Raw genomic sequence first — 1,036,119 nt, forward strand, 5'->3', positions numbered from 1 at the left:
GTTGTCTTTGGCCCTGTTCATCACTCTAAAGGGCTGGGTGTGTTCCAAGATGGGGACTGCTACAGCCAGTCCTGTCTGCGGTATTAGAAGATCTGTAATGATTTGCATTAAAGTGGCAAGAATACATAGAAATATGATGGCAGATAAAGGCCAAATGGCCTATCCAGTCTGTCAAGCCACAGCATTCACTATCTCTTCTCCCTATGAGATCCCACAGGCCTGTCCCAAGCTTTCTTGAATTCAGACAATCTTGGTCTTTAGTGGAGACTATTCCATACATCTGCCACTCTTTCTGTAAAAAAAGTATTTCCTTAGGCTCAGGAGTAATCTGTCACCTCTTAACTTCATCCAATGCCCCCTCGTTCCAGAGCTTCTTTTCAAATGAGTCTCACCTGATGCTCATTTATGCCATGTAGGTAATTAAACATCTCTATCATATCTCCCCTCTCCCACCTTTCTTTCAAAGTATACATATTGAGATCTTTAAGTCTCCATACACTTTATGATAAAGACCACAGATCATTTTAGTAGCCTTCCTCTGGACTGACTCCATCCTTTTTATATCTTTTTGAAAGTGCAATCTCCAGAATTGTATACAATCTCTTCTAATTGAGGTCTCACCAGAGTCTCATACAGGGCATCAATACTTTTTTTTTTTCTACTGGCCATACCTCTACCTATGCACCCTAGCATCCTTCTAGCTTTCGCAGTTACTTTTCAACCTGTTTGGCTACCTTTTAGATCAGTGGTTACCAACCCTGTCCTGGAGGACCACCAGGCCAATCGGGTTTTCAGGCTAGCCCTAATTAATATGCATGAGAGAGATTTGCATATGATGGAAGTGACAGGCATGCAAATCTGAAATCCGATTGGCCTGGAGGTCCTCCAGGACAGGGTTAGGAACCACTGCTTTAGATCATCACGTACTATCACACCCAAGTCCCACTCTTTTTACATGCACAGAAGTTCTTCAACTCCTAAACTGTACTGTTCCCTTGGGTTTTTGCAGCCCAAATGTATGACCTTGGGTTTCTTAGAATTCAATCTTAGCTGTCAAATTTCAGATCATTCTTCAAGCTTCACTAGGTCCTTCCTCATGTTGTTCACAATCTCAGGAGTGTTTACTCTCTTGCAGATTTTGGTATCATTTACAAAGAGACAAATCTTATGTGACAGCCCTTCAGCAATATTGCTTACAATAATGTTAAAAAGAATAGGCCCAAGAACAAGCTTGAGGCACACCACTGGTAATATCCCTTTTCTCAAAGCAATCTCCATTGTCCACTATCTTCTGTCACCTTCCACTCAACCAGTTTTGAGGCTCATACTCAGTTTATTTATTAGACACCTATGTGGAACACTGTCAAAGGCTTTGCTAAAATGTAAATTAAATATGTAAATAAACCATATCTAGTGCACTTCCTCTATCCAATTCTCTAGTCACCCAGTCAAAGAAATTGATCAGATTTGTCTGACAAGATCTGCCTGTAGTGAATCCATGTTGCCTCAGGTTCTACTGGATTCTAGAGATGTCACTATCCTGTTTCTAAAAGTGTTTTCATTCATTTAGCTATCATAGAACTTCCCTAAGTTCCTTCAGTACCTTTGGATGTACACCATCCAGCCCTATCTTCAGTTTAGCTAGGTCCTCATGAAACATAATCAGAAAAGTGACCAAGGTCTACCACACCTCCATCACTATTTGCATTCGTCTTCTGTCCCACTCCAGGTGTTTCAGCTGTGAACACAGAACAGGAATATCTGTTAAGCAAGTCGGCCTTATCTTTATCAACTTCTACATATTTCTCCCCTTTACCATTGAGTCTCACATCACCACTTCTGCACTTCCTTTCACTAATACTATTAAAAAGTATCTTGATCCAATTTTACTTTTGGCTTTTTTTTTTCCATTTGCATATTTGCTTTCCTGACTACTCACCAGCCTTCTTTGTTAGGTGCACACCATCCCTCTTCAGCAGCCCTTGGAAAATCATCCCAAGGTCCAGGAATCCTAAATACTCTCTTGACACCATCCATAAAGCCACACATTCATCTCCAGGATGTGGATTTCTTTACCCAGGCCTTTATCCTTGTCAAGGAAGATCAATGAGAATACCATCTGTGCAACTGACTACTTCACCTTCTCTACCAGAGCCACAAAGTTACTTTTGACATGTTCAGAGGGGTACCTAACAGTATCGGTGCCACATGGACGAGCAACATTGGATAATTTGAGTCTCAGGAAGCTCTCCAAAACATCTTGGATTTTGGCACCAGGTAGCCAGATGGACACCTCTGTACCCCTTAGAAGGGAATCACCAACCTACACTGCCTTATGCTTCCTAGTGGTCATGGATCCAGCAACTTTGGAGATTTCAAGCTTTGGTTCTTCCTTTCCCTGGGATGCTCTCATCTCTTCCACTTCAAGACCAGGCATACTCCTTCCAGCTTTCATAGAAATTTTTTTTATTCCTAAAATATTAATATTTCAAACACAGAAAAGTAAAAGTAAAATGTATTTAAAGTGTCTGAAAATGAGCCTTTTAAAGATCAGTGCTGATGTGAGTTAAATGATCTTTGGTGTCTGCAGGGATTTTTAGGGTTGCTGCTCTGATTGCTATCGTTCTCAACAATTAATGGATACAGATAACTTGTATACAACACTGACATATGCACTTAAACATGTTTTCATTGCATTTTAATCTACCTCATAAAATACTTTTTTTATTCTTAGATTTGTTACTTAAAGTCCAGCGCTCAAAACTAATTCAAATGCTGTGTAAACACTCTGCTGTTTTGTTCTGTGACTGTAAAACAAACATACAGTGTCATTGGGATGAGATTTATATCCTGCTTGCTTTTAGAGAAACCCAGATTCTGAGGCAAGGACATACTAGGTGAATTACCTCATGTTGCGAGCTGCTTACAGAAGGATGTCTTTCAGTTCTTCCTCCTTTACTAGTGGAGCATGGTGATGAGTCAAAACCGCGGGCAGACAATCGCATGCAGGACATCAGCGCACAGGATTAAAACACTATTTTAAAGCACTCTGAGGGGGGGAACCCCCCCCACACTTTACTTAGAACTGTTGGCACTCCCGTGGGGGTTCCCCTATTACAGAGGTAACTTTTCCCTAAAAAAGAGGGCAAAGGGCTGTTTTCTCTATAATGGGGGGTTCCCCCCAACTCCCTCCACAATGGGAGTACTTTAAAATAGTGTTTTAATCCAGCGTGCTGATGTCCTGCATGCGATTGTCTGCTCAGCATTGTCTCACGCGGTTTAGTCTATGTACCGTGGAGCATAGCGCCTTCTGCAAGTGAGCTGAGAAGGTGTGTTCTAATCTGCTCTGTTCAGTTTTATTGTTTTCCAGTGTTTATCCATTTTATGAGGCTTAGGTGCTAGAGGTTCCCAGTTTGGGACAACTCTGCCTGGGAGAGGATGCAGATTCTGCAAAAGCAGTCTGCATCTCTCAGGGCAACTCCCTGTGTACCTGTTGAGCCAGCCTGCTTTGTGCATTTTGGAAGCTCAGGGACTATTCCCCTGGGAGCTAATTCACCTTCCGATTATCCAGTGGCTTAAATGCAGGCTGTGGGACTCCTGTTAGTCCCTATGGGTTGAGTTCACAGTCAATGCTGAACCAACTGGCAGCCTGAAGATTTCCACTTTGAATCACTTCTGACAAGAATTGATGAAGAAAGTCTTCTCCTTGCAGTCAGGCTGCAATGAAAGCTGACAGGCAGGCACCAGCACAACAAAGTGAGTACAGCCCATTATTCTCTATTGAAGGGGGGGGGGGGGGAGAGAGAATGCAGTCTGAAAATTTTGTTTTTTAAAGATTTCTGGGGCTAGAGATAAGGTCCCTTACCTCTAAAACACCTTTCCCTGAATTTTTTTGAACTTCAGGGGAGTCCCGTGGGCCATATGTGGTGCGAATTCACTAGCAGTTACCATCCTGGATTTTAAACTGTTTTTATCCCAGGACAAGCAGGCATGATATTCTCACATGTGGGTGACGTCATCTACGGAGCCCCGGCGCGGACAGCTTTTCAAGCAAACTTGCTAGAAGTTTCAAGTTTGCACACTGCACCACGCATGTGCGTGCCTTCTGCCCACTAGAGGGCGCATCCCACCTCGTGGTCCTCAGTTCAAATTTTTCCGCGGAGCAAGAAAGCCCTGTGGATCTGAGCTCCAGTGTTTTTGCCTTCTAGCTGCCGCGTTTAGTTTGTTTATTGATCGGATTAATCGCGGTGCTGCTTTATTTTTCGTCCGTTTTACAAAAAAAAAAAAAAAAAAAAAAAAATAATTGTTTTTCGTTGGGCTCCGGGGGCTCCCGGAAGCCTGAGCCGGGGAACGTCGGTCATTCCCGGCCTTCTTCTTTTTCTCGTCGATGTCCCGTCCTGTTACGGGATTCAAGAAATGCAGCCGGTGTGAGAGACTACTCTCCATCACCGACCCTCACCGGTGGTGCATTGTCTGTCTTGGGCCCGAACATCCAACAGCCTCGTGCGATCGCTGTGCTACCTTCCAGAACAGGGCCCTCCGTCGCCGTAAGGCCAGAATGGCGGAATTGTTCGCCGTCGACGCGCCGCCCAAGGCCTCGACGTCGGCCTCGGCTTCGGCCCCGGCCTTGACCTCGGCCTCGGCGTCCTCGGGGGCCTCGGCGTCGCTTCGACCTTAATCTTCGAAGCCGTCGTCATCGAAGCCAACTTCGGGTAAGTCCTCTGTTCCATCCCCTTCAGCAAAGAAGCCATCCTCGAGTCAGGCCAAAGCGGGTGGGTCGACCCCGACCCCGCATCGGACCTCGACTCCGCACACCCCGAGGGAATACTCGAGACCGAGGTCGCCCTCCAGGGAGTGTGCCCCGGACTCGGAACTCCCCACCTTCGTGGGGATTCCGGCCTTCCAGGATCTCCTTCGAGCCTTGATCTCATCGGAGCTGTCGGGAGCCCTGGAAGTGCTGCAGCGTGCTGCGGGCCCGGCGGCGTCGACCTCGGCCGGGGCGCCCCCGGCCTCGGAGGCCCCGGTCTCGGCTCCCTCGACCTCGGGAGCCCCGGCCTCGGCGACCTCGGTCTCGGGTATTGCGGCCCCGTCCACCTCGGCCTCGGCCCCGGACCTCGACCTCGGGGGAGCCTCCTGAGAGCAGTGTCCGCCCAAAAGAAAAGTTCCGCAGAGTGCGCCGACTTTCCTCCTCGGCTTCGGGATCTTCCCCGGACGCCTCGCCCTCGAGGCGACCTCGGACGAGGCGCCGATCGAGGAAGCCTAAGCGACCCCGAGGCTCGCCTCGGCGCGATCGTTCCTCGTCGTTCGGGGGCGAGGCGCTGCAGGTGTCGGAGTTGCGCCTCGATAATCCGAGGCTCCTCCGCTCACCCCGGGGAAAGTCTTCCCGTGCCGCCTCGCCGAGGAAACGGGAGAGGACCCCACGGACCCCGGGATCCTCCCCCAGGGACTCCCCTAGGAGGATGATCTCACCCTCCCCCTCGAGGGCCGTGGAGAGAGGATCCTGGGATTCAGGATCGGTTAGGAATCCTCAGTATTCCCATGAGGCCTCCCCCCGCTCCTCGGCGGGACGGTCGAGAACCCCGTCCCCCCAGGCTAGGCCGTCCTCCTTCTCATCTTTTGTCCAGGACATGGCCCAAGCCCTGGGGATTGACCTGATGGTAGGTTCCAAATATTCCAAGGAATTTCTAGAGGAACAGGACCTTCCCACTCCCCCTAGAGAGGTACCTAGACTCCCTCTCAACAGTGTCCTCCTGCAGACCTGGCTGAAGAACTTGTCGAGCCCTCTTACAGGCACGTCTGTCCCGTCAAAAATGGAATCAAAGTATAGGACGATTCCCCCGAAAGGGTTTGATAAGGCGCAGCTCTCCCACCAGTCCCTCCTGGTGGAATCTGCCCTTAAAAAATCACAGCCCTCACGGGTTTCTGCGGCGGTTCCACCCGGCAGGGAGGGGCGGACCCTGGACAAGTTTGGCCGTCGCCTCTATTCAAACACTCTGATGGCCACCAGAGTTCTAAATTACTCCTTCACCTTTTCCTCCTACTTGCGTGGGATGGTGAAGGACCTTCCTCAATATCGGAACTCGTTACCGGACTCCCAAAGAGCAGGATTCGATAAGTTTATGTCCAACCTGTCTCAATTGCGGTTGTACCTATTCCATTCAGTGTACGACACCTTTGAGCTGGTTTCGAGGGTGTCGGCCCTCGCAGTGGCCATGCGCCGCTTGGCCTGGCTTCGCACCCTCGACATGGACCCAAACCTGCAGGAACGTCTTGCAGACCTGCCCTGTGTGGGGTCCGAGTTATTTGACGAGTCTTTGGAGGCGGCGACCAAGCGGTTGTCGGAACAGGAACGCTCTTTAGCATCCCTGGTCCGCCCCAAACCTAGGCCCCCGCCGCAGAAACCTTTCCGGCCTCCGCCGCGCCGGTACCCCCAGAAGTCGACCCCGTCTTTCTCAAGACCGCCTCCGAGACGTCCGTCTCAACGAGGCAGAGGGGGACAAACCCAAGCCCCGGCGCAGGGCCCTTCTAAGCCCGCGCCTTCCTTTTGACGGGCTGAGCGGACGGGGCGGGTTCCCCTCCGCACCTTCACCAGAACCCCTTCCCATCGGGGGGCGTCTTCGGTCCTTCCGGAAGGCATGGACCGCGATTACCTCAGACGCTTGGGTGCTCCGGATCGTCTCCGAAGGCTACTCGCTCAATTTTGTGTCCTCGCCACCGGACAGTCCCCCAAATTTAGCCTTGTGCAACCGGTCGCAACTACCGACCCTTCTGACCGAAGCCAAAGCTCTCCTGAAGCTTCGGGCGGTCGAGCCGGTCCCCAAGGACCAGTGGGGGACGGGATTTTACTCCCGTTACTTTTTGGTCCCAAAAAGGACCGGGGACATGCGCCCCATACTCGACCTCAGGAAGCTCAACAAATGCCTGGCCAGGGAGAAATTTCGAATGCTATCTCTCCCGGTCTTGTATCCTCTTTTGGAGGAAGGGGACTGGATGTGCTCCCTCGACTTGAAGGAAGCATATACCCATGTCCCGGTGCACCCCACCTGCCGAAAATTCTTACGATTCCAGGTGGGAGACCTACACCTCCAGTACAGAGTCCTGCCCTTCGGCCTGGCCGCGTCCCCACGAGTATTCACGAAGTGCATGGTAGTAGTGGCGGCAGCCCTGAGGTCTCGCGGGCTCCATGTGTTCCCTTACCTGGACGACTGGCTCATCAAAGCCCCGACCAGGGAGGAGGTTATCTCAGCGACCCGACAGTCTATTGCCTTCCTGCAAACCCTCGGATTCGAGATAAACTTTCCAAAGTCTCAGTTGAGGCCGGCTCAGTCTCTTCAATTCATAGGTGCGGTGCTGGACACGGTGCGCCTGCGCTCCTACCTTCCGACCCAACGGTTGGAAGTCTTGGTACGGATGAGCCGCCAGGTCTCTCAACTACCAAGGGTGTCGGCCAAGCGCATGATGATGCTGCTCGGCCATATGGCCTCGACGGTACACGTCACGCCATTTGCGAGGCTGCATCTGAGGATCCCTCAGTATACACTCGCATCACAATGGCGCCAGGAGTGCGATCCGGAGTCGCGCCTCATTTCGGTGACTCCGCTTTTGCGGAAATCGCTAAGTTGGTGGACAGACTCTTCAAATCTATCCACGGGACTAATGTTTCGCACTCCCCCATTTCGCAAGGTCCTGACCACGGACTCCTCGGACTACGCGTGGGGAGCCCACCTCGACGGTCTTCGCACACAGGGCCTGTGGTCGGCAGAGGACCGTCGCTGTCACATCAACGTGCTAGAGCTTCGGGCCATCTTCCTAGCACTTCGAGCCTTCGTTCACGTAGTACAGGACCAGGTGGTCCTCGTCCGCACGGACAACCAAGTAGCAATGTACTATGTGAACAAACAGGGGGGAACGGGGTCGTGGCCCCTCTGCTCCGAGGCCCTTCGCCTCTGGGAGTGGGCGACCTCCCGGAACATCTTCCTCCGGGCGGTCTACATCCAGGGGGAACTGAATTGTCTGGCGGACAAACTCAGTCGACTCCTGCAACCCCACGAGTGGACTCTACACTCAGCAGTTCTGCAAGAGGTCTTCGCTCGCTGGGGAACGCCACAGGTAGATCTGTTCGCCTCTCCGGAGACACACAAACTACCACTGTATTGCTCTCGGATGTACTCGCGGGATCGTCTGGAGGCGGATGCCTTCCTTCTCGATTGGGACGGGAAGTTCCTCTATGCATTCCCTCCTTTCCCTCTGATCATGCGAACGTTGGTACATCTCAGATCGTCCACGGCCACGATGATTCTCATAGCTCCTCGGTGGCCGCGTCAGAACTGGTTCTCCCTACTGCTCCAACTCAGCGCCAGGGAACCCCTTCTTCTGCCTGTCTGTCCTTCTCTGCTATCTCAGAATCAAGGATCCATGTTACATCCCAATCTGCAGTCATTGCACCTGACAGCTTGGTTTCTTGTTCCCTGACCCCTCCGGACCTGTCTCAATCAGTGAGGGAAGTGCTGGAAGCCTCCCGCAAGATCTCGACGAGGCTTTGCTATTCGCAGAAATGGACCAGGTTTTCCACCTGGTGCTCATCTTTCCTCCTGGACCCGGTATCGGCCCCGGTACCCTCGGTTCTGGACTACTTATTCCATTTGTCGCGCTCTGGCCTGAAAACCACTTCGGTGCGTGTCCATCTTAGTGCGATTTCCGCCTTCCACCAACACCTGGATGGACGCCCTCTGTCTCTCCATCCCTTGGTGACACGCTTCATGAAAGGATTACTCAGGGTTTGTCCCCCGCTCAAACCTCCCCCAGTCGTATGGAATTTGAATGTGGTTTTAGCTCAACTGATGAAACCACCCTTTGAGCCACTCAACAAGTCCCTCTTGAAATTTCTGACTTGGAAGGTGGTGTTTCTGATTGCCCTCACCTCCGCTAGGCGGATTGGGGAACTACAAGCCTTGGTTGCGGACCCACCCTTCACCGTATTCCATCATGACAAGGTGGTCCTCCGCACCCATCCTAAGTTCGTCCCGAAGGTTGTTTCTGATTTCCACCTCAATCAGTCCATTGTCCTTCCTGTGTTCTTCCCTAAGCCCCACTCCCATCCTGGCGAGACGGCGCTTCACACGCTTGACTGTAAGAGGGCGTTGGCATTTTACCTTCAACGCACCAAGTCCCATCGGAAGGTCCCGCAATTATTCTTGTCCTTCGATCCCAATCGATTAGGGCACCCAGTTTCCAAGCGCACTCTGTCTAACTGGTTGGCGGCGTGCATTTCCCTTTGCTATACTCAGGCTGGCCTTCCTCCCCCGGGTCGAGTCACGGGGCACAAGGTCCGAGCAATGGCAGCTTCGATAGCCTTCCTCCGTTCCACCCCGATGGAAGACATATGTAAGGCTGCCACTTGGTCTTCGGTTCATACATTCACCTCTCACTACTGTCTGGACACTCTGTCCAGGAATGACGGCCGGTTTGGCCAGTCAGTTTTACAAAATCTGTTTTCTTAAATTTGCCATCCTCCCACCTGCCCTTTTTGGTTTGGCTTGGAGGTCACCCACATGTGAGAATATCATGCCTGCTTGTCCTGGGATAAAGCACAGTTACTTACCGTAACAGGTGTTATCCAGGGACAGCAGGCATATATTCTCACAACCCGCCCACCTCCCCGGGGATGGCTTCTAAGCTAGTTATGGAACTGAGGACCACGAGGTGGGATGCGCCCTCTAGTGGGCAGAAGGCACGCACATGCGTGGTGCAGTGTGCAAACTTGAAACTTCTAGCAAGTTTGCTTGAAAAGCTGTCCGCGCCGGGGCTCCGTAGATGACGTCACCCACATGTGAGAATATATGCCTGCTGTCCCTGGATAACACCTGTTACGGTAAGTAACTGTGCTTTTGGTTTGTTTGTTTTCTATAGCCTCCATCTGCTTCAAAGCCCTTTTATTTGGCTCAAAATCAGTTGGGATGGACTCCTCAGGCTGTTCTACCTCCATATCAAGCCAGTTTTGTGCTGGATGGTTGGCTGAGAAGCATTAGTGTACCACGGGGCACGTGAGGGAGGGATGAGAGCCTTTGGCTTCTATGAATCCTCTAGGGCTGGGGAACCACAGGGGTCCTGGTGGTAGAGAAAAAAATCCCTCCTGGAGACCCTGTACAGTAAATACATGAACAAAAAACGAACTGCAGACTCCTATGTACCAGATGCAGTCAATGTTTATTATACCAAATATTTTATGCAGTTGAAAATACCATCTTATAACAAACCAAGGGACATGACACGGTCCGTGTTTTGGAAAACACTCCTTCCTCAGAGGTCCATGGTTGCTAAGGTATAAAATAAACCGCAATAAAAGGTATAGAACAGTCGTCTGTATGGTATCCTTCTCCACTTAGAGTGTGTGACACAAAACTATACCATACAGACGGCTGTTATACCTTTTATTGCGGTTTATTTTATACCTTAGCAACCATGGACCTCTGAGGAAGGAGTGTTTTCCGAAACACGGACCGTGTCAGGTCCCTTGGTTTGTTATAAGGTGGTATTTTCAACTGCATAAAATATTTGGTATAATAAACATTGCCTGCATCTGGTACATAGGAGTCTGCAGTTCGGTTTTTGTTTTTGCTTTGGCTGTTGGATTCCTTTGTGTTGTTCTTGCAGTAAATACATGAAACGTAAGTGCATGGAAAAGACGAGAAGCCAGTCTGAGGTCCAGCAGGGACTTGTGGGGTCTCTTATTCAGAGGTTTATCCCAGACTTCGTTAATCTCCTGTGGAAAGCTTATTTGATGGGTCTTGGGCACTTTGCACAGCCTGTGGGTGCGCTGGCATTGGGCAAAGGAGAAATTCAAGGAGACCTCCCTGCTGCTAAAGAATTTTGTGCTCACGTTATTACAGGTGCGCTCAGAATTGAAGCCGGAACCTTCATAGAGCATGGTCATGGATGGTGCACATTCTTAGAGTACTATTTTTCCTGCACACCCGGACATCAAGGCTCCCTTAAAGGTAGCTAAGACTATATCCAAATGTTACCCTATGACTCCAGATTTTTAGCAACTCTATAGTCAGCCGGAAGGTGGATTCCACGGTGGCTCAAGTAATAATTGACCTCCCTAATGAGAGATATATGATGTCAAAAGATGCACGGGACTGCAAGGTTGATGTGCTGGAGAAGCAAGTTGAAGTACTAGCTTTGGGACTCAAAGCTGCAGTGGTAGCCTATTTGGTGGCACAAGCTTGCCACACCAGGTTGTGGTGGGGTACAGCAGCAGAGGAGGATGACCACCCTCAGCTGATGCTGGAGGGGGTAGATTATGTGGTGGATGCTGTCTGATATCTTCAGAATCATGAACAAGGAATTGGCATATGCTGTTTCTGCCTGCAGGATGCCCTAGATCAGACACTAGGTGAATGATTCAGCCTCCAAGGCCCCCTTAAGCAGACTACCCTTTAAAAGGCAGATAATTTTCATCCCTCATGATATTCCTGCCAGTACTATTAAGATGCCTCTGCTCAGAGATCTTATCAGGTTCCACACAGATTTGGCAGCTCCAGACGTCAGAAACCATCGGGGTTTTGCATCAGCCCTGTCTAAAAAAAAAAAAAAAAAAAAAGGTACAATGTCACTAAGGCAGCAGCCATGCATATGGACAGGAGGCTTTTGGTGTTCTGGAGAGCACAGAAGCAAATTTACTTGGACTTCTGGGGTCTTGTTCTTATTTGGGAGGGTCACAATCAAGTTTTATAACTCTCCCCAGTTCTGTTTGTGGATTCTGCAGCCAGACATCCGGAAAAGGAGGCCATGGTCCATGTGGCGGTGCAAAGGCTACCAGACATTCAAGACATAGAACCAGTCCCCAATGAAGAATCAGGCTCTGGCAGATACTCCATATTTGTCATAGTGCCTAAAAAAGGTGTTGCAGACTGGAGACAGATTCTGGACCTAAAATCTGTAAATGTGGCCCTGAAATTACCACGCTTCCAGATGGAGTCGGTCCATTCAGTAATTGTGGCGGTGACACCGGGCAAATTCCTATCATCCCTGGATCTGACGGAGGCATACCTTCATCTTCCTGGCACACAAGACATACCTGAGATTTCATGTCCTGCAAATACATTTCTAGTTTTCCGCTCTACCCTTTGAGTGAGCAATGGCTCTGCGCATTGTCACCAAGGTGATGGTAAGGGTCACAGCTCACCTCTACTGAGTGGGGGTTCCATCCTTGGACGATTGACAGGTCAGAGCCCCGTCAAAGTCGGAGGGAGAGCAGGCAGTAGATCCTCCTACAGGATCTGGGCAGGATAATCAACTTTAGGGAGAGTCATCTAGAACTGACCCAATGCTTTGGAGTATTTGGGAGTCTGCTTTGACATAGCGAAGGGCCGCATCTTTCTTTCCAAGCCACGCAAACAGAAACTCAGGAAGCAGATTGCAGATATGGTGATGCAAAACTCTACTGGCAGGCATTACCTTCAGGTCCTGGGCTCAATGGCAGCCACCCTGGAAGTTCTCTGGGTGAGAGTGTATATGCGTCCCCTACAGGATTCATTTCTCTCCCATTGATCCCTGCAGCATCATTCCTTCCACATGCAGCTTCTCTGGAGTGGAGGTAAGGAACAGTTGGTGCTGGTGGCTCCAAGTAGACTCCTTATCGAAGGGCATTCCTCTCTGAATCTCATGGGTGATCCTAAAAACCAATGTCAGGCTTGGGGGCCCATTATGATGCGCATACGGTACAGGACCAATGGTCTCCATCAGAGAAAATGGTCCATAAATCGTCTGGAACTGTGAGCCATTCAGCTAGCATTAAAGTCATTGGGAATAGATCTAGACGCCAAGGCAGTCAGTGTTCTCAGACAATGCCACTGTGATAGCATATGTGAACAGACAAGGAGGTACCAAGAGTGCTCTGTTGCAGTTGGAAGCTCAGATATTGTTCAAGTGGGTGGAAGCTCTCTTTCAGGTGTTCCCCATAGCCTATATAGCAGGGGTGGAAAATGTGCAGGCTGACAGGTATTAACGTAGAACAAAATCTATTCCAGAGAATGGAAAATGGTAAAACCAGAGGACATAATTTGAGGTTAAGGGATGGTAGATTCAAGAGTAAGGTTAGAAAATTCTTCTTTACAGAGAGTGTGGTTGATGCATGGAATGCGCTCCCGAGGGAGGTGGTGGAGAAGAAAATGGTGATGAGTTCAAACAAGCATGGGATTAATACAGAGGATCTCTAATCAGAAAATAGTGAGTATATATTGAAGGAACTAAGTAAGGCCAGTACTAGGCAGGCTTGCACGGCCTGTGTCCCGTATATGAACATTCAGTTGAGGATGGGCTGGGGAGGGTTTCGATGGCTGAGATGGTTAAGATGGGTTGGAGTGAGCTTTGATGGAGACTCCAGTAGATGGAACCTAAGCACACTACTGGGCAGGGCTCTGGGTTTCTGGCCCAGAAATATCTAAGAAAAATAACAATTTAAATTAATTTATGGAGCATGTATGGTTGGGCATACTGGATGGACCACTTGGGTCTTTATCTGCCATCATTTACTATGTTACAATAGAATAGCTACTTGATCTAATCCATACCTTTACAAGTTTCTACAGTGTGGACATAGCAGCTCAGGCGGACACTGCTTTTAGGTCCTTGGTTGTGCAGGCAGGCTCATCTATCCCACCCTAGGCACCTGCTACTGCTTTGGTATGTCACCTACAGACTCCTGTCTCCTTGTAATGGAAGGTTAGGTTCTTACCTTGATAATCTTCTGTTAAAGGACTTAGAAGTCTGTATGGTTCACCCTGTCAATTTTCTATTCTCCTGCTTTGGTTAAATATATGGTCCAGAACTGGAGTTCTGTCAGAACATGTAATCATTTATGATTATTAAAGCAATAGTTGAGTTCCTAAGCTCCATGTGTGCTTGTGTTCATTAGTATATCTATGATGATAGTTCATGTTAATTATAGTTCTTATGAGTTAAAGAGCAAAACAAAAATGTACTATTTTCTGTTATAATGGATAGCGATTGCTTTGGTATAAACTAAAGAGGGCATTATACTCCACTAGTGAAGGAGGAGGAGCTGAAAGATGTGACCGACATCCTTCTGCAAGTAAGATTCAACTAGAGGTAATTCAGCTAGAGTATAGACTCCTATGTCCTTTAGGTTCTTATCTGGATAACTTCTTTTAATCTTCCATTCTGTAATCATCCACAGAGGTGATGTCATCCTTGTTGGTGCCAAGTCAGATTCATTTTCCCAGATCTCAGAAGACTAGAAAACGATGAATGTGTGCAAGTGCAAGTCTACTTTGTGTGCCTTGAATGTAAATTTCTTATGTATATTCATTGTGGCTATTATGACCAGGTGTGATCAGCCTGGATGCAGCCAGACACCAGGCTCGGGACACACAACCTTGGCTGCACGTAGTAGACAAGGTAATTGAGGTAGCTTGGGTAACTACAAGAAAAAGAGCAAGACTTCAAAACTCCAATGGGCAATCAATGTAGCATTTACTCAGCACCTCTTATAGGCATTGTTGCAAAAATTGTCAAAGAACAAGAGCTTGGTTTATCAAAATCATTGGCACACTAAACTTCACTTTCAGTTCCCAGTTGGCATAGCAACAATGTGTTCAGACTTCGCAAACAATTGCTTTATGTCCCAGAATACTTTCTGTTTCTTTAAAACCACCAGCCAGACCTAACAGACTGTGCCAGCATACTAGTCCACACAAAACTTGACATGGGGAAAAACACAGTTCAATGTCCAAAATTCCACATGCTTTTTGCAATGAGGTTTATTTTAGCCTATACTACCATATTTTCCTTTTCCCTAAAGATCAGCAGGTATAGATCCCATTCAAGGCCCCAACTGGCTTCTATATCTCCACAGTGTCTCTTATGCAGTACCTGTTCTAGACAGGCTCAAAATGGAAAACATTTCCTTATTGTTCAAAAGAGAGGAAGAAAGCAACAAAAAAGTAACAGTTTAGTCCGTGCACTCTCACTATGGCTAGCCATCAAGCTTGCTTCCTGCCTGGCTGCCACATTATACAAAACAGTCACATTTAGCTCTTTTTTCTTGGCCATGGCCAGTTTGGTTCATAAAAACATGGTTTTAAATAGCTACTCACTTCAGTAGGCTTTAGCACAATGCCATTTCCTTACTACTGGACCTGCCTGCATAGTTCTCCATTTCACAGGAGTTCAAACTGTCCTCCATTTCTATGTCAGGTTCATTGGAAGACACAATTTCCGAAGAAAACTCTCAATCTGGGGCTTTTACCCCTTCCTGCTGAAGAACTGAAATTGCTGTTCCACTACTCTTGGTTGTTGTGATCTTGACATTCTGAGCTTGGCTCTCCAACTCTGTCTGTCTCCTGCTTTTGAGAGCTCCACCCTTTTCTCTGCCTGCTTCTAGGTAATTAGAACAAGCTGCGTCTGTGTTGCTAGGCCTTGCTGCTTTAGCATATGAAGCTGGCTAACCTGGTTTAAACCAGATCTAGGTTTGCTGGTAACAGGAACAGCTCCAGCCCTGGATTTGGGTTTTACCTGTCCCTGCCTTGCTGCGACTTGTAGTTCTACTTGCTTCTCTTTCCCTGTCTTCTTAGGAAAGGATAAACAGGTCTTTGAAGTTTCTAACTTCATTTGTGGGCCATTGTTTAAGGAATTTTCTTACCCTGCAGTGCTCTAGAACAGGGGTAGGCAATTCTGGTCCTCAAGGGCTGGAATCCAGTTGGGTTTTCAGAATTTCCCCAATGAATATGCACTGAAAGCAGTGCATGCAAATAGATCTCATGCATATTCATTGGGGAAAACCTGACTGGATTCCAGACCTCCCCCTGCTCTAGGAGCTGCCTTAGGTGTAAAAGTTGCCAGAACCTGAGCCAACTTGCTATGTTTGTTTTCTGTTCCCTGACATTGCAGGCTTTCCTTTAACATCACAGACAATATCCATGAAAACCTAACTAACTGGGTGTGTTGAGGATTAAATTTAAAATCCACTTTCAGAAAGCATTAGTTAACACGCTTTTTGAAATATCGCCTTGCTTTCAAGTCAAAGGTACATTGAGGTGTGCTTTCTGTGAGCACCTTTAATTTTGTTCTTAAAGATACTGTGCACGTCACAATATAACAGTCTTGTGAAATTTGTGGTGGATTCTTCTACAGTGACTTTATTGAATGGGCCATTGGCTTTGCGAGCATTATTTAATGGTTATGACATTAAGATTCAGAATGAATTTAGTTGGTTGCAAAATTATTTTATTGGGCATACAAAGGCAACCAACCGCATGTGCAAGACAATCAAACATAATACCAAATATGTGCATTGTGTTCTCGGGTGAGAAACGCCCAGTTTTAAACCCCTCTTGAACCCAGCCCCCCATACAAGAAATGCAACAAGCAGTGTCAGGTATACATAACACTCCACACCCCATTTACTTATGACAGGGGTAGGGAATTCCGGTCCTTGAGAGCCAAATTCCAGTCAGGTTTTCAGGATTTCCCCAATGACTCTGCATGAGATCTATTTGCATGCACTGCTTTTAATGCATATTCATTGGGGGAAATCCTGAAAACCCGACTGGAATACGGCTCTCGAGGACTGGAGTTCCCTACCCCTGACTTACGGGGACAGAGATTTCTGTCCCAAAGCAACTCTAATTCTAAATTCAGCAGTGAGGTTCATTGCTGATTCTTCTAAGCATATGCATGTGACACCAACTTTGAGACAGTATTACTGGGTGCTAATGGCAAGCAGAATACAGCCAGCATGTACTTTGACTTTAGACAATACAAAAGTGTTTAAAGCAGGGGTGTCCAATGTCGGTCCTCGAGGGCTGCAATCCAGTCAGGTTTTCAGGATTTCCCCAATGAATATGCATTGAAAGCAGTGCATGCAAATAGATCTCATGCATATTCATTGGGGAAATCCTGAAAACACGACTGGATTGCGACCCTCGAGGACTGACATTGGACACCCCTGGTTTAAAGGTTAAGCCAGGTATGTTATGCAGGCAAGGAGGTTCTCGGTGGCTGGTCCATTGTTATGGAAGCCTCTGGGTAGCTTTCTCTGTGTGAGGAGGAGAGTTGTTAGAACATGTACTGTAGAATTACACCAGCATGATTTTAGATTGTAGTGGGGAATGGCTTTGGTACATGGGGGTGGAAGGTGATACCTGTATTTTTATGACTGATTATGATCCACTTAATTACAAGTAGAATATAAATGAGAAAAACCCAGATATAACTACAGTTCAGGTTATTAATCTCTATGTATTAGGTTGAGCTTGAACACATTACATTTAAACTAATGTTTAGAATCCCAATCTTATAAGGTCCTCCTGTAATTTCTCACAATTTACTTTAGAAGTAACAGGTTTGAGTAAGTTATTATCTACAACTTTGATCACTGCACTCACCCCCATTTCAAGGAGTACGTAATTATACTCAGATCTGGCACCTTTTCTAGAACATCCCACAAACAAAAAAATAAATGAGAGAAGAGTCAAAGGGCTAGATTCACTAAGCCCACTGATCAACTTCTGACCTGATTCACTAACCTCTGTCCCGACCATCCTCTGATCCGTGCATGCAAATGAGGAGGAATGGCATTCAAATGCAGGCAGGAAGCGATTCACTAAAATAAAAAAGCAACACCGACTGGGCTGGCTGATCCAAAAATAAGTGACTGGTGAGGACCAGTCGCTGAGGTCCTTTCCAACTGCCCTGCTTCTCGGCCCTAATCTCCTGCTCTGTCCTCCCTGCCCTGAAACTCCTCTCCTGCCTGCCCTGAATCGCCCCACTGGCAACCCTACTCTCGCCCCAACTCTCCTGCCCTTCCCTGCACTACAGGCCCATGGTTTTAACCCACGGATTAAAACCACAGGCTTGCAAAGAAAAATAGGGTGAAGAGGAGTAATGTTGCTTATAACCACACTGGCAGAACATGAGGCACACAGCAGCATTTTGAACAAATCGAAGGGGAGAAATTTGGGAACCATTAACCCTTTCCTGCTGCCTAAATAGGGACCTCCTTATTGAATAACTCCTAGCGTGTGATTTGCCCGAGTCATTCTATTTTCCTTTGCTTGTGACTAAAAAAAAAAAAAAAGTAAAAAGAAAAGGTCACTGCTCTTAAGCATGCGCAGACCATCTACAGATGGTCTCCGTATGCGTCGGGAGCGCTAGAGAGTGATCCCGACGGGGGGGTGATTCCAATCGCCCTCATTTGCATGAGGGTGATTTGTGACTCAGCCCCCTGGACACTGATCAGATCCCTCACGGATCAGATCCAATCCGTGCCCTTTGTGAATCTAGCCCAAAGTCCCTCACAAGAGACTCAAATGCTTTCTGAAAATTTAGATAAATGTGGATAAAGGTAAGTCATTTGATAAGAATGTAATAGGACCTTGAATAACATGTAGCAGCTAGTGAGGCAACCCTATTCTTTGTTAAATCCATGCAGGCACTGTCCCATTAAACCATGTCCATTCTTTAATGTAAATGCCACTTGGCATGCTCTGTAGATTCACAAATTACCATATATACTCAAATATAAGTCAAGACCCCCATTCCACCCCCCAAAAAAGGAAGAAAAATGATTGAGTTGATTATGTCAGGTGGCTTAATATTCAAGTGCCCTGCCAGGATCTGCACCCAGCGCCCCCTCCCTCCCTCCTATGTCAGGCTCTGCACTCAGATATCTGCCTGCCATTCACTGTACCCAGCCCCCTTCCCTCCCTCCCCTGTCGCTCTGCACCTAGCCCCCCTCCCTGCCAGGCACTGCACCCAGCCCCCTTCCATCCCTCCCCGGTCAGGCTCTCCACCCTGTCCCCCCCTCCCTGCCAGGCACTGCACTAAGCCCCCTCTCTCCCTCCCTCTGTCAGGTTCTGCACCCAGCCCCTTCCCTACCAGACACTACCCAGCCCCCTTCCCTCACCCTGTCATTCTGCACCTAGCCCCCTCCCTGCCAGGCACTTCACCCAGCCCCCTTCCCCTGTCAGGCTCTCCACCCTGTCCTCCTTCCCAGGCTCTTCACCTTGTCCTCCTTCCCTGCCCCATCCATTGTATGTCCACTCTGCCATGTACCTGGAATCTGGTGGTCTAGAGAGCAGGAGTGAGCTTTGTGCTCCTTGAATGGGTACCACAAATTGTCACAAGATTCACCGTAGCCATTCAGGAAGCCGCTCAGCGCCGAGCAGCAGCACCAAAGCGCGCTCCTGCTCGGTACAGCTGAAGGCAGAACTTGTAGCAGCAATTGGTTTAGCTCAGTCCTGCCCGCTACACCTCTGGACCACCAGGGATTTCAGGTACGCAGCAGAGAGGATGTACAATGGACAGGGAGGGGGGCAGGTGGAAACCTGCAACAAGTTTTGGAGGAGGGGCGCTGGCCCAAATATAACCCAAGATCCCAATTTTTTTTGCCTCAAAATCTCGGTTTATATTCGAGTATATATGGTATTTCTGGAACCCTTTTTATAAATTGGTGTTATGTTGGATACCTTTTAGTCTTTAGATATACTTGTAGATGATTGTACTAGGTGAAAAGTTAAAGTCAGATGTATAGCCAGAGGTGGGCCTATCCACTTTCAGCTCAGACCTACCCAAGTAGCCCCATGCTATTAGTGAAGCATGGAGGGGGAGGGGAACTCCAAGCTCTGCCAGCCGAAGACCTCCTCAGACTGTCAAATCTCTGAGCTCTGGTATTAATAATGATAATGTTTTTTAATTTTTTATATCATTCACTCCAAAACCTTTCACACTGTTTCTTCCAGAGACAAATTTTGACACGTTCACTCTGAGACAGTGCTGGAACAAAATCAGTGATATCTTCTAGGGATCTTCAGATCACCGCACAAGCTGTTGAACTCATAGCGGCCTAAGTCCTCATTAGTCCCAACGATATCGAAGAATATCTTAACTACCATTTATTTCATTCACTTTAAATTTTTCTATTTTGTATAAATTAATTATATAAAAGTGTACATAGCTTTAATATAGCCTTAATTAAATCCCCTTGCCGACGAATTTCAGATTCTTTATCAAGGTCAGGGATAATCATGAGCAAAGCAATCATCAAGAATATTCATACACAGCCGCCATGAGTTCAATAACTTACGCGGTGATCTGAAGATCCCAGGGAAGGGTGGTTACATCTTTGTTTTATTCCTTGATGAAAATGTAATGGAAGGGAGAGGGGGGTTTATTCTTTAAGCATTGTTATTGATTATGAATATAAGTGTTTAACCTGATGATTATTGTATAAATATAGTTCTGCACTTTTGCTAGTCTTAGAAATCAATAAAGATTTATTTAAAAAAAGAGAAGATATCACTGATGTTGTTCCAGCACTGTCTCAGTGTGAACGGGAAAATCTCATAGCTGTCAAAACACTAGCAGCAATGGTAGAACTTCTAGGCACAGCCACCCCTAGCTCATTTCCATACTTAATAGTCTTATTGTCAATTATTCTAATTAGGACAACAGGAAAACTCTTTATATTTCATTACCTGTAAAGAATCAAACAGTAAATAAACATACAATATAACCCTAAGACTAAGAAACAAACGCTATATAAAGCATATAATAAACTCCTAAGGCTCTCCTAGTAGCTTAATAAGGTTAATTAATTAATCAGCTCAATAACAAGATGTAGACAAGAGGGTTGCTATCCAGACTTTTGCATTATGTCACGTATGATTTTCTCCCAGTTGGCAAGAAGTTGTAGGGAGATGGAGAAGTTCATAGAGGAGACCTACAGGGATGTGGAGAAGTCCCACCTCCAGTTTGGTATCCCCTGTGCTGTCTTGGAGGAGAGAGGTCTCCTAGAAGGACAGCATCACCCTGGTGAAGTAGGAAATTCAGTAGCTAGGCCCTGTCCACCAGGGGATGCAATATCCTCTCGTATCTTCAGGGGCTTCTGCCCAGGAGGGAAAACTTAGGACAGCGGTTGTAGTTGGTGATTCTATCAGGCATATAGATAGCTTGGTGGGCATGAGGATCGCCTGGTCATTTGCCTGCCTGGTTCGAAGGTGGCGGACCTCACGCATCACATAGATAGGATTTTAGATAGTGCTGTGGAGGAGCCAGCTGTCTTGGTACATGTAGGTACCAATAACATAGGAAAATGTGGGAGGGAGGTTCTGGATGCCAAATTTAGGCTCTTAAGTAAAAAGCTGAAATCCAGATCCTCCAGGGTAGCGTTTTCAGAAATGCTCCCAGTTCCACCCACAGGACCCAAGAGCTCCAAAGTCTCAATGCATGGTTGAGATGATGGTGCAGGAATGAGGGATTTAGATTTGTTACGAACTGGGCAACTTTCTGGGAAAGGGGGAGCTTGTTCCGAAAGAATGGACCACTTTAACTGGGATGGAACCAGGCTGCTGTCACTAATGTTTAAAAAGGAGATAGAACAGTTTTTAAACAGATGTGGGGGAAAGCCAAGTGTCACACAGGAGCAGATGGTTCAGTGTGAGGTAAACAAAAACAAAAAACTGGATACAGATGTTCTGGAGATAATTTATTATACACTGACATATAAAAACATGAAAATTCAATTAAAAAAGTACAATGATAAAAAAATACAGTGTTAAAAATTCAACCAGACCCTACACGGTCCGTGTTTTGGGGAACACGCTTCCTCAGGGGTCCAATGGTTTGCAATGGACTGAAAACAGTCAATTGTCTTTAAACATGTGAGCAAAGAACACTGCAGACAAGCTGAAGTAGCAAAAAAATGTGTAGGGTCCGGTTGGATTTTTATCACTGTATTTTTTTTATCATTTTATCTCCAGAACATATGTATCCACAGTTTTTTGTTTTTGTTTTCATCGGTGGATTGTTTTCACTATGGATTATTGGGTCTCCCCATTTTTCTTCGGTGTGAGGTAACCTTGGAGGATACTATTGAAACAGGATATTTAGGGCGTCCCAGTAGAGAGGTTCCAATAATGGTGGAAGAAAACCAGGAGGGTTTAAGAGGAAGGCAGAGTAAAAGATTCAAATTTTCCCCATCTTCTCAGCAGCCTGTAGTTACAAGGAAAATACACAATTTGAAGTGTCTGTATACAAATTCTAGAAGCCTAAAAAATAAGAGAGTTAGAGTATATCTAAGGCAGTGGTTCCCAACCCTGTCCTGGAGGACCACCATGCCAATCGGGTTTTCAGGCTAGCCCTAATGAATATGCATGGAGCAGATTTGCATGCCTTTCACTTCCATTCTATGCAAATCTCTCTCATGCATATTCATTAGGGCTAGCCTGAAAACCCGATTGGCCTGGTGTTCCTCCAGGACAGGGTTGGGAACCACTGATCTAAGGTGACCATACGTCCCGTTTTCAATGGGACAGTCCCGTTATGGGACCTACCGTCCCGTTGCCCCACCCACTGCTTCGGGATGCTGAAATGTCCCGTTTTCAGGGACAACATCCAGAAGCTGTGCGCGGGGACAACGGACCGGCGATCGCTTCCCCTCCCGCTCTAAAGCCTGCCTCCCTCCTTCCCTCCCTACAGCGCTGAAAAGGTCAAGGGAGCCTACCAGGTCCAAAATCATACTCCCTATTCTCAGGGCCAGCATTAGGGGATGGCAAGGGGGCCCTGCAATCCAGGCAACTCACTTAGCTGCCATCAGCCCTACCTTCAGCTGCGCCGGTAATGCTAAACTGCACGGTAAAACCAAAGAGAGAAGCTGCGTAACTTTCCCATTTGCCTGCATCGCTCGAAGTTCTGACGCTCTTGATCCCGCCCCCCTCTGAAGTGACTTCCTGTTTTTGAGGGGCGGGATCGAGAGCGGCAGAACTTCGAGCGATGCAGGCAAGTGGGAAAGTCCTGCGGCTTCTCTCTTTGGTTTTACTGTGCAGTTTAGCATTACCAGCGCAGCCGAAGGCAGGACTGATGGCAGCTAAGAATCGCCTTCAGTCTCGCAGCAGCACTGGAACACTCGCCTCTAAATTAAGCTAAGAGCTGATTCCCTGTGGGTAAAGAGGGAAGTACTTGAATGAGATGTGGGAAGATGGTGGGTTGGCTGGCTCAGGAAAGGGGAGAAAGCTGCTAAATCAGATGAGGAAGAAAAAAAGGAACACAGGAAGATGCTGGACATGAAGGTTGTAGGGTGAAGGAAAAAAAACAGACATGACGAGTAGGAAGGCAGGTGGGAGATGCTGGACACAAAAGGAGAGAAAAGGAAAAGGGAGAGGAACGAGAGATGCCAAGTCCATGGGAGGGAGGGAAAGGAAAGGAGATACCAGACCATGGAGGGGAAGGGAGAGATGCTAGGGCATGGGGAGGGGAAGGAAGGAGATAGAGATGTCAGACCATGGGGTGAAGTGAGAAGTAAGGAAGGAAAGGAGAAGAGAGAGATTCCAGAGCATAGGGAGACAGAAAAATGGAGAGGAGGGAAGCTGAAATTAATCATGTACAAAGGAGACAATTTATGGAAGGAGCATAAAAAGAGGGAAGATACCATATGGAAGAGAGAGGGCAGGCACTGGATGGAGAGGGCAGAGAATGGAAGGGGTGAGACAAAGGGTGAACAGTAGATGGAAGGGGTAGAGAGAGGGGGACAGACACTGAATGGAAGTGTAGAAGAGAGAAGGGATAGATGCTGAATGGAAGTGAAGGGGAGAGGAAGGACAGACGCTGAATGGAAGTGTGGGGGAGAGAAGGGACAGATGCAGAATGGAAGTGTAGGGAGAGGAGGGACAGACACTGAATGGAAGTGTGGGGGAGAGGGGGACAGACTGAATTGGAGAGGGGAGCAGACACTGGAAGGAAGTGGGGATGAGAAAGAAAAAGGCACATGCTGGATTGAGGGAAGAGGATAGAGTTAGATATTGGAAGGGGTGAGGGAAAGAGGTGGCAAGCTATAGGTAGACACAATGAAAGAGGGAAATTGAGGACTGAATAGTAAGAAAGAATTTAGACATAGGCAGAAAATAAATTGAGAAGGAAGAACAGGAGGAAGGGAGTGAAGAGAGAGAGATGCCTGAGCAGGGGGAAGGGGAGGAGACAGATACCAGACCTGGGAGGAGGAAAAGAGGAAGGAGAGGAGAAAAGGAGGAGAGAGATAAGCTAAAATCTACTGGGAGGGAAGGAGGGAGGGAGGAATGTGAGAAAGAGGCAGAGAAAGGGGGGTGGTTGTAAGCAGATTAGAAAGACAGGAAGCAGATGCAGGACTATGGGAAGTTCAGACAGAGGGGGAGAGACCCTGGGGTAGAACAGGGACATTTAAGATCATAACAGAGGAGGGAGAGAGAGGGAGACCTGGAACAAAGGTACAAATGAGAACTGACACTGGATCTGGAGAGGGTAAGAGGGAAAAGAGAGAGAGACCTGGACCCAAAGGGGCTGGGGCTGGATTGTGAAAGAAATGTTGGATGCGAAAGAAAGAAAGATTGGATGCATAGTGAGAAGGAAGTGCAACCAGAGACTCCTGAAATAACCAGACAACAAAGGTAGGAAAAATTATTTTATTTTAAATTTAGTGATCAAAATGTGTCCATTTTGAGAATTTATATCTGCTGTCTATATTTTGCACTATATTTGTCTATTTTTTTTATAGTTACTGAGGTGACATTGCATATTTTAAAGTCATCTGCCTTGACATCTTTGAAAAAAATCTGAAACTCATAAATGATTAAAAGGTGACGTGAAAGAGGCTATTGGAGCAAAAAAAAAAACATCCTTTAAAGAATTGAAAAAGGATCCGAATGAAGATAAAGACAGCTAAGAAAGAATATGAAGAGAAATTTGCAATAGAGGCAAAAACTCATAGCAATTTTTTAAGGTACATTAGAAGCAGAAAACCTGTGAGGGAATCTGTGGGACTGTTGGATGATTAAGGAGCAAAAGGAGCGCTCAGGGAGGATAAGGCCATAGCGGAAAGATTTAATTAATTATTTGCTTTGGTATTTACAGAAGAAGAAGTAAGAGATCTACCTGAACCAGAAATGTTTTTCAAGGACGATGATGTGGAGGAACTGAAAGAAATCTTGGTGAATCTGGAAGATGTACTACGCCAAATCAACAAGTTAAAAAGTGATAAAATCACCTGGACTGGATAGTACATCCCAGGGTACTAAAATAACTCAAACATGAAATTTCTAACCAGCTGTTAGTGATCTGTAACGTGTTGCTAAAATCATCTGTAGTACCTGAAGATTGGAGGGTGGCCAATGTTACACCAGTTTTTAAAAAGGGCTCCAGCAGAGATCCGGGAAATTACAGACCGGTAAGCCTCACTTCATTGCTGGGCAAAATGGTGGAAACAATTATAAAAAATAAAATTGTGGAACACGTAGACAAACATGATTTAATGAGACAGAGTCAGCAAGGGTTCAACTGAGGGAGAGCTTGCCTAACCAATTTGCTTGACTTCTTTGAAGATGTGAATAAACGTGGATCAAGGTGAGACGGTTGTTATAGTGCAGGGGTAGGCAATTCCGGTCCTCGAGAGCTGGAGCCAGGTCAGGTTTTCAGGATATCCACAATAAATATGCATGAGATAGATTTGCATCTCTAGGAGGCAGTGCATGCAAATCCATCTCATACATATTCATTGTGGATATCTTGAAAACCTGACCAGCCTCCGGCTCTTGAGGACCGGAATTGCCTACCCCTGATATAGTGTATCTTTCTAGATTTTCAGAAAGCTTTTGATAAAGTTCCTCATGAGAGGCTCCTGAGAAAAATAGTCATGGGAAAGGTAGCAAAGTTCAGTTGTAGATTAGGAATTGGTTATCGGATAGAAAACAGAGGGTAGGGTTAAATGGTCATTTTCCTCAATGGAGGAAAGTAAACAGTGGAGTGCCGCAGGGGTCTGTACTGGGACCGGTGCTATTCAACTTATTTATAAATTATCTGGAAACTGGAAAGATGAGTGAGGTGATTAAATTTGTAGATGACACTAAACTGTTAAAAAGTTATTAAAATGCATGCAGATTGTGAAAAATTGCAAGCAGACCTTAGGAAATTGGAAGACTGGGCATCCAAGTGGCAGATGAAATTTAATGTGGACAAATGCAAAGTGATGCACATTGGGAATAATAACCCGAATCACAGTTAGCGGATGCTAGGGTCCACCATGGGGGTTAGTGCCCAAGAAAAGGATCTGGGTGTCATTGTAGACAATATGATGAAACCAAAATGATTTTCACTCAGAGAATAGTTGAGCTCTGGAACGCGTTGCCAGAGGTTGTGGTAAGAGCAGATAGCATGGCTGGTTTTAAGAAAGGTTTGGACAATTTCCTGGAGGAAAAGTCTATAGTCTGTTATTGACAAAGACATGGGGGAAGCCACTGCTTGCCCTGAATTTGTAGCATGGAATATTGCTACTCTTTGAGTTTTGGCCAGGTACTAGTGACCTGGATTGTCCACCGAGATAACAGGCTACTGGGCTTGATGGACCATTGGTCTGATCCAGTAAGGATATTCTTATGTACATGCATAGTTCATGCATGAAAACTGAGCCGACAGGGGTTGTACAGGAGCACTATCACTGACTACTGTGGTATTCAGTGGCCTGAAGATGTCCTCGACACACAAGATATTAAATTAAGGCTGGTGGGGTTGGGAAGGGAGGAGAGAGAGAAAAAGCATTGTACCCACCTATTCTATATCACTGGCCCACTCAAAAATTGCCTTTTGGCTACACCATTGGTTATAGGGTTGCTATTTAATTTTTTTATTATTTTAGAACTATGGTGTATAAACCATCCAGTCTAGGGAATTTGCCTTATTACAGCAACCAGGTTTACCACAATTTGTTTCAAGATCTCTGCATCATCACTATTAGATATGCGGGCTGGCAATGGTATCTCCCCCTCTTCAATATAGATCAAAGGAAGCATTTAGTCTTTCAAAGATGCATTTTTCATCCTTTGTGCTTGGGTGTTGGGGTTTTTTTTATCCTTCAATCACTTAATGGGCCAATAGACTTCTCCATATCCCTGCTATATCAATACTTTGCACATAATATTTAAGCTGCTTTTATTTTTTTTCTAATCAAATTTCCTCATTTGTGATTTATCTCCATGTACTAAAATCTCTGATCCAAAATATCTGGTTTTTCATGTCATGGATCCATAGGCAGCCTGAAAAAGTTGCACGTTTGAATTTCTGTAACATTTTTATTTTTTTCCCGCATAAAAAGATAGGGTCTGAACTGTTGCATTATAAATGGTATAATTTCACAGAATTCACTAAAAACTAATTTTGAAAGTTAAATTTTTGCACAGTAGTACCCACCCTCCATTTAAGTCACATTTAATCGTACGATTACTTTTTCTAAGTGATCCCACTGCCATTACCACTTTAATCAAATCCTGCCTGCCACTATGGACTAGAGCTAAAAATACTTCTAATTTCCTAGACTACCTACTCCATGATATAATCATGTATTCATTTAGAAATGTTACTTCCCTTGCAGGTCCTGCTCTGGTACTTACTACAGGTTTTATTGTACTGGTACATTTGTTAGCTTCCCTAATTTCTGCTTTTGCATTTTATCATCAGGTTGCTTATTTTAACGCCCCTCCCCCTCCCCTTAAACTTTTCCCCATCAATTAGGGAATTCTTGGTCTTGAAGCTGATAAAGTGCACATTGGTTCATGCAGAGCTTGTATTTGGTATCAATGTCTTATTATCCTCCTGGCATTAACACTCTGAGATGTTCAAGTGTGGTTACTGCTTAATTTGGTGCTATACATTTTAATTTTAATTTTTTTATTTCTGAATTCTCACATTTATTTAAAATATTTGCATGCATGTTTGTTGGTTAGAACCAGGTTAAACAGACAATTTGAACATAAGAACATAAGAAGTTGCCCCCGCTGAGTCAGACCAGAGGTCCATCTTGCTCAGCGGTCCGCTCCCGCAGCGGCCCATCAGGCCTAGTGCCTGAACAATGGTCCCTGATTAATTTTGTAACTTACCTCTAATCCCATCCCTATAATCTACCTTTACTCTTATCTGTACCCCTCAATCCCTTTTTCTTCTAGGAATCTATCCAAACCTTCTTTGAAACCATTTAATGTGTTCCTGTCTACCACAGCCTCTGGTAGCGCGTTCCATGTATCCACCACCCTCTGTGTGAAAAAGAACTTCCTGGCGTTTGTTCTAAACCTCTCCCCTTTCAATTTCTCTGAGTGCCCCCTTGTACTTATTGATCCCCTTAATTTGAAAAATCTGTCCCTGTCTATTTTTTCTATGCCCTTCATGATCTTTGCTTTCTCAAAGGATCTAGGCTATTTCTGCCTTTATTATAACTTAAACGAAAACAAATAAATTGACCCTGGACGAGCCAAAGAGAATAAAGAGTTCAAAACACACCGTGGAGAGACAATGTTCCTGAAATGGACTTTATTATTAAAGTCGACATAGCAATCCACATAAAAACCTAGTTCGCTGGGAGCGTTGGACCCAACACGGTCTGTGTTTCGACAAGAGAGTCTTCCTCAGGGGTCCCTGCTAGTCCTAAGGTGGAAAATACACGGAAAAGCTAAACAATCCAAAAGTACCAATGTATAGAAGCTCCGCATGAACTGCGATGCAAAAACAAATTCAATAATTTAACCTGCAGTCCTCCTCTTCCCTTTACCAATATCATTCATGCACTGAGACTAGGGGCTCCTTTTACTAAGGTGCGCTAGCGTTTTTAGCGCACGCAGGATATTACCGAGCAAAATGCTTTGTATAAAGCGAGCCCGCCCTCCATAAATGTAATTCCCTCTACCACTTCCCTCCCTTTTTATTTTTTTTCAATTACAATGTATTTAATCAAGTCCCTTTCCCCATTTCCTCCCGTTCCATGTACGTCAGTGCATCAATGCTTCCCTCCTTTTTAGCTTAGACATGATTTTAATTTTTAACTATATTTTATTGTTAACCGTTTAGACACTTGTATGATAAAACGACATATCAAAAATAAAGAAACTTGGAGAATTCCGCTGGGAGTAAAATGATCAAATCTCCATACCATGCTTACTAAATATTTTACTGAATTCTAAAATAACCATTTGCAAGTGTTTAAGTGACAATAGTGCATTACCATAATGCAGATGTTCTAACAGGTTTATCTGAATAGGAAAGGCTTCTGTCAGTCCCATTGAGCTGGGCAGCCGCTGATATTCAGTGACACTTAACTGGGTAGTGTCACTGAATATAGGTCAAACTGGCTAGATTAGGGGTGGTCTGGGGCAGACAGCCTCCAACTCTACTTCACCTCTGCCCACTACCCTAGCCAGCAGTTTAACCATCCCCCTCTAACTGTAACCCCTATCCTGGCATCTTGTTTGTCTTTCTTGATTGTTTAGACTGTAAGTTCACTCGGGCAGGGACTGTCTCCTTTGTGGCTCTGTACAGCACTGTGTATGTCTGGCAGCACTTAGAAAATAATTAACAGTAGTAGTATTTACAAGCTTTGACCACCCTTTCCATGAAAAAGCATTTTCTGAGATGACTTCTGAGTTTGTCCCTTTTCACCTTCATCCTATGCTCCCTCATTCCAGAGTTTCCAATCAAGACTCGCCTCATTCACATTTATGCTACGTAGGTATTTAAATGACTATCATATTTCTCCTTTCCTGCCTTTCTTTGAAAGTACACATATTTATGGTATAACAATTTTTATTGGTTTTCATAACAAAAGTACAAACAGGCACACAGGGATTAGGGTGGGGGTTAGGGTCAAAGATGACCTGCGAATACTAAAAAAACAATGAATAACTTTTTTGCTATTATATTTGCGGTATTGTAGTATAGCCTTCTGAATACTGTGAAATTGCAAATACAAAGTATTGGTATTCATGATTGTTTAAAAAAAAAAAAAAAAACAGCTTCCTCTCTGCACACTTTTCTCTGACACTGCCATGCTGAAAAAAAACAAACCCCAAAACCAGCTGCACTTTTTCCAGGATGATGCCATTCAGGGACAGAGCCATCAAAATAAAAACCACGAATAATCAGTCATGAGTGCCAAACCCACGAATATGGAGGTAGACGCGTAATAGAGACTGACAGTGACCCTTTCCTGCGGCTAACCATAGGTGACCGCAGCAATTTATACCTCTTCACCGCTGGCATGGGGACAAACCTTTTCACCGCTCTATGGAGCAGTAAAAAGCTTTGTTTTCACAGGGAACCCCACCCATTACAGCTCCCCAATATCTCACCATTGCGGGTCCGGCCCAGCCCCTCCCCTCCCTCACTCGTGAGTCTGGCAGCTCCAGCCAGCTTCCCTTCCTCCCTACTGCTGGCACACACCTTGCAGAATAAGCTGATCTCTGCACACTGCTATTCAACCTGGGGGGTGGGGAGCGGGCAAGAAGAGAGAAAAGTAAAATGGTGGCTGCTGCACAGGAGGGAGATGGAAGGAGACATGCCGGCACCCAGCTCATCGGGCCCCCCTGACCTCGGCATGTGCTTACTGGGCCTACCCTTTAATCCAGCCCTGCGGGGGTTGGTAGCATAGATGGAGATAAGAAGTGTGGATAGATATTGAGGGGCTGCAGAGTGAGTGCCCTTGTAGGCCAGTAAGATGAGTTTAAACTGTATTTAGAAATGAATGGGGATCCAGTAGAGTGACTTGAAGAGAGGGGTAATGTGAGCTCTCATGGAATGTGTCATATAGCAGAATTTTGCACAGATTGAAGGGAAGAGATGGTAAAGTTGCATGCAAATTTTAGGCATCGCTATGCATCTGCGATTAGGGTGCTTTGTGGCACCTAACATAGGCACCATTTATAGAATCGGGCCTAAGGGCACATATGCTAACCACACACTACGTGGTTAGTGTGTGACGATGTAATTGTGCTAATCAAGTACATAAGAACATAAGAAGTTGCCTCCGCTGAGATAGACCATAGGTCCATCCTGCCCAGCGGTCCGCTCCCGCGGCGGCCCATCAAGCCCATTGCCTGAGCAGTGGACTATATCTATCTATACCCCTCAATCCCTTTTTCTTCTAGGAATCTATCCAAACCTTCTTTGAAATCATTTAATGTGTTCCTGTCTACCACAGCCTCTGGAAGCGCGTTCCATGTATCCACCACCCTCTGAGTGAAGAAGAACTTCCTAGCGTTTGTTCTAAACCTGTCCCCTTTCAATTTCTCCGAGTGCCCCCTTGTACTTGTGTTGCCCCATAATTTGAAAAATCTGTCCCTGTCTACTTTTCTATGCCCTTCAGGATCTTGAAGGTTTCTATCGTGTCTCCTCTAAGTCTCCGCTTTTCCAGGGAGAAAAGTCCTAGCTGCTTTAATCTGTCGGTATATGGGAGATTTTCCATTCCCTTTATCAGTTTAGTTGCTCTTCTCTGTACTCCCTCAAGTACCGCCATGTCCTTCTTGAGGTACGGCGACCAGTACTGGACACAGTACTCCAGATGCGGCCGCACCATTGCACGATACAGCGGCATGATGACTTCCCTCGTCCTGGTCGTGATACCCTTCTTAATAATACCCAACGTTCTGTTTGCTTTCCTTGAGGCCGTGGCGCACTGCGCCGATGCCTTCAGTGTTGCGTCTACCATCACTCCCAGGTCTCTTTCCAGGTCTCTTTCCATCACCCCTAGTGGTGTTCCCCCCATTATGTAAGTGAACATCGGGTTCTTTTTCCCCACGTGCATGACCTTGCATTTCCCTACGTTGAAGCTCATTTGCCATTTTTCGGCCCACTTTTCCAGCTGTGTTAGATCCTTTTGGAGATCTTCGCAGTCTTCCCTCATTTGAGCCCTGCTGTATAGTTTGGTGTCATCTGCAAATTTTATGACCTCACACTTGGTTCCCGCTTCTAGGTCGTTTATGTAGATATTGAACAGGAGCGGTCCCAGCACCGACCTCTGTGGAACTCCGCTCGTGACCCCTTTCCAGTCCGAGTAATGGCCCTTTACGCCAACCCTCTGTTTCCTGTTTGCCAGCTAGTTCTTGATCCATCGGTGGACCTCCCCTTGCACCCCGTGGTTCCATATCTTTTTGAGCAGTCTCTCGTGTGGTACCTTGTCGAAGGCTTTTTGGAAGTCGAGGTAAATGATATCTATAGTTTCCCCTTTATCCATCTGGCTGTTCACCCCCTCAAAGAAGTGCAATAAGTTTGTGAGGCATGACCTACCCTTGCAGAAGCCATGCTGACTCGGTTTTAGCTGCCCATTGTTTTCGATGTGTTCACAGATGCTGTCCTTAATCAGTGCCTCCATCATCTTTCCCGGGACTGAGGTCAGGCTCACCGGCCTGTAGTTTCCTGGGTCGCCCCTTGAGCCCTTCTTGAAGATGGGCGTGACATTTGCTATTTTCCAGTCCTCCGGGATCTCTCCGGTTTTTAGGGATAGGTTGCATATTTGTCGAAGTGGCTCCGCTATTTCATTTTTTTAGTTCCTTGAGTACCCTTGGGTGAATGCCGTCCGGACCTGGCGATTTGTCGCTTTTTAGTCTGTCTATCTGCTTGAGTACATCCTCTTGGCTTACCTCTAAATTGACCAGCTTATCATTTTGGTCTCCTATTACGATTTCCTCGGGTTCCGGAATGTTGGTTGCATTCTCCCTCTTGAAGACTGACGTGAAGAACTCATTTAACTTGTCAGCTATCTCTTTCTCTTCTTTTATCTTTCTATCTCCATCATCCAATGGTCCCACTTCTTCTCTTGCCGGTTGCTTCCTCTTGACGTATCTGAAGAAAGACTTGAAGTTTGTTGCTTCCTCTGCCAGTCTCTCTTCGTATTCCCTTTTTGCTTTTCTAACCACTCGGTGACACTCCTTCTGGTGTTCTTTGTGCACTTTTTGGTTCTCCTCTGTTTGGTCTTTTTTTCATTTCCTGAATGATGCTTTTTTGTCGCTTATCGCCTTCTTCACTGCATTTGTTATCCACACTGGGTTTTTTGTTCTATTTTTTTTGCACCCTTTCCTGAACTTGGGGATGTACAGGTTTTGCGCTTCGTGCACAGTCCCCTTGAGTAAGGTCCAGGCTTTTTCTACGGATTCCATCTTCCCTATGTTGCCTTTGAGTTTCTTTCCCACCATTTCCCTCATGGCATCATAATTTCCTTTTTTGAAGTTGAGTGCCGTCGTTGTGGTTCTATTCCCCTTTGATGATCCAATTTCTAGCCTGCACTGGATCGTGTTGTGATCGCTGTTACCTAGCGGGGCTAATACCGCCACCTCCTTTGCTGGCCCCCCTAGTCCGTTGAAGATTAGGTCAAGAGTGGCATCGCCCCGTGTTGGTTCCGTGACCAGTTGCTCCATGAAACAGTCCCTCGTGACCTCTAGGAATTTGGTCTCCCTTGCGCAGTTTGAGTGTCCAATAGCGCAGTGCACACCTACTCTCTGCCCCTCCCTCCATCCCCAAATACACTCTCACCACTACAAAATAGCATTTATTCTTTTAGTAAGTAGGAAGTGCCACTGATCCCAAAAGTACTGCGGGAAACCTGAGTGTGCCCAATGGTGGTGATCTTTAACCTGTGGTTCTTAGGTGCTATCGACTTGTGTTCGAGTCCAAGTGACTTGATGAAAATCATCAAGGTTTTTGTGGCAGAATACGAGAATAGATTTATTTATTTATTAACTTTTCTATACCGTTCTCCCAGGGGAGCTCAGAACGGTTTACATTAATTTATTCAGATACTCATGCATTTTTCCGTCTGTCTCGGCGGGCTCACAATCTATCTAATGTACCTGGGGCAATGGGGGGGATTAAGTGGCTTGCCCAGGGTCACAAAGAGCAGCATGGGATTTTAATCCATAACCTCAGAGTGCTGAGGCTTTAGCTTTAACCACAGCACTACTCTAGAAATCAAAATGTAGTAAAAGTGAGCCATGTAAAGGACAATCAAGCCATTGTGACATCACTGATGAGGTTGGCTCTTAGGCATTGGTGGAATGAGGTATTATGATGTCACAATACCAGCTCTGGTTATCAGAGGCTGAAGCTTTTCATACCATTTATTTATTTATTCAATTTTCTATACTGTTCTCCCTGGGGAGCTCAGAATGTTTTTACATTAATTTATTCAGGTACTCAAGCAGTTTGCTCTGTCTATCCTGGTGGGCTCACAATCTATCTAATGTACCTGGGGCAATGGGGGGATTAAGTGACTTGCCCAGAGTCACAAGGAGCAGCGTGGGTTTGAACCCACAACCTCAGGCTGTAGCTTTAAAACTGCGCCACACACTCCCCAGGCTTTTCTTCTGCACAGTATAAATTCGATGTCACCATTGTTGCATCACACACTATCCTCTGCCTTCAACACTGCCCAAACTGCTGCTGCCCAGATGGGTGAAATCTGTCCACCTTGGGAGGCCCTGCTGGTAGTGAAACTACCAATGGCATAGCTTTTAGTGACACAGTTAAATGTATTAACATAGAACAAAATCTTTTCCAGAGAAAGGAAAATGGTAAAAAGGAGGGCATAATCTGAGGTTGAGGGGTGGTAGACTCAAGAGTAATGTTAGGAAATTCTTCTGTACAAAGAGGGTGGTTGATGCCTGGAACGTGCTCCCGAGGGAGGTGGTGGAGAGGAAAACAGAAATCACAATTTGAGGTATTAATTTCCATATACATTTTCCCCTCCATAGTCACCGGGGTTAGGGACAAAGCAAAGCTGGCCTGCAAATAACTATAGGGATGACTTTGTCCTACCCTGGCCCCTCCTGCCTACTTGGACCTCTGCACAACCTACTTAGGGCCGACTCTGACCACCTCCCAGACCCCTCCACAGTGTACTTTGTAAGCTCCTGCCCTGTGCAGAGCCGCAAACAGTGAGACTACAGTGGGAACTCATGGCAACCATTTTTGTTTGTGGCTCTGCACAGGGCAGGAGCATACAAAGATCACTTCACCGCTAGACCACCAAGCTTTAAAAAGTATATTGTGGAGGGATCCAGGAGCTGGGGGTGGGTCAGAGTCGGTCCTAAGTAGGTTTTGGAGGGGTCATAAGCAATGTTCCCGCTAAGCTGCGTTGGCCTGCGCTCGCGCACAAAATATTACATCGCAGCGCAAAGTTTCTCTTCACAGCGCACACACGCGTCGCAAAGGTAAGGGGAGGTAAGGTAAGGGGACGCATTGGGGGGATTGCACTTCCCCACAATTGCCATGCTTCGGTTCCTCTTCTTCCTTCCTTCCTCCCCCCCCCCCCCGCGGGACCCTGCGGCACCATCAACTCTTACTCCCTCTAATGTCGGCCCTGCAGCTCCAGACTTCCTCGCACCTTCTCCCCTCCCCCTTTGGATCGCTATTATTTTAAATGTTATAGCCGCGGAGCTGTATCCATCAGTGGAGATGTCTAACCTCGGCCTGCCCCGGAACTCTTACTGCAACAGTGACTTCCTGTTCCTGCCTAGACGGGCGTCTGCTGCAGTAAGAGTTCCGGGGCAGGCCGAGGTTAGACATCTCCACTGATGGATACAGCTCCGCGGCTATAACATTTAAAATAATAGCGATCCAAAGGGGGAGGGGAGAAGGTGCGAGGAAGTCTGGAGCTGCAGGGCCGACATTAGAGGGAGTAAGAGTTGATGGTGCCGCAGGGTCCCGCGGGGGGGGGGGGAGGAAGGAAGGAAGAAGAGGAACCGAAGCATGGCAATTGTGGGGAAGTGCAGAGCTGCAGGGAAGAGTGTTGCGGTACCCAGCTGGAGGGAGAAGGAAGATGAGGGAGGGAATTAAAGGAGATGCCAGGGCTTGGAGCGTAGGAGGAAGGTATGCCAGTCTAAGGGAAAAGGAAGGGGGAGATGTGAGAGCATGGAGGGGGAGCGAAAGATGGAAGAAAAGGAAAGGAGAGAGATGCCAGAGAATCAGGGAAGGGGAGATACCAGACTATGAGGAGAGGTGTGGGAGAGGGAAGGCGAGGAGAGAGATGCCAGACCAATGGGGTGAAAGGAGAGATGGAAGGGGGAGGCATACAGTTTCTGGAAGGGGCATAGAAGGAGAGAAGATGCCATATAGGGGAAGAGAGACGGCAGACAGTGGATGGAAGGAAGAGAGTTACAAGAAGATGAGGAAAGGAGAAACCACAGAAGACAAAGGTAGAAAAAAATTTCTATTTATTTATTGCTTTAGGAGACATGTGTCACTGTTTCTGTGAAGCATTGTATGCAGAGTCCAGCTTCTTGCTGGTTCAATTTAACCTTTGTCTATGTATTTTTATTTTATCCCCCCTTTTACAAAACTGTGAAGCGTTTTTAGCACCAGCCTTGGTGGTAGCAGCTCTGATGCTCAGAATTTTATGAGCATCAGAGCTGTTACCTCCGTAGCTAAAATCCACACTACAGTTTTGTAAAAGGGGGAGGGGTTAGTTTGTGATTACATATTCCTTACTAGGCGAAGGTGTTTTCTGTGTTCTGTGTGTTCGAAAGACATGGTTTTCTGTTAGGATTGACGGTGTAGGATTGATCTGTGCTGGTCTGGCTTGTTTAGTTTTACAATGGGTGTATTGATGTACTGCTCACTGCAATATGTAAGATGCTGCCTTTTCCTAGGTACTCATGTGTGACGTGTGGTTTGTTACTAAAAATCATGTTTTTCTTACAGATGGGGGGGGGTGCCAAAAAATGATGGGCCCCGGATGTTACATATGCTAGGTACGCCACTGTATGTAAAGATACCAGAAAGCTGGCGTAGCAAAAACTTCTAAGTTTTGAGTATTTAACCCTCCCACAATCTCACGGGCACTCGTTTCAAGTTTATTGAGATTTTGATTTAAACGCAATATCAAATATTTTCAATGCGTATAACAAAAATAAATTTGGGGAAATAAATAAAACCATTTGAACCAGTGTTCCCGCTAAGCTGCGCTGGCGTGCGCTGGCGCACAAAATATTACATCGCAGCGCACACGTTTCTCGTCACAGCGCACGATCGGAAGAGGCGTACGGCAGATGGCAGGGCGGCGAGAGGAGAATCGGGCGAGTTGGCTCATAACTTGCTGGCGCCCGATATTTTTGGCTCACGGTGAAAAAAGTTTGCTCACAACACCCGCCCGCTTAGAGGGAACACTGGATAAGTAAGTTGTCGGGTTTTTAAAAAGTAAGTCCAGGAGATGGGGGAAAAAATGCAAATAACCAAACCTCGAGTACTGAATCCATGAATACTGAGGCGAAAATGTATTCCCCATACCAAAGGATACAGACTAAAGACAGACTACATTGCATGTTGTGGTTTTTTTCTATGCTTTTTCTTTCTAAGTGACTACAATTAACATGACACTAAATAACTTTTAATAAAAATCTATAGTCCAAAATCTCAATACATAGGTTTTCTTATAAGATGTACATTACAAAATAATTCATCATTGCCAAATAAAAACAACACAATTTCCATGCAAGTAAATAAACAATACAAACAAACCCTTAATTTGACTTCTGCTACAAGTATGTACATAACCACTTCAGAAACATAAAAATAGGGGCAATATACACCCTCTTATATAAAGGCCTAATCAAACATCAAGGCCTTCATCTGCTGCTGAAATATCAAACAATTTATTTAAAACATTTATATCCCCCGTGTTGCAAATATCTATGTGGGTTACAATACACACACACACATACAGTAGTAGACAAACAACCAAAAATAAAACCAACATATTATCAATCTACATTAAAAACACCATCAATAAAAATTCTGAATGCAACAACCAGTATTTCCACCCTTCATAAATAACCAAAAACTTCCTGAAAAAAAAAAAAAGCCTTCAAAGCCTCACAGAAAGATAGACAGGGAAATCTGTCAAATATTCTTGGGAAGTGCATTCCAGTTGTGGGCCCGCTACACTAGAAACCCTAGTTTCTTTGGGTATTAGATAAATCAGAACCTAGGATTTATTGGAAAAGAGTAACAAAAAGAGTGACAAAAATATACAGTATTATCTTTGGCCTCCTTTTATGAAGCTGCTCTATGCTTTTTTTTTTTTAATTGCCAGACATGGCAGTACTAGCTCGGCTGATCATAGGAATTCTACGAGTGTCGGAGCTTTTACCGCCATGGCTGGTGCTAAAAAAAAGCCTAATGCAGCTTCATAAAAGGGGGGGGGGAGGGAGGGTTTATCTTCTTAGTGTGAACTAGAGGTCTGCATGGGAACAGGGATCATGGGAATCCTGCGGGAATCCCCCCCTATCCCACGAGACTCCCACAGGCCCCCCCCCCCTCTGGCCCATGGGACTCCCACGGAGACCCCCTCTAGCCAACGGGAATGGAAGGCTTTGGAAGCAGGGTTCGTCCATATAATATAATGGACACGTCAGCCTTAGTAAAAGAGAGGGTTTATAAGTTAATTACCTGAACAGAAAACAAAAAAAGGGTTCCACCAAAGAGATTCCACAAGGAAAACAGCAGCGCAAACACAAAAGAAACTGTGGAATTGATGATCCTGTCAGAAGTAATTGCTGCTTTTTATGGGGACGGGCGGGGATGGAGGTAATTCCTTGCGGGGATGGGTGGGGACGGAGAGGATCCTGACGGGGACAGGTGGGGACGGAGAGGATCCTGGCGGGGACGGGTGGGATTTCTGTCCCTGCGCAACTCTCTAGTGTGAACTTACTCCAGCAGTCCAGAGCAAGGGGTTTCTGCATTACAAGTGTTTCATGGTACTTTCTCTTAAACAGGGTAAAGGGTCATAGATTTTATACCTAAACATACATAGATTCACCATTTTTTCCTGTATGCCTGTCATAATTAGATTGTAAGCTCTTTGAAGCTGGGACCGTCTCTTGCGTGTTTAATGTACAATACTTTGTGCATCTGGTAGCGCTATAGAAATAATAAATAGTAGTAGTAGATATACTGTTTTTCTGTAGTATAACCAAAGTGGCTTACATTTATTAGATGAAACACCAGGCACTTTAATACAAGCTCTAGAATGGAGGGTATTCAACAACACAGTCCCACAACAGTGAAAGATTATTCCACTGTCTTACCACACATCATTCCAAGTGATTACTTATTCAATATTTAGGTCCTCAGCGGGCCACCACACACTCAAATATTTTCATAGTGTGAGGCTTTATGCTCATATTCGTCATTGGACCACTATTTGCTTTCAGTTTTTATATAAATTACGTTTTAATTATTTGAATGCTAAAGGTACTTAGCTTAGAGTTTTGACGCTAGCCGGGAGGGTAGAAACATCCGTCACCAACATGTTTCGCCCATATTATTTAAGGGCTTTGTCAAGGCACCCTCTCCCGTTCTCAACTATTATGTTTCCACCATCGCGTCTCCGACGAAAGACGCGATGGTGGAAACATAATAGTTGAGAACGGGAGAGGGTGCCTTGACAAAGCCCTTAAATAATATGGGCGAAACATGTTGGTGACGGATGTTTCTACCCTCCCGGCTAGCGTCAAAACTCTAAGCTAAGTACCTTTAGCATTCACATAATTAAAACGTAATTTATATAAAAACTGAAAGCAAATAGTGGTCCAATGACGAATATGAGCATAAAGCCTCACACTATGAAAATATTTGAGTGTGTGGTGGCCCGCTGAGGACCTAAATATTGAATAAGTAATCACTTGGAATGATGTGTGGTAAGACAGTGGAATAATCTTTCACTGTTGTGGGATTGTTACATTTATTAGATGCAGATACGTTTCTCTGTCCTTAGTGGGCTCACAATTTAACTGTAATGACTGGTTTATATTTATAAGATTATTAATTGCATGTAGTTGGATGTAGCTCACATCTTTTTCAATAGTAACTCAAGGTGAATTATATTCAGGTACACTAGATATTTCTCAGTTACCGGTGACAGATGTTAGTGTATACTGTCACGTGACCCATAGGTATAAAATAAGATGCACAGAATTTTGCATACACTAAGCTTTAGCAAAATGGCCCCCTTTACAAAGCTGCAGTAGTGAGTCCCAATGTGGCAAAGGCAATAATGCAGCCCAAAGGAATTGGACTGTGTCACATTTGCCATGCGGGAATTGCTACTGTGGCTTTGTAAAAGGGGCCCTGAGTTTGTATTCATGGCAATGGAGAGTTAAGTGAATTGCCACATTTCCCAAGAAGCAGTGGTGGGATTTGAACCTGGTTTCCCTGGCTGTCAGCCTAGTGCTCTAGCCACTTCATTTCCAGGTATCTAGACTTATTATATTCTTGTTGACCTTTATTGCTGGGCAACCAAAATGGGTTAACAAGATAATTAATAAAAATAATAGTTTTGTGAAGTCTGGCATTATTAAATGTAAAACAATTTTCACACTATCCAACCATTGTTTAAGCATTTGGTTATATATAATAGTTAAGTGAGAAAGCTGTTACTGAAATTTTTACATTTTATGTTGTGATATCCTGTTAAATTTTTTTCTCTCCCTAAAATTAATTTACTCATCTTGTTCTAAGTTATGTTGCACTACTCAAAAATGTTCTGGGGGAAAAAAAAAAAAAAAAAAGAGTTTTTTTAGGGGCACTTGTTATGTCTATTAGACAAGGAGGCCTTAAAAAAAAATCACAAGTGCTGCATGCATAATACTTAAATGAAGCCCTTTAAAAAATTAAAGAAATAAAGAGACAGACTAATATTAGTAAGGTAGCGCCAAGAGCCATAAAACAGACACACAAAAACAGCTTATTATGTGATTCTTTTATTGCAACTCCTTTGTTAAATGCAGTCCGAGTTAAACAAAATTTGGAAAAAAAAAAAAAAAAGTTGTTTCAAAAGTTTTTGAAGTTATGCTTTTAAGCAAATCTAAAATGCATAAGTATTTTTTGGAAAGGCAAATTAAGTACAAAAAAAAAAAAAAAAAAGAAGTAATGTTTGTGGGGTGAAATGCAGCTGGCCCCAGGTGTGCCCTTTGTCTTGAAGTTTGGGATCCCTTGTCCCCCAGTGATGTATGGATGATAGATTGCATTGTGGGTGTCAAATCCAAGTGCCGGCCATATTTGCCGGTGCGGCTGCTGTAAACAACTAAAAGTGTCTGAAAGGGAGAGACAGAGACGCTTCACTGGATTTCAGGACATTTTTATTTCTTTAATTTGCAATGTCTCTGGGAATGTCTTACAAGCCAAACTTGAACGCTCACCTCCCTGTGACTTCCATGAACCAGGGTAAGTGGGACAGGGGCAGCAAAGACGAAGTTTTGGCAGCCTTTTTCGAGCCCGAAAAAATGCGCGTGCCGAATACCTGGGGAAAGCCCCAGCCTGTAGTTTTTGTCCAGTTCTATATGTAGGGTCAGATCCTGAGAGCTGATTCATATCCGCCATTATTACTAATCAGGCGCTCGCTCCGCTTCCCTGCCGGCAGCGGCGGCCCGGGCTGGGGGGAGCGCGCCGGCGATCCCCGTCTCCTCGCGCCCCCCGGTCTGCAGCGAGGAAGGGGGGAGGGGAGAGGCGGCGGCGGGCTCCGGAGCGCTTTGATGGGTCCGCTCCGTCTCCTCCATCGCTGCCTCCCCGGGGCTGATGATTGATCTGGATCAGGAGCGCTCCCCTTCGCTCTCTCGCCGGGGACCCCTAGCGGCCGCTGGCGGAACTGCGCGTCTTGGGCGCCGCTCCTCCTTTGTCTGCTTTCACTTTCCCCGAAGCGAAGCCGCTCGAGCGCTTTTCTCTTTCCGTGAGGAGAAAGAATAATAATAATAATAATAATAAAAAAGCAAAGAGGAGGCTAACGCAAAAGCGGAGGGAGCGGCCCCGAGGAACGCCTCGCTCTCTCCTGGTGCCGCCCGAGTTCTGGCGCGGGGATGCGCCGAAGGAGGCTTCGGGGCAGATGGGCTACTGGAAGCCGGGGCTTGGCCCCCCATCTCTTCTCGGCACGCGCGAATTCCTCGGGAAGTTAAGGCACGTGATTTCCCCCTTCATTGTCTTGTGCTGTTGCTTTTGAACGTAAAGCGCCTTAATGCAACTAGAATGTGGCTATAAAGGGTCTCTTCTATTTATTTGCTAGTCAGTTGATCGATTAAGGGTTGACCTGAGCAGCTTATAAGAAATATATATATTTTTTTGTATATGTGTCTGTATTTTCAGTACAAGATCGATATAAGACGTGCCCCTGAACTATGGAGGCCAAGACAGATCCTGGCTGGGCTAATCACTTTCAGACACAAAGGCCCTTAGGAAGGAGAGAGCGTGTTAAGCTCTGTGCTCTTCTTTTAACTGTCTCTCTCCCTAACTGGAAACTGTTACGAGGCTTCAGTCAAAAGCAAAATTGTCTTACCCAATAAAACTTTGGGGGACGTCCAGAACTTGATTATGGCCAGAGATGAAACACGGATGTTTGTGGCATCTGAATTCAATTCAGCTGTACTAATTTGCAGGGGTCAAACTGACCAATTCGTGACCCAGGCTTTATTAATTGCTAATCTAGTGTTGGGCCGCATATGGGTGGGGGACCGTGGCCCAACCCATTCGGCTGCCTGTTAATTGAATTTCAGATGCACTAAATTAGACTGTTCCGCTTGAGATTACATATATATAAATTTGTAGAGGTCTTTTTGTTAAATAAACCTGGCATTCAGAACAAAGCACCTATCACAAAAGTGAGACCTCCAATTTTTAGGAAGAATGTTTTTTTTTCAAACTCTTCTGACCCATTTTATATTAATCAACAAAATAAATATTATTTATTTTTAAGTTAGAATAGTACCAGGGCCGTTTCTGATGTTTTGTATAGGCCCTAAAATGCAGATACCTTAAAATACTAAAAAAAAATTTTTACGGGGGGGGGGGGGGGGTGTCAATGTCTGAACCACTTTGGTAAAATGCATGCATAAGCAGTGATGATTATACAGTACACTGCTTTGGATAGCCATTCTGTCTGAAGAAGTCGAAGTAAATATGTAGATTTAAAATTAAATTGGAATGGAGGAGCGGCCTAAGGCTTAGTGCAGTGGATTGAGAACCTGGGGAACTGCCTTTGATTTCCACCGCAGCTTTTTGTAACTGGGGAAATCATTTAACTCTTTGTTGCCTCAGATATAGAAACAAACTGTGAGCCCATTAGGGACAAATGTACCAGCATATAATAAAATGTAACCCATTTTGGTGTCTTAACACAGAAAGATGGTATATCAAATCGCATTGCCCTTTGAATAGCAGCCTATAAGTTCTGATTTGCTTGTTGTGCCATCCCCATTCCCAACCAGGGAGCATCTCACAGAGTTAACAGTATTCTGTTAACTTGGTAGCTGTAAATAAAGACAACGGAAAAATCACAAAACATATATAATACCTTAAATGTTTAGAAACTCTTTTTCTTCTCAAGATTTCTTAGCACTGTGTATAAAGGACAGGCTGTTATGTACAGCCAATAATGTTTTTGACCTTACTGAAGTTCACATTACAGTATATCGAGTGCTGCCAAGTGAATTTTTCTGGCAGCAAATGTAGGGCAATCTTAAATCTCTGAAATCCTGATTTGGTGCATTTTGGAACCATACTGCTGACTCTGCATGGGAAAATAGAATTGCAAGTACATTGATTAAATCCATTGAGAGACCAAGTCATCAAAGACAAGAATATAGGCAATTTGAGTAAAACCAGAGGAAAGAAACCTTTTATCCAGTTATTTTTTTCCCTCTGATTTGGATAAGATGCTTAGGTTGATGGATCAAGGCACAGTCAGTTTGCAAATACCCTTTAACTTATCAGCTGTGTTTGATTTAGTAGGCTAGAGATGTACTAGGATTAAAGGGAAGTGAGGAAGGATTTGGGCAGGGCTGTTAACTGAATTTGGTAGTTTCTTTCTGGGCAAGTCCAGAGAATAGCATTAAGAAGTAGGTCTTAGGCCTTTGAGGTGGGGGTTATTGCAGGATTCTCCCGTTTCCCTGTAGGTTAATGTTTATGGCACAAAGGTATAATATGCAGATGATATGCAAATCCATAATCTACAGAATGAATCCTAGGAAGATTTGGTGATGAAGTTAGGGAGGAACTTCAGAATGGGTGATAGGTTGGGGTGTGCATTAGAGAATGACATGGGGACTAGAGAATGACACGGTGACAAAATTCATCACCGTTCCCGTCCCCACGGATAACCGCGGGAAACCATCTTCATATCATTCTTTAAGGAGAGAGGGAAGAATCGGAGTATAATTGGGCACAACCACTGACCCACTAGCTTTGCTTTGAAGAATGCTGGTGTAGAAGGATTGAGGTTGAAATAGACACTAGAAAATGATATGGGATTATTTCCCACGGTTATCCATGGGGACGGGGACGGTGATGAATTTTGTCACCGTGTCATTCTCTAATGGGGACAAAGTTGTCTCCATCCCCATCCTTCCTCACGAGTTCTGTCCCTGTCCTTGCTCCATCCCTGCAAGCTCTGTCCTCAGATGTACAAGTCTCAAACACTTTAAAATCATAAATGTTTGAGGCTTGTGCAGGTTTATTTATTTATTCCATTTTCTATACCGTTCTCTCAGGGAGCTCAGAACGGTTTAAATGAATTTATTCAGGTACTCATGCATTTTCCCTGTCTGTCCTGGTGGGCTCACAATCTATCTAATGCAGTGTTTTTCAACCGCTGTTCCGCGGCACACTAGTGTGCCGCGAGATGTTGCCTGGTGTGCCGCAGGGCCGCCGGGCCCGGAGCTGACAGGGGGCCCGAGGCAGGGGCGCCAGTAGCTCGCCAAGGCAAAGTGAGTCGATCACCCAGGACTCACTTTGTCTTGGCGATCTAATCTATCGAGCCGATAAGTCTTCTTCTCCCCGACGTCAATTCTGCAGGCAGAGAGGAAGTTCGGGCCAGCCAATCGCTGCCTGGCTGGGCGGAACTTCCTCTCCGATTGCAGAATTGACGTCAGGGAGAGCATGCGTCCGAGTCGGCTTTGGGGCCTGTTATCCATTGGTGGGTCCTGTTCCCCGATGGCAGCGGCAGTGGCAGTGGCTTGGGGAACGGCAGGGAGAAAGAAAGAAAGGGGGCAGGCAGGGAAACAGAAGGAAAGAAGAGAAACAGAAAAAAAGAAAGAAAGGTCAGGGAGAGAGGAAGAAAAAGTTGGGGGAGGGAATGAGGTGTGGAGGAGAGAAAGCATACTGGCTGATAGAAGGGAAGAAAGATTGGATGCACAGTCAGAAGAAGAAAGTGCAACCAGAAATCACCAGACAAGGTAGGAAAAATGATTTTATTTTAAATTTAGCAAAGTGGAGGCAGTATTACCACAGTTTTCAAAGGAATTTGCCCAAATAACTTAATAGTTAACTGGGTAAATTCCCAGAGATGAAAACTTCCCTTCACTTACTATGCACAGTTCTGAATTTATATCTGCTGTCTATATTTTACAATATGGTCACCTTTTACTAAACCGCAATATTGGTTTTTAGCGCAGGGAGCCTATGAGCATCAAGAGCAGCGCTGGGCATTCAGCGCAGCTCCCTGCGCTAAAAACTGCTATTGTGGTTTAATAAAAAGGATGGAGGAGGGTATATTTGTCTATTTTTGTATGCTATAAAAACCAAATACAGAGAGAGACTGAGAGCTGTTGACGAAGAGCTACGTGTGTGTTTTTCTTCGATTCCAGCCAGAATATCAGCTTTGTGTTCAGCCAAACAGGCTCAGGTTTCGCACTGAATAAAGTATTTTATAATTTTTCACTATTCTGTTTACTTAATATTTCATAATAAAGTAATTATAAAATACTTTCTTTGTGTTTATTTGATTCCTATTCAAGAGAATTACTTTATATATAATCAATATAGGCAGAGAGTTAAATTTTTTAACATTTTCTAATGGTGGTGTGCCTCGTGATTTTTTTCATGAAACAAGTGTGCCTTTGCCCAAAAAAGGTTGAAAAACACTGATCTAATGTACCAGGAAAAGGGATAGAACTTGCACGGCCAGAATGGAGAGAGGGACAAATTTGTCTCCATGTCATTCTCTAGTCTAGATGCATATTTGGTTTGTTTGGACACCTACAAAATTTTTATGCAAATATATGAGGGGCCACTAAAAAGTTCACAGTCCAGCCGAGAAGAGAATGATGTAAGTTTCATGGCTCCACATCATTCTCTTCTTGGTTGGGCTCAGAACTTTTCAGTGGCCCCTTGTATTGTGATGTCATAATGCCTCATTCCATCAATGCCTAAGAGTCAGCCTCATCGGTGATGTCACAATGGCTTGGTTTCCCTATACTTGTGCCCATTTACTAGATGCTTTTGCCTCATTGAAACAAAAAGTGTCAAGAAAAGTGTGGAATAACTTGTGGAATAAAAGTGTGGAATGGCTCTACATCATTCTCTTCTTGGTTGGGCTGAGAACTTTTCAGCGGCCCCTCGTATTGCTTGTGCATGCATAAACCTGTGACTTAAGACTCATACAATTGATTTTCATGCACAAAAATGTTCTTGTGTGCATATTAATGTCAAAAATATGAAATGTGTGGAAAAAAGAAAGAACACACAAAAATCACAACAGCTTTGTTTAAAATGAATACTTACTGAAATATTTGTTTGGCTGTGCACACACCTAGTGGCAGGTCATTGATTAAGGGTGAATAAAGATGAGAGAGACATTTTCTGGGTAGAGTGTCAAGTTTAGCCTGTCTCATTTGCTGGGTTTATTATTAGGGACAACTTTTTTTAATCTTTATTTTTTGCTTTTAAATAATAGTTCAAAGTACTATTTTGAAAAGAAATTACTGAAAAGTTTTAAAGCTAATGATATCATTAGTGAAAAATAAATAAGAGGTACATCTCCATCTTTATGGACTATAAACAATGGAGAGATGAGAGAGAATTTCATGGAAAATGGATATAACCAAAGACATAAATTAATCTAGGAAAGAGAGCAGGCGTCAAGCATTCTTATTCTAGACCCAAATTACTATGGTTCATGAAGGGTTGCCATAGAAACTCCCTTACTCGCGAGAAAAAAATTGCAATTGAGCAGGTTCATAAAAAAATATACGTAGCTATTTCCATGATAGATTCCAAAACATTTACAAGGAAACTTTAATTGATACTCTGCTCCCAGTGGGGAAAAAACCCAGCTTGACAATAATTCAAAAATTTCTTCCTCCGAATCTGTGTCCATCGTGAGACATTGGGAAGTATATGTATCTCCTATCCCCTAAATAGGAGATTTGTTTAAGATTGCAATGTAATTTCGGCACCATTTCTTTATCTTGATGAAATACAAAAGAGACCAACATTGGGGCCTGCCCAGAAAGTTCTATTTCGGATGATTCCAACAATGCAGAAACATCTACAACTTCTTTAAGATCTTTCTCCATTGTTTTCAAATAGTAAATCATCTGGAATGGGGGAATGTTAGACGCCACAATCTTTAAGATAGTAATCAAAATTTGCATTTAAAGTTCCTGGGGCATCATAAATCTAGAAATAGGAAAATTGAAGAATCTCAAATTTAAACTCTGATTTTTCAGATTCTCCGGTTTTCTCAAAATCACAGATTTATCTATCACTTGTTGAGCTACGAACAATGGTTTTTTTGTCTCGGCATAAAATTTTTTCCACCCTCTCTATGATGCTCTGCATGATGCTGTGTAATGGTTTCAACTTGTTGCAATTTAACACAGGGATTTAAACAAACAAAATTAGCATATAACGAGTGTAAGTTTTCAGTGGCAGTCCAAAGTCACCGTCCGCAGAGCTAAGTGTCGAGACGCACACTCGGTGCGAAACTAAGCAAGATCTTATCTCCCTATTACAGGGGTGCCCACACTTTTTTGACTCGCGAGCTACTTTTAAAATGACCAAGTCAAAATGATCTACCAACAATAAAATTTAAAAAAAACACAACGCACACTGTACGCATAGAATTGTTAATTATCATTCCTATTCCGGGGTTTTTTGAAAAAGGGGTCAAAGCAGATGACTCTATGCACTGTCACCTCAGTTACAACCATACAAAAATAGACAAATACCCACCCTCTTCCCTTTTTACTAAACCATAATAGCAGTTTTTAGCGCAGGGAGCTGCGCTGAATGCCCAGTGCTGCTCTCGACGCTCATAGGCTCCCTGCGCTAAAAACCACTATTGCGGTTTAGTAAAAGGGGACCATATTGTAAAATATAGACAGCAGATATAAATTCAGACACATTTTGATCACTAAATTTAAAATAAAATCATTTTTCCTACCTTGTCTGGTGATTTCATGAGTCTCTGGTTGCATTTTCTTCTTCTGATTGTGCATCCAATCTTTCTTTCAGCCTGTATGCTTCCTCTCCTCCACACCTCATTCCCTCCCCCAACTTTTTCTTCCTCTCTCCCTGACCTTTCTTTCTTTCTCTCTTCATGCCCCCTTTCTTTTTTTCTGTTTCTCTTCTTTCCTTCTGTCTGCCTGCCTGCCCCCTTTCTTTCTTTCTCCCTGCTCTTCCCCAAGCCACTGCCGCTGCCATCGGGGAACAGGACCCAAACCGCCACCAATGGATAACAGGCCCCAAAGCTGATGCCGCCGCCGCCCCATGTTCTCCCTGCTTCAGGCCAACCAGCATTCCTCTCCCCGAAGTCAATTCTGCCGTCGGAGAGGAAGTTCCGCCCAGCCAGGCAGCGATTGGCTGGCCCGAACTTCCTCTCCGACGGCAGAATTGACGTCGGGGAGAGGAAGACTGATCGGCCCGATAGATCACCAAGGCAAAGTGAGTCCTGGGTGATCGACTCACTTTGCCTTGGCGAGCTACCCGTCGATCGCGATTGACCTATTGGGCACCCCTGCCCTACTATATGTGCCCAAACCATAAATGCCAAAAACTGTCCTGTACTTCAAATGTATTTTAATTCTAGCTGCTTTACTTATAGGGCCTATCTGTGCCGTACTACTGTGCTCAGCCCCCAAATCTTGTATTCATCTCTCCATACAGTTCATAAGAATTATCCCTCTGTTGCTGTTCTTCCCTTGAATCTGCTGTTCTGAATATCTTGTATGTGAATTTGCATCCTTGTTGCCCATCATTTGCCATGCTACCGTGCTCAGTACCCAAAACATGTACACTTCTCCCTCCGTATTCGTGGTTTCAGCAATATCAGTTTCCATTATTCACGGTTTTTAGCTTGCCGGCTCCTCCCCCCCAAATTACGTCAGGTTGCATAGAGAAATTGCTGATTCCAAGCGTTTACAGAGAAAATCACCGATTCCCAGCACTTTCTTCACCATGTTTTGCCTCTCCTTCAGGAACAGGCCGGGTCTCCCACCATGTTATTCACTGTTTCACCATATTCACCATGGTTTTTAATAGAAAACAGCGTACTACAGGGTTACTATACAGCATACTACAGGATTAGGGTATAAACATTTTAGGCGGTGGAGAACTTACAGGTCATGGACCTGGGAGGCCGCCACAGGAGTGGACTGCTGGGCATGATGGACCCCTGGTCTGACCCAGCAGAGACAATGCTTATGTTCTTAAAAGTTATTCGCGTTTTTTTCTGTATTTGCGGATCTGTTAATCCCCTATCACAGTGAATATGGAGAGAGAAGTGTACAGTACATAGGAATTTCTACTACTGTTCTTCATCCTTTTGAATAGTTGTTCTGTTTATCTGCAGCATATGAAGTTGTAATCTTGTTGCTAAACCTTCTACTGTATATGTAAACTTGTAACCCATTCTGGGCTCTTCTGAGAGGATGAGCTAGAGTCCAGTGGTAGGGCACTCCGGTCCTCGAGAGCCGTATTCCAGTCGGGTTTTCAGGATTTCCCCAATGAATATGTATTGAAAGCAGTGCATGCAAATAGATATCATGCAGATTCATTGGGGAAATCCTGAAAACCCGACTGGAATACAGCTCTCGAGGACCGGAGTTCCCTACCCCTGAGCTAGACATTCGACTAAATAAATAGAGGGGAGACAAAGGTGCCAGCTTTCCAACAGCTATAAAATCAGTCATAATTTAACCTTTTCTTCCCTCTCCCAAGTCTACACTGATAGAATCCAATGATAATTCTCCATGTGATGCCGACACAATGTTCGTTATCAGAATAGATGGTACATTCTCTTCAAGTTTATTCAGGTTTTTGATTAAACGCTTATCCAAAGGTACAAAGCGTTGTACATAACAAAAATTTTTAAAAAGTTGACAAGGAGAGTAATATTTTAACAAATTATACATGCAAAATTAAATTGTGAGACATAACCCACGAGAAACAATGGGAAGAAAGGGGAGAACTACAATTTTTTAAAGAAAAAGTACACAAAGGTAAATACATAAGGGACTAGGAGGGAAAGAATTGCTGGGGAAGATAAGTGTCAATAATGGAGACTGTTAAAGTTAAAATGGATTGTATTTTCAGTTAAAGGCATCTTTAAAAAGAAAGCACTTTAAACTGCTTCCGGATTAAACGCAGGACTTTGATGTGTCTCACCAGGCAGATGCCCGCGGCCCTCCTCACATGGCAAATCATCCATTTTTCTTCCTGGAGCTGGGAGTGGATTGGGGCTTCCTGGGCTCAACGAAAACTCATTGTCCTGCCTGGGTTCTTCTCTCAACCCAGTAGCGGAACTGCCCAAAAATTGCCGCAGAGACTGTATATGCTGTTATTATAGTCTGACATGAAGATGGAACTTGCAGGAATGGATGAAGGGATAATTGTCTTGCGCTCGCTTGTCCCGCTCGTGCTTTTTACTAAAAATCATTCACGCTGAATTGTCTTGTGCTCAAATGTCTTGCGCTCACTTGTCTTGGCGCTCAGTTGTCCGCGAGCTTTTGTCTTGCGCGCATTTGACTATGAACCAAGTAGACACTTATCTGAACTCCAGAGGTAAGGCTTTCCAGCACATTGTTTTACGACTCGCTGTCCTGTTTATGATCACTGACAGCTTCACAGTACTGAAAAGTGGCATGTCCAGATGCATCCTATCCATAGATCGCAAAACACATTCTGGCTGATAAAACTGCAAAGCAGAGCATAAGACAGACGGACAATGGTCCTGCAACAACCTGAAAATTATGCACAAAACCTTAAATTCAACCTAGGTAAACAATGTAATTCACGAATATGATTGAATAATGTAATATGATTGAATTTCAAGGCACATGTATGATCAAACAATTTTTTTTATTGATGCAAAATACAAATATAATCACCATTGCTTGCAGCACACACTTAGGTAACCCCAAGTAGAGAGAATTACAGTAGTCGAGCACTGGAGTTATCATCATAACAATGGCAGTTCTAAAATTATCACTTGATAGGTATTCTCTCAGTCTACGCAACAGTCATAATTTGAAAAACACATGAGATATAACAGCCATAATCTGTGATTTGAAAGGCAAAGAAGAATCTAGCAAAAACCCCAGACACCTACATTTCCATAGGACTGGGATAGTGACACAATCTAGCAAGATCTCGTAAGGACAAGACGTTAAATTTTTCTTACGACTAATGAGCAGAACCTCTTGTTTTTTCCATATTCAATTTTAGCTGATTGTGAGTCATCCAATCTTGGATTTCTTGAAAGCAGGCATTCAGATCTAAAAGCACTTTGTTAAACGAATGTAATCTTTATAATCTAAAATCCTCAGTTGAGAGATGAGAGGCACCAGCTTACATTCTGGAACCAATAATTTGCAAAAGATTCACTATAGTAGATGGAGAGCCCTTGGAAAAAAAAAAAAAAGGTGAAAGGCCATGGTGAAAAACATCTCTACTGTATGTTATGACACAAGTGGTGGGAGCAGCTATTTGACAAAAATTAACATTAATAAAAAGAGCATATTAAAAAGATAAGAACATAAGAATAGCAATACTGGGACAGCTGACAAGCCCAGTATCATGTTTCCAACAGTGGCCAACCCAAGTTCCAAGTACCTAGCTAGATTCCAAAGTAATAAAACAGATTTCTTGCTGCTTATCCTAAGAATAAGCAGTGGATTTCCCCAAGCCATCTCAATAATGGCCTATGGAATCCCCGGTTCATAGACAATGGCGCGAAAGACAAAGGTGCGCGCCGACAACTGAGCGTAAGATGGAGGCGCGCGCCGAAGAAAATTACAGTTTTTAGGGGCTCCGACGGGGGGTTTTGTTGGGGACCCCCCACACTTTACTTAATAAACATTGCGCCGGCATTATGGGGGGTTTGGGGGGTTGTAATCCTCCACATTTTACTGTAAACTTAACTTTTTCCCTAAAAACAGGGAAAAAGTGAAGTTTTCATTAAAATGTGGGGGGTTACAACCCACCAAACCCCCCACAACGCGGCGCGATGTCTACTAAGTAAAGTGGGGGGGTTCCCCCTCCTCGTCGGAGCCCTAAAAACAGTAATTTTGAGCGGCGTGCGCCTCCGCGCTGCGCTCAATTGTCTGGGCGCGCCTTTGTCCCGGCGCGCTTTTGACCTGACACCGAATTCCCTTTTAGGAATTTATGCAAACATTTTTTTTTTTAAACACCACTAAGCTAACTGATTTCACCACATTCTCTGGCAATGAATTCCAGAGTTTAATTACACATTACTTGAGATGCTGGCATTTATGCATGCAGCTGGCAGATTTTACAAACTTGGAGGCTAAGGGGAGTCAATTAAAGAGCAAAACTCGGATGTTTGGATTTTTGCTAGAGAGGTAAGCACAATTTCCTCCACAGTTACCAAGTCAAAAGGGGCAGTTACCTAACATTTACGCATACGTGGGAGCAGGTGAATATGCTGACATGGTCATTATTTTAGGTTACATGTATTTCTGTAACAACATATGAGATGCAAGCTTTTCAGACGGACCAGAATGCTCCCCTTCAAAACCGTTCGTATCACAGATATAACATGTGAAAAGCGGCTTTTCTAAAATCGCCGTGGATATGAGTATGGCAATTTGCATATGTAAATGATATACATTAGTTTTGTTTTGCATGGTTTTACAAGAGGTCATGTGAGTTATTTTATTGTTATTTTTGCTTTTGGTGATAGCTTCCAATATGTGAATTATAAATATTGTAAATTAATTTTAATTAACTTAACAATTACAGTTTTTTTTCCCTGTAAAAATCGGCAAAGCTAGCGGTAATGGTTTGATGCTACAATTTGTTTTGGTTCCAGGAGCTAGCTGCAAATCAATAAATATATTCTCTCATTTTGTGCATTCAAGAAGAATTCTTCTTAAATGGACCCAAAATGATTTAGGGAGAGGGGGAATTTATCAAAGCACTAAATGCTAAAGACACCCTTATATTTCTATGGGTGACTTTAGTGTTTAGCGCCTGCTAGTGCTGTGGTGCCCTGTGATATATTGATCCTTAGTACTTTAAACCCCCCAGTTACGTTAGACTTTTCTACCACGGCCCAGAGCGCTAAATGCTCCAACACTCAAAGTAATTCTATGCGTCAGAGCAGTGTCGGAGCATTTAGCGCTCTAGGCTGTGGTTGAAACCTCAACCGTGGCTTAGTAAAAGGGAGAGGTAAATATTCTGTACAAAAACGATGCAATCTGCAGAAATTAAAAAAAAAATTAACTCTTATTGTTTATTTGTAATTCTCTCCCCCTCTAGTGTTTGGTAGATGCGACTGCATCATTATAGTATGACAAATGCTTCAGTTTGCAGTTGTTACAGACAAGAAAGAGTTAATATTTAAATTTCATAAAAGGATATAATAGACTTGAAAAATGTCAACAAGCTACCTTTCTTGCTGCAGACATATATTTTCCTTAAATGTATTGTGTTTGTCAGTACAGCGCTTCCTGGTTTGTGATACACAGGGAGTGATCACCTATTACTGTGGATCTCAGCCCAGTCCTTGAAACACACCCAGCCAGGTAGATTTTCAGGATATTCAAATGAGAGATTTGCGTGCACTTTCTTCTTGGTTTGCAGATCTGTCTTATGCAGTTTCTAACCAGACTGGCTGGATATGTCCCAAGGACTGGGTTGAAAAGCCTTTTTGTAGTTAACACGTTCAAAGCAGTTTACTTATATACAGGTACTTATTTTTGGACCTGGGACAATGGAGGATTAAGTGACTTGCCCAGGGTCACAAGGAGCAGTGCTGGGAATCGATCCCACAACCTCAAGGGGCTGAGGCAGCAGCTCTACCACTAGGCCACGCCTCACCTCGTCATGGACTACCATTCGGGGGGATTCTGGATTGTGGTTCGTCACATGTTCTGCGGATTGGGTGTTCATGATTCAGTTCAGGTCTGGCTTTGAGATTTTCCGACTGATTTGGTCGTGACAGTGAAGTGCTGCTTTCAAGAAGCAAGAAGGGAGAACTGCGGAGTTGATGCTCGTGATGCTGGATTTTATTATATCGCACAACAGAACTGCCTTTTGAGAAGCGGGGGATGGGATGGAAACTGGTCTGCCGCTTTCAAGGGATTATGTTTACTTTGAGAATTCATCAAGTAACCCATACTTGATTAGAAGCATAGAAGAACTCAATAAGGTTTATTCCCAAGCTTGCCAACATCCACATTTTGCCTTAGCATAACAATCATCCTTAGGACCCCTGAGGAAGACATTTGAGTTGAAACACGGCCCGTGTTGGGTCCGTACTTTTCAAACTATGTGGATATACAGTTGACTGCATAAAGAACTACATTTGTTGTGGAATATAATAAAATCTGTCATCGCGAACATCAACTCTGCAGTTCTCCCTTCTTGCTTGCATCATTTCACTGTGGATCAATTCTACAGTTTTGGTTAGTGAAGTGCTTTCTCCAGAATTATTATTGCTTCTCTGAATCTTGGCAAGTTCCAGAAAGTGATGCTTAATGTGCTATGTTGGGATCTCAGAAGAACTTCACTGTCATCTTTCTCAGCACATTAGGAGCATTCTTTTGTTGACAGGTTAACAATAGGGTGTTTGTTTATTTTAAGATATATCTGCTCAATCTACAGTTCTTGGCAGATAACAAATGAACATAACATAACTAGTAAGGATGATTTAGCACTGAAGCAAGTTGTTCCCAGTGTCAAATCTCCATGCCTCTTGGTGCAAATTTAAATGTCATTGTGGCTCTCAAACCTTCAGCTAGTCATCTTTTCAGGGTACCCATAATGATTTTGCATGAGAAAGATCTGCATGCACACTTACAATATGTAGCATGCATACCTTATACAATATGTAGCAATAAAATTTACCCTCCCCTCCCCCCCTCACGATCAAACTTGTAAATTTAAGGGAAAAATAAAATAAAATGTCATCTAATCGGTACAATACTTTGAAATGGCTCCCACACATCCTGAAATTAATTATACATGCAATATCACATCAAAAGACTATAAATCAAGTCCCCTATTTCATCTTACAGAAAAGGTGTTTGTTCAACATTTTCTTAAAACTAAATATCCTGGAAGCTTATTCCACTCCTGAGGACCCACCCATGAAAACATGCTAGCCGCAGCTGTTTCACCGTGGGACTATGTAGGTCATCGTGAGTCACCGAGCGCAACATGCACTGCAGTTCATATGGCAGAATGCTATCCATCAAGTGCTTTGGTGCCTTATTGTGAATACAAAGATGCACCATGACCAATAATTTATAAATTTATTAGTTAATTTATGTCTCAGTTTGTGCTGCTTTTGGCCAGCCAATAGGATTTACCTTAAGACCAAGACTAGTCATCTTTTCAGGGTACCCATAATGATTTTGCATGAGAAAGATCTGCATGCACACTTACATTATGAATATTCATTGTGGATATTGTGTAAACCTGACTGGTCAAGTTTGGGAACCACTATTCTAGAGCTTTCACCACGCAATATGTCTGATAACAGGTATCTAACCTTTGTTATATTTCCTTGGATATGCTTGGTATACCAGGCAATGGTACATGAAAATATATATATATATTTTTTTTAATTCTTTATTCATTTTCAAATTTACAATAAGTATAAAAATATATCCAAACAAATTAACAATAAATATAACACTTAATAATCATCAATGGTACAAATAATATACTCTTATCTCCCACCCTTCCCACCCTTTCTTATCATATAATCAATACCTTATACAATATGTAACAATAAATTTACCCTCCCCTCCCCCCTTCACAATCAAACTTGTAAATTTAAGGGAAAAATAAAATAAAATGTCATCTAATCGGTACAATACTTTGTAAATGGCTCCCACACATCCTGAAATTAATTGTTTATTAGATAACCCAGTGGCATTATCATATGATACTGTGCTGTTTGGTATGGCAATGAGAGCAAAAAGTCAGATTTCTACAAATAACAACAAATTATTACTTATAATGACTGGGGTTGCCATTCAACAAATTATGTATAATTTGAAAAATTGGAGTAGATTAAATTATAATTTCTGATGTCATGTTTATAAAATGTCATGTTTATAAAATGGAAAGATTTATTGCAATACAGTGCGGTTTTTTCATGAAAATATATCTTAAGTTAAAACGGTGCTCTCTCTTATTCCTAAAGACTTTTTATGGTGCTATGAGCAAATAGAGAATCTCTGTCAACTATGAACCAAGGTGGCAAGCTTTGATTTGAACCACTGGCTGCCAAGCAAAAGACCACAAGCCACATCTGTGTGCCCTGTTTCCACAGTGCCTGTACCTTTTTAATAATGTCTTGGGTCATCTTAAGAATGAGGGGTATTAGGTCCTGCTCTGCTGTGTTCACTCTTCTGACTTTCCTCTGTCTCAATGCATTTTGTCCTACTGTGTTTCAGATCACCTTTTAGAGCAGTGGTCTCAAACTCAAACCCTTTGCAGGGCCACATTTTGGATTTGTAGGTACTTGGAGGGCCTCAGAAAAAAAAATTGTTAATGTGTTATTAAAGAAATGACCATTTTGCATGAGGTAAAACTATTTATAGTTTATAAATCTTTCCTTTTGGCTAAGTTTTACTAATAATATTGCAATTTATAGCTAAAGAGACATATGATCAAGAAACTGTTTTATTTTACTTTTGTGATTATGATAAACGTACTGAGGGCCACAAAATAGTACCTGGCGGGCCGCAGGTTTGAGACCACTGTTTTAGAGTGTCAGAATTGGCAATTCAGAACCGCTTATGTTAGGGAATTGGGCTGGTTCCCGCGTTTCTTTATATAAGAATTTTAGAAATGCTTTTTGATTTTGTGACTGCTCAATTTTGTTAATCTTGTTTTGTTAATCTTGTTTTGTTTTGTTTTTCTTTCCTGTGAACAGTTGGGACTATTCATTCTCCTTCTCTAAGTATGGCGGCATCTGTACAATATAGGCAACTTATAAATGACTATGGACCACCATCATTAGGTTATACTCAGGTAATGCAGACACTTTAAAGAATGCATGTTTCCCCCTCCCCAGCATTGTCTATTATTGTCCCCTGCAAATCCTCTCTCAGTATTTTGATTCTCTCTTTTTTACGTGTGAGTGATGTATGTTTGTTTTCATAAAGGTGATTAAAAATCCTAATAAGATTCACCCAAGGCTATGTATACAATATGTATATGTATAGCGTGACAAAGTAAAAATGACCCAGGGCCAATGGTATGATGTTTTCTTTGAGGAGGGCTGAAGCTCCACTCGCAACCCAGCATCTTCTCTTCCCTATCATTCCATAGTCCCCCTCCCCCCCATGCAGGTGCATCTCACTTCCATACCTCTTAAACCTCCCTCCCCCACTGGTTACTAGCATCTCTCTCCTTCCTTTCACCTCTCCCCTGAGTTCCTGTTTTGCATGGGGTGGAAGCTGGCAGGGTTTGAGCATGTGCAGATGGTCAAGTCTTGCATGCATCTTCTGCAATGCCGATTGCAGCATAATTGCTGGGAAAAGAGAGCTAAAAAGTTAAATACTCTGTTGGAAGAAGTGAAGGAAAAATTTGGTGGTGTCATGGTGACTCTCCCCCATCTTTTTTATTTTTTTTTATTTCTGGCATCTATGAAATGACCAGATGTCAGTGTAGTACACAGAGCAATGATATTAGCCCACTTTTCTAGAACAAGGCTTTCCATGTATAAACAAATAGTGTTGTGACCTGAGGGGGTGGGTGGGGTGATGAGGTATTTGTATTTATTTATTTAAACCCCGCCTTTCCCAAGGTGGGTCACAATATAGCAGGGGTCTCAATGTTCCTCCTCAAGGGCCGCAATCCAGTTGGGATTTCCAGATTTCCCTAATGAATATGCATTGAAAGCAGTGCATGCACATAGATCTCATGCATATTCATTGGGGAAATCCTGAAAACCTGACTGGATTGCGGCCCTCGAGGAGGGACTTTGAAATCCCTTCAATATAGTATATACATAAACAGAATCACATACATTACAACAGATAGAACATCAATAAAACATAATAATGATAATATAAAGCCTCCTAAAATTACAAAGAGGCTACTAGCTCCTCACATCAAAAGACTATAAATCAAGTTCCCCTATTTCATCTTACAGAAAAGGTGTTTCTTCAACATTTTCTAGAAGCTTATTCCACTCCTGAGGACCCACCCACGAAAACATGCTAGCCGCAGCTGTTTCACCGTGGGAATATGTAGGTCATCGTGAGTCACCGAGCGCAACATGCGCTGCAGTTCATATGGCAGAATGCTATCCATCAAGTGCTTTGGTGCCTTATTGTGAATACAAAGATGCACCATGACCAATAATTTATAAATTTATTAATTAATTTATGTCTCGGTTTGTGCTGCTTTTGGCCAGCCAATAGGATTTATCATAAGACCAACACTTGGGGCTCCTTTTACTAAGGTGCGCTAGTTTTGTAGCGCGTGCTAACCCTGCGCTACGCGCCAAGAACTAACGCCATCTCAGTGCTGGCGTTAGCGTCTAGCACGTGCACTAAAACCACGTGCGCTAAAAGCCCTTGGTTCATCTGAGAATTGTAAGCACAACTTCATAAGCATCCCAGACCCTAATCAGCAGCTGAAGGGGGCCTTCCATGAAGTAGTGGGCGTTGGATTTTCAGATGTAATTGAAATCCCTCCCCCTTTCCTAATTCTGCTCCTTTTCCAAATCTGAGTTCAAGGCAAGTTACAGTCAGCTATACAAGTTATTGTCCTGCCGGAATGGACTAGCAATCAAAGTTATACCTGGCAGTAATTTTCCATCCTTAAGGGACACATTTCCCTTGGGTAGGCCCATAAAGATGTTCCTCTTCCCTTCCAGCCCTGTCCTAACATACATACTGTAAGATAGTTCCATGAGTTATCCAGCCAGCGGTTTTACTCATCTGCTTGCAAAATCTTATTATTATTTATTATATATTTGATATATTATTTATTATATATTTGATATATTGCCCATCAGTAAGAGCCACCTAAGCCAGGAATATTCCATTATCCCAGGACAAGCAGGCATGATATTCTCACATATGGGGGTGACGTCATCTACGGAGCCCCGGCGCGGACAGCTTTTCAAGCAAACTTGATTGAAGTTTCAAGTTTGCACACTGCACCACGCATGTGCATGCCTTCTCGCCCACTAGAGGGCGCATCCCACCTCGTGGTCCTCAGTTCAAATTTTTCCGCGGAGCAAGAAAGCCCTGTGGATCTGAGCTCCAGTGTTTTTGCCTTCTAGCTGCCGCGTTTAGTTTGTTTTCCTTCGAATTAGTTCGCGGTGCTGTTTTTTTTTCCCTTTCGTTTCACTTCAAAAAAAAAAAAAAAAAAAAGTCTTTCGTTTTTCATCGGACTCCGGGGGCTCCCGGAATCCGTGGCCGCGGGACGTCGGTACGTTCCCGGCCTTCTTCTTTTTCTTCGTGGATGTCCCGTCCTGTTACGGGATTCAAAAAGTGCAGCCGGTGCGAGAGGTTGCTTTCCATCACTGACCCTCACCGGTGGTGCATCGTCTGTCTTGGGCCCGAACATCCGACAGACTCGTGTGATCGCTGTGCTACCTTCCAAAACAGGGCCCTCCGTCGCCGTAAGGCAAGAATGGCCGAATTGTTCGCCGTCGACGCGCCGCCTAAGGCCTCGACGTCGGCCTCGGCTTCGGCCCCGGCCTTGACCTCGGCCTCGGCGGCCTCGGGGGCCTCGGCTTCGCCTCGGCCCTCTTCCTCGAAGGCGTCGTCAGTGAAGCAAGCTTCGGGTAAGTCCTCTGTTCCATCCCCCTCAGCAAAGAAGCCATCCTCGAGTCAGGCCAAGGCGGGTGGGTCGACCCCGGCCCCGCATCGGACCTCGACTCCGCACACCCCGAGGGAATACTCGAAACCGAGGTCGCCCTCCAGGGAGTGTGCCCCGGACTCGGAACTCCCCACCTTCGTGGGGATTCCGGCCTTCCAGGATCTCCTCCGAGCTCTGATCTCATCGGAGCTGTCGGGAGCCCTGGAAGTGTTGCAGCGTGCTGCGGTTCCGGCGGCCTCGACCTCGGCCGGGACGCCTTCGGTCTCGGAGGCCCCGGCCTGGGCTCCCTCGGGAGCCCCGACCTCGGCGACCTCGGTCTCGGGTACGGGGGCCCCGTTCACCTCGGTCTCGGCCCCGCCCCGGACCTCGACCTCGGGGGAACCCCCTGAGCGGAGTGTAAGGCCCAAGGAAAAGTTGCGCAGAGTGCGCCGTCTTTCCTCCTCTTCCTCCGGGTCTTCCAGACACGCCTCGCCCTCGACGCGACCTCGGACGGGGCGTCGATCGAGGAAGTCTAAGCGGCCCCGAGGCTCGCCTCGGCGCGACCGTTCCTCGTCGTTCGGGGGCGAGGCGCTGCAGGTGTCGGAGTTGCGCCTCGACAACCCGAGGCTCCTCCGCTCACCTCATGGGAAGCCTTCCCGGGCCGCCTCGCCGAGGAAACGGGAGAGTGTCCCACGAACCCCGGGGTCCTCACCCAAGGGTTCTGCGAGGAGGACAACTTCCCCTTCCCCCTCGAGGGCCCTCGAGAGGGGATCCTGGGATTCGGGATCGGTTAGGGATCCTCATTATTCCCATGAAGCCTCCCCCCTCTCCTCGGTGGGGCGGTCGAGAACCCCGTCCCCCCAGGCTAGGCCGTCCTCATTTTCATCCTTCGTTCAGGACATGGCCCAAGCCCTGGGGATTGACCTCATGGTAGGCTCTCGGTATTCCAAAGAATTTTTGGAGGAACAGGACCTCCCTACTCTTCCTAGGGAGGTGCCTAGACTCCCTCTCAACAGTGTCCTTCTGCAAACCTGGCTGAATAACTTGTCAAGCCCTCTTACAGTCACGTCTGTGCCTTCAAAAATGGAATCGAAGTATAGGACGATTCCCCCTAAAGGGTTCGATAAGGCGCAGCTCTCCCACCAGTCTCTTCTGGTGGAGTCTGCTCTTAAAAAATCACAGCCCTCACGGGTTTCTGCGGCGGTTCCACCAGGCAGGGAGGGGCGGACCCTGGACAAATTTGGCCGTCGCCTCTATTCAAATTCCCTGATGGCCACCAGGGTTCTAAATTACGCCTTCACCTTCTCCTCCTATTTGCGTGGTATGGTGAAGGATCTTCCTCAATATCGAAACTCGTTACCGGACTCCCAAAGAGCAGGATTCGATAAGTTTATGTCCAACCTGTCTCAATTGCGGTTGTACCTATTCCACGCAGTGTACGACGCCTTTGAGCTGGTTTCGAGGGTGTCGGCCCTCTCGGTGGCCATGCGCCGCTTGGCCTGGCTTCGCACCCTCGACATGGACCCAAACCTGCAGGAACACCTGGCTGACTTGCCTTGTGTGGGGTCCGAGTTATTCGACGAGTCATTGGATGCGGCGACCAAACGCTTGTCGGAACAGGAGCGCTCTCTAGCATCCCTGGTCCGCCCCAAACCTAGACCCCCGCCGCAGAAACCCTTTCGGCCTCCGCCGCGCCGATACCCTCAGAAGTCGACCCCGGCTTTCTCGAGACCGCCTCCGAGACGTCCGTCTCAGCGAGGCAGAGGGGGACAAACCCAAGCCCAGGCGCAGGGCCCTTCTAAGCCCGCGCCTTCCTTTTGACGGGCTGAGCGGACGGGGCGGGTTCCCCTCCGCACTTTCACAGGAACCCCTTCCTATCGGGGGCCGTCTGCGGTCCTTCCGGGAGGCATGGACCGGGATTACCTCAGACGCTTGGGTGCTCCGGATCGTCTCCGAGGGCTACTCGCTCAACTTTGTGTCCTCGCCGCCGGACAGTCCCCCAAGTTTAGTCCCCTGCAACCGTTCGCAGCTACCGACCCTTATAACCGAAGCCAAAGCTCTCTTGAAGCTTCGGGCGGTCGAGCCGGTCCCCAAGGACCAGCGGGGTACGGGGTTTTACTCCCGCTACTTTTTGGTCCCAAAAAAGACCGGGGACCTGCGCCCCATACTGGACCTCAGGAAGCTCAACAAATTCCTAGCCCGGGAGAAGTTTCGAATGCTATCTCTCCCGGTTTTGTATCCTCTCTTGGAGGAAGGGGACTGGATGTGCTCCCTCGACTTGAAGGAAGCATACACCCATGTTCCGGTGCACCCCGCCTGCCGAAGATTTTTACGATTCCAGGTGGGGGACCTCCACCTCCAGTACAGGGTACTGCCCTTCGGCCTGGCCGCGTCCCCACGAGTATTCACGAAGTGCATGGTGGTGGTTGCAGCAGCCCTCAGGTCACGTGGACTCCATGTGTTCCCTTACCTGGACGATTGGCTCATCAAAGCCCCGACCAGGGAGGGGGTTATCTCAGCGACCCGACAGTCTATTGCCTTCCTGCAAACTCTCGGGTTCGAGATAAACTTTCCAAAGTCTCAGTTGAGGCCGTCGCAGTCTCTTCAATTCATAGGTGCGGTGCTGGACACGGTGCGCCTACGCTCCTACCTGCCGACCCAGCGGTTGGAAACCTTGGTACGGATGAGCCGCCAGGTCTCTCAACTATCGAGGGTGTCGGCCAAGCGCATGATGATGCTGCTGGGCCATATGGCCTCGACGGTACATGTCACGCCGTTTGCGAGGCTACATCTGAGGATCCCTCAGTGGACCCTCGCGTCCCAGTGGCGTCAGGAGTGCGACCCGGTGTCTCGCCTCATTTCGGTAACTCCGCCCTTGCGGAAATCGCTGCGTTGGTGGACAGACTCTTCAAATCTGTCCATGGGGCTATTGTTCCGCACTCCGCCTTTTCGCAAGGTCCTGACCACGGACTCCTCGGAGTACGCGTGGGGAGCCCATCTCGACGGTCTTCGCACGCAGGGCCTGTGGTCGACAGAAGACCGTCAGTGTCACATCAACGTGCTAGAGCTGCGAGCCATCTTCCTAGCACTTCGAGCCTTCGTTCACATATTGCAGGACCAGGTGGTCCTCGTCCGCACGGACAATCAGGTGGCAATGTATTATGTGAACAAGCAGGGAGGAACGGGGTCATGGCCCCTCTGCTCCGAAGCTCTTCGCCTCTGGGAGTGGGCGGCCTCCCGGAACATCTTCCTCCGGGCGGTCTACATCCAAGGAGAACGGAATTGCCTGGCGGACAAACTGAGTCGACTTCTGCAACCGCACGAGTGGACTCTACACTCAGCAGTTCTACGCGAGGTTTTCGCTCGCTGGGGAACGCCACAGGTGGATCTGTTTGCCTCTCCGGAGACACACAAACTACCACTATATTGTTCTCGGATGTACTCGCAGGACCGTCTGGAAGCGGATGCCTTCCTACTCGACTGGGAAGGGAGGTTCCTGTATGCATTCCCTCCGTTCCCTCTGATCATGCGAACGTTGGTACACCTAAAATCGTCCACGGCCACGATGATTCTCATAGCACCTCGGTGGCCGCGTCAGCACTGGTTCTCCCTGCTGCTCCAGCTCAGTGCCAGAGAGCCTCTTCCCCTGCCTGTCTCTCCTTCTCTGCTGTCTCAGAGTCAAGGATCCATGTTACATCCCAATCTGCAGTCATTGCACCTGACAGCCTGGTTTCTTGTTCCCTGACTCCTCCGGACCTGTCTCAATCGGTGAAGGAGGTGTTGGAAGCCTCCCGCAAGATCTCGACGAGGCTTTGCTATGCGCAGAAATGGACCAGGTTTTCCACCTGGTGCTCGTCTTTTCACCTGGATCCGGTATCAGTTCCGGTATCCTCGGTTTTAGAATATTTGTTTCATTTGTCGCGCTCCGGCTTGAAAACCACTTCGGTGCGGGTTCATCTCAGTGCGATTTCTGCTTTCCACCAACCTCTGGAGGGACGCCCTCTGTCACTCCATCCCTTGGTGACACGCTTCATGAAAGGGTTACTCAGGGTTTGTCCCCCTCTTAAGCCTCCGTCCGTCGTGTGGAATTTGAATGTGGTTCTGGCTCAACTGATGAAACCCCCGTTTGAGCCACTCAACAAGTCCCCCTTGAAATTCCTGACTTGGAAGGCGGTGTTTCTAATTGCCCTCACCTCCGCCAGGCGGATTGGGGAGTTGCAAGCCTTGGTTGCGGACCCTCCTTTCACTGTCTTTCATCACGACAAGGTGGTCCTCCGCACCCATCCTAAGTTTCTACCTAAAGTTGTTTCTGACTTCCACCTCAATCAGTCCATTGTCCTTCCTGTGTTCTTCCCGAAGCCCCACTCCCATCCGGGCGAGACGGCGCTTCACACGCTTGACTGTAAGAGGGCGTTGGCATTTTATCTTCAACGCACCAGGCCTCATCGGAAGGTTCCTCAATTGTTTTTGTCCTTCGATCCCAATCGATTAGGGCATCCAGTTTCCAAGCGCACTCTGTCTAACTGGTTGGCCGCTTGCATTTCCTTTTGCTACGCTCAGGCCGGCCTTCCTCCCCCGGGTCGAGTCACGGGGCACAAGGTCCGAGCGATGGCAGCTTCGATAGCTTTCCTCCGATCCACTCCGATGGAGGACATATGTAAGGCTGCCACTTGGTCTTCGGTTCATACATTCACCTCTCATTACTGCCTGGACACTTTATCCAGGAGTGACGGCCGGTTTGGCCAGTCAGTTTTGCAAAATCTGTTTTCCTAAATTGCCATCCTCCCACCTGCCCTTTTTTGGTTAGCTTGGAGGTCACCCACATGTGAGAATATCATGCCTGCTTGTCCTGGGATAAAGCACAGTTACTTACCGTAACAGGTGTTATCCAGGGACAGCAGGCATATATTCTCACAACCCGCCCGCCTCCCCGGGGATGGCTTCCTTGCTAGTTATGGAACTGAGGACCACGAGGTGGGATGCGCCCTCTAGTGGGCGAGAAGGCATGCACATGCGTGGTGCAGTGTGCAAACTTGAAACTTCAATCAAGTTTGCTTGAAAAGCTGTCCGCGCCGGGGCTCCGTAGATGACGTCACCCCCATATGTGAGAATATATGCCTGCTGTCCCTGGATAACACCTGTTACGGTAAGTAACTGTGCTTTCCAGTCCTTGAGACCCACAGGCAGGTCATTCTTTCAGGTTATCCATAACCTGTCCTGTTCCCTGATTTAAGCAGTTTACAACCATGAAAAGAAAAGAAAATGGGGAGCGGAATTACAATATTAGTAAGTCTTATTTTCTAACTACTGTGAGGTTGCAGCCAGCCAGAGTCAATTGCGGAGCAAATGGAGCTGTCAATTGTCATAACGTTGTGAGAAAAAAAAAAAAAAAGTCTTTAATTCCTGATATTCCTAGTCAAATCATAAAAGGCCCATAGATGGATTATGGTAAAACCAGGCCTGGACAAGCTTGTTGGGGAGGAAATGGGAACTCTACTCATGCATTACAGAGGACTGTTGCTCCTAATTATGCTGTTCTATGACTGCCATGGCTGAATCTCACAAGCACATCAGGGCATAGGGTAATCGGTGAAAACCAGAAGGGGATTTAGGGTGATTTAATTTATAGTTATATCTAAGAGGATGTCTTCCCTGCAATTATGAATCAACCCTGGAAGCAAGGCTGTCATGAGATGGGTAGCAAATATGTGTGTGGTGGTGGTGGTGGTGGTGGTGGGGAGGGGTATGAAAACCTGAAATGAAAGGGGGGCTACCAAAATGAACCTTTAACTTGGGTGTCGTTTTAGGCAGTAAGGTCCTGATTCTATAAATAGTGTCTTAACGCCTAGGTATTGTTTGGCGTGACTTGTTTATAGGATTGCGCCTAGCAGCACCTAAGTATTCGTAAGCACCAGTAGGCGTTGAATCCTTAGGCGCACTACCACTTAGGCCCTGGTTTTCTTGGCCTAAATGAATGCGCCTAAGTCAATTTGCACCCAAACTCTGCTCTGAATCCATCCCCAATGATGCCTATGACGTCTTCCTTGAAGTGGTAGGTGCCTACTGGCAAACTAATAAAAAAAATAAATAAAATGTTTTTTTAATGGTGCGCTCTGTTGTCAGCGCTGATTAAGCCAATTAAAAAAATTAGGTGCCTAGATTGGCTAGGTGCCTAACTGTAGACATCTTTTATAAAATCGGAGCCTAAGTGGCCAGCCTATTCTGATATAACATTTATTGGCATGACAGTCCTAATAACAAACTGATAGAAGCGTTCTAGATTGTGTTTAGCATTGTGGCAACAATGTAACTGGAGCATTATGGGTTTGGAATTTTGTATTGTTTGAATGAGGACATTTTCTGGTGTTCTTTACTATTAAATAACTCTCTTCATCTGGTAGGGAACAAGCAGCAACCAAGTGCCACAAAGCAAGTATGGAGAACTTCTAACAATCATCGAGGAATTAGGCAAGGAGATCAGGCCCACTTATGCTGGAAGTAAAAGTGCCATGGAGAGGTTAAAACGAGGTGTGTCCTTTTCAACACAAAACTTGAAAAACCCAAAGGGGAAATGAGATGTTCCAGCTAAAACTAAAGGAGCCTATTTCTGTGGATATGTGTCATCTATCTACAGTTCTAGATAGATAACACATATATATTTCCCCATATATAGGACGCCCTTTTGTATAGGCCGCAGGAAACGCCTTTTCTCATTTTAAAAAGTTAGATAAGCCGCGGCACTGCTGGAGTCTCCCGTACCTTTTAAAATACCATAGCTCCCTTGCTGGATGGCTGCCGGCTGCCTCCTCCAATGTTGCGGCCAGTGGTGCAGGGCAGGAGCGATCTTTTCGGCATCCAGCCTGACCCTGCGTTGCTTACTCAGTGCCTCCTGTTAGTTCTCGCAGGACTCATGAGAACTGATGGCAGGCATTGAGGCAGCAGTGTGGGGCCAAGCTGGATGCTGAAAAAATCGCCCCTGCCCTGCACCACTGGCCGCGACATTGGAGGAAGCTACGGTTTTTAAAAGGTACCGGGGGGGTGGGGGACGGCTCAGGTAGCGCCATAGCTGATCTACTAATGGGGCGGCTTATCTACGATGTTTTTTTGATAGGCCACCCCATATAAGGAAGCCGCACCCACTGCATAAGTTTGTAAAACCCATGTAGAGGCCGCATGCGCACTTAGGGTTTCGTGATCCCTGCGGCCGTGTTTTCTGATCCGTGGGCAGATTCTATTTTAGAACACGGCAGCAGGGATCACTCTGGCCACTCCCCGCCTCCCACCCTCACTCACCAACCGCTGGAGGAAGCGCAGGCAAGCTCTCTCCCTGCCCCCCGCCCTGTCACTCCTCACACGTGCACGTTTTTTGGGGGGGCACACCTTCTGTATCTGAGGCCCGGCGCACAGCTCCACCCGGGCAACCACTCCTCCCCTCACTAAGAGGCAGCATCCTCGCTCTGGGGCCCGCTGACCCTACTATCTCTCCCTCCCATGCGACCCTCCCAGTGAGATGACCTTAACAACAAACCTCCCTCCAGCGTTGGCAGCTGCAGCACACTAAACAGGTTGCTTCGCAGCTTTCTCCTGCCGGTGAGTCCCTCTGCCGTGTCACTGATGATGTCATTATTGACGTGGCAGAGGGACTCACCAGCAGGAGAAAGCCGTGAAGCAGCCTGTTTAGTGTGCTGCGGCTGCCAACACTTGGAGGTTTGTTGTTAAGGTCACTTGCTGGGAGGGTAGCATAGTTGGGTCAGTGGGGGTTGGGCTGGGAGGGGAGAGAAGCGGTCTGCCTCGGGTGCATCAAGGCCTGGCTTCTTCAGGCAGCAGCAGCGTTTACAATTCGCTGCTGTTGCCAGCTTCAGGCCTTCCTCTCTGGCAGGTCCTGCCTACACCTGTTTTCATGAAGACAGGACCCGCCAGAGAGGAAGGTTTGAAGCCGGCAACAGCAATGAATTGTGAATGCTGCTGCCCGATGAAGTTCAAGGAGGAAAGGGAGCAGAGGGGGAGAGAATGGATTGGAGGAAAGAAGAGAGGGCAGTGAATGGAAGGAGCAAGACAGAGGGTGAACAGTACACGGAAGGGGTAGAGAGAGGGAGTCAGATATTGAATGGAAGTATGGGGGAAAGGAGGGACAGCCGCTGAATGGAAGTTTGAGGGACAGGGGGAGCAGACGTTGGAAGGAAGTGGGGAGGAGAAAGAAAAAAGGGCACATGCAGGATTGAGGGAAGAGGATAGAGTTAGAAATAAAGATAGGCAGACAGGGGGCCAGGGAGAGACACAGACAGAAAGAATGACAGACAGACAGCGTCCAAGGAGAGAGAGACAAATAAAAAAACCCAGATAGACAGACATCTACTCTAGCACCCGTTAATGTAACGGGCTAAAACACTAGGTGCTACTGGGTCGGGGGAGCAAGGAAGAGGGACAGGGGGAGCAGGGAAGAGGTGTTACTGGGACAGAGGAGCAAGGAAGAGGTGTTACTGGGCCGGGGGAGCAGGGAAGAGGTGCTACTGGGCCAAGGGAGCAAGGAAGAGGGACAGGGGGAGCAGAGAAGAGGTGCTACTGGACTGGGGGAGCAGGAAAGAGGTGCTTCTGGGCCAGGGGAGCAAGGAAGAGGGACAGGGAGAGCAAGGAAGAGGTGTTACTGGGCCGGGGGAGCAGGGAAGAGGTGCTACTGGGCCAGGGGAGCAATGAAGAGGGATAGGGGGAGCAGGGAAGAGGTGATGCTGGACAGGGAAGTGGAGTGGGGAGGGAAATGCTGCTAGTGAGAAAAGGGGGCTCGGGCTGAAAGGGAACAGATGGGAGAAGGGGGCTGGGGGGTGGTGGTAAAAATGGGTTTGGTGCTGGGACTGAAAATAAGGGACATGTGAGGGAAGGAGGCTTTACTAGCACCCGTTAATGTAACAGGCTTAAACACTAGTCCAAAAATAACAGGATTGCTAAACAAATAACAAAATGATTGAGACACACAATTTTGAATAAAAACCATTTCTAAATAAATTGAGCCTTCACCTGTTTCCTCAATAGAGAAGTATTAGTCGTGTTTTGCAGTTCCAAAGGTAGAATGGATTCTGTGTATGTGTGCATTCATTTGTGGCTCATGCATACGTGTGGATTCAGTTAAAAAAAATAACCCTGTAACAATTCTCATGCTCTTCTGATATATTCTGAAAACATGGTCTGAACAGGATATTGAGCATAAATGTAATGTAATTGTAATGTAATTTATTTCTTATATACCGCTACATCCGTTAGGTTCTAAGCGGTTTACAGAAAATATACATTAAGATTAGAAATAGGAAAGGTACTTGAAAAATTCCCTTACTGTCCCGAAGGCTCACAATCTAACTAAAGTACCTGGAGGGTAATAGAGAAGTGAAAAGTAGAGTTAGAGGAAAAATAAAAATAAAATAAACATTTTAACAAGATTTTAGTTTCCAGAAAAAGGGCTTCTTCAGGGAAGAGACTTGGCCGACAGTCCCAGGATGTCTATGTCTCCTCCCCTGCGATGTTCTCCCATCCATGCATTCCCTCCCAGACACACTGCCCGTGTCCCAGCCGCTCCAAGGAGGCTGCCCCAGATGAGGCCCACGATGAATGCAGGATTCTCTCCTCTGCGGGAAAGCCGCCCGGAGCCGACAGTCGATCTTCATAGCGGATTGCAGGGGGGGGAAGAGTTCACACTCTTGGTAGGATCGGGTCTGTGTTCTCTCGGTGGTTGTGGCTGGTCTCGTTGCGGCTTAGGTGTAAAAGCAGTTGATCTCCACTGCTGCTGATATTTAAAAGCAGGCAGATTGATCTCTCCAATGGACTGCAGGGGGAGGAGTTCACAATCGTGGCAGGATCGGGTCTGTGGGCTCTTGGTGGTTGCGGTAGGTCTCGCTGCTGCTTGTATGTAAAAGCAGTTGTTTTTCTACTGCTGCTGATATTTAAAGCAGGTAGATTGATCTCTTAAACGGGATATAAGGGGAGGAGCTCTCGATAGTGGCGGCTGGTCTTGGTGCTGTTTAGGTGTAAAAGCAGTTGATCTCCCAATGCTGCTGATATTTAAAAGCAGGCAGATTGATCTCTCCAACGAATTGTATGGTGAAGAGCACACACGCCTGGCAGGATTGGGACAAAGGCTCTCGATAGTGGTGGCTGGTCTTGGTGCTGCTTAGGTGTAAAAGCAGTTGATCTCTTACTTCTGATGATATTTAAAAGCAAGCAGATTGATTTTTCCAACGGAATGCTGGGGGAAGAGCTTACTTGTCTGGCTGGATCAGGGCAAAGGGCTCTCGGTAATGGTGGCTGGTCCTGTTGCTGCTTAGGTGTAAAAAACAGTTGATCTTCCTAGTGGACTGCAGGGGGAGGTTCTTAGGGAGAGACACAATCATGCTAAAACACTTTAAAATAATGCTGAACATGTAATATGAAACATTTAGAGAAGCATAATCAAAAACAAACGTTTAAGTCTGTTTTGGGCCCAGGGCGCTAGTTGCCCAAAGTCAGCAGCGTCCAAAGTACATCCCCCAGGTTTTTTTTTTCTGAAAATCATCTACTGTTGAGCTGGCAGAGATCACTTCCGCATTGTGTTCACTGGTTGTAATGGTCCCGAAGAAGTGGGGATAGTTCCACGAATCGATCATAGGCCTCCTTATACGAACCTTTGACTCTTTTTTTTTTTTTTTTTTTTTTAAATAGAACTGAAGTAGAGCGTTCTCCCCTGTGCTATAGCAACCCTATATTTTTTATGCTGATGTACTTTGAGTAGAGCCAGACTTTAATAGGCTCGCTGTCATTGAGGCTTTTTCTTTCATTGTGTCTAGCGTTTAGCAATGGTGTTTTTGTACAGTGGAGAGTTGTTGACTGAGTTGGTAATGTTTTTTTCCTCCACTCCTCCTTTAGTTTGCTTGTGCATGTCACGGTACTTTTTTAAAAGTTGTGCATTCCATACAGTATTTCTGAATTGGGATTTAATATACCATTTGGACAAGTGTATTAAGCGGTTTACAATCGGATGATCAAGCATTTTCTGTATCTGTCCTGGTGGGCTACTACTACTATTTATTATTTCTAAAGCACTGAAAGGTGTACGCAGTTCTGTACATTTTAACAGACAATAGACAGTCCCTGCTCAGAAGAGCTTACAACCTAATGTACCTGGGACAGTGGAGGATTACCGTAAGTAACTTGTGCAGGGCCACAAGAAGTAGCGAGGGGGTTTGAACCCACAGCCTTGGGGTGCTGAAGCTGTAGCTCTTACCCCTACGCAATACGTACTTCAGGAGGAGCGTGTGGCTGCTAGTAACATGGTTTTAAGGTCAACTAAAAATGTAGCAAGTAATTTTAGCCTTATCTTTAAGCTGCTGAATTGCACCCTTAGGATCAGTCATATTGACTGGTTGTGTTGGTTCATGCATTCCTATTAATATAACTAAGAAGCCAGTGTGTTTGAGATTTTTTGATCTTCAAACAGGGTGAAAGAGTAGCCTAGTACAGCAGGTTAGGGCACGGAGATGAGACCCAGGAAAGCTGGGGGTTCAAATCCTGCTGATGTTCCTTAGGACTTGGGATGAGCCAATCATCAGCTCTTGCCTTAGGTGTAAACTTGGACTGTAAGACCCCTGGGGTAGGGGATACCCACTGTGCCTGACTGTAACTCACCTCAAAAGAAAATTAGGAAAGGCAGGCAATTTAAATCTAAATTAGGAAAGGCAGGTAATTTAAATCTGATCTAATAAAAAACAATCACATCTGTTCTCGGGGAGCCATTACGAAAGACAAAGAAACCTTGACTGAAATGTCTTCTTCCAAAATTTTACACTGCTCTAACGATGCAACATTTCTTTTCCAGGTATCATTCAGGCTAGAGGATTGGTGCGAGAATGCTTGGCTGAAACTGAACGAAATGCGAGATCCTAGCACGCTCTGTCTCCTTGAAGAACAGTTTTGTTTATTAAAATTTGATTAACTATCCTTCAAAAGTACACAGCGAGGCAGTGAAGAAGAAAACAACTATTATGCCTTTGTAATTTTTTAAACATTCAAATGGTTCGCCCAGTTTGAATGTTTTACTTTTCCAAACCGCATCTAAAGTACTTAAGAGAAACATTGTACAATTAAACAGTGTTTGCGTTTAAAAGTACTAATCTGGAAAGGTAACTGAAAATATTTTTCAGAAGAAAGAAGCTATATGGTGAGGAATGTTTAAACTGCCCTTTGGTTACATGCCTGAAATTTTCATTGTACCCAATCATATAACTCTGGTGTTTAACACTTTTTACATAAGCTAAATAGTTTGGGGGATGCACGGTTGGCAATATTGTGAGCTCATTTGACCAAAATGTCTAGGACAGTGATTCCCAAATCTGTCCTAGGGGACCCCCCAGATAATCGTGTTTTCTGAATATCCACAATAAATATGCATAAGAGATTTTACATGTAGTGCCTCTGTATGCAGATTTCTTTCATGCATATTCGTTGTAAATATCCTGAAAAGCTGACTGGCTGGGGGTTCCCAGAGCAGATTTGGGAACTGCTGGGATTTCTCACCATATCTTATACAGACTAACACCCTTTTCTTACGTCAAGCAGTTGCTTGATAATTCCTGCTTTGGGGGTCCAGTTGACATGCATAAGTAATAAGTACTGCAAAAGCCAGTGTACCTGTTTAGACTAAGCCCCTGCAAATTAATAGTCACACTAAAAGTGCTGATGTCAGCTGATGAAACCTGGAAAACAGTCTTATTTCCTAAAACTGTTATTTGCATCTTTGTATGTATTTATTACTTAATGTAATAAAGCTTATTTTCACTAATAATTTGTATCTAGACATTTGTATATATTGTATTTTTTTTTTTAACTAGTGACTTTTGCACCTCTCAAGATTTGGAAAAGGTGCAGAATGTAACATTTCTAATATGTAAAATGCAAACCCCAATTTCTAAACACATTGTTAAATATATGCTGCATTAATATCCAGCCAAAAAGATGAGGGATTATCAAAACCCAATAACCAAAAAAGCCTACTCTCAAACTTTCTAAACCAATCTATAAACCTCTCAGCACTAATGCTTTTCAGTTTAAGCATCAGTCCAAAATGTCCTGTATGATTTGGCAATAAAGTTCATTGTTTTACTATTAAAAAAAAAAAGAAGCCTACAATTGTTTCAAGTTTAATAAAAATTTGTTATACTGCCTAATCAAACTTTAAGGCAGTTTGCAAAGATAAAAAAAAGGAAACATAAAAAAGTATACATAGTCAAATGGACAGGACACAAGTAGTAACAGAACACAGTAATCCACAGACAGGACTGAAACGAAAGGATAAGGGGAAGAACTACAATACTGTATTTATAGAAAAAGGAAGAAGTAGGGAAGAACAAAAGGGAGAGAGAACAAAATAACCAGCAGTAATGTGGGATTAAAATGCATGTAAAACATCGTTAAAAGGACAATTATAATCCAAAGGCATCTTTGAACAGGAATGTTTTTAAGTTACTCTTGAAGGTGTTTAGAGATGTATCCTCTCTTAGGTGGGAAGGAGCTGAATTCCAAAGTGTAGGAGCTGTTACGGAGAAAATATGATCTTAAGTGGGGAATCATAGATGATATGGGGAGGAGGAATCAAGACCAGTTAGTAATCATAGACTAAAAATAAAATAAATAGACAAAAGTTAAACTGAACCGCCAAGAAGCCAAACTCTACATACAATGCGACACCACAGAAACAATGACACGTCCCCTAATACTGTGCAAATATAGACAGCAGATGTAAATTTGAAAATAAACTAACAAATAACAATAATTTTATAAATTAACAAATAGGAATAAAACAAAAAAAATGGAAAATAAGAAAATATAATTTTACTGGACAAATACACTTTTCAATTAGCTTTCAGAGGCCAAAACCTACTTCCTTAAGTCAGTATAGTATACTACTGTTACGGTATCCTGTCCTGAGGAAGGGGGTTTTGGCTTGAATCCATAAAAACACATACCCTTCTCTTAATCCTCCTTCCAATCCACCACCCCTCATAGGTCCTATCCTTTTAACAGGTCCAAACCTCTGTCCTAAAAAAATAACAACGCAGAAACCCTGCTCAGGATCTGCATTGGTAGTTCAGGTTCTGGGCCAGCAGCAATTTCCTATTGCTGGCATCCAAAATAGTGCCTCTGCCACCTAGCAGTAATCTGGTGATACTGCTACTATGGATAATGCTGTGCTATGCTTTGGTATTATATCCCACCAAATCCTCCTAAAATAGAGCTCTAGGTGAGTTACACTTGGCTACAGATGGTTGTATTATATAAAAGCAGTATGTTACATCAGGTATTTTCAGTTTATGGGCTGCATCTCTTGAGGTGTTTGAAGAGCTATATTTTCTGAACATGGCTTATTCAGTAGTAGTTTGGGTCTGTGCAGGAAGAGAGTTCCAGACTTTTGTTATTTTATAATGAAAAGACTTAGTGAAAGCTCTTTATACCCTTTAGTGATGGAAATGATAAGAGTTAAACGATCGGAATTACGATGTTTAGCAAATTTGCCTAGTAGTTCAGTGAATCTGGGTAGGTCAGTTGGGGCATTTACATAAATGAATCTAGAAACTAGAGGATGAACAGACAATGGCTTTTTGTCTAGTGATATATGGAAAGCACCGATAGCACTGAGGTGAACTCTGACTGAAGTGGTTTTTAAGACTAGAGCTGGAAAGGTGCAGGAGATAGTCAAGCACTGTTGTCAGAGGGCATATGATCAGATTCAGCAAGTGATGATTACATCAGACTATGAATTGAGTCCACTTGAAATGACAGCAGCGCTGAGTGGAAGGTTTTCTAGAAGCTTCAATGATGGCTGACACTGATACAGATAGTGTGAAAACATCTACTTGTTGGAAGAGAGATACCATGCTGTGAGTGCTACTGAATGTAGATTGGGATGGAAGAGAGAACCTTATTCTGTGTTAGCAATGTTGGAAAGATTTGTAGTAGGATGGGTTCCATTTTGCTGAGTTGTAGGAAAGGAATCGCGGTTAATGTGGCTACTAAGGTGCTATGAAAATCATGGTGGCTTGTTCTTGGCAAAGTTTGAGTATTTTCCTGACTAGAGAAACTGGAGGGAAAGCATAAAGAAACATCCTCCTAGTTGAGGAAGAAGGTATCTGACTCCAAGCGATCTGGAGCATAGATTCTGGAACAGAAAGTTGGAAGTTTGTGAGAGGGATGCAAAAAAGTCAACTTCCAAGGTCCCCCATTTTGTGAATATCTGACACAACAAGGTTGAGTTAAGTGACCATTTATGAAGTTGCATGAGTCTGCTCAACCTGTCTACTAAGACATTTTGCTTTACCACTAGGTAAATTGATTTAAAAAATATATTGTGAGGGATTGCCCAGGACCAGATTGCTTCGTGGCAAAGTGAGTGAGACCTTGTGCCTCCCTGTTTGTTCGTGTAGCTACATGGTTGCATAAGGCCTACATGACTGAGGAGGCGATCTTGAAATGTGTAGAGCATATTGCAGATTGCTTGAAGCTCTAGGAGATTGAGGTGGAGAGCCTTCTGTTGTGTGGACTAGGTGCCTTGAGTATGGAGGCTCTCAAGATGGGCTCCCCAACCGAGCATGGAAGCATTGGTTGTTAGTGTTTATTGATGTGGCAGAGTATGGAAAAGGCAGCCCTTGGAAAGACTGGCCAGTGAAAACCATCACTGAAGAGATTGACGAAGACTTTAAATTGTAGTTGTTGGGACATCAGTCATATAGTTTTAGTCCATTGGGTTGAGAGTGTCTACTGAGGTATCCTGAGATGTAGACGGACAAATGGAGTCACATGTAGATGCCATGTGGTCATGTAGGTGCATCATTTTGTGTGTAGTGATGCGCCGGAGAGAGGAGACTTCCTGGCAGATTTGGATTAGTGTTGAATCTGTGTTGTGAAAGAAAGGCATGAGCTTGACCTGTGGCCAGAACTCCAATGAACTTCAGTATTTGAATAGGTTGGAGATGGGATTTCTTGTAATTGACTGCAAATCTGAGAAGTTCTAGGTGATATGCAGTTGAAGTCATAGCTTGAGCTTGCTGAGATGTTTGAGCTTTGATCAACCAATTGTCTAGATAAGGGAAACCTTGAAAGCTGTACAAATGAAGGAGTGTAGCTACTACTACTACTACTAAGTATTTTGCGAATACTTTAGGTGCCGATGCCAGTACAAATGGAAGCATCCAGTACAGAAAGTGATGTGTTCCCACTCAAAAGTGAAGATATTTTCTGTGGGCTAGGAGGATGGAAATGTGTGTGTAGACCTCCTTGAGGTCTAAAGAGCAGAGCCAGTTGTTCTTTTTTAACAGTGGTAATAGGGTTTTCAGAGAAATCATGTGAAATTTCTCCTTCATCAAGTATTTGTTGAGAGTGCAGAGGTCCAGAAATGGATGGATTATTTGGTATGAGGAAAAACTTTGAGTAGAACCCTTGGCCCCTCTCCTGCAGAAGTACTTTTTCTATAGCATTGAACTGGAAGAGGGCTGAGAGCTCCTGATGAAGGGTCTTCTGATAGGAGTTGAAACACGACTCTCTTGGAAGATAGTATGGAGGTTTCTTCAGGAAATAAATAGCATAACCCTGTCTCACCACTTGAAGGGCCCAGTGATCTGATGATAAAAGTGAGTCAACCTCTAGGGAGAATCTCAGGAATAGGTTGGGAAACACTGGCTAGGTTTTTGTAATGCCAAGTTCATTAGGTAATCAGCACTTCAAAGCATACAGAGACATGCACAAGATAAGGCTAATTATGCTACTTTATTGATTACATAAATTGTAGAGCAATATATACAAAGCACAGATAATTCAGAATGACCTCACCATGATTGATTATAACAACACCAATTTCCTCACAACTGGGAATCCCCCTTTCGGGCAGCTGATAGAATCGGGTCAACCATGAGACTGTCCCTTTACAGCGCGCTGATCGATCTAAAGAAAAAGTCCCTCGACTGCCTCTTATATAATATTTTCACACTACCTCTTATGTGACTAAGTCTCCTGTCTCACATTCTGCTGTTTCTGCAATAAACAACAGATGTTTCTTTTAACTCCCAGCTGGAATGTTGACCGTTGCTCGACCTCCATCCCTTATCACAGTACCATGAGATTCACAGGTCCTTCTCACACACATGCCAAATCCCAGCTTCTGGAAATGGCTGCACAATTCTCTAGTACAGAGTCAAAAAGACTGTTGTTGTGACCGAGTCTTTTGTGTTCTTTGTTCCCTGGGATGTCTCTGAGTGGGAGCTCAAGAGGAAGTAGAAGGTTGGCTATATCTATGCTTGCTATAATAAGTAGAGCATCTGGATGTGTTGGAATATTTCCTGGGTGCCTGAGCCTGGGTTGACTTGGAAGAGGATAAGGTAGTCATGAAATCCTTATTTAAAAAAAATCTTTTGTGTTGCCTCCTCTATACTGTCTCCAAATAAACAGTCTCCTATGCAGACAGTATTAGAAAGGTGATCTTGAACGTTGGCATCAAGGTCAGAGATTCTAAGCCATGCTTGTCTACGCATGGCAATAGATACTGCTGATGTGCAAGACTACGTCAAAGTGGAATGCACCATGTATTTTCTTGTCTCTAGCAGGTCATATGAGAGATGTTGGTAGGAGTTTAGATGCTCTGATGGTATGTAGTGCTCATAGACGTTTTCATGTAAATGTCAAATCAAAATTATAGTTTAGTATTCTGTTGGCTAGCAAAGAACCTTGGAATACTCTTTGCCTTCTCTTCCTGGTGAAGTGCTTGCATCCGTTCTAGAACTATGTGTTTTTTTAATGTAGACTCTATGACTAAGGAATGGTATTGCAATTGCGTTCTGTCAAAGCCTTGACAAGATTGGATCCTATACAAGGTATCCAACTTGCATGGAGCTACTGGGACAGAGTGATGTTTCACAGTTCTTAAAGCCTCTTTCATTATATTGTGGAGAGGTACCTTTACACAGTCCTTAGGCCACTCTTATTGTCTAGAGCAGTGGTCTCAAACTCACGGCCCGCCAGGTACTATTTTGAGGTCCTCGGTATGGTTATCAAAATTGCAAAAGTAAAGTACTTTCTTGATCATATGTCTCTTTAGCTATAAATGACAATATTATTATTAAGACTTAGCCAAAAGGAAAGATTTATAAACTATAAAGAGTTTTACCTCATGCAAAATAGTCATTTCTTTAATAAGACATTAACTATTTTTTTATGAGGCCCTCCAAGTATCTACAAATGCAAAATGTGGCCCTGCAAAGGGTTTGAGTTTGAGACCACTGATCTAGAGCAACCATTAGCTCTACTCAAGGTTCCGTTTCTGATTCCATATTTATGGGAAGTGCTTGCCCCCATCTGTCTGATAAATTTAGTGCAAGACAGACTTTCTGGTGGGGACCTTGTATGAGGAGGTGGAGGAGATGTATCTACAAATAAGTCTAGATAATCAGAAAAGCAATGAGACAAACCAATAGCATAATTTTCGATGTCAGATCTTGGAGATGGAAAATGTTGATGTGACTATCCAGAGAAGCATCGCGATAAGCATCAAGGATGTGACAAAGAATTGTGCTCCCTGGAAGAAGAAGGTCTCCTTAATTGGGATCCGCGATGGTGTGGTGTTCAAGAATGGTCACTTGATGGAGTCTTTGGGCAATGCTTGGACTGGGCTGAGACTGTGTTGGAGCATTTCAGCTAGCTTCTTCTGCAACAGCTCTCTTAGCTGATCTTGCAGACATGGCACCAGTACCGATATAGCTAAGGGTACAGTAGGTGCAAGCTGCATCAGGTTTTGAGGCATGCTTCAGAGAAGACACCTAACTGTAGCAATGGTGATCTGGTCTTTGTGCGTCAATGCTTGGAGAGCGTTAGTGGTGAAGATGCCTGAGACGATACCAAAGCATGCCTGGGAGTGTAGGTTTGTCCAGAAAAACCTAAAGTTGAAGAAACTTTACTAATTGAAGTTTTTCCCATGAATTTGTATGTGCTTGATCACAAAATAGTTTTTGTACAATTTCTTAGGCTCATCCTGGAGTTGCTCAAAGCCAATGAATAGAAGCACCACCAAAATCAGCTGATAATTATGCTATAGACCAGTGGTCTGAAACTCGTGGCCCGGGGGCCACATGCAGCCCACCAGGTCCTATTTTGAGGCCCTCGGTATGTTTATCATAATCACAAAAGTAAAATAAAACAGTTTCTTGATCATATGTCTCTTTAGCTATAATTTACAATATTATTATTAAGACTTAGCCAAAAGGAAAGATTTATAAACTATAAAGAGTTTTACCTCATACAAAATTGTCATTTCTTTAATAAGACATTAACTATTTTTTCTGAGGCCCTCCAAGTACCTACAAATCCAAAATGTGGCCCTGCAAAGGGTTTGAGTTTGAGACCACTGCTATAGACGTTGATAAAATGTATAAAAATAAGTAAATCTTACATTAAGAACATAAGAATTGCTATACTGGGACAGACCAAAGGTCCATGAAGTCCAGTATCCTGTATCCAACCCAGACATATGTGAAAGAATTTATGGGTTACAATGTCATCGAGAAATCAAACAAATTCCTAGAACTAAATGTTTGACTGGCACATGGCTGATTGGGTTTGTCTGGGCAAGTATGACATCAACAACTGATCTGAAATGCTTGTTCGTGCCCCCACCTTACTCAAACATCAGTTAGTTCTAGGTCTTGGCATGTTCATAGGAAAAACTTCAATTAATAAAGTTTCTCCAACTTTAGGTTTTTCTGGACAACCCTAGTGGAGGGGAAAAAGTGTTTATGCTTCTTAGCATTCTTATGAGGTTCTCCTGAGGAAGGCAGCATTGACAAAGTAGAGGTGGCGTGGGTTGTCAATGCCGTTGGTGCTGGTGTCAATGCTGTAGTTGTTGGATGTTGATCTGTTTAAGCGACTTCTGCAATTTAGAGCCGAGCATGCAGGAAATGTCTTAGTGTTCAGGACCCAGGCACTGGTCACACAAGTTATAAGGGTCTGTACCTGAAATGGTCCTGTGGCACTGAGTGCATCTCCTGAAGCCAATAGGAGCCTTTGACATTGAAGGAAAAACCACCAATGCAAGGCCAAAGTACTCTATGGGTCAGGAAGGTCGAGTAGATGGTAAGCCAGAAAAAGCTTGATGCTCCTGGCCTGAAAACAAGCTGAAAAGAGCCTGAAGGCCCGAAATAAAAATTAGGTAAAAAAAAAAATCCAAGATTTTTAAAATGGAATAGAAGAAAATAAATAAAATAAAAAATATGACATAAGGGAAAAAAAGGAATGGGAAGAATATGCTGTTTGTCTTTGGATAATTACAGGAACACAAAGGAACAATATATAATCTCGGTCATCTACCTTCAGGCCTGTTGCTAATATACCTTTTATGACTAAATTATTGGAATCTATAGTTAAGTAAAGTTATCTGAATACATAAAGCAGTTTTCTTGTCTATATTCAACTGAATTTGGATTTCAACAAAAGCATAGTACCGAGTTGTTGCTGATTACCTTGAAATCTATACACTGCCCATCAACGGTGCTCCCCACCCTCTCAACGAAGGCCCTGGCTTATTCTCCTCCCCCCACCCTCAACAAGGGAGAGGAAGAGCATACAGCTCGCACAAGGATCTAGGGTGCAGAGAACAAACTCAACATCTGATCCTGGCTAGATCTTCCTTCTTCTAAAGGAGGGGGTTTGTGCCATCTGTCCTCTCTCCTTGGGTGTGGGGGGGCATCACCCCCCAAACACTCAATCATCTTTTAATAGCTTGTTCATCATGGGACAATTCAGTGCTGAATCAGTGCAATGAATCGTCCTTGTCCCTTCCACACAAGGCACCCTTTTTTAGAACTACGTATAATTGCCTCTGTGCAGGTTACCACCAATGCCTTTTTGAATGCATAATGCAGTCATACCAATGCTGTTCTAATTATTTCCATTTTAACAAATAGCCCATCAATCTATTGTGGAAACCTCTACAAGAGTATCAAGCCATTTCTGAAAGTGGATTATTAATACATAGTTCATAGATATAGCATTGACCATTGGATCAACTCTTGCTTGTCAATCATAAAAAAAACAGTAATGGCAGTGTTTTATCAAACTCATTAAGGGTGATGTAAATAGAGCTTAAAGTCATGTTTTTTGTCATAAGGTGAGCTGTTGCTTATCTGGATGATGACATATCATTAGGACACATCTTGTGATAGACTTGTGGACATGGTCACATCAGCAGAGATATATTCCAATTCTCCACCTTTGTGAGCCTTTTTCTTTGTGTCAAAACATACCATAATCCATTGTCTCCCTCCCACTGTCTCAGCTAGTAGTACTTTGAAATATTGGTATGTGGGTAACCTTTTTAAATATTTCATTTTGTACAGCACTGGTGCTACAGATTTTATAAGAGGACCATGGATAGTTCTTTAAAGAAATACACACCCTAATGTCCTTCAAATGCAGTTTGTCATTTACTTTCCAACTCGTTTTTGAGCATTTCCTTCAAATGTTTCTTCTTCTCTAGGTTCTTTCTTGCTTTTTGTCTCTTCTCTTGTTTTTGCCTCCTAGCTTCCTCTTGTTGTTGATAGACTTGGCTGTTTTCTCCTTTGTAGAAGAGGTCTACTTTTTCTTGCAAGATTGTTCTCGCTCGCTTTCTGTTCATTTCAACAGATCGCGTTTGATGGCACTACAAAACATAATATCCCATTTTAAGTAAAAGCAATGGTGATATTTTACTTTAAATGCCATTATTTTATTTACAGTGGCATTTACACATGTATGTTGCATATCCTCACAACAAAAAAAAAACCCCAAATAGAGGAACCAGAGTAATAAAATCAAATTTCAAACATAGCATAACCTCCAGTAATATTCCCCAAGCATTTATTTCACATTATAACTTTAAGTTACGGTCTTACGTCTAATAAGTTGTGTGACAGCATTAATTAAATGTGGATTGCATGTCTTGCTGATAGGAAGGTTTTTTGGCCTATGATAGAAGGCTGGAAGACAGCTAATCAACAGAGCAACACTTCCTAACCCTCTTTTGGAGGCACACATACCCAGTCAGGTTTTCAGGAGTACCACCATGAATATACATGAGATACTTCCAAAAATGTGGGGTATTTTTCTCCTATTTTATAACTCCCTCCCCCCAAAAAAGAGCCTAGCCATTGCAGTGAAAGTCCTTGGCCTAAAGCAAGGGTCGGCAATCTTTTTAAAACAAAGAGCAATTTATCCTAAAGATCTGACTCAAACTTTACAAAGAGCTGGAATGGGTAGAGAAGGGGGTTTGAGATATTCCAGGTTTCTCACTCTCTTCCCTCCCCAAGATCTAGCTTTTCTCTCCTCTCCAACCCCTCACAGGTCTTTGCACCTCTCATTCCTCCCTCTAACCCATAGCCAAGGCTCTCTCCCCTCTCCTAACCCCAACCCGTTGATCTCCCTCCCAACTCCATGATTCCCCCTCCCCCCAAAGGCCTACTTAGAAACAGGTCCAGTATTGGGGGGGGCTTCAGAGCAGCGTGGCCCTCTCTGGCAGCTCAACCCCACAATGCCCCCACCCCCTCCACTCTGCCATTTATAGTTAGCCCCCCTTGACCTAATAAGGTACCTAGTGGTCCAGAGGAGGGCGTTGTGGCAGGAGCATGGCCCTCTTGCTCCTGTCTCACAGTTGCTTTCTAAAATGGCTGCCGCAACCTTTCGCAGCTACTCACATTTCCTGTAGTACTATGAGCTGCCTTAAGAGGTTGCGGCAGCCATTTTAGAAGGCAGCTGCGAGGAGTTATGAGTGAGAGGGCTGTGTTTCTGCCACTAGACCACATGGTACTTTGATAAGTCTGGGGGGCCTATCTATTGAAGAGCCACAGCCACATGGGAAAAAGAATTGCATGTGGCTCACAAGCCGCAGGTTGCCGACCTCAGGCCTAGAGCCACAGACTGCTGTTCTATACAGAATCAACTATATATGCACTCTTAAGTCTAGCAAGTACTGGTCACTGCTGAGTGATGGAAGAAGTTCCTCTTTTTCCACCTCTGTAGGAACTGTGAGGGATACAGTTGCAACTATCACCAGCTTTATTTGGTCCAGGAAACCAACAAATCAAAGCCAAGTCCTCCCACAAGGCAGTGTATAGCATGCCATTGAGTCATATACCAGCACCACATTATGCTCTTAAGGAAAATTAAAAATACAATTTTCAGTGGCATGGCCACTATTAAAAGTTATATGCATTTTTAGCAATATTATATAAGCGTGGGGAGAGTTATCAATATGGGCTGCCATTAAAATGTGCTATTTTATTGTTGAGCCCAGTTATTGGTAACTAGTAGCGCTGCCCACTTCACTGAATTGATTAATTCAACTAAATAAAATTGGACTTGCTGATTCAGTGATCAACACCCCAGTGAGACTTGACATACCCTCCTCCTAAAGCAGTAGCAGCGGCGGCAGTGGCTGGTCGATAGAGGCAGTGCTATGAACAGGAAGCTTGCGGCCTGCCCCGCGGAACTTTCCCTCTGCCGTGTCACTGATGATGCAGTAAAGGGAAGCCCTGGCGGAGTAGGAGGTATATCAGTTTTTATCACATCTGATCGGAGGGGGGGGGGAATAGAAAATTACTGCACAGGGAGCTGGAGAAATAGAAAGCTGTTGCACAGGGGGATGGGTGGAAGGGGAGGAAAGCTGCTGCACATGGGAGGAGAGAAGAGAGAGGAAGAACTGTTGGATATGGGGTGGAGAGGAAGGGAGAGATATAATAAAGAGGCAGAAAAGGATGAGATGGAGAAATCCTGTATCTGGTGGAGGGGAAGATGACTTGCATAGAGAAGAGAGAGGAAGAAATGTTGGACATAGGGTGGAGGGCAGGCAGAGAGGCTGCATGGGGAGAAAGAAATGTTGCACATGATAATGGAGAAGAGGAGGAGAGAGATGCTGCATGGAAGGGGGAGAGAGGGTAGATAATGGGAAAGAAACAGAAATGTTGGATATGATAGTAGAAGGCAGAAAAAATAATGTTATTTTCTATTTTGTGATTTCAATATGTCAGATTTAAAATGTGTATCCTGCCAGAACTGGTGTTAGTAAGCATGAACGAGGACCTAACGGACAACAGAAAAAAATTTTTTATTTGGTTTACACCACAGCACAAGCATGTGGTTGGAGGGCAAAGAGGCTACAAACTAAACCTGACAGGACATTGAGAAAAAAAACCATATGATTGGGTGGGAAAAGTGAACAGTAAATCGAATTGAATAATTGATTCAATAAACCAAATTGAATCCAAACCTGAATTGGGCAGCACTAGTAAGTAGTGCTTCTCTTGCCGCAGGAAGGTACTTCGGGCCGCGTGGGAGTCCAGCTCCGCCTCCCGAAGCCCCCTGCAGAACAGCACACACAGCTTTTCTCTTCAGGGCAGCCCCACTGAAACCGGGAGCTGCCCCAACGAAAAAACTGCTTCTCCTGCCGCAGGAAGGTACTTCGGGCCGCGTGGGAGTCCAGCTCCGCCTCCCGAAGCCCCCTGCAGAACAGCACACACAGCTTTTCTCTTCAGGGCAGCCCCACTGAAACCGGGAGCTGCCCCAACGAAAAAACTGCTTCTCCTGCCGCAGGAAGGTACTTCGGGCCGCGTGGGAGTCCAGCTCCGCCTCCCGAAGCCCCTGCCAAATTCAACTGATTTCTTCGGGAGCAGCCCTCTGCCTTCGGGTGCTGCTCCTCAATTCTCAACCCGGCTGCCCCTGCCATTTTCCAGCACGACCGGGCCGGCGTGGGAGCCCTGCTCCGCCCCCCCGATCCCGCAGGAGGACAACTTATATAAAAAGACACAGCGCCAGCACTCGCCATTTTCCAGCACGACCGGGCCGGCGTGGGAGCCCTGCTCCGCCCCCCCGATCCCGCAGGAGGACAACTTACATAAAAAGACACAGCGCCAGCACTCGCCATTTTCCAGCACGACCGGGCCGGCGTGGGAGCCCTGCTCCGCCCCCCCGATCCCGCAGGAGGACAACTTACATAAAAAGACACAGCGCCAGCACTCGCCATTTTCCAGCACGACCGGGCCGGCGTGGGAGCCCTGCTCCGCCCCCCCGATCCCGCAGGAGGACAACTTACATAAAAAGACACAGCGCCAGCACTCGCCATTTTCCAGCACGACCGGGCCGGCGTGGGAGCCCTGCTCCGCCCCCCCGATCCCGCAGGAGGACAACTTACATAAAAAGACACAGCGCCAGCACTCGCCATTTTCCAGCACGACCGGGCCGGCGTGGGAGCCCTGCTCCGCCCCCCCGATCCCGCAGGAGGACAACTTACATAAAAAGACACAGCGCCAGCACTCGCCATTTTCCAGCACGACCGGGCCGGCGTGGGAGCCCTGCTCCGCCCCCCCGATCCCGCAGGAGGACAACTTACATAAAAAGACACAGCGCCAACAGCGCGCCGCTGTTCGGCGTGCCGACGAAGGCGCACGACAAAGGCGCCTGCGCCTTAGTGAGCGCCTTCGTGGAGCACCTGAGAGGAGCACCTGAGAGGAGCACCAGCGGACCTTGGAAACGGGAACACCAAAGCCCCAGAGACCACTCCACCAGACCTCCTGCCGACTTCCATTATAAGGTAAGGAGCGAAAGATCCCCGCTCCTCCCCCTCCTCCAACCAGGACTCTAAGAGAGAACCATTCCCTCTACCTAACACTCCGAACACTCCGAACCAGACATCAAACATGAAGCTCTCCCTGCATACACACAAACTAGCCACCCTCCTGATAATCCTCCTCATCTCTAGCTGGAAAACAACAGCAAACAACTTACCCACCACAACCTCAACCGCCAGTACAACCAACTTCCAAATTCCCAACAGAAGAATACTCACATCAAGAAACCCGAACCACCACACCAGCACTCAACACCCCATCAATGTTATCTGGAGAAGAAGATCAACACCTCCGAAAACAAAATCTCATCCAACTCCCACAACACTCATATACCCGGAAACAACTTACATTCCCCAGACCAACACGACCTCCCTTACTTGTGCCTATGTTAACATCAGATCTCTAGGACCCAAAACAGAAAACATAAAAAATTGGATAAAAACAGAAAAACTTGACTGCCTATTCCTCACTGAAACCTGGTTAACCTCAGACACAGACCCTAGAATAAAAGAAGTATGCCCGCCAGGATACAAAATAACAGTAACCTGCAGAGAGAAAAAAAGAGGAGGAGGACTAGCAATAATATTCAAGAACTCCCTAACTCTAAACATTCTTGAGAAAACATCCACTCCACAAATGGATTTCCTAGCGTGTCAACTCACAAACCCAACACTAAAAAACTCTCTAAACTGCTTGCTCTGCTACATAACACCAGGAAACTGGACCACAGTGAGACCTGAATTTGAAAACTTCATCTACCTAAACTCACTAACAGCTGAATATAACCTCATCCTAGGAGACCTAAACCTACACCTAGAAGACACAACCTCCACACCAGCAAATAACTGTCTATCCTTCCTCAATGCCTTATCCTTCCAGATCCTAAACCCACAAACCACTCATGAAAAAGGTCATCAACTGGACATTGCTGCATTCATGTCTCACCAACCATCCAATCCAGCAATCCAAACTCCTAACGGAACATGGTCCCCATCCCTATGGTCAGACCACTACATTTATAACTTCAACATCAATTGGACCAAAACCAAACACACACCTCAATCAAAAAAAACCACATATACCTCACGCAAACATATCGACCCAACCATTTTCTGGTCAAATGTAGACGAAACTATCCAAGACTGCGACCCAAAAAACTTCATCTCCCACTGGAAAAATGTATCCACCAACATCCTTGATGATCTGGCACCCCTACAAACCAAAACCAGAACCAGCAGGAAATCAGACCAATGGTTTGATAATGAATTACTCCAACTCAAAAGACAGTGTAGAAGATTAGAAAGAAAATGGAGAAAAAAGAACCAAGATCAAACAAAAACCGACTGGAAAAAAATCAACAAACAATACAAAAATCTACTAAAAGATAAGAGGAAAAGCTACTATACTAATCTCATAGGCACGGAAACCCAAGATTCCAAAAAAATATTCCAAATCCTGAAAGAATTAACAGACACCAAACCATACACTACCACCACGAACACACCTCCACCATCACCCACCCTCTTAGCAGAACACTTCAAGAACAAAATCACCAACACCAGAGCCACACTCATCCTTAACCCATCCCATCAAAATCCAATCACAATCCACCCTACAGGAAAAGAGGCAATCGCAGCAGACAGAATTTGGACTCAATTCCCTAACATACAATGGTCAGAATTCAACAAATTCTACAAAAAATACAGCCATGCCTCCTGTGACCTCAACCATTGCCCCTCATATCTCCTTACCACCTCTAGTGTAAAATTCCGCACCATAACTCTACAATGGATCCAATTCACGCTCACAGAAGGCACATTCCCTGCTGACCTCAGCGAAATTGTCATCACCCCAATCCAAAAAGACCCAAAAGCACCACAAAACCTCCCATCTAACTTTAGACCTATAGCCTCAATTCCGCTATATGTCAAAATTATAGAAGGCCTAGTAGCCAAACTCCTCACCAATTACATAGAGGACCATAACCTACTCCACCCCATGCAATCAGGCTTCAGAACAAACTTCAGCACAGAGACACTACTAGGCTCCCTTATGGATACCGTCAGACAACAACTTAGTACAGGGAAAAAAATGCTACTCATACAACTGGACCTATCGGCGGCATTCGACCTAGTAGACCACAACATTCTTCTACAGATCTTAGATGCAATAGGCATCTCAGACAAAGTATACTCCTGGTTTGAAGGATTCCTAAAACTCAGAACCTACAGTGTAAAATCAAACAAAGAAAAGTCAGAATCCTGGTCAAACCCCTGCGGCGTACCACAAGGATCTCCACTATCCCCTACCCTCTTCAATCTCTACACTGCTTCTCTAGGAACGCATCTGGATAATCTAGGCATAACCTCCTATAGTTATGCGGATGACATCACCATCCTCGTCCCATACGATCATTCTAAACCTACCATGACAGACAAACTTCACCAAACACTTGAAGCAGTCACAACCTGGATGGAAAATCACAAACTTAAACTCAACCAAGACAAAACCAAATTCATCCTCCTAGAAAATGACAAGATCCAAACCACAACCATCCTAGACATAAACGCAACCAAATATCCCATCCAAACCACCATAAAACTACTAGGCATGACCATAGACAGATGCTGCACAATGCAACCGCAAATAAATAAAACAATTCAAAAATCATTCGCAATCATGAGAAACCTGAGACAAGTCCGAAAATTCTTTGAAAGAACACAATTCCAACTTATAGTACAATCCCTAATACTAGGTATATTGGACTACTGTAACATACTCTTCCTTCCATGTCCTGCAACCACGATAAGACAACTCCAAACAATCCAAAATACAGCTTTGAGACTCATCTACTCATTGAAAAAACATGACCACATCACTGAAGCCTTCATCAACTCACACTGGCTCCCAATCCAAGAAAGAATCCAATTCAAATTCTACTGCATATTATTTAAAACCCTACACGGAGACAGCCCATCATACCTGAACAATCGCCTCATCCAAGCACCCAGTACCAGACACAGAAAAACGCACTCCCCATTCATACCCCCCCCAATCAAAGAAGTAAAAAGAACAAAATTACACGACGGCCTCCTAGCCACTCAAGCCGCAAGACTGGACAACCAGATCTCCAACCTTCTGATGACCACCCCAGACTATAGGACGTTCAGAAAAGAAATAAAAACCACACTTTTCAAGAAATTCCTGAAACAGCAATAACAACACGACCTCTAAATGCTCTTAAGATCTACAACTTACCTCTCTAGCTAATCATTGTAATTCTGTCTTTTTTAAATTAACCTTTTGTAATCCGCCTTGAACCGCAAGGTAATGGCGGAATAGAAATCCCTAATGTAATGTAATGTAATGTAATGTCTTGCTGCATAGAACTGGACTTGTAAAATTGCACAAGTTATTAGTAAAATTACATGTCTTGATAGCAGTTCACCATGATAACTAAACCTCTAAGTATTGGCTTTGAATAGCCATACACATACTAAATGACAAGTTGCTGAATTTTGCCACTGAAAGTACTGTATAAAAAATGTTTGCTCTTCTTATCCCCAACTCTAAAACACACCCCTTTTCTAGGCAGACAAATTTGGCAGTTTTACATATAAAATGGCCAAATTAATCTGGAGATTTAAAAGAAAGTTTTATGCGGTTATGTTTTTAAATACCAGCCTCTGCCTATTTTTACTGGGGATGATAATGAGCTAATATATAAATCACAGAAAACTGTACAGGAGATTAAAGTGAAGACATCCTTCAGTATTTCCTGATCCTGTAAAAAAATACATTAATTCTCAAATTTTCTGCAAAAGCAGATCAGAAGCGGCAGTAACCAGAATACACATGCTTTGAGACATAAAGTGAAGGTAATACTGTAATAATAGGGATAGGGATAGGAGCAAGAGGTAGTTATAGAAATAGTCAGGGACTACTGCTCAGGCAATAGGCCTGATGGGCCACCGCGGGAGTGGACCACTGGGCGAGCTGGACCTCTGGTCTGCCTCAGCGGAGGCAACTTCTTATGTTCTTAAGAATGAGTTCAGTCTTAGCAAGAGAAAGCGAATCGACACATTGTATAGACCAGTCGGGTTTTCAGGATAGCCCTAATGAATATGCATGGAGCAGATTTGCATGCCTGGCACCTCCATTATATGCATATCTCTCTCATGCATATTCATTAGGGCTATCCTGAAAACCCGTCTGGCCTGGTGGTCCTCCAGGACAGGGTTGGGAACCACTGGTCTAAAGCACAGGTGTCAAACTCATGGCCCGCGGGCCAAATCCGGCCTGCCTGGCTGTTTTATGTTGCCTGCAGTCCGATGCCCTCAGTTTTACCTTGTGGCCGGCTCCCTCCTCAAAGCCGTAATGCGCATGAAGCCACGTGCAGCGGCTCCTCGCACATACCACACCTCATCCAGAAGCATTCCTCTCCGACGTTGCGACGTCAGAGAAAGCTTCCAGTTCAGGTGCAGGACACACGAGGAGCCGCTGCACGCGGCTCCGTGCACACTACAGCTACGAGGAGAGAGCCGGCCACAAGATGACACTGGGGGGACATCGGACAGCGGGCCACATAAAACGGCCAGGTTGGAGCAGGCCAGAAGGTTAGACCCCCGCTGGAGGGAGAGAGACAACAAGGGCAGGGGGGAATGGTTTTATTTTCAAGTTAGGGCTTCTTTTACAAAGCCGTGTTAGTGGTTCAACGTGCGCGCTAATTTGCTGGCCGTGCTAGCCGCTACCGCCTCCTCTTGAGGTGGTAGTTTTTCGGCTCGCATGGGGGTTGGCGCACGCTAAAAAATGTGCGTGCGATAGAGCCACTAATGCGGCTTCGTAAAAGGAGCCCTTAGTGTTTGAATTGAGTTTTGAGCATTTTAATCTGCTGTCTATCTTTTGCACTGCTTAGGAAGAAATACATTTGTTTCTTTTTCTCTGGGGGTTGTACTGCATGCAGAATCTTGAATCTTAGGGTGTTTTATAAAAATATATTAGTACTTTTAGTTTTTAGTCCCGTATTTGCATAGGGGTTATCTGTGTTCTGGTAGGAATGAATGCTGAGAAGCATACAGTTTGTTTTGTGGTTAACCATTACATGTTAATAAGATTATATATTGTGTGTGTGTATATGGAAAATGAATAGAAAAATGGTGTTATAATTAGTATTATTATGGTGGGCGGGGTCTGAGGCGGAGATTGGGCAGGGTCCGGCCTGCGACTTAGCCTTTGTTTTGGATTTCGGTGATTGAGTTTGACACCCGTGGTCTAAAACTATTAAAGCATAAAGAAAACGCTCCAAAAGATAGACAACAAATTTGTCTAAGAGGGAAAAAAAGCATTTTAAGGACATCATTGATATGTTGTTCCCTTGATACACTGAAACACTAAGGAATTACCTTTACTACTATTCCAGAGGGAACATGTTTTAGAACTACACAGTTGTTCGTTTTATTAGTTGCTTGGCCTCCGGGACCATGACCTTTTACGAACTGTTCCTGGAGCTCACTCTCATTTAGTGGCAGGAGATCATAGACATCCTTTCTGCCTGCTATTTGCAAAGAAGTCATAGCCATTGGGGGAGATAAGAACTTTCCTGGAATCCCAAAAATCGATGACCGCCGTGAAACCATTTCTCTTCCGATTAAAAGGCATAAACCCGAGATATTCATGAAGGCGGAAATTAGGACCTTTCCTTAATTGAAACCTAGAAAACACAAACAAGATTATTATATTAGCAACACTATACATTTGAATGTATCTAGAGAATTAGCAGCCATTTCATTCCTGTTTTCTCCATATAAAACATGCAGCAGGTATTCAGATTCAGCACACAGCTGCTCATTTGTATCATGCTTTATAATATATTCAGTGAAAAGATAAGATGTGTTTATAACTACAAAAACCTAGTAAATTAATCAATGTAATTAAGCCTTAGATGATTTCCTTTCTATAGTGGGTACCCAAGTGCCGCCACATGAGCTCACTTTTCTAATTAAATATTGTTTACAATTTAATCTTCCAGGAGGAACCTATTACACCCAGAGGAGGGAATAATACAGAAATGTTATTAAAAATGCAGGCAGACACCTGTGGTTGTGTCAAGAAACAAAGCTTGTCCTGAGTGATGCTATAAAAGACACATTAGAATAGGTCTTATTACTTCCCACACAGAGTCAGGCCAGAGGTTATTAAACTCTGCTGAACCATTTAGAAGGAGCTTAAAGTCAAGACACTGGCTATCCAATCCAGTGGTGAGATGAACAGGACTTTATTAATCCCATTTGAGATATTTGGCAGTGTATTTAAACTTTGAAATGTTTGCTATCTAAAGGGATTTTTTTAGCCAATGATAGAAGCAGGGGGGAGAGCCAATGAGAATGCCTAGCATTCTCTCATAGCTCCGGTGCAAAGGTATGCCCTGTTGGCTTCTGAGACCTTTTTCCCCCTCTTATAAAAATTATTTTAGTTGATTCACTGGCAAGCAGGGTGCGGAAAACAATTGGTATAGTACTCAGCACGTGCTTAACTGGAGTTTTTTTTTGGGGGGGTTAGATTTATTTTACTCCAGTTCCTCCATTTTTTTATTTTACTTTTTTATTGCACTTTTAACTTTTAACAAGCATCATCATACAAGAATAAATTTCCACAGACTGAGTTAAAAAAGAAAAAACAAAAGTAATTTTTAAACATCATCTAACTCAGCCTCTCTATAATAGGAGAATTAAAGAAATCAAAGACATTGGGAAGATAGTACAGTCAATCATATCAGGAAACCCTTAAAGAAAACATAAGAAAAGACCCTATAATTGTTTCATCTAACTAAACCCCTGTATATACTAATAACCTAATATAATCACCAATGTTAATCACTACTTCACCTCACCAGAAGATGCAGACTTGGCTGATTCCTGAGTTTGAATTAAATTTTCTAAATGTTAGGATCTTTAAAAATATAATTCTTTTCTTGGAACTTCACCAAACACTGTCTGGGAAATTTCAGGAAAGTCATACCCAAGGACAAAACCCTAGATCTCAGTTTAAGAAACACTTTATGGATCACCTGAGTTCTCTGCGAGATATCAGGAAAAACATTTACAGGGGAACAATGAAAGTGAGCCCACCTTTTCTTGAAGAAACTAATCAAGATTTTATCTTTACCTTCACTACAAAAAAAGTAACCATCAAGGTACAGTAGAATCCCAATTATCTGAAATTCATGCAACCGAAAAAAAAAAAATAATCACTGCTGCTTCAGATGAGAGAGGGGGGGTTGATGGGTCAGGACCGCTGCCGGTGGAGGTCCAAAAGGGAAGAAGAGCAGACCTGGGGGAGGGTGGGGAAGGTGCATCAGAAGTGTGTGTGTGGGAGAGGGGGAGGGTCCAGCAGAGTGAAGGGCAGGGGATGCTGGAACCATAAGTGTGTGGGGGGGGAGGGGGAGTTGAGAAGGGTAAGAGAGAAAGTGACCCACACCAGAAAGGAGGATGGGAAGGGAGGAACAGAGTGAGGTGGGAAACTATTTGTAGAGTAACTCTCTAGCAACCAGAAACTACAGTTATCTGGCATCTATCAATCCCTATAGGTGTCGGATAACTGAGAATTTACTGTACCTCTTAACGCAGTATCTAGAATATATGTTTCTAGTTAAATCCATCTCTAGTACTTCTTCCACCCCTCCTCCTGAAATATTCTTTGCAGAAGAGGAAACATAATATACTTTACAAATCTGTGAGAGTGATGAAGAATCCAAAGATAGAACTTCTAACATATACTGTTTCAATATCTCTTTAGGGGAAATTAAATTATAGGGGAATTTAAAAAAAACGAAGATTATTGGTTCTCAATTGGTTCTGAAGTACCAGCATTAGTGGTTTCTAATGATTCAATTATCACTGAAAACACATTTAGTTTCCCACTATGCAATATTAAATCAGTCTCTAATGAAGCTACTTTGGCCGCTGCTTCCCTCATAAAGGAGCACAACTGAAACAAGCAATTAGTTAAATTCCCCTCCTATCTTAGTTATTAACCGCCAAATTTCCACATTCAAAACTTCCTTTGGGACTGTTGTCACTTCAAAATCTGATCTCATAAAGCCTCCAAATGTAGATGGTTTAAGGGAAAAGTTCAGTAGTTATCGTATCATTAAAAGGCATCTCAATAGCTGGCAACATTATCATAAGAACATAAGTATCGCCTCTGCCGAGTCAGACCACAGGTCCATCATGCCCAGCAGTCCGCTCCCGCGGTGGCCCCTCAGAAATCACTGCCAAGAATTGGTTAAGAAGTTCCACAAGCTTTGGTTGATGACCCAAACCTCCAGTCCCATCTGCACCCACTAGAGGTTATTGAAACAGAGCTTGCTACATTAGGTGGTGAGCATGGGTTGGGCCTCAAAGAAGGAGCATCAAGACTACTTTCACTCTTAAGATGAAAGATTGGACTTCCCAATAGGAGTGGAAATAGTATTTTTAACTACAGCATAGGAGTCCATAGGATCTTGAACTTTCCTTTCTGGTCCTTTAACTATTCTTTCCTTTTTCGCCGTAGCAAAACAAAAATTATATAAAGAGGACACAGAGTATCTTGGAAAGGGAAAGTTTGTAGAAATCCAATGATGAGATGAATCAAATCCTCAACTACTCAGGACAATACTAGATTTAACAGTCTAAGGCCCAGAAGTATTAAAGAAGAGACAAATTAATCAAATCATGTATTTTTTTAAATGAGCATCACTAATGGGCAGACTGGATGGACCGTTCAGGTTTTTATCTGCCGTCATTTACTACGTTATTCCTCAATAACTCCTTGATGGCTTCTCAGTTGCTCTTAAGGGGTATTCCCCTTTAGTCACACCTGTTGAATTCTGCAGCAACAGGTTCCATTTCAGCCACTTTGGAGAAGGTGTTACTTAAGTGTCCTGCACTGGTGGGGCTGCACTTCCGCTTTTGCCTTCTTTGCGGTTAGGACAAGTGATTTCATTGGCACATGTTGTTGAATTCTATCAGGCAAGGAGGTGGACACCTCATTGATGTCATCAGAGGCTTCATTAACTCTATGAAAAGGCCTGCACTCTTACATAGTAACATAGTAACATAGTAGATGACGGCAGATAAAGACCCGAATGGTCCATCCAGTCTGCCCAACCTGATTCAATTTAAAAATTTTTTTTTTTTTTTTTCTTCTTAGCTATTTCTGGGCGAGAATCCAAAGCTTTACCCGGTACTGTGCTTGGGTTCCAACTGCCGAAATCTCTGTTAAGACTTACTCCAGCCCATCTACACCCTCCCAGCCATTGAAGCCCTCCCCTGCCCATCCTCCTCCAAACGGCCATACACAGACACAGACCGTACAAGTCTGCCCAGTAACTGGCCTAGTTCAATCTTTAATATTATTTTCTGATTCTAAATCTTCTGTGTTCATCCCACGCTTCTTTGAACTCAGTCACAGTTTTACTCTCCACCACCTCTCCCGGGAGCGCATTCCAGGCATCCACCACCCTCTCCGTAAAGTAGAATTTCCTAACATTGCCCCTGAATCTACCACCCCTCAACCTCAAATTATGTCCTCTGGTTTTACCATTTTCCTTTCTCTGGAAAAGATTTTGTTCTACGTTAATACCCTTTAAGTATTTGAACGTCTGAATCATATCTCCCCTGTCTCTCCTTTCCTCTAGGGTATACATATTCAGGGCTTCCAGTCTCTCCTCATATGTCTTCTGGTGCAAGCCTCCTATCATTTTCGTCGCCCTCCTCTGGACCGCCTCAAGTCTTCTTACGTCTTTCGCCAGATACGGTCTCCAAAACTGAACACAATACTCCAAGTGGGGCCTCACCAATGACCTGTACAGGGGCATCAACACCTTCTTTCTTCTACTGACTACGCCTCTCTTTATACAGCCCAGAATCCTTCTGGCAGCAGCCACTGCCTTGTCACACTGTTTTTTCGCCTTTAGATCTTCAGACACTATCACCCCGAGGTCCCTCTCCCCGTCCGTGCATATCAGCTTCTCTCCTCCCAGCATATACGGTTCCTTCCTATTATTAATCCCCAAATGCATTACTCTGCATTTCTTTGCATTGAATTTTAGTTGCCAGGCATTAGACCATTCCTCTAACTTTTGCAGATCCTTTTTCATATTTTCCACTCCCTCTTCGGTGTCTACTCTGTTACAAATCTTGGTATCATCTGCAAAAAGGCACACTTTTCCTTCTAACCCTTCAGCAATGTCACTTACATACATATTGAACAGGATTGGCCCCAGCACCGAACCCTGAGGGACTCCACTAGTCACCTTTCCTTCCTTCGAGCGACTTCCATTAACCACCACCCTCTGGCGTCTGTCCGACAGCCAGTTTCTGACCCAGTTCACCACTTTGGGTCCTAACTTTAGCCCTTCAAGTTTGTTCAACAGCCTCCTATGAGGAACTGTATCAAAGGCTTTGCTGAAATCCAAATAAATTACATCTAGCATATGTCCTCGATCCAGCTCTCTGGTCACCCAATCAAAAAATTCAATCAGGTTCGTTTGGCACGATTTACCTTTTGTAAAGCCATGTTGCCTCGGATCCTGTAACCCATTAGATTCAAGGAAATACACTATCCTTTCTTTCAGCAACACTTCCATTATTTTTCCAACAACTGAAGTGAGGCTCACCGGCCTGTAGTTTCCTGCTTCATCCCTGTGACCACTTTTATGAATAGGGACCACATCCGCTCTCCTCCAATCCCCAGGAATCACTCCCGTCTCCAGAGATTTGTTGAACAAGTCTTTAATAGGACTCGCCAGAACCTCTCTGAGTTCCCTTAGTATCCTGGGATGGATCCCGTCTGGTCCCATCGCTTTGTCCACCTTCAGTTTTTCAAGTTGCTCATAAACACCCTCCTCCGTGAACGGCGCAGAATCTACTCCATTTTCTCGTGTAACTTTGCCGGACAATCTCGGTCCTTCTCCAGGATTTTCTTCTGTGAACACAGAACAGAAGTATTTGTTTAGCACATTTGCTTTCTCCTCATCACTCTCCACATATTTGTTCCCAGCATCTTTTAGCCTAGCAATTCCATTTTTTATCTTCCTCCTTTCACTAATATATCTGAAAAAATTTTTATCTCCCTTTTTTACATTTTTAGCCATTTGTTCTTCCGCCTGTGCCTTCGCCAAACGTATCTCTCTCTTGGCTTCTTTCAGTTTCACCCTGTAGTCCTTTCTGCTCTCCTCTTCTTGGGTTTTTTTATATTTCATGAACGCCAACTCTTTCGCCTTTATTTTCTCAGCCACTAGGTTGGAGAACCATATCGGCTTCCTTTTTCTTTTGTTTTTATTGATTTTCTTCACATAAAGGTCCGTAGCCATTTTTATCGCTCCTTTCAGCTTAGACCACTGTCTTTCCACTTCTCTTATGTCCTCCCATCCTAACAGCTCTTTCTTCAGGTACTTTCCCATTGCATTAAAGTCCGTACGTTTGAAATCTAGGACTTTAAGTATCGTGCGGCCGCTCTCCACTTTAGCCGTTATATCAAACCAAACCGTTTGATGATCGCTACTACCCAGGTGAGCACCCACTCGAACATTAGAGATACTCTCTCCATTTGTGAGGACCAGATCCAATATCGCTTTTTCCCTTGTGGGTTCCGTCACCATTTGTCTGAGCAGAGCCTCTTGAAAGGCATCCACAATCTCCCTACTTCTTTCCGATTCCGCAGACGGAACATTCCAGTCCGCATCCGGCAGGTTGAAATCTCCCAACAGCAGAACCTCCTCTTTCCTTCCAAACTTTTGGATATCCACAATCAGATCCTTATCAATTTGCTGCGATTGAGTCGGAGGTCTGTAGACTACACCCACGTAGATAGAAGTTCCATCTTCTCTTTTCAGAGCAATCCATATCGCTTCTTCCTCTCCCCAGGTCCCTTGCATTTCGGTCGCTTGGATATTGATCTTTACATAGAGAGCTACTCCTCCACCTTTATGACCATCTCTGTCCTTCCTAAAAAGATTATATCCCGGTATGTTTGCATCCCATCCATGTGATTCACTGAACCATGTCTCTGTGATAGCAACAATATCTAGATCTGCCTCTAATATCAGGGCTTGCAGATCATGAACTTTGTTGCTTAGACTGCGAGCATTTGTGGTCATCGCTTTCCAGCTATTTTTCAGCGATAATCTCCTTCGTATGGATTTTTGTGTCGTTTCACTTTCCGTTGCAATACTAAGAAATGTAATGTAATGTAATTTATTTCTTATATACCGCTACATCCGTTAGGTTCTAAGCGGTTTACAGAAAATATACATTAAGATTAGAAATAAGAAAGGTACTTGAAAAATTCCCTTACTGTCCCGAAGGCTCACAATCTAACTAAAGTACCTGGAGGGTAATAGAGAAGTGAAAAGTAGAGTTAGAGGAAAAATAAAAATAAAATAAACATTTTAACAAGACAGCATTGATCTAAATACTTTGGAAGGTAGAAGAGAGGAGAGAAAGGAATAGAAGCAGAAGGGGGAGCCGTTGAACAGTAGAATTCTGGAGAAATTTAAATGATAGAAATAGAACAAAACAAAGACAAAAGGCAAAACAATAGATAAGATTAAAGATAAATCATAAGCTGGAAAGAAAAATAAAATAAAACTTTGTCTTCAATCCACGGTTTCAGCGTCAGTGATGAAGTGGAGCAAGTAAGTTTAGGAGGAGCGATTGACGTTTCCAGAAATGAGTTGCTGATATTGCTTATGTTGCAGCCTTTACTACTATCACATCTTTTCTTTTGCCGGGGGTGGTCTTTATAATTGTCCTTCGTACATACACCACCCCCACCTTCTAGTTTAAATGCCTGGAAAAATATTGTCTAAATTTCTCTGCAAGGTTTCTTTTTCCTGCTGTAGTAATATGTAGCCCATCAGTGCAATATAGCTTCTTGTCCTTCCATGTATTTCCCCATCCTCCTATGTACCTGAAGCCTTCTTGATGACACCAGGCTCTGAGCCATCTATTAAAGTCCTCTGTGTTTTTCACTCTTTGCTCTCCTTTTCCATATGCAGGCAGTATTTCAGAAAAAGCTAAAGTCTTTACAAAAGGTTTCACGCCCTCACCAAGCTCCCGAAAAGCTTTCTGTGCTGCAAGTGTGGAGTTGTTGGCCAGGTCATTTGTTCCCAGATGGATAACAACATCAGTGTTAAAATCCTTAGTTTCTTCCTTAACTATAGTCAGTATTTGCCTGGAACTCCTGGTAGCTGAGGATCCTGGAAGACATTTCACTATTTTGGACTCCTCGCCCTGTGTTCCAAGGTTAATGCCTCTGATGATGGAATCCCCCAACAGTAATAGTTTTCTGTTTTTGGCTTTTTTATTTGTACTTAGGGTGCTCTTGTTCTCTTGAGTTTCCTTCATTGGTTCATTGGTTCTTGTGGTGCATGGCTGAAGGGTGTGCCTAAAGGGGCACACCTTGCCCCTTGGAATGGAGGCAGTGAGGATTCTTCACTTTAAGGAGTTACATTGTTTAATTTTTTCCTCAACCATGGGGATCCTTTTCAATTACAATGGGTCCTATGGACTGTCACATGACTGTTATTGGAGGGGTTGCAATGATTGAAACTGCCCATATTTCATCTGGGTGCCTTTTTTAGCCCCCCAGAGCGTACTCCTTCCTCCATTCCCTCCTTCAGAATATTGTGTTATGGGGGCCTACAGAATTAGGCTCCTTTTCAGCTGGATTGGCTGGGACCTCAGATAATTTCAAATGTGACTTGTTTAAAGATGCTTTAAATTGTACAATCTGAAGAAATTCAAGCTGAGTCTCCTTCAATGATTCGTGTGTCAGGAGTTTCACAAGAGGGTACCTTAAAAGACATGTGGGATTTAAATCAGTCATTTCTCAGAGATTTTCTTAGGAAATTGTAAATAGTTAATGTGGACTCAAACGTTTCAATTTTGGATAAACATTTGCAAGCTGTAGAAACTCAGGTTTCTGCTCTTCAGGCAGTATCTGCCTTTGCAATTAAAGATTCTTATAATTTACATTTAAAATCAGAAACGATGAAGAATGCAGGTAGGGCTAGAAGTCTGCGTTTTCATTTTATGAATTTCCCAATAATAACTTTACTTTTATACCACAATACCTTGCAGTTCAGTGTGATTTACAAGAAAAACTGTGAAAACACAGCAATGATACATCAAATTACATTATTAATAAAATCACAAATTTATTGAAATTGACAAGGCATTATAAATTTACCAAACAGATAAGTTGTCAATGATTTTCTAAAATCCAGGTAAGAAGGGGAAGTCAATCAAACCACTTAAACTCTTATTCCATTTATCTACTTGAAAGTAAATACCTCCAAGAAGTCCTAGGTACGGATAATGTGCGATATTACCTTTTTCCAATTATTACTATTTGCCTGTAAAGAAAAAGCTCCCTTCTGAGCAAGAAGTGGGCCAACTGGTATCATCTGATTTGACAGCTTTTCTTGAGGATACTGAAGATGTAATAGAAACATGGTTCACTCTGTGGGTAACTTGTATAAATGAGAAATCTTTGATTTAGAAATTATGTTTCAGGGAAGATTGAAGAAACCAGGTGAAGAGGGCAGCCTGCAATCATGTTGAAAACCATGGGGAAGACCCTGGAGGACCTTTCCAGACTAGCACAAAACTGATCTCTTTTTAGATCTGTAATTCATCAAGTCATTAGGACTAACACGAGTCAATGGCACCTAACTTTAAGAATAAAAGATGTGTTTTTGTAGGGCAAAGAATGATATTTCCTGATGTTGCTAGGGCCACACAACTTAGACGGAAGATCTTTTTGGCACTTAAATCTAGAGCAGGGGTCTTCAAAGTTCCTCCTTGAGGACCACAATCCAGTCGGGTTTTCAGGATTTCCCCAATAAATATGCATGAGATCTATGTGCATGCACTGCTTTCAATGCATATTCATTGGGGAAATCCTGAAAACCCGACTGGATTGCAGCCCTCAAGGAGGGACTTTGAAGACCCCTGATCTAGAGTGTTAGCCCTGAGAGCTACTTTTCCTTAAATTTCCATGTAAATGTTTGCTAGATTTTCAGAGTAAGGATTATGTTTTTTAGGATCCACTACAACTAGAGCTGTTTCTTAAGAGTCATGAGAAATATTGTTTTTTTAAAAAATAATTTTTTGAGTTTTGGGAATAATTAAGGGCTCCTTTTACAAAGCCTCGCTAGGGCCTTAACGTGTGGAATAGAAACATAGAAAGATGACGGCAGAAAAGGGCTATAGCCCATCAAGTCTGCCCACTCCACTGTCCCACCCCATTAAGTCAGAGTGCTGCTCGACCCACGTAGAGATCCCACTGGATGTCCCATTTATTCTTAAAGTCGAGCACGCTGGTGGCCTTGATCACTTGCACCGGTAGTTTGTTCCAGTGATCCACCACCCTTTCTGTAAAGAAATACTTCCTGGTGTCACCACCAAATCTCCCTCCTCTGAGTTTGAGCGGGTGCCCCCTTGTGACTGAAGGTCCCTTAGGAAAGAATATGTCGTTTTCCACCTCGACACGACCTGTGACGTACTTAAATGTCTCAATCATGTCACCCCTCTCCCTGCGCTCCTCTAGAGAGTAGAGCTGCAACTTGTCCAGTCTTTCCTCGTATGAGAGACCCTTGAGTCCGGAGACCATCCTAGTGGCCATTCGCTGGACTGACTCAGCTCGAAGTACATCTTTACGGTAATGTGGCCTCCAGAATTGCACACAGTACTCCAGATGAGGTCTCACCATGGTTCTGTACAGTGGCATTATGACTTCAGGTTTACGGCTGACGAAGCTTCTATTGATACTTCCCATCATCCGCCTTGCCTTGGATGAGGCCTTCTCTACTTGTTTGGCAGCCTTCATGTCTGCACTGATGATTACTCCCAAGTCCTGTTCTTCTGAGGTCGTAGCTAGTGTTTCTCCATTCAAGGTGTATGTTCTGCATGGATTTCTGCTGCCGAGATGCATCACCTTACACTTCTTTGCGTTGAAGCCCAGCTGCCATGTTGAAGACCAGTTTTCCAACTTGATCAGATCCTGCGCCATACCATCCATGAGATCGCTTTCACCTATTATATTACACAGTTTGGCAACATCGGCAAACAGCGCTACTTTACCCTGAAGCCCTCGGGTCAAGTCCCTTATGAATATGTTAAAAAGGGATGGTCCCAGGACTGAGCCCTGCGGCACTCCGCTAGTCACCTCCGATGTCTCAGAGAGGGTGCCATTGACCACCACCCTCTGAAGTCTTCCACTCAGCCAATCATTGACCCATGCCATTAATTTCTCACCTAACCCCATCGATTTCATCTTGTTTAATAGTCTACGGTGTGGGACACTGTCAAACGCTTTACTGAAATCCAAGTACACTATGTCCAGAGACTCTCCCGAGTCTAGCTTTCCTGTCACCCAGTCAAAGAAGCTGATAAGATTGGATTGGCATGACCTGCCCCTAGTGAATCCATGTTGACAGGGATCCCTCAGATTCCCCTCATCCAATATCGTGTCTAATTTCCCTTTAAGTAGAGTTTCCATGAGTTTACACACTATTGATGTGAGACTTACTGGTCTGTAATTCGCAGCCTCCGCTCTGCAACCCTTTTTGTGCAGAGGAACAACATTGGCAGTTTTCCAGTCCAGGGGGACTCTCCCCGTACTTAGGGAGAGATTGAATAGCATGGCTAACGGTTCCGCCAAAACATCGCATAGCTCTCTGAGCACTCTTGGGCGCAGATTGTCCGGTCCCATGGCTTTGTTCACCTTGAGTCTTGACAGGTTCACCTTGAGTCTTGACAGTTCTCTGTAAACATCAGCTGGTGTGAACTCAAACTTCTGAAATGGGTCATCCATGCTTTGCTTTGCATCCAGCCGAGGCCCGTGCCCTGGTGCCTCGCAGGTAAAGACTGAACAGAAGTAATCATTTAGTAGTTTGGCTTTATCGGAGTCAGTTTCCACATAATTCCCGTCTGGCGTTCTAAGTCGTACTATCCCGTTTGTGTTCTTTTTCCTGTCGCTAATGTATCTGAAGAAGGATTTGTCCCCTTTCTTGATGTTCTTCGCTAGAGTTTCTTCCATACGAAGTTTGGCTTCCCTGACTGCTGTTTTGACCGCTGCTGACTTTGTCCTGTATTCAATGTTTGCTTCTTTTTCCCCGGTGCGTTTGTATGAGAGAAATGCTCTTTTCTTCTCCTTGATGAGGTTTGATACCTCATCTGTGAACCATTGGGGTTTCCTTTTTCTTTGTTGTTTGGTTACCAATTTTATGTAGCGGATAGTTGCCTCATGAAGGATCGATTTCAAGGTTGTCCACATAGCTTCCACATTATCAGTTACTTCTTGAACCTGTAGCGTCTGGTAGACGAAATCTCCCATGCGCGCTAAATTGCCACACGCGCTAGCCGCTACAGCCTCCTTTTGAGCAGGCGGTAGATTTTCAGCTAACATGCGCTAAAACCGCTAGCGCACCTTCGTAAAAGGAGCCCTAAGTAAATATTGTACTACACTGTATATGTATTTAGGACTTTTTAAAAAAATCCTATTTGCTTTCCTTTTATATTTTCTTCTATTTAGTAACACTCTTCTCTTGATGTGGGTTAGATGGTTTCTTTTGAATAATATGTTCTTTAATTTTGAATGTTGCTTTCTATATCTTTGCACTTTCATAAGGATGTGTATTGTTTGAAAATCAAATAAAAAAAAAATATCTAGGCTTAATTGTTGATTATCTCCAATTATTTAAGGAACAACTTTCTAGTGATCAGGATCGCTCTAGTCATTGAAATATGTATTAGATGGGAAGACATTGCACCTTGTTCTGTCCCATTTGGACTATGGGAAGTATGAAAAGACTTACAGATGTTGCAGAATGTGGCCATAAGAATACTGGCAAATGTGTGCTACTGTTAAGGCGGGTTATTTTAGCACAAGAAGGGACTGGATAAAACGTGGACCTCACGGATCTTAACTGTATGCTGCCCTTAAAAATCTGCTCACCACGGGGGTGAACAGGATCTGTGAGGTTCGCGGGAGTTAAAATGAGGATATCTATGGAGTCCGCGAGGTCTGTGTTTTACCCCCTCCCAAACCCAACCACAAAGAGAAAAGAAATCAGCAAGTGTAGAAGTTACAACACGGACCCCATGGAACTAAAAAGCGCATGGCCTTAAAAAGAAAGCGGCCATGGGGTCCCCAAGGATCCTCTTTTTTTTTTTTTTTTACTCCCGTGGACCTCACAGATCTCGCTCACTCTACGGAGCCCTGTTTTTAACCCCTGCGGACCTCACGGATACCACTGGAGGGGGGTAAGATGAGGATACATGGGGCGAGTGGGATCTGCGAGGCCTATCATGAGGCCAACTGGGGGAGTGGCACCTTGCTGCCGGCCTGCCCACCTGCTGGTCGGCTCTCTGCCGCTCCCCTTCCCGGCATCTAATCCTTTCACACTCTCCCCACAATTGACTTTTTTTTCCCCATCCTCCCTGCATCTACCTTTAGATTTAGCGGCGGCGACAGCGATTCACAGAGCAGCCCTGTCACCGACCCCGGCGTTTCTCTCCACTGCGACCCGCTACAGTGGAAACAGGAAGTTGTCAGAGAAGGCCGGTCGCAGTGGAGAAAAGCGCCGGGGTCGGTGGCAGGGTTGTTCTGTGAATCATTGCTGCCTCCAAATCTAAAGGTAGACGCGTGGGGGGAGGGAAGTGGGTAATGCCAATCTGGGGGTGGAAAAAATGCCAATCTGGGGGTGGGGGAGAGAGTGAAAAGATTAGATGTCAAGGGGAGTGGCAAAGAGACAACCAGCAAGGTAGGCTGGCCGGCAGCAAGATGCCACTCCCTCAATAGTGCCTGATATTGGACTCAGGGACAGTGGGGGTACCGAGGGGTTGGAAGCAATCCACCCCAGGTGTAGCTTATACCAGTGGCGGCGTTCACAATTCGCTGCTCTGCCAGGGTCCCGCCTACTTCCTGTTGGAGCCCCAGAACGGAACTTTGGAACGCACTGAGAAAAGCTATCGGAATACCAGAAAGAGGCTTGAAACGCATCGAGAGAGAGGCTAGTGGAGCGCCAGCGTGAGGCTAGGCACGCACAGAGGGGCGACCGGAACTTTAGGAAGAATGCTGCCAATGACGGCAAACAATGCACCCTTTAATTGCCTGTGCCGGGTGGACCACCCCCCTCCAGCCCGCGCCCTTAGTTGGTACGCCACTGATTCGGCGCGAGAAGCGCCCTGAAAGGGATCGTGTTGAGGGCGGGAAAAAAAAGCTTACTGTGTTGAAGATGACAGAATGGAGCCAATCGGCGAGCTCCGGGCTTCTTTGCAGTTAGCAGTTGCGCGACTGTAAGTTTCCCACGGCGGGTAGCGGTCGTTCTGGCGAATTATGACACATCATCTCCCTTTGGAGGAGGAGGCGAAATGAGCAGATAAACAGAGCTGGAGGCGCTTCTGTTACTCGGTGTGTACATGTATTAGCTGGTGGTTGGTGAGCTCCCCCCCCCCCCCATGAGACGGTGCAACGGCGCGCGCGCGCAATCTCCCTACCTTGGCTTTCCCGACCGTCCTCTTCTAGAACGATCTCACCTTCACAATACCTTTTATGCCGGTGCACCGATTGTTAAAATAGTTATAGTGCCCTTATGCAATCCGGTGCGAGGGGCCGCTCTGCGCTCCCAACTTGGAACGGTCGTCTTGGGTTGCAGAGGGGGCAGCAGGTATCTCTCCGGCTTTTCCTTAGAGTGCAGAGCAAATCAAACATTTGTGCGGTCTAGGATGGGAAGACCTTAAGGCACTGATCTGCCCATTTCCCCTTCTTATTGTGATAACGTTAGAAGCTCTGAGTTTCGTTCACTGACTGCTGTGCAGCTAAAATTATATGCCCCCCATCCTACGCGCTCTTCAGCTTCTGTCATTGTTTTGGGCTCCATTGCGGTAAGCTGCACCCACCTACCACTCTTTCTGTGAATAAATGTATTGATCCCTTGATCCAGAACGTCCTCTTTCCCTCCCCCTTCCAACCATGCTTGTGCATAGTATATACTTCCAAAATGGTTGAAAGTGGGGCATGCATATTAGAGGTTTGGGGACGTTAGGGTCCCCTAAAGTTTTTCTGGACTAGAGACATTTCCAAGCTGGTGCACTTATCTTTAGGGCTGCTATTAGAGAGAATGTTTGGGGAGTTAAGTAGGGTTACCAAATGTCTGGGAAAATCCAGACATGGCCTTATTTTAAAGGAGTGTCTGGGTGTCCAGATGGATTTCCAAAAGTTGGCAGTTTGTCCCGGTTTTGGCCGCAATGAAGTCACAAGCAGGGCTTGGGTGGAAGGGGGTAGGGGCAGAATGAGGCAGTGTCACGTGTCCTCTTTTTTTCATTAAGGAATTTGGAAACTCTAGAGTCAAGGGTTTGAATTTAGTGCATAGCACAGTATGGGCATTTTCAAAACTCTCAGGTCCCGATGTTCTAAACTTACCATTAAAATGCTGTGGATCATTTTAGTGCAAATAAATTTTCGGATTTCAAAAAGACAAGTGATGCTGCAAAAAAGCTTCACATGCACATGAGCTCTGCAGAGGTCTATGGAAATTCCATCATTTCAGTTGCTGGAGAAAGTGACCCACACGTGCAGAATAGTTCATGGAAAGAGGCATACATGCACCAGGAAATGCTACGTTTATTGGCACGCATGAGCATCAGTCATAGGTGTGTGCATGTCATATGTGTCTGTCTGCCATAGGTGGAGGGGAGGGGTAGAGAACTACCAGCAAACCATGCAAATGTTTTTTTTTCTATACTGCTTATATGCATTTATGCTACCCCATATTTTTTTTTAACTTCCATGTCTCTTGCAATCGGCAGCCCCAGACCTCCCAGAATATGCTTTTAATGGACATGCATGAGATGCGCTTTTAACACCTGCATATATGGTGCCCCTGCATATATGGTGCCCCCCATATAAATGTATCTTTATCTTTCTTGCAATAGGCAGTCCAGACCTGCCAGGATACACTTTTGATGCATGCACATGATACATGCCTTTAACTCGTGCCTTTAACACACTAACAGCACCTACAGACCTGCTGGTAATTTTGGAGCATTAAAGATCAGCGCTTCATTTTGTGAATTACCGGGCAATGTCTGGGCATTGCCAGGAGTGCTCATTTTAATATTAACGATCTTGTACTACATTTATATAGTATTATCAGAGGATGCTACAAAGCATGGAAAAGACTGCGCAGGGCTATTATGAGTCAGATTCTGCAACTGGTGCCGGCATTGGCCAGTGCCTCTAAAACCAGCGCCAGTCGTGTGCCAATCATGCACCAGTTGCAGAATCGCAGCCACATGTAAAGTAGACGCCGGAAACATAGACAAGGGTTTTACTGACCTACATTTCTGGCACCCACTTATCACGTCCACAGGGGCTCTGACTGGTACCTACAGTCACTTCCGGTGCAAGCCACGCCCACTTTGATCATAAGCTCTGGTAGGCACCTCTATGGACGGGACATCGGTGGCCTGTTCTGTAGGCACCTACATTTTTTTTTTTTTAAATTAATTTTTAATTGGTTTTAAATGACACAGTCAATTACCGCATCATTTATTGCCAATTAAACCAATTAAGTTAGGCAGTGGTAAGATGCGTACCGCCTCCTAACTTTCGGTGTTCCTACGAAAATCAGGGCCTATGTGCATTGGAAGCTAAAATACATTGACACTAAACCTTTTAGAACTGGTTAGAACTGTGCCTCAGAATTATCACAGCTGCCCTGCAGTGGCAGAATGAAGTCCATTTATGTACAAAAATATGTTAAGCGCCTATCTGGGTCAAGATAAGAAAATTGGGTCATTAGGGCATAGACAGGGGGTGGGTAAGCAGAGTGGGCAGACTTGATGGGCTGTAGCCCTTTTCTGCCGTCATCTATGTTTCTATGTTTATCTGTAGCCTAGGACTGTAGTTTTCAACCCAGTCCTCAGGGACCATCTGGCCAGTCAGGTTTTAAGGATACCCATAATGAATATGCATAAGAGATTTGCATGTAGTGGTGGAGGTGCATATTAATACCTATCGTGCATATTCACTGTGCCACTTTTTGCCACAGCTTAGTAAAAGGATCCCAAATAAATTGCTTTGATTGTAATCACAGAAAGGCATAGATCAAATCCCATCCGCCATTGTTTTATAAGCACTTTAGTACATCCTTTGTCTAGTAGTGCTATAGTAATGATTAGCAGTATAGTAGCAATTGCAGCTCAAAATTACCATGCAACTATTTTGATAACTACTTCTTTTGTGACATAGGGGTCCTTGTATTAAGGCGCGCACACTGTGCATACTAAATGCTAAGGCATCCATTATATTCTATGGGCGCCTTAGCATTTAGCGCACGCTAAATCGGTTAGTGTGCCTTAATGAAAGGACCCCCATAATTTGTAAAGTTGTCCATGTTTATTATTTTTAAATGGTATGTGGGTAACTTTTATAAAGGGTGCTTATATCAGTCTTGAAAGGTGCCTATGTGCATTTATAATAAAATAAAATAATAAAACCTAGCTTTGGCCCCAATACCAGCTCAAAAGAAGGTTTAAATTTACGCCTGTACTCTATGCACATACATGGGCATTTTATATAAAATTCACACATGCATTAAAAATCACTATCCAGACTATATCCTGGAGAATGCCTATTCACAGTACATATTTTGCTTTCAGCCTTACAGTTTTCTAAAAGTAATTTTTGCATGTACAGCATGCTTTATCTGAGAAAAATGCTTTATAATATTATCTCCATAACAGGTTGATTCTTTATTTTCTGTTCAGGAATCGCATCTGTACTAAAACCTGAACACATTAAATAGGGTTTTTGTAAATTTTTCTCACTAATCTCCTGTTGTATGGTTCTGCATTGAGGTATAAAATTGGAGAAGGTGGGTGGGAGTGGCGGACTAGGGGACAACACTGAATATGTGTTATACTATATTTAAATCAAATTTAAATCAATCGCCTGGACTTAAAAGGAAATTTTACATGTTATTAGTTCATGGATTTGCTGACTGATCCTTGTTACGTTTTTAGAAATGTGACTAAAAGTATACTAATACTAAGGTATGTAGGTGGTGGTTTGCATGTATTGTGAACCAATCCTGTGGGCAGTGATGTGCAGGTCTCTGAGCATATGAGCCCAGAAATTAAGGGAGGGTGCTGTCCATCAGCTGTCCAGACTACATGTTATGAGGAAGAAAATGCAGAGGTGGCTATACAAGAATGAGTATACCATGTAAGACAATATTTGGGGCTTAGAAGAAAGATCTTGAGATCTTTAAATGACAATAGAATAGCTGTTCCCCATATCTCAAAGGCTCACCTTGCCTCAACCAGAAATGATGCATTTTTCTACTTGGTTCCAATATTGTGGAACAATTTACCAGTAGAGTTAAGGAAGGAAGAATCATTTCAAAATTTTAAGAGACATCTAAAAGCACATTTTTTTCAAATGAAAAAAGTGACGCAAACAGATCTCTTGAATTGAATTATAGAATGGGGACCACAATCTGCCATAATTTGTAATCTGCCTTAATTTGTTGATTTGGGTTTATTTATTTCATATAACAGTTTTAGTGGATATGTTTTAGAAATATTAATTTCTTTGATGCTCTCAAGCTCTGCCAAATGACGGATCTGTAAAGTGTGCTGTGCCGGGAGTTGTATTAAGACCTGCACTAAAATATGACTGTTTGCTATCAGGCTGCTTCAGAGGCTTTTCTATCTCTTAAATTTGTTTATTTTTAATTTTTTATCTTCTTTCATTATTTCTATTTTCTAATTCTTTGATTTTTGATCTTGGAAATGTATTACATAGTTTTATTTTAATCGGGTACTTCAGCTAGATTGTGAGCTTTCGGGACAGATAGGGTAGTTTTTCTCAAGTACCTAATTTAATTTTAGTTTGTAAACTGCTTAGGTCAGTAAAATGCAGGAGCAGTATATCAAATCTTAAATAAACATAAACATATATTTTCCATGTTACTGTATGTAGTTAGAATTTTGTCCTGGAGTGTGTAGCATATCTTCATATACAGATCTGAAAAACATACCTGGTAGGAAGTATTCTTTTCTCATTAATATTTCATCTTGCTACTGTGAACTGTAGGTTTTATTCTTTACATTTGTACACAGAGGTGTAATTGGAGCAACTGATGATCTGTCAACTAAGGCACAGGCTGAATAAGCTTTGGAGTTGCCTGTTTGTATCAGGTATCAGATGGATAGCACATAACAGGATGCAGGCATGAGCAACGCAAATAGCATTAGCAATTCAGAATACAAAAAATTAGCAGCAGCTACTGTTCTCTGGGCCTATGTGGCCCCACAGGCTGCAGGTCTGATCACTGGTAACAGCTGGAATGTCTCGGCACCCCTTGTCTCCAGGCCAAATTATCAGCTGTTTACAGCCCGATTCCCTTCAACATTCATCTTTTCACTCCCAATGAGGGTGCTACAGCACTGATATGTACTGTATGCGATTTTGTACTTAAAAATAATCAGATATTGCAATAATCAAATTTAAAAATAAGGTGACACTATGGGCTCTTTTTACTAAGCCACGTTAGGGCTTTAACGCGTGGAATAGCGCACGCTAAATTGCCGTGCGCGCTAGACCTTAATGCCAGCATTGAGCTGGCGTTAGTTCTGACTGCGTAGTGCAGGTTTAGCTTGCGCTAAAATGCATGCACTAAAAAACACTAACGCAGCTTAGTAAAAGAAGCCCTATGATAGCATATAAAGCACAGTTACTTACCGTAACAGTTGTTATCCAGGGACAGCAGGCAGATATTCCCACACATGGGTGACGTCACCGACGGAGCCCCGCAGCGGACAGCCTCGAAAGCAAACTTGCTTGAAGATCTCGATCTTTCGAGGACTGCACCGCGCATGCGCGCGTGCCTTCCCGCCCGAACTAGGGGGCGCATCTCCTGAGAGGATCCTCAGTTCAGATACCTAGCCAAGAAGCCAACCAGGGGAGGTGGGAGGGTTGTGGGAATATCTGCCTGCTGTCCCTGGATAACAACTGTTACGGTAAGTAACTGTGCTTTATCCCAGGACAAGCAGGCAGCATATTCCCACACATGGGTGACCTCCAAGCTAAGTAAAAAGGGATGGAGGGAAGTTGGCAATTTACGAAAAAAGATTTTACAAAACAGATTGGCCAAAGTGGCCATCCCTCCTGGATAAAGTATCCAGACAATAATGAGAGGTGAAAGTATGAACCGAGGACCAAGTGGCAGCCTTGCAGATTTCCTCAATAGGAGTTGATCGGAGGAAAGCTACAGATGCCGCCATAGCTCGAACTTTATGGCCCGTCACTCGACCTTGCAGAGGAAGACCAGCCTGAGCATAGCAGAAGGAAATGCAAGCAGCCATCCAGTTGGAGAGTGTGCGTTTCGATATAGGACGTCCCAACCTGTTCGGATCAAAGGAGATGAAAAGTTGAGGAGATGTTCTGTGTAGTTGAGTGTAATTGGAGGTAGAAAGCCAAGGTACGTTTACAGTCCAAGGTATGAAGGGCCGCTTCTCCAGGATGAGAATGAGGCTTTGGAAAAAATACAGGTAGAACAATAGACTGATTTATGTGAAATTCTGAAACAACTTTAGGTAAGAATTTAGGATGAGTACGGAGTACCACCTTGTCATGATGAAAAACTGTGAAAGGTGGATCTGCAACCAAAGCTTGTAACTCACTGACTCGTCGAGCAGATGTGAGGGCGATCAAGAACACAGCCTTCCAAGTGAGATACTTGAGGTGAGCTTTGTCAAGCGGTTCAAAAGGAGGTTTCATCAGTTGAGCCAAAACAACATTGAGATCCCAAACCACTGGAGGTGGTCTAAGTGGTGGATGAAGATTAAGAAGTCCTTTCATGAAACGAGAAACCATAGGATGTGCAGAAAGAGGTTTCCCCTCTAGAGGCTGATGAAAAGCAGCTATAGCACTAAGATGGACTCGAATAGATGTAGTTTGAAGTCCAGAATGTGACAAATGAAGCAAGTAGTCCAGAACGGATGCTAAGGAGGAAGATATGGGTTGCAATTGACGTGTAGAACACCAAGCAGAAAATCTAGTCCACTTCTGGCCATAACATTGTCTAGTTGATGGCTTTCTGGAAGCAAGTAATATATCTTGAACAGACTGAGAAAATTGAGGAAAGTCTGTTATGCAGAAAGGTACCAAGCTGTTAAGTGTAGAGACTGCAGATTGGGATGAAGCAAGTATCCGTGACTCTGCATGAGTAGAGAAGGAAATACTGGTAGAAGGAGAGGCTCCCTGGTGCTGAGTTGAAGTAGAAGGGAGAACCAAGGTTGTCTGGGCCACCGAGGAGCTATCAGAATCATGGTGGCATGCTCTGACTTCAGTTTGACTAGAGTCCTGAGAATCAGGAAACGGAGGAAAGGCATAAAGGAACTGATTCCTCCAATCCAGTAGAAACACATCCGCTTCGAGACGTTGAAGAGTGTAAATGCGGGAGCAAAATTGAGGCAGTTTGAAGTTGAGAGGTGACGCAAACAGATCTATCTGTGGAGTTCCCCAACGGGCAACGATTTGGCGAAGAGTAGGAGAATTGAGTGTCCATTCGTGAGGCTGTAGAAGACGACTCAATTTTTCCGCCAAATAATTGTGTTGACCCTGAATGTAAACAGCTCTGAGGTAGATGTTGTGAAGAATTGCCCAATGCCACAATTTCAGAGCTTCTTGACAGAGGGAGTGAGATCCCGTCCCTCCCTGTTTGTTGACATAATACATGGCCACTTGGTTGTCTGTACGTACAAGAATCACCATGTCATGAAGGAGATGTTGAAAGGCTTTGAGAGCATAGAAAATCGCTCTGAGTTCCAACAGATTGATATGACACAGACGGTCTGCTGAAGTCCATAGACCCTGAGTGCGGAGACCGTCCACATGAGCTCCCCAAGCGTACGTTGAGTCGGTTGTGAGGACTTTCTGATGAGGAAGAGGGTGGAACAGCAAGCCTCTTGAAAGATTCAAAGAGGGCATCCACCAACGGAGAGACTTCCGCAATGAAGGAGTTATGGAAATCAGTTGAGACGGTGGATCCACGGTTTGCTGCCATTGTGATGCCAGTGTCCATTGAGGAATACGAAGGTGAAGTCTGGCAAAAGGAATCACATGAACTGTAGAAGCCATGCGACCGAGCAGAACCATCATCTTTCGTGCCGGAACGGATGGAAGGTGGAAGACTTGATGAGAAATCTGAAGAAGTGCAGCCTGACGTGGTTGTGGAAGGTAGGCTCTCAGATTGATAGTGTCCAAAGTTGCTCCTATGAACTGGAGAGACTGAGAGGGAGTCAACTGAGATTTGGGAAAGTTTATGTGAAATCCCAAACTTTGAAGAAAAAGAATAGTCTATGGGTCGCTGCAATAACCCCTGAAAAAGAGGGAGCCTTGATGAGCCAGTCGTCAAGGTATGGAAATACTTGGAGACCCTGGTTGCGAAGAGCTGCAGCCACCACCACCAGACATTTTGTGAAAACTCTGGGAGAAGAAGCCAACCCGAAGGGGAGAACTCGGTACTGCAGATGAAGGCTTCCTACTTGAAATCTGAGGTACTTGGGAAATGCTGGATGAATAGGGAAATGAGTATATGCCTCTTTGAGATCGAGGGAACACATCCAATCCCCGTGATCCATTAAGGAATATAAAGTCGGCAGAGTGAGCATTCGAAATTTCTCTGACTAGATATTTGTTGAGAGCTCTGAGATCCAGAATAGGTCGCAAATCCCCCATCTTTTTGGGAACTAGAAAATAACGGGAGTAGAATCCCAAATTCCTTTGGGCAAGAGGAATTTCCTCTACAGCTCGCAGGCGAAGAAGAGCCCGAGCTTCTTGAAGAAGAATGGGAAGGTGCGACTGATTGGAAGGACACTCTCTTGGATGGCAATCTGGAGGCACCTGAAGGAACTGAAGAGAGTATCCCTCTCGTAGGATGGTAAGCACCCAGAAATCTGATGTAATGAGCTCCCACTGGTGATAAAATGTGGAAAGTCGACCCCCTATGGGGAGGGGAGAATTTGGAAACAGAGAAATTGGAATGCTTAGGCTGAGACTGTCAAAAAGACTGAGCTGGTTTGGTGGCAGCAGGAGTCTGAGACTTTTGCTGGCGCTGTTGTTGTGGAGGGCGACGAGGAGGAGGCCTGGAAAAAGCAGGAGTCGTTTTCTGAGGATAACGACGTGGAGTCTGTTTGAAACCTCTAGTTGGTGTAGATTTAGGTTTTGGTCGAATGAGGGAAGCAAAAGAGCGTTCATGTTCTGAGAGACGCTTAGTAGCTGCTTCAATAGAGTCATCGAACAATTCGTTCCCCTGACAAGGTAGATTCGTCAACCGATCTTGAAGATTGGGATCCATGTCTACAATGCGTAGCCATGCCAAACGACGCATGGCTACAGCAAAGGCAGAGACTCGAGAAGAGAGTTCAAATGCATCATAGGAAGCTTGTAACATGAAGAGTCGTAATTGAGCAAGAGTCTTGAAGATGAGTTTGAATTCAGAAAGACGAGTTGTGGAAATATCCGGGTAAAAAGATGGTAATATCTTTAGAAAATGGTTGAAATAAGATGTAAAAATGTAGTTATAATTAAGAACTCTATTTGCCATCATGGAGTTCTGGTATAAACGGCGACCAAACTTAACCATGGTATGACCTTCTCTGCCTGGAGGAACTGAAGCGTAGATTTTGGAAGGATGAGCTTTCTTTAAAGATGATTCTACTACCAAGGATTGATGAGAAAGTTGTGATTTTTCAAATCCTTTACATGGAACAGTTCGATAACGGGATTCTAATTTAGATGGAATGGCAGTGATGGAATAAGGAGTCTCCATGTTACGAATAAAAGTTTGTTTGAGAACAGGAGTCATTGGTAATCGTAGGGACTCTTTAGGTGGATGATGAAGCGCCATATCTGCTAAATATTCAGGAGTATATTTAGAATCTGAATAGAGATCCAGTTTGAGAGCTTGTCCCATATCAAAGACAAATTTTGCAAATGAAATGGATTTTGAATCAGATGCTTCCTCAGGAGACACACTGCGAGATTTAGGAAGTGCTGAATAGGAAGGAGAAGCCTCTCTAGAATATGGTGAGAGTGGTTCTGACTCAAGACGTAGGGTTACAGAAGAAGCTGTACTGTGTGGTGGAGTAAGAGAATGTTTCCTCTTAAGGCTCCTAGATGGAGAAGTACCAGGTGTACGTGGTATCGAATGAGTCGAAGTCTGAGGAGAAGTGTCTCGACGAGTTGGCTTCGACGGTGGAGTCTTCGGTCGAATATTCTTTTATTGCCCCCCATTTTTTTTTTTTACTTTATTGTGTTAATCTCAGTCAGACTCTCTGACTTTATTTACCTGTTGGGGAGAGGTGCTCAATGATTTCACTTTCAGCTTCTTCTACTCGATCACTCAGTCACTTCGCAAAGGCACGCGCGTTTGCTGTGCACTTTAGCCGGCGCGCCGTTCCCTCCGCTGTAATTTAAATAGCTCCCGGCTGGCCTGGGAAGGGTGGAGCAGGCTCGCACGCCCGGCGGGGACAGGGCCGGAATGAGGCTCTAAGGCCGAGGTGGTTGCTGGCCATTGGAGCTGGCTCGGGTGAGCTCCCTCCGCTGCACATTAGTGAAAGAATTTCCAGTCTAATCTGTTGTACTCCTTGAGTCTTGCTCACTGTTCTTTATTTATTCAATTTTTCAAAATTTTAAAGAAGCACATTAATAATATTTGAATACAGATTTGCACTAAAAATCCAAAGAAATTAATAAACCTAACACCATTTATAGCAAGGAGAAGAAATAATAATACATTATTTAGTCCACAAAATTAAGAAATAGGGATCCAAGTATTAGAATAAATGTAAAGGAATACATATCAATTATAAGAACAGCCCGGGAGACAATGATATAAAACCCCCCCAACAGCCTGTACTTTAAACAGCAGGAAGAGCTATCGGACCAATCACCACTCCCCCTTTCTTGGCCAAAATAAATTCCAACAATTGCTTTGGTTCAAAAAATAGGAAATTTTTCCCTTGAAGTGAAACACAGCATTTAGCCGGAAATTTCAATATAAAGGATGCACCCAGGGCCAAAGCTCTGGATTTGTAAAGCAGAAATTCTCACTGTTCCTTACTGGTTTAATGCATTTATAATGCTTTGTTTGCCAGTTGTGTTAGTTTTGAGAAATGTGTGACTGCAGTGATCAGTTTGAAATGATAGCATGAGTACTGTATACTGATGTATGACTATGAAGGTCTAGAACAATAGGGAATGAGTGAAGTCAACATGAGCAAATACGCATTTCTGTTTTTACTTACAGTATAGTGTCTGTTCTCCAAATGATTGTACTCCTTAGCAGTAAGTCTACTTATGAAAACATTAATTCGTTATGTTTAAAGCTTTTCCAATTTATTTCAGAATTTGTTGGCTACATGAATTAATATTGGAAGCTTAACATGGCTGTAGAAAATGACACTTCGGGGGATGAAATTCAGTTTCTTCAAACTACAAAGCTGTGTTTTCTTAAAATAAGAGAGTGACATTTCTGTGTCCTCAAAGGATAACTACACAGCTGAGTACAGTATCGATATGGAAGATTCAGATTCTGTGAAATCAATTGAAGATACACCGCAGTCTCCTACAGAGCCTGACCTTGAAAATGCTGTTGTATGCGTTTTACAAACTGGCAGGTAAGAAAAATTATCCCAGGACAAGCAGGCATGATATTCTCACATGTGGGTGACGTCATCTACGGAGCCCCCATGCGGACAGCTTTTTCAAGCAAACTTGATTGAAGATTTAAAGTTTGCTCTGCTGCTCCACTAGAGGGCGCATCTCCCCCTCGTGGTCTCCAGTTCAAATTTTTCCGCTGAGCCTAGAAGTCGTGTATTTTTAGGCTCTGCCCCAACTGCCTTCTAGCACCGCAATTTTTTTCTTGTTTTATTGAATTAGTCGCTGTGCGCTTTTTTTCTCTTGATTTTTTATCTGTTCCTGCTTTATTTTGACCGACCCGGAGGCTTCCGGGTCGCCGCGGCCGCGTGGCTACTTGGGCCTCGGCCAGTTTCATTTTTCTATGTCCCGGCCTTTGACCGGCTTTAAAAAGTGCACCTGGTGCGAGCGGCTTTTTTCCATCACAGACCCGCATCGCCGGTGCATCCTCTGCCTGGGGGCCGCTCATCCAACCGACTCCTGCCCCCAGTGCACTACTTTTCAGAACCGGGCCCTTCGCCGAAGAAAAGCCCGCATGGCGGACCTTTTCTCCGCCGACCAACCCTCTACCTCGGCCTCGAGGTCGGCCCCGGCCTCGACCCCGGCCTTGACCTCGGCCCCGAATACCTCGGCACCACCTCGAGACCCGACCCCGAAGACCTCGGGACAGCAAAAAGCCTCGGCCCCGGGTAAGTCTCCTCTTCCTTCTTCAGGTTCCGCACCAGCGAAGAAGCCAGCCTCGGGGACACCGGCGACGCATGGTGGAACCCCCAAGCTTTCAGCCCCGGCGAAGCCTCCCAAGCCTTCGGGCCGTGCCTCCACCACACGGGAATACACTGACATGAGGTCGCCCCCGGTGGAGTGCACCGAGGCATCGGACATGCCCTCGATGCTGTCCGTGCCCGTCTTCCAGGACCTACTCCGGGCGATAATCTCGTCGGAGCTGCCCGCTGCACTTGCCCATCTACAACCGGCCCAAACCTCGACCTCGCGTGCGCCGGACCAGCCTGAGCCTCGCGTCGAGCCCCCTCGGGGCAAAGTGCGCCAGCTTTGCCGCATTTCATCCTCCTCGGATTCCTCCCCAAGGCGCCCGAGACGCTATCCCTCCTCGGACCACCGCGGAGCAAAGCGTTGCGCTAAAACGACCGAGACCTCAAACCGCCGTACCTCTAAGAAGGCCCGGAGTTCTCCCACATTACGAGGCTGTTCACCGACGCCCCGTACAGGACCGCTGAAGGTGACGGAGTTATCACTCTCCAACCCTCGCATCCTCCTAACTCCCCCTCGGACTGGGGCTCCGAGCCGAGGCCCCAGGCTTTTGCCGAGGGAGTCCGGGTCGAGGTCACCGATTCGACATCGATCGGTACCCCGCACCCCGGCATCGTCTCAGAGGGGCTCCTCGAGATGACGTAGGTCCTTGACCCCGGAACACTGCCACAGTGTTTCCCCGGTCTCGGAGCGCGGGTCAGAGCATGAACCTCGATACTCGAGGGAAGCCTCCCCGTACTTCTCCGCCCGACGGAGGTCTCGTTCACCGTCCCCACACGGGGCCCCGGGAACGTCTCGTCCCTCCTTCACTCACTTCTTCCAGAACATGGGCCACGCTCTGGACTTAGACCTCCAGTCCGACTCAAGATACTCTAAAGAGTACCTGGCGGAACTTGACTTACCGTCACCGCCCAGAGAGTCCCTTCGCTTACCGCCCAATCCGGTACTCCAACAGGCTTTCTTCAGGAATCTGGAGACCCCCTACATGGTAACAGCGGTCCCCATCAAAATGGAGTCCAAGTACCGTACAGTACCATACCCAGGTTTCGAGCAACCACAGCTCTCCCACCAGTCGCTGTTGGTAGAATCTTCCCTGAAAAAGGCTCACCCCTCCCGGGTCTCAGCGGCGGTCCCCCCAGGTCGAGAGGGTCGGACCCTGGACAAGTTCGGCAGAAGACTGTACCAGAACGCTATGATGGCCTCTAGAGTACAAAGTTACACTTTCACCTTCACGTCCTACTTGAAACATCTCATTGGACTATTGGGAGCCTTTACGACCGACCTACCGGCCTCACGCCAAGGAGCCTTTAACCTCCTGGAGGTCTTCTCCAACCTGCGCCTCCATTTATTTCACGCGGCCTATGATGGCTTCGAACTTTCCTCCAGAGAGGCAGCCTTCGCTATCGCCATGCACCGCCTAGCCTGGTTACGCCTCGTCGACATGGACCCCAACTTACAGGACCGGTTGGCTAACCTCCCCTGCGTGGGCAAAGAACTTTTTGATGACACCATCGAGGCAGCTACGAAACGCCTTTCGGAGCACGAACGCTCGTTTGCCTCCCTCGTTCGGCAAAAACCAAAACCACCAGCGTCCAGGCTGTTCAGGGCCCCTCCTCGCCACTACCCTCAAAAGTCTACCCCTGCCTTCTCACGGCCTCCACCCAGACGCCCGCAAGCTCATCATCGGGCCCCACCCAAGTCCCAACTGCCTGCGACCGCCAAACCATCCCCGTCCTTTTGACGGGATAAGCGGATGGGGGCTGGCCCCCTCCGCCACAGCCCCAGGCCTCCTTCCCATTGGGGGACGCCTCAGAGCCTTCTACCCGCGCTGGGAACAAGTCACGTCGGACGCATGGGTCCTTGGCGTGATCTCATCAGGATACTCTCTCAACTTTCGGGAAAACCCTCCAGACAATCCTCCAAGGGCTTGCCCTCCCAACCGAACTCAGTTACCCCTCCTCTCAGAAGCTCGAGGACTGCTTCGCCTACGGGCAGTGGAGGTGGTCCCCCCGACCAGCGGGGGAAGGGGTTCTACTCCCGTTACTTCCTGGTACCGAAGAAGACGGGAGACCTGCGCCCAATCCTAGACTTGAGGCGACTCAACAAATTTCTGGTGCGGGAAAAGTTCCGCATGCTTTCCCTACCGATTCTCTACCCTCTCATCGACGAGGGCGATTGGCTCTGCTCCCTCGATCTGAAGGAAGCCTATACACATGTTCCAGTGCACCCCGCTCACCGCAAGTACCTGCACTTTCAGGTGGGGGACCTACACCTACAATACCGAGTCCTCCCCTTCGGCCTGGCGTCGTCACCCCGAGTCTTCATGAAGTGCCTCGTGGTGGTCGCAGCTGCCTTACGCGCGCAGGGCCTCCAGGTATTCCCCTACCTGGACGACTGGCTGATCAAAGCCCCATCCAGGGAGGGGGTTATCTCAGCGACCCAACAGACTATTATTTACCTTCAAGGTCTGGGGTTCGAGGTAAACTTCCTAAAATCCCAGCTGCGCCCCTCTCAGTCCTTACAGTTCATCGGGGCCGTGCTGGATACGGTCCGACTCCGCTCCTTCCTTCCCCCTCCACGTCAAGAGGCGTTAGTAAGTCTGAGTCGAAGGATTTCGTTGCTGACTTCGGTATCAGCTCGGCAGATGATGACTCTTCTGGGCCACATGGCCTCCACCGTCCACGTCATACCCTTTGCCCGTCTCCACCTGAGGATTCCTCAATGGACTCTGGCCTCCCAATGGCGTCAGGACCGGGACCCAATCGACCGTCCCGTGACAGTGACTCCTTCCTTGCAACGATCGCTCCTCTGGTGGGCCGACTCTTCAAATCTATCCAAAGGTTTACTTTTTCTCGCCCCCCCCCACACAGCAAGATACTCACCACGGATTCGTCGGAGTACGCTTGGGGAGCTCACTTGGATGGCCTACGCACTCAGGGGATGTGGTCAACAGAGGACCGCCGCTGCCACATCAACGTGCTGGAGCTTCGGGCCATCTATCTCGCCGCTGTGGCTTTTCAACATCTGCTCCACGACCGGGTGGTTCTCGTCCGAACCGACAACCAGGTAGCAATGTACTACGTAAACAAACAAGGGGGGACTGGGTCTCGGGCCCTCTGTCAGGAAGCCCTGTGTCTCTGGAAGTGGGCAATCTCCAACAACATCTTCCTTCGAGCGGTGTACATACAAGGAGAGCGAAACTGCCTGGCAGACAGACTCAGCCGCCTCCTCCAGCCACACGAGTGGTCGCTGCACGCTCAAACCTTACGACAGGTGTTCGAGAAGTGGGGGACTCCTCAGATAGATCTGTTCGCCTCCCCCCTCAACCACAAACTCCCTCAATTCTGCTCCCGGGTGTACTCCCCGGAACGCCTTGAGGCCGACGCCTTCCTCCTAGATTGGGAGGGAAGGTTTCTATACGCGTTTCCGCCTTTTCCTCTGATTCTGCGGACGTTGGTCCATCTCAAACCGGTGCGAGCCACTATGATCTTGATTGCTCCTCGGTGGCCATGCCAACCTTGGTTTTCCCTTCTACTTCAACTCAGTACCAGGAGATCCACTGCCTCTGCCTCTGTTTCCCTCTCTGCTATCACAGAGCCAGGGTTCGCTGTTGCATCCAAATCTTCAGTCTCTTCATCTGAATGCTTGGTTTCTCTCCCCCTGTGTCGCAATCAGTCAAGGAAATACTGGAAGCCTCGAGGAAGGCCTCGACTAGAACCTGCTATTCCCAAAAGTGGACCAGATTCTCGTCCTGGTGCTCCTCGCACGACCAGGACCCGGTGTCGGTCCCGGTCCCCTTGGACCTGGAGTATTTGCTCCATCTTTCTCACTCCGGCCTGAAGACCAACTCCATTCGGGTACATCTTAGTGCAATTGCTGCCTTCCATCAACCCCTGGAAGGAAAAGCCCTTTCACTCCACCCCCTAGTTTCTCATTTCATGAAAGGTCTTCTGAATGTCCACCCTCCTCTCAAACCTCCCCCGGTGGTTTGGGATCTTAATGTGGTCCTGGCTCAACTCATGAAACCCCCTTTTGAGCCATTAGACAAATGCCATCTGAAATTCCTCACTTGGAAGGTGATCTTCCTGCTCGCACTCACTTCCGTCCGACGAGTTAGCGAGCTACAGGCGCTGGTGGCGGACCCCCCTTTCACTGTATTCCATCATGACAAGGTGGTCCTCCGCACTAACCCTAAGTTCTTGCCTAAAGTGGTGTCTGATTTTCATCTCAACCAGTCCATCGTCTTGCCAGTATTTTTCTCCAAGCCCCACTCTCATCCCGGAGAGATGGCGCTACACACGCTTGACTGTAAGAGAGCGTTGGCCTTTTACCTCCAACGCACTCAGTCCTTCGACCCTAACCGGCTGGGTCGCCCAGTTTCCTAGCGCACCTTGTCCAACTGGTTGGCTGCTTGTATTTCTTTTTGCTACGCTCAGGCTGGTCTCGCGCTGCATGGTCGAGTAACGGGACATAAAGTCCGAGCGATGGCAGCCTCCGTAGCTTTCCTCCGATCCACACCCATTGAGGAAATCTGCAAGGCTGCCACGTGGTCTTCGGTTCATACTTTCACCTCCCACTACTGCCTGGATACATTGTCCAGGAGCGATGGCCGTTTTGGCCAATTGGTATTGCGTAATCTATTCGCCTAAATTGCCAACTTCCCTCCATCCCTTTTCAATTAGCTTGGAGGTCACCCACATGTGAGAATATCATGCCTGCTTGTCCTGGGATAAAGCACAGTTACTTACCGTAACAGGTGTTATCCAGGGACAGCAGGCATATATTCTCACAACCCGCCCGCCTCCCCGAGGTTGGCTTCTTTGCTGGTTAAGTGAACTGGAGACCACGAGGGGGAGATGCGCCCTCTAGTGGAGCAGGAAGGCACGCATGCGTGGAGCAGCAGAGCAAACTTTAAATCTTCAATCAAGTTTGCTTGAAAAAGCTGTCCGCATGGGGGCTCCGTAGATGACGTCACCCACATGTGAGAATATATGCCTGCTGTCCCTGGATAACACCTGTTACGGTAAGTAACTGTGCTTTAACGAATATCATTCTACTAAATACAGTTTATATTTCTTTATAGTTTGATGTGTATTGTTTCAGCTTGACTTTGCATACTTTGTCCTGCTTCGGACATAAACATGGCAAAGTACTTGTTAGTTTCAAATTGAGTTGCATAGCTTGGTCACTTATCTCAAAGGAGGGACCCTAAAATTTGAATCTCCTATTTATTGGACTGATATGGATGTGGTAAATCAGTTAACGTAGCTTGTTTTAAGAAAGGTTGGACAAGTTCCTGGAGGAAAAGTCCATAGTCTGCTACTGAGACAGACATTGGGGAAGCCACTGCTTGCCCTGGATCGGTAGCATGGAATATTGCTACTATTTGGGTTTTTGCCAGATACTTGTAACCTGGATTGACTCCATGAAGACAGGATACTGGGCTAGATGGACCATTGTTTCTGACCCAGTAAGGCTATTCTTATGTTCTTAACATAACATGGAGATCTTCCTGTGCCCTACAGGGATGGTAACAACTGACACAGGGTAGCATTGAAATGTTCATTTTGGGGAGGGGGAAAGCTTCCCTTCAAGACCTTAGGGCATGGGTTCTTAAACCTGGTCTGGGGACCCCCAGCCAGTCATGTTTTCAAGATATCCCTAATGAATATGCATGTGGCACATTTGTATGCCTGTCATCTATTTTGTGCAAATGGATTCTTTGTAGAAACATTATGCCCTCCAGGCTACAAAGCATTTACATGCTCTCATAAGAATAAAAAAAGTGGAGGAGTAGCCACTATTATCAAATCCAACCACAATCCGAGATTAATTAACTCCATGTTGTTGCAAGCCTTAGAATGTCTCATCTTCTTAGTGGCAACCTAAGGGGTGGGATACACTATAGCCCTCCCCACAATATCTTCTATATTACAACTGTTTATTAACAAAAGTCTTCAGGCCCTCAGAGGTGCCACCAGATGCTCAATTATGTCTCATAGCAACTGGCTTTATGCCCCCTATCGTCATCGGGTCTCTTTAGTTTTTTAAAGTTTTTTTTGTGCAATGCTATATTTTTGTGTTAATTCAATAAATAGTTGATAAAAGTTAGAACTTATCTTGGGTGGTTCAGCCAAGAGGGATAGAGTACTGCCAACATGTTTCACCCTATTCGGGTTTCCTGAGGGCACAATCCCTACAATAAAACATAACTTAAGTGCTCAATGCTTACTAAAATTCATTGCATCAACCAAAAACAACTAAACTATTGGCTTACCTCAGAACTGTGTGTGCTCTATACGACGTGGCCACCCGAATGAATGATCTAAGATGGCCGCGGCATCTATTGTGTCTCCTTAAATACTCTACATGCACAGCTGGGGCTGATGTCATCCAATCAGCTCGGGAATGCAGTGGTAACCACAAAACCGATGGTCCCAGGCTAGGCATACTTGAACACAAATAAACACTCCTGCTCTTACAATACTTAAGACACGCTGAAAACGTGCTGGGGATGTGGGGACCCAGTGAGACCTCACCAGAGGGATTGCCACTCGAGCTCCAGATTGAGCCCGTGGGGTATCACTGAATCTAGTTGATAGATCCATCTCTGTTGAAGAAAGTTAAGCTTAGCTTCCAAATTCCCCTCCTCTTCCTGGCTGTCAATCACATCAATGATTCGCCATTTGATTTGATCTGTAGTGTGTTGTTTATCCAGCCAGTGCGGAACTAGTGGAGCTGTTAATGTCCCAGTGGATATCCGGGATTTATGTTCATTTAATCTTAAATGAACCGGCCGTTTGGTGCGTCCCTTAAGTATTGTAAGAGCAGGAGTGTTTATTTGTGTTCAAGTATGCCTAGCCTGGGACCATCGGTTTTGTGGTTACCACTGCATTCCCGAGCTGATTGGATGACATCAGCCCCAGCTGATAGATGCCGCGGCCATCTTAGATCATTCATTCGGGTGGCCACGTCGTATAGAGCAGTGTTTTTCAACCGCTATTCCGCAGCACACTAGTGTGCCGCGAGATGTTGCCTGGTGTGCCGCAGGGCCGCCATCAGGGCAGTACTACCAGTCCTGCATTCAGGGGCCCGGAGCTGACAGGGGGCCCGGGCTCCCCCAGGGTCCTAGGCAGTGTTCTAAGGCAGGGGCGCCAGTAGCTCGCCAAGGCAAAGTGAGTCGATCACCCAGGACTCACTTTGTCTTGGTGATCTAATCTATCGAGCCGATAAGTCTTCTTCTCCCCGACGTCAATTCTGCAGTCGGAGAGGAAGTTCGGGCCAGCCAATCGCTGCCTGGCTGGGCGGAACTTCCTCTCCGATTGCAGAATTGACGTCAGAGAGAGCATGCGTCGGCGTCGGCTTTGGGGCCTGTTATCCATTGGTGGATCCTGTTCCCCGATGGCAGCGGCAGTGGCAGTGGCTTGGGGAACGGCAGGGAGAAAGAAAGAAAGGGGGCAGGCAGGAAAACAGAAGGAAAGAAGAGAAACAGAAAAAAAGAAAGAAAGGTCAGGGAGAGAGGAAGAAAAAGTTGGAGGAGGGAATGAGGTGTGGAGGAGAGAAAGCATACAGGCTGACAGAAGGGAAGAAAGATTGGATGCACAGTCAGAAGAAGAAAGTGCAACCAGAAATCACCAGACAAGGTAGGAAAAATGATTTTATTTTAAATTTAGCAAAGTGGAGGCAGTATTACCACAGTTTTCAAAGGAATTTGCCCAAATAACTTAATAGTTAACTGGGTAAATTCCCAGAGATGAAAACTTCCCTTCAGTTACTATGCACAGTTCTGAATTTATATCTGCTGTCTATATTTTACAATATGGTCACCTTTTACTAAACCGCAATAGTGGTTTTTAGCGCAGGGAGCCTATGAGCGTCAAGAGCAGCGCTGGGCATTCAGCGCAGCTCCCTGCGCTAAAAACTGCTATTGTGGTTTAATAAAAAGGATGGAGGGTATTTGTCTATTTTTGTATGGTTGTTACTGAGGTGACAATGCATAGAGTCATCTGCCTTGACCTCTTTGAAAAAAACCCAGAATAGGAATGATAATTAACATTTTCTCAGCGTATAGTGTGCTTTGTGTTTTTTAATTTTATTATTGGTAGATCATTTTGACTTGGTCATTTTAAAGTAGCTCACAAGCTCAAAAAGTTTGGGCACCTTTGAGCTACAGCGTTGAAACTGTGTATTTCTATTTTATCCCCCCTTTTACAAAACTGTGGAGCGTTTTTTAGCGCCAGCCGTGGTGGTAGCAGCTCTGATGCTCAGAATTCTATGAGTGTCAGGGCTGTTACCACTGTGGCTAAAATCCACACTACAGTTTTGTAAAAGGGTGAGGGGTTAGTTTATGATGACATATTCCATACTAGGCGAAGGTGTTTTCTGTGTTCTGTGTGTTTGAAAGACATGGTTTTCTGTTAGGATTGACGGTGTAGGATTGATCTGTGCTGGTCTGGCTTGTTTAGTTTTACAGAGCTGTCATCTGGTGCTGTCATCCGCCGGCTCATCGGGGATCGATCAGAAGAGTGCTGATTGTGACGGACAGCGGCTATCTGGAGGAGACAAGCGCAGTAAGTCCTGAGTGACAGTGAGATACTGCAGTGATGGACAAGTTTTTGAAAAGGAAAGAACTAGACTCTGAACAAAATTTGGAGCCAGATGAGAGCCCAAGTATGAGTGGGGGTCAAAAGAAAGCAAAGATGGTTAGTGCAAGCAAATTCTCTGGCGCAAGGCAATATAGCAAAAGCTATATTTCAGTTGGATTTACTTTCACTGGAGATGCAAACAAACCAACTCCACTGTGCGTGGTGTGTGGTGAAAAGCTAGCTAACAGTGCTATGGTCCCAAGCAAACTTAAACGCCATCTCCAAACAAAACACCCTTCGCTTCAAAACAAGAATGCGGACTATTTTGTTCACCTGCATGACAACACGGAGAAACAGGCAACTTTCATGAGAAAAACCACAAAGGTAAATGAAAGAGTTCTTAAAGCTAGCTATCAAGTTGCTGAACTTATAGCCAAGTCAAAAAAGTCGCACACTGTGGCAGAGACATTAATACTTCCTGCCTGCAAAGCTATTGTAGAGGAGATGCTCGGACCTGAAGCAGCTAAGGAAATAGCCAAAGTCCCTCTCTCAGACAACACAATTTCCAGACGTATTAATGACATGTCTGCAGACATCGAAAGTGTGGTTTTGGAAAAGATCCGTATCAGTGAGAAATTTGCATTGCAACTTGACGAGTCTACTGATATCAGTGGACATGCTCAACTCTTGGCCAATGTGCGTTTTGTTGATGGTGATGCAATTAGAGAAAACTTCTTTTTTTGCAAGGCATTGCCAGAAAAAACAACAGGAGAAGAAATTTTTCGGGTCACATCAGAATACCTTGAAAAAGGAGGACTTACCGTATTTTCACGCATATAACGCGCGCGTTATACGCGTTTTTACCTACCGCGCATACCCCTCGCGCGTTATATGCGTGAGCGCGGTATACAAAAGTTTTAAAACATAGTTCCCACCCCGCCCGACGCCCGATTCACCCTCCCAGCAGGACCACTCGCACCCCCACCCCGAACGACCACTCGCACGCGCTCCCACCCGCATCCACGATCGGAGCAAGAGGGAGCCCAAGCCCTCTTGCCCGGCCGACTCCCCGACGTCCGATACATCCCCCCCCCCCGGCAGGACCACTCGCACCCCCACCCCGAAGGACCGCCGACTTCCCGACAATATCGGGCCAGAAGGGAGCCCAAACCCTCCTGGCCACGGCGACCCCCTAACCCCACCCCGCACTACATTACGGGCAGGAGGGATCCCAGGCCCTCCTGCCCTCGACGCAAACCCCCCTCCCCCCCAACGACCGTCCCCCCCCCAAGAACCTCCGACCGCCCCCCAGCCGACCTGCGATCCCCCTGGCGACCCCCACGACCCCCCCACCCCCCTTCCCCGTACCTTTGGTAGTTGGCCGGACAGACGGGAGCCAAACCCGCCTGTCCGGCAGGCAGCCAACGAAGGAATGAGGCCGGATTGGCCCATCCATCCTAAAGCTCCGCCTACTGGTGGGGCCTAAGGCGCGTGGGCCAATCAGAATAGGCCCTGGAGCCTTAGGTCCCACCTGGGGGCGCGGCCTGAGGCACATGGGCCCAACCCGACCATGTGCCTCAGGCCGCGCCCCCAGGTGGGACCTAAGGCTCCAGGGCCTATTCTGATTGGCCCACGCGCCTTAGGCCCCACCAGTAGGCGGAGCTTTAGGATGGATGGGCCAATCCGGCCTCATTCCTTCGTTGGCTGCCTGCCGGACAGGCGGGTTTGGCTCCCGTCTGTCCGGCCAACTACCAAAGGTACGGGGAAGGGGGGTGGGGGGGTCGTGGGGGTCGCCAGGGGGGTCGCGGGTCGGCTGGGGGGGCGGTCGGAGGTTCTTGGGGGGGGCGGTCGTTGGGGGGGAGGGGGGTTTGCGTCGAGGGCAGGAGGGCCTGGGATCCCTCCTGCCCGTAATGTAGTGCGGGGTGGGGTTAGGGGGTCGCCGTGGCCAGGAGGGTTTGGGCTCCCTTCTGGCCCAACTACCAAAGGTACGGGGAAGGGGGGTGGGGGGGTCGTGGGGGTCGCCAGGGTGGTCGCGGGTCGGCTGGGGGGGCGGTCGTTGGGGGGGGGGGGGTTTGCGTCGAGGGCAGGAGGGCCTGGGATCCCTCCTGCCCGTAATGTAGTGCGGGGTGGGGTTAGGGGGTCGCCGTGGCCAGGAGGATTTGGGCTCCCTCCTGGCCCGATATTGTTGGGGAATCGGCGGTCCTTCGGGGGGAGGGATGTATCGGACGTCGGGGGGGGGCATCAGGCTTTCAGGATGGGGACAGACCTTCAAGGGGGGACAGTGCACGGAAGTCAGGGGGGGTGAACGGAGAGTCGGGACAGCGCACGGAAAGTCAGGGCAGTGCACGGAAGTCAGGGGGGGGTGAACGGAGAGTCGGGACAGCGCACGGAAAGTCGGGGCAGTGCACGGAAGTCAGGGGGGGGTGAACGGAGAGTCGGGACAGCGCACGGAGAGGCGGGGCAGTGCACGGAAGTCAGGGGGGTGAACGGAGAGTCGGGCAGCATGCGCGGTATAATCGTGAGCGCGTTATACCAAAGTTTTTGTGCTTATCATCGTGATTTCTGCGCGCTATACACGTGTGCGCGTTTTATACGGGTGCGTGTTATTTGCGTGAAAATACGGTAAGTGGGAAAACTGCACAAGTGTCTGCACCGATGGAGCTGCAGCCATGGTCGGGCGCACCAAAGGCTTTGTAAGCAGAGTGAAGGAAAGAAATCCAGATGTGATTGTTACGCATTGTTTTTTACACCGCGAGGCCCTCGTAGCCAAGACTTTACCAGCAGTCCTAGTTCATGTGTTGGATGATGTTGTGTGCATGGTAAACTATGTAAAGTCACGACCCGTGAAAAGTCGCATATTTGCAGCTTTGTGTGAGGAGATGGGAGCGAAGCATAAAACCAAATACAGAGAGAGACTGAGAGCTGTTGACGAAGAGCTACGTGTGTGTCTTTCTTCGATTCCAGCCAGAATATCAGCTTTGTGTTCAGCCAAACAGGCCCAGGTTTCGCACTGAATAAAGTATTTTTAATTTTTCACTATTCTGTTTACTTAATATTTCATAATAAAGTAATTATAAAATACTTTCTTTGTGTTTATTTGATTCCTATTCAAGAGAATTACTTTATATATAGTCAATATAGGCACAGAGTTAAATTTTTTAACATTTTCTAATGGTGGTGTGCCTCGTGATTTTTTTCATGAAACAAGTGTGCATTTGCCCAAAAAAGGTTGAAAAACACTGGTATAGAGCACACAAAGTTCTGAGGTAAGCCAATAGTTTAGTTGTTTTTGGTTGATGCAATGAATTTTAGTAAGCATTGAGCACTTAAGTTATGTTTTATTGTAGGGATTGTGCCCTGAGGAAACCCGAATAGGGTGAAACATGTTGGCAGTACTCTATCCCTCTTGGCTGAACCACCCAAGATAAGTTCTAACTTTTATCAACTATTTATTGAATTAACACAAAAATATAGCATTGCACAAAAAAAACTTTAAAAAACTAAAGAGACCCGATGACGATAGGGGGCATAAAGCCAGTTGCTATGAGACATAATTGAGCATCTGGTGGCACCTCTGAGGGCCTGAAGACTTTTGTTAATAAACAGTTGTAATATAGAAGATATTGTGGGGAGGGCTATAGTGTATCCCACCCCTTAGGTTGCAACAGTACGCATTCTTCTATAAATATTTTCCATCTTTAAGCCTATATACTAATTCATCTTCTTAGTGGGCCACAACAAAAAAAACCCATCTTTGTATTGATATATCATGCTCTCCAGTCCCCACTCCCCTATGAACATTTTAAATGAGTTACTCTGTAATTAGCAAATTAGTTGTATCCTACAAACAAATCGTAATTTTAGGGGGCTTCAATTTCTCAGATATATCTGGAGCTCGCTGGAGCCCGCATGACTTTGACATGACTCTATTCAACCTAGGCTTTCACCAGCTAATTACCACCCCAACACACTGTATACCTGCTCTGGAAATCTGCTAAATCTGATTTTCTTACTTGATGGACAACCAAACCATGTCACCCCAGCAAGCTACTCTAATATGTCAGTCCCCTGGACCAACCACCATCTAATCTCATTTGATCTCCTCACCACTGATAAACCAGCTTTATAGAGAAAAAGCCCAGAAGAAAAAAAATGTTTGTTCCTGACTTGTTAAATTTAGAGCTATTCTTCTCTGGTCTCTCTGAACTAGCAGATAGGATTGAACATGATAGCTTTCCATTTGAGAAAGCCACTTTAGGTTGGCCCATTGAAGTTCAAAAACTTTTTGAGAGCTTAGCAACTACCGAGATCATCAAATCATACTCACACAATTTCTCTTCTCCGTGGTTCACAGATAAGTTGAGGGCAAAGAAAAGAGAGCTAAGAAGGAATGAAAGAAAATGGTGGAAACCAAAAGGTGTGAAGATGAGTCTTTTTGGAATGAACTATTAAACAAATACAAATTAGCCACCTATGAAGCAAAAAAAAAAAAAAAAAAAAAAGACTATCAAACGTTTAATGAAGGCCCCAAGTAGATCAAGGGTTATTTTCACCCTGACAAAAAATATATTTTCAGCCTCCCAAGGAAGCAGCTCATCCTTGCACTCGCACCTTGATAGTGAAGCCCTATCTACCTTCTTTCAAGAGAAAATTAACTAAATCCATGATAACCATGTCCAAGATCCAATTATTACATAATGCTTCTACTGACATATCGATTTGACAGTACATCTAAGACTATAACTTTAAAGGTGCTGATGTTCTGGTGGCAGGTATGTACATTTTTATTCTGATTTTTATGGCAGTGGGGGGTCAGTGATCACTGGGGTAGTGTGTGGGGGTCTGTACTTTGTGTCTGCAGTGGTTATCTGGTCACTTTGGATATCTTCTGGGCATTTAGACCTGTTTTTATATCGCCTAAGTCACAACGTATAAGTTCTGTCCAGACAGCCTCGTAAAATTTTCAATTATCCCTGCAGTACGACTAAGTCTAGGTCAGCCCACATCCCGCCTTAACCACTCCTTCAAAAATGCCCCTTTTAGCTCTGGGCGCACAGAGATATTCAGAGGCCTAAAAAGTATCTGGATACGTCTAAAATCCCGTTTCAATTATCGGCACTTGGATGACCTGTCTTTTAGGTCATCCAAGTGCTGATTTGGGTGGGGTTTTAGACATATTTCTGTTTTGATTATGAGCCCCATATTGTTTTTGTTGCAAGTCCCATCACTGTTCTTAGCTAGAAACAGGGTCGATAAAAATCAGTGATTTAAAAAAAAAAAATTTTTTTTAATCAAATTTTTTTTATTTAAATTGGATTTTTTTAAATAAAATGCTTTTTTGAGGAAAAAATTAGATAGAAACATAGAAATAGACGGCAGATAAGGGCCATGGCCCATCTAGTTTGCCCACCCCAATGACCCTCCCCTACCTTTCTCTGTGAATAGATCCCACATGTCTATCCCATTTGGCCTTAAAATCAGGCACGCTGCTGGCTTCAATAACCTGAAGTGGAAGACTATTCCAGCGATCCCTTTCAGTGAAAAAGAATTTCCTGGTGTCCCCGTGCAGTTTCCCGCCCCTGATTTTCCACGGATGCCCCCTTGTTGCCGCAGGACCCTTGAAAAAGAAGATATCTTCCTCCGCCTTGATGCGGCCCGTGAGATACTTGAATGTCTCGATCATGTCACCCCTCTCTCTGCGTTCCTTGAGTGAGTACAGCTGCAACTTATCCAGCCGTTCCTCATACATTATAGTCCAAAAATTATTCATCGTGAGCTAAGGATTAGTTTTTAGTATAAATCATGTTTTATTGGCACATCATCAATAAACACACAAGACAACACGACCATACAACAAGGTCGCGAACATCAAATGTACCATCAAACACATTTTCACCCCAACCAAAGAAACCCCCCAATCCCCACCCACTCCAAATCCCAAACCCCCCCCCCAAACCCAAACCCACACCATGAGACCCATTCCATACCCAAAAACCCCCCAGCAAGAAAGGATTATGCTGAGCAAGCTGTGGGATTAGTTTTTAATTACGTTGCATGAGGCTGTATATTCATGCAGCATTTACAGTTTTTGGTCAATGAATTCCATTCATCCATTTATAATGTCACGAGCATGATTTAAATCCAAATCTATCTGTGTTAATGATTTCTAAGTGATACAAATGTACATGGAGGGCATAATAAAAAAATATGTCTAAGTCCGATTTGGACGTAGGGCGCTAGTTGCCCAAAGTTGGCAGCGGCAAAATGTCCATTTTCGAAAAGTATGTCTAAAATTATTTTTTCTGAAAATAGTCTTATCTGTACATCCAGGCGTTTGATCATCTAGACTGCCACTACATTTATTTTTGTACCACATTCTCGCCAAAAATTTGTCCAAGTCCCAAATGCCCAGAACAAGACCTTTTGGATGTGGGAGGGGCCAGTATTGTGATGGACTGGCCACCCAGACATGGCAACAGAGCAGAGAGGAATCTTATAGAGCAGTGGTTCCCAACCCTGTCCTGGAGGACCACCAGGCCAATCGGGTTTTCAGGCTAGCCCTAATGAATATGCATGAGAGAGATTTGGATATAATGGAAGTGACAGGCATGCAAATCTGCTCCATGCATATTCATTAGGGCTATCCTGAAAACCCGATTGGCATGGTGGTCCTCCAGGACAGGGTTGGGAACCACTGTTATAGAGCACTGCTGTGAACTTCACAAAATGAGTGCCACATAAACATCTCACCAGAACTCCCTTATAGGTTATGGTGAGCCCACAAAACCCACTGAACCTACCTATCTACAACCCCAGTAGCCTTTATGGCTGCAGGTGGCACTTATAAGGTAGTACAGTAGGGTGGAAAATGTGAGCCCCCCAAAAAGGCAAAAAGCTGTTTCGATTATAGGTACTTGGATGACCAAGTGCCAACTTGGGCGGGTTTTTAGATGTGTTTAAGTTTTGATTAGGAGCCCCATATTGTATGTCATTCCACCTGAAAGTGTACCCAGCAATTGTACCTATGGCATGAAAGCACCAAGGTTTGTGTTTTTTTGTTTCTTTAAAATATACCTAATACCATATCCTTACACATCTTAAGAATAGAAGCCCAATTTAATGCTTGAAATATTTTTTTGATATGACTTGTCCTTAGAGTGATGTTACTTTTGTTTTCTTTGGAAAGAAATGAAGTAAATCTTCTTTGAACTTAGAGAACATAAAGTATTGGGTGATTCTGACTGTTGGAGGCATTAATTGAATCCTGTTCCCACTGTATCAGTTTGTAATATTGGGTAACGTGTAATTTTTTTTTTTTTCCAACAGTCTATCCCAGTTTCCTACAGATGAAGCATCCTTTCTCTCAGGGAGGACTTCATTCTCTGCAACAGTGGGTTCTGTGGAAGTACCATTCTCTTCTATGCAAGATATGCATGACATCGAAAAGACGGATTCAGAAATCTGGAAGGAATGTGAGGTATTTGATTCTTCTTATCAGTTCTATGATGATATAAACCATTTATATTAAGTGACAGTTATGTAATTATTTCTGAAAGATGAAGTTATCATTGTTATGAAATATATTAATTTAGTAAAAACCAGTATGGCCATCTAGTCTGTCCAGTAAAGTGGCTACAGTTGTACTGCTGTGCCTTTGGGATGTGCCTGTTGCTCCATTCAAGTTACACCGTTATTTTTTTAAAACTTAAGGACATAAGAATAGCCAAACTGGATCAGACCAGAATCTTGTTTCCAAAAATGGCCAATCCAAGTCACAAGTACCTGGCAGAAACTCAGAATAGTAGCAACATTCCATTCTACTGATCCCAGGGCAAGCGTTGGGATCAGTAGAATGGAATGTTTCTGTCTCGATAGGCAAAACTATGGATTATTCCTCCAGGAACTTGTCCAAACTTTTTTTAAACCCAGTTAAGCTAACAGCTATTACCATTGGCAATGAGTTCCAGAGCTTAACTATTCTTTGAGTGAAAAAATATTTCCTCTTATTTATTTTTTTTTAATGTTTATTAAGTCAGAATTATACAACAATAAGAACATGAACATTCAAAAACTACAAAGGTGCTGTTTCACAAGCTTTCTAATAACAATGAAATTAGAATTTTTCCTCACCCACCCCTTACCGTCCCCTCCCACACCCCAGATAAGTAATACATTTGCTTGATTGAGTTCGAGACAAAGAGAATTTTTGAGGAGCGTTACAAATTCAATAAATGACTGTAAATAGTATGCGTTAATGAATTCCAGAAGGGTTCCCAAGTGTCTTGGAGTTTTCCCACCAGGGGAGTCTATATCTTCAATCATCTGGCATTCCATTTGAAGAAGGTTGATCATAGGTGCTCTCCACTGCTCCAAGGAAGGGGCCTCCACCTCCTATCATTGTATCATGACTTTTCCCCCCAAAGTAGTGCTTTCTGCAAAAAAATTTCTCAATCCCTTTGGCTTTGGATACAGAGGGAGGAGCCTAAGGCTCTGATTGGCTCAGGCTCCTAAGGCTCCACCCCTTAGATGTCTGAGCCAATCAGGGCCTTAGGCCCCTCCCTGTGCATCACTTAATGTACCAAGGAGGGGAAGGCCTGCCATTTTGAATTGGCAGGCCTCAAGAGTTGCCTCCCTCCTGCTCTCTTCAGACAAAGGTACTGGGGGGGATGGAGGGAGGTTTGGAGGAGCATCCGGTTGCAGGGGGGGAGGGGAGGGGATGACGCCTGGTGCTGGGGGGATCCTTCATTGGCAGGAAGGAGTGGGTATCCCTCCTGTCAATTTTTTTCTCACGTGGGGGAGGGTCAATATGGTGGAGTGGGCATCCCTCCTGCCAATTTTTTCTCACGTTGGGGGGAGGCTGGAGGGAGTGGGCATCCTTCCTACTGATTATCACTGGTGCAGGGGGTTGGTTCCTGGTTGTCAGAGAGGGTTGTCATCGGCAGGGAGGGGGCTTTTTTCTTTTTTAATGGGGCAGATATTGTGCTTGTGTAACACACACACACACAGCCACACACACAGCATCTGTGCCCATTAAAGAAAAAAAAAAAGGTTTCCTGTCCCGAACATCTTAGTGGCAGGAGGCTGCTTCAGGGCTTGCCCTGCCTTTCACCTGTTCGGGCTTCCCTTGCCAGCTCTGCACATGTGTGAGAGTCGTTCTAACAGAGATCAATCAGACAGGAGAGACGGGGAGTATGACGAACCTCCACAAAAATCATTTGCATGCAAAATTTATAGTGTATCAATAGCTCTTTTAGAATCTGCCAAAAATCGGATTGGAAAGGACCCACGCGGTCTTACCGATCCTGTTTAGTGCATCTAGGCCAGGGGTGTCAAAGTCCCTCCTCGAGGGCCGCAATCCAGTCGGGTTTTCAGGATTTCTCCAATGAATATACATGAGATCTATTTGCATGCACTGCTTTCATTGTATGCTAATAGATCTCATACATATTCATTGGGGAAATCCTGAAAACCCGACTGTATTGCGGCCCTTGAGGAGGGACTTTGACACCTCTGATTTAGGCCTAAGTCTGGAAGGAGATTTGCTAAGCAATTGGCTAGAATATGGGACAAGATTTTTAGATCCACATTTAGTAAGGAAATAGGCCTAAAAGTGTCTGGTTATGAGCACCAGATTGTACATTTTCTTTGTAATTTCTTTAAAAGGAAATTTTAAAAATGAGTTCTGTGTGTTACTTTTTGATCAGAGTACGCCTGGTCTTCCAACAAACCATACTTTAATAGCAACCAAATGCATAAAGCATACTAATCAGGAGATAATCACATGACTCGTATGACTCGGTATGGGTCATGTTTCAGCTGAAATCCTGCTTCAGGAGTCCTAAAAAAAATATTAAAAATACATAACCTAATAAAGAAGGACATAGCATAATATGCAAGAGTCGTATAATAAAAACCATGAATAAAACCAATCATTTCAAATCACATACCTTATGAATGGAATACCAAATCATAAATAGTACCTTGAAATGTTTGTTTTTATTATATGACTCTTGCATATTATGTTATATTCTTTAGGACTCCTGAGGCAGGCTTTTCAGCTGAAACATGGCCTGTGCCGAGTCATATGATTATCTTCTGATTAATAGCAACAAAATTCATAAAACATAAGTGCGGTTTGTTTGAAGACCAGGTGAACTCTGCTCCTTTTTGGACTTCTTGGCGTTTGTGCAGAGTTTGACCTTCTCTGGTGTTTGGCGTTACTTTTTGATAACTGATATTAAGTCAGTTTATTCGATGCTTTTCAGTGCTGTTTTTATCTTTATCCCCGTGTTGTCATGAAGGTCAGTGATCTTATTAAGTATTATTGTGATTGAATTTGAACTGTAATTATTTTTATTTAATAGGCTAGATGGTTACAGTTATTCAGATTGGTGGAGAAACAATGCCAAGATCAAATAGCTGCCCAACAAGAGCAGTTCCATAACCAGATTCAGGTAAGTTAAACTTATTTATGTGGTACAGTACCGTTGCAATTATCTGATATAAACAGGTATACAGTAGGTACAGTACAGTCTCAGTTATCCAATTGTTGTTGAAAAGTCAGATAATTTAGAAAACAATGCTAACCCCTCGAACAATGCATAAACAAAGGCAGTAAAAGCAGGGTCCCGGGTAACATAGTAAATGACGGCAGATAAAGACCTGAATGGTCCATCCAGTCTGCCCAAACATACACTCTCTATAATTTAATGATTTAATTTAAATTGTTCTTTTTCTTAGATATTTCTGGGCCAGAAACCCAGAGCTCTGCCCAGTATCGTGCATCTACTGGAGTCTCCATCGAAGCTCACTCCAGCTCAACTAAACCATCCCAGCCCATCCTCAACTGTATGGCCATATACGTGACACTGACCGTCCTAGTCTTCCCAGTACTGGCCTTAGTTCTTCAATATATACCATTATTTTCTGATTAGAGATCCTCTGTGTTCATTCCACGTTTTTTTAAACTCTGTCACTGTTTTCCTCTCCACCACCTCCTTCGGGAACGCGTTCCAGGCATTAACCACCCTCTCCGTAAAGAAGAATTTCCTAACATTACTCTTGAGTCTACCACCCCTCAACCTCAAATTATGCCCTCTTGTTTTACCTTTTTCCTTTCTCTGGAAAATATTTTGTGCAAAATTTCCCTCTGTGCTATGCTGGGTGATGTGTCGATGTCACTTGTGGGGGAGGGGGGTCTGTCAGATATGCAGGATGGTCAGATTAATGAAGGTTGGATAATTGAGACTGTACTGTAGTTAAAAATAGAAGAGGCTCCTGTCTGCTTAAATTGCTTGCAGCTGCCTAATTGCTGATATTCAGTGGCACTTAAATGTGCAGTCTTACTGACTAATGGCTCTGACTGGCCATTTTTGAAGTGAGCAGGTCGAGGGTGGAATTTGGGGAGGAGCTGAAAGTTGTGCAGGCACTGGCAATATTCATTATTCGCAGCGTTACCAAAATATTGCAAAGCTGCTGCGAGAGATCACAGCAGCCATTTTATTGAGGCAGCTGCTAGTTCTCCCTACTTCCCTTATGTATTGGTACGTCATGTCCGTCTGTGTTGGTTTTAGTTAATAATTAAGACCCTGTTTTAATTGTAAATCGCTTTGAATTAATGATATTGCGATACATCTAAATTTTAATAAAACTTGGAAACTTGACCGAGTGGGGTTCATTGCTGGACCACCAGAGAATTTAGCTAGGCCTGTGGGGGAGGGGAGCATTGGGAGGGGGATTTAGCCTTGGTGGAAGAGGGGTCTGTACCTAGTTGGGGGGGAGGATAGGAACTGGAGTACTGAGGGGGTGGGTCAAAGGAGCACAGGTCACTTTTTATTTTATGAGGTCCATTGGAGTCTGTATAACTGCTCCAGTGGCTACTGCCTGGACAATTAGCCTCAGATAATAATTAGCACTGGTGCCTGGACCTGGTGGGGCACTGAATATCCAGGATAATCTCCCTACAGTGGTCAGCGTAAAAAAAAAAAGCTGACTGCCATGGACTGAATATCAGTCAGTGTGTGTTTTTATTTTTGAAAGACAACATGAGAAAATGTTTGCAATGGGTCAAGCAGAAACTTCCTTCTATAAAATCTTTTCATAATGATTAAAGTTTTATATTCTTTGTATCAGCAAATCTGTTTTTAAGGAAAAGTTTTGATTCATATATTTTCTGTGTGGAAAAAAAAGCTGTTTTCATTCTTGTTTGTTTAAAAATAAAGATCCACAAATTGCAGGTGGCATCATTATTGGAATAACAGAATAATTAACACTGCTTCTCTTAGAGCTCCTTTTACTAAGGTGCGCTGGCGTTTTTTAGCGCGCGCTGAGGATTAGCGCACGCAAACCCCACGCTAAACGAAAAACACTAACGCAAGCTCTATGAAGGCGTTAGCGTCTAGCGCGCGTGGCATTGTAGCGCGCTCTAAAACCACTAGCGCACCTTAGTAAAAGGAGCCCTTAGTATCCTCACCAGACCAATCCAGAACCTGTAGATTATGTCCATTGACGGGGGATTTAGTAAGAGAAATAAAGCAGTTCTGTGGAACTGGGGGATTCACAGCATGAGTTGTTGAGGTTCACCCAAGTCATTAAGGAACAGACTCTGCTTTTGCTGGAAGTGCCTGTTTATATATGTGGGGATATTAAATGTGTTTTTGGGTTTTTTTTCTCAACTCATTGTACAGCTTATACAGGATGAAATCAAGCATTTAGTGACATTGCAGAGTGGTACTAGTCCCTGGAACGCAAGTACTAGAGAGTCTCCTAAGTGTACAAATAATTCATCAGATCAGCATTCTGAAGATTGTGAGGATAAAGGAGGAAGTACCAGTCAACTTAGCGGCGTTAATGAAGTGGAAAAGCAGCCAAGAGCTCTTGTTGTACAAGAAAGTTTTGGGGATACTACCTCTCTAAGCAGTGGATATAATACAATTTCTGCCACAGAACCACATCCTAACTTAGTTACCAGTGGACACAGTGCTACTAAGAAGAACACGGGATGCACAGAGTCAACTTTAAGTGAATTAGATGGTATATCTTTGTTCCAAAATGCACCAGCACTGATAGAAAATAGGAGAGAATATGTACCTGTCATGGAAGGAAACCGCTTGGTGTTAAGGACTGATGAACCACACGATCTCCACTTTTCTCAGGAAAATCAGGAGCAAAGGTTTGACGGTGAAGATGACAAAATCAATAAAAATCACTGTGGAAAAATACACTAGTAAGTGACTTATGGACTGTTCCAACAAATGAATAGCTCTTTATTTCACTATCAGTTTCTAATTCACAGTTAAATTCTAATTTAAATAGGCCAGTTAGCACTAATAGAGATTTCTCACCCTGTTTGTTTCAGAATTCCTAAGTAGCTGAAAATATAAAGCAGCTTTTAATGCAAATTACTAGGCAGCTGTGTATAATGCAGGCTTATAACTAATAACCTATATAGTTTTTGCTGCCTATGAAATAGCCTACCACAGTCATGATATATGAATCAGTTGATCTCTGCATACAGGTACAGTGGAGTTATAGTTACCAAATGATCAGATAAGATAGCACCAATACAAAGCAAACTTCAGTTCTAGTGTAATGTGTCTAGTGGTCCTGAATTCTAGGGTCTTATATCTGAACTAGTAAGTTGCTTGCAGAAAACTGTCAATCATGTTTTCCATCTCCACCTCCTTCCCAGGGAGCTGCTCCTGCCCGCTCAGTTTGTTTTCTGCAAGCAAGTTGCTCAGAAGTGTTTTTCTATTTGCTCTTCAGTTTTATTATTTTGGGGTATTTTTGATCAGTGTTCTGATCTCGAGTAAGATCTCAAACAAAAAATGAAGAATTCCCTATATGATGAAATCACTAATTGATTCTAATTTAAAGATCTAAGCATCTTATGTGGTTCATATGGAATCAAAGATTTTGATAAATAAAGAGGTTCTTTAGTAATCAAAATTTTAAATAACAAAGAATTTTATATATGATTTTTGAGGAATTGGTAACCAGTATGCTTGCTTAAGCAAAGGAGTAACAGGATCATATTTCCTTGTGTTATTGATTATTTTAATTACTGTCCGTCCCCCCTTTTACAAAACCACAATAGCATTTTTTAGTATAGGCTGATGCGCTGAATGCTCTGTGCTGCTCCCGATGCTCATAGGAACTCTATGTCAAGTGAGCACTTCTTCGGTACCTCAAAGTTACCAATGAGTTTTGCCTTTTGGGTCACCTTTTTGTTCTGACCAGTCATGCCAGGAAAGGGAGGCCAGCGTCTAGGGCCTCAATTTCCAGATGAATTAAAATGACCATTTCCTCCGCTTATGTGGGATGGTAAACAGCCACTGATCGCGTTGAAAGTACACTCCACTAGAGTGGTTGCTGCCTCTTAGGTGGAGACTAGGGCTGTCTCTCCTGAGGAAATTTGTAGAGTAGCTGCATGGTCTACACTTCTTACCTTTACCAGGTCCTATAGGGTGGATGTAGCAGCCAGGAAAGATGCTATTTTTGATCCTCTGTTTTGAGAGCAGGCTCAGCAAGCCTGCCCTAGACTCTGGGGACAGCTTTAGTACATCCCTAGTGTTCAGGACCACTAGACACATTGCACTAGAAAGAAAGATTAGGTTTTAGGTAGATGTGTCTTGAAGCCCCACCCTGTCTATGGGTTTTGCCTGCCTTCTGCCTTAGGATCAGTCTGGATTTGAAGGATTTCTGTCTCTCAGAGGAGCTGAGAGAAAAAAAAGAAAGAAAGAAGATGCATAAGTAACTCTTCATGACCATACAGTTTGGTTTAAGTATCTACTTGATAGCAGTTCATGTGAGTAGCTACAAGCTCTATACATAATTAGTGTTAGTTGCACAAGTTTGGATATTATAATGTTATTTCCTATGTTTGTTACAGATCAGAACAATTATAGTGTCTAGGATTTCCCCTCCTTCCTCTTATATCTTTTATTACAGTGCTACTTGATTGCTTTTGTACAAACTGAGGGGGCAGAGCAGCCCCCTTAGAAGGAGGTGGAGTTGAAAAATATGATTGACAGTTTTCTGCAAGCAACTTGCTAGTTCACATACAAGACCTTAATGTTCAAGACCACTAGACACATCTACAAGAAAGAAGATTACTGAGGTAAGTACCTAATCTTTCTATATCTTCTGTCTGAAGCTAGTCTTTCTCAGAGGACAAGCAGACATAATCTCACATGTGGGTGACATCATCCATGGATCACAGTACAGACACTGCCAAATTCACTGTCACCCTAAATCCTTACTTGAGAAAGGTTGAGGTCCCCGGGAGATATATACCATATACCAAGCAATAAATAAATGATTATTAAATTAATAAGTGTGTGTATCCTCAGTGTGATAGTTAAGCTATAACGACGACTGCCGAAGCAGAAGTCAAGGCTTTAGTCAATCAACAGGCTATTTTCCAAGCCACGCCCACACCATCATAGGCATACACGTGTGTGTAGTGCAATAACACAAAAGTGCTCTCAAGTGAATTTTATAAATATAAAAATATAAGAATATATCTCCAGTGAATTTCATCCAACAATTTACCCAACAATGGAATCAAAAATAATGATATTTAGCTCAAGAATAGTGTCTAAAGTTCATCCATAATTCATCCCCATCAAAAAATTTTTTTTCAAGAACACTCAGGTAAATCCCAACTCTGGAAAAATTCTTTCAGACTCTACTAAGCCTAGTTTCGGATAAATCCGATTCCATTGTTTCCGTTGTTGAGTAAATTATTGGTTGAGATTCACTGGAGATATTTTCTTATATTTTTATATTTATAAAATTCACTTGAGAGCACTTTTGTGTCATTGCACCACACACACGTGTATGCCTATGATGGTGTGGGCGTGGCTTGGAAAATAGCCTGCCCATTGACTAAAGCCTGGACTTATGCTTCGGCAGTCATCATTATAGCTTAACAATCACACTGAGGATACACACATTTATTAATTTAATAATCATTTATTTGTTGCTTGGTATATAGTCTATATCTCCCGGGGACCTCAACCTTTCTCAAGTACTGAATGAGGGTTGTTTTGCGAAGTACTTGATTGGGTATTTATCAGTTAATTTATTTACCCTAAATCCTTAGGCAGTGTGCCAGTGCCGTCTCGCCTGATGTTGGCTCGCAGGATCATCATTTCTTACTGTTTTGTGGAGTCAAGAAGCTGTCTCTTTAGTTTCTCCTTAGTGTGTCAAACTTAAGTCTTTTTTGTGCCTTCCTGATACTAGTTCTTTGCCTTTTTTTCTCATAATTCTTCATCTTTTGTTTTCTTACATTTCCCTTGAGTTTGGTTTAATTTGGTCAATTTTTTGGCCTTTGGGCCACTTCAAGGCCCTTTTTCACCCTAGGAGGTATCAATATTTCTCAGTATACTTTTCACTCAAGCTTCCCATGCCATTGGCCGTTTTTCCCTGCATAATAAAGTGTTGAGCGGTTTCAAGAAATGTACTTGATGTAATCAGAGGAACATAAGAGAGGCAGATAATCTGCGATGATTCAGATGTAGAACAAAGAGCAGACCAATCAAGTATATGGAACAAAAAGTAATTTAATGTCACATGTTCTAGATGTAATCAGACCATTTCAAGCTCTGAGCCCTATAACTGGTGTATTCCGTGTATAGGTCCTGACCATTGGGAGATTTGTTGTATGCAAAATAGGTTGCTGAAAGCCCGACAACTCCAATGTGAAAACTTTTTTTGGGTTCGGCATTGAGCATGGCAGAAAATTCAGGACCTGATGCACAGCCCGCATTGACACCAGCATCAATATCGATGCCATGTGTTCCGACACCAAGTAGAGAGCGTTGACCATTGGACTCTTCAGAGAATCCACAACATCTTCCTCCATGTCTCATCCATCAGGTGAAACATCACGTAAGAAAGCTAAGAAGCACAAACATTTCTTCCTTTCAAGGCATGGCACAGCTTCATCACAGACATCCACCTCCTCGACTCTCCATGGACTGCTCTCCATCGCTGTAAATCATGTCTTTTCCCAGACATGCCTCAACATCGAGGTCTCTCACACCCAGACGACAAGCACCAAAGACTGCTTCCACAACGATGTCTCTTCCAGTTCAGATGTTAACTCGCCAGGAGGAGATCTGGGTTGAATTCAAACAAGAGCTTTCGGGGCACTACCTAAAGATTTAAAGTGACAGTGCACTTGGCAGTGTCCATACTGTGTTTCATTGATTATGTCACACACATGTGAGAATATATGTATGCTGTCCTCAGAGAACACTTGCTGCAGGTGTTCTCTGTGTTGCTTTTTTGCACAGCTCTGGAATGAGCTGGTTAGGTACAATAAAATAGAAAGGGTTCTTAAAACAAAGATAGTAAAAGTTATACTTTTTACACTGAAAGGCTCAAGGTCCCAAACTATGGAATAACTTACCACTCTTATCTGTGCCAGACCTCTTCTTATTACCATTTCAGGAAAATGCTAAAAACATATCTCTTCTCCTCAAGACAGAACAGAATTCTTCTACTCTGTCATATTCTTTTATAATCTAAGAATCTTATTGTAGGCTGCAATGAATTCTTGTCAAAATTTTGCAGGGTATAAGAAATTGTATGGTATGGTAAGTGGCAATTAGCCAAGGAGGGAAGTCCATGACCATACAAGGAAGAGAAAACCAAACAAACCTGCTGTGGTCAATGAGGCCTCTCTTTCTTTGGCTGTCTGCTTATCAAATACAGTAGGAAAGGAATGTGATAGTCTATCTCTCTCTGCCAGGCTGGCTGGAAATCTTCCCTAGCGAGTCAAGAATGCAGTCTTAAAAAAAAAAGAGTATCTTTAGTATACTATGCTAATTTTATCTAAACTACAGTACTACTGAGATAATAGAATATAAAGTAATAGCATGCAATACTTAGGCAACTGCCTGACTAATAAAATATTGTTTCTGTACTGGCTAGGAAGCCTCTCTAGTCATAAGCACATAAGCATTGCCTCTGCTGAGTCAGACCATAGGTCCATCACGCCCAGCAATCTGCTCCCGCGGTGGCCCCCCAGGTCAATGACCTGTAGTGATCTATTACTCTACTACTCTATTACTTTAGTCAAGCAGAAATATAGTTTTAAAAAGTCAATAAGGACATGCTAAACTAGACTACTGCCCAGGATAGAAACTGTTCAAGTTGAGTATACATGCACTTTATTTATTGGTGTGCCAAAGATATGTATTGCAAAACAATCAGTAACAAAAAATATAAACATTAAGTACTACCTCTTGCAATATGTAATTTATAACACACACCATTTTACTTTGATAGTTTCTTCCCCAAATGAAAACCAGGGGGGTCTGGGCTCTTATAACCTCCCCCCAGCTGTTCTAAGAGGAAGGAAATAACATTTATGCCTCTTTACTACTCACCTCCTTCCCACCCTGAAGTAACTGCACATCAACAAGTCAATATTTCCATACATGTGTCAGCTCCCTAACTTATTAAGAAGATGACTTTGTCCTGTAGGGGACATAGTTTGCAGATAAGGTTCTCATATTTGCAGAAAACAATTCTTTATTTGAAGAGACAATTGTGCAACTCTAGTCTCCCACGTTGCTAGTAAATGAATCTGATTCCTCCAGCTCTAATAAAACGGGATCTCCCGAGAATTCCAGGATTGTAATACACATTTATGACCTATCAAACTTCCCCCTCTTCTACGAAACCGAGCTAGCGGTTTTTAGTGCAGAGAGCCGCGCTGCTCCCGACGCTGATTGAGTTCCTATGAGCGTCGGGAGCAGCACGGACCATTCAGCGCAGCTCTCTGCGCTAAAAAACACTAGCGCGGTTTCGTAGAAGAGGGGGTTAATTTACGAAGCAAAATATATTTTCCCTTACTGCCCACCTCTGAAGGCTGAATCATAGCCAATACTAATGCCTTTGGTGTTGAGGGGATTGTAACACTTTTGATTGAAATAAGTTACTACCGCCCTTCAAAACTGCTGTACTTTAGGGCAGTGTTTTTCAACCTTTTTACACCTATGGACCGGCAGAAATAAAAGAATTATTCTGTGGACCGGCATTGGTCTGTGGACCGGCGGTTGAAGAATACTGGGCTAAGTCGTGGGTCAGACCCCGCCCATCTCTACCCAATCTCCACCCCAGACCCTGCTCCCATAATAGTACTAATTGCACCTTGCACGTTCCGTGCCTCATCTGGAAGCCAAGGCTTCCGGTTCAGGTGCAGGATGCCCGTAGGAGCCACTGCCCATGGCTTTGTGCACTGAATCAGTGAGGAAGAGGGAGCTGGCTCGAAGATAATGCCGCATCGATCGCACTGTGGACCGGCGGTTGAAGAACACTGTGTTGGGCCTGATGCACGTGCTGGCCCTGTGGACCGGCAGGAAATTTCTGTGGACCGGCACTGGTCCATGGACCGGTGGTTGAAGAACACTGCTTTAGGGCAGTTCCAGAGGGAACAAAAAAAAGGAATTTTCTGCGTTGTAAAGAATCTAATATTCTGCTTTATAAAATTGAAGCTTTAACATATATGCCCTATGTAATATTCTAAATTGGGTCGCCCTCATGAGCGCACTATTGACTATTTGAGGAATCCTCTGGAACTTTCAAAACAAATCCCAATCTTGCACGTTATATTCCAAATCCAGTTTCCATCTGGTTTTCACTTTTGTCAAATCTTTCTTATCCATCAACCTTATAAGTGCTTTATGAATACCAGAGATAGTTTATCTTCCTGGATGGAACTAAAAAAATTTCTAAGCTTTTCTCCCACCTGAGTTCCCAAGGCCTCTTAGTCTGAAAATAATGTTTAATTTGACAATAAGCAAACCTGTTGCCCCCCACACATTTATTTCCTATTTGCCCCTGAAGATCTATCACGGTCCACAGAGAACCATTCAGTGCTCCAAAAGAACAACCTCTTTAGCCTCCCAGCTAACAAAGTTAATATTGTCCATCCCTGAGGAAAATGCTAAATTCCCCTTAACAGGCATTTGATCTGTTATAGTTGGATCTCCTCCTAACTGCTGAATTAAAAATCTCCACCCATCATGCAGAGACCGGAGAAGTATACTCTTGCGCCCCCGGAACCTGCTTAAGTGGAATATGTTAAGATTATATGGCGAGAAAAACATTTGACATGTAATCTTAACTGTTTTCCAGTCAATCCCATAAATGCGGATATCATTTTCTGTAAGCTATTTAAATCTCTTCAATAATTTAATAAGGAGAATATCACTGAAAACGCAATTATTTGTTGATTCATTTCTTTGAGCATTTGACCTATTGCAAGGATTGAATCTTTCTGCTTTTGTTTTTATCTGTTCTGACCTGTTTCAATATTTTATGTATGTAATTTTATTGTAAACCGTTTTGGAATAAAACAGTATACAGTATAATCTCATAATAACGGATTTCAAGGAACCTGGAAAAATGGTCCGTTATATCCAGAGTTGCATTTTTTAAAAACTTTTATTTAGGTCAACTTGAAACAACGTTCAATCAATGAACAACAGTCACTGCGCAACCATATCGGCAACATCAAGAACAAAACTCAGCAAAACATTGGTATGACACGACATGATTGCAAAACCAGAACACTAAAAGATGTTCTAAAGCATCCTGCTTGTCTTTGGAGAATGTGAAGTTACTCACCTGTAGCAGGTGTTCTGCACGGACAGCAGGATGAATAATCACGCTGCCACACCCACCTCCCCTTGGAGTTGAATTCTGTGAGCTTTAGTAATAGGCTGGCTTGGTCCTGTATGACCGTGGTGGACAAGAAGACGCATGTGTAATGAGATGCTCCCAAAGGCTCCTTGAAAAGATTTCTGGGGACATGTTTGTGCTGTGCTCTGTCAATGTTTCTCATCAGTATGGATATTCATCCTGCTGTCCTTGGAGAACACTTGCTACAGGTGAGTAACTTCATTTTATGTTAAGATCATTTTGAAAATCAGAATTTGTGTTCATTTCTCATGAAACAGCTTATTGTGAAATTCTTCTAGAGGGTTTTCTATCTTTGTATTTTGATGAAATGGAACTGATTTGTTTTTATTCTTAGCAAATCTCTAACATCATGGACACAGAAAATGAAGCAAAGCCAGTTGAAGAAAGCAAATCTGGTAGAAGAGGGATGTACTTCTTTTATATGCGAGAATGACCAAACAGAAAAATTGGCATTAGATAATGTAGGTGTTCACCCCTTTTTGTTTTGGTTTTGGTTTTCTTTGTCTCCCTTGTTTACCTTTTATTCAGGTGTCAGAAACAATTGGTGGTATTCTGGTGTCCTGCAATGCATTCCTAATTAAATGGTATTTATAGTGCAACTAGTCTTTAAGCCCGATACATTAACGGGTGCTAGAATATATGTCTGTCTGTCTTTCTTTCTGTCTCACTCCCTACCCTTGTCTTTTTCTTTCTGTCTCTCTCCCTGGCCCCCTTTGTCTGTCTTTCTGTCTCTCTCCCTGCCCCTGTGTCATTCTTCCTTTCTTTCTGTCTCCCTCCTCACTTCCATGTGCAGCAGCCGCAGCATTCCCTCTCCCTCCATTTCCCTGTGCAGCAGCATTTTTTCCCTTCCCCCCACTTCCCTGTGCAGAAGCCGATGCAGCATTCCCTCCCCCTCCTTTTCCCTGTGCAGCAGCATTTTGTTCCCTCCCCCCACTTCCTTATGCAGAAGCCAAAGCAGCATTTTCTCCCCCTACATTTCCCTGTGCAGCAGCATTTTTTCCCTCCCCCCCACTTCCCTGTGTAGCAGCCACAGCATTCCCTCCCCTTCCATTTCCCTATGCAGCAGCATTTTTTCCCTCCCCCCACTTCCCTATCAGCAGCCGCAGCTTTCCCTCCCCCTCCATTTTCCTGTGCAGCAGAATTTTTTTTCCTCCCCCCACTTCCCTGTGCAGCAGCAGCAGCATTTCTTCATCCCCCCTTCTCTTCTTGCGGTCTGGCTGGCTCCCTTGCTGGAGTTATTTTTAAGTTTAAAGGTGCCGCCGCGGCTCCTCTAATGATCCCCGCCTGCATTGGAAGTCTTCTCTGACACAGGTGCGGCTCGTGAGAGGAGCTGCGGCGGCACCTGTAAACTGAAAAATAACTCCGGCAAGGGAGCCGGCCAACTAGCAGTTCAATGAGAGCCACAGCTTCCTTAAACACATCCTCCACCCCCTTCCCTTTCTTCCCGCTGTCAGGCCGGCTGCCTTAGTCCATTGGCAGAATTATTTGTAAGTTGGTCCTGTTGTTCGGTCTGGCCTGCTCCCTTAGTGCCTTGCCGTAGTGTATTTTTAAGTTCAAAGCGGTGGCAGCTCCTCTCACAATCCCCGCCTGTGTCGGACTTCCGACGCAGGTGGGGATTGTGAGAGGAGCCGCCGCTGCGTCTTTGAACTTAAAAATACACTACAGCAAGGCACGCAGGGAACAGGCCAGACCAAACAACAGCACCTTGAGGTCTGCGAGTGTGCTTATAGGAAAACAGCTTCCTTAAACACATCCTCCTCCCCCCCCTTCCCTTCCTTCCTGCTGTCTGGCTGGAACTTAAAAATACACTATGGTAAGGCAGTAAGGGAGCAGGCCAGACCAAACAACACCTTGAGGTCCGCTAGTGTGCTTACAGGAAAACAGAACCCTAAGCGCGCATGTGCACTCCTACCTGCCGGGGACCTACTGATCACGGAAAACGGAACAAGCAAGTAGGAGTGTGCATGTGCGCTTAGGGTTTTATTATAGTAGATGTGTCTAGTGGTCCTGAACCCTGTCAGTTATCTCTTGAACTCTGCCTCCTTCCCAGGGAGTTTCTCCTACCCACCCTCCCCAGTATTTTTCTGCAAGCAAGTTGCTCAGAAGTGTTTCTGCTCTGCTCTGTGGTTTTATTATTTTTGGGTATTTTTTTCTAAGTGTTCGGTTGGAGACTCAGTGCCCAGAGGTGTACGTGGATGACCCGAAAGCCTTCCCTCTGACATCAGAGGGAAGACTTGTGGGTCAGCCATGTGCAGCGTGCAAGAGCCGCTGCTCGCGCCCCTGCAGAGAACAAGTGTGGCTGAAGGCAGGAAAGAACAGCTCTGCTGGATGGCCCAGAAGGGAACAAGTAAGAGAGAGAGGGAATATGAACGTGGAACAAAGGGAGAAGGGGGGGGGAGGAGCATGAATTTGGGACAAAGGCTGGAAGGCAGGGAGGGGGGCACGAACTCGGGACACAGAAGGAAGGGAGGGAGCATGAACTTGGGACACAAGGGAGGGAGAGAGGAAGGGGCACTAACTTGGGACATAGGGAGGGAGGGAGGGAATAGAAAGGGAGAATTGTTGGGCATGATTGTATGAATGAGAGGGAAAGAGATGGTGCACATGGGGAAAGGAAAAAAGGAAAATTGTTGGGCATAGAGAGGAGTGAGGTAGAGATGCATGGAGAAGAGAAGGATGAGAGGGAGAAATGTGGCATGGTTCTGGAGAGGGGTGATAGAAGGAGAAATGTTGGGCATGGGGCTGGTGGTTAGTAGTGAAAAATGCAGCACATGATCTGGGAGATGAGGGAGGGAGAAATGTTGGATGTGGCAGTAGGGGGAGAGAAACCCTGGATCTCTCTCTTTCCCCACTCCCTGTACACAGGGGGAGGGGATTATAGAATGATGAGCTGATGAAGGCAGGGAGATAGGCACAGGGGAAATACTAGAAAAGGACATACTGTATAGGATACATAGAGAAGGGAGATGCTGAACATGGGGAGCAAAGCCTACACAGAGATAGAAGATGGATGGTGAGCATGGAGAAAGAAGACATGTAAAATGGTTAGGAGACCCTGGCAAGTGAGTTAAGAGAAGACAAAAGAAAACATAGACCAGCGCCTGAGACTAACGTGATTTGAAAAATAAAATGACGAGACAACAAAAAGTAGAAAAAAATAATTTTATTTTCTGTTTTGTGACTAGAATATATCAGATTTGAAATATGTTTCTTGCTAGAGCTGGTGTTAGATATAAATGGGGACCACAAAGCCTAGGCTGTGCTTTTTTAGCTTCCAGCTGGCTTATGGCTCTCTCTGACCAGGGGGAAGTTGCCCTAGTTGCATTCCCCTAAAACTATTCCTGTCATATGTGACTGTGATATTCTGTTAGCATGAGTTTTCTGTGTAGCATTCTGTAATAATTGGGCTTATTCAGTTTTCTTGATAGTGGAGGGAATATTTGTGAAGGGAAGGTATGACGGGTTTTGTTTATCCTTGCTCTATATTATTTTTGTTTATAAAATGACAATTGTACACAATATTGTTTCTTTTTATACTTTAATAAAATAAGTTCAATATAAAATCATAGTTATTCGAGACTTGTGCGGATGGGATAAGATGGTTTGCAGGGACGGGATGAGGATGGGGACCGAGCTTGAGACAGGGACAATTTTTTTCCTTGTGTTGTTTTCTACTCCATATACTTCATCGTACCAAAGAAAGGCTCAGATGAATGGAGGCCAATTTTGGACTTCAAATCAGTTAATGCAGCACTGAAAGTGCCACATTTCTGCATGGAGACCATTCGGTTTGTCATAACAGCAGTGGCACAGGGGGAGTTTCTTGCCGCCCTTGATTTGACAGCAGCCTATCTCCATATTCCCTTTTTTCCAGCCCACAGCAGGTACTTGCGGTTTCATAACATATAACATGCAAAAAACAAGAAAAAACTGCAGACAGTATGTACAAGATGCAGGCTATATTTATTATACCAGTTATTTTAATGCGGTTACTAATGTCACCTTTTTACAGACCAAGGGACCCGACACAGTCCGTGTTTCGGAAAACACGCCTTCCTCAAGGGTCCATGGTTGATAAGGTTTAAAACGAACCGCAATTAAAATGGTAATGAGCAAACACCTGTATGTGCACAATGAACATGAGCCGACAGTAAAACACTGAAATTGAATGCCGAAGCAAAGCAAATAACATAACTTTATTCTTCTATGCCGCCACAATCAAACGATTTCTCGGAAGTTTATATTGAAGAAAGCTGGACAATCAGCGAAGTACAAAATACAAATAGTAAATGTACAATATAATTCTTAAGGATAGTCAGAGTAGAATTATTGCAATTAGTGTAACTTCTATTTAGGAAATAAATCTATCAAATAGTACAGTTTTAATTTCTTTCCGAAATGCGCCGTAGGTCAACCTGGCTCCACTGATGTAATTACCTAACCAGGACTGCTGTTTGCTTGCATGAAACATGAAAGCCCTATCCAAAAAAAGACCTGTATCTACAACCAGTAATCTTTGGATAGGCAAATAAATTACAATTTCTGGTTATCCTCGTGGGGCTGTATAGCTGGAGCTGCATTTCCAGTTCTCTTTACTCCCCTTCGGCCTCACAACGGCACTTCAAGGGCTCCTTTTACTAAGCTGCGATAGCGTTTTTAGCACACGCAGCATTTTAGTGCATGCTAAACCCGCGCTATGTAGCTAGAACTAACGCCAGCTCAATGCTGGCATTAGCTTCTATCGCGCGCAATCCTGCACGTTAATGCCCTAACGCAGCTTAGTAAAAGGAGCTCCAAGTTTCAAGTTTTATTAAAATTTGTTATACTGCCTAATCAAACTTCAAGGTGGTTTACAAAGGTAAAATACATACAAAATACATAAAATACAAAATCAAATAAACAGGGTGATGGTGATGGTGGCAGATACACCCATACATACACAGGGGAGTGTGTGGTGCAGTGGTTAAAGCTACAGCCTCAGCACCCTGGGGTTGTGGATTCAAACCCACGCTGCTCCTTGTGACCCTGGGCAAGTCACTTAATCCCCCCATTGCCCCAGGTACATTAGATAGATTGTGAGCCCGCCGGGACAGACAGGGAAAAATGCTTGAGTACCTGAATAAATTCATGTAAAACCGTTCTGAACTCCCCTGGGAGAACGGTATAGAAAAATTGAATAAATAAATAAAAAAAATTAAAAATTTGGGTGATTGGCTAATCAGAGCCGTGTCCAAAGAAGGTGAACTGGCAGCTTTGAGAGTGGTCTAACTCCTCCAGGACTTGGGATGGATCATTAGCTTCAAGAAGAGCTGGCTGGAGCTGACCCAATGCCTGGAGTACCTGGGAGTTTTGTTTGACACTGTCTTGGACAAGGTCTTTCTTCCAGAGTCATGTAGACTGAAGCTCCAGAAACAGATTTTGGACCTGCTACAGAGTTGGACTCCTATGGTGTGGCATTATCTGAAAATACTAGGGTCGATGTTGGCAGCTATAGAGGTGGTCCCTTGGGCAACAGTGCACGTGAGGCCTCTCCAAGACTGTTCTCTCTCGATAGTCTCCTCAGATGGACTCGCTTCAGCAACCGCTTTCCTGGTTACAAGAAGCAAAGTGCAATCTGTGGTGCAGATGGCTGCCCTCATAAGGGGCATGCCTCTATGAATTTCTTCCTAGGAAATTCTAACGACTGATGCCAGCCTTTATGGTTGGGGGGGGGGGGGGTTCAGATCATTGGACCACTGGTTCAGCAAAAGTGGTCCATACATTGACTAGTACTCTGAGCCATTCAACTAACTTTTCAGGCACTGGAGAAGTCTCTGGAAGGCAAGGCAGTCAGAGTCTTCTCGGACAATGCGACACTGGTGGCCTATGTCAACAGGCAAGAAAGCACCATAAGCTCCCCATTACACCTAGAAGCTCAACTCCTCTTTTTCAGTGAGCAGAAACTCATTTTTAGGCCCTCTTGACCGTGCAAGTAGAAATGTGCAGGTCAACTTTCTCAGTCAGCAGACTCTCAACTCGGGGGAATGCCTTCTGTGTGCCCCCCAGCCATTCACCCATAGTTTGGTACTGGGGGCATCCCCGGATGGATCTGATTGTCTTTGCTGTAAACATGGGGAACAATACACACACAGCCAAAGATATGATCCCAGAAGTGTGGGGTTGAATGCATTTACAGCCAAAGAAACGATCCCGAAAGTGCGAGGTTCAATGCGTTAGTCCAACAGTGGCTGGAGAAAGGACTCTTGTATGTGTTTCCCCCTGTGGCCCACGCTAAGGCAAGTGATTTGCACAATTGTGAGTCATCCACCTTGGTAGACCTAGTGATGCCCAATTGGCCTCGCAGACCATGGTATATAGACTTAGTGCACCTCCAGAGAGATGAAGGCCTCAGACTGCCAGTCCAGAGGGATGAAGGCCTCAGACTTCTCACTCAAGGACCAATCCCTATCAAGAATCCGGAACAGTTTGGGCTTATGGCATGGCTCTTAATCAGGCAACCTTGACGAGCAAGGGTTATGCAGATGTGGTCATTTCCACTCTGCTTAGTGCTAAGAAGCTATCAACGGTAGCAACTTTTTAGCACTGGTGTGCTGTGGATGATGTAGAGCCCTTATGAGTTCCAATTTCGGTACAATTTCTGGACTTTTACAAGAGGGATTTCAGAAGGCCTATCAAATCCCTGAAGGTGCAGATAGGCCTTTCCTGTTTCTAAGCTTGGAGGGAAAGAGGCTATCTGGCCTCTCACCCAGATGTTGCCCGATTCATTAAAGGGGCTCTAAATTTGTGCCCTCCAGTGCATCTCCCTTTCACTTCCTGGAATCTTAACACCATATTACAAGGTCTCAGTAGAGCTCCATTTGAGCCCTTATGGGAGGCTTCCCTTCTGGATATTACCCTCAAGAAGGTGTTTCTGGTGGTGATTACATCAGTGAAACGAGTTTCTAAGTTACAAGATCTATCTTGCAGGGAACCGTTCCTTAAGTTTATGGAAGTAGGGCTCTCCTTATGCACGGTTCCATCCTTCTTACCAAAAGTAGTCTTGGCTGTCCACGTCAATCAAGAAGTCAATTTGTCCATTTTTCACCTTATGGGGTCTAAGAAAAATGATAAAGCATTGCATTTGCTGGATATCAAGCAAGTGCTTCTCTGGTACCTCAAAGTTACCAATGAGTTTCGCGTATTGGATCACCTTTTTGATCTGACCAATGATGCCAAGAAAGGGAAGCTGGCATCTAAATCCTCGACTTGGAGAGACCTCCCAGGAAAGGGACTTGGGGAGTTCTGATTGACAATGTGCAGTGGCGGCGAAAAGAGCGAACAGAATGCTAGGAATGATAAAAAAGGGGATCACGAACAGATCGGAGAAGGTTATTATGCCGCTATACTGGGCCATAGTGCGCCCTCACCTAGAGTACTGCATATAGCACTGGTCGTTGTTCATGAAGAAGGACACGGTACTACTCGAAAGGGTCCAGAGAAGAGCAACTAAGATGGTTAAGGGGTTGGAGGAGCTGCCTTACAGCAAAAGATTAGAGAAACTGGGCCTCTTCCCCCTCGAACAGAGGAGATTGAGAATGATCGAAACATTCAAGGTACTGAAGGGGATAGACTTAGTAGATAAGGACAGGTTGTTCACCCTCTCCAAGGTAGGGAGAATGAGAGGGCACTCTCTAAAGTTGAAAGGGGATAATTCCGTACATACGTAAGGAAGTTCTTCTTCACCCAGAGAGTGGTAGAAAACTGGAACACTCTTCCAGAGTCTGCCATAGGGGAAAACACCCTCCAGGGATTCAAGACAAAGTTAGACAAGTTCCTGCTAAACAAGAACATACGCTAGTAGGGCTAGTTTCAGTTAGGGTGCTGGTCTTTGACCAGAGGGCTGCCATGTGAACGGACTGCTGGGCATGATGGACCACTGGTCTGACTAAGCAGCGGCAATTCTTATGTTCTAGATGGATTAAAATGGCCGTTTCCTCTGCATATGTGGGCTGTTTAAGATGTCTAGTGGTCCTGAAGCCCTGCCCTGTCAGTGGGATTCGCCTGTCTTCTGCCTTAAGAGCAGTCTGAATTTGGAGAATTATCTGTCTCTCAGATGAACTGAGAGGATATAAAAAAAGGAAAATAGTATGGTTTAAGTCTTTGGTAGCAGGACAGGCGAGTAGCTTCAAGCTCTATATAAAATTAGTGCTGGTTGGTTACATTTTTTCTATTGTTTTGATCAGTTACTTGAATGTTATAATGTTAATGGATATGCTTGTTACAGTGCAGAACAGAATTGTAGTGTCAGGGATTTTTCCCCATTTCCCTCCTTCCAATTATGTCTGTCATTACAGTGCTACTTGATTACTTTTGTACAAACTAAGGGGGCAGTTGCAACTCCCTGGGAAGGAGGCGAAGTTCAAGAGATGATTGACAGCATTCTGCAAGCAACTTGCAGGTTCAGATGCATAGCCTAGTGTTCAGGACCACTAGACACATCTACAAGAAAGAAGATTATCGAGGTAAGAACCTACCATGATTCTGGGAAGGAAAGTTATGACTAGAATAGAATGTTTTTTCCATTGCTGCACAATTTAAGCCCTAAAATATGAATGAAAACACTACTTATGTTAAACCCTGACTTATAAGTCAGTACACACAACTCCACATTAAATAAGTCAAATATATTAATTTCACCCAAAATAACTATATAGAAAAGAAAAGACTTCAAGTGATCAAAAGGACTGGATAGCCTGATAGGCCACACCTGCATCCATCTCTTCGAGCTATTTTCAGTGAGAAAAACTTTCCAATTAATTTTGTTCAACACTTCAACACAGTGCTTTATACCCCTCCCCCCAATATCTTTTAAAATTGGAATATTAATTCTCTATTGCTTGGTGCAATACTTTATGAAAAACCATTGGCAACTTAGCTAAATGGAGGTGTTTCACGCTTAGTGGATCTTCCCTGTTTCACAACAGCTTCTTCAGAAGCCAAATACTCCATTACATAGCACTTCCAGCTGATTAGTTGACTTCACTGTGCATATTATAAACACGCTTCACCACCATAGAAGTATGTTAGCTTTGTCAAACCTGTGGCACCACAGAAATCAAAGTGCTTATGCACTGTACTGGGAAAAAAAGCTCTGGCCCCAGCCATGTCTAGTAACAGTGAAATGTGTTTATAATATGCACACTGAAGTTAGCTAATCAGCTGGCAATGCGACGGGGTATTTGGCTCCTGAAGAAGCTGTTGTGAAATGGGAAGACTTGTTGAGCGTGGAACGCCTCCATTCAGCTAAGTTGCCGCTGGTTTTTCATAAATTATTAATTGGAAGGTTTTTCTGACTGATAATAGGTCACACCTGTGTCCTTCACTTCCAACTATCAGGCAATCCAGTTCTTTTGAGCACTTGAAGTTTTTCCTTTCTATATAATTATTTTTGAGTGAAATTAATATATTTGACTTATTTAGTGTGGAATGGTGCGTACTGACTCCTAAAATATGAAAATTGTGACAGAATAGTAATTTTTAAATAGTTTTTGATTTACTGACTCAGAGCATGAAGTTTAGTTTGTGTAGATATAAAGTAAGTATACTATATTGTTCTGTAATCTTTTAAATTCATAAATGCCTCCCTTTTTTTGTTTTAGTCAGGCTACACCAGTGCTTTCCCAGCTTACAATTTTTACCTCAGGAAAACAAATGATAGTCCAGCTTCTGTGGTCTCTGAAGATTCTGGTAAAGTTACATTGCAAGATTAATTTTATAAGATATGACTTGCTAGGTGAAATTTGATCATTTCAGAGCATAGCATAATATAAATACAGTTGCTGTTTTAGTTGTGGAAGAAAAATGAAACCACTTTCTACTTTTTTATTTATGATAGCCTTATGAAATTGCTTCCATTGTGCTGTCTTGATAAGTGGTATTTTGATTGTACATCACCTTGAGCTCATAGGTTAGGGCAGGGGGCCTAAATTACTAAGGCCTGGAATAAAAAGTGACCCTTTAGAATGTTTTTCCCAGATCAAAGGAGTGGTTAGTATTTTGAGGGAAGGGGAGGGGCAGTTTAGTGGAACAGTGCCTCACTCTTCACCCTGCCATCTCCCACTCACCCAGGGGCCCAGGGGAAAGAAGGGAGTAAAGCTGTCTGCCTTACCCCTGGGAACCTTGCTCTCTGCTTCCTTCTAAACTAAACATTTGAGATCACTGAAAATGTCCAACATGTTTCTTTTCTTTTCTCTGCTCCATAGAAGACCCTATAGCCATCTGACTTTCTCCTTGAGTTAACAGTCCCTCTGTGTCCTTTCACTTAAAAAGGGTTGGCACCTCCTGGATTAGGAAATAATGGTGTATAAATATATAATTATCTGAGGACAAGTAGGCAGTATATTCTTGTGTGGGGGTGACATCATCCCATCACAAGATGGCTCATATACCGCACATGCGTCGGTGCCTTCCTGCCCTATGTCAGCTTGCAGGACCATCAGTTCTCTATTTTCCATGGAACAGAGAAGCTGTCTCTTAGATTTTCTCTAAGTGTGTCAAACTTTTGATATTTTGTTGCCTCTCATTCTAAATTTTTCCTTAATTTAGTCAAATTTTGGTATTTTCTTTTTTTCTCCTTCATTTGGTATAATAATGTTTTCATTTTTCAGGCTTTCATGCTACTTTCAGCCTGATTTCAGGCAAGAGGTGTCAACGTATTTTCAGATTCCCAACTACTTGACCATCCTGGACCACTGGGTCCTTTGACTTTGCGTTGGCATTTTTTCTTCAATGTCCAAGGCTCTTTGCACTCGGTGCCACAGGACCATTTCAGGAAAAGACCCACATAACTGGTGTGTCCAGTGCCTAGGTCCTGATCACCAAGACATTACTTGCAAGCTTTGCACTCAACTGCAGAAGAGGTTGCTTAAAACCAAGAAGTTGCAATATGAGAAACTTTTTGGATCAACCTCAAGAGCATCGACAATGACTGGAGACTGCTGACACTCAACATCCAGCAACTCCAACATTGACACAGACATTAATGGCATCGATGACACATTCCACCTCTGCATCATCGGAGTTGCCTCTCTAAGGGGAACCTCGTAGAAAGGCTAAGAAGCCCAAACATCTCTCCCCTTCCAGGCAGGCTTCAGCATCGTTGCAGGCTTTTTCTATATCGACACATTCAAAGCATCAACATTCTGCAACTAGATCTCTGTCCTTGCAACTGGCAGATGCGTGGAACAGTCTCCCAGAAGAGATGGTGGAGACAGAAACTGTGTCTGAATTCAAGAAAGCATGGGATAGGCGTGTGGGACCTATAAGACAAGAAGAGATAATAGTTACTGTGGATGAGCAGACTGGATGGGCCATCATGTTTCTATGTTTCACCTCCGAGGCATGCCTCAACATCAAGGTTACCAATACCTAGACACCTGATGTAACCTGCACCCTCTGTACCCTTGATAACATTGGTACCAGCGCCAACTCTGCAGGATCAGCTTAGAGAGCTATTGCAGAAGGAGTTGGCTTTCTTGATGCAAGTACCTACCTTGGTGCATCCAGCCTCAGCCCAGTCTGAGCATCAGCCTACTCCAGCATCGAAAGATCACTCTCGGACTCCTAAGCATTGAGAGTCACATATGAGGGGGCGCACTTCATCCTCCAAAGAGCATACTTCTTCATGCTCTCGACACTCCTCAAGGCATTCTTCTCGACACTTTCCTTCAAGATCACCTCAATGTTCTCCTCGATGATTTCGCTTTCCTCAAGGTTAACTCGATGCTTTCCTCAAGATTCACCTAAGCATCCATCCCAACACTCACCTCGATGCTCTCAATTTAAGAGACCTGATGTCAATACCTACAATTCAGACTTATCTAAACAGTCAGATTCTGTCAAAAAGGCAGTCAGAGAGGCCAAGCTCCGAATAGAGGAGAATCTAGCGCGGAACATTAAGAAAGGGGATAAATCCTTCTTTAGGTATATTAGTGACAGGAAAAGAAACAAAGATGGGATAGAACGACTCAGGAAATCGGACGGGAATTATGCAGAATCGGATTCCACTAAGGCCGAACTACTAAATGAATACTTCTGCTCGGTTTTCACCTGTGAGGCGCCGGGAGCCAGAAAGACCCGTTTCAAGATTTCGAGTTTACGCCCAGTAGCGTTTACTGCGAACTCTCAAGACTCAAAGTGAACAAAGCCATGGGACCAGACAACCTACACCCCAGGGTGCTCAGAGAGTTGAGAGAAGTCCTGGCAGAACCATTGTCTGTGCTCTTCAATCTCTCCCTAAGCACTGGAAGAGTCCCCTTGGACTGGAAAACAGCTAACGTTATTCCGCTCCACAAAAAGGGCTGCAGGACAGAGACGGCAAATTACAGACCGGTAAGTCTCACATCCATAGTATGCAAACTCATAGAAACACTGATCAAACAGAAACTTGATACAATCCTGGATGAAGAAAATCTACGTGATCCCCATCAACATGGATTTACCAAGGGCAGGTCCTGCCAATCAAATCTGATTAGCTTCTTCGACTGGGTAACAAGATAACTGGATGCCGGGGAGTCCCTGGACGTAGTGTATTTGGACTTCAGCAAAGCTTTTGATAGCGTCCCACACCGCAGGTTATTGAACAAGTTGAAATCGCTGGGATTAGGGGAAACACTAGCTGCATGGGTTAAAGATTGGCTGAGCGGTAGATTTCAGAGAGTGATGGTAAATGGTACCCCATCCAAAACATCAGATGTGACCAGTGGAGTGCCACAGGGCTCGGTCTTGGGTCAAATCCTATTCAACATATTCATAAGTGATATGACCCAAGGGCTCAGAGGAAAAGTATAATTGTTCGCCGATGACGCCAAACTGTGCAACATAGTAGGTAAAAGCACTATGCCTGGCAGTATGATTCAGGACCTACTACTATTAGAACAATGGTCATCGACTTGGCAGCTCAACTTCAATGCTAAAAAATGCAAAGTGATGCACCTGGGTAAAAGAAATCTGTGCAGGACTTACACGTTAAATGGTGAGACCTTAGTTAGGACCGCGGAAGAACGGGATTTAGGAGTAATCATTAGTGATGACATGAAAACTGCCAATCAAGTGGAAAAGGCTTCCTCCAAGGCAAGGCAAATGATGGGTTGTATTCGTAGAGGTTTTATCAGCAGGATGCCAGAGGTCATAATGCCACTGTACAGGTCCATGGTGAGACCTCATTTGGAATATTGTGTTCAATTCTGGAGACCACATTACCGGAAAGATGTGCTGAGAGTTGAGTCAGTTCAGCGGATGGCCACCAGGATGGTCTCGGGGCTCAAGGATCTCCCGTATGAAGTAAGGCTGAATAAATTGCAGCTGTACTCACTTGAAGAACGAAGAGAGAGAGGGGACATGATTGAGACATTTAAATATATCACGGGTCGTATCGAGGTGGAAGAGGATATCTTTCGTCTTATGGGACCTTCGTCCACCAGAGGGCATCCGCTGAAAATCAGGGGAGGGAAATTTCATGGTGACTCCAGAAAGTATTTCTTCACTGAGAGGGTGGTCGATCATTGGAATGAACTCCCACGGCAGGTGATTGAGGCCAACAGCGTGGCAGATTTAAAAAATAAATGGGATATTCATGTGGGATCTCTAATGAGGTAAGGGCAGGAGGTTGGTGAGCAAACTCATGGGGGAAGGGTCACTGGAGTGGGCAGACTTGATGGGCTTTGGCCCTTTTCTGCCGTCATTTTCTATGTTTCTATGTTACTCTGATTTGTCTGCAGAGGGATCTTATGGCACACTGTAGGATCTTCTCTGCCATCTCCTTACAGAAGGTCTCGATTAGAAAGTATGTCTTTTACAAAATATATCAGACAGATGGGCCAGGCTCTTCCCATAAACATGGAATCAGAGACGGAGCCTAGAGCAGAATGAATGGATGCTTTAGAATACAAAGAGTGGCCAAGAGATTGCATAAAACTACCACTCCATAATTTATTATAAGGCATTATAAAAAAACTGGGAAGCACCATTCTCTGTCCCAGTAACTCCACCCAAGCTTTTTACTCTGTACAGGATCCAGTCTTGCCCAGGGTATGACAGACCCCAATTACTACATCTTTCCTTGGTGGTAGTCTACTTTAAAGAAGGTGTATAATTCCAGAACTTATGCAAGCACTCCACCTTGAAGAGAAGATAGAGCACTCAACAAGTTTGGTTGCAGGGCATTCCAAAGCTCCATGCTTGCCAGCAGGATCTTAAATTATAACTTTTATATGGCCTTTTATTTGAAGTCCCTTATTCAAAATCTATCTCTTTATGAGCAATACATTCCCTCAGAACATCTAAATACTTTTCAACACATCTCCAGTGACCTGCTTGAAAAATGAAAGTATGAGGTACTTTCTACTTTTGACGCCTTTGAAATTGTTTCTCATACTTCAGCAGTGTCCATTGCCATGCACAAGCAAGAATAATTCAGAATATCAGACCTTGATGGGAATGTACAAGATTGGCTTTCCAATATTCCCTGCATGCTCGTGTCTTTGTAGCACAGCTTTGATCCAAATTTGCTAGAAAGTCTCTCTCTAATCTCCAGCACATCACCACATGTCAAGTTTCAAGTTTATTATATATTTGATGTCCCACCTATCATTACATCTAGGCGGTTTACAATAAAAAAAACAAGGTTAAAACTAAAGGTGAATATGAGCAACTGGTGTGCATGTTTCAAGAGAGGGGTAACATGAATCTCCTTAGCTACATGGCATCCACAGTTTATGTTTCAAGTTTCAAGTTTATTAAAAGTTTGATATACCACTTTATCATGTATTTCAAGGTGGTTGTACAATAAAAACTATGGTAATACAAATAATCTAATATAATAAAACGCTAGGCCGTGCATGCGCAGTTCCTAAGTGTGTGCCGCTTTTCCGTGAGCTGTAGCGACAGGTAGGAGTGCGCATGCGCGGCTTAGGGTTCTGTTTTTCGCTCTGCCATGCTCTCTGCTGCTCCTTGCTGTTTTTCAGTCTGGCCTGCTCCCTGCCGTATTGTATTTTTTAGTTGAAAGACGCGGCGGTGGCTCCTCTCGCGATCCCCACCTGTGTCGGACTTCCGACACAGGTGGGGATCATGAGAGGAGCCACCGCCGCGTCTTTCAACTAAAAAAATACAATATGGTAAGACGAGCAGGGAGCAGGCCAGACCAAAGCTCCAACTTGAACTGCCTGCTCCCTGTTGAAAGACGCAGCGGTGGCTGTTCCATTATTGCCGTCGCCGCGATGTACGCACCCGCAGGTAGGAGCCCCATGCCCCTACAGTACTCTCTCCCTTCGCCGCCGCCGTTCCCTGTTTGTGCTTCGCCACATGCCCCTACAGTACTCTCTCCATTCGCCGCCACCGTTCACTGTTTGTGCTTCTTTACTAAAACCTGCTTCCTACCTCCCCTTAAAGTAATTTTGCCGTCACCGCCGCCATCGATCCCTGTAACAGCGGCTCCTTTCACGATCCGACGCTGGCGGGGATCGTGAGAGCAGCCGCAGCGGCAAGTATAAACTTAATAATAATTCTGCTAAGGTTTTCCTCTTTTAAGTTCTGCCTTGCTCCCTGATCCCTTAATGCTATTATTTTCCTTTCACAGCGCAACCAACTGTGCTACATTTTCCTCGGGACACGTTCTATGGTTGCCATAACAATTTTCCCTGTGTGCACCGTTACTTTAAGGGGAGGTAGGAAGCAGGTTTTAGTAAAAAAGGAGACAACACCGTGAAAAGCTCCAGCAAGGGAGCCAACCAGACCGCGAGTGCGGGGCCGCTGTAAGCGGGGATTGGGTGAGGAGCAGCCACTGCCTGCAGTTTTGAAATTTGACAAGGGAGCTGGGCAGAATGGGGTGGGGGACTTCTAAAATGTAAGGCTGCATGGTTTACAGATAAGGGAGAAGGGTTCCTAATGGACAGTGGGGAACATACAAGTAAGGGAGAAGGGCTACTGCTGGATGGGGGGGGGGAGCAGGAAGTAAAGGAGAAGAGCTACTGCTGGATATGGGGAGCTGGAAATGGGGGGGTGATGCTGAACAGGGGGAGATAAAAGGAGAAGGACTACTGCTATATAGGGGGAGCAGGGAATGGGTGGGAGTGCTGCTTGACAGGGATGAGGTAAAAATAAGGGAGAAGGGCTGCTAGCACCCGTTAATGTAACAGGCTAAACAACTAGTATACCATAAAACAATTAACAGAAAAAGGACAGAAAAACAAGACACAAGACTGGACAAACAGGTACAAAAGGGAAATAGGGAGAACTACAATATAATTTTAAGGAAAGAGAGGATACCAGTGAAAAACAAGAGGACGGGGTAGTAACAAGTTAGTCCAATAAAGATGGGCTAAAATATTTTTTTAAATACTAATAAGGACAGTTAAACTTGGAAAGCATCTTTAAAAAGGGTTGTTTCTCTTAACGGGTTTGGTACTGAGTTCCAAAGGGTGGGAGCGACCACAGAAAAGATAGTATTTCTCCTAGTATTTATATGGCTCAGAGATGGAATTGCTAATAAGTTTAGATCAGAGGATCGAAGGGAACGTGATGAGGTATGTGGAATCAAAAATCTATTGATAAATTCTGGCTGACCTGTTTTTCTGGTTTTAAAAGTCAGTAATAAAGTTTTATATGTAACTCGATGTTTGAAAGGGAGCCAATGGGCTTTAATGAAGAGAGGCATTACATGATCAGATTTTTTGGACTTGTAAATAACTTTAATAGCAGTATTCTGAACTATCTGTAGGTGTCTTAGGTCTTTCTTGGTAATTCCATGGTATAAAGCATTACTGTAGTCCAAGCAGAAAATGACCAATGAATGAATTTAGAGTGTTTAAAGCAGAATGGTCAAGGATTTTACCTAAAGAGCGGTCATTCTTAGGCGATAAAAGCACTTTTGAACGACTGTGCTTATATGTTCGTGAAAAGTAAGGTTTTCATCAAAAGTTATTCCTAAGAGCTTAATAGTATGAACTGTCTGTATCGGTATAGTTTTTAATTTAATAGGAGAGAGAAGAGGACATCCTTTCCTAATTGGGAAGACCATTGTTTTAGTTTTACTGACATTGAGTGATAACTTATTAGAATTTAACTAATCATGTATTTTATCAAGCTTTTGATTAATGTCTACTGGGTTATCCAGATTGATAGGATGGATTAGCTGGATATCGTCAGCATAGGCATAAACAGTGAAGCTAATTGATTGTCCAAGCGTGATCAGAGGGGCGGAGAGAGTATTGAGCCTTGTGGTATACCATAGTCATTCAAGAATGTGTGAGATATGGAGCCTTTAAATGATAACTTGTAGGTATGGTCCTTGAAATATGAGATAAACCAATTGAGGATTTGGCCAGATATGCCTATTTCCTCTAACCGATGAATGAGTAAGTGATGATTAATTGTATCAAATGCTGAGGATAGGTCAAGAGATATGAGTATGATAGAGTTATGATGATCTAGGTGATAGTTAATGTTAAGAAGGCCAATTAATGAGAGTTCAGTTGAGTGGTGTTTTCTGAATCCTGTTTGATTTGGATGTAAGGAACAAAAAAGACTCCCAAGCCCCTAGACGATACAAAAAAGACTCCCAAGCCCCTAGACGATTACAAAAAAGACTCCCAAGCCCCTAGACGATTACAAAAAAGACTCCCAAGCCCCTAGACGATTACAAAAAAGACTCCCAAGCCCCTAGATCTTTGAGTGTTACAGCTCCCATCTTTTCGGGTTTTTCTAGCTTCAGTTGATTTGGATGTAAGGCATTAGTGCTTTCCACGAAGTCGGATATTTGATTAAAACAATCTTGTCAGTGATTTTTGACAAGAAGGAGAAATTAGAAATGGGGCGATAGTTCGTACATTCGGCAGCACTTACTTTGAAATCTTTAATGGTTGGGTAAATAGTGGCTTCCTTTCAGGATTTTGGTACAGAACTTGTAGTCAGGCTTGCAGAAACTAATTCCAATATATGGGATCCGAATATGGCAAAATATTGTTTAAGGATGAATGGGGAAATTATATCTATGTTAGCACTTTTGAAGTTCATGGAATTAATAGTACGCTGGATCTCTGAAAGTGAAGGAATTCTGAAGTGGGCACATTTGGAATGTAACAGGGTAAGTAGGGGAAGCTGAATGAGCGGGGGAAAGAAATGAGGATCTGGTGTGACAACATTTGCCTGTTTACATCTCAGAAAACCCCAGTGGACACTCTCAACCCAGTGGTCTCATGCGACCGGAATATTCTCCCAACACTTACGAGTAATCTCTGATTTTTGTCAGTTTCTTCAGTGGTGGTTATCCCTGGCCATTCTTTCAAGATGCCTTCTATTCTAAACTCCACCACACCAAAAGAAATTAGCAACGGATGTTTCCATGCTTGGTTGGGGAGCCCACCTCAACAACTTACATATGCAGGGCAGCTGGAATCCTCACAAGAAAACTCTCCACATAAACCTCCTTGAGCAATCCGAAATGCTTTATGCACATTTCAAGATCATCTCCTCAATCAAGTAGTACTCTTTCGAACACACAACCAGGTAGCCATTTCTACATGAACAAACAAGGGGGCACAGGATCTCACTCTCTGCCAAGAAGTGATTCAAATCCTCACAACATATTTCTCAAAACAATTTATCTTGCAGAGAAACAAATCATTTTAGTGGACAAGTTGTGCAGACTCCTTCAATCTCACAAATGTTCACTCAACTGTGTTACGTCAGATATTCAAGGATTGGGGGACTCCAGAGGTTGGATCTCTTTGAGTCCCCCACAACAAAAACCTTCCACTCTTCTGTTCCAGACTATACACACCCAGTTATCTAGAATCCAGTGCCTTTCTACTTGACTGGCGAGACAAATTTCTTTGTTTTTCCTGCAATTCCTCTAGTTGGGAAAACTTTACTCAGACTTTGCTGAGAACAGGCCTCCATGATTCTTATAGCACCTCGGTGGCCACGTCAACCATGGTTCCCCCTCCTGCAATTCAGTATACAGGAACTAATCACGCTTCAAGTCTTCTCAACATTGCTGATATAGAATGAAGGCTCTCTATTCTATCCCAATCTATGTTCATTAACTTTCACTGCATGGAATCTCTGTCTTTCCAAGCGATTAGATGCTTTTCCACTATCTACGCATGTGTCAGCCATCATTGAAGCTTCCACAGAGCACTGCTACCGTTTTATGTTGAAACAGTTTTTATGTTTAAGTATGTTTATTAATTTTGCAAAATAGGCAAGAAAATATTATTGCAAACACAATATGCAAGAACTACAACTATGGTTCATCCCCCCATCCCCCCTCCCTGACCCCACCACCCCAATATCCCACAAGAACAAATGATCCATCTTCCAATATACAAATAGCATTACGGGTTTAACAGATTACTACGAGCTTTATGAGTCAAAGTAAGCCAAAAGGGTTCCCAAACAGAGCAATATACATGGCCCTTAGGAGTGTCCAGTGAGGTCAAGGACATGCGCTCCATAGAAGCTTGACGAAGCATGAGAGTGCGCCAAAGTGCCACAGTTGGTGGGTCCGATACAATCCAGCAATGTAATATAGTTTTCTTTCCCAAAAGGAAGGTCCGAGCCAAAAAACCCCGGAAGCCCTTCGGGGACACCCGGGGAAGAGATCCCAGAGTGAAAAGCAGTTCCGGGCAGTTAACATAGCCGTGGTGCCACATTGAGGCAATGTGCTGCTGTACTTGAGTCCAAAACCCTGGACCAATGGACAAGCCCAAAATTGATGACCCAGGGTCACCCTGGGTTGCGCACATTTGAGACAATTGTCTGTGGGGCTAAGTTTAGCACGACATAAGTATGTTGGTGACCTATAAAGGCGCAAGTAGAATTTATAGTTCAGTTCAAGGAGGGTCACATGAGAGGTGAGGTTAGAAATGTTTTTGAGACCCTGCTGGATGTGTAAGCCAGTCACCTCGCAGGACAAGTCCCCAGACCAGCGGGCTGCATAAGAGTCATAAGAAATGTACCCCAGACTCTCACGAAGGAAACGTAAGTGGAATTTCAGGGGAATCTGGGTCTGTGCAGATAGACAGAGCGCTTCCGAGATGGTCTCCTGACTGTGATTAGTGAGCCCCGCTGAAGGGAGAGATCGAATATATGATGCCATCTGAGCATAAGCCAACCAGTCCAGGGGTGTCCAATGATACTCAGTCTGCATAACTGGGAAAGACGGTATAGTACCCTGTGCTGTTACCACCTGAAATATATATTGCAAATTAGAAGTTCTCCACACTGAAAGAGGAAACTTGGATGTCCCAGGTGGAAAGTCTTTGTTGTCCAGAAAAGGCAAGTAAGCTGTGGCAGTAGGGTTAATATGTAGCGCTTTACATAAGCGCCTCCACACTTGACGTAACGGTTTAAAAAGCAAGTCACCAACTGGTGGTGGCCCCCTAGGAAGATGCAGAGTGTGCAACAAATAACTAAAATGGTATGGGGTGCAAAGAGCAAGTTCCGAGGCAGTGGCCGAAAAATGACAAGTGCCCCGGAACCAGTCATTTAAATGTCTCATTTGGCAAGCCTGAGAAAACAGACGAAGACTGTGAAGTTTGAAACAGTTTTTATTGATGACACATACAAATCCACAAGAACAGTATAGACAAAGCAACCTATGTCAAACAAAATGGTTTTTACAAACAGACCCTCCCCCACCCCATTCCCCATACTAGGTCTACAAACCCAACAGTATAGATTAACATTAGTAATCAGAACAGTGCAACAAGGAAATTCCTGCAAACTCCGTCATCCACCCCTCAGGTTCCACCTTCCCCCCATCCATCCCACCAATTCTCCTCCCCTATAAAACCCCAAACCCCCCCCCCAAGTGGCCAGCAAAGAAACCAGGATCTCTAGATAACCCACAAATCCTATTATAACTCAACTAGTGTTTAAGCCTGTTACATTAACGGGTGCTAGAGTAGATGTCTGTCTGTCTGGTTTTTTTTTCTTTGTCTCTCTTTCTTCTTGGACGCTGTCTGTCTGTCATTCTTTCTGTCTGTGTCTCTCTCTGGCCCCCTGTCTGTCTGTTTTTCTTTGTTGCGCCATGCCTGCCTGTCTCTCCGTGGCCCCCTTCCTATGTACATAGTGTCCCATCCTATGTCCTTAGTGCTCTCAGTGCCTCCTTCCTATATCCTTAGTGCCCTCAGTGTCTCCTATGTCCTTAGTGCCCTCAGTGCTTCCTTCCTATGTCCTTAGTGCCCTCAGTGCCTCCTATGTCCTTAGTGCCCCTTCCTATGTCCTTAATGCCCCTTCCTATGTCCTTGTGCCTCCTTCCCATGTCCTTAGTAGCCCTTCCTATGTCCTTAGTGGCCCCAGTGCCTCCTTCCCATGTCCTTAGTGCCCCTAGTGCCTCCTTCCCGTGTCCTTATTGCCCCCAGTGCCTCCGTCCTGTGTCCTTAGTACCCCATTGTCTCCTTCCTGTGTCCTTAGTGCATCCAGTGCCTCTGTCCTGTGTCCTTAGTGCCCTCAGTGCCCCTTCCTATGTCCTTAGTGCCCCAAGTGCCTCCTTCCTATGTCCCCCTCACTGCCTTCCAGACTTTGTCCCACCCCCACCCTACGAAGCCAGCCTGCCTGCCTGCCTGCCTCTCTCCCATCCCCTTTTGCAGTATAACCCTTGAGAAGCATGTTTCCATCTTCACCCCCCCGCCACTACTGCCACCATGCAGCCGACCCCACTGACCCTCCCATTCAGAGTCGACCGATGGGCCTCCCGGCTCCAGCAGTGTCCGCAGCGCTCTGGGCGCACTGCTTTGCGGCCTGCTGCCCTGATTTCCTCTGCCGCGTCTCTGATGATGTCATCAGGGACGCAGCAGAGGAAATCGGGGCGGTGGAGGGCCGCAAGGCAGCGTGTTTGGAGTGCTGCGGATACTGCTGGAGCCAGGAGATTTGTAGTCGTCTCGCGGTGGGAGGGTCGGGTGGGAGGGTCAACGGGGGTTCGGGTGCTATTCTCTGATAACACCTGCTACAAGTAAATAACTATGCTATTCTAGCCCATGTAAAGGAGTATTTCAACGTATCTGTTTGAAGGACTTCTTTTCTTATGGTCATAGCAGCCCTTACTTTGGGAGGATGGAGTAATAAACAATGTTTTTGTGTTTTTGCAAGTGTGTATGTGTTTATCTGTCAAGAGCTTTTATTTTTTTGGGGGGAGGAGAGACCATCACCTGGGTTGCTGTATTTCTCCCACATTTGTATAGTTCCTACTGTTATGTGGAATGAATAAGTCAAAGAAGTAAATGCTTTATCTAATACATTTTTGTTGCCATAAAATGTAGGTTTTACGTACTGGAAACTGGATGAAAGAGAAATATATCAACCTTTACCTGAGCATTTTGAAAATGTGTTCTCAAATCAGCAATTCACAAAAACAGCTTCCAAACAGGTATTTAAGAACATAAGAACCTAAGAAGGTCTATCAAGCCCACTATCCTGTTTCCAACAATGGCCCACACAGGTACCTGGCAAGATCCCAAGGAATAAAATGGATTTTATGCTTCTTATCCTAAGAATAGGCAGTGGTTTTCCCAAGCCATCTTAATAATGGCCTTTAGACTTCTCTTTTAGGAAATTATCCAAACCTTTTTTAAACCCTGCTATGCTAACTGATTTCACCACATTCTCCAGCAATGAATTCCAGAGTTTACTGTATTTTTCGCTCTATAAGATGCACTTTTTTCCCCAAAAAAAGTGGGTGGAAATAAGGGTGCGTCTTATGGAGCGAATACTAACTAACCCCCCCTCCCCTACCTTAATTCCTATGCTGTAGGGCAGGAGCTTTCAGCCTCCTGCCCTTCCCTCTGGCTTTCTCCCCAGCAGCAGCGGCAGAGTTGGAGCGGCAAAAAGGCAGGTGCGCGTTTTTCGCTTCCTGCCTTGTCGCATGCCACTCCATGAATGACAGTCCAGCGCTGTAGGGCAGGATATTTCAGCCTTCTTCCCTTCTCTCCTGCTTTTTCCTGAGCAGCAGAGCGCAAGCAGGCAGGTGCAAGTTTTTTTGCTTCCTGCCTTGTCCCACGCCGCTCTGTGAATGGCTGCCCCAGTTCTCGTGAGAACTGGGGCAGCCATTCACAGAGCGGCGCGGGACAAGGCAGGAAGCAAAAAACCCACACCTGCCTGCTTGCTGCTCTGCCGGTGCTGGTGCCACTTGGGAAAAAGCAGGAGAGAAGGGCAGGAGGCTGAAGCAGGACCGCCATTCATGGAGCGGCATGGGACAAGGCAGGAAGTGAAAAACTCGTGCCTGCCTGCTTGCCACTCCGACTCTGCCGCTGCTGCTGGGGAGAAAGTTGGAGGGAAGGGCAGGAGGCTGAAAGCTCCTGCTCTATAGTGCTGGACTGCCGGAGTTAAGGTAAGGGAGGGGCCCTGCCTGTCTGTTTGCCTCAGAGTGGGGGGGCCCTGTCGGGGGGTGGGGGCCTTGCCCTGTCTGCCTGTCACTAGGCCACTGTCCCGTGTCGGCCTGCCCTGTCTCCTGCCCTGGCCTACCACTAGACCACCAGAGGGGGGACAGGGTGCAGAGCCTGGCAGGAAGGCGGACAGGGTGCAGAGCTTGGCAGGGAGAATTTGATTACACGTTGAATAAAAACATATTTTCTCTGGTTTGTTTTAAATCTACTACTTAGTAGCTTCATTATATGCCCCCTAGTCCTAGTATTTTTGGAAAGAGTAAACAAGTGACTTGCATCTGCCCTTTCCATTCCACTCAGTATTTTATAGACCTCTATCATATCTCCCCTGAGCCATCTCTTCTCCAAGCTGAAGAGTCCTAGCCACTTTAACCTTTCCTCATAGGGAAATTGGCCCATCCCTTTTATCATTTTTGTTGCCCTTCTGTGTACCTTTTCTAATTTTGCTATATCTTTTTTTTGAGATATAGTGACTAGAATTGCACACATTATTTGAGGTGCAGCTGTACCATAGAGCGATAGATACGAGGGCATTATAACATTTTCATCTTGGTTTTCCATCCCTTTTCCTGATAATTCCTAATATTCTATTTGTTTTCTTAGCCGCCACCGCACATTGAGCTGAGGGTTTCAATGTATCCTCAGTGATGACACTTAGATCCTGGGCAGTGATTCCTATCGTGGAACCATACATCACATAGCTATTGTTCAGGCTCCTCTTTCCCACATGCATCACATTGCACTTGATCACATTAAACATCATCTGCCATTTTGATGGCCCAGTCTCATGAGATTCATTTGTAATTTCTCGCAATCATTTTGTGATTTAACAACTTTGAATAACTTTGTGTCATCAGCACTATTTACCTGTCTCCATTGAGAATGTTGCTCATTTAAACCTACTCTACTAGCTATTTGTTTTGTTCAAGCTTTTAAAATTTTAAAGTATTTGCACATATTTGGGGCTTGTGTAGCAGAATTCACTTAGGGGCCTGTTTACTAAAGTGTGGTAAAACTTTGCATTTACACTTCTCCCTCTGTATTAGGTGCAGAGCCAGCCCTCGTATAGAGAAAAATCGCAAATAATTTTTGGGGCTGGCTCTGAACCACCCGCGCCTCCCTGCTGCGTCCCCGACCTTACCTGGTGGTCTAGCGGCGACGCGAGGCAGAAGCGATCTTCCTATGTTCCTGCCTCGTGCAAAGCTGTCATCAAAATGGCTGCTGTGAGTTCCCGTAGTAGTCTCGAGACAGGACAGGAGCATAGGAAGATCGCTCCTGCCCCGCATCGCCGCTAGACCACCAGGTAAGGTCTGGGGAGGTTCGGGCAGCCTGCAAAAAGAAGAAGAAAAAAATTGCGACTAACTGAATTTGCGAGTAGGGAAACTGTGAATCTGGAGAGAGAGCTGTACTTGTTTGATAATTTTTGGGAGCATGGCTAACATCTGCTCAAATGTATCAGCACATAGTGTGTGGTAAGTGTATTTTTGCTATCTGTTGCGGTAATTTCAGATAAACCCGATCAGCATCAGGCTGAATTTTCTTCTACCCCTGGCACTTACCAAGGAATGGGGCTGGAGTGTCTTCGTGCATTGGTGGTGGAGTAGGAGCGATTCTTGGGTGCTCCTGTCTGTTTGCCACTGGGGTTCAAAAGGGCAGCTTTGATTCCTAGCATTAGAAACACAGTATTACCACCAGGAATCAAGTTGCCAAATAAGGAATTCTTTTTCTTCTACAACCCCCTAACTTGGCCACCAGCAGCTTCTCTTCTTGGCTGTTGGGGCATGAGTTTTCTGTCAGTTAAGTGCTAGTGAGTTCCATTAGCAGGGCCTTCAGGTGAGTCTGTATGGCATTGGCACAGGTGGTTAGTGCTGTGGGAGGACTACATGTTGTGTTTAGATTGTAAGCTCTTTGAGCAGGGACTGTCCTCTTTGTGATGTTATACAGTGCTGCGTATGTCTGGTAGCGCTATAGAAATAATTAATAGTAGTAGTAATAGTTTTGCAGTGAATGTAGGCTGTTCTTTATTTAGGGCAAACTATATAGTTGAAAAAGTCTATAAAGATGGGAAAGTGGTACATGTTCTTAAAACATTTGATGCTCAGACTGTTCGCCAGTTTCTCAGCTTATTTATAGGTAGCATCCACTGAGCTATGTTCAATTACTACCTACATGTGCAGACAGTCCGGTACAAACTGCTGCTCATTTGCTTATTTGTACATCCACAAATTCTGTGTGCCTGTGGATTGAAATAGTTCTCTTCACCTTGCTTTTCTTGCCTTTTTATCTATGGTTTATATTCAAACGATTTTTGTTGTTTTTCCATTAACTTCTAATCTTAGAACATCTAGATAACAAATTCTTACCCTCCTATTCCCAGAAAGAACACCTCCTCCCATTCCACTCTTAAAACAATAATCCCCCCAATAAATAAAAAACCCCAAACCCGGCCTAAATCAACTCAAATAACCATAAACACGAGAGGTCTTGGTTCTTATAACCTTTTGCTCCCCAGAAGGATACTCTAAGAAAGTCCTCCCTTACCCAGTCTATCCCACAGACAGTCACCCCCCCCCCATAGTGCTGTTTGCAAAAGTATAATATTTATTTATTTATTTCTAAAATTTATAGACCGCCTATGAAGTAAGCGTTTAACAATAAAAACATTCACAATAGTTTATGACAGCAAAATACTAAATGAGGTCACTGTGGCGCACCCCTGGTCTTGACCCAAATCTGTTCAAGATTAGACTTCAAGCTTGCATTGACAATGTTTGAATATAATAATTCCACACTGATAGTACCGTAAATGTTTTTCTACTTGGCTTCCCATACTACATTACGGGCAGGAGGGATCCCAGGCCCTCCTGCCCTCGACGCAAACCCCCCTCCCCCCCAACGACCGCCCCCCCCAAGAACCTCCGACCGCTCCCCCAGCTGACCCGCGACCCCCCTGGCGACCCCCACGACCCCCCCACCCCCCTTCCCCGTACCTTTGGTAGTTGGCCGGACAGACGGGAGCCAAACCCGCCTGTCCGGCAGGCAGCCAACGAAGGAATGAGGCCGGATTGGCCCATCCATCCTAAAGCTCCGCCTACTGATGGGGCCTAAGGCGCGTGGGCCAATCAGAATAGGCCCTGGAGCCTTAGGTCCCACCTGGGGGCGCGGCCTGAGGCACATGGTCGGGTTGGGCCCATGTGCCTCAGGCCGCGCCCCCAGGTGGGACCTAAGGCTCCAGGGCCTATTCTGATTGGCCCACGCGCCTTAGGCCCCACCAGTAGGCGGAGCTTTAGGATGGATGGGCCAATCCGGCCTCATTCCTTCGTTGGCTGCCTGCCGGACAGGCGGGTTTGGCTCCCGTCTGTCCGGCCAACTACCAAAGGTACGGGGAAGGGGGGTGGGGGGGTCGTGGGGGTCGCCAGGGGGATCGCGGGTCGGCTGGGGGGCGGTCGGAGGTTCTTGGGGGGGGCGGTCGTTGGGGGGGAGGGGGGTTTGCGTCGAGGGCAGGAGGGCCTGGGATCCCTCCTGCCCGTAATGTAGTGCGGGGTGGGGTTAGGGGGTCGCCGTGGCCAGGAGGGTTTGGGCTCCCTTCTGGCCCGATATTGTCGGGAAGTCGGCGGTCCTTCGGGGTGGGGGTGCGAGTGGTCCTGCCGGGGGGGGGGGATGTATCGGACGTCGGGGAGTCGGCCGGGCAAGAGGGCTTGGGCTCCCTCTTGCTCCGATCGTGGATGCGGGTGCGAGCGCGTGCGAGCGGTCGTTCGGGGTGGGGGTGCGAGTGGTCCTGCCGGGGGGGGGATGTATCGGACGTCGGGGAGTCGGCCGGGCAAGAGGGCTTGGGCTCCCTCTTGCTCCGATCGTGGATGCGGGTGCGAGCGCGTGCGAGCGGTCGTTCGGGGTGGGGGTGCGAGTGGTCCTGCCGGGGGGGGGGGATGTATCGGACGTCGGGGAGTCGGCCGGGCAAGAGGGCTTGGGCTCCCTCTTGCTCCGATCGTGGATGCGGGTGCGGGTGGGAGCGCGTGCGAGCGGTCGTTCGGGGTGGGGGTGCGAGCGGTCCTGCTGGGGGGGGGGTGAATCGGGCGTCGGGCAGGGTGGGAACTATGTTTGAAAACTTTTGTATACCGCGCTCACGCATATAACGCGCGAGGGGTATGCGCGGTAGGTAAAAACGCGTATAACGCGCGCGTTATATGCGTGAAAATACGGTAGTCCATGAGTCCTAGGATTAGCGCTTGTACCAAGAGTTTGAATTGTTGGTTGTTGAAGTATTTTCGGATTTGCCTTAGGTTGCGAATGCCTTCTGGATTGTTTTGCTAATTTGAAGTTGCATGATGCATCCTTTGTCTTTCATTATTCCCAGCAGTTTTAGGATGGGCTGCAATGGGTTTGTGATGGAGTCTATTTCTAGGCTTGTTATGGTTGGGGTTTTGTTTTTTTCTAGAAGTAAGAAGTTGGTTTTGTCTTGATTCAGCTTTAATTTGTGGTCTCTCATCCATTTTGATACTGTTTTCTAGTGCAGTGTGCAGTTTGTTCGTTGTGTTGGGGTTGGTTTTGTCAAAAGGCAGGAAGATGGTGATGTCATCTGCATAGCTGTATGAGGCTGTTGTGTTCTACTAAGTCAAATGCCACTGTGAGATCGAGTTATGAGTAGCATTTTTTTTGCCTTTACTTAGGTGTTGTTTGGCTGTGTCTAGGAGGGAAACTAGTAGTGTTTCTGTGCTGTAGTTGCCTCTGAAGCCTGATTGTGAGGGGTGGAGTATGTTGTGGTTTTCTAAGTATTCGGTGAGAAGTTTTGCTTCGAGGCCTTCCATTAGCTTGACGTAAAGCGGTATGGAGGCTATAGGTCTGTAATTGGATGGCTGATCTGTAGCTCCCTTTGGGTCTTTCAGGATAGGGGTTATGATGATTTTGGATAGGTCTTGTGGAAATTGGCCCTCTGTTAGCATGTAACTGATCCACCGCATGAGGTGGGTGCGGAATTTAGTGCTGGTGCTTTTAACAGATATGGGGGGTAGTGGTTGAGGTTGCAGGCTGCATGATTGTATTTGTTGTAGAGTCTTTCTAGGTCGGACCATTGTAAGTTTGGGAAGTCTGACTAGTTTCTGCTGTGTAGGCCTCTTTTTCTATGGGTGGTAGTGAGATTTCGTCAAGATGGCTTAGGGTCCTGGTGAAAGTGTTTCTGGCTGTCGAGATTTTGTTTCTGAAGAATTCAGCCAGTTGGTTTGCTGTGGTGGGAGGGGCGGTTTTGGTGGCTAGGTAGGGTTTGGTGTCTGTGAGTTCCTTTAGTAGTTTGAAAAGTTTTTTGGTGTCTTGGATTTCTGTGCCTATTTGACTGGTGTAGTATGATTTTCTTTTTTCTTTTAGGCTTTATTTGTGGTGCGGCATTTTCGGGGCTCATAAGAGTCCAGGGCATCGGAGTGCCTTTCCGCTCGCCCTCAATAGAGTGGGCTGGGGGGGGGGAAGTTTGGTTGATGTTCCTTTTTTTTTTGTCCATGTTTGTTATACTATTATATATGATGCATATTTGTTTGTACTGAGCACCTTGGGGGTGCCTTGGCATTGTATTTGTTGTTGTTCCCATCAATAAAAATTGTTTGAATCTAACCCAGCCTTATAAAAAGATTAAGGGCAGGTTTTAATATAATTGTGTTTTCTTTAAGTATTTATTATTTTGTTATTGATTTATATATGTATTCTTGGAACCTGCCTAGGGTTTAGGCAGGCTATAATCTTAATAAAATAAATAAAAGATGTCCACCTCGGAATATGGACATCCAAGTCTATGTAATAAGTGGATATCCATTTCTCATGTATTTTAGAATAGAATCAGCCCAGATACAGCATGTTGTAAAAAACATGAGAAATCAATGTTTTAGTGTCCAGAATGAACATCCATTTTACAAACTGAAACATCTAAACTATGAACCGAGAAAAACAAGGGTTGTAGACATCTTTGGGGCAGTATGGGAACATCCATATTATAAAATGGTCACATAGATGTCCATGTGGAGGAATAAACTAAAGGTTCGAACATCTGGAACAGAGGTTGCTTGTTCAAATGTCCCAGGTACAAAATAAGTACAGTAAAACCTTGGATTGCAAGTAGAGAATGACACGGTGACAAAATTCATCACCGTTCCCGTCCCCGCGGATAACCGCGGGAAATAATCCCATTTCATTTTTTAGTGTCTATTTCAGCCTCAGTCCTTTTACACCAGCATTCTTCAAAGCAAAGCTTGAGGGTCAGTGGTTGTGGCCATTCATACTCTGATTCTTCCCTCTCTCCTTAAAGAATAACATGAAGATTGTTTACCGCGGTTATCCGCGGGGACGGGAACGGTGATGAATTTTGTCACCGTGTCATTCTCTAATTGCAAGTAACTTGGTTTGCAAGTGTTTTACAAGACAAGCAAAACATTTTATTAAATTTGAACTTGATATACAAGCAATGTCTTGCAATACAAGTACATACAGTAGACACACATCACAACTGAGCCGATGGTTCTTCTCTCTCTGATGCTGCAGAAGTGTAGAGACTGTTCTAAATGAGCAAGGCCTTGCAATACAAGTACGTATAGTATTTTGTATTCAAGTTTTGGGGTTGTGGAATGAATCGTGAGTTTCCATTATTTCCTATGGGGAAATTCGCTTTGATATACAAGTGCTTTGGATTACAAGCATGCTTCTGGAATGAATTATGCTCGCAAACCAAGGCTTGACTGTACCTGCATATAATATATATAAACTGCTTTGATTGTAGCCACAGAAAGGTGGTATATCAAAACCCATCCCCTTCCTTTCCTTCACTGTAGCTGTTTAAAAGAAAAATTAGTGAGTTCTCCAGGGACAGTAAAATATTAACTGTGATTTTTCTTACACCATCCAGTGGAGAATTGCCCAATGAGAGCACCACTGTGTAGCCTAGACTTGGCAAGTTTCAGAACTAAATACAGATGTCCATCTTTTGGGATATAGTTATTTACTTATATTCCGCATATCCTACAATTCTGTGCAGATTATAAATTATTCAGGTACTTAAGCATTTTTGCCTATCTGTCCCGGCGGATTCACACTCTATCTAATGTACCCGGGGCACAGGGGGATTAAGTGACTTGCCCAGGATCACAAGGAGCACAGGGTGCTGGGGTTGTAGCTCTAACCACTGCACCCCACACTCCACACAGTCCCTTCTGCAATCAGAGTTTGATGTCCATATTTTGGTTGCTCCTTAGTTCTGCCCCGGACCACTTCCTGTTGCCATAAGGACATGCTGCAGTTTTAGATGTCCATATCCTTACTTTATAAAATCGAGATTTGGATATCCATGCAATACGAATGTATAATTGCTATTTTTCAGACGTCCAAAACAGAAAACAGAGCTTCTAAAATAACCACCTATGTATTTTGCTTGTTAATGTTGGGGTTTTTTTTTTTTTTTAAATAGCTCATTTCTTCTGAGAAGAGGAAGCTATCATCGTTGAAAGATATTTATAATAGAAAACAACAAGAAAGTAGAGATGTTGATGATTGGAATTCTTCTTCCCAGTCCTATCATCATCATCCTCCAGAGGTAATGTTTACTAGCTTTGCATAATTCCAAGAAATAGGCTTCAAGTGAGATTAAACTGTGGGACTTAAGTTGATGACACTTCTGGAGCATGAATGTGTGATTTTTTTTTTTTTTTAATGTTATGCTTACCAGTCTTTATTTAAAAAAAAAATAAAATAAAAGGAAATGTCAGCTTTATGGATGTTGAAATTTATTGTGTTTACAGTTCAATCATTCCCAAACAGTGGCACTTATAAACCAGGCTTGGGATGGACATATACTGGATTATGGCAGATGATTTGTCACTCTGATGCCTGGAAGAAGTATTATTATTATTATTTTTTTTTTAAATTATAAACCGCTTTAAATCAAAGCGGTGTACAAAATTAATAATAATAATAACTTTATTCTTATATACCGCCAGACCTTGGTGGTTCTAGGCGGTTTACAACAAAGGAGAGCTGGTCATCAGCAAATTTGTACAAGTCATAAGAAATAACAACGCATAATTGTTAACCACAGAATTAAACTACACAAAGCACACTGTAAGCTTCTTAACATTTATTCCTACCAGAATACCTGACCTTGGTCACACATACAGAACACAGATAACCCCTATGCAAATACAGGACCACAAACTAAAAGTACTAATATATACAAACAAAACCCTAAGATGCAAGACTCTGCATGTAGTACAACCCCAGAGAAATAGAAACAAATGCATTTCTTCCTGAGCAGTGCAAAATAGACAGCAGATATAAATTCTCACATACATAATATAGCAACAAACTACATATACATCAAACAAAATAGCCTTTATGTGGCAGAATTATCAAGATGGAAATTCTTTCTTTTTCTTACAAAATCCCTTCATTAACCAAAGGGGCAATGTGATGTCAAATTACAGCAGTATACAATCAATCCATAGAGGGTATGAGAGGATTAAAAATAAAAACAAGATCCTTGGGTAGTGGTGAATAAAAGTTCATGGTCTGTACACAAAATACAGGGAGGTGGAGGCTCAAAAGGAGGAGTCATTTACTAACATTGTGCCTTAATATTGTTATCATGTGGTCTGTGTCTCACAGTAAAGCCCCTGCCCCTTTCCATTTATTAAAACGAAACCACTTAGAAGGTTATTACCCATATAGTGCGGAATAGTAAATTTATAATAAACTTGGAAAGTTGGTATTTACTGCAATGCTCGTCAGTAAATGTGCTGTAATAACATTAGCATGTATTGACTGTTTGAAAATAGCTCTATAAATGCCTAGTCAGTCTTTATTTCTTATGTTAATTTCATAGGTCCTGACGCTAGATCCAACGTTACACAGGAAACCAAGCCAGCAGAATCCAGACCTTCCGCCTTCTCCTTTTAATGCTGTGGGATCCCAGATTCCTCTCACTCCGGACTCTCTTCTGAAACCTCTTTCTGAGAGTCATTCCGATACCGAGTCATTTTCACACAGTAGCAATATTCATTCACCTCTACTGGATGATTTTTCAACCTATTCTAAAGGTCAAATGTTGCATTTAGATCCTTGGAATGATCATAGATTTCAAATCCAAACAACTGCTACAAATGGAATCCCAGTGGTAGTTAGTGAGTCAAATACGGAGACTTTAGTTCAGACGGATGATGAAGAAAATAGCAGAAACGCATCACCATCCTTGATGGCGCAATCAGAGCTTCCAGGTGCAGACTGTGACTTACCTGACTACAGTGTTTCTTTGACACCACTGGAGCATCCTATGACTTTGTCCAGGTATATGTTTAGTTTAATAGTTTATTGTGAGCTTCTATGCTGCTACTAATGACGGGGGAGTCAATTCAGAATGGTTTGCATGAGCTTCTGTAAAGGTGTTACAATATAGAGTTACAAGGAGCTGCGAGGTGTTACACTACATGGGCTCTATACAATACAAAGGCTCTATACCAGGGGTCTCAAAGTCTCTCCTTGAGGGCCGCAATCCAGTCGGGTTTTCAGGATTCCCCCAATGAATATGCATGAGATCTGTGCGCATGCACTGCTTTCAATGCATATTCATTGGGGAAATCCTGAAAACCCGACTGGATTGCGGCCCTCAAGGAGGGACTTTGAGATCCCTGCTCTATACTGAGTTACAGGGGCTTCTGTAGTGGTGTTACATTACAAAGGTATTAATACCGCCATAATTATGCCATAGTTGATCATCCTTATATGCATATGTTTATACCAAATCAATTGTCCTACATATGGTTTATTATTGCAGCTAAGTACACAATATTTACACACCTAAGGAGGCTGGCCATTTCAAGTCACTTAACCCTCCATTGCTTCAGGTACAAACTAAGTACCTGTATATAATTTTTAACCACTTTGAGTGTAACCACTGTAAATACTTGGCTAGGGACTCACCAGCAAGTGTGCCTGCATCTCCCCCGCTTGTCTCGGGAGAAAGCAAAGTTGCTTACATGTAATGGGGGTTCTCCATCCTCTGTTTCTTTGGACTATTGAGGTAATAAAAGGAGCTCCTCTACAGTAGAGAGCTGCACGGGAATGGGGACGACGGGAATCCCGCGGGTTCCCCCTTCTGGTCACGGGGATCCTGTGGGGACACCCCCTAGGGTCGCGGGAATCCTGCGGGGTTGGATGCACTCGAGCCGTGAGGCTCGTCTTCTGTTCCCTACCTGTCCTGCCGCAGCACACAGCCGACCGGCAGTCTTCCACGATGTCAGCGCTGATGTCGGAGGGAGGGAGGGCTTTGTTTAAGCCCTCCTCCGACGTCAGCGCTGACATCGGGAAGACTTCCGGTCGGCTGTGTGCTGCGGCAGGGCAGGTAGGAAAAATTCAAGGCAGTGGCGTACCAAGGGGGGGGGGGGGGGCGGTCCGCCCCGGGGCAGCCTTAGGGGGGTGCAGAGCCGGCCAGATTCCCTTACCTTCGTGGCGCTTTCCCCCGACCGACCGACAACAGGCCCGGTCCGACAAACCTCCCTGCCCTGTAGCCGCGAATCTAAATTACCTTCTTACAGCAGCTGGATTCATGGCAGGGAGGGCCTGTTCTGTTGTCAGGCGGGCGGGGAAGTGCCACGAAGGTAAGGGGCAGGGAGGGAGAAAGGGAGGAAAGGTGGAGTGGAGAGGAAAAGACGCTTAAGGGAAATGGGTAAAACTGAGGAGGGAGAAGGACGCTGAAAGCACTGGGAAAGACAGAGGGGGGAGAAGGACACTGAAAGCACATGGGGAAGACAAAGGGATGGAGAAGGACGCTGAAAGGACATGGGGAAGACGGGGGGCGGGGAGAAGAACACTAAAAGAACATGGGGAAGACGGGGGGGAGAAGGACGTTGAAAGGACATGGGGAAGACAGAGGGGGGAAAAGGATACTGAAAGCACATGGGGAAGACAGAGGGAGGAGAAGGACGCTGACAGGACATGGGGAAGATGGGGAGGAGAAGGACGCTGAAAGGAAATGGGGAAGAGAGAGTGGGGCGAAAACGCTGGCAGGGAAGAAGACAGAGATGCCAGACTATGGGGGGAGCGGAGGGAAGAAGATGGGTGCCAGACCAATTTGGAAGGAGGGAGAAAGGGAGAGGCACAGTAACAGAGCAAATGGAAGACGCAGAGAGAAGAGAGATAGTGGATGGAAGGAATTGAATGAGAACATGAGGAAAGCAGAAACCAGGCAACAAAGGTAGGAAAAAAATTATATTTTTTTTTTTTTTTTTTGCTTCAGGATAAAGTAGTATATTAGTTGTGTTGATAAAAAATTATAAACATTAGAGGCTCTGGTAGAAACCCGTTTACAAAGTATGTATTCTTTCCAATTAATATTTCCAAATTAATAAAGTCTCTTTGCTTATTTGTAAATGGGTTTCTAACAAAGCCTTTAATTCAGTAGCATAATTAAATGAAATAACTATTTCTGAAGTATATAGGGACGGGCGGGGACGGAGGGGATTCCTCGCGGGGACGGGTGGGGATGGAGGGATTCCTCATGGGGACGGGTGGGGACAGGTTAGATTCCTCACGGGGACGGGTGGGACTTTGACGGGGATGGGTGGGATTTCTGTCCCCGCGCAACTCTCTACAGTAGATGTGGAAATCCTTCACATGTTCACTGAAGCCTAAAAAGGTTTCTAGCTAGGAAAAAGCACCAGCAACACAGCCTTAGTCGAGAGACTTCATCAGTATGGGTGGCTGTATTCCCCTGCAGTCTACGGAGAACCTCTGTTACAGGTAACCAACTTTGCTTCCTCCCTTTCAAAACAAACAAAAAAAGGAGCTAGGTAGAGCATTTTGAACCTCTTTATTTCTTGTTAACATTAAATGAACTTTTTGAGGGTTTTTTTGTAGGTTTTTATTAGCTCTTTTCAGCTAAAGTATAAGGCAGAGGAAGATTAAAGTCTTGGAATAGTGTACAAATTTTATTTAAGTTGGCATTTTTTATGTGTGTGTGTGTGTGTGGTGCTGTGCTTGTCTTTTAATTGAGTAGGATCAGAACCATGTAACGTGAAATTTTACAGTAGTTTACCCCCCCCCCCCCATTTTTATGAAGCCATGTTAGGCTTTTTTTATCGCTGGCCACAGTGGCGCTCCAGTGCTCATAGAATTCCTATGAATGTCAGAGTTAATACTGCTGTGGCTGGCGATTTAAAAAAAAAAGCCTAGCATGACTTCGTAAAAGGGAATTAAATTTTGATGCAAATGCAAATTTTGATGCATCTCTGTGCAAATGAGTCAATGTATGTGCATCCATTTTGTGTAATTTCTTTTTAACAGGATTCGTCAAAGTTTGAGGGAAAAACATGCTCGCCATATCGCAGATTTAAAGGATTATTATGAGGCAGAGTTACATAATTTGAAACATCAGTTTGATATACATTTAACTGCATCAGAGGAGCTCAAGAAAACTAACCAAACTCTTCTAGACAGGTAACTTTTAAAAATCTCTTTTTATATATAGTATGCTATGGTGGTCTGCCAGGGACTGTGGTGCTTATAGCCTGAAGGGATGATTTGTGCTTTCAAATTCATCTACATTGCAAAAAGAATCCTCCGAGGATGCAGGACCAGAGTGAGGCAGAGAGATAGCCTGGTAGAGATCTGACTAATTGGAGGGAGACAAAGAAATGGTAGAAGGGGGAAAGAGGAATAGGGCGCAGTTTGGGGAAAGGGTAAGAAAGCTGCATTTGGAATGAATGGAATATTTATTGGATAACAGCTTACTATACAACTTTTCCATCCTACAGCAAGTAAATATACTAAGGGGAGGGGTAAGTGATCAAAACTACCTGTGTTGGGACAAAATCAGTATGCTCTAAAACCCAAAGCAAAGCCTGACTGACTCTTGCTTATTGGTCCTGTAAAAAATAGAGTGCAACAATATATTCTGTTTTTACTGTATTTAGCTTGTACATACACTTATTAACTGATTGTATACATCTCTGTGCATATTTTTGATTTGTGCCTTTGGTGCTACCATTCTCTAACACTGAAATAGTCTCCTTTCATGCCCCACTTTAAAAAAAAAAAAAAATACATTTTTGACTCCCTCATGGTTGTCCTATGAACACCTTAGTGACTATGCTGTCACTGAGAACATTGGCTTCTCCTTTGGCAGAAATCGAACAATTGTTAGGTGAGTCTTCCTGTAGTCACACTTCTTGCCGTTTCCTCATGCTCGCCTAATCTTTCTGTCACTGAAAACTACTCCATCAAACATAGTAACATAGTAAATGACGGCAGATAAAGACCCAGTCTGCCCAACCCTACATGCTCGATGAAAATCAATCATTTAATTAAAATTGTCCTTTTTACTAGACTGCCCAGTACCAACCCTAATTCCTTCAATATATACCCATTATTTTCTGATTAGAGATTCTCTGTGTTCATCCCACGCTTATTTGAACTTTGTCACCATTTTCTTCTCCGTCACTTCCCTTGGGAACGCATTCTACGGATCAACCACCCTCTCCGTAAAGAAGAATTTCCTAACATTACTCTTGAATCTACCATCCTTCAACCTCAAATTATGCCCTCTGGTTTTACCATTTTCCTTTCTCCAGAATAGATTTTGTTCTATGTTAATACCTTCTAAGTATTTGAACGTCTGAATCGTATCTCCTCTATCCCTTCTTTTCTCCAGGGTATACATAGTCAGGGCTTCCAGTCTCTCCTCATACGTTTTCTGGCGCAAACCTCCTACCATTTTCGTCGCCTTCCTCTGGACCGCTTCAAGTCTTTTTATGCCATTCGCCAGTGGAAAGTGAACGAGCAGTGCTCTGGGTGGGAAAATGGTAACGCTGCAAAGCAAACAAAAACTGCCTCAAACTCCAAGGCTGCCCAACTCTCGGCAAACCGTTGGGTTTTACCCCAACCCAAGGCTACCCAGCTCAAGGCAGACCATGAGGTCGTTATCAATAAACAAAGATAAAAAGCCAGTTAGAAATCTAGCTGAACCCCCCCCCCCCAAAAAAAAAACAAAAACCAACAACACAAAAACAATACCGAATAAAAGGAACTCTCTCAGCAAGGGCCAGAACCCTCTGCTTCTCCCATAAAGAAGGCTGTTAATCAATCCTTAACCTCAGCTAAACCAGCAGGCTATAGCAATTGCTCAGGACAATGGTATAGTTTACCTACAACGCTTATAAAAAAATTTATCCAGGATACGGCTTCCATCTTGCTGTCAGAAGCAGCTTCCACTCTTGTACTAGCCTCCACCATACCCTCCGTTTTCATACTGTGCGTCAGTCCGACAGAAGCATTGCCTGCTACCTACAAATTTTAAGGTTTTCAAACAACATTGTTGTACCTTGCATGGTCCTCTATTAGTGAAGCGCAGCACCACTCGGAACCCCTGAAGAAGAAGTGTTTCTCCGAAACACGGACCATGTTGGGTCCGGTCTCCATGTATACGAGAGCCATCCTTTGGAAAATAACTTTTCACTGACTTTTTAATAAAAGTTTCTTTTTGTACATTCCTCTCTGCAGTTTCTTTTTGTTTTTGGTGCTCTTCCTTCACTGCAGACTTGTTGGATTTCTCTTTGTTTTGCCTTGCATAAACCCCAAAGCTGCGCTCTTTAGCTAGGGAGTCCCCTAAGAGTGTGGCCATAGCAGTCCTTGCTCTCCATGGAGAAAACAGCATTGCCTCCCTTACTGGATATTCTCCAAGGATAGCAGGATCCTACAATCACACATTCCCTTCCCTTCCAACCCACGCTGAAGTGAGCTTCAATAATATTTTTTGTTTGTTTGATTTTATTTATAACCCACCTTTCCCAAGGCCGCTCACAATATAAACATATATAATATAATAAAAAGGCTTAAATACATGTAAAAACACAAACAAAATAAGCCACCAGCACTTACACAAGTGCAAATGTCTTAATGCCCATATTTCATATTACAAAATAAATGTCTCTTCAATAACTTCTTAAAAGCATCAAGCTTACGGTATTTTCACGCATATAACGCGTGCGTTATACAAGATTTTACAAACCGCGCATAACCATGCGTGTTATATGCGTTAGCGCATTATACAATTGTTTTCTGTCTTGCTGGCGCCCTCCATCTTCCTGCAGCATTCGCTGAAAGCCGCAGCAGCGGCTTCCATGCGCCTCCTGCGGCTGGGAAACGTTCCCTCTGACGTCGTGACGTCAGAGGAACACTTCTGGGTCAGCCGCAAGAGGCACATATGATCCGCTGCCCGCGGCTTTCAGCGAACGATGCAGGAAGATGGAGGAGGGCGCCAGCAAGACAGAAAACACCGCATCACAATAGAATAGGCATTGCAATAGAAAACCTGGGAAACAAAATTACTTCATTGGTAATTTCCCTGCTGGCGGCATTTGCTGATAGTTAAAATAGCTCAGCTAATATTTCTTGTGAAGTCATTTTGCATACGAAGCAACAGTTAGATAAATAGGACTTAAACGCTGGCATGGATTATGAAAGTTCAATGAGGAGCATGCGCAGTATACGCGTGGGCACGCTATACCAAAATTTTCTTACATAAATCCCTTGTTCCCGCGTGCTATACCCATGTGTGCGTTGTACACATGTGCGCGTTATATGCGTGAAAATACGGTACTTTGCTTTCTAATATACAAAAGTAGCCGATTCCATTCCTGGGGGCCCCTACAGGAAAACATGCTTACGTGTGAGATATTCAGTCTGAATTCCCTTACAGATGGTACAAACAAGTCACCATGATGGACAGAGCGCAACTTAAATAAAGGGACATAAGCCTGGATAATACCTGCCAAACCATTCAAACATGAATAGACCATCACAAGCAGTCTAAAGTCTATGCGGTCTTCTAACGTCAACCAGTATAGCGTCAAGTAATATTCTGTGACATGTTCAGTCCTTTCCAAGCGAAAAAGAGTCCTAACCACTGAGTTTTGAGCAACCTGTAATGCACTCAACAGGGTTGTTGGTAGGCCCAAGAGCACAAGATTATAACAGTCCAGACATGATAAGAACATTGCCTGCAGAATGGATTGATGGAACTAAGATGACAAGCACAGAAATACTATACAGCCTCAGGAAATTGTTCTAGAAGTTTTCTGAGCTTTGGGAAGCTAACTCAAGCTTGGCTCTGTCCTAGTGATGTCACCAACAGTGCAGCTGTAGGATCCTAATGTCCTCGGAGTACATCCGTTACAGGTATACAATTCTATTTTATTATGATTCTATGTATTTACAGGGATCATATCCACACCCTAAAACGGTCTCTTTCAGCTCACAGCCCCGATCCCCTGCTCAACCTACGCGCAGCGGATACAGAAGGTTCAATAGCCGACATGTCCTGGACCTCCTTTGTAAATCCCGACTGGAATCTATTCCTCGAACTTTATTCTAAATACGCCAATTCCAACTGCCTATTAGACACTTGTCCTCCCACCATCATGAAATGCGCCCCCCCATCATTCAAAGCTGAACTCTTCAATTGGATATCTCTATGCCTGTCCTCTGGACACTTCCCGTCCGAACTTGGCCACATCCTCATTTCCCCTATCCCTAAACAACCCAAGGAGCCAATCTCTTCCATCACCAACTACAGACCCATCGCCAACATACCACTCTTCCAAAAACTCATGGAAGGTCTTGTCAACAACAACCGTACGAATTACCTTGACAAGTTCAATATTCTTCATGACTCCCAGTCCGGTTTCCGCCCAAATCATAGCACTGAAACCGTCCTAGCTGCCCTGACAAATTTCCTCCTCCACCTATTCTCACTGGGTAAAAGCGCCCTGATACTTCAATTCGATCTGAGTAGTGCCTTCGACCTGGTCGACCACGACATTATGCTCAACTGCCTTGACTCCATCGGCATCTCCGGACAGGTAATAGATTGGTTCACAGGCTTCCTAACCAACCGTACCTACCAGGTCCACAGTAATGGAGCCTTCTCCCACCACTGGCGTAACCCTTGTGGAGTCCCACAAGGCTCTCCCCTATCCCCCTCCCTATTCAATATTTACTTGACCCCTCTGGCACGAAGCCTAGCAAACTCTAACCTAAAATCGTTCATATATGCAGATGACATCACCATCATTGTTCCCATTACCTCACTCACTCTAGAAACGGAAAAACTCATCGCATCTATCCTCACCAAGTTAGAACTGTGGACCTCAAAACTCAAATTAAAATTGAACTCTGAAAAAACCAAAATCTTCCTAGCGAGTCCCAACCACAAATTAACAAACACTTCCCTCAGACTGAATGGGCTAGATTACCCTATCTTACCCACCATAAAAATCCTTGGAGTCATCCTGGACCGCACCTTAACCTTCGATGACCATACCAGTGCCCAGGTGAAAAAATGTTTCTGTACCCTCTGGAAACTGCGCACCATCAAACGCTACTTCGACCACCAAGCCTTCCGTCTACTCGTTCAATCTCTGGTATTAAGCATATTAGACTACTGCAACATTATTTACCTGGGATCCTATAAAAATACCATCAAACGTCTTAGAACAGTCCAAAATGCGGCTGTCCGCCTCATCTATGATCTCAAAAAATATGACCATGTTAGCCCCTACTACACCAAACTCCATTGGCTTCCAGTAGAGGCAAGGATCATCTTCAAGTTCGCCTGCCTCTGTTTCAAAACTCTAACAGGATCTTCCCCAATCTACTTGTCTGAGCACCTTGAAATAGCAGGCCCCTCCCGCACACGAAACGCCCACCTATTCACCTTTCCCTCCCTAAAAGGCTGCCTCTACAAGAGATTCATTGATAGAACCCTAGCATTCCAAGCGGGCAAATGGAACAATTGCCTTACCGCCCTCATCTCCAACTCCCCGCCCTACCACCTGTTCAGGAAGTCACTAAAAACCTACCTCGACAAATTCCGCTAACGCTGCTTTCCCTCCTTCCCTGCACCCTCCTGACCTCGACATCCCTTCCCTCTGACTACGCCCCCCTCCCAAGCCACTTTGGCCTCTCTTTCTCAATCTCTGTTTTATCTAACTGCCCTGCCTTTTCATTGCCTCACATTCAACATCACTGTAAATGTACCACCGCTATAACATGTAACATCGCTGTATATGTACAGTCTCTTCTTTAGTATATGCCTTTTTAATACTGCTATTTATGTAACACCACTGTAAATGTAACAACACTGTAATATGTATCATCGCTGTAAATGTACAGTCTCTTCTATTGTTAACCGCATTGAACTTCCATGGTATTGCGGTATACAAGAATAAAGTTATTATTATTATTATTATTATCCCTTTTATGGTGAACTAATTGTGTGTTAGTTTTCCAGGATGTGTATTGAGCTTGTTTTATTTCTTTTTGTGACAGTCATATTTTTTAAAACTGTGTCATAGTTAAACTGATACCATTTTGTCTCAATAAGCTTTTTGAAAAGCTTATTCTTGTTACCAGATTGCTCTGCTGCCCAAAGGCTTTGTGAAGTATTAAGGGAAAAACAGATTAAACTGCATCCTAAGAAGTTGATCAGACTTGTCTGATCAGTTTTAACTGGCCTTGGTTTAACAGTTATCAAGTTAATTTTATTTTATATGTAAATCTGTTCTCTATCTTGCTCTCTGTCTCTTAGCTTCACAGAGCCTATGAGCAGCAGAAAATCCTGGGGATAGTGTGCCCTCTAAAATTCTGAGGAAGAGCTTCCTGAGACCTAAAATGATGCTGCCCACCCCTGCACAGAATGGAGTTCCTCACTTAATTTATGTATGTTGTGTTTGTGGTAGATGCAACCTTTCAATTTTGAAAAAAAACACAGAAGTTGTGATGGTTGTGGATTAGTGACTGAATTTTGAATACAACAGAACAACTTGGCCGTATTTTCTACCTTTTTAAAAAAATTATCAATCAGAAATTTCACATTTATGATAGATAATGCTAATACAGTTGTTTTCTGGAAAATTGGTAGGTATATGCTCTACACTGTCTTCATTTAAAGATGTACCTTACATATGAAATATATTCTAAAGAAGACTTTTTTTAAAATAAAGTCTTTCACCTGGTAGCGTTCTTAAATCATTTTGTTTTCTGTTTCTAGATGTGATCAGCTTGAAAGGGCACTGACTGATGCTACCACTCAAATGCAAACAGTTGAAAATAAGAAGAGTTTGCTTGACATTCAAGTGGTAAGCAAGACTGTTCTTACTGAGTAGAAAGAGACTACCTTGATAAGTAGGGTTTGAATAAACTTGAAGAATTGGGATCACTTTAGTTTTCCTTTTTAATGAGCAAGCTTATGTTTAACTTAAATATGAGAAAATGAATGCTGACATGCTGGGGCATAATAAGATATTCAAATTAGTTTGGGGTCCATTGACGTCTTTTGTAGATTTGCTATAGTTATCCTTTATCTTTTATTTTCTGTTTTTCACCCACACATCCAGGGGGGATGGGAGCGGGAGGGGGGTATATCTTTTGTTTTGGTATTATTCCTGATGGTAATGATGGATGGGGGAGGGAATTTTTATCTTTTGTATAGATACTGATTGATTATAAATGCTTGGTTGATTATCATTATTTGTATATAAATTGTATTGCACTTTTTGTTGGCATTAAAAACTAAATAAAGTTAAAAAAAGGGTTTGAATAAACTTGTACAGTTGGGCTTTTGGCCTTATGCTGGAGCTGATTACTTGTTCTTCGCTCTACTCATTACTTATTATTCGTACTTAGTTTTCAATTACATTTTATAGCCAACAAAAATGACTAACTTCAAATTTGGCTATACTTTACAGTACTTTTCATACAAGGCCTAGGCTTTAATTTTGCCAGTTTCAGAGCTCATGATTGATAGATCCATACAGCACTTTAAATATGTTTATCACAAAGTACAGAACCTTTGTACTAAAGGATTTTTCTCGCATTGTGTATGGGAGTGATACTTAGGGGCTCATAATCAAAAAAAACGAAAACAACATGTCTAAAGTGGCCTAAATGGGTACTTGGATGATCAAAAAGCCTGATCGTCCAAGTACTCATAATCAAAGCTGGTTTTAGATGTATCTAAAACCAGCTTAGGCCTTTCCCCTGCCTCTAAATGCATAGAGTGAAAAGAGGCGTTTTTAGAGGAGGGGAAAGGGTGGGAGGTGGGCCGACCTAGACATAGGCATACAGCAGGTATTACCAAAAGTTTAGACAGGTTGCCTAGTCGGCACTTATACGTTTTGACTTAGACCAAATCAAAACAGGTATAAGTGCCAAAAAAGGGGCCGCTGAGCTGATGATGGCTGGCGTAATCAGCTCAGTGGCCTGGCACCTACCCACCCCCTACCGCAACCATCGAGGCAGGAGAGATGCCACCAAGTGCCGCCAAACGCAGCACTTGGGATCGCTAAAGCAGCAGGAGAGATGACCCATCTCTCGTGCAGCGATCCACCCTCCCCCCAATCTGATCGGGCCAGGAGAGAGCCCAAGCCCTCCTGGCCCGCTGATTACGATTGGGGCAAGAGGGAGCCCAAGACTTCTTGCCCCGCGAGCTGCAACCCTCCCCGACAACATCGGGGCAAGAGGGAGCCCAAGCCCTCTTGCCCCGCCAGCTGTGACCCTCCCCGACAACATCGGGGCAAGAGAGAGTCCAAGCCCTCATGCCCTGCCAGCCGCGACCCTCCCCGACAACATCGGGGCAAGAGGGAGCCCAAGCCCTCTTGCCTGAGCTGCGCCCCCCCCCCCCCACCGATGATGATCGGGCCAGGAGGGACCCTAAGCCCTCCTGGCCAGGTGACCCTCTACCCCTCACCCCTACTAAGATCCGGGCAGGAGGAATCCCAGGCCCTCCTGCCCTGACGCACCCACCCTACGACCGCTCCCCCTGATCGGCCCGCCGAAAAAATCCCCCCACCCGCCCATACCCTCCCCCCGACACTCCCCCGTACCTGAGAAACAGCCGGATAGACAGGTCCCAAGCCCGTTCATCCGGCAGGCCAGCCATCCCTCGAGTGGCTGGCCTTCGGGCCTGATTGGCCCAGGCAGCTCAAACCCTGCCCACAGGCGGGGCCTGAGGCGCCTGGGCCAACCGGAATCGGCCCAGTAGACCTTAGGCCCCTCCTATGGGTGGGGCCTTAGACACATGGGCCGGGTTTTTGTTTTTGACAGTCACCAGTTACAAAATCCAGCTTTTAGGCGAAGGACTGGCTCCTCCTTCACCTAAAAGCTCTTGTTTTGGGCGTTTGGGAGATAGGCTTTTTTTTAGGTTGATTATATGTTGTTAGTGTAGACGTAGTGGTGGTCTGGGCGTTTAAACAGCTGAACGTAGAAGCAGGCCATTATCAAAAAAAAACCCTCCTTTTGGACGTTTTTTTGATAAAGGACATTTTCCCTGCTTTTACTTTCAACGTTTAAGGCCTTAGGCCAAAAGGGGACTTAGACGTTTTTTTTTTATTATGCCCCTCTTAGTATGCAGAACTCTCTATCACAGGTTTGAGATGTAAATGAGCTTAGAAAATAGAAACTTCTGTAAATCCAGGACAGTAAAGCCCCATTAGAAAATGTTGGCATTTTAACAAACAAATAAACTGCTTCTAGTTTATGCGATTAATGTAGGCAGAGCTGTCTCCTCTTTAAAAAAAGATCTATCCAAACAAGAATGTACTTAAATATATAAGGGTAAATTAAAAAAAAGTATAGGCAAAATACAATTAACGTCTTTAATAGAAGTAACTGTGAGCAATTGAACATATCACTTTTCCACATAGTCCCCATTCAAGATGGTGCATTTGTTGTATTGTTCAACTGGCTTCTGCATTCCTACAGAGAAAAAGTCACTTGTTTTTTGAGGGGGGCTCTCAGATTGAGATCCCCATTGCACAGACCATTCCCATCTTGGGACCTCAATGTGGTCCTGAAGGGCCTGGCCCATGCTCCTTATGAGCCTCTTACAGAAGTTTACTGCAGTGTTTTTGGTTGCCATAGTCTCGGCTAAAAGGATCTCAGAATTACAGGCTCTCAGATGTAGTGAACCCTTCTCCTTTTCACAGCCTAATGTTTCTCTGTGCACAGTACCTTCCTTTCTTCCGAAGGTAGTTTCTGCCTTCCATGTCAATCAGGAGAGTTGTTTGCCCACCTTTCATCCTACGGGTTCGGAGAAACAGGACAGAAGGTGGATGTGTGCAGAACCCTGCTGATCTATCTGGAGAAGACTAACGAATCTAGGCTTTCAGATCATTTTTTTGTTCTGACCAGCCACTCGAGACATGGCAAGTCAGCCTCCAAGGCTTCCATTGCCCAATGGATTTGCATGGCAATTTCATCTTCCTACATTGCCTGTGGGTAACAGCCCCCTATCTCTATCACAGCACATTCAACAAGAGATGTAGTGGCATCCTGGGTGGAGTCCCACCTGATGAAATCTGCTCTTCACACTTTAACAAAGTTCTACAGAGTGGATGTGGCGGTTTGAGAGGATACCACTTTTGGGTCCTCGGTTCTACAGGCAGGTTCATTTTTCTCTCCCTAAATCCCTAGATCTCAATATGTATAGAGGGAAGACATGATAGAGATGTTTAAATAACTACATGGTGTAAATATGCATGAGTCAAGTCTCTTTCATTTGAAAGGAAGCTCTGAAATAAGAGGGCATAGGATGATGTTAAGAGGGATAGGCTCAGGAGTACCGTATTTTCACGGATATAACGCGCACCCGTGTAAAACGCGCACACGGGTATAGCGTGCAGAAACCACACTTGTATGTACGGAAACTTTTGTATACAGCGCTCATGGGTATACCGCGCATGCTGCCCGACTCTCCTCTGGCCACCCCGACTCTCCTTTCGCCCTCCCCGACTCTCCTCTGGTTGCCCCGACTCACCGTTCACCCGCCCTGACTTTCGGTGCACTGCCCCGCCTCTCCGTGCGCTGTCCCGACTCTCCGTTCACCTGCCCTGACTTTCCGTGCACTGCCCCGCATCTCCGTGCGCTGTCCCGACACTACATTACGGGCAGGAGGGATCCCAGGCCCTCCTGCCCTCGATGCAAACCCCCCTCCCCCCCAACGACCGCCCCCCCCAAGAACCTCCGACCGCCCCCCCAGCCGACCCGCGATCCCCCTGGCGACCCCCACGACCCCCCCACCCCCCTTCCCCGTACCTTTGGTAGTTGGCCGGACAGACGGGAGCCAAACCCACCTGTCCGGCAGGCAGCCAACGAAGGAATGAGGCCGGATTGGCCCATCCATCCTAAAGCTCCGCCTACTGGTGGGGCCTAAGGCGCGTGGGCCAATCAGAATAGGCCCTGGAGCCTTAGGTCCCATCTGGGGGCGTGGCCTGAGGCACATGGTCGGGTTGGGCCCATGTGCCTCAGGCCGCGCCCCCAGGTGGGACCTAAGGCTCCAGGGCCTATTCTGATTGGCCCACGCGCCTTAGGCCCCACCAGTAGGCGGAGCTTTAGGATGGATGGGCCAATCCGGCCTCATTCCTTCGTTGGCTGCCTGCCGGACAGGCGGGTTTGGCTCCCGTCTGTCCGGCCAACTACCAAAGGTACGGGGAAGGGGGGTGGGGGGGTCGTGGGGGTCGCCAGGGGGATCGCGGGTCGGCTGGGGGGGCGGTCGGAGGTTCTTGGGGGGGGCGGTCGTTGGGGGGGAGGGGGGTTTGCGTCGAGGGCAGGAGGGCCTGGGATCCCTCCTGCCCGTAATGTAGTGCGAGGTGGGGGTAGGGGGTCACCGTGGCCAGGAGGGTTTGGGCTCCCTCCTGGCCCGATATTGTCGGGGAGTCGGCGGTCCTTCGGGGTGGGGGTGTGAGCGGTGGGGGTGCGAGCGTCCTTCCGGATGATGAATCGGGCGTCGGGCGGGGTGTGAAATATGTAAAAAAAATTTTGTATACCGCGCTCAGGCATATAACGCGCGAAGGGTATGCGCGGTACGTAAAAACGCGTATAACGCGCGCGTTATATCCGCGAAAATACGGTAATCTAAGGAAATACTTTTTTACAGAAAGGGTGGTAGATGCGTGGAATAGTCTCCCGGTAGAGGTGATGGAAACAGAGACTATATCTGAATTCAAGAAAGAGTAGAATAGGCACATGGGATATCTTAGAGAGAGGAGGAGATAATGGTTACTGCGAATGGGCAGACTGGATGGGCCATTTGGCCTTTATCTGCTATCATGTTTCTAATCTAATATAATGCTTGAGTTTGTATACTGAGTCGTCATTCAAGGAAAGCTCGACTTGGTTTACAATAGTTAAGTTATTGAATAAAAAAACAGAAAAGAATAAGACTAAGTTTGGTAAAGTTAATTTTCAAAGTGTTTAGTAAATAAAGTAGTTTTTAAGGATTTGCGAAAAGGTTGAAGTGAGCCGGAACTCCTTAAAAGAAGTGGAAGGTTGTTCCACAGTTGAGATAGCTTAAAAATCAGAGAGTGACTAAAAAACTTAACTCCCTTAATCCCTTTTTTTGGAAGAAAGAGATAATTTGAATTGTTGATCACCTCTTGCAAAAGAAAATCTATAAACATTCCAGGATAGAGGAAGGAGAGGAGTAAAAATACCATGTAAAATTTTAAAAACAACACTGGCACACTTAAATTGAACTCTAAAACAAACTGGGAGCCAATGAAGACTCTGAAGCAACGGCGTCACGTGATCAAATTTACGTTTCCCAAAAATCAATTTCGCAGCAGCATTTTGAATTAATTGCAATCTGCGCTGCTGGGAAAATACTGCCTTTGGGGACTGCACAGGACAGTTATAGGTTCACTCAGAAGTCAGTTCTGAGTCTCTATCTGCTGGAAGAAGGAGAGAGGGGAGGGATTTGGTATACTGTCTTTCTGTGGCACAATCAAAGTGGTTTACATAATATGTAACCCAAGAGTCTAGAGGGAGTAAAGGAAAGCAGATTAGCAGGTAAGATCTAATTTCTCCTTTTTAATTCCTAGTTGCACTGTAATCAGCCTTGACCATATTATGTGTTCTGAGATCTTCATTGAGTTATATAAAATGTATATTTATATCTTATTCTATAGAAGGACTGGAGAGAACGCTTTAATGCAGTCAACAACACTAACAAAATTTTACATGAACGGATTGAGGAAATGCGAATGAGCAATAAAGAGAAGGATAAGATAATCAATCGACTAAAATCCAAGCTCAGAGACCTAGAAGCAGCATTTCAGCAGACTTGCAAATTATCGGATGATAAAGATGACAGAATAAAGCAAGAATGCAAAATGTTTCAGAATGTAAGTGAGGCAGTGGCAGGTTATCCTGATATTGATACAAATACTGGAACTCGAGGCATATTTTTACTAAGATGTACTAGATTATTTTAATCATTTGCATTGTGTGGTGTTGAATGAAAGTGATGTTTTTTTGTTGGGGTTTTTTTTCTGCAGCTTCTAATGGAATATGAATCTCTTGGGAAAGAGCATGAGAGAGTAAAGGTGAGGAATGGTTAATCAATGTAGTATATTGTTGATTTTTTTTTTTCAAGCAAAAATTGTAATACAAAAGAGCTCTATTAGAATTGCTGAGTCAGCCAGTAGTGTTAATGTACAACAGACCTGTGTTCAGGAGGAACCTCTATCCATTCTCTTATCTCATAGTTTTAAAGGAGATATGGAGAGCCAATATTGTTGAAGCTGGAAAGGTTTAGTCTTTTTCACAGATAATAATAATACCATGTAAGCCCATATTACAAAAAACTACTGGCTGCCTGTGGAAGCAAGGGTCATTTTTAAGTTTGCTTGCCTTTGCTTCAAAACAATGACAGGTTCATCCCCAACCTATCTGTTTCACCAGTTTGAATTCCCAGGCACAACTAATACACGCAGTACCTACTTGTTCGCTTTTCCATCCCTAAAGGGCTGCACCTACAAGAGATACCTCCATAGAACACTATCATTCCAAGCAGGCAAATGGAACAAATGTTCAACTTCATCTCAAACGCACTTTCGTACCAAACGTTTAGGAAGTCAATAAAAAGTTATCTCTTTGACAAATTTCTCTGACCCCACTTCAACCTGATGTACTTCCAAAACACTTCCAGATAAATCTGACCAAACTTAACATGCCAATGTAATTTCAAAAGTTCGCTGTAATGTCGTTGTCTGTGTACAGTCTCTTCCCTTGTAAACTGCTCAGAACTGTTTGTGGTATGGCGGTATATAAAAATAAAGTTATTATTATCAATAATAATAATCAGTTTATAAAGCGCAAGGCCATAAAGTTCTATGCAGTTTACAATATTTAAAAACAAAACAATAAAAGAAGTTGAATAAAACTAAAAAAGTTAAAAGCCAATAATTAGAGACACTAAAATGATCAAAATAGTGCATAATCAATTTTTACGAATTAGCTGCCTAAATACTTCGAAAACAGATATGCTTTTAGATGTCTCCTAAATTCCCCATAAGTGTCAATAAGCAAAATCAATTGTTCTAAATCAGGACTGTCCAAGTCCGGTCCTCGAGATCTACTGGCAGGCCAGGTTTTCAGGATCTCCACAAAGAACATGCATGAGGGAGATTTTGCCTGCACTGCCTTCTTGGTATGCAAATCTCTCTCATGCATGTTCATTGTGGAGATCCTGAAAACCTGGCCTGCCAGTAGATCTCGAGGACCAGACTTGGGCAGCCCTGTTCTAAATCCTTACTCCATAACGATGCTTGATATGAAAAAAGGTTTAGATGATGTTTTTTAAGTTTAACAGGCGGAAAAACAAAATTCAGATGCGAGTTTCTCTTATGTCTGTTGGTTGCAAAAGATAAAAACTCAATTATACTCTACTTCAGTCACTAAATGCAGTGAATTACAAAGTAAATCATACAGGGGGTCTTTTACTAAGGCACGCTAGCCAATTTAGCGCACGCTATATATTAGCGTGCATTAAATGCTAACGCACCCATTATATTCTGTGGACGCGTTAGCATTTAGCTAAATCGGCTAGCGCACCTTAGTAAAAGACCCCCCACAGTCATGTAACATGATGATATTTTTCCTTTCTCTTTTATCTCTGCCCAGGGGCGTAGTAAGAGTAGAGGGCAGGAGGGGGTGGTCTGCCCCTGGCGCTGTCCTGGTGGGGGCACCAGCACATCTCATCATCTCTGCTCCCCACTCCTTCTCACTCTTCCTCCCGTCAGTGCATCTTCCCTTCCCCCCCTCCCCACCGTACTGCCTGCTTTTCGCCAGCATGAGCAGCAACTCCAGCCTGCTGCTCATGCGAGCATTGGCTCTCCCTCTGACGCCACTTCCAGGTCCCGTGCCTAGGAAGTGACGTCAGGTAGAGCCGACATGGGCAGCAAGTTGGTGATGATGCTTGCGCTGGGAAAGCTAAAGAGGTACAGGAGAAAGGAAGGAGTGTGCGGCGGGGGGAGGGGCACCACTGCCCTGGGCGCCTCTCACCCTCGCTATGCCTTCTTTTTTTAATTTTTTTTTTTTGCTTCCCCTAACCCTACGCCTCTCCCTTCTCTTTATTTCTGTAATAGTGGCAGCTCTCTGCTAACTGTACTTAGAGGCTTTTTTCTGCTGCTTCTTCCTTGGACCTCAATAGCAGGTTTGGCTCCTCCTAGCTAGAAAAACCTTCTTTGCTAGTGGCTAATCTTTTCATTAAGCAGAACAAGTATTTTGATGCCTCATTTAAGGGCTCCTTTTATCAAGCCGCGCTAGCGGTTTAACGCTAGCCGCTAATGCCTGACTTGAGCAGGCGGTAGTTTTTTGGCCAGCGCGGGGGTTAGCACGTGATTAAAAGTCACGCGCGCTAACCCCGCTAGCGTGGCTTGATAAAAGGAGCCCTAAGACTTCCAAAAACTCATTTGTTGGTAACTTTGATGGTACAGAATGCTGCTGCCAAACTGCTGGCGTGAATAATACGTCTCCCAAGTTTTGCAATTGCTGCACTGGTTACCAGTGACTTAAAGAATAAAATGTAAGCTTTATTGGGATGATTTTAATGCTCCCATTTATTTAAAGAGTTTATTTTCTTGCAATTCTCGTGGTCATTTGTTACAATTACTATGTACATTTACTTTTTGAGCCTTCATTAAGCGCCACAAAATTTCTGTGTATCATGATCTGGGGCATTGTCAGTAGGTTGGCCATCCAGTCTGCCCAATAGCCACACTCGCAACCAACGAAGGGAGGCAAATGAGATGTCGGGGAAATCAACCAAACAGTTACTTTATTATAAATACAAATCATAAAATCACATAAAGTCTATAGATAATGTCCATCATAATAAGAAAGTCTCTAAAAATGTACCAGCTAGGATTCATAGATGCCTTCCTCAGTGTTGCTGGAAAATAATTTGACAGAACTGATGATCTTGGACACTTCAGCACTGGTATCGGATCCATCACAATGTGCTAAACCCGTGGCCCCACTACTGTCATTTGGAGTTGTTACAGCAAACTCCCTTTGTCAAACCTATAAAAAAACCTGAGAAGTCAAAACTTTTGCTCTTTCCTCCAGATACGGGTATCTCTGCACCAGCTGCCCCGCAGAAAGCATATTGAAAAGAGATTGTTGCCCATTTTAAAGGAAATGAGTCACCCTACTTTGTTCTCAATTCATCAGTAGAGGCACGAGCCAAAGATTTAGATAAGTTCAATTTAAAATCTGAAAAGTCACCAAATGCTTCCATTAGGGCAGGAAGAGACCTTTGAGGTTGTGTCAAATGAACTGACAAATCATCAGCACATGTTGAAATTTTGAAGGAAGAATGCTGAAATGAATTTCTGGGTGAGAACATACTTTGCAGTCTAAGGTCAAAACAAAAAGTAAAGGAGAGAGGGGGCAACCCTGTCTCAATCCCCAATGAATGCTAAACGCTTCTGACAGAATTCCATTGACCCACATCATTGCATGGAGATCAGAGTATAAAATTGCAATAACATCTTGAAAAAAACCTGTGATACCATATTTGCGCAGCACCGCAAAAAAAAAAAAAAAAAAGGCCATTTAACCAAGCCTGCTCCACATCAAAGCTGATGAGGAGAGAAGGCCAATCCCATTGTGACACCAGCTCCAATGACACAAATATAGATCTAATATTTTTTGATGCCGTTCGTCACCGTACAAAGCCCACTTGAGATTCTTCAATCACACTGAGGCCCAGATTCTCAAAACTTTAACGCCATCGCTAAACTGTTTACCGACGGTTTAGCCTGCATGCATTTTAGCAGCGGATTATCAAAACTGATTATGTCTGTCTTTAGCGAGCTTTCTAGCAGTCTCCAACAATGACATGCAAATGAGCTCTTCAACATTGAAATGAGCCCTCTGGTGGATTCTTAAAAAATGCCGAGCCATACTAAAGAGGGAAACAACCTCATCGGCTAAAAAGCCTCCTACTTGAGTAACATCAATGCACGTGTCAACCCTTTAAACACTTTAAATACTTGAAGGCGAAACAACGTGACAAATTTAATCTTCAAAACTCTTAATAGCAAAAATAAAAAACTTATTTTAAGATTCACAAATAAGTCATATATATTATAGTAGTTTTAAAGATAATTAATATTTTCCTTGACATTTCATATTTCTATAAATCCGGTTGAGATTTTATGTTAATATAGACTTTAAATTAATTTATTATTCTATTATTCAATACACTCTTATTTTAATCTAAATCTAATAAATCATATAATATAGATTATATTTTAAGTTCCCTTCTATGGTTCCTGTATATCAAATTATATGTTCCATTACTATTTTTGACCTTAATTTAAATCTTATGTAAATATATTTAATTTTATAAATTTAAAAATATCACATTGTATAATCATATTATACTTATATATATTAAAATGAAATAATCTTTCATTATATCAAACCCAATCATATACTGTTTTCTATAATATTAATCTTTAAAAACATGAAAAGATTAAAAGATATATAAGGTATAGGTTAAGTATGCGACAAAAAAAAAAAAATTATATTCCAGAGCTCCCCCCCTTCAAACGCAGAAGTCTCTCTTATTCTTATATCGTGCTCTTTATTTACTAATATTTAATGTTCAGTACTTCCTTCTTCGTAGAAAATCATTCCTTCTTCTTTCACCGCCTCTTTGTATTTTTATATCCAGTTCAATATTCTTATCACATTTTGTTGTATTCCAGGTGATTTCTATTTTTCTTCGTCGTTCAATTTTAAGATATAAGTTGGTCTTTGTTTCTGTTCCATTCATATTTTATTTTAATAGTTTGTTATACAGCGAAGTAATTCTTTAATATCCATTCGAGAAATAACATCTCCTATTTATAATTCCTCTTTCCGGTTTCGTGAAGTCTTCTTATTCGCAGATTCTTTCGCATTGATGTCTGGGATTTGTAGTATTTGTAGTATTAAAGAATAGTAAAGATGTTGAAATACTGATTATCTTTTCAATTTGCTTGAGGGGTTAAATTAGTCACATGCATATAGTTCAAATAGTCTTACTGCTATTTTAAAGGAAGGAAGCTCCATCCTACAATCAATTCGCATACAGTTTTTCCTAATATTAAAAATTATAATTGAGATCAATAGAATTCAGCTGATGCCTTAACTGTTTCATTCCATTATGGAATACTTAGCCAGGCCATATCATTAGCATAAAGAACGTTGAAGTGTAATTTTGAATAAGGTTAAAAACATTCTAAATCGTTGCTATGGGTAAACAATATTATTTTAATAAGTGTATATCATAAAATAAAATAAAAGTTTTTCCAGTTAAAATAATATAACATATAATAAAGAGAAATTAAGGTGACATTGGTAATTCTTGGCTTTGTATAAATTTTTGTAGTTCTTCTGCATTGTCAAAAGTTAAAGTTTTATCTGCAATAGTTACTTTCATATTAGCCGGGTATACTATACCAAACTTTGCTCCCATTTCTCTTAGTTGTGGTCTCAAGTCCAGGAGCTTTTTTCTTTTGATCGCCGTACTTTTTGCAAAGTCTGGAACAAAATGAATGCGGGCATCTTGAAATTGTAATCCTTTATTTTGTTTTGCAAGTTGAAAAATTTCTATAACCTGCTGGTGGCGCAACAGTTTAAAGATCAGTGGCCTCGGTCCTTGATACCTTCCTGATCTTTTTGTAGGCACTCTATGTGCTCTTTCAATCTCTATGGGGTACTTGGTTTTTAGAGGAAGTAGTTTAGGTAGTAAATTTTCTATAAATGCCACCGGATTTCCTTTCTCTGCTCCTTCCGGGAGACCAATCAGACGAATATTACTCCTTCTTTCACGATTCGATTGATCCTCCAACTCTGTAGTAAGTAAATCAATTTTCTTTTTTTCATTTATGTTGTTAGAAATTTCTTTTTCAGCTGTTATTAATCTTTCTTCCATGTCATTGCACTTTAACTCCATTAAATCCATTTTTTTATTTAACGTGGATACATCTTCAGTTAAATTGTTAACTTTTTTAGTAAGAAGTAAAAGCATTTCTTTGATTTCTTTCAATTCTTTCATTACTTCTGGATCTCCTGTTTTTGATCCTATTTCTTGTTCAGGCTTTGCTCTCTTGCTGCTTCCCGAGACCGCAAAATCATTTTTATTTTGTTTTCCTGAAGCCATCGCGTTTTTTTCTTTATTTATCATTAAATAATTCTTAAATCTCCACTTTTAGTAACTTTTTTTTTTTCTTTCAAGGACTTTTTTCAGGGAGCTCTTCTGTTAGCCGACCTTCCTCATGCGTGTCCAAGCCACTTTCAGGGAGTGTTTTTTGATACCGATCTAATATGTGTGTTGCCAAGTGTGCACTGCTATTAATTAGGGGGGAGGGAGGGTGGGATGGGAGGAGAGGGGAAATGGGAATGGGAAATTATATTGTTACAATGTATGGATATCTGATCGTAAAACTTATATTACATTTAAATCAAAATAGTTCTAAAATTTTAAATGGATATTAAAATATATACAATTAATGTCAATGGTTTAAATCATCCTATCAAAAGAAACAAATTATTAGGATTTCTCCATAAGCAAAACGCCGATATATACTTTATACAAGAGACTCATCTCTCAGATAATGAATCTAGGAAGTTAACAGGGGGTTGGATATCAAAATGTTTCTATTCACCTGCTTTAGGAAAAAAGGCTGGGGTAGCGATCCTGATAAATAAGAAATGCACTGCAAACTTTAAATTAATAAATTTTGATCCTTCAGGAAGATGGGTACATATTAAAATGGATTTGGGAAGTACAACCCTTGATTTATTTAATCTTTATGCTCCTAATTCAAATCAAAAGGAGTTTTTCAATCAAATTCAACAGATATTACTACCACTGGCTACTTCTAACTTAGTAGTAGCTGGAGATTTCAATGCTGTAATGGATCCAATTATAGACAAAAAACCAAGTAAAATCATAAAATCTTTAGGACTAGATAATTTAATACAATCTTGTAATTTAATAGATATATGGCGTATCCTTCATTTTAATGATCGGGAATATTCTTTTTGTTCTCAAGTCCATAAATCTTTTTCAAGAATTGATTATATATTTGTAAATAATAACATAGCGCAGCATGTATCAAAAGCAGTAATTGATCCCATTATAATTTCAGACCATGCTGGTGTGTAGATTAACCTTCAGAATTACAATAATGATCAATTTAATACAATATGGAGATTTAATAATGATTTATTAGCAGACTCGAAATTCTTAGAAGATCTTAAAGCAAAAATGCAAGAATTCTTTCAATTTAATACTTCTGATGACATTAATATAGAAATTTTATGGGATGCTTTTAAAGCAACAATGAGAGGAAATATAATTTCATATTCAGCTTTTATTAAAAAAACAACTTAAAAAACAATATGAAGATATGGAAAAACAAATAAAAATTTTAGAAAATAAATTAATTACAAAATGGGAAAACAATACATTACAAGAGTTGTTAAAAGTAAAAGTTAAATATAATGAGATTTCTTCTCAAATTGTGAGGAAAGATATTTTCAATAAACAAGTACAATATTATGGCAATTCAAATAAAGCAGGAAAATTATTAGCAAATTTTCTTAAAGCAAAGAAAAGAAAATCTAAGATTATTGCAATTAAAGATATACAAGGTAACACACATACCAACACAAAAGATATTATAACACAATTTCTTGATTTTTACAAGGAATTATACACTTCTAATTCTTATAAAAATAAAGAACAAGACGGATTAACTTTCTTAAATTCTTTTATTGGACCGAATATTCCGGATCATATAAAAGGAAGTTTAGAAGAACCTATATCTTTAAAAGAAATAGAAACAGCATTGAAGTCTCTTAGAGTTGGATCCGCTCCAGGTGGAGATGGTTATACTGTTGAATTTTATAAATCATTCCAAAATATCATATTACCATATCTGTTAAATTTGTTTCAATATCAAATAAAGAATGAAAATATATCTGGTACTATGGCAGAATCGATAATTATAGTCTTACCAAAACCAAACAAAGATCCTACTCTGGTTTCAAATTACAGGCCTATTTCATTATTAAATGTGGATAATAAATTAATGGCTAAAGTATTAGCATTAAGATTGGCAAAAGCTCTTCCTTTCATTATTGATGTACATCAAACAGGATTTATTGCTAAAAGACATTCATCAGACAATACTAGACTTGCATTCCACTCATTAAATTTAGCAAAAAATATAAATGATCCAGTTTTTTTAATTTCTTTAGATGCAGAAAAAGCTTTTGATAGAGTGGAATGGAATTTTATATATCAAGCTTTACATTGGTTTGGTATAGGATCCGGTTTTATTAAAATGATTCAGACATTGTATAGCTCTCCTGGAGCAAGATTATATATTAACAATAATTTATCAACTAAATTCAACTTGCATAGGGGAGTTAGACAAGGATGCCCTTTGTCTCCATTACTTTTTGATGTTGTCCTAGAACCTTTATTAATTGCAATAAAAAAAACTAGGGAAATAAAGGGAATCTCATTTACCAGTTTTGAATTTAAATTATCTGCATATGCAGATGATATATTATTATATTTAAGAGAACCGGAAATTACTATTCCATGTATGCTTAATTTAATAGAAAAATACGGTACATTTTCTGGATATAAAATTAATTGGAATAAATCTGAAATCCTCCCAATTAATGTTCATTGTACCAAAGGATTATTTGATCCATATTCATTTATTTTGAAAGAGGATGGAATAAAATACTTAGGAATTATGATCAAAAATACAATTGAAGACACAGTCAAAGAGAATGAAAAACTTTTATTGAAAAAAATAACAGAAATGTGTGAGCAATGGAATCCATTACATCTTTCTTGGTGGGGAAGAATTCAAACAATTAAAATGATGATATTGCCTGTGGTTTGTTACCAAATGAGTATGATTCCAATATTTTTTCAGGGGTCATTTTATAAAAAACTTAACAATATTCTTACAAAATTTGTTTGGTGTGGGAAAAGACCAAGAATCGCTTTAGTATCATTACAAAGACCAATTATGGAAGGGGGGGTAAATTTTCCAAATTTTTATAGGTATCATCAAGCCTATATTTTAAGACAGGGTATGTATTGGATCCTCCCAGATCTCTTAGAAAATGTACCAGATTGGCTGTATTTAGAATGGCGGCTCCTGTTCCCTTTAAATCCAGAACACTTAATTTCTATATCAATGCCTATAAGATACAAAGAACACAGAATCTTATTAGATACTTGGAAAACATTAAGATACATAAATAATCTGACACCAGAACCAATTGCTAAATCCCTAAATCAATCAATATGGGTAAACTCCAGGATCAGAATTGGCGGATTTAAAATCGTCTGGAAACAATGGATAACTGCAGGAATAAGAACATTACGGTAAATGACGTCATATCAGAAGGTTCCTTGCTTAGTTTTTCACAATTGCAAAATAAATTTAGACTAAATAAAACACAATTTTTTAAATGGATGCAATTGAAGCAAGCCATTCAGGTAGGGTTCCCTGAATGGAAAATTCTCAATACTCAATATAGTTTGCAAGTTTTATGTTTCCAGACAGATTTCTTGGGTCACCAAGCCGCAAAATGGTATAAATTAATAAATGGATTTCTAAATAAAAAAAAGAAAACTGGACTTAGGGATATTTGGAGCATTGAGATTGGACAGACAATTTCTGCATCTCAATGGCCAAAATTCTGGTCCTGGAGATTAAGATTAACAAAGTCAGCATCTATGAGTCAAACATGGTTATTTTTATTACATAGAGTGTTATGGACCCCGACGCGCTTGCAAAAGATAGATAATACTAGATCTAATAGATGTTGGCATTGTAAAATAGAAGTAGGGACATTGGATCATTTAATTTTTTTTTGTCCCTGTATAAAAGCTTTTTGGAATTTAATTTGGCCCCAAATAAATATATTACTAGAAAATCACGTAGGACTCTCATATGATACCATATTATTCGGTACTGCAATGAGAATACAGAGTCCAATATCAGCAAATAATAATAAATTACTTTTAATAATGACAGGAGTTGCCATGCAGCAAATCACACAAAATTGGAAAGATTTTACCAAACTAAATTATACATTCTGGTGGAACTCGGTATGTCACATTTACAAAATGGAGAAAATTTTGGCTTTACAACAAGGAAATATTAAAAATTTTAAGAAAATATGGGATCCATTGACTAATTATTCTAGAGATCAGATATCTTAACACATTGATAATAGTAATATAGGGTTAGGGTGGGAAATATAGATATTAATATGAAAGAAAAATGGAAAAACAATTAATAGGGGAAAGGGATGAATATCTATGATATGAATTTGTACATACATATATATTTTATTATACATTTTATAATATGTGATTCATGTATTGAAAGAATGAAAATTCTATAAATAAAAAGTTAAAAAAAAAACAAACTTATTTTGCTTAAGCGATTGTCAAAAATGTTCAATCCATTCCCCGTGTGCTGTTTTTGCCTGATAAATCTAAGGTCGCGTCTCGGATCCACTACCGCTGTGTCTCCGGTCCATTGCTGATGATGGCTAGCTGGTGTTTTGCCGTAAGGCTGCATCAGGGCAAGAGACTCACTCAGCGCTTGTCTTTAGCGCTCACTAAGCACCGATTGAGAGAGTTGAATTCGATCATGTAAAGGTTGGCTACTGAAGGTGCAAAGTGGCCCCTATTGCAACCTCGTTTATTTGTTTGTACAAATTTCCATCAAATGTAAAAAGATTTTCACATATTGCCAAATGGGATAATTGTAAAAAAAAACTCAGATGGAATAGCATGTGGTTTTGGATGCGTTTCCAATACTCTAACGATGACATCTGGAACCTCAGCCTGCAGAATGGATGTATATAACGCCAAAACGTCCATTGTAGCTAAAATGAATGGTCCTTCTACTATGTCAATTGAATTTAATTTGCTCAAAAAGTATTTTGAATCTTTAATATATGGTTTGCACTTAGGTACTTCATTTTTCAAAAAAACATCCACAAATGAAGATGGATTACAATAGGCATCATAAATTTTATTTTGGTGTTCTACTAAAGGGTATAGCTGAAGGGATGGGGGCACTAGCTTCTGAAAACCTTATTTTATAAATGAGACATAGAAATATCCTCTGCTTCTGACATAAATGTATTTTTCTTTATTTTTAACTTTGTTTTCCTGTTTACAGGACACACTAAATACAACAGAGAACAAACTGCTTGATGCTGATAGTGAAATATCTGAACTGAAAAGGTAAAATGTAAAAATATTTTTCATTTTTAAAATTTGGAAATTTAAATGATGGACTATCTAAAACATAAAAATTACTGGATGAAAATCTGAGTCACTTTATGTGTTGTGAAAACTAAATTTGTGTATGTCTTTATAATACAGAACTATGAATGCAGCCTGTATAATATTTTAAAAAAATATTCACTGATAAATGTAGCACAGTCTTCATCGTCAGTAAAAAAAATTATAGCAGAAGTAGAAAAGATACAGAGAAGTATAACCAAAATGATAAAAGGGATAGACCTGCTACCCTATGACAAAAGGCTAAATAGGTAAATAGACTCTTTAGCTTGGAGAAGATTAAAATCATAAAAGATATAGAATAGGTAAATAGGGAACAGTAATTTAACATTTCAGGTACTATTAAGACTATGAAATTAGTATCACATTTCAAAACAAATCAAAAGAAGTATTTTTTCAGCTAGTGCATCAAGCTGTAGGATTTACTACAGGAGTTCGTTGGCATTAGTGGGTGTTTAAAATGAATTTATTTTTTTATTTTTTATTTCTATTATTCAACAAAATTTACAAGAATACATCTTGTTACATTAAATACAGGAGAGAAAAAACAATACAGAAGTATTACAGATTCAGACTTATAAAAATAAAATAATTTTTCCTTTCTTAGACCACAATAAAAGTGGGATGGTCAATCGGAACTTTTTGAGAGAAATTTAACAAGGAACTAGATTAAACAATTAGGCTTTATGTTCTAAACACCAGCTATTAATTTCTATTTTCCCTCAGTCCTTGATGATTTTCTTTACATCCAAGAATTCCTTCAGGTGATTAGGAGAAAAAAATGTATATTTAACTCCCAAATACCTAATTAAGCATTTACAGGGGTATGCTAACAAGAAAGTTGCTCCCAATTTTATAGTATCTTGACGCATAGAAAGAAATTCTTTCCTCCGTTCTTGTGTAGTCTTTGCGACATCAGGATATATCCAAACTTTTTGCTCCCCAAATAATTTCTGTGAATTTTTAAAGAATAGTTTCATAATCATGTTCACGTCTTGCTCAAAAACGAATGATACTAAGAGCGTAGCTCTAACAGTATCAGTAGTAACTGTTTGTTCAAGAAGAGCAGTCACATTAGCAAATTCTATTTCATTATTTTCCCTCCTTATCTCTTTCTCAATCTCGTTTTCTCCTTCTTGTCTTCCGGGTGTCTTCTTATTAGGTAAATAGTAGATTTTATTTATAGGGGAAATACAATTTGACGAAATCTTTAAATTCTCAATCAGGTATCTTTTTAATAAGTCCAAAGGCAATATACCCGGAATTTGAGGAAAATTTAAAATACGGAGGTTCAAACGCCTGTTGAAATTTTCAAATTGCTCCAATTTCTTATTTATAAGGAAACTATCTTTAATTGAAGCCACCTTGAATTGTTGTAAATGCAATATATCCTCCTGCATCTGCTTAGTTTGAGCACTAGAATCCCTTTTCATTATTTCCACAGTTTCAGTCAGTGAATCCAATTTTTCCATTATTTTAGTTACCTTTTCAGATGATTTTTCCATTTTTGACTCCATCCGCTGAAGCAAAGACCAGATGCTTTGAAGAGAGACCTCCGTCGGAGAGGACAAATCCCCCTCTCTCTTGTTGGCTTCCATCAGCAAACTGTCTCCAGACGCTGTGCCCTCGTCGGGAGACCCCGCGCTTCCACTTCCGGGATCGGGTGTCTCTCGCCACATCGTTCCGGCAGTTGCTGGACACGGAGGAGTGTGGGAAACCGGAGGAGACAGCGATGTTTCTATGTCCGAAAGGGCAAGCGACTCCCTCTCTTCGCCGCCCAACGCCGGACTCTCCACTCCGGATATTGCGGTTCACGGAAGTTTCGCTCCCCACATTTCGCCCCCAGCAATTCGCCCCTCACATTTCGCCCCCGCACATTTCGCCCCCCGGATGTTTCGCCCCCACACATTTCGCCCCCGCACATTTCGCCCCTGAGTGTCAGACTATTCCTCTCGCAGGCGATTTCTTTGCCGACACGACGGCAGGCTACAAATTCAAAGTGCACAGCTGGCTGTTCTCACTGCCTCTAATGTCGGCCCTGCAGCTCCGGACTTCCCCACACCAGCTCTCTCCCCCCCCCCCCCCCGATCACTATTATTTTAAATGTTATGGCAGCCACGGCGCTGTATCCATCGGAGGAGACTTCTAACCTCGGCCATGAAGTTGCTGTTGCAGGAAGAGTTCCGGGGCAGGCCGAGGTTAGAAGTCTCCTCCGATGGATACAGCGCCGTGGCTGCCATAACATTTAAAATAATAGTGATCGGGGGGGGGGGGGAGAGCAGGTGTGGGGAAGTCCGGAGCTGCAGGGCCGGCGTTAGAGGGAGTAAGAGCTGATGGTGCCAACATCAGAAGTGGTTGGGCACCCTCTTGCCGGCGATTGGGGGAGGCGTCCTCCGGCAGGAGAGGGTGGGCATCCTCCTGCCGGTGATTGGGGGGTTGGTCGGCCTTTGGCAGGAGGGGTTGGGCACCCTCCTGCTAGCGATCGGCGGAGTGTCGAGAGTGTCCTCTGGCAGGAGGGGTTGGGCACCCTCCTGCATGTGATCGGGGGGGGGGTTGGTCGGCCTTCCAGCAGGAGGAATTGACAGACAGTGCACGCTACCTCGGCCTGCCCCGGAACTCTTCCTGCAGCCACCACCCGCCTAGGCAGGAACATGAAGTTGCTGTTGCAGGAAGAGTTCCAGCCGGCCAGCTATTAAAGGTTAGTGGGGGAGAGGTCCGGAGGGGGGGATGTTAGCATGTGTGGGTCCGGAAGGGGGCCTCCTCCATCAGAAGTGGTTGGGCACCCTCTTGCCGGCGATTGGGGGAGGCGTCCTCCGGCAGGAGAGGGTGGGCATCCTCCTGCCGGTGATTGGGGGGTTGGTCGGCCTTTGGCAGGAGGGGTTGGGCACCCTCCTGCTAGCGATCGGCGGAGTGTCGAGAGTGTCCTCTGGCAGGAGGGGTTGAGCACCCTCCTGCATGTGATCGGGGGGGGGGTTGGTCGGCCTTCCAGCAGGAGGAATTGACAGACAGTGCACGCTACCTCGGCCTGCCCCGGAACTCTTCCTGCAGCCACCACCCGCCTAGGCAGGAACATGAAGTTGCTGTTGCAGGAAGAGTTCCGGGGCAGGCCGAGGTTAGAAGTCTCCTCCGATGGATACAGCGCCGTGGCTGCCATAACATTTAAAATAATAGTGATCGGGGGGGGGGGGGGGAGAGAGCAGGTGTGGGGAAGTCCGGAGCTGCAGGGCCGACATTAGAGGCAGTGAGAACAGCCAGCTGTGCACTTTGAATTTGTAGCCTGCCGTCGTGTCGGCAAAGAAATCGCCTGCGAGAGGAATAGTCTGACACTCAGGGGCGAAATGTGCGGGGGCGAAATGTGTGGGGGCGAAACATCCGGGGGGCGAAATGTGCGGGGGCGAAATGTGTGGGGGCGAAATGTGTCTGGGGGCGAAATGTGGGGGGCGAAATGTGAGGGGCGAATTGCTGGGGGCGAAATGTGGGGGGCGAACCTTCCGGATCCCGGATATTGCTGGTGCCGGAGGAGCCGAAAAGAAGCTTTCCATCTTTAGCTGCCGGGGGGTAGACGCCAGGGCCGGCGAGGAAGGTCCCCTGACCACCCCTTTTCTCTTCGAAGGCATAAAGAAAATGAGGTAAATAATTCAGGCAAGAGCTAAGGCTAAACGTGGAGAGATCTTAACGCGTCTCTCACAGCTCCTCACATCGCCGCCATCTTGATCATCGAAAAACGTCGAATTATCGTTTAAAATGAATTTAGACAGGTTCCTATAGGCATTACTATTGTTACTCTTGTGGACACCTAAGAGAGTCGTATAAGCACTGCTCAGGCCCATCCTTTACCTGTGCACACATGTTGGCAGCCTTTCACTTGCTAACACTGTTCCTGTTTGCCTTTGGACAAGTACACTGCACCACATCCTATTCTTTTGTAGTTTCTAGGTATTGAAACCCCACAGAGTACATCTGTCACACAGTTCCTAGAAATACACATAGAGACCAAAATGCTGAGATCATCAATCAGTCACACACAGGATAGTGAACCAAAGAATTGTAAATTATAACCAGCAAATAGGGAAAGGGTACAGGGATTATACAATCAAGACCACCTTACCTGAAGCAGCAGTGGCAACTGGTCAGCAGAGGCAGCACTGAAAACAGGCTGCTCACGGTCAGCTTTGGCAGGGCCTTTCCTCTGATACATCATTTCCAATGTGGCAGAGGAATGGCCCTGCCATGACTGGCTGTAAGCAGCCTGCTTACAGCGCGACTTCTGCTGACTGGCTGCCACTGCTGCTTTGGTGAGGGAGGGGGGAGGTGGACCAGAAGTGTGTGTGTAGGAGGGAGGGTCTAGCAGGTCCATCAGGGTGCAGGGGAGGGGAGATGGATGGATGCTGGACCCATAAGTGGGGGAAGAAGGGGGTAGAGAAGGTAGGGTAGAGAAAGTGATCCAGACCATAAAGGAGGGTGGGAAGAGAGAAACAGATGCTGGACCTACAAGTGGGGTGGGGGGGATGATAGGAAGAAAATGAGATGAGAAGTGAGACAAGACTACAGTATTTTTACAGTAACTCTCAAAAACTACAGTTATCTGATATCCACCAATCCCCATTGGTGCCAGATAATTGAGAGTGTATTGTACACTATTGTGCAACCAAAGTTATTATAGAGAGGGTTTCACCATTGAAGATCCTGGGCTGAAAGAAAAGGAGGGAGACAACTCCTCCTCCTTGGAAAACTGGTATTGAAGGAAAAATAAAATCTTTATGAACAGAGGTGTCCTTGATAGATGGGTGCTTAAAAGGATCACAACTGCCAAAGATACTGAGGAAAATCCAAAATAGTAAACTGAAAAATTCTGCATTGATGAAGGAAAATCTTAAATTCATATGCTCCAATAATAAATTGAAAGTAACAGCAGAAGCACAAATGTGAAGCTGTTAAGAAAACGGAAGATCAAATTATGTATAGAAAATCCCAAACAATTCTACAGTAACTGGGAAAGAACCTCAGTACAGTGAAAACACTACCAACTTAAACTGAGACAGATACATTCTGGAGAAAGTTATATGAGAACCCTGTATAGCATAATTGAGATGCAGAATGGCTACCCTGTGTGTAGGAGAATTTGGAACAGGTAAACATTACTCCTATGAAATGCCCTCAAGTAACAACAAAAGAACTGGGAAAACAGATTTTTAAAAAAGCCTCAAATAGGAAGCGTCAAGGTCCAGATGAAGTGATCAATTATTGGCTCAAACAGTTAACATCCTTTCACCAAGACATGGCAAAATGTAAAAATTAGTTGATCAAAGACAGATTTGACACCACATTGGGCAGAACACTACTTCTTCCAAAGCGAGATCCAAGTAACATTCCTAAAAATTATAGACTAATAACTTGTTTACCTTCCGTATAAAAACTGTTCCTTGCAATAGAATAAGACTTCCTTGGAAGATGATTTGGGGTCTTTTCTGCAATCGAAGGGCATAGCCCTGACCCACCACTTGAAGGACCCAGTAATCTTAAATGGCATCCTTAAGAGAAAACTCTTTGAGGACGTCTTAGATTCTTATACCACTGTTCATTTTATCTGGCATGTAATTCAGAAAAGACTTTATACTTGATCTTCATAGAGCATAAAATTCCTTGGTCACAATGCTGTACTAAAGATGTCACATTGGGAGGATCAGAAATGACCAAAGAAGAAAATAATAAATTATGACTAGAAGAAAGGAAGGCACAAAAACTACACCTACAGTATACACATTAAATATACGTATAAAAAAGTCACACAGAGGAACTCTAAGAGAATCTTCTCTACTCTGTGGAGAACAAAGAACCGATGATCCCATGCGCCAGCAGTGGGCAAGAAGACACTTGCGCATGTGTGGTACATGCGGTTCGAGATTTTTATTTTTTTTTTTCACTTTAAAAGTGACAGTACACTTTTGCACTGTCCATACTGGGCTCCTTGGATGACATCACCTACATGTTTCAAGTTTTATTAAAATTTGATAAAATCGCTAACCTAGATTTCTAAGCGAATTACAATAAAAAATTTAAAGGTATTAAAAAAATACAACACAAATAACAAAACTTAAACTTGGACATTTTGACTAACGGGAAATATAAGGTTACAGGGCATGAAATACAATTATAAAAGAAAAGAAGACTATTTAAGGGAAGGACAAAAAGGGCAGGGGAATCATCCTGTGTTTCCTTTCTAGTTAATAAACGGAGTCTGGAAATGAAGGACCTCATAATGTAAATGCTTCTTTAAACAAATGATTGATTTTTTTTTTCAGTTCTCAGATTGGTGGATAGGCAAGTCCAATATTGCGGTGCGACAACAGAAAAAATACTAATTATCCTTAATGAAGGAATGGTTAGTAATCCAAGCTCAGATGTTCTAAGTGTTCGGGATAGTTCATAAGGAATGAGAAGTTTATCAGTGAATTGGGGGACCTTTGTTGTTAATGCTGCCTGCTTGTCCTCAGTTAAAGAGGGTATGTTTTCCACTTGGTTGGTTTCTGCTGAATGGACTTCGATAAAGGTTCCACATTGAGGGAATACAGGGAAGCTAGGTCTGGTGGAATCCTGATCCCCAAATAGGTAAAATGATCTGACACCCACTTCTAGGGAAAATGTCCCCGCCAGTATTGCGGAAAGTTTGGGGCTAAAGGTAACACCATAGATTTTTACTTATTAATCCCATCCCTGAAAAAAAGGCTAAACTCATCAACTAGTTCCAAGGCTCTGCTGAGGGACCTTTGGGGATTTGGAATTCAGCAGTATGAATGGAAAATCAGCTTTCCTCTACAGGATATCTTGTTGCAAAAATAACATAGTATTAAAGGTCATGCCAACCAAAGGTGTCTCTTTATTTCTCCCTTAGAATGACATTTTTTAAAATTTAGTTTTGCATATATTTCATTGAGAAAAAGGAAATCATTGAATATACATACAGTGTGTAATCCATGATATTGACAGCGAGGCTCAACATTAATTTGTTCTTTTTTCTTTCTTGCTATCAAGTTCAGTCTGCTGCCATCCCAACATTTATTCATTGCCCTGTTTCAGAGAGAGCTATCAGACAAGACCAGATTTTAAGATTTCGGTGCCCACTGGTGTAGGATCAAAGAAACAGGAAGGGAGAAGAGGGGCGGGGCATTTGTCCTACGCCATCAAATGCCCGTAGGACAAATGCACCACGACAACTGCACGCACTGACAAATGCGCCACACAATTGCGAGCCAGACAAATGCGCACACACGCACTGAATGGTGAGGGCATTTGCGCCTCAACAACTGCATGCACCGACAAATGCGCCCCGACAATTGCATGCACTGAATGGTGACACATCAAATGTGGCCCAATGTGGATACTATTTTGTCTTTTTGAGGGTTACAAAATAACTCTCTACACTGTACTCTACAAAGTAACCCACTACACTGAAAATATGCACGTCCTATCTAGTGTTAGGGTAAGGTTTACATAATGATTATGGGAACCCTGTCTGGAAGGTCCTGATTTGCTCAGACTCTTCAGGTCCCGTCCTTTGGGAGGGGCCTAAGGTGCCTGAGCCAATCGGGGCGTTGGGTCCGTCATGTCGTCGTCCAGGGAAGATTCTTATGTATACAGGAATAAATCTCTTCTTTCAGTCGTTCAGGGAAGATTTGTATGTATATGGGAATAAATCCTGCAATTGTCCTGTGCGCATTTGTCAGTGTACCGGTTGGGGCAAAGTGCCGTGACCCAAAAGCTAGCAGCAGTAGACTCTCTTATTTGGCCCCTTCAAAATGTGACTTTATAGCCAGTTTCCTATGTCTGTCTTATTTATGCCTTTCCATTTGTATGTTATATATTTCAGCTGCTAAATTCTTATGACAGTCTCAAATGAAACAAACCTTTTTTTTTTTTTTTTTTTTTTGCTTTTCCTTTATAGAATGGTATCAAAACTTGAAATTCAGGTCAAACAAGTGGAACATGAAAATATAACAAAACTACGACAGATTGCTGAAAGTCATTTATGGACATCAAGTTCAAAGTAAGCTTATGGAATTTTGTTACTGATGATATCTAGTTGTAAAGGAAAAGAGAGATATAATAGACATCTCTGAGCCTGTACCAGGGTACAAATTGACTTGAAGGAACGGTGCTATATGTTAGAGGGCTTGAATCAAATAGACTAAAATTTCTGCACTACACCTTGGAATCCTTACATATATAAATTCCATGTGTAAAGGAGAAAAGGTTATTGATAGGTGTAGCCACACGAATAGGTAAGAAAAAATACTTACACTAGCCAACTTCAAAGGAGCCACATAAGATCACAAAAACTGAAGAAGCACATTAAATATTCAAAAATATATAAGACGGTTCTTATCACTAATGCCAAACCGTGCTCAGAACTGGTGTAATTTTCAGACCAAACATCAGGGCAAGCCCAGTTGTTAAATGCTGTGGCTTCACACTTTGATCATTGCACAGGTTTTTACTAATGGCAAGGCTCAAAAAATACAAAAGAGCTTATTTTGTGCTTATAAGAATTTGCAGTAAGGGCTCTGGGTCCTGATGCGTTTCACGACAGCTGTTTTGGAAGACCTTTAAGGCTTCATTCAAAAAGTGTGGTCTGTCTCTCCCATTCGCTTACAGTCTGCAGTTTGAATGTTGTAAGAACCAAAGTGTTCTGAATTCTCGATAGGAACTGGTCCCTGAGCGAGAAGATCCACTCGGACCGGCGTCTGATGCCTTTGTCCCTCTGGAGTCAGACTAGATCCACATAAGTGAAGCCAATCAGGTGCCAATAGGACTACCAAGCTGGGATGGATTGCAATCCTGTGAATAATTCGACTGAGTCTAACGCATCCAACCCCTTGCTTTCAGATTTTCTGTGTAGTATGTGGACGAAATGGATTTGATTCCTAGGCCTGGTTTCTATCCATGCTGATTTGGGATAAGGGCAGAGCTGTGGAATCCGAGTTGGAAGCGATTTTGGGTGGGGTTGGAGTCAATAAAAATGTACCGACTCAGCTTCAAGATAAAAACGTACATTATAATATATAGTAAATTTATCATTTTATACTTAGATATTTATTTTGTCCTGGATCTAAAGTACTGGTAAATATAATTTATATTCAAACAATTTTTATTGATGGTATTTAAGATACAGCCAGAAATAACGCAATACCATTCTCCCTTGATCAATATACAAGAGTACAATAAAAGAAGAATACTGAATCAACCATCATCATTTTACAATACAAAGTATAGTTCAATCCCCTACCCACCAGGATAAAAATATAAGTGTTATGTACCAGGATAAATCCAGGACAAAAGATTTTAAAGCCTAATATCAATAGGAGTCTGAGTTGGAGTCAAAGGTTTGGTATACCGACTCCACAGCCCTGGATAAGGATGCTGAAAATGGAATCCTTGTTACTGTGCAATGATGATACTTGTTTGCCAAATTTAGGGCCTACAATTTCAGGTTTTCAGAAAGATCCTTGGTGCATAGCCCTCTCTCAAAAAGATTGTCTCTAAAATGACTGGGCTAGATGAGTTTGAAAAGAAGATTATAAAATAAGGAAAATCCCTGGGTAATGGTTCATGAACACTCATATCACCATAGTCCCATAGAAAACCAATCCCTATTGTGCTTGGAAACCCAGAGGGGCAGAAGAAAACTGATGCGCTAAGAATCCTTTACAATTTGATGTTACTTATTTTCTTTACTTCTAACGTGAATGCCATTTTGGTTTAAAAACAGAACTGTCCACCATCCTGAAGTTTTGCAGTCTCCTAGCAAATTAAGAACTGCTGATGTTGCAAGGCGGAAGTGGTTAATTCCAGGCACAGACTGTTCAATTTTTACAGGCCAACCATTAGAAAGCCAAATTAATGTAAAGGATAATCGATTTGAGGATGCCCATGTACTAAATAGGTAATAATATAAACTGTGTTTTTGTGGAAATTACTCAAACATGTTATAGTAAATGATTTTTTATTAAACTAATGTATATGTAATACATTTGTGACTAGCTTTTGTAAACAGTGATGCCTTCGTTAAGTCCTTTTCAAAATAAGCTATGGTTGATTTTTTTGCTTCAGTGTGTTACAGGCTGCATTAACAGGGTAGGGGTGTTTAAAAGTGCAGAGGAAAATTATAGAGCAGTCACTTCTTGTAGTAATACACAATCCATTAGAAAAATGAAGATAGATGATGCCAGTTCTGGGTATATTTGTGGCTTGATAATTGTTACTACTACTGTGCTCTTCTCAGGGAAAGAAGGGACACAACTTATTAACCCAGTCTTAATCGATAATAAGCCACTTAATCAAACTAACAACACAAAAATTTTGGGAGTACTAATAGATAATAAACTCATGTTTTGTTCACACATCAGTGCATTGGTCAAAAATTGTTTCTACAAGTTGAGGATGATTCGATCACTTGTCCCCCTCCTTGATAAATTCTCCCTTAATACACTAGTTCATTCCCTAGTAATATCAAAACTAGATTATTGTAATTCTTTATTAAAAGGGGCATATCTAAAAGACATAAGGCGTCTTCAACTTATACAAAACACAGCAATAAAGATAATTTCAGGTTCAAAAAAATTTGACCATGTCACACTTTTGCTGCAAAAAGCTCACTGGTTGCAATAACATATAGGATTACATATAAAATAGCTCTTCTAGTCTTCAAGACAATACAGACCAACACACCGGCATTTATAGATAGGCTTCTGATTCCACATAGTTCATCAAGAGTTCTTAGATCATCTTCACAATTTACCCTTAACGTTCCCTCCTTGAAAATTATCGGAACACGCCGTGCTTCTATTTTTTCTGTAACAGCTCCAATGACTTGGAATTCTCTTCCTTTATACATAAGACTCAAACAAGATTTGCAGAAATTTAAGAGTAGCTTAAAGTGCCTTCTTCTTAAAGAAGCCTTTAACTGAAAAAATAAAGTTCATTCAAGAGGTAATACTTTATGATTTCTACCATCTCCAAAACAAGATTTCTAATAGCTCTCTCATTCGACCCCCCACTTCTGCCACTAATCCTCTTCTTCCTACCCTCCTAATGTACTTCCCTTTTATGTACTTTTTCTTCAAAAATTGTATTTCCTCCCCTCTTTCCTATTGTTTCCCGTGGTTTTATAAGCAATTACCCTTGTAGGTCTGATTAATATATTATGTATAAGTGATTTCTTTAAAATCATATTTTTATCTTTTGTACAACGCTTTGTAATTTGGAAAAGCGTTCAATCAAATAATATGAATAAACTTGAAACTTGAACTTGAAACTTACAAAAATTTTTTAGACAGGACCTTAGCATTCCAAGCAGGATTAAGGAATTCATGTTTGACTCTTCTTGTTTCTCCATTTCTTCCTTACTATCAGTTTCGAAAAGATCTTAAAACCCACTTATTTAAACAATATAATATACATTATTGATTTTTATTTTATCATGTAGTTATAATGTACTTTTAGGGCTCCTTTTACAAAGGTGCGCTAGTGTTTTTAGCGTGCGCGCTAACCCCGCACTACACGGAAAATATTAAGGCCAGTTCTATGGAGGCATTAGCGTCTAGCGCACGCAGCATTGTAGCGCGCACTAAGCATGCGCTAAAACCGCTAGTACACCTTCATAAAAGGAGCCCTTAATCTTTTTATCTATACTTATTTTAGTTTATATTGTGTTTTCCTTATTCATTAGTTTTAATGCTTGTATTAGTTACTTAGAATTTTATTATGTATGATGTTAATATTATATTGTATGCTGAGTACCTATTGTGTAAACCGCTATGAACTGCTGGTTAGGCAGTTTATAAAAATAAATTATTATTATTATTTATTGATTAATTTGCATAGAAAATTATTTTCTCCTAGTTTTAGAGGTAGATTTTCCCCTGTGCCTAGAGATGAATGTACTTAAGCATGCAAGTGTATAATATTTTGATAATAAGCATTAACTACCTGTATCAGAAAAACTCAGTACTATGTGACTGCCTTTATGAGAATATCATATATGTACAAATTCAAATATGGAACCATTGAGCAAGGGTGTTAATGAAATATTGCTCTTTGGTGTATAATATCTTGACATTTAGTCCCAATATTCCTGTTCCTTTCTTTAAAAAATATATTACTTATCATGGATAAAAATCCCCTTAAAAGCATGGTTTTCACAACTGAATAAATATGCGAGAAGCTGGTAAAGGAGAGAACTTGTTTGCTTGAAGCCACTAATTGGCAAGAAAGCCTTCAATATGCCTGCATTCAATTGTAGATTATAATGCGTTTTCTTTTAATAATTTTTTAACAAACAAAAAATTGCTTTGATTATGCAGTTTTGCAAATTCTATTTAAGGTACCATTCGCCTCCAGAAAAAGAGCTGTCATGTGAAAGCTTTCCTAGGAAGGAGATGCCAGACGTGCCAATCATGAAGGCTTTAAAAGAACTGGAGGAGAAAAAAATATTTAAAAGCTGGGGTACACAAACAGAAAAAGAAGATGCATCGAACAGTAAATACATTTGACTTTATCTTTTGTTAGACAAATTCACAGGAGTTAATATAGTAATTGCTTGTGTTAGAATAAAAAGACAAAATCTCCACAAGTCTAAATATTCAATAAATAAATATATAAAAAATGAAAAACACACACTATTTTTTTTTTTCCACTCTGCTTTTGTTCCCCCCCCGAGTCTGAGCTAGAGAGCTGCACGGGAACGGGGATGACGGGAATCCCGCGGGACCCGCGGGCATCCCGCAGGTTCCCCCTTCGGGTCACGGGGATCCCGTGGGGACGCCCCTAGGGTCGCGGGGATCCCGTGGGGACGCCCCCTAGGGTCGCGGGGATCCCATGGGGACGCCTCCGAGGGTCGCGGGGCTCCTGCGGGGCTGGATGTACTCAGTCGCGCGGCTCTTCTTCTCCCTACCTTCTCTGCTTGCAGCACAGAGCCGAACGGAAGTCTTCCCGACGTCAGCGCTGACGTCGGGAAGACTTCCGTTCGGCTCTGTGCTGCAGGCAGGGCAGGTAAGGAGAAGGAGAGTAGCCTCGCAGTTCGAGTGGCTACCAAGGGAGGGGGGCGGTCCGCCCCGCCCCGCCCCGGTTGCAGCACAGCCAGCCAGGTCCCCTTACTTTTGTGGCACTTCCCCGACCGACCGATAACAGCCCGGGTCCGACAATCCTCCCTGCCCTGTAGCCGCGAATCTAAATTACCTTCTTACAGCAGCTGTAAGAAGGTAATTTAGATTTGCGGTTAAGGGCAGGGAGGTTTGTCAGACCGGGGCTGTTGTCGGTTGGTCGGGGAAGTGCCACAAAAGTAAGGGGACCTGGCCGGCTGTGCTGCATTCGGGGCGGTAGAGAAGGAGGGGGGGAGAAGGACGCTGAAAGGCCATGGTGAAGACAGGAGGAGGGGGGAAGGACTCTGAAAGCACTTGAAGACAGAGGAGGGAGAAGGACGCTGAAAGCACATGGGGGAATACAAAGGGGTGGAGAAGGACGCTGAAAGGCCATGGGAAGGGCGGGGGGGGGGAAGGACTCTGAAAGCACTTGTGGAAGACAGAGGGGGGAGAAGGATGCTGAAAGCACATGGGGAAGACAAAGGGGTGGAGAAGGACGCTGAAAGGACATGGGGAAGATGGGGGGGAGGACACTGAAAGGAAATGAGGAAGAGAGAGTAGGGAGAAGACGCTGGCAGGGAAGAAGACAGATGCCAGACTATGGGGGGAGTGGAGAGAAGAAGATGGGTGCCAGACCAATTTGGAAGGGGGAAGAAAGGGAGAGGCACAGTAACAGAGCAAATGGAAGATGCAGAAGGAAGAGAGACAGTGGATGGAAGGAATTGAATGAGAACATGAGGAAAGCAGAAACCAGGCAACAAAGGTAGGAAAAGAATTCTATTTCTTTTTTTTTTTTTTTTTGCTTCAGGATAAAGTAGTATATTAGTTGTGTTGATAAAAATTTATAAACATTAGAGGCTCTGGTAGAAACCCGTTTACAAAGTATGTATTCTTCCCAATTAATATTTTTAAATTAATAAAGTCTTTTTGCTTATTTGTAAATGGGTTTCTACCAGAGCCTTTAATTCAGTAGCATAATTAAATGAAATAACTATTTCTGAAGTTTATAGGGACGGGCGGGGACGGAGGGGATTCGTCGCGGGGACGGGTGGGGACGGAGGGATTCCTCACGGGGACGGGTGTGGACGGGTGGGATTCCTCGCGGGGACGGGTGGGACTTTGGCGGGGATGGGTGGGGACGGGTGGGATTTCTGTCCCCGCGCAACTCTCTAGTGCAGAGCTCTACTGGTCAGTTACCGCAGCGGTAGCCGCTAGCACAGCTTTGTTAAAGGGGGGGGAGCGGGGAGGGTAAGTAAAGCTTGTGTGAATAAACAGTTTTTTCACCATTTATGTAAATGTGTTGAGAAAGTAGAATATCCTGGGCTAATACAAGTAGGGTTGCAATTTTTCACCACATTTGCTTTTGTTAATTATTATAAGATATAGAGTAATGTCTATATTAGTTCTGGGAAAGAACTAATGAAAACATTGCTTTTGTATTCAGTTAACTTCAGAAATGTACATCATTTGCTTTAGATCTGAAGAAAAATTATCAATTTTAATCTGGTATTAACTGAAATGAACATAGAATAGGGAAGTGCCACTTCTACCAGCAGAAATGACATTTAGGTTCTGGAGCTGTTATTCTGCCCATGAAGTTTCAATTTTGTCCAGCATGGCCATCTGCACACTGGTAGCATGGAAGAAATATACTGTAGAAAAATATGCTTTTTGTCTAACACAGAAATAGAGAAACATGATGGCAGATAAAGGCCAAGTGGCCCATCCAATCTGCCCATCCGCAGTAACCATTATTTCTTCCTCTCTTTAAGAGATCCCATGTGCCTATTAGAGAATGACACGGGGAAAAAAATTTGTCCCCATCACCGCCCCATCCCTGCGACCACCTCCCTACGACCACAGCCCCGTCCTCGTGACTACTGTCCCCGCCCCGTCCCCACAACCACTGTCCCCGCCCCATTCCCGTGACTACTGTCCCCGTAGCATCCATACAAGCCTCAGTACTGCAATATTTAGCTTATTCCTTCCTTATAAATCAAAGTTCTGGCTGCTGAACTAGAGAAAGAGATGTTCAGCTGGCAGGCTTTTGTGTATTAATTTTTATCAATGCAACCGGAAACAGGAAGTTGCATCAGAGGAGAAGATTCAACAACTCGAGCAGCCAAACGCTGGGAGAAAAAGAATTTAAATCAGCACCTAAGGTGAGGTGGAGGGAGGGAGATGGCAGAATGCGACGATCGGGTAGGGAATGCTTGGCTGCGCAATCCGTGATTGCTTCACTGCGGAGACAAGACCATTCACCACTCCACGGGGTGGTGAATGGCCTTGTCCCTGTCCCCGCAACGACCACTATTTTTTCTCTCCCCGTTTTGGCAGGTTACCCGCAGCTAGCCGCGGGTAACAACCACCGTGTCATTCTCTAGTGCCTATCCCACACTTTCTTGAATTCACACAGTCTCTTCAGAGAGACTCTTCCATGCATCTACCACCCTTTCTGTAAAAAAATATTTCTTTAGATAACTCTTGAGCCTATCGCCTTTTAACCCATCACCTCTGGCAACTAAAATTCAATATGAAGAAGTGCAGAGTGATGCATTTAGGGGGTAGAAATCCAAGGGAACCATATGTGCTGGGAGGTGAGAGGCTGTTAAGCACAAATGGAGAAAGGAACCTTGGGATGATTGTGTCTGAGGCTCTAAAGGCATCTAAACCAGTGGTTCCCAACCCTGTCCTGGAGGAACACCAGGCCAATTGGGTTTTCAGGCTAGCCCTAATGAATATGCATGAAGCAAATTTGCATGCCTATCACTTCCATCATATGCAAATATTCATTAGGGCTAGTCTGAAAACCCGATTGGCCTGGTGTTCCTCCAGGACAGGGTTGGGAATCACTGATCTAAACAGTGTGATAAGGCGGTGGCTGTAGCTAGAAGGATGCTAGGCTGCATAGAAAGAGGAGTAACTAGCAGAAGAAGGGAGGTGTTGATGCCCCTGTATAGGTAATTGGTGAGGCCACACTTGGAGTATTGTGTTCAGTTTTGGAGTTTATATCTGGCGAAAGATCTAAAAAGACTTGAAGCGGTCTAGAGGAAGGCGATGAAAATGGTAAGGTATTTGAACCAAAAGAAGTATGAGAAGAGACTGGAAGACCTAAATATGAATACTCTGGAGGAGAGGAGAAACAGGGGAGATATGATACAGACGTTTAAATACTTGAAAGGTATTACTATAGAACCAAATCTTTTCCAGAGAAAAAAATGGTAAAACTAGAGGGCGTAATTTGAGGTTACAGGGAGGAAGACTTAGGAGTAATATTAGGAAATTCTTCACGGAGAGAGTGGTAGATGCCTGGAATGTGCTCCTGAGGGAAGTGGTGGAGAGGAAAAAGGCGATGGAATTAAAAAATGTGCGGGATAATAACAGAGAATCTCTATTTAGAAAATGAAGGATGTTAAAGAACTAAGGCCAGTATTGGACAGACCTGCACGGTCTGTGTCCCATATATGGCGATTCGGTGTTTGATGGGCTGGGGTGGGCATCAATGTGAACTCCACTAATATGGAACATGAGGATGTTACTGGCCAGATGTTATGGTAGATATCCTGCAAACAATGGGATGGTTGGATAGACTGGAGTGAGCATGGATGGCAACTTCAGCATTTGGAACCTAGGACAATACGAGACTTTACAGACTACGGCCCAGAAATATCAAAGAAAAAAAAGTTCATTTAATCATGTATTTTTTAATGGGTATAACTTTTATGGGCAGACTAGATGGACTGTTCATTTACTATGTTACTGTATGCCCTCTCATTCTAGAGCATCCTTTCAAATGAAAGAAATCAACTCATGCACATTTACACCATGTAGATATTTAAACATCTCTATCATATCTCCCCTCTCCCACCTTTCCTCCAAAGTGTACAGATTGAGATCTTTAAGTCTGTCCCCATACACCTTATAATGAAGACCATGCACCATTTTAGTAGCCTTCCTCTGGACTGATTCCATCATTTTTATATCTTTTTGAAGGCACAGTTTCCAGAATTGTACACAATATTCTAAATGAGGTCTCACCAGAGTCTTATACAGGGGCATCAATATTTCCATTTATTCTACTGGCCATACCATATGCACCCTAGCATCCTTCTAGCTTTTGCCTTCACCTTTTCAACCTGTTTGGCCACTTTAAGATCATCACATACAATCACACCCAAGTCCTGTTCTTCTGTCGTACACATATGTTCTTCACCTCCTAAATTGTACGTTTCCTTTAGGTTTTTGCAGCCTAAAGACCTTACATTCCTTAGCATTAAAATTTAGCTGCCAAATTTCAGATTATTCTTCCAGCTTCACTAGGTCTTTCTTCATGTTATTCACACCATCCGAGATGTCTACTCTATTGCAGATTTTGGTATCATCCGCAAAGAAGCAAATCTTACCCGACAGCCCTTCAGCGAATTCACTTATAAAAATGTTAAAAAGAACAGGCCCAAGAACAGAACCTTGGGGCACATCACTGGTAACATCTCTTTCCTCAGAGCAATCTCCATTAACCACTACCCTCTGTCGTCTTCCACTCAACCAGTTCTTGACCCAGTCCGTCACTTTGGGGCCCATCCCGAGAGCACTCAGTTTATTTATTAGATGTCTGTGTGGAACACTGTCAAAGCTTTGCTAAAATCTAGATACACCACATCTAGCGCACTCCCTCTACCCAATTCTCTGGTCACCCAGTCAAAGAAATTGATCAGATTTGTCTGACAAGACCTACCTCTAGTGAATCCATGTTGCCTCTGGTCCTGTAATCCACTGCTTTTGAAGTGGAATATTAAATATCTTCAGATTATTTTTTTTCTAGTGGGAATAGAAGATTAAATGAATTTCATAGAAGCAGTGTTTACAATTTATGCAAAAATGAAAAGGCCTTAATTTTAGTAGCAATTTTTATTTCGTCTTACTAGCTTTTCTGTTTTTATCTATTGTCTTCAAAATGTGCATTGAAAGGAAGAATATTTCTGTAGTGGATGGGCAATGGGGATTGCTTGAAATTATATGAACATAAATTGCCCAACTGGGTCAGACCAAGGGTTCATCTAGCCCAGTATCCTCTTTCCAACAGTGGCCAGCTCAAGTTATCAGAGAAAGGCCCGGCAGTGGCATGTCTCATGGTATGGGTGGCAGGCCTCTCGTGCTTTTGAGCCTGAGTGAAAAAGGTTTTCCTGGCATCTTGTATGGATGTGACCAGATTTTTGAAGGAGACGCTCAGAGTGCGGCCTCCATTTTGCCAGCCTTTTCCGATGTGGAAACTTAACATCATCTTTTATTGATCATGACAGGAAAAGCCATCCAAATGATCACAAGGAACTGGAAATGTTATGACAGACTTAACTACACATTCTGGTGGGCAAGTGTGTGTAATACATATAAATATGAATGCGGAATGCTTGGGTCTTAGCAATATATTTAATAAAGTATGGAGGCCATTGACTGCATTTGTTAACATACAATAATAGAGAGATATCTTTTATTTCTTAGATTTCCTTACACATCCAGGGTGGGGGGAGGGGAGGGGAAAGTATTTGGAAGAGTTTAAAAATATTTAAATATAATATTGTAATAAATAATATGATTTAATATATTAATAATTGGAAGGAGGGGGGAAATGGATGTTTTCTTTAATAATGTGTGTAATATGTGTATTTTATGCAATCTGTTAAAGTTATATTAATTATAATACACTGTCAAAGCTTGAAAATTAATAAAGAATTATAAAAAAAAAAAAAAAAAAACCATCGTCCTGAAGAGGCTTTGCAACCCTTTGTACAAGCCCATTCAAGAAGCATCCCTGCTGAATCTAAAGGTAAAGATAGTATTCCTGGTGGCAATTATCTTTGCACACAATTCAGAGACCCTTCTCGCTTTCTCATGCAGAGAACCATACCTCAGGATAACAGGGATGCTTTGTAGGAATTCCAGGATCCTCTCGAGGGGACGGCTACTGGTGGCGGGGCAGCGGTTTCCCGCCTTCTGATGAAGAGGCGTCCATGGTGTACCTTTTTCAGAGGGATGAGCTACCGGACCTGATTCAGCAGTCTCGTCGGTGCTGCGTTTTGAAGAAGTGCCACTGGAGATCCCACGTGTTGGGGACCCTTTTCTTTGGGGGATCTGTACTGCTTCCCGTTCTTTTCCTATGCATCAGGATATTCAGGATATTGTACTGGTGCAGTGGAATATGCCGGAGGCGCTGTTTCAATTAGCGCGCGCCATGGCTCATTTGTATCCCATCCCGGATAGGGCTACTTTAAAGTCGCCAGTGGTGGACGCAGTAGTCTCAGCAATTTCTAAGGGGCATACCGTGCCTGTTGAGGGTGGTTCTGCCTTACTGGACTCTGAGGAGCGTGTTGGAGACCATTCTTAAGCAGAATTTTGATGTCTCTGCCTTGGGGGTCTAGGTGGCTATTTTTGGGGGGCTGGTGGCTCACACTGTGTTTCGGTGGGCCGAGCATGTCCTGGACCATGAGTCTGATGACTGGTCCTCAGTAGATCAGGAGGTAGAAAAGATTGAGATGGCTGCCTTGTTACTCTCAGATGCTCTCTATGACTTGGTGCGGACTTCGGCTAAGTCTATGGCTTTTGGAGTAGCTTCACGCTTGGTCGGCAGATGCCGCATCCAAAACTAAGCTTACCAAATATCTCTTTTGGGGGGAGGGTGTCTTTTTTGTTTGGAGAGGACTTAGAGAAGAACATAAGAATTGCCGCTGCTGGGTCAGACCAGTGGTCCATCATGCCCAGCAGTCCGCTCACGCAGCAGCCCTCTGGTCAAAGACCAGCGCCATGAGACTAGCCCTACCTCCATACATTCCAGTTTAGCAGGAACTTGTTGAGCTTGGACTTGAATCCCAGGAGGGTGTTTTCCCCTATGACAGAGTCTGGAAGAGCATTCCAGTTTTCTACCACTCTCTGGGTGAAGAAGAACTTACGTTCGTACGGAATCTATCCCCTTTCAATTTTAGAGAGTGCCCTCTCTTTCTCCCTACCTTGGAGAGAGTGAACAAACCTGTCCTTTTCCACCAAGTCTATTCCCTTCAGTACCTTGAATGTTTCAATCATGTCCCCTCTCAATCTCCTCTGTTTGAGGAAGAAAAGGCCGAATTTCTCTAATCTTTCGCTGTATGGCAACTCCTCCAGCCCTGTAACCATCTTAGTCACTCTTCTCTGGACCCTTTCGAGTAGTACCATGTCCTTCTTCATGTACGGCGACCAGTGCTGGACGCACCATGGCCCGTTACAGCAGCATGATAACCTTCTCCGATCTGTTTGTGATCCCCTTCTTTAAAATTCCTAGCATTCTGTTCACCCTTTTCGCCGCCGCCGCCACACATTGCGCGGATGGTTTCATTGACTTGTCGATCAGAACTCCCAAGTCCCTTTCCTGGGAGGTCTCTCCAAGTACCGCCCCAGACATCCTGTATTTGTGCATGAGATTTTTGTTACCAACATGCATCACTTTACACTTATCCACGTTGAACCTCATCTGCCATGTCGATGCCCATAAGTTGGTTTAGACTCTGACAGACTCTAAGGTGCCCTGCCTGCCTGAGGACCGTGCCTGCCCGGTGACGCGGAGTGGCACTGCCCTTGGGCATCTGCGGGAGTTCTACAAGTATTGCCCTGGGCGTGGGGCTGCTACTTTCCAGGCTTTGGGGTTTTCCCGGGGTCAGTTTTATCAGCGCATGCAGTGCTTTCGGGGGGCCCATCGAGGGGCTGGGAATCCCTCCGCCGTTTTCCCTGCTGCCCGTCCTGCACAATGACTCGTTGCCGACGCCCCCTTTGGTTCCGGTGGGTGCCCGGCTGCGCGATTTTTTTCCCAAGTAGGCCGAGATCACGTTCGATCAGTGGGTCCTGGAGGTGGTGCAGGACGGTTATTCTCTGGAGTTTGCCCGCTCTCTGCCAAATCGTTTTCTCGCCTCTCTGTGTCAGGCGGCATGGAAGACGCAGGCTTTTCGCCAGACCCTTCAGCGCTTGCTAGAGCTGAAAACAGTTGTTCCAGTGCCCCCTCAGGAGTGTGGCACTGGCAGGTACTCCATTTACTTTGTGGTGCCCAAGAAGGAGGGGACCTTTCGGCCCATCCTAGATTTAAAAGGGGTCAACATGGCTCTCAGAATTCCATCTTTTCGCATGGAAACACTGTGGTCTGTCATTTTGGCGGTTCAGCCGGGGGAGTTCCTGACTTCTCTCGATCTGACGGAGGCCTACTTGCATGTTCCCATTTGGGCCTCCCATCAGCGCTTCCTTCGCTTTGCGATCTTGGGTCAGCACTTTCAGTTCTGTGCGCTTCCCTTTGGTCTGGCCATGGCTCCCAGGATGTTCACCAAGGTTATGGTGGTCATTGCAGCAGGGAATTCTGGTGCATCCCTACCTGGACGACTGGTTGATGTGGGCGAAGTTGTTGCAGGAGAGCACCCGGGTTACAGCTCGAGTGGTGGAGTTTCTCCAGTCACTGGGCTGGGTGGTCAACCTTTCCAAGAATCGGTTGGTCCCATCTCAGTGTCTGGAGTACCTTGGGGTTATGTTTGACACCTCCTTGGCGAAGGTCTTCCTTCCAGAGGCCCAGGTCAGCAAATTGCAATCTCAGATTCGCCTCCTTTTGGCGTCCCAGTGTCCTTGGGCGCAGAATTTCCTCCAAGTCTTGGGGTCGATGGCAGCTTCCTTGGACGTAATGAGGTGGGCGCGGGCCGACATGCGTTCTCTTCAGTTTGCTCTGCTCTGGAGGTGGTCACCCCAGAGGCACAGTTTGGATCTCCCTGTTCCTCTGCGAGGCTTGGCGCGCTGCAGTCTTCGTTGATGGCTCCAGACCTCTCATCTTGTTCAGGGGACGAGTCTGGATCAACCACAGTGGATGGTGCTTCTCACGGATGTCAGTCTCCTCGGTTGGGGGGCTCAGTGTCTAGGTCACTCAGCTCAGGGCATCTGGTCCACGAGGAGGCATCCTAGTCGATCAATGTGTTGGAGACCAGAGCTATCCGTCTGGTGCTGTTAGCCTTCTGCTCCTTCTTGTTGGGCAAGTCAGTCAGAGTGCTGTTGGACAATGCCACAGCGGTGGCTACGTCAATCGTCGGGGAGGAACCAAGAGCACAGAGGTAGCACAGGAGGCGCCTGTTCATGGTCTGGGCAGAGTCCCACTTTCAGGACATCTTGGCCTTGCATATAGCCGGAGTGGAGAATGTTCAGGCGGACTTCCTCAATCGTCACGTGCTAGACCCCAGAGAGTGGTGTCTAAGCCCGGTGGCCTTTCAGTTGATAGAACAGTCTTGGGGTCAGCCCCTCATGGACCTGATGGCCACAAGTGTCAACGTCAAGATGCCCCGCTTCTTCAGTCGTTGCAGGGACTGTCTGGCCGAGGGCCTGGATGCTCTGGTTCAACCATGGCCAACGGAGGGGCTGTTGTATGTGTTCCCTCTGTGGCCATTAGTGGGCAGATCCGCATCATTCGCCATCCGGATCTCATGGTTCTGGTGGCTTCGAATTGGCCTCGATGTCCGTGGTACGTGGATCTGTTGAGGCATCTGGTGGCGGATCCTCTTCCTCTGCCTCTCTTGGACGAACTTCTGATGCAGGGTCCCATTCCCATGTTCGATCCGGGTCCCTTCTGTCTTTCGGCTTGGCTCTTAAAAAGGGGTCGCCTAGGTAAGAAGGGGTATTCCGATAAAGTTATCTCCACTCTCTTGGAGGCTTTCTACCTCTCGGACTTATGTGAGGGTTTGGCGTCTATTTGAGGAGTGGTGTGCTACGCGTGGAGTGGTCTCTTTTCGCGCTTCCTTGTCTAACACCTTAGAGATCTTGCAGGATGGCCTAGATAGGGGACTGGCTTGGTCTTCTCTCCAGGTTCAGCTTGTGGCCTTGTCAGCCATTTGTGGGTTGTTGAAAGGTCAGCATTTGACTGCCATTCCTGATGTGATTCGCTTTTTGCGGGCGGCGAAATTGCTCAAGCCTCCCATACGACCCTCTGTTCCATCTTGGGATCTGAATCTGGTACTTTCCATGCTAGTACACCCTCCCTTTGAACCGTTTGGCGCCTTCTCTTTGAAGGACCTAACTCTTAAAGCGTTCTTCTTGGTGGCCATTACTTCTGCTAGATGTGTTTATGAGCTGCAGGCTTTCTCTTGTAGGGCTCCCTTGGAGTTTTCTAGGGAGCAGGTTGTCTTGCGGCCTGTTCCTTCCTTTCTGCCAAAAGTAGTTTCTCCCTTTCATGTCAATCAGGCAGTGGTCCTCCCAGTGTTGGGTAGTCGGTGGAGGGTGGGGCTGCAGCAGTTGCGCAAGTTAATTGTCAGTCGGGTTCTTTGCTCTTTTGTGCAGAGAACCCAGGAGATCAGGAAATCGGATCATCTCTTTGTCCTATCGGGTCCTTGTAAGGGGGGATGATGCTTCTAAGGCTACTATTGCGCGCTGGATCAAGGAAACTATTGCTTTCGTGTATCTATTTCAGAAAAAAGCCTGTTCCAGAATTTCTCAAGGCTCATTCCACTCGGGGTCAGGCAGCTTCTTGGGCTGAGTCTTCGCTCGTGCCTCCAGTAGACATTTGTAAGGCTGCGGTTTAGTCTTCCTTGCATTCATTTGTCAGACACTACCGAGTAGACGTTCAGGCACGTTGGGACGCGGTGTTCGGTGAATGTGTTCTGGTGTCAGCCCTTCAGGGGTCCCACCCATGATGGGGACTGCTTTTGTACATCCCACTTGCTAGATTTAACCTCTACCGGTCTGGAGAGTGCTAAAGAAGGAGAAATTAGGTTCTTACCTGCTAATTTACTATATTTTAGCTTCTCCAGACTGGTAGAGGTACCCACCCTGTCTGTTGTTGTGTTGTTGTGGCTATTGCGCGGGCAGTTTTTGTTTTTTTGCTGCTGATTCTAGTATTTTTTTAGGGCCAGGGAGAATTGAAGAACAGTGGCTGTGGCTTAGCTGGTGAGCTGTGGGGACATTTTCTTTCTGTTATCTCTCCTCTGCATTTTCCAACAACATTTGGGTATGTTAGTTGTTTCTCCTGTTCGACGTATTGTTTATTTCTGTTTCCAGTTTTTAGTTCTGCTTGGCTATTCAGCAGACTGATAGGAATAGGGGAAGGTCTCTCTTATGTACCATTCCACAGTTTTGTTTCGGTCTCCACCTACTGGTCATGATGAGATATACACCCACTTGTAAGATTTAACCTCTACCGGTCTAGAGAAGCTAAGACAAAGTAAATTAGCAGGTAAGAACTTAATTTCTCCTTCTTTTTCACGAGTTACAGAGCAGAACAAAAATGTACTATTGTATGGGGAAGTTCCCCTCCTTCTGCTTTCTTCTGTTATAGTGGATATCGATTGCTTTGGTACAAACTGAAGAGGACAGTATTGAGCTGAAAGATGTGATTGACATCCTTCTGCAGCAGTTCGCGACCAGAGGATATTAACCTAGAGTACAGGCTCTTATGTGTATTAAAAGAAAGATTATCCAGGTAAGAACCTAATCTTTCATTACTATCTAACCGACAATGTGTCTGAGGCTTTGAGCTTTATCCTATTAGAGGAACATAACATAACTTTATTCTTCTATGCAGTTCCCAGCTCTTCAGTATTCTCGGTCTTCAGCAGATGGTATCAGGTCTAATTTGCAGCTGAGCACTGGTCTCATGATGCAGTTCCTGGGCCCAGCTGAATCTAAGAGTCAGAAGAAATTTCAGGATTTTATTGGGTGGCTTTGATTAGGGGGATACCTGAAGGAGTCTGCCACCCACTCTTCACCACCAAGCAAGTTTGTTTGGTTTAGGATTGACACCCTCTTTCTTTATTCTTCCTTCTCCCTTATAATTAAAAACCACAAAAAAAACCCTGCTGCACTTTTAGTTAAAAAGAGTCTGAAGGGTTGGTGGTAAGACAGTTCTCTAGCTACAGGGACCTCACTTTTCTTTGGTGTGGTAAGTGGGTATTATCAGTGTGCTTCCTAACTCTCAACAGGCGGGCTTTTGTTGTGGCTAAGATTTTTAGCTATACTTGAGGTATTTTGATTTTTTTCTCCCCATTTCAACCTTGACCTTTTATTATTTTAACTGTGTCAGGAGCAGTGTGTTTCTAGGTAGTGAGAAAATACAGTAGTTCTGTTTAGGTGTTTGAGTGCTCCCATTCTTCTCAGTAAAGAATGACATGGGGACAAATTTTTCCCCGTCCCTGCAGGAATTCATTTTCCCATCCCTGTGAGTTCTTTTCCTGTATTTGCCCCATTCCTGCAAACTCCATCCTCATCTGCACAAGCCTCAAACACTTTAAAATCATAAGTGTTCGAGGCTTGTGCGGTTAAGGCACAGCTTACAGGAATGGGACAGGACAGCGACAAAACTCACGGGGATAGGGAAATTGAATTCCTGCGGGGATGGGGACAAATTTGTCTCCGTGTCATTCTCTGCTTCTCGGACTCTAATCACTCTGGGGTGGTGATGGTATCCTGTCGCAGTGTCGTAAAGTGGCAGTTTGGGCCTTTGTGACTGTTTTTTTCATTAGCAGGGCATAAAAAAGCATTCCAGTTGCTGTTGTGAAGAGACTTTCTCACAATCTTTGCAGTTCAGCAGAGGAAGATGATGTCCTGACAGGGAGAGAAGCTCTTTGATGCATTTGATAGGGCTGAGACAGTGTGGAGAAAATTATGGTAGAGCCTGCCATCTTCTATCTTGAAGCTGTAGAATCTCCTCTGCCCACTACTTCTTTTGATATAGCACCTGAAGGCTTTTCTTCTTAACAGCTTTAGTCTATTCAAGATCTTTTGCAAAGGGAAGGAAATATTTTTTCTTTGCAAATTCATTTTGGGGACTTTTCTTCAGAATTTATTCTGCTTCTCCACAAGGCTTTTTGCTTCATCAGTTGCATGCTTCTGATATGGTATCTGGAGTATGTATCAACTGTCAGGATTAGAAGTCCTTTCTCAAATAAAGAGACCTCATCTGGCAGACAGTGAGGACTGGGAAGTACTTTCAGAGATTTCATTTGGGAAATTATTATCATAGCAATCTGCCAAGTTTACCTGCTTAGAAGATCTTAAGTAATGGAATCTCTGGAAGAGATGAGATCTCAGTTGCCGAAGAGGTTGACCCTATAGCAATTTGTCTCGTCTATAAGGATGAACTTGCTGTCATGATTTCAGAAGGTCTGGACGCATTGGATATTATGGAGCCTTTAACACAAGCTTCAGAATCTGTGGATGAATCCATTTTGAAAGGCATTTATAATCCCACAAAGGCTTCGCTGATGTTTCAACGGAGTGGGATACTCCAGAAACTGGATGTCAAGTTGGTAGGGCCCTTAGTAAGCTCTCCTTTGGATCCACAAGAGAAAGAGAAGCTGAAATTGTCCAAAGTGGACACCTAGGTAACATTGTTACTAAGAAAATGTTCCCAGTAGATGGCGTAACAGTGCAAAACGATATCCAGGTTTGTGAAATTGAATCTTTGTTCAATCAAGCCTTTGAAGTGGTGGCCTTGGCTCTTCAGGCAGCAGTTTGCAGTGCATAATTATCTAGAACCAGTTTATACTGTATTTAGCACTCAGAAGAAGATAAAAGGTATGGAAAACCTTTCATATGCTGAAAGGTTAGAGAAACGGGCTCTTTTCCCTAGAAAAACGGAGACTTAGAGGGGACATGATAGAGTCTTACAAGATCATGAAGGGCATGGAGAAAGTGGAGAGGGACAGATTCTTCAAACGTTTGAAAACTACAAGAACAAGAGGGCATTCGGAAAAATTAAGAGGGGACAGATGCAGAACCAATGCTAGGAAGTTCTTCTTCACCCAAAGGGTGGTGGACACCTGGAATGCGCTTCCAGAGGGTGTGATAGGACAGAATATGGTTTTGGGGTTCAAGAAGGGATTAGATAATTTCCTGAAGGAAAAGGGGATAGAAGGGGATAGATAGAGGATTACTATACAGGTCCTGGACCTGATGGGCTGCCGCATGAGCGGACTGCTGGGCATGATAGATCTCTGGTCTGACCCAGCAGAGGCACTGCTTATGTTCTTATGTTTCTCATTTGGAATCTAGCATTGCTTATGCAGCAGATTCTTTATACAGTCTCATCTGGACTTTTGCTCTATCTGTTTCAGCTTGAAGGGTTCTTTGATCAGAAATTGGGCTGCAGATAACAGCTTCTAAAACTAGACTATAGAGGGAAACTTCTGTTTGGGGTTACACAGGCCTCAGAGATTTCCTGAGGGGAAGCCAAGATCATCTCTTCTTTTGGGACAAGCTAGGGTCAAAGATGCAAGATAGGACCATCTAGGGAAGTCTATCATTAGAAAGCATTAATCAATGGTCCCATCTTCAAAGAAGGTCAGACTCTGTTAGTTTTTTTTACTGCAAAAGGGAGCCTCAGAGTCATCCATAGGTGCAAAGGCAAGGGGATGCGTCCCCTCAATGTACTACATAGGATTCAGCTGTCTGCATTTTACTCTTGATTTTGTTGGGAGCAAGAGCTTATATATGACTGCTACAGTTTTTGTTCCTTTCTCAATGGTTGCCACGTCATCAAGTCTACAGGACTGTCCTTCGTGGACCATAGAAGCTGTCACTTTAGGCTGACAAAGATAACATCTAGATTCCTCCCACATCCCTGAACCCCTCCCCCCCGTACCTTAAGATGAAAAAACAGAAGAGAAGCTCACTCTCTACTGCCTTCAGGGCCACGTGCTGCCCTAATTGGCTCAAAATTGCCATGTAAAATTATATCCAAAATTTATTTATTTATTTAATTCGATTTCTATCCTTTTTTTCCCCAAAGAGCTCAGAACGGGTTGCAGGTTAAACATACATAATATACAGTTAACAGGTTACAATTTACACTGGATTTGCCTTAATTACATTATAAGATTTTATCCTAACTTGACACATACTAGGGGTCTAATACTAATAAACATAATATTTCCTCCATTCTTGTGCCCATATCCTCGAGGCCCCCCTTGAGGATATCAATTCTGTTTAAGCTCTCCCAAACGCACTGCAGTATCTTTCTGCCATGCTAACTTTAATTCCTGTAGCATAATGTGGAGGTCTTTCTTCATAATTATCGTCGGCTACATATGATTCTAGCATTGATTTATCTACACTTGGGTAATATTTAAACTCTGCAGTTAGTGTTTCTTTTAAATGCGTCATGGCATGATTCTCAGAAAATCATATCAAAAGGAAAAATAAAATCAAAGAAGGAACCAAAAAGTAGTATCAAGTGGAGTAAACGGTGATGATGAAAAGGGTAAAGGCAGCTATAGGATACTATGTGAAAGCAGTTTACCTTATGAATCACTAGTTGTTCCAAAGGCTGCCTACAGAGGGCTCCCAGAGTCCATTGGGTACTGTTAGAAAAGAACTTCATGTAATTGATAAGTCACATATATACAGTAGCAACTAAAATAAAAACCTATAATTAAAAGGGTCATCTGGTGCTGACCTCAATATTATAAAACACTGTATATCAAAGAAAACAAACAACTTGTTAGAACCACCTAGTGCTGGCCTCACATAGGATCCCCAAAGAGTCCACTCAGTAAAAATCTATAATTTAAAATTTAAAATAAGAAATCTTTAATTCAAAGGATCATTTGTTACTGACTTCACTAAAAAACCAATTGCTGCATCTACAGAATAATTATTTGAACAGCTTGAAAGGATCACGTAATGCTGGTCTCACATACAGAGTGGAGTGGACTAGCATCAGAGAAGTCTGATAGGTACAGAATTTCTTCTCCCCCATCCAGGGATGATACCAACAATCTGTTTCTCCCTGACCCCAGGATTTTCCTTTACTCAACCTAATTCAGGTTTATTTAACGTATATCCCTTTCACCTCACCATACTTTCCTTCTGTCTCACTTTCCTTTCTCTCCCTTATATGTCTCTATTCATATTTTTAGGTGTGATCCATATTGCCCCTAATGCAGGCATTATATATGCTGAAATGTGGGTGTAATTTTTTTCATCATCATTGATATACCACAAGAGACACAAAATATTTTCTGTATGGTGTACAATAAAAAGACTGCCTGGAGCAAGAAAAGAATAGATAAATGGGAAAGGGTAGATCATAGGGGGATAGTTAAAAAGGCAAGAGAAAGGAAATCTGAATACTGTAGATGGGTTTTTGACATCTGAACCATTGGACATAATATAGATCACAATTATACAAAGGTTGCATTTTGAATAAAATTTGCTTTTATCTATGGCTACTAGTTGCTCTTTTCTCTGAGTTTGCCCTTTTACTAAAGCCAGTCATCGCCTCTTTCTTGTATCAATGATTCATTTCCATGCTATTATCCATTGCAAATGCTCAGGCTGATATATAAACTGACCCTCAAAAGTAGCCACATACAAGTATGCTGTGGAAGAGGCTATAGCTGTACCTTTTTCATTTGAGCATAAAATAATTTTTCCATTGATGCGAAGCATGTTAGTTACTGATTAATCTCTGAGCAGTATTTTGTTTTAAATATGAGCTAAGGGATGCATTTACCACCTGTACCACTGCCTCCTGTAAAACGTTGGTGTATAGTGAGGCTATGTCAAGAGTGAATGTTAGAATGTCATTAAACAATTCAAGTATACTGATTTTAAAACCTTTTTATTTGTACAGAATTAAATGGTCGCCAGATTGGGTTTATTGAGTCAGTTTACAGCACTGCTGAGGTCACAGAGAAACGCAGAGATCAACAAAAGCCTAAAAGATTTAATTCATCTAGTAGTCAGCGATCATCATCCCTTCCACCATCTGGCAGGAGGACAACCCCAACTGCAACACCAAGTAAGGATATATATCTAACATATTATGTATTAATGCATTTAGCTGTATGTATTCAATGACATTGGCTTCCAAAATACTGTAACTTAGAACCTTGGCTAAGAGGATTTATACCTTGGATTGTGTTTGCAAGAAATTTGGTATGTAAAATAACTTGTTTTGTATTATTTCTCCGAGGACAAGAAGGCATAATATTCTCACATGTGGGTGATGTCATCCATGGAACCTGGTACAGACACAGCCAAGTGCACTGTCACTTTAAATCTTGTGGGACCATCAGTTCTAAGTTTTCTGTAGAGCTACAAATGTTCTTTTGACTCATTTCTAGATAGCATTCTTGACATCTCCCTGAATCTACCTCCCGACTTTCCCATTGAAGGCCATTTTCTTGTTTTTCACCAATTTGGTCTCTTGTCACAACAGACCAGTAAGTGTTTTGAGTTATCACTCAGGGCTATGCCCTACGTTGGATCAAAAAGCCTCCAAACCACCCACCAAAAGAGTCTTTCATCATCTCCCTCCAGAAAGCCCTCCTTCACCAAAAGTTCCCAGCCCTTCTCCAGCAGAAAGCATAGAACCTATTCTGCAGGAGAGAGGCCGGGGTTTCTACTTAAAATATTTCCTGATATCAAAAAAGACCGAAAGCCTGCGATCCATTCTAGACTTGTTGAAGGAGAAATTTTGTATGGTATCTTTGTGAACCCTCCTACCCCTACTGGAAAAGGGAGACTATATGTAAAAGAAGCATACACTCATATTTCCATCCTCTCTGCATACAGGAAGTATCTCCACTTCCTCATAGGATCTCAGCATTTCCAGTTTGCATAATTTTTAGCGATTTTTTAAAAAGAACAGTAACATAGATAGCAACCTAGACAGATCTAGGCAATTCCAATACAAGGTCTTATTATTCAGTCTCGCCTCTGCTCCTCATGTATACACAATATGCCTAGTGGTAATGGCAGCAACCCTTTGCACATGGGGGTTTCATGTATTTCCCTACCTAGACAAATGGTTGATCAAGGCATCATTATCACAAACAGCTCAGATTGCCATAAATTCAACAGTTCATCTCTTCGAGCTTCTTGGGTATGCTGTCAACTACCAAAAGTCACATCTACATCCATCTCAAACCTTGGAGTTCATAGTTGCTCTCCTGGATCCAATTCAGGGATGAGCTTTTCTACTGAAGCAGAGAGTAGACAATCTCATCCACCTTTGTCGGACAGTCTCCACCATCAAGTGCAGTTCTGCATGTCAGATGCTACTCTGCCTCAATCACATGGCATCGACAGTTCATATGATCCCATTTGCCTGTCTTCACTTCAAAATCCCAGAGTGGACTCTTATCAACCCAATGGTCCCAGGCCTCAGAATCCCTTTCTGCTCCAATCTGTGTGACCCCAGATCTATGTCACTCTCTCCAGTGGTGGATGGTACTCAGGGTCAACTTTTCCAGCTCTGTCAGCATCAAAAGCTCTTGACCACAGCTCCAATGCTGGGCTGGGGAGTTCATTTGGATGTGAGTGTGGTCTCGCTACAAACAGAGCCTTCATATAAATTTTCTCAAGTTACCAGTGATAGGGAATGTTCTCATGAGGTTCCAAGACCATCTACCACCGTGTAATTTTCATTTGTACAAACAACCAGATGGCCATGTTCTATCTGAACAAACAAGGGGGAATGGGATCTCATCCCTTTTGTATGGTAGCAATCAGAATTCGAACTTGGACATCTGCTCTCAGATACTATTCAGGTGATTTACTTAGCGGAAAAACAAAATGTTCTTGCAAGCAAGATGAGCAGACTTCTTAAGCCTCATGAATGGACTCTCGGCGTTTCTATCTTGCAACCAATTTTTGCTCTTTGGGGAACACTTCACATAGATCTCTTTGCTTCTCCTCAGAACAACAAACTTCCATAGTTCTGTTCCAGACTCTTTGCTCAAAAACGCATGGCTTTGGACGCCTTTCTTCTTCATTGGAGAAACAATTTCCTATATGTGTTCTCCAATCTCTCTCACTGGAAAAACTCAACTCAAACCACCAGAATCAGGGCATCATTATCCTAATAGCACCTTTCTGGCCATGCCAGGTTTGGTTTTCACTTCTCCTGGAACTCTCAAGCAAGAAGCTGTGGAAATTGCAACAGTTTCCAAAATTACTTGCTCAGAACGAGGGGTCACTCCTTCATCCCAGCCCTTGCTCATAGCTTTAATAGCATGGTTTCTTTTTCCAAACTGATAAATTCTTTTTGCCTTTCGGCTGAAATATCTGCTACCTTATAAGTGTCTAGGAAACCTTTCACTCAGCACTGTTATTACTTTAAATGATTCTCTTCCTGATCTGCATTACATTCTCTGGAACCCATTACTTGTCCTCGTTCATCAATACTAGACTACCTTCTATATCTCTCCAACACTGGTCTAAAAACCAACTCAGAATTTTTCTTGGTATTTTCAGAGCGAAAACTCTCTGTTCATCCTTCAGTAGTCCGTTTTATGACAGGCCTCTTTCACACAAAACTCTTCAAATCTCTACCTGTTGCTTGGGATCTCAATGTGGTGATTTCTGTTCTTATGAAGTCTCCTTATGAGCCACATTTATCTTGCTTTTTGAAACTTCTCACTTTAAAAGTTGTATGAGTGAATTTCAAGCCCTCATCTCAGATCCTCCATATACAAAAGTCTATCATGACAGGGTAGTCTGGACGCATCCCAAATTCTTTCCTAAAGTAGTCTCAGAATTCCACCTTGACCAATCCATAGTTTTTCCTCTCTTCTTTCCAAAATCACATTCCCATCCTGGAGAAGCAGCCCTGGCATATTTTTATGGATCAGACTAAGCCTCAAAGGAAGTCCTCCCAGCTCTTTGTAGCTTTTGATCCTAACAGTCTAAGGGTTGCTGTTTCCAAATGAACCATCTCCATTTAGCTAGCAGATTGTATCTCCTTCACTTATTCTCAGGCTGGGCTGATGTTGCAAGGCCATGTAATAGCTCACAATGTATAGGCTATTGCTGCCTCAGTAGTTCATTTCTGCTCTGCCTCTGTTGAGGACATCTTCAAAGTGGCTTCTTGGTCCTCAATCTGTACGCTTAGCTCTCATTACTGTTTAGAACAAAACTCCAGAAGAGACGGTCAATTTGGACAAGCAGTTCTGCAAAATCTTTTCACTTTCTAAGCACCAAATTTCCCTTCAACCCTTTTGGATTTTACCAGGCTTATGTTTATTCAATGTTTAACCAAGGATCCTGCCATCTTGGGAGTCCCACATGTGAGGATATAATACCTGCTTGTCCTCAGAGAAAGCAAAGATACCTGTAGCAGGTGTTCTCTGAGGATAGCAGGCATATATTCTCATAACCCACCCACCTCTCCTAGTTGGCTTCTTAGCTTTGTTACTGGATTGATGGTCCCGTGAGCATGGCATTGGGTGGGAAGGCACATGTGCGATATGGGCACTGCCTAAAGATTTAAAGTGACAGTGCACTAGGCAGTTTCCGTACCAGATTCTGTAGATGACGTGAGAATATATGCCTACTGTCCTTGGAGAACGCCTGCTACAGAGAAGTATCTGTGCTTTATTTTCATGTGGGGAAGATGGATCAGGATTCAATGTCTAATCAACAATTTACATATAGGGCAAACATGCATCTACTTTAAAAAGTGTAAAATACCACTTATGTGGAGCAATACACATCAGTATTGTTAAGTCCTTATCATTTAGGACATACTATACGGCCTCAGAAATGGAGCCTACGCACAGCAATGTAATCACAAGCTGAGACAATCCGCGTAGTTAAAATACTCCTGCTCCAATCATTGGCCACTACATACTTATTTAAAGTGCTAATTTTTAGCTTTTTTTGATAGATTTAGTGTTTAATTTAAGACTGATATAAGCCCTTAACCACTCAATACTGAAGAAATGATACTATAACTGTGATACTTTTTCAAAAAATCTTCTTCAGATACTGTGTGTATTATCCAGATTTGAAAAACTAGACCACAAAAACTTATCTGCTTTGTTTAGTAGTCTTCACTGGCGGAGTCTTTATAATAAAACCTCGATACATGTCCATTTGCCATTTGTATCGAGGTTTTATTATAAAGACTCCGCCAGTGAAGACTACTAAACAAAGCAGATAAGTTTTTGTGGTCTAGTTTTTCAAATCTGGATAATACACACAGTATCTGAAGAAGATTTTTTGAAAAAGTATCACAGTTATAGTATCATTTCTTCAGTATTGAGTGGTTAAGGGCTTATATCAGTCTTAAATTAAACACTAAATCTATCAAAAAAAGCTAAAAATTAGCACTTTAAATAAGTATGTAGTGGCCAATGATTGGAGCAGGAGTATTTTAACTACGCGGATTGTCTCAGCTTGTGATTACATTGCTGTGCGTAGGCTCCATTTCTGAGGCCGTATAGTATGTCCTAAATGATAAGGACTTAACAATACTGATGTGTATTGCTCCACATAAGTGGTATTTTACACTATTTTTGCGATTGTGATATATACTGCTGGGTTGTATGACTTTAGGTTTTACACTTCTACTTTAAAAAGCACATAGGTACCTTTATGTCTTTAGGGCAGACTGGATTGACCATTCAGGTCTTTTTATCTGCTGTCATGTACTATGTTACTAGAAAATTGCCCCAGAAAAGCTGCATATATTTAGGCTAAAACGAAGCCATGGCTGCTCCGCCCAGCCACCTTTACTGAAGTTTTAATTTTCTATTTCTTTCCACCTTCATGTCTTTTTATTTTCCCTTTTTTGCTACAGTTCTGGTTTCACTGCTGCCTTTTCCTTTTCCCCTGTCCTGATGGCTGTAGTTAGGGGCTGTGTATCTCATCACAACTGCATACTTCCATCTGACCTTTTGTATGTGCCTAGAGTCTGGCTTAAATAGCACAGTGGCTGAAAGAGGCCATCAATAATGGTCTATGGTACTTGGAGCCTTCAGGAGTTTGTAAGTCGGAGATCACATTACACTAGATCAGAAGCTTCCTGGATGAAATGTCATGGTTTTTTTCAGCTGGTGGTTTGCAGGGTGTCCTTACATTTCCTTCATGAAACAGTATTGTATTCAGATAAAACAGGATGCAAGTCTTTGGGGACAGGTGGAACAGACTTATCTGGGTCCCACCTATTTGAAAGGTAAGGCTTGGATAGATCCCACACATTTGGACTGATCTGGTCTAAGTGTTATCTGATAATTTTCTTTCTCTGAGTCCAGCCAGACTAGCCCAGGACTTTGCAAATGCCCACATAGTTTTAAAAATTGTTCCCATAATGACTTGGGGGTGCATGTTATTTTATGAAGCATAACTTAATTCGGAGGTCAAGATTAAATCAGAAACTTGCTATGTTCTGTGGGAGGTGTTAAATTATTGCAATGTGTTTCTTCGTTTGTTTGAGCATTGTCCAGATTATCTCAGACCTAGCTATACCTAAGCATATTCCATAATTTGCCAAACTTAGCATCTATGATGGTGGTGAAAAATATTTAAATGTTAAAAGAATCTGCCAAATAACTTTCTCCCTTAGTGTCAATGTGGGCCACCGTTAACATGTGTTATTTTGCTGTTAACCCCAGTTATTAGTAACTAAGGGCTGGTTCTGTAACCAGTGCCGATATCAGCAGCCGCCAATTGTGTGTCAATCAAACATTGGCGCCGGTTTCAGAATCACGCTTACGGGAAAGTTAGGCATTGGAAATGTAGGTCAGAGTTTTCCGGGCCTACATTTCTGGCACCTGTCTTTGCATGAATGAATCACGCCTATGTAGGTACTTTAGGCCCCCTAACGCCACTTCTGCTGTTGGCCTTGCTGGTAGGTGCTTCAACCTCTACTGGTTTTTTTTGCCGTTTCTAATGGCATTCTTCAGTTCACTTAGGCGCTGGTAGAGCATCTACTGGCACCTACGTTTAGGCACCAGTTTTAGATTTTTCCTCTAAGTCTCATGACATAAAATAGGACCTGTGCTAAAATAGCATGAGTGAATTGTGAAAAAAAAACACGTTAATGGGCCCCTAAAACATAAATGGAGGAAAGTATCTCATTATGACAGATCCTAGAGACATTTTATTTGTTGACTGGATCACAAGTATGGTGTTTATTCATAATGTGGATTGTGAAAAAAATCTTGACAAAAAAATGAACCCTTTTCTTTTGTAGCAAAGCGAGAGATTATGTTGACACCAATCTCGATGAAACACAGTCCAAAGCGATCTCCAAAAGAAAATTTCTCTCCTGGCTTTAACCAGGTACTTAGCAAGGAAGAGAGCTCCGTGACAAGGTATGCATGCTGTTGTTTGTTTGACAGTAATTTGTGTCTTTATTATGTATAAAGAATATCCACGTACTCACTGTAGACAATATCCACCATAATACAGAAAAACCTGACCCATACTGTTAGTACAGTCAAACCTCGGTTTGCGAGGAATCTGGTTTGCGAGTGTTTTGCAAGACGAGCAAAACATTCTCGCAAAACTTGTCTCGCAAACCGAATGTTGACTCGATTTGCAAGCACCCCCCCCCCCCCCGCTCGCAAAGGCCCCCCCCGCGCTGCTCCCCCCCCCAAAACAATTTGAAACTTACCCCCCGTCTGGCACCGGCAAGCAGCCCACAGGACGTGCCGGTGCCGCTTGAAGAATTTCCTGCCTCTGCTGGGCCTTGAGCATGCATCTGTGCATGCTCAAGGCCTTCTCATTCTCCCTCTCACCGAGATTCTCGGCGAATGAGAAGGCCTTGAGCATGCACAGATGCATGCTCAAGGCCCAGCAAAGGCAGGAAGTTCTTCAAGCGGCACCGGCATGTCCTGTGGGCTGCGTGCCAGTGCCAAACGGGGGGTAAGTTTCAAGTTGTTCGCACGGGGGGAGGGGGGGAACATAACAAGCGAGTTTCCATTATTTCCTATGGGGAAACTCGCTTTGATATACGAGTATTTTGGTTTACGAGCATGCTTCTGGAACGAATTATGCTCATAAACCAAGGTTCCACTGTATTTCCAGTATGATAAGGATGACTGCACAGAGCCTCCCACTCTGTTGGTGAAGCCACATTCTGGCAGTTCTTTATTGTAATGTTTTTGTATGGCTCTGATCAGCAGATCAATAGCTAAATATTTAGTTTTTAAAAAAGTGTTATATCAGGCTAATATATATGTGGAATAATAGCTGGATGTTTCGGAAGTAAATGATAACATTATTTTCAGATTTTTTTTTTTTTTAGGAGTTCAAACTATCATAACTTTTATGAACTTTTTTATTGAAGAAGTACTGCCATGAAGAGCAATCTGTACTAACAGGCCCTCATCTCTAGAAAATGGTAGTATGCATGAAATCATATGGAAATAAAGAAATGAAATAATGCTTGCACTGTCCTTTTGTTTTTGGTCATTTTTAGGGAAATACTTGACCAGTAAGGACAACCTTTTTGCTGTCCTAACTTTAGCTGGATAATTATCTAGTTCACAGACTGAATATTGTCACTAACCAGATTTCTAGTACAATAGGAGGGGCCTAATCAAAAACTTTGAAACGTCCAAAAACCTGCCTAAGTCATCACTTGGGATGTCCTAATAGCAGAGACGTCAACGTGCTGATAATCCAAACAAACTTTCTGGACGTTCAGCAGCACTTCTAAGCTGCTGTGCATCCAGAGCTCAAAGGGGCGTGTTGAGAAGTGTGTTATGTGTGGAAATCGGGCAGGCTTCCACCTGGAAGTCCTGAAGCAATAATTGAAGCTTTTCCAGGACATCCTAGGCTAAACTTACACACCGGGACTTAGACCAAAGTAAAATAGGTCTAAGTGCCCTAAAGGTGACCAAACTGACAAGATGACCACTGGAGGGTTTAAGGCATGACCCCCTCTTACTTCCCCAGTGGTCATGACCCCCTCCCACCACCCAGAGATAGGGGAAAAAAATAGCACTTTGAGGGCTTGCCATCAGCTGATTGTGGCATCAGCCGAGCTGATTTTGGGAATTCCTGCTGGCTCAGCCGATGGGGATTCCCCCTGCCAGGATCAGCTGGAGCCCTACACCCCTCCTCTGACATCCCCGGACCCCCCATGTATGATCTCATGAAACAGTCCAAGACTAATCCTTTTAATCAGAGAGGAAAAGATCTCAGCAACCCCGCAAACAATCCTTTCAGGATAAAATAAGTCTGCATGAAATGGGGTTCCGGTGTCTTTCATTGATCAAAAACTTCTCTGTTTTTCACAAGTCTAATCAATTCACTTGTACTTGTGGCTTTTTGAATTTTCAAAATATTTTTATGTTTTTAAAGAGTAGTACCTAAAGAGCAAATCAAAGTGAGACTTATCTTAATCAACTCATGTGAACATCTCCTGTTGCTCAGTGAACCTGAATGCTGTTCACTGAATCCCCAATGGGACCCGTTTCGCCATTAACCAAGGCTTTTTCAAGGGTCTGCAATAGTTGCAGGGGATGTTGTTTGTGAAATCTCACCCACACGATGCCAGTGTGAGGCTAGGGGTTTGGGCTCATTCAAGTTTTGGGTTTCTCCTCGAGGGATGGCTGGGGATAATCTTTGTATTGTTATTTTTAACGCTCAAGGGCTTAATTCCCTGGGTAAACGCCTGGCTCTCTATCGGGAATTGGGGCAGGTGAGAGCTTCCATAGGATTGATTCAGGAGACTCATCTTCTTCGAGGACATGAGCGTTTCATGAACAATCCTAAATTTCCACTCTCCTATTGGACTTCTAGGGTAGGCTCTTCTAAGAAGAGCGGGGTGGGGATTTTTTTTGCTAGGGGATTGAATGTGGACATTAAAAAGGTGGTGTGAAACCCACAGGAGAGATATTTGGTGCTTGTGGCCTTGATCAATGACATGTTGTATACTTTGGTTAATGTTTATGTCCCTAATGAGGATCAGGGTGATTTTTTTTTTTTTTTTTTTTTTTACAAGGTCTGGTACCTGTTGTTCTCCAACATGGGGAGGTGCTTCCTACTAGCGGGGGGGGGGGGGGGGTTAATTTGACGGTGGCCCCTTTGTTAGACAACTCGGGGAGGGTGGGTAGTTATGGGAGGTGGGATAGGAAATTGTTTCGAGCCTTTTTACAATTGATCCATTTAGAGGATGGGTGGAGGTGGCTCGGGTTCGGAACTATACTTGCTATTTGTCGGTGCATAGGTCCTATTTGAGAACAGACTATCTATTTGTGGATCATGGCCTTTTGCTTGCGGAGAGTTCAGAGGGCCTCTATTGAGCCTATCACTTGGTCGGACCATGCTCCGGTGTGGCTTCAGCTGGGGTACTACCACAAAAACACTAAAACAAGAACTCGAATTATGCTGTAAATATCAGATAAGTGTTTTGAAGCTTAAAGACATGCTCAATAAGTAACAAGTGTAGTGATTGAGAGTTATATTACAGCCATTTAAACACATGGGCTTGTCCCGGTGTTTGGTCTGATATTGAAGAACAGCTCTGAGCATTGGTTTATTATAATTGAAGAAAGTGTTTTTGATAATATGCTATGAGTGTGATGTGCCATTTCTTTTTGTTTTTGATATACAATGGTTATTATTCCTTTGAAGTAAGCAGTTATTATTTCCTATACTTCCCTGAGTGTTTGGATCATAGTGACTAGTCAGATTCCTTTTTTCATTTTGCCAGGGAAATAAAAGATAACTTGATTGGGCCACTATGGGCTAGTTCTCTCACACACATCCCAAACTGCCCTCAGCTACTCTGCCCTTCTCTCTCATACACACACACACACTCCCCCTACCACCCTTTCACCTCCCCCATCACAATTTCCCTCCCCTAGTGGCCACCAAGTGAGGCATGCTATTGCTTTCCCCTCTTGCCCCTTTTCCCGTCCTGGCCATTCCAAAACTCACAGTAATTTTTTTAAACTCTTATTCCCATGATCCGACATCTCCCCCCCCCCCCCCTCCTATGGTCTGGTATCTCTCTCTTCTCCTTCCCGCATTCTGGCATATATCTCTCCTGTCTTTCTCTTCCATTTCCTGGTCTGGCATATCTCTCTCCTACCCTCCCCCTTCCAGAGGTCTGACATCTCTCCTCCCTTCCTGCTTTCTGGCCCCCCTCCCAGTCCAGTATTTCTCCCCCTTTTCTCTCCACCAGTCCAACACTTGCATGCTTCCTGTCCTCCGGATTTCATTCCCTTCCCCAACCAACATCTCTCTCTGTCCCTCCATGAGTCCAACTTTTCTTCCTATCTCCTCCACCCCCACCCCCATTGGCAATATGTCTCACTCTCTCTGTCCTTCTCTCATTCCCTCCCTTGCTGCAGTGAGTGAGAGAGAGTGCCCATTTCTCTTTCTATCACCCCTCTCCAGCACCATGCCACATCTATGTCCATCATTCCTTCCCTTTGCACCCCTTCAGTCTGTCCCTCTGTTCCCTCTACACATTTCTCCCTCATCGTTCTCTTCCCCATGCATCTCTACCTCAATCCTTTCTCTATGCCCAACAATTTTCCTTTCTTCCTAGGCTGGAGACTTGAACATCGAGGCCAAAAGAAGTGCCAGAATGGATTATCTTTCCCACATGATTGGGCTAGAGACTCCGTTCTGTGAATTCAAATAACAGACGAGGAAAAGCCATGTAAAAAACAAATGGTTTATTGACAAAGCTCCCACAGTCTGGGAAGAGCAAACCCTCAGAATTTCAGTGCTCTTCAAAGAGAGAAAACAAGGCAAACAGATTTATACCCTATGTGACATCATTTGTAATAATTATCATGCTTTAGAATACAATGGCACAGTGATCACATGACTTCCTTTCCAAAAATGCCTTACGTCAATGTTAACATTAAAAGTCCATTCTGTTAAGTTTTTTAAATCCAGCAGGTGGCAGTGTTTCACTTTACTTCCTAAATCACCCTTGATCTTTGAACCTGTTTATATTATCAATCATGTCAGTAAAAGCCCTACTTCCTGCAGACACATATTAACTTCTGTATGACCTTCAAATTAGTATTGTAGTTTCTAATCTATAAGAAAACAGATTCTCTGTAAAACACCCAAATTTCCTGTTCCTCTGAGAACCTTATCCCCATGGATGTATGTGAAGAATGATACATAAATCTATGTCTCTTAAGAGTCACAAAATCAACCGTCTGAACTTCTTAGCATTAGCTGAAATGTAGAATCAGCAATTTAGACAGGGAATGCCAATCTGTGAGCTAGCTAAATCTATTTATTACAAGGCCTCAGGGCTGAGTTTCCAATGCAATGTGCAGAAAATGTATTTTAATTTATTCACGTAATTTTGATTCATTCACAATCTGTTTTCATATCATCGGTGACAACTGTCACACCTGTAAATTCCAGGAATCTTCAACACTTTCCCCACGTGCACCATCTCTTTCCTACTCATGTACACACTCATGCTCAACAATTCTCCCTTTCTTTTCCTCCCTCCTATGTCTCAAATTAGTGCCCCTTCCTCCCTCCCTTCTGTGTCTCATGTTCATGACCCTCTCTTCCGTCTGAGGTTCGAGTTCATGCCCCTCCTGCCTTTGTTCCAAAATCGTGCCCCTCCCATGTCCCAAAGCATTCCTTCCCCCTCCTTCCAGATCATGTCCCCGCCCTCCCTTTCTCACTCCAGGGCCACACTCGCTTCCTTCAGGGCCATCCATCTGGGCTGCTCCTTCTGCCTTCAGCGGCACTTGTTGCAGGGATGCACGGGCAACGGCTCTTACATGCTGTATGTGGCTGACCTACAAGCCTTCCTTCTGACGTCAGATCTGACATCAGAGAGAAGGCATCCGGGTCAGCCACGTGCAGCGTGAAAGAGCCGCTGACAGGTCCCTGCAACAAGTGCCACTGGAGGTAGGAAGGAATAGCCCACCTGGAAGGCGGTAACTGAGATCCCCTGCTGACCCAGAAGGCTTCCCTCTGATGTCAGCTTTGACATCAGAGGGAAGCCTTCTGGGTCAGCTTCGGTGGAGGGGAACATTCAGGAAGGAGGGCATGGGATCCCCGGCAGTGGCTTCAGTGGAGGGGGTGGATGGGCAGGCAATAAGGAGGGCATGGGATCCTCGATGGCAGCCATTAAGGAGGAAGGGAGACAGGAGACCTACTTTGTGCCCCCAACAAGCGGCTCACATATCCCTAAGAGTACGCATACCGTGTGTTGAGAAACACTGCTCTAGTACAATAGCTGATAGAATTCAACTCCAAGATGGGTAGGACATGAAAAATATTCATTCTGCTGGCCTTGGAGAAGACCTACAGGTGAATGATTTCGTTTTCTCAGAGGACAAACAGGATAGTAATATTCTTACTGATAGCAATCCCTAGCTACCAGGCTGCCTTAAAAAAAAGGGAGGAAGGGAGAAATACAATCAGGGTCATCAATGAGCAAGTTGTGATATGGAAATAATTAACAGATACAACTTTTTATTTTGAATATGTTAAGTTTTTTGTTTGGTTTTTTTAAAGTTATATTTTAATAAATAACTCTCCCCAGGCCCATTTATTTCTGCTCCAGGCTGAATTGGATTCTAAACCCAAAATAAATTCTGAAGTACTGTCTAACCAATCCAGCTATCACATTGAGAGTCCTGCTCTAGGCAATAGTGAGATGTAAATGTATAGACTAAAGTCCATGTTGCAGTCCTGCAGATCTGTATAAAGGCTGACCTCAAGTGGGCTACTACTACAGCTATGGCTCTAAGCCTCGTTGTGACCTGCATCTCCTTTAATTATACCCAGGCAGGGATGATTCTAGAGCAGGTTTCTCAATTAATTCCTCAGAGAATCCCAAACCAGTTTGTTTTCAAGATATCCACAATGAATAAACGTGAGATATACTTGCATACAGTGCATGCAAATTTATCTTGTGCATATTCATTGTGGATATCTTGAAAACCAAAATGGCTTGGAGGTCCCTGAGGATTGAGTTGAGAAATCCTGATCTAGAATCATCCCAGCCAGCACATAAGTAAAGGAGATAAAAGTTGTTAGCCAATTCGAAATAATACATTTTCCGATGGTGACCCTCATCTTGTTTGGGTCAAAAGAAATGTAGGTAGATTTATGGGTATAACTAATTGGTGCAATATAAACAAGTCACATGCAACTCTTGTTTCTAGGACATCCCATAACTACACCCAAGGATTCGGATTTTTGCCAACTTATACAAATACAGAGACCAAAGCTATATGAAATATTTTATTATAGATATGAAAATATAATTCACAAGCCAGCAGTAAATAATAACTAATTATTGTTCACAATATACAGTACAGTTCACCACAAAATTAAGACTACTTAGGTCAAGTACTTCAGGTAGTAGGCATCCAGTGTCTCAAAGGGAGCTTTTGTCAGCTAGATTAGGACAGTGTTGAGAACCCATGACACAGCTGTTGGTTTTTAAGAAAGCATTTTCCTCATTTTATTGTAGTTGCCATTTTGAAAGTTAAATACTGATGTAGTAGATCTCTTTACTGCCTTCACTCCAATGTTTTAATTCACATTTGATCATATGATACCTCTTACACCAGTCTTTTTTTACCACTCTAGGGCTCTAACTGTTAATTTGAAACTAAAGGAAAACATTGTTAGACTTTAAACAAGACACTAACTAATGTTTGTTTTGTTTAATGAATTTAAACTGATTTTTATCAGAAGTTCTACAGATTTTCCTTTACCCAGTGAAACTTCTTTTCTCAGAACTCCATCTGCTAAAAAATATGTGGCCAAGGCAGGTGGCATAGCAAGGTTTAAAAAGGATTTAGACAAATTCTTGGCGGAAAAGTCTATAAATCTTTAGTGGCCATAGCCTTGGGAAAGCCAACAGTTCTCTGGATATAAATAAATGAGGACTGTATCTATTGTTTGGTTATCCTCATAGCTGGGACAGGATGCTGGACTTAATGGATAGTCAGTCTGACTCTGCATACCACATCTTATGCCCCTACACAATTTGTGAAATTTTTAACCAAGAAGTTCATGTCTCTGTTTCACTTTTGACGGTCGTTAGATTTGATGCACTTTTGGATGATCTGAAGACTTCACCTGCGACTCAAGGCCACAGTCCTAGAAAGAGACTTCAGTTTCTCTCGCTTGATACTAGAGGTAACATATGTTAAGTGATTCATTCTGCAGTGCAGACTTCAGTATCCATATTGATCCAGTAGAAAATTGAATTATTTGTAGCTGTGATATCTTTCATTAGACTGTCAGATTAATTGAAATATGACATAGTATGTGAGCTTTCAAGACTAATGGGTTTCTTGTTTAGAAACTTCTAGTATGACATGCTAAGAAGAAGCATTAGTTATGGCATTTTTTTTTTAAAGGAAAGAGCAGTATGAAAACTCTGTGGTTCATCTCCCCTACTTGGTAATAGATAACCATCTTAGTGACTCTGAAACTGCACCTTTTGGAATGCAAAATGGAAGTACGATTGGTGGGTCTGCCTTGGAGAACCAAAGTGCAGCATCTACATATGACTTGTATGTTCCTGGATCATTAGCCCCTTATGAGACGGAGTTCTGTTACAGAACAAAATTGAAAACATTGGCTGAAACAGAGAAGGTGTTTGATGAACTCATACAGGAAAAACAACAGGTAAAAATCTGTGATCAATATGTTCTATGCATCTTGTGGCACAGTTTCATTGCTCTATAAATCAGTTTATTTTAAAATTTTGTTTTCTCTTTTTTAATTTTATTTAATTATAATAAGGATGAAAACAAAACATAATATTTCTAGCTAAATTAATAAAATACAATAAACTTTAGTATCATGGTCATGACAAACCCACAAAGGCCTCCCAACCCCAGAACAGACACATCAGCATAATCAATAACGGAATAAAACATTGCCAGTTCCTTGTAAAGCCAAACAAAATGTCTTTAATATATCAACATATTAGTCAGAAGCACTAGTTCTCCACTTATGATAATGATCCCACACTTTGTGGAAGGCAGACAGTTGGCCAAGAGTTGTTCACTTAGACATGATAGATATAATCAATTTGATGAAGCGCCATGCCCATTGTAGGTATGCACAATTGTTTCCTGCCAAAGCTGTTCAACTTGCTGTGGAAAAATTGGTAGCTTTCTTATGATATTCCAATTTCACTCCATAAGGCCTAAAGTGTAATAAGCCGTGTTCTGCTTTTACTGGATAATTAACAGGTAAAATCTGTCCCAGTATTTGTAATATCGCTACACTTTGGGACAGCTCCACCACACATGGTACATACCACCAATTTGTCCATAATTATGCCAATATTGATTAATGCTAAATCTAAACATCTTAGAAATATGCTGTGGTGTGTAAGTACCATTTATAAAGGATCTTATAACCGTTTTCAACTGAAGTACTGGATATAGAAACTTTTAATAAATGTTTAAAATCAAATTCCCATTGTTTAAACTTCAAAGTAGTTCCTAAGTGTGCCTCCCACTGAGTTGTATATTGTAAGATTAGTGGAGGTCCTAAACAAAAGTGCTTTGTATAAGTGAGTAATGTATCCTTTACCCCCCTCTCCCCACTTTTAGACCTAATTCCAAAAGAGTTTCCTCTAAATTCAGGTCCCCTTTAGTCCTGTGGAAAATATCTCTCAGTTGCTTATATTGAAAAGCTTGTTCCAGAGGGAGCCCCCCTAAAAACAACACACGTGAATGCAGTCCCTGATCAGATTCCTGTACTGTTATCTTTTCATAAGTGCTTGAAGACTTATTACTTTCAGGAGGTCTTTGGTAGTGTATAGGGGAGATTCTACAGTTTTATAGATATTTTCCTTTTAGGGGAGTTATAAGAGAATATTTTGGATTTTTTTTTTTTTTGTTAATATGTACATGGTTGGTTGTCTATTTATATCCCACATAGATTTTGGGATATGCATGATATAAATGTTTTCAATAAATAAATAAATAAAGTCCTCTTGCCGTTCAGAAAATGATACACAGTCTCCAGAAAACAAAATTGCCAAGATACCTTACAAAGAGACCTAACAAAAAGGCAAAAATGGTCAAGGGTTCCAAGAGAAGTAGCGGAACAGTACACACCCCACAATAAATCACAAATAAATACTATAAAAACTACAACTTTTGTGAAAAATTTAGGAACCCTCAATGTGAGAGGTAAGTGATGGGAGCGCAGCTCCAACACTTCACACAGTAAGGTGGCGCCTGTAAGACCACCACCTACACACCATCATGGGGAACCTAAGTGTGTTTTATAAATCAAAATAACACTAACACCAAAAAAGTAGTGTGAAATAAACACAGGTGAAAACAATTACAGCTACCACTCTGGGAACCCCCCCCAGCCAACTCCCAAAAATTGAAAACAGCAAACTTAGCTTCGATAAAACTTCTTCCGATGTCCGGGGGAAGCAGGACCAGGCAGATGGAACGCCACAGAATCAGGTTCAACCAAGCCTGGTTTCGGGAGCAAGTCCCTTCCTCAGGAACCCATAATTCACAGAATCAATCAATGGCAGACCTCCGAGAGCTGGAAGAGAGGAGGGCTCCGAGAGCTGGAAGAGAGATTCTGTGGCGTTTCATCTGCCTGGTCCTGCTTCCCCCGGACATCGGAAGAAGTTTTATTGAAGCTAAGTTTGCTGTTTTCAATTTTTGGGAGTTGGCTGGGGGGGTTCCCAGAGTGGTAGCTGTAATTGTTTTCACCTGTGTTTATTTCACACTACTTTTTTGTTAAAGTGTTATTTTGATTTATAAAACACACTTAGGTTCCCCATGATGGTGTGTAGGTGGTGGTCTTACAGGCGCCACCTTACTGTGTGAAGTGTTGGAGCTGCGCTCCCGTCACTGACCTATCACACTGAGGGTTCCTAAATTTTTCACAAAAGTTGTAGTTTTTATAGTGTTTATTTGTGATTTATTGTGGGGTGTGTACTGTTCCGCTACCTCTCTTGGAACCCTTGACCATTTTTGCCTTTTTGTTCAGAAAATGATAACATGATTCCCTGTGCCCACACCTGATCAAGAGATACCCCCTCTACCCATGCCCCTTTTCAGGGCCTTCTCCAGTTTTGTTTCTCCCAGACCAAGCTCCCACTTGGCCCTTCTGTTTAAGAAAGTATGTAGTTGTATATAAGAGAGCCCATATTCTTCTTGCAGTACTGTAAATGGTACTGTTTTGAAGTCTCCCCATAATTGACCTAAGATGTGCAACCCTGCACTAGCCTATTCTGTTCTTACAGGTTCCTCACCCCCAGGGTCGAAGCCAGGTGTTAAACCCAAGGGTGTTTGGGAAAAATATTGACGTTACGGAAACATCTGCATTCCAACCCCTATACCAGGTAGTGAGAATTGCTTTCAGATATGTGTTGGCTTGAGTCAATTTAGATCTTAAGTATCTGAATGGTAGCCCATGGTAGCTTCCAAAAGGATATGTCCGAAATAATTTTTTGCTCTATATGCATCAACAGGCAATCCATATATGTCATCCATACTTAATTTCTTGTAAAAGAGTGGCTTTATAATAGAGGAAAAAGTTAAGCACCCCCATTCCTCCTCTTAATTTGGGCTGATATACATTGTCTATCGTACTGTAGGTGGCTTTTTGCACTAAATATATGTGAACACTTTATGGATCAGGGTTTGAAAAAAGACCTTAAGTATCTTGAGCGGGAGAGCCACAATAGTGTAGGCAGCAACATCATATTTACTGCTGTAATATGTACATCATATTTACTGCTGTAATATGACCCAGCCAGCTCAGGGTTAAGCCCTCCCATCTATCTAGTTCCTCAAATAAGCACTTGAGGGAGGCACCCAGGATAATCGCTAGATACAGCTGTGTGTGGTCTGCTGTTATATATGTTTGTCCAACCTAAGGTGGATTCCTTGGTAGTTCAGGTTACCAAGAGGACTTTGCTCCCCAGTGAAGAGGAAGTGATATTAAAGACTGTACAGGATCACAGGGAGGATTTAGTCCTCAAAATGAAGTTTGAGGTTTTGGCTTTGGTCTGAAAGTGGCAGCAGCAGCTTCCTATGTTGCATGTGCCTGCCATACTAGATTACGTTGGATTCCTTTGTTGGATGACGTTTACCCCCAGTTAATAATTGTTGGGGTGGCTCTATATGAGCAGATGCTCTATATGAGCAACGTTTGCTGTCAACTACCAAAAGTCTTTTTTGGTATCAGGAAATACTTTGAGGCCTTTGTCCAATTCTAAGCCTCAACAAATACTTGTTAAAGGAGAAGTTTCACATGGTTTCTCTGGGAATCCTTCTACCTCTACTGAAAAAAGGCAATTGGCTTTGCTCTCTATATCTCAAAGAGGCTTACTCTTAAATATCCCATCCTACCAGCTCACAGAAAGTATCTTCACGTTCACATTGGATCTAGACATTTCCAGTACAAATAGGCTTTCAGACTGGCTTTGGACCCTTATGTCTTTATGAAATATCTAGTGGCAGTGGCAGCAGCCCTTCGCACATGGAGATTTCATGTATTTTCCTACTTAGATGCTGGTTGATCAAGGCTTCATCATTGCAAACAGCTTAGCATGCCATCAATTCAACAATTCATCTCATGGAGCTGCTTGGGTTTGCTGTCAGCTACCAAAAGTCACATTTCCACCCTTCTCAGATGCTGGAGTTCATAGAAGGCTCTCCTGGATACTACTCAGTGTCAAGCTTTTATATCAAAGCAGAGAGTGGACAATCTCATTCATCTGTGTCAAACAGTTTCCTCCTTTTGATACACTTCCAAACATCAGATGTTACACCTTCTCAGTCACATGGCGTCCACTGTACATGTCTTCACCTTAGAGTTCCACAATGGACCTTGTCGACCCATTAGTCTCAAGCCACAGGACATCTGTTTGTTCTAATCCAAGTCACCTCAGACCTCCGTCAATTTTTCTCTCCAGTGGTGGATGGTTCCTCACAATCTCAATCTAGGTTTTCCCTTTCAGCCCCTTCCCCGTCATCACAAATTTCTAACCACAGATGCTTCGACGTTAGGATGGGATGCTCATCTAGATGGTTTCTGCACTCAAGGAGTATGGTGTCACCATAAACAAACCCTCCATATCAATCTTCTCAAACTGTGAGCAATAGGCAATATTCTCAAAACATTCCAGGACTGTCTCCTCTAATAGGCAGTCCTTGTCTTTAAAGACAATCAAGTTGCCATGTTCTACCTGAACAAACATCCTCTTTGCATAGAAGCAATAGAGATTTGGAATTGGGCAAATGCTCATGGCACACTTCTCAGAGTAGTTTCCTTGGCAGGGAAGCAGAATGTCTTGGGAGACTCCTCCAGCCTCACGAATGGTCTCTCGGCATATCTGTCTTAATGTCAGATTTTCTCCAAATAGGGAACACCAGACATAGGTCTCTTCTCTTCCTCCAAAATAACAAACTTTCAAGGTTCTGCTACAAACTCTATACTCCCGATCGTATACTTATAGCACCAATTGGTTTCCATTCTTCCTAGAGCTCTCAACTAAGAAACCATGCAAGTTGCAGCTGTTTCCAACGATACTGATGCAGAACAAGGGATCCCTCCTTCACCCTAACCTTCACTCCTTATCATTAGCAGCGTGATTTATTTTACCAAACAAGTAAATGCTTTCTCCCTCTTGGTTGCAGTATCTGCAGTCATTGAAACATCTAGAAAGTCTTCTACTCAGTACTGTTACTGCTTCAGATGAACAAGATTTTCTTCCTGGTGTACTTTGCATTCTCTGGAACCAGTCACCTGTCCACTTGCATCCATACTGGACTCCTTCTCCACATCTCTAACTCTGGTCTAAAAATGAATTCAGTTTGCATACATCTTGGTGCTAGCAGAGCATTTCACATTCTCTTGACAAAAAGAACTCCCTCTGTTCATCCCATGGTAGCCTGTTTCATGAAAGGCCTATTCTACATAAAATCACCTATCAAGCCTCCACCTGTTCCTTGGGATTTTAACATCATACTATCTGTTCTCAAAGTTTCCCTTTGAGCCACTTACATCTTGCTCTCTCAGACGTCTCACTTGGAAAGTCATTTTCCTCATTGGAAAGTCATTTTCCTCATTTTCATACCATGTGAATGAACTTCAAGCTCTTGTGTCAAACCCTCCCTACACAAGATTCTATCACGACATAGTAGTACTTTGAACTCAACCAAATTTCCTACTTAAAGTTGTCTCAGAATTTCATCTCAACTAATCCAGAGTTGTGCCTTTTTTTCCAAAACTGCATACACATCCTGGAAAGGCAGCTCTTCACACCTTGACCTACAAACATGCTTTGGCAAATTATCTGGACTGAACTAAACCTAAAGGATCCTCCCAGCTTTTTGTGGCTTTTGACCCTAACAGACTCAGAATTCATGTTAACTAAGAGATCTATCTCTATTTGGCTAGTGGACAGTATTCTCCTTCATATATACTCAGGCTGGGCTGACTCTTCAGGGACATGTAATAGCCCACAATAACTGACCCATAGCTACTTCGGTGGTTCATGTCCACTCTGGATCTGTTGAGGACATCTCCAAAGTGGCTACTTGGTCCTCAATGCATACCTTTACTTCTCACTACTTTTTGGAACAGAACTCCAGAGGAGACAGTCGGTTTGGACAAGCAGTTCTGCAAAATCTGTTTACTTCCTGAGCACCAACTTTCCCTCCAACCTTCTTGTGTTTCACCAGAATCATGTTTATATATCTGTTATCCTTTTCCAGAGTCATGACCCTGGCAGCTTGGGAGTCCTATATGTGAGAATATTATGCCTGCTTGTCCTTGGAGAAAGCAAAGATACGTACCTATACAGGTGTTCTCCAAGGGCAACAGGCATATATTCTCACAACCTATCCATCTCCCCTAGGTGGCTTTTTAGCTTTGTTACTGAACTGATGGTCCGGTGAGCCAATGTCAGGCAGGAAGGCACCACACATGGTGGTATGGGCACTGCCTAAAGATTTAAAGTGACCATGCACTTGGTAGTGTCTGTACCGGGTTTTGTGAATGATGTCACCCATATATGAGACTATATATGCCTGCTGTCCTCGAGGAATACCTGCTGCAGATAAGTATCTTTGCTTTGTCTGTGTCTGGCTTATTCATGTTATATACTGTCTTTGGTGAATTTCTTCAAAAATACAGTGCATAAATCCTAATAATTAAACAAAATAAAATTATCAAGCTTTGTAATTACAGAGAAAACTTTTAAATTAAACAGATTGAAGCTGCGCTGAACCGGATGCCTTGTCCTAGAGGAAGACTGACTTTGCAAGCAAGGTTAAATAAGGTAAAAAAAATTTTCACAAAAATACCTGACTCAAGTAGATTGTATCACTGAAGCCTGTAGATCTCATTTGGGTTAGGGGTTATTCTAACCTCAAATTCTTATGTACACATATTCATTATGCCAGTAGCCTCCAAAGTAATTTTATAAAAGTCTTTTTCTATGTATAAAATGGGCTTTACATGTAGAAGGCATATATGTTTTTCTTTAGATATAGCTCATGCCTCTCTTAGAAGTTCATGACACATTACATTGAGGTAGCTATTTCTCTGTCCCTGGAGTGCTTAAAATTTGTTTATACCTGAGGCAGTTATAGAATATTAGAAGACTGCAAATGTTGTGAATGGAATGTTTGTCTGCCAGCAAAATCAAGGAGGAAGTGTTTTTTAAGAGTTTGGTATCCATTTGTCATGTTGGCATATATGTGAAAAATACTAAATTCTAAAACTCTATGCCTGTGTAACAAACTATGGGATATTAATGTACTACTTTGATATTTTCTTCAGGAAGCTCTGGAAGATCGCTTGGAAAGAATTAATCGAAATTTGGGCTCAATCCGAATGACACTGAAAAAATTTCATGTTTTGCGGACCTCTGCAAATCTCTGAAATTTTTATCTATTAAATGTAGAGACTTTCTAAAAATATTTGCACTATGTTTACATACTCAAGAAATCCAAATGTATTACAAAATATGTTGCTCAACAATTTTTAAATCATGTTTTTTTCACTCATTTTTCTACTTATTACAGGTACCATTTATATATATTTTAAAATATTTTTGTTAGTTTAGAATCTGTGAATTGTATATTTTATTATCTAAAGAGACTTGTATTTTTGAACAATGCACTTGACCTAAATTTCAGAAGGCCAAGACAATCAAAATAATTACATAAGGCAGAAAAGTCATATTTTTGTAGTGTGTTATATTTGAAGGATACTTAATTGTAAATATTGTAACTTGACAATTTTAATTTGCACTTGGCTTTGTTGTATCATGTATATATTTTATATATTTGTATTTGTTTTGATAGCCATCTAAAGTGCCCTTCCATTCATATGCTCTTAAGTTAATTATTTTTACTAACTGTACTGCATCAGAAATTTAGAAATTCCAGGATGTCTTCCTCTGGTGGTGGTGCTATCTGCTAAGGCAGTCAAAGCATATTTTGCTCCTTTGAGGGAATCTGGAGTTCTTAACTACCTAACTAGATTCATTTAAATAGGAGGATGACTGATGTTTTGGATTTACACTGTCTAGCTAAAAGCATAGCAATAGGCAAATATTATATTGTTAAAAAAAAAAAAAAAGTAGATTTTGTGATAAGCAAATACAGTACTTATAACTTTCATAACTTGCTAAATATTTTCTTTGTGCTGTAGTTTTGTAATAGATTTTCCTTGATCACTTACCTGTTTGTTTTGGGGTTTTTTTAGTGTGTGTGGGGGAGGAGGCGCTATTTGTATTGGTATATCTTATCAGAGGAGTATGTGGTATAGTGGTTAGAGCTACAGCCTCAGCACCCTGAGGTTGTGGGTTGAAACCCCATGCTGTTCCCTGAGCAAGTCACTTAATCTTCTACTGTCCCAGGTACATTAGATAGATTTTGAGCCCAACTGGACAGATAGGGAAAATGCTTGAAGTACCTGTATAAACTGCTTGGCGTGTGGTTGTATAATTACAACAGGGGTGTCAAAGTCGGACCTCGAGGGCTGCAATCCAATCGGGTTTTCAGGATTTCCCCAATGAATATGCATGAGATCTATTTGCATGCACTGCTTTCATTGTATGCTAATTGATTTCATGCATATTCATTGGGGAAATCCTGAAAACCCAGCTGGATTGCAGCCCTCGAGGACCGACTTTGACACCTGTGAACTACAAAAAGGCAGTATACAAGTCCCAATCCTTTTCCCTATTCTCTACAACAAAATTACTCCTCACTCCAGAGTTATTTATCCTACCATAAGAACATAGGAATTGCCATACTGGGACAGATCAAAGGTTCATCAACCCAGCATCCTGTTTCCAACAGTGGCCAACCCTGGTCCCAAGTACCTAGCTAGATCCCAAGTAGTAAAACAGACTTTATGCTGCTTATCCTAGGAATAAGCAGTGGATTTTCCCAGGCCATCTCAATAATGACCTATGGAATTCTCTTTTAGGAAATTATCTAAACCTTTTTTTAAACCCTGCTAAGCTGATTTTACCACATTCTCTGGCAACAAATTCTAGAGTTTAATTATACATCATAGAAACAAAATCAGAACCTATAATCATTTTATAGTTTATCGTGACTTGGGCTTAGTTGAGTAGGCCCAGGGCTGGCTCCACCTATGGACCAGGTGAAGTTCTGGCCTAGGACGCCAGTGACAAAAGGTGCCAAAATCCCAGTCCAGTCTACCTTGAAACTTAGAGGGATAGATGCTGAACTGGGATTTTGGCGTCGTACCTGAGTCATTGCCTCACCTGGACCAGCAAAGGGGGGGGGGAGAGACCAGATTGTGGGGGTGGGGAGGGGCACCAGTGGAAAAGTTGGCTCAGAGCACTACAGTTTTTTGAGCTGGGCCTGAGTAGGCAGTGTCTGTTTTACTGGTAGAAATGCTTTTCAGTACTGGAAGACTGAAACTAGGTCTGGTTTTCAGGAAGTCACTGTCATAGTGGGTAGGACTGAAAAACTTAGCAGCAATGTGCACAAGGACATGGTCCTACGCCAGCATCTTTACAGCTGCATTTAGGAAGCTGAGGACAGCAACAAAAAGAGGGTAAGTGGGAGGGAGACAGAAAAAAATGCTGGCTGGTGGGAAAGAAGCTACAGAAAGAGAGAGATGTTGGATTGGGGGAAGGAAGCCACAGAATGAGGGAGAGAAATGCAGGTTGGTGGAAAGGAAGCTATGGAACAAGAGAGAAAGATACTGAATGGGGGAAGGATGCCACAGAATGAGAGAGACATGCTGGATAGGGGAAAAGAAACAGATGAGGTGAATTTTAAAAGTACTGCCTGAGAATCCTGAAAATCCAGACTGACCCAATTCCCAAGCAGTTTGGATTTTTGAAGTTGTGTGGTCCAGTGAGGAGCAGCAAAAATAACAGGAAAATCGCAGCTCAGCATAAGAGAGATACAGAGCTCACCAGGTATGTGCCGCCATCTTGGCCACTCCCCCCCCTCCCATCCATTTCTTGCCAAAAGAACCAAAAAAGGAAATATGCAGTCAGCTTGTGATGTAAAAAAAACCTCACATTCTTGAGCGTTAAATAGGGGGCTTATTTCTGGCCTGTGCCTCTCAGTGAAAGGTGATGATGTGATAGACAACTTGCTTTAGTATTCTAGCACAAAACAAAATAAAACAAAAAACAACAACCTTCTCACAACTTGCAACAAGTAAAGATTAATGAAAGAATAAAAAATCCTGTCTCATGCAATTATCAAGCTGAGGAGAAATCTTTATAAAACATATAGATTGAATTATAATTCATACAACAATTATATTTTTAAAACCAATTTAAATTAATATGACAATTCTATGGAAAACATGTAGCTTAATATAACTACTTAAAATTTAAATTTAGAAGCACATTTTCTAAGGCAGAGATACCAATGGTGGCCATTCCAAAGTGTGAAATTTACCATCACAGTGAGTGAGATTGAAGGCCAATGAGTGAAGTTTTCTAGTGGTTCATCCATTTGGAAAAATATGTATGTTTTTCTTTCTAAATGTTGCTGAGGTTGTAACAGTCTTACATCGTGTCTTTCTGCCCCCTCATGGTCCAACATATGTTCCCTCCCATTGTCTAGTATCCCTCCCTCACAATGGCCCTGTCCTACCTTCAAATTTGTGTTTAACACTAGCGATCACTGGCAGGAGCAGTGCTTCACGAACACTGCCCACATCCAGCCCTGGAGCCTGCCTGCCTTCTGTTGCATTTTACCTCCTCTTCAACTTCCCATTTCCAGTGGGATGAGATGTGGCAGAGGGAAGGTTCTGAGGCCAGATCCAGGGAATGTGAATCATTGTTGCTACCTCTGACCTTGCCACTAGTTTGAAGATAAGATGGAGTGGAGTTGAGAGAGGGAGAAAGAGGTAGACCACAGTGGTTAGGCTAAGAGAGAGAGAGAAATGCTGTTCTATGGCGGGAGGTTGTAACAGGGAGATACTATACCAGAGGGGTTGGAATGGAGAGGGGACTTGCATAACACCCTCTTTACCAGAGCTTCAGCAGCATTTATAAAGTAAACCATGCAGATCTTTCCAAGTTTATACAAAGATACACTGTTAGAACTTTAGTCATTGGTTTTCTATCTTATCCTCAGGGATAGGGCACTCTTATTGTCTTTGTATACAACTGTTGTTCTTTCAAGTAACACTAACAAGTCATCATCATTTGTACACATTACTTTACAGATGGAATACATGAGAAGCATCCAGTTGTAATGAACCTCATTTATCTACTTGTTTTTGTCTTTACTCCATTTTTTTCTTGCAGCATAGAATAACAAAATCCATTTCTAGACTGCAACACCTTTAAGTTCTATGCGGTTTACAAAAGATTAGCTAGGAATACATAATTAGTAATAATCAGGAGTAAAGAATTCCAAGAACTTTGACAATAAGTAAGTCTTCAACTGTTTCCTAAAGTGCAAAAGAGGTTTAAACTCCTTATTCCAGATTGCAGTCTGGTATGAAAGCATCTGATCATAATGTCTTTTTAATTTACAACCTTTTGCCGATGGAAAAATCAAAAGAGCTTTAGGGCTTCGAGAAGATTTTTGAGCAGAAAAGCAAAATAATTCAATCAAATAGGAAGGAGCATTGCCAGCTAAAACTTTGTAGGCTGGGCTGGAGCAGTAACTCATCTGAGATAAACTCTCAGCACCAGAGTACATGCAATAGTCCCTTCCTTCATGAACCTGAGCACACTACTGTTATAGCATAGGAAAATGAAGGCAGATAAAAACCATATGGTCTTATTTCTAGTTCAAAAGGCATATGAGTCTTGAACCAGTGGATTATTCACCTCTAGTCACGAGTTGAATAGAAGGAATCGTCTACCTGTACATTTTTTTCTCTCTCGGCTCCTGCTTCACTGGGCTGTGTTGTAGTTCCTCAGTTTTTTCCTTCTACCCCCCAAGTTGGAAGGTGTCTTTCTGATCTGTTTTGCTGTCATACTATTTTGCGTTAGGTTCCAGCAGCAACCCTGGCTGGGAACAGGGCTTTTGTACGTGCTTCCCCTGTGGCCCATGATAAGCAGAGTCATTCAAAGAACAGTGACACACTCAGGGATAGTAATCTGCTTTTCTCCAAAGCAACTCAGTTTAACTAACATACATAGGGCTAGATTCATTAACCTCACGGATCTGATCCAATCCAATCCATGAGGTTGCTGGGCGCCCGATTCACGACGCGTCCTCATGCAAATGGGGGCGATCAGAGTCACGTCCCCAACCGACCACATGGATCACTGGAGAGCAATCCTGACGCATTCGCAGACCTTCTTTGCCTGTAGATGGTCTGCGCATGCTTACAGAGCTGGAAACTTTTATAATTTTTTTACTTTTAACTTTGTGGGCTCGCACTGTGGGGATGGGTGAGCAAGAGAGTCGGGGCAGAGTGCAGGGGGGCAAGAGGAGAATTGGGGACAGAGAGCAGGGCAGTCAGAAAGGACGTGAGTGACTGGTCCTCAGCAGTCACTTATTTTTTGATCAGCCAGCCCAGTCGGTGTTCCTGAAATTTTTTAATGAATCGCTGCCTTCCTACATATGCATACCATTCCCCCTCATTTGCATGTACGGGTCGGATTGGGAGTAAGGTTAGTGAATCGGGTCAGGGTTGCAAAGTGGTCGGGACACAATCAGTGTCCTTAGTGAACCTAGCTTATAGTTTTAGACATATACATTAAAAAAAAAACCCCTACAACCCACATACAAACAGATGAAAATTAGGGATCAGAATGACTAATAATACATTACAACGGTCTTAAAAGAGGTAAACATAATTTTCAGAGATGCAAAGTTCTAACCAAGGAAGGCAAGGTTTTCTACAAAACCTCAAAGTGCCAGTCATGGCATTCCATAAAACTGGCCCAGTGGTTGAGATACAAGATTTTTTAGTTTGCACATATTGGACACTGTTCGTTTTCCTTGTATCAAGTAACCAACGATTTTCAGATCTCAGTGCTCTTGGTGGGCTGGGTCAGGCAGTGGGCTGGTGTTTCAGCTTCCATGGCGACTTTAGCAAGGCTGTCTTTTAAGGGGCAGTTATTGTTTGGCACAGGCCTGGAGGTCCTTATGGGTTTGGTAATGGACAGTCACTCAAAGTCCCTGCCTGATAATAGACCCAGGCCCTCCAGGGGTTCTGGGTGTTCTAATTTCATCACTCCAGACAGTATGCATATTCCATGTCACAGAGATTTTTCCAAACTTCCAAGGTCAGTATGCGAGCTACAGGCGTTTCCAACCTTCCGCCACGCGTCTGCACAACCAACCAGAAAGATACAATGACACCAGGATGCCGAATGCTATGATGTTCTCAGAGAGGTTGGTAAGGTTGGAGTCTGTCTCGAGAAGGACAAGGATGTCATCAGTTTCGAAGGGAGATAGATGGAAGAGTTTCAGGGAGGACATATAGATGTTGAAGAGAATAGGGGATAGGGGTGATCCCTGCAGGACTCTGCAAGTCTGTTTCCAAGGAGCGGATGTGGTGCCATTTGTGTTGACAGTGTAGGAGTGGGAACGTAAGAAGTTTGTAAACCACTCTAAGACTGTGGAGTCGATGCCGATCTCAGAAAGTTGATAAATTAGAATATCGTGGTGGACGACATCAAAAGCTGCAGAGAGATCGAATTGTAATAGGACAGCAAATTTATTGCGAGAATGTAATTGTTGTATCTTTGAGATTAATGAGACCAGTAGGGATTCGGTGCTGAAGTTGGGTCAGAAGCCATGTTGATAAGGTGAGAGAATGGAGAATTTCTCTAGGTAAGATGAGAGCTGGGTATATATGATGGCTTCTAGCATTTTAGTCAAGAGAGGGATATTTGCTATGGGACGATAGTTAGATGGAGAGGAAGGGTCCTGGATCGTGGTGTGGGCAGATGCCAGTCTTTGGGGCTGGAGAAGCTCATTGCAATTGTCCTGTTCAGAGGTTGGACACTCTCACAGAGAAAGTGATCCATCTGCCTGGTGGAGCTCAGGGCCATTTGTTTGGCTCAGATGAGGTATCAGACACAAAGTGGTCCATCAACCGGCTGGAGCTCCGGGCCATTCATTTGGCCTTGATGAGATTACTGAAGACCTTGGAGCGCCAAGGAGTCAGGGTCTTCTCCAACAATGTGATGGCAATAGCCTATGTCATTTGCCAAGGAAGTCCCAATAGCACTCCTCTGGCTTAGGAAGCCTGCCTTATTTTTCTTGGGCAGAACATCTTCTCCTGGCACTGTCAGCAGAGTTCTGGATCTGGCGAGTGGATCTTGTTCCCACAAGCATTTCAGATGATTGTGGATTGCTGGGGGAGTCTGCGTCGATCTCATGGCCACTTCATGATTCTGGAAGGTACTTCTCTTCTTCTGTCGAAGATCTGAGCCCGGAAGTGGAGGGCTCAACGCGTTGATGCAGTGCTGGCAACAGAAGCTTTCTCCTGTCTGTTTTTACTTCTGGACCATTGGTCGATCGTATCCTTCCGAGGATCCTGGTTCATTCTGGCCACGTTATGCTGGTGGCTTCAGCTTATCACATGGGCGTGTGGGTCGCAGCCTTTGGGCTTCTTCAGATCCTTTCAAGCAGGGTCCAGTTGCCATGCCAGTTCCAGTGCCTTTGGCTCTTATGGCATGGCTCTTGAGCATGCAACCTTTGGGCTTGAGATGTTCTGTCCTTGGTGTTGAGATTCTTCTACAGTCTAAGAAGTTGTCTAGGAGGGTCGGTGTATGCTAAGGCATTGAAGGCCTTACAGTATTTGTGGATCCGTATTCAGCTCAAATCTCGCTAATTCTTGCCTTTCTTCCTGCTAGAAAGATACTGGCCTTATCATGGCTTCTCTGCGAGTCCTGGTAGCTAGGCTCTCTTAGAGCTTAGGTTCTCTTAGAGCCTGGGGCAGTTAGTCCTCTGTGGCAGCTCATTCTGATTTTGCTCCATTCTTGTAGGGGGTCTGTCGTGTCAGACAGCTGGTTGTCCATCCTATCCCTGCCTCGGACCTTAGCCTGATGCTAACTTTATCTAGGCTCCCTTTGTCATTCTTTCAAATGCTTCTCTGTTGGTTTTGACACTCTAGGCCAGGGGTCTTCAAAGCCCCTCCTTGAGGGCCGCAATCCAGTTATGTTTTTAGGATTTCCCTAATGAATATGCATTGAAAGCAGTGCTTGCACATAGATCTCATGCATATTCATTGGGGAAATCCTGAAAACCCGACTGGATTGTGGCCCTCATGGAGGGACTTTGAAGACCCCTGCTCTAGGCCATTGTTTCAGCTTTTCATGTTCATTGGGTAGTGTGTTTACCTGCCTTTCTGCTGACAGGTTCCTTGACTCAGGACCACCTGTTGAAGAAACTGGCCGTACGCAGGGTTCTCCTGTGTTATTTTGAGGTCACTAATGAGTTTCGCCTCTCTGACCATCTGTTTGTGCTGACTCATTTGATTAAGTGGGGGTGCTCCTGCTTCTAAGGCCATGATTTCCAGATGAATCCATTTTGTCAGCCTACATTCTTTCTGGGAAACAGTCATGTTTCTGTCAAGGTGCTTTCTACCAGTAGTGTGGCTTCTTCATGGTCCAAAGCTAAATCTGTCCCTCCTGAGATTTGCGGGGTTGCAACGTGGTCTCTTCCCACGTTGGTCACGTTTAACAGAGTGGATGTTGCTGCAAGGCAGGACTTGGCCTTCGGGTCCTCGGTCTTAAGGGCGCAGCAAGCCCACCCTAGCTATTTGGAGGGACTGCTATTGTACGTCCCTATTGTCTAGAATGTCTCATCTATTGCACTGGAAATAGAGATTATGTACTTAATCTGGTAAGCTCTTTTTAAAGTAAAGGGAAAATTATTTTTCAAAATTGCAACAGTAAAGTAAAGCTTCCAGAAAAAAGAAACAGTAAAAAGTAAAGCGTCCAGAAATCCAGCTAGTCTGTTCTTCTTATGCACGGTAGTATGGTTCCAGGAAAAATCTTCATACTGCAAAATTGTGCATGATGAAATACTGTGCCTATGTGAAAATAAAGGTTAGGCTCCAGCAGTACATTTTGCACCTCAAAACTGCATAAATTGAATAAAGGATCTTATAGGAAAAATAGGGTTATGTTCCTGCATAGGATAGCATTTGACAAAAACCATAGTAGAACATTTAGAATGTTGCAAACATTTTTTTATTTGCAGTATTGCTTATAGAAATAACACAACAGTGCTAGAAAATAAATAAATAAATGTATAGTATTACACAATCATAGTAAGCATTTAATCTGCTCATCAACCAGTACAATGCACCATGGTTTTCTCACTATTAGAAGTACAGTAACACTGTAAAATAAAAACACTTGCACAAAACAGTGCTGAAAAATAAATACAGTAATGCCAAGTTTATTTTTATTTGATATACCGCCTATCTGGCAGTTGGGGCAATGTACATAGATATAAATTTAAAAGCAAAAAAAAAAAAGGATAAAAAGTTAAGCAGAGGGCCAGATACTGAGTGTACAAGCATGGCACAAGAGGAAGGGAGGAGAAACTGGTTACAATAATTTCCTATCAAAAACAGAGGGTGTGACAGTGGGATGAAGAAATGTGTGGGCATAAAGTTTTGATTGATGGAATTACGTGGTGAAGGCATCTTCATACAAGAAAGTGTCTTAAGATTGAATTTAAAGTTTGTCAAGTTGTCTTCTTTTCTAAGGTAGTGGGGGAGGGCATTCCAAAGGCTGGGTGCTGTAACAGAATTGTATACAGTATTGCACTACCATAATAAGCATTTGGTCTGCTCCTTAACCCAAACAATGCATCATGGAATTCTCACCAAAGTACACAGTTAAAAAAAAAATTAATACATAGCCACACTGGGACATGCTATTGGGCAGGGCCCTTACTGTGCTCAAAAATGGTTCAGGATGCTACAGCATAGACTGTGAAACTGACATACTGTATATAAAGAGATGGTACATTATCATCACTGCTTGACAAAAATCAGGTGTACTGTACTGTATAACTCAGCCTGATCGACCTGCATGAGTCAAGGCTTGCAAGTCAACTTCTGTCACATCAACCTCTGGTGCCTGTCTTGCGACTTGTTGACTGAAAAAACTGTCAGCCTTGTTTGCTTGGTTTTCCTTCTCAAGTCCTTAAGTGGCTGGGTGCAATTGCAGAGCTTGTTGGATGCATGAATTTTAGACTGTACCGTACCTGCAGATGCTTGTAGCTCACTCTCTTAAACTTCTAACTCACTTTTTTGATGTTTGGTGGTCGTTTCTGGAAGCAAAGAGAAAGGAAACAAAGTTTTTTGTTCTAAGGTCCACAAATACGCAAACACATGGCATGAATGGCGAATAACCACAGATAACAGAAATCGCAAATCGGGAATGTGCGAATAAAGAGAACTGACTATATTGCTTCTGAGACCCAAGGCGGCCTTCTTTTCCTCTTACTTTCCTTACAAAATGGTTTGGTGCTCTTAGAATAGCTCTTTTTAGTTTAGCCCATTGCTTCTCTACTTCTTTCAGATGTTCCCATCCAGACAACACCTTGGCCTAATCCCCCAAGTGAACAAAATTGGTTTGTTGTTTTTTTTAAGTACATAATCTTTACTTTTGAATGACCCCTCTCTACACCTGTCTTAAATATTAAACCACACCATGGGTGATCACTGGATGCAAACATATTTTGGGCATTTTTGTGTAAATGGATGGGCCATTTTGCCCCTTTGTCGTCGTGTTTCTCCAAGGCGAGTAGAGACTTTACAAGCTCGTAATGCCCTCGGTTGGTCACACATGCGAAGCCTCACGCAGCTCCCGGACAACAGCAACTCGGGGGAGATCAACGAGGTCAAAGACGGACCGACGCCATCTACCAGCGCCTCCGAGTACGGGGAGAATCTGGAAAGCAGAGGCTCAACAACCCCTTCCTCCTAATGGTATCTTCCCCAAACCTTTAAGCTTGTCAGCGAAGGTATCAGTAATAGAAGCAAGTTACCTGCGCCTAGCTAGAGCGCTTCACTTCTGCCGCGTCCAGCCCCTCCTCTGCCGGAAGCAGGAAGTCGCATCAGAAGGGGGCGGGGACGGAGCAGAGGAGGCGGGACGCCTTAGAAAGAAAGCGCCGTCAGTGCTGGCTAACTTGTATGAAGTGCTGCCGTTGCGGGCGCTGTCACCCTCTGAGACAGCTTGAAGGTAGGACGCCGGAGCGGGGAGTTTGAGAATGATGGTAGATGCTGACGGCCGAGGAGAAGAGGGAGATGTGCTGGACTGGGGGGAGGAGATGGCACGCCGCCGGTTGGTTCTTGGTCGCGTGTGAGGAGGGGGTGCGCGCGCGAGCGAGCGCGTGTGTGTGTAGGCAGTCAGATGCGTGTGTTTTGGTATCTCTGCATGCAGCCTTCCCAGGATTCTACTATGGGAAGCTTGTGTTAAAACTGTTGACCTTTGCATCTACTTACGTTACAAATGTGTGATCCCTAATTTGATTTGCAAAGGTGTTCTTAAGCATTTGTAACAGGATAAAGCCAAAACAAATTGTATCAGTATTTTTGTTCTATGAATTTTAGTCTGAGTTAGAACCTGGAGTTAACTCATGATAGATTTTAGAACATATTTGGAATATATCTATATTTGTTGACAGGTCTAGCTCCTTACTGAACTGGGTAAGAAATGAAAAATTAAGACATTTGACAAGCCCGTGCAGCGTGTATTTAGCATTATGTCCCATTTGACGTTATTTCCTGAAATTTAAAAAGAGAAACATATTTTCAGTTATTCTTTTCTCTACTTGCTTGTTCCCACCTGACATCATAAGCCTTTGGCTAACATCAGCAGGTTGCCATGGAAATGACTGATGTCACAAATGCAGGATTAGGACTTCAAGAAAGAGTATGAGTATCTGTATAATGCAAACTATTCAAGGGCACTCATGAGCCAGAAAAGGCAAACAACCAGAGAGTTCAAAATGCTGATGTCTGGATACAATTCTGATTTTTCTTTATCAGTATTTCTTACTTTTTGTTCAGGACTGATACAAGTATAGGTAGCAGCACAGCAGATATATGTGATAGTAGGAAAAGATTATTTACTGCTTGAGAAATCTTAGTAAAGCTGGCGGAAGAAAAAGGCTTCTATGAGACAGCAGTTGGTAGAGAAAATGGTTTTCATCAGCTTTGTTTAGGTATATGCTGTTTTTACCGTTTGTATGTTTTGCATACACAAATACAAGCATCACTAAAATGGATTGATTACACAGGAAAAAAGGAAGGTCTTTGTTTTTATCTGAGTGAGTACATAAATATTTATTTATTTTTTCCTGGAAATTATATTAGTAGACTTTTTTGGGTACTTTTCATTTTAAAGCACTTTGCAGTTTTTTAAATACTATTTATAGCAGATTTTTATGGACTTCTACATTTTTAGGTTCTTAATAGTGCCTGGGTATAATACTAACAGTCTAACTTGCCTCATTCCTGCAAACAAGACCAACATCTCTTTTCTTATTTGTTAAAAAAAATGGCTTGGTATTTGTAATTTATATAGTGTAGATTGGAATTTCCATTAATGGTTTTGGCTATAAGAGGATACTGTATCATGGCTTCCCTCTAGATTATAGGGCAGTGTATCACAAACTGTTTGCCACCTGAGATTTCAGGTGTGCCGTGGCACACTGGGGAGGAGGAGAGGTGCCGGTGAGAGGCATGTCCTGTAGGCAATCAGCTGGCGCCAGCACCTCTCCTTCTCTCCAGCTCTTTTCCCTGCTGGCATCTCAGGGCCCTGCTGGCATCTCTTTTCCTTGCTGGCAACCCCCCCCCCCCTCCACTGGCATCTCAGGGCCCGTCTGGAGGGCCTTTGTGCATGCATGGACGTCAACGTGATGATGTCAGGCATGTGCGTGATGTCATCACGGCGATGTCTGCACTTTTGGATGCCTCGAACCACGATCACTACATTTGGTGTGCCTTAGCTCAAGAAAGTTTTGCAGGACACTGCTATAGGGGATCAAAAGGTACACCTTACAGTGGCTATCAAACCTGGTCCTGGAGGCACTCCAGCCAGTCGGGGTTTTGGGATATCCACAATGAATGTTCAAGAGGGATTTGCATGCAAATCTCTTTCATGAATATTCTTTGTTGGTATCCTGAAAACCTGACTGCTGGGGTGCCTCCAGACCAGTATGGGAACCAACCGTTGTGATAATCACTGAACCATTAATGTGTATAAATGTCCACTATCCACCTCAGATCAACAAATTGTCACAAAGGACTGTTTGTATAGTCCTCCTTCCTAAGCACGCAGATGATCTGTACTCGCGGAGTAATTCCCATCTGAGTCTCGTGCCTTCTTTTTTTTTTTTAAATATATATTTTATTAAGTTTCAAAATACAGTGGGACCTTGGATTACGAGCATAATCCGTTCCAGGAGCATGCTCGTAATCCAAAATGCTCGTTTATCAAAGCGAATTTCCCCATAGGAAATAATGGAAACTCGCTTTGATGCGTCCCCCCCAATTGTGTCAGGGGGGGTCGAATCGTGGCGGGGGTTGCCCAATTGTGTCGGGGGGGTGGGTGGGATCATGGCGGGGGGGTGTCCAATCATGGCCGGGGGGTGCCGGTTCGAGGCAGGGGGGGTGCCGGATTGCGGGGGGGGGGGGTGCTCGTAAATCGAGCCATGCTCGGTTTCCGAGGCACCGATTTTGCAAATGTTTTGCTCGTCTTGCAAAACACTCGCAAACCGGTGCACTCGTAAACCGCGGTACCACTGTACCTTCTTCCCGCTGGGAGTGCATCCTTGTTGCGAGGTGACTGGATCTGAGGAAGGTACTGGTGAGTGCGCCTTCCTCCGGAGATGGGACGGTGTATGCATTCGCTCAAGGCGGGGCTATTTCTGTGCAGCTCACATGCCTGGTTAGAGCTCCTGTACTATGTGCATTTGGAGCTCCGGGAGACAGGGTCAGCGCATGCGTACAGGTTCAGCCAGTGCTGGTGGTGTTTACGTGGATGGCGCGTGCATACAGGTCCGGCTAGTGCTAGTGGTGTTTACATTCCTGCAGGGTGTGCACTGGGATGCTGCAGATCCTGGGAAAGCATGGCAAATACCCTGGTGTTTATGTTCCTGAAGGGTGAGCACTGGGACGCTGCGGAGCATGGGAAAGCATGGTGAATGCCGCCTGTGGATTCACCACTTCTGCTCCACACAGTGCCATGCCTGCTTCTGCAGCAGTACCAAGCCCAGCTCCGGAAGCAATGGCGGCTGCTAAGACAGGAGCAGCAGTACCTGGGAGCTACCCAGGTTGCGGTTCTTTTCCTCTTCCTCCTCCTCTGGTGGCTCAGCATCTTTCTCCTTTTTATTTTATTCAGGTACATTAGTTTTTGGGTTATTTTATTCTGCACATTAATTTTTGGGTAGTGGGACGAATCATCTGGGTTTCCATTATTTCCTATGGGGAAATAAGCTTTGATATACGAGTACTTTGGATTACAAGCATGCTTCTAGAACAAATTATGCTCGTAAACCAAGGTACCACTGTATCTGACTGCTCATTGTGCAAGTTACAAATTTAGCAAATTTCGTCTTGCAAAACACTCGCAAACCGCGGTTTGACTGTATTGTACTTTTTTGGATATGGTTTAGATATAAGTAAAAATAATTTAGCCTTTTTTAATTTCAGAAGATTTTTCAATGCGGTGTCACTGTCTGAGCAGTTGGTGACAGGTCAAAAGTGCGCGCCGGCAAAGGCATGCTGAGCAACTGAGCGCAAGGCGGAAGCCCGCGCCGAAGAAAAACAGTGTTTTAAGGGGCTCCGACAGGGGGTGTGGGGAGGGAACCCCCCCACTTTACTGAATACAGATCGCACTGGTGTTGTGGGGGGTTTGGGGGGTTGTAACCCCCCCACATTATACTGAAAACTTCACTTTTTCCCTAAAAAGCAGGGAAAAAGTTAAGTTTCCAGTATAATGAGAAGGGTTACAACCCCACACAATGCCGGTGCGATCTATATTCAGTAAAGTGGGGGGTTCCCCACCCACACCCCTCCGTCAGAGCCCCTTAAAACATTGTTTTTCTTTGGCGCGGGCTTCCGCCTTGCGCTCAGTTGTCTCAGCGCACCTTTGTTGGCGCGCGCTTTTGACTATGAACCGAGCAGTTAATACCTGCATTAGAGTCTGACTCGTAGTGCTTAAACCCAACAATAGAAGAATGGATCTCATTCTGTGTCTGTCTGTGAAAGAGTTAGGTATGTAAAGAACTGACTTGAAAAGGAGATTAATTTCCAGATCATGATAGGTCGCTAGTGATAAATTAGGATGGATCAAAAGATGGTGTGATGCCAGAAACAGCTGTAGTTTAGAGGTTATATGATTCTACATCCACAACCTTATACAAAAGCAAGCAAGCAAACAAACAAACAAAAAAAGACTAGCAACTTTCATCGTGTATATTTATTTATTAGAATAATTTATAGTCTGTTGGCCATAGCAATTCTTTGTAATTTGAAAGTAAACATATGTACAATAGTCACTAAACATCAGAACTCATAAAACATAAACATGCATCAGATACTTCAGAAATAAAACTAATCCTGATACCAATTTCTCACTGATTTTGCACAAAGAAAAGACCTTTTGCTCTCTTAAAAAAGTCATACTACTCAAAGGATTTTTTAAAAATAATATTAAGTTGCTACCACTTTACTACTGCTTATTTCTACAGCACCATTAGTTATAGACAGCACTGTATACACACACACTATTTATTTATTTTAAAAATTTATATACTGCCTGTAACCAAGTGGTTTCCAGTTAAACATACATATTATTAAAAAAAAGAAATGTCACTACAAAGACAAAAATAGCTTACTTTATATCTGCATTATTAACTGCAAAAATGCATTACATAAATGCACTAACAAATAACTGTCTTCACCAACCTCTTGAAATTTACACGATCAGCATAAAGTTGTAAATTCCCTGTTAATACATTCCACATTCTCACGCCAGCTATCAAGAACATTGTAGCCTTTGTCACAGCATAAGGCACTCTCAATTCTTTAGGGCCTCTTGTTCAAAACCGCGTCGGGAGCAGCACGGCTCTCTGCGCTAAAACCACTAGTGCGGTTTAGTAGAAAAGGGGGTTGGTCAGTCAGTCTCATTAGTCCCTCAGACTAGAGAATGACGCAGAGAAAAAATGTGTCCCCGTCCCTGCAAACCATCTGATCCTATCCGCACAAGCCTCAAATAGGGGTCCTTTTACTAAGGCATGCTAGCCGTTTTAGCGTGCTAAATACTAATGCATCCATTAGCGCGTGCCTTAGTAAAAGGACCCCATAGTATTATACTGAACTTCTTTTTTTAAAGTATAAAAAGAAACAATCTTCTGTACAATTATCATTTTATAAGTCACAAATAATACAGAGCAAAGATCAACAAAACCCCTGTCTCCTATCTCCTCCCCCTCACAAATATTCCCTTTACTATCGAGACAACTGAAGTCAAATTGCTAAAGAATGCCACATAGCTTGATTTTTCCAAAACAATAATTCAATCGCACATGGCAGGAATAGTGTTAGGGAAGTGCAACTAGGGCAACTACCCCCTGGTCAGAAAGAGCCCTAAGCGAGCTGGAAGCACAGCCTGGGCTTTGCAGTCTCTAGTTATATCTAACACCAGCTCTGGCAGGATAAATATTTCAAATCTGATATATTCTAATCACAAAATAGAAAATAATTTTTTTTTTCTACATTTTTGTTGTCTGGTCATTTTATTCTTCACATCACATTGGTCTCAAGCTCTGGTTTCTGTTTCCATCTGTCTACTAGTGCTGCCCGATTTGCAAATTAAAGCTGAGTTAAATGTACAAACAAAAGGTAGTCTTAACTGTAGAGGAGAGTGAAAAGTAGGAATCGGTAAAGGTATGGGTGAGCCAAACCTGCATGGAATGGCGACTAGCTAGAGAAAAGTGCATTGGACCTTGCTGGGAGTGAAGAGAAAATGAGAAGCAGAACAGGTTTAAAAGATTTAGGTAGTAGAGCAGGCAGTCAAGAGCAATTAGTTGCGTGCCCCCCAATATGAAGCATCAAATTATGCCTGTGCAGGAGGAGAAAATAAAAATTAGAGAGAGGATGTAGGAGGGAGATGAAATTAGGGATTGGGGAAATAGAGTGTATTATAGATGGGCTAAGAGAAAAGATGGACTGATTGGAGAAACATGTTATAAATGGCTTAAATTGAGAGAGAGAGTATGATGCGGAAATGCTGGGAGGAGATGGAGAGAGTGGCTGGACACTAGTTTTTGATATGTTCAAATCTGGCTTAGAATTTCCTCTGTAATACCCCACCTGAGCACAGTATATGGTTGCAACTTTTTGTGCAGTTTGACATAATTGGATTATAAATTCTTTCAAACAGGAACTGTCTTCCATGTTTTGGTGTACAGTGATGTGTATACCTGGTAGTGCAATAAACGATAAGTAGTAGTAAATATTCATGCTGACAAAGTCCAATGAGACGTTGGACTTCAAAAGTGAAAATGATCCGGATTTTCAACCATCACAATCAAACAAGCCTCATCTAATAACTCAATTTTAATTAAATGACTTGGTGAGGCACTTAAGTTTGTCAAAGAACCAAGCAGAATTACTTGGTTCAAAATTTAAATGGAATCTACTTGCACCTGGGACGAAAATCTCAGTTTTATAAGCAGCGAGGATTGCTCCAATTTTTTCCAGAGAGATGAGGTTCTATGTTTCTTCAACAAACTTACTAGACTGCTTGAAGTTCTTGGCACCAAATATGACCACAACAATAGCACCTATTCGTTGATTCATCCAAGGCAAGCCTCGAGGCTGTCTTGTTACATAATGGAAATGTTTATCCACAAATACCAAATGGGCATACTGCTCAAATAAGACATATGAACATATGGCATGTTTGTTGAAATCTGTATGATACACCAAGCATAATGAAATACATGTGGTAGTCTAAAAGTTGTTGCACTTCTTGTTTGGTAGTTACATAGAAACATGATGGCAGATAAAGGCCAAATGGCCCATCCAGTCTGCCCATTCGCAGTAACCATTATCTCTTCCTCTCTCTAAGAGATTCCACGTGCCTATCCCATGCTTTCTTGAATTCAGTCAGTCTCTGTCTCTCCCACCTCTTCCGAAAGACTGTTCCATACATCTACCACCCTTTCTGTAAAAAAAAGTATTTCCTTAGATTACTCCTGAGCCTATCACCTTTTAACTTCATCCTATGCCCTCTCATTGCAGAGCTTCCTTTCAAATGAAAGAGACTAGATTCATGCGCATTTACATCACATAGGTATTTAAACATTTCTATCTTATCTCCCCTTTCCCGCCTTTCCTCTAAAGTATACATATTTAGATTTTAAGTCGGTCCCCATACACCTTATCATGAAAACCACATACCATTTTAGTAGCCTTCCTCTGAACTGATTCCATCCTTTTTATATCTTTTTGAAGGTGCGGTCTCCAGAATTGTACACAATATACTAAATGAGGTCACACCAGAGGCTTATACAGGGGTATCAATACCTCTTTTTTCCCACTGGCCTTACCTCTTCCTATGCACCCTAGCATCCTTCTAGCTTTCACCATCACCTTTTCAACCTGTTTGGCCACCTTAAGATCATCACATTCAATCACACCCAAGTTCCACTCTTCTGTCTTTCACATAAGCTCTTCACCCCCTAAACTGTACCATTTCAGATCATTCTTCAAGCTTCGCTAGGTCTTTCTTCATGTTATTCACACCTTCTGGGGTGTCTGCTCTTACCTGACAGCTCTTCAGCAATATCGCTTATAAAAATGTTAAAAAGAACAGGCCCAAGAACAGAACCTTGAGGCATAACACTGGTAACATCCCATTAAACATTACCCTCTGTTGTCTTCCATTCATCCAGCCCATCACTTCTTGACCCAGCCAATCACTTTGAGGCCCATCCTGAGGGCACTCAGTTTATTTATTAGACATCTGTGTGGAACACTGTCAAAGGTTTTGCTAAAATCTAAATATGCCACATCTAGCGCACTCCCTCTACCCAATTCTCTGTTCACCCAGTCAAAGAAATTGATCAGATTTGTCTGACAAGAAGACCTACCCCTAGTGAATCCATGTTGCCTCTGGTCCTGTAATCCATCGGATTCCAGAAACTTCACCATTCTCTGTTTCAAAAGCGTTTCCATTAATTTGCTCACCACAGAAGTCAGACTTACTATCCTGTAATTCCCTACTTCTTCCTTACTTCCACTTTTGTGTAGAGGGACCACATCCACCCTTCTCCCGTCCTCCAATATCATTCCCGACCGTGTCAACTATTTTTTCTCCCATTTGCTTTTCCGACTACTCGACCAGCCTTCTTAATTTTTCCAGATATTTTTGCCTGTCTTCCTTTTTCTGTGATCTTTTGTAGTTTATGAAAGCTAATCTCTTATTCCTTACCCATTCAGCTACTACTTTTAAAAGATTTTAACTCCCTACATAATCTCAAATGACCTGGCAACTGGTTCCACAATCGTGGACCTGCAACTGAAATTGCTATTGTCTGTGTCCTTTTATAATGAGTCTCCCCAATTGACTCAATTGACTCACATCGCAGTTTCAGATCTTAAAGTACGTGTTGGCAGATACTTCCTGCATGTGTAAGGTAGATTGATGAACAATTGAATTGATGCTATTGAATTGTCAAGTTAAACCGACAGGTTTTGTTTCGAATGTTAGAGGAAGCACGGAGCTTCGCTGTTCAGCATCCTCTCCGTATCATGGCACCACATGACTCCCCTCCAGACTCCTGAATATTCTTTGCATTGAAATAGGGAGAGTAAAAGAATCCTACAAAGTAAGAGCCGGGCTGAGGAAAGTAAGAGTTGTCCACAGGACCAAAATGTGGCAAATTACAATGTGATGCAATCCACAGAATGCAACTCAGTAAAGCAGTCAAGGCTTGGAAGTGATACAGAATAAATTAATGTAAAAACGTTCTGAGCTCCCCTGGGAGAACGGTATAGAAAACTGAATGAATGAATAAATAAATAGAATTCCTCAAGGGCACCAATATTCATTTGCATAATATCTGTATTCAGGTGCTCAAGCATTTTTCCTTGTCTCTCCTGGTGGGCTCACAGTCTATCTAATGTACCTGGAGCAATGGGGGGGATTAAGTCACTTGCCCAGGGTTACAAGGAGCAGCGTGGGTTTGAACCCACAACCGCAGAGTGCTGAGGCTGTAGCTTTAACCACTGCACCATACTCTCTCACTCCCCTGACCATTTCTAAGTGAGTTTAGTTTTGAGGATTAATTGTGACCCATAGTGTACTCCTGGTGGAATTGTACAAGTGCAGAATTTAGGATGCATAGAATTTTGCACCTGCTAATGCAGAATTCAGTGTAGCTGCAGGAAGTAGAGGAGGAAGTGAATCACTTCAGGTTACAACAGGTTACTTCCTCCTCCTGTGAAGGCTTAGACCCTACTGTTTTATGAGAACCGCTATCTCACACACAGAAATCTACCAAGAGTAATAGTGGAAAGACCTCTGTTATCAGTTACTGTGCTAATTGTGAGGTAGTGAGCAAAAGATAGAAATGTATTTATTGGGATTTATAACTGCCTTTATGAAGAGATTCACCAAGGCAGTGTACAGAAGGTACAGCTTGACATAAAACTTATCATTTTGTAAACAGCATGATGACAGTGAAGTGACTGTATTTATGTTTAGACATATTTAATCATGGTAAATTGAATCCTAGTAATAGGACTAACGTGATACCGTATTGGACCATGTGTCCTTGCTTTTTAACAGAAAATTAAATACAGTAATGAAATAACATATTTATTTTATGAAGGATCCTCAAAAAGTTTCCGCACTTTTATTTTTTTTAAACACATGGAGAGGCATAATCGAAAGAAACGTCTAAGTCCGTTTTCACCTAAGTCGCAAGTCGTCCAAAGTCAGACACAGCTTAGGACACATTTTCGAAAAATACATCCAAAATATTTTTTTCCCAGAAAATCGTCTAACTATATGTCCAGCCGTCTGATCGTCCAAGCTGCTAAATTGCCCATCTTTATACCACATTTTATACCAAATATTCGCCTAGAATAAGCCCTGTTGGACGTGGGAGGGGTCAGCAAAGTGATGGACTGGACACCCAGACATGGCACTTGAATAGTGGGGTACCTTAAAGGGCACTACTGTGAGCTTCACAAATAGGGTGCCCCATAAACGTCTCACTACAGCTCCCTTATAGGTCATGGTGAGCCCCCCCCAAAACGTACTATACCCACCTGTCTACAACCCCAATAGCCCTTATGGCTGCAGGAGCCACTTATATGGCAGTTCAAAAGGGTTTTTTGGGGGAGTGCACATGTTTCACCATGAATGCAGTGATTACAGTGACTTATGGGCCTGGGTCCTCCTCTCCATGGGTCCCTAACCCATCCCCAAGATGACTTGAGCTGCCTCTGTGCAGCTCTACTAGGCTTTCCTATGGTAGGCTGCCAGGTGCTGATGTTCTGTAGGCAGATATTTAAAGTTATGATTATGATTTTTAGGGGGGTCGGTGATCATTGGGGTAGTGTGTGGGGGTCTGTACTATGTGTTTGCAGTGCTTATCTGGTCATTTTATATAGGTTTTTGTGACTTAGACCATGTTTTAAATGGCCTAAGTCACAACGTCCAAATTCCGTCTAGGCTGTGTTTTAAAACTTTTGGTTATACATTCAGTACGACTAAGTCTAGCATGGCCCACGTCCCGCCCAAATCCCACCCTCGACACTCCTCCTGAAGCGCCCTGTTTAGCTCTGGTCGTTCAGCAGCACTGGGAAGGCCTAGGTCTAAACTAAACTAAACTAAACCTTAAGTTTATATACCGCATCATCTCCACGCATGTTGTGGAGCTCGGCACGGTTTACAAGAACTTAAAATATAGGAAGAGAAGGAAAAAAAAAAGTCGTTTGTTAACATGTCTAAAACTCGTTTCGATTATCGGCACTTGGACGTCTTTCATTTATGATCGTCCAAGTGCCGACTTAGGCCGGTTTTTGGACATTTTTCTCTTTCAATTATGAGCCCCTTATTTATTAAATATCTCAAAATAAATTACATCCCTTTTCCACATAATCACTCTGTTTTCCGATACATTTTTCCCATTACATTCTATGCCATGCCCTCTTACTACTTCTGCTACCCCATTTCCTGAGAAAATTTGAAAGTACGGAAACCTTTTGAAGAACCCTCATATTTATTTTTTTAAGAATTTAAATTGTAATATTTTATTACCTCCAAATACTTCACCACTTAACAGTGATTATGTAGATTTTGTTACAGGCAGATTTTCATTCTTAGAATATTATTTTTGGTTCATTTAAACATTGTTGATGCTGGTTTAATGATTATGTGCACAGAGAATTAGTTTATATGCTGGAAGCTTTTTAAAAAGCTGCCTCTGTATGAGTCCCTTTAAGAGGGTGGCTTGCTCTCCTTTTCCTTTAGGCAGCATCATTGCTGTCTGGCTTTTCAGTTTTATGTGGTGGTAGCTGTCTTTTTTGTATTGTTGTGTTATAAAGTAAAACAATGAAAATCCAGATAGCAGACGCATTGTACAAGGACTCTCTTATCTCAAAGTTTTGATTCAGAAAGGGAAAGATATTTAAGTACCAACTTACATTCAAGCGGTTTACAAATGTTTCTGATAGACTGATAGGGAGGAAAGAGAAGTCAAATACCGTTTCTAAACTGAGAGTGGGTAGTAGACACAAGGAGCCTAGGAACTAAGAAAGAGAGAGCAGCAGACAAAGGGGTGGAGAGGACGTTGGTGTGTGTTGAGGTTCATTCAGAAATTGTGCACAACTTAGGTTTCCTAAGGTTTCTTAATTTCAATAAGAATTAACATAGTAAATGACGGCAGATAAAGACCTGAACGGTCCATCCAATCTGCCCATAAGTTATACCCATTAAAAAAGTCTGGTATTGTCCTAGGTCCCAAATGCTGAAGTTGCCATCCAAGCTCATTCCAGCCTATTCAACTATCCCGTTGTTTGCAGGATATCTACCAGTAACATCCTCATGTTCCAAATTAGTAGAGTTCTCATTGATGCCTACCCCAGCCCATCCTGCACCGAATCACCATATATGGAACACAGACCATGCAGGTCTGTCCAATACCGGCCTTAGTTCTTTAATTTACATCCTTTGTTTTCTAACTAGAGATCCTCTATTTTTATCCCATGCTGTTTTGAATTCCCTCACCGTTTTCCTCTCCACTACTTCCCTTGGGTGGGCATTCCAGGCATCTACCACCCTCTCCGTGAAGAATAATTTCCTAACATTGCTCCTAAGTCTTCCTCCCTGTAACTTCAAATTATGCCCTCTAGTTTTACCTTTCTTTCAAGCGCAGTTCATGATGTATTTCAATGTACCATTTCAGAAGCAGCATCACAGGGATGTCATTTCAGAACATTTTTTGATGCTTTGATTACTTGAACGATCCCATTGGAATGAGGAGAAAATGAACAATGCAATTAGTACTCATTTATGAATGAATAAATAATGATACAACCTACCCAGAGTCTCAGGGCGACCTTAGTGGCTGATAGAGCTTAAACTCCTGGGACTCCGCTAACTCCTAGAGGCTGGTGTGGAACTACTAGGATAGATGGCAGCTCTGTCTGCATTATTCTATTTGCAGATAATGAAGAACTCTGCAGCAAGAGTAGACACACCAAAAGGGATGATAAAAAATAATCATAACAAAACTGAAAACAAATTTAGAGGAACTGGAAACATAGTCAAGAATTAAAAAAGTAAATTTTGATATTTAAGAGTAGAAATCATCCATTTTGAGCACAAAATCTGCTAACTCATTAATCATTTAGAAGCACAAGAATTGGCCATCTTTAATCAAGAACTAGCTCTCTGAGTAATAATGTTAGCAGTCGTTAAGATGGTCAGTGTAATAAAAGAGCAGGAAACGCTCGCAATATGCTGGTTACATCCCTGTCAAAGGTTTTGCTAAAATCTACGCCACATCTAGCGCACTCCCTCTATCCAATTCTCTGGTCACCCAGTCAAAGAAATTGATCAGATTTGTCTGACAAGACCTACCTCTGGTGAATCCATGTTGCCTCTGGTCCTGTAATCCACCGGATTCCAGAAACTTCACCATTTTCTGTTTTAAAAGCGTTTCCATTAATTTGCTTACCACAGAAGTCAGACTTCAGATGTCAGCCGAATCAGTCTTCCATCTTTAGTTTAGTGAATTGCGTCCCTGCCTACTTTGCATGCCGTTTCTCCTAATTTGCATGCAGGGATCGCAGGAGAGGTTAGTGAATCGGGTTGGAGGGAAATCGGGTCGCAAAGGGGTCGCAAACCGATCAGTTTTCTTTGTGAATCTAGCCCTATGGATTGGATATACACTTCTCCCTCGTTATTCGCGGGGGATAGGGGCAGAGCCGGACCGCGAATGGCGAAAACCCGCAAATATCCTGCTCTGACCCACCTCTGCCTCCCTTCCGCCTTCCCCTGGCATCCCGGCCTTACCTGGTGGTCTAGTTGTTTTGTGTGGCAGGAGCGATCTTCCTACGCTCCTGCCCCGTGCAGATAGCCATTAGGAAATGGCTGTGGGGAGTTCCCATAGTCTCTCGAGAGACTACGGGAACTCCCCAGAGCCATTTCCTAATGGCTATCTGCATGGGGCAGGAGCGTAGGAAGATTGCTCCTGCCCCGAAAACCAGCTAGACCACCAGGTAAGGCCGGGATGCCGTAGGGAAGACAAAAATATGGGGAGGTTTTCCCTCCTCCCCCTCCCAAAAAAAAATCACGATTATGTGAAGTCGCGAGTAGGGAAACCGAGAAGGGGGAAGTGGAAATGTACTTCCTTTCTGTGGTTACAACCAATGCGCTTTACATATATTATATGCAAATATTTTCTCTCCCTAGTGGGCTAACAATCTAAGGGGTCCTTTTACTAAAGCTTACAGCACACTAAGTTTAGTAAAATCACCCTTAAGTTTTGTACCTGGGGCAATGGAGAGAGCTGCAGTGGGAATTGAACCTGGTTCACACACAATAGTTTCATCATAAATGAGAAGATTCTGTCATGTATATCTATTATATGGTTTGATTATACAAATGTAAAAAGAGGGGAAAAGCCTCAGAACCCCATTGGAGCTATTATAGTTAAATCTCCAGATTGGAAAGGGTATAAATCACTTCATAGGCAAAAAAAACAAAACCTCCACACCAAAAAAGTTATAACTTCTAGTAACTTATCTAACAACTTCACATGTGACTTATAGTCAGATAGCGGCAGTCCAACGGCTTACTAAGGTTCTTTTCCTTGAAGCTAGCCTATTAGTGGGGGGAGATCCTGTTTGGAGGGGGGAGAAGGAAGAAGATATGAGACAAAGCACAGATTTTTGGCTTCCACCAAAAATTGATGATTGGGTTTGGCTGAAACAGAAAACATGGCAAAATTAAAATAACCTTTTGATAAAACTGAAACCGGGGGGGGGGGGGGGGGGGGGGGGAAAGCATTATGGGCAGGTTTCAGCACCTTAATGGAAACTGAAATTGTTTTAATTTTCACTGCAATAATGCATATCTAGCCAAGATCTTGATTCTCTTTTTGTGTACTGACTCAAAAAAGGTTATATAGCTTTTGAAAGGTAGTCATAAAGGTAGAATATTTTCAAATAGCTTGTCCAAAAACAAAGTCAAAGTACCCACAAACTTTCTCTCTGCATTTTGATGGAGAGTGGAGGCGTGGCCCAGTGGTTAGAGCCGCTGCCTCAGCACTCTGAGGTTGTGAGTTCAATTCCCACTGCAGCTCCTTGTGACTCAGGGCAAGTTAAACACTTCATTGCCCCATGATAATTGCTACGATTGTGTAAACCACACAGAAAAAGCAGTACAGTATATCAAGTCCCAGGTTGATCTTCAGACTGAAGAAGTCCGATCATATCACCCCTTCCTACCGACTCCTGCACTGGCTGCCAATGGAGGCACGTACGAAGTTCAAACTGGGATGTCTCTGCTTCAAGGTATTATCTGGTCTAGCCCCTAAATATATAACAGACCTCTTCTCATTCCCAACCAACAGACATGAGAGAAGAGCACACCAGAAATTTGTTTCCCCACCAGCCAATATAAGAGTCACCATCAACAACTTCTATCATACCAAGCAGCCTTATGGGGCAAAGACTTGGAAAAACTAATTACACACACAAACAATTATGGTGAATTTAGGAAACACCTAAAAACACACCTGTTCTCGAAATACCTAGGTGACGAATCAGGACAATAGCCCCCATCGCAATCCCTCCCCAAATTAGATCTTGTAAACTGTTAACCTCTAATCTCTAACTATGAATGTTCCTTTCAATTTATGGAATTTTTCTAATTCATTGTAAACCGCATGGAACTTCACGGTCCTGCAGTATATAAACTGTTGTTATTATTTTTATTGTTGCTACTATCAGATATTCACTGCTACACTCTGTAATTCGATGTCTGTGCAATTTCTCTTCATTGTAAACCGCCTAGAAGTCGCAAGATTGTTGGCGGTATATAAGAATAAAGTTATTATTATTATTTTTCTTTGTGCAGGGTTTTGTTTTTTTTCTTGAAACTTCAAAATCCAACGTATATATGTTGTTTTCTGATGCTATGGAATCCCTTGCACCTATTTTTAGTTGGCTTGAGCGAGGACAGATTTCAAACACCTCAATTTGAATGGCTTTGAAAATTGTCCTTAGATGTACCTATTTCTTAGTGCTGTAGAAAAAGTGTCACCCGCCACTCACTGGTTTCATTGTTTCCATTGTGGAGTAAATCAGCCCTGCCGAAACTCAGCTTTTACCAGACTGGTGACACTGTTAAATAGATTGTAGGAAAACTGATGCAGAAACCAAACCTTCACGATGAGCTCGGCAGCAGTTTATTCCCTAACAATGAATGAATGTTACTCTTATCTTTTACCCCGGACTATGGCAGCAGATAAAATGCGCAGCGCATGCACTCTCCTTATCCACTGATCCATTTTGTGTTTTAACAAGGCCAATATATTTTGAGACTGTACCAAACTGATTTTCAGTGTGTAGCAGAAGCTGCTGTATGACACCTCCGAGCTCTGATTTCTCTGAACTGTTCTGTAAATATCAGGTAATGACTCATTGTGGCTGTTTATTCTGCTGCTGTCTGCAGGCTTCTGCTAGGCAGATGGAGCCTCAGAAAGGCGAGAGCCTCTGTATTTACATTCCCTGTACTCTGGGTCGCTCTCTGGCTTGCTTAATTCGGGGCAACAGATGAAAGGAAGCCGCTTTCCATGATGCTCCAGCTGCTTGCTGTGGAGTAAAGCAAAACCATTAGTCCGTCAATACTGGGTTTACTATCCAAGTTTCAGTGAGGCAGGGCACTTACCGTATTTTCGCGGATATAACGCGCGCGTTATACGTGATTTTACGTACCGCGCATACCCCTCGCGCGCTATATGCTTGAGCGCGGTATACAAAAGTTTTTAAACATAGTTCCCACCCCGCCCGACGCCCGATTCACCCCCCCAGCAGGACCGCTCGCACCCCCACCCCGAACGACCGCTCGCACGCGCTCCCACCCGCACCCGCGATCGGAGCAAGAGGGAGCCCAAGCCCTCTTGCCCGGCCGACTCCCCGACGTCCGATACATCCCCCCCCCGGCAGGACCACTCGCACCCTCACCCCGAAGGACCGCCGACTCCCCAACAATATCGGGCCAGGAGGGAGCCCAAACCCTCCTGGCCACGGCGACCCCCTAACCCCACCCCGCACTACATTACGGGCAGGAGGGATCCCAGGCCCTCCTGCCCTCGACGCAAACCCCCCTCCCTCCAACGACCGCCCCCCCCAAGAACCTCCGCCCGTCCCCCAGCCGACCCGTGACCCCCCTGGCCGACCCCCACGACACCCCCACCCGCCTTCCCCGTACCTTTGTGTAATTGGGCCAGAAGGGAGCCCAAACCCTCCTGGCCACGGCGACCCCCTAACCCCACCCCGCACTACATTACGGGCAGGAGGGATCCCAGGCCCTCCTGCCCTCGACGCAAACCCCCCTCCCCCCCAGCCGACCCGCGACCCCCCTGGCCGACCCCCACGACCCCCCCACCCCCCTTCCCCGTACCTTTGGAAGTTGGCCGGACAGACGGGAGCCAAACCCGCCTGTCCGGCAGGCAGCCAACGAAGGAATGAGGCCGGATTGGCCCATCCGTCCTAAAGCTCTGCCTACTGGTGGGGCCTAAGGCGCGTGGGCCAATCAGAATAGGCCCTGGAGCCTTAGGTCCCACCTGGGGGCGCGGCCTGAGGCACATGGGCCAAACCCGACCATGTGTCTCAGGCCGCGCCCCCAGGTGGGACCTAAGGCTCCAGGGCCTATTCTGATTGGCCCACGCGCCTTAGGCCCCACCAGTAGGCGGAGCTTTAGGACGGATGGGCCAATCCGGCCTCATTCCTTCGTTGGCTGCCTGCCGGACAGGCGGGTTTGGCTCCCGTCTGTCCGGCCAACTTCCAAAGGTACGGGGAAGGGGGGTGGGGGGGTCGTGGGGGTCGGCCAGGGGGGTCGCGGGTCGGCTGGGGGGGAGGGGGGTTTGCGTCGATGGCAGGAGGGCCTGGGATCCCTCCTGCCCGTAATGTAGTGCGGGGTGGGGTTAGGGGGTCGCCGTGGCCAGGAGGGTTTGGGCTCCCTTCTGGCCCAACTACACAAAGGTACGGGGAAGGCGGGTGGGGGTGTCGTGGGGGTCGGCCAGGGGGGTCGCGGGTCGGCTGGGGGACGGGCGGAGGTTCTTGGGGGGGGGCGGTCGTTGGGGGGAGGGGGTTTGCGTCGAGGGCAGGAGGGCCTGGGATCCCTCCTGCCCGTAATGTAGTGCGGGGTGGGGTTAGGGGGTCGCCGTGGCCAGGAGGGTTTGGGCTCCCTCCTGGCCCGATATTGTTGGGGAGTCGGCGGTCCTTCGGGGTGAGGGTGCGAGTGGTCCTGCCGGGGGGGGGGGGGATGTATCGGACGTCGGGGGGGGGCATCAGGCTTTCAGGATGGGGACAGACCTTCAAGGGGGGACAGGACTTCAAGGGAGGACAGTGCACGGAAGTCAGGGGGGGTGAACGGAGAGTCGGGACAGCGCACGGAAAGTCAGGGCGGGCGAAAGGAGAGTCGGGCAGCATGCGCGTTATATGCCTGAGCGCGGTATAGAAAAGTTTTTGTACATATCATCGTGATTTCTGCGCGCTATACCCCTGTGCGCGTTTTACAATGGTGCGCGTTATATCCGCGAAAATACGGTACTCTAATTGCATTGCTTGAAAGACAGGAGGATTTAACTTCAAAAATTTGGCCCCGACCTGTTCTCAATTTCTTTTTATGATCTGAAGTGATTGTTATGCTTACACACAAAGCTGAAAGTTGCTTTCTAGGTCGACGTGTTTCTCGTTCAAATCCAGAGGATGGGAAAATGAGGTGCTGTTTGTGAGTACTAATAACTTCTGGTTGGTTAAAATAATCTTGAAGCGACGACTTAGAGGAGACATGATAGAAACCTTCAAGATCATGAAGGGCATAGAAAAAGTGGACAGGGACAGATTTTTCAAACTATGGGGAACCACAAGTACAAGGGGGCACTCAGAGAAATTGAGAGGGGGAAGGTTTAGAACAAATGCCAGGAATTTCTTTTTCACCCAGAGGGTGGTGGATACATGGAATGCGCTACTGGAGGATGTGATAGGCAGGAGCACGTTTCAGGGCTTCAAAGAAGGTCTGGACAGGTACCTGGAGGACAAAGGGATTGAGGAGTACAGATAAGAGTAGAGGTAAGGTTATAGGGATAGGATTAGAGGTAATTTGTAAAATTAGTCAGAGACCACTGTTCAGGCAGTGGGCCTGATGGGCCGCCGCGAGAGCGGACCACTGGGCGAGATGGACCTCTGGTCTGCCTCAGCGGAGGCAACTTCTTATGTTCTTAAGTTTTCTTATATATCGTCGTACCTGGAGTGAAGGAGAGTGTATTATCCCAGGACAAGCAGTCAGCTATTCTCACATATGGGTGACGTCATTGACAGAGCCCGGTTGCGGACGCCTCACAAGCAGACTTGCTTGAAGAAACTCGAAGTTTCGAGTCGCCCACACCGCGCATGCGCGAGTGCCTTCCCGCCCAGCACAGGGTGCGTCTTCTCAGTTCAAATAGCTAGCAGAGAAGCCAACCAGGGGAGGTGGGTGGGTTGTGAGAATAGCTGCCTGCTGTCCCTAGATAACACCTGTTACGGTAAGTAACTGTTCTTTCTGGGCATCATACATAGGTCTAGTCACTGCTCCTCTCTGTAAAGAGATGGCATTAGATTAATAGTACTGTAATCTCAACTCTACTTGAGATTTATGCAAGTTGGCTGCTGCTGAATTGATTGAGCCTATGTATGCAGACCAGAAGATACTAGAAATGGACCCTCACTGCTCATATCTGTGGACTTTGAATTAAGCTTTTGCTTTAAAATGTTAGGTATTACCAAGATCTTTTGATTTCCATTCTTCCTAGAGAGTTAAAGAAAACATATATTAATTGCTTTCTTGGATGATATATAGGGCTCCTTTTACGAAACCGCATTAGCGGTTTAAGGCGCGTAATAGCATGCGCTAAACTGCCGGCCACGCTAGCCGCTACCGTCTCCTCTTGAGCAGGCGGTAGTTTTTCGGCTAGCGCGGGGGTTAGCACGTGATAAAAAGTTGCGTGCGATAAAGCCGCTAACGCAGCTTCGTAAAAGGAGCCCATAGTCTATGCCTGCATTAGAGGTTGGAACCATATTGGCTGCAATCAGACCTTACAACCTTCCATTGCACTAATAGAAAGAGGCAAAGAGATAGTTCAGAAGTACAGGAAGAGCATTAGGTACCAACCAGCAGTCTTTCTTTTTTTTTCTGTTCTTGTTTTCTAATGATTATACTGTAATTTTATTTAATGTTCAGTTCTATTAGCAGACACACGTTTGTCATTCTCATCTGATCAAAGATATATCTTTTGCAATCGGTAACAGAGAGTAATGAACCAGCAGTCAAGTAACAGCAATTAAGTACAGCAAAACCTTGGATTGCAAGTAACTTGGTATGCAAGTGTTTTGCAAGACAAGCAAAACATTTTATTAAATTTTAACTTGATAAACAAGCAAGGTCTTGTGAGACCACGAGAACTTGCAGCACGGGTGCACAGTACGGCTCTGCATGGGGCAGGAGTGTAGGAAGATCGCTCCTGCCCCGCGTCACCGCTAGACCACCAGGTAAGGTCTGTGCATGAAGTTGCCACCGGAGCTGTGTCCATGCCTGAGGGCTGTGCTCCTGGGGCGGCTGCTCGCCTCCGATCTCCCCCCCCCCTTCTCCTCCTCATCCCGATCCAAGCCCCGAGGCCGGTTCTGGTCGATATGGGCTGTCCCCAAGCGATTCTCTGGGTGGGGGGGGGGGGGAGGGCAAAAACTTGCGAATAGTCGAAACCGCGAATAGGAAGGGGGAAGTGTGTATGTGTTGTATGTGAAGATTGTAAATTTGTTATTTCTCATTTGGATGTCTCATTATACTCTGCATGGAATTGCAGATTATGCAGAATATAAATTTTTAAAATAAATCTTTAAGGAGAAGAAGAATAAAACTCTTCCTCTGAGATATCTGCTTTCATTGTTTTTGTGATAACCACTTTTACTTACCATATGGTATTGGGTTACATTATGTTATAACCTTAAGCATTGTGTAACTTCAAATGAATATATATCTTCCGAGTATTCTATCAAAAATTTTTTTCCAATAATCCTCGAATTTCATGAATTTAAAATTGTATTAAATTAATTAAATTTGAATAATTACTGGAAAAATCATTTAAAGTTTTGATGAAGTTATACTTGACCTAATGAAATAGTTGAGCTTAAGATATTACATGTCAAGTGAAGATCCTGGCTTATAAAGCATAAATGTAAACCTACTTTTCAGAAATATTTAAATAGTGGAAGAGCGCCCTCGGTGTGGGGTAGTAAGCATGCGGGTGTCTGAGGTTTTTTTTTCACCACTATCTTAAATTTAATTGATGTGGATTAGCAGACTGCAGTTGGGTCTGATTTTTTTTAAGTGACAATTCGATCTCCACATATTCACATTTAGGGCTCCTTTTACTAAGTTGCAATAGCGTTTTTAGCACACGCAGGATTTTAGCGCGTGTTAAACCCGTGCTATGTGACTAGAAGAAACGCCAGCTCAATGCTGGTAAAACCGCTATCACAGCTTAGTACATAAGAACATAAGAAGTTGCCTCCGCTGAGGCAGACCAGAGGTCCATCTTGCTCAGCGGTCTGCTCCCGCGGCGGCCCATCAGGCCTATTGCCTGAACAGTGGTCCCAGACTAATTTTGCAACTTACCTCTAATCCTATCCCTAAACCTACCTCCACTCCTATCTGTACCCCTCAATCCCTTTGTCCTCCAGGTACCTATCCAAACCTTCTTTGAAGCCCTGTAGCGTGCTCCTGCTTATCACATCTTCCGGTAGGGCGTTCCATGTATCCACCACCCTCTGGGTGAAAAAGAACTTCCTGGCGTTTGTTCTAAACCTTTCCCCTTTCAATTTCTCTGAGTGCCCCCTTGTACTTGTGGTTCCCCATAATTTGAAAAATCTGTCCCTGTCTACTTTTTCTACGCCCTTCATGATCTTGAAGGTTTCTATCATGTCTCCTCTAAGTCTCCGCTTTTCCAGGGAGAAAAGCCCCAGCTTTTTCAGTCTGTCAGTATATGAGAGGTCCTCCATACCCTTTATTAGCTTAGTCTCTCAAGTACCGCCATGTCCTTCTTGAGGTACGGCGACGAGTACTGGACACAGTACTCCAGGTGCGGGCGCACCATTGCACGATACAGTGGCAGGATGACTTCCTTCGTCCTGGTCGTGATACCCTTCTTAATGATACCAAACATTTTGTTTGCTTTCCTTGAGGCTGTGGCGCACTGCGCCGACGCCTTCAAGGTTGTGTCTACCATCACTCCCAGGTCTCTTTCAAGGTTGCTCACCCCTAGCGGTGATCCCCCCATTTTGTAAGTGAACATCGGGTTCTTTTTCCCTACATGCATGACCTTGCATTTCCCTATGTTGAAGCTCATTTGCCACTTTTTGGCCCACTCTTCCAGCGTTGTCAGATCTTTTTGGAGATCTTCGCAGTCCTCCATGTTATTAGCCCTGCTGTATAGTTTGGTGTCATCCGCAAATTTAATAACCTCACATTTTGTTCCTGCCTCCAGGTCGTTCAAATAAATATATTGAACAGGAGCGGTCCAACACCGACCCATGTGGAACTCCGCTCGTGACCCTTTGCCAGTCTGAGTAATGGCCCTTTACTCCAACCCTCTGTTTCCTGTCCGCCAGCCAGTTTGTGATCCATCGGTGGACCTCCCCTTGCACCCCGTGGTTCCATAGCTTCCTTAGCAGTCTTTCATGTGGTACCTTGTCGAAGGCTTTTTGGAAGTCAAGGTAAATGATGTCTATGGATTCCCTTTTATCCACCATGCTGTTTACCCCCTCAAAGAAGTATAATAAGTTCGTGAGGCATGACCTGCCCTTGCAGAAGCCATGCTGGCTCGACTTTAGTAGCCCATTTTTTTCGATGTGTTCCCAGATGCTGTCTTTAATCAGCGCTTCCATCATCTTTCCCGGGACCGAGGTCAAGCTCACCGGCCTGTAGTTTCCTGGATCTCCCCTTGAGCCGTTCTTGAAGATGGGCGTGACATTTGCTATTTTCCAGTCTTCCGGAATCTCTCCAGTTTTTAAGGATAGGTTGCATATTTGTCGAAGTGGCTCAGCTATTTCGTTCCTTAGTTCCTTGCGTATCCTTGGGTGAATGCCGTCCGGACCTGGTGATTTGTCGCTCTTTAGCCTGTCTATCTGCTTGAGGACATCCACTTTGCTTACCTCTAGTTGGACCAGATTTTCATCCTGATCTCTCTTTACGATCTCCTCGGGATCCGGAATGTTGGTTGTGTCCTCCCTCGTGAAAACTGACGTGAAGAATTCGTTTAACCTGTCAGCTATCTCCTTTTCCTCTTTTACTACTCCCTTTCTGTCTCCATCATCTAAGGGTCCCACTTCCTTCCTTGCTGGTTGCTTCCCCTTGACGTACCTGAAGAAAGATTTGAAGTTTGTTGCTTCCCCCTCCAGTCTCTCTTCATATTCTCTTTTTGCTTTCCTAACCACTTGGTGACACTCCTTTTGGTGTTTTTCATGTTCCTTTTGATTGTCCTCTGATTGGTCCTTTTTCCATTTTTTGAACGATGCCTTCTTGTCACTTATCGCCTTTTTCACTGCATTTGTTATCCACACCGGGTTTTTTGTTCTATTTTTTTTGCACCCTTTTCTGAACTTGGGGATGCACAGGTTTTGTGCTTTGGCACCGTGCCCTAGTAAAAGGAGTCCTTAGTTTCTTTTAGAGGTGGCTTAGTCAGGGATACTCCTTGGGAGAACCTTATGATCTCTGACATTCATAGAGGAAGATTCTGTTCTTCAGGTAGTCTGACCCATAGCTTTTAAGGGCCTTGAAGATCACACATAGAGTTTGACATTTAGGGATCCTTTTACTAAGGCGCACTACTGCATCTTAGCATGCGCTAAAAATTAGCGTTTGCTAAATGCTAAGTATATCCTTTGGACACGTTAGCATTTAGTGTGCATTAATTTTTAGCGCGCGCTATGATGCACTAGCGTGTCTTAGTAAAAAACCCCTTAGACCTATATTGTACTGGTAATAGGTGAAGATTTTGCAAAAATAGTGTGTGCAGCAGTGCTCGGAATCAATTGGAGCTTGTGCCAAACCCTTTCTAACCAGACCAGTATAGAGTGTATTAAAAGCAATAATCTAACCTTGATGTTATCATGGTGTGAAAATGACTGTGCCAAAGGAATTTGAGGGAGAGGGATGGGGAGTTTGTTCTGAGTGGTGGAAGCTTATTAATAAAAATACAAGACCTCTTAAATCTCTACTAGATGGTTTCTTTTCGTTTTCTTGGGACTTGAGGGTGGGAGAGGGACAGAAAAAGCACATTTGGGCTTTGGTAAAGGGAATTAATGAATAACTGTCTAGATTATGCAATTTCTCTGAATGTTGCCTATTTGTTTGTTTGTTTTGTTTTCTATCCCGTTGTTCCCAAAGACCTCAGAATGGGTTACAGGTTAAAAATGCATAATATACAGTTAACAAGTTACAATTTGCACTGGATTTACGATACAAGTTTTTATCCTAACTTGACACATACTAGGGATCTACTGTAATACTAATATACATACAGTTTACAGGTTACAATTTGCCATATTTATCCAGTTTTTATCCTAACTTGATACACACAGACAGTTAGATTTGCCATAGTTAACAGTGCAGGATTTTACAATACGCAAAGGATGTTTTGATACATTAAATAAAAATTGTTAAATCTTAAAACAAATATGTGAAACAAAATGGAACATTACCCCCAAATTGGGGGGAAAAGGCCAAACAAACCTAAAATTTCATGCCCATCAGGTGATTTTCTTTCTTTTTCTTAATTAGGGTCCCTTTTACAAAACCGTGGTAGCAAGTCCCACACAGCAAATGAGACGCATCCCACTCAATTCCTATGGGCTGCATTGCATTTACCGTGCTGGGAATCGCTACCACAGCTTTGTAAAAGGATCCCTTAAATAGGATTTATTAATTGCCTTTATGAAGAGATTTACCTAAGGCAGTGCACAAAAGATAGCTTGATATAAACGACTTAATCTTTTGTTATGCTGTTAACTAAATGTAAGAGCAGCTGTCAGTATAAAACATAGTTAAAACAATGAGGTAAACCTGGAGAAAGGCAAATTAAATCCTCATAATAGACATATGCACATTAAAATGGCACAGTAGAACATACATATAACAAGAATATGATAAAATGTCAATAAAATACAAATGATACATGCAGCATGGAAGAATGTTCATATATGGTAACATATATAAGTTGCAAAGTGAGCACAATGTAATATAACATACAGGATGGGTTAGGGTTACTATATGGCTCCAGTGAAAGAAGGATGAGTGAGACATCTGGGTTTTACTTCCCTTGAAAGCAATGGAAGTGAAACCCCAGTGTCTCAGTCCGTCCTCATTTTCCTGGAGTCATATGGTAACCCTAGGATGGGTAAGACATAAGAACATAAGAATACCCTTACTGGATCAGACCAATGGTCCATCAAACCCAGTAGCCTGTTCTCATGGTGACTAATTCAGGTCACTAGTATCTGGCCAAAACCCAAGGAGTGACAATGTTCCATGCTACCAATCGAGGGCAAGCAGTGGCTTCCCCCATGTCTTTCTCAATAACAGACTATGGACTTTTCCTCCAGGAACTTGTGTCCAAATATTTTTAAAAATCAGCTATGCTATCCACTCTTACCACATCCTCTGGCAACACGTTCCAGAGCTTAACTATTCTTTGACTGAAAAAAAAATGTCCTCCTATTGGTTTTAAAAGTATTTCCCTGTAATTTTTGACAGAGTGAAAAATCGATCCACTTGTACCCGTTGTACTCCTACTCAGGATTTTGTAGATTTCAATCATATCTTGCCTTAGCCGTCTCGTTTCCAAGCTGAAGAGCCCTAACCATTTTAGTCTTTCCTCATACTAGAGGAGTTCCATCCCCTTTATCATCTTGGTCGCTCTTCTTTGGACCTTTTCGAGTGACACTATGTCTTGAGATAAGGCGACCAGAATTGAACGCAATACTCCAGATGAGATCGCACCATGGAGCGATACAGGGGCATTAGAACATAAGAACATAAGAATTGCAGCTGCTGGGTCAGACCAATGGTCCATTGCGCTCAGCAGTCTGCTCACATGGCAGCCCCCAGGTCAAAGACCTGTGCCCTAACCGAGACTGGCCCTACCTGTGTTCGTTCGTTCCGGTTCAGCAGGAACCTTTCCAACCTTGTCTTGTTAACCATCCCTTTTAAAATAATTTCTAGCATCCTGTTTGCTTTTTTAGGCGCCACACATTGGGCGGAAGGTTTCATTGTATTGTCTGCGATGATACCCAGTTCCTTTTCTTGGCCGCTAATCCCCAAGGTGAACCCTAGCATCCAGTAACTGTGATTCAGGTTATTCTTCCCAATGATTCATTTTGAGTACACTAGTATACTACGTATTAGCATGATTTTCTTGTCATAATAATCCTGTTTTACCCCATTCAATTCTTATGGCGAGAAAGCAGTCCCAATTTTCACCAGTTAGTACAGAGGATGTTATCTGGGTTATTGAGTCAGTTACCGTATTTTCGCGGATATAACGCGCGCGTTATACGTGATTTTACGTACCGCGCATACCCCTCGCGCGTTATATGCCTGAGCGCGGTATACAAAAGTTTTTAAACATAGTTCCCACCCCGCCCGACGCCCGATTCACCCCCCCAGCAGGACCGCTCGCACCCCCACTCCGAACGACCGCTCGCACGCGCTCCCACCCGCACCCGCATCCACGATCGGAGCAAGAGGGAGCCCAAGCCCTCTTGCCCGGCCGACTCCCCGACGTCCGATACATCCCCCCCCCGGCAGGACCACTCGCACCCTCACCCCGAAGGACCGCCGACTCCCCAACAATATCGGGCCAGGAGGGAGCCCAAACCCTCCTGGCCACGGCGACCCCCTAACCCCACCCCGCACTACATTACGGGCAGGAGGGATCCCAGGCCCTCCTGCCCTCGACGCAAACCCCCTCCCCCCAACGACCGCCCCCCCCCCAAGAACCTCCGCCCGTCCCCCAGCCGACCCGCGACCCCCCTGGCCGACCCCCACGACACCCCCACCCGCCTTCCCCGTACTTTGTGTAGTTGGGCCAGAAGGGAGCCCAAACCCTCCTGGCCACGGCGACCCCCTAACCCCACCCCGCACTACATTACGGGCAGGAGGGATCCCAGGCCCTCCTGCCCTCGACGCAAACCCCCCTCCCTCCAACGACCGCCCCCCCCCAAGAACCTCCGACCGTCCCGCGACCCCCCTGGCCGACCCCCCCACCCCCCTTCCCCGTACCTTTGGAAGTTGGCCGGACAGACGGGAGCCAAACCCGCCTGTCCGGCAGGCAGCCAACGAAGGAATGAGGCCGGATTGGCCCATCCGTCCTAAAGCTCCGCCTACTGGTGGGGCCTAAGGCGCGTGGGCCAATCAGAATAGGCCCTGGAGCCTTAGGTCCCACCTGGGGGCGCGGCCTGAGACACATGGTCGGGTTTGGCCCATGTGCCTCAGGCCGCGCCCCCAGGTGGGACCTAAGGCTCCAGGGCCTATTCTGATTGGCCCACGCGCCTTAGGCCCCACCAGTAGGCGGAGCTTTAGGACGGATGGGCCAATCCGGCCTCATTCCTTCGTTGGCTGCCTGCCGGACAGGCGGGTTTGGCTCCCGTCTGTCCGGCCAACTTCCAAAGGTACGGGGAAGGGGGGTGGGGGGGTCGGCCAGGGGGGTCGCGGGTCGGTCGGAGGTTCTTGGGGGGGGGCGGTCGTTGGAGGGAGGGGGGTTTGCGTCGAGGGCAGGAGGGCCTGGGATCCCTCCTGCCCGTAATGTAGTGCGGGGTGGGGTTAGGGGGTCGCCGTGGCCAGGAGGGTTTGGGCTCCCTTCTGGCCCAACTACACAAAGTACGGGGAAGGCGGGTGGGGGTGTCGTGGGGGTCGGCCAGGGGGGTCGCGGGTCGGCTGGGGGACGGGCGGAGGCTCTTGGGGGGGGGGCGGTCGTTGGGGGGATGGGGTTTGCGTCGAGGGCAGGAGGGCCTGGGATCCCTCCTGCCCGTAATGTAGTGCGGGGTGGGGTTAGGGGGTCGCCGTGGCCAGGAGGATATGGGCTCCCTCCTGGCCCGATATTGTCGGGGAGTCGGCGGTCCTTCGGGGTGGGGGTGCGAGTGGTCCTGCCGAGGGGGGAGAAGAATCGGACGTCGAGGGGGGGCATCAGGCTTTCAGGATGGGGACAGGACTTCAAGGGGGGACAGGCAGATCTTCAAGGGGGACAGGCAGACCTTCAAGGGGGGACAGGACTTCAAGGGGGACAGGCACGGAGAGGCGGGGCAGTGCACCGAAAGTCAGGGCGGGTGAACGGTGAGTCGGGGCAACCAGAGGAGAGTCGGGGCAGTGCACCGAAAGTCAGGGTGAGTCGGGGCAACCAGATGAGAGTCGGGGAGGGCGAAAGGAGAGTCGGGGTGGCCAGAGGAGAGTCGGGGAGAGCGAAAGGAGAGTCGGGGTGGCCAGAGGAGAGTCGGGCAGCATGCGCGTTATATGCCTGAGCGCGGTATAGAAAAGTTTTTGTACATATCATCGTGATTTCTGCGCGCTATACCCCTGTGCGCGTTTTACAATGGTGCGCGTTATATCCGCGAAAATACGGTAGCCCTGCAGTTCTAATAGCCCTCTGATCGTAGGTGCTCTGGTTGTTTTGAAATCTTAGACTGGAATAACTCTTGTCAATGGTAGCAATTGTTAACTGTCCTTTGGCTACTGGTTTTGTTTTTTATATGCTAAAGCAGGCAGCTGTCTTGTCCGATTCCAAAAGGTTGCTCTTTGGTAACAGCAAACGTTGAACATTTCCACCCTATTTCAGATCTCATGTTTTTATCTCAAGTAATTGAAAAAAGTTGTGTTTACAGCAATTGGAAGATTTTGTGACTACTCAGAGCTGTTTGGATGATTTCCAATTTGGATTTCACTTAGGACACAGCACAGAGTTGCTTTTATTACCTTATGTGATGAGATTTGGAAATGATTTGATGAGTGGAGACGGTGCCTTTTAGTATCGCTTGATGTTGCTTCTGTATTTGATTCAGCTGACCACAAGGTTTTATTGGATTGGCTTTGTCTATTTGGTATTGCGGGAAAGAGGAGCCCGAGAGCTTGTCTCAATGGGCGTATAGTAACACAGGGCTGGGAGGCAAGCTGGGGGGGGGGAGAACCGTTAGGAAGATAGAAGTAGGAAAAGAATAGGGGAGGGGCTCACGCCAAAAGGAGAGTTATGGGTTGGCTAGATTAGGGAAGAGGGACAGTTCGGGGAGTTCATAAGACGAGCCTTGGAGGACTAGGTTTGTTGCAGGTCCTCCAGGGCGGTTTTTGTCCCACCCGCCCATCCTTGGTTGGAGGCCTTAGTGGCTTGGGAGGCGGGTCTTCTGAGCTACTGGGTGCTGGGGCTCATCCGGCGATGAGCAGTGGGCCGGCTGGGAGCCGTGCCTTGGGGGTTAGGTGACCTGGGTTAAAGGGACATGAGGTTATGCCACCCCTCAGACATTTGCTGTTTGTGGCAGGGTCGGGGGCAAATGTAATGTTTACACGGGGTAGCTCGGGAGGAGCTTGCTGATGTTGATTGTCAATTTATGTTCAATATGTTAATGATGTTAATTTATGCAAGTTAATTTATTGGTTATTGTGATTAAATAAAGAGCTGCGGCTATCTACCATAATAAAGTGTGTTGGTTTTATTTAAGGGAGGGTAAGGAGAAAAGGGGAGTGTTTAAGGACAGCAGCAGGGACTATCCAGATCCCGATGTTACTGTTCTTAAGTTGTTCCAGTCGTTTCTTACTAACCGGAGCTTTTGTAAAAATTACAATAGGGAAAAATGGGCTACATTTTCCCCTTGACCGCTGGTATTCCTCAGGATTCATCCCTGTCTGCCATATTCTTCAATCTATTTATAACGCCAATTGGTAAAACATTAACTGGCCTAGGGGTAAAGTACAGACTCTATGCTGATAATTTATAGTTGGGTTTTTTGTTGTTTTTTTTTTAATTTCCAGCAGATTGTAACCAGGGTTTTTGATTATTAACAACCTATCTAACTACCATTGCATATTGGATGGCATTAAGCAGTTTCAGTCTGAATGTGTCAAAAACAAAACTTCTTTGGTTGTCTGCATTGAGAGCACTAGGAGCACCTTCTACTTACCATATTTGTTTGCCCGAGTACAGATTCCTTTTCAATTTGTGGTCAAGAGTAGAGAATGACACAGGGTAAAAATTTATCACAGTTCCCACCCTGTCCCTACGAGCTCAGTCCCCTTCCCTGCCCCCATGAGCTCGGTCTCTGTCCCATCCCCGCGAGCTCGGTCCCCATCCCTGCCCCGTCCTCGCGAGCTCAGTCCTCACCTTGCAAACTGTCAGATCCCATCCACACAAGCCTCAAATAGTTATGATTTTATACTGAATTAATTTTATTAAAGTGTAAAAAGAGACTATTCTGTATAATTGTCATTTTATAAACACAAATAATACAGAGCAAGGATCAAGAAAACCCCTGTCTCCCCTCCCTTTCACAAATATCCCCTCCACTATTGTGAAAACTGAACAAACCAAATTACTACAGAATGCTACATAGAAAAATCAAGCTAACAGAATACTTCAGTCACACATGTCAGGAATACTAGAGGAGTGCAACTAGGGCAACTGCCCCCTGGTCATAGAGAGAGCCCTAAGCCAGTTGGAAGCTAAAGAAGCACAGCCTGGGCTTTGCAGTCCCCAGTTATGTCTAATACCAGCTCTAGCAGGATATATATTTCAAATCTGAAATATTCTAATCATAAAATATAAAATAAATTAATTTTTTCTACCTTTTGTTGTCTGGTAATTTTATTCTTCAAATCACATTGATCTCGGGCTTTGGTTTTGGGTTCCTTCTGTCTTCATCGTGGCATGGCTGGCTCCTGAAGGTAAAATAAGTGCAAGAGGAGATGCCAGGTCTGACACGGGCGCAATATTTTTTTTACCACAGGAGCAAGACTTTTCACTGCTCCCATGGGGCAGTAAAAGGTCTTATTCCCATTCCCGTGGGGCAGTGAAAGGTCTTGTCCCCATTCCTCTGGTGAACAAGTTGCAAATGTCTCCATTCCTGCGGATTTACTGCGGTGACTATGGTTTACCGTGGTAAACGGTCCCCATGTCATTCTCTAGTCAAGAGTTTAGGGGTTCTATTGAACTCCTCTTTTAAGAACCACATTGCAGAAATGGTGAAAGTTGTGTTCTTTAAAATTTGTTTGGTTTTAAAGCTCTGAGAACTGCTTACTCCAAACAATTTTCGGCAAGTTATGCAATGTTTTATATTGATTGCAATCTAGATTATTGTAACGCTCTTCTGTGTGGAGTGTCTTAAGATGGCACTACGAGCCTTGCAAGTGGCCCAGAATACAGCGGCACATGTGATTGGGGGGTTTTAACGAAGAGAACATGTGTCCCCATTATTGGCTGAGTTGCACTGGCTTCCAATCACATGGAGAATAAAGTTTAAGATTTTGGTCCTTGTTTACAAAGCACTACACCAAAATTTGCCTTAGGTTTTGGCTAACTCGATTGTATCATATGTGCCTTTTCATTCTTTACGATCACAGTCCCAGAAGTTGGTGGAAATACCTTCATTGCAGATATGTGTAAGGTTTCAGATTGCTCAAACGTATTTTGTGTGACAGATCTTCAGTTGTGGAATGCCCTTTCTGATTCAGTCCATCAGCCAACTATATATTTTTGTAAATATATGAAGACATATTATTTTCAGGATGCTCTTTAAAAAAATGTGTTATGATGTTGTTGTTATTGTAGTATGAGCTGTGTATTGTATATGGTGAATTGTATATGTTTGTGTGTAACCTGCTCAGATTTCGGGATATGTGGGATATACATTTTTTAAATAAATCAAGCAGTAGGTCCTTTGCATTAACGCAAAATACAGAGTTATCATAATCCACGAGATTTTTTTCTTTTCTTTTTGTTTCAGTTAGAAAATCTCACAAGAATGGGGACCTGTAATCCTCAGACTGCAAACAGCTGCATTAACATGCAGGCTACCTTTTTTAAAGAAAGATATTCTATACCTTTAGATATTGGTTGCCACACCACTGACGCAGTCTCCTTTAAACTGATGGTCTATTTTAAACACACTGTAAGAGGCAATGTTTAACTCCTTAATCGGATATGTTTCATTTTTGTTATTGGAAAGCTATTGAGCAAGAGAGTGTAGTGCAGTGATTAAAGCTACAGCCTAGAGAATGACACGGTGAAAAAATTGGTCCCCGTCACCGCCCCGTCCCCGTCTCACCATCCTCTGCACCGCCCCGTCACCGTCATTCCCTTCACCGCCCCGTCACCGCCACTGCCACCCCATTCACCGCCCCGTCACTGCCACTGCAACCCCATTCACCGCCCCGTCACCGTCACCGCTGCATACATAAAAGCCTCAAACGGGTACGATTTTATATACTTTTCTAATATCTCCCCTATGTATCTGCCATTGCCCCCCCCTGTGTCCATATACCATCCCCATGGCATGTCCCCTTTTTGTCTCTGTCCCTATGCCCCATGCACATAATTTCCCCTCTTTCTGTTACCTTCCTGTGTCCAGATTTCCCCTATCTTCCTCTTCCATACCAGTGTATCTCTTCTTTTCAACCCCATCTAGCTTTTTTCCCTCTTTCTTCCCCCCCCCCCGCTTCTAGCATCTGGCTCACCTGCCTGTCCTTCCCTTTCTTTCCTGCTGTGGGTTTTTCTTTCCGTTTTCATCACCTTGGCCCAGAATCCTTTTCCCTTTCACTCCCTCCTTACAGTCTGAGCCGGGAACACGGGTGATCGCACGGTCCTCGCAGCCCCCACCCGCCTGCCCAATCGATCCTAGTGTTTAGCCAGTTCTCTCCCTTCTCCTCACCTTAATTTGCAGGCTTTCTTTTTCAGCGACCTGCACGCTTTCCCAAAGAGCCGCACACGCGCGGCTGCTCAGTGTTCAATCTTCTGCTCTGCTGCAACTTCCTGTTTCCGGTTGCGTCAGAGCAGAAGATCGAAACTGAGCAGCAGCGGCTCTTTGATAGCGTGCGGGTCGCCGAAAAAGAAAATCTACAAACTAAGGTGAGGAGAAGGGAGAGAGCTGGCTAAACACTAGAATCGATTGGGCAGGCGGGTGTGAGCTGCGGGGACCGCGCGATCCTTCATGCCTCACTGCGGGGACAAGACCCATTCACCGCCCCGCGGGCGGTGAATGGCCTTGTCCCTGTCGCCGCAGCGACTGCTAGTTTTCTTCCCCGTTTTCGGCGGTGACCCGCGGCTAAAATGCGGTGGCCGCGGGTAAACCGCCACCGTGTCATTCTCTACTACAGCCTCAGCACCCTGAGGTTGTGGGTTCAAATCCACACTGCTCCTTGTGACCCCATTGTCTCAGGTACATTAGATAGATTGTAAGCTTGCTGGGACAGATAGGAAAAAAATGCTTGAGCACCTGAATAAATTAATGTAAACCATTCTGAACTCCCCTGGGAGAATGGTATAGAAAATTGAATGAATAAATAAATATATAAAAATATTGGTGACAGTTCTGTTTAAATATGTTTATACAGGATATTGTTCTGGTGTATTTTAATGAAGACAGATAATTCCATTTCTAGTGCAATGTGTCTAGTGTTCCTGAATGTTAGGGTCTTTGTAACTGATCTACCAAATTGCTTACAGAAAACTGTCAATCATGTTTTCCACCTTCAACTTCTTCCCAGGGAGCTGCTTCTGGCCCCTCGGTATGTTTTCTCCAAACAAGTTGCTCTGTAGTTTTATTATGGTATTTTTGCTCAGTGATCTTTGGAGGCTTAGTGCCTGGAGGTTCCTACTTGGTGGGACCTCTGCCTGGGAGAAGACACAGACTCGCACGGTGGAAGTCTGCTGCTAGCAGGATCAGCCTCTCGGGGACACCTAGCTAGCCAGCCTGCTGGTCTTTTTTAGAGCTCGGGGGCAAACCCTGCATAGCTGCTTGCATCCCTGATTTAATCAGAAGCTTGAGCACAGGCTGTATGGGCTCTTTCCTGGACTAGAGAGCTGAACGGGACGACAGGAATCCCGCGGGATCCGCAGGGATCCCGCGGGTTCCCCCTTCGGATCGCGGGGATTCCGTGGGGATGCCCCCTAGGGTCGCGGTGATCCTGTGGGGGCGCCTCCGAGGGTCGCGGGGTTGGATGCGAGGCTCGTCTTCTCCCTACCTGCCCTGCCGCAGCACAGAGCCGATCGGAACGGAAATCTTCCACGATGTTGGCGCTGACGTCGGAGGGAGGGCTTAAGCAAAGCCCTCCCTCCCTCTGACATCAGCGCTGACATCGGGAAGACTTCTGTTCCAATCGGCTGTGTGCTGCGATCGGCAGTGGCATACCAAGGTGGGGCGGGGAGGCGGTCCGCCCCAGGTGCAGCCATGGGGGTGTGCACAGCCGGCCAGGTCCCCTTACCTTTGTGGTGCTTCTTCCGACCGACCGACCGACAACAGGCCCGGTCCGATAAACCTCCCTGCCCTGTAGCCGCGAATCTAAATTACTTTCTTACAGCAGCTTCAATACTCCAGCTGCTGTAAGAAGGTAATTTAGATTTGCGGCTACAGGGCAGGGAGGTTTGTTGGACCGGGCCTGTTCTGTTGTCAGTCGGCAGGGAAGCGCCACAAAGGTAAGGGGCAGGGAGGGAGAAAGGGAGGAAAGGTGGAGTGGAGAGAAAAGACGCTTAAGGTAAAACTGAGGGATGGAGAAGGACGCTGAAAGGACATGGGGAAGATGGGGGGGGGAGAAGGACGCTGAAAGGACATGGGGAAGACAGAGGGGGGAGAAGGACGCTGAAAGCACATGGGGAAGACAAAGGGGTGGAGAAGGACGCTGAATGGACATGGGGAAGACGGGGGGGTGTGTGGAGAAGGACGCTGAAAGGACATGGGGAAGACGGAGGGGGAGAAGGACGCAGAAAGGACATAGGGAAGACGGGGGGGAAGAAGAACGCTGAAAGGACATGGGGAAGACAGAGGGGGGAGAAGAACACTGAAAGCACATGGGGAAGACAGAGGGGGGAGAAGGACACTGACAGGACATGGAGGAGAAGGATGCTGACAGGACATGGGAAGAGAGAGTGGGGAGAAGACGCTGGCAGGGAGGAAGACAGAGATATCATGTAACTATTACAGGGAGTTCACTGTTATAATAGTCCTGTGCTACTTAAGAACTTCTTGTCCCAATGCCAGAGGATACACTTAACAATTACCGTCATTTAATACAAATGTAATACAGTATTTGGTTTTGTAGTAAAGTGCTCAGACCACCAGCTTTCATGCTAAATTAAGAACAAGCACAGGCCAGTCAAGGGACCATCATTGCACTTACTGGTCCCCAGTCCATCACTGGGGGGGTTCAAAGACAGGAGGAGTTGCCAGGGCTGCTGGGAGAGATGTTGGATGATTTTTTTTTTTGTGCCCACAAAAACACTCCTTGATTTTAAATGGTTACAAAACCAAAATTTATTGGACTATTCTTTCACCTTTGAGGCTACAGTTTCATTAACTCATAAAGTTTCATATGGTACATACACTCGATGTGCGCCCTACCTGATATTCAGCAAACATCGATACGATAATCGAGCTCGGACCAGACTCTCCAAAGCATATCCAGCATGATCGCATTTATAGCTTCAGTGATGTGTTTCTGCAGATCTTCCATAGTTGCGGGTAGTGGATGTACGTACACTCTTGTCTTTCACGTACCCCCAAAGGAAAAAGTCACAAACAGTAATGTCCGGTGATATCAGGGGAGGGGCACTTGAGGAACACCTGGTCATTTTGTCATGTTACATTGTCTGAAGGTTGTAACTTCTGCTCCAATTGCAGCTTATAAGGGTGAAAGTACAAGCGATTGTGTAAGATCTTGCTAAACCGTGTTTTTTGGGACTTGTATTTGCTGTCATCTTATTTATAAACATATTCCAATAAGTTTTGATTTTGTAACCAATCAAGGAGCGTTTTTGTGGGCACCCTGTATTTTATTTATCGGAGAGGAGCATCCGAGTTAACTGTGAGTCCATGTAAAATACTAATTCTGGTTATATCACTGCAGTAATTGCTGGATTCAAGGCCAGGATTACAGAATTCCATAAGGAGTTCTAGTGCATGGCCCCAGCACAGGCTATTGCCACAGTGAAACTGTAGAGATGTGCAGCCAAAAAACAAATGTGGATATTTTTCTCAGTGTTTAAGATCTGCCTGTACTAGCAACTCTATTGAATGTCTGTCTGTCCATTGTAACTTCCTGGTAATGTAATCCAACCTTGAACTGAATAAGTGAATGCGGAATAGAAAACCTGATTAACATAACACTTCATGCATTCAGTTTAATAAAAATGTTTCGCATGCATCAGAACTTTTTAATGCACCTCAGTGATTGCACACACTTTAATTCATAGCTTAATGTACATTAATTCACTTTTTTTTGCTTGTACTAGATTCCTTATTTATTAGGAGTAGGGACAGTAAATCATGGTAAAATCCCCAGAGGGTTGTGAATAAAGACTGATGATGCCCGATTCCAGCCTTGGTTCTTCTAGCTGAGTTGGACACGTAAAGCAGCAGGAGAGAACTGTTGGCTTCTTAAACAAAATTCTGTTGAGTATGTGTTTAGATTTATATTTTGTTTGATTAAAAGTGGATTGGTATCATAGATATTCAGTCCCTTTGCTTTGTCTGATCAGTTCCAGTTTAACTTCAGTCAGTAGTGAGCAAAATCTTTTGCATCTTGAAAGCAGTTTGATGGCCCATGCAAAATAATATTTGCGATCTAAGCCCAGCTCCTACCTCTCCTTCCACCAGATCATATGTGACACTAAATGGTATTTTCAGCATATCCAGGGATTGAATGGTCATGGAAATTAGAAAGTCTTTCTTTAATCTTAGCAGGCTGAAGCATCAATAAATTGGTGGAGGAAAGCTTTAATCTGTCTCTGCCAGTACTGTTCTGCTTCCTAAACAAATGGACTATCTCCAGTGTTATTTCAGTATCTTTTTGAGTGAACTGGAGTCTGTGCATGTTTTGACCTTTTTATTGAGCCAACAAGACGGAGTACATGAGATTTTTGCAGATCATGTAGGTCTCAGGCACTAGATTCACTAGAGAAGCAATAATGAGACACTTCTGATCTTGGCAGTATTTCTGCTTTTCCTCTGACATACTCCAGTGCAACAGATGTTACAGCTAATAATTCATATCAGCGACATGAAGGATTTTCTTCTAGCGAGCCAAGCCTTGAACATGCCTTAGTCAAACTATTGATAAACTTTAAACATAAATCTTGGCCTTTTCTTTTTTTTCAGTTGGTATCTTCAGAATCAGGAGTTATTATGTGTGGCTGGTGCCCCCTTCCCCATGTACAGCTTAACGTTAAATAATAAGTATCATTCCAGTCAATATTCAGCTGGTGGTGGTCAGTGATTTTTTTAAAATGCTGACTGAAATGAGCAGAATTAGGTCCCAATATTCAATGCCACATATCTGGGCACCGGTGTTGAATATCTGGGATTATGCTGGCATTTATTGGCCACCATATCCTATGTGGGTCCTTGCTAATATTCAGCTAGGACCTGTTATTATTAGTAATTATTTTTATAGCACTATGGGATGTATGCAGCACTGTACACATTACATATATGTACTTTCTCTGTCCCTATGGGCTCACAATGTAAGCTTTTGTACCTGGGGCAATGGAAGGTTAAGTGACTGGTCCAGGGTCACAAGGAGCTGCAATGGGAATTGAACCCAGTTCCCCATGATCATTGCACTAACCATTAGACTGCTTCTCCACTTCATAAGACATGTATGTGGGCCCTGGCTAAACCCCAGCTGGGATCCACATAAGGAGAAGCAGGTGCTCTCCTTCCCTCTGAGTACCAGAGGCTGCTGCTAGAGGTCTTGGTGGCTATTTTAAAGCCAGAGCTGGGATGGGCAGGAAGGAGCAAGTAGATATCGCTCCTCCCTTTAGGATACCTTAGATCACTTGGGTTATCAAAGGTAGGCCCAGGGGGTCCTACAGGGGATTCAGGGATGGAGGATGGGGTCTGCTCAGGGACTCTTTTGAGTTTTGGAGAGGGGGCAGGAATTGGGGTTGTATGGGGGCAGCAGGAACCCCTCAGGCTACTACCTGGAAGTTTTCCAGGCACTGGTCAATATTCATTGGATGTGAGTATTTGGGTGAATGGATGAGTAGCTTTTAATGTACCTGTCTGGTTAGCTATGCAGGCACATGTATTGAATATTGCCTTCACCCACGTAACTGCCAGCTCCTTCCCAAGTCCATGCCTGTAGTAATGCTCCTCTCCAGCTCCCCCTTAATTTTTAGTATTAGTAAATAACAACACCAACACACAGCACAATCCTTGACAATTGAAATAGTTACAAAGTAATCTTAAAGCTGGAAATCAACTGGGATCTGTGGCATCACATCAAGAGTGAAGTTGGCAAATTTGATGGGCTTTAGGGCATGGCTTCCCAAACCTGTCCTGGGAATCTATGACCAGTGGGGTCTTCAATATATTCCCAGTGAATTTGCTTGAGACAAAATCATGTGTACACTGGAAACTCACTGTAGGCAAATCTTACTCAAAGCAGAGTGCCAATGAAATGGTAGTTTAAATTATTACACAGTGAATCATAGTGTGCATTGTTGTTAGTTAATTACTCCTAACAACATTAAGGCACATAATTTATTACAGGGTCCATTTCATAGTCATCATAATAAATTGGTGGTCAGAGATCAGAAGAGACAGTTATGACTCTCCCAACTCCCCTGCCTACCTCATCACTGGCCACTGTAATTTTATATCTTCAGGCAGCCAGCAGCGGCTACGAGGAAGCCTACTGTCGTCAGCCTGCCCCAGAAATCTTTATTCTGCAGCATCCTGCCTTTGTGGGAACAGGAAGTTGCTGCAGAATGAAAACTTCCGGGGCAGGCTGACAGCAGCAAGTTTACCTCATAACTGCTACTGGCTGTCCGACGATTTAAAATTACAGCGGCCAGGGAGGAGGTAGGTGGGGGAGTTGGGAGCTGGAGAAAGAGGTTGTGCCACAGGATCCTGCTGGGGGGGTTTGAGAAAGAAGGGATGAACATATGCTGCACAGGTTAGGAGGGGTTGGGAAGGCAGGGAAGGACAGATGCTGCAAGGGCTGGGAGGGGGTTGGGAAGGACAGATGCTGCAAGGACTGGGAGGGGGTTGGGAAGGACAGATGCTAAACAGGCTGGGAAGGGGTTGGGAAGGACAAATGCTGCACAGGGAGGGAGGGGGGTTGGGAAAGCAGGGAAAGAGAGATACTGCCAGTAGGGGATGAAAGATAAAGGGAGAATGGTTGGACATGATAGTGGTAGAGAGGAAGGAAGAAGAAATATTGGATGTTGTGGTAGAGAGGGAAGGGTGGGATAGATGGAAAGGGATGCAAGAGGGAAGGGATGCAGTATAGTGTTGGAGAGGGTTGATAGAAGGAAAAAGTTTGAGCATGGGACTGCTAGGGAGGGGAAAAGATGCTGGATAAGTAGTAGTATAGGAGCCAGGGGATGAGAGAGGGAGAAATGTTGGACTTGGCAGTAGAAGGGGTGAGAGAGATGCCCCCTAGATTCATTTTCATTCTCTTTCTCTCCCTCTCCCCTCCCTTCTTCCCTCCCTTTACAGCAAGGGAGGGAATGGGAAAGAGAGATGGTGAACAGTGAGAGAGGGAGACATGTTGCACATGGGGTGGAGGAGAGAGAAAGGAATGCATATGATAGGAAAGGAGAAAAAAGAGAAACTGGAACCAAACAAGAAAGGTAAAACAAAACACCTTTTTTATTTTGAATTTATTTACTTTAGCTTTGGGAAATGTGTATAGCAGATGTCTGTATTATTGTGTTCAACAGAAAAGGAAATGCATTTCTGTTTTCCTTCAGTGTTACTTGCTGAGTTTAACTTTTTGGGATTCCCAGTTCAATTTTTGTCTACTTATTTTTGTTTCTTATTTGTGACCCCTTGTTCTGTATTTGGTGAGGGTCTGACTTAAAATGTTTATTTGAAATGTCTTGGTTCATAAAATTGCATCAAATCATCTTTCTGCTTTGAGTGGAAAGATACAGGGAAGAAAATTAAGACTGCGGTGATAGTGAATGGACAGGGATGAAAAAATGCAGGGACAGTGAGGGGACAGGGAAGAAAAATTCACTTCACTGTGGGGATGGTGAGGGGACGGAGATGAATCTTTGTCCCTGTGTCACTCTCTAGTTGAAAGGAGCTTCTGTGTACCAGATGATCTGAGCAAAACTTTCCAAATCAGCAAGGTTTACAATGGTGCCAAATGCCAGTTAAGAGCATATGGGAGGCCAGAGTCTCAAAGAGCTATTAAGTGGAAAACATAGTGAAAGCCTCCCCTCTCATTTATCTCGGATCCCCAGCTTAGTGCTGAACTGCTGTAATTAGTGTGTTTATGTAATGGGTAGGATTTCTGAATGGAAAAGGGAGAAACATGCCACAAGATTTAGGGATTAACTAAGGGCAGTAATTTCCCTCCCACTGCCAGTACAGACTAATAATGCAGTAAAATAATGCATGGAAATACATTTTATAACGCTGAATTTAAAAAGTTAAGAACATAAAAGTAGCCATACTGGAGTGGGATTGGAAGGAGGGAAAGATAGATTATAAAATTTATATTGTATATGAAGAATGAATGGAAGAAATGACATTACAATTAGTACTATTATTATGGGGCGCGGTCTGAGGTAGTGCTAGGGTGGAACTTTTGTCCCCTCCTCCCCAAAGAAAAAAGCGTTCCGCTGCCTATGGTCAGTTTTATACACCTGAAGCAGTGAAGGGTGAAATGACTTGCCCAAGACCACAAAGAGTGTTAGCTGGATTTGAACTCTGGCTTCTTTGATGCTCAACCTGCTGTTCCATTCTCCCCATCTCAAAATTCACCTATTCATAAATAACTGCAAGCCATGCACGTGCAGGTCACGGAGTCAGAAAATGTGCCTGGTGAAGTTACCAGGAAATTTGAGACTTGTTTATGTATGGTGAGTTGTGAGGGGGAAACATCGCTCTGTTGCTGAGGAATGTGAATTGTCTCACTGACTGGTAGTGCAGGGTTTCTACTAAGATTCTGTCTCCAGATTAGATCCTAACCTCACCTCCTTGTTTGATTCTTGCTCCTCTTGTTGTTCTGATCATGTGCCTCATGCTCATTGTCTTGCCATTCCTCTACTTTTTTGCACTCCTCTTGAGCTTGATCCCTTGGAATGCTTTACCACTTGGCCTTTGTGCAGAGTTGTCTCAGCCTTGCTTAAGAGGCATCTCTTTGGTTTGGCCTTGGAATAAAGGTAAAGTACCATTATGATCAGCTCCAAGGCAAGAGGAGAGGGGGTTGACTCTCCTTTGTTTCCTCATCTTTGCTTTGGAATCTTGTGTGTTTAATTCTTTCTGATGACGTTTCTTTCTTCCTGGTATTAGATGATATTTAACTTTTGTGAACCGCTTTGGCTTCACATTAGAAAGCTGGTATATAAAATTCTAATAAGTCATAAATCATTCCCATATAGAAAAATGCCATCAGAAAATTTTAATTGTATTTTAACCAAATTGTTGAAACTAGTTCCTCTTCTTCTTTTTTGTTTTTGTTTTTAAATAAAAATATATTGGAACTTTCTTGTCACTGAGCTGTTAGAGAATGTAATGCATGAAAACATTGCTTTGACTTGCCACCTTCCATACCCTTCTTATCCTCCCAAATACTTCTATCTATAGGCACCACTGGTAATATGAGGTCAGTGCTCAGATTCAGATTCGGCAATACAGTGGTACCTTGGAATCCGAACTTAATCCGTTCCAGAACCCTGTTCAGATTCCAAAACGTTCGAGTTCCAAGACATTGTTTCCCATTGAAAATAATGGAAACTGTATTAATCCATTCATGGGTCCCAACCCCCTCCCCGGACCCCCCTAACTGCCCCCTAAGATCGCCAGCAGGGGGATGCCCAACCACTCCTCCCGGACCCCCAACGGCTCCCCTAAGATCACCAGCAGGAGGGTGCCCAACCCCTCCTGCCAGACCCCCCAACGAAACCCTCCACCCCGGAACCCCCCTTGAGCTTACTTCGCAGTTGGCCGGAAGGCTCCTTGCACCATCCGGCCAGCAGGCCCACCTCTGTCCAAATGAGGCGGGCCCGCCCCTCCACTGCCCAACCACAGGATCCTAGGGCCTGATTGGCCCAAGCGCCTAAGGTCCTTCCTATAGCGGGAGGGGCCTTAGGCACTTGGCCCAATCAGGCCCTAGGATCCTGTGGGTTGGGCATTGGAGGGTCGGGCCCGCCTCATTTGGATGGAGGCGGGCCTGCTGGCTGGACGGTGCAATGAGCCGTCCGGCCAACTGCGACGTAAGCCCAAAGGGGGGTTCTGGGGTGGGGGGTTTCTTTGGAGGGGGGTCTGTTAGGAGGGGTTGGGCACCCTCCTGCCAGCGATTGTAGGGGGGCCGTTGGGGAGTCTGGCAGGAGGGGTTGGGCACCCTCCTGCCAACGATCATAGGGGAGCTGTTTGGGGGTCCAGCAGGAGGGGTTGGGCACCCTCCTGCCAGCGATCATAGGGGGGATGTTGGAGGGTCTGGCAGGAGGGGTTGGGCACCTTCCTGCCACGATCGTTAGGGGGGTTTGGGGAGGGGAGACTGGTGGCTGTAGCTGCGTCCCCTATGCCTGGGGTTAGGGCGTTCGGATTCCAAAGCAGTGTTCAGATCCCGAAACAAAATTTACTTTAAAAAAGTTCGGATTCCAAAACTTTCGAGTTCTGGGGCGTTTGGATTCCGAGGTACCACTGTATATGATTTATAGGAGGTGGGGGGTAGGAAGAAGTAAGGTTGCAGTGGCAAGATAAGAAGATCATCCCGATTTACCGCTGCCAATCTGGTTGGGAGTTAAGAATTTTGTACATCCCCACTAGTCCAAGCCAATGTTGACCATGGAAAGGGCGGGATTAAGGAGGGAGGAGCACTACTGAGGGGTTATGCCATTTTCCTTAGAATGGGTACTGTACAGGTTGCTACTGTATTTTTATGCCTGTTTGGCTCTAGAGAATGGACAGATTGGAAGTGATGACTAATTTGCATCTTTTCTCCCTGCATTTTGGGCTGCTTGTTTGCATTTTTGTCTAGACAGTCTAGACAGGTGGACACAGCACACAGCTTTTTGATTCTGTCTTGTTTTGGCGTCACTCTTAATAGCCCAACTTCCAAGAGAAATTCACAAAAACAAACAAAATTCCGATTCCATACCTACCATGAAGCCAGTTGGAAACAAACATTCAAGCTCTCATGTGATAACATTCAGGTTCCTGAAGAAGGAAGTATAATTCCGAAATGGAGCTCTGTTGCACCTTAAAAGAGCCAGTGAATAAATGAAGTAATGAAGAGGAGAGCTGCATGATTCAGATAAGTTCCCTTTTAAGTCAAGTTTGTTTGGACATTGAATTGAATTATTTGGCATTTTTGCATTTTGATATGATCATTTACTTTAATGGGACTATATTACCATGAGTTTTTCTCAGGTTTCACTGTTTGCACTGTAATTAATTTGAAATAAGTAACTCACCGATGTAGTGAGGACCGCATAAACCCCATTGGGAGATCCTACATATACAGTAGAGCTGTGCTAAGTTTGTTTTATCAGCTCGGTCTCCGTTACTGAGAATTTCTATTCTATTTTTTTACATACACATAAAAAAAATGAAAAATATATTATTCTTACAAAAGAGTGGATCCTAAATAGTTCCTGCTTATTTTCTGGGATTTTGTTTGCTTTTGTTTTGGTGTCAGCAGTCTGCTCAAGTGATGCCCTATGCGGCTTTCTCGCCAGTTGTAAGCTGTGGCTTGAGGAACTGTTTTTTTTCATAGATGTGAAGTGTTACTTTGTAGCTGTATACGTATGTTATCAGATCCAGCTGCTTGTTGAGATAGCACAGGTGGGTTGTTTAAGACTCGAATAATTTCTTGAGTCAGTAGGAAAAATAAGGAAATGATTATTACAGCAGATAGTGTTTGTACTGCATTCTATTTCAATTTCCAGTTGATTTGAGGGATTAGATATCTCAGTAGATGTTAGCATTTTGGGGGTACCGCTATATTAACGTGGACATGTAAGATATGAGCTGTACACTACTGTGACTGATATGCTAAATACTGAATACTGCTAAATACTGAGGAGTGTGTGGCGCAGTGGTTGGATCTACAGCCTCAGCTCCCTGGGGTTGTGGGTTCAAACCCCGCACTGCTCCCTGTGACCCTGGGCAAGTCACTCAGTCCTCCACAGCCCCAGGTACGTTAGATAGATTGTGAGCCCACCGGGACAGATAGGGAAAATGCTTGAGTACCTGATTGTAAAAAACCGCTTAGATAACCTTGATAGGCGGTATATAAAATCCTAATAAACTTGAACTTGAATATATCAGTCGCCACAAAATTTGGCAATGTGTGTCTGAGATTAGTTTACATCGAAGAGTTAATTCCATTGTGAGCTGTATTGAAACTATTATTTGGAATTTCTCCTTCACAACATCGTTCCATGAACAATAATGACTAGAATGCTAGATGTTTCTACTGGGAAATGTAAGGGAGAAAATGTTTTACATTCCATTCTGGAGCACAAGTTGTCTTGCACTTTTCTAGTCCAACAGTAACGTTCTCATCATTTCCTCTTGTGCCAAAAGCTATCTATAGTTTTTACTATTTCTGACCTTTGTCTTTTACAATTCTATTCTCTACTGCATTAAAAGAAATTGGAACCATCCTGTATGCCCAGGGTGAATAGTATTGCTGTAGTCAGAGATGCAGCGGAAGGCAATCACAAACCCATTTCCTCTAGAAATAACCTTCTGTTATTTTCTCTGGCAGAATCAGACTTCTAGAAGTAGTTGCAATGATTAATAAATATACTGAGCATTCTGCTGAGCTTCTGTTTCGCATGATATGTTTTGATTCAAATAAGTTATACTGTAGGGGGTCTGAACCCTGGTGGTACCCTGAACCTAACTGGGGTGTCACAGCCATGTAAGCCAGTGCTTCTGAACTCAGTCCTCAGGGCACACCCAGCCAGTCAGGTCAGGATATCCACAATGAGCATGCATGGAGGTAGTGCATATATATCTATCTTGTGCATGTTCTTTGTGGATATCTTGAAGTCCTGGCCAGCTGGGTGTGAGCTGAAGGCTGGTTCAGATTCAGAAAAACTGAACTCAGCACTGAAATAGCTCGGAAATCTTCAGTAAAATAGTATAAAAGTGATTCTGAAAGATAAGAGTACCAGCAAAACAATATAGGAACAGGAAGTAGTCAGTTTATGGCCACTGGGGAGAGGCTGATTTTACAAGGGGACAGTGTTCCTAGTCAGTGCTTCCCAGGCTATGAAAATAATAGGGGTGGATTCTCAGTGACTATGTATCTAAAGATATTCATACAAGTGTTGCCAAATGAGAACCCTGGAAACCAACATTCAAATCTAACCGGTTCTCGCATTATCCTCCTTTGTCTTAGATTTGCAGACTTTAAATGTAAGCCCTCTAGGGGTAAGGAACTTGCCCTGAGCTAAAGGAAAAAGGTGCGAGCTAAATCCAAATTCCCACCCTACCCATGTCACATTTATTTTCCACGGATAGAAGTTAAATGGATAAAGTATTCATACAAATTTATAGGTGTAGATGAGATATGAGACATTTATTAGTACAAGTCTGCACAACAAAGAAAAATGGGTCCGGTTGGATTTTTATCACAGTATTTTTTATCATTGTACTTTTTTCATTGAATTTTCATGTTTTTATATGCCATTGTTTAATAAATTATCTCCAGAACATTTGTATCCACAGTTTTTGTTTTCATTAGTACAAGTCTGAACATCACTGTTATATGGATAGCATGAGGCCTCTCTTCAATAATATATGGTTAAATTGTGGCCATATGTTATAAATAAGCCTCCGGCATAAGACCAGCATTTTTTAAAAGTTTGTGAACAGTGTTGAGTGCCTAAGTGATTTTTGGTATTAATCTCAGGTGAGACTCCGATTGCCTGTAAATCTCTCTTATCTACAGCAAGGCTTCTCAAAGCAGTCCTCGGGCACATCGGCACATCAAGCTCCATTGGGTTTTCAGGATATCCACAATGAATATGCATGAGATAGATTGGCATGCACCGGTACACCAAACTCATACATATATTGTGCATATCCTGAAAACCCAATGGGCCTTGGTGTGCCTCAGGGACTGAGTTGAGAAGGCCTGATATAGAGCTATTATTAAGGTCAACAGAATGAGTTTAGTTCAAGGCCAAGAAAAGGATCTAGGTGTCATCATTGATTATACATTGAAACCCTCTGCTCAGTGTATAGCAGTAGCTAGGAAAACAGATAGAATGTTAGGAATTATTAGGAAAGGAATAGAGAACAAAACTGATAATATTATAATGCCTTTGTATCCTTCTATGATGTGACCACACCTCAAACATTGTGTGCAATTTTGGTCACTGCATCTCAAAAAAGATGTAACGGAATTAGAAAAAATACAGAGAAGGTCGGCAAAAATGATAGAAGGGATGGGACAACTTCCCTATGAGGAAGGCTAAGACTCTTCAGGTTGAAGAGATCCTGAGAGGAGTTTATAAAATACTAAATTGGAAATGGTAGACATGAATCATTTGTCTTCTCTTTCCAATACTACAAGGGCTAGGTAGCATGCAATTAAGTTACTAAGTAGTAAATTTGGAACAAATTGGAGAAAATATTTCTTCACTCAGACCTGAATTCTCTGTATGGCTCCAATATCGATCACACAACAGTATCCTATAGAGAATTATGCCCCCATGAAAGATAGGCACTGGAAATGTAGGCCAAGGTTTTCCGGGCCTACATTTCCGAAGCCTATCTTTGTCATGAATTGCACCTATGTAGGTGCTTTAGGCTGCTTAACACCACTTCCGGCATTAGCCATGCCCATAGTGGTGTTAGGTGGCCTAAAGAACCTATGTAGGCATGATTCCAGTATGCATTTTTTAGGTGCCGGTAGTCGCTGTAATGTTGCTTCTTTTTTTTTTTTTTTGCTGTTTTAAACAGCATTTGTTAATTAACTTAGGCACTGGTAGGGCACCGTTTCTAGAATTGACCCCTCTGGAATTTGTGCAGAGTTGTCTCTTACAGCCTTTAAAACTCAAGGTACAGTATGTTCTCTTGCTGCAAACACTTCGTGTTTTATAAAGACAAATAGGCACCTGCTTATTTTTAAAAATAGCCCCTATGTAGGCACTTATCCATGCCACCCTGTTATAAAATTATTCTCCACAGACCAGATGTACAAAACATGTTTCTCATAGATACAAAAATGCAAAAAACCCTTGAGTACATTAAATGATGTAAGCCAGGATTATAACAGTAATTTTTCCTGTAAAAGTATTTATTGCAAACATGCTTCAGACGCTGCTTTGCTTAATAATGTCCCACATTTTTTGTGTGAGGATAGTTTTGAATTAGTAGGGAGAATAGACAGTTGATAATAACTGTAGCAAAACACATCAGTTAAGGAGAGAGGTTTTCAGAAGCTGGCAAAAAAAAATGTAATTAATCTGTCTTCATGGAAAGAGAGATCCCAGTTCCATTAGTGAAGGTTTAGTGTGTTCAGCAATCATGCTTTGAAAGAGCTGTGGACTGCCTGCTGGGTGGGACCCTAGCACACCAAAAAAATATTTATTTGTGGAAAGAATCCACCACAGTAGACTGCTTTTATATAACTTGACAAATTCTGATACTATTTTCGAGCCTCCATTGAAATATTCTAAATGCCGATTGTTTTTTGGTTTTTTTTTTAAAAGCAGTATTTGTCACTGGTCTTCATAGCACTCTAACTATATCCAAATTATGGTTTGTTTGTTTTTTTTCCCGGCAAAAACAGCTGCTCCTAGACCCAATTGACCAAAATCTCCTGACTTCTTAAAACAAACCTACAAACAGAGAAATAATCTCACAGTGACATCTCATGACAGAATGGTTCATACTCTGCAGAGATCCTGGGTTTATTTCCCAGCTGATACTTTGGTCCTGAGTTCAGGACCTCAGCTGATCAATGAAATATCAGATCTCTCATGCCGGGCGCAGTAGTTATGTCATGTGTGACTCGCCCACATTCACCTCTCTCCCTGTTCACTTCACCACTGTCATTGAGAGGAGATGATGAACTGGGAGTAATATTTTTGCCTCACTCTCTCTGTATCCTTTGTGGTTACACTGTTCACACAGCCCTTGGTATAGTGCTGCATTTCTGAACTGAATATAGGAGTAAGAGTGGTTTATTGATCTCATGCAAACACTCAGCCACCATATAAAGAATCAGTGTAATGAACATTTTTTTTGGTTGGAGGGGCCAAACCAACCAATCTCCAGCGCTGCCCCCAAACTCTAATTGCTAATGCAATGTGGACAAAATATTAGAGGCTCACTTCATTCATTCCACTGCCTATGCAAAGGGTTGAATTGAATGCAAGCACACTCCGGAGAGATATAATTGGTGCAGAGAATTGTGACCAGAGCCGTGGAGTCAGAATTGAAGTCTGAAACAATTTTAGGTGGAATTGGTAAAAATGTATCATCTCCTACTCCAGCTTCAAAGTTAAAACTTTTTATATATGGTAAATTTATCATTTTATATTTATATATACATATCTTTGTCCTGGATCTGAAGTATTGGTAAATAATTTATACGTGCCAGTACTTCAGATACAGGACAAAAAATTTTAAGACTAATAGTAAAAGTTAGAGCCGGATTTGGAGTTGGACAGCAGGAAAATTAAGGAATCCATCTCGTGCATGTGGATATCCTGACATTGCCTTTGAATCTACCAGAGAATAACAGAGAAGCAGACAAAACAAAATACAGCAACACAGTCTTTATTAATGTTCTCCCAGGACATAAAAATGTGCTGGGACCGCTCCTGTTCAATATATTCATTAACGACCTGGAAGCAGGAACAAAATGTGAGGTTATTAAATTTGCGGATGACACCAAACTATATTGCAAGGTCAATAACATGGAGGACTGCGAAGATCTCCAAAAAGATCTGACAACACTGGAAAAATGGGCCAAAAAGTGGCAAATGAGTTTCAACATAGGGAAATGCAAGGTCATGCATATAGGGAAAAAAAACCCGATGTTCACTTACAAAACGGGGGGATCAGCGCTAGGGGTGAGCGACCTTGAAAGAGACCTGGGAGTGATGGTAGACACAACATTGAAGTCGTCGGCGCAGTGTGCCACGGCCTCAAGGAAAGCAAACAGAATGTTGGGTATCATTAAGAAGGGTATCACGACCAGGACAAAGGAAGTCATCCTGCCACTGTATCGTGCTATGGTGCGACTGCACCTGGAGTACTGTGTTCAGTTCTGGTCGCCGTACCTCAAGAAGGACATGGAGGTACTTGAGAGGGTCCAGAGAAGAGCAACTAAGCTAATAAAGGGCATGGAGGACCTCTCATATACTGACAGACTGAAAAAGCTAGGGCTTTTCTCCCTGGAAAAGCGGAGACTTAGAGGAGACATGATAGAAACCTTCAAGATCATGAAGGGCATAGAAAAAATAGACAGGGACAGATTTTTCAAATGAAGGGGATCAATAAGTACAAGGGGGCACTCAGAGAAATTGAAAGGGGAGCGGTTTAGAACAAACGCCAGGAAGTTCTTTTTCACACAGAGGGTGTTGGATACATGGAACGCGCTACCAGAGGATGTGATAAACAGGAGCACGCTACAGGGGTTCAAAGAAGCTTTGGATAGGTACTTGGAAGACAAAGGGATTGAGGGGTACAGATAAGAGTAAAGGTAGATTATAGGGATGGGATTAGAGGTAAGTTACAAAATTAATTAGGGACCACTGTTCAGGCACTAGGCCTGATGGGCCGCCGCAGGAGCGGACCACTGAGCAAGATGGACCTCTGGTCTGACTCAGCGGGGGCAACTTCTTATGTGGCCATGTTTCGCCAAAATGGATGCAACGGGGCAGACTTACCAGCTGGTGAAAACACCAAAGCTGCAATACAAATGTACCTGGGTCAGTTGTTTTCAATGTGTCATTCATCAGCTGGTAAGTCTGCCCCTGATGCAGCCATTTTGGTGAAACACAGCCACATCAAGCATGTTTTTTATATCCTGGAAGAACATTAATAAAGACTGTGTTTCTATGTTTTGTTTGGTCTGCTTCTCTGTTGTTCCTCACACTAGATAATTTGCATCAAGGGGAAACCAGTACACCAGCTGAACGTCAACGGAACAGCCTTATTTTAATACAAAAGTGTAAATAGTTGGTCTCCTGCATATTGTTCAGTGATAATTTTTCACCAAGCTAGCCCCAGCACTGAGAACATTCTTATTTTAATTCCTTTATCACCCAATCTATTGGCGTGTGTGTGATGTTGTACTTAATACCAGCTAAGCTTATCTTTTCAGTTAAGGTGAACCATTTTCTCACATAATTTGATGAACCAAGGACAAAATTTTAAAAATGAACTTGTTGGGTCACAGGGACCCAATGTAACTGCCCAAACAATTTAGAATCTCACATGTTCAGTGAGATAGAAAAACCAGTCGGGAAGACTGAAAGTGCCAACTACTGAGTTCCTATTTGGCAGCATGGCATCATAAAGATAATTTACAAATCCTTTGCACTATCAGGAGATAAGATTGAAAACAATACAGATTAGCACAGGGCTGCCTCTGCACTGTGATCAGTCACATTCTTCTTATCAATTCTGTAACTTCTTTATTGAGCCCTATAAAGGATAATGACACTTTTTGTGGAACCTCTTAATCTGAGGACACCAGAAAGGAATCCAGCGCATCCAGGGCAGATGCAAGGGTATTAGGTACGTAAGTGAATTTTCAGCTTTGCCCCTAGCTCCCTTCTTCTCCTCCATCTTGATTTTGGTAACTTATTTAATATTTTCCTAGCCCCTCTGATGACATTGTGTCAATCCATTGGATTTACAGTATTTGCCTATGCAGACGATATACAACTATTATATCCAATCAATACCAAAAATCCTCAAGAAATAGCAGTAATAAATGATAAACTGGATCAAATTCATTATTGGCTCGAAACTAATAAACTAGCTTTAAATATTCAGAAAACCAACGTTATGCTCTTTCCATGGAAAGATTGTGAAACACTTTTCTTTCCTATTTCTATTAAAGGCATTTCCCTGCAGATGGCCAAAAATATTAGGATTCTAGGAGTAATATTTGATAATAAATTATCTTTCCACGATCACATAAGCCAAGTGGTTAAATCTACTTTTTACAGACTCCGCCAGATCCGATCTGTATCAAAATTTTAAGTGCACAATCTTTGAACATCTTACTTCATTCCCTTGTAATCTCTAAAATTGATTACTGTAACGCCTTATTTATAGGTTTGCCACAAAAAGAGCTTAGGCGTTTACAAATAATTCAGAACGCCTCCATTAAAATTATTTATAAAGCCAAAAAATTTGATCATGTTTCACCATTACTCAAGAAGGCACACTGGCTTCCGGTAGCACACCGCATTATATATAAACAATGCTTACTTACCTTTAAAGCTTTAGAATTCAAAACTCCTGCCTTTATTTTTAGAGTCTTAATACCTTATACTACCTCTAGATCTCTCAGATCACAAGATCAACATCTATTAGCTATCCCCTCATTAAAAGTTATTAACACAAGGCGCAATACAATCTTTTCTATAACAGCCCCTCAGTCCTGGAATGATCTCCCACTCTACTTAAGACAAGAAAAAAACTTAGATAAATTTAAGACCAAACTTAAAAGTTTTCTATTTACAGATGCTTTTAATGATTAAAATCTTCTGCAATGCCAATCTAATTTTCTTCATTAATCGTCAGGGTCTCCCTTCCTAATGTACTTCCCTTGAATTATTGAATTTAACAATGAATGTAACCATTAAATAACTTCCCTTTTGTTTTATTATTATACGTAGAAATATCTCATCTAAATGTATTGATATCTGTTTAAATAAGTTTACTTTTCTTACCCAAATTATTGTATGTCTAAATGATATGTTACCTAAATTTTTGAACAATTTGTACATCGCCTAGAATTTTGAATAGGCGATAAATCAAACTATTTAATAAACTTGGAAACTTGAAACTTGAAACATTGAACAATGATGATCATCATAACATCACCCCTCGCAAATAATCCTGTAAACATGTTAAATTTGCATAGTCACTGAGGTAGATATTAAGTGTCATAAAAGTTGGTCTTTTACCACATCTTTGTTCTGCCCTCATTTAGTTTCCTGTCATGGCTGAATTATGCAGATAGATAAACCTTAGCACACCAACTCACATACACAGACAGTCCTTATAATCTTTCTGAAATATATTTTATTGAGTAAATACGGTAGATGTAGTCAAAATTGGTGAATCTCCTGGATATTGCAGCTGGAGAAGAAAATGAAGATTTGAAGAATGGAGTTTGGGCAGAGATGAGGAAAAATGTTAGGCAGAAAGGTGCTCCAAGTTTCAGAATTGAAATGCTGAGTTATTTGTGCATGAGGTTGGGTAGGTTAAGGTGAAAATACTGGTGCTTTGCTGGGGATAGAGCTACGTGTTCAAGATGGAATCAAAGGAGTGACTGGATTCTGAGGACAAAAGATTCTCAGGGAGTACCCAGAAAGTAGGGGAGGGAAAAGACCAATAGAGAAAGAGCTTGGCAACAAGTAACAGAGAGAGGTCATACCTTTGCAGACTCATCCAAAGGTTGTAGAGGTGACCAGGAAGTTCAGCAGTGAGACAAAAGATTCAAGCTCAGATGAAAGGAAAAGGTCTTAGTAGAAAGACCACTAGAAACAAAGCTTATAATAATAATAATAATTTTGTTCTTATATACCGCCAAAGCCGTAGTAGTTCGAGACGGTTTACAACAAAGAAGAGCTGGACAATCAGTGAATATAGGTACAATCAACGAATATAGGTACAATTTATATAGGTGAGCAGGATACGGGTACAATATATAGGTACAATATATATATAGGTGAGCAGGATACAGAGGTAAGGCATAAGAGATCTTGGGAAACAAAAGGTAGGGCATAAGGGATCTTAGGTTACAAATCGGTTAAACAGGTTTATTTTTACTAATTTTCTGAAATTTAGGTAGGATGAGGAATGCGAGATATTACCCAGCCAATCGTTCAGTTGATCTGCTTGGAAGGCAAGTGTTCTGTTCAGGTATCTTTTGTAACGGCAGGCCTTTAGTGTTGGATGGTTAAACAGATGAACTCTGCGTGTGGGTCTGGATGAACAATCTAAGATAAAATGGGGAACCAAGTACATGGGGCCGAACCAAGGATGGATTTGAAACAGAGACAATCAAACTTGAACAGCACTCTTGCTTCCAGGGGCAGCCAGTGGAGTTTTTGATAGTAGGGAGTTATGTGTTCCCATTTTTTTAGCCCAACGATCAGTCAGATTGCCGAATTTTGGATGATTCGGAGTCTTTGAATGGTTGTTTATATAGGTACATAATGCTTTGCTCATATACTATGGCAGGAAAGACTAAAAAGGTTAGGGCTCTTCAGCTTGGAAAAGAGACGGCTGAGGGAAGATATGATTGAAGTCTACAAAATCCTGAGTGGAGTAGAACGGGTACAAGTGGATCAATTTTTCACTCCGTCAAAAATTACAAAGACTAGGGGACACTCAATGAAGTTACAGGGAAATACTTTTAAAACCAATAGGAGGAAAAAAATTTTCACTCGGAGAATTTTTCACTCGGGTGGTAAGAGCAGATAGCGTAGCTGGTTTTAATAAAGGTTTGGACAATTTCCTGGAGGAAAAGTCCATAGTCTATTATTGAGAAAGACATGGGGGAAGCTACTGCTTGCCCTGGATCAGTAGCATGGAATATTGCTACTCCTTGGTTTTTGGCCAGGTACTAGGGACCTGGATTGGCTACCGTGAGAACTGGCTACTGGGCTTGATGGACCATTGGTCTGACCCAGTAAAGTTATTCTTATGTTCTTATTACAGTTCTATGAAATAAGAATAACATTAACACATCTTAGAGTTATGTCATAAACTAGCAAGAGGCTGTCGGAGGCAGAACAACTTTAATTTCCCATAGGAGTGACCAACCTGCAGTAGCTTAGTACTTCCATTTAGTCATTCCTGCAGTATATGAATAATGCAGCTTATAATGAAATTAGCAAGCATCGGGCACTAAGCCATGGAGGAGGAGTGGCCTAGTGGCTGGAGCAGCTGCTTCAGCACCCTGAGGGTTGTGAGTTTGATTCCCACTGCAGCTCCTTGTAATTCTGTAACAAGTCACTTAACGCTTCATGACCCAGGCACAAAATAAGTACCTGTCTAAAATATGATTGTTTATCAAGTCCCAGCTCCTTTACCCTTATACCCTTTGCCTGATGCTACTGAGCTGCCAGTGACCCCTTGTTGTAGTCTTGTGGTACTACTGCTATGGTCCAAGTGCTGCCTAAGAGCCTTATATGACAGCTTGACCCTAGGAGTCACTGACAAGGGGCAGGAGCGATTAGAGATTGTTGCTGCCCTCGCCCCACTAGAAACCAGGGGTAATAGCAGCTAGGAAACAAATCAAAATATTTTATGTAGGAACCAGAGAGATCAATCTACAAACCATATATACTAACTCTCTGTTACACACTTTATTTATTAGAATACGGACCAGTAATCAGTGCTCTGCACATCGGACTAATCTCTAATTTTAAATTATCAAAAATTATTATTTAGAGGAGGGGCCCAGATCCCCGTGCGCTGCCAGGAGTTAACTTATCAGCCGCACTAGAAAGGGAAACAACCTCATCGGCCTCCCTTCTTCTCCTGCCTAATGTGCTGACCCTCGATAATTAGTGATCAAAAAAACTTCAAACTTAGCTTAGGCAGGGAATGTTCAAAAAGTTGTGTTCAGTTGTTCAATGAAAATATTGCTGTCTTCGCTGGTCCGCTTCCGCCAACATAAAGTTAGCTGACGTTTCGCTATGTGGCTGCGTCAGGGCGGTGGACTCCTGTATAGAAAAAAACCAAAACGAAACAAACCACAGCAATATTAAAATGAGAAAAGTGAAGAACACCTCTCTCCGTATCCAAAACTTACTCGGCTGTGTTCTCAAGCTCAAATAGGCAAAGACGGCGACTGCCTTGAATTGCTCAAATTTATTTGCATGCTGACGTCCTTATGTGTGATGTCTACAACGTGTCATAATCAGCCGATTTGAGTTACAGGACTCTGCTGTCTGATTCTGTGTCGGATATTGTCCTTATGCTTCAATCGTAGTTAAAGAAGCTTGGATGATGTTGATGATGAAATGGATGAAATGTTCAAAAAATAGATGTGATTGTTCAAAAAAGTATACAAGTCCAAAATATGGATGTAAATATTCAACGATGAAACAAATGGAGATTTTTCACAATCTGTATCTTGTAAATTAGAAAATGTGGATTCCAATTTAAGTTTCTTGGACAAACGTTTAAATGTTATGGAAACTCAATGTAATACATTACAAGCTGTCTCAGTCTCTGCTGTTAAAGATTCAACCGTGATACATGCTAAAATAGAATCTATGGAAAATATGAATAGAGTGAAAAATCTCCGCTTGGTCAATTTCCCTGTAACTCATTTATTATCACCTGAAATTTTGTTAAAAAAATTTTTTAAAGAAATATTGGGGTTGTCCAATGCGGAGAATTTTTCAATAAATAATTATTATTATGTACCTCAAAAAAAATAGAATCTGCCCAAGAGGTGGACCATCTGGTCACAACAGAAGTCAATTTAACTGAATTTTTGGAAGATACTCAAGATGTGATTTAGAGTCAGTCTACCCTGGTGATAACATGCATGAGTGAGATAGATAAAATATTAATCATGAAACTTTACTTTAAAAATAGGTTAACTAAATTTTGTGGTGACTTAGTTAGGATTTTTCCTGATGTTTCTAAAGCTACTCAATTTAGAAGGAAAGAGTTTTTGAAGCTAAAGTTTAGAGTTTGGGCCCTAGAGGCATCTTTCTATTTAAAATTTCCTTGTAAATGTTAAGTTACATGATGTTGAATATGTTTTCTGGGATCCCATTCAGTTGCAACAATTTCTAGTTGCGCGTGAGCAGAAATAGTATTACTTTTTTCTTGTATTGTTTCATTCCTAAAATTTCGAGGAGGAATGTATCCCTAAAACAGTAAGGAATGATACAAGGTTTGCGAAGGCGAGCTGAGAATCTTTCTTTTATCTTTTCTTTTGCTTTTTCTTAATTAGTACCCTGCTCCCCCTATTTAGTGGGCTTAAAAAGGATTTATGTACGATGTAATTATGTACTTTGATTGTACATCTTCTTTTTTTTCTGTTAGTATTGGATAATGTATTATTCAAATTATAATAAAAAACTTATTGAACTTTAAAAAAAAAAAAGGCTAAAAAGGTAATAGCTAATCTTTATTAGTTAGTAAGTAGCTCTTAAAAAATAATCTAAGAAATCTTTGGAGGGTAACCTACCAATTACAACATTACAAAATACCTTTTTTTTCCAACCCCCCTCGAGTCCAACACCATCTTCTGTCATAAAGCTCTCCCCATCGAGTCCAGTGCTGCCTTCTGTCTTAAAGCTCTCTTCCCCCCCCCCCCCCCCAAATGAGTCCAGCACCACCTATTTTCTCCCTCCCCTCCCCTCAGGCTGTCAAACATTTTTCTTTCATGCCCTTTGCAGCGCTAACAGGCTGCCCGAGCTGGTGCCGGGTCCTTCCATTTGCTGTGTCCTGCCCTCACTTACATAGGAAGATGTATTAGAAGGGCGGGACATGGCAGAGGGAAGGATCCAGCCTGGCTCAGAGACAGCCTGTTAACGCTGCAAAGTTCACGAAAGAAAAAGTTTGAAGGCCTGGGGGAGGGAGAAGAGAGACAGTGCTATATTCGAGGGGCAGCTTTAAAATAAAGAGGAAGCCGGAGCAGTACTGGTTCAATGCTGGGGTTAGACGGAAAAATGAAAGAAAAAGAATATATCAATGTAGCCTACTTTAAGTTATGGGCCGGTGATGTTACTGGCGTAGGTGTTTGGCACCCTTTAGCACTGGCACCCTGGGCCAGAACCTCACCTGGTTCATAGGTTAAGCTGGCTCTGATGGGTAGTATATCAAATCTTAAATATACTTGAAACTTAATTTTCAGAAAGCCCATTTACTTGTATAAATCATCATTTATCTGGGTAAACAGGGTTAATAATTGATTTTTTTTTTAATCAATTTTTTTAAATAAAATGTTTTTTGTTGTTTTTTTTAGGAAAATCTATCTAAAGATAGTTTTCTATTTAAAATATATTATAGGCCTCCTGCTGGGTAATAAACACGACACAAGCTTTGGACAAAGAACGTAATTATAAATTTGTGTTGAGGGCTTTTTACGCCCCTAATAGGGCCTATAAAGCGAAATTGTGTGGGTGATCATTGTATTAAATGTTTGCAGGCTCACGCCACCCTTGGGCACATGTTTTGGCTCTGCCCTTGTGTGTCCCAGTTTTGGACTCTGCTTATAACCTATGTGGCACAGCTTTGGAACTGCACATGGCGATTGCATCCTAGTTTTCATTTCACGTTGCAAGCTCGCCTCCATCCTATTCGACCAGGTTGTGCAGCTTTTATTCAGAGAACTATTGTGATAGACAGAACGAGTATTCTACATTGTTGGCTCTCTCCCTAACCTCCCACCTTTGCCCATTGGAGGTCCCTGACAATTCAACAAGTGCTGATGGAACGAAGAGATGTTGGAGACCTGGACACGAAGAAGGGCCGTCTGTTTGCGTACTTTTGGACTCCCTTTTGTATGACACTGCACCCTTATATACAGAAACAGATTGGACTTGGTGTGGTTGATGTCCTCCTAGATGCCCGAATTGGACAGGTGGGAGGCCTTTACTTATAATTATGTTTTTCTGCTTCTTTGCTTCTCCATATTTGGAGGGAGAGACTCTCTGTACATGTTCTAGCTGTTAGTGTGGTTGCTGCTGCTCCCTGGGTGGGTGGGAGGGAGAGAGAGGAGGGAGGGAGGGTGGGGGGAGGGGGGAGGGTTGGTTGCTGTTCGGTTGTAACAGTTGATTGTATTTGTGAAAAGTATATACTGTTATTGTTTGATATGGCACTTGGATACTTTCATAATAAAAAGAGATTTAAACATAAAATACATTATAGTACAAAAGTTATTTATCGTGAAATAAGTATTAGTTTTTAATTAAATAGCATGAGGCTGTATATTCATGCAATGTTTAAATGTTTTGCTAAATGAATTTCATTAATCCATTCATAATGTCACAAGCATGATTTAAATTAAATTGATTTGATTTAAATCTAATTCACTCTATGAGTAAATGACCTAAGAATAGTCATACTGGGTCAGACCAGTGGTCCACCTAGCCTCATTTCCTGTTTCCAACAGTGGCCAATTTAGGTAACTCACAAGTACCTAGCAGAAACCCAAATAGTAACAATATTCCTTGCTACAAATCCCAGGATAAGCAGTGGCTTATAGGTATTTCCATGTAAGCGATGAATTGGTCCCATGAAAACTTGCGGCAGCCAATTAGCTAGTGGTTCTGCATGGGGCAGGAGCAAAGGAAGGTCGCTCCTGCCATGATTCACCATTGAACCACTAGAGATACTTAAGGTATGTGGGGGAGGCGGGAGAGAGATAAAAATTATTAGAAGATAAAAATAATTAGAATCAGACTGGGACAGGAGGTGGGAGGGATCTGTCCTGTCTCGACTACCAGAGATACTTAAGGTATGTTGGGGAGGCAGGAGGGAGATAAAAATAATTAGAATTGGGCTAGGACAGGAGATGGAAGGGATCCCTGCTGTCCTGGCCACCGCTGGACTCCCAGGGTCTCATGGCAGGCCTGGCAGAGGCCTGCAAACAGGTTCATGAGGGGGGACAGGTCAGTGCTTATCCGAATATAAACCGAGACCCCTATTTTTGAGCTATTTTTTTTTTGGCCCAAAAATCTCTGTTTATATTTGAGTATATACGGTACCCTCCCCCCTTTTACAAAAGCACAGAAGAGGTTTTTAGCACTGGCTGGCGCGTTGAATTCTCTGAGCTGCTCCGACACTCATAGGAACTCTGACTGTCGGAGCAGCGCAGAGCATTCAGCGCACCAGCTGGCACTAAAAACCTCTTAATTTGGGCTTTTATTCCTTTAGGAATTACCTTATTTACCTCAGCAATTTTTGCCTGAGAAAAGAATAATTTGTGCTTCATCCCGTTGGTTAATTTAAATGCAGGTTTAAGCAGCACTTGAAACAATATTACAATGCCATGCAAGTAACAGTTTTTTAAAATTAAAAATTATAGGTGTTTACAGTTGAAGCAGGCCATTCAGAAAGGGTTCCCTGATTGGCAAAGCTTAAAAAGTCATTATAGCTTGCAGGTCCTATGCTTCCAAACAGATTTTTTAGGGCATCATGCCGCCCGATGGTATAAATTAATAACTGAATTTTTAAATAAAAAACCAAAAAATAGTCTTAGAGATATTTGGAGCATTGAGATCAAGCAGTATATTTCTGCATCTCGATGGCCACGAATTTGGACTTGGAGAATGGGGTGTTCAGCATCAGCATCTATGAGACAAACCTGGTTTTTCCTGTTACATAGATCTTTTTGGACCCCAGTTAGGTTACATAAGTTAAACGGTTCTAAATCTAATAGATGCTGGCATTGTCATTTAGACATAGTGATGCTGGATTATCTGTTGTTTCATTGTCCATTGATACTTGGTTTTTGGAAGTCGATTTGGGACAGATTAATGCAGTACTAGAATCAGCATTTCCATTAACGTACGAGACAGTCATATGTGGTACAATATTACATATAAGGCCCCCTATAGATCGTTATAAGTGTCGTCTTTTCATAATTATGACTGGGGTGGCAATGCAGATGATTATGCAGAATTGGAAGAATGCTGATCATCTTAACTTCTCTTTTTGGTGGGCAAACATGCTCCACATATAGGAATGAGAAAATGAATGCGGATTTGTTAGGGCATAGTATAGTACATTTAATTTGATTTGGGGCCCATTGACATCATATATTACATCAGGATAGATATTTTTGAATATTGTATTTGGTAATTCTATGCACATCTAGGGTGGGTAGGTGGGTGGGTAAAAATGTTTGTTATTTATGTTGATTATTTAGTGGAAGGGGGTAGGATAAAATGATTCTGTTCGAACACTTGTAAATTATATGTGCTTTCAATGCTTCATTGTCTGTTTATAAATCGATGCTTTGCACTGTTAAATATTTTGAAATTTAATAAAATATATATATATATATATATATATTTTTTTAAAGTTATTTTATTTATCAAACTTATAGCCTGCATATCCCAAAAAATCTATGCAGGCATGGAATCATGTGTCAACTGTATCTCTGACTTTTTTATCAGGATCATAAGAACATAAGCAGTGCCTCCGCCGGGTCAGACCATAGGTCCATCCTGCCCAGCAGTCCGCTCCCGCGGCGGCCCAAACAGGTCACAACCTGTCTGAATCACCAGAAGGGGCCCCCTTGCCACCTTGGTTTCCCATTGAGTCCTATCTTCCCATCGAAGTCCTAACCCTCCGGTCTTGCACATGCATGACCTGGTTGGGTTTCTATACTTATTACCTGGTTAGCTTTCTATACCTGTGTTACATCCCAGCACCTCTCTCAGTATCCCATGATCCCTTTATCCCTCAGGAATCCGTCCAATCCCTGTTTGAATCTTTGTACCGTACTCTGCCTGATCACTTCCTCCGGTAGCGCATTCCAAGTGTCCACGACCCTTTGTGTGAAAAAAAACTTCCTTGCATTTGTTTTGAACCTATCTCCCTTCAGTTTCTCTGAATGCCCCCTCGTACCTGTTGTCCCCTTCAGCCTGAAGAATCTGTCCCTATCCACCCTCTCTATGCCCCTCATGATCTTGAAGGTCTCTATCATATCTCCCCTGAGTCTCCTTTTTTCCAGAGAGAAGAGCCCCAGCCTATCCAACCTCTCGGCGTATGGGCAGTGTTCCAGCCCTCTTACCAGTTTCGTTGCTCTCCTTTGGACTCTCTCAAGAATTGCCATGTCCTTCTTGAGGTACGGCGACCAATATTGAATGCAGTATTCCAGATGTGGACGCACCATCGCTCGATACAATGGCATGATGACTTCCCGCGTCCTGGTTGTTATGCCCCTCTTTATGATGCCCAGCATCCTGTTGGCTTTTTTCGAGGCTGCTGCACACTGTGCAGATGGCTTCAGTGATGCATCCACCAGCACACCCAAGTCTCTCTCAAGACTGCTGTCTCCCAACAATGCCCCCCCCAATTTGTAGTTGAACAACAGGTTCTTTTTCCCTATATGCATGACCTTGCATTTTTCCACGTTAAAGCGCATTTGCCATTTGTTTGCCCAGTCTTCCAGCTTGTCCAGGTCCCTTTGCAGGTCCTCACACTCCTCCCTGGACCTAACTCTGCCGCACAGTTTGGTATCGTCTGCAAATTTTATAACCTCGCACTTTGCCTCCTTTTCCAGGTCATTGATAAATATGTTGAAGAGTAACGGCCCCAGCACCGATCCCTGTGGCACACCGCTCGTGACTCCCCGCCAGTCAGAATATTGTCCCTTTACTCCAACCCTCTGCAGTCTACCCGACAACCAGTGCTCGATCCATCTGTGCACATCCCCTCCCACCCCGTGGTTCCACAGCTTCCTAAGCAGCCTTTCATGTGGCACCTTGTCGAAAGCCTTTTGAAAATCGAGGTAAATGATGTCTAAATCATCTCCTAACAAATGTATGGTCAGGTTTTTAATGAATACCAGTGGAATGTACAATATTATCATCTGTAAGACTTTTTTTTTTTTTTTTAAGTTTTTGTATACAGAGCAGCCCCTGGTTTGTTCTTACAATGTGCTGCACTTCACCAATACTGAAGCTCATCTGCTAGAGCAGATATGACTTGTCATTGATTTTTGGCTTTCTTTGGAATATTGTATTGAACTTGATGTGGATTTCAGTAAAGTCATATGTAATTCTATCAACTTGGAGAAATATGCAGCTTTTCTTGTTCTAGCTAGCTACTGTTGTTTCTAGGTTTCTAAAATAAACTACAGTTATCCTAAATATTAGCTTTCAGTTTGCAGTTAAGTGCAACAAAGAAATAGGAGCCCACAAACGATGAAAAGTTTGCACCAACATTCTTTACTGCAGGTGTCGATTGTTAATTTGCAGTTCTGAGAGTCTAGGGCAATTCTTAATATATAGGCAGTCCCCAGGTTAAGAAAGAGTTCAGTTTTTTAAACCACTCTTAAGTTGAATTTTTATGTAACATGGATCCTGTAGAGCAGGGGTGCCCAAAAAGTCGATTGTGATCAACCAGTAGATTGCGAAGGCAAAGCGAGTTGATCGCGGAGCCCATCCCTGGCTCCGTGATAGACTCGCATTGCCTTCACGTTCTACCAGGCCGATCAGCCTTTTTCTCCCTGATGTCAATTCTGACGTTGGAGAGGAAGTTCCGGGCCAGCCAATCGCTGCCTGGCTGGCCTGGAACTTTCCCTCCAACGTCAGAATTGACGTCAGGGAGAGGAATGCTGGTTGGCCTGACGCTTCTGCTTGGGAAGCAGGGAGAGCTTGGGGTGGCGGTGGCTTGGGGCCTGTTCCCCGATGGTAGCGGCAGTGGCTTGTGGGAGGGCAGGGAGAAAGACAGAAAGGGGGCAGGCAGGGAGACAGAAAGAAAGAAGGGAAACAGAAAGAAAGGGGAGACAGAAAGAAAGAAAGGGAAGGGGGCAGGAAGAGAAAGTTGGGGGAGGGAATTAGGTCTGGAGGAGAGAAAGCATACTGTAGGCTGAAAGAAGGGAAAAAATATTGGATGCACAGTCAGAAGAAGAAAGTGCAACCAGAGAGGAAAAATGATTTTATTTTCAATTTAGTAATCAAAATGTGTCCCTTTTGAGAATTTATATCTGCTGTATATATTTTGCACTATGGCCCCCTTTTACTAAACCGCAATAGCGTTTTTTAGTGCAGGGAGCCTATGAGCATCGAGAACAGCTCCCTGCACTAAAAACTGCTAATGCAGTTTAGTAAAAAGGGAGGGGGGTATATTTGTCTGTTTTTGTATGGTTGTTACTGAGGTGCATAGGGTCATCTGCCTTGACCTCTTTGAAAAAACCCCGGAATATAAATGATAATTAACATTTTCTCTGCATACAATGTGCTTTGTGTTTTGTTTTTTTTAATTTTATTGTTGGTAGATCATTTTGATATGGTTATTTTAAAAGTAACTTGCAAGCACAGTCTATAAAAACATTAAAGAAACAGTCCTCAAAATAAAGTACTATAGTTTAAATAGAAAGAAAAGATAGAGGGTTTACACTTTTGTTCTTCATCCATCCCACTGTTCCCTCTCCACCACCACATCCAACATTTCTCTCTCATCTCTCTCTTCCCCATGTATCTGTACCTCATGCCTCTCTCACCACAATGTCAAATATTTTCCCATGTGGCACTGTCTCTCCCTCTCACTCAGATACCCATGCCCAACAATTCTCCCTTTCTAGTCCCTCCCCCACCTCAGCATCTCTTTCCTTCACTCCCTCCATTGTTCCATCCTATCTCCCAAATTCATGCTCCCTCCCTCTTTTCTTGCTTCCTAACATCCTGTGTCTGAAGTTTGTGCTTCCTTCTGTGTCCCAACCTGACACTTTTTCTCCCTTCCTGTGCCAATGTGCCCCTTCTTTCTCCCTTTCTGTCCAAACATGACCCTCCTCCTCTCTTCCGTGTCCCAATGCACCCCTCATCATCTTTCCCTCCATTCTGTGTCCCAAATTCGTGCCTCCTGTAAGTGTTTACCTCTTTTGGCCGGCTGTCTCCTCCCAGTGGCACTTCTCATCATGAAGCTGAGGCCGCTGGTTCCTGCTCGTGGCTGATCCGGAAGCCTTATGAGTGAAGGCTTCTGGATCAGCCGTGAGCCTCGTGCAGGAACCAATGGCTGCTGCTTCGTGAACAGAAGTGCCACTGAAAGGAGAGAGCAGACCAGAGGAAGTAAACACCCGTTGGAAGCACAAAGGGTCCGGCTGCTATGTCAGCTGCGAGCAGCGGCTTTGCAAAGAGAACTGCAATGGGAGGAGGGAGCTAGCCAGAGGAGGTAAATACCCATAGAAGGCGGCACAAATTTGGGATGCAGAATGGAGGGAAAGATGATGAGGGGTGCGTTGGGACATGGAATGGAGGAGGGTCACGTTTGGACAGGAATGGAGGAAGATGGGGCGTATTGACACAGAAAGGGAGAGGCAGGATCTCGGTTCGTAAGTACGATTTGACGTAAGTCGGGTGTTCATAACCCGGGAACTGCCTGTACACAGGACTGACTTGGTGTAGTTTTCAAGCACCATCCTTTTCATTGGCACATAGGGATAAGTAGAATCCTAAAATCAGCACAAGAATGGTATCAGTTATAGATTGATGCCCATCTGTCAAAGAAGGAAAGAAGTGTCTTCCGCAGCATACTGGCATTGGGCAAGAGTGAACAAAGCTCCAAGGTAATTAAAATCCCCCAGGCAAGTAAAACATTAAATTATTTTATAGAAATAAGAAAAAAAGAGCAATATCTTGAAAGTAATATATACCAGTTCCTGTAGTATGGGAAATAAGGCTCTGGATCTACAGGCTGTGAGGAAGGAGGATGACTTAGATTTAATGTCAGTAACAGAGATGTGGTTCGTGGAGAGCCATGATTGGGATATTGTTGTACCAGGCTATAATCTATTCAGGAAGGACAGGGTAGGGAAAAAAAGGATGGAGGAGTGGCATTATATGTTAAAGTGACAGAATTGCAGGACTTAACGGGGTAAGGAAGAGATACTGTGGGTAATCTGGAATGAGGGACTGCAAAATATACTTACATTGGTGTGATATATAAGCCACCTCCACAGTCAGAAGAAATGGACAGAAATTTAATTGAAAACATTCACAAGATAGTTATGAAAGGGGAAAAAAATACTAATAGGTGATTTCAATATGATGGATGTTGATTGGGGTGCCCTGTTGTAGGATCATCTAGAACAGTGGTTCTTAAACCTGTCCTGGGAGACCCCCCCAGCCAGTCGGGTTTTCAAGATATCCCTAATGAATATGCATGAAGCCGATTTGTATGCCTGTCACCTCTATTATATGCAAACCAGCCTCATACATATTCATTAGGAATATCTTGAAAACTTGGATTCTTTACAGGGAGATATGTTCCAGCAGACGGTAATGGAACCTACACAGGATAATGCCATGGAAGACCTTGGTGCTTGCAATAGGGAGCGTGTTGCTGATGTTATAGTGGGTGATCATTTGGCATCTAGTGATTGCGAGATGGTATGGTTGAAGTATAGAGAGGGCTTATATCGACTTCAAAAGAGGGCTATATAGAGTCAGTCAAAAGCAATTTTTAGGTTACTGGAGTTGGAGTCGATAAAAATGTGCTAACTCAGATTCCTAACAGAGTTAAATTGTATAATACTTATATTTCTTATTTTACAGATAATTGATTAACCCAATTTTTTCAGGATGTGATTCCTTTTTAGAATATATTTTGATATTGAGTTATTTTGATGATTACAAATTGTAATAGATTTTATGATATTTAATTGGTGAAAGTAGCACCTAGAGAATGACATAAGGACAAAATTTGTCCCCAGCCCTGCGAACTCTGATCCCATCCGCACAAGCCTTGAATAGTTATAATTTTATATTGAAATCATTTTATTGAAGTATAAAAAGAAACAGTATTTTATAAATCAAAAAATATCCCCTCCTTTACCGAGACAACTGAACAAGCCAAATTACTACAAAATGCTACATAGAAAAGTCATGCTGAAAGAATACCTCGGTCACACACAACACAAATGACAAATTTATAATAGCTGATCAAAAATTATAAACATACTGTAAATTAATTCAAAATCCCAAGAAGCCACACCTTGCATGTAGTACAGCACCTATATAAAGAAAGGTGTCTTGAGTTGGAGTTGAAGTGAAGATATAATAAAGGAGTTGGAGTTGAAAGTTTTATGTACCAACTCCATAGCCCTGCTTCAAAACTTTAAGTTGGGGGAATACCTCAAGGATTTGTAAGCTGAGTGGAAACAGCTGGGGGAAGCAGAAAAGCAATTAGCAAAACTGAAAGAAGCTATTTTATTTGTAAAATATCTTTATTGAGAAGCACAAAATCACAAACTTATCCAACTAGAACAAGAAGTACCCATAGAACAAATGTGATATAGCTAAAACAGAAGCTTCATTAGTATTTCATAAAGATCTGAGAGAACTGTATCAATAATACCAAACACACATCCCAGAAGACATCCCCTCCTCCCCCAAATACACTCAAAACTCAAAAGAAAGGAAACACCATACTCTTTATGCTGAAATATTAAACATCCAAGATATTGATGCAATCAGAATGAACTCGTAATGATAAAGAGTTCAGATAAGAGATCCACAGCTTCAAGAACCTTTCTTCCCCCCCCTCCTTTTTATTTATGACCCCGAGTCTCCACTGACATATGCTTCATTGAAAGGAGCTATTTTACAAGTAACAAACTTTTTTGTTAGTAAAGTAAATAAAAGTAAAAGGAAGAATGCTGCTTTGGTTCTCATGAGTAGTAGCTGAAAAGGTAAGGGTAGTTTTTCATCTCGCTTGAGTACAGGCAGTCCCTTGGTTAAGAACAAGTTACATTTTAAAAACTGTTCTTAAATCAGATTTGTATGTAACGCAGAACTTGTATATGGTAAACAAAGTTCACTCTGAGGATGTTACCAATGGTGTGCCGTAGGGATCAGTCCTTAGTCCAGCTCTTTCTAACAACTTTGAGTGATATTACAGAAGGGCTGTCTGGTAAGGCTTGTCTCTGTGCAGATGATACCAAATTCTGTAATAGGGTAGTAACCCCTGACGATACAAATAGCATGAGGAAGGATCTAGCAAAGCTTGAAGAATGATCCACCAATTAGCAACTAAGATTTGATGCTAAAAAAAAAATACAAGGTCATGCATTTGGTCTGTACAGTATAGGAGGTGAATTACATCTGTGCCGGAAAGAAGAATTGGACTTGGTAGTGATTATATCTTATGATCTTAAAATGGCCAAACAGGTAGAAAGTCAATGGCAGAAGTCAGAAGGATGTTTGGATGCATAGGAAGAGGAATGACCAGCAGAAAAAAAAGAGGTGAGAGTGCCTCTGTATAAGTCTCTGGTGAGGCCCCATTTAGATGTCTGGGGCTGCATGAGCGCTACACTGGACGGATCAGCGTGTGTCTACCCTTCGTCGACAGGTGCGCTGAACCCCGTTCGTGATAGGGATCAGGGATCGCAATTATTTCCCATGAATGACAGTACTGTGTACAATTTGGGAGACTGCATCTTCAACAGATATAAACAAGATGGAGTCAGTCCAGAGGGTGGCCACTAAAATGGTCAGTAGTCTCTGTCATGAAACATATGGAGACAGGTTTGTAGACCTCATTATGTATACTTTGGAAGAAAGATGAGAGAGAGGAGATATGATAGACTTTTAAATATCTCTGCTGCAGGTCTCTTTCAACTAAAAGGAAGTGCTGGAGGGCTTAAGATGATGTTGAAAGTACAGATTTAGGAGTAATCTAAGGAAGTGCTACTTTATGGAAAGCATAGAGGATGTGTGAAACAACCTCCAGGTTAAAGTGGTGGAGATAGGACGGCATCTGAATTCAGGAAAACTTGGGACAAGCTCATGGGATCTCTTAGGGAGAGGAAGAGATAATACGATTGTGTCAATTGGCAGACTGGATATGGCCTTCATCTGCGTCATTTTCTATGTTTAAAAGAGAACAGGCCCCCCCCCTAGTAAGATTTATCTAGGTGTGATGACACATGGGAGCTGCAGCATCTTCAACTATACTTGCCTGTTCCCATCTTTCTCTTCCTCCCCTTCTCTTTCTAATCAGACTGATTTTTGTACCCTTTTTGAGATCTGTGACTTGAATTATTCATGTTCCCCTTACATTGATAGCCTTGAATAATAGCTTGTGTTGCTGTGCATGTAATCGAAAGCTGTTCCTGTGCTATAAAAAATATTTGTACCTTATCTGCTTGCTGGCTGGATAGCGACTCCTGTCTCTTGCCAGCACTGGGGCTGATTTATAAAGAGCTTTTTCTTGTGTGGCACCTATGGGCCCATTGATTTTGATTTGATACAGTGTGTTTTATGGAGCCCCACACTTAATTTATTTTATGATATTAAGTCTGGGTGTCCCAAAAGCGATAAATACTGTCAGCAACTCTGGAGTTACGTTATTCTTCCCCAGTGTGTTTTTGAAAACATAGCGTGGTCAGTGTGGATGGATGTGATGGGAGGCGGACTGGAGGCTTGTTTCGGTTTTGTTAGTGGCCAATGATCCCCTATGGGTGTGTAGCACTTTTATGATCTTTAAGGCTATACAGTATAGCTTAGACATTTTAAAATTGTAAGAAAAGTTATTTTCTCACAGAAGGTCACGAGTGTGCCCTAGCGAGGGGCTCTTTTGAAAGATGGGAGCAATTTCATTTTCTGTTAAGTTTTGCAAACCTATGAAAAAGTGATTTCTGAAAATTTAGCTGCAGCCTATGGGAATATGTCCACTGCTTATATGTTCTATCCAGGGATCTCACCAGGTACTTGTGACATGAGTTGGCCACTGTTGGAAACAGGATGCTGAGCTTGATGGACCTTTGATCTGTGCCAGCGTGGCAACTCTTGTGTTCTTATGAAGGAATCATCAGATGGAGGGCTGGCAGTCATAAGCAGCAGAATGGATTGGAGCAATGCCTTGACCAAAATTTTGTTCACCATTGCATCAGGAACATAAGAATAGCCTTACTGGGTCAGACCAATGGTCCATCAAGCCCAGTAGCCCGTTCTCATGGTGGCCAATCCAGGTCACTAGTACCTGCCAAAACCGAAGGAGTAGCAATATTCCATGCTACCGATCCAGGGCAAGCAGTGGCTTCCCCCATGTCTTTCTCAATAACAGACTATGGATGGGGCCAGTGTCTGGTTTGTTTTGCTCCTGCAACCCAAAACGTGTTCAGTTAATATCACTTCCCAGGAATTTCAGCCTAGGGAGTTTTCTCGGAGCATAATACATGGAGCAGCTGGAGCAGATAGCAGAAGAACCTCTTGCAAAACAGGGTCGTAGCACATAAACTCTTTAGCATACAGAGGATCACCTGTCTAGGCTTGTAGGAGGCATATCTTAAGAAGTGAGCCAAAACTGAACACTGACTGGCAAGTGTTAAACATGGCTCACTGTCCAGTCACCTTAGTATTACTCTTCTTGATGCCCTCTCCTAAGTTTGCACCGCTATCTGGTTTTATTCAGTAAATTCAAGTCTTGTGTGTGAGAATCATGAGTTAATGGGGGAAGGGGATCTGATGACATTTAAGAATCTCTAAGCTGGTAATTATTGATCTTTTTGTGGCTGTGACCCCCTGATTGTAGCCAAATAAAATTGTGTGACTCCTGGGAGGTACAAAATAATGATGCACCTATGGAGAACCCAGCCAGATTGTGACCCCAAATGTGGATTTTGTGATCCTATCATGGTTCAGGAAGCTTTGCTCCAGTCAAAACATCTACAGGGGAAGGGGTAAAACGCGGACCTTACGGACCTCACGGATCTAAAACCGCACGTCCTTAAAAATCCGAGGTCCGTGCCACTTTTGAGGTCCCTGCCACTTTTAGTCTCTGGCTCTGACAGAGCTGTATGACAATTTAACTGACGGATCCTAATGCTTTTCCCTCCCTATGCTAGGATCCATCAGAGTTAAATTGTCATAGAGCTCTGTCAGAGCCAGAGACTAAAAGTGGCATGGACCTCAGATTTTTAAGGATGTGATGTGCAGTTCAGATCCATGAGGCCCGCGAGGGAGCCGGGGGCCTGAGCTGAGCTGCAGTGAAAGCGAAGGCGGACTTGTCAATGCACGGACCTCGGATTTCTAAGGATGTGCGGTTTTAGATCCGCGAGGTCTATAAGGTCCGTGAGGTCCGCGTTTTACCCCTTCCCCATCTACAGAACTTTGTTTTCTTAATAGAAGTACAAATCATGCCTAGAGACGCAATATAGTAACATAGTAATATAGTACTCTCGGTACAGATGAAACTAAACGAATCTAAAACAAAATTACTCTGGCTCGGCCCAAAATTCGAACACCTGCCCACACTTTTCACACTACCCACAGGCGATACACTACAGCTCGAGTTCTCATGCAAGGTCCTTGGTATCACTATCGATTCCTCTCTCTCCCTCAATGACCACCTCAACTCCTTGGCAAAATCATGCTTTTTCAGCCTTCACATGCTGAGGAAAGCTAGATCCTACTTCAGCCAACAACACTTTGCCATCCTTGTCCAATCCATCATCCTCTCCGAACTAGATTACTGCAACGCCATCTACTTAAATCTATCAAAAAAAAGTATTCTAAGACTCCAGCTAATCCAGAATACTGCAGCCAAACTGATCTTCTCAAAACGCAAGTCTGACCATGCCTCCCCACTCCTTGCCAAACTTCATTGGCTCCCAATAATCTCCAGAATCCATTTCAAATGTTCCTGCCTGGCTTTCAAGATCACTCACGGAATCCTGCCTCCTCTTATCCCACTGTCTTTCAACTCCTCCAGTCCCGACTCCTCCAGAACTGCCCAAAGGCTTAAACTAGCCTTCCCCTCTCCACGCGGCATCCACTATTCAGGCAAACTGGGAAAATCCCTTCTCTTCAAAATCACAGGTCTTTGGAACGACCTCACCACCCCGCTGCGGAACCTGAGCTCCCTTCAGTTATTCCGCAAACAACTGAAAACCTGGCTTTTCAGCAAATTGTAGCTCTATCTTTCCCCCTTTCTCTCCCCCCTTCTACACATAAGTTCATGTAATCCTTTTTCTTCTTCTCTACCCACTATTTTAAGTTCTTGTAAACCGTGTCGAGCTCCGTTCTCATGGAGATGATGCGGTATATAAACTTAAGGTTTAGATTAGATTAGATTAGATTAGATGACGGCAGATAAAGACCCGAATGGTCCATCCAGTCTGCCCAACCTGATTCAATTTAAATTTTTTAATTTTTTCTTCTTAGCTATTTCTGGGCAAGAATCCAAAGCTTGGGTACTGTGCTTGGGTTCCAATTGCCGAAATCTCTGTTAAGACTTACTCCAGCCCTTCTACACCCTCCCAGCCATTGAAGCCCTCCCCTGCCCATCCTCCACCAAACGGCCATATACAGACACAGACCGTGCAAGTCTGCCCAGTACTGGCCTTAGTTAAATATTTAATATTTTCTGATTCTAAATCCTCTGTGTTCATCCCACGCTTCTTTGAACTCAGTCACAGTTTTACTCTCCATCACCTCTCTCGGGAGCGCATTCCAGGCATCCACCACCCTCTCCATAAAGTAGAATTTCCTAACATTGCCTTTGAATCTACCACCCCTCAACCTCAAATTATGTCCTCTGGTTTTACCATTTTCCTTTCTCTGGAAAAGATTTTGTTCTACGTTAATACCCTTCAAGTATTTGAATGTCTGAATCATATCTCCCCTGTCTCTCCTTTCCTCTAGGGTATACATATTCAGGGCTTCCAGTCTCTCCTCATACGTCTTCTGGCGCAAGCCTTCTATCTGAATATAATTTAAGATGTGTGTAATAATTTTGAGCTACTATCTCCTCTTTTATAACACACAATCACCTGTTTCAACAAAGAAAATAGTATCTTGCAAGATGTTTAAGTCTTCATTCTCATACCTAATCCAATCTAATCTTCTATTTGTGTGTCGCTCAATATCAAGCAGTTCTGGCCTGGAATTCACTGCCGTCATCTACTATGTTACTATGTTACTATTGAGAGCCAGTGTAAGTCTGAAATGGTCTCAAAAATTAATAAGGTGGTCTCTTGTATGAGGAAAGGAGTGAGGGAGACAGCTAAGTAGTTCGCAACAGGTGTGCCACTTTTTTTTCTCTTCACTTTCTGTTGTTTAGGGAGAAGCTTACTGAATATTTACCATGAACCCCTGCAGCAGCAGATGCACAAAGGATCTTCCCTTTCATCCCAGGGCTGCAGAAACATCTCATATTGCACTATTTATTTATTTATTTATTTATTTATTTAGTTCGTTCGTTTTAAATCCCATCCTCCCCAACGAGCTCAAAACGGGTAACAGGTTGACATACATAATGCATAGACAAACAGGATACACTTTACAGTTGTACATTATAGTTTGAATCTCTTAGTAGATCAACTGCTGTTCTATTGTCCTTTGATACTTAACTTTTGGAAGTCAATATGGGGACAGATTAATACCATACTGAAGGCATCAATTCCATTGACGTATGGGATAGTTATATGTGGAACGTTATTGCATATTAAGCCCCCCCCCCCATAGACTGCTATAAATGCCGGCTTTTCCTAATTATGACTGTGATCGCCTTAGTTTTCCTTTCTGGTGGACGAGCTTATGCTTAACTTATAAGTATGAGAAAATGAATGCTGACTTGCTGGGGCATAATAAGATATTCAAATTGGTTTGGGGTTCATTGACGTCTTTTGTAGATTTGTTATAGTTGCCCTTTATCTTTATTTTCCATTGTATTGCACCCACACATCCAGGGGGGGGGGAGCGGGAGGGGGTATGTCTTTTGTTTTGGTATTATTCCTGATGATAATGATGGGTGGGGGAGGGAATTTTTATTTTTTGTATAGATTCTGATTGTTTATAAGTGCTTATTTGATTATTATTATTTGTATGTAAATTGTATTGCACTTTTTGTTGGCATTAAAAACTAAATAAAGTTAAAAAAAAAAAAATAATAATCTCTTAGGAGATATACATGTAGAATAGAGTTTAGTATACAAGTTGATTATTCTTAAATATTTTCAAATACTGTACTGTACTAAGATACAATACATTACCCTAGTTTATCTCTCCAGGAGCATCTTAGGCAGACTGACTTCTGACTGCTAAGAGTGCTGTCGAAAGACCACGCCCAGATAATCAAAGTTTAATTGGAATGATGATTCCACATGCAGCTCAGTCCATATAACCCTGCTTACTCAGGTCACATAAATCTATCAAGTTTTGTTCTCATGCACAGGGCAAGTTATTCTGAGTAGTCTAAATTTTTTTTTTTTCATTCATTAGAGATATGCTAAGGCCAGCAGTTCAACAATAAGGATCTTTGACTGTAATTAGCTTGGTGAAATATATAATGTGCATGCATCATTTCTCCGTTTGCTCGATTTAAAATCAGGTTTTCAGTTGGAAAATTGCATTTATAATATAAAGAATTGTTTATGATAAGGGGAGCAGCATCAGCTCCTCCCTTTGTGAGACAGCAGACCGCTGTAATATATAGACTGAACAAGATGTACTGCTGCTGCTTTGTCTCTTGACGTTGAGACACTGCGTCATTATTTAAAATCAAAGGTTCACTATCAGAATCTGATGGCTTTTCTCCTACTGCAAGTCATAGAAATTGTTTGCAATTTTCCTCCACAAATGCGCTTATTAAGAAGGACAGCTGGTAAATTAGCCTGTGATTGCAAGCTGTCTGGCTTCTTGAAAGAGTTTCTAAACAGGTTAGCTATGATTCATGTCTTAGCAATTGCATTAGTGAATAGATAATGACAATTTTTAACAATTATTAAGTGTGATAAATGTATTTTATCTTTCATATTAAAGTCACACGTTTAATGCTGTGGGAGGGAGGAGAGCTGTATTCACCCTTTTTGGTCATTCTTAACTAAGAATATGCTTAAAACTTGAAATGGCTTACTAATTTAATTACAAATCTGTAAAATGTTGTTCTGTTGATATCATTGACTGAAATTTCAGTTTTTAAATGGAGAGCAGCTGAGAATGTTTGTTTAAACAGCAGGAATTTAAATACTCTTAATTTTTTCTTCCAAATAGCTAGATGGTATATGATAAGTACCTGGACTACATCATTTAGGGAATGGATGTGCTAAGATCAACTGTGAGTGCGTGAGTGTCTTTCTTTCATCTGTATAGGAGACATGCCATTTTCCATAGTGTATTTAGGAATCGGGCCAGAATTTCAATCAGGCATATGCCTAGGGGGTGCTGTTCCTGTGTGGGGTGTTATGGATGCCTAAGAATATGAGAATTGTGTTTGTCCCTGGCATGGCCAGAATAAGGCTGGGATACTAGAGAAACTTCATATGGTATTCTTATGAGAAGCTCAGAAAATCAGGGAGACACAATCAGTGGGCTATTTCACCATTTATGTATAACTTTTGGTGCTTGTTTATCAGATGGTTAGTGGTTCTTTGAGATTACAAAAAAAAAAAAAAAAAAATCAGTAAAGTTGTCAGGATTACCCAGTTCCAGGAGAGAGAATTTTGGGCCAATCTTGGTTTTAAGTCTACACCTCAGTGCAATGTGGGATTTGTAGTTTCTAGTTCTACCCATTGAAATCCATGCTGCAGATCTCATAAGGCATCACGATGAGGTTGTCAGGAACCCAGGACTGATCTAAAATCACTCATGGAACTAGGTAGCTTGCAATGTGGGATTTGTAGTTTCTAGTTCTACACATTGAAATCAATGCTGCAGATCTCATAAGGCATCATGATGAGGTTATCAGGAACCTAGGACTGACTTAAAATCACTTTCATGGAACTGGGTAGCTTGAAAGCTCTGAATCAGTGTTTTTACACCACCAGTATGGTTGGTGAGTACCTTTCGAATAGAATTAAATACACACGTGTCATTTAGGAGTCATCAATGCAGAAAAGGCATAATAACTGTATAGAGCATACAAATTAAGTTGAGGAGGAGGAGAGAGTACTAGGGGATATGATGATGCAATAAACACCTTTTTTTGTTTGTTTTGTTTTTTGCATGGGTGGTGTTTTATCACTTTATTGGTTAAAACCTAAAATTAGAAGTTTTGACTATAAATAATAAATAGCTTGTAGACTGTCTATCTGTCTTTGGAGATGCACTCTTTATTAATGGCCACAAGGTGGCAAAATCCCATTTTATTTGCAGATGCTGACACCTTGTGGTCACTGCTAGTACTACAGCCTTTCACTGTTTCTGAATAAATATAAGAGAATTATTATAATATACATTATATCCTGAATGTTTGCTGGCAGTACTGAAAAAAATAACAGTGAAGGCAGGCTGCACATGTACTAGCACTCTTTCATCTGAAAGTGATGCTACAGGCATTGGTTTAGGAGCAGTCAGCCAACTGTGAAAGCCATGGGGCCAGAGTCATGTATGGTTATCATGTACTGTATCAGTGGGGTCCATCTTCATTGGCAGCATGAATCAAACCTATTGATAGTAAGGCAAAAGGCTGTAAATATGGCATGGGCAGACCCGAGGCTGAAGTGGCAAAAGAACAGATTGCCTTGTGATAATGGTGAGGGGGTGATGGGTGGAAAAAATAGAGGGAGGGAGACTTTCAAGATACTCATTCAACGGCAAGTAATGTATTTAGCAATAATCAGCTAGTATGAATGTAAGTGTAATACACGCGTGTGCAATATGCAAATTATCACACTGTTGTCTGCCATTCACATTTTTTGGCATAAAGAAAATTGTTAGGCAGAAGATATGAAAAATGATTGATTTGGTTTGGTAATATAAATATGCACTCTACCGCACTACTACAAATTTTTTTTAACCAAAAAAATTCAAAATAAATGCTGATTGAAGCTGGGAACAGTTAATAATGGCTTATAACTTTCAAGCTCAGAAGATGTAACTGTTTAAGGGTAACACTCCAAATGTAACGATTAAATGTAACCATATAAATAGCAATTGAGGATTACTACAGAGGAGGAAATGACTTCAAGAGCTCAGAGAGACAGCACTTTAAAAGCATAATAGCCTTCATGTACTGCTCACTTATGTAGAGCCATCATTAGTCAGAAAACTCACCTCTGCAAATGCTACAAGCACTACTCAATTTTCTTAAGTCCTTTTATTTTCTCTTTTTCTGTTTATTATTCCTTTTAAATATTTTTCATTTTTCTTATTCTCTATATCAGTGGATCCCAACCCTTTCCTGGAAGTCCACCAGCCAATCAGGTTTTCAGGATAGCCCTAATGAATATGCATGAAAGAGATTTGCCTGTAATGAAGATGAATAGGAATGCAGATCGGCTCCACGCATATTCATTAGGGCTATCCCGAAAACCTGACTGGCTAGTGGTCCTCCAGGACAGGGTTGGGGACCACTGCTCTATTTCTAAATGTGATTATATAATCCATCAGGTGACCTCTTGCTTCTGCTGGTTTATCAACACATACACAGTCAGTGCATTAATGTGGCAGAAATTCTGATTCATATGAAACCACATTAAGAAAACCTCCCACTTAGCTGTAATGTTGATCCAGGAGACTCAAAATAGGAAAGTGGTTCAACTAATATAATAATTCATTGGCAACAAGTTCATCGCCATGGTCAGGCTATGTGGCACTATACTTACACATTTCACCCAGTAATGCTGTTTACCTTGGAGTCCCTTCCTAGAACATCTCCGAAGGGATTCAGGAGTTTTCTGGATCGTGCAGTATTGTTGGGAAAGAAAGTGGTGCTTCATTGTTGGATTTCTTCGGCTGCTCCTACACTTGCACATTGGCGTGTTCTGATGGAACGCCTGCGTTTTTTCATCCTGGGACTCAGTGTTGGGGAAAGCATTTTGTTCTTGTTGGGAACCATTCTGGAATACCTTGACACCTAGAGCCCGAAGTCAATTACTGAATGTTTTTTTGTTTTTTTTAAATTCTTTATTCATTTTTAATCTTTCATCAAGTGTACAATAAAAATAATACATATATTTACAAACATCACTTGATAAATCTATCAAGATAATAACAATTGTATATATATCTAAGCCCTGTTTCCCCCCTTTTCTATATTATTTTTAATTAAATCAATCTTTTTCATATTTTCTTTTTATTTATTTCTTCATTTATACAATCCCTCCCCTTTCCCCTCCTTTCATTAGTTATGTTAAGAAAATGGTGTTTATTCATTACAAAACAATGTCAATGGCTCCCATATTTTATTAAATCTTTTATAATTTCCATTTTGTATTGCTATTGAACGTTCCATTTTGTATAGATGACAAAGTGAATTCCACCAGAAATTAAAGTTAAGTCTGCTGTGATCTTTCCAATTACTGAATGTTTGATTTCCACTGGAATACGACACATAGGACTGGAATATTTCTATTATACTTGGTGAACTTTAATTTTGGGGGCGGGGGTGGGTGAGTTGATGGGGACGGGAGTGGTTCTGGACTCCTTTTGCTTACTTGCATTGTACTTTGCGTTCCTGTGTATTGTTATGTTTGGAAAATTAATCAAATATACTTTTCAAATAATATAATAATTCAGTTAGAACAGTGCTAAACATTCAACGCTCTATGGAGCTTCTCCATTTCACTGTATAAAACCAGCTTCTTGAGGAGCAAAACCACATTTCATATTTGAATACCAAGACTTTCTGTTTACAAAGTCAGGCCGAAATTCTCATAAAACGGAAGAATAAAATGCCGACAAAGAGGAATTTACCATCCCCGCAGAGAATAAGAATAATGAAAAGGATTTAAAAGGAATAATAAACAGAAAAAGAGAAAATAAAAGGACTTAAGAAAATTAAGTAGTTCTTGTAGTACCCGCAGGAACTCAATTTCCCCATCCCCATCCCGTGAGTTTTGTTGCTGTCCCTGTCCCATTCCTGTAAGCTCTGCCTTAACTGCACAGGCCTCGAACACTTTTATGATTTTAAAGTGTTTGAGGCTTGTGCAGGTAAGGATGGAGCTTGCAACAATGGGGCAGGGACAGGAAAAGAACTCGATGGGACGGTAAGGGGAAATTGAGTCCCTGCGGGTACTACAAAAATTTCTCCCCGTGTCATTCTCTACTTTAAAGTGCTCTCTCTCTCTCAGCTCTTGAAGTCTTTTCTTCCTCTGTAGTAATCCTCAATTGCTATTTAAATGGTTACATTTAATCGTTATATTCGAAGTGTTAACCTTAAACAGTTAAATTTTCTGAGCTTAAAGTTATATAAGCCAGTGTTTTTCAATCTTTTTACACCTATGGACCGACAGAAATAAAAGAATTATTCTGTGAACCGGCGGTTGAAGAACACTGGGCTAAGTTGTGGGCCAGACCCCACCCATCTCTACCCAATCTCCATCCCAGACCCCGCCCCCCATAATAGTACTAATTGCACCTTGCACGTCCCTCATCTGGAAGCCTTCCCTCTGACGTTGCAACGTCAGAGAGAAGGCATCACCTTTGTTCAGGCGCAGGATGCCCGTAGGAGCCACTGCCCAAAGAGGGAGCTGGCTCGAAGATAATGCCGCATTGATCGCACTGTGGACCGGCGGTTGAAGAACACTGTTTTGGGCCTGATGCACGTGCTGGCCCTGTGGACCGGCAGGAAATTTCTGTGGACCGGCACTGGTCCATGGATCAGTGGTTGAAGAACACTGATATAAGCCATTATTATCTGTTTCCAGTCTCAATCAGCATTTATTTTGTATTTTTTAATATAAATATACAGCCTGGAGATTTCATTTATATTTTAACTCATGCCTTTTAATTGGTACCTCATGTTACCAGTGGTCTTACAGTACAAGTTTGAGGCAAGGAGGTGAAAGTGACTTGCCTAAGGTAATAAAGAGAAATAACAGAAAATAAGATTATACCCATTTTATTCGACTAACTTGATACATTTTTGACAAACTTTCAAAGGCAGAACTATCACCTTCAGGTCAGATGTAAGGGAAAGATGACTATGTCAAAGTGCTATATAATTGAAACATGGAAAGCATTCTAGTATTAGGAGACTGTCACTTGAATACTTTTCAAGTCTCACTTGATATGTTGATATTGTTAGTCCAATAAAAAAGTATCACCTTATTTTCCTTTTTTTTTTTTTTGTTTTATTTATTTGTTTTACCACCTTGAAAGTAGATTACCACAAAAACTTGCAACTTTATCTTAAGGCAGCAGAAGATACAGTAAGTAGGGAAGGCAGGTTTTGAACCCAGAACCTGTCTTTAATGAGGTTTCTAGCAGTCTCTGACAATGGCATCCAATGCCTTTAAGAATCCAGTGGATTCTTAAAAATCGCCAAGGCATTTTCGAAGAGCAATGTCGGCTTTTAGCGACAAAAAGCAGCGACTGGTCCGAGTGTGCTGTTACAGTGCCAGCAATTGTGTTTTGAATGTGGCTAACGAAAAAAAAAGAAAAAGTATTATTTATTTATTTACTTATTCAATTTTCTATACCGTTCTCCCAGGGGAGCTCAGGACTGTTTACATGAATTTATTCAGGTACTCAAGCATTTTCCCTGTCTCTCCCAGCGGGCTCACAATCTAACTAATGGACCTGGGGCAAAGGTAGTAAAACCATGCTTCTTTTGAGTTTTTGGGAGAGACAGGCATGTTTCATGAGCGCTTGTTAAAAGCCAACATTGCTTCTTGAGCGTGTGTATGATACCCTTGTCTTGTGTGTTTCTGGCTGTGGGTCTTGATTAAATATTACATTAGAAACAAATTACAAGATTTACCTGAATTATAGTAGTTTTTTTGAGAGAAAAGCATGTTTTATGTGCGATTGGAAAAAGTCAACATTGCTTCTCCCCTCCTCTCCCTTCCATTCATCCAATAGTGCAACAGGAGAGTGTGGTTTTGGTTTTGTTTTTACAGCGTTTTTCTGAGCATGGGCACATGCAAATGTAGGAAATCTTCTCTGTTGTCCGCCAATCTTATTTGCATGCGTGACTTTTTAAAGAATGTCTCAGGTTTTTAGATTCGGTATCAAAACGGATGTGGTAGCAGACAGTCGCTTTTTAACGCAGGTTTTTGAATATCCTGGCCTTAGTCTGCTGCTGTAATCACTGGGCTAATCCTTACACTGACTTCATATCAAGTGGCATCTATTGAGGGCCTGATTATTGGACATGTGATCTGCAAGTGGTTGTATAACCCTTTTACTGCTATAAATTACATTAGAGTTTATGAGGTCTTGGCTAGCTTACTACAGACTGGATATGCAGCTTTGTGGTTTTGCCTCTTTTCTGGCTTCTAGGCTATAGATACACATTTGATGAGTATTCAGACTGCTCCATTGGTCTCCATGAAAAATGTTTTGTTCTAGGAATATGTGATTAAATAAGTAAAATGAATAGATGTAGTTTGGGGTGGGCATAGAGGGGGTGTCCCCTACCCCAAATACATGCAGGTGCTGATGCTGAATTGGTCCCCACATACTGTCTTATCTTCTGCAGAAGTGAAAACAGCTTGTAGATGGAGAATTGAATACTGAGCATGGCTGGGATTGGAACCCCACATGCTGTCTTATTTTCTTGAGAAGTGAAAATAGCCTGTAGCCAGCTAATAAATAAATCTCAGAAAGCTGCAACTGTGCGAAGACTGAAATGGTTTTTCTCAGTCCGTGATGACTCATGGTTTCTGTTTTTGGAATGTCGGCAGCCCTTAAACAGATTGCTGCCATTTCAGAAAGCATCCACGGTCTCCTATTTGCATAAAGCTCAGGGTGACTCATCGAGCTGCATCCCTTGCCCATTTTGTGTGGCATTTTTCACTTATGGGCATTAACATTGCAAGTTGTAGTATTTTGATCAACATTTGAGTAGTCACACTAAATTTTCTTAAAACAGAAGCCATTGTTCAGGAAAATAGCAAGCTACAGCCAAAATGTTGCTGTTTTCTAAGTTTGGTAGTGGTGAATGTTTACAGATTTTAATTTAGTTGAATCATGTCCACATGTACGCATAGTTTCATGGGCAACTGCCTAGAGCACCACATTTTGAAGGTGTTGATGAAGACCAGAGAGGAGCCTGCTCCCACTTTATAGCTAGGTGCATGCATTGCTTCAAAAAATGCTAGTCTGGTACTATGGGCCAGATTGAGTGGTGCCCAATGCTAGGCAGAAAGAATCCATGCTAAGTGCTATAAAGAGTTAAAGTACTATTAAGAGTATGCCAGGCAGAATGCTCTTTATAGAATAGTTCTTAATGGGGGGAGGGGATTCCCGCACCCATCTTTGGGTGTGAAGATTCGCACCTACTGGCACGCAGTGGAGCATATAACCCTGGTGTTCTAACCCTGGCCGAGCTCCCTTTTAAGTTGCACATGAGAAAGGGTAGATGTAAATCACTTGTTCACCCTTTCCAAAAATACAAGGACTAGGGGGCATGCGATGAAGCTACTAATTAGTAGATTTAAAACAAACCAGAGAAAATATTTCTTCACACAACATGTAATTAAACTCTCAAATTTGTTGCTGGAGAATGTGGTGAAATCAGTTACTTAAGTGGGGTTTTAAAAAGGTTTGGATAATTTCCTAAAAGAGGATAGCAGCTTAGAATCTGTTTTACTACTTGGGATCTAGCTAGGTACTTGGGACCTGGGTTGGCCATTGTTGCAGTGGCGTACCTAGGGTATGTGGCACCCGGGGCCCATCATTTTTTGACACCCCCCCCCCCCCCTCATGTAAAATTTTTTTTTTTTTTTTTTTTTGCAATAACCATGAAATGGAATAAATGGTCAGAATAGAAACAGGCAGTGAAAATTTTCTTTTTTTTTTTTTTTTTTTTTTCCAAAGTATTTTTATTGAGAATGGCAAAAGGTCCAGACAAGCAACCATGGTCTGTACAGAAACTTATACATTATCAAAAAGAACACAGAATGAGAGTAACAGCAACAACAAGCATGAACAAGCAGGTCTGTCCCCCCTCCGAAGGGCTACACCCCACCCCTGAAGACCTGCACCCCCCGAAGGACTTTACCTCCCACCCGAAGGTCTGTCCCCCTCTGAAGGCCTAAACCCCACCCCTGAAGGACTGCACCCCCCCCCCCGAAGGCCTGCACTCCCTTGAAGGTCTGCACCCCCCCGAAGGCCTGTCCCCCCCTTGAAGGCCTGTCCCACCCCCTTGTAGGCCTGTCCCCCCTTTAAGGCCTGCCTGCCTGCCTTTCCCCCCCTTGAAGGCCTGTCTCCCCCTTGAAGGCCTGCACCCCCCTTGAAGGCCTGCACCCCCCTTGAAGGCCTGCACCCCCCCTTGAAGGCCTGTCCCCCCCCTTGTAGGCCTGTCCTCCCCCTTGTAGGCCTGTCCCCCCCCCTTGTAGGCCTGTCCCCCCCTTGAAGGCCTGCCTGCCTTTCCCCCCTTGAAGGTCTGCACCCCCCCGAAGGCCTGTCCCCCCCTTGAAGGCCTGTCCCACCCCCTTGTAGGCCTGTCCCCCCTTTAAGGCCTGCCTGCCTGCCTTTCCCCCCCTTGAAGGCCTGCACCCCCCTTGAAGGCCTGCACCCCCCTTGAAGGCCTGCACCCCCCCTTGAAGGCCTGCACCCCCCCTTGAAGGCCTGTCCCCCCCCTTGTAGGCCTGTCCCCCCCCTTGTAGGCCTGTCCCCCCCCTTGTAGGCCTGTCCCCCCCTTGAAGGCCTGCCTGCCTTTCCCCCCTTGAAGGCCTGCACCCCCTTGAAGGTCTGCACCCCCCCAAAGGCCTACACCCCCCCCCCGAAGGTCTGCACCCCCCTGAAGGCCTGCCTGCCCCCCTTGAAGGCCTGCACCCCTTGAATGTCTGCACCCCCCCCCGAAGGCCTGTCCCCCCTTGAAGGCCTGCCTGCCTGCCTGTCACCCCCTCCCCCTTGAAAGCCTGCTTGCCTGCCCGCCCGCCCCACCCTGAAGGCCTGATGCCCCGACCCACCCCGAAGGACCGCTCGCCCCCCTGGCCTCCCCGCACCACCTATGAACAGCCGCAGCAGGATCGCGAAGTCAGCGTCGGGTACCAGCCCTAAGGGGGTGTTCCCGGCCTTGCCGTTCAGTCCCCCGCCACCCCCGAAGGACCGCTCGCCCCCCTGGCCTCCCCGCACCACCTATGAACAGCCGCAGCAGGATCGCGAAGTCAGCGTCAGCGATCCCTGCTGCTTCCTGCGCCACGGTCCCGCCCCTCCTCTGACGTCAGAGGAGGGGCGGGATCGCGTCGTAGGAAGCAGCGCAGGGATGCTGACGCTGACTTCGCGATCCTGCTGCGGCTGTTCATAGGTGGTGCGGGGAGGCCAGGGGGGCGAGCGGTCCTTCGGGGGTGGCGGGGGACTGAACGGCAAGGCCGGGAACACCCCCTTAGGGCTGGTACCCGGGGCGGCCCGCCCCCCCCGGCCCCCCCTAGGTACGCCACTGCATTGTTGGAAACAGGATACTAGGCTTGATGAACCTTCGGTCTGTCCCAATATGGAAATCCTTATGTTCTTATGAGACAGTTCAGGCACACAGGGTTATAGAATGGCGTGCAGGCAGTTCCATCCGCAAACCATAATTAATGTCCATTAATATCAATAATTGATTGTTAATGGCTCATTAACTAATTAGTTTGTGGGTGGATCCAACATCCATGCCAAAGTTTGGATGACCTTTATAGAATTCAGGGGTTTGGCTTTGCTTTTACTCCTTTTCCTCCCAGTAGTTGGGAAGTAGAACTGGTGCCTTGTCTTTACTCCTTCTCTTTTTAATAGTTGGGAACTGGTGACTGGTAGATGTTTACCATCTGCACACCAAAATTGGCAGGGAGAGATTGTGATACAATATTTAATCTTTTTCAAGGCATATTCTATGATTGCAGGTGTTTTGTGAAGCTGTGAGGGAGAGGGGTAGAATCATAAAGTTGATAGTGGTCAATAAATGATACTAGTCAGTGGTGATGGAGAGGAAGACATTCTTAGGGTTGAACGCAGCAGTATGTTGTAATGTAATGTAATGTAATTTATTTCTTATATACCGCTACATCCGTTAGGTTCTAAGCGGTTTACAGAAAATATACATTAAGATTAGAAATAAGAAAGGTACTTGGAAAATTCCCTTACTGTCCCGAAGGCTCACAATCTAACTAAAGTACTTGGAGGGTAATAGTGAAGTGAAAAGTAGAGTTAGAGGAAAAATAAAAATAAAATAAACATTTTAAAAAGACAGCATTGATCTAAATACTTTGGAAGGTAGAAGAGAGGAGAGAAAGGAATAGAAGCAGAATGGGTCAGCGTCAGTGATGAAGTGGAGCAAGTAAGTTTAGGAGGAGCGATTTGACGTATCCAGAAAGGGCTTCTTCTGGCCGACAGTCCCAGGATGCCTATGTCTCAGTGTTCCCTCTAAGCGGGCGGGTGTTGTGAGCAAACTTTTTTCACTGTGAGCTAAAAATATCGGGCGCCAGCAAGTTATGAGCCAAATAAATATGTTGCTTTCTACCACAGAACTTCCTTACGTTTGTATGGAATCTATCCCCTTTCAACTTTAGAGAGTGCCCTCTCGTTCTCCCTGCCTTAGCTACTAAGTCTATTCCCTTCAGTACCTTGAATGTTTCTATCATGTCCCCTCTCAATCTCCTCTGCTCAAGGGAGAAGAGGCCCAGTTTCTCTAATCTTTCGCTGTACGGCAACTCCTCCAGCCCCTTAACCATTTTAGTTGCTCTTCTCTGGATCCTTTCGAGTAGTACCGTGTCCTTCTTAAAGTACCAGTGCTGGACGCAGTACTCCAGGTGAGGGCGTACCATGGCCCGGTACAGCAGCATGATAACCTTCTCTGTCTCTTCAGTCCAGCATCTGCCCCTTCCATTCACTGTCTGTCTTTCCCTGCCATCTCTCCTCCTGCCCCCCCCCCCCCCCCCCCAATTTGGTCTAGCATCCATCATCTTCCTTCTGTTCCCCTCATGGTCTGGCATCTCTATCCTTCCCTCCCCCCTGTGGTTTTTAGCATATCTCTCTTCTCATTTCCTCCACTCAGATCTGATCATTCTCTGCTCTCTCTTCCCTTTTCTTCTCTGGTCTTCCTTCTCTATTTTCTGCCTCCATCTAAATTAAATTCTTTCTTACTATTTAGTCCCGTTTCCCTCTTTTCACTGTGTCTACACACAGCTTGTCACCCCTTTCCCTCACCCCTCCATTATCTTACTATTTTCTTCCCCCTTTATTTATCTCCTCCTTCCATCCAGTATGTGTTCTTTCCCCACTTCCATTCAGCATCTGCTCTCCCCTCTCAACTGACATCCATCTGCCTTCTGCTCTCTCTCCCTTCTTCTCACTTCCATCATCTGTCCCCTTCTCTCTCTCTCTCATCTCCTCCATTCCATCATCTGCCCCTTCTCTCTCTCTCTCTCTCTCCCCCCCCCCCCAACTTCCATCATCTGCCCCCCTTCCCCTCACCTTTGTGGGTCACTTTCTTTCCCCTGAGGGTGGCTCATGTCACAGGGGAAGCTTTGGCCGAGCAGAACCGCTTGATTGACAGTGGAACTTACTTGATTGATGTCGATGCTGGGGCCCGTTGCCGTTTGAAGGAAAAAAAAAAAGGTGGAAAAAAGGAACCTGTAAAGGCGAGAGGAAGGGAAACCTCCAGGACAGCTGCTTTTTGCCCTCCTTCAGCGGCCCAAGAGTTCAGACCAGCAGCGGCAGCTCTGTATGCTTTTAACTTCGGCACAGAGCTGCCCCTAATCAATAGTTTAGCGCGGTTTCATGAGGCAGCCTCGGGGCCTTTGATAGCCGGCCCGCTTCGATGATGCGATGTGGGCCGGCCTAGCAAAGGCCCCGAGGCTGCCTTATGAAACCGCGCTAAACTATTGATTAGGGGCAGCTCTGTGCCGAAGTTAAAAGCATACACAGCTGCCGCTGCTGGTCTGGAGGTGCGGAGACAAGGCAGGAGGCAAACGCGGTGGAAGGCAGGAGTCCCGGCACAGCGACTGCAACAGGAAGTTGCAAGTCAGCTGACGCCGGCCTTTCGTTGCGGCGGGGACCGAATCCTTCGCGGACCGGCAAGATTTTGTTTGCGGACCGGCGGTTGAAGAACTGTGCTCTACACTGTGTGCGCTGTGACGAGAAACTTGTGCGCTGCGAGGTAATATTTTGTGCGTCAGCGCACCCCAGCGCAGCTTAGCGGGAACACTGGCTCCTCCCCTGCGATGTTCTCCCATCCATGCATTCCCTCCCAGACACACTGCCCGTGTCCCAGCCGCTCCAAGGAGGCTGCCCCAGATGAGGTCCACGGTGAATGCAGGATTCTCTCCTCTGCGGGAAAGCCGCCCGGAGCCGACAGTCGATCTTCTTAGCGGATTGCAGGGGGGGAAGAGTTCACACTCTTGGTAGGATCGGGTCTGAGTGCTCTCGGTGGTTGTGGCTGGTCTCATTGCTGCTTAGATGTAAAAGCAGTTGATCTCCACTGCTGCTGATATTTAAAAGCAGGCAGATTGATCTCTCCAATGGACTGCAGGGGGAGGAGTTCACGCTCCTGGCAGGATCGGGTCTGTGGGCTCTTGGTGGTTGCGGATGTACCCGCTGCTGCTTAGGTGTAAAAGCAGTTGTTTTCCCAATGCTGCTGATATTTAAAAGCAGGCAGATTGATCTCTCCAACAAATTGTATGGTGAAGAGCACACACGTCTGGCTGGATTGGGACAAAGGCTCTCGATAGTGGCGGCTGGTCTTGGTGCTGCTTAGGTGTAAAAGCAGTTGATCTCCTACTTCTGATGATATTTAAAAGCAAGCATATTGATTTTTCCAACGGAATGTTGGGGAAGAGCTTACTTGTCTGGCTGGATCAGGGCAAAGGGCTCTCGGTAGTGGTGGCTGGTCCTGTTGCTGCTTAGGTGTAAAAAACAGTTAATCTTCCTAGTGGACTGCAGGGGGAGGTGGAGCTCACACTCTTGGCTGGATCGGGTCTGTGTGCTCTTGGTAGTTGCGGATAGTTCCGCTGCTGCTGAGGTGCAAAAAAGCAGTTGATTTCCTACTGTTGCTGATATTTAAAAGCAGGTAGATTGATCTCTCCAATGGACTGCAGAGGTTGGTGGGTTGGTCCCGTTGCTGCTTAGGTGTAAAAGCAATTGATCTCCCACTGCTGCTGATATTTAAAAGCAGGCAGATTGTCCAGGGAGAGGAGCTCTGCACTCAAACTGCCATCCTCCTTGCCTCCAAGATTTAGCATCATAGAACTGCCCATATGAGGTTGACAAGGCAAATTGCCATCTGCTCTGTTTATGGTGCCAAATATTTATTCTTGAAGAAGTGGAATCTGAGCAGTGTGTCAGGTACAACCGTGGTCAACTTGGGCAGACTGGATTGTGCAGGTCTTTATCTGCTGGCATCACTATGTTCTGGTTTCCCAGTCTTGGATCTCTGACCGCACCCTCCCCCTCCCAGAATCTGCTGTCTAGTTTTGCCTTTGAGCACTAACTACAATCTTAAATCCAGCCCTCAGATGGAATATTTTTTTGTTTATAGACATATGAAAGGACACTACTGTTTCCACAAGACACACATGAAACATTAGCTATATATTTAAGGGACAGATCCACATTCCATGGCTTGGGAGTGAGGTTCATTATTATCATAGCAAACGCCAAAAGGAGAAAGTCTCCAATGAAAAATTGAAAAGGAAAACCAAAGTAGGAGAAAAAAATAAGTGAGTCAAAGGATGACAAATGTGAGTCAAAGGACGACCTGGAAATTGGTACGACAAGCAAAGTGATTAAATTGCAGATGATACGAAGTTATTCAGAGTGGTGAAGACGCAGAAGGATTGCGAAGACCTGCAACGTGACATAAACACACTTGCGAAATGGGTTGCGACATGGCAAATGAGGTTTAACGTGGATAAGTGCAAGATGATGCATGTCGGTAACAAAAATCTTATACACGAATACAGGATGTCTGGTGCGGTACTCACAGAGAACCCCCAGGAAAGAGACCTGGGAGTACTGGTCGACAAGTCGATGAAGCTGTCCGTGCAATGTGCGGTGGCTGCGAAAAGTCAAACAATGTTAGGAATGATTAAGAAAGGAGTCACGATCAGATCGGAGAAGGTTATCATGCTGCTGTACTGGGCCATGGTACGCCCCCACCTGGAATACTGCATCCAGCACTGGTCGCCGTACATGAAGGACACGGTACTGCTCAAAAGGGTCCAGAGAAGAGCAACTAAAATGGTTAAGGGGCTGGAGGAGTTGCCATACAGTGAGAGATTAGAGAAACTCGGCCTCTTCTCCCTTGAAAAGAGACTGAGAGAGGGCATGATCGAAACATTCAAGATAATGAAGGGAATAGACTTAGTAGATAAAGACAGGTTGTTCACCTTCTCCAAGGTAGGGAGAATGAGAGGGCACTCTCTAAAGTTAAAAGGGGATAGATTCTGTACAAACGTAAAGAAGTTCTTCTTCACCCAGAGAGTGATGGAAAACTGGAATGCACTTCGGGAGGCTGTTGTAGGGGAAAACACCCTCCAGGGATTCAAGATAAAGTTAGACAAGTTCCTGCTGAACCAGAACGTATGCAGGTAAAGCTAGTCTCAGTTAGGGCACTGGTCTTTTGATCTAAGGGCTGCCATGTGAGCGGACTGCTGAGCATGATGGACCACTGGTATGACGTCACAATGATCTGAAAACTTCTAAACGCAAGTATATGCAGTTTGGGGGTAAAATAATTCTCAAAGGAAGTTGTCGGTTTAGCAGTAATAATATTCAAACACTTAAGATTGTGGTGGCTCCTGAGGCAGGTGGTTGAGTCGAAAGACAGCACTGTTTCAAGTCCTTTATCTGAACTCTCGCTGTCTTTGGAGATTTGTTTTATGCAGACCTGTTGGTCTATGTTTCCTTATTTTCTGCAATAAACTTGGCATTTATCATCATTTGACTTCAGGGTTGCCTTTTTTCACTTTTGTCCTCTACTTCTGTTTTCCTTCATTATTATGGTTGCACAAAACTCACCCCTTTAGAAACATTGCCCTCACACCTCTCTGCACTGCTGTAGAGGCAGGACTGGGTTTCCTGTTGAGCACTGTGTAATTTGCATAGGTGTAGTTTGCCTGTATACTTTGGGTGGACATATCTGGTTATGAATTGTCCCAATTGTCAATACTCCACCCCCCCCCACCTCTTACTTGGTATTAAATGGAGAACCTATGGAGGTTGGTTATAATGCAATGGAAAAACCTTGAGGTTGGATTCAGGATCTATGATTACAGTTTTCTGGAAGGAGCCCTGGTATGTGTCTTCCACACCCTCCGTCAGCCAAGAATCACCACTGCAGTTATTGGAAACTCAAAGGAGCAGGAGAAAACTATTTGCTTCCCTCATCATTCCTCCCACCCTCAGATGAAACTTAAATGTGGTTTGAAGAGGATGCAACACTTCGATATTGTGTTGACATGATCCATGCACACACTGACTTGACTGGTGGGGGTAGGGTGGGAGTGTGTAAGGAGCAATGCATTTGTGCACCATAGAAACATGATGACAGATAAAGGCCAAATGGCCCATCCAGTCTGCCCATCCACAGCATCCACTATCTCCTCCTCTCCCTAAGAGATCCCACATGTCTGTCCCACCAAGGGGGGGGGGGGAGTATGAGCTGTAGATCCAGCCCTTTTGTAAGAGATGAGTCAAAAAACTGCTGCAGGATTTTGTTAGGGATGTTTAAACACTTCCAGTGCATAAATGCACAGGAGACAAGTATTTTTTCATTAAAAGGAATCTCTGGAATGAGGGGACCAAGGATGAAGGTGAAAAGGGACAGACTCATGAGTAACGTAAGGAAATACCTCTTCACAGAAAGGGGGGTGAATGTGTAGAATGACCTCCTGGTAGAGGTGGTGGAGACAAAATCTGTAGTTTAGGATAACTACATAGGATCTTTAAGGGAAATGAATAGATAGTAGATGGCATGAATGGGCAGACTGGAAAGGCCATAGTCTTATCTGCCTCCATTTTCTATGTTTCTGTGAGTGGAATTTTTAACTTACTAACTTAATTTAATTTCTCAGTCTGTTGTATATAATACTGGCCAAGAACCATGGATCAAAACTAGATTATTCCCTTCCTCTTCCCTCCCCTCCCAGCAGTAAACAAGATAAGCAGTGCTGTGACAGTAGCAGCTGTATTGATCCTGCCAAAAATTGTTTTCTGTGGTCTGTACAACCTTAAAAATGACCAAGGTTGGTGATCTTACACAAGCTGTATTAAATGTCACATGTGATGCAGGGATTATGTCGTCTCTGGAGCTCATCTACTAGAAAATCTTTGGATGCTTCATATACTTTCCAAATAAAGGTATTCTACCAAAAATCTGTTTTTACAGATATTAGTGCAATAAATATTTTGCAATTTTATTGCTATAGTAATGTATCCGGAGCAGTAGAATACTGGTTAGCGCAATGGGTTGAGGATCAGAGAAGGAAAGGTTCAGTTCCCAGTTCTCCTACATCTAGCCTTGGGCCAGTCCCATCACCTCAGATACAAGACTTAGATTGTAAGTACTAAATGCTGTACCTGATTGTAAATTCACCTTGAGCTCAGGTTTGGAAAAGCAATTAGATTAAATCCAAGTTCAAACAATATGTTCAGGCAAATTTTTTTATGTTTGCTTTTTTAATTTTTTTTAATTCACACATCTATTTTTGAAAGAGCAGTTGGCACACAGGTCAAGCTGAAAACAGAATTGTCCGAGAGCTCAGCTGCAATAGCATGTACTTAGTACAGTGCAAGAGATCTGAGGTTAGCAGGTCAGGTTAATCTTTTTGTGAGCCCTAGGTAAACAAATGCATTGGCCCCCACCATAATGTAAAAACATTAAAAAGCCTATCACCCCTCTTCACCTGAACCTATCCAGCAAATATGAGAAATTCTACAGTGATGCTTACTTGTGCTGCCTCCTCTACAGTCTGAAGAACCTGGACTATCCCAAGGTCTGTGTGGGTGGTGTGGCCACAAGGGTGCAAGGGAGATGAGGTGCTAAAATGGCTCTCATTCCATTGTCTGCCATGCAGTAAGCATGTCGCATAGGGTGAGATTCTAGCTCAGGACACTTCTGCGAACCCCACAAGGCTCTACATCTGAACATCTGAAGATTGCCTTACTTTAGGGCACTACTGTATTCCTCTGCATTCCTTCTGGCTCTTCAGTTTTTTTTTATCTGACTTTCCAGCCCCTACTCAAACCCCAGTTTGATAGGAATGCTGTCCCTTCCTGAAGCTCTGCATCTTTCTTTCCTGTTTTCTTAGACAGACCTCATACATGTCTTAGATCCCTACGTTCGACCGATCAAAATCTCCTCTCTGTACCTTCTCTAAAGATCATCGGCACCAGACGTAACGAGATCTTTTCTGTCATCGCACCCCAGTTATGGAACCCGCTCCCAGTCTATCTAAGAGAAGAATCTATATTAGATAGGTTCAAAAGTTCCTTGAAAAACCTTTCTTTATAAAGTTGTTTTTGAAAATTAAAACCTTCCCTAGTATCAACCTGCCAACAAGCTACAGCAGCAAAGCAACCAGGAGCCTTTGATCTGTTCTGCTCTGGTAGTACTTGCCATTGATGAAGCATGACTCTGGATAGGGAGGGGGGGGGGGCGGTTAAATACACAAAGACCCAGATTCTCCAAATAGCACCGTTATCTGCGGCCATCAATTGTGGTAATAGAAATCTCCCGTATCTATTGCGGGATGACATTACTTTCTGATTGATTGTTGGTCGTATATCTTCTTGAGTATCAGTATATTTCTTATTAGATCATCATTCATACTTCTAAGACTCCTGAGGCAGGCCTTGATGGCCGAAACATGTACTTGTTGAGTCGATGAATGTGTTTTATTGATGTTTGGACAATAAAGATCTTCAAGTCACCAGACACATTGGAGGATACTTTTTAGTGCACATCATTTTCTTCTGGACAATTCCACTCTGTTTTGTGCAATCACACAATGGCGCCATTTAGAGAATCGCACCTTTGAAAAGATAGGCGCTGGAAATGTAGGCCAGGCTTTTGAAGGCTTAAATTTCCAGCACCTACAACTGCTGTGAATCTCACCTCCAGAGTCACCTACCAGTGTCTAATGCCACTTCTGGTTTTAGCCACACCTACAGTGGCGTTAGGTGCCTCCAGAGGTATGATTACATTGCTGTTTTTTTTAGGAACTGGTAGGTGCCTTGTAATTGCTCTTAAGTCAGCTTTTAAACAGTGTTATTGACTTAACTTAGGCACCGGTAGGGCACCTAAGTTAAGGCCCGTTTATAGAATATGGGCCAAAATATATTTTCTTGTCTGGCATTTTATAGAGGTCTCGCTACTTCTTGTGGTTCTCTTTTCATCTTCCTTGAAAGAGAGAATCCCATGAAAAATTTTTGAGATACTTGAACAACAAAAAAAAAAGAATCATTTTTATATTTTCTATGACATTTCAAACATCTTCAAGGCCCGCTGATCCAAAATGGCGGGCCTTCCTGCCTTGGTACATCATGTGATGCAGAGGGAAGGGCCCAAAACCCTGATTGGCTCAGATGCCTAAGGCCCTTCCCAGGGCACCGAGGAGGGAAGGCCCACCATTTTGGATCAGCGGGCCTGACAGTGCTTCCCTCCTGCTTCCAACTTCAGAAAAAGGTATGGGGGGAGGGTTGGGGGAGTATCTGGTGGCAGGAGGGAGTGGGCATCCCTCCTGCCTTTTTTGGGGGGTAAGGGTAGGGTAGGGGATGGTTTTGGGGGGCCTCTGTTGGTAGGAGGGAGTGGGGATCCCTCCTGCCAATTTTCTCATGAGGAGGGGGGGTTGGCATGGCAAGAGGGAATGGGCATCCCTCCTGCCATTTTTTTTTATATGGGGTGGGGGAGCAGCATGGCAGGAGTGAATGGGTATTCCTCCTGCTGATTTTCGCTAGCATGGGGGATTCCTGGTGCCAGGGTCGTTGGGGAGGGCATTCATTGGCAAGGAAGCTTTTTTTTTTTTTCTTTCTTTTTAATGGGGCAGATATTGTGTGTGTGAAAAAAAAAAAGGTTTCCTTCCCCGAACAGTTGAGTGATAGGAGGCTTCTTTCAGGGCTTCCCCTGCCTCTCAACTGTTTGGGCGTGCCCTGCTGGCTCTACACATATGTGAGAGTCGCTCTCACAGTGATCAATCGGACGGGAGAGTTGGGGATTATGACGAACCTCTGCATGCATCAATAGCTCTTTTTGAATGGGCCAAAAATTGGATCAGAACAGACCCACACGGTCTTACCAATACTCTTTACTGTATCTAGCCCAGAGTCCCTGCCCAGCTACTGCTTGTGGGCAGATGATCCTAAACCTTTCTTGTTTTTTTCTACTTTTCCTGCTCCAGTGATTCATAGAAATGAAGCAACAAACAGGGTCCTGGCGATTAATTTATTGTCTAGCTTAGGGGGGAGCAACCTTTATACACAGAGGGCCGCATAAATGTCAGTACTATCCTAGTGGGCTACAATATTACATAATGTTCAAACTGGAAATGCAGAGACCTTCATAGACCTGTGATAAATAAGTAAAAATATAACTAGCAGTTTGTTTCCATCAGTTTTAGTGGTTATTCTGAAAATTTAGGGGGATTGGGACTTGTATACCGCCTTTTTTATAGTTATACAATCGCACTCAAAACAGTTTACAGACAGGTACTTCAAGCATTTTCACTATCTGTCCTGGTGGGCTCACAATCTATCTAATGTACCTGGGGCAGTGGAGGATTAAGTGACTTGCCCAGGGTCAGGAGGAGCAATGCAGGGTTTGAACCCACAACCTCAGGATGGTGAGGCTGTAGCTCTAACCACTACGCCACACTCTCCTCCAATACAATATCAGAAGTGAGCCAAGTATAGAACATTGAAGTCATTATGACATCACTGATGAGGTTGACTCGTAGGCATTGGTGGAATGAGGCATTATGACATCAGGGAAAGGGATTGGGACTTGTGTACTGCCTTTTTGTAGTTTTACAACCACACTCCATGCAGTTTAGACAGGCACTTCAAGCATTTTCCCTAGCTGTCCCAGTGGGCTCACAATCTATGTAATGTACCTGGGACAGTGGAGGATTAAGTTACTTGCCCAGGGTCACAGGGAGCAGTGCAGGGATTGAACCCACCACCTCAGGGTGCTGAGGCTGTAGCTCTAAGTACTAAGCCACAGCATTTAACATTTCCATAATTCTGTTGTTGACTTTTCTGTGTTTTTACCACCCATTGTCATGGGGGGAGGGGTGTTCACATAAAACTCCTGATTTAGTTGGACTCAGTACACTTGTGAACATAAATATTGGAAACTGGGATTGTTCTAGTGACTTTATGTCCATCCCCCCAAGTGTACGCTTGCATTATGCAAGGATGAAAACCCCTAGTTCACCCTACAATATAAATATTATTCCAGTTCCCCTCCTTCCGAGCACTTTCCATAGCTAGTTCTTCTCCAGGGGATCAGTTTTTGCAGTGGCAGTTTCATTCTGGACACAGCCCTCTCTTCTGTAACCAGACAGGAGGCATCATCTGCTTTGTAAGGACTGGGAGCCGGCAGGAAGCACTCGGGCCTTCCTGGGAGGAGTTTCCTCTCTTATGGCGAATGTTGGAGCTTGTAATTTGCCAAATGCCTGTTAGTAATTAAAATCTGACTTTCCTTCTTGCCTTAGTAAGATGTCTATAATTTCCTTGCAGCGTTTTGTTGCTTTAACATTAAAGCTGTTTGTAGTTATATGGTAACAGCTAAAAATACCCTTTCATCAAACAAATGGAAGAATGAATGACCGGGAACCGATGAAATATGGGGTCGTCACGGAGGGCAGAGCTCGCATTGTTCTCTACTTTCCTGGTTTGGGAGATATGCTGTGAATGCAACTGATTAGCTTTAGTTCAATAGCTGTCACAAATCTGGTTTCCAAGCCAATGTGTGTGACCATATAAGATTTCTTGTACGAATGTTTGGTTGCCCTTCATGTTGCCTTGCTATTCTAAGCATAGTGATCGTGATGTGTCATAGATGTAGAACTTCCCTGAGCCCATGCAAAGGGTCATGTTCTGTTGACCTTTTGTGATTCTGCAGTTTCAGCTTAGCTCACCTGAACAGATGCTTATCTTGCTGGGTTGTTTTCTTTCCCAGCAAGTCCTCCATGTTGGAACCCACTTGTGGGCTCTTCAGGGCCCTGATCCAAAGTTTGGGCATCTGTACTGTGGTAATTTAGCTTGGAGTGCCAGCTGCAGAAGTTACCTCCAGATTCTATAAAGTTGGCGTACAAAGTTGCATGCGCAAGTCACAGAATAAGGTCAATTGTGTACTATGGATTTTGTACTCGCATGTTACAGAATACCTAAGGTCAGCAGCATGTAGGGAGAGTGTGGCACAGTTGTTAAAGCTACAGCCTCAGTACCCTGAGGTGGTGGGTTCCTTGTGACCCTGGGCAAGCCATTTAGTCCCCCCATTGCCCCAGGTACATTAGATAGATTGTGAGCCCACCATGACAGATAGGGAAAATTGCTTGAATACCTGAATAAAGTCATGTAAACCGTTCTGAGTTCCCCTGGGAGAACGGTATAGAAAATTAAATAAATAATTAAATAACCGCTAGCTAACATCAGGTTCTAGCTCATCAATTACGGCATTTCTGTACTGAAATGCTGATATGGAATTAACTTAGGGAGGGGAATTAAATAAATAGTGCCCAAGTTAGGCACCAAGATGATCCGCGCTAAGCTAGTATTCTGTAAAGCAGGGGTGTCCAACCAGCGGCCCAAGGGCCGCATGCGGCCCCGTGAAGTATTTTGTGTGGCCCCGGTCAAGAGCAATGCAGTGTTTTCCTCTGCTGCCCCCGGGTGTTTGCCGTCTTGCCGGCTCCCTCCTCTGTCTTGCTGCAGCGTTTGCGCATTTGTGCAGCCCCAGAAACATTTTTTTCAGCCAATGCGGCCCAGGGAAGCCAAAAGGTTGGACACCCCTGCTGTAAAGGATGCTCTGTGTTACTGTTTTTTGACCCCACCCCCTCCCTCGGATCACTTCCCCAACCTTATGTTTTTACCTTTAAGTGTTTTCTTTTCTCTCTAACAATTGGAGTTCCTATCCCTTCTTTCCTCTTGTTCCTGTTCGTCTTTGTCCTTGAATTGTTCTTTTCCCTTGGTCTGTTTTAGATTAAATTATACTTTTACTGGTATATTATTATGACATGTTTGTACACCGCCTAGAAGTCTTGAGTAGGCGTTATAGTAAATTTTGAAGAAACTTGAAACTTTTTCCACTGAGCACTACAATCTTAAATCCATACTCAGATGGAATATTTTGCCATATGTTTGAGATCAGACTCCACTTCCCCTGACTTGGGAATGAGCAACCACGTCTCCTACGAAAAAATAGAAATGGAAAACAAGTAGGGAAAGGTACAAAAGGTTCGTGCAAATGCTTGTACCCACTAACAATATAGCAGTGGTTGCAAACCATCTAGAAGCCCATTAGGGCCTTGGATGGTGTAGCAAATGCCTCAAATAAATAGTAGCAGTTTAGGAAGTCAAATGTAGATATTCTATAATTGCACCAAAATATTCTGGGAGTGCCTCCTCTGAAGTTGTGTGCTATGGAATTTAGGCAGGGTGTGGGGCAGATCTGCATTACTGCCAGTTCAATTCCTGTTAATGCCAGGAATTGATTATTGCCTGATTAGCTCATTTTAGTTTCCACCTGGATCTGTGATCCACATCCAACATTGGGCAACCTATACAGAATTCAGCATTAAATGCCCAAATGTTTTGTGTCTGACTTTTGGTGACCTTTCTTGAATCTGCCCCTTAGTATTTTGTTTGTAGAGCAAATGCACTGCTTTGAGGAAGGAAAGAGCGATGTTGACTTGATAGAAAGAAATATGATTGAATCACATTGGTGACAATCGTACCGCAGAGCTGCCGGGTTACCCAGTTCTGGAGGGAGACTTTTTCAGGGGACCAGTCCTGGTTTGATCTTACATAGCAGTGTGGTATTTATGTAGTCCTCAATTCTCCCCATCAAAATCTGTTCTGCAGATGGGTATTGTCAGAAATCCACAACTGGTCCGAAATCTCTGTTGGACTTGTGTTATTTAGCAGTTCTGCTACTAATTTTAATATATATCCTTGTGTGAGAAAACAGCAAGGTCCAGTATAGAATCCAACGTGGAACAGATTATAACAAGCAGGCATATGAAGATGAAACAGCCTCCTCCAACACTTAAAGAAAAAAAAAAAAGGTCCTGGATCCATTCTGATGGCCTGTCACAATGAACCCAGGACTTTTTTTGCACACTAGCAAACTACTATTGTTTGTGAAAGCTGTTTTCTCATTCCAGCTAGTTATATGCCCCTGAAGAAGCTTTTGTTTGGTGAAATGTGTCTGGTATTGTTCAAGGGAGCAACTTGTAATGTCTATTGTGTAAACCGTCAAGAGAATGGCCACCCGGATGGTCTCGGGACTCAAGGATCTCCCATACGAGGAACGGCTGGATAAGTTGCAGCTGTACTCACTCGAGGAACGCAGAGAGAGGGGTGACATGATCGAGACATTCAAGTATCTCACGGGCTGCATCGAGGTGGAAGAAGATATCTTCTTTTTCAAGGGTCCCGCAGCAACAAGGGGGCATCCGTGGAAAATCAGGGGCGGAAAACTGCACAGGGACATCAGGAAATTCTTTTTCACTGAAAGGGTGGTTGATCGCTGGAATAGACTTCCACTTCAGGTTATTGAGGCCAGCAGCGTGCCTGATTTTAAGGCCAAATGGGATAGACACGTGGGATCTATTCACAGAGAAAGGTAGGGGAGGGTCATTGGGGTGGGCAGACTAGATGGGCCGTAGCCCTTATCTGCCGTCTATTTCTATGTTTCTATGTATGAACTGATGGTTTGGCGGTATATAAAAATAAACTATTATTATTATTAAACTATTATTATTCAATTTTCTATACTGTTCTCCTAGGGCAGTGATAGATAAACTCATTAGTCAAAAGAGCCAAAGATCAGCAGTACAATGATTAAGATTTCTTATAAGAGCCGTACCCTGCACCCACTTGTGCTACAATGGCTACGTCAACCTGACTGACACCCCGCTCGCCCGCATGCAACATAGAAACATAGAAAGTGACGGCAGAAAAGGGCCAAGGCCCATCGAGTCTGCCCACTCCATTGACCCACCCCCCTAGTTAATTGCTCTCTGATGACCTTTTCCCTCGAAGAGATCCGACATGAGCATCCCAAATGATCTTAAAAACTTCCACGCTGCTGGCCTCAACCACCTGTACTGGGAGCCTATTCCAGCTGTCCACCACTTTCAGTGAAGAAGTACTTCCTGGTGTCGCCATGAAACTTCCCGCCCTTTATTTTCAGCGGGTGTCCTCTTGTGGCTGAGGGTCCCCTAAGAAGGAAAACATTATCTTCTACCTTGATGCGACCAGTGACATACTTAAACGTCTCAATCATGTCCCCTCTCTCTGTACGTTCCTCAAGAGAGTATAGCCGCAATTCGTTCAGCCTTTCTTCGTATGATATATCTTTGAGCCCCGAGACCATCTTGGTGGCCATTCGCTGTACCGACTCGATTCTCAGCACATCTTTGCGGTAATGTGGCCTCCAGAATTGTACGTAGTACTCCAGATGAGGCCTCACCATAGTTCTGTACAAAGGCATTAGGACGTCGGGCTTCCGACTAACAAAACTAGTCGAAATCGATTCATGGCAGAGCCTAGAGAATGACACAGGGAAAAAATTTGCTCCGTCCCCGCGAGCTTGGTCCCCGTTCCCGCAAACCATTTGATCCCAAACACCCAAGCCTCGAATAGTTTAATACTGAACTTATATTAAAGTATAAAAAGAAACAATATTATGTCCAATTGTCATTTATAAATCAGCATCTTCTCCCCATTCTTTCCCCATTTCCCTTCAGCGTCCTCAGCCCACTCTCTCTCCACTTTTGTTCAGAAGCAATTTTAAATCATTTTCATTCTATTCATTCATAGAAATTAAAGTCTAAATAATGCCAGTCACATAACAAAACATGATTTTACAAAAATAATTCCCTGCACAGTCAAGCCTACAAGGATTACTAGATGTATTTCAGCAGCTCCCCTCCCTCCCCCTTACCTTCGTGGCCAAGTCAAAATGATATACCAACAATAAAATTTTTAAAAACATAAAGCATACTGTACGCAGAGAAAATGTTAATTATCATTTATATTCTGTGGGTTTACAAAGAGGTCAAGGCAGATGACTTTATGCAATGTCACCTCAGTAACAACTATACAAAAATAGACAAATATACCCCTCTCTTTTTACTAAACCACGATAGCTGTTTTTAACGCAGGGAGCTTTGCTGAATGCCCTGCGCTGCTCTCGATGCTCATAGGCTTCCTGTGCTAAAAACCGCTATTGTGATTTAGTAAAAGGGGCCGTAGTGCAAAATATAGACAGCAGATATAAATTCTCAAAACGGACACATTTTGATCACTAAATTGAAAATAAAATAATTTTTCCTACCTTTGTTGTCTGGTAATTTCATCAGTCTCTGGTTGCACTTTCTTCTTCTGACTGTGCATCCAATATTTCTTCCCTTCTTTCAGCCTCCTGTATGCTTTCTCTCCTCCAGACCTCATTCCCTCCCCCAACTTTTTCTTTCTTTCACCCTGCCCCCTTCTTTCTTTCTCTCTCTCTCTCTCCTTTCTTTCTGTATGTCTGTCTTTCTCTCTCTCCCTGTGCCACCTTTCTTTTTTTTTCTTTCTTTCTGTCTTTCTCTCTCCATGCATGCCCCCTTTCTGTCTCCCTGTCTTTCTGTCTCTCTTCTTTCTTTCTGTCTCCCTGCCCCCCTCTTTCTTTCTTTCTTTCTCCCTGCCCTTCCCCAAGCCACCGCCATTGGGGAACAGGCCGCCACCTCCGCAGGGGGATAGGCTGCCGCCGCCACCATTGGGGAACAGGCTGCCACTGAGTTCTTAGCTCTCCCTGCTTCCTTTCCCCGTAAAGAGGATGTTGAAGTGCTGGGCCGACCAGGCAGCGATTGGCTGGCCCGGAACTTCCTATCCAGCGATTGGCTGGCCCGGAACTTCCTATCTGACGTCAGAATTGACATCGGGTGGCGAAAGTTGGTCGACCCGGCGCTTCAGCATCCTCTTTACGGGGAAGGGAAGCAGGTTGGGCACCCCTGCTCTAGCTAGCTGAGCCGCGAGACACTCAAGTGGCTAAAGAGCCAAATGCGGCTTGCGAGCCGTGGTTTGCCAACCACTGTCCTAGGGGAGCTCAGAAAGGTTTACATTAATTTGTTCAGGTACTCAAGCATTTTTTCCTGTTTGTCCTGGCGGACTCACAATCTGTCTAATGTACCTGGGGCAATGGAGGAATTAAGTGGCTTGCCCAGGGTCACAAAGGAGCAGCATGGGTTTGAACTCACCACCTCAGGGTGCTGAGGCTGTAGCTTAACCACTGTGCCACACTCTGCTCTTGTCTTTCACAAAAGCAATGATCAAGATCAGTGCACTAATACTGAAGCTCTAATATTTGAGAAATAGTGCTTAAAGAGTATGAAAGTGCTTTCAAATCAGTGTGACTTCACATCTCTGCCATGTCTCCTCCAATCCTTTCTTGTTAAGACTCATTTCTGGTATGTTCCCTCTCATATTTTTAAGCTGGCAAAACTAAGGGTTGAGATCAAATGTTAATGTTTTGGATGCTGGGCAAATTCTCTATGGCCATATATGGAAGTAGCTTCTTGTTTTTGAAAGTCAAGATATCCTAAAGAAAGACAGAGTTTATAGGGATCTATTTCTGGTTGTGATTCTACCTTGTGCTTGAACGACACAGCAGTGCCTGTAGACCCTTAACGTTCGTTTAGGAATTAGGCAGTATCGCTCGCCTATATCCTGGCTGGTTTTAACCTTTCCTGGTACCAGTATACCCTCACCAGCCTTTGTGTTCAGGCAGATTCCACTAACCTGATGAGTGAAAAGGCTCTTGGCAACTTCTCAGATTATTGAGGATTGGGAGGGGAGGGGGGTAAGTCTCAAAGTTGCTTAAAGTGTGTGCGTGTAATTGTTGTTGTTGAATATTAGTGAAAGTCTACAGTTATGTGCCTAACTTTTTAAGTGCAAGCACTTATTCTAGCTCAATGGCTGGAGTAAACGCTTATGTCAAGCTGCCAGTATCTGTAACTTGCGCATATAAATGCTGGGCACGACCCTGACCTGTCTATGCCCCTCCCATGCCTCCCCCCCCCCCAGCAGTTGCCTGCTAAAGGAACTATGCACTAAGACAGGGGTGTCAAAGTCCCTCCTCGAGGGCCACAATCCAGTTGGGTTTTCAGGATTTCCCCAATGAATATGCATGAGATCTATTAGCATACAATGAAAGCAGTACATGCAAATGGATCTCATGCATATTCTTTGGGGAAATCCTGAAAACCCGACTGGATTGCGGCCCTCGAGGAGGGACTTTGACACCCCTGCACTAAGATTATAGAATACCATGCTTAACTGCAAATTGATACCAATTAACGCCAGTTATTTTTGGTTATAACCAATCATAATAATCAAGTATCATACATGCAAACAGAAACAGCATTTTCCCCCCAACATACCTTATCTGCAATCTCCCATCCATCCTCCCTTCCCTCTGTCGCTAAGCAACCCCCCTCAGCCTTGCATCATATCTTCCCCCTACCTAGTTATAAAGCCTGTCCACCCAGAATGGGTTACAAGATTCCATACATAATACAGAACAGGTTACAAAATGACGTACTTGGAACATCCAGTGGAGTGAGGTTTCAGTTGCAGGTGATTAATACATGGTGCAAGATAGAACAGAGGAATAAGGAATTTGAGTAGGAGAAGATATAAGGGTATCTGTAGTGGGCCCTAGACTTTGGAACTTCCCATCTATCTATGAGAGGAAACCTCATTAGAAAGATTTAAATGTTCATTGAAGAGCTTTCTCTTTAGAGACACCTTTGCAGACTAATAAGTCAGTTGATCAGCAATCAAACTCAGGATTTTTAACTCTGCCCTCTTTCTTTTTAATTAATTATTTTTATGTCTCTCTTTTTTCCCCTTCCTGATGTTACCTTACATGTTTTCTATCCTATTAAGAATTGTAGGTCCTCCCTTTCTCCCTTTGTTATCGGTTAGTTATTTTTTGTTATGTCTTGTATATGTGATTTTATTTTATTTATCATTTTGTATCCCCTATTTTTAAACTTGTAAATCGCTTAGAACTATTGATAAGCGTGCAATCAAATTTTAATAAAACTTGAAACTTATTTGTGAGAGCTTTCGTTACCTGTTTGTTTTAAATTAGTTGGTGACAGAGTATTCCCATGTGAATTGAATAGCAGATGATGACTTTTTTTTTTTTTTACTGCTAATGTTTTGATGAATTTGTAGAGTTTATCTTTTTATGTATGTTTGTTATCTTTTTATGTATGTATCATTTGTTACCTGCTTAAGATATAAGCAAGGTAGAAATTTTTAAAATAAATAATAAGCTGTAGGTATAACACTAGGTATTATATTTCTATTCATGTTTAACACATCATTTTGGATTATAACTACCGTAGGTCCAGAGTTTGTAGAAGATGGACACAAGACACATTTTGAGTAGAAGATAACATGGCGAGAGGCATAAGTATGACAAAAGCTAAATTGTTTCTGTTTGCTTATATAGGTTTAGGATCCATGTGTGTGTAATAGATCACATCGGATTACACCTGATTCCAGAGTTAACTAATACTATGGAAGTTTCATGGTTGGGGGCATTGGTCTGAGGGAGTTAAGTAAACACTGCCTTCCTGAAGTTTAGTAATGAATCGAGTGAGTGGATCAGTTATGCGGTTTGGTTCATCAAATCCCCCCCCCCCACACACAGATATTTAATTTGACACTCAAGTTCTAGGTTGTCACAATCAAAATCCAATATAAAATAAGACTATGAGTGCTGGAAGGGAGCACCTGTATAAAAGGTTCACAAACTTGCAGGAAAGATTAGTGTCTAATTTAAAAATTAAGTTACACGTGTAACTGGCAGTATTCTATAACCTGTGTTTACGGTTTTACATGCTGAGCAGAAGAATAGTCAATGCAAGACTGTTGAATTAGGGGGGAGGGCTCTCACTGCACAAATATAACTTAGCTATAAGGTTCCATGGTATAAAACTTATAACAGGAAATAAAAAATATGATAATGTTACTTAAATCAGCCCACTGGCTGCCTATATCACATCATTTACAAAATTATTAGTATTCAAAATCTATTCTATGGATACGCCATTATTTCTTAGCAAGTTCTTAATATCTTACACACCTTCTCGAATACCGAGATCTCTCAATCAAAAGCATTTAATAGTTCTAACATTTAGAGAGATATTTCTAGATTCTTTACAAAGTTCCATCTTTTTAGATTCAGGGTCCTGAATTATGGAATCTGTTTCCTAGCCATCTCAGACTTCAAATGTCACTCAATAATTTAGAAAGACCTTTAAGACTTTTTTATTCAGAGTTGCATTCTCTTGGGCATCTGAATTTTTTAAATTCTGTAATACAGGATACTTCACTTAGAACAGGGGTATCAAACTCAGGCTCACGGGCCAAATTTAGCCTCCATCCCATTGTCCACCATTTCTCTCCCGGCTTCCCAGTCTTGCCTTCAAAGCAGCCGGCAGAGGATCGCCAGTCGACTGTAGCAAACCTAGCAGTCTGCCGTCGACCTCCACAGCACGTTCCCTCTGCCGTGATCCTGTATGTCACAGGAGGGGGCAGGAATGTGCTGCGGAGGCCGATGGCAGCCTGCTAGACTCACTACAGCCGACCAGCAATTCTCTGCAGGCTGCTTTGAAGGCGAGACTGGGAAGCCGGAGGATGCTAAAAAGAAAGGGGAAACCATGCAGGCCTTGGGGGTGGGGGCAGGCCCTGGTGTAGAAGTACACCGAGGGAGGGAAGGAGGGGTCCAAAGAAACGTGCATATGCTGGACTGAGGGTGGGAAGGGGGGAAGAAATAATGGATCTAAAAACAGAGGAGAGAGATGGTGGACAATGGGATGGAGGGAGGGAAGGAACAGAAAGGGAAAGAAGTTGGACACAAAGGATTATGTGGAAGGGGAAGTGATAGAGTTATTTGATAGGAAGGTAGTTGGGAAGAGAAAGGGAGAGATGGTGGACCCTGGGGTGGCGGGGAAAGAGGGAGAGATGCTGGATGAAAGGGTAGTTGAGAAAAGGAGAGATGGTGGATCTGGGGATGGTGAGGTCCATTGCTGCAGCTGTGGGGATGGAGACGAAAAAAAGGAAAGTTGCAAGACCTCTGGGGGAGGGAAGGAAAATGGAAGGAGAGGACAGAGATGGAAGATGGATGGTTAGCACAGAGAAAGAAGAAAATGGCAAATGGGCAGGAGACCCTGGCAAGCGAGTTATCAGAAGGCACCCAGAGCCTGGGCCCAACATGATTTGAATAATGACCAGACAACAAAAGGTAGAAAAAATAATTTTATTTTCTGTTTTGTGATTACAATATGTCAGATTTGAAATGTGTATCCTGCCAGAACTGGTGTTAGATAGCAAGCGTGAGCTAGGACCTAAAAGAGAGAGGCAAAGTCTTTCTTATTTATTTTGTTTACATCACAGAGCCGGCGTGGGGTTGAAGAGGTTGTAACCCTATACTTCTACTAAGACTAAGGGGTCCTTTTATTAAGGTGCGCATTTAGCACGTGCTAATCTTTAGCGTGCGCTAAATCAGTTAGCGTACCTTAATAAAAGGACCCCTAAGTATCTTAATAAAAAATTTGGCCCGCAACTTAATCTATGTTTTAGATTTTGGCCCCTTATGTGATTGAGTTTGACATCTGTGACCTATAGCAATTAGGCCTTTTGGCCCTGATTCTATAAACTGCATTCCAATTGTAGGCAGCTGTCTAACCAGCCAATTGGGACACATATTTTTAGAAAAAAAGCTTCCGAGGCAGGCCGCCTACATTGGAGGTGCCCCCGGGAGCCTAGGGAGGCCCGCATGCCTGCCTACGCTTGCCTAAGGTTTGCCATGGGCGTGTTTGCCCCAGAAGTCACCTTAGGCCAATGGTCTCAAACTCATGGCCCGGGGGCCACATATGGCCCACCAGGTACTATTTTGAGGCCCTCGGTATGTTTATCATAATCACAAAAGAAAAATAAAACAGTTTCTTGGATCATATGTCTCTTTATCTATAAATTACAATATTATTATTAAGACTTAGCCAAAAGGAAAGATTTATAAACTATAATGAATTTTATCTCATGCAGAATTGTCATTTCTTTAATAAGACATTAACTATTTTTTGTCTGAGGCCCTCCAAGTACCTACAAATCCAAAATGTGGCCCTGCAAAGGGTTTGAGTTTGAGACCACTGCCTTAGGCAAACCTAGACGGCCATACGCGTCTCCCTAGTCTAGCAGGAGATGCTTACAATGTAGGCCAGCAAAATGCTGGCCTACATTGTAAGTAGATGAGGCTGCTAAGCTTATCGCGGCAAGGGATTTCCCTGTTGCGATAAGTTTAGTGGCCCAGTCCCCCCCCCTCAAACAAACGCGGCATACCTCCTGCTGCGTTCATTTGGGAGGGGGCTGACGGCCGCAAGCACAGCCGGTAAACTTATCGCAGCAGGGAGATTCCTTGCCACGGTAAGCTCAGTGGCTGCGCCTACAGTGAACCTGATTATTTTACTGGCATCTGTAACCTGAACACTATATATGGATGTCGGTTAGAGAATCGGGTTCACTGTAGGCGCAATTCTTTATAGGACTGTGTCTGTGTATGGCCGTTTGGTGGAGGATGGGCTGGGGAGGGCTTCAATGGCTGGGAGAGTGTAGATGGGCTGGAGTAAGTCTTAACAGAGATTTCGGCAGTTGGAACCTAAGCACAGTACCGGGTAAAGCTTTGGATTCTTGTCCAGAAATAGCTAAGAAGAAAAAAAATAAAATAAAAATTTAAATTGAATCAGGTTGGGCAGACTGGATGGACCATTCGGGTCGTTATCTGCCGTCATCTACTATGTTACTATGTTACTATGACATCAGTCGACTTCTGAGACCGTATGTCCTATACAGAATCTGGGCCTTTGTGTTTTTCCATTCCCTCACTTTCTATTATAAATTGGAGTTCATTCCCTTTACCCTTTTGTGTTGTATGTTATTTTATTAATATTTTATTGATACCAATTTGATTGTAAGCCACTTAGTTACTAAGTGATTTGCGGGATATCAAGAAAACAATAAACTTGAAACGTGAAAGCATTTTAGTTTTGTTCGAACACTGACCCTGTGTCCTTGTGGCTTTCATTCTGTATTTGGCCTTTTCCTTCCCATGCCTCTTCTCCCTCCTCATCCACATCTGAAATTGTTTAAACCTTTTTGCCTTTGCAGCACTGACCCCACAGACTTGGCTTGAGAGCACTGGGAGATTGTTATGTGTCATGTGTGTGAATGGGAAATAACAAAGAAACAGGCCAAGGATCTAGCTGAGCACTGCCAGTCTTGAGCAAGCTCCTTCACTATACCTAGGGAAGAGTCCTTTTGTATTTTGGCATCTCCAATCATTTTGAAATGTTGGTGTCTAATGAAACAGGCACAGCAAACCTGGCATTGGACCAGCTGCACACTCCATGAATATTAAGTTTTAGCTATGGCTGTACTTAATATTCAGTTTGGCAGGAGGAGGTACAAACTCCTCCTCCCGGGCTTACATGGTTCTCCAAGGAACAGGGAGGGAGGAGTCCTTGGCTGCTACATTTTGAAATTTATAGTGAGGGCCAGATTCCTATACACCTACCTCGCAGCGGTCTACCAGAAATCTGAGCTAATTACTCCATCCTGGACCTGGATTTAAATGTTCAGTGTTAACAGGGTTTGTGCACACTTCTGCATTGAGAGGTAACAATGAATGCCTTCATTTACCTGGGCTGTAAATGTCTTCTCTTGGGGGAAATCTTTACAAATGGGTTGGTTTTGTTCATTGCATTATATTAATGGAACCTCATTCCTAAGCCAGTTTGGTCCAGGGGCAATTTATCTAAATGGGTTAGTTTTGCATATAAACAAAACTCACAAGGGCTACTGCTCAAAATATAACCAAATCAAAAGAATTAAATGTTTCTCATGGGTGGCTCATTGCTAGTGACAGAATTGCGCACCATATACAGGAAGAAAAAAAAGCCACTAAGTTTGTTCGGCTGCCAACATCAAGCGAGAAATTGAGACGTTTGTAAACTAAGAAGAAGGGGAAAGCCGACAGTTGACCAAGAGTCAATGGTTCGGGAAATGGTATACCTAGAGGATACCATGCAGGAAGATTGTGGGGCAGACTCACCCGATCATAGGCAAGATAGAAATCCTGATGGATCAAAAGAGACGGAAGCAAAGGAGACAGAAGGGGGAAGGAAATGCAAGAAAGTAATAGGCCACAAACTTAAGTGTATGTACACAAACACAAGAAGCCTGTGGAATAAGATGGGGGAATTGGAAGCTATGGCACAAAAAGATAACCTAGACATCATTGGCATTACGGAAACATGGTGGAACGAGGAAAACGTCTGGGACACTGTGCTACCGGGATACGAGCTATACCACAGAGACAGAGTAGGATGAGTGGGGGTAAATGGACAATACTCGGACTGGAAAAGCATCATGAGTGGAGTGCCGCAGGGTTCGGTGCTTTGGCTGTGCTCTTCAACATATTTATAAATGACCTGGAAATTGGTACGACGAGTGAGGTGATTAAATTTGCGGACAATACAAAGTTATTCAGAGTAGTGAAGACACAGAAGGATTGTGAAGACCTACAATGAGACATAAACATGCTCGAAGAATGGGCCGTGAAATGGCAAATGAGGTTCAACGTGGATAAGTGCAAGGTGATGCATGTCAGTAACAAAAATCTTATACAGGATGTCCAGTGCGGTACTCAGAGACTTGGTAGTACCAGGAAAGAGACTTGGTAGTACTTGTAGACAAGTCAATGAAGCTGTCCACGCAAGGTGCGGTGGCGGTGAACAAGGCGAACAGAATGCTAATAATGATTAAGAAGGGGATCACAAACAGATCAGAGAAGGTTATCTTGCCACTGTACCGGGCCATGGTGCGCCCCCCACCTGGAATACTGCATCCAATACTGGTTGCTGTACATGAAAAAGGACATAGTACTACTCGAAAGGGTCCATAGAAGAGCGACAAAATTGGCTAAGGGGCTGGAGGAGTTGCCGTACAGCGAGAGGCTAGAGAAACTGGGCCTCTTCTCCCTTGAAAAGAGGAGACTGAGAGGGGACATGATTGAAACATTCAAGATAATAAAGGGAATAGACTTAGTAGAGAAAGAGAGATTGTTCACCCTCTCCAAGGTGGAGAGAACGAGAGGGCACTCTCTAAAGTTAAAAGGGGATAGATTCTGTACAAACGTAAGGAAGTTCTTCTTCACCCAGAGAGTGATAGAAATATGGAACGCTCTTCTGGAGGCTGTTATAGGGGGAAACACCCTCCAGGGATTCAAGATAAAGTTAGACAAGTTCCTGCTGAGCCAGAACGCATGCAGGTAAGGCTAGACTCAAATAGGGAACTGGTCTTTGACCTAAGGGCCGCCACGTGAGCAGACTGCTGTGCACGATGGACCACTGGTCTGACCCAGCAGCGGCAATTCTTATGTTCTTATGTAATTTGTATTCGAGCACAACAGGATCATTTTCCCCTGAAGCAGCCGTAGGTTAGTGCTAAACAAGGTTCCTTGTCAGGAGTTTGGATGCCAGTGAAGAGTGTCCAGCAATCTCTGACCATCTCAGATAAGTGACTTGCTTGTGCACATGGACGGCTGGCTGGTTTTGTTTTGTGATCTTTATAGACACTTTGTGGAGTTTTTTTGCCTGTGATAGTAAGAGTGCAGCATTGTTTTATTTGATGTAAAGTGCTGCCGATATAATCTTGAGGCTTTTTTCTCCAAGTATATGGTGCGCAATTGTGTCACTAGAAACGAGCCGTACATGAGAAACGTTTAATTATTTTGATTTTGTTAGTTTTGCACATACCATGGCAGGAATAGACCTCACTCGCCAAAGTATGTGGAGTATGTGTGGAAATGCATGTGCACATTTTTGTTTGTGTGCAAATGTCCTTTCTGCATCCAGCACTGAACTGTGCAAACCCTGAACGTACCTTTATTACAGTGGTCTCAAACTCAAACCCTTTGCAGGACCAAAGTTTGGATTTGTAGGTACTTGGAAGGCCTCAGAAAAAATATTTTAATTTTTTTATTTTTATTTATTTAAGCATATATATACCGCTTATAGTCTAAGTGGTTTATATTCAGGTACTCAAGCATTTTTCCTTATCTGTCTCAGCAGGCTCACACTCTTTCTAATGTACCTAGGGCAATGGGGGATTAAGTGACTTGCCCAGGGTCACAAGGAGCAGTGTGGGATTTGAACCCACGACCTCAGGGTGCTGAGGCTGTGGCTCTAACCACTGTACCACACACTCTTATTAAAGAAATTACAATTTTGCATGAGGTAAAACTCTTTATAGTTTATAAGTCTTTCCTTTTGGCTAAGTCTTAATAATAATATTGTAATTTATAGATAAAGAGACATATGATCAATAAACTTTTGTGATTATGATAAACATATCGAGGGCCTCAAAATAGTACCTGGCATGTAGTCCCCGGGCTGCGAGTTTGAGACTACTGCTTTATTACATACTTCCTCCTCCTTTATTTATTTATATTTTTGTTAGAATTATTCATATACCGCTTTTCTGTGGTGCAATCAAAGCAGTTTACAGAATGCACTCAGAGGAGCCAAATAAATCAGTTTCCAGCCTCATCCCCCTCACTCCCACTCAAGCTCTTTAATTGCTGATTCTATTAAACTATCCTAATTAATTGGTGACTGCCAGATCACCCAAATCTTAATAAGTGGCACAATATTTTATGTACAGTTATGGTCATGGAACGATATATAGTAGGGTGCAGTCAACTTGCAACATGGGAATGGTATTGAGTTTTATTGAAAATTTGATATAGCACTTTAAATAAATGCCAGTTTGGTTGACTGTTCCACATAAGGCACACATCTGGGTCCTTAACATGAAGCCTTAACTTTGCGTGAAAGGGTAATGGGTGACTTAGTATACAGCAGATAACATTTGCTATGTTGTCCCTGCTTTCAGTGCAGAGCAAAAGGTGTCCGCTTCTGTATACAGTTCAAACTCCTCTTACTGACCTAAAAGTGTACCCACTCTGTGGCTCCTCAGTATCTCTCTTATCTCTCCCTACACCCCTCCCCAGGAACTCTGGTCTTCAGGTAAGTCTCTCTTGTCTGTACCCTTCTCCTCTACTTCCAACTCCCAACTCTACCCCTTCTTCCTTGCTGCGCCATATGCCTGGAACAACCTGCCTGCATCAGTATACCAGGCTCCATCTCCGGTGGTATTCAAATTCAGGCTCAAAGCCCACTTTTTCAAAGCTGCGTCAAGGTCCTAACACTTCCAACTTGTAATACACTATATCTGTTTCTCACTTCCTCTGTAGCCCCTACCCTTTCTAATTCTTCATCCTTTCATGAGCACCATATATTGAGCCACCCTGTGTCCTTTGTGTCTGTCATAATTTCGATTGTAAACTCTTTCGAGTAGGGACCATCTCTTGCGCATTTAATGTACAGTGCTGTGTACATCTGGTAGCACTATAGAAACAATAAATAGTAGTAGAGTCTGGAAGAAGAAGAAGAATAAAGTGCAAAAAGATGCAATTTTTGTCTGGACTGTTCAAGGTTTGTTCATTGTAAGGCTGACTGATGGTATTTTGCATGAAATGCTTTCCTTGCTAGTAAAATCAAAATATAAAAATAATTGCTGATGCTAGGTTGGGCAGAATATCAGTTGAGCTGTGACCTCGGTGACCCCACCTTTATATGGCCAAAATCTCTATTAGACTGAGTCCTTTGCTGCTACGTAACCAGTGCATAGTTCGGTAAAGTTTTCAAGGCAGTTCACATTCTTTTAAAGGTCAGTTCACTCATGAAAGGAATGTTCAAGTAACCTTACTTAGACTCATCATTATTACACATTAATAGAGAAAATTGGTCTTTGTCCCACTGTTCTCAGGGCAGCAGCATACATTTTTCATGATCAGGACGATGGATGGTTGTGTTCCGAGTAATTACTAAATGAATCTTTTGCCACCTTTCAGGCTTTAGGTAGGTCAGATCATAACTGACAGCAACCGTATTAGTGTAGAATCAAAAGAATGTTTTTCATTTCAATTTAGTATGCTTCCAGCCCTGTAAATGAGCTTCAGACACTACACTGGTTAGAACAGGAAAAGCAAGGGGGGGAAATGACAGACAGGGGTAAGTGATTTGCACTTGAGCGGACCTTGCAGTTAATTATCAGTACACAGATACCCACTTTAAGGCTTTCAAGCATGTGCAAAACGCCGACTTGATGAGGACAAGACATTTAATACAGAGAAATTTTAATGTCGGTATATTCTCATCTCTGCCACATGCTGTCGGTGCTTCAGTTTCCTGGATTTTCACGTTCACAGAAGGATAAAGAAGGGCCACCAAAAACATATAGGTGAGATCTTGTTATTTTATTAGGGATCCATTATAACATCAGGAAGCATCACCTTAATTTAAGCTGTGTACGTAGGTCTAAATGTGCAGAATACATAGTTTGACTCGAGGCAATTTCTTTAGATAAGTTAGCTTTGTGATACCATGACAGGAATGAATCTCACTCCTAAGCTAGGGCATGTAGAGTATGATCTTGATCTCTCCAATTTACTGTTATCGCTCATTATAAAACTTGCATTCTATTGGAGCTTCCTTCTGGAGTTCATAAGAGGTAGAGATAGCTTATCCAGGTGTACTTGGAAATTTTTTGATCAAGCCCATGGCACTCCAAACAGTGGGAAATAGTTCTGTATCTTTCTGCCACATTTTCTTGGTTTTGCACTGTATTTCTTGATACCTGAGGATCTTGTCTATTTCCACACGATTCGCAAAGTAATCACTTGGGACTGACACCTCTATGATTAATTCCATTCTGATGTTTTTCTCTACTTTGTCTGGTTTTCTTGCATCTAGCTTTTTATCTGTCAGGATGGAGATATCCCAGGTGATCTTTAACCTCTTCATTTTCTACAATTTTAGGGTTATGATCCCAGGGCTTTTCTGATATAGTAATGTTATAATGTTAATAACATAAGAATTGCCAGACTGAAGGTCCACTGAGCCCAGTATCCTGTTTCTAACAGTGGCCAACCCAGATCCCAAGTAGTAAAATCTGTGTAGTTGATGATATATGAAAAGGATTAGGATTAGGTCCCAATTCCTGCCCCATACTTTCTCTGCCATTTGGAAGTCAGGTGCACCTGGGGACATATCTTAAAGACCAGAAATCATCTTCCAAAACATGTCCAATTTTATTGTGAGCTTTACATCTCTTTTATATCATTCTACATGAATCAGTGTTGTCAGCATGTGTCAGCATGTGACGTAAACACAAACCATATATGGACACAGGTCACATGAAACTTTAAAGAAATCAGCATTTTTCTATCTCAAGTCTGGAGTCCAAAAGGTCAGAAGAGCCTTGGCCAGCAGAGCCTCTAATCTAAAGCTGTTTGCAAATATGGCTTTATGAAAACAATTGAATTCACTTCACAACAAGATAAGAACATATCTTTTCAAACATAAATGTCCTTGTACTATTTTCAGAGAAGGAAAAACAAAAAGGGTCTGGTTTTCTTACAGCTTCAAAACAACATATGGAAAACTACAAGATGTGTTCCTTCAATATATGCGTACACATTATAATCGTGGCAGAAAGCATTTTCATCTCTGATTTTATGTATATTTTACGTTGTAAACCACCTTGACTTGACTTTTTTGTTAATATTTTGTGGTATGTAAAAGATTTTATGTTTAAATCTGTTTTATTGAATTTTCAATGAACCAGCAAAATATACAGTCACACAAAAATTCAAACACTAGATGAGTAGAAATACCCCCGCCCGCCTTCTCTCCCACCCCCCTGGGAACAGCTACTCCAAAAAACCAAACAAGTTATGCAAGTCAGTTCAATAATCTACTTCTTGCAGTAGGTGTTAAAGTAGAATAGAAAGGCAACCAACATCAAAGAAATAAGGTGCCCTGTTTAGAGTTCATGTCAGAAATGGCCTGACGCTCATACCCCGCCAAGTGGATCATTTGAGTCCGCCAATGTGACACCGTGGGAGTATACGGACTCAGCCAGCATTAGAGAATGGTTTTAAGTCCCATAAAAATAGCTTTTTGGACGAAGGCAGCAGCACCTGGTTGAGCAGGAGCCAAGGAAAGTTTCAAAGTAAAGAGAAAAGTGTCTGTGGGTACCCAAGTGCAATTCCACAAAGATTTAATCTGGAAACAGAGACGTCTCTAGTATGCCTTGACATAACCAAAACATATGTCCCAGGGTAGCATTAAGAGCAGCACATTTAGGGCAACGGTCAGTAGAGCTAATATGTGCTTTGTAGGCTCTGGCAGGTGCAAAGTAAGCTCGAACCAGGAATTTATAATACTGTTCTTGCTCCGCTGCTGCGACCAGTAGGTGAGTCCCCAGCTTGATACTCCGCTTCAGCATGGTGGCAGGAATGTGCAGCTGTAAATCCTGAGTCCATTTTGTCGCCAAGGTCTCATAATCCAGAACTCCAGCCAGCTCCTGCAAGAAGCGGTGATGAAAACGTTAACGGAGTGGGCACTTGTGCAGTCAAACAGAGAGACTCCGACAGTTTCTCCTGAGTCTCTTCAGTCAGAGCCATGCTGAGAAGAGAATGAACATAATGCTGTAGCTGTCTTTAGGAGAACCAATCCCCATCTGCCAGATGGAAGGAGTTTTGTAACTTTGGAAAGGTTTGCATCGTGCCGTCAGATTGCAACACTTGAGACAAATAAAACAACCCTTTCCTGGACCACAGAGAGGGCGATCCAGACCTCATGCATGGGACAAAGTCCCCATTACCTGTAATAGGCAGACATGATGTCACATCAAACCGAATATGCAATTTCGTACAAAGTTGTTTCCAAATTTTCCGGACAGGGAATAAAAAAATGTCCCCATAGGACTGTGGACGTATAGGCAAGCTCCGGGCATGTAATAGGTAACTAAAATGAAAGGGGGCCTAGACAAGGCATTCTACTCCTGTGGCTGAAAAATAAGAGGTCCCGCAGGACCAATCATTCACATGCCTAAGTTGACAGGCTATATATTTAGTCTTCCCAAGTGTAACAACCCAAGGCCCCCGGATCTGTAAGGAGTGTAAGGGTATGTAAGGGTTCCTAGAGCGTTTACCTCCTCACAAGAACAGAAGTAAAGATTGATGCAGTAATCGAAGGTGACAACGTTGTAGAAGCAGAGGCAAGGTTTGCAGGAGGTAAAGCCACTGGGGTATCACCATCATATTGTATAAAGCAATTCTTCCGAAAAGGTCAACGGGTAGGAGCGCCAGGCCCGCACCTGCTGACCTGTTTTCTCGCAAGCAAGGGAAGAATATTAAGGGAATAAAGTGTTGTCAAATCCCGGGGTATGAGGATGCCTAGATATGCAAGGACGAGGATGCCCATTCTAAAGGAAAAGGTCCTGACCATGTATCTCGAACATCCACTTGTAGGGGAAGGACCAAAGACTTTTGCCTGTTTAACGTCAGACCAGAGAAAAGATGAAACTTGTCCAAGAGCTCCAGGGCCCTGGTCAGGGATCTCTGTGGTTTGGCCAAGGTTAGTAAGAGATCATCAGCAAAGGTCAACACCCTCAATTGAGAGGAGCCCTGCGGCAGTCCAACCAATTCATCATCCCTCTGGATCGTACGGAGAAGAGGTTCTAAGTAAAGCAAAAAGAGTAAGGGTGACAGGGGACAACCCTTACACGTCCCTCTACCCACCGCAAATGAGCTAGTGAGGGTCCTATTGACCAAGACTGAGGCAGTGGGGACTGCACGTAGGGAAGATATAAACCAGCCCCCTATGCCCACAAAGTCCAACACCTGGAAAAGATAAGGCCAATGAACCTGGTCAAAGGCCTTGGCCGCATCTAGACTCACGAAAAAGCCTAAAGTATTAGTGGATTGCGCTCTAGCCATAGCTAACAGCGCCCGCCGGACATTCAGTACTGAGTGTCTGCCCTGTACAAAGCCAACTTGCTCAGAGGAAATTATACTAGATAGAAGAGGAGTTAAGCGGTTGGCTAGCAAACGCGCTAGTATTTTTAAGTCCACATTTATTAAGTAGATCGGCCGATACAACTTTACTTCGTCTTTAGGTTTGTTCAGCTTTGGAAGTAATGTGATTGTGGCTTCGTTGGCATAAGCTGGGAAAACCCCTTCCACCAGGGCAGTTACATAATAACCCATAAGGGGCTCGCCCACCTGCAGAGATAACATTTTATAAAATTCAGCCAAGAATCCATCAGGGCCCGGGGCAGTGCAAGAATGTAAGTTTTTAATCGCTTTTTTAATCTCTGGCCCCTGTAAAGGTTGATTCAAGACTGTTCTCTGCAAGTCCGTGAATCGTGGCAGTCCCACATCCTCCAGATAATCTAAGACATCCGGGCCACAGTAGGGACCCGGACTAGTACAAAAAGTCGAGAAATGTTGGTAAAAAGCATCAGCTATATCAACTGGCTTCGTGTGGTAAGAACCTGGCCCTTTCTTAATCTGAGATATGTACCTATCATCCTGCCAATTCCTAGTCAAAGTTGCCAGCATTCTGCCCGTTTTATTTCCGTATCGATAAAATTTATATTTTCGATAGAAGAGGGAACATTTGGTACGATCATGCAGTAAAGTATTAAGAGCAACTTGAGCCAAGTGAAGTTCTTCCCGTAAAGTAGGGGTAGGATTCCACAAACAGCAGGCTTTCAAGTGTGAGTATTGTTTTTCCAAATGAATAATTCCACTCGAAATACATTTATTCCGGGCTGCAATGTAAGCTATTATGGCCCCCCTAATGACAACTTTAGCAGTCTCCCAAAAAAAGCCTGGGCTAGATTGGTGTTGGCCATTTGTCAACAAGTAATCCTTCCAACATTTCTGTAGGTGCTCCAAAAAATCCGGATCATCCTGCAGATACGAAGGGAAGCGCCATCGGGGGGACCCTGTAGAAGAAATACCCCATATAACATCCAACCAAATAGGACAGTGATCTGAGACTTCCAAGCGACCTATAGTAGCATCAGCAATCCTGGGAAACACTGATTCTAAGACCAGGAGGTAGTCCAAGCAGGAGAACGTCCTGTGGGCTCGAGGTTGATGGGTATAGTCCCGTTCGAGAGGCTGGAGCAACCTCCAGGGATCCACTAAACCCAAGAACCTACAGAGAAAGGACATACCTTTAGTATAGTTGCCAGGGGAAAGAGCCACAGGACCAGAGTGGTCAAGCGTAGCATCCAGCACCTGATTAAGGTCCCCGGCCACGATAAGCGATAGGGACGTATCTTGAAGACCCAGAGCAACCAGAGAATCAAAATAGGCCTGGGTGTAAGTATTAGGGCCATAGGCGATCATTAGCCTGAAATTGGTACCCTGCAATGATACGTGAAGTAACAAATATCTACCCTGGGAATCCTGATGTTTTAAGGTAATGGCACACTGTAAACCTTTACGGACCAGTAAACTAACACCCGCCTTTTTCCCTGGGGAAGAAGCATAAAATACAGAACCCACCCAGCCTCTCTTCAGTTTCTTATATTCCTCCTCTGTCAATTTGGTCTCCTGCAAGCAGGCCAAATCAGCATGATGATGTTTTAGTTGTCTCAAGATCTTTGTACGCTTGATTGGGGATGTTATAACACCAGACACATTCCACAAGACAATACGAAGTGGACGATCACCCAGGAGCACCAAGCAAATAATGCGTACTGGACATAAAATAAACATCCAGCACCCAGGTGCCCAGCCCCACCCAAGTGCCTATCATATCACACCCAGCATAAATCAATACAGTGGGTAACTTGCTCATGAAACAGTTATACAAATAATACATAATGAAAAACAGTCCCCATAATTATATACCCATAGACTGTTCCCAACCAAAAATCCCAGCCCCACCCTGTCCCCAAACAATCCCAGAGAACATATCCCCTAAGGAATATGCAACAGGCCCTTAACTGACACCGTACGGGACCCCACCCTTCCCAAAACATTAGTAAAGCTAGTAAATTCAAATAGTACAAGCTCATAGTAACAAGAAAACAGTACAATCAAATCAAAAGCAACCTGGCAGGAAATCAAAATAACGGAGGCCAGAAAATAGTCATGGAGGCTCGGCTGAAGAGCCAAAGGTCACATTGATGTTAATCCGCGGCCTCCGTAGCCACACTGAATGAGTGCCATGAACCATCATGATGGATCTTCAGTAAGGCCGGATAAACAAACAAAAAGTGTTTCTTAAGGTCCACCAGCTTCGCACAGATAGGGTAAAAAAAACCTTCCTGCGATCAGTAAGAGCAACTGAGTAATCCTGGCTAATGCGAACAGTAGAGCCCCACAACTGGAGGGTATCTCGTTTAGCCCGATATTGTCGTAGAATGTCCATTTTGTGCCAGTAATTCAGAAATTTCACTATCACCACACGTGGTCTGGAATCCCTGGTCAGGTGAACTCTGATTATGATGAGCCTGTTCCAGACAGAGGGGACCCAATGCCGAAGTATCAGGAAATTCCAACTCCAGCCAACCTTCCAGCTCAGCGAGCAAGCTCACATCCAGTATTATTTCAGGGACACCCAAAAAAATGAAGGTTGCCGTGGCGGGACCTATTTTCTAGGTCGTCCACTTTATCAGCCTGAAGACGCACCATTTCTTGCAAGGCTGCAAGGTCCAGTTCATAAGAATTGAGCATGTCTTCCGCCGCGGACACTCGCTGCTCCAGGTCGGTGGTCCAGACTGCCTTGTCAGTCAAAAGCTGTTCCAAGCGAGTCATTTGCGTTGCCAGAGTGTCCATTTGTGGTCCCAGAACCTGCGCCACCGCCATTTTGATGTCATTGAGCGCTGTGTGGGTGAACTCCGACACTGCGGTACCTGAAGTAGCCGCCATCTTGGGCTCACGAGGTTTTGAGCCCTCCTTTTCTTTTCGTTCAGTTTTCATGCGCGCTGCTTCTTGTGAGCAGGTTAAATATCTGTCCATGAGGTCCCGAACTCAACAGCAACTGAAATCGCCAGCCAGGTTGCAAAAATGTCGAGCTAACACTGCATATAGAAGAGCAGGGGCACAGAGCCGATCAGGAACACGTCCTCACCAGCTCATAGTGTCACGTGACCTCATATTTTAATAAAAAATATTGCGCAGATCCTCTGTGACACAGAGAGGGTTGGAATAATTTGCATAGGGACACATTACGATGATGTGATTTCTGTCCCAAGAGCAGGCACCCAGTGGAAAAGTGCTAAAATCCAAAGTCCCGGTCCTCCTATACCAGTGGTCTCAAACTCATGGCCCCCAAGTCCTATTTTGCGGCCCGCGGTCTGTATTCGATCTCGCACACTGGGCAGAAAGAGAGGCTCCAGCACCGGCATCAGTTGACTTGAAACTTCATGCTGCTGTCGCGTATGCTGGAACTCCTGCCTTTGCATATCTGCTGGGACTCGTTACCTCCTTTCTATAGCCTGCCGCTGCTGGTCTGGGGGTGCGGAGACAAGATGAAGGCAGGAGTCCCAGCAGATACACAAAGGCAGGAGTCCCAGCATATACGACAGCAGCAGGAAGTTTCAAGTCAGCTGACGCCGGTGCCGGAACCTCTCTTCCTGCCCAGTGTGTGAGATTGAATACAGACTTCGGGCTGCAAAATAGAGGTATTGCTGGGGAGGAAGGAAGGGAGAAGGGGTACTGCTGGACAAGGGGGAGGTAAAAGGAAGGAAAAGAGGTGTTGCTGGACCTGGCAGAAAGGGCGGGAAAAGAAAGGTGCTACACACTGGAGGGGTGGGTGAGATGGTGCATGGGGAAAGAGCATGTTGGGTTGGGGGGTGGGAAGGAGGGATGCCACTCAAAGGGAGAGGCAAGGACAGAAGAGAAAGCATGCAGGAGGCAGAAAATGTTGGACTCATGGAGAGGATGAGATGGATGGGGAGGATAGAAAGGAGGGAAGGAGAAATGTTACACTCTGGGGGAGAGGGCAGAGAGTGAAAAGTTGGACTCATGGAGGGAGAGAGAGAGAGAGAGATGTTGGTTGGGGGAGGGAAGGAGGACCAGAGGAGAAGCTTGCAGGAGGAAGAGAGAAAAAAAATGTTAGACTGGTGGAAAAGAGGAAGAAATATTGGACTGGAAGGGGGCCAGAAAGGAGGAAGGGAAGGGAGATGGACTACAGGGGGCAGAAAGGAGGAAGGGAAAGATAAATTGGTGAACTGGGGGGGAAGGAGAGAGATATCAGACCATGGAAATATGGAGGGAAGGAGAGAGAGATAGGAAAGGAAGGTAAGATATGGAAAAGTAGATTTTGAGAAGAAAGCAGAAAAATGGAAAAATTGAATGTTAAATTAATGCCAAAGATGGATGCAAGGTATAAAGTGAAGACGGAGAGAAAAACAGTCAGTGGACAAGAAGGCCCTGGAAGCACAGTTAAAAGCACAGAAAAATAAAGTCACCAGACAACAAAGGTAGGGAAAATGATTTTATTTTTAAAGAGTTTTATTGTCATCCTATGTAATAAAACCCTAAGCACGCATGCGCACTTAGGGTTTTGTGATCCCTGCCGCTGTGATTTCTGATCCATGGCCGAATTCTATTTTAGAACACGGCGGCAGGGAACAGCATGGTGAAGGAGAAGGGCAGGCAGAGGAGCGCCGTGAGCAGGTCGGAGAGCGACAGCAACAAGATGAAGGCGCAGCTGCCAGTGCTTGACGATCACCAGGATGACAACGCAGTTAACCAGGCTGGAGAACAGGAAGATGACGAGCACCTGAGCCGCCACGGCCAGCCCTTGCAGGAGGAGGCCCCCGCCAACCGCCAACGCCTTCACGGTTTCCTGAGCCATGTACTCACTGCCCTGATTGCTGGCCATTGCTGCGCTCAGGGTGAAACCGCCCAGTACTGCATGGATCAAGGCTGGGCTCTGGGTCAGCTCTAGCGCGTGCTCCATCAGGTTGGGCAGTGAGGCGAGGTGCACCTACAACTCCATCGGGCGCGGTGACGGCAGGACGTGGGCGCAGGGAGGCGGCATCACTCGGTGCGGAAAAATTCCACATCACACCCGCCACCGCGGCTGCCCGCTTGCTGTATTTTCTAACCCCTCCCCCTCTCTTTCTTTCAGGTGGTTTGGACAGCTGGCAACGTAGACAGCTGTTGCCAATGCAAACGAAGCTTCTATTACTGCAGAGAACTAGGGCTGGGGTGGGAAGGAAATTGGACCTAGATAGGAGAAGGCAGGAACTCGGTTCAGGTAGGTCGTTACTTCACTGCCTCAGGTCGATTAGTACATACTACTAATGCCATAAGAGGGTTGCATTGAGAACCAACTCAGAAAAGGCTAACTGTATTGTAAAACCTTTACAAAAGTACAAGAATTAGTTAAGGTTTATTGATTATCCTCGATAATAAAACTCTAAGTGTGCATGCGTACTTAGGGTTTCGTGTTCCCAGCCGCCGTGATCTCTGGGTCTGTGCCGAATTCTATTTTAGAACACGGCGGCAGGGAACACTCTGGCAACTCCCCCCTCCCGCCCTCACTCACGAACCGCAGCCGCTCCTCTTCAAAGCAGCCTGCTGAGGTTCGCCAGCTGGCTATAGCGAACCTCGCAGGCTGCTCTCCACCTGGTAGCACGTTCCCTCTAACGCGATTGCGTCAGAGGAAACGTGCTACCAAGGTGGAGAGCGACCTGCGAGGTTCGCTACAGCTGGCCAGTGAACCTCAGCAGGCTGCTTTGAAGAGGGGTGGCAGCGGTTCATGCCGGTGGGAGGGAGGATAAGAACAGCTGCTATCAATAAAAATTATTTAATAAAAACAAAAACAGGCATGGCACAACAGAGGGCAGGGGGAGAGGGGTCTGCTTTGGGGGGAGGGGCCAGGGAGAGAGACAGACAGAAAGAATGACAGACAGAGCGTCCAAGGAGAGAGAGACAAAGAAAATAAAACAGACAGACAGACATCTACTCTAGAACCCGTTAATGTAACGGGCTTAAACACTAGTTTCTTTAATAAGACATTAACTATTTTTTCTGCGGCCTTCCAAGTACCTACAAATCCAAAATGTGACCCTGCAAAGGGTTTGAGTTTGAGACCACTGTTCTATACTAATATCCAGGTCATGCCCTTGTGTTCTTCAGGAGAATCTTTACCAGGGCAGTAGTCAGCAGTTTCACTTTACTACCTGTAATAAGAGTTAACACCTGGGGCTGTTGTCATCTTCTGTATTATTTGCAACCATTTGTTGCCAAACATTCACACCCTTGGAGGTTCCTCTTAGTGATGCACAAGCCTCATTTAGAAATAAATACACACTACCATGCTTACACTTATCATTCTGGAAACTGCTACGTAGGAACATGACTTTCAGAGTCCTATCGCAATGAAGTAACACATTACATTAACACTTTTTAATAAACTCCTAATGTGTCCTGCATTTCTGATTAGTGTAATCTTTCTTTGCTAGTGCTCAATGCCACAGCCATTAGATCCAACACGGAACTTTGACACTAAGACCTATTTTTTTCACTGGGGGGGGGAGAGAGGATGTACACGGGACACAATAAGATGGACATAAACATAGACATCACTGTTTCAGTAAATCCTGTAGGAAAGAAAATCCTGATGCAGCCTAGAGATTCTCCATTGTCAGCAGTTGTGATTTTGTCAATGCTGGTCACTGACAGACAGAACATCTGACACCATGTTTTCAGGGATAAAATTAAATATCAGCCTCAACATATCTAATCACCAGGTGTTAAAACAGGCTGCTCTAAATTTGGGCCACACTCATTCTGAGCATAGGTTAAGCAGAAGGGTGTTCCAAAGTAATGGGCAGTATGAAAGAAAAAAAAAAAAAAAAAAGCGTGGAGGGGCATTTTCAATAGGACGTCTTGAGTTTGGAGGGTTTGGAAAAGACATCCAGAAATCCAGTAGAGAACATTCCATTTTCGAAACAGTAAGATGCCTATCTTTATATATACATACAGAAGTCGCAAGATTGTTGGCGGTATATAAGAATAAAGTTATTATTATTATTATTATTACATGCATCAGGATACATGAAAATGACCTATCTAGATCTTTTGGCCTTCTTGTTTAAAGATGCCTTTGGTCTATAATCATCCTTTTAAGGACATCTAAGATGTATCCTGATGCATCTTAATTCCTGTACATCTGCTTAACCCTCTGTCTTCCCCCCCCATTACGTTCTTTCTTTCTTCCCTATATAAATTGTAGTTTTTCCCCTTAGTCTGTTGTCTCATTGTATTTTGTGTAACAAGGTATTTTGTATAATTCGCTTTTTTTTAATGACGTCTATGTTTAATTTACTATGTTTTTATGGGTGGATTTACCTTTGTATGTATTTTTTTACCTTTGTAAACCGCCTAGAATTCTGATTAGGTGGTATAACAAATTTTAATAAAACTTGAAACTTAGTACATCTATCTTTATTGGCCATTTTTGAGTACAAAGACATCCAAATAAAAATGCACAAAAACAAGCTATTCTTAGCAAACTGGCCACAGACAGCTGAGCAGAGGGACACTCTAGGGCAGTGGTCTCAAACTCGCAGCCCATGGGCCACATGTGGCCCTCCAGGTGCTATTTTGTGGCCCGCAGTCTAGATGTGATAATTGAGTGCTCCCTTGCTGCAGTCGGTTGTTCTGTTTAAAGCCGCGATCCACGCCTGCGTCGGAAGGAGGCCACTCAGCGGTGGGAAAACCTGACCACTGCTAAGCTGCCTCCTCTCCTCCCTACGCCCGCCCACCTGCCTAGATATCATTGTTATCTAGGTAGTGTTCAGTAATAAGATGACTAAAAGAACAAATATATATATATAGAGAGAGAGAGATACAAAAATGCTTTCAAGAACAAAAAAAATGGGAAAAGACAGATTAAAAAAGATTAATCTGTCACATGTCCTCTTTAGACAGACTATTAAATCTGATTCCGTTTCAATTGGAAGCTCAAAGAGGCAGGCGAAAACTATGATGCTCTGACGACAACTTCAGCAATTGGGAAATAAGGCCTGTGCCGGGCAGACTTCTTTGGCTTATGCCCCAGTCATGTTTGGTCAGATCTGGATTAGCTGGAGTGGGACTTTGATGGCAGCTCCAGTAGCTGGGAAATAAGGCCAGTGGTGAGCAGACTAATATAGAAACATAGAAAGATGACGGCAGAAAAGGGCTATAGCCCATCAAGTCTGCCCACTCCACTGTCCCACCCCATTAAGTCAGAGTGCTGCTCGACCCACGTAGAGATCCTACGTGGATGTCCCATTTATTCTTAAAGTCGAGCACGCTGGTGGCCTTGATCACTTGCACCGGTAGTTTGTTCCAGTGATCCACCACCCTTTCTGTAAAGAAATACTTCCTGGTGTCACCACCAAATCTCCCTCCTCTGAGTTTGAGCGGGTGCCCCCTTGTGACTGAAGGTCCCTTAGGAAAGAATATATCGTTTTCCACCTCGACACGACCTGTGACGTACTTAAATGTCTCAATCATGTCACCCCTTTCCCTGCGCTCCTCTAGAGAGTAGAGCTGCAACACTAAGTGTTAGCTACTCAGGAGCGTTTACTAATTTTATTCAAAAACGTTGCAATCCATATGGTTCTCAACTAGTGGAGTATAGGACAATTCAGACCCCTGAGGAAGGAGTGTTTCTCTGAAACATGGACCGTGTTGGGTCCGGTCCCCATGCACACGAGAACCATCTTTTGAAAAATTTTACTGACTTTTAATAAAGTTCCTGCAACTTGTACATTCCTCTCTGCAGTCTCTCTTTGTTTTTGGTTTTACCTCTTCACTGCAGATTCGTTGGATTTTTCATTGTTTTTTCCCAAAAATGACACAGATCAAGATCAAGTATGCTGCAATACTGCATCATATCATATGCTACGAGTTTCTTGTTGGGCAGACTGGATGGACCATGCATGCTTTTATTTGCCGTCATCTGCTATGTGACTATGTTGTAAGTTATTTTTATTTTGAATCTGGAGTCAGAGTCGGGATATTTTTACTGACTCCAACTCCATAGCCCTCTTTCATTTTTCCCATAGAAACAAAATGGAAGAAAATCCATTAGTGCATCTGGTGCTAAGTTATTGTCTAGATATAAATGTCCTGAATTCTTTTTTGGAAATTCACATTTAAACTGCTGTCAGTTGTGTAGCTGGAAGGTTTACCAACCATTTCAAACTCTTTCACAAGCCTGCCATGTTGCAGAATGCTTCTTGTGCATTTTAATTTGGGAAATGAAAATCTAGGATCTCTGCCATAAAAATGACAGCTGAAAAACAGGTTTCTAATTCTGTTCCCAGCTAATTTGCGATTCAGATTTCATCTCATAAGGATTCAGCAGCCTGGATATTCTTTACCTCTGTCGGTTGATGTAAACTTTTTTTTTTTTTTGTACTGACCAGTTCTTCATATTCAGAAACCATGCAGACAGTAGCATCCTGGCGCACTGTTGAAACCGTATTACATGCACACAGATTAACTTATAGTAGATAAACGCAGTCCTTGTGTGAGTTCCCCTCCCTACCACATGCCCCCTGACAGAATGGTTCTGCTTCCCCAGATGTTCAGTCAAAGTGAAATGTTGAAGCATTGCTACTAATGGCCATCTGTGAATACCAATGGATATCTATTTTCATTAATCTGTTTCCCTAGAGAAATTACTTATGCAGAATTTTTTAAAAAAAATTCCATGTATATTAATTGTAAATGAATGCATAATAGCCAAACAGAAGTAGGATATACAAAACGCATATCTTTGTATGCTGCTGTTAGGAATACTTTGCATATTCTAGTCTGGGACATGAATGGCAAGCCCTATGTCGACCAACCATGGCTTGTGTGGGAATTCCATACAACCTGTCACCTGCAAGAGTCTATTACCAGGGCCTGGTTTGTACTTCTTACTCTGGCAGTGGGAGGCAACTCTGGTCTTCAAGTGCCTGTTGGGCTTTCAGTTACACATGCAGCTATGCATAAGATACATTTGCGTGCATTCACCTCACTGTTTCCAAATGTATCTATATTCATTGTGGATCTCTTGAAAAGCTGACCATAAGACCTCTGCTCTATAGCATTATTTGAAAGTGGGGGTGGAGGGGTGGCCATAGATGTCTCTAGAAGACATATTTGCAAATAGTGCTCCCCCACCCCAGCTCAGTTGGCACCAGGGTTGAAATCTAGCACAATGAACCTTCATTTGAAATTACCTCCATCTACCCCCCCTCCCAACAAAAAAAGCCTGGTCTTGTGTGACAGAGTGCAGTGGCGTACCAAGGGGGGGGGGGGGGGCGGGGGGGGGGCGGTCCGCCCCGGGTACCAAGCCCTGAGGGGGTGCTCCCGGTCCGGTCCAGTTACCCCCCCCTGCGCCGGGTGTCGCGTCTGGAAACAGCCTGCAGCAAGATCGCGATGCCAGAGATCTTTGCCTGCTTCGACTGTTTCCTCCGCCACGGTCCTGCCCCTCCTCTGATGTCAGAGGAGGGGCGGGACCGCGGCGGAGGAAACAGCCGAAGCAGGCAAAGATCTCTGGCATCGCGCGATCTTGTTGCAGGCTGTTTCCCCAGGGCAGTAGCGTACCAAGGGGGGCGAGGGGGAGGTCCATCCCGGGTGCCGCCTTAGGGGGGGGTGCACAGCTGGCCCGGTCCCTATCGCGCTCCTACCCTCCCAGCGAAAGCAGCATCGGCGCCATTATCGAAAAAGGTAATGGCGCCAGGCCTTGGAGCACCAAGGCAGACCGCTTCTCCCCTCTCCCAGCCGAAACCCCGCTGACCATCCTATCTCTCTCCCCCCCCCAAGTGAACCTTTCTGACCCTCCCAGCGAAAGCAGCAAACCTCCCTCCAGTAGCGTCGGCTTTATCCTCCCTCTGCCGCATCACTGATGACGTCATCAGTAACGCGGCAGAGGGAGGAGAAAGCCGCGAAGGAGGTTTGCTGCTCTCGCTGGGAAGGTCGGAAAGGTTCACGGGGGGGGGGGAGATAGGAGGGTCAGCGGGGGTTCGGCTGGGAGGGGGGAGAAGCGGACTGCCTCGGTGCTCCATTACCTTCTTCGGGCAGCAGCAGCGTTTACAATTCGCTGCTGTTGCCGGCTTCAGGCCTTGTTCTCTGCCGGGTCCTGCCTACTTCCAGTTTTCATGAAGACAGGACCCGACAGAGAGGAAGGCCTGAAGCGGGCAACATCAGTGAATTGTGAATGCTGCTGCTGCCCGATGAAGTTCAGGACATCAGGACATCGGGGAAGGAGCAGGGAGAAATCGGCTGCTGGCTTGGGGGTGAGGGTAGGGAAAGAATCGTGGAAGTGAAGAAATCGGCACGATGGCTTTGTGCAGGCTAGGGGGAGAGAGAAAGAAAGGAAAAAATAAAGAGGGGGGGGCCAGGGGGAGAGAGAAAGAAAGGCAGAAAGAAAGAGGGGGACCAAGGGGAGAGAAAGAAAGGCAGAAATAAAGAGGGGGACCAAGGGGAGAGAAAGAAAGGCAGAAATAAAGAGGGGGTCAAGGGGGAGAGAAAGAAAGGCAGAAAGAAAGAGGAGGGCCAGGGGGAGAGAGAAAGAAAGGCAGAAAGAAAGAGGGGGACCAAGGGGAGAGAAAGAAAGGCAGAAATAAAGAGGGGGGTCAAGGGGGAGAGAAAGAAAGGCAGAAAGAAAGAGGGGGGCCAGGAGGAGAGAGAAAGAAAGGCAGAAATAAAGAGGGGAGCCAGGGGGAGAGAGAAAGAAGAAGGATCAGAAGAAGGACCAGAGACTCATGAAATCACCAGACAAAAAAGTAGGAAAAATGATTTTATTTTCAACTTAGTGATCAAAATGTGTCCGTTTTGAAAATTTATATCTGCTGTCTATATTTTGCACTATGGCCCCCTTTTACTAAACCGCAATAGAGTTTTTTAGCGCAGGGAGCCTATGAGCGTCGAGAGCAGCGTGGGGCATTCAGCGCAGCTCCCTACGCTAAAAACCGCTATCGCAGTTTAGTAAAAAGGGAGGGGGAATATTTGTCTATTTTTGTATAGTTGTTACTGAGGTGACATTGCATAAAGTCATCTGCCTTGACCTCTTTGAAAACCCGCAGAATATAAATGATAATTAACATTTTCTCTGCGTACAGCGTGCTTTGTGTTTTTAAAATTTTATTGTTGGTAGATCATTTTGACTTGGCCACAAAGGTAAGGGGGAGGGAGGGAGGGGAACTGCTGAAAGACATCTAATAATCCTTGCAGGCTTGACTGCAGGGAATTATTTTTGTAAAATCATGTTTTGTTATGTGACTGGCATTATCTAGACTTTAATTTCTATGAATGAATAGAATGAAAATGATATAAAATTACTTGCTTGTTTTTATGTGCGTGCGCTGAAGGAAAGTGGAGAGAGAGTGGGCTGAGGATGCTGAAGGGAAATGGGGAAGAGAGTGGGGAGAAGACGCTGATTTATAAATTGACAATTGTACAGAATATTGTTTCTTTTTATACTTTAATATAAACAATTCAAGGCTTGTGTGGATGGAATCAGGTGGTTTGCGGGGATGGGGACCGAGCTTACGGGGATTAGTCCAATAAAATTGTATTTTTTTATATCTCATTATTTGTTTTATTTTTATTTGTTAATTTATAAAGTGGTGATTGTTATGTATCAGTTTTTTCAAATTTACATCTACTGTCTTTATATTTTGCACTGTATTAGAGGACATGTGTTACTGTTTTTTGTGGTGTTGCATTGTATCCAGGGTCTGGTTTCTTGGCGGATCAGTTTAACTTTTGTCTACATATTTCTATTTTTAGTTTGTGATTATTCCATTTTGGGCGAGGGTGTATCTCTGTTCTGTGTGTATGAAAAAGACATAGTTTTCAGTTGGCATTGACTACAGGACCAATTGACTGTGCGGGATCTGGCTTGTTTAGTTTTACAATGTATGTGTTGGTGTTCTAGTGCTCACTGCAGTGTTTAAGATGCAGCCTTTTCCTAGGTACACTCTTGTGGTGCGATATGTAGATTGGTACTAAAAATCATATTTTTCATATAGATGGGGGGGTGTCAAAAAATGATGGGCCCTGGGTGCCACATACCCTAAGTACGCCACTGCCTGCAACTACTCCATATGTACTTCTAATGTCATGACAATTTAGACATAATTTATGTTTTGTTATGTTTGGAATAATGGTTACATATATGAGGTTCAATAAAAGAAAATTTTCACTGCCTGTTTCTATTCTGACCATTTATTCCATTTCATGGTTATTGCAAAAAAAAAAAAAAAATTTTTTTTACATGGGGGGGGGGGGGGGGTGTCAAAAAATGATGGGCCCCGGGTGCCACATACCCTAGGTACGCCACTGACAGAGTGTATGTCCCAACACGGAGGTTCAAAACCACTGGTGGACTCGGTGGACAGGAACAACGGCAGAACAGAAGGTTTGTGCAGAATTATGCACAGATGGGGAATTCTGCACAAATTCTGCGCTTCACAGTTGCGGCAGAATTCTGTCCGGAGTAAAACTTGGAACAATATTTGGTCTTGCAGGATTGTTTGAATGGAAGCATTTACCAATAAAACCAGAACAATGATTAATTATTGTACCTTCAGGAAGCAGGTAAACATATATTAATTCTGTCAGGCTTATGGAGACCAAATGTATATAGGTATATAGAGTGGGCCAAAAGTGAGTATATAGTATTTTTTCATTATTTCTTTTTATTGTACAGGTATGGAATAGGTATAATATACTACTGAATGATAATCAAGTAAAAGTGAAACAATGTAATTGATACAAAAATTTCACACAAATCTTATTTGTGACACCGGTACAATAAAAAAAAAAATGAGTAAATACTGTATACCTACTTTTGGCCCACTCTGTGTAAGTACAGTATGTGGAAATACTGTACATATATGCAAACCAAAAATGACCCGGTGTTATTATGGAGCTGAAACATCCAGGTTGGAGACATATCATAGAAGAAATTTTCTGGGAAGGGGTAAAACGCGGACCTAACAGACCTTATCCCAGGACAAGCAGGCAGCATATTCTTAACTGATGGGTGACGGCACCGACGGAGCCCCGGTACGGACAATTTTAGAGTGATTGCACTCTAAGAACTTAGAAAGTTCCAGTAGGCCACACCGCGCATGCGCGAGTGCCTTCCCGCCCGATGGAGGCACGCGGTCCCCAGTTTCTTAGTTTCCGCGGAGCTAAGAAGACATGTTTTTTTCAACGGCTGTTGAAAACCCTTTTTTCGCCTTCCCGCTTGCGCGGGTTTTTGTCTTGGAAAAGTTTCTTCCTTATTTTCTTTCTTTTCTTTAGTTTTTCTTCAAAAAAAAACCCCCCCAAAAAAACAACTCACTTAAATTCTTTTCTCGGGTTCACCCCGGCGGGGCCTGTTGCCATCATCGAAGCCTCGGCTTTCGATTTGGCAGAGGCCGTGTTTACTTTCATGCCCCCTCAGCCGGGATTCAAAAAGTGCCAATGGTGTGCACGGCCCATTTCATTGACCGACCCGCACAATTGGTGGTTACAGTGCCTGGGTCCGGATCATAGGGCTTCCACCTGCACCCTTTGTGCTACTTTAAAGAAGCGCACGTTAAAAAACAGGCAGCTTCAACAAGAATTACTTTTCGGTGCCGCGATGACTGATCCCTCGGCATCGACAGCTTCACAACCGGTGCCACTTCATCGACGCCGTGTGACACCGCTCCGGCGTCGCACCAGTCAGATAAGCCGGCTAAGAAGCCTTCCACGCTAGAACGCCCTCCGGTCGCTGTGGCAGAGAGTCCAATCCTGCCGACCACGAGGCGTCCTCGCAAGCCCTCCGCCCCCATAGAGGTGAATGCATCTTCATCTGCCTCCTCATCCTCTGGGCGTCGAGCGGCACCACAGGTACCGCAGAAAAATAAAGCGGTACCGGTGCCCTCTTTGGACGAACGAATTGCAGCCGTCCTTCAGGTGCAGCTTAAAGAGCAGTTGCAGCAGCTCCTTCCTGCTCTCTTGGCACCGACCCTTCCAGTTCCGGTCCGGTCTGAGCCACCGGTACCGGCCATGGAGCAGCCTTTATTGTTGGCTGCTGCTCTGTCGGTACCGGCATATTCCTCTGCTTCAGTCTCCATGCCGGAATTGACTTCTGAAACCAGAGGTCTTTATCGGGCGGTACAAACATCTGACCCCGCACCGATCTCTGACCCCTCTTGGCACCGCCCACCTCTGACTTCCCCGGGTACCGCTTCTCAGCGCTCCAGGAAGTCGGTGCGTAAAACCCGACATCTTGAGCCTTCGACACCGGAGTCTCGGAGTCGGGCTTCTCAAATCAGGGATCCTGACCTTTGGGATGACTCAGAAGACCCTCTTATATCTGAGGAAGAAGCGTCTTCCTCTGAAGAGGATCCTGCTGGCCGTGATCCTTCAAATAAACAAGATTCATCCTCCTTTACCTCTTTTCTAAAAGAGATGTGTGAGTCCCTGTCTATTCCTCTGGAGGCTGAGTCCAAGAAGTCCAAGGCTTTTCTTGAAGCTTTGGACTTTGATCAGCCTCCCAAGGAATTTCTCAAACTACCTCTGCACGATATTTTGAGGGAAACCTTTTATAAAAATTTGGAGACACCCTTAACCATACCCGGTGCTTCTCGCAAATTGGACACATTGTATAAAGTTATTCCCATTCCGGGATTTGACAAACCTCAACTACCTCACGAATCTTTGCTAGTTGAATCCACCTTAAAGAAATCTACTGGCGCTAGTGTCTATGCATCTGTCCCTCCTGGCAGAGAGGGCAAAGCAATGGATAAGTTTGGCAAACGCCTTTACCAAAATGCCATGCTTGCCAACCATTCAGGTAACTATTCTTTTCACTTTTCTTTTTACCTGAAACAACTTAACCATCAGCTTTCCTCCTTTGAGAAATATCTCCCAGATAGGAAGCTTTGCTCTTTCCATCACTGCACATCTAGTTTGTTGCAACTGCGTAAATTCATGAGGCGTTCCATCTACGACACCTTTGAGCTTACCTCCAGAGCTACAGCAATGGCGGTTGCCATGAGACGTCTCGCTTGGCTTCGGGTTTCTGAACTCGATGTCAGTCACCAAGACCGCCTTGCCAACACCCCCTGCTTAGGTGATGAATTGTTTGGCGAGTCCATGGATTCCACAACTCAAAAGCTTTCTGCCCATGAGACTCGGGACACTCTTCTTAAAAATAAGAAGAAACCTCCGCCTGCCCGACCTTTCCGCCAGCAGTCGGCTTACCAGTGGCGCTATTCTGCTCGTCCCTTACCATCGACTTCTCAACAACCTAGACGTCAACATCCACAACAACGTCAGCTACCTCGTGCACAACAGCAGCAACAGGTGAAGCCTCCTCCTCCACCGAAGTCAACTCAACCCTTTTGACTCCGTTCTCCAGAGCCTAGCCAGCCTTCTTCCATCAGCCCAGCAGTCTCAACCTATAGGAGGATGTCTCTTTTTTTCTCAACCGTTGGGAGACCATCACCTCAGACCAGTGGGTTCTCAATATCATCCGCCACGGCTATTCTCTCAACTTTCAGACTCTTCCCATGCAAAGCCCCCCAAAAGAGTCTACTTTGAACACTCCTCAGTCCTCCCTCCTCCTTCAGGAGGTACAATCCCTTCTTCTTCTGAACGCCATAGAGGAAGTTCCTCTAGATCAGAAAGGTCAGGGTTTCTACTCCCGCTATTTCCTGGTTCCCAAAAAAACAGGAGACCTCAGACCCATACTAGATCTCCAAGATCTCAACAAATGTTTAGTCAAGGAAAAGTTCAAAATGCTTTCTCTGGCCACACTTTATCCTCTTCTCACTCAGGGCGACTGGCTATGCTCCCTCGACCTCAAGGAGGCCTACACTCACATTCCGATCACCCTAGCGTCCAGACAGTATCTCCGCTTCATGATCAATCGCTGCCATTACCAGTACAAGGTGTTACCCTTCGGCCTTGCCTCCTCTCTCAGGGTATTCACCAAGTGTCTCATAGTGGTGGCCGCCTTTCTGCACTCCCACCAACCAGACCATCCTCTTTCTTCAACTTCTGGGTTTCGAAATCAATCTGGCCAAATCACATCTCATCCCCACTCAGCGGCTTCAATTCATAAGAGCGATCCTGGACACTGTCCTCATGAGGGCGTTTCTTCCATCCAACTGCCTTCACACTCTTCTTCATCTCTGTCAGCAGGTGCTTCCACAGCTCTCCATCTCTGCCAAACAAATGATGATACTCTTGGGTCACATGGCCTCGACAGTTCATGTCACCCCCTTCGCACGTCTTCACTTACGCACTCCTCAATGGACCCTTGCTACCCAGTGGTCCCAGGCGACGGATCCTTCCTCTCGACACATATCTGTGACATCATCTCTTCGTCGATCTCTACAATGGTGGTTGACATCTTGCAATCTCTCCAGAGGCCTCCTGTTCCATCTGCTTCCACATCATTTGGTCATCACCACCAACGCCTCCCCCTATGCCTGGGGAGCTCACTTGAACGAATTCCAAACTCAGGGTCTTTGGACTGCCCAGGAAAAGAAACATCACATCAATTTCCTGGAACTCCGAGTGATGTTTTATGCCCTCAAGGCTTTCCGGAATCTTTTCTTTCCTCAAGTTCTCCTGCTTTGTACCGACAATCAAGTTGCAATGTACTACATCAACAAGCAGGGTGGGATGGGCTCTCGCCTGTTGTGTCAGGAGGCCCAAAAGATTTGGTCATGGGCGATAGCTCACCATTTATTTCTGAAGGCTGTCTACATTCAGGGAGAGCAGAATTCCTTAGCGAACAATCTCAGCAGAATTCTCCAACCCCACGAATGGACTCTCGATCCCATGATTCTCCAGTCCATTTTTGCTCAATGGGGGACTCCTCAGGTAGACCTTTTTGCAGCTCCTCACAATCATCAGCTGCCCCACTTTTGCTCCAGACTCTACTCCCCTCACCGTCTGGCACCGGATGCGTTTCTCCTGGATTGGACCAACCTCTTCCTTTACGCATTTCCTCCTCTGCCTCTCATGTTGCGAACCTTATTCAAGCTCAAGAGAGAACAAGACACCATGATTCTCATCGCTCCATGGTGGCCCAGGCAACATTGGTTCTCCCTTCTACTTCAACTCAGTTCCAGGGAGCCCATACTTCTACCACTGTTTCCTTCTCTGCTTACTCAACATCAGCAGTCCCTGCTTCATCCCAACCTCCAATCTCTGCACCTGACAGCTTGGTATTTCTCGGGCTGACCTCGGCTCATTCACTTCTTTCTCAGCCTTTCCGCTCTATTCTTGATGCTTCCAGGAAACCGGCCACTCTTCAATGTTATCAACAGAAGTGGACCCGGTTTTCTTCCTGGTGCCTTCTGCATCATCATGATCCAACTTCCCTAGCAGTAGAACTGGTGTTGGATTATCTCCTTTCTTTGTCTAACTCTGGTCTCAAATCTACTTCTATCAGAGTCCACCTCAGTGCCATTACTGCTTTTCATGAGCCAGTTCACGGAAAACCTCTTACTGCTCATCCTTTAGTTTCCAGATTCATTCGAGGGCTTTTCAATGTGAAACCGCCCCTCCTGTGGTCTGGGATCATAATGTGGTTCTTTCCGCCTTAATGAAGCCTCCTTTTGAACCATTGGCCACAGCTCATTTCAAATTTCTCACTTGGAAAGTAGTCTTCCTTATTGCCCTCACCTCTGCCAGGAGGGTCAGTGAGTTGCATGCACTAGTTGCCAATCCCCCTTTCACTGTTTTTCACCATGACAAGATGGTTCTACGTACCCATCCAAAGTTTCTCCCTAAGGTTGTGTCTGACTTTCACCTTAACCAGTCCATTGTCTTACCTGTTTTCTTCCCGAAACCTCATTCTCATCCAGGGGAACAGGCTTTACATACTTTGGACTGTAAACGTGCTTTGGCTTACTATTTAGAGCGCACTAAGCCTCACAGATCTTCCCCTCAACTGTTTCTGTCTTTTGACCCTAACAGGCTGGGTCGTCCTGTTTCTAAACGCACAATATCCAATTGGCTCACTGCTTGCATTTCATTCTGTTATGCTCAGACCGGACTGTCACGGCCCATAAGGTTCGAGCTATGGCAGTATCTGTAGCTTTCCTCCGTTCCACTCCTTTGAGGAAATCTGCAAGGCTGCTACTTGGTTCTCAGTTCATACTTTCACATCTCTTTATTGTCTGGATGCATTCTCCAGACAGGATGGACACTTCGGCCAATCATAGAAACATAGAAACATAGAAAATTGACGGCAAAAAAGGGCCAAAGCCCATCAAGTCTGCCCACTCCAGTGACCCTTCCCCCATGAGTTTGCTCACCAACCTCCTGCCCTTACCTCATTAGAGATCCCACATGAATATCCCATTTATTTTTGAAATCTGCCACACTGTTGGCCTCAATCACCTGCCATGGGAGTTCATTCCAATGATCGACCACCCTCTCAGTGAAGAAATACTTTCTGGAGTCACCATGAAATTTCCCTCCTCTGATTTTCAGCGGATGCCCTCTGGTGGACGAAGGTCCCATAAGACGAAAGATATCCTCTTCCACCTCAATACGACCTGTGATATATTTAAATGTCTCAATCATGTCCCCTCTCTCTCTTCGTTCTTCAAGTGAGTACAGCTGCAATTTATTCAGCCTTACTTCATACGGAAGATCCTTGAGCCCCGAGATCATCCTGGTGGCCATCCGCTGAACTGACTCAACTCTCAGCACATCTTTCCGGTAATGTGGTCTCCAGAATTGAACACAATATTCCAAATGAGGTCTCACCATGGATCTGTTTTACAAAATTTGTTTTCCTAATGGCCAACCTTCCCTCCATCCCTCTTTTTTCTAGCTTGGAGGTCACCCATCAGTTAAGAATATGCTGCCTGCTTGTCCTGGGATAAAGCACAGTTACTTACCGTAACAGGTGTTATCCAGGGACAGCAGGCAGATATTCTTATGTCCCACCCTCCTCCCCGGGTTGGCTTCTTAGCTGGCTTATCTTAACTGGGGACCGCGCGCCTCCGTCGGGCGGGAAGGCACTCGCGCATGCGCGGTGCGGCCTACTGGAACTTTCTAAGTTCTTAGAGTGCAATCACTCTAAAATTGTCCGTACCGGGGCTCCGTCGGTGCCGTCACCCATCAGTTAAGAATATCTGCCTACTGTCCCTGGATAACACCTGTTACGGTAAATAATTGTGCTTTATGGACCTCGCGGATCTAAACCAGCACGTCCTTAAAAATCCGAGGTCCGCGCCACTTTTCAGGTCCGTGCCACTTTTTTAGTCTCTGGCTCTGACAGAGCTCTATGACAATTTAACTCTGACAGATCCTAGGCTAGGGAGGGAAAAGCATTAGGATCCGTCAGAGTTAAATTGTCATAGAGCTCTGTCAGAGCCAGACTAAAAGTGGCACGGACTTCGGATTTTTAAGGACGTGCGGTTTTAGATCCGCAAGGTCTGTAAGGTCCATTAGGTCCGCGTTTTACCCCTTCCCAAATTTTCTTAATAAACGAAAGCTCCAACCTCTGGCATAATAACACCGGTGTTGTTATGCCAGAGTTTGGAGCTTTCGTTTATTAAGAAGATTTCTTCTACGATATGTCTCCAACCTGGATTTAACTGGATGTTTCAGCTCTTGAAGAAGTTTGCAAAACGGAGCTCTGTCGAGCCAAGACAACCATCTGTTGGGACTCAGATAAGTCCAATGAATGAACTGAATGGACTATGATTTGTGATAATTGTGTGTTGGGAATGAAATATTTTTCTCACATCTTTTTAGAATTTCTGCAATTTAGCACTTTGTACTTTTGATATATATATATTTTAAACTTATTTATTCAAGGGGTGGGGCTTTTTTGAGCCTCTTTTCCAGCCCTTTATTTTGCTCTTAAAGCCTTTCACTGAGTGGTTATTTACATCAGTTATTTATCATTATAGAGACTGAATGATGTACAGGGTAGGACTTATTAAGGTTTTTTTAAACCTGATACTGGTCACCTATGAGTTTTCTGCCCGGGGCCATAAAAAGTTACTAACGTATTAAACTTAGGCCTGTACTGAGGAGTCCACGTTTACTAATTCTTATTCATTTATAGCTAGTGGATGTTCTTTGAAAGCTCTATACTGCCAATGCTTTTTTGTTTTGTTATATTATAATTTTGTCAGTTTCTTTAGAGTTTTTGAGTTGCGTATCTTATTAGTGACACTTGTAATCCACCAAGATAAAGATCTGAATTTTCTTGGTAGGAAAGTTTCTTTATTTCCTAATTTGGCTAGAACTACGCAGTCCAGGAACAAGCAGTTTCTTAGCCTTCAACAAAGTTATTGATTTGGGAGCTAAATTTCAACCAAAATATCCTTGCAAGTGTATTAATCCTATTTGTTAAACTATATACAGTAAACCCTTGGATTGCAAGCAACTTTATTTGCAAGTGTTTTGCAAGACAAGCAAAACATTTTATTAAATTTTAACTTGATATATATGCAATGACTTGCAATACAAGCATATACAGTATACACACATCACAACTGAGCCGATGGTTCTTCTCTCTCCGACGCTGCAGGAGTGTAGTGCGAGGTTTTGCAATGCAAGCATGTATAGTATTTTGTATTAAAGTTTTTGGATTGTGGAACGAATCGTCTGAGTTTCCATTATTTCTTAAGGGGAAATTTGTTTTGATATACAAGTGTTTTGGATTACAAGCATGCTTCTGGAACCAATTATGCTCACAAACCAAGGTTTGACTGTATTAACATCCTGAGGTATGCATGTGTGCCTTACCAATGATTTGTGTTATTCTATATAGAGATAAGCAAATACTCTACCAGACAACAATCAGTAATTGCATTGCTAGTGATTAGTATCTAAATCTAATTAGTCATTTCTATGAGGATTTTTTTTTTTTTCACATGCCGAATGGCCTCAAGGCTGAAGGAATTTTGAAATACACAGATACATTTTTTAATGTTAAATGTATCCTTCCTTCTCATCCCTCCTCAAACCCTTTAATGCTATATCCATATGACATATCCATATGACATGCTATATCCATGTGACATAAAATTAGAACTGTCGATTAAACAAAGGAATAACTTCAGCTAATAGAAACATGAAGGCTTCATTTTAAATAGTGATTTTATATTATTAAAAACTTGGTATTTCTTATCAAAACTTAACAAGCATCCAGTTGATTTCATAGTAAGATATTCTGCAAATCTTGTATGTGTATTCTATAGCTATTTAGGAGAGATATGTACTTGCATCCAGATTTGGTAAGATATTCTGCAAATCTTGTACGTGTATTCTGAATCTATTTAGGAGAGAGATGTATTTGCATCCAGATTTGGTTAAAAAATAACTTGGCCAGGTCAGGAGAGTGAATTTTCCTTGTCGCCCTCTTACTCTGTCCAGATGTGCCCGTCCACTGCTTTAGCTGCTTTCTCTGGCACACACGGACATCCACACGTTTCCCAGGCAGACTGCTGAACACGGCTCCCTTTTCTCCATGGCAACTTAGCCCTGGTGCTTTGAGCAAAGAGGGCAGAATCAATTTTCTTTTGCTAGACGTGGCTTTATCCTCCCAAGCAGTGTTTCAAGATCCGTGGAGCAGGGATCCTCGGCAGCATCTGAGTGGCACAAGCCCACAGGAGTCTGCAGAAATGGGACAGATTCCATGTGGCCAGTGGCTCCAGGAGGTACAGTAAGGTTTCTTCCCAGCATGTTTCGGTTGAGAGAAGAAATAGGTTTGTACTGTTCTTGCTAAAGATTAATCATTCAGGCTTGTGGTTGTGGTGGGTTTGCATTCCTAAAGTCCAGAGAGGTAGTAGTGGCAGGGGTGGGTGGGAGTCAGAATAACACTGGAAATAATTGAACAATGTGTATTTTGTTTGAAAAATAAATGCTGCTGAATTTTGGTGTGGAAATGTCTATTCAGGCTTGTAGCTTGCCAGTGTTTCTGAGAGTCATGTTTAATCTTCTAGGACTGTTTATCAGAATTATAATTATTGACTCTTACAGTAGGTAAAAAGAAATTGACAATATTTGTTTAAATCTAAAGCCATCTTAACATTGATTTTTTTTTCCTAAACTAGTAATAAGTAATATTTTGCTAGGAGATTAGTTTGATTTCTTTTGGAGGAATTATGCTTTTGTCTTTTTATAATTTGCAGCTGCTGATGCAGTTGCTTATTTGGAGAAGGAAAATTAAACCTTGTTGAATATTTGTAGTATTTTGTCTCTCTTCTCTCTCAGGCAGTTTGTAGATGTCTATATTTACTATGACTTTGAAGATTCCCCTTGTCTTTCATTATCTTAACATTTCTATTCTGGGAATATCCAGCTCAGAGAGGTTTAAAATTCCAGATTGGTAAACCAAACCTTGCCCTGGCCTTGCCTAGCGAGTCCCTTCACTTTACATTGCTCCATTTTCTCAAACATATCTTCTCTAGTTTCGGATAGATCATAGGAATATGAAATAGCACTGGATTTGTAGACCAGCTATCGTTGATTGTTTTTTAAAAATTTTATTTTATATACCACCTTCTTGAGAGCTTTACAGGGGTTAGAGTTTGCCCCTCTCTACAGCTGCAGTTGAAACTTGGTCTTGATTTATTAAAGTGGGTAGATCATTTTCGTTCCCTACTGTTCAGACCTTGCCCTTCCAAGTACCCAGTCCTCTCCAGTGTGTGGCATGTCATGGTAAAGCAGTGCTTGTATCTAGAGTAAGCGGCACCTGTATCTTTCCTGAGTTGGAGATACAGGATGTGCTATTGAACCGTTCAAACATTTTTTGATTTTTCATGCAATATCCATCTGGTTCTGATGTGCTCCAAATGGTGTTACAATCATCTATGGGAAATGGAGGTTGAAGTAACTCTTGGACTTCTACTGAAAAGACACTAGCACATGGCGATCTGGGCGTGGGAAGACTTGCCCGGACCTTTATTAATGTGAAACTCTTGTTCCTTTTCACCCCAGGCTGGGGCAACGGCCTCCAACAGAAGTGATTCCCAAGCTAACATTGTTTGTATGTGTCTTCGATATGATATTTGTATAACCTGGCTTCATTGCAAAGTTGCACTCCTGATTAACCTATCCGTTGATGTGCAACAGTATACTGAGTTTAGGCAAACATATCTTTGTGTGTTTCTACACCCCCCTCCCCTTCCATTCATGTCTCAAAAAGTGGCTTGGAATGGAGGAGTAGTTTGATGGAAACTTGGGAAGCCAGCATTCAGATCCCCTTCACTTTGGTCAAGTCCCTTTTGCTTTCCATTGTTTCAGGTACCAACTTAAGACTGTAGGTACTCTTGAGAGGAGATCTATCAAAGCCAAAATATGCGGAAACCAATGCAGTGACCTTTTCATGTGCAGTGACAGGAGTTCATTTAGAAAACTGTTAAAAATACAATTATTTGTTGATGCATTTTTCTGAGTATTGACTATTGTTAGAATTAATGCTGTCTGTTTCTACTTGTCCTGATTTGTTTTAACATTTGATGTATGTAACCATTTTGTAAACCGTTTGATATAAAACAGTATAGAAATTTTTAAAATAAAAGAAATAAAATGCAATTTGCCTTGAGCTTAGATATGAAAATGCAAATAATTTGAAATCTAAATACTTACAAGCTCCTCCTACAATACAAAAGCAGGCGGGTCCTCTAGTCAAGTTTCAGGTTTAATAGTATTGCCCAATGGAAAATTTTCTGATCAGTTTGCGTACATCAACGTTACAGTAAATTAACAAGAGGAAGGAGAGAAAAGAAAATACAATGTCCATAAAAAGAGAGAAAATGTAGAAGGTAATGATAATGAAAGATCAATTAAGCAACACATCTCTTTTGACTCTGGAATCGGCACATAGGTACTGCGTCTTTCATTTTTTCCTTTCCTTTCATATCAACATTTTAGTTCCTTTCTTTTTTTTAAACCTTTTGTGTTGTAAACTGCTCTGAAAGCTTCTTTAAGAGCAGTAAATCAAACCCTAATAAAACTCGAAACTTAAAACTAAGACACCCTGAAATCAGTGAAGGAGAGTAGAAAGTAGAGGTATACTATCTACTATAATAAAACCCTAAGTGCGCATGCGCACTTCAAACTTCGTGATCCCTGCGTCCATGATCCGTAGCTCCGTGCCAGGCCTACTGCTCATGCGAAGTTTGAAATGCTGACCACGGACGCAAGGAGGTGGAGAACACGCCGGCGACTCCCCCCTCCCGCCCTCACTCACTGTAAGGCACGTGGGGTGTTCAAAATTGGTTCGCCAGACAACAGACCACTGCTGCTGCTCTTCATTAGTGTCTGCCCTCCTCTTCAAAGCAGCCTGCTGAGGATCACCGGCCAGCTGTAGCGAACCTCGCAGGCTGCTCTCCACCTCGGGAGCACGTTCCCTCTGACACGATCCCATACGTCAGAGGAGGGCGGGATTGCGTCAGAGGGAATGTGCTACTGAGGTGGAGAGCGGCCTGCGAGTTTTGCTACAGCCAGCTGGCGATCTTCAGCAGACTGCTTTGAAGAGGAGGGCAGATGTGAATGAAGAGCAGCAGCGGCGGCAGCGGTTCATGCTGGTGGGCCAGAAGAGACCAGGAAGCCGGGATGGAGGGAGGGTAAGAACAGCGGTTTGGAAGCAGGTATTAGGGAGCAGGGAAGAGGTGCTGTTGGACAGGGGGGAGATAAAATGAAGGGAGAAGGGCTGCTGGTGGACAGGGGGAGCAGGGAAGAGGTGCTGCTGGACAAGGGGGAGGTAAAAGGAAGAGAGAAGGGCTACTGCTGGACAGGGGGAGCAGGCAAGAGGTGGTGGTGGACAGCCAAGGAAAGAGAGAGACAGAAAGAAAGACAGACAGAAAGCGACAAGGAGAGAGAGAGAAAGAAAGAAAGACAGACACACACATCTATTCTAGCACCCATTAATGTAACGGGCTTAAAGACTATATAATAAAACCTTTAGTACAGTACCTCACTCAGACTGTTGCCATACTCGGAACAAGACCCAGCCCTGGTAGCTTTACTGGGTTGGTATAGAGCAGAGGTTTCAACCCAGTCCTCGGGACACACCTAGCTAATCAAGTTTTCAGGATACAATGGATATTCATGAAATAGATTTGCATACAATGGAAGCAAGCATGCAAATTTATCTCATGGATATTATGGATATCTTGAAAACCAGACTGGCTTGGTGTATCCCAAGAAGAGTCGAAATTCCATGATTTGGAGAGACGAACTGGAGGGGGTAGAGCCAGGCAATGAGAGGAGATAGGTCTGGGGAAGGACTGGAGTCATATGGATGGGAAGAGGATGTTTGCTGCTAGGAAGGAAGACAGTCTGCAGATTACTGGTAATTATATTTTTGATTTAAAGGTTCTGCCAGCCTCTGACCTCCCTTAATTAAAATCAAGTCTCCCACATCTGTCAGGAGTTTACCGTGACAGACTTTGCAGGCATGTGGGCTCCCTGTTGAATCTGGATCCCTGGCATGTGTATAATTTTTCCTTGTGCATTAATTCTGCTCTGCAAATGATGTTTTCAGTCTTCTGGGGTTTTGTAGCTCACTTTGATTTAGGAGCTTATTTAGTAAGCATTTTCTTCCAATTTGTATATGTGGTGAAAACGCTTCTTAGATAGTTTTAGAAACTTTAAGAAATGTGACTGACACTGGAGAAAGGAAAATTGGGATGAATATACCGTTTAGGAATATTTTCTGCTGCGCTTGTTACATTGCTTGTGTATTGAAAATGATCTTATACTGTACCAAGTCTGATTTGTCAAACTTCAAGGGAAAAAATATTGTTCCTTCAAAGACATTTAATTTTTCAGCTTGAGGTCTAACTCCACCACCACTTAGCTAATGACACGCTTCCCGTGATCTAGGTTGATGTATAACGCACATGACCACATATATCTGGAAGCTATGATACTAGCTCCCTCAATATTTTGTTCTACTTGTCTAAATAAATATTTACTTTTAAACTAAGATGGGGGGAGGGGGAAGCCGACAGTCACCTAGGAGCAGATTTTTCGGTGTGCATTATCCTTGAAGGATACTGTTGACTCAGAATATTTAGGGAGTCCCAATGAAGAGGTTTAAAAAATGGTGAAAGAAAGCCAAGAGTGCTTAAGAGAGAAATAGAATAAAGATGTCAAGTTATCCCTGTCATCTTCTCAGCAGTTTGTACATACAGTACAAGGAAAAAACTCAATTTGAAGTGTCTGTATACAAATACTAGAAGTCTACAAAAATAAAGTAGGAGAGTTATAGTGTAACGTAGCTGGTTTTAAAAAAGGTTTGGACAAGTTCCTGGATGAAAAGTCCATAGTCTGCGGTTGAGACAGACATTGAGGAAGCTACTGCTTGCCCTGGATTGATGGCATGGAATGCTGCTACTATTTGGGTTTTTGCCAAGTACAGTGGTACCTCGGTTTATGAGTGCACCGGTTTGCGAGTGTTTTGCAAGACGAGCAAAACATTTGCAAAATCGGTGCCTCGGAAACCGAGCATGGCTCGATTTACGAGCGCCACCCCCGTAATCCGGCACCCCCCCCGCGATCCGGCACCCCCCCGACATGATTGGGCACCCCCCTGCCGCTTCTTACCCTCATCTGGGCACCCCGAAGATCGGCCTCCTCGTCTGCTGGGCCTTGAGCATGCTCAGATGCTCAAGGCGGGGGGGGTGCCAGATCGCTTGGGGGGGGGTGCCGGATCACAGGGGGGGCCTTCGAGGGGAGCAATGCCGGTTCTCGGGGGGGGGGGGAACGCATCAAAGCGAGTTTCCATTATTTCCTATGGGGAAACTCGCTTTTATAAACGAGCATTTTGGATTACGAGCATGCTCCTGGAACGGATTATGCTCGTAATCCAAGGTACCTCTGTACTTGTGACTTGGATTGGTCTCTGTGAAGATAGGATACTGGGCTAGATGGACCATTGGTCTGACCCAATAAGGCTACACTTCTCTCTCCGTGTTTGCGGTTTCTGCACTCGCGGTTTCACTTATTTGCGATTTTTCACATGCTGACTCCGCCCCCCCAAATTACATCACTATTAAAGTTCCTTTCCTTTTACTGTACTGAAAAAAGGTTTAACGTTTATCAACATTCACTCTGAAAATTGTTGCTTCCATGCTTTCTCCCACCAAATCAATGAACTCTCAGTATTGAACATTTCTTTTTTTCCTTGTTGCAAAAACAGTACAATATTGAACTTTTTTTTTTACCCTGAGATTATTACTGTACACCACTGTATTGTTGTTCAATAAATACATTGTTATTCCACCAAAATTGCAAATTTCAATATTAATAATAGTGGCCGTTTCCAAAAACCGTGAATAACATTTGAAAAGTTATTTGCGGTTTTAATCACAAAACCGCTGGCTGTTACAAAAAACCGCAAATGACATATAAATGACATTTGCGGTTTTTCCATATTCGCGGCTATGTTCCGCCCATATCCACCGCGAAAACGAAGGGAGAAGTGTATCCTTATGTTATTTTCCAAGTGTTCAGATGGTTTAGTATATGACTGTTCACATCTTGACTTTTTCCTCTTAATAAGAACTATTCTGGAACCAATTGCTGTTAGTCTGAGATCTTACGTCTGTCTGCTGTTCATCCAGTTTTTGTAATTACAATTGATATAGAAAGATGTTGACTTGCAGAAGTAATATTTATTGCGTATACTTATCCTAGGAATGCCTAGTTAATGAACTGGTTTTATTTCGCCTAGAACCTTCGAGGCTAACTTGGAATTATATGTATTTGGCACTTGTGTTTGTAGCAGGTGGCCTTTTTAACTCTCAGGTGAGGGGGAGAAATAAATATTTTTCATGTTGTGGGGTGAGTATAGGGGAGGGGGAGAGGAAAGGTTGTTTTAGATTAGAGAATGACATGGTGACAAAATTCATCACTGTTCCCGTCCCCGTGGATAACCGCGGGAAATAATCCCATGTCATTTTCTAGTGTCTATTTCAACCTCAGTCCTTCTACACCAGCATTCTTCAAAGCAAAGCTTGTGGGGCAGTGGTTGTGGTCATTCATACTCTGATTCTTCCCTCTCTCCTTAAAGAATGACATGAAGATGGTTTCCCGCAGTTATCCACGGGAACGGGAACGGTGATGAATTTTGTCACCGTGTCATTCTCTATTTTAGATGCATTTGGGTTTGCAAATCATTGTTGTAAAAAGATGGAGCTTTCCATTAAACAGTTCTTTGGCTGTTTAGGGAGTGTAGCTGCCAGATATTAAGGAGAAGAAAGGAACTTTGGTGATCAGAAGAAAATTATAGAATGAGTGTGGTTTTCATTATTAAATGCAACAAATTTAAAGCTATACTCCAATAAAAAGATTTGAACTGAAAAAAAAAAATTATTTATCAAGTTTCAATTAATTATATCAAGCATTAAATCTTGTACAGAAAAGATTGATATAGTCCAATAAGAATCAGGAAATAAAAAATATAATAAAGAACATTATTGACTAATCATTCTCAAGTCCACAATTTAGATCCAAAATTATATTGGAGCAGAAAAATAAAGGAAATACTAGATCAAACTGGAAAAACAACAAAATAATTAAATCATCTGATGCCTATTTCCAGAGGCTTCCAATCTTTTTAACAGCTCATACTTCATACTCCCTCAAGGCGTTGCAGGGATGAAAAAGCAGTTAGATGAGAAGGTTCAAAAAAGGCATATTTTGTAGATTGATACTTTACTATGCATTTACAAGGGTATCTAAAAAAAAAAAAATCCCTCCTATGAGAGTAACTCCAGGTTTCAGAAGCAAAAACTGACGTCTTCGCCTTTGTGTATCCCGGGAAACATCTGGAAATATTTGAATCTTAAACCCTAAAAATTCCTTATGTCTGTTTTTGAAGAACATTTTTAAGATCCAAATTTTATCTGGAAAAAAAGCCACTGAAGCCACTAGTGTTGAGAATTTGGCAGCCTCTTTATCAGAGGTCTCCAAAATAGATGAAATAACTAACTGTTCTTCATTTTGATTTTGATTAGGAGTTTGCTGATCTTGCTGACTTCTAGTCGGTAAATAATAAACCTCAGAAAAAGGAGGGATTGAATCCTCCAATACCAAGAGAACTTCCAGGAAATATCTCTTCAGCATTTCCCTTGGTGTCACTGTGAACACCTGAAGGAAATCAAAAAATCGTAGATTATTATTCCAAGAATTATTTTCCCATGCTTGTATCTTTCTTCTCATATTTATATTATCTTTAATTATAGTTTCCTGAATTTGACGTATCTCATTCAGTTCCTTATTATTTTTATCAGTCTGAATCTTTGAAGAACCTATTTTGACTCTCAGTTCTTTCAAATCTTCTTCTTGCTTACTAATTCTCCTTTCCAGACATTGAATTTGAGGGCATAAAGTTTTCCCCAAATTCGCCACTAAGTAAATGCACAGATGTAAATTGTTCACCCATCTGCTTCTCCTCCTGAAGACCTTCATTGGAGTTCTGCTCCTGCTCAGAAGTTGATGGTAACGCTGAATCCTTCACTAAATCCCCCTCCTGACAGGGAGAGATTAGGTCCACTGGTGTTGACTCTAAGGCCTCTGGGAGAAGGGTCATTGCTGTCTCTGGTATGTTCTTCACCTATCTTAATGAGCTGAGGCTCTGCGGCTGAGGAGGAACAGCTCTAAAGTCGGGACTTAATGTGATGTTTAGCCCTTGGATATTCGCCACGCTTCCACTCCCTGCAGGCATCTCCTGCAAGCGTCACTCCGACATCGTTGTCTCCTGTTGCAGCCTCCACAAAAAAGTATCCATTGAGATGAGCAGTCTCAGGGGGCCATGAGGCTCCAGCGGCGCTCCTACCGCGTTCCCTTCTCAGACAATAAAAACAAAAAAGAAGAAAAGACTTTCTAAGGCGACCTTCCCAGCATCAGGTGAAAGCAACCATCTTGGATCCTAGAATTTGGTTTCTAAAGCTATACTCTTAACATGCCTTGTCCAAATAATAGGAAGATCTGGATCTATACTGGCAGACATGCTGATTTTACATGCATAAATGGGTTCTTGTATAACAGGGGTGGGCATTGTGCATACAAATACCATATATACTTGAATATAAACCAAGATTTTGGGGCTAAACAAATGGTCTCGGTTTATATTCGGATCAGTGCTGACCCCCCTCCCCCCCGTACCTGTTGCAGACCTCTGCCGGGCCTGTCATAAGACCTGGTGATCCAGCGGTGGACCGGAACAGAAGGGATTCCTTCCGTCTGCTGCCCTGGCCAACTTTGAACAACTTTTATTTTCCTCCCCCCACTCCTGCGTTCCTGTTAAATCCCTTGTGGTCCAGTGGTGGACCGGGACAGGAGGAATCCCTCCTGTCCCAGCTGACTCTAAGAAGTTTTACTTCCTGCCCCCACATACCTTTCAAATCACTGGTGGTCCAGTGACGAACTGTAGGAGGAGCCACCTTCCTTCGCTCCTGCCCATGCAGAGCCACTAGCTGATTGGTTGCCATGAGTTCTCGCAGTCCCGTGAGAACTTGCGGCAACCAATCAGCTAGCGGCTCTGCATGGGCAGGAGTGAAGGAAGATCGCTCCTGCCCATGCAGAGGCGCTAGCTAATTGGCTGCTTCGAGAACTAGAAGTGAGTGTGCACAGTGCAAGCCGGGGCATGCTTGTAAAGCAAATGTGCTTAGGAGCAGAGCGTGAATGGAATTGCAACTTGCATGTACAGGCAGTCCCTGAGTTACAGACGCCCGACTTAAGTATGACTGGTACTTAAGAACGCGGTTGTGGCTGAGCAGTATTTCCAGTTGCAAGGACTTCTCCTTCAGTAGATTCAGGAATGATGCATGGCCACATTAAGAACAGTATGTAGTTATGCATACTGTACCTTAGAGGGAACACTGATAGGGACAGTTGGCCCTTTTGTCAGCTGGCAGCAGAGGTAAGCAGCAAGAATCTTAAAATATACAAGTTCTGAGTTACATACAAATCCAACTTAAGAACAGCTTTAAAAACGTAACTCGTTCTTAACCTGGGGACTGCCTTTATATGTTTACACTTGCACTTAGTGTCAGTTTTGTCCTGTGCCAAGATTCTGTTTATAAAATACTTGGCGCCTAGGTGCACTAACCCCTCCATTTACTAAGCCGCAATAGGGGTTTCTGCCAAGGCCCAGGACGCTAAATGCTCTGACGCGCATTGGAACATTTAACGCTCTGGGCCATGGTTATGACAAACTTGGATAGAATTTTCTATAAAACTGATTATATATAAAGGAGGCTATTGCAGCATGTGTGGAAATGTCAATTATTAAACCCTCAGTTGTGTCAAAATCTCCCAAATCAGATATTTTTTCATCTATGTTCATGTTTGATATCACGCCAATATTTGATATCACGCCATTACAAAAAGGTCAAAGCAGTTTACAATGAAATATTAAAATTAATTAAATAAGGAATGCCAAATATTAATAGGAATGAGAAAAAAATAATTCATTACAAGGCCAAACATTCCAAACTATTTCCAAATAAAACTAGAAGTCAAACCTCTATGCATGTAGTCTCAAAGACAGCCAAACAAGTCTGCCAGATAATGTTACTAAGATGGATTAACATTAAATGTGATTTGAAAAAAAAAAAAAGAAGCTTTAAGTAATGCTTTAAATGCCACTTCCTCTCATAGGACTAGGGCAGGGTTCTCAACCCTGTCTTTGGGATGCACCCAGCCAGTCAGATTTTCAGGATATGCACTATGAATGTGCATAAGAGAGAGATGCATGGACTATTTCCATTCTATGCAAATTTATCTCATGCATATTGATTATGGATATCCTGACACCTAAATGGCTGGGTGTGTCCCGAGAATTGGGTTGGGAACCCCTGGGCTAGGATAATTGAAGTATGCTACCATACCACTTTAGTGTGCTGTAACGCTATCAGCACATAAATAGGTTCCATTGTATAAAACAAGATCTAAGGTAAAGAACACATTAGAACATGTTTAGCTTGCAGTAACTTGCTACTGCCTTTTTATAGTAAATGTAGCCCAGAGCTTCCCCAACTGTGGGGTTTGAACCCCAAATAGGATTTCAGAATCTGTTCTTGGGGTCATGACCTAGATCATTGTATCGCAAACTGTGTGCCGCGGCACACTAGTGTACCTCCTGAGATTCCAAGTATGGCGCGGCGCACTGAGGAGGAAGAGAAGCACCGGCCAGCTGACTTGCCTCTCGCTGTGATAGGCACCTCCAGTAGGGCCAGAGTGATGCTGCTTATCCACAGGCAGCATCTTCCTGCTGCTGTCACGTTTATCTCTGCACCCCACCCCTTGCTGCCATCGCGTTTCTCTCTGTGCGCCCCCTGTTGCTGTTGCATTTCTCTCTGCATGCTCCCATGCTGTCGTCTCGTATCTCTCTGCGAGCCCCTCTGCTGCCATCACCGCGTTTCTCTCTGCATTCCCCTCTGCTGCCGTTGCATTTCTCTCTGCATCCCCCCTCCTGACCAGCAGCGGTAGCTCGATGTGCTTTTAACTTGGTCACACAACTACCGCTAGGATTAATTTAGATGCGGTTTCATCTGGGAGCCTCAAAGGCCCTGAGGCTCCTGGATGAAACTGCGTCTAAATTAATCTTAGCTACAGCTGTGTGACCAAGTTAAAAGCACACAGTGGGCTGCCGCTAGAGACAGGAGAAGTACTGCTGGACAAGGGAGGAGGGAAAGGGAAGGGAGAAGGGGTACTGCTGGACAAGGGGAAAGGGAAGAATGGAAGGGAGAAGGGTATTGCTGGACAGGGGGAAGGGTATTGCTGGGAAGGGGGAGGATGGAAGGGAGAAAGGTATTGCTGGACAGGGGGAAGGGAGAGGATGGAAAGGAGAAGTGGTACTGCTGGACATGGGGCGAGGAAGAGGTGTTGCTGGACAGGGGGCAGGGAAAGGGAAGGGTGAAGAGGTGCTGCTGGACCTGGTAAAAGGAGAGGGAAAGGAAAGATGCTACACACTGGAGGGGAGCGTGAGATGGGGAAAGAGCATATTAGCTGTGAGTGGGGTTGGGGGTGGGAAGGAAGGAAGGAAGGAAAAATGTTACAGGAGGATGAGAGAGGGAGAAATGGATATGGGGTGGAGGAGAAGGAGAAATGATGCATGGGGAAAGAACATAGGTTGGGGAATGGGCAGGTAGGATGTCACTCGAGGGAAGAGGCAAGGAGAGAGAGAAAAAGTATGCAGGGGCAGAAAGAGTTAGACTGGTGGATGGGGAAGACAGAAAGGAGGGAAGGAGAAATGTCACACTCGGGAGGGGGGAGGAGAAGAGGGCAGAGAGTGAAAAGTTGGACTCATGGAGGGAGAGAGAGAGAGATGTTGGTTAGGGGAGGGAAGGAAGACCAGAGGAGAAAAAGCATACAGGAGGAAGAGAGAAAGAAATGTTGGACTGGTGGAAAGGAGGGAGAAATGTTGTAGGGCCTCTGCGCATGCGTGGATGTTGATGTGATGATGTCACAATTGCACATGATGTCATCACGGTGACGTCTGCACACTTCTGGGTGTCTCGAGCCGTGGCCACTACCTTTAGTGTGCCCCGGCTCAAGAAAGTTTGAGACACACTTACCTAGATGGACTCTCCATAGAAACATCATTATTCTGCACTTTCAGGGGGGTCACACAATTTTATTTGGCCGCAATCTTGTGGTTACAAGCACAAAAATTGGGAAGGCCTGACATATTTGTGGTATGTGAATTTTTAATTTGCATGAAAAAAATTACTCATATTTCCAAGGAAACCAGTTCTCTTGGTTATTACCATTAGGCTGAGGGCTACAGAACGCTGACAGCTCCTTATGACTCTTGGCAAGTCACTTAATCTTCTATTGCTCCAGGTACAAAAAAGCAAATACCTTTATATAATAAGTACAACCTGGGGTAGATTTATGTACCAGGAGATAGGAGGATTTGGTGCATGAATCTCGATTGACTATGAAATGTGGAATAAAAATCATATTTTGTGGGAGCATGTGTCCTGTGGCAAGCTGCCTAAATTAATATCTGTGGTGCAAAGGGATTTAGTCAAGCTGTAGTCCCTAGGCTTAGGGCTGCCTGTCAGAAAAGGTGATTGGTATGAGAAAACCTGATCTGCACTAGTAATGAAAGGAGAAAATGGTAAACAGAGTGTAGAGGATATGCAGACTGGGTGTCTCTAGAAGGCAGGTCGAAACCCAGCCTTGGGTTCCAGCAACTTCTGGAAACTTACAGTATATGAGACCCAAGCATTGTTTGGATCTCTCTGAATGGTTGATTTCAAAAAATGTGTGACATCATCAGAGGGCTCTTTAAGCTCATGTTTTGGGAGGGAGATCTCCACCATCGGATCAAGGTCCATCCAAAACTGAGGATCTTTTTTAGGAGATTGACTATTGGGAGAGCTATTGAAAATGAGAGTGTAAATGGTATTACCTGTTCTGAAATTACATTGTTAGAGTGCCTCTGTTCCCATTGGAAGAAAAGAAATAAACGTTGGAGTTGAATTTGCAGAAAGACATGGAGGAAGCCACTGCTTGCCCTGTATCGGCAGCATGGGATATTGCTACTCCTTGAGTTTTGGCCAAGTGACTTGGATTGGCCACCGTGAGAACGGGCTACAGGGCTTGATGGACCATTGGTCTGACCCAGTAAGACTATTCCTATGTATTGGTGTGGTCTGGCTTTATCGGAGGAGTGAGAGACAGTGTGAAGAGTGCTTGCCACGGCCTGCCAGCTTGGGGCTGGTCCCGGCTCATGGCCCTACTCTAAAGAAATACTTTGGGTCCTCTTCCCAGCAAAAAAGGGGGTTACATATGTAAACTGTCTTGATTGTAACCACAAAAAGGTGGTATATCAAACTCCTCCATCTGTTTTCTTTCTTATGGCTCCAGCTCAGATTCCAGTGATGGCTACTCCTTTGGGCTTCATTCTCAATTAGAACTAGTTTTTGTTTGGCTGCAATGTCATGAATCTTCATTTTGCAAGTATTTGAGATTTATAGAAGGGCCTAAAGCTATCTAGTATATCCATGTTCATTCTCTGTGCAGTGCCATAGAGATGTTGGTTGACTCCTGGGTTTCCTTTCATTCTTTAAGGTTCTGTGTATCTATCTTGCATCCTTAAATTTTGTTAAGAACATAAGGACATGTCAGCCATAGAAGGAAGTAGACTGAGATCACGCTGACCCTTGTTCTCTATTGCAAATATCTCGTTTACAGAAACAATCACATGCTTTTCTATAACTACCAGCTCATCAATATTTGCCCTAACTATGTAAGTGGAAGGAAACAGATGTGTTTTTCTCTCTAAACCGTCTAAACAACTACTGGAAGAAAAATATGTTTTCCAGAAACTCTTTCATTTGCTAAACAATACATTACTGCAACTACATGAGATAGTCAAATGACCTCCCCAACAAATATATCAGTGTGACTTTTAGCTTATTTGCAGGGGCCTGCTATGTTATGGCTCCAGTATCTTGTTTCAGAGTTAAACCATAATATTTTGCTCTATGAAGGAAAAATATGTACTCTGCAAATTCTGTGTGTGAATGATTTCTATTATTCAGCTATAATATTAGTGTCTTTCAGAGCCCTAACTAAAAGTGTATCTAATATATATATTACACTTTTAGTTAGGGCTCTGAAAGACACTAATATTATAGCTGAATAATAGAAATCATTCACACACAGAATTTGCAGAGTACATATTTTTCCTTCATAGAGCAAAATATTATGGTTTAACTCTGAAACAAGATACTGGAGCCATAACATAGCAGGCCCCTGCAAATAAGCTAAAAGTCACACTGATATATTTGTTGGGGAGGTCATTTGACTATCTCATGTAGTTGCAGTAATGTATTGTTTAGCAAATGAAAGAGTTTCTGGAAAACATATTTTTCTTCCAGTAGTTGTTTAGACGGTTTAGAGAGAAAAACACATCTGTTTCCTTCCACTTACATAGTTAGGGCAAATATTGATGAGCTGGTAGTTATAGAAAAGCATGTGATTGTTTCTGTAAACGAGATATTTGCAATAGAGAACAAGGGTCAGCGTGATCTCAGTCTACTTCCTTCTATGGCTGACATGTCCTTATGTTCTTAACAAAATTTAAGGATGCAAGATAGATACACAGAACCTTAAAGAATGAAAGGAAACCCAGGAGTCAACCAACATCTCTATGGCACTGCACAGAGAATGAACATGGATATACTAGATAGCTTTAGGCCCTTCTATAAATCTCAAATACTTGCAAAATGAAGATTCATGACATTGCAGCCAAACATATATATATATATATTGGTTATGGGGGCCATATTAGTTATGGGCCCTCCCCCCTTATATTCTGCACAATACATTTATCACCATTACCTGTAACATTTGACACTAAACCAGTTCTAACCGGTTTAGTGTACAAGCAGTTTAGTTTCCGGTGTGCAAAATATTAGCTAAAGGGCTTATATGTCCTCCAAATGCACCCAGAGGGGTGCAGTCCCCTTTTGGTTGCACTCTCCATCAGTTGTGCATCCATGGCCAGATGTCCATGTTCACACTATAGGGAGCCCAAATATATAGCTGATGGCCTCATGACATCATAGTAGAGGGCAGACAGCAATCCTCAGAGTGGACCTTTTTTCCAACTCCCACTTCCCAGTAATGTAAGGTTACCAAATATATGGATTTACCCGGACATGTCCTCCTTTTAGAGCAGGGGTGTCAAAGTCCCTCCTCAAGGGCCGCAATCCAGCTGGGTTTTCGGTATTTCCCCAACGAATATGCATGAGATCTATTAGCATACAATGAAAGCAGTGCATGCAAATGGATCTCATGCATATTCATTGGGGAAATCCTGAAAACCCGACTGGATTGCGGCCCTCGAGGAGGGACTTTGACACCCCTGTTTTAGAGGAATGTCCAGGTGTCTGGATGGTTTCCTGGACTGGAGGAAGTTTGTCTGGAGTTTGGACTTGCCCTCTCCAGTCCAGCCCCCACCCCGGAGTTAAGGATGGCTCTCCCATTGAGCAGCACTGCAGTTTTAAACTTCGGGCAGCTTCAGCAACATGATCCTGCTGCCTTCGGCTGTCCCTGGAAGTTTTCACTCTAAAGCGACTTGAAGGCGGGACACTACAGCGCAAAAGCTTCTGGAGCAAGCCGATGGCAACAGGATGATATAGCTCATGCTTCTGGCTATTGACTGCCCAAAGTTTGAAATTGCAGCACTGAGGAGGTACAGGGGGATAGGGGAAACTCAGAGAGCCATACCTTACTCGAGGGTGGCCCGATAAGAGCTGAGGGACTGGTTCCATGGCAGCAGGAGAAGATGTTTTATTAAGGTGTCTCCTGCTGCCTCTGGAAGGAGAAGCTGCTCAGCGGGAGACTGCAGGAGTACATGAGACTTGGCAAGTCTGCCTCAAACCTTGGGAAAGCAAGGGTTAAAGGATTTGTGATCTTGGGCATCACTTATCCCTCCATTGCCTCAGAAACAAAAGATTGTAAGCCCTCTGTGCATGAGAAAGGAGTATGATGGAGTGTCCAGGTTGCATGGAAGTGTTTTTAATATAGTACCATGCCCGCTTCCCAGTCCCACATCCTCTATTGGGTGGTCCTGGTCAGGTGGAAACATTTTTCCCATTGCAGCCGTGTTCCTATTTAGGAGATGTTTGAGGTAACAAATAAAAACCAGCATGGTGCATTTAGTCTGCCCAACAAAGTGTCCAGAATCCTAATGTGCGTGTTACCTCCTTCGTGCCTTTGTTTACGATTGCATTTTCTGCTCTCTTTTTTTTTTTTTTTTGAAATGTGAAAGTCATTTGTTGATAGCCCCAGCATAGAGGAGTGTGTGTAGAGTGACCAGCCTAGAATAATCTCATCTCTGACAATGCTCAAGCACAGAGCTTGTGTGAGCAGAGACACAGCTGGATTCAGGGGTCTGAGTTTATATATAGTATATGGCCCATTTTTTGTGTCTGAAGGGTGGCTCATTGGGTGGCTCATCTCCTCCCAATGCTGTCTTTTCACTGGCCTCACAAGGAACAGACGAGCTTGGAAATCTTGCCCTGCAGCCTGGTGAGTCACACATTTTCTGGCAGTTTGCACCTGTGCACTAATCCTTCCAGCTCCCAGTTTTAGATTTTTAAAGGGCCCTGGTGGTTCACGTTTCTCCTCTGCCCATCGTAACTATCTTTCCTCAAGGCATACGAGTGACTGAATTCCTTTTGTGTTTGCGCTAATAAATCTGCAGCCATGTATTGTTATCCCTGACCCAGGTTGAAGATGGGGGAGGAGGGTGCAGCCCAGGCAGGGTTTAGGTCAGAGTGGCATGGCTGGCTGCTTTAATACGTACTGTAGCTAAATGTGACTCACCTTGAACTACTGAGAAAGGCATAAGCTAAATCTAAATAGATGAAAAGGGAGATCCGTATCCTGCAAGTCATAGGGCTGTAGTAACTAGAGCAGGGGTTCTCCACCCAGTCCTGAGGACACATCTAGCCAGTCAGATAGTCAGGATCTGCACAATGAATATGCATGAGACAAAGTAGTATGCATTCTCTTCATAGTATGCACATCTAACTTGTACATATTTATTGTGGGTATCCTGGGTTGAGAACAATACTCCCTCTAAAGCAGTGTCTCTCAAATGGTGTGCCATGAGAGATATCAGAATTTGACTTTATTTTAAAAAATTCCCTTCATAAGTATACACTAGAACAGATGACATGTATGTCACATACGCAAGAGTATGTCATCATTTATGAGCGTCTGTGTGCATAAGGATACAACTGCCCAGAGCAGCATCATTCGTTGATGTGACTGGTCCTTGAAAACTAACAGCAAGTACCTTATTTTCACGCATATAACGCGCGCGTTATACACGGTTTTTACAAACCGTGCATAACCTTGCGCATTATACGCGTGAGCGCGTTTTACAAATTTTTTTTTACATAGTTCCCCCCCCCCCACGACCTCCCCACAGGACCGCTCGCACCCCCACCCCGAAGGACCACTCGCACGCACTCCCATCCGCACCCGCACCCCCACCCTGAAGGACCGCTCACACCCCCACAGCCTCCCGACCCCCCCCCTCATCATGTAGAAGCTCCTACCGGTGTCCTGCTGCTTCCTCTTGGCGGTCCCGGCCCTTCTGTGAGCCCTGCGTCTGCGCTGCTTCGTCTTCCAGCGGAAGATGAAGCAGCGGGTGCGTGCGAGCGGTCCTTCGGGGTGGGGGTGCGAGCGGTCCTGCGGGGGGGTGAATCGGACCTCGGGGGGGGCATCAGGCTTTCAGGGTGGGGACAGGACTTCAAGGGAGAGAGGAGAGTCGGGGCGGGGGAAAGGAGAGTCGGGCGGCGACAGGAGAGTCGGGGCAGCATGCACGGTATAAGGGTGTGCGCGGTATATAAATTTTTTTTTACATATGTCGGTTTCCCGCGCGCTATACCCGTGTGTGCGTTTTACACGGGTGCGCGTTATTTACGTGAAAATACGGTAGTTTTATTTTTATTTTTTATGCAGTAGTTATCCTAACTTGAGCAACAAAGCAAGCAAGACTTTGTTACCGTTTGGATCTTTCCGAACTTGGATTTTCAGCTCTGACTGAAATTAAATTGAAAAACGATTGCAGATGATGGATGATAAAATGCTCATTTGCTTGTTGACTATCGAGCCGCATTTTGAGTTCATTTTCACTCAAAAACTACTAGCACATCCGTCGCATTGATTAGCAATTTTATTCTCTCTGCTTTAGTTTCACCGTTGTTACAATTACCCATACATAGCTTAAAGAACTTTAAATAAATACCGGTAACTCTCAAATTAAATTTTTTGTTGGTTTTTGCAATTTTAGAATTTAAAGTATAATATGCTGCGAAAAACATTTGCTCCGTTTAGTGTGCTGGAGCTAAAAAAAGGTTTGGTAGACACTGCACTAAAGATTGGCCAGGTAGATGCAAATTTTTTCTCATGTGAGCAACAAGTTCTAAAAAACAATTTGCTAGATTTGCTAGTATTTTTCTGAGCGACCATGTAACATCTGTGAACGACACTCCTAGAATATATGAGCGATTGCTCACATGCTCAGCTTAGAGCAGCGGTCTCAAACTCCAAACCCCTTGCAAAGCCACATTTTGGATTTAAAGGGACTTGGAGGGCCGCAGAAAAAATAGTTAATGTCTTGTTAAAGAAATGACAACTTTGCATGAGGTAAAACTCGTTATAGTTTATTAATCTTTCTTTAATTGCTTCTACTAATTTTAGCTATACACAGCTGAAAGCAGTGCAACATGCAGAAAGTGAAGTTTAGATAGTTTTTCACTTTCTGCATGTTGCACCGCTTTCAACTGTGTATAGCTGAAATTAGCAGAAGCAATTAAGGAAAGATTTATAAACTATAAAGAGTTTTACCTCATGCAAAATTGTGATTTAGATTCTAAAGTATCAACTGCAAGAGACAAGATTTTGGTATAGTTCTCTAGGATTTTTGGGGAGAGGGGAGAATCAATATCCGACTTGTGCCTGGAAAACTTACATAAGAACATAAGAATTGCCATCTCTGGATCAGACCCTGGGTCCATCAAGTCCGGTGATCCGCACAAGCGGAAGCCCCGCCATGTATACCCTGGCATAGTTTTAGTCCCCATATCACTGTATGCTTCTCAAGGGAAATGTGCATCTAATTTACCCTTACCCGTATCACTCTGTGCCACTCTTAAGGAGATGTGCATCTAGTGCCTTAAGTGTCCGATGGTCGCGTCCGCAACCACCTTCAGCTCTCACCTCCTCCAGCACCAGACACAACTGCCATCTTACATCAAGCAGTCACCGCCAGGAGAGGGGCTGAATTTCGCGAGATTTCATGATATTACGTACATACGCACAAGCTCCAATGGTTACCTTACGTTCTGGAACGTTGCCCGCCTCGCTGCTGTAACCCCATGCAAGCGCTTTCCTGCATCTGTACGCGATTGTCCTCTCCACTCCACCTCACAATTGCGTGCCGGCGCAGGAAAGCGCTTGCGTTGAGGTTACAGCAGTGAGGTGGGCAACGTTCCAGAACCAATGGTAACATACCGAGGGCCTCAAAATAGTACCTGGTGGGCCACGAGTTTGAGACCACTGGCTTAGAGGGAACATCGGTTGAGAAGCCGAGTTTGAGTAAAACCTTTTTTAATTGGTTACTTCATAATCAGATTTTACAAATGGTTTTCTTAAGAGCAAAACTGTACAGTTTTTAAAAGGTTGTGATAAGTTTCCAGTGATGAGAATTGTTATGGAACGCTTTTTCTACATGTAGAGTTAGATTTACAGGCAGTAAAGAGCTTTTATAGCATTGTGTGACCATGTATAAATATAAAATCATGTGTATGATGTACATGAAGGTATTCGTTGGGTGTGCAGAGTAGAGGTGATGATATATGCAGGTAATTTTTAAAATATGTGGGCCCGTGCAGAGAGTATAAATGTACATTCATAGTAGCTTTGGAGTAGGACATTTGTGTGCTGTTGGAGCATTTTTAGGACTTTTCATATTATCAGCCCGGCTGAATAGTATTTCTAGCTATTTGTTATTTCAGAAAGCTTTAAAAGCTTATGACTTGGATGTACATTAAATGCTTTATTCATCTTTTTGCTAATACTAATAATTTGTATGTATAATTTTTTATATAATTTAATAGCTTTGTTTTATAAGAATTTATTTTTGTTTTTATTGTACATCATCCCCTTCTTTTACAAAAGTGCAGAAGAGGTTTATAGCACCAGCTGGCGCGCTGAATGCTCTGGTCTGCTCCGACCGTCATAGAGTGCCTATGAGCATCGGAGCAGAGCATTCAACGCACTGGCTGGCACTTAAAACCTCTTCTGCGCTTTTCTAAACCTGGGGGGTATATTTTAATTTTGTTTTAAATGTTAATATTGTAAGATGACTAAGAGGTGATCCCCCTTGATCTGTGTACTGTGGTCTTGCATTATATCATTCTAAATGAGACGCTCTTGTCATGAAATAATCTGCCTTTTTATCCAGAGCCTGATAAACCGAAGGATTTTCTCCGCTCTCTTTTTCCTATGTCATTTATTCTTGCTGCTCTGACGTCTTTTCTTCTTTTTCTTTATTATTGGTAAAGATGCCAGGAAATAATGTTGAGGCTAAAAATAAACTCAAAATGAGTCTCAAATGAGAAGCACGATGTGTAGTTTGTGGCTGTTAGGATGCTGACCACAGGGCGTATCATGTAGGCTGAAGGAAACATTAAGCTTTGGCAGTTGCCTTTTACATTTCCAAGACTTGGGTCAGTGCAGGAGAAGGCGACACATTTATTTCAATATATTTGCTTTACCAAATAGCTTAATGGTGCCCTTAGGCTTCAAGACAGTGTAATGGAGTATGGACAATTATCTCAGTCTATTAAAGGCATTCAGCAGCCTGCCTGATAGCTCAGAATCTTGTTTCCCTTGTTGAGAATGCGCAACAGTCTTTTAAGTCCGCTTGCCGTGTAGGATGTGTTGCTATGATTGCATATAAGAAAGGACATCACTAGTTTAGCTGTAAAATTGTTGGCCTCTGACATAATTGGGTTTTTTTTTTTTTTTGGGGGGGTGGGGGTGCCTCTTTATTGGCTGTTTGCCAGGTCGCATGTTCCTGGTATAAAAGTGGCATTTGATAAGCTTCCTGTCAGTGGAGATTTTACGAGCAACTACTGAATTTATTGGGTCTGCAATTGAAAATGATTTAGCCATATAGCAACTACTGCAATGCAAGTAGATCCCTCATCCATTAATTTGTACTGTAGTACGACTGAACAAGTTAGTGCTGAATGGCCTCATAAACTGCCCTAGCAGTGCCTGTATTGTGCAAGAGCGTGTTCCATCCAGCTCTCTAGATGGTGGCAATATCTGTGTAACTAGTATAAGTTAAGACAGCTTTTTTTGGTATTCTAACTTAAAACACTTGTATATGTTGACTGTAGCTCAGTGTTTCACAAACTTTGCAAAGCTGTGACACCCTAAAAATGGTGGCCGTGGCTCAAGGCATCCTGAAGTGCGCAGATATCGATGTGATGTCACGTGCATGCACGATGTCATCACACCCATGTCCATGCATGCGAGACCCTGAGCCACCAGGGAAGACGTGCGGAGAGCAGGAAGAGGCGCTGGCACCGACTGTATAGCAGCATTGATTATATGAGAGACTTTAAAACACCATGCCCAGGGTTAAATTCCCCTCAGTCTTTTTTTTTTTTTTTTTAATTAATTAATTTATTTTATACCTTTTAAAACTAAATGATTTACATACATAATTTTAAAACAAAAACATGATAAAATAAACATACACAAACAATCCTCAGAAATCATGTCTACAAAATAATACCATAGCTTGAATAATTCATCAACTCTGCCAGAGAGGAAAATTATTGGCTAAAGACAGGCATCGACAAATAATTGCGTCTTAAGTCATTTTCTAAACGTGCCCTTTTCACGGCAATTTCGTATCTGACCCACCAAGGAGTTCCATATCTTAACTCCTGCACAACAAAACGTCATTTTACCAGTCTCGACAAGCCTTGGATTCACAGTTGTCTTCAGTAAAGCTAGATTCTCAGAGCGCAATGATCCTTTTGGTATATAGCTAAGTATATTATTTTTAAACAATTCTAGAATGTTTCCATACAAGAATTGATGACAAATCATTACTGCTTTATACTGTACTCTGAAGGCGACTGATAGCCGCTGCGGAACCTGTGCTCCCTCCAACTATTCCGAAAACAACTGAAAACCTGGCTTTTCTCTAGCATATAACATCTCTTCTCCTGATTACATCCCCTCTTTTTATGTTTTGTAAACTCTTTCTCTTCTCTCTTCCCACATTTTTTAAACTTTGTAAACCGTGTCGAGCTCCACTTCCGTGGAGAAGATACGGTATATAAACCTAAGGCTTAGTTTAGTTTAGTTTAGCCAATGAAATTTTTGGAGATGTGGCAAAATGTGATCATATTTAGACAATCCCATTATCAATCTTGCTGCTGCGTTTTGTATAACCTGCAATGATCTACATCTTGCTTTTGTTATTCCAAGGTACAGGGCATTGCAGTAATCAAGTCTCGACAAAACCATAGCCTGGACTACAGTAGGGAAATCATATGGCACTAACATGGGTTTTAATCGGTGAAACAAATGCATTTGTGCGAAACATACTTGTACGGTTTTGGTTACTTGCAACTTCATTGTTAGGCCAGAATCAAGCCTTACACCTAAGCTGGTCATAGACTCGTGTATCAAAAGAACATCATCAATAACTTTCACTTTTTTAGGCTACTGATGATCCAGCTTTCCTACCAACATATTATTTCAGTTTTATCTACATTTAATTTCAAACCTTGTTCTCCCATCCACTCCTCAATTTTACACATATATTTACTCAATGATTTTTCAACATTCTTATCCCATCCGCCTACTGGGAAAAAAAAACATATCATCTGCATATATTTGCGATATTCAGCTCCTAAAGATTCATATAGTTTTCTTATAGGGCAGAGAGCGCCGAGCCCTGTGGTACTCCAGTCCTAGCTGAATATTCTCCTGAAATCTTACATCTATTTCTCACTTGGAAAGAACGTCCTAAAAGGTATGTTTTAAACCAATTGAAGTCAACACCAAACAGTCCAACAGGACAGGGAACCCATGAGTAAAAAACAGCACACAAGGAAGTGGAAATGGACAATGAACACTCCACTGAAGATTTAACACTGATGTAAGACCAACTTGTTTATTTCAGAAAAGGACACAAGCAGAAGCTGTGGAGCCGACACAGCACTGTGTTTCGGCATCTGAGGAACGCCTGCATCAGGAGTCACTAAACATAAAAGCATAACACAACATATTAAATCACATCATATAAAAATTAAAAAAATTTTCATAAGCCATACAAATAAATCAATACCAAATTCTGTTTAGAATTAATTGCAAACTTTTATTGGGGTCCAGTGTGTTCTATGCAGAAGAAAGAACATGGATTGAAGAACACTAGCAGAATGAGAGGATCTAAACAGAGTAAGCCAAACTTCTTGCAAAAATTTCAGTAAAGGGCAGCTAGAATTTTCAACCGAGAGGGTAGTGGACAGATGAAACTGACTTATCATGGAGGTGATAGGAGCCAAAACAATAAAAGCATTCAAGTGTGGCAAAGTATGGCAGGCAGAGCATCTTGCATTCGCTGCCCAGAATGCTAACGTAGATTGTGTACCCGCCCCTCCCCCCCAGGGCAGGGATATCTACTGTACCCGAATATAACCTTACTTCAGGTACCAGTGGCTAAACTCCAAAAAACCCAAATCGTCTCTAAAGCACTGTACAGCAGACAGCAGCTCTGAGAAATGTTAATAAAGCCACTGGATTTCTTTTTAGGGTAGCATTTTGAAAATGATATGCAAATCAGAATTAAGACATTTCTATTACAGTCTTGCCTCAGAATTAGCAGGGGGCGAGAGAGAGATTCAGTATGCCAGTGTTTAATTATGAAGATACAGCTCTGTCCACCTTATCGGGCAGACTGAATAGACCATGCAGGTCTTTTATCTGCTGACATTTACTGTGTTAACATGGTACTTAAGTTACATCCAGATTGGAACATCCTCAAGTTTTGCTAGTATTTCAGAATAGGATTTAAAATACATGGTATGCACCACTAGAATCATAAACTTCTAGATTGTACATGCCAGTCTGATTTTCAAGATACCTGCAATGAATATGCATGAGATATATTTGCATACAACAGATGCAAATTAATCTCATGCGTATTCATTGTGAATCTCTTGAAAATCAGACTGACTCGGGGTTTGCCAAGGACTGGGTTGAGAAATCCTGGTCTAGAATATCAATGACTAACATGGCATATTCTAAATATTGATTTTATGCATGTCTAAAACCTAAACAGTACTTCTAAGGTGGGAGTGAGCAACCTCAGTTCTGAAGAGCTGCAACCCAGCCAGATATTCAGGATTTCCCCAATGAATATGCATGAGACTATTTGCATGCATTGCCGCCATTGTTAGATCTCATACATATTCATTGGGGAAGCCCTAACTGGATTGAGGCCCTTGAGAACGGAGGTTGCCCACCCTTGCTCTGAAATAAGCACCTTAGCCTCCAGGTGTCACGTTCAGAGAAGCTGTCTCATACAATTGACATTGTTCCTGGAGCTACAGCAGGGAATAGCAAACTGTGTGCCGCCCGAGATTCCAGGTGTGTCGCGAGACGCCGGGAAAGAGGAGAGGCACCCGCTGACTGCCTACAGGACGTGCTTCTTGCAGCGAGAGGCATATCCGGTAGGCAGTCAGCTGGTGCCAGCGCCTCTCCTTCTCTCCGCATGTCTTCCCTGGCGGGTCAGGGTCTCGCATGCGTGGACATGGGTGTGATGACATCGTGCATGCACATGACATCACATCGATATCTATTCTGCGCACTTCAGGATGCCTCGAGCCACGGCCACCATGTTTAGGGTGTCACAGCTTTGCAAAGTTTGTGAAACACTGAGCTACAGTCACTGAAGTTCTTACAGTGCCAGAGCTTTCTGGATGCCACAGAGGTAATAGCTAATAGTTTAACATCAGAGGTGAAAGGAAGTGTATGGTGTTCACCTCCTCTGTAATAATAGCTGTGTGCTATTTAAGTGCGGACAATGGATGCTGTGAATGGGCAGACTGGATGGGCTATTTGGCCTTTTCTGCTGTCATGTTTCTAAAGCAGCAACTGCTTGCTCTGAAAAGAACTATTCTAGTATTTTCCCAACCAAGTAGTGATACATCATTGTCAGTAAAAATGAGTGGAATCCTAGTGTTGTGTTTAAAGACCTTGGCTAGGGTATGATGTGAACCTCTAGCTCAGTGTTCTTTAACCACCGGTCCATGGACCAGTGCTGGTCCACAGAAATTTCCTGCCGGTCTACAGGGCCAGCACGTGCATCAGGCCCAACACAGTGGTCTTCAACCGCTGGTCCACAGTGCGATTGATGCGGCATTATCTTCGAACCAGCTCCCTCTTCCTCACTGATTCAGTGCACAAAGCCACGGACAGCGGCTCCTACGGGCATCCTGCGCCTGAACTGGAAGCCTTCTCTCTGACGTTGCAGTGTCAGCGAAAAGGCTTCCAGATGAGGCACAGGACGTGCAAGGTGCAATTAGTACTATTATGGGGGCGGGGTTTGGGGTGGAGATTGGGTAGAGATGGGCCGGGGTCTGGCCCATGACTTAGCCCAGTGTTCTTCAATTGTCGGTCCACAGAATAATTCTTTTATTTCTGCCCGTCCATAGGTGTAAAAACGTTGAAAAACACTGCTCTAGCTGACTTCCCTGACATTGCCTGCATCTCGTACATGGGAGTCTGCAGTTTGTTTTTTGTTTTTGCTGTGAACCTCTAGCTCACATAAGCATATAGATTTCATATTTTATAAAGTTGCACGCATATAGAGCCATGCTGGGAATTATTCATGAGTCGTGTTCCATGTGCTCACCCACACAGCTCACTCCTTTTTTTTTTTTTTATACATTTTTTGGTTGTCTTAGCTCTGCTAAATTTATGTATGTGCTGCATTTAGAAGAATTATGTAAGCTGAATACAACAACACTCTGAACAAAGATGGAAACCACAAACTGCCGACTGCTACAGAAAAGCAAAAACAATTTCTTTTTGCTGAAACTTCTGAGAACCTACTGCAGTGGAGTGGGGGCGTAGCCTATGAGTGGTTAGAGCAGTGGCCTGTGAACCAGAGAGGTTAGGGTTCAAATGACATTACAGATTTGTGAGATCTTGAGCAAGCCACTTAATCTTCCATTGCCTCTTAGGGGTCTTTTTACTAAGCTGCAGGAAAAAGTAACATTAAGGCACCCTAACACTGGTTTTACCAAAGCCATAAAAATGCCTTCTTTTTCTATTTTTGCATTAATGGACACGCACTAATGTTACCATTAGAAAAACACGAAGAGGGTCAAAGTACACAGAAGCAACACAAACAAAAAAACACAAAGATCCGATTTTGTAAGTGATGCGTGCCGCGTCTCAATCACTGACAGGTGCCACTTCCAGAATTGCGGCTCCCAAGGACCCTAGACGTCAGGCCAGGGTTTTACAGGCCTACATTTCCGGTGCCAAGGGTCCTTCCTGAATTGTGGCCAATGGCACAGTGACACCAAAGTCTGGCACCGCCCCTAACCACACCCACTTCCGAGCTTCTATGTCACTTTGCACCACTAGCCGCCAAGGACCTAGGCATCGGTCCCACAGGCCATGTAATGGCACCTACCTTTTTTTTAACGAGGGTTTAATTGGGTTTCAATGGTGCAACCAATTATTGTGCCACTTAAACCCAATTAAACCAGTTAAGTTAGGCTGTAGTAGGGCAGCTACTGCCTCCTAACTTTTGGCAGCTTTTGTAGAATCTGGCCCAAAGGGCCTCAACAAACAGGGACTAGTTTTTATTGAGCTAGTACAAGTTGTGTTTCGGTGTAAAATGCCAGTAGGGGTCATCCAAAGTTCACTTATATAAAAGGAAAAATACAGCGTGACATGCTTGAAAAACAAATCCATAGTAGTTACACTGGAGTACAAAATTGTCTTTGAATGCAAATATCCCAACAGAAAAGTTGGTAATGTAAATTTAGTAACTGATTGGTACAGGTATTGCCACCCCCCATGACAAGCCCCCTCATAAAAAATTAGAAAACCTTTTTAGCGTGCTGTTAGTGCATACAGATTTCAATGTTGCCACAAGATGCCTGAGTGCCATCTAGTAGTACTGTATATACTCAACTATAAGTCAATCCGAATATAAGTTGAGACCCCCATTTTTCCCCCCAAAAAGGAGGAAAAAATGGTTGACTCAAATATAAGTTGGGCGGCTTAATATTCAAGTGTCGTGCCCTGCCAGGTTCTGCACTCAGCCCCCCTCCCTGCCAAATTCTGTACCCTGCCCTGCACTCAGTCCCATTCCCTAACAGGCTGTGAATCAAGCCCCCCTCCCTGCCAGGCTCTGAACACTGTTCCACCTTCCTTCCCTGTACCCTCTTCCCCCTAAAAAGAGCCAACCTCATCAGTGATGTCACAGTGGTTTGATTGTCCCGTATTCCCCTCTGCCCTCTAACCCAGCCAGTAGATTGACCCTTCCCCTTAACTGAAACCACCTAGTGGTAGGCCGGGACAGGAAGGATCCCGCCCGTCTCCTGCCCCGGCCGACACTAATAATTACCACCCTCCCTCCCTCATGTACCTGTTCCCTGGTGGTCCAACGTGTTTCCCACGCTGAAATCCTGAAGATTGTAAAGGTAGTAGCCAGCGGCGCACCTGAGCCAGCACGCAGGAGCGAGCTTTTTGTGCTCCCGGCCGGCCCTGCACCGCTCCTTGATAGGCTGCCATGAGAACTGTGAATCCTGCGAGAAGCCTTCCAAGGAGCGGTGCAGGGCCGGCCGGGAGCACAAAAAGCTCACTCCTGCATGCCGGCCCAGGTGCACCGCTGACTACTACCTTTACAGTCTTCAGGATTTCAGTGCAGGATACACTTTGGATCACCAGGGAACAGGTACACAAGGGAGAGAAGGAGGGAGGGTGGTAATTATTAGTGTCGGCCGGGGCAGGAGACGGGAGGGATCCCTCCTGACCCGGCCTAAGGCAGGCCTGCAGGAAGTCCGGGAGGGTTTCAGGTGGTCACTGGGGATTACCCAAAAATAAACCAGTACTAAAAAATCCCGGTTTATATTTGAGTATATATGGTATTCCATTTTTTATTGAGTAAGGTGTGTGTTGGTAGTAAAAGGACCCCAGATTGTAAGCCCTCTGAGGATAGGGAAGAACCTACTTTACTTGAGCTACAATTGAAAACCCATGAGCCAAATCCAAATAACTTCACACAGGAACTATTGTTGTGGTGTTTTGTATGCAGCCACTGTAATTACGGCTGTTTGCCTGTTAACACTTGTGTTCTAAAAAGCAATACAGTTCCTTGCAAATACACAACAAATCCTAGTTTGAAAGTTTAGAACAAGGGGTGGGCAACTTCGAACATCGAAGACTGCAACCCAGTTGGGGTTTTTGAATTTCCCTGATGAATATGCATGAGATCTATTTGCTTGCAATGGAGGCAGTGTATGCAAATAAACCTCATGCATATTCATTGGGGAAATCCTGAAAACCTTGCTGCCCTCAAGGACCGAGGTTGCTCACCCCTAGTTTAGAGACTCTGGCTAAGTGCACAGGATTTAAATTGGGATTGACAGAGATGAGCTGTGGAAAAATGACAATACGTAGGATGAGAACTGGAACTTGGGAGCAGTCATCGCCATTGTGGAGCAAGTGTAGGCTCAGACAGATATCTGGAAAGGGAAAAAAGGTACCAGGCCTCGAGGCAAAGCAAAACCAACAAAGAGAGGCGCTGGAGATGTCAAATCCAACCTGTGGGCACAAAGCCTTTGTTTGCAGTTTGTATCACAGTTATATAACAAGTCTTAAAACAAGCAAAGTTCCAAATAAATAAAGTCCGGACTAGGATCCAAGTGTCGGCGATACCATCACCTTCCTCAGGGGATAATTATGAACTTGCAATGTATTGCAAACTGTGCGTGTGAACGCTTCTTTTTGGATGGAGAAGCCAATGTTGCTGATGTAGACTTATTGGTATCCAAGGAAACAAAGGACATCCACAACTTGTAATAGCAAAGAGGACCCAACATGGTCAGTGTTTCGCCACGGAGGTCTTCCTCAGGGATCCCAGTATGGTATCTTCTGAAGTGTGTGGAGTTTAAAACCAAGTGTGCATGATTCACTTTCTACTGACGTTCTTTCTGTGGATTCTACAGGTCAACCTTATAGTTGTCTCATGAGTATTAAAGTCCATTATCTGCACAGTCACTTAGGGCCTGTTTTACAAAGCCGCACAGCAACAGCCCCGAAGCCCTTTAAATCTCTGTGGGCTTCAGGGCTGTTACCGCACTGCAGCTGCTAGTGTGGCTTTGTAAAACAGGCCCTTAGATCGCTTTCCAGAGAGCCTTGGTGACTTAAGTGAAGAGCAAAGTTAAAGATTTCACCAAGACATAAAAACATTGGAAGCTAGATACCAAGGAAGATGGGATGCACACATAATTTTAATTTAATTCTTATATACCGCTAATAACCGTGAGGTTTCTAAGCGGTTTACAAAAATGATGCATTACAAAGATACAATAGATAAAAATAAATAAGATGGCAGACTATTGTTGGAATCTTTTGCGGGATTGTCCTGGCAGATCCCACTTTCGGAAGTCTTACAAAAGGAGCTTCTTGTGTGTCAAATGACTGGAAAGTTTGAATCATAAACTTGTGCTTTGGTATGAAATAAGTGGATTTTCAAATTGTACTCTTTTCTTTCAAATGTTAATGTTTCCTTCATGCTTAAAAGATATTAATTTAAACATTACATTAAAATATCCTGATTTTTTTAAATGGGCGAGCAGTATCTCAGAAACTAGAGCTAATAGGAGAAAACTGGTGCCATTTTTGGAATCGGCAGATCAAATATACCCAGAAATAGGTCTAACATTTGAAGCACCAAAATGTGTTGGCCAGTATAATTAGCAGAATATTTCTTGAGTTCTCCAATGTGTGCAAATGCTGAAATATCTGTGCAATAGACACTACAGGACAGCTGATTGTTATTATAAGCTGTAGTCTGTGTCATTATTTAGGTGATATAATGGTTTCCAAGAATTATTTGGTTTTTATGTGTAAGCCTTATTGCTCAGTTTGACATTATCATGCACATGGTGAATTCTACTCTCCTTCCACAAATTGCTAACAGTAGTAGGGAACAGTTTTATTTCATTTATTGAATTTATGTTCTGTTCATAGAGCTAATAGGTAGCACTTTTAAAACAAATTGGAGGAAGTACTTTTTTCACATGGCACGTGAGCTGTGGAATTTATTACCAGAAGATTTGGCAAAAGCAGTTTTAACATAACTGAGTTTTAAAGAAAGATGTTTCCTTCAGGAACTTGTCTAAACCTATAAATTGTCATTAGCCAGGTAGGCTTGGGTAAGTCACTGCTTATCCTCTGGATGTGTTCATTAAGGAATGGGTGTTCTCTTAGGATTCTTTTGATTACTTCTGAATTAGATATTGGGACTAAAGCTAAAATGATAGGAAAAGGGAGGCAATAGAGTAGGCTGCGCATAACCTTGAAGATCCTTGCAAAACCTTGAGCATGATTGTTAGAAGGTCTTGTAAATCAGGTCCCTCTTACCCAGTTACTTTAATAGAGGGAACTGTTACACAAGACTAAGGGCCTTGATTGGTCTCCACTCTGGTTTTTCATTCAGGTTTCCTGATTGTATTCTTACAGACACAGGAATATTGAAACAAAAATAATGTGCAGGAGTTAAGAATTAAGAAGGCCAGATGTGCCAACCAAGGGCAGTTTGTTGTCTTTACAGTGTGAAAGGGATGCTTTGGTACACATGTCCTTTCTTCTCACAACAAGAATTGTCTTCCTATGTTGATTTTAGGTGTACCACCTTCCTTAGGCATAGTCTCGTTCTCCGTCTCTGTGGACAACACTCTCATCCTTCCAGTTATGTCTGCTCGTAACCTTGGGGTCATCTTTGAATCCTCTCTCTCCTTCGCCACCCAGATACAACATATTGCTAAAACCTGATGCTTCTTCCTCTATAATATTACTAAAATCCGACCCTTCCTCTAAGCACACTACCAAAACATTTAGTCATGCTCATCACTTCGCTCTTACACTACTGCAACTTGCTACTCTCAGGCCTTCCACTTAGCCATCTTGCTCTCCTCCAATTCATCCAGAATTTGGCTGCACAGCTCATATTCTGGGATACTCACACTATACTCATGTTACCCCTCTCCTTAAAGTCACTTCATTGGCTTACCATCCATTTCTGAATTCAAACTCTTCTTACCTATAAATGCACTCACTTATCTGGTAAGTGTTGAGATAGTGCCAAATTTGAAAATTTTGGGAATAATTCTGGATCGTAGTTTAACTTTTAAGAAGCATACGGATTCATTAATTTAAAAAAGCTATGCAATTTTGTGGAAATTGAGGACCATTAAGAAGTATTTTGATCTAGAGTCCTTTCGGTTGCTGGTCCAGTCTACTGTACTGTCAACTCTGGATTATTGTAATATTGTTTATTTTATTAAGGCTTCGATTAGTTCAGAATGCAGCAGATTGTTTAATTTTTGGTCTTCAGAAGTATGATCATGTTACACTTCTCGCTCCGTATTCACTGTGATAGGGGATTAACAGAACTGCAAATACAGAAAAACCGCAAATAACTTTATCATATGTTATTCTCTGTTTTCTATTAAAAAACATCGTGATCATGGTGAAACCGCGAATAACATGGTGGGAGACCTGGCCTGTTCCTGAAGGAGAGGCAAAACATGGTAAAGAAAGTGCTGGGAATTGTCAATTTTCTCTTTAAATGCTTGGAATCAGCAATTTCTCTATGCAAGCTGATGTAATTTGGGGGGAGGAGCCAGCAAGCTAAAAAACGTGAATAATGGAAACCGTGAATGCTGAAACTGCGAATACGGAGGGAGAAGTGTAGTCCTTTTTATGCTAGACTGCATTGGCTGCCTTTTGAGGCCAGAGTATTTTTAAAGTTTGGGTGTATCAGTTATAAGGCTCTTTTTGGTTTATTACCTTCCTATTTGGTATCTTACCTGAAACTGTTTACCGTATTTTCATGCATATAACGCGCGCGTTATACACGATTTTACAAACCGAGCATAACCATGTGCGTTATATGCATGAGCGCGTTGTACAATTTGTTTTTTACATAGTTTCCCCCCCCCAAAGTCCAATTCATCCCCCAGCCCTGAAAGCCTGATGCCCCACCCGGAAGGACTGCTCGCACCCCCACCCCGAAGGACCGCTCACACCCCCACCCTGAAGAACCGCTCGCACCCCCCGACATCCGATTCATCCCCCAGCCCCCCCCCTGCACGGAGAGGTAGCCTACCGTTGGTTCCCGATGCCAGTGAGCCCTGCTGCCTCCTCTGCCGGCGATCCCGCCCCTTCTCTGAGCCCTGCGCTGCTTCCTCTGCCACGGTCCCCCGCCCCTTCAGAGAAAGGCTGCTTCTCCGTGCGGGGGGGCTGGGGGAATGAATCGGACATCGGGGGGGGTGCAAGCGGTCCTTCAGGGTGGGGGTGCGAGCGGTCCTTCGGGGTAGGGGTGCGAGCGGTCTTTCAGGGTGGGGGGGCCAGTGGTCCTTCAGGTTGGGGGGGGGCAAGCATGCTCAGACCATCTTCTTTGTCTGTAGATGGTCTGCGCATGCTTACAGAGCTGGGAGCAGGGCACGGCGGCGAGAGGAGAGTCGGGACGAGAGGAGAGTCGGGGCAGAGGGCAGGGCGGCGAGAGGAGAGTCGAGACGGCAGAAAGAGGTTTTAATTCATGGCGCAGCATGCGCGGTATACGCGTGTGCGCTATATATTAATTTCTTTACATAAATTTTGGTTTCCCGCATGCTATATCCGTGTGCGCGTTTTACACAGGTGCGCAGTATATTCGTGAAAATACGGTAATTCATTAAAATGTACCAGAAATTCAGGTATGTTCCTCTTCCATACCCCAAGGGCCTGTCGCTATAAGACTTTTTTGGACAGGCAGAGAAGTTGAGTCCGCTGACTGTTCAATTCTATTCTTATCTTACATTTAGGAAATTACTGAAAACTCACCTATTTGATAAACAAGAATGTTGATATTTAAGAAGGTATTTTTTATTAGGCTCTGCATTTTAAATGTACTTTTTATCTGATGCTATATTTAATGGATGTAGTAGTCATAATACTTGTGTTTTTTGATATTGTATTTTTTAATTGAAATGTTTCAGTTCTTTTGTTTTGAACTGCCTAGAACTGCTGATGGGGCGGTATACAAGAAAATAAATTATTATTATTATTACCTGGCCAAAACCCAAGGAGCAGCAACATTTCATACTTCTGATCCAGGGCAAGCAGTGGCTTCCTCCAGGTCTCTCGATAACAGACTATAGATTTTTCCTCCAGGAAATTGTCCAAACCCTTCTTAAAACCAGCTACGCTATCCGCTCTTACCACAACCTCTGGCAATGCGTTCCAAAGCATAACTATTCTCTGAGTGAAAAAAATTTCCTCCTATTGGTAACTTCATCGAGTGTCCCTAGACTTTGTAATTTCTGACGGAGTGAAAAATCGGTCAGGATTTTGTGGATTTCAATCATATCTCTCCTCAGCCGCCTCTTTTCCAAGCTGACGAGCCCTAACCTTTTTAGTCTTTCCTCATACGAGAGGAGTTCCATCCCCTTTATCATCTTGGTCGCTCTTCTTTGAACCTTTTCTAGCGCCGCTATATCTTTCTTGAGATGAGGAGACCAGAATTGAATGAAATACTCCAGATGAGGTCACACTCAAAGAAGTTCACAAAACATAAGAAAGCATTTAACTGCTGTAATTGTAGGAAAGTCCGTCACCTGTTCTATTTACATACAGCCTGTTATCTCATGTGTTTGTTTATTTTTTCTCTAACTTTTCTCTCTTGTTTTCCATTACCTTTCACCCTAGATGCGCTGCCCTTGGACAATATCCCTCGGAACTGCTCTGTGACTGGCAGGAGTTGCTTTAGAAAGGGCAATTTTGCTCCCTTCCTCTCCATGCCCTCATCTGTGCCATTTGGCACCAGTAGATTGGATTTGGATTGAGTTACATTTAGGCACAGCATGTTTCTTCCTGAGGCCATGGAAGTCGACATGACTAGCACAAGATCAGAAGGAGCCACCGTGGGATTTGAGCCCTGGCCTCCCTGGCTGTCAACCGGTGCTCTAACAAAATGGCTCTGCGGCTGGAATTGTGGTGACCAGCCCAGAACCTGATTATTAAAAGGTTCTTCATACATTCAGTTTTCTATATCGTTCTCCCAGGGGAGCTCAGAACGGTTTACATGATTGAATTTTTTGATTGGGTGACCAGAGAGCTTGTTCGAGGACATATGCTAGATGTAATTTACTTGGATTTCAGCAAAGCCTTTGATACAGTTCCTCATAAGAGGCTGTTGAACAAACTTGAAGGGCTGAAGTTAGGACCCAAAGTGGTGAACTGGGTCAGAAACTGGCTGTCGGACAGACGCCAGAGGGTGGTGGTTAATGGAAGTCGCTCGAAGGAAGGAAAGGTGACTAGTGGAGTCCCTCAGGGTTCGGTGCTGGGGCCAATCCTGTTCAATATGTATGTGAGTGACATTGCTGAAGGGTTAGAAGGAAAAGTGTGCCTTTTTGCAGATGATAAAAAGATTTGTAACAGAGTAGACACCGAAGAGGGAGTGGAAAATATGAAAAAGGATCTGCAAAAGTTAGAGGAATGGTCTAATGCCTGGCAACTAAAATTCAATGCAAAGAAATGCAGAGTAATGCATTTGGGGATTAATAATAGGAAGGAACCGTATATGCTGGGAGGAGAGAAGCTGATATGCACGGACGGGGAGAGGGACCTTGGGGTGATAGTGTCCGAAGATCTAAAGGCGAAAAAACAGTGTGACAAGGCAGTGGCTGCTGCCAGAAGGATGCTGGGCTGTATAAAGAGAGGCGTAGTCAGTAGAAGGAAGAAGGTGTTGATGCCCCTGTACAGGTCATTGGTGAGGCCCCACTTGGAGTATTGTGTTCAGTTTTGGAGACCGTATCTGGCGAAAGACGCAAGAAGACTTGAGGCGGTCCAGAGGAGGGCGACGAAAATGATAGGAGGCTTGCGCTAGAAGACGTATGAGGAGAGACTGGAAGCCCTGAATATGTATACCCTAGAGGAAAGGAGAGACAGGAGAGATATGATTCAGACGTTCAAATATTTGAAGGGTATTAACATAGAACAAAATCTTTTCCAGAGAAAGGAAAATGGTAAAACCAGAGGACATAATTTGAGGTTGAGGGGTGGTAGATTCAGGGGCAATGTTAGGAAATTCTACTTTACGGAGAGGGTGGTGGATGCCTGGAATGCGCTCCCGAGAGAGGTGGTGGAGAGTAAAACTATGACTGAGTTCAAAGAAGCGTGGGATGAACATAGAAGATTTAGAATCAGAAAATAATATTAAAGATTGAACTAGGCCAGTTACTGGGCAGACTTGTACGGTCTGTGTCTGTGTATGGCCGTTTGGTGGAGGATGGGCAGGGGAGGGCTTCAATGGCTGGGAGGGTGTAGATGGGCTGGAGTAAGTCTTAACAGAGATTTCGGCAGTTGGAACCCAAGCACAGTACCAGGTAAAGCTTTGGATTCTTGCTCAGAAATAGCTAAGAAGAAAAAAATTTAAAAATTTAAATTGAATCAGGTTGGGCAGACTGGATGGACCATCCGGGTCTTTATCTGCCGTCATCTACTATGTAACTATGAATTTATTCAGGTACTCAAGCATTTTTCCCTGTCGTTCTCCCCCCCCCCAAAAAAAAATAAAATAAAATGGGAGGGACGGAAACATCTGTAAGCCAAGCATATAGAGTTTCTCTACATGCCCTTCCCCTCAAGACTTGCATGCTGTAGCGTTCACTGTCAATTAAAGAATTTTCTCCTATTTAGCACATTTTTAGTAACCTTTTCTCATTATCAAGTTAATTAGCAGACTCGCTTACCCTATCCAATTGTATGATGACATTCCAGTTATGAAAATCACTTCCTAATTATATGAGTCAATGCATTCTGGCACACTTTCCTCTAGAAAAGATCACACCCAGTTGCCTTTTTTTACTAATGCTGGCGCACATGTGCCTCCTCTAGGGGTGAGTACCTGATTAGATTGCAAACCCTTGTGAGCTGCTCAGATGGCTTTGTCGATGGGCACTATATCAAATAAGAAATAAACTTGGATATGCAGAATAGGATTAGAAAGCTGAGACTTCCTTAGGGGCAGGTTGATCTGCTATAGCAGTTTGTCTCAAACTGTGTGCCTCAGCGGTGTTGTGCCCTGAAGAGATTCCAGAATTTTATTTTTTTTTTAATTCCCTTCATAAGTATACACTAGAATAGATGACATGTAAGTTGCGCATGTAAGAGTCTGTCAATGTTATGAGCATCTGTGTGTACATAAGGATACAATCGCTCAGACAAGCATAATTCTTTGACATGATTGGTCCTTCAAAACTAACAGGAAGTAATTTTATTTTTATTTTTATTTTTCATGCGGTAGTTTTCCTAACTTGAGCAACAAAGCAAGCAAGATTTTGTTACTGTTTGGATCTTTGCGAACTTGGATTTTCAGCTCTGACAGAAATTAAATCAAGAAAAAGAGAATGACTGCAGATGGTGGATGATGAAATGCGTGTTTGCTTGTCGACTATCGAGCTGCGTTTTGAGTTAATTTGCACTCAAAAACAAGCATAACCATTGTTTTTATTAGCAATTCTATTCTGTTTACTTTAGTTTCACTGTTGTTACAGTTACCCATACATAGCTTAAAGAACTTTAAATAAATAACTCTCAAATTTAATTTTTTGTTGGTTTTCCAATTTTATAATTACAATTATAATGTGCCGCTCCATTTAGTGTGCTGTGAAAAACATTTGTAATTATAAAATGGGCATCGACATGGCAAATGAGGTTCAATGTAGATAAGTGCAAAGTGATGCATGTCGGTAACAAAAATCTCATGCACAAATACAGGATGTCCGGGGCGGTACTTGGAGAGATCTTCCAGGAAAGAGACTTGGGAGTTCTGATCGACAAGTCGATGAAGCCGTCCGGGCAATGTGCGGTGGCGGCGAAAAGGGCAAATAGAATGCTAAGAATGATAAAGAAGGGGATCACGAACAAATCGGAGAAGGTTATCATGCCGCTGTACCAGGCCATGGTGCGCCCTCACCTGGAGTACTGTGTCCAGCACTGGTCACCATACATGAAGAAGGACACGATACTACTTGAAAGGGTCCAGAGAAGAGCGACTAAAATGGTTAAGGGGCTGAAGAAGTTGTCGTACAGTGAGAGATTGGAGAAACTGTGTCTCTTCTCCCTTGAAAAGAGGAGCCTGAGAGGGGACATGATCGAAACATTCAAAATACTGAAGAGAATAGACTTAGTAGATAAAGACAGATTGTTCATCATCTCCAAGGTAGGAAGAACAAGAGGGCACTCTCTAAAGTTGGAAGGGGATAGATTCCGTACAAACGTAAGGAAGTTCTTCTTCACCCAGAGAGAAATAGAAAACTGGAACGCTCTTCCGGAGTCTGTCATAGGGGAAAACACCCTCCAGGGATTCAAGATTAAGTTGGACAAGTTCCTGCTAAACTGCAATGTATGCAGGTGAGGCTGGACTCATTTAGAGCACTGGTCTTTGGTCTGGGGGCCGCCGCGTGAGCGGACTGCTGGACACGATGGACCACTGGTCTGACCCAGCAGTGGCAATTCTTATGCTCTTATGTAATAAAATATTATTTAGAGTTGTAATATTCTGTAATGATATTTAGAACGTACAGTGCTCCATGAGAACGCTGCAAAATAGGCCCAGTGTATAAATCATTTTCAGACCAGGTCACCCCTTTCATTCTCAATCTATGGGCAAAGAATTCAGTAATAGTTGCAGAGGTGACCCTTTCAGTGCTCAAGAACTGATGTAAAGATCTCGTTCAGCAATTGTACAATTCTAAACACACTGCACCTTTTTGATCTTCTCTGATGCACTCCTCTGTCCAGTTTTCTTTTCTCCTTTGACTCTTAAATGTAATTGAAATGTAGCTTGTTCTTTAGCCCCTGACACTGCTCCTAATCATTTCTTCTTTTCCGATGAAGTGAGCAGCTGTGCAGCCCAGATGCCAGGCCTTGGCATAGACTGTGTGCAGTATATTTGGAGGAGCTTTCACCAAGCCTGCCACATGCTTCCTAGAGGTTGTGACTCCACTTCTGGGACCTGGCTGGGTTCTGCCAACTGGACTTGCTGAGCCCCTGTGAGCTCCTTCTATTTTCTGAAATTTATTCTCCTGTCCAAACTGGCTCCCAGTTCACTCCAGAGTCCTCTTTAAATGTGCCTGTTTAGCTTTCAAGATCCTACATGGCATCCTCCCTCCCGTTATCCCACTCTTCTGGAATTCCTCTAACCCTAATTCCACTAGATCCTCCCAAAAACTGAAACTATCATTCCCCTCTGCAAAAGGTATATCCCGCTTAGGAAAACTAGGAACATCCCTCTCCTTTAGAACCACAGAACTCTGGAACAACCTCAGAGTTTCAAGTTCCCTCCAATCCTTCCGCAAACACCTGAAAACTTGGCTCTTTTCAAAAATCTAACACCTCCTGCTCTTTGGTACCCTGTCCCTCTTTATCTTCCTAGCTCCTTTCCTATAACCCTTCATTGTAGCTCCTTTTCAATCTAACCCTGTAAACCGTGCCGAGCTCTACGCTTGTGGAGATGGTGCGGTATACAAACTTAAGGTTTAGTTTAGTTTAGTTTTAGTTTCTTATTTTTTTCCTTTTTCACATTGCAAGGTTTTCCTACTCCATTTCTGCCCTTTTCCCATCTGAGAGAGCAAAACACAGCAACAAAAAATAGGAGGCACTTGCCTTTAAAGGGCTGTTCTAGAAACTTGTAGCTGCGTGGGGGATGGCTTGCATGTAAAATTAGCAAAATCTCATGGCTAGACTGTAAAAAAAAAAAAGATCAAATAGATTCTACTATGCTGTCAATCTGAGTTTGTGGGACCAAGGAACAAATTAATCCAGTTTCTATTATTTTCAATGGGAAAAATTGTCTTGGAACTCGAACTGCGTTCGGGAACGGATTAAGTTCAGATTCCAAGGTACCTGTATACTAAAAATCTAGCCTATTCATAGTTCATCTTTATTTGCTTTACCACTAGTCACCAAATACCTAAGCAGTTTACAGAGTAACATTAGGGGATACAGAATTTGGAAAAATGAAAAGCACTTGCAGTACAGTGCATTAGAATTGTTCATTTTGATTAGCGTTATTAACTCTATACTTTTCTGTTATTTAATCCTGTGATGTATTTTTAACATACTTACTGTTTGCTTTTATGCTCTTTTATGTTAGTCCTGTGTGAAGCCTTTTTGCCTGATTGCTATTTTCTTTTTATAGCACCAACATAATTATTCAAAGCTGATGTGTTTGAGCTTTTGATACTCTTCTTCAGATAACAATACAGTCTTTTATAATTCTCCTGTTGGGTCTGGAGCTACTCTGTAGTTGAGGTTCAGTTCTTGAAGAAATAATTTTAGTGGCATGCAGTGAATTTTAATGATTGGTTTAGGTAAAAGCGTCTTTGTGTTATCTTTTAATGATGTGCAGGCTATTCTAAGAGTACATTGGAACGCTTTTTAAAATAATTCTATTGTCATGTAACATTTAGAAACATAGAAACATAGAAAGATGACGGCAGATAAGGGCTATAGCCCATCAAGTCTGCCCACACTATTTACCCACCCTCTTTAGTCTACTGACCCCCTAAAGTATAATTGTAATTATACTGTCACTCTACTGACCCGCTCATTCAAGTCCTAGTGACTCTATCCCTTGGCATGACCTCGTAGGGATCCCACATAGGTATCCCATTTGTTCTTGAAGTCTGGGATGCTGCGTGCCTCGACCACCTGCACTGGAAGCTTGTTCCACTGCTCAATCACTCTCTCCGTGAAGAAGTACTTCCTGGCGTCTCCACGAAACTTCCCTCCCCTGAGCTTGAGCGGATGTCCTCTTGTGGTCGAGGGTCCCTTGAGAAGAAAGATATCATCTTCCACCTCGACCCGTCCCGTGATGTACTTAAATGTCTCAATCATGTCTCCCCTCTCCCTACGCTCTTCGAGAGTGTAGAGCTGCAATTTACTCAGTCTTTCTTCGTACAGGAGACCCTTTAGCCCCGAGACCATCCTGGTGGCCATCCGCTGATCCTAAAGGGACTGCTGTACTGTTAATATAAGGCTGCTGTTCTGAAGATTTGTCTTGTCTTTATTTTCATCGTGTTTGGTATTCTGGCTCAAAGGTCTTCATATTTGGTTCACTTGATTTCAGGATTTCCACAATGAGCACTCATGAATGGAGGAATAGTCTAGAGCAGAGCTGCCCAAGTCCGGTCCTTGAGATCTACTGGCAGGCCAGGTTTTCAGGATATCCACAATGAATATGCATGAGAGAGATTTGCATACCAAGAAGGCAGTGCAAGCAAATCTCTCTCATGCATATTCATTGTGGATATCCTGAAAACCTGGCCTGCCAGTAGATCTCGAGGACCGGACTTGGGCAACCCTGATCTAGAGGTTAGAGCACTGAGCTGATAGCCAGGGAAGCCTGGTTCAAATCCTGTTGCTCTTTGTGATGTTGGTCAAGTCACTTAACCCTCTGTTGCCCCAAATACAAATTGATTAAAAGCTCTCTGGGGACAAGGAAATACATAGTGTATCTGAATATAAAGAGATGTGAGCTAAATCCAAGTAAAAGAGACCTATATGAGTGAAAATATTTACACTGGAAATCTGAAACAGCTTTATAAAACTATCTTCTTTATGCACCTAATCATGTCATTTAGCTCCAGCCTTCAATTGCTGTGCGCCTGTATTCCGCCAGGTTCGTTATGCTCATGTTACCCCTCACAAGTCACTTCTTTGACCCCTGTCTGCTTCTGTATACAGTTCAAACTCCTCTTACTGACCTAAAAGTGTACCCACTCTGTGGCTCCTCAGTATCTCTCTTATCTCTCCCTACACCCCTCCCCAGGAACTCTGATCTTCAGGTAAGTCTCTCTTGTCTGTACCCTTCTCCTCTACTTCCAACTCCCGACTCTGCCCCTTCTGCCTTGCTGCGCTATATGCCTGAAACAACCTGCCTGCATCAGTACACCAGGCTCCATCTCCGGTGGTATTCAAATTCAGGCTCAAAGCCCACTTTTTCAAAGCTGCGTCAAGGTCCTAACACTTCCAACTTGTAATACACTATGGACTCCTTTTACAAAGCTGCAATAGCGGTTTTAGTGTGCACTTAGCGCATGCTGAATTGCCGCATGTGCTAGACTTTAACGGCAGCATTGAGCTGGTGTTACTTCTAGCCACGTAGCGCGGGTTTAGCGCGCTAAAATCCTGCGCGTGCTTAAAACATTATCGCAGCTTAGTAAAAGGAGCCCTATATCTGTTTCTCATTCCCTCTGTAGCCCCTACCCTCTCTAATTCTTCATCCCTTTGTTTGTCCCTTCATGAACACCATATATTGAACCACCCCATGTCATTTGTGTCTGTCATAATTTAGATTGTAAACTCTTTCAAGCAGGGACCGTTTCTTGTGTGTTTAATGTGTTGTACAGTGATGCGTGCATCTGGTAGCACTAAAGAAATAAATATTAGTAGTAGAAATCCTATTTGGGTTGTAGCTCTTGGACCAAGTTGGAAGTTCAATAACATTTATGATGAAAATTATTGAACAAATGAACCAAGTATTTAAGAAGCAAAACATTGTAAAGGAAATAGATCAGTGGTCTCAAACTCAAACCTTTTGTAGGGCCACATTTTGGATTTGTAGGTACTCGGAGGGCCTCAGAAAAAAAATTAGTTAATGTCTTATTAAAGAAATGACAATTTTGCATTGGGTAAAACTTTTTATAGTTTATAAATCCTTCATTTTAGCTAAGTCTTAATAATAATATTGTAATTTATAGCTAAAGAGACATATGATCAAGAAACGGTTTTATTTTACTTTTGTGATGATAAACATACCAAGGGCCTCAAAATAGTACCTGGCGGGCCGTATGTGACCCCGGGCCGCGAGTTTGAGACCACTGAAATAGATGGTTCTGCTGATGTGACAGTGGTCTGGACTAACATGCCAAAGGAACACTGCACTGGAGAAAAGAACATAACACAGCTCTGCGCATGGCAGTGACGGAATCCTATGGCATTACTGCTTTCCAGATGTTCTTCGGAATTTGTCCTTTCCTTGTTCATGTCAGAAACATGGTTACTGGGGTCTACCAAGGGCAGGTCCTGCCAATCTAATCTGATTGGCTTCTTTGACTGGGTAACTAGACAACTGGATGCCGGGGAGTCTCTGGACGTGATATATTTGGACTTCAGCAAAGCTTTTGATAGCGTCCCACACCGCAGGTTATTGAACAAGCTGAAATCGCTGGGATTAGGGGACACACTTACTGAATGGGTTAGGGACTGGCTACACGGTAGACTTCAAAAGGTAGTGGTTAACGGTACCCCCTCCAAAACATCAGACGTGACCAGTGGACTATCACAGGGCTCGGTCTTGGGCCCGATTCTATTCAACTTATTCATAGGTGATATGACCCAAGGGCTTAGAGGAAAAGTATCTTTGTTTGCTGACGACGCCAAACTATGCAACATAGTAGGCAAAAGCATTTTGCCTGACAGTATGACGCAGGACCTACTACTACTGGAACAGTGGTCATCGACTTGGCAGCTATGCTTTAATGCTAAAAAGTGTAAAGTAATGCACCTGGGTAAGAGAAATCCATGCAGAACTTACACACTAAATGGTGAGACCTTGGCTAGGACCACGGCGGAACGTGATTTAGGGGTGATCATTAGTGATGACATGAAGGCTGCCAATCAAGTGGAGAAGGCTTCTTCCAAGGCAAGGCAAATGATGGGTTGTATCCGTAGGGGTTTTGTCAGCAGGAGACCTGAAGTGATAATGCTGCTGTACAGATCCATGGTGAGACCTCATTTGGAGTATTGTGTTCAGTTCTGGAGACCACACTACCAGAAAGATGTGCTGCGAATTGAGTCGGTTCAGCGAATGGCCACCAGGATGGTCTCGGGGCTCAGGGATCTCACGTATGAAGAAAGGCTAAATAAATTGCAGCTGTACTCACTTGAGGAACGAAGAGAGAGGGGGGACATGATTGAGACGTTCAAGTACGTTACGGGCCGTATTGAGGTGGAAAATGATATCTTCTGTCCTATAGGTCCCTCGACCACCAGAGGGCATCCGCTGAAAATCAGGGAGGGAAGTTTCGTTGTGATTCCAGAAAATACTTCTTCACAGAAAGGGTGGTCGATCATTGGAACAGTCTACCTCTGCAGGTGATTGAGGCCAGCAGCGTGTCAGATTGTAAGAGAAAATGGGATATTCATGTGGGATCTCTAAGGGAGTAAAGACAGGGGGGTGGGTCATTAGAGTGGGCAGACTTTATGGGCTATAGCCCTTTTCTGCCGTCATATTCTGTTTCTATGTTTCTATAGAATGCCTTACTCTGAGTTGGTTTAAATTTGTACTACTAATAATAATAATAATAACTTTATTCTTATATACCGCCACAATCTTGCAACTTCTAGGCAGTTTACAATGAAGAGAAACTGTACAGACAGCGAATTACAGAGTATAGCATTGAACATCTAGTGATAGTAACAGGAGTTACATGTTCTGTGTATTACATGGTTTCACAATGAGTAGCATTATACTAGAGACGTATTTGCTCATTACAGCTCGTATTTTTCCATTAATTCCTCTTCAGCACTCCACTCCTTCTCCTTTCCCAAGCTAGTTGTGCTGAGTCATTGGAAATCTGCAGTAAAGAAAGCCAGTCTGAGACCAGAAGCCTCTGGTGCTTTCCTGCATCTGTCAAGACTTATTGAGCTTGTTGGGTACCACCGCTTCAACATGCTCAAACAATTCAGACCCCAAAGGGCATTAAAACATTTTGTTTTTTTTAGTTTATCCAGATATTTAACAGCAGGCTCACTGTCAAGAGTATGTAAGATCTCAACATTGTAGCTCTCTGGCCTTACTGACCTCCAATATGATTACATTTGGATCTTTTCTATTGTGGCTAGACAAATTTTCCATAGATTTTATTTAAACTCTCATCCATTTTCCATAAACTGTTAGCTATTATACAAATCCCCTCTGTCAACTCTCTTTCCATTTCACCCACTCCTTCCCCCTTCATCCCTCCCTCTCTCCTTCCTTCCTGATGGACATTTTTAACTATTTGTAATTGTTTATCTAAAAAGTCACAGATTTATTATGTGGAACTTTTTTAAAGTTCAGTTTAGACTTGGCATAGAATTTATTATTATTATTTTTTTTTTTTTATAAACTGTAGTAAAAGACGTTTAGGGTCATTTTTGGTTAAAATTGCCCCTGTTAGTCTGAGATAATATCTGAATAATTAGCATATGTAAAAATACATTACATTAGTGACTTCTATTCAGCCAGTACCTTGCAATTCTAGGTGGATTACAAAAGAAGATAACTGGACATTTCCAGGAAAATTACAAATTAGGGTGCTGTTTACATGGTTGAGATTTTGAAGGGAAATTTACAAGAGTGGGGATAGACATGGAGATGTGTTATGAATTCTTTATAAATTTTTTGAATAACAGGGTTTTGATTTCTTTTCGAAATGATTTGAAGTCAGCCGTTGTTGTCAGCATGTTGGATATGGGGTGATCAAGTTTCACTGCTTGCGTTGCTAGTAGGTTGTCGCACATCTTCTTGTGCTGTGTACCTTTGAATGGGGGGTGGGTAAATGGGGTCTGAGTTCTCCTTTGTCAGCTTTTAAATGGATTCTTTTTCATCAAAAATTTGATTGAAAATCCTTACAGTTTTCCATCCATCATAACAGCAGTAATTGGTAATGAATCTAGAAATGAAAGTGAAGTTGTTTTCACGTGCGGTGACATGCCGGACTGCCTGTGGCTGCTTAATTAAGGTTATAATTTTTTTTTTTTGGTATCTTCTTTTGAATATAGTCTGTGGATGCGGGTGCTGAAGAATGCAGTGAGAATGACTGATAAAGGCTTCAGATCATCAGTAAATTACAGCTTATTGTACCTTCTCTAATTACCCATCTCAACTTTTCTTAGCCAAAGGGAGAATAATACAATATATGTGTCACTTCAGTACTTTCTCAGTTCTCTTTCTCAGCTGAGGTTTGGCTACTGTACCTTGAGATCTTTTTATTGGCTCAATACAAGAACCAACACGAGATCCTGAAGAGTATGTTGAATAATTTGCTTGTTGAATCCCATGTATGGTATCCTAACACACAAAAGGTTCATTTATCTAGCAGAACTCTGCACCGCTACGTCTTTAATGATGGCATCAAGTCAGTGGGAAAAAATATTACTGTATGTACCATTCCAGAATAGCTATAAAAAATAATTTGAGAAAATTGTATAAAGCATTGTATGCCTGGGACATGTCAAGATGCTCTCATTAGGGGGCTGGATTAGCAGTTATGTAAATTTTCCTCAATTGGTAGTGATCCATAAACGTCATAAAGATATTTTAGGATTTCCTGGAATAGCACTGCTTCCTTTACAGAGGATCTATAATATCTCCCTGTGGAGAGGAAGAGTGGAAACAATAAATACCCACAAGAGAGAGGGCTCAGATTCTTGAGCGGTCCGGGGAGGAAGGAGTTAAGAGGAATACAGTGTTGGTTTCTTTTGTATTTCTACAAGATAGATATTTAAGGTACATGTTTGTAATCAGGCTGCTATTTTTACGAGACTTAAGGTTCCAAGATTCCATGATGCATGTAAGAAGACAATGAAGCAGTTCGGTATTGCACCAGGAAGTTCTTTCCTTAGGTTGCCACCCTTTCAAATTTATTTTCTCTGTAAATATCTAAAGTACCAGAATAATTCCTATGGAGGCAATTCTATAACTTGTTGCCTAGATTTAGATGTGACAATGGGGCGGTGCTTAGCACTAGTTCTAGTGCAATAGGTGTGCCATTCTGGACAGACAAGTAATATTGCCATGCTCACGAGCCATACAGAAGTAATCCACTCTGGGTTTTGAATCCCTCCTCCACTAGAGGGCTCTGCTGCCCCCAACAGTTTTGACTTGTGCATGCAAACCAAAAGGAGTTTTTCTGATCAGCTCTGTATATTTCTTTATTATTTTTTTGTCTTTTTCTGTTTTCATTAATTTTCGAAAGCTTTTGGTGCTCAGAGCTCACCTCATTGAGGAATCAGCTCTGCCTTTGTGGAGGAGAAGCAGACAGAGGTTTGCAGCTAACAGGTCAGTCCCTCTGTGGTACCTGTTGGCTAGCCTGCAGAATCTTTTTGGAGCTTGGGGTCTGTTTCCCTGGTAGCACTGTTCACTTACTGCATCATGGGGCTTGAGCGCAGGCTGTCAGGCATCCATAGGATACTCAACGGGGTCCTGCAGGTTACCAACTGTGTTTTGTCTTCCCCCTTTCGTATCTGTGGATCCATGGGGATTTGAGGCTCAATCAGACACCAGTCCAACTGACAGTCCAAAGATTCAGCGTTAAAGGAGTGATTTCTTCTTCTACATCCTTCTACCTTTGGAGCTGAGGCAGGGTGCAGCACATTTCAGCACAGGTCACAGTAGGGCTGTTACGGCCTATGAGGAAAATCGCAGGGGGAGAGGGGTTAAAACCTGGTTGTTGGTTTGTTTGTTTTAAGGTTTCTGCCCCTTCCCTTAGATTTCCCCACTTTCAAAATCCTAAAATCACTGGTTTCTCATTTTAGAGTCAGGAGCAAAGTTTTGGCAGGGCAGGATTAATCAATAGGCCCAGTAGGCACGTGCCTAGGGCCCGCAATGGTCATGGAGGCCCAATGAAGGAGAGCATCAACATAGTTTTTTCCAAATGGCGATGGGCCCCTCAAGTATCGATCGGTAACGTGCCACCCCCCCCCCCCCCCATCGATGGAAAGTAAGACAATCAAGCAACGCGGATAAGAAAGGCAAAGGGAACTGTAATTTTGCAAGCGGTGCTGCTTGCCCAAAGCTTCCCTTTGATGCAGCTTCCTGTTTCCGCCTGGGCGCATGGTGGGGTGGGGTGGGGCAGGGGGCCCAGTGTACTTGTGTGCCTAGGGGCCCTCAATGAATTAATCCTGCCCTGAGTGTCGACTTATTCGATCTCAGTTCTCAGAATGCTCTGATATCAGGCAATGGGCTGCAGATTCCTCCTCCAAACCTACCCTCAGCAGACTTTCTTTCAAGGGACAGATATTGTTTGGAAAGGGACTGGACGATCTCATGACCAATGTGGCAGATCGCCAGCCAATATGTGTACCTGATAGCAGACTGTGAGCCTCTAGAGGCCCAGAACTGTCTAACTTTTGTGGCTTCAGGTGCTTTTAACAATACTCAGGTGGAGCCTCTTCTCGGAAATCCTTCCAGGAGTCAGACTGAGATCCATAGGCCAAAGGCAGAGCCAAGCCTCCAGTTCTCTTTCTGCTCCAACCTCCAAGGAAGTACAATGATTAACGTGACCATTTATTTTTTTCATCAAAAGGGGACATCTATTAATTGTCAGTCCCGCCCCCAATCCCGCCCCCAATTTTTTCCATTCATTTTTCATGTATACATAATATCTTATTAATTCAGAATGGTAACCATAAATTTTTTTAAAAACTACAAAGCACACTATATGCAGAGAAAATGTTAATTATCATTTATATTCGGGGGGTTCAAAGATGTCAAGGCAAATGAGTTTAAAATATGCAATGTCACCTCAGTAACTATAGAAAAATAGACAAATATAGTGTAAAATATAGACAGCAGATATAAATTCTCAAAACTGACACAATTTGATCACTAAATTGAAAATAAAATCATTTTTCCTAACTTTGCTGTCTGGTGATTTCATGAGTCTCTGGTTGCGTTTCCTTCTAACTGTGTATCCTTTCTTTCATTCTGCACTCAGGCCCAACAATTGTCCCTTTCTATTCCCTCCCTCCTTCCTTCCTTCCTATGTCCTTAGTGCCCTCAGTGCCTCCTTCCTATGTCCTTAGTGTCCCCAGTGCCTTCTTCCCGTATCCACCTCACTGCCTTCCAGACTTTGTCTCACTCCCGAAGCCAGCCTACTTGCCTGCCTACCTCATTTCCTCCCTGCTTGTTTTATTTTTAAATAAGATAAGATATATTAACTGAACCTTTGAATATGATTTTAAAAAAACAACAACTCTATATAAGCTACTGTATGTTCATTTGCGGTGTCTCCAGACTTTTATGAACCTCACTCACAATCGGGTGCAACCACTGCTCCATTTCCCCCTTCCTCCCCCCCCCCCCCCAAGGAGCACATGTGGTGGAGGAGCGGGAACCGAGGGCCTTCTAGGACATAGAGGGGAATGTTCCTGTTTTGGGTCTGCGGCAAAGTGTAACTCGTGCGTTCCCCAGCCAACCATGGAAAAGGGAACTCCGGGCCCATGCAGGGACATGAGGCATCCCTGGCTCCGCCCCCTGCCCTGCCCTGCCAATTCAGTCGCGGCTCCCTCAAGGGGGTTGAGCCATGTGTGTTGCAATGTGCAGGGGCTGGGGGGCCGTATTCTCCCTCCGCTGTGATGAGTCCCTTTCTTCGCCACTGACAAGCATGGCACCTACGCTCTTGCAGAAGCTTTTCCACCAGAGGGGTAGCCCGGTGCCCCCCTGCAGCGGTGTTGGCGCACTTCAGCCTGTGGCTTCTTTTAATTGAATAGTGGAGCGGGTCGGTGCATAATAGGTAAGAGACAGGAGGCAGACAGTGTGCTTGAGGCGGGGCTGGGGGAGAGCAGGGAGGCACTGGGAGAACAAGATGTGTCTAGTGTAGCCAGTAAAGTGTTGCAGGTTTCTTATCTAAGAGTTCTGGCTTTGGCGTGTCAGGGAGGGGAAGCGATCATCTATCCCATTGACCCCACGCAAAGCTTCAGGAAGCTGTCTCTGAAAACGGGACATTTCGGCGTGGGGACAATAGGACAGGGGATCTAAAAATGGGACCGTCCCATTCAAAACGGGATGTATGGCCACCTTAACAATGATGCCAGTCCTGAGCAGTTCTACTGAGGATAGGGGGACAGTTCTCAGAGTATGTGGAGGCCTGGGTGCAGATCTTATGAGACCATTGGGTGCTGGAGATCATTCAGAGTGGTTACAAACTCAAATTTGCCCAGCCCCTAAAGGACTAGTTTGTGGACACAGCTACAGTTCAAAGGCTGTTAGATATTCAGGCCATTGCCTGCTTTGGTATAAACTTGAAGGGGGCAGCAGAGCCCTCTAGTGAAGGAAGAGGGATTCAAAAGCTAGTGTGGATTCCTTCTGGATGGCTCATGAGCATGGGGATATTACCCATCCGTCCAGAATGACACACCTATCCATTAGAAAAGATATTAGCAAGGTAAGAATCTAATCTTTTTCTGTAACAGCATTGAGGTGCACCTACATCCTGGGGTAGAGGAGTAGTCTAGGGGTTAAAACTGCTGCCTCAGCACCCTGAGGCTTTGAGTTCGATCCCCATGTTTTACCCCCTCATCCTTTCTTAACTCCTGCTAACCCCCTCCCATTTCTACTTCTCCTTGTGCATAAAGCACTCATCAGCACTCAGTTATAATAACTAGAGAGACATATACCAGCATTGTTTTGATTTCAATAATGGAGTAGGTCAGTGATTTCATGTACATTGCCAGATCCCTAAAGCGGTGTTGAAGCGTGTACTATGGATTTTGGAACATTTTGTTTTGCGGCAATGTGTTTGATACAAACATGCCTGTCTGGTTTGTTTATTGATCTTCTAAGTTGCCCAATTCACAAAAACATGTATTTCTAAGTCTGTTTCATTTTCTGTCCACGATTGTGTATATATTGAATATATGCTGCCCAAAGTCATTGTCATAAATCAAATTAGGATTAGCAGTTAAGTGATGCAGTGAATTATTTTTAATGAAAAAGCTTATTCTTAGATTTTAACCTTTTTTCCGCCTAAATATTTTTCATCTTTGTGACTCACTTTTCCTGTAGTGTCTAATTTAGCTGTAGTTATAAGTTCTTCTGCACTTTCAGTACTGTGGAGGATTCTTGCATTATGACGACTGCTCTTGTGTATAACCCTCTCTTCTGAAATGCCTCTCTAAAGGTCCATTCAAACCTGTAAATGTCTATTCAGAAGCCTGACCAGAATCCTGGGCTGTCTGCTCAGAAGATGATCTGTTCCCTCCTGCGTGATGCTTTGAACATATATATTTTGGGATCTGTGCGGGTCTTCTCCCCTGTACTTGGAATATGCAGGGTAACTCTCATAAGAACATAAGAAGCGCCATCTCCGGATCAGACCCTCGGTCCATCAAGTCCGGCAATCCGCACACGCGGAGGCCCCGCCAGGTGTACACCTGGCGTAATATTTAGTTTCCCATGTCCTTCTATGCCTCTCATAGGAGATGTGCATCTAGTTTGCTTTTGAAACCTAGGACGGTTGATTCCGCAAAAACCTCCTCTGGGAGAGCATTCCAGGTGTCCACCACTCTGCGTGAAGCAGAACTTCCTGATATTTGTCCTGAACTTGTCCCCCCTTAGCTTCATTCCATGTCCTCTTGTCTGTGTCGAATTGGACAATGTAAATAATTTTTTTCTGCTCTATTTTGTCGATTCCTTTCAGTATTTTGAAGGTCTTGATCATATCCCCTCGCAGTCTCCTTTTCTCTCCTCCCCGTTCTTTGTCCCCTTCCTCTCCCCCAACCCTTGAAGATTCAGAGTTTATGTGGAAGTGGGATTTTCTTCCATTCTTTGCATCGCCTTTTCTATTTAGCTGGGAAAAGCCAGGTCTCAGATACCTGTGTAATAACCTCTCCTTTCAGAAAGTGTTCAACTGAGCCCAAATTGGCTATAAAGCAGCTGAGAGAGAGAATAATGCCATGGCAGAAAGGAATGGAAAAAAATTGTAACTTGTAAAAGGTAGAAATTATTCAAATAAATTACCAGATTCTAGAACAATATGACGTCCTTGGACTCATCATTTTTATTTCAGTGTGTTACCATCTTATCAGGGACTACAAGGCTGTAAGCAGTAGAGCAAAATAGCTAGAATGGTAATAGTCTTCATTAGAGGATTTAAAATATATATATATAATGTTGAAACAGATTAATGGCAAGAGACATAAATCTTAACGTTACCTCCTCATCTTTTACTCTCTCCTTTATACTGTCCCTGATGTAGAATTTCCTGAATTTGAAACCTGGTTCCATGTTTATAGTTAACTGTAAGCTTAGGAGCCCTGGCCCCAGGTAACTTATTCTTAAAATGTTGGTTATTATAGAGGTGCACGATTGTAGTGGAAACAAATATTTATTTCTACAACTTCAGTTTGCTGCCTGAGCAGCTTAGAGACTTGTTTCCCTGAGCGATTCTTTCTTGCGTACAGGAGAATGAACTAGAATCGTTTGACATCTTCAGATCCCTTTTTGCCCTGTGTTTCATGACTCTAAGACACTCCCCCATGCAAAGACTCCTTTAAATCTGATTGGTGCATAGTTTCCTAGCTCTCTTGATGGCACCATCTTGCATCACCCCAAGGAGATATCCGCATCCAGTGATAAGGATGGTGTTTGAGGTTGTTGAAGGCCTTTGAATCAAAATATCTCAGGGGGGGGGTGGACTTCACCCTCTGTACCTGTGTGAATTGGGTATGACTGGACAGCTCTTTAATCTCCCTAGCGAGAAAGTTAAAACCTTTTGCACAGAACTATCAAAGAAGATGAAACATAAAGACCAAACCACTTATCCAATCTGCCTGCCTACGTCCCTTCCTCGCCCTTAAAGATCCTCTGGACTAGTGTCTTGAATTCACATACAGTCCTTTTCTCCATCCCCACCACGTGGACGTTCCATGCATCCACCACTCTTTCCGTAGCTTACGCCTAAGATCATCCTGTTTCACGTCATCCTATGCCCTCTTGTTACAGAGCTTTATTTCAATTGAAAAATTCCCACTACCTGACCATTTATGCTACGGACATATTTAAATGTCTCTTTCATATCTCGTATCTCCTAACTTTCTTCCAAAGTGTACATATTGTGAGACCCTTGTATACTTATTAACAACAACAATTTATTTTTTATAGCGCTACCAGGCACACACAGCGCTCTACATTGTACATGCAAGAGACGATCCCTGCTCAGAAGAGCTTACAATCGAATTACTGCAGACACACAAAGAGGCTGCCAGATGTTAGGGAACTATTGAGGGAATGACAAATCGATATGTTGGTTGGGTTAGTATTTAAACGCAGCTTCAAATAAGTGGTCTTTCAGCCTGGATTTGAATACCACCAGAGATGAAGCTTAACGTAGCGAGCCAGGCCGGTTGTTCCAAGCATGCGACACAGCAAGGTAGAAGGGACAGAGACAGGAGTTGGCGATGGAGGAGAAGGGTACTGACAGGAGGGACTTGTCTGATAAGTGGAGTTCCCGGAGGAAAGTATAGGGAGTAAGAAGAGAGGAGAGATACCGAGGAGCTGCAGAGCGAGTACACTTGAGTGTCAGTAAGAGAAGTTTGAATTGTATGCGGAGACGGACAGGGAGCCAGGGAAGTGACCCGAGAAGAGGAGTAACGTGGATATATCGACCCTGGCAGAATAAGAGGCTTTTTGGGTGTGTTAGGGGCATTCCTGGGATTTAGGCAAGCAGTTCTGGAATACTTGGATTTGCACGCCTGACTCTAGCTTGGTTGTGAACATTTACACTAGCTTTTGGCAGGCATAAATTCTTGTGCCCAAAGAGGACCCTCTGCACAGAGCATCTTTTATAGAATACTGACCCCTAACTGGGGTTTCTTTTGAGTCTATTTGCTTTCTGGTCTGGAACAAAGTCTGTTTGAAACATCTCTGATGGGCACTGCTTTGGAACTAATAACAGTGGCAGTAGCCCTCTGGGAGGTTGCACACCCACGCTGGAGACTCATCTGATTCCAGGAGGGTTTGGAGCTTCAGAGTTTGAAAACAGCGACACGAAAGCTTAGTTGACAAATGTGTGCTTAAACAATTTAAAAGATTAATCGTTCCTCTGTTTACTGAGGACCCTACAGCAGCATAATGAAGGCACATAGGCAATCAATAGCAGCTTAATCAAGTAATGAGCACTGTTCCAGTGTGTAAAAGACGACGCTTGGTTTGAATGTCAGAAGAAATCTAAGTTTGCTCTAGATCATGCCTACCACCGACAGCCTCTGCTAGCAGCTAAATGATGTGTTTTCTACCTTTTGTTTCCCTTCAGCCAGTCTAAGCCTTGTCTGAACAGAACAGCAGATGTCTAGACTTGTAAATTAAACTTCGCTACTGGGTTGAAAAAAGATTAGGACTAGTTCCTAAAAGAAATGTCCATAAGCAATTATTAAGATGATCTTAGGAAAATGAATTGTGCATTTCTGGGATAAAATCTATTTTACTCTTTTGGGATCTTGTCAGGTACTTGTGACCTGGGTTGGCCACTGTTGGAAACAAGATACTGGACTTGATGGACCTTCGGTCTGTCCCAGTATGGCAATGCTTATGTTTATATTTTTATAAGTTTTCCTATGGTTAAGTAAGATTATTGCGTCTGTATATATATTTATCGGGAATTTATTAACTGCATTTCTGAAGAGATTCACTCAACTTGACATAACATTTACAGCTTTGTTAGTAGAGCATCGAATCACATATAAAATTTTATTATTAACATTCAAAACCAAATCTTCCGGTCAACCTGAGTTTATCCCATATTCCTCTCATTGATCCCTCAGAGCTGTCAGTCAGAATTTACTTTTGATTCCCTCCTTAAGATACATCAGCACTATGCGGACAAATATTTTCTCAGTCACTTCTCCCCCACTTTGGAATTTGGCACCAAAACATTTGAGAGGAAACATCTCTAAATAAATTCAAATCTAAATTCAAAACTTTCTTGTTTAAGGATGCCTTTGATATATGATCGTCCTTTTAAGGACATTTTACAATCATTTTAGACTCGCATTCTGATGAGTCCCCCATCTTTTCCCCTCCCTCTTCTTTTTTTAATTATTATTATATTTTTATTGTAATTTTTTTTACCCTTTTCTACTGTTTGAGCTTAGTCTATGTTAAAATTATTGGTTCATTTCTACCTCAGTAGTATCGCTGCTTGTAATGTCGTATTTGTATAATTTATTTTTCATTTTTATTGTATGTAAACCATCTAGAAGTTTGACTGGGCGGTATAACAAATCTTTTAATAAGCATAAACCTAGTAAAATGACCAAATATAAGCATAAATGTAACCAATGAGGTAAAGTTAGGGCTCCTTTTACTAAGCTGCGTTAGGGCTTGCGCTACAATGCCGCACACGCTAAACACTAATGCCAGCATTGAGCTTGTGTTAGTTCTAGCCGTATAGCCCTAATCTGCTGCTTGTGCTAAAAATGCTAGCGCACCTTAGTGAAAGGAGCCCTTAGAGACAGCAGATTGAATCCTAATAATAAGACCAACATGATACAGAAATAGAAATATGCACGGTAAAACACTCATATGCCAAGTCTGATAAATGTCGGCAGAATATGAGTGATGCCATAATAGGCATCTATATGGCTGCATGGTTCTATGTCGTCCTCCTCGGTCATTCTGCATCCCCAAATAATTAAGTGAGGGTAATAAGACTTGATATACTGCTTTTTCTGTGTGGTTTACATAATCAAAGCAGTTTATATGGGCCAATGGAGTGTTGACTTGCCCAGAGTCACAAGGTGCTGCAGTGGGAATCAAACTCACAACCTCAGGGTGCTGAGGCAGCTGCTCTAACCACTAGGCCACGCCTCTGACTTCTATGTATGGGGGAGAGATTTTATATTCAATGATTGGGTGCAGGGCAGGATTAACCAATAGGCACATGCCTAGAGCCCGAAATGGTCAGGGGGTCCCGATGAAGGAGGGCATTAACATTGTTTTTTCCAAACGGTGATGGGCCCCTTCAGCATCGATCGGCAACGCGGGCCCCCCCCCAATCGGCAACACGGCTCCCCCCCCCCCAATATCGACGGAAAGTAAGACAAATAAGCAACGCGGGTAAGAAAGGCAACGGGAACTGTAATTGTGCAAGCGGTGCTGCTTGCCCAAAGCTGTGCAAGCGGTGCTGCTTGCCCTGACGCAGCTTCCTGTTTCCGCCTGGGCGCATGGTGGGGTGGGGCAGGGCAGGGGACCCAGTGTACTTGTGTGCTTAGGGGCCCTCAACAAATTAATCCTGCCCTTGTTCGTTGAGCATGTCTAAGTTTCCAAGTTTATTTAATCTTTGATATACCATTTATCAAATATATACCTAAACAGTTAATGATTATCAATGTAAAAAAAAAAAAAAAAAAAGAATAAAAAAAATTAGAAGGGAGAACAATACAAACTGACTTAGCGGAACTAATAAGGGAGAGGCGGAAAATGGCAAGTGAATAAGTACATCGAGATGAAAAAAAACCACCCCATAAGAGGGAGGGATGAGAGGGGATGGGTTTGAAATAAGAGGGTAGAGTAGGGTTCGCTTCAAAAGAAGCATTTTAGTTTAGTATTACCAACTGCATCATGGTGCTGACTTGTAGCTATGTGACTTTCAATCTGTGTTCCCTTTTCCTGAATTATGGAATGTTTGCTGCCTCCTCCCCTCCCCCCGCAATTTCCCTGGATGACTATGCAATCTAGAAGGGGAAAAGTGCCACAGAGGATGCCCTCGTCTTGGAGTGTCAGCATGAAATATTGCTTATCCTTCAGTGAAAACTAATGTAGAATTATTTATTTCTTAGCGTCAGCTCACTGCTCCACACAAATGAGTTATCCCTTCCTACCAGCAGGTGGAGGTAGAAAAAAAACCACCGAGTTCTATTTGTGACATCACTAAATAAGTAGGTGGTAGGTTGCTGTTTGGTGCCCCTGTGTCTATGGCCTAACTTCCTGCTTTGTTGGTCATAACCACACAGATGACTGAGCCTAAGGGCTGCTGTTAGGCTTACGGATTTGAAAATTAATGTAGAATTATTTAATTTTCTCCCTAACATTCTAAAGGACATGTGTACCTCAGGCATGTTGAACTTCCACACAGATAGCAGCCTTTTAAACAGAGACAATGGGGGTTTTTTAGTATTGGGGTCTCATATATCCCTCTGGTTCCTTGTTTCTCACCCCAACAACTTTAATTCTGCTCTCAATGCATCACTAAACCCATTCCATGATCATTGTCATACATGTTCTCAGTCCTATGCATGCCATTTTAGGGGGAGCTGCAGTGAATCTCTCTAGCCTTTCTTGCAAGCTTTCCACATACCTCCATGCTCCTTCAAACAGCAGGCATCATTTAACAAATGCAGATAAGAACAGAGGATGTGTCACACCGAGTCAGGCCAAAAGTCCATCAAGCCCAGTATTCTGTCTGCAGTACTGGCCGATCCAGGTCACAAGTGCTTACCAGGATCTGAAGAAGTAGTTCCTGTTCTATATACTTTTCTCCAGACTCTGATGATCTCCTGTATAGATTCGGTATACTGTGGACTTAAGGGAACAGATAGGAAGAGACTTCAGAATATTCAGAAGTCATCAATAAATCTCCACTGTTAAGCAAACAAACTTGATTATAGAATGCCATTATTAGCTGAGTATGATTGGTTCCTGGTTCCATTTGAGATTAATTTCATGCACAAGACCTTATACACTGTCATTCCTCTCCCGTTATCCATTTTGATTAAGTTTCATGTTAAGTGTTTGATATATCACCCTCCAGTGGCACTGTCTAAACAGTTTACAATGTTTTATGATTAAAATAAATATACTAGAGAGAGAAAAGAGGTGAATTTAAATAGTCAAACAAGAAAAAGAAATATACAGAATGTAAAGGGCATGCAAAACAGGATAGAAGTAATGGTCTGCCATATTTCAGATCTAAGCTCTCCACATAGGCTGTCATTTTCTCTGTGTTCTGAAGATAAAAGCTTTCGTGCTTTTCCAGCCCCATTGTATGTATGTTTTGAGAAAACCAGACGAGTTGTGGAACTTATCACCCCAGTCTCTTAGATTAAAAATGTGTTAAAACATGTAAAATAAGTTGAAAGACTTACTGCTATGAACTGGCTTTTGAAGGGCCAGACTGTGTAATGATCTTCAGCCTAACTGTCCTTCCCTTGTCTTTTTTTTTGCCTGTTTTATTGCATCATCATTTGAAGTTTGTATTAACTATCCTTTGGATGCTTGTATTAATCATTTTTAGTTCACTGCTTTGATGATTATGAAAGATGGATGGACCCTCCCCAACTCAGGCGCTATTGCTTAAGTGAAACACCTAAAAAGCACCTATTACAGCGTGTCCCAAACCTGTTCCTGGAGACAATCCAGCCAGTCAGATTTGCAGGGACTGTCTCTTCTATGTTTTGATACACAGCACTGTCTACTGTTATAGAAATGATAAGCAGTAGTAGTAGATATCTATAATGAATATTCATGAGACAGAATTTCATGCAGTGCCTCCACTGCATGCAAATCTCTCTCATGAATATTCATTATACATATCCTGAAAACCTGACTGGCTGGGGTGCCTCCAGGACCAAGATTGGAAATCATTGACTTATAAGGCTGCCTTTTTTTTCTTCAGATCTTTAGATTCATTCTTCTTCAAGTCTTTCAGTGATTATAATTTGAAAAAAAATATTACCTGCATCATTTCTTCTTACTGTGGTAAATGGTTAACTGAATTAATAAATTTTATTTGTCAGATGCTTAAAAGCCATGAGTAGATAAAGACTACTTCATCTATCTGGTTGCCTATTCATATTTGCCTTTTGTGCCACCCCAAATTCTAGTGCATCTGTGGTCTTTTGCCTTCACCCTCCACTAATAAGGCTTTTCTGTATCTATCTGATGCATATTCATATTTGCCACAGTTTAGGCTCCTTTAGCCTCCTGTAGAAGACTGCTTCAGGTTTCTACCACCCTGTTAATGAAAATGTATTTCCTTTTTTCCCTTGTCATCAGCAGCAGATGAATCCAGAGACTGTGAAGGTTATGTCCATCCACCAGCAGGTGAAGATAGAGAACCAAACTGAGCTCTGTCATATAGGATGGTAAGCTCCCTGGTTATCCAGTTTTCTCTATCTCCAACAGATGGATGGATGGTCTTTCACAGGCTCATGGTTTCATCTTCTGGATTGCTCCTGTTTTGGTTTCCCAGTTTATTTGAGCTTGAGGACATTTAGGCTCTATGTTTGCCTATTCTAGGGGGTTCATCTCCTGGTGTCAGATTCTTCCCCTTTATTTCCAAACTCCTGCCACTTTCTTCACCCTCCTCACAGCAGAAATTTTTTTTTAAGAAAAGCAGTTTTCTGCTGCGGCCATCTAATGTGCAGATGTACAGTTTTGATGCTGTGTTCTTCTGTAGGAGAAGTGAATTTCAGACACATGGACAGTGCTTCAGGCAGGCCCATTAACACCTGTCCTGCTGTTGCAGGTAATTTCGTGGCTGCTGTATTTTGTTCCTAGTCTTTCATATTGCTGGGATGGAACTTCCGCTATGGGTCTACATCAGGTGAGTTCAACCCCTTTTTCCCCCTCAAACTGGTATTTCCCTTCAGGCCAGAGAATGTTTTCAAGTTCTGTTGAGCCGCATGGCTTCTCTTTGGCGCGCTTTCCCTTAGGCAGTGGCTATTTTGCCTTCCCCATTGTTGTTACCTGTTTCTGGCCTTGTTCAGAGTCTCTCTGGAATGCTTCCTAATAGTAGTTCATTGGGCTACTAGAGGTTGCCGATGGGGTTGTAGGCCTCCTGGGAATTTGCCTGCCTGGTTTAAAAAATTTCTATATTTCCGATCACGCTCATAGACTGCTTCTAGAGGCCAGGTCTCCTTGTTGTCATTTAGCCATTCAGGGAAGAGCAACGATAGTCACCTGTAGTTCTGCTTTCGCAGGTCCATGGACGCCTCCCTGGGGCAAACTTCAAGTGGCTTGGTTTCTGGCACAGTTCAGCATTCTCTGCTCGTGGGTTGCTATGGGGGCAGGGCTTTGCTGTGAGCCATTCAGTACCCTAGTCAGTGCTGCTTTTGGATTCTTTCTCCCTAGAGATAACAAACATTGGACTGGGGTCCAATGGTGGCTTGCCCCCCATCCCACCTGGGCTTCCTTGGGTTCCTTCTGGATGGTCTACCACAGATATCTTTCTTTCCCGCCAACTCTGCATAAGGGAACAGACTTAAAGACCTCAATCTGTATACTTTGGAGGAAAAGCGGGAGAGGGGAGATATGATAGAGTCATTTTGAATACCTACATAATATAAATGCGCATGAGTCGAGTCTCTTTCATTTGAAAGGAAACTCTGCAATGAGAGGACATAGGATGAAGTTAAAAAGTGATAGGCTTCAGAGTAATCTGAGGAAATACTATTTTACGGAAAGGGTGGTAGATGCGTGGTACAGTCTCCTGGAAGAGGTGGTGGAGACAAGAGATTGTGTCTGAATTTAAGAAAGTGTGGGATAGGCATATGGGATCTCTCGGCGAGAGAAAGAGATAATGGTTACTGTGGATGGGCAGACTAGATGGGCCATTTGGCCTTTATCTGCCGTCATGTTTCTGTGTTGCTATTATTTTTCCCACCTCTAAACCTGATTTCTTCCCACAGTTTGTTCATAGAGACCCTCGGGATGGCCCAGTTTTTTAGACCCAGAGAGCTTTGAGTCTCTTTCCTTAGAAGATGAATCTCTGTTATTTCTTCAACTGTTTGTAGGTCTTCTGTACATCATGAACCTTGGTTCCACCTGGGTCAGCACCACCTAAAACAAAAGACCTGTAGAGTTCAGCTGTGCCTTTATAACTTCCAGCTGAGTTTATAATTTTCATCTTAAAAGCTTCAAAAAAGCCTATTTATCCAAAGTCATCAATACTGCAAAGTTTCAAGTTTTTATTAAAATTTGATGGGCACGCATTGTCAAATATTTCAAAGCGTATTACAAACTTCAAAATGGGGGGAAAACATTGTTGTAGATTAGTACAAACTAATATATACATACAAAAATTCAATACAGGTACAAAAGGAAGGGGGATGAACTACAATAATTAAAGAAAAAAGAGAACATATATGGGTAACATATCGGGGGGGGGGGGGGGGAATTAAGAGTAATGAAAAAAGGAGAAAGATAAAAAAATTAAGTCCTGCAAATAAGGCCTGATTTCATGTTGGATGTTAAAATATTTTTTAAAAAATTATTTTAAACAGACTGGTCGTCTATCTTATCTACCAGAAAATTGTTCAGTATTGTCTCATATCTTACCCAGCGTGATCCAACTGTCCAAGCTTCTTTCCCTCAAGATGATTCCCTAGCTCATTATTTCTCTTCTAAGGTTGAATCACTCTGTAGTTCCCCACTTTCTATTTATCCATTATATCTTTTGTAAACTTCTTAGATCTGTTTGGTGGGATTAGCAGTATATTGAATGAAAAAACATAAATGTACTAGATTCCGGAGAGAGCTGTGGTCTTCAGCCTCTGAATGAAGACACGTACTGCGATTTCTGGGATAGACAAGAGTGGGAGAAGCTTAAAAAATGGGGAGAGGGGGAGAGAAGTGGTGGCTGGTAACCTTTGGTAGTTGAAGGTCCCCTACCAGAGTCTACCGTACTTCTCATAAAACTGGAAGCCTGATAGAGATGGAAGAAGCTACTGGGCCAAAATGGTAAAAGGCCCTGGGATCTTGTGTATAATTTGGATCCATATGGGATCCTTCATTATTAACATGCTGGCTCTTAAAATGCATTAATTTGAAAAACTTGATTTGTACATAAACATTAAAATTAATTTCCCATTCTTTCCCTTTCCTTAAAGTACTTTTTTTTAGTACAAGCACAGCAGAATGCAGGACTTTTTTGTTTAAACAGAGGGAGAATCTGAGTATGACATGATGCAGACTAGAAGCATGTCGGCATTATTTATTAATACTGCTAGTTGCTTGTGCAGGCAGGTCTGCCTCCTGAAATCCTGAAGCTGCCTGTGACAGCCATCATTAATCATCCCTCACTGAGTGTCCTGGAGAACCTCTCACAGTAGTGCAGGAGTAGGGTAGGAATTCTCCAAACCACCACTGGCTTTAGATTATGAGCACTAAGAGAGTCTTTGATCACTATCGCAGCAAAATCTTTCACAAATCAAATAAAGCGCTCCAAAACATTCTGTAAAAGGACCTCTGTGTAATAAGCAGAAAAGGTGTTTTTGCTGATATGTTGACTTCTTTGATAAATGACTTATAAAAAATCTATAATGATGATGATGGCTTCCGGTGTCTGGCAGGGCAGGAATGAAAGCAGCTCCGTTATGACTTGGTTCCAATATTTGTGCAAAAAAAGCTTAGGGGTTGATATTTAAAGAGGTTTTACCAGCCAGGAGAGGATCTTTAAATCACTTAAAGGCAATTAAATCAAAATGAGGCAATTAAATCACTTGTGTGGGGTTATCTGCTGATATTCAGTGACACCTAGCACTAGATGCACTAAGGACACCGATTGTGTCCCGACCACTTTGCAACCCGATTCACTACCCTTACTCACATGCAAATGAGGGGGAACGGCATGCAAATGTAGGCAGGCAGCGATTCACTAAAAAAAATTAGGAATATCGACTGGGCTGGCCGATCAAAAAGGAAGTGACTGCTGGGGACCAATCGCTCACGTCCCTGCCAACTCTCCTGTCCCTCAGAAGCAGTATGTAGATGCCATTGGAGTAACTTTTGCCGCCACGACTGTCCTGATCTTGCCGTCCCGACTCTCCTACTCTGCCGCCATTCCCTGCAGTGCGAGCCCATGGTTTTAACCCGCGGGTTTAAAGCGGGGCTGCACCACGGCATGTTCTGTTCTGTATCAGAACACGCCGCAGTGCAGCCCTGCTTTAACCCGCAGGTTAAAACCACAGGCTCACACTGCAGGGAGGGCGGCAGAGAGCAGGAGAGTCGGGGCAGGTTTTGTGTTCTGTTCTGTAACTGCCCTTCTCTCACAGGTAAGCTGGACAGTTCCCCCCCTCCCCTCCCTGTGCGCATGAACCAGCTTTTTAAAAGAGGCTGCAGTGAGTCCCGGTGAAGAAGGGGAGACGAGATTGAGCCCAGCTCAGCCCTCGATCATGTCTGCCTTTGCCTGCCTGGATTACTTTGCCACCCTTTGTTTTGACCTCCCTTGTGCAGGAGAGCGGCGCATGCGCGGATCACATGTACAACCAACAATGATGGTCTATGCATACATTGCGATCGTCTTCAGCGATCCATGGGATCGCTTGTGGGCGTGTGTCTGTTTAGGTAATTTGCATGGGGAGCCTATAGTGGATCGGTTGCCCGGCAAGACTCGGTCACAGATCAGAACCGGATCGTACAGATAAGGGGGCTTTAGTGAATCTAGCCCCTAAGCTGGTTAGTGCTGCTGGCTAACGGTACTAACTATTAAAGCTGTAACCAGCTATTTTGCAGTTGGGGGCTTATGAGGTTAAGTGCCAGCATTTCACACTTAACTGCCTAAGTTAACCAGACTGATAAGTCCCTCTTATCTGTACCATTCACCGCTACGGCCAATTCCAGACTCCGTCCCTTGTACCCTGCTGCATCTTATGCCTGGAACAAACTGCCTATCTTGGTATTCAAAACCATGCTCAAAGCCCTCTTCTTTGATGCTGCTTTCAATTCTTAACTCTAACCCACCTGCTAAGCATCCATATCTGTCTTATTACTCCCCTTGTAATTTCCCACCCGAGCACTGTGTATATATACACTTTTTTGTCCAGATTGTCATTATTAGATTGTAAGCTCTTTCAAGCAGGGACTGTGTCTTCCGTGTTTGGTATACATTCCTGCTTATGCATGGTAGTGCTATAGAAATAATAGTAGTAGTAGTAGAAGACAAATCAGACTATATAAAACTTAATGGAATGGAAGAGTAACCTAATGGTTAGTACAGCAGCCTGAGAACTTGGGGAGCTGGGAGGCCCACGGGAGTGGCCTTTGGTATCTGGGCCAATCGGAATCTTAGGCCCCTCCAAGTGCATTCTAGGATGCATCAGGAAGGAGGTCTAAGAAAGGCCAATCCTATGGGAGGCTCCTTAGGTATCTGACCCAATCAGGGCCTTAGGCCCCTCTCCAATGCATCCTAGGATGCACCGGGAAGGGGAAGGCCCACCATTTTGGAAAAGGCAGGCCTGCCAGCAGGAGGGAGTGGGCTTCCCTCTTGCTGGTTTTCAGTTACAGGTACAAGGTGGGTGTTAGGGGGTTCAGGGAGTGTCAGGGTGGGATGCTGAGGGTTCGGGGGGTGTAGGGGTGGGGTGTTTGGGGGTGTAAGGGTAGGGTGTTGGAAGATCGAGGGGGCCCGGGGCAGGAGGGAGTGGGCATTCCTCCTGCGGATCCCAGATGTGTGTGGGGGAGGGGAGTGTTCCTTGATGCGAACAACAATGGTTGAATCTGTTGCAGGGACAATAAGATGCTTGAGCAGCTGGGCACATGATGGAAGGACATTGTAGATGGTAGGAGTCTGATCAGCAGACAAGACTCTTGTCACATCAAAGGCAGACAAGACACAAATGATGTCATTTAACAGTAGTTCATTTAAATCCAAAAGCAGCTTCTAATGATTTTTTTTTTTTTTAAATCATTGAATTCAGTTGCCAATTGTATTAAGACGTGTTAAGTTTTTACATACTGATATTAGTCTCAAGTTTAAAGAGAATGACACAGAGAGACAAAGTTTGTCCTTGTCCCTGCCTCGCAGTTAACTGTGTGTATCCATCCCCGTGTCATTTTCTAACTTGATGTCCAATGGATTGTGTCAGATTATTAAAAAGGGCTGGTGTTGTATGTGCTGGTCCTCTCATCTGGTTCGAACAAACCATTTTATAATCCCAGATAGTAACATAAGGGTGCTTTCCTAATATAAAAAATGTGCAGCTATACAGTACACTTGCATGAGATTTATATGATGTCCCTTTCTAAATATATATGCATGGAAGACATTTAGAAGTTGTTAGTGTACATGCTAATAACTTAAACTAGCTGAAAATGCATGCATCCGAAAACAGTAAATTTAAAGAGGATAGAACGCCACAGCCATCTTTGAGAAGCATTATAAGATGATCCGTGTATGATTGAAGGGAACAAGTCTTGAAACAGCCATCTGGCGAAACATGATGTCAAGTTGGAAGTTCCCTTTTGAAGCAGTTATTTAAGTTACTCAATTTTAAAAAATATATAAATTTAAAAGTAATATTTATGAAAATATCTTTAAAAAAAACCCCAACGATTTGAAAGGACTGATGAAGATGTCTGGCTAAACAATTTTCAGTATTGCTCGCCATGATCTGTATCTAGCCGCTGAAGTCCTTCAAGTTAAAACTAAACTTATTTGAATACAGTGAGGAATAAGTCATTTCAAGACCGACATGCAACAAATACTCAGAACTTGTCAACTACTTATTTAATTATTCTGAATCAACTTCCGTGTTCCCTCTGCATCAGATAAAACAATGCCAAAAGGATACAGGAACTTCAGGAAGCAGATGCGACTTTTAGCTGGGGCTGATGAGTCTGCTAAGTAACTAGCTGTTGTGCATCAGCCTCTTTAAATCCCACACATGTTGGGGCTGTTTTTTTATGACTTGTCTGGCACATAGTTGCACAATAATAACTTCAAAAATATATTCATCCAATGTCTGGTTAAGAATTTCTCTCAGTAAAATTCATTCCAAGTTAAGGAATGTATTTCTTCTGTATAATATGAAAGAATAGATCCATTTGCTGTGCGATGAGTGTCTAATAGGGAGTTGCAAGAAGAAATAATAGTAGCACAGTATTAATTAAAATACTCAGATTAGAAACCATGCACTTAAAAGATCCTTTGCACATTCTAACACATGCAAACAACTTTTGTCCTTTCTCCGCCAGGAAGGGTAGTTCCAAATGACATGCCATCTATGTTTGAAAGCCGAGTAGGGTGGCTTCTAGTAATGGTTCTAATTTGAGCTGAGAATCCAAAAGAGCAGGAAAGAAAAAAGAAAAGGGGTGAATATTCAACTGGTGATGGTGAGCAATTTTTTAAAACGCTGATAATCGTCAGACTTCAATGCCGGGCCATGTCCAGGCACCAGCATTGAACATCTGGGTCAGCTGTGATACCCAAAGGTTCTTCGGGTATGACATATTCAGTGCTGTATCTGCATGGCCAACCAGACATATTTTGGACTGCTATTTACGTGGTCTTGCTGTCTGGCCAGCCGTGCCACCATCACTTCTGGGACTGCACTGTACAGGGTCCATAGTCCATTAGGCCTTGCTTTATTCTGCATCTTTGCATTTTAAGCAGTTTTTGAATGCATATTGCCCAGGTAGATCATTAAGATCTGAGAATAGGGTGGTGAGTTCACTAGGCTGATACTAGGGCATCCACATTGTCTGTTGTGGGAGTGAAATTGTGGAATGCTCTTTCTGGGCAACTGTGGCTGTGTGCTAACAGACTGGGCTTCAAAAAATGATTGAAGACTCCTCTTTGTGATTGCATTTTTATGCGTTGTCTAGCAGGGAGTTGGTGCACTATATACTTTTATGGCATTGGAGAGACTTAGTCTGTGTTTTTTATATGTTCAGTCTTGTAATCTGTTATTGTATATGGCTGATTGGAAACCACCTAGGTTTAGAGGGTGTATTAAGTTTTGAAATAAATAAAACTGGATCGTTTCAATATGGCCAGTCAGCACTGCCCTATTAATGCCACGGAGTATCTGCAGATGGATAGCTCGGCAGGGTTGAACGGGGAAGGAGCCTTTCCTTCCTAGTTAAACTCTTTTGAATATCGATCCCCAAAACCTACATTCTTCTGAATTTGATACTTGTATGACAGCACCAAAAAAAATCTTCCAACTAGTAATGTGGAGATTCAAATTTCAGTTCTCAGTTGCAGTCAATGGAATATTGCCAGCCTCCAGAATATTGATCCATATGGCTCTGGTCTGTTTCTGTTCCTTCTCTAATGTGTCTGATGGATCTTTTCCAAGTTAGTTATTTTACCTCGTTTATACTGCCTATCAATGGAAGGTAGTCCAAGCAGTTTTATATTCAGGGACTCAAGCATTTTTCCCTATTTGTCCTGGTGGGCTCGCAATCTACCTAACGCCTGTTGGAGCATGTTTGTGTGACGGCGGGCACAGAGCACTTATTTGGTAGGCTGCTGCTCTCTTTAGAGTAGTGTTTTGCAAACTTTGCCAAGACGCAGCGCACTAAATGTGGCTGCGGCTCGAAACATCTGGAAGTGTACGGATGTCTACATGAAGACATCACATGCATGTGTGACATCAATATGTCGACATTTGCGCATGCGCGAAGGCCCTGAGCCGCCAGTGGGGGGGGGGGGTGCTGAAGGGGAAGATGCATGGAGAGGAGAGGCACTGGCGCTAGCTGACTGCCTATAAGGATGTGCCTCTCACCATGAGTGCAGGCAGTCAGCCTCCTCACTGGCGTCTGGCAGCACACTAGTGTGTCTCAGCACACAGTTTGCGATATACTGTTTTAGAGCAGTGGTTCCCAACCCTGTCCTGGAGGACCACCAGGCCAATCGGGTTTTCAGGATAGCCCTAATGAATATGCATGAGAGAGATTTGCATACAATGGAAGTGAGAGGCCTGCAAATCTGCTCCGTGCATATTCATTAGGGCTATCCTGAAAACCCGATTGGCCTGGTGGTCCTCCAGGACAGGGTTGGGAACCACTGCTTTAGACTACAGGTGAGAAAATGAATAAAACACAGACAAAAGCTGGTGTTGCAATCTAATGGATTAGCTTTTCTAAACTGAACATTTTTAATGGGGGTCAGTCACTATTAAGTTTAATGAATAAATTTATGAAATGCACGTTGTAAAAGACAAAGTGTGGTAGCGAAAACAAAGACCTCAGTGACCGTGGGGCTGTTTATAATGAGACACCTATCTTTCATATCCTCCACACCCAACATATTGCTTTAGGAACAAGATGAGCCATTTCTAAGTCCCAGTGCTTTATGTACGGCATGAAACTGACATGCAGATATTTGAAAGGGATAAGGGAGACTTACAAGATCACGAAGGGTATAGAGAAAGTGGAGAGGGACAGATTCTTCAAACTTTCGAAATCTGAAAGAACGAGAGGGCATTCGGCAAAACTAAAAGGGGACAGATTCAGAACCAACACTAGGAAGTTCTTCTTCACCCAACGGTGGTGGACACATGGAACGCGCTTCCAGAGGGCGTGACAGGACAAGGTACGGTATTGGAGTTCAAGAAGGGATTGGACAATTTTCTGAAGGAAAAGGGGATAGGATGGTATAGATAGAGGGTTACTAGACAGGTCTTAGACCTGGTGGGCTGCCACGTGAGCGGGCTGCTGGGCAGGATGGACCTCTGGTCTGACCCAGCAGAGGCACTTCTTATGTTCTTATGAATGCAATGGAGGGAAGTATTTTTCAAAGAAAGCTCAAGATAAAGGAGTTATGATATGTGACAGAATAGCATAGACTCTGGAACAGCATTGAAATGTACCTTTTCATAGACAGGATAGTTAAATCCATGGTAGAGGCATAAACAGTTCTGTTGCATTGAAATGTATCTCTTTGTAGACAGGACAGTTAAATCCTTGGAACGGTCCCCCACTGAGTTGTGGTAGAGGCATAAACAGTTCTGTTCTTTAAGAAACCCGTTAGACAAGCATAGAGGATCCCTAGTGATTAAGAAGTTGAAGTAACCTCTAAGATAAATGAGGTTATATGATATTAAAACATGAAGGCACAATGAACAGACCAAACAGGCTTTGAAGTCCTTTTCTTTGCAACAACAGTACAAAGTCCCTTGGAATAGGTACGGAAAAGGGTGACTAATATGATAAAGGGGATGGAGCAACTCCCCTATACAAAAAGGCTAAAGAAATTGGGGCTGTTCAGCTTGGAGAAGAGATGGCTGAGGGGAGATATACTAGTGATCCATAAAATCCTGAAAGGAGTGAAACAGGTAAACCTAAATCAATTATTTACACTATCGACAAGTGCATTTAAAACAAATAGGAGAAAATAATTTTTCTTTCAGTGCTTAATCACATAGATGATGGGCAGTTAAAGGCATGCAGCGTCCATTCACTCTGCCCTGCAAGATAAACTCGTGACATATGGTATAACATATGTATACTGTACTTGATTTTGATCTGATATTTTCAGGGCTCAGACTGTTGAAGTCTGCTCGGCACTTGCTTATTTCCCAGCTACTGGAGTTGCCATTGAAGCCCCATTCCAGCCCATCCAAGTCTGTCTAACCATAATTGGGGCACAGACCATAGAAGCCTGGAGCAATATTAATGTTGCTCCAGAGTCTGTCCTGGAATTATTTGCCAGCAGATATGATAAAAGTAGCTGGTGTAGCTGGGTTTATAAAAAGTTTGGATAAATTCCTAGAGGAAAAGTCTATAAATATTTATTAAGGTTGTCTTCGGGAAAGCCACTACTTATCCCTGGTGCTTGGTAGTATGGAATTTTGCTACTACTTTTGAGATCCTGCTAGTTACTTGTGACCCAAACAGCTGAGTGGCAGGAGAAATCCTGAAGCCAGCTTAGGTGAGTCCTGCTGGCCGAGCTGTTCGGGGATTCCCCTGCCGCTGAGTTGGCAGGGAGAGCAGGAGCTGCAGCCTTTTTTTTTTTTTTGTGCACTTGTAGGAAGGAGGAGGAACTGTGCCTAGTAGGCACAGTTCCTCCTCCCTTTTACCAGCGATGCTCTGCACAAAAAGCATGCATATAATTTGCATGCTTTTGTGCTGAGCATCACCAGTAAAAAAAAAAAAAATAAAATTGCTCCCACATGCATCTGGGCCTATGTCTGAAAGGTTTTCACTATCTGGAACTGGGGTTGACGGCAGTTAAAGAATAGAATGGGAATGGTGGTTGAAGTGAATTGGGGTGGAGATGGAGGTAGATATGGAGAGGGATAGGGATATGATGTATTCCGGAAAGGCATTTAAGATCTGGTGTTAAATGATCATAATAATTACAAGTCAAAGATCTTGATGCTTTTTTAGAGTGTGTTTCTGTTTCTCTCTATGCTTATTTTTATCTCTATTTTGTTTACTTTAATTATTATTTTAATTCTATCTTTAAATTATTTATTTATTACTTGTTGGAATATTTCATTTCTATCTCTATCTCTACCTTTGTCTTTTTATTTTTATTTTTCATACTGTTTCTTCAGGTACTTTAGTTAGATTGTAAACCTTTGGGACAGTTGGGGAATTTCCAAGTACCTATCTTATTTATTTAGTTTTTATTTATTGTATCTTTAATGCATCATTTTTGTAAACCGCTTAGAAACCTCACGGGTATTAGCGGTATATAAGAATTAAATTAAATTATAAAAAAAAATTAAAAAATTAAATCTCATGTCTTCTGACTCAAAAGAATGCAGTAGAATCGTTACGTAAAGAGGAAAACTGCTGAAGAGGATCCTGCTAGTTACTTGTGACCCAGATTGGGCACTGTTAGAAGCAGGAAGCTGGTTTTGATGGACCTTTGGTCTGACCTACATAGTATGGCAATATTTATGTATATATCTCACATCCATAACAGTGTTGTACTGTGAACGTGAAGGCAGATGCTTTTCGAACGCAGGTAAGGCTAGTCTTAGTTAGGGCACTGGTCTTTGACCTAAGGGCCACCACAGGAGCGGACTGCTGGGCACGATGGACCACTGGTCTGACCCAGCAACGGCAATTCTTAGGTTCTTATGTATTATCTACAAAACATTGATGGTTGGTGTATGCTTGAAAGCAGTGTTACTTCCTACCAGCTTAGGATCGTTACGTGAAGAGGAAATCAGGAAGGTGCTGCAGAAGGTGAACAATTCTAGTAGGGCACTGTTATGGTGAGGCCCTGAAGAGAGAGGTGCTGGCACAAAACGAAAGTGAAGGTCATACAGTACTAGTGCATCACTGCCTCCTAAGAAAAGTTGTGACGCTTGAGAGCAAACAGCAAGATGTTCAAACTTGTGTGATCCCTTATGCTGTGTCTGCTCATTGCAAGATATTGCTCCTTGTGATTTTGGGCAAGTCACTTAACCCTCCAATCCCTCAGCCACAAACTTAAATTGTAAGTCTTCTGGAGAGAGGAAATATGTACCATATTTGAATGCACTTTGAGCTGCTACTGTGAAAGGGGAGGACTAGAGCCAAATAAATACATGATAGGTCTGTCTTTTATGTTTAAATGATTTTTATTATTCCAGCAGTAAGAAGCAAATACAAACAGTAGTACCATTCAGGAAATAACATTTTCAACAATATAATCAGTTCCCCTCCCATCCCCCCCTCCCCAAGAATCCATGGCCAGTCCAACAGCTGAGAGTGGGAATAAAATCTTAAAGATTCAAAAGTCTACTGTGAGCACGCGGTGTGAGGTCCTGCCAGAAGTGCTCCCACACCTGACAAAATTTGCGACCCGGGCCAAGAGTCAAGTCTCCCACCATGCGTCTCTCCAGTGTTGCGTGCACTATCATTAGGGATCTCCATTGTGCATATGACGGGGGATCATGGGTTGGTGAGGATGGCTTTTTTTTCCCATCAAAAGGGCTCTGGAGATAAATGCTGACATTCCCCTGGGTTTGGGCGAGGCTATATTATAAAATCCAAATAACGCCCTCGGTTGCGGAAGCCATCGCCATCCCCAAAGCGATGTGGTATATAGGCCCAGATGTATCCAAAACTGTTGGATTGCGGGGCAGGCCCAAAACATGTGACTCAAAGATGCGTGAGCCTGATTGCATTTCGGGCAAGAATGTGACGCAGTAATTCCCATCCGGGCTGCACGTTCCAGTGGAATGTAAAGTCTAAGAACAATTTTCAATTGCATTTCCCAGTGAGTAATATTGGGTGACACCTTCTGAATGTTCTTCAGGACCCTTTGTAACTGTTGAGCAGTCAACTGGCAATGCAAGTCCTCAGCCCACGCTGTCGCTAATATATCCAGATTCGTACTTGGTTGGCAATCCCGGATCCCCACAATATGAAATCGTAGAGGAATCCTCTGTTGTGCTGAAAGGCGGAAGAGTTCCGAAAGTGCCTCCCTGCAGACTTCAGTAAGGGCAGCCACTGGGAGGGACTGAACATAGTGACGGATCTGGTAATAGGCGAAGAGATCATTAGCCTGTAGGTCAAAAGTCCGTTGCAGTAGGTCTGTCTTTTAATTGAGTGGCTAGATCAGAATGCCACCCACTGGTGTATAGCACCAAACACATTGATTTTGCATTGAATTAGGACCTTGTGTCGTTCTTGCAAAGCATTTTATAGTCCAACATAATACAAGTGTGCTCCTAATATGGGGGGTGTAGCAAAGCAATACATAACATAACATCGTACTTATAAACCGCGTAACCGTAAGTTAAATACGGTTAACAAGAGATTAATAATAAAATGACATAAGAAACATATAAATTAATTCACCAGGTACTTTGAAAAAAGGTAAGTTTTCAATTGAGTTCTAAAATGTTTGTAAGAACAAGCGCTGCTCAACAAAGGTCGAAATTCCTACTAATTCAAAGAAATACCAATAGCTATGTCTACTCACAGGGAGAGTAGGCAGTGTTCAGATAGCCTGTGTAACCAAGTAAATGCCTTTTAAAAATTGTCCTCGGGAGTATATGTGTGTGAAACAAAGATGAGGGTTTAAAAGTACGATGTCTGATTCCGCATTTTGGGAGATCATTGTGGGAGGGGAGGTGTTCGAATTTTGGTTATTAAACTCCCCTAAGCAGGCATTCTAGGGCCTGAAAGTTAAGTGAAGATAGAAGATACAAGGTTGAAGGCTTGCTTGGGGTGCCGTACACTCTCACACCAGCCCTGCCCAATTTTAGAGCAGCAACAGCTGTCATTAATCTGGAACATTGACTTCTGCATCCAGAGCACATGGGTTTAGATACAGACATACAAACTGAGTATAGGAATCCTTAATATGTACTTTTCTTTTGAGGGGGGAGGGGATGACCTTGCATAACATCAGAACTCAAATCTGCAAAATGTCATTTAATCATCATTAAACTGAGTTTAAACATTATTATTACACATAATAACAAGGAAATGATATTACAGGCAAATCAAAAAGAAATAAAATTTCTAATTACACTATAACCTCTAGTCCACATCATGGGAGAGTAACCTGATCAGCAAGGAAATTAAAACATAACCACGATTAAACATTCAACTATCAATGGTGCTTAAATATTTCACTGAACTCCTATTCAAGTATTTTTTAGAGAAGCATTCAGACAAGATTTAAATCAATCTGATATTACTCATATATTCTGAATGTTCTAGATCTTCTGTTAGCAGTCGGTGGAAATTTTAAAGCTTAATGGTATTTATATGATTTTATTTAGGAGTGAATGTTTTTTTGTAAAAGTAAATGTCCCTTGCTGTTTATATGGGCTAGGTCTATACTATCTAATAATGGAATTCTTTTTTTACATTTGTTTTATTTTATTTTACTCTTATTATATTTTGTAAACCGCTTGGACCAGGAAAATGAACGAGCGGTATAAGTCTAATAAACCATAACCATAAACCATAAATGGAAATTACTTATTAGCTTCATGCAATTGCAAAAAGTGTTCAAGCTGTACTGAATTCCAAAATATATATTCACAATCTTTAAGGGCTCCTTTTACTAAGCTGTGATAGTGGTTTTAACGTGTGCTGAATTGCTGCGCACGCTAGACCTTAGCGCCAGCATTGAGCTGGCGTTAGTTCTAGCCGCGTAGCGTGGGTTTAGCTTGTACTGAAATCCTGCATGCGCCAAAAACGCTATCGCAGCTTAGTAAAAGGAGCCCCAAATTTCAAGATACATTTACATGGAAACTTAAGATAGAATGTAGCTTCCAAGGCTCTAGGTTTCCGATCCCGAAAAGCTTTCCTTTTCAACTGAGTTGCCCTGATGACATCTGGAAAAATTAAAACTCTTTCGCCATAGAATTTAATCATTATTTTTCAAGGACTGTAGTGAAGGGGAAGCTTTTAAAATTTAAGTAATTTCCTAAATCCATACTGTGAAAATCGTAATCTCTTTTTGTCATATTCCAATTTCATACTCATTCACAGACTCTGTATTTTGGTGTTGTTTTCACAGGTGTCCTCCATGAAGCCTCTCGTAGTTCTTTGAGGAGCTTTTTTGTAAAGCTTCTGGAGTCAGTTTCTGAACAGAAGAGAAATTCTGGATTTCAAGATGCTCATAAAGGAATATCGGATCCCTCTTCCAATGAGCTTAGAAGAGTATCGGATTGCCCAGCTATATATGATACAGGTTAGTAATGATTTAAATGCGTTGTGTGTTGTGCAGTTAGGAAGACCAGAAGAAGGCACGAGAGCAAAGTATTTTCACTTGCAAATGATTTACTGGGAAAGATACTGTGAACAGAAACGTGGGTCTTGCCATGTATGAATTTGTTCTTGTGAGCTTATTGTGCCACCCTGTTTATTTATTTTTTTTTTTTGCCACAAATGCTCTGTGTATCAAGATCCTTGTAGTTACAGCCTTTCTTAGATGTGGGAACTTGAGTCGGACAGCCTGTGCCAAGCTAATACAATGACATGTTAGATGACCTACACAGCCATTCACATCACTGCTGGAGCTGGAGAAAACTGGAATGTTATCATCGGACTGTCAGAAAGAAGCTGAGGCTGTCTGTGAACTTTCAAGAGCACATGAGATGTCTAGATCATACGAAATAGAACTCAGTGTATGTTAAAAATCATGATGCATACTGGATTAATATATTCAGCTGAAAAATCTAACATCCAATAGAGGGAGGAAACAAAGCAGTAAAATGTGAGAACATTTCAACCCCTCCCCTTCTTCCCAGCACCTGCTCCAGTATTCTTCACACATCCTTTTTCTGGCTGCTGTCCCACTCCTCAGAGATCTTTATTTTAATGAGGAGAAATCCCCAGTTGGCATTCTAATTTCTTTCATGACCTGACTGAAAAGTGTGTTTTGTGGCATGATTTAAAATAAACGAGGAACATTTATTTTTGGGCAGTGCTACCCACCATATCAGCTATCAAGAGCATCAGGAAGGAAGTAGGTTGTGGAATCTAGTGGTGGGCCAGTCCAATCCTTATGTTTCCCCATTGGATTCGATTTTCAGGATACCTACAGTGAATATCCATATCTGGGGTATCTTGGAAGCCACTTAATTTCCATAGTTCATTCACCCTGAAAACTAAACACCTGAGGACTAAATTTAGGAAAATAGTTGCTTTTCTGAGCAAATGTTATTGAGGCATTTATGAACCAATGCCCATTGGACTTGTGCTAGTTCAAACTTGTTTATTTGCAAACATTTATAAGTTATCATTGTGGGAGCAACCCACTCATGGCAGCATAGACATCCTAAAATAATAAAGCTTTAAGCCTCTTTCCAAACCACAAAATATACTGCTTTTCCTAAAGAGGTGGTAGTTACGTATTTCCATGATAGGTCCATACACTAAAAATGCTCGTGACTGGGAGGAGACCAACTTCACTTCCTCTGATAGAGATACCCTCAACAAATTCTTCTCCTTTGATCAAAATGATCAAACTAGGTGATTAATCTTGAGCTGGGTCTTTTGAATAACTAGGACCCTTAGTGTACACAACCCAAAACATCCGCAAACACTTTAAATCTCTGCCTGTTCCTACTCCCCATTGTAAACAATGGAGTGCTTTCTAATGAGATGTGATCAGAATATCAACAACCACTGATCAACTAAGCAGGCAAATTCTGGACCACTGGTAACACCCTCAAAAGTTTATAACTACAGGCAGTCCATATGTTTTTGGTGACTGGCTGATTTTAGAAAGAAGTTTCCAAGGAATAAATTAGGGAGAGGGTAAACTCTCATCCCCCACCAAAAAAAAAACAAACAACCCCCAAAACACATTAAGCTTACTAACATACTTCTAAAGGTAGTTTTTTAATAAATGTGTTACGAAGGAATATATTTTGTTAGCGTGGAGGGTTTTTTCAGAGCAAATGAGAATAACGTAGTGGGCAGACGATGGGCTGTAGCCCTTTTCTGCCGTCATCTTCTATGTTTCTATGTAACGTCTGTCTGGGATCATTTAGGTACAGGAGTGCCTGTCTGTCTGGAAGCAGTTGGGATAGGATTGAACATGTTCTCAAGGACTCTTCCAGCCCCTCTTGTATTATGATTTTGTGTATTGACTTGATTTTGTGTTTCAGTTTGAGATTAATTGGCTTGCTTTCATTTTAATCAAATTTTATACACAAGACACTTTGGGAACAGCTGTATGACACCTCTAAACCAATTTCCTATAGTAAATGTATGCCCCCATCCATAAAAGAATTAATTAAAATATGAAAAACATACCTGTACCTGTAGTTATAAACTGGGTTAAACCTTGCTGATTAGGCCAGGAGCATATACTCAGCAGCACTCTCTGGTTAATATCTATTCTGATGCTGCAGAACTCTGAGGTTAATGTTAGAGCAGTCTGGAGGTGGAAATGGGAGTCCTCTAGGCACCATTGATATTCAGCAGTGGTACCCAGATAGACACCCATTTTATTAAAGCAGCCCTTGCTTAACAGAGTAGCTATCTGGGTGCTGCCATTGAATATCAGTGGGGGTAAGCAAAAGGAAGAGAATAAGAGATAGAACTAGACCAAAGGGGAGGAGGCAGATGCTCACCTGAGGAAGAGCAGAGGGAAGAGAGACTTGAGAGAGGGAGAGACTAAAGAACTAAAGAAAAAGGGAAGAAAAGGGAGATGCCAGACCCCTACGAATCTCAACGATCACTACGCTCTTCTCAACAATATCTTCTTGCAGTTCCTTCTGTCCATCAGTTGTTCTATGATACAGCCCGCAAAACTATCTTCTCAGTAGTCGCCCCCACACTATGGAACACCCTACCTTTGCCCCTAAGACAAGAAACTATTCTCAACAACTTTAAATCTAACCTTAAAACCTTTCTCTTTAAGAGAAATTTTCCCTAGGACTTTCAATTCATGAGACTATCCCTTTTGTTCTTTCCATCCCCTTTGCTTTTTAATTTCATGCAATGTATCCTACCTGCTTCCCTAATGTAGCATGTCTTTGTCTATAATGTTCATGTTGTCTGTTTTTCCCCCATTTTTATATTTTAACGTACTTTTTATATTTGTAATATTATAAACCGCTTTGTTTTTAAAAGCGGTATATCAAGAATAAATAAACTTGAAACTTGAGGAGAGAGTGAGAAAAAAAAAAGTAAAGACCTAGAACAAAGGTGAAGAGAGGAGACGGGGATAGATACTGGATCTGAGGAAGGAATAAGCAGAGAGACCTGGGAGGTGGAAGAAAGGGGGCAGATGCTGGACTAGAGAGATACTGGAAGGAAGAGAGAGAGACTGAGCCAAGAAGAGAAGAGGATAGAGCTATGCTAGATCATAGAGTGGTGGTCAGGGGTGAGAGTGTAGGAGAAAGGGAAGAGAGGAAAGAAACTGGACAAGGGAAGGGATGAGGACACAAAAGAGATCCTCGGTGCGGGTGGAGCATAAGGATAGGTACTAGTGCTGCCCGATTCAGGAAAAAAAATTTGATTCGATTCAGCCTATTGAATCGATTTTTCGATTCAATTTTCTTGCCCAATTGGGTGTTTTTTTCCAAACATCCTGGTGGGTTTATTTTATAGCCTCTTCACCCCTTTTGCCCTCTCCTACCCACACTGGTCAGGTGGTGTAAACAAAATAAACAAAAAATACTTTTCCTCTCTCTGTTAAATCCTAGCTCACGTTCGCGGTCTAAAACCAGCTCTGGAAGGATACACATTTCAAATCTGATATATTGTAATCGCAAAACAGAAAATAAAATTATTTTTACTACCTTTTGTTGTCTGGTCATTTTTCAAATCTTGTTGGTCTGGTTGTCTTCTGATCAGGCTCTCCTTCTTTCTTCTTTCTCCGTGCTATCCATCCATTTTCCATCTCTGTCCTCCCCTTCTGTTTCCCTTTTCTCCTCCGGAGGTCTGGCATCTTTCCTTTTTTTCATTTCCATCCCCCCGCAGCTGCAGCGATGGACCCCACCATCCACAGATCCACCATCTCTCCTTTTCTCATCTACCCTTTCATCCAGCATCTCTTTTCTGTGTCCCTATTCTCCTCTCCAGTACTGTCCCCCTTGTGTCCCTGTTCCTATGCTCCCTCCATGCCCAGCATCTTATCTCTCTCCATATCCAGCTTCTTCTTTCTCTCTTCCTTACCTCCTGTATCCCCTTCCCCAGGTATAGGCTTTCTCCTACTATCTCTCCTGCCATCCTGCACCCTGCCCACCTACTTTGGAGCAGTATCTGTCCCTCTTGTACCCTTCCCCTTGTGGTCTTGCATTTCTTCTCCCTCCCTCCTGTAGTCCAGCTCCTCTCCTTTGTTTTCCTCCCCCTCTTTTTGGTTTGGTCTCTCTCTTCCCTTCATTTCACCCCAGGTCTGGCATCTCCCCTCCCCTCTCTTACTCCTTCCTCTTCCTCCCTCTGCACAGGCCTGCCTCCCTGCTGTGAAGACCTGCTCCCTGCCGCAAAGACCTGTTCCCCCCACGAAGGCCTGCTCCCCCCCGCCGCGAAGGCACTCTTTCTCCTCCTCCCCTACATGAAGACCTGTTCCTCCCACGAAGGCCTGCTCCCCCCACCGCGAAGGCACTCTTTCTTCTCCTCTCCGCCGCGAACAAATGCCTGCTCCCCCTGCAAGCCTGCACCTTCCCTGCTCTTACCTCCTTAAGTCTAATACTGCAGCCTGCAGGTTCGCTGTTATTACAGCGATCCCTGCAGCTGCCCGTCGTCCTCAGCGGTACGTTCTCTCTGCCACGATCCTGCCCCTGACATCAGAGCAGGGGCAGGATGTAGCAGAGAGAACGTGCCACTGAGGACAACAGGCAGCTGCAGGGATCGTTATAACACCAGCGAGCCTGCAGGCTGCCATATTAGCCCTAAAGAGGTAAGAGCGGGGAGCAACAGTGGGCAAGCTGGGGGAGGCCTTTCTGACTGACCCTCCCCCCTCAAGCAGGAGCAGCAGCGGACGGCCAGCAAGAGGCAGCGCTGCAGCTTCTGCTTTAAGAAGGCACAGTGGAAAGGGTCAGTCATTGAATCGGGAGGCCGATTTTTTTAAAAAAATTGAATCGATTTGAATCGGGCAGCACTAATAGGTACATATGGGCAATTCTGGACACAAGGGGAGGAATAGGGACACAGGAAGATGCTGGATAAAGAAAGATAAGAACACAGAGGGTAGATGAGAGAGGATAGGGACACTGAGAAGGCAGATACTGAACATGGAGGAGGAGAGGGACAGCACAGAGGGGAAGACACTGGACATAATGGATAGAGATGCAGAGGAAATGTAGATGGTTATAGAAGAGACCCTAGGACCAGAGTTAATTAAAAAAAAAAATAAATAGAGAAAAGCTTTCCGTGCTCCTGCCCCACGCTGAGCCCCTCTGAATGACTAATGCGAGTTCTTGCGGTCCAGTAGTGTACTGGGCAGGAGTGAGCTTTTTGTGCTCCTGCCTGGCGCTGAGCCACTTGCTGAATAGCTGGTACTCGTGAGAACTGTCAGCAGCCATTCAGGGAGTGGCTCAGGGCTGGGCAGGAGAGCAAAAAGCTTGCTCATGCCCGGTATACTGCCAGGCTGAGAGAACTCGAGGCAGCCATTCAGGGAGGGGCTCAGCGCGGGGCAGGAGTGCGTAAAGTTCACTCCTGCCTGGAACACCACTGGACCACTAAGGATTCAAAAAGGTACATGGGGGGAGGGAGGTAAAAAAAATTGTCAGTCGGCCAGGTTAGGAAACAGGAGGGATCCCTCCTGTCCCGGTCTACCATTGGACCACCAGGTCATATGGCAGGCTCGGTGAAGGCCTGCAGGACATTGGGAGAGAGAGGGGGGGGCAGAGTACAGGGCAGGGAAGTGGGACAGGGTGCAGAGCTTGACAGGGAGTGAGGGGGACTGGATGCAGATCCGGGCAGGGCACATGAATATTAACACCCCGCCCCTTCCCCCATCTTATATTCAAGTCAACCTTTTTTCCTCCTCTTTTTGGGGGAAAAGGGTACCTCGACTTATACTCAGATCATCTTATATTTGAGTATACAGTCAAACCTTGCTTTGCGAGCATAATTCGTTCCAGAAGCATGCTTGTAATCCAAAGCACTCGTATATCAAAGTGAATTTCCCCTTGAGAAGTAATGGAAACTCAGACAATTCGTTCCACAACCCAAAAACTTTAATGCAAAATACTATACGTACTTGTATTGCAAGACCTCGCTCATTTAGAACAGTTACTACACTCCTGCAGCGTCAGAGAGAAAAGAACCATCGGCTCAGTTGTGACAATGTGACGCGTGTATACTGTATATACTCGTATTGCAAGACCTCACTCGTTTAGAACAGTCACTACACTCTTGCAGCGTCAGAGACAGAAGAACCATCGGCTCAGTTGTGATGATGTGACGCATGTATACTGTATGCACTCGTATCGCAAGACCTCGCTCGTTTAGAACAGTCACTACACTCCCGCAGCGTCAGAGAGAGAACCATCGGTTCAGTTGTGATGACGTGACGCGTGTATACTGTATGTACTCGTATCGCAAGACCTCGCTCGTTTAGAACAGTCACTACACTCCCGCAGCGTCAGAGAGAGAAGAACCATCGGCTCAGTTGTGATGATGTGACGCGTGTATACTGTATGTACTCGTATCGCAAGACATTGCTTGTAAATCGAGTTGAAATTTAATAAAATGTTTAACTTGTCTTGCAAAACACTTGCAAACCAAGTTACTTACAATCCAAGGTTTTACTGTATACAGAAAGTCAGTTATGGGAAATGTGCAACTCTGATATCTTGCACTTCAGTTTCTATTACTGTGACAGGTTTTCTGCATAGGTCTGGAATGTGTTTGCTTTACGCATGGATTTGTTTACTGAACTTCTGAAAGGGTGTTTAATCTTGGGAGAAGTGATGTTTTAGGGGACCCACAGATGGTCTCCTGCTGAATATTGTGCCTTAAAAGAGATTAATGCTATGGTTAAAAACATTATTTTTTTAAAGCTCTCTTCAAAGCAATAAACAAGTGCAGTGGAATATTTAAAGGGACAAAGAGAGGGAGCAAAAGAATCCAGTATGCTCAGTTATTACTGCTTCAAGGAAATATATGAATAAACTTGCTTTTGTGATTTCCCCTATTTTAAGATTCATGCAAGTATAAAGAAAATTGACTTTTGGAAATATTTCTGTTGGGATTCATGTGTTCTTTTTGGTTTTTAAGCTTGAATCCTTTCTCGCCATTCATCCTAAAGTTCTCAGAAGTTGATATAAACCTTCCTGACAAAGTTAGGGCTAGATTGCAACAAAAGTATTGAAATACTGTTCAAACCTCCCAGGTTTTGCCTTTTTTTCCCTCTTAGTTTGGGCAGACTTGTCAGCTACAAGGATGAGATCTTTGCCAACCTATCCTGTAATTTAAATGCATTGCCACATTATATTAAGCAGGAAAAAAATTACATAGGAAGCAACTGAAAATGATTTCATTTTGGGAAGCGTTTGCCTACTAAAGGCTTAGGGGTTATTTTTTATGGTTTTAAATGTTTAATGTTTGCAATATTAATGTTAAACCATTTTGTTTGTCATTATTTAGGATTATCTTGTAGTCTGCTTTAAAAAAGGCAGTTGCTGGATTGACAGATTAGAACTAGTTTTAAATAGGTACATAATTCCATTCAGGGGTGGGTTGTCCATCTCCTGTGTCTTGTTTTTGGTTTTATCTTGCTGACTCACATAAGCTGATATTGGATCCTCTTCTCTTCAGCCATTTTCATGTTTTCATGAGCTGAATTTCTTCATGGCCCAAATAGATTTTTTTTTTTTTTTTTAAAACCACCCAAACAGTGCTCAGAGGAAGAAATTGACAGTATTAACTGGAAAGAAACAATCACACTACACTTCTCCCTCCGTATTCGTGGTTTCAGCAATCGCGGTTTCAGTTAATCATGGTTTTTAGCTTGCTGGTTCCTCCCCCCAAATTACATCAGCTTGCATAAAGAAATCGCTGATTCTAAGCGTTTACAGAGAAAATCGCTGATTCCCAGTAGTTTCTTCACCTCTCCTTCAGGCACAGGCCAGGTCTCCCACCATGTTATTTGCGGTTTCACCATATTCACGATAGTTTTTAATATAAAACAGCGAATAACATATGTAAAAGTTATGTGCGTTTTTTCTGTATTTGCAGTTCTGTTAATCCCCTATCACAGCGAATACGGAGGGAGAAGTGTAGTTACATAGAGCATTGATAGTCAATAAGTATATGGTGTTCTTCGATAAAACAAAGTTAAATTAAATTCAGCAGAGCACCTTATAATTTGAACTTTCAGAAGTGCATCTGTCTTCCTTGGAGGTAAAGAGCCACAATCAATCCAGATGGTTAAATGAGGATGCGGATAGGCTCCTTTGTGTTGTTTCACTGTTGTACTGGTTACTGATGTTTTCTCTTTGTATTTCTTTGCTACTGCATACGCTTGTATTGTTGGCTGGTTATCCCGCCGGTATTGCACTTCATAATAAATATACTTAAAAAACAAAACTAGGTTGTTTATATTCTTGGGTGACTGTCCTTTGATATCCACAGTACATAATGCCACTGTAAGTGTAAAGGATGATCTATGAATTTTGTGCATGTTGGTGCTTTCTGCTCGTTTCTTATCCTACCTTGCATGAAACATAGTAACATAGTAGATGACGGCAGATAAAGACCCGAATGGTCCATCCAGTTTGCCCAACCTGATTCAATTTAAAAATTTTTTAATTTTTTCTTCTTAGCTATTTCTGGGCAAGAATCCAAAGCTCTACCCGGTACTGTGCTTGGGTTCCAACTGCCGAAATCTCAGTTAAATCCTACTCCAGCCCATCTACATCCTCCCAGCCATTGAAGCCCTCCCCAGGCCATCCTCCACCAAACGGCCATATATAGACGCAGATCGTGCAAGTCTGCCAAGTACTGGCCTTAGTTCAATATTTAATCTTATTTTCTGATTCTAGACCCTTTGTGTTCATCCCACTCTTCTTTGAACTCAGTCACAGTTTTACTCTCCACCACCTCTCTTCGGGAGCACATTCCAGGCATCCACCACCCTCTCCGTAAAGTAGAATTTCCTAACATTGCTCTTGAATCTACCACCCTTCAACCTCAAATTATGTCCTCTGGTTTTACCATTTTCCTTTCAAGAGCAAGTCTGAAGGTACAATCTGAGGCCACTATTTGTAAACCAGTTAAGGGGCCCTTTTACTAAATCTTAGTGCATGCTAATGGAATTAGTATGCACTAAATGCTAAGAAGCCCATTTTATAACTCTAGGCTTGGTAGCATTTAGCGCACACTAAGCTTAAGTAAAAGGGCCTCTTAGTTTCTTGTTTTCGCCAGCTTCCTTGATTCAGCTCAATTCATGTACTTGAATGTTTGATGAGAAGAAATCACCAAAGAATTCCACAGTAAGAGGGGACGAACCAAAAGCAAAAGAAAACTGTGGAAATGGGGATCTCAATAACCAGATTTATTGTCCAAAATTAAGTCTTCACAAGTAAAGGCGATGCATAAACTTGATACATCCAATAGGTACACAGTAAATAGTCTGTGGCATAGACCCGACACAGTCTGTGTTTCGATATTTGACAACCTTCTTCCAGGGTCCTATAAAAGTATACACCTGTTTGAGTCTGCTAGTGAGCATGTGATATAAAAAGGTGACATAATAGTGCTTGTGTCAACCATGACTAAATGATAGAGGGGTGTAAGCAAAGGAATGGTTAATGAGTGAATATTGATATTAGTGCTCAATTCAGATATCAAGCAACTAAAGAGGAGCTAAAGCCTAATGTTTAAATAATGATTAAAATATAAATACTATATGCTGAAATATAGATCCTTGTTGGGGACTATATGTTTAAAGAATAAAGATTTTATCTGGCTGGAAGGACATCTCTTTTGCCTTTCCTTCTGTACTGGAACTTATGTGCATGACAGAAGAGCGGGACTTGGGTGTGATTGTATGTGATGATCTTAAGGTGGCCAAACAGGTTGAAAAGGTGACGGCAAAAGCTAGAAGAATGCTAGGGTGCATAGGGAGAGATATAGCCAGTAGGAAAAAGGAGGGATTAATGCACCTGTATAAGACTCTGGTGAGACCTCATTTAGAATATTGTGTACAATTCTGGAGACCGTACCTTCAAAAAGATATATAAAGGATGGAGTCAGGCCAGAGGAAGGCTACTAAAATGGTGCATGGTCTTTGTCATAAGGCATATGGGGACAGACTTAAACATCTCAATATGAATACTTTGGAGGCAAGACAGGAGAGGGGAGATATGATAGAGACATTTAAAATACCTACATGGCATAAATGCGCATGCGTTGAATCTCATTTGAAAGGAAGCTCTGGAATGAGAGGGCATAGGATGAAGTTAAGAGGTGATAGGCTCCGGAGTAAGCTAAGGAAATACTTTTTTTTACAGAAAGGGTGGTAGATGCATGGAACGGTCTCCCAGAAGAGGTGGTGGAGACAGAGACTGTGTCTGAAATCAAGAAGGTGTGGGATAGGCACGTGGGATCTCTTAAAGAGAGGAAGAGATAATGGTTACTGCGGATGGGCAGACTGGATGCAGCCCATAAGTATACAATGGACTGCCTGGCATTTAGCGCACACTAAATCTGTTAGTGCATCTTCACAAAAGGACCCCTTAAAAACTAACAAATGAGTATTTTAAAATTTGCATTAACTTTCTCTTCCTAGATTTTATAACCCCAACCCCCTCTATTCATAATTAAAATGGCACAATTTTTATTTTCTAACTATTTGATTACCCCAGAGTGTATCTCATTCGCTTTTGATAGGTTTGCTATTCTTCAGGTTCTGTTGTATAGAAGCTTAGGGCTTAACTTGGTGGTCTGAGGACTAGGGAAGCTCAGAGTTCAAATCTTGTTTTTTCCACAGGATGCTCCTTGTGATCTTGAACAAGTCACTTCCCTGTTAAGGCTTAGCCATCCTTAACATTACATTACATTACATTACATTAGGGATTTCTATTCCGCCATTACCTTGCTGTTCAAGGCGGATTACAAAAGGTTAATTTAAAAAAACAGAGTTACAATGATTAGCTAGAGAGGTAAGTTGTAGATCTTAACATACGTTATTACACTTAATGTGCATTATTGCTATTTAATAATGGTGCCAATTTTCTAATAGCACATAAATTGTCATAATGCATGATAATGCAGGTTAATAAAACTAGCTGTAAGTTTTTATTCAAGACAACTGAGATGAAATAACTTATGTTGCCGATTGTACGGTAATTCACTTTGAACTCAGATTTGGAAAAGTGAGTAATTAAATCCCAGTCCTCTTAAAATACTGCTTTGAATGTCTCAAGCCTCTGCCAGGCAGTGCTTCTATTGCTTTTGAATCTGCATTCTCTTTGAACCTCCTAGTCCCTTTGAATAATTAAGTCGTATTTTGACTTTTTCTCATTTAGATTGCTGGTTCAATCTCTTATTCTCAGTACATTGGATTATTGTAATGTGCTCTATCTTTCGATATCCAAGAAAAATGTAAAAAGGTTGCAGATTATCCAGAATACTGCTGTGCGTTTGATCTTTGGACTGAAAAGATCCGATCATGTGATTCAGTATTACCATAAACTGCACTGATTGCCAATAGAGTCAAGAGTGATCTTTTAAGTTAGACTGTTTATGTTTTAAGGCTTTCAGTGGGTTATTACCCAGTTATCTCAGGGACCATTTTAAATATTCCAATAGAAAACATCTTCGTGTTCTTCAGATCTTTGATTTTCTTCTGTGAAAGGGTGTGTGTATAAACGTTTCTTGAGTAAGATCTTAGCATATCAGGCAGCAATATGGGATAAACAAGTTAGTATGCATTTTTCTATTTCCACTTCTTATCTGAAATTTAAAATCTATGAAGACTGATCTATTTGGCAAATAATTTGATTAATGAACTGTGCTTATACTGTGTACACTTGTATTTTAATTTTTATTAACTGCACAGAACCGCAAGGTAGCTACAGTATATAAGAAATTTTGTTTTGTTATGTTACTGTGCATAATGTATGCTCCAAGAGATCAAGACTTCCCATAGTAGATGGCTTCATACAGACTCCTGAAAAGAGCCCTCATAATCTTTGTGTGCTTTGCAGAACTTTTGCATAACTTATTTATTATTTTGAGTCTTTTTGAAAATTTGATGATGCATCACACTATAGTGGAGACACCATCCATCACTTCCTCTGGCTTCAGTACAGTTGTATAATTTTTCTTTTATAGTACATTTCCCCCTTTTTTAAACATAGCTTTATTATATGCAGTCTTGAAGAATTGTCCTCCTGAAGACTTCTGGCACCATCTAATTTAATAGCAGATGAGTGTAGATTAGCTGTACATTTACTAATAGAATTCTCTGCAAGGTTCATAGAAAGTCATCTGTGTATTTATCCTGTTTTATTTTTGCTTGTCTCATGTTCTCTTCAATATCTTCACTTCTCATTTGGCTTGTGCTCTTAACCTTTGTGCTGATTTGCAATGTCACTCTATAATTTGCTGGCTACATCTTGTAGAAAGAATGAATTTCTAGGCTATGTGTCTCCATGTGTGCTCTTGTGTTTGTTTTGGCTTTCTCTTTGTGTTGATTTCAACCTCTGAATTAAAGATTTGGAGATTTAGTAATTCTTTGTTTATTCTGAAATTACTTATTTTTAAGTTTATTAAAAACTTGATATACCAACTATCATTTTACATCTTGGTAGTTTATAATAAATAGATTTTAAAAGAAAAGTATTTAAAAGGTACAATTTATAAAATAAGAAATTAAAAAGAAAAAGAATACTAAAAATAATGACAATGTTTCTGCTATATCACTCCATATGCCACTAATGCTGTAGTGAATAGTGAATTACAATTTATAGAATTGAATTTAAAAAGCTGTTTTAAAAAGAAACATTTTGAGATCTTTGAATCTAGTTCAGGAAGACTGCAGAAAAAATAGTAGTCCTAATGGTCTCAAAGCATACCTGTCTAAATAATGGTACCAAGCAAAAAACAAAAGGAATTGACCCCGAAATATCCACAAAGAAGAAAATCCAGAGAAAACCAAAAAAAACTCTGTGGAGTGACGATGTTCCTAAATGGACTTTATTTGAAAGTGTCAAAGTTCCAAAGGTACACTGAAATCATCCACATAAAATAATTCCATCCACATAAAAATAAATCATCCACATAAGAGCCTTAAAGGACCTAGTCCGCTAGGGATACAGGACCCAACACGGTCCACATTTCAACAAAAAGTCTTCTTCAGGGGTCCCTGGGGGTCCTATAAAGGTGAGTACGTGGGAAATAATTGTGTGGTGAGCCGGAAGTGAGACACTGCTTGCATTTGCAAATAATGGTACCACCTGCCAGTAAATTTTTACTTTAAGATGCCAATAAGCAATAAACTAAGTGAATATACTGTAATTGAGCATAAGGGACCAATAGACGAAACAGATAAAGAGGATATTCTGTTTAAATAGTTTTAAAGGCCAATAGGGCAAACTTGAACCAGATCCTAGTAGAGATAGGGAACCACTGTTCAGTCTTTAGCAAGAGTGTTAGGTGGTGTAACTTATGTGATTTAGTGAGAAGCTTTATCATAGAACAAGCAGGCAGTTTATTCTCACATGTGGGTGACGTCATCCATTGAACCTGGTACAGACAGTGCAAAACTGCACAGTCACTTTAAACTTTTTGCATGTCACTAGACTGCCCGTACTTCACATACACTAGTGCCTTCCTGTCCGACATCAGCTCCTGTGACCATCAGTTCTGTTTTCCGCGGAACTGAGAAGCTATGTTCTTTTAGAGTTCTCCAAAAGCATGTCAAACTTTGGATTTTGTCCTTCCCAAAACTGGTTTTCTTCATTATTTATATTGATTTTCATAGTTCTTTTTTCTCATAAAAAGTTTAATTTTTTTCACCTTTAATTTTTTTTGGGCTTTTGGGCCACTAGAAGCCTGTTCGCAGGCTGGGAGTATCAACCCTTTTTCGGGTTTACATTTACTTGACCTCCCCGGACCATTGAGTCCTTGATTCTCACATTGGTGGTCTTTCCCTCCATGTCAAAGCCTTCTAGTGGCTTTATGTTCAAACGCTTTTATTGATGAAAACCAAGGTCATTCATATACATACCAAGAGGAACAGCTCTTACACAAAGAAACAGGCAGAGTAATTTAGTACAAGATATCTACAGTCTCTGTCATCAAATTTTACAACATAGCAATCTAATACCCCTCCCTCTCCCATAGCACCCACCCTGCACTTAGACCATCTTTACCCAAAACCAAAACCACTATCCAAGGCCTTGGGTTCTTATAGGCTTTGGATAGAATCTATGTCTAGTCCCCCATCAGACCCACCCCAAAAAGGAAAACAAAATACCGCCCCAACCTCCCCCCCCACCCGATATGTGGGAATGAGTTATAAAGGAAAATCTAAGGCTTGACAATACAAGAAAGGTCACAAGTTGACATTGTTAAGCACTAGGCTTTGTGCACAGTTGGGAAGGTCCATAATATAGAATTCCCAAATAGACTAAAACTGTTGTTTCCGTTTATATGTGAAAGAGGCCTCCCTGACCTCCCATATTAATAACTGATGCATTACGTTTTTCCATTGACAAAAAAAAGGGGGAATAGTTTGAACCCATTGTTGTAGTATACATTTCTTCCCAACAATACATGCTTTTTGGATTAATATGCATTGACCCTTCGATAGCAATGATCTGTAAGAATATGTCCCAAATAATACTTCTAAAGCAACCGGAGATACAGGGGTCTGCAGCACCCTTCCCAAAAAATTAAAGATGGCCGTCCAAAAACCCATTATACAAACACAACCCCAAAAAGCATATGTAAAAGTATTTTGATATAACCCACATTTGCAGCAAATTGCTGTTGTAATGCCCCACATATGAAACAATTGAGCCTGAGAAACATATGCCCGTAGTACTACTGTATAGTGACATTCTCTATAGGTAGCATCATGTACCATCAGAGGGACAGTGCGTAAAGGGGTAGTAATAACTCTGTCCAAAATAGGAATATTTAGTTCCGCCAATCAAGACACCGAATGGAAGTATATTGTTTGGGAGGCATCAGTATCAAAAGCGACAGATGCAAACTAGAAATAAATGGTAGCACAATTAATTATCTTTAAGAACTGAGCAAATGTAGCGCGATAGTTGATAATAGGCATACCAATCACTCGTCCAAACACCCCTCCAATGCTTCATTGTAGCAAAGGACTGGATAGCACCCTCCTCAGATAGAAAATCTGCCACATAGATCAGTTCATTGGCCCATCTAATAAAAGATTCTTGCTGTAATCCTGGAAGAAAATGAACATTGCCAACTATCGGTAACACATCTGTATTATTAGGGTTGCAATGTAACAAAGGCAAAATAAATCTCCAGGCTCCTATCAACAGAACATGCCCTTGAAAAGGTAGAGTTATATCTCTGCAAGGGAACTGTAACAGTGATAATGGGTGATAGGGATGGAATAGCTCCCTTTCCAAGGTCCAGGGAGTAAAATCTTCTGTATGTAAAATCCAATCGCGGAGGTGTCTAAGGAGGCAAGCCATGTTATACAATTTCATATTAGGAAGGCCTAGTCCACCTATCTTCCAATTGCCATATAGCAAAGCCAGTCCTAACCTTGACTTTTTTCCATTCCATCAAAAGGTCCGAAGAAGGTCTTGCAATAGTCGTAAATCTCTATTCATGAGGCATAACGGCAATGACTGTAAGACAAAGAGCCAACACAGAAACAAGATCATAAGGTAGACACAAATTCTACCATATAAATTTAAAGGAATATTTGGCCATATAGCTAACTTTTGTTTCGTATATTGTAATAAGGTGGGTATATTATACTGGTATAAACGTGCAGGGTTCATGGGCAATTGAATACCCAGGTAACAAACAACGTTGGCTCATCGCAAGGGACTGAGAGGCTAAATCAGTGTATTGCGAACTGTGTGGTGTGGCACTATAGTGTGCCTCCTGAGATTCCAAGTGTGCCGTGGCTCAGAGGAGGAAGAGAAGCGCTGGCCAGCTGACTTACCTTTTGCCCCGTATCTCCCTGGATTCCTGCCTTCCGCGTCTTCTCCGCACCCCCGGAACAGTAGTGGTAGCTCTGTGTGCTTTTAACTTGGCCACAGAGCTGCCACGAGAATTAATTTAGATGCATTTTTCATCAACAACCTCGGGGCCTTTGCTAGGCCAGCCCATTTCAATGATACGACTTCCTCTTTCAAACTTATGACAGCCCCACAAATCTGTTCATTTATGAATTCCTTCCGGTAAAGCATTCCAGACAGCAGATACTGCTTTCAAGAATACACAATGTCTCCTATTATCTAGATGTGCCTCTTCTGATAGATTTTATTTACTTTCAGTTGCTCATGTAACTACAAAAGTACTCTAGACAAGGTATGACAGAATGCATTTTATTATTACAAACTTAAAACAGTGGGAAGCTTTCTTCCCCCCCCCCCCCCCCAGCAATCCCTTAGATAGCAGTGAGCCCACTAGCCAATTTCCAATCCTTTCCTTGCCTCTAAAAAAAACCTGGAATGGATCCTCTGAACAGGGAGCATGCTTTCAGAATTTTGTAATGAGTGTGTGAGTGTGTGCATGAGGACAGAGCAAGACAACCTCATCTTCAGTGATACCATTATGTTTATTGGATTCGTAATGTTTATTGGATTGCAATGTAACCCACTATTGTACCACCAAAGCCACAAAATCTTGTGACTTTTAGGTATGTAAGCATTTTCTCCATAAGCATGTAGCAGAAGAAACTCCAAACTGCCTTAAATAAAGAAAATTACATTTTATATTTTATATACAACCTGTATGTATATATGTATATAAAATGTAATTTTCTTTATATATATATATATGTATATAAAATTTTATATACAACCTGTATGTATATATGTATATAAAATGTAATTTTCTTTATATATATATATATATGTATATAAAATGTAATTTTCTTTATTTAAGGCAGTTTGGAGTTTCTTCTGCTACATGCTTATGGAGAAAATGCTTACATACCTAAAAGTCACAAGATTTTGTGGCTTTGGTGGTACAATAGTGGGTTACATTGCCAGAACTCAACAGAAACCTCTCGTGCACTGTAGACAAACAGCACAGAGGTTTGTCTATAAGGTAGGTATTGAAAGAGACAAATTGGAGGGTTTGGTGAGATGGACATCCATCTGCCCATCTATGCCTCTTTTTGGATGGTTTTCTTTTTCTGAAAATGACCCTTATAGTCTCCTTCCCAACCCTACCTTCCAGCTCAAACCCCAACCCAAAGCATACGACATTAGAACTTACAAAACAATTAAAAACCCAAATGATTATAAAAGCAAACATAAGACATTAGAACTTACAAAACAATTAAAAACTATCTCCTCTTATGACAGTTTCTGTAAAGGCCTGAAGACATATTTATATAGTAGTAAAAGACGGCAGATAGACCTGAACGGTCCATCCAGTTTGCCCATAAGTTATACCCATTAAAAAAATACATGATTAAATTAACTTGTCTCTTCTTTGATATTTCTGAGCCATAGAGTCTGGTATTATTCTAGGTTCCAAATGCTGAAGTTGCCATCCAAGCTCATTCTAGCCTATCCAACCATCCCGTTGCTTGCAGGATATCTACCAGTAACATCCTCATGTTCCAAATTAGTAGAGTTCTCATTGATGCCTACCCCAGCCCATCCTGCACCGAATCACCATATATGGGACACAGACTATGCAGGTCTGTCCAATATCGGCCTTAGTTATTTAATTTACCTCTATTTTTATCCCATGCTTTTTTGAATTTCATCACCGTTTTCCTCTCCACCACTTCCCTCGGGAGGACATTCCAGGCATCTACCATCCTCTCTGCGAAGAAGAATTTCCTAACATTGCTCCTAAGTCTTCCTCCCTGTAACCTCAAATTATTCCCTCTAATTTTACAAAATATCTCATGCACACTAACATGATTTTGTAAAGGTTTGAAAATCTGTTTGTCTGCAAGATACCTCTTTCACTTTAACAGAAGAGAAAATTTTCTGTGTTTTATGTTTTGATCTTAATGTAAGATTTTTTTTCCCCCAAAAACTGTTTATATAGCCCTCTACAACATGATGATCCTGCCTCAGTAGCTTTATATTTTGCACCATAAGCACCTTCTTTCCTTACATCACTCTCGTAAGGGGTTTCTATGGGGGGGCAAACGCCCTTGTATTCCCTTGCATGTTTTAATGTTACCTAGAGAGCAGGGGGGTGGGGGCAGGGATTGCTTCATGAAGGTAGATTTAATCTGGCTTGTCAATTATGACACTTGCACGATTAGTTTTGTATGACTGACCACTTTTCTTTCACTGTGACTGAATGTGCTGCTTATTTACCTTTTCATATTAGTTTTCTCTTGCACAAGGTTAATTTACCTAAATGTTCTGCTGACTATGGAGCAGTTTTTCTATACCCTGCTAGAATTGCATGGAAGAGGCTGTGTTATTTATTGCAGATCTCATTGCAAATGACGACCTGTTTGTTGCTGATGGGCAATAGGGATTTTCCACCAAGATTGTGCCAGGAGACTTTTCATCGCTGGGCCCATAGGGGGGTCTGTGTTACCTTTAGCAAGTGGTGCAGGAAGATGATGCACTGGATTCTTTCCAGTCTCTACAGACCTCATTTCATCTTTTGACTACAGACTGGTTTTCTTATCATCAGTTACATCATTATGTGCATTCCCTACCTCAGGAGAGTTTAATTGCAGAAGTTCATGAGAAACCTTCGGAGGCCTTATGTTTAACTGCCCAGGTGCCCATACCTCTCCACTTTCATCACCGTTATCTTTTGGAGGCAGCTCAAGAATTGGATTATGATACTTATGCTGCTAAATGAACTCGAGAGCTCCGTACATCTATTACTGCCAACTTATTGAAACGGAGTTTACGTCTGGGTGCTGCTTTGCTGATATCTGCAGTGGAAAGGGAACGTTACTACAAGTCTATGTTGAGAGCATTTTTTGCACCTAATCGGGTGTTCAGAGCACACTTAATATCAACGGATGCTTGCCCCTCATGCCACATTAGGTCTTATGTTCTGGACTTGCCCCGCCATATTGACCTTTTGGCATCAGCTGCTACAATGGATTTGGCTGTCTTTGGAACTGTACTTGGACCCTACACCCTAGCTCTTTATTTTCTTTGACTTTTTCCACGGTTCCGCAGCACTCGGGTTTTTACACATAAAGCGATTTATGTGGGCATTAAGACAATCTTACAAAAGTTGGTTGACATCGCTTGCACCCACCTTAGCTCATTGGTGGATTTTGATGATTCAGTTGGCCGGATTGGATCATTAGGCTGTTGGACCCTTGGACTCTAGAAAGGGGAACTTATATATAAACTGTTGGCTAACTTTTTGTACTGCTTTGAAACACAGGGCATGTAGTCATTTGTTGAATTGAACATGCTTTCTTTCTTGTTTTGGTTTAACACTTGCTGTTCCGAGGTGGGTTTTGTTGTTGTGTGTATATTGTTTCTTATTTACTTCTGGTTGAAAATTTAATAAAAATGATTGAAATAAAAACAAAACTGTTTATTTGAAAAAAGCAAGATACAAACAAGCAGAAATAACATTTTCCAATATCAAACATATTACCACTAACAAGTGGAATAGAACAAGACAGAGTCCAGGCTTGAGTTCTTATACCCAGACTCGGCCAATCAACCCCCCATCTGAAATCCCCTCCACTCCCCCCCCCCTACAACCACCCCCCTACCCACCTTCAACCAACTGGCAGTAATGGTACCGCTGGCTTCCGTAATCTATTAACAACCTGACTTTTAATTAGAGGGGGTAAGGTATCTAAATAAGAGGACCAGATGGACAGAAAAATCTTACTCCGATGTCTGGAAAACCGAGCTGACATAGATTCCTATACCATTAAAAGATTAAATCTATTGCGCCAATACCAAATGGTGGGTGGGGTCCTGAAGCCAGCGATTCATAATACACTTCTTCCCCACAATGTAGGATCTTAATGTAAGATTTTAATGCAAGTTTGTAATTTCTGGAGATGGCCAACCTCTTATTAATTTGGAATTTGCATTGAAGTCCGATTGGGGTATATTAGTGATTCATAAATATTTATGTAATGTAATGATGGAACAGGGGCAGTTTCTGCTTTTCCTCATCTGCCTGAGACAGATTTTGTAATGTTTTCATCATCAAAACCATGTCTGGATTGGTGACTGACATTAGAACCTTTTTAACTTTATTTTATGTAAGCCGTCATGTCACAAGCATTTTGATTTCATAGTCATTTTGGGTCAGGGCACAAGGCATAAGTGGATGCTCCCATGATGCTGAAACCAATCTCAGAGGTAGGTAGTGAAGCAATAGCTCATGAAATAACTAACTATTTTTGGCCATCTCAATCTCTCAATACTTCCAGATGCATATTTCCCAAAGGATGAGTCTTGCTATTCTTGTTTCTGTTCTGAATTCATCTTTTCAGTGAAATCTAGTTTCCAAGTTTCCAAGTTTATTACTTTTTAATATCCCGACCATCAAACAATTGTCTGGCCGGTTAACAATAAAATTAATAAAGAGTTTAAATGTGGTAGAATGTGCATGAAGAAGTCTAAAATAAAACGTAAATGACAAAGACTTGACGTACTGGAGTGTGAGGGCAATAGGGGAGGAAAGGGAAAAAGTTACATTGTATAGAAGAAATGGGAAAAGTGGGGGGGGGGATTGAACGAAGGGAAGGGGAGGCGTGTAGATGATAGATGCTTGCCTGATGAAAGAAAGAAAAAAGAGAGAGAGAGAGAGAAAAAAAAGAATTAGGTTTGATTAAAAGCGTCCCGAAATAAGAAAGTCTTTAGATCTAAATCTAAATGATGCTTTCTTCAGTTGCAGGTACAGTATATGGTGGGCTTGAACTTTCTTACTAATAGAGCAGGATGCTGAGAACCAGTTGAAGAATGGTTAGAACAGCCCGATTCAATTCCCACTGCAGCTCCAGGTGACCCTGGGCAAATCACCTAACCCCAACAAATCTTCAATTAGGAGCCCACTGGGGATAGAGAATATGATGTATGCAAACCACTTTGGATGTATCCCAGAGCGGCAGTATATCAAGTCCATGATCTTATACCTCTACCAGGGAAGCCAGAGTTCAAATTCCACTGCAGCAACTTGCGATTTTGGCCAAGTCAGTTAACCCTCTATTGCCTCAGGTACAAATGTGAAGGTCAATCCTATAAAGGGCATGCCCATTTAGGCCCCAATTGTGTACACTTAGGGCTCCTTTTCCTAAGATGCGCTAGCGGTTTTAGCACGCGCTACAATGCTGCGCGCACTAAACGCTAATGCCTCCATAGAGCTTGAGTTAGTATTTTTCATTTAGCGCAGGGTTTGCACGCGCTAATCTTCAGCGCGCGCTAAAAACGCTAGCCCACCTTAGTAAAAGGAGCCCTTAATTTATAGAGGAGGTGCATTTAAGCACGTGATTGGCATCACAAATTGGCATCTACGCACAGTACCTGGCATTAAACTAACTAGCAACAATATTCCATTCTACCGATCCAGGGCAAGCAGTGGCTTCCCCCATGTCTGTCTCAACATTAGACTATGGACTTTTCCTACAGGAACTTGTCCAAACCTATATTTAGGTACCACTTTATAGCAGTTCATGGACAACGGCGCGAAAGACAAAGGCGTGCCCGGATAATTGAGCGCAGCGCGGAGGCGCGCGCCGCTCAAAATTACTGTTTTTAGGGGCTCTGACGGGGTTTTTTGTTGGGGAACCCCCCCCCCCCACTTTACTTAATAGACATCGCACCGGCATTATGGGGGGTTTGGGGGGTTGTAACCCTCCACATTTTACTGTAAACTTAACTTTTTCCCTAAAAACAGGCCTAAAAACAGTAATTTTGAGCGGCACGCACCTCCGCGCTGCACTCAATTGTCTGGGCGCGCCTTTGTCCCGGCGTGCTTTTGACCTGACACCCTTTATAGCATTGTCCCTTAAATTGTGAGCTCTCTGGAAAGAGGAAATTATGTAGTATACCGGAATATAATTTGCCTTGAGCCTCTACTGAAAAAAAATCATGAACTAAATCCAAAATCCCTTCCCCCATATGTAGTCTGTCTGTTGGCAAATTTGCTGTTCTGTTCCACTGTTAACCTGTTCATAAATAAGGAAGCAGTAAAAGGCTTGATATCAAACGGGATGTTATGCTGGAACTGTAAACTTGTCCGAAGAACTCAATGATATACATCAGGGGTGCCCACACTTTTTGGGCTTGCGAGCTACTTTTAAAATGACCAAGTCAAAATGATCTACCAACAATAAAATTTAAAAAAAACACAACGCACACTGTACGCATAGAAAATGTTAATTATCATTCCTATTCCAGGGTTTTTCAAAGAGGTCAAAGCAGATGACTCTATGCGCTATCACCTCAGTAACAACCATACAAAAATAGACAAATATACCCCCCTCCCTTTTACTAAACCACGATAGCAGTTTTTAGAGCGCAGGGAGCTGCGCTGAATGCCCAGCGCTGCTCTCGACGCTCATAGGCTCCCTGCGCTAAAAAACTCTATTGCGGTTTAGTAAAAGGGGACCTTAGTGTAAAATATAGACAGCAGATATAAATTGAGACACATTTCGATCACTAAATTTAAAATAAAATCATTTTTCCTACCTTGTCTGGTGATTTCATGAGTCTTTGGTTGCACTCTCTTCTTCTGACTGTGCATACAATCTTTCTTCCCTTCTTTTAGCCTGTATGCTTCCTCTCCTCCAGACCTCATTCCTTCCCCCCAACTTTTCCTTCCTCTCTCCCTGCCCTTTCTTTCTCTCTGCCTCCCTTTCCTTTTTTTTCTGTTTCTCTTCTTTCCTTCTGTCTCCCTGCCTGCCCTTTTTCTTTCTTTCTTTCTCCCTGCCCTCCCCCAAGACACTGCCAGTGCCATCGGGGACCCAAACTGTCATCGGGGACCAGGACCCAAACCGCCACCAATAACACGCCCAAAAGCCGACGCCGCCCCAACCTCTCCCTGCTTCGGCCGACCAGCATCGCGAGGAACTGTTGGGGGAAATGCTGCCGGGTCCTGCCTTCGCGGAAACAGAAAGTAGGCAGGACCCGGCAGCAAGAAGAGGAAATGCTTCACTGACCTGTCTCCCGCCTTAGCCCGTAGCGAACGCTTGCTTCAGGGCTCTCAACATGTGCGTGCAGGCTTCCCTTCTCCCCCCCTCCCCCTCCCCGGGCATAACTTCCGGTTTCGGAGGGAAGAGAAGAGAAGCCTGCACGCACACGTTAGAGCCCGGAGCATAAGTTCACTAGGGGCTGAAATCGTAGATCAGGACGGCAACACGAGTGCGATCGACTCGAGTTGCCTTCCTGAGCTACTGGTCGATCGCGATCGACGCGTTGGGCACCCCTGATATACATTATCACAATCACAGCGGTTTACGTGGGGCAATGAAGTATTAAATGACTTGTCCAGAGTCACACAGAGCTGCAGTGGGAATCAAACTCACAATCTCAGGATGCTGAGGCAGCTGTTCTAACCACTAGGTAAGTAGGGAGGAAGGAATAAGAAAAGGGGAATTTTGTATAGGAGAGAGAAGTTACACCCATACCAGAACCTGTAATATCAAGATTACAACACCAGATATGGCCAATCTTCTCTCCAAACCACACACCATAATCATACATCTACACAAACAAAGGTATCTATTAGAGAATGACATGGGGAAAAATCTGTCCCGTCACTGGACCACTGTCCCCGCCGTCTCCTTCACCGCCCCGTCCCCGCAGCATCCACCCTTCCCTCTCGCCACCTTACTGCCCTTCGGCACCCCTCACGTGGTCCGTGTATCTCCCTCCCTCCCCCCCTTACCTTCTCGGCATGTTTTAAGGTTTCAGACTTGTTAAAAGCCGCCGGAGTGTTTGTGCAGTCACGTGCATGAGCGGGCGGAAGCTTTTCCTCTGATGCAACCGGAAGTTGCATCAGAGGAGAAGCTTCTGCCCACACACGCACACGACTGCACGTACGCTCCGGCGGCTTTCAACAAGTCTGAAACCTTAAAACATGCCGAGAAGGTAAGGGGGGGGAGGGAGATAGATAGATTTGGGTGGGTGGGTAGGTAGGAAGGAGAAAGGGGGCCGTGCACGATCGGGGACGATCAGGGACTGCACGCATCCCTTAACTGCGGGGACAAGGCAATTCACCGCTCCACGGGGTGGTGGATGGCCTTGTCCCTGTACCTGCAGTGAGCACCTTTTCCCCCTCCACCGTTTTGGCGGGTTACCCGTGGCTAGCCGCGGGTAACATCCACTGTGTCATTCTCTAGTATCTATGTCATGAACCCTAATGAAATAATGTAATATCTGGACATGGCCAGGCTCTTCTAAATTGTAAATTGCATTGAACTCCTTCTGGGGCATATTAGTAATCCATAAATATTAATGTAATATAATGTTATAAGAACCAAGACCTCTTTGAAGGTATCTGTCTATTTATTTTGTTAGGCAGGGGGAGAGAGGGTTGCATCTGTTGTTGATTAAAAGAATGTAAAGATAATTTTTATACATACATTGTGGTAAATGTGTCAAGTTGACTGTTTAATTTGAAAATCATAATACAAATTGTTTTCAACCTAAGCTCCTATGGACTTGAGCAGGATTTGAACAGTGACTCAGAAGTGAAAGATGCTGCAGTGCTGTAATGATTCTCTTCCATAGTAATACACATTTGGAGTGTGAGAGATCATAACCAGTTGATCCATTCAGTCTGGCTAGTTTCTCTGTGAATCTGGACCAAGATATTCATTTTCCTATCTTGATATCATTATATAATCCTTGGAACATAAGAGATGCTATGCTGGGGTGTTGGTAGTTGGGGGGGGTTCAGAAGGGAGTGGGCATCCCTCCTGCCGATTTTGGGGGTGCATGTAGGGTGGTCTCTGCTGCAACCAGCTCAGCTGATCATGGCAGGGATATTTTTCCTCAATTAGCTGAGCCGGCAGAACTCTCTGAAGTGCGGCTTCAGGGAGTCCTGCTGGCTCAGCTGATCGAGGATTCATTTGGTGCTATCAGCTCAGCCAGCCGTGTCTATTTTTAACGTTTGAAATTACATTTCAGGCGTCTGTCACAGCTCTAGGGAGATGCCTAGGGTCGCTCAAACTCACCCAAGGCCACTTCCAGACAAAACCACACCAACACCCAGCCTTGGGTGAGCTTAGGTGTTCCTACCCATCTCCCTAGACCTGCAACAAACACCTACAGTGTAGGCATCCTGCCTCGGGGTGTATTTTTCTAAAAATGTTTATCACAATTGGATACCAGGGGTGGTAGGACACCTACCGCCACCTACAATCGGGACACCCTTTTGTAGAATCAGCCCCTTTGAGCGCATAATCATAGGTATGATGCTGCCATGTATGCATATAAGTGCACATTTACTTTTGTGGATGACAATATTTTATAAAATTAGAGATGTTCAGGCCTGGATATATAGGCGACTTGTTTGAATGAGGGGCAAATGTCCATCAAACTCAGCATTTTGCCTCTGACAGTGGTCATTTCAGGTCAGTAGACAGTACCTGGCAGATCCAAGAACCGATCTGTTTCTTTTAGCTTTCTTCTAAGGATGAGCAATAGCTTTTTGTGGTCTATTTGGTTAATTGTTCATAGACTTCAGTTGTTAGATACAGTATCTTACCCATATCCTCTGGCCTCTGAGTGAAAAAAATGTTTCCTCCAATTCCATCATTCTGATTAGCAATTAGCAATTTATCCCCTTTTTTTCTTTAAAACGAAAAAAACCCTTTTCTTTCTGTCATAGTAATGCTGTGTTTAGACAGCATGCTTGAAATCGTTCCAGTTTTAATATATGTGCTATCAAAGTGTAAAGTGTGGCCAGTTCTTTACAGAGTCTGAAGAGGATTATGCCCTACCAGGTAGAAGGACAGGAATCCCCACAGCAAATCCCGACTGGACATATGTGGCTGTTTGAACTTGTTCTCTTTTAGTAGTCAAGGATGCTGCTATTAACATGCCCTTCGATCGTAAACATTTGACAGTTCTCTAGATCTCAAGTCACAAACTGTACCAACCTTTTGTACTTTTTTTTTCTCTTTTAAATCTGAGGATACTGGAGGAGGATGTCTGAATAAGAGGTCCAGATAACGTCAAATGGTTTATTAGACTGTATTTACTCTACCATCTCTGATTAAATACCATAACAAGGCGATTTACAGGCTCAGATCAAGCAGAAAGTAGCACCAATGTCACGATACTACAGAAAATTAAGATAAGAGTAGTATAACAGAGCAAACAAACATAGTAGCATTTTTCTTTTTATGTTTCTGTCATAATGATGCACAAGAGCAAAGTATAAATTTAGTAAATACGCAAGCATACAAAAAGGTTGCAGGCACTGAGATAATGCCATATTTCCGAATGTTCTGGTAAATTAATAAGTTACAAATAGCATATCTGTATGTTCTTATTTATTGAAAAGGCACTCCCCAATTATGCTCCTGTCATTTCAAGTGTCCCCCTCGTCCACAAAATATCATTTGTTGTTTTTCCATCCATTACTTGTAGCGTTACTACTATTATTTTGACCCTGTGATGTGATAAGTTTGTAGTCTGAAGACTTGACGCTTGCTAGGAATGAGAAATGAGCCTAAAGTCTAAGTGCATTTGTTTGATGTGTTGAAATGGAAGAATGATGGCCTTGTTTTCCCTCCCGAGAGTGAATTAATGTGGTTTTCAAATGCCGTTTATTATTTAGCCATGCTCATTAGATTATAATCATTGTGCCTTGCATGAAGGACGTACATTAAACAGCAGAAAGGGCGTGCCAGGACCTCGGCAGTGGGCTCCATGGTGACTGGTGATGTCATTCATGTGCAGAACAGAAAGCTGACCAAAGATGGCCCTAGCTAAACCCACTGGGTTGCTGATGCAGTCACATTGCCATGGCAACAGATATTGCAGCTAAAAGTTGCCTGTGTCTATAAAATGGTACGGGGGGGAGGGGGAGGTGGGAGGGGAGTGTGTTTATACAGAATTATATACACATATATAAATTATTGAACAGTTACTCTCTTTAGGCCCTCCCAGAAGTCCAGAGAAGCCCAGGCTCTTTTGAAACCCCTCACCAAAAGCGGGGTTATTTTTAGACAGCTTTTTCTGCATATAAGCCTATGTTACACAGAGAAAAGAGCTTTTATAAAGTTGTGACTGTATGTGCACCTACCTTTTACACCAGTGGTCTCAAACTCAAACCCTTTGCAGGGCCACATTTTGGAGGGCCTCAGAAAAAATAGTTAATGTCTTATTAAAGAAACTAGTTGTTTAGCCTGTTACATTAACGGGTGCTAGCAGCCCTTCTCCCTTATTTTTACCTCCTCCCTGTCCAGCAACACCTCTCCCCCTTTCCCTGCTCCCCCCATATAGCAGTAGCCCTTCTCCTTTTATCTCCCCCTGTCCAGCAGCACCCCTCCCATTCCCTCCTCCCCCTGTCCAGCAGTAGCTCTTCTCCTTTATGTCCTGCTCCCCCTCTGTCCAGCAGTAGCCCAGGAAAAGAGTGAGGATCACAGGACCAAAGCTTTTACTGACATCCAAGTAGGGGAAATCCACTCTCCCCACCTCCTTGCTCCTGCTGCACTTCCTCCTTGGCTATACACACGCGCGCGCACACACTTACATACAGCTCTCCGGCTCCTCGCGCCCCTCCTCCACATTCCACTTCTTCGGCGGGGGCCAACGTTTTCTTTATTTTGTTTTCTTTTCACGTGTTCCTCCTTCATGGAAAAACAGCACTACCGGCCAACTTAGTCCCTTGCCGCCCCCTTCACCGCGCCGCACAACCACCTTTCTTTCCCTCCCTCCATCAGGTGCAGTGAATCCACCAATGTTAAAAGGAGCCACGTCGAAATCGAGGCCTGCCACTGCCGTAGCACTTTCCCCTCTGCCTTGGCAGAGTAGGAACGTGTTACGGTGGCGGCAGGGCCTCCAAATTTCAAAGCAGCATCCTTTTAACATAGGCGGAGTTGAACTGACCTGATGGAGGAAGGAAGGAACGGTGGGGCAAATTTTCGGCAAACAGCGAGGAATTGTTATTGGCGGGCCAAGCACCGTGAAACTTTGTTTCTATTAGGCAGCCCCGGTGGGGGGGGGGGGTGAGGGGGTATGAATCGTCGATGTGCAGGCCGCTGATGACGGAGAGTGAGCAGTTCGGCTTCCCCTATCTGGGGAAACCGGGGAAAATCGCCGTGCCGAACTCAGCATGCGCGTCGGGAGTGATGTTATTTCGACTTCCCCTATCTGGGGAAAACCGCCGTGCCGAACTGAGCTGCGCGTGGGGCCGTAGTAAGCGCGGGGCATGCTGCAGTCTTGGCGGCCACGGACATACGGATCATGGAAGCACGCTGATAAGACTGCGCATGCGCCGCCTACGGTTTTATTATATAGATGATAATTTTGCATGAGGTAAAACTCTTTATAGTTTATAAATCTTTCCTTTTGTCTAAGGGCTCCTTTTATCTAGGTGCGCTAGCGGGGTTAGCGCGTCGGACGTTTCATCACGCGCTAACCCCAGCGGCACACCAAAAAACTAATGCCTCGTCAATGGAGGCGTTAGCGACTAGTGCGGCAGGCGGTTGAACGCGCGGTATTCCACGCGTTAACCATCTACCGCAGCTTGATAAAAGGAACCCTAAGTCTTAAATAATAATAATTGTCATTTATAGTTAGAGACCATATGATCAAGAAACATGTTTTTATTTTATTTTTTGTGAGTATGATAAACATACTGAGGGCCTCAAAATAGTACCTGGCGGGCCGCATGTTTGAGACCACTGCTTTACATAGTCTCCATAAAGGTATTACCAGGGCATAGCTTGGCAATATATGCAGATAAGTTTATACATTTGCACCAGGTGGATCTGATTTTAAATCACTAGTCAAAAAGAATTGATTTAAATCATGCCTGTGACATTGTAAATGGATTAATGGAATTCATTTACCAAAAAATGTAAACATTGCATAAAATATACAGCCTCATACTACATAATTAAAAAACTAATCCTTATTTCATGATGAATAACTTTGGTCAAATAATACATCATAAATAGAAATCTATTTTTAGTTAGATATTTCTCAAAAAAGACCATTTATTAAAAAAAACAAACAAAACAACAAAAACATCTGATTAAAAAAAAATCAATGATTTTTAACCACCCTTCTTTTATACATTCAGCACAGGTACATTACTGAGGTGGCTTCTTGGAGCCTATGTTATAAAAGGCACGTGTTGTTTCTATAAAAAATAGGACTCAACACTTAGATGTCTTGTTATAAAATTAACCCCTTTTAGATATAAAATGTGCCTTTCCTTCTCACAGCACAGGCATCAGCTTGGGTTTTCTCTGTTGTCTGGCAAATATATTTATGTTCTCTGTTATATTTATTATATTATGCGTGACCAGCCTTGACTCATCTAAAGTGGAATACATAATGCATACATAGTCCCCCAGATTCACTAAAGTCAGCGACTGTAGCTAAACCTGTTTTCAAAGGTTTAGCAAAGATTGCTAGCTAACCGACCCTATTCACAAAAACGGCCCACCGTGTGTTTTTTCCCCCGCGATCGCCCATTTTCTGATCCGGCCATTCAAATTAATAAAACCAATGCAAAATAAACCAAGCGATTGATTCATTTACATTTACATTGGCTATTTTGTATCGGGTTTTATGATCCTAAAACCCAACTGCTGTAGACCTGTCTGTAACTGTGTTACCAACAGGTCTGCCTGGCTGTTTTTTGTTTTTGTTTTTTTTTGCAATGGCACAGATATTTTGCATGTATTACACACGCAAAATATCTGCCCAATAAAATAAAAATGAAAAAAAATCCTCCAAACAGCGCCCCCCCCCCCTTACAAAGCGCTCCCTCCCCCAATCCCCAAACCTCCCAAAATGGCAGGAGGGATGTCCACTCCCTCCTGCCACCAGAGATCCCCCCCCCCGTGAGGGTTGCCACTTCCTCCTGCCACTAAATGCTCCTCCCCATGCAAATATGGCAGAAGGGGGATGCCCACTCCCTACTGAGCTTTTCACACACACTAATATTATTATTATGTATTTAAAGATTTAAGGAGAAGTTTTATCAAGACTTAAGAAGTGATGTTTAAATTTGTGCCAAACCTAATGTAATATAACCCAGTGGTATATAACACAAATGCAGAAATAATAGCAAAATACTACTATATCAAACAATACACATCAGTATTGTCAAGCCTTCATCTATCAAGGCATCCTATACGGCCTCAGAAATGGAGCCTACGCACAGCAATGCAGTCACAATGGCCAATGATTGGAGCAGGAGTATTTCTACTACGCGGATTGTCTCAGTTTGTGACTGCATTGCTGTGCGTAGGCTCCATTTCTGAGGCCGTATAGGATGCCTTGATAGATGAAGGCTTGACAATACTGATGTGTATTGTTTGATATAGTGGTATTTTGCTATTATTTCTGCGTTTAAATTTGTGCACCATCTTAACTGGACCTTTTTACTGGTTCCAAGAAGAACATGCTAGCAGAATGCTTCCATGCCCATTCCTGCCCCTGACATGCCCCCTTCAAAAATATTTTAATAAACATAAATAATGCACAGTTATTATGCAGAAAAGGAGAAATTACTGCAAAATACTTTAAACTGATTTTGCAGTAATGTGTTCTCATGTGTTAAGGACTTAATACCCTTTGGTCCTTTTTTTTTTTTAGGAGCTAAGCTCCAGCTTGGCCCTGTTCCTCTGCATCCTTCTATGTTTCTAATTTTAGGGAGAGGAGTAGATAGTGGATAGTGAATGTGATGCATGAGGAGGGGCCTAAGGCCCTGATTGGCTCAGGCACCTTTGGCTCCTCCCTTGGCCATTTGGCCTTTATCTGCCATCATGTTTCTATGTTCTTAGTTGAGCTCTCTCTTAGGAGGAGAGAGACTTAGCTACTGTATTTTCTCGCATATAACGCGTGCGTTATACGTGGTTTTTACAAACCGCACATACCCTTGCGCGTTATACGCGTGAGCGCGTTGTACAAAATTTTTTTTACATAGTTTCCCCCCCCCCCCCCCGACGCCCGATTCATCACCCGGAAGGAGCACTCGCACTCCCACCCCGAAGGTCCGCTCGCACCCCCACCCGAAGAACCGCTCGCACCCCCACAGCCTCCCCCCCTCCCCCATGGAGAAGCTGTCTACCTTGTTTCCGGATGCCAGCCCAGCTGCTTCCTCTGCCGGCGGTCCTGCCCCTTCTCAGAGCCCTGTGCTGCGCTGCTTCCTCTTCAGGCGGTCCCGCCCTTTCTTTGATGTCAGAGAAAGGGCGGGACCGCCGGAAGAAAAAGCAGCACAGCAGGGCTCAGAGAAGGGGCGGGACCGCCGGCAGAGGAAACAGCTGGGCTCGCTGGCATCCGGAAACAAGGTAGACAGCTTCTCCATGGGGGAGGGGGGGAGGCTGTGGGGGTGCGAGCCGTTCTTCGGGTGGGGGTGCGAGCGGTCCTTCGGGGTGGGAGTGCGAGCGCTCCTTCAGGGTGGGGGTGCGAGCGGTCCTTCAGGGGGGGGGTGCGGGTGCGTGCGAGCGGTCCTTCGGGGTGGAGGTGCGAGCGGTCCTGCAGGGGGTGAATCGGACGTCGGGGGGGGCATCAGGCTTTCAGGGTAGGGACAGGACTTCAAGGAGGAAAGGAGAGTCGGGGGGGGCGAAAACAGAGTCAGGGTCTCCAGAGGAGAGTCGGGGCGGGCGAAAGGAGAGTCGGGCAGCATGCACGGTATACGGGTGTGCGCGGTATATAAAAATTTATGTACATAAATATGTGTTTTTTGCGCGCTATACCCATGTGCGCGTTTTACACGGGTGCGCGTTATCTATGTGAAAATACGGTACTTCCCTCCAGATCTCTTGTTTGAATCCTATTGGATCAGAATCTCTGAATATAACACCTACTATTACCCTTTGATTGGCACTTAATTTCTGGAATGTCCTGTCTGCAACCGCAATGACGTAACCAGCTTATATGCCGGTTAATAGATTTTATGTGCCAAAAGGTTAGTTTGCATTCAAAACATTTGATATGACAGTTTCTGCGCAATTGGATGGGGTCGTTGGGCAGTGTTGCCCCTGCCACACTTTCTTCCCCATTGCACACCTTGAATCCTGAATCCTACTGTGTAGCCACCATTATCTTGCTGGTCGAGAATACTGATCTGTCCTCCTTTTGGGAGTTGTATTTATACACATTCTAAAATACTGTTCCGATACCTCCTAGGTCATTTTTCTTTGGAACAGCATCCTCCATATTGTTTCAGTAATTGATAACAGCCATGAAATTCTCTCTGCTGCTCTAATCTAATAATGCCATTATGGTAATTGGGCATTTTCTCCGTGGTTTTCAGAACCATTTGTAAGTGAGAGACAGCTGTGCTGGATCTTCACTTACATCCTTCAGCCTGAAGCTCTAGATTGTTTGTTGTGGTTTTTGTTTACATCCATTAGGAAGCAAAATACTGAAATCCCAATTTTCATGTCAGAAATGTTCAGTATGATCTTGTCTACACTCAATTTGTCAAAGAGGAGATGTGTGTTGTTAAAGTTAATTTATTTCTCTATAAGCAGATTAAAATTTCAAGCTAGCTTGATGTGCGCTACCCATATTCTGGTTCTGAAGTACCCTTAATATGTACATCCCAAAGGGCCATTTTCCATTTAAATATGATATCTAGTTGCATATTAATTGTACACTTAGGGTTCCTTTTACAAAGGTGCGCTAGCGTTTTTAACGCACGCACTGGATTAGCGTGCGCTAGCTGAGAATCTACCGCCTGCTCAAAAGGAGGCGGCAGCAGCTAGCACGGGTGGCAATTTAGTGCAGCTTTGTAAAAAGAGCCCTTAGTTTTAAGCATTAAACTTTCTTTCAGCTTCTTGTCTAAACCCAGAGTTTGCTATAACTTTATACATACTTTTAAACTTTTTTTTTTTTTTGGTAAACTATACACATGAGGACCATCTGGCAAGGTTATTTCCTCTTGAGAAATAATGTGTAGTAAACTTATTTGCCCTAGATGAGAGGTAATAGGGATCTGATGGAAACATTCAAATACCTCCAGAGGTCTCAACAATGCACAAGAGACATTAACTCACCAGATAAACTCTAGACGTCAGGCTGGTTAGGCATTGAGACGAGTAATATTTAAAAAAATATTTCTCCATAGAAAAGGTGGTAAATACATGGAACGGTCTTCTGTGAAAGCAAAACCAATAACAGAATTCAAGAGAATCGGGGATAAGTAAATAGGATTCATGGAAAAATGAGAGAGAGAGAAGCCAGGAATAAAGTAGGATTTACAGTATAGCAGCATGAAAGAAATATTGTAGCACAGGGTGAGTTCTAGTTTCAAGTTTATTAAGATTTGTTATCTACGCAATATCATATATTTCAATGCGTATAACAATTTTTTTAAAAAATAAAATAAAAAAGGGGAGGACAAAACAAGACATTGTAAACAAATTATTTACTTTCCAATACAAACTGGTACAAAAGGCAAGGGGAATGAACTACAATCTTTAAAGAAAGAAAAAGAAACATTTAGGGAAGAACGCATATGGTGGGAGCACATAACCAGAATATAAAGTAAAATAAAGAATAATTTGGCAACCTAGTCATATGACTCATTAAAGTCTAAAGATTTAGTACTTGGTAAGTTATGCTATCTATGTTTTGAAAGCGTCCTTGTACAGAAAGCTTTTTAAGGAGCGCTTGAATTTTTCTAAAGAAGGTTCATTACGTAGATATAGTGGTAAATTGTTCCAAAGCTGGGGTACTATGACTGAGAAAATAGTGGATCTCCTGGTCCCTATTATTTTTAGAGAAGGAATAGTTAGTAAATGTTGTTGTATTGATCTAAGTGCCCTAAATGAAGACTATGATATCAAAAGATGATCCTAAAATATCTGCGCATGTGATTGTTGAATTTTAAATGTTAACAGTATGATTTTAAAAGTTATTCTATGTGTGATCCACTCCACAATTGGAAAGTATCCACTCCACAATTGGATTTCCTATGCATGCCAACTACACAAACACAACACTAAAAAACTCTCTAAACTGCCTGCTCTGCTACATAACACCAGGAAACTGGACCACAGTGAAACCCGAATTTGAAAACTTCATCTACCAAAACTCACTAACAGCTGACTACTACCTCATACTAGGAGACCTTAAACCTACACCTAGAAGACCCTACCTCCACAACCAGCAAACACTGTCTATCCTTCCTCAATTGCATTATCCTTCCAGATCCTAAATCCGCAAACCACTCATGAAAAAGGTCATCAACTGGACATTGCAGCATTCATGACTCACCAACCATCCAAACAAGAAATCCAAACTCCTAACGGAACATGGTCCCCATCCCTATGGTCAGACCACTACATCTTTAACTTCAACATCAACTGGACCAAAACCAAACACATACCTCAAACAAAAAAAACCACATACACCTCACGCAAACATATCGACCCAACCATTTTCTGGTCAAAGGTAGACGAAACCATCCAAGACTGCGACCCAAAAAATTTCATTTCCCACTGGAAAAATGTATCCACCAACATACTTGATAATCTGGCACCCCTACAAACCAAAACCAGAATCAGAAGGAAATCAGACCAATGGTTTGACAATGAACTACTCCAACTCAAAAGACAGTGCAGAAGATTAGAAAGAAAATGGAGAAAAAAGAATCAAGAACAAATAAAAACCGACTGGAAAAAAATCAACAAACAATACAAAAATCTACTAAAAGACAAGAGGAAAAATTACTACACCAAGCTCATAGGCACAGAAACACAAGATTCCAAAAAAATTTTCCAAATACTAAAAGAATTAACAGACACCAAACCATACACTACCACCACCAACACACCTCCACCATCACCCACCATTTTAGCAGAACATTTCAAGAATAAAATCACCAACACCAGAGCCACACTCATACTCAACCCATCAAATCAAAACTCAATCACAATCCAACCTACAGGAAAAGAGGCAATCGCAGCAGACAGAACTTGGTCTCAATTCCCAAACATACAATGGCCAGAATTTAACAAATTATACAAAAAATACAGCCATGCCTCCTGTGACCTCAACCATTGCCCCTCATATCTCCTTACCACCTCTAGTATAAAGTTCCGCACCATAACTCTACAATGGATCCAATTCACGCTCACAGAGGGCACATTCCCTGACAACCTCAGCGAAATTGTCATCACCCCAATCCAAAAAGACCCAAAGGCACCACAAAACCTCCCCTCCAACTATAGACCTATAGCCTCAATTCCGCTATATGTCAAAATTACAGAAGGCCTAGTAGCCAAACTCCTCACCAATTACATAGAAGACCACAACCTACTACACCCCATGCAATCAGGATTCAGAGCAAATTTCAGCACAGAGACCTTACTAGGCTCCCTCATGGATACCGTCAGACAACAACTTAGTATAGGGAAAAAAATGCTACTCATACAACTGGACCTATCGGCGGCATTCGACCTAGTAGACCACAACATCCTTTTACAAATCCTAGATGCAATAGGCATCTCAGATAAAGTATACTCCTGGTTCGAAGGATTCCTAAAACTCAGAACCTACAGTGTAAAATCAAACAAAGAAAAATCAGAATCCTGGTCAAACCCCTGCGGCGTACCACAAGGATCTCCACTATCCCCCACACTCTTCAATCTATACACTGCCTCTCTAGGAACCCATCTGGATAATCTAGGCATAACATCCTATAGCTACGCGGATGACATCACCATCCTCATCCCATACGATCATTCCAAACCTACCATGACAGAGGAACTTCACCAAACACTGGAAGCAGTCACAACCTGGATGGAAAATCACAAACTTAAACTCAACCAAGACAAAACCAAATTCATCCTCCTAGAAAACGACAGGATCCAAACCACAACCATCCTAGACATAAATGCAACCAAATATCCCATCCAAACAACCATAAAACTACTAGGCATGACCATAGACAGATGCTGCACAATGCAGCCACAAACAAACAAAACAACTCAAAAAACATTCGCAATCATGAGAAACCTGAGACAAGTCCGAAAATACTTTGAAAGCACACAATTCCTACTTATTGTACAATCCCTAATACTAGGAATACTGGACTACTGTAACATTCTCTTCCTCCCATGTCCGGCAACTACGATAAGACAACTCCAAACAATCCAAAATACAGCCTTAAGACTCGTATATTCATTGAAAAAACACGACCACATCACTGAAGCCTTCATCAACTCACATTGGCTCCCAATCCAAGAAAGAATCCAATTCAAATTCTACTGCATATTATTTAAAACACTACATGGAGACAGTCCATCATACCTGAACAATCGCCTCATCCAAGCAACCAGCACCAGACACAGAAAAACGCACTCCCCATTCATACCCCCCCCCATCCAAAGAAGTAAAAAGAACAAAACTACATGACGGCCTCCTAGCCACACAAGCTGCAAGACTAGACAACCAAATCTCCAACCTTCTGATGACCACCCAAGACTATAAGACGTTCAGAAAAGAAATAAAAACCACACTTTTCAAGAAATTCCTAAAATAGATATAACAACACGACCACTAAAAGCCCTCAAGATCTTCACTACCTCTCCAGCTATTCTCTACAATTCATATAATTCTGTAATTCTGTAACTCTGTAATTCTCTTATTCATTGTAATTCTGTCCTTAAACTAACCTTTTGTAATCCGCCTTGAACCGCAAGGTAATGGCGGAATAGAAATCCCTAATGTAATGTAATGTAATGTAATGATTGGTAGCCAATGTGCAGATTGTAAAAGTGGTGTAATGTGGTCATATTTTTTTGAATTTGTAATAATTTTTATTGCTGTATTTCGTATTATCTGTAGCCTTCTTATTTCTTTATTGGTTATGCCATGGTATAAAGTATTGCAATAGTCTAGCCTAGAGATGATTAATGAGTGGATTAAAATGTAATGTAATTATGGACTTTCCAGACAACATGCTCATATGGAACATAATATTTTCATTATTGTGGTAGGCATTGGGTTTTCTGTATCTCATTTGGATCTCTAGACATGTCTATAAATGGCGCCTACCAGTAGGTACCCAGATTGGGGCGCCTACAGATGTTAGTGTCTAACTTAATTATTTTTTTTACTTGGTAAATTGGCACTGATAATTGAAAACATTATTAAAAAACAATTTATAAAAAATAAATTGGTCAGTAGGCACCTAACTCATTAGGCACCTACAGCTTCAATATAGGCACGTACCTGGAAAGTTCTGCAGTGGCCTTCTCTATTTTCTGGATTTACAGGAAATTGAAAATAGCCTGCGCTATCTTTTCTAAGGCACCTTTTTTTTTTGCAAATGTAAGTGATGTATTTGTATAATTAATGAAAAGCGTATGCAGGCATTGTATCATAATTACTCTTGGAATGGGACATGGCCTGTTCTTCAGTATCCAGTGAGCCATGCTGCTGGTGCTGAAAGGGGGATTGTTTGTAATGAATTGAACGTCAGGCCTAATGAGCAGAAAGAAAGAAACAGAATGCAGGGCTCACTCATAATACAAGGAACCTGCTGACATGATTGAGCATCATTTGATTTTACATGTTGGCAGGTAGAAGTCCATTTGCAAGAAAATAATTTTATTTTAGAAAGTATGTTTCCATATTTTCAGGAATCATTTGTGTTTTTACAATGTGCACCTTTCGTTCTGAGCTTTTTGGGGGAAAACGGGATAGAAAATGAATTAATTAAATAAATAAAAGAAGAAGAAGATATACTCTTGTCTTTGTGAGCTGGTTTGTGGCTGCATGCTGGAAGCATTTTGTTTTTATGAGAGGTGGTACAATGGAAAGCCTTGGTTTGCTGGAGCCATCCTTAACAACCTGACTTTTTTTATGTTCTGGTTTAGACCATTAGACCTTTATTTAGATGGTTTATGAAGCATGAGATAGAAGAAGGAGGACTGAAAAGACGTCATACCTTAGATCTTATGTATTGCCTTATCGTTAGAATGATTCCATGACAATGGCCTTATTCTAGTGTAGTTTCCAAGCAGGAACTGTGTTGGTTATTTTAGGCAGAGTAAAAATAGACTCTGTGTAAAGCATTTTAATGTGTTTGTGAGGCTCCTGAACCTCCCTTTAACTGAATTACAGTAATATCATATGTCTTTTGACCCTGCAGTAGAATGGTTCACTTAATCCCTTGGATTCATATTTCTTTTTAGGTACCTTGTAATGTAATTATGGACTTTCCAGACAACATGCTCATATGGAACATAATATTTTCACTATTGTGGTAGGCACTGGGTTTTCTGTATCTCATTTGGATCTCTAGACATGTCTATAAATGGCACCTACCGGTAGGTACCCAGATCGGGGCGCCTACAGATGTTAGTATCTAACTTAATTATTTTTTTTTACTTGGTAAATTGGCACTTTTAAAAAATGAATTAGTCAGTAGGCACCTAACTCATTAGGCACCTACAGCTTCAATATAGGCACGTACCTGGAAAGTAAGCTTGGTTAGGGACAAAGTTTGGGTATGGATTGAGTTAGGTACTGATATTTTATGCCAAGAAAACCCTAGGCCAGCGGTAGGCAATTCCGGTCCTCGAGAGCGGGAGCTCGGTCAGGTTTTCAGGATATCCACAATGAATATTTATGAGATGGATTTACATGCACTGCCTCCTTGAAATCTATCTCATGCATATTTATTGTGGATATCTTGAAAACCTGACCTGGCTCCAGCTCTCGAGGACCGGAATTAACTATCCCTGCCCTGGGCTAATATATCAGTTCCTAAGTTATAGACGCCTACCTTTGCCTAACTTGATTTAGGCACTGCTAGGCACAATTCTACAAATGACCCCTAACTTTGAATGACATGTGGTAGGGACCATTTTTGTAGGCACCTACTGAGTTAGGCACCATTTATAGAATCAGGCCCTCTGTGTATCAAAACCTGTATGTAATGTTATGTAACATCGGTTTATGTAAGCTTGCACGTAATATAAATGTGCATGAGTCATTTGAAAGGAAACTCTGCAATGAGAGGGCATAGGATGAAGTTAAGAGGAATCTGAGGAAATGCTTTTTTTACAGAAAGGGTGGTAGATTCGTAGAACAGTCTCCCAGAAGAGGTGGTGGAAACAAGAGACTGTGTCTGAATTCAAGAGGACCTGGGATAGGCACGTGGGATCTCTCGGAGAGAGGATAATAGTTCCTGTAGAGGGGCAGACTAGATGGGCCATTTGGCCTTTATCTGCTGTCATGTTTCTTCTATGTTACAGAAATGTAGAAAATAATGGCACTTAAAGACCATATGGCCTAACAATTCTGTCCATCCATACCATCTACTATCCTTTACTTTACATAGAAATCCTATGTACTTGTTCCAAGCTATTTAGAATTCATATCATCTTTGTCTTTACCAGGAGGCCACTCTACTCATTTACTATGAAGGAGTATTTCCTTGGGTTACTCCTGAGTCTGTTCTCTTTTACCTTCATCCTATGACCCCTCATTCCAGATCTTCCTTTCAATTGAAAGAGATTTACCTCCATTGCATTGTGTTATGGAAGTATTTAAAGGTCTCTTTCACATCTCCCCTCTCCCATTTTTCTTCCAAAATATACACATTGAAATCTTTAAGTCTGTCCCCCATAAGCTTGGCCTATCTTTCTTTCATGATACTGCTCCTCAACCTCTTATAGCATCACAGTTGATATCCACAACACCACAACCAGACATAGGAAAACTCACACCCCATTCTCATATCTCCCAATTAAGGAGATCAAACGGAAAAAACTATATGATGGCCTCCTGGCCACTCAAGCAGCCAAACTAGACAACCAAATCGCCAATCTACTGACGGCATCCCTCGACTACAAGACTTTTAGAAAAGAAATAAAGACCATACTCTTCAAGAAAACTCTGAAAAAAGAAATAATACCGCAAGTCTCAAACTCCACCTCTCACTAAAGCCAACTACCCCAAACAAATAACCTTACCCATTTCTCACTCTCTTTGAAAATGACCAATTTTTTTTTTTTTTGCAAGTTCTTGTTGTAATACATCTTGGATAATTCTTTTGTAAATCCGCCTTGAACTGCAAGGTAATGGCGGAATAGAAATCCCTAATGTAATGTAATGTAATAACCATCATCCTCCACTTTCCCTGCAGCATGCATAGGCCTATCTATAGCATGCACTCTTGGGAGGTATGGGCCAATAAGATTTTTTTTTTAATATGGGTTGCTGAGGTTGAGACCCCATATGTGGATTTTGTGACCCCCCTTGATCCCAACACTTTAAGGGCTAGAGGGCTGATCTGCAAGAACTTCTGAAGTCTTGAATCAGAATACTTCTTCTTAACCTTTTCTCACAAAGCATATTGAAAAACTGGTTTCCCAGCAGTTATTAGAGTTCTTGCATCAACATGATGTTTTGGACATAAACCAGCTTGTTTTCAGATCTTTGCATGATACAGAAATGTTACTTTCAATTTCAGATATGGTAAAGGAAGGTTTTGATAAAGGGAAACATCATTTTTTTTTTTTTGTAAATCTCGACATTTCCACAGCATTGGACACAATAGATCACAATATTCTCATCAACTGATTAAGATCTATAGGGTTGAGTGGTTTAGCACTTGACTGGTTTAGATCATTCCTGACTGGAAGAAAATTTTATGTCATTAAAGATTCTGTCAAGTCTGCAGGATTTGACTATACCTTCTTCAGGAGTCTGCAACTCTTCTGAGAATAAGAACATCAATTGTCCAATGACAGCTGTTCCACAATGACTGTTCAATATGTTTGTGAGTGACATTGCTGAAGGAAAAGTTTGCCTTTTTGCGGATGATACCAAGATTTGTAACAGAGTGGACACTGAGGAGGGAGTGGAAAACATGAAAAAGGATCTACAAAAGTTAGAGGAATGGTCTAAAATCTGGCAACTAAAATTCAATGCAAAGTAATGCATTTGGGGATTAATAATTGAAAGGAGTCGTATATGCTGGGAGGGGAGAGGCTGATATGCACGGATGGGGAGAGGGACCTTGGAGTGACAGTGTCCAAAGATTTAAAGGCAAAAATACAATCTGGTGGCTGCTTGTCCAGAAGGATGCTGGGCTGTATAAAGAGAGGCGTAACCAGTAGAAGAACGAAGGTGTTGATGCCCTTGTACAGGTCATTGGTGAGGCCCCACTTGGAGTATTGTGTTCAGTTTTGGAGACCATATCTGGCGAAGGACACAAAAAGGCTTGAAGCTGTCTAGAGGAAGGCGACGGAAATGATAGGAGGTTTGCGACAAAAGACGTATGAAGAGAGACTGGAAGCCCTGAATATGTATACCTTAGAGGAAAGGAGGGACAGGGAAGATATGATTCAGACGTTCAGATTCTTGAAAGGTATTAACATAAAACAAAATATTTTCCAGAGAAAGGAAAATAGTAAACCCAGAGGACATAATTTGAGGTTGAGGGGTGGGAGACTCAGGAGCAATATAAGGAAATTCTTCTTTACGGAGAGGGTGGTGGATGCCTGGAATGCGCTCCCGAGAGAGGTGGTGGAGAGGAAAATGGTGAAGGAGTTCAAAAAAGCATATGATAAACACAGAGGATCTAGAATCAGAAAATAAGAGTAAATATTTTAGAACTAAGGCCAGTACTAGGCATACTTGCACAGTCTGTGTTTGTTTATGGCCGTTTGGGGGAGGATGGCCTGGAGAGGGCTTCGATGGCTGGGAGATTGTAGATGGACTGGAGTGAGCTTTGACAGAGACTTCAGTAGTTGGAACCTAAGAACAATGCTGAGCAGAGCTTTAGATTCTTGCCCAGAAATAGCTAAGGAGAAGAAGAAAAAAAAAAAAAAACCCAACAAATTTTTAGATTGAATCAGGTTGGGCAGACTAGATGGACCATTTGGGTCTTTATCTGCCATCATCATCATCTACTATGACTGAATGCTAGTGTCTTGCATTTGGCAGTTCCAGTCACTGTGTTTTTTACCAAAGCGCATTGTGGATCAGCTGTCATTGGATAATTAATGTTCTTATTCTCAGCAGAGTTGCAGAGTCCTGAAGAAGGTACTGCTACAGTATCGAAACGCCCTACAGCAGGGCTGCTTAATTCCGGTCCTCGAGATCTACAGGCAGGCCTGGTTTTCAGGATATCCACAATGAATATGCATGAGAGAGATTTACCTGCACTGCGCCTTAGTATGCAAAATCTCTCATGCATGTTCATTGTGGATATCCTGAAAACCTGTCCTACCTGTAAATTTCGAGGACCAGAACTGAGCAGCCCTGGCCTACAGTTGTTGAGTCTATGCTTATATCGGGGGGTCTCAAAGTCCCTCCTTGAGGGCTGCAATCCAGTCGGGTTTTCAGGATTTCCCCAATGAATATGCATGAGATCTATGTGCATGCACTGCTTTCAATGCATATTCATTGGGGAAATCCCTGAAAACCCGACTGGATTGTGGCCCTCAAGGAGGGACTTTGAGATCCCTGGCTTATATAGTACTAAATTCTTATTTGTAATAAAGACCCTGATTGGAAACATGTCACTCTTCCCATTCTTTTGTTCTCTGATTTATCCTGATGTGGGAACTTTTTGCCGCTTCTTGTGGTATTACTGTGAATTTGTCTATTCAACAGGAGGTCCTCAGGGATCTTCTCTATCAGCCCAGCATAGAAGAGTGGGTAGTGGATGAGTAGGAATGGCTTTAGAGGTCAGCAGGGCAAATGCATGACTAACTGAGAGGGTGCCTGGGAAAGGGTTAAGAGGTAACTGACTTGCAGGGGCAAGGAGTGAGGACTGCTTGGGAGAGAGAGGCTGTGAAGGTAGGCTGCAGAGATATATGAGAGCGAGAGACTTGAGAAAGAGACTGGGTGAAGGCAGGTTGTGGGAGCATATGAGAGAGAGAGAGAATGGGTGAAGGCAGGTGAATGCAGGAACATATTAGAGAGACTAGGTATAAGGGTGCAGGGCATATGAGAGAGACTGGATGAAGGCAGAGTACGGGAGCATATGAGAGAGAGGAAGACTGGGTGAAGGTAGGGTATGGTGGAGCGTATAAGAAAGAGAGACTATTTTGCTTCACATATCAGTAGACCATAATAACATGAAGCAAAACGGTCACTTGCCTCACAAGTAGCTCTATAGCAGTCGTCTCAAACTTGTGATCTGCCAGGTACTATTTTGAGGCCCTCGGTATGTTTATCATAATCACAAAAGTAAAATAAAACCGTTCTTGATCACATGTCTCTGTAGCTATAAATAACAATATTATTATTAAGACTTAGCCAAAAGGAAAGATTTAGAAACTATGAAGAGGTTTACCTCATGCAAAATTGTCATTTCCTTTAACAAGACATTAACTATTTTTTCTGCGGCCCTCCAAGTATCTACAAATTGCAAAATGTGGCCCCTGCAAAGGTTTTGAGTTAGAGAGCTGCACGGGAACGGGGTCGACGGGAATCCCGTGGGTTCCTCCTTCAGGTCGCGGGGATCCCGTGGGGATGCCTCCTCAGATCACGGGGATCCCATGGGGACGCCATCTCAGGTCATGGGAATCCCGTGGGGACCCCCCTCGTGGTCTCGGGGATCCCGCAGGGTTGGAGGCAGCGAGAGGAGAAAGGCTCCTCTTCTTTTCCTATCTGCAGCACACACACTAGCCGACCGGAAGTCTAACCCCCGACATCAGAACTGGCGTCGGAGAGAATGCTCCAGTCAGTCACGTGCAAGGTAGCGGGAAGATCTCTTCTTGGCTGAAGGACACGTAGCTGTCGCCTCTGGCCAGCTCGTGGGGGGCCGTGCAGTCCTTCTCCTCCAAGCACCCATGGCGTACCCCCTCCCCCCCTGGTCTTCCAAATGGTTCTGCCCACTGGAAGACGAAGTGTTCATCAGAGCTTTGCAGCCCTCCTGCACCCCGTTCGCAGATGGACCAACACGGCGGGATGACCTGCTCCAAGCACCGTGGCACACTGAGGCCGTACATGGAGCAGAGGAAAAACTTGAGCTCAGATGAGAAGTGCACCTTCACTACATTACATTACATTACAGATTTCTATTCCACCATTACCTTGCGGTTCAAGGCGGATTACAAAAGATTTATGAAAAAGGGGGGTTACAATGGAAGAACATTAGTCATTACTAAAGTTGTAAAGAGTAGCGGGTAGAACTGGTGCACTTTCAGGCCGGCGTCCTCCTGCTTCTTGTGGCCCAGCAGTTCCAGTTAATTACCAGGTAACAGTAACTGAAAAGGCACCAGAGAATCTGCTAGCCTGAAACCCAACCATACTTGGTTTATTTGGGCTTTTACTGCTTTATTTTGGTGATGCCAGTTTATGGAAAAATGCTCAATAAATAGGGCCATGATGGTCTGGTTGTGGGCGATGTCCATGCACAGGGGGATGGAGATGGGCTGACAGAAGCCGTGGTCCTGGATGGAGATGCTCCTTTCCCCTTGGAACTGGCACGCCACCCAACAGTTCAGGAAGGGCAGCAGCGGAGAGGCCGGACAGTGCCAGACGCCGGGGACAGGCATGGTGGATGAATTGGAGCAAAAAAAAATCACTGCCAAAAAAAAACAAACTTGGGGGGGGGGGGGGAAGAAATCCTCAATTTTGTGGCTTGTGGAGACCAAACGGATCTGCCGTGCAAAAAAAGTTTTCAGGACACAAGCTCATGGGCGCTCAGTATTTCCAAAGAGGCCCTGCACGCTGCACGTGACTGATGCAAAGCCTTTCCTCCAACGTCAGCTCTGACGTCGGGGGAAGACTTCCAATCGGCTACATGTTCGTGCTGTAGGCAGGAAAAGAAGACGGAGCCTCTCGGCTCGAGCTGCCTCCAACCCTTGCTGTTATCTGGATGCAAACGCAGGACACAGAAGTGGGGGAAGGAGTGTATTTTTGGACACAGAACTTCAAGGCATGAACTTGGGAGAGAGGATGGAGGAAGGTAGGGAAAGAGATGCTGAAGTGGGGGAAGGAATAGAAAGGGAGAATTGGATGTGGGTGTGTCAGTGAGAGGGAAATAGAAATGATTGTGTACATGGGGAAAGGAAGAAAGGAGAATTTTTGGTCATAGGGAGGGAGTGAGGTACAGATGAGAGGAAGAAATGTGATGGAAAGGGAACAGTGGGACATGAATGAAAAGGATGCAAGAGGGAGGAATGTTGGACATAGTGTGTGAAGGGAATGGAGGGAGAGATAGATGTGGCATGGTGCTGGAGAAATGTTGTGCATTGGGTTGGTGGGCAGGGATGAAAGATGCTGCACATGGTCCGGGGATGAGATGAGAGATAATGCTGGACCATTGTAAGAGGAACCAATAGATAGCAACAGAAGAATTTACAGAAAATGGGAAAGAAAAAAAAGAAATTGGGACCAACTTGATGGAAAAAATAAGTCTCCAGACAACAAAGGTAAAAAAACGGAATTTATTGACTAAAAATATGTTAGCTTTGGGAAATGTATATAGCAGATGTCTTTGTATTGTGTTCAAAAGAAAAGGAAATGCATTTCTGGTTTTATTTCTACAGTGTTGAAGTACTTGCTGACCCTTGCTGTGGCTGGTAGGGATCCCCAAGCACTGCCAGCAGAGATGGCCAGAACTCCCCTCCACCAAGCGCAGCAGTCGCTGGCAGCATCCACGAGCCACTGAGATGCCAGCATCTGTGACTTAGGGACACTACTGCTGCCTGCCAAACTTAGCAAAAGGGACCCCCAGCCAACTGCAGACGAAGTCCTCAGCTGACAGCTTGGGGGTCCTCATCAGCTGAGTATTTATATTTTATATTTACATTAGAGGCTCTGGTAGAAACCCGTTTACAAAGCATGTATTCTTCCCAATTATATTTCCAAATTAAATAAAGTGTCTTTGCTTATTTGTAAATGGGTAATCTACCAGAGCCTTTTAATTCAGTAGCATAATTAGATGAAATAACTATTTCTGAAGTTTATAGGGATGGGCGGGGACGGAGGGGATTCCTCGCAGGGATGGGTGGGGACGAAGGGAGGAGGGGATTCCTCGCAGGGATGGGTGGGGACGGTAGGGGATTCTTCATCGGGGACGGGTGAGGACGAAGGAGATTCCTCGCGGGGACGGGTAGGATTTCTGTTCCCTGTGCAACTCTCTAGTTTGAGTTTGAAACCACTGCTCTAAAGGAACACTGCAAATCTGCTGGACAGCATGATAGGAGTGGTGGTAGGGGGAGGGGATACAGTGTGCTTCATTAAGAGCTTGATTTATTCAGCATTCTTTTCCCATAGACACAGACTGGAAAGGGGCTGCAGTATAACTTTTGGGGTGGGGGATAGCAGCATTGTGACAGAGGTCTCAGTAACAGGTTTTTCCATTTTGAAAGTGACTCTTAGATTTAAAGGCAGTTTTGCGACGGCCTGGTGGATACTGTACTATATAGCACCTGCGTTCTTGATGTATGTGAATAGAATCCCAGATGACAGTCATCAGATGGCTGAGATCCCCCTACTTCCCCCCCCCCCTTATCTCATTGAAATGTGTTTTGTAAATGCTACATCACTTTACTGTAAGGAATATATGAGAGCAGATGTTCAAACATCCATCCACCTTTTAATTGATAGAATCTGAGTGCTTTGCTAGTGAGTGTTTGGTTTATCAGTACAAGATTACAGCAATTCAGCTGTTTTTTTTTTTAAAACAGCTTGAATGCCAATTTGCAAAATTAGATTGAATTCGTTCCTAATTTGCTTTATTTGTTCCAACACAGATTCCTTCAAATTGATTGTATATTGGCTTCTGTTCTGTAGCTTTAAAATGTCTCAGCGACAAGATCTCTTTGGGCTCCTTTTACAAAGGTGCGCTAGCCGAAAATCTACCACCTGCTCAAAAGGAGGTGGTAGCAGCTAGCGTGCGTGGCAATTTAGCGCACACTATTCCGCGCATTAAGGCCCTAACGTGCCTTCGTAAAAGGAGCCCTTTGTATCTAGATTAGGCACCAGTTGTGGATGGTACTGTAACATTCAATTACTCATAGAAATCTGATGTGAGTTTTGGTTAATTAGAAAGTGTCAAACTGACAAAATGAAGCATAGTTGGTAAGAGGGCAAAAAACATCGGCACTGACTGGTACCTCTGCCAATGACCATTTATGGTATGATTGCAATTTCTAGGTTTGGTTGGTTTTGTTTTTTTACTTTGATCATACTCCAAGTTTATTTACAATTTGAATATACCGACCATCAAACAAATATCTGGACAGTTTACACTTCCTAAAATTAGTGTTAAAAAATGCAATAATAAAAAAAATAAAAAAATAAGGGAACATAAAAACCAGACAAAGATAAGGACAAAGTAGGTACGGAAGGCACTGAGGGAGGGGAAGATTTAAAATTACATCGGAGTCAAAATAAAAGTAAAAGGGAGGTAGGAAGGGGGAAGGGAAAAAACAAAAAGGAGAGTGGAGGGAGGTCGCTTCATAAAAGCGGATTGTTTTGAGCAATTAAAAGTTGAACATAAAAAGGAATCTCAGTTTTTGGAAGGTTAAGTCCTGAGATAAAAGCACATTTGTATTTGCATGTTAGATTGTAAAACTATAAACCATATCTACTTACCGGTATTTTCAGTTTGCATTCTAACACAGTCCACTGTCAGATAAACCAGAGAAAAGACATACTATCATGTTTCCCCTGAAAATAAGACAGTGTCTTATTAATTTTAGGCCCAAAAAAATGCACTAGGACTTATTTTTTGGGGTATGTACATGATCATCTCTCCCTTCCTCCTCCTTCACACCAATATCTTCCTCTTTACTTTTTCTCCCCCACATGTGCAGCATCTTTTCTCCCATCCCTCATGCAGCAGGACCCCTTGCCCAGCTTCTGTCCTTCCCTCCCTCCCATCCCTCGTGCAGCAAGACCCTTGCCCAGCTTCCCTTACCTCCCATCCCTTGTGCAGCAGAACCCTTGATGTGAGCACCCGCCCCCACAGCCAAACCCCCATCCTTCCCTCCCTCCCATCCGTACCTCGCCGACCTTGAGCGAGCCCTAGTACATACCTCCCTAAGCAGTGTCGGGCCAGCAGCACTGTAAACAGGTTGCTTCGGCCTTGTCCGCCCGTGAATTCACTCTGCCATGTTACTAACAGCGTTACTAATGTGACAGAGTGAATTTACGGACGGACAAGGCCGAAGCAACCTGTTTACAGTGCTTGCTGGCCCGACACTGCTTAGGGAGGTATGTACTAGGGCTCGCTCATGGTCGGCGGAGTTTGGATGGGAAGGGAGGGAAGGATGGGGGTTCGGCGGAGAGGGCGGGTGCTCAGGGAGGGGGCGGTGCTCGCTCAAGGGTTCTGCTGCACAAGGGATGGGAGGGAGGGAAAGGGAACTGCCGGCAAATTCCGGGACTAGGGCTTATTTTTGGGGTAGGGCTTATAGTAAGACCTACCCAAAAATCCTGCTAGGGCTTATTTATGGGGTAGGTCTTATTTTCGGGGAAACACAGAACTGTTTTCAAAATTCCTTAACTTATACCTACCCCCTCCTTTACAAAGCCATGTGACAAAAGCCTGAAGCCCTTTAAATCCCTTTGGACTTCAGGGCAGTTACCGCAGCAACAGCTGTAAGCATGGCTTTGTAAAAGGGAGGTTAGTTGTTAAGGACTTTACTTAGGAACCTTTTTACAAATTAGTGGCAAAAAGTGGCCTTAGCGGGTCTTTCCTGTGTGCTAAGGCCACTTGTTGTAACAGCTGGAAAACGGCCAATTTTCTATTTTTAGCATCAATGGCCACGTGCTAATATTAATTCCTAATCTTCAGAAACATCAACCACTGACATATCAGCTACTAATGAAACAGTGGGTTTGTGAGCAGGATTGTGCAAATGTCCCTGTTGCAGCAACAAAAGAGCTACAAAACACTGGCAGCATTGGAGTTGGAGCTATAAAGAAGACTGTGTGAAGTCTCACGGTAACACCAATATAGCCGACTGAAACTGAGTCCTTTTTTTTCCAATTTAAAGCTGAATAGTACTTGAATTATAAGTTATTTCAGTTTAAGCTGCATATTTCAGATTTTTTTTGAAGAGATGGAAAATAAGGGGAGGGTTTCATGCCTTTGATTAAAAGAGTGAGGACTGGAGTATCAAGCATTGAAATATTTTACAATGGCTACCTTTATTTCTGAGGCTTTTCCTACCCCTTAAATTTGTTTCTTTAAATACTGAAGAATTTATATCTATGAACATTTTTTTGAACAGAAGGCTGACTATTACAGTGGTTGGTGTTTTATTGAAGACTAGTTTTTTAGCCCGTTACATTAATGGGTGCTAGAATAGATGTGTAGACTTAGGCTTTTCTTTTCTTTTTTCTGTCTCCCCCCCCCTGTCCAGCAGCACTTTGGCGCGGGGCTTCTGCTGGGCCACGGGGAGCTGGTTTGCCCACACTGCGTCTGTGGAGCTCGGTGTCCGGGGTTGTTGTTCCAGGCCGCGGGAGGAGTAGTTTGTATCTGGGAGCCAACAGGATAGCACCATGGCTCCCTTAGTCCCTTGCCGCCCCCCCCTTCCCTTCTTTTCCCGCGGTCCTGTCGATACATTTAACTTTCCTAGGTCGGAGTTTATTTTTGGGTTTGAGGGTGCCGGGCGGCTTCTCTCACGATCATCGCCTCTGTCGGAAGCCTTCTCCGTCGCTGGAGCAGCTCGTGGGAGGAGCCATCACGGCGTCTTTTGACTTGAAAATAAACTTCGGACTGTAGGCCCATATTTCCAGAATGGAGGACTGCGCAAGGTAGAGGCCACTGGCACAGCTAGGCGCACATGCGCACTCCTACCTGCCGGGGACCTACTGATCACGGAAAATGGAACACGCAGGTGGGAGTGCGCATGCGCACTTAGGGTTTTATTATAGTAGATTAGGGATTGATATACACTGTCCTTTTTGATTAGTGGATTTATACCTGCTAATGTTATAACAAATTATACGAGGACACACAACATATAAGATGGTCATATAATGATTCAAAATGTTGTGTGATCGTGGCACCGAGGTACCCCTCTCATCAAACCCAGTATGCACCCAAAAAGAGGGAGAAAAAGCCTCAGACTAATGGGAAGATTGGAGAAGACGTGACAGCGTTGGAGCTCAAGTCGTCTTTTGTCAGCTAAGTCCTTGAACGTGCCTCCGAGTGACTTTGCCTTTTTTCTAAACCTGAGTTGTTCTGTGAATGAGTTTTTTGCCAGTGAAAGTATCAAAAGCAGTTTTGATTTGTACCTTTTGGTTCTATACTGCTACATTAGTCTGAGGCTTTGTCTCCCTCTTTTTGGGTGCATGCTGGGTTTGAATCATTATATGTACCTGCTAATGTTGCCATTAGTGCATGAGCCCTTACCGCCTCTTATTTTGTAGATAGAAAGCGCACATGCACTAATCACGAAGACAGAGTTTATGATTATGGGAAATGTAAGTGAATATCTATGGCCTGATAGCATGTGATCACAGTTAAAAAGGAAATTTCTTTGTTGGGGGTTATATTGGATGTGTAACTGACAATGAATGCACAAGTGGTGAAGCTAGTGCAGATGGCATACTTTGCACTAGGAATTTTATGTCAGTTGAGGGCAGTATTGACTGGATGGGATTTTCAGGAGGTAGTACAGAGTATGGTGTTGTCAAAGTTGGACTACTGCAATGCCATATATTTAGGTATTAATAATGCTTGTATATGGGCATTGCAGCTTGTACAGAATTCTGCTGCACAAATGTTGATAGGAATGGCCTAGAGGTTAGAGCTACAGCCTCAGCACCCTGAGGTTATGGGTTCAAATCCTACGCTGCTCTTTGTGACCCTGGACAAGCCACTCAATTCTCCATTGCCCCAGGTACGTTTGATAGATTGTGAGCCCACCGAGTCAGAGAGGGAAAATGTTTGAGTACCTGATTGTAAACCGCCTAGATAACCTTGATACCTAAATAAAATAAAATAAAAATATTTCACCTATACTGAAGAAGCTTCACTGGCTTCCAGTATAACTTCGAGAAAAGTACAAGATAATAAAATTGGTGCACCAAGGGTTATATGGAAAACTGGCCAAATACTTTCATGAAATCCTGGACACATATTAGCCAGGATGCTCATTGAGATCTAAAAGTGGAATGTTGTTAGATGTGGGAAGAAGTGAAGAGGTACATTATGTTAATACAGTAAAATCTTCCTTCTCAGAGGCTGGTCTAGTGTATGTGGAATGCTGTGCCTAGGAATTTGTGCATATGTGATAGTGTTCTGAGGTTTAGAAAACTGTTGAAAACCTAATTTTTTGTGCAAGCATTTTATTGAACATAGAAGACCTGTGAATTTAGGAAGCTCGTTGATTTATTTATTACAGTTTATGAATGACGCAGATGATGATCTATTGGTTTTCAATGTAAGTTTTTTTTGTTCTAATAGTTATTATGAATGTTTTTATTGTGAGCCGCCTAGGTTTTAAGCGGATAATAATTATTTAAAATAAATAAATAATCAGTTAGCATGCAGTAATGTGCCTGCGCTGATTAGTGCAGACATGTCTACTCTCCAACCCCAGATATCCCCTTGGCTGTAAAATAAAATGTATTTTTAGTGCATTTACCATGGGAAACCTCAGCTCACCCTGCAGGGAGCCCTCTTAAGCTGCAGTAGGCATGCATTAGTGCTTTCTGCAGCTTGGTGAAAGGATGCACACTTGAATGCAAATGATAAGATAGCAACAAAACTGGCTTTTAGGATCTGTCAATTTCTACCAGCAAAGAGAAAAATAATCACTGTTTCTATGTTGATGTTTATATATTTTCCACATATCTGAGACTGCTTGTGTATATACAGTGCCTTAAGTGCACACCCTGTTTACTGTGCAAACAAGATAATCTACTGCCATTAACAAGGGTGAAAGCTGTACCTGTGAGGTCTTTAACCAGGTACACACCATGAGCAGTAATGTACATTCCAATCATTCATTATACAGTGTTTATTATATTGAAATTATAAAACTGTAGCTGTCTCATGTCTTTTTAGGACTGGAAAGCAAATAATGTAGCCACTAAAGTAAATGAACCAGGTTTTTTCCTAAATCCCCTTCTTCCAATGTGCATGCGTTAAAGAGTAATTTCAGAGTAGGCAGGAAAGGCGCACATGGCTTGTGTTATGCCACAGTTCTGTATTAGTTTCTGGGGTACATAGCAGCTTCTTTGGAGGTGGTTCCCTTGGCCTGAGCACACATGCATCCATTACAGGAGTCCTTTCTCTCTCGGTGGTCTCTGCAGTGTAATCCCTTTCAGATGTCGCTCCCCTGGATGGAGCCAGCTCGCCGCAGCCTGAGCTGGTGGCTTCAGGAGGAAGCTCTCTGTCAGGGCAGGCTTCTTCAGATATCAAAATGGATGACTCTCTTGACAAATGCCAGCCTGTTGGATTGGGGTGCTCACTGTGGGGAGTGTTCCATTCAGGAGCAGTGGGCTTCTCATCAGAAACATTGGTCGATCAATTGTCTGGAACTCAAGGCAATTCGGCTGGCGTTACTTGATCTCCAGCCCATTCTAGTAGGGTGGTGTACATAAATCGTCAAGGGGGCACGAGAAGTGCTCCCTTATGCCAGGAAGCTCGTATGCTGTTTCATTGGGTGGAAGCTCATCTTCTGTCACTCTCAGCAGCCCACTTGGCCGACATCAGCAATGTTCAGGTAGACTTCCTCAGCTGACATATTGTGGACCCTGGAGAATGATCCCTCTGGCAAAAAGCATTCAGTCTGATTGTTCAGCGTTGGGGTCAACCTCAGCTGGACTTGATGGCTTCAGCAGAGAACTTGCAGGCCAGGCACTTTTTCAGTCAAAGAACACAGCGCAGAAGCCTAGGGCTAGATGCTTTGGTGCAGCCCTAGCCAGTTCAAGAGCTCCTGTATATGTTCCCTCCATGGTCTCTGGTTGGTTAGGTCATCTGCCAGATAGCAACGCATCCAGGCCTGGTGATTCTAGTGACTCAGGATTGGCCTCATCGCCCGTAGTATGTTGATCTTATACGTCTTCAGTGTGATGAGAAGCTCCGGCTCCCTCTTCATCTATATCATCTCAGTCAGGGATCGGTGCCCATGGAGGACCCTTGGTGATTTGGTCTTATGGCATGGATCTTGAGCGCTCAGCCTTACTGAAGCGCGGTTATTCGGAGGTAGTTATCTTGACTCTTTTACACTCGGACACCCTCTACAAGCCCTTGCATGGAACTCTAAATTCCCAGAGTTAAACATTGAAACCAAAAAAAATGTTGGCAAATAATGATCTATTCAGTCTGCCCATCCATACCATCTACTTTCCCTTCCTGTTCCTTAGAGATCTTATGTGTTTGTCTTAAGCTTTCTTGAATTCAGATAGTTTTCATCTCCACCACCTCCACTTGGGAGGCCATCCCACACATACAACATCCTTTCTATAAAGAAGTATTTCTTTAGATATCTGCCTGCTGTCCCTGGATAACACCTGTTACAGTAAATAACTGTGCTTTTTAAGGTAGACCAGGGAGGGGAGGGGGAGCTGCAGGGCTTCAGGCAATGGAGGGGCAAATTCAGAATTTGGGGCCAGAGAAAAGGGAGAGAAGTACAGAGATACTACTAGACCAGGAGACAGAAGGGAGGGGTGAAGTGATGATGGACAATATAAAGGAGGAGAGAGAGGTGGAGAGATTTTGGATCTAGGGCAGAGAGAGGGAGATATGTTGGACCTGGGAGGGAAGAGAAAGGGAGACATGTTGGATGTGGGGGATGGAAGGAAAGGAGGGAGAAATATTGGACCCAAGGGTGGAAAGAAGGGAAGAAGGAAAAAGAAAGGAAAAGATGTTGGACCAAGAAGAGAGAGAGAGAAAAGAAAGGGATAAATTTTGGTTGGAAGGGAGAGCTGTTGGATCCAAGGGTAGAGGGAAGAGTGGAGGACAGATTTTGGACCATAGGAATAGCCAGGGAGGAAAGAGAGAGAAGGAAATGCTGTACCTTGTAGGTGGTGGTGGTGGGGGGAGGGAGAAAGGCTAGAGTATGGCTGGGGGAAGGAGGGAAGAGAGGGTGGGATAAGGAGATGCTGGGGATGGAGGGGAAGGGACAGAGAAATATCAGTCTACAAGGATGGGCCGAGAGAGTGAGAGGGGAGATGCAGGGCTACAAAAGTGGAGAGAGGGAGGAGAGATACTGGGAATGTTGGAACCATGCTTGAGAGGTCATGAATGATTGTCAATGAGATGAATGAGGAGGATAGTGAGTACAGAGGGTAGAAATGTGGTAATTGTGAGTAGATAATAGAAGGAAATTGAAGGCCAGAGAAAGAAGTGAGACTAGAAATAGGAAAGCTAGAGTGTAAGAGAAGGAGATGGAAAGTTGATAGATAGATGATAAGTAAAAATGAAATGGAGGTCTGGGAAGATGAAATTTGAGTGGACAGAGCTGAAAAGAGGAAAGAATTAAAAGGGAAGGATCAACATGTCAAAAGCATGTACTGAGGGAAAAGAAGAAATGACAAATGGACAGGATCTGGAAAAGAGCAGAAAACTGGCAGGAAAAGATAATCTACCACCAGAAGGATGGAAAAATAAAATATCCAGACAACAAATGTAGAAAAAAGTGATTTACTTGTAATTTGAATTTATTAACTGGAATATGTTAGCTTTGGGAAATGTGTATCTTGGATGTCTTTGTATTGTGTTGAGCACAAGAGGAAATACATTTCTGTTTTTAATTCTGCAGTGTTGCAGCACATGCCAAGTTTGACTTCTTTGGTTTTCTAATTTGTGATCCCCATTCCCTTGGGCTGTATTTGGTGAGGATCTGTCTTTGTTTTGTGTGTGTCTGAGGTGTGGTATTCCTCTTAGGTGTACATAGTTTCTATGTAGAGCTCTGAGGCATTTTCATTAGTTCTGTTTATTTCATGCTCCCTAGTCCTGGTATTTATTTACCTGTAGTATTAGGTCCCAATAGGATATTTGTAGCACTGCCTATTCATAGGTAGTGTTCTTGCTGTTTGAATCATATGATTAGTGCCATTGTTGTATGACATTTTTGCTATAGATATTTTTTTCAGGTGTTATATTTCACAGTGTGCCTGGTCCATTCAAAGATTTATGTTGCTATTGCTCACAGATTATTTGTGGTATGGTGACTTCCATGGTAAAATGCCTTCATTCTTCTCTGCACCTATTGTTGGGTAGAGGTTGGATTTTTGTGGATGCAAAGAATGTTTACATTTAACTCATAAGAACACCTTACTGATATCATATTAGTCTCTGCTTCCATTAGTCATTATATCTAGATTTCAGTTCATTAAACAACCTGTATAATAGTGCCTTGTATACAGATCTTATTGCATATACTGTATACATAAAATGTACTGTTATTAATGGTGATCATCAATTGTATATTTAACGTGTTCACTTGTGTTTTAACTGCAATTAATATGTTACAACATTGATTAATTATGTTGCTTTCCAACATCATTTTTACTACTTATTGTTTATAATTTAAAACTCAATAAAAATATTTTTTTTTAAAAAAATCCTCACTCCCAGTACAGTCTTTAGGAGGAGCCACCATCCCATTCCTGGTGCCTTGGAGAAGTGTGGGAGTGGAGCACAAGGGCAGGACATGCAATGGGGCTCTGGTGGTACCATCTCATCCCTCACATCAGGCAGATGATTGCTTTGAGCTGTTCCTAGAAATTGTATCCCTGGCTGCTGCCACTACTCAGTGCATCAGGAGGGCATCCTCCAGTCCACCTCAGTTTGGGTTATATAGGCCTTGTATGCTGTTTCCTGATCTGCCCAGGCCCAGAGAAATTGGCTACCATTGCAATGGCTTTGAGGCCTGCCCAGATGTACTAATGAGGTCTTAGCCCTGGTCTTCTCTGTTCTACTATGTGCTGTGACCGGGCCAGAACTAGGACCCAACTCGGGAGCCTGTGGTGTGGTTCAGTCCTGTGTCTCATCCTGAAATAAAGCAAAGGCTTCATTGGGGAATTTTCTTTGCATTGATTGTATAAAGATCTTTGCATCGGTGCAAGTCAGAGCCTTCCCTCGGTCCCTCTTCTGGTATCCAGGTTAAAAAATATATATAATTTTATTATATCCATGGGGGAGGGTTGGAAAGGGCAGGGTAGATGCTTGGTTATGGGATAGGAGAGGTTTGGAAGGGCCTTCTCTAAATGTCAGATCTGGCTAAGTCACTGGGATTTGCAGTGTTTTTTTAGGGGTTGCATATCTGACTGCTGACCAGACTTCTTATTGCAATTTAGTACTTCAGCTGACATTTATTGTGTAACTCCAAGTCATTTATTGGTGATTTGTGGGAAACTGAATGACTCCACTTGGAACCGCAGTCTCCTTATAGAGGTATTATAATCCTCTCCGAGATTCTGCTGACCTCATTATCATGAAAGCTTGAGGAATGCAGGGTGATCCTTTTCCAAACTGATTATATTTCCTAGTAAACCATGGAATGGTTTTGCCTTTTTCAACATAGTGGTAGAGGTGTTTTGATATTTCTTAGAATTACGTATTTTAAAGATAAGTGCTGTACGCTTTTTCTTTTCTTGTCAGAAACAACAAAAGCTGAGTTTGAAAAAGGAAAAATGTTATACACATAGTTAAAAATAGTAGGTGGTTTATAAATGTTTCTCTGCATCACTGATAAAGCAAAGTTGGAAAACGTATGATATTTTCCTGTTTTATAGATATTTTTTCTTTAAAGAATGGTTAGGTTAATGAGTGAACCAGACCTACACAACATCAGGGACCGGGAGTCAATTTTCTTGCTCTCTGACTTTGCTTCTAAACACTGAGTAAGGGATATTTTCAGACTTACTCAAAACAAAATAAGGGTACAAGATCCTTTATCCAAAATCCTTGGGACTAGGCATATTTTGTTTGGGGGGGGAATTTTTCAGTTCTCAGAATGGTAATGTTAAGTCAGAAAAAGACAGACCATAACATTGCCACCAAACATTTTTATTTCAAAATAAGGCAACCATTAAACTCTTCAACCACTTCAAACACTATTGACAGAGGTAAATGCTTCTTTTTCTGATTCTAACTGATACCCTGAGCGGAATCTGCAGCTCTCTTTGCCATTTTGGTTTTCAGACTTTTCAGTTTTTTGAATTTCAGATAAAGGATTTTGTACCTGTACATGATTTTCTGATGAAGGAGTAAGAATTAAAGGTTAACCAACAAATTAAAAAAAGAGATGATACTGTTTCGACTGAACTAACATGAATACTACTGCTACTATTGATTTAGTATAGGATGCTGGTGTACAATTCTCAGCAGCGTCCTATATAGAATTTCCCCCTCAATGCCTGCAAACTGAAAGTCAGCGATCATCAGACCAATCTTGAAAAAAACCATGCTTGACCCTAACATGCCCAGAATGTTAGACCTGTCTCCAACCTACCCTTCATCTTCAAGATCCTGGAAAAAAATAGTACTAAACCAATTACACTCCTTCATTGATAAACAAAGAGCCCTATCTACCTTCCTATTAGGATTCAGGAAATTCCACAATACTGAAACTATTCTTCTTGACATCATTCACGACTGCTGGAAACTCATAGAAAAGGGTAATGATGTCGCTTGTCCCTTGGGATAAATAGCATGGAATCCTGCCAGGACCTGGTAACTGTAACCTGGATTAGCCATTGTTGAAAACCAGATGGTGGGCTTAGTCTGATCCCATTAAGGCAGTTTATATATTCTTATGTTTTCTTTTCATAACAAAAACAACAACAAATGTGACAAACCTGCCGGAATAATAATTTAGAAATATATGAGAGTAATCATCTAACTAAAATTTCAACAAGGCATTGAAAAAATGATGATGGAAAGGTGATAAACAGCTCTCCATATAATCTAAATTAATCAGTGGAATAGTTAAAACAAAACATCCAAGAATGGTATGCAAACCCAGTACACAATGTTTTGCTTGTTTTCCTTAAAAAAAAAAAAAGCACCAAATTATATACAATTGTAAATTCAGATATCCCAGCAGGTTAATCAAATACAAGGTCTGTTCAAAAAGTTCCAGGACTGATTTTATAAAAATTAATTTAAACAATCTTACAACTTATTCCATTGGGTCCCTTCCTAGTACTCTACTTTCCTACATATATACTTTTTCCAGCATCGTTTCCACCTCTGGAAACAGTTCTTAAATGCATCTTCAGGAACCACCAAAATTCATTTCGTCAATTTTTGCTTTATGTCTTCAATGGTGTTGAATTTCTTTCCTTTCAGCGTGGATTTAATTTTAGGAAACCAGAAGTCAGCAGGGACCAAGTCAGGGGAAGAACTGTCATCACGTTTTTTGTGCAAAATTCATTAATTTTGACGGCATGTTGTAATACAGGAACCACAACTGCTCCCTCCAAAGTTCAAGCCGCTTCCTCCTGATTCTCTTATGGAGTCATTTCAACACTTTCAGATAATAATTTTGGTTGACAGTTTGTCCTTGTGACAGAAATTCATAGTGAACAATTACACAACTGTAAAAAAAAAAAAAAAAAAAGTTAACATTACTTTGATATTCAATCAGACTTTGTCTAGCTTTTTTCGGTCTTGGCAACGTTTTGGTTCTCCATTGAGACGATTGAGCTTTGATTTCTATGTCATAACCATAGACCCGTGTCTCATCATCAATTATCCTTTTAGCAAGAAATATTTATCAAGAAATCAATGAAGGAATGTAATTGCTTGCTCCAGAAGATTTTGATAGATCATGACACGATTGTTCTTCTGGTTGTCGATCATCAACCATGGAACAAACTTTGCCATAACACGAGACATCCCCACTTCTCTGTTAGAATGTTGTGTCATAAACCAATGGGGATGTTGTATTCCTATGCCAATTCTCTAACATTTAATCACCAATTAGTGCGCACAAGAACCCTCACTTGATCAACATGATCATCATCAGTTAATGCTGATGGTCTTCCAGTTTGCAAATCGTCTTCCACTTATTCACGACCGCTTTTGAAGCATGAATACTATTGAAAACACCTTCCATGACTCATGACATGTTCCTCATAGGCCACTTTCAATATTTCATAAGTTTCTGTAGTGGTCTTACCCAATTTAAAACAGAACTTCACACTGTAGCACTGCTCATTGAGGTCGCACATGATGAAAAATAGACGATTGCGAAAACACAATGTCTCAAAAACTGCTGAAGCTCAGAGACGAAAACAGATATCAACAAATGGAAAAAAGGAGGTTACTTATGAGGTTTCAAGCTACTCAACGCCATCTAGTGTGTTTCAGAAGAACTTGTTGTTGGTGCATAATTCAAACTGTCCTGGAACTTTTTGAACAGACCTCATATGTCCTTACTGTAGGTACTCTGTTGGTGCTGGGCATTCCCGATATTGAGAAGCTGCCAGAACAAAACAATTTACCCTTCCCTGGACATAATCCTTACTCTTGATTTGATTGGTGATTTGAATATGTTTTGGTTCTGTTCTTGTTGCATGTTCTCAAATACTGAAGATTTAGGGAAGAGTAGAAAGCAGGGGAGCGAAGGAAATGAGGTGTACAAGAGCTTGATGTGACATTGCAGTTTCTCACAATAGTGACATTCTGAGGCATGTTTCCTGATGAGGACAATGGTAGCTTCAACACTAAAGATAGTATGTAAATTTTATGGGACCATAGGAGGGGCCTTAAACAACCTGGGCCAATCAGAGCTTCAGGCCGGGGAGGGGAATTCCCATTTTAGATGACACAGCAGCAGCTGGGAGAAGGGTGTCCACATCCCTCCATCTCATCTGGTGAGGTAAGGGGGAGGGGGTGGCAGAGACGGAGAGTTTAGCTAGTGCAGCAGGAGAGAGTGGGCATCTCCTGCTTTAGGAGGAGCAGTCAGGTCATGCGCAGCGTGGACATCTCTCCTGCTGCAAGGAGGGATGTCGTGTTCGCCGCAGCTACAGGGAAGAGGTATTGTGATGCAGTAGAAAGAATGGGCATCTTTCCCGCTGCATCGCAACACAGGGGATTTCTAGCAGTCTCTGACACTGACTGGCACCCCTGGACCAGTTGCTTATTTTTGTCACCAAAAACCGAAGCCGCTTTTTGAAAATGGCTTGGCATTTTTTAAGAATCCACTGGAGGGCTCATTTCAATGTTGAAGAGCTCATTTGCATGTCAGTGTCGGAGACTGCTAGAAACATCGCAAAAGATAATCCGCCACTTAACTGCGTATTGTTTATTGTTTATTCAGATTTTTGATTAAATGCTTTTTCGAAACTACAAAGCGTTGAACAAGATTTAAAATTAACATTTAAACAAAAATTTAACAAGTAAAACATACATTTCTATAAAAAAAAACTACAAGACTGACAACAATTACATACTAGGTAAAAACGGACCAAAAGGCCCCTAAACATGAATAGGAAGAGGGGGAGAAATACAATCGATATAGAAAATGTGAGAAACATTTAAGGTAAACACAAAAGGGGATTGGGAAAATAAATGTAAAAAACAAGAATAGGTTAATTACTAAAATATAATTGATCAATTAAAAGCATCTTTAAAAAGAAAGCACTTTAAATTGCTTTTAAAATTTTTTAAGTTTTTTTCCATTTTTAAGTGTAAAGGAAGAGTATTCCAGATCATAGGGGCTGTCACAGAAAAGATTGAGGTACGACGTGTACCAATTATTTTTAAAGATGGAATGTTAAGATTGTATTGAGAAATAGATCTTAAAGCTCTCGGAGGGTCATATGGGATCAAAAGTCTGTCTATAAATGCTGGTGTATTGGTCTGCAAAGTTTTAAATGTCAGAAGGGCAATTTTATAAGTTACCCTGTGTGGGACAGGCAACCAGTGGGCTTTTTGAAGCAAAGGAGTAACATGATCAAATTTCTTTGCGCCCGAGATTATCTTAATGGCTGTGTTTTGGATCAGCTGCAAGCGTTTTAAGTCTTTATGATAGATCCCTTTTAATAATGAGTTACAATAGTCCATTTTTGATATTACAAGTGCATGGATCAGAACATTCAGGGAACTAATAGCAAGTAGAGGGGCCAACGATCGAATCATCCTTAATTTATAAAAACAATTTTTAACCAATGCACTAATTTGTGGTCGAAATGTTAACTTATTGTCTATAAGGACACCTAAGAATTTAGTAGTTGTGGTTGGTAGAAGTGTTAAAGTTTTGAGAATCTGGGCCTAAGTTGGGTAACTGTGTTTATTGGTACAACATGCCAAAACATGTGAACAAAGAAAATAAAATGTAACTATTTGTTGTATGGTAATAGTAGACAAAATCTAAGCTCGAAACCAATAGTAGAGATTGAATAATTGCTCTCCGTTAAGTCTAGGAGCAGTTCAGAGTTAAATCAACCACACACAATTCTGGAATTTTCACATTCATTCCGTGTAAGTACAGCTTGTAGATGGTTCAATATCATATCCTCAGTGAATTCTACTTGTTGAGATCATCAGAAGGTATTTGCAGAGGATGACTTGGGGTTTAAGTCTCTAAAAACATTAGGACTAGCGAGCATGCAATAAAGCTGCTAAATAGTAGCTTTAAAACAAACCAAAGAAAATATTTTAACTTAATGTGTAATTAAACTCTGGAATTCGTTGCTGGATAATGTGGTGAAAGCAGTTAGCTTATCAGGGTTTAAAAAAGGTTTGGATAATTTCGTAAAAGAAAAGTTCATAAGCCATTCCTATCATAAGCAGCATAAAATCTGTTTTACTCCTTGGGATCTTGCCAGGTTCTGATGGTTGTTCTCTCATCCTTGTTCTGTGGAAAGGAGGAGGAGTAGGTTTTAATCCTTCTCATAGAACAGTGTTTTTCAAGTGAAACTTGGAGAAAGGAAGGAAAAAAATGCCTAATGCAGACAATAAGAACATAAGGTCTTTTTATAAAAAATTGAATACTATTCTTATTAAATTTATTTGGCTGGGTAAAAAAGCTAGAATTGCTTTAGTATCTTTGCAAAAACCAATTACAGAGGGTGGGGTAAATTTTCTAAACTTTTATAGGTATCATCAGGCCTATATAATGCGCCGGGGAATGTATTGGATCCTCCCCAAGCTCATGGAACATCTTCCAGACTGGCTATATCTAGAGTGGAAAATTATGTCCCCTATCAGACTATCTCATGTATTAAGTATCAGATTACCTAGTTATGCTAGGAATAACAGAATTTTATTGGATACATGGAAAACAATTAAATTTATTGATAAATTAACAGAAGTTCCTATAATAAAATCTACTTTACAGTCCTTATGGTTAAACTCCAAGATACAAGTGGACGGTACTGGAATTGTCTGGAAGAATTGGATGCAAGCAGGAATTCGGACATTAGATGATGTTATATCTAATGAGAAGTTGCTTGAGTTTTCACGGCTGCAATAAGAATTTGGTATTTTAAATTCTCAACATTATAGATCATTGCAGTTGAAGCAGGCTATTCAGAGTGGGTTCCCTGAATGGAAAATTTTAAAACTTATAGCTTGCAAATCCTTTGCTATCAGACAGATTTAGTAGGACATCAGGCCGCTCAGTGGTATAAATTAATTTTGGAATTTTTAAATAAAAAGCCAATAAATAGTCTTAGAGACATTTGGAGTATCGAGATAAAACAGTATATTTCTGCATCTCGATGGCCACGAATTTGGTCTTGGAGGTTAAAATGCACAGCGTCAGCATCTATGAGACAAACATGGTTATTTCTGTTGCATAGGATTTTTTGGACCCCAGTTCAATTACAAAAAATTGATAACTCAAAATCTAATAGATGCTGGCATTGTCATATTAATATTGAGACATTAGATCATCTGTTATATTTTTGTCCAATGATACTTAGTTTCTAGAAGTCTATATGGGGACAAATTAATCTTATATTAGAGTCATCTATTCCTTTGTCGTATGAAGCTATAATTTGCGCACATTGTTACAGGTAAAGCCTGTGTTGGATAAATATAAAAGCCGTCTTTTTTTGATTTTGACAGTAATAGTCATTCAAATGATCACAAGAAATTGGAAATGTCATAATAGACTTAATTACAAGTTCTGGTGGGCCAGGGTGTGCAATACATATAAATATGAAAGAATGAACGCGGAATGCTTAGGTTTGAGTAATACATTTAATAAAATATGGAGCCCATTGACTGCATTTGTTAACAAATAATAAGGATATTGTAATTGTTGCTTTTCTTTCTTAGATTTCCTTACACATCCAGGGTGGGGGGGAGGGGAGGGAGGGATATTTTGAAGGTTTAAATATATGAGTATATTTTTGTAATAAAAATAGGATTTAAGGTATTAAAAGTTGAATGATAAGGGGAAAATGGTTGTTTCGTTATATTTTGTGTATTAAGGTGCATTTTATGCAAGCTTTTCATGTTATAATTTCTGTAATACACTACCATTATTTAAAATTCAATAAAGTTAAAAAAAAAGAACATAAGAATAGCCATAGTGGATCAGACCAGTGGTCCATATAGCCTAGTATCCTGTTTCTAACAGTCGCTAATCCAGATCACAAGTACTTGGCAGAAACCAAAATAATGACAACATTCCATGTTACCTATTCCAGAGCAGCAGATTACCAAAGCAATATGCATAGTCCTTTCAGTCAAATCTTATGATTTGCATACCATTTATTTACTGCTCTGGGAGTGGAGATTTTTGTTCAGCACATACATTAGAACTGCACAGTTTCCTAAAACATGACTCCAAATGTCTAAACTGTAATGAGGAACGAGGGAACGCTGGATATTTTGGAGGTTGGGTAAAGTATTGGAGAGTTGTAAACTGTAACAAGGGCATTCCTGATTTGATATTTTTTTCGTGGTCTTTTACTGCTTTTCATTCTTCCTTTCTAAGAATGCAACAGTCAACAATTTTTTCTTTTGAACAACTAGAACAGCATATGCTTACAATATGCTCTTTGTGACTTTGCTGATCAGGATTTTGCATTAGATAGGGCTATGGAAGATTGTTTCCCTCCCCTCCCCAAATATCAAGCCCCAGGGGTATGAGGTACAATACAATATTTCCTTATATACCCCTTTCCAACCCCATAAAGAAGAGGTACCCCAGGGTCACACTTCTGTTTTTCTGATAATCTGCTGTCAATTTTAACATTCCTGCAGTTAGTAGAATGTGTCCCTCCTCCATACTGTGCATGTTGACTAACTTATCTAAAAATGCAGCAGCTTACTAATGGATCTGAATTTTTTTTAGCTTTGTGTGAGCTGAGTATTCTTGGTTCAGTCTGTTTATATGAGCCCAGTTTACTTAATATATCTCTGTTCCATCACAGTTTTATTTTTTTTGTTTTTCCATCAATAAATTCTGGAAAATAGCTTGGGTGGACAATGAATAGGCCTCTGAGCCGTAGTATCTGTGAAAAAAAATAACCCTCCAAAACCAGTTGTCTGATGAGGACAGTTTTAAATGGGCCTCTGGATAATATCAGAGTATGCGCTGAGGGTCTTTTTGTGCCAGAAAATGAACAACCTTTGATCTGAAAGTTTTTCCAGATGTTTACAATGACCTGAGTGTTTTCTCAGGATTAAGCTACTTCTGGCTGACTATGTACAACATATGCTGACAGAAATTTGTCCTATGAACATTTTTCATTTTGTCAGTCTGCGCAGAAGTTCTAGTACCTTCTTGGATTAATAGGTAGGTAGAGGCTACTTCAACATCAAATTCCTAAGAGAGAGACTTGGTCATCCTTTTATAGAACAGCACTCAAGTACGCCTTAAACCAATGGTCTTAAACTCGCGGCCCGCTAGGTACTATTTTGAGGCCCTCGGTATGTTACCATTGTTCTGTAACATTGCCCTCCTCACTGCTGTAACCTCATGCAATCGCTTTCCTGCATCTCTACGCAATTGGTGGAGAGGACAATTGCGTACAGACGCAGGAAAGCGCTTGCATGAGGTTACAAGCAGTGAAGTGGGCAACGTTCCAGAACATAAGGTAACCATTGGAGGCAGTGCAGCTTGTGCATGTGTATGTAATATTGTGAACCCTCATGAAATTCAGCACCTCTCCTGGCGGTGACTGCTTGATGTAAGATGGCGGTTGTGTCCGGTGCTGGAAGAGGTGAGAGCTGAAGGCGGTTGCAGATGTGACCATCAGACACTTAAGACACAAGTTTTCCAGGCACAAGTTGTATATTGATTCTCCCCTCTACAAAAAATCCTAGAGGACTACACCAAAATCTTGTCTCTTGCAGTTGATACTTTAGATTAGAATCTAAATTACAATTTTGCATGAGGTAAAACTCTTTATAGTTTATATGTTTTTCCTTAATTGCTTCTGATAATTTCAGCTATACACAGCTGAAAGCAGTGCAACATGCAGAAAGTGAAAAACTATCTAAACTTCACATTAACTATTTTTCTGCGGGTCTCCACGTACCTACAAATCCAAAATGTGGCCCTGCAAAGAGTTTGAGTTTGAAACTGCTGCCTTAAACAGTTCCTATGAACAAATGTATGCCAACAATAGATCTATTTTGCCTAGATAAGTGGAGGGGCATAATCGAAAGGAACATCTAAGTCCATTTTCGTCTAAGTTGCAAGTCGTCCAAAGTAAAAAAAAACAGCTTAGGACACATTTTTGAAAAATACATCCAAATTTTTTTTCATTTCGAAAATCGTCTAAGTATACGTCCTGTTGATCTGATCGTCCAAGTCGCTAAATCATCCATCTTTATACCACATTTTTGTCCAACTTTTCATCCAAGTCAAAAACACTTAGAACGAGCCCTGTTAGACGTGGGAAGGGTCTGCAAAGAGATGGACTGAACACCCGGACATGGCACCTAAATAGTGGGGTACATTACAGGGCACTGATGTGAACTTCACAAAAAGGGTGCTATGTCTTCATCTCACTACAGCTCCCTTATAGGTCATGATGAGCCCCCCCCCCGAATCCCCTAGACCCACTTATCTACCACCCCAATAGTCCTTATGGCTGCAGGAGCCACTTGTATGCCAGTACAAAAGGGTTTTGGGGGTGTATAGGGGAGTGCACATGTTTCAATATCAATGCAGTGATTACATGGGCTTATGGGCATGGGTCCTCTTCTCCAGGGGTCCCTAACCCACCCCCAAGACGGCTTAAGACGCCTTTGTGCAGCAAGACTAGGCTTTCCTATGCCAGGCTGCCAGGTGATGATGTTCTAGAGGCACAATTTTCAAGTTGTGATTAATATTTTTATGGGGGTGGGGAAGGGTCAGTGATCACTGGGGTAGTGTGTGGAGGTCTGTATTATGTGTTTGCAGTGCTTATCTGGTGACTTTAGATGGATTTTTGTGACTTAGACCATGTTTTAAATGGTCTAAGTCACAACGTCCAAGTTCCATCGATCCTGTGCTGTATAACTTTAGGTTACACATGCAGTACGACTAAGTCTAACCCTGCCCACGTCCCGCCCAAATCCCGCCCTCGACACTCCTCCTGTCATGCCCCGTTTAGCTATGGTCATTCAGCGGCACTATGAAGGCCTAGGTCGTTTAGAAATATGTCCAAAACCCGTTTTTATTATCGGCACTTGGACATATTTTGACAATGTTTGTCCAAGTGCCGACTTTGGCCAGTTTTTGGATGTTTCTCTCTTTCGATTATGAGCCCATATTGTATTAAAACACTCCATTATACGAGAGAGAATCAAAAATTAAAGTCAATTGTTAAATTATGTGATAACCAGAACGGAGCTAGCGAAATGCAACATATGTACTCATAAATTGCATGTTGGATGGTTTGTCTATGCACAGCGCAGCGCTCGGCCTTTAGTTGTTTGGCAGCCATGAGGTCTGAATCATGGACGCTTCATTGCAAGATTGCACCATGGAAGAACAACGTGCATTAGTGCGCTTTCTTTGGGCAGAGGGAGTGAAACTTGTGGAAATTCACCATCGGATATTGACTCAGTATGAATCAACAAAAGGTTTATGAGTGGGTAAAAAGGTTTAAAGCAGGAAGAACAGGTGTATACGATGAAGGTCGTTCTGGTCGTCCATCAACATTGTGCACAGAAGAGCACATTGACAGGGTGGATGCCTTAATTAGAGAAAACTGACAGATAACGGTGACTAAGTTGGCTGCAGATTTGGATATTGGCTATGGATCTGTATTTACCATAATGTACGATGACTTGGGATACAGGAAAGTCTGTGTACGATGGGATCTCAAACAGCTTGCTAATCTGCACGTGGAAGTTACAACTCAGTTCCTGAGACAGTATGAAGAAGATCTGAGTATTCTGGAGAGAACTGTTACCAGCGACGAGGCACAGGTGCGTTATTGTGACCTGGAAAGCAAAAGACAAAGCTTGCATGGATGCTCCTCCTGACGCGATCTGCTTTTCAGAACCCGTATAAAGTGCCGGGCCGTCCGGATTCCCTGACATGTCTAGGAAAATCTGGTCGTCTGGTAACCCTACCTAGCACAGACCACTTCAAGAAGAACCGCATGAAGTGGTAGTTCATACAGTCTTATCCATGTCTGTATATTTTTGAAGCTTGAAAATAAATTGTTATAGCCTTTTAAGCTGGAATTGGGCAGGGCTGTGTGTTGCCTTATTCTTTTCAGGCATAAGATTGAGATAAGTTACAACTCTTCTGAGTGGGTATGCCTGACCTAAGGAAAGCACACATTTTTACCCTTATACTGTCCTCCCTGGGTGCACAATTTTCAATGTTACTAGAAGGCTCTGAATAAAAATAAATTATCATGATAGATGTTCTCTGTTCCTACTTTGACTGGCATGACCAAATTTCTCCAGCTCTTATGTATAGATAACTTTGACTGTAAGATCATGTGTTCTTGGCTATGTCTAGTCAGGGATTTCTTTTTATAGAAAGCATTAAGTACAGGTGGCTCCCTCCTAGTCTGCTGATATATAGCAGAGCATGGTGGGGATTTTATTTATTTTTTTTTACACCACTCACTACAGAATATATTTGTATATTATTGATGGGTAAATTTCCAGTAAAGCATCTAGCTTCAAAACTATGCCCACATAGAACAGTTTGCAAACACAAGGTACCAACATATACAGATGTGTGGTCACCTCTCACTAAACAAGGCATCCCTGGATACATAAAAAAAAACAAAACACTGATATATCTAGAAAAACAAAAGGAGAAAATGACCTCTGCAAGGAAAACAAAGGGCCCAGGTGAACTGGTAGAAGAAAAACCTCAAAGCCTAAGCCAGAGTGACAGATATCCCAAAGTTCTCAAAATGTCACATGGCTACATTTTTATTGGTGATCCCTGAAATTAACTATGTACAGTATAACAGCAAAGTTGAAACAACAAAATAACAGTCTCAACAACCATTGGTTTAGTAAGGAGGGGGCGGGCTGCCCCGGACGCCGTCATGGTGTGGGTGCCGGCACCCCTCCTCCTCACCCCGCCTCTTCCCACTTCTCCCCCTGCCGTGTGCGTGCCCTCTTTCCCTTTCCCTGTACCTCTAGTTGTTCACCGACGCAAACAACAACTTCAATGTGCGGAATGCGGATCCCAATGGGGTGAGTGTTTCTCTCCTTGGGATCTGCATCCTTCCTTTGCTTTCTTGCTTATATCCTACCTTCCTCCACCTGCTTTTCTTTAGGGTGTTCAGCTGTATTGTTGAGGGCTCGGCTCTCTTTTGGGTATACCTTTCCTCATTGTCTCTTCAGGGTTCCAGAGGTCCAGATTCAGGGTGAATGGGAAGTATGTTTTGTATGTTGATGTGAGTGCAGGTAAGCATGGAAGGAACGTTTAGGGTGCCTGAATGCGCTGAATCATTTGGGGATTCAGGGGGATTTATAGTGCAAATGGACAGAGGTGATCAGATTGGTATTTTGTGGTTCCATTACTGGCTCTGGTTTCTTGTACTTGTACTGTACCTGCTGTATTTCATGCTGCCTTATCAGTTGTTGCGATGATATGATAGTTTTCATGTTTTGGTTCAGTATTTATTTGGTTGTCTTCTGTCTAAATAAATATGAGATTACAAAAAAAAACATTCAACGTGCCCCTCACAACTGCATCGGCTCCTCGCAAGTCATTGGGGGGGGGGGGTCAGATTAGGTGAGTAGGGAGGGTGTTCCAATAGTTATTTGTTTACTGGCTAAAAACTCCTTCACAGACAGTGCCGTGTGAGCTGGTGAATTGTTGTGATGCAAGAGCCATAAGTTAAGAACATAAGAACTAGTTGGGTGGGGGGAGAGAGGGAGGGGAATGAACCGGTTGTATATTATTCACATTGTACTGTGTTGCTATGCTCTTTTGGTTTGTATCTGTTTGAAATTTAATAAAAAGATTTAAATATAAGAACATAAGAATAGCCTTATGTCCATCCAGCCCATTATCCCGTCTTTTCGGAGGCCAATCCAAGTCACAGGTATCTGACAAAAACCCAAATAGTAGCAATATTCCATGCTACCATCCTATATCTGTCTCAACTGCAGACTATGGACTTTTCTTCCAGGAACTTGTCCAAACCTTTTATAAAACCAGCTACATTAATTGCTCTTACCACATTCTGGCAATGTTTCCTCCTATTGGTTTTAAAAGTATTACTCTGCAACTTCATCGAGTGTCCCCCCTAGTCTTTGTAAATCTTGATGCAGTAAAAAATCGATCCACTTCTACCCGTTCTACACCACTCAAGATTTTGTAGGCTTCAATAATATCTCTCCTCAGCCGTCTCTTTTCCAAGCTGAAGTCCTCTTTCCTCATATGAGAGCAGTTCCATCCCCTTTATCATCTTGTTCGCTCTTCTTTGAAGCTTTTCTAGTGCCGCTATATCTTTTTTGAGATAAGGAGACCAGAACTGAACGCAGTACTCAAGGTGAGGTCGCGGGAGCGGACTGCTGGGCATGATGGACCACTGGTCTGACCCGGCAATTCTTATGTTCTTTTGTTCTAATACAGAGGCATTATAACATTCTTAGTCTTATTAACCATCCCTTTTTTAATAATTCCTAGCATCCTATTTGCCTTCTTGGCCACCACCACACATTGGGCGGAAGGCTTCAGCGTATTGTCTATGATGGCTCCCAAATCCTTTTCTTGAGCGCCGACCCCCAAGGTAGTCCCTATCATCTGATAACTATGATGTTGGCAAAAAGGTCAAGTCGTTTTTGTCTTTTTCATGCAGCCTTTTCAGCACTTCCAAATAGTAAATTTGGTTAACTGCTTGTCCAGTTGGTACAGATTCATAATAAATAATCCTTTTGATAAAAAAAAAAGGTTAGCAACATAGTTTTAACTCTTGATTTGGACTGACTGAACTTTTTTGGTCGTGGAGAATTGGCTGACTTCCATTGTGCACTTTGACGCTTTGTTTACACCTATGTTTCATCACCAGTGATAACACATTGTCTTGCCTCTTGAAAAGGTCTTGGCAAATTTTGACTCTCCTTTGCTTTGTTCATCAGTGAGCTCCCTCAGGACCATTTTTGCACACACCTTTCTCATGCCAAGATTTTCAGTTAAGCTTTTCCTGTTTCGCTATTGATGTTTATTTGGTCTGCTATGCTTCTCACAATCAGCCGACTGCTTGTTACTGACTGCCCTGATCTCTCTTCATCAGTGACACTCTCTTTCCCCTCAGAAAAACGTTTAATCCATTTGTACACTGCCATTTTCTTCATGGCATTATCCCTATAAACTTGGACTAACATGTCCCTGATTTCACTTTCACTCTTGCCAAGTTTAACAAGAAGTGTAATGTTTGTTTGTTGCTCTAATTCAAGCTACAACATTCTTGTGACGGCACACAGAAACAATAATGAACGTCACTCATCAAGACACTGCCACACGTCGATATGAACACAGCTGTTAGACACTGATATACCCAGGTTATGAAACCTTAGTAACCTGCTTGTACAGTGGTGGCAGTTCATGAATTTTATTGTCAGATCTCGTAAAATAGTTAACTTTGTCTGCTATAAATATTTTACAAGATCAGATGAATTATTTGTAGGAAAGAACAAGACAGTTGCTCATTTATGGGCAATTCTGTAACTGGGTGCCTCCATTCAGGTACCCTAAATGTGCTCTATTTAGGTGTCTCCATTTAGGCACCTAAGTTCTGTTATAGAAGGGGTGTCAAAGTCCCTCCTCGAGATTCGCAATCCAGTCGGGTTTTCGGGATTTCCCCAATGAATATGCATGAGATCTATTTGCATGCACTGCTTTTATTGTATGCTAATAGATCTCATGCATATTCATTGGGGAAATCCTGAAAACCCAACTGGATTGCAGTAGAGAGTTGCGCGGGGACAGAAATCCCACCCGTCCCCACCCATCCCCGCCAAAGTCCCACCCGTCCCCATGAGGAATCCCACCCGTCCCCATGAGGAATCCCACCCGTCCCCATGAGGAATCCCACCCGTCCTAAGAGGAATCCCTCCCGTCCTAAGAGGAATCCCTCCATCCCCACTCGTCCCCGTGAGGAATCCCTCCATCCCCACCCGTCCCCGTGAGGAATCCCCTCCATCCCCGCCCGTCCCTATAAACTTCAGAAATAGTTATTTCATTATGCTACTGAATTAAAGGGCTCTGGTAGAAACCCATTTACAAATAAGCAAAAAGACTTTATTAATTTGGAAATATTAATTGGAAAGAATACATACTTTGTAAACGGGTTTCTACCAGAGCCTCTAATGTTTATAAATTTTTATCAACACAACTAATATACAACTTTATCCTGAAGCAAAAAAAAAAAAAAAAAGAAATAGAATTCTTTTCCTACCTTTGTTGCCTGGTTTCTGCTTTCCTCATGTTCTCATTAAATTCCTTCCATCAACTGTCTCTCTTCTCTCTGCGTCTTCCATTTGCTCTGTTACTGTGCCTCTCCCTTTTTCCCCCTTCCAAATTGGTCTGGCACCCATCTTCTTCCCTCCGCTCCCCCCATAGTCTGGCATCTCTGTCTTCTTCCCTGCCAGCGTCTTCTCCCCACTCTCTCTTCCCCATTTCCTTTCAGCGTCCTTCTCCCCCCATCTTCTCCATGTCCTGTCAGCGTCCTTCTCCCCCCTCTGTCTTCCCCATGTCCTTTCAGCATCCTTCTCCACACCTTTGTCTTCCCCATGTGCTTTCAGCGTCCTTCTCCCCCCTCTGATTTCCCCAGTGCTTACAGCGTCCTTCTCCCCCCTCAGTTTTACCCATTTCCCTTAAGCGTCTTTTCCTCTCCACTCCACCTTTCCTCCCTTTCTCTCTCCCTGCCCCCTTACCTTCGTGGCGCTTCCCCGCCCGCCCGACAACAGAACAGACCCAGTCCAACAAACCTCCCAGTGTGCTAACTTTATGGTTCAAAAACAAAGCTGTGGATTGGAGATCAGCTCCCAGATCTGTGTCTCCTTGGTAGCTAATGCACCATTGCATATTAAATGCTTTGGCTTGAAAACTTGGATTAGACAAAAATAAACAGCGTTACTCAAAGGCAAAAGAAATATCCTGATGTATTGCACAATCCTCAATTCTGTCTTTCGGATTTACAGCTGAAAATTCCAGAGTTAAAAAAAAAAAGAAAAGAAAACGAGATGACAGGATGAAATATGGTATGAAAAACAGAGAGTGAAGGAAAAGAATGCTTTTGCTACAAAGTCATGATTGTAATGCTATGAAGGTGTATATGGAATATTCGGAATTTGCTGAAAAGAGTCTGTATTGTGGATTATAATTTGTATTAATATTTAATCATGCCATTTTGTAGATAAACAAAGAAATACAAGGGCACCGTACCTTCTTTTTGACTAAAAGTCCATAACAATTTCCCCCCCTGTCATTTGAGATTTCATAGCCATGAGAAGGGATGCAAAGTCCAACTTTTGTTATGGAAGAGACAGTGGAAGGGATCATTGCGAGGCTCGTCTTCTCCCTACCTGCCCTGCCGCAGCACGCAGCCGACCCGGAAGTCTTCCCGATGTCAGCGCTGACGTCGGAGGGAGGGAGGGCTTTGCTTCCGGGTCGGCTGTGTGCTGCACCAAGGCAGGTAGGGAGAAGACGAGCCTCGCGGCTGAGTACATCCAGCCCCGCAGGAACCCCGCGACCCTCGGAGGCATCCCCACGGGATCCCCGCGACCCTAGGGGGCGTCCCCACGGGATCCCCGTGACCCGAAGGGGAACCCGCGGGTTCCGCGGGATTCCCGTCGTCCCCGTGCAGCTCTCTAGATTGCAGTCCTCGAGGAGGGACTTTGACACCCCTGTGTTATAGGCATTGTGCAGCTGGTCGGCTTGGGGCCTTGAGCAGCTGCACTTGCTTAAGACTGACCAGCTTCTGTCCCTTCCAAAACAGGCAGTTCAGAACAAGCAGATGCTCAAAGCATTTGGCTGGCCATCCACACAACACAGATGATAGAGTTGCCAACCCAGGGAAGCAAAGTAGGAAAATAAACAGCATGGAATAGTAGGGAAGAAAGACATGTTGAAGATGGGGGATGTGAGGGGGGAAGGGGAATGCTGGATATGATAAGGGGTGGGAAAAGGAAAGAAGAGTTGCTGGAAACCATGGGAGGGGGGTAAAGAATAGAGATAATAAAACTACTCTTCAGACTGGCAGCATAGCAGGGTGATATTGTGACATCGTACGGAACTGCCTATATATGATGGGTGTGGTAACAAATTACAAACTGACCTAGTTGGGAGTGTAACCTGCTCAGAGCAGTGAGTGTGGCTCTGTCTGCCTTGTTGGGCAGACTAGTGCTGCCCGATTCGCCAATTCAAATCGTTTCACCGATTCACTTCAGTGAATCAATTCGAATCAATTTGTTTCCCCCAAAAATCAGACTCACCGACTCAGTGAACAGCCTGCCCCCTCCCCGGTGAGGCCTGACATACCTCCAGGGCCTCCTAAAGCAGCAGCAGCAGCAGTGGACGGTTAGCAGATGCAGGCTCTGAACAGGCTGCTTGTGGCCTGCCCCACCAGGGCCTTCTCTCTGTCGCATCACTGATGACATCACTGATGCGACAGGACAGACTTGATAGAGCATGCAGGTCTATTATCTGCTGTCATTTACTGCTATTTAATAAAGCTTCAATATACCCTGCATAGGGATAAGGTTCATTTCTGTCATTTTGGGCTCCTTTTACAAAGGTGTGCTAGCGTTTTTAGCGCACGTACAAGATTAGTGCATGCTAGCCGAAAAATTACTGCCTGCTTAAAAGGAGGCGATAGCGGCTAGCGCGTGGGGCAATTTAGCATGCGCTATTTCACGCTTTAAGGCCCTATCGCACCTTTGTAATAGGAGCCCTTTGTGTACAAAATGAACTCTTTTGGAGACATTACCCTGAAAAAAAAAAGGCATGTGTAAACCGCCTAGAAATTGTTTTGATTATGGCAATATAGAAGAATAAAGTTATGTTATATGTTATGTATTTGCTGTGAGAAAGGCACCTTTTACTGTTTATTACCTACAACACAATATCCTTGAGAGCATGTTTTTAAAGGCCTCTTGATGGCAATAGAAAACTTAAAAATATCCTGAAATGTGCATTGCTTTCTATGGTAAAACTACTGTATCATATAACAAGGAAAGTTATAAACATGGTCTACTGTTAAGATGTGTTATTTTATTACTAACCCCAGTTATTAATAACTAGGATGTGTTAAAATAGTGTGAGTTAGTGGTAAAATAAAATGTCTTTAACAGTGACGCACATTAATAACTATACCCAAGGTGTATGAATGATGGCCTCCAATTGTTTTCATTGTTCCATGTAGCAGCACTTTCTACAACTCCTCCCATAAAAGCTGAAAATTGGAGGCTAGATAGTAATGTGGGACTGGAATGATGGTTGTACAAGGAACTACAGTGTGTTGGAAGAGTGTTCCAGGAGGCAAAAAAAAAGAAATTTGGTTAAAAGTGTTCTTTTCTAGAATAATGAATATTGGTGTTGAGGCCCTTTAAGATCCCTTCCTCAGGAAAAGTTAATGTCAATCTATTTTATTAATATGTAGGGGAATATTTTTGTGTCTCTCTTCAGAAAAAGAGCAGAGAAGAGACATGTGGAGAAGGCAGCGGTGTGGAGATCCTGGAGAACAGGCCATACACAGATGGTCCAGGAGGCCCTGGGCAGTATACTCGTAAAGTATACCATATTGGTATGCATATACCCAGCTGGTTTCGGTCTATACTGCCAAAGGCAGCATTAAGAGTTGAGGAGGAGTCTTGGAATGCATACCCTTACACAAGGACAAGGTATGTTTTCTGCATGCATCTAAGTGGTATAACCAGACCTAGTATTTTGGGTGGTCTCAAAGTTAATATGGATGGATTCGGTCCCCCTCCATAGATATATGAAGTATAGGTGTTTTTTAACCTTCTCCTCAGCTCCTGTCCCATGCATCCAGCATCTCTCCCTCTCCCCCTATTCTTCTGCCCGCAGACCGGCAACTCCCCCTTCTCTCTGACTTCTGACCCTGACCCTGCCTATGAACTCCCTTCCTTGTGTATTTTAGATGCATCCCAATGACTGCAGCAATTTATTTTTGCTGCCTATGCCAGCCCCGCAGGCTTCTCTGTGCTGTATCTTCTCAGTGAGGAAACAGGAAGTGATGTCAGTGAGGGCGGGACACAACAGAAGAAAGCCTGCGAGCCTGGCGCAGGCAGCAAAAAATAAATCACTGCAGCCACCAGGAACACTTCTAAAGTACACTGAAAAGAGAGTTCAGAGACAGGGGCAGATCCCAGGCCACTGGTGGAGGAGAGGGAGAGTGCCCATCCATTGCATCTTCTGCAGACTCAATAGCCATCTTATGCCTTTAGGATATAAGCTTTCTATATTGTAGGCTGGGATGCAATTCTCATGCTCTGAAAGTAAAGGCTGACTGAAACTGGTTTATTCAGTTTCAGTCTAAACCAAACCTATGGCTGAAATATGCCACTCATTTTCAGCAGAAGCTGATGCCAAAACTGAAATTTGTAGCCCAGCCCAAAATCCCTTCCTCCCCCTCTTCCCTGTGCACAGAATGAGCTCCCTTCCCTCTTCATGTACAGTACAAGCACCCTCCTCTTGCACAGTACAAGCCCCTATCCCCTTCCAAATGAAGAACAAGCCCCCTGACCTACCCCAGACCTACCGTCCATCTCTGGTGGTCTTTATATACAGTGGTACCTCGGTTTACGAGTGCACCGGTTTGCGAGTGTTTACGAGCAAAACATTCGCAAACTTGATGCCTCGTAAACCGAGCTTGCCTTGCTGTATGAGTGCCCCCCCTCCCTGCAATCCGGCATCCCCCCCTCGCGTTGCCCCCCCTCCACCGCGATCCTACTTTCCCCCCTCCCGAGCAGTCAATGACACCCTTTACCCGACTTGGCACCAGTGCCGGTGCCCGAAGATCCTCCCTCTTCTGGCGCGGCTGGGCGGTGCGTCGGAGATCCTCCTTTTTCTGGTCTTGGCTGGGCTGGACTGGCTTTGAGCATTTGCGCATGCTCAAAGCCTTCTGGTCTCGCTCTGTCCGAGATTGAGAGCGAGACCAAAAGGCTTTGAGCATATATATATATTAATAATAATATATATATATATATTAATAACTTTATTTTTGTATACCACCATACCCAGAAGAGTTCTAGGCGGTTCACATTGGTTAGAACAAATTACAAGAGGTTACATGCCAAATTGATCATAGAGTTGCGAACAGCAAGGAGAAAGAAGTTACAAATGGGTACATACCAAAATTGATCATAGAGTTGCGAATAGCAAGGAGAAAGTAGTTACAAGCGGTTACATTCCAAATTGATCATAGAATTACGAACTACAAGGAGGAAGAAGGGGGGAGAGGAGGGAGACGGGGGGGGGGAGAAGTTTCGGTAGGAGGTAGGAGGAGGATTGGGATTGAAGGAAGGGGCATTATGGGACTTTAAGGGTCTTGCTCTCGGAATAGGTGGGTTTTAAGTGTTTTTCTGAAGTCGAGGTAGTTGTGGGCTTTGAGGACCATTTGGGCCAGCCAGGGGTTTAGTTTGGCGGCTTGGAAGGGCATAGGTTTTGTCAAGGAATTTTTATATATATATTTGTTGTGAAAGGCAGCAAAAGTTGTACATTCAGCACAGAAAACAAGCACGAACAATACCATATAGAGTGAACTATGAACATCAAGCTGTACATAACCTTGTCAGAAAAAAAAGGAAAACTCTGTGATAGCAGCCAGCTGATCTTCAACCTGGTGGTCTTAGTGGGTAATTGGAGAGGAATGAGGCCCAGTCATTCCTGCCTCTGTCCCCTCTGCCACCAAAATGTCTGTCATGATTTCTAGCAGCAGTCTCAAAGCAGCCATTTTAGATTGGATCTGGCACAGGCAGGAACCATTCCTGCCCAAGTCAACTCCAATCTCAAAATGGCTGCCATGATCTCTAGCAGCAGTTTCACAGGACTGCCATTAGAAATCATGGCAGCCATTTAGGCAACAGAGAGGACATGGAAGGAGCAACTGGACATTGCTCCTTCCCCAACCTCCTACTAAGAAAACCAGGGAGGTGAGGGGGATGGAGGAAGGTGTTGTTATATGCATGGGAGGGGAAGAGGCAGAACAAGGGATTAGCCTCCATATAGTTTCAGTTCCAGCTGAAAATGCACCAACATTTTGGGCTGAAACATGACCAAATATGATTTCAGGCCAGTTTTGGCACCAAAACCAAAATTCACTGCTGCTATCTGAAGGTAAATATGTTCAGTATTGTGTCCTAATTTGTTTTTACCCTGAAAATACCGTAAGTAACAGAATTGGGGACCAATGGGAGAAGCAATAGCACAAGCCATGGCCACTGCAACTTAATGAGCTGAAGGTTAAAAAGTAACAAAAATCCTGTATTAACTTCTAGAATATACATTGGATGTCTATAGAATTGTCCCCACAAACCTTGTCATGTTGAATAGAATTTGTTAACTTGGCTAAAGTTAGGGCTTCCAATTTTAGGTTTTAACTGATGAACTCTCTCTCCTCTGCACTTTTGAAATCAATCAATCACTCAATAAATAAATAAATAAATGAAATGAAATGGTATTTCTTGAATAAACACTAGGTAACCCTCCACTTCTTCTAGTACTCTGTCCACCCCTAACTTCACTGTTATGCTTCATTCAGTTTTTATGACTTTTTTGCACTGACAACTCCTAAGTGATACAAATACATTTGATTCCACTGGGAAAAATACTTGGCCATAGTTCCTGTGGCATGTAAACACTGATAAACATTGAGTTTTTTTGTATTCTCAAAGAACCCTTAGTATGAGATAAGATTGTAACAGTTTTCAGGGTCTTGCCATGTCTGAGTAGAAAGAACTGTGGCTTTCTTCAGGGTATTTATTTGAATTTTGGTGGGAAATCCAAGTTTGAATGTTGAAAATTGGCGGGAGCATTTGTGGTCCCACTTTTAAATTCTGTCAGAAAAGAGGCTGAAACTTTTGAGATGGAGGAAGAAGACATTTGTCCTCAACCCCAGTCTTTTTTTGCGCTAAGTTTCTTTTGGATGAGAGGTTGCTATGCTTTGTTTATGGAAAACCCTTTATTTGCATTGAAGTTATTGGGTTTCTTTCCATTTCTAATGCCTCTTTGATTCTTCTTGGCCACCAACAGTCTTCTTCAAATCTAATTGTATGACCAGTTTCCCTGCCATGGAGGGCTACAGCTGATTTTTCAGTGTCGCATAGCTTATGGTGTCTCTTGTGCTCTTTCAGCCTTTCCTCTATAGTGCATCCAGTTTTACTAATGTAAGATTGGCCACAACTACATGGGATTTCATATACAGTACTCCCCCAATATTCACGGGGGTTCTATTCCAGGAAACCCCGCAAATCTTGAAAAACCGCAAATACGGTTTTTAACGGGGGAGACAGGAGAGGGCAGCCGGAGAGGCATAAAAAGGGTTGCAGGGCAGAGGCTGCGAATTATAGACCGGTGAGTCTCACATCAATAGTGTGCAAACTCATGGAAACACTAATTAAAAGCAAATTGGACACGATCTTGAATGAAGGGAATCTTCGGGATCCCAGTCAGCATGGATTCACCAAGGGTAGGTCCTGCCAATCCAATCTCATCAGCTTCTTTGACTGGGTAACAAGAAAGTTGGACTTGGGAGAGCCTTTGGACGTCGTGTACCTGGACTTCAGTAAAGCTTTTGACAGTGTCCCACACCGCAGGCTGCTAAGCAAGATGGAATCGATGGGGTTAGGAGAGACACTAACTGCATGGGTCAATGATTGGCTGAGTGGCAGACTTCAGAGGGTGGTGGTTAATGGTACCCTCTCTAAAACATCGGAGGTGACCAGTGAAGTGCCGCAGGGCTCGGTCCTGGGTCCACTCCTTTTCAACATATTCATAGGGGATCTGACTCGAGGGCTTCAAGGTAAAATAACACTATTCGCCGATGACGCCAAACTATGAAATATAGTAAGTGAATGCAGTTTACAGAATTATATGGCGCAGGACCTGCTTACATTGGAAAGTTGGTCCTCAACCTGGCAGCTAGGCTTCAATGTAAGAAATGTAAGGTCATGCACCTCGGAAGCGGAAATCCATGCAGGACGTACTTCTTGAACGGAGAAACTTTAACAAGGACTTCAGCAGAACGAGATTTAGGAGTAATCATCAGTGCAGACTAGAGGTCTGCACGGGAACGGGGATCGCGGGGATCCCGCGGGTCCCGCGGGGATCCCGCGGGTTCCCCCCCTGGCCCACGGGACTCCCACGGGGACGCCCCCTGGCCCACGGGACTCCCACGGGGATGCCCCCCTGACCCACGGGACTCCCACGGGGACGCCCCCTTGCCCACGGGACTCCCACGGGGATGAAAACAACCTACCTAAATTCTGGCGATGCAAGTCTGGCGTCGGGTCGGGAAATAGCCATGTTGAGCAGTGAGCTCAGCACGTACACAGATGAAAGCCTTGCTTGCTGATTGGTCCGGCGGCCCCGTCCCACCGTGCCGCCGGACCAATCAGCAAGCAAGGCTTTCATCTGTGTACGTGCTGAGCTCACTGCTCAGCATGGCTATTTCCCGACGCGGGCATTAGGCTGTTTTTTGTCATTTCGGGTGGGGGATGGCAGCGGCAGCGGCAGCAGCAGCCTGAAAAAGAAATCATCCTGGCCGGGTTCGGTGTCATGCTCCGGAGCTTCTACAGCCTTCCTATCTCCCTCTCCCTTCTACCTGCGGCTCTCTTCGGCAACGATCGACACAAGCTTCTGGCGTCGGGGCCTACCCTCTGCGAGTCCCGCTTGTTTCAACTTCCTTTTTCCACAAAGGTGGGACTCGTAGAGGGAAGGCCTCGATGTCGGCAGCTTGTCTTGATCACCGCTGCTGACGAGTTGCTTAAGAGAGCCGCGGAGCAGGGGGGTGTTGCCAGGTGCAGGTAGAAGGGAGAGGGCCAGATGCAGGACTCGTGAGTGAGGGAGCAGAAGAGAGAGAGAAAGAGAGAGGGGAGGGAAACAAAAGGAAATATTTCATACTGGGCTGGGCCGGAGTGGAGGGAGGGTGGAAAGATTCTGGCAGTAACAAAGGAAAAGGGGGGAAAACTGAAAATGGAGATAGTGACACAAAGAAGAGAAAGGGTAAGCAGGACCTACTGAATAAGGATAGAGATACAGAGGGGACATGAAGAGGAGGTGAAAAAGAGACATAGAAGTAATGCTGAAAAAGTGGGGGGGGGGGAGATAAAGACATTGAAAGGGCAAATGGTGAATATGGGGTAAAGACAAGGACAGAGACAAATGAAGATTCTGAAAAAGTGGTGAGATAGGGATATAGGTGAGATGGACACAAAGAAGGGTGATGCTGGAAAATAGGTGGAATGGTAATTCTGACAGACACAGAAGGGAAATGCTGGATCAAGGAGAGATGGGGCTCAGGCTGGATGGAATGAGGAGAAATGCCTTGTTGGCCCGGAACTTCCTCTCCTACGTCAGAATTGACGTCAGGGAGCGGAATGCTGGTCAGCGCGACGCTTCTGCAGGGAAAGCTTGGGACAGCGGTGGCTTGGGGACTATTCCCCGATGGCGGTGGCAGCAAACCGAGTGGCTTGGGGGAGGGCACGGAGAAAGAAAGAAAGGGGGCAGACAGAGAGACAGAAAGAAGGGGGAACAGGGAGACAGAAAGAAAAAGTTGGGGGAGAGAATGAGGTCTGGAGGAGAGGAAACATACAGGAGGCTGAAAGAAAGGAAGAAAGATTGGATGCACAGTCAGAAGAAGAAAGTGCAACCAGAGACTCATGAAATCACCAAACAGCAAAGATAGGAAAAATGATTTTATTTTCAATTTAGTGATCAAAATGTGTCTGTTTTGAGAATTTATATCTGCTGTCTATATTTTGCACTATGGCTCCCTTTTACTAAACCGCAATATTGTTTTTTAGCGCAGGGAGCCTATGAGCATTGAGAGCAGCGCGAGGCATTCAGCGTAACTCCCTGTGCTAAAACCTACTATTGTGGTTTAGTAAAAAGGGAGGGGGTGTATTTGTCTATTTTTGTATTTTGTTACCGAGGTGACATTGCATAGAGTCATCTGCCTTGGGAAATGTATATGGCAGATATCTTTGTTTTGTGTTCAAAAGAAAAGGAAATGCATTTCTGGTTTTATTTCTACAGTGTTGAAGTACTTGTTGGCCCTTGCTGTGACTGGTGGGGATCCCCAAGCACCGCCAGCAGAGGACCTCCTCTAGAGATGGTCAGAACTCCCCTCCACCAAGCGCAGCAGTTGCTGGCAGCATCCATGAGCCACTGAGGTGCCAGCATCTGTGACTCAGGGACGCTACTGCTGCCTGCCAAGCTTGGCAAAAGGGACCCCAGGCCAACTGCAAAGGAAGTCCTCAGCTGACAGTTTGTGGGTTCTCATCAGCTGAGTATTTATATTTTATATTTACATTAGAGGTTCTGGTAGAAACCCATTTACAAAGTATGTATTCTTCCCAATTAATATTTCCAAATTAATAGTCTCTTTGCTTATTTGTAAATGGGTCTCTACCAGAGCCTTTAATTCAGTAGCATAATTAAATAAAATAACTATTTCTGAAGTTTATAGGGAAGGATGGTGACGGAGGGGATTCCTCGCGGGGACGGGTGGGGACGGAGGGGATTCCTCGCGGGGACGGGTGGGGACGGAGGGGATTCCTCGCGGGGACGGGTGGGGACGGAGGGATTCCTCACGGGGACGGGTGGGGACGGAGGGATTCCTCACGGGGACGGGTGGGGATGGGTGGGATTTTGGCGGGGACGGGTGGGGACGGGTGGGATTTCTGTCCCCGCGCAACTCTCTAGTGCAGACATGAAAACTGCCAATCAAGTGGAGAAGGCTTCATCTAAGGCAAGGCAGATATTAGGTTGTATCAATAGAAGTTTCGTCAGCCGAAAGCCTGAAGTCATAATGCTGTTGTACAGGGCCATGGTGAGACCTCATCTGGAGTACTGTGTGCAATTCTGGAGGACACATTACAGTAAAGATGTGCGCAGAATTGAATCGGTTCAGCGGACGGCCACCAGGATGATCTCGGGGCTCAAGGATCTCTCGTACGAAGAGAGACTGAACAAATTGCAGCTCTACACTCTCGAGGAACGTAGGGAGAGGGGAGACATGATCGAAACATTTAAGTACCTCAAGGGACGTATCGAAGTGGAAGATGATATTTTCTTTCTCAAGGGACCCTCGGCCACAAGAGGGCACCCGCTCAAACTAAGGGGCGGAAAATTTCATGGCGACACCAGAAAGTATTTCTTCACAGAAAGAGTGGTTGATCATTGGAACAAGCTTCCAGTGCAGGTGATCGAGGCAGACAGCGTGCCAGACTTTAAGAATAAATGGGATACCCATGTGGGATCCTTACGAGGGTCAAAATAAGGAAATTGGGTCATTAGGGCATAGATGGGGTGGGTAAGCAGAGTGGGCAGACTTGATGGGCTGTAGCCCTTTTCTGCCGTCATCTTCTATGTTTCTATGAGGGAGCACCGGCGAGTGAAGGAAATCACTCGCGGTATGCTCAGACCGCCTCTTCCTGCACTAAAGTCAGGCCTCACCAATCAGGAGCTGCTTTGACACACAGCTCCTGATTGGTGAGGCCCGACTTTAGTGCAGGAAGAGGCAGTCGAAGCATACCGCGAGTGATTTCCTTCACTTGCCAGTGCTCCGGCTGCTCTCTCCTGCCTCTCCGGCTGCCCTCTCCTACCCGGTCATTTGCGGTCGGAAAATACTGCAAATGACTGGGATTGCGAATCGCCGACTGCGAATGACCGGGGGAGCACTGTACTCAAAGGGTTTAGAGCAGAGGTAACCGGTCTTTCATATATGTGAGTGCGTATGTAAGTTTCTGTGGTGCATTGTAAGCTGTTTTGATGTTTTTCTTTAGTACCCTGAAGAAAGCCACTGTATGATGTCTGAAATGTCAGTTCTTTCTACTCAGACGCGGCAAGACCCAGAAAATTGTTATAATCATGACGCCAGCCGCGGAAGCCTAAGAGAACACGTGGAGGGGCATAATCGAAAGGGACATCTAAGTCCGTTTCCATCTAAGTCACAAGTCGTCCAAAGTAAAAAACAGCCTAGGACAAATTTTCGAAAAATACGTCCAAAATTATTTTCTTTCGAAAATCATCTAACTATACATCCTGCCAATCTGATCGTCCAAGTCACTAAATCGTCCATCTTTATACCACATTTTCGTCCAACTTTTCATCCAAGTCAAAAATGCCTAGAACAGCGATGGCGAACCTATGGCACGCGTGCCAACTGTGGCACGCGAAGGCCTTGCAGCTGGCACGCGCAGGGCCGCCATCAGGGCAGTACTACCAGGGGGTGCACAGGAGAGAGCGCTGAACGGGGACGATGGGGGACCCGCGGGGTTAAATATAACTCGAGCCGCGAGGCTCGTCTTCTACTCCGACTGCCCTGCCGCTCACACAGCCGATCGGAAATCTTCCCCGACGTCAGCGCTGACGTCGGAGGGAGGGCTTAAGCAAAGCCCGCCCTCCGACGTCAGCGCTGACGTCGGGGAAGACTTCTGGTCGGCTATGTGTGCGCGGCGGGACAGGCAGGAAATAGAAGACAAGCCTACGCGGCTCGAGCTACATTTTGCTGAGAAAGTTGCTAAGATGGGCTGGGAGACAAACGGGGAACACAAAAGGGGGAGGGAGTGCGTTTTGGACACAAGGCATGAACTTGGGAGAAAGGAAGGGAGGGAAAGAGATGCTGAGGTGGGGGAGGGAATGGGTTTTTGCACACAGAAGGCATGGACTTGGGAGAGAGGAAAGGAGGGAAAGAGATGCTGAGGTGGGGGAGGGAATGGGTTTTTGTACACAGAAGGCATGGACTTGGGAGAGAGGAAGGGAGGGAAAGAGATGCTGAGGTGGGGGAGGGAATGGGTTTTTGGACACAAGGCATGAACTTGGGAGAGAGGAAGGGAGGGAAAGAGATGCTGAGGTGGGGGAGGGAATGGGTTTTTGGACACAAGGCATGGACTTGGGAGAGAGGAAGGGAGGGAAATAGATGCTGAGGTGGGGGAGGGAATGTGTTTTTGGACACAGAAGGCATGGACTTGGGAGAGAGGAAGGGAGGGAAAGAGATGCTGAGGTGGGGGAGGGAATGTGTTTTTGGACACAGAAGGCAAGGACTTGGGAGAGAGGAAGGGAGGGAAAGAGATGGTTGTGTACACGGGGAATAGAAGAAAGGAGAATTTTTGGTCATAGGGAGGGAGTGAGGTACAGACAGTGGCATACCAAGGTGGGGGTGGGGGTGGTCTGCCCCGGTTTTACGCCCCAAGGGGGTGCACAGCTGGCCACCCTCCAGTGTTCTTCCTAGGCTGGCAAACTGCGTCTCTTTAGCCACTTGAGTGCCACCGCCGCCATTGGGAACAGGCCGGTGCCAAGTTCTCCCTGCTTTTCCCTGTGGGGCCGACCAACTCTCGCCACCAGCGTCAATTCTGATATCGGAGAGGACGTTCTGGGCCAGCCAATCGCTGCCTGGCTGGCCCAGAACGTCCTCTCCGATGTTAGAATTGACGTCGAGTGGCGAGAGTTGGTCGGCCCCGTGGGGAAGAGAAGCAGGGCGAACTCGGCGCCGGCCTATTCCCGATAGCGGCAGTGGCAGCCTATTCCCCAGTGGCGGTGGCAGCATTTTCCCAATGGTGGTGGCATAGGGGAGGGCAAGGAGAAAGAAAGAAAGGGGGGGGACAGGGAGCCAAAAAAAAAAAAGAAAGAGGGCTGGGTGAAACAAAGAAAAATGGGGCACGGAGAGAGAGAGAAAGACAGACATACAGAATGAAAGGGGGTATGGAGAGAGAGAAAAAGAAAGAAGGGGGCAGGGTGAAACAAAGAAAAAGTTTGGGGAGGGAATGAGGTCTGGAGGAGAGAAAGCATACAGGAGGCTGAAAAAAGGGAAGAAATATTGGATGCACAGTCAGAAGAATAAAGTGCAACCAGAGACTGATGAAATTACCAAAGGTAGGAAAATGATTTTATTTTCAATTTAGTGATCAAAATGTGTCCGTTTTGAGAATTTATATATGCTGTCTATATTTTGCACTATGGCCCCCTTTTACTAAATCACAATAGCGTTTTTTAGCGCAGGGAGCCTATGAGCTTCAAGAGCAGCGTGGGGCATTCAGCGCAGGTCCCTGCGCTAAAAACCGCTATCGCTGTTTAGTAAAAAGGGAGGGGGAATATTTGTCTATTTTTGTATAGTTGTATAGAGGTGACATTGCATAAAGTCATCTGCCTTGACCTCTTTGAAAACCCGCAGAATATAAATGATAATTAACATTTTCTCTGCGTACAGCGTGCTTTGTGTTTTTAAAATTTTATTGTTGGTAGATCATTTTGACTTGGCCACAAAGGTAAGGGGGAGGGAGGGGAGCTGCTGAAAGAGTCTACCTTGACGTGGTTGCAGGCTTACAAATCTTTTGGTCAAAGAGTGCGGCGACAGAGAAAAGTATGTGTGTATTCGGCCCATGAATGAAATCATTAAAACATTATAAATTGCCAATAAATTGAAATGAAAACCAAAGGATTGTGAATCAAATTGATTCTCTGACAATACAAAGATTCCAACCTTTAAAAATGATGTTACATAGTTCAGGCAACTTTATAAAGAGTTTTTAGATACTAAAATCTTGTTATTAAGGTTTAATTGACGTGTTGGCACTTTGAGGAAATTCTTTGGTTTTGTGCGGCAGTTTGGGCACTCGGGCTCAAAAAGGTTAGCCATCACTGGCCTAGAACGAGCCCTGTTGGACATGGGAGGGGTCTGCAAAGTGATGGACTGAACATACAGACATGCCACCTAAATAGTGGGGTACCTTACAGGGCATTGCTGTGAACTTCACAAAAAGGGTGCCATGTCACTACAGCTCCCGCACGCTATCAAAGAGCCGCGCACCCGCTGCTGTTCAGTTTCGATCTTCTGCTCTGACGCAACCGGAAACAGGAAGTTGCAGCAGAGCAGAAGATTGAACACTGAGCAGCCGCGCATGTGCGGCTCTTTGAGAAAGCGTGCAGGTCGCCGAAAAAGAAAACCTACAAACTAAGGTGAGGAGAAGAGAGAGAGCTGGCTAAACACTAGGATCGATTGGGCAGGCGGGTGGTGGCTGCGGGGACCGTGCGATCGCTCGTGTTCCCGGCTCACACTGGAAGGAGGGAGTGAAAGGGAAAAGGATTCTGGGCCAAGGGGATGAAGAGGGAAAGAAAAACTCACAGCAGGAAAGAAAGGGAAGGACAAGCAGGTGAGCCAGATGCTAGAAGCAGGGGGGAGGGGGGAAGAAAGAGGGAAGAAAGCTAGATGGGGTTGAAAAGAAGAGACACACTGGTATGGAAGAGGAAGATAGGGGAAATCTGGACACAGGAAGGTAACAGAAAGAGGGGAAATTATGTGCATGGGGCATAGGGACAGAGACATAAAGGGGACATGCCATGGGGATGGTATATGGACACAGGGGGGGCAATGGCAGATACATAGGGGAGATATTAGAAATGGAGAAAATAGGAGCACAAAAGTGAGATGGTTTGTGGGGATGGGACAGGGACCGAGCTCGCAGGCTCCAGTGGCTTGCACAAATTACATTGTAACGTGCCATGAAAATAAGAGAGAGGAAGGTAGATAGATAGGCCACGCGAGAGGAGCTGAAGGGTAGTAGAAAGGAACAGATGGTAAAGGAGGGAGGGAAGGGTGGTAGTGAAAAGGAATAGGACAGACATTGAAGGAGGGTGGAGAGGAACAGATCCCGAAGGGAAATGTGGAAGACAGAGTGGGAAGAAGACAGATGCCAGACTATGGGGGAGCGGAGGGAAGAAGATGGGTGCTAGACCAATTGGGGGGGGGGGGTGAAGGGAGAGGCACAGTAACAGCAAATGGAAGACACAGAGAGAAGACACACAGTGGATGGAAGGAATTGAATGAGAAGATGTGGAAAGCAGAAACCAGACAACAAAGGTAGAAAAAAAAATTATATTTATTTATTTATTTTTTGCTTTAGGATAAAATAGTATATTAGTTGTGTTGATAAAAATTTATAAACAAAGCCCTGCCAGCTGAACATCTCTTTCTCTAGTTCAGCAGCAGGAACTTTGATTTATAAGAAAGGAATAAGCTAAATATTACAGTACTAAGGCTTAAATGGATGCAGTGGGGATGGTGACGGGGCGGTGAATGGGATGGCAGTGGCGGTGACGGGGCGGTGAAAGGGATGGCGGTGACGGGGCGGTGAAGGGAATGGCGGTGACGGGGCGGTGCAGAAGATGATGGGCCGGGGACGGGGCGGTGACGGGGACAGATTTTTTCCCCGTGTCATTCTCTAGTTATTAATGTTCTGGAGGCTGAATTTTAAAGGTGTGATTAATATTTTTATGGGGGTGGAGGGGTTGGGGGTAACTGGGATAGTGTGTGGGGTCTATTTTATGTGTTTTCAGTGCTTATCTGGTGACTTTAGGTGGGTTGTTGTGACCATGTTTTACATGGTCTAAGTCATAACGTCCAAGTTCTGTTGATCGTGGGCTGTATAACTTTCGGTTATACATGCTGTACGACTAAATCTAAGCCAAACTCCCACCTTCGACACGCCTCCTGAAACGCCCCGTTTAGCTTTGGTCATTCAGCAGCATTATGTAGGCCTAGGTTGTTTAGAAATATGTCCAAAACCCGTTTTTATTATCGGCACTTGGACGTATTTGGGAAATGTTTGTCCAAGTGCCAACTTAGGCCGATTTTTGGACGTTTTTCTCTTTTAATTATGAGCCCCATAGGAAATAAGTCCTTGCTCTTTAGAGCAGGGGTAAGCAACCTCAGTCTTCAAGAGCCCCAACGCAGTTAGGCTTTCAGGATTTCCCTAATAAACATGCATGAAATCTATTTGCATGTACTACCTTCATTGTATGCAAATTGACCTCATGCAATTTTGTTGGGGAAATCTTGAAAACCCAACTAAGTTGCAGCCCTCAAGAACCAAGATTGCTCACCCCTGCTTTAGAAGTTAGTCTAGTCAAGACAAACATAACAGGACAAAAGATTCTGTAAAAACATGTGTGGTTTTCAGGTTCATTAAAATGAAGTTATTTGCTGATGAGTAGCAAGGAATGCAAGCTTTCTTCCTCATGCTTTTTTCTTATTGCTGGTATTTCAGAGAGGGTCTCTTTAAGAATCTGTATCTTTCCTGATCTATATGCACCATGTACTACTTTAATTAAAAGATATCGGAGACATAAAAAGAGGGGGGGGGGCAAGATTTGTATAAATCAAGCCTCACGGGGATTGGAAAATATTTCCACTTCCAAATGCCTTTCTACTTTTGTCCAATCATGGTTTGCATGTTTAATGACATATTGAATATCATTACCCATCTGTTTCATTATACAGTACTCTCCCTCTCCTTATACCATAATGGAGATGCTCTATATTCTCAGCTGCCCGTGCAGTATTTCTGTTCAGCAATGAAGGAAGGATGAGAAGCGAGACTGCAAGAAGCCCTGGAGGCAGCATTCAGGATGATCACAGCCCAAACAGTCTGAAAAGAGAACATAAAAAAATGAAGCTGGGGAGAAGGGGGTATTGCAGGGGAAATCAACAGATGGGATTTTACATAGCAGGGAAGGACGCCCTTGAGAGGTCCAACAGGCATGCATGAAAGAAGACTTCGTCCTATTACCTTTTGACTTTTTGTTCATGCAAAGCTCATTTTAAAATGAGTCTGGAAGATTATCAGCAAACATCATCATAACACAAAAATTAATAAATGCTTTTTAAACAAAATTACAACTCTCAAACCCTTTTCAAATATTCAGTGAGCTCTTTGCTCGGTCTCCTGAGGGCTCTCTGCTGTGACCTCTTGCTGTGTTTACTTCTGTTTGCAGGAAATGGGTTAATCTGTGATGACTGTTCCTTCCATCTGAATGTTACAGGAAATAGGTTGTCCTTTTATTTGTTTTTATTTTTCAGTGGATTTTTTTTAACAGTTTGTGTCCCCCAACTTATTCTCTCGGCGAATACTACCTTGTTCTCTTTTCTGTAATTTGTGAAAATATCAACTTGTGAGCAGTTTATAGAGTGACACACAATGGTGCTCCCTTTTTCTCACACCTGTTTAAAATGTGGTCGTTATCGTTTGGAAATGCTTCCTAGCTACTCCAAGCCAATTTAACAGTTTATAGCTAAGAAAAATTGTTACAGTTGAAGAAAGAAAAGTCCTTAGAAGCTCGACAGTACGCTTTAGATATCTATTGGAGAAATGTAATATTCTTGAATCCAAAATTGTTATTAATTATCCTTTTCAGTTGAATAATTTATTCATTACAAGGGAATTTTTTTAACTTTTTTTTTTTTTTCACAAAGGTATACATGTCCTTTTGTGGAGAAGTTCTCTATTGACATTGAAACTTTTTATAAACCAGACTCAGGAGACCATGTCAACGTATTTAACCTTTCTCCTACTGAAAAAAGACAGACAATTCTAGGTAACATCTCCTTTTTTAAAACTTTTAAACTGCTGTTTAACATAATAATACAGTATATATATTTTTTGTACATTTTAAACTTGGACTACATTATTGTATTTATGAAAGTGTTTGGCTCATGCTTACAGGTATGATTCACCTACTGTATGCTAGTGAAAACTGCTATAGGACAGGGCTACACAAACATTTTGAATGGAGATCAGAAACTTCAGTTATCTAAAACCAGTGTCTACAAACTACTCTGGGTACATCATGTCCCGTGTGTGGTTTTTTTTTTTTGGGGGGGGGTTTGTATACTTAATCAAGTACCATTTAATAAATATAAAATAAAATGCTTATTTACTCTCTTTGCCTGAGCATTATATTTTTACAATTTGTTTTGGACCCTCTTTCTTTATTCTACCTTACTCTTTTTTTCCCTCTCTTTCCATGGTCTCCTACCTTTTTAACATTTCTTCTCCCATGTCCATCATCCATCGTCAATCTCGCCCTCCCCTTCTCCTGTGGATGTAGCGTCTCTCCTTTTCCATCTTCCCCCTTCCCATGAGTTCATCATCTCCTTCCTTCCCTTGAAGATCTTTATAAATTCATGGGTCCATCTAGCATCTCTTGCTCCCTCCGGGTCCCTCTCCTGTACCTTTACAGGCAATCAGTAGCCCAGCAATTCAAACAGGTGGCTTCTGGCTGGATCCATGGTCTTCCCTTTGTTGCACACTGTCTGAGTGGAAACAGGAAGTTCAATCAGAGGAGATGGGAAGTAGCTGAGAAAAGGCTCCAGATCCAACAAGACGCTACCTATTTGAATCACTCTGGCTGCCAGGAGAGGGAAAGATGCTGGATAGACCCAGAGTGGGAGGAGGTCTGGACTGGGGGTAAAGAAGAGGAGGGTGAGATGCCAGCATTTCTGGCCGTGGCATCAGGGCAAAAAAAAGCACTATGGCAGTCCATACAGGAAAGCTTGGTAGTCTGGATTGCCAACTACAATCCCCCTTCCCCTGCCTTTTGAGTAGCCCTGTTATTTTTGATAGGCTCCTTATGGTGTTCCACTACAATAACCTCCATAAAGGAACTGTCATCTCATGTAATGCCTGAAGGACCTGCTTGAAGCACCTCTTGGGGAGGTGTTGGCTTCTTCAGGAAAATGTCAGGTGTTGTCTGCTTGGCATGTCTTTTCTTCATAAATCTGCCTATAAGCAAAAAACAGTGCATGAGCATTCCTTTCAATCAGCGAAAACCATTCAGTGTTTGGTTCCATCTCTTCAGCATCTTTCAGCAACTGATTTAAGTCTGCAAAACATTTGGCTAGCCCCTTCACAGTGAGCTTCTTGTGGACTTCTTGTGCAGTTTCTCTTGCCTCTTCCTCAGCTATTCTTTGTTTCAACAGCTGTAGCAGCTCTTCATTTGTAAGCTCCTCAGGAACCACCTCTAGGAGTTCTTCTATGTCATCATCAATGTCAGGTTCAGGTTACTGTTTGTCATGTCAACAACAGCTCTATTAATTCTGGAAATTTATTCATCCCTTTCAAATCCCTTGAAGTCTTGCACAAACCTCTTCAATAATTTCTTCCATATGTCATTCATGAACTCTTTGGTGACATCATCTCATGCCCAAGCAAAGTTCTTTATGGCATAGTAAATATTGTACTCCTTCCAGAACTCTATCATTGTCTTGCCAGTGTTTCTCGAGGCGTCACCCGCAAGTCTTGTCGGGTTCCCTCGAGTGATTCTTCCTCCCCTGAGGCGCTGAGGACCTTTCGGGGGTCCCGGCCGGGGGGTCGTGTTTCCCCCGCTACTGGGGCGAAGCTTGTCTCTTCTAAAAAGCCCTGGTCTTCCCCACCCTGTTGGGGCAGGTCTCCAATTTCGAGACCATCTACACACACGCTTGTCCTCGAATTGGACTCTAGTGTTTGTTCCCCATCGAGAAGCTTGCCGGCTTCTAAGGGGCCTGCTTCGAAGCCTGTTGGGGATTTTTCCTATACCCCGTCTTCTCCGAAGCTCTCTCAATGATTTCCTCGGACTCCGGGGTTTTCCCCAGTCCATTTGGCGCGGGGCCGTTCTTTGATGCCCCCTACCCGCCTTAGCCGAACCTCTTCCGTCTCCCATTCACGGGACTCTGAGGCTCCGGCTTACAATTCCAGAGAGGTTTCTCCCTCTTTCTCGGCTATGCCCCGATCTCGGTCGGAGTCTCCTCCGGAGGATGAATCCTCTTCTCGGACCTCCTCCTTTTCTCGTTTCATCTCTGACATGGGCAGAGCTCTGAAATTGAATCTTCAGTCCGACTCCCACTTTATGCAGGAATACCTGGCAGAACTGGGAGTTGACAATGTGCCTAGGGAAGCACTTCGCCTTCCCTTGCATCAAGTTCTTCGGCAGATGTTTCTCCGGAACCTGGAGTCACCTTATACTGTCACAGCTATTCCCTCCAAGCTGGAGTCCTGTTACCGGACTACCCCCGTTAAAGGGTTTGAGGGTGCTCAGCTTTCCCACCAATCCTTGGTGGTTGAGTCTTCCGTGAAGAAGTCTAACCCCTCGAAGGTCTATGCTGCTGTCCCCCCTGGCAGGGAGGGCCGTACGATGGACAAATTTGGTCGTCGTCTTTATCAGAACTCGATGATGGTGAACCGTGTCCTCAACTACAGTTTCTTCTTCTCGTCCTACCTTCGTTTCTATATTGATGCCCTCCACTCGTTCCGGGAGGTCTTCCCAGAGCCTCGACGCTATGAGTTTCGTCTCCTTGTGCAGACCCTCTCTCAGCTCCGCCTGTATATGTTTCAGGCCTCTTACGACACCTTTGAATTATCCTCGAGAGCCACAGCCTTTGCGATCGCTATGCGTTGTCTCGCTTGGCTCCGGCTTGTGGATATGGATCCGAATCTACAAGATCATCTTGCCAATCTCCCATGTGTGGGTCATGAGCTCTTCGATGATTCCATCGAGGCAGCCACGAAGCGCCTCTCAGACCATGAGCGGTCCTTTATGTCTCTGGTGCAACTTAAACTGAATGCCCCTCCGGTTCGCCAATATAAAATTCCTCTCTGGAGGTATCCACAGAAATCCATTCCTGCTTTCTCTAGGCCTCCTTCAAAACGGCCTCCGCAGCAGCAGCGTCAACCTAAGTCTCAGCCGCCAGCCCCGGTCAAGTCCGAGCCGTCCTTTTGAAAATTCCAGTTCGAGCCTTCGGGCTCCCTTCCTCATGCAGCCTTCCCCATTTCCCATTGGGGGTCATCTCCATCATTTCTTTGCCCAATGGGAAAATCTTACTACCAACAGTTGGGTACTGTCTATCATCAAGGAGGGGTACTCCCTCCACTTCCGTCGCATACCCCTGGACCTGCCTCCAAAAGAGTTTCCTTCTGCTCAGTCTCAGCTTCCTCTCCTTCTGCAGGAAGCTCAGGCACTTCTTCGCCTGCGGGCGGTCGAGAAGGTTCCCCAAGCACTGTAAAACTCCAGATTTTACTCCCGGTAATTTCTGGTACCCAAGAAAATGGGGGATCTGCGTCCGATCCTGGACCTCCATGCGCTGAACAAGTTTCTGGTACGGGAACGATTCAGAATGCTCACCCTTCCCACTATGTATCCCCTCTTGGACGAGGGGGACTGGCTGTGCTCACTGGACCTCAAGGAGGCGTAAACGCACATTCCGATACATCCGGCATCTCGCCGGTATTTGAGATTCCGGGTGCAGGATCTCCATCTCCAGTATCGTGTTCTTCCCTTCGGCCTGGCGTCCTCTCCGAGGGTCTTCACGAAATGTCTGGTTGTGGTGGCTGTGGCCCTGCGCCTCCGTGGCCTCCAGGTGTTTCCCTAACTCGACGACTGGTTAATCAAAGCGTCCTATCGCAACGAAGTCCTGCGAGCGACGGAACAGACAATCTTACTTTTTCAGAGTCTCGGCTTCGAGGTGAATTCTCCCAAGTCCCACCTCTGTCCGTCTCAGTCTCTCAAGTTCATTGGAGCGGTCCTGGACACGGTGCATCTCCGCTCCTTCTTGCCTCGACCTCGTCAGGAGGCCCTTATCCGGTTGTGCCGAATGATGACCCATCTGCACTCAGCGCCGGCTCGGCTCATGATGGTCCTCCTAGGTCACATGGCCTCCACGGTTCATGTGACTCCTTTTGTCAGACTTCACCTCCGTATTCCTCAATGGACTCTGGCGTCCCAGTGGAACCCGGTTCGGGATCCTCTCTCTCGACACATTGTCGTGACTCCTTCGTTGAGGAAGTCTCTCCATTGGTGGATGCTCTCTTCCAATTTTTCCAGAGGTTTTCTATTCCATGCTCCTCCTCCGCAGAAGGTCCTCACGATGGACTCATCGACCTATGCTTGGGGGGCTCATCTGGACGGTCTGCGCACCCAGGGTCTTTGGTCCCGGGCCGACTGCCTTTGTCACATCAATCTTCTGGAGCTTCGAGCGATTTTCCTCTGAAAGCTTTTTGTCACCTACTTCGCAACCGGGTAGTGCTGGTTCGCATGGACAACCAGGTCGCCATGTATTATATCAACAAACAGGAGGGCACGGGGTCCCTGTCCCTGTGCCTGGAGGCAATACGGCTCTGGGATTGGGCCGTCCGCCGCAACATATTCATTCGAGCTGTCTACATTCAGGGCCAGTGGAACTGTCTGGCAGACAAGTTGAGTCGTCTTCTGCAGCCTCATGAGTGGTCTCTCCACTCTGTAACCCTGCGTCAGGTGTTTGCTCATTGGGAGACTCCGGATATCGATCTGTTCACATCCCCCCTCAATCACAAGTTGCTCCGCTTCTGCTCCAGGGTTTACACCCCTCTCAGGATCGAGGCGGATGCTTTCCTTCTAGATTGGATGAACGCGTTACTGTATTCGTTCCCTCCATTCCCTCTGATTATACAGACTCTCGTCAAGCTCAAGTCTTTGCATGCCACCATGATTCTGATAGCTCCTCGGGGGCCTCGGCAACCTTGGTTCTCCCTTCTGTTGCAACTCAGTACCAGGGAGCCTCTTCTGCCTATATTTCCTTCTCTGCTTACGCAGAGTCAGGGTTCTCTGCTTCATCCCAGCCTCCAGTCTCTGCACAACAGCTTGTTTCCTCGAGACTTAATACCATCATTCCAGCTCTCCCAGCCTGTCCTGGATGTCCTGGAGATGTCTCGGAAGGTGTCCACTTGCCAATGTTACCATCAGAAGTGGACCCGCTTTTCCTCCTGGTGTGCTGCTTGACAGCTGGAGCCTCTCTTGCCTCCTTATCTGCTGTCCTGGAATATCTGTTACACTTGTCTGGCGCTGGACTCCAGTCCTCTTCGGTTCGAGTCCACCTTAGTGCCATTGCTGCTTTTCATCAGCCGATTGATGGGAAGCCTATCTCTGGTCATCCTGTGGTCTCCCACTTCATGAAAGGACTTTTCCACGTTCATCCACCCCTTAAACCTCCTCCGGTGGTTTGGGACCTAAACGTGGTCCTTGCACAATTGATGAAACCGCCGTTTGAGCCGCTGGCATGGGCTCACTTGAAGTATCTTACTTGAAAGGTTGTGTTCCTTATTGCTCTCACTTCTGCCCGTCGGGTCAGTGTGCTTCAAGCCTTGGTTGCGGACCCACCTTTCACTGTCTTCCATCATGATAAGGTGGTCCTCAGTACCCATCCTAAGTTCTTGCCCAAGATTGTTTCTGATTTTCACATCAACCAATCCATTGTTCTTCCTGTGTTTTTTCCAAAGCCCCATTCTCACCCTGGAGAAGCGGCTCTGCATTCTCTTGATTGTAAGCGTACGCTGGCCTTCTACTTGAAGCGCTCCACTCCTCACCGTACTGCTCCACAGCTGTTCATCTCCTTCGATCCCAATCGTTTGGGTCGCTCTGTTTCTAAGCGGACCATTTCTAACTGATTGGTCGCTTGTATCTCTTTCTGTTACGCTCAGGCTGGTCTCTCCCTGCCGGGTCGAGTCACAGGCCACAAGGTCAGAGTGATGGCGGCGTCCGTTGCTTTCCTCCGCTCGACTCCCATCGAGGAAATCTGTAGGCTGCCACTTGGTCCTCGGTTCATACGTTCACCTTGATGCTTTTTCCAGGCGTGACGGCTGCTTTGGTCAGTCTGTTTTACGGCATCTGTTCTCCTGAATTGCCAATTTTCCCTCCATCCCATTGTAGTTAGCTTGGAGGTCACCCACTTGTTGAGAATATGCTGCCTGCTTGTCCTGGGATAAAGCACAGTTACTTACCGTAACAGGTGTTATCCAGGGACAGCAGGCAGATATTCTCGCAACCCACCCACCTCCCCGTGGTTGGCTTCTTTGCTTGCTATCTGAACTGAGGACACGCTGAGGAGACGCATGCCCTAGGCTGGGCGGGAGGGGCACGCGCGCATACGCGGGCCAATCGCAAGCCTAAAGGTCTTCGAGCAAGTCTGCTTGTGAAAATGTCCGCTAGGGGGCTTCGTCAGTGACATCACCCACATGTTGAGAATATCTGCCTGCTGTCCCTGGATAACACCTGTTACGGTAAGTAACTGTGCTTTATTGGCTTCCGTGGACATACAAGGGTTGATATTTAGCCTGTGGCAGTGAGTGGCTTAAAATTGCTTCCAACTGTGGGCTGGCCTAATCCCAGATACTCAATAGCAGGCCAAGAACAGCTCTTGGCATTGAATATCTGGGTATGTTTGCTGACCTGGAAGTTAACACAGCACAGTCCAATATTCAGGCTGGTGCCTGGTTAACTTGGCACATAAAGCTAGGACAGCTCTTTGATTGTCCTAACTTATGCTTAATTGAATATTGCCACTAACTGACACAGTTGCTGTTCTGCTGTAATTCTGCTCCAGGTTCACCTCTAACCTAGCTTGTTAGGAAATGACCAGTTATTCATATTCAGCAGCACTGCCTGGTTAGGTACTGCTGATTATCAGCAGCTGGCCAGCTCAGCAGGGTATAACTGGGCATGAGCCTCTTCTGTAGAGAATGACACAGGGACAGATTTTTCTCCGTCCCCGCAGGAACTCATTTTCCTATTCCGGCAAGTTCTTTTCCTGTCCCTGCCCCATCCCTGCAAGCTCTGTCCTCATCTGCACAAGCCTCAAACCCTTTAAAATCATAAGTAGCAACATTCTAGCGCTCAGATTGTGATGTCATAATGCCTCATTCCACCAATGCCTAAGCTCTGTCCTCATCTGCACAAGCCTCAAACCCTTTAAAATCATAAGTAGCAACATTCTAGCGCTCAGATTGTGATGTCATAATGCCTCATTCCACCAATGCCTAAGCTCCGTCCTCATCTGCACAAGCCTCAAACCCTTTAAAATCATAAGTAGCAACATTCTAGAGCTCAGATTGTGATGTCATAATGCCTCATTCCACCAATGCCTAAGCTCTGTCCTCATCTGCACAAGCCTCAAACACTTTAAAATCATGTGTTCGAAGCTTGTATGGTTAAGGCAGAGCTTATAGGAATGGGACAGGGACAAGGACAGCGGCAAAACTCGAGGAGACGGGATGGAGAAATTGAGTGCCTGCGGTGACGGGGAAAAATTTGTCCCCGTGTCATTCTCTACTCTTCTGTTCAGTTACACTCTTTGGAATATCTACTCCATGTCCTTGAATTTTCAGGTAGTACTGCCAGAAACTCCTAAATGCTCCAGTATTATTTGGATAGTACTGGGATGGAGCGAGGGCATTCTGCCAAACTATATGTAAAGCAGCAATATTCAGCTAGTGACTATGGGCTCCTTTTACGAAAGTGCGCTAGCGTTTTTAGCGCAAGCACACGATTAGCGCGCACTATAGTGTGCGCTAGCCGAAAAACTACTGCCTGCTTAAAAAGAGGTGGTAGTGGCTAGCGCGCGCGGCATTTTAGCATGCGTTAAAACTGCTAGCGCACCCTTGTACAAGGCGTCCTATATATCTAAGCAATTTAATTTAAACCGACAGAAAGGATGCCCTAAAGTAAATTACCTGAGTTTGTCCGTCAAGACCCTTCCCTTGTTTAAAAACATAAGAACATAAGAATTGCCGCTGCTGGGTCAGACCCAGTGTCCATCGTGCCCAGCAGTACGCACACGCGGCAGCTCTCTGGTCAAAGACCAGCACCCTAACTGAGACTAGCCTGCGTATGTTCTGGTTCAACAGGAACTTGTCTAACTTTGTTTTGAATCCCTGGAAGGTGTTTTCCCCTATAACAGCCTCTGGAAGAGCGTTCCAGTTTTCTACCATTCTCTGGGTGAAGAACTTCCTTATGATGTCGGGAAGGGGAAAAGTACCAAAACCTCAACCACAACTTTAAACTTCAAAAGGGGAAGATATGATAGCATGAGAGCCATGGTGAAACAACGGATCAAGAAAAAAATGGGCAAAGTCAAAACGGTAGAACAGGCATGGTCCCTTCTGAAAAATACTATCACGGAAGCACAAAGCCTCTACCAGTGGCGTACCTAGGGTATGTGGCACCCGGGGCCCATCATTTTTTGACACACCCCCCCCCCCCCCCCCCCATGTAAAAAAATTTTTTTTTTTTTTTTTTTTTTGCAATAACCATGAAATGGAATAAATGGTCAGAATAGAAACAGGCAGTGAAAATTTTCTTTTATTGAACCTCATATATGTAACCATTATTCCAAACATAACATAACATAAATTATGTCTAAATTGTCATGACATTAGAAGTACATATGGAGTAGTTGCAGGTAATGCTTGGGACAGTTCTGATTGTGTTAGTTCGGTTTTATGTGTTTTTTGAATAGAAGGGTTTTTATTTCTTTTTGAAGGTTTTGCAGTCTGTGGTCGATGTCAATTGGTTGTAGAGTTGGGGGTCGAGTGTTGCAGCTCGAATGGCTAGGAGGTTGTCGAACAGTTTTTTTCTTTTGACGTTTTTGGTTGGAGGGTGTGTGAATGGTGCACAAGTTCTCCTATGTCTGTTTGAAGTGGATTGAATTATTTAGCTGAAGAAATTAGTTACCCCCCCATTCCACACACATTAATTCTCTTCCATTTTTGTTCCCATTATAAAAAACACTGATAAGTTCCCAGAAAAAAAATACATTAAAATAAGAAGTGAAAACAAAGGCCCCTACAGATGAGAACATAACATAAGAATAGCCTAACTGGGTCAGACCAATGGTCCATCATGCCCAGTAGCCCATTCTCATGGTAGCCAATCCAGGACACTAATACCTGGTCAAAACCCAAAGAGTAGCAACATTCCATGCTACCGATCCAGGGCAAGCAGACACTTCCCCCATGTCTTAATAACAGATTATGGACTTTTCCTCCAGGAATTTGTCCAAATCTTTCTTAAAACCAGCTACACTATCTGCTTTTACCATAACTTCTGGCCACTTCATTTTTAAGTTTAGATCTTTCCTTTCAAACAGAGACCTTGCTAGATGTCAAATACAGCACAAGGTAACTTCACATGGACTTAGCTGTGCAGGAAATGTGAATCTCCTCATACACCCACCATATAGTGCAAAAATGTGCAAAGGTCTGTTTTTTTCTTTCGATCACTACATAGCCTAATGCCACACAAGCAGTGCTGTTACAAACATATTCTGTAGGTCAATGCTAAGGATAACAAAGTTTCCTTCCTTGGACCAGAAGGAGATAAACCACTGGAAGAGATCCCAAAACAACACCCAAAGACCCACTCAGTGTGTGAATCAGTTGAGTGGAGTGGACTAACTGGGGGGTGGAAATGGGCCCGGAGTTTGCTCAGCAGAATTTCCCTGACCACCTCTTCCTCTCAACACATTGACACGCTGCCACCATCACCACTAGGAACACCTCACTGGGTAGGCCAGCTATGCTATAAACTTTATAAAACACATTATTATATTTTCTTATAAAGCACATATTTTAACTGACCTCTCTGACATCCTCAGCCTTTCCATTCACAAAAATAGAAGGAAGAAAAGTTCCCATTTCCTGCTGTCTCATATCCCCGGCCTATACAATATTTTTTTTCTGCAGACCCTTCAAAAGTCTGACCAAATCCTCGTTTCACTTGCATTATAAAGTACTGAGGATGCCATCTCTCCCCAATCCCAGGTCCTAAAGTCTAAGACAGTAGCGCAAACTAATGCTGCCAGATACAGGAAAAAAAAATTTTGATTCGATTCAGCCCTATTGAATTGGTTTTTCAATTCGATTTTCCTGCCCAGTTGGGTGATTTTTTTCAAAACTCCTGGTGGGTTTTATAGCTTTTTCACCCCCTTTGGCTTCTCCTAACCACACTGGCGCTGTGGTGTAAATAAAATAAAGAAACAAAAAGGACTTTTCCTCTTTCTGTTAAATCCTAGCTCACGTTTGCAGTCCAACACCAGCTCTGGCAGGATACACATTTCAAATCTGACATGTTATAATCACAAAACAGAAAATAAAATTAATTTTTCTACCTTTTGTTGTCTGGTTATATTTAAAATCTTGTTGGTCCAAGGCTCTGGTTTTCTTCTGATAACTTGCTTGCCAGGGTCTCCTTCTTTCTGCATGCTAACCATCCATCTGCCAACTCTGTCCTCCCTTTCCATTTCCCTTCCCTTCCCAGGAAGTCTGGTATCTTTCCTTTTTTTCATCTCATCTCTCCGTTTCTTTTCCTAATTACCCTCCTATCCAGTATCTCTATCCCTCCTCCACACCATCCCTTGTGTCCAATTTCTCTCCCTTTCTGTTCCTTCCCTCCCTAAATCCCATGGTCCATCATCTCTCTCCCTCTCCTCTATTTTCAGATCCATTATTTCTTCCCCCCCCCCAAAGTTTGGCATATGCATGTCTCTTTGAACACCCCCTTCCCTCCGTGTACTTCTAAATCATGGTCCCCCCCCAAAGGCCTGTCCCCCCTTAAAGGTCTGCCTGTCCCACCTTGAAGGCCTGCACCCCCCTTGAAGGCCTGTCCCACCCCCTTGTAGCTTCTCCCCCCCCCTTGTAGGCCTGTCCCCCCTTGAAGGCCTGCCTGCCTGCCTTTCCCCCCTTGAAGGCCTGTCCCCCCTTGAAGGCCTGCACCCCCTTGAAGGCCTGCACCACCCCCCTCGAAGGCCTGCACTCCCTTGAAGGTCTGCACCCCCCCAGAAGGCCTGTCCCCCACTTGAAGGCTTGTACCACCCCCTTGTAGCTTCTCCCCCCCTTGTAGGCCTGTCCCCCCCCTTGAAGGCCTGCCTGCCTGCCTTTCCCCCCCTTGAAGGCCTGCACCCCCTTGAAGGACTGCACCCCCCCCCGAAGGCCTGCACTCCCTTGAAGGTCTGCACCCCCCCGAAGGCCTGCCCCCCCCTTGAAGGCCTGTCCCCCCCCCCTTGTAGGCCTGTCCCCCCCCCTTGAAGGCCTGCCTGCCTTTCCCCCCTTGAAGGCCTGTTCCCCCCCTTGAAGGCCTGCACCCCCTTGAAGGTCTGCACCCCCCCAAAGGCCTACACCCCCCCCGAAGGCCTGCACCCCCCTGAAGGCCTGCCTGCCCCCCTTGAAGGCCTGCACCCCTTGAAGGTCTGCACCCCCCCCCGAAGGCCTGTCCCCCCTTGAAGGCCTGCCTGCCTGCCTGTCACCCCCTCCCCCTTGAAAGCCTGCTTGCCTGCCCGCCCGCCCCACCCTGAAGGCCTGATGCCCCGACCCACCCCGAAGGACCGCTCGCCCCCCTGGCCTCCCCGCACCACCTATGAAGCAGCCGCAGCAGGATCGCGAAGTCAGCGTCAGCGATCCCTGCGCTGCTTCCTGCGCCACGGTCCCGCCCCTCCTCTGACGTCAGAGGAGGGGCGGGATCGCGGCGCAGGAAGCAGCGCAGGGATGCTGACGCTGACTTCGCGATCCTGCTGCGGGCTGCTTCACAGGTGGTGCAGGAAGGTCAGTGGGGCGAGCGGTCCTTCGGGGGTGGCGGGGGACTGAACGGCAAGGCCGGGAACACCCCCTTAGGGCTGGTACCCGGGGCGGCCCGCCCCCCCCGCACCCCCCTAGGTACGCCACTGGCCTCTACATTCCGAGGATATCCAAAGCAAAGAAAACCAAAGGCAAAAGAGAGCCGGCATGGCTTACTAAAGAGGTGAAGGAAGCCATAAAAGAAAAGAAGGACTCCTTCAAAGCATGGAAACGCACGAAAACAATCGAAAGTTGGAACAAACACAAGGGTGATCAGAAGAAGTGTCACAGGGCAGTGAGGGATGCCAAAAAGGACTATGAGGAGAAAATAGCGCAGGAGGCCAAAAACTTCAAACCCTTCTTCAAGTACGTGAAATGGAGAAAACCCGCAAATGAGGCGGTGGGACCGCTGGACGACCAGGGAAGGAAAGGGTATATCAAGGAAGACAAACAAATCGCAGACAGACTAAATTCATTCTTTGCGTCTGTCTTTACAAAGGAAGACACTGCAACAATTCCAGAAGCAGTTAAAGTGTTCAAAGGAGTAACAGAGGACAGCCTTACCACAGTAGACATGGACTTGGACCAGATATACCACCAGATCGACAAACTCAAAAGCAACAAATCCCCTGGACCCGATGGAATTCATCCGAGAGTCTTGAAAGAGCTAAAAGTAGAAATCGGAGAATTATTCCAAAAACTTGCCAATCTGTCAATCAAAACAGGGCAGATACCAGACGACTGGAAGATAGCGAACGTCACGCCGATATTCAAAAAAGGATCAAGAGGAGTACCGGGCAACTATAGACCTGTGAGTCTCACGTCGGTCCCTGGGAAGATGGTTGAGGCGCTGATCAAGGATAGCATAACCCGGCACCTAGACACACACGACCTGATGAAAGCCTGCCAACATGGATTCAGGAAAGGGAAGTCATGCTTGACGAACCTACTTCAATTTTTTGAGACAGTGAACAGACAAATTGATAATGGAGAACCGGTGGATATTATATACTTGGATTTTCAGAAAGCGTTCGACAAAGTTCCACATATAAAACTCCTCAGGAAACTGCAGGGCCATGGAATAGAAGGAGATATACTAAGATGGATAGGCAAATGGCTGGAGAACAGAAGGCAGAGAGTGGGCATAAATGGGAAGTTCTTGGACTGGGAAAATGTGACTAGCAGTGTGCCCCAGGGCTCGGAACTTGGGCCCATCTTATTTAATATCTTCATCAATGACCTAGAGGATGGAACATCCAGGGAGATCATCAAGTTTGCAGATGACACAAAGCTATGCCGGGCCATCAAATCACAGAAGGACAGTGAAGAACTCCAGAGTGACTTGAGCCGATTGGAGAATTGGGCAGATAAATGGCAGATGACGTTTAATGTAGAAAAATGCAAAGTGATGCACTTAGGCAGAAAAAATAAGGAACACAAGTATAGTATGTCAGGTGCAACTCTGGGAAAATCTGAACAGGAAAAGGACCTGGGAGTATTAATCGATAGAACACTGAAGCCTTCGGTGCAATGTGCAGCGGCAGCAAAGAACGCGAATAGAATGCTAGGCATGATAAAGAAGGGAATCACGAGTAGATCGGAGAAAGTCATAATGCCGCTTTATAGAGCAATGGTCAGACCACACTTGGAATACTGCGTCCAGCATTGGTCTCCATACCTAAAGAAGGATATCATACTGCTAAAGAGGGTGCAGAGACGAGCAACAAAGCTGGTGAAAGGTATGGAGAACCTGGATTACGAGGAAAGACTTAAGAGACTGGGGTTGTTCTCCCTTGAGAAAAGGAGACTACGAGGGGATATGATCGAGACATTCAAAATACTGAAAGGAATCGACAAAATAGAGCAGGAAAAAACGTTATTTACAATGTCCAATGTGGCACGGACAAGAGGACATGGGCTGAAGCTAAGGGGGGACAAGTTCAAGACAAATATCAGGAAATTCTGCTTCAGAAGAGGTAATTGCGGAATCCACCATTCTAGGATTTAAGGGTAAGTTAGATGTACATCTCCTTATGAGTGGCATGAAGTGACATGGGTAGGGGTAGGCTAGATGCACTTCTCTTTACGAGAAGCTGGAGCGATATGGGGACCAAAACTATGTCAGGGTACAGCTGGCAGGGCCTCCGCGTGTGCGGATCGCCGGACTTGATGGACCTAGAGTCTGTTCCGGAGAGGGCGCTTCTTATGTTCTTACGGAATCTATCCCCTTTCAATTTTAGAGAGTGCCCTCTTGTTCTCCCTACCTTGGAGAGGGTGAACAACCTGTCCTTATCTACTAAGTCTATCCCCTTCAGTACCTTGAATGTTTCAATCATGTCCCCTCTCAATCTCCTCTGTTCGAAGGAGAAGAGGCCGAGTTTCTCTAATCTTTCGCTGTACGGCAACTCCTCCAGCCCCTTCTCTGGACCGTGTCCTTCTCCTTGTACGGCAACCAGTGCTGGACGCAGTACTCCAGCAGACTGAAAACCCACCTTTTTGATATAGCTTTCAATCCTTAACCCTTCTCCTCTGCCCTCCAACCCAGCCAGCTGATTAACTGTTCCCCTTAACTGTATCCATGACATCCTATTTGTCTTTGGGAAGCAGAACTGAGCTTGTGATGTCATAATGCCTCATGCCGCCAATAAGAGCCAACCTCATCAGTGATGTCACAAAGGCTTGATTGTCCTGTACTCCTCTCTGCCTTCCAAGCCAGCCAGCTGATTAACCGTTCCCCTTAACTGTATCCATGACATCCTGTTTTTCTGTCTTGCCTGTTTATATTGTAAGCTCTTTCGAGCAGGGACTGTTTTCTTACTCTTTGTGACTCTGTACAGCACTGCCTAAATCTGGTAGCACTATAGAAATAATTAATAGTAGTAGTAGTAAACAGATAGCTTATATGTATTGCATTATATATATATATAATGGTTGGCAGTGAGTACTTTCTACATGTCCAGATAACAGCACTTAGGGATCCTTTTACAAAGGCAGGGTAGCAGTTTAACGCACGGAATACCTCGCGTTAAACCGCCTGCCGTGCTAGTACCTAATGCCTCCATTGACGAGGCATTAGGATTTTAGGCTGCCGTGGGAGTTAGTGCGTGATGAAATGTCTGATGCGCTAACCCCCGTAGCCCTTAATGTATGTATATATTTTTTAGATCTAACGGAGCCTACCTACTATAGAAAATCCACAACGGCTAGCTAATAAAAACTGTTGCAATTGAATGGGGTCCCAAAATACATATTCAATGTCTTGTATTTTGAACAGAAATTATTATTATTTTTTTTACTTTTTGTTTGTTTCACAACTGAGAAATTGTAGGAGCTTAAAGCCCCAAGTAGTATGGAAGGGTTTAAGATTCATAAGTATGAATCAAGAACCATTTCCTTGTTTTCTTATTATCTTCTTGTAATTAGAAATGGTGCCATGTCTCCCCATTGCTGTGGGCTTTGAAAGGAATTCTGTTTTATATGTATAAATACTGTTAAATTATGTTAAGAATCCTTTTTTTCCTTGGTATCATCTAATATTGTAATTATTAAATCTGTATAAATAAAAAAAAAGAAAGAAAAGAAAATCCACAACGGACTTATCTATTTGTCCATAAGTAATTAATTCTTACTTTAAATATATAATACTAGCCATTAAGCCCGTTACATTAACGGGTGCTAGAATATGTCTATCTGTCTTTCTTTCTTTCTGTGTCTCTCCCTGCCCCTGTCTCTTTCTTCCTTTCTTTGTCTCTCTCCCTCCCACTGTCTGTCTTTCTTTCTGTCTCTCTTCCTGGCCCCCTTTGCCTGTCTGTGTTTCTTTCTTTCTGTCTCTCTCCCTGCCTGCTGTCTTTCTGTATGTCTGTTTTTCATTCTCGTGCGCTAGCTGCCTATCTTTCTTTCTCTCTCCATGGCCCCCTTTTGTCTCCCCCCAAAGCAAACCAAGATTGCTCCCTGGCCCCCTTTCCCCCCTCCCCCACTTTCCTGTGCAGCAACAGCAGCATTCCCCCTTCTCTGTGTAGCAGCAACAGCATTCCCCCCCTTCCCTGTACAGCAGCATTCACCCACACTTCCCTGTACAGCAGCAGCATTCCCTCCTTCCTTGTGCAGCAGCATTCCCCCTTTCCCTGTGTAGCAGCAGCATTCCCCCCTTCCCTGTGCACCCACCCCTTGCCTGCTCCCCCTGTTCCCTTCCTTTTCCCTCCCCCGTCCAGCAGCATTCGTTTTCTGCTCCCCCTGTGCATATGCCCCACAGAAATCTACTTGCCTCACAGAAAAGCGCTGCACCGCACTGTTGCTGGCCTCGGTGTATTCTCTACACTGCGGCCAACCCTAGCGGAAACAGGAAGTTGTGAGAGGGCAGGCCGCAGTGGAGAGGAGATGGTGAGGCCAGTGGCAGCACAGCGCAGCACTTTTCATTTAAACGCTGTGAGCATGCGAGAGGGAGGAGGAGGAAAATAGATGCCGGCAGGGGGGTTTGGAGGTCAGGGTGTGTGCGGCAAGCCGCCACTCGTGCCTGAAGATTTTAAAAGGGCGCTTGGCATTGGGAATTTGGGGCGTGTGCGGCAAGCCGCCGCTCGCGCCTGAAGATTTTAAAAGCGATTCCAAGGTCGGCTGCGTGGGAGTTTAGGGGCAGAGCAAAGGGCGGATGGCTTGGCGTGGGCTCTGTGCAGCAGGAGCTGAAAGCAGCGCTGAGGGCTCGTGAGAGGATGCAACATTGTTATGGCGACCGTGTAACGCGCCTGCTATTTAAAAAAATACATGGCACAGTTGGTTAAACTCCTTCACTACAGATCCGCAAGTTTACTTTAACTTTTGCAACGTTTTTTTTTTTTTACTTACTTTAAATTAAGAAGGATCTGCTTTTGTTCAAACCCATCGTCCCGGCTCTGTGTCTCCATTTATGAATTGCGCGTTATTTTGCAGCAGGAGTAGGTGAGAGGGAGCATTAGAGGTGGATTGTCAGCCGCCAGAGCTCCTTAGTTTCTTTAGGCAGCCCCGGTTGTTTCCTTTGATTGAATGTGAGCATTAGGGTTCGCCGGCCGCCAGCGCTCAGCCGCACCGTGAGAGCCAGGTGAGTGCTGCTACCCCCAGCTGGGTAATTTTTTTTTTTTTTTTTAGTTGAAAGCCGCCGCCGCAGCTCCTCTCTCGATCCTGGTGCGGTTCGAGAGAGGAGCCGTGGCGGCGGCTTGAGCATAAGCGCGATTGTTGACCTTCTGCATGATAATCATATTCTGTCCTGTACTACATTGGGTTTTGCATGCACAGTGAGAGCCGGGGGTTAGGAAGGCCGCCGCAACCTCGCGGCTATCCCCAGCTGTGTAACTTTTTTTTTTTTATTTGAAAGCCGTCGCCGCAGCTCCTCTGTCGATCCTGGTGCAGAGCCGGGGGTGCGCCCGCGACGGATCAGGGAACACGACTTTTGAGTGCGCATGCGCGGCCTAGCATTTTATTATATTAGATTAGCTATCTCAATAGAGCACACCAAAGGGTAGGAAAAGCCTCAGATTTTTGACGAGAGTCATACAGAGGGGTTTAAAACCCTCCAAACTCCCTTTATCAGTCACTGGCATAAAAATGCTGCAAGGATATATAATGAAGATGCCAGAAGTAAGTAAGAAGTGCTTGTTTGATGTATTTGAAGAAGTTTGAGGGACTAAAAATAATTATTATAGCCTGGGGCATTGTTTTTAGAGGAGTAATTATTTCCCTGACACAGCGGCAACAAAAGCTGTGAAACATTGACAGCGTTGGAGTAATTAAAGAAGCTTTGGGACTGATATTTTCAGTGTTTGAAATAATCACAGCAAGTATTCTTGAAATCATTATAGCAAGCATATTTAAAAACGTCAATAAGCAGCGGCCAAAAAAGCAAACAGGATGCTGGGAATTGTTAAAAAAGGGATGGTTAACAAGACTAAGAATGTTACAATACCCCTGTATCGCTCTATGGTACCATCTTACCTGGAATATTGCATTCATTTCTGGTCTCCTTATCTCAAGAAAGATATAGTGGTGCTAGAAAAGGTTCAAAGAAGAGCAACCACGATAATAAAGGGGATGGAACTCCTCTCGTATGAGGAAAGACTAAAAAGGTTAGGGCTCGTCAGCTTGGAAAAGAGGCGGCTGAAGAGAGATATGATTGAAGTCTAAAATATCCTGAGTGGAGTAGAATGGGTACAAGTGGATTGATTTTTCACTCCATCAAAAATTACAAAGACTAGGGGGACACTCGATGAAGTTACAGGGAAATACTTTTAAAACCAATAGGAGGAAATTTTTTTTCACTCAGAGAATAGTTAAGCTCTGGAACGCGTTGCCAGAGGATTTGGTAAGAGCGGATAGCGTAGCTGGTTTTGAGAAAGGTTTGGACAAGTTCCTGGAGGAAAAGTCCATAGTCTGTTATTGAGAAAGACATGGGGGAAGCTACTGCTTATCCTGTATTGGTAGTATGGAATATTGCTACACCTTGGGTTTTGGCCAGGTACTAGGGACCTGGATTGGCCACTGTGAGAATGGGCTACTGGGCTTGATGAACCATGGATCTGACCCAGTAAGGCTATTTTTATGTTATGAGTGAAAAGTGACTCTATATTTATTATTGCTTGAAATAAGTTTTGAATGCACGGTTATTGCTGGGCACATCAAGACTAAATAACTAAATATTAACTTTTAGTGAGCACTAAGCACTAAAGGGTAGGTTTTTATGCTAGTGATTGATAAAGGGAGTTTGAGGGTTTTAAACCCTCTGTATGACTCATATAAAATCTGAGGCTTTTCCTACCCTTTGGTATGCTCTATTGAGATTTGCTAATCCTATATAATAAAAGCTTACCAGCGCGATCCCTGCTGCTGTGGTGTGTGATCCATGGCCGTGTTCCATTTTAGAACCTGGCGGCAGGGAACATTCTGGCCACTCCCCTCCTCCCGCCCTCACTCACCAACCGGAAGTGCAGGCAAGCTCACTCCCTGCCCGCGTCCTCGGCAGGGAACACACCTCCCGCCCTCGCTCACCACTGCCGCCGATAATCCTCCTCTTCAGAGCAGCCTGCGATCATGGCCGGCTTTAAAGAACCTTGCAGGCTGCTCTCCAACCTCAGTAGCACGTTCCCTCTGACGCACGGGATCGCGTCAGAGGGAACGTGGTGCCGAGTTGGAGAGCGGCCTGCGAGGTTCGCCAAATCCGGCCACCACGATCGCAGGCTGCTTTGAAGAGGAGCAGGCCAGAAGACGCCGGGATGGAGGGAGGGTAAGAAGGGCATCAGTACAGGGGGAGAGGGTAAGGGGCTGCTTTGCGGGGAGGAGTGTGCTGGGGGGAGACATTAGGGGCCATGGAGAGATAGGAAGAGGGATAGGGGGCTGCTTTGGGGGGGGAGGTGTGCTGGGGACAGACAGCTTTGCTCGGGGGGGGGGGGGAAGACAGAAGAGGGCCATGGAGAGACAGTTAGGAAGAGGGAAAGGGGGCTTCTTTGGGGGGAGATGTGTGCTGCGGGCAGACAGCTTTGCTCGGGGGGGGGGGGGGGGGGGGAAGACAGAAGGACACAGACAGCGGCCAAGGAAAGAGAGATAAAGAAACACAGACAGACAGACACATCTGTTCTAGCACCCGTTAATGTAATGGGCTTAAAGACTAGTATTATATATTTAAAGTAAGAACTAATTACATATGGACAAATAGATAAGTGGATTTTCTACAGTAGGTGGGCTCATTTGGAGCTGCATGATATTCTTAGTGTCTCTACCTACTACCCTTATACAGGCAGTCCCTGGGTTAAGAACGAGTTCTGTTTTTTAAACCACTCTTAAGTTGAATTTTTATGTAACTCGGATCCTGTACATTACACAGTCTATAAAAACATTAAATATTAAAGAAACAGTCCTCAAAATAAAGTACTGTAGTTTAGATAGAAAGAAAAGTAGGAGGTTTACACTTTTGTTCTTCATCCATCCCACTGTTCCCTCTCCATCACCACATCCAACATCTCCCTCTCATCTCTCTCTTCCCCCTCTTCCCCATGCATCTGTACCTCATCTCTCTCCCACCATGTCAAATATTTCTTTCTCCCTCCCTATGCCCAACAACTCACCGCTTTCTTCATTTCCCCATGTGTTCTATCTCTTCCCTCTCACTCAGACACCCATGCCCAACAATTCTCCCTTTCTATTCCCTCCCCACCTCAGCATCTCTTTCCCTCACTCCCTCCATTGTTCCATCTTGTGTTCCAAGTTCATGCTCCCTCTCTCCTTTCTTCCATTCTTTGTCTGAAGTTTGTGCTCCCTCCCTTCCTTCCGTGTCCCAATACGACCCTGCTTCTTCCTTCCTGTACTAGTGTGCCCCTTCTTCCTCCCTTCCTGTCCCAACGCAACACTCCTCCTCCCTTCCGTGTCCCAACATGCCCCTTGTCATCCTTCCATCCATTCTGCATCCCAGATTCATGCCTCCTTCCCTCACATGGGTGTTTACCTCCTCTGGACAGCTCCCTGCTCCCAGTTGCACTTCTCTTAAGAACATAAGCAGTGCCTCTGCTGGGTCAGACCGGAGGTCCATTGTGCCCAGCAGGCTGCTCACGCGGCAGCCCATCAGGTCCAGGACCTGTATAGTAATCCTCTATACCCTTCTATCCCCTTTTCCTTCAGGAAATTATCTAATCCCAATTCTGTACTCTGTCCTATCACACCCTCTGGAAGCGCATTCCAGGTATCCACCACTTTTTGGGTGAAGAAGAACTTCCTAGCATTGGTTCTGAATCTTGTTTTTAATTTTTCCTAATGCTCTCTCGTTCTTGTAGTTTTCGAAAGTTTGAAGAATCTGTCCGTCTCCACTTTCTCTATGCCTTTCATGATCTTGTAAGTCTCTATCATGTCTCCTCTAAGTCTCTGCCTTTCCAGGGAAAAGAGCCCCAGCTTCTCTAATCTTTCAGCATATGAAAGGTTTTCCATATCTTTTATCAATCATGTCGCTCTTTTCTGGACCTTCTCGGGTATCGCCATATTCTTCTTAAGGTACGGCGACCAATATTGGACACAGTACTCCATATGTGGACGCACCATCGCCCGATACAACGGCAGGATAACTTCTTTCGTTCTGGTTGCAATACGTTTCTTGATAATACCTAGCATCCTGTTCACCTTCTTAGAGGCCGCTGCGCACTGTGCCGACGACTTCATTGTCTTGTCCACCAGTACCAAGTCCTTTTCTAGGCTACTTTCACCCATTACCAGCCCTCCCATCGTATAGCTGTACATCGGGTTTCTGTTTCCTACATGCAAGACTTTACATTTCTCTACATTAAACTTCATCTGCCATCTTTTCGCCCACTCTCCTAGTTTGTTCAGGTCCCTTTGTAAATCTTCACAGTCCTCTTTAGTCCTAATTCTACTAAATAGTTTAGTGTCATCTAAGAATTTTATTACCTCGCACTTCGTCCCTGTTTCTAGATCATTTATAAATACATTGAACAGCAGCGGTCCGAGTACCAACCCCTGCGGAACACCACTCATGACCCTCCTCCAGTCAGAGTATTGGCCCTTCACTCCTACCCGCCAACCAATTTGTGATCCATCTATGTACGTCTCCTTCCACCCCATGGTTCTTCAGTTTCCACAGTAGGCATTCATGGGGTACCTTGTCAAAGGCTTTTTGGAAATGCAAGTATACGATGTCAATGGGGTCCCCTTTGTCCATCCGTTTGTTTATTCTTTCGAAGAAGTGTAATAAGTTTGTTTGGCACAATCTTCCCTTGCAGAAGCCATGTTGGCTTGTTTTCATCAGTTTGTTCCTTTCTAGATGCTCATCGATGCTGTTTTTTATCAGCACTTCCGCCATCTTCCCCAGGACCGAAATCAAACTTTCTGGTCTGTAGTTCCCCGAGTCGCATCTCGATCCTTTTTTGAAGATGGGCGTAACATTAGCTATCTTCCAATCCTCCGGGATCACGCCTGTTTTCAGGGATAGATTGCAAACCTGCTGTAGTAGTTCCGCTATTTCCTCCTTTAGTTCTTTCAATACCCTAGGGTGGATTCCATCCGGGCCCGAGATTTGTCAGTTTTTAATCTATCTCTCTGCTTGTGTATGTCTTCAAGGCTTACCTCCATGGATGTTAATTTTTCTGCTTGATCTCCTTTGAAGATTTTTTCAGGTTCCGGCACGTTGGATGTGTCCTCTTTTGTAAATACTGACAAAAAGAACGTTTAGTCTATCCGCCACTATTTTTTCTTCCCTCACCACTTCTTTCCTATCTCCGTCGTCCAGCGGTCCCACCTCCTCCCTTGCTGGCTGCTTCCCTTTAACATATTTGAAGAACGGTTTGAAATTTTGTGCTTCCCTGGCTAGCCTCTCTTCATATTCTCTTTTTGCTCTTCTAACGAGGCCCAGGGCTGACACAGAAGCCTTCCCTCTAACATCAGAGAGAAGGCTTCTGGATCAGCCATGTGCAAGAGCCGCTGTTCATGGCTTTGCGAAGAGAAGTGCAGCTAGGAGGAGGAAGTCGGCCAGAGGAGGTAAACACTTGCGGGAGGGAGGGAGGCATGAATTAGGGACACAGAACAAAGGGAAGGATGATGAAGGGCACATTGGGACACGGAAGGCAGGAGGAGGGGCACATTTGGAAAGGAAGGGAGGAAGATGGGGTGCATTGGCACAGAAAGGGAAAAGCAGGACCCTGGTTAGTAAGTACAAGTCTGATGTAAGAGACTGCCTGTACTATATTTTTTAGATGCCTTAACCAGCATAAAAAAAAAAAATCATTCACCTCTAGGTTTAACATTTACCCAATTTAATGTCATGGCATCAGGATATAAAATGAATAACATCTGAAAATATGGGTGAACTGGAGGAAAGCTGAACCCAGAGAGAAATGAGGCATCCCAGTTGCCAATCTTTGTATCAAAGATAGCACTTGATAATGATGAACTTATTTTTATGGGATGCTTGGTTATTATTGGCCACTGTGAACTGTTTCACTGTGTTTTAATCTTTCACCCATAGATCCTATTGACATTGTGAAAGATTCAATTCCTTCCCATGAATACAAGGCAGAAGAAGATCCAAAGCTTTATAAGTCCATAAAGACTAAAAGAGGTCCCTTGTCAGAGAACTGGATAGAGGAACAAAGGAACAACCTTGGCAAATACCCAATTATGTGTGCTTATAAACTCTGTAAAGTGGAGTTCAGATACTGGGGAATGCAATCCAAAATTGAAAGATTTATCCATGATGTTGGTGAGTATTGGTTATTTTGTTAACAGTTTGTTTTCTCTTCAAGGGAAATAATTTCAGTCAGCTGTTGCAAAGTATCTGCTAAAATCCTTGAACCCCTCTTAAAACCAAACCAAACAAAATAGCTGAAGGCCCTAGGATTTCAAAAGAGAAGTGATTGGCAGATGAGGGTCTCGCAACCCGTCCACTTCTTTCTTAGCTGATGAGATCCTACCCTTCTTGTATCATTACCACCTCTCTCTTTATCTGGCCCCCATTCTAATGAAAGAGTTAATGATTGCTCAAAAAATAGGATGTGTGTAGGAAAAGCTTAGTCATCTTACCCAGTTTTCATGAAATGACTTGCTTGTAAGTTCATTGAGACAACTTAAACTGAAGACAGCTGACTTTCAGTTTTGTTAACACTAATAAAAACTTATTATTCTGTGCCAGTTCAAAAGAATAAATCAGGCATTCCTGTGGTTTTACAGAAAACAGCTATATAATGATGATAAAATTATTTCACACAACATAGTCTTTAAAGTCATGCCAGAAAAGTAAATATTATTTCTTAAAGACACATGAAAGATGTTCTATCTATTTGCTGCTTGATATCCAAAAATAGGTGACAAGTTTTTTAGACTGAATACCTCTAGTTTCAGGGAAATGTAGATAAAACAATGATTATAACAGACCATCCTATTTGCTGTAGGTAGAATAATTAGCAAAATCATTAGCAATGAACCTTAAAAGAGATCCAAACTTCTATCGACAAGCAGCAAAGTGCTTATAAACCAGATGTATAGCAAATTCATCAGTTTTGGAGCTTAAAGTGTCTCTGGGGTTCAAGTCGAACCTTTACACAACCCTCTGTAAATCACATATGGGGATGTCATTCTCTAGAAGAGAATTAAAGTCCTAGCATACGTGTCTGTGTACCAGTTTTGTATTGAGTCCATGGAAGTGTGAAGAGAAGGACCTCTTGCATTTTCTTCTGTTAAGGTTCAATAGCATTGCTTAAGGGTTTGATATGGGGGTTACTGTATCAGTTCTTCACTGAAAAGTAGGGGGTACAAATTGTCTGCTGAAGGGAAAAAATACACCCAGTAAAGCAACAGGCAAATAGAAATCTCCTCACAGATGGAAAAATTCCTTAAGAGGTCGACAGGGAATGTAGTAGGCCATGCCGAGGATCAATTTTCTGAGCCATTGTATTGTACGAAAACCCATCTCTGGCCTGTATATTAAAAGTCCTGCATGACAATTTTTAATTTTAGTCACGACAAAGGAAACAAATGCATTTTCTTTTTGTGTTTATTAGACCTTTCTACAAGGCTGAACAGTAGTTTGAGATTCTTTCTTCATTGTACATGGTACAGAGAGAGAATGTGCTCATGGCTAAACATAGCCTCGGGTGCTGCTGGGATTAATGTATTTATTCACTGTGAATCATTAGGAAGGACTGAATCAGGATATTTCAGTCAGTGTCAGGGATGTAGGGATGGCACAGGATCTTTCTGATATGTGTGTTGTGTGCGTTTGGTTTGTCCTCCTCTCACCCCATGACACATTTATAGTTAGACTTAACTTGAAATACAAATATTGCAGGCCCAGGACTTTTGATAATTTAGATGATTTGAAGTTTATTGGTGTGCTGTCCTGGGAATGTAAGCCACTAAGCCTGCTGTACTGACTTTTGATTCACATCTTTTACAAAGAATAATATTTTCTACTGCAGTGGTCTCAAACTTGCGGCCCACCAGGTACTATTTTGAGGCCCTCGGTATGTTTATCATAATCACAAAAGTAAAATGAAACAGTTTCTTGATCATATGTCTCTTTAGCTATAAATTACAATATTATTATAAGACTTAGCCAAAAGGAAAGATTTATAAACTATAAAGAGTTTTACCTCATGCAAAATTATAATTTCTTTAATAAGACATTAACTATTCTTTCTGAGGCCCTCCAAGTACCTACAAATCCAAAATGTGGCCCTGCAAAGGGTTTGAGTTTGAGACCACTGCACAGGGACCTTCAGATATTTAAAACTTTCTGATTCAAAAGCTAGTCACCATGAATCCAGTATACGTCTTCATTAGTCTGTTTTTTTTTCTTCTTCAAAATTACTTAATTATAATTTCTTCTGAATATCTTAGGAATATTTCCTCCCATAGTACAGTATATAATTTCTTTCTTTGATAAATGAAAGTTAAGAACTTATCTTCTGAAGATATATTCATAGAACCTCCAGCACTTCAATATTTCTCATCTCTGTTCAGCAATCCTTCAACATAACGCTATGTTTCATCTTACCGACTGCTTCAGGAAGGCGTCTTTCTTGTCTCTATAATGAATCAATATCTAATTAAGTCCCCAAAAGCCATATTCAGCTCCAAAGAAAATAGCTTACTTCTTTCTGCTTCTTAATTTCTCTCAATTCTCACCCAGACTGTCCAATCACCTGCTGGTGAAGTCAGAATTTAAAGGGCCAAACTATACAATCCTCCATATTTTAGATCAACAACAGCCAATCTAATTCTTTGTTAAGACCCTCCAGAGAAACAGTGTTCAATTCTAATATCCAACGCTGCTCTCATAATTTCCACTTTCCCACCCACGATCCAGAGAATCAATAACCTGCCATTTAATATCTAAAACAGTATGCTTTGCATCTATTCAATGCAATAAATTTAGTTGCGCCGTTGGTGCAGCACTGGTTAGATGAAAAACATACTATTTTAGATATTAAATGGTGGGTTACTGATTCTCTGGATTGATTGGCTGTTGTTGATCTAAAATTTTGAGGATTGGAGAGTTTGGCCCTTTAAATTGCTGACATCGCTAACAGGTGATTGGACAGTCTGGTCTTTAAATGTAGACGTCAGACGCCATCGCCAACTTGTGTGAGTATTGAGAGAAATTAAGTAGCAGAAAGAAGTAAGCTATTTTCTTTGGAGCTGAATATGGCTGCTTAAAATCTTTGGGGACTTAATTAGATATTGATTCATTGCAGAGGCAAGAAAGGTGCCTTCCTGAAGCAGCCAGTGAGGAGAAACATAGCGTTATGTCGAAAGCTTGCTGCACGGAGATGAGAAGTGTTAAAATCATTCTCTATTTGTTTTCTTCCTTGTTGTTTGTCTCTGTATTAATATGTACAAAATACTGTTCAGTTTTAAAGTCTTTTTTGTTATAGTGTGACTTACGCTATACCCCTTTTTTATTTTAAATTTAATTATTAGATGTACACCACCTTGAAGCCTGATTTGGCGATATAACAAACTTTTAATAAACTTAAAACTTGAAATGCTGGAGGTTCTCTGAATATATCTTGAAAAGATAAGTACTTTACTTTCATTTATCAATGAAATAAAAACAATTAATAAATTATATATTGTACTATGGGAGGAAATATTGCTAAGATATTCTGATGAAATAATTAAGAAATTTTGTGAAAGAAAAAAAACAGACTAATGAAGATGTATACTGATTCATGCTGACTAGCGTTTGAATCAGAAAGTTTTAAATATCTGAAGGTCCCTGCAGAGAACATTATTGCTGTTGCAAACTCTATATACTGTATGTGGTACTTGGTTTAATAGCTTCATAGCTATAGCTATATAGGACCAGCTAATCTGAGTACATCTTTTAAAAGGAACATTTAAAGGGAGGGAGGAGTGCAAGCATGGAATCAGGATTTGAACACGTAGGGTAAAATAGTATGTCTGACTAATGAAGTGAATATAGAACACAACGGCAGAAAAAGCTCATCCTGCTGATCTAGGTTTCAGTGGCAGATGGGCTGGATTTTAGCAAAGATGTGAGTGGAATCCAAAGGGCCTTCATAGATTTCCAAGGCATGATGTGACACCAGTTCTGCCAGACAACAATGAAATGTGGACCATACTGAGTGTCCAAGCCTAGGGATAAAATATCTGAAGGGAGGATCGCTGTAGCTGGATATGATTTCAGTGGGGTAAGTCTGTAATGGACCTGAGCTGGTAGAAACGTGTTTTATGTGCTACAGTGGGCTTTTAGAAAATTTCCCTGAGATTATTACACATGTACAAAGTAGGCTAATTTTGCATGTAAAAAGTCCCTTATTAAACTACCTCAGGGGTTGTGTGTGTTATGGTATGCACAGCATAAGAAGGTGTCTCTTTTCGTACAAATCATCTGAAGCTATTTTCAGGGGTGGAATTTGGTCAGAGCATGAGAAATGTTGTGATTTACATGTGTTTTATGCACATACATTTATACCTGCTCTTGAGTGCACAGTATTGAAGTTGCAGCCGTATCATAGAGCAATACAAGGGCATTATAACATTTTCATCTTTGTTTTCCAATCCTTTCCTGATAATTCCTAACATTCTGTTTGCTTTCTTAGCCACTGCCGCACATTACTACAACTGTTTAATTATTTCTACCAGACATATGCAGCGCTATGCAGAGTCAGAAAGAAGAAAACAGACCCTGCTCGAAAGAGCATACAATCTAAACAACATTGAGCTGAGGGTTTCAAATTATCCTCAACGATGACACCTAGATCCTTTTCCTAGGCGGTGGAACCCTGCATCACATAGCTATAGTTTGGGTTCCTCTTTCCCATATGTATGTATCACTTTGCACTTGCTCACATTAAACGTCATCTACCATTTTGATGCCCAGTCTTCCAGTCTCACAAGATCCTCTTGAAATAATCAGGATTATATTTTATTCTAGATCTGCACAGTTAAGTAAAAAAACGATGTGGAGGAGGGGGGGTCTTTTAATCCCTATTTGATTCCTTGCAGTAAGATATACTGGAATTTGCTCTAGTTCCAAGGATACCAGTCCCCAATAATTAAAACAATCTAGATAAAGTAAAAAAAACAACAACCCCAAAACAAAATCCCAAAGTCTCTCCATTTTAGTCACCTAGTTTGAACCTTAAGTGAGTAAGAACCCAAATAGGCAGTGTATGATGCCACCAACAGGGTGGAGCAAGCTCCCACACCCAGCCGGTGAAGAGAGTCCAGATGAAAAAACCCTCCCCAGGGCTGCCTCCAAGCAGAGCAGAGCCCGATGCCACCAACATGCTGTAAAGTAGAAAGCAGCCATAAAGTGACAGAAAAGACCTGACGCCAGTACATAACTAATCATTAAAATAAATATCCAAATTCAAAATCAGCAGAGATGATTTCCCAGTTCTGGCTCTGTGCTGAACACATGCCCCATGTTGAACTTTTTTTCTGTACATAGTTAGTGCAGATAATCTTCCACAGTAGTGAATTCAAAGGAGCCATCTCCTGATCAGGCCATAAATCCTAAAATTGCATGGCCTACCCTATGGCCTCATTATTTTTTCCTGCATTCTTTGGACTTAGTCTGATGAAATACATGGCGTTTGGTGTTCTAATGGACAGCACTATTACCCTGGTGCAGGAATAATCTCCTGATTGCACAATTCTATGATTTTAAAATTGAACTAGCAGTTTTATATTTTGAAAGCACAAATCACAAGCCATTAATCTTGTATCAGTTCCAAATTTTACTTTAAGCTGCCTCTTTATGGATACTCGTGTTTGGAAAACCATTCTGATTGCATGATGTGCCTACATAGTTCTGCTTGACTCTTCCGTGATCTGATTTGTGACTCTTCTCTGAACATTGCAGCAGGAACCTGGTAGAAATAGAATATAATCTGCCCTATGGCACTTTCTCAAGCATCTTTCTTGACAGAACCAGAGCCCTTTCCAATTGCTGAAACTTTTTTTTTTTTTTTTAACATATTTTGATAGGGTGCCCGAGCTATACCATAATGCTTTGAAATGGTGACAGTACTTTAGGTGCTTATAGGAGCTGTCAATCAGCAGTGGTATCTTTAAAATAGCAAGAATTTCAAGATCTGGTTTTAAGGAAGGAGACACGAAGCCTGGGCAGTGTTAGAGTCCTCTGTTCAAGTAATCTAGACCAGTTTTTCACATGTATCTTGGTTCTCTGTGTATATTTTTATGTTAGATGCCAAGTAACAGTGTCTCCCTTATTACTGTCTGGTTTTGTTGACCTTTTTTATTTTAAATTTATTGATTGTGATTTGTAAGGACCAATTGTTGTTTTCCCAGTATTTTTAAAATAAAGGGGAAAGGAAGTGGGATTTGATATACCGCCTTTCTGTGTTTACAATCAAAGTGGATTTATATATTATATGCAGGTAACTGTTTTGCACCTGGGACAATAGGAGGTTAAGTGACTTACCTAAATTCACAAGGCTGGTAAAATGATGGATGTTTTGACATAGTTGGGGTTTCAGTGCATAGACCAGCCACCCTACTTGCCAGATCTTTCTCCATCTGACTATTTTCTGTTTCCAAACCTTAGAAAGAGTTTGAAAGGGAGACAATTTTCGAGTGATTTGAAGGTGATTGCAGCAGTGAAGCAGTATTTCAGTGACCAGATATAAGAATATGTTTTGGAAGGGTTACAGAATCTTCAGACACGATGTGCCAAGTGTGTTGAACTTGGGGGTGAATATGTGGAATAACTTGTAAGTTTCATGGCTCCACATCATTCCCTTCTTAGTTGGGCTGAGAACTTTTCAGCACCCCCCTCATATAGAATAAATAGCATCTAGACAGATCTGCGTGTGTCCAAAGCAGTGCCAGTTAATATTAGCAATTTATTGTTAATGGCTTGTTAGCTAATTAGTTTGTGTGTGGATGGATCTTAGATCCGCACCCAAATTTGGGCAACATTTAGGGCTCCTTTTACTAAGCTGCAATAGCGGTTTTAGCAAGCGCTAGACGCTAACACCAGCATTAAGCTGGCGTTAGTGCTAGCCGCGTAGCGCGGGTTTAACGTGCGCTAAAAACGCTATCGCAGCTTAGTAAAAGGAGCCCTTAGAGAATCTGGGAAAATGTGTCCTTAATGTAATGTAATTTATTTCTTATATACCGCTAAACTCCGTTAGGATTCTAAGCGGTTTACAGAAAAAAATAGACAATAGGGTACATTAAAATTATAAGTAATATAGGTTTACAGAGAAATATACATTAAAGCAGTGATTCCCAACCCTGTCCTGGAGGACCACCAGGCCAATCGGGTTTTCAGGTTAGCCCTAATGAATATGCATGAGAGAGATTTGCATATGATGGAAGTGATAGGCATGCAAATTTGCTTCATGCATATTCATTAGGGCTAACCTGAAAACCCGATTGGCCTGGTGTTCCTCCAGGACAGGGTTGGGAACCACTGTATTAAAGGATAAAATAAAAATAAATAAATAAAGAATAGGTACTTAGAAATACCCTTACTGTCCCGAAGGCTCACAATCTAACTAAAGTACCTAGAAGACAGTTATTGAGCAGTAGGAATAAAATAAAGATAGAGATATTGAACAAGATATTAAACATTCTAACAAGAGTACACAGATCACTCTAAGGCAGTGGAGGACCACCAGGCCAATCGGGTTTTCAGGCTAGCCCTAATGAATATGCATGAAGCAAATTTGCATGCCTCTCACTTCCATCATATGCAAATCTCTCTCATGCATATTCATTAGGGCTAGCCTGAAAACCCGGTTGGCCTGGTGGTCCTCCAGGACAGGGTTGGGAATCACTGCTCTAAGGCCATAGTACTTTTTAAAGTAAAGTATACATCTCAGCAATAATTAAATAGATAAACTAAATAAATTAAATTAAATTTGTTTGAGTTAAAACTAAATCTGGAAAATTTTAAAAAGAACATATATGGACATAATAAATGTGAAAAAGAATGAATAACAAAGGAATGTGAGTGGGAAAAAAACGTTGAGCAATGGAATTCTGAGGAATAATTTAAAAATAAAGATATAAAACAAATACATAAAAAACAGTAAAATTAGGATATAATAAATATGATGATATAAAAGACAAAAGGGACCAGCATCACTTCAGTCTCCACCATTAGCAACATGCACAACCATTTTTTAGCCAGCATACACCACAGCCAGTTTTCAAAAGGAAAGCACCTATACATTATTTTCCTTTTGAAAAGTAGCGGCTAAAAAGGAGATGCTTAAAACGCCCACGTAATTTTGGGGGTGGCCAAATGAGCACAAAATAGCACACATACATTTTGAAAACTGAATGTACATGCTTTGTTTCCTCAACCAAAACAGGTCCGGAGAACACTTCTTTATAAACCCATCTAAGACTCCCACACATACTGTTAGCCTGGCACGAGAAGACAGTTTTTAAATAGCTTTATTTATCCAAGTAAATGGCTCAGGATGTTTCATGCACAAACATATTAAAGCTTTCAGGGGCTAGAGGCCTAGGAAGGTTCTGTCATCTGTTTTATATGACGGTGCTCGTACTAAGATTGTTAGAATAAAAAAAAAAAAATACTGTACAAAGCTAAGCTAGGCTTCTGCAGTAGGCTTGCACAGCTTATGTCTAACTGCTACTAATTTGTTTAGCATTACTAGGCATACACATGGCTATATAGAAATGCATAAAAGATAATCCCTACTCAACAGAGCTGACGTTTTTTTTTATTACTTGGCATAGGCAGAACAGTTCACAAACTAAAAGAAAAAAAGAACTAAGAAAGAAACTACAGTAATCCAAAAAAAGAAAGAAGGAAAAGAGTAGAGATGAGGTTTGGATTGCCAAACCGCCAAAACCCCTTCCCTGATGCATCTGCTTAGTCCGAGAATGCCCTAGAAAAAAGGTTTTCAGAGCAGATTTAAGCAATAATAATAATAACAATTGATATATATACCGCAAAACCGTGAAGTTCTATGTGATTTACATCATTTACAAATACATAGTTTAAAATATAATAGAATTGGAGAGAATTGGAAAGTTAAATCCAATGAGTAAAAAACTCTAAAAGATCTGATTATTACATAATAAAAATTTTACAAATTAACCGCCTAAATCAGGGGTGTCCAATGTCGGTCCTCGAAGGCCGCAGTCCAGTCGGGTTTTCAGGATTTCCCCAATGAATATGCATTGAAAGCAGTGCATGCAAATAGATCTCATGCATATTCATTGGGGAAATCCTGAAAACCCGACTGGACTGCAGCCCTCGAGGACCGACATTGGACACCCCTGGCCTAAATATTTCAAAAACAAATGTGTTTTTAAATGTTTTCTAAATTCCCCTAAATTTCAGTAAGCATAAACAGTTGATCTAACTCTTTACCCCATGCTGCTGCCTAGTATGAAAGAAGATGCTGTTTAAGTTTATATCCTTTAACAGGCAGGAGAACAAAATTCAAATGTGAGCTTCTTTTATGTCTATTAGTTGTAAAAGAAAAAAAAGCTCATTTATTTATTTGGGAGTAGAGAACTGCACGGGGACGACAGGAATCCCGCGGGACCCGCGGGTTCCCCCTTTGGGTCATGGGGATCCAATGGGGACGCCCCCTAGAGTCGCGGGGATCCCATGGGGACGCCTCCTAGGGTCGCGGGGATCCTGCGGGGTTAGATGAAAACTCAAGCTGTGAGGCTCATCTTTTTTTCCTACCTGCCCTGCCGCAGCACACAGCCGACCGGAAATCTTCCCCGATGTCAGCGCTGACGTCGGAGGGAGGGCTTAAGCAAAGAAAAGGAAATGCATTTCTGGTTTTATTTCTACAGTGTTGAAGTACTTGCTGACCCTTGCTGTGACTGGTAGGGATCCCCAAGCACTGCCAGCAGAGGACCTCCTCTAGAGACAGCCAGAACTCCCCTCCACCAAGCACAGCAGTCACTGGCAACATCCATGAGGTGCCAGCATCTGTGACTCAGGGATGCTATTGCTGCCTGCCAAGCTTGGCAGAAGGGACCCCCGGCCAACGGCAAAGGAAGTCCTCAGCTGACAGCTTGGGGGTTCTCATCAGCTGAGTATTTATATTTTATATTTACATTAGAGGCTCTGGTCGAAACCCGTTTACAAAGTATGTATTCTTCCCAATTAATATTTCCAAATAAGCAAAGACACTTTATTAATTTGTAAATGGGTCTCTACCAGAGCCTTTAATTCAGTAGCATAATTAAATGAAATAACTATTTCTGAAGTTTATAGGGACAGGTGGGGACGGAGGGGATTCCTCCGGGGACGGGTGGGATTCTGGTGGGGACGGGTGGGATTTCTGTCCCCGCGCAACTCTCTATTTGGGAGTCAAACCAAATAGAGCCTTAAAACAAAAGCAACCGAGTTTGAATTTCACACGTGCCTCCACAACTCTATATAGAGACAGAGGAGGAGAGTTCCACATTGTAAGGACCAAGGTGAAGAATGTACTCTGCTGTGTTGAATTAAATCAGTTACGAAATACGATGGTAAGGTAAGATGGTGTTCATATGCTGAATGAAGAGCTCAGATAGGGGTGTGAGGTGTTTTCAGCAATGAAAGATAAGGAGAGCCTGTGTGAAGTGCTTTGCAGGTAGGAGTGAAAACCTTATGATGCACTTTACAGTATACCCATCCATATTGGTTTTAGTCATTTGTCATATTTGTCATTCTTATAAACAGGAGAATAAGGGTTAAAATTTGACAGCAGCTTTTAGACTGAATTTCAGTAGGACTAGCAAGACTCAGGAAATCTGTTCCAGGCTTACAGCACAAGCAATGCAGAAGGAATGAGTCTGGTGAGCAGTGGAGAAGAAAGGAACAGATAAGAATATCAGAAGGTTATAGAGAAGAAAAGTAATGAGGAGCTCAGATTGAATACACTTGTTAAAAAAAAAAAAAAAAGGTTTGAACAGTATGTGAAAATAGATAGGGAGCCAATGAAGTGACTTAAAGGACTTTGTGAGTGTAGCAGCACTAGTGGAAGATAAGTCATGTGGTCAAATTTTGATTAAGATGTAAAACCATTTATGCTGACATATGCACAAGAGCAGGCCAGACTCACAGTGGCAGGTGGTGCCTTGTAGACTGACTGATTTGTGAGGCATGAACCTTCATGGACCAAAGTCTAAGGAAGTAGACTCTGGTCCTCAAAAGCTCATGCTTCAATAAATTGGTTAGTCTATAAGGTGCCACCTGCCTCTTTCAATTTTTGTTTTACTAAATTAACTTTTCTACTCAGTTTTTATTGCATAAGAACAGGTACACTTCTCCCTCCGTATTTGCGGTTTCAGCAATCGCAGTTTCGATTATTCACGTGTTTTAGCTTGCTGGCTCCTCCCCCCAAAATTACATCAGTTTCCATAGAGAAATCGCTGATTCCAAGCGTTTACAGAGAAAATAGCCAATTCTCAGCACTTTCTTCACCGTGTTTTGCCTCTCCTTCAGGAACAGGCCAGGTCTCCCACCATGTTAAACTAAACTAAAACTTAGTTTTATAGACCAAGTCATCAACCAAGAGGAGCTTGACTCAGTTTACAATAATGTAAAACATAATATATAAATTTAACAAGAAAAAGTTAGACTGAAATAGTTAATTTCCAAAATGTTTAGCAAACAAGTTTTCAGAACTTTCCGGAATAAAGCAAAAGAACCTAAACTTCTTAATGTAAGCGGTAAAGCATTCCAGAATTCGGTTAATTTAAAAGCGGTTTCACCATATTCATGATGGCTTTTAAGAGAAAACAGCAAATGACATATGAAAAACAGTTCTGTTAATCCCCTATCACAGCGAATACGGAAGGAGAAGTGTAGTTGCCTTCAGACTTTGAAAGGCACTCAAAGCCAAGTCTGCCCAAGTCACTGGGTGTAATAACTATAAAGGGAGGGTCATATTCAGTGTGGTTTAAGCAGGTTGGCCACCTATATTCAACAGTACTGAACCAGGCAAAACCACTGAATATCGGTTCTGACTGCCCCAAGACAATCTGGGCAGTCCAGGTGTGGAGTCAGAGAAGACCTAGAAGTTATGCAGATATTGACAATATCCAGTGCTGGTGCCCGCATACCTAGCCGGGCAGATAGATCCAGTTTTTTTGGCACCAATTTTTCAGCACCATATACAGAATCTAGCCCTTATCCTGTTTGAGTAATTTTGTAAGAGGCTTTTTACATGTATAAAGCAAGGTTTACACTCAAAGTATCCTTTACAAAGTTGTCCTCTTAATAAAGAGAGAAATAGTTGAGTGCTTAATGTCATGTGGGGAAGAAGTTAAAAGTACATATATAGCAAGTGAGACAAAATATTGGTAAGATCTGATTCACCTTTTTTAATTACTTATCCAGTATGCTATGCTAATGAATTTTAAATTACTTTGAACCTCAGCAACCTTGTTGTGAGATACTCCATCCAGTTTTTAATGCAAGTTATGCAGCTGTTGAGCTCATGAACTGATTAAGGAGATGCATTTTTTTATCAGTGCCCATTAGTGCTGCCCGATTCAGGAAAAAAAATTAGATTCGATTCAGCCTATTGAATCGATTTTTCGATTCGATTTTCCTGCCCAAGTGGATGTTTTTTTCAAATATCCTGGTGGGTTTATTTTATAGTCTCTTCACCCCTTTTATAGCCTCTTCACCCACTTTGCCCTCTCCTACCCACACTTGCGCTGTGGTGTAAACAAAATAAACAAACAAAAAAGACTTTTCCTCTCTCTCTTAAATCCTAGCTCACGTTCATGGTCTAACACCACAAAATAGAAAATAAAATTATTTTTTCTACCTTTTGTTGTCTGATCATTATTCAGATCTTATCGGTCCCCGGCTCCAGTTGTCTTCTGATAACTTACTTGCCAGGGTCTCCTTCTTTCTTCTTTCTCTGTGCTAACAATCCATCTTCTGTCTCTGTCCTCCCCTTCCGTTTCCCTTCCCTCCCCTGGAGGTCTGATATCTTTCCTTTTTTTCGTCTCCATCCACCTTTTCTGAATTACCCTTTCATCCTTCATCTCTCTCTCCTTCCCCACCACCCCACCATGTCTCCCTTTCTCTTCCCAACTACCCTCCTATCCAGTATATCTATCCCTCCTCTCCACACCATCCCTTGTGTCCAGCTTTTCTTCCTTTCTGTTCTTTCCCTCCCTAAATCTCATTGTTCACCATCTCTCTCCCTCTCCTGTTTTTAGATCTTTTTCTTCTATCCTTCCCCCTCATCTCCCCTTTCCATGATATCCCACAAGTCCATCTCCCCCTCCACCAAGTTCATTTCTCCCATCTATCTTCTCCCCATCTCTCCTCCAGTCCACCAACTCCCCATCTCCCCTCTCCCTCCATCTGCCTTTTTTCTTTTTTATGGCACTCCTAAGCCCCCACCACCACCACACTCCTGCACCTTTCCTAAAGAGAATCCAGCAGGAGGGATGCATCTGGTAAGAGGTCTGCCCTGGCGGTAGTGATCCACTCCTGCCAGCACTCCTCGCGTCTTCTCTCCACTGCGGCCCGCCCTCAGTGAAAACTTCCTGTTTCCGCTTGGGCGGCCGAATGGAGAGTAGACGCCTGGAGTAGCAGCAGGGTAGTAAGTTGCATTCGCTACCGCCACTTTTGCCTGGCCAGGGAGGAGAGGAGAGAGCCTTGCTGCTGGGAAGGAGAGAGCCTTGCTGCCTCGATCTGTACGCAGAGACCCGTTCGGGATTTCCTTCTGCCAGAGTCCTTGCTTCGATGTAACTTCCGGTTTTTGCAAAACTGGAAGTTACATCGAAGCAAGGACTCCGGTGGCAGAATTAAATCCCGAACGGGTCTGCGGTGGTAGTAAGGGGCCAACGAATCGGTAAGTCCGATTTTATGCAATAACAAACCAATTTGAATCGATTCAGCGAATCGGGCAGCACTAGTGCCCATGTAAGTGACAAAACTAAATTTACTCGTGCTCACATTGAATGCATTATTCCTTCCTAGGCTTGAGAAAGGTGATGGTCCGAGCTCACCGGCAGGCATGGTGCTGGCAGGACGAGTGGTGCGGGTTGACAATTGAAGACATCAGGCAACTGGAGAGGGAGGCGCAGCTGATGCTTGCCCAGAAGATGGCTCAGTTTAGCCTCAGTGACAGTGAGTCTGAACAACATGGAGCCAAAGATTTGCCCAGTGAAAAGGACACAGAAACAAAAGTCATTGCTTCCATTGAGGCAGCAGATGCACCCTGCAGTATTGGAGAATCCCTAGCAGGGAGAGCACTGACGAAGCAGTGGTCCACTTCATCCAGGTCATCCCGATCTTCGAAGAGGGGAGGTGAGAGATTGTGCACAATAAGCTGTATGTCCTGCTACAATGAATCTAGTCTGACATTCAAAACAGCAAAAAGACAGTGTGTTATCTTCTTATATCTTGAGGTATTCAGGGGGCACACTTTGGAATGGATAGGTAACCAACTGAAAAGCTAAGGCCAAAATGTTCCTTCTTCAGTGTATTATTCGCCAAGTAAAAAAAACAGTAAAGTTAAAAGTCAAAAAGAAAAAAACTCTGAAGGGCATGTGCAGATCATCTTCAGTCAAGGAAGATGGTCTGCGCATGCTCAAGGATCGCTGTCCAGCGATCCGTGCGGTTGGTGGGGGGCATGCCTCCAATCGCCCCCATTAGAATATTCTTGTTTGCAGAATCGATTGGCCCTACCCGGATCATAAGAACATAAGAACTGCCATCTCCAGATCAGACCTTCGGTCCATCAAGTCCGGCGATCCGCACATGCGATCGGTCACAATCAGGCAGGTTAGTGAATCGGGTCCAAAGTCCTTTGGTCACAAACAAAACCTAGAATTGTGGCTCCACCTTTGCTCCACCCAAACTATGCCTACACGGAGGGTCTATAAAAGTATGTGCTCCTTGTCACCATATGTACTTTTATGCACATAACCACTGAAATAATTTTATAACATTTCACCCAGAACGTGGGCTCTTGAATTTGTCTTGGCTCGATGTTGGTTACTCTGAAATCACTTGTCAGTGAGGCACTGTGTTGTACTAACTCGGTCTCTCACACTGCTTCCTCTGATGTGACTCTGGTTGTTTCCCTAGACAAGGAGATCACAGCACAGTGGCTTAAACCCATTGGTAGTTTTTTGTTTTTTTTTCTGTTGTGCAGTTTTTCTTGTTTGGAAGTAGCTGTAATATTTCATGTGCTCTTCCTGTGGTTTTCATGTTTGTGAGTAAAATTTCAAAGTAGTTTTGTAAATTTGGATACACTGAAGGTCTTCAAAAATGGTAACATATAATAAGAGTTCCAACTTTTGTAAGGGTTATTGTAGTGGGAACTGTTTTATATGGAATTATATTAACGTGTATGCACACACTACGGTCCTGTGTAAATATTTATATTCTCACTATTTAAATGTTTTTTTGTCATGTTGCTAAGAGGAAGATTCTCTAATATTGGCAGTAAAATACGATGGGCTGCTGTCGCAGCCATAAATATAACAATTTCAAAAAGACGAGTCATTCTCAAAAAACCACACATGCAGATGAAGTTCAGGGAGGGTTGAGTCACTGGTGATAGCAATTGACACATGCACAGAATAGAACACGATAAGAGGCGTACAATCCTCCTTGCCGTATCCCATTCCCTAAACTATACTGCACCATTCTTCTTGTAACTCCTCTGGAAATGTTCTTCTTCTTATAACTCTTCTGGAAAAGTCCAGATGTCTCTTTTGTAATCCGCCCAGAACTGCAAGGTTGAGGCGGAATAGAATGTAATGTAATGTAATGTACTGTGCTGGGAAAAGCGGCGCCGTAGGCCCACATATTGTGTGCATGCCTTATTGGAGCACAATATATGCACACGCCATCAGCAAACGCTGCATCGTTGTGTCAGTCATAGGCATGCCAGCGCTATTGGATAAAGGGGAAGGGAGGTGCAAGCGTCATCTTTCAACAAGCACGCATAAGACATGCCTTTAATACAAGCACTCGAAAAGCAAGCTTTTGAGATCTTTTTCCCCCCCAAACTACTATAATTTATATGAATGGTGTTTTTTTTTGTTTGTTTTTTTATAAGCCACAGCCTGAGATGCTCTTTGCACAATACCGTCATCCCTGGACCAGCCAGTAATTTTTGGTCACCAAAGGGGGTGCTGCGCTTGGGGAATCACCCAGCAATAATAATAACAGTTTATATACTGCAGGACCGTGAAGTTCTATGCGATTTACAAAGATTAAAAGATGCTACAAATTGAGTAGAGTTAACAAATTAAAAGCTAGTGATTAACAGCTCTAGAGATCAGTTATTGTGGAATAAGATTGTACAGATTAGTTACCTAAATACTTCAGGAACAGGTATGTTTTTAGGCGTTTCCTAAATTCCCCAGAAGTGTTAGCAAGCATAAGCAATTGTTGTAGATCTTTACCCCATAATGCTGCCTGATATGAGAAAAGATGTTGATGTCTTTTAAATTTACATCCTCTAATCGGTGGAGAAACAAAATTCAAGTGTGAGCTTCTCTTATGTCTGTTGGTTGAGAAAGGGTCAGTTATATATTTAGGGGCTAAACCAAATAGTACCTTAAAGCAAAAACATCCAAACTTAAACTTCACTCTTGCCTCCATCGGCAGCCAATGCAGAAGTCGGTAGGAAGGTGTTACATGATCGAACTTCTTCAACCCCAAAATTAGCTTGACCGCCGCATTTTGCACCAGTTGTAATCGCCGCATATTCTTCTGGGATAGAGAATTGCCCTGAGTGCTCCTTTAAATACTAATGAGCCCATTTTACTACCACTTTAATATTTATGACCCCATTGTAATACATTTGCACGGCAGAGTCGGAGTCTGCCAGGAAGCTCAGAAAAGACCACGGCAAGCCGTTCTGATAATCATCAGGTAAAATACTGGCATGCTAAACCGCCTGGAGCTGATTTAGCGGCCATCATTAAAGGCATGGTAAGTTTTGAGACTCCTTCCCTAAATATATTATTATGCTCTTTTCTATGCTTTTTATTGCTTTATCTATTAGCTCATTCTCTCAAGAGTTGCCTTGTTCTCTCATCTCCTTTCTTTTGTACATTTCATTCTCTCTCTGATTTTAAGAGGTGGGTAATAAGGAGGAAAGACAGGACTTAACAGTCTAGCATCTCTGTTAATGCGAGTTAGTTGGTGAAAGAGAAGGACCACAGTGTGCAAGTTAGTACTGCTGCTTCAACGCTTCAGTTGTTGGGTGAAAGCATAAATATTATGTTCCCAGCGCCAGGCATCATCGGCAGCTCTCTGGAGCCCTCACTGATTAGATAGAAAACTCTGGTGTTAAGCTGTGACTTCAGCAGCAAAGTCCTGGATGTTTCAGAGCAATCCCATCTGTCTTATTTTAACCCTCATGACTAGGGCTGCAAGGATGTTTGAAAAAGTCAAGTGCTGTAATTTTGAAATGAGAGTTGATAGTAGAAACAATTTGCTCGTTCCCAGTTTAGGTGCATTGGGTTTCTGTTTACTTGCAGATGGTGATTTTCTCTGTCTTTCTTCCAGACAGATGAATGTCATGATCAGACATGGAGCAGAGAGAAGTTTTAGCTTGATGCCATATGCTGCCTTTAGACAAAGATTCAGCCCATGCTACTGTGTATTTTTTTTTTTTTTTCTTTTCTGGTTAAAGAGCTTGATCTGTGCCTCCCTCAAAGCATGGCAGTGAGTGGGATCCCCCATTCTCCTCTGTGCACGGTTGCTTGCTGTATTTTTGGAAACCCTTATTCGAGCAGATTGACGTCACAGCTGTGTGGCTTCTCTTTGCTGTGTCAATCACACAGCTCCCGGAGGAGAAGGTGGCTTAATCGGAGGGCTGGGGAACAGCGTGTAATGTCTAATTAACTGCCTCTGCACAGGTCACAGTGGCCTTTGCACATTACAATCAAGAAGGTAAAATTAGACTCTGAAGAATGTCACTCCCAAATTTCAACCCGAGCGGAGCAAGAATATCTACCTTTCATGCCTTTGCTATAATGAAATGAGCCATCGCATGTGGTTGTACAGTATGCGTATTTGACAGAACAAAGATGGTCTTTTTTTCTAATTTCTAGTAGTTACTGTAGGTGGATGGGGAAGGGAAATGCTCTACCTTCCCTTCATCCCCCATTTAAAATACCACAAGCTACCCATAAGCTTAAAAAGATTGAAAAATGTATTTGTAAATTTATTTGTTATGTAAAAGTCATTCCTTTGGAACAGTGTCTGTACAAGTACAGATGTCTTTCTGTTTTCTAAACTAAACTAAACTAAACCTTAAGTTTATATACCGCATCATCTCCACGAAAGTAGAGCTCGGCACGGTTTACAAGAACTTAAAAATGAGAAAGGGTAGGAAAAGGTTTACATAAGTTTATAAATCGAGTGGAAAAGTAAGGGAAAAGAAATTACATGTTAGAGAAGAGCCAGGTTTTTAGTTGCTTGCGGAATAAATGGAGGGAGCTCAGGTTCCGCAGCTGGATAGTAACGTCATTCCAGAGACCTGTGATTTTGAAAAGAAGTGATTTTCCCAGTTTACCTGCGTGGAGAATACCATGTAGGGAGGGGAAGGATAGTTTTAATTTATGGGCGGTCCTGGTGGAGTCCTGGTTTTCTCCTGTAGAATTCAACAAGCGTTTAGTGTACATGGTCACCAGCAGGTAAATCTGCCACTTGAAATACTGTGAAACTAATGGACTTCTAGGAGGAAGAAAAGAGAACATTTTCCAAATACTTTTTGGCCAGATAGGAAGCCTTCCTCCCAACAAGGAAGAATTGGCATTGGACTTTTCATGTAACTGGCAGCACCAAGTTGGACTCCTTTGGTGTCAGGGGCATGAAATGCCTTGTATCAGTGTTGCCTACTCCATATGTCATACATTTTCTGTGGATAAACAAAAGGCTTCAGTTTCCAGCATTGGCACAAGAGGCCTGATTCAGTAAGGCTTTTCTGCCATCCTCTGTTTATGGAGAAAAGACCTTGATTTGGGCCCAGGTCTATATACTCTATACTACAACTACTTCAGTTTATCATTTCTATAGCTCTGAAAGGTGTACGCAGTGCTATACATTTAACATGTAAAAGATGGTCCCTTCTCAGAAGAGCTTACAATCTAATTTGTACAGACAAACAGTACATATAGGGGTTGGAGAATTTCTACCATAGAGAACAATAGGATGGACATAGGTATCTTATGGTGAGTGGGAGTTAGGAGAAGAAAGCAGCCTCGAAAAACTGGGCTTTTAGCCTGGTTTTGAATACTGCTAAAGACGGAGCCTAATGTACTAATTCAGGCAGTCTGTTCCAGACATACAGCACAGCAAAATAGAAGGGATAGAGTCTGGAGTTGGCAGAAGAGGAGAAGGGTATGGATAGGAGGGACTTACCGGATGAACGGAGTTCACGGGGGACAGCATAGGGCATGGGTGTCAAAGTCCCTCCTGGAGGGCCGCAATCCAGTCGGGTTTTCAGGATTTCCCCAATGAATATGCATGAGATCTATTTGCATGCACTGCTTTCATTGTATGCTAAAAGATCTCATGCATATTCATTGGGGAAATCCTGAAAACACCAACTGGATTGCGGCCCTCCAGGAGGGACTTTGACACCCCTGGCATAGGGAGAGATAAGTAAGGAGAGATATTGAGGGGCTGCAGAGTGAATGCACTTATAGGTCAGTAAGAGGAGTTTGAATTGTATTCGGAAATGGATGGGGAGCCAATGAAATGACTTGAAGAGAGGGGTAATGTGAGTATGACTGAAGATCTGAGAGAAGCAAGTTGCAGTAACCTAAGCAAGAGGTGATGAGAGTGTGGATAAGGATTTTGGTAGTGTGCTCGAAAAGGAGAGGTCAGATTTTGATAATGTTCTAGAGGAAGAAGTGACATGCTGTAGCGGTTTGTTGGATCTGAGTGGAGAAGGAGTCGAAGATGACCCTCAAGGTTGCAAGCTGACAAGACAGGGAGGAGGAGAGTGTTGTCCACAGAAATAGAGAAGAGGGAAGGTAGGTTTAAGAGGAAAAATAAGGAACTCGGTCTTAGCCATATTCAGTTTTAGACGACGGTGAGACGTCCAGTTGGCAATGTCAGACAGGCAGGCTGAGACTCGGGCCTGGATTCCTGTAAAGATATCTGGTGTGGAGAGATAGATCTGGGAGTCATCAGCATATAGGTGATCCTGAAAACCATAGGAGGAAATCAGTGCACCGAGGGAGCGGGTAAAGATTACAATTTGCCATAGTTACAGTACAATTTCTTTTTCTTTTTCTGGTACAAGTTTTTATCCTAACTTGACACATATGAGGGACCTAATATCAATTAATGTAGAAAACATTGTTTGTTTTTCAGCAAGCCCTTCACGTCATAGTATATCGGAGTGGAGGATGCAGAGCATTGCGAGGGATTCGGATGAAAGTTCAGATGAGGAATTCTTTGATGCACATGGTATGTAACCTGAAACAGCAAATTTTTTTTCTTATTTACAAATATAAATGTAGATAGCTTTCCTACATAGGATATAACAGCAGATAACAGTGGGAAGAATCCACTCACTTCACCCATTTCCCCTGCTTCTGCAAAACTTTGGCTTCGTCCATGCTTCTCCCCTAATCTTTTGTGCTTTATCCCATTCTTGCTTGAATTTTATTGCCAAGATTTTGTCTTTTTATCTTCATAGTATCCTTTACAATGCTGTGTCATGAATCCTTGTGTTATTCCTAAGTCTACCTTCTTTGAGTCTCACATTATGGCCTTTTTTGGATCCATAATTGTCTTTCTGCTGGCCTCTTAGGCTTTAATTCGTTATAAACATATCTTTATTCTCCTATACCGCCAACAATCAAATGACTTCTAGGCGGTTTACACAGAAGAGAAACTGGACAATCAGCAAAGTACAAAGTATTGAGAATAAAAGTACAACATGTTATCTAAATTGCCCAACCAGGACTGTTGTTTACTTGCTTGGAATGCTAACATCCTATCCAAAAAAGACCTGTATCTACAGCCAGTGATCCTAGGGTAAGTGAATAAATTGTAATTCCTGGTTATTCTGGTATGGTTGACTAGCCCGAAATTAGATAAAAAGTAGGTAGGGGCCAGTCCCCAAACCAACTTAAAACAAATACAAGAAAACTTAAATATTACTCGTGCTTCTACTGGCAACGAGTGCAGCATTCAATAATAAGGACTGACGTGATCATTTTTCCTCAGCCCAAATATCAGACGGACAGCCGTGTTCTGCACTATTCTCAGTTTTCTCAATATTTTCTTTGGTACTCCCAAATAAACCAAGTTGCAATAGTCCAGTATAGATAACACTAGTGCTTGCACCAATAGTCTAAAGGATGGAGGATCAAAATAATTTTTGATGGTCTTTAATTTCCATAGTGCAAAAAAAGCACTTCTTTACCACTAAATTTTAGGTATTTTGATGCTTTGTACCATATCCGGCCAATCCACTAAACCAACTATGTGCTATTTAGCCAGCAGGGAGCTATTCCCAGCCATCTAAATAGCGCTGAATGTTGGGCCAATGTGTGAAATGAACTAAAAAAAAAAAATGGGGCTAAATAAATTGAACATTTATGTCCCATGTGTATCTCTAGCCACTGGTTTGTTGCACTGTTTGTAAATACAAGACTGATAGTCCAGCGTCTTCCATGCATTATTATCTGCCTCCCCTCACCGCCACAACTATCATTGTGTATCTCACCTTTTGTGTTTCTGCACACCAAATTACTCTCCATATCTTTTTCACTACTTAGTTTCCAAACTCTAAACCTCTGAAGCCTCCTTAAATCACTTCTCTTTATTTTTATTTCATCTTATTGTGATCTACTAATGTTAAAAGGTTTCCCTACTGGCCCCTCTGCAGTTTCCTATGAAAATATTGGAAAATTGGGCCTAAAACTGATTCTTGAAGTATTCCACTGGTGAAACTTTACTTTTACCTTGCCCCTTCTCTCTTTGGTAATAGCAGTCATATTTTAATACAGGCATCTACCAACACCATTGAGCCAGTTAGGAAAGTCTGATCTTGGAATAAATAAATAATATAAAAAAAGGAAATTCTGATCTCACAGCAGAAAACATAATAACAAAAGGCAAATAAAGACCAACACGATCCACTTTCTCTGCCCGCTTTAGATTGTGAAACCACCAGGGACAGAAAAAGTACCTATGTAAACTGAATACCCTCTGTATAGGTCCCAAAGTGACATACTGGGTTAGGAACTAGTTGAGTAGAAGGCAACAGAGGGAAGGTAAATGAGTTTCATTTTGAGGAAAGGGATATTCTTGTACAATTCCTCTGGAGCCTGAACTATCGGGCAATGCATCCATTCCAGCCTTGGCTGCAGAACTTAAAAATAACACCAACCCCCCTGTGCAATGTCATCTGTGCGGCCACTCTCCTTGAAGTTCAGTTTGATTCTGCAGCCTTGCTGAGAACTTTTAGTTTTCATCTGCTCAGGGTCTCTCGGAGCTTCAGGCTATATCATGCAGGGATCCTTTTCTCCGCATTACAGAGTCTGCAGTTGTTTTGAGGACCGTGTCTTCTTTTCTTCTACACATGGGGTCAGCAGTCAACGTTTCCCAGGTAATTGGGCTACCCACTTTTGTCCTGTTGGGTTCCAAGTCTAAGACCTGTGTTTTGCGGTCTCTGGAGGTGCGGCGTCTCCTTTTGTGATGCCTTGAGGCTACTACCGACTTCCGTCTGTCAGATTATGTTTGTCCTGGTGGGCCCTGCACGCCGGAGTCGGCCTGCTTCCGAGGCTACCTTCTCGCGTTGGTTGCATGCGGGCATTTCCGCGGCCCATGTGTCGGCGGGGAAGCAGCCTCCCCTTGGCGTGAGGGCTTACTCTCCTGGAGGAAGGGCTTCCTCATGGGCTGACTCTCATATGATCTCACCAGAGGAAATTTGTTGGGCGGCCACATGGGCTTCCCTTCATATTGGTTTTACGGGTTTTACCAGCTTGATGTGGCAGCGATGGGTGTTTCTGCCTTTGGCCCTTCTGTTCTAGCTGCAGGCTCATTGAGCCCCCTCTGAGTTTCGGGACTGCTTTGATACGTCCCGATAGTTCAGGCTCCAGAGGGATTGTACAAGAATGAAAGATTAGGTTTCTTACCTCTGCTAATCTTCCTTCTTGTAGATATCCTCTGGAGCCTGAACTCCCATCCATCTGTTTTGTCCAATTTGCCGGTTGCCTGCCAGTAACTGGTAAGTTGGCTTTCTCTCTTTGACCAGTCTCGCTAACATTTCCCAGCTTGTCCTTTTATTTAAGCTTATGGGGTTTTAGGGGTCCTGGGATGGTGCCCCTTCTGTTGTTAGGCTGGTTCTTCTTTAGTGACCTGTTCCTCAGGTTTGCAGGTGTGAAATATTTCAATTTCTTATTATCCTAACTTAATCTTTTATTGGCGGTTGTTGATTATGTATTTGGTTATCATGAGCAGCATTGATTTGTATCGGGGAGTTCCCGCACCCCCTTCTCTTTTTCTTGTGTTTCCTGTTTGTATTAGATATTCCTGGCTTTGCTACCTACTGAACTTCAAGGGGAGTGGCCGCATAGGTGACATCGCAGAAGGGGTTGGTGTTATTTTTAAGTTCTGCAGCCAAGGCTGGAATGGATGCATTACCCGATAGTTCAGGCTCTAGAGCAGGGGTGTCCAACATTTTGGCTTCCCTGGACCGCATTGGCTGGAAAAAATGTTTCTGGGGTCGCACAAACACGCAAATGCTGTAGCAAGTCAGAGGAAGGAGCCGGCAAGACAGTAAACACCTAGGGGCAGCAGAGGAAAACACTGCATCGCCCTCGACCGGGGCTGCACAAAATACTTCACGGTCCCTTGGGCCGCAGGTTGGACACCCCTGCTCTAGAGGATATCTACAAGAAGGAAGATTAGCAGGGGTAAGAAACCTAATCTTTCATTATCAGTAGTGTGCTGCAACGTTTGGTTCTTAGGCCTGTTCTTTTTAACATTTTTGTAAGTGATATGGCTGAAATATAAACAACCTGTGCTAAGCAGATGATACAACGCTCATCACCAGCAGCAAGGACATGCTATATCTACTGAGAAAAGACAAAGCCGAAAGTCATAACATAGGATTAGAACTGAACATAAAATGAAGATCATGAATGTGGAAAATTATGAAACCTTTTTTGAGTTTGAAGGTGACAGAATAGAAGTTCTAAAGAATTCCAATCTCCTGGACTCTTTTGTAAGCAAAGAAGCAACTAGCAGGGAAGAAATACTCCACAAAATAGCACTTGGTTGCTTTTCAATGAAAATTCTCAACAAAGTATTCAAAAGCAAGGAAATAACACTCCAAATGAATATCAGACTTGTCCACGTACTCATTTTGTCAGTAGCCAATTATGGATGTGAAAGCTGGACACTACGGAAACAAGACAGAAAGAAGATTGACTCATTTGAGCTTTGGTGCTGGAGAAGGATTTTATTTTTGCCGTGGACTGCCAGAAGAACTAATAAATCGATTCTGGAAAAGATCAAACCAGCTATGTCACTCAAAGCCCAAATGATGAAGTTAAGACTGTCTTATTTTGGTCACACTATCAGAAGAGAGAGATCACTGGAGAAGGACATCATGTTTGGAAAGATTGAAGAAACCAGGTGACGAGGATGACCTACAACCAGATGGCTGGACACGTTGAAAACAACCATGGGGATGATGCTGTAGGACCTTACCGGACTAACAGAAAACTGATTTATTTTCCTGTTTGGGAAAGGAATGTCCCCTGCTATCTCTTCCCACCCCCCCCCATCTCTAGCCACAGTCCTGGAAAATAATCTTGAGTTAAAGCCATTACTACTAGTGATCCTTATGTGTTGGTCTTTAGGAAGATAAATCCTCTACACATTTAACCACTCCTTGTTTCCTCTGATTCTACCCGTGCGTCTTAGGATCAGTGAACATAAGAATTACCTTACTGGGACAGACTGAAGGTCCATCAAGCCCAGCATCCTGTTTCCAACAGTGGCCAACCTAGGTCCCAAGTACCTAGCTAGAACCCAAAGAGTAAAACAGATTTTATGCTGATTATCCTAGAAATAAGTAGTGGATTTCCCCAAGCCATCTCAATAATAATAATAATAATAACAGCTTATATACCGCAATACCGTGAAGTTCTATGCGGTTTACAAAGATTAAGCAAAGGTACAAATTGATTGACTTTAAGAGGGGAGGAAGAAAGAGGGTTAATAGGACAGGAAATCCATTTTTGAGCAGAGAGTGATCAATAGAACAAGTTAATCGCTATAATGACCTATGGACTTCTTTTTTATTTATTTCTTTAAAACTTTTTTTATACCATTTACCAAAAAAAAACCCCAAAACCCTAAACTAAACATTTTTTAAACTCTGCTAAGCTAACTGATTTCACTACTTTCTTCAGCAGTGAATTCCAGAGTTTAATTAAACTTTGTGTGAAGAAATGTTTTCTCTGGTTTGTTTTATCTACTACTTAGTAGCTTCATCGCATACCCCTCTAGTCCTAGTATTTTTGGAAAGAGTAAACAAACGATTCACATCTACCCTTTCCACTCCACTCAGTATTTTATAGACCTCTATCATATCACCCCTAAGCCGCCTCTTCTCCAAGCTGAAGAGCCCTAACTGCTTTAGCCTTTCCTCTTATCATTTTCATCACCCTTCTCTGTACCTTTTTTAATTCCGCTACACCTTTTTTGAGATTCAGTGACCAGAATTGCATACAGTTCAAAGTGCAGACGTACCATAGAGCGATACAAGGGCATTTGAATATTTTCATTTTTGTTTTGCATTCCTTTCCTTATAATTCTTAATATTCTGTTTGCTTTCTTAGCCACCGCCTCTGCACATTGAACTGAGGGTTTCAACATATCCTCAACGATGATACCTAGATCCTTTTTCTGGGCAGTGACTCCTAATATGGAACTTGCTCAAACATCTAAGAGCCATACTGACATTCTCATAGTTATGACATCTTAAGCTGTAGACTTCTCCTGGTCATGTGGCTTTATATTCATTGATGAACTATTTATGGCAATGTAGATCTTTGAACTTCTCTGATAATTTCCTCATCCCGAGAACTTCCCTGTAAATATGACCTGTTTTCCTTTTTGGTGGTATCTGTACTGGTTTCTGTGCTGCCCCTGAAGCAGTTTGGAGAGTTTTACTCCTCCTAACTGCTAGAGAACTTGTGTGAACTGAGAAGACTTTGCTAAGAACCAGGTCGCAGTGAACGCAATGCTTCTGAATGACAGCTGTGTAAAAGGCAGTCTAACGGTCATATCTCACTTCAATCGCATATTTATTTCACAAAGTAACAATGCAGCATCCATAAAGCCAGACCAGACCCATTATTGTGTGTGACATTTCATGGGAAGCAGACAGGCTGTGAGTCACGCGTCTGGGACTCCTTGTTTATTGTGAGGCCAGAGCGCTCCAGCAATAACTGCTTTCTGTTAAAGTCCTTTTTATATTTTTATTGTCACAAGATAACTCATGATACATGAGCTGCTGATGTTCTCTAAAATGGGGATATAATGCAGTTTATATTTTATTTGCAGGCTGTTTGATCAACAAGCTGTTATGGAAACTGCTACCATTTCTGCTTCTGCTCTTTAAGGACTGTATTTATTTAAATGCATAATAGCCATCTCTGAAATCAAATGTAAAAAGTACATTCAGGGTGCAGTATAGATAGTACTGATGGAGTACACATTTGCCTTTTGGATGAGGAACATTATATAAAGTAAACTTTTTCTTGTAATTGTCAGATGGGAACAAGTAGAGGCAGGTTGACCACAGCAAAAGGGGGCCCATTCTCCCGTAACAGCCAGTAGTACACGGTGGCTATGGACCTAGATTGTTGACTAGGTAGCTATGGACCCAGCTCATTGCCAATCTGCCCCTGGGAACAAAGGAATGTCCTTTGATTCCTGAGTTGCTTTCACCTGAGAGAACCTCTTAGATTGTTGGTTCTTTGTTTGGACCTGGTAGGGCCCAAAGAACCACCAGGAAAACCAAAATGTGATGCTAATGCATAAAAGAGAGAAAAGTTCCAACTTTGTAAGGTTGAATAATCCAATATGGCTGACTTTCTGGGTTGTTGTGTTGCTTTACTATACTGCTTTTATTCTTTTGCTTTACCCTATTTAATGTACAGTGCTGCATACGTCTAGCAATGCTATAGAAATTATAAGCAGTAGTATTCTGGGACTTTGCTCATAGGGAAAGCTTTTGTTTGTTGATCCTTCTGATTATCACTTCATATACATAAATTGGACTTCAGAGGATGGTATTCAAAGGCATTGTCTTGCCAAAATGTAACCATATGAACTAAAGAGGGAGATGACAGTTAGATTTATGGGGGATAATTTTATAATAGAACACCCAGAATAGGTGTTATTTTCTAAAGAAAAGTAAGTCCCTACTTTTCTTGATAAAATACTAAGGGCAGGCGTGGACACTTGCATCACATAATTATAGAATTTTATAATCTACACATGTACTCATGTGATCTACCCACATTCTGACTAAATACTACCCCTGTGCACACCAACTAGCCATCAAGTCCTGGCACATTCTTTTCAAGTAGTCAGTATTCTATATTGGGTCCTTTATGCTTGTATGAGTGTTATAACGGCATATAAATGATTAAGATATCCCACTATAGCTGTTTACTTTACTGCTTAAAGTACACGGAACCATAATGGCAATATTTGACCACTGTCTGGCTAGCTTCATCTGACTATCTCAACCACAAGTACAGCAGGTCTAGAGCTAGATAAATTATCTTTGAGCTGCCGAAATCTGCAAACTTGCTACCACTAAATATTACCCCCAAGGATATCACCTCATTACTTTTTCTTCTTTTCCCCTAAAGAAGACTTATCAGACACAGAGGAGGTGTTCCCTAAAGAGATCTCCAAATGGAGTTCAAATGATCTTATGGATAAAATTGAAACCACAGAAGTTGATGATATCCAAGGTAATAAAATGATTTTAAAAAATCTTAAACTGAACTATTCAGAAAGACCAAAATCTCAAATCTTCGTTAAAATAGCAAAATGTCCTATGGTATTCAGTACTTAGGCCTGGATTCTAGTAACAGCATCCCAAAATTAGGCGGCAGTAGACGTCCTACCACTGTCTAACTAACCAATGAGGATTCGCTTTTTTTTTTTTTTTTTTAATCAATACAGTCAACAGTGCCTACGTTGAAGGCACTGTTCCCACGCCTAAGGAAATGCCTAGGCATGCCTAAGGACACTTGAAGCTAGTGTAGGTTGGTTTATGCCAGAAGTGGCCTTAGGTGACCCTAGACATTTTCGTAGGCGCAAACAGGCACCTTAAATGAAGGCCTGTAAAATGCTACATTTAAGGCGCCTGTTTTAAAAACAGCCACAATTCTATAAACGGCTCCAATGGCGGCTATTTTTAGGCAGCCACCAATACTGGTGTCGTTTATAGAATCCGGGCCTTACCTCCTTTTCTAGTTTATGTTGTGTAGAATATTGTTTTAGATCTAGTGGTATCCTTTTGTGTATTCTGAGATTTTATTGTGCTCATGGACAACAGATCCTTGAATCTTAGATATGTAGAGCTGACTTCCTCCTCTCCTGTTTTTTTATTTTCTGCAAAGTTCAGTAAAGCAGTGAAGCCCCCTTCCCCATTGAAAAGGTTTCTAGAAGTTACTTAGATTATGGACCAGTATTATGGAGTCTAAATTGATCATCTACCACAAGGCCAGTGCATCATTTCTAGTAGAAGATCTCAACCTTTATTTTCCTTTTCCCAAACTTCCCTATGCAAATTTTATTGTAACAATGCTATTGTTTTTCCCTTAAGTGTAATGATGTTTGTTTTTATGTATTGTTTTTCCTTTCCCCAATTTATATTCATTGTAAACCACTTAGATTTTAACCTTGGTTTTATATTTGTGGTATATTAAATAAATTGAACATGCACACAGTCCTTAGGATGCACCCAGGCAGGTAAGTTTTCAGGGTAGCCATAGTGGGTCCATTTAAAGCATGTGTCCCCAAACCCCAGTCTACAGCCCACTAGCGGGCTGCATCCATCTGACAACTGGGCCATGAGAGATCCTCCATCCCTCAGCAGAACCCCGTTGACCGCCAACCTCCATTCTGAAAAGCAGCAGCGGCAGCAACACTGAAAAGCAGCAGTGGCAGAAGCACTGAACAGGCTGCTTCACTGCCTTCCCTCTGCCACTGCATCATTGATGACATCATTAGTGACACGGTGGCAGAGGGAAAACCCTGGCGGGAAAGGCAGCAAAGCAGCCTGTTCAGTGCTTCCGCCACTGCTTTTCAGAACGGAGGTATGTCGGGGCTTCTGCAGTCGGAGGGTCATCAGGGTACTGCTGCATGTAGGGAATGGGAGGGAGAGATGGAACGGTGCTGCACAGGGAGATGGGTTGGTAGGGTCATCGGGTTCTGCTGCACGGAGGGGATGGGAGAGAGAAATGGAAAGATGCGCGGGGGGATGGGTTGTCGTGGTCATCGGGGTTCTGTTGCACATGAGAGATAGGAGGAAGAGATGGAAAGGTGCACAGGGGAATGGGTTGGCGGGGTTGTCGAGGTTCTTCTGCACGCATGTCACTGTCTTCCATCGTCCCCAGATGGGATCTTATGGTTGTAGGAAAACAAGCTCAGGGCTCCCACTGATTCTGCATTTTGGTAAGTTGTATAATTTTTATTATGATATTATAACTTAATAATAATAGAAATGTATATTGTGTATAAAACTGCCCTACGAACTTTACCCTCCCCCTCCACACACACACACACACACACACCGGTCCCTGGAAAAATTTGCTTCTATAAAAGCGGTCAAGTTTCAAGTTCAAGTTTCAAGTTTATTAATAAAATTTGATAAATCGCCTATTCGAATCACTAAGCGATGTAGTAATCAAAAATATAGTAAGATAAAAGAGGTAAACATTTAACAATATTCTTATGTCGTAAACAAACATGAGGTTGGGAAGGAAAGGATAAAAGTTACAATTTTCAATTGGGGTAGAAGAAGGGAAAAAACAAAAGGAAAAGGGAGGTAAGCCACAGCATTCTTAGGAATCTAACTCTACTTTTAAATATTGAAAGCATCTTTAAATAAATAGGATTTTAAAAGTTTTTTAAATGTTAAAACATCTTTTTCGTTACGAATGTATTGTGGAAGGGCATTCCACCATAGGGGACCCGTCACGGAGAATATGTCTGCTCTTCTTGTACCAATGATTTTCAGGGAGGGGACTGATAGAAGGTTCTGGCCAGCAGAACGAAGTGAGCATTGGGAATTGTAAGGTATTAAGAGTCTAGATATGAATTGGGGTTCGTCGGAGGCCAAAGTTTTGAAGATGAGCAGTATTATTTTGAAGGTGATTCTGTGACTAATTGGGAGCCAATGAGAATCTATCAGTAGTGGAGAGACATGGTCATATTTCCTGGCATTATATATTAGTTTAATAGCGGTATTTTGGATCAATTGTAATCTCCTTTTTTCTTTCTGTGAGATATTAAGAAAAAGTGCATTGCAATAGTCGAGTTTTGCTATTACTAGAGAATGGATTAGTATCTTAATGGAACTAGGGCTCAGGAATTTGGATATCGACCTAATAAGACGTAGTTTGAAAAAACAGTTTTTAATAGTGAGGGAAATATGATCATGATAGGTAAATTTTTCATCGATTACTACTCCAAGGATTTTAACTGAAGGGACTAAGTTTAGTGTAGTGTTATTGAGGGTAAATGAATTTAACAGAGTTATATCTTTTCTCCAAGTAAATAGTACAGATTAAGTCTTCTTTATGTTGAGAGCTAATTTATTTGAATTAAGCCAGGTATGTATTGTTTCCAGTTTGTGATTAATGGATTTGATTTCTTTATCACATTTTGGATCTAAGGGATGTATAAGTTGAATATCATCAGCGTAGGAGAATGGGGTGAAGCCCATGGATTGGCAAATGCTTAGCAGTGGGGAAAGAAATAGGTTAAACAAAAGAGGAGACAAGATGGATCCTTGAGGGATACCGAATGTAGAGGAATAGGTTTTGGACATGTCATTATTGAACTTAACGGAAGAAGTGTGATTAGTGAGATATGAAGTTAGCCAATTTAGGACATTGTCTGTAATGCCTATTGATTCCAGCCTACGTAACAGTAAGTCATGATCTATGGTGTCAAAAGATGCTGAGATATCTAGAGAGAAAAGAATGACGGATTTGTGATGGTCCAAATGATATTGAATGTTTGAAGTTAATCCTATAAGTGAATATTCTGTGTTATGAAATTTTCGAAAACCTGTTTGGTTTGGGTGTAATGCATTAGTGCTCTCTATGAAGTCAGAGAGTTGATTAAATATGAGTTTCTCTGTTAATTTCCCCAAGAATGGCAAGTTAGCTATTGGCCGATAGTTTGTAGAATCATTTATACTAATTTTGTGATCTTTGATGATAGGGGTAATGATAGCGGTTTTCCAGAGGGAGGGGACAGTGGCTGTGATTAGACTCTCCTGAATTAGTGAGTGGATAAAAGGTCCAAAATGGGAAAAATATTTTTTTAGATAGTAAGGTGGAATGATCTCAGATCCGGAATTCTTTAGGTTGACTTGTTGAGTGTCAAAAAATTTGGGGACCACTGATTTAATGCATATTTCTTGTGGCTATGCTAAATACCTGACTGGCTAGGTGTGTCCCAAATACTGAGTTGAGAATCACTGGTTTTGTAGTGAAAAGCTGTAAATGTGTTATACAAACCAATTGGTTGAAATCGGGCAAACAGTTTTTCAGGTAATACCGATTTGCATATGGTTAAAAAAAGTCTTTGTTATCATGTACTGTATGCTGTGCCTGTAGTTTCAAGTCCACCTCACTAGTGATTTTTTTTTTTTTATCATTATCACTGAAAAAAGTAGCCTTCCTGCAAGCCCACCTTAATCCTCCATTGCCCCAGGTACAAAATAAAGCCCAGATTCTCTATACGGCACCTATCTTTCTTGTGAATTGCGCCTACGTAGGCACTTTAGATTGCCTAATATCACTTTCATCATTAGCCACGCCTACAATAGTGTTAGGTGGCCTAAAGCGCCTTCGGGGGCGCTGGTAGGTGCTTTAACTTTAATGTCTTTTGTAATTTTAAACGGCATTTCTTAATTAACTTAGGAGCTGTTTGTAGAATTTCCCCCTAAGTAGCCACAAAAAAGTGGTATATAATTACCTTTCTAATTTCAGTCCCCCCCCAGATGAAGACTGTAGTAGGAACAAAGAGGCATTATGACCACTGCCTTTAAAACTGCCACTAACTTTCACTAACTTTATTTATTCAATTTTCTATACCATTCTTCCAAGGGAGCTCAGAACGGTTTCCATGAATTTATTCAGATACTCAAGCATTTTCCATGTCTGTCCACCTAGGGCAATGGGGGATTAAGTGACTTGCCCAGGGTCACAAGGAATAGCATGGGTTTGAACCCACAACCTCAGGGTGCTGAGGCTGTAGCTTTAACTACTGTGCCACACTCTCCCCTTTGATTGATGCAGTTGTCCAGGTCTTGCTACGTCTGAGTAAATGGAACCAATGTTTCAGTCATCATGCTGTAGCTTTTTTCAGGGTATGCTGTGAAGTCTCTAGTTTGTCTTTATATATATATAATGGGTTCTCAGACCTGACTGACTGGGATTTGAAGTGATTTTGGTGGGAAATTGAGGAAGTCATTGGTCATGAATTTTAATTTTGGTGGGAAAGTCCGTTGGTCACAAATTTTGAATTTTGTCAGAAAAGTCAGTTGGTCACAATTTTAAATTCTGACAGGAATGAGGCTGAATATTTGCTAGGACAGCTCTGACTCTGAAGAGGGGGAGTCTAAGAGAACAAATCACTAGTGTCTATAATAATAGCATCTTAACTGCTAGATGACACCTGGCTCTTTTTGCCCTTTTAAATCAGTCACTTCTTGTTAGTGTTATCAACTTAAAAAGGCCAAAAAGAATCTTCTTTATCAGTGTTTCCCTAACTAATGGACACATCATACTAATGTTGTATGCCATACCACCAGGAATACAGAGCTTCATGTGGCCTGCAAACCCAACAATGTCACAAAGTCCCATGGCACAAACAGTATCGACGCATACACCTCATTCATTGCTAGCAATGCCTGGTCTCTGTTCCCTTAATCTGTAACTTATTTGCAGGGTCATTTTTTAAATAAAGGTTTTATTATCCAATATATTTTTCCATTTTGTTCTTTTTCTTTTCTTTTAGGGGATCTCTATAATGAACCATCAGCTGTAAGTTCCAGTATGGAACAGTTAAGCATAATTGAGGTATGTGCAACCCCTGGGGGGAACCCCAAATGAATATGGAATTGATTTTGTTTGAGCTATGTTGAATCAAATTTAAGAATGACACATCTATGTTTTTCCCTGTTGATAATGTTTTTGCATTTATATCATTAGATATTAGTTTTCAGGAGGATTTGAAAGAATAGTGTTTGGTCAGATTTGCATAGCTCATCTGTTGAAACATTTCTCCATTCTGTATTTTCTGCATGCCGTGTGGTAGAGGGTACACTATAGTACAGAGAGACTCTTCACCGTCTGCAGTTTTATATGTGCACCTCTTGCTGAAACCTCAACTCTCAACTCAACCTCAAACCTCAACCTCAACTTGCTGAACTCAAAACTCTCAACAAATTTCCCCTCACCCAACAAAGAAAAACAAAATACATCTGGTAGTGAGTGACCAGCCTGTATCTAAAAGTCAAGAGCAGGGCAGGTAATGTGGACAAATCAAAAGCTAGGGTCCTACCACTCTCTCCTCCTCCTTGCAGCTTGTCAAGATCATATGCTCTCTGTCTCTATCTCTCTCTCATATTCAGGCCATCCACAGCACTTTTCTCCATTCAGTTCCTCAGGCCATCATATACACCACATTTTTTTTTCCTTCAATATTGTCACTTCCCCTAATTTCTTTTTCTTCCTTGCTTCTTTTCCTCCCTCCCTACTCCCTCTGCACTTTAATTTTTTCTCCTTTTGCGCAGGGAGTTTAATAGCTCTCTTCCTGCTCCACTCCCTAAATCTTTTTTAGCCTGTTCTGATTCTCATTTCCCCTTGACCCAATCTTCTATTTCCCTATACTCCCCAGCAAACTCCAGTGCATTTTTCCCTAACCAGTTGCTGTTTGATGCAGGTTTAGCTCACCCATTCTTTCACTGCTTCTCACTCTCCTCTACAGGTGAGACTTCCTTTCCTTGGTAGGTTTAAAACTCATCTTCAATTTGTGACTCCCTGTTGGCTACAGGCTTATATCACTTCCCTTCTCTTCTCTCCCTGGCTCCAGGCACATTTCTGTTTTCTGGGATTGCACTGCAGCACTTCCCCTGATACTCACAGATTCCAGGTCAATGACGACCCTCTGCCTGTAGAGCCTACATGAGATTTTTTTCTACATGCTCACCCTGAGCTCTGGAAGCCTAGCAAGGATCACAGTTTGAAACCTCAGAGAATACTTGTCAAGTGAGAAAACATATTCCAGCAGCCCAGGGCTGCCTACATGATATTGCTCCAGTAGCCAAGGAACAATCATCCAGCTCTTGGAACCGAGCTGAGATCTGGGAGATGGCTGCAGAGTTTTACTAAGAGCCAAGAGAACAAGGATTTAGCAATTAAACACGAGGAGCACCAGGGAGCCTAACCAAGAAACACATAGTTAGATCTCTCTAATACTCTTTTATCTACCAAACGTTATCTAAAACCCATAATTTCACCCTATTCTTATCTCCTAAAGACCTTCACTTCCCTTTGGTAACTCTTTACCCAACATATATTACCTTAAAAATTCTATGTCATCGCTTATTCTATTCCTTCAAATTTTGAATGTAATTTTTGTTTTAGTTTGGATGTAATCCGCCTTGAACCGCAAGGTAAAGGCGGAATAGAAATCACTAATGTAATAGTTTGTGAGACAATATGTCCCTTTTCCCCCTCCCTCCAATTTTGTCAATGATTTCCTGCCACCTCTTCCTACTGCTGCTGCTCTGCTACCTTTTTAGGTTCAGGTAGCCCAGTGCCCATTTTACCTTGTGTGTGATATGATAAGGAATAGTAATTTTAATTTTTGTGAGGAATTGAAACAGAGCTATTCTCCATTCCCCTTCAGTTTAATCCCCGACCATAGCCCCTCTCAATAGTACCAGAGCTGCCAAATGAAAGTAAGTTTTAAAGGGAAGATTTCCAGTTCATGGAATTCCATGCTTCCACAACCTTGTTCCCTTTCCCCATCCTTCTAATGAAATATTTTATTTATCCATTTGACTGCAAGGTTGGAAGAAAAGAGCAGATCCCCAAAACTGACCCAGCTCAATTAGCAATATAAATACATTCCCACTCATTGATTCTAGGGCTCGCTCAGTTGTGGGGAGCAGCTGATGAATTCAAACTGTGCTTCCAAAAATCTGAAAATTATCTTTTCTTTGCTTGTTCTCGATTTTTTTTATTTTTCCTGGTTTCACCTCTCCTGCCACTTCAATCCCTCCAACCCGATCCTCTCTCTTCTGAGAACTTTTTTCTCAGCCCTCTGCTTTTTTAACCCCACACAGGTCCTCTCCCTGTCCTCATCTCTGTTTTTATTTCTTCAGCCCATCCCTCACCCACTTTTCTTTATATCATAGACAATGCCCCTCCCCAGCTTGCATTCAGTTACTCTCTCATAGTTTATGTGTCTTCCCTCAACCTCTTTTCCTAGGGTAACCAGATTTCTTAATGAAAAAAGAGGACATGGGACCCCGCTTCATTCCACCCTCAGCCTCACCTTGTTCCACCTCTAAACACCCCATTCCACTCCCAGCCCTGCCCCATTCCGCCCCCACACAAATCTCTTCTCTTCTTCCCCAACTCTGGGCCGCATCTGGAAGACCTCTGAGCATGCACAGATGTGATACGATGATGTCACATGCATACGCCCATCTGTGTGACCTTATCGTGTCATATCTGCACATGCTAGGAAGCCTTCCAGATGGCCCCAAGCTCGAGGCCTTCCAAATCCCGGACAAACTGCCGGGTTTTGAAAATCAGTCTGGACATCTGGACAGTCCTCTAAAAAGAGGACATGTCCGGTGTGTGCCCAGACATCTAGTAACCCTATCTCTTCCCCTCACAATCCATCCCTTTCTGCTCTCAGTTTCTATGTCTACTCTTTCCTTTCCCATGGCCTTTCTCAACACTTCTCCTTCTCTCTATGGTAGACTTAAGGCAGGAAACCTGTCTGACGTGCACGGCAGCTCTTCTTTGTTTCCTGCTATTACCCCATTGGTCAAATATTTCTTAGCCAGCCAATAGGCTGCAAGAGAAGGCAGGACCAGTAGCATAGGAGACATCAACCTTCCATCCTTCTTTTCCTGGAGTCTATTGGTTGGCTAAGGAATGTCTGACCAATGGTGTCTCCTAAGCTACTGGTCCTACTTCCTTTGTAGCTTAATTGCTAGCTAAGGATGTCGGACCAATGGTCTGTAAGGGAGGGGAGGCAGCGATAGCTGCAGAGATACAGCATTACTTTCTACAACTCTACATTGGGAAGATTTTAGCTCTGATGTCTGGGCAGTGCTGGAAAGAATATTGGGGTGCTTTAGCACACACAGAGCTAGCGCCTATGATAAAAGCCCATAAGAATTGCCATACTGGGACAGACCAAAAGTCCATTAATCCCAGTATCCTGTTTCCAGAAGTAGCCAACCCAGGTCCCAAGTGTTTAGCTAGATCCCAATTAGTAAACAGATGTTATACCACAACTCAGGTCTCTGGAATAGGGTTACCAGATTTTCCTGAAGGAAAATCTGGACCCATGGCTATGCCCCCAGACCTGCCCAGTTCTTCCCGCATCACACCCCGTCCGAGCCCCACCCCCCTTAACCTGTTCGTGTGTCGGGACGGCATGCACAGATATGACCCGATGACATCGTGCGCGTGATGTCATCGCGTTGCATCCACGTGTTCATGGATGCCATCTCGACTTTGGAAGCTGTTCAAAACCTGGACAATGTGCCAGGTTTTGAAAAGCTATCCAGACCTCCAGACATGTCTTCAAAAGGAGGACATGTCCAGGGAAATCCGGACGTTTGGTAACCCTACTCTGGAAGTTTGAGCCGAGCAGGGCCATAAGTTTGGAACGAGTCTCACCTTCATGGTTTCAAGTCTCATGAGTTAAACTACAAGACCAACCTGAACTTCTGGCTCCATGCAGCTCAGACTTGCAGAGAGCTGAGTCAACACTGGGGAAGGAGGAAGCCTATTGTTTGTTCTGCAGCTGAAGCCAGTTGAGGATATAGAGACTGGGTAAAGCCTGGGGTGGTACATGAGAGAGAGCAAGTGGACCAGATGAAGGTTGCAGGTAGATGAGTCAGAGAGACTGGCTGGGAGGGGATGACACACACTGTTGTATTTTGCCACTATTTGATGAAGCATATGGCAAAATACAACAGTTCATGTTTTGGCCCTCTGAATGCAAGAAATATATATAAAATGTAGCCCTTGATAGAAAAAGGTTGGACAAGCCTGCTTTAGTTGTTTGCCTCAGCAGTGCCCATGCTCTTCCCACCAGTTTAGCGACTGGCTGCAGAAATTGCAGTAAGAATCCAACTCCAGATGAGTTGATTGCAAAGCAACTCTGTTGAGCAGCTGCTTTCTTTGTCTTCTCCATTATTTGTGGATGCTCCTTCAAGAATCTTGGAAGGAAGCCCTGTCTTGGAAGTTTCTGGATGTTGTGCAGTGGTGGAGATGAGAGAAGCTGATGGAAGGGATATTGAAGACTGTAACAGCAGTAAGTGGGTCTTGTAAATAGGGCCGATGTTCTGCTTTCAACCTCATATGTTTTTTTTTAATTTATATAAATTTTGTTACCTAATGAGATCAGTTGTTTGATCATTCAGACTACAAAATAAATAAATCCATTAGATAAATGTCCAAAAATTGCTGAACTGCAAAATCTGATGCCATGTAGTCTGTTATGCCTCGCTGCAGAATGGCTTGTGGCTTTCCCCACTCCTCACACTGAAAGCAGGAGGCAGCACTAGGAATGATGTAACTTCTATTCGGGTTCCACTGCCATGCAGAGTCAGAATGTGTTGGTAAATGGATGCACTTGTATTTGGTACACAAAGATGCTAAGAGACCTTAGAGTTGGCGGCTTTAATTAGTTGGAACGTTTTTACAGTAAGTCAAGAACATAGGTTGCCAAGAGCAATGCACTAATGAGTCAAAGCAACAGCTCTGGCTAGATTGCCAGTTTCTGGGCTTGTTTCCTCTTCCGGTCGTATTGCTGAGGCTCCTTTCTCATCCCTCCCAGGTTGAAGTATGTTATCATGCAAGAATCATGCCTTTGCATCTGAATTCAAGAAAGCATGGACCAGGCACAGAGGATCTTTCAAGGAGAAGGGAATATAGAGCTTAGTACTTGTAAGACTGAGCAAACTGGATGGGCCATATGGTCTTTAACTCCTGTCATTTTTGCTGTTTTTGTATTTTAGAGAAAGCATAGACACAGTTTTTATGTGTGTATTTACTATCATCATCCTATCTGGAGACCTGAGCCAAAGCCACCTTCATAGCCTAAGTTTACAGTACACCACTTTATTAAATCAGTAATGTTAGCCCATGTTGATGAGCCTAAACCATAACCTCAAATCCTCAAGATTAAGACAGAAAGCATTAATTGGTTTATCTCTTTCAATCTGCTCCTTTTATTCCTTAATACTTTCTCTCTTTCTTCCCCCTGCCCAAATCGGCACTTTTCTGCCAAAGGCCAATATAGCTGGGGACAGAGAATAAGAAGAATGACCTGGTGGTTAATGCAGTAGCCTGAGAACCCGGGGAACTGTGTTTGATTCCCACTGCAACTCCTTGTGACTCTGGGAAAGTCACTTAACCCTCCATTGCCCCAGGTACAAAAGAAGTACCTGTATATAATATGTAAACCGCTTTGATTGTAACCACAAAAAAGTGTTACATCAAGTCCCATTCTCCCTTACACCCTTACAAGGTTCATGCTGATGCTCCAAGGAAGGACCAGCAATCTGAACTTACAGAAGTAGCAAAAAATGTGTGTGTTGAGGGGGGGGGTTGATAGTCAGCCAGTAGCAGTGAGTATTTTTTTTAGCTGTTGGCAGTGTTATTCCTAGATAGCCAATGCCAGGCACTGGTATTGACTCTCTCATTCAGTCTTTACTATCTCATTTCTGTTCATTTGATTTTGAGATTACAAATTATCCAAAATACTGTTGCCAAGGTGATTTTTGGATTAAAAAGATCAGACTGTTACACCTACTTTGATAAGGCTTCAATGGTTGCCAGTCAAGACTTGACTTATTTCTAAGATGTCATACTGAATTTATAAGATGTTTATGGGAACGTGTCCTGAATATCAAATTTCTCTATTCTCATTGTCCTCACGAGCTATCTATTTCTACTTGGTATATTTTCCATCTTTTGCTAAGGTTAAGTACAAAAGATCTGTAACTTCATCGTTTCCGTACTAATGATAAAACCCCCTCAATTGATGTACACCACAACCCAAAATAATGATAATGAAACAGGATATCCTCAGTGTGAGGTAATAGCGAGGGGAGGAGAACTGAGGATATCCTGTTTCATTATCATTATTTTGGGTTGTGGTGACTCAGGGGAGATATGATAGAGACCTTCAAGATCATGAGGGGCATAGAGAGGGTGGATAGGGACAGATTCTTCAGACTGAAGGGGACAACAAGTACGAGGGGGCATTCGGAGAAACTGAAGGGAGATAGGTTCAAAACAAATGCAAGGAAGTTTTTTTTCACCCAAAAGGTCGTGGACACATGGAATGCGCTACCGGAAGAAGTGATCAGGCAGAGTACGGTACAGGGATTCAAACAGGGATTGGACGGATTCCTGAGGGATAAAGGGATCGTGGGATACTGAGAGAGATGCTGGGATGTAACACAGGTATAGAAAGCTAACCAGGTAATAAGTATAGTAACCCAATAGGTCGTGCATGTGCAAGACCGGAGGGTTAGGACTACGATGGGAAGATAGGACTTAAATGAGAAAACAAGGTGGCAAGTGAGCCCCTTCTGGTGATGCAGACAGGCGTGACCTGTTTGGGCCGCCGCGCGAGCGGACTGCCGGGCAGGATGGACCTATGGTCTGACCCGGCGGAGGCACTGCTTATGTTCTTATGTTATCAATTGAGGGGGTTTTACCCTGTTCACACATTTTTGTCCAAGATACCACCCTCAGAACCTATTGACTTCACTGCTTTTTTGCTGTATCTTTTGTATAGAATTCTATGAGCATTGGAGCATTTAGCGCTCCAGGTGGCTGTACAAACCTTTACTGTGGCTTAGTAAAAGGGGAAGTAAGTGCTGAATACTGGCACTTAACCACTTAAGTACTGACTCCATCTTGGAGCACCCACAAAATAACCAGCTTTCAGTGTAGCAGTCAGTGTTGATATTCAGCGGCACTAACCGTTAAGTACTAGCCCCATACAAGCAATTTAACTGGCCGAGAGCTGTTATACTAGATGCAGCCATTTCAGAAATAAAATATGATCCCATTCACTTGTTCCACAATTGAAGTGAAAATAACTGGACACGCAAGCAACTTTCATAGCTACACAGGGTGTCGTGTACGAAGAAATGTCTCCTCTTCCTCCCCGTTGGCACCTCCTGTGTACTTCCACTTAAGGCAGGAGGCACTGGCATAGTGAGGATGAGAGGTGCCCGGAGTGGTGGCACCCTTCCCTTCCCCTGTACCTCTTTAACGTTCCCGGCGCGAGTAGCAACTCCAACTTGTAGCTCGTGCCAGCATCAGCTCTTCCTCTGATATCACTTCCTAGGTGTGGGTCCAGGAAGTGACATCAGAGGAACAGCCAACGCTGGCATAAGCAGCAGGTTGGAGTTTCTGTTCGCACCGGAAACATTAAAGAGGTAAAAGGGAAGGGGCGCACATATAGGGAAGAAACAATGGAATGGGTGAGAGGTGGACAAGTGCTGGTGGACCACCACCCCTTATTACACCACTGGCAGGAGGAAAGAATGATCTGAGGAATAATAGTGTAGAATAGAGGGTGAGGAAAGGGAAAAGGATGCTGGGTTGAAGAAGAGAGAAAAAAGGGGATAGTAAGTTGTGGTAAAGTCACTACTGCAACCGAAGTAGGTACTGCTCTGCTGGAGCTACCAACGCTGAGGAATGGGCGAGGTGCCAATTTATTTTTATTATTTGTTTTAATTTTGATAGACTGCCATATCTGTAAAACAGGTCAAGGCAGTTTACAATGAAAAATAAGGAAAGGAACTCCAAGTCTGTCTGCTGTATAAAGATTTTGTCTATTATCTGTTGTTTGTTCCCCCATCTTTATTAATAGCATTTTATTGTACAACGCTTTGAATGAAATGATAAGCGTTTAATCAAAATTTTAATAAACTATGAAACTATGAAAAGGAATAAGAAAAAAGGCATCACAGGTTCCACCAACAATTGACTCTCTGAAGACCAAAGATTAATGCAGCAGGTTTGATCACCCATTAAGCCTCCCACGCCCTACCAAAATCAACATTGAAGAAGTATGTTTTTAAATTCATCCTGAATTTCTTATAGCTGGTTTCTTAGCATATGGGCAGAGTGTTCCAAAGGGAAGTCATGACATAAAAAAGAGATGATGTTTCTTATGGACTTTCAGTTGGTGCAAGAAGGATCAGGAAGAGCTAATCTATGGTAGTTTAAAGAAATAAGAGAGGCCAGATAATCAGAGGTCCCATTATGAACTGCTCTATGGGTTAAAACTAATTTCTTAAATTGAATCCTTGGCAACAATTCAGACACAAAAGTAAGAGTGATATGATCCCCTTTCTTTGCCCTTTCTTTGTTTGTTTTTGAGGAATTGCCTTTTGCAGTTGGGACTAATTCTACTCGAGTCTACATATCCACAATTTTCAGCTTTGGGCAGAAAATGTCTTGGAGAAAGATCTAAATGCTTTGTGTAAAGGATAATGGTAAGATGCTAAGTGTAAAGGATAATGGTAAGAGGTCATGGACTTGATATACTACCTTTTTGTAGGTAAAATCAAAGCGGTTTACTGCTACTGGGGGAGCATCTGGGCGAACTGCCCTCTAGAAATGAAAGTTGTTCTAGGGAAGACTGAGCTTTGTGGAAAATGCTTTCCTGTGCAATTACACTGAACATAAGAATATAAGCATTGCCTCTGCTGGGTCAGACCAGAGGTCCATCATGCCCAGCAGTCCGCTCATGCGGCGGCCCATCAGGTCCTGGACCTGTATAGTATTTCTCTTTCTATACCCTTCTATCCCTTTTTCCTTCAGGAAATTATCCAATCCTTTCTTGAATCCCAATATCGTGCTCTGTCCTATCACTCCCTCTGGAAGTGCATTCCAGGTGTCCATCACTTCCTAGCATTGGTTCTGAATCTGTCCCCTTTTAATTTTTTCTGAATGCCCTCTCGTTCTTGTAGTTTTCGAAAGTTTGAAGAATCTGTCCCTCTCTACATTCTCTATGCCCTTCATGATCTTGTAAGTCTCTATCATGTCCCCTCTAATCCTCTGCTTTTACAGGGAAAAGAGCCTCAGTTTCTCTAGTCTTTCAGCATATGAAAGGTTTTCCATATCTTTTATCAATCGCGTCGCTCTTTTCTGACCCTCTCAAGTATCGCCATATCCTTCTTAAGGTACGGGGACCAATATTGGACGCAGAACTCCAGATGCGGGCGCACCATCGCCCGATACAACAGCAGGATAACCTCTTTTGTTCTGGCTGTAATACCTTTCTTGATAATACCTAGTATTCTATTTGCCTTTTTTGAGGCCACTGCACACTGTGCCGACGGCTTCATTGTCTTGTCCACTATTACCCCCAAGTCCTTTTCTAGGGTACTTTCACCCATTACCAGCCCTCCCATCGTGTAGCTGTACTTCGGGTTTCTGTTTACCACATGCAAGACTTTACATTTCTCTACATTAAACTTCATCTGCCATCTCATCGCCCACTCTTCTAGTTTGTTCAGGTCCCTTTGTAAATCTTCACAGTCCTCTTTTGTCCCAACTCCACTAAATAGTTTGGTGTCGTCTGCGAATTTTATTACTTCGCACTTCGTTCCTGTTTCTAGATCATTTATAAATACATTGAACAGCAGTGGTCTGAGTACCGACCCCTGCGGAACACCACTCGTGACCCTCCTCCAATCAGAGTAATGGCCCTTCACTCCTACCCTTTGCTTCCTACCCGCCAACCAATTTTTGATCTATCCATGTACGTCTCCTTCCACCCCATGGGTTCATGGGGTACCTTGTCAAAGGCTTTTTGGAAATCTTAAGTATACGATGTATATGGGGTCCCCTTTGTCCATTTGTTTGTTTGGGTCACAGATAAAACATGAAGGACCAAACTGTTTGGGTTTTTTTGTCTCTCTGGTAATGAGTAAATAAAATCAGGCTAGATTAAGAGGAATGCTCAGGAGCGATGTGCTTATATCTCCCAGATCAGGCTGTTTCCACCTGTTTCTCCTTGTCCTGTCCAGAAATGTCCTGATGCAGCAGCTGTGTGTGTAAATCCAGTGCTGTTAGGTGGTGTGCCCAGAATATTCTTTCAGCCAATCCTTTATTCCAGAGTTATTTATACCTTGGGGTCGCTATGTTAATCCACTTTGATGATAAAGAGAAGGATAACTAAACAAAATGGATAAATACCGTAGCTTTCAGAAGCTAATAAAACAAAATGATCAGGTCAAAATGGGCCAAAACAAAATGATCAGGTCAAAGCAACTGAAGGTGCTTCCTTCAGGAAGTAAGTTAATTTCTTTTTTCATAGAGCAGAGGAATTGGTGCTTTCCTATCATCTCCATTTCAGAGCATTCCATGTTCTTCTCAGGTTGATCGATCATCATAGATTTTCCTCCTGCTGAGTCCTCTTTTCCTCTCTAAGCAAATCTTCCTCCTTACATGGCAAATCTTTTACCTTAGGTAGAATGATACTTCCAGAAAGCCTAGAAACAGTGTTGAAAACCAGTTTACTGGGCCTATCTGTGGACCTGCCAGTTTTCTGCGCACTTTAAATATTGCCCCATGATGACTTATCTGCAGTGATGTACGTACAAAAGACCAAGGAGATGATTTCACATGTGACAAAAAAACATCTTGATAACAGCTGCCTTCTATATTTTCCATGTATCATGTGAATGTTGGATTTACACTTGCCTATTCAGTTGACTTAAATAATTCTGGCAGTGACTGAGTGGCAGCAAGTCCTTCTCATAATATCACTGTAGGAAATGTTTGGGGGGGTTTATTACAGCTTGTCTTTGCAAAGAAAGCAGCTGACAATCACAAGAAACAGACATGGAAATTAAAGGCCATTCAGTTGAGGATGGGCTAGGATGGTTTAGATGAGCTGGAGTGAGCTTCAACGGAGACTTCAGTAGATGCACAATACCGGGCAGAGCTCTGGGTTTCTGGCCCAGAAATATCTAAGAAAAAGAACAATTTAAATCATTAAATTATAGAGTGTATGTTTGGGCAGACTGGATGGATGATAAGTTACCTTATCAGTCATGATCCGATAGAGACACAAACCAGGAGCATTGCTTAACAGGATGACCCTTTTTTTGAGACATTTGAGAAGAAACATTTCCCTGAGAGACCTAGCTTTTCAATTGCATGTGACTTCACTACCAGCTTTAAATCCAGCTGTATTGTCGGTTCCCTGACGCAGCTACGAAACGTGCACGTCGGAACCAGTCACTATTCAAAGTTAAGTTTTCTATAACTATAAAATTTATGAAAACATTGATATTTTCAGCATAGCTTTTTAGCTAGCGCATGAATAGGTGCTTTAAATTAAAAAATCCTTTTTGAACACTGCAATGATTGGTAGGTGAGGCCGAGTAATCAGCCTTCATGTCTCTGAGCAGAGTTCTAAACAAAAAATAATTTTTCTAAGTACATTGATGAATCAGTGGTGACTTTGTTTTTGTTCTATTGACCTCTTTAGTCACTCGATAATAATTTTGATTTGAAAGAGTTACTCCTCCATATCTTTTTTGACTTAACAGGATGACCCAGCACAATCGATCTAGGGTAACAGACGATGAAGAATAGAACACAATACGATACCAGAATAAATCTGATTTGGTGTGTTGTTTTGGGGGGAATTCTAAAAATGGTGTTCAAAGTTAGGCACTGGGAAAATCCATACTAAACTGATATTCTATATGGAGCACCCTTTATAGATTACTAGTTTAATGAAGATCCCACATCTAACTTTAGGTACGGCATTTATGCTTGCTGATACCTGGTTTAAATAATCTTTTCTATAACATTGTGCCTAATATCTGGGAATACCCCTGACCCGGTCACACCTCCTTTTGAGTTGCCAGAGGAAAAGGCCATAGTCTGTTATTGAGAAAGGCATGGGGGAAACCACTGCTTACCTTGTATCGGTCAAAAAATACTGAAGGGGTAACAAAATCAAATAATGTTACTGTTGAGTGACTAAATAAAGTTAGTTGTATACAAAAAAAGTCACTGCATGAGAAATGTACATAAATAATATTTTCAAAAATGATTTCACAAGTGTTAAGTCTTAACTAGTTGAACTCTGCTCAGAGACATGAAGGCAATATGTTCCGCCTCACCAACCAATCATTGCAGTGTTCATTTTTTCTCTTTAAGGAGAAACCACGCTGAGATGATACTAGCAAACTGTACTTTACATGAGCTTTCACCTCCAGTTTAACTGTTATTGTTTGTCGGTTCCCTGACGAAGGACCGAAACGTGGCACGTCGGTACCTGCTACTGCTTTAAAGCTAAGTTTGAATAATTCACCTTTCAATTGTATACTTGCATAAGCAGCTAAGCATAGCTATTGTAGCTAGCATACAACAGTTAATGAGAATATCTTCACTAGAGAGAAAAAATGAACACTGCAATGATTGGTTGGTGAGGCGGAACATATTGCCTTCATGTCTCTGAGCAGAGCTCAACTAGTTAAGACTTAACACTTGTGGAATCATTTTTGAAAATATTATTTATGTACATTACCCTGTATCAGTAGCATGGAATATTGCTACTTCTTGGGTTTTGGCCAGGTACTAGTGACCTGGATTGGCAACCGTGGGAATGGGCTACTGGGCTTGATGGACCATTGGTCTGACCCAGTAATGCTATTCTTATGTTCTTATGAGTTGCACATTACAAGATTTAGGCACACATTTTATAGAACAAGATGCAGGGCAGATCCAAATATAAACAAAAATAAGTGCCAATTATTGATTGATAACAGCTCATTAATTAGTTTGCGTGTGGATTCAGGATGCATGCCCCCATTGTGACACCCTCTATAGAATCTTTGGGATTGTGTTCTATTCTCCATCAGATGCTTATTCTGGACTCTGTGTGCTGGGTTATCCTGTTGATCATCAATCATGTCTTTCTAGGTTCTCCAGTACAGTGCGTTGTGGTGAGAGAGTGGTATCTGCTTTCAGTATGCAGGAGTCACTACATTTAAATATCAACCTGCAACATGAAGCAATGCAAAACATGGTGCAACCCCTCCACCACCACCTTCCAGATTTCTTCTATGTGCTACTGTTTTTAGATTTTCTGTATGATTATGACAATTATAAATTTCAAAGAATTTGCAGGGTAATAAATGTTTCAGTATTGCCTCTGTTCCTGTCTCATTTGCTCATAGAAACATGATGGCAGATAAAGGCCAAATGGCCCATCCAGTCTGCCCATCTGCAGTAACCATTATTTCTTCCTTTCTCTAAGAGATCCCATGTGCCTATCTCATGCCTTCTTGATTTCAGACACAGTCTCTGTCTCCACCACCTCTTCCGGAAGGCTGTTCCATGCATCTACCCTTTCTGTAAAAAAAAGTATTTCCTTAGATTACTTATATGCCCTCTTCTGCCTTTCCTCTAAAGTATATATATATATATTGAGATCATTAAGTCTGTCCCCATACACCTTATGACAAAGACCACACACCATTTTAGTAGCCTTCCTCTAGACCGACTCTATCCTTTTTTATATCTTTTTGAAGGTGCGACCTCCAGAATTGTACACAATATTCTAAATGAGGTCTCACCAGAGTCTTATACAGGGGCATTAATCCCTCCTTTTTCCTACTGGCTATATGTCTCCCTATGCACCCTAGCATTCTTCTAGCTTTTGCCGTCACCTTTTCAACCTGTTTGGCCACTTTAAGATCATCACATACAATCACACCCAAGTCCCGCTCTTCTGTCATGCACATAAGTTCCAGTACAGAAGGAAAGGCAAAAGAGACGTCCTTCCAGCCAGATAAAATCTTTATTCTTTAAACATATAGTCCCAACAAGGATCCAAATTTCAGCATTTATAAATGCCTTCCTCAGGGGACACTATAAAGTGTATAAAACATAAATAAACTATAAGAGAACAACATATAAAATTATACATATAAAGTATGTATTTTAAAACAAGAGTGAATAATATTATAAAGTGCAAAATCTGCATATGTAAAATCACCCTTAATCAACATTAGAAGAAAAAAAACTTAAGAAGAGAAAAATATTACATATAAAGAAATAAAATGTAATATGTGCTTACAGCTAGAGTGACATATCTGTGAAACATAAGAAGATTGAATGTGACAAACTAAACAAGTGGCCATAGAGACATTCAAATATCTTATGGGCCGTACTGAGGTGGAGGAAGATATCTTTTTCCTTACGGGTCCCACAGCAACAAGAGGGCATCCGCTCAAACTCAAGGGTGGGAGATTTCATGGTGACATCAGGAAATACTTCTTCACCGAGAGGGTGGTTGATCGATGGAATGGTATTCCACGTCAGGTAGTTGAGGCCAGTAGCGTGCTCGACTTCAAGGGATGATGGGATAAACATGTGGGTTCAATACGGGGAAATGCTTAGAAGGAGGGTTCATGTTGAGGGAGGATTCTTTGAATGGACAGACTTGTTGGGCCGACGGCCCTTTTCTGCCGTCATACTCTATGTTTCTATGTTAAAGTGAATAAAAATGAATATAAACCAGTTCAAAGTATGAAACAAAAAGTGACCAGATTGTCTGAAAATGCACAGAACACGAAATGGACCGTCATTTGATAAACTCTAAAGAGTGTCCAAAAAGGCTTTTACGTATGGAGACACACCACAAGTGTGAAAGTGAAAGCAAAGTCAAAAGAACTAAAGCTATGTCAAACCCGTACCTGAATGGAAACAGCTGAACAGTTTAAAAGCTGCTGAAAATGAACGGTACCAAAAAATTTAAAAAGGAAATAAAACTAACATTCAAATGCTGAATAAACATTCAAAGAAAATAGGGATCCTAGCTGGATAAAAAATGGCGAATACTCAGTGGAAAAAGTGCTGAGAAGCAGCGTTGTCTCTGAATAAAATGAGCGCGCCAACTGCTAAGAAGCGTATTAAAGGAATGGGTTATGCATAATTATGGAATGATGTCAGTGGACAAACGTAATGCGGTAAATCGTTTGCCTCTGGGATCCATTATCACTACATACTGAACAAAGAGGCATGGTGACGTGAAAGTGCAAATTTTACGCGTTACCAGAGTGAAAAATGAAAAAAAGAGAACATTGAACGAAAAAACCTAATATAAATATGAAATCCAATGAAGGTGTGAAAAACATCAATAAGAAAATGTGGCTGTAGAATGAAAACAAAAAACGTCGGACCGGTGGGAAAGAATGTATTTGAAGATCAAACTCACTGGTAGTGCCCTTGGGAGGAGAAAAATAAAAAAGGTATAAGAAAAGGCGTGGAGGCAAATTGAACTCCATTACTAAAATATAAGAAATTTAAAAAATTAATAAAATATTAAAAGTCAGAGGAGTAAAAATAGGCCACTCGTGTGTAGGGTCACAATCTAAAAATGCATGTAATAGTTTGTGCAATAAATATATCTATAAAAAATGTAAACATTGGTGAATAATAATACAAACCAACTATGACAGAGTTAGAGGAAAAAAAACATGTAACAGGGAACTTGAGGGAATCATGGAAAATGCAGTGACTAAAGTGTGTTCAATGGAACACACCATAATCTAATTCAGTGTTAAGACCTTGAGGATGCAAGGTGTTCAAATCATGAATAATGCGTTGTTGGTCCATCCTTAAAGATTATTCCAAGCAAACCTTCCACTCTGGGCGAGGCACCCGTCCAACAAATCCACTGGAACAGGAAGTTTAAATCTAAGCAAGTTTCATTATTTATTTGCTATACCGCCTATCATTACGTCTAAGCGGTTTACAATAAATTTAATAAAAACATAACTGATAAAACAGGGGATTAAAAGATAACATTATTACTGGGACACAGACAATTTTTCAACTCTCGCTCTCATTCTGATAAATTCCACCCAACACTAATAGGTGTTTGATTTGCCACATGAGGTTCCAAATTGGAAACCTATCACGACTCTCAGAATGCTCTCGGTGCATGACAGCTGAATCAAATTGAGTTGAAAATATCCTGTGTGGCCCTAGACACTAGGAAACACCTGCTTGATCTGGATGCCTGTAAAGAATGATAGGAAATATATATCTTCTTTCTCTCCCCCCCCATCCGCGAACCATAGGCTGAGTATCATCTTTAGTAGTTTTTCCATTTACAAGGCAACATGTAGGCCTCACTGATAAGTGGAATCTATGTTTGCACAAAATTAAACCACCACCAAATTTCCGCTCATGGCATGAAACTCTGATGACTGTATTTTGAACTGTTCGAAACTTCTAAGAGTAAATGATTAATTCCCATTAATATCACATTACAGTAAAGGCAAGAAGTGATCAAAGAATGGAGAAGTATGTTTCTAGCAGGTTCACTTAGATAATAGTAGACTAATAGCAGTCTGATCAGATTTTCCATCTTAGCAGAAATGTTCATACTGTATGCAGAGCTTTTTAAAAGCAAGTTCCGTGGTAATGGATCCCTTGGCACTACATGGATTGCCTGAAGCACGTAAAATGTATACAGTAGTTTCTCCTTTTTGTGGGTTTATCTCTGCTTTTAAGGATCATTCAAAGAGTCTTGTTTTTAGGATATGTGTAATGAAATTCTCGCATTCATGGCCTGAAAACTGTGACTGGAGATGGTCACAACTGCTTGAGACACTGCAGTATAGGACTTTTCTTTCATTGAGAAGGGTAGCACATGCATTTTGTGGATTAGTGTTTCCCAAATTCTGTCTTTGGGACCTTTCACCAGATCTGGTTTTCCAGATAGCCAAAATATACATATTAGCCTGATTCTTTATTTCAATGCATGCACAAATGGCTGAAGACTGAGTATGTCCTGTCATTGGGAAAGTCCATGTAAAACCAGCCTGGATTATGAAACGGAAACTGGATTGCATGTGGGATTGTGAAGTCTTTTTGAAAAACCAGATGGACATCATTTGATCCTTATCTGCTATCATATTTTGTTTTGCTTCTCTTTTTTATAGGATGAATCTGTGCAGCCACTGATGCAGCCCTGCAAGATCCATGTTCTGGTTCTGGTACTGCATGGAGGAAACATTCTGGACACAGGGGGTGGGGATCAGAACTCCAAGCAAGGTGATGTCAACACCATAGCCTCGGTGTTTGACACGGTGATGAGGGTACATTATCCTGCTGCTCTCGGACACATCGCTGTTAGGCTGGTTCCATGCCCAGCCATCTGTTCCGATGCCTTTTCCCTGGTATCAAAGTAAGTTTGTGATGCCACCATCTTTTTGAATAAAGACATTTTAATTAAGATGATCAGAGAACTCCCTGACATCAGGGACTGGCCTGGCTTTACCCCATTGCATCTTCTGCCATTCCAGGAAATTAGAAAACCAGAACTGACTTAGCCTGTCACGTATGACATGGAGGCATCTAGTTAGTATGTGTAAGTCCAGTCTGCTTGATTTTGTTGCTAAGATTTAATATAACCATCCTGCTTAAAATTTTGGGTGTAAATCCAATTTTTAAACAAATCCATAGTAAATACCTTAAGGCCAAATTAAAGTACAAAAAAAGAAATAGAGATAAATACTTAAGAGTACTTGAATGTGAACCACTTCAAATAGAAGCAATATATAAGAAATTAAAATAAATTAAAGCAAAGGCCTATCCTAGAAACTTTCTATTAAAAGAAACTCACTTGCTGGATGTTTTTCTCAACAGTGAACAGGAAAAGATATCAAATGAGCAGAAAATGCTTCATTAGGTTAGCTTTAAATAAAATGACTTGGGCAAAGCTGGAAACAGCATTAATACTAAAAGATAGATTGTCTGAGAACACATGTTACACTGTGACTGTTCCTTACCAGTCTACCAAAGGCAAACCTACCATGGATGCTACCAGCTAAATGCTAATTAGAGGGTTTGCTTTTAATGGATAATGGAGGCTTGAAAAATGCTCCCTTCTCAATCTCTCTCCCTACCCCAACATCATCTTTCTTGCATCCACTTTTGTAATGTTAAGAAGGAATTTTTTTAACAAGGTTTGCCAAATCTCAGGTTTTATTATTTCTTGTTGTTGGTTTTTTTTGTTTTTTTTTTAATGAACTGATGAAACTTCAGTTTTTTGCTTCTGCTCTTTTAAGTCATTTGCTGCTTCTTGTATGCTGGTGCAGGGATTCTCAACGCAATCCTTGAGACACACAGCCAGTCTGGTTTTCAGGATGTCCATAATGAATATTGCATGAGAGAGACTTGCATGCACCATCTCCAGTGTATGCAAATTGAGTCCCATGAAAGAAAGAAAAATTTGGAAGATGGATGTGCTCTTTTGACATAGCATTTGTGATCTGTCCCGTATCCTAGCCTAAAGTAATCACAGATTACCAAACCCCTCTGGTAGATTCCAACCAAGTAGAAAAGAGCCCTTTTGGATAGATGGGTGCAGTTTCTGGTTCAAATTTGGTACATTTTTTGACTAGCTATCAAAGACAATAACTTCTTCATTCTGACCTGAAGAAAAGAAGGCATTGCCTTTGAAAGCTAGTCATTGTGGAAGGAACAAGGGAATAAAAATGAGATAATCTTATCTTCTTCTTTTTTTTTTTTTATTACCTTTACAAGTCAACTAACACAGCTACCACACTGTTTTATATGTGATTCAGTTTTATAATTGTCATTCTTTCCCTTGTATGCACAGTCTGAGCCCATACAGTTATGATGAAGGGTGCCTGTCTAACAGTCAGGACCACATTCCCCTTGCTGCACTTCCTCTACTGGCTACATCATCACCACAATACCAGGAAGCCGTAGCTATGGTGATCCTGCGAGCCAATCAGGTGTATACAGAGTTCATGAAATCCCAGGATGGCATCTCCTTCACTGGTCAGGTCAGTGGGCCCATGGCTTGTTCTAGAAAAAACTATTTCCTGTACCAAATGAGGTCTCCTGCTGTCATTTCAGGGAGTGCTCCCTAGCTTCTACTGATTATAATAACAAGATCTCCTCTGTGATAAAACAAATATGTTGACCCCACAGTGCTAGCAATATGTACAAATTGAAAGCAAAGAGATATTAAACAAATAATGAATTAGCTAGGTGAAAATACTTTAAAACAAAAAAATCTTAACAAGCACACTAGAAAATATACATAAAATCTACTTGTCCTCATGTAATGTTGAGCTTTTGATTCATATAGTACATGGACATTTTTTTTTTTTTTTTTTTTTGCATGCTTTGTTGTACAGCCTGATTCAGGGTGCTTGTATAAAACCGATGCCTGACAAAACCAGCCAATGGAGTACAAAGTATGGAAAACTGCAGGATCCAAGGTTGAATACATTCCTTGGGCAACTGATGCATACATGGACATTTTTTTAAATAAATTTTATTGAATAGCAAAAGAATAACCAAAAAGAACCTACAATGTCTGAAATAAAGCATATTACAGATAAATAATTTATCTGTAACAACTCTCTCACTGCACCATATGCCTGGAACAAACTGCCTGAATCAGTACGGCAGGCTCCATCTCTGGAACTATTAAAATCCAGACTAAAAGCCCACCTCTTCGAGAATACTTTTAACTCATAATCCCCTCACTGTAAGCACTCAGAGAATCTCCCTAAACCACTACTTGTCCTGTTGTCTGTTAATTATGAGGAGAATTCAATTTATCTACCTCAGTAGGAAAGAAAAGCGTTTTCAAAATAAATTTGTTTTATTTTCATTATAGTCCCCTGATAGCTCCATACACTTCATCCACTTTTCCTGCAATGACTTGAACCCCTTTGAAAAGAATTCTTCTGTTTGATCTTCAAACCAGGATGTCACAGCTTCCTTGACATCTTCATCACTTGAAAACCACTGTCCAAGGAATAAGAAATAATCCGAAGGAGCCAGGTCAGGACTATAGGGTGGATGGTTCATTTGCTGAAACCCACATTCTCAGATGCCAGTCTATGATTGATGCGATGTGTGCACTGGTGCATAGTCATGAAGAAGCAGCGTGCCTGCTGTGAGTTTTCCTCATCTTTTCTCTTTGATTGACTACCGCAAAGCAATCATTCTGTTGGCATAACTCTCTCCAGTTATGGTTGTCTTGTGTGGCATGAACTCCAGAAGCAAAAGTCCTTCATCGTGCCAGAAGACAGTTGCCATTACTTTGCCTGCAGATTTTTCTGTCTTGAACATTTTTGGGGTGGGGGATGACTTGTGCTTCCACTACATTGACTCCATTTTGGACTCAGGATCTCTGTGATAGAACCAAATTTCATCTGCAGTCACGAAATGCTGAAAATAATTATTTGGTCTTCATAGAGCATCTCCGAGTTCTTCAGACAGCAATGGAACCTTGTGGCCTTCTGACATGGCAACAGCATTCTTGGAACCCATCTTGCACTAACCTTGGACATACACAACTTTTCATGAATTATTTTCCAAACAGTACCTGCCAAGATGCCCATTTCTTCAGCTATTTGGGAAACCTTAATTCATCTGTCTGACAAAGTTAAATCCTTGGCTTTCTTGCACATTTCTGTGGAAGTTGCTTCCACAGACTGTCTAATGTGAGGGTCATCTTCAATGGACTCTCTACATCTCTTAAACTGCTTGCTCCAAAATTTTACTTTGTAGGAGGATGGGCAGACTTACCATAAGCTTCAGTCATGTGCTCATGGATATCCTTTGGCTTTTTCCCTTCTTTTGGGAGAAATTTTATCAATGAATGGTGCTCCAAATCTAGCAGTTTCTTACTTGATTTGCACAAGGACTCTCCTGATATCCTATATCTTGGAATGTTAGACTCGCACTGAGCCACAACTGTGCATGAGTAACCTTGAGATGTCACAATATGCACAGACTTGTTTCAACACGCTTGCTACTTTCTTTCATACTCAAGTAGATAAATTATTGAATGCCCCTCATGGACTGTACATGCTACTGAAACTCTCTCAGTCCTTATTTGTTCTGTTGTAAGCTCTACTGAATAGGGTCCATCTCTCAAATGTGTTGATGTACAGCACTGCATATGTCTATCAGTGCTATATAATAAAACTCATCAATTTAGCAAGTTAAGAGTAAACATCCCCTCAATCCCCACATCTCAAGATCACCCAACAAACTTACATTAAAAATCTCCCAAATTGTCCATAGAGGTCCCTTACCAAATCTAGTATCTGCAAACAAGAAGGAAAAAGAACATCATTAATCAAGGATATGGAAAACCCCTTCCAGAACTGATAGGATTGCTAGATGTGTACAAAGGCACCTGTGAAGAGGGCATTTTCTATAAGACTTTTAAGTCTTGAGTTTGGACGTTTTGAGAAAGATGTCCAAATATCCAGTAGAGAAAATGTCCATTTTTTAAACCGTAAGACCTCAATCTTTTTTTTTTTTAATAACTTATCTAGACATTTGGCCATTCAGGTGTCTGTCTTTTTTTTGGTCATTTTCGAATACAAAAACATCCAAATGAAAAACACACAAAAAAGGCCACTGGGATATGCAAGCAGACAGCATTTTTAACAAATTTGCCACACAGACATCTGAGCAGAGAGGAACTCTAGGGGATACAGCAGTGAACGTCACATTAAAAAGTCCCAGGTACATATCACTTTAACCTGCTTATATTGTATGGTGAGCCCTCTAAAACCTACCTTTTATCCAAGGTGGATAACAAAGTAATATATATAATTTAAAAAAAACAGACAAAATATTATATATAAACCAGCAAAATATCAAGAAGTCCAAATGCTGAAGCCTCAGTAGGTTTTGGATGGGTTTTGGACGGCTCACCATACAATATAAGCAGGTTGTGGTGTCATGTACTTGGGACTTTTTAATGTGACATTCACTGGTAATGTGACATTCACTGCTGTACCCCCTAGAGCACTGTTCTTCAACTGCCGGTCCGCGGACCAGTGCCGGTCCACAGAAAATTCCTGCCGGTCTGCGCAGGACCGGCAAGATCAACATCTCCAATTTCCTGCCGGTCCGCACAGGACCAGGAAGATCGACAAGCTGTAGTCATGGGGAGCCTCCGACAGCGTGCTTTCTCTCCTCCCAGCGGCTCTCCTTACTTATTAGCGCAGCGATTCAGGAAAGCAGCCTTGGGGCTTTTTCTGAGTCGCAGCCGCCTCTGATGATGCAACTTCCGCTTTCCTCAGAGGTGGTGCAACCCAACAAAGGACCCGAGGATGCCTTCCTGAATCGCTGCGCTGGCAAGTAAGGAGAGTTGCTGGGAGGGGAGAAAGCCACTGTTAGGGGCTGGGAAGCTGCTGGGCATGGTAAAAATAAAAGGGACAGCTGCTACTGGACCTGTAGAGGGAGAAGGAGAGATGCTGCTGGGAGGGGAGGAGGGAAAGGAGTCTGGGAAGCTGCTGGGCAAGGGGGAAAAAAGGGACAGCTGCTACTGGACCTGGAGGGAAAGAGAAGGAGAGATACTGCTGGGAGGGGAGGAAGGGAAGAGAGTTACTGCTGGACAGGAGGAGGAGGGAAGGGAGAAGGAAAAAAGGAAGGAAACAGCTGGCAGGGAGATTAGAGGAGGGGAAGGGGAGAGACGGGCATGAGAAAGTAGAGAGACTGATGATGGGAAAGGGTCAGCAGAAAAATAAGCAGAGAAGGACAACGATGGTAGATCTGGTGTAGGAGAGATAAAAATGAAGAGAGCAGTGAAGCTGGAGTGAATCATGTAAAAAGGAGAGAGGGGGCGCAGGCTGAATGGAAAGGGGAGAGGGGCATAGAAAGAAGACAGATATCATATGGAAGGGGGAGAGGACAGACAGTGGATGGAAGGGGCAGATGCTGGATTGAAGAGAGAGAGAAGGCAGACACTGGAAGGAAGAGAGTGAAAAGAAGATGAAAGCAGAAACCAGAGACGACAAAAGGTAGAAAAAAATAATTTTATTTCTGTTTTGTAATTAGAATATATCAGATTTGAAATATATATCCTGCTATAGCTGGTGTTAGACATAACTGGGGACTGCAAAGCCCAGGCAGTGCTTCTTTAGCTTCCAGCTGGCTTAGGGCACTCTCTGACCAGGGGGCAGTTGCCCTAGATGCACTCCCCTAAAACTATTCCTATTATGTGTGACTGTGGTATTCTGTTAGCACGATATTTCTGTGTAGCATTCTGTAATAATTTGGCTTATTCAGTTTTCTTGATAGTAGAGGGGATATATGTGAAGGGGAGGGGAGACAGGGGTTTTGTTGATCCTTGCTCTGTATTATTTGTATTTATAAAATGACAATTGTACAGAATATTGTTTCTTTTTATACTTTAATAAAATACATTCAATATAAAATCATAAACTGTGGCTTGTGTGGATGGGATCAGATGATTTGCGGGGCCGAGCTCACAGAGATTGGGGCGGAAACGGGTTTTTTTAAATTTTAGTCCTAGTAGTTTGCCGGTCCACAAAATAATTATTTTATTTCTGCTGGTCCACGGGTGTAGAAAGGTTGAAAAACACTGCCCTAGAGTGCCCCATTGCTCTGTTGAACTATGGCTGTGTGGCCATATGAAGCTGTAATACAGGCTGAAATGTACTGTTTCTTTCATAAGTCTGGGTGGTAGGAGGCTGTTGTGACCCCTGGGGAAGTAAGGTAAAGTCATGCCTTAATCTCTCCAATGGTCATCTGGTCAGTTTGGGCACCTATTTGTTTATAAAACAGGTCCAGTCCCAGATTTCCAAATTGTGCTCTGGACGTTTTGTAAAAATTTAAATTATGACTGCAAAACATTCAAGTGCTAAGACTGCCCAAATCCCTCCCAAAATACACCTCCAACTCCCCCCCTTGAGGTTTAGATGCCCTGCAAACAAAAAGCCTAGCAAAACATGTAGAAAGTCTGTTTTGAAAATGGTGATTTGGTCATCACTTCTTCTCTTCTTCTTTTCTTTTTCTTCTTTTTGGCACAACAAAGGGGGAAGGTATTGGTAATAATGTTACATAATATGTTATAATATGTTTTGCAATATGTGTATATTTTGGTTGGAAAGTAGATGAAGGGTGGGTGGTGGGGGAGGGGTTAAACATATTATTAGATTTTATGTAGTAGATATCAAAGTGATGATGTGTAAGAACTTGTTGTAATATAATATTTTGTGCACTTATTGTCAAATATGAAAATGAATAAAGAATTATTAAAAAAAAAGAAAATGGTGATTTGGATGTTTTGATGAGAAAAACATCTAAGTGCTAGTTTATGCCGATTTTTGGGACATCTTTCTCAATGCAGGTAGCTTAATCGGTAAATAAATGTGATCAAGCTTAAGAAGTAGTATCTCACAAGTCAGGAACTCCACACATTTCTAATAAGATGCTAAACAAATTCTGGCCATTGTGGCTATCAATATCACCAATCATTGAGATCCATCTTCAGTACCAAGTAGTGGCCCATTGATCAAAAAGATCCCCCCCATGTCCAAACATCTTTCAGCAAAGTAACCACCATCCCCCGATATTTCTTCGCTTTGGGACAGTCCCAGCAAATACACATAAAAGTGCCCCTGTTGCCCACAATCCCTCCAGCAAATTTACATGGACATTTTTTTTTACATTACATAAGTACAAGGTTACACTATTTTATGTATAAACTCTAAAATGTTCGTTAAGCTGTCCAGGGGACAGGGAAAATTTTACTATTATACCTGAATCTTAATTCACATTGAGCTATACTGATTAAGGGGTAAGTTAAATAAATATATCTACCAATGATAATAATTTTAAAAGGAGCCCGATTGTAGCCCTGAATATATTCATCCCTCCGTATTCGCGGTAGGTAGTTAGGGGCAGAGCCGGCCCTGCGAATATAAAAATTGGTGAATAACTTTTGGGCCGACTCTGACCCACCCCCTGCATCCCCCCTCCCTCCTGTATCTCCTGGACCTTACCTAGTGGTGACGCGGGGCAAAAGCGATCTTCCTACACTCTGCCCCATGCAGAGCCGTCATCAAAAATGGCTGTCTGAGTTCCCATTGTAGTCTTGTGAGACCACAGGAACTCACAGCAGCCATTTTTTATGACGACGCTGTACAGGGCAGGAGTGTAGGAAGATTGCGCTTACCCCACCAGGTAAGGTCAATTAACTAGGGGGGGGGGGCAGTCCCGGCACATAAAAACCATGAATAGTTGAAACCGCAAATAAGGAGGGAGGAGTTTACCACATTGCCAAAACTACGATGTGGGAGAAAGCTAACAGCAATAAAATTCTAGAAGCATATTAGTTCTGAAGAAAACTGATGTTTTATAACGCTGCAATTCCTTTCAACGGACTAAGAATGAGTTATAACGCAGGGGCTTTTAAGGCTCCTGAGTGTAAAGCATTAGAGAAGTTAAATCTATGATTGAGCTGACAAAGAGGAAAATTCAATGAACTGGTTCGGAGGAAATACTTTAAATACAAAAATTCTTCTTAAAAAAACACAAAACAAGCATTAGCATGTGCTAAGTGCAACATACTCCATAGGTATAAAATAGGATGAACAGCATTTAGCAAGCGCTAAGTTTTATTAAAAGGACACTTAATTTTATACCTGACACAATGGAGATAGTGGCGTAGCAAGGGTAGGAGGCTCCCTCCTCTCTGCCCCCCCCCCCACACACACTCCTACGCCCCCACACCACTCTAGCATCCTCCTTTTCCAACTTTAAATCTTCACCAGCACGAGCAGCTTCTTCGGCCTGCTGCTCGCACTGACAATGGCTTTCTCTCCGACGTCACTTCTTGGCCCCACAACCTGGAAGTGATTTCAGAAGGAGCCAGGCCGACGCAAGCAGCAGGCTAGAATAGTGAAGATTTTAAAGAGGTGTGGGGGGAGCAGGGAAGGAAGGGTGCCAGTGTGGCATGGGGATGGGCAGAGAGGTACCAGCACCCACACCAAGATGGCGCCCAAGGCGGTCCACTCCCCTCCCCATACTATGCCATTGAAAGGAGAGTTAAATGACTTGTCCAAAATCACAAGGAAGTCACAGTGGGATTTGAATTGGGCTTCCCTGGTTCCTGGACCCGCTGCTCTAACCAATAGACTTCTCCAACCCATGCAATAACACGCTGGAATATTTAAGATGACCCATAAATGCAGTCATCTATTCTTCATTCCTTATATCCCAGTTTCTCCAATAGATACTTAGAGTCTGTTTTTCCCTTTACTTCCTCTTCCAGGTCTGTTTGATTGGGGATTGTGTAGGAGGGATCCTGGGATTCGATGCCTTGTGTTACAGCAATCAGACAGTGTCCGAAAGCCAAAACAGCAGTCGGAGGGGAAGTGTAGTGAGCGTGCAGGTAAATCCAAAACTCTACCTTTGACGTGTTTTCCTTCTGTATATCAGCAAAGCAGGATGTGTAGAGACATGTACTGACTCAAAGAATATAAGAATAGCTATACTGGGTCAGATCAGTGGCCCATCTAGCCTGGTATCCTGTTTCCACAGTGCTAAACCAGGTCACAAGTACCTGGCAGAAACCCAAATAGTAGCAAACATTCTGAGCTTCCATTCCAGGGCAGGCAGTGGTTTCTCCCATGTCTGTCCCAAAAGCATTTTGTCCTGCAATGAGGAACATATCACCCTCTTAGCACAACAGAACTGTCCAGTGCGAGTGCCTGTGAGACGCCTTAAATATGATCTTTCATCCGCCCTATTCCATGGCTTAAATATCACTCACTTGCAGTCTCTAGTCAATGAAAAGGCACCCCTTAGTAGCTCTAACTTGGGCTCGCCCATTTTCCTCATGGTATTTGTGGCTCTCTTCTGCTAGTACTGAAAATAATGGATTAAATACCCAGCAATCACTGCAATACTTTAAAAAATAATTAAAATAAATTACATTGACTATAAAGAGGGCTTCTTAATTGTTTGTCCAAGTATATGAATATGTTAAAATCATCAAACGAAAAGTACATCCACGCTATCCCTTTGAAAACTACATTCACTATTTCGGATGTATCAAATATTTGAGAAAATTATTCACCTACCTTTGAAGATCAAAAACAGTTCATGTAAATCGAAAACCTGCTTCAGTACACATCCTTCCCCATTTCTTTGCAGAATGGCATTGTGAATGAACTTATACCTGCTTAGAGTGCAGACAATTTAACAATAAACATTTCCTGCTGCCCTAATAAAATTTTTCACACACTCATCCCTAGTACTTTCCTCACCTCCTACCAAAATCCTGTGATTCCCGGCCAATACATAAAACTATATCTGTATCTTATGCCTCTTCTTATCTGTATAGCAATGGTGTATGATTTGAATTGCATTTGGAAGAGGGGGTATGGCAAAAGGATGCATGATTGTATGTTTGTGATCTTTGACAAGGAAATATATATTGCTAGAAATGGATAGAACGTTTGCAGCCAGCTCTTAGAAAGTGAGGGTCTGATTTAGAGAGTTGCGCGGGGACAGAAATCCCACCCGTCCCCACACGTCCCGCCAAAGTCCCACCCGTCCCCGTGAGGACTCCCACCCGTCCCCACCCATCCCCGCGAGGAATCCCTCCATCCCCACCCGTCCCCGCGAGGAATCCCCTACGTCCCCACCCGTCCCCGTGAGGAATCCCCTACGTCCCCGCGAGGAATGTCCTACATCCCCACCCGTCCCTATAAACTACAGAAATAGTTATTTCATTTAATTATGCTACTGAATTAAAGGCTCTGGTAGAAACCCATTTAAAAATAAGCAAAAAGACTTTATTAATTTGGAAATATTAATTGGGAAGAATACATACTTTGTAAACGGGTTTCTACCAGAGCCTCTAATGTTTATAAATTTTTATCAACACAATTAATATACTACTTTATCCTTAAGCAAAAAAAAAAAAAAAAAAGAATTTTTTTCCTACCTTTGTTGCCTGGTTTCTGCTTTCTTCATGTTCTCATTCAATTCCTTCCATCCACTGCCTCTCTTCTCTCTGTGTCTTCCATTTGCTCTGTTACTGTGCCTCTCCCTTTCTCCCCCCTCCCAAATTGGTCTGGCACCCATCTTTTTCCCTCCGCTCCCCCCATAGTCTGGCACCTCTGTCTTCTTCCCTGCCAGCGTCTTCTCCCCATTCCCTCTTCCTCATTTCCTTTCAGTGTCCTTCTCCCCCACCATCTTCCCCATTGTCCTGTCAGGCAGCATCCTCCTCTCCCCCCTCTGCTCCTTCCCCATGTCCTTTCAGCATCCATCTCCCCCCTCTGTCTTCCCCATGTCCTTTCAGGCTGCCTTCTCCCCCCCCCCCTTGTTTTCCCCATGTCCTTTCAGCAGCCTTCTCCACCCCTGTTTTCCCCATGTCCTTTCAGTGGCCTTCTCCACCCCTTTGTCTTCCCCAGTGCTTTCAGGGTCCTTCTCCCCCCCCCCTCTGTCTTCCCCATGTGCTTTCAGCATCCTTCCCCCCCCCTCCTCCCGTTACCCCATGTCCTTTCAGCGTTCTTCTCCACCCCTTTGTCTTCCCCCAGTACTTTCAGCGGCCTTCTCCCCCCTTTAAGCGTCTTTTTCTTCTCCACTCCACCTTCTTCCTCCCTCCCTTTGTGGCGCTTTCGCACCCGACCGACAACAGAACAGGCCCGGTCGGACAAATCTCCCTGTCCTGTAGCCGCAAATCTAAATTACCTTTTTACAGCAGCTGGAGTAGTGAAACTGCTGTAAGAGGTAATTTAGATTCGCGGCTACAGGGCAGGGAGATTTGTCGGCCGGGCCTGTTGTCGGTCGATCGGGGGACCTGACCGGCTGTGCACATTCTCCGGGGCGGACCACCCCCTCCCCCCTCTTTCGTACGCCATTGCCTTCTTCCTACCTGCCCTGCCGCACACAGCCGACCGGAAGTCTTCCTGATGTCAGCGCTGACATCGGAGGAAGGGAGGGCTTTGCTTAAGCCCTCCCTCCGACGTCAGCACTGACATCGGGAAGACTTCCGTTCGACTGTGTGCTGCGACAGGGCAGGTAAGGAGGAGGAGACTACTCTCACGGCTCGAGTGCACTGCGATCCAACCCCGCAGGAACCCCGCGACCCTCGGAGGCATCCCCACGGGATCCCCGTGACCCTAAGGGGCATCCCCACGGGATCCCCGTGACCCAAAGGGGGAACCCGCGGGATCCCCGCGGGTCCCGCGGGATTCCCGTCATCCCCGTTCCCGTGCAGCTCTCTAGTCTGATTCTCTTTAGGACGCTGATCTCGGCAGATGCCTAAGAGGCAGCTGCTGATCGTGCGTCAATCACACATTGGCATCCTAAAGAGAATCGTATATACATCACTGAACAGACGCCTTAAATGTAAGCCAGCAATTTGCAGGCCTACATTTAAGGCATCTGTCTTGCACCTATGGAGACGTATAGGGATGCTTAAGCATGCCCAAGGCCATTTCCGGACGAAACCACGCCCATGCCTTGTCTTGGGCATGCTTAAGCGTCCCTACACATCTCCGTAGACATGCGACACATGCCTATAATGTAGGTATCCTTCCCTTTTTTTATTTTTTTAATTTGCGTCCTGATTGGCTGAGAGACAGCAGTAGGATGCCTACCACCACCTACCATTAGGGTACATGCGTTTGCAGAATCAAGCCTTGAGGGGTTAGGATGAAGGCTGTTATGCAAAAGGAGCAATTAGATGTTACGTATGCCAGCAGAGGGGTACCAGAGAAATACACAGAGGCATGGAGTGGTTTCTATAGAAGGTTTACTTTACAGCAACAGCTTAAAGAATGGAGTTTCTCAGTAGAGTGAACATGTAAAAGGAAGCTCGGTTGAGTGTGAGGGAATACAAAGGGGAAAAATCTTTGACACTAGATCGATTAGAAGAGGGATTGCAAGAGAAAGGTTTGAATTTATGGGCAATAATTTTTATTTATTGTTTGTACTTATTTAAATACCCGGATCATGATACTGTTGCATTTAAAACTGTGTAGAGGTTACATATAAATGTAAAAACTTTGTTACATATAAAAAAAACTTTGTTTTTTACATATAAATGTAAAAACTTTCACATGTATGTTCTTATGTTCTTATGAACCGCTGTTTTATGCGCAGAGATACAGCTTTGAGAATTATTTCTGGAGTGCGTACATATTTTAATTGTATGTGCAGCCCCGTTTTAGACAGGTCATAGAAGCGGGAATTGAGATGTACAGGTCAGTACATCTCAAAAGTTTCAGAAAACAAAACAACAAAATCCAAATAGCACCAAAAGGTTCCACAAAGGAAATGAAGCAGCAATACAACAAAAGGATAGTGGAACAGAAGATTGGATGTACCAGTTTGAGTTTATTAAGCATCCAAATAACTTTAAAACAATCATCTTAAAAACTAAACTAAAACTAAACTAAACCTTAGGTTTGTATACCGCATCCTCTCCACAATCGTAGAGCTCGGCACGGTTTACAGGAGCTGGGATAGAAAAGGAACTCCAATGAAGAGTTATAGGCCTTAGTATAAAGAATGTTTAGAGGGGCTTAGTATACCAGAGAGGGGAGGAGGTATTACATTTTTGAGAATAGCCAAGTTTTCAGATCTTTACGGAAAAGTTGGAGGAAGCTCAGATTCCGAAGTGGGGAGGTAAGGTTGTTCCAGAGCTCAGTGATTCTGAAGGGAAGGGAGGTCCCTAGTTTTCCTGCATGAGAAATGCCTTTTAATGAGGGGAAGGATAGTTTTAATTTTGGGGTGGATCTGGTGGTATTAGGATTTGGGGAATTCCAAGAAAGTGGAATAAAGGGAGGAAGGATGCCATGTAGGATCTTGAAAGTTAGGCAGGCGCATTTAAAGTGGACCCTGGTGATTACTGGAAGCCAGTGAAGCTTGGACAGGAGCGGTGAAACATGGTCAAATTTACTTTTTGCGAAGATAAGCTTAGCCACGGCATTCTGAATCCGCTGAAGTCTTTGAAGGTTTTTCTTTGTTAGGCTTAAGTAGATAGAGTTGCAATAGTCCAGTCTGGAAAGGATGATGGATTGGTCAAGGACGGCAAAGTATTTTTGATGGAAGTGACCCACAAGATAAAAACCAAATAATATATATGTGCTGTATGTGTGTCTGTATACTCATATATAATACACAGACATACAGTTCTTTGGAGTTTTCATATCTTTATGAATGTGCCACTTGCTAAGGTCAAAGATTAGTGTTTTTGATGTTATATATAGTATATTGCACAGGAACTGGCTATATCATATTAAATGATGTACTGTATATACTCGAATATAGGAGAATTTTGGTCCAAAAAAAATGGTCCAAAAATGGGGGTCTCGTCCTATATTCAGGTCATCACCTGACCCCCCTCCCCGACTTGATGCATGCCTCTGATAGGCTGGAACAGGAGAGATCCCTCCCATCTCCTGGCTCGGCCGATACAAATAATTTTTTAAACCCCCCCCCCCCCCCGCGTACCTTTTCAGTTAACCCTGGTAGTCCATCGGTGTATGGGCAGGACCACACTCCTGCCCTGCACACCTCCATCCGGGCTCGTGGCGTACAAGCACACAGGAGCGAGCTTCTGGAGCTCCCGTGCTGCCCTGCACCACTAGCTGAATGGCTGCCTCCAGTTAAGTGAAAGTCTTCTTCCTTTTTTTGCCATTTCTGAATATTTTTAAATAACTTATGTGAATAAGCAAATTGCACTATTTACTATATAAATTACCATACACAGTGATTGGGTAGTAGGTTTGGCTATAGGAGCTTAGGCTCTTGGCTGAATTACACATTTCTGAGTGTATGTGAATTTCATTATGAAAGTTAAGTGATTGTAACATTTCAGGAGGAAAATGGAAGGGTTCGTAGATAACAGCGTGGAAGACAAAGGTGCGCGCCGACAACTGAGCGCAAGACGGAGGGGTTTTGTTGGGGAGCACCCCCAGTTTACTTAATACAAATCGCGCCGGCGTTGTGGGGGGTTTGGGGGGTTGTAACCCCTCACATTTTACTGTAAACTTAACTTTTTCCCTAAAAACAGGGAAAAAGTGAAGTTTTCAGTATAATGTGGGGGGTTACAACCCCCCAAACCCCCCCAACGCAGCACGATCTGTATTAAGTAAAGTGGGGGGGTTCCCCCCCACGCCCCCCCGTCAGAGCCCTAAAAACAGTAATTTTCTTCAGCGCGCGCCTTCGCGCTGCGCTCAATTGTCTGCTCGCGCCTTTGTCCCGGTGCGCTTTTGACCTGACACCAAATGGAAGAGCTTTGCACATTATTCTGGGCAGCGTTTTCTTTTCCAGCTAAAATTAGGTTCGCTAGCAACGTAAAGCGTTGCACATGAAACTGAATAGAGCAGTTTTCTTATTTTTTTTATTTTTAAGTATATAGAAATAGAGCAGTTATATCCCAGAGCAAAACAGGAATGAGAAACTGGGGCATGTTGTATTGGGATTTTGGAAATCCTTTTCTGGCAAGCCCCAAAGTTTTCAATTTTTGTGAAAATTAGGTCCAATATTTACCTTCTAACTTTTTACTCCTAACCACCTACTTTTTATGTACCTACATTTTGTGTGTGTGGAACTTAGAAGCCTTGTAAAATAACTGAAAGCAAAAATGCAAGGACCACAAAGCCATCATGCTTTTTCCCTTCAGAACTCACTTTTACAATTCCTCTGGTTTGCAGCCAACAAACCATTAATGTATCATGGAGAATATCCAGGTTTTCAGCTTCTTTCTATGGCCCTGATGCTCAAAAGGTTTCCATGCCAGTAAGAATCGTTAAAGGAGTCTTACTGGCACAGAAACTGCCCTCTCAATGCACAAAGGGTTCTCCTTGTCTGCTACTGATCCTCATAGCAGCCACCGAGAACTCTATGCAAATGCATTACAAAGAGCTCTTTAATATTTTAATGAGCTCTCTTGTGATGCACTAAAGCAGTGGTTCTCAACCCTGTCCTGGGGATCCCCCAAGCCAGTCAGGTTTTCAGGATAGCCCTAATGAATATGCATGGGAGCAGATTTGCATGCCTTTCACTTCCATTATATGCAAATCTCTCTCATGCATATTCATTAGGAATATCTTGAAAACCTGACTGGCTTGGGGGTCCCCAGGACAGGGTTGAGAACCACTGCGCTAAAGGAATCCACCCCCTTTTCAGTGAAATTTTTCTTGCAGCTCTGGAGCTGCCAGTAGCTGTTGTATGTGTGTGTGTGTATATATGTGTTGTGCATTCACACAATGCATGCAAAACAGCTGTGCCCTCCCCCCCCCCAAAAAAAAAGCCTATAGCTTCTGTTCTGCCCCTCTACCCAGCTGATGGTGGCTCCAGAGCCGCGATCAGCTGAGAGCCAGCAAAGGGGAGAGTGTAGAGAGCTCAGATCTGCAAATGTCCCCTGTGCCCCCACCCTTAAAACCACAACATATGTACCCCTCCTGCTGATATCCCCCTATCACTGCTGCCACAGAGCCCTCTAGGAATGCCCCGATCCCCCAGCCCTCCAAAAATAACCCCCCCCCCAAAAAAAAAATCCCTGGTAGTCTAGTGCAGTGGTTCCCAACCCTGTCCTCGAGGACCACCAGGCCAATCGGGTTTTTGGGATAGCCCTAATGAATATGCATGAGAGCAGATTTGCATGCGTCTCACTTCCATTATATGCAAATCTCTCTCATGCATATTTATTAGGGCTAGCCTGAAAACCTGATTGGCCTGGTGGTCCTCCAGGACAGGGTTGGGAACCACTGGTCTAGTGGACTGGGTTGGTATTTAGGCCCCCTCCTAATGCATTCCAGGATGCAACAGGCAGGGGAAGGGCCACCATTTTGAAGAGGAGTGGCCCTTTTGACAGGAAGGAATGGGCATCCCTCCTGCCAGCCTTCAAAATAAGGTATGGAGGTTATGGGTGTCAGAGATGGTCCTGGGCTGTACAGTCAGGTAGTAGGGAAGGAGGGAGAGTTGGGTCCATGAGCTGGAGGGCAGTTCCTTGAAGAGGGCTGAGCTCAGGTCCTTGAGGAGGGGACTGGCTCAGCCCTATAGACCACCAGGGATTTTTTTTACTTGGGGGGGGGCTATTTTAGGAGGGCTGGGGGGACTGGTGGGGGGAGCTTTGGGGCATACTTTGGGAGCTCAGGGTCAATGGGGATTGGAGGAATTTCCTGGGACATATTCAGCTGATGGCAGCTCTGGAGCTGTGATCAGCTGATTGGGGCTTCCACTGCCGGCTCCTTCTTTGGAGCCAGCAGGGGAAACCTCAATCAGCTGATCACAGCTCCAGAGCTGACAGGGAAAACTGCAAAGTAGCTGAGCTGGCAGCCACTGCTCTCCCCTCTGCCAGCTTGCAAGCTGATCGCGGCTCCGGAGCCACAGTCAGCTTGTCAGAGGAGGAGAATGGCAGCTGCTGGCAGGAGCTGTGCCTTGCGATTGCTCTTTTGAGTAGGCACCAGGCACAATTCCTCCCCTTTTTACAGGGACTGCTCCACACGAATAGCATGCATATAATTTGCATACTATTGTGCTGAGCATCACCCAGTTTTAAAAAATATGCTGTTGTCAAAGCTTTGCAGCAACTACTATAGTGGCCACTTGTATTATACTGTTAATCCAGCCTTGAAAACGTCAATGAAACTGCATTACCCTGAATGGGCTAGAAATTATTTTATTGTTCGTGTCTGTATAGTAGTAGAAAGGACGCCTCAGCCCCACCACTCCACCGCAAAAATTGTTTAGATCGCGGGAAGCATTGTGTGGTGCTTCATCATTGGCTGTCTTTTCTAAGTTTAACCAACTTGAGTGTTTTTACTTTATTCTTGCATTTTTTTAACTTCATTGTTATAATTTTGATCTGGTCATCTCTTAAATGTATCACTATTGTATTATATTCTACTTATTGATAGTGATGAAACTTAAGGATAATACTTATCTCAGCCAAACCTGGGGAGCCAGACCCGACATGTTTCGCACATGAACTGTGCTTTCTCAAGGGTCTCCCGAGGTCGCCGCCGTCATCCGACTCCAAAAGTTTAAATGAGCAAAAGTTAAAATGATCTTTTACTCATTTAAACTTTTGGAGTCGGATGACGGCGGCGACCTCGGGAGACCCTTGAGAAAGCACAGTTCATGTGCGAAACATGTCGGGTCTGGCTCCCCAGGTTTGGCTGAGATAAGTATTATCCTTAAGTTTCATCACTATCAATAAGTAGAATATAATACAATAGTGATACATTTAAGAGATGACCAGATCAAAATTATAACAATGAAGTTAAAAAAATGCAAGAATAAAGTAAAAACACTCAAGTTGGTTAAACTTAGAAAAGACAGCCAATGATGAAGCACCACACAATGCTTCCCGCGATCTAAACAATTTTTGCGGTGGAGTGGTGGGGCTGAGGCGTCCTTTCTACTACTATACAGACACGAACAATAAAATAATTTCTAGCCCATTCAGGGTAATGCAGTTGTCAAAGCTTTGAGCATTGGGGCCTAAAGGTTCAACAGCTTTGTTCTTGCATTAATATTTAAAGGAAAGTCATTCTGTAGAGCTGACCTTATAACTGAAAAAAAGACCCCCATGGAACCTATCTAACCTATCTGGAACCACCTAGAAGGTGAAGTCCCCTGCTGTCCATGGCCAGTACCCTCATTTCCTCTCTTTTTTTTTTTTTAGGAAGTTCTCTCTGGAAATGGGCAAAGTGATAACATAGTACTATGTTACTATGTTATCACTTTGCCCATTTCCGGAGAGAACTTCCTAAAAAAAAAAAAAAGAGAGGAAATGAGGGTACTGGCCATGGACAGCAGGGGACTTCACCTTCTACTCTAGTCACAGTGGGAAAAACTATGGTAGTTGCAGTGTACATGGGAACATATGGTCCCCATCCTCAGTCTTCTTTTCATTCTTTGCACCATCCCCATCATATTGGTACTGTCCTCTCCACATCCCCACAGTTTTCTTTCCCATCCCCAACCCACATTTTAAAGATCTTGTAAATTCAAGCAAAACATAAAATACAACCTATAAATTGTTAAAATTTAATACAAAACAATAGGCATAATGTTAAATATGCAAGAAAAACTTTTATTAATATGGACTGTGAGAAAACAATCATTTGAAACTACGTAAAAATAATAAACCGTCTACAGAGCCAGAGTTAAGTTCCATTTTATATTCTTTGATTATTTATCCTGAAAATGAAAAGAATGTGCTGATGATGGGAACTTCAAGCAAGAAGCAGGCAACATGTGTCAATTCCGGTCACGCATGGGACCTCTGTTGCCAGTAGATAGTAAAAGATAAAGCAGTTTTCTTTGTCCGGACTCAATACGTATGTATCCAGTTTGATTACAGAAGCCTTTTCTTCGCTCATGAATAAGTCCCTCCCACCCCCCAAAAAAAATATGCTTTTGAGACTTCTCGTTGTAGATGTTTTGTTGGTGGTTCACAATTGGCTGCACTTCAACCACAGCTCGATCTTTTAGGGTTTGCAGGATATCGAAATCCTGCTTTCACATTAGTTGCATTGTCAGTTACATATGAGAGACTAGCTCCATGGAGATTATTCCCCGCCAAAATTATTGAAACAAATAAACAAATATTCTCATCAGTTAATCAGTGGTCTCATTGCCAAAATTACTGAACACATGCATTAATTTTCATCAAGCTGAGCTCTTTATGTTTTCTTAAGCTGAAGTTTCAGTGCCAACTTCCCAAGTCAAAATGTGCACAGGGACATAATCTGGTCACCATTCATTTCCAATCCATCCCCTCTTAACCCCATTCATTTTTGATCCATTCACTACCGCCATGTGGTAGTAAACTAGGTTCAAACAATTTTTATTGATGGGAACAACAACAAATACAATGCCAAGGCACCCCCAAGGTGCTCAATACAAACAAATAGGCATCATATATAATAGTATAACAAACATGGACAAAAGAAAAGGAGCATCAACCAAACTCCCCCCCAGCCCACTCTACTGAGGGTGAGCGAGGATAAGGAGAGCGGAAAGGCACTCTGAGACCCTGGACTCTTATGAGCCACGAAAATGCCCCCCCCCCCACTGAATTCCCTGTACCCTGTCCGTATCTAAGTTCCAGAACCTTTCCAAACCCTTCCCCCTCTCCCCCCAATGGTACTCTCCACCCCTCCCCACCAGTATTTGCCAGTACTCTCCCAGCCCAACTATCCGGGCGCCCAGATTAGGACACCCATCTTAAGACCGCACTGCGGCCCTTTGGATGCAAGGCTTGCAAATATGGTTCCCAAATATTTAAGAACAACATCTTTTGTTTCCTAAAGGCCCCTCCTGCATCTCGCGCCTCCCAGATGGCCAACTGATGCAACTGGTTCCTCCAATGCCAAAACGCCGGAGGGTCAGGGACCGTCCAGCATTGAAGAATACATTTCCTGGCCAGTAAACTCATCTTCCTGCACAGAGCCCAATGTCCCCTAGGCAAATGGCCAAAAGCCTCTAGCAAACCCAAGAGAAAGTGGGCTGGGATACTGCGCAGGGCTCTCCCAACTAACCCGGATCCGTATCTTTGCAGATAGGTGGTCACCACTTGCATATCCTTCCGCTTCCACAAGGTGGCTGCCGCCACATCCTGATAAATGTCCACCCGCAAATTGTTCCATTTGTAATCCCTCTGCTTCCGCGCTGCATAGAATATTTCTTCCTTCACTCAAAAGCTGCCCAGGCACAGGACAATGTCACGGGGCAAGTTGGAGTTAGGGCGCCCCAAAGCCCGATGCGCTTGTTCTATTTCGATTTCCGGCACCCGCCCCTCACCTTCCAATGCATTAGTGAGGAGATCAGTACAGATGTCCAAGGCAATCTGTCGGGCATCCTGATAGGCATTTTCTTCCAGCACCCCCCAGATCCGGAGATTACACCTCCTGGATCTGTTCTCTAGATCTTCCAACTTGTCCCACAGCACCAATTCCTCCGCGCGTACTCCCGCCACAGTCTGCTGCACTTCAATGATGTCCTCAGTCATGGTGTTAACATGAGCTTCCACTGCATCCTGCCTCTTCACCAGCTCCCCCAGATCATGTTTTAAGTCTGTAATGGCTTTGGTAACATCATGGCGTAGGGACTGCATTTCTTTACGAATGTCCAGCAGCAAGTCTCTCAGGGAGTCCGGCACCTCCATGGAGACCCCCTTGCTCACCACTGCCCGGCCGTTCCTGGAGGTCTATGCTGCCACCCCATGCGGCCTCTGACACGGCCAGCTTGGCCGCATGGGTCAGGCTCACTCCTGCTGCCTTCAGGGCTTCTTGCTTTTTTCCAGCAAACCCATAGCTGTCCAACTTTCTCCTCGTGGACATCCTACTCGGCCATCAGCCAGTCCCGGTAGGGCAAGAGTCACCGGCATTGCTAGGGTGGTGGCGGCAGTAGCAGCAAAGGTGCTCGCAACGCCACAAGGTCTCCCATCTGAAGCTCTCCCTATATCCAGATTTCCAGACACTCTGCATACCACCACCCCACTCTGGCGGTCTCCGCGGGTAAGTTAAGCCAATGAAATCCTCACTCGAGCGGGAAAAGGGTTCAGAGCCTGGGCCTGCACCAAGGGAGCTGCTGCAGGTGTTAGGTGATCCCACCAGAGCTGGGAAGTTGCAGAAGTGCAGTGAACAAGTACATATGCAATCCTGCCAGGGGAATGGTGAGAAAGAATACACCGAGACCACCAAGCACTGGGCCACTTCCACTCTCCGGCGAGTACAGCACCCAATCAGCACCAGCAGCCTGAAGAAGAGCGCAGAGCCAATCAGACAGGCCGCCAACAGGAAGTTCTCTCTCCCGGGCTCAGTCCAGCGATCGCCGCGGTCCAGTGCGGCTGAGGCTCACAGTGAAGAAGCATATCCCGCACACGCTCTGCAGTATGCAGTGCGATCTCGTCGCCCTCCTCCCCAAGCACCGACAGGGGAGCATGAGCCCGGAATCTGCTGATGGGCCACGTGGTTGGTGGGCCGATGGTCAGTGTTCCAATGCCGGTCGGGCCACTACCGGATACGCTGCTGTTTTCGGGGGAGCGGGGAGAGTGCAGCCCGCGTTAGCACCCAGGGAAGAGTCCGAAAGCCACCGCGAGTAAGAGGGGCACCAGGGTTTCTGGCTGTCGAAGACAAAGCCTCCGCTCTAGGCTTCCATCTTCTTTGGTGACGTCCATGTGGTAGTAAATTAAACCTTAAGCTTAAAGACCGCATCTTCTCTATAAAAATAGAACTCGACACAGTTTACTTTTCTGTCCCCATTCCCACAGATTTCATTTTCTGCAGGTTTCCTATTGTCTCTGTTCCCACACACACCTCTAAAAAGGAAGCAAGTTTAGAAAGGTTCTAGGTCAGTGACAATAGCTTTCAGTTCTGCAACCTAGAAGACTATCCCCACTGCTCATTTCCTAAAATGAAGGGACATGGAGAAATTCTGTCTATTTAGATCTTTGCTGATGCTTTGGTAGATATCATTTACAAACTTATTCTCAAAATATGGTTCCATCCTCTTTAGAATCCAAAATGCTAAATGTAATATCTTAAAATGCACTCTCAGATTAATCTGTAACTAGTACAATGTGTGCATTAACATTATAATCACATCTGAAACATATTGACTTCCTTCCTGTCCTTGTCTAGCATCTCTCTCTCCCTTTCTTCCCCACCCCCTACAAGATCCCCCCTGTCCTCCAAATTCATGGCAGGTCACTGGCAGCAACAGTGATGAGAACCATCTTTCCTTTGCCACATCCCACCTTCTCTGATACAACTTTATATGGGTGGGACACAGCAGAAGACAGGCCCTGGTGAGGTCAGTCAGAGGCAGCCTGTACTCATTGCTGCCACTGCCAGCAAACCATGGGGTGAGGAGGTCTGGGGAGAGATGTCTGATCTGTGCAGAGAGGAGAGAGACTGGAACTGGAGAGGGGGGGAGAGAGATGCAGGACTTGTGGGAGGGGAAGTAGAAAGAAAAGAGAGAAACCCATACTAAAAGAGGAGGGGAAAGATTGGGGGAGAGATGCTTGGCCACTAATGGGAAGGAGGAAAGAGAGAAAAATTGGACCAGGGAGAAAGATGCTGTACCAAAAGGGGAGGGGAAAGATTGGGGGAGAGATGCTTGGCCACTAATGAGAAGGAGGGAAGAGAGAAAAATTGGACCAGGGAGAAAGATGCTGTACCAATTTAGGGAAGGATATAGACAATGGGTGGGTTAGGATAGGCCCTGACAATGGGCAGGTTAGGGTGTGATAGAGATAAACTGATTTGGGGATGGTGCGAGCAGGGGCAGTGGCAGCATAGGAGAGGGGGAGAATACTGGTCCCAGGCAGTTGGATGCAGGAAGAAGAGAAGAGATAAGAGAGAAGTTGGTCATGGGGTCAGACAGGGCATAGAGAAGAAATGCTGGGCATGGCTGAGCATAGGGACAATGCTGGATATAGAGGGAGGGTAGGGGAACAGAGGGGGAGATACTGGACATGACAGACAGTGGGATGGTGGATGTAGACAACATTTTGCTGTCCTCGTACAATCCATCATCCTTTCCAGACTAGACTATTGTAATTCCACCTACTTATGCCTAACAAAGAAAAGCCTTCAAAGACTTCAGTGGATTCAGAATACCGCGGCTAAATTAATCTTCGCAAAAAGTAAATTTGACCATGTCTCCCCACTCATGTCCAAACTTCACTGGCTTCCAGTAGTCTCTAGGGTCCACTTTAAATGCACCTGCCTAATTTTCAGGATCCTTCACGGCATTCTTCCTTCCCTTTTCCCACTATCTTGGAATTCCTCGAATCCTAACAGCACCACCCAAAAATTCAAACTATCCTTCCCCTCATTAAAAGGCATATCCCACCCAGGAAAACTAGGAACATCCCTCTCTTTCAGAATTATAGAGCTCTGGAATAACCTTTCTACCCCACTTCAGAATCTGGGCGCCCTCCAAATTTTCTGAAAACATCTAAAAACTTGGCTATTCTCAAAAATGTAATATTTTCTCCCCTTTATTATACTAAATTCCCTCTAAACTTTCTCTATACTGTCCTGTATCCCTCTTTGAAGTTCCTTCTCCGTACCATTCCCTGTAAACTGTGCCGAGCTCTACGAGTGTGGAGATGATGTGGTATACAAACTTAAGGTTTAGTTTAGTTAGTTTTAGTATAAGAAATGTTAAAAGAATGGAAGACTCTGGAAAGAGAGTTGAAAGAAATAGAGGAAAGCAGAAAGGAGACATTGGAACCAAACAATGCTCAGACAACAAATGTAAAAAAATGGGTATTTTTTAATGTATTAACTGTAATAGGTCAGCTTTGAGAAATGTGAATCTGATATCTTGCATTTCAAATTCTACTTCTATGACAGTTTTTCTATATAGATTTAAATTGTGTGCTTTTTCTGAAGGTGTTCTCCCTTCCTTAACTTTCCAGTCCCCAGTACTTTGTGAGAGATAACATTATAGAGGACCATCTTAATTTTTCCACTCAGGAGTGGGATGTTACACTTTAGCTACGCTACTGGGAAGATTGCATGAAATTGGTTCAGATGGCACCAAAACAACCATATTCACTTGCTGTAGTCATCTCTGGTGATATGCTGGAGAAAAGTTTCAAATGTCACCAGATCATAGGGGATCCTCAGTAATGGTGCAGTTGGGGATAAGTTAGCAGCATTGCAGCAGGAAAGGAAAAATGAAGATTGGTTGAGCCTTGTGACTGTATTTGTATGTATTATTCATCTTACAGCAGCTAAGATGGTAATATGCCACAAGATTTACCATAACATTAAAACTCATTGTGACACTCTTGCTTGTTGCAGGAGACTTTGATTAAGAAAATGATTACCCAAATATCAAATGGGAGAGATACTGATACAGATCCTGAGAAGAGGAAATGGCCACATCTTCCCATTCTTTAAGACTGTTCATCGTTACAAACTCCTAACCATTGAACTTTGTGCCTCTTGGTCTAGGACACGGATCTCTTGTCTCCTGGAATTATTGTGAACAACAGCTATTGCTCTGCCAACTCTAACCTGGAAGCCAGTAGGCATCTCAGCAGAAGCAACATTGACATTCCTCGCAGCAACGGGGAGGACTCCAAAAGGCAACTGCCACGGAAAAGGAGTGACTCCTCCACGTACGAGCTGGACACCATAAAACAACACCAAGCTTTCTTGTCAAGGTGAGGCTTCAAGGCAGGCCACCATTGTTAATTTGTGTTGCCATATCTTCAACGGTTGGCTATCATAAGCCATAGATAAGTTGTCATTGTGAAGTATTGTTTGCATAGGGACTAGTTCTACAATTGTGGTTAACATATGAGGCTCTTGCACAAGAATTTGACACATATCCACATTGTCTATGCAGCTGTAAGCTGTATTGACTGATTGGCAGAATTCTTTTCTGGGGAAGGTGCAGTATGTTTGAGTACTGCTTCATTAGGTCTGAGGGGCATAATCATTAACACAGATTTGGCTATTAAAATCCAGTTACATCCCGGCATGCAGTGGAATCCATGACCCACCCTTTCCTTCAGCATTTTGTTTCTTAGAAACATTCTCTCAGCTCAGCAGATGAAGAATGTTAGCTGCACTTTGAGCTGTGCTCCTAGGAGGTTATGCTTGATTTAGAACAGTGACAACTTCTTTGTGCCACATGTTTTTAAAGATTTAATATCGGATCCCTTGCTCTTAGCAAAGAGGCAAGGAGATTTGTTTACCAATTAAAATAAAAGGGCACTGTGCATCTTTATTTCTAAGTCCTGTTCTATACATTCTACCCTACCTTAGTCCTGGCCATTGAAATAATGGTCCCTGGTTTAGAGGCACTCAGTGTGACTCCCTTTGAAAACCATTTGAGATGCCCTCTATATTAAGCCCAATAGGTATCACAGTAGAACAGAGCCAGAGTGTTCTCCTTCCTGGGGATTGAAGACATTTCCTTCGCAGCAGAGACAAATTTCAGTTCACAGGCCCAGAGACAAATTTGGGTTCTGTTTTGGTTGTGGCCAAAAATGCTGTTACTTGACTGATGCGATCCTATCTCGGTAACCCAGTCACTCTAGTCTATTTTTCAGTGCTAACTCTATAAGATAAAGCTCTTTTTTCATACTCAGGCTGTTTCAAATCAGTAGCCCCATGGCCACCAGACTACACTGTGGAGAGAATTGCAACTCTAACCTTGAGTTTTACCTGGATGGTGAATGAAAACTATTCCTTTTTCTTAAGAGCATAAGAATTGCAATACTGGGACAGGCTGAAGGTCCATCAACAGTGTCCTGTTTCCAGTAGTGGCCAATCCAGAAACCAAGTAATAAAACAGATTTTATGCTGCTTATCCTAAGAATAAGCAGTTGATTTCCCCAAGCCATCTCTTTTTTTTTTTTCCTTATTATTTTTTATTTTCAAATTTTACATAAAGTGTACAAAATACTAAAATACAATTGATAAATACAGAATATCACTTTTATATCTAATACATCATATTTCTAAATATATTTTTCCCCCTCCCCCTCCCCCCACCCTTCTATTACTTTTCATATATTATTTTTAATTTTCAAATTTTACATAAAGTGTTCAAAATATTAAAATATAATTGATAAATACACAATATCATTTTTATATCTAATACATCATATTCTAAATATATTTTTATCCCTTCTCCCTCCCCCCACCCTTCTATTACTTTTCATTCATACTTTACATATTGTATAACATATTATAACATATTATGTATAAATTATTTTCATTACCCCCCCTCTATGTGCGTCACAAAAAAGATATTTAAAAGAAGAAAAGAAGAAGAAAAATCCTGCTATTTATTCATTGCAGTATTTTGTCAATGGCCCCCATATTTTTATAAATTTAGTATATATCCCTCTTTGTATTGCTATTGTTCTTTCCATTTTAAATATATAACATATTGTATTCCACCAAAATGTATAATTTAGGTTATTATAATTTTTCCAATTATTAGTTATATGCTGAATGGCAACCCCTGTCATAATTACCGTATTTGCCGGCGTATAGGACGACTGGGCGTATAAGACGACCCCCCAACTTTTAGTTAAAAAATAGAGCTTTGTGTTATACTCGCCGTATAAGACGACCCCTTCTTCCTTCTCCACCCCTTTGTATTCCCCCATGTGCTTTCAGCGTTCTTCTCCCTCCTCTGTCTTCAAGTGCTTTCAGAGTCCTTCCCCCCCCCTCCTGTCTTCACCATGGCATTTCAGCGTCTTTCTCCCCCCCTCCTTCTCTACCGCCCCGGGTGCAGCACAGCCAGCCAGGTCCCCTTACTTTTGTGGCACTTCCCCTACCGACCGACAACAGCCCGGGTCCGACAAACTTCCCTGCCCTTAACCGCGAATCTAAATTACCTTCTTACAGCTGCTGTAAGAAGGTAATTTAGATTCGCGGCTACAGGGCAGGGAGGATTGTCGGACCCGGGCTGTTATCGGTCGGTCGGGGAAGTGCCACAAAAGTAAGGGAACCTGGCCGGCTGTGCTGCAACCGGGGCGGGGTGGCCGCCCCTCGAACCGCAAGGCTACTCTCCTTTTCCTCACCTGCCATGCTTGCAGCACAGAGCCGAACGGAAGTCTTCCCGACGTCAGCGCTGACGTCGGAGGGAGGGAGGGCTTTCTTTAAGCTTTGTTTAAGCCCTCCCTCCCCTCCGACGTCAGCGCTGACGTCGGGAAGAGTTCTGTTCGGCTCTGTGCTGCAAGCAGAGAAGGTAGGGAGAAGAAGAGCCGCGCGACTGAGGGCGCAAGTAAGGGCATGTAAACTGTACCCGGCGTATAAGACGACCCCCGACTTTGGGGAGGATTTTAAGGTACTAAAAAGTCGTCTTATACGCCGGCAAATACGGTAATAAAAGCTTGTTATTTTCTGGTGAAATTTGACTTTTTTTCCTCATCATCATTCCAAATAATATCGTATCATATGATATTGCTATATGATTTTCCATCAATTTATTAATTTGTGGCCAAATTGAATTCCAAAAACTTTTAATGTAGGGACAATGATACAGTAAGTGATCTAATGTCCCTGGTTCCAGATTACAGTGCCAGCATTTATTGGACTTAGAACTGTCTAATTTTTGCAAACGTGTAGGGGTCCAAAAAGCTCTATGTAATAAAAAGAACCAAGTTTGTCTCATAGATGCTGACACTGTACATCTCATTCTCCAAGACCAAATTAGTGGCCATTGAGATGCATTAATTTGATGCTTAATCTCAATGCTCCAAATATCTCTTAGACCATTTTTTGGTTTTTTATTCAAATATCCAGATATTAATTTATACCACAATGCGGCTTGATGTCCTAGGAAGTCTGCTTGAAAACATAAGAACTTTAAACTATATTGATTATTCAATGTTTTCCATTCAGGGAACCCAACCTGAATGGCCTGCTTCAATTGCAACCATTTAAAACTTTGTGTTTTATTAAGACCAAATCTATGTTGCAATTGTGAAAAATCTAGCAGTTTACCTTCTGAAATAACGTCATCCAAAGATCTAATGCCTGCAATAATCCAGTTCTTCCAAAGGATTTGAGCTCCGCCAATTTTGATCTTGGAGTTTATCCATAGAGATTGATTAGTTGATTTGTTTATTGGGATAGGTGTTAATTTACTTATAAATCTCAACATTTTCCAAGTATCCATTAAAATGTTATTTTCTCTGTATCTTCTAGGCATGTTAATACTTGGAAGGTGAACTAAATTTAGGGGAAACATAAGGCGCCATTCCAAATATAACCAATCTGGTGCATTATCTATAAGTTCTGGGAGGATCCAATACATACCCTGACGTAGAATATAGGCTTGATGGTACCTATAAAAATTTGGAAAATTTACCCCTCCCTCCTTAATTGATTTTTGCAAAGTTACTAAGGCTATTCTAGGTGTTTTACCAAGCCAAAGAAATTTCATTAAAATACTATTAAGCTTTTTATAAAAGGACCCCTGAAAATAAATAGGTATCATACTCATTTGGTAGCAAACTACAGGCAAAATCATCATTTTAATAGTTTGAACTCTCCCCCACCAAGAAATATGTAAGGGGTTCCATTGCTCACATAACTCCGTAACTTTTTTTAATACAAATTTTTCATTTTCTTTTACGGTATCTTCAATTGTATTTTTAACTTGAATGCCAAGATATTTAAATCCTTCTTCTTTCCATATGAACGGAAAAGCGTCAAATAATCCTTTTACACAATGAACATTTAAGGGTATAATTTCAGATTTATTCCAATTAATTTTATAACCTGAAAATTTACCAAATTTATCAATTAATTCCAATAAAGAAGATAAGGTAGATTCTGGATTTTTCAAATAAAGCAAAATATCATCAGCATAAGCCGAAATTTTATATTCCATATCTGAATATGGAATACCCTGTATCTCCCCCGTTTGTTGTATTGCTAACAATAAGGGTTCTAATATAACATCAAATAACAAAGGAGATAAAGGACAACCCTGTCTAACTCCCCTCCGCAATTGAAATCCATCAGATATCATATTATTAATATTTAATCTTGCAATCGGGAAGCTATACAAAGTTTTTACCATTTGTATAAATCCAGAACCTATACCAAACCATTCTAAAGCTTGATACATAAAATTCCATTCTACCCTATCAAACGCTTTTTCTGCATCCAAGGAAACTGTAAAAGTTGGTTCATCTATTTTTTTTGATAAATTTAACATATGAAATAATAATCTAGAGTTATTAGAGGAATGTCTTTTAGCAACGAAACCCGTCTGATGCATATCTATAATATGTGGGAGAGCTTTGGCTAATCTCAAAGCCAAAATTTTCGCCAAAAGTTTATTATCCACATTTATTAAAGATATAGGCCTGTAGTTCGAAACCAAAGTAGGATCTTTATTTGGCTTAGGCAAAACAATTATTATTGATTCAGCCATAGTACCTTTAATATCACCTTTTATAAGTTGTGTTTGATATAAATTTAGTAAATGTGGGGAAAGGATATTTTGAAATGTTTTATAAAATTCTACTGTATAACCATCACCACCTGGAGCGGATCCAACTCTAAGAGATCTCAATGCTGTTTCTAATTCTTTTAATGATATAGGTTCATCTAAACTCCGTTTTATATGATCAGGAACCTTAGGTCCATTAATTAAATCTAAAAAATTTTTACCATCTTTTTGTCTCTCCAAATAATGCTCAGAAGAATAGAGATCTTTATAAAATTTTAGAAATTGTTTTAAAATTATATCTGTTTGATTTGTTATTATACCATTATCATCTTTTATCCCATTAACATTAATTTTCCTTTTTTTTGCTTTAAGATAATTTGCCAATAATCTCCCCGCCTTATTAGAATTTCCATAATACACTGCTTGTTTGGAAAACAAATCCTTTCTTATCATTTTTGAAGTTAATTCATTATATTTACCTTTTGCTTTCAAAAGAGCTTGCAATATCTCATTTTCCCATTTGTTTATCAATTTAGCTTCTAATATTTTAATTTCTTTTTCTAATTCTATATATTGCATTTTATTCTGTTTCCTAATAAAAGCTGAATATGATATAATATTACCCCTCATAGTTGCTTTAAATGCATCCCATACATTCTCAATAGATGTATCCTCCACTAAATTGATTTGAAAGAAATCATTAATTTGTGTTTTAAAATTTTCCAAAAATTTATCATCCACAAGCAGTGCATTATCAAATCTCCAAAGAGGTCTACCCTTTTCCAATTTATCCAATTGTAATTCTATCCATATTCCTGCATGATCCGAAATAATAATAGGATCTATGGAAGCTTTAATCACCTGTTGCACTTCATTTGATGAAACAAAAATATAATCTATTCTTGAAAATGATTTATGAACCTGTGAACAAAATGAAAACTCCTGATCATTAAAATGAAGAATACGCCATATATCCTTCAAATCACATGATTGAGCCAGATTATCTAAACCTAAATATTTTATATTTTTACTTGGTTTTTTATCCAATAATGGATCCATTACAGCATTAAAATCTCCAGCTACCACTAAATTAGAAGTAGCCAGTGGTAACAACATATTCTGTAATTTTTTAAAAAATTCTGATTGATTCGAATTAGGGGCATATATATTAAACAACGTCAGGGCATTATTTCCCATACCTATATCAACATGTATCCATCTTCCATGTGGGTCTGAATTTATTACCTTAATCTTGGCCATACATTTTTTATTTATAAGAATTGCTACCCCTGCTTTTTTACCCTCTGCTGGAGCAAAAAAACATTCTTTTACCCACCCACCCGTTAATTTCTGTGATTCTTTTGTATTAAGATGAGTCTCCTGCAGACAGTAAATATCCGCATTTTGCTTTTTTAAAAATGCTAATACCTTTTTTCTTTTGATTACATGATTCAGGCCATTGACATTAATAGAGTATATCTTAAAAGACATTATCAGTATAATCTTCTTCCCTTCTTCTTTCATATTTAGAATCCAAAAAATGTTTTCTATGACACACATATTTACCCTTGAAGTATCCAATCCCTTATTTATTTTTTCCTTAATCATTCTAGTAAATACCCTCTTTTTCCCTCCCTTTCCCACCCAATATAATGACTGCTTAAGGATACACATTGGAACTGCAACCCGAACATTCTCCTCCCCTCTAGGCAACCAATATTCAATCAACATCTCCTTCTATCTATCTATATTAACCTTTAAAATCTTTAGTCATTTTTTACTTCTAACATTTCATTACTGTATCTTTATCCATTTATCAATTTTTAATTTATATTTCCCTAGTATTATATTTTACATCATAAAATTTTATCTTAAACATATATTTAATATGGTATTAATATTTTTTTCTATTTCTTATTTTTCCTCTCTTTGTATTTTTATTGTCTTTTCTTTAGATCATATTTTCTTACTTCAGTATTTCAATATCTCATATTTTTATAATTTTCCACAATGTCATCAAAACCAATCTTAATGTTTTATGTTAAAATGTCATAGGTTCTGATTTAGAAAGAAAGGCTTTTAGTTTTTCTGGATCCTCGAAATACAAGGATTTATCTCCTGATGATACTCTCATTTTTGCCGGATAATATAGTCCATATTTATATCCTTTTTCTTTTAATTGTGGTCTCAAGTCTAATAGTTTCTTTCTTTTATTTGCTGTATTTTTAGCAAAGTCCGGCAAAAACCATATTCTGGATCCTTTATAATTTAGATTTTTGTTTTTCTTGGCAGCATTTAATATTTCTAATGCTTGTTGGTATCTAAGCATTTTGAATATTAGTGGTCTTGGCCTGCCTTGATTTTCTACATTTTTAACTGGGATCCTATGTGCCCTTTCTATTTCTAGTGGTTGTTTTAAATCCAGTTGTAATATTTTTGGAATTAAGTTTTCTAGAAAATGTATAGCATTTTTTCCTTCTAAATTTTCTTGTATTCCAAAAAGTTTAATATTTTTCCTTCTTCCTCGATTCTCGTAGTCTTCCAGTTGATCTTTCAATTTATTCAATTCCAGACTGTCATTTTTGCATCTATTTGCTTCACCTTCTATGACCTCCATTTTAGATTCTAATACAGTTGTTCTTTTATTATTAACTTCCATTTGTCTGTGGATGTTCAATATTTCTTCCTTCATTTCAGACATATTGGTTACAGTTTCCTTAAGCATTTGTTTAATTTGTCTTAGTTCTTCCATAACTTCTGCTTTACTCAATATGTCTGGTTCTTCAGCAGGAAGTGGGATCTTGCTTGGTGTTATTTGATCCTGTTTTTGTCTTTTTGCTGTCATACCAGCCTCATTTTTGTTTTGTCTGGTACTTGCCATGTTGTTGTTTTTCTTTTTCGTGGATTTTACTTTCTTCACAGTTGTTAGGAGACACAAAAATCTCTTTCAGTCACTATTCCCAGTAGTCTGTTTTTAAATTTCTTGCTACACCAATTCAGAAGAAAAAACGGTGAGGAAATATCAATTTTCTCTAGCTCTCCTTTCTTAGGTTTTGTTTCAGTTTTGGCAGGACCAAATTCTCTTCACAGTAATTTTTCAAATCTTGTATACTTTCAACACCATTAGCAACCTGTTCTTGCTGCTGCGTTGCTTTAGCACTGAAAAAACTGCAAATCTTTATCATTCACACCATCAACAATTTATCTAAAGATAATAATCAATAAAAGAGAAATTGATCCTTTTTTAAGCCTTTCTTTCTCAGTATTTCGTTCTAACTTTGGTAGCAGAAATTTTTTTCAACAGTTTTTTCCCTTTTTCTTGTCAGTTATCTGCCCCAATTCTGCACTAAGAAAGAAAACCAGCGATATTATTTTTGATTTTTCTCTCTCAGGATCTGTTTTCACTTCAATACTATATCAAACCGCCATATTTTAGAGACAGACAGGCATCAGCTTTCCACCGATATCAGTCCAAAAGGGGAAACTTTTCTCTCTTTCTTTCTGTCTTCGGGTATCTCAATGTCAGACCACCACGATCTTCAAGCTCTTCAAACTCGTCTGCCACTTAGCCCTCAGTATCGCATCACTTCGGCACAGAGAGAAATGGCGCTCATTCTTCCTGGCTCTTTTTCTCTCAGGTTTTATTTCAGTCTCGTCGGAGGAGGGCAATATCTGTCACAATTTTATTATTAAAGGAAATTGGCTACAAAGGAACAAATCCACCCCAATTCACTGTAGCCTGTTTTCAATCTCCTGCTGTCCCAGTAAAGAGAAAAAGTCGCCCTCAGGGTCTCAGTTCAGCGCCGGCAGGAGAGGGCAGCTTCAAACCGCCATAATTCTAGAAATCATTTGACAGCGGTTTCACTCTAAGATTGAACCCTCTCCAACTCCTTTCGCTGCCAGTCTCTCTCAATACCCTGCTTCTATTCAATATTAAGTTGGTGTCATTCACTATGCCTCGCCGTTTAGTAAAAGAAAAAAAAAAACTATAAAACATTCAGTAACTTGATGTGAGAAAAAAAAAAAAAACCGTTAAAAGGGAAAACAGACCTGACTTTCTTCCTTCAGGGTTTTTTTCTCAGTTTCGGCAACACTTTTTTTTTCCGCGTAATCTTGAGTTTCTTTTAAGCTTTTATCTTCTCCACCGTCTGCTCTCAATATCGTTTCGTTCCAGCACAGAGGAGAAAGGCACTCTTAATTTTTGGCTTCTTCCCTCAGGCTTTGCTTCAATTTCGGTGGAGGAGGGAAATATTGTTCTGTCATATGTTTAATATCAACATGTAATTATTTTCAATGAAAATCGGTAAGAAGAAGATATATTTTTAAAATGATCTTTGCCTAGTTGAAGAGGAGCGTCGCGATCACACGTCCATTTGTGTTCGCGTTAAGCCACGCCCTCCCCCAAGCCATCTCAATAGTGGCCTAAGGACTTCCCTTTCAGGAATTTATCCAAACCTTTTTTAAATTCCGCTAAGCTAACTGATTTCACAACATTCTCTGGCAATGAATTCCAGAGTTTAATTACCAACGCTGATATTGCATGTCTCCAGGAGACCAGGCTGATGGATAAGGAGCACCTTAAGCTGCAGAGGTGATGGGTGGGTGAAGTATTCTTCTCATTCTCCTCAGGGTGCAATGGGGGGGGGTTGCTATCCGTCTCTGTAAGTCCTCCTCCATTGGAGTCCAAGTTCTGGAGAAAGATAAGGATGGTAGATATTTTCTGATGCTCTTGCAGGTGGGGGATTTGCAATATTTACTATTAGTGGTGTATGGGCCCAACTCATCTGAACTTCTGTTTTTTTCAGAGATTAATTGCGCTTCACTCCAGGTATCCTACTGAACCTCTACTATTGGTGGGAGATGTTAATTTGGTAATGGACCATGACCTTGATAAGTCTTCCTGCCCCTTTTCCTCTTTAGGTCCTAGGGGGTCTCTTGCTTCAAAATTTTTGCTCCACTCTTGATCTAGTAGACCCCTGGCAGCTTTTGCATCCTGAGGTGCAGGACTACACACATTTGTCCTGCACCCATGGCTCTTGGTCTCATCTTAACTACATCCTGCTGTCTTCCTATCTGTTTTCACAGGTAACTACAGCTACCGTAGGTTCGGTGCAAATTTCAGATCTTGCTCCTATCTGGGTGAATATTCAGTTAGATACCAACTATACTCGCTCGCGTCACTGGCGATTTCCCACTTATTTACGTTGGGATCCTGAGTTTCAAAAATTTCTGTTAGATCAGTAGGAGGCCTATGTATCTCATAATGCGCAGCATCAAGATGACCCCCTTCTATTCTGGGAGACTGCTAAATCTGTACTTTGGGGATATATTTTAGCATGCACTTGTACCCATATTCAGAGACTTAATAAAGCTATTATTAGTTTCAAGTTTATTAGTTCTCTTGATTGATCGCTTAGTCAAATTTCAAAGCGATGAACAATTTAAAATACATCATTAAAAAAATTACAGAACAATACAATACAGACTTTAAATAATAACATTGGGTTAAAAACTATGACATCATTTAGGGAACATAGGGAAGGAAGGGATTGCGAAATACAACTAGGAATAGTAAAGCAATACAAAGGAAAAGTACAATAGGAAGACAAATTAAAACATCGTTTAATAAAATGTAATCTATGGCCTAGGGGTTACTAAAAGCATCTTTAAAAAGAAAGGTTTTTAAATTATTTTTAAATTTTCCTAGGTCCTGCTCCATTCGCAAATAAATTGGGAGGGAATTCCAAGTCTGTGGGGCGGTCACAGAAAAGATGAACTGCCGTCTAGTATTAATGATCTTAAGCGAGGGAATAGTTAAAAGATGTTGTTCATTAGATCTTAATGTTCTAGATGGGTGATACGGAATTAATGATTTATATATAAATGCTGGAGTTTTGTTCAAAAGAGTTTTAAAGGTAAGTAAGCAGAGTTTGTATGTTATCCGGTGAATAACTGGGAGCCAATGCGCATTTTTCAAAAGTGGTGTAACGTGGTCAGATTTTCTCGATTTGGTTATGAGTTTAATGGAGATATTTTGGATAATTTGGAGACGTTTAATTTCGTTTAATGATATTCCTTTAAAGAGAGAATTACAATAATCTATTTTTGAAATCACCAGAGAATGGATAAGAATATTTAGTGATTTTGGGCATAAGAATTTTGAAATAGATCGAATCCTACGTAATCTATAAAAAGTAGATTTAACAATATTACTGATGTGATTTAGTTTATTATCAAAAGTAACTCCTAAAATTTTTGTATTTTTAACTATTTGAAGGGGGACATTTTTTATAGTAATGGGAGCAACGAGTTCAAGATTTTCTTTCCAAGGAAAAAACATCACATTGGTTTTTTTGATGTTAAGTGCAAGTTTGTTTGTTTTTAACCAATGATGTATTAAATCTAACTTTTCATCAATCTCTTGAATATCCGATATTTTATTAGTATCTATAGGATGCAGCAGTTGGATATCATCTGCATATGCAAAAACTTGAAAACCCACGGATTGACATAAAGTGACTAGAGGGGCAAGAAAGATATTAAATAATAATGGAGAAAGAATAGACCCTTGGGGAACCCCATAAGTAGTTGATGAAGATTTTGATAGTGAGTCTTTAAAGAAAACGGTAGATGTGCGGTCAGTTAAATAGGATGCAAACCAAGAAAAGACTTGGTCTGAGATACCAATAGATTGGAGTCTGTCTAGAAGGAGTTGATGATCAATTGTATCAAAGGCGGCAGAAAGATCAATAGAGATTAATAGTGTTGATTGATGGTGGTCTAAGAAATATTGAATAGAGGTGGTCATACCAATTAATAAGAGTTCAGTACTGTGATGATGTCTAAAGCCAGTTTGGTTAGGATGCAGAGCATTGGTTTTTTCTACGAAATCTGAGATTTGATTGAAAACTGCCTTCTCTGTCATTTTTGCCAAAAATGGTAAGTTAGCTATAGGTCTGAAATTAGATAGGTCTTCATTACTGACATTCTTATCTTTGATGATAGGTCGAATAATTGATTTTTTCCATGTTGCTGGTACCGTACTTTGATTCAGTAATTAAAGTATGGATAAAAGGTCCAAAGATATGAAAATAACGCTTTAAGATAAATGGCGGAATTATTATTACTTTGAAACGAGCATTGAAAGAGGCTTAGAGGGCTCATGTCACTTGTCCTTCGGTGGCCACAAGGGAACAATATCTCTCTGCCCAAGCAGCGCTTAATCCCTTCTTCATTCTCATAATCAATGGTGGTCTTCTTATCGCAAGTATCAGTTTCAGCGCTATAGAAACAAGCCTGGTCATCTGCTGGCCAAATTGGTTGATATGCATGCAGGCAAGAAACCTATTTTGGCCTTGCGTTCTCCAGGGGGCGCGGCGCAGTGCTCTCCAGAACAGATGCCATAGCTTGGGTCTTACATAATTATTTCACATCTCAGTATAGTGACACTTCTGCCTCCCTGTTAGATATGGTGAATGATTATCTAGCTTCTTCAGGGATGTTGAGACGGCAAGTGGATGATATCAGCCGTCTGAAAAGGCCCTTGCAGGCGGCCGAATTGCAAAAGGCCATCAAGGCTAGTAAAGTTGGTAAGGCTCCTGGCCCTGATAGGTTCTCTGTGGAATTTTTTCAGATGCTGGAGAGCCAGCTCTGTGGTCCCTTGTTGGCCTATTATAATACCGCAATGCAGAAGGGTGCTTTTCTGTGTTTTGCGAATGACGCCCTGATAACTCTTCTTCTCAAACCGGGTAAACCAGCTGATCTCCCAGTCTCCTATCATTCAATTTCCCTGCTCAATGTCGATCTTAAGCTTTTTGCCCGCATTCTCGCAGATAGACTTCTTCCTTCTATCCCCACGCTGATCCATGCAGATCAGGTGGGCTTTGTTCCAGGGCGGCAGTCAGTTTTGAATGTTCTTAAGATCTTGTTGGTCCTTGCCCACGCTCAACATGCTGATGTCCCGACCTTGTTCGTCAGCCTTGATGCAGCCAAGGCATTTGATAACGTCTCGTGGTCTTACCTTTTTCATACGTTGAATTATATCGGGATTTCTGGTTTTTATCATGCAGCTCTCAGCTCTCTCTATGCTAATCCCACGGCCTCTCTCATGGTTAATGGGACCCTCTTGGATACCTTTCCTATTAGATGTGGGACTTGCCAGGGGTGCCTCCTTTCTCCTTCTCTTTTTATTCTTACCTTAGAACCATTGTTGTATACTCTTCGGCAGTTTGCAGAGGTGAGCGGGTTGCATATAGCAGGTCGAGAACTCAAAACTTTGGCTTTCGCAGACAATTTATTGCTCATTTTAACGAACCCAGCCCATTCCCTTATGACAACTTTGGACCTTATCACAGAATATGGGTTCTATTTGGGTCTCACCATCAACCTGGACAAATCAGTGGCCTTGCTACGTCTCAACCTTTCATTCGATCTCAATGGGACGGTGGTTTTCCTCTTCAGTGGGCTGATGCAGCTTTTAAATATCTAGGCGTGACTATCCCTTCTGATCTTTCTACTATATATGCTGTGAATGTGGATCCGTTATTGCGTACATTGACTCCTAAATTGCATTTGTGGCATGCCTATCCCCTATCCTTATTGGGCAGAGTTGCTTTACTTAGCATGATTGTGCTTCCCACTTGGCTATATGTTTTCCGAGTTTTCTCTTTCTATCTGTTACGTCGAGACGAGACCAAATATATTCGCCTGGTTCAATATTTTTTGTGGAGCGGTCGGCGTGCACAGCTTCTGTATTCGCAAGTGGCACAACCACACTATAAAGGGGGTTTAGGTCTGCTGAATCTCCGTTATCTCACAGTGGACTGTGGTATGCACCATGTTAATGATTTTTTCCGGAATACTGCTGACTTTTCTAACACGCCTTTGGAACTTGCATGTTTCCAAAGAGAACATTTTAGTGCATACTTACATTTCCTTTCAGCCCTCAAATTTGAAGCTTTGTGTGTTTTGCTTGTCTTTGTGTAGGGTTTGGAAATGGGTGAGTAAGTTTCATGGCATTAGTGACCATGAGTCCCCCTTTTTGCCTATCTGATTTAACACTGGTTTGCGCACTGGGAGGCAAGGGGGTTAAAATTTTTGTTTTATCTGGTGCAGGAGGATGGCACAATGAAGTCTTTTGAGCAACTGTGTCAAGATCATGGCCTCACCTGTGCAAATAGGTTTGCCAATCTGCAGATCCAGCACTATGTGGTTTCCCTACAGAAGGAAAACTTAAGTTCTGGAAGGCAGGAATTATTGTCTACGGCCTATACCTTTGGCTCTCAGATGAAAGTTCCCCTCAAATTTCATCACCGTTATTTGAAGGATGAAACTCCTTTGCCTGATTATGCTAGGCTCCAGACCACCTGGTTACTGTGTTATTACCTGATGATATCATATTACAGGCTGTAGTCCGATTGCCCACTTTGAGGAAGTATATGCACTTTTGGGAAATACACTATAAAATAACCTTGATCGTTTTTATGTGTCATTACAAAGGGCATATCGTGCTAAATTTCGACTTACATGATATATGATAAATGTAGCCATTTGGTTGCTACTTTGGGCCATGTGCTGTGGTCCTGTCCGGCAATCCAGGCCTTTTGGACCAGCCTTTTCACCTTTATTGGGAATATTTGGAAGGTGACTGTTCGACCTTCTCCTGCACTTCTCTTTGGAGTGCTTCCTTTGCACCATCCTAGACAACCAGGCACGAGTTCCTTTCTACATTGGTCTATTTTGACTGCTTTAAAATGTATTCTGCTTCAATGGCTGGAACAGGAGGCCCCAACCATTTTGTTGTGGTGGACTCAGATGATTACCTTGCTGACCTGGGAACGTCGAGAGGTTTCCGACATCTCTACCTTGTGGGGAGAGCGATTTACTACTGTATGGGAGCCTTTTTGGAATACCATGACCCCTTTGAATTGCTGACTTTGTCTTCTTACTAAACTTATTGTTTTGTTGTTTCAATGTATTGTTTTGTTTATTCGCAGGATTGGGGACTCTGGAAATGGAGGGAGGGGGGACACATTTGTGAAAACTCAGTTCTTTCTGAGCCCTGTATATGTGGTTGAACGCTATGCATTTGTGATTTATTGTTGGCTCAAATAAAAATCATTTAAATATACACATCAGATTTTCAAATTTCCTGTCATAATCCTGTAGGTAGGGGAAGCTACTTTATCTACCATATATACATATTCCTGCCTAATATATCACAAGCTCTTGGGACAAATGGTACCCTCATCGCACACAAATACCATCAGATATTGAATTTATCATCTGAATCTGCATAAACTAAGGTCAAGAATTGGATAAGGGACCCTTCTACACTCCCCCTCGCAAGAATTTTTCAGAGCTGCTGTGTGTGAGTATTTGAAACCATAATAGTCTAGGACAGGGGTAGGCAATTCCGGTCCTCGAGAGCCGGAGCCAGGTCAGGTTTTCAGGATATCCACAATGAATATGTATGAGATGGATTTGCATGCACTGCCTCCTTGAGATGCAAATCTATCTCATGCATATTTATTGTGGATATCCTGAAAACCTGACCTGGCTCCGGCTCTCGAGGACCGGAATTGCCTACCCCTGGTCTAGGAGGCTCAAACATAAAATCCTCTTTGAATAATCCTGTTTGTTGGTCCAGCAAGAAGAATCACAAACCTGCAGAAGATTCAAATTTAATTGATGAGAATAAATGGATTAGAACAGATGGGATCTCACCTCGCAGCAGATGACAATTTGTTGTCATTGCCATGGAATTTCTGCTTGAGAGAGGCAACTTCCAGGTTTTGGCTTCCATCCATTTAGCATCAAATTTAATAAAGGACAGATATGGCTTTTCCATAGTTGATCAACATGTGTACTATCAGGATAACCTGTACAATTTTTGCATGCCAGCTGGCAACAGTTTGTCTCATCAAGAGTGGTTTCGTGCATTATGATGGAGAAGTGGCCTAGTGGTTAGAGAGTCTGCCTCAAAACCCTGAGGTTGCAAGTTTGATCCTAGCCTGCTCCTTGTGACTATGGGCAAGTCACTTAACCCTCCATTGCCCCAGGTACCATAGTTAGATTGTGAGCCTACCGGGTTAGTTAGGGAAAATACTTAAAGAGAGTGGAATATAAATGTTTTAAATAAATTATATTGTGGTGACCCCTAGTGGACAGATTTAAGGCCCATGATTGCAGAGTCCAGAAAGAACCCTGTTGGCTGACCCCTAGCCCTGAACTGTTGCCATGAGGTCTGGGAGAGATGAGTTACTATGGGATATAAAATAGAGAAATTCCCAGGTTCTTATAAATGCAGGTTCATGGTAGCCCAAAGGAGCAAGAGGAAACATCTGGGTATAAAAAAATAAAATAAAAGTTTCTTAGCTGCCATCTTAGTCTATTTCTGTGTTGAAATGAACATATAATTCTCTTAACTTCACTTATGAGCTGAAGTTAAAGAAGACAAATCCACCACAGGCGAAAAACACACACAAACAGTGGAGCAGATGAAGAAACAAAAGGCAATCTGTGGCATTTAATAAGCAAATTTATTGGAAAGAAATTTGAGTCCTCCGCTGTTTGTGTTGCGAGCTCAACTTAAATGCATTTTTAGTATTTATAGCAACAATTCATTTTCAGAAGGTAGTGTTGTAGTGCGTTGGGAAATATTTACAACGTTTTACATCAACTTCATTCAGGACACGATGCACTAAATTTCATAAAAATTGGCCAACTTCTGTGAAAGATAGGACAAAAAAAACATTCTGGGGTGGTGTTTTTCAGTTCACAATGTATAACCGATGCATGCAATTTTATACACTAAGCATGGAAATGTGTTTGTAAGATTATAGAATTAGGGGGTAAATGTGAAAAATCAATTGATGCTTAAAACTTTGATGGTCTGTAAGAAGGAATTGGTTTGCCCCTGTTGACAGACATTAGGAAATTCATGGCTGGATAAAGACATAAGAATTCTTGCTTTCTTTGTGTTGAATTTATGACATTTGAACCTTTATTTAGTTGCTGCTGTTACAATTAAAGCTCCTAACCATGTTTGCACGGCCTCTCAAACTGCCAGACAACGCAGTGTTTTAGCCAGAAGCTGGAAAAAGGTCCTTTACAAGTTGTCTAGAAGAACCAAATTCTTAAATATGAATTAGAGAATGACACGGTGACGGTTTACCCGCGGCCACCGCATTTAAGCCGCGGGTCACCGCCGAAAACGGGGAAGAAAACTAGCAGTCGCTGCGGTGACGGGGACAAGGCCATTCACCGACCGCGGAAACGGTGAACAGGTTTGTCCCCGCGGGCCAATGTACCCCCTTCTAGGAACCGCTATTTACCGTATTTTCACGCATGGTATACAAAAGTTTTAAAACATAGTTCCCACCCCGCCCGACGCCCGATTCACCCCCCCAGCAGGACCGCTCGCACCCCCACCCCGAACGACCGCTCGCACGCGCTCCCACCCGCACCCGCGATCGGAGCAAGAGGGAGCCCAAGCCCTCTTGCCCGGCCGACTCCCCGACGTCCGATACATCCCCCCCCCGGCAGGACCACTCGCACCCCCACCCCGAAGGACCGCCGACTTCCCGACAATATCGGGCCAGAAGGGAGCCCAAACCCTCCTGGCCACGGCGACCCCCTAACCCCACCCCGCACTACATTACGGGCAGGAGGGATCCCAGGCCCTCCTGCCCTCGACGCAAACCCCCCTCCCCCCCAACGACCGCCCCCCCCCCAAGAACCTCCGACCGCCCCCCCAGCCGACCCGCGATCCCCCTGGCGACCCCCACGACCCCCCCACCCCCCTTCCCCGTACCTTTGGTAGTTGGCCGGACAGACGGGAGCCAAACCCGCCTGTCCGGCAGGCAGCCAACGAAGGAATGAGGCCGGATTGGCCCATCCATCCTAAAGCTCCGCCTACTGGTGGGGCCTAAGGCGCGTGGGCCAATCAGAATAGGCCCTGGAGCCTTAGGTCCCACCTGGGGGCGCGGCCTGAGGCACATGGGCCCAACCCGACCATGTGCCTCAGGCCGCGCCCCCAGGTGGGACCTAAGGCTCCAGGGCCTATTCTGATTGGCCCACGCGCCTTAGGCCCCACCAGTAGGCGGAGCTTTAGGATGGATGGGCCAATCCGGCCTCATTCCTTCGTTGGCTGCCTGCCGGACAGGCGGGTTTGGCTCCCGTCTGTCCGGCCAACTACCAAAGGTACGGGGAAGGGGGGTGGGGGGGTCGTGGGGGTCGCCAGGGGGATCGCGGGTCGGCTGGGGGGGCGGTCGGAGGTTCTTGGGGGGGGGCGGTCGTTGGGGGGAGGGGGGGTTGCGTCGAGGGCAGGAGGGCCTGGGATCCCTCCTGCCCGTAATGTAGTGCGGGGTGGGGTTAGGGGGTCGCCGTGGCCAGGAGGATTTGGGCTCCCTCCTGGCCCGATATTGTTGGGGAGTCGGCGGTCCTTCGGGGGGAGGGATGTATCGGACGTCGGGGGGGGGGCATCAGGCTTTCAGGATGGGGACAGACCTTCAAGGGGGGACAGTGCAGGGAAGTCAGGGAATTTATATTAATTAATTTTTTCTCTGCGTGTTTTGTTTTTGTATAGTTATTAACTAATATTTAACTAAGTTTTAAAGTTTTAAAGAATGTTTCCTTTATACGTAAATAAAGAAAAGTGAATGGGATTGCAGTGGCGGTGACGGGGCGGTGAATGGGGTGGCAGTGGCGGTGACGGGGCGGTGAAGAGGATGGTGAGACGGGAACGGGGCGGTGACGGGGATGGTGAGACGGGGACGGGGCAGTGACGGGGATGGTGAGACGGGGACGGGGCGGTGACGGGGACCAATTTTTTCACCGTGTCATTCTCTAATATGAATGACTTGGGTACCAGATCCCTGGCTACTGTGTCTCTGCTTCCCTTTGCTTGGCACTGCCATCACACCCTTGACCAGAATTTGAGGAAAGGTTGACGGAAGAAAAGTCCCACTGCAGAAAAAAAAAGTGTCCCTTCTGGTTCCAGTATTCTCCTCCCCAACTTCTAACCCCATATTGCAGGATGTTACCACAAAATTAAACTTTTCTTGTTGCACTAGAATATAATTAATGATAATTTTAAAACAGCTGATTTACAGGGTCACATGGTACCATGGAGTAGAGCAAAGTGAGCAAATAGATTGCACATTCACATATACCCAATTAAGAAGAATCCACAAAAGAAATAGTACTCACCTCTGAAAGAGTCTCAGGCCCAGATTCTTAAAACTTTAACACTGTCGTTAAACTGTTTTCCAATGATTTAGCCTGCAGGCATTTTAACAGCGTATTATCAAAACGGCTTATTTCTGTCTTTAGTGAGATTTCTAGCAATCTCTGACACTGACATGCACATGGGCTCTTGAACATTGAAATGAGCACTCCAGTGGATTCTTAACAAATGCCGAGCCATTTTCTAAGAGCAGCCAGGGCCGGATTTTCCTATAGGCTAACTAGGCTTCAGCCTAGGGCCTCAAGATCAAGAGGGGCCTACATTCAACTTGTTAGCAAAATTAAAATTACACTATTCTAAAAACAGTGAACACTAAAACACTGAACCGAAAATAAGGAGAAATTCTACGCATATGACTAATAAACAAACATAAAAATGTATTGGTTAAGGTCAACGCGTTTGGCTCATTGGATCTGTTCGTTTGTATATACTAGATTGCACCAAAGTATAGTTCATACGTTCACTGATTGCTATGGCAAATATTGACGTGCCTTATGCTACTAAGCTCTGGTTTGTTCTTGCATAAATAAAGTGCAGATTGGTGTAGATTGGAACAGACAAACGAACAGACCTATTGATATCCCGACGTTCGGTTATATTCGTGTTACTTCGATAATATGAAACACGTGTTAATGTTATTAGAAAAGATTCTTATTTTAGGATTGCGTACACGATCATTTGATTCTCGCCTTTTGAGTTCAGTAGGTTCAATACTTTAGTGAAGTGTTTATAGACTATTGAAAAATTTTTTTGTGACAATATCTTCATTTCGCGGAATTCTAAGTAAGTTCTTAACATATGTTTTAATTTGCATATTTTAAAATGTAGATTATGTGCTTTATTTTATATTTTATGATTATATCATAAATAATAAAATCCTAGAGCGCACATATGCTGTTGAAATATCGTGAGTCCTGGTGGCGTGAGGTGTGCTTCTGTGTCACTCCTCACGGCGCCTGCGCCAGCGACTCATCAAAATTTAGCCAGGGGTGGGGAATCCGAATTGCACACGTGCTTCAGCTCCGGATTGGATCCCGCTGCTCCTCTCCCCCCCCACCCCTTTCCCAGCTCCGGAGGGGAATCGGTCTCAGCCCCGGGTTGGGGGCGTGCACCGGTCCCCGGTTCGATCCTGCCTCCGGTTCAGGTTTTAGCCGTTCCCCGGTTACCTCGGTTCCACTTCAGGATCGGAACCGGCTCCGGCCACAACAGGGCGCCGATTCATAGAAACATAGAAAGATGACGGCAGAAAAGGGCTATAGCCCATCAAGTCTGCCCACTCTACTGACCCACCCCATTAAGTCTGAGTGCAAATGACCCAGTTCCTTAACTCGATCTTCATAGGGATCCCACGTAGATGTCCCATTTATTCTTAAAGTCAAGCACGCTGGTGGCCTTGACCACCTGCACTGGAAGCTTGTTCTAGTGGTCTACCACTCTTTCCGTGAAGAAATACTTCCTGGTGTCCCCATTAAATTTCCCTCCTCTGAGTTTGAGTGGTCCTTTGAGAAAGAAGATGTATTTAAATGCCTCAATGTGATGTATTTAAATGCCTCAATCATATCCCCCCTCTCCCTTTCTTTTTCTCGCCCTGGGAGGAGGATCGGGGAGGGAAAGACGTCAATCCAGAAACAGCTGGGCAAAGCCCAGCCCCGTGGGGAGAGAGGCAAAACGTGGATCCGTCAGGACAGGGCAGCCCAGACTGGCATCGGGGGTGGGGGGTTTCAGTGGAAGGGGGATGGGGATGGAAGGCAGGCAGGCTGGCATCGGAGGGGGGTGGGGGGGTTCAATGAGAGGTGAAAGGGCCTCATAAGTGGAATAGCCTAGGGCCTCTTTTCATCTAAATCCGGCCCCGAGAGCAGCATCCGCTTTTGGCAACAAAAATCAGTGACTGGTCCAGGGATGTCAGTATAGTGACAGCACAGTTTAAAACTCTGGCATGGCAGTGTTGGAGACCGCTAGAAAGCCAACCGATCCCCCCACCCCCAGCAGCGGGAGAGATGCCGATTCTCTCCTGCCACAAACCCCCCCCCCCCTGCAGCAGCAAACCCCCCCAGCAGTGGGAGAGATGCCAACTCTCTCCCACCACAAACAACACCCCTCCGCAGTGGTTCCTCCCCTCAGCAGTGGGAGAGATGCCCACTCTCTCCTGCAACAAACACCCCTCTGCAGCGGCAACCCCCCCCCCCCAGCTGCAGGAGAAATGCCCAATCTCTCCCACCATAAACAATACCCCCACCTTAAAGTGGCACCCCCTCTCTTCCGCTGCCACACAACACCCCCCTTGCCTCCGACCCCTCTCCCCCTTACCTTGAATTAGTTAGCTGACTGGAAGGATGCCTACTCCCTGTGGCCAGCTGGCCCGCCTCTTCAAAATGGGCCTTTTCCTCCCCAGTGCATCCTGGGATGCTCTGGGGCAGGGCCTGAGGCTCTGACTGGCCCAGGTTGACTAAGGTCCCTCCAACAACCTGGGCCATTCAGAGCCTTAGCCCCCTCCCCGGTGCATCCCAGGATGCACCAGGGAAGGGAAAGCCTATTTTGAAGAAGCGGGCCAGCTGGCTGCAGGGAGTAGACATCCCTCTGGTCAGTCAACTAATTCAAGGTAATGGGGATAGGGGTCAGAGACAGGGGGGTGTTTGTGGCAGCGGAAGAGAATGGGCATCTCTCCTGCTGCTGGGGGAGTCGCCGCTGCAGGGGAGGTTGTTTGTGGCGGGAGAGAGTGGGCCTCTCTCCCACTGCTTGGGGGGGGGGGGGTCGCTGCTGAAGGAGGGGTATTGTTTGTGGCTGCTTTTTCTGTGCAGTTTACATTAAAATACAACCGGAGATTTTTTTGACCTATGATTGAAATTGGATATGGGTTAATAACACTGAAAGTCTAGTACTACAGTCTGTCCCTCTCACCAAGGTCGTCTTTCCTCTGTAAGAAAAATATCTATTGTATAAAATTGTCTACAAGTTTATTGTACGATATTGACAACAAGACTGTTGGGGTCATTACGTTTCCATGGTTGGAGTGTATAGAAATATATTTATTGTGGATTCTTCCCCTCTTGTTTAGCTCTAGAGTGGATTCTATTTATATACACATATTTGGTTCACAATTCTATAAAAGCCTGCTTATGAATGTAAAGCAAAGTTTACATGTGGAAATGTCCCTGTAAAGGTTGGTTTATGAACAGAATAACATATGGTTCTGACACAAACTCTTTTTTTTTGTTTGTTTATGTCATAGTTTGCACTCTACTGTTTTGCGAAATGATCCAGGATCTAGGAGGTCCAGTAGCTCCACGGTACTGGATGGAGGGAACATTGGAAAATTTGAATTTGAGATCACAGATTTCTTCCTTTTTGGGTCCCCTTTGGGACTTGTTCTTGCATTAAGAAAGACCGTCATCCCAGCTCTTGACAGTGAGTGGTTTATAGGGTGGCAGTTGAACTTTGGGGTGGGAATTTTTGGTTTGTGTTTGTATGTTTTGAGAGTAAATTTTTTACAGGTCACCTGAGGTGGGAGGCCTACCAGGTTCTTGTTTTGAGGTTCCTCAAATGCACCTCCTCTGTTCAGGTAAAAGTGCATACCTTCTTATCACAGTGCGTAGCTTTGCACATGACGTAGTTTATTTGAGGCCTCTTACAAGAGAACAACAGAGTTTATGCCCAAATAATCCTTTATGAAATTGCCTCTTTTCTGATTTAATGTGAAAGAGGAGTACTTTTATCTCTGATTCTGTAAAGCACTATATAAACCATTATAAAAAATAAAATTACAGAACACATACACATGGTTTAATGGGACAGAGTCAGCATGGGTTCAGCCAAGGGAGATCTTGCCTCACCAGTTTGCTGCATTTCTTTGAAGGTGTGCTTAAACATGCGGGTAAAGGAGTGCCAGTTGACGTAGTGTATCTAGATTTTCAGAATACTTTTGACAAAAGTTCCTCATGAGAGGCTCCAGAGAAAATTAAAGAGTCATGGGATAGGATGCAGTGTTCAGTTGTGGATTAGGATTGGTTATGAGAAAGAAAACAGAGGGTAGGGGTAAATGGCCATTTTTCTCAGTGAAGGAGGGTAAATAGTGGAGTGCTGCAGAGATCTGTACTGGGACCGATACTATTTAACATATTTATAAATGATCTGGAAATTGGAACGACGAGGAAGGTGACAAATTTGCAGATGACACTAAACTATTCAAAGTTGTTAAAACGCATGCAGACTATGAAAAATTGCAGGCAGACCTTAGTGGAAACGACCCGCGAAGGAAGCGGTGGGGCCGTTGGATGACCATGGAATAAAGGGAGTGCTAAAGGAGGACAAAGCCATCGCTGACAAACTAATCACATTTTTTTGCATCTGTATGTACCGAAGAGGATATACACAACATACCGGAAGCTGACAGGTTATACGCAGAAAACGAAGACGGAAAACTGACAGGATTGATGGTCAGTCTAGAAGAGGTATGCATGCAGATTGATAGGCTTAAAAATGATAAATCCACGGGACTGGATGGTATCCATCCGAGGGTAATCAAGGAACTGAAAGGGGCTATAGCTGAACTGCTTCAACTAATAGCCAATCTGTCGATCAAATCGGGAAGGATTCCGGAAGACTGGAAAGTGGCAAATGTCACGCCAATCTTCAAGAAAGGTTTGAGGGGAGATCCAGGAAACTACAGACTGATGAGTCTGACCTCGGTACTGGGAAAGATGGTAGAGGTACTGATAAAGGACCGCATCATTGATCACCTTGACGGACACACTCTGATGAGGACCAGCCAGCATGGCTTCAGCAAAGGAAGATCTTGCTTGACAAACTTGCTGCACTTCTTCGAAGGAGTAAACAGGCAGATTGATAAGTGTGACCCAGTCGACATTGTATATCTGAATTTTCAGAAGGCGTTCGACAAGGTTCTGTATAAACGACTACTTAAAAAATTGCGAGCCCTATAATTGAGGGTGAAATACTCACATGGATTAAAAACTGGCTGGTGGATAGGAAACAGAGAGTGGGGTAAATGGACACTACTCAGACTGGAAAAGCATCATGAATGGAGTGCCGCAGGGTTCAGTGTTTGGACCCGTGCTCTTCAACATATTTATAAATGACCTGGAAATTGGTACGTCGAATGAGGTGATTAAATTTGCAGACGATACGAAGTTATTCAGAGTAGTGAAGATGCAGGAAGATTGCGAAGACCTGCAATGTGACATAAACACTCTCGAGAAATGGGCCACGACATGGCAAATGAGGTTTAACGTGGATAAGTGTAAGGTGCAATACTTGGAGAGACCTCCCAGGAAACAGACTTAGGAGTACTGGTCAACAAGTTAGTGAAGCTGTCCACGCAATGCGCGGCGGTGGTGAAAAGGGCAAACAAAATTCTAGATTAAGAAGAGGATCACGAACAGATCAGAGAAGGTTATCATGCTGCTGTACTGGGCCATGGTACACCCCCACCTGGAATACTGCATTAAGCACTGGTCGCCGTACATGAAGGAGGACACAGTACTACTCAAAAAAGTCCAGAGAAGAGCAACTAAAATGGTTAATGGGCTGGAGGAGTTGCCATACAGTGAGAGATTAGAGAAACTGGGCCTCTTCTACCTTGAAAAGAGACTGAAAGGGAACATGATCGAAACATTCAAGATAATGGGAATAGACTTAGTAGATAAAGACAGGTTGTTCACCCTCTCCAAGGTAGAGAAAATGAGAGGGCACTCTCTAAAGTTAAAAAGGGATAGATTCCGTACAAACGTAAGGAAGTTCTTCTTCACCCAGAGAGTGGTAGAAACCTGGTACGCTCTTCCAGAAGCTGTTAAAGGGGAAAACACCCTCCAGGGATTCAAGACAAAGTTAGACAAGTTCCTGCTGAACCAAAACGTACGCAGGTAAGGCTAGTCTCAGTTAGGGCACTGCTCTTTGACCTAAGGGCCGCCACATGAGCAGACTGCTGGGCATGATGGACCACTGGTCTGACCCAGAAGCGACAATTCTTATGTTCTTATCTACTTGGGCCTACCCTAGTGGGAGACATGCAGCCTTCATTTGATTCAAAATATGGCATTGAGATTTTTACATTGGTTACCAGTGAAGACGAGATGTCAGTTTAAAATTATGTGAACTTGTAAAAATTCTAGTGGGGGTGGCCTGTGTAAATGTACAAGAATTGTATATGGCCCTGCTCCGGTGCTCTGGTCTTCCCATGATAGGTGATAGATAGTAATTCCCTGAGACATGGAACCTGTTTACGATGACCCACAGTTGGGCTTTCTTACTGGGAGTCCCTTCAAGTCTGTCCGAAGCTGGAAGTACCATCTGTGCAACACATCCCCTGGAATGCCTACCTGTCCACTGTGTCACAGCAAGGCAGGGAAGACAATGGACAGGACACAATTTTGGAGCCCCCACGTCCCTTGTGCCCTGTGCGGCTGTACTGCGTGCACAAACACTGGTTTTTATAAAGCTGTGGTAGAGGTTTCAACCATAGGCCGGTGAGTTAAATGCCCCGACATTCATAGAATGCCTATGAGCGTTAGAGCATTTACCTTGCTGACCCACAGTAGAAACCTCTACTGTGGTTTTATAAAAAGAGCCGAAAGCTCACTATGGCCCTGAGTCCCATTATTCTAGTATTCACCATCTCCAGATGAACATGAATTTTAGGATGTTCAAAAGTGTGTGTCATATTATGGCCATTTGCTTGGTCTTATGGTCAAACAGGAAGAAGGAATAGGAGAACGGGAGGGGGGTAGGGTTAGTAATTTCATTTTTTTATGATATGATATTTTTTATGAAATTCGGTTGATCTCTAATAGAGCATTATTTAATTTCAGGCACAGATTAAGATTAGGCATGTTATTTGTGCTCCACCTTCGATAAAGGCAGAATAAAAGTAATAAATTGTAACGGTGTTGTGAGAAAATAGATATCATATATCACACTATAGATATTTGTATATATAAAACATATGAAAACATAAGAGTTGCCATATTGGGACAAACCGAAGTTCCATCAAGCCCAGTATCTTATTTACAACAGTGGCCGATCAAGATCACTTGGCAAGATCCCATATAGTAAAACAGATTTTACACTGCTTGTCCTAGGGACAATCAATGGATTTTCCCAAGTCCATCTTAATAATGGCTTGTGGACTTTTAGGAAATTATCCAAAGCTGTTTTTTTGTTTGTTTTTTTTTTAAACCCTGCTAAGCTAACTTTTTTCACCACATTCTCTAGCAACAAATTCCAGAGTTTTATTACACGTTGAGTGAAGAGATATTTTCTCTGGTTTGATTTAAATTTACTGCTTAGTAGCTTCATGGCATGCCCCCTAGTCATAGTATTTTTGGAAAGAGTGAACTTTTTGGAAAGAGTGAAAGTGATTCACTTTGGGCATCTCCTAAATGTAATAAAATAAAATGAAATTTATAAAAAGGTACATATCCATTATTACATGAGAAGAGAAATTAAAAAATAGGGAAACTCTACAAAGGAGCAAGGAGTGGCCTAGGGGTTAGAGCTACAGCCTCAACACTCTGAGGTTGTGGGTTCAAATCCTGCACTACTCCTTGTGACCCTGGGCAACTCACTCAATCCTCCGTCTCCCCAGGTATGTTTGATAAATTGTGAGCCCACCAGGACAGATAGGGAAAATGCTTGAGCACCTGATTGTAAACCGCTTAGATAACCTTGATAGGCAGTATATAAATACCTAAAATAAATAAAGGAGGTGGTACATTTTGTCCTAGGGACTTATTGTTCAGTTGACAAGTTTTATGTCCTTTGTGTGATGTAGCCCGTCCTATTTAGGAGGCTGGAAACTGACCTTTTGGAGGCCGCAGAATGGCTAGAAATTGTAGTTTCATGATAGGTAGGGGAATGTCTGTTTTCTCTTGCGTAGCTATGTCCTTGTTTCTGAATAGCTGGTGCATGGCAAATTCAGTTTCCTTTTTGGTTTTGCTTATGTAGAGCTATATTTTACCTATATTTAGGAGACTAGGACTCCAGTAATTTCTATGGTCTCATTGAATAATAGTTGGGGTCAGTTTTTACAACTTTGCAGTGTCAGTTTATGGTTTGAGTAATTTAAAAATAAATCTGTTTTGTTGTTTTGTCGTCTTCTCGATTCCTTTTTTTAAATTAGTTTTCCAGCTGAGACCAGCCTGCCAGCAGGTTTATAATTTGTTCCACCCAGCGGATCCTTCTGCCTCTCGAGTGGAACCGCTTCTGGAGAAGAAATTCCACCTGCTACCTCCCTTCAATATCCCTCGATACCAACGGTTCCCCCTGGGCGATGGTAACTCTGCCCTCTTGGGTAAGTAGAGCTTGATAAATGACGTGCTTGGGATGGATTCTAGTTCCTGAGAAGTGAAAGTTTGTCTTTCAAGGCTAGGAAGATACAGTGACCAATGCAAAGAGAATATTTAATCAAGGAGAAATGGAACCAATGGAAGTTATTTTCTCTGCAATCCTGGATAGGCAACTATATAGGTTTCCAGTCTTAGCCCACCAAGTGGCTATTCCTCTATGTCTGACCACCCAGTATCAAAACCAGTGAGAAAATTTCCCAACCATCTTGTCATCTATGCCCTAAGGCAGGGCTGCCCAAGTCCGGTCCTCAAGATCTACTGGCAGGCCAGGTTTTCAGGATATCCACAATAAATATGCATTGAAAGCAGTGCATGCAAATAGATCTCATGCATATTCATTGGGGAAATCCTGAAAACCCGACTAGATTCCAGCCCTCGAGGACCGGAGTTGCCCAGCCCTGCATTAGGTGAAGGGGGCCCAGCCCCCAACCCATCCTGCAGCCCAGGACAGCATTGCTATGCCAATTGTATAGAGCAGTTTATAAAGAGACCGTCATTTTTCAGTCACCTTCAACTCATACAGCAGGGCTGCCCAAGTCCGGTCCTCGAGATCTACTGGCAGGCCAGGTTTTCAGGATATTTGCATGAGAGAGATTTGCCTGCACTGCCTTCTTGGTATGCAAATCTCTTTCATGCGTATTCACTGTAGATATCCTGAAAACCTGGCCTGCCAGTAGATCTCGAGGACCGGACTTGGGCAGCCCTGCCCTAAGGCCAGGCTGAATGATTCCTAGCGGCCACGAACTGGCCAGCACTAGCCTCCTGGTTTTGTGCTTCTTTTATCATCTTGTTGCCTTGAGGGAAAAATACCTGGCAACCTCCAACCTGCCAGTATTGACCCACTTGGATTTTAGAGGTCCAAGAACTGTGGATATGTTGACAGTACCAATGGATAAAGATGGTTTTGTAGTACCTGTCATCTTCCTTATCTTCTGCTGCTATTAATAAGTCTGCTAACCAATCCCTGTTCATTAAGGGCAGGTTAATAAAATCCATTTTTCTACCCCACTGCATGCAAGGACTTGCGGTTCTGATGTTATTAGGCAATGCAATAGGGAAATCATGAACAAGTTCATGCTTACAGTAGGGTAAAACTGGAGCTAGATGAACCTATCTTCAAGAAGTGAAGCCAGATGGCTATCCTTGCCATTGCTTGTGTTCTTGTTTTCCCCCCCTCCCCCACCTCATTGCATGTTCTTCTGGAATGCAGCTGTGAAGCATTATGAATGTGATGCATTTGTACAGCAGGAATGCTCAATATCCTAGGCTCTGTGTCACCTTGGCCTGCAGAGTGCCCTCTGTTTGTTCTGACCATGGTTTCCAGACTAGCTCTAGACCAGTGGTCTCAAACTCACAGCCCGGGGGCCACATGCGGCCCACCAGGTACTATTTTGTTTTTTTGATCATATATCTTTTTAGCTATAAATTACAATATTATTATTAAGATTTAGCCAAAAGGAAAGATTTACAAACTATAAAGAGTTTTACCTCATGCAAAATTGTCATTTCTTTAATAAGACATTAACTATTTTTTCTGAGGCCCTCCAAAATGTGGCCCTGCAAAGGTTTTTAGTTTGAGACCACTGCTCTACCATCCAAACACTAAGAATAGAGCTGAGGTTACAACAAGCAGAGAAGATGCATCCCTCCTAGCTTCTGAAGCCCCACAGAGCAGACAGCCATTTTAAGCTGTGTAGAGCAGTGGTGCCCAAAAGATCAATCAATAGATCGTGAAGGCAACGCGAGTCAATCACGGAGCCCATTCCTGGCTCCGTGATCGACTCGCGTTGCCTTCGCATTCTACCTGCATCCTGATGCTGTAAACAGGTTGCAGAAGCTCCGGGCCGATCAGCCTTCCTCTCTCCAACGTCAATTCTGACATTGGAAAGGAAGTTCCGGGCCAGCTAATCTCTGCCTGGCAGGCCCAGAACTTCCTTTCCGACATTAGAATTGACATTGGGGAGAGGAATGCTGATCGACCCGATGCCTCTGCATTGGGAAGCAGGGAGAGCTTGGGGCGACAGTGGCCTGTTCCCCAATGGCAATGGCAGTGGCTTGGGGCAGGGCAGGGAGAAAGAAAGAGGGCAGGCAGGGAGACAGAAAGAAAGAAAGGGGGGACAGGGAGAAAGAAAGAAAGGGGAGCATGGAGACAGAAAGAAAGAAGGAGGGCAGGGAGAAAGAAAGAAAGGGGACAGGGCAGGGAGAGAGGAATAAAAGGGGGAGGTAATAAGGTTTGGAGGAGAGGAAGCATACAGTAGGCTGAAAGAAGGGAAGAAATATTGGATGCATAGTCAGAAGAAGAAAGTGCAACCGGAGACTCATGAAATCACCAGACAACAAAAGTAGGAAAAATGATTTTATTTTCAATTTAGTGATCAAAATGTGTCCTTTTTGAGAATTTATATCTGCTGTCTATGTTTTGCACTTTTGCCCCCTTTTACTAAACCACAATGGTGGCTTTTAGCGCGGGGAGCCTATGAGCGTCAAGAGCAGCAGTGGGCATTCAGCATAGCTCCCTGTTCTAAAAACTGCTATCACAATTTAGTAAAAAGGGAGGGGGTATATTTGTCTATTTTTGTATAGTTGTTACTGAGGTGACATTGCATATTTTAAAGTCATCTGCCTTGACCTCTTTGAAAAAACCCTGGAATATAAATGATAATTAACATTTTCTCTGTGTACATGCTTTGTGGGTTTTTTATATTTTATTGTTGGTAGATCATTTTGACTTGGTCATTTTAAAAGTAGCTCGCAAGCCCAAATAGTGTGGGTACCCCTGGTATAGAGTAATCTGAAATTTTACAGATAAGGAAATCAGAAATTGAGTAACCCGTCCAGAAATAAAAAGAATTGAATCTTTTTCTTGCACTATGTTTATGTTCAAATCTTTTTTATTGAGAATGCCAAGCAAAAGACAGCAAGGAACAGAACAAAATCAAAAGAACCAGCATCCAACAATAAAACGTATTTGAATAGACAATAAAACAGAAGCAGCAATCCCCACCCTCCCCTCATCTCCCCAACCCCACCCGTCCAGCAAAAAAAAAACCCCAAACCCCAACTCCCCCTCCCCCGATAAACACACAAAAAATGACCAAGAGGTCACTAAGATCCCAAAGGCCCGTACTCTTGTGGCCCATGGAACTACTGTAAGAAGTACCCCCCCCTCTCAAAAGAAAAAGAGAGAAGAGAAGAGAAAAATCAAAAAGAAGGGAAGCCTGCAGCACCGATCCCGGTAGCTAACATGGTGCGTAGCAACAAAGCTAAGTGAGGCGGTTCAATAGGAGACTATGTCTACTAGGAGAGAGGGAAGCCAAATAGACTCCCCAGACCAGCAAAAAAAGTCTTAAATGGAACCTTAACCCTTTTCATCCTGATTCAGATACATCATTAGTAAGGTCAAAGGTCACTGTAAATAGAGGAGGACAGATTAACCACTTCCTGACATTGCTGTTACTGGGACCCAGTGCCTGATGCTCTAAACTTCCTGTGCCTTTAAAGTTTGATGCTAAACCAGTTCAAAATGGTTTAGCATGCAAGCATTTTAGCTTCTGATGCACAAAAGGGCTTTCAGTGGTCTTTTCTGTGCCTTGTTGCAGCCTCCAAGAATACAATGCAAATGTATTCCAACAACCTCATTAATATTAAAATGTGCACTCTGTGCAATGCCCAGACATTGCTGGGTGATACATGAAATGAAGCGCCAACCTTTAACACTTCAAAATTACCAGCAGGTCTGGAGGGTGCTGGTAGTGTTAAAAGCACTTCTCAGGCATGTGTGTTAAAGGCGTGTCTCATGCGCATTTGTTACAAGCATATTGTGAAGTATTTCAAATTGAAATTTTTATATTTTTTAGTAGCTTGTATGTAATTCTATTGTGTATGTTCCTTTGTGCTCCGCCTTAATAAAAGCAGACTATAAATAAACAAACAAATATATACCAGCAGGTCTGGGGCTGCCGATTGCATGAGAGGGGGGCACATTGAAGCAGTGTGTAGAAAAAAACGGAATATTTAGTGTTTTCACATTTCCATGGGTGATTTGCTGGTAGTTCTCCACCCCCTCCCCTCCACTCTTCCAATGAGCATTGACATAAACTATGATTGACGCTCATGTGTGCCTACAACGTAGCATTTACTGGCGCTTGCACACATTTATGCCTCTTTCCATGAGCTATTCTTTGCATGTATAAGTCACTTTCTCCAATGACTGATCTTATGGGATTACTGCGAACCTCATTTGCATGCAAACCTTTTGGAGCATCTCTTATCTTTTATAAATTGGAAAATTTACCAGCATTGCAATGGCACACAGGATTTTAACGGCGACTTTAGAGCATTGGGCCCCCAGTCTCTTGTTTAAGTAATCTTGAAGTTGAATGGAATACAGCATACCAGGCTTCAGCAACACCCTACTTCTATTTTATTGTGATGTAATTCACATTTTAGCTCTCCAGAAGATACAGACAATAGAAACATAGAAAATGACGGCAGAAAAGGGCCACGACCCATCTAGTCTGCCCATACCAATGACTCACCCTCTAACTACGCCCATGAAGTGATCCCACATGCCAATCCCATCTTTTCTTAAAGTCTGGCATGCTGCTGGCCTCAATTACCTGTTGTGGAAGATTATTCCAGCGATCAACCACCCTTTCAGTGAAGAAATATTTTCTGGTGTCGCCATGGAATTTCCCTCCCCTGATTCTCAACGGATGCCCTCTGGTTACCGTGGGTCCTTTAAGAAAAAAGAGATCTTCTTCTACTTTGATACAGCCCGTGACATATTTGATCGTCTCAATCATGTCTCCTCTCTCTCTGCGTTCCTCAAGTGAGTATAGCTGTAACTTGACCAGCCGTTCCTCATACGGAAGGTCCTTGAGTCCTGCGACCATCCTGGTGGCCTTACGCTGAACCGACTCAACTGTCAGCACATCCTTTTGGTAATGTGGTCTCCAGAATTGTACACAGTATTCTAGATGGATCTGTACAGCGGCATTATCACCTCGGGCTTACGGCTGACGAAACTTCTACGGATACAGCCCATGATTTGTCTGGCCCTGGATGAAGCTTTCTCCACTTGATTGGCAAACTTCATGTCTTCGCTAATGATCACCCCCAAGTTGCGTTCTGCCACTGTCCTTGCTAGGATCTCACCATTCAGGGTGTAGGTCCTGCATGGATTTTTCCCGCCAAGGTGCATGACCTTGCATTTTTTGGCATTGAAACTTAGTTGCCAAGTCTCTGACCAATGTTCCAACAGGAGTAGGTCCTGCGTCATTCTGTCAGACACTGTGCTTTTGTTTGTTGTGCTTCCGCCTACTATGTTGCATAGTTTGGCGTTATCGGTGAATAATGTAAGATTTAGCTTAATCTTTAATACACACAACATGCATGTAGTTTGCTTTGTCCCCTTGGGGGATTAGAGGAAGAGTATATTTATTTGCAGAAAATTAATTTTGTTTTTGGCAATGGTCATAATATCCTGTCCCCAGAGAGATAAGGTGGCAGGATAGTAAACACCTCTCCCTCCATGTTGCACAGGTTCTTGACCACATCCAAGAAACCATCTTCTACTTTCCCTTTCTGAACTGCTCCCAGTGGAGTAGCTAGGCCTAGATGGGGCCCCCTTTAACACCATCATTCCCAGGGTAGTGGGGGAGGCCCATTTCCCAAAACTGACATATTACAATTTGAAAAAACCCCACCTTTTCCAACCTTTATTGTCTGAACATTGCTTTTGTCCTAGTGTCTCTCTTCTGCTTTTCTCAGTTCTCTCCAGGGTCTCCTGTCTAGTCTAATCTAATCTGATCATTGCTTTTATATACCACATCTTCCCTATAAAATAGAGCTTGAAGTAGTTAACAAAAGAAAGCAAGATGCAGTAAACTAAACCAACCCTTAAGCAAAATAAATCTCAAGTTTCATTAAATTTCTGAAATAACAAAATCGTAAGATTTTTGCAAAACAAATGATACAAAGCATTATTTTGAAAAGATTAAGTAAAGCATTCCAAGACTAAATTGTTCTATAATTAGAGTATTCCAACAGGTTGTTTTGTTTTTTTTAAACACGAACAAGGTGAAAAGAAGGAAACATCAGCATGCAACAATATACAAGTATTTTGATAGTCCAAACACTGCAACACATCCCTGGCAGATGCAGCAGTGAAAGCTGCCTCTCTCTGGCCATCAGAGACTTTCTTCTGCACATCCCACCTGTCTGATTCAACTTCCTTTGGGCAGGACACGCAGAAGAAAGGCTCCACCTGCCAGAGAGAGGCAGCTTTCACTGCTGCCTCTGCCAGGGATGTGCTGTAGTGTTTGGAGTACAGGGGGAGATGGGGGAGCTGGGAATGAGCCTAACCCAGGAATGAAGGAGATGGGGAGGGAGGGTGCAACTTCAGACAGCCAAAACCATCGGGCAGCCCTGGGTACTTTGCTAGGCTTGTTTAATGATAGCTATGCCCCTGACTGCTACTATTTACATATATATTGGCCTCTAATAACCTATGCTTGGATGTTAGCCAAAAAGATCCCTATGGGCAGTAACCTAAATATATTAAAATAATGCATTGGGTAAACATAGGAAAGTATGCACAGACCAGAGAGTATCCTATGTGTACTTTTAAACTTTTGTTTAAATGGGTGTTTCTAGGGGAGAAGTTGGGCAGACTTTAGAGTTTCCACATATATTTAGCAAAATGCAGAGTATACATATGAATATCTACATGTCTGTCTACACCAGTGTATCACAAACTGTGTGCCGCAACACGCTAGTGTGCCTCCTGAGAGCTCAGGTGTGCCGCGAGACACTGAGAAGGAGGAGAGGCGCCATCGCCAGATGACTGCCTACAGGACATGCCTCTCGCAGCGAGAGACACATCCTGTAGGCAGTCAGCCAGTCTGCACGTCTACTTTGGTGGCTCAGGGCCCATCTGGAGGGCCTTCGTGCATGTGCGGACGTCAACGTCATGATACCATGCATGTACATGACACCCTGATGTCAACATCCACGCACTTCTGGATGCCTCGAGCCGCGGCCTCTACGTTTAGTGTGCCGCAGCTTGACAAAGTTTGCAACACACTGGTCTACACGTATGCCTCCTGTCCTTAGACCCACATATAAGCATCAATTTTAGATTGTGAGCCCACTTAGGCTATAAGAGGTATATAAATACTAAATATAAGAACATAAGAAGTTGCCTCCACCGGGATCAGACCAGAGGTCCATCGCACCCAGCGGTCCGCACCCGCGGCGGCCCATCAGGTCCATGACCTGTCAAGTGTTCCCTGCCCTAAAAAAAACCTATCCTTACTTCTATCTGTATCCCTCAATCCCCTTTTCCTTCAAGAATTTATCCAAACCTTCTTTGAATCCCTGTAGTGTCTTCTGCCCCACCACTACCTCCGGGAGTGCGTTCCATGTGTCCACCACTCTCTGGGTGAAGAAGAACTTCCTGGCATTGGTTCTAAACCTATCCCCTTTCAGTTTCTCCGAGTGCCCCCTTGTACTTGTTGTTCCCCACAGTCTGAAGAATCTGTCCCTGTCTACCTTATCTATGCCTTTCAGGCAATAAAATAAATAAAGTCTCCCTTTCAAAACTGCCACTATTTACCTGTACACTGGTCTCATCCATGTATGCAGCTGGTTCTAAAATTTCGTTGTGTGGTGCAGAAACCCTGAAATGAGGCTGCACCAGTCTGGGGAATTTATCTGACCAGCTGAAGTTTAAGTTGGAAAATAATTTGTATGAAATGCCGGATTAGTGAAACACTTCTCCAATCCTGTCTAGCACCCCACCCCCATCTCCAACCCTCCAACTGTGTTTTCCTCTAGTGGCTCTGACATTGGGCCAGATTCACTAAGCAAACCGATTGTGGACCGCTCGGTTTGCGCTCAATTTCCGACTACGGCTCGATTCACTAACCATCTTTCAGACCTCATCCGCACCCTGTCCGATCTGCGCATGCAAATGAGTAAAAAGGCATGTCAGTTTCTTAACGCGTCGATTCATGAAACCATTTCGTCCAAACCGACTGGCCTTTCCGTTTCAAAAAGTTACGACTGCTGAGGACCAGTCGTTTACATCCTCGATGGCTATTTCTGCCTAGCAACTGACGCGTGCATGTTAAGAACCCCATCAAAAATATATATCTACCCCGCCAAAAATCCTAAATATATCAAAATTTTTAAATATGTGTACATAAGCGTTAGAAATAATTTTTATTTCTTTTTTTGGAATGCACATAGCGAGCGCGGGAGTGAATCTCGGATTTGCAATGCGCATTGCGAGAAAATCGTGGATTAACCCCGTGCTCTCCTTGTGCATTGTACATTTCAAATATCAATGCCAAATAACAAAAAAACCCAAAATCAAATAAAACTTTTATGGGCCAGCTATCCCTCCCCCCTTCCTTCCAGTTGGATTGTCACGTGCATGTGACGTCAGGGTGTCGCTAGTGGATGCTACGTGCAACAGCTCGCTCACAAACCTCCGATGCTAAAAATTTTCAAAAAGCTACGGTCATAGCTTGTATAGCTAGCAACAGTACTTCAGAAAAAGAACGATTGGTAAGAATACTTCCTTATTTATTGCCTTTTTTACGACAACAATGCTTTGTGGTAGGTGCATTCAGAGCCCGCTGATGACGTCAGCGATTAAACCACGCCCCATTTCTACGCAGTGAATTCCTAAAGAGCTAGCGCATGCATTATGAGCTTCAAAACCAAGAAGGATACAGTGCGCACGTGTGTCGATCGATGTTTCAGCGCTAATAGCGTCGTGTTTACGATTGAATCATTTGCATGGACAAGCTTTACTGAATCGATCGGCCACAATGACTCGGAAATGGATAGGACACGAATAGGATAGATTTTGGGACTTTAGTGAATCCAGCCCATTGTCTGTTAATATGGTGGCACCAGGCTTATGTTAGGAAATAACGTACTGGATATGCTGAAATGTGTGGAATTTTCTCTTGTGACGTTACCCCTAATGTTTTTCTGTGTTTTATATTGGTATAGTTGCAATACATGTGAAATAGATTAAAAGATAGCAACAAGGGACTCACTGCTAATTTTGGATAGGTTATTTTATGGATGAGGTTAGGGGAAGAGAAAAAAGAAGTCCTGTTACTTTTAAAGAAAGCTGCACCCTTTGTTTACAAGCACACATGACCACCATTAAAGGTAACTCTTATCAGTGAAAAAATCTCTGGTCAATATTCAAAGAGATTTAGCCAACTGCTGGCCAATTAAATCACTTGGTTAGAACTAGCCATTAATTTACAATGACAAGTGCCACTGAAATTCACAGTTAATACCTAACTCAAAACCAGCGTATGTTCTGGGGCAGTGGTCTCAAACGTGCAGCCCGGGGGCCACATGCGGCCCAACAGGTACTATTTTGAGGCCCTCGGTATGTTTATCATAATCACACAAGTAAAATAAAACAGTTTCTTAATCATATGTCTCTTTAGCCATAAATTACAATATTATTTCAAAGACTTAGCCAAAAGGAAAGATTTATAAACTATAAAAGAGTTTTACCTCGTTCAAAATTGTCATTTCTTTAATAAGATATTAACTATTTTTTTCTGAAGCCCTCCAAGTACCTACAAATCCAAAATGTGGCCCTGCAAAGGGTTTGAGTTTGAGACCACTGTTCTGGGGGCAGAATCAGCACTTAAGTGGCCAGGTTTAGTGCATAAATGGGACCACATAAAAGTCTGTCCTTTTATGCTAACCCATGGCTGTTTTAAGTGCTGAATACCAACTTAAGTGGCTATTTGTTCGCCAGCTCAAAAATAACTGGATATTCAAAGCCGAAGCCCACACAGGGTCCCAGCTTTGAATATCCAGGAATAACTCACTGCCACTGGCTGAATATTGACCCCTTTATAGCTAAAGTTATTTCATTACTTCTTTAAGCTCACTCCTCTGAGCTTCCAGAAAAGACTACAGTTTTGATGTTTGTCATTTGCCATTTGTAATTTCATGGTCAACGTGGCTAGTGGGTGCAGAGAAATTCCAGGGGAGCTACTGCAAGAATTTCAAAAGCATTGGGAACATTTTTAGTTGACCCAGTGAGAGTATTGTCTCTTGTTACCTGAAGTACTGAACTGTACAGAAAGGGTCAAGTTTTCTTCTAGGGGTTTAACTGTGTCTGGTTGGTTGTTACACTGTGTGTCTACATGTCTGTTCTTGTCCTTTGTTTTCTTCCCCACCTGCTTCTAGTTGAGACAGTCCAGAACAATCCCATCCTCCTCATAGAAAGCAGCCCCCTGGTTGCTCTCCAGCGCCAGGATAGCGTCATGGAAACCTGTATCCCTGTTCCTGTCAACTGGCAAGATGTTTCCGCTAAAAACACCATTTTTGTTGAGAGTGTGTAATCTTCCTTCTTTTATTGTCTTGTTGTGTTACTTGTAAAATGCATGTGTATCGACCTGAAAGCTTTCAGTATGCATGCAAAAATGGCAAAAAAAATTGCAAAGCCTGCATTGCTATAGTGCATGTATTAGTTGACATCAAAAATTGTGGTAAGAGCTATATTCAAAAAGTCTAGGGCTTAAATCGTTGGGCTAGCTTTTCCATTTGTAGCCATGGCTGTTGCTATTGCTGGTAGACTCTTTTGTAGAAATATTGTGATATTTGCATGACCGAAGAGCTGCTGTTTTCCTATCCACATAGTTCAGTGAGCAATGAAGCATCCTGTTAAGAGAGACACAATTCATCGCCAACATGAATATTCAAATGTCTCCAGCTCCTTACTGCTGCATAGTGCAGACAGACAGTGGTTCACTTGTAGTCATAAAGCATTTTTTAATCTAAATAAATGTTACAGTAAAGCAGATTGGAAAGTAACTATGCATGGCATTAGCATTGAAACTGCAAATTCCACAAGATCCTGTGTGATATGTGCGAGTTAGCATGGAAACCCTCCTGCCGATGCTCAAAAGGGTTCTCCATGGCTGCTACCGATCCTCGTAGCAGCCGCCGAGAATCCTATGAAAATGCATTACAAGGAGCTCTTTAGTATTTAAATGAGCTCTCCTTGCAATGCATAAATGGGAACGGCCCCCCTAGCACCAAATAATTGATGCAGAAATTTCTAGCAGCTCTGGAGCTGTTGGTGGCTGCTGTGTGTGTGTTGTGTGCTTACACTCCCAGGGCTGCACTTGTTATATGGTATTTAGGCCCTGGGCCACTATCAACTGAGCCAACAGGGATAGCCCCAAACAGCTGAGCAGCAGAGGAAGCCACCAATCGGTGGCTGCAGGGAGTCCTGCCAGCTCAGCTGATCGAGGATTCCCCTGCCGCCATCAACTGAGCCATCAGATAGGGAGAACAGCAGCAGGGGTTGCTGAGTAGGGTTTGGGTAGGCAGGAGGAGGAGCTGTGCTAGTGATTGCTTTTCTGAGCAAGCGCCAGGCACAGTTTCTCTTCCTTTTACCAGCGCTTCTCCGCATAAATAGAATGCATACAATATGGCATTCTATTCATGCAGAGCATCAACCGGAAAACAAAAATTGCATCCACCACAGTATTTTTCACTGTGGCGTCGGAGCTTGTACATCGGCCTCAGAATGTTTGTGGGCTATGGATGCTTTGGTCTGTACACCAGGGTGGGGAGAGCTGCTTACTGCTACTAAATCTATGCAGCCCTACACAGCAATACAATTCAGAAGCTCAGTAAAATCCCTTCACATAATTTAATTACCACCATCTGAATTCATATTATCCAAGTGACAGCTACGCAGTGATACCACCATTTGTAAAGTTGCAAACATTCTTACCTCCATGCAGTGGCGTACCTAGCATATGTGACACCCGGGGCCCATCATTTTTTGACACCCCCCCAATCTGTATGAAAAACATGTAACAAGCTACATGTCACACATGAGTACCTAGGAAAAGGCAGCATCTTACATACTGCAGTGAGCAGTACAACATCAGTACACCCATTGTAAAACTAAACAAGCCAGACTAGTATAGATCAATCCTGCAGTCAATCCTAACAAAAAAACATGTCTTTCAAACACACAGAACACAGAAAACACCTTCGCCTAGTATGGAATATGTAATCACAAACTAATCCCTCCCTCTTTTACAAAACTGTAGTGTGGATTTTAGCCACGGTGGTAACAGCTCTGACGCTCATGGAATTCTGAGCATCAGAGATGCTACCACCACGGCTGGCGCTAAAAAACGCTCCACTGTTTTGTAAAAGGGGGATAAAATAGAAATACATAGACAAAGGTTAAATTGAACCAGTAAGAAGCTGGACTCTGCATACAGTGCACCACAGAAACAGTGACACATGTCTCCTAAAGCAATAAATAAATAGAAAAATTTTTTCTACCTTTGTCTTCTGTGGTTTCTGCTTTCCTCATTTTCTTGTAACTCTCTTCCTTCCATCCACTGTCTGCCATCTCTCTTCACCTATATGGCATCTTCTCTCCTTCTATGCCCCTTCCAGAAACTGTATGCCTCCCCCTTCCATCTCTCCTTTCACCCCCATTGGTCTGGCATCTCTCCTTCCCTCTCCCACACCTCACCTCTGCAATCCCTTTCCCTTTTTTCCCTCATTTTCCTTTTCAATTTATTTTCTGCATCTGTCTAGATTATGTTCTTACTACCCTCTCATCAATGTCCTTTTTTACTGTCTACCTAAAGCTTGCCACCTCTTTCCCTCACCCCTCCAGTGTTTCCCTAGCTCAATCCTTTTCTCCCCATTATGTGCCCTCCTTTTATTTATCCCCTCCTTCCATCATGTACCCTCTTTCTCCAACCCTTCCATCTAGTACCTTCTCTCTCTGTCCACTTCCATCCAGTGTCTGCTCTCCTCTTTCTCTCCTCCCATTTCCTTCCTGCATTTGCTCCCTTATCTCTCCCATCTGCACTTCCATCCAGCATAGGCTCCCCACTACCATCCAATGTCTGCCCTTTCTCTCGTCATCCACCCCTCTTCAATCAGCATCTGTCTCCTTTCTTTCCCTCCAATATCCTTCCCCCTTATGTCTCTCCCCTTTCTCTGTACATCAATTCCATCAGCACTACCCTTCCATACCACCCTGCCCCCTTTCTTTCCCTCAACCACTCTTCCATTCCAGCAATCCTGCTCCTTTCTCTCCCTTCATGCAGCAAGGTCCCACGATGACAGTAACTGCCAGCTGCCAGTCCACCCCACTCCGACGTACTTGCTCTGGAGCGGACTCAACATCCGCATGCTGGAAGGTCCCGCAATGACTCATCTGCTGGCTCTGCTCCGGAAGACGTAAGTTACGTCGGAGGGGGTGGACCCGGCAGACGCAGGGAGTTGTGGCAAAGTCCCTAATGACTGCATCTGCCGGGTCCACCACCTCCGACGTAACTTACTTCTTCCGGAGCAGAGCCGGCAGACGAGTCATCGCAGGACCTTCCTGCACCTCAGCAGTGCTGCAGAGAAAGTAAGTCAGAGGTAACGTGACCATTTATTTTTTTCATCAAAAGGGGACATCTATTAATTGATTGTGTATCCTTTCTTTCATTTCTTTCTTTCTGCACTCAGGCCCAACAATTGTCCCTTTCTGTTCCCTCCCTCCTTCCTTCCCATGTCCTTAGTGCCTCCTTCCCGTGTCCTTATTGCCTCCTGTGCCTCCGTCCTGTGTCCTTAGTGCCCCCATTGCCTCCTTCCCGTGTCCATAGTGCCCCCAGCGTCTCCTTCCTGTGTCCATGGTGCCCCCAATGCCTCCTTCCTGTGTCCATAATGCCCCCAGTGCCCCCTTCCTGTGTCCTTAGTGCCCCCAGTGCCTCCTTCTTATGTCCACTACCTTCCGGATTTTGTCCACCCCCAAAGCCTGCCTGCCTACCTATCTCCCTCCCTCCCTGCCACGCTAAAGCCAGCCAGCTTGCCTGCCTACATCCTTCCCTCCCTGCCGCGGGGAAAAAAAAGGCCTCTCTCCTTCCTTTCCCCCAGTCTGCGCCTGAAATCTTACCTCCCCGCTGCTGTTGCTAATCGCCGACAAGAAGTCTTCTTTCCGACGTCAATTCTGACATCGGAGAGGACGTTCCGGGCCAGCCAATCACTGTCTGGCTGGCCCGGAACGTCCTCTCCGACATCAGAATTGACATGGGAAAGAAGAATTCATGTCGGCGATTAGCAGCAGCAGCAGCAGGGAGGTAAGATTGCAGGCGCGGATCGGGGGAAAGGAAGGGCAGAAGGACCCGGACTGGCTGGCTGTGCACCCCCCCAAGCCATGCACCCGGGGTGGACCTCCCCCCCCCCCCCCGCTTCCCCCTTGGTACGCCACTGCCTCCATGTCTGCAAAAACATGTTTGATATTCTGTCTTTATGCTAAGTGAATGTTAGGGCTCCATTGGTAGTATAGGGCTGCCCAGGCAGCATTGTTGACCTTTTACTGCCACACAGATCAGCACTGTCTTGTAAAATGGCACCGATGACCCCTAGTGGTAGTCTAAAATGTAGTAATTTAGCTAATGTGAGATTTATTGTGCCGTTGACAGTGGTGCAAACATGTGCTTCTGTCTCTTGCCTTAAAAAAGCAGCTAATGCAGGATGCCAGTGGATTCCAAGATGGCGGAAACTTAAGCAAAGCCAGCGAACACACTTACCTGATTGGGAAGGGGTTCTTAAATGTGGGAAAAGCAAACCAGTCGGAAGTGCCAGAAGCTGTGCTATTGCGGCACTTTGTCTTCCAGAAGCTGTGCTAAGAGATTACCAAAAGTGCAGCTGTACTTACTGCATTCTGTTGAAGTGAGGGAAGTTCAGCTGCGCTCCTGCCATTCCTGACAGCTAGAGCACAGTAATAACTGTTGCACTAGCTGTCACATCCAGCCACTCCTCCACCTGACCATGTCATGCCCAGATCTAGCCCACTCTTGCATTAAACAACTAACATGGGCTACCTTTTTAACAAAGGAAACAGTGTGGGTCCACATTTCTGTCTACCACATGGTAACTCCATGTTAGCTGCTTAATGCCGTTTAGTTAAAGGATCCCTTAGTGTGCACAAAATCAATTTAATGCATATTAACCTATGAATTAACATACAATAACAATTTGCTTGTGTTAAAAAAGTTCTAATTTGTGCTAGACTTTAATTAAAATGAATGTCTGAAACAAACCAAAAAATCTCCCCCATAACAAGGACAAAATATTGTTAGGTCAGCTCGCTGGAGCCAGTTCTTAAGATTCTTTGCCAAATGGTTGCCTTGCACATATGTAAAAGTATGTGATAGCTTCCAAACCTGTCTGCCTCAGGCAGCAGCAATTGAAATGAAGCTTTATTATCTTCTACAAGCAGTTTTCAAGCCATGGCTATAGTGCAAGAGGTGAAATATGTTCTCTTTCTGAGAAGATTTTCCCCTTACTAACACTTGCATCAGCCATTGGGCTGGCTCACAGAGGCCTTGCATTTATGTTCTGTTTTCTTCTTAACCATCTCCTGTAGATGAAGCTGCTGCAGAAAACTCGGAGAGCATTGATATGCCAGGCACGCACACAGATCCTTGAATAATTATTCCCATCTGTAGTTGTTATCAGCTTTGACCTTTTGCTTTTACAGTATTTTTTTTAGGCAGCTCATTGTGGAAACAAGTTCTAATCTAAAAATATAACACCCTTGCCTGAGAGTCAGACTTCTTGTTTCTGCTTTTCTGGTAATTTCACATTAAAAATATCTGGTTCTCGCAGAGCAAATTGTCTCGGCTGCCATCATCCTAATTCTCTGCCTTGCAGCATCTCTTGTTAATAGGGCTGCTGTACCACAGGAGGCAACATTTACTGCCCACATCTTCATCCTGGGGTTTCTCTCTCCTGTCAGTGGCTCTTCTCTTCCTTTAGTGCAAGCTGTGAGTGACTAACAGATCAAGATTTGAAATTGTATCCATAGTTTGATTAAAATGTCCTAGCATGCATTAAATCCCTGTCTTATCTTAGACAGCATCACATCATGTAGACCTTATGCATAAGCTTAGGTTATCTGGTCACACCTCAACAGAATGGGGCGGGCTACTGGGGCTATGGCCTAACCCAGTGTTTTTCAACCTTTTTTGGGCAAAGGCACACTTGTTTCATGAAAAAAATCACGAGGCACACCACCATTAGAAAATGTTTAAAAATTTAACTCTATATATTGACTATATATAAAGTAATTCTCTTGAATAGGAATCAAATAAACACAAAGAAAGTATTTTATAATGCTGCCACCGCCAACAACACCGTTGGCGGCGGTGGCACTCAAGTGGCTAAAGAGCCGCAGTTTGCCAGCCTAGGGACAACACTGGAGGGTGGCCAGCTGTGCACCCCCTTGGGACGTAAACCCGGGGTGGGGCAGACCGCCCCCCCCCCCCTGGTATGCCACTATCTGTACCTCACTCCCTCCCTATGACCAAAAATTCTCCTTTCTTCTATTCCCCGTGTACACAACCATCTCTTTCCCTCCCTTCCTCTCTCCAAAGTCCATGCCTTCTGTGTCCAAACACTCATTCCCTCCCCCACCTCAGCATCTCTTTCCCTCCCTTCCTCTCTCCCAAGTCCATTTCTTCTGTGTCCAAAAACGCATTCCCTCCCCCACCTCAGCATCTCTTTCCCCCCCTTCCTCTCTCCCAAGTCCATTTCTTCTGTGTCCAAAAACGCATTCCCTCCCCCACCTCAGCATCTCTTTCCCTCCCTTCCTCTCTCCCAAGTCCATTTCTTCTGTGTCCAAAAACGCATTCCCTCCCCCACCTCAGCATCTCTTTCCCTCCCTTCCTCTTTCCCAAGTCCATGCCTTCTGTGTCCAAAAACCCATTCCCTCCCCCACCTCAGCATCTCTTTCCCTCCCTTCCTCTCTCCCAAGTTCATGCCTTGTGTCCAAAACGCACTCCCTCCCCCCTTTTGTGTTCCGTGTTTGCCTCCCAGCCCATCTTTGCAACTTTCTCAGCAAAACGAAGCTCAAGCCGCGAGGCTTGTCTTCTGCTTCCTGCCTGCCCTGCCGCGCACAAATAGCCGAACGGAAGTATTCTCCGACGTCAGCGCTGACGTCGGAGGGCAGGCTTTGCTTAAGCCCTCCCTCCGACGTCAGCGCTGACATCGGGGAACGCTTGCGATCGGCTATATGTTAGCTGCAGGGCAGGCAGGAACAGAAGACGAGCCTCGCGGCTCGAGATGTATTGAACTCCGCGGGTCCTCCGTCCAGCTCTCTCCTGTCCACGTGGGGCGGACCGCCCCTCTCCCTAGACTGGTGGTACTGCCCTGATGGCGGCCCTGACCATACGGCACACCAGGCAACATCTCGCAGCACACTAGTGTGCCGCGGAACAGCGGTTGAAAAACACTGGCCTAACCAATATTTTGCACAACATAACAAATTTGTGGGAGGGGCCAGAGATTGGTTTGTTTGGTTTCTCCAACCAATAGTAGCAGAGACTTGACCGTGATAGTAAAGCACCAGTAGTAGTAGGCGTACATATTCATATAAGTTATCTAGAGAGCAACCCTCCTCTCCTTATGTGCACGTTTACCTCCAAATTCTTTAAAGGGAGCTAAATATTGAGCATGCAGGGATCATTTTTGTGCATAACTAAATTAGCTAATTGGTGCTGAATTGACAATAATTGGCATCAGCAAGCATTAGTAATTGGCACTAATGTGTAATTCCATATGTAAATGACTTACAAACTTATTCTATAAGCAGTGTCTTAATTTCTGTGGAACGCAGCTCCTAGGGGGGGGTATGGATATGGATATGGATAAGAACATAAGCAGTGCCTCTGCTGGGTCAGACCAAGGGTCCATCATGCCCAGCAGTCCGCTCATGCAGCGGCCAATCAGGTCCAGGACCTGTATAGTGATCCTCTATCTATACCCCTCTATCCCCTTTTCCTTCAGGAAATCATCTAATTCCTTCTTTAAACCCAAGACCGTACTCTGTCCTATCACACCATCTGGAAGCGCATTCCAGGCGTCCACCACCCTTTGGGTGAAGAAGAACTTCCTAGCATTGGTTCTGAATCTGTCCCCTTTTAATTTTTCCGAATGCCCTTTCGTTCTTGTAGTTTTCGAAAGTTTGAAGAATCTGTCCCTCTCCACTTTCTCCATGCCCTTCATGATCTTGTAAGTCTCTATCATGTCCCCTCTAAGCCTCCACTTTTACAGGGAAAAGAGCCCCAGTTTCTCTAATCTTTCAGCATATAAAAGGTTTTCCATACCTTTTATCAATCGTGTCGCTCTTTTCTGGACCCTCTCGAGTATCGCCATATCCTTCTTAAGGTATGGCAACCAATATTGGACGCAGTACTCCAGATGCGGGCGCACCGTTGCCTGATACAACGGCAGGATAACTTCTTTTGTTCTGGTTGTAATACCTTTCTTGATAATACCTAGCATTCTATTCGCCTTCTTAGAGGCCGCTGTGCACTGTGCCGACGACTTCATTGTCTTGTCTACTATTACCCCCAAGTCCTTTTCTAGGGTACTTTCACCCATTACCAGCCCTCCCATCGTATAGCTGTACTTCGGGTTTCTGTTTCCTACATGCAAGACTTTACATTTCTCTACATTAAACTTCATCTGCCATCTCGTCGCCCACTCTTCTAGTTTGTTCAGGTCCCTTTGTAAATCCTCACAGTCCTCTTTAGTCCCAACTCCACTAAATAGTTTGGTGTCGTCTGCGAATTTTATTGCTTCGTACTTCATCCCTGTTTCTAGATCATTTATAAATACATTGAACAGCAGCAGTCCAAGTACCAACCCCTGAAGAACACCACTCGTGACCCTCCTCCAGTCAGAGTAGTAGCCCTTCACTCCTACCCTTTGCTTCCTACCCGCCAAACAATTTTTGATCCATCTATGTACGTCTCCTTCCACCCCATGGTTCTTCAGTTTCCGTAGTAGGCGTTCATGTACCTTGTCAAAGACTTTTTGGAAATCTAAGCATACGATGTCTATGGGGTCCCCTTTGTCCATTCGTTTTTTAATTCCTTAGAAGAAGTGCAATAAGTTTGTTAGGCACGATCTTCTCTTGCACAAGCCATGTTGGCTTGTTTTCATCAGTTTATTCCTTTCTAGATGCTCATTGATGCTGTCTTTTATCAGCGCTTCCGCCATCTTCCCCGAAACCGAAGTCAAACTTACTGGTCTGTAGTTCCCCGGGTCACCTCTTGATCCTTTTTTAAAGATGGGCGCAACATTTGCTATCTTCCAATCCTCCGGGATCACGCCTGTTTTCAGGGATAGATTGCAAACCTGCTGTAGTAGTTCCGCTATTTCCTCCTTTAGTTCTTTCAATACCCTAGGGTGGATTCCGTCCGGACACGGAGATTTGTTGGTTTTTAATCTATCTATCTGCTTATGTACATCTTCAAGGCTTACCTCTATGGATGTTAATTTTTCTGCTTGATCTCCTATGAAGATTTTTTCAGGTTCCGGCATGTTGGATGCGTCCTCTTTTGTAAATATTGACAAAAAGAACATATTTAGTCTATCTGCCACTTCTTTTTCCTCCTTCACCACTCCTTTCCTATCTCGGTCATCCAGCGGTCCCACCTCCTCCCTTGCCGGTTGCTTCCCTTTAACATATCTGAAGAACGGTTTGAAATTTTGTGCTTCCCTGGCTAGCCTCTCTTCATATTCTCTTTTTGCTCTTCTAACCACGCGGTGACATTCTTTTTGATGCTTTCCAGTTTTCCTCGGTTTTGTCCTTTTTCTATTTCTGGAATGAATTCTTCTTACCTCTTATTGCTTTCTTCACTTCTTTAGTTATCTATGCCGGGTCTTTTGTTCAACTCTTTTTGCATCCTTTTCTAAATCTGAGAATATACAGATTTTGCGCCTCGCTCATCGTGTCCTTGAATAAAGACCAGGCTTGCTCTACAGTCTGCAATTTCTTTGAGCTGTTCTAAGTTTCTTCCTTACCATTACTCTCATCGCTTCGTAGTTTTCTTTCTTGAAGTTAAAAGTTGTCACTGTGGTTCTCTTTCCCTTTGATATTCCTACTTCAACTTTGAACTTGATCATATTGTGATCGCTGTTTCCCAACGGTTCCACTACTTCCACCTCCTTTGCAGGTCCTCTTAGCCCATTAAGGATTAGATCCAGAGTGGCATTCCCTCTCGTTGGTTCCCTGACAAGCTGCTGTATATGGCTATTTCTCTTCCTTTCTGACCTGACCTGCAGCTGCTGGCCTTCCCTCTCCAATGTCACTTCTTCCAGGGCAGAGCAGCAGCAGTGGTGGGGGTGCTAGGGGCAGTCGCTGGTAGATGTGGGGTAGGAGAAAGAGGGGTATAAACTGGTGGATATGGGGTGGGTGGGAGGGGCAGATGATGGGGGAGAGAGGGGTAGACACTGGGGTAGGAGGAGGGGGACAGAAACTGATGGAAATGGTTTGGGGTGGAGGAGAGAGAGAAGGAAGATTCTCTTTAGAAGTGGGAAGATTCTGGATGGAATGTGAGTTTCAAGTTTATTTAAAATTTCTTATACCACCTAATCAAACCTTCTAGGCGGTGTACAAAAATGTTAAAACCATCTACTGACTAAAATACAATTTAAAAAAAACACACAACAACACTAGGGCAAATACTAGCTTTTAAGGACTAATAAACTAACAAAAAAATTAACGAACAGAGACAAGCGGGAAAGGAGGGCTGGAACTACAATATGTAAAGAAAAAGAGAACATGTAAGGGAGAAGAACAATAGGAAAGGGAGTGGGGTTATTAAGATTCCTTCTAAATACTGGATAGTCCTTAAAAGGACAATTAGGAGTCAAACGCATCGAGAAAGAGAAATGTCTTTAGTGAGAAGGAGGAGGAATAAGCTGTATAGAAGGTGGGAGAAAGAAGATTGGATGGAAGAGGCTGGAGGAAGGGAGAAGTGAAGGGAGAGAGGGCAGACTATATGGAAGGGGGAAGAGACAGGAGGGAGATACTTGTGGAAGGGGAAATGCAATATGGAGATACTGGATGGAAAGGGAGAGAGAGGAAGCAGATGCTGTATAGAAGGGGTTGGATGCTGGATGGAAGAGGAGAGAAATTAGCAGATATTTGTGGGAGAGACAGGAAAGAAAGAGATAATGGTGGAAGGGAAAAGAAAAGGCAGATATATGGGGCAAACAATGTACAGAAGGGGGAGAGAAAGTGGGCATAGTTAGTGAAAGACTGGGAATAAGGAGAAGTAAAATAGGGGAGCCAGGGTGAGGGAAAGAGATGGAAAGCTGTCAGTAGACTGTAAAAAAAAAAGGAACTTGAAGTCTAGATAGTAAGAATGAGTTAAATCTGGACATAGAGGTAGAAAAATAAATTGAAGAAAGCTGAAAGGAAAAGGAAGAGAGAAAAATCATGACGAGACTTAAGATGTAGGAAAGCAGAAACCAGAAAAGTGAATGGCCAGATCATAAAGGTAGAAAAAAATTATTTTTAATTCAGGATAAAGTATTGTGGTACCCTAGTTTATAAAGGTTAATAAATATAACTTAGAATTAAAATGATATATTTTTATTAGACTAATTTTAATACATTTTTGACCAACTGTCAGAGACCAAAATCTTCTTTCTGAGGTCAGGACCTGGGAAAGGAGGTGCTCACCTCGGAGAACTAAAAATGTTTTAAGTCCTTTCAATAAAATAGCTTATGTTCCATTTTTTTAATTTGTATTTGTAATTTATAATGTACAGTGAGTATAATACCATCAGGGTAATATAAAGGAGAATTTTTACTCACATCAACTTAGTCCGCTATGTCATAGAAATTGAATCAAACTGTATCGAATTGAAAAATTGATTTAATTGGCAAAACAAATCAAACAATTTTTCCTGAATTGGACAGCACTAATTTACACCAGGTTTCAGTTGGCATAATTCCTCATGGCAAAAGTTGTGTGCAGATCCCAGTTCTACTTGCTATTCCACAAATGGCATCCATCTCAGAGTTCTAGTGCTTGATGCTCAATTTTTTTGGCACTCTTAATTGGGTGCCATTTACTTAATCTAATCCATAATGGTTCTGCACAGAAACACTGTCATTTTTCAAAAAGGATTTATGCATTCAGCACTGCTATTAAATGCTTGAATTGTTTTCATTATTTAGTCCGTAGTTAGCAGCAACCTGTATGCCATATTTTCCAATTAATTTGTTTGTTTAGCAATATATTTGGATTTTGTTGATGGGAATCTGTTTCCAGTTAAGTTGTCATCTTGGCACATATGCTACAGTCCGTGATCATGACTTATGTTATGCACACAGACCTGGTTCTCCGTTTCTTTTGAAACTGACAATTTGCAAAGTTGCCAACATGCTTATGGCCAAAGGGAGAGATGTTTACAGACTGGTCACATTGGATCTCTAAAGTCGCCAAACTGAACCCTGCACAAGAGGTTTTTAGCACTAGCCAGCATGCTGAATCTGTACTGAATCTGAATCTGCACTGAATCTGCACTGCTCCAACGGTCATAGAGTTCCTATGCGCATCAGAGCAGCACAGAGCATGCAGCATGCCAGCCAGAGCTAAAAACCTCTTGTGCTGTTTTCTAAAAGGGGTTTGCAAAATTTAGAGCCCCCCTAAAAGATGTGGTCTGTCCTATATGCAATTTGTGCCTGCGTTTTTGTTTATCTACTGCCGGCATCTTCCTCTTGCCAGGGCTTTGTAAGAAGCTGGTATTGGGCCAGTGTTCTGATTCATGGGCTTCAGTATATTTGGGTATTTGACCAGAAATGTTTTTTCCAATACAGTACTTGCAAAAATAACTGGAATCTTGTCCCTTTTATTTCAAAGAGAAAAAGTATTTTAGCTAAATTTAATAAAATCCTGCCTTTCACAGAAGTACTTGATCCTTAGATCTTATTTACTGTGGATCATTTACTTAATTTTTCATTTGGTTAACTAGCTGTTCAAAATACTTCGGCCCTCGATGACTAACGCATGAAGCCCCATTTTGCATAGAAGCTGCTCTGTGGGAAATGGGATGTCCACATTTTCCCCATTGTTTTATAAAATATTGTGCTGATAGCAGCACCTTTTGTAGACTAGGCATGTGGCTGCCAGTAAAAACACATATATTGACCAAGATGTCAAGTAGGAGTGACAGTTTTAGAAACCTGCACATGCAGAGAAAGTGACATCACTCAGTGCTATTGACAAGTAAATGCTGGCAAATACACCTATAGCTAGTGATCTTGCAATACCCAGGTGTAGTTACTGGCATATACTTGTGCATTTGCTGATATTTATCAAGAGAAATCAATTGAGCAGCTGCGTGAATCTTTTGAGGCGGTCGAGAAACTACAACAGTTAGCACAGTTGCTCTCTGAGTCACTGGCATAGACTCCAGGTCCAGACGAGCAGGTAACTGGCACTGTTGCATGCCTCGGAGCAGGTGCAAATGCTGGCATGGACATATTTTAAAATATGCATATATTGCCCAAACACTACCCTCTTGAAAACTCTGCTTCCTGAAGGTATCCACATGTGTAAAGGTGGCCATTTCCACGTGCAATATGGTTTTAAAATGACTTCCTTATCGTGCAATTATGATGTCATCGTGCACTAAGAGCTCCTTTTACTAAGGTGCGCTAGCGGTTTTAGCATGCGCTACAATGCCGCACGCGCTAAACGCTAACGCCTCCATAGAGCTTGTGTTAGTATTTTTCATTTAGCGCATGGTTAGCACATGCTAAAAACGCTAGCGCACCTAGTATTAATAAATAGGGGGCTTTGTGTTCTGCATAATAGATTCTCTGCTTCCCCCCCCAAAACTCTCAAATGCCCATATTGGCATATTTTTATTATTCTCTTGTTCCCATTGACTAAAAATTGGGTTATTTTGCAGTGCATGTTTTAATGCTCTTGTTTTCCATAATGGAGCTGGGGGTGGGGACAAAAAATGGGATTTCAGGTCACTGTGAAAAGTCATTGCAAAGGAATGCAAAATACTCAGACTGATTCTCACAGGAGCTGGCATCCTATATAATAAAACCCTAGCTGCGCATGCGCACTCACCTGCGTGTTCCATTGTCCCTGTTCCGTGAGATGTAGGTCCGTGGTGGCAGGAGTGCGCATGCACGGGTCCCCAGCCTTACAGCACCTAACTACACTCGCCGGCAGGACTGGCCGCCAGCGCTGGACTCCCTGCTCTGGTAAAAGTAAGTTCTTCGCCTTGCCGCCCCTTCCCTTCCCTTCCCGCGGTCCCGACTCCAGCAGCGTCTGCATCGCTCTACACACGCTGCTTCGGGGCCGTAGAAGGCCCCGAAGCAGCGTGTGTACAGTGCTGCAGACGCTGCTGGAGTCGGCAGGTTTGGAGTCGGGACCGCGGAAAGGGAAAGGGGGGGCAGTGGCAAGGGACTACGAGAGCCGACCAGACTTTTAGCACCCGTTAATGTAACGGGCTAAAATACTAGTCAGCATAATTAATGCTGCCATTGTATGTCATACCAGAGATCCATGTAACCCAGCATCCTGCCTCTCACTGACTGGTATTGGAAAGGGAGGGAGGGGAGAGATGGAGCTCACAGATGCCAGCTGCTGGGGAAATTACCCTGGTTTACTCCACATTAAAATGCATTAAGACTCAGCATATAAAAATAGTGATTTGTAACCAGTAAGCTGAAAGAAGTTTATAGCTTGAAACACTAATACCCATTCATTAAAAAGTTGGGGTTTTTTTTTAATCAGCTTCCAGTGGTTAGTCAGCTGGAAAAATGTCTCCATCCTATTGTCTGCCACACAGTAGCAGAATAAATGGCAGCAGGTAAAGACCAAAAGGGAGCATCCGGTCTGCCCTGTTACAGATCTGATCACTTTATTTGGTAGGGAAAGGGATTGGGATTTGAATATACAACCACACTCAAAGTGGTTTACATATATGCAGGTACTTATTTTGTACCTGGGACAATGGAGGATTAAATGACTTGCCCAGGGTCACAAGGAGCAGCTCTTGGACTTGATCCCACAATCTCTGGGTGCCGAGACAGCAGCTCTAGTGCTGGGCCACTCCTCACCTTTCTCTGCTGTCACTCTGTCGCTAAAGCCATTATTTTAGAAGTGGCAGTTTTCCCATGTGTGGATGGTATAAAAGTATAATTAGTGATTTTCGGAAACCACTATTTCCATTTGGAGCTCCACCATACCTACAGAGATTAAGGGGGTATGGTTTGGGCAGAGAGTGGGTGGCACAAAAATCTAAGGGAATAACCATCTAGGGGGGAATATATCCCTCAGCTTTTACAGCACCTCACAGCTATGCAGAGATTTTTTTTAAAAACTGCATATTGACCAGGGCTTTACATAAAGGATTACGGTAGTTGTTCTCTTTAATCCCCTGTTCGTTTCTCCCTCCAAAATAAAAACAAACTAAAATTGTAGTGGCATTTCATGTGTAAAATGGGGCAGCTACACTTGGAAGCTATCATACCATTCGTTTTTTGTTTTTTTTTTTTTAATCAAAATGTATATTTCTCAAATGTCTACTTCAATTGTGTATGCCATCAAATACACATGCACTCCTGTTCCCAACCCTGTCCTGGCCAATCGAGTTTTCAGGCTAGCCCTAATGAATATGCATGAGAGAGATTTGCATATAATGGAAGTGACAGGCATGCAAATCTGCTCCATGCATATTCATTAGGGCTAGCCTGAAAACCCGATTGGCCTGGTGGTCCTCCAGGATAGGGTTGGAAACCCCTGTTTTAGAGAACAGGCTGTACATGGGGGAACCTTTTCTGAAACACTGCTGGAAATGAACACATTCTGACCTGGATGTTTCATTTCCGATATCAAGCAAAATGGGGCTTCCTGTCACATTACAGTGGAAAGGCTGCATGTTGCTAATTGATTCGTATCACTAAAGGTTACTAAACAAACCAACTTCTTAAAGTCTATATAATGTACATTTTATATTGTTTCCATCAAATGTTTCCAATCATCTTTCCACTGTCACAAACGGAGGAAAATCAATGCGGAGCTTGATTTGCCCAGTCTCCCTCTTGTCTTCATTTTGAAGTCAGATGAAATGTATCTCTTCAAATGAATTTTGAAAGATTTACATTCGTGGACTGGCTTTCATTTCTTCCACTGTCTTCACACTCTTCTCTATCAGTCTGTCTCATCCTGTTTTAAAGTTGGTCTAATTTTTTTGGGTCTCCCACTCCCTTTCCCTCCTGTTTTGGCTTTGTAGCAGATGTTGTTCAGTCTCATGGTGCCGTCTTCATGGAAAAATCGTCCCCCTCTTCCCCCATAGCAGCCCCCAACTTCAGGGGATACCGGCGGGCAAGTGAGATCAGCATTACCAGCCAGGTCTCAGGAATGGCGGACAGTTACACAGCGTCCAACATAGCCAACAGTAAGTTCCCTTCGCACATTATCTCACCTAATGCCATCTGAAGGACCAGACCTGTTTGTTACATAAAATGCATCTGTGGAAACCATTTCCGCTGCTTGGTTGCTTAATGTTTCCTGGTTTTGTTCAAACACAGTCTTTCAACATGTGTCTTTCCCATTTTCTTTTGTGTTCCCAGCACCTCATTAGAATGATTTCTCCCACAAGACAAGAACCACAAGAGGTCTGTTGGAAATTAAAACTAGAGAATGACATGGGGACAAATTTGTCCCTGTCCCCGCAGGAACTCAATCTCCCTGTCCTGCCTCATTCCTGTAAGCTCTGCCTTAACCGCACAAGCCTTGAACACTTATGATTTTAAAGGGTTTGAGGCTTGTGCAGATGAGGACAGAGCTTAGGCATTGGTGGAATGAGGCATTATGACATCACAATCTGAGCTCTAGAATGTTGCTACACATGATTTTACAATGTTTGAGGCTTGTGCAGATGAGGACGGAGCTTAGACATTGGTGGAATGAGCATTATGAAATCACAAACTGAGCTCTAGAATGTTGCTACTTATGATTGTAAGTGTTTGAGGCTTGTGCAGATGAGGACGTGCAGCTTGCAGGAATGGGGCAGGGACAGGAAAAGAACTCGCCAGGATGGGAAAATGAGTTCCCGCAGGGACGAGGAAAAATTTGTCCCCGTATCATTCTCTAATTCAAACCCTCCAAATCATTGGGAGGCGTTGTGTGTCCATACTTTTTCCTTTTGAAATGACTATCTATAAAGCATTTTTTTTTCTGGATTCTGTATAGGACGCCCAAATGCATGCTAAGCAAGTATTCTATAAAAAGGACACTCCGTGCAGGGCATCCTTTACAAAATAATATCTTAGTGTGGAATATCCCAGCATCTATCTGTGGGTACCGTTTATTGAATCAAGAACTTTGCTTATTAAAGAGTAGAAGCCCCCAGAATACTAAAACGGATAGAGTTTTGAGCTTCGACCAGCTGTTTTTCTTCCCTGCTCTCAAGCTGAACTGCACCTGGAGGAGAAACAGCTGGCTAAAGGAAGCTCAAAACTCTTCCAAGATATTAGAGGCCAACAGGGATCACCATTAGGCCCACATGTCAAAGCGAGTATTTTTACACTGATTGGTATTTTTTTATGAAAGGCCATTTACACAGTCATGACTTTATAAAATTAACCCAAAAGCCTTCTTTTTTTTTTATAATTCTTTATTAATTTTCAAAACTTCAACAGTGCAATACAACAAATGCAACATATAATAATACGACAAAAGCACATTCAACTTTCACACGTTCATAATCAACCATTTTCCCCACCCACCCATCCAATAATCATTCAGTAAACACAAAAACATATATTGCCATAAAAACCTTACCCTATTCTGAATATTGATATCTTACCACCCATCCCAAGTGTGAATATTCAAAAATCAATTTAAAACATAAATAACCCCCTCTCACGCTTCCTTGGATATGTACCAAAGTAAACAAAAAATTGATTTACAGTCAACAAACAATTATAATAAAGTGACATAAGATGCCAATGGGCCCCATATCAATTTAGATATATTACCTTGCCCCAAATTCTCAGTATTTATTCCTTCATATCTATAACTAGAGCAAAGACTTGCCCACCAGAACGAAAAATTTAAACGATCACAGTTTTTCCATTTTCGAGTGATCGTCTGGATGGCTATCCCAGTCATTATAAGGAAAAGACGACCTTTATATTGATTTAAATGGGGCTTAACATGTAATATTGTACCACAGGAGGGGCCTAAGACAACTGGGCCGATTCCGGTTGGCACAGGCACCTCAAGCCCCACCTGTGGGCGGGATTTGAGCTGCCTGGGTCAATCAGGAGCTGGCTGGCCTGTCGGACGGACGGGCTTGGCACCCGTCAGTCCGACCAACAATTTTAAGGTACGGGGAGGGCGGGTCGGCGGGGGTGTCGCGGGGGGCGATTGGGGGTTCAAGGGGGCCGGTTGTGGGGGGGGTTGCTTCGAGGGCAGGAGGGCCTGGGATCCCTCCTGCCTGTATTTTAGTGGGGGGTGGGGATTAAGGGGTGTCACCAGGCCAGGAGGGCTTGGCTCCCTCCTGACCAGATCGTGGGGGGGAGGGGGGTTGGAGATTGCAGGACCAGGAGGGCTTGGGCTCCCTTCTGGCCCCATCGGATTCGGCGGAGGGAGAGGCAAGAGGGCATGGGCTCCTCCTTGCCCCGAACGTAATCGGGGAGTCGGGGTGCCGCAGGGGCAAGAGGGCTTGGGCTCCCTCTTGCCCCGAACATAATCGGGGAGTCGGGGTGCCGCGGGCCAGGAGGGCTTGGGCTCCCTCCTGCCGGATCTTTGTAGGGGGGGATTCTGTAACCAGTGTTGTTTTTGACAGACACCGGTTACAGAATCCAGCTTTTAGGCAAAGGACTGCTCCTCCTTCGCCTAAAAGCTCTTGTTTTGGGCGTTTGGGAGTTAGGCTTTTTTTAGGTTGATGATATGGTGTTAGTGTAGATGTAGTGGTGGTCTGGGCGTTTAAACAGCTGAACGTAGAGGCAGGCCATTATAAAAAAAAATCTCCTTTTGGATGGTTTTTTTTTATAATGGACAGTTTCCCTGCTTCTACTTTCAACGTTTAAGACCTTAGGCCAAAAGGGGACTTAGACTTTTTTTTTTATTATGCCCCTCCACACCTATTATATGTGATTTCTATTGTGCTGTACACAAAACACATAAGCAATTGTCCCCATTTGACACAGTTTACAATCTATTCCAGAAAGACAAAGAGGAAAAATGAGGGATTATGGAATTATTTATTATGGGAATAATTAAAAACAGACCTGGGTACTGAGCAGGTGAATAGGGGATTAAGAGTTAATAGCAGCCTCACAAAGGTGGGCTTTTTTTAAATTTAGCTTTATTTAAATCAACTTGAAATGAGTTACAAGCAATGGCATCATGCCACTATAATAATAATAATAACAATTTATATACCGCAGCACCGTGAAGTTCTATGCGGTTTACAATGATTAGAAATGTTACAGATTGAATGGAATAAACAAAGTACAGACTTAGTGATTGATAGTTCTAGAGTTCGTTTGTTGAGGACTAAGATTGTATAGGTTGCTTTCCTAAGTATTTCAGGAACAGATGTGTTTTTAGGCATTTCCTGAAATCCCTAAAGGTAGTAGGCACGAGTAATTGTTCTAGGTCTTTACCCCATAGTGCTGCTTGATGTGAGAAAAGATATTGGTGATGACTTTTAAATTTACAACCTCTAACCGGTGGGGAAACAAAGTTCGGGTGAGAGCTTCGCTTGTGTCTATTGGCTGTGAAAGAGAAAAGGTCTGTTATATATTTAGGGGCTAAGCCATAAAGTACCTTGAAGCAAAAACAACCAAACTTGAATTTTACACGTGCCTCCATCGGCAGCCAATGTAGAAGTCGGTAGGAAGGTGTTATGTGATCAAACTTCTTCGGTCCACAAAGAAGTCTAACCACTGCATTTTGTATTAGTTGCAATCACCACATATTCTTCTGGGGGAGGGCCAAGTAGGCGATGTTACAATAATCGAGTTGACTCAGTATAAGGGATTATACCAGAATTCGAAATGATGAGACATCAAAGTAAGCTCTGATGGACCGAAGCTTCCAGAGGGTGAGAAAGACTTTTCTAATCAAGGAGTCTACCTGGTCTTTCATGGTCAGACTCTGATCTAGTGTTACTCCCAATATCTTCATAGTGGGTTGAATGGGATAACTAAGGTTATTGATGCACATTGGTGCTTTAGTGTCAAGTGGGTGTGGCGATGCTATGAAAAATTTTGTTTTCTCTGAGTTTAGTTTTAGTCTGAATTTCGTCATCCATTGCTCCATCCGGTTTAAAACTTCTGTTGCTTTGAGGGTGACTTCTGAGACAGAGTTGGTGAATGGGATAATTATCGTGAAGTCGTCAGTGTAGCTAAATAGTTTTATCCCCAGTTGGAACAGTTGTGCACCCAATGAGGACATGTAAACATTGAAGAGCAAAGGGGATAGTGGTGATCCCTGTGGCATGCCAGATGGATTGCTCCATGTGTTAGAGAGATTGTGATTAAAACGGACTTGGTAGGTGCTTGATATAAGGAAGCCTCGAAACACAGCAACAATAACAGAAACAAAAAGTAGCCAAACAGCTATGAAGTGATAACACCAGGAAGCCAGCAACACCAGCCCCAAGTTGAGCCAATTTTTTACAGTTTTCACCCCACACCACCCCTCTAGCCAGGTTTTTGATGTATTTGACTAGAGAATGACACAGAAAAAAATTTTTCCCTGTCCCCACAGGAACGCATTTTTCCGTCTTGTCCTCGCCCCATTTTTGCAAGCTCTGTCCTCATCTGCACAAGCCTCAAACCTTTAACACTTTAAAATCATAAGTGTTCGAGGTCTGTGCCGTTAAGGCAGAGCTTACGGGAATGGGTCAGGGACAGCAACAAAACTTGCGGGGACAGGTTTCTATGTCTTGCTGCGTCTTTGTCAGGTAGAAACCGACGTTTTAACCACAATGCTGTGGCCTTCTTCAGGGTATGCTCTGAAGTCTGCCGTATGACTTTGGAAATAGTGGGTTCACTGACCTGATTTGGAACAGGGCAGTCCACCAATTTGAATTTTGGCGGGAAAGTCAGTTGGTCAGAAATTTGAATTTTGTTGTGAAAGTCCATAGAATGGAAAAGTCTCTGGTATATTTAAAGATGTTCTCCCTGTGGAGCTGGATTAGATGTTCTCTCAGGTTTCCCGCAGCTGGCATTGTCCCCGTGTCCTTTTCTAGTATTGACTCAGGAAGTCTTTTCCAGGCATAGGACACAGCAAGATGGAAGGAATGGAGTCTGGAATTGGTGGAGGAGAAGAGTACAGATAAGATTGACTTACTAGATGAATAGAAAGATGTGACAGAAATCTGATGCACTGAATTAACCCAGTTATAAACACTGATGAGAAACTTTTGCCAGTCTAGGTTAAGGGCCTTACTTAGTAAAGCTTGGATTGGGGGGGGGGGTGCAGTGTTTGTTTCATCTACTGTAGCTGTATCAGGAACACTGTGTGCAGGAGAAAATTAATTCCAAGCAAGTAATGGAAAGGATAAAGTCTGGACATATTCAAACCATTGACTAGGAAATAAAAATATTACAGAAGAATTAAAAAAAAACCAAAAACAAAAAAACTTGAGTGGATTAAATATAAAGACATCTCACCTGCAATGAGTTCAGGGAGCTTGTGTATACTGTGGACTGGGTAGAGTATTCCTTTTACAATGAATAGAATTTAGGGCTCCTTCGACTAATTTGGGAATTAGCATGCCAGTAGCATGCGCTTATGCTAACAGTTAAAGCAGTTTTGACACTTGGCACAAGCTAATTCATACTTTAATTGACAAACATGGAATTAGAGGCTGACCGGGTTTTCGTTTTGGTTATGAAGCTGACATGGTTATTTACAGCAGCTGTAGAGGTAGTGTAAATGGCCGTGCCTGGCTTTCTAAAAGCCATGCATAAATTATAAAATGTTATAATCTACACATCTAATTGTGTACTCTTCCTCAAACTCCACCCATGTGTATACCTAAAGGCAAAATACATGCCATGTTTACATAATCGTACCCAATTACTGCCATGTATGAATTCTTAGCACCTAAAACTAGGCACTTCCATATAAAATTACCCTCACTGTGTGGCATCGAACAGGTGGTTCCCTCCCTCCCCCGCATACACACGTTTTCAGCTGAATTTTGCCTACCTTTTAGGATTATGGATTGTCGCAGAATACCAAGTAAGTTGCCTCTAGTAAAGACCCAAATTTAAAAGGTTTTTGTCCCTTTGGCAACTGTGAAATATGCGTTACTTGAGAAACCTCACTGAATGCCTTATTTTATTTATATAATTGCAGAAATCAAATCATAAACTGCAAAATATTTTTTGTGTTTTTAAACTTTTCTCAAATTTGATAACACAGAGGAACTTAGCAAGTAAAATGAATAATTACTAGATAAGGGTGAGACTGCTGGGCAGACTGGATGGACCATGTAGGTCTTTAACTGCCTTCATTTACTATGTTTTTTTAAAAATAGGTAATATATACCATAGAAATAAATGCATTTTATGATGAGCTTTCAAAGGTAACCCTTCTTCAGATCAGAAATAAGCAAATGTTGACAAATGTCAGTATATATAAGGAAAACATGAAAGCATTTCAGGGATAGGAATAGGGAGAGGTGAGTGGGTGGGCAGGAGACAGAGATGAGAAATCAGTTTTAAATGTCTTTGTAGTGAAAAAGGAAGCCTGGATCTTTGTTAAGTCCTGTCTGGTAGGTGTCAAAATATTTTATCATTTTAATTTCAAAGGTTTTACTTTCTTGAATTGTCTTAAAGTTCCCTTTTAGAATTTTTACCATAAAATTATTGGTGCAGTGGTCAGTTTTTCCAAAGTGTTGGCCAACAGAGATGACATTCTGGTTGGTATTGCAATTTTTAATGATATTTACGTAAGTTGATTCACCAGTGTAACATCCCTCTTTGCACTGAATGATGTATGCCACATTAGAAGATGAACATGTGAAGGATCACTGTTTGCTGAATGGGATACTTTGAGATTTGCTTGCACAGTTTGCCATATCAATGAAAGGAAATGAGGGCATTAGTGTGAAAACCAAGGTCATAAAAAAGTGGGTTGCAGAACTACCATGTAAAATCCAGATGTCTCAATTTGTTCTCCTTTTTCAGCATATTCTCACATGTGGGTGACGTCATCCACGGAGCCCCAGCGCGGACAGCTTTTCAAGCAAACTTGATTGAAGTTTCAAGTTTGCACACTGCACCACGCATGTGTGTGCCTTCCTGATCCACTAGAGGGCGCATACCCTCCTCATGGTCCTCAGTTCTTAGTTTTCCGCTGAGCCAGAAAGACCTTGTCTCTCTTCTCTGCGTTCTTCTAAGTGCCTTTCTGGCACCGCGGCTTCTTTATTTTGTAGGGAGTCGCTGTGCGTTTGTTAATTGATCGTGTATTTCTTTGTTTCAAAAAAAAAAAAAAAAAAAAAAAAAAGGACTTTTTATTGTGTTTTTCCTCCGGCAGGCCCTTCTTGGGCCTCAGCCATGCGGCCAGGCCTCATTTGCCTGCAGCTGTATTTTCTTCTTCCCTGGCCTCTCTCTGGGCTCACCTCGTGTGAGCAGAATGGCCGGGACCCTCTTTCCTTCGTTGGAATCGGACTGTGCAGCTTCGATCCCCGGTAAGTTTTTCTTTCTTTCTTTCTTCTAGGTGCGTTACCTCGGTAACGCCACCGGCTGAGTCTCAGGCATTCCAGGCATCGAGTGCGATCGTGCCCGCCTCTACGAGACCTTCAAAGCGTGCCTCCTTTCATGGGAATACTCATATCGAGGTTGCCCTTATGGAGTGCACTGCTGCACCTTTATTACCAGTTTCATTGGTACGGTGCCGACTTCTGAACCTCGATGTGCCTCGACGTCGACTGGAGCTTCGTCCCTCGACGTCGACTGAGGCTTCGTGCCTCGACGGAGGCTTCGTGCCTCGACGTCGACTGAGGCTTGGTGCCTCGACGGAGGCTTGGTGCCTCGACGGAGGTTTGGTGCCTCGACGGAGGCTTCGTGCCTCGACGGGGACTGTGTGCCTCGACGTCGACGGGGGTTTCGTGCCTCGACGGAGGCTTCGTGCCTCGCCGTCGACGGAGGCTTGGTGCCTCGACGGAGGTTTGGTGCCTCGACGGAGGCTTCGTGCCTCGACGGAGGCTGTGTGCCTCGACGTCGACTGAGGCTTCGTGCCTCGGCGTCGACTGAGGCTGCGTGCCTCGACGGAGGCTGCGTGCCTCGACGGAGGCTGCGTGCCTCGACGGAGGCTGCGTGCCTCGACGGAGGCTGCGTGCCTCGACGGAGGCTGCGTGCCTCGACGGAGGCTGCGTGCCTCGACGGAGGCTGCGTGCCTCGACGGAGGCTTGGTGCCCCGACGGAGGCTTGGTGCCCCGACGGAGGCTTGGTGCCCCGACGGAGGCTTGGTGCCCCGACGGAGGCTTGGTGCCCCGACGGAGGCTTGGTGCCCCGACGGAGGCTTCGTGCCCCGACGGAGGCTTCGTGCCCCGCCGGAGGCTTCGTGCCTCGACGGAGGCTTCGTGCCTCGACGTCGACGGAGGCTTCGTGCCTCGACGTCGACGGAGGTTTCGTGCCTCGATGTCGACGGAGGCTTCGTGCCTCAACGGAGGCTTCGTACCTCGACATCGACGAAGGTTTCGTGCCTCGACGGAGGCTTCGTGCCTCGACGGAGGCTTCGTGCCTCGACCTCGACGGAGGCTTCGTACGTCGACGGAGGTTTCGTGCCTCGACGTCGACGGAGGTTTCGTGCCTCGACGTCGACTGAGGATTCGTGCCTCAACGGAGGCTTCGTACCTCGACGTCGACGAAGGTTTCGTGCCTCGACGGAGGCTTCGTGCCTCGACGGAGGCTTCGTGCCTCGACCTCGACGGAGGCTTCGTACGTCGACGGAGGTTTCGTGCCTCGACGTCGACGGAGGTTTCGTGCCTCGACGTTGACTGAGGCTTCGTGCCTCAACGGAGGCTTCGTACCTCGACGTCGACGGAGGTTTCGTGCCTCGACGTCGACTGAGGCTTCGTGCCTCAACGGAGGCTTCGTACCTCGACGTCGACGAAGGTTTCGTGCCTCGACGTCGACTGGGGGCTTGGTGCCTCGACGTCGACTGGGGCCTGGTGCCTCGACTGAGGCTTTGTGCCGCGACGTCGACTGCGGCTTGGTGCCTCACCACCGCCTGAGGCCTTGTGCCTCGACGTAGTATGCGGCTGGGTGCCTCGACGTCGTCTAAGGCTTTGTGCTTTGATTTTCTGACTCAATGTCGACTGGGGCTTGGGGTCTCGATGTCGACTGAGGCTGTGTGTCTTTGTACCTTCAACGTCGGCTGCGGCCGTGTGCTCCGCGTCATTTGACGCTGGTGCTTTGACGTCGCCTGATGCTTGTGCCTCGACGTCGACTGAGGCTGAGGGCCTCATCGTCGGCTGGAGCTCGGTGCCTCGTCGTTGCCGAGGCTTCGTGCCGTCGACGGAAGCTTTGTGCCTTGACGTCACTTGGGCCGTTTTACCTCGGCAGCGGCTGAGGTATTGGGCCTCGGCGTCGACTGCGGGTTTGCGCCTCGGCGTCTCCAGCTCCGGTTTGAGAGGCTTCCCCGCTTTCTCTTCGGTTCATTCCGGGCAGCCGTGACGGAATCTTGTAGTGCGGAGTTTGGTTTCCTGGAGGAGACTCTCTCCCTGCTCCGGCTCTATTGCTCCTGCCATGCGTCATCTCGCTTGGCGCAGAGTGTGGCTGAGGATCCGAACCTCCAGGGTCGTCTCGCCGCTTTTACTTGCGTGAGTTCTGTGCTTCTTCAGGCCTCTCTTGCGGTGGCCACTAACCGCCTCTCAGACCGCGACCGGTCCTTCGCCCCTCGGGACGCCTCCAGCTAAATCCCGTCTGCCTTGGTGGGTTGGTCTCCTTCTCCGAAGGGGCCCTCTGGATACCTTTCTTGTGTTATCTCGGCCTCCTTCGCAGCAGCCGCAATAGCTGCAGCAGCGCCGGGTTAGGGTTCAGCCGCCGGCTTCGGCGACTCCTGGCCGTCCTTTTGACTATTCTCGCATAGCCTCTGGGTTGCTCCCCTTCTGGGGATTCCTCCCCTCCCTTCGGGAGGGGTGTCTCTGTGTCTACGCACTGGGAGTATTGCCTCTCTTCTGTCGGTGGGCATTCCCATCCTCCCTTCTGCGTCTAGTCCTGGCCCTTCGTGACCTGCACTAGTTTCTAGTACGGGAGTGGGTCAGACTCTGCCCACCCCGGTCTCGGGAGTCCGTCGGGGCGGACCTGGACCCAGTTTGTCTGCGCTCCTTCTTGTCTCGGCCTCAGGGGGAGGCCCTTGTTTGTTTATGCCGGAAGGTGGCCCCTCTGTCCTCGGTCCGCCTCCGGTCTTTTCTGCCTCGGCAGGCTGCCTGTCGGCGCTTGAGTCAGCTGGTGTCTCAGCGGTCTTCGGCCTCGGCTGAGCTGTTGCTGATCCTTTTTGGATCAGGGGTCTCCACGGTGATGTCCCGCTGTTCGTCTGGTTTCATCTTCGTGTTCCCCGCTGGACCCGAGCATCTCAGTGATGGCAGGATCGGGATCCCGCTTCCCAGCACATTGTGGTGCCTCCCTCCTGGACACGCTCGTTTCGTTGGTGGGCCACCACTTCGTATCCCCGCATCAGAAGGTTCTGCCGATGGACTCCTCGGCATGGGCTTAGGGGTGCACCTCGACGGCCTTCGGACTCAGGGTCCTTGGTCGGGTGCAGACTGTCGCAGCCGCATCAATCTGATGGAGCTCCGGGCCATTTACAATGCCGTGGTGGATTTTCGTTATGGGTTGCAAGATTGCGGGGTCCTGGTGCGTCCCGACATCTCGGTGGCGTTATTTCTGTGACCAAGCCAGGGTGTACAGGTTCCCTGTTACTTTGCAGGGAAGCCCTTCGTCATTGGCAGGGGACGTTACACCACTGCTTCTTTCTTCGGGCGGTGTTTTTCCAGGGCGTGCAGCATTGTCTGTTGGACACGTTGAGTCGCCCTTTTCGACCGCATGAATGGTTGCTCCATTCTCGGACTCTGCGGCATGTGGTTGTTCGGTGGGGAACCCAACAGGTAGTTCTGTTCGCTTCGCCCCTCACTCACTGGTTGCCTCGATATTGCTCGAGGATGTTCTCCTGGGTTCGCATCGAGGAGGATGCTTGCCTTCTCGATGGAATGGGCAGGTTCCTCTATGCGTTCCCTCCCTTTACTCTGATTCTCGGGTCTTTGATACACCTCCTGTCGGTCTGCGCCACCAGGATCTTGATGGCTCCTCTGTGGCCCTGGCGGCCATGGTTCTCCCTGCTCCTCCAGCGTGTCAGGGAGACTCAGCTTCTACCTATGTTCCCGTCTCCGCTGTCTCAGTGTTGCGGTTTCTGTTGCATTCCAATCTGCAGTCTCTACACTTATCAGCTTGGTTTCTCGCAACGTGCCTCCCTCCTTCTGTTTCTCTCAGTCGGTGGGGGTGTTCTCGAGGCCTCTCGAAAGATCTCCACTCGGCAATGCTTTTCCCAGATATGGTCCTGATTTGCTGAGTGGTGTGCTGAGCACCGCATGGATTCGCTCTCTGCCTCCTTGCCTTCAGTGCTGGATTTTCTGTTGCACTTGTCTCGGTCTGGTCTCAAATCTACATCTATTCGAGTCCACCTCTGTGCTTTTGCTGCCTTTCTTCGGCCGCTAAATGGGACGCTGCTCTCCGTCCACCAGATGGTTTCCCGTTTTATGAGGGATTTCTTCATTGTACATCCCTCCGGTGGTTTGGGATCTTTGTGTGTTCCTGGCTCAATTGGTGATACCTCCATTTGATTCCATTGATGAAGCTCTTTTGAATTACTTCACCTGGCAGGTGGGTTTCCTGGTTGCTCTCACGTCTGCTCGCAGAGTCAGTGAGCTGCAAGCTCTGGTTGCGGACCCGTCTTTTCCTGTATTTCATCATGACACGGTGGTCCTGCGTGCTCAACCCCAGTTCTTGTCCAGGGTGGTTTCGGACTTTCCTTTCGATCTTTCCATTGTTCTTCCGGTCTTTTTTCCGAAGCCCCACTCGCCTCCTAGCGAGGTGGCGCTTCACACAATTGACTGTCAGAGGGCGTTGGCTTTTTGTCTTCAACGCACTCAGTCTCCTTGGACGGTTCCTCAATTCTTTTTGTCCTTCGACCCTAATTGGTTGGGACGCCCAGTTTCCAAGCGCACCTTGTCCAACTGGTTGGCTGCTTGTTTTTCCTTTTGCTACGCTCAGGCTGGTCTCGCGCTGCAATGTCGAGTCACGGGACATAAAGTCCGAGCGATGGCGGCTTCTGTAGCTTTCCTCAGGTCGACGCCTATCGAGGAGATTTGCAAGGCTGCCACTTGGTCTTCGGTTCATACTTTCACCTCCCACTACTGCCTGGATACTCTGTCCAGGAGCGACGGCCGGTTTGGCCAGTCGGTTTTGCGTAATCTGTTTTCTTGTATTGCCAACTTCCCTCCGTCCCTTTTTGGTTAGCTTGGAGGTCACCCACATGTGAGAATATGCTGCCTGCTTGTCCTGGGATAAAGCACAGTTACTTACCGTAACAGGTGTTATCCAGGGACAGCAGGCAGATATTCTCACAACCCGCCCGCCTCCCCGAGGTTGGCTTCTTTGCTAGCTATCTGAACTGAGGACCATGAGGAGGGTATGCGCCCTCTAGTGGATCAGGAAGGCACACACATGCGTGGTGCAGTGTGCAAACTTGAAACTTCAATCAAGTTTGCTTGAAAAGCTGTCCGCGCTGGGGCTCCGTGGATGACGTCACCCACATGTGAGAATATCTGCCTGCTGTCCCTGGATAACACCTGTTACGGTAAGTAACTGTGCTTTCTGGTGCCATATGGTAACCCTAACAACTGACTAAGGGGGGGGAATTAATCAAAGGGTGATAAGTGTGTTAGTGCGGGCTAACAGCTAAAGACGCCCATTCTGTGTGCATCTTTAGGGGTAGGCGCGCGCTGTCACAGTTGCCTGTGCTAACAAGCTAATTGCCCTTTGATGAATTCATGGTTAACATCCTAACTCAAAGCTGGCTATGTTGAGGGCATCCCAGGTGTGGAGACAGCACTTGACCACTCCGAGGCTAGTATTCAGCCTTTAAGCAGCCTGATTTAGTGCATAAATGGAACAGCATAAGTGTCTGTCTTATTTTTGTACGCTAGCCCATGGCCACTTAAGGGCTGGATATCAACTTAAGCGGCAACGGGCTCATTTTTAAACAAGAAACCGTCCAAAAACTAGCATAAAGTGGCACTTGGACGACTTACTGGCCAAGATGTCCAAGTAATTCTTTTCGAAACTGACTTTCTAGACATCTGCAATGTATCCAAAGTTCAAGAGGGCATGTTGTGAGCAGGCTTAGTGCTTGGACATCTTGTGGTGATAATCATTTACCAAAGTTATTCTTTAATGCATTAATTGTAATAGGTCAATTTTGGGAAATGTGAATCTCTGATATCTTGCATATCAGATTCTACTTCTATGACAGTTTTTCTATATATAGTACAACCCAGGTGATACCGTTAGTTCACCCTTAATGCCTTGTGCAAAAAAGAGCTTTTCAATGCATTTTTATTGCCCTCAGAGATGCCACCAGAAGATCACAATATCATATCTTCTGGCTTTATGCACCCGATCGTCATTGGGTCAATATATAGTGTGTATATAACTTTCTTATTATTTTTCAATTATTTTAATTTTAAGACAATAAATATTTTAAAGGAGTTTTTCATAAATTGAATACTTAGCTGACTGGTGGTTGGTGGTTAGCAAGGGATTAATGAGCCAACATGTTTTACCCTTAGAGGGGGTTTCCTCAGGGCTACTATCCCTTTTTCCTACCAATTATTCACGACATGACCACCCAGTGAAGTTTTTTGAAAAAAACTTTTTTGAAAAAAAAAGTTTTTCAAAAAACTTCACTGGGTGGTCATGTCGTGAATAATTGGTAGGAAAAAGGGATAGTAGCCCTGAGGAAACCCCCTCTAAGGGTGAAACATGTTGGCTCATTAATCCCTTGCTAACCACCAACCACCAGTCAGCTAAGTATTCAATTTATGAAAAACTCCTTTAAAATATTTATTGTCTTAAAATTAAAATAATTGAAAAATAATAAGAAAGTTATATACACACTATATATTGACCCAATGACGATCGGGTGCATAAAGCCAGAAGATATGATATTGTGATCTTCTGGTGGCATCTCTGAGGGCAATAAAAATGCATTGAAAAGCTCTTTTTTGCACAAGGCATTAAGGGTGAACTAACGGTATCACCTGGGTTGTACTATAGATACCTTGTCCTTGTGAAAAATCCATTTCACTATATAGCCAGATACACTAGTTTTTCTATATAGGCACGTGGAATCTCTCAGAGAGAGAAAGAGATAATGGTTACTGTGGATGGGCAGACTAGATGGGCCATTTGGCCTTTATCTGCCATCATGTTTCTATGTAAGATGTCCAGGAGGCCATTTAGACATTAGGAACTAGACCTGTTTTAAAAGCAAATAAGAGTCAAAAAGGTACCCAAACTCACCAGATGACCCTCGGAGGCATGACCCCCTCCCTCCCCCAAAAGACCTGAATGAAAGTACATACCTGTCTCTATAACAGCAGCACCTGATATAGGAAATCCTAGTAGAGCAGAAAGTCTGATTGGTGGTGGGGAGGTCAACAAAGAAGAAGGGATCCAATGAGTCTGCAATGGATATCGAACAACGCAAAACAAGAAGGAACTGCAGAACAGATGTACAAGATGCAGGCACTTTGATTCAGTCAGTCAATCGTTGCATAGTATCAAACCACCTTTTAACAAAAAGGGGGGACCCAACATGGTCCGTGTTCTGATTAACACATCTTTCTCAGGGGTCCCAAATTTCTGGTTTGAAATAACAAAGTGAACCGCAACAAATGTGCTTGAAAATCCGCAGCCAGTGTGCAACAACACAAAAGTGAACGCAGTGGTGAGAAAGTAAAGACCAAAATAACAAAACGATTTCTCTGCCCAAAGCATAAGGTGTAAAAACCATATTCGTTTGAGATACTGTTCAATGTACAGTGGTACCTTGGATTACGAGCATAATCCGTTCCAGGAGCATGCTCGTAATCCAAAATGCTCGTTTATCAAAGCGAGTTTCCCCATAGGAAATAATGGAAACTCGCTTTGATATGTTCCCCCCCCCCCCCCCCCCCCCCCCCCCCCGAGGCCAGCAGCGCTGCTCCCCCCCCACCAAGAACCGGCATTGCTCCCCCAGTGAACCGGCGCCCTCCCCCCCATGATCCGGCATCCCCCTCCCCGCGATCCAGCACCCCTCCCCGCTGCCATCGGGCACCCCCCCCCGCCGCCATCGGTCACCCTCCTGCCACCATCGGACACACCCCCCCGCCGCGACCTGAGGTCCCCCAACCCACCCAAACCCTCTTCTTACTTTAGTGTAGCCTCCGCACTGGCACCAGCATGTCCTGTGCATTGGTGCCGGTGCCCGAAGATCTGCCTCCTGTGCTGGGCCTTGAGCATGTGTGCATGCTCAAGCCCCAGCACAGGAGGCAGATCTTCGGGCACCGGCACCAATGCACAGGACATGCTGGTGCCGGTGCCGGTGCGGAGGCTACACTAAAGTAAGAAGAGGTTTCGGGTGGGTTGGGGGACCTCAGGTCGCGGAGGGGGGGTGCCCGATGGTGGCAGGAGGGTGCCCGATGGCGGCGGGGGGGGGTGCCCGATGGTGGCAGGGGGTGCCGGATCGCAGGGGGAGCTCGCAAATCGAGCCACGCTCGGTTTCCGAGGCGCCGATTTTGCGAATGTTTTGCTCATCTTGCAAAACACTCACAAACCGGTGCACTCGTAAACTGAGGTACTTATCTCAAATTGAACAGTATCTCAAACGAATCTGGTTTTAAAAGAAGACTTAGGGCTCCTTTTACAAAGGTGCGCTAGCGTTTGTAGCACACGCACTGGATTAGCGCACACTATAGCGCATGCTACCCAAAAATATACTCAAGAGGAGGCGGTAGCGGCTAGTGTGCGTGGCATTTTAGCGCGCGTTAAGGCCGTAACGCACCTTTGTAAAAGGAGCCCTTAGTTGGGAAGATTTTATAAATATCAATATTAAAAGGAAGAAAGAATTATAATAAATAAGAATAAAAAAAGGAAGGAGGAGATTTTTTAGGATCTATGAATGAAACGTGGCATCTTGTCAGATTTGGCTGAGGTTTATTCCCTGTCACCAAGCAGGTTTCTGAGATCCTTTTTACACCTTATGCTTTGAGCAGTGGGATCTTTTTGTTATTTTGGTCTTTACTTTGTCTCTGCAATGGTTATCTGGTTACTTTGGATACCTTTGTGACATTTAAAAAAACATAAGAATAGCCTTACTGGGTTAAACCAATGGTCCATCAAGCCCAGTAGCCCGTTCTCACGGTGGCCAAAACCCAAGGAGTAACAATATTTTTTTTTGGGGGGGGGAGGATATTTTGGACTTATTTTTTGGGGAATGGACATTTTCCTTAGCCGATTTTGGCCGACTAGTGACTTAGGCCAAAAACGGACTTAGACGTTTCTTTTTATTTTGCCCCGCTAAGCCTTTATCTTTTAAGAGTGTGTGTTGAATAACTGATCTTTTGTGATAAAGCAAAATATGGATGCACTGTTTCTAATTAAAACTTGAGAAGTAATATCTTTTAAGTATAATGCTTGCTACATTTTAAATTGTAATCCACTGATTATCACTACAATACTGGTTTCAGGAGGACAAAAAAAATACATACGTGTGTGTGTTTCTCTTGGTGTGTGTGTGTGCCATTGTTAATAGTGTATTTGCTCTTTGTTCTTTAGAAAAAAAATCTCATCTTTATCATTCCAAAAAGTTAAGCCTCCTGTCCCAGCTTGCTCTCCCTTACAACAAAGCCCACACAAAAAGGTCCCGTAAACACCATAGGCAACACAAACCTGACCAGTCCCAGATTCACTATCGAAGAAGATTTGCATTGGTCCCAAATGAGACACCAGACAGTGTGACACAGATTCCAGATCTGGACATCAAGAAAGGTATTCGGGAGAAGAGAGTGCCCTGGGTTAATATGACATCTAATCACATGAGTTAACAGCTGTAGTAACAGCAATCACTCCAGGAACATGCCTCTTGCATGTTTTCTCTCTTCCTTTAATTGGATCTCAATTCCACAGATGTTTCACCTTAACCCACAATGTTTTTCTGACTTAGCTGCAACATACAGTAGAATTGGGCACGCTGGCATTATTCTGTGGCTAGGAAGCCTGCCTGGGCATGTCTGGAAGGAGCTCTGTAGTGAATAGGGAGTTAAGGTTCTTATATCAGGATGGCCATAGCATGAACAATGAACAGCTGGGACTTTACAGCATCACTTATAGTGATTTCCTGCCATGGAGGAAAATGAAGGCAAGTCCACTGATTATGTACTTGTATGTGAGAATGGGCAGTAGACACCATCCTGCCTTTTTCTGTGGTCAGGCAAATTGTGGGAAGTGTCCATAAGAGAGATCCAAAATGTAAAGAGAGCACAGCTGTCAAGTCCCAACCGCTGTGCAGTCAGCTGATTCACTGCTTTCCAGCACTCATCAGTGTCACTAATTTTCACCCTTCTTTCTTTGCCACTGCATCTCCACCTAGGCTACTGGTAGGTAGTTTGCTTCAAGAATGGTCACAATCTTTTTCACTAAAACATTTTATCTCCCGTAAATAACTCGCCTGCTTTTCCTTTCACTCAATTGCTTCCTTGTGGCTACACTGTACTAAAAAAACAACAACCCCCAAACCATGAAAGATGCAGCAAGACAAGTGAATGCTGCAGAAATTGTTTTCTGTCGGACTGTTCTTCCCCCCCCCCCCCAGTAGGTTATAGTTAATGTGCATGTTGCATGTTTTTGAAGGCAAATGGAAGTGATGTCCGCTCTGATAAGAGGAACTGAGTTTTTGAATCCACAGGAATTGATCGCTGAGGCATTGTTTTCTTTCTTGTAATGAGGATTTTCTTTTCTTAGTTGCTGCCAGGTGGTGGGGTACAAAAAGGATTGACTACGCTCTCTACTGCCCTGATGCCCTGACGGCCTTTCCTACAGTAGCTTTGCCACACCTCTTCCATGCAAGTTACTGGGAGTCGACTGATGTGGTTTCTTTCTTCCTCAGACAGGTATTTCACTACTTTCTGCAGTTTTATTACTCAGCTATTTATCACAAGGACTTTGCAACCCGATTTCCCTCCGACCTGATTCATTAACCTCTCCTGCAATCCGCTTCCGATCCACGCATCCAAATGAGGGGAACGGTATACAAAGTAGGCAGGGACCCGATTCACTAATGAAATCTTGCAAACCGACTGGGCTGGCCGATCAACCCAAGAAGCGACTGCTGGGGACCAGTTGCAGATGTCTTTTCCAACTCTCCAGCTCCATTTCTGCCCTGCTCTCTGCTCCCCCGAATCTCTCCTGCCTGCCGCCCTGCTCTCCCATGAATTTCCGCCCTGCTCTCCCCTGAATCTGTCCTGCCTACCGCCCCGAATCTCTCCTGTCCTTCCCCGCACAGCGAGCCCGTGTTTTTAACCCACAGGTTAAAACCACGGGCTCGCTGGGCTAATAAAATTTTTTTTTTTAAATCGTGGCACAGACAGGTCTTAGATGCATGCGCAGACCATCTACAGATGGTTTGTGCATGCGTCAGGATAGCACACTAGCGATCCATGCGGTCAGGGGGGGCGCTCCTCCAATTGCCCTCATTTCAATATTATTGTTTCGGGAATTCGTCGGGACCGCTGGAATCGGCCCCAGAAGTCAGGTTAGTGAATCTATCCCTTTGTACCACCTATCTTGTCCTATCCATGGTGTACCTGCCCCTTTGGCCACCTCATATTAAGATGCTTCATTGTAGTGTACAAACACTGTTACCATCATATGTATCTGATATATGAATGTTCTAATGCATGCCTATTAAGAAGTTTCATTTGAATTGTGCTGACATTGTAAGTATCATATTTAAATTATATGAATATAAAGCCCTAGAGCTCGTCTCGACAGGCGACTTTAACGCGGAGCTGGGAGGCCTGCGAGGTCACCCGTTGGTTAGGTGAGGGGGGGTCAATTGGGTGGGGAGGTCTTTCCCGCTGTGGGATTGACCTCTGATTGGGTAGGGCCATGGCCGGAGGGGATTATGGGAAGAGTCAATAAAAGGGGGGCTCTCGGAGGACCCTAACTTTCTTTCATGCTGCCAATTTGCATTCTGCTATTTATTTTATTTCTATTTTACAGTGCTGTTAAATCAGTGTATCTCAAACTTTTTTAGCTCTGGCACACTAAACACAGGAAATGTTTTTCATGGTACATTATAAATTAAATTATAAAATTGCAAAACCAACAAAGAATTAAACACCCCCCCCCCCATTTTACATAACTGCACAAAAGGTTTTTAGTTCCGGTTGGTGCACGCTATGACCGTCGGAGCAGCGCAGAACATTCAGTGCACCAGCTGGCGCTAAAAACCTCTTGCGCGGTTTTGTAAAAGAGGGGGTAAATTTGAGCAATTTATTTAAAGTTCTTTAAACTATGTATGGGTAATTGTAACGACTTGCGTACACAATGTACATGTCATTATTCTAGCATATACTTATGGAGGGAATTTTTTAAAAAAAGCAAAATTCTGGAATCTGCTAAGGCATCTGGAATCTCTTCGGGACACACCACTGTGCCACTGCACACAGTTTGAGATACTGTTAAATGATTATATTCCTAAAAAGGTATCTTGTTAGTCCTATTATTAAGATTCAATCTGCCATCTCTAAGTTTACCTCCTTGATTGTATTTATTTGGGGGGGCTTTACTAACCACCTTTATGAATGCTTTTATTTGGTCATTTTGCTGTTATGTCGGGTGAACCTTTCCATAAAGGTAATTAATAAATCTCAATGAATAAATATTCACTTTAAATGAGACATGGCCAATTGGGGAACTGCAAGGAGAACATAAGTAACAGTGCAGTATTTAACAATATTTACAAAGGATTTCATAGAAAGCCCAAGAGCTGAGTGCAGCTTAAAGCATCTATGAGCTAAAGTTGCCATACTGTTTCTATGGGATGGTACAGAAATTCACTGATCTAAAATGCTGTCTTTTTATTAGGTTATGAGACATGAAAATTCAAGTATTCTGGATCTCGTTGGAAAAGAAGTGTCTGTATTCAATCCCTCAAAGCCCAGGGAGAAATGGCTTCGGAAGAGAACACACGTTAAGCTAAGGGTAATTGTTTCACTTTCACAACTACATGCATAGTGGGAGTGTAGGGCAGTGGTTCTCAAACCTGTCCTGGGGGGGATTTCAGGATATCCCTAATACATATTTCACATTTCATCTTTTACTTGAAAACAACTTTTATTGAACAGAAAGATAAAAGAACAATAAATGCAGCAAAAGGTACAGTATTTGTTCAAAATACAATTGTAACCCCCCCCATACAACTCTCCTCCCCCCCCCAACAATATCGGTAACAAGGAAAAGGATAGCAAGTAACAGGAAAGGCAAAGAGAGAGCAAATATCCCACAGCAGCCAATCGAGAAGGTCCCAAACAGTATTCAAAGGAAAAGCATGAATATCAGGGCCCTGAAAGACACAAGAAAAGGACCTCCCCCACCTAATCCCCCCTCCCCTCCCACATAAGACAGCGACGAACGCACACACAAAACCCCCCAGGAGGAATAACTAGGAAATCCAAGCCTGGAAATATAAGCAATCCCAGGTCACCCCCCCCCCCACCGCTTTAAAGCATTACACGGACTTGCCCCCAAATACATTACTGACCTTTTCTCCTTCTCAACCAACAGACACAAGAGAAGTTCACATTTCAACTTCGTTTCCCCCCCAGTGAGAGGTTGCAAACTGAAAAAACACCATGAATTCCTTCTCTCACACCAAGCAGCATCATGGGGTAAAGACCTAGAACAATTACTTTCGCCCTCTACTTATGAGGAATTTAGGAAACGTCTAAAAACACACCTGTTCCTAAAACATCTTGACAACTGATCCACTTATCTCTTTCCTCTCAATAGCGACCTACTGTCCTTTTGATCACTTTTCTCCTCAACAATGAATTTCCTGTCTAATTACTGTACTTCTCTTTCTTCTTCCCCTCTTGAAGTCAGTCAATTTGTACCTTTGCTTAATCTTTTGTAAACCGCATAGAACTTCACGGTATTGCGGTATATAAGCTGTTATTATTATTATTATTATCAGATGTTTAGGGTATTAAGAATCAGACCTCGTACTCTAGGAGATAAAGAATCTATATAAGGACCCCAAACCTGCAAGAAAAACTTAGATAGGCGGAAGGAGGCACGCACCCCACCCCTCTCAGCAACATTAAAGCATGTAAGCGATTACGCCAAGAACAGTAAGAGGGAGAATGACACGATACCCATTCCCCCCAAATAATTTTCTTAGCCACCAACCTTGCCTTGCGCACAAATAACCGGCCAACACCAGGGGGAAATCGAAAAGCTTCATATTTATCCAACAGAAATCCTGACCGAGTGAAAGGTACGGGACATCCCAAGAGAAATTCCAAATAGCGTCACATTTCATCTTTAATATACTACTAATAGTGAATACATCTAAGTGGTTTACAAAAGTACACAGGTTATATGAGGGGGGAGGGAAGGAAACAAAAGGGGCACTAGGTTGGCTACCATCCCATAGTAAATTTGTCTGTCTGCATGTTTACACTGTGCACTAGAAATATTTTTCTGAATTTTCCCCACAGGGACATGTTTGGTGGTGGCAAGTAGGCGTGACAATTAATGTGTGAGGCATTGCTGGGTGCTAATTGATTAGCATGGGGCTAGCATGTGGGTCCTTACCACCTATAAGGTAGGGGCTCACGTGGTAAATTTTTTAATGGCGGTACATCAATGGCAAAATTAGCATGTGGCTTTTGGGAAAATGGAAATGTCGGCCATTTTCTGGCCATGCCACAAACGGCCTTAGCGTATGGGAAAGACACACTTAAGCAGTGCACTAAGGCCATTTTTGCCCTGACTTAATTCTAACTCAACTTGAAGGTTTTTGATAAAAGGAAAGATTTAAAAAAAAAAATTAAATTAAAAAATAAACCAAGTATTTTGGGGGGAGGGAGGGGAGTCCCACATATGATAGAAGAGTCTTGCTGCATTTAACCCCCCTCCCCCCTTTTTACAAAACTGTAGTGCGGTTTTTAGTGCTGGCTGCGGCGGTAACAGCTCCAACGCTCATAGGAATTCTATGAGCATCGGAGCTGTTACCGCCACAGCCGGTGCTAAAAATCGCGCTACAGTTTTGTAAAAAGAGGGGGTGTTAATCATTAGTGTTTGTACTTTAAAATTACTTGCACTATGTATCTTGCTATGTTGTTGATAACAGGCATTTGATGAGGGTTTTTCTTTGATTTTAACTCTTGCAGAATGTTGCAGCCAACCATAGAGTTAATGATGCCGTAGGGAATGAAGATGAACTGCAGACCTTAACAGGACGCTTTATGTACGGTCCTTTGGACATGGTCACGCTCACTGGCGAAAAGGTATGGTTAGCTGCTGCAGTGCAGACCCACAATATGTTCAATAAATAGTGACAAATGGATTTGTTAGACATGCATCAGTCCCTTTTAAAAAAATATCTGAAGCTTTACTCAGTCACGTGCATAGTCGTTGTCTACTTGGCTCACCCAGCCTTCAGTTCTCCATCTGTATCTCTCTGCAAACCCTACTCTATTTCCAGTCACATTATCTCCTCTACTCTTACAGTTTCCCTCTGTACCCAAAGATGTGCTTTCAATTAGAGAATGACACGGTGACAAAATTCATCACCATTCCCGTCCCCGTGGATAACCGCGGGAAATAATCCCATGTCATTTTCTAGTGTCTATTTCAATCTCAATCCTTCTACACCAGCATTCTTCAAAGCAAAGCTTGCGGGTCAGTGGCTGTGCTTATGTGAGCCAAGGATAATGAAGCCATTGTGACATCACTGATGTGATTGGCTCTTAGGCACTGGTGGAATGAGGCATTATGACATCACAATATCTGCTCTGGATACCAGAGACTATCATTCTGTAGTGTCTGTTTCAACCTCATTCCTTCTGCACCAGCATTATTCAAAGCAAAGCTTGCGGGTCAGTGGTTGTGGCCATTCATACTCTGATTCTTATGTGAGCCAAGGATAATGAAGCCATTGTGACATCACTGATGTGATTGGCTCTTAGGCACTGGTGGAATGAGGCATTATGACATCACAATATCTGCTCTGGATACCAGAGACTGTCATTCTGTAGTGTCTGTTTCAACCTCAGTCCTTCTGCACCAGCATTATTCAAAGCAAAGCTTGCGGGTCAGTGGTTGTGGCCATTCATACTCTGATTCTTCCGTCTCTCCTTAAAGAATGACATGAAGATGGTTTCCCGCAGTTATCCGCGGGGACGGGAACGGTGATGAATTTTGTCACCGTGTCATTCTCTACTTTCAATCTTCATACTTTTGGATGCCACAACTGTTTCTGAGAAGCAAATCTAGAAAGCTACAGTACAATTTAAAAAAGTCATTTTTATAAAATCATAACTGTACCAGTCAGCTGTCCTTTTCTATCAAATAGATTTGTATTTGAAATCATTTTATTACTATCATAAATCATTGAGCACAAAGTGGCATGGACAATACAATTGTCCAAACATAACTTGAAGATAATAAAAAAAAGGTTCCATCAGAATAAAAGAAAGTGCTGTTCACATTATTAACATTTGCAAATTCCTACATCTCAAAAATAGCTTACAAAAGAGGCTTTGTTTTATGTTTAAACAATTTTTTGATGACAACGTAGCGGCAGAAACAAGGATAACAAACACTGCCAACAAAGTATAGGTAAATACAATCAGAAAAAGGAGCAAAAAATTCCAGGTCATCAAAGTTTTCATAATGACATAATATAACCCCCCCCCCTTTCCACCCTCCCCTCACTCCTAATAACAGTCCAGGAGGCATACAAAGTTCCTAGAGGACCTGGACTCTTATGACCCTCAGAAATGAAAATTATTTCCAATCATCTAGCAACTGCAATTACAGCTACAAGAGGCTTGTTTGTTTATAGCCTTCTCTGCCCTTAATACCAGTTATCCCATCCCTATCCCCTTCTAGCCCTTACCATCCACCCTCAACTCCCCCTTCTATCAAACAAATTTGTTGGCGTCCTACTCGTTTGTTATAGAGGCACCAGTGGCGTTCTCCACTGCATTCAGTATGCTGTGTCAGAACAAGGACATTTATTGGCTAATCCTTGACCATTGTGTCCAGGCTTTTTAAAATGCTCATTAAGAATTATTCTGCATAGAGTTGTCTGTGTAGTGTAGGTGATCAATGACCTGATTAGGAAATCTCTTCCTCTTGAAGTGCACGCAAACAGTGTAAGCACAGGGATTTTAAGGACTGTGGAAAAGGAAGTGGGATGAAGACCTAGCAACCAAGCTATACAAGAAGTCTTTTACTTTCAGGGTGTCACTTCACGTCTCCCTTTCCATTTTGCAGGTGGATATCCATATAATGACCCAGCCTCCTGCTGGGGAGTGGGTTTTCTTTGAAACAGAATTAACCAACAGCAGTGGTAGGATTTCCTATGTGATTCCTGAGGGCAAGCAATTGGGAATCGGTGTATATCCTGTCAAGATGGTGGTCAGGTACTGATGCGCAGCATTCTGCAAGTTGCTGCTATTGATTATTGATTCAACTCCAGTCTAGTGGCACAGACAGATGACTAATTTCAGATGGGCTTAAGCGCCAAGTAGGTGGGCACAACATTTTCTTTTGGGACCTCTCCTATCCAAAATCTGACATCTCTCTCTCTTCAACCCCTCACCCTGCCTGCAGTCCAGTATTTTCCTCATCTCGCAATCCCCCCCACTCCGCACAGAGTACCTTTTAAAACCTTCTCTGAAGGTCGCTGGCAGAGAGCTGCAATCACACAGGCTGCTTTCACTGGCCCCAGAGCCTTTCCCTCTGATGCAACTTCCTGTTTCCTCATAGGCGGGACTGTGCCAGAGGAAAGGCTTGGAAGCTAGTGCAAGCAGCATATGTGATTCAGTGAGTGCTCACTACCAGCAATCTCCCGATGTGAAAAGAAGTTTTAAAAGATACACCAGATGAGGTTGAGAGATGGTAAGGGATGCCAAATTGTCAACAGGAGGGAGTGGGGGGAGAGACCGGGAGTCTTCAGTTGGTAGGGCTTGGGGATCTCCACAAGCCACAGCAAGGGTGGGCCTGAGCCTGAAGCAGGTGTGCTTACGTCATTGCGCCAGTGATAGGGGGCTAGTATTCTTATTGTTAGGTGGGAGACCGGAGTTCAGGTCTGTCCTGCAAGAGCTGATGATTCTGCTCCTTTCCCCTTCTCCGTTCTTTCCCTCTGCAAACCACCTTTGCAGAAAGTGAAGGGGAGAGGGAAGGGAATGTGCTGAGAAGGAAATGTGGAGTGTGAGAGCTACTGCATCTGGTGAGTGCCAAGCTTTGTTCTGCCACCAATAAACTACAGAAAGTGGGAGCAATTCACTTTAGCTCCATGTGTGGCAAAAGCTGTCATTTAGAGCAGGCAGCAAAACTGGTTCCTAGAGTCTCTTTATTTGTAACGGAAAAATCTGTCGGTACCTCGCTCACCCCTGGGTGGCACAGAATAATGATGTCCTACGACTCATCCATCCAGGTTGCAACCCAAAATGGGGTCATTACCCACAGTTTGAGAAGTTGTGACCAAGTATTAATATTCTTTTTTTTTTTTTAATATATTTTTATTCATTTTCATATCTTTCAACAAGTGTACAATATTCAATCAAAAATTCGTACAAATCACTTGACATTCTCAATCATTATTGTCAAAATCATATAAAAGAACCCCCCTCCCCATCCCATCCATTAGAAATATACTAATTAAACATATAACATACATCCCCCACCCCCCCACTGAATATAATCTTATGTAATAAAAAGGTGCCTAAGGTGTTTGATCATTAGAATATGTAATCAATGGCCCACATATTTTTTTTTAAATTATCATAATTCCCTTGCTGTAAAGCAAGCATTCTCTCCATTTTATAAATATGGCAAACTGAATTCCACCAAAAGGTATAATTAAGTTTAGTATAATCCTTCCAATTTCCAGTAATATGCTGAATAGCAAAAGTTTATTATTGTGTGTTGAAAGTTGACTCTTTAATCTCATAGATGTTCCAAATAAAATAATATCATAAGATATGGCAACATGATTTTCTAACAGTGAATTAATTTGGGACCAAATTGACTTCCAAAAGGCACAGAAAAAAAGTAAATGATCTAAAGTCCCAATATCTAAATTACAATGCCAGCATCTATTAGACCTAGAGCTATCCAACTTCTGTAAACGAACTGGGGTCCAAAAAGCTCTATGCAACAAAAGGAACCAAGTTTGTCTCATAGAAGCTGACCTTGTATTCATTATTTCTATTGACAAGGTTTAGGCTGACACGCTGAGGTTCCCCTGTCAAAATCGCATCAGGAAGGGGCATGCACGAATACCGTCTGGGGGCGGGGCTGGGAGGATTTGGGGGCATGGCCATGGGTCCAAAGTTTCCTTCGGGGAAAATCTGGTAACCCTATTCCTGCAGAGCAAGGGAGGTAAGGCATATCAGATTACAAAATACTTAAATACAGATACTAACATGTAGGCTTTGTGTAGTTTCATCATTCAACTGACCCCCCCAGGTTTTCCCGTTTTGCCAGAGACAGAACACTGATGGAATGTTTACACTATAAAGGCTGCTGTTTGTTTCCATAAGCTTTGTGCCCTGTGTCGTAATTTGTTCAAAGCTGTAATTTGAAGTTCTATACTGGTTACTATTTCTCACTTCCGAATCTGCACATGCCCAGTGCCAGCTTACCACTAGTGACCTGAGTCTGCTGGTTATTTCGTGGCCATAAAGACTGAGCCACTAGTAAGGCAACATCAGGGACCTGCACTATCACCTTCTATACAGCTCCTCCCTTATCTTTTCTTTCAGGGGAGACCACACGTATGCAGACAGCTATATCACGGTTCTGCCCAAAGGAACAGAATTTGTGGTTTTCAGCATTGATGGTTCCTTTGCGGCCAGTGTTTCCATCATGGGCAGCGACCCCAAAGTCCGAGCTGGAGCAGTGGATGTGGTAAGGTCAGTACGTGGGAAGAATACTGCTAGCACAATGTCCTACTGACAATAGCCCTTGCAGGAGGTAATAAGTGCATTATTCATCTGCCCTCTAGGCATTGGCAAGACCTTGGCTACCTCATTGTATATGTCACAGGTCGACCTGATATGCAAAAGCAGAGGGTGGTAGCGTGGCTGGCACAGCACAACTTTCCTCACGGGATCGTGTCCTTCTGCGATGGACTCGTCCACGATCCTCTGAGACACAAAGCCAATTTTCTGAAGAGCCTCATCACTGATGTAAGTTTCTGTTTCCCTGAAGTGTCAGCTGCACAAGTGTATCCAGTCATACCCTCTCGGCTCAGTCATTATCTCCAATGCAAACAGAACTCTGGTTTCCTGCTTTTCTCCTCCACAGGTTGAACTGAATGCACCTAACAGAAGATGTGCATTATTCTAGAGTTATTTGACCTTTATCCCTCTCCGTCTGCTTGTTTCAAGGCACACCTTTACCATTACTTATCTGTCAAGGGGTGGCATGGTAACAGCAGCAGCCAAGGATACCACTTAGGCTCGTACCCAACCTAATGGATAGGAAATACAGACCCATATTATTCCAATCTAGAGTGCAGTGTTATGGCTTAGTCTGAGGCATGCATCTTTATCTTGTCACAGTAGTATGTTCTTGGATTGCCATTATATTGTACCTATTACACATTCTCTGAAAGAGGTTTGTGTCTTAAGGAAAAATTCAGCTTACCTTATTTAATGAACTGGAGACTGGCTCAGTAATAGGGCATAGCACTTCCAAGTAGGCAACCTGCATTCTACTTCCAGGTCAGTGTTTCTGTCCCTTAGGTTGGTCAGGGCCAAGGATGTCAAAGAGCTAGAGAGATCTTAGAACTTGTGCAGTGGTAACCCCTAATAGCCAGATTTGGGGTCCATGTTATCTGGAAGGAGCTGCCCTTTATGGAGAAGGCTGAGCTTCATGCTTTGGGTGAGGAGGTGGAGGAAGGAGAAACATCTAGGTAGCTGAGGTGAAGACTTGATTAGTAATAGCCCAATAGGGGCTAGTTATGATAGATTTGGAATCCCAAAGAAGCAGGAAGAAACCCAAAAAATCAGCAGACTGAAATGCTCCTTGGAGGAATATACAACACTGCATCCTTAGGAGGAAATAATTGATACAAATGTATTCTCCATAATTTTCAGGTTGGTTCATCCCAGGACAGGGGTTCTGAACCCAATCCTCTGGACATACCTAGCTAGTCAGGTTTTCAGGATACCTACAATAAATATGCATGAGATAAATTTTCATAGAATGGCGGTAGTGGTAGGGGTATCCCAAGGACAGGGTTGAGAACACCTGTCCCAGGAGAATTTCTTCCTTGTGTGGTTTTTAGGAATATCCCTGTTTCCAGAGCACATGAATACTTCTCTGAGCTGTCTTGCAGAGAGGACTTTCTCAGAATTGTGAAAACAGTTATAGTAGTGATGGCGCTTCAAAATCTTGAAGTAGTTCCTTGAGAAATTTGAGAGGTGTCTTAAGCTGCAGCAGATGGTTCACCTGCAGCACTGTCCTGCAATCCAAAAAGAGAAACCACTGTGCCTGGATTTCCATCTGCACTGGACACAAGAATATTCAATTTAACCCGCTGAAAAAGCACATCCATTCACACTTGTAAGAGAAACACATCTGTCTTAAGAAATTAGCATGGTCTAGTCCAGGCTTGTCCAAGCTCAGTACTCAAGGGCCACAAACAGGCCAGGGTTTCAAGATATTTCTAATGAATATGCATATGAGAGATTTACATGCAGTGGAGGGTAGTGGGCACACAAATCTCTCTCATGCATATTGGATATTCTGAAAATCCCGTTAAGGACTAAACTTGGACAAGCTTGATACAATCGTTCTGTGATACCAGTTCCAAATGATACAAAAAGGGGCTGACACATAGCTATTTGCTTGACCCTTCCCTCTCTGCCTTTCTCAGGTGCACATGAAGATTCACGCAGCCTATGGTTCCACTAAAGACATTTCAGTCTACAGCTCTCTTGGGCTGTCACCCTCACAGACGTACATTGTGGGTCGGCCAACCAAAAAGTTACAGCATCAGTGTCAGGTAAGATTCTTCATTTTGTTTCTCTATACAGGGTATATTAAGTTTGCTGTAAGTGCAGGGTACCTTTGGTATCGAATCAGCACAGAATTTTAAAACCTAATTCTTTTTGTCTCTTTGTGTCTTGACCCCCATTTGTTTGAGACTGAAACTTAGCAGTTTTGCACAATTAACTTTTTATTTGTGCTTTTGCATTGGTTGAGGATTTTAAAGATTTTGCAGGTAGTCTATCTGAATTTCTATGCCTAAATGCCTTTAACTGGTAAGGATATTACATCCAGTTGATTTTACTGGAACACTGAAGGGAATAGATGATTTTTTTTATTCAGAGCTTTTACTGTGTGCTGTATAAAGTGAGGGTTTATCCTCAATAGTTCCTTTGATAAGATCTGATTATATTTCCAAATAAACCCATTTGCAGGAAAAGCAGATACAAAATAACATGGTACGAAATACAAGTGGAAGGAAGATTAAGAAACTTTTCAGGATTTCTTGCAAAGAACAGAACTTTTAACCTCCTGAGATTTTGCCATGTGCTAATAGAATTTGTTGCCCCTAGATAACGCCCCCTGCATATAAAGGAACATTGTATGCAGATTTAGCTAGTGCCTGTAAATCAGGGGTAGGGAACTCCGGTCTTCGAGAGCCATATTCCAGTCGGGTTTTCAGGATTTCCCCAATGAATATGCATGAGATCTATGTGCATGCACTGCTTTCAATGCATATTCATTGGGGAAATCCTGAAAACCCAACTGGAATACGGCTCTCGAGGACCGGAGTTCCCTACCCCTGCTGTAAATCATATGAGATGCTTACTTTCCCTGCTATTTACTGCCTGCCTTAGCCTGGTGTTTTCATACTAATGTGAGCATTTTACATACAAGAAGCTAAATAGCATATTCACACTAAACTAATCATGCTCTTGAGAGCTTCCAGTTGACTGGAAATGGAGGGTCTGGACAAGAGAACTCTGTAGGTCCTTGGGGACAAATATATTTGATCACATTTCTCTTAACAAACACAATAGTGAAACATTAGGTACTGTACCTGCCTAGGATGGAGTCGGTCCAGAAGGTGGCTACTAAAATGGTTGGTGGTCTTCATCATAAGGCAGGAGAGGGGAGATATAATAATAATAATTTATTTTTTTATATACCGCCAAAGCCATGATAGTTCAAGGCGGTTTACAATAAGAGGTGCTGGACAAACAGCGAAGTGGTACAATACAAAGTCATCGTATTTGAGGTACAGTGATGCAATATAGGATAATTAGGTTACAATCGATTGAACAAATTTGTTTTTATTGCTTTTCTAAAATTGAAGTAGGGTGAGGAATGCATGATAGAGACGTTTATATACCCATGTGGCATAAATGCGCACGAGGCAAATCTTTCATTGGAAAGGAAGCTCTGGAATGAGAGGGCATAGGATGAAGTTAAGAGGTAATCTGAGGAAATACTTTTTCACAGAAAGGATGGTAGATGCGTGGAATAGTCTCCCGGTAGAGATGGTGGAGACAAAAACTGAGTTCAAGAAAGCATGGTGGGACAGGCACATGGGATCTCTTAGGGAGATGAGGAGATAGTGGATGGGCCATTTGGCCTTTATTTGCCATCATGTTTCTATGTTTGATTCATCCCTAAATCCCCTCACACTTCTCTATGAAGATGAATAGATGTGCTGAACACACTCATGCCCTGCTAGAACTCCAGTCTGTCTTGTTTGACCACCTCATCTGGAGTGTACTAAGCTCCTCTTTCTCTACTTTGACAAGTAGCCTCCTTGTGTTAGACACAGGTGCATATCCCTTGGCAGCTAGGAGGATGAAGAGGAGAAAAGAACTAGCGTTCTCCGTTTAGTGTACTGATAGTATTTAGTGTGTGCTCTTGGTATGTAACATGCTCACATTTGTTTTCCATACATGAGAATTACTTGAGAATGGTTGACATGCTTAGCTATCCACAAATGGCTTAAACCTTTACTTAGAGTATTTCAGCAATCAATCAAAAATTACTCTAAGATGCACTCCTCTCATTAACTTATTTTCATTACACATTTACAACAATCATATTCGCCGATTTGCCATAGACCTCAGAACCACCACTTCTCCATCTGTTATTGTGTAGTTCCCTGGGGAGCTTATAGTGCCAGCTTTTAACATTTAGCTAACTTTTCACTCGCTTAAAGTTCTCAATTTATACTTATTTAGAACTTTACATTTTTAGCTTTTGTTTAAAGCTTGCACTTATCTTTCAAGTAGTATATCTTTCTCTTTGTTGTTTAGCTAGTTGTGGTTGGACCCGACATGTTTCGCCTCAGCTTCGTCAGGGATCCATTCCTTACCGCTGTCATCCGACATTCTCATTCATAGGTCAGTCAAAAAAAAATCTGACATATGAATGAGAATGTCGGATGACAGTGGTAAGGTGAAGCTGAGGCGAAACATGTCGGGTCCAACCGCAACTAACTACACAACAAAGAGAAAGATATACTACTTGAAAGATAAGTGCAAGCTTTAAACAAAAGCTAAAAATGTAAAGTTCTAAATAAGTATAAATTGAGAACTTTAAGCGAGTGAAAAGTTAGCTAAATGTTAAAAGCTGGCACTGTAAGCTCCCCAGGGAACTACACAATAACGGATGGAGGAGTGGTGGTTCTGAGGTCTATGGCAAATCGGCGAATATGATTGTTGTAAATGTGTAATGAAAATAAGTTAATGAGAAGAGTGCATCTTAGAGTAATTTTTGATTGACATGCTTAGCTGGCATCCTATGTTTTGTCATGTTATGTTTTACAAGTTTCAAGTTTATTAGGATTTTATATACCGCTTATCAAGGTGATCTAAGCGGTTTTTTACAATCAGGTACTCAAGCATTTTCCTTCTCTGTCCCGATGGGCTCACAATCTATCTAACGTACCCGGGGCTTTGGAGGATTGAGTGACTTGCCCAGGGTCACTAGGAGCAGCGCGGGGTTTGAACCCACAACCCCAGGGTGCTGAGGCTGTAGATCCAACCACTGCACCACACATTCCTCCTCCTCTGCTTTGCTATGTATGTAAACGTGTAACTTGTCCTGAGCTCTCCTGGGAGGATGGGATATCAAACCAAATGAATATTCGGAGCCTTTTTTTTAAATCTTTGAGCACATGATCTTTTGCCTCACTCACTATGTGTCTTTTTAGCATGCATGCATAGGAGTTGGCTCCGTGGCTGCCTCCAGGTGCTGAGCATATCCCATATTGAGCAAGCTCCTTCACTGTGATCAGGGACGAGTAATTTGTATTTTTTGGCACCCCCGTTTTTTAATGTAAATTCCTTTTGTGAGGACTTGCTAAAGTTTGCTTAGTGTGAGATTTATTGCATAAGTCCATTATTGAGTAATAAACAGAGCAGAAATCTACTCACCCCCCAGTCCATGCAAAATACACAGTGCAATTACGTAAAGTATTTGTACAACCTTATGCTCTACTGTGTGTTACTCATGAGGGGAGAGAAGTAGCAGATGAGATCTGATCTATATTCTGTGTTCACTGTCTTTCTATGTAGTTTATTACCGAGGGATACGCAGCGCACCTTGCACAGCTGGAGTATAATCATCGGTCACGACCTGCCAAAAACACTTCCAGAATGGCACTGCGAAAGGGCAGCTTCTGCCTTCCTGGACAGACGGATTTCCTAAGGAAAAGGAATCATTTGCTCCGCACCATCTCTTCTCAGCCTGTGGTGGGCACAAACCACAGGCCAGAGAGAACACAAAGCCAATCCGAGAGTGACCGGGAACGGGAGAAGGAGCGCAGCCAAAGAAGCATGAGCATTGCCACAGGGTGCTGGGGGAGAGGTGCCACTGCCGCCGCCACCACCACCGCCAAACTGGAATCTGGCGTTTTAAGTCAGAAATAAGCTGCCATATGATCCTGCCCACTAGCCCCCTGTGACTCTACAGGAATCATAAGGCATGAAGGCAAGCACCTCAGGACAGAAGGGTAAAACATGGTGCTACAATTCAAGGAGATTTTTGACAGATGTGACAATAACCATCTGTTTCACCTGTTGAACTGCAGCCTTTGCAAGACGCTGCGTGTTTCTGAAACACTAGCCCAAAAGACTTCTGATTAGTGGGTGAATAAGCGGAAGGAAGTCTACAGCTTGCAAACATTGCCAATACGGCATCCTTTCCTTAGCCGCGCATGACGTACAACTGCAAATTCTCCTTCCTAGCCATCTATCAAATGATGCCTTTAGCAGATTTTCATTCTGTTAGTAGAAGTTAAAGGGTTTGGGTCTACATTTTGGTTGCACTGTATTTATACTAAGACGTGTGTGCTCGGATCAGCCTTTTCTGTTGCTAATTATGTGTCTGTGGAGGAGGCCGAGACGTTGTTGGCTTTGCTTAGCACTACCAGAGTGACAGCCACAAAGCAGGCTGCTGACACTCCAGGCAAAGCCATGGAGCTACTCATAGCCACCTTTCCTAGGTTTCTGCAAAACATTTCATCCATTCTTTCTAGAAACTAACCACCAGTGAATTCACAAACGTCCCACATCGCTCCTGTTACCAAAACAGGAGGGCCCAACCCCTTTGGGACATTAGTCTTGTGTTTTGAGTTCTCTTCAAATCTGGTAGGAGCTAAACAGGAGTTGGTCTTACTGTAGTTACTCAACTGTAAAACCTCATTGTTTTTTGCACTGATAATTTTTGAAACGGAGACATGTTACCATTTCATATAGCTACATTTCCTTGTCTATAGGGCATGATATAAAGAAATATTGCAAAGCTAGGGTGCATTATTTCAATCAGAAATGTTTGCAGTAGTAAGGAGAATGAAAGAAGTGGTCCAAGGGGCACAAACAGAGAGAAAAGGCCTTATCTTTTTGCCCTTTTGTTTGCTTTAGGTGAGGTCATGGCAGGGATTGATAACATGTACTGTGCTCCTGACATGTGACTGTCAGAGCAAAATGAACTTACTGCTACCCTCTTACAGGGTTGTTACATTTATACTGCTTTCTACTGAACCATAGGAGTTTATAAAAGGAAATGTTTTTTTCATAGACTGTAGCCACTTGACTTTAAGAACTTGTTTCAGTACTGGGTGCAGCCGGCCTCCACTTGCCCCCCAGCACTGTGACTGCTGCCCTTCTCCAGAGGTCAAGTTTAACTTCTTTATTAAGCCATCAGGAATCGGGAAGTGCTTTGACACCAGAGATGTCATTTGCAATTTTCAAAGTAGAATCCATTCTTCCTGAGTATGACTGGAAAGAGAAATCTATTCATCCTTATTGATGAATAAAAATTGAAAGAAAAAAAAAAAAAGACCTACTGTGTGTTCTATTTTTTTAGAGCTATTCTAGGTGCAAAACACAAAATAACTCATTTTTTGAGAACTGTTCTATTATAGAACATAAAAATGAATTTTTAATGCTGAAAAATTGATTTCCTTTTCTGATGGCTTGATATGCTTGTTTTGAATGTACATCCTCAGTTACTGGCTGAAATGTGAATTATTATTTTATAGAGATTTATGTTGCTAGTTTAAAAACTGTGTAATAAAAAAACAAATCACCATCTCCAGTAGTACATAGCCAAAAGACACAACAGTGTGGTCACAACATCATGTTGCAAATTTGGACACGGGCCTTTGAGCCAAAAAGGCTCTTAAGACTTCACAAAGTGAGTAAGAATGTAAATTAAAAACTAATAAACTTCTGTAAAGAGTGTTAAAATTATTGTGTGTAGATAGTGTACACAGAGAGTATTGTAAATGTTCAGAAGTGGGTATATACAAAGTGAAAATTATTTATTTATGTAGAGGATGTATCTGGAGGCAGTGGAATCTCTGGAGTTTAATATTTAAAATGTAGCTTTTTTTGGTCTGTTTCAGGCATTATGTACAAAGCAATTATTTTATGGACCAAGTTCAATGTATTTGTGTGTGCAGGAGTGCAATATTAAAATCTCCATTAATCCATGTCAAAAACCCAAGCTATAGAACTGACAATCATCTTAGATTCATTAGTCCTCCAATTCTTTTCTTAAGGTTCCTGAATTTTGCCCATCTTGCAACATCCATTTGCCATAATTCAGATGGAGGAATGTGTTTTTTTTGGGGGGAGAAGTGGTTTGATAATGAGATTTATAGAGAAGGGGGGAGGAGACGGACTTGAAGTTCTTATTGTATCACACTCATCCAGCCATTCATGTCTACTTTATACTGTATATATTCACAGCAAAGCAATGTGCTTTCACTTGAGCAATAGCAATAGGGCAGCTTTTCTGTCCATTTTGGAAGAAGGCCCTCAGAGTATGTGTGCCAGTGGTGTACTGAGGGTGGGAGACACCTTGGGTGGTAGTGCCATCCCCATGCCTCTTTTAACTTCACCGGCATGAGCAGTATCTCCAACCTGCTGCCCGTGCTGGCCTCAGCTTTCCCTCTGATGTCACTTCCTGGTCCTCCTCAGAGGGAAAGCTGAGGCCAGCACGGGCAGCAGGTTGGAGATGCTGCTCGTGGCATCGAAGCACTAGGGGTGGAGAGAGGCAAGGCATGTGTGCAGCAGAGAAGAGGTGCCAGCACCCCCCACCAAGACAGCACCCAGGGCAGTCTACCTGTCCGTCTCCTCTTACTGCGCCACTGATATGTGCAAAATTGGTTTTCAATATCTAAGGCAGTGTTTAAAGCACTAAAAAAAATGGGATGCTGATTTGTTATAAGAATGAATCTATAGCATTCTGCCCCTCCCCCACCTTTAATAAATTCTGTCCAATCCAACTCTACCTTGCCTCATCCACCTGAGTCACATCATAATCTTAGGATACCAAAAAAAGAAAAAAAAAAGTTTACAGTGTTAGAAAAAGCTGTTAGATGAAAAGCAAAATGATAGTAATGGAGCCATGCCCGTCCCACCACCGCACAGAAACCTGCACTTTTATGAGCATGGCTAGTTCAGGTAAGTTCATTCTTGCTGCATTTCCTGTTAGTTCCAGAAGCCTTATATTTTTCTCCTCTTCTATTAAACCCATAGAGATATAGATAATGTTGATGTGTCAATTTTATATTCAATGATGTTCTATTTTATTTATAAAGAGCTGTTTCTTAGGGACATGGCTGAAAACTTTTTTCTGTGTGGATAACTCTGAGAGAGACTGAGCTTCTGATTATAGGATTGACTCCTACAGAAGATCAGTTTCTTGCTTCCTGGTTTTCATTCCTTGTGTTACTTTAAGTCTGTGCAATATTGTAACCACCATACATACAACTTCTCATTTTTGCTATGTAGTATATCACTGTAGAGCCTGTGTGCTTTTTCTATACAGTATCATTGTACATTACACAGATTAAAGACATGGGAAGGCTAACTTTTACCTTTGGTGTCTTCTTTTGGCGTCTCTGCAAAGCATCCTAGAACCTAAACTGGAAGGGAACTGCATTTATAAGAGAAATAATGGCAGAGATTAAGGGGAGCAGCTGGAGCATCTAGAGCAGGGGTTTCAAAGTCCCTCTTTGAGGGCCGCAATCCAATCGGGTTTTCAGGATTTCCCCAATGAATATGGGCATAGAAAAAGTAGACAGGGGCAGATTTTTCAAACTAAGGGGCGCCACAAGTACAAGGGGGCACTCGGAGAAATTGAAAGGGGACAAGTTTAGAACAAATGCTAGGAAGTTCTTTTTCACTCAGAGGGTGGTGGATACATGGAACGCGCTTCCAGAGGCTGTTGTAGACAAGAAAACATTAAATGGTTTCAAAGAAGGTTTGGATAGATTCCTAGAAGAAAAAGGGATTGAGGGGTATGGATAGGTATAGACCATTGCTCAGGCAATGGGCCTTATGGGCCACCGCGGGAGCGGACCGCTGAGCAGGATGGACCTAGGGTCTGCCTCAGCGGATGCAACTTCTTATGTTCTTATGTTCTTAATATGTATGAAATCTATTTGCATGCACTGCTTTCATTGTATGCTAATAGATCTCATGCATATTCATTGGGGAAATCCTGAAAACCCATCTGGATTGCAGCCCTCAAGGAGGGACTTTGACACCCCTGATCTAGAGACGATGGCCACCTGGCAGTTCATGGTTTCTTGAGTATTGGTAAAACCAGCCACTATTGGCTGGAACTGCAGCGAACCTGCCTGTGAAAGTTTTACAACAAAGCAATTGTTTAAACTGAAAATCAAAATTATCTCCAAGAATTGTTTTCTTAAAAATATCTAAGTGGCTTCATTTAATCTCCAAAAGCATGAGAACACTTCAAAATGTATAGATTTTTTTTTCCTTTTTAAGTATTACTACTGTAAAACTTGAAATGTAATGGGAGCACGATTGTGCAACAGACTGAGCAGTTAGGAAACCCCTGTGTTCTCCTTTCTGCACATACTGTAGTCCCTTCCGTGCATCTTGGAGCAGTCATACAGCAAAACTGTCTCTTTCAAATAAGTATCTAGAGCTCTGCACAAAACAGAGTGGAATTGTCCAGAAAAGAATGATGTGCACTAAAAAAGTGTCCTCCAATCCGTCTGGTAATTTGAAGATCTTTATTGTTCCAACATCAAAATAACACATTCATCGACTCAATGACTCGACATGTACATGTTTTGGCCATCAGGCCTGCCTCAGGGGTCGTAGAAATCGCGAATGATGATCTAAGAAGTATGCTGGCACTCAAATGATTTGACCAAAAGCTAATTTCAGAAGAATATCATCCCGTTGATCATACGTACGGTGTCAGCCAACAGTACTCGTATCACACGAGGGATGATATTTTTCTGAAATTGGCTTTTGGTCAAATCATTTGAGTGCCAGCATACTTCTTAGATCATCATTCGTGATTTATACGACCCCTGAGGCAGGCCTGATGGCTGAAACATGTACATGTCGAGTCATTGAGTCGATGGATGTGTTATTTTGATGTTGGAACAATAAAGATTTTCAAATTACCAGACGGATTGGAGGACACTTTTTTAGTGCACATCATTCTTTTCTGGACAATTCCACTACTGTTTTGTGCATATTGGTATTTGTGGTTTTGTTTTTTTCCCCTGTTTTTTTTCTTTTTCAGTATATAGAGCTCTACCATTACATAATTATGCATAATCTTCGCTACTCTCTGCCAACCTCATTTGCATGGGCGTTTTTGGAGAATGGCTCACTTTAAAAAAAAAAATCGCTACTATAACAGCTGCGATAATGGCCCATCTGTTTTTAATGCAAATTTCTGATAATCTAGGCCTGCCTACCTGAATTAAATCACTTAGGGCTCCTTTTACTAAGCTCGATGGCATTTTTAGCGCATGCTGCATTTTAGCACACACTAAACCTGCGCTGCGTGGCTAGAACTAACGCCAGCTCGATGCTGGCGTTAGCTTCTAGCACGCGTTATTCCGCGCGTTAATGCCCTAACGCAGCTTAATAAAAGGAGCCCTGAGACAATTAATCAGCAATAAATACCAATCTTTCTGTGTTGACTGTGATGCTGCCAAGTGATATGTGCTCTTGCCTCCCAAGCACTAACTGCCTTTATCAATCCCCCCATCCCTAAAGGAACCAACCGTCTGTTCTTTCTCAACCCCTACACAACAGCAGCAGGTGCTAGGTTCTCATCAAAGTCATTAAATACATCTAATCAGTTTACAGTAAACTCAAGGGGAGAAGAGGACAGACGTGAACATAGCATATAACATAACATTTTGTATCCTGCCACATAACTCGCAGTTTACAGGAATTACATCTAACATAGCGACATAAATGAATACAATGTATAACTTCCCTATAATACAGTTAAAACATATTTCCTAAATAACCATTGTAAGGTTTGTTAGTGGCCCCCACAATATATGGTTGGTGGGGTCACTTGAGAGGCACCCTTACAAACGTCAGGTCCCAGGTTCAGTTCCCTCACTGAATATTCACCAGGAAGTAGAATCAAAAAGGCACAGCCAGAGGTGATTGCATAAAGAATATATTATAGAAATAGGCTTACAGAAATGCAATATTTATAAGCATTACAATTAAGCATTACAATTAATGAGAGAGCAAAGCAGTTTCCCTGCCTCACAGAGTTCAGAGGAAAAGGGAGACATAAAAGCCTGAAGTTCCAGGGAAAGGCAGAGAGAGAGAAAAGGGGGATGAGGTGATGGTCCAAGCTTCGTGTTCCATAGATAAAGAGAAGGATAGACAGAGAAAGAGAGAGCGAGAGCTGCTGATGTGTTGCAGAGAGGAGGCTTTTATAGCTTGGAATCTTATTCTGAATATAGAAAACTATTGTATGTCCCAGTATCTTTCTGTTTAGAATTTGTAAACTGTTTGAAACAATGGTTAATTTAATTGATAAGGAAAGTGTGATACTTGCAGGCATGGTAGATGGGATTAGTCTCTGGCTTCTTTGTCCCATTCAAGCAGCCTATCTTCTTGATAAACAATCCAGTCTGGCTGAATGATTAATGTATGTGAATTCTGTGCAGGAGCACAGAATTCTGCATCCAGAGTCAAATTGATATAATTTCCCATAGGCCTTCGCTGACATTAGTAATGCCAACTGAAAATGCTGAATGCTAGCGATAGCTATGCTGACAATCATGTCTTAAGTTGGCACCTATACACCTGATAAATCTGGTGGCTTGATAACCAAATAATCTGTCGACATGCTTCGGTGTCTTCCTTCCCCACATCATGGGGAACAAAAGTCAAAAGGCTCTTGTTAGTGGCAGTGGCACTACTCAAAATGAGATCTCGCAGTTCACATAAACAGTCAGGAGCTCATGGCAGAGGGGAAGAGAGACAGAGTACAGTTACCGCCGTGACTGAAAATGAAGAGGCCAGAAAAAAAGATGTGTGTGCAATGGGGGTTTGGGGAAAGAGTAAAGGGGTGTATCATGTGCCAGAAGGGTGGGGATTAGGAACAGAATAAGGGGTGATTGTGTCATGGGGAGTTGGGGGGCAGCGTCAAAGGGTGAATATGCCACCAGGGGTGGGAGCAGCAAGCTGAAAGCTTGCCATTGAGGATGGGGAGAGGAGGAAAGTTAGAGTGATAGTGAGGGAGGAGTAGTTTGGAAGTAGTATGGGGTAAACAGAATTATAGGCCATGTTGGATTTAGAGGGAAATAGGACTGCAGTTGGAGTAAAAGAGGGAATGGAGACTGAGGAGGCCGGAACCTGAGAAAGGAAAAGGCAGGAAGGGATTTGGGGCAAAACTCTACTGCATTTATTTGTAGAGTTTTAAAATATTGTGTGCAGAATTTTCAAAAATTTTATACAGAATCCCACCAGGAACTATGATGCACTTTTAAAATGGAACGTATGATGGCCATACAATAGGGACATTATAGGAAAATTATGGATGTTTGGGAGCCATTGACAAAATTCTGTAAGGAGTGATTGTTGATTTTGCCCTTTGATCATACACGTCCAGGGTGGGTAGGTGGGGAGATACTTTTAATTTGAGTGCAATTGTTGGATATGTAGAAAGAGGGGGATGATATATGTAGTTGTCATAAAATATAATTTGATAAAATTTAAGTGCTGTTAAAGTGTAAAATGTCTGTATAATATGTTGCACTTATTTTTGGCTTTAAAATGAATAAAGATATTTTTTTTAAAAAAGAATCCCACCAGGAATGAACAGGAGTTGTGCACTGAATCCAAGTTCAGTGCATTTGGATAATAAGAATTGAGAAGAGCAGAGATTATAAGATGTTGTGTAAGAAATGAGGGCATTAGAGAGGAATGAAGTAAAGCCTAAATATAGTACAGTCTTGGTTATCCAGGTGTCAGTTAACCAGGACACAACTGGCAACAGTTAACTCACACAACTGGCAAAAAAATAGTCGGTTTAAAAAAATAAAAATAAAAAAAGTCCCCCCGAAGCACCAGCGGTCCTGAACCAAAAAGCCATCCTCCCTCCCTCCCCCTCTTCCTTACCCAAAGTGCAGGAGGCACAGGCTGCTCGCGGCAAGCCCTGGTAGGGCTTTTCCTCTGACATGTCACTTCTGACGCATCAGAGGAAAGGCCCTACTAGGGCTGGCCACAAGCAGCCTGTTTTGAAGCTGCCTCCTGCTGCACTTTAAGTAAGAAAGAGGGAGAAGGAGCGAGGGAGTTCACGGCTCAGCACCACTACCTGCTTCTGCAACTTCGGGGCTTGAGGGAGGGCTCCAAGGCTCAAGACTGAAGCAGAGCTGCTGCTTTGGGGGCGGTAGGGGGGGAGGGAATTGAGTATGTGTTAGACATGGTTTCTAACACTCAGTTAACCAGAAAAACAGTTACCCTGTGGGTGCCGAATAACTGAGATTCTACTGTAGTAGGCTCGATGAACTTATATTTTCAAGGATCTATGGTATGTAAAGCACAGTTACTTACCGTAACAGGTGTTATCCAGGGACAGCAGGCAGATATTCTTGACTGATGGGTGACAGCACCGACGGAGCCCCGGTACGGACAATTTTAGAGTGATTGCACTCTAAGAACTTGGAAAGTTCTGGTAGGCCGCACCGCGCACGCGCGAGTGCCTTCCCGCCCGACAGAGGCGCGCGGTCCCCAGTTATGATAAGCCAGCTAAGAAGCCAACCCGGGGAGGTGGGAGGGACGCAAGAATATCTGCCTGCTGTCCCTGGATAACACCTGTTACGGTAAGTAACTGTGCTTTATCCCAGGACAAGCAGGCAGCATATTCTTGACTGATGGGTGACCTCCAAGCTAACAAAAAGAGGGATGGAGGGAAGGTTGGCCATTAGGAAAACAAATTTTGCAAAACAGATTGGCCGAAGTGTCCATCCCGTCTGGAAAAAGCATCCAGACAATAATGAGATGTAAAAGTATGAACTGAGGACCAAGTAGCAGCCTTGCAGATTTCCTCAATAGGAGTGGAACGGAGGAAAGCTACAGATGCTGCCATAGCTCGGACTCTATGGGCCGTGACAGAACCTTCCAGTGTCAGTCCGGTCTGAGCATAACAGAATGAAATGCACGCTGCCAGCCAATTAGACAACGTACGCTTAGAAACAGGACGTCCCAATTTATTTGGATCAAAGGACAGAAAGAGTTGAGGGAATGATCTGTGGGGCTTAGTACGGTTTAAATAATAAGCTAGAGCCCTCTTACAGTCCAAAGTATGCAGAGCCTGTTCTCCAGAATGCGAGTGAGGTTTCGGAAAGAAGACAGGCAGAACAATGGATTGGTTGAGATGGAATTCAGAGACAACCTTAGGGAGAAACTTTGGATGTGTACGCAGAACCACCTTGTCATGATGGAAGATTGTAAAAGGTGGATCCGCAACTAGTGCATGTAGCTCACTGACCCTCCTGGCAGAGGTAAGAGCAATAAGGAAAAGTACCTTCCAAGTGAGGAACTTGAAAGAAGCGGTAGCCAAGGGTTCAAATGGAGGCTTCATTAAAGCGGAAAGAACCACATTGAGATCCCAGATAACAGGAGGGGCTTTAAGAGGTGGTTTCACATTAAAAAGACCCCGCATGAACCTGGACACCAAGGGATGAGCTGAGAGGAGTTTTCCATGGACTGGCTCATGAAAAGCCGCAATAGCACTGAGGTGGACTCTGATTGAAGTGGACTTGAGGCCAGAGTCGGACAACGAAAGAAGATAATCCAACAAGGTCTCCACTGCAAGGGAAGTGAGATCATGATGATGAAGAAGACACCAGGAAGAAAAACGTGTCCACTTCTGATGGTAACATTGCAGAGTGGCCGGTTTCCTGGAGGCATCCAGAATTGAACGAACAGGCTGAGACAAAAGCGAATCACTTGAAGTCAGCCCGAGAGATACCAAGCTGTCAGGTGCAGAGACTGGAGGTTGGGATGTAGAAGGGTTTCCTGATGCTGTGTAAGCAGAGAAGGAAACAGTGAAAGAAGAAAAGGTTCCCTGGAATTGAGTTGAAGTAGAAGGGAGAACCAATGTTGCCTGGGCCACCTCGGAGCAATCAGAATCATGGTGGCTCGTTCCCTCTTGAGTTTGAACAAGGTCCTCAACATGAGAGGCAGAGGAGGGAAAGCATACAGGAACAGATTTGACCAATCTAGGAGGAACGCATCCGCTGCCAGACGGTAAGGTGAGTATAGTCTTGAGCAGAATAGGGGCAGCTGGTGATTGTGAGGAGCTTCAAAGAGGTCTATCTGAGGAGTGCCCCATTGAGCGAAGATGGATTGTAGAGTTACAGGATCGAGTGTCCACTCGTGAGGCTGGAGAATTCTGCTGAGCTTGTCCGCTAAGGAATTCTTTTCTCCCTGAATGTAAATCGCTTTCAGGAATAGATGATGATTTATGGCCCAAGTCCAGATTTTCTGGGCTTCCTGGCACAAGAGGCAAGAGCCCGTTCCACCCTGCTTGTTGATGTAGTACATCGCCACTTGATTGTCTGTGCACAGCAGAAGAACTTGAGGGAAGAGAAGATGTTGGAAAGCCTTGAGGGCATAAAACATCGCTCTGAGTTCCAGGAAATTGATGTGATGCTTCTTTTCCTGGGTTGTCCAAAGGCCTTGAGTTTGGAACTCGTTCAAATGAGCTCCCAAAGCATACGGGGAGGCATCGGTTGTGATGACAAGTTGATGAGGAGGTAGATGGAACAGAAGACCTCTGGATAGATTTGAGGATACCAACCACCATTGTAGAGACTGACGAAGAGATGATGTCACAGATATGTGACGTGAGCAAGGATCCGTCGCTTGGGACCACTGGGTAGCAAGGGTCCATTGAGGTGTGCGCAGGTGAAGACGTGCCAGAGGGGTGACATGAACTGTTGAAGCCATGTGTCCCAATAGTATCATCATTTGTTTGGCAGAGATGGAACTTTGAGGAAGAACCTGTTGACACAAAACCTGAAGAGTGTGGAGACGGTTGGACGGCAGGAATGCTCTCATGAGGATCGTGTCTAGCACCGCTCCAATGAATTGAAGTCTCTGAGTGGGGATGAGATGAGATTTGGGAAAATTGATCTCGAACCCCAGAATCTGTAAGAACAAGATGGTTTGATTGGTGGCCAGTAGCACTGTTTGAGGAGAATTGGCCTTTATCAACCAATCGTCCAGGTAAGGGAAAACTTGAAGATGATGTGAACGAAGGAAAGCAGCCACCACAATCAGACATTTGGTGAACACTCTTGGAGATGAAGCAAGTCCGAAGGGGAGAACTTTGTATTGGTAATGACAGTGATTGATCATGAAGCGGAGATACTGTCTGGAGGCTAGATGGATGGGAATATGAGTGTAAGCCTCCTTGAGGTCGAGGGAGCATAGCCATTCGCCCTGATTGAGAAGAGGATAAAGAGTTGCTAAGGAAAGCATCTTGAATTTCTCCTTGACCAAGCATTTGTTGAGATCTCGAAGATCTAAAATGGGCTTGAGATCTCCTGTTTTCTTTGGAACTAGAAAGTAACGGGAGTAAAATCCCTGTCCTTTCTCGTCTAGAGGAACTTCTTCTATGGCGTTTAGAAGAAGGAGGAATTGAACCTCTTGAATCAGGAGAGAGGACTGATGAGTGTTCAAAGCAGACTCTTTTGGCAGACTTTGATCGGGATAAGTCTGGAAGTTGAGAGAGTAGCCGTGGCGGATGATGTTGAGGACCCATTGGTCGGATGTAATGATCTCCCAACGGCTGAGATAATAGGTCAGGCGCCCTCCTATCGGTTGAGGAAGATGGGCAGATGGTGGAATGTTGGCTATGCTCAGGAGAAACACGTCAAAAGGGCTGGGTAGACTTTTGAGGTGGTGGAGGTTTTTGTTGCTGTTGCGCCTGCCTCTGAGGTTGACGTTGTTGTTGTTGTCGCTGACGTCTAGGCTGTTGAGTAGCCTGAGGCAAGGGGCGAGCAGCATAGCGGCGTTGGTAGGCCGATTGTTGTCGGAAAGGCCTAGTAGGGGGAGTCTTCTTTTTATTTTTGAGGAGAGTATCCCAACGTGTCTCATGCGCCGATAGTTTTTGTGTTGTGGAATCCATAGAATCACCAAACAGCTCATCCCCTAAGCAAGGTGCATTCGCTAGACGGTCTTGGTGGTTTACCTCTAGTTCTGAGACCCTGAGCCATGCCAACCTGCGCATAGCCACTGACATAGCCGTGGCTCTAGAAGTCAATTCAAAGGTGTCATAAATTGATCTTACTAGAAACTTCCTCAACTGGAGAAGAGAGGAAGTACAGGCATTAAAATTAGATTTTTTGCGATCAGGAAGATATTTCTCAAAAGTAGAAATTGTTTGGATTAAATGTTTCAAATAAAATGAGAAATGAAAAGCATAGTTTCCTGATCTGTTGGCTAGCATGGCGTTTTGATATAACCGCTTGCCAAATTTGTCCATTGATTTGCCCTCTCTGCCAGGAGGGACTGAGGCATACACATTAGCTCCCGCTGATTTCTTTAAAGTGGATTCCACTAAAAGAGACTCATGCGGGAGTTGGGGTTTATCAAACCCAGGAATAGGTATCACCCTGTATAAAGAGTCCAGTTTACGAGGGGCTCCTGGGACAGTCAGGGGAGTCTCTAGGTTTTTATAAAATGTTTCTCTCAATATATCATGGAGAGGAAGTTTAAGAAATTCCCTTGGAGGCTGGTCAAAGTCTAATGCATCAAGAAATGCCTTAGATTTCTTTGACTCAGCCTCCAAGGGAATAGACAAGGATTCACACATTTCCTTTAAGAAAGATGGAAAAGATGTGGAATCCAGATGAGAAGAGGGATTTGTAACTAGCCGTTCCTCCTCATCAGAAGAGCATTCACCTTCGGACAGAAAGGGCTCTTCAGAATCACCCCATAAGTCAGGATCCCTAACCTGAGAGCCACGGTGTCGAGACTCTGGTGTGGAGGGTTCCAGGTGTCGGGTTTTATGGGTAGACTTGCCCGACCTCATGGATACGGTACCAGGCGATGCAACCTGTTGTGCTGGTACCGAGGTTTGTACCGCCTGGTGGTGAGATTTAGGTTCTGGAGCTAAAACCGGCATCGAAGTCGATGAGGTGGTAAGAACCGGTACCGATAAAGTGGATGCCGATAAAAGAGGGCGTTCCACCATCGGTACCGGTGGCTCCGACCGGACCGGAACTGGAAGGTTCTGGGGTAAAAGGGCAGGAAGTAGCTGTTGGAGTTGCTCTCTCAGCTGTACCTGCAGAACAGCAGCAATACGCTCGTCCAGCGAAGGCACCGGTACCGCTTTTTTCTTCTGCGGTACCTTGGGTGCCGCTCGACACTCCGACGAAGAACCTGATGTCGAGGGGCTAACTTCGATCGGAGCGGAGCGCTTCCGTGGACGCCTCGCGGTCGGCAGGATTGGACTCACTGCAGTGGAGACCGGAGGACGCTCCAGCGGGGAAGGCTTCTTAGCCGGCTTACCTGCTGGATGCGATGCCGATGAAGTTGGTGCTGATTGAGATTGGACCGATGTCGGTGCCGGTACGGTGGAATCGGACATCTCGGCACCGAAGAGCAACCGCTGCTGAATTTGGCGGTTTTTAAGTGTTCTTTTTTTCAAAGTTGCACAGCGGGTGCAAATGGACGCTTGATGGTCGGGACCAAGACACTGCAGACACCAGTTATGTGGGTCTGTCAGTGAAATTGGCCTAGCGCACCGCTGGCACTTTTTAAACCCGGGCTGAGGGGGCATGAAAGTAAAGACAGCCTCTGCCAAATCGAAGGCCGAGGCTTCGATTGTGGCAACAGGCCCCGCCGGGGCGAAACGAAAACTGAAAAAGAAATTAACTAAAGTAATTTTTTTTTTTTTTTTAAGAAAAAAAAAACAAAAGAAATAAAGAAATCTTTATTTCAAGCTAGGTTTACGCGAGCGGAAAGAGCAAAAAAATTTCTTCAACGGTCGTTGAGGAAACGCGTCTTCTTAGCTCCGCGGAAACTAAGAAACTGGGGACCTCGCGCCTCTGTCGGGCGGGAAGGCACTCGCGCGTGCGCGGTGCGGCCTACCAGAACTTTCCAAGTTCTTAGAGTGCAATCACTCTAAAATTGTCCGTACCGGGGCTCCGTCGGTGCCGTCACCCATCAGTCAAGAATATGCTGCCTGCTTGTCCTGGGATAATAAGCCATACTGGCAGAGACCAAAAGGTTCACCAAGTCCAGTATCCTGTTTCTAACAGTGGCCAATCCAGATCACAAGTACCTATCAAGACCCCGAAAGAGTAAAGCACAGTTACTTAGAAGGACAGCAGGTGGATACTCTCTTGTGGGTGACATCATCCACGGAGCCCCAGAATAGACCATGAAAGAGCACTTATCTCTTTAAATCCATGAGGTTTCCACACTGCACATGCACGGCACCTTCATAACCGCCCTTGGTCTGGAGGAGTGGCAGTTGTATGACAAAGCTACGAAGCCAAATAGGGGTGGCAGGCAGAATAGTGAGAATATCTGCCTGCTGTCCTCGAATAACACGTTACAGGTAAGTAACTGTGCTTTATCCCAGGACAAGCAGGCAGCACATACACACATGTGGAACTCGCCAGCTGCCAGGATCATGCCTCTGAGAAAAGGGCTATATTGCCACTCAAAAGCATTGTATGAATATTGATAAAATGAAAAAAATATATATATACATACATACTGAAGAATAACCTAAAGGGATGTTTTCAATTTAAAGCATGTGGAGGTTTTTCTGGCCAATGATAGCATTCATGTACTGATCACATACTTGTAGCAATCAGGCTTCGCAGTTCTGTTTCACTGAGCTCTTTCCCTCCACTTATGATATTTGTCACTCCCTTTATGTTTAATGTTGCTTGGCTATTGGAGGTCACAGCTTGAGTATTTTGGGGTTGGAATCAAAGGACTGGAACAGTTGAGTGGAGGCTCTGCGGTTTGATGCAGTCCAAGTATTAGGCAAGAGCCTGCTTGCAGTCCAAGGTGTGGAGCACCACCTCCTCAGGGTGAGAGGGGCTTGGGGAAGAAGACTGGAAGTACAATGGATTGGTTGAGATGAAACTCAAAGACGACTTTTGGTAGAAATTTGGGATGAGTGTGAACTACCACCTTGTGATACAACCTTGTATAGGGAGGATCTGATACAAGGGCTTGAAGTTTACTGACCTGACATGCAGATGTGAGAAATAAAAAATCAGTCACTTTCCAGGTAAGATATTTGAGAGATGAAGTTGAGAGTGGCTCAAAAGGAAGTTTCATTAGGATAGAGAGAACTACATTGAGGTCCCATTGGTGGCCTGATATTGAGCAGGCCTTTCACGAATTTTGAAACCAAAGGATGAGTGGCCAATGGTTTACCATCCAGTGGAAAATGTAAGGCGCTGATGGCACTCAGATGAACTCTGATGGAGTTTTTAGACCTGCACATGGGCCGCCTTTTCCAGCTTCCCTGCCAGTGAAGTGAAAAAGAGGTCTGAGGGGCTGGTAGAATTCTAGCTTATATACCTCCTAAATGACCTCCCTCACCCACTGTTCTGAATGGATCTGTGTCCAAGCCTGACAGTACTATACCAGCCTGCCCCCACCCTCAGGGCTATGGCTGCAATCCTGCCGTCATTGCTGTTTCTTGGAAGCTGCAAAGGAATGGGATCCAGACCCTTAGAGATGCCTGGTGCTCTCAAACCTTTGTCTCTGGCACTGCAATGTCCTTTGATTGGAGGACACTCCTAACACGGGCAAAACTGCTGGGAGCCACAAAAATTTCCCCTACTTGACTCCCTTCCATTCTGGGGTCTGCTATCTGGTAAAGTTTTCAGTGCAATCCACCACACTAGCCATTAAAGCATCCAGGCCCACACCAAAAAGAAACTTTCCTTGAAAGGGGAATTTGCTCAGGGTTGCCTTGGAGGCAGAATCTCCCGCAGGCGGAGATAGCATAAGCTGAGACCTTGCTCAAGACCCTGAGAAGGGCATCTAGAGCATAAGAACATAAGAATTGCCACTGCTCAGTCAGACCAGTGGTCCATCATGCCCAGCAGTCCGCTCACGCGGAGGCCCTCTGGTATAAGACCAGCACCCTAACTGAGACTAGCCCTACCAGCGCACGTTCTTGTTCAACAGAAACTTGTCTAACTGTCTTGAATCCTTGGAGGGTGTTTTCCCCTATAACAGCCTCTGGAAGGGCGTTCCAGCTTTCTACCACTCTCTGGGTGAAGAAGAACTTCCTTACGTTTGTACGGAATCTATCCCCTTTCAACTTTAGAGAGTGCCCTCTTGTTCTCCCTACCTTGGAGAGGGTGAACAACCTATCCTTATCTACTAAGTCTATCCCCTTCAGTACCTTGAATGTTTCAATCATGTTCCCTCTCAATCTCCTCTGTTCGAGAGAGAAGAGGCCCAGTTTCCACAACATAATCAAACCCCTCCAAAAAAAAAAATGGGGGTGAGCGTTGCTGTCCGGATCCAGAGCCCAATTTAGCTTAAAGTAGTATGTCCAGGCAATATAAGACACTGAAGCTGCCACTTTCAGTCCCCATGCAGCTGCTTCGAATTGTCTTTTGAGAACAAAATCGATCCTGCAATCTTGTGTGTCTTTGAGGACGAGTGAAGTATTGTTTGTAACCTGCACCATCAGCAATTCTGCTGAGAGAGAAGAAAAAGGATGTGCCCCTAAGGAAATTGGAGAAGCATCCGGAAGATCCAGGAAGAGTATACCGTATCTGTCTGGGCCACCTGGAGCCATGAGTATAAGTTTCAAGTTTATTATAAAATTTGATTAATCGCCTATTCCAAATTCTAGGTGATGTACACTAGATTTAAAAAAAACCAGATATAAGGTGCGCCCCTTTTACGAAGAACTTTCTGAAGCACCCTGGAAATGAGGGAAGAAAGGGTGGGAAAGCATAAAGGAGACTGATTACTCCCAAAATGGAAAGAACTTCCATTGCCAGTGATTGTCGCACTAGGCATAGAGAAGAAAACAGGTGGCACTGTGCAGTGAGTGGATTCACCCAACGAGTCCCCCCTTGATGGAAGATGTCACTGAGGACTGCAGGATCGAGGGTCCTCTTGTGAAGGTCGAGTTTCCTGTTGAGGGAGTCTGCTAGGATATTGTGTTCCCCTGGAATATAAACAGCATGAAAGTCCATGTGAAGACATAGAACTTAGTTGCACAGACGGTCAGCTTCTCTGCAGAGTTTGAGGGATCTGGAACTTCCGTGTTTGTTTATATGAATCATGAGCAGGTGATTATCTGTATGACTGAGAGTACTTTTCCGAGAAATCCACAGAAGAAAGGCTTGGAGCATAGAAAAAACTGCTCGGAGCTCTAAATGAGTGATATGCAGAGACTTTTCAATGGTGACCACTGGCGCTGCATTTTGTTGAAGCTGTCTAGATGCGCTCCCCAACCCTGATTGGAAGCATTGGTGGTTATGGTTAGGGAAGGCATCAGAAGTTGAAACAGACATCCTGTGTGTAGTCAGGGGGAATAAAACCACAATAGGTAATTTATGATGTTCAAGGTCAGAGGAATCATCTGATTGTGGTGTTTGGATTACTAGCGTGGTGATGTCCTGATGTCTGTCCCAAGGAAGATAGGCCTTTGTAGAAATGATGTCCAAAAGTGTTCTAACGAATGAGAGAGAACTAACTGGATATCTGCAATTGATGATGATGAAACTCAGTGCTTGCAGTGTGAGCACTATAGTTTGTATGGGAGAAGTAGATTGTCCTTGGAATGGGTCACTACTAGCTAATTGACAAGGAAAGGAAAAAAACACAATATGATGTTGCTTTCTCCAAGTATCGCCACCACTGGTAAGCACTTTGTAAACAGCTGGAGTGCTGATTATAGGCCAAAAAGCAGAACCTTGTACTGAAAATGCTTGTTGAGGAATTTGAAGCATAGATATTGCCAATGGGACGAAAGGATAGAAACGTGAATGTAGGCAACTATGAGATTTAAGGCGACCAACCAATCATACTGCTTGAAGAGGTTGAGGATTGACCTAAGTACTTGTGTCTTTTGGGGATAAGAACATAAGAATTGCTGATGTTGGGTCAGACTAGTGGTCCATCATGCCCAGCAGTCCGCTCACGTGGTGGCCCTTGGCCAAAGACCAGCGCCCTAACCGAGACTAGCCCTACCTGCGTACGTTCTGGTTCAGAAGAAACTTGTCTAACTTTGTCTTGAATCCCTGGAGGGGAGTTTTCCTCTACGACAGACTCCGGAAGAGCGTTCCAGTTTTCTACCACTCTCTGAGTGAAGAAGAACTTCCTGACATTCGTACGGAATCTATCCCCTTTTAACTTTAGAAAAACTTTGAAGAAAAAAAACCCTGAGTGATCTGTAGAGGTGATACATTCTCTATGGCATTGTTCTGCAGAAGGAATGATAATTCTGCTACGAGTGGAGGGATGTGCTAAGCGGGAACCAGTGATAGTGGTAGGTTCTGAGAGGGTAGCCCAGGGAAATGTAGCCCGAGACACTATGCTGAGGACCCATTGATCAGTCGCAACATGTGCTCAAATTGAAAGAAAAAAGATAGATAGTATTGCTGGAAAAACTGTTATTGAGAAGCTCTACGAAAAGGAATCAGTAGAAAAAAGATGCTGAAATTGGTGAAAATGATCCAAAGGCTGTGCTGAAAACTCACAGCTGGTAGAAGAAACCTCCTTGAGCTGCGAGATAGTGGCTTACACCGTTGTCCCAAAGAGGCTGCTCCTTAAACGGGGAGCATCTGCCCATCAATTGTGATGATCCTCTCTGAGGGCTGACATCTATAGCCCCTGCCCCATCTTCGTCATCATATCATAAGCAGTGTAATTTGCTTTAAGTGATATGTGGAATTCTGTATAACCACATGTAGATTAGGAATGGCGTCCAGGGAAGCCGTATCTAGCTGCTGTAGGACTGAATGCTGGAAATGCAAGATTTGAAGTTGACGTGCTATATTTGAGGAAAGTATAGCACTTTAGCATATCTTATGAATCTAGAAGATGGCAGGCCCACCCTGGAGGAGAATTTGGAGGAGTTTTTTGAAGTGTTGCACCTGTTGATGCCTGACCCTCAAGACCCTGGAGATATGGGGAAGTTGAAGGCGGTTCTGACCCAGCGCTTAGGTACTTTGCATATTAGGTGAATATGTGTAGAGAAGTATTGAAAAGAAAAATTCCTACTATCTTATGGCATGGTGTCAGGGCTGAGACTTAATCGAGAAGACACCTGTTGCCAAAAAATGGCAGGAAATAAGAACATCCTGATGTTATCCCTCCTTGGGGATGAAGATCCTTAAGCAAGAGAGAAACATTTGAGGGTACAAGGACCCCACACCACAGCCTGTGGAATATCCACTAGGTGAGCCGTGGGATAATGCTCAACTCAGGCATGGCACTGAAAAACCAGGAATAGAAAACAGCCGGGTTAGAAGGTTGAAGCAGTGCTGCATTATCCCACAGAAGACTTCGCAAAAGAAAAAAAAAATCACTTAAAGACTGAGCAGGAGAGCAAGGAAGGTACCTGTTCTGGAGCTAGAGGTGAAGGAGAGACAATCCCCTTCTTTTTTTTTTTTGGGGGGGGGGACTCTTGTGTGATGTACTGATCCAAACTTCAAAGGCAGATGTAGCTTTAGAGTGGAGAGGACTGTGAAGCTGAAACAGGGCCCACGGAACTCTTACAGAAGTCTCCAACACCAACAGCAGAGTCCCTGCAGCCTTTATTGAGGGACGTGCCATTGAAGCTGACACTGGAGAAGTAAGGAGCAGCGTGGATTTGAACCCAGCATGTCAGGTGCTGAGGTTATAGCTTTAACCACTGCACCACTCCAGAAATTAACCTCTGCAGATCTGGGAGCTGCCTCTTTTTATTGATTGCTGCCGATGCTGGAATGGCACTTTTCTCCCCCGCCAGGCCGAAGCAGGGTCCTGAGGGGCGGAAACTAAGTGTAACTCACATTGCTTCATCAGTATTGGGGTTCTGTCAGCCAGCTGAGGCGGAATGGAACTTCCCTCCCCCGCTGGACCAAAACAGGGTCCAGAGGGGAGGGCGCCAAGAGACACTATTGCTTCGCCAGTGCTGGGGTTTTGTCAACCATGAGGGGAGGGCACCAAAAGAAACACATTTTAAAAATTTATTTTATTTATATACCACTTATATCCTTAGTGGTTTTACATTCAGGTACTTTATCATATTTCCCTATCTGTCCCAGTGGGCTCAAACTCTACCTAGTGTACCTGGGGCACTGAGGGGATTAAGTAACTTTCCCAGGGTCATAAGGAGCAATGAGGGATTTGAACCTTTAGCCTCAGGGTAGCTCTAACCCCCTGCGCCACACACTCCCACAGCCTCGCCAGTGCTGAGGTCTCACCTTCAGCCATCTGAGGCGGAACAGCACTTCCCTCCCCTGCCGGACTGAAGCAGAGTTCTGAGGGGAGGGAGCCATTGAATTTTGCTGGTGCTTCAACTGTTTTCAGCAGTGGCGGTAATGCGCTTCCCTCCCCCCGACAGTATCGAGTTAGGGTCCTTGGGGGAGGGAGCGAGCTTCGCTGGCGGCAAATTCTTCTTTTGATGGCATGGTGCTAAGCATCCAGAAAGCGCTGGTCTCGCTGTTGGGAAGAGTTTTTTTTTCATGGTCCTAAAGACCGCCCAATTTGAACAAAACCAAAAACGCTGGCAGTTTAAATCCGCTAATAGCGTTAAGGCTGCTGCTTTTTTTTTTTTAAGATTTCCATACAGATGAAAGTTCTTATCTGCTGATGGCTTTTTTTTTTTTTTTTTAAATATACTCCTAAGATTGAAAAAATCCTTTGGCTTTCTCGAAGGTTAATTAATTAACTTTTTCTTTTTTTAGCGAAGAGAGGGGAGAGCTGCGACTGTCCAGGAGTAGCAGAGAAAAAAACTGATAGGAGGAGAGGAGGGGGCTCGAGGAATAGGGCAATCCTGCACATGCTGAGTAAGCTCAAAAAGCTAGGGGAGGGCACTGACACAGTAGGCTCAGTCAGAGACTTCACCATCAAGTGGGGCTGCATATTCCTTGCCTGTCTCCGGTTTACAGACAGGTACTTCAAGCATTTTCCCTATCTGTCCACCTGGACTCACAATTTATCTAATGTACCTGGGGCAGTGGAGGATTAAGTGACTTGCCAAGAGTCATAGGGGGCAGCACAGAGTTTGAACCCACAACCTCAGGGTGCTGAAGCCGCTGTAGCTCTAACCACTACGCCACACTCTCCTCTGAGATGAGCTGATGTTAAGAAATCGGGCTGAGAGAGAGACGATGGGCGTTATCTTGTATTCAGCAGAAGGTAACTGTACTGTATTTATTAATTGGGAAAAGAAACGATGCTGCAAACTGTGACCTAAAAAATGACAAGAGGCTGCCACTAGCTCAGTGGCCTTATATAAATACAGATGATCATATTTCAAGTTTCAAATTTGATTGAAATCTACTATCCTGCTCAATCGGTGGGAAAATTCATGATGGCTCTATCCCCTACCATCTGCTCAGCTCCTACAATCCCGCCCTCAGAGCTTCTCTGTGCTGGGCCCCTGCTTACTTGAACCCAGAGACTGTCTACATCTCAACCACCAACTGATTTTACTAGAATCTCTGAAGGCTCTTCTCTAGTTTCAGGTGCTTTTGAATGGATGAGGCTCTGTTCAGAGCTTTTACCAAGTGCAGTATTTAGGGTGAAGGTTTGTCATCAGTAATGCCCTTGAAAAGATGTTTTCAGATTTGCAAATAAACCAACCGCATATGAGGAGGGAAAAGTAATGCAAAATAACAGGTGACACAAAAATAAGTAGCAAGGTTTTCTCTTGAGTGGAAAGATGAAGATACCTTTCAGTATTTCTTACAAAGAGCAGAACCATTAAACTGAGATTGCATTGTATGATTAATTACAATTTTTATTTTTTTACAAATCTCTTTATTAGGGAATTACAAAGAGAATTACAATATACTTAGAAAGAAACCACTGCATGCTTCTTTCTTCTGCCTCCCATGCAAGTAACAAAAACAGACCAACATACCAAAGAGAAAGAAAAAATTATTCAGTCATCGCAATAGAATAAAACCCATATTACCACATTTTCAATCTTAATAACAAAACTAAAATAACCACCTCACCTAATGGTAACCGCAGCCCATAGGACATCTGATCCTTTTCTGTATGGCAGGCCATAATTACAGAAAGTAATGTCAAACTAACAATTAATATTGCTAATTTCAGTTATAGCTGCTAACTAACCATAATGGTGTAGTGCAGCCATGTGTTCAATACCAGTCTTTGCTCACAATGGGAGCTCAGAAGGCTCCCAAGCCATTTGAAAGTTCTGCCACCTGGAGGAATTCACTAGTCCTCCTCCCCAAGGCTCTATAAGTAACACATTACACAGCAGAGTGCCACTCTGCATTTAAAAGAGGAGCCAAGGACCTCTAGTGCATCAGAATTATCTTTTTCACTGTCGATGTGGCTTTGGCAAGAAAGATCTTTTGCCCTGCATCCACTGCAGAGAGCACTGAAATATCACCTAATAGTAAATATTGTTCATGAAATGGCAAAAAAAAAAAAAAAGCTACCAAAATGACTCAGATACAGTGAAAAATCAATGATGACAAGGGCCGTCCCACCTCCACAAAGGTGGCTTATTGTAGGTGGTTGAGCAGTCACCTCATTGGCAAAAAACCTTCCTCAAAGTTGGAAAAAACTCTGTGCTGTGCTGTGCAAAATTCAAAAAGATAGAGCAAAGGATTTTCAACTTATCTTCAGCTGATCGGTACACCGACAGTGCATTTCACAAATCTGCTGTCTCAGGGTGTAGCACAATCGATCAGACTTTAAAGTAGGACACTGAACGCGTCTACATCATATCTCCCCTCCAAATCCTCAGGCAATCTGCTTCCAGAAAGTTTGAACTACTCTACAAAACCAAAACACACAGCCTAATAAAGCTGTCTCCACACTGCACCAAGGGCAGGCCCTTACTGGGAATAGGCCTGCACAAAATGCTCTCCTTGGGGGAAACGTAGGCTGTTAGCAATACTTTATACACGGTCTCCTTATGGAGCACATTTATTAAAATGTCCAAACTCTTAAAGAAATGATCTCACAAAAAGTTCAAGGATACAGGACGCCCTAAATTCTCCCTCCACATCCACACCCTCACAAGTGCCTCATAATTTAAAATGGGCAGGAGGTCCCTCAGTTCTCTATTGCAATCAGATAAATTAATCCGCTTCTGGGCCTTCAAATTTAAGCAAGGATTAATCGCCTGCACCCCAGAGAACAGGTTCCCTGAAGGCAAACTATGAAGATAATGATGCACTTGCTATTATATGCAAGGCCTGTACCCCCATTCCCCCAAACTAGTCAGAGATCACCTGAATAGTATTATAAGAGAACATTTGGCCTTTAGCATCTAGCAAGTCTATTTACCTTAGACTCACACTGCCAAAAAAATCCATATTACCCACAAGAGGGAGCAGTGGAAAGAGAGACACAGGTTATGACCCTCCATATATGAGCCCCATATATGAGCAGATCACACTGTGTTTCACCTCTGGCTCCAGCTGTATTGCTCTTGCATGTAACAAATAGTTGGGTGACAGAGAGGGAGATACCAAAGTCTCCAATAAATATGGCATATAACTGAATGACCCAGAGGTGATGCATTCCACATACTATATTATACTGTCCAATATCCAACTGTCCTAATCTGCCTCTCCACCCACTGTAGGTTTTCATTAACATCTGCAATAGGATTCTAGGCTTCTTACCACCCAATAAGAATCCATAAAGAACACTATGCAACCTCATATGTCCCTTCGCCCCAACACTAGAAGGAACATCAGAAGCATTCACAACCACCATGTATCACAATCATACTATATAAAAACAACCTCCCCACCAGGGACAATGGAAACCATGCCCAATCCTTTAAAAGGCTCAAAGTCCTGCATATTAAGCCCCCTGTGGACCGCCACAAATGAAGGCTTTTCCTAATTTTGACAGGGATAGCCATACAAATGATAACCCGCAATTGGAACATAAGAACATAAGAACATAAGCAGTGCCTCCGCCGGGTCAGACCACAGGTCCATCCCGCCCAGCAGTCCGCTCCCGCGGCGGCCCAAACAGGTCACGACCTGTCAGAATCATCAGAAGGGGCTCCCTTGCCACCTTGGCTTCCCATTTAAGTCCTGCCTTCCTATCGAAGCCTTAGCCCTCCGGTCTTTCACATGCACGACCTGGTTGGTTTTTACTCATTACCTGGTTAACTTTCTATACTTGTGTTACATCCCAGCTCCTCCTTCAGTATCCCATGATCCCTTTATCCCTCAGGAATCCGTCCAATCCCTGTTTGAATCCCTGGACCGTACTCTGCCTGATCACTTCCTCCGGTAATGCATTCCAAGTGTCCACGACCCTCTGGGTGAAAAAAAACTTCCTTGCGTTTGTTTTGAACCTATCTCCTTTCAGTTTCTCAGAATGCCCCCTCGTATTAGCTGTCCCCTTCAGTCTGAAGAATCTGTCCCTATCCACCCTCTCTATGCCCCTCATGATCTTGAAGGTTTCTATCATATCTCCCCTGAGCCTCCTTTTCTCCAGAGAGAAGAGCCCCAGCCTATCCAGCCTCTCGGCGTATGGGCAGTGTTCCAGCCCTCTTACCATTCTCGTTGCTCTCCTTTGGACTCCTTTGGAATTGCGATCACCTCAACTTCCCTTTTTGGTGGGCCAGTTTATATTTAGGTTACAAATATGAAAAGATGAATGCTGATATGTTGGTGCATAGCAATTTATTCAAACTGGTTTGGGGCCCGTTGACATCCTTTGTAACTTCATTATAGGTATCTTTTGTTTTTAATTTTTGTTTATTTCCATACACATCCAGGACAGGGTGGGTGGGGGGGGTATATCTTGTTGGTTTATTCTTTGATTAAATGTATTGAATGGGAGGAGAGGGATATTTTTCTTTTGCATTGTTATTGATTTGTAAGTGCTTGTTTTGATTATTAATGTCTGTATGATTTCTGGCACTTTGTATTAGTTTTGAAAATTAATAAAGATTTATAAAAAATAAAAGGCTCAAAGTCCACTGAAACAAAGGTGCAACATTTTCCAAGTGGAAGTACTTCAGATTGAGAAGCAGTTCCCAAATACTTAAGCTTACCCCTCTATCCTCCTGTAATGGAAAAACTGAGCAACAAATATGTGATATGCTCAAAATTTAAAAGCAGAGAGTCTCCGATTTAGATATGTTAAGTTTCAGACTTGGAAAGGTTCCAAACTCAGCAAAATCTCTAGCACTTTGGGATTTCCTGTGGTTCTAAAACGATGATCAAGATTTCATCTTCAAAGTATACAGGTATTAACCTTTTGCTATCGTAATAAATTTTACATTACGCTGGTTCCAATCGTAATTATTTTAGCAAAGTTTTTATTATTCACCGTTATTAAGGCTATTGTAAACATAATGTAAATAAGTCATAAGTCTGTAAATTCAAATATTTTGTGTTCCTGGCTCTTTATTAGTCCATACAGACTGCTTATCCACTGTCTATGTCATTTTTGGAATGTCCCGTCATCTGGGACACATGATAGGAAAAGGTTAAATAAAATGAATATGAACATGGCCAATATTGAACTGAAGTCAGTACTGGGCAGACTTGCACAGTCTGTATCTGGCTGTTTGGTGGGGGATGGGCTGGAGAGGGCTTCAATGGCTGGGAGGGTGTAGATGGGCTGGAGTAGGTTTTGACAGAGATTTTGGCAGTTGGAACCCAAGCACAGTACCAGGTAGAGCTTTGGATTCTTGCCCAGAAATAGCTAAGAAGAAAAAATTAAAAAAATTTAAATTGAATCAGGTTGGGCAGACTGGATGGACCATTCGGGTCTTTATCTGCCGTCATCTACTATGTTACTATGTAACAAAGACCAGGCACTTGACCAGCTCAGTTTCTACTGATAAGCCCTTAATAGCCACTGAATGCTTGAGACTGGATAGCAAAGGTGAAAGAAGACGCCACTGTAGTGTGCCTGTACAGAGGGAAAATCTGAAGTGGGGAACCCATTCACCAAAACCACCACCTTGGGATCTGTATTCAGAGCCTTGGTTGCATCAAACAAACAACCTGAGATCCCCTATTCCCCTAAAAGAGAAAATAAAAAGGACCACTCGAAGTGGGCAAACACCTTCCCCACATCAAAACTGATAACCAGAGTTGGAATAGTGTTTCGACTACCTCGGTTTACAGCCATAATCTATTTTTGCACATTTACTGGAGCCTGTCAGCACATCATTGTCACTTCATTCTACTGCAGCAGCTGGAGAAAGCTGAGTGGAAACACACTTTGTAGATGGACTGTTCTTACATCAACCAAGGGTTCCTCTCGCAATTAGTCTGTTGCTCTCATAACTTGGTTGCAGGAGCACTGAGCACACCATAGCTTTAATTTAAAAGATTTTAGATAATTGATGGTATTGTTGAAAAAAAAAAAATTTCTGTATTGAAGTCTTTATAGTTAACGTACGAGTGCAGATATTATTTTATTTTATAGGTTCCTGTGAAGTTTAAAATTGTTCTTACATCAATCCATTGATAATTGCCTTACAGAAGAGAGGGGTCACACTGTTCCAGCTTAACTTACACTAGATGCAAGGCAGCCAGTACAATGCAGAACAACTTTTCATCATGTCTGAAATAGCCTAAGAGGCATTTGCTGGAGCTTCTCTATCTTCCTGTAAGTATGAACAGCATGGGTCCAGTGCTTCAGTACAGCAACTAATTGATATCATCAGAAAATAAAGAGGCTTCTCTCTTCCCAGGCTCCGCACTATCCGAGAAGGTATCCTGCAGCTGGGTCTTGGTACAAGACTTACCGCAACATGCCTGATTGCATTTCGAAGGCAAGACCATCTCCGTGGGTAGCTTGCTGTAAAATAAAGTAAGTGGTTATCAACTACAGAATACAAAATATTAGCCCTGCCACTACTGCCGATGAATTTGTTTTAATCAACATTTTTATCATAGTTAACTCAGATCAGCCCATAGAATATAATTATAGTGAATCTGCAAAAGGCACAAGCCGATTCATGCCAGATCAGACAAATCCTTATATGCAAAGGGACCAGCAATCAAGCCATAAGCAGATCTTGACCCTTAGAAGGCAGGTTTTTAAGAACATAAGAATTTGCTGTCGCTGGGTCAGACCAGTGGTCCATCGTGCCCAGCAGTCTGCTCACACGGTGGCCCTTAGGTCAAAGACCAGTGCCCTATTTAAGTCTAGCCTTGCCTGCGTATGTTCTGTTCCAGTAGGAACTTATCCAACCTTTTCTTGAATCCCTGAAGAGTACTTTCCCCTATAACAGCCTCTGGAAGAGCATTCCAGATTTCTACCACTCTCTGAGTGAAGAAGAACTTCCTTACCTTTGTACAGAATCTATCCCCTTTTAACTTTAGAAAGTGCCCTCTCGTTCTCTGTACCTTGGAGAGGGTAAATAACCTGTCTATCTACTAAGTCTATTCCCTTCATTATCTTGAATGTTTCGATCATGTCCCTCTGAGTCTCCTCTTTTCAAGGGAGAAGGGGCCCAGTTTCTCTAATCTCTCACTGTACGGCAACTCCTCCAGCCCCTTAACCATTTTTGTCGCTCTTCTCTGGACCCTTTCGAGTAGTACTATGTCCTTTTTCATTGGATGCAGTATTCCAGTATTGGACGCAATATTCCAGGTGGGGGCGTACCATGGCCCAGTACAGCGGCATGATAACCTTCTCAGCTTTGTTTGTGATCCCCTTCTTAATCATTCCTAGCATTCTGTTTGCCCTCTTTGCGCGGACAGTTTCATTGACTTGTCTACAAGTACTCCCAAGTCTCTTTCCTGGGGGTTCTCTCTGAGTATAGCACTGAACACAGCATATACACTGGCAGTAGTTTGAAGCTTCATTGTATATCAGCAATCAGACACTTGTATGTTTGCATGTGAAGATTTTACCTTATTTATTTCCTTGTGTCTTTCTTTGCTTACAATTTCTTCCAGAATTTCTCCATCTCCTTTAATAAGCCTGTAAGAGGAGCTAAGCATCAGTGTCCCAGACACATAATTCAGTTGTACTAAAAAGTGAAAATTTGACTTTGCCATGTTCATGCTCTAGAAACATTTTAGACTTTATTCCTAGCATGAAAGAACATATAAATTCTCCTACCTTGATCACAACTGCAGTAAAACACAACATTCATCCTGGGACATGGGTGGTCAATCTGTGGCCTGCCACTGAATCTTATGTGGCTCATAAGACCATGTGATGTATAGACAGAAAATGTCACTCACCAGAGTTTTAGCAATTGTAAACACTGGATATTGAAAATATGTTCAAAATAGCCACTCCAGCAGTTGGTTTCCATTGTTTAACTTTTACTTATTAATATATCTCAGAAGTTTTAGGTCCTCTGAGCATTTCTGGTTTCGATATTACATAACATTGTGGCCCGCTAGGATTGTACTGACCTTTATGCTGCCTTCTGAGAATAAAGACTGCTCAGCCCTGTTCTGGGCACTGACTCCAGTTGTAATGGTGTCTTCTGCTGTGTTGTGTCTGATCAATCTGTCCTGTGATCTGCAGCCACACTCGGTGGCTCTTTGGTTTTCTGTGCTGACTAAATATATTGATTCTTATCTCACAAGAACAGCCATCAATGGCCCATCCAGCCCAGTATCTTGTTTCCGAGAGCGACCAATCCAGGTCACAAGTACCTGGCAGAAACCCAAATAGTAGCAACGTTCTATGCTACTGATCCCAGGGCAAGCAGTAGCTCCCCCCATGTCTGTCTCAGTAGCAGACTATGGACCTTGTCCAAACCTTTTAGAAAGCCAGCTACACTAACCGCTCTTAACTCATCCTCTGGCAATGAGTGCCAGAGCTTAAGTATTTGTTGAGTGAAGCCATATTTCCTCCTATTGGCTTTTAAAGTATTGTCATGTAATTTCCCCTAGTCTTTGTACTTGTTTGAAAGAGTGAAATATCGATTGACTTATCTGTTCTACACCATTCAGGATTTTGTAGACCTCAATCATATCCCCTTCAGCCGTCTCTTTTTCTAAGCTGAAGAGCTCTAACCTCTTCAGCTTTTCCTCATACGAGAAGAGTTTCATCCCCTTTATCATTTTGATTTCTCCTCTTTGAACATTTGCTAACTCTGCTATATCTTTTTTTGTGATACAGCAACCAGAACTGAGGTCACACCATGGAGCAATACAGAGGCATTATAATATTCTTGGTCTTATTTACCATTCCTTTCCTAATAACTCCTAGCATTCTGTATGAGGAAAAAAAAAAGGAAAATGACCAATTCTTTAAGTAAAAGTGTCAAGGTTACCAAAAAATCTGTCCTTGAACGGTGTTTGGTGCTGCTTGTTGTAAGGCCTCCATGGCAGTTGCCTGATGTATGAAAAACAGTTACAAAAAGGGGCTGAAGAACACAGGAAGTAGGACAGACTGCTCTCTTCTGCCCTTGCTCCTGTGTGTGCCCTAACCCCATGTCAAACAAGCTTCTCCCATCCACCTTCAGCCTTCATGTGTGCAATCCAAACATGGGCAACTCCAGTCCTCGAGGGCCGGAACCCAATCAGGATTTCCCCAATGAATATGCATGAGATCTATTTGCATGTACTGCTTTCAATTGGGGAAATCCTGAAAACCCGATTGGATTCTGGCCCTCGAGGACCGTTGTTGCTCATGTCTGATCTAATCCCTTCCACAAATTTGTTAACTGCACAGGTCTAGCGCTAGATGAATGTGAACCACTTCCCTCCATCTCTCCCCTCCCTGCAGATGAACCTTTGCTACTGCCGCCCTGTCTTCAAAGAGGACGAAAGTGACATTTCTTCTGGAACTCAGCAGCATGTCTGCTCGTTATGTTCTTACTGTTCACTTACTGCCTCTCTTTAGAGAGCTGATGTTTCTGATTACAAGAGCTCTTACTCAACTGGTTTTAGGATAATCAACCCTTGCTTTCCTGCATGCTGGCAGATTCTGCAACATTCTGGCATAAGACTGCAAAAAGTCTTTTTTTTTTTTTTTTTTTTTCAAGTGCATTTTTTCTACTGCACTTTGTACATTTGGTTAATTTCACTAATTAATTTTGTCTTTTTTTTTTTCCATTTGCATTTGGTTTGCATCCTTTCTTCTTATTTTCACTTCCCCATTCATCTGCCTTAGACCCTCAACCTGCCAGCACAGTGTGGATTGGCCTGGAAGAAGGGCCATTTTTCCTGCAATTCTGCAGCTATTACTTTGGCAGTGCAGAAAACCAAAGGCTCTATACCCAGCATTATTTTTCACAATTAACTCAAACCTTGTTCTTCCAGTTTCTGGATCCAAGACTCGTCTTATGATGCTTTGCTTCTTGTCCCATTCCTCCTTGGTCATTGGCTTCATGGCCTGAATCCGGGATTTTTGTTCATCTGTCAGAGCTGAAACCCAAACAAGGACATTATTTACACCCAAAAGACATTAAATCAAATCTCACAAGTTATAATGAATATTCCAGTGTGCAGATTCCAAATTATCAGTTGGTAAGTCACAGCCTATCCTTTTGGAAGCAGTAGCTAGATATTGCATTGCTCTAAGACACCAGACTCAAAACACTTAGGTGGGACCACACAGAAAGGAAATAAGCAGCTTAAGATCTCACAGGGAAGAGGTACACAGCGAATCCAATTTAATTCTCATTTTTATGGACCAATACAGTATCAGATAATGACTGGTCATTGCAAAAATGATTTTTTAAACTTTCCTCAGTGATACTAAGATGTATAAACCCAACTCAACTGGTCCTACCAAGCTTCACTAAACTGTAATGAAACGTAGCACACTGAAATTCTAATATCTTCAAAACAGTGCCATGCCAAGGCTGTCTGATACCTCAGGCGAGTCTTCAGCTGTGTACACCCTTCCCCCAAGAAGCCTTGATGTCCAGTTCATTCATAGCAAGTCTACCACAGCCACTTTCCTTCTAACATGTTAGGTGTGTGGAATCACTGTGAGCCCACCGGGACAGATAGGGAAATTGCTTGAAGTACCTGTATGTGAACTGCTTTGAGTGGAGTTGTAAAACTACAAAAAGGCAGTACACAAGTCCCAATCCCTTTCCCTGATGTCATAATGCCTCATTCCACCAATGCCTAAGAGCCAATCTCATCAGTAATGTCACAATGGCTTCAATGTTCTATACTTGGCTCACTTCTGATATTGTATTGGTGGAGAGTGTGGCGCAGTGGTTAGAGCTACAGCGGCCTCAGCACCCTGAGGTGGTGGGTTCAAACTCTGCACTGCTCCCTGTGACCCTGGGTGTCACTTAATCCCCCCAAAAATCTCAGGAAGGACATACAAAACTCCTAAAACTCCCTAATCCCCCCATTGCCCCAGGTACATTAGATAGATTGTGAGTCCAGCAGGACAGACAGGGGAAAATGCTTAAGTATCTGAATAAATTCATGTAAACCATTCAGCTCCCCTGAGAGAACGGTATAGAAAATTGAATAAATATATAGTGTGAAAAGTTTCAACCTCTGATAACCAGAGCTGAGATTGTGACATCATAATGCCTCATTCCACCAATGCCTAAGAGCTAACATCATCAGTGATGTCACGATGGCTCAATTGTACTATACTTGGCTTACTTTTGCTACATTTTGATTTCTAGAGTGGCACAGTGGTTAAAGCTATAGCTTCAGCAGTGTGGGGTTTGATCCTGAGGTTGTGGGTTCAAACCCCACACTGCTCCTTGCGACAACTGCCCTAGGTACATAAGATTGTGAGCCCACCGGGCAGATAAGGAAAAATGCTTGAAGTGCCTGTATGTAAACCACTTTGAAAGTGGTTGTAAAACAACAAAAAGGCAGTATACAAGTTCCAATTCAATCTGAACCACAAGGCTGCCCATAGAAGTTGCAGAAGCCACTGTTGAGCCAGAGCTGCAGTGGACAGGAGTGAGTAGACATCATTCCTGCTTTTTGTACCTAGGCACCAGGGATTATACCAGGTAGGCCTTGTGGGGTGCCTTATGCTCTTCAGGGAAGAGATCAGAAGACATCGGAATGGAGAGGGGAGTTTTGGGATGACAGTGGAGGGAGGGGAGGACATCCAATTGACAACTCAGGAGTTATGCAAATCCCAGTGAATATTCAGTACCAGCATCTGTATAACTAATCAAGCAAAGTTAGGACTGGTATTTATGTGTCCTAAGTGCCCAACTAGCAGGTATTACTGGCACCCACATAACTCCCCAAGTGCACCCCTGTTACACCTGTCTCTTATCCAATTTAAACTTGGCATGTCAGTGCCTCTCCTGCCTGCTTAAATCACTTTGAATATCAGGTCCTGTAATTTTTGGCCATTGTACCAATCTGGAAGAGAGAAGGAAAGGAATTGCATTACAAATATCTTGTATGATTGTTTTTAGGTCTGTCCTGTATTTTATGGAATTCTCTTCTTTTAAATGTGTTATTTTATTTGTAAACTTTGGCAATATATCAAGCTCTAATAAACATAAAACACTGAAACATTTCAGGATAATTTCTAAGTGTTGAACTGTGACCCTCACCTGGGCTGGAACCTGCTAGAGCCTCTCTCTGCCACTGATCCAGCGAGGGTCCAGGGACGACATCCTCAAGCTGAGATTTGGCTTCTCTGGTTTTCTTTTTCTGTTTCTTGGACTTCTTTTTCTTCTTCTTCTTCCCCTTTTTGTCTTTGTGTTTCTTCTTGCTGTGGCTCCTCTTCTTTGGGCCAGAATCACTGTCACTTGAATCCTCTGTAGAGGATGATGATGACCTGGAAGACGATGAAGATGAAATGCTTCGCTTTCTCATTGCTTTCTCTTTTTTTGTGTGTACTGAAAGGAAGGAAGACAATCTATATACCACAAATTCAGATGAATAGCAAGAGCTGTGTTAAAAAGACCTCAACAAAATAATATTCAAAGGTAAAAAGAAGAGCTAAGAAAATTATCTGGTAAATTTTGATATTGTCTCATCTTAGTTTTCCTCATGTTCCCGAACACAGAACTTCCTTAGTTCCCACTTCAAGGAACATCTTGATAACAAGGGCAATAATTCTATAAGAACTTGTATGTATAGAACTGCATTTATCTACTGTTGAATGAGTCTGTGGGAGTGGCTGCTGCGCTGGGGACCCCTGAAGGGGAAGACTTCGTTTTGAGGTGAGACCAGGAGGGGAGGGAGGAAGATGGACAGTAAGGGAAGAGATGTCTGGACTGCTCAGGAGTGGGAAGGGATGAGAGCAGAGGGAAATTCCGACCAGGGGAGTGGGGAGGGAAGGAGAGAAAGATGCCAGACCATGGCAAAGGAGAGAAATGCCAGACTGCGGGAAGGGGGAAAGGGAAGGAGAAAGATGTTGGACCACGGAAAGGGAGAGGGAAAGAGAGAGATGACAGGCTGCGGGAAGGAGAAGAGAGAGATGCCAAACTGTGGGAAGGAGAGGAGAGAGAGGCTACACAGTGGGGAGGGGAAAAGGGAAGGAGAAAGATGTTGGATCATGGAAAGGAGGAGGGAAGAAGAGAGGGATGCCAGACTTTGGGAGAGGAAAGACTTGATGCCAGGCTGTGGGAAGGAGAGGAGAAAGATGCCAGACCATAGGGGGGGGGGTGGAATGTGGAAGACAGAAATTTCAGACTACAGGAGAGGGAGAGGGAGAAAGAGGGAGGAGATGATGCACAGTGATGTGTGTGGAAGGGAAGAGAGATATAAGAAATGCTTCTTATGGATAGATGGGAATAGAAGAGGAGATAGAACACACGGATAGATGGGAAGGGAAAGTATGGAAAAGTAGATACATTTGAGAAGGAAGCAGAAAAATTGAAGAAAGTTGAATATTAAAAGTTAATGCCAAAGATGGATGTAGTAAATAAAAAAAACATCAGCCCAACATCAAGCTTGATATGTATAACCATTATTAAGTGATTTGAGATGTTGGGCTGGTGTTTTTCATTTATTATCGATGATCTGCCAGTCCTAATAATTTATTTTACCCCTGTGAAAAGTGATTTATCATAAACATGGATGTAGGGCAGAAAGTGAAGAAGGAGAGAAAAACAGCAAATAGATAAGGCCCTGAAAACACAATTAAGAACGCAGGCAGAAGGAAGTGTAGCCAGAGACTGGGAAAAGATGATTAGCAAAATAAAATCACCAGACAACAAAGGTAGGGAAAATAATTTTATTTTTAATTTAGTGATTGAAATGTGTCAGTTTTGAGAATTTATATCTGCTGTTTACTGTATATTTTGCACTGTTCAGGAAGAAATTATTTTCTTTCTATTTCCCTGGTGTTGTACTGTGTGTAGAGTCTGGCATCTTAGGGTTTCATTTGTGTACATTATTAATTGCAGTTTGAAGTCTACAAAATCCTGAATGGCGTAGATCTATTTTTCACTCCATCTAAAATTACAAAGGCTACGGGGACACTCGATGAAGTTACAGGGAAATACTTTTAAAACCAATAGGACATTTTTTTTCCACTCAGAGAATAGTTAAGCTCTGGACCGCATTGCCAGAGGTTGTGGTAAGAGCAGATAGCATAGATGGTTTTAAGAAAGGTTTGGACAAGTTCCTGGAGGAAAAGTCCATAGTCTGTTATTGAGAGAGACATGGGGGAAGCCACTGCTTGCCCTGGATCGGTAGCATGGAATGTTGCTACTCCTTGGGTTTTGGCCAGGTACTAGTGACCTGGATTGGCCACCGTGAGAACGGGCTACTGGGCTTGATTGGTCTGACCCAGTAAGGCTATTCTTATATGGCTATATGGTATTATTGCTCGTCATGAATCTGAAGGAATTTCAAAAGAGAAAAAAACAGATGCACTCAAAGGTTTGTGGAGACATTGGCACTGAAGGAGACAGATTGAAAGAAATTGATGAGGCTAGACATTCTACAGGTAACGTGGCTAGAGAAGACAAAGCTGGGATGCTATAGCAACATGGTAATTAATTGCAGAAGATGTAATTTTGAAAGAAAGCAGAGAAGTGTCAATGAAAGGTACCAGTGTAGAAAGTAAAGGCTATTTAAGAGCAGAAAAGAATTGGTTTTATTTGACCAAAGTAGAGATGGTGACAGGCTGATTTACGTCTACACACTTTCTCTCTTTGTTCCATTTACCCTCCCTGGTGAGCAGTGCGAGCTAAATGCCAAGCTGTCCATTCTAATCTTATGGATGTCTTGGCATTTAGCTTGAGCTGCTTGGCAGCCCAGCTTGATTAAAAAAAGAGAGGGGGGGTGAGTTAGAGTCTTACTGTCTCTCATGAGCAAATTTTTTTTTTTTTTTTTTTTGCTTGCTTATTCTTTGTATCAGGCCTATATTAATTTGTCTTTATCCTTAATTTTGATTTAACAAAAAAAAGAATTAAAAAAAAAAAAATTATTAATAATAAAAGATTGAGAAGCACTGTTGACCATATAGAAGCTGGTCCCTGTACACAGTCTACTTTTATATATTCATAATATCATATTGTCAGGAAGAAATGTACTGTATATTGAGTCACTGGTTGTCTGCGATACCACCCTCCTTTTGGTACTGGAGAAATAAGTTGCATGAGTTGATGGGGTGAGAAGCAAGAATATTATATTTTATTTTAAACTCTTTATTGGAATCATATGTGACACTTACAAACACAGCAAAATCAATACTTTTCCAATACAGTCTTCGGTCCATGGGGGGTCCGTGCTCTAAAGACCTCCATGTTACAAACATTCCCTGTCCGATCCCTCCCAACACAAGTTAGCTAACACTGAAGAATGTCCCCAGGTAGGTGTAAACACAATTGCAATCTATTCAAACTTGGCTACGGTTTCTCAGAGCCAAGATATTCAAATATGGAGTCGAAACATTTATGAAATCTTTGCATCTTCTGTGAGAATAATAAGCTGTTCATGGGCACGGACCACAGGTGGAATCAACTTTTAGAGGTATATTTCATACATTCTTAGTGGCTCATGTATACACAAAATATTACCTGCCTTGGAGAAGGTGTAACTGTGCAGGAGCTTCTAGGTATGTTATTTATGAACGCAAACAGGCACAGAAGTTGCCTTTATAAATCAGGTGCCTTCAGTGCCTAGGTGTCAAGCTAAAGAAGCTTAGGCAAGATGGGAATAATTCTCATCAGACACCAAACAACTATACTTGAAACTTAGATTTTAAGGAATGTCTTTTGCTAAAAAGGGGCCACAAAGAAAAAGGAAGCAACTGTATGCTAGGATGTTGACAATTCCATTCTGAGTTTGTTTTTTTCAATGCCAGTCTTTGAAAACGTCTTACCTTCATTTTTCCTTGTGGAGCTCTGCTGAGGTTTTTGTGATGTGGATTTGTATTTCCTAGCTTGGGAAGAACTGCTACTGCTGCTGGAGCTCCTCTTCCGGTTCCTCTTTTTCCCTGGCCTGCTGTGTGAGTGGCTTCTGCTCCTGCTCCTGCTTCTTGTTCTCCTCCTTGAGCAGCTGTGAGCCATGGGACTTTGAGAGGCTAGAAGGGGGCCAGAGATTTTCCATTAGCTCTACAGAACCTAAATCCCTTCAACTCGTCAAGTACATTGCAAGCAGTGGTGAGAGGATAAAACAGTTATTATTCCCACTATCTGCTCATTTTTGGTCCAGTAAAAATGCTGAAAAGTTCTCAGCCCAACCAACTTCCTAAATTCTCCTAAATTCTGAGTGTTATTTTGCCACTGTAGCTGAAAAGAGTGTTTTCTTATTTTGTTAAGTGCCAATTTGCAGAAACACAATTCTATGTTTTGACACTGTTTCAGATCACTCACTGATTGAACCATATCCACCTCATTCTCTTCTTGGTTGGGCTGAAAACATTTTAGCACCCCTTCAAATATTTATTGTTGACTTTTATATAAAGAATGTCACCTGAGGTTGCAGACAAAATGGAGGGGCCAGTCTGAGAAAATGGCGAAGTTCCCGCCAAAAACTTCTGGGCCTGTAGTGGCTGGGAAGCCTGAATAGTCCCAGCCGCTAAAGCAGGCAAGCCAACATCAGCTGTTAAAAAAAAAAATAAATCAGCTGAGAGGGAATCCTTTGTACCCTGACTGTCGGTGGCCAAGGGAATCCCTCCGTGGACGATGGAAGAAGACCAGGCCTCCCCACTGCTCCCTGCCGACTCGTGAGGCACTATCAGTAGGTAGCTCTGGGCACCTGAAGCCAAGTGCCGGTTAGTTCAAAAAATACAGTAAAATACAGTAAAGTTAAAGGAAAGCAACCCTTCAGACCGACACTACCTCAGGATTTTTTTTTTTTTTCAGAACAGACTCCACAGGCTCTCAAAGCAATATGCCTTGCTTGATTTAGGAGGCAAGGCTTACTGCTGAGGCTCCTCTAAAAAAAGTGGTGAGGTGGAGGAAATGGGGGGAGGGACCCCGCTCGAGACCCACCAGGTTTGACACCCCTGAGGTAGGACGGACCCCCAAACAGGGCCCACCCAAGCTCTGTTTGGCCAAAAACGGGGACTAGCAGACCCTAAACAAATGCCAACATCCCTACCAAGGAAATGGGTATAGCCCACTCACACCTGCTGGAGACTGAAGTAGACTGATAGAAATAGGGGAAGGTATCCTTTATGTACTATTCCACAGTTTTGTTTCAGTCTCCACCTGCTGGTCATGATGAGGTATATAACCCACTTGTAAAGATTAACCTCTACTGGTCTGGAGAGTGCTAAAGAATAACTTTTTTTTTACATATTCCATCATAAACAATATTACATGTATATGTGACCTGCTGAATAAAAAGGTAACAAAAGTGGAAAGTATGTGACTTATTTACACCACAAGATAGAGGGATAGCAACTGCATACTCCTACAAAATTTCAGCTAAAGAATGACTTGGGGACAAAGTTTTTCCTTTGCCTGCGAGCTCAGTTTGACCCCCATCCATGCAAGACTTGAACAGTTATGATTTTATATTTAAATCATTTTATTAAAGTATAAAATGGAACAATATTCTGTTACAACTATTGTTTATAAATCACAAACATTAATAATGATCAACAGCTACCTCCATCCACAAACATTCCCTCCACTATTAGGAAAACTGAACAAGTTTAATTACTACAGAATACTACACAGAAAATTCATGCTAACAGAATACACACACAACACAAATGCCCAAATACAGAATAGCTACTTTGGCTGCCCACATCGAGCTTGGCGGAGGGGACGTGGGAGCAGTATGGTCCGCCATCTTGGTGTCTGTGGATTTCCCCACCATATAGAAACTGTGCTTGGTGAGATTGCTTAAATATTTGTAGTCCCCACGAGACTGTGAAACTGGTGTGGGTTAGACTTGCCCATAAAGTGCAGTTCAACGTGTAGTAATCCGGAGCTGCAGTCAAGGTGCCTCCCAGCTCCATGGTTCCACCGGAAGCCCTCCAACAAAGCTTCTTTTAATAGAAAGCAAATATAACTTTCAGATGAAAGTGCAGTACAAGAATCCTGCCTTAACAACTGAGGGTCTGCTTCAACCAGCTCTCTCCAAAGAGGGGAGTTGGGAGCTTCAGCACACTGCTAAGAATGATGCTGTAGTATTTGGTAATATTTACAGAGGTTTGCAGAGATAAAACATTAGCAGATAAGGGCAAACTTGCTCCTTTCTCACTAATAGCTCCAAGCAAGGGGGGAGTGGGAGGAGGAGCAGAACTAGGCAAGCCAACAGAAGAGGCACTGACACCAAAATCTGTGGGCAATGCCAATCACATACTTATTATAAACAGCCTGCATCCATGAATACGGCCTTAATACATTAAGTGCAGTGAGATTTTGCAGCTTTTGTTGCAAGACCAGTCATGCAGCAGCAGATAGCTTATTGTCTCTTGTTACCCAAAGGGAGGCTGTGTGCAAATTTCTGATCCCTGAGAGTGTAGCAAAGACTCAGGAAAGCAGGAGACGCCTGTTAGATTCACAAGCCTAGGCAGGTATGCCTACAACAAAGCTTCCAAGATACCAAGTTCCAGGTGGCAGATTCTAAGCTGGTCCTGGATTTCTGAGAACCTTATGTTATATTAATACTACTTATCACTTATATAGCGCTGAAAGGCATATACAGCACTGCACATTTTGACATTTATAGATGGTTCGGAACAGCTTACAATCTAACTTGGACAGACAAGACATGACATAGAGTAGGGGATGCAGAACCCAAGGTGAGAGGAGTTAAGAGCCAAAGGACTCTCAAAGAGGTGGGCTTTTAAGCAGGCCTTCAACACTGCTAGCTATGTTATATATAGGCTTCTATCCTGCAAAATCCTCCTATTGTGGAGTTCAAGGCGGGTTACAATTTGTCATTTTCTCTAGCATTCATTCTGCTATACAATTTATGATTATTACCATTATTGTAGTGAGGTTGAGGTGTGCATCTGTCTTCAACAGCATAGCTTTAAATTAGAATCATGCCTAATCTCCTTCAAAAGAGACAATAAAGTAGGCACCCAATAGTGTGGATAACATGAGGAAGGACATAGCGAAGCTTGAGGAATGGTCTGAAATTTGGCAGCAAAGGTTTAATGCTAAGAAATGCAAGGTTATGCATTTGGGTTGCAAAAACCCAAGGGAACGGTACAGTTTAGGGGATGAAGAACTTTTGTGCACGAAAGAAGAGCAGGACTTGGGTGTGATAGTATGTAATGATTTTAAAGTGGCAAAAGCTAAAAGATTGCTTGGATAAATAAGGAGAAGAATGGCCAGTAGAAGAGGTATTAAATGCTCTGTATAAGACTCTGATGAGACCTCATTTAGAATATTGTGTACAATTCTGGAGACCGCACTTTCAAAAATATATAAACAGAATGTAATCAGTCCAGAGGAAGATTACAAAAGCAGTGATCTATGTCGGTGTTTCTCAACTCGCTCCTGAAGTATCCCCTTGCCAGTTAGATTTTCATGATATCCACAATGAATATGCATGAAAGAAATGTGCATATAATGAATGAAGTGTATGCAAATCAAGTTTATGCATATTCATTGTGGATATCCTGAAAACCTGACTTGCAAGAAGGTACTCCAGGACCAAGGTACTCCAGGACCAGGAGAAACACTGGTCTACATTATAAGGCATATGGGGACAGACTTAAAGATCTTAATTGGCATACTTTGGAGAAGAAGGGAGAGATGTTTAAATTTTAAAAATATTAGAAATGTTACCAGCCAGAAGGAATCCTTGAGAGATATATTAATCAAAAAAGTGTGGAGAAAAAAACCTCAAATATAGCAATTTGAGAGATGTTTAAATACTTACATGGCCAGTCTCTTTCATTTCAAAGGAAACTCCAGAATGAGAGGGCAAAGGATGAAGTTAAGAGGGAACAGGCTCAGGAGTAATCTAAGGAAATACTTTTTTACAGAAAGAGTGGTAGATCGTGGATTAATCTCCCGGTGGAGGTGGTGGAGACAGACTATGTCTGAGTTCAAAAAAGTGTGGACAGGTACGTGGGATCTCTTAGGGTGGGATTACCATGTGTCTGGATTTACCTAGACGGTTTTTGAAAAGCCAGCAGTTTGACCAGGTTTAGGAAGGCTCTTGCTCTCCCACGTCTGGAGGATCTCCACATATGCATGTGACATCACATCTTATCTGTGCATGCATGGAGGCCCTCCAGGCATGACCCACGAGCTCAGGGAAAAAGAGATGAGGTTTGAGTAGGGGCGAGGGCCACATGTCTTCTTTTATTACTTAAAGAAATATAGTAACCCTATGTTAAGGAGAGGAGGAGATAGTGGATGTTGCAGATGGGCCATTTGGCTTTAATCTGCAGTTATGTTTCTCTGTTTTTAGGTAACATAGTAACATAGTAGATGATGGTAGATAAAGACCCGAATGGTCCATCCAGTCCGCCCAACCTTACCCACTCTTTAAATTAAATTTTCCTTCTTCTTAGCTATTACTGGGCCAGAACCCAAAGTTCTGCCCGGTACTGTGCTTAGGTTCCATCTACTGAAGACTCCGTCAAAGCTCACTCCAGCCCATCTAAACCATCTGAGCCATTGAAGCCCCTCCTCAACCAAACGGCAACATACAGACACAGACCGTGCAGTACTGGCCTTAGTTCTTCAATATTTACTATTATTTTCTGATTCTAGATCCTCTGTGTTCATCCCACGCTTTTTTGAACTCCGTCACCGATTTCCTCTCCACCACCACCTCTCGGGAGCGCATTCCAGGCATCCACCACCCTCTCCATAAAGAATTTCCTTACATTGCTCTTGAGTCTACCACCCCTCAACCTTTATACATCAGGAACAGCTAAATAGAAACGTTTGTAACATTAGCGAAGTAGGAAGCGAACATTTGTAAGTCTGACACTTATAAATTCATGTAAACCGTTCTGAGCCTCCCCTGGGAGAACGGTATAGGAAAGTGAATAAATAAGTAAAATAAATATTTGCAGGAGTACTGGGAGCAAGTGTGTAATCTCGTACTGCTCCCTGGCCAAGTCACTTAATCCCCCATTCGGTAGGACAGATAGAGAAAAAACGCTCGAGTACCTGAATGTCCACCACTTAGGTTCTAAGTGGGACAGAAATGCTAAAAGCATCGATTTCAGTGGGGCAGAATGAAGCGTTCCAACCACCCCAGCAACACTGGCCTGTCTCCGCCTGGAACGGGAAGTGCACTGACGTGGCCGCGGCCAAGCCAACTTTTTCTTGGCTACAGCTTCACCAGGAAAGCGGCAGCTGGAAGTGTCAGAGATGCCAAGTGCCACGCGGAGCCCGTCAATTCCTCTCCCGCGCCCACCCCTCCCCGTCTTACCTTCCCAAGCACACTTTGAGGACCGTGGCCGAAACTGACACGCAAACATCTGCTGCCGACCTCGGCCCCGCCCCCCTCAGATGTCACTTCCTGTTTCCGGCGGAGCAGGGGGTCAGCGGCGATTGAAAGGGGGCTCTCGCGGCCGTTTGTTTCACAGTCACTGGGTTCTCCGCTTCGCAGACGTCTCCGTGGAGGAAGGGCGCGGGGCTCGTGCTTTCGGAAAAGGGCGCCCGTCCTGCCGAATCCGGAGCCGCAGTTTGAACGCAGCCCTCGCGTGTGTCCGCTGATGCTCGTCGCGACTCTGAAAGACAAGCGAGGAAGCTGAGAAGAGAGGGGGGGTGGATGCAGTGGTGTGGGGAGGAGGAGACTTGTTGGTGGGGGCACCGGCACTTCTTCGCCCCCCACGCCACGCCTTCCCAGCGAATGACACGGGGACAAATTTTTCCCTTCCCCCCACGGGAACTCATTTTATCCCAGGACAAGCAGGCAGCATATTCTTAACGCATGGGTGACGTCACCGACGGAGCCCCGGTACGGACATTTTTCACTAGAAAGTTCTAGTTGGCCGCACCGCGCATGCGCGAGTGCCTTCCCGCCCGACGGAGGAGTGCGTGGTCCCCAGTTTCTTCGTTTCCGCGGAGCGAAGAAGACGCATGTGGTTTCAACAGCCGTTGAAAACTTCCTTTTTGCCTTCCCGCTCGCGTTATTTTCTTGTTTTTTCAATTTTTCCCTTCGGGTTTCTTTTTCCGTTCTAAACAGTAAAAAAAAAAAAAAAACAACTTTGTTTTTTCTTTATTTTTCAGGCCGGCCCCGGCGGGGCCTGTTGCCATCATACAAGCCTCCAGCTTTGATTTTGCGGAGGCCGTGTTTCCCTTCATGCCCCCTCAACCGGGCTTTAAGAAGTGCCAGCGGTGTGCACGCCCGATCTCTCTCACTGACCCACACAATTGGTGCCTACAGTGTTTGGGTCCAGAGCATCGGGCTGACACCTGCACCCGCTGTGCCACTCTTAAGAAACGCACCTTAAAAAATCGGCAGATCCAGCAGAACATCCTTTTCGGTACCGGATCTGCTATGGAGACTGCCGCGACGTTGACGGTACCGCAAAAGACGACACCGACCACTTCGACGACGCCCGATCCTTCCTCGGGCTCGCTGGCACCAGGTAAGCCGGCTAAGAAGCCTTCCACCTCCCTTGAGCGCCCACCTGCTACAGTGGCGACGCCGGTCCTCCCGACCTCACGCCGACCCCGCAAACGCTTCGCCCCGATCTCGGTGAGTGCCTCGTCATCGGCCTCCTCATCGCTGGGGCGTGGAGTAGCACCTATGGAACCGAAAAAGAAAAAAGCGGTACCGGTGCCACCCCTGGATGACCGCATCGCGGTCATACTCCAAGACAAATTGCAGGAACAGCTGCAGCAACAACTCCAGCACCTGCTACCGACCCTATTGGCACCACTTCTTTCGGTACCAGACCGGCCCGAGCCTCGCACCATCCCACCGGTGTCCACCCCCTCGGTGCCACTCAACACTTCCATGCCAATCCTCTCGGCTGAACCACTCCGTTCTCGTCCTGTGGTACAGACCCGCTCTGAGGTCGATCCTCCTCGGGACCAGGAAGGGCACTGGTCTCCCCGGGACCCAGAACGGCACCACTCTTCCCGGGACCGGGGTCAACACCGGTCTTCCTCTCCCGGTACCGTCTCCATGCGCTCTGGCAAGTCTCTTTTTAAGATCCGCCACACCGAGCCTTCCACCCCGACATCTCGGCGTGCGCACACTGATATCAGGGACCCGGACTTATGGGAAGAATCCCCACCCGGTACCGAGGAGGACGCATCATCCACAGACGAGGAACCCTCAGTGCCCGATACCACTTCCAAGCCTGAGCATTCCTCAGGGAGATGTCGGCGGCTCTTTCTATTCCTTTAGAGTCCGACTCCAAAAAGTCCCAGGCCTTTCTGGATGCCTTGGACTTTGAACAACCTCCCAAAGAGTTCCTCAAGATACCCGTCCATGACATACTGCGGGAAACTTTTTATAAAAATTGGGAAAATCCACTCACTGTCCCCGGAGCTCCTCGTAAGCTTGACAGCCTATACAGGGTCATCCCAATTCTGGGTTTTGACAAACCTCAATTGCCCCATGAGTCTCTCCTAGTTGAGTCTACATTAAAGAAAACTCAGGGCTCCAGTGTTTATGCCTCCACCCCTCCTGGCAGAGAAGGCAAAACGATGGATAAGTTTGGCAAACGCCTTTATCAAAATGCCATGCTAGCCAACAGGGCGAATAATTACACATTTCACTTCTCATTTTATATGAAGTATCTCGTACAACAACTATCCACCCTACAAAAATACATCCCTGAACGCAAAGTTCCACTCTTTCAACAACAAATTTCCAGCCTCCTTCAACTGCGGAAATTCATGGTGCGCTCTATTTATGATTCATTTGAGCTGACCTCCCGAGCGTCTGCCATAGCTGTTGCCATGCGACGTCTGGCCTGGTTGAGGGTATCTGATCTTGACATCAACCACCAAGACCGCCTAGCTAACGCACCCTGTCTTGGGGACGAACTTTTTGGGGAGTCCCTGGATTCGACCACCCAGAAGCTCTCAGCACATGAGACCAGATGGGACACTCTGATAAAACCTAAAAAGAAGGCTCCACCTGCTCGTCCTTATAGACCACAGTCCTCTTACCAACACAGGTTCTCGGCCAGAACTCTCAACCCGCCCCAACAGCAGCCTCGCAGACCTCGTCAACAACAACACACTCAGGCTCGCTCTCAATCTCACCAACCTGCCAAGCCTCTTCCTCCGTCAAAACCATCTCAGCCCTTTTGACTCCTTTCTCCAGGGCATAGCCAGTCTTCCACCATCATTACCTCTTCCTCAGCCAATCGGAGGACGTCTCCAACTCTTCCTCAACTGTTGGGAGGTCATCACATTAGACCTGTGGGTCCTCAACATCATCCGCCACGGCTACTCTCTCAACTTCCAGACTCTTCCACCAGACAATCCTCCCGTAGAGTCTGCTTCTCACTCCTCCCAAACCCCCCTCCTGAGGGAGGTCCAATCCCTCCTTCTCCTCAATGCCATCGAAGAGGTTCCCACAGACCAAAGGGGTCAGGGATTCTACTCCCGCTACTTCCTGGTTCCCAAGAAGACAGGAGACCTTCGTCCCATCCTTGATCTCCGGGACCTCAACAAGTGTCTGGTCAAGGAAAAGTTCAGAATGCTCTCCCTGGCCACGCTTTATCCTCTTCTCTCTCAGCACGACTGGCTATGTTCCCTGGACCTCAAAGAGGCCTACACTCACATTCCAATCCATCTGAATTCACGTCGCTACCTCCGATTTCAGATACAGCACCGTCACTATCAGCACAAGGTGCTCCCCTTTGGCCTCGCATCATCGCCCAGGGTGTTCACCAAGTGCCTTATTGTGGTGGCGGCCTTTCTCAGGTCTCACAACCTCCAGGTGTTCCCCTACTTGGACGATTGGTTGGTAAAAGCACCTACATCTCCACTTGTGCTACAAGCCACTCAGTACACCATCTCCTTCCTCCATCTCCTGGGATTCGAGATCAACTACCCCAAGTCGCATCTGCTTCCCACACAGCGACTTTAGTTCATTGGAGCCGTTCTCGACACCACTCTCATTAGGACGTTTCTCCCCTCCGACCGCCAACGGACCCTGCTCCACCTCTGCCGCCAGGTGCTCCTTCATCACTCCATTCCAGCTCGGCAGATGATGGTCCTCCTGGGCCACATGGCCTCGACGGTCCATGTGCTTCCTCTGGTGCGACTCCACCTCAGGACACCTCAATGGACTCTAGCCAACCAATGGATTCTAGCCAACCAATGGTCACAGACCACCGATCCTCTTTCTCATCCCATCTCTGTGACATCGTCTCTTCAGCAATCTCTTCAATGGTGGTTGAACTCATCCAATCTTTCCAGGGGTCTACTCTTTCATCTACCCCCTCACTCCATGATCATAACCACAGATGTCTCCCCCTATGCATGGGGAGCTCACCTGGGAGAACTTCGCACTCAGGGACTCTGGACCCCTCAGGAGCGTCAACATCACATCAATTTCCTGGAACTCAGGGCCATGTTCTATGCCCTCAAGGCCTTCCAGCACCTTCTCTACCCTCAGGTTCTTCTCCTGTGCACAGACAACCAAGTCGCCATGTACTACATAAACAAGCAAGGCGGCACCGGATCTACCCTCCTCTGTCAGGAGGCCATCCGCATCTGGACCTGGGCCACGGCCCGCAGTCTCTTCCTCAAGGCTGTCTATATCCAGGGCGAACTGAACTCCCTGGCCGACGATCTCAGCCGCATCCTTCAACCTCACGAGTGGACTCTGGATCCCCCCACACTCCGCTCCATCTTTGCTCAGTGGGGCACCCCTCAGGTGGACCTCTTTGCAGCTCCTCACAGCCATCAGCTGCCCCAGTTCTGTTCCAGACTCTTCTCTCCTCATCGTCTGGCCCCGGATGCATTCCTGCTCGACTGGACGGATCGGTTCCTTTATGCCTTTCCTCCACTACCTCTGATGTTGCGGACGTTATTCAAACTCCGCAGGGACAAAGCCACCATGATTCTCATCGCCCCTCGGTGGCCTCGCCAACACTGGTTCTCCCTCCTACTCCAGCTCAGCTCCAGGGAGCCCATTCCTCTTCCTGTGTTTCCTACTCTACTTACACAGCAGCATCAGTCTCTACTGCATCCCAATCTGTCCTCTCTCCACCTGACAGCTTGGTTTCTCTTGGGCTGACCTCTCCAGAGAATCTCTCTCAGCCTGTCCGTCATATCCTGGATGCCTCAAGGAAACCGGCCACCCTCCAATGTTACCATCAGAAGTGGACCCGGTTCTCCTCTTGGTGTCTGCTTCATCACCACGATCCCACCTCATTGGCGGTGGAAACCGTACTGGACTATTTGCTCTCTCTCTCCGACGCTGGCCTCAAGTCGACCTCAATCAGAGTCCACCTCAGTGCCATCACTGCGTTCCATGAGCCTATCCTCGGAAAACCTCTTACGGCTCATCCCCTGGTTTCCCGGTTCATGAGAGGCCTCTTCAATGTCAAACCACCTCTGAAGCCCCCTCCAGTCGTCTGGGACCTGAATGTGGTTTTATCAGCACTCATGAAACCTCCGTTTGAGCCTCTTGCCACAACTTCACTCAAATTTCTTACATGGAAGGTGCTTTTCCTCATTGCCATCACCTCTGCCAGGAGGGTTAGTGAGCTGCATGCACTGGTTGCCGACCCACCTTTCACTGTTTTTCACCATGACAAGGTGGTTCTGCGTACCCATCCTAAATTCCTTCCCAAGGTGGTCTCGGACTTTCATCTCAACCAGTCCATTGTGTTGCCTGTCTTTTTCCCTAAGCCCCATTCTCATCCTGGGGAACAGGCGTTGCACACGCTGGACTGTAAGCGTGCCCTTGCTTACTACCTTGACCGTACCAGGGCTCACCGCTCATCTCCTCAGCTCCTTTTGTCCTTCGACCCTAACCGTCTAGGTCGTCCTGTCTCCAAACGGACGCTTTCCAACTGGCTTGCTGCCTGCATTGAGTTCTGTTATGCTCGGGCCGGTCTCTCACTGGAAGGTGCTGTCACGGCCCACAGGGTCAGAGCTATGGCTGCTTCTGTGGCTTTCCTCCGTTCCACGCCCATCGAGGAAATCTGCAAGGCTGCCACTTGGTCCTCAGTTCACACATTCACTACTCACTACTGTCTGGATACCTTCTCCAGACGGGATGGGCACTTCGGCCAATCTGTATTACACAATTTATTTTCCTAATGGCCAACCATCCCTCCTCCCTCTCTGTTAGCTTGGAGGTCACCCATGCGTTAAGAATATGCTGCCTGCTTGTCCTGGGATAAAGCACAGTTACTTACCGTAACAGGTGTTATCCAGGGACAGCAGGCAGATATTCTTACGAGCCACCCACCTCCCCGGGTTGGCTTCTTAGCTGGCTTATCTTAACTGGGGACCACGCACACCTCCGTCGGGCGAGAAGGCACTTGCGCATGCGCGGTGCGGCCAACTAGAACTTTTTAGTGAAAAATGTCCGTACCGGGGCTCCGTCGGTGACGTCACCCATGCGTTAAGAATATCTGCCTGCTGTCCCTGGATAACACCTGTTACGGTAAGTAACTGTGCTTTCCCATCCCATTTCAGCGAGTTCTTTTCCTGTCCCTGCCCCATCCCTGCAAGCTCCGTCCTCATCTGCCCAAGCCTCAAACCCTTCCAAATTATAAGTAGCAACATTCTAGAGCTCAGATTGTGATGTCATAATGCCTCATTCCACCAATGCCTAAGCTCCGTCCTCATCTGCACAAGCCTCAAACCCTTCCAAATCATAAGTAGCAACATTCCAGAGCTCGATTGTGATGTCATAATGCCTCATTCCACCAATGCCTAAGCTCCGTCCTCATCTGCCCAAGCCTCAAACCCTTTAAAATCATAAGTGTTCAAGGCTTGTGTGGTTAAGGTAAGGTGACCATACGTCCCATTTTCAACTGGACAGTCCCATTTTTGGAGTGACCGTCCCGTTGTCCACTCCTGACCCACCGCTTTGGGACACCAAAATGTCCCGTTTTCAGGGACAGTGTCCCGAAGCTGTGTGCGAGGATACCAGGATGGCCAATCACTTTCCAACGTCAATTTTGATGTCGGAGAGGAAGTTCTGGGCCAGCCAATCGCTGCCTGACTGGCCCGAACTTCCTCTCCGACAGTAAGAAGGCAAGAAACAGTGGCAGCGGCCCAGGGTTTGAAATCGGTAGGGAGGCAGACTGGTAGGCAGCGGCGGTACATGGATGGATGGGTGGGCGGGAGGGGGTTTGAATCGCAGGGGGTTGAATTCGCAGGTGGGGAGGTTGAATCAGGCACTGGAGGAAGGGAAGGAGGTAGACAGGCAGGCTGGCTTCGGGGGAGGGACAAAGGCAAGGGAAGACATAGGAAAGAGGCACTGGGGGCACTAGGGACACAGGACAGAGGTACTGGGGACATGGACATGGGAAGGAGGCACTAGGAACATGGGAAGGAGGCACTGGGGCTCTAAGGACACAGGACAGATGTATTGGGTGCACTATGGGCATGGGAAGGAGGCACTGGGGCACTAAGGACACAGGACAGAGGCACTGGGGGCATTATGGACATGGGAAGGAGGTACTGGGGCACTAAGGACACAGGACAAAGGCACTGGGGGCATTATGGACATGGGAAGAAGGCACTGGGGGCACTAAGGACATAGGAAGGAAGGAGGGAGGTAATAGAAAGGGACAATTGTTGGGCCTGAGTGCAGAAAGAAAGGATACACAGTAAGAAGGAAACACAACCAGAGACTCATGAAATCACCAGACAGCAAAGGTAGGAAAAATGATTTTATTTTCGATTTAGTGATCAAAACGTGTCAGTTTTGAGAATTTATATCTGCTGTCTATATTTTGCACTATATTTGTCTATTTTTCTATAGTGACTGAAGTGACATTGCATATTTTAATGTCATTTGCCTTGACATCTTTGAAAAAACCCCAAATATAAATGATAATTAACATTTTCTCTGCTTATAGTGTGCTTTGTAGGTTTTTTTTATTTTAAGGTTACCATTATGAACTAATATGAAGATATTATGTGTACATGAAAAATGAATGGATGAAATTGGGGGCGGGGCTAGGGTGAGATTGGGTTAGGGCTAGGGCAGGACTGGCAATTAATAGATGTCCCCTTTTGATGAAAAAAATAAATGGTCACGTTAGGTTAAGGCAGAGCTTGCAGGAATGGGGCAGAGACAGGAACAGTGACAAAACTCATGGGGACAGGGAAAATATTGTCTCTGTCATTCTCTACCCTGTACCTCTTTACATTTTCACCAGCATGAAGGACTACTTTGGCCTGCTGCTCATTCGGCCTGACTCCTTCCAGGTTGCTGGGTCAGAAAGTGACATCGGAAGGAAAGCCAAGGCCAACGCGAGCAGGAGGATGGAGAAACTGCTAGGTATGGGGTGGGGGTGCCACTGGGTAGATGGCTATATTTAAGCTGTCATATTCCCAGGTATATTACTTGGGTAAAAAAAAAAAAAGCAGATATGTTATCCCAAATATGACTGGTTAAATATAGCCATTCACTCTCTCTTCTCTGCTTCCTTGCTTGTCTTTTAGTGTTGAGGGGTAGCTCATACACTTAATTGTAACTCATTTAAGCTTTCAGGTTAACACTCGTATTCACTTTATTTTATTTTCTCCAGCTCTTGAGTTCTATGGAGGCTGGCATTTTCTGTCGAACCAGTGCTCCTTCAATCTTAAATGATCCACTTGTCCATCCTTCCCTCAAGACACCAGTTAAGTTACCGCCATGGCGCGAGTACATCCGGGTTCCAGCTTTTTACACAGACCCTCCATTTAGCTGGCCTCTGTTTACCATAGCACACATACAAACACACTCTGCAAACGCTCCAGCAATCAAGACTCTTGCTCCGTCGTGAGGCAGGCCCTTCTGTGCACTTTCACTACCATGGGATTTATTTTTTTCTTTCAATTACAAATGCCCCAAACAAGCCTCAGAGAAAAGAGCTGTGTGAGAGGACTACTGCTACTATTAATTATTTCCATAGCGCTACCAGATGCATGCAGCGCTGCAGAGTAACAAAGAAGAAGAAAACAGTCCCTACTTGAAAGAGCTTACAATCTTAACAGCCAAGACAGACAAACAGGATGTCATGGATGCAGTTAAGGGGAACGATTAATCAGCTGGTTGGGTTGGAGGGCAGTGGAGTAGGGTTAAGGATTGAAGGCTATATCAAAAAGGTGGGTTTTCAGTCTGCTTATAAATACAGAAAGGAAGGGGGATTGACGAATAAACTCAGGTAATTTATTCCAGGCATAGGAATTGCTAGATGAAAGGAACGAAGTCTGAAATTTGCAGTGGAGATGAAGGGTACAGCTAAGAGCGGCTTATCTGAGGAATGGAGTTCTCTGGGAGGTGTATAAGGACCTGTCTAGTCTACAGTTAGGACAGGATGGCTTTGGAAGGGAGCTGAAACCCCGATTTGAGTGTTTCCGCACTTTCATCTCTTTGTGCGCATGCACACAAATTGGAATCCAGACTCCCTCTGTCCCTGTCATCCAGTCTTAATTATACATCCAGCCTTGCTCACACAGTTGTCTCTTTCTAGGGAGGGAGGGGGTGTCTGTCTCTTAATGCATGCTGCCATATTCTGCAGGAACCTTGAGACATCAGCCAGAACCCTAAACAACCCACAAACAGCTGCCCTGCTACCAGGAAGCCCTAGCACAGCTAAATAAAACAACAAAACCCTTTGACCTCCTGGTTATACTAAGAAAAATTACACTGGTTGCATGACAAGGAAGCCATAAGCAATTCCCAAGCCTTTTTCTAGTCTATTTTTCAACCTCCTTAATTGTACTTCAGAATGGCTCTAGCTCAGTGTTCTTCAATGCAAGACCCAATGGTAGCCCCCAAAGACCTCGGGGGGAGTCTCAGTTAACTGGGACTCACACAACCAGTAAAACAATCGCCGGTGGAAAAAAGAGGGAGGGAGGTAGTGAAGGGGGTTTGCGGCTCAGGACCACTGGCTGCTTCTGCCACTTTGGGGCTTGATGGAGGGAGGAGGGCTTACCCATTCCTCACCTTTAAAATACTTCTGCTAACATTTAAAACCAAGCCATCCAATTCACCAGCATTCATCGATAGACTACTTATTCCGTATACCCCTTCCCTGAATCTGCATTCCACTACCCAAAACCTATTCTCTGTTTCTACCATTCGTGAACTATTTCTTGATTCTACTGGTAAAACTATTTTCTCAGTCACTGCTCCCACGTTATGGAACAACCTACCGATCTCAGACAAGAAACATCTCTGGAAAAATTCAAATGTAATTTAAAAACATTCCTTTTCAAAGATGCTTTTTCAGTTTAACCCTAATCTCTGAGACCAAACAGCATTCTTGTAATCGGCAGTACCGAATTAAAACGCTTCTTTCGAAGCGACCCCTAACCTAATGTGCCATTGCCCTCCTCTTTTTTTCCCTCCCTTTTCATTTTTATTTTTGACATTGTATTTAAACTCTTACCTTCTCCCACCTTTCTTTTTATCCCAGTAAGTTTATTTGTTTTGTCATCCCCCCACTTTTTTTACTTAAAATTTTTTATTTTATTTTAACAGTACTCTGATATTTGTAAACCGTTTAGGTATGTTTTTGATAAACAGTATAGCAAAGATTAAATAAACTTGAAACTTTGCGGCTCAGGACTGCTGCCATGCTGGTGCTTGGGGCGGGGGGGATTAAGAGTGTGTTAGACTAGTGTTTTTCAACCTTTTTATACCTATGGACCAGCAGAAATTAAATAATTATTCTATGGACTGGCGGTTGAAGAACACTGGGCTAAGTCGTGGGCCAGACCCCGCCCATCTCTACCCAATCTCCTCCCCAGACCCCACCCCCATAATAGTACTAATTGCACCTTGCACGGCCCGTGCCTCATCTGGAAGCCTTCCCTCTGACGTTGTAACGTCAGAGAGGCGGCTTCCGGTTCAGGCGCAGGATGCCCGTAGGAGCCACTGCCCGTGGCTTTGTGCACTGAATCAGTTAGGAAGAGGGAGCTGGCTCTAAGATAACGCCGCATCAATCGCACTGTGGACCGGCGGTTGAAGAACACTGTGTTGGGCCTGATGCACGTGCTGGCCCTGTGGACCGGCAGGAAATTTCTGTGGACCGGCACTGGGCCATGGACCGGTGGTTGAAGAACACTGTGTTAGACAAGGTTTCTAACATACTCTCAATTACCCAGAAAAGCAGTTATCTGTTATCTACCAATCCCCGTGGGTGCCAGATAACTGAGATTCTACAGTATTAGCTAAGGAGTTTCCTCTTATATTTTACAACCAGTTTTCTTGTATTGGGGAATTTTACATATTGGGAGTGTCCCTATATTGTTGAGCAGCCTAAGGGAGCAGAGAGGTAGCATAATGGTTAGAGCATCAAGGTGAAAGCCAGGGTTCAAATCCCACTGCTGCTCCTTGTGATCTTCGGCAAGTCAGATAATCCTCCATTGCCTCTGGCACAAACTCAGATTATGAGTCCTCCAGAGATGAAAAATTATATGCCGTAGCTTCAAGAGTCTTCAGTTTGCATACGATATATAAGAAATTACTGTATAAATAGAAGGAAGTGGGGGAGAGGATGCATGTCATTATATTCTAAGCCTTCAGCCTTATTGTTAACATAACATAATAGCAGATTTCTAGACCACATAGCCATAAGTTCAATGCAGTTAACAAGATTTATGCTGTGAAAAAATACAGGAATAACATGATAAACAGAAATCTAGTTGATCAGAAATTTAGAAAAAAGAAAAGTTTTCTAAAACGTTTATAAGACGTAGATTTAATTAATAATGGACGGAAACAGACCATACATCAGTCCAAAACGAATGGACTATAGGGCAACTTTCATGGAAAAAAAAATAAATAATGGACGGAAATGCTTAACAATTTAAATTTACTTCCCATGCAGTATTTATATCCTCAGCCCTCCTACTATCTGTGGATGATGAAGTTGTGAAGGTATTTCTCTATCTGTAAATCCACAATTGAGTCACATCAGAAAAAGCCTGGTTTTGAAAAATGGAGAATTTTTTTCCTCTCTTCTGAAAAGAAATAAATCATTTTCAAAGTTAAATGAGAATAAATTAATGGCAAGTTCTTTAGAAGAAAAGTCCAAAAATAATTTTATTTTTGATAGTGTACCCATTGAAATTAAACAACAAGAGGGCAGCTTGGTTGAGTAAAATACTGAAATCTGTGTTGCGTATAGCCACTGCTGCCCATATACAGCAGAACCATAAAATGGACTTGTGATGTCTTCAGCTAACTTGCAGCTTGCTTTTCTTAGTCTTGCTATTAAGACAGAATTTGAAGAAAGAAAGAAAAAAAACTACACCTAAACCAGCCTGGGCAAAGTCCTCTATAAGTTAGGCACTATTTTATCCTATGTGGACATCAGTAAATGATGCTGATCTTCCCCACCATCTCTTGCATGTTTTCTCCCTCTAGCTCTTTAACACATACTTTAGAGTTTTCTGGTTTTGATCAAAGATTGGATCTGCTGAATATGACTTCCACTGCAAGGAGCTGAGTTTCATCAATGACTCCATGTGCCATCTTAGGTTATGGCACAGACTTCTACCATCTTGGGTGAATTGGCGGCCTTTTCTTGGGTGAATCCATCCCCAAAGCCCACAGTCTGCACGAGTTCTGGCTCTCTGTCACACATGGGGCAGATCTGATTGCGCACAGCTGCAGATCTCATCCATATAATGAGGTTCCAGCGCTCTCCGCTTGAAATGGGAAGGGCTCCATGTGTCTGCTGCCCCCGGTGGAGCAGACCCTGAGTTACCACATGTTTCACTTCTGTGTAACGCCTTTGATTATCTGGAACCTGAAGCAAAGAGGATTTAAAAAAGCAGTGTCAGCCAGTCACATGCATGGTTATTCAGGGCTTCCAGGACAATTATGAGACAGCTAAGAATATGGCATACATGCGCCTGGCTTTACCTAGCACTAGAGATGGTCAGCCAGAAATATTTCAGTATGTCATTTCGAGGACTGTTAGTTTTGTTCAGGGATTTTCCCCCCTTCCCATTTGTCATTATGGAGGGTGACACACAAAAAATTTTCAGAGCCCTCTTCCTGTGCCTCCCCCGAACCAAGAGCAGGAAATAAACCTTTCTCTCTGCTTCCCCCCCCTCCCCCCATACACACAGGGGTCTGTTGGGTAGGAGTGATACCCATATAAAATTATCTGAATACATATGTGTAATTTCTCTGTAGGGATCGTAATAGTGAGATTTGGTCCATTTTCCCATTATCTGTGTTCTAGGACTATTTGTAGGTGTTAGTGCATACAGTAGAATCCCGATTATCTGGTACTCAAGCAACCAGCACTCCCAGAAATGGCAAAAAAAAAAAAAAAAATCATCCTCCCTCCAGACCCTGAAGCAGCAACATTAACAGTCCTTACCGGACAACTCCCCCCTCCCCCCTCAGTCTCTCCCTATAGTCCCTAAAGCAGCAGTGGCAGCAATCCTTACTGGACAACCCCCCATCCCCGAAGCAGCAGCAGCAACAGTCCTGACCTACCAACCCCCTTCCTCACTCGAGGCAACAGCAGCCTTGACCCACAAACCTCCCGTCCCTCCCTTACCTGAAGCGGCAGCCAATCAGCAGAGGCAGCACTTGTAAATAGGCTGCTCACAGCAGAGGAGAGTCCCTGCTGGGGATAGCTGCAAGCAGCCTGTTTACAGGGCTGCCTCTTCTGTTTTGAGTAAGGGAGGTGGGTCCAGGAGGCCAGACCTGCACTGAGGGAAGGAGGGCAGACCCGGAGGGGGGGGAAGCATCTAGCAGGATGAAGGGGAGAAGAAATGGAAAGATGCTGGAGCCATAAGTAGGGTGGGGGGAGAAAGTGACATAGAGGGTGGGAAGGGAGGAATAGATGTACCTACAAGTAGGGTTGGTGAGCTGATAGAGGAAGAGAGAGAGGTGGGAAGGGAGACAAAACTATTTTTAGAGTAACTCAATCAACCAGAAACTACAGTTATCCGGCATCTACCAAGCCCCATGCATACCAGTATACTGTATTTTGATATGGCATACCATGGGGTGAACCTTCAGTCTGCCATAAAGTCCTTAGCATCAGTGGCATACCAAAGGTAAGGCGGGAGGGGGGCAGTCCACCCCATGTGCAAGGAGCTCAGAGGTGCTGGAAAGGTTGCAGGTGTGCAGTTCGTTTGCGCGTGGCCGTCGGCTCTACCAGCACCCACCCCCTCTGACATCAAATTCCTGTTCTGAGTCAGGGAACCAGCAGAGTCAACTCTGCAACCAATCCACCCACTGCCAGGAGGTAGGTGCTCCGCCTCGTGTTCCTGCCCAGCCATGTATGCCACTGCTCAGAATCACTTTTTTGCCTGCTTAATGAGGCACTGCATAACTGCTTTTCCAAGTTTTAGAACATTATTAGTCTGAAATAATACATTCCAGACCAGTTATAAATGGATTTTTCATGCATGTTCCTTTCTTGGTATTTTCTTGCATTATTTTCAGGCTCAGGATTGGTGAGATGGGAAAGGAATGACAGGACAGAAAAGCACATTAAAGCTGTCTTAATTAAAGAAATGTCTTAGGGCGTTTTACTGGTTTTACGATCGTACCGTGACCCGATTCACTAAACTGCTGCCCGATTCATCTCTGATCCGATCCACCCATGCAAATAAGTAAAACCCCACTCAAAATAGCCAAGCGATGGATTCACTAACAATTACTTGGCTATTTTGCATCGGGTTTTACTATTGTCAAAGCCAACTGATGCAGACCTGATTAACATCATCAGAACACGCATACCCAATATTATGTTCCTGATGAAGCCAATAATTTGAGGCGAAACGGGACCCGTCTGAGAGTGAATTGAGCATTTAGTTCGGGCAGCCGCCATTTGGAGTCTTTATATTTAAGATAAGTGGCTGGCTGTTTGAAATTGTTTGTGGGACTTTTTTCAAATTTTCTCACATTTATGTGTATGAACCTGGACATTGTTGCAGTTACACTTTTGCAGCAGGATCATTTGAGTAGTCCCTGAATGAATTTGAGTTGCTGTTCATTCATTTGTGCTACATTAATTGCTAAAGCTAAATAAGTTTTTGACTAAAATACAAAAAGTTTTTGCTAAAAAAAAAATATATATATATATATATTTTTTTTTAGCAAAAACTTTTTGTATTTTATATCTAATATAATAAAATGCTAAGCATGCATGCGCACTCTACCACCGTGTTGCCTGATCTGTAGTTCTGTGGTCGGCAGAGTGCACATGCGCGCATATAAGGATCCCTCACTCCGTCTAACATAGCGGTCTCGGCAGCGACCCCCCCTCCTGTCCTCACTTCGTCAACCTGGCCAGCAGCGCTGGACTCCCTGCTCTCCACCTCTCAAGCTGCAGTGTCAGCTCCTCTCATGAGCCTGCACCAGCGTCTGAGAAGGCTTCCGACACTGGCGGGGATTGTGAGAGGAGCCGCAGCCGGCACTTTAAAACTTAAAAAAAACCCTTCGGCCGCAGCAGGTCAGCCCGAAGGAAGGGAAAGGGGGGCCAAAAACAGACAGGACTCCAGCTACTGGAACGCAGGCTACACCGTGGGAAGGGAAGGGGGAGTGGCCGAACGGAGCAGGCCAGATCGTTAAGAGAAGGGAGGGGCCGAACGGAGCGAGACAGCTGGCGGTAAGAGAAGGGAATGGGGGTGGGGGAAAATGCTGCTACTGCTTCACAGGGACCTGGAGGGGAAGGGAAATGCTGTTGCTGCTGCTTCTGCAAAGGAAAGTGGGGTAGGGGAAGGAGGGAAATGCTGTTGCTGCTGCACAGGGAAATGGGGTGAACATGCTGCTACATAGGGTAAAGGAGGGAAATAATGACAAGACAGATAGTGGGAGGGAGGGAGACAGAAAGAAAGGAAGAAAGACACAGGGGCAGGGAGAGGGACAGAAAGACAGACAGAGAAAGGTGGCCAGGGAGAGAGACAGACACAGCGGGAGGGAGAGAGACAGAAAGACAGACAGACATAGGGGCAGGGAGAGAGACAGAAAGAAATACAGACAAAGGAGGCCAGGGAGAGAGACAGACAGAAATAAAGACAGACAGGGGACCAGAGAGACAGACAAAGAAAGACAGACAGACAAAGGGTGCCAGGGAGAGAGAGAAAAATAGCAGGAGGGAGAGAGACAGAAAGAAAGGAAGAAAGAGACAGGAGCAGGGAGAGAGACATAAATAAACAAAGACAGACAGGCATATATTCTAGCACCCGTTAATGTAACGAGCTTAAACACTAGTATATATATATATATATATACATATACACACACACATATATGTATTTTATATATATATATATATATAAAGGAATAAATTAGTTAGCAAACAGGTTAGGGTAAAGGTTTTTTGATCAATGAAAGAGACCCATCACCACTGAAAAAGCTTGGGAGAACGATATATGTTCCCAATGTAGTGTATCTTGAGATCTTTTCCTCCACTTAGGTAATATGTATATTGTGAACCCGTTGTGGTACTAGAGATTTGATGAGTTGACATACATCTTTCACTGTTTATCTCTGGGAAGAGGAACCAGAGGAGAAATAGTGCAATCTCTGAGAGGAATGAAAAATGCCTCTGTCTCCCCAGGCAGAATGGTGAGTTCTATTATCTGGCAGAGATCTGGGGCAGCGATCCACTGAACAATTTCTTGCTGGTTATTGGGAAGATAGTAAACTTGTGTAAATGGAGGTATCACCTCCTCCAATATTTCCAAAATTTCTAACATATATCTTTCCAACATCTCTCTGGGGGTTATCATAACAACCCTAGGAAAGTTCATCAATCTTAGATTATTATTACAAGAGAAGTTATCCAGATACTCAAGCTTCCTCCTGAGATTAATATTGTCTTTAATCAGTGTTTCATGAAGGTGTTTAGTCTTTGGTATCTCTTGATTAATATTAGCAATTACCTTTTTTGATTCTGTTGCTTCCAATTTTAGGTTCAAACAATTTTTATTGATGCAAACAACAAGAACACAGTAGCAAGGCACCCCGAAGGTGCACAATACCAAACAAATATGCATCATATAAATAGTATAGCATACAAGGGCAAAACGAGGAATATCAATAAACTCCTCCCCCCCCCCCCCCACCACTGAGAGCGTGCATTCCAATTTTAAGTTTTGAATATCAGTAGTATGAACTTTTATTTTCTCTTCTAATTGGTGAAATTGAGGATTTATTAAGTTAGATATATTAGCTACCAGGTCCCAGATAGAATCTAGTGTTACCTCATGGGGTTTCTGCACTTGAGGTAAGTGAACCGCAAATTCTACTTCCTCTCCAGATGATTTTTCTCCTCGGTCACTCTCCCGGATTTGCCCGTCCCCTGCTGTTGTCGACTCCTCAGTCTCCATGCCTAGACTCCCCTGAGATTGTAGGAAGTCTGGCTCCCAAGCTCCCCTTAGCATTTTCACCGGCCTCCAGAGCAGAGTGAGTTCTCTCTTCCGAGAGCTCCCCCACCCGCAGGGAGCTGGTAACTCGAGGATGGCGCTCGAGGTGGCACTCTCATGTCCAGTCCCTGAGAGTTCGCCTCTGTCCCGCCCATCTGAGGCGTCCCTAGCAGGAAGAACACCGACGGCTGAAGGGCACCCTGCATATGCCAGATAAGCTCCTCTATGTTGCCCAAACCGGCAACTCCAGAGCTCCGTGAGGCCCCAGCTGAGCTCTTTCATCTCCATTTGGGAATCTCCGTTCCCAAAGGTAAAGTTGGCCAAAAAAAATATAGTATACTGTGAACTCACATACATGTGACGCTCAGCTAAACTAGTCAGCGGCCATCTTGGATCCAGCGCAATGACTTATTTTTCTAGTGTGGTTATGGGGGGGTTAATTGTATTATTTTATGTATGTGTATATGATTATTTGTATGGTCATATATTTTATTATGCATGTATTTTGTAATCCACTTTGTATAAAACAGGCTATAAATTAAAAAAAAAAAAAAGGAAACGGGTAGTTGGGCCTGTAATCATGAACAAAAAAGTACAATATTCATCTAATCTAATGTGTTGAAAATAGGGTTACCAGATTTTCCCGAAGGAAAATTCTGACCCATGACCACGCCCCAAGGCCTGCCTAGTTCCCCCCCTCGTGTCATGCCCCACCCCTTAACCTGTTTGTGTGTCGGGAAATCATGTGCAGATGCGCATGACGTCACCGCGTCACATCCGCACATTCGCGGATGCTGTCCTGACGTCGGAAGCTTTTCAAAATCCAGACTGAATTTCCTCTGCTTCTTCCCATAACAGTCTTTACAAATTTGCAATAAAGATTCCAGACTATAAGCAAGAGAACACCACTAGTACCTGTTTCATGTCTGAGAAATACAAGCTTCCGTCTGTGAAGTCTTTCCCCAAGCACACATTCAGTGTCACTTCTGCGTTGTCATAATGGCAGCTCAAATCCAGGTCTTCCTGCATGGAGTATTTCACTACAAAGGCTTTGTGGCTGTCGAGGCAGCCTCCACCACAGTCAGGGTACAATAGAGATGTGAGAGGTTGTAGGAATCTCTCACGTAGTGGGGTAACAAAGGTCTCATCAAACCCCAGCTCATTTAATAAGACCTAGGAACCACAAAAGAGCAGATGGTCAAGGGAAGCTATTTGAATAATAAACCTTGTATGACTAAGGGCTAGACTCACTAACCTCGTTTCCGTGCCCGATCTGTGGCCGATCTGTGCAGGCCCAACCAATTCACAAAAGAATAAAATTAAAATGAGGGCGATTGGAGGAACGCCCCCCTCGGATCGCACAGATCGCTAGTGTGCGATCCTGACGCATGCACAGACCATCTGTAGATGGTCTGTGTATGCGTCTAAGAGCCACAACTTTTTTTTTTTCTACTTTTACTAACCCCGTGAACCCATGGTTTTAACCCGCTTTTAACCCGCGGGTTTAAACCAAGGGCTCGCAGTGCAGGGAAGGGCAGGAGAGTCAGGGCGGCAGGAGAGATTTGGGCTGAGAGCAAGGCGGCAGTTGAGATGGCAGACAGGAGAGATTCGGGCCGAGAGCAGGGCAGCCAGAGCAGCAGATCAGGGCAGAGAGGAGCAGGAGATCGGGGCAGAGAGCAGGGCGGCAGAAGGCAGGACAGTCGGAAAGGACCTTAGCGACTGATCCACAGCAGTCGTTTATTTTGGATCGGCCAGCCCAGTTGGTTTTGCTTTTTTATTTTACTGAATCGCATCCTTCCTGCTTTACATGCCGATTCCCTTCATTTGCATGCACGGATCGGGATCAGATCGGTACACGGGTAAATGAATCAGGTTGGAAGGAAATCGGGTCACAAAGGGCTCGCAAACCGATCGGTACATGATTGGGTTTGCTTAGTGAATCTAGCCCTAAGTCATTCAGCAATCAGTCTCATGCCAGCCACCATAGCTGAAGTGCCTTGCTTCAGATGTGCCTTATTTTAATTCTGCCAAAAGTCCTTTCCCCTCCCCCTGAGATTACCATAATTCCATCCTACCCCATAATTATTCATTGTGTTTGGCCGGCCTTTAGGCATCTCAGACCGTTCAAAGTTCTCCAGTTCTTCCACCAATTTGTTGCAGTATTCTGAAACAAACACTGGAAGGCGATAGATTCTTTTTTCTAGAAAAAAAAAAAAATGGTGATTTAAAAAAGGAATCCACTAAATCTTGTTTATAACTTTGTTGTTTAACACAGTGGTTCCCAACCCTGTCCTGGAGGACCACCAGGCCAGTCAGGTTTTCAGGCTAGCCCTAATGAATATGCATGAGAGAGATCTGAATATAATGGAGGTGTCAGGCATGCAAATCTGCTCCATGCATATTCACTAGGGCGATCCTGAAAACCCGACTGGCCTGGTGGTCCTCCAGGATAGGGTTGGGAACCACTGGTTTAACAGCATAATTCAAGCAAATGTAGGTAATTTGTACCAAAATTAATAACAAGCAATACTTTACACAATTAAACACCAGAACTCACTAACTTATTCTCCCGTGCAAAAGAGGCATTAGTGTGATATCATTGTTCACACTAACTGTAAAAAAAACATAAGAACATAAGAACTGCCGCTGCTAGGTCAGACCAGTGGTCCATCGTACCCAGCAGTCCACTCACACGGCAGCCCTTAGGTCAATGACCAGTGCCCTATTTGGTGTTTATTTATGATGATCGAGCAGGGCTACGCAATTTCGGTCCCTGAGGTCCACCAGCAGCAGTAGAGTAATAAAGGGGGTGCGAGGGGAGTAGTCTGCCCCAGGCGCAGTCTTCCTTGGGGCGCCAACACCCCTCCTCCTCTCCACCCCCCTTCCCATTCCTCCCCCTGCCGCGCGCCCGCCCGCACCCCCTTCCCCGTACGTTTTTAACTTTGGCGCAAGCAACGACAAACTTGCTGCCTGTGTCGGCTTCGGCGCTCTCTCTGACATCACTTCCGGGGGCCCACCAGGCTGCAGACCTTCTGCAACCTCAGAAATGCAAATTTAAGTCACCTAAGGGTGACTATGTCCTAGGAGCCGGACACCTTTTCAAAATTTATGAATTTCAGAAAAAGTGTTCTCTCCCTGAGCAGTCCCTAGCTGCCTTTGGGCACGCTCTCGCCTCAGTCTACTAAAGTTTTCGCGCTGCCTGACCCTGATTTGCCTGACCCTGTTCTTCTATATCACTTGGACTTCTCATCAGAGAGGATAAAGCTGGGACAGGACATTTGGTGAGGGGTTGCTCTGTAGGAACTATTGACAGTAAATGTGATAGATATATGCACATATTTAATATCCAATGTAATTATTAGAAGTGTATGGATCATTTATATACCATGATCATGGCTGGACAGATTCAGCTTCAGTAGTTGGGAGAACAAGGCCAGGGTTGGGTAGACTTCTATGGTCTATGGCCTGATTGTGGCTAGACAGATAGGCCAGTGCTGGGGAAACTTCTATGGCCTGTGCCCCAATCATGGCTGGAGAGATTTGGAAGGGCTGGAGAACGGCTTCGATGACAGCGTCAGTAGTTGGAGAACAAGGCTATAACTAGGCAGATGTTTACGGTCTATGTCCTGAAAATGGCAAGGACAAATCGAGATCAAGTATGCTTATGTAGTATCACATCATACCTTATGTATGAATTTATCTTGTTGGGAAGATTGGATGGAACTGTAGAGGTGTTTATCTGCCGTCTTCTACTATGTTATGCCATCCACATTACCTGACACTGACTGAATGCGTCTCAGCAGGTCTTCCAAGTCCGCTTCTGGAGATGTACAGGACTTAACAGTTTCCAAAAACTCTGGAGCCAAAAATGAATCCTAGGGGGTGGAAAACAACCCATCTAGAATCTTTTCTACTTCACCACAAAATGGACTGCTAAATTAAAATATGTTTAGCCAATTAATCTGAAGATACCATTATTTCAGCATATTTTTCTATCATTTTCACATGCCCAATGCCAAAACAGGTTTGTCTGTTTTAAATCTCTGATTCTCTTCAATGATTCTTCATTTAATATAAAAGTGTAACTGGTTGTGTTTGAAAATATCTACAATGAATATGCATGAGGTAAATATAAATATACTTGGTTTTCAGTGTATGCAAATATATTTCATGCCTGGTCATTATAAATATCCTGAAAACTGCACTGGTTGTGGAGTCTCCAGGATACGTAAGTTTGGGAAATCCTGCTGCAAACTATTTTTGCATAATCATTGCATTGTACATACTTACATGTAAAACATACACTTCAGGATGCAAAGGTTTGTAACACTTAGCAATGATTGCTTTTCTTTCCATGGACTCCTGAGTCAACAACTGCCTTCTCTGGACTTCCTTTTCTATCTAAAAAAAAGGCACATACAATCCTATAATGAGTGCCCTTACTGGAGTCTATTCAAGGAACTGATATGTTTTCACAGTAGCTTCAAGAGCTTCAAAGATGGCAAACATGTCAACCTTGGGGAAAGGCAGGGGAAGTGTCCACAGCGCTCTGCAGACACTGTGTCACAGTGCCACTAACCAGATTTTTGTCTCAGCCTTTGGCAAAAATCAACTAGAGCAGTCTGAACACTTCAGAAGAAGGTTGAATGATCCCAGGAAATGACTGCAGCATCATGGGCCTTTCCATGAAAGATCACCCATTCTAATCCAGCTTGGAGCCATAAGGGCTTAAAAAGGGTAGCCTCATGAAATGACACAGACGGCTCATTGCCTCACTCGTCTGCTTTTCCAACCACTTTATTTATAATAGACATCTCAATTTGTCACTGCACATGTATGTACTGTGAAATCTAATTAAATACATACCTTTTCCAGCACACTTTTAAACTGATCACTACTTTGGCAGCCACGATTTTTTAAAACCTGATCATAAGAAAAAAAACATTTGAATTTCAATAAAAATTGTTGAAACGTAACAAACATTTGAATAGTTTTGAGTGGTCATTCATTTGAGATCTTCAGTCACAGCACAGGGGCTGCATTTAACCAAGAACTTTGCTGGCTAGAATTACCATACAAAGATAAGGAGTGGGTTTATATTTTCTTGTATTGTGAAAGAACGAAGGGATGCAAGGTTGGCAGTCACCTTTCATCCACCTTCTTCCTCCACCAAAGATTTTGATTTCACGGGGAATTTTGTCTATAGGCAAAGTCAATCCTTGAGCAAAACCTGAGCACAAAGCAAGCAGCTCCTGACCTAAAAGGAGTCAGTTCCTGGTACAAGCTCTCAGGCCAGCTTTACCTTCCTGAAAACCCCCTTTGTTTTGAAGGCAGTATGGCTCCTTTCAAATTGAAGGATGCAGGACTATAAACTGCACTATTACTTTAAGCTCAAAATCAGAATTATCCAAAAGTCTCTTTCTAGAAACTGGCTTACTTGGGAGCTCTGCAGAGTCTGGACTTTAACCAGTAGCTTCCCTGTTAAAGAATCAAAGGCTGTTTACTGATTTTAAATAGTCAATCTGTCAACAAATCCCAAAATCTGTGCCAATTGGCAGCAAAGGCTGTGGAAACAGACTTTCCCTTGTCGTAAGTTACCTTTGCGTTTCATGTATATTACAGTATTCAGGGCCAGTGTCAGGAGGCAGCAAACAGAGCAGTGCCTAGGCCACAATGCCACATAGGCCCCCAAGCCTACCTAAATCAGTAGGAGATACAATCGACTGGTGGGCTTTAGAGCCCCCTTTGAAATTTCACCCCTGGGCCCCAGTGTGTTTATAAACCAGCCCTAATAATATTATGCTTGAGAAGCCACATGGAAATCTGTATGAAAATCCTTAGCAGGCAGAAGTGGAACAGAAAAGACATGCCTTCTCCAGGCATGTTGTGCAGATCTGGGGTAAGGGGACACAATCAGGCACTCTCTACAAACAGAATTAACCCAACGTATTGTTGCTTTATCTGCAAAATAAATAAATAACACTTAATAGTCACTCTCAGGGGTCTCAAAGTCCCTCCTTGAGGGCTGCAATCCAGTCGGGTTTTCAGGATTTCCCCCAACGAATATGCATGAGATCTATGTGCATGCACTGCTTTCAATGCATATTCATTGGGGAAATCCTGAAAACCCGACTGGATTGTGGCCCTCAAGGAGGGACTTTGAGATTCCTGCGTCTAGCTTGTTATTTGCCAGCTACTGGTAAGAGGATTGGCGCTTTGTTTACAAGGAACACAGGGCAAATCCCAGCTCTGCTAATGACAACTGACAAAGTCTCAGCAGCTTCCAAAAGGGTGACCAGATAGTGAGTGACTGACTACTATTAATTATTTCTATAGTCGTATCCTGTCCAATTATAATTTTGTCACTGCGTGGAGAAGCAGACACTTCCTCAGCAGAACATTGATGCCATTGGCCGAGCACAATCATTACATTACATTAGGGATTTCTATTCCGCCTGTGCCTTGCGGTTCTAGGCGGATTACATTATAGAAGATATCTGGGCAGTTCCAGTAGAATTACATTTCAGGATAGGAGTATATTACAGTAACAGTAAAGAGTTATGATACTTCAAGTTCACAGAAGATAATACTTATCACAGAAGTTATTACATATAACAGAAGATAATGCATTTTGCAGAGGTAATACATGGCAACTCGATCGTTTAAATCGGGTGTAATGTAGAAGAGTTACAGTACATTTTAGGTCACAGACAAAGAGATAGTATAGATGGGTGTTTCCAAAGTCGTTGGTTGGGAACTCATTGGGTGGTGGTTAGAGTGATGGGAGATATTTTTTGAACAGTAGTGTTTTTATTTCTTTGCGGAACTCTTTTATGTCTGTTGTTTTGGTCAGTAATTTTGAGATGTCAGAGTCTATTTTAGCTGCCTGTGTCCCCAGGAGGTTGTCGTAGAGTTTCTTACGACAAGTACCGTTGAGTGGTGGATAGGTGAAAAGGTTCTGTGTTCTCCTTCTTCTTGGTGGGTGGTAGTGATGAAAACGGTTATTTAGGTAACTGGGTGCCGTGCCATGGGTTACTTTGAAAATGAGACAGTAGAGTTTGAATTGTGTTCTTGCTTTTATTGGTAGCCAGTGAGATTCTAGGTATGCATTGGTAATGTGGTCGTATTTGCTGAGTGAGTATATGAGTCTGAGGGCTGTGTTCTGGATGGTCTGTAGTTTTTTTTATTGTATTGTGACAGTATTCTCTGGCTTTTTGTTTTGGTTTTTTTTACCATTTCGTAGTCTCTTCTGAACTGCTGCTCGTGCAGGTATCGGACGTGAACCCTATAATCCTCCAGGAAGATGTTTTCTCTGTAGAAGCAGGCACAGACGTAGAAGGTTTTTCTCTGGGAGGCACAGGCTTCAGGATTCGGGGTTTCAGCCATCCTGTTTTGCAGGGTGGGCTAATGCAGTCCCTGAAATAAGCCACGAATTCCCCCGAGAAACTTTGCGCTCCGCCTACATCTATCTCCCTTCCCGTCGCCTAAGGGACCGGGTATCAATTTGTGTTCTGTAGTAAAACGAACGCTTTTATAATTTACTAAGAAGGATCAAATTCAAAAACGGCCCTTTGAAAACAAACAAGAAAACCCTGCAGCAACACAAATATAGGACCAATATTAGAAACAACACACACAAAAAAGACTGGGAGCATTATAGGGTATCCACAATTTTTGTAAATCAGAGTGCAATCGTCACCAGTTAGTGCTTAACTAAGGATGCGCCTTCCCAAACATCAATAACTACAAAACAAGGGTATTATTTTAGAACTGTAAATACTAGCTAGATACTACCCCCCACCCCTCCACCCCCCCCCCCCACACACACATATTCTCGCACAATGTAGTTCCTAGCAAGGAAATACATACAAATTCCTTCAAGTCAAAATAGATAAATCTTGTTTTCATGTTTACAATGTTAAGTCTCTGTTAAGGACTTAACAGACTTTATGGTAGATATCCTGCAAACAGGATGGTTGGATAGGCTGGAGTGAGCTTGGACGGCAACTACAGCATTTGGGACCTAGGACAATACCAAGTGGACTTTACAGTCTATGACCCAGAAATATCAAAGTAGAGACAAGTTAATTGAATCATGTATTTTTAATGGGTACAACTTATGGGCAGACTAGATGGACCGTTCAGGTCTTTCGTTATCTGCCGTCATTTACTATGTTACTATGTTAATATAGTTTACTAGTCTTTAAGTCCATTATATTAACGGGTGCTAGAATAGATGTGTGCATCTGTCTTTCTTTTTTTCTCTCTCTCCTTGGCCGCTTTCTGTCTGTCTCTCTTTCTCCTTGGCCGCTGTCTTTCTTTCTTTCTGTCTCTCTCTTTCCTTGGCTGTCCACCAGCTCCCCCTGTCCAGCATAGCCCTTCTACCTTCCTTTTACCTCCCCCCTGTCCAGCAGCACCTCTTGCCTGCACCCCCTGTCCAGCAGTAGCCCTTCTACCTTCCTTTTACTTCCCCCCTGTCCAGCAGCACCTTTTCCCTGCTCCCTAATACCTGCTCCCAAACCGCCGTTCCTACCCTCCCTCCATCCCAGCTTCCTGGTCTCTTCTGGACCACTGGCATCTGTTTATGGTGCCCCTTCTCCCACCTACCTTTTTTTTCATGTTTATACAGTGAAGGGCAACCGGCGCATAGTAACCACCACAGGATAGAGGAAACTACCCTGTGTGCGCCAAACGCGCCACACGCTATAATATTTCTCTGTCAACCATGGAGTTACGGATCACGGAGGCAGGGATCACTCAGGTAGGAGTGCGCATGCGCGCTTAGGGTTTTATTATTAGTGATAGGTTTCAATTTGCCTGTTATCTTTACAGTGCAATGTTTTTCAATACAAGTTATTATTCTAAGCCACACAGCTGCTTGGTGATTGACATCTAGTGTATAGGACAATTGCACTGTATTCTCCCTACCAATTTTCTTTAAACACATACCCAGGCATCCTTATTTGTGGTCTGAGTGAACATTTTAACTTGCTTCATAAGTGTGCTTACAATTTTCCCAATTAGTGGTCTGAGTACTAGAGGATAATTTTATACTAAACTAATATCTAGCATCAACTCAACAATTCCCAGACTAATGGCACCTTAGGATTCCCATCGCTAACCATCACTAATTTGGCTAATGAGCTGTCACCATCTTTTGCTGTTATGATGAGATTCCCTTCCTAGTACTGTTAAGTAAAACCTGGGTTCTTCATTGTACCTTCAAAAAATTGTTACTATGAGTTTTTGCCTCATTGGCAAGTTTCTCTTCATATTTTTTTTTTGTTAGCTTTGCATCTAACTTGTGAGGAATATAAGTGGGCATGGTCTCTCTTGGCTTCCTCTTTTGGCTTGCCATGGAACCTTTTCACCGATGCACAGGGTTCAGTCCAGACCGACAGATCAGGGTGAGGCTTTTGTCCTACTGCAACCATGGCGCTGTAGGAGTGCAGAGCTACTACGACTTTATGCATGCAGTGGGTTAAAACCAGAACTGGCGTAGCTGTTCACTTAACCTGGATTGAGTTGGCAATCTTAAAATTAAACAACTGTGTGCCATCAGACAGAGAGCTACCTGAACCGAGCAGGTGACCCTTTATTCTTATTATTTTCTTAATTTGGATCCTTTTTCCATTCTTCAAAAGATGTTGGGGTTTTGTTTTTTTTTTTGCTCTAAAAGCTTCTTTCACTTCAACTTTTTAAACCATACAGGCTCTTATTTCCCTGTAACTTAATGGAGTGTCCTCTAGTCTTTGTACTATTTGACGGAGTAAAAAATGATCTATTTGTACCTGTTTTCATAAGACTGAAAACACTGCAAGAATTCTGGGGCCAGTGCAGATAAGGAGAATGAGTTTTAAAACAAGGTGACAGCTAGAAATGAATGGTTGGGGTTGACTGAACCCGTATAGGTGGGAGTGGGGAGTAGGGCTGGGTGACTATAGCAGACCTTTTAGGGGTGTAGGATAGAGAAGCTGGAACTGGGGTAGTGCAATGGCTCAGTTTAAATGAATGTGCCTGTGTGGAGGTACAGTTACTACCAACTGGTTCACTTCACTCTCAAGTAATTACCTTGAACTTTTAACCATAAAATGACATTGACAGTCTTCCTTGGGTTTGTTTGGGGTTTTTTTTGTACAGTGTACCTAACATTGCCACTGCTATCAAGGGTCACCTGCTTGGTTCAGGTAGGGTTACCACATGGCTCCAGAAAAAGGAGGACGGATTGAGACATCCGGGTTTTACTTCCACTGAAAGCAGCAGAAGTAAAACCCGGATGTCTCAATCTGTCCTGCTTTTTCTGGAGTCATATGGTAACCCTAGGTTCAGGTTGCTTAATTTTAAGTTTGCCAACTCAATCCAGGTCAAGTGAACATTTGCGCCAGTTCTGGTTTTACCCCACTGCACGCATAAAGTCGTTGTAGCTCGTTGCAGTAGGAGGACAAAGCCTCACCCTGCATCGGTGAAAAGGTTCCACGCCGGCTCATGTCCACCTATATCCCTCGCCATCCTTCTCCTCTTCTTCCCCGCGGATCAATCATTCCCCAGCTCATCGTTTTCGCCTGAGGTTGAACATTTAGACACGACCCCTTGTTGCCGAATACTGTGCAGCAGTTAAACCGGTCCGGGCGGAGCGCTCCCTGGCTGAAACGCAGAGGGGGGAGTTCCGGTGTCCGGCCAATCAGAGCCAACACTGGTGGCCGGGGCCTTGTCGCTGCAGCACAGGCTGGGAGTGCCTCACTACCTGCTGCCGCACATGGATCCTCTGCCCATGGCCGAGGATGTGCTAGGGCCTCCCGCTAAATGTGTTAAAGTCGATTATATTTCCCGGTACTTGGAGGAGGGGGCCTATCCCCCCTCCTTTTCCCGTTTAAAGAAGTGGCGCCTGAGGCGCATCTGTGAGAAATATATCCTGGAAGGTGGGAAAGGGGTCTAGGACTAGTTACCTCCATGGCTGGTCTTATATCGGCTCAGCCAGGACTGTTTGTTTGTTTTTTTTGTGACAGTGCATGCATGCTAGGATATATATAGTTCTGCGTTTCTCAGGGAGATATTTTTGCATATCTGCGGCACTTGGTAGTAGAAAGGTTGGATGAGGGCAGGCACATTTCAAAACTGCTGTTAATTCAACCTTTTTGGTATGTGATTTTCCTAGGTGGAAATAAGTGTCAAAAACAAGTCATAGGTGACACCTGTTTATTGGACAAACTACTTTGACAAGTAGTGGAGAGCTATGCTCTATTCATCAGGTCAAATATGCAAAGGTGCCACTTAAGGCCTGGTTATTGACCTTGTTTCTGTATGTGCAATAGAATTAATATAGCAATTGCAATTCTATGATTCTCATAGGGAAATGAGTAAGACAATTGGAGCTGCAAATACACATACAGAGGCATATGTAGAAATTCCCTATTCTATTAAGGGGCAAAGCATTCTAGCCCAGCAGAAAGAAGCCAGTTCTGAGATCTGGAAACTCAGAGGAAGTTAGGAGGAAAAAAACATGGGGCAAAATGTGTTTATTTAATAAGCAAATAACTGCTTTCCAAAGATTTTTGTTACTAATAAAAGTAACACAGTTTCTTCATTAATAATAATAGCTGCATTCAGTAGTTTTGTGTAGGTATAAACTGTGAACACATGTCAGTTCCTTCAGTAGACCCCAGTAAGGAGCACTCATAATAATGTTTCCTCTTTTAGGTAATTCTATAAAACTATTATATTTTGTCCCTTCCTTTTACAAAACTGTAGCGTAGTTTTTAGAGCCTGCCGCGGTGATAACAGCTCCGACGCTCATAGGAATGCCTATGAGCATCAGAGGTGTTACCACTGCGGCCGGTGCTAAAAACCAATCTACAGTTTTGTAAAAGGGGGAGTTAGTTTTAAATTGCTATGCAGAAGCATTTCCATTTTGTGACTCTCAGTAGCGCTGCTTGTAAATTCTAAGATATAAGTGCTTCTTTATTATTAAACAGCAAGCTCATTTTCTTAACTATATCAGTGAATTCTTTTTTATCTGTTTTGTTTTATTGTTTGTGTTTTTGCTAATTTTTACTGCTGCTGTTTTCTGAAGGTGGCTGTTTGTATTATGTTGGACAAAATAAGGATGAGAAAAGAGAAGTGGTTATGGAACCTGAGAGGAAACGACTGATTTTCTTAAAAAATCACCTTACAGAAGTGGGCCATCACCATGGAATGAAGAAAACCATGCAAAAAATCCAGATCTGGTATTACTGGCGAGGTATTCTGAAGGATGTACGAAACTTGGTATGGACTTTTGTTAAAGGAATATGTTTCTTAATATTCTAACCCAAAATATGACCTTTAATGACCATCTCAATTCTCTGGTAAAAAAAAGTTTCACATGTTGAGAAAAGTGAGATCCTGCTTCTGACAACATTTTGCTGTCCTTCTACAATCAATCATTCTTTCCAGATTGGACTATTGTAATTCCATCTATCCAAGTCTAACCAAGAAAAGTCTTCAAAGACTTAGGAACATAGAACATAGAAACATAGAAAAAAGCAGCAGAAAAGGGCTATAGCCCACCAAATCTGCCCATTCCAAGTATCCCCTCCCCTGAATTTACTCCCTTAAAGATCCCACGTGAGTATCCCATTTTCTCTTAAAATCCGTCACGCTGCTGGCCTTTATCACCTGGAGTGGGAGTCTGTTCCAATGATCCACTACTCTTTCGGTGAAGAAGTACTTCCTGGAGTCGCCATGAAACTTCCCTGCCCTGATTTTCAGCGGATGCCCTCTGGTGGTCGATATCATCTTCTGACTCGATGCGTCCTATGATGTACTTATATGTTTCAATCATATCTCGCCGTGCTCTTCTTTCCTCAAGTGAGTACAGCCGCAATTTTTTTAATCTTTCTTCATACGTGAGATCCTTGAGCCCCAAGACCATCCTGGTGGCCGTTCGCTGAACCAACTCGATCCTCAGCACATCCTTTCGGTAGTGTGGTCTCCAAAACTGAACACAATACTCCAAGTGAGGCCTCACCATGGCTCTGTACAACGGCATCATAACTTCAGGTCTCCTGCTGACGAAACCTCTGCGGATACACCCCATCATTTGTCTTGCCCTGAAGGAAGCCTTCTCCACTTGATTGGCAACCTTCAGGTCTTCACTAATGCTCACCCCTAGGTCGCGTTCCGCCGTGGTCCTAACCAAGGTCTCACCATTTAGTACATAAGTTCTACGCGGGTTTCTCTTACCCAGGTGCATTATCTTGCATTTTTTAATATTGAAGCCTAGCTGCCAAGTAGTTGACCATTGTTCCAGTAACAGTAGGTCGTGTGTCATATTATCAGGTAATAAGCTTTTGCCTACTATGTTGCAAAGTTTGGTGTCGTCGGCGAACAGTGATACCCTTCCTCTAAGTCCTTGCGTCATATTTCTTATGAATAAGTTAAATAGAATCGGGCCCAGGACCGAGCCCTGTGGCACTCCACTGATTACGTCCGATGCTTCGGATGGGGTACCGTTTACCACCACCTTCTGAAGTCTACCGCTCAGCCAATCCCCAATCCAGTTAGAGTGTCTCCTAATCCTATCGATTTCAGCTTGTTCAGTAATCTTCGATGAGGGACGCTATCAAATGCTTTACTGAAGTCCAAATATACCACGTCCAGTTGTCTAGTAACCCAGTCAAAAAAGCTAATCAGATTAGATTGGCAGGATCTACCCTGGGTGAACCCGTGTTGGTGTGGATCACGCAGTTTTTCTTCATCTAGGATTGTGTCAAGATTCTGTTTGATCAGTGTTTCCATGAGTTTACACACTATAGACGTGAGACTCACTGGTCTGTAGTTTGCTGTCTCTGTCCTGCAGCCCTTCAGTGGATCCAGAACACTGCGGCTAGGTTAATCTTTGCAAAAAGTAAATTTGATCATGTTTTCCCACTTCTGTCAAAACTCAGTGATTTCCAGGGTTCACTTTAAATGTACCTAGTTAACATTCAAGATCCTACATGGCATTCTTCCTCCCCTAATTCCACTTGGAATTCTTCGAGACTTGACGTTACCAGATCCACACAAAAACTTAAACTATCTTTTCCCTCGTTAAAAGGTGTCATCTATGCAGGAAAATTAGAGAAATCTCTTTTTTTCAAAATCACTCAGCTTTGGAATAACCTTCCTGCCCTGCTGCGGAATCTGGGCTCCTTCCAATTATTCCTTAAGCATCTGAAAACCTGGCTTTTCTCAAAAATGTAAAGCTCACCACCCCCTTTATAACCACTAATAAATTATTATTATGTTCTTCCCTCATTTATTAAAGTACCTGTAAACCGTGGCAAGCTCTATCTTTATGGAGAGTACGCGGTATATAAACTTAAGGTTTAGTTTAGTTTAGTAAATATTTCTTCTTTTGTTTAAATCTCTTTTATTGTTATTTATATATATTAATCAGGTTTTCTATTCTGCCTTTATCTTTTCAGTTCAAGCTTGGATTACATTACAAGAGATTAGATCAGTTACCCATGAAGTTACAGTGGACAAACAGTAACAGTACACAGTATAATTTTAAAAAATCCTCTCATAGAAAATTTACTCCTGGCAGAATTCTGTGTGACTGCACAATGCAGAATTTCCACAGAATTGCAGTCTTGCAGAATTCCCTTTTCACACACAGATTCTCAACTTCGTCAGCATCTTTCCGTCACGGTATTGGCAGCATGCTGCCTGCTACTAACCCAGAAAATTCTCTCTGAGGCAGAGGGGAGGCTTCCAGGTTAATGGCAGGCAGCATGTAAGAGTCGCTGCCGATACCTTGACTCAAAGAAGCAAACTTTAGAGACAGGGGAGGAGAGGAAGGAAAGTTGCTGGCACAGGGGGAAGGAAGGGATGAAAGGAAGGAAAGTTGTTGGCACAGAGGGAGTGAAAGGTTGAGAGGAAGGAAAGTTGTTGGCATCAGGGGAGGGTAAGAGGAAGGAAAGTTGGTGGCATAGGGAAGGAGGAGAGGAAGAAAAGTTGGTGGCACAGGGGGAGGAGATGGAGACATGCATGGAGATGGGAGAGGATGAAATTGCACATAATGGAGGGGAGGAAGGGAGAGATGGTGCATGAAGGGGGATAGAGAGATTTGGCACAGGGCACAAAGAAGAGAGAGATAGGTGTTGGACATGGGGGTGGATGAGAGGGATAGAGAGATAAACAGGAGGTGGAGGGGGAGAAGGAGGGAGATGGATCCAATAACAGAACAAAGTGATGGAGAGATGTCTGGGAAAAAGAGTGTGAGAAATGCTAGACCATGGGGGAGAGTGCAGCAGGGAAGAGATAGGGAGATGTCAGGCTACGAGGGTGAGGAAGAGAGAGCAGATGCTGGGCTATAAGGGTGGAGGAAGGAAGATGCTGCGAGTGGTAGAACCCTAAGGGGGAGGAGAGGGGGACAAGAAAATGGATGAGAGGATAGATATAACATGGTAATGGAGGTAAATTGAAGATGAAAGGGAATGGAGTGCTGATGAAGGAATGAAATGGGGAATGGGAGAGGAGATGGAAATTTGATAGGTAGCTGAAAAGAGGAGAAGGGTAAGAAAGAGGCAGAAAAGAGCTAAAAAGGAATGATCCATATGATTAAAGAAGGTGTACTGAGGGAATAGACAGGAGAGAATAGAAAATACAAATGGATAGCAGCTACTTGAAGGAGAATTTACAGAAAAGCAAAAAAACAAACAAATCCTGGAAACCAGCATGATGGAAAAATAAAACATCCAGACAACAAAGATAGAAGAAATCCATTTTATTTTAAATGTTTTAAATGAAATATGTAACTAATTAGCAAAAATTGACGTGATGTGCATATACATGCAGTACGCAAGATGACACTCATTTAGCAAGTTAAACATTTTATAAAATGTTTTGCTCATCTTGCAAAACACTGGCAAACCACGCTACTCACTATCCAAGTTTGACTGTACTTCAGTTGTATAGCCCCATCAGAAGCGGCACTCCAAGGTACACCAGATAACAAACTTATGGAGCTAAACACCGTTACACTTCTTCAGCTCAAATTATTATTTTTTTTTAAACATTTTATTTATATTTTAAACATAGCATTCATATACATAATACAGAATACAGTGGTACGGAATACAACTGCATTCTCTGCTTAGTGCACAAACATACAGTAGAACAACTGTCCGAAAGATACAGAATGCTCAATGCAATGCTAATCAAAAAGCAGTTAAAGAAAATAAAACCAAAAATGAACTACTCCAAACCCCTGGTTCACCTCTTCCTGCTACAGAACATCGGCTCAAATTATTAAATGGAATCTTATTGTGAACTAATCATTTTTAAGTTATTCGGTATTTAAATAGCTTATATTATAAATTCTTATCAGACTTGTCTGTAGAATCCTGGCAGAGCCTTTCGCTTATAAGCTTATGTCTAAGAATTTATAATATAAGCTATTTAAATATCGAACCCATTAAAAATATTCATGGTATTCCTCAAGATTCCATCTTATCTTCACTACTTTTCAATATTTTCATGTCCCTGTTCTTAACATTAGGGCAGTCTATAGGTTTCACGGTATTCGCATACGCGGATGACATTCAATTAATCCACCCAATAGACCTTAGTAAACCAGCTGAAGTTTCTAATATAAACTTGAAATTAGAGAGAATAAAATCCTGGCTAGACGACAATAAATTACCTTCACATTAGCACAGTAGTTCAATGTTGTTTCCATCGTCTAAGAATGATTAGATCGCTAGCCAAACTCCTGGAACCTGCGTCTTTAAACATTCTAATTCACTCCCTAGTAATATCTTGTATAGATTACTGTAATGCTCTGTTAAGGGCATAATTAAAAAGGAAATCAGGCGACTACAAATCATACAGGACACTGCTGTAAAAATCATATTCAATGCCAAAAAATCCGATCATGTATCACCCCCTTCTTCACAAAGCTCATTGGCTCTCCGTTGGGCACAGAATAAATTACAAAATGTTTTATTGGCATTTAAAACCTGTTCAAGTAACCAACTTGAATTCATTAACAGTCTAATTGTCACCTGCCTGCCTGCTTGGAGCAAGAGTGAAGGATGTGGCCAATAGGATCTCCAGGATCATAGATAGCATTGGGGGAGAGGACACTGCTGTGCTTAACCACGTGGGAACCAACAATGTGAGCGGATGGAAGTATGACAGGGAAGAGATGACAGGGACAGCTCCGCTCACTCAGAAGAAAATTGAAGATCAGGGAGATGAAGGTGGCCTCCGAGATCCTCCCGGTACCAAGAGCGAATGCAAAGAGACAAGGGGAACTGCAAGCAATCAACGCCTGGATGAAATGATGGTGCAAAGAGGAAGGCTTTGACTTCGTGCGCAAGTGGACGGCGTTCTGGGGAAAAAGCAAGTACTACAGAAAAGACGGACTGCACCTCAACAAGGAAGGAGTAAGAGTACTGGCAGGCAACATGAAGAGGGCCATAGAGAAGGTTTTAAACTAAAGTACAGGGGAAAGCTGACAGCCGATGGTCCGGGCGACAGGATGCCCCGTAGAAGGAATTACGGACAACTACTCAGACACGGGAGGGGTCGACCACAAAGCAAATGAGGAAGACAACACAGCAGCAGAAAAAGATATCGTGGAAGAAACAGTAGATACTGCTAAGCTTAAAAAGTCCAAGAAGGTAACACAAAGGGAACTCAAATGTATGTATACAAATGTTAGAAGTTTGGGAAACAAAATGGTAGAGTTAGAAGCAATATCAAAAAACGACAAACTGGAAATCATTGGCATAACAGAAACATGGTGGAATGACGAAAACAAATGGGACAGTACTACAGGGATACAAACTGTACAGAAAAGATAGAGTGGGGCAGAAAGGTGGAGTTATTGCCCTATATGTTCGGGAAGGATTAGAATCTGTGAGAGAGACTATGGCGGAAGAGAAAGAGAAGCTGGATCAGGATTCTCAGACACAACGATGCTGACATAAAGATTGGCCTTTACTACCGACTGCCGGGACAGAGGGAGGAGACAGACTCGGAAATGATAGAGGAAATTAAACAAGAATGTAAGACAGGTAATGTCATAATCTTGGGGGATTTCAATTTCCTGGGGATAGACTGGGACCTGGGAACCTCCAACTGTGGCAAGGAGGCAAAGTTCCTGGAAGTGCTAGGGGACTGCTTCCTGGAGCAGATGGTAGGAGAGCTGACAAGAGGAAACATCACCTTGGACTTGGTCCTAAATGGCATTACGGGTCTGGCAAAGGAAGTAGAAGTCACGGTCCCACTGGAGACGAGCGATCACAACATGATCAACTTCAAACTCGATGTCGGGAAAGGGAAAGGTACCAAAACCTCAACCACAACTTTAAACTTTAAAAAGGGAAGATACGACAGCATGAGAGCCACGGTGAAAAAACGGATCAAGAAAAAGATAGGCAAAGTCATAACGGTAGAACAGGCATGGTCCCTACTGAAAAATGCTATCACGGAAGCACAAAGCCTCTACATTCCCCGGATGTCCAAAGTAAAGAAAACCAAAGGCAAAAGAGAGCAGGCATGGCTTACCAAAGAGGTAAAGGAAGCCATAAATGAAAAGAAGGACTCCTTTAAGAGTAATGCATTTGGGGATTAATAATAGGAAGGAACCGTATATGTTGGGAGGAGAGAAACTGATATGCACGGACGGGGAGAGGGACCTTGAGGTGATAGTGTCCGAAGATCTAAAGGTGAAAAAACAGTGTGACAAGGCAGTGGCTGCTGCCAGAAGGATGCTGGGCTGTATAAAGAAAGGTGTAGTCAGTAGAAGGAAGAAGGTGTTGATACCCCTGTACTGGTCATTGGTAAGGCCCCACTTGGAGTATTGTGTTAAATTTTGGAGACCGTATCTGGCGAAGGACGTAAGAAGACTTGAGGCGGTCCAGAGGAGAGCGACAAAAATGATAGGAGGCTTGCGCCAGAAGACGTATGAGGAGAGACTGGAAGCCCTGAATATGTATACCCTAGAGGAAAGGAGAGACAGGAGAGATATGATTCAGACGTTCAAATACTTGAAGGGTATTAACGTAGAACAAAATCTTTTTCAGAGAAAGGAAAATGGTAAAACCAGAGGACATAATTTGAGGTTGAGGGGTGGTAGATTCAAAGGCAATGTTAGGAAATTCTACTTTACGGAGATGGTGGTGGATGCCTGGAATGCGCTTCCGAGAGAGGTGATGGAGAGTAAAACTGTGACTTAGTTCAAAGAAGCGTGGGATGAACACAAAGGATCTAGAATCAGAAAATAAGATTAAATATTGAACTAAGGCCAGTACTGGGCAGACTTGCACGGTCTGTGTCTGTATATGGCCGTTTGGTGGAGGATGGGCTGGGGAGGGCTTCAATGGCTGGGAGGGTGTAAATGGGCTGGAGTAAATATTAACAGATTTCGGCAGTTGGAACCCAAACACAGTGCTGGGTAAAGCTAAGAAGAAAAAATGAAAAAATTTAAGTTGAATCAGGTTGGGCAGACTGGATGGACCATTCGGGTCTTTATCTGCCGTCATCTACTATGTTATTATGTATGTTACTATGAAAACATCCAAAGATTGGAACAAACATAGAGATGATCAGAAAAATTGTCACAAGGCGGTGAGGGTTGCCAAAAAGGTCTAAGAGGAGAAAATAGCGCGAGAGGCCAAAAATTTCAAGCCCTTTTTTAGATAAGTAAAAAAGGGGAAAAACCCGCACAGGAGGCGGTGGGACTGCTGGACGACCTGGGAGGAAAAGGGTGCATCAAGGATGACAAACAAATTGTAGACAGACTGAATTCCTTCTTTGCATCTGTATTTACAAAGGAAGACACCGCAAAAATACCTGACACAGTGAAAGTGTTCAAGGGAGTCGTACAGGACAGCCTCACCACAGTAGAAGTGGACTTGGACCAGATTTACCACCAGATCGACAAATTTAAAAGTGATAAATCTCCTGGACCGGACATAATTAATCTGAGAGTCCTAAAAGAACTAAAATTTGAAATCGGAGAACTATTGCAAAAACTTGCCAACCTGTCAATCAAAACAGGACAGATACCAGATGACTGGAAGATAGCGAATGTCACACCGATATTTAAAAAAGGATCGAGAGGAGTCAGGCAACTACAGACCTGTGAGTCTCGCCTCTGTCCCTGGAAAGATAGCACCTAGACACACATGACCTGATGAGAGCCAGTCAACATGGGTTCAGGAAAGGGAAATCATGTTTGACGAACCTACTTCAATTTTTTGAGACAGTGAACAGACAAATTGAGACAAGACAAGTGGAGAACCGGTGGATATTGTATACTTGGACTTTCAGAAAGCGTTCGACAAGGTTCCACATGTAAGACTTCTCAGGAAATTACAAGGCCATGGAATAGAGGGAGATATACTAAGATGGGTAGGCAAATGGCTAGAGAACAGAAAACAGAGTGGGCATAAATGGAAAGTTCTCAGAATGGGAAAAAGTGACTAGCGGTGTACCCCAGGTCTTGGTACTTGGACCCATCTTATTTAATATTTTCATAAATGACCTGGAAGAAGGAACATCCAGTGAATTCATCAAGTTTGCAGATGACACAAAGCTGTGCCGGGTAATCAGATCGCAGAAGGACAGCGAGGAACTCCAGAGCGACTTGAATCAATTGGAGAAGTGGGTAGATGAATTTTAATGTGGAAAAATGCAAAGTGATGCATTTAGGCAGAAAAAATAAAGATCACAAGCATAGTATGTTAGATGTAACTCTGGGAAAGACCGAACAGGAAAAGGACCTGGGTGTACTGATAGATAGGACCCTGAAACTGTCAGCGCAATGTGCGGTGGCGGCGAAGAAAGCAAATAGAATGCTAGGCATGATAAAGAAGGGAATTACGAGTAGATCAGAGAAAGTTCTAATTCCGCTCTACAGAGCCATGGTCAGATCTGGAATACTGCGTCCAGCATTGGTCTCCATACCTAAAGAAGGATATAAAACTGCTAGAGAGGGTGCAGAGATGAGCAACGAAACTAGTGAAAGGTATGGAGAACCTGGACTATGAGGAACAACTTAGGAGACTGGGGTTATTCTCCCTTGAGAAGAGGAGACTGCGAGGGGATCTGATCGAGACTTTCAAAATACTGAAAGGATTCGACAAAATGGAGCAGGGAAAGCAGTTATTTACAATGTCCAATGTGACACGGACAAGAGGACATAGACTGAAGCTATGGGGGGACAGGTCCAGGATGAATATCAGGAAATTCTGTTTCACGCAGCGAGTGGTGGACACCTGGAATGCTCTCCCAGAGGAAGTAATTGCAGAATCTACCGTTCTAGGATTTAAGGGTAAACTAGATGCACATCTCCTTAAGAGTGGCATAGAGTGATACAGGTACGGGTAAATTAGATGCACATCTCCCTTGAGAAGCATACAGTGATATGGGGACTAAAACTATACCAGGATAAACCTGGCGGGGCCTCCGTGGATCACTGCACTTGATGGACCCAGGGTCTGACCTGGGGATGGCAATTTTTATGTTCTTACTGTCCATCTAAAGCCCTTCGCTCTACATCTCAAAATCTCTTAACAATCCTTTCTTTATAGCACATCAATACTATTAGATCCAATAATTTCGCGGTAACCGCCCCTTCTCTTTGGAATTCCACCCCTAACCATCTCCGTTCACAAGTATCTCTTCCTCAATTTAAAAATAAGTTAAAAACATTCTTATTTCAAGACACCTTTGACACCTAACTGCCCTTATTAGTGCTAAATTTTATTTTTAAATCCCCTTCCCACCGTATCTTACCTTTTATGTTCACTTTTTTTGACTATTGTAGTCCCTCCCTTTTTCTTCTTGTTCCTGTTCGTTTAAAGTTTGTGTATTACTTGTCTTGTCAACTCATTATGAGGTCCATTTATGTAAGTTTGTATTGTCTGTTCCTCATTAGTACTTATTTTTACACCGCTTAAAAGTTTGATTGAGCGCTATAAAAATTTTTAAATAAAACTTGAAACTATCTGGTGTACCTTGGAGTGCCGCTTTTGATGGCTCTATACAACTGAAGTACAATCAAACCTTAGATAGCAAGTAGCGTGGTTTGTGAGTGTTTTGCAAGACGAGCAAAACATTTTATAAAATTTTTAACTCGATAAACGAGCGTCGTCTTGCAGTACGAGCATGTATATTGTGCGTCGTGTCAAGTACGCACAATATACGCACGTGGCATTGCTGAGCACGGCTGAACCTGATACAAGCATCTGCAGTTCAAGCGTGCACAATATACGCACATCTCACGTTGAGCGTGACTGAATATAAAAAAAGCATCATGCCCAATTCACCCGCAGTGTAGCGACTGTTCAAAATGAGTGAGGTCTTGCAATATAAATACATACAGAACTGTATTTTGTATTAAAGTTTCTGGGTTGTGGAACGAATCGTCTGAGTTTCCATTATTTCCTATGGGAAAATTTGCTTTGATATACGAGTGCTTTGGATTATGATTAGAGAATGACACGGGGAAAAAATCTGTCCCCGTCACTGCACCGTCCCCGGCCCACCATCCTCTGCACCGCCCCGTCACCGCCGTTCCTTTCACCGCCCCGTCACTGTCACCGCCATCCCTTTCACCGCCCCGTCACTGCCACTGCCATTCCATTCACCGCCCTGTCACCGTCCCCGCTGCATCCATATAAGCCTTAGTACTGTAATATTATCCCAGGACAAGCAGGCAGGTATTCTCACTAGTGGGTGATGTCATCCGACAGAGCCCCGATACGGACATCTGACAAGCATGTCTTGCTTGAAGAAACTCAGAAGTTTCGAGATGCCCGCACCGCGCATGCGCCAGTGCCTTCCCGCCCGATGTACCGGGCGCGTCTCCTCAGTTCTTTTCTTTCCGCGGAGCTGAGAAGTTTCACTTCATTCTGCGCTGACTGAATTTCAGTAATTTTGCCTTCTTTGTACCGCGTTTTTTGTTTATTTGAGTTATTTCAATTTTACTTTATATTTCTTTAAAAAAAAAAAAAAGTTAAAATTATTTCTTCCGGCGGTTCGGCCGGGCCGGCCTCGTGGCTTAGGCCTAGCGCCTTTGATCTTGCAACGACGCTTTTCCGGCCTATGTCCCGGCCAATCACCGGTTTTAAAAAGTGCAGCAAGTGCCAGCGTGCGATTTCGTTGACGGACCCGCATCGACGCTGTCTTCAGTGTCTAGGTCCAGAACACGTTCCGAAGTCGTGCCGGCCTTGTTCCACGCTCACTGCGCGCTTGTTCAAACGGCGCTGCTTGCTTTGGGAGTCGATGTTTAAGATGGAGACTGCCAAGGAGCCGTCTGCTTCCACTTCTGCTGATGTTTCGCCGATCCGTTCGAAACCTGCATCGACAACTCCTGCTTCTGGCATTGTGAAGCCGGCATCGTTCACTCCGACTTCTGCCTCGAGTTCGACACCGGTGCCTGTCCCCGTCTCCTCGGCTCAGGTACCGCCTTCCACTGTTCCTCCGGTGGTAATCAAAGTGCCTAAAGCTGGCAAGCAGAAGCACTTGGCCAAGGAGCGCGAAGACCGTGCTGGAGGACCCCCTTTCGGTGCAGATCCCTCCATATCGGCTTCGCTGCGATCCCTGCTCGAAGCTCAGTTTGTCGAGCTTATGCAGTCTATGGGTCCTCGGCTTATTGCCTCCATCCAGGGTGACCTCCCGGTCCCGGCCCCGGGGGGCGGACCGCCCTCTCCTCCTCGTCGTTCGATTTCTCTGCTCGACGAGGAGGATCGACGAAGGGCGGCGGGAGCCTCCAGGCGGGCATCGTTTAGTAATATGCCGCCTTTGGAGCCCGTCACGCCTCCTCGGCATCAGACAGTCCCTGATAATCGAAGTCCTGGGCATGCCGCATCGCAGGAGGAGTTCTTCCGCACTCCATACCAGACCTGGGTGGCGCTGCGTGAGTCTGCATCTTTGCCACCTCTGCGATCCACTGCATCTAGTCCCATCCATTCCTTGGAGGCTTCGGGGGATCGTACGATGCATAGAAGATCTCGTTCCCCGTCCCGTCACCGGGAGGGGCATCGATCTCGACACTCTTCTCGACACTCCTCACGTCATTCGGAGGTGTCCCCACAGAAGAAGATCCAGCGTATGGGGTACTCCTCGTCGGATTTATCCCCGCCTGAGGGACCGGAGTATGAGGAACCTTCTACCTCCTATTCTCCTTGCCGCTCCCAGCTCTCTCTGGACCCGGAGGCTTCCACTTCTTCTAGTCCGTCTCGCTGGCCGGCGCTAGCGGATCAACTGTCCTTTTCCTCCTTCCTCCGACAAATGGCGGATGACTTGGATGTAACTTTGGACACTGGTTCTCGATATTCTAAGGAGTATCTGGACACCATGCATTTGCCTCATCCTCCAGCGGAGACGCTCCGGCTTCCTCTGCATAAACTGCTGGACCAGACTTTCATGCGTTGTTTTGAGACACCATATTCCATCCCTGCAGTTCCCAGTAAGTTGGATGCTCGATACCGCATCGTCCACCACAAAGGGTTTGAGGGGGCACAACTATCTCATCAGTCCCTTCTGGTCGAGTCCTCCCTCAAACGGTCTCATCCCTCCCAGGTTTACGCCTCAGTACCACCAGGCCGTGAAGGGAGGACGATGGATAAATTTGGTAGACGTATCTACCAGAACTCGATGATGGCAACTCGAGTGCTCAATTACAATTTCTTCTTCTCTTCATACCTGGACTTCTTCTTGCCGGTACTCCGCAAGTTCATCCCTTTTATCGATGCTCAGGCTCGATTCGAGTTTGAAGAGGTGGTGGCGACCCTTTCCCAGTTACGCCTGCAGCTGATGCAATCCTCCTACGATGCCTTCGAGCTCTCGGCACGTGCTGCAGCCTGTTCGGTCGCCATGCGTCGCCTGGCATGGCTTCGTACGATTGATATGGATCCGAACCTCCAAGACAGACTTGCAAATGTGCCTTGTGCAGGGGCGGATCTGTTCGATGAGTCTATCGAGACTGTTACTAAGAAGCTTTCGGATCATGAGAAGTCCTTCCAGTCTATTCTCCGGCCGAAGCCCAAGCCTCAACAGTCTCGTCCCTCTAGGCCGCCTTTGATTTACCAGCGGCGTTATCAACCGAGGCAGACTCCTCCTGCGAGACAGCCTGCGAAGAGGCAGCCTCCCCAGAAGCCTCAGATGCCGGCTGCACCCAAGGCTACTCAGCCCTTTTGACTCTCTTCCAGGGAGCATATCCGACTTCGTTCTGTCTCCCCCCGTTTTTCCCATTGGGGGTCGTCTTCATCATTTTTGTCATCGATGGGAGACGATCACCACGGACCTCTGGGTCCTTACCATCGTAAGAGAAGGATACTCTCTTCATTTCCAACGGGTCCCCCCGGACCACCCGCCAAGAGAGTATCCTTCCAACTTGACGCAGACCGCTCTTCTTCTCCGGGAGGCTCAGGCTCTGCTTCGGCTTCGGGCAGTCGAGCCGGTTCCATTAGATCAGCAAAACCGGGGGTTTTACTCCCGGTACTTCCTGGTCCCGAAGAAGACGGGCGATCTGCGGCCCATTTTGGACCTTCGAGTCCTCAACAAGTTTTTGGTCAAGGAGCGGTTCCGCATGCTGACCCTTGCTTCTCTCTACCCCCTCCTCGAGCAGAACGATTGGTTATGCTCTCTGGATCTCAAGGAGGCCTACACTCACATCCCCATTCATCCGGCCTCCCGCAAGTTTCTCAGATTTTGGGTGGGACATCTGCATCTGCAGTATCGAGTGCTTCCATTCGGCCTCTCCTCGTCTCCCAGAGTCTTCACGAAGTGTCTGGTGGTGGTGGCCGCGGCACTCCGGAACAGGGGCCTTCAGGTGTTTCCATACCTCGACGACTGGCTCATCAAGGCCCCGTCAGCTCCAGAGGTCATTTCAGCGACCTTGACTACCATTTGTTTCCTGCAAAGTTTGGGCTTCGAGATCAACTTCCCCAAGTCACATCTTCAGCCCACCCAGTCTCTCCCCTTCATCGGGGCGGTCCTGGACACCATTCAACTTCGAGCATTCCTTCCTCCTCAACGCATGGATGCTCTCCTCCATCTTTGCCAGTCAGTGTCATCTCGCCCATCCATCTCAGCGAGACACATGATGGTCCTCTTGGGCCACATAGCATCTACAGTTCATGTGACGCCTTTTGCCAGACTGCATCTCAGAATTCCTCAATGGACCCTGGCATCTCAGTGGACTCAGGTATCCGACCCGTTGTCCCGTCACATCATTGTCACTCCTGCTCTTCGGCAGTCTCTACTTTAGTGGATGACCTCTTCCAATCTATCCAGAGGTTTGCTGTTTCACACTCCTCCCCACCAGAAGGTTCTCACGACAGATTCTTCGAACTATACCTTGGGGGCTCATCTGGATGGTCTTTGCACACAAGGGTTCTGGACCAGTGCGGAACGGCTTCATCAAATCAATCTTCTGGAGCTCAGAGCCATCTTCAACGCTCTCCAAGCTTTCCAGCATCTGCTTCACGACATGGTGGTCCTCATTCGCACCGACAATCAGGTCGCCATGTATTATGTCAACAAGCAAGGGGGCACGGGCTCGGCCCCTCTTTGCCAGGAAGCTCTTCGGGTCTGGGATTGGGCTGTTCGTCACAACTCCTTCCTCAAAGCTGTCTACATTCAGGGGAAGGACAACGTCTTGGCGGACAACTTGAGTCGTCTTCTCCAGCCTCACGAATGGACGCTCCATTCCGATCCCCTTCATCAAATCTTTGCACAGTGGGGGACGCCTCAGATAGACCTCTTTGCAGCTCCCCTCAACTTCAAGCTGCCTCAGTTTTGCTTCAGGATCTACACTCCTCATCGCCTCGAGGCAGATGCTTTTCTGCTGGATTGGAGGAATCAATTTCTGTATGCATTTCCTCCGTTTCCTCTCATTCAAAAGACCCTGGTCAAATTGAAATCAGACCAAGCCACCATGATTCTGATAGCTCCTCGGTGGCCCAGACAACCCTGGTTCTCCCTTCTGCTTCAACTCAGCAGCAGGTCACCAGTCCTTCTTCCAGTGTTTCCTTCTCTGCTTACTCAACATCAAGGATCACTGCTTCATCCCAACCTGCAGTCTCTCCACCTGACAGCTTGGTTCCTCTCAACGTAACACCTCACCAGTTTTCTCATGCGGTGAGGGAGGTCTTAGAGGCTTCCAGGAAGCCGGCTACTCGACAATGCTATTCCCAAAAATGGACTAGATTCTCTTCCTGGTGTATTTCCAAGGCCAAGGAGCCTCAGCGAGCTTCCCTATCCTCTGTGTTGGACTATCTTCTACACCTGTCTCAGTCTGGTCTCAAGTCTACCTCTATACGGGTCCACCTGAGTGCTATTGCGGCTTTCCATCAGCCTCTTCAAGGGAAACCTCTGTCTGCTTATCCTGTGGTTTCCAGATTTATGAAAGGACTTTTCCATGTCAACCCTCCTATCAAACCCCCTCCTGTGGTTTGGGATCTCAATGTTGTCCTGTCTCAACTCATGAAGCCTCCTTTTGAACCTCTCAACAAGGCTCCACTTAAGTTCCTCACCTGGAAGGTGGTTTTTCTAGTGGCCCTCACGTCTGCTCGCAGGGTCAGTGAGCTGCAGGCCCTAGTGGCGGATCCACCATTCACAGTTTTCCATCATGACAAGGTGGTCCTCCGCACTCATCCGAAATTCCTGCCTAAGGTGGTCTCTGAATTTCATCTCAACCAATCTATTGTGCTTCCAGTATTTTTTCCAAAGCCTCATTCTCACCCTGGAGAATCAGCTCTTCACACTCTGGACTGTAAACGTGCTTTGGCTTTCTACTTAGATCGCACCAAGCCACACAGAACTGTTCCTCAACTTTTCGTCTCCTTTGATCCAAACAAGTTGGGACGACCTGTATCGAAGCGCACCATCTCGAATTGGATGGCGGCTTGTATCTCTTCCTGCTATGCCCAGGCTGGATTATCCCTCCCTTGTAAGGTCACAGCCCATAAGGTCAGAGCAATGGCAGCCTCTGTAGCCTTCCTCAGATCGACACCGATTGAGGAGATTTGTAAGGCTGCCACTTGGTCCTCGGTTCACACATTCACCTCTCATTATTGTCTGGATACTTTCTCCAGACGGGATGGACAGTTTGGCCAAACAGTGTTACAAAATTTATTCTCTTAAGTTGCCAACTCTCCCACCATCCCATTGAGGTCAGCTTGGAGGTCACCCACTAGTGAGAATACCTGCCTGCTTGTCCTGGGATAAAGCAATGTTACTTACCGTAACAGTTGTTATCCAGGGACAGCAGGCAGCTATTCTCACGTCCCACCCACCTCCCCTGGGTTGGCTTCTCAGGCTAGCTACCTGAACTGAGGAGACGCGCCCGGTACATCGGGCGGGAAGGCACTGGCGCATGCGCGGTGCGGGCATCTCGAAACTTCTGAGTTTCTTCAAGCAAGACATGCTTGTCAGATGTCCGTATCGGGGCTCTGTCGGATGACATCACCCACTAGTGAGAATAGCTGCCTGCTGTCCCTGGATAACAACTGTTACGGTAAGTAACATTGCTTTTAGCTTATTCCTTTCTTATAAATCAAAGTTCCTGCTGCTGAACTAGAGAAAGAGATGTTCAGCTGGCAGGGCTTTGTTTATAAATTTTTATCAACACAACTAATATACTACTTTATCCTAATGCAAAAAATAAATAAATAAATATAATTTTTTTTCCTACCTTTGTTGTCTGGTTTCTGCTTTCCACATCTTCTCATTCAATTCCTTCCATCCACTGTGTGTCTTCTCTCTGCGTCTTCCATTTGCTGTTACTGTGCCTCTCCCTTCACCCCCCCCCCCAATTGGTCTAGCACCCATCTTCTTCCCTCCGCTCCCCCATAGTCTGGCAAATGTCTTCTTCCCTTCCAGCGTCTTCTCCCCACTCTGCCTTCCACATTTCCCTTCAGGGTCTGTTCCTCTCTACCCTCTTTCAATGTCTGTTCTATTCCTTTCTACCACCCTTCTTTCATATCTTCTATCAGTCCCCCCACCATCACTAGCAGACTCTTTTCTCCCTTACCATGAGCAAATAGAACTTCTGAAAATTGTATTGCTGAGGCATTATTTCTAGTACGTCTTTTTTTCCAGATGGATAATGACATCAATTTTATAATTCTTACTGTCTGCTCTGATTTCATTCACAATTTGGTTTGTGCTTTGTACCTGAGGATTCCATGAGGCATTTAACCTTTTCCTGTCTCTTCTGTGATTTCAAGTTGATTCCTTCAATAATGGAGTCTCAAGGCAGTAGCAGTTTTCTATTATGGGCTCTTTTGACATTGTTTAAGGGATTTCTTGTACATTTTGGTGCTGGTCTTCTTTGATGAGGTCATTTCATTTCCAAGGAAGAGAAACTTTTTCCCTTTCACCCCCTCCTTCCTTGTGTGAGCCGGAACACGCGGTCCTCGCAGCCCCCATCCGCTCACCGGATCGATCGTTTAACCAGCTTCCTCTCTCCAGCTCTCCTTAGTTTGCCGGCTTTCTTTTTCGGTGACCGGCACGCTTTCAAAGAGTCGCGCAGGCGCGGCTGCTCAAAGTTCAATCTTCTGCTCTGCTGCAACTTCCTGTTTCCGGTTGGGTCAGAGCTGAAGATTGAATACTGAGCAGCCGCGCATGCGCGACTCTTTTGAAAGCGTTCCGGTCGCCGAAAAAGAAAGCCGGTAAACTAAGGTGAGGTGGAGAGAGGAAGCTGGTTAAACGATCGAGCCGGCGTGCGGGTGGGCGGGTGGGGGCTGCGGGAACCGCACGATCCTTTATGCCTCACTGCGGTGACAAGACCATTCACCGCTCCACGGGGCGGTGATGGCCTTGTCCCCATCCCCGAAGAGGCTGCTAATTTTCATTCCCCGTTTTTGGCGCGGTAGCGGCGGGTAAACCGCCACCGTGTCATTCTCTAATTATGATCATGCTTCTGGAACGAATTATGCTCGCAAACAAAGGTTTTACTGTATTTCTAGTGGAATTTTGAGGATGATTGCAATATTTTTTCCTCTGAAAACAGGATTTATATAATACTGCTGATTTGGATTTATGATTTGTTATACGTGATACCACATATACCAGCTGGTTTATGCAATACCATACTTTCAGACATTCTGAAAATTTTAAAGAGAAGGAAGTAAATAAAAACAGTCGTTCTGTCTAGCATCCAGGTAACCTGATTAAAGCACGGACTGCAGTATTTGCCATTGGAAAACTGATGCACAACACTGTGAACTGGAGCAGAGAGCTTTATGTAAAAAAAAATGGTTGCTATTGAGTAGTTTTCATCTTATGTTTTTGGGGGGTGGGGTTGTTGATTTTATTTCAGATTAAAATGTGTGAAACCTGTCAAGATGTAGAGCACAGTAAGAATCTATACAGAAATTCTAGTCCTGTGAAGGCTGAGAGCCCTTGGGAAGTTCTCAGGCTAGAGCTGCTTGGTAAGTATCCAGGAAACATTTGGATGAAATGCTGCTGTCCTTTCTGTATGAAATGCGCTGGTGCTGGAGATTCTGGCCCAGACCATTAGCTTTGCTGACTCATCATTTGTAGGAAGAGGCATAGAGCTCAGGGAGGGTTTATACACTGCTCCACTTTCCCTAAATTTAAAAGGATATAGAGTTGTTACTATAATAAGGATATATTTTAAAAAGAAGAACTTTGGTATCCCAAAGGGATTTTTAAAATTTTAAAGTACCTTGTTTTATGTAGTCTGCTTCTGGGGCTTTGTTATTTTGTTTTCTGCTTTGAGCAGTCTTTGGGATGGAAAGATGGTTCATAAATTAATAAATTGCATTTTACTAATCGTTCACATGCAAGCTTACTGCTGTTGACTTTCACTGTTTGATATATTTGCAGAAGCGAGTCTTGGTTTGCCATTCTGCACTCACTACTTTCTCCAGGTTGTATGTTAACTGGCCACTTCAGTCGTATGAACAAGCCCTTTTTATAACTGCCTGAAAGCTATCAAAAATATATATTATCCCAGGACAAGCAGGCAGCCTATTCTCACATATGGGTGACGTCTTCGAGGGAGCCCGGATGTAGAAGCCTCGCAAGCAGACTTGCTTGTAGAAACTAGAAGTTTTGAGTCGACCGCATTGTGCATGCGCAAGTGCCTTCCCGCCAAGCGTAGGGCGCGTCTCCTCAGTTCTCAGTTTTCCGCGGAGCCGAGAAGTCTGTCTTTGACTCTCTGCGTTTAACTTCGTTACTTCGTGCCTTCTCTGAACCACGGTTTGTATTTTTTTCTTCACGAATTGCTGTTCTTGTTTTATTTCTTTTATTTCTAGTTTTAAAAAAAAAAAATTTCAATCTTCCATCCGTCTGCCGGGGTAGGCTGCTTAGCTGCAGCCCAAGGGCTTCAATCTTGCGGTGGCTATTTTTCCTTCTATGTCCCGGCCTGTCATGGGCTTCAAGAAGTGTAGCCAGTGCCAGCTTGCGATTTCCCTTACGGACCCACACCGTCGGTGCCTCAAGTGCCTTGGGCCAGAACATCACCCGAAGTCATGCGAGCGCTGTGCTACTCTTCAACCTCGAGCCCTTAAACGTCATCATCTTTTGGTGGAGAAGCTGTTCGGAATGGATTCTTCCTCCGATCCCTTGACATCGAAGGCGCCCTCGGCCTTACCTTCGACCGAGGCTCCTCCTGCTTCTACTTCTTCCACCTCGAGCCTCATCAGACCTTTGTCGTTTGCAGCGGCTCTCTCTTCGACGACACCTGCTGTATCTTCCCCTGTTTCCTCAGGTCAGATGGCTCAGCAGAAAGTTCTAGCGGTGGTGCTTAAAGTGCCTGACTTCTAAGTCGAAGCACATTTACACTGCCTTGGTGGAACCTCCAGCCAAAGCAGGTGGTCCGGTTTCAGATGCGGATCCATCCTTGCCAGCTTCTTTCCAGACCATGTTGGAGAAGCAATTCATTCAGTTCCTTAGTAATATGGGACCGAAGCTTCTTCCTCTCATCCAGCCTGGGTATTCAGCAGACTCCCTCGAGGTCAAGCCGCTTCCTTTGCCTCAGTCTAAGCTTACACACTCTTTGCAGGGAGCAGAGTCTCTGCGAGTGTCTGGTCTGGCATCCAAGCACGTGAAGCAAAGAGCAGAATCTTTGCAAGTGCCTCAGCAGGAATCCTCACACTCTATACAAGGAGCAGAATCTTTGGGAATGCATCGAGATTCCTCCATCAAGCCTCTGGAACTTCGATCTACAGCCTCCTATCCATTCTTTGGTGGCATTGGCTGCTTCTGTCTCCGAGGCGAAGTCTCCTCAATCTTTGAGATCTGCTTCCAAGCACCATTCTCACCGACAATCGAGGCCTTCTTTGAGGCATACTTCCCAGCATAGTTCTTCTTCTAAAGAATGTCCCTCTTCAACTAAGCCTCGCTCTACTCCTACTTCGACTAGACCGCCAACTCCTCGCTCGAGGTCTCCACTTCCGAACCTCGAGGATTCAGCGGTTTCGATTGTTTCGTCCAAGTCTCCATATTCTTTGATGCCTTTTTTCCTGCCGAAGCTTCATCTTCGACCCAGGCTGCCTCGACATCCTCGAGTCCTTCTCGAGGCAAAGCATTGGTGGATCAGCTATCTTTCTCATCTTTTCTTCATCAGATGGCTGGTGACTTGGATCTTCAATTAGATGCTGGTTCCAAATACTCTAAGGAGTACCTCGAAGTCATGCATCTCCCTCAACCTCCTGCAGAGTCACTTAAGCTTCCTCTTCACAAGCTTTTGTCTCAGACTTTTGGTCGATGCCTGGAGACCCCTTATACCATACCGGCTGTTCCAGGCAAATTGGACTCTAGGTATAAAACTGTACATTGCAAAGGATTTGACAACTCACAGTTATCTCATCAGTCCCTGCTAGTCGAGTCCTCCTTGAAGAGGTCCCATCCTTCCAAGGTTTATGCCACTGTTCTTCCTGGAAGGGAAGGGAAAACTATGGACAAATTCGGACGTCGCATCTATCAAAATGACATGATGTCCTCTAAAGTCCTCAAGTATAATTTTCATTTTATTATTTATTTTGAGTTTCTCATTTCTCTATTACCAAAATTCTTGACTTATTTGGATACTCAAAAGCACTTTGAATTTCAAGAAGTCCTTGCTTCTTTATCTTAACTCCGATTACATCTCCTCCAGTCATCTTATGATGCCTTCGAGTTGTCTGCCCGGGCAGCTGCTTGTTCTGTAGCCATGCGTCACCTTGCCTGGCTTCGTACCATTCACATGGACCCTAATCTTCAGGATCGCTTAGCTAATATTCCTTGTGCAGGCAATGACCTCTTTGACGAATCTATCAAGGCGGCCACCAAGAAATTGTCTGAACATGAAAAATCCTTTGCTTCTATTGTCAGACCTAAGCCAAAGCCAGCTCCTGCCAAACCTACACGCCCTGCTCCTATCTATCAATGGCATTTTGCTCCGAGGACAGCTCCTTATAATCACCCTCTTCTTAAAAAACAGCAGCCTCAGAAGCAACAAAAACCTCAACCTTCTGCTGCACCTAAGGCTACTCAGCCTTTTTGACTGTTTAAAACAGAGCATAACCTCCACCTCAGTTCCTCCACCTCCTGCCTTCTTTTCCCCCTATAGGAAGTCGTCTCCATCTTTTTTACCATTGATGGAGGTCAATTACATCCGACCTCTGGGTACTGACCATCATCAGGGAACGATACTCTCTCTTCATTTCACTCAGGTTCCACCAGAGCTTCCTCCAAGAGAGTATCCTTCCAATCCTTCCCAGACTGCCCTTCTTCTTCAGAAAGCTCAAGCTCTGCTTCGTCTCCATGCCATTGAACCAGTTCCTCTGGACCAGCAGAACAGGGGTTTTTACTCCCGTTACTTCCTTGTTCCGAAGAAGACGGGCGATCTGCGGCCCATTCTGGATCTCAGGGCTCTCAACAAATTTTTGGTCAAAGAAAAATTTTGAATGTTGTCCCTGGCATCTCTTTATCCACTTCTAGAGCAGAAAGACTGATTATGCTCTCTGGATCTCAAGGAGGCCTATACTCTTATCCCGATTCATCTGGCCTCCCATCAATACCTCAGATTTTGGGTGGGGAATCTGCATTATCAATACAGAGTGCTGCCCTTCGGCCTGGCTTCCTCTCCCAGAGTGTTCACCAAGTGCCTGGTTGTGGTAGCAGCAGCTCTAAGGAACCATGGTCTTCAGGTATTTCCCTACCTCAATGACTGGCTCATCAAAGATTCAACATCCCAGGGTGTTATTGTAGCGACCCAACGGACTACCTGGTTCCTACAAAGTTTGGGATTCAAAATCAACTTTCCCAAATCCCATCTTCAGCCCTCACAGAATCTACAATTCATCAGAGCTGTTCTGGATACTATCCAATTCAGAGCATTCCTTCCACAACAATGTCTGGAAGCTCTTCTTCAACTCTGTCATACAGTGTCTTCCCGCTCTTCCATCTCAGCAAGACACATGATGGTACTTCTGGGTCACATGGCCTCCACAGTACACGTGACTCCTTTTGCCAGACTTCACCTCAGAATTCCTCAGTGGACCCTGGCATCTCAATGGACGCAGGTTTGCGACTCTCTTTCTCGACACATAACAGTCACTCCTTCATTGAAGCTGTCTCTCCATTGTTGGATGCTCTCTTCCAATCTCTCCAGAGGCTTGCTTTTTCAAACGCCTCCCCATCAGAAGGTCCTCGCAACAGATTCTTCGACCTACGCTTGGGGCGCTCATCTCAATGGTCTCTGTACCCAAGGCCACTGGACCAGTACAGATCGTCAGTGTCATATCAATCTATTGGAACTCAGAGTGATCCTCAAGGTTCTCAATGCTTTCCAACATCTTCTTCACGACCAGGTAGTCCTCATTCAGACAGACAACCAAGTCGCCATGTATTATATCAACAGACAGGGAGGGACAGGATCTGCCTCCCTTTGTCAAGAAGCTCTGAAGGTTTGGGACTGGGCAATCCACCACAACAGCTTCCTCAAAGCTGTCTATATCCAAGGGGCGAACAATTGCTTGGCGGACAACTTGAGTCGTCTTCTGCAACCTCACAAATGGACACTCCATTCCCCGCCTCTTCATCACATTTTTTCACAGTGGGGAACACCTCAGATAGACCTCTTTGCAGCTCCCCACAATTACAAACTGCCTCTGTTCTGCTTCAGGATATACTCTCCTCATCGCCTCGAGGCAGATGCTTTTCTTCTGGAATGGACGAATCTCTTCCTCTGTGCATTCCTTCTATTCCCTCTTATTCTCAAGACTCCGATGAAGTTAAAGAACGATCATGCCACCATGATTCTGATTGCTCCTCGGTGGCCGAGACAACCTTGGTACTCCCTTCTACTTCAACTCAGCAGCAGGGAGCCCTACCTTCTACCAGTTTTTCCATCTCTGCTTACACAGAGTCAGGGATCTCTGCTTCATCCCAACCTGCAGTCTCTACACCTGACAGCTTGGTACCTCTCAACATGACTCCTCTGCAGTTTTCTCAACCTGTCAGAGACATTTTGGAGGCTTCTAGGAAACCTACCACTAGACAATGCTATCACAAAAAATTGACTAATTTTCTACATGGTGTTTTTCTCATGATAAGGAGCCCCAACATTCCTCCTTATCTTCTGTTTTGGATTACCTTTTGCACTTATCGACTTCTGGCCTCAAGTCTACATTGACCAGAGCCCATCTCAGTGCAATTGCTGCATTCCATCAGCCTATCGAAGGGAAACCTCTCTTCTCATCCGGTGGTTTCCAGATTCATGAAAGGACTTTCAATGTTAAACCTCCTCTCACACCGCCTCCTGTGGTTTGGGACCTCAATGTTGTCCTTGCTCAACTGATGAAGCTTCCATTTGAACCAATTGACAAGGCTCATCTGAAGTATCTCACTTGGAAAGTAGTATTTCTCATCGCCCTCACTTCTGCTCGACGAGTCAGTGAGCTGCAAGCTTTAGTTGCTGATCCACCTTTCATGGTGTTTCATCATGACAAGGTGGTCATCCGTACTCATCCAAAATTCCTTCCTAAAGTGGTATCGGAATTTCATCTCGATCAATCTATTGTGCTTCCAGTATTCTTTCCGAAGCCTCATTCTCATCCTGGAGAAGTAGCTCTTCATACTCTGGACTGTAAACGTGCTTTGGCCTTCTATTTGGAATGCACCAAACCACACAGAACTGCTCCTCAACTTTTTGTCTCCTTTGATTCAAACAGGTTGGGGCATCTTATCTCTAAGCGTACCATCTCCAATTGGATGGCTGCTTGTATCTCATTCTGCTATACCCAGGCTGGATTGCCCCTCCATAGTAGAGTCACAGCCCATAAAGTCAGAGTAATGGCAGCTTCCGTAGCTTTCCTCAGATCTATGCCCATTGAGGAAATTTGCAAAGCTGCTACTTGGTCCTCGGTTCATACTTTCACGTCTCACTATTGTCTGGATACTTTTTCCAGACGGGATGGCCAGTTTGGCCAAACAGTATTACAAAATTTATTCTCCTAAATTTCCAACACTCCCATCATCCCATTCTGGATAGCTTGGAGGTCACCCATATGTGAGAATAGGCTGCCTGCTTGTCCTGGGATAAAGCACAGTTACTTACCATAACAGGTGTTATCCAGGGACAGCAGGCAGCTATTCTCACAACCCACCCAGCTCCCCTGGTTGGCTTCTCTGCTAGCTATCTGAACTGAGGAGATGCACCCTATGCTGGGTGGGAAGGCACTCACGCATGCACGGTGCGGTCGACTCAAAACTTCTAGTTTCAACAAGCAAGTCTGCTTACGAGGCTTCCGCATCCGGGCTCCGTCGATGACGTCACCCATATATGAGAATAGCTGCTTGCTGTCCCTGGATAACACCTGTTAAGGTAAGTAACTGCTTTCTGGTACAGTGGGTATTTTTCTGTTCCCAGTGGGTTCACAATCATTGATTTTGAGTTCCCTGGATTATTGTAACATTATTTATCTAGCCTCCAGTAAAAAGAATATGAAAAGGTTGCCGATCATTCAGAACACAGCTGTTCGGTTGATTTTCCACTTGAGAAAATTTGATCATGTAACTAAGTTCTATGGGAAGCTACATTGGCTTCCAGTTGAGGCAAGAATATTATTCAAGTTAGGTTGGATCTGTTACAAGACATTGTTTGGCCTTACACTCGATTATATAATTGATCACTTTAAATTCACTGACAGAACACATTTTTCTCGGCATTTTAGATTATTTACATTTCCTACTGTAAAAGATTGCATATACCTATACCAAAGATTTTTCCATTGAATTTTGTCTTTTCAAGCTGGATCATGGGATAAACCCTTTTCTGTCCTGATAACAAACTCTCTTAACTCCTATCGTTCCTTTAGAAAAATGCTAAAGACCTACTTATTTGACAGATTCTTCTGAATGTGATTATAATACACTGGGCTTGTACGGTCTTTTGATTGTTCTTAACCATGTTGAACTGAGAGGTTACTGCGGTATATAAGTGAATTTGTTGTTTGTACCTGAAGCAATGGAGGGATCACAAGGAGCCACTGGAGTTTGAACTAGTCTTCCTTGGTTCTCAACCTCCTGCTCCATTAGGTTACTCTTCTCCACTTTTGCCCTATTTGCATATCTTTACTACTGCACCATGGAGAAGCCTAGAAGTAAAAAAAAATAAAAAATCTGGAAGTGTAATATAAAAGTGTTGAGTGACAAGTTACAGTGATTTAGTTGGTTTAAAAATAGAATGAAATCTCTATGGATGTTCAGATGGAGAAAAAATTTGATTTTTCTGTGCTTGAATCTCATTTTATTTTTGATTTTTGGCTAGTGCACAGCAGAAAAGAGATCACAGTTAAAGCAGTGGGATTTCTGTGTCCGTGTTGCTAAATTAGATTCTGATCTGCCCCATCAAGGTTGTAAAAGAGCTATTTTCATTTTACTGAGCCAGACGGTATCAGTTAAGGTATCACTTTCATGATAAGTCACTTTGAGGTTTCTGTGTCTCTTGTGACTTCTGCACGTCTGCTTAGTCTGTTGGTTAAAATAACTCAGTTGCTGTGTAATGAAGATGGAATGAGAAGCTTGGGCTAATATTCTTCTACAGTTGTTATCCAGTGTATAATGATGTCCGCTGGTACTAGCTGCAGAAAGGCTGTATCCCGAGCTTCTCATTCTATTCTTATTGTGCAGTTAACTAAATGTATAAAACATTTACTCAGCAAACTGAATAAATAGGAAATCATAAGATGAACCGCACTGACAATTTGAAGGGCTAATTTTAACTTCCATTTGATTTTTCATTGCCTGTTTATTTTAATCATTTAAAGCCTTTCCTGGACACAGCATAAAATAGAATTCTCATTTCATATAGAGTTCCTACTAAGTTATACTTAACAATCACCTTTTTTTTTTTTTTTCTTTGCATGCTTTTGATAAATAAATAATTTGAGATCTTTCGTCCACAGGTCCATTCCTTGAGACAACACAGGAAAATGCTTATGTGCTCACTATAACAGATTATTTTACAGAATGGATTGAAGCCATACCCCTGCAAAAAAAAGATGCTATATCCGTGGCAAAGGGACTGCACTCGACGTTTTGCAGGTGTGTATTAGACTTCCGATGTGGTCTGGGCTGGGTTTTTTTAACAAGGAATTCAAGTCAAATCGACCTTTTTTTTCACTTTTGTATTTCTATTCAAAGCATAAGAAACTCAAAAATAGAGAGTAGTACATATACCTTTTTATTTTTCATGGCTCTTTAGTTGAATTGACAATAGCCTGCTGAATTATTGTCAGACGTAGCCTCTCTTCCTCTGCCCTACCACCTTCTTTTGCTTCTGGATGGGGGGGAGATCCACCTCGAAGGCAGTGGTAATGTATTTTTATTGTTCATCTAGGTCTCCCCATCCCAGCAGTTCTCCTGAAACTATTGTTAATGATGAGGAGACCTTTCTATCATGAAGTGGCCTGAGATCACCAATTCATCTCGTACGAGATGGTGCTGAAAAGTTCTCAGCCCAACCAACCAACTTCCTAAATTCTGAGCGTTATTTTGCCATTGTAGCTGCAAAGAGTGTTATCTTATTTTGTTATGTACCAATTTGCAGAAACAAAATTCTGTGTTTTGACATCGTTTCAGATCACTGAACATATCCACATCATTCTCTTCTTGGATGTGCTGAGAACTATTCAGCACCCCCTCGTATAAGCTACTGACTGGCTTCTGTGTGCCAGCTTTCAAAAATTAAAGTGTGCTAATAAATAATATTTAGATTCCTTTAATTGTTTTCCTTATACAGGTTTGGTGCATCAAAAACCATTTATTTCCATCAAAGCAGGAACTTCTGTGATGAGGTAGGTAGAAATTGAGTAGAGAGCTTTCTGTTTGTGCAATGTTGTTCAGGTTTCCTCAGGCTGCTAATGGGAGCTAAAACAGGACCTTATTTTCAAAGAAGTTCTTCTCATTCGATGTCTTGTTTCAGAATTCTTGAAAATATGATGGTGTTATTGGGATTAGAGGTTACCGCAGTACTTGGAGTGTGGGTTGTTTTGTTATGGGCTTGGATTTTGTTCTGGGGAGGGGTGGGTGGTTTGATTCTGAGGTGTGTAGGGCAGGGGATTATTGCTATCCTTTGACTCTATGTGCTGTACATACCTTTTTTTTGGGGGGGGGGGGCTGGTATGCTATTGCAATGTTGTATGTGCAGTGCTTTTCTTTTTGATATTGATAATGTTTCTGTATATGGATGGTGTATACCTCAATAAAAAGCATTTCAATTAAAGAAAAGGTGAAAAGAGAACCAGAAAAAAAAAAGAAAAGATCTGGCTTGTGCGCAAAAAGCTGTGATCAAGTTGAATATGCCCGATAGAATGTTAACTTGCAGGATTTGGGAGATGTGCTGCCTGAGATACGCAAGTCATTTCCTCTAAAGATATACTCTTGCACCTTTTAGGTTAGTAGACACTTGTATGAGAAATGGAATATTTCACAGGCCGTGACTTCAGCCGATGAGTTCAGGGACCTGGATAATCCCAGCAACCAGTTGCTCAGGGCATCTATCAGGAGCATCGTGGCTGAGAAACAAATTGACTGGGACAACTTCCTTGAGCCAATTTTGTTTGAATTTCGGACAGCTATGAATCCCATTACAAAATACACGCCATTTTTCTTGATGTATAAAAGAGAGGCTCGTTTATTTTCTAAGGTAGGTGTTTGCTTTTCAGCATCCTTTTGGGGGGGGGGGAAGAATGAGGTGATTTTCTTCTGGTTTCCTTCCTAATTTGGAGGATAGGACTGTGCTTCACAGAAGATGGTTCAGGCTGCTTTCACTAAAGCCAGACAAGTTAATCCATTCGCTTTCTTCATGTGCATATCTGGATATTTCTCATATCACCATGAGAGGAAGAGTATTTCTTTTTCTGATTTTTATTTTATTTTTGTACTATATGAATTTGATCAGATTTGGTTCTAGTCTATGCATCACTTTCAGGGGCATAATCAAAAAACTACCTAAGTCAGCACTTGGGGACATCTTAATCGCTGGGATGTCCAAGTCCCGATAACCGAAACCATTTTCCTGGACATCTAGCGAGATGTTTCATCCGCTGTATATCCAGAGTTCAAGGGGACATGTTAAGAGGCATGTTATGGGTGTGCTTTGGTCGTGACAGACTTGGACATCTTCCAGGGATAATCGAACCTTTCCTAGGACGTCCTGAATGGAACTTAGACATTTTGGGCTAGACCTCTTTAGAAAGTATCTTAAGTGCCAAAAAGGTACCCCTAGTGGTCACTGACCCCCTTCCACCCCCCAAAAATCTGAATAAAACAGTACATACCTGTGTCTGGAACAGGAGCATCTGGAATGGGAAATCTTAGTATGGTTTATTAATCTTGTTATTCCGCTCATTCATTTTACTGGTCCAAGCAGTTTACATGATACAATACAATAAAAACTGGATAAAAAAAAATAAAAGAACTCCATTGGTAGATAGGATAGACCTAACTCACACAACAACAAGCACAGAAAAACATTCACTCCTAAATAAAATAATATAAGGCACACTAGCCGATTTAGTGCACGCTAAGTGATAACGGGCCCATTACATTTAATGGGGGCGTTAGCATTTAGTGCGCTTTACTAAAAGACCTCCCATAATATTAAGATTTCACAGGATTGCTGACTGAGGACCCACAAATTATTTAAAAACATGGGTTAATTCAGATTGGATTGAATCTCGTCCAAACGCTTCTTTTAAAAAACCTGTTTTTTACATATACTTCTCTTTCTGTATTTGCGGTTTCAGCAATTGCTGTTTCGATTATTCATGGTTTTTTAGCTTGCTGGCTCCTCCCCCAGATTATGCCAGCTTGCATAGAGAAATCGCTGATTCCAAGTATTTACGGAGAAAATCGCTGATTCCCAGCACTTTCTTCACCGTGTTCTGTCTCTCCTTCAGGAACAGGCCAGGTCTCCCACCATGTTATTCGCGGTTTCACCATATTCATAATGGTTTTTAATAGAAAACAGCAAATAACATATGAAAAAGTTATTTGCAGTTTTTCTGTATTCACAGGTCTGTTAATCCCCTATCACAGCAAATACGGAGGGAGAAGTGTAATTTTAAAACATTTGAATTTTTCCTCGAATCAGGTGTTTTAAGTAGCCATGAGATCCTGTGGTAAAAGAGCCTGACTTAACTTGAGTCTGTATTGATAACTTCCCTTCTTAATGTCAAATTTGCAAACCATTTTTGTTTCCTAAAGGTTATAGCTGACAAGAATGCTGCATCCAAGGAGGAACGAAAAAGCATTAAAAGGAAAGCCAAATCTCAGCTCAAAGACAGATCTCAGCTCAAAGACAAAGCTCGGCGTAAAGACAGATCTCAGCTCAAAGACAAGAGTCTTGGGCACTTCTGAGCCTCCTCTGCAAAGGTTAAGAAGAGCCATGTGATCTCATTTCAGATTGAGACAGTTTTAGCTTCTGAGAAATGTGTATAGCTGGAGTTGAACAAACCAGCTAACCTACAGCTAACTCAAAAGCCAGACAACGTTCTGAGATGTCTGGAAACTGGGTCCTTTTAGTACCCTACATTCCTTTCTCAGAATGGAGATTATGGCTGTGTTGTCTCTGGGAAACTAACTCAGGGGATATATAAAACTATTTGTTAATATTTTTAACTGTGAAGTATGAGGGGTCTAAAAAAAGAAGTGGGTTTATCATATAGGCTTCTCCATCCCACTTCTTCTTCGGGTATATAAACAAGAACAATGGTAAACTGCTAAACAGCCCTGAAGTCGGAAAGAAGGTTTCCAGTTTAGCTACATGCAGTGTGTGAACCGTTGCCTGCTGCACGTCCCCCCAACAAGCTGCTGAAGGCAGAACGAGCAAGGAGGTAACTGGGACACCCCCCCCCCCCGGCTGATCCGGAAGGCTTTCCTCTGACATCAGAATGAAGCCCAGTGGGTCGGCTTTGGGGGGAGGAGCAGGGAACCCCGGCAGTGGGAGGGATCTCCGGTGGCTTTGATGGACGGACAGGGAGAGAGGGCGGACAAGGATCTCCGGCAGCGGCTTCAGCGAGTGGTGCAGGCTGCAAGGAGGGATCCCCGGCTGTGGTTGCGGCTTCGGGCCGGCAGGGAATGTCCTCTGCGGCGGCCAGGCCCCCATACCCCAACAAGCGGCCCATGTACCCCTAAGGGTACATGTACCACGTGTTGAGAAACACTGTTATCCCAGGACAAGCAGGCAGCATATTCTTAACATATGGGTGACATCACCGACGGAGCCCCGGTACGGACATTTTTAACTAGAAAGTTCTAGTTGGCCGCACCGCGCATGCGCAAGTACCTTCCCGCCCGATGGAGGAGTGCGTGGTCCCCAGTTTCTTCGTTTCCGCGGAGCGAAGAAGACACATGTGTTTTCAACGGCCGTTGAAAAACTAGTTTCTGCCTTCCCGCTCGCGTACTTTTTCTTTTTCTTTGATTTTTTTCCCTTCGGATTCCTTTGCTTTTATTTTCAAAAAAAAAAAAAAAAACTCGTCAAGTTTTCTTATTTTTTCGGCCCGGCCCCGGCAGGGCCTGTTGCCACCATACAGGCCTCCGGCTTCGATTTTGCGGAGGCCGTGTTTCCCTTCATGCCCCCGCAACCGGGCTTTAAGAAGTGCCAGCGGTGTGCACGCCCGATCTCTCTCACCGACCCGCACAATTGGTGCCTGCAGTGCTTGGGTCCAGAGCATCGGGCTGACACCTGCACCCGCTGTGCTACTCTTAAAAAACGCACATTGAAAAATAGGCAGATCCAGCAAAATATTCTTTTCGGCACCGGATCTGCCATGGAACCTGCCGCGAAGTCGACGGCACCTCAAAAGTTGGCACCGACTACTTCGACGACGCCAGATCCTTCTTCGGGGTCGCTGGCCCCAGGTAAGCCGGCTAAGAAGCCTTCCACTTCCCTTGAGTGCCCTCCTGGCACGGTTGCGACGCCGGTCCTTCCGACACCGCACCGACCCCGCAAACGCTCCACTCCGATATCAGTGAGTGCCTCGTCATCGGCCTCCTCATCGCCGGAGCGTAGAGCGGCACCTATGGTACCGAAGAAGAAAAAAGCGGTACCGGTGCCTTCCCTGGACGACCGCATTAGGCCATACTCCAGACCCAATTACAGGAGCAGCTGCAGCAACAACTCCAACAACTGTTGCCGGCGCTGCTGGCCCCACACCTTCCGGTGCAGGACCGGTCCGAGCCTCGCATGATCCCATCGGTGTCGACCCCCTCGGTACCGCTTAACACTTCCATGCCGGTGCTCTCGGCTGAACCACACCGTTCCCAACCTGCGGTGCAGGCCCGTTCTGATACCGACCCTTCCCGGTACCAGGAACGGCACCGGTCTTCCTTTCCCGGTACCGCCTCGGTACGCTCCGGCAAGTCTCTCTCCAAGACCCGCCATGCCGAGCCCTCCACACCGATGGCCCGCCGTGCGCACCCCGACATCAGGGACCCTGACTTATGGGAAGAATCCCCGCACGGTACCGAGGAAGACGCTTCCTCGACGGACGAGGAACCCTCGACGATTGATACCGGTTCAAAACCTGAACAGTCCTCTTTTACCAAGTTCCTCAGGGAGATGTCGGCTGCTCTTTCCATTCCATTAGAGTCCGACTCTAAAAAGTCCCAGGCTTTTCTCGATGCCCTAGACTTTGAGCAACCTCCCAAGGAATTCCTTAAGTTACCCGTCCATGACATCCTACGGGAAACTTTTTACAAAAATTGGGAGAACCCCCCTCACTGTTCCCGGGGCCCCTCGCAAACTGGATAGCTTGTACCGGGTCATTCCGATCCCGGGGTTTGACAAGCCTCAATTGCCCCGTGAATCTCTCCTGGTGGAGTCCACCTTAAAGAAATCTCAGGGCTCCAGTGTCTATGCCTCCACCCCTCCTGGCAGAGAGGGGAAAACTATGGATAAATTTGGCAAGCGCCTTTTCCAGAATGCAATGCTGGCCAACAGGGCAAATAATTACACCTTTCACTTCTCCTTCTATATGAAGCATCTGGTGCAACAACTCTCCTCCTTACAAAAATACATTCCTGAACGTAAGGTCCCTCTTTTCCAACAGCAAATTTCCAGTCTGCTCCAACTTCGGAAATTCATGGTACGCTCCATTTATGACTCATTTGAGCTGACCTCTAGAGCATCTGCCATGGCTGTTGCCATGCGGCGTCTGGCCTGGCTGAGAGTTTCTGACCTCGACATTAACCACCAAGACCGCCTGGCTAACGCACCCTGTCTTGGTGACGAACTCTTCGGGGAGTCCCTGGACTCAACCACCCAGAAACTCTCAGCACACAAGACTAGGTGGGACACTCTGGTCAAACCTAAAAAGAAGACTCCGCCTTCTCACCCCTACAGACAGCAGTCCTCCTACCAACGCAGGTTCTCGGCCAAACCTCTCAACCCGCCTCAGCAGCAGCCTCGCCGTCCTCGTCACCAGCATCAACCTCAGGCTCGTTCAGTCTCATCAGCCTGCCAAGCCTCTCCCTCCATCAAAACCATCTTAACCCTTTTGACTCCTTTCTCCGGGGCATAGCCAGTCTTCCACCATCATTGCCTCTTCCTCAGCCTATCGGAGGACGCCTCCAACTCTTCCTCAGCCGTTGGGAGGTCATCACATCAGACCAATGGGTCCTCAACATCATTCGCCACGGCTACTCTCTAAACTTCCAGACTCTTCCACCAGACAATCCTCCCATAGAGTCTGCTTCCCACTCCTCCCAATCCCCCCTCCTCCTGCAGGAGGTCCACTCCCTCCTTCTTCTCAACGCCATCGAAGAGGTACCATCAGACCAAAGAGGCCAGGGATTCTACTCCCGCTACTTCCTGGTTCCCAAGAAGACAGGAGACCTCCGTCCCATCCTCGATCTCAGGGACCTCAACAAGTGTCTGGTCAAGGAGAAGTTCAGAATGCTCTCCCTTGCCACGCTTTACCCTCTTCTCTCTCAACACGACTGGCTATGTTCCCTAGACCTCAAAGAGGCCTACACTCACATCCCAATTAATCTGACTTCACGGCGCTACCTCCGATTTCAGATACAGCACCGTCACTATCAGTACAAAGTGCTACCCTTTGGTCTCGCACCATCGCCCAGGGTATTCACCAAGTGCCTTATTGTGGTGGCGGCCTTTCTCAGGTCTCACAACCTCCAGGTGTTCCCCTACTTGGACGATTGGTTGGTGAAAGCACCTACGTCTCCACTTGTGCTACAAGCCACTCATCACACCATCTCTTTCCTCCATCTCCTGGGGTTCGAGATCAACTACCCCAAGTCGCACCTACTTCCCACACAGCGACTTCAGTTCATTGGAGCAGTCCTCGACACCACTCTGATGAGGGCGTTTCTCCCCTCTGACCGACAACGGACCCTGCTCCACCTCTGTCGTCAGGTGCTCCTTCATCACTCCATCCGAGCTCGGCAGATGATGGTCCTCCTGGGCCACATGGCCTCGACGGTTCATGTGCTTCCTCTGGCGCGACTCCACCTCAGGACACCTCAATGGGCTCTTGCCACCCAATGGTCACAGACCATGGATCCTCTTTCTCATCCCATCTCTGTGACATCGTCTCTTCAGCAATCTCTTCAATGGTGGTTGAACTCCTCCAATCTTTCCAGGGGTCTACTCTTTCATCTACCCCCTCACTCCATGATCATAACCACAGATGCCTCCCCCTATGCGTGGGGAGCTCACCTGGGAGATCTTCGCACCCAGGGACTCTAGACCCCTCAAGAGCGTCAACATCACATCAATTTCCTGGAACTCAGGGCCATGTTCTATGCTCTCAGGGCCTTCCAGCACCTCCTCTACCCACAGGTTCTTCTCCTGTGCACAGACAACCAAGTCGCCATGTACTACATAAACAAACAGGGCGGCACCGGATCTCCCCTCCTTTGTCAGGAGGCCATCCGCATCTGGACCTGGGCCACGGCCCGCAGTCTCTTCCTCAAGGCTGTCTACATCCAGGGCGAACAGAACTCCCTGGCCGACAATCTCAGCCGTATCCTTCAACCTCACGAGTGGACTCTGGATCCTCCAACACTCCGCTCCATCTTTGCTCGCTGGGGCACTCCTCAGGTGGACCTCTTTGCAGCTCCTCACAACCATCAGTTGCCCCAGTTCTGTTCCAGACTCTTCTCCCCTCATCGTCTGGCCCCGGATGCATTCCTGCTCGACTGGACGGATCAGTTCCTCTATGCCTTTCCTCCACTGCCTCTGATGTTGCGGACGTTATTCAAACTCCGCAGGGACAAAGCCACCATGATTCTCATCGCCCCTCGGTGGCCTTGCCAACACTGGTTCTCCCTCCTGCTCCAGCTCAGCTCCAGAGAACCCATCCCTCTGCCTGTGTTTCCTACTCTACTTACGCAGCAGCTACTCTACTACATCCCAATCTGTCCTCGCTCCACCTGACAGCTTGGTTTCTCTCGGGCTGACCTCTCCAGAGAATCTGTCTCAGCCTGTCCGTCATATTTTGGATGCCTCCAGGAAACCGGCCACCCTCCAATGTTACCATCAGAAGTGGACCCGGTTCTCCTCTTGGTGTCTTCTCCATCATCACGATCCCACCTCGTTGGCGGTGGAAACTGTACTGGACTATTTGCTCTCTCTGTCCGACGCTGGCCTCAAGTCTACCTCAATCAGAGTCCACCTCAGTGCCATCACTGCGTTTCATGAGCCTATCCTCGGAAAACCTCTCACGGCTCATCCCCTGGTTTCCCGGTTCATGAGAGGCCTTTTCAATGTCAAATCACCTCTGAAGCCTCCTCCAATTGTCTGGGACCTGAATGTGGTTTTATCAGCCCTCATGAAACCCCCGTTTGAGCCTCTTGCCACAACTCCGCTCAAATTTCTTACATGGAAGGTGCTTTTCCTCATTGCCATCACCTCTGCCAGGAGGGTTAGTGAACTGCATGCACTGGTTGCCGACCCACCTTTCACTGTTTTTCACCATGACAAGGTGGTTCTGCGTACCCATCCTAAATTCCTTCCCAAGGTGGTCTCGGAATTTCACCTCAACCAGTCCATTGTGTTGCCTGTCTTTTTCCCTAAGTCCCATTCTCATCCTGGGGAACAGGCATTGCACACGCTGGACTGTAAGCATGCCCTGGCTTACTACCTTGACCGTACCAGGGCTCACCGCTCGTCTCCTAAACTCTTTTTGTCCTTCGACCCTAACCGTCTGGGTCGTCCTGTCTCTAAACGGACGCTTTCCAACTCTGTTATGCTTGGGCCGGTCTCTCACTGAAAGGTGCTGTTACGGCCCACAGGGTCAGAGCTATGGCTGCTTCTGTGGCTTTCCTCCGTTCCACCCCCATTGAGGAAATCTGCAAGGCTGCCACTTGGTCCTCAGTTCACACGTTCACTACTCACTACTGTCTGGATACCTTCTCCAGACGGGATGGGCACTTCGGCCAATCTGTATTACACAATTTATTTTCCTAATGGCCAACCATTCCCCCTCCCTCTCTGTTAGCTTGGAGGTCACCCATACGTTAAGAATATGCTGCCTGCTTGTCCTGGGATAAAGCACAGTTACTTACCGTAACAGGTGTTATCCAGGGACAGCAGGCAGATATTCTTACGTCCCACCCTCCTCCCCGGGTTGGCTTCTTAGCTGGCTTATCTTAACTGGGGACCACGCACTCCTCCGTCGGGCGGGAAGGCACTCGCGCATGCGCGGTGCGGCCAACTAGAACTTTCTAGTTAAAAATGTCTGTACCGGGGCTCCGTCGGTGATGTCACCCATACGTTAAGAATATCTGCCTGCTGTCCCTGGATAACACCTGTTACGGTAAGTAACTGTGCTTTCTATAGGGATTCATTGTTGTTCTCCCTTTACAAGGGTTTACAGGCATCTGTTTGATTTTATAACCTTCTTGGTGGCTTAGATTTTGTTACTCTCTACCTGATTGGCAGTGCTTGTAATTGATGTTTTTGTTGCACCATTGTCATTAATAAAGTTGTTTAAACATAAACATTGGGGCTGTGTGCTTGCAATTAACATTGTGTAAATAAACATGGAAGAACAGGGTAAATTAGAAACCATATTATCCTGTATGAACTGAGAGCTGTTTTGCACATGCTCTACCTCTGAATAAGACGAATAATGAAAACTCTATCTAAAATAATGCCTTACCCAGATACTCTGGTAGAAGTTTTTGGAAAAAAAAATAACAGATTTGAGACAATCATTGATCCCACTGCCCTCAAATAGACTGAATCCAAGAGCAGATGAGGTTTATAATACACTTGGATCTAGATTTGGGAGAGTGTGGCGCAGTGGTTAAAGCTACAGCCTTAGCACCCTGCTTGCAAATAACATCAGTGAAAAATAACCCTGATGAAGCCGCTTTATGGTGGCGAAACGGGTTCCCGTTGGAACTTATACTACGGGGCTTCAGCGGTGTTAGATTGCATGCTGCTGTCTACCAACATCTAGTTGAACAGATAAGTGTTTGATTTAAGCTTCAACTGATGTTATTTGCAAGCTATGCACAAGTTATTTTGCTTGTTCTGTATAGTCATATGCTTAACTGCATTTTTGATTAGCGATCTTGCATAAGTTCTGTGATTTGCTATTTGCACAAATCTGATTCTATATCTGCTCAATTGCACTTTTTGATATGCTATTTTGTACAGTTCTGTGTTTTGCCATTTTTGCACAGTTCTGAAATTTAAGTAGAAAGAATATGCTTTTTTTTTTTTGTATAAACTGTTTATTCACAAGAACAGAAAAAGACACGCATGACAGGAATCACAGTTTTCCAATACAAAACAAAAGTCAACCCCCCAACAATAGACCCTAGAAAACAGTGAGAGTCCAGGCCAGTGTTCTGATAGCCTGGATCCCTCCAGATCCAATCCCAAAAGCAACCCACCCACCCACCCCAACCCAAGACCCCCCAACCCCCAAAACCCTTCCCTCAACCCACTGGCAATACGGGGACTACTGGCTTCCGCAATCGATTGACCACCTGGCTTTTTATCATAGGGGCAAAGTGTCCAAATAGGAGGCCCAAATGGACAGAAAAAGCTTGCTCCGAGACCTAGAAAACCGAGCGGAAGATGAAATTTATTGTGCCAATACCAGATGGTGGGTGGGGAGTCCTGAAACCAATGATTCAGAATACATTTCTTCCCCACAATATAACCCTTACGAATAAGCAAACTGTCGCCTGCAGAAAGTCCTCCCAAATGACCGTCCGCCAAAAAAATAATCCCTTCCACCGACGAGGGGAGCGGATAACCCACCAAAGATTCCAAATAACACCTGACCTCCAACCAAAAGGCAGAGATAGAGGCACACAACCACACCCCATGCGCCAGAGAGTTAGCAACCCGGTAACATTTCAAGCAAATAGCGGTAGGGGCACACCCAAAATAAAAGGCCTGTTGCTGGGAGACATAACCCCGATGGAGAACCCGAAATTGACATTCCTGAAGTTCAGCACTCTGTACCACCCAAGGAATCTGACGCACCAAAGGAGCCAAGGACGCCACCCGCGGGCGACACCCCAGGTCCCGGGCCCATAAAGTCAAGAGCCGCTGGTAATCCCGCCTAGGCTGCAAAGCCACCAGTCTACGATGATATTGAGAAATAGAAAGCCAGTCCCACTGAGCATCAAAGAAAAAGTCATGCAAAGTGACAGCAAAAGACTGTGTCAAAGATTCCCTGGGCAAAGAGGCTACATAATGAGAAAGCTGCAGGTAAGCAAAATGATCTGTCGTACCCAAGGACCAGGACGCCTGGAGAGTCAAAAAGGGAACAGCACTGCCATCCATCTGTAGAAACTGCTCCAAAGAGCGGAGCCCTTTCCACGCCCAATGTTTAAAAACAACATTTTCCTGTCCAGGACTAAAGGTCGCATTGCCCACTATGGGCAGCAAAACAGAACTAAAAGGCGAATGACCCCAGAACTGAGAAACACACCTCCAAGCCCGACGAAGCGGCTCCACCAAACAACTACGGGCCCCAGGGCCCAACCGCACCTTCCCATCCCAATGTAAAAGATAAGGCAGAGCCCACGGGAAAAAATAATCGGCTTCCAACTCCCGGTCAGTATACTGAGAGCTGGCAAAAAGCCAATCTCGGACATGCCGAAGCAAGCAGGCCAAATTATACAGATGAACCGAAGGAAGACCCAAACCACCCGTTGCCCAGGACCCTTGAAGAAAAGACCGATGCATTTTACCTTTCTTGCCCCCCCAGCAAAAGGACAACACCAATCTCTGGAGACTCAGGAGATCCTTTTTCAAAAGAAACAAAGGAAGTGTTTGCAAGACATATAGCCATTTAGGGAAGATAATCATCCGAAAGAGATGAACGCGGCCCATTAATGAAAGAGGAAGATTCAACCAGCGACGCAAGAGCCCCTTAGTCTCCTGCAACAAACGATCTACATTTAAACGGTACAACGCGGAGACGTCCATAGACAACAAAATACCAAGGTACCGAAAAGTGACCCGCCCAGCGCAAAGGAAAATCTGGTCCCCAATCCACCCGCAAAGAGTCCGGGAACGCCAAAGCCTCCGACTTCTGCTGATTCAAACGGAAACCAGAAAAATCCCCATACTCGCGAAAACACTCCAAGAGGGCAGGTAGGGAGGCCCGAGGATCCGTCAAATAGACCAAAAGGTCATCGGCAAAAGCCGCCAGTTTAAAATGATGAGCCCCCACTACCATTCCCATGATGTCCGGGTTACCCTGAACATCCCGAATAAGAGGATCCAAGGTCAAGATAAATAACAAAGGTGAAAGGGGGCAACCCTGGCGAGTACCCCTACAAATTGGGAAAGGATCGGAAAGAGTATCATTGGCCCACACGCAGGCAACAGGGTCTGCATAAAGAGTCCGCACCGCCTGAATAAACCAAGGGCCAAGACCATACACTCGCAAGACCTCAAACAAAAAGCCCCAATCCACCTGGTCAAAGGCCTTCTCGGCGTCAAAGCTGATTATCAAAGAAGGCACCTGATCCTTTGCAATCCGTTCCAGAGCCGCCAAAATACGGCGCACATTTTTAGCAACCGCGCGGCCCTTCACAAAGCCAACCTGCTGATCTGAAATAAGACTCGGGAGTACCAAGGCAAGACGGGTAGCCAAAACTTTAGCGAAAAGCTTAGCCTCAAAGTTCAACAGAGAAATCGGTCTGTACGACTCGGGTCTATTCGGATCCTTCCCAGGTTTCAACAAAACGATGAGTTGAGCTACATTCAAGTGGCGAGGGAGTGCCCCCAGCCCAACCGCCTCATTAAACACCAAAGCCAACAAAGGCGCCACCTCAGCTCGCAAAATCTTATAAAACTCACTACGCAAACCATCCGGGCCAGGAGACTTACCCAGTGCACTCGACTGGATTGCCCGCTCAATCTCCTCAGCTGTAAACACAGCCTCCAACTGTGCCTGAGAGGAGGCTGAAAGAGTCGGGAGATCCCGACCAGCTAAATATACCGCCCCATCAAGTGGAGGGTCGGAGGGAGCAGAATATAGGTGCTCAAAAAAATCTCGCAAAACCCTATTAATGTCCCTATCAGTATGCACTACCTCCGAGTTCCGCGTCTGAAGAGAAGCAATACGTGTGCTACCCCGCTGCTGCCGAACCAACTTTGCAAGAAGTTTGCTACTCTTATTTGCAAAACGATAAAGATGAAACCGATAATGCTCCATAGACCGGCGAGCGTGTTGGTGTAACAGAGAATTAAGTGAACACTGGGCCTCCAACAATTGAGCACGATCCGGGAGTGCCCGGGTACTGCCATAACGTCGACGGAGAGAAGAAACCAGTCTCTCCAGCCGAAGCAGCTCTCGCTGTCGTGCTTTACGCTGAAAACTAGCATAAGAAATAATCTCACCCCGAAGGACAGCCTTTGCCGTTTCCCAAGCTAACAAAGGAGTGGCAAAATGAACCACATTAGTGTCCTGAAAAAACCGCCACCGGGCTACCAGATGTTCATGAAACTTGCTGTCTCGATACAGATGGCTAGGAAAGCGCCAGCCACGAGGGGTCCCAGGCGTTCGAGATAACTGCCAGACAATCGCCACCCACGCATGATCAGAGACCTCTATAGGTCCCAGCTTAGAGTCCAAGATCTCCGAAAACAAGGAGCGGGAACAAAGAATATAGTCTATACGGGATAAAGAAGCATGGGCTCGAGAAACATGAGTAAAATCCTTCTCCAGGGGATGCAAGACTCTCCAGGTGTCCAACAAGTCGAGGGAGGCACAAAGAATTGCAATTCCAGTAGCAGATTTCCGAGATTCCCTCCCCACCCCAGACGAGCGATCCCAAAGAGGGTCCGCCACCTTATTGAAATCACCCCCCACCACCAGGGGAACATCTCCATAGACTGACAAAAGATCCGCTAAATGATGAAAAAATCCCACGCCCGGGCTATTGGGGGCATAAAGATTGCAAAGAATATAAGGTTTAGCGTTCAAACTAACCGAGGCAATCACATACCTACCCTCCGGGTCCTTAAGGACATCATGTACCACCAGATGGAGATGTTTACCCACCAAAATAGCCACCCCAGCCTTCTTACCCAAAGCAGGGGAGTCCAGGACTTCCCCCACCCACCAGGTCCTCAATTTGGCATGTTCCACAGCTGTCAAATGAGTTTCTTGCAGAAAGGCCACGTCCGCCCGGTTCCTCCGAAGCTGTCGAAGCACCTTCTGTCTCTTTATTGGGGAATGAATGCCCCCCACATTCCAAGATAATAGCTTAAGGGACATAAAAGTGAAACAAAAAGAACCAACAAGGAACCAAAACATTCAAAAGCCAAAAGAGGCGTCCCAGCAAGCCCCCCTCCTAAGGCAAGACCCATGCGGAAGCCAGTGCCAGCAGTCACCCCGGATCGAGAGGAACAACTCTTCCCACCCAGCCCTCCCCTCCCCCCTCCAAACTAATTCAAACCCCAGAACCCAACCAACCTACTCCTACCTCACCAAGTCCTTCCTGCCCCACCCACCCCATCCCTCCCGGCCCCCGAAGGGAACCGATCACTACAGACGCCCCCTCCCCAGAATCCCCCCCTAAAACAACAAAAGGGACTAGGCAGAACCCCAAAGGAAAAACAGACAGAATTAGAACCCACACCACAAATCCAAGACATCATAGAATGCCACAATGCCCCAGGGTAGGCACCTCTACCCAGAAGAACTCAATCCCAAAACCCCACCCACCCCAAATGCTGCCCTCAAAAGATTCAAACAAAGAACCTCCAGAATACGAGCTCAACAAGTACCACAAAACCCTCACCCCAACACCACCCCCCCTCCTATTCCAGCACAACACACAAACAGCCCACCACTCATCCCCCAACACGCACAACACCCCAGGCATCAAGCTAGACAACACCCACTCCAGAAAGCAAACCAGCACTGCCAGCCACCAGAAACAGCTCTGGCAGATCAGAAGTGGAAAAAGACCCTGGGCCACCTCAGTAAACAGAAAAGCCCCACAAAACCAAAAACACCCGGGGCACAGTCACAGCTCAAGGCAACAGAGCAGAGTAAGGCCACAGTCAAATGCAGAGCCAGACTAGTCTATCTAATGTCCGATCAGAAATCCAATGCGGAGCCCAGGGCCGCAGCCAAGCCTGAAGAAAACGCATCTCCGAGGACAGGCACCCATCAGGCCGGACCAGCAGTAGAGGAAATCACACCAGCAGCACTGGTAGAAGGCAGCTCCACATTCCACGCGTCCATCATGTTCTGCGCCTCCGCTACAGTAGAGCAAAACTGAGTAGCGCCATTGTGATGAACCCGCAACCGCGCGGGGTAGAGGAGGGCGAAGCGAACATGGCAGGCTGCCAAGGTGGAACACACCGGTGCAAATGCTCGCCGTTGCTGGGCCACTTTGGTGGAATAATCCTGAAAGCAGAGCACCCTGCCGTTTTGATAGGTGAGAGAGCGCTCTCCCCGAGCCGCCTGAAGAATAGACTGTTTGTGAGCATAGTTCAAGATCTTCGCTATCACCACCCGCGGCCGGGCCTGATGAGCAGAACGGAGGCCCAGGCGATGCGCCCTCTCAATATGAAGGGGGCCCAAATCAGCAGGGAAGATGACGGAGGCAGCCAGCCAGGTTTCCAGCTCACCCCTCAAGTCCCGCTCCGACACAGCTTCTGGAAAACCAATAAAACGCAAATTGGACCAGTGCGATCTATTTTCCAGGTCCTCAATGCGGTCCTCGAGGACAGAGACAAGGCGCTGATGTCGGGTCTGGGCGTCCTCCATGTGCTGCAGCCGATCCTCCACAGCACTCACTCGCTGCCGGAACGCTACCACCTCCTGACCCATAGCGTCCGAGGCTTGGACCATAGCCAACTTGTGGTCCAGAGGCAGAAGTTTCTGCTCCAAGACGAGCTCCATCGCCGCCGTGACTCCAGATGTTATTTCGGCGATCCAAGCCGGCCCCCCTGTAGCGGCTCCAGGACTCGGCGGCGCCGCCATTTTAAGGTCTCCCTGCTTGCCGCGGTCCTTTTCCTTGCGGGCCGATTTCAGCGACATACCCCCCGAGAAACGACCCGGAACTCGCCACAGGATCCGGAGGGGTGGAGGTGCCGAAGAGCCCAGTCCAAAGGCTCAAAAGCCGAAAAAAGAATATGCTTTTTAACAAAAAATTATACTAGAAAAAACAAAAATTAATAATAAATTAAATAGGTTTAATACATGTAAAAAATTTTGAGTAGTGTAAGGTACATATATTTATTAATTAGTGATAAAATAGATCACGTTAGTATATGAAGGTTTTGGATCAATTAAAGACACCCACGCCACAATTTCCTATACGGATGATATTTATTATGATGCTTGGAGTGGCAATTCTGAGATTCTTTCCTTCATTAGTTTAAATAAACCATCACAATAGATGGTTTTTCAGTCAATTAACCTTTTGTGGATCTAGTTATTTGTGGTTAATTTTTTCTTTTTTGATTGATCAACTAGAGATGGTCAGCCAGAAATATTTCACTATGTCATTTCAAGGACTGTTAGTTTTGTTCAGGGATTTTCCCATTTGTCATTATGGAGGGTGACACAAAAAAAATTTTCAGAGCCCTCTTCCTGTGCCTCCCCCGAACCAAGAGCAGGAAATAAACCTTTCCCTCTACTCCACCCCCCATACACACAGGGGTCTGTTGGGGCAGGAATGATACCCATATAAAATTATCTGAATACATATGTGTAATTTCTCTGTAGGGATCGTAATAGTGAGATTTGGTCCATTTTCCCATTATCTGTGTTCTAAGACTATTTGCAGGTGTTAGTGCATACAGTAGAATCCCGATTATCTGGTACTCAAGCAGCCAGCACTCTCCCAGAAATGGGAAAATAAATAAATAAAAATCATCCTCCCTCCAGACCCTGAAGCAGCAACATTAACGGTCCTTACCGGACAACCCCCCCACTCCCCCTCCGTCTCTCCCTATAGTCCCTAAAGCAGCAGTGGCAGCAATCCTTACCCGCCAACCCCCCATCCCTCCAGCCCCGAAGCAGCAGCAGCAACATTCCTGACCTACCAACCCCCTTCCTCACTTGAGGCAACAGCAGCCTTGACCCACAAACTTCCCCTCCCTCCCTTACCTGAAGCGGCAGCCAGTCAGCAGAGGCAGCGCTGTAAATAGGCTGCTCACAGCAGAGGAGAGTCCCTGCTGGGGATAGCCGCAAGCAGCCTGTTTACAGAGCTGCCTCTGCTGCTTTGAGTAAGGGAGGGGGGGTCCAAGAGGCCAGACCTGTGCTGAAGGAAGGAGGGAAGACCCGGAAGGGGGGGAAGCATCTAGCAGGATGAAGGGGAGAAGAAATGGAAAGATGCTGGAGCAATAAGTAGCGTGGGGGGAGAAAGTGACATAGACCAAAAAGGAGGGTGGGAAGGGAGAAATAGATGTACCTACAAGTAGGGTTGGGGAGCTGATTAGAGGAAGAGAGAGAGGTGGGAAGGGAGACAAAACTATTTTTAGAGTAACTCAAGCAACCAGAAACTAGTTATCCGGCATCTACCAAGCCCCATGCGTGCCAGATAACTGAGAGTATACTGTATTTTGATATGGTATACCATGGGATGATATGGTATACCATGGGGTGAACCTGCCATAAAGTCCTTAGCATCAGTGGTATACCAAGGGCAAGGCAAGAGGGGGGGTAGTCCACTCCATGTGCAAGGAGCTCAGGGGTGTTGGAGAGGTTGCAGGTCTGCAGTTTGTTTGCCCATGGCCGTCGGCTCAACCAGCCCCCGCCCCCTTGACATCAAATTCCTGTTCTGAGTCAGGGAACCAGCAGAGTCAACCCTGCAACTAATCCACCCACTGCCAGGAGGTAGGTGCTCCGCCTTGTGTTCCTGCCCAGCTACGTATGCCACTGCTCAGAATCACTTTTTTGCCTGCTTAATGAGACATTGCATAACTGCTTTTCCAAGTTTTAGAACATTATTAGTCTGAAATAATACATTCCAGACCAGTTATAAATGGATTTTTCATGCATGTTACTTTCTTGGTATTTTCTTGCATTATTTTCAGGCTCAGGATTGGTGAGATGGGAAAGGAATGACAGGACAGAAAAGCTCATTAAAGCTGTCTTAATTAAAGAAATGTCTTAGGGCTAGATTCATTAAACCTTCCAATCCTGTACCGATGATCGAAAACCCGTTTTACTGGTTTTGCGATCGTACCCTGACCCGATTCACTAAACTGCTGCCCGATCCATCTCTGATCCGATCCACCCATGCAAATAAGTAAAACCCCACTCAAAATAGCCAAGCGATGGATTCACTAACAATTACTTGGCTATTTTGCATAGGGTTTTACTATTGTCAAAGCCAACTGATGCAGACCTGATTTACATCATCAGAACACGCATACCCAATATTACGTTCCTGATGAAGCCAATAATTTGAGGCGAAACGGGACCCGTCGGAGAGTGAATTGAGCATTTAGTTCGGGCAGCCGCCATTTGGAGTGTTTATATTTAAGATAAGTGGCTGGTTGTTTGAAATTGTTTGTGGGACTTTTTTCAAATTTTCTTACATTTATGTGTATGAACCTGGACATTGTTGCAGTTACACTTTTGCAGCAGGATCACTTGAGTAGTCCCTGAATGAATTTGAGTTGCTGTTCATTCATTTGTGCTACATTAATTGCTAAAGCTAAATAAGTTTTTGACTAAAATACAAAAAGTTTTTGCTAAATATATATTTAAGGAATAAATTAGTTAGCAAATAGGTTAGAGTAAAGGTTTTTTGATCAATGAAAGAGACCCATCACCACTGAAAAAGCTTGGGAGAACGATATATGTTCCCAAAGTAGTGTATCTGAGATCTTTTCCTCCACTTAGGTAATATGTATATTGTGAACCCGTTGTAGTACTAGAGATTTGATGAGTTGACATACATCTTTCACTGTTTATCTCTGGGAAGAGGAACCAGAGGAGAAATAGTGCAATCTCTGAGAGGAATGAAAAGTGCCTCTGCCTCCCCTGGCAGAACGGTGAGTTCTATTATCTGGGAGAGATCTGGGGCGGCGATCCACTGGACAATTTCTTGCTGGTTATTGGGAAGATAGTAAACTTGTGTAAATGGAGGTATCACCTCCTCCGATATTTCCAAAATTTCTAACATATATCTTTCCAACATCTCTCTGGGGGTTATCATAACAACCCTAGGAAAGTTCATCAATCTTAGATTATTATTACAACAGAAGTTTTCCAGAGACTCAAGCTTCCTCCTGAGATTAATATTGTCTTTAATCAGTGTTTCATGAAGGTGTTTAGTCTTTGGTATCTCTTGATTAATATTAGCAATTACCTTTTTTGATTCTGTTGCTTCCAATTTTAGGTTCAAACAATTTTTATTGATGCAAACAACAAGAACACAGTAGCAAGGCACCCCGAAGGTGCACAATACCAAACAAATATGCATCATATAAATAGTATAGCATACAAGGGCAAAACGAGGAATATCAATAAACTCCTCCCCCCCCCCCCCCCCCACCACTGAGAGCGTGCATTCCAATTTTAAGTTTTGAATATCAGTAGTATGAACTTTTATTTTCTCTTCTAATTGGTGAAATTGAGGATTTATTAAGTTAGATATACTAGCTACCAGGACCCAGATAGAATCTAGTGTTACCTCATGGGGTTTCTGCACTTGAGGTAAATGAACCGCAAATTCCACTTCCTCTCCAGCTGATTTTTCTCCTCGGTCACTCACCTGGATTCGTCCGTCCCTGCTGTTGTCGACTCCTCAGTTTCCATGCCTAGACTCCCCTGAGATTGTAGGAAGTCTGGCTCCAAGCTCCCCTTAGCATTTTCACCTGCCTCCAGAGCAGAGTGAGTTCTCTCTTCTGAGAGCTCCCCAACCCGCGGGGAGCTGGTAACTCAAGGATGTGGGGGCGGCGCCCTCATGTCAGGACTCAGAATGGTTTCCAGTCCCTGAGAGATCGCCTCCATCCTGCCCATTCGAGGCGTCTTTAGCAGGAAGATCACCGACGGCTGAAGGGCACCCTGCATACGCCAGATAAGCTCCTCTATGTTGCCCAAACCGGCAACTCCAAAGCTCTGCGAGACCACAGCTGAGCTCTTTCCTCTCCGTTTGGGAATCTCCGTTCCCGAAGGTAAAGTTTGCCAAAAAAATATAGTATATTGCGAGCTCACCGATGCGTGACGCTCAGCTAAACTAGTCAGCGGCCATCTTGGATCCTGCGCAATGACTTATTTTTATAGTGTGGTTGTGGGGGGGGGTTAATTGTATTATTTTATGTATGTGTATATGATTATTTGTATGGTCATATATTTTATTATGCATGCATTTTGTAATCCACTTTGTATAAAACAGGCTATAAATAAAAAAAAGGAAACAGGTAGATCATTCCCCATAGTTGGGCCTGTAACCATGAACAAAAAAGTACAATATTCATCTAATCTAATGTGTTGAAAATAGGGTTACAAGATTTTCCTGAAGGAAATTCCTACCCCTGGCCATGCCCCCAGGCCTGCCCAGTTCCCCCTCGCATCACGCCCTACCCCTTAACCTGTTTATGTGTCGGGAAATCATGTGCGGATGAGAAGCTGAGGAGGATGGATGCGCAGGTGGTCTTCTCCTCGATCCTCCCAGTGAGGGGCAAGTGTAGAGCCAGGGATGGTTGCATCCAGAGGGCTAACGACTGGCTGCACGGATGGTGCAAGGAGATGAACTTCGGGTTCCTGCACCATGGTGAGGCATTACAAGGACTACAGGGACCAGACGGGCTACACCTGACCAGAAGAGGAAAGAATGTTTTTGGACACCGACTAGCCCGCCTACTTCACAGGGCTTTAAACTAGGTAAGTTGGGGGAGGGTACAGGCACAATTAACCTACCTGGCGAGCCAAGCTGCCAATACTTTGTTGAGACTGAGGTAAGTAAACATTGCAATTCTGGGTTTGGGTCTGGAGTGGGTACTCACATTTCCGAATCTGGGGTAGGTTCACATTGTAATTCTGGTTCGAGAGAGAATACACACTTTTCCGAGTCTGGGGCAAGTTCACGCTGTAATTCTGGGTCTAGGAAGAGTACACACATTGCAAATAGTACTAAAGGAGTCAAAGTAGCTCAAGAGGGAATATCACCCCAGAGACATAGCAATCGTATAACATGGAGGGCTATGTACGTCAACGCCCACAGTATGGGCAACAAGATCCTGGAATTAGAGACGGAAATGAGGAACACCGACCTGGATGTGGTGGCGATATCCGAGACCTGGCTCATGGACTCCCACGGGTGGGACATGGTCATATCGGGTTACAACTTGCTTCGCCAAGACAGGGAGGGCAAAATGGGAGGAGGGGTAGCACTATATACCAAAGATGACATTAAAGTCACCAGAATCGCAGATATCGGGTACACAGGGGAATCCCTTTGGGTGAATTTGGCCAGGGGGAAGGACAAATGCCTGTATCTTGGCGTAGTACACAGAACCCCAAGACAACAGGATGACCTGGATATGGAATTAATCAGAGATATAGAGAATATCACCTTGGTGGGGACACAGTAGTGTTAGGTGACTTCAATATGCCTGATGTAGATTGGACCACACTTTCCTCTGCGACCAGCAGCAGCAGGAGGCTATTAAACTCTATTCAGGGAGCAAGACTCAGGCAACTGGTATTGGAGCCAACAAGGGATCAGGCAATACTGGACCTGATACTTACCAATGGAGAAAGTGTCACAGAGGTCTCGGTGGGCAACACGTTGGCCTCCAGTGACCACAACATGGTATGGTTCAATCTCAGGAAAGGTTTCGCCAAATCTAACACATTAATCAAGGTCCTCAGCTTCAAGGACACCAACTTCGAGAGCATGGGGGATTTCATCCATCAGGCCCTGCAAAACCAAGCAGAAACAGATAATGTAGAAGTAATGTGGTCAATTCTGAAAGCTACCATACAAGAAGAAACCAACCGCTATATAAAATCGGTAAGTAAACAGCGAAGAAACAATAAGCCACAGTGGTTCTCTGCGGAGATCTCAGACCTCATAAAAGAGAAGAAAAGAGTGTTCATCTCTTACAAACAATCAGGGAAGCAGGACTCTAGAGAAGTGCAATAGTAAAAAGTTGTTATTATAAATTAAGAATGATTAGATCACTGGCCCCTCTTTTAGATATTAGTTCCCTTAACATTCTGATTCATTCACTAGTAATTTCAAAAATGGATTACTGTAACTCTTTACTAAATGGTATCTATCACAAAGACTTAAAACGCTTGCAGCTTATTCAAAATACGGCCATTAAAATAATCTCGGGAGCAAAAAAATATGATCATGTTACCCCTTTGCTTCAAAAGGCCCATTGGTTGCCAGTTTCACACAGGGTAACTTATAAAATCGCTCTTCTGGCATTTAAAACAATGCAGACCAACACACCAGCATTCATAGATAGACTTCTGATTCCATACGACCCCCCAAGAACTTTAAGATCTATCTCTCAATATAACCTTAATATTCCCTCTTTAAAAATCATTGGCACGCGTCGCATCTCCACGTTTTCTGTTACAGCCCCTACTATCTGGAACGCTCTCCCTTTGTATTTAAAAATGGAAAAAAACCTAAAAAATTTTAAAAGCAATTTAAAGTGCTTTCTTTTTAAAGATGCTTTTAATTGAACTACTATCTCTTAACTATTAATTTTATACTGTTCCCCAGTTCCTAAGTGTTTTTCCCTTATACGTTCCTCACTTTTCTATTACAATTGTATTTCTCCCCCCTTTCCACATGTATCTATGGCCTACGGGTCAAAATTTACCCAGTTTGTACTGTCTGTAGTCCTGTAGTTTTTATAGGAAAGTATGTTTAATTGTTATTTTTGTTAAATTGTTAATATTTTTACTTTGTACAACGCTTTGTAGATTCGAAAAGGCGTTTAATCAAAAATTGAATAAACTATAAACTATAACTATGGCCAAGTCAAGAGCCGTCAAAACAGCAGTCAGAGAGGCCAAATTCCGAATGGAGGAGAATCTAGCGAAGAACATCAAGAAGGGCGATAAATCCTTCTTCAGGTATATTAGTGACAGAAACAGAAACACAGGCGGGATAGTACGCCTTAAGAAACTAGACGGAAACTATGTAGAATCGGACTCCGAAAAAGCTAAACTTTTAAATGAATACTTCTGCTCAGTCTTCACCCGTGAGGTGCCGGGATCCAGCCCTCAGCTGCAGACAAGGGATAGCTCGGTAGACCTGTTTCGTAATTTCGAGTTTACACCCAACACTGTCTACTGTGAGCTGTCTAATCTCAAGGTTAACAAAGTCATGGGGCCTGACAACCTACACCCCAGAGTACTCAGGGAGTTAAGTAACGTCTTGAAGGAACCGCTAGCCGCGCTCTTCAATCTCTCCCTTAGTACAGGTAGAGTCCCGTTGGACTGGAAAACGGCTAACGTCATTCCACTCCACAAAAAAGGATGCAGGACGGAAGTTGCGAACTACAGACCGGTGAGTCTCACATCAATAGTGAGCAAGCTAATGGAAACTCTAATCAACGCCAATTGGATACAATCCTGAACAAGGAGAATCTACGAGATACCCGTCAACATGGATTTACAAAGGGGAGGTCTTGCCAATCCAACCTAATCAGCTTCTTTGACTGGGTGACGGGGAAGCTAGATGTTGGGGAGTCCCTGGACATTGTATACTTGGACTTCAGCAAAGCATTCGATAGCGTACCACAACGCAGGTTGTTGAGCAAGATGAGTTCTATAGGATTGGGAGAGACATTGACAGCATGGGTTGGGGACTGGCTTGGAGGCAGGCTTCAGAGGGTGGTGGTGAACGGCACCCCCTCCGAAACGACGTAGGTGATCAGTGGAGTGCCGCAGGGCTCGGTCTTGGGCCCGATCCTATTCAACATCTTCATAAGGGACTTGGCTGAGGGGCTTCGAGGTAAAATAATGCTATTCGCCGATGACGCCAAACTATGCAATGTAGTAGGCAAGAACACAACAGACAAAAGCACAGTGCCTGATGAAAACTCAATGCCCGACAGTATGGTGCACGACCTACTACTACTGGAGCGCTGGTCCAGGACATGGCAACTAAGTTTCAATACCAAAAAATGTAAAAGTCATGCACCTTGGCAGCCAAAATCCATGCAAGACTTACACCCTTAATGGTGAGATCCTAGCGAGGACTACAGCAGAACGAGACTTAGGGGTGATCATCAGTGAGGACATGAAGACTGCCAAGCAAGTGGAGAAAGCTTCATCTAAGGCTAGACAAATCATAGGTTGTATACATAGGAGTTTAGTCAGCCATAAGCCCGAAGTCATTATGCCATTGTAAAGATCCATGGTGAGACCCCATCTGGAATACTGTATACAATTCTGGAGGCCGCATTACCGCAAAGATGTACTGAGACTTGAGTCAGTCCAGCGAATGGCCACTAGGATGGTCTCGGAACTCAAGGATCTCCCGAATGAGGAATGGCTGGATAAATTGCAGCTATACTCACTCTAGGAACGCAGAGAGAGGGGAGACATGATCGAAATGTTCAAATATCTCACGGGCCGTATCGAGGTGGAAGAGGATATCTTCTTTTTCAAAGGCCTCACAGCAACTAGAGGGCATCCGTGGAAAATCAGGAGCGGGAAACTGCACGGTGACACCAGGAAATACTTCTTCACCGAAAGGGTGGTTGATCGCTGGAATAATCTTCCGCTACAGGTAATTGAGGCCAGCAGCGTGCCTGATTTTAAGACAAAATGGGATCATCACTTGGGATCTCTTCACAGAGAAAAGTAGGGGACATTGGGGTGGGCAGACTAGATGGGCCGTGGCCCTTATCTGCCTTCTGTTTCTATGTTTCTATGCGCATGATGTCACCATGTCACACATTCGCGGATGCCGTCCTGACATCGGAAGCTTTTCAAAATCCAGACAAAGTGTCGGGTTTTGAAAAGCCATCCGAACGTCTGGTAACCCTAGTTGAAAAGAAGGAATGTTGAGAAGGCCCTTATCTGCAGAAAGCAGAGCTCTTACAGGATGATAAATCTTCAGAGAAGTAGGAACACACAAAGGAGAGTTATAAACCAAGATCTTAAAGCAGATCTACCATAATATAGGAAGCCTGCGCAATTTGCATCAAAACTGAAGAAATATGTTCTAAAATGTGCTCGATTGGCTGTTGAACTCAACTTTCCATATTTTAGTGATTCTTTTGCTGCGTTAGGGTACGTTGCCAAGGTCTCAGGCATCCACTTTTTCTGCACTGTTAATTTGGAATGCTTTGTCAGAGGGCTTGAGGGAGAAGTGTAACTGCCTCAGTTTTTGTAAGCAGCTGAAGGCTCATAAGCAGTGCCTCCGCTGGGTCAGACCTGAGGTCCATCGTGCCCAGCAGTCCGCTCATGCGGCGGCCCAACAGGTCCAGGACCTGTGTAATAAGCCTCTATCTATACTCCTCTATCCCCTTTTCTAGCAGAAAATTGTCCAATCCCTTCTTGAACCCCAATACCATACTCTGTCCTATCACGCACTCCGGAAGCTCATTCCTGGTGTCCACCACAGGTTGGGTGAAGAAGAACTTCCTAGCATTTGTTTTGAAACTGTCCCCTTTCAACTTTTCCGAATGGCCTCTCGTTCTTGTAGTTTTCGAAAGTTTGAAGAATCTGTTCCTCTCTACGCCCTTCATGATTTTGTAAGTCTCTATCGTATCCCTTCTAAGTCTCCTCTTCTCCAGGGAAAAGAGCCCCAGTTTCTCCAATCTCTCAGCGTATGAAAGGTTTTCCATACCCTTTATCAGATGTGTCGCTCTCCACCCCCTTTATAACCACTAATTAATTCTTATTATATTCTTCCCTCATTTATTAAAGTACCTGTAAACTGTGCCAAGCTCTATCTTTATGGAGAGGATGCGGTATATAAACTTAAGGTTTAGTTTAGTAAATACTTCTTCTTTTGTTTAAATCTCTTTTATTGTTATTTATATATATTAATCAGGTTTTCTATTCTGCCTTTACCTTTTCAGTTCAAGGTCGGAATACATTACAAGAGGTTAGATTAGTTACCCATGAAGTTACAGTGGACAAACAGTAACAGTACACAGTATAATTTAAAAAAAATCCTCTCATAGAACATTTACTCCTGGCGGAATTCTGCGTGACTGCACAATGCAGAATTTCCACAGAATTGTAGTCTCGCAGAATTCCCTTTTCACACACAGAATCTCAACTTCGTCAGCATCTTTCCATCACGGTATCGGCAACATGCTGGCTGCTACTAACCCAGAAAAGTTTCTCTGCGGCAGAGGGGAGGCTTCCGGGTTAATGGCAGGCAGCATGTAAGAGTCACTGCCGATAGCTTGACTCGAAGAAACAAACCTTAGAGACAGGGGAGGAGAGGAAGGAAAGTTGCTGGCACAGCGGGAGCGAAAGGTTGAGAGGAAGGGAGAGTTGGTGGCATGGGGAGGGAGAATAGGAAGAAAAGTTGGTGGCACAGGGGCAGGAGATGGAGACATGCATGGTGATGGGAGAGGATGAAATTGCACATAATGGAGGGGAGGAAGGGAGAAATGGTGCACGAAGGGGGATAGAAAGATTTGGCACAGGGCTCAAGGAAGAGAGAGATAGGTGTTACCATATGGCTCCAGAAAAAGGGTACACCTGGCTGAGCCTCTGCGTTTGCGGATCACTGGACTAGATGGACCCCAGGTCTGATCCGGTGCAGGCATTTCTTATGTCCTTATGAGACATCCGGGTTTTACTTCCACTGAAAGCAACAGAAGTAAAACCCGGATGTCTCAATCTGTCCTGCTTTTTCTGGAGTCATATGGTAACCCTAGGTTCAGGTTGCTTAATTTTAAGATTGCCAACTCAATCCAGGTCAAGTGAACATTTGCGCCAGTTCTGGTTTTACCCCACTGCACGCATAAAGTCGTTGTTGTAGCTCGTTGCAGTAGGAGGACAAAGCCTCACCCTGCTTCGGTGAAAAGGTTCCACGCCGGCTCATGTCCACCTATATCCCTCGCCATCCTTCTCCTCTTCTTCCCCGCGGATCAATCATTCTCCAGCTCATCGTTTTCGCCTGAGGTTGACACGACCCCTTGTTGCCGAGTACTGTGCAGCAGTTACACCGGTCCGGGCGGAGCGCTCCCTGGCTGAAACGCAGAGGGGGGAGTTCCGGTGTCCGGCCAATCAGAGCCAACACTGGTGGCCGGGGCCTTGCCGGAGCAGGACAGGCGGGGAGTGCCTCACATGGACCCTCTGCCCGTGGTCGAGGATGTGCTACAGCCTCCCGTCGAGAATTTCGATGATGTTTACCGGTACTTGGAGGAGGGGGCCTATCCCCCCTCCTTTTCCCTTGTACAGAAGAGGAGCCTGAGGCGCAGCTGTGCGAAATATATCCTGGAAGGTGGGAGAGGGGCCTAGGACTAGTTACCTCCATGGCTGGTCTTATATCGGCTCAGCCAGGACTGTTTGGGGTTTTTTTTTGGTGACAGTGCATGCATGCTAGGATATATAGTTCTGCGTTTCTCAGGGAGATAGTTGTGCATACCTGGGGCAATTGGTAGCAGATAGAAAAAAAAAAAAGGGTTGGATGAGGGCAGGCACATTTCCAAAACTGCTAATTAATTCAACCTTTTTTGGTATATGATTTTCCTAGGTGGAAATAAGTGTCAAAACCAAGTCATAGGTTTCAGGTTTATTAAAAAATTTGCTATACCACCTTATTAAAAATTCAAAGCGGTTTTACATAATATAAAAACAAAGTATAATAAGAACTTATATTAAAAACAATGCTACAAACAATCAAACGCACTGACATTAACTTACTAATACAAGATGGAGAAGGGCAGAAATACAATTTCTATAAAGAGAAAGAGAGGGTGAGAGGGATCAAGACAAAAGGAAGGGGAACAAAGTATAAAAAGTCTAGAATAATGTAAAATAAGCTAAAATGATTAAAAAATGGAAAGAGCAGATTTCCATTACCATCCTTAAAAGGACTATTATACCCCATATGCGTCTTTAAAAAGAAAAGCCTTTAAGTTACTTTTAAATTTATCAAGGGATGTAATTTCTCTTATATACTTTGGTGCTGAATTCCAGAGGGTAGGGGCCATGACAGAAACAATGCTAGTGTGCATAGTGTTAATGTATCTTAAAGAGGGGACACCTGTTTATTGGACAAACTACTTTGACAAGCAGTGGAGAGCTATGCTTTGTTCATCAGGTCAAATATACTAAGGTGCCACTTACAGCCTGGTTATTGACCTTGTTTCTGTATGTGCAATAGAATTAATATAGCAATTGCAATTCTATGATTCTCATAGGGAAATGAGTAAGACAATTGGAGCTGCAAATACACATACAGAGGCATATGTAGAAATTGATCCACCTATTCTATTAAGGGAGGGGGGCAAAGCATTCTTGCCCAGCAGAAAGAAGCCAGTTCTGAGATCTGGAAACTCAGAGGAAGTTAGGAGGAAAAAAACATGGGGCAAAATGTATTTATTAATAAGCAAATAACTGCTTTCCAAAGATTTTTGTTACTAATAAAAGTAGCACAGTTTCTTCATCTAATATAAATAAACCCTAAGCGCGCATGCGCACTGTTACCTGCCGTTTTCCATGAGTTGTAGGGCCCCGCGAGCAACAGTGTGCATGCGCGCTTCTACTCCCTCCCTCACTGTAAGTTTGCTGCCGTCATCGCCCCCTCCCCCCATGCACCCTTTCCTGGCGCACAAGAACCCCCCATTCACCCTCCCACCGCGAGATGCACAAACCTCCTGTCTCCAGTAGTGGCCACAATACACTAAAGATGCTGCTTCACGGCCTTCCCATGCTCTGATTTCCTCTGCCGGCGTCTCTGATGATGTCATCAGAGATGCGGCAGAAAAAATCAGAGCATGGGAAGGCCGCGAAGCAGCGTCTTTAGGGTGATGCGGCCGCTACTGGAGCTGGGAGGTTTGATGGTCGTCTCGCGGTGGGAGGGTAAGTGGGGTTGGCTGCACGGCGGCGATAGTGGCGGGGGGGGAGAAGGTTCTACTGCACAGGGGGATGGCTGGCTGGCAGGTTGGTTTCAGAGGGTGCGGGAGGGACAAAGTATGGAAGGCAGTGAGGGGGAGCAGGGAAGAGGTGCTTCTGGACTGGGGGTGCAGGGAAGAGGGACCAAGAGAGCAGGGAAGAGGTGCTGCTGGGCCAGGGGAGCAGGGAAGAGGTGCTGCTGGGCCAGGAGAGCAGGGAAGAGGTGCTGCTGGACCGGGGGAGCAGGGAAGAAGTGCTGCTAGACCGGGGGAGCAGGGAAGAGGGACAGGGGGAGCATGGAAGAGGTGCTGCTGCACAGAAAAGTGGGTTGGAGGAGGGAAATGCTGCTGCTGCTGCTGCACAGGAAAATGGAGAGGGAGTGTATGCTTCTGCTGCTACTGCACAGGGAAGTGGAGTGGGGAGGGAAATGCTTCTAGTGAGAAAAGGGGGCTGGGGCTGAAAGGGAGAAGATGGGAGAAGGGGGCTGGTGGTGGTGGTGGTGGTGGGGGGTAAAAATGGGTTTGGAGCTGGAGCTGGGGCTAAAAATAGGGGACATGTGAGGAAAGAAGGCTTTACTAGCACCCGTTAATGTAACGGGCTTAAAAACTAATAATAATAGCTGTATAGTTTTGTGTGGGTATAAACTGTGAACACATGTCAGTTCCTTCAGTAGACCCCAGTAAGGAGCACTCATAATAGGATTGTATGTTTCCTCTTTTAGGTAATTCTATAAAACTATTATATTTTGACCCTTCCTTTTACAAAACTGTAGCGCAGTTTTTAGAGCCTGCTGCGGTGATAACAGCTCCGACGCTCATAGGAATGCCTATGAGCATCAGAGCTGTTACCACTGCGGCCGGTGCTAAAAACCAATCTACAGTTTTGTAAAAGGGGGAGTTAGTTTTAAATTGCTATGCAGAAGCATTTCCATTTTGTGACTCTCAGTAGCGCGCTGCTTGTAAATTCTAAGATATAAGTGCTTCTTTATTATTAAACAGCAAGCTCATTTTCTTAACTATATCAGTGAATTTTTTTTATCTGTTTTGTTTTATTGTTTGTGTTTTTGCTAATTTTTACTGCTGCTGTTTTCTGAAGGTGGCTGTTTGTATTATGTTGGACAAAATAAGAATGAGAAAAGAGAAGTGGTTGTGGAACCTGAGAGGAAACGACTGATTTTCTTAACAAATCACCTTACAGAAGTGGGCCATCACCATGGAATTAAGAAAACCATGCAAAAAATCCAGATCTGGTATTACTGGCGAGGTATTCTGAAGGATGTACGAAACTTGGTATGGACTTTTGTTAAAGGAATATGTTTCTTAATATTCTAACCCAAAATATGACCTTTAATGACCATCTCAACTCTCTGGTAAAAAAAATGTTTTCACATGTTGAGAAAAGTGAGATCCTGCTTCCGCCAACAACATTTTGCTGTCCTTGTACAATCAATCATTCTTTCCAGATTGGACTATTGTAACTCCATCTATCCAAGTCTAACCAAGAAAAGTCTTCAAAGACTTCAGTGGATCCAGAACACTGCGGCTAGGTTAATCTTCGCAAAAAGTAAATTTGATCATGTTTTCCCACTTTTGTTTAAATCTCTTTTATTGTTATTTATATATATTAATCAGGTTTTCTATTCTGCCTTTATCTTTTCAGTTCAAGGTCGGATTACATTACAAGAGGTTAGATCAGTTACCCATGAGGTTACAGTATACAAACAGTATACTGCTTTTCTAACAGTACACAGTATAATTTAAAAAAAATCCTCTCATAGAACATTTACTCCTAGCGGAATTCTGCGTGACCGCACAATGCAGAATTTCCGCAGAATTGCAGTCTCGCAGAATTCCCTTTTCACCACAGAATCTCAACTTCGACAGCATCTTTCCATCACGGTATCGGCAGCATACTACCTGCTACTAACCCAGAAAATTCTCTCTGAGGCAGAGGGGAGGCTTCCGGGTTAATGGCAGGCAGTATGTAAGAGTCGCTGCCGATACCTTGACTCGAAGAAGCAAACCTTAGAGACAGGGGAGGAGAGGAAGGAAAGTTGCTGGCACAGGGGGAAGGAAGGGATGAAAGGAAGGAAAGTTGTTGGCACAGAGGGAGTGAAAGGTTGAGAGGAAGGAAAGTTGTTGGCACAGGGGGAGGAGATGAAGACATGCATGATGATGGGAGAGGATGAAATTGCACATAATGGAGGGGAGGAAGGGAGAGATGGTGCATGAAGGTGGATAGAGAGATTTGGCACAGGGCACAAAGAAGAGAGAGATAGGTGTTGGACATGGGGGTGGATGAGAGGAATGGAGAGATGCATAGGAGGTGGAGGGGGGAAGGAGGGAGATGGATCCAGTAGCAGAACGAAGTGATGGAGAGATATCTGGAAAAAAGAGTGTGAGAAATGCTGGACCATAGGGGAGAGTGCTGCAGGGAAGAGATAGGGAGATGTCAGGCTACGAGGGTGAGGAAGAAAGGAAGAGAGAGCAGATGCTCCCCTTCCAACCGTATCTTACCTTTTATGTTCACTTTTTTTGACTATTGTAGTTCCTCCCTTTTTCTTCTTGTTCCTGTTTTGTTTAAAGTTTGTGTATTACTTGTCTTGTTAACTCATTATGAGGTGGAGGAAGGAAGATGCTGCGAGTGGTAGAAGGGGGAGGAGAGGGGGACAAGGAAATGGATGAGAGGATAGATATAACAGATGGTAATGGAGGTAAATTGAAGATGAAAGGGAATGGAGGGCTGATGAAGGAATGAAATGGGGAATGGGAGAGGACATGGAAATTTGATAGGTAGCTGAAAAGAGGAGAAGGGTAAGAAAGAGGCAGAAAAGAGCTAAAAAGGAATGATCAATATGATTAAGGTAGATGTAGTGAGGGAATAGACAGGAGAGAATAGAAAATACAATTGGATAGCAGCTACTTGAAGGAGAATTGACAGAAAAGCAAAAAAACAAACAAATCCTGGAAACCAGCATGATGGAAAAATAAAACATCCAGACAACAAAGATAGAAGAAATCCATTTTATTTTAAATGTTTTAAATGAAATATGTAACTAATTAGCAAAAATTGATGTGATGCGCGTACACGTGCTCATACTGCAAGATGACGCTCATTTAGCAAGTTAAAAATTTTATAAAATTTGCAAAACACTCGCAAACCACGCTACTCACCATCCAAGTTTGACTGTACTTCAGTTGTATAGCCCCATCAGAAGCGGCACTCCAAGGTACACCAGATAACAAACTTATGGAGCTAAATGCCGTTACATTTCTTCAGTAAAAATCAGATACCAAAATCCACAGAGAAAACCAAAAAGAAAATAAAGAAAGAAAAGAAAAGAAAACAAGTGATATAGAGGACCGGAGGGGGTATCAGATAACCCGGCACACAAAGATTGGGTGCTGGGGGCAATTCCTCATTTAACCCCACGGATTCAATGTCCCCTAAGGGGTTAAATGAGACATCCGATTGGTTAGCCCAATCTGATGTATAGGCAAGCCAGTCTGCAGTTTGAGGTAGGGCCCCTTTAAGAGAAATTTCAGTGAGGTTGAGGGAGTTCCCCGGAAGAGCTGTCCAGGTGGGGAGTATTTAAATCCCAGAGTTAGTCTGCCTCGGCGTGCGTTTGCAGCCGGTTGGTGGTATGCAGTGACATTTAATTCAAAAGCAAGTATATTCAGTTGGTTTAAGTTTATTTAGATTCTGTTAAGGTTTGTGAGTCTAATGGGCTGTTTTGTTTTTTCTTTTCTTTTTGTGTGTAATTTCAGCTCCCCATGTCGCCTTGAGAAAGGACACCGAAACGCGTTGGCGTTCAGGGGAAAGATTATTTTGTTATCAGCAAGCTAAAGCTAAGTAATGGTTACTAGTTATACAATGTAGCAACGCAACAGTGATAATAAGTATCTAGAAATGAGCAACACAGTCAAGTAATACTTTAAAAAAATATATATATAAAAAATATTAGGTGGTGGAGGTTCCGTGGGGTTAAATGAGGAATTGCCCCCAGCACCCAATCTTTGTGTGCCGGGTTATCTGATACCCCCTCCGGTCCTCTATATCACTTGTTTTCTTTTCTTTTCTTTCTTTATTTTCTTTTTGGTTTTCTCTGTGGATTTTGGTATCTGATTTTTACTGATAACATCACAGTAACAAGTTTGTGGAGTTACATTTCTTCATCAGCTCAAATTATTTTTTTTTTTTTTAACATTTTATTTATATTTTAAACATAGCATTCATATACATAATACAGTAATACGGAATACAACTGCATTCTTTGCTCAGTGCACAAACATACAGTAGAACAACTGTCCGAAAGATACAGAAAGCTCAATGCAATGCTAATCAAAAAGCAATTAAAGAAAATTAAACCAAAAAAGAACTACCCCAAACCCCTGGTTCACCCCTTTCTCCTTCCTGCTACAGAACATCGGCTCAAATTATTAAATGGAATCTTATTGTGAACTAATCATTTTTAAGTTATTCGGTATTTAAATAGCTTATATTATAAATTCTTATCAGACTTGTCTGTAGAATCCTGGCAGAGCCTTTCGCTTATAAGCTTATGTCTAAGAATTTATAATATAAGCTATTTAAATATCAAACCCATTAAAAATATTTATGGTATTCCTCAAGATTCCATCTTATCTTCACTACTTTTCAATATTTTCATGTCCCTGTTCTTAACATTAGGGCAGTCTATAGGTTTCACGGTATTCGCATACGTGGATGACGTTCAATTAATCCACCCAATAGACTTTAGTAAACCAGCTGAAGTTTCTAATATAAACTTGAAATTAGAGAGAATAAAATCCTGGCTAGACGACAATAAATTACCTTCACATTAGCACGGTAGTTCAATGTTGTTTCCATCGTCTAGGAATGATTAGATCGCTAGCCAAACTCCTGGAACCTGCATCTTTAAACGTTTTATTTCACTCCCTAGTAATATCTTGTATAGATTACTGTAATGCTCTGTTTAAGGGCATAACAAAAAAGGAAATCGGGCGACTAAAAATCATACACAACACTACTGTAAAAATCATATTCATTGCCAAAAAATCCGATCATGTATCACCCCCTTCTTCACAAAGCTCAATGGCTCCCCGTTGAGCACAGAATAAATTACAAGAGTTGTTGCAAGAGTTAAAACTGAATAAAGAATTTAAAAAAAAAAAATTTTATTGGCATTTAAAACCCGTTCAAGTAACCAACTTGAATTCATTAACAGTCTAATCATGCCTTACTGTCCATCTAAAGCCCTTCGCTCTACGTCTCAAAATCTCTTAACGATTCCTTCTTTAAAGCACATCAATACTATTAGATCCAAAAATTTCACGGTAACCGCCCCTTCTCTTTAGAATTCCACCCCTAACCATCTCCGTTCACAAGTATCTCTTCCTCAATTTAAAAATAAGTTAAAAACATTCTTATTTCAAGACGCCTTTGACACCTAACTGCCCTTATTAGTGCTAAATTTTATTTTTAAATCCCCTTCCCACCGTATCTTAATGACTATTGTAATTCCTCCCTTTTTCTTCTTGTTCCTGTTCGTTTAAAGTTTGTGTATTACTTGTCTTGTTAACTCATTATGAGGTCCATTTATGTAAGTTTGTATTTTCTGTTCCTCATTAGTACTTATTTTTACGCCGCTTAGAAGTTTGATTGAGTGGTATAAAAATTTTGTAATAAAACTTGAAACTATCTGGTGTACCTTGGAGTGCCGCTTCTGATGGCTCTATACAACTGAAGTACAATCAAACCTTAGATAGCAAATAGTGTGGTTTGTGAGTGTTTAGCAAGACGAGCAAAACATTTAATAAATTTTTAACTCAATAAACGAGCGTCGTCTTGCAGTACGAGCATGTATATGTGCGTCACGTCAAGTACGCATAATATATGCACGTGGCATTGCTGAGCACGGCTGAACCTAATACAAGCATCTGCAGTTCAAGCGCGTACAACATATGCACATCTCACGTTGAGTGTGGCTGAATATAAAAAAAGCATCCCGCCCAATTCACCCACAGTGTAGCGACTGTTCGAAATGAGCTAGGTCTTGCAATGCAAGTACGTGTAGAACTGTATTTTGTATTAAAGTTTCTGGGTTGTGGAACGAATCGTCTGAGTTTCCATTATTTCCTATGGGGAAATTTGCTTTGTTATATGAGTGCTTTGGATTACAATCATGCTTCTGGAACGAATTATGCTCGCAAACCAAGGTTTTACTGTATTTCTAGTGGAATTTTGAGGATTAGATTGCAGTATTTTTTCCTCTGAAAACAGGGTATATACAATACTACTGATTTGGATTTATGATTTGTTATACGTGATACCACATATACCAGCTGGTTTATGCAATACCATACTTTCAGACATTCTGAAAATTTTAAAGAGAAGGAAGTAAATAAAAACAGTCGTTCTGTCTAGCATCCAGGTAACCTGATTAAAGCACGGACTGCAGTATTTGCCATTGGAAAACTGATGCACAACACTGTGAACTGGAGCAGAGAGCTTTATGTAAAAAAAAAATGGTTGCTATTGAGTAGTTTTCATCTTATGTTTTTGGGGGGTGGGGTTGTTGATTTTATTTCAGATTAAAATGTGTGAAACCTGTCAAGATGTAGAGCACAGTAAGAATCTATACAGAAATTCTAGTCCTGTGAAGGCTGAGAGCCCTTGGGAAGTTCTCAGGCTAGAGCTGCTTGGTAAGTGTCCAGGAAACATTTGGATGAAATGCTGCTGTCCTTTCTGTATGAAATGCGCTGGTGCTGGAGATTCTGGCCCAGACCATTAGCTTTGCTGACTCATCGTTTGTAGGAAGAGGCATAGAGCTCGGGGAGGGAGGGTTTATACACTGCTCCACTTTCCCCAAATTTAAAAGGATATAGAGTTGTTACTATAATAAGGATATATTTTTAAAAGAAGAACTTTGGTATCCCAAAGGGATTTTTTAAATTTTAAAGTACCTTGTTTTATGTAGTCTGCTTCTGGGGCTTTGTTACTTTGTTTTCTGCTTTGAGCAGTCTTTGGGATGGTTTATAAATTAATGAATTGCATTTTACTGATCGTTCACATACAAGCTTTCTGCTGTTGACTTTCACTGATATATTTGCAGAAGCGAGTCTTGGTTTGCCATTCTGCACTCACTACTTTCTCTAGGTTACATGTTAATTGGCCACTTCAGTAGTATGAATAAGTCCTTTTTATAAATGCCTGAAAGCTATCAAAACTGTATATTCTGGTACAGTGGCTATTTTTCTGTTCCTAGTGGGTTCACAATCATTGATTTTGAGTTTCCTGGATTATTGTAACATTATTTATCTAGCCTCCAGTAAAAAGAATATGAAAAGGCTGCCGATCATTCAGAACATAGCTGTTCGGTTGATTTTCCACTTGAGAAAATTTGATCATGTAACTAAGTTCTATGGGAAGCTACATTAGCTTCCAGTTGAGGCAAGAATATTATTCAAGTTAGGTTGTATCTGTTACAAGACATTGTTTGGCCTTATACTCGATTATATAATTGATCACTTTAAATTCACTGACAGAACACATTTTTCTCGGCATTTTAGATTATTTACATTTCCTACTGTAAAAGATTGCATATACCTATACCAAAGATTTTTCCATTGAATTTTGTCTTTTCAAGCTGGATCATGGGATAAACCCTTTTCTGTCCTGATAACAAACTCTTTTAACTCCTATCTTTCCTTTAGAAAAATGCTAAAGACCTACTTATTTGACAGATTCTTCTGAATGTGATTATAATACACTGGGCTTGTACGGTCTTTTGATTGTTCTTAACCCTTTCAGGACCATAAGGATCGTAGGCCAATTTTTGTGGTTTTGACGACATTTTTATGGTAAAAAGGGCTTGCAGATGCCAAAAAATTGATTTTTTTTGTGAAATATCATTATTTTTATTTAAAAAAATCACACTTCTGGCTTATGGACAGTGTGGCAAGTGAATCTTCTCGTCAATCTAGCAACGACGCTAATGAATGAATGTCGGAACCAGTTTGTTTACATAAAGGCAGTATCATATGGAATCCGTACATATCAAATTTAGAACTGTAGACTATCCCAATCAAAATTTATAGGATTTTAAAGTTATGGGACAAATATGTCCCTTGGTCCTGAAAGGGTTAACCATGTTGAACTGAGAGGTTACTGCGGTATATAAGTGAATTTGTTGTTTGTACCTGAAGCAATGGAGGGATCACAAGGAGCCACTGGAGTTTGAACTAGTCTTCCTTGGTTCTCAACCTCCTGCTCCAACCATTAGGTTACTCTTCTCCACTTTTGCCCTATTTGCATATCTTTACTACTGCACCATGGAGAAGCCTAGAAGTAAAAAAAAATAAAAAATCTGGAAGTGTAATATAAAAGTGTTGAGTGACAAGTTACAGTGATTTAGTTGGTTTAAAAATAGAATGAAATCTCTATGGATGTTCAGATGGAGAAAAAATTTGATTTTTCTGTGCTTGAATCTCATTTTATTTTTGATTTTTGGCTAGTGCACAGCAGAAAAGAGATCACAGTTAAAGCAGTGGGATTGCTGTGTCCGTGTTGCTAAATTAGACTCTGATCTGCCCCATCAAGGTTGTAAAAGAGTTATTTTCATTTTACTGAGCCAGGCGGTATCAGTTAAGGTGTCGCCTTCATGATAAGTCACTTTGAGGTTTCTGTGTCTCTTGTGACTTCTGCACGTGTCTGCTTAGTCTGTTGATTAAAATAACTCAGTTGCTGCATAATGAAGATGGAATGAGAAGCTTGGGCTAATATTCTTCTACAGTTGTTATCCAGTGTATAATGATGTCCGCTGGTACTAGCTGCAGAAAGGCTGTATCCCGAGCTTCTCATTCTATTCTTATTGTGCAGTAACTGAATGTATAAAACATTTACTCAGCAAACTGAATAAATAGGAAGTCATAAGATGAACCGCACTGACAATTTGAAGGGCTAATTTTAACTTCCATTTGATTTTTCATTGCCTGTTTATTTTAATCATTTAAAGCCTTTCCTGGACACAGCATAAAATAGAATTCTCATTTCATATAGAGTTCCTACTAAGTTATACTTAACAATCACCTTTTTTTTTTTTTTTTCTTTGCATGCTTTTGATAAATAAATAATTTGAGATCTTTCGTCCACAGGTCCATTCCTTGAGACAACACAGGAAAATGCTTATGTGCTCACTATAACAGATTATTTTACAGAATGGATTGAAGCCATACCCCTGCAAAAAAAAGATGCTATATCCGTGGCAAAGGGACTGCACTCGACGTTTTGCAGGTGTGTATTAGACTTCCGATGTGGTCTGGGCTGGTTTTTTTTAACAAAACTTCAAGTCCAATCCACTTTTTTTTCTACTTTTGTATTTCTATTCAAAGCATAAGAAACTCAAAAATAGAGAGTAGTACATATACCTTTTTATTTTTCATGGCTCTTTAGTTGAATTGACAATAGCCACAGAATGGCTCTTGCTGAATTATTGTCAGACGTAGCATCTCTTCCTCTGCCCTACCACCTTCTTTTGCTTCTGGATGGGGGGGGGGGATCCACCTCGAAGGCAGTGGTAATGTATTTTTATTGTTCGTCTAGGTCTCCCCATCCCAACAGTTCTCCTGAAACTATTGTTAATGATGAGGAGACCTTTCTATCATGAAGTGGCCTGAGATCACCAATTCATCTCGTACGAGAGGGTGCTGAAAAGTTCTCAGCCCAACCAAACAACTTCCTAAATTCTGAGCGTTATTTTGCCATTGTAGCTGCAAAGAGTGTTATCTTATTTTGTTATGTACCAATTTGCAGAAACAAAATTCTATGTTTTGACATCGTTTCAGATCACTGAACATATCCACATCATTCTCTTCTTGGATGTGCTGAGAAGTATTCAGCACCCCCTCGTATAAGCTACTGACTGGCTTCTGTGTGCCAGCTTTCAAAAATTAAAGTGTGCTAATAAATAATATTTAGATTCCTTTAATTGTTTTCCTTATACAGGTTTGGTGCATCAAAAACCATTTATTTCCATCAAAGCAGGAACTTCTGTGATGAGGTAGGTAGAAATTGAGTAGAGAGCTTTCTGTTTGTGCAATGTTGTTCAGGTTTCCTCAGGCTGCTTAATGGGAGCTAAAACAGGACCTTATTTTCAAAGAAGTTCTTCTCATTCGATGTCTTGTTTCAGAATTCTTGAAAATATGATGGTGTTATTGGGATTAGAGGTTACTGCAGTACTTGGAGTGTGGGTTGTTTTGTTATGGGCTTGGATTTTGTTCTGGGGAGGGGTGGGTGGTTTGATTCTGAGGTGTATAGGGCAGGTGATTATTGCTATACTTTGACTCTATGTGCTGTACATATCTTTGTTTTTGGGGCTGGTATGCTATTGCAATGTTGTATGTGCAGTGCTTTTCTTTTTGATATTGATAATGTTTCTGTATATGGATGGTGTATACCTCAATAAAAAGCATTTCAATTAAAGAAAAGGTGAAAAGAGAACCAGAAAAAAAAAATGAAAAGATCTGGCTTGTGCGCAAAAAGCTGTGATCAAGTTGAATATGCCCGATAGAATGTTAACTTGCAGGATTTGGGAGATGTGCTGCCTGAGATACGCAAATCATTTCCTCTAAAGATATACTCTTGCACCTTTTAGGTTAGTAGACACTTGTATGAGAAATGGAATATTTCACAGGCCGTGACTTCAGCCGATGAGTTCAGGGACCTGGATAATCCCAGCAACCAGTTGCTCAGGGCATCTATCAGGTGCATCGTGGCTGAGAAACAAATTGACTGGGACAACTTCCTTGAGCCAGTTTTGTTTGAATTTCGGACAGCTATGAATCCCATTACAAAATACACGCCATTTTTCTTGATGCATAACAGAGAGGCTTGTTTATTTTCTAAGGTAGGTGTTTTTTAAACATTTGTAGTTTTAAAACATTTGAATTTTTCCTCGAATCAGGTGTTTTAAGTAGCCATGAGATCCTGTGGTAAAATAGCCTGACTTAACTTGAGTCTGTATTGATAACTTCCCCTGTTAATGTCAAATTTGCAAACCATTTTTGTTTCCTAAAGGTTATAGCTGACAAGAATGCTGCATCCAAGGAAGAACGAAAAAGCATTAAAAGGAAAGCCAAATCTCAGCTCAAAGACAGATCTCAGCTCAAAGTCAAAGCTCGGCGTAAAGACAGATCTCAGCTCAAAGACAAGAGCCAAGGTAAAGAAGAGCCATGTGGTCTCATTTCAGATTGAGACAGTTTTAGCTTCTGAGAAATGTGTATAGCTGGAGTTGAACAAACTAGCTAACCTATAGCTAACTCAAAAGCCAGACAACGATCTGAGGTGTCTGGGAACTGGGTCCTTTTAGTAATCTACATTCCTTTCTCAGAATGGAGATTATGGCTGTGTTATCTCTTGGAAACTAACTCAGGGGATATATAAAACTGTTTGTTAATATTTTTAACCTCGAAGTATGTGGGGTCTGAAAAAAGAAGTGGGTTTAACATTTAGGCTTCTCCATCCCACTTCTTCGGGTATATAAACAAGAACAATGGTAAACTGCTAAACAGCCCTGAAGTCGGAAAGAAGGTTTCCAGTTCAGCTACATGCAATGTGTGAACCGTTGCCTGCTGCACGTCCCCCCAACAAGCTGCTGAAGGCAAAACGAGCAAGGAGGTAACTGGGACACCCCCCCCCCCCTCCGGCTGACACGGAAGGCTTTCCTCTGACATCAGAAGGAAGCCCTGTGGATCAGCTTTGGGAGGGAGGAGCAGGGAACCCCGGCAGCAGGAGGGATCTCCGGTGGCTTTGATGGACGGACAGGGAGAGAGGGCGGAGAAGGATCTCCGGCAGCGGCTTCAGCGAGTGGGACAGGCTGCAAGGAGGGATCCCCGGCTGTGGTTGCGGCTTCGGGTGGGCAGGGAATATCCTCTGTGGTGGCCAGGCCCCCATACCCCAACAAGCGGCCCACGTACCCCTAAGGGTACATGTACCACGTGTTGAGAAACACTGTTCTATAGGGATTCATTGTTGTTCTCCCTTTACAAGGGTTTACAGGCATCTGTTTGATTTTATAACCTTCTTGGTGGCTTAGATTTTGCTACTCTCTGCCTGATTGGCAGTGCTTGTAATTGATGTTTTTGTTGCACCATTGTCATCAATAAAGTTGTTTAAACATAAACATTGGGGCTGTGTGCTTGCAATTAACATTGTGTAAATAAACATGGCAGAACAGGGTAAACTAGAAACCATATCATCCTGTATGAACCGAGTGCTGTTTTGCACATGCTCTACCTCTGAATATGATGAATAATGAAAACTCTATCTAAAATAATGACTTCCCCAGATACTCTGGTTGAATTTTTTTGAAAAAAAAAAAAAAATAGATTTGAGACAATCATTGATCCCACTGCCCTCAAATAGACTGAATCCAAGAGCAGATGAGGTTTATAATACACTTGGATCTAGATTTGGGAGAGTGTGGCGCAGTGGTTAAAGCTACAGCCTTAGCACCCTGAGGTTGTGGGTTCAAACCCATGCTGCTCCTTGTGACCCTGGGCAAGTCACTTAATCCCCCCATTGCCCCAGGTACATTAGATAGATTTGGAACCCACTGAGACAGACAGAGAAAACTGCTTGAGTACATGAATAAATTAATGTAAACTGTTCTGAGCTCCCCTGGGAGAACGGTATAGAAAATTGAATAAATAAATAAATTATTTCTAAACTTCCTTCAGAGATTTAAAAGACCATGTATACTTCATGACCCAATATGACTCTCATAGGTAAAAATGGATAGATGGGCTCTTACCACTCATATTGATTTAAGTTTGGCAACAGGGGTCTATTCTGAGAGCTGGAAACATTCTTATATAACTCCAGTAATTAAATCAATAAAATCAGAACCAACCAATCCAAAAAATTTTCACCCAATTATCAAACTTATGCTTTCCTGGTAAAATAATCAAACAATTTGTTCTGACTCAACTTATTGAATTTATAGAAAAAAACACCGTGCTTCATCTAAGACAAGCAGGATTTCGTGCAGGGCACAGTACTGAAACATTGGTCTGTTGGTTCCTTAGTGAAACATTGGAGATGTTGAATAATGGATATATTACCCTTTTGCAGTTTCAGTTGATTTAGCTGCTGCCTTTGATCTAATGGTGTGAAGGTTAGACTCTATAGGGTTCTCATCTAATGTCTTGAGCTGGTTTGAATCATTTCTGCGTAATAGAACATATTCGGTAAAAGGAAAGACATCTGTCTCAAAGTATCAATTATCTTATGGTTTGTCCTCTCGCCAGGGCCGCCTTTTCCAGACTACTTGGGAACCCTTCTGGACTACTTTGACCCCTCTGGCTCGTAGCCGGATACTTAATTGATGCTTTTTGTTGTGCATATCCTTTTGTTTTATTTTGTGTATAGCTTGTCCTTTGTTTCTTTTTGGTAATTGGAAGGAGGACCCAGGGGTGGGACTGGGAGGGGGAGGGTGGTGTATTGGGTTGGGTTTGGGGGGGGAGGTTATTTGGGGGGATATTTCAAATTCTTTTGAGCTGGTTTTTGATCTTGTTGTGTCACTCTGTTGTTTTCTTGATTGCTCAATAAAATATATTTGACCATCAATTATCTTATGGAGACCTTCAAGGATCTGCTTTATCTCCTATATTATTTAACATCTTTCTAGCACCATTAATTTCTCTGATTCAGGAGATTGGCTTTAGAGCAGGGCTGCCCAAGTCCAGTCCTCGAGATCTACTGGCAGGCTAGGTTTTCAGGATATCCACAATGAACATGCATGAGAGAGATTTGCATACCAAGAAGGCAGTGCAGGCAAATCTCTCTCATGCATATTCATTGTGGATATCCTGAAAACCTGGCCTGCCAGTAGATCTCGAGGACCGGACTTGGGCAGCCCTGCTTTAGAGGATATTGCTATGCTGATGACATCTTGTTGCTAAAATTGACCCAATTCACCAATCAAAGAATCCAAGATGGCCCCTGCATGTTTGCTGCGGTGAGGATGCCGTTGATTTTCAACTTTACCTGCACTAAACATGCTGAAGAGACGGGGCAGGAATGCTGGTGGCGCCTCCCAGCGACCGACTGCCCCTTCGGTAATGATCAACAATCTTCTTCAGCGACTGCAACAGGAGCAAGAAGTGTCGGGGGGGGATAGCCCGCTTGGGACATTGCCGGGGAGTAGTGCGGCGGTGAAAACCTCAGGGCTCGATGTTACCCTAAGCGCCGACGTGAGTATGCCACAGGCAGCCAGCTCTCCATGGGACCAGAAAGCACCCGAAGAGGTAGCCCTCTCGTCTCCGGAGGCCAGTGTGTTGGAGGGCTTGACGTTTGAGACATCTCAGAGTGACGTGTTCACTCTGGTAGGACCTGCGACCGGGACAACCAAGGCTGGGTTAGCACAAGACTTCATGGAGGTAAACCAAATCTCAGACCAGTCTCTCACAGCACAAGCATACTCTCTTTCTGCAATCAAACCTCCAGAAGTCACTCTTGAAGCGTTAAGGGATTTGGTAGTGAATTTGGGAAACTCCTTAAATCCTCAAATTAAAAATTTGGATAAAGAGCTTAAAGAACAGAAAGGAGAAATAAAATTGATCAAACAAGATATATCTCAGTTAAAAATAGAGGCACAAAATACAAGTAAAGAGTTATCATTAGCAAAAAATAATCAAGAGTTACTATTTAAAGATAATATAATTTTGAGGAGGAAATTGGAAGCTCTGGAGAACAATGGTCGAGCTAACAATTTGAGAATTATAAATTTTCCTAAGATCTTATCAATTTCTCCTCGAGAAATGGTGAAGCGGTACTTTAGAGAAATATTGGAAATTCCTGAAAGCTCTTTACCTCTGCCTGTTAAATCCCAAGTCAAAGAAAAAGTTGAGGAATCTCGGGAAAGACCATTGGACATTTCCGCAATACTGGAACAATCGGATAGAGAATTGGCTGTTCCAGCCACTCTCTTGTTGTCTGTGGCTTTGGCTCCAGACAAGGATTGGATGTTAAAACTTTTCTTTAAAAATAGATCCAAGGGCTTCCTGGGACATCACATTCAGATATTTCCTGATGTCTCTAGAGAGACTCAAAAAGAAGAAAAGAATTCTTAATTTTGAAACCTGGAGTGACTCAAATAGGGGGTATTTTCTTTTTGAGATACCCATGCAAATGTGTAGTCAGATACTGTTCTTTGAAGTATATCTTTACAGATCCATCTCATTTGATAAGTTTCCTCTCAATGAAACATCTTGAGAAAGGAATAGATGTGCCTAATGAAGTTTAGCTCTCTACTGCAGTAGACATACGGCTTTCCTAGAAGAAAAATTTTTTTTAAAATTAATTTCGCTCTACTCTTTAAATCTTGGTTCCAGTTATTGAGGACTAGTGTGTGATCAAATGAGTCTATTTTATGTATTTTTTTAAATTCTAAGTTTAGATGCGTTTTTCAATTTGGGAAATTAAGTTAATTTGGTTTTTGATCGCACTTTTCTGTACAAGATCTCTTTGCTTGATAAATATTTTAAAATTGTATAAATAAATTAAAAGATGTATTTAATGATTAAAAGGACTGTCTAGGAGTTTCATTTTTATTCTCATAACTTCTTTGAGATTCTTCGTTCTTTCCCTTCCTATTGTTTTTAACCATAAATGTCTTTTCTTCTATTAACTAAATTGTATTTCTTTCCCCATCCTTTCCTCACGTTTTATTTTGTTTGTAAAGTTAGTCTTTAGTATGTTTTGTAAGCTTCAGTTTTTGTTAAGACATCTGTCTCAAAGTATCAATTATCTTATGGAGTCCTTCAAGGATCTGCTTTATCTCCTATATTATTTAACATCTTTCTAGCACCATTAATTTCTCTGATTCAGGAGATGGCTTTAGAGCAGGGCTGCCCAAGTCCAGTCCTTGAGATCTACTGGCAGGCCAGGTTTTCAGGATATCCACAATGAATATGCACAATGAATATGCATGTGAGAGATTTGCCTGCACTGCCTTCTTGGTATGCAAATCTCTCTCATGCATGTTCATTGTGGATATCCTGAAAACCTAGCCTGCCAGTAGATCTCGAGGACCGGACGTGGGCAGCCCTGCTTTAGAGTATATTGCTATGCTGATGACATCTTGTTAGTTGCTAAAATTGACCCAATTCACCTAGATTTGAATCCTGTGAAGAAAGGACTTGTAGCAATTGCTCAATGGTTATCTGACCATAGATTAGTCCTCAGTATTGAGAAATGTGTATCTTGTTGGATCACAGGCCATTACTTAACAGCCCAATGTGGAAGTTTAAATTTTTGGAAAGAGAATTCCATTAGTAGAAAGCTTCAGATATCTTGGAATTTGGGTTGATTACCAGCTGACCTTTGAAAAACAAGTGTCAGGTCATAAAAAAAGGATTTTATTCACTAAGAGCTTTGAGGATTATTTCAGGAGAAATAACTACATACCCTTCTTCAAGCTTTAATGATCTCAAAATTAGATTATTGCAACATTGTATACTTGGGAACATCAAAAAGGAATCTGAAAAGATTATAAACTATACAGAACACTGCAATAAAAGTTTTAGGCTTTAAGAAAAAAGTGTGATAGGGTAACACCTCTTTATTTGTCATATCATTGGTTACCTCTTTATTAAAGAATTTGATTTAAAGCTTTAAATTATTGTGCATCGAGTCTTATACTCAGAGCCAGATCATTTGCATTCTTTTCTAATTCCTTATTCACCATTAAGAACTTTAATTTCTATTCAAGACAATAGGTTAGTAATATCCTCTGGGCATAGAGCTAGGTGGGAATCTACATAAAGCGTTTTACTTTGCAGTTCCAAACTTATGGAATCATTTGCCATGAGAGTTAAGACCAGAGGCAAAATTGGAAGAAGCATTCGGATAAGATTTGATCCAATCTAAATGATTTTGGGATCTTCAGTCAGCAGTCCTGTGAAATCTTGATATGATGTTATGGTTTTATTTGGGAATGAATGTCATCAGTTTGTGTGGGTTAAGTTTATTCTATTTAACATGGAGATCTTTTTATTTTATTGTATTTTGTAAACCGCTTGGACCAGTGAAATGAATGAGCGGTATAAGAAGATTAATAAACCATAAGACAGAGCTATTGTGAAATCCTCTGCTGACTCAAAGCTAAACAAATGTAAACCCTTTGGCAATGTCTCTCACATATATAACATAGTAGATGACAGCAGATAAAGACCCAAATGGTCCATCCAGTCTGCCCAACCTGATTCAAATTAATTTTTATTTTTTTTTATTTTTAGCTATTTCTGGGCAAGAATCCAAAGCTCTACCCGGTACTGTGCTTGGGTTCCAACTGCTGAAGTCTCTCAAAGCTCACTCTAGCCCATCCACACCCTCCCAGCTAGTGCTGCCCGATTCAGAGAAAAATATTTTGATTCGATTCACCCTGTTGAATCGATTTTTTCGATTCAATTCACTGTTAATGACACAGCTTTTTAAGTTTAAACATTTTATTTAACCAAGGCAATATCATGTCAAAAATAGGAACATCCAAACTATAACATAGCTTTAAAATTAGTTAGAAACATAGATTAAATAAATTACATTTGCCAGTTCTTATTTAGAAATATCAGTTTTTTCAGCTTTGGCTGGCTTCAGACAACTTCGCCGAGCAGCAATTATTTGACCTGCTGCTTCCTTCGCCGAGCAGCAATTATTTGACCTGCTGCTTCCATCCTCAGCCCCCAAGACTCACCAGCCCCCATGCCAATTCTCAGCTTCCATCCCCAGCCCCCAAGACTCACCAGCCCCCTGCTGATTCTCAGCTTCCATCCCCAGCCCCCCAAGACTCACCAGCCCCCCTGCCGATTCTCAGCTTCCATCCCCAGATCCCCTGCTGATTCTCAGCTTCCATTCCCAGCCCCAAGACTCAGCAGCCCCCTGCCGATTCTCAGCTTCGATCCCCAGCCCCCAAGACTCACCAGCCCACCTGCCGATTCTCAGCTTCCATCCCCAGCCCCCAAGACTCACCAGCCCACCTGCCGATTCTCAGCTTCCATCCCCAGCCCCTAAGACTCACCAGCCCTCCCTGCCGATTCTCAGCTTCCATCCCCAGCCTCCCTGCCGTTTCATTTACTTACTGGACTGGATGTGTAATCACGGGGAAGAGAGCCAATGTGGGGAGAGAGCCAGCCAAAATTACCCTTTGCTGCTGCCGAGGTCTGCTGCATGAGATCCGATCGCTTGCTGCTTGATGCTCCTACGTCCTTTCGTTTCTTCTGATGTAACTTCCAGTTTCGCAAAACCGGAAGTTACATTAGATGGGAACGAGGCCGGTGGTGAGAAAAAGCCTGAACTTGTCTCGGGGCTGAATTGGTGAGTCTGGTTTTTCACAAAAACAAACTGATTCGAATCGATTCACCTGATTTGAATCGGTGAACCAATTCAAATTATGAATCGGGCAGCACTACTCCCAGCCATTGAAGCCCTCCATCCCATCCTCAACCAAAAGGCCATATACAGACACATACCATGCAAGTCTGCCCAGTACTGGCCTTAGTTCTTCAATATTTACTATTATTATCTGATTCTAGATCCTCTGTGTTCATCCTATGCTTTTTTGAACTCTGTCACCGTTTTCCTCTCCACCACCTCCCTCTCGGGAGCGCATTCCAGGCATCCACCACCCTCAACGTAAAGTAGAATTTCCTAACATTGCTTTGAATCTACCACCCCTCAACCTCAAATTATGTCCTCTGGTTTTACCATTTTCCTTTCTCTGGAAAAGATTTTGTTCTACGTTAATACTTTTCAAGTACTTCAACGTCTGAATCGTATCTCCCCTGTCCCTCCGTTCTTCTAGGGTATACATATTCAGGGCTTCCAGTCTCTCATATGTCTTCTGGCGCAAACCTCCTATCATATATATTATTAGCCTATTCAATGTAGGTGTGAGTAACATTGCCAAAGGGTCAAAAGGAAAATTTTGCCTTTTTGCAAATGACACAACGATTTGCAACAGACTGGACACCCACAAGGAGTAGAGAACATGAGAACAGAATTACCAAAATTAGGAGAATTGAAGTTAAAATGTCAAGCCAAGAAGTGCAGAATAAAGCACTTACTCTCAAATTCTGTAAATGGCACCTAAGGATATGCTCAGTATTCATCAGTTCAATACTTAAGAACATTAGAATTGCAATACTGGGACAGACCAAAGGTCCATCAAGCCCAGCATCCTGTTTCAAACAGTGGCCAACCCCGGTCCCAAGTACCTTGCTAGATCTCAAGTAGTAAAACATATTTCTTTATCGTTGTCAGCATAGCTATTGCTAGCATTCAGCATTTTCAGTTGGCATAACTAATGTCAGCGAAGGCCTATGGGAAATTATATCAATCTGACTCTGGCATGTGAATGCAGATAGACCCTGAGGGCAGGGAGACTGTTTTAAGTAGCCCTGATTTCATGATTAGCTAAAAGGTGTTAATGTGTTAATGTCTGATTAAGAGGGTGCTTAGGACAATGGGTCCAGGTGCACAGATAACTAAAGTTAATCAGAAACTATTGTCAGAGACATACTGGAAATACATATATGACTTCAGCCTATTATTCGTCTGTCTAGCACAAGTTTACTAAGGAGGGGGAGATTTAACTTCTATTGAAGCTCAATAGATTCTGGTTTTTAGAATAAGTTTCCAAACTATAAAAGCCCCCTCGCAGCATCACCCCCCTCTCTTGGCACTCTGGTCCTCTCTTGTTTCTCTTGAGATCTCTCTTTCTCTGTCTATCTCTCTGTCTATTCTTCTCTTTATCTATGGAACCCGAAACTTAGACCATCACCCCATCTCCCTTTCTCTCTCTCTCTCTCTCACTCTCTCTGGCTCGCCTTAGAACTTCAGACTCTCTGTCTCTTTGCCTCTGAACTCTGTAAGGCAGGGAAACTGCTTTGCTCTCTCCTTAATTGTAATGCTTATAAATATTGCTTTCCTGTAAGCCTATTTCTATAATATATTCTTTATGCAATCATTCTGGCTGTGCTTCTTATTTGAGTCTACTTCCTGGTGAATCTTCAGTGAGGGAACTGAACCTGGGACTTTGCATGTGTAAGGGCGCCTCTCACGTAACCCCCACCAACCTAATATTGTGGGGGCCTAACAATCCTTACATTTAAACTGATGGGTAATAGCTCACCATGACCAGCAGGTTAAGACTGAAACATAAACTTTTGGCTGTAGTACAAGTGGGATGTGCAATCCCAAGTACAACCAGTCTGCTCTCAGTCTCCAGCAGGTGCAGGTGGTAAGCCTGTGCAGTCTTCCCTGGTTTAGTGTAGGGCTGTTGGATTTTGTTTAATTTGGCCTTCTTATCCCTGGTTGTGGTGCTGGATTGAGCTTAGGGGACCCTTTGGGGGGTTCGTTTAACCTCAGGAATGTCACACTCGACGGGTCGAGTCCCTTCCCCTAATTTCCCCCACCTCAAACTTTTACTGTAGAGATGCCTCAGCTGTAAGCCTTGCCACCGATAGTGGCAAGGCATAGAGCTTTGCAAGCCAGTGTGGTCTGTTCAGACTTTGACTTACTCTAAGGTGCCCCGCCTTCCTGAGAACTGTGCTTGCCTGCAGTGGCGGTGGGAGGGGGGAGGGTTCCTCACAGGTGGGTGCGTGATTTTTGCTGTTACTGCCACAACTCCGTGGACTTTCACCAAGATTATGGTGGTGGTGGCAGCGGCCTTATGCAAGGAGGACATCCCTGGTTCATCCCTATCTGAACAACTGGTTGATTCGTGTAAAGTTCTTCCAGGAGAGCTCCCAGGTTAACACTCGGGTTGTGGAGTTCCTGCAGTTGCTGGGGTGGATGGTCAATTTATTCAAGATGGAAGTCGATGGAGGCCTCTTTGGACATGTTCAGGTGGGCTTGGGCTCACATGTGTCCTCTTCAGTATGCTCTTCTCCGATGGTGGTCACCTCAGATGCACAATCTAGACTTTCCTGCTCTTCTTCAGGTGGCGTTGCAGCCTCCACTGGTGGCTACAGTCTTTCAATCTGGTGCAGAAAGTAAGTCTGGATCAGCCTCAATGGACAGTGCTTATCACGGATGCCAGTTTCCTCGGTTGGGGAGCTCAGTATCTCGGTTGCTTGACTCAGGGCGGCTAGTCTCCAGAGGAGGCATCCTTGTCGATCAATGCTCTGAAGATCAGAGCCATTCAGTTGGCGTTGCTAGTGTTGCAGACGTTGCTGACGGGCACATCGGTTTGGGTTCTCTCAGACAATGCCACGGCGGTAGCTTACGTCAATCGTCTGGTGGCACAGGAGGCTTCTCTGCTCATGACTTGGCCAGAGACTCATATTCTGGACATCTCTGCTTCCCACATTGTAGGAGTGGAGAATGTCCAGGCGGACTTCCTCAGTCATCACGTGCTAGTTCCCAGAGAATGGCCCACAGCCTTCAAGTTGATTGTGCGGGCTTGGGGTCAGGCAGTCATGGACCTGATGGCCACGTGTGTGAATGCCAAAGCATCCCAGATATTCAGTTGGCGCAAGGATGTTCTAGCCGAGGGGCTGGATGCTCTGGTGCAGCCTTGGCCGACGGATGGCCTCCTGTATGTTTTTCCCCTATGGCTGCTGGTGGGCAGAGTCCTTCGCATCGCTCGTCACCTCGGCCATGTGATCCTGGTGGCTCCGGACTGGCCCAGGTGTCCATGGTATGCAGATCTGGTTCGGTTTCTCATGGCAGATCCTCTTCCGCTGCCTCTCGCCTGACCTTCTGATGCAGGGTCCCATTCCAATATTCGATCTGGGTCTTGAAAGGAAATGCCTAAGTAAGAAAGGTTATTCAGATAAGGTGATCTCCACTTTCTTGAGTTCCCAGAGACTTTCCACCTTTTGAGCTTATGTGCAAGTTTGGCATATCTTTGAGGAGTGATGTTCCAAGCATGGCGTTGTTCCCCTTTGTGCCTTTTTGCCTTACATCTTGGAGCTCTTGCAGGATGGCCTGACGGAGACCTTGCCTGGTCTTCCCTCTGGGTTTAGCTTGAGGCTTTGTCTTCCTTTCATGGTTTGTTGCATGGTCAGCGTTTGGCCTCTTCTCCGGATGTGATTCATTTTTTGCGGGTGGCTAAATTGCTTCGACCTCCAGTGCGGCCTGGGATCTCAACCTGGTACTTTCCATGCTAGTGTGTCCTCCTTTTGAGCCTCTGGGCTCCTTCACGTTGAAGGACCTTACTTTTAAAGCGGTCTTCCTGGTGGCCATTACTTTTGTTTCTGAGCTGCAGGCTTTCTCTTGTAGGCCTCCCCTTCCTGGAGTTTTCTAGGGAGTGGGTCGTGCTGCGACCAATTCCTTCTTTTCTGCCAAAGGTGGTCTCACCTTTTCATGTCAACCAGTCCTCCATGGTCCTCCCAGTCTTGGGTTGTCGGGAAGGCTCTTTGGAGCAGAGGCAGTTGCGCAAGTTGGATGTCTGTCGAGTCCTTCACTCTTATGTTCAGCGGACCCAGGAGTTCTGGAAATTGGATCGTCTTTTTGTCCTGTTAGCGGTTCCTTGTAAAGGGATCAATGAGGCTATTGCTTCTGTGTACCAGAAGCCTGTTCTGGAATTTCTCAAAGCTCATTCTATTCGAGGTCAGGCTGCTTCTTGGGCGGAGTCTTCTCTTGTGCCTTCAGTGAGTATCTATAAAGCTGTGGTTTGGTCTTGTCTCCATTCTTTTGTGCAACACTACCTTGTGGATGTTCAGGTGTGTTGGGACGCACTGTTTGGTGAGTGTGTTTATGTGGCAACCCTTCAGGGGTCCTACCCATGATGGGTACTGCTCTGCTAATTTTCTTTCTTTTAGTCGCTCTGGCACAGACCCCTCCTTGTTGTGTTCTTCAGATTTTTGTGTGAAGTGTGCGGTTTTTTTCTGCAGTGTCTTTTTGTTCAGAGATTTGGGGAGATTTATGATACATGCACATGGAAAAAAAAAAAAGAGAGTGAAAGAACAGCGGCATTTGTTTCGTCTTGACATAGCTGGTGAACTGTTGGGGCTTTTTTTTTTAAAAAAAAAGAGAGTGAAAGAACAGCGGCATTTGTTTCGTCTTGACATAGCTGGTGAACTGTTGGGGCTTTTTTTTTTAAGGTTCTAATTCTATTCAATATCCAACAGTATTTTCTCTCTGTTAGTTCATGTTCTCCTTCTGGGAGTGTTGTTACTTAGTTTTATTAGTTCTGCTTGGGACTGCACAGCCCACTTGTATTACAACCAAAAGTTTGTATCTCAGTCTCCACCTGTTGGTTATGGTGAGCTATTACCCACTAGTTTCTGTGCCTGTCTGGAGAGACTAAAAGAAAATTAGCAGATAAGCCCCAATTTCTCCTTTATTCTGTTTATCCTAGGAATAAGCAGTGGATTTCCCCAAGCCATCTCACTAGTGGCCTAAACCTTTTTTAAACCCTGCTAAGCAAATTGATTTCACCACATTCCCCAGCAACAAATTCCAGAGTTTGATTACATGTTGAATGAATATATTTTCTCTGGTTTGTTTTAAATCTGCTACTTAGTAGCTTCATTGCATCCCCCCACTTAGGTGGCTTCTGAGACTGGATGTCTTATACAGAATATGGGCGTTGGAGCCTGAAGCATGCACCGGGAGACAGTCAATGTGTGCACAGAGAGAGAGTCAGTTGGGCATCTATTAAGCATACATTGGTTTGGGAGTAACAGTCTGAATGATAGCTTGTCCTGAGAAGTCAGGTGAAGAGAGAGGTTTTTATTGCTTTCCTAAAGCTCAAAAGTCTATTAAGGGATTTGATGTTAGGAGGTAGCTTATCCCAGTATTTGGTAAGAAGTGAGAGTATGACCTCTAAGGGCCTGGTTCTACATATCACGCCTAAAAATCAGTATTTATTTATAAAAATTTCTATACCGCCTGGAGTCTCAGCTGTTTCCAAACTAACACATAAAAAATACCACATACATGGCATTATACAATAATTCAAAACAACTCAAGAAGTGGAATCTAAAAACTCCTTGGTACCTTCTAGTGCAGCACTACGCACAATTCTATAAACGATATGCGCACCTTATAAAATCACACTAGAGAGTTGCACGGGGACAAAAATCAAGTCCGCTCCCGCTAGGAGTCAAACCTATCCCCACCCGTCCCTGCTGGAACCAAATCTGTCCCCGCCCGTCCCCATAAACTTCAGAAGTAGTTATTTCATTTAATTATGCTACTGAATTATAGGCTCTGGTAGAGACCCATTTACAAATAAGCAAAGACACTTTATTAATTTGGAAATATTAATTGGGAAGAATACATACTTTGTAAACGGGTTTCGACCAGAGCCTCTAATGTAAATATAAAATATAAATACTCAACTGATGAGGACCCCCAAGCTGTCAGATGAGGACTTCCTCTGCTGTTAGCCCTGGATCCCTTTTGCCAAGCTTGGCAGGCAGCAGTAGCGTCCTTGAGTCACAGATGCTGGCACCTCAGTGGCTTCTGGATGTTACCAGTGACTACTGAGCTTGGTGGAGGGGAGTTCTGGCTGTCTATAGAGGAGGTCCTCTGCTGGCGGTGCTTGGGGATCTCCATCAGCCACAGGGTCAGCAAGTACTTCAGCACTGGAGAAATAAAACCAGAAATGCATTTCCTTTTCTTTTGAAAACAATACAAAGACATCTGCTATATGCATTACCCAAAGCTAACATATTTTAGTCAATACATTCTGTCTTTTACCTTTGTTGTTTAGAGACTTATTTTTTTCCATCAGGTTGGTCCCAGTTGTTGTTTTTTTTTCTGCTTTCCCATCTTCTGTAAATTCTTCTGTTGTTTCCATTGGTTCCTCCTACCATGGTCCAGCATTTATCCCTTTCTCATGTCTCATCCCCCGGACCATGTGCAGCATCTTTTGCCTCTGCCCACCATTTCTCTTTCTATCACCCCTCTCCATCACCAAGCCGCAACTCTCCTTCCATTCCCTTCATCACTATGTTCAACATTCCTCCCTCTTGCATCCCTTTCAATCTGTCCCACTGTTCCCTTTCCACCACATTTCTCCCTCTCATCTTTCTCTTCCCTATCATCTGTACCTCACTCCCTCCCTATGACCAAAAATTCTCCTTTCTTCCATTCCCCATGTACATGACCATCTCTCTTTTCCTCTCACTGACACACCCACACCCAATTCTCCCATTCTATTACCTCCCCCACCTCAGCATCTCCCTCCCTTCATTCATCCTCTCTCCCAGATTCATGCCTTCTGTGTCCAAAAACACACAACCTCCCACGTTTGCGTCCCTCCAGATAACAGCAAGGGTTGGAGGCAGCAGTAATAAATTAGGAGCTTCTGTACCAAAGAAAATGTGCGCATTTATTGGAAATCACTCTCTCTCCTGTGAGCCAAAATGTTTTGTTAGCTAAACATATAAGGTAAAAACTGCACACATAGAACTTTAAAACTACCAAATACACTGGCAGTGCAATTAAAGTTTAAAATTTTAAGCTTTTCAGCTAGACATGGGCAAGAAGAAAAAAAAAGCACTGAAAAAACAAAGTTTACTGGGTAGGTCAAGACTCTGACCGTGAAAGTTCAGTGAAACAGCGTCTCTTTTGACCCAGTCTTAAAATAACACGATAGCACTGTAAGGACTGTGAATAATCCAGGAAAAAGGTAGGCACTTACCCTAAGAAGGTAATGTATTTGGGATCTGAAGCTAGGCCAGCATCGATTGTTAGAGAGAGGAACTGCGGGTTCAGCTGGGCTCTTGTCTCCTGGAGTTTGACTTAGTTTCAATTCCACAACAGCCCACTGAGAAGCAATGTGAGCCTGCCTGCACTGCAGCACGTACACCGTAGCTGACCGGAAGTGTTCCTTCGACATCAAAGCAGACATTGGAGGGAAGGCTTTGCGTCAATCACATGCAGCATGTACGTGACTGACGCAAAGCCTCCCCTCCGACGTCGGCTCTGACATCGGGGAACACTTCCGGTCCGCTCTGTGTGTGTGCTGCAGTGCAGGAAAAGAAGATGAGCCTCTTGGCTCGAGCTGCTTCCAACCCTGCGGGATCCCCAAGACCACGAGGGGCGTCCCCACGGGATTCCCGCGACCCTAGGGGGCGTCCCCACAGGATTCCCGCGACCTGAAGGGGGAACCCGCGGGATTCCCGTCGTCCCCGTGCAGCTCTCTAAATCACACTAAGTGCCGCTAAGTGTCATAACTTTTAAGCCTAAATATATGTGCCTAAGTTGTGCACATATAAGTCAAAAACGTGTGTATAACTTAAAAAACAAACAAACAAGCATAATCTGCACCAGGAAGGGGAAGGCCATTTTGAAGAGGCAGACCTGCCGGCAAGAGGGAGTAGGCATCCCTCTTTCCAGCTTTCTACAACAAGGTATGAGGGAGGGGGGGTGCTCGAGCTGGGGAGGGTTCTGACCTGACTCCCATCAGACCACAAGGACTCTCTCGTGGTGCCTTGTTGATGGGGTGGATGGAAGGGGGGCCTTGTTGGGGGGGGAGAGGGGTGTAGGAGAGGATGTAGGTTTTGCTTAGGGGTATGAGGGTGAGAGGGTCCAGCTGGCCAAGGCAGGAGGCATCCCTCCTGCCGGTGATCTTCACAGGGGGGTTTTGTGTGGCCGTGATCTTCAGCGGGGTGGGGGGGGGGAGTTGTTGGGAGTGTGTTGGGATTCAGGTGGCCATGATCTTTGCAGTGGAGTTTGGGAGCATCCCTCCTGCATCGCTCTTATTTTTTTGGGGGGGCATAGTCAGGGGGGGCCCTCCAGTGGTGTAGTCGAGGGTGAATGGCGCTGGGTTCAGTGGCACCCCTCCTCCAGCATCAGTACCATCTTCTCTGTTCCCCCTACCACGCATGTGCCCCCCTTCCCTAGTCCCTCTTTAATTTTCCCAGTGCAAGCAGCATTATGAACGCCTACGTCATGTTGGCTCTCTATTTGACGTCACTTCCTAGATGCAGGCCCTGGAAGTGACATCGGAGAGAGCTGACACTGACACAGGTAGCAAGTTCATGATACTGCTTGCGCTGGGAAAATTAGGTATGCACGTGGCAGTGGGGGCAGAGAGGAGGATGGGTGTCAGCGCCCCTTCCAAGATGGCGCCCAGGCAGACCGTCCCCTCCCTTCCTACACCACTGGCCATTAAAAAAAAAAGTTTTAATGCCCTGAACAGCTGAGTGGCAGCTTCAGAGCTTCCCCTGCTAGCTCTGCAGCATAAGAGTTGATTACGGTCGGTGGCGTACCAAGGGGGGTGGGGGGGCTGTCCGCCCCGGGTGCAGCTTTAGGGGGGGTGCACAGCCGGACAGGTCCGGAAAATTCCCCTGACTCAGCTTCCTGTTTCCGCTCAGGCAGTTCAGTCAGGGGAAGCTTTTGACTGAGCACCTGTTGCCGATCTGAAGTTCTGCTGATGCCGGGAGAAGGAGGCCGAACTTGAGTGCTGTCGCGGGGCAGGGAGGGTGCCGATGCCGCTGAGTGCCGTCATGGAGGGGGGGTGCCGATGCCGCTGAGTGCCGTCTCGGAGGGGGGGTACCGATGCCGCTGAGTGCTGTCGCGGAGGGGGGGGGGCCTTGCCAATCTTGTTGCCAAAATCGGAAAGGTGAGGGAGAAAGATGGGCCTGTGGTGGATGGAGAGATTGAGAGAAGGGGACAGATGATGGAAGTGGAGAGAAGGGGGAGAGAGAAGAGGGCAGGTGATGGAAGTAGGAGGGAAAGAGAGAGAAGGGGCAGATGATGGAAGTGGGGAGAAGGGGCAGATGATGGAAGTGGGGATAGAGAAGAGGGCAAATGATGGAAGTGGGGGAAAGAGAGGAGGGCAAATGATGGAAGTGGGGGAAAGAGAGAAGGGGGCAAATGATGGAAGTGGGGGAAAGAGAGAAGGGGCAAATGATGGAAGTGGAGAGAAGGGAGAGAGAAGAGGGCAGAGGATGGAAGGAGGGGATAAATAAAAGGAGGGCACATGATGGGGGGAATGGATTGAGTTAGGGAAATACTGGAGGGGGTGAGGGAAAGAGGAGGTGAGCTGTAGATAGACAGTAAAAAAGGAAATTGATGAGAGGGTAGTAAGAACGTAATCTAGATGGATGCAGAAAATAAATTGAAAAGGAAAATGAGGGAAGAAAGGGATTGCAGAAGAGAGGTGTGGGAGAGGGAAGTAGAGGAGAGAGATGCCAGACCAATGGGGGTGAAAGGAGAGATGGAAGGGGGAGGCATACAGTTTCTGGAAAGGGCATAGAAGGAGAGAAGATGCTATATAGGGGCAGAGTGATGGCAGACAAAAGATGGAAGGAAGAGAGTAACAAGAAGATGAGGAAAGCAGAAACCAGAGAAGACAAAGGTAGAACAAAAATGTTCTATTTATTTGTTGCTTTAGGAAACATGTGTCACTGTTTCTGTGGTGTTGCATTGTATGCAGAGTCCAGCTTCTTGCTGGTTCAATTTAACCTTTGTCTATGTATTTTTATTTTATCCCCCCTTTTACAAAACTGTGGGGTCAGAGCTGTTACCACTGTGGCTAAAATCCACACTACAGTTTTGTAAAAGGGGGAGGGGTTAGTTTGTGATTACATATTCCATACTAGGCCAAGGTATTTTCTCTGTTCTGTGTGTTTTCTGTTAGGATTGACTGTGTAGGATTGATCTGTACTAGTCTGGCTTGTTTAGTTTTACAATGGGTGTATTGATGTACTGCTCACTGCATATGTAAGATGCTGCCTTTTCCTAGGTACTCATGTGTGACTTGTTACTAAAAATCATGTTTTTCATAGAGATGGGGGGGGGTGCCAATAAATGATGGGTCCCGGGTGTCACATAGGCTAGGTACATAAATATAAAAAGCAAACACTTTAAATTGGAGACTATTATGGTATTGTGATGTTAAAATATTGCAGAAATGGTGAAGGAACAGTAAAGTTCAATGTTCACTCAAAAAGAAGGAAAAAATGCTAGGTACGCCACTGATTACGGTGAACCTCTGAGACACTCATTTGTGTGCAAACGTCTTAGAACATTGATCGCTGTTTTAAAATCGGCCAAAAAATTCCACACAGAGCAACCCACATAGTCTTAGCGACCATATTTAGTTCATTCAGGCCTGAGTCAGCTGTTAGTTATAAAAAAAAAAAGTGTTGTGACTGTGTCTTTGAAGTTTCGAATGGTGCAAAAGCTCTCCAGTGATGCAAGTTACTGAAGAGGTTGAGACGACTGCTAGTTATTAAATTGTTAATGTGGCTCTCAAGCTTTGCTTGGTGCAACAGCTCGAGTGACTTGGAGGAGGAACAAGCGTGGAAGCAGACGCCGATCTGCGTGGAGCGTGCTAACCTTAAGGCGTAGCTTTTGGTAATCTCCAAGAGTGGGCGTGGCTTATGGTGAAAATTCGGAAGGTGGGCGGGTCTCCTGCAGCTCGCCGTCTAAGGCTTTCTGAGAAGCGCGGGAGGTGGAGCATCCTTCGTTCTTGCTGCGCGAGAGACGGGACTCGGAGGTGAGATGCGTCGCAAATGATATCCCACCATAATTTCCCTTTAGCACCAATGTAAGGGAGGGGGACTCGGAGCTGGGAAATATGGTGCGATTCCGTCGCTAGAGAAAGAGGAGAGCAGCTGACTGCTGACAAGGTTTGCATTGAACAGTTTTGACAGAACCCTTTATTTCATTAAATTAAAATTGCAATTCAGGTCCCTCGCGCCAGATGAATTATCCATTGATTTGGTGGCGGAAATTACATTTGAGAAAGTGAACTTCATAATAAAATAGAGCGATCGGTAATTGACTGTATGTTGCATCTGTCCATGGTGACGAGGCAGAAAGTGAAGAGCGGCCAAGGTGCAGCTCTCCTTCCCTCTGCTCTGAGACTGCGGCAGGGCTGAAACTATGGGGACTGGGGCCCCTCCTACCCCTTAGAAATGTATCGTCTTCATCCCTCCATCCGCAAGGTGAAATCACCTGTCCTACAAACCTCCATGGAAAATGTGACGCTCCTGCACTGTTCCAGGCTTATTTAAGCAGGATATATAAAGTCAGTTACCCCCCCCCCCCAAACAATTGTTATAATATATCTGACAAAATATTTTGTTGAATCAGCCCACTAGTGAAGGACCATAATACTACTGATGCAAATAAAATTAATTTGTTAAGAGGGGATGTGGGTGGGTATCATTTTATTCATCTCCTAATATGTATGAATTAATTAATATTTTTGATGTATTAGGTTGGATTTTCTGAAAGGGGTAGGGAGGGATTGGGAGGGTTTTCTATTTTAATTATAATTGTTCTACATGTATTACATAATATTCAAGATATTATAGAATATGAATATAAGAATGATATGTTGTACTTAAAGTGTTACATGAAGGAAAATCAAGTGTGTATTTATAAGATCATATGACTTTTTCTGATACACTTGTTGTGATATGCAAAAATGAATAAAGAAATTAAAAAAAAAAAATAAATTGTCAGTGCTTTCTGATATAGAAACTCTTGTTGCTGTTGTAATAGCACACACTTTTTTTTTGCCCAATATACAGTAAAACCTTGGTTTGCGAGCATAATTCGTTCCAGACATATGCTTGCAATCCAAAGCACTTGTATATCAAAGTGAATTTCCCCATAGGAAATAATAGAAACTCGGACGATTTGTTCCACAACCCAAAACTTTAATAGAAATACTGTAACATAATACATACTTGTATTGCGAGACCTCACAGCGTCTTCGGCTCAGTTGTGATGACGTGCCGCGCGCATACGTGTTCATACTGCAAGACATCGCTCATTTATCAAGTTAAAATTTAATAAAACATTTTGCTCGTCATGCAAAACACTCGCACACCACGTTACTCACAATCCAAGGTTTTACTGTATAATTGTGTAAAAATGTTACATCCCATCTCTTTATTGGTTTGTTGTTTTTTTTTTTGGGGGGGGGTTCATTGTACCTTTCACAACAGAACTGTGGTGTTATATGGAATAGAGATATGGAAGAATGGTATGTTTTAGTTCAAGTTTCAAGTTTAATAAGAATTTGCTGTACTGGTGGGTTCAGTTCTTGCTGAAATGATTGGTATTGCTAGAGAGAAAAGAGACTATTGCTATGAATGTAATGGGTAAAAGACTTATTTTTTTGCCAGACTTGACAGTTTCTGATGACTAAAAATAATCTGTGATTATAATGTGGAACCACCTAGAGGGCATATTACTTGGAATGTCCTCATCTGTTTGAGAAATCATTCCTATTAAATATTGTTTGGATTGTTAAAAATAATAAAAAAAAGATTTTGCTGTATCACCTGTCATACTTCTAAGCAGTTTTACATTATAAAAGAATTAAAAAAGAAAAAAGGGTGATGAACATGAGACTAACCGGACTAACTGGGACAAAAGAAAGATATAGTGGCACTAGAAAAGGTTCAAAGAAGAGCGACTTAAGATGGTAAGGGGGATAGAACTCCTCTCGTATGAGGAAAGACTAAAATGGTTAGAGCTCTTCAGCTTGGAAAAGAGACGGCTGAGGGGAGATATGATTGAAATCTACAAAATCCTGAGTGGAGTAGAACGGGTACGAGTGGATCGATTTTTCACTCCGACAAAAATTACAAAGACTAAGGGACACTCGAAGTTACACGGAAATACTTTTAAAACCAATTGGAGGAAATTTTTTTTCACTCAGAGAATAGTTAATCTCTGGAATGCGTTGCCAGAGGATGTGGTAAGAGTGGATAGCATAGCTGGTTTTAAGAAAGGTTAGGACAAGTTCCTGGAGGAAAAGTCCATAGTCTGTTATTGAGAAAGACATGGGGAAGCTACTGTTTATCCTGTATCGGTAGAATGGAATATTGCTACTCCTTGGGTTTTGGCCAGGTACTAGTAACCTGGATTGGCCACTGTGGGAACGGGCTACTGGGCTTGATGGACCATTGGTCTGACCCAGTATGGCTATTCTTATGTGCTTACGTTATCTAAGTATATGACAATTAAGCCATTGTAATATCACTGATGAGGTTGGTTCTGAGGCTCTGTGGAATGAGGCATTATGACATCACAATCTCAGCTCTGGAATGTTGCTCTCATTGGGGTTCCGGAATCTTGCTATTCTTTGAGATGCTGGAATGTTGCTACTCTTTGGGATTTGGCCAGGTACTAGGGACCTGGATTGGCCACCGTGAGAACGGGCTACTGGACTTGATGGACCATTGGTCTGACCCAGTAAGGCTAGTCTTATGTTCTTATCTTAAAATAGTAGAGCAATCCAAAAAGGGGGACTACAAGAGGAGGGGGAATCTCATCTCAAAGCTGGAGCAAGGAGGACTAGTAATGATAAGACGGGATGGATTGTTGTTGGGGGAATGAGTCTGCGTGGGTGAGAAGTGTATTGATTTTATGCAATGTATATTAATTAAAACCAATTCGATACAGTTCTTCTGAATGATCCCCAGGGGATCTTATTCAAAAAGAAGCAATTGGACTTTACTCTCCTGCCTGGGCCTAGTGCTATTATTACATGCAGCTCAGTTATGTGCATTTTGCTATGTTAAAGAAGTCATACATTAAATATAAGGCTGTCAAGTATTCACAAGAAGGATGTCAAGGTGCCAACCCTGTGTAGGAATGTTCCTCTTAACAGCGCTGCCTTAGTTTAATCATCATGTTCATCCTCATGAAGAGAACCTGTACTACTTGGATTAGAAGTAGCTGTGCCCCTTTCTAAACCAGGGGTTCTGGGACACAGCCATTCCCGAATCCCTATTTGTCCCATTTGTCTTTTTTTAATCAGGTTGTATACTCTGTCGAGCAGGGATTGTCTCTTGCACGTTTAATGTACAGCGTTGCGTACGTTTAACAGTACTATAGAAATTCAAGTTTTTTTAGGGTTTTATATACCGCCTATCAATGTTATCTAAGCGGTTTTACAATCAGGTACTCAAGTATTTTTCCTGTCTGTCCCGGTGGGCTCACAATCTATCTAACGTACCTGGGGCTATGGAGGATTAAGTGACTTGCCCACAAGGAGCAGTGCGATAAGTAGTAGTAGTAAGTTTGTGGGACATCCACAAAAACGCGCATGACGTACATTTTACATGTGCTGTCTCCATTGTATGTATAAGAACATAAGAGTTGCCGCTGCTGGGTCAGGCCAGTGGTCCATCGTGCCCAGCAGTCCGCTCACGCGGCAGCCCTTAGGTCAAAGACCAGTGCTCTAAATGAGTCCAGCCTCACCTGCGAACGTTCTGGTTCAGCAGGAACTTATCCAACCTTTTCTTGAATCCCTGAAGAGTATTTTCCCCTATAACAGCCTCCGGAAGAGCGTTCCAGATTTCTACCACTCTCTGGGTGAAGAAGTAGTTCCTTATGTTAGTACGGAATCTATCCCCTTTTAACTTTAGAGAGTGCCCTCTCATTCTCTCTACCTTGGAGAGGGTGAGCAACCTGTCTTTTATCTACTAAGTCTATTCCCTTCATTATCTTGAATTTTCAATCATGTCCCCTCTCAGTCTCCTCTTTTCAAGGGAGAAGAGGCCCAGTTTCTCTAATCTCTCACTGTATGGCAACTCCTCCAGCCCCTTAACCATTTTAATTGCTCTTCTCTGGACCCTTTCGGGTAGTACCGTGTCCTTTTTCAAATCTCTCTCATGCATATTCATTGTGGCTATCCTGAAAATCGGGAAAAAGTTAAATTTACTCTATAACAGAGGGTTCCAAGCCCCCCCCCAATGGCAGCGCATCGGAGCTCTTTAAAAGTCACTTTTTAGGCGGTGCGTTGGTGTCTTGCATCGAATTGTCAGCACTGCAATGTCAGTGCGCTGAAGTCTCGTGCGCAAATGACTATGAGCCGAATGTATTAGCACATGTTCTAGTGTGTGTTATTGCTTGGAGTCAACAACAAATGTTGCCAGAAGATCGTTCTGAATAGAGAGATGCAGCCACTTTAATCCTAGGCTTTGTCTCTTCAATTTAGGATGAAAATCACCTGTGACAAAATGCAGAGAGAGCGTTTCCAAACCAGCAGCAACAAAAACAACAATCCATAACTGATCTAATGACGCCCTCTAGGAGGTGGGTCACTAATTTAATCCTGTATTTTGAATGAGAATAACTAATGGGCAGACCGGATGGACCGTTCAGGTCTTTATCTGCTGTCATTTACTATGTTCCTATGTACTGGACAGATCTAATGTAAAACTTGTCCGTCTTTCAGGTGCCAATACATTCTCACAAGGTACTGCAGGAATTCTGTGGCAGTGGCTCACTACATGGCTGCATTCTGATTGGTTCACAGGAAACAGGTACTTCAACCAATAAGAAGTCAACCTGCTTTGTTGACCTTTGCCCTTGCCTTGACACTCTGTGTTCTGTTTGAGTAAGATTCTATTTTCATTCAAGTTGTACTGATCATTGATAAGCTACCTGATGCCAGACAGACCAAAGTTCAACTTACTATGCTTTCATAGGCCTCTGATGCGCTACGAATTTGCTTTTAACTATTAAAAAGGGTCAGTAATCTAGTAACCTGCTATCTTGAAAAAGCTTTCATTCATTAAATAGGTACATGTAAGCTGGTGTATTTTGTTTCCGTTAAACTTTGATAAGAGCAGATGCATTTAGAAAAATAGCTAATATGCTTAGGGGGGGGTGTTTGTCCAGGAAAATTGCTAACCGACCTGCTGTGGTGTTGATTCCAGGTCCGATTTAGAAGATGACTTTCAAAGCCAGCTAGCCTACCTCATCTGGTTTCACTCAAAAGTCTTGTTGAGCTCCATAGAAGAAAGATCGAAAGATGAGAGCGAGGAAAACTTTTGTCTGTATTTGCACTTTTATTGTTATCGATGCGATAACAACAACAGTATTGTATGTATATGGCTCCAAACAGAAGAACATGATGGAAGACCTGACAAATTTTAATATCTTTACCTCTTTGCTGGATATCTGGGGATTATGCCTGCTTCGGAGCTGCTTACTGCTCGGAGCGCTGATTGGAGTGGCAAAAAACTTTGGCTATGGCCCCAGGCGGTTGGAAGCCTCCCTGACTTGCATCATGTTGCTTTGCCTGCTCTTTGCCATGTATGTGGTGACCAAAGTGTTGCTATTCTCGGAGGTTGAGAAGCCCATTAAAGACCCCTGGTTTTGGAGTTTGTTCGCATGGACCAACGTGGCTGCAGCCGCCACCGTTTCCTGCTGGTGGCTTCTCTCGCTCATAACGCCTTCCAGACACGGTTCGAACTTGTACTTTGCATTGAGGGCTGAAGAGACGGAGAGGCCTGGCAACACATCCATGAAAAAGGAAACAGAGTCACCTAGGGCAACAATAAGCAGGCTGCTGTCTTTTTCCCGACCGGATGTCTTTTACCTTGGACTCGCCTTTTTCTTTCTTTTGGCCAACACCTTAGGTAAGAGAAACCAGTTACTCTTAGATCCCATTTTTCTTAAACAGTTTCTATAGTTAACAAAAGAGGCATCTCTGTTTTGGATTGTTCTGCCAGCAGGACTCCCAGTGTTATGGGGGAGGGGGGGTGGTTATGTCTTTCATCTCTGATATTTTAAAATCTGGTTCAACGTCTGGAGGCTTCCATATTCATGGTTGGTTGGGTGATTTATGTGGAAATTTGTGTACAAGAATCTGTGCAATTATTCCCTTAAGCCTCAGGGGATGTCAAAGTCGGTCCTCAAGGGCCGCAATCCAGTCGGGTTTTCAGGATTTCCCCAATGAATATGCATGAGATCTATTTGCATGCACTGCTTTCATCGTATGCTAATAGATCTCATGCATATTCATTGAAGAAATCTTGAAAACCCGACTGGATTGCGGCCCTTGAGGACCGACTTTGACACCAAGGAGAGTGAGTTTATTTGCCGTTTGCAATTTGCATTCTACTCTCCACTGCCTTCTTCATTTGTACTCATCTTTTGTACCATCCATATCACTATCTAACAAAAAAGAAAGAAAATCTGGAATGCTTTATATAATAGAGCATTGTGCATGTGATGGTCGGTATATCAAGCCATAAATAAACTTGAAATTTGACTTGCATCCTTAGGGAAAAAAACCCAACAACTTTGAAGAAGGATTCCCCTTTTGCGTTTCTCCCTTACGTGTTTGAATTCTGCTTCATATGCTATGGAAGAATCTCCGAGGTCAGCCAGGAGCGGAGAAACTAGACGGGGCTGAAAATGTTTGTGGTCTGGTATTCCAAAGCACTCGCCAGTAGTTGTGTCTTAGCTGTGAATGTTCAGCAGCACTTCTGTATCGTGCATCATTTGCTATCTAGAAAGTAGCACCAAATATATGTACCAGTTAATATTCAAAACGATTTAAATGGCCGGAAAGGCTATTCATGGATATTCACTGGCACTTAGGCTTCCTTTTATCAAGCCACGTTAGGGTTTTTTTCCACTGTGGTAAAAGTTCTGACGCTCATAGGAATTCTATGAGCGTCGGAGCTTTTCTTGCAGCAGCTGACGATAAAAACCCTAACGCGGCTTGATAAAAGGGGACTTTAGTTAGTGCAACTGAATATTTGCAGTGACCCCCAAATTCTGTATAATTTCTAAAGTTTCCAAGTTTCTTAAAAATTTGTTATACCGCCTAATCAGGTTTCTAGGCGGTGTACATCATTTAAAAGATAAAATCTAAAATACATACATCATAACTAAAATTAATAGATACGGACAGTACTAGGGGCTTTGTTGTACAATGGGCAAAATAATTTGGACAAACGTATACAAAGGAAGGGATAGAACTACAATCTTGAGAGAAAAGAACAAAAAAAGGGAAAACCTGGAGGAAGGGGAAAAAAAGTAAAGGATCATCCAGTTGTCCTTGGAACAGGGGTGTCAAACGCAGTCACATTAAGGGGCCGAAATCCAAAACACAGGCTAAGTCGCGGGCCAGACCCCGCCCAATCTCCGCCCCAGACCCCACCCCCATAATAGTACTAATATAACACCATTTTTTCAAATCATTTTTCATATACTGTATATACATAGAAACATAGAAAATATAGAAACATAGAAAATAGACGGCAGATAAGGGCCACGGCCCATCCAGTCTGCCCACCCTAATGTCCCTCCCCTACCTAAACACACAATTTAATTGTATTAACAACACATAATGGTTAACCACAAAATTAAACTACACAAAGCACACTGTATGCTTCTCAACATCCATTCCTACCAGAACTAAAGTACTAATATATACAAACAAACCCTAAGATGCAAGACTCTGCATGCAGTACAACCCCAGAGAAATAGAAACAAATGCATTTCTTCCTGAACAGTGCAAATTATAGACAGCAGATGAAAATTCTCAAAATTGACACAATTCAATCACTGAATTCAAAATAAAATCATTCCCCCTACCTTTGTTGTCTCCCTCCCCTCCATGCTGTGCTTCAACTAGGTGCCTCCCTCCAGTGGGCGTCTTACCTTCTGGCTGGCTCCTGCCTGGCTGTTTTATGCAGCCCGCAGGGCAATGCGGCGTTTTCATTATTGCCCCCCGTGTTATCTTCTGGCCAGCTCCCTCCTCATAGCTGCAGTGTGCACAAAGCCGCGGGGGCGTCTCCTCGCATGTCCCACGTTTCATCTAGAAGCATTCCCTCTGATGTTGCGATGTCGGAGAGAAGACTTCCAGTTCAGGCGCAGGCCACGCATAGGAGCCACCGCCCATGGCTTTGTGCACAGTGCGGCAGTGAGGAGGAGGGAGCCGGCCAGAAGATAACACCAGGGGCGGCAATGAAAATGCTGCATCATATTGCGGGCCGCATAAAATGGCCAGGCAGGCTGTATTAAGCCTGCGGGCCTTGAGTTTGACACCTGTGCCTTAGAAAGACAGTTATACTCCAAATGTGTTGTTGAACAGAAAAGTTTTAAATTTGGACTTAAAATAAATTAAGATAGTTTCTTCTCTTAAATAACTTGGTGTGGAGTTCCAGAGAGAAGGGGTGGCAACTGAAAAGATGTATAGGGCATCTAAAGCTGTGCACATACACCGGTGCATGTAATTGATGTATGCATACAACCTAATTGATTAATAGGCCTAATCAATGCTAATAATTCACAATTAACAACTTATAATTGACATTAACTGGAGAATGTCGGGCTTTCCTCTTCCTGATGCATTGTGGGATGTACTGGGGAGGGGCCTAAGGTCCTGATTGGCCTTAGGTTCCTGGACTAACTGGAATCTTAGGCCTCTCTCCCAGTGTATTCTGGGATGCACGGGGAGTGGCCTAAGATTCCAATTGGCCAGATTCCTTAGGCCACTCCCATGGGAGGGGCCTTATGCGCCTGGGCCAATCAGGGCCTTAGGCCCCTCCCCAGTGCATCCCACAGTGCATTGGGAGGGGTAAAGCCCACCATTCTTTGAAGGTGGGCCTGCCAGCCGGAGGGAGTAAGCATGCCTCCGGCTGCCAATGAAAATAGGTACTGGTGGGGTTAGGATGGGAGCATGCTTTAGGAGGGGGGCTTCCAGCAAAAGGGATTGCATCTCTTCTGTCAATGATCTTAGTGGGGTTCTGGCAATAAGAACTGGGCATTCTTCTTGTCAGGGGATGAATCGTGGTGGTAGTGGCAGGAGGAATTCGGCACACCTTGTGCCGCAGACATTCGGGAGGGGGGGGCTTCGGGAGTTCAGGCAGGAGGGAATGGGCATCCCTCCTGCTGGATGTCTTGAGGGGGGGGGGACATGTTCCCTGCTGCATCTGCTAAATTGATCACAGCAGAGAGATTCCCTTCCCATGATCAGCTCAGTGGCCGTGTCTATTTGAAATGTAGGCCAGCCTTAGTCTTTGCACATATGCAATGCCTGTGCAATGCCTGTCAGCTGATGTCCTTACCAAATAAGGACAGCTCAAATAGATAAGCATGTGACAGACCAAAGGTTATAATGCATGCTCCTTAGCCTTAAGCTGTAGGCAAAGTCTGATTGCTGCCCATTTAAGGGATAAGGGTAAGCCTGTGTCAGGTTAATATGTGACAAAGGTCTTGCGACAAGATGTTAGCATTTTCCTTTACTTAGGGGAATGGGAATGGGAATAATTCATAATTCTTTCACAGGGGCTCATAATTCTTTCACAGGGGTGGTGAAATCAGTGTGCCGATCTCGCCCTGTTTCAGAATGGCAGAATGGCGTCCCTACAGAACTGCAAATGATTTTTAGGGACCGATGTAACAAGGGTTTCTACTTATAGGCACACAGTGGGAGAAAACCTTTAACCAATTAGACCCTCGACTTTTTTTGTTTGTTTTTTTTCAAAGAATATTAAACTTGATCAGTGGCCTCCCGCCACAAGCACACCTCCCATCCCTTTCCCCATACAGTACTCCCCTGAAATTCGGGGGGGTTCCCATTCCAGGATCCATTGTGAATTTTGATAAATCACGAATACGGTTAAGAGGGCAGCTGGGGTACCGGCGGGTGCAGAAAATCACTCGCGGTATGCTCCAACCGGCTCTTCCTGTTACCGAAGTCAGGCTACACCAATCAGGAGCTGCTTTGACACGCAGCTCCTGATTGCTGTAGCCAGTTACCAAAGTCAGGCTACACCAATCAGGAGCTGCTTTGACACACAGCTCCTGATTGGTGTAGCCTGACTTTAGTACAGGAAGAGGCGGTCGGAGAATACCGCAAATTAGCGAGTCCGTGATTCGCGAACCGAGAATTTGCGGGGGAGCACTGTATCTTTTTAACTTCGCTGGCGTGGGCAGCATGCCCACGTCAGTGTTGGCTTGTCCTATGACGTTACTTCCTAGGCGCGGGTCCCAGAAGTGACATCAGAGAGAGTGCCGATACTGACGTGGGCAGCAACCTCATGCCGGGGAAGTAAAAAAAGTTCCGGAGTTTGCTAAGAGGTGTGTGCACTCAACAAGGAGAAGGGGGGGCGGCGAGGGGGGTGGGCGCCTGGGGTGGACCGCCCTCCCTTTCTCTATGCCACTGAACCTGATGATATGATATAATGGAGAGTTAGCCTGGGATACTGAATGAAATGTTTTTAATTAAATATACACTGATCCCATAGAACAATGTGGTTCTTTTCTCTCCCAGAACTTGTGGATCTGTTACAACCTGTATTTTTTTGCATATTAACCATGGTGCAGGGTATACCGATAAGTGGACGCAAGACAATTGCGTCCTGTCAATTGCGCTAGTGTTGGGGGTAAGGTTTAGATGAGGATTATGGGAACTAGATAGCAAGTGAATATTTTAAGTGTAGTGGGGGCGTTTCCCTCCTCAAAAAAGATGGTTATGAAGAAAAATTAGAATCTGCTGTATGGAGCGCATTTGACGGGGCGCCATTGTCCTGCACACATTTGACGGGTCATGTGGTGCAGAGTGCGGAGAATTGTGATGAATACATTTCTTCCAAGACCTTTGGTTTCCTCTGAGAAGGGCAGCTTGTTTTACACCATGAAATGATGATCTGAAGTCCCTTGAAGTTTCCGTAGCAGTAGCATTTCTATAAGACAAAACACAGTAACCTGATCTCACCCTTTTGCCTCCTCTCGCACTGTACCCGCTGTACCAGGGGAGACATTTACTCCGTATTTCACTGGATTAGTAATAGATGGCATAGTCGTTCAGAGGAGCTTGGATCAGTTTTCCAGTGCAGTGCTTATTCTCTCACTTCTCGCTGTAGGAAGGTAAAAATGCATATTTTATGGGGGTTTTAAATCTATGTTTTTCTCTACTGCATAATTAATATATTTTCTCTACTGCATAATTTGTGTTTTTAAGACCCTCTCATGGCCATCTTAAAAATCATTTAAGTTGAAATATCCTCCAACATGAGGGTATAGTATTGATGTGGAGCAATAGATATTCTGACAAGAAAAAAAACCCTGTCCTTATTTTTATTGTGTCGGGGGATTTGGCAAACACAAAGGAAATTACTTCCCCCTCCCCCTCCCCCCAGCAATGGTGCTATTGCCAAATGCCCATATTCAGAAAGAAACCCAAAGAGAAATACTGCATATTACTTGAGGTTGATCCACATCTCGATAATTTGATACCCAATATTAACCATTGTATTACCAAACTTCAGTCCTGGGCGACAATGGTCCAGATGAAATTAAATGCTGCAAAGTCTAAGCTTTTATGGCTTGGCCCAAAGTTAGATTCTCTCCCTTCTGCTGTGATCTTAGACTCAGGAGAATCTTTGAAAATTGAGTTTTCCTCGTTAATACTGGGTATTGTTATCGATTCTTCACTTACATTTAAGGACCAACTAAATTTGCTTATTAAAAAGTGTGTTTTTTCAGCCTCCGTGCTCTGAGAAGAGTACTTTTTCACCAACAACACTTCTCTGTATTGGTTCAATCAATCATTTTGTCAAGGCTAGATTACTGCAATTCAGTGTATTTGGGTCTTTCAAAGGTCAGTCTGCAGAGTAGTGCTGCCTGATTCACAATTCGAATCGATTCACCGATTCACATCAGGTGAATCGATTCGAATCGATTCAAAACCCAAAAAAATTGGCTTCCCGATTCGGCTGACCCTCCCCCCTCACCCCCCTAAAGCAGGAGCGGCAGTGCTGCTCTTGCTGGCCGTCCACTGCCGCACCTGCTTTAGAGGGTGAGGGGGGAGGGTCAGTCGGGAAGTATTGCTGTCCGGCTTCCTCCCCCCTGGCGTCCAGTTTCTCTCCCCTGACGTCCAAATTCCCCCCCTAGCCTCCCCGCACCGTTTACCTTTGAAGACCAGCCTGCAAACAAGATTGTGGTTATAGCGTCTTTCCAAACTGCTTCGGAGTTGTTTCTTTCGCAGTGGTCCCGCCCCTCCTCTGACCCCCTTCAGGGGGGGTCAAGCAGGCAGGCCTTCAAGGGGGGGGACAGGCCTTCAAGGGGGGGAGAAATGTAAATGTGGGAAGCAGAAACCCGAGGTACAACTATACGATGGGAGGGATGTTATTGAATGAGAGTACCCAAGAAAGGGACTTGGGGGTAATGGTGGACATGACAATGAAGCCGACGGCACAGTGCGCAGCGGCTGCTAAGAGAGCGAATAGAATGCTAGGTATAATCAAGAAGGGTATTACAACCAGGATGAAAGAAGTTATCCTGCCGTTGTATCGAGCGATGGTGCACCCGCATCTGGAATACTACGTCCAATATTGGTCGCCGTACCTTAAGAAAGATATGGCGTTACTCGAGAGGGTTCAGAGGAGAGTGACATGTCTGATAAAAGGGATGGAAAACTTTTCATATGCTGAGAGATTGGAGAAACTGGATCTCTTTTCCCTGGAGAAGAGGAGACTTAGAGGGGATATGATAGAGACTTATAAGATCATGAGGGGCATAGAGAGAGTAGAGAGGGACAGATTCTTCAAACTTTCAAAAAATAAAAGAACAAGAGGGCATTGGAAAAAGTTGTAAGGGGACAGATTCAAAACAAATGCTTGGAAGTTCTTCTTTACCCAACATGTGGTGAACACCTGGAATGCGCTTCCAGAGGACGTAGTAGGGCAGAGTATGGTACTGGGGTTTAAGAAAGGATTGGACAATTTCTTGCTGGAAAGGGGGATAGATGGGTATAAATAGAGGATCACTGCACGTGTCAGTCGAAATAAGGACCCTGTTGGGTTCCTGTTCCTTCATCATATAGATGTACCACGTTTTTACAACGGTTATTGTCTGAAATAAAGACTTGTCGTGTAGTACATCGTTTCTGCAGCATTTCTCTCTGGTCTTCTATCATTCCGCACCTACTGCAGTGCTGTTGGATCCCTTTCTGTGTTATATTCAGAAAGAAACAGAACATAACTTTCACTTAGACATTCAAGGTAAATGACATCAAAATTATACAAATTCACAGTAACGAAACGCCATAAAAAAAACATAGATAAAAGCATACATACCACTGAAATCCAAACAATTGAGTGAGTCAAAGTAGTAATAATGTATCCAAAAGCCAAATAAGCATGTACGTATATAAAACAATGTTCAACTGATACCCAACCAATAAATATATTTGAAAAGATCTTGATAAGTTCCATTTTCTGGATGGTGGATAGTGCTACATTTATTTTAGATTTATTTTATGACGAGTTACAATGAGGTACAGTGGGTAATTTATCATCTCAAAAGGACTTACAGTCTGAGGGCCCAATTTACTAAACATTTTCCTCACGGACACAAAGGGCCTGATTCTTTAAAAGACGCAGACCCTGGTGGCCACCTAAGAAGCGGCCGCTGAGCGTGTGTCAATCACACATCAACATCCTTTAGAGCAGTGTTTTTCAACCTTTTTTGGGCAAAGGCACACTTGTTTCATGAAAAAAATCACGAGGCACACCACCATTAGAAAATGTTAAAAAATTTAACTCTCTGCCTATATTGACTATATATAAAGTAATTCTCTTGAATAGGAATCAAATAAACACAAAGAAAGTATTTTATAATTACTTTATTATGAAATAAAAATTATAAAAATTATAAAATACTTTATTCAGTGCGAAACCTGGGCCTGTTTGGCTGAACACAAAGCTGATATTCTGGCTGGAATCGAAGAAAGACACACACGTAGCTCTTCGTCAACAGCTCTCAGTCTCTCTCTGTATTTGGTTTTTATAGCATACAAAAATAGACAAATATACCCTCCATCCTTTTTATTAAACCACAATAGCAGTTTTTAGCGCAGGGAGCTGCGCTGAATGTCCAGCGCTGCTCTTGACGCTCATAGGCTCCCTGCGCTAAAAACCACTATTGCGGTTTAGTAAAAGGTGACCATATTGTAAAATATAGACAGCAGATATAAATTCAGAACTGTGCATAGTAAGTGAAGGGAAGTTTTCATCTCTGGGAATTTACCCAGTTAACTATTAAGTTATTTGGGCAAATTCCTTTGAAAACTGTGGTAATACTGCCTCCACTTTGCTAAATTTAAAATAAAATCATTTTTCCTACCTTGTCTGGTGATTTCTGGTTGCACTTTCTTCTTCTGACTGTGCATCCAATCTTTCTTCCCTTCTATCAGCCTGTATGCTTTCTCTCCTCCACACCTGATTCCCTCCCCCAACTTTTTCTTCCTCTCTCCCTGACCTTTCTTTCTTTTTTTCTGTTTCTCTTCTTTCCTTCTGTTTCCCTGCCTGCCCCCTTTCTTTCTTTCTCCCTGCCGTTCCCCAAGCCACTGCCACTGCCGCTGCCATCGGGGAACAGGACCCACCAATGGATAACAGGCCCCAAAGCCGACGCCGACGCATGCTCTCCCTGACGTCAATTCTACAATCGGAGAGGAAGTTCCGCCCAGCCAGGCAGCGATTGGCTGGCCCGAACTTCCTCTCCGACTGCAGAATTGACGTCGGGGAGAAGAAGACTTATCGGCTCGATAGATTAGATCGCCAAGACAAAGTGAGTCCTGGGTGATCGACTCACTTTGCCTTGGCGAGCTACTGGCGCCCCTGCCTCGGGCCCCCTGTCAGCTCTGGGCCCTGCGGCACACCAGGCAACATCTCGCGGCACACTAGTGTGCCGCGGAACAGCGGTTGAAAAACACTGCTTTAGAGAATCGTGTCATAGGGCGCCTCTCGCCCTCGCTACCCCACTGACCCTGGCCTACATTTCTGGCGCCTAGGGCCCCATCAAGCCGCGATTCTGGAAGCGGCGCCTGTCGGTGATTGACGTGCAGCAGGCGCCCAGAATCAACCCCCTGTTTGCCTCTAGAGTATCACAGCTTTAAAGAATAGCTATATCATTTCAGCATTGGCTTTTGAATATGGAATACGGTTTCATTCTTTGTGAAGCTGCAACATAGACCAAAGGCAGGCATGTGGACGAGCACTGCCACCTGAAATCCTCCCAGTCATCGTAGCAGTCTCAGAGGTGTATTTGTAGAAAATACAGTGGATGTAATGCATGCGTTCTCACCCAGCATTTTGTCTTTTCTGCCCTTAAGTGCCTTTGCTGCCGGTGTCCGTGGAGGCCTGTTCACGTTCACTTTCGCCAGGCTGAATGTCAGAATCCGCAATCTCCTCTTCAGGTCACTGGTCTCTCAGGAGATTGGATTCTTTGATGAGAATCATACAGGTTAGATTTTTTTTCCCCGCTCTTCTCCACATGGTCCTTTTTTGGAATTTATACAGGATTGTATGTTGGAATTTAAGTCTTAATAAAATTACAATGCCCTTATTATCTTATCTCATGAACTTTGAATTAAGCTCCAGTTATTATAAGTGTAAATGTAAAGTGCTCAGTCGCCTCCACCAGGTCATTTTTAAAACAGTTTAAGACCACGATCGTTTAGAGAAAACATTATCGCACATTAGTTTCATTTGCTGCCGCTGAATTGATCTAACTCAGCAGTTGTTACTTAGATTCTCTACCTCAATTCAATTCAATTAAATCTTTAATCTGTAAATGTGCCTTGCTTGGTTATAAACAGTTCAAAAATGAAACCATATAGATGTTCTAGTCCCTTGTTTTTCCCCGTTCAAAATTTAGATGTTCCATCTTGTAAAATGGCTGTTCATGATGGACATCTCTAGTGCAGGAAACCTTGATATATTTTCTGTCTGAAAAAACCTGAGAGATGGGCGCCTATTTTAGGATGTTCTGATGTGGACGTCCCTATTCTAACTTGGATGTCCATTTTAAAATGCCCCTTCACAGGTCTGAAATAGGCCTGTATAATAAAATACTAGCATAAATATGGAGATCACGCCTTAAAGCAGGTGTGGACGTCTACACGTGCTCATCTGAGCACTTATTCTACCTAAGGTGGAGCAATATATACAACCAGTGGCATAATAAAGGGGGGTTGGACCGCTCCAGGCACAGTCTTCGTGGGAGGCACCAGCACAGGCACCTCTCTGCCCCCCACCCCTGCGTAAAATGTTCGCCAGTGCAAACAGCATTTTCCACCTGCTGCTCGTGACTGCCTCAGCTGCCTTCTGACATCACGTCCTGGTCGCGGGGCCAGGACGTGATATCAAAAGGGTGCCGAGACTGGTTTGAACAGCTGCTCCCGTTGGCGAACATTTCAAGAGGTATGCGGAGGCAGGGGGTAGGGGGTGCTGAAGTGGTGGTGGGGGGGCACTGCCCCAGGTGCCAATCTCCCTCGCCAAGCCACTGCCAAGCCAAGTAACAATTGATAGAAGGACTGTTGTATCACAAGTTGGTGATGTCAATGACATTAGGATGAAGATTGGCGAGGAGGATTACTCATTTTTGTGTATGCAACTCTTGGTTGTCACAGGGGACATCATTTCCCGCCTGACCTCGGACACCACGGTCATGAGCGATGTCATTTCAGAGAATGTGAACGTCTTCTTGCGGGGTCTGGTGAAGATGGTGGGTGTCGTGATCTTCATGTTCAGCCTTTGTTGGCAGCTCTCCCTGGTCACATTCATGGGATTCCCCATCATCTTACTGATCTCTCAAGCATATGGGAAGTATTATAAGGTATTGCCGCCGCTCTTTCTTGTTCATAAACAAGGTGTATGTCTCCAGAGTCGCCTTTTTTTTTCAAATTGCTTTTCTTTTCATATTTTTGCTTTTCTAGCAAATGCAGCGATCCTGGCAGAACAGGGGTGTGTGATGGCTTGGTTAGGGGAAGGGAGGAACAACACAACAGCTGGGCATGGGGTTACCATCCCAAGGATGTAGACAGAAAGAAGCCAATAGTTTGCTTCTCTCTCTGCATTGAAGCATTAAGTATGCCATGTAGAGTGACAGTTTTCAACCTGTCTACGGCTTCTCTTTGTCCACAGATTTTGCACCGGGGGGGGGGGGTAGGTTTATTCTCTTTATCATAAATTATAAATAAATTATCATAATAGTTGTTATATTGTGTGTAACTAACAAAATAAGGGGAGGGAAAGGGATTCATAATTGAATAATAGTTGATAAAATTATTAAATTTTATATGATGTCTAAAATTATAGTAAGGATTATATAAGATATGTTGTATGCACAATATGTTATGGAGATATCAAGTGTATACTTAAGGTAATTGTATGAATCTTTATGACACACTTGTTATATGAAAAAAATCAATAAAAAATGTTAAATCTCGAAAAGGAATGTCTTAAGAAGAGATTTAAATTTCTCAAGATTAGGGATTGGGCTAAAATTATAATGTGTTAATGCTGAATATGATAAAGTAACAAGTGTTGTATTCAATTTTAACTATTATTTATTGTTACACTTGTTATATGATGCAAAATGAATAAAGATTTGTAAAAAAAAAGATTTTGCACCAGATTTCAAGCTGTCACCATGGAACTTGTCCTTGCTTTTGCTGCTGGTAGATTTCACTTGGGAAAATAACACTGTGGACTTAAATTAATTTGCATGTGGTGTTTTCCACTTCCCCCTAAATGCAGCCTAGGTATATGCAGTATGTTGTGGAGCATTTATGCTTTTAGCTCTTTTCAAGGAGAGCAAATTTACCCCCTCTTTTATAAAAGCAGTGCGGTAAATGCTTCGACGCCCCTAGGAATTGAATGGGCGCTGGAGCATTTGCCCTGCGGCTTTGTAAAAGGGAGCCTTAACCTAGCGGTTAGAGCACCTGCCTCGGCATCCTGAGGTTGTGAATTGGATTCCCACTACAGCTCCTTATGACTGTGGACAATAAGTACCTGTCTAAAAAAAAAATCTGTAAACTACTTTGATTGTAACCACATACAGAAAAAGTAGTACACAAGCCCCAACCCCTTTACCCTTTAAATTTAATTAGAATAGATAGAGCTGTGAACACTTTCCTCTCAAAGGCATAAATCCATGCACACAAGCACGTCACATTTTGAAAATGTGCTTCTCTTTTAGAGGAGGAGATTTTTGACATTAAGGCCAATGTTTTGTGATTCTTTGAAAATCCTCTCTGCTTTTACACGGGTTCTGTTAGATAAATAAGCTGCAGACTTAGATGCACCGCTGCAGACTTAGATGCACCGCTGCAGACGTTCAGCCATCTTGCTCTTTATCTTTAATAGTTTTGTCAACGCTGCAGCAGCTTCCTGTGTCAGTTTAATCTACTCCTTCCTAGGGTTACCCTATTTTGAGATGCCAAAACCTGAAACATGGCCCCGCCCAGTTCTGCCTCCAGCCCCTCCCCATTCTGCCCCCAGCCCCACCTCCCAGAAAGCCTCATCTCTTCTTCCCCGACATCCGGGCCGCGTCCGGAGGGCCTCGAGCATGCACGGATGTGTGCGACGTCATCCGCACATGCTCAGAGGCCCTCCAGAGGTGGCCGGAGCTCGTCAGGGTTTTCTAAAACCCGGACAAACTGCTGGGTTTTGGAAATTCCGTCCAGGCACCTGGACGGTCCTCTTAAAAATAGGATAAGTGTGGGTTTTCCCGGTCGTCTGGTAACACTACTCCTTCCTGTTCTTCCAAATTTCAGAACCTCCTTCCCTCAGGTGTAGGGTTGCCAAGACGTCTAGATTTCCCCGGACCTGTCCGAGGGTCCAGACGGCTTTTCTTTTTTTTTTTAAATTTTTATTTATAAATTTTCCATTCTTACAATATTTGAATCATACAAAATATTATTAATTATTACATATCCAAAATATTATCATTAATAATTCATAGTATTTAAAATATAATATGGTAAAGATTATACAATATCATATAAAATATAAATCCCTCCCCCTTTTTATATAATATGTTTCCATTAATTAATCAAATCCCACCCCATTCATATATAATTTTTATCATTGTGCTAAGAAACTAATCATTAGAATAATTTGTCAATGGTTGCCAAATTTTCTTGAAATTAAGAAGACTTCCCTGTTGTAACGCTAATATTTTTTCCATTTTATAAATATGACAGACAGAATTCCACCAGAACGTATAATTTAATTTGGTATAATCTTTCCAATTTTGAGTAATTTGTTGCATGGCGACTCCTGTTAGTATTAGTAATAGCTTATTATTATTTGCTGAAATCGGACTCTTAGTTCTCATTGCAGTGCCAAATAATATGGTGTCATATGAGAGTCCTACATGATTTTCTAGTAACTTATTAATTTGGGGCCAAATTGAATTCCAAAATGCGTTCCCTTTATATCCAGACGGCTTTTCAAAACCTGACACTTTGCCCGGGTTTTGAAAAGCTTCCCATGAAAATTGCATCGGGAAGGGGCATCCGCGCATGCGTGGGTTTAACACGGTGATGTCATTGTGTCACGTCCACGCATGCATAGATGCCGTCTAGGGGTGGAACAGGGTGGGTCTGGACAGGCCTGGGGGCATGGCCATGGGTCCGGATTTTCCTTTGGAAAAATCTGGTAGCCCTACCCAGGTGACTTTTGCAGAAAGGATGCCCAGGGCCCCCATGTCTTTGAATAATGCTCACCCTCAGTCAAAAGCAAGTTGTCACAGCTCCCGCTGCGTCCGAGTTTACTATTAAGGGCATGGTTATTAGAGCTGTGGAATACATTATATGGGTAAGAATGGTTAAGCACCAGCTTCCAAATCCTGGAGTTGAAGTGCCCGGAGGGCATATGAATTTTGAGCAGGCCTCCAATGAACTAAAGCAAACGGTTTTGTTCACAGCCCTTTTTTTTTTGTTTGTTTGTATTTAATTTAGAAGCTTGCCAAAGAAGTTCAGAACGCTTTAGCAAAAGCCAACAGCACTGCAGAAGAAACTCTATCAGCTATGAAGACCGTCAGAAGTTTCGCCAACGAAGAAACAGAAGCCAATATCTATTGGGAGAAACTGCAGCAGGTGTACATTCTGTACAAAAAGGAGGCCCTCGCTTATACCTACTACATGTGGGCCACTGGGGTATATCGCTCTGCTCTTTTGATTCTAGCTGGTTTCAGGCATTTAGTTCAATACTATAGGGTGCTGGGGATGTTTGATGGAAAAAAGTCCAGTTTGTTTTCAAGTTTTTTTCTCCAGTGTTCAGACATTTTTCTGGTTGGTTTCACAATTTGCATTAATAAAATAAAAATAATGTTAACACCTATTAGAACTTCTGAGTTACCATATTTTTGAAAAAACAAAAAGAGGACACTTGACCCCACCTCACCCTGCCCCTGGCCCCTCCCCACCCCCAGAAGCTAATTTTGAAAATTACCGTTTTTTCCCCGCTTCATAAGACACACCTGACCATAAGACGCACCCAAGATTTAGAGGAAGAAAACAAGAAAAAAAACATTATAACATACATGATAACATAACATCGTGCTTATTGACCATGTAACCAGAAGTTCAACGTGGTTCACAAAAAGTTATAAAAGTAAACTTGTTACATGAAATAAGATGATTCATTAAACAGTCAAATATTTAGAAAAAAGATAGGTCTTCAATTGTTTTCTAAAATAGCTATAGGAATGGGTAGTAAGCAAAAATATTTGGAATTCGTTGTCATGAAAAGCTGCCTGAGGTGCCAAAGTATGATTTAGAAATTCTGAACCAAATTCTCCCTGCCATGCTCTGCACCCAACCCCACACACCTTGCCAGGCTCTGCACCCTGTCCCTCTCCCTGCCAGGCTCTGTACCTATCCCCCCTTTGGTGGTCTAGTGGTAGGCCGGGACAGGACAGGGCAGGAAGGCCTAGTGGCAGTCAGGCTGGCCTAGTGGCAGTCAGGCAGGCCTAGCAGTCTAGTGACAGGCAGGCTTAGTGACAGAGAACTGGGACAGCCATTCACAGAGCGGCGCAGGACAAAGCAGGAAGTGAAAAACTCGCACTTGCCTGCTTGCCGCTCTTCCACTGCCGGTGCTGCTCGGGAAGAGAAAGTAGGAAAGAAGGGCAGGAGGCTGAAAGCTCCTGCCCTACAGTGCTGGACCGCCATTCATGGAACGGCAAGGCAGGAAGCGAAAAACATGCGCCTGCCTTCTTGCCGCTCCAACTCTGCCGCTGCCGCTGAGGAGAAAGTTGGATGGAAGGACAGGAGGCTGAAAGCTCCTGCCCCACAGCGGTGGTCCGTCGGACCGCTGGAGAAATTAAGTTAGGAGGGTTAGTTAGTATTCACTCTGTAAGACGCACCCTTATTTCCACACACTTTTTTTTGGGAAATAACTGCATCTTATAGAGCGAAAAATATGGTAAACAGCACCTTGCATGCAGTTTATCAGGGCCGGCTTACTCAGAATCCAATGGCTCTCTCCCGCTTACCTCCTCGGTGTTACAATTCAGTTTTCTTCAGACCACCGGCAACTCAGCAAGGTAAGCCTGCTGCCGCTAGCCTGCCCTGGAAGCCGCTTCTCTGTAGGTCCCGCCTACACAGGAAAAGGAGGCCGCCACAGAGAAACAGTTTCTGGGACAGACTGATGGCAGCAGGCTCATCTGCCTGAGCTGCTGGTGTCCTGAAGAAAATTGAATTGCAACGCCGAGGAGGTAAGAGGGGAAGAGCCATCAGACTCCTTGTAAGCCAGCTCTGCCAAACCTGGACAGACTCACACAATTTTAAAAAAACCCATCTGGAAACCTGGACAGTCCTCTAAAAAGAGGACATGTCTGGGTTTCCCCAGAGGTATGGTAACCCTGTTAACCCATAGCTTAGTGTACACTAAGGGGCCCTGTTACTAAGCTGTACTACAAAGTGACTTGCACTATTATTAGCGTGTGGGTTTCCCGTGTGTTGAGGCCACACTAGAATCCAGCCTTAGTGTGTTTTGATGTGGGACTTTCTCATGTGCTAAGGCCAGATGCAGGCTTTCTAAATAAATTTTTTTTGGTTGCACGCTCTTGTTAGCAAAAAGTTAACATGGGGGGGGGCCCTTATCTCCTATTTAGGAGGCAGTAGGGACGTTAACTCTGCATTATCCAGTTAGTGAGCAGTAATGCAATCAAAGGCATACAACGTAAGAAAATGTATGACGGCCTACTAGTCGCCCAAGCAACGAAACTAGACCAACACATCTCCAGCCTGCTGATCACAATGTCCAACTGCAAAACATTCAGGAGAGAATTAAAAACCAAGTTATTCAGGAAATTTGTCAAGTCAAACTAACCTTCTCAGTATATCCCCAGACCCTAATGCTTCTTCTAATTATCTATCTTGTAATTTCACTGGGTATGCCCAGACCAATTCTTTTGTAATTTGCCTAGAACAGAAAGGTATTGGCGGAATAGAAGACACTAATGTAATAATGCTTCCATGTAGGGTTGCTAGATTTCCTCGTTTTAAAAAAAAGAGGATGCCTGGCCCTGCCCTGTTCTGCCTCCAGCTCCACCCCCACACAAACCTCCCTGAGCTTGGGGCCGCATCTGGCGGGCCTCTGTGCATGCGTGGACATCGACACGATGTGTGATTTTCATTGTCAGCCAAAATTACCTCAGTATTTTGAGCCAAAGCCTGAACCTGGTTTTCAGATCGGGCGGCCTCTACTTTGTCCTCCTGCGTTCAGAATCCAGCTGAAGAAGAAGGTGTTGCCTTTATTTGACAAGCCCTTTAAATAAATGTAAATAAGGATTTTCCTTTACGGATTTAGCCGTAACTGTGGCAACACATGGCTTTTTTCAGGTCATGAAGATCAGTAGCCTTATCGCCCTTCCAGATGAACCAAGAGGATGACTGAATTAGGTCTCTTTCCATTTGTTTCCAGTTTACTCAGCTCGTGCTGCAGATCAGCATCCTGTATTACGGTGGCCACCTCGTGATATCCAAGCAGATGACTAGCGGAAATCTCATTTCTTTTATTATTTATGAATTTCTCCTTGGGGACAGCATGGAGGTGAGTGTGGCTCAGCATGTGGAGGGGTAGGGTTACCAGACGTCCGGATTTCTTTTCTACAAAGTGCTAGATTATTTATTTTTTGTTCCCTCCCTTTTGTTTTGATCCTTCTCCCTCTCGTTTTCATTACACAAATGTATTTCTACCCTTTTTCATTTTGTTTCGGTAAGTTAATGTTCGTCTATGTGTTTGACTGTCTGTTTTAATAATTATGATTTGTTTTTAATGTATGCCTTTCTACTCTTTGTTTTTATATATTATGTAAAACCACTTTGAATTTTGATAAGGCGGTATGTCAAATTTTTAAATAAACCTGAAACCTGATTTCCCCGGACGGCTTTTCAAAACCCGGCACTTGGGTCCAGGTTTTGAAAAGCTTCCCGACATAATCGTGTCGGGAAGGGGCATCCGCGCATGCGTGGACACAATGCGGTGATGTCACACGCATGCGCGGGTGCCGTCGGGGGCTGGGGATGGAACAGGGTAGGACAGAAGGGGAACTGGGCAGTCCTGGAGGCGTGGCCATGGGTCCGGATTTTTCCTGAAGGAAAATCTGGTAACCCTATTGGGGAGGGGGGGGGGGAAGCTGAGAAATGTGCCTAAAGATTTATCTGCCATTTTAGTTTGGATCTTACAAAAGGGATAAAAGATGTTGGTCCTGATTTTATAACAGGACATTGGTGGTGAATTTGTTATATTTCAGTTTAATTTGAGGTTGTGGGTCTGAGCACATCACTTATATATAAATAAGTAATTAAAAATGTATATATAAGATAATTTATTTGATTTTGAAAAAAAAAAAAAAGACTCTGTGATATTGGTATGCGTTGAGACTTTTATGATCACAGAAATTAAATGATTTTTCCCATATTTGTGGAAAGCTTTAAAAAGGTTTGGACAAGTTCCTGGAGGAAAAATCCATAGTCTGCTATTGAGAGAGACATAGGGGAAGCCACTGCTTGCCCTGGGATTGGTAATATGAAATGTTGCTACTCTTTTTGGGATTCTGGAATCTTGATACTCTTTGGGGTTCCGGAATGTTGCTACTATTTGGGTTTCTGCCAGGTACTTGTGACCTGGATTGGCCACTGTTGGGAACAGGATACTGGGCTAGATGGACCATTGGTCTGCCCCAGTATGGCTATTTTTTATGTTCTTAGGGTATGCACACAAAAGTTTGCATGGTGACAAAAAGACATACACTTTTTACATGACCTACATGCAGGCGTGATCTGGGGCAGAGCACACACTTTTCACACTAATACTTAGGCCTGCTCCTAAGCAGCTTCAGTCTAGCCCAGAGGTTCTCATCCTACTCCTCAGGACACAACTAGCCAGTCAGGTTTTCAGGATACCTCAATGAATATGCATGAGAGAGATTTACATGCAATAGTGACAGATCTGAACGCATTTCATTGTGGATATCCTCTAAAAACTTGACTGGCTGGAAGTTTCCTGAGGGCTAGATTGAATCTGTCCTTGCTCTAGCCACAATTTTCATCCACTTACCCCTCATATTTTTCTGCCTTTATAAAATAGGCACCTACGTGGACTTTACATATAAAGTTACCCTCTTGCATGTGTTTGTGGCGGAGTGGTCTAGTGCGGGGGTAGGCAATTCCGGTCCTCAAGAGCCGGAGCCAGGTCAAGTTTTCAGGATATCCACAATGAATATGTATGAGATGGATTTGCGTGCACTGCCTCCTTGAGATGCAAATCTATCTCATGCATATTTATTGTGGAGATCCTAAAAACCTGACCTGGCTCCGGCTCTCGAGGACCGGAATTGCCTATCCCTGGTCTAGTGCAATGTTTCTCAACTCGGCCCTTGCACAGTGGCGTACCAAGAGAGGGGGACGGTTCGCCCCGGGTTCAGCCTTAGGGGGGTGCACAGCCGGACAGGTCCGGAAAATTCCTGGGCTGCGATGGCACTCAGCGGCATCAACGCCCCCCGTCCGTGATGGCACTCAGCGGCATCGGCACCCCCCTGCCCCGCGACAGCACTCATGTTTGGCCTCCTCCTCCCGGCATCAGCAGAACTTCAGATTGACAACAGGTGCTAAGCCAAAAGCTTCCCCTGACTCAGCTTCCTGTTTCCGCCCAGGCAGTTCAGTCAGGGGAAGTTTTTGACTGACCACCTGTTGCCGATCTGAAGTTCTGCTGATGCCGGGAAAAGGAGGCCGAACTTGAGTGCTGTCGCAGGGTAGGGGGGGTGCCAATGCCACTGAGTGCCATCGCGGGGGGGGGGGAGCTTGCCGATCTTGTTGGCAAAATCGGAAAGGTGAGGAAGGGAGAAAGATGGGCCTGTGGTGGATGGAGAGATTGAGAGAAGAGGGCAGATGATGGAAGTGGGGGGAAGAGAGAAAAGGGGAAGAGAGAAAAGGGGCAGATGATGGAAGTGGGGGGAAAGAGAGAGAAGGGGGATAGAGAAGAGGGCAGATGATGAAAGTGGGGGGAAAAAGAGAGAAGGTGCAGATGATGGAAGTGGAGAGAAGGGGGAGAGAGAAGAGGGCAGATGATGGAAGTGGAGAGAAGGGGGAGAGAGAAGAGGGCAGATGATGGAAGTGGGGAGAAGGGGCAGATGATGGAAGTGGGGAGAAGGGGCAGATGATGGAAGTGGGGAGAGAGAAGAGGGCAGATGATGGAAGTGGGGGAAAGAGAGAGAAAGGGCATATGATGGAAGTGGAGAGAAGGGAGAGAGAGAAGAGGGCAGATGATGGAAGGAGGGGATAAATAAAAGGAGGGCACATGATGGGGGAAAAGGATTGAGTTAGGGAAATACTGGAGGGAGTGAGGGAAAGAGGTGGCGAGCTGTAGGTAGACAGTAAAAAAATAAATTGATGAGAGGGTAGTAAGAACATAATCTAGATGGATGCAGAAAATAAATTGAAAAGGAAAATGAGGGAAGAAAGGAATTGCAGAAGAGAGGTGTGTGAGAGGGAAGGAGAGGAGAGAGATTCCAGACCAATGGGGGTGAAAGGAGAGATGAAAGGGGGAGGCCTACAGTTTCTGTAAGGGACATAGAAGGAGAGAAGATGCCATATAGGGGCAGAGAGATGGCAGACAGTGGATGGAAGGAAGAGAGTAACAAGAAGATGAAGAAAGCAGAAACCAGAGAAGACAAAGGCAGAACAAAAATTTTCTATTTATTTATTGTTTCTGTGGTGTTACATTGTATGCAGAGTCCAGCTTCTTGCTGGTTCTATTTAATCTTTGTCTATGTATTTCTATTTTATCCCCCCTTTTACAAAACTGTGGAACGTTTTTTAGCGCCAGCCATGGTGGTACTATGAGCATCAAAGCTGTTACCACCATGGCTATGTATTTTTATTTTATCCCCCTTTTTATAAAACTGTGGAGCGTTTTTTAGCGCCAGCCATGGTGGTAGCAGCACTGATGCTCAGAATTCTATGAGCGTCAGAGCTGTTACCACCGTGGCTAAAATCCACATTACAGTTTTGTAAAAGGGGGAGGGGTTAGTTTGTGATGACATATTCCATACTAGGCGAAGGTATTTTCTGTGTTCTGTGTGTTTGAAAGACAAGGTTTTCTTTTAGGATTGACTGCAGGATTGATCTGTACTAGTCTGGCTTGTTTAGTTTTACAATGGGTGTAATTGATGTTGTACTGCTCACTGCAGTATGTAAGATGCTGCCTTTTCCTAGGTACTCATGTGTGACGTGTGGCTTGTTACTAAAAATCATGTTTTTCGTACAGATGGGGGGGTGCCAAAAATGATGGGCCCCGGGTGTCACATATGCTAGGTACGCCACTGCCCTTGCAGGTCAGGTTTTCATGATATCCATATTGAATTTGCATAAACTTGATTTGCATACACTACCTCTGTTATATGTAAATTTATTTCATGCATATTCATTGTGGATATCTTGAAAACCTGACTGGCAAGGGGGTACTCCAGGACCGAGTTGAGAAACACTGGTCTAGTGGTTAGAGCTGCTGCCTCAGCACCCTGAGGTTGTAGGCAAAATCCCAGCACTGTTCCTTGTGACCCTGGGCAAGCAACTTAACCCTCCATTTCCAATAGTTAGATTGTGAGTCCACCGGGACTAATAGGGCAAAATATTTTAGAGTACCTGATAGAAAAAAAATTGTACACTTCCCTGAATTTGTTCAAGGTAGAGCAGTATATCAAATGCTAATACTCATAAACATTTTATACATCACACAACTGTGTCCCCAGGGATAACTATACACAATGCACATATAAATACGCATCATCTTGTTGCTTGACATAATTGCATAAAAAGGCTTTCTTGTGTGTAAAATAAGCTTTGCACACAGAAAGCCCATTCTGCATTTCCCAGCTAGACACAGGAGGGGATGGTCTGCACTTGAGAACAGTGTTGACTGCGTGTACGTATGAATTGTTGAGACTGGGGTATAATTGAAAAGGATGCACTGATAATTGTAAATCTTAATACCGTTTACAAAATCTCCCCAAAAGAGAATGGAACACCCAGAGATTTTGTAAACGATATTTAGATTGACTATTCCCCCATTTCCCCCTTTACAAGTTTTTGTTTAGTGCTGATAATTGTAAGCCATTGAATTGTAGGTGGGGGTTGCTGCCTTGTTTGCTTTTGAAATCATTATGTAAAGAACCAAATAGATAAATGTATTTTCTGGGATATGGAGAGAACAGCTTTTTGATCAGCCAGGGACCGATACTGTTGTTGCTTCAGTGGTCCATTCTTGAAACAATACAACTCTGAAGTAGGCAAAATATCATCTTGCCTCATTAACATTTCTCTTTCTGTACTTATTGTACATTGTATATAAAAATCAATTTAAAAAAAAAAATTAGCCACGAGAGTTGTAAAATAGTCCTTCACATGTCATTTGTTTCAGGTTTACTTTATTTGAATTGAAAGATTTTGATGATCAATTTTATAATAATGGGTTACAGTGCTGAACCTCTCCACTTGGTGGCGCCTTGCTCCTCCCACTAGAGCATCAGCTGCCAAGAAGTTCCTTCCCATTTGGTCAATATTGCTCAAATGATCTCTGTTTGATCCCTTGCTAGATTTGATGTAACTATAAGCTGCAGACAATATTTTTATGTGATATACTTTTTTTTTTTTGTTGTCTCTTCTAGCTCAGCCAGAACCAGTGCTGGGATTCTTTTTATTTCTCTGGTGGTGTAAAGCACGCAGAGCCTAGCATCTAAGGGTTTCGTTTCTGTATATTTAGGATTTTTAATTTGTGGTCCTGTATTTGCATAGGGTTTATCTGTGTTGTGCACGTATGACCAAGGCCAGGTGTTTGGTAGGAATGAATGTCAAGAAGCATTATTGGTGTTATGGTCCCAAGTAGGAAGACATTTGTCAGCTCTCCTTCAGCCCTTTTGGACCCAAAATGACCCTCGCTTAAAAAATTAGTGAAGACCACTGCACTTGCTGGTTAATGCTTCCAGGCCCATTCTCCAGCCATGACATCCCCTCCTCCAAAAATACCTTTAAAATCTTCTGCCCAATGTGCGGTGGCAGCCAAAAAAGCAAACAAGATGCTAGGAATTATTAGAAAAGGGTTGGTAAACAAGATTAAGAAAGTTATAATGCTTCTGTATCACTCCATGGTGTGCTACCTCATCATAGTCTGCTATTGAGACAGACGTGGAAGAAGCCACTGCTTGCCCTGGATCAGTAGCATGGAATGTTGTTATTATTTGGGCTTCTGCCAGGTACTGGATTGACCACTTTGGAAACAGGATACTGGGCTAGATGGACTGTTGATCTGACCCAGCATAGATATTCTTATGGTTTTTTTTTTAAATAGCTAATGCACCAGTTAGCGTGTGCAAACTGGCAAAATATCACAAAATAATGTAGTATGTTTTGCAGTACTCTATTTTTCCCTTGCTAAGTGTGCATTAGGACTTAACGTCCTTTAGTAAAAGGCTCCCATAGTTGCAGAACTTTGCCCGAAATATAAAGCTGATGCTTCTCCTTGTGATCCTTGACAAGTTACAGTGAATCACTTATTTAGTCTTTCCAATAAAAGTAGAACTAGGGAGCATGCAATGAAGCTACTAAGTAGCAAATTAAAAACAAACTGGAGAAAATATTTCTTCACTCCATGTGTAATCAAACTCTGGAATTCATTGCCAGAGAATGTGGTGAAAGCAGTTAGCTTAGCAGGGTTTAAAAGAGGTTTGGATCATTTCCTAAAAGTAAAGTCCATAAGCCATTATTAAGATGGACTTGGGAAAATCCACAGTTTATTTCTAAGATAAGCAATATAAAATCTGTTTTATTCTTTTGGGATCTTGGCAGGTACTTGTGTCCTGGATTGGCCACTGCTGGAAACAGACCTTTTGTTCAGTCTTACTATGGCAAGTTTTGTGTTCTTATGTTCTCCATTGCCTCAGGTACAAACTTAAAGAATGTGAGCCTTCAGGTGACAAGGAAATATACCTAATGTACTTGAATGTAACTCACCCTGAGCTACTACTACTGAGAAAGGTGTGAACTAAATCCAACTAAATAAAACAAGTATGCACAAACAAGTCTTGCAGGTACAATAATGCTATTATTAGGGTTTAATAATATCTGTATTTTGAAACCATCCCAGGAAATGCAAATCATTTACTATGTTACTATGTAACACCATTACAAAGCTCATGTAAACCACTCTGAATTGACTCCCCCAGTCATTAGCAGCAGTATAGAAGTTTTCAATAAACGATTATCAGCACTTTAAACAGTCAGACTAACCCATAAACTTTTGTGGTAAGGACATTCTGCTCTGTTTTGTAGTCCATGGGCTCTGTGTACAGTGGATTGATGCAAGGCGTCGGGGCTGCTGAGAAAGTGTTTGGATTCATAGATCGCAGGCCAGAAATGGTGAACAACGGAACCCTGGCCCCGGATGACATGGAGGGGAAAGTGGAATTTAAGCACGTTACCTTCTCCTACCCCATGCGGCCAGCAGCGCACGTCTTAAAAGTGAGTCTTAAGACCTTTTCTGCCCACATAGCCCGGCAGCCCTTGATATAAGGAGCTTTAAAAGTGAATTGCTAGTACAGTATTGGAATGGATTAAACTGTGACATCAGCAGGCATGACTATGCTCCTCTCTAAAAGACATGGAGTCAGGACCCCTTTAAAAACAAACAAACAACCCCCTTCCCCCCCTCCCCCGCGGTCATGATTCTCCCCTGGCAAATGCACCTAAGCCCGTAGGAACTGAATGGGCTTCAATGCATTTGCCACAGGATGATCACTACTGTGGCTTTGTAAAAGGGGCCCTAAATCTTAATTTTGCAGACGTATAAGGTGATAAGTAGTCAGAAATACATTTAGAGAACACGAGAGTTAGCTTTGGGCCTGGTCGTTTTGCAAACTGAGCTGGCAGTCATAAGAATTCTAGCAAAATTGCACCCTAATACTTTGCCTGCATCTACAGCAGCAGCTCTGTCTGGGTAAGCGAGGCATGCAGACCTTGAGCTTCTGAATTATTATTATTATTAAAATAACTTGATATATCACCTGTACCAAATGCAGGTTATAAGTCACCGATTAAATGGGGCGAAAAGCTAGGGAAATAAAATGGGTCTTCAACAGTTTTTTAAAATGGGGAAAAAGATTCAGTGGATTCAATCATACTCTGTCCACTGCTCTAATACTTCTCCTTCCCTCTTTTTTTTTTGAGTGGGGGGGTTTGATTATCGGACAAAAATTACTGAATGCTTCCAAGCCTTTGGTAAATAACATAACATAACACCGGATTTCTAGACCGCATATCCATAAGTTCTATGCGGTTTACAGAATGATGGTCAGAGGTTAGAAAAGAACTATTGTAAGAAGAACGGTGGGATGGCTTCGGATTGGGCTCCTTTAGAATTAAGTGTTTTTGTTAAGCGTCGGAGGTCATTGGTCGAAGGAAGGGTGAAATTTGCGCATGTAGAACATAGAGTGTTATCATCTTCATCTGTAATCTTTCTGACTGGGATGGCTTTACATAAGATATCCTTTCTCTTTTTTTTAATTCTTTATTCATTTTTCCATCTTACATCAAGAATACAGTATTACATCATTTATTTATTTTTAATTCTTTATTCCTTTTTAATCATTCTTTTTTTTTTTAAATATTTTATTTATAAATTTTTCATTCTTACTTTTTTTTTTTTTTTTTTTAAATAATTCTTTATTCATTTTAAAACTTTCATCAAGTGTACAAAAATTGCAACACAATAACATAGATTTAACCACTTGTACATCTTATCATTATAACTTATAGTTGTAAATATAACCCTCCCTCTCCCATCCTGAAATCCTTTTAGTAATTTTTATTTTTCATGTAATAGAAACCCTCCCCCCACCCCACCCTTATCTTACATATTAAATATAGAAATATTAGGAAAATGGCATCAATCATGACAAAAGGACGTTAATGGTTCCCAAATTTTAATGAAGTTTTTATAATTTCCATTTTGCACCGCTATTGATCTTTCCATTCTGTATATGTGGCAAACTGAATTCCACCAAAATTTAAAATTGAGCCTACTATGGTCTTTCCAGTTATTAGTAATATGTTGAATGGCTACTCCGGTCAAAATCAATAAAAGTTTGTTATTACACATTGATATCTGACTCTTTTTTCTCATAGACATACCAAAAAGTACAGTATCATAAGTTAATGCTACGTGATTTTCCAATAAACAATTTACTTGATCCCAGATTGAGTTCCAAAAGGCTAAGATATTTTTCATTCTTACAATAATTTAATTTTACATAAACTTCAATTAATACATGAAAAATTGTGATTACAAGTAATTCATCTTATCACATAAAATATAACCCTCCCCTTTCTTCATTTCTTAAATCCATATAATATACATTCCCACCCTTCCCCAATCTAATATATCCATTACTAATGTGCTATGAAACCTGATCATTGGAATATCGAGTCAATGGTTCCCAAATTTTCTTAAAATTATGAATATTTCCCTGTTGTAATGCTATTGTTTTTTCCATTTTGTATATATGACAGACTGAATTCCACCAAAATGTAAAATTTAATTTGGTGTAGTCCTTCCAATTTTGAGTTATTTGTTGCATGGCGACCCCTGTCAATATTAATAATAGTTTGTTATTGTTTGCTGAAATCGGACTCTGAGTTCTCATTGCTGTACCAAATAGTATAGTATCATATGAGAGTCCTACATGATTTTCTAGTAATTCATTAATTTGGGGCCAAATTAGTTTCCAAAATGCATTTATACAGGGACAAAAAAAATTAAGTGATCTAATGTCCCGACTTCTATTCTGCAATGCCAGCATCTATTAGATCTAGTACTATCTATTTTTTGTAAACGCGTAGGGGTCCATAAAGTTCTATGTAACAAAAACAACCAAGTTTGACTCATAGATGCTGACTTTGTAGATCTTAATCTCCAGGACCAAAATCGTGGCCATTGAGATTCAGAAATTGTCTGACCAATCTCAATACTCCAAATATCCCTAAGTCCAGTTTTCTTTTTTTTTGTTTAAAAATCCATTTAACAATTTATACCATTTTGCGGCTTAGTGACCCAAAAAATCCGCCTGGAAACATAGAATCTGCAGACTATATTGAGTATTAAGAGCTTTCCATTCAGGGAACCCTGCCTGAATAGCTTGCTTCAATTGCAACCATTTAAAATATTGTGTTTTATTTAATCCAAATTTATGTTGCAATTGTGAAAAACTAAGCATTGCTCCTTCTAAAATAACATCATTCAATGTTCGTATACCTGCAATTATCCATTGTTTCCAGACGATTTTGTATCCGCCAATCTTGATCCTGGAGTTTACCCAAATTGATTGATTTAATGATTTAGCAATTGGTTCTGGTGATAGATTACCAACATATCTTAACGTCTTCCAAGTATCCAATAAAATTCTGTTATCCTTATATCTTCTTGGCATGTTTATACTAATTAGATGTTCTGGATGTAGTGGGAACAGGAGCCGCCATTCTAGATATAGCCAATCTGGTACATTCTCCATGAGATCTGGGAGGATCCAATACATACCCTGTCTTAGAATATAGGCTTGATGGTACCTATAAAAGTTTGGAAAATTTACCCCTCCCTCCACAATTGGTCTTTGTAAAGATACTAAAGCAATTCTGGGTCTTTTCCCAAACCAAACAAATTTTGTAAGAATATTGTTTAACTTTTTATAAAATGACCCCTGAAAAAATATTGGTATCATACTCATTTGATAACAAACCACAGGCAATATCATCATTTTAATTGTTTGGACTCTTCCCCACCAAGAAAGATGTAAAGGATTCCATTGCTCACACATTTCTGTTATTTTTTTAAATAAAAGTTTTTCATTTTCTTTTACTGTATCTTCAATTGTAGTTTTGATAATAATACCTAAATATTTTAATCCTTCTTCTTTCCAAATAAATGAATATGAATCAAATAATCCTTTGGTACAGTGAACATTAATTGGAAGAATTTCCGATTTACTCCAATTAATTTTATATCCAGAAAATTTCCCAAATTTCTCTAGAAGATTAAATAAACTTGGAACAGTATTCCCCGGTTCTCTTAAATATAATAATATATCATCTGCATATGCAGAAAGTTTAAATTCCCAGTAAGAAAATGGGATTCCCTTTATCTCCTTAGTTTGATTAATTGCAATTAATAAGGGTTCTAAAACAATATCAAAAAGTAAGGGGGACAAAGGACATCCTTGTCTAACTCCCCTACGCAAGTTAAATCTATCTGATAAATTGTTATTAATATATAATCTTGCACCAGGAGAGCTATACAATGTCTGAATCATTTTAATAAAACCAGGGCCTATTCCAAACCATTCCAGAACTTGATACATATAACTCCATTCCACTCTATCAAATGCTTTTTCTGCATCTAAAGATAGCATAAAAGCTGGATCATTCATATTTTTCACTAAATTTAAAGAGTGGAATGCTAATCTAGTATTGTTTGATGAGTGTCTTTTAGCAATAAATCCTGTTTGGTGTACATCAATAATAAAAGGAAGAGCTTTTGCCAATCTTATTGCTAATACTTTAGCAATCAACTTACCATCTACATTTAATAAAGAGATAGGCCTGTAGTTTGAAACCAAGGTAGGATCCTTGTTTGGTTTTGGTAAGACAATAATTACCAAATCAGCCATAGTACCTGATATATTCCCATTATTTATCAGATATTGATACAAATTTAATAAATGTGGTAAGATGATATTTTGAAATGTTTTATAGAATTCAATAGTATATCCATCACCACCCGGAGCGGATCCAACTCCAAGAGACTTCAATGCTGATTCTATTTCTTTTAAAGATATAGGATCTTCTAAACTTCGTTTTATATGATCCGGAACATTTGGTCCAATAAATGAGTTTAAGAAATTTAATCCCTCTTGTTCTTTATTTTCATAAGATTCAGAAGAATATAAATCTTTATAAAAATCAAGAAATTGTATTAAAATATCTTTGGTGTTAGTGTGTGTGTTGCCTTGTGTATCTTTAATTGCAATAATCTTAGATTTCCTTTTTTTTTGCTTTAAGAAAATTAGCTAATAATCTTCCAGCTTTGTTTGAATTACCATAGTACTGAACTTGCTTATTGAAGATATCTTTCCTCACAAATTGAGAAGAAATCTCATTATATTTCGCTTTTATTTTTAATAAACTTTGTAATGTATTATGTTCCCAGTTCTTAATTAATTTATTTTCTAATACTTTAATTTGGTTTTCCAGATCAACATATTGTTTTTTAAGTTGTTTTTTGATAAATGCTGAATATGAAATAATATTTCCTCTTATTGTTGCTTTAAATGCGTCCCACAAAATCTCAGCATTAATATTGTCCGAATTATTTATTTGAAAAAATTCATTCATCTTTAATTTAAAATCTTCCAGAAAGTTCGAGTCCGCAAGTAAAGCATTATCAAATCTCCAAATTGGATCGAAATGTACTATATCATTATTCTTAAAGTCAATCCACACACCAGCATGGTCTGAAATTATAATGGGATCAATAACTGCATTCATCACTCGCTGCGCTATATTATTAGACACAAATATATAATCAATTCGTGAGAAAGATTTATGGACCTTTTTAATCATTCAACAAGTGTACAATAATAAATAATACATAAGCTCAAAAACAACACTTGATAAATCCATCAAGATAATAACAATTGTATATATATATAAACCCATCACCCACCCTCCCTTTCAACACTATTCTTCTTAAATCATTATACCTTTTTCTTAAATTGTACAATTCCTCCCCTCTCCGTGAATAATTTATCTTCAAAAGAAAAAAAATGGTGTTTATTCATTACAAAACAATGTTAATGGCTCCCATATTTTATTAAATCTTTTAATAAATTTAATCATTTAAATCTTGTACACATCACTTATATTTCTTCTAACATCATCTTAAAAACATAAATTTATACCCTCCCCACCCACCCTTTCTAATGTTGTTAATTTTTTCTTGGAAAAAATCAGCTCCCTTTCTAGTTTTTGAGGGGTTCATTTTAAAAGCAGTTAGACAAACAAAATGCCTTACGTTTCTATGGTACTGCTAAACAATCCTAAAATAAGTATCAACTTCATGAACATAATAATAAATTAAAGACCCTTCTGAGTAGCTTCTCAGGAATACTTTGGGCTCCTTTTACGAAGGTGTGCTAGCGGTTTTATTGCTTGCACCGGATTAGCGCATGCTCAAATCTACCGCCTGCTCCAAAGGAGGCGGTAGCGGCTAGTGCGCAGGGCAATTTAGCGCGCACTATTCCGCACGTTAAGCCCCTAGCGCACCTTCGTAAAAGGAGCCCTTTGATTCCTTATAGAGGCATTTTTGATAGTGCGTCCAAGTCCGACTTTGGACGTTTCCCGCGAGACGTGCGTTTTCGAAACCAAGGCCAATTTTTCTTTTCCCAAAAAATGTTCTATTTAGATGTCTTGGCCCTTAGGACGTCTAACTTTTTGGCCCATTTTCAAATACAAAAATGTCCAAGTTCAAAATGTCCAAATCAAGACCATTTGGACGTGGCAGGGACGGTGGCACAGCGAGGGTGAGAGGTGCCCCACCAGGCTACTCCAGACACCGCTGCTCTACGAAATTGTCCTATAATGTCTGCATCTGTCATAGAGGCTGGCGATGTATGCACTGTTTCTTTCACATCTTTGAGGGGAGGGGGGGCAGTGTGGGGAGACATGCCTTCATGCATCCAGTGGTCATCTGGTCAGTTTGGGGACCTTTTTGGCACGCTGAGGCCTTGAAAATAGGTCTCAACTCTGAACATCCAAATGACACCCTGGACGTCTTGAAAAAAGGTTTCATTATCCCTGCAAGAGGCTCAAGCGTGAAGCCTGCCCAAAACATGCCTTTCACACAACCCCTTAACATTTATTATTTATTTATTTAATTAGTTTTCTAGCCTGTTGTCCCCAAAGAGCCCAGAACGAGTTACAGGTTTAACTACATAATTTCTGTACAAGTTTACAATACAAGTTTTTATCCTAACTTGATACATGCTAGGGGCTAATGATAATATACAGTTTACTGGTTACAATATGCTATGGTTGTCCTTACGACGCAAGGTTTCCAGTACAAGTTATACCTAATTGGACACGCAGAAAGTTACAGTGTATGATACACGTTATCCTTATGTGACACATACTGGTTCTGGTACCAATATACACCTCTTTGTAGTCTATTGGTCAAGGTTGGGGTTTAGGTGCTTTAGATATCCTGGAAGTGGAATGCCTTGCAAGACGTCTAAAAATTTAGTTTTGAAAATCAGTACTTGGACGTTTTGGCAATTAAAATGTCCACGTTCCAGTTTATGCCATTTTTTTTTTTTTTTGGAGGTCTGCATTTTTTTGAAAATGAGCCCCTTATTCAGCTTTTCTTTGTTACCATTAAGTAACAAACAGAGAGGGTGATTGATGCCTGGAATGCGCTGCCGAGGGAGGTGATGGAGAGGAGAATGGTGACAGAGTTCAAAAAAGCATGGGATGAACACACAGGATCTCAAATGAGAAAATAATGGTAAACAGATCACAAAGTGTTCTGCTCAACGACACGCTATCAAAACCGGAACCGATCAAATATTGTGTTCCACAGGGGGCTCTACTTTCCTCCCTATTATTCAATCTCTACATTAGACCTGTCCTAGACATAGCCCGCAAATATCAAATACAGATTCATTCCTTCACAGATGTCATCCAACTGTACCTACCGCTAGGAGAAGCCCATGATGCCCAGATTGAAAAACTCCTAAACTGCCTTTCAGAAATCAAAAACTGGATGTCCGTCAATAAACTTCAACTAAATGCCTCCAAAACGGAACTCCTTTGGATCCGCAAAGAATGCTGCGACCATGCCTGTCCCTCGCTGTGCTGGCACTCAACTACTCTGACTCCAAAAGACCAAGTGCACAGCCTAGGAATACTCCTTGACTGCAACCTGTTGCTCTCCAACCATATCTCTCAGGTTGGATCTTCCTCATTTTACTACCTGTGACAACTCAGAAAAATAAGGAACTACTTTTCAGAGTCTGACTTTGCCCAACTACTCTATGCCCTAGTACTCTCCCGCGTGGATTACTGCAATGTGCTATGCAATGGTCTAACGGCTCCAGTATGTTCAAAACGCGGCAATCGGGCTTCTAAAAAACCTCCATGCCCGTGACCCTGTCTCCCAGGCTCTAGCATCAGCTCACTGGTTACCTGTGGCTAAACGTGTCTTCAAGGGCCTGATGCTAGCGTTCAGATCCTGGCACGACATAGCACCGGGCTGTGTAATGGCTAAACTTCCTCCGTATGTGACAAACCGGTTCCTCCACTCCCAGAATGAAATATGCCTCAAAACGCTCCCTGGTCGTGCCCTTCAACTACAAACTCCTACTTCAAACCGAGCCATTGGAATTGACTGCCATCAAATATCAGATCTCTTGCAGGTCCCCTCAACTCCAGAAAAGCATAAAAACATACCTCTTCATCTGACCCCCTGCCCTTGATCCATGGACTACAAAGAATTGTCTATTGCTAACCGAACCAGTCTGTGTCAAGTAAGGATAACCACACCTAATATGTGCCAACTAGGATGAAAACTTGCATTGTAATCTTGTACTGATATTATGTATGTTTAACCTGTAACCCGTTCTGCGCTCTTTAGGAACAACAGGATAGAAAAATGAATGAATTAAATAAATATATATATTGAAGGAATTAAGGCCAGTACTGGGTAGACTTGCACGGTCTGTGTCTGTATATGACCATTTGGTTGAGGATGGGCTGGGGAGGGCTTCGACGACTGGGATGGTTTATTTATTTTTTTAATTCTTTATTCATTTTTAAACTTTCATCAAGTGTACAAAAATTCATAATAAACACAATTAATCTGAGCACTTGAACATCTTATCATTATAACCCTCTCCCCACCCTCCTCAAAGCCCATTATTCATTATAAGATCATATACTTGATACCCTCCCCCCACCCAATACTAAATGGTGTATAATTAATAGAAAAATAGCATTTAATCATGACAAAAAGATGTTAATGGCTCCCATATTTTAATAAAATTGTTATAATTTCCAGACTGGGATGGTTTAGTTGGGCTGGAGTGAGCTTTGACAGAGACTTCAGTAGATGGAACCTAAGCACAGAGTCTGGTCCAGAAATAGCTAAGAAAAAGGAACATTTAAATTAAATCAGTATACATAATTTGATTTGAGGGAGGGTGGGGAGAGGGTTACATTTGTATGTTTAGATTATAATGATAAGATATGCAAGTGCTCTGATTAATTGTGTTTATTGTGATATGTTGTACACTTGATAAAGTTTTAAAAATGAATAAAGAATTAAAAAAAAAAAAATTAAATCAGTAATTTAAAGAGAGGGTAAGGTTGGGCAGACTGGATGGACCATTCGGGTCTTTATCTGCCATCATTTACTATGTCACTATGTTGCTAAGTTTCAAGGTGTAATAAATGATGTAACCTATGATGACATGAAACTTACTTCTAAGATTACCAGATGACTCATGATCAACATGGACAGTTTGGGGCAGTTCTGATGTTGTCCTGTTGTGTGTAGGAAGTTATAGTTCTGTTTCATTAAGTAAGACAGCAATACATGCAGTGAATTGGAACCTGGGTCTAACAGAGTGTTCTAGAACAACCTGGAACTATCTGGTATCCCTTCTCTATGTTCAGCCGGAGATTAGACCAGTCGGGCAGTTTTTTTTACCCTAGGTATGTTTTTACAACTGGATAACAAACTGTCACCCCCATTGCTGTTGTAGGACGTGACCTTCACTCTTCATCCTGGCAAAGTGACTGCCCTGGTGGGTCCTTCTGGGAGTGGAAAGAGCTCTTGTGTCAACATTTTGGAACATTTCTACCCTTTACAGGAAGGAGAGGTTCTGCTGGACGGATACCCAATTCACTTATATCAACATAAGTACTTGCACACAAAGGTACCTGTATTTCTAACTGTTTTATGGTAGAACTAGTCTTATAGCCCGTTACATTAACGGGTGCTAGAATATATGTGTGTGTGCCTGTCTTTATTTCTTTCTTTCTCTATCCTTAGCCTGTTTCTGTATTTCTGTCTTTCTTTCTTTCTGACTTTCTTTTTCCTCAGCTGTCCACCACCACCCCTTGCCTGCTCCCCCTGTCCATTCTCCCTTCCTTTTATCTCCCCTGTGTCCACCTCCACCCCTTCACTGCTTCCCTTATCCAGCAGCAACCCTTCTCCCTTTGTTTTACCTCATATGCCAATGGAATTGATAACTCAAGTATAGCATTAATCTGTCTCCATATCGACTTCCAAAAATTGAATATCAAAGGACAGTGTCCCTATATCAAAATGACAGTGCCAGCATCTATTAGATTTAGAACTGTCTAACTTTTGTAAATGAACAGGGTTCTGGCTAGAATGGAGACTCATGTTTCCTTTGCATCTTGGTCATGTTGGTCATGTTGTTGATACCTGGAAAACTTTAAGGTATATAAGTAATTTAACTCCTATTCCAATAAATAAATCAACAACTCAAACGATTTGGCTAAACCCTAAGATCAAGGTCGGCGGTTTTAAAATCATCTGGAAACATTGGATGTTGGCAGGAATACGTATTTTAGAAGATGTAATAAATAATGGCAAACTGCTTGAGTTTTCACAATTGCAACATAAATTTGGATTAAATAAATCGCAATATTTTAGATGGTTGCAATTGAAGCAGGCCATTCAGGCAGGGTTCCCTGAATGGAATAGTCTTATTAATTATCATAGCCTAGAATTCATATGTTTTCAGATGGACTCTATGGGTCACCAGGCCACAAGGTGGTATAAATTAATAGCTGAATTTGTAAATAAAAAACCAAAACATGGTCTTAGGGATATTTGGAGCATTGAGATTAAGCACCAGATTACTGCATCTCAATGGCCACGACTTTGGTCTTGGAGGTTAAGATGTACAGTGTCAGCATCTATGAGACAAACATGTTTTTGTTTTGTTTTTTTGCATAGAGCTTTTTGGACCCCTGTTCGCTTACAAAAGTTAGATAGCTCTAGGTCTAATAGATGTTGGCACTGTCATCTTGAGGATGGGACATTAGATCATCTATTATTCTATTGCCCATTCATATCATTATTCTGGAATTCAATTTGGCCTCAAATAAATAGGATGATGGAAAATCCAGTAGCCTTGACTTATGATACTATCTTATTCGGCACAGCAATGAGAGCAAAGAGTCAAATTTCTTCAAACAATAGCAAACTTTTATTTATATTGACTGGGATAGCAGTACAACAAATTACATATACAGTGGTGCCTCACACAACGAACTTAATTCGTTCCAGGAGCAAGTTTGTTATGCGAAAAGTTCGTTATGTGAAACGCGTTTTCCCATAACAATACATGTTAAAAAAAAAAATTCGTTCTGTAGCATAAAATATGCTAAGATGACATAAAAAAAGATAAATTTATCTTGTTAGAGCTGGTGTTAGACACAACTGGGGACTGCAAAGTCCAGGCAGAGGCTTACGGCTCTCTTTGACCAGGGGGGACAGTTGCACTACCCTAACCCTATTCCTGCTATGTGTGACTGTGGTATTCTGTTAGCATGATATAGAGGGGATATATGTGAAGGGGAGGGGAGACAGGGGTTTTGTTGATCCTTGCTGTGTATTATAATCACCCCCCACATACTCCCCAGTACCTTTTTTAATTCCTCCCATCTTTCCCAGCCAGTGGCGTACAGGCCAGAAGCGCAGAGATCAGGAGCAATTCCTCTGTACACCTGTGTGGGCCCATGCCGATCTCCGAATGGCTGCAGTTAGTTCTTGTGAGTCCCGCGAGAGCTGGCTGCAGTTAGTTCTTGTGAGTCCCGCGAGAGCTGACTGCAGCCATTCAGAGATCAGCGCAGGCCCAGGCAGTAGCACAGAAGGCTTGCTCTTGATCTCTGTCTGCGCTTCTGGCTGGGAAATTTGCTAGACCACCAGTTCGAGTGAGCGGGTGAGATTAAAGTTGCAGCAGTGGTGGCTTTTTAAAAAAAATATGTGGTGGCGGGGGGAGGTTTAAAAATATGCGGTGGCGGCAGAGGCTTAAAAATATGCAGCAGCGGCGGCAGGGGGGTTTAAAATATGTAGCGCCACTGCACAGGGAGCCAGGCGGAGAGAGGGCAGTTAAGCGATGCAGCTCGGGCGACTTCGTTGTGTGAAACGAAGTTCGTTGTGGGAAGCAAGACCTGAAGTTCGTTGTGCGCAGCGTTCGCTGTGCGAGACGTCCGTTATGCGAGGCACCACTGTAACTGGAAAAATTATGACTTCTGGTGGAATTCCGTATGCCATATATACAAAATGGAGCGTGCATTAGCAACACAGAGAGGCTATTTTGGCAAGTTTCAGAAGATATGGGGACCATTAGCAGATTTCTGTAATGAATGAAATCATTTTCCCATAATAAAACTCTTATTAAGAAGGGAGGGGGGTGGGTTTCATCTTATTTAATTTATCTCATAAAATATTTGTCAATATTTTATTATAATTGTTATGTGTATTGGGAGGGGAGGGAAAAGAGGGGGTTTAAATTTTAACAACAATTATTATACATATTAGGTAATACAGATATTTTAGGTATTATTGTTTATAAATACAGAATAATATATTGTATTTACAGTGATACATGAAAGGAATTCAAATGTATGTTTTATGAGATCTTTTTAAATTTCTATGTTACACTTGTTGATATATGAAAATGAAAAAAAAATTTAAAACAAAATGTTGAAATATTTATTTTATTTTTTTTTTATAATTCTTTATTCATTTTTAAACTTTCAACAAGTGCACAATATAAGTAATATATAGATTTACTAACATCACTTGATAAATCTATCAAGATCATAACAAAGGTATATATATCTAAACCCTTCTTCCCCCCTCCCTTACCATACAATTATTTAATTGAATCAATCTTTGTCATATTTCTTTTTTAACATTTTTTTTTTTTTTTCATTTATATAAACCCTCCCCTTTCCCTTCCAATCATAAATAATGTTAAGAAAATGGTGTTTATTCATTACAAAACAATGTCAATGGCCCCCATATTTCATTAAACCTTTTATAATTTCCATTTTGTATTGCTATTGAACGTTCCATTCTATATATGTGACATAGTGAATTCCACCAGAAATTAAAATTAAGTCTTGTGTGATCTTTCCAATTTGTAGTAATATGTTGCATGGCAACTCCTGTCATAATCAATAAAAGTTTGTTATTACTTGCCGATATCTGACTCTTTTTCTCATAGATATGCCAAATATCACAGTATCATAAGTTAATGCTACAGGATTATCTAATAAAGAATTTATTTGATCCCAGATCGAATTCCAAAAGGCTAATATATAGGGACAGAAAAATAAAAGATGATCCAAAGTCCCTACTTCAAGCTTACAATGCCAGCATCTATTAGACATTGAACTATTTAATTTTTGTAATCTAACAGGGGTCCAAAATGCTCTATGCAAAAGAAAAAACCAAGTTTGTCTCATAGATGCTGACAGTGTACATCTTATTCTCCAAGACCAAATTTGTGGCCATTGAGATGCCAAAATTTGATGATTAATCTCAATGCTCCAAATATCCCTAAGACCATTTTTAGGTTTTTTATTAACCAATTCACTAATAACTTTATACCACTGTGCGGCCTGGTGACCCAGAAAATCTGCCTGGAAGCATAAAAATTCCATGCTGTATTGAAAATTTAAAGTTTTCCATTCAGGGAACCCTGCCTGAATGGCCTGCTTCAATTGCAACCATTTATAAAATTGTGATTTATTCAGTCCAAATTTATTTTGCAATTGTGTAAACTCAAGCATTTTTCCATTTGAAATAACATCATTTAAAGTTCGTATTCCTGCATTTAACCAATGCCTCCAGACAATCTTAGTTCCGCCAATCTGAATCTTGGAGTTTAGCCATATAGATTGATTTGTCGATTTACTAATAGGAATTTCAGTTATTTTTATTTTTTTTTATTTTCAAGTTTTACATAAAGTGTACAAAATATTAAAATACAATTGATAAATACACAATATCACTTTTATATCTAATACATCATATTCTAAATATATTTTCCCCCCTCTCCCTCCCCCCACCCTTCTATTATTTTTTATTCATATATTACATATTATATATCATATTATAGTCTATTATGTAAAAATTATTTTCACTGCCCCCCCTCTATGTGTGTCACAAAGAAGATATTTAAAAGAAGAAAAGAAGAAGAAAAATCTTATTATTTATTCATTGCAATATTTTGTCAATGGCCCCCATATTTTTATAAATTTAGTATATGTCCCTCTTTGTATTGCTATTGTTCTTTCCATTTTAAATATATGACATATTGTATTCCACCAAAATGTATAATTTAGGTTATTATAATTCTTCCAATTATTGGTTATATGTTGAATGGCAACCCCTGTCATAATTAATAAAAGCTTGTTATTTTCTGGTGAAATTTGACTTTTTTTCCTCATCATCATTCCAAATAATACTGTATCATATGATATTGCTATATGATTTTCCATCAATTTATTAATTTGTGGCCAAATTGAATTCCAAAAACTTTTAATGTAGGGACAATGATACAGTAAGTGATCTAATGTCCCTGGTTCCAGATTACAGTGCCAGCATTTATTGGACTTAGAACTATCTAATTTTTGCAAACGTGTAGGGGTCCAAAAAGCTCTATGTAATAAAAAGAACCAAGTTTGTCTCATAGATGCTGACACTGTACATCTCATTCTCCAAGACCAAATTTGTGGCCATTGAGATGCATTAATTTGATGCTTAATCTCAATGCTCCAAATATCTCTTAGACCATTTTTTGGTTTTTTATTCAAATATCCAGATATTAATTTATACCACAATGCGGCTTGATGTCCTAGGAAGTCTGCTTGAAAACATAAGAACTTTAAACTATATTGATTATTCAATGTTTTCCATTCAGGGAACCCAACCTGAATGGCCTGCTTCAATTGCAACCATTTAAAACTTTGTGTTTTACTAAGACCAAATCTATGTTGCAATTGTGAAAAATCCAGCAGTTTACCTTCTGAAATAACATCATCTAGAGATCTAATGCCTGCAATAATCCAGTTCTTCCAAAGGATTTGAGCTCCGCCAATTTTGATCTTGGAGTTTATCCATAGAGATTGATTAGTTGATTTGTTTATTGGGATAGGTGTTAATTTACTAATAAATCTCAACGTTTTCCAAGTATCCATTAATATTTTATTTTCTCTGTATCTTCTAGGCATGTTAATACTTGGAAGGTGAACTAAATTTAAGGGAAACATAAGACGCCATTCCAAATATAACCAATCTGGTGCATTATCTATAAGTTCTGGGAGGATCCAATACATACCCTGACGTAGAATATAGGCTTGATGATACCTATAAAAATTTGGAAAATTTACCCCTCCCTCCTTAATTGATTTTTGCAAAGTTACTAAAGCTATTCTAGGTGTTCTACCAAGCCAAAGAAATTTCGTTAAAATACTATTAAGCTTTTTATAAAAGGACCCCTGAAAATAAATAGGTATCATACTCATTTGGTAGCAAACTACAGGCAAGATCATCATTTTAATAGTTTGAACTCTCCCCCACCAAGAAATATGTAAAGGGTTCCATTGCTCACACAACTCCGTAACTTTTTTTAATACAAATTTTTCATTTTCTTTTACGGTATCTTCAATTGTATTTTTAACTTGAATGCCAAGATATTTAAATCCTTCTTCCTTCCATATGAACGGAAAATCTTTAAATAGTCCTTTTACACAATGAACATTTAAGGGTATAATTTCAGATTTATTCCAATTAATTTTATAACCTGAAAATTTACCAAACTTATCAATTAATTCCAATAAAGAAGATAAGGTAGATTCCAGATTTTTCAAATAAAGCAAAATATCATCAGCATAAGCTGAAATTTTATATTCCATATCTGAATATGGAATACCCTGTATCTCCCCCTTTTTGCTGTATTGCTAACAATAAGGGTTCTAATATAACATCAAATAACAAAGGAGATAAAGGACAACCCTGTCTAACTCCCCTTCGCAATTGAAATCCATCAGATATCATATTATTAATATTTAATCTTGCAATCGGGAAGCTATACAAAGTTTTTACCATTTGTATAAATCCAGAACCTATACCAAACCATTCTAAAGCTTGATACATAAAATTCCATTCTACCCTATCAAACGCTTTTTCTGCATCCAAGGAAACTGTAAAAGTCGGTTCATCTATTTTTTTTGATAAATTTAACATATGAAAAAATAATCTAGAGTTATTAGAGGAATGTCTTTTAGCAACGAAACCCGTCTGATGCATATCTATAATATGTGGGAGAGCTTTGGCTAATCTCAAAGCCAAAATTTTCGCCAAAAGTTTATTATCCACATTTATTAAAGATATAGGCCTGTAGTTCGAAACCAAAGTAGGATCTTTATTTGGCTTAGGTAGAACAATTATTATTGATTCAGCCATAGTACCTTTAATATCACCTTTTATAAATTGTGTTTGATATAAATTTAGTAAATGTGGGGAAAGGACATTTTGAAATGTTTTATAAAATTCTACTGTATAACCATCACCACCTGGAGCGGATCCAACTCTAAGAGATCTCAATGCTGTTTCTAATTCTTTTAATGATATAGGTTCATCTAAACTTCGTTTTATATGATCAGGAACTTTAGGTCCATTAATTAAATCTAAAAAATTTTTACCATCTTTTTGTCTCTCCAAATAAGGCTCGGAAGAATACAGATTTTTATAAAATTTTAGAAATTGTTTTAAAATTATATCTGTTTGATTTGTTATTGTACCAGTATCATCTTTTATCCCATTTACATTAGTTTTCCTTTTTTTTGCTTTAAGATAATTTGCCAATAATCTCCCCGCCTTATTAGAATTTCCATAATACACTGCTTGTTTGGAAAACAAATCTCTTCTTATCATTTTTGAAGATAATTCATTATATTTACCTTTTGCTTTCAAAAGAGCTTGCAATGTCTCATTTTCCCATTTGTTTATCAATTTAGCTTCTAATATTTTGATTTCTTTTTCTAATTCTATATATTGAATTTTATTCTATTTCCTAATAAAAGCTGAATATGATATAATATTACCCCTCATAGTTGCTTTAAATGCATCCCATATATTCTCAATAGATGTATCCTCCACTAAATTCATTTGAAAGAAATCATTAATTTGTGTTTTAAAATTTTCTAAAAATTTATCATCCACAAGCAGTGCATTATCAAATCTCCAAAGAGGTCTACCCTTTTCCAATTTATCCAATTGTAATTCTATCCATATTCCCGCATGATCCGAAATAATAATAGGATCTATGGAAGCTTTAATCACCTGTTGCACTTTATTTGTTGAAACAAAAATATAATCTATTCTTGAAAATGATTTATGAACCTGTGAACAAAATGAAAACTCCTGATCATTAAAATGAAGAATACGCCATATATCCTTTAAATCGCATGATTGAGCCAGATTATCTAAACCTAAAGATTTTATACTTTTACTTGGTTTTTTATCCAATAATGGATCTATTACAGCATTAAAATCTGCCGCCACCACTAAATTAGAAGCAGCCAGTGGTAATAACATATTCTGTAATTTTTTAAAAAATTCTGATTGATTCGAATTAGGGGCATATATATTAAACAACGTCAGGGCATTATTTCCCATACCTATATCAACATGTATCCATCTTCCATGTGGGTCTGAATTTATTACCTTAATCTTGGCCATACATTTTTTATTTATAAGAATTGCTACCCCTGCTTTTTTACCCTCTGCTGGAGCAAAAAAACATTCTTTTACCCACCCACCCGTTAGTTTCTGTGATTCTTTTGTATTAAGATGGGTCTCCTGTAGACAGTAAATATCCGCATTTTGCTTTTTTAAAAATGCTAATACCTTTTTTCTTTTAATTACATGATTCAGGCCATTGACATTAATAGAATATATCTTAAAAGACATTATATATTTTAAAATTTATCAGTATAATCTTTTTCTCCTCTTCTCTTATATTTAAAATCCAAAAAATATTTTCTATGACACACATATTTACCCTTGAAGTATCCAATTCCTTATTTACTTTCTCCTTAATCATTCTAATAAATACCATCTTTTCCCTCCCTTTCCCACCCAATATAATGACTGCTTAAGAACACACATTGGAACTGCAACCCGAACATTCCCCTCCCCCCTAGGCAACCATTATTCAATCAATATCCCCTTCTATCTATCTATATTAACCTTTAATATCTTTAGTCATTTTTTTTTTTTGCTTCTAACATTTCATTAATGTATCTATATCCATTCATCAATTTTTAATTTATATTTCCCTAGTATTATAGTTTACATCATAAAAATTTATCTTAAACATGTATTTAATATGGTATTGTTATTTTTCCTATATCTTATACTTTCTCTCTTTATATTTTTATTGTCTTTTCTTTAGTTCATGTTTTTCTTTCTTCAGTATTTCAATATCTCATATTTTTATAATTTTTCACAATTTCATCAAAACCAATCTTGATATTTTATGTTAAAATGACATAGGTTCTGATTTTGAAAGAAAGGCTTTTAGTTTTTCTGGATCCTCAAAATACAAAGATTTATCTCCAGATGATACTCTCATTTTTGCCGGATAATATAATCCATATTTAAAACCTTTTTCTTTTAGTTGAGGTCTCATGTCTAATAGTCTTTTTCTTTTATTTGCTGTGTTTTTAGCAAAATCCGGCAAAAACCATATTCTGGATCCTTTGTAATTTAGATTTTTGTCTTTCTTGGCAGCATTTAATATTTCTAGTGCTTGTTGGTATCTAAGCATTTTGAATATTAGTGGTCTTGGCCTGCCTTGATTTTCTACATTTTTTGCTGGGATCCTATGCGCTCTTTCTATTTCTAGTGGTTGTTTTAGATCCAGTTGTAGTATTTTTGGAATTAAGTTTTCTAGGAAATGTATAGCATTTTTCCCTTCTAAATTTTCTTGTATTCCAAAAAGTTTAATATTTTTCCTTCTTCCTCGATTTTCATAGTCTTCCAGTTGATCTTTCAATTTATTCAATTCCAGACTTAGAATTAGAAACAGCATTGAAGTCTCTTAGAGTTGGATCTGCTCCAGGTGGGGATGGTTTTACTGTGGAATTCTATAAAACATTTCAAAATTCTTTATTACCCTATTTACTAAATTTATATCAGTTTCAACTTAATAAAGGTTGTATTAAAAGTACTATGGCAGAATCTATGGTGATTGTTTTGCCAAAGCCAAATAAAGATCCCACTATGGTTTCAAATTACAGGCCAATATCATTAATTAATGTTGATGGAAAATTAATGGCTAAAACACTGGCATTAAGATTGGCAAAGGCTCTTCCTTACATAATTGAAATATTTATTTTAAATATTTATATATCGCATAACTATGCATAACTATGCGGTTTACAAAATTTGCATACAAATTAACTTAGGCTCCATAAACAAAATGATAACTGATCATCTTTCAACCAAACAAACACAGAAAGACATTAACAGACAGTAGCATTTTCAACATTTTCTTGAAATTCATCCTCCCAGCACAAAAATCACAAAATATACATTGTGTCCTAATGTGTGGCACTTTAAGTGGGTTCACTGAAAAATGAGTGGAAACTCAGTTAAGTGTCCAAGAATGATCTTAGATCAACAAATATATGTGGAACACTCAATGTTATATATAATGTGATTAAAACAGAGGAAAAAGGATCTCAAAAAACCCCTAGATTATAATCAATGAAGTTATAACCAATTGGGGTTAGGTTTTCATCACCGGTCCAAAACCCCTGGGTGATTATTTAAAATACTTTTTTATAATGCAATATATAATATATAATAGTGTTTAAATGTTGTGATTAAAAATTTCTCTAATCACTTGCAAGTAAAGAATACGTAGCTGCACCACAGAACTTTTGAGCAAAGTCTGTACCGGCACTATGTTAAGTCTTATCGTTACCCCTGAAGAAGCCCATTGAGCGAAACGGTTGGGCCTCCGTTGGGCCATCAAGATAAGTGCTTGGTTTATCTTACATTATAGAAACCCTCAATATAAAGCTGCCGGCTTTAACTTGCTCTTCAGTGATTAGAGAAATTTTGAATCTATTGAATATATTATATATTGCATTATAAAAAAGTATTTTAAATAATCACACAGGGGTTTTGGACCGGTGATGAAAACCTAACCCCAATTGGTTATAACTTCATTGATTATAATCTAGGGGTTTTTTGAGGTCCTTTTTCCTCTGTTTTAATCACATTATATATAACATTGAGTGTTCCACATATATTTGTTACTTTAAGTGGGTTCTACATTGACTATTAATTTGGTTTCTGTAGGTGTCCTTGGTTAGCCAAGAGCCGGTGCTGTTTGCACGTTCCATCGAGGACAATATTTCTTATGGTTTAAACTCGGTCCCATTGGAGTCAATCGTTCAGGCAGCTACAAGAGCAAATGCCGATGGATTCATCAAGGAGTTACAGAATGGTTATAAAACAGGTAGAGTGTTTCATCCCACCACCATCAAGTGAGAGGTGCACAGGGCAGTAGCACCCCTCCCCGTTCTATTCTCCACCCCCCACCTCCACACACTCCTTCCCGCCCCCTCCTGCCATGCGCGCATGTGCCGTTTCCCTTTCCCTGCACCTCTGTAACGTTTCTGGCGCAAGCTGCAATCTCCAAGCTGCTGTCTTGCCAGCATTGGCTCTTCCTCTGACATCACTTCCTAGGCCTCGGGTCCAGGAAGTGACATCAGAGGAAGAGCCGACACTGGTGCGACAGCGGGTTGACGGTTGCTGCTCATGCCAGGAACGTTACAGAAGCACGGGGGAAGGGAAGTGGCACACATGCGAGGCAGTGGGGGGGGGAAGGGCAGAGAGGAGGATGAGAGCTTGCGCCCTCACCAAGATGGCACCCAGGACGGACCACCCCACCCTGACCCCCCTTACTACGCCACTATTACTACCCTACTCTGCTTCAGCAGAGTCCTTGATCCACATAGGTCAGACTATAAGAGATTTTCTTTAAACGTTCATGGGAGAACACTCTCAGCCTTGTGTTTGGATAGTGTTTCTCACAAGGAAAACACAAAACAGAGATGATCAGGAGGGGGTGGAGGAAAAGCGACCAAGTTGTCGCAGAGGAAAACTTTATTGTAGAAATGACCTATCTTGGCTGGGTTTCACTGAGACAGATAGGGAAAATGCTTCAAGTACCTGAACGCAAACCGCTTTGAGTGTGGTTAAAGGCAATATATAAGTCCCAATTCCCCTTTGGCACAAATGCCTGCACCAGGGGTCTCAACACTTCACTGGGCCCGAGAGTGTGGCACAGTGGTTAAAACTACAGCCTCAGCACCCTGAGATTGTGGGTTCAAACCCACACTGCTCCTCGTGACTCTGGGCAAGTCACTTAATCCCCCCCCCCCATTGCCCCAGGTACATTAGATAGATTGTGAGCCCGCCGGGACAGACAGGGAAAACTGCTTGAGTACTTGAATAAATGCATGTAAACCGTTCTGAGCTCCCCTGGGAGAACAGTATGGAAAATTGAATAAATATTTCAATAAATCAGAGCATTAAAAACACAGCATACAGCTTGCTTTCCACTTTGGAAAATCTTGAGGCGTAAATTACCCTGTGGATTGTCATGTCTCAAAACAGCTGCGTTTTTCTTGTGGTACATCGGTAGCAGAGGTTTCTTCCTCTTTGTTTCTTAGCGTCCAGTATTCAACCAATGGCAATGAACATTTTGCTGACTGATGCTAGCATTAAATCCCAAAATTCAATGCTGGGCTGTGTCTGGGCTCCAATTTTGTATTTCTAGGTATAGGGGGCCAGCTAAAACATAACTGGTTAAGAGAGATATTCAGAGGTTAACCAGATATGAGGAACACCAGTTGTAATCGGTTAAGTGCCGAATAGTAGCATTTCACCAACTAAGTGACAACTCGGCCTCTGGAATGCCCCCAAAATAACCAATTTGTTCTTCTGGATTTCTTATGTCCTTATAGACACTGGTGAAAAAGGTACCCAGCTGTCAGGTGGTCAGAAGCAGCGCGTGGCCATTGCTAGAGCCCTGGTCCGAAAGCCTCAGGTTCTGATACTGGATGAAGCCACAAGTGCCCTGGATGCAGAAAGCGAACATGCAGTAAGTATAGACTGGACAGTTATTGTTGAGAAGCAGGGCTCAGGCCACAGTCTGGGCCCCGATGGCTGCTGTGAAAGCCTCGGAAAGCTTGGCTTGTTTGGCATTCCAATGTGTAAACAAGTTAGAACAAGCCAAAAATGACAGTGAAGTGTGAGCCCATGACCTGCAGCTAAGGTGGAGATTTCAAACTGGCACTGTGACTCCTCGGCAAATGCATTAGGTATTTGATTGGAGTAACTTCTAGATTTGATGTTGCTCTCCGTATCATTGTGTTCCAAGCCTTGGTAACTTTAATTCAGTTGTCTTTCCTGATTAGAAGACTAGGGAGTTTTAGCCTGCTGCCTGTAGCTGGATTTTCTTCTTCTTCTTCTTCTTCTTTTTTTTTTTTTTTTTTTTGGCACTAGTAACTGGATTTCTGGGTGACAAGGGGCAAAGCCAGAGGTGGGCCTGGGCTGCCCTGCAGGCCTGGGTTAACCCAGTAATCAGATGCACCTGTGAGAACTGAACATTTTGGCAGTGTTTGCAACAGTGGTGGCACTTTGAGCTGTGACAGCCACACTTTAGATCTGTGGTCCCCAACTCTGTCCTGGAGGACCACCAGCCAGTCAGGTTTTCTGGATAGCCCTAATGAATATGCATGAGAGAGATTTGCATATAATGGAGGTGACAGGCATGCAAATCTGATCTATGTATATTCATTAGGGCTATCCTGAAAACCTGACTGGCTGTTGGGCCTCAGGACAAGGTTAGGGATCACTGCTTTAGATGATCCATGCTCGCTAAGGTAATTTTAATTGAGGGAGGGTGGGGTAGGAGGGACGAGAGAAAGGGGCAACAGAGAGGTGGGATGCCTAGTATCCACCTTTTGTCACCATACTCTCCCAGAAAATGTTCTGGCTGTGCTATTGCCGGTGGCATCTCAATTAACAGATAAGAGTGAAGATTTAAGTAGAGAATAACACAGGGAAAAAAAATTTGTCCCTGTCCCTGCCCCATCCCCATGAGCTTGGCCCCATCCTGTCCCCCCAAACCATCTGATCCCATCCACACAAGCCTTGAATAGTTATGATTTTATATTGAACTTATATTCTGTCCAATTGTCATTTTATAAACACAAATAATACAGAGCAAGGATCAACAAAACCCCTGTCACCCCTCCACTATCGAGAAAACTGAATAAGCCAAATTATTACAGTATGCTACACAGAAAAATCATGCTAACAGAATACCGCAGTCACACATGACAGGAATAGTGTTGGGGAGTGCAACTAGGACAACTACCTCCTGGTCAGAAAGAGCCCTAACTTGCTGGAAGCTAAAGGAGCACAGCCTGGGCTTTGCAGTCCCCAGTCAGGGCTGGTGTTAAGGGAAGGCAAACAGGGCAGCTGCCCTGGGCCCCACAGCTCCATGGGCCCTGCAGTTCGGGCATCTCTTCCCCTGGTCAGGCCATCTCTTTTCATTAGTTGCACGTGGCTGCCCTGAAGCGTCTCCTCTGATGCGATCCGGCAGAAACAGAAGTTGTATCAGAGGAGAAGCTTCAGGGCAGCTGTGTGCAACTAGTGAGAACAGCTGCCATGTCAGAGCCCTTCTGAGAGAGAAAACTTTGGTTTGGAAAAGTGTCTGCGAAGGTGAGGGGAAGGGAGGGAGATGGCCCGAGAAAGGGAAGATGTTGAGTGGCACTTTAGGTTTATTGTGTGGAGACAGATGCTGGATGGAAGTGGTGGAGGAGGGTGAGAAAGGGGTGGTGAAAGGAAGTGGTGAGGAGAAAGAGGGAAGCAGATGCTGAATGGAAGTGGTGAGGATAGAAAAAGGCACATGCTGGATGGAAGTGGGGAGAGAGAGAGGAGAGCAGATGCTGGATGAAGTGGGGAGGAGGGATAAAAAAGGGCACATGCTGGATGGAAGTGGGAAGGAGAGAGAAAAAGGGCACATGCTGGTTTGGGGGAACAGGATAGAGTTAGATACTGGAAGGGGTGAGGGAAAGAGGTGGCAAGCTGTATGTAGACACAATGAAAAGAGGGAAATTGAGGCCTGGATAGTAAGACAATTTAATTTAGACTGGCAGAAAATAAATTGAGAAGGGAGAGGAAAGAGAGATGCCAAAGCATGAGGGGGAAGGGGAGGAGACATATACCAGATCTGGGGGGAGGAAAGGAGTGTGATTTGGGAGGCTTGGCGTCTACCTGGGATGTTCATGCCAGCATTAAGCAGTGTCCTCTTAAGGGAATGTGCTTTTAGAGTACTTCACAGGGCCTATGTCATGCCTTCTCAGTTCCATAAAATGGATTATGTACAGACACAAAAAATATCTTTTAGGCAAAAGTAGGAAAACCCAGAAAATATATAAACATCAAATACTCTACTTTCTTCCATAGGGAAGGAACAGACTGACACTGCAAATTTAGCACAAGAAGTGGAGAAAAAACTAAAAAAAAATAGCAAGTGCTTCTTAATCATAAGTTAAAAAACTCCACTCAACAAACAACTTCAATGCAGCAAAACAGTCTGAAAACCACCCTCGGGCAGATAAGCTGATCTGCTGTGCAGTTCTCTTTTGTGGATTTCTTCTGAAGACGCGAATTGTGAAATACTCCTGTCAAGATACAGTGTGCGGGATTTGAGTGCTAAGAAGATGAATGGCTGGTATGGCTGTTAAGATAGGTGCTGGTTTTTTTTCCTGCATCTTTATGAACTTGAAAGAGAGTGTTACTATTTTTTTCTGATCTTCCCGAAGGTGGTTTCAGATTGTTTCGCTGCATCGAAGATGTTCGTCGAGTGGAGTTTTTTGACTTATGATTAAGCTGCACTTGCTATTTTTTAGCTTATGCTATATTAGTTTTGTGCAGGATGTACTGAGGGCTTTTTCTCCACTTTGTGTGCTAAATTTGCAGCGTCAGTCTGTTCCCTCCCTGCAGAACAGAGCAGAGTAATTGCTGTTTATATATTTTATGCACAGACACCCCATTGTTTGAAATGTAACCTAGAAGAGGCCAATTTTTTCATGCCTTTTGGCTTGTCCGGCTGTTCAAGCCTTCTGGAAGCGAGCTGGGGCTTACATCAGACGGATATTAGGACAGAGATTGGCTTTCTCATTGGAGGCGTTTCTATTGGGCTTGTTGGAAACTAGCGGGATTCGGGGGCCTAGACTTTGAGTGAAGAAGCTATGTATCTTAGGACAGAAGGTTATTTTGAAAGAGTGGACCTCGGATGACTCCCCTCTTATTGGGGGTGGAGACTCAGCATTCATGAGTTAATGGGATGGGAAGCCATGGATGCCAAGGGATGTGCAGCCAGACTTTGAATCAGTTATGTCCACCTCTGTTATTACAGTGGTCTGATTTTTTCCAGTCATACTCTTAGAGCCTTTTCTAGGGTAGGGGGAGGTTTGGGTTGGGGATAGGCTCGAGGGATTCATATTTTAGGGGTGGTTTAAAAGGTTTGTTAGAGTTAGTAGGGGGAGGGGGTTGGGATGACATCAGCTATTTTTCTTGTTTGTTCTTTTACTCTGCTTTTCTCAGGGTCACCCACCCAAAGCAGTTTTTTTTTTTCTCATCAGTGTTGAGCGGCACGAAGGGGGGATATAATTGTAAGATACACCTGGATGATGGGCTTTAACATTTTCTTTGTTGTTGTACCATTTTTCAGTTCTCAGTGATACCTGTTGCACTCTAAACATTATGTCAAGGGAGGAGGGGGTCGTGGGAGAGGGGGGGTTCTATTCTGTTGTTATGAAAATTTGATGACCTGGAATTTTTGCTCCTTATCCGATTGTATTTGCCTGTACTTTGTTGACAGTGTTTGTTATTCTTGTTTTTGCTGCTGTTATCAATAAAAATCAATAAAACAAACCAGAGAAAATATTTCTTCACCCATCATTTAATTAAACTCTGGAATTCATTGCTGGAAAATGTGGTGAAAGCAGTTAGCTTAGCAGGGTTTAAAAAAGGTTTGGATAATATCCTAAAGAAAAGTCCATAAGCTGTTATTAAAGTGAAGTTGGGGAAATCCATTGCTTATTCTTAGGATAAGCAGCATAAAATTTTTTTAATGTATTGGGATCTTGACAGGTACTTGCGACCTGGGTTGGCCACAGGATACTACAGGCTTGATGGACTCTTATGTTAGTCTTGCCAGCCTCTGCTTCAGTGGCTCAGATGAGTGTCAAGTGTGATTTGAATAATAATTATGTGGAAATATCCTGTATATGTGCTGTTTCCTTGCCGAGTCCAACCACCTTTACAGAAACACCTTGTTCAGATTTTTATTTATTTATTTTTAATCTTTATTCATTTTCATATCTTACAACAAGTGTATAATAATCAATCAGAAAATTTTTTAACAAATCACTTGACAATCTTACTTATAATCATTAAAATATAAAAGAATCCCTTCCCACCCACCCATTTATTAATAATAAAACAATTAGCCATTAAGCACAGTTACTTACCGTAACAGGTGTTATCCAGGGACAGCAGGCAGATATTCTTGACTGATGGGTGACGGCACCGACGGAGCCCCGGTACGGACACTTTTAGAGTGATTGCACTCTAAGAACTTAGAAAGTTCTAGAGGCCGCACCGCGCATGCGCGAGTGCCTTCCCGCCCGACACAGGCGCGCGGTCCCCAGTTATGATAAGCCAGCTAAGAAGCCAACCCGGGGAGGTGGGTGGGACGCAAGAATATCTGCCTGCTGTCCCTGGATAACACCTGTTACGGTAAGTAACTGTGCTTTATCCCAGGACAAGCAGGCAGCATATTCTTGACTGATGGGTGACCTCCAAGCTAATAAAAAGCGGGATGGAGGGAAGGTTGGCCATTAGGAAAACAAATTTTGCAAAACAGATTGGCCGAAGTGACCATCCCGTCTGGAAAATGCATCCAGACAATAATGTGATGTAAAAGTATGAACTGAGGACCAAGTGGCAGCCTTGCAGATTTCCTCAATAGGCGTAGAACGGAGGAAAGCTACAGATGTTGCCATAGCTCTAACTCTATGGGCCATGACGGAACCTTCCAGTGTCAGTCCGGACTGAGCAGAGCAGAAAGAAATGCACGCTGCCAACCAATTCGACAGCGTACGTTTAGAAACAGGATGACCCAATTTATTAGGATCAAAGGACAAAAAGAGTTGGGGCGATGATCTGTGGGGCTTAGTACGATCCAAATAGTAAGCTAAAGCCCGCTTACAGTCCAAAGTATGAAGGGCTTGTTCTCCAGAATGAGAGTGAGGTTTCGGGAAGAAGACAGGCAGAACAATAGATTGGTTGAGATGGAATTCAGAAACAACCTTAGGGAGAAACTTTGGATGTGTACGCAGAACCACCTTATCATGATGAAAGACCGTGAAAGGTGGATCAGAAACTAGTGCATGGAGCTCACTGACCCTCCTGGCAGAGGTAAGAGCAATAAGGAAAAGTACCTTCCAAGTGAGAAACTTGAAAGTGGCAGTCGCCAAAGGTTCAAATGGAGGCTTCATCAAAGCGGAGAGAACCACATTAAGATCCCAGATCACAGGAGGTGCTTTAAGAGGTGGTTTAACATTGAAAAGACCTCGCATGAATCTGGAGATCAGGGGATGAGCTGTAAGGAGTTTCCCATGGACTGGCTCATGAAAAGCAGCAATAGCACTGAGATGGACTCTGATGGAGGTAGATTTGAGGCCAGAGTCAGACAAAGAAAGCAGATAATCCAACAATGTCTCCACTGGAAGGGACGTGGGATCATGATTATGAAGAAGACACCAAGAAGAAAACCTAGTCCACTTCTGATGGTAACATTGCAGAGTGGCTGGTTTCCTGGAGGCATCTAGAATGGAACGAACGGGCTGAGACAAAAGAGTATCGCGAGAAGTCAGCCCGAGAGATACCAAGCTGTCAGGTGCAGAGACTGGAGGTTGGGATGTAGAAGGGTCTCCTGATGCTGTGTAAGCAGAGAAGGAAACAGTGGAAGAAGAAAAGATTCCCTGGAACTGAGTTGAAGCAGAAGGGAGAACCAATGTTGCCTGGGCCACCTCGGAGCAATCAGAATCATGGTGGCTCGTTCCCTCTTGAGCTTGAACAAGGTTCTCAACATGAGAGGCAGAGGAGGGAAAGCGTACAGGAACAGATTGGACCAATCCAGTAGAAATGCATCCGCTGCTAGACGGAGAGGAGTATAGAGTCTGGAGCAGAATTGGGGCAGTTGGTGATTGTGAGGAGCTGCAAAGAGGTCCACTTGAGGAGTGCCCCATTGATCGAAGATGGACTGTAGGGTTGAAGGATCGAGAGTCCATTCGTGAGGTTGGAGAATTCTGCTGAGCTTGTCCGCTAATGAATTCTGCTCTCCTTGGATGTAGATTGCCTTCAGGAATAGGCTGCGAGCTGTGGCCCAAGTCCAGATTTTCTGGGATTCCCGATATAAGAGGCGAGAGCCTGTTCCACCCTGCTTGTTGATATAGTACATCGCAACCTGATTGTCTGTGCACAGCAGGAGGACTTGAGGAAAGAGAAGGTGTTGGAAGGCCTTGAGGGCGTAAAACATCGCTCTGAGTTCCAGGAAATTGATGTGATGTTTCTTTTCCTGGGCTGTCCAAAGGCCTTGAGTTTGGAATTCATTCAAATGAGCTCCCCAGGCATAAGGGGAGGCGTCGGTGGTGATGACTAGTTGATGAGGAGGTAGATGGAGCAGAAGACCTCTGGAGAGATTTGAGGATATCAACCACCATTGAAGAGACTGACGAAGAGACGATGTCACAGATATGTGACGTGAGCAAGGATCCGTCGCTTGGGACCACTGTGTAGCGAGGGTCCATTGAGGAGTGCGCAGGTGAAGACGTGCTAAGGGAGTTACATGAACTGTGGAAGCCATGTGACCTAAGAGTATCATCATCTGTTTGGCAGAGATGGAACTTTGAAGAAGTACCTGCTGATAGAGAAATTGGATAGTCTGAAGACAGTTGGTCGGCAGAAATGCTCTCATGAGGACTGTGTCTAGCACCGCTCCAATGAATTGGAGTCTCTTAGTGGGGATGAGATGAGATTTGGGTAGATTGATCTCGAACCCCAGAAGTTGAAGAAACATGATGGTTTGGTTGGTGGCCAGGAGAACAGCCTGAGATGAATTGGCCTTGATTAACCAGTCATCCAGGTAAGGAAAGACCTGAAGGTGGTGAGAGCGTAGAAAAGCAGCCACCACAATCAGACATTTGGTGAACACTCTTGGAGAAGAGGCAAGACCGAAGGGGAGCACCTTGTATTGGTAATGACAGCGATTGATCATGAAGCGGAGGTATTGTCTGGAGGTCGGATTGACCGGTATGTGAGTGTATGCCTCTTTGAGATCGAGGGAGCATAGCCATTCGTTTTGATTGAGAAGAGAATAAAGCGTGGCCAAAGATAGCATCTTGAATTTCTCTTTGACCAAGCATTTGTTGAGATCGCGAAGATCTAGAATTGGTCTGAGATCTCCTGTCTTTTTGGGAACTAGAAAGTAACGGGAGTAGAATCCCTGCCCCTTTTGTTCTGGAGGAACTTCCTCTATAGCGTTCAGAAGGAGGAGGGATTGAACCTCCTGAAGAAGGAGGGAAGACTGAGGAGAGTTCAAAGCAGACTCTTTTGGTAGACTTGGGACCGGGAGGTTCTGAAAGTTGAGAGAGTAGCTGTGGTGGATGATGTTGAGGACCCATTGGTCCGAAGTGATAACTTCCCACCGGCTTAGGAAAAAAGAAAGACGACCTCCTATAGGTTGAGGTAGAAGGGAAGATGGTTGGACGCTGGCTATGCCCTGGAGAAGTAAGTCAAAAGAGCTGCGTGGATTTTTGTTGAGGAGGCGGCTTGACAGGCTGCTGCTGCTGTGGTCTAGGTGTCTGCCGTTGTTGCTGACGTTGCCGCCTAGGTTGTTGTGGAGCTGACTGTAAAGGACGAGCCACGGCGTTGATAGGCCGATTGCTGTCTGAAAGGCCGTGCCAGTGGAGGTTTCTTCTTAGTCTTGAGGAGAGTATCCCAGCGTGTTTTTGGGTGGTTGAGTCCATAGATTCTCCAAACAGCTCATCGCCCAAGCACGGTGCGTTAGCCAACCGGTCTTGATGGTTGACATCAAGCTCGGATACCCTCAGCCAGGCAAGGCGGCGCATGGCCACAGACATAGCTGTTGCTCTGGAGGTAAGTTCAAACGTATCATAAATAGATCTTACCATAAATTTTCTCAACTGGAAAAGTGAAGAGGAACATTGGTGAAAAGCCAGTCGTTTTCGCTCCGGAAGGTACTGTTCAAAAGAAGCCATGGTGGTAAGGAGATGCTTTAAATAGAAAGAAAAATGAAAAGCATAATTGCCAGATCTATTAGCGAGCATCGCATTCTGGTATAAACGCTTACCAAATTTGTCCATGGCTTTACCTTCTCTGCCAGGAGGGACAGAAGCATAAACACTAGCTCCTGAAGACTTTTTAAGTGTAGATTCCACAAGAAGAGACTCATGTGGAAGTTGGGGCTTGTAGAACCCTGGAATAGGGATGACTTTGTACAGAGAGTCCAATTTGCGGGGAGCTCCCGGGATAGTAAGAGGAGTCTCTAAATTTTTGTAAAAAGTTTCCCTCAGGATATCATGAAGAGGGAGTTTCAAAAATTCCTTTGGAGGCTGGTCAAAGTCAAGGGCGTCAAGAAAGGCTTTAGACTTTTTAGACTCAGCCTCCAAAGGAATGGAAAGAGATTCACACATGTCTTTTAAAAAGGAAGAAAAAGACAAAGAATCATGTTTGGAGGATGGGTCAGGAATAACAGGATCATCCTCATCTGAAGAACACTCACCTTCTGATAGAAAAGGCTCTTCGGAATCACCCCACAGATCAGGGTCCCTAATATGGGAACTACGGTCCTGAGACTCAGGGGTGGATGGTTCCAAGTGTCTGGACTTGCGAATTGACTTTCCCGACCTCATCGATGCGGTACCGGGAGAAGTTACCGGTCGCATCGGTGCCGAAGTCTGTACCGACTGGTGGTGGGCTGTCGGCTCCGGTGCGAGGACTGGCATCGACACCGATGAGGCCGAGTGTACTGGTACCGAAACAGTGGATGTAGACAATACAGGCTGTTCTACTGCCGGTACCGGCGGCTCAGTGCGGACCGGCACCGGGAGATTCGGAGTCAAGATAGCTGGAAGGAGTTGTTGTAACTGCTCCTTAAGCTGTACTTGGAGGATGGCCGCTATGCAATCATCTAATGAAGGCACCGGTACCGCCTTTTTCTTTTGCGGTACCTGCGGTGCCGCTCTACACCCCGGAGATGAGGAGCCCGATGTCGAGGGACTCACCTCATTAGGGGCGGAGCGCTTCCGCTGGCGCCTCACGGTCGGCAGGACTGGACTCGCTGCAATCGAGACCGGAGGACGCTCCAGCGGGGAAGGCTTCTTAGCCGGCTTACCTGGGTGTTGCGACGCCGGCGCGGTGTCACGCGGTGTCGATGAGGTGGGTGCCGATTGTACAGGAGCCGATACCGGTGTCGATGTCGCGGGATCGGACATATCGGTACCGAAAAGTAATCGCTGTTGAATTTCGCAATTTTTCAGTGTCCTTTTTTTCAATGTGGCACAACGGGTGCAGGTGGAAGCCTGATGCTCCGGACCCAGGCACTGTAGGCACCAGATGTGCGGGTCCGTAAGGGAGATAGGCCGTGCACACCGCTGGCACTTCTTGAACCCTGGCTGAGGGGGCATGAAAGGAAAAACGGCTTCCGCCAAATCGAAGGCCGAGGCCTCGATGGTGGCAGAAGGCCCCGCCGGGGAAAAACCAATGTGAAGAAAAAATACAAGTTTTTTTTTTTTTTTTACAAAAATAAAAGAAAAGAATAAAGGCAATAGAGCCCAAGGGGTTTACGCGAGCGGGAAGGCGAAAAGAAAAATTTTCAACGGCCGTTGAAAAACGCGTCTTCTTAGCTCCGCGGAAACTAAGAAACTGGGGACCGCGCACCTGTGTCGGGCGGGAAGGCACATGCGCGGTGCGGCCTCTAGAACTTTCTAAGTTCTTAGAGTGCAATCACTCTAAAAGTGTCCGTACCGGGGCTCCGTCACCCATCAGTCAAGAATATGCTGCCTGCTTGTCCTGGGATAATTATCTTTCCCAATCCCACCCCACCTATATCTTATATAATACCAAGGTGTTTAAGATGTCTGATCATTAGAATAAGTAATCAATGGCCCCCAAATCTTTTTAAAATTATGATAATTTCCTTGCTGTATGGCAAGCACCCTCTCCATTTTGTAAAAATGACATATGGAGATTTTTATTTATTTTTATTTATATACCACTTATAGCCTAAGTGGTTTACATTCAGGACTCAAGCATTTTTCCCTATCTGTCCTGATGGGCTCACAATCTATCTAATGTGCCTCAGGCAATGGGGGGGGGGGGGATTAAGTGATTTGCCCAGGGTCACAAGCATTCACTAAGCAAACCGATCGTGTACCGATCGGTTTGCAAGCCCTTAGCGACCAGATTTCCCTCCTGCAGTATTCACTAACCTGTGTAGCGATCCGCTTCTGGTGCGCGCATGCAAATGAGGGGAACTGCATGCAAAGTAAGCAGAGACGCGATTCACTAAACTTTTTTTCGATCTGACTGTGCTCGCAAAAAGCGACTGCTCAGGACCAGTCGCTGAAGCCCTTTGCAACTGCCCTGCCTTCTGCCGCCCTGCTTTCTAATCTGCCTGCCCCATCTCCTGCAGCCCCGAACAAGCCTGACTGCCTGCCCTGAACACGCCTGCCTGCCTGCCTCGATCTCTCCTACTCTCTGCTGCCCTTCCCCACAGTGGAAGCCCGTGGTTTTAAAGCGGGGCTGCACGCCACAGTGCAGCGCCAGCTTTAAACCCACGGGTTCGCATTGAAGAGAAGGAGGGAAGAGGCTGCTGCCACTGCCACATAGGAGCAGGAGAGTCGGGCCCCGAACATACCTGCTCCGACTGCCTGTGCAAGCCCGTGGTTATAATCCAAACCGGCTAGGACGGGTCTACGCATGCATGCGGATCATGCATGTGCGATCCGTGCAGGCAGATGGGGGCGTTTCTCCGATCGCCCCCATCTGCATATTTTAGGTTAGTGAATTCGTTGGACCTGCCTGAATCGGAAACGGATTGTTCCGATTCAGGCAGGTTAGTGAATCTAGCCATAAGTGATTTGCCCAGGGGTCACAAGCATTTTTCCCTATCTGTCCTGGTGGGCTCACAATCTATCTAATGTACCTGGGGCAATGGGGGGATTAAGTGACTTTCCCAGGACTATTGGGAGCAGAGTGGGTTTGAACCCACAACCTCAGGTTGCTGAGGTCGTGGCTGTTTAACCACTGTGCCACACACTCCTCAGACGCAGCTAGGAGTGTGTATATTGTGACCCACACATGCACTTTTTAGAAGGCAAGTTACCTTGAGTAAATCATTATTTATGCTCATAAATGGATTGGAAAATGGGCACATTTAGGTCTTTTAATGTGAGGGAAACAGAATTGTGACTGCTATTAATTTATTGTTAAAATATTTTGACAGATTCAGCAAGCCATTAATACTGATCTGAAGTTCCAGACCGTGCTCATCATAGCTCACCGACTGAGCACTGTGGAAAAGGCACACGATATTATTGTGCTGGATAAAGGCCGAGTGGTGCAGCAGGGGACCCACAGGAAGCTCATGGAAGAAGGGGGACTTTATTGTAAGCTTGTGCAGCGGCAAGTCCTTGGCGATTCCGGCGGGCTGTTCAGCGATCGGCACGTGAAGCGCAGAAGCCGTGACTCCAGTGTGGTAAGGCAGGACTTATTCATGGCAGTTAATCAGTCGGACAAAGAAGTTCAAATGTGACACGTTCTGGACTGCAGAAGTTTGCGAGTGAGAATGGTTTGTCACACCTCTTTTCCAAGGCCTTTGTTCCACCCTCCTAATATAAATACAAACAGAAGGAGGTGATTTTCATGGCCAGTACCCACCTGTTCTTCCAGCATGTGTTGCAGACCGGCAGCCTTTTGTCACTTACTAGCCCAAGGAAATCAGCAGCATGGGTGAAATTTGCTTCTAGCAGCAGATTGTTGCACACAAAGGCTGCCTGTTCGTATGGCGGAAGAAGGAAAAAGATAATGCATACAGGAATGAAGGCAACTTTTCTGCATTTAGCACGGACTTCTCCGTCTGACTCATTTTCACTATTGCAGGTTTGTTGAGTTTGCTGTATTTATTTTCTGTGTTATTTCCTGCTTAGCAACTTCTAGCAAAGTGAGCTAGCTTAATATTCCAGGATTGAGTTGGGGCAGGTTTGCAATAAATTTCTACTGCTATACTAAAGTTCATCCGTCTCAGGAAGTGTTGTTTGTAGCTGGTCACAAGTCACTGGAATTTGCTGCGTTGTGCACCAGAGGTTCACTTCACCAGATTATCAGGTTCTCTAACAAGGATCCGCCTTCCAGAAGAAGCAGGGCTTTGCTTATTCTTTTGCTTCCTTATCAATATATCCATATGGGGTGTAGCATCTTGTATGCAACAGCCTTTGGGTTATGTAAGAGGCTTTCACACATGAACTTCCAACAACTTTTTTGCATATTACCCTTAATTAAGAACATAAAAACATAGGGGAAGATATTCAGTGATTTAAACAGACATAAACAACTTCTAGCCCTTTAAATCACTTGTATGATGCTAAATGTTCATATTCAATGGCATTTAACTGGACAGTATACTAAAAAAACCCTCTAAGAGCAATCATCAAAGGATAAACAGTAGAGTTATGACGAATCCCAGTAGCAAATAATCACTTATGTAGTATAATAGATATCATTTTTTAATGAAAATTAACTAAATATCCTGGCTTCAAAATTATACTCAAAGAGAGAGAAAAAGACCTCAGACACCCTTCAAATCAATTGAATGGGTTATCTTTGTAATCGTTGGCCATTAAAAAAACCCCTCTTTACATATTATATGGTGACTAAATATAGTATATTCTTGCAATCAAATTAGCTAAGTTTCATTTTTGAATTTGATTGCAACGATATACTATATTTAGTCACCGTATAATATGTAAAAGAAACTGCTTATTGTGTTTCTCTCTTCTTCCCCAGTCCCAGTATATATTATATACATATGTAAGTGTATTTATGATTACTATTCATTGTACTGTAAACCGCTTTGGGTGAATCACTTCATGTAAAGGCAGTTAATAAAATCTAAATAAAGAGGAGACGTGGTGCCATGATCGTCTGCAGATGCTGAAAGGCTGAGCTCCATTGCCTCCCTCACTAAATAGCTACTTATCTGCTGATTATCGGCGATTCACGATCCCGTTTTCCACCCGAGTGCTCTACTGGTGGCAAGAGTTCATGTCTAGCCAGCTTCGGGTGCTTTCACAGGTGGTCAGTGATTCTGGTTGCTCGCAAAGACAGGACCGCAATCGACAGTGCAGAGCCGCAGCCAAGATGGCTGACGCAATAGGGCCAGGGAGCTCTACGGTGAGTTTCAAGTGATCTGCCGAGATAATAACAGAGGTCAAGGCAGCTGTGGAGTCCATGCTGGAGTCGAAGTTACAACGTATCTTGGACTCAGTGGATGAGGCCTAAGAATTCTTGGACTCTATGGAACTTGAATGTACAGAACATCAACAGCATGTGAGCGCGGGACCAGGCCAGAAAACAAGAACAATTACAACAACGTATTGCAGCCTTGGAAAAGAAAATTGACAATTTAGAAAACAAGTTGTGTAGGAACAATTTACGCTTGATTGGACTACTGGAGTCCCTGACTGAGAGTGAACTGCAGGGGTTTCTGGAAACCTGGCTCCCGATGGAATTGCAGTTAAATGAGCACACCAAGCCTTTCCATGTTAAGCATGACCACTGCGTTGGACCCAGAAGAGTGACCGGGGAGTGCCCTCGCCCTGTCATTTTCAAGATTTTAAACTTTGCACATAAACAAGCTATATTGTTGGCCTTACGCTCAGGGAAGTCGCTTACTTACAACAATAGAAAGATCTTGTGCTTTGGGAGACCGCTAAAGCTGTCCTTAGGGGTGAAACTATTGCTTATGTGGCGCATAAACACTGGGAATATTTGAGGGAAGTGCTGTATTTGGAGAAGTAGGCGGAGAGGTGTAAACGGATCTGGCTCGGGACGTGTACTATAGCGGCTAGGCAAAACTTGCACACTGCTCGGATGGCTCTCAATTATAAGGTACATGAGCGCTTCATTCGATCAGATTACTATTATAAACATTGCTTCTATAGATTCGGTAATCGCATGAGAATATTGTTAGCCAGGTGTGTGAGGTGTTGCAATATGAAGGGGCCCTGGTCACGGATAGTAAAAGGATTAGTGAGTTGTTCGCTCAGTACTATGAACATTTATATAAGGCCAGGTGATCCCTACAGAGCAGATTGGATCATATCTGACCTCATTGCAGGTCCCAGTCTTGAGCATAGAGAAAGCACAAGGGCTACATACTCCTCTATCAGGGGTGGAAATAAGGGATGCCATATGGCGGGCTCCTTTATGAAAAGCCCCAGGACCAGATGGTCTCTCCTATGAATTTTATAAATTGCCGTTGAAGGCCTATTTTGCTCGGGTCTTGCAGCGGGGATCCTTTCCATTACATGCTAACTTATCCACCTTTATAGTATTGCCAAAACCTGGGAAGGATCCCTTACTTATGGACTCTTACAGGCCCATTTCATTGATTAACTTTGAGGTGAAATTGATAGCTAAAATCTTGGCCCAGCGTTTGGCTCCGCTGTTACCTGGGATCATCCACCCTGACCATAGGTTTTGGTCAGGCAGTTTGGAATGTGCGGAGGGTGATTGCAGTTTTGGGACAGGTGGACTTTTGGTGAGTTTGGATGCGCATAAGGCATTTGATTGTGTGCATTGGGAGTATCTGTTTCAGCTGTTAGATATGGATATGGTTCAGGTGCTATACGAGTCCCCCCGGTCAGCTGTTTTAGTTAATGGAATGGTATCGGGAGCGTTTGCTTTAGGTAGGGTTGCACCTTGGCTCCATTGCTCTTTATCTTATCATTGGAGACTTTGCTTGCTCGTATTCACTCTGATGGAGAGATAAGGGGAATGATGGTAGGATGTGAGTCTGTAAAATGTTTGGCGTTTGCGGATGACTTGATGTTGTGTGTGTCCCAACCCTTATCCCTCTGTGGTGCGCTTGCTGGAGTTGGTTCGGCAACATGGGCGGGTGTCAGGGTTCACTCTAAATCTTGACAAATCAGAGGCACTGGCAGTGGGGGGCTATGACCAAGCAGACTTTCTTCTCCTTTTCCTTTTAAAAAAGTTACTCATATTCATCAATTATATTTTAATATGTTGTACACTTTCTGTAAAATTTGAAAATAAAAAATAATATATAAAAAAAAATAAAAAAGTTACTCATTTTTCTTCCTGCACAGGTAGCTGATGTTTATAAGGAAAACTACTCTGTTCTACTGTAAAAATCATTGGACTTCTTTACTATGTGGGCAAAATTGCCCCCGAGTTTAAGGGGGCGTATAGCATATAAAATGGCGCTGTTTCCAAAATGCCTTTTTGTCCTACAGACTTTTCCTCTCTATTTGACTAATGGACACTTGCAAACTTTTCAATCAGCCTTATGTAAATTTTTATGGAATAACTGTAAGCCACGCTGCACACTCCAGTTGCAGTCTCACCCCTTTAGCCGGGGGGGGGGGGGGGGCGGAGAGAGGCCTGGCTTTACTGGATTTGAGACCGGGTGGGGGTGGGGGGCAGAGAGAGGCCTGGCTTTACCGGATTTGAGACGGTACAATGTTGCTTGTTTGACACGACATTTGGTGGACTGGATTAAAGACTATTGCTTTTATAAGCCTCTGGCATTGGAGCAGCAAAATGTGGTCTCAGCTTACCTGGTGTATTATCTGCATTCTAAAGTACCACATTGGATCTTGCCAGCTTGATGACACCCGATTTTGGAAATTTATGCGTCAGGCCTGGCACTGGATTTGTAAGCAGCTTCGGATATCGCCCTGCTCCATCTGCTTGCTTCTTGTAATGGGCAACCTGGATTTAAACCCGGACTTCTCTAAACACTTATCTTCAGGCATGAAAAGCGCAGGGATTGAGATATGTTTGAGATCTTGTCACCGAAGAGGGCAGAATTCAATCTCTCACTGACCTACACCTGGATAGAAGGGATTGGTTGGTGTATGGATAGGTATGTCATTATGTGCCATCACTCGAGAATCTGTCATTGAAGAGGCAGTGGATGCTGTGGTGGAACTTTTCTCTTTGTCTCGAACCACCCTGGCTAGCATCTCTTTCTGTCAAATGAGCTTAAATAATTTGGTTCCACCCTTTGATTTTGAGAACATTGTGGTGGCGTGGAATACAGAAACTGGTGGTGATCCTGTAATTGATGGCGAGGCTCTGCGTTTGCTGTTGAAGAACTCCCGCAAACTTACCAAAACCTCAGACTTCCAGGAATTGCCGTACAAGTTTTTGCTTCGGATGTATGTGGCTCCTCACTGTGCAGTTCGAGCTGGAATAGCTCCGACTGCGCAATGTTCTAAGTGCCAATGCACGCCGGCCACTCTGTATCATATGTTTTGGATCTGTGCTCCTATTCAGCAATTCTGAGCCGCTGTGGTGGCATACCTTTCTAGATTTCTATGTAGGCGTTTGACTTGTCAAACTGATTTTCTCTTGTTTTCTCATTTTCTTTCTCTGGGTACGAAGAGTGCTACTAACCGTTTGAGGGTTATTTCTTTTGGCCCATAGATACATTTTGAAGAAACAGGAGACCACAAAGATTCTCCTCAGTGACGGAGTGGAAGAATGATATTTATGCACTGTTACGTATGGAGTGTCTGGATGTCAAAAGGGCTTCACCTGCTGTATGGTGAATTTTCTTAAAGATTTGATCACCCGTTTAGGACAATATGCCTCATAGAGCCTGCAGGTACCTCTTGAATATGTAATGCGTAATTTGTGGGGTGGGGGTTTGGGGAGGTGGGTGTGGGGCTGCTGTATTGGCTTCTGTTTCGGAGCCACCATGAAGAATTAACTTGTGTGGCTCGCTTTGTTTTGTATCCTCTTTGTTTTAACAAACAAACCCCTCCCCAAAACATAAGAACACAAGATTTGCCGCTGCTGGGTCAGACCAGTGGTCCATCGTACCCAGTAGTCTGCTCATGCGGCGGCCCTTAGGTCAAAGACCAGTGCCCTATTTGAGTCTAGCCTTACTTGTGTATGTTCTGTTCCAGCTGGAACTTAACCAACCTTTTCTTGAATCCCTATAACAGCCTCTGGAAGAGCGTTCCAAATTTCTACCACTTTCTGAGTGAAGAACTTCCTTACCTTTGTACAGAATCTATCCCCTTTTAATTTTAGCGAGTGCCCTCTCGTTCTCTTCACGTTGGAGAGGGTGAACAATCTCTTTTTCTCTACTAAGTCAATTCCCTTCAATATCTTGAATGCTTCGATCATGTCCCTTCTCAGTCTTCTCTTTTCAAGGAAGAAGAGGCCCAGTTTCTCTAGCCTCTCATTGTACGGCAACGCCTCCAGCCCCTTAACCATTTTTGTCGCTCTTCTCTGGACCCTTTCGAGTAGTACTATGTCCTTTTTCGTGTACGGCGACCAGTGTTGGATGCAAAATAAATAATAATATGAACAAAAAAAATAAAATTTTATATATATATATATATATATGTGTATATGTGATCAAAAAAAACCCAACAAAGCAATAGCAGTAAATATTGCTAGGCAGGCTTCATGGTAAAAAAGGGGAGATGGGCATGGGTCAGATCGGATGACTATAATCTGATTGTGTTTGCCTCAATCCATTACATCCATCTTCTGCTCTGCCATTATGCATTGAGGCTCCCTCCACCAGTGATCTGTAAATTTTTTTTTTCAAAATCTAATTAACAGATGACAAAATATAAAACAGCATTCTGAATGCTTATCCATGCCAGACACAGTGTAGGAAAGGATTCCTCCGAGGGAACTGCCAGATGGCTCCTTCCCAGAAGCAGAAGAAACACATTTTTCTAAACACAGTGGCCAGCATAAAACATGACCTGTCACCTTCCCTTCCTCACCAGCTGACTTTGGGAGTTGGTAAACAGAGACCCTATCCCCTCATTGATATCCCAACCTAGTACCTATTAGAAAACATGAACTATATCATGGAACATCTATGTCTTTCTGTGGCAGGAAATACTCAAACAGCATGTGAACAGGTGTTTAAATTAGGAGAAAGGGAGGCAGATGGAAGAAGAGTACAAGATGGATGTCAGAAAAGCATTAAAACAGAGGCAAAAATAAAAGGAGACATCTTAACTCATCAACAAAAAAAAGGGAAGAGGAGATCGGAATACAAACTACATAAAATCCAAGCAAGCCATCCAAAAAGTGCCGGTATCATCTTATTTTCTTTGTCTTATTTCTTTATATTATCTTAATAAGTGCTGGAAAACAACAAAATTCCTCATCTGGAAGTCCTGATAAGTGAGAATGGACTAGAGGTCTGCACGGGAACAGGGATTGCGGGAATCCCGTGGGTCCTGCGGGAATCCCCCCTAACCCATGGGACTCCCACGGGGACCCCCCTCTGGCCCACGGGACTCTCACGGGGACCCCCCTCTAGCCAACGGGACTATCACGGGGATGGAAGGCTTTGGAAGCAGGGTTCGTCCATATAATATAATGGTCACGTCAGCCTTAGTAAAAGAGGGGGGTTTATAAGTTAATTACCTGAACAGAAAACAAAAAAAAGGTTCCACCAAAGAGATTCCACAAGGAAAACAACAGCACATACACAAAAGAAACTGTGGAATTGATGATCCTGTGAGAAGTAATTGCTGCTTTTTATGGGGACAGATGGGGATGGAGGTAATTCCTTGCGGGGACGGGTGGGGATGGAGAGGATCCTGGTGGGGACGGGTGGGGACAGAGAGGATCCTGGCGGGGACGGAGAGGATCCTGGCAGGGATGAGTGGGGATGGAGAGGATCCTGGTGGGGACAGGCAGGAATGGGTGGGATTTCTGTCCCCGCGCAACTCTCTAGAATGGACTTGGAAGTTGTGGTCATTATGGTTCAATGAGTCTCATAAATGGGATATCTCCATCCTTGACTATAATCTATTTAGGGGGAAAAGTTAAGGCAGAAAAGGGGGAAGGAATTGTCTGTCTAGGTTAAAAAAAAAAAAAAAGATTAAAAGAAGCTGAAATACAGGGCGTGTGGGTTCAGTGGCATAGCGAAGGAAGTTGGCACCCAGGATGGTGGCACCCTGCATCGCTGTACACCTCCACTGTTCCCCGCCACTTGGATGTTCCCCCCCCCAACACTTCCCCACCTCTTGAGCACCCTGCCTCCCTCTCAAAATGCTCATCAGTGCATCTTCCACCTGCTGCTTGTGCCGGCCTTGTTCCCTTCTGATTTCATATCCTGGTTCCACGACCAGGAAATTAGACATCAGAAGGGAGCTGAAGTCCGCATGAGCAGCAAGTGGAAGATGCTGTTCGCGCTGGCGAACATTTAAAGAGGTATGCGGGGGAGCAGAGAGAAGAAGAGGCACTGATGCTTCCTGCGAAAACGGTACTTGGGGTGGACCAGCCCCCCCTTACTACAAGTTTATTTGAGATTTTATATACCACCTATCAAGGTTATCTAAGCGGTTTTACAATCAGGTACTCAAGCATTTTCACTATTTGTCCCAGTGGGCTCACAATCTATCTTACGTACCTGGGGCTATGGAGGATTAAGTGACTTGCCCAGGGTCACAAGGAGCAGCGTGGGGTTTGAACCCAAAACCCCAGGGTGCTGAGGCTGTAGCTTCAACCACTGTGCCACACACTCCTCCACAACGCCACTGGGTGGGGTACAGAGGAGGTGCTATTGAAAGAGAAGATGGCACTTCTCACAGGTGTAGCCTACAGACCTCTGACTCAAACAGATCTAGTAGTGGCCTATGGCTGCTGGGTGGGCGGGCCCAAATTGGGCAGACCAGGCCCATAGACTAAATTGAAAAGGGGTTTAAAAAGGGCAAAAAAAATATTTCGGTAAGAAAATTAAATAAAAGCTAGAGGAAAAGAAAACCAAATGGATCTCAAGGAAATGGTAGCAAAATTCAAAGCAAAACAGGTTAATATTTAGCCGATGGCAAAAACCGGAAATTAAAGGCTGGGGCCTGTATGGACTTTGGCATTGAATTTCTGTTGTTTTTGGGGTTTTTTTTTAAGTTGGCTAGAACATGCCCGTAAGTCAATGTTCAAACTTAAATGGCAATGAGCTAGTGCATAAAGGGGTACTTTTATTAAGGCGCTTGCTAAAGATTAGTGCACGCTAAACGCTAAGGCATCCATTATATTCTATGGGGCGCCTTAGCATTTAACGTGTGCTAAATTGATTAGCGAGCCTTAATAAAAGGACCCCAAAGATAGGACAACTGCCAGTATATATGCGGTTCTGTTTATGCGCTAAACATGACCAATTACCTCTGACTATTGGACGCTAAGTGGACTCCACCCCTGACCCACCTCTGGAACTCTTCCCAACTTCCACTTTAGCACTAATCGGTCATTTTCAGCTCCACTAACTGGTTAAATGCCACTGAAAATGACCAGATAGCCACATACAAGGGAGTTAACTGGTCGGCGGCCGTTTTTGGCTGATTAGCTCACTTTGAATATCAGCCAGATCATATTCACAAAATACAGAACTACACAGAAAAGAATACCAGACAAAGCTGAAAAAAACTAGAGAGGACTCAGTATGGCCAAAGCATAGACAGAAAAAAAAAGGTCTAGAATGTAATGCAAGGTAACACGACTGTTGGTCTTGATCAACAGAAGTTCCGGATTTGCAGGCTAAATTCCGAAACTGGCTTATTCATTAATCATTATTAGGAGTCCAACCTGGGAATCTCTTAAGATTAGCGTGCCTGATGGAAAAGGATGTTAACCAAAAACGAAATCTCTAGCACATGGTTATGGAATGATTACTAGAACACAGCTGACTGACCAGCGGATTTGGAAGAGTTCCAAATTGTGTCAATAAAAACTGAGCCTACAGTACCCAGTGGTGTGGGCCTAAGTAGAAACTAGGGTTACCAGATTTTCCATCTGGAAAATCTGGACCCCCTAGACCTGCCCCCAGGCCCAGCCACTCCCACCCACCCCCTAACCCACCCCAGCCCTGCCTCCAATCCCACCTCCCACTGCCTGTTTTCGTCAGGCAGTACATCCATGCATGCGCGGATGAGACACAATGACATTACGTACATGTGCGTGATGTCATCGACCTATCTGCATATGTGCACATGCCCTCCTGCACGAAGGAAAGCTTTTCAAAACCCGGACAAAATGCCGGGTTTTGAAAAGTTGTCTGGACCCCCGGACATGTCCTCAAAAGGACATATCCTCAAAAGGAGGACATGTCCGGTAAAATCCGGAAGTCTGGTAACCCTAGTAGAAACCAGGTGTAGATAGCACATTAGAACCCATGAACTGTGTGACCTTCTAGTACCAATTGGCACGGTCCCTGAGAATGAATGATATGCTAGAAAAGACCGATACTACAAGCTAAATAAAGAGAAAGTAGTTTGTAACTTGCTATATGAACCTGGGTGAAGAAACTAAGACTTGGTACCTTTTCACAGGCCGTATTATGATGAAATTATTGGGGTTATTAAGCAAGTGAGCCAAAATAAGCAACATGAGTATAGACTACATAAATTGTTGTGTTATGATAAGGCTAAAACATTTTTTTAGTTGTAAATAGAACACAGCTGATATTGTTGCTTCGTTTCTCAAGTAAGCGTGCGCTAAGACTTGGTACCTTTTCTTAGATTGCGACACATATGTTGCCTTTGAAGTGGAAAGACAAACTTTAGTCCTTAAACACCACTGATTTTCAGCATAAGTACAATATGCAAATTAACTTGGTTATCAGACCACATGTATCTCATTTCATAGGTTTTTGGCCTTAGACATTTTATTTATTTATTCATTCAATTTTTTATACCGTTCTCCCAGGAGAGCTCAGAACGGTTTACATAAGATTATTCAGGTACTCAAGCATTTTCCCTGTCTGTCCTGGGGCAATGGGGGGATTAAGTGACTTTCCCAGGTTCACAAGGAGCAGCGTGGGCAAGGAGCACAAGGGTGCTGAGGGCCCAAACTTCCAAAGCCTCACCCCCTGTGGCTATACCACTTATGGTACTTTGAGAATGACATGAGGACAAAGTTGTACCCATGGCCCTGGGATCTATCTCCATCCCTGTAAGTTCTGTCCCTGCCCCATCCCTGCAAGCTCTGTCCTCATCTGTTCGAGGCTTATGCAGATGAGGACAGAGCTTGCAGGGATAAGGCAAGGACAGGGATAGAACTCATGGGGCCAGGATGGGGTTCCAAGTCCAACCAGAGTGGAAGGTTCCAAAAGTGGTTGGCTCCATGATGCACTGTGGAAGGTGTCAGAAGGCAACACCCAGGAGAAATCTTTAAAATTATGGAGTGATACAGATATTGAGAGGTCCCCTGGTACTTAACTCCAGTCTGGAGTTGATGGTGGAGGAAAGAGGAATTCCTGAAGTCAGGTCTACTTCTGTGCATAAGCAGCTGGTGACTAGACAGCTGAAATGCGGGATGGGGGTGGACCATGGATCCTGAGCTACAGTACACTGATTTTTTTTTTCTCTTTCTTCAATCCTCAGCCTGGGACTCCTCAGCTTCATGTGATTTCCTCCCTGTGCTCTCACCCTTAATCTCCTCCTCCTGCCCTTGTCAATGAAGGAGCTGGCAAACATGTTTCCCTAGCTCTGGTTGTTAATTGGTCCTGCAAAATTATCAATGAAATTATCTTCCACTCTGTACTTCATTCACAAGGACACAATAAATCCTCTATTAGCTGTATTTAACAATTTAAATGTATTGTAGGAAGAAGCAGTGGCATACCAAGGGGTGAGGGCGGTCCGCCCCGGGTGCATGCTCCAAGGGGGTGCACAACCAGCCGGATCCGGAACCTCCCGCGCTGCTTCAAACCGTACTTCAGCACGGCTTCCCTACTTAGAGTAGAGTCGGCAGCCGTGCTGAAGTGAAGAAGGTCCCGCGATGACTGGGAAGACGTAAGTGATGTTGGGGGGTAGGGGGGAGGGGGGGACCGCAGCCCCACAGCCGCAGTCATTGTGGGATCTTGCCGCAACTAACTGCGTCTGCCGGCCCAGCCCCCTCTGAAGTCACTTACCTCTTCCATCGGAGCAGAAGAAGTCATCGCGGGATCTTTGGGACGGAGAAAGAAAGGAGGTCAGGGTGGCATGAAAGGGTGACAAAGGGGGGTCAGGGTGCTATGGAAACATGGCAAATGGTGACAAAAGGGGGTCAGGGTGCTATGGAAACATGGTAAAGGGTGACAAAGGAGGGTCAGGGTGCTATGGAAACATGGTGAAGGGTGACAAAGGGGGTCAGAGTGCTATGGAAACATGGTAAAGGGTGACAAAGGGGGATCAGGATGCTATGGAAACATGGTGAAGGGTGACAAAGGGGGATCAGGGTGCTATGGAAACATGGTAAAGGGTGACAAAGGGGGGTCAGGGTGATATGGAATCATGCTGAAGGGTGACAAAGGGGGTCAGGGTGGTATGGATGCATGGTGGAGGGAGAGAAGGGGGCAGATACTGAAGGAATTGCAGGGAAAGAGACATAAGGGGGAACGATACTGCATGGATTGGGTTGTAGGGAGCGAAAGGGGGCAGATGCTGATGGAAGTGGGGGGAAGAGAGAGAAGGGGCAGATGATGGAAATGGGGAGAAGGGGCAGATGATGGAACTGGGGAGAGAGAAGAGGGCAGATAATGGAAGGAGGGGGAAAGAGAGAGAAGGGGCAGATGATGGAAGTGGAGAGAAGGAGAGAGAAGAGGGCAGATGGAAGTGGGGGGAGAGAGAAGGGGCAGATGATGGAAGTGGGGAGAGAGAAGAGGGCAGATGATGGAAGGAGGGGATAAATACAAGGAGGGCACATGATGGGGAAAAAGGATTGAGTTAGGGAAATACTGGAGGGGTGAGGGAAAGAGGTGGCGAGCTGTAGGTAGACAATAAAAAAGGAAATTGATGAGAGGGTAGTAAGAACGTAATCTAGATGGATGCAGAAAATAAATTGAAAAGGAAAATGAGGGAAGAAAGGGATTGCAGAAAAGAGGTGTGGGAGAGGGAAGGAGAGGAGAGAGATGCCAGACCAATGGGGGTGAAAGGAGAGATGGAAGGGGGAGGCATACAGTTTCTGGAAGGGGCATAGAAGGAGAGAAGATGCCATGTAGGGGCAGAGAGATGGTAGACAGTGGATGGAAGGAAGAGAGTAACAAGAAGATGAGGAAAACAGAAACCAGAGAAGACAAAGGTAGAAAAAAAATTTATATTTATTTATTGCTTTAGGAGACATGTGTCACTGTTTCTGTGGTGTTGCATTGTATGCAGAGTCCAGCTTCTTTCTGGTTCAATTTAACCTTTGTCTATGTATTTCTATTTTATCCCCCCCCCTTTTACAAAATTTTGGAGTGTTTTTTAGCGCCAGCCGTGGTAGTAGCAGCTCTGATGCCCAGAATTCTATGAGCGTCAGAGCTGTTACCACTGTGGCTAAAATCCACACTACAGTTTTGTAAAAGGGGGAGGGGTTAGTTTGTGATTACATATTCCATACTAGGCGAAGGTATTTTTTGTGTTCTGTGTGTTTTGTTAGGATTGACGGTGTAGGATTGATCTGTACTAGTCTGGCTTGTTTAGTTTTACAATGGGTGTATTGATGTACTGCTCACTGCATATGTAAGATGCTGCCTTTTCCTAGGTACTCATGTGTGACGTGTGGCTTGTTACTAAAAATCATGTTTTTCGTACAGATGGGGGGGGGGGGGGGTGCCAAAAAATGATAGGCCTCGGGTGTCACATATGCTAGGTACGCTACTGGGAAGACCTCTGCCCATGCTAGGGTGGCACTTCAACTGCACTTTAGGCTATTAATTGTGTTCTTTGCTAACTGCTGCTGGTCAGCCCTCCAATGTTTATTTGAAGTTACAGAGAACAGTATAAATCGGTGATCTTCACTATTTTTCAAACAAAGGCCACATTGGCAAAAAAAACCACTTCAGTGTGAGGATCAGAACCCCTGCTGGACAAAGTGGCTGGTGCCCAGCACATTGGGCAGTGAAAGAAAAAATGATCCAGTCCGGCTGTTCAAGCATGCTCAGATGAACATGTGTAAGTACGTAAAATTAAATCTGACTCCCCAAACTCCCTGAGCCCATCTTCCATCCTGACACGCTCCACACACACCCCCCCAAAAAAAAACAAAAAAAACCCTCTCTCCCAACTCTATCTTGGCCAGTCTCCACTCCCATTATCCTGCCTCCTATCTCTCCAAGCTGGATCTCCGCCCAGTTTATTAATGCCCCTCACCTTCCACAAATCTTGCTGCCAGTATCATCTGTGTCAGCACTTCTGATTTCTTTCAACATCACGTGTCTCTAGGTGAATCTAAGCCATGCAAAACAAGGGGGTGCTGAAAAGTTCTCAGCCCAACCAACATCCTACAGTAAATTCTAAGTGTTATTTTGCCACTGTAGCTGAAGAATGTTGGTTTAGTTTGTAAAGTGCCAATTTGCAGAATCATAATGCTGTTTTGACATTGTTTCGGATCATTGTTTGAACCATGTCAATGAAAAGTGTGGAACTCCGAGCTGTCATGAAACGTTCCTATTCCTGCAGAAGAAAACTCCAGAGGAAATCCATAAATGTATGATGCAAATATTGAATAATAAATGGCCATCATACTCCGCAGTGAAGACATAGGGCTCCTTTTACTAAGGTGCGCTAGCGTTTTTAGCGCACGCAGGATTTTAGTGTGCGCTAAACCCATGCTACGCTTCTAGAACTAATGCCAGCTCAATGCTGGTGTTAAGGTCTAGCGCATGCGGCAATTTAGCGCACGCTATTCTGCGCATTAAGGCCCTAATGCACCTTTGTAAAAGGAGCTCATAGTGTGCAAACTTTCAGCTTGGAGATTTTGAGATGCAGCACAGTTTGGGAGGCCTTAAACGGTGTGTTAACTTCTGAAATTGTTGACCATGTCCATGACCTGATGTTGACAGATCGGTGAACATTGGCTAAAACAATTGCTGAGACACTACAGATATCCAGGGCATGTGTTGGGTGTATAATCCACGACCAGCTGGGTATACAGAAGCTGTCAGCCAAGTGGGTGCCCAAATGTTTGAATGCTGATGAGTAATGACATCAAGTGGACACTTCCAAGTTGATTTTGCAGCATTTTCAGCAGGAAAGGTCATGGCCACAGTGTTTTGGGATCAGGAAGGTGTTGTAATTACTATCTTCCAAGGGGTCCATTTAATGCAAAATACTACTGTAGCTTACTGTGTCGATTAAAGGAAGTGTCCCTCTCCAAGGAGCCACAGTATTCCATGCTACCGATCCAGGGAAAGCAGTGGCTTCCCCCATGTCGTTCTCAATAAGACTATGGACTTTTCCTCCAGGAACTTGTCCAAACCTTTCTTAACACCAGCTACGCTGTCCGCTCTTACTGTATCCTCTGGCAATGCGCTCCAGAGCTTAACTATTCTCTGAGTGAAAAAAAATTTCCTCCTATTGGTTTTAAAAGTATTTCCCTGTAACATCATCGAGTGTCCCCTAGTCTTTGTAATTTTTGACGGAGTGAAAAATCGATCCACTTGTACCCATTCTACTCCACTCAGGATTTTGTAGACTTCAATCATATCTCCCCTCAGCCGTCTCTTTTCCAAGTTGAAGAGCCCTAACCGTTTTAGTCTGTTGTCATACGAGGAGTTACAATCCCCTTTACCATCTTAGTCGCTCTTCTTTGAACCACTATATTTTTCTTGAGATAAGGAGACCAGAATTGAATGCAATGCTCCAGATGGAGTTGCTTAATATTTCTATTCAGCATATTCACTGAGGAATAACTAAGATAGACAGATTTTGAATGACCTTCAGAAGACTTACCCCCCCCCCCCATTTAAAAAGTGTAGCGCGTTTTTTAGCACCGGCCATGGCAGTAACAGCTCCGACGTTCATAGAATTCCTATGAGCATCGCAGCTGTTACCACTGTGGCCAGCGCTAAAAACCATGCTACAGTTTTGTAAAAGGAGGGAGGGAGAATTCCTATGTGCGTCCGAGCTGTAACCGCCGCAGCCAGCGCTAAAAACCGCACTACGCTTTTGTAAAAGGGGAGGTTAGTTTAACTAGCTCCCCAAAACTCACTTGGAATACATCAGAGGGCACTAAAGGAACTGAGGAAGGCCCTAGACTAGAGGCCCCATTGTCTGACATTCCCAACTCCTCTCCAGATTCTCAAGTGGCTCCAGAGGACTGGAGACAGGGGAGTGTGTGGCACAGTGGTTAAAAGCTACAGCCTCAGCACCCTGGGGTTCTGGGTTCAAACCCACGCTGCTCCTTGTGACCCTGGGCAAGTCACTTAATCCCTCCATTGCCCAAGGTACATTAGATAGATTGTGAGCCCTCCGGGACAGACAGGGAAAAATGCTTGGGTACCTGAACAAATTCCTGTAAACATTTCTGAGCTTCCTTGGGAGAACGGTATAGAAAATTTAATAAATAAATAATACACGTAATTCCCCTTCACAAAAAAAAACAACCCCAACTGAAGGATGCAGATTCCCTGCAGCTGAAAACTATCCCAACATCTGTGATGCATTAAAAGGGCACAAAAAGATGCTTAGATGAAGATATGCTGTTGGTTGGTTACTATATACACACAGGTGTCCACAACCCAAAGAATTTATATTTGGAAGTTCATAAGCCCTTACTCCATGGAACAGTCAAGCGGTGGAAAGAACAGCTGAGGACACACAGTCTTCATTGTTGTTAAGGGAACGAGAGAACAGCCAGTAAAAATCACAAGAATGTGAGCAGAGCCCCCTTGCATAAGTAGGTGTTTTAGTGTGTGAGTCATAAGTAAATTGGTAAAGGTGAGAATTTAATGCCTTACTCCTGCCTAGTCTCAATAGCTCAAAGAAAGGCTAACTGGAAGTCTTCTTTCCCCCCTCCCCCCTTGTAATTAAGATCCTTGATCTGTTGAAGAGAAATAATACAATATTAACAGGTAACAGGATTGCCACTAAATAATTACAGTAAGAGTTACAAGCCAGACTGATGGCTCGAGGGCAAGTGCCCTGTGCTTTGCAGCATTCACAGCCTCTAGTGAGGTCTGCACATTTAATGAGCAGCAACACCTAGTAGCCAGATTTAGGGTCCACAGTAGTTTCCAGACCTAATCACAGTTGTGGTCTCTGGCTGAGAGTTATCACTGTGATAGCTGAGCTAAATTTAGAAGGGAGATATAAAATAGAGGGACCCTCCCCCAGATAGCATTGTAAATGATAACAGGCACAGAAGACCAAACTAGCTCTTTCAATCTACCCAGCAAGGTGTTTAAAATTGTAACTCCACTCCATTCAGGTGAGCAACAGAAACAGCACCTTCCATAGAGGAAAGTAGGTGCTTTGGTTCACAGCTCCACTTCAAAGTTGCTGGCACACCTTAAAGCAGTATTGTCCTGGGTAACTATGCAGGTCACTCAGCTCTAAAATTAGTTATAACTTTTTTATGTACAGTGTGTTTTATTTATTTGCATTTAGCTCATATCCTTTCATTGGTAATTTAATGTGAGTTCTATCTAGGCACAGTAGGCATGGGCAGGGCTGAGAGGCTTACAACCTAAGAACTAAGGGTTGGATCAGACATGGGCAACTCTGTAATGTAATGTAATGTAATGTAATTTATTTCTTATATACCGCTACATCCGTTAGGTTCTAAGCGGTTTACAGAAAATATACATTAAGATTAGAAATAAGAAAGGTACTTGGAAAATTCCCTTACTGTCCCGAAGGCTCACAATCTAACTAAAGTACCTGGAGGGTAATAGTGAAGTGAAAAGTAGAGTTAGAGGAAAAATAAAAATAAAATAAACATTTTAAAAAGACAGCATTGATCTAAATACTTTGGAAGGTAGAAGAGAGGAGAGAAAGGAATAGAAGCAGAATGGGTCCTTGAGGGCTGGAATCCAATCGGGATTTCAGGATGTCCTCAATGAATATGCATTGAAAGCAGTGCATGCAAATAGATCTTTTGCATATTCATTGGGGAATACCTGAAAACCCAATTGGATTCCGGCCCTCGAGGACCGGAGCAGCCCATGTCTGGGCTAGATGCACTAAAGTCCCCGAACGTCTAATGATTGTCACTAAACTAGTTTGAGTGGTTTAGCGACTGATTGAATTTGTCGACTCTATACTCAAAACGGTTCACTGTGTGGTTTTCAGTGTGGTCGTACATTCTCTGATTCTGGCATGCAAATGAGGTCAATTAATATTAAAACCAGCCATCCGATTGATGGACTAACCTTGCATGCCAGAATCGGATTGGTACTACCGACCCGGAAAACCCAACATGTAGACCTTTCGTTAACTTTTTTTTTCATTTGTTTTCTATGGGTACAGATGTGTCCATATAAAAAAATGCTGGACCGACCCCGCCCCGTGAGCAAATCTGGCATACCCACTCCCTCCTGCGGCCGCGGCCCCCCCCCCCCCCCCCCCCCCCCCCCCCCCCCCAAGACCCTCTGAACTGACCCCCTCCCCTTCCCCAAAAATCAGAAGGAGGAATGCCCACTCTTTCCTGTAACTGTATGCCCCCCCCTCCTCCTCCTCCTCCTCCTCCTCCTCCTCCTCTGTATCTTTGAAATAGATAACAGCAGGAGGGATATCCAGTCCTTCCGACTCGCAGGCCTATCACTCCAAAATGGCGGGCCTTCCCAGTGCATCCTGGGGTGCACAGGAAGGGGCCTAAGGCCCTGATTGCCTCAGACATCTAAGATACTTGACTGAGCCAATCAGGGCCTTGGGCTCTTCCCTCTGTATCCCTCTTAGGCTCAGATGCCTAAGGCCCCTCCCCATGCCATTAAAAAAAGAAAAAAGCCCCAACAGCTGAGTGGCAGGAGGCTTCTTTGGGGCTTCCCCTGCCACTCAGCTGTTCAGGCTTCCCCAAACTGGCTCTGCGCACATGTCAAAGTCATTCTTACCGTGACTCACATGATCTTAACGACTGTGTGGACCTGGATTTCAAGTGGGGACATTCATAGGCAAGAGGGAGACCTTCTCCACCCCTACCCATCCCACCATCCAAATCTTCCCCTTTAATAAGTAACCATACCCCTTCCCCTGAAGAGCAGCATAAACAGCTTCAAGGCAAAAGCTGTGATTATTTTAGTGCCTGGCAGCATTCACAGGCCTCAAAGCCATGGCCCAATGCTCCCAGGCAGCTGCCCTGGGCGCCTGTTACAGGGGGCCCCCAAACTTGCCTACAATTGAAAGGGGCAGCCGGCAGGCAAGCCATGGGGCCCCCTACAATTCGTCCAAAATTAGAAGAGCAAAGGGCATGGAATTTCTCTCCTATGAGGAAAGGCTAAAGAAGTTAGGGTTCTTCAGCTTGGCAAAGAGACAGACAGCTCAGGGAAGATATAACTGAAATCTACAAAATCCTAAGTGGTAATATAGAACAGCTAAAAAAAAGTTGAATCCATTCATTTTAAAACATTCTGAAGACTAGGGGACACTCAACAAAGTTAAATGGAAATACTGTGTACCTTTATCACAAATAGTAGGACATATTTTTTTCACTCAGAGAGTAAGTTAAGCTCTAGCATTTGTTGCCAGAGGATGCGGTAAGGAACAAGTGGAGGAAAAGCCCATGGTCTGCTATTGAGACAGACATGAGGGAAGCTACTGCTTGCCCTGGGATCGGTAGCATGAAATGTTGCTATTATTTGGGTTTCTATGATCTGGATTGACCACTTTGGAAACAGGATACTGGACTAGATGGCTCATTGATCTCACCCAGTATGGCTGCTCTTATGTAAGTTGCAAATGTTTGTCGATTTTTATCCGGGGACAAGCAACGGCCACATCACCTCCCCAACACAGGCTCCAGCGGCCTCTTCGCAAGCTGACGCCCAGGCCTCTGGCTGTGACATAACAGCGGAACACGTGCCAGACCAGCTTCGAAGCAGCTCGCGCCGCCGCGCGGACTACCTGCTGCAGCGTCAGAAGGACCAATCCGAGGACGCACCTTCGTCCGTGACGTCACCTCCTCCTCCCAGTTGGCCTCCGCGGGCGGGAGAAGCCGTGCCCGCACTTCCGGTTTCGGAAGCGTCGGCAGAGCCGGGGGGCCAGCGCGAGGGAGAGCGGCGCGATGTCGGTCAGCTCGGCTAAGTTCAGCGCGCTGTCGCTGGCGCAGCTGAACGAGATGCTGGATGACGAGGCGAAGCTGGACCAGATGGCGCAAGAGATGGAGGAGGTGAGGGGAGGCTTCCGTCCTTTTTCTCCGCAGCAGGGGGGCTCGTACCGGAGCCGGGGCGGTGCTGCCGCTGGGCCCGACCGCTCCTCGGCGCCGACTTCCTGGTTCGCTTTTAACCCGTCGCACCTCGCGCTGCTGTTGCTCCCTTCTCGTCTCCTAACCTTAAAATGCTCTTCTCGTCGCCCCCTCCCTCGGCGGCGGGGGAGGTTAATCGTGTGTTCGAAGGATTTAGGCTTGCTGCGTTTCCTAGACTCTCCTAGTAAAGTCATGAGCGTTAGGAATTAAATAGGGACTTTTTTCCGGGTTTGTGTGAAATGTTGGCGGAATCGCCTGTTCCATAATACCGGTTCAGTTTAGAAAGCCTTGTTTGTTTGTTTTTTTGTTTTGGGGCTTTTTTTTTTTTACCGCCCTTGATAACCATTGATTTGACAGTGGAGTTCTACCCAAGTAAATAAAATGATAGCAATGAGTACTGAAACTGGTTAGTGACTACTGAGAAAGTGAGCTTTGTTCTGAACCTGAATCTAGGGCTGGTTTCTTCTTAATTAACAAAGGAGGGTATTGTGTCGTGGGAAGCGATACACACAGCAGTGGCTTGTCTTATATTGGAAGTGTTGCTAAGCTGCTTGGAGCAAGAAAGACTTAAGACTACTTTTGCTCAGTAGTTAAAAAAAGAAGAAGAAGAAACAGGCTACTGGATTAATTGTGTTGGCTAATAACTCTGTTCAGTGCTAAATCCCCAGGGTGATAATGATACTTTTCTGTAGTCATAGTAATAGGTAGTAAAGTACAGGATCCTTTCACCTTATCTTGTGGCTTATGAAGTTGCAAAAACTTTCTAAACATTTGTTCCCTTTTTCTATCAAATCTCTAACAGCAGCTTTAAAACTTCTGATGCAAATAGGTTGTGTATGTAAATACATTTGGGACACTCCCCTGGAACTATCAGCTGAGAGTCCTTGGGTGTGGAACAGCTGGGTAAACAAAGATCCTTGAGTTGATGGCAAATGGCAAATTGGACAAGTTAAATAATGGAAGGGTGCAAAAATCTTATCAAAACACAGGTATTTAACAAGTCAGGCAAATTATCTTAAATAATTTATGAGATGCCCTAGATGTTTGACAGTAACATAAAATGTTGGAATAGCTAGTATGACAGCAGTACTGTTAACTACTGTTTCTCACAGTATATTAGTGTCATACAGTATTAGTGTGTGTGTTAGGATTTATGTACTGCCTTTTTGAAGAAATTCACTCAAGGTGGTGTATCACATAAATGAGCTGGACATAAAATAGACGAAGCAGTAAAAATATTAAAATAACACTGTATGACATTGATTAGTCTACTATTCCATAACACATACAGTACACATTATGTTTTTAACCATTTTTATTGTGACTACACAACAGCACATCAATAAAGAACCTATAGTGTTACAGCGCTGGTCATCCATTTTGTAAATTTGAAGCATAATCTACCCCTCCCTTTACAATCCTTGCAATTCACATGTTTATTAAAAGACCAAAAACAATCCAGCTTACAGATATCACTAAGGTGGACACCAAATGTTCATTCCGCTAAACCTCCCTCCTCCCGCTGTTATGTTCGGGCAACTTATTAGTGGTGGGTGGGTGAAGGTCTTATCCCTCCAGCCAATTTACTTTAATAACCCTCACTATCCCCTCCTCCCCCCTACAGAAAGTCTCCTATCTGCACAGGGATCGAACAGCTACTCAAGATTAGAATTCTCATATGAGGGACAGGAGTCTGCAAATATGGTTCCCATATTGACATAAAACCTTTGTAATGTTTTGGGTACCTGCAAACACCGTATAATTCAAATAACATTTACGAGTGCAGCTTATTTCTCCAATACCAGACTGTAGGAGGATCTGCTTGTAACCAATGATTCATAATACATTTTCTCCTCAGAATATAGGATCCTTTCAAGTATAGTATTTCTCCATTCCCCATGCTCATAGACAAATAATCTGCAAAAATAACCACCTCTAGGGGAAGAGTATGTCCCAGAGTTGTTTGCAAATATCCTTGCATCTTTTCCCAGAAACCCTATATTTGTTCGAATAACCAGATACCATGAACAAATGTATTTTCAAATTCCCCACATTTCATGCAGAGTGGTGAATCAGTGATCCCTGAAGCCATATGGATTGTTCTGAAATGGGATTAATGTAGTTCTTCACTATAATACATTTCTTGGATTGCTTTAATTGTTTTAGCTAAAGAAAAAATACGTAAAGGCCTGGGTAATTCTCCATTCCACCTCTCTATTGGGACCCTATAATTCCGAGGTGGTTGTCTTTTCACTATTTCTCTGTGAAACCATGATATTTGAGACCTTACCCCAGGCACATTAAGGGCTGCGAGTCAGCATATGGTGTAAGCCAAGGTGGAACATATGGACAGCAGTTGGTCACCTCCTTTTTTAACTTAAGCAAAATTGCATATGAAGTCTAAAAACATATAGGAAATCTCTCAGCTACAGTAGGAGTGGATAAGCAAGTTCTGCTAGTGTATGCAGCTGGTATTTAGTCCTTGTGTGTATGACCTAGCAAGTTGCCTTGTTTGTTAGAGACTTGGGTGAAGAGCCAAGTTTTCACTGGTTTATAGTCGTGAATTAAGTGAAGCCTTTCTGTGATTATATTCTGAGTGTAGGGGCTAATTAAGAGGTGGCTGTGGCATCATGTGATTTCCTTTTGGAGAGGGTGTGGTTAAGGATATTCCTTTAGTCCTAATTTTTGCGGGTCTAATCTTAGTATTTATAAGCATATGAAGGTTTAATTTTTAAAAAAATAACTTTTCAAATTAGTCTTAGTTATATCAAAAATTTACTAATGTGATTATACTATTAAAAATACAGTCAAACGTTAGCTAGCGAGTAACGTGTTTTGCAAAACATTTTATTAAATTTTAACTTGATAAACGAGCATTGTCTTGCAGTACGAGCATGTATATACGCATCGCATTATCAGAACCCACAGTTCAAGTGCGCATATCTTATGCTGAGTGCGGCTGAACGTAATAAAAGCATCATTCTCAATTTACCCGCAGTTCAAGCACACACTACATAAGCTTATCTTGCGCCATGCGTGGCTGAACATAATAGAAGCATCACGCCCAATTTATCCATAGCTCAAGTGCTTACAGCATACAGTATTTTGTATTAAAGTTTTTGGGTTGTGGAATGAATCATCTGAGTTCCCTTTATTTCCTATGGGGAAATTTGCTTTCATATTCGAGTGCTTTGGATTACAAACATGCTTCTGGAATGAATTATGCTCACAAACCAAGGTTTTACTGTACATAAATAATTTTGAAATTATTGTGAGGTGAACAATCTCCAATTTAATAGGTTAGTCATTCATATTCGGAAATCTTTTCTGCTGTACTTTATTGAAGAGAGAAAAATGATCATTACCTTTAATAACAATTTAAATGGTTTTGTTTAACCAAAATACTAACATTATAGCATATATATTCGTATATTTGCGTAAACATCCATGCTAAACAAAATATCTTAAAAAAAACCTTAGACCCCCCTTTTAAGAGGCTGCGTTAGGATTTTTATCATCGACCACTGCAGTAAAAGCTCCAATGTTCATAAAATTCCTGAGTGTTGGAGCTTTTACCACAGCGGCCGGTGATAAAAAACTAAAAAAAACTCCTAACGTGGCTTGATTGAAAGGGGGCCTTAGATTATCAGCCAGGTCCACAGATGAAAAACTTAAAATACTGTCTTCTATAGCTTACTCATCTTCATTTTTTTTTGTTCATAATTTGGAAAAGAAAAGCTTTATCGGGTCCCAAACAGTTTCTCATTTTAGAATGAATGGATCCAAAGGGAGAGAATATTCTTTCTATGCGAGCAGAAGAAGCCACTGCTGTATCATTACTTCAGGGGTCTCTAAATCCAAATGCTTAATTAATAAGTAACCACCAGCTCACTGGTGTGACTTTCTTTAAAATATAATTGGCAAATACATATTTCTTGAACGGTACTCCCTTAGTTCTGAAGTTTATTATAATTGACTAAAATTACAGATGAATGATTCCTGGATACCCATGTCTTAGCTAATTTCTTCAGCACTTAAGATTTGACACTGGTATCGGATATTGACAATATTTGCAAGAAAATGAGCTGGAGACAGTGCTTGTCCCATTTGGATTTTTAATGCTTGTAACTTAATTCTATCATTGTGCAGTTCTGTTTTCTAAGTGCTTAGTTCCTTCCAAATTTCAACTGCATGAGCAATAAAACAGCTACTTTTTTGTATTTTGTTTAAAGCTTCAGAAATGGGTTTCAGGATTCTCTGTATATCTTCAACATTTTTCTTAAGCACAATGTTGAGGATTTTGGCTGTAACAGTGCCATCTATTTTCTCTCGAATTTGTTTATAAACTGTCATCAGAATAGGCCTTTTTTTGATATACTGCTCAAAACAGTCCACTACTGAGTTCCATCTAACATCTTGTGGGAGCGCTAGCTTGGTTCCACCCATTCTTTTTAGAGCTGCTGCAACAAAATGATTGTTACAGAAGTATTTAGCAATTTCAATGATCATCTTTATTTCTGAGACACTGAAGTCTTTGGCTAGGAGGTGCAGCAAATGAGCCCTGCAACCATATGTTGTTTGCTTGATATTCTCTTCATGCTTTTCTAAATTTCTTCTCATCTTGGATATATTTGCAGCAGTCTGACTAAACAACATACTACACATTTGAATTTTTGTTCTCATTTTATTATATCTTTTGCTACTACTTCCTGTAAGTGTTCTGCTGTATGTGCATTTCCTGAGTTATCAATTGTTCTTAAAGAAAGACATTACCTTCTGTTATACAAGCATATACAATGGGATCATTGTGGACATATGCAGCAGTTTCCCTACAACATCTGTTCTGCTGGGTGGACTGTGTCCTAGTCTGTTACTGGACCATATTAATGAAGTGTGGGTTTTCAATCAGATGTCGCATAAACAAACTGGGCAATTTTTTAATCAGTTTCTTCTTTTTTTTGATCTGCTGATTTTTATCACAAATCTATCTATGGTATGTTCCTGAATTATTGGTATGAGTCTACATCTCTTATATTTATACAACTTATGGTTGCTTTATGACAATGAGCTAAGGTTAATATGTAGAAACATTGAAAGACTTCTGCATCAGTTTTCTCTGTATCTTTATTTACTTATTCAATAAAATTATTTTAAACATAAAGAAACTAAATAGTGCATCCTTAACCCTATATGTCATGTCTGACTGTTCAGGTTGGATTATAAGCTCTTCTGAGCAGGGACCGTCTATAAAATGTACAGTGCTGTGTACACCTTTCAGCACTATATAAGTGATTAATAGTAGTAGTAAAATGTCAGATGTGCTCATTGCTAGGACAGTTGAATACACAAGCACAATTCAAAATTAAGGGCTTTTTACGTTGCAAAACCAAAAAAGCAGATCATTCCAAATAATGTGAAGTCCAGTTTATTAATGTCAATGACCTGATGCCAAGTTACACCCACTGACTGCATCAGGGGTAGTGAATGCATGGGAAAGCAACAAGAAATAAACCCCTGCTAATCAGCACTTCTGTATCACACAGCAAATCAAAACTTATTGTTTAAAATTCTTGCTCAAAGGTGACTCAGTTGATGGTTGTGGGCAGCATGAAAATTCTTATGCTTTAACCTAGCTATTTATTACAGCACAAAACCCACATGGCTAATTACTATGAGTCTTTAAAGAACATAAAATGGAAAATAAGCAGGGCTGATTGCTTAAAAAATATACTTTCAGACAACCATTTTGAGACTATTTAAATAAGCAACATTACTGGCTTCTTTTTTTGTTGTTGTTGTGACTTAAAGTATGCTGTTTAGTGAACAGCCAGTATTAACAACAAAATTTCAGGTCACAGATGTCATGTGGTATTTCTAGTTTGGCAGTTAATAAGCTATTCCTTTTAGGTTGCATAAAAGTTAGTTCCTGTTTCACTTCATGACTAAATTTCAGAGTCCAGTCTCACAGCTTGTTATAGGCTGGGTTCAAATGAGTTTTAGTCATACTAATGCAATTCAGTAGCATTGCAAAATGAATCTGCAGTGTTGTAGCAGAAGTAGGTGAACTTAGATCTTTTTCATTCACATAAGAAATATTGTAGTTCATTTACATCATTCTTCTGATATTGTTCCTTGCATTTTCTGTAGTTGTTACGATAGGGTATTGCTGTTATGCAGTGACATTATTGGATTGTTAGGGAGTGTGCAAGGTTGGTTACATGTCTGTATCCTTGATGCATGAGCATTGATGCTTTTAGTTATAGGAGAATAAATTGGAACCAGTGCATAAATGCTTTTCTACTTTCTTTGGGTTACTATGTAGACCAGGGGTGCCCACACTTTTTTGGGCTTGTGAGCTACTTTTTAAATGACCAAGTCAAAATGATCTACCAACAATAAAATTTAAAAAAAACACAAAGCACACTGTACGCATAGAAAATGTTAATTATCATTCCTATTCCAGGGTTTTTCAAAGAGGTCAAAGCAGATGACTCTGCACTATCACCTCAGTAACAACCATACAAAAATAGACAAATATACCCCCCTCCCTTTTTACTAAAACACGATAGCAGTTTTTAGCACAGGGAGCTGCGCTGAATGCCCAGAGTTGCTCTTGACACTCATAGGCTCCCTGAGCTAAAAACCTCTATTGCGGTTTAGTAAAAGGGGACCTTAGTGTAAAATATAGACAGCAGATATAAATTCAGACACATTTTGATCACTAAATTTAAAATAAAATCATTTTTCCTACCTTGTCTGGTGATTTCATGAGTCTCTAGTTGTACTTTCTTCTTCTGACTGTGCATACAATCTTTCTTCCCTTCTTTTAGCCTGTATGCTTCCTCTCCTCCAGACCTCATTCCTTCCCCCAACTTTTCCTTCCTCTTCCCTGCTCTTTCTTTCTCTCTGCCTCCCTTTCTTTTTTTTCTGTTTCTCTTCTTTCCTTCTGTCTCCCTACCTGCCCTTTTTCTTTCTTTCTCCCTGCCCTCCCCCAAGCCACTGCCACTGCCATTGCCATCGGGGACCAGGACCCAAATGCCACCAATAACAGGCCCCAAGCTCTCCCTGCTTCGGCCAACCAGCATTCCTCTCCCCGACGTCAATTCTGCCGTTGGGAAGAGGAAGGCTGATCAGCCCAAGATCGTGATCAACCTATTGGGGGAAATGCTGCCGGGTCCTGCCTTCGCGGAAACAGAAAGTAGGCAGGACCCGGCAGGAAGAAGAACAAATGCTTCACTAACCTGTCTCCCGCATTAGCCCGTAGCGAACACTTGCTTCAGGGCTCTCAACATGTGCGTGCCGGCTTCCCTTCTCCCCCCCGGGACATAACTTCCGGTTTCGGAGGGAAGAAAAGCCGGCACTCACACATTAGAGCCCGGAGCATAAGTTCGCTACGGGCTGAAATCTCCAAGCCGGTTTTTTTTTTGGTTTTTTTAATGTTCAGCAGCGGCAGATGACAGCTGGGCGGACCGCCCAGCTAAAAGGCCCTAGGGAGAACACTGGAGAGGAAGGCTGATCGGCCCGTAGATCAGGACGGCAACACGAGTCTATCACAGAGCCCGGGATAGGCTCCGCGATCGACTCACGTTGCATTCCTGAGCTACTGGTCGATCGCGATCGACATATTGGACACCCCTGATGTAGACGGCTGTTTTCCTCTGTTGCCAGTCCCTTTGCTCACTAGAATTTTTTTTAAAATATTTCTGGATGGAATGGATGGGTTAATCTTGGTTGCATTCCTATTGTTACTTCATGTCCTCCACTTTTTTGTCTTAGCAATTTTCTCCTTCTATACATTAGTTCATTTGGAATTAGTACTGGGGGTCTAGTACCACGAGCCTTCACAACTGCACAGTCATTGTAGTAACTCTAGAATATGGGGGTGCTTAAAATGGGTTTCCCCCCAAAATAAATAGGGCTAAAAAGTGGTCTTATAACTACTGCTACTATTAATCATTTCTTAAGCACTACTAGATATAAGCAGCACTGTGCATCAAAACACAGAAGAGACGGTCCCTTTTCAAAAGAGCTTACAATCTAGTCAAGACAGACAAACTGAATAAGGAGGTAGATCAATACACTGTGCTCAGGTGGGGGAATTACAGAGGGAATGATAAGACAGATAACTGGTCTCCCGCAAGGTCTCCCCTCCCCCTTGCAATCTGCAAAACTCTGCTGCACGACTCATCTTCTACCAACCTTGCTATGTTCATGTCGCTCCTCTCCTTAAGTCACTTCACTGGCTCCCTATCTGCCATCGCATACAGTTCAATCTCCTATTGCTGATATACAGTGTGTTCATTCTGCTGCCCCTCAATATCTCTCCTCTCTCCTTATACATCTCCCAGAGAACTCCATTCATCAGATAAACTGCTCTTAGCTGTTCCCTTCTCCACCTCTGCCAATTCTAGACTTTGTGTCTTTCATCTAGCTTCCCCCTATGCCTGGAATAAATTACCTGAGTTTGTCCGCCAAGCTCCTTCCCTTCCCTTGTTTAAAAGCAGACTGAAAATCCACCTTTTTGATATAGCCTTCAATCCTTAACCCTACTCCTCTGCCCACCATCCCAGCCAGCTGATTAACCATTTCCCTTAACTGTATCCATGACATCTTGTTTGTCTTGGCTGTTTAGATTGTAAGCTCTTTTGAGCAGGAACCGTTTTCTTTGTGATTCTGTACATCACTGCATATGTCTGGTAGTGCTATAGAAATAATTAATAGTAGTAGTAGTAGTAGATATTGGTGCTTAGAAGGTGCGCTGGAGTTTGGAATTGAAAGCATCTTCAAAGAAGTGGACTTTGAGTCTGTATTTGAATACTGCCAGAGACTGATTCTGATCTATTGAGTCAGGCAGTTTTTTCCAGGCATATGATGTAGCAGGGTAGAAGGGATGAAGTCGAGTTGGCTGTAGAGGAGAATGTTACAGATAAGAAAGACTTGTGCAGTGAACAGAGTACCCAGGGGGGGTGTGGGGAGAGATGAGAGAGGAGAGATACTGAGGGGCTGTGGAGCAAATACACTGACACTGTCGGTAAGACGAGTTTGAACTGTATGCGGAAATGGATAGGGAGCCAATGAAGTAAGTGACTTGAGGAGAGGGGTAATGTGGGCTCAGTGACTGATGGAATACGAGGCATGCAACGGAGTTCTGAACAGATTGAAGGGGAGAGAGAGAGTTTAGCAGAAGGCCAGTGAGAATCAGGTTGCAGTAGTCTAGGTGAGAGGTGATCTTGGCAGTGCACTCGGAAAAGAAGAGTCTGGTTTTAGCGATATTGTAGTGAAAGAAACGATAGGTTTTGACAGTGTGTTGGATATGTGAAGAGGAGGAGAGAGATGAGTCAAAGATTACCCCAAGGTTGCGAGCTGACAAGACAGAGAGGATGAGGTTGTTACTGATCATGTTACTGTTTCTTGGATTAGCCTCTTATTTGATATTTTCTTTGGCATAAAATGAAAATTTCTTTTTCTATTTATAAAGATGACCCTGTTGTCTTCTATTGTAATGCTGATAACCCCAGCTGCTTATTCTGTTCTAGCTGTTGCCTCCTCCCAAAAAAAAATCACCAGTTGTTGATTGTAAAAGCTCCAACCACTCCTGCCCGGACCACCAGGGATTCACAGGGAGGTGTAAAAATTGTCAGAGTTGGCCGGTACACCAAGTCATAAGGCAGGCTGGCAGAGGCCTGCAACAAGTCCAGGAGGGGAGTGGGTGGGTGCTAACCTGAATATGAGACGAGACCCCCATTTTGGGGCCCAAAATTCTTGTCTTAAATTCAAGGCCATGCTGCTCCTATCATGACCTCTATTTCCTACTTGCCAATAACTCTGTGCAGTACCTGCTTTCTTGCCACAAGTTTACTGGTTGTCTAAACTCTAAATACTGTATATTACTGTGAAGTTAGATGGCATATTTTTTTCTTTGATTGTATTCTGATTGAATACGTGAGTAATTTTCCATGCAGTGCAAGTATGTTTCAGTGGTATATGTAGCTCTTAAGGCAGTTTGGGGCTTAAGGCTTTGAGGAAAAGCTTTGAATAGTTATGCAAGGATTATTTGCAGACCCTTTCTTTGTAGAACACAATGAGCTTAATGTCCAGGCTATTTTATTATGTTCAGTATTTGCAGTAATAGATAGCACTTTCAGGTACTGAAAACTTTAACTTAATTTGAGATCAGGAGAGCTTTTGAGCAGGCAGGTACAGGAATTCCTTGTAATATGATTTACTTTCAATTGGTAGAACAATTTGAGCATTACACATGCAGATTTAAAATAGCCAGACTACAGTATTTGTGTTGATGGGAGGTAAATGTGTTATTGGACACATGGTAGGATACATCAGTTCATGCTGGATGTTCTCATACAGGAAATTTTTATTTTGACTGTGTGTACAAGTCGACGCCAAGGACCTTGTCTGTGACGTTACAGCAGAACATGTGCCAAACCTGCTTCAAAGTGGCTTATGTCTGTATAATATATATGTGCATACACTTGTATAGGTGTGACTGCAATTATTTGCTTTTGTGTCTTAATACATATGTGATTAAACACTACGTTAGTATGCCTTCAATATCAGGAAGGTAGTCAAAAGATATCATGCTTTGCACAATATTAAATTTGAACTCTGACCTTTTGTTTAGGAACTTGGCTTAACTTAAAAATATATATCTATTTAGAATTTATCCTAGGACAAGCAGGCAGTATATTCTCAACATGTGGGTGACATCACCAACGGAGCCCCCCTAGCGGCCGTTTTTGCAAGCAGACTTCCTTGAAGACCTTCAAGCTTACGATTGGCCCGCACATGCGCGCGTGCCTCTCCCACCCGACCTAGGGCATGCGTCTTCTCAGTGTGGCCTCAGTTCAATGTTTTCCGCGGAGTCAGAAGCACTGCTCTCTTGCTTCGCGCGATCTCATTGTCCCTCTTGCACCGCGGCTTATTTGGTTAATTTCAGTTAAGTCGCTGTGCCCACGTCTTTATTTTTCTTTTTTTCCGTTCGTATATTTTTGACCGGGTTACCGGTCTTGCTCTGGCCGCCTGGCCTCGCGGGGCCGCGGCCATATTTTTTCTTATGTCCTGGCCTTGTTCCGGGTTTAAAAACTGTGTTAAGTGCAACCGGGTTATCTCCATCACCGACCCTCATCATTGGTGTGTGGAGTGCCTGGGTGTGGAGCACCGCGCTGAGTCTTGTCCACGTTGTGCGACTTTGCAACCGCGGGCTCTTCGTCGGAGGGTGGCCAAGATTCTCCAACTCTTTGGCCCTATGGATCCTGTGGGACAGGCTTCGAACTCGGCCTTGGCGCCCTTGTTGGGTGCCTCAGCCTCGAAGTCCCCCTCGGCCTCCAAGGCTCCGGCCTCGGCTCCTCCTTCTACTCCGGTCTCGGGTAAATCTCCTCTTTCCTCCTCAGGTGTGCCGGCAAAGAAGCCAACCTCAGAGTCTCATGTCAGTGCCGCCTCGTCGGCGTCTTCGAGACATCATTCTAAGCATGCCTCCTCACATAGGGAAAACTCTTCCTCGAGGTCGCCCCCGAAGAAGCGCACTGCTGCACCTACAATCCAACAGCCTTTGGTCTCTGTGCCTATGTTCGAGGACATGCTTAAGGCTATACTTACCACGCAGCTTTCCTCGGTGGTGAGCCAACAGGTCCCGACCTCGACGCCTCTGACCTCGGTCGCGACCTAGCCTCGGTCTGACCAGCCTGATCGTCCTTCTCTCGTGTCTCGGGGTTGTGCCCGCAAGGCTCGTTGGATTCCCTCGAGTGATTCTTCTTCCCCCGAATCACCTGTGACTTTTCGAGGGTCCAGGACAGGGGCCTGCTTTTCGCCCGCTACTATGTTGAGGCTTGCCCCTCCTAAAAAGCTCCGGTCTTCTCCGCCCCTTCGGGGCAGGTCTCCGACCGCAAAGCCTTCCAGGACCCTTGTCCTCAAGTTGGACTCTAGTTTGCATTCCCCATTGAGGCAGATGCCAGCCTCTAGAGAGTCTTCTTCGAAACCGGTGGAGGAATTTTCCTTTGCCCTGTCTTCTCCGAGGCTCTGCCAGCTGATTCCTCAGACTCCGGGGTCCTCCCCGGTCCACCTTGCACGGGGTCGTTCCTCGACACCCCCCAGACACTTTAGTTGAGCCTCTTCGATCTCCCATTTGCGGGACTCCGAGGCCCCGGCTTACTACTTGAGGGAAATTTCTCCCTCTTTTTTGGCTGCCCCCAGATCTCGCTCAGGGTCTTCTCAGAAGGATGAGCCTGCTCCTCGAATCTCCTCCTTTACTTGTTTCATTTCTGACATGGGCAGGGTCTTGAACCTGGACCTCCAATCTGAGTCTCGTTATACCCAGGAATTCCTGGCGGAAATGGGTGTTGATTATCCGCCCCGTGAGGCGCTGCGCTTGCCATTGTACCAGGTTCTCCGGCAAACGTTTCTCCGAAACCTGGAGACCCCCAATGCAGTCACGGCCATTCCCTTCAAGTTGGAATCCCGTTACCGGACGGTCCTGGTTAAGGGGTTTGAAAGTTCTCACCTTTCTCACCAATCCTTGGTGGTTGAATCTTCCTTGAAGAAATCCAACCCCTCGAAGGTTTACGCTGCCGTCCCTCCGGGCCGGGAAGGCCGTACGATGGACAAATTTGGTCGCCGTCTTTATCAAAACTCAATGATGGTGAATCGTGTCCTCAACTATAACTTTATCTTCATGTCCTACCTCCGATTCTGTGTGGACGCCCTCCACCCTTTCCGGGAGGATGTGCCAGATTCTCGGCATCAGGAGTTTTGTCTCCTCAAGGAGACTCTCTCCCAGCTCCGCCTCTATATGTTTCAGGCGGCCTCCAACGCCTCCGAGGTGTCCTCAAGGGTCACGGCCTTTGCGATCGCCATGCATCGCCTCGCTTGGCTCAGTATTGTGGATATGGATCCGAATCTACAGGATCGTCTTGTCAAACTCTCGTGTGTGGGTCATGAGCTCTTTGATGATTCCATCGAGGCGGCCACTAAGCACCTCTCGGAACACGAACAGTCCTTCGCCTCTCTGGGGAGACTTAAGTCGAAGACCCCTCCAGCTCGGCAATACAAAATTCCTCTCCAGAGGTACCCGCAGAAATCTACTCCTGTGTTCTCTTGGCCTCCTTCGAAGCGGCCACAACAACAGCTGCAACGTCAAACTAAGTCCCAGCTGCTGGCTCTTTTTGACAATTCCGGTCCGAGCCTTCGGGCTCCCTTCCTCCTGGAGCCTTTCCTCCTCCCCATCGGGGGTCGTCTCCATCATTTCTATTCCCAGTGGGAAAGTCTTACCACCGACAGTTGGGTGCTTTCTATCATCCGGGAGGGGTACTCCCTTCACTTAAGTCACGTACCCCCAGACCTTCCTCCAAGAGAGTTTCCTTCTGTGCGGTCTCAGCTGCTTCTCCTTCTGCAGGAAGCTCTGGCCCTTCTTCACCTTCAGACGGTCCAGGAGGTTCCTCCGGACCAGTGGAATACTGGATTTTATTCCCGGTACTTTCTGGTACCCAAGAACACAGAGGATTTGCATCCGAATTGGACCTCCATGCTCTGAACAAGTTTCCGGTCAGGGAATGGTTCAGAATGCTCACCCTTCCTACGTTGTACCCCCTCTTGGACGAGGAAGACTGGCTGTGTTCGCTGGACCTCAAAGAGGAGTACACGCACATTCCGATACACCCGGCCTCTCGCCGATATCTGAGATTCCAGGTGGGGGATCTCCATCTCCAGTATTGGGTTCTTCCCTTCGGCCTGGCGGCCTCTCCTCCAAGGGTTTTCATGACATATCTAGTTGTGGTAGCTGCGGCCCTCCGTTTTCACGGCCTGCAGGTGTTTCCCTACCTCGACGACTGGTTTATCAAAGCATCCTCTCGCCACGAAGTTCTGCGAGTGACGAATCAAACCATCTTGCTCCTTCAGAGTCTCGGCTTCGAGGTGAACTTCCCCAAGTCTCAGCTCTGTCCGTCCCAGTCTCTAGAATTCATCGGAGCGATCCTGGACACGGCTCATCTCTGCTCCTTCTTGCCTCGGCCTCGTCTGGAGGCCCTTGTTCGCTTATTCCAGAGGGTGGCCCATCTGTTCTCGGCCCCAGCTTGGCTCATGATGGTCCTCCTAGGTCACATGGCCTCCACGGTTCACTTGACTCCTTTTGCCAGACTTCACCTCCGCATACCTCAGCGGATGCTGGCCTCTCAATGGAATCAGGATGGGGATCCTGTCTCTCGACTCATTGTCGTGACTCCTTTGTTGAAGCAGTCTCTCCGTTGGTGGATGCTCTCTTCCAATCTCTCCAGAGGTTTTCTGTTTCATGCTCCTCCTCTGCAGAAGGTCCTCACGACGGACTCGTCGGCCTATGCTTGGGGGGCTCATCTGGATGGTCTTCGCACTCAGGGTCTTTGGTCCAGTGCTGACCGCCTTTGTCACATCAATCTGCTGGAACTTCGAGCGATTTTCCTCGCCCTGAAAGCTTTTTGTCACCTGCTTCGCGACTGAGTGGTGCTGGTCCGCACGGACAACAAGTTCGCCATGTATTATATCAACAAACAGGAGGGAACGGGGTCCCTGTCTCTGTGCCAAGAGGCGATGCGGCTCTGGGGTTGGGCCATCTGCCGCAACATATTCCTTCGAGCAGTCTACTTTCAGGGCCAGCATAATTGTCTAGCGGACAAGTTGAGTCGTCTTCTGCAGCCTCACAAGTGGTCCATCCATTCCTTGACCCTATGTCAGGTGTTTGCTCGTTGGGGGACTCCAGACGTTGATCTGTTCGCGTCCCCCCTCAATCACAAGTTTCCCCGCTTCTGCTCCAGGGTTTACACCCCTCTCAGGCTCGAGGCGTATGCTTGCCTGCTGGATTGGACGAACCTGTTTCTGTATGCGTTCCCTCCATTCCCTCCGATTCTGAAAACTCTCGTCAGGCTCAAGTCCTCGCATGCTATCATGATTCTGATAGCTCCTCGGTGGCCCTAGCAGCTGTGGTTCTCCCTTCTGTTGCAACTCAGTTTCAGGGAGCCTGTTCTTCTGCCTGTTTTTCTTTCTCTGCTTACGCAGAGTCGAGGTTCTCTTCTTCATCCCAACCTACAGTCTTTGCACTTAACGGCTTGGTTCCTCGAGACTTATGCCCTAGTTCCAGTTCTCCCATCCTGTGCTGGACGTCCTGGAGGCGTCTTGGAAGGAGTCCACTCGCCAATGTTACCATCAGAAGTGGACCCGCTTTTCTTCCAGGTGTGCTACTCGACAGCATGAGCCGCTGTCTGCCTCCTTATCTGCTGTCCTGGATTATCTGTTACACTTGTCTGGCGCTGGACTCAAGTCTTCTTCGGTTCGAGTCCACCTTAGTGCCATTGCTGCTTTTCATCAGCCGATTGACGGGAAGCCTATCTCTGTTCATCCTGTTGTTTCCTGCTTCATGAAAGGCCTTTTCCATGTTCATCCGCCCCTTAAACCTCCTCCTGTGGTTTGGGATCTAACGTGGTCCTTGCTCAATTGATGAAACCCCTGTTCGAGCTGCTAGCGCGGGCTCACTTGAAGTATCTTACTTGGAAAGTTGTGTTTCTTATTGCTCTCACTTCTGCCTGTCGGGTCAGTGAGCTTCAAGCCTTGGTAGTGGACCCATCTTTCACTGTCTTCCATCATGATAAGGTGGTTCTCCGTACCCATCCTCAGTTCTTGCTTCAGGTTGTTTCTGAGTTTCACATCAACCAATCCATTGTTCTTCCTGTGTTTTTTCCTAAGCCCCATTCTCACCCTGGAGAAATGGCTCTGCATTCTCTTGATTGTCAGCGTGCGCTCCTCATCGTTCTGCTCCCCAGCTTTTCATCTCTTTTGATCCTAATCGCTTGGGTCACACTGTTTCTAAGCGGACCATTTTTAATTGGTTGGCTGCTTATATCTCTTTCTGTTACGTTTGGGCTGGTCTCTCCCTGCCGGGTCACAAGGTCAGAGCGATGGCGGTGTCTGTTGCTTTCCTCCGCTCAACTACCATTGAGGAAATCTGTAAGGCTGCCACTTGGTCCTCGGTTCATACATTTACCTCGCACTACTGTCTGGATACTTTCTCCAGGCGTGATGGCCATTTTGGCCAGTCCGTTTTGCAAAATCTGTTCTCCTAAATTACCAACTCTCCCTCCATTCCATTCTGGTTAGCTTGGAGGTCTCCCACATGTTGAAAATATGCTGCCTGCTTGTCCTGGGATAAAGCACAGTTACTTACCGTAACAGGTGTTATCCAGGGACAGCAGGCAGATATTTTCGCAACCAACCCACCTCCCCGTGGTTGGCTTCTTTGCTAACTATCTGAACTGAAACCACGCTGAGGAGACGCATGCCCTAGGTTGGACGGGAAGGGCACGCGCACGCCAATCGCAAGCTTGAAGGTTTTCAAGTAAGTCTGCTTGCGAAAACGTCCGCTAGGGGGCTCCGTCGGTGACGTCACCCACATGTTGAGAATATCTGCCTGCTGTCCCTGGATAACACCTGTTACGGTAAGTAACTGTGCTTTATACAGTATCCTGCACCCTTCACTTTGTCAAGTATTTGTCTAGGCCTGCTTTTTTATTGAAGATGTAATTGTGGAATGTGCCAGGACACATGTTCTCCTCTTGTCTAGTTGTTTTTTAGGACCCTTAACCGTACAGAGAAGCATGATGGCAGATAAAAGCCAAATGGCCATCTAGTCTGCCCGCCTGCAGTAACCATTATTTCTTAAGAGATCCCACGTGCCTATCCTACACTTTTTTGAATTCTTTCATAATCTCCACTACCTCTTCTGGGAGACTGTTCCACACATATACTACCTATTCTGTAAAAAAGTATTTCCTTAGCTTACTCCTGAGCCTATCGCCTCTTAACTTCATCTTATGCCCTCTCATTCCAGAGCTTTCTTAAAGAATGAAAGAGACTCAACTCATGTGCATTTGTACCACATAGGTATTTAAATGTCTCTATCATAGTTTCCCTTTCCCGCCTTTCCTCCAAAGTATACATATTGAGATCTTTAAGTCTGACCCCATACGTCTTATGATGAAGACATGCACCATTTTAGTAGCCTTCCTCTGTACCAGCTCCTTCCTTTTTATATCTTTTTGAAGATGTGGTCTCCAGAATTGTACACAATATTCTAAATGAGGTATAGCCAGAGTCTTATATAGGGGCATCAATACCTCCATTTTTCTACTGGCCATACCTCTTCCTAGGCACCCGAGCATCCTTCTAGCTTTTGCTGTCACCTTTTCAACTTGTTTAGCTCCTTAAGATCATTGTATACAATCATACCCAATCCCTCTCTTCTGTTGTGCACATAAGTTCTTCGCCTCCTAAATTGTACTGTGCATGACCTTGCATTTCTTAGCATTAAATTTTAGCTGCCAAATTTCAGACTGTTCTTCAAGCTTCGCTAGGTCTTCTTCGTGTTATTCACACCATCCAGGGTATCTACTCTATTGCAGGTTTTGGTTTCATCTGCAAAGAGGCAAATCTTACCTGACAGCCTTCTGTAATATCGCATATAAAAATGTTAAAAAGAAGAGACCAAGAACAGAACCTTGAGGCACACCACTGGTAACATTCCTTTCCTCAGAGAGATCTCCATTGACCACTACCCTCTTCCAAGCAACCAGTTTCTGACCCAGCCTGTCACTTTGGGACCCATCCCAAGGCACTCAAGTTTATTTATTAAATTATGGGGAACCACAAGTACAAGGGGACACTCAGAGAAATTGAAAGGGGGAAGGTTTAGAACAAACGCCAGGAAGTTCTTTTTCACCCAGAGGGTGGTGGATACATGGAACGCGCTGCCGGAGGATATGATAGGCAGGAGCACGTTACAGGGCTTCAAAGAAGGCTTGGATAGGTACCTGGAGGACAAAGGGATTGAGGGGTATAGATAGGAGTAGAGATAGGTTATAGGGATAGGATTAGAGGATTAGAGGCAGTTACAAAGTTAGTCAGGGGCACTGTTCAGGCAATTGGGCCTGGGGGGCCGCCGCGGGTGCGGACCGCTGGGCAGGATGGACCTCTGGTCTGCCCCAGCGGAGGCAAGTTCTTATGTTCTTAAACTTATGTGTGGAACACTCTCAAAGATTTTGCTAAAATCTAAATGCACCATATCTAGCACACTCCCTCTATCCAATTCTCTGGTCACCCAGTCAAAGAAATGATCAGTGAATCCACTAGATTCCAGAAACTTGACCATTCTCTGTTTTAAAAGCGTTTCCATTAATTTGCTTACCACAGAAGTCAGACTTACTGGTCTGTAATTCCCTACTTCTTCCTTACTTCCACTTTTGTGGAGAGAGACCACACATCTGCCCTTCTCCAGTCCTCCGGTAACACTCCTGACTTTAGAGAAGCAGTGAAAGGGTCAGTCAGTGGAGCCACCAGAACTTCCCTAAGTTCGTTCAGCACCCTCAGATGTACACTACCCGGCCCCATCGCTTTGTCTACTTATATTTTAGCTAGCTCCTCACAAACACAATCCTCTACCACTACTCTATCCCTATTCATGTTTGTCTTCTGTGGTCCTGCTCCCGGTGCTTCAGCCGTGAACACAGAATGTTCTTTGGCTTCTGAGCCTTAGTCATTGGTTAAGAATTGTGTTAGCACAATGTCTTGCTGAAATAAGTGGAAACAGAATTCATTCTAGAGAATTCTTAGGGGCAGATGGTTGCTTTAGAAGCAAACTGTTTAAGATCATTGGTCTAATGTTAAATCTTAAAATTCCTTTTAGATGGAGTGTTTCTATTTTTCCCTCATTCTTATTGAAAACTGAGACTGAAACAAAGTAGTGCTCAGATACTTGGAAGCGCTCACCCTTCTTGCAAACCACATAGTGTTTGTGGTTTTGTTCTGCTTCACTAACATGAAATTTGGTTATAAAGTGGAACATACTAGTATTTTACTACTTAGTAGTTCTTTTTCTTTTACAGTTCTTTGAGAAGAAATCCTTTGTATATAAGGTTTTCTTTGCTTACTCCCCTGTCCCTTGATTCACAACTGCATTATCAACTTCATGAAACTTACTGTGGAGGGGGAGGGCTGGGGGTTTGTCCTATTTGATTGATTTGCATCTTTTCCATCTGACTTTACAGAAATTTGATAAACTTCAGTGATCTTGTTTGAAGAAATGAATTTAATAAACATCCAGATAAATTCCAGGAAGTTGGACTTGAGAGATGAATATGTGGCATGGCCTCCCACTAGAGGTAGAGGCAACAAAAACCAGTAACACATTAAGAGGCCTTTTCACAAAAGCTTGGCATCTAAGAGAGCCTGGAATAACATTCCTCTTAAGCTGCACAGGATTCATCCACCTAACAGCAGGGATGGTATATCCATATGGTTTTTTTTTCAGTATAATGGACAGGCAGGTTCCCTCCTAGAAGAGTCCCGCAGAACCTGCTTCCTCTCATTATTGAAAAAGCAGTATTTTCCGAGGACAAGCAGGCCTTCATATTCTTACAACCCAGAGAGTGGTAGAGAACTGGAACGCTCTTCCGGAGTCTGTTATAGGGGAAGACAACCTCCAGGGTTTCAAGACAAAGTTTGACAAGTTCATGCTAAACTGGTGAGCCTGGACTCATTTGGAGCACTGATCTTGACCTTGGGGCCGCCGTGTGAGCAGACTGCTGGGCAGGATAGACCACTGGTCTGACCCAGCAGCGGCAATTCTTATGTTCTTATGACATCATGTCATGGAGCCCGGAGTGGACGCTTGCTAGCAAGATGTGTGTAGCAGTTTCTAGCGGTGCCATACTGCATGTGTGGGCGCTTTTCTGCCCAGTGCGCGAGTGCAGGTCCCTCAGTCTTTGTTTTTCCACAGAGTAGAGAAGAAGTGTCTGTGTGTTCTCTCTCTTCATGGATTTTGCATATATGATAGGTGAAACCCTCAAATGGGAAGGCACTATTGTTTTTCTCTGTGGTTTTTATTTTTCAGTATCTTTTTCTTTTGTCCTAGGTTTTGCAGTTTTTAAAATTTCTTTTTACTCTGCTAGGCCTCTATGTAGGCCAGAGCATTGACCTCAATTTGAATGTGTTCCTCTTTAGCTTCAAAATTGAGGAGTTTAATTTAGCTTTAATACTTTTTTATGTTGCAGCCCAACTCTCTATAATGGGTGTGGGGATACGTAGACTCTTATGGCTGCATGTCTCTTACCTGGAACCACTGATTCAGGATAAAGGCTGACTGAAAACTGTATTTGTTCAGTTTTGACTGAAACTGTAGCATTGAGATGTTTCTCATTTTTTATTTAGTTATAAAACTGATTAAAGACAAGTATGATATAGACCAGTGTTCTTCAACTGCTGGTCCGTGGACCGGTGCCGGTCCACAGAAAATTCCTGCCAGTCCGCACAGGGCTGGCGAGATCGACGCGGCCGGGTGTATACTAGTAGTGGTATTGGCAGGGCTGGATTAAAGAGCAAAAAGAAAGACAGAATCCCCAGGACTTTTCCTCTTGCCTGCATCGCTATAGGCTTTGCTGATATTGATCCTGCCCCCCTCTGAAGTGACTTCCTGTTTTTTAGGGGCAGAGCTTATAGCGAATAGCAATGCAGGCAAGAGGAAAGGTCCCGCGGTTTCTGTCTTAGTTCTTGCCATCTGATTTAGCTGGACCACAACTGAAGGTAGGGTAGGTTTGGTCTTTGTTATTGCTGCTAGGGCCAGATTTGTTATTGCTGCTAGGGCCAGATTAAAGGGTAGGCCCAGGAGGCAAGTGCCTAGAGCCTGAAATTGTTAAGGGGGCTCCAGAGCTGGCATTAGGGGGGGAGTAAAGAGGGCAGCTACCCTGGGCCCTGCGTCTGAATTTCCCTTCTCTCTATCTCCCTCGCTTCCTGATCTGTTACTTTTCAGCAGGGTCCCGACATGGCAGCCATTCTCACATGCTGCTGGCGGCTGCCCTGAAGCTTTCCCTCTGTGGCGATCTGCCTTGTTGGAAACCAGAAGTTGTGGCAGAGAGAAAATTTCAGGGCAGCCGCCGGCAGCTTTTGAGAATGCTGCTGTGCCCAGCAAGACAAAATTCTGAACTGAAATTTAACAGCTGATATCTCAACAAAAAGGTTCACGCTAGAGCTATAGAGAAAACAGCAGCAGAGCGGCAGGAGACCCTTCAAAAAACTCTTGACTTGAATTTGGGAGGGCCAGCAGGCACATTCTTTGCTACCAGTGCAGATGCATAAACAACCGTTTGTTTCACTGATCTTTTCAGATTCTTGGATTTGTTTTTAACCCCTGGGGAGCTTTAATCTGTGCCCTCACTTTTTTTGTTAATGCAATGGCTCATTACATATGTGCAGATCAAAGGAAAGGGTCGAACTTTGGGCAGATCCCCCTCTGACAAATACAGCCAGATCCTTGCCAGCAGCAGGTAAAGAGTTTGCGTGTGGGGCAGCAGGCCTACCTGTCAGGTCATTCCACTACTCCTTGATAGTACCTAGAAACCTGATGGATGAGGATGCAGCATTAGATTAACTTCATGTTCAATTGGTTTCAGAGTCTAGTGCTACAGGAATTGAATATGCTCTATGTCAGGGCATGGAGGAGAGAGAGGGAGGGACTCAGGAAGAGATGCCAGGGCATAGGGGGTCCTGCCCAGTTTAGCAGGACCAGGGTCGAAGGCAGGGCTGATAGCAATCGAATGCTGGAAGAGTGGATCGGGGCCAGCAGCCAAAGAAGGGAATGAGAGATGCTGGATTATGAGGAGAGGGAAAAATGTGATATACGTGTTGTGGGAAGGGGATGGTAGACCCGGGAGGGGGGGGGGGTGTTGGTGTGACAGAAGGGAGATGGAGAATCCCCTTGGGGGAGGATAGTTATTAGAACTAGGTGGGAGTTGGAAGAATAGGGACACAAAGACAGATGCTGGACCTTGCAGGGGGCAGAGAGACATGGAAAATGCTGAACACGAGGGTGGAGTATGAAGACAGAAGTAAGATGTTGGACATAGGTAGAGGGAGTAGGGAGACAGAAGGGATGTGCTGGACATGGTGAAGGGGGAATAGGTAGACAAGGAGAAGATGCTGAATAAGGAATGGAGGGAGTAGGATGATGGAAGGTATCTGCTGGATTAAGATGGGGAAAAGAGGGGAAGTACTGGAATGGGATGGGGGAAGATGGTGGGTTGGCTGGCTGGCTCAGCAACGGAAAGAAAAAAGACACAGGAAGATGCTGGACATGGAGTTTATAGGATGGAGGAAAAAAGCAGACTTGACTGAGTAGGTGGGAGATGCTGGATACGGGGTGGATGCAGTAACAAGAAAAAGGAGGTTCTGGATATTGGAGTAATAGGTAGAAGATAGGAAAGGACAGAAGTGGCAGATAGACTGAAGACTTTGGAAAGAAAATTAAGAAGACAGAAGAAAGCAGAAACTGCGATAAACATGAACAAAATAGGCAGACAATAAAGGTAGAAAAAATAATTTTATTTCTATTTTGTCATTAGAATATATCAGATTTGAACTAATATATCCTGCTAGAGACATAACTGGGGACTGCAAAGCCCAGGCAGTGCTTCTTTAGCTTCCAGCTGGCTTAAAGCTCTCTCTGACCAGGGGTCAGTTGCCCTAGTTGCACTCTCCTAACACTATTCCTGTCATGTGTGACTGCAGTACTCTGTTAGCATGATATTTCTGTGTAGCATTCTGTAATAATTTGGCTTATTCAGTTTTCTTGATATGTGAAGGGGAGGGGAGACAGGGGTTTTATTAGTCCTTGCTCTGTATATTTGTATTTATAAAATGACAATTGTACAGAATATTGTTTCTTTTTATACTTTAATAAAATACGTTCAATATAAAATCATAACTGAAGCTTGTGCGGATGGGATCAGATGGTTTGCGGGGACCGAGCTCGCGGAGACGGGGCGGAAATGTTTTTTTTTTTTCCAATTTCAGTCTTAGTAGTTTGCCGGTCCACAAAATAATTACTTTATTTCCGCCGGTCCATAGGTGTAAAAAGGTTGAAGTACACTGATATAGGCTCTTACTGAAATACACTTCTCCCTCTGTATTTGCTGTGATAGGGGATTAACAGATCCGTGAATACAGAAAAATCACAAATAACTTTTTCATATGTTATTCACTGTTTTCTATTAAAACCATTGTGAATATAGTGAAATCGCGAATAATATGGTGGGAGACCTGGCCTGTTCCTGAAGGAGAGGCAAAACACATAGTAACATAGTAGATGACAGCAGATAAAGACCCGAATGGTCCATCCAGTCTGCCCAACTTGATTCAATTTAAATTTTCTTTAAAATTTTTTTCTTCTTAGCTATTTCTGGGCAAGAATCCAAAGCTCTACCCGGTACTGTGCTTGGATTCCAACTGCCGAAATCTCCGTTAAATCCTACTCCAGCCCATCTACACCCTCCCAGCCATTGAAGCCCTCCCCAGCCCATCCTCCACCAAACGGCCTTATACAGACACAGACCGTGCAAGTCTGCCCAGTACTGGCCTTAGTTCAATTTTTAATATTATTTTCTGATTCTAGATCCTCTGTGTTCATCCCACGCTTCTTTGAACTCAGTCACAGTTTTACTCTCCACCACCTCTCTCGGGAGCGCATTCCAGGCATCCATCACCCTCTCCGTAAAGTAGAATTTCCTAACATTGCCTTTGAATCTACCACCCCTCAACCTCAAATTATGTCCTCTGGTTTTACCATTTTCCTTTCTCTGGAAAAGATTTTGTTCTACGTTAATACCCTTCAAGTATTTGAACGTCTGAATCATATCTCCCCTGTCTCTCCTTTCCTCTAGGGTATACATATTCAGGGCTTCCAGTCCGTCTTCTGGCGCAAGCCTCCTATCATTTTCAATCAGCGATTTTCTCTGTAAATGATTGGAATCAACAATTTTCTCTATGCAAGCTGATGTAATTTGGGGGGGGGGGGGGAGCCAGCAAGCTAAAAACCATGAATAATCAAAACCGCGATTATTGAAACTGTGAATACGGAGGGAGAAGTGTAGGTTAAAGGAAGTCCAGACACTGGACTATTCTGTGGACATCATACCAGCCTGATCCACAATCCAGAATAAAAAAAAAAATGTTACTGAACATGGGGACTATATGTAATTTTGCAAAGCAATCGAGCAATACATTTCTCAAAATATTTTCTAATGTATAAACTTCATTTCATTGTAATATAATTTCTCTACTAATACTAGTACTTGTGCTTGAAAACAAACACTGCAGATTCTTTTCTCATAGAATCTAGCTTCTGCATGCCACAAGTTTGATTAAAACATTGTATCTTGAACATACCCAACAGAGTTGGAAATTCTTTAGAATTTCCCAAATAGTATACTAGCAAGAAATATTGAAAGACAATGTTTTTACCGCTAAGATAAATAGCCTCCACACACGAACCTCAGCTAATGAAACTAAAAGCCACAGTACTTTTATAATGACTGACTTTGCACCACATCTGAAGTGACGCTGATGTCATATCTTCACAGATAGGCTAGTTCCTAAGCAGCTCATCCCAAATTTACAGATTTAAATGATTTTGACAAAATAATTAGCAGGAATTTATTTGGAGCACTCTATTTACCGAATAAACTACTATGCAAGATCATAACCTCATACACTGCAAAGAGTAGCTCCCTCCAACCCCTCAGCCTACCTTACAATCTCTTATGGTGTAGTTGGGGCAGGAGTGATCCCCGATTACTCTTGCCCATGTCAGCTCTAGTGTCAAAATGGCTGCTGTGACCTCTTGCAGTGAGATTGCCATTAGAGGTAATTTCAGCCATTTTGAGAGCAGAGCCAGCAGGAATGCCTAGGAATTATTCCTACCCTGACTATATCCCTAGACTGCCAGGAATTGTAAGATAGGCCAAGGAGAGCACCTACAAGTGGGCAGGGTGGCAGGCAACTCCTGTTCAGAGGGGAGGGAGGGAGACGGGACAAAGCACACATTTTGTCTTCCACCAAATGCACTCTGTCAGTTTCGAACCCAAAATCAAAATTTGGTTGGCCTCTAGTTCAAGAGAGGTTGGTGTCCATACTGGATAAGGTGGAGGTCGCTGAACTCCTAAAGAAGCGCACACTGTCTAGTCCTTGTTTTGACAGCCATCAGCTATAGCTTCCTCCTACTAAGAGGTTTTCAAGTGGGATTAGGAAGCAATCCTATTACTCTCAAAGGTGTAGGTATTTACCTCCATCCTGCTCTGCCCAGTAGTCCCAACCTTGACATTCCTGGCCCTGCTATCCCTGTCAGCAGAAGTCCCAGTCTGCTCCCAAGTCAAAGCAGAGGACAAGGTTTTGTCTGGCTCCAAGAGAGCATAACTTCAGTCAAGTAACCATCCCAGATGGCCTACCAACTGGTGGGGGGAGCTGAATTTTTTCCATCAAAGTTGGCTCCAGGTAACCTCTGACTGGTGGATTCTTCAAATAATCCGTCTTGTTTATGCCCTGAATTGGCATTGAAGACCACCAAATTGCCCACTGAGATCAGAGGTCTCTGCACAAGCAGATACTGGTTTAGGAAATCTCTACTTTTCTATAGGCCAATGTGGTCAAACCCATGCCACTAGGGGAAAAAGGAAGGGATTTTACTCAAGGTACTTTCTTGTGCCCAAGAAAACGGGGTGGGGGTGGGGGGTTTCATCCCATTCTAGACCTAAGTACCCTAAACAGATTTTTCCCTTGCCACCTTCCTTTCCTTGCTTCAGTAAACAGATTGGCTATGCTCTCTGAAATTTAATGCTTACATCCACATTTCAATACTTCCAAGTCACAGGAATAATTTCATGGGGTATCTTAAGCCCTGTAGCAGCTTGAATAGCGAATTGCTGACCACCATCGGTGGGACCACATAGCTCCTTATATTTTTGAATTAATAAAGTTGAGTACGGCCTTTGAATTGATGACAGAAGAAATCTATATGTCCCAAGTACAGATAAGTCATGTTTTGAAATATTCATTGAGCCATATTATTTATTTAGTTGAAACTTGATTGCAACTGTCAAATAAGATAGGAAATTTTTAAATAAATAAATATACTGTACTTGAGTTCCAACTTAACCAGTTAATTATTCTGCCAACATTTTTCCTGAAATCTCATACTCATTCTGGCGAAAGTGTACTGCATACTTTAGATTGCAAGCATGTCTTAGCCTTCTATCTGGAGCAGACTAAATAAAGCCCTTTGATAGTTCACCTAGTTTGTTTGTTTTTTTCTTTTGATCTAAATCAGTTCGGGGTAGCCATCATCAGGGCTGTGGAGTCGGTAGATAAATGTTCCGACTCCGACTCCTCAGTTTTTTGCACTTCAGACTCCGACTCCATGTACCCGAAATTTCCTCCAACTCCTCGACTCCGACTCCACAGCACTGGTTAATTTTCAGATCGTTAAAATGGAATGTCAAGTTGAGAGAAATGAGCATTTTTGACACCACCTTCTTTTTGCTTTTTAATCAAGGTTCTAAGGCCGCAGAAGCTGCTCGCAACATTTGTGCTGTGTATATAGTGGGTGCTATAGCTGAAAGAATCGCTCGTGATTGGTATGCCAAGTTCAAAAATGGAGTCAGTAGATAAATGTTCCGACTCCGACTCCTCAGTTTTTTGTACTTCTGACTCCGACTCCAGGTACCCGAAATTTCCTCCGACTCCGACTCCTCAACTCCGACTCCACAGCCCTGGCCATCGGCAAACACAGAATTTCTAATTGGCTAGCAGGTTGCATCTCCTTTACTTATATCCAGGCTGGACTAGGTGATGTCAAGGCTTATAATATCAGAGCTATGGAGACGTTGGGAGCACATTTGAGATCAGCTTCCATAGAAGAGAGATGTAAGGCTGCAGTGTGGTTATCTGTTCACACATTTGTATCCCAGTACTACCTAGAGCAAAATTCCCGATGCTATTCAGTCCTACAGAATTTATTTGATGTCTAGAATCCAACTTCACCCCCACCCCGCAACTGGCTGTTCAGGCTTTGGCATTTTGAGTACCTATTGTCCTAGTCTGGTTTTCGGTGAGTCTGGTAGCTAAGGATTCCCAGCAGTGAGAATATGAAGGACTGCTTGTCCTTCAAGAAAGCAGTGTTACTTACCCGTAGCAGGTGTTCTGCGAGGACAGCAGTTATATTCTTTAAGCTGTTGTAGGATTGAGGTACCTGCATTCGCATGTTAGGCGGGAAGGCATGAGCAGTGCGGCGCTGTTAGAAACTTCTACAAACACCTTGCTAGCAAGTGTCCACGCCAGACTCCATAAGATAATGTCACTTAGCTGTGAGAATATTTGGCCTGCTAACCTTGGGAGAATACCCGGTACAGTTAAGTGACTTTGTTTCAATGTATTACCCTGCTGGGAAGAATGTGAGTGAAGGACTAAAGAATTGAAGGAGAGAGCTAAAGGTCCAGTGGATCTCTGGCTTTGTACTAGAATGAAGGTGGATCTAAAGAGTCCTTTTCAGCCATTGTGTTATGCTGGGGTGAGAACCACCCTGCAAATATACCTGTAGGCAAAGGAGCACAGCTCCATGCTGGAGGAGTCCTAATTTACCTTTGAGTCATGACAGGACTTCACTAGGCATGATATTTGCAATTTTGCCTTAGACTCTTAAGTGCCATTGGTGTTCCAAAAGGCTTTATTGTAAAAATGTTTTCAGTCCAAACTACCGTGTTTCCCCGAAAATAAGATATTAACTTTGGGTTCAAAAAATGCATTAGGGCTTATTTTCGGAGGATGTCGCTTTTTTTTTTTCATGTACATCATCTCTCTCTTTCTCTCCTCCAGCCCAATTCTTCCTCTTTCCTGTGCAGCATCTTTCCTCCCCTCTCACCCATCCCCTTGTGGAGCATCTTTTTATCCCTTCCTCCCATCCCCCTAAGCAGCAAAACCCCACTAACCCTCCCACTTTGAGACTGACATACCTGTGCTCCGAGGCCTCCAAAAACAGCAGCAGCGGCAGCACTCTGAATGAGCTGCTTTGCGGTCTTCCCCGCTGGGGCCAGGCCTTCCCTCTGCAGCATCTTTTATCCCCCCTCCCAAACCCCTGTGTAGCAGAACCTCCTGCTGTGATGAAGCAGAGGGAAAGCCCCAGCGCCGTTGAGAGCTCTGCCACCGCCGCTGCTTTAGGAGGCCTCAGAGCAGAGGTATGTAAGGTCTCACCAGAGAGTCACGTCCTGTAAGCATCAGCTGACATCTTTGTATCTCTTCCTCTCCTTCTCTAGCAACTCCTCGCCCCCCTCCACCAGCAGTAATGGGAGGCTCAGGGCTACAGCTGGAGGGCATCCGTGTATGCATAGACATCGAAGTGATGATGTCACAAATGTATTATGTCATCATATCCAGGGCTGTGGAGTAGCGGAGTCGAAAACAATTTTGAGTACTGTTAATGACACAGCTTTTTAAGTTTAAACATTTTATTTAACCAAGGCAATATCAAAAATAGGAACATTCAAACTATAACATAGCTTTATAATTAGTTAGAAACATGAATTAAATAAATTACATTTGCCAGTTCTTCTTTAGAAATATCAGTTTGTCAACTTTGGCTGGCTTCAGACAACTTCGCCGAGCAGCAATTATTTGACCTGCTGCAGAGAATATTCTTTCTGAAGGAACAGAAGTTGCTGGCGAACATAGAAACTTCTGAGCAAGCTGGCTTAGTAAAGGTAGCTTCTCTTGTCTGTCATGCCAGTATGCAAATGCATCACCATCAGTTTCCAAGGGTTCTTCAAGTTTATAGCATGCAAGCTCTGCCTTGCATCTGAGGCTGATTTCACTATTGTCTGACATCGATGGAAGTCTAGATTTAATGGCAGCCACATTAGTATTTTTAACTGTTTCCCAAAAGCTGCGCTTCTGTCGCCAACGAGGTAAATCTGTATCCTGCAAGTGAAGTTGTTCAGGTACCACAGGAGTACTTTCTGGTTCAGTTAGTGTTGCTGGTGGGATGCTCAGTGTTTGCATCTTCATGATCTGTTGTATAACAAATGTAGTTATTATATCTGTTACCTCACCATATGTAGCCTTGAAACTTGGGTCCAGAAAGCTGCTTAATCTGTAAGAGTTATTGTATAAAATGTCTTGAAATCTTTGCAATAAACTCTTTTTCAGTTAGTCTGTGAAGGAACTGGTGATCTTGACATTTCTTGACTCGCTATCATCACTATATCCCTCTCCTTCGTCCATATCATCATCAGCTCTTACATCTGATTCGCTTGATTCATTGCGAGACTTGCCAATGGAATTTATCAGGTGTTCAACTGTCCTCAGCTGACAGTTGGGGGTCCTCATCAGCTGAGTATTTATATTTTTTATTTACATTAGAGGCTCTGGTAGAAACCTGTTTACAAAGTATGTATTCTTCCCAATTAATATTTCTAAATTAATAGTGTCTTTGCTTATTTGTAAATGGGTCTCTACCAACACCTTTAATTCAGTAGCATAATTAAATGAAATAACTACTTCTGAAGTTTATAGGGATGGGCGGGGACAGATTTGATTCCAGCGAGGATGGGTTTGACTCCTAGCAGGGACGGGTTTGATTCTACCAGAGACGGGTTTGATTTCTGTCCCCGCGCAACTCTCTAGATTGAAATGCTTCCTGCCTACTCTCTCTCTCGCCATTGTCCAACCCCCCTGACAACTCCCCCATGCCTCCAACTCTATACCACGTGCCCCCCCCCCTTGCAGTGGGAGAGATATCCACTGTTTCCTGCCATCGCCCAAGAAAAGGATCTGGGTGTCATTGTAGACAGTACGATGAAACCTTCCACCCAATGTGTGGTGGCGGCCAAAAAAGCAAACATAATGCTAGGAATTATTTTAAATGCCTCTGTATCGCTCCATGGTACGACCTCACCTGGAATATTGCATTCAATTCTGTCTCCTTATCTCAAGAAAGATATAGCAGCACTAGAAAAAGTTCAAAGAAGACGATAAAGAGGATGGAACTCCTCTCGTATGAGGAAACACTAAAATGGTTAGGGCTCTTCAGCTTGGAAAAGAGAAGGCTGAGAGAGATATGATTGAAGTGTACAAAAGCCTGAGTGGAGTAGAACGGGTACAAGTGGATCGATTTTTCACTCTGTCAAAAATTGCAAAGACTAGGGGACACTTGATGAAGTTACAGAGAAATACTTTTAAAACCAATAGGAGGAAATATTTTTTCACTCAGAATAGTTAAGCTCTGGAACGCATTGCCAGAGGTTGTAGTAAGAGTGGATAACGTAGCTGGTGTGGACAATTTTTGGAGGAAAAGTCCATAGTCTTGTTGAGACAGGCTTGGGGGAAGCCACTGCTTGCCCTGGATCAGTAGTATGGAATGTTGCTACTCTTTTTGGGTTTTGGCCAGGTACTAGTGACCTGGTTTGGCCACCATGAGGACGGGCTACTGGGCTTGATGGACCATTGGTCTGACCCAGTAAGGCTATTCTTATGTTGTTAACCAACCATTGAGTGTGCACTCAACTAGCTTGGTTGGTTGTTTAGTTAATTAGGAAGGTAGGTATAGGAGTAGAATGAGACATTACAAAACTGCACAAGCTTCCTCCAACCTTGAGAAGAAGCCTGGTTCTTGATACATATTGCTGTAGTAGCACTACTACTACTACTTCCTTGTCATCAGCAGCAGATGAATCCAGAGACGAGTGGGTTAAGTCCATCTACCAGCAGGTAGAGATAGAGAACACAAAGCTGAGCTCTGTAATACATATGATGGTCTGCTCACTGGTACTCTGCAGACAGATGGGTGATCTCTTCTCTGTTCCTGGTCTCATCTTTGGCTCCTGCTAGCAATTGCTAGTGTGACTTGCCTGGGCTCTTGTTTTGGCTATGCTAACTCAGTTGAATGAGGAGACTAGGCTGACTGGGTGCCTATTACTGTACCCTTTCTACCATGGCTCTGCCCTCCTTCCTCTCTCTTCACTTAAAAAAAAGAAAAGAAAATTTGGTAATCCCAGTGTGTGTACAGTAGGCTGGGGCATTTGAATGAGGAAAAGCAGCCAACAGTGTGCTTTGAAGCTCATTCTACTTCTAATAAGTATTCCTTTTTGTTTTCTGTACCCTCTCCATGTTGGTTTGTTTCTTGCTCTGCCACAGAACATTTTTGTTCAAGAAGGGGATGCTCCCACTGTCATCATGGTCTTTTGAGAACTGTGGTCTCCTCTGCACCATTTCACTTTACCCCTTGGTATGCCCGTGTCACCAAGTTTAAAAAAAAATAAAAGGAAATAAAAGGAAATGTTCAGACATTGCATGGTGCTTCTTGCAGCTCCGTTTTGAATTGGAGCGGCAGTTTGGCCTTTGGCGGGAAAAGTACCTCAGCATCTGCCTTTCAAGGGTCACCTTGTCACCTCCTTTCTCCCTCTGGTCCCTTTTCTTTCACACTGGCTGGTCTGGGGGGGGGGGGGGGGTGAGCTGTAGCTGGATTGTTGAGAGCATGTGCTTGCCTTCTACCTGATCCCCTGTACGATTGTAGTGTGCCCTCTCCCGCTGAAATTGTCATTGGGACTCTGGTCTCTTTAATAAAATTAAAAAAAGAAAAAGGTAAAACAATACCATGCCCCAACCCTTTAGATTTAGTGTCAGGCTCCACACCTTTAATTCAGTAGCATAATTAAATGAAATAACTACTTCTGAAGTTTATAGGGATGGGCGGGGACAGATTTGATTCCAGCAAGGTTTGACTCCTAGTGGGGACGGGTTTGATTTTACCAGGGACAGGTTTGATTTCTGTCCCCGCGCAACTCTCTAGATTGAAATGCTTCCTGCCTACTCTCTCTCTCGCCATCATCCAACCCCCCTGACAACTCCCCCATGCCTCTGACTCTATACCAACCATGCGCCCCCCCCCCCCCTGCAGTGGGAGAGATACCCACTGTTTCCTGCCATCGCCCAATCTTCCACCCCAACAACTCCCTCAGTGCCCCCAACTCTACACCCCCTCCCCACAGCAGGAGAGAGACCCACTCTCTCTGTCCCCCCCAACAAATCCCCCATAGTATCTCCAGTTTATTAGTTATTTAGATAACCTCAATTGATAGGTGGTATATAAATGGTTTTTACATGCAGGTGTTTGAGCATTTTTCCCTGTCTGTCCTGGCAGGCTCACAAATCAAGTGCAATCCTAGGTAAGAACACAGTCATCTCATACAGGGTAATCTGTATGGCAGAAGGAGGATAAAGTGTCAGGCCCTGAAGATAATATAAGCCACTACAAAAGCATGTTAGTTAGCACTCTAACTAGTAACCATTCTCTCTATTGGCTAAGGCTCTTAACATTTGCATCTCCTCTTCCTATAGGCTAAGGCTCTATGCACCTGCATTGTGAGGTCATAGAGCTGCCCATCTGCAGTAACTATTATCTCTTTCACTTTCTGAGAGATCCCACATGCCTATCCCAGGCCTTTTGAATTCAGACACAGTTTCTGTCTCCACCACCTCTTCTGGGAGACTGTTCCATGCATATACCACCCTTTCTGTTAAAAAGTATTTCCTTAGATTACTCCGGAACCTATCACCGCTTAACTTCATCCTATGCCCTCTCATTGCAGAGTTTCCTTTCAAATGAAAGAGATTTGACTTGACTCATCAGAACAAACACGTCTTAAGCTGTATGTTCCATCCTGATTAAATGAAAGTGAATCTAGAATAGTACATCAATAAGTAGTAGTAGTAATAATTTATATACCACAACAATCACAAAGTTCTGAGCACTTTACAAAAAAATAACCGATTTGAACATTGGGAATATACAAAAAAAATAAAAAACTGAATATACTGGATGTACAATAAATGTTATCAAACAGATCTGTTTTTACCGGATATCTTAGAAACTAAATAAGATATTGAGAGAGAATAGGAAACCAGAACTGCACTGCTTAAGCAAGTAGCTTCTTTATATAACAATGACTTAACTCTGAATCGAAGGAAAAGCAAAATAATTAGTTCTTTGAGTAACCTGGCAGCAGAGCACAAACTCAAACTACTCAACCAAATAGAATGGGGCTAACCCATGCAGAACGCATGCAAATTTTAAACAACACTCTAGCTCTCATAGGCAACCATTGTACTTGCAGATACCGGTAACAATCTTATCACATGATCATGAATGGAGAAAGACAGGGCTGTAATCTCATTCTACTCCTGTACAAAGCATGGTTTACTTAATGTGCTTACTTGATTGGTCAGTCAGTCATTAAGCGTGTACTCAATGATTTCTTTACTTTCCAAGAGAAAAGAACTTTCAACCGATGTGTGCACTTGAAGATAACGTAAGGGAAAGTGCACACTCTTGTAATGGCTTCTAAGTAATAGCAAACCTGGGGAAGTGCATTGACTGTGTGTGCATACTTGAGAGAGGGACCCCCCCACCAACTATCAGGTGTAACATAACTGGGATGAGTTTACTCAATGAGTGTGCCAAAGGAAAAGCAAAATAGTTCTTTGAGTAACCTGGAAGCAGAGCACAAACTCAAACTGCTCAACAAATGAGTGTACACTCAGTGCGTGCTCATTGGTTGAGCAATTTGAGTTTGTGTGTGCACTGAAAAACAAACCAATCCAGGGTAACAAACCTGAGCTGAGTGCATACCTTGATTGGGGTATTTTTTGAGCACTTGGTGCTAATAAGGTTTATTTTTCTTTTACCCTGATTGATTTTTTTTGAGCGCATGCTCAGTGCTAATGAGGGCTTTTTTTCTTTTACCCTGATGGTTGGGGGTTTTTTGAGTGTACATTTGATACTAATGAAAATTGTTTTGTATACACTCATCTTGGGTTTATGGAGTGTACTATGCATCTTACCATATAGATAAACCCAGTGTGTATTCTTCCCAAGTTTGCATTGAGTGCACACTCAGGAAAGGAAAAAAAACTTTCATCAAGAGTAGCAAATCTGGAAGAGTTTCCCTTCCATGCTCCTTTTATTAGCATTGAGAGTGCTCCAAGAAAACCTGGGTTTGTTACTCTTGATGGTTTATTTTTTTCTTTTCCACATTGCCCAGGGGATGCACCCTTCCCAGGTTTCTTATTCCTGATGAGTTTGGTTTTCTTTCCCGAGAAATAAGCAAACTTTCATCAGGAGTAATACCTGGCAAGAGTGTATGGATTCACTTATGATTCCCATCCCTATGCTAAACATGGCATACTTGGTGAATACTTATAACTTGGATGGTTTTCTTTGTTCACATTTTAGGTTCAGTGTCTGCAGCTCAGCAAAGAAATGATTCTTGCAAACAACCGCAGTATTGCAGAAGAAAATCTTCTCTATCAGCCACAGCTGGATAGTCTGAAAGCTGTAGTCACCCAGAAATACCAAGAACTGCAGGCTTTGTTTGACGCATATCAGATAAAGAAGACAAAGCTAGGTAATAGTCTGGGATGCTAGATGTGAGCCTCACAATGACAAAATTAAAAAAAATTGCTGTAGTTGGTATTTTTTTTTTCTTGGTATGTGAATGATCTGTAATGTTAGGTGTAATGCAGTGTTTGTTTATATGTCCTGAAATGTAACCCACACAAGTGTGTAAAGTTCATATTTATTCTTTAATATTTCTGCAGATCAGCAGTCCAGCAATGCCTCTCTTGAAACACTTTTGGCTCTTCTTCAGGCAGAGGGAGCTAAGATTGAGGAAGAAACAGAGGTATATTGTTTATACTGTACATAACTGTGGGCTTTGCATATAATTCTACCATTTTTGTACTGATGCCTAGGACTAGTGGTGTAACTTTATTATAAATGTACATTTGCATACAGTATTTGGTGCCTTTAGCAAATAGCCTATTCAAGTGATCTAATTGGCAGGAATACACAGATTAATAAAATCAATTACACTACTCAAACATCTAAAATTGAAAGTGGGGGATTGGCTGAAACCCTATCCCAAACCATAATTCTCTATATGTAACGTATGTTCACAATCTAAGGCTTGCAGCAATGAACTGGAATTGTCTACAGTTGTGTTTGAATCGCATTCAGTAAGTAGTAGAGGGCAGAAGCAGTCTTTCTAAGGCCTCCTGGTTAACAGCATGACACTGAAATGCCAATTCTTCAGCAGTTACAAATGACCTGGATAAAAGCGAGAGATGAAGGAAAGGGTGTTGCCGTGACCCCCATTGCTTTGGACTCGAGATCAGCAAATCTGTCCTGGCTATATCACAGGGTCAAGAGTCCTAGTTTTGTATTTTGACATCTTTGTCTGTCTTATTGTTACAATGTAGCCTCTAATTTTATGGTAAAATCTAAAAGGCATGTATGTTAAATCTTATATGGTGTGTTCTAAAAGGCATGCTTATAATTTTTTTTTATTTTTTATCTAGAATATGGCAGAAACGTTTCTCAATGGAGAGATAGCCCTGGATTCCTTTATAGATGAATATCAGAGCAAACGCAAGCTGGCTCACTTGCGGCGTGTAAAAATAGAGAAACTTCAAGAAATAGTGATGAAGGGCCAGAGACTGCCACAAGGTCAGCTGCCTGTGCCATCACGGTTGCCTGAGATCACTCCAGCAACTCAGCCTGCCTTCCCTTCTGATTCAAGTACACCTCTATCCGTTGTGCCTCGTAGGGTGCCGCCTCCACCACCTCCTTCTGTTCAACCACTAGCATATCCGACTCCATTCACAACTGCAAACTTACCATATGCAGCTTCCCCGTACCCACCTCTCCCCCCTCGTGTTGGGATTCAGTCTGCGAGTCAAGCTCCACAGTCGGCCTATCCGAGCCCGTTTGTGTCACAGTACCCTCCAGCATTGCCTCAAAGACCTCCACCTCGTCTTCCACCCAACCCTGGATTTATTTTACAGTAAAAGTATCAGGTGGCCTAGCTGACGGGCATTGGTGCTTTTCAGTTCACTCCAGTTCAGTTGCCCAGACTTTTTGTGACTTTCTCTTTGCACATGTGGCAAGAATGCAAAACACATCCCAAATGGAAAAGAAGTGGGAAAATCTGCCATTGGCCATATTTAAATAGTATTTTTGAGCATAGGCTGGTGACTGTCAAATATTTCTTGGGGTGGGAGAAAAAGGATGGGGAGGGGCAGTAGTCTCAATTTTGTAAAAAAAGAAATTTAAGAAGAGATTCCACTATTGCAGAGTGGATTTATTTGTATTCTAAACAAAAGGTCTGCTAAATGCATTTGAACACTCTCTCTTCTTTTTTTTTGGAGACCCATTTTCTTGTATTTGGTGGTGTGGTTCAGTAGCAGTTATTTTGCTGAAGTTTCTCTTTCTGCTATTTTTAATGTTGAATATTGTATCTGAATGTGGCTTATCTGCAATGTTAAACAGTAAGACAAGAATAGGGCTGCTCATCTTGACTATAATTTTGATGTGGCTGGTCCTGACACTGATTTTTAGACTTGAAAATAAGTGAAATCTGGCAATTCCTGTGAGCCTTTGTAAAAAGCCACTGACATGAAATGGCCCTAGAAAAGCAGATAATGTAATATGAAATTTGCACTGCAGATCATGTACCTAAATATGTTCAGCTTTTTCTGCCGATGAAATGAATATTCAAACAGTTTTACTATGTGTGAAATCTGCCTTGTTTTATAAAAACTTGTTAGGATGTGGACAATTCAGGGGTAGTTTGTAGAGAAACTTAAAAGGTGCAAATTAAACCAAGTTGCTTTTGATTCCAGCAGGAAGCTATGCATTTTTCCAGCTGCATGTGGCTGCGATGTGCCTTAGTTTTGCTGCTCCTGGGGGAGGAGACACAAGCTGTGCATTAACCATTTACAAAAATGGCTTTTGGTGAACATTCGTGGCTGCAGGGTAAGAATTCTGCTACAACAGAGGGAAAAGTTTAGTTGATGAAAAGGAGTATGTGTGTGTTTAGTTCCCCCCATAATAAAAAAAAAAGTTGAACTGAGCTTTTTTGATGGTTGTACTATGTACAAGAAAGGCAGACCTCCATCGGTAATATGTTCATCATATCTTTATTCAACCTCAGTCTCTGCACTGAGTTTATAAATATTTAAATATAGTCAGTCCTAAAAAAAACAAAAAAACCTCCAAACCAAACCCTTAACCATTCGAGTCAAAATTGGTCATACATGAATGACTTGGAATCCTATATGGGTTTGTGTAGTCTCCACTGTTCAAATCATTGTAGGTGCTGAATTTAGTTCTATCATAGAAGGTAGTACTTGCCATGGGATTTTAAACATTAAACTAAAGCCATAGTTCAGTTTCTTCAAGGAATATGCAGTTGAACGCAACTGATATTAACAATAGCTCTGTTATTTACAATTTGCTTTTATTTGTAAACCTACAAAAAAAAAAAAAAAAAAGAAGAACCCAGTGCAAATATTCCCTGCTAAGATGAGGGAGTTGTTGATTGTAAATAGTAATCCTAGAACTCGATGCTACTATGAAAGATGTACTCAATATGTTGTCCAGTACATAGTGGGGAAACAGTGGGGGAACATCTTGGATTGAACTAGACCCGGGCAAGCTCCCTAACTTCAATAGCTGTGGAACCGGTTCATAGTCTGTTGCGCGCCGACAATCCAGCGCTGACAATTCGGCGCAAGAAAGAAGTGTGCTGCGGAAAAACTTAATTTTAAAGAGCTCTGTAGCGGGGTGTGAGTGGAGAACCCCTCCATTTTACTGGCATAGTGTTCGCGCTGCTGTTGGGGGGGGGGGGGGTTGGAACTTTTTCTGATTTTTTTCAGGAAAAGTTCAATTTTCTTTATAATGTGAGGGGTTGCACCCTCCCCCCACGGCGGCTCAAACATGATGTAAAGTGGGGGGGTTCCCTCCACATGCCCCATCGGAGCTCTTTAAAACGAAGTTTTCCCGCCGCGCGCTTCTTTCTTGCACCGAATTGTCAACGCTGGCTTGTCAGCGCACTGGTGTCTGGCGCGTGATTATCCCGTCAACGTGGAACCAGTAATCTAGGAAGGCAGTAGATGAGCATAAGCACTCAGGTATAGAACTGTGCTAATACCTTCAACTCTTCTTGGTGCTAATGTGCTAAACGAAGCGGGGCCAACATCGTTTGAATCTGCACATCTCATGCTGTCATCCCTGGTAGAATATACACAGGGTACCAGTCAAGTGCTAAACATTTACACCAAAAAAGATAGTATCCAAACATTTATTAAGAGTGAAAACCTAGATCTGAAGGTAGAAGACACTACATGTTTGGTAGCATCTGTTTAATAGTGTAAGATAATGCTGTAACTGTTTACTTTGTTCTGTATAAGTGACCCTTGGTTATTTAAAATAAATGATGGAAAGCACCAAATATTTGTAATTCCTGATTGTAATCATGTTCTCTTAGTTGCATGAGACAAAATATTAACTGCTTAAGCAGTAAGCTCAGCCTTACTGTGTAATCTCTTAATACTCCAAAACAGAATCTCCAAATACAGTGGAATGCTGATTATCTGGACTAACCTCGACAGAGGGTAGTCCGGATAATCAAAAATCCGAATGATTAGACATTCATTTTTTTCTTTGGTTTAATAATTGTTAATAAAAAATACCTTCAGCGAACACCTCCCCCTCCCCCCCTTGACAAGAAAAGGTAGCTTTCCCCCTCCTTGAACAGGCACACCAACCCCCCTCCCGGACCCAGAGAAAAGACCCCAGGCCTACCTTGTTTCCCTGGCAGGAATGGGGCAGGAATGATCCTACTTGCTCCTGCCCATGCTCTGTCAGTGACAAAAATAGCTGCCAAGACCTCCAGGGGCAGTCTTGTGAGGCTATGATAAGACCTGGAAAATAGAAGAGGAGAAGATTCTGAGTATATAAACTGAGAGGAAGTGGTACAAAAGTTGACCAGCTTGATTTCCTTAGCAACAGCAGCAGATGAATCCAGAGACCAGTGGGATAGCACACATCTACCAGCAGGTGGAGATAGAGAAACTGATTAACAGGTGGTCCTATTGGCTGGCACACCTCCTGTATCTTCAGTATGCTCTATCTCCCAGCAGGTGATGGTCGCTATTCAACTAGCTCCTGAATTCTGGCTGTGACTGGAACATTTTTTTCTCCTGTTGAGTTTTTCTCTTCAGTGGGACAGGGGTGTCTGGCTGAAAGGTGCCGGCTTTAGGGGGTACACCTGGGCCCCCCCGAAGGTCCCTGCCTCACCCTCCCTCCAGTGATAGAGGGTTTACCTGGGTCTCCATTTTTTCTTTCCCTTCATTTTGAAAAAAAAAAAAAGGGAGACCAGTTACTATATACTGCCCTATTAGTGCTAATCAACCGGCACTAACAACAAGCTTGTGAGTATGTGTGTGTTATTACTGGGGTTTGAACTTCGGGTTCTATTTGGAGTATTACAGCAGCGGATTCGGTCGCGTCAGTAAATTTTCAGGCAGTTACTTGGAAAAGGACTTCGGAGGGATGACTAGAACTCCGTTGAGGGAGCTGGGACCTTCCTGCCCATTGCATACATGCACTTGGTCTCCTAGTTTGGTTACAACGTAGCGGTAGCGGTGCAATATCTTGCTCACGCTTGGTTTCCTAATCATGTTACAGTGCAGCAGTATAGGTCAGATTTCTTCCCGAGGCTCACTTTAGCTGCGGCGATGTGCAACTGGTTGTGTGGGGACCGGTTTATAGCAGTGCGCATAAGTCGTGCCCTGCTTTCCGGTGCTGTAGTAAGCGCTGTGGCTTCATTATAGTTCTTCCCGAGTCTGCATTCTTTCGGCTGCGGCGGTGTAAATTTTCTGGTGGTTGGCCCTGACTCAGTTTCACCAGCTTTAGGCAAGATCTGGATTTCTATGTCTGTGTTTCCTGCTATATCCACTTGAAGGAAGCAGCTAGTTTATTTGAACTCTATGGTTAGCTCTCAAGGAGCTTAACAGAGAGATTCTGTCCTGTCCTAGGTCACCCAGTCTCGCATTTTCTCCGGACTGGGTAGACACAAGGCACATCGTGACACAGTGATATAAACAAGAGTACCCTGTGTTTCACACGGGTCTCTCATTGTCTCTCTCAGGGTTCCTGCAGAGTGAGCCTTTGTCTGTTTGTAGATGTCCTTCTTATTTGTACCTCGTGCAGTGCTGCATGTGTCTGGTAGCGCTATAGAATTTATGCCTGAAGGTAGTATAGGCATTATGCCACTTTACATCTTCCTGTGGCCAGGATTGTCGTTCTCTATTTCTAAGGGGCCTCGACTTCAGATTTCAAAACTTCTAGCGCAGGATTCTCATGTCGCCAGCTTCTCATGGCACATATTAGACAGACCCCCAACCAGGCAGGAATGGCGGGGTGGCTCCTTCTATCCAGAAGCAAGTTACATGTCTCTCAATCCCACAGAGGAGCTGACACTATGTGGCTGTTGGAATCCTCTCTGAAGTTCTTTTTAGGGATGTGGACTTTGTCTGATCACGATCAGGATGCAGATTGTTTCCCTTGGGGTGGTAAATGCAGCATCTAGATCACGTCTAGTACGTCTTCACTTAAAAGGCAGTACGTTTTTTCACTAACATTGCATGGAGTTAATAATGTTTTCAGAGTTCCACTGTACTCCTTCTTCCATCGCAGAACTGGATTTTTCGTAGATTTCCTTTTTTCTTCCAGATCTTACAGTTCTCGTCCAGGCATTCCCTGACCTTCTGCTCTTCATTCTGAAGGGGTCTTGGCTTCCTCTAACTCTCTTTAGGATTTCTCGTGAGTGGGGAAATGCTATGATCTTAGGTCAGGGGCCTTGTCATTTTTTTCTGGATGCTTGCAACTTTTCAGGATGCTCTGCATCCTCCTCCAATTTCCAGTTCTTTCTTGGAGTCACCATGTATTAAGCTTCCTTACGTTGCGTTCGTGCAAATCCTCCTTTAAGTGTAACTGGACCTCAGGGCAGTTGTTTTTAGTTCTTCCGGAACTAAGGAGAGTTATTCCATTTACTTCATAGTGCCTAGGTTGGGGGAATTGGTCAGACTGGGGCTGGATCTCATTATGCTGAATTAGTTTCTTAGAGTTAAACATTTCCGAAGAAATACTGTGGGAATGTTTACATTTTCCCTATGGCCACTGAATCATCACTAGCTGCCCTTGCCTTTTTTTGAGCAGCGCTATCGGTTTTGGCGGATGACATTTTGCCTAGCCTGGGCTACACGAACATTATAGAAAATCTAATCTAAACCTTAAGTTTGTATACCGCATCATCTCTACATTCGTAAAGCTCGACACGGTTAACAAGAGTTAGGGTAGAAAGGAACTCCAGTGGAGGGAAGAGGCAAAATGAAGAGAAAATTTAGAAGATTAGAATAACCAGAGAGGGAGGAGGAGTTACATTTTTGAGAATAACCAGGTTTTCAGATGTTTACGGAAGAGTTGGAGGGAGCTCAGATTCCTAAGAGGGGAGGTAAGGTTGTTCCAGAGCTGAGTGATTCTGAAAGGGAGGGAAGAACCTAGTTTTCCTACAAGTGAAACGCCTTTTAGAGAGGGAAAGGAAAGTTTCAGTTTTTGGGTGGATCTGGCAGAATTGGGGTTAGAGGAGTTCCAAGAAAGAGGAATGAAGGGAGGGAGAATACCGTGTAGGATCTTGAAAGTGAGGCAGGCACATTTGAAGTGGACTCTGGAGATAATCGGAAGCCAGTGGAGCTTGGATAAAAGCGGTGAGACGTGGTCGAATTTGCTTTTTGCGAAGATAAGCTTAGCAGTGGTGTTCTGAATCCGCTGGAGTCTTTGAAGGTTTTTCTTTGTTAGGCTAAGGTAGATAGAGTTGCAGTAGTCCAGTCTGGAAAGGATGGTGGATTGGACAAGGACGGCAAAGTGTTTTTGATGGAAACAGGATCTCACTTTTCTCAGCATGTGAAGGCTGAAGAAACATTTTTTTACTAGGGAGTTGAGGTGGTCGTTGAAGGAAAGTGTAGAGTCAATGATGACTCCCAGAACTTTACTAGAATATTCAAGATACAGAGTGGGGCCAGAGGACAGTGGGATGGAGGTGGGCAGTTGGTCCAATTTTGGGTCGCGCCAGAGAAGTTTTGTTTTAGATTTGTTCAGTTTCATCTGCACAGTGTGAAGGTTCGATATACATGAGGATATGTTCGCCGAGAGGTTGGTGAGGTTCCAGTCGGTCTCGAGGAGGACAAAGATGTTGTCTGTGTAAGTGTAGAGTGTTTCAAGGGGGGAGAGATGGAGGAGTTTAAGGGAGGACATATAAATGTTGAAGAGGATAGGAGAGAGAGGTGAGCCTTGCGGGACTCCACAGATCGGGTTCCAGGGGGAGGAAGAAGTGCCCTTCATGTTGACTATGTAGG

At 43.5% G+C, this 1,036,119-nt stretch overlaps 8 protein-coding genes across 36 annotated transcripts; 5 read left to right on the forward strand and 3 right to left on the reverse strand.

The window, feature by feature from the left end:
* The first annotated feature begins 40,771 nt into the window (after positions 1 to 40,771).
* CDK2AP1 (cyclin dependent kinase 2 associated protein 1) lies at positions 40,772 to 72,658 on the forward strand. Of its 4 annotated transcripts, none has more exons than XM_033956615.1 (4): positions 40,772 to 41,019; positions 56,972 to 57,069; positions 66,258 to 66,384; positions 71,693 to 72,658. In XM_033956615.1, exons 1-4 carry the CDS (start codon positions 40,953 to 40,955, stop codon positions 71,758 to 71,760), a joined length of 360 nt encoding a protein of 119 aa, XP_033812506.1. In that variant the 5' UTR covers positions 40,772 to 40,952; the 3' UTR covers positions 71,761 to 72,658. The 4 variants fall into 4 exon arrangements, with proteins under 4 accessions (XP_033812506.1, XP_033812508.1, XP_033812507.1 ...); XM_033956617.1 differs by having other exon boundaries at positions 40,773 to 41,745; XM_033956618.1 differs by lacking the exon at positions 40,772 to 41,019 and adding an exon at positions 53,966 to 53,985.
* Positions 72,659 to 81,199: 8,541 nt separating this feature from the next.
* C8H12orf65 (chromosome 8 C12orf65 homolog) lies at positions 81,200 to 104,886 on the reverse strand. Of its 3 annotated transcripts, none has more exons than XM_033954548.1 (3): positions 104,784 to 104,886; positions 90,908 to 91,215; positions 81,200 to 81,547 (listed from the first exon to the last, which is right to left on the reverse strand). In XM_033954548.1, exons 2-3 carry the CDS (start codon positions 91,178 to 91,180, stop codon positions 81,329 to 81,331), a joined length of 492 nt encoding a protein of 163 aa, XP_033810439.1. In that variant the 5' UTR covers positions 91,181 to 91,215; positions 104,784 to 104,886; the 3' UTR covers positions 81,200 to 81,328. The 3 variants fall into 3 exon arrangements, with proteins under 3 accessions (XP_033810439.1, XP_033810438.1, XP_033810442.1); XM_033954547.1 differs by lacking the exon at positions 104,784 to 104,886 and adding an exon at positions 104,007 to 104,137; XM_033954551.1 differs by lacking the exon at positions 104,784 to 104,886 and adding an exon at positions 98,460 to 98,498.
* MPHOSPH9 (M-phase phosphoprotein 9) lies at positions 104,592 to 259,022 on the forward strand. 8 transcript variants are annotated; one of them, XM_033954544.1, is made up of 25 exons: positions 104,830 to 104,969; positions 115,977 to 116,248; positions 129,975 to 130,392; positions 132,947 to 133,097; positions 135,985 to 136,074; positions 138,307 to 138,845; positions 146,673 to 146,799; positions 155,977 to 156,064; positions 168,637 to 168,743; positions 177,197 to 177,322; positions 178,607 to 179,067; positions 182,062 to 182,214; positions 188,825 to 188,912; positions 194,739 to 194,954; positions 195,108 to 195,155; positions 206,343 to 206,407; positions 214,410 to 214,511; positions 216,234 to 216,407; positions 218,847 to 219,001; positions 236,213 to 236,380; positions 242,561 to 242,681; positions 250,373 to 250,467; positions 250,742 to 250,962; positions 257,546 to 257,614; positions 258,118 to 259,022. In XM_033954544.1, the coding sequence occupies exons 4-25, from the start codon at positions 133,041 to 133,043 to the stop codon at positions 258,217 to 258,219; spliced, it is 3,372 nt and encodes a 1,123-aa protein (XP_033810435.1). In that variant the 5' UTR covers positions 104,830 to 104,969; positions 115,977 to 116,248; positions 129,975 to 130,392; positions 132,947 to 133,040; the 3' UTR covers positions 258,220 to 259,022. The 8 variants fall into 8 exon arrangements, with proteins under 8 accessions (XP_033810432.1, XP_033810431.1, XP_033810435.1 ...); XM_033954541.1 differs by lacking the exons at positions 104,830 to 104,969; positions 129,975 to 130,392 and adding an exon at positions 104,592 to 104,713; XM_033954540.1 differs by lacking the exon at positions 129,975 to 130,392 and having other exon boundaries at positions 104,643 to 104,854.
* Positions 259,023 to 268,779: 9,757 nt separating this feature from the next.
* Positions 268,780 to 757,814, forward strand: PITPNM2 (phosphatidylinositol transfer protein membrane associated 2). 7 transcript variants are annotated; one of them, XM_033953939.1, is made up of 26 exons: positions 268,781 to 268,963; positions 479,466 to 479,639; positions 554,604 to 554,818; positions 569,410 to 569,531; positions 592,311 to 592,544; positions 606,270 to 606,599; positions 612,642 to 612,737; positions 620,180 to 620,284; positions 625,575 to 625,636; positions 642,823 to 643,067; positions 644,505 to 644,694; positions 651,969 to 652,088; positions 667,642 to 667,853; positions 690,094 to 690,269; positions 694,999 to 695,169; positions 705,464 to 705,610; positions 721,373 to 721,537; positions 737,991 to 738,203; positions 739,176 to 739,324; positions 741,303 to 741,419; positions 743,612 to 743,728; positions 745,722 to 745,870; positions 748,217 to 748,366; positions 748,459 to 748,642; positions 750,337 to 750,465; positions 754,010 to 757,814. In XM_033953939.1, the coding sequence occupies exons 2-26, from the start codon at positions 479,562 to 479,564 to the stop codon at positions 754,361 to 754,363; spliced, it is 4,230 nt and encodes a 1,409-aa protein (XP_033809830.1). In that variant the 5' UTR covers positions 268,781 to 268,963; positions 479,466 to 479,561; the 3' UTR covers positions 754,364 to 757,814. The 7 variants fall into 7 exon arrangements, with proteins under 7 accessions (XP_033809833.1, XP_033809830.1, XP_033809834.1 ...); XM_033953940.1 differs by lacking the exon at positions 268,781 to 268,963 and adding an exon at positions 371,066 to 371,133; XM_033953941.1 differs by lacking the exon at positions 268,781 to 268,963 and adding an exon at positions 464,850 to 464,870.
* A 23,020-nt stretch (positions 757,815 to 780,834) lies between these two features.
* On the reverse strand, positions 780,835 to 796,368 carry ARL6IP4 (ADP ribosylation factor like GTPase 6 interacting protein 4). 2 transcript variants are annotated; one of them, XM_033957011.1, is made up of 6 exons: positions 796,123 to 796,368; positions 790,640 to 790,840; positions 786,912 to 787,199; positions 784,662 to 784,779; positions 782,302 to 782,371; positions 780,835 to 781,240 (listed from the first exon to the last, which is right to left on the reverse strand). In XM_033957011.1, the coding sequence occupies exons 1-6, from the start codon at positions 796,169 to 796,171 to the stop codon at positions 781,184 to 781,186; spliced, it is 783 nt and encodes a 260-aa protein (XP_033812902.1). In that variant the 5' UTR covers positions 796,172 to 796,368; the 3' UTR covers positions 780,835 to 781,183. The 2 variants fall into 2 exon arrangements, with proteins under 2 accessions (XP_033812902.1, XP_033812903.1); XM_033957012.1 differs by lacking the exon at positions 796,123 to 796,368 and adding an exon at positions 795,858 to 796,109.
* An 11,165-nt stretch (positions 796,369 to 807,533) lies between these two features.
* On the reverse strand, positions 807,534 to 873,203 carry OGFOD2 (2-oxoglutarate and iron dependent oxygenase domain containing 2). Of its 5 annotated transcripts, none has more exons than XM_033955257.1 (7): positions 873,121 to 873,202; positions 818,061 to 818,117; positions 817,485 to 817,595; positions 816,970 to 817,069; positions 815,270 to 815,394; positions 814,110 to 814,367; positions 807,534 to 808,603 (listed from the first exon to the last, which is right to left on the reverse strand). In XM_033955257.1, exons 3-7 carry the CDS (start codon positions 817,548 to 817,550, stop codon positions 808,328 to 808,330), a joined length of 825 nt encoding a protein of 274 aa, XP_033811148.1. In that variant the 5' UTR covers positions 817,551 to 817,595; positions 818,061 to 818,117; positions 873,121 to 873,202; the 3' UTR covers positions 807,534 to 808,327. The 5 variants fall into 5 exon arrangements, with proteins under 5 accessions (XP_033811148.1, XP_033811147.1, XP_033811149.1 ...); XM_033955256.1 differs by lacking the exon at positions 873,121 to 873,202 and adding an exon at positions 820,428 to 820,683; XM_033955258.1 differs by lacking the exon at positions 873,121 to 873,202 and adding an exon at positions 818,632 to 819,228.
* A 37,382-nt stretch (positions 873,204 to 910,585) lies between these two features.
* Positions 910,586 to 980,922, forward strand: ABCB9 (ATP binding cassette subfamily B member 9). Of its 4 annotated transcripts, none has more exons than XR_004540307.1 (15): positions 910,639 to 910,767; positions 915,102 to 915,199; positions 915,342 to 915,429; positions 915,826 to 916,530; positions 921,664 to 921,778; positions 926,025 to 926,155; positions 927,324 to 927,529; positions 930,660 to 930,857; positions 933,628 to 933,756; positions 940,533 to 940,721; positions 950,066 to 950,239; positions 960,727 to 960,886; positions 962,400 to 962,536; positions 974,045 to 974,700; positions 980,707 to 980,922. XR_004540307.1 is itself a non-coding variant. In XM_033954298.1 (14 exons), the coding sequence occupies exons 4-14, from the start codon at positions 915,921 to 915,923 to the stop codon at positions 974,351 to 974,353; spliced, it is 2,358 nt and encodes a 785-aa protein (XP_033810189.1). In that variant the 5' UTR covers positions 910,586 to 910,634; positions 915,102 to 915,199; positions 915,342 to 915,429; positions 915,826 to 915,920; the 3' UTR covers positions 974,354 to 974,833. The 4 variants fall into 4 exon arrangements, 2 of the variants coding, with proteins under 2 accessions (XP_033810189.1, XP_033810188.1); XR_004540308.1 differs by lacking the exon at positions 980,707 to 980,922 and adding an exon at positions 979,270 to 979,452; XM_033954298.1 differs by lacking the exons at positions 910,639 to 910,767; positions 980,707 to 980,922 and adding an exon at positions 910,586 to 910,634 and having other exon boundaries at positions 974,045 to 974,833.
* Positions 980,923 to 990,435: 9,513 nt separating this feature from the next.
* VPS37B (VPS37B subunit of ESCRT-I) lies at positions 990,436 to 1,031,236 on the forward strand. Of its 3 annotated transcripts, none has more exons than XM_033956821.1 (4): positions 990,436 to 990,458; positions 1,028,096 to 1,028,267; positions 1,028,461 to 1,028,543; positions 1,029,220 to 1,031,236. In XM_033956821.1, exons 2-4 carry the CDS (start codon positions 1,028,123 to 1,028,125, stop codon positions 1,029,706 to 1,029,708), a joined length of 717 nt encoding a protein of 238 aa, XP_033812712.1. In that variant the 5' UTR covers positions 990,436 to 990,458; positions 1,028,096 to 1,028,122; the 3' UTR covers positions 1,029,709 to 1,031,236. The 3 variants fall into 3 exon arrangements, with proteins under 3 accessions (XP_033812712.1, XP_033812710.1, XP_033812711.1); XM_033956819.1 differs by lacking the exon at positions 990,436 to 990,458 and adding an exon at positions 993,619 to 993,888; XM_033956820.1 differs by lacking the exon at positions 990,436 to 990,458 and adding an exon at positions 994,721 to 994,952.
* Positions 1,031,237 to 1,036,119: the final 4,883 nt, after the last annotated feature.

This window comes from Geotrypetes seraphini, chromosome 8, assembly GCF_902459505.1.
Source record: "Geotrypetes seraphini chromosome 8, aGeoSer1.1, whole genome shotgun sequence".
Lineage (NCBI taxonomy): Eukaryota > Metazoa > Chordata > Amphibia > Gymnophiona > Dermophiidae > Geotrypetes > Geotrypetes seraphini.

What these genes read in the sequence shown, in the direction of transcription:
- CDK2AP1 (XM_033956615.1), top strand. Translation starts at nt 40,953, where the DNA reads ATGTCTCTGGGAATGTCTTACAAGCCAAACTTGAACGCTCACCTCCCT. An exon ending in TGTGACTTCCATGAACCAGG is followed by an intron (nt 41,020 to 56,971) that starts GTAAGTGGGACA and finishes TCCTGTGAACAG; the next exon opens with TTGGGACTATTCATTCTCCT. An exon ending in CATCATTAGGTTATACTCAG is followed by an intron (nt 57,070 to 66,257) that starts GTAATGCAGACA and finishes TTCATCTGGTAG; the next exon opens with GGAACAAGCAGCAACCAAGT.
- C8H12orf65 (XM_033954548.1), bottom strand. Translation starts at nt 91,180, where the DNA reads ATGAATATCTCGGGTTTATGCCTTTTAATCGGAAGAGAAATGGTTTCA. An exon ending in CCTCTGGAATAGTAGTAAAG is followed by an intron (nt 81,548 to 90,907) that starts GTAATTCCTTAG and finishes TATGTTTTGTAG; the next exon opens with TGCCATCAAACGCGATCTGT.
- MPHOSPH9 (XM_033954541.1), top strand. Translation starts at nt 116,148, where the DNA reads ATGGAAGATTCAGATTCTGTGAAATCAATTGAAGATACACCGCAGTCT. An exon ending in AATGCAAAATGTTTCAGAAT is followed by an intron (nt 194,955 to 195,107) that starts GTAAGTGAGGCA and finishes TTTTTTCTGCAG; the next exon opens with CTTCTAATGGAATATGAATC. An exon ending in AACCCCAACTGCAACACCAA is followed by an intron (nt 236,381 to 242,560) that starts GTAAGGATATAT and finishes TTTCTTTTGTAG; the next exon opens with CAAAGCGAGAGATTATGTTG.
- PITPNM2 (XM_033953939.1), top strand. Translation starts at nt 479,562, where the DNA reads ATGCTCATAAAGGAATATCGGATCCCTCTTCCAATGAGCTTAGAAGAG. An exon ending in TACCCTTACACAAGGACAAG is followed by an intron (nt 554,819 to 569,409) that starts GTATGTTTTCTG and finishes TTTTTCACAAAG; the next exon opens with GTATACATGTCCTTTTGTGG. An exon ending in AAAAAGACAGACAATTCTAG is followed by an intron (nt 569,532 to 592,310) that starts GTAACATCTCCT and finishes TTTCACCCATAG; the next exon opens with ATCCTATTGACATTGTGAAA.
- ARL6IP4 (XM_033957011.1), bottom strand. Translation starts at nt 796,171, where the DNA reads ATGTTTGCGTGTCAGTTTCGGCCACGGTCCTCAAAGTGTGCTTGGGAA. An exon ending in CTCCACAAGGAAAAATGAAG is followed by an intron (nt 787,200 to 790,639) that starts GTAAGACGTTTT and finishes CCTTCCTTTCAG; the next exon opens with TACACACAAAAAAAGAGAAA. An exon ending in TCTAGCAGGTTCCAGCCCAG is followed by an intron (nt 784,780 to 786,911) that starts GTGAGGGTCACA and finishes TTTGGGTTTCAG; the next exon opens with CTCTGACAGATGAACAAAAA.
- OGFOD2 (XM_033955256.1), bottom strand. Translation starts at nt 820,580, where the DNA reads ATGGCTGAAACCCCGAATCCTGAAGCCTGTGCCTCCCAGAGAAAAACC. An exon ending in TTAAAAGTGTGCTGGAAAAG is followed by an intron (nt 817,596 to 818,060) that starts GTATGTATTTAA and finishes CCTTTTTTTTAG; the next exon opens with ATAGAAAAGGAAGTCCAGAG. An exon ending in ACGCATTCAGTCAGTGTCAG is followed by an intron (nt 815,395 to 816,969) that starts GTAATGTGGATG and finishes TTTTTTTTCTAG; the next exon opens with AAAAAAGAATCTATCGCCTT.
- ABCB9 (XM_033954298.1), top strand. Translation starts at nt 915,921, where the DNA reads ATGAGAGCGAGGAAAACTTTTGTCTGTATTTGCACTTTTATTGTTATC. An exon ending in TCTTTTGGCCAACACCTTAG is followed by an intron (nt 916,531 to 921,663) that starts GTAAGAGAAACC and finishes CCGCTGTACCAG; the next exon opens with GGGAGACATTTACTCCGTAT. An exon ending in ACAGAATGGTTATAAAACAG is followed by an intron (nt 960,887 to 962,399) that starts GTAGAGTGTTTC and finishes ATGTCCTTATAG; the next exon opens with ACACTGGTGAAAAAGGTACC.
- VPS37B (XM_033956819.1), top strand. Translation starts at nt 993,784, where the DNA reads ATGTCGGTCAGCTCGGCTAAGTTCAGCGCGCTGTCGCTGGCGCAGCTG. An exon ending in GATAAAGAAGACAAAGCTAG is followed by an intron (nt 1,028,268 to 1,028,460) that starts GTAATAGTCTGG and finishes ATATTTCTGCAG; the next exon opens with ATCAGCAGTCCAGCAATGCC. An exon ending in AGATTGAGGAAGAAACAGAG is followed by an intron (nt 1,028,544 to 1,029,219) that starts GTATATTGTTTA and finishes TTTTTTATCTAG; the next exon opens with AATATGGCAGAAACGTTTCT.